General features: G+C 35.3%; 1 protein-coding gene across 3 annotated transcripts; it reads left to right on the forward strand.

Annotated features, from left to right (window-relative positions):
* The first annotated feature begins 279478 nt into the window (after positions 1 to 279478).
* On the forward strand, positions 279479 to 861065 carry CSMD3 (CUB and Sushi multiple domains 3). 3 transcript variants are annotated; one of them, XM_059467476.1, is made up of 72 exons: positions 279479 to 279656; positions 360254 to 360476; positions 385819 to 385931; positions 428821 to 429015; positions 465613 to 465820; positions 490420 to 490532; positions 492211 to 492213; positions 514821 to 515126; positions 526615 to 526692; positions 531285 to 531372; positions 541524 to 541648; positions 543890 to 544011; positions 561196 to 561299; positions 567292 to 567404; positions 602096 to 602278; positions 603453 to 603779; positions 610297 to 610491; positions 614701 to 614839; positions 619566 to 619753; positions 622207 to 622395; positions 632080 to 632196; positions 640016 to 640231; positions 640825 to 641013; positions 650144 to 650313; positions 658014 to 658170; positions 661405 to 661596; positions 662343 to 662469; positions 663161 to 663363; positions 680690 to 680881; positions 687741 to 687879; positions 689961 to 690148; positions 698127 to 698321; positions 720112 to 720228; positions 743775 to 743888; positions 744699 to 744794; positions 745666 to 745869; positions 748899 to 749023; positions 751327 to 751423; positions 752383 to 752487; positions 757385 to 757503; positions 759532 to 759601; positions 761775 to 761891; positions 767916 to 768125; positions 769585 to 769773; positions 772975 to 773152; positions 775185 to 775330; positions 778280 to 778360; positions 779511 to 779624; positions 783772 to 783960; positions 784356 to 784502; positions 787023 to 787211; positions 791145 to 791330; positions 792650 to 792844; positions 794530 to 794703; positions 805975 to 806148; positions 807516 to 807689; positions 811100 to 811285; positions 814268 to 814441; positions 819977 to 820159; positions 821725 to 821901; positions 825137 to 825316; positions 828997 to 829170; positions 834147 to 834320; positions 834581 to 834654; positions 842919 to 843030; positions 844316 to 844495; positions 847454 to 847519; positions 849591 to 849749; positions 852913 to 853025; positions 854944 to 855031; positions 857443 to 857578; positions 858966 to 861065. In XM_059467476.1, exons 1-72 carry the CDS (start codon positions 279479 to 279481, stop codon positions 859123 to 859125), a joined length of 11121 nt encoding a protein of 3706 aa, XP_059323459.1. In that variant the 3' UTR covers positions 859126 to 861065. The 3 variants fall into 3 exon arrangements, with proteins under 3 accessions (XP_059323459.1, XP_059323467.1, XP_059323476.1); XM_059467484.1 differs by lacking the exons at positions 492211 to 492213; positions 514821 to 515126; positions 792650 to 792844; XM_059467493.1 differs by lacking the exons at positions 492211 to 492213; positions 514821 to 515126; positions 526615 to 526692; positions 743775 to 743888; positions 744699 to 744794.
* The last annotated feature ends 292368 nt before the right edge of the window (positions 861066 to 1153433 follow it).

Here is a 1153433-nt window from a genome sequence, read left to right on the forward strand (position 1 = left end):
CAAAGAACTGTGAAAAATGCTTTATGTCTACTGTTCCAAGTAAAGACCAGATTCAATACTTCTTTTTTTCATAACACCTGTTATGGAGATTTTAGAATTATATCCCTCAAAAAATAACTTTTTAAAGGTTTGCAGAAAGATGAAAGTTTGTTTCAGTGATGGTCTAATATGGAAGTGCTACACAAAACAGATGTGCATGCATATGAATGTTCAGTGTCTTAGAAAGGTTGCCTCTACTAAATAATTATGAAGAAAAGGAGGACATTTTGTCCAAGTGTTTAGTCTTAAGGTTAAAAAAATATATCAAACATTGATTTTAGTAAGGCCAGCTTATGGTAATTGTGGTCAATGTTCAGCAACAGATAGCATCAGACACATATTTCAACTTACGTCTATAGGCAAGAGTTATCAACTGCTTTATACATAAGTAAATTATTCATGTTTCCCTATTTATAGGAAGCCATTGTACCAAGGTGGATGAGCTCAGCAAATACCTGTATCTCAGCATCAGCTCTGCACTACACTTCTGCATCAATGTGCCCTTGAAGGACAAAGCCTTCATGTCTCAGCCCTATTTTCCAAGTGAGAAGCTTTCGTCTTACATTGACACAGCCTCAATGTATGTCAGGTGAAAAGTGCAGAAAGGGAAATAATTTTCACAGTATATAAATAATAATTGCAATTTTTTATAAAAACATATTGGAAAAAACTTTCGTAGAAAATTGTGTTGAATGCATTGTTTTCTCTCCCTTTCTTCTTTTAGTAAGTAATAATGAAATTTATTCCAACTGCAGCAACTGGATTATTGGCACAGTTAGTTGGGCAATTTTGCATTTTCCACAGGTTATTCATACATTTGTAACCATTCCCATTTCCATTTGAATTCACTGTGCCAGATCCTTTTTCAGTAATGAATGCTCTATCTAAAGTCTGTTGAGTTCAGTGGAAAGTGCACTTCTGACTTCTGTATTGGAATCAAGGCCCATATACCTTACAAATTGCTCTTGCAGGCACCAGGACAATCTTCTAATTGAGTATAGCCATCAGCTGGTGAACAGACATCCATTGCCAATGGAATATACCAGATGTACTTGACTATAGAAAGCAAGCATGTAAGACAGGACAGAAAGTTAGAATGGCTGTAGACTGTCTCTACACATGGTATCTATCATCCAAATCTGGTACAGCAATTCCTTGTTCAGTGTGAGAATATAGCAGTCTGTAAATGTTTTATAAATTCAGGGATATGTGTTCAGTGGATTTTACTGCATGAGTTATTTTTTGGATTTGAAAGTTTGGGAAGCACTGGCTGTCAGTATGTCTTCCATATTAACTACAGCCGGCTAGATAACAGGGATGCTATGTCATGGAAAAATAATAAAATAAACTCAACCCCAAATTTCAGGTGTCCAGAAAATTGTTTATTTGTTTGTTTCAGTGACGTACACAAAAACAAGCAAGCAGATGACACTGCTTTCTCCATTCCTCTTCTTCTCAGTCAACAGTTCCATGGTTAAGCCATTTTTTTGGCATAGGACAGAACAAGTTGAAAATTCCTTCAAAAGGAATGCTTCCACCAGAGTTGTCCCCATCTGCAGTGTGGAGGGGTGGACAGCTGTGTGCTCTGGAGTAAGTCCCGAGATGTGAGGAGTAAATTGGCCCTGCATCCCCATCTGGACGATGGGAGTGGTGGGAACTCGATGCTGCAGCCAGAGGATTCCCTGCCGCATGGCCAGCGGGATGGGGAATGGCTGGGCTGCTCTGAGCTGCCAGGGCAGCAGTCTGACACCCACACCCACATGAATGCAGTCAGGCTAGCACCGATCATCAGCATGCTTCTCCAGTAAATGAGTCTTGTCTCCTCTTTCTGACTTCACACCTGGGAACTATTCTAGTGAAATTTTCGTCAAAACAGATATATTGCCACTTAAAGTTACAGTTGATATATCATTGCTGCTTAATGGAAAAACATTTTTTTGAAAGATTCATTTCTGTTTTCACATCAGTGTATTTAACTGGTAGAGGAAGTGGTGGGCGTAGAGGGACAGCAAACTCAGCAAATGCTCAGAGGAAAATCAGAGAAATTAGCTGGGAGCCCAAGAAAAATCATGAGAAAATAAGGGAGGTTTTTCAAAAATAAGCAATAGGAAGTCAGTGTTACTTCTGCTCCTAAATCTTTCACTCTGCTTGATACTGCTGTCTTAAATCTTTCTTCTGATCAGCTTTCTGTCATTTGAATGTTTCCACTATTGATGATGATTTCACTTCACTGGGAAATATTATTCTGTTGCTAGGAAGTAAATGTGGTAACCAGGATGCTATAAAACAACAAGAGGTTTTAATAGTTTTCTTAAAGCATGATATTCACATAAGTTAATAGTGTCTGCTCACATGGGAATTCTGTGATCATTAGGTAAAAGAACAGCCTGAGACATTTGTCTCCAGAAATGAGAAATTGTAATACTTTCTTGCAAAGCGATTACAGAAGAAACCTCTGAGACATTGGCAGGCGCCTAAATGTGCTGGCTCATATAGTTGATGATTCTGAGAATTAAGTGGTTGATATACAGCAGAAACCTTTGGAATCAAAGAAGAAAACTATCGAAATAAACCCTGTTATAGGAATAAGGATTCTAGTTAAGATACTTCCTTAAAAGTCTCAAAAACTGTTGCTGATTTAATATCCCTCTACAGTTAGAAAAGTGCATGGCAGACACAAACGATGTATGTTTTCACACTTCTCTTTCTTACCCTTTATCTAGGAATTATATGACTCAAGATTAAAATATCCTTGACTTTGAATTATAACTTTTGCACAACCACTCTGCAGAAGTGTCAATACCTTCACAAGTACAAGGCAAGAAAACCATCACATGCAATTTCTGAATCTAACTTCTGTGGGAAAATTGCAATTGCTTCTGCTTAGTATTTTGCACAGTCCCTAGGGGAATGCCAAGGCTATTTATGTTATAAGCTTTATTAGTATAAGATGCAGGATTATTATTTTCCTGGAAGAATCTCAGTATAGGACTTTGTGGTTGTTTTCTGTTAAGTGGAATGCCTAAATAAAAATATAGTGGTTAGACAGATATAATGGAATATATGATTTGCCATATAAGGATTTCTTCTTTTCTCTCTCCTATTCAATTATATTGTAGCTAAATTTCCACTTCTGTGTTTGCATTTTCAAATCTGCAATTAATTGAGGACTCATTTTATTGCACATTTGAGTCTAATTACTTCTTTGGTGGGCTAAATCTGATACTTAGACATCTAAGTACTTGCAAAAAAACACCAGTTATTTGCAAGTATAATAACTTGCAATCAAAAAGACAAGTGGAAAGGTGGCATTTTCTTTGGAAATTACTCCTTCTACATTATCTATTTATTTATATAATACACACAAGAGACAAATTCATTTTTGGAAAATAAAGTGGAATTCTTGGGAAATCTTAAATCACTTTTTCTCTTTCCTCACTGATGCTGTAAGAAGCAGTCAAAAGCTAATATTCAGATAATCCTTCAAAATGTTTGTGCATTACAAAAACACATCAGTATTGAAGGTATTTAAGTAGCTGGTTCTTTTTCTGAATGTTAGGCAAATAAATTCTCTTAGAGAAAATAATATGAAGGAAAATCCTACCAGGGGGTTTTCCAGAATTAGCTACAAGGAAATAAACTATTTTTTGGATATTTCTTTAACTATGCCATAAACATAATTAAATGTATATATAAACAAAATGGTTTTTCAGAGTTCAGCAATTGCCTCTGAAATGATTTTGTCATATATTTAATTTTATCCATTTCTTATTTTATTATGGAGAAGCTTTCCTATTTTACATGACTTCCATTTAATCCAATTATTGGTAATTTGATCTGCTGTCCAAAGATATGAAACTGGATCATGCGAAAATAAATAACTATTTTTAACTGTGTTTGCTTTGCAAATGTATCTAGAAAATTTAAGAATCCTCACCAAATTTAAATTTTTTTACGGAACGATTCATTTCAAAATTAAAAGAAAAAGGGAAAATAATATGACAGATGCAAAAGAAATTATTATTTAAAAGAAATTATTATGCAAAACCTTGTCCAGAAGATTGTCCTTTAGATAACAAGCCATTTATTTAAATTGAAAGAACAAGAGAAAAAAATGTGAATAAGAAAGAAGACATCCTACAGATACATTATTGTTGTACCACTTCTGTAGAAATTACAATTAATTTCTAAGTTAATCAAACTTAGACAAATATTTCTGTATATTTTTCATTAGTTTAGCAGAGAAATTTTGATATCCTGGGACGTGACTGTGTCACACATACAGGGGACAACAGCAAATGAAATTGTTGCATAAATATTTCTGAGGAATTAATGGGGATTAAAGATAAGTAAATCTATCGGAAAGTTTTCAGAGTGCAGCAATATCTTAGAGGGAATTAGACCCATTGTGTACATCTCGAATACACAGGTGACAAATAAGAATCCTTCATTTCCTCTAGGGAAGCAACTAGAGTTCGCATTGTCATAGGTTCTGAATATCTGGAGAGATGAACATTTGCACCATTTTCACTTTTATCAGTCTCTGGTGTTATGGGCACACAGTTCCCTGTGAAGAAATTGGCTATTACCCAGGAGCATTTCAGAGCATGACCATCCAGTGCTTTCCATGCCAATTACACTTCAAGCTCATCATCATCTGATGTTTCAGTCCCTCTGTCTGGAGACAAGAAAATTTCCTAATTTAGCTGTCAATGCTTTCTTCCAAAGATGGAAAGATAGGATTATCAAACATAAATTTGAATCATTATAAGCTGGATGCTACATTTTTATATAAGATTTAATAGTTATTTCATCACCTAAGCTATGGAAGGAAAGGTCAAAATTTAAATCCCATTCCCTATCCATTCCTTACTGGAAAGCAACTTTGTAAGAAAACCTAATAAGTAAAATGACATCAAAGTTCTCATCAATATTGATCTGACAGCCTCAGTCTTTTGTTGAAAAAAAAAAAAACTCTAAGACTTGCTATTAGATGGGGCAAATTTGAACTATATATACACCGAAAAATATCTTTAAATTATTAAATTATTTATCTAGTATCTTCCTATAAGGTACACTGAGTAATCTCTGGGGAGTGCTGAGGAAACATAATTTTTCTGGCAGAATATATTACTGAGTGGGTCAACATAAGTCCTTGAATGTAATAAGTGGTCACTCCACAGACATGAATAGAATCAAACTGCAGATGGGATCTTAGAGCCCAACATGAAACATGGGGAAATCCTGTACTATAACCTTGTTTTAAGTTCAACAGAAAATGGTTTTAAATCATGACCTTCTACCACTTCTGAAGATGGCTTCAATTTGTAGTTAAATTATTGTTGTCTACTTTGGTTGCATTTAAACTGACCAAAGCAGATCTTAGAAATATTTTGAACCCCTTCTCTATCAGAGAAAAGAAAGAGAAATAGGAACTGGATTAGACCAGGCCAGAGTCTGCTTTTAGGTACTAACATTGTCTGGTTTTGAAACCCTTAACATCCCCCAAAGAATTTTCACATCATCTCAGGTTTTTTGTTCCTGTGTGAACCTAAAGTGACAGCATGATGATGCAGGTTTTACATTATTTCCTCGATAGAGTTACACTTCTCACAGGAGAAGAAATGTGTTCTTACTGCATCTGGTTACCAAGTGAGCATATCACAGAAGATAAGAATTAACATCAAATAATCAAGAATCATCTCTAAGTTTGTTAAAGAAATTTTCTTGACAACAATAGTAACATATCTCTAAGAAATATTTAATGGAAGCTGAAATTAGACTGGCAACATAAAAAATAGTAACATAAATATGTGATTGCCGCAGTTTGCTTGGGTATGAAAATGCTTTTCCCAAACCATTACTGGCCCAAGAGATGTTATCAGCTACAAGGGTTTGCTCCCTAGAGCTGTTGTAACTAGTGCTGTATGATTTTAAAGGAGCAGAGATATCCAAAACAGTCATTAGCATTCCTTTTAAGTAAAGAAATTGGATGCTTTTTTCAAAATAGGTACTCCAGGAATACTTTTAGTTGGCTGAAAAATGGGACCAATTGAACTGACAGATATAAGAATAAATTCACTTTGTGGCTGACTCACATAATATTCAGGTTTCATTTAAAATTCATTTTGAAAACACAAAACATTTAAATTTCATCTTCTCTGCCTCCAGACCACACATTATTGCATGATATGAGACATCATGTTCAGATTTACATATTTTTAAAGTATGGGTGAAAATGCTTTAGCATGTGATAACATAGTTTTAAATTTAATCTGTATAGCAGCAGAAATGCTAAGATTAGGCACAGCTGTTGTATAAGTTTATTTGCTAGATTTCCTAGATTTGAGTGTCCTAGCAGACAATACATACTTTCCAATTGTGTTATTCTAGTACACTGATTTTTTACTTCCTTCCTTCTTTTCTTCATAGCTAGTTTGTTCCCTCTCTGCATCCTTGAACAGCTCATCATTTAAAATTTTCTAAATAAAAAGGAATGTCTACTTGTCTTTTACAGATGCTGAAATTGATTGTCTTTTCCAGTCCAGCCCAGGCTTTCTCCTTCGGTGACCTGACTGCTTTAGTATAAACTTCCTTGAATAATTAGCCAAGGATTGCATTCTTCACTCAAATGCCCTGGCACATTGGATGTAATTTGATCAGGTTCAATCAAAACAGCTATTAGAATGGTATTGCTTCCAAAAATGCTTGTGACATATCTGAGCTCAGTTCTGCAGCCCGGCTCCAAGCTTAATACACTTTGTTGTATCATCTCTCATTGTCACTAACTTCCTACATCTTTCTGGTAATACAGAATGTGGGAAAGAAATCTTAAGGGGCAGCCTTGTAAAACAAAGCCCTATATGACACAGAGAGGAGGAAGAAAGGAATTCCATAAGTTCTTTTACCCCAGGAACTCTGCAGCTGGTTCCTTCTCTTCTCCTAAGTATGTGGAAAACTGTTATCACATCCTGTCACAGTACAGATGGACAAAGATACCTGTTTCTTCTTGCACTATGCTGAATCTTTATTGCACACAGCTCATATTTATATGGTTATCAGAGGGCACCATGTTTAATTCCAATTGGTCAGCAACTTGTTGTAACTCATTCACTGGTTGGCAATGGCTAGTGTACATGTCCATCAAAACTTTTCTCTTTAAGTATGTTTACATATTTGTCTCCTAGGTAAAGAACAATTTCTAACAGGTAAGAGTCTTTCTCCTCACAGGTGCAATTAGTTCCCACAGGAATAGATTGATATGCAAGCTGATTCTCACTGTTACAATTCTTTTATCATGGGAACGTATCAGACTAGCTGTTACCTATACTTAGCTGTAGTAATAAGGCCTGAACCATGATTTTACAAGGCCTTTATTTTGTAAGATTTTACCTATATGTGAAAATGTCCAATTTTTCTTCTGGTGTTGTGTTAAAAAGATATGTCACAATTAGATATCAGAGAGGAAAAGATTGATCTAAATGGAATGAAGTCAGTTTCAAATCTTACACAGTTTGCATAGTGATGCTGGGATGATCTTCTATCTTTACCTAGTGCATCTAATAATTTTGGCATGAAAAATTTTGAACGTGGCAATATCTCTACCATATTTTTTTTGGACTTATGTTGTACCAGTGCACACCATGCCTGGAAGATATTGCTACCTTAGAGCCAAGGAAAACAACAAAACAAGGCAGTTAAGACACATAAGTGGAGGATGTTTTACTATTTTCTCCTAAAAGGGACTGTCCTAAAATTCTCCAACCAGTGTAATCTATTCAGTATGCGCAGGTATGTGTGGTTATTTCTTCTCATGGGCAGAAGTTTGCATTTCCCCTTGCTGAACTTTATGTGATTCATCTCTCTCTTTGTGTGAAACCTAAGGAGCAGCTTGCTGCTCTATGTGGCAGCATACCGACCTGGTCTACCAGCCAGTTCCCTCAGTTCTATATTTTTGAAATTGCTGATAGGGTACCCCATCTCCTTCTGCAGCTCTTAACAAAAAGTTGCAACAGTACTAGTCCCAGTATTGACCCCTGGGACAATAGTGGCACACCAGTGACAGGACTCCAACCGAGCCCTTCACTGCTCAGCATAACTTTCCAGACCTGGCCTTTCAGTGGCTGTTCAATTCACCTCACTGTATCCTTATCTTTGTTAGCCTCTCTACAAGAAGTTTATTAGAAGTCATGATGGAAGTTTTGCTAAATTGAGATTAAGTAGCATGAACTGCTGTTCCCTATCAAACCATCACCTCACTGAGGCTGCTGAAATAAGAGTTTTCTTTCACATAGCCATACTGACTACTCTTGACCACCTTCTTGTCCTTCATATTTTTGGAATTTTCTCCATCACATTCCCAAGGACTAAGCTTAAATTATTTCCTCTTAGGATTCAGAACACCATCTCCTGGCTACTCTAGCCAAGGGTTATCCTGACTTTCACATCCTTGAACAGTTCTTTCTTGTTCACAAATGTCAGATCCAGCTGAGCCCCTTTCTTTACTGGTTCTTCAGTTACCTGGAACAGAAAGTTGTCTTCAACACATCATAAAAGTCTTTCGGATTACCTGGGTCCTGCTGTGTGTCTATCTAGCATAGATTAAGGTGTTTGGAATCCACCATAGGAAGCAGGGCCTGTGAATGTGAGGCCATATCTGCTTTCTGATCAGGAGGTCTATACTGGATTCTGACTTCAAAAGAAACCTGTGTTGGGCTGCCCACTAGTCTTTACCCATAATTCCTGGACAAATCATAGAGACAGACCTCCATGTAATCAAGTGGTATCACATAAAGGACAAATCCCTCTTCTCACCTTCCCAGACCTTTCCTTCTAGAGAGCCTGTATCCCTCTCTTGAAGCACTAAGCCATGTGTGCCCTTCCACACATTCATGTAATCTCAATGTACTGCAGTGACAGAGCTGTGAAGAAGAGGAAGATTGAAGGGAAATGGTTGCTTTTACGACAAGCAAGAAAACCAGCCTGGCTTAAGGCAATCTTTCGCTTTGCTTCTTTATGTGATCAAAATAAGATTTAAAAAATGGAAACAGCTAGTGCCTGTTTTGTATTAGCATGACAGCTTTAAGATGTAGGGAGTGCAAGACTGGCTAAAACTGACTAGCTGATTAAATTTGATAGCCTTGTAATAGAATTTTATAAGACTTTGCAGACGTGTACAGTATAGAAATGTGACTGCATGCTGAATAGGCTTTTAGTCCTCATCTTTTTTTAAGTACCAATACTGTCCAAACCAGGCTCTGAAGCATATTCCTTAACTAAAAGATTTGCTATATTTAACTTAGGCAGAGGGACAAGCCCTTGGGAAATATCAAAGTTTTCAGTTATTTAAACCAAATTAACTAATAAAATGTACACTTTACAGATTGTGCAGGTTCCTGTATCTTATCTTTTCAAAATTACTTAGAAGAGATATAGGTGAACTGCTTCCTGTTTACTTCTTTTTATCAGCAGTACTGGCATATTCCTGTATTACCAAAACTCAAACAAGTTAACTTTCACCAGCTGAAGTTCATTGAAAGGATATTTCAGCTCCAGAGCTAAAAGACCAAACTAAAGCTAATCCAATAACTTCTGAAAGTGATACATGACATTTACAAAATTATTTTCTGCAGGTACAACTCTTTTTAATTTTTTTCTGTTTTAAATCTAGTATTTCTCGTTCATTTAAAACAGATTTTGCCATAGAGGGCCACTGTATGAAAAAGAACTTGCTATTTAATAACACTTTTTTTTTTAGAAACACAGTAGTAGTAGTTATTATAGTAGTTAATTAATTAATATTAGTCTGACAATTAGGGACAATGAAAGAGATACTTTGAGTGACTTGGGAATATATTCAAATGTAAACAAAATACAAAATACTGTAAATCAGAAACTCTATTCCTGATCAATATATGCTGCTGTGTGCTTTCAATACTAGAAAATTTAGGATGCAATTAGAGTAATAGTAATAGCAAGAAAAAATGAAACACTTTCTATTTAGATAGATATTTCAACAAGGAAAATATTTTTGAAAAAACTTGCAAATGAAATTAATCTATCAAAATTACTCATAGGAACACTGTATTCCATAAAGAACAGAACAGTTCATATTGAAAGATTTAATAGGCAGAACCCTGAGTGTTCTGGACATTTTTCTTTACACACATTTGTATAAATGTATTATATGAAGGCACACATGTATCAACATTTTTTCTTAATGAAGTAGTTTATTAATAACAGGATATAATATTTTACATGTATATATAGCAACCAAACACTATTTTTTCACTTGAGCATTTTGTAAATGCCCACTGCACTATAAATTTAGCCTAATTTGAAGAAAATGGGAAAACCCCATTAACAAACATGATAAAATCAAATGGAAAAAACCCAAATTTAGGGAATATTTAGAGAATATAGGATGAATATAGGATATATCATGAAGAACCAAAATTATGTTCCACAGCAAGTGCTGTTCTCATGTATAAAGCAATTTGTTACTGTAGACCTTGTAATAAGGTCTACAGGAACAACTGGTTTCCATTGTCTGTTTTCAGATTCATGGCATAGGAAAAACTGCTGTGGACTGGAAATAGAAGCCATTACTTATAAATAGCATATTGGTAGAAGCTCAGGGATATTACTGTAGCTCTGAACTTCTCTACTTTTTGGTAAGAAAGAGAGAAAGGCATTACGGGAAGCACTGAATAAACTCAAGTGACAGTGAAAGCAATTTCTACTGAGCTTTCACTCCTCATGGTTTAGATACTTGTACTGCTAGTTCTTACTAGTGTAGAGGCATATGAGTTTTGCAATGAAAATCCATTTTTAAAGACATGATATGTTTCATGGTCCTCAGTACTGTGATGTGCTCCTTGCCTACAGAAAAGTTTATCACAAAACTAAGAACAAAAGTCTTCTAGATACACAATCACTAATCCAGAAAGAGTCAAAGTCACAATTAAAGTCACAAAATAATAGAGCTGGGAAAAAAAAATTTGAATTCCCATCAAAATAAAGAATCCTGATGCCTCTTCTTGGCCATCTACAAATAATTAATAACTGAACTTCAACAGAATACAGGTAGTTTCTTGTAAAAATGTGTTTCCACTGCTCCCTGGAGTTTTGCAAATGTGGAACATATAATGTGAAGCCTGAAAATTTTGTGATGATTATTTAGCTTTCAGTGGTATATACATAAGTCATATTTGTCAGAACTTGTTAAAGACTTGCTGACATGGTGCACCAGCTACCAAATGCCCACCCAGCTGATCTCTCACTCATCTTTCTCAAGAAGATAAGGGGAGAAAATAAGAATTAAAAGATCATGGATTTCAAGAATTAGACAGGTAGATTAATAAGAAATTATTTTCCTTGGCAAAACAGACATTACTTAGGGGAGTTAGTAATTAATTTTCAATTAAAATATACATCTATGGTGAAAAATAGAAACAAATTAAAACAATACCTAACCCCTGCCTCCACTTTTTTATTAATCTTCACATCACCTTTTCCACTCACAACCCATCTGTGTCCTTGCTGTAACTCAAGCAGTACAGAAGATATGGGGATACAGTTGGTTCATAACTGTTCCTCTCTGCTGCTCCTTCTTCTTCACGCTTTTGCCTGCTGCAATGTGAGTCCTTCCCATGTCCTTCAGGAAAAAGTTGCTCTGGAGTGGGCTCTTCACCAGATGCAGTTCCTGCTGTATCAGCCTTCTTCCACAGGGCCACCTCTGCTTTGGTGCCTGGACACCTCCTTCCCCTTCTTCCCTGACCTTGGTGTTTTCACTGTTCTCTCTAAAACTTCATTTCCTCTCTTCTCTCTGGTGTTTTGGGCATTTCTTAAACATGTTATTAAATATCATTAGAGGAGCCACCAGCATGGCTCTGGGATAGCCATGTCACTGTGTCTGGCATAGGGCAGCTCCTGCCCTCTCAGAGAGCACTGCATCCTCCACACAGTCAAAACCTGGACACAAACATCCCATACACACAATCTCCTGGTGTTTACTGCCCCCAGCCTGAGATTGCTGAGCTGTTGGGGTAAGGAGTCCCCAAGTGTAAACACTGCTCCTTTTTGTGACCTTCTGTCATGTTTTACCCACATCATCTAATAATCTGTGCAGGCACTGGCTACTACTTATTAGGAACAAAACAATAACTAAGTTTTTCAGAACATCTGAAAACATCTGCCAATAACTTTCAAAAATATTGCTCTTGTGTCCACAGATACATGTACTACAAAGGGTTGTTTGCATGGGAGAAGTTTTTTATCAGTGGCTTTCACTGTCATTTGCTCTTATCTTTTCATATTTCCTCCCATGCCAAACCTGTTTCTCTGAAACCTCCAGCTAAATTTCATGGGCTTCATAAAATAATTCACTACCCTAACCTGTACCCCATAATTGCTCCTCTCTGTGCTTTAGGAGAACTCAGCTTTTCCATGAAGGTCACAGCTAAATTTTAGTTGCTGAAACCTTCAGCCTGTCACAGGTTCATTGCTACTGCTCTCTTGACCTTGCAGATAGAGTGGAGGCAATGTGTAATTCCTTATCAGAGAGGAAACAGAAGGGTAAAGAGAAAAATAGTACATATATAAAAGAAATTAAAGGTAAAACTTGTCATGCATGTTCCATTGCTTTCTGGTATATGCAATTCAATTCTAAGCAATTTATTTTTCTTAGTCTAGGTTTTCACAGAGATCTGATTAGGAGAGATTGGGGAGTTCCTGAATGTGAGTGACTATAAGAGGAGAAAAAGATTAAAAAAAAATTAAAATTTACAATTACTATGCTAATATGTTCAGGGGAGGGCCTGTTTGGTTTTTTTCAAGGAAACAATCAAAGACACAACAAACAGGTCCAGAAGAAATCAAAATCTTTTGTGCTTTGTGCTCCATCTGAAAACTTCAGAACATGACTTGAAACCAGACTTCCAGCTTTCTGACCAATGTCAGATAAGACTAAGTACTTCAGAAATTAAACTTTCAGTAGAACATAGCATTTAACATGGCTTTAAAGCATGTAACATACCCAATAATTGTTTTCACAGTAAATGTTGTAGGTGTTCTTCCAAACAGCAGCACCATTAAATATACTCTCCTTCTTGCTGTCATTCTATTACTTTTCCATAATTTTTCTTTTTTCTGCATTTCTTTCTTTCTTCCTTCTTTTAAAAGTTTTGTATGAAAATCCTAAAATAATATATCCTGAGTTTATCACATCAATCAAGAAAAATTTTTACATAAACCCCAAGTAAACATGACCAAAAATAAAGAAAACATGGAATTAATATCTTATAAAACTAAACTTGGAACCTTCCAGTCAAGCTGGTTTATTTTGATTCATTTCTGATTGCTGGGCTACTTTTTCCTTAGGAACAGTACAATCCATTCCTAGCACGACATGACAACCCTCTATGAAATCTTTCTTAATCTCATTTCCGTCCTGCACTAAGCAGGGAAAACTCAAATGCCAGCACCAATCTTGGCAGCACACACCCAAAGAGAAAGTACACACTGAACCAGGAAGGATATTGCCAGCTGAGATTTCCACCAGCTGGAAAGCAGGGGAGCTGCCACAGCACAATCAGTACTGGACATTTAAACAAGTTTATTGATCATTAGAGCAGTTTTACTGCTATATCTCACATAAACTATGAGCAAAACATTGCATGGAAATCTACAAGCCTGAAAATGTGTTGTGTGTATATACATGAACTTATTATGTAAGTATTATAAATATGCTAAAAAGAATATGGTAATATATGCAATGTATTATATATGGAATGTGTCACATAGTAATATACCTTATAGAAATATTCACTATAAATTTGTCATACATTTATGTTTATTATTTTATGAATATTATGTATCCTTATATTCACTTCTAGAGAAAATAGAAATGTCTTCTGAAAGATATGGACTCTATAACTGTCCACCAGAGGTTGGAATGGGTTGGATTTGCATCAGCTGTAGGTCAGTTCTATTCAACTGGTTCATTTTAGTCTCTTTGATTCATATATTCTTAGTAAAGGATTTACCTTTTTCTGTATGTTGCTCTTGTCTTGTACCATGGACTTCACAGAGAAAGTATTTCCTGCATTTTCTTCTATGTACATTCAGGTCAGTGACTGTTACTTTGTTTATTAGACAGATTCTGCTTGTGAGTAAAAAAAAAACCACACTGTTTTTTGTATTTCCCATTAACTTCCTGTCCTAGGCTCTATTTCATGATAAATTCTGTTTTTAAAATCCCAAGATCTAATAAAAACTAGTTAAGAACTTACTTACTCTTATAGTTACCCTGTATTTCATTTCCTCTCTTTTATTCTGACATAAAGAGATAATGTTGTGGAAATTGGGTCTACTATGCAGCACTTTATACACACTGGGGAAAAAAAAAACCTTCTTTCCCTATATAAGCCCATAATGTAACAACATGCTAAATAGAAAATGTAATTCTGATTATTCCATCTCCCAAGGTCACCCAAGGACAGGGAGAGAATGGAACTGCAAAAGGCAAAAAGGGTAAAGTAGATAACTGGAAGCATAGGATAAGTAAAGATTAAGTTAAGATTAGATAGGGTAGCTCGAAAATACAACATATGAGGAAAAACAAGATGTGATACTGGTTTGCCAAATCAAGGACATTATAAAGAATTTGAATAAGCAACAATCAGTATACACAAAATGAAATTTATATGAGGAGAAATAAAGTAAAAAAGTTTTTTTCACATTTCATGTATTTCGTGTCTTTATAGTGTCTTAAGTCTAAAAAATAAGAGTGAAATTAAAAGGGAACTAATTGAGAAGAGGCATTCAGATTATTAAGCATGGTGATTGCTTCTTGGAAGTGATTGTAGGATACAGTGGGGCAGATATCCCTTTATATTTTTCCTTTAATATCTGCTGATGCTCTTGGAGAAAGAAACAAGGTTAAATCTTTACCCTGACTTGGTGGATCTATCCTTTCACATCCTTATGCAGAGCCATGACAGACAGTTTTCATTAATTATTAAAGTGTTGATCAATGATGATGTAATTAGATGGCCTGAAAACTCTTAAGATTTTTTTTTTTTAATGGGGAAATTTAAGCAAAAGATCAGACTGAACTTGTATAAGCCTGAAATTATTTTTGTTTGTTTGTTTTATGGGCACGTGTTATTCTGTAGTGTTATAAGTATGCAAACGTTTAAAATACTAATGGTATTTAGGAAAATGAAAGGAAATGGAGGAAAAAACCCCAAAAAATCAACAATTTTTAAAGGGATACTGTTGTCAAGCTTGCTTTTCTGGAACACAGAGAGTAGAAATAGCCACTAACTATTGGTGAATCACTGGGAGAGCTGGACTTCCTTGACAGTAGATCTCTAATCAGAGTTTACTTTTTTTCCTGGTCTTTCCTGGATAGTGTACTTGTTCTTCCTTTGATGCTCCTGTGTCCAAGAGGCTTTGAGGCTTTAAAAATGTTTTTATCATTTCCCTGAGGCATGCAAACAAAAGGAGAAAAGTGTTTTTTAAGTAGTTTGTATCTCAGCAAAAGCCATACAGGCGGGTGGCAGTGCAGGCAATGATATTTATTTTCTTTAAAAGCTTTTAGAATTGGCCTGGATTCAGAACTCCAGTGTTTGTGGCAGCTCAATCTGTATTACCTACTATGCATTTTTTCTGATAAATGGCAGAATCAAGATAATTGTTCTGGTAGACATTAGGTCTGATACTACAGCTCCCAAATCTTTATTTATGTTAGGCTAAGCACATGGGAATTCCAGGCAGTAAGAGTCGTGTTATTTGTCACTTTCAGCTAGGAAAGGCAGGATGTCTAAGCTTTACAAGGTTCTTCCTGCATTCTCAGCAGAAATCCTGAGATGGAGAGAGAATGGAGACAGGCCCTGGTCTAAAATAAATTTTTTATGCTTCCCACTAGGCCTATGTGTGCAAGCGCATATCTGTTTCCCTCTAATTAAAATGCAAATAGATTAACTAAAAGTGCCTGTGAGTAAAATTTGATGTTAATCTGTAGGAGTGGAACAATGAAGCTTCAGATGGCCAGTAGCAATTGTGGCTACCCAATCTAGCCTGCCAACACTTCTTTAAGAAAGTGCCCAAGTCCTAATTTAAAGACTGTTCTGGTTGAGGCCTAAGACTCATTCATGAGTGTCTGTGAATCTATACAATTAACTTTCCCTTTGGCATATCTAATCCTACCAGATCTCTCACTCCTTGTTCTGAGTCCTAAATGGGAGATCAGGTTTTGTTCACTTCTATGGATGCCTGTTCCTTGGTTAAGCAATTTTTCCTCCATAGGTCAGTATGTTGAGCAAATAGAGCATCTCTGATCAGGCAGAAGAGATATGCAGATCTGTCTTAGGGGAAATGACAAAGTAACTGGGCAAGTGTTTTGACCTTAAATCAGAGCTGTATGAGGGCTGATGGAGATGTATTTCTAAGGACTTCAAATTATAGAGTCAAATTACTGCATGTGAAATTGCAGTGAACTGTTTGAGGCTGACCTACAGACAGGATGTCTGCTTAAATAAAACTCAGACACCTCATGGAACAAAAGCTCCTATAAGGATTATAACTATGCACATTATATCATCCTGTGTTCAGAAGTTGTCTTGTACCATGACTGAGCACATATTGAACAATTTTAGAAAGATCCCTGCTACATACTTGCAACATTTCAAGTGTCAGTTTATTCTTCTGTACATCTACAAAAGTAAAATATGACAAGTAGGGAGGCATTTATTATCATCCCAACCCCTGTACTGTGTTCCACCTATTTAGAGAAAGATCCTGACCTGAAGGAAGTACATTTAAGTTTTGCCATTGAATAAAATTCGTACAAGGATGTGCTCAGTCTGTTGCAGAAGACAAGGAAGATACTCTTAATTGGGAAGGTGATACTTGAAAACCCAAAAAACATTTTAAAAGGGATGAGAGTGCTCATTCAGGCTAAGCAAAGGGAACAATGGGTGGCTTGGTACACTTGTCATATTTTGAAAGAAGAAATTTCATCTTGAAAAAGGAAGCAACAGTTTAAAGCTAAAGCCAGAGAAGAAAAAAATTTTCCCGAACTGGAATTACTAACACAAGAATATTAATCACTATTATTTGCTTTGTAAGAAATAAAAAAAGTAAGAAGTAGGAAGGAAAAGTGGTTCCAGAAATGGAGTTCTTCAGGGTAAGTAACAGGACAGCTACAAAGCAGATGAGAGGTTGTGAGCCAGAAAGCTGTATTCAGTACTGCATTATTGCCTCTTACAATTATCTCCTTTTACCAGGAAAGACAGTGAAATTCCTAGGTACTGATTTCATAAAACTGAATGCCTATATTTTTATTTTTGTACTTAGAGAAACTTTCTAGTACCTCCACCAAACATTCTCTGTGTTTCTCCTATAATGTTTTTGTTAGTGTACTTTTGCTATGTTCTCTTCTATGAAATAGTTGCCAAATTCTGAGAAGCAGAGAAGTTTGTACTCAAGGTATGACCTTTGCCACCATGACTGTGTACATAAAACTGTCAAAATGCATGTAATTCTAGGTAACTGGCAGAGCAATACAACAGTCTTGTGAGTGAGCTGGAAAACACTGGACTCTTGTGAAATGTGCATCTGTATTCTGATCTGCAAAGCCCTCTTATTTCAACTCTGCCTATGTGTTGATCTTTATCCATTGTAATTACTCCATCAGAGTGAGCATATCAGATTATTAAGTACAAACATTCTAAGACAAAACAAACATGCAATCACAAAAAAGTAATTAAAATGTAGGCATTATTTCCTGATGAGTTGTAGAAAGAGTTCAGATAATCAGTCCTCAAAGTACATTTTAATGAGATTCAATTTTACATGTTAAATTGCGTAAAAATTTGTAGGATAAAAGGTTAAGTATTTTTTGTGAAACAAAAAGCTTAACAGGACTAATTTGCAGACAAAAAAGGTTAAAGTAACTGAGTTTAATGTAAGAGAGAAAGAGAAGAGAAAAGAAGAGAAGAGAAGAGAAGAGAAGAGAAGAGAAGAGAAGAGAAGAGAAGAGAAGAGAAGAGAAGAGAGAAAAGTGGAGTAGGATGAGAGGCCACGTAGGATAAAATAGCAAGGATAAGGTAATTTGGGAAAAAAGAAACTTACAAGGATGCTATCTTTTGATTTATTGCCATACACAATAGAAGAACATGTAGGGTTAACTAAGGTTACGTAGCGTTTGAAACCACAATACATCACACTACACCATTGTAAGCATATTTTTCAAACATTAAAAGGCCACAAATCTAAAACACATTGTATGTGTGAAACTGAAACTGCTTTGCAGTTTGCAATACATTAAAAAAGTGCATCATTTCAAATGACATTTGGACCAGCTGTCAACCAAAAACTCCTTGTATCAGTTGCAGCATATTGGATCATCCTTTATTGTCTGCAGCCAGGATGATAAAGTGTTATAGGCAACAGCATTTAGAATATCTTACATTTCCTGACCAATTTGATGCCAGACAATATCCTGAGGGAGGTGACTAGAAATTACTGGTTTGTATAATGAAATTTTTTTCAGAATTTGGCAGTTGCAGCCAAATCTATGCATATATGTAATGTAGCCATATCAGGTGCTTTAACTTGCTTAAGCTTCTTGGAAGTAAGGAAGCATTTCATGCTCTTTTTATGAAACATAGCATAGCAACAATTACCTATTTAGTGACCATAATTAAAAAATTACACTCAGACAGAAAAGAAATAAACTTATCTACCAATATTGCCATAACCACTGCAATCTAGTCTCTAGTCACAGAACCTTCATTACATAAAACTGACAACTGTAATGAAGTTTCTAGAGCTGTAAATGAACAATGCTGCTATCATAGAACTTTTCCCAGAAATCTCATCATTAGGTCTCTTTTTACAGAACTTTATTTAAGAAAGTTTACAGAACTTAAATTTACTGCTAACTTAACTTTTACAGACCTGAATTGTGGAAGACCAAAAAATCAGCACTTTATCTACAAGGTGTATCAGATATACTTTAGAAGAGACCACTTTAAAATTCTACATGTAGGAATCTGACTTACATAGAAATATTTTAAAAAAGTGCTTTTCTTCTACTAAAATCATTCAATCATCATATTTTAAGAAATATTTTCACTAGCATTCAGAATAAAAAATCTGTTTCCTATCTATTTGTTTTCTGATTTATTTCAGATTTTCTGCTACACCCAGGACCTGAAGTAGGTCTTTATATACTTTTTTTAGTATTTTCTGTTCTCTGAGTTTACCAATGCTTATTTGTTAACTTATTTAATTTTGTATCTAGCTCTTAGATTATAAGCTCTGTGAATAAAACTTCTTTGTGTTCTTACTGTTACTCCTTTGTAACACAGATCGAGCTACTAGTGTACATAACTTTAACAAAAGTTCTGTATCCAACTACTAATCCTCATTCTGTTCCCAATACACTTTTATAAAGATAGCCATATTATTATAGTCATGCTGTAATTGTGTGTCTCATATAATTTATTGATATATGCTTACAACTTATTGGAAACAGTGAAGAGTGCTTTAAAACAGATATAAGGAGAAAAAGTAAAGTATACTCCTATGTGATTAATAGTTCTCTTTCAGTCGCATATAGATTCTCCAAATATGACATCTGGGTTGTCCTAAATTTTTATTGGTATTGCTGCATGTCAGACAGAACAAACGCCTTATCTCTGTGCCTGATGATTTATCATGAATATTTCTATACCAAAAATTTTCTACAGGGTTGAAAGGCTTTTATTACTTTCAATAAAATCAATGAACAAACAAAAAATTTTGATCATTTTTCCTTTATTCATTCTCAGGCAGTATGTGTATATGAATTATAAAGAGACCTAGGGTTTATTGAAGACAATCTTTTTGTTTGATAAATAAACCTAAAATGTTTTTCTCAGTGCATGGATGATTAAACTGAGTATCTTAACTTTTGAGACAATTTAAATTTATGTTAAAGCACATGAAGTTTATTCAAGCTGGCTGTTACTACAACAGGACTGATACTACCATCAAGAGTAAAGAAATGCTCAGAAAATTTGGAAGAAAATTTGGATATGTTTCTGGTCTCTGTCTGAAAGGTTGTCATGAGAAGAAACTGTGCATCCCCTGTTTCTTTCCTTCTGAGCCAGTTCAGTGTTTAAGCAAGATCTTACTGAGAGAGATCTTCAGGATCTGATCTTCAATAATAAGAAGAGAATAATAGTGGCATTTTTTTAATGTTTCTTTGTCTATACCTTAAAATAATCTTCTATCTGACTTTGAACACAATTGAATCTTCAAGGTTTCAGTTTCTTTTCTGATACTGCTAGGTAGATGGAAGTAATTTCTGAGATGTAGAGCTAGTCACTACTGTGGGATACTCCCACTGACCACCTTGGGCCTGGCAGTTGTTCAGACAGGTGTTGAATAGTCCCTAAACTTCCTGAGGGCACCTTTGTCCAGACTGATCCATTTAAAGGTGAAGGTGTCTATCAGACAGTTTAGATTAGTCTAGGTACTATATTGAGACTTTAGAAATTAAGAGTGATTGAGCTGGAAAAGATATATAGAAGTGGCATGAGAATGTGCAAAATTTTAAGTTGTAACATTTGTGAGGGAGAAACCAAGAAGTGCAAAGACCAGTTTTCAAAATCCTTTTATGCACTCCTATAAATCTCCTAAAGACATCATCAGGACCTCTGCCTTGGCCTGCCAGAGCCATAGGATGCTGTGACAACTTCAGTCCTGTCATCCGTGGGTGACTACGTGCTCACTGGGGAGCAGCACAGGTACAGGTAAGGATGGAGCACCCACATGCCCCACAGAAGGGGTGTGTGAGTGGGATATGCACCCACATACTCAGGAAAGGGGACCTTTGTGGCTGTAGCACATGTGGTCTGTGAGAGCATGTGCGTGCAGCTCTATGTGTGCATGTGCATGGGTGTGAGGCTGCAGCATCTTGGATTTGCCTATAATGTGTGTTTCTTAAGCTCCTAACATGGAGATTTTTTAAGCTCCTAACGTGGAGATTTCTATGTTGCACTGTTGATATCAATCCTAAATGAACGACTGATTGATGGCTAATTATGAATAATTATTAAATCAATAAATAATTTTGATCTTGATTTGGTTTAAACACACATGAACCAAGCGGTTTTTCCTTATGAAAATGTTCATTATGCTGGTTAAATCCATACTTCAATATTTTCATTGACTCTTACAATAATCAAGAATATATATATATATATATATATATATATATATATTTACATATAACATATTTCATCAGTTATATGGATGATCCTTTATTGAAAGATCAAAAGTTGTACAACAGTTGCCTCTTTGCTTTACATCTGCTTACAAAAGGAATGAACATCTTAAAAAAAAAAAAGGAAAAAAAAGCAGCATGGTGACAGTTACTTGTGTCCTAGTTTAACTGTTAGGGCCAATGTTACTCTAAGAGCTAGAGGAAATACATTTCCTTATTAAATTTTCAAACTCTAAGACAGGAGTGTGGTCTTTTTGTTGGATTGAATGTCTCATTCATTTAGATTTTTTTCAGTTTGTTTTTAAGACACTGCTTAATAGTCTAAGGGAAATGTTCCACAATTTTAGTCATTCCTACATAACAAATAAACAGCAATAAAAATATTAATTCTAAAATATATATAGTGGGATAAGGTTTAATTCCAGATTTGACAACTTTCAAGTCAAAAGGTTAATTGAAGTCCAAATCTAATCAACATAGGCAGTATTGATTTTCATGACCAAAGTGAAAATTCTGTGTAGATAACAGAATTAATTTCTCAATTTGCTGTAAATGCTGATAAAGTTCACTGAGATCTTAAAATATTCTGGAGGCAGCTCTAAAAATGAAGATAAAGCACTAAGCACTTTCCCTCAGATCACCAAGAATTAGAGTAACCATATACTTGCTCTGTAGGACCTCTCAGAGTGTCTACTTAATATATGTGCCAGGAGGGGTAAAATGTGTCCCATCCTTGTCATGGGAAATCATTGGATCATAAAATATCCTGAATTAGAGGGACTTACAAGGATCAACTAAAGAGAACTCCTGGCCCTGCACAAGATACCTAAAGATTCACTCCATGTGCCTGAGAACCTTCTCCAAGCGCTTCTTGAACCATCAGGCTGGTGATCTCACCATTTTCCAGGGAAGACTGTTCCACTGCCCAACCACCCCTCAGTGTAGAAACTTTATGTAATATCAAATTTAAACCTCACCTGCCCCTCTGCTTCACCTCATGAGGAGGCTCTAGAATGCAGTGAAGCCTCCCCTCAGTCTCCTCTTTCCTAGGCTGAACAGACCAAGTGACCACAGATGCAACTTTCATGGCTTCCCTTCTAGACTCTTCATCATCTTCACGGCCCTCCTTTGGACACTCTCTAACAGCCCCATGTCTTTTTATATTGTGGTGACCAAAACAGGCCCCAGCACTCGAGGTGAGGCTGCCCCAGAGCAGAGCAGGACAATCCCCTCCCTTGCCCGGCTGGTGATGCTGCCCCTGATGCCCCCCAGGACAGGGTTGGCCCTCCTGGCTGCCAGGGCACTGCTGGCTCATGTCCAACTTGCCATCCACCAGGACCCCCAGGTCCCTTTTGGTGGTTCTGTTCTCTAATCCCTAAGGAAATGAAGCTTCAAACAAAAAGTGATAATTTCAAACTACCATAAAATTTAGCTAAAATATTTGATCTTTAAAATGTCATATAGACAAGTAACAAACAGATGAGAAAAATTTGGAGGAAAATACAGAAGTCAAAATCAAACCCTAGCCTATAGATAAGTGATCCTATCCAAACCAGTATAGAAAAAAAAACAAAAAACAAAAAAAAACCAAAAAAAACCCAAAAAAAACCAAAACAAAAACTTGAAAGATTATCTTTGGTTTACACAGAAATTACCCAAAACAAAAATATTCTCCCATCAGATAAATATGATAAAAAAGCATTTTGTTCATACCACCAGGAAGAATTCTTTAGTTTTCTTTTCCAGTCAAATTGGTTAGTCTAATAAAATCTCTCTTCTACTTGAAGCATCCATTTTTACTGGTTCATTCAAATGTTTTAATCTTACCTCTCAACTATTCTGAAAACTTTAGTGAACTAAATAAACTGAAGTCCAGAGATTCTGTGCTTCTAAAATAATTATCTTTTGGTCTTTAGTGTGATGCAGTAATAGAAAACTGAATTTTGCACTTTTGTGCAAAAATGTGGAACTACAAACACAATAGTTAACTTCCTTAATTACAGTGGGTTTTGCTTCATAGCTTGGTCTCTTCTTTACTTGCCTCTGTTCTATTTGTCTAAATCTTTTTATGTATAGCAAATACACAGTATGTTGGGATAAAGGTGAAATATAATCATTAGTCTCTCTCAAACTTCCCAAGGAAAAAGAGTACCACATGTACAATGTAGCTTTATATTTCTGTATGTTTTTAGATAAACTGATAAGGCTTCAAAACTTAGCATCAGATATTTTGCTATTCATGAAATATGAGTATAGCTTTGAAAAAACTTTTTTTGCAGACGCATTGTCATATGACACAACATACTGTAAATTTAATATTACCTTTCTTGATATAGCACTTGCACTGTATAAAGAGGTGTAAGAAGCTGTTGTGATTATAAAACTTGGTAGATAATAGTGGTAGTTTGTGTTTTTCCAGGATAGTCTACTAACACTTTTAAAAAAATAATTTTGAGGACATATCAGGAACGTAAACCAGGCTTCAGACTGACAACAGTGAAAATAGTCACAGAACAGCTTGCCATATTAAGAATTTGATGAATATCAGTGTTAATTGTGATTTACAGAATCTCTGTCTTAGAGACAGGACCAACAAAATTATCAGTTTCATTCAGCTTGTTATTCATGTTTCTTTGTAAATATTCTGGAGTTATTGCATATGCAATATGGAAAACTTCTGGAGAACTTGGCCTTTACTGAAAGCTTTAGCAGCTTCTTGCTTCTTGCTTCCCTTAAGATAACAAGTAACTGATGAATCATTTGCTGATTTATACTAATGACAGTTTGAATGTTTTTTTAATAGTACAATTTAAAAAAGCCTTGTACCTTACATATCACTTCTGTTTTATTTTTATGCAAACCAGATAAATGTTTTTATGTTAATCACTAACTTTTTAGTGGAAAATAAAGGAAGAGAAAGGGAAGGAAAAAGGAAGAAAGGCAACAAATAATTGTGTCAGATATTGACACTGACAATGTTATTGTCATAGATGAATGTTACACACACATATTGGCATAATATACGAATATTCAATGTTTCATTGAGTATATTGGAAAATTTATTCAGTGTGGTGGTAGGAAAGTTGAATAAAAATAGGGGCAGAATTTTAGAAAGTGAAAATATCAGTTGCTTAAAAATGAGAAAACTGCTCACTTGAGAAGAGAGTTTCCAGCATTGGGAAGATCCAGGCTGAATAGGATAAAACACTTGGGCCCTTAGAATAATTGAGTTCCTGGGGAAATTTTGACTGTGTAACTCACTGGCCATATACAAAGAAAGTATCTGGTCTCACTCATAGGAAGAAGCAGCTGTTGAACAGGTACAGTTCTGCCTGCAGTCAAGACAAACACAGAGCGTTAGCAATTCCTTGCACATGTACAAAATATTCCTACCCATGTAGTGAAAAGCCTACAAGGCACAGTGTAGATTAATTGTTATGATTTCTTAAATGTAGCTGTTAATTTCATATAAATCTTATCAATCTCTTTTTCATATATAGTAACAGGCCTTATTCATGTCTTACTCATAAATTTAATATAAATCCCTTATATTTAACACTTTCATTCTTCAGATCAAAGGGTATTTTATTTTATTTTATTTTATTTTATTTTATTTTATTTTATTTTTAAATAAGGAACTTCAGGTCCACTGCAGTACTCTTTCACAACATACTTGTTTTCTGCATTTTGAATGGCATACTGGGTAATTCCTCTGGGTCAGTAAATGAATTCTGAATACATCAGCATTTAATTCTAAATTTCCTGAAAATTACAGTGTAGAAAAAACTTTTTGAGAAAAATGAACCCTAGCAAGAATGTGTGGGAGGCCTGATATACAATAAAGAGACCATAAGATCACAGCTAATAAGGAGAGGCAAGTACTGTATTAGCATTAAGTGATTAACTTCCAGAAAATTAAAATGACTAATATGACATTAGCAAAGAAAACATTGTTCTGTCATTTATATTGAGTCAAAATGTGTTTGATGCCTCATAGGTGGTTATTATAAAGGAGAATTAGTGACCTATGCCAGATATGTGTTTATATATATCATTAGGATAAGTAATTAGCATAAGTTCCTCTCTAATTGTTTTTTATTGAGACACTGTGGAAAATGTGGAAGATGGTATCTTTCTAAAAAGTTAGCTGAATTAAAGTTTTTAACCTTCCATTTCTGGTAGATTTGTAAAAAGATCAGCTATAATATTAAGAGATTTTGTAGAATCGCTTGATATTTAAGAAAGGTTATGGGATAAAGTTTTGATAACATTAATTCATTTGGAACCTGTGGTGTAATTCAGTAAAATAATGAGGATGACAAGAGGGGAAAGCCAAAGAGATTGTTATTTTTTTTCCTAAGTAATGACCTACATTGTCCTTATATTCATTTTGCATCACTGCTCTGAAAATGGGACAAGTCAAATTTCTTAAAGTAAAGCAGAATCCATCTTTTAATCATAAAAATTACTTAATACAGTGTCATTTTTATTTTTTGTAGTGAATTTCATGCTACCTTCTGGTACTATGTTTACAATTGATATTAAATTGTTCTATGAATGAAATGGTGATGTTTCTGAGGGAGAAGACACTACTTAATATTTAGTATTATTTCTTTTTGTACTTCTTTCATTTAAGTGTGACAATGCAGTTTCTCATTCCTCAATTTCTCTCTGACTCATATTTTTAATATAACAGGAAGTGAAAATAAGATGAAAAAGCTTGTGGGTCAAAATCTCTTACCAATTACTGTTGTGGGCAAAAGCGATTTAACTTAGAGAAAATCAGTGTAATTTATTGCAAAGTAGAATAATATGGTAAGAAACAAGAACAAACACTAAAACACCTTTGCCTCACTCCTCTCTTTTCCCAGGCTTAACTTCATTCTTTCATTCTGACTCGCACCCTGACTGGCACTGGGGAGATCTGAGGAATGAGTGTTTCAGTTGGAGGAAATTGGAAGGCCCTGGCATCCTGCCTGTCCCATGATTCTTTTTTGTGCAGAGAATGATGAGAAGCAGTGGTGTAGTTGTGTTCTGTATTCCATCATGTTAGTGAAGCAGGCTTTTGGAGTTGAAAAGCAGGTTCGGGAAATATGTTCAAAGTTCCTATGTATTCATGTATCTGTGGAGATTTTAAAGGCTGTTCTTAAACTTACCTGGATAAGCTGTGGCATCTTGTACGGAGTGTAAAAAGATTCACATGAGCAAGTTACACGGTGTTTTGGAATTATTTTACCTTTTATTCTTCTCTTTTCCAATACATAACTACTAAGTAGTCTAATTAAATTCTTAATATACTAAATGAAGACAATTATTAGAATTGTCTTGATGTTGAAAAACTGATAATGATCTTTCAATAGAAGGGTTTATTCTTTGAAACCTGTGCTGCATCAAACACACCTGTGTTCACTTACAAGTTTACTGCATATCATGCTGTGATCCTCCCCAGCTAAACATTTTTAGAGGCACCACCAGAAGCATTAACAAAAGTGTTTTCTTTATCTGCTGAGGAAACAAATTTGCATGATTCATAAATACTGTGGTTCACACCAAAAGATGACTCTATACTAAAACTAACAAAGAGTTATCAGTACCCTGTATAATCAAAGGAGAAGAAATATAATTTATCATACTTCAGTCTACCATTGTGAAATGCTGCCAAGAGATAAGTAATATTTTGTGAGCAGCTGCAGAAACATTCAATATATGTGATAGCGATTAAGAGAATAACTGTGTGACCTGAATTGTCTCTAATACCGTTCCACACCTAGTGCTGATATGCATTTGAGAAAACCCAGGATCAGTGATTATTAATATGAGAAGGAATTTATTTTAATTTCCTGCTAAGTTCAAGCTCTATAATTTTAAGCAGTGATTCTAACAACAGTTCTGTGACTCTGGTAGAAAAATACACAGACCTTAAATCTGGATTCAGTAAATGCATATTAAAAAACTCCAGTATATTCCTAGCAAAATTGTTTCATTAGTTAACAGCACTGATGTGAAGACCCTAAATCTCATGCTATGAAATCTCATGAGCAGTGTTTTAGTTTTTTCTTTCTTCTATATTTTTTTCCACCCTAACTTCATCTTCCAGCTATTTTTATTTTTATTTTTTTTATCAGAATGTTAAAGACTAATTTTTCCTTGTCATCTGTGCTGTATCGACTCCAGCTGGCAACCAAGCCCTCATCCAGTCTCTTGCTCACTATTCCCCTGTGTTGAGATGAAGTTGAGATAAGGATAGTGTAATAAGTGTAGGAAAAGAAAAAATGAAAAAACCCCAGAAGTTATGCAAAGGCAATCATTCACCACCTTTCATGAACAATTTGAAGCCCAGTTAGTCCCCAAGAAACACTTTCCCAAAGTGGAAAAACCCCATCAACCCAGACTTGACACAGTTTTATTGTTCATCATTGTGTTATGGACTATCTCTCTGGTTAGTTTGGGTCAGCTGCCCTCTCTGTGTCCCCTCCCAGCATCCTGCACATCCCCAGCCTACTCATTGTGTGGGCAGAGCAAGAAGCAGGTCAGAAATCTAAAATACACAGCCCCATATGGGCTGCTATGAAAAAGTAGCTCCATCTGAGCCAGATATAATGCACTCCTCTCCAAATATGTCTTTGCTAAAGAGATTGAACTGACCCTGTACGAGTCTATGAAAAATGGCAAGTTGGGCAGCTGAAGAAGGGAAACTGTAGTTCATTCTCCTGCTCCCATCCAGGTGCAGTTTTACTGAGTAGCCCCACTGGATCAACCCTACAAAGGAATCTTTGACACTTTTTGTGATATCACTATGAAGAACAATACTTCAAGTTTTCTTGCAGGAGGCTGCACTCATTATATTACTGAGTATGAAGATGTCTCTGTATGACTCAATTGATTTGGTTTGTTGCTAGAGAAATCAAAACCACCCCCTACCCAAACTTCTGCTTTTTCTAGGCTGCTCTAACTTCCCACTGAAGTTGCTCTGTACCTTGCTTAAATATAACTTATGAATATAACATTTAATAAATTATGCTCATATTTGTACATGTTCTACCTAAAAAATGGCTCTTTAAATGAGCCTATTGGTTTACATATGCATGAATGTGTAAATTTCTGTATACATAAATATACATACATACATATATATATTTATAGTATCATTACAGGACCCATGTTCACAACTATATTTAGGCTTTCCACATCATGTAGTCGAAAAATGTTTGCAAAATAAAAGCAGAAAAATAAAAAAAATATAATGAAAAATATTTTAAAATCAATTTACTAATCAGATCATAAAAGTTAAAATATTTTCTCAGCATTTGTGAACAGAAAAATAGCCATCTACAAACTTTTCTATTAGCGTTCAATGTTTGCAATGTCTTGCTTAGTCTTTAATATCTTTTCCAACTGTTTTAAGATTTGTTTCAGTTGTTTTCTGCCTAAGCTGTTCCATGGTTGATAGATGGTCCTCTGATGAGCAATTTGAGAGTCTGCCAAATAAAGGCTTCACTTAGCCAATGTTATCTTTCATAAAATTATTTAACATACCATGGCTTTAATAAGATTAAGAAACTCAATATAGCTGATTTACATTGCCATATCCAGGTTTTATTTTTTTGAGAATGTTGTTTGAGAAAGAAGAAACAGATGAGAGAGAAAATGGAGACCATAGAAACTGGAAAGTATTTTTAAAAATTAATATTAATCATACCTGCATGTCACTGTAGAAAATGGTTTATACAAGTAAATTAACATTAGTTATGCTCTAATTATGTGAAAAAAATAAACCCTGGTATGCAGAAAATGTGCTTGAGGCTTTCCAGCATTGAGATTTTTAAAAATACTAAGAAAGAAGAAAACTGAACAAATTATAATTTATGCTTTATAGTTTTTTTAAGAGCAATTAAAAACTAAAAAATGTCAACTTAGTTGACATTGATGAGGAGTTCTGGTAAATTGAAGTGGTTGATATCAACAGTAAATCTCTTAGTGGTTTTGAAGAATTTGGTCATTAATTTCAAGATTTCATCTGGATGTATATTACTGAATTTTTGTTTGCATGAATAGTTTAAAATAGTGCTTTTCCTGAGTGAAAACAAGATCTTACACACAGTTCTGTAACAAAGGTAGACTGTACTTTTTGTGTAGTCATTAAAAAAAGAAAGGCATTCATGTGGTTGTCTAGCATTTAAATATGCCAGCACCTCAGAGAGTTCACAAAAGTCTCATGGCTGAGTGATCACACAGAGGAACAGAAACAGGATCACCTTTAATCTCTGTCACAGCTGCTTTACAATCCTGAATGAGCCGCTCCAGGTACCTGTGCACTAAGCAGCGCCAAGTCATAGCAGAACTGCCTTGAAAAGCAAAACGGACCCAGCTCTTAGGGTCACGCTGGTAATTGGCTGTGCTAAGTGTTGCACTGTAAGGCCATGTGAGCTTCATCTCTGCACAGAAATACTTTTTTCATGGGACTGTATCCAGCAGTGAGTTCACCACGACTGAGGCCGTTCTCCATGTGTATGCTCCTGCGGCACACTGAGAGACTCAGTCACACAACTCCACTGCTTTCTTGTCTTTGTTTCTCCTGTACTACTCATTTCAGTTTAAATAGCACAATTTCTCACCAGCTAATTTACCCCTGCCTTTTGAATAACCCGTCCCTGACAGAGGACTGTGCTGCAAGATGTACACAGAATTAGTCACGCTGTTCCTTAACTGTAAGAGTGGGAACACACAGACTTTCTTATTTTTCTTTCTTTCTCTCCTATCTACCTAATTATAAATTGATTGAACTGTAATTTCTACAAATTATTTTTTATTATGCAGACATCTTTGAATCTAACCTGAAGTGTAGCTGGTATATTGTGTGACAATGAGGACTAGGAAGGATGTGAACAGAAGGGGATATGAAATGCCTAGTGTAGAAAAAAAAAATTGGCAAGAGTTTTCTAGATGGGGAATAGCACTGGCATAATTTTCCTTGAAAGATTTGGTATTGAATATGTACCCAAATAAAGAATTTCATAATTTTTTCCCCAAAAGGATTTTATATTCTTTGCAAATTATTAAATCACCTCAACATTACAGGTATGACATCATAAATCTAGATTTTTTCTTAGAATAGAAAATATTTGTTTTTCAGATTTACTCTCAGAATTATAAGGTATGTCTGAAACCTCTGTGTAGGGGATGGGAACAATCTTAGCAAAGGTTAGCTGAACAAAAGCATCTTAGATTACTCTTTGGCATTTGCTACACCATCATATAGATAGTACTTGCTTAAACTAGATGTCTACATTTCAGGTGGATAAAACTGGATGAGATTAATTTTATCCTGTGGCACTCTATGTCAGACTAAGAATTACTAAAAGCTAAAGGTTAAAGAACAATTAATCCCTAACTAGTTAAACAGGATGATATAAATTTCTTTCATACGCCATCTCTGGAAAACCTATTTATGTATGGGCATTTTCTATTAATCTCTTTATCTCCTACTCATCTGACTCACATGAATTTTCCTTTCAGTCAATTTTTACTGTAATAATTTTTCAAGTTTTCTTTTCTTTTTAAAAGAGGACCCTTCCCCTAAATCATGGTGCACTCACTCCAATTTTGAGTGTACCACTGCCTGATTTCTCTCTTCATTCTCACTCCAGACAGTAAACACTGGAGGGTTTACCCACTGTAACCACTGTTACCCTTCACCTCACCTCCTCTTTCTTTTCTAGCTCCCCTCATAGTTTTATTTGATTCTTTCATTCTTTCTTTTTTTTTTTCCTGACCATATTCTAGCTTTTCTACAGAGAAAATTCATCACTTTACTTCTTAAAGCTCAGGGATGAATTAAACTACTTACTTAAAGCTGTAAGAATAGTTTAAGTTAATAGGTTGTCTAGATAGTTAAAAAAGATAAATAAAAATCTTCAGAAGGCAATTTTTTCCAATATTAATTTTCTCAGTTTATAGTAAATGGGTCAGTTCCATTCAGATGCATTTGTCTGTTAGTAAAAGTCACCTAGGCCCTTAACTTTAAATAGATGCCTTGATTTTGGACAGCTTCTTCTCTCATGGCTCCCTGTCAGGAAATGAGCAACTTAGTGACCCTTAAAGGAGAATCACCCAATACAAGAACTCATCATTTCTTCTGATGATGTCCATGTATTCTCAGCCCTTGTTTGGGTTTTCCTGGCTCTGAGAATCCTATCCACCTGAATCTAGTGCTCGGACACAGAATTTACCACTGTTGTCCCTGCCTACCTTGCTGAGTGCTGATATTGAGTTTTCAAATATTATTTTATATGTGCATGTGTATCCACCTACATTGAAATGCTATGCCAAAAGTATTTAAATTGTATAATTGTATGCAAACATGCCATATTTATATTTCCAAGTACACTTATGGATATATATGTGTGTGTATATATATATATATATATATATATATATATATATATGTCTAGATATATGCATATTTAAGTATATAAATGTTTGAATTAGCTACAATCAAACTAGCTCAAATTTCAGTTCTTTATAATCTGAATGATATTTCAAATTCCTTGAGTATATGGAAATTAATCTTAAAATAACAATTACTGAGAAGAGCATCAACTTAGTAATTCAGAACATCCATGCCAATTATCTTATTACTATATTATTGTATTACTTTATTGTATTATTGCCAATTACTGAAATTATATTACTGAGCAGAGCTGATATTGTTCAGAGGAATTGAAAATAATTTAGTTTAACATAGCACCAGTTATCATTATCACCTTATTAGGAAGTTTTATTTCAGAATTAAAACACACAGTTTTATGTGTAAGTGTCTGAAGAAAAAATTTTAAGCACTCTTTTTGATATTGTGATATTATTTTCGGAAACTGTAGGATATAATGTTGATGAAGGATTTATTGGAGGATTTGTTATTCATTCTAAACAGTGTCTAATGTTTATGACTCCTACTAATTTCTGGTAAAATGTAGAGGTTTTGAGGGCTGGCTTGGGGATACACATGGCACCCACACTCTACTTTTAGTTAACAGTAAAAGCAGGTGCTTTTTGTTAGCTCCTGTGAGTTCCGAGTGGATATTTACCTCTGAATTTAGTATCATCACTTTTGCTATTCTTCAGTGCTTCAGCTTCCCAGTGGTTTTGGTCAACGGAAGTAAAGAAGGTGAGAGAGACTAATGTGTCCTCATTCTTTTGTACCAATCAAAGATTAATTCAGGCTGAAGAACAATAAAAGGATGGTTACTAGAATGGTCAGTTAAATAGATGACGTTTTTTGGAAGGACACTAAAAGAAATAGATTTATCTTGGTTAGCAAAAGAAGATCAAGAGTGAATACAGTTGAATTCCTCATGAGTTCTCTAGGATGAGAAACACAAAGACCAAAAAATCTGAAGAGATAACTATGTACAAAATTATCAGATTATTATTAAGATGGAGGATATCTCACGACCAAGGTGGCAGTCTAGAGCATCATTCTACCAGGAACAGAATTAATGGAATTACTGTAGGATCAAGCCTGGTCAGCAAAAGAGATGATGGGCAAATGTTGGCTGTCACAGCAGAGAAATGAGCTTGGCATGATCTTCCATCTCTTGAATTATTGCTCTTCAGTTATGCCAATGAGATATTTTCAATTTCAGTGAATTTGTTCCTTACTCATGGCAGGTAAAGTAAATTCATCCACGATATTCTCTTGTGATTGGACAAGCACAAGGAAAGATGCTGACGCCAGCACTCCTTCATCTTCCAGCTTGACTACACCAATATCCTCCCTTCCAGGATTCCTTTCACCAGAGTTTTAGAAATAATCTATTTTTATATCTTTACCTGAGAATTCATGTAGAATACCTGGACTAGCAAAATAATGATGTTTGAAATATGGCATCACTGTAATTGCTGAAGAGTGAAGTGTTAACACTTCCCATCTGCTCATTTATGGATTAAACAAAATTCTAGAAGTAATGCAAAAAAATATCACAAACCAAATATTTTCATAATTTTATAAGATATAATTTTATTATTGTGTAAAAGATAACTCTATGACCTAACTTTTTTTCTTCTAGTGATGCTGGAATAATCTTCTTCTGGGCTGAAATTGGTCTTCTGTGTAGGAATGATCTAAAGTTTAGGACAATAATAACTGCTCAAGTTAGTGTGTGGGTAGGTGTTTCTTTTTCTTTAGCCAATGATGTTTGTAACTAAATAAGTTTTTTAAACACTACAATATATATATGAAGTGACAAGAACAGCACATTTTGGAGACAGAAAAGCCACAAGCTTATTTTCCCATATTAAATTGAAATTGCATACGAGCAGACAAGAATAAATACGACAGTAAAACCAACCAACCAACCAACCAACCAACCAACCAACCAACCAACCAACCAACCAAAAAACCAACAAAAAACCCAACAAAAAACCAAAACAAAACAAAAAAAACCAACCAAATAAACCCAAGATTCCCCAAAAAACCTGGAAAAGCCCCAAGAACTGATGAACAAAAGGGAAAGGAGGAGGAGAGGGAAAATTCCAAAATGTTAGGACTTTTAAAGTCTTCCTTACAATCTAAGTTTTTCAGAGCTTGAGGGAAATGAAAATTTGCTCAAAATCTTTTCTTTAATTGCAATCACATTTTTATTTAGCCACAAAGTGTGGATGCATGTGGCCTGTACCCTGCACTGGCCTGCAGTGTGTGATCCTGACGTACAGCCTACAGTGACCATCCTGAGAAAATGGCTGTGTTTGGATAACATGGGAGCCTCTAGCCTGCACAACTGCCTTTGAGTTTGCTTCCTAAAACAGAATGATAAAAAAAGGAAAAGGAGAGAAATTGTTCGGTTGCTGTGTTACACTAATGTGAAATGTCAGGGAGGGATGGATTGTATCATAATAGGAAATTTAAAGCCTAGGGATATGACATGAAGCAGAATCTGTTGGCCTGGTCCAACGCATCATTTAACCAGCTTTATCTGAATTCCTGCTGAACCATAAACGCCAACCTTTCAAACAATGCAAATTAGATCAGAAAAATGTATAGCCATTCTTATTCACAGATCAATAGATTGAATAAATATGCCATTTATTTGATTTAGCTAAATGTAGAATTAGTTCTCAGTCAATGAAAATATATTAGATTCATAATTATTTTCTAAATTTTTATTTCCCTTAAGAACCAAATTGTATTAACAAGCTTCCCTAAACTTCAAAAGAAACCAGTACTACTTCTTTGAAGTCATCTTATTCTCTTCTCCACTGTCAGTATTTGGACTTCTTGCAAAATCACAGAATCATAGAATCATTTAGATTAGTAAAAAACCCTTAAGAACATGATTCACTGCTGGCAGGACTTCTCTGGGAAGGATAATTCGTGACTTGTATTTAAGAACAGTAATTCTCTGACAATAAGCACAGATTGCTCAGTGCTTCTCTACTTCTAGATTCAGGTCTTGAAATCTCTGAGGTTTCCAAGATATAATGTGCCATGTCTGGAGAGTCAAGTAGTGAGGTACTAATATGCTACAATACTGGAAAACAGGCTGTAGCACAAAACAAATTAAACAGCTGCAATTTTCAAGGAGATATTGATTTACCCCTGAACAGTTGATTCATCTCATTTTGTTGTGTGGTTTCCTTTAGCTAGTACATGTGAGTTATAGTCACCAGCAGGTGAAAATTCAGAGCAGATTGTATTTTATCCAAATTGTTAATATATCTTTCTACTAAAAATTTTCAGAAGAAGTGCTGGATATCCCAATAGCCCGCAATAAGAATATTTCTATCTAAATAGAAATATAGGATTTGCAGACTTTAACACATACATTTAAAAACAAAATGATAATATTTTCCTTTAAAAGTAAAATTTTAAAACTAAAATTATTTTAAAATTATTTGATCATGTATTAAGGATAATAAATATAAACCTTTAAATTCAGCAGAATTTAAGCAAAATTTTGAGGCACATTTCAGGCTTAGTAAAGTCTATGTCCTTCCATTAGGTTGATTCTAGCCACTTGGAAATATTTTACTGGAACAATAAATTTTTCAGTTAGGAAAATCAAAATATAAACTGCTTCTCTTTACTATCCTTGCTGAGCAAGGACACGATGGATATGGAATGTAACACAAGAACTGTGCCCCAAAGTATATTCTGCCTTATGAATATGAATTGCATGTTAATGGGCTTGTGTTCTTTATAACTATTACGACACCAACTTAAGGAAGCCTTGATGACCACACAAGGCAAAAAAAAAACCAAAACTGAGCTGGTGTGTGGCTCACAATATCAAAGTTAAGTGGCAATCACTGTGGATGAGGGATTCAAATAAAACCTTAGAAAGAATCTCCAAGGAAGAGGCATGAAGTAAATCAGAGTTGCTGGGAATGCATATGATAAAATTCTTGGTTCCACTGATCATACAACACACCTACAGTAACAATCTCTAATCACCAAATTCAGATTCAATTTAAAAAATATATTAAAAAATATTAATGTTTGACATACAAGCAACACTGCTGCTAAATCAGAAGCAACATTAACTGTCTGACATTTTCCCATAATTATTTACTTCTCGTTTTGAAACAGGTTTTTGCTCCAGTCCCATCAATATTCAAGCAAGTATAACATGTCCTTATTCCCAGTTCTGAGCTAATTTGGGTGTACAACTCCTACAGCAAAATTAAATTGAATTTTCTTTTTGGTGAAGAAACTGTCCATCAAGAAGGGATGTTTTATCTAAAAACTTCCTTTTTTGAGAGAATATGTCAAATTTGGACAACATGATTTACAGAAAAAGGATTGCATGATATATAGCTCAAAGATTATAAGAACAAAATCAAAATATTTTACTCCAATATTATTGACCTTTTACTGCAATTTATTTTCCAATTCTCATGATTTATAATACACTGTAACAAAATAAAGGCATTTAACATTTCAAAACAACATTAAAATATATAATCTCTTCTGAAATAGCTAAAGGTTTTTTTGCTGTGCTGCTAGTGTAAACAAAATACAAAGCACAAAATAATTTTCTGAGATGAAATTAAATTGAAAACTTCTTTCAGAACAAGTATGTTTTCCTCTATTCATCTCCTCTTTCCATGTTTTGAGATAACTTTCAGTTGCCCAGTTATGAACTTTTCTTTTCATGTGAAGGCCCTAAATCAGACAACCATGCAATCATAAATTCAAAGAATGGTTTGTATTGGAGTGGACTCTAAAGCTCATTTAGTTTCAAGCCCCCTGGTGTGGACAGGGACATCTTCACCTGGACAAGGTTTCTCAAAACTCCATCCAATATCCACATCCTGTGTTTTTGCTTTGGGTTGCCCTAGCCAGGCACAGAACCTTACACTTGGGCCTGTTGAACTCCATGAGGTTTGCACAGGCCCATCTCACAAACCTGGCAGATAACATTGTAAGACAAAATCTGATTCCATCTTCTATATCTTGAACATAACTTACTTTTCTTTTGCCTTTTGTATTTTTTGTTTATTCACCACCTTCCCCATAATTTTCACACACATATTGCTTTTTCACTATTTGTTAATCGTCCTCCAGCCCTCTTGTTATACAAATTGTTAGTTTAGACAGGTTAATCTAACCCTGATTATCCCACTTCAACTGGGATTTGTTAGTATTTAGTCTTGATTATTATATGGGCTAAGTGGTCTTCTATACAAGCTATACTACTGGTTTTGCTACAGGAAACATCAAAATTAAGGTAGCTTCCTAAAAGACAGGAGTATGGATCTAAGCTATGTGAGAGTTTATTAGAGCCCATGTGATTATCCAGAAACTAATCATAAACTAATTAATGATCATATTAATTTCCATACTTTTCCTTTTTTGAAGTGATTAAGTTCAGTGGAGAAATACATAGATCATATATACAATATATGGGAACATTTTAGATATTCAAGACTCAAAGAATAATTCTATCTATCTTAGAGCTGGGAATAGGCATGATAGAAAAAAATACCAACTCTCTTACCAAAATTCAACTTATTTGATGACAAAACTCTATGAATTACAGAAGGCTAATAGGCAAGGGCAGTCACTGGTTATGGTGACCTTTGTTCCTTAGACTTTAAGAGCCAAAACTGCTGCCACATTTGGGGATTCATTTCTAATAATGTCTCTTCCAACGAAGTGACTGTGCTCTCCAGGCTCTCTCAGTGTGAAGCACGGATATGACAGTGCTGAGTTGCCTCTTGTAATTTATTCATGAAAGTAATGTTAGGTGGAGATATGCAGAACTTGCAGAGATAGATAATGATCTGTCAGTCAGCTGCAGGCTGTGGAGGAAATGAGGACATTATTGTTCCCTTGAACGTATGCACTGTGCTCTACAAGGATGTGCCCAGAGGAAGGAAGGAATATGGATCTACTGTCAGTCCCTCGGCAGAATGCTGAGAACTGCATACTCCTTGGGAACTCCCTGCTGAAGGTGCATTCTGAAGGACAATGTCTCAGGCAACACTTGGATTTAATAAAATGCTGTCACAGGCCTTGGAGAGTGTAATGCAAGATTTTTTTTTTCTATGCAGCAAGAAGTAACCTGACTACCAAATAAAGTAAGAGCAATGTAGTCAGCTTCCAGACATCTCTGCTTCAACCAGACCTTCCCAACTGTGCTGGTAGTTTATGCAGTCATTCCCCTGTATTGGTACCTTATCTATGCATCATGTGACTTAACTTTGTACCTAAATTTTGAATTTGAATGTAACTTTTTTTCTTCCTTCACTGCATTTCCTGAAAGAATATTTTCATACCTCTTCTTTCTGATAAATGGATTATAGAAACAAATGTTATATACATATAACCATGAGCGCTTGTTTTGCCTTGAAAGAATTTTAATATATTCTGTTTTAGCAGCAGTTAAAATCTAGGTATCCATTATTTTGCATACTGCAATAAGTCTTCAGTAAGCCTAAGTGAAAATCCTTATTTATAATAGATTACTGAAATTATCCTAAATATTTACAATGGTTGCAAATATAATTAAACTGAACACCAATATGCACACTATTGAATCCTTGGTAGTTTGCAAAACATGCTAACAGTTTCTATAAATATGCAAACTTAGGACTGCTTTGTTGCAGACTTGTTACTTTGCTCACAATATCACAGATTCACAGTTTTATATGTTTATATAAAAGGTATGAAATAAAGTCAAGAGATTATCAGTTGTAGTGCTATTTTTAGTCTTATTGTCCTCACACTTTCACAGAGAGCACAATATACCCGGTGATAGCTGCAGAATACACAAATTAATTATTAGACCTCTACCCTGGACTTCTCCTGATGTCTTCACATAAGTAAGATTTGAATATTTTGGAAATTTCAGCCTCATATTTTGATGGCTGTACAATGAATTTGATCAAGACAATGTTAGCTTAGTGTTCCACAAGAAATTGGTATTTATAACATAATAAATATTAAGGCATTTTGCATGGTGCATTAGTTATAATTTTGAGGACCAAAATCTATCTTTAGTTCAGTTAAGATTAGGAAGTGGTATCTCAAGCCTTTCAGCTGCAAGAAAAATTGCAGACTACGATGATAAGCAGATTTAAGGAATAGAAGTAATTTGGACAGGAAAGATTTTTTGTATCTGTGTAGACTAAACGAAGGGGATGTCTGTGGGGCCTTTATATTCACTAATGTGACCCTCCAAAATTCTGCAGTGGGCTTGAAAATGACTGGATACAAGCCAGGTTCAGTCTAGAAGAAATACAGCTTCATTCACACAATCCTGCACCAAAATAATAAATCTTTTCTCTCTAGACTGCAGTGGTTCTGCAGCTATATTGGCTCTCATCTTTGCAAGCCTTGGAAACTACACTGTGCTCCATTGTACAGTCTAAATTCACCCACAGCATTTGGCTGCAGGGCAACTGTAGGCGCCTTCCTTTTCAGCACACTTCAAAGTGTCATAGCACAGAAGCTACGTCTACACTGCTTATTGTGTCAGGGGCATTTACTGGAAATGATAAAATTGGACACCAACATTTTCTGGATTTCATTGTGTTTGTTTTCAGAAACCTGCATTTTAATGAACTGAACTTTTGTGACACAATACAAGACATCATCTATAAACTTGAATTCTGTACTAATGAAGCACTGGTATTTTTCACTTCCAGCTAATTTCTTCAGGGATTTTTGTTTGATTTGGCTTTTATTGAATTGAGACCTTTTTCTTGTAGAAGATGTTCGCTGTTTACATAGTTAATGTTATCAGCCAGGTTGAAGTTGAGATACAGCTATAACTAGATTCTGCATGCAGAATGACTCAATATTTAACCCTAACCTGAACATATGGGTATAAAATGCTATGCTATGCTTATGGTAGAAATGAACCAGCAATGCACTCCTGCTGCAAAGACAAATGGTCACATCAGACTCAGTATTGCCAGCAGGTTGAGGGAAGATCACCTCCCCTTGTACTCAGCCTTGGTGAGGCCACACTAAAAGTACTTTATCCAGGTCTGAGATCTTTGGCGCAAGAGACATAAGTCCATATTGGAGACAGCCCAGAAAAAGGCCAGAAGAATAGTCCAGGCAATCACTATCTGTATAAAGTTTAACAAGGTGATGGATCCTGCATCTGGGAAGGGGATGTATGTTCAAAACTGGGGAATGAGAGGCCAGAAAGCAGAGCTGTGGAAAGGGATCTGAGACTCCTGGTCAATGGCAAGTGGAACATGAGCCAGCAGTGCCCTGGCAGCCAGGAGGGCCAACTGTGCCATGCACAGCATCACCAGCCGGGCAAGGGAGGGGATTGTCCTGCTCTGCTCTGCTTTGCACTGGGGTGGCCTCATCTTGAGGATTGCATGCAGTGTTGGCTATCGCAGTGTGAGTGAGATATTAAGCTATTACAGAGTGTCCAAAGGAGGGCAACAAAGATGGTCTTGAGGGTAAGTGATTGAGGTCACCTGGTCCGTTCAGCCTGGAGAAGATGAGACTGAGAGAAGACCTCATTGTGGTGTACAGGTTCCTAGTGAGGGGAAGAGGAGGGGCAGCCACTGATCTCTTCTCTGGGGTGACCAGCAGCAGGACCTGAGGGAATAGTCTGAAGCTGTGTCTAGGGAGATTTAGGTTTGATATTATAAAAAGTTTCTACACTCAGAGGGTGGTTGGGTACCGGAACAGACTCCTCAGGGAAGTGGTCACAGCACCAAGCCTGACAATTCAAGAAGTATTTAGACAATGCTCTCAGGTACATTGTGTGAATCTTGGTGTGGTCCTTTGAGCCACCACGAGTTGGATTTATATTATCCTTGTGAGTCCCTTCCAACTCAGGGTATTCTACGACTCTATGATCCCGTGATTAAGGATCTGGAGCATCTCTCTGACGAGAAAAGCCTGAAAAAGTGGGCATTGTTGAGCATGGGGGAGAGAAGGCAAAGTGGGAAATCTTATTAATGTGTGCAAATACCTGAGGGATGATGCAAAGAGGACAGAGCTTTTCAGTGGTGCCCAGTGACAGAACAAGAGCCAATAGACACAAACTGCAACACAGGATATTACCTCTGAACATGAAAAAAACTTCACTGTCAGGGTGACTGAACACTAGCACAGGTTGCCAAGGGAGGTTGTGGAGTCTCCCTCTTTGGAGATATCCAACGTTGTCTGGGCTTGGTCCTGGTTACCTGGCTCTATGTAGCTGTTCTTGAGCAGATAACCCTTAGAGGTTCTGTCCTATCTCAAGCCCATCCTGCGATTATATGAATTCACTCTTTCTATTTCTATTACCTAAAGATAGAGTGCAAAGAAGAAATGATGATTATATTTGCTGTGATCCTTTACCTTTCCAAGAATTCATCTCTACCTTGCATGTTTAGATGGAGTGGGTCTTGTACCAGGTGGTGCTTCTGGGCATGCACAACATATGCAGGGAGCCAGTTGCTGGAACTCTTTGGGTCTGCCTTTCCTGGGGGTGCTCCAGAACTGTACAAATGAGTGGCTTTTGAACAGGACATGAAATACCTCACAAGCACTCCTGAGTGTATACCACAAGATACTCAGACAAATTCACATAAAAAATTTGTTAATGTGACACCTAGTCTGTATCCCAAATCAACGGCAAGAATTACAATAAATTATGAGTATGGCTTAAGACAGATCTGCTTATTTTCTTCCATTTTCCTCTTCCTGGAAATCAAACCATATTTGTAAATATTTCCAGTTTATTCTAATTTAATTTATTTTGATCACCCAGAAAGTCAGCATATTTAAAATCATACTAGTGTATGAAGAGTGCTCTTTGCTGTATAGCACCCTTTCTGCACTATAATTTTGTTAGAAAAAGGAGTATGTCACAAGTTAGAACAGCTTTCAGTATACTTCAACACCTTCTTTTCTGAGCTTAACCTGACTGGACTTCCTGCCTTTGCTGCAGCTGGACCTTTCCAGCACAGCCTAAGTCTCTTTCCCTGTGTTGCTCATCTACCCACAACTGGTTCTTCTACTTCTTGTATGAATCACATCTCAGCTTTGTATTAGAACATCTAGACCTTTCAGATTTCAAATTTCTTTGGACCTAGTTGCTGCCTTTTCAGAGACAGAGAGTTTCTCAGGCCCACTCCAAATGATAGCCTCCTACAACCCTTGTGTGGCTTCAAGAGTTTGGGAAAAGGAAAAAAGCCCAAGTCCTCAGGGTCCCTAGAATCCATGAGGATATCCAGCTGTGTGACATGAAGGAAAAGCAGTTCAGCTGCAGCCAGGAAGCCAATTTTCTCTCACAAACCTGATGGTGCTTACTTATACATTCTGAATATTTTCCTCAGTGACATGTTAAAAAATTTGCCAATGGAAAAATCAATAACCAGAACACACTGAGATAACTGTGTTGTGACAAGGATTTGTGGTCCAGCCAGTGACATGGACAGAATGTACAGCACCAGTCACTGCTGACCTTCAGAAGCACTGTGTATCCAGAGTCCTGTGTCAAATTATCTGGTAGGATACTAAGTCTTATCTTACGAAATACATCAAATTTCAATGAAATACAAATAAAAAATTATCTATTACTACGATAGAGAACTCAACAAGATTTTCAGCTCAATAAAACTATTCCAGAGAGATGAAGACACTCTGAAATCACAGATCTGAAAAATGTGACATAATCTATATAAGTTTGTGCATTCCCTCTATATTTAAGCACATGCGTCCACTTATCACACAGAAGTACAGGACTCAGAAGGTAGATAGAGAGGAAAGATGGAATCCCTACCATTGGAAAAAGACAGGGAAAAACCCAGACCCTTGCAGAAGGCATATATACCTTCCAGTCTCCCTCGCCTGCTGCATTCTTCACCCACATCCAAAGGAAGAAGCCTGTTCTGGAAGGAAATTGAATTGCAGAAAAAATACATTCCTTGAATTTCTGAAGAGGGACAGGTTTAATTTACACTGTACACAGAAAAAGCTACTTCATGCCTCCTTAAGGTACCTAATATTTTCAAATGCTAGGAGTTCTGGTAGTTAAAATATACTCCTACAAATCAGTCCCTCTTTGCACAGTGTAATCCATCTGATTTTTAAGACTTGTGCATGCAGCAAGAGGTGTGCCTTGCTTGTTTAAGGCTATAATTTTAAAATTCTACTTTCTCATAAAAACAGTGCAACGCAAAAGCCACTGGGTGTCTGATCTCAGTTGCAGCCTAAGGTTTGAGGAAGAATTGACTGATGTCTAAAAAAACTGCTTGTTTTTCTCTTTCCAAATTCCTGTATTTCTATTACAGCGTCCTGAGTGGGTCGCTGCTGGTGAGAGGGAGATGGTGAATCTTGTCCAGAAGGCTGGATTTATTGATATATGACATATAATACATTATAACTACACTAAATAGAATAAGGAGAGAGAAGTTTGCAGAGCTGCTGCTAGGCTAAGAATAGCAAGAAAGAATCTATAACAAAGTTGTGTCCAAGGACTGTGTCCCTAGCTTGTTCCTTGTGATTGGCCCTTAATTATAAACATGGGAACATGAAGCAATCACCAATCAAAATAGGTGCCCCTGTTGCATTCCACAGCAGCTGATAATAATTGTTTACATTATCTTCTGAGGCCTCTGCCCTCCAGAAGACACAGAAATCTGAAAGAAAGGATTTCTGTGAAAAAATGTCTGCGACATATTTCAGGATCCTTTTACCTAGACTTAGCATATCGAATCTGTGCATTCTTAACTTCCAAAAAATTCCAAACTAACATATGGGATTTTGAGCATAAGACAACCTTCACAATGAAAGTTCTGAGCTTTCACTGTGGGAGATTGATATGTCAGCGAGAGAGACAGAGAGAGAGAGAGGTGGAACTAAAAACTTGGCCCTTACATCGCAGGTGTGGGGAGCTCTGCTCCTGTTTACTACAGGTGTCCTGGAGCTTTTCCTTTGTGAATCCCTTTCAAGGACAGCAAGGCACCTTTTGGCAAATCCAATTCTGTTGCCAGCCTGGGCCTTTTTCAAAGATGTAGGATCTGGTCAGAAAGTTTAATGATTTTTGTTTTGGTTTTTCTTTGTAGAGTAGAAAAACTTACCTCATTTACCTACATAAAAAAGACACAGAATTAACTCTTATGGGAGAATAGAGCATAATTTCTAGAGAAAATTTCCAGGGAAACTTTACCTAAAAATTGATTAATCTGATGGCCTCTTACTTGGTTTCTCATCAGCGTTGTACTCTCCATCACAAATATTGCAAAGGCTGTAGATGTACTTGCTCAGACTGGGAGCTTACTCTACAAACACTATGTAAGTATGGGCAGGAACTGGTCATTGGATAAAATTAATATACTTTGGAAAACTTCTTTTTCTATTTTGAGGTAACAAAGCATCAGAAAATTCTAATAGAGTGATATGTTTAAGGGACACAGGAGGGTTTTAAGTAAGAAATATTTTTGGCATGGGACACATCACATCTGAGAACCCACTGGTATTATTATATCATCTACTGATTCATCCTACTTCAGAAAACAATGCATGATGGCTGGCTAAATTATTTTTGAAATATCATCTTGGAGACAGTTTTCCTCTTTTAAGACCCCAAGTGGCAAAAGCAATTGAAGGGAATATAAAACAATCAAATAGATGTAATATAAAGGCAAATAGGCAGGAGAACTGATAGTTTTCTCTCCAAACCAGCAGGAGATAGTAAAAGATTGCAGGAAAGGATGAAAAAGAAGTGAAACAGAGGTGTAATAAAAAATCCTGTATCCAGCAACCTGACTTTTAATTGCAAATCATGGAGCAATGGGACAAAATCAAGGACCAATTTTCCAGAAACCAAGAGATGAAACTGGTTTTTCTTTCATAAATGTTTTGTAATTTTGCAATATTCTTTTAAATAAGTAAAACATTACAAAACATTTTTAGAGTTATATTTTTGAAGTTTATAATTTGTTTAGGACCATAGTTTCTGCTGAAAATTACAGTAATACATGCTACCAAACTTGTAAAATATATTAAAAATTCAAGTGGGTTTAATACTCAAGCATATGGGACATTTCTTACATTGCTTCTCATCTTATTTTCCTTTCACTCTTTTAAATTCCTTTTTTTTTCCTTCTGTCTTCTTTTGAAGGTTTTCATGTTTTTTCCTTCATAGAATTTTTTTCAATATATTTAGCAAAAGAAGTAAAAATATTTATTTTGGGAGTTCTTTTTAAATATCTGCTATTTTTGCAGGATTAAAATTTTGATGTTCAATGCAGATTTGGACATTGTGTGTTTCAGTTTCTCATGAAAGCATTGACTACTATCACTAGTAGGCAGTGAGTGGAGGCTATACCCTTTGGAAAGAATACAGATTTTATACATAACATGTGGCACATAATTAAAAAAAAAAAAAAAGCTAGCTGAATAAAAACTACTACTCTAAAATAAGAATGAGTAATAAATTAAACAGCCAGAATGGTACAACATTCTATCCAATTCTTATTTGTAAAACATCACCGTAAAATTGTGAATTTGATCATAAAAAGCAGTATTTTCCAAATAAACATTAAGTTTCATCCACACTCATTTTAGCTGTGTCATTAATGAACTAGAGTCCTGCTCTGCTTTCTCTGAAATCAGTGGAAAATTGATTTAAATGGGTAACAGAAAACCTCTCAGAATTCAGATGCTCTTCCAGTACTTAACTGAAAACTTGAACTGGGTAAACATCTGTTACAGGTAATAAAAAATCAGAAGAAAACTCACACATTACTCTAAATGAATACAAAGAATAAAATCTTTTGTATTGTAGGTAACAGCTGCTCTTACTCATTTATCTCAGGGCAAAATAGAAGAATATGCTTGCATTAGAAAGTGTTCTGTATCGTAGAGATGATCTTTTCCATTTGTAGAGGAAGTGATTATTTGGGAGTTAACTCATTCCACTTTCACCTAGACTTCTATATCATAACTGAGATAGCTCATAAGCACTGAGCATTCCTCATTGTTACCTAATTACATTCCAGATTTCTTTTTTTCTGACATTTCAAAGCACATTCTGGGGTTTTTGGGATGGTGCAACCACAGAGCAATAGCATTCTCTGCTTGCAGTGACAAAAGTGCAAAGGGTTTAAGGGTAGAATGTTTAAAAATAGCAACATGAAAATAAGTCATTTTTTAATTACTGACCTGCAATGTCAATTCTTAATGACAGGAAGCATGCACTTATTGTCAATTTTGCTAAAAGAAATCAAGAGAGAAAAGGAAGCAGGCTGTGAAGTTCAGAATACTAGGTTCAGCTCTGGAGAGTAATGTGATAAACACAAGGTCTGTGGAAAAATTACTTTGCCAGACTTTGCCAAATCACAACTCCTGCCCAGAGAAGCTTGAAAGTTACATTGCTAACTAGGCAAGAAATTGTTCTGACCTTTTCACTGTATTACAAGCATACTGTTATAACGTGATTGCTATTGAAATTGATTTTGGTAGCAGCATAGAAGGCATTTTTGTTGTTCATTGTGTGTTTGTTTTTTAACAGTTTAAACTCATCTTGGTGCTGTGTAACAATATGCTTTCCACGGACTGAATAAATTTTCTGTACATGACCTTAAATTCATGTACAGAAAACAAAACCCAAATCCCTCCTGATAATATTACATAGGTATATGCCTCAGTTTAAAATTCATAACATGATTCTTTTAATATGACCGTGGAGCAGTTATTTAAGAACGAAACAAACAAAAAGGATTATTCTCTTAAAGTTATTTCAAACAGCTCTAAGTATAATGCTAAGTGTAAATTATGCAGAGGTAACTTATCAGACAAGTAACTATAGAAAGAAGGCAATCTCCCTGTCCTGATGAGAGTTTGAATTATATTAAATTTGATTGCTGTATGTATCTCTCCTGTAATAAGTAATGTGGTAGCCTGGTAACATATTACTGTACTCCATATTTGTTATTATAAAGATAACTAAGAAGAACTCCTTTATAGTGTGAGTGGTTTCTATTTCTAATACAGCAATAAAGTATAAATAGTGTAGAAATTTAACTTAGCATCTGACTACATCTATGTTTTCATGTTTTGTGTCTAGCAGAATGAATAAAATTTATAGCGATGAGGCAACTCCTCAAAAGTTTCACATTTTAAAGCCTTCTCATGAGAAAATTCATATCTCCCAGTGAAAAAGACTTCCCAGTCTCATTCCTCCAGCCACCCCTACCCTGATGGATCCTCAAAAATAGAAAAACTATTTAGTCTTTTTATCTTAAGAGCACCTACAGAAGTCTGGCGATGAAAACAAAGAAAGCGTTATCCGCTTTTTGCATTATTAAGAGATAAGGTGTAATATGGTGTGGAATGAGTATTTCTGAGACTCTCTTGTTATTCATCTTAAGTTGTGTAGTGTAACTATACCAGATTATGACATATTCACAGTGGAGTCATCTATTATCACATATTTAATTTGTGCTGTTACAGTCAGGAAGAAAAATAATTCAGATTACAAATTTGAATACTGAAGCATAACAGTAGCTCAAGATAAAACCTACATAAGGATTTTTCCATTATCACCAGAGATAAATTCTTATGCTATGAAGCTGGTGGGCTTGGTTCTAGCAGTATACTAAATTAATAGCAGTACATGATGGCTAATGGGTTTTACAAAGCATTAAACTGTCCTAGGTGTGGATAAGACATTCACATATCAGGAGATACCTGGAGTACTTCCACAAACAGAAATATATCTGCTATGCAATCACAGCCATGTGGGAAAACATAAAATGGCATTAGTAGGGAAGAAGAAATTATGTATTTTGTGGCCTTGCAAAATTATACAAAAATACTAATTTTTATAATTGTTTTTCACTCAGATTTTTCTTGTTACTGTCCCTATAATTTTTTGATTTGACAAGGGAAGTCATCATCATCCCAAATTACAATAACAGAAAGGGCATATTAGGCATTAGTGACAGAATAATTTATGAATCAAGTAAGAGCTTATAAGCAAATACTGCCAACACTATTTAATTTGCAATGGTGGAAACCAAGAGCCAGTGACAGCTACTGTCTCAGCTGTAGGGTGAAATTCACTACAACCTTCTTTTAGGAAGCACCAGGGGAAAAACTGCATGAAAATGGAAAATAACAAAGAGTTTGATCCTCCTCTCCACTGGGGAAAAAAAAATCTTCTCAGTAATTGCAAAAGAAATCATAAATGTGATCCTCAGATAGCTGTTTTTGATGTTTCAACATAGGTAAAAACAAAATTCAGAATCTCAGTTTATAAATGCAATTTTATTAAGCAAAAAATAAATGAGAGTAATGCTGACTATATTAAGTCAACTGGCTGCAGAAAACCTAGACTGTATGACATGTAAATTAAATATGTTTTAGGTAAAAAGCACTTGGCTTATGTTAGGAAGTTTAATAATAATAACAGACATGAATCTCTACAGATGAAGGAAGGCTATTTCAAAGTTCTCATGCTGGCAAAACACACCCAGAGAGAGTGCTTTGCTTATTCTGAGCATGCAAAGAATGCAACTCAATTTTGATAGCAACAGCGAAAATAAGAGAAATATCTTTTCTTCAAGCCTTAGCATTTGCAGATAGAAAACTACACCTATATGGATTTGCCAGAATAATAACTTGATTTTGAGGCAACTGTATGTTCCTTGCAATTGTCGGTTGCTCTTTACAAATCATGAGCCCACAATGCATTTGCCATTTGCAATCAGCAAAAACATTCAATGTCTTTCTGCATACACAACTGTATTAATAATAAAAATTAGTCTTTCTGTAGGAAACTTGAATAAACCCTACAACCAAGATTTCTTTTTCTTAACCTAGACAAAGCATGCCAGACCGTGCTGAAAGAAGGAGTCTCAGCCTGTATGGAGAAACAAGTAGATGGTGCATTTCAGAAGGCCATTGTAAAATTCATTGAACTTATTGGCTTCCTCTTGTAGGTCTTATTGGTTTTTTTGTAGTCAATGGAATTTTTACCTGTGCACTAAAAGCACAAAGGGAAATATTACTCTGTAACTGCTTTGAGTTGATAGAAAGTGAAGAAATGTGAAGATGCAATTAAAAAAAAAGACATTTTAAACAATTATTCAGACAATAACTTTACTGCTTAAGATATTATATAGGCTGCAATTTTAATTTTTTTAATTGTTTGGCTTTGGTTATGGTTTTGGTTTTTCCCTCTGCCATAATATCCAAAACAATGCATGATTAGATTTGGAAAAATTCTTCTAAAAATTTAATTATTTAGATTCTTATCCTAATCCAATCATAATCAACCAAAGAATTTATAGTGATTTATTTCGCAGCTGAATAAGATAGTACTGAAATATAAATCAAAACAACAACACATGTGCTGACCTTCACCACAGCAGGTTGACTGGATTTCATTTTGAAATACTCAAAGAGAAATTCTGTCTTCACAAGACACTGGGAAGGGAATTTAATATTGTTCTCCATCTACTTTTCTAGAGAGCAGAATTTTAACCCTCTTTAATCATATAACTTTGGGAAGGGGTTTCAGGTGTTTTTGTTCTCTAACTGATTGCAATCCTGAAAATTTTCTTCTTATATTAAGAGTTTTTAACTTTTTAAAAATTCTTTGACAAAAAGATTTTTTTTCAACGAAATGAGTAAAAATACCCAAATTATTCAGATTCATCTGTAATAGAATAAAAGACTCAAGTTCTGAAAGTTAAGTTGCATGTAGCAGAAGTATATGTGGTTTAGATTATGTAAGAATATTTTGTATTTTTATTACCCTTTCAGTTCTGATGTGATTTATATATATTTCCTGATTACCAGGCTTGCTAGATATTTCTCTATTTCAGTTGTTATAATCTCACTTTTGCTTTATTGAAAGGTATAACTGAGTGTAAAGGTGTAAAAAACTCCACCAACAACAACCAGATCCCAAAATAGTACTGAAAAATGAATTCCATTTATGCATGACTTAATGAGATACTCAGGTCCTAATCCCATACCTAATGTTTGTCAGCCCTCAGTAGATCAGAAATTTATGAGAAATTTTGTTAACTTGTAATTATTAGATTCAATTTAGCAACACTTTTTTTTTTTTAAATGGGTGAATCTAGCTAGAATTTCCTCCCCACCCAAAAACCTCCAAACAAAATCAGCAGAAAAGTAACTTTCTCAGACTCTTGTATTCCCCTATTAATCCAAAAAAAAAAAAAGTCCAAAAATATGATCATAATAAACTGCAATACAATAGAGGAAGTGACAAAAGAAAAATCTATTTGATCATGTTGAGTGCTATCCAAGTGTGGCTATCCAAGGTACACTTTAACCATGACCCTCCAGTACGGATTAATGAAGTGCTCTGGTTTGTTTCCAAATTCATGAAAGTCTTGGGTGTACATAAGTCAACTCTCATCTCCAAAAATTTAGCAGTAGATAACAAAAGATTAAGTTGTTTCAGTCTTTTGCTTTTCAGCTGATCATAATTCTGGCTGTCAAGAAAAAAATTCAAAAAACAGAATTCTCAACTCTAGAGGATTTTTTTTGTTGTTCTAATCTTCTCTCCTTCTTGAGTCAAATCTAAATAAATATTTTTCTTTAATTTTGAAATCACAATGTGAAAATATTAATGGTTTTAAAATTAAAGCATTAATGTTTTTCAAGAAGATATCTGCCAATTTCAAATAAATAGTTACCTTATGTAAGTTCAGATAGAAATTTTTTGTTCTTTCTAGGAAAATGGTGATAGCAGAAAAGTAGTTTCATTAAAAAGCAGAGTAAGAACAGAATGGTTTCCTATTGGTTCATCAGCTCAATGGTTCTATCCATATCTAGGTTGCAGAAAACATTTGCTTTTCTCTCCTGTCTGAAGGGACTAGGAGGAATTCGTGCCACTTCTCTGAAGAGTGCTGAGCATCTGCATATCACTCCTTTGAGAAGTGATTCTCTCAATCCTTTTCAATAAAGAGTTTAATTTAGTCTGTAATATTTAAATATTCATGCAGTGAGCAAAAGTAAATAAACTAAAGACTAAAGTTAGTGTGGGGCAGTTACTTGCTGTCAGAGACTGAAATGTTATGGTCAATGGCTTAAACATTATTAGGAAGGAGTTTTACCCATTATGGCAAAATTGCACAGAGAAGCTGAGACCACCAAAGCAATCCCACCCTTACCTGAAAATGCCTGACTGGAACTTTGGACTGTGAGTTCAGACACCTAAGGGAACTTGAGATAAGATAAAGGTGACACTATTGTCCAATTATCTCAGGTCTAGGGAGGAATAAACAAAGCTGAGGGAGAAAAATGCTTTCACAGGAAAGCCAAACGCAGTTCTGAAAATCATCCATGGCTGGGTTTGGAGTGGGGGAGACCAAAGTCCACAGGTTCATCTGCTGAGGCCAGGTTTGCACACACTCCTCATCATCCAAGGAGAAAGGAGGAAAGTTTTGGGTTATGTGGCAAAACCTCTGGTCAGAGGGAGTGAACACTCATCCCACCCTACACAAATTGCCTCAGCTGTAAAACCTCCCACCCCAGGAAGGCCACATCCATGGGATATTCACGTGAGAGGAATGGCACTTATGGCACTTAGGAAGTGCCATAAACCATCAAAGACCCCCAAGGTACTTCCCTGGACTAACACCTGAGGTTTGGCAGCAGAGCATGATGCAAAATGATGCAACAGATCCAGAGTCTGTTAGACCCAGCCTGCAAGAGACAGTGACAAACTTCCCCCACAAACCCAGGGGAGGTACCTGGGCACTCCCACCTGGCCCAGGAAGACCAGATGGAGATTATCAATGAGACTTCCTTGGCATCCACAACATGAATATTTTCTACTTAATCTCTCTCTATCTCTCTCTCTCATTTCCAGGTACATAACATTCATACTATTGACTTTGGCATATGGTATCATTTGCACCTTAATTCAGGCAGAGGCATCTCTAAACATTTTAATAGCTGGCTCTTAACACTTGCTTCATTGGAAAACTCAAATTGAAACCTTCTAAAACCAATGATGGTGTCATATGATTGAGCTGTAGAGATTTCTACAGCTAGGTTAACAGAGACCTAGTGAAACAGATTTAAAGTTTAGTGATATAGAATACTCAATTTTTTCCTTTTTTTTCTCTTTTTTTTCAAGAAAAAAAGCTATGTTAGATACATTAAGAAAGAAAAGCTGTCTCTGAATATGGACTAGGACTTCTAACATAGGAAGACACAGAAAACAATTAGTTACCAGTTTCCTCTTTTCTTTGCTGTTTTTGAACCAGTAAAAGACATTATATAGCTTTAAGCAGTTGAAAAAAAAACCCACAATAATTTATTGAAAGAACTCTCTGCCTGAAAAATATTTCCAAAATATATTGATTATGACAATTTCATTATCAGAAGATAATTTTATATAAGAATGTTATCTGTGAATCTCAGATCAGTAGAAAATTTACATTATCTACTAGTTCACAACAAGCAAAAAGGAAACAGCAGTTGAAGTACACAAATACTTATCCACAAGAACTTTTCCTTCATCAGTATCAAGGGCAATACTTCCTAAATAAGATGTAGGATCATCTTAGTGGTTAATAAAAGGTGACTGCAAGAAAAATAAGACAAGAGATTTTGGCTGAAGGCACAGATGGATAGAATGCAGGAGTGGTAAAACCTTGGGAAGAATTGTCATTCTGGAAAATGATGTATGCTAATAGCAGTACTTTGTTCTGAAGTTCTGACACAGCATTATGCATTTCTTGTTCCTGCTTTGCAAGAACCTCTGGTGTGCAAGAGAAATCACATTTCGTGATATGGGCCCAAAAGACATTCCTGGTATATATTCCCCAGGACATGCTCCAGTTACTTACTGGCATTTCTTAGCACAGGAGTGTAACAGAAAAGTGGTGCAGTAATGCCACAGGAATTTTATTAAACTCATTCAAATATGCATCTTCATTCATTGATGTAAATGAGATGAATAAGCCCAAGCAGAAATAATCAGGCTCAGTGCAATTTTAAATATGAACATTAAAAATTTGTCTTTGTTGACATACATAATTTTAAAATTGATTTTTTTTTTTAAATCTTTTCCCCATCTGGTTGCAAAATTCATTAAACTAGAATTCATTGTAAATACATATAAATTAATTCAAGGCAAAATTTGAAAGTCAAAAGTATGCAACAAGTGCCTGAAATTTAGGACATTTGAAAAACCCCATCACTTTTTTTTTCTGATACCCTGCTACAGATGATTAGAAGTAGTCTAATATTTGCAAACTCTGGTCCTCATAAAAATAATAAAAATAACACTAAAATGAGATTTATCTATAAGTTGAATCAAGGAGATGAATAAAGGAGATCAATTAAAGCTCTGTCAACATTTGAATAAAGACTTGTGATCTCAGATAAACTTGATAGTACCTGACTGACTTACAAATTCTACAGGTTTTAGATTTTCCAGAATCCACTCACCCGACAAGGGTTTTCATCCTCAAGGAATTACCCTAGGCAAAACCATAGGGAGAGTTCTCAGCTACTGGCCCAGTGCTCAAGGAGGAACTGACTCAATTGATCTTTCCACAAAACTTCATTTATAGCACATTCAAACCTCATCTTTGGTCAAGTATGGGCTGGACTATGAGATCTCCAGAGCTCCCTGCCATACTCAGTGCTCTATGTTAGAAGACTAATCATCTGTTCTCCAACTAAACACGCTCTTCTATGTTATTAATACATAAAAGTGGAAATTGCCATTAACAGAACATTGATGACAATAGAAGAGAGAAAGATATCCTGTCTCTCCTGGGGAAAAGAAAAAAATAAATAGCAGTGGTCACTTTTGTAACCTGAAAATTTCTGGTTCACTGGTGCCAGAGACTGGACAGATTGATGTCTTGAGACATTTTGGGAGGCATGTGTGTACAGGAAGGGGCAGGTCTGGCCTTGCCCTTGCAAAGCCCCACATGCCCCTAACCCAGTCCCTGATAGACCAAATGACCAAAGTCCCACCTGGGAGAAGGGCCCAGGAAGCCCAAGGGGTATTTAATGGCAAACACAAGGCCATCACTGTCTAGACCCTACCTCTTCTTGGATTTGCTGCTGTTCCCAATCCTGTAGGACTTTGCTTTTCATTCATTAGGAAGATATCTATCTTTATTTGTCCAGCTGATTATCCACTATTATTGCCACACCCTTTGAAAATCTTCACATTCTGAAATGTGTCATAGCATTTGTACTTACATAAGTGAATTATAGGTGCCCACAGTAAAATATGCATTATTTTTTGATTTACAAATCTATGTCTGGCACCATGTTGCTGTCATGCTTACTATTTATCAATCCCCAGACACTGGACCATCTGAATATTTTACCAGTGGTTCTAACATTTATGTAAAAGTAAAAACTAGAATCAAAGGAAATTCTGGAATCCATCTAGAAATAACATTCAGTAAGTGATAATTGCCTATTTAGAAATAATTTTTAGAATTTAAAAATATATAATATTTTTGTATCATTTTAGGATGTTTTTATATATGAATGTACATATTTAAATTGGATATAATCCCATTGCTGCATCAGTGTTGAAATATAAAATCATCTACATCCATTTAAATCTGGACCAACTATTGTTTAGCCAAAGCAACATGAAGATCTTCTTGTCTCTTTTATGACATATGATAATTATTGAAATAAATGGAAATAAATCTGTAAATACTTTGTGTATTTTGATGATGAAAAGCGAGAAGAGAATCAGTTCTACCTCTGTCCTTGCACCCTTTCTTGTGTAATCATAATTTGGCTTTCACCCATGTTTATAATATAGGTTGTAGAACCTTGGCATCAGTTCTTTCTTCTCATAAATGCAGCTTGACTGCACCATAGCATTCAGAAAAAAAAAAAAATCCATTTCTTAATTAAACCAACAAACAAACAAGTCTTTCTCTATTCCTTCTGACCTTGTAGTCTCTCCAACTCTCATTCCTCCCTCAATCAGGGAAGTAGAAAGTACTCTCATATAACTATTTAGCAGAGAGAAAGTAACAGAATTAGAGTTTAAGGTCATTCATCAGTGTTGGTTTTGAACTTCACGGTGATTCTCTGTCTCTTTTAAAAGGTTCATGAACTTCTATGCGTTAATCAGTTTATGTGTGGAACCTTATTAGCAGGCATATTTTGGGTTTTTATACAAGATGCAGACAGCAGAGCAGATGCTACAGGCAGCCCTTGAGATCTGAAAAGTACAAAGGTAGATTAAACAAAAGCAGAAGAAAACACAGATGTACATGGATATACACAGAAGTTAAGTTGCAGACATTTAATTATCAGTACGTTTCACCATGAGTCTGCATATGTTCTGAAGTACACACAATGACCTCAGTCCAGCACAGAACTTAGCCATCTGCTTAACTTCTATCATTCTTAGAATTTAAAGGAAACAGAGAAGTGCTTAAGCTTAAACAGAGACCTGAATCTTTTGGATATCTATACGTTCTTATTGGACATATTTAAAAACAGAGGATAGACATACAATTTTTTTTCAGATTTCAGAAAATTATTTGAGTTACAGCATTCAGTAGGAAAAAGATATGCTGCAAAATTGTAATTTAGCTGCAAATTAAGATACCTTAAACTGGTGAGTACCTGTGCAGTGAAGGTGTAAAACTTGGCTGTTGTGAGTAGAGACCTGGACAGTCCAGTCAAAAGAGCCAGGAAAAAAATTTTGCTCAACCTCTTGTCCATCTAGTGAAAAAAACTCCAAGTGCTGTTGACTTTGTTGACTAAAGCAAAGGGTTTTTGGAAATCTGGCTCACTTACAAACTCTGACACATTCACACATAAATTTAAGGTTCTTCACCTCCAACTGAGTATCATTGTAAATTCCTTTTCGATGCATCCCAGTCTAAGTCTCTCATTATAAACATAAAACTCGGTAATTTGCTTTGCCCACAGAAGTTTAAGAATTGACAGAGTCTAAAATAATGAAGCTAAGCAAATTCAGCTCAATAATAGGACTTTAAAATTTGAATTATGAGAGAATTAGCTAACAGACTAGCTTATAGAGAGTTTTAATTGTGCATCAGACAGAATATTATGGGTTGTTTCACTAGTTGACATTATCACTTGAGAATGCTAATCCTAGCTTTTACTGCAGGTCACATTTGATATCCCTTTTGGCATCATAATCTATGATATTTGATTTATCACAGGACTCACAGATTTACCCCGGCAGAATTTGGAGCTCAGCACTGGCTTTTAACACCCAATCAGAACCTAGTTTGCAAAAAATTGCTGGTTTTATTTAAAAAACCTATTAGACTAACACTTTACACTTTAAAATACAAACTTATTGCCTTATAAAGAACAGCCCATGCAAACTACAAATGTCTATTTTAAATAATACACCTGCTGCTCACTCACAGCCTTTGTGACAACAGGATTTTAATTCTGAGCATAGATCAGAGTCATTAGTGCAATTGTGAGAAAAGACTTAAATGAGCAATCAGTTGTGCAAGGTTCTAGCAAGAAGGGAATTATATTAATAAATCTAGGCAACAAAAACCAATTCTTTCCCTACTTTTTTTTTTTTATCTGGGTAGTAGTCTTTTTAAAATTTTTTTCCTTTCATATATATATACATATATATATTTATATATATATATATATATATATATATACTGTTTTTATATTTAATGAACATAGTATTACCTTTCTCAAGATGTCTTGAAAACCAAATGTATGGGAGCTTCTGTAATTTGGATATGTTCAGTCATTTTTTTCTAAAACAAAGGGAAAAGGAATTAAAAAGACAGAAAAGTTTAAGAAATATCAAATTTCAGTAAAAGGTACTCTGTGTTGCCAATGCTTTGCTGATGCATTTCCATTAATCTTTCTGTAGCAAACATTGAAAATTTTATCTGTAATGGAAAAAAAAATTTGGAGGAGGGGAGTGTCAGAAAAGACAAATCCATTTTTTATTAAAAATTCTATTTTAAGATGTAGCATTTCCAATCAAGTTATTAGGAAAAGAAAGCCAAGACTGCAATTAGCATGCATACTACAGGAAGCAGAACAGAATTTCTTGAAGTTATCAAAAGCTTCAAATATATCTAAACATGTGACTACCATCACAGTAATACCTGTGGAATTAAAAACATGAATTCACTTACCACCACAGCACCAGTAAAAGCTACCAAAACGATTGCATTCTACACTTAGAAACTGATTTTCACAAAAATATATGAAATTTCAAGAAAATAAAGTATATGGTTGGCCTAGTTCTCCTAATCTTTGTCCAACTTTAGATGTCATGCGTGTTTACCTACGTTTATTATGGCATTCACTGCACTTTGGTGGATCATGGGACAATTCTGTACAGTTGGTACATTTTTGCTTACATGAAGATATTTCTAAAATGTACTCAAAATGCAGTGGGACACTGGATGAAGGATGATATTATGGAACAGTATTTCTGCAGACAGATTACAATAATGAAAATAAACAAATAAATATTTTTTTAAAAAGCTTCAATATAACTACTAGTTCCTTTTAAAAACATATTTTCTGATACAGGACACCTGCTCTGAAGAAGTACTTTTTGAAAAGGAAGTGGTGATATTTAACCCTTCATGATTCGTATTCCCTGCTTGCTATTTCTTGTATACATCTAATTTTTTCCTTTATTTCTTTCTTTCTTTCCAGCTTTTCTTTTTTTTTCCCTTTGTTTTCTTTTTTACAATTATTGTAATATTTTAAGCCTAGGTGATCTACTTCAGCTAAGTAAATTTTAAAAGTTGGCTGCATGAAAAGAAAACCTAAACCTCTACTACTTTTTTGTTACTTCCACTTATCTGAGGTGAGGAGGAGTAGCTGGAGACAAACTCTTCCATAACATAATCATAAACATGTGATCCAAAACAAACTAAAAGCAACTTGTCCATTCCTTTATGTAATAATTTTCTGTTGGGAAATAAGGTAATAAACCACTCTCGAGTTAAAATGTCAAGCTGTGGTACTATTTGTGTGTGATGACTGAAGCACAAACTACAGTGTGTTTGGGAAAAGTCCCAAACAATGAAATAGTAATGAACTTAAAAATTGATTTCAATATGGGTCCCTGAGGCCAGAAGTGATGACTTTCCTGACATGCTACTTTGCTACTCATCCAGTGTGGAAGGGGTTTTGAGATTTGATTTCACCCTGCTGTGAGGAGGTAACTAGAACACACACTTTGAATTTTTCAGAGCACACAGTAAATTACAGGAGGAAACTGTCTGGTGCAATTTGCTTAACATTTCAATCTGTTAATTTTCTCATACAATTCATTTCATATTCTACTTCTGAGACAGAAGTAGAATGTTCTAACTCAGAGCTGACCAGACAGTTCTGATCGAATAAATTTTGTTTGGCATTTCTAACCAGAAGGACCCCACACATTAGAAAGCACAATATAATGAAAAGGGGTCAGGTTTTCTTGGGTTTTGTTTGCTTGTTTTTCATTTATCACTATCATAAACACTGTGGTCACAAATCTTGCTTTTTCCTCTTCTTACTACAGTCTTTGTCAGTGAAATGAAACATCAGAGAATTTTAATACCCAGTATAATCTTTGAAACACAGTAATATACTGTGTAACTCTGACCTTTTCTATGTTGTGTAATTTGATTGGCAGGAAGCCATTCTATTTCTCTGTTACATTTTTGGCAGTCTAAATCTCAAAAGAGAGGCTGTATGACCAACCAGTCAAAATGCAAAGTATGTCAGATGCAGTGAGTAAGGTTCAGTAATATAATTTACAGATTACATTAGAGACCAGAGAGAAATGAGATTCTTGTCACCAGTCAATTATTGTATGATAATAGTGTTGATAAACAGCCAAAAAGAACAAAAAAAAAAAAAAAATTCTAAAAAATGGGTCAAAAATGCTTTTTTTCCCTTCGGATACTGATCAGAAGGATGGTGTTAATGGGATCAAGGAGAGTGGAGAAATGCCCATATGGACAAAAGAGATATATAACACAATATAATCCTTAATATTTTATAAATACTTTTCCAAAGATCTCTGACTACCATTTTAATCCTTTTTTGTTCTGGGATAAAAGGAAAATAAAGGAAAAAAAAAAAAAAAAGAAAGGAAAGAGAAAAAAGAAAAAAGCTGTGTGAAAATTAAATGCAAAAGAAAGAAGAGTGACTATTCTCTTGCTAATGATTATTACAGGAAACAAAGCATGTAAAGTCTAAAATTGAATGACTTTATATTCTCTGACAGCACATCAAAGCTGGTATCCAGAACTTAAAAGACTGAAGAGCAGATAGAAAATAAGATGTCTAAAATCTTGGCATCTAAGACTGAACTAGTCACTCCTGGGTGTCTTTCTAATCAAGGCAACGTCAAGGTAACATTTGCTTCAGCTCACGCTTAGGTCAGATGCATTTCCTTCTAAAGGTGCCTACGTCCATCCACTGTTTGCAGAGTGAAGCCACTGAGAGGAGCAAGAGCTCCGAAACTTTCAGCAAGGTGAGTTGACCTTGTCTTGATGCCATATGCCCATCCTTTTCATATGCCCATTCTTTTCTCAGCTGCTCAGGGGGAAAAATGAAAGAGTTTGTGGATCTAGATAAAGATAAGTAGATAATTTATCAATTACCATAATAAGAAAACCAGATTTGATTTGGGGAAAATTAATGTCATTCATTGTCAAATAAAACAAATTTGGATATTGAGAAATAAAGATCAAAATACCTTTGACTCCACTTTTTTTCCCAGTCTTGATGCAATTCCTTCATTCCTGACTCATCCATCTCCCCTCAACCTGAGCAGTGCATTGGGGATGGGAAGTAGGAGATTAGGAAGTGAGTCCATTAAGACATCTTGACTTCCTCCTCAAACTTTTCCCCAGCCCCAGTATGATTCTTTTCCGTGGGCTACTTTTAAGAGCTGCTCTGTCCTCAGTCCTCTCCACAGGCTGCAGTCCTCTAGGATAAACCCAGTCCAGAGTGTGCTTTCTACCAGCAGCAGTTCCTGTTGTGAGAAGCTGCTCCAGCAGGGGCTCCTCATGACATGCAGATTTTGTCAGAAGTAGTCACCAACTCTGCTCTGGTACCTGGAACACCACTGCCTCTCCTTGAACTCTCATCTTGGCGTCTGCAGGGCTGTTTCTCATCCTTCTTCCTCTCCCTCTCACACTGCTGCACACTGTTTTGCCCTATATTTATTCAGTGATGTGTTCAGCTTTGTTCTGTCCTGGGACTGCTGCAGGGATGGCTGGAATTGGCTGCATCCAGAGGACACCCTTGGAGTGACCCACTGTCAAAATATTAGCATGGATACCCAGTGCAAAACAGCATATATACACTACCTCAGACTCCAGAAATAAACAACCCACTGAGCTCTGGATACAGAATTTATATCCCCATCTGCGGTTTAAAGCATAAATTTTGGTTCGTCCTTTTATCTGCAGATAAAAGGTAACTTCAGACTGTGAACATACTATGATACATTATCAAATTAAAATATTGCTTTTCAAATAAGATACGTACCTGCACCTTCCAGCATATGTGATTTCAATGCTATTTATCAATACTAATTGTTCTTCTCAGCTGTGGAAGAATCACATTAACCTTTTATGCAAATACTTGTAGCTACAGTAAAGACGAAGATCCTTCCAAGCTTCTTGGATTCAAAAAGCTGGAAGACAGATTTGCTTTGCTCATGAAGAAATGTTAGAGGACAGCAAATATTCCCTTTCTACTTCTTTTCCCATTTCAATTACGTTTGTACCATGTTTCACTGAAGAGGGATAGCTCCTGTGTACAGCTACAAGTCACTTGCTCCAAAGGGCAATGATGAGTGAGGAGCCCAAGGCTCTATCCTTCTGTCTGACAAGCACAGATGCTGTACTTCCCTGAGCAGTATTAACGAGCGTAGCCCCAGTGCCTACATGTCAACATTTTATAGTAGCGCAAACCGACACTGGTAATAGTGGAGAAAGCCGAAAGCTGCAGGTCCTCTTGCCTTTGTTAAATGAGCAATGACTTATCTCACTGGTATCAGCGAATCTGCTTGTCAGCCTGCTTAAATGGAGGAAGCATTTCAAGCAAGATACAGGTGGAGAACAGCTGAAAAAAATTTGAAGTCACTGTCCCAAACCAGAGTTCAATTAAGCACCTGAGAAATTCAGAATAAGTTCCTCGAAGCTGTATAAAATATGTGGAGGCTCCAGCACTCGTATTTTACCTGTGTAATGATGTGTGCTTTTATGTGAAAGGATGCCAAAGGCAACAGGGAGTCAGAAGAAATTAAAGATTGATGGGAGCCAAAACAACTGTGCTAGTGCTTGTATTAACTGAAAAGTCTGTTTAGGAAACAGAAAATGTGCAAATTGATTTGTCTGGCTTGATAAGGCCATTTGAATTGCTCATGAAAATCAACAGAACTGAACATGAAGTAACTAAGTGTCCTTAGCAATTTTTCTTAACAATGGAAACATCTCAAATTATTAACTGCCAGCCCGAGGGAAAAAAAAAATTGAACCCACCCAAAAAAAACCTGACAAACCAAAACCCCAAAAGTTTTTAGGTTATTAAAAGAAGAAGAAATAATATATCATTCCTCAAAATTATTTTGAATATGTGTTATACAGACAAACTGTGTATTTCTCTCTAAGTTTTGGCCACTGATAAGAATTTCTTGCTGCTGCAGTCATGATTACATATTCCCTATTATCTCATCCAACCCCCAAATCTGTCTGCTATAAGTGATGAAAAAAAATCTTTCAAAAATATCTTCAAAAAAAATTTGCCTTGGTGATAGTCTAGTAGGGGAGGAGACTGTTTCTAAACAAAAATAGCTCAAAAATCTAAAATATTATAATTAATCTGACTTCAAAATTAACATTTTAATGAGACTGACATAATCTGATTTGCATTAATTCCTTTTAACATTTCAGTCAGCTAGAAAACACTACTTCTTCTTTCCAATGTACTAAATAAAAAGCATAAATATTTCTGAGGCATTGAGATTTGCTAGAAAGTCTGAAAAAAGGCTCTGTTGAGTCATAACAACAGCATACGAGTCATAGTCCTCATACAAAAGAAATCTTCCTCACCTCTTTTATTTATAAAATATTGTTAAATTGTGCATAATAGGATCTGGATGAAAGACCACAGTTCTGTAAATGTGTTTCCTTTACTACATTCTGTGAGCAATGAATGCTTAATGGCTTAAGCATTTCTAAAATCATCAGAGGACTTTGGCCCACTCTAGCAAACTGCAAAGAAGCAGCTGTTCATCTGTGACCACTGAAGTCCACCCCTCCCCAAACAGGCCAGCTAACTGGAATTTGGACTGTGACAGGAACTTGAGGTAAGATAAAGGGGATACTACTGTCCAATCATCCTAGGTCAGGGGAGAAGAATGTATCCAACAGTGATACTGGAAGAGACTGGAACTGATGGTTCAAACAGGGGAAAAGCTGTTGATGTGCAAAATACCCACCTCAGGCTACAGCTGGTGTTGACTGAGGTACAAGGAAAACCCTGTGGGGCCTGAGGCCAGTACTGACTCTTTGTCCTTACCCCAGAGCCCTTCAGAAGGACCTGGACACGTTGGAGAGATGGGCAGAGAAGAAGTTCTTCTGAAATTCAACAAAGGCAAATGCAGGATCCTGCACCTGGTGAGGAACAGCCCCAAGGACCAGTACAGGCTGGGGGCTGACCTGCTGGGAAGCAGCTCTGTGGAGAAGCACCTGGGGATCCTGGTGGAAAACAAACTGTCCATGAGCCAGCAGCGTGGCCTTGTGGCCATGAAGGTCAAGGTTATCCTGGGGTGCATTAGGAAGAGCATTGGCAGTAGGACAAGGGAGGTGATTCTGCCCCTCTACTGAGCCATAGTGAGAAACATCTGGAGGTGCTTTGTCCAGTTCTGTGCTCCTCAGGAAAAGAGAGACAGCATGGAGCTCTTGGAGCAGGTTCAGTGGAGGGTGACAAAGATGATTAAGGGACTGGAGCATCTCTCTTAAAAGGAGAGGCTGAGGGAGCTGGGCCTGTTCAGCCCTGAATTAGAACAACTGAGAGGGGCCCTCATCAACGTCCGTAAGTATCTGAAGGGTGACTGTCAAGTGGATGGATCCAGGCTCTTCTTGGTGGTGCCAAGCAATAGTACAAGAGGGTACAGGCAGAAACTACTGCACAGGAAATTCCACCTGAACATGAGAAATAACTTCTTCACGGTGGACCCTCACACAGTCACTGCCCAGTGGAACAGATTGCCCAGGGAGACTGTAGAGCCTCCTTCTCTGGGTGTATTTAAAAGCCACCTGGATACAATCATGAGTAGTGTGCTTTAAGATGCCTCTTAGTCAGTGAGGCTGGACTGGACAACCTCAGTGGTCCCTTCCAATCTTACTCATTCTGTCACTGTGTGTTTCTGCAAGTCAGAAAATCAAGGGAGGAAAATCTCCTTTTTTACTTCCTTAATAAAGGACAAGGCTTTTGAGACTGAAGCATGGGAAGCGTCATGTAATATGAGGCCATTAGATAACACCTTGAATTTATTTTTTGCTATTTAATTAAATATATCTGACTATTTAATAGTTTTGTCTCCTATTCCAATTACATAGACTTTTTAAAATAGATTATCAGTTAAATAAACTTCTTAACTTTCACCTACATCTGGTATAATAATATTCATGTAAAAGTTCACTACATTTCTTACGTGCTATCTATGTTTCAATTCTGAGAGCACAAAAACATATTTTATGTCAGTTTCTAGAGGGAAGAACCTAAAAGAACATACTGCTGTAGAATACAATACAATAATCTGAAAACATCTTTACAATGGAGGTGTGGTGGTATGAATTGAGTTATTGTACATCTTCCTGTTAGAACATCTGCACTTTTCACTGACCCAAAGATCTTTCCATTAGCTGAGGGCCCTTTACCCACTTAATCACCTGAATTCATTTTTGGATCCTTAAAAAAACTTTGCTTGAAATATTAATACTATTCAGGCACTAAGAAAGTATCACAAACAAAATCTTTTGGGAAAAGAAAAAAGAACTCATGACACTGAGTCTATGGTGTCATGAGTTCTTAAATATAAAATTACCTATTTGCTTCAATTTTCTACAGATATCATTAAATAGTGAATATATATTTTTAAGAGAAAGAGCCATTAGCAAAATTATAATGGTTTAAGAAGATATTTGTAGTACAGCTATAAGCTTCTTCTAAGGGGTTCAAATGGGAAAGCATTTTGTAGGATGAAAATCCCTTAATATTTTCAAATTCCTAATATATATCATCAGATGTAAATCAGCAGCTGATTTGAAAAAGAAAAAGAAAAAAAATCTTTCTGAAATAGCTTCATAGAGTGGTCTGTTACATTATTTTGGAAAATTTATTTCATGAACCTCTGAGTATTTTAAGTTCATAAATCTCATTGGTTCACTTAGGAATAAGAAAATCCATAAAAGTTAGACTTTTTATCTTATCAAGGGTGTTAGAGCATAAAATATTAGTACTGAAATAATATTAGCATTGAAAAATATTAGTATTGAAATTTATTGTCAATATAAAAGTTGACCAACCAAGCTACATCTAAATGAAGAAACCTGAAAAAAGAGAAAGAAAACAAATTTAAGAACCAGGCCAAGCAGAGCACACTTTAAACAATTTGCACCTATGAGGGAGTGCCTCTTAAGACACTGTGACAAATACAGAAAATATTTAGGAAACCAGGCTTTTACCTGTAATCAAACAGCTCATCATGGCTCAATGGTGTTGGCTTTTGGAGATCTGAGTCATCTTCCGATTTCTCAAGGAACTTTATTCTCTCTTCTTATACTTTGTTTTAGTCCACAACATTTCTGCTTAGGCATTTTGCAATACAAGTTACAACCCAACTATATGGAGAAATCAGTGTAATTAAAAAATAATGAAGGCACCAAATAAGACTAAGCATGAAAATTATGGATGTTCTCTGTGATTGTTATCTTCCACAAAAACTGTCTTGGACTTGGAGGTCCTGTCAAATGAAATGAAAAAGTATGAAAAAGTATTAGTATGTAGTGAAATACTTTAGCATTTTACAATTGTGAGGCTAGCATATCCAGTTTTAAAATATGTGCTTTTTTTTATACAGTTTTCCATGCATTTTGATAAGAATAAAATACTTTTAATTGTATAACTGGATGGGAGACAGAAAAGAATACTTTAAAAAAAGAAATAGAAAGAAAGGGAGTGGGTTAAAAAGGGCCAAAAAGCAGGATATAAAATATTAAGGGTGAGAAAATCAGAAAGAGCAATGATTAGCACTTTTTGGGATTGATTTTCATTTTTCTTAAGTCAGTCATAAACATGAGAATGAATAAAACTGGAATCACGTCAGACCCTTAATCCGTAATTGACTGGTTCTGCATTCACTGGGATTTTTTCCTTCTCTATGGGCACTAACACACTGCCAGTCTTGGGCTGCAGAATTGCTGTAACTCCGTGCGTTTCAAAAAAATCCTCTAAAACTATTTACTACCCTCTGAGGATTTGACCTATTGTTTAGAAATTCCATAGTTACAGAATTAAAGATGATGAAAAACAAACAGAGAAACCCGAAGCGCTCTGAGTTTCCTCTGTGTCAGTGAGCTGCCTCTTTGAAAATCCCCGGCAGACTGAGACAAACAGGCTTAGAGAAAGATCCCAGTGGAGCACTCTCCCTAGCAACAATAGTCATGTAAAATGAGTCTCTGCATCCTCTTCTTCTTCACGTAGCTATCCCTGGCTCAGAAACACTCAGAAGCTACAGTCAGTGTAATTTTTGAGTCAATTGGTATCTGTAAAGATATAAATGAGGAAAAAAAGAATTACGCAGTACTGTGTTTTCTGATAGAGCATACTTTAAGAAAAGAGTTTGTGTTATTCTGCACATAGGAATTTTCTCTCTTTTTGATATTGCCATCATAATTTATATTATGATACCTAATTTATATTTGGTACAATTATAAAGACTAGAAAATTGATGTATTTTGATATGCTTACCTAGGGCTGGTTTTCAGATCAAGTTTCTGACCTGTGCAAGTCTCATTCATTCTTTTTACACAGTTTACTTTTTTCCCATTAAAAGTTCCTATGGCATTTGTTTTTTTAATTTTAGTCAACCCTAAGAGATAAATAAACACAGTTTCTATTGTACCAAATTCAGGTTATTCTGAAATTCTCAAATCATGCAGTCAATGCATGTATGGCAAGGAGAGGCAGTTGCATCCAAAGTGGATGAAAGTGATTAATGACAACAGCTGAAAGGAAAAATATCAAAGATGGAAATGGTATGAAAATGAATCAATCCTGGCCTAAAAGCACCAGAATGCAGTAACTTGGAATTCACTTTCAGTAAAGGCTATTTTTCTTATTCAATGTCTTGATCTATTTTCTACTCAAAACATGCAGGAAAAAATTCTAAAAAATTACATTGCACCACAGAAAAAAAATAAAACTATTAATTTTTTTGAAAAAAAAACCCTATTATTAGGTAATTCAACTCACTCCCTTAATTTTTTATAATAAAAAAGGATAATTCCCTACTTGCCTCTGTATATAATTCATGATTTTGTATGGAGCATATTTTTTCAAGTTTAAATCTTATTTGGTCATCTATGCTTCTGATCTCTTGCAGCCTACCCTAGAATATTTTCTATTTCTACTGGTGCTTCATGTTCTTGAGAAAGTTAAATCAATAATGTTTAGGGACACTATGGATTTATGTATTGGCTTAATTACATTTTCTGGTTTGTTTTCATTTCCATTCCTAATATTTCCTAGCTTACCTTTTTTTTTTCACATATTGACAGACTTTATCCCCTTTTTGACAGAGCATTTCATTTCTGCTACATGCAGGAAAGCATGTATAATGTACAGAATAGCTTCCCAGAGCAGCACCTTGTTCTCACACCCTAACACCAAGTCCCAGGAACATTTGCTGTGCACACACGGATGCACTTGGCTATGGATGCTTTTTAATGACCTGGGATCTGCTTGCACAAATATCCTGCATCCAAAACTGAGGAAAGTAGAATTATTCCATTTTGAACAATGCAACCAGGAGCTACTTTCCTGAATGTTACCTGTACTTGTTCCTATCTAGAAAATGCTATCATATTTATTTTATTAAATGCTGTTCCTCAAAGTTCTTAAAGACCAGCCCAGTCTCATTATTTTGGGCTACTGCACTGAATGATAGTACTCCAGGATCAGTGACCCACATATACATTTCATTACTTCATTAAATATTGGTTCCTGATTTCCAGTTATTTCTGTATTTTCTTTTTTTCTGCTACTTGAATAATCTCAGGCTTTTGATGATTTTTTTGTATAGCAAATTCCTGGCCTCCTCTTTTCTCCCATGGCCTGGATATATTTCTAATGACCCTCAGTACCTTAAGGAAGTTTTTCAGAATCAAATGATTGCTGAAGAAGGCAGCAGTAGGTCTTTCCAGCTTCAGTTTGACCTAAAATGCTTTCAGAAAAGTTGCTTAATGCAGTTATATTCTCACACCACTGTTAAGGCTTGCCTCTTTTTTAACTTTTTTCAGTAAGAATATCATCTGTTGTAATTATCTGTTATAATCCTTCAAAGCCTAGTTTACTTTATGTCACTATTGACTTGCAGGCTCTGTTCATACCCAGAGCCCTTTGTACCCAACAATACTTGTCAAGAGGCATGTGAAACACTGCCAAGCTGTTCCAATGACACTGATACTTTGCATGTAAAAATACACACAGTCAGCAGTTTAATCTGGTAAATCATCTTGAGTGTCCTCAATAGCTGGCAAAGATGGGTCATTCTTTTTCCTTGCTTTGTTGGGAGGTCTTGTAAAAATTAATCTGAACATTTTCCCATGGTACTAAATTTATATTTTTTATTTGTGCCGGTTGGGATTGAGATATTGAAGTTGGCATATTGAAGAGGTTGTGTGGGGTTATATTTGGTTGGTTGGTTTTTTAGAGATTTTTCAGTTCATTCCTTTTACATGACAAAATCTTAATTTTGCATATTACCACTGTGTATTGATACTTTTTTGCTATACTTTTATCTATAATCCCTAATGAATATTTTCCTTCTTTCCTGATTCTGAGGATAGCTTCAAATTATCTTCTGTTCATATCTATATATAGCATTGTTTTGTTGCCCAGCAACTATATCTCAGAGTACAATGTCCTTGTGCGTGTTTCTTAATGGACATTTTACATTTGCAAGATTTGTCCTCACTATTAGAGTCATGATGAGATATCACAAACACTTTATCCACCATTTGGCTCAGACTAATACTGCTGGTTTTCAGCATTGATTGAATTTGAGGTATAACTGAATTAGGCACCAATACAATATCCTAGCTACAGATTTGACATTTGAGTGGTTTTTGCAATATGTGTTCACTAAGAATCTCAGGACATGCTCTTTATAGGCTATAATCTCTTCTCCAACAGAGTTCTGAAGCTATTCAGCCAATACCTGGACTGCAGGTGACTAAGTGACAGTGGACAGAAATGAGATTCAGGCCATGAAATACCTTCTGTGTCTCAGTCTTCACCACTGGGGGCTCCAAGGCCCCTGTGGTCAGTGATAAGTTTCAAGGCTGAGGTCTATCAGCTGTGAACAAGAGCTGAGCCAGGGATTACTGGAGAGGGTTGAACCTCTGCAAGTACATATAAAAGGCTGTGTGCAGTGATGCTGCTCTCACCTTTAACAGGCCATGAAGATAGAGGGAGTATTCCCAAAAACAAGAGAAATGCCCATATTGTACCCATCTTACAAAAAGTCCTAAAGAACAGCCCTGGGAATTACAGATCAGTCATAGTTTTCTCCCCGTGAAAATCACAGAGCAAGGTGTGTTGGAGCTGATTTTCCTCAGACTGTTTTATGTACTTTTACACTGGACAAGAAAGCTCAAGGTCTGTCATTTCTCTATTTTTCTTTTGCCAAAAGCTGCACAAAATGCTGCAGTGGTAATAGTTGTTTGAGATAAAGTAACAATTTCCAACAAATTAAAATAATTTGAATTATTTTTATACAAATATATTTTAATATTATAATAATAAAAATATATACAATTCTTCTGTCTTTACAAGGTGAATGACTTTCTTTGTGACCCTTTCATGTAATCTTTAGAGACTTCATACTACTTCATTTATTGCCCACTGTCACATCTTCAGGTTTAGTTCACAGCTGTATCTCTATGTTCCATTAGCTGGTGTTCCTTTTCTTCCCACTACCTTCTAAAATTATTCTTTTCCTTTCTGTGGATCCTGGTAGTCCCAGGGCTATCACTACTTCACTGCTTCTCATTATTCCCGAGAGATTCCATGATACCTCTGCAAGACATAAGTTAGCTCCAAATATTCAGCTGTGCCTACATGAAGTAACATAGCAGCTGTGGAAGAACTATTTCAGATTATCACTTATCCCCATCCTGGTTTCTCAGCAAGATTATTGATTACTCAGTTGATGTAAAGCGCTGCACTGACTCAGCTGTAGCATACATAGTCATGGGACTAGCTCACATGCAACAAATTTAAATGTATCCAAGTAGTTGCTATGCTACTTGCAGAAAACATCTAAAACTAAATAGGTTTTATATAAAACCAAACAAAATACAAAAAAAAAATTAAGGAGAGTGCAAGCCATGCAAATAACATCCAAACCACCGTAGATAGTATAGATAGTTTTAGGAAAGTAAAACAAGAAATAAAATAACTATACACTTTCACTCATTCTAAAGAAATATCAGAGTTTCGATTGGGGCCAATAAAAGTAAATCTATTTGTCTTTAATTAGAAGTATGGTTGGATTTTTTTTAAAATCATATTCTTGAAATCACATGAATTAAGGTCTATTAAATCACTAATAAGTGAGAGAAAGATTAAACTATATACACCATTCTGTTTACTATTCTATACCTTCATTCCCATGTTGGAAATATTTTACTGTTTTCCAGTGAATTCAAAAATCTTGAATTGAAACAATAATCAGAATAACATATTAAAAAATATAGAAATTTCTGTATAGAGTAGCTCAAAATATCTAGCTCACAGTATGGGGCATCTGTTTTGTGTTTCTTCATGACTATCATCACTTTTCACTCCCTTTTAATGTTTTACTTATATGGCAATATAAGTTTAGCATAACAGAATAGCAAGAGAGTTTCCAAAATTTACAGTAATTAATTAAAAGCAGGCAATTCCTGCAGCGTTTAGGCTAGGAGTCAAGATGATTCCATGTTCTAATTTCAACTATGGCAGTGAATGACTTTGGACAACTTTCCTGACTTTTTCTCCTTGTTCCTTATTCAGCTCAGCTGCACAGCTGAGTAAAAAGCAAGTCACAGTGACAGCCAGCTGCTGTGCCTAACCCATACTCTGGGGAAATTGAAAAGGAATAGGGAGGGAAGAGAACACACAAAACCACCTACCATCTCAAACCAGATAATTGCAAGTACCAAAAAAGTGTCTAAACAATGTGCATGGTCCGAAAGTCCTTACTAAGCATCACAAAGATTCTTCTTGTTTAAAAGGTTTTTAATCTCATGAAAAAATACTCTTGCTGACATTTTATTGTGAGGTGACAAACCACTGTTTAATATCTGGCACTTGCATTCTACCTTCTCTAAATCCTGGTTTCTGCTTATGATAGTATGCAAATTTTATTTAAAACTGTAGCAGGGCAACATTAAATGTTGCTAGTGATTGGCAGCCCACGTGTAGTTGATGAACTATGAGCAGTTAAAGTTTGTAACAATGTAAAACCTTGATAAATTCCCACTGTCTCTAATAAGAATTGATTTAAACACTGCAAGTGAGAGCAGTTTCAGTGCTCCATCACCGAGCAAAGTCAGGATTGAGACATACTGGCACAGCAGTGTGGAAAGCACAGTAGTGCTGATATCCCTTTCATATCAGGCACCATTTCAGTTTTGATGACATACTCATCATCAGATTGGCCTTATGAGCAGTGGCAGCTTGTGCGTTTGCCAATGGGTTAATGCCACCTATTTTGGGTTTTGTGCAGAGTGAGAAGAAAGTGCAGTCTGCTGTTCAAAACTGTTCATTTATATGATTTCTAGTAAATAAATAAGTTAAGAGTTAGATGCCTAAAATTTGGTGTCTGAATTACACTTTTATTTATCTCAGATACTAGTTAATAGATGCCTACAACACATTGTGGTGTATTTCTCCAAGAGAAGGTAAAACTCCTAAATATGCTACACCAAGCAAGAAATTTCATGTATGTGTGTGTGTTTTACTTGGTACAGATTATTTCTCTGTTTATGATGAGTCTATTTAGAGGAGAGCATAGCCATAACGTCCCTGTGAATGAAGGGCAGTAGGCAGTCTCTCTCATAGTGTGTCCTGCAAATGTTCACTGATTTCATGCCCCTCAGTCTTTAGCTTAGTCCCCAGTGACAAGTCACAACCATAAGGACATCTGTGCTTCAGCCTGGTCCCTAGATCAAGCCTCAATTTTTATTTTTTTTTTCACTGCTGTACATGCTAGCAGTGCAATTCTGGGGTTGTGCCCGATCACAAAATGTTTGTTTACAAAGTAGTTTTTGGAGTAACCACAGGTAAGGAACACACTTGCCCTTTATCTCAACTTGCATTGCAGCACTATACATAACTGTGAGCAGTGTACTGCAGAATTATTCGTCCTGCTTAAGACAGCAGAAGACAACATACTGCTGTGAGGCATCTTGCCAGATCATTTAAATGCTGTGATGTCAAACCATTTTAAAGTGCACACTTTAAGTGACATTGTTATCTAACCTTTATTTATATCTTATAACTGGCAATCACTGAGGTACAGAACAGAACTCTGCATGATGCAGATACAGCTGAAAATATAACACAGCCCAAGTATTGTCATTTCTGAATGAGCTATAAACCTGATTTATTAAACGTACTCTATCAATGCTACACCAGGAATGGAGTGGTTACAGAACATTTTACATTGTAAGAATGTATAATTATGTATCCTCCTTAAGAAAAAAGAGGATTTTTTTATGACATACTTAGTATTTTTCAATATGCTGGGCTGTGTAAAACTGATAATGAGTTGAAAATTAAGACTGTCAGCAGTACATTTTACAAAAGAGTACATAAGCCAGTCAAATCCTGAAGCTATAATGAACTTTGTCTTTGGGTTCTTCTGAGAGGGAGAAAGGCTGAGCTGAGTGATTTGGGCTTGGGGTTTTGCTCCCTTGTTTGAGAGGAGGACCAAAAAGAAGAAGCTTTTGGAGAAAGGACATTGACCACCTCTTGAGAGCTTTACAAAAGAACCCTAGAATTTCTATGACAGAAATAAAAAATTGTTTTGTCATTATCTTGCAATTTAAACGACTATAATAAAAATCAATACTCAATAAACAATACTCTAAAGCCCTTCATCAGCTCAAATTCCCAATGAACTCAATGGCAATTTTGCATTTGAGGACAGATTATAGCACACCCCTCTCTGAAGGAAGCCCACACAAACTTCATGCAGAACTAAAATCAATCATATGTGTTGTTTTGAAGGCTTATGCCCAATTTAGATGGTGATTTTTTTTTTTTTATCTTTGTTAGAAACCTGCAGGTTTTTCTCAAAAATTATACTTACTCACTCTAGCACTCATCACCTTTTCATAGGTTTTTAGTTAGTATTGAGGTATGGCATGACATTTGTCTTCTTTACTGTGATAGCAGTCTCCTTAGACATAACTCCCTAATTTAACATTAAATCACTTGGGACTATGTTAATGTAAAACAGGTACAAGAACACTAATTTTGATAGGATAATTATATGAGTGAACAGTGAAAGATTTCACCCATTCATTAATTAGCAATAATAAAATGAAAATCAGTTTTACAGAGATAACTGCTACAAGGTAAATGTTCTTGGTATTAAGCACAGACATCCAACTACATTTTAAGAAAAAAGATCTTAAGTTTTGGTTTTAGATCCATCTGCAAATCCAAATTATGTTAACAATAATTTTCATGATTTTCAGGTTTTAGTTACTCAAATATTTATAGTAAATTTTCTTTAATAATTGGCAGCATGTTCTACTGAGGTTATATTCTGTATCCTTTATTCACAGTTACTGCATATATTCTCTATGTATATTTTATTTGCATTGAGCTGGATATCTGGAGGGGGTAAGATGCTCTTCAATGACATAAATAAGATGTTAGAATATGTCTACAACTGCTCAGGTAAATTGGCATTTGGTCATAGTAGCAGAAAACATTTTCAGAGAGATTATAAATAGTCATGCAACTCACATTTTACACTTTTATTTATCTCAGATAAAGAGCATTATTCTGAGTGAGGTTGAGGGAATAGTAAGCAAAGGGAACTAACTATCTGTGGTAAGGAAAAAGAAATCAGTCCCCTACAAAGGATAAGAGTATAAGACCTGGACTTTTAAACTGTAAATGATTAATAGATACTATCAAGGAGATAAGTAGAAACAATATGATAACATGAACAGGAAATCTGAGCTGCTCTGAACTGGACAGATGAGTAAACCAAATGCTTTTGATAGAAGTTGCATGTGAAGATTTTCTGTTTTCAAAGATATGGAAAGAATCATGCAGATTGCGGTGTAAGGGGGACAATTAAATAAGAATATACAAAGAACACCATAAAAACAATGAAAGATTTGTGAATTCAATCAATATGGCAGTTGCTGTGAAGAGAAATACATGGAAAAATATTGTCAACAAGGAAATATTTGCACCAAAAGTCAGGCAAAGTAGGTGGCAAGATCTTAACTGACATACCACCCTATAATATTTGGACAGGATAAAAAGCAAAATTAAGTGAAAAATTTATCTGTGGGAATATCCGAAAGAAAAAAATGCTCACTGTTATCTACTTAATAATTCTAAATGCCCAAACTAGAAAGACCTGCAACTTACGTAACAGAAGTATGAGTGCACGTGGGATTCAATACATTATGTTCATGGAATGATCATCTTCCCTCTCATAACAACTTTTAAAATCTGGTCTTATTTAGTACTTCAGCTGCTGTCATTTATGTTTTAATCATAGTGGGAGAGAGACTCGTAGTAACCAGCAATAAATAAGTTTGTTTAAATACACAGGCAAATTTCTTTTATATCACTATGCATATTTGTAGAAATGGCAAGTAAAAAGTTACATTGGAAACAATGGTATTAGAACAAAGAAATCATCGACAAAACAGGAAAAACAAACCATGTTTGAAGAGAAGTCTAATACTTTCAAAACTAAATACTGAAATGCATAAAGGTGATTGCTGAATGTTAGATACTCATGAGGTTCATATTATTTTGGTGAAAATACTATCTCCCTGTCCCTTGCAGGTCCAGCACTGTACAGCAGAGAATGATATTCATATTTTGGTTTTAACTCCACTATAACTCTGTTAATCTAGGAACAGCTCTGCAACAAGATGTATCATGAAATAATACTGAACTGATTACTAGGTAAGCACATATGAAAAAGCATATGGTTGGTGTAATATTAGTGTATCACACCAAAATTATTACTCTATGGAAATATTAAACCCATTGCATTCAATAACCAAAATAATTTATGATGTAAATTTCTGTTCCTCATTCAGACAGAAGAGCATATTTAAATTTTTCTTATGTAACACTTTCTTACATTTACACTGTAAAAGTACAGAGAATTCATATAATGGAAATTGACAAAAATTATGTTACCAACTTTCAAGTGGAGCCTGTAGAAGTAAGACCTATGGTGGTGTTTACAAACAACTTCATACATTTATTCTGAGGCAATCACCACAACAGATTTCATGGCTGCGCAGAGATCACAATTTTCACGTTGGACTTTGCCTCCACTGCTCAAAGCTGTGAGCACTTGACATGACTGTCTTTCTGAAGTCAAAAGGAACTTGGGAACCTCGTACATTTCCAGCTTTTAATTCAATGTACTTAACATAAGTTCTTTAGAGACTTTGCTTCTGAGTCCCTTTAGTAGGCATTTACAACATACCAAGCTTTAGAGGGGCTACAAATATGAAATAAATCTGCTTATGGCATCAGTGTAAGTCAGCCTGAGAGTGTAAAAGATATTGAAACTTAGAATCTTTGAATCTTTTTTCAATTCAGTACTTTACTTATTTACTTCTGTGCACACTTATTTTTATAACCTTGGATTAGTAAATAAATGTGCATACTAGTATGTATGAAGCTTATTTGAAGCTTATTATTAATGGGATTTGTAGACAAGCATCTCTGTTGCTTGCTGCTAAAGGACAGATTGCTTAAATTATATATCTTCCAAGGAGAGGATCCTCATATAAATCCTTCCTTTCACTCATGTGCAGATGTTAGTAGTGGAAGAGATTTTCTATAGACGCATTTCATCAATATTAATCTTTTCTGTTACAGTATAAATTATAAATAGTTCTATTTAAGTTATACAGATAGGGGATTTTTTTTGTTTTGTGGGAACCAAGATAGCCATTGACTCAAGTTTCAAACCACTTATGCTGAAGAAGACCCTTGGTTACCTATTTCCTGTAAGATGAACTAGGAGCTCCCCACTTTGTCTGCACAGAAGAGCCAAAAAACTGGCCTGAGACAAAGAACTCATCTGCAAAACCCTGAGATTCAGGCACTCATGGTGCATTCTGGTGCATCTGCACTGACTGACAGGTACTATTTGTGTGGTTGATTAACCTCCTGGATGGAGAATGTGGCCAGAGACAGCTGTGGGCCCTTCCTAATGTGAAACTGATAGAAATTATACATAAACAAGGTTCCTGTAAATAGCCAGTAGAAACTGTGCTTGCAGATGCAAAATGTTCACATAAGACAATCCTCCTCAAATAAGTGAAATAGTTACGAGATGTTTTGCACAAAGATTAATACAAATAATAGAAACAATCATGCATGTGCTGAGGGGTTTGTGTGGGCCCACAGCCCAGCTGGACACAAGAACAGAGCAGCTCAGCGATTTGAGGAACCCCATTCAATCCAGCTGGATGTCATTGCAAGGACTTGTGCAACAAAGACTCCCATCACCCTCTGGACTGTGACCAACCATCCTGTCACAGAAATTCAATTCCCATTACAGTGTTCAAAAGATCCCAATAAATTAGCTTTTGTTTGTTTGCTGGTTGTTTTTTGTTTTTTGGTTTTGGTTTTGTTTTTTTTTTTTTTGTTTTACAGGCATTCTGACCATGAGTGCAACAGCATTCAATTCAAGTCTGTGAAAAGTATAAAAAGAACACTGATGCAATACACATACAAACAGCATAGACATAGAAATTCTTGTACACCCTTTTCTTATGCTAACACATTTTTTTGATTTGCTTCTTACCTGTGCTCAAAGGAATAACTAGTGTTAAAGTAAATAGCAAACAGTGGACAGCAGATTAAAAAAGCCTGTGAAATAAGGATCCACTATTCTTAAAGTAGAAGGTTCACTAGAAAAAAAAACTTCACTTCTCTTTTTATTCCTTTTATGAGGAAAAAGTAAAGATCATCTGTGCATATGAATTAGCAGACTTTTTGCAGTGAACTTTATACAAATAGCTAGTGCTATCACAGGTCTTTGTGATGATTCTTTTTAGAAAGATAATGCAGAAAAAAAATTCAGCAGGTGTGAAGATGAGGTAATTGTCAGTCTTCTCTATGAGCTATTTCAAACTCAAGATCAGTAAAATAACATATAGAAGTTCAGGAAAATAATATATACATTTCTGGAATAAGTTATGATTGATATTCAAGATCTAGTCACATTTCAAGGAAAAGTTGAAAAATCATACCACAGTATTATGCAGAAATAATATCTATCAGACTATAAGAAAGTGTGTGATAAAATCACTACATCACATAATTACCCACTTGTAAATTCATTGCATCTATTTCTTATTCTGTTTTCCTTTGTAAAGCCATAATGGTATATAAAAATGAATGAAAAGTACTATCTGAGGCTCCATATTTTTAATTTAATATTGTACAATAGATTTTATCCAGTAATCCCAGTAAAACTAATGGATTTAAATGGATCAAGTAATTTCATATCATGGAATTATCTATCAAAAGTTGTATTTTTAGATATGCAGTCCAAGAGCTGTAAAATTTCTCTTTTCTTGTAGGAAATTTTTCACCTGAAGAACAATCCAAAATAAAGTTTAGACTATTTTACTCTTATGAAATGCCTGGAATTTTTTGTTCCTCATGCAGCATGTCTTACAGCTGTCAAGACTTTTTTCCTAAAATTTCTGTGTTGAACTTGAAAAGCACTTTCCATTTTGTGAGTGCAAATGTGTGCAAAGAGGACCCAAAGCTCTTATGTTTTTATAAATTTTATTCTTATAACAAGAAGAGAGAGTGAAAGAATGAAATTTATTAAGACTCAGACTGAATAACTGATTTTAAAATGAGGTGTGGGGAGTGAATGTATTCCAGTTCAATATAGTCATCGTAAAATGAATGTGAACATTTAAGGGATGAAGTTTGCTTGAACATACAGAGAGGTGACAAATTTAAACTTACAGTCACATTCAGAATTAAATTGATAATTTTCACCTGAAATTTTCATCATCTATTTTGCTTTCTAAGCATCTGTCAAAGGTCCAATGTGCTAGTCAAAGGAGTTCATGGTTCCACATATACGCAAGGTCATGTCTACATGACATCTTGGTGTGCAACACCTTGGGGTATTTTTCTATTTCTCCATCAACATGGTATCTTTTACATTTTGCTTTTTCTATATGTTTATCTCATCACTAAATTGTTATTGATTGGGTGTAAGCATTTGGTACAATTTGTGGTTTATATAATTTCTTTGCCATATTCTGTTGTTTAGCCCAGTTATTCTCTACTTACATTTTTCTATTTGACATTTCATGTAAATTAGTGTCAATGTGTTCCTTTCTTTCAGAATCTTATTTCCTAGTCTATAGGGTCTTTACTTGGACTTCTATTTTCTAAAGTATACAGGCAAATCTTCCTTTGTAATTCAGACTTGCAGACCTGGATCATTTTGTTTTCCCCCTTTCAATCTCAACAATGTATTTCTTATATTGAAAAGAATAAAATTGGATGTGATATAAAAAAAAAATCAATTCAATTTTTAAACCATTATCTGGGGAGCAACATAAAGTGCATTATTAGCAGTGTATTTTTTCTTTGAAATCAGAATCTGTTGTGAGATGAATTTAGGTCTCCCTGGCTGCAATAAAAGTAAACAGAATATAATGGGCCAAAGTGCTATGCAGTACAAGCCTTTTCAAGCTAAATTTTGTCTCACTGTCAAGTGAGATTGATATGTTATCACAGGCATTAGTACATCCAAATTTATAGTAAATGCAAACTCTAATGGGAGATAAGGTGCCAAAACAAAAGAATCTATGCAAAACTGAAGTAATTAATTTATCTATCTACTGTAGTCACCACCTGGAGCCTTGTGTCATCACTAATAGTAAGTTTTAAAGGTATCACATGTATCTAAGGTATTTCATAGAACAAATTAAGTTAGGAAAGTCTAATTTTTATGATTCTTATGTGGCTTCATTTATATAGATCACTGGAGCTGAAATTTATGTTGTGTATTGGAGTAGTGAAGTAACATCCAGAAATTTAGAGAAAGATACAATGTAAAAGAGAAGAAAAAAGGATAATGAACGAAAAAATAATGACAGTATCCTACTACTGTTCTTATTTAACTTTAATTTCATTTTCCTGTTCAATATTAATATTTAATATTAATTTTCTTATTGTTGCACTAAAATATCAGAATTTAAGTTGATGATTAATTCATCCAATGAGAATACAGCATAAAGACTGGATCACTGCTCTACTTGCTGAACAAATTGGTGGCTGCATTCCAACATTATGATGTAATTCATTTGTATCTTAAATTGAAATCTTCAATATGACCCACAGTTGGGTTTTCTTCATCTGAGACAACAGTACCATTAGATGGCACTCTGAGTAAAGTTGAAAAATTACTTTGTAAGGCTTTGCAACTCAAGCGTTTAATGAAAGCACAATAAAAGAGAAAATAGAAAAATTTTCATCAAATGAAAATATATTCATATTTATTATAGTTTCAACAGTCTTTTATTATATTTATATAGAATTATTTAGATATTATATTTGAAAACAACATTTTCTTCTTTTGTTTTTGCTTTTAAATGAGAGGTAGTGAATGCTTCCTGTAAGATATACTAACTTGCCCTTTTTTAATCTTCTTTTCAGCTTTCTTTGGGATATGTTAAAGCCAATGGAAAGAATGTCAATATCTAATTATGTAAGACAAGTATCTCACAACATGAACATTTCACAGTGTTATCACAGTGATTGAAAAAGTAAGTTACCTCTCAGATATGTGTTACTACATACATATTTTATCCAAAAGTGAAAGCCTGAAATTTTTTATTAATATCAAGTTTGGCTTTCCCTTACTTTGTATGTATAAGTATTAGAGTGTAATAAAAACATGCTTTTGAAGAATGCTCCAAGATGCTTTTTTTTTTCTTGACAGAAGTCTTCATGTGAAAAAGGAGCAAGAAAAACTTCTGAAACTCAAAGCAGTCAATTATTTAAGGGAAAATTTCTCCAAGAACTTCTAGACTAGTCTATCTTTTAATCTGTGTCTACCTGTATAGACATCCTACATCCTGGTAGAAACAAGCTCAATAGAATATTCAAGTGATGATATACTAAAAAAATATTTTAAATGTTGTCATTTAACTCCAAAATTGCCATTATTCATACTCAAGGCACCATGAATCCAGTGAAATCCCATGCAGTTCCAAAAGTACACTGATGCAGAACTGTGTGAAAACCTTAATAATTAAATTATTACCTGGATTGTTTCTTATGAAAAGTTGGATTGCCATTGTTGAAAGCCTTTCACTTCAGAGGTTCAATTTTTCTTTCAAGCTGTTCTTAATAACCTGTTTTCACCCAATATTCAAAAATATTTCAAAAGCTGTAGATTTAATCTTAAAACACTTCAATCCCAATAAACCATCACATGTATTTCAAGCAAGTGCTGTGAATTTCAAATTAGACTTTTTATCATGAATACTAGCTAATATGCTTCAGTCTGCTCCATATTGTGGAGAAGAGCAAATGGTAGCTAAAGGGTGGAAATGTCCTTCAATATGCTTTTGGGGAGCAAAAAATCCTCAGTAGTCTTTAGTGCTTTAGCCATGTGAAGCTAAGTTACTAGAAAATCATATTCTGGAAGCTCTCCAAATTTTTAGGGCCAAGTTGTCAAATAATTTATGCCATGGACACTTCTGGCCGCTGAGAAGTTCATTGGGAAATTTTGAATAATTGATTATGGGAGAGGGACACTGTCTCCTTAACATAGGATGAGGAAAAATTTAGAAATATTAGTATCCACTAATAGCAGGCATTTAGCATTAGTATCCACTCACTCATATATGATATGTAACAACACCATCTGGTAGTACAGGAAGATTGATTGATTTTTCAAAATTGATCCCTGCATTTTATACCTTCTTTCTATACCCAGTTTTTATGAACATTAATTCCCTCTCCTTCCACCCACTAGTTGATTTCCACAAGAAGTCCCATTCTCCAGTAATGATGGTCTCACTTGGTATTCAGACACAGGTGTGAAGCTGCCTTTCTTTCTGTGTGCAGCCTTCAAAAATTAAGTTCCACTCTGGTACCTCTACAGGGAAATTTTCACAATTCTGATACCACTAGGGCACTGTAGGCTAGATCTCAGCCTTCAGTCATTCCCAAATGATCTAGCTGAGCTCTGGTAGTGTTTTTATTCAATTTGCAAGTCTGTATTAAGAAAGTTAGGTATTACAGAATTTAAGCTAAAAAAAGGAAAAAATATTTCAAGAGGAAAGCCTTTAAAATTGGAGATTTTTCATTCACTGCACAGAATAATTTTCTACACTTTGGTGATAATCTAGTAAAATATAACTTCTCAGAAACTTATTCTTCTTCCTTTGCCTTAGTCTCTTTGATGTCTTTTTTGTGGAACTATTCTTTCCTTGCCCTTGACTATTCTCAGCACTGAAATGTTTGCTTAGAGGTAGTATTTCTCCAGCTATATGTTTCTTTTCCATTTTTTATTCAACCAGTCTATTAAGCTAAACAAATTTATTCAATTCAGTAGATAGTTCAGTCACTGGATCCATAAAGACAATTTGATGTCAATTTCTATACGGATTTTCAGAGTTCCCTTTACAATAAAAACTCTAGTCACCAAATACATACAGTTATTTTCTTGATGCTTCAAGATTCCATCAATTCATTAATGAACTAATAGAACTATTACCAGTGTAAATCCCTCTATGCTATTTGGATGCACATGTCAACCTTGTAGAATACCAGTATTTTTGGAAGATAAAATAAAAAACAGCAGCATAACAGATTTTTCTTGTTTGGTTAGTTGGTTTTTTTTAGCCCTCTTTTTGTAGCAGGAGAAATGCGAAAACAAAATGGTATAGAGAAAATGGAGCAGAGAGTTTTTTATCTGTGTTAGGACACAAAATATCATGCTATGCCTAGTTTGAGATAGAAGATATGCAGTTATTTTCCACTGCACTTCACCTAGAGGGATAATCACTCTGTCACTCTGCAGACAGAGGAAAGACCCACCACATCAGGAGAGAGGCTGCAGCTAAGGCAGCCTCACCTGCTCCCGGTATAGCAACCATGGTAACTGAGTAAAGCAAGGGGATAGCAGCAGGTGACTCTTCTGAGAAGGAGGGAGGCATCCAGCTGCTGGCCTGCTGCCCTCATGTCCAGAGCTGAGCTCCTCACCAGGGCCTGCTCCTGGCAGGGCTATTCCAGGACCTGCACAGACCATGGCTGTTTCCTGTCAGTCCAGTGACACAGTGTCTGGTTTGAGAGGAAGTGAGTTTTTTGGGATGCTGTGGTCAAACCAATGGGTGCTCAGATTTGAATATTGGCACCTGGTGTGGGCACTGGGGACATGGATACGCCTCTGAGAACACAGGGGTTAAAAGCAGAGAACTGCCAGGGGGAAGCTCTCTTGGGTTCCTGCAAGGAAAAAGGTCAGGCTTCCCCTGGCCCCAGCTGCCGGCTGGGCCGGGGAGGGGAAGTCGTGTGGCCGGGTGAGGTAGGCCTGGCCCTGAGAATGGAAGGGTGGAGGGGCACTGAGGGGCATTGGGCAGCCACCCCCGCTCCTCAGGGGAGAGAGAGAGAGCAACAGCCTGTGCCTGTGCCTGTGCCACCTTGAAATTTGATAGCAGGCCGGGCTGAGAAGGAGGTGGTGGGGGGGGGAGAGGGTGGCGAGCAGGTGCCCGGCAGGGCAGTGTGGGAGTCCTGGGAAGGCAGGATTTTTAACCCTTTTCTTGCATGATGGAAACCTTACCAATGCTGATCCTCCTGGAGCTGAGTGAGAAGAGAGATAGAGATGAGATCACAGAATCACAGAATCACAGAAATTCTAGGCTGGAAGAGACCTGTAAGATCATCAAGTCCAACCCATGTTCTAACACCTTAACTAGATCATGGCTCCAAGTGCCACATCCAGTCTTTTTTTAAACTCTTCAAGGGATGATGACTCCACCACCTCCCTGGGTAGATGATTCCAGTATTTGACCACTCTTTCTGTAAAATACTTCCTCCTTAATTCTAACTTGCATCTCCCTTGACGCAGCTTGAGACTGTGTCCTCTTGTTCTGTCTGTTGTTGCCCGGAGAAAGAGACCGACCCCCAGCTCACCACAGCCACCCTTCAGGAAGTTGTAGAGAGTGATAAGGTCACCCCTGAGTCTCCTTTTCTCCAGGCTGAACAACCCCAGCTCCCTCAGTCGTTCTTCATATGGCTTGTGCTCCAAGCCCCTCACCAGCCTCGTTGCTCTCCTTTGGACACGCTCAAGCATCTCAACGTCCCTCCTAAAGTGAGGGGCCCAGAACTGGATACAATACTCCAGGTGAGGCCTCACCAGTGCTGAGTACAGGGGAAGAATGACCTCCCTGCTCCTGCTGGCCACACCGTTCCTGATACTGGCCAGGATGCCATTGGCCTTCTTGGCCACCTGGGCACACTGCTGGCTCATATTCAATCGACTGTCAACCAGCACCCCCAGGTCCCTTTCCACCTGAGCACTGTCCAGCCACACCGTCCCCAGCTTATATCGTTGCAGGGGGTTATTGTGGCCAAAGTGCAGGACTCGACACTTGGATTTATTGAAATTCATCCCATTAGATTCTGCCCATCCATCCAACTGTTCCAAGTCCCTCTGCAAAGCCCTACGTCCCTCTAACAGATCAACACACGTTCCCAGCTTAGTGTTGTCTGCAAATTTGCTGATAAAAGACTCTAAACCCTCATCCATGTCACCAATAAAAATATTAAACAGAGATAAGAGGAAATGGTCCATGAGAGAAGTGGAGAAGAATCTTAGGTGGGAGGAGATGATGGAGTGTCCTTTGGCTGGACTTTTCTTGTATAGCCATGGACAGAACCATTTTTTTCCTCTGACACAGAGACTGCATTTAGGGGGAGGCAATGGCTTGGAGCCAAGAGAGTGCAGTGATGTTATGTGAAACAGTGCATGAACAGAGACAAAAGGTGAGGAGGGTGGTTGGTGCCCTCAGTATTCAGAGGAGAAGATCTCTGTTCTTGAGACCCCTCAGCCCCAGGGGGTGAAATCTGGGGGGGACAGTGAGAAAGTGAGAGACTGTGCTCTTTTTTGGAACTGGACAAAGCACCCTTAAAAGGAAAACCCTAGAAGCAGCTCTGGTCCATGTGCAGTGGTGAGAGCACTGGGCATGGAAGGAAGATGCCACGATGGCAATGATCTCCAGGTGGTGCTACTTGTGACAGGAAACACAAGAGGTCTCAACTGTGTTTCCAGGAGAAGCCTATGGCACAAGAAGGACTCCTCACCCCTTGATGAACTGAGAATTGGTTATCTAAAGGGTGGTGATGGACTGAGAGTTGATGATCTGAGGGGTGGATACATTGGAAATTTGGTGAGGGGGAGGAGGAAATGATTTTGGAAGATTTTCATTCTTTCTGTGTGTTTCTTTTTGCATGTAGTTGTAAGTTAATAAAATTTTCTCTTCTTTATTCCTAAGTTGGAGCCTGCTTTCCTCTATTTCTGGTCACATCTCACAGCAGACACCAGGGAGAATGTATTTTCATGGGGGCACTGGTATTGCGCCAGCGTCAAACCATGACACACAGAAGCAGCACGAGAAGGATCAAGGATTACAGAGTCCTGTGAGCAGTGATAAAGGACTCAGAAGCACAGGTAGTTTTTCATCAGTACTCCTGTTCTAAGGGAAGGAGGTTGAAGGGACAGTAGTATTTGGAGAGTAAACAATGGTCACGGGACTGATGGTACAGCCAGGAGTGAAGTACTTATACCATGGGGCTTGCTCTGTGAAACCTGTTCTGCTGAGGGCAGATGCAGCCCAGCTGTCAGCGAAGGGGAAAATCATCTTTGGTCACAGACTTGACAAGCTGGTTAAGAGGGCCTTAAGCAATAATTAGTGGATAAAAGGAACTTCAATCCATCTCACTCCTGTCAGTTTTATGCCAGCATCAGAATGAGATGCCCAGAGCCTAGAGTAGGGTTACAGATCAGCAAGAGAGCACACAAACACAAAGGAATTTCAGCCACTCCAGACAATAAGGCAGCTTCTATGGGGGCCCAACTTAAATGTCTCTATACAAATACACACAGCATGAAGAATAAAGAGGAGGAGCTAGTGACATGCACACACCTCCAGGGCTGTCATCTTATTAGAATCATGGAGGTGTGGTGGTATGACTCCTGTGAATGGAGTGTCAGAATGGAAGGATACTGGCTCTTTATGAAGGGGTGTTGCTCAGCATTATGGAGAGCATGGCAGGAAGGTTGGAACGAGATGATTTTTAATGTCTCTTCCAACCCAAATTATTGCATGATAACAGAAAGCTAGAACTATGAGCTAAATGTCTGCTAAAAATTCTAGAAGAAAGTGATCAGTAGAAAGGCAGATACACCACACATTTACATGCAAATATAACAGAAAGTGACATAGACTTTCACAGAATGTTCTGGCTATGTAGTTATCATTAAGGTGTCAGACAAAAACTTCTATGAAATTAACTATGAAATTCTCCTAAAGTCTTTTATCTGGTGCCTACCTCTTTTATCTGTCTCATACAGCTGCAGTTCCCTCTGTCAACCAAACAATACTGTGGTGTCTTTATGTTCATATCTATCCTTGTCCTTTCACTCACAGTAGACCAACAAGGATATGCAGGAAGGCCTGGAAGACAGGTAACAAAAAGTCTTCCAGTACCCTCAGATGTCTACATCATCTCCAGCAACCCACTGAGCAGAGCAGCAACCTATCAGGAATGCTTTTCTACAAAACCCACAAAGCTCTACACTCATATTCACACAAAGTCCAATGAGAAGCTTTTATTGCTTTGTATAATTACCCTGGATTAAGCAGAGTTTCAAATGGCCAGGGGGAGCCAGATGGCGTCTTGTCTTTGTGTTCAGAATGGAATTTGTCTATAGTTTACAATGTACAGCAATGTAGTTTGTAGTATATACATTTCTAACTCCTGAGTGATGCTTAACAAAACAAAATTCTGGGTTTTTTCCTCTATTTTCAGTTCAAACTTTTTTTTTTTTTTTCCCCAGGCGGATAGAGATGTTAAAGGAAGTAATCAATTTGCTAAATAATACCCTCTGGTATCTTCAAAAAAAGGGACAACATTTCATTGTGTCTAATCATATGGAGTGAATGGCTGAATGGCAGACTGACAAATTCTCTGGGGTTGTCACAAATCTTTACACCTACACTGCACAGGAATTCAAACACTGTATCTTTTTTACAGTGAATTGCTAAAGTAAATATATTTCATTTTCTTTCTCATAATCTTCAATGAAACTATAAGTCAATTGTCAAGTTTTGATGGACGTTTACTGTTTAACAATTATTTCTTAGTTAGGTGGCAAAATCATCATCATCATCATATTATTATTATTACTACTATTACTATTATTACTACTATTACATGGCTATTGGTAATTTATTTTAGTATTTCTCTAGTACCTATGACTAGACTTCCTCAAAAGCAAGAACTTTATTTCATACAAAATGTTAAGTTTTGAAATTAATTTCCATTTTTCATCAAGAAGAAAAAAAAAGCCCATATGAAAACAACAGCAACAAAACCACCATAAATTAAAAACAACCAAACAAAAAATCCTCTACAGAAGAGAAAAACACAAAAAAATCCTGAGAGAAATACCAAAACAGTCTCAAATGACAAAATTACTAAGGAATTATTACATAGCCAAACAAGCAGCTGGACTACTACTAGTGTTACTTACTGTGTGAGACAGCTTCCCATCTAATTCCTGCAATGCATGTTGTCCCTTTCTTTTTTCTACATTGACACAAACAGAGAAAAAGTTGTGGAGATGGCAATACTGACATAAGTTTATAATTGGAAAATATACAGATGCTGCTTTCTACTGCTGCTACCTCTTCTCAAAATAGTTTCAATGTGTTGATTATCCAACCAGCTTGGAGGAATTGAGATGATGTTTGGATAGTCAAAGACTTATCTAAGCCCTGGTTGAATGACCAGCAGGAATACCTGGGTGAATGGACTGGCTTAGAGGTCTGAGCTGCATCCAAGCTGCCAAACAACTGAAAACTCTTTGCCATTAGTGGGCCCAGAAATAACTAATAAGCTGTGTCCATGCATACTTTGTTATGTAACACAAAGACTGTTCCTCTATCTAATATGTGAAATGATGGAAAGAAATGTCAAAGGACTGGGCATAAAGAAGAGAGGGAGAAGAAAACAAAAACCTTAGAATATGCCTATATTAGAATTTAGTTTGGCCCTTGAGTAAGAGATCTATACAACAAAAGAGATAATGTTGAAGAACCAATATTCAACATATGCTTTTCAGAGCTGTTGTCTGGTCCCAAAACATGAATGTTCATTAATGCCAAGAATGCATTAAGTGTTCTCCTGGGATGCATTTTCTTGTTTACTTTCATCTGGAGGAATCTAATTTGTGAGTTCTAAGCCTGCACCGTGGTGCAATCTGAAATCAAATGGCTAAAAACAATAAGTAGATTTATTTTTCACTCTTAATCTAAACAAATTATAGACACACCCCTAGGCACTCAGAATTACTTCGTCATTTCTCTGGGTTTTGTCCAGTGTTTGTAGGCTGTATGTAAACAGTGATTGTCCACAAGTATTTAGGATATTAGTAGTGAATAATATTTTAATTCTAGGTAAATCTATTAGGAATTAACTTAGTAATTGATTTTTCATACTATGACTAACAACACTGTAAGTGATAACACCATTTATTGATTCAAAGATGTGAAAGAGTGACTGAAATGTTGCTTGAGCATCATCACAATTTGTTTCCTCGTGATACATGGAGAAATGTGAAGGATGAGTCAATGTCCTCTAAACTTGCTCCATTTTTTAAGTGTGGCCATTTCCACCTTGATAAAGTAACTTTTGCTGACTAGGTCTGAAATTCACAAAATGTGGTCAGCTTGCTGATGTTGTCTGAAATGATCTGAAGAGTGCTCAACTCCAAATTTCTTGAAATACTACAATGCTTCAGAACTAAGTAAGGGACTGTGGTGAGAATTGGCAACCAAGCTTATTTTATAGTTGGAGAAACATAATTTTATCTTATCAACAGAAAACAAATTTATGTCAACATAACATAAACTTCAAACTTTCACTGAATTGCCCCTGACATGAGTGTTAGAGGCCAGTGCTGTGGGACTGTAACTCCTTGCAATATTTTGCAAGAGTGATAGAAAGGTCCAAGAGAATCTTCAAGTTCTCAAGCACAGGATTCACTGTCAACCTCAGGGATTTAGAAGATGAACAGTGAATGCTTCTCAATTGTTATGAAAAATTTTTTTCACTTAACAACATGAGAGTATGCAGCTTCAGAAATTTTAACCAAACAGTATTGAAAGCTGCTTAAAGCTGGTTAACAAAGAGATTTTAAAATAAGCATTGTGATATTTTTCAATGTTAAAAAAAATATTTTTGATCTAATAAGATGAATATCACCACTAATAGAGAATATACTCCCATGAGCATTTTACTGTACAATAAAAAGGGACCATTATTCACATGTTAATAGAGCAGGAATATGCATGAAGTAGTGACTTCTTTATGAACAAAATGAGAAGATAGAAACAGATAGATCATATTTAACTGTATTCTTGCTCTGTTAGTTACATTATGCCTTTTGGAATTAAAAGGTTGAGTTGTACAAAATTAACAAAGTCACCAAAGCAACACCTAAGATTTAAGCCTTAACAAATGGCAATATATCAAGAGTTTGAATTAGCTTCATGCTGGAAAATGACCTTTTCCCCAACAAAAAAAGTCAATAAAGGAGAACATAAGTTGACCAAATTGCTGTCTGATGTTTTCTAAATTTATTAATTTTTGCTATTAAAATTATCTTGGATGTTTAATTGAGAAATATGTTTCCAAAATACAATGCCAAACCGTTCTGATTAATCTATCCCATCCAATGCTTAGAGAAGTCTTCTCCTTGCAAAGGTAGTGAAATAGCCAAATGAGGAATTTTTCTCAGGAACTTTCTCAGGAAAGTGTGGAATGGGATGGAAAGAATCTAAAAGAATGTGGAAAAAATGAGTCAAGGAGAGTGTTGGATTTCTAGCCTGAAAACATTTATACTCTCTATTCGATATTTCAGTTTAAGAAATACAGTTCTCTACCCAAGACATATATAAGCAAAATGTGTCACCGACAATAGCTTACAGCTATTTGCAGTGCGGAATACTGTATTCAAAAAAGAAAGATAACTCTTTTAATGTAACCACAGTGATTTGCTCTTCTACCACATCAGAATGGAAGCTAGATTTTTGCCAAGAGAAACACATATAGCTAATAACATTTTTAGGAGTGAATTGGGCAGAATAGAGAATACAAAGGATCAGTAGGAAAAAAGGAAAACAGAGGATACTATGCCGAGATTGCAGATGGATTTTACATTAAAATCTTTGATAGCAATGCCTCATATTTGCCCTTCTCCAAATTTTTACAGGCACATATGAGCTCCAAAATTTCCCTTCAAGTTTCAGTCTCCAGCACCAGCTCTACACATTCATTAAGGATGTTAACTTCACAAGATTATTATAAGAAAAATTATGCATTTTAAGTTAAATATACCTGAAATAACTGTAAATAAATTAACTTGGTGTAAGTTAAATATACCTGAAATACCTGTAAATAAATTAACTTGGTGTAAGAATTAGTCTGGATGTATCAGTGCAATAAGTGTAAATTGAGAAAAGTAGCATAACAAAATAGAAATCTTTTCTTAAAATTCTAGGTTGATTGATTTTTCTTTAACCCTAGGATCTCTATATTACTCTGCAGATTCCAAATGAGTATAACACTGAGGTCCTGGATCCAGAGGCACAAACCTTCTTTTCCTGCAAATATGTCCAAGATCACTCACAGACAAGTTCTAACTATTGGTACATATCTGGTAGTATCTGGTAGTTCACACTTTCAGTACTGGTTATACAAAATTAGCAATCTGCACACATATTGTAGACAAGACATATGTCTTCAGTTTCAGTTTTTAAAGGAAGTTAAAATTTCAGTGAAATAATAAGAAGTAATCATTTCTAGGTAGTCACACAGAGATAAGTGGTGCTAAAACTCACTTGAATAGTTTCATTTTCCCTAATAGTTTTCATGAACAATACAATACTTACATACACAGTTATGACAGCTTCCCTCTTCACACATGGTGTTATAAATCAACTTTCATTCAATATTCAGAGTAACTTGAATAAACATTAAAAGATGTTCAAAAATTGTTTTGACTTTTGTGTATTAGACGATAGTTGGGAAATAAAAGACTCAGATGATGGAGATACACCAGATTCTGCACCTGGAGTGAAGCAACCCTGGCTGTGTATGTGGCCTGGGGAATGAAAGGCTGGAAGGCAGTGCCATGGAAAGGGACCTGGGTGTCCTCTTTAATGGCGCATTTAACACGAGTCAGCAGTGCCCAGGCTGCCAGGAGGGTCAACCTTTTCCTGGGGGGCATCAGGGACAGCATCATCAGCTGGGCAAGGCAGGGGATTGTCCTGCTCTCTCTGCACTGGGGCAGCCTCACCTCAAGCGCTGGGGGCGGTTTTGGGTGGCACAATATGGAAGACATTAAGCAATTAGAGAGTGTCCAAAGGAAGGCAACAAGGAGGGTGAAGGAGGGAAGCCCTGTGAGGAACAGCTTATGTCACTTGGTCTGTTCAGCCTGGAGAGGAGGAGACTGAGGGAAGACCGCATTGCAGTCTTTGCCATCCTCACAAGGAGGACAGGTACAGATCTCTTCACACTTGTGACCAGTGACAGGACTCGAGGAAATGGCATGATGCTGAATCTGGGAAGGTTTAGGTTGGATATCAGAAAAATGTTTTTAACCCAGAAGGTGGCTGGGCACTGGAGCAAGCTCCCTGGGGAAGTGGTCACAGCAACAAGAATGTCCAAGTTCAAGACGTGTTGGACAATAGTCTCTGGTACCTGATGTGATTCCTGGGGCATCCTGCGCAAGGCCAGGAGTTGGACTTGATGATTCTGAAGGGTCCCTTCCAACTCAGCATATTCTGTGATTCTATGGTTCTGCATGGATTATTTCCTAAGCTCTTATTTTTAGATTTAACCAACCAGAGGTTGAGTCAGCTATTTCAGATAATTTCAGAACTCCTGATACATTCATCAAGGAAAAGCTTGTATGTACAGTAAAACCTTCATTACCAGAAGCCTGTATTATCTCATTTATATTTGTTAGGTAGCAAAATCTAAGATTGATATAAGATGTCTTCTATCTGATAGATAACTAAATAAATTTTAATTAAAATTACTTTTATCAATAAGTTTATGGTTTATATTGTTAATTATTCCAATAGTAATATTCAACAAAGATTTTCATTTAGGATACAATGCCTATATTATTAATAATATGAGAAATCTCTATATTAAAAATTTATTTACTTTTACCCAGGATATTGTATATTGTATTTTTTTAAAATTTAACTTTTAAATTTCTAATTGTATGCTAATTTTAATTAGCATAAAAATTAATTTGGTAGGAATACATGAGGATTTTTCCATGTCATTTTTGTTCAGCATACATAGATTTAGTGTGAACAAAATTACCTTGAACTTGAGTGGGAGTCGAGAAAGCAGAAATTTTATTTTCGAAGGCTTATTTCTCTGTTGTTTATATTTTGTTATTTAATGGCAGTAGTCACTGCAAAGGTTGCTGTCATGAGCAAAGTGAATTTGATTCAGCTGCTGCTAATCTTGTACAAACACAAACCTGCTAATTGAAAAGCTTATTATGATGATGGAGTGATGAGAAGCACATTGGGCAGGATGACATAAAACCCATGAAACATCTATTATAAACCAGCTGGTCTCTTTTGAAGCTGGAAGTATTATAGATTGCCTTCTTGTGTTAAAGCAGGGATATTAATGTTATTCCTTGCACAGCTAGCCATTTTTAAAATCTAGAACTCTCAATAACCACAGACTTCAAGCAGCCAGAGTAGTCCATAATAATAATATGTACATCAGTTCTATCAGTGTTGACTTTAATGGAAATGTTTAATAAACAGGAAAATGGGAGGCATATGAAGTGCTGATAAATATGAAAAATGAGAAGTCATCAAGCACAAACTCTATTTTTGCTTCAGTCATTGAATTTTTGGCAAGATACTGATTCGTATTTGAACATTATTGAAGACGAAGGTCAGATCAACAAGGATTTGAATCTTTTTCTGTTCAGACATTTGAGAAAGCTTTTTCTAGCTTACAGTGGAAGTTTTTGCCAAAGAAAAACCTAGATGCACATTTTCTTATTTGGTGTGCTAATTATTGGATCATCCTTTTCCCCACAACATGCCACCACTGTCTAATGCCATAGGGCTGTAAATCAGAGAAAGAGTAGAAATGGAGACAGTTCTTTTTCTTTAAATATTTTACAGACAATAAAAGAGGCTTAATAACTGAGATGTTAAAAATAAACCACTGTAAATATATATTTCATTATAGTTCAATTGATAAAAAAATATTTTAACTCAAATAATAGGGTTTTAAAAAATAAAGAGTTTAAAAAAATAAAGCTGCAAGAAGTATCCATGTCAGAGATTAACTTTTAGACAAAATATGAACTGGGGATTAATACTTCTTGTCCAAGCTCTGTTGAATTTTCTCCTGAACTTTCTTTGTACTCTCTCATCAGGGGAAAAAATCTTATTAAATCTTTTAATGACATCAAATAAGTCTTCCTTTTTGAAGGGTCAGTAAGGTTACTTACACATACTCTGCCACAAGAAGAAACATATGACTATTGTGGGTATTCTTATAAAGCCACAAATATTCCTAATTTTCAATATATTCTAAACATTTTTTTTAAATTGCCTTATGATTTTGACATGAAAATATTTGCCAGAAATTATTGTAATGCCATACAAAAAAATTGTGACTAGTCAACATCTGGACAGAAATTATAAAATGCAATTAAAACAACTGGGGAAAGATTTTAGACTGAATACCAAAGCAAATCTCATTTTCCTATGCAGACACAGATCCCACTTAATTCAGCATAACCTGGTTGTGATTAAGTAGCACTTAGTAGGAACAAACTTAATGGAAATAAAAAATATGTAATAGAAAGCCTAAGCAAAACCAGAATCAAACCTGAAATTCAGTGTTTTCTTTAGCTTTATACAATTTTCTAATGCTTTATTTGTAATAATATCTATTGGTTTATCGGACCTGTGAATTATGGATTCAGAGAACATATATTTGAGTTCATTCCTTATCTCTTAAATTCCTTCCTTCACCTCTGATTTTGCATTTAAGTGCAAAATCTGTATCTCCAAATCACTGTGTGAACAATCGTGTACAATACTATCCATTAACTACAATTTATAAAAATTTGTGTGAATATGCTCTCACTTCTGTCCGTAGATTTTTGTGAGAAGGAACTCAAACTCAGATTTATAGCTTGAATTCTTCCAATATTCTTGATGTAGCTTTCACTCATTATCCTGGTTTGGAGGAGTTAGCTCAGATCATGTAGGTCAGAATCACTGAGAATTGTCTCCCTCACCCAGCTTCCATGGGTGGAAGCTTTCCAAGCACGAAGGAAAACTCCCAGGCTGATGGATAATTTCCTATATCTATTTTGTGCACATACAGAAAATATTTTTAAGAGAGTAGAGGTAAAACTGATTAGACCTACAAGCTAACTTCAGGAGCTGAAACCAATTCCCAAGGAAATAAAAAGGTTGATGGATAGATTTTGCTGGGAATAGTTCACTTAGTGCTTTTCAAAGAACCAATCTCCTTAATTTATGTACCAAAAAAATTTAACAAATTTTATTTACATGTATCATATTTTGTTTCTCTAACATCTCTTGTGAATGTTTGACAGAGGTATAGAATTAAGAAAATACATTGTGGATGTACGTTTGTAAATGAAATCAAATATTCACTTACTGATAAGAGACCATGACTATTCAATTTTTTAAGGAATATTCTTTGTAGCATGTCAAATTTCATGAAATCACATGGAGCATACTGATATATTTAAAGTTAGACCTCTTGATCAGACTTTTTCCAAGTATATCTGTTGCTCTGTCCTTGATGCAGGAACAAGAGTGCCAGAATCTAATGAAATTTGATTGAACTTTGATTAGGATAATTGCACAGGGCTTTGAAATGCTAGCCTTGATAGAACTACTGGATCTATTATCTTCAGCAGTGTCTAGACTAGTAAATATTTGTTCAAAGTAACTCCAAATCAAAAAGCAAAAAAGCAAAACTGTACTCTCATCCTCTGGGAAAAAAAAAAAGTTGAATGAAGCAGTCTCTAAAGCAAATTACTTTGAAAACATTCATTAGTAAGAGACAGATCTGCTAAACTCTGTTCAGTGACACCATAAGTCAAGAAGTTTGGTGAGAAAATGGAATTTATACCTCATATTTAAAAATATTCCACTATTTCTACAGAAATCACTGAATTATTAGTGCTATGCTAATAAAGTCAGTTGGGTCACCTGACCAGTCTCCTTGCTATGTAATAAAACTTTTAATAAACAAATGAATTTCATCACAGGTTTGTGGTATCTAAGCAGGTAATAAGGACCACGTTGCACAGGCAAAAATGCATGCCAAACAGCCAAGAGTACCTTTAGGCAGAAAATAAGGAAAAGAGATTTCCAACCAGTGGCAATTTGAAATAACCTTTCAAGATAAAAGGACTGAAAAAAAGCCTGACTACTTTTAATATACAGATTTACCAATCTGCATAAAGAAATACTAGATTATCCAAAGTCCTCTTGTTCTACAGTTTTTATGGTTTTGTTCAATATATTCTTAAAAATCAAAGAAGTCAACATATTCCCAGCAGTTAATGAATAGAACTTGACTGTCCTCTGTTAGAGGCTGTTACAAAATAGAAGAAAATTATTCTTTAATAGTGGCACCTCTACAAACAGACATTTTTCCTGAAATTGCAAAGACATAAACTACAAGATGAAATAAAAGGTGACCCACAATACTATATTACTGTATTCAGAAGAATTGTCACTTTTCCAGTGCCTTTGTAGAAAATATCCAGATTTTTACAATTATCTGAAACCCCCTTCCTTCTGCCTTAAATTAGTATTTAAATTCGATGTTTAGACAAGTGCTAATAACTAACACAAACACAATACAATGCTGTAACTTTCAAGTTAAAGCTGGGTCGTTGATGCCACAAGAAATTTCCTTTGGAGGTTTTCCTTTATAGAATGATTATTTATTTCATTCATTGCAGGGACTGGAGAATTCCTGCAATGTCTTACTTTAGCAAAGAGGTCTTTCTGTCTTCTTCAACTCTAAAGTAAGTCAATAATTGAGTAAGGCAGCACTTACACTGGAGGTTTCAAGTTGCCCTGCCACTTTTGCAGATGCATTTGCTGTAAGCAATTACAGTCATCACAGATTACAATTTTCACTTTGCTTTTCACAGGTAGGTACAATATTGGTGTTTTGAGAAGGTGGTTTCTGAATATTGAATGAGAAATATTCCCAAAACAGTTTTTCTTTCAACAAGCCAGAAGTAAGCTGAAAGAAATGCATATCACATTTACAACTTGACAGGAGTAAACAATCCTTACAACAATTTCTCCAATGAATGAAGAACAGAAAGCAACATATAATACAGTTTATGATATGGGTTTTTCTACCCTGAGTGCATGTTTTTCTGTTTCTGTTTCTGTGGAAATGACAATAGTATTAATGACAAAACAAAGAAAAACTGAAAATTCAATTACAACTAAGATTATGAAATCTATCTTACTTTTTTGTCTCAATTCTATTTTTCAGAACAAGTACTTTGTAGCTGTCATTATCTTTGCACATTCCTTTAGAATCTTCCTATATCATTTTATAATCCTTAAAAAGATATAGTAACATCATTTTATGTTGGTATATTTAGTATGAGTGACTAAATTTGGGAAAAAAACCACAAAACCCAACAAGTTCTTTTACAGATAAAATGGCAATTGCAGTGTATAAGGAATGGGAGATAATCAGTATTCCAGGCAAAGTCTTATTATTCAATTAGTCCAAACTAGAAATGGTCACTGTTTAACAAGAAAAATTTCCTGATGTATTTGTGGTGAGAAATTTGAGCAAGAATCAGGTAAAATTAGGCACATGTTCCACTTCCCTTATGCTGAAGTTCAATTCTTTTATTTTTGTAGCCTTGAAAGCCCCCTGACACTTTTTACCTCCCAGGAAAAACGCCCCACATAACTGCAAATTCTTGTGGAACTTATGGAGTAGCTCACTGCTGATCTCCAGGTGCTATCAGGAGTAAAGTTTAGAGGAAACTGTCTTTTTGGAACATGTATATTATATTTTTGAATCTGCCTTGCACTTCATATGGCACCTGGAAAAGGCTGTGTGAATTAGCCGGGGGTTTTCTGAAGAATTCAACCTGTGTTATAGAATAAAACTAGAATCTGGAGGGCACAAGAGTAAAGGAACCTTTACAGATGGTCCTGTGAGAATTATTTCTTTTTTTAAATTTTGTTTAAAATATTAGAGAATTTTAGAACCTTTTTTTTTTAACCTCCTGGCAATGATTTCTCTGTAGATTTTTCTCTCTGACACTTTCTCTTTTGGTATAATAAAAGACTTGCAGTCCATCAATCTTTGTACACGAGAGCAAATGCATATATGTTATAATTCTCTTGGTTTCCTTAACAACGGCAAGCAGTCTGTGTGAGAAGGGGATTTCTAGTCCATTGCTGCAACATGATGTTTCACTGCAAGAAAGTCTGGAAAAGGTGATTTACCAAGTTTAAAATATTTTGTCTGCATTTTCTTTTCTGTGATGATGTCATCGTTCATGATGATTCAGTTTGCAAATTGCACTTGAGAAAAATTCAGTTCCAGTTAAATTTATATATATCAACTAGACCATACCATCTCAACCCACAAAGACAAATGAGACAATTCTGTTGCTGCTTTCTTTTGTCACTGCCAAAAGCTGCCAAGGTGAGGTCCCACACCCTGTTTGGGATTCATTAGCCATGTCACCTTTGCAACTAATTATCTTTTGTTTTGACCCTGAGTTCACACTTCTAAAATCTTAAACATGCATCTAGGCCAACTTGAACACAACTTTTCACTAAAAATTCAGAGTGAGCAGTTACTGCCTGTTTATGTTAACAGGTTTTTGCCCTCAGACCTGCAACAAGTGGCCATCCTGTCTCCTTTCTTTTCTTTCTTATTCTTCTGAGTGGTTAATATCCAATCTGACAAATGCTCATCAATTGATGGACACAAGAATGTGAGAAGGATGGGAGGATTTTAATTTACCACTGTGTTTGCAGTAGACTTAAAGATAGCTCTTCTTCCAAATTCAAATTCACTATATATATATATATATATATATATAAAAAACAGCTTTCCACTATTAACTTCTACTTGTGTACCATCAAGCATATGTCATTTGTCCTACCAAAATTTCTAATTATTATTGAAAGTCCATGAATCACTCATTACTGACTGTGATTCACATTACTTGCAAGTATTTGTCCAGTTTAAACTATACTTATTTCTTTTTATTAAATCTCTGCAAAAATAATAAGAAGGAATGTCTCAACAGAAATATTTCTGATTAACAAAAGCTAGCTACAGGACAGACAAATACTAGAGGTTAATTGGGTTTTTATTGTTTGAATTGATTGAAAAGGTCTCCTAGGGTTTTTTTCAGATTCAGTCTGGGTGGTAGGAGCATGTTTATTGCACAGGAAGGTTCTGTGTTTTCTTGTGAATTCATTTTATACTCAATAGTAGAACAGGGCTAGACTTGCTAAGATTGACATGTGACATCTTTGTTAAAAGATATTTTAAAATAGATGGTGTAATGAAAGTCTAATATCAAACAAGTCTACAGAGAAGAACAAATTCACAGTACAAATGATGAATGCAAATAAAATGAGCAGAGACAAAAATACGGCCAAGAAAATGCACTTACAAAAAAGTGTATTTATGTTTATCATATGTCTCAATGAACAGAAGAATTTCCTATCTCAGGCTTCATTCCTTTAGCAGAAAATTAGACTTTTCTATTGTTCGTCCTGAAAAAAAAACAAAACCAAAAACTACTAATCACCTATAGAGAAAGTAGTTTAATTTCTAGAATTTCAGTGAGAGAAACATAAGCAGCTTAAATCTGTCTCAGACACAAAGTCAATAAAAGTCCAAATGAAATGTGATGCTATCATGGATAGCTATTGGGTTGATTTATAAAATATACAACATTAACAATTGTCACATTATCCAAATAAATATTTTAGGAGCAATCACCTTGCAGTATAAAAATTTTCAGGCTCTAAATAATCTTTGAAATACCAGTTAGCATCTTTAAAATTTGCATATTAACATAATGCATTATGCAAAATATAAAAGGAAAAAAATTTCCATTGGGCTCAGCCTACAAGTCTACAAGTGAATGTAATACATTAAAGCTAAAATTCAAGGACTGTATAATGACATAAATAAAATCCTAGGAAGGTTGAAAATTTTCAAATGTGCAGCATTTTCAGCTGTTACTGGCATTTTCAAAGGTGACTGATTATATTAGTTGAATTTGCAATGGGAAGTACCATTGGATCAGACATTACTAATTAGGAAGAAGTAAAGATGAATCAGCCTGAAAACAAGCTTTGAGATCAGATGATAATTATTATACAGCTGATTATTATGATAAAAGATGACAGATTCTGCTCTCTCATGCTATGCAAATCTAGAATCATTGCATTTTTGGTAATGCAGACCTTTATTTTCTCATCAGAATGGCAAAAAGGAGGAAACTGTCAGAGAAAATAATAACTGAAAGAAGGAAGTAAAAATGCCTCAAAGTGGGAACAGACAATATTAGAAAATACAATGAAACAGCAACTGAGTAAGAAAATAGAAAAGATAATTCTTGAGATTCAATATCCAGAAAATAAAATAGACTATAGGGACTGAAAAATTGAAAAGGCACAGTTTAATAATCAGGTGTTTTAAAATACTCAGCAGAACAAAATGATATAAGGTGGAAACACTTGAAATCTTTCAAATATTAAATAAAAATAATACAGATAATACATAATGAAAATTATAGAAACTATTATACCGCTGAAATGTTGCTTCTAATGATGATGAAATGCCTCAGAGCATTTCCTAAAAAGTTCTGATCATTTCTTCTCAAAGGGATGTTGCAGAAATAGGGAATCCACACAAAGTAACAGTGTGAAATACACTCGTAACTCAAAATATTCAAAAACACGGGAGAAAACAGGCTTTGTCCTTAACCTTAAGAAGGCAGCTAAGGTGAGATATTACTGCAGAGAGCTATCTGATGCTGGCTGTACATTACGGAGTCTTGGAATGGTTTGGGTGGTGTGGGCAGGTGCAACTTCCCTAGACTTTGCTGCTCAATACCTCATCCAGACGTATTTGAACACTTCCAGTGATTAAGGGGCATCCATGACTTCTCCGGGCAACCTGTTCCAGTGTCTCATCAGTCTTATAATAAAAGAGTTTTTTCCTTATATCCAACTAAAAACCTCTTTTAGTTAAATGCATTGCTCCTTGTCCTGTCACTATAGGCCCTGGTAGATGTCTTGCTCCATATTTCGCTACGAAAATTTCAACTACTGAAAGACCACATTGAAGTTACCCTTGTGCCCCTTCCTCTCCAGTCTGAAAAATCTCAACTTTCTGAGCCTTCTCACATAGAATAGGTGTTCCACTGATAATTTTCATGGCCCTCTTCTGGGCCCACTGTAATCAGTCCCTTTGTGGATGTATACTATGAAAGGACAAAACCCAAAACAAAAGCTACCAAAACCAAACAAACTACCAAAGATATTCAGTTAGGGAAAGATTTTCACTGCTAAGTTTGTCAAAGCCTGTAGGAGGTTGTCCAGTGAGACTGTGGAATCCCCTTCTCTGAAGATACTCAAACTTGACTGCCCAAGGCCATGTGCAACCTCCTCTGCTTTAGCCCTCATGTGGGCAGAGGTGTGGATTAGATGACTCTCAGAGATCTCATGAAACCTGTCTTTTTCTAGAATAGAGAAGAGAACTGAGAAATTGTTTTTCAAAAGAAGTGGTCAGTATCTTCTACAACAGTATTTCCTCATTTAATGACCACCCAAAAGTCAGAAGAAAGTTGGTAGAGTTCAAAATTTTCGGTGCTAAATTCTGAAATCCTTAATTGCTCCTCAAATTAGAAATAATTATTAAAGATCTGACTGCACATGTGGGAAAATTGCCACATCAAATATTTCTCATGATGACTTGAAAATATCTACATTAATCTTCTCAATCTGAGTACTATTTTCTTTAGGATATTGACAAAATTAGCCAAGTTCAAGTTTCTTGATGCAATAATGTAATTTTCTAAAGTAAAAGAAAAGCTTTTCACATCTAAAGTAAAAGAAAAGCTTTTCTTATCAGAGTAACTTAATAATTATTACTCTTTTGCTGAAACTTTACAAAAAGAAATTCCATTGTTAGCATCACTAGATTGAGGATAATAGAAGTTTATAATAACATGCCTAATATCAATAGTACTTGACAAGTAAATAGAAATAGCAAATGAGATGGAGTATGTTCTGGTGGATAGGGCTTTATCCCTGGCTTTCACATTATCCTGATGAGTAAATTGTATTGCTTAGGTTTTTCTCTATGTACTTGACTTTTCACCTTTTATTCATCTTTTCCTAGACAACTATACACTGCTCTGAACAGTAGCACTGCATTCTTGCTTGTTTGTTTTGTTTCTAGTATAACAGAGCTGCTAAGGTTGGAACATCTAATAATACTGTAGTGAAAATTAGCAAATAACGGTAGTGTCAGAGTCTCAAATATTTTACAAGACTTACACAGGCCATGAGGTAGATATAGCACAACAGAATAATGTCTTGTGGTAAGAGCAGCTGATTTATGTCACTGAACCAAACTTCTGAACTTCTGACTTATTTATGTCACTATCACCTGAACTCTTCAGCCACAGTAACTTTTTAAAATTGTCTTTTGCAACAGTTGTTAGACTTCTTAATTGTTTTATATACTATATAGACACAGAACAAGATTATATGCCTTACTAACAAGATCTCTAAACAGTTTGATGTCTAAGTGAATAAGGCAGCTATTTTTTGAAAGAAGGCAAATGCAAAATTAGTAGATGATGAGTGAAAAAACAACCAAAAAAGGGTCAGATCTAGAGGACACTGTATTCAGTGATCCAATATCCCATGCAAAATAGATTTTGGATCAGATTTTTAATCAGCAGAGAAGAAAATCTGTCTCTCCTGCACTCGCTTTATTAACAGGTCTGTCTCCCTTGGAAACTAAAATAAACTGATAGCATACAGCATAGCAGTAGTGAAATAATACAGTTTGATTCATAAATTGAAAATACAAGGAAAAATGCATATATCTTAGAAGATTAAATAATACATGAATTTATGAGCAGCCATTGCTAAGTAAGCACCAAACCAAGTTGCTGGGAGGAAAGTGGAAGAATAGCCAGGAGAATGGTAGATTCACTTGAGTGTCCTTGCAGGTGGGATTACTGAGGTCTGGAAAATAATAGTGTGGGAAGCCTCATTATATTATGCCTGCGGCCATTTATCCTCTCTCTGTTTTGAGATGGGAAATCTCTGTGTAACATAGGTGATTACAGAGATTTGGAGGCACTGTCATGGACATGCTTGAACTCTGTGTCTTGGGAGAGAGTTCAAAGTTCAGAGATCACAAAAAGCACAGAGGAGATCACTTTATGGTAGGAAACACTGCGTTCTTGAGCCTTTGCTAAATTGGTGCAAACAGCAGCCCTGCCTTGCTGTGACTGAGCCTAACTCTGCCACAGTTCCCACTTGTGTGTCTCTGCCCAGGTGCTGCTTCAGGATCCTCCAGCTAGCAAGGTGCTGCTGGGCTTGCAAGGGTTGCAGGTTGAAGAGAGAGGTGAGAATCTTGACCTCATGTTCAGAAGCCTGGATTTATTATTTTATGCTATATATTACATTATTACTATGCTAATAGGAATAGAGAGAAAATGTCTCAGAAGCTTGCTATGCTAAGAATAGAAAAGGAATGAATAAACAAAGGAGTTCTCTCTGATTCTGTCCCAGAGAGAGCTTGGTCTTTGATTGGCCCTTAATTGTAAACATGGAACATGGGCCAATCACAGGTGCACCTGCTGCATTCCACAGCAGCAGATAACCATTGTTTACATTCTTCTTCTGGGGCCTCAGCTTCCCAGAAGGAAAAATCCTAAAGAAAGGATCTTTCACAAAAGATGTCTGTGACAGCAAGGCAATGAAATAAATTTACTCTGTATTTTAGCCATGGTTTCACGTTCTATCCACATGACTGTGTTGATGACTCACACACAAATCCTCTGCAATGCCCCTTTCCACATTCCCAGGTTCCTCTACCCACTACTGAAATAAGCTGTCAGTCAAGGACTTTCAGGTTTCACTGGATTGGTCACCAGTTTGTCTATATATGTTTTTGCACTGATATATATCTGCCAGCCAATACAAGAAACAGCAATTGCAATAGAAGTCTGCATCTAAGTGTTTTGAAAGACTCACACGTCAGCATCAGTCTCTTTCTTTTTAGCAGAACTGAATTTCATAAAAGGATTTCTACAGCTTACAAGTTCTTTTGAAACCTCTCTTTACTGTGCATGGCAGTTTTTCCCCACAGTGTTTAGGGGAATTTATGTCATCACTTTGAAAAGCAGTAAGTATTGGCTTAAGATGTAACCTCATTCTCACTGTTTGTCACCACACCCACAACTCTGTTGTGGTAACCAATTTTAAGGTTAATCCCTTGGTACAAAGCATGTTTTTGCAGCTTTAGGATACAGTTCTTCTATATTTTCTTTGATGGATAAGCTCATGTTTGAATTGCTGGACCTCTCTCCTCCCTACTCTAGCTTTATTCTGTAATTCCTTATTTCTTCAGGTAGCCTGATTAAATTTGTGAAAATTTAATTAAATTTGTGAAAATTTGTGGCTTCTGAAAACCACGTTGGTGATATATTTTGGGAAAAGTTTTCATAGTGACTGTGTGATGTCACATCTAGATTATTGTAATCTTTATGATGTGATTTTTTCATTTATAGCTAAAATTGCTTGGTAACTTTTCTAAGCACTACCTTATATTGCACTTTTGCTCTGAAAGTATATCTGCAAAAAGATGTATTGGGAGTTGAAAAGAGGCAATTTGAACAGATAACTTAAAATGTTCTGTAAAACTATTAAAGAACCAATTTGCGCTAATAATATGGCCAACTAATTTACTTGATCACTCCAAGAGGACATCTGAATGGATATAAGTGGTTTCCTGAAAACTCTTGCCTTACAGGAGCTCTCCTGTTACTCTCAAGGTGCTCTAAGGGATGGTTCTTAGATTATATAGCAAATTAAGGAGGTCACTAATTCATATGTCTTTATAGAAACTCAGTCCCATTCTTTTACCCCAGAGGCTTACCCAGTTAGAAATTTTTATTTCAATGATTGCGATCTGGGTTTAAGATATAGTTTGGTTTTTTTTTTATTTTTTTTTTTTATCCTTATTATATAAGACAATTATGTGGTTAGCAGGCAACACATGTAAGATTAAGGTATGGAAACAGATACAGCAAAGGTGGAAAGCAGAAAGCAGATAGAGGGATGCTAACAGCTGATGGTGTGAAAAGATGGTGTGAAAAGAGCAGAGAAGATTACAAGACCTGCAGTAACTGGTGGAAGGACTGAGATATTAAGGGTCCAAGAGTCTTAAGGACATTGAAGGCCTGAAAGAGTGTGAGGGATATTATAAAGTTGGATTGAAGTGTTTGCAGACCTGGAGTACAAGGGATTCCAGAAATTCTGAGGCATGAAGAAGCAAGGTGTCACCTTGATCCTTTACCCTTCCCCAGACATTTCTAACAGCTCAGTTTGGGACCCATACGTAAGTCACCATTGCCATCATTCTCTGTCACCATGATCCTCATTCAGGTATAAACATGATGATTAAAAAGATACAGCTATTGCAATTTTTTACAAATTTATCTCCTATGATGCCTAGAGGCCTGCTATAAATTTCAAAGGAGAGGCCAAGAACATAGATGCTTAAATATTTACTTTTCAGTGAACTAAACTATATATGAAATTATAGTGGATTGTGTTATGCTACTACAAATTTACAAACACACCACATACAGGGCAGGTCTCTGCATGCTCAAGTGGAGCTTGCTCTTTGTTCCTTCTGCAGGAAGTGTAAGTCAGCCCTGAAAAAAGAGCAACCATAATTTTATGTGCAGATGCAAATGGCACATACATCATCCTACAATTTCTATGTAGGATGACAAACACAGACTCCATGTAAGAGATTACTCATTTGTTTGCCACCTTAGTCAGTTTTGTTGTAGTATTGTACAAAGAACTCTTCTCATTTAGTATGCACCAGAACAATAGTAAAACATGTGTTCACTTATCTACCAGGTAATTGAAATCTTCTGTATACTACGGTGGTCTCACTGACATAACCCCATCTTAATCTTCTAATCTTTTGCACAGACAGGTCTTAAAGATTCCAAATAAATTTCAATACAAATGCTCTAAATGCACGTAAAATGCTTTCATCTGAGTACATGTACTCATGCATCCATGCAAGAGAACATTTAGATTAAACTCATGAATGATGTAAGCACTTTTCCTGAAAAAGAGTTCCACATTTCAATTAAAAAACCAGAAAGTTAAAAACTGAATTAACCTTCCTTCCTATAGGAGTAAACATTTCAGACTTTGATGATTTTTAAAATATTTTTTCCTCTTTTTTATCTGTAGAATGAAAGAAGAGGTCACTCAGGCTGTCAAATTTTGCATAAATCTTGCTGTTCAGATTATGCATATTGTTGTACATACATACAAATCTTGTGTTCAGAATATACATATTATATCCAGAAGTATCCCATTATTTTTAATCTCCATAGTCACACTTTGATACTGATTTCCAGAAACTGTCACAGACTTTAAACCTAAACCAAAAATCCCAAGACACACAAAACACTAGAGGGACAGTCTAGAATACACATTTACAGCTCCAGTGTCCTTGCAGTAGCAGAGCACACCTTAGGTAAGAAGACCAAAAGACCTGGAAGCAATATGCTATGGAAGAAGATAATAAATTCACCCAAAAAATAGGATCTACTAGGAGCCCATGAAAAGATACACAAATTTTATATTCTTATTCCAAATTGGATCATGTGAGCAACATACAATTAGTCATAATAATTATTTCCCGATAGTGTTTATGGTGCATGACAGGTTTGTCTACTTCATTCTTGACTGCAACTATGGAACATAAAATGTATATGGCCTTGAAAAATAATTTATTTTCAACTCAGTTTTCTATTAGGAATTAATTAGGAATCAAAATACTTCAGAAAAATCTCTCATATTCCCCAGACAGATTAAATGAAATCCCCAAGACTTTTTGCCTTTTTCCAATGAAAACATTCTCCTGGGTACTGCACATAATCGGCTCAAGTAGGGAACAATTGGCTCAGAAACTGAACTTTTGTGTTGACATAGAATTCTGAAATCTCATTCATAAACTTTATAGATATAATAGCATCTATGTTTTTCTCTATTTATTCCAATTATCTGTTGTTAAAGGTAAGTTTGATTTTGCAGGAAAAGCAGCAGGAAAATACTGGCTTGTTAAATCTGTTAACTTATTGTGTATTTCACAGCATTTCTGGCATGAGCAAAAAGACGAGTCATCATTCAGTTAAAATAGATATTTGTTCAACAAAGGATATTCAGTAGTCTGGCTATCAAAATCCACTAGCTATGTGGCTGAGTAAATTGAATACACTGAGTATGAATATTAAACTTGATTTCATGTGTAGTTAATTCTAGCAATATACAATTGCACTGAGATCACAAAATCACCAAATACCAAATACCAGAGTGGGTCATCTCATCCAAATTCCCTGCATCCAGGGGATTGCATCCAGAGAGTCCTTGACTATCTCCAGTGAGGGAGACTCCGCACCCTCTCTGGGCAATCTGTTCCAGCACTCAGCCACCTGCGCGGTAAAGAATTTCTTCTTCACATTCAAGTGGAACTTCCTGTGCATCAGCTCTGGCCTCTTGTTCTGTTGCTTGGTGCCACCCAGAAGAGCCTGGCTCCATCCTCTGACACCCTCCCTTGAGGGGAGATAGACATTGATGAGATCCTGTCTCACTCAGCTCTTCTCAAGACTGAACAGCCCCAGCTCCCTCAGCCTGTCCTTGTAAGAGAGATGCTCCAGTCCCTTAATCATCTTCAGCTCTCTCCACTGGATTCACTCCACGAGCCCAGATATTGAGGATAATCAGTATTTATTTGCTTTATTTAATAATATAATCCAATAATTAAATAAAATCAACTAAATCAGTAAAATATTTATTTGCTTTGTAATGCCTAGACGAGTTTCTAATCAATTGAATCTTGATTCAGAACTGAAGGATATATATATGTTAATTTGAGAAAACAATTATTGAAAATGTAAGAAAATAAACCCCCTTCTGATGTAATGGCGAGATATTTAAATAGCAGGATATTTAGATAGCAAGACTGACACATACATGAGTTTCTTTCCTTGTTACAATCCTATATATTGCCTATTAGCATAATACCTAATTCTAATGATTTTAGTAGGAGGTAGTATATTTTTATACTACCTATAAATATGTCAGGAGGTGGTAATCTATTATTATGCACAATTAAAAAACTTAAGTTAAATCTGTAAGCATATTTTAAAAGGTAGTATTAGAAATTTTTTTTTTTAATTTAGTTCTTGGCTTAGGAATGAAATATGATGTGTTTTGGATTCTGACCAAAGAAATTTACAGACCAGCTTTTTTGGTGAACTTTCCATCCTCAGTCACTTTCAACCTACCAAGAGAATGTTGGCAGGAACTAGTTTCTGAAAAGTGACTTTTTTTAGCTTGCTCATCACTCTACACAAACAAGTTTCTGTAACTAACTTATTTTAGTGACAGACAATTACCATTTTAATTAGTAAGTCTCTGTAACACTTCAATTAAAAAAAAAGAAAAAAATCATTTTGCCTTTCACTTGCATATGTATGTATCTCAAAGGGCTAAGACTGATATAAAAATCTATCATAGACACAACATTTGGGAAATAAAAGTAATTTCATTGTTAATCTTTCTACTTCTCTCTTTTCCACTATGTAATAAACACACAGAAAATAACAAGTTTTCTTCTACCTACTTGATACACATGCAACTACCTGCTAATGACAGCAGTAAGAGTTGCACTCTGGAGCATAGGATAGAAGTCTGACAATCAAGACTTTGATTTTATTCATAAAAATAAAATATAGTCAGGTTGCACTTAATTTGCTTTGGTCTTGCACTTGAGAAGATTTAGGCAAAAAAGACTTAGAAATATTTTGGAAAATGGAAAAAAACAAACAAAAAGAATGTGATAATTATTCACATATATTCACATTCTCTTCAATAGAAAATAAATATCAAGCAGGATCTAAACATAGCCATAGTAATTTTTTCCTTCAACTACAAATCAAGAAATCTCCACCCATTTGCAGTCCCTGTTTCAAATACAGAGACACAGCAAGAGTTTCTGCACAGCTCTCTGCAGCCTCTTAGAGCCCATCTGCTGATGCCTGAGCAGCCAGAAGATATGGCTCTAAGGAGGATCAGAAAGGGCCAGTTCCAGCCACACATGCTATATATTTACTTATGGTGTTAGATAAGCTGGAAATTTTTTTTTTTTTTTTGGAGAAACACCCTTCTTATTATTTATTTGCTCATGGCAGAAACAATGAAGGGAGTCTGCTTTTAAAAAAGAGGAAGAGAGGAGAGGAGAGGAGAGGAGAGGAGAGGAGAGGAGAGGAGAGGAGAGGAGAGGAGAGGAGAGGAGAGGAGAGGAGAGGAGAGGAGAGGAGAGGAGAGGAGAGGAGAGGAGAGGAGAGGAGAGGAGAGGAGAGGAGAGGAGAGGAGAGGAGAGGAGAGGAGAGGAGAGGAGAGGAGAGGAGAGGAGAGGAGAGGAGAGGAGAGGAGAGGAGAGGAGAGGAGAGGAGAGGAGAGGAGAGGAGAGGAGAGGAGAGGAGAGGAGAGGAGAGGAGAGGAGAGGAGAGGCTACTGGCTGTTTAATGGTGAATGTCCACTGGTACCACAAACAATTCTCTAGTAATTTGCTTTCCAGATGATTTGACATAATGTGTATGACAGCACGGAATTATCCTTCTCAATTTCATGAGGCTCTTGTTGGCTCACTGCTCCAACCCTTGTAAGTCCCTCTGAATGGCAGCACAAGCCTAAATCCTAAATGCACAAGTTACTCCTCTCAGTTTTTTCTTATCTGTAAACTTTCTGAAGACCTGCTTGGTCATATAATCGGTGTCATTAATAGTGATGTTAAGCAGTGCTACAAGTATTCATCTCTGGTACAACCCACCAGTGTCCAGCTTCTAGATAGACTTTATGCTGCTGATTACAGCCCTGTTCATGTTTGTTTTTCTGTATGCTGGCACTGAAACCCTAAAGTTTACAAAAGATTGGTGGAGCAAATAAGGAAAAAAAAGTGACGTTTTTTATTTTGAAATTTTAGTTCATTTACATATTAAGGGAGAAAAATGTCTTTACATTTAACTACTCAAAACAAACCAAATAATTTTGTGTTTTTGAATAAAGCTCTTTATTAGTATTAGTGTGTTAATTATATGATAGCTTCTATTAGTGCCAAAATGTTGACATTTCCACAGAAGTAAATACTTATATTCCTTTGAAGATAGATAGAATATAGTGGTTTTGAAGCATGCTTACTTCCCTTCTTACTGGTATCTATCTTATTATAAAGATTTATGAAGAGAAATAATTTAGGAACTGAAATAATCTTCCTCTATAAAGGTTATCTTTTAAAATAATAATACTGGCCTTACAGTGACACATGCAATTCTTGTTAAAACTTGGAACTGAAAACAAGCACTCTGCAGAATGAGGTCTTTTTAAAGTAAACAACTGAAACCAGGGAGCTTCATTACATTTAAATCCTGTTTTCTCATTAGGACTACAGCTCCTTGCCAGCTGGAAGTGACAAGTGTTTAAGAAGGGAATTTGCTCTGCTACTACTTTAATTTTTATTTGTCAGTTTGCCAAGGCTTTCCTCTTGGTTAGAGCATGGTGCTAATAATGCCAAGGTTGTGGGTTTGATCCCTGTACAGGCCAGTCACTTAAGAGTTGGACTCGATGATCCTTGTGGTTTCCTTCCAACTCAGAATATTCTGTGATCAGCATCAGCATCAATTTGCAGCCACAGACCTGGGAATAGATAGGACTTGGCACTGGTTACTGTAGTAAAGAATGCCTCTTGTCAAGACTTCTTGAAAAAATTTAGTGCCAGAACAATTTGCCAGAGAGAAATCCGTGCCCTTTTCTTTATTTTCTTTGTTTAAATTTTCTATTATTTTCATCTTAAGAAAATAATGAAGAAAATAAACCTTTCCAAAATATGATGAGAGAGGCAAGACCAAACACAACAATCAACTTGAGAAACCTATCCAGTTGATCTGAGGATAAGAATCCTATTTCATAAACAATTCTGAAGTATGTGTTTTTGCAATGGAATAAAGCAGAGACATTTATCTTTTTTCACCAGGGAAAAAGAGGAAAAAAGTAAGGACCAAAGAGCACACAACAGTAGAGCAGACCTCAAACTGATATAGCAAGAAGTCCTGTTGTTTCTGCAGCTACATTTTGATGTATGAATTAAACTGTGACAGAAATTTGAATTTGAATATCTCACCTCTCAGAGAAGTGCTTTTTGTTGGCCTTTGTGAGAAGGAATATTGAGGAATGGGAGCACTGCCATAAGGTACCTCTGTCTCTCCCTGCAGAAGAGAATTTAAGCTGCAATCTCTGCAAGGTTCAGTTTCATAATATAATTGATTTGTCTTCTTCAGCTATATAAAAAGAAGTACTGGGTCTGCTTTAGTTTTAGCTGCTTTAACAGTTCCTGCTGCCAAGACACAGGATGCATGAAAACAGATAAAAAATTTGGCAAACACACTGTCAAATGAGGTCACACCCCACTGCCAAAATAGCCATTTGGTTTGGGAACACTTAGACACAGGATAGTACACCAGGAACCCAGTACCAATCTCTAAGCCAGGCAGTTCAGAAGCACAAAAAAACTAAACCTATTTTTGTGAACTGTTTGTCTGGCACATAGATTAGCCAGCACTGAGAAACTAGCTTTTCTCTCCATAGGAAATTTATTTTTCCCAGCTTTGCTGGCAGTTTTGCTCTATTCCCTTGGCACGAACCTGCTGTTCACAATTTTATTCAGATCTTAAGGAACATATTATATGGAACACATTACTGTTCTTGTTGGTTAACATGCTATGACAGATAGTATCTGTGGAGTCCTAGCAGCTATAGTGAATAACAACCTGAAGTCTTACAATCTTTTAGGATACTGCTTACAGTTAAGTGATTATCCTCTCACATTCCTTCCCCTTTCCACTTCTAAGGATTTGCTGGTACTATGATGGTGTTCATTGCTGATCCAGAAAAATGTGCACTGCAGAAGTGTGAGCCCACCAAAATGGCGTTGACATGAAATGGGTACATGTTTTTCACCCATTCATATTACCTAATTAATGATTAATGACTAAAAATTATAATATTTTCAATAATAATAATAATAATAATAATAATAATAATAATAATAATAATTTAAACCAATCTCCCTTAACAGGTAATATATATAAAAACTATTCTCCTTTGTTAGTCCTTCTGTCATAGGTAAAACATATAAAATTTAAAGCAGAAAAGACTTTTCATTTCTAAAACATTGGCAAAATTGTCAGTGTCATTACCATTTATGAAAGTGGTTATACTGGAGTAAGACCAAAGATAAGCTATCCCAAAATACAAAACTTTTAAGTTTTCCTGTGTGACTGTCTAGGCATTTCAATCTTTAGTTGGAATGCCCAGTATATTACAGATCCATACATCTCAGAGATGAGTTCTGACAGCTTTGATGGAAATATAACCTACATCTTATTCCAAACATCTAGAATGTCATATATCAAATCTCCCTAAACAGGCAGTCAGCCAAACTGCTGTACAATGTCCAGCTTTGTGAGTTCTAAACTTGAAGGCAGAAGTCCTTGGAGGCAGAAGATGATGAGGAGAGAAAGAAGTTTACCTAAGTATGTACTGAGAAGAGAATGGATTGTCCAGCAAGCTCTGGAAATGCACTTTGTAAAGACTTTCAATCTTCACTGTTAGGACAACTAGGTGTTGTTTTCTACAAAGCAGATGTACCAACTGGGAGGACACACTTGAGAATTTCAGAGTGAAGGGTTACTTGGATGATGGTGACAATAAAATTAGCACTTTCATGGAATTTAATACAGATGGAATTGTATCAAAATAATAATTTTTAAAAGTCGAGTTATATACTTCAATAAACTTAAAGCATTTATTTGAAAATTTTTATAATGGATCCATCTAAGAAAACAAATCTGGAATAAATTTTGAAAGCATAATAAAAGAGCATTCAAACAAAAGATGAGTTCAGTATACAACTCACAAAGATTAAAAACATGATTGCAAGTGTTTACTACAATCTTGAGAGAAAAAAATCAAATGAAGCGCAAAGATGCAACAGTAACCAGAAGCCAATTAGTTGCAGGAGGGAAAGCTAGAAGTGGGCTCATGTGCCACTCAGTGGAGAATGAAAGCTATTGATAGTTAACAGAAAAATATGAACTAATTTTTCCCATTTTTTTTTAACTTAAAAGCTAACTGGATTCAGCTATGACAATTATTTTCAGTTGCAGAAGGAGAAAACAAAAAAAAAAAAAATATAACAGAGCAGATTATGGGTGTTAGATAAATTCATTGAATTCAAGCCATTGCATTGTAGGACATTTAGGCATCTGGCTGATGAAATTTAGAGAAAGGCGTGGCCAGACTAAAGGAGGTCCAAAGGAGGACCACAGAGATGCTTGAGCATCTGGAGAAATGCTCAGTGAGGAATGACTAAAAGTGTTAGGTCTTTCCTTCCTGGAGAAGGGAACACCTAGGACAGACCTACTGACATCATTCCAGTTCTTAAAGAGCAGCTCCAAAGAGGAGGCTCCCTCTTCCCCAGGAGGCACATGGAGATGACAGAGGACAACAAGTGAAATTTTCCATGGGAGCAGTTTCATCCCTACATTAAAAATTTATTTTCTATAATAAAAAACTTATTTGGTGAAAGGGCACAGGGTCCCTGTCTCTGGAGGTTTCCAAGATGTGATTGAACAGAGTGTTGCATAATCTCACTGGGGCTTCCACTCCCATGAAATGTTTGACCAGATAATATTTGGAGGTTTCTTCCAACCCGGTCGGTTCTATGATGCTACAATTCTTTGATTCTACAGTCTTGTGATCTCAGCTATCCAGTGATTTTCTTTACAAACTTTTGAAGGACAGCTGAATTTCCAGAGGACTTGGAAAAAAGCCATAAATTATGTTTTTAAAAAAAGAGTATATGGGATATTTAACAGACTCCTGATAGAATATATGGGATATTTATCAGACTCCTGATATTAATTTAAATTTTGAAAGAAACATTGGGTAGAATTTTAAATTAGAAGCAAGCAAACAATTAAACAACAAAAAAATTCACTCCACCTTTAAATATGTGAAATGTGACAAGGAACTAAGGAAAATAAAATAGAGATTCATTAAGAACAAGGCTGGACAAATCCTAATTCTTTTACATGAGAGAGTAACACCATTAGATGGGAAAAGGCATGCAGAAGGGGAGAAAGAAATAAAACCAAGATCAAGCACAATGATGCATGTTATGTTTGAAAGAAAAATGCAAGAGACCACATGTAGGAAGGAAGACTGAACAAACACAAAATGGTGAAAAATTAGCTTAGTACAATCCAAAGCTTAGAGCAGATCAAATCTGTAAACAAGATGACAAATGAAATAATGTGTTGAAAAGCTGTGCTGGGCTTTGTAAACAACAGTACAGTATGCAGGAACATAAAGTAATCTTTCTGCTGGCTAAGACACAAATAAAGTAATATAGAAAGATGGGGATTTACTAAGAAAATTGCACAAGAGATTGATAAAAATGATCAAAACACACTGTCTGAAAACTGTTATCCTAAAGTACAAGGAAGGATATGATAACTGCTCTGAAGCATGTAAAAGGCTTCTGTGAATAGTTATTTTTTTTTTCATATTTATAGTGAAAAAGACAAAAAATATAGATTTAAACTGCAGAAAAGATATCTATAAATTAAACATTAGGGGAAAAAAGTGTTCTATTGCTGATGCTGGTGAGGCTTAGAAAGGAATTGCCTGAGAAGTTGTAGAGTGCTCATTATGGGAGATCTTTAAGAAATCATTAAACAAACATTAGTCAGAAACAGCAGAGATATATTTGATCCTTTTCTGTGTTGGAGGCGAAGACTTTTTTGATGTCTTGAGTGACACTGAAACTCAAGAAGTTGTCCTAATCTTTTAGTTTAAGTACACCTATAAATGGTGCTGAAAATGGAAAAGAACTGCACATTAATGTAATATTCTGATAGCTTCAAAGCATTATGTTCTTTGCTATACTGCATGTACTTACTTTGTTGCTAGCTTGATAGATCTTTATAGGGAAAAAAAAGGACTAGCATAAAACTGTAGTGTAAGACTGAACTGGTAATTTGTGAGTGAGAAAGTTCCTTCCTTAATTTATTTGAGTATGTTGCATTTATCTTTCACAGAGCTACTGGAAATTGTGGTCACGTGTTATACAATATGTAATAGATGCTATAATATGAATGTCCTGCTGCACTTCCTAAATATGTAAAGATAGAAAGAGTAAGGGAACTTTATTAGGTGACCCGGTGTTCAAGGACTGGATATAATTCCCAGCTCCAGAGAGAATCCAGTTGCTTATGCATGTTCAACAGACCTAAAAGAACTCTTCATATCAGCAAAAGAGCTGGTCATTTTGGAAAGACTGATTCTCTTCTGAGAAAGATGAAAAAAATAAAGACTAGAAAAGACTTAGGTATGACACTGGGTCATTTGGGGAATATTCCCTCATCTGGGTGACTTAGTATTTCTTTTTGTTCTTAGTGGTGATCAATTTATTTCCTACTTTCTTACTTTCTTTTCCTGGCTCTCCAGAATGATAAGACTGAGCTTCATGTATATGAAGGGCAGGAAAGAGTTCAAAATCTCCAGAGGTATGGAAGTATTCCTCACCTTAACTTCTCCACATGTCAAAAGTTTCTTTAGTGTGGTAAATGGGTTTACCTCAATGTGGTTTTCCATTATGTAACAACATATATAGGCTTTTCTCCTTTATTTTTAGATATATCTTCCTCCACTTGCTAGAATTAATGGTTGTTCAGACATGCATAATATGCAAACAAATGACTTTGTGTATGGAATGAAATCTTTTCTGTACAAGAAAATCTTCTGGATTAAGTTTCAGAAAATATTAACTGCCAAGGTTCACCCTTCTGTAATTGAAGACAATGGGAAAAAAAATCTTATTTATTGTACTCAACAGACTAAGGATGGTATCAAACTTGAAAAAGAAAACAAAACCCCAAAAACATCCTTTCCCCAAAGATCACACATGCTAATCGGAGGAATGAAGATAAAGTGACACACATTAACTCTAATATTAATCTCTAGAAGTATATCAGAGCAGTGACTCCAATTTTAATAAAATACTGATTAAAAATTCTCATCACATCAAAACATAGAACAATTCAGGCAGTTTAAAGTTCTATGTTAAACTTCTCTCAAAGCTCTAACTAAATAGCTTCCTCACTGCCAAAGTAATTACGTGGAAGAAAAATACTTCTGAAAATTGTTTTCACTACTGAGTAATTTGAAGTCAGTACTATTCAGAAACACTCTACTTTATTAGATGAGTTGGATGGTTGGGATTTGTGTCTGTGAATGTTTTACTTGTGTGTTTTATCTTTTTGTACTGCTTTCCAATGCCTTCTCCAAGTACTTTTCCTTCCACTACCCAAGGTTCAAATTTTACCTTCACTTTCCTTTTCTATCTGAAACACTGCTATAAAAAGAAAAAACTAATACAGAAACAAACAAAGAAAATAAAACAAAACACACCCAAAAAGCAAATCCCCACACACATTAGTTTTTGAATAAATCTTTTCGAATAATTTTTTTCTGTCTGTTTTCAATAGAATCTGAGGAAAGCTGGAAGATCCTTGAATTTCTCTATGTGATACCTGTTGAATTGTTTTTTTTTGAATGTCATGGTTTAGGAATGGCATTATTTAATTTAGTAGTCCAACTAAAATTACCACATGACATTTCCCTCCCTGCTCCAGTGGGAGCCACAAAAGCTGAAGGTAACTGGCTGGGATACAAGCAATTTACAGAAACAGCATTGAGATAAGAAAATGAACAGTAATGGCAATAATAGTAATAACAAAAGGTATAAGACAAAGAAATTATTTACGCAGAAAAACCTCTGAACATAAACCTGCTGGACTTTCCATCTCCCCACTGGAAGGGAAGGCCCAGTTGCCCTGCCCCTGTCGTATCAGAAACAGTCCTGGCCACTCGTCCTCAGCCACTGCCACTTCCCAAAACCAGGACAATGAGCTATCACTTGTAGCTGCACTGAAGGTGCATTTTATGAAAAATGAACAATAAAATTCTATTCAGTAAAATCTCATCTAATATAAAGTTTTCAATAATTTTTTTTCAGTCCATGTGTGATTAAATTGCTACTGCAGATCTGAAGCTACTGTCACTGCTCTCTCCTTCAGATATTTACAAAGGATAATGTGAAGAATTTAATAATAAAATCATGCCCATAAAAGAAGTCTTCCACCCAGTTAAAAAATTATTATCCAGAGTTGTCTTTATGAAGCTGGATTAAAAGTGATGATCACAAGCATGTATATTATTTCAAACATTTGTGTTTTGTATCTGGGTTTTCTTCTGTGTCAGCTGGATAATACTGCTATAACATGTGAACTTGTACTTGCTTCTTACATTTATAAGTTGTAAATTTAAAAAAAAATTCAAAGCTTTATTGAACAGTATGAAAATTCAGTCCAAAACCAAGTTCCTTGCTGCAACAAAAATATATTTCTCAAGTAAACATTTAAATATGCATATTCCTCTGTTATCATTTTATGAGACTCTTTTCTAGGAGGTTTCAAATGCTTTTCCCTTTAATCCAAGAAAGTGTGTGATGCAAAATTCAATATTGTGCTAATCCTTACATATAGGTAATGCTGACTGAAAGATGCAAAATAAGGTTTATGTTTATGGGATTTGCTGCACTAAACTAAACCTCTGGTGCTTCAAAAGAGAATGTTCTCAGTAAATTATTTCTCCCAGTGTCAAAGGTTGGAAGAGGGTAGTGGAATATACTGATAATGATGGAAGTTTAATCAATAATTCATATTTTGTTGATATTAAGAACATTCCCAGCATAAAGAAATCACAAACTAAATTTGTTTTAAGGAGATAAGTCCTCCAAGGCTTTCTATACTCCTTAGAGAGAGATTCCCTCAGAGAAAAACTCAAAGCCTCCACATCATTTTTGCATTTTGAATCACTCTAAAATAACAGATAATTTCTATCTGTATTGTCTAGCAGCTCAACTCTCTTAGGCTGAAAACAGTTTCTGGGAACCCCATGATCCCAGCTCTAGAAGAAAATTACTAAATTTTACAACTGCTGAAATAATTTTGCATATATTTTTTTCCTGCTGAATCTTTACAAGATTTTAGATCAAAAGTAGTAAAAGAACTTCTTCTCCCTTTTCATCTACAACTTCACAAAGATCTTAGGAGGCAAAAATGGTACTTCTGTAAACTAATCTCTTCTTTCAGGTCTTTATTCTCTCCATGTCACGTGGCTTAAGCTTGGACCCTAAGAATCCAGTCTGCATTATGTGAACAGTTTGCAATACATTAAAATATTGCTGAAGAGATATGGCAGTAGCAAAACTCTCCACCCAGTGTGACTAAATATGTCTTTTGAACATTAATTTACCAACTAGTTTGCATTATATCTTTTCTCTTTTTAATGTACTTTTTATACTGACCTCCTTTTACTTTTTTTCTGTGTTAAATTGTTGATTTCCCCACATAATCTTTAAACCTCTTTTTCTCACTTGTTCTTTTCACACACAAATTAATTGTAACTCTTTTTAACTAGCATCCTGAGAATTTATTAGCAAATTTACAGACTCTAATCTGAAGCTCTGAAGCTCTCTCTTGACCTTCAGAGAAAGATTTCTCAGAAGTTCCTAAAAAATAAGATAGCAAAAATAATTTAGAAAAATAAAACCAGGTTATGTGCGTATTTACCATGGTCCAGCCAAGATAATTAGTCACTTTTAAAAATCTTGATATAAAAATCTTATCTGATTTATCCAGATTGAGTCTACTACATGTGAGAGATGTTAGCAAGATAAACATCTTCCATTCTAAATACCTTGACTATCAGCAGAATCAGCAGTTGTAAATCTGTTCTCAGAATGTATAAACCCACTATTGAATGAATGTTTAGCTGCCAGGCAATGACTATAGATAAAAAAATTTCTGTGTTCATGAAATAATTGATGAACACAGGGAAATTATATATCTTTATATTTGAATTTGCTACACCAGGTAAAAGGCCAGATATATTACAACCAACTTCAACTCCAAATGCCTGTCTTGGCTTGATCTTGAAAAGACAGCAGTTGAAAATTTTGGATCACAGCACTTTTTGGTAATTTTAGTGTGCAAATCCTTTTGTTCCTGTCACTGGCTTTCAGAAGCCATTTAGAATCATGCAGTTTGTGATATGGAAATTTCTCCATTTTCTACCCAACTTAGCAACACAGTCAGAAACAAAACAAATAAATCCTTTGAGAAGTGTTGAGGTCAACTGTCATGAGTAACAGTTCCAGTTCAGTTAATTCAAGCTGTTATCAAAAACACTTAAGATTGATCCCTGAGTAAATAAGGCATAAAAATAACATAGCCTCTTATTTGAAGGATGAGAAACTTCATCTGTAATTTTAGTAGGAGATAATTATTTTTGTGCAACAATATTTTAAAATTAAAAAAGAAACTGTAAATTTTTCCAAAATTCAACAAGAAAAAGGGAAGATCAGAAGGACATCATATAACAAAGCAAAGTATTAGCAACCTCGGTTTTAATAGTTTCATATTACGGTCAGAAATGAATTTTTAAAAATTCACCTATGTAAAATGAAATGCAGAGAAGAAATTGCTATTTCTTATAATTTCTAATACGCTTATAAAGGCATGTGAATGAGCTCACATTTATATAGCACTTTTCTTTCAAAAGATTCCTGAGTATTTTGTCCAATATTTTCAAAGATAGCGAAAAATTGAGATTTTTGACCAACTGCAGGTTGAAAGCTCAAAACATGCAACTCATATTAACAACAATTCTTGGATAAAGAAGAAATCAGCAGCATATAAAATGCCATCATGTGGAGAGTCTGGTTCAAGCATGGCTTAAAGAAAGAGGCCATGAAGGCATACAGTTGAGGGAAAAGTAAAAGGTAATTGTAAAGCATTTCCCAGGCTTGATTCTATAAATAATTAGGCTCTCTCAAGCACCACTTTATAAACAATAAGATTCTCAGACAGTTTTCCCATAACAGGCAAAACACTCTGTCCTTGGGTTCTCTGAGACCACTGATCCTGTTTTCAATAAACAAACCACAGGTATTGTAAAACAAAAGGAGGGGTTGGAGTTTTCTCTGTAACCTATCATGAGCTTAGATTTTGCAATATGCATGAAGTTAATTAACACTGTTATATAAAGTGGCTGATTGATCAATAAATGGAAGTCAATGCTGATCAACGACAAGGTGGGTTGGCTTCCCTTCGCTTTCAACACCATCATACAAGGACTGAATGTCCATTTGCATGGCATATGGACATAATAAGATTTGAAGGTGAGCAGTTCCCTGACAATGTCTTTGCCTGCAATTTCCTGAAAAACCTAGGGTTTTTCTGAGCTATCCTCTCAGCAACCAAGTTTTTCCTGTAATTTTGGTGTCTTTGAGAATTATGGCATCGTGGATATCAGACTGTGTGCACACTGTGCATTTCATTCCCTAAATGAATGGTTTAGTGGTTTTCCCTCATCTTGTCTCTGAATAGAGGGGACACCTAACTGATTTGGGACAAGGGTCTCACCTGGGACAAGGTAATTACCTGAACTCCCATCTGCCCTCTCAGCAAAGCATTTGACTGTCTAGTGGGCATTGTACATACATTCAATGAGTTGTTTACCTTCTGCATGAGGAATTTATCAGTACAAGGAATTATTGCTCCTGCGGACTCTTTCCAATGAAAATTTGCTGTGTTTCTTCTTTTGATATTTCTCTATTTTTCCAAAATTTGAATAAAAGACTTACAAGCCCTATAATATCTCACAAAGTTTAGAGGCTTCTTAAAATACCTGTAAATATCTCTCAGTATCAACACCAGTCTATAGTAGAATTGATATTAATAAACAGAAACACTTGTATTCTAATATTAATAAAATAATATTAATAAAGTTAAAATTCAGCAGCAATAAAATTTATAATTCATAGCAGCATAATATTTATATTAAATAATACTGAAATGTAACAATAATCCACATAAACAGTGGGATCTAGAGAATGCATTTTATTTTGGACCAATGGTGTCTAAATTTATAGTCCAGTCTCTAGTGTGTTATGACTAGAATTAGTCACCATTTTAGGTGATACTTAAATTAGGAATATGAAATAAGAAAAATTATCTCTTGTTATAATTTTAAAAATTACAGACAGGTGAGGATTAAGAATCTTTTATTTCAATGGAATATACAAGATGTTAGTTATATGTTCCTTGCAGGTAACAGCTATGCTTTTTTAATTAATCTGAGGAGGTCTATAAAATATTTTTGGTTAAGTATTTTCCAACTTGTTTTTTTTTTACTCTTTTTTTAATCAGTTCCTTATAATGTGTTGAACTCACATTTTCTAGAGAAGTAAACTTCCCTGTATGAGCTTATTGAGTATAATAGCCATTATAAGGGAATATTAGGAGAGTATTTTGTGGTTATTCAGTGAAAACTACCATAACTAATAACAATGTAATTAGATTTGATGTATGTAATGTACATCAATTTTGCTGCCCTTCTAGCAAATTATATCCCCAGAACTGATCAAGTGTTTTTGATTCTCTGATGAGACAACTGCCTCAATGGAAGAGGAAAGTACTGCAGATATTATTTACCCTGATGTCAGAAAGGCTTTCCATTTAGTATCTTGGTGTATCCTTGCAGTCAAATTGTAGAGCTGTGATTTTGACAGTAAAACAAAGCTGTACATCTTAACCAGTAAGACCATGACCAGCAGCAGGAGGAAGAGCTGATGTCCACTTTCCACTGGCACTGCTCAGGGTGCTGGTGCTGTCAAACACCTTCAAGAGGGATCAGGGTGATGTGACAGAAGGCATCTTTTAAAAGCTCATAGCTGATACCAAACTGGGAAACATTCGATATGCTGGAGGGTAAGGCTGTGATCTTAACAGGTTGGAAATTCTCTGGCAAAATATTAATGAATTCCTGCAAAGACAAATGCTAAGATCTGGGACAAAACAATCTCATGTGACAATACCTGCTGAGAAACAACTGGTTAGGAAGGACTTTTACATAAAACAAGCCCCAGGGTCCTGGTATTGAGCATGAGTAGGCAGTAAGCCCCTGTGGCAATGGAAGACTACAGTAAATATAAGCATTTTTCATAGATGTGCCATACTGGAAAAATATACAATCAGAAAAATTGTTCCTCAAATATTTTTTGTGCTCTGTGTATTTAATTATAGGTAAGGGTACCTGGAAAATAGATTCTACCCACAGATATGGATATCCAGGTATATGTTTTGTCCTGGAACAAATGCTGAGAAAGCTGTTCAATAATTCTATTGCTTTCAAATTATTTAAAAAGTCAAGAGAAGACAAAGTTATTTGGGTTTATTGGTTTTTATGGAGTGGTAGTCATTTAGCATTATCAAGTTGTTTCCTTGATATTTCATTTTAAAAATTGCTAAGTAAAATAGTCTTTCTTAGTTGTGGATAGAATGATCTGAATTGTTTATGCTTCCTATCCAGAAATGGGAGAGAAGTAACCAGAATTATCTCTTATGATTATATATGGCAAAGGAAAATAATTTTTACTAGCCCTTCCTGGAAACAGCTGAACTATTTTATCTGAAACATCTCCAGAAATAGTTAGCCTGAGGGGGGCATACTCCATGTAAAACATCAGCCAAATGCTCAGAGATTGGCAAAGCTACAAGCAAATGTATGAATGGTCCAGGTTTTAAAACAGACTATTAAAAATAATGGAATGGGGAAAAAATCGAACTATTTTTGAGAAGAGCTTGATAAATGTGCTATTATTGAATTATGACACAGTTTCTTGAAAAAACAAAGCCCTGATTTGGAAAAACATTAAGGTTTAGTCAGCTATTGAGTCACATTTCACATCGTAGTTACAGAAAATATTTGAAATCAATAGACACATGTAATAGACACAATTAGCAGCTGCCTTTGTAAACAATGTAGAATATCAATTTTCTTCTTTGCATATATAGAGCTCCCAGGGGGTACTTAGAGGAAATTTGAAGAAAACCCCAGAAAATCAAAACACACACACACAAAAACCAAAACAAAACCAAATTATGTGTTATGATTTAGAAATTAGAAGGTTGTCACAAGTAGGATTCTGGCCTTTCACTTGATTGTGGAAAAGCATTACCAGCAGCTAGAACTTTGTGTGTTTTCTATTGTTTTATAGATTTTGAAAAGTGATCAGTCTATGGGTCATATAAAAAAACACTAAACACTTCAAACATCATAGCAACTGTTATTTTTTTTTTATTCGACTACACTGGAAAGTCAAGATTTTTAAAGTTCTATCTAGAATGGCAGTAAAACAAAGTTTCTTCTAAGTCCTTCTGCACCACATGACAAAGAATCTAGGGGATTCATTGAAAGTACAAGCATTTTGTTCATTTTTTCATCTCTCTACCTTTAGTCTGGTCCTCAGGGAAATAAATGCGAAATGTATAATATAAATTTTGTCATATTTCTACCCATGAAACAAAAGTAGGATTTGAACATAAAAGCAAATTGAGTGTGAAACTACCTTCTAAACCAAAAGTGAAGAAAATCTTATGTTTTCTTTCCCCAGTGGAAAAAAAATTAAACACTTTAGTTAAAAGCTTAGGAATTACAAGTAAATAATTTTAATTATTTCTTTTGGTTTATTAACCTGAGACATAATTAAAGAGAGTAGCTGAAAAGTTGGCACCACTGATCTTGTAAGGAACACATTAGCAATATTATTTCCCTTTTGCAATTAACACAATTGCCATTGTATGTTGTCACAGCATTTTTAATGTATTTATTTTCATTCTCTAAAAATACTTAGGAAGAATTTATTTTTTGTTGTATAATAACTTTTACTTTTTGTCTTTGTCAACAGATGCTGCTCTTTTAAGACAAGGCCTAAGAATCCAATTACAAGTTTTTCAGAGAGCTCCAACTAATTGAGAAAAAGATGGTTTACCTGATAACGCTGCAATTACTGACCTGTAACACTCCTGGCCAGCATATAAACAACATCAAGATACAAGTCACTAAACTAGTCTTAAGAATCCAGTGCTAATTATAATTTGCTACTCTATACATAAATAAATAATAAAATTAAAGTATTTCCTTGTCCTTCTCAGCTAATAATATCACACATATAATCTTATTACAAATTATCTGTTTTCTTCTGAGTATCATTTGCTTAATAAGGTATTTGAAATGTGACACTTTTTTATGTGCACTAGGACAACTTATTTACAGTAATTAACATGCAAATAAATTATTATACTAGCAAAAGCTGGGTGCAGTTTTTCAATGAAGATGATGTTTAAGGCACACTGGTTTTCATCCTTTACCCTTTCCTTCTCCATAAAAAACAATAAGACAGACAAAAGCACTTGTCTAACATCAAGTAGAATCGTTTCTCCTCAGGGACTTGAAAAAGGATCTAATATTTCTGTATTGATATTTTCCATTACAATTCCTCTTGTACTTTTCTACTATTGGTCCTTGTAATATATCATGCTTGCAATTAGCATTCTCCAGTAGTTCTGTCTGAAATTCCTTCCTTCCTATTTAATAGTATTTAGTTTTATATAACCAGCTATTAAACCAAATATTCCCTTGACGTAGGAAAATGCATCTTTGCAGTTTGTGGTTTGAGCAGCATTTTGAAAAGTAAAATTGAATTCAACATTTGGAATTTTTCTTTTTTTTTAGAGAAAACTAATGAATCAAAGATGATATTCTAGAAAAGGATCTTAGGCAATGGTGAAACGCTAGCTACTCCAAGGTTTGGTTCTCAAACTACGGAGAAGAAGCTGATGGTTTCCTACCTGTTATTTTTGTGTATGCAGTGCTATCAATGTAGTAGTCAAGGCCCTGAAGAGCTCTTAGGGCTTAAAAAGCCACAAAAGAAAATTTCAGCTTTGAATCAATGACCCTTTTACCAACAAAGTAAAAATCCTTGACAAATATGTTATGCATTGAAAGACTGATAGATTTCTTAGACTGAGTTTGCATCAAAATTTAGATCTACTTCATTAAAAGAATGTTATATAAAAAAGCCAAACTCAAACTATGACATATTTGATGCTACAGAGTAGGGACAACTTTCTATAGAACTTGAATATTTCAAATGCTAGTGAAAAATCTTCAAAGAGAATTCAGAAAAATGGAATTGCAGATACTTACAAAAAAACCCAAAACATCAGCTACTTTAATGTTTAGTCAGAATCAGGTAGAAGTAGGTTTTATATTCTGATTTACAGCATAAAACAGACAAAATAATAACATTCATTAATTCTTGCACTGTGACTCTAATCTCTGATACAGTTATAGTATGGTACTTAAGAACACAACTAATCTTCAACCAATTTCATTTTTAAAATTTCACTTAATGCAAAGTCCTCGAGCTCTCTAGATACATTTCCAAAGGTTAATTATACTCTGTTAAAGTGTACACTGTGTTTCTCAAAGGAATTAGTTTCTTCTCCATTTCTACTCACTTATCCTATTGTTGTTGTACTGACTCAAAAATACATTATTATTCAGTTTCTTTCAAACAAAACTTTTGTGTTTTGTTTGAATTATATGTATGTACTCATGACTATATTCATGGAATCATCTGAAATACCAGGTGGAGAACATCTGGTTGGTTACAGCAGCCAAGAGAGCACATTTTTAATTAAGAACTAGTCTACCAACTTGGGGTACAAAGAATAATATTTTCTGATCCTAACAACTACAAAGTTAGAATATAAGAAGATGGAATTATTCTCTCATTCATAATTTTTTGTAATTCTGTTAAAATACGATATAGTTATCATAACAAAACATTTCCCCCCTTGTCTCTTCATAAGCATATCAAATTGTACTATATAACCACCAATGAAAAATACTGTGTAACATATCAGTAGATTCCCCTCAAGTCATAAACTAAAATGGTGGGTCTGAATTGTGGAATTATTTTTGTATTTTTTATTTAAAAAAAAATAAAAGCTGGTAATAATCCTTCATCTTAAGACTAATCTTATGACTAAGCTTGAACTCCTCTTAATGGAAAAGTATTTATTTAGAAACCACCTGAAAATTGCCCTTCCATGAAAAAACTAACTTCTCTAACACATACTGAGAAATGTCATCATAAGAGAGGTGTTTCAGCCCTCTGATCATCTTTGTGTCCCCCTGCTGGACTTATCTTTCTCATTGTCTTGACATCTTTCTTGAGCTGAGGACCCCAGGATGCAGAACTGCAGATGAGGGCAGAGGAGAGGGACAGACTCCCCTCTTGACCTGCTGGCCACTCCTCTCTTGATGCAGACCAGAGTGTGGTTGGCTTTCTGAGCTGCAGGCTCACACTGCTGACTCATGTTCAGCACTTTGTCCACAGGAACCTCCAGGTACTTCACAGAACTGCTCTCCATGACTTCTCCCAGTCTGTACTTGTTTCTGGGATTGCCCTGAGCCAGGTGTAGCACCTTTCCCTTGCACCTGTTAATTTTCATGAAGTTCTTATGGGCCCATTTTCACGTTTGTCCTGGTCCCTCTGCACATCATCCCTTTCTTCTGCTGTGTCAGCTGAAGTGCTCAGCTTCGTGTCATCGGCAGACTCGCAGAAGGGGAACTCCACCTCACTCTCTGTGTCATTGATGAAGATATTGAACAGTGCCCATCCAAGACAGAGCCCTGAGGGACACCACTCCTCACCAGCTTCCATCTGGACATGGAACCATTGACCACAGATTGTGGTTGTGTTCACAGGGGTCCCAGGACGGGGGATGAGATGAGAATCTTGACTCCACATTTCAGAAGGCTGATTTCTTATTTTATTATACATATTATATTAAAAGAAAATTATATCTTAAAACTACACTAAAAGAATAGAAGAAAGGATTTCATCAGAAAGCTAGCAAAGAAAGGAATGAAAATAAAATCTTGTGACTGACCAGAGAGTCTGAGACAGCTGTGCTGTGATTGGCCATTATTAAAAACAACCACATGAGACCAATCAAAGATGCACTGTTGCATTCCACAGCAGCAGATAATTATTGTTTATATTTAGTTTCTGAAGCCTCTCAGCTTCTCAGGAGAAAAAGATCCTGGCAAAGGATTTTTCATAAAATATGTCCGTGACAGCAGATATCTGGCTGTGTCCATCTAGACAGTTCCCCATCCACTGAATAGTCAAAATCCATCCTTCAAACCCATGTCTCTACAATTCTGAGCTTGCTATGTAGAAGAGTTATGTATATAATGTTAATAAGGAGGAGGTGACTAAGAAGAATGCATGGCCTATCTGGAGGTGTGGGCTGGATACATCTGTTTGAACTTGCTGCACAGAGAAATAAAGAAATTTTGTGATTACCTCTGCAAATGGATAACACAAGTCATTCATGAACCAAATATGGGCATTGCCAGACAAATAATTCCAGGAAACCATAGAGAGTGGTAATGAGGTATAGCCAGAAAGTTATTTTTCTTTACTTTAAAAGATTTTTTGTCCTTTGTTTTTTATTGAAATGTCTAAAAATAAGCATTTCAAATTAAATTTGACTCCATCTCAATCTGAGATTAAACCAAGTATTATGCAGCCTCTCAAATTCATATCAGAAAAAATAATCAGATATGTGTAGCTTCTTGCTTTATAAACAGAAGTCTCATTTTATAAGTAAGACCTACACTACTATTCCTAGAACTCAGGTGGCAAAAAAAAAAAAAAAAAAAAAAAGACATTTAATTCAGCAGTATTGCTATTAGGTTTGAACTTTTTAAAAGAAAAAAAGGAAAATTCAATTTTTTATAAAATATTTGCATTTATTGGATTTTTTTAAATTTAAATGTTAAATTCTTACCCATTTTTAACATCCATACTTAATTCTTTTAAAATGCTACTGTTTCAATTTACATTTAGCTGAAATACTCTTATGTTTGGAATCTACTCACCAATCACACAGTATTTGTATCAGCGATGCTCTGAAGTATACATATCTGAACAAATAATTGGAAGCTGCAACAACTGAAAACACCACAGAACTTCAAGTTTTATTCAACTAATAAAAGCAATTTAAACCTACAGCTTTCACACATCTTAAATGAATTTCAATTTTCATGGTAATGAGGCTTGACATAAACAATGACTAAAGATATAATTGTTACCTACTACCCAGTAAATTATTTCTATATATTAACTGTGTGTTGGGAGTTTTCAGAGAAGCTCTCAAAAATTCAGTACTCTAATTTAAAGGGTTTTAGGTCCTTTCCCTGGAGTCTGATTCAGTAAGAGCACCTAAAGCCTTTCCCCTGCACACCACTGGCTGGGGCATGACATACCTATTCTGGATCCCACTGCAAAATTGCATCTTCTTTCCACAAATTACTTCCTGCTAATACCTAAACTGTAAACAGTTATGTTTTCCCAGTTTCAAGAGGGAAACCAGATGACTTTCAAAAGGGGTAGGCTGGATACCATTACAATAAAGTTATTTCTAAAATATATAACAAGGATCTGTCCCAGTATATGTGCCTTCCACATATTTCTTTTTTTATTCCCCTTTCAGAAAATTACTTTGTTCTGTTTTTTAAGTTACTGAAACTGAAATTCTAGATTTCCTGCAAAGCTGCATTTGGTTTAATGTTTATGAAAATTAATGAGACCAAAACTATTTTTGGGAAGAAAATAAAGGAAACTTACAATTAAAATTAATGATCTTAATCATAATCAAGATGTTAAAAACATGATTAAAATAATATATTTAAATGACAGTTCATAGAACAAAACTAAATTCTAGACTGCCACATGACAATATTGTTCTGTATAGAAGTCTCACATGTACCTAAACTCAATTTAAGTTAAAATTATTAGAGCTAGAAAACTTATCCTCAAAGAATTATAAGTCTCATATACTCATATGAAAGGAAGAAGACTTTAGTTGATTCTCTCTTCACTATTTTTCAGTCTTAGACCAATATTTTTTCAGTCTTAGACTAATATTTTTTTCAGTCTTAGACCAAAAGAAGCTGTCATCAGTTTTTATACACAGAAGTGAAATATGAAGAACAAGGATTGATTGCATTGAAGTCATAGCTAAGACAAATTTCACTGCCTTTTTCAGAGATATCAAACATGGCATGCTGGTTCAGAGACACATCTGCTTAAGGAATATGGACCTGGACATGTTCCTGTGTAACCTGCTCCAGGTGACCCTGCCTTGGCAGGAGTTGGACTTGATGATTTCCAAAGGTCTCTGTGATGATCCATGTTTGAGGGGAAGGAAGCATTTCCCTTCCAACCCTAAATATTCTGTGATTCTGTGAGCTTGATGACATTATACCTTTGCATGTTGATTTTTAGCTTTGAAATGCAAAGTATTTTTGAGGTTTTGTTACAATAGACAACTTAAAAAAATACGTGAATATTTTTTAATCAGTTCCTCTTGGCCAGTGTCATGCTTTGGATAGTCCTAAGCTTAAAACACTTATCATTGAGTAGATAACACCCAAAATCAATGCTCGGATTGGTGAGATTTTGGCTCTATCTACCCCAACTCATTCATATGTTCAGGTATTTGCTGGAAAACAAAGCGCAGAAAATAATTATGGAAAGCCTTGTCAAAAACTCTGAACTGTATATTTGATTTCTTGCAGCGCTTCACTTTTTAGGAGAAGGAACCAAAGGGGCATTCTAAAAAACTTTAAATGCTTATAACACACTTATAGCAGGAAGCCAGAAACTAAGTATAATCTAGGTAACTACTTGGTAATGTGAGCAGCAAGGTCAGTGACAAGTTTTATAACTACCCAAACTAAAATGAAAGAGCGAAAAAAATAGCCTGTTCTGTTCCCCTCCACCTTAGAGGGACACATTCAAAGCCATGCTAAAAGCTGAGTCCAGTGTAGAAGCACTATTCACAAAACCAGCAGATCTTGTAGCACCTCCCAGTACCTAAAGGAGGGCTAGAAAACAGATGGAGAGAGAGTGTTTGCAAGGGGTTGTGGTTTTATTCTGAAAGAGGGTAGGTTTAGATCCGATGTCAGGAATAACTTTTTCACTGTGAGGGTGGTGAGGCACTGGCACAGGTTGCTCAGAGAAGTTGTGGATGCTCCATCCCTGGAAAATGCAAAATGAGAGTTCCCATTCAAGGCAATGTTGGATGGGACCCTGAGCAATCTGGTCTAGTGGAAGATGTCCCTGCCTGTGGCAAGGAGGTTGGAGCTAGAAGATCGTTAATGTGATCCAATCCAAGCCGTTATTTGATTCTATGCACTCTTAGGTACCTTGCCAGCTACAGTGTGTGTTTTAGTGCCCTGAATTCACAGTAGTGGTCACTGTTGGACCAGAAGCCTCAACTGATGTGAGTTTGCTCTGCACAGTGAGTGTAACTGTGTGACACACATGTGCACTTTTTGTAGACCAGAAATCAAAACCCATTTACTATATCTATTGCATTCAGAAACCCCAAATTTTGAGGATTTTTTTTTTTGCTAATGACTACTGTGTTTCTGGTTTTGAGATTTCCTGACTCTTAAACTCTACTGGAAACGAAAAATATTAGCTATGTGCACCGTTCAGTCAACAAATCAAAACAAAGTTTCTGAAGCAAGTTGAGAAGTGAGATTCTACATGCACACATTTTGGTACCTGTTGATGGTAGAAGAGAATGGACACAGCTTTCTTTAGTGAAACTGTCCCATTCTCTTCCCCATTCAGGTACGTGATAACAGTTATAATCTAATATGCTATTTTAAACATATTACTTTAGGATTGTTATCTACATAATTTTATGAAATGCATGAGTTCAATTATAATTTATTTTCTGTGCCTAAGGTAGGGTAGTAGGAACACAGCAGGATTCTTCTAGAACACACAAAAAAGAATTAAATTTAAATGCTTGAGACACAATCAAATGATAAAATCTCCTCATCCAATAGCAATAAAAGAGAGAGATTACTTCTCATTTTAAAGGTCAGCCTATTTGTTAGGAAAATAAAAACATTACTTTTCACTTGGATGAGATTGTCTAAATTATTAAATACTTGGTTAAATTGGAAAAAATGTGTTTACTCTCAAATTAAAACAGTGTTCCTATAAATAGTTCTTACTTTGACACATAGCAATGTGACTCTTCTAAGAATTCTCTAGCACTTGAATGATTAATGTGCCTTTTGCATATTAAAAGTGTAGTTATGCTTTGTGTAAATTATAAGCTCCATTCAAGTGCAAGTATGCCAAGGAATTTTTTTATAGTTTAATCTTCAGTTTCAAATTATTTATTTTCAGTATACAGCTAACAGGGTTCAAATATCTCTTTAGACTTATACAAATATCTGTTCTGAACTACCAAAGATGTCTGTGTCCTAAACCAAACAAACTTTTTCCAGTGTTATATATTTGCTACCATGATTCTCTTCACACATTATTCATTTGAATTTTAAAGTTCTCATTACTTTCCAAATGATAAATCACATTGTGTTCTTGGCCTTTCAAACAGATCTGCATTGGCATATATTGTTTCCCTTCTTCTCTTTATTTAGATTTGATTAAAGACAGTTTTGCATGAATAAGTTCATAAAGAAAGTGAGTACTCTCATGTGTATTTATGACTTTGGGGTATTGATGCCTCATATTAAAATTGATGAAACAAAGTGCGGAATTATGATTTACTATTTTCACATGTCAGTAGAAATCACACCCAAATCAAGTCAAGATTGAATATTCCTTAGAAATATAAATACCTTAAGAGCATTAGCTCTTAAGGTGAAAGTGAAAAGAAAAACCAAAATCACAATGTTCACAAAAAGCCTCAAACAAAACCCCAAACCAAATATTTATTTATTTAAAGAAATAGGATTTTAGGGGAGTCAATGATTATTACTTTAAAAGTTTACTTAGTCATTAATTTATTTATTTTCCAACATTTTTTTAGCAATGTCTTGGTGACTTTCCTATTTCTTTGCCAAATAAATAAGTACTTGAAGAAAGATTACATTTTATCACCTAATTGGCCAAATACAAAGGGTTAGGCACATTCTGCAAGTAACTTTCTACTTTGGGCATCTCTCATATTGGCATAAATCATCCTAAAGATGATATTACCTTAGCACAGAGTTAATTTAGGCTGAATCTGTTCCTTTTGTGTTCAAGACTTATGTACTCAGATGCTTCTGAGTGCTGTGGAATAATAGGAGTTAAAACAGAAGGAAGATCCAAAAAAAATTCTGCTCTTTTTTGTCCTTTGTGTTACAAAAATGTTATCAAATTGCAGAAAATATTAATATCAAATCAAAACACATGTTCTGTTACATGCATTTTAAGCAAAAATATTCTACTGCAAAATATTTATTGTATAACATTGAAGAAAAGTGAAGAAAAGAAAACCATCAAAAAACATTTTACATCTCTAATATAATGTTTAGAAATTTTACTCACAAGGTATACTAGAGATGTTAATAGAAATGTTTTATTTGAGGTTTCAGAGGGAAAAGACTGCAAAAGACAAATTTAAATTTTCTTTCTTAACAACAGAAAGAATATTAAAAACATTTAATGCATGACTGAGTACTCAATAAAAAATATTTATGTATGTGAAAGTATATGTACATTGGCTTCACTGTATCAGCATTTACCTCTCAGAGTAGGAGGTTTAATAGTGTAGAATATAAAAGTATGAACCAGAAAGATATGCCATAAAAATAATTTGTTCAGCCCATTAGTCATCAAATCTGCTTCAGGGCAAGTGAAATCTCATAGCTAAAATATTAAGAACAGAAAATGGCATAAATTGGCTTAGCTGAATGATTGAATTCAGCAAATATTTACTGATGAACATGAGTCAGTAAAAGAAACTCATGTGACTTTCCAGTCACAATTCCAGTAGAATGTTTCAAAGGTGTCATTTCGGTAACTGAGGTAAATAGAGCCATCTTAAATATTTTGTTATTTCCAAGCACTAGTCAGAAAACACTTGTAGAGATTCTTTTGAATAGGCAAAAGAGTAGGATTTAATAAAATAAAATGCTTTGCTCTATTGTTTTTAAGAAAAATTTTACTACAGAAATGCCTTCTGTTAGCAATTGAGGCACAGAAGAAGGGAAGAAACTTCACAGGATTTTGCAGCAACACAAAGGCAAAAAAGGATAATAATTCACATTTTCCCAATTCCAGACTAACATTTATACTACTAAAAATTATAAACCTGTACTGCAACTAGAGCACATATGATTGAAAAACTTTGTCTATTTGTAAAATATCTTCCTGTAAAAGTATTTCTTTAAACTAGAATGAATTAGCCTATGTGATATTCCATAGACTGAGGCATTTCCTTTGCTTCAGTCTCCACTCTCAAGACTGATTGTCCCCAGGATACCCAGCCCTCAGAGCTGGAATTTAGGGACAGGGATCTTAGTGTAACCCTCGTAATGCTGGAGATAGTTAGTGACCTGCTATGCCAATCAGACAACCATAAGTTATGGGTCCTCATGGAAGCCACCTCAGAGTAATGAGGGAAATGCCAAAAGAACTTGCCAAACCACTCTCAATCAACTACCAGCAGCCCTGGTTAACTGGAGAAGCTCTAGGTGACTGGAAATTAGCAAAACCCTTCTACAAGAAGGATTGGAAGGATGATCCAGGGAAATACAGGCCTGTCAGCCTAACCTCAGCTCTGGGCAATGTCACGGAAAAGATCACGCTGAGTGTGATTATACAGCACATGCAGAACAACCAGGGAATCAAACCCAGCCAACATGGATTTAAAAAAAAAAAAACAGGTCTTGCTTGACCAACCTGGTCTTCTATGACAAAGTGACCTGCTTGGTAGATGAGGCAAGGACTTGTGGATGTAGCCCATATAGACTTCAGTAAAGCATTTGACACCATCTCCACAGCATCGTCCTAGAAAAACTGCTTGCTCACAACCTGGGTAGGCTCTTTGCTGGGTAAAAAACTGGTTGTCTGGCCAGGCACAGAGAGTTGTGGTTAATGGAGACAAATCCAATTGGTGGCAGGTCACTTGAGGTGTTCCCAAGGCTAGTTTTGGGGCCAGTATAACATCTTTATTGATGATCTGGATGTGGGGATTGGGACCACCCTCAGTAAATTTGCAGATGACACCAAATTGTGTGGGAGTGTTGATCTGCTCCAGGTGAGGAAGGATCTACAGAGAGACCTGGAAAGATTTGATCAGTGGGCTGAAGACAGCTGCAGGAGGCAAAGTGCCGAGTGCTGCACTTGGGTTACAGCAAGCCCATGAAGCACTACTGGCTGGGGAGAGTGGCTTGAGAGCTGTTTGCAGAAAGGGACTTGGGGATGCTGTTTGACAGCTGGCTCAGCAAGAGCCAGCAGTGTGCCCAGCTGGCCAAGAAGCCCAATGGCATCTTGGCCTCTGTCAAGCAGCAGCCAGCAGCCAGCAGGACCAGGGAAGTGATCACCCTCTGTACTCGGGACTGGTGAGGACACATCTGGAGTGCTGTGCTCAGTTCTGGGGCCCTCAATTTAAAAGGGACATGAAGGTGCTGAAGCATGTCATGAGAAGGGTGGCTCACAAATGGATTAGAAAACATGTCATATGAGGAAAGGCTGAGGGAGGTGGGTTTGATTAGTCTTAAGAGGAGGTTCATGAGGGATGTCATCGCTCTCCACAAGTACCTGGAAGGAGCTTGTAGTGAGGTGGGGGCCAGTCTTTTCTGCCATGTCTGTGGTGACAGGACCAGAGGAAATGGTCTTAATACAGGGAAGATTCAGATTAGATATTAGGGGAAAAAAAAATACTGTTATGGTGGTCAGGCACTGGAATCTGTTGCCCAGGGAGGTGCTGGGGTCACTACCCCTAGAGGTGTTAATGAGGTGTCTGGATCTGGTGCTTGATGATCTAGTTTAGTAGCTTAGAGTTTAAAGTAGCAGTGCTTGGTTGGCAGCTGAAGTGGATGATTTTAAAGGTCTCTTCAAACCTTGATGATTCGATGATTCTATAGCTACAGACTAGTGTAAGGTCTCAAGTGTAGTTCAGACATGCTCAAGTTTTGTTTGCCAGATGAATAAAAATTATCCTTTTTAAATAATTTTTTTCTTTACTACATTGTGACTTTGCCTCTTCTGCCTCCTTATTCCGGACTACTTTTGGTAAACTTATAAAGAATAACATTAAGGATTGGGTTCTGCAGTTGAATGCTTTTTGCTCTGCTGCTGAGGGAAACCTATAAGCATTCTATATTGAAGGGGACATACAAATTAAGCTAAACAGGAGAGTTTCAAACATAAAGCTTTGAGTTCTGCTATAAGAAAAGTTTCCTTTGCCACACTGGGATGTCGGTAATTGTATTGATAGATTTAATCGCCATCTCTTTATTTTTCTCACTTTCTCCTTCTTTTTCAGGTTGCAGTGATCCTTCTACACTAGTTTGGGGAGTTGGACATTTTTGAAAGTTAATTTAGTTATTAATTTACTTATTTCTCATATTTTTCTTAGTAATTTTGTATTAACTTTTCTACTTCTCTGCCAAATAAATAAGCATCCGAAGAAAGACACTATCAGATGATTGACTTATTATAAACGGTGAACAAAAAGGATAAGCAATGAGTAGAGTTGGGTTTACAGATACGGTTCTTTGATAACTTTGTATTAATAGCCACAAAAAGTAAAAATACTATCTTATAGCCTTCAAACACTGAAAACATTTTTTTGTATTCTCCAGTGAAGAATTTTATCCCCAGAACAATGATTTTCATTTTTCTTTGTCTACCATTTAATTGTTTCATTGGCAGTAACAGCCCAAGAAGGTATTTCTTATATGTAGCTGGAATAAGCAGTGGGCATAAGTTACAGGAAACAAAGCCCGCAATAAAATGCAATTCCTTCCCATTTCTGTAGGAGTTGAAGAATATTCATATTATTTGTATAGTTGCAAGTTATACCATTATTTTACCAACATGTTTGTTGCTGGGTTTGTTATTTATGGTCTAAAACTTACTTTCAGCTGATGCAGTAAATACTTCTAATGTTGTTGTTGGGCCACGATTCACCCCAAGACACAGAGATTTGCCACATGAACATTGGTGAGAAGAGCACCAATTTAATTTGACAGCAGATATATGGGAACCTCACAATCTGTACTTCCATGTAGATACAGCTGTGAAAGTTTCCTCTTTTTTTCCCCTTTTTATAAGTTTAAAACCTTCTATAAAATACAAAAGGCATAAAAATATTTTCTTAGGAAGGGTTTTTAGAGAGCACATAAGAATGCCACTGTGGCAAAGCACTGTGTCAAAGACTTTTGCCCCATTCAGGCTGATCTGGAATGAGAAGGTCTGCCCTAGATAAGTCAGGAAAGATACTGAAACAGGAGTATACGGTTTACAATTCTGGACCAGGAAGAGTGTCCCCAGGCCTGAAGCTAAACACCAGGCCACTTACAATTTTCAAATCCAACAGCTCATGGTTCTGTCAATATTTTTCACAAAATTCCATTTTTCTGAGAACACTGTTTTCAGGAAGGTTTTCTTATTGTTATACTGTGGAAAAAAAAAAAAATCAGTATATTTCCAAGTCTAAAAACTTGCTTCAGGATGACATTGATTTGCCATTTAATTCTGGCACCATTAGACTGTGGCACCAAATAAAAGACTTCAGAAATTATATAAATCAAGTCTCTAGAACCCATTGAATGTTTACATGTCATCATATTTCCAGACTTGTGATTTTTCTGCTTTCTGGCTATTTTGTATATTACTAGAAACTGAAGGAAAGATTTTAATCTTTAAAGGGAGTTTCTTACAGAGATGACAGTATAATTTGGAAACTGTGCCTTACAGATTCACAGATATTTTGGTAAAATCCTAAGTCCCATTAAGCTGCAAAAAGGCATCTCCAGAACAGGGAATGATCAAAAGTAAATTGTTTACTCTTGTAAACTGTGGATCAAAAATTTGCCACAAAAGTTTGCTACATACTGTGTCGTATTTCAATTGACTGAAGTTGAAGTTCATGGCACAGCTATTCACTATGCATGTTTAACTCTGATTATGTAAGGTTGTTTTTGATTTGAGACTCTAAGAGAAGGCATTTATAAGAGGTCTTACAATTCCTCACCCCTTTGGATGCGTCAGTAAACATAACATGGGATAGAAGTTAATTTGCATGTATGTAACCTCATAATTTTTTTTGGAGAATCTTAGTAAAGTAGGCTGTAGAAATATGAATCAAAGCAATGAATGTGAAACTAAGTAACCAAATGTTTAAAACTGCAAATGCTGATGAAAAAAGCTGGTTATGAAAATTTCATCTTTCATTTTTGAATTGACTATATCTTACTATATTTTCCTGGCAAAATGATGTTATGACTGGCATATAAACTAGTTTCAACACAGTGATACATTTTTAAGGATCATCTGTATCGTGTGATTGATTCACAAAGTAATGTAAGGCTTATTTTTCAATGGCTAAGCAGGTAGGACCCCACTTCATGTTTTGAGTTATAATGAAATTTTCATTTCATTTCTAAGAATATAAAGATGCACTCTTTATTTAGATTGAATTGTAAAAAAAAAAAAAAAAATGAAAATAAGAAATGTAGATAATCAGCTTCACAGAGAGTGACAGGCAGTAGAGATAAGATCATTTGCCACAACTGATAATACACAGCTAGAATAATTCTATAAAGTGTTCTTCTTCCCAGCTGACAGCCATGTAAATTAAAATAAACACATGAAACATAATTATAGACATAAAACAACTGAAAGAGAGACTGTGGTTTGATTCATGAGTCTTGTCACGCACGCAATCAAGGCAAGGCCAGATGCAGTTAGAGTAACCACACGGAGGCTATGCAAGGACAGTATCTGTCCCTGATCATGCTGGGGGGGATGAGTGAGAGGCTGTGTGGGGCCTTGGCTGCTGGCTGGAGTTAGGCCACAACACCTTTGGGCACCTCATCTCTTTGCCCACATACCTCTACATACTGTACCACAGCTCCCGTTTGTCTTTGCTCACTAACAACACATCTGTTATCATAACTTGCCTTAGATGTGTTGGTGCACTCTTAGTGGGGCAAGCAACGTGTAGGAGACGTTGAATTAGTGCATCCATGTGGGGAGAGTGGAGGAAAACTAAGCCCAGAGCCTACTCCAAAAAGATCCATCAGAGCCTTTCCTACAGCGAATGTATGCATGTTCTAAATTCTTCACATTCTGGGTTTAAATTTATTGATGCCTCAGAAATTCTCTTAGAATCTCTAATGTGACTGTCATTGCAACTACACAGATATGAGATTCAGTCAGCCAAATTCATAGACTGGTTCACAAAAGCCATTTGAAAAAATGTGGATTCCTGCAGTTGAAGCGCCAGGGAGTATAAGTGAGATTAAACTTGTGGTATGTCCGTATGAGTGTGAGAATGAGGTATGACAGAGTTTGAAAGGTCATTTGCAATTCTCTATCCTCTTGTACAGGGCAGAAAAACATTCTTTCCTTGGCTAATGTTTTGTAATGCAAAATTCAAACTTGTCAAACACAAGTTCCTGTGGAGCCACAAACAATCCCCTTGAAATATTGAGCCCTAAACAAATGTTTTTATTTCCAGAGCAAGAGTTTTTGTTATTTTCTTATCTTTTATTTCCATCCAGTGAACAATGCAGTGCTCCCACTAGAAGAGGTAGTGAGAATGGAGATAAATACAATGAATACAGATATAACTTTTAGAATAGGGAAGATATTGTTGTACGTGTGAGTCCTAGGGTAATCCTCCATTAAAAATGGGGGGGGTCAGAAGAAGTGAAGAAAAGTGATTTCGTGTATTATAAATCATATTTAACAACAACAATATAAACATAACAGCTTTTAGCTCTAAGTTTTAGATAACTGAAAAAATATAAATTATAAAATATTAATAATAGCCATGTTTCTACTGTTAGAGGAGAAACTTACCATATAATTTCACATGGAAACATTCAAAGATACTACCAGTACAAAACAGAAGAGCTCAGAAAGTCAAGACTGATGACCCATGCACATATTCTATGCTACCATCTGTGGAGAAAAGTTCAGCCACTCCATTTCAAGGACAGTGGCAGAAAGATGTTACCTGAATGTGTTGGTTTTTGTCAACATACTTATCTATCCTGTCCTTAAAGTAGGAATTTGATTACCAAGAACAATGTAACTGAGCTATGGGCCAGCAAAGCTTGCACAGAGAGCCGAAAAAACCAGCTGTGACTAGACCTACTGCTGTTCCTGCTATATTCCTCAATTCTCCAGATTAATGCTGATTTCACATATTCCTGAACAGTCTTCGTCACCTCTATGTAATCCAGTGGCTATTCCGCATCTAACTCCAATCCCAGCTCATGAGTTGTGTTTCTTTTCCTTTTATGTATCCTTGGTCCTAAGTTGGTGAATATGCCACTGCAGAATTTTCAGCAAGGCTCTGATGGAATTCCAGTGGCTACATTCTGATCGAGTGACTTCAACTCATCCAAAGAACGAAGGTAAACCAATCAGCAGAATGGGGGGTTGCCACAACCTGCACCACACAAAGCCTGGGAGAATTCCTGACTGAAAGCCTCTTAAAGAACAACCTACCAAGGTGAAACCTGTACATATTTGCCCACCAGTAAAAAATTGTAAGGAGACAGATGGTGAGGAAAAAGGAAACTTAAAGGACAGAGAAAGAAGGGAAGGGAAGGGAAGGGAAGGGAAGGGAAGGGAAGGGAAGGGAAGGGAAGGGAAGGGAAGGGAAGGGAAGGGAAGGGAAGGGAAGGGAAGGGAAGGGAAGGGAAGGGAAGGGAAGGGAAGGGAAGGGAAGGGAAGGGAAGGGAAGGGAAGGGAAGGGAAGGGAAGGGAAGGGAAGGGAAGGGAAGGGAAGGGAAGGGAAGGGAAGGGAAGGGAAGGGAAGGGAAGGGAAGGGAAGGGAAGGGAAGGGAAGGGAAGGGAAGGGAAGGGAAGGGAAGGGAAGGGAAGGGAAAAAAAAAAACAAAAACAAAAGGGAGATATGGAGAGGGATGAAAAATAAAGGTGTGGGGTTTTTACATAAAATTACAGAAGAGAGAAAGGAAATAGGTACAAGCATGATACAGCAATTGTCTAATGTGTGGCTTTGAGGTGTGTGATAAAACACTTAGCAAGTTTGTTTATGTCCAATTTATGCTCAGGTCATTACTTTTACTAACCAGTTAGCCATTCTCAAAGGCATGGTTTAAGCTTTATCTACACAGGACTGACTTATAATCTATGGAAAATATAAAGCAATAAGCATTTTCTAAAAGGAAGAAAAGAAGACAGCAGCAGAGTCAGAATCTGGAGACAGAATCTGAGAGATCTTAGGCCTGGGTACCAAAGCAAGAGCAGATTTAACCCAATAGACATCAGAGAAAGGAAATTTGAACATTTAAGAATTGTGGTTTCTGGCGGAAAGATTGTCTTTTTGATCAGTAGGGTCATATAACAGGATTTCTCACTCTCTCTTTAAAGTCACTAGCAAAGAAACTTTCTTTTTTTTAAGCAAGTGGATATGAATGGTAATCACATTTCTCTTACATAGGCATTTTTTATATTTATTTTACTTGTATTTTAGAAGTTAGTAGAGAGAAAGAAAAGCTTGTATTCAGAGAGTTGCTGTAAATGAAGGAAAAAATCTGCTTAATAATTAACAATAAAGAGAATATTCTTTCTCTTTCTTTTTCACATTTTAGTTTCTTGATATGGTTCATGATCAGGAGCTTCATCAGTGATAAAGGCAAAAATAACCAGGTGTGCTTTTGAAGGAAATGCTGTCAAGGTAAACTCCATAACGATTGCGCCTCATAGCAAATATGAAGATTACTTGTAAAGATTGCACTATAGCACCATAGAATAATGGTTTGGAAGGACCTTAAAGATTACCTAACACCAGCACCCCCTCCCACAGGCAGAGATAATGCCGTGAGGTTGGATCCCAACAAGGACCCTATATGCACAAGTACTGCAGGAATCTTCTAAGTTTTTTTTCTTCTATTTGTGGAAAAAAGTCATAGAATCATTCAATCACTTAGGATGGAAAAGACCTTTAGGATCATTGAGTCCAACTGTTGACTCAGCACTGCCAAGTCCACCACTAAACCATGTCCATAAGTGACACATCTACACCACTTTTAAATACCTCTGGGGATACTGACTCCAGGACTTCCCTGGACAGCCTGGTGCAATGCCTGACAGCCCTTTCAAGGAGAATTTTCTTTTTTTCCTAATATTCAATTTAAGCCTCCCCGAGCACAACCTGAGACCATTTCCTCTCATCCTGACACCAGATACAGGGAGAAGAGGCTGACTTCCACCTGGCTACAGCCTCCTTTCAGGGAGTTGTAGGGAGTGATAAGGTCTTCCCTGGGTTCCTGCCTTTTCTCCAGGCTAAACAGCCCCGGCCCCCTCAGCTGCTCCTCACCAGACTTGTGCTCCAGACCCTTCCCCAGCTCTGTTGCTTTCCTCTAGCCCAGCCCCTCCAGCCCCCTGTACTAGAGGGGGGCCAAAACTGAGCACAAAATTCAAGTTGCAGCCTCAGCTGTGCTGAGTACAGGGGAATGATCACTACCTTAGTCCTGATGGACACTAATAAGTACTGATGAACAATTAATAACTTTCTGTCTGTACTTATCACCCACCTACGAGAAAAGTTTAAACAAAATCTGTGATTCTTTCAATATTTCTCATATAAAAAAAAATTGGATTAGGGGGTATATTAAAGTTTTCAATAAGAGAAGGAAAGAGTGAGTTTTCAGAGTATTCAAAAGAATATATTATATTAGTAAAATAAAGTTGAGTAGTTTCCCTTTGGAGAGAAAATTATATACTACTCTTCTCCCAAATGTGTAATTGATGGGAACAAGAAAGAACTAATGGAATACTTTCCATTCTCTCTTCTTTTTAACCCCTTTCATAAATTACTTTTCTCTCAGTACTTTTCCTAATGCTAGCTAGGCAAACGTAATTTTTGCAAAATTAAGTTTCAAACCTGGTAAAATAATGATTAGATTACATCAATATGCAAACTTCCTGTAAAACTTTTCACTGAAATGTAAAGGAAGATGACGCAATGAAATTTTAAAAGGAAACCTGTTAGGCTAGCTGCAGTGCAGGATTTCTGGGTTTATGACCTCTATTTAATATAATTCCAACTTTTTTGTTACTCTGTGAACATATGCTGTTGTTTATGCTGCTCACAGACAGATGGACTGTGCATTTGGCTACAGAAATGGATATGTAATAAGAGAAGCAGCTCCTGAAACTTGTACAGATACATGATTTTTTTTCCAGAACTTTTTCTTACAACCCCATCCAGAGCTACTAATCAGTTTGCTGGGCTGAATTGTGTACAAAATGTGGACAGAATATATTTAATTAACTGATCTATCTATTAATTTACACTACAATTATATTTTTAATATATATTTTTGCAAGTCTACTCTATAAATTTATGAGCTGAAGAGAGTTCATAATATGTATGATGTAGCTAACTTCCTATATTGTGAATATAATAGCTCACACATTCACAAAATACTGATGAATCACTGGACATGAAATTCAAACTTTTAGAATCTATTCCAAAATTCTCTAATGTTCTGCAATACTTGATTTGTACAGTTTTCAGCACAAAGTAATCAAATAGAATAGTCCATCCGACCGATTAATATTAATCATCTAAAAGTATGAAAATCCGCTTTGAACAAAACAGTACAAACAGGGGGGTATGAAGTTCTGTTTAAGTGTCTTTTATTTCCTGACTAGGGATAACCACATCTCTGGCAATGTGTCCTCCAGATACAAGCGCTGACAAGGCAGGAATCCATCACTGTGTCCAGCCAATTCAGTAAGCCAGAATCTCTAATGGTGGATGAATGCTTATGTTATGCTCTTAAAGCCAAGATTTCTAAAGCTGGCTCCCTGAGGTTTTACTTAGATATTTGTTTTCAGCTTCTGTTTAACTCCATCCACAGTAAGCAATTAGAAACTTAATTTTATGTAGACTGTTTTCAAAATTTGAGTCTGTTTAGTTCCTTTGTGTTGGTGTTAATAAAGGAAAAATGCATGCTTTCCTTATAAAAAATTGAAAATTTGCTTCTTGTGAAAAATAAGAATATTTTGAAAATTAGTAGTTGTGGTTTTTTCTACACATTTCTAACATGAACTTAATCTTCACAGCTATGCAAAAAATATTGTGTTTAACTAAAGATAATAAAGCACATAAAAGAAAACAAAAATGCATACATATGAAATAGCTGTAAAGACAAGATTAGTTAGGAAAAATGGGTGAACTGCAATTCTGTTTGCAGTGTTCTGTATCCAGACTAGACTTGACAAATTCCCTCCTTTTGCCCGGAGGGTCCAGATTTCCATCCCCACCTTCAGGCTTGCCAAGCTCGTTCGTCTGGCGGCTCTGCCATGCATCCGCCTGCCCAGCCGAGGTACCGCGTCCTGCTGACACAACAGCCATTGCAGCCATGTGTGCCAGGGGCCTCGGTGGCACCTGCTCAGCCTGCAGCCATCTGACCTCCTTTCCCTCCATCCCCCAGTCCCTCCCCAGCCCCGCGCAGGCGCAGAGGGGTTGAAAGCGTCTGGTGCCACTGATGCAGCCCTGTTCCCAGGCAGCAGGTTTTGTACCAGCTAGCCAGCCTCGCAGCAGCCCTGTCAACCCCTCTTTTGTCTTGCCAGCCCTGTGATTTGCTCACAGCTTCCAGTTCACCTGACCCAAAGAATGTGCCTGCTGAAATAGCGCTGCATGCACAAGTTGCTCAGCCCTGTTGTCAGGTTCACATCAGTGACAAGTCTCATTCTTTGAAATGAGCCATACAACAGCTTCAGTTCCTAGTGGGTTGTCATCAGCAATTTGTCAGTCTGTAATTTTCCATTTGGATTGTAATGCTGCCAAACGCAGAGCTTTTGCATTTACCTGACTTCTCATTTCTAGATGTCGAACCATGATTTCTCTTTTCTTAGTGTAACTGGGATTTTCAGATAGTATCTAATCCAAGCTACTTCATATTTAATAGCAGGAGAATTTTTTTTCAAAGGGAATTACATTTACACTGTTTTCCATAATTTCTTCATGATGATAGATAATTAAGAAGAGAAGTTTATTCCCAGTGTAAAAAAAAAAGCAAAACAATTACTGCTATCTGGAACTGTAAGTTTTGTTTTCCTGTGAAAGAGGAGATTGATTAGAGACACACAGGCAACCACCACCTGCCTGCAGCTGTGTCATGTGATGCAGAAGGACATGGATTATTCTGGCTGAAGGACGGGGAATCCCTCTTGACAAATCTGAGTTTGACTGATGGTACCTTCAAGCATTCTGTATGCAATCTGATGCTGGGGTACTGATCACTGCTACAAATAGCTTTTGTTATTGACCAGAGGAAGCGCTAAAATTCTTGATTCAGCAACATCTTCATTTACAGGTTTTCATTTGGCTTTATAGTAAATGGAGAATGGGAGAGGGTTAGGGACTAGTTTAAACTGCCTTAATATTTCACATGTAAATAACTGTTAAGTAACCAAAACTCCATTAGGTAGGTAATAGTGGATAATTATTTTTATTGAAAATGTTCTCACTACTTTGCAGTTTTGTCAAGGCATTCAGTACAGGCAACATGTTACATCACCACATTTTTCCAACAAGCTATTTGAAATCTGTGTCAGCCAGATTTGATTGATGCAGTGTACCAGAGAGCATAAGTATTGCAAAAAATGCCATTTCAGAGTTCAAAGCAGTAGAAAAATTGTTGTTTAATAATTCAGCAGTGAAATGAAAATAATGTAAATAAGATTAGCCATGGTCTTTTATTAGGTGGTATTCATAGTAACATTCTCATTTCTAGGCCTGTTTTGTCCAAGTTATATTTTTAATCAAATGCTATTAATAAAACCTTTTTTCTTCCTGTTTTGAGTAAGGCCATAGAAGAGACATCTTCTAAAAGAACAAACTTCCTTTTATTCAGCAATAATACAGAAATAAAATTTGTTCTATTTATTATACATTTCTTTTGTTTCTATCATAATGATACGCAAAAAATTCAGCCAAAGTCTGTGTCCTCCTAGAATCTGTTGTTTTCATTGTGTGAACTCTTCAAAGGCACTTGCAAACATTCAGCTGCATCCTGTTTTAATATAGCTTAGATCAGAAGTGGAGCTCTAGGATAACTGCTCCATTTCAGTGTTTCTCCCATGTCAAGGGTTTCTTTTACACTCAAAAGAGCTGCTTGGCCAGCAAACACAGTGTCTCCTACACATGTCCATTTCCCTTTCTACCCAGCCACAATTCTCCCAGAAATCTTGAAAAACAGGAAACCCTGAATATTTGCCATATACTAAATTCATGTTCTGCAGACCAATTTTTTTTGACACCTAAAGTAATAGGTTCCTGGGTCAATAACCCTTCACACATTTCCAGGAAGATCTAAAAATTATGTAAATGTATATTCTTGAAAAAGTAAAACAAAGCATTATTCTTCACAGTTATTTTCTCTGCAACTGCAATGAACAAAATAAATATTCAAAGTCAACTGAGCTTGCTTATCAGTCAGTTGGACAATCTGGTGAATTCTCAATTCTAAGAATTATATTTCCACAGTTGTTCTGTAAATTGTTCAGTTTCAAATGTTGATTGATCTGTTTGAATATCCTGGCTATTGGAAATCCAGTTTTCAGCAGAATTTATTTGCTAAATCCTCTCTATGTTTGAGAATACAAACACAGAGTAAAATATATTTTGGGGAATTGCCTCATCCTATACATTTTGCAGCATACCTTACCTGAGCCCTTTCCTGTTGAAAATACAAAAGAACAATTTCCATAAGAGCAATAATTCATGTCAGAGCATTTCTAAATTTCAACTGGTGAAAGCATCCAGTAAATTAATTCAGTAATTATTTTACTTGACAACAGGTTTATTAATGGAACTGATATGGACTGGAATTCCAAACACAGCTGTAACAGTGGAGATTTTTTGCTGCAGTGTATATCCCCTACTGTGCAAAACATCCCCTAAGATATTATAAGATTAAGGCAGCCTAGAGATGTTGTTTAAAGAAAACCACCAACAGTCACTGCTCTGTTTCCCAGCCTGGAACAACTTCTATTCTAGTACTTTGGTGCTGCTTGGAGATTGAAAGGCGCCATTCATTACATCAGTCACCCTAGATATATCTTTGGGTCATTGTGATCTCTGATTAGAAGATCAGCCAATTTCTGAAATTCTTGAAATGTATAAATACGTTTTCAGCATGTTTTCAATAAAGTTGGGAAAAGTAGGAAAAAAGACCCATCCCCATACATAAACTAGCAACATCTGTAATCTACAAAGTATTTGGAAGAATGCAGATTTAGAGCTTTTTTCCCCCTGAGTTTCTAGTCCTCTGTCTTTCTATATTCTGCACACTTCATTGTGTAAGAAAAAATTAGGAATACAATTTTATGTATATTTTTACAAATGGAAGGGTATAATTGAGGAACATGATTTTGCTTTCTGTTTTATGAGGAAATAGAAGAATAAATATTATTTCCAGTCAAAATTCAAGCCATTTAACATATAAATTGCAAAGCTGTTTTCTCTGTTCTGCAGGCAGCCATGTATACAGGTAAAGCAGTGCATGTGCAACAGTGAAAACGTCAGGTTAATCTGACATAAAGTGAAATGAAGCAGCACATAGCAAATACTTGTTCATAACACAGATGTTATACCATAGCCTGCAGTTGCCAACAAATAACTTAAATTTTGTTTTAAAGAAATCAGTAGAAAGCATGCTGACCTTTTAAAACAGGAAATATAATCACTTTCTGCTGGGAATATTCACACATTTAAATTTACCAAGGTGTTTAGTTGCTGTCCTGAAACATGCCAGCATGTCCAGCTTCTTTCATTATCAGGTACATTGGAAACACTGCACTGCAATTATTTAAGTTTTGGTACATTGCCACAGCCATTATTTAAGTTTTCGACATACATGGAAAAACAACTCAAGGAATTCTAAATAGTGCTTGTCAAAACATGTTTCTTAGTCATGTATGACAAAACACTGAGAAACAAGAGCAGGGATCAGAAATTACTAATTTAAAAGAATCTCTGATTTAAATTAACAAGAAATACTGTCCATAGTATTATCCACCTGTTAAGATCCAGTTATTAAAATTATTAGAGTGATGCCTCTGCCAGAATTAAGGTGCAGACAAGACCATATGCTGAAGTCAACAGTATAGATTTTATTTAACAGTAAATGGGAGGTAGAGAACAATAAGAAAAAATATAAAAAGAGGTGAGAGGGTAGATGAAAGACAGTGGCAAAGACAGATTAAGTAGAAAATATCACCACTCTGTGGATCCAAAGAGCATCCTGTTATCTTCTTTTTCTGGTGATCTTGGAGGTGAGAGTCCCTCAAAACACGGAGTTTGATGGATTAACAAGTCTGGGCCAGGGTGAAGGCCCAGGTACCTCACCTGGCAGGAGGGAAGTTTGATTCTGTCTCTTGCAATGGACTGGATCTATTGAATCTCTGCATCACTTGCAGTTCTGTAGTGCAAGGCCTGAGGAGTCAGTCTGGAGAGAACTTTGGGGGCGTCTTTGATGGTTTATGACCTCCTCAGCTGCCTCTCACGGGAATGCCTGGTATGGCCAGCTTCCCGGGGTTGGGGGTGGCTTTACAGCTGAGCTGGTCTGTGTAAGGGAGAATGGGAGGTCAGTCTCTGCCCAGAAGTTATACCACACATCCCAGAACTCTTCTCCTTCCCCCCTGGCTGCAGGAAAGTGTGTGCAAACCTGGCCTCAGCAGATGAGTCTGTGGGCTGTGTCCCCACACTGAAGCCAGCTGGGGATGATTTTCAGGACAGCTGTCGGATTTGGCTTCCTTGTGGATACATTTTCTCCCTCAGCCGTGTTTACTTCTCCCTAGACCTGAGATAATTGGACAGTAGTGTCACTTTTCAAATCACTTTACCTCAATTTCCCTTGGGCAGCTTAACTCACAGTCCAAAGTTCCAGTGAGCTGGGATATTCAGGGAGGAGTGGGCTTTGGTGGTCACAGCTTCTTTATACAGTTTTGCCATAACGGGCACACTGTCCTTCGTGACAATATTTAGGTGATTGATCATAGCATTTCAGTCTCTTACACCACCAAACAAAATTTTTCAAGATTTTAATTAGGAGTAAGTCTTATAAGAAACTAATCAGAGAGCATAAAAAAAGTTGTGCACAGATCATAATTTTTTCATTGAATTTGTTAAAGAACCACATATTGGAGTTTTTTAACACCAATTCTTGGAATACCAAAACAGTAATAAAGGTAATTTTTGAAGAATTCCATTAATAATTTTCCCTATGTAAACTTTATAAAACATTCCCATAATGTGAACTGTTTCCTATTTAATGAATATCTGTTTAAATCAAAAGGAATTGCTATTTTGGGGTTTCAGAAGAAGTATCAAAAAATGTTTATCTGGACAAATAAAGGTAACTGTAATATTCAGAAAGCAGATACAAAGATTTTTATTCTGATTTTTATTAAGACAATGCATCAAGATTTTGTAAACTGGTGCTTACTGAATGGACATTCTGTAGCTAAGCCTAGGTAATGCAACTGTACTGTGAATCAGCATTTGGATTTAATCTGTGCTGTGGTGTACATGGGTGCACATTCTTCAGAAAGCTATTTCAAATGTCTCAGCTTTTACATCTGCAGAAAGAAGTGCTGATTTACTAAATTACAGATAGTAGAGAAATATTCAGTTAATGGAAAAGGCAATAGAATTACAAAATAACTTTGAAATTACGGTGTCATTTTTGTTGAAAGTGAAAGCACCTAAACAACCAGACTGCTCAGGGAGGGTCAGCTATAATACATTACCTCAGTCCATGCTTCAAAAGGCTTTGAATATATCCATAATGGAGTTTCCACAAACATTCTGGTCAACCTGTGCCAGTATTTTACCAATCTCACAGTAAAAAAAAAGAAAAAAAGAGTTTTCTAGGACTCAGATTGAATCTGCCTATTTTTTTAATTTTTGGCGATCGTTTCTCCTATCACTGTCTACTGCTGAGAGGAGCCTGCTTATCACATCTTCAGTTCTCCCATCAGGGGGTTATACACATGGATGCTGACCATTCAGAGCCCCCCTCTCTCAGCCTGCTCACTCCAGTGCCCTCATCATTTCTCTGGTACTCCACTGGGTGATCTCCATAAAACTCCATATCTTTCTGGTGCTGGGAGGTCCAGAAATGGCACAGCACTTGAGTTGTGTTTCATCAGAGGAGAGCAGAGAAGAAGGATGACTATCCTTGATTGCTGGCAGGAGCCTGGGAGGTTGTCAGCCTTCTTTTCCTTGTGGGGCATTTCTCACTCAAGGTCACCTTTTTGTCCCCCAGGACCCCAAGTCTCATCTTTACAAATCTGCTTAGGCAATGTAATGTGTCTTGGTGCATAGGGATACTGCTTCACAGATGCAAGATTTTCCTTTTCCTTTGTTAAATTCCATTAAATTCCTGTTGGTCCATTTCAAGTCTGTCTAGGCCTCTCTGAATGGCAGCACAACTCTCTGGTATCACCAGTCAAGCATCTTATCGCACTTTTTAGATCTCTGGAATTTAAGGGAGATATCTCTGAGACATTACTATTTGCCTAACTTGGAAGGTACTCAAGTTTTCCAGACACTGAATGCAAGGCAATAATTCATGTTAAAGTGCCTAAAATTGTATTGTTTTCACCGTATTCAGTGTCCCTGTCTGTATGCAGAAACTCTGAGCTCTCCCTAATTTAAATCAACAGTACTGAGCCTACCATGAATCAGACCTTGAGGTGTGTTCATCAACATTGTGGGGGGCAAGAACAAGCCTGAAAAAGAGCTGACTTTGGTATTAGTCTGGGAATTACAGTCGTCACCCAGAAAATGGGGAGGTCTTGTCTCTTGACCTTTTCAACCCAAAGTGATTTATACCAGCATTTCTCCTTCTTCAGACAATCTCATTTTTTTTTTCCAAAAAAACCCTGACCAAATAAAAAACTACAAATCAGGAAAGAAACTTAGGAATAGAACTTAGGTTTGTCCTTTCTTGTTTTTTTCTTTAAACAGATTTCAGCCTCTGCCAGGATATTTCTCTTCTGTTTCCATGATAAATGAACTCTCAATGGTTGCTTGATAACCTATTATTTAGGGAAACCTCTAGAAAAATGGTTTGGTTCCTTTTAAAAGGAGACAGGCCTATAACTAGTCTTCATTAAATGACATTTGAGTACTAAAGAAGCAATACCTCCTGGAAACCTTAAAATCCTGCTCAATATATGCACTTGCAAAGAATTACTTCAGCAGTATTTTCCAAGGGGATGAGCATATTCATCCTGAAAGTGGCATAAACTTTCAAAGAAGCTAGCCTTTAAGTTCCAAAATTGGATGCAACAGTATTGATATAGATAGCCCTGCACTTGGCCTTTCCTATTGATTAATGCTAGGTCAGCCCTTTCACAGTATATTCATCTTTTTGGATTGCACTTCGGAAGCGACAGATGCTTCTAAATGATTGTGTGGGGAGCACAGAGGTCTAACCCTGCCTTTCTTGGAGCATTACTCAATGAGAATGTTGAATTAGTCTCTGTGGATCTCACCTGAAGGTTGCATTTATCAGATGCTGCTCTTTCCTGCCTTTGGATATAGTTCATTGCCAGTATTTAACATCACTTTTAAAAGTAAGGAGAAAAAAACCATAATCATTATATACATAAGAAGTCAAGAAAATGAGAGATGATCACAATACTAAAGTATTTTTTTTCTGATTCAGAACAACCTTGTAATGTTTACATTCTTATGCTACAATTGTCATTACTATTTTTATAACCAGAACATTCACTTTGCAAATTTCATGGTTTTTTTCCACAATGGATTTATTTTAAGTTCACTATTTGGTCAAAGCAACCAAAATGGAAAGGCATAGCAATAAACAGTGAGGGAGATAATGGGCAGTTTGTATGACAGAAGTAAAATCCATAAATCTGTGACCTGAATATGTCTGAGTAGACAAATTTTCTCTTCATAAACCTGCACACTCAGAATTGAGTCCTGCAGCAGTAACACCACAAGTATATTAAAAATTAAATTCAATCTGAAGTGTTGCAGGAATGTTTTTGTTCTCTGGTTTATCACCATGATAAGGCTGTATTTATGTGTTCATGATGCTTGAAGAGGTACATGAAAACTGAGGGAAGACATGTCCTTGCCTTGGAGAGCTACCAAGGACTGAGGAATCTCTGAAGGATGTGGTTTGGTGAAGGAGCATCCTTGCATAGTCCTGAAGCCAACCTCAGGGGCCTTAACAGGATGTGCTGCTACTCAGAAAGATTATTAAAGCAGAAATTATTTGGTTATGGTATAACCACCTGGAATGACATAGGTAGGCAGGAGACATTGTGTGTTAACCCTTTGTTAACTTACAGGAGGAAGACTTTACAGCAGGAAAATCAGTAATTTATAAGTGCAAGCTTTAGACAGAAATTGTATTTCAGTCAATGTTCTTTGTTGTCACCCCTTTCTGATGGTTTGCATTTTTTCCCCCAAGCAGACCCTTGTTACAACCAGAAGGTGAGGATAGCTTAACTTCTTAATAGATCCCTTGGGGTGGATTAAAGTGAAGTAACACTGAATGATCAATTTTTATAAATATATATAGGGTTTATTTTAGAATTGGTTGCAAAGGAAAACAGATACACAGTCATTTTAGGGGTTATTTTCTATAGTAATAGAGAAATAGAGTAATATAAGAATAATACTTGGGAAAACACGTAAGAAAAAGAGAAAAGACAAACATTGAAAGATATATACAGTCACCACCCCTAGGATCCAGTGGCAAGTCTTGATTGTAGCAATTTCAATTTTCATTGCCAAAGTGACTCCTGATCCATCAGCAGTAGAAAAATTCAACAATTTCATGAATTATATACAGTCAGATTCAGGTAGAAACATGCAGTACTTCCGGGCCTGAGGTGGGAAGTTTTACCCTGGATGATGCAATGCTGTGAGTCCCAGGATACAGTTAGGAGTCTTTGATGGTCTGAGTTCCTAGAGCTGCCTGGTAGGTCAGTGCAGTTGAGTCTACTTTGGCCCATTATGGTCTGTCAGCAGATATGAATACTGTCAAGCCACCTGTGAATGTCCCAGTGTGTCCCAGCAGGAGAGTTATCACAGCTGAGCTCATTTGTGTAGGGACAAGAAGACAGTACCAGCCTCACAGGATTTGCCTCTTTCCTTACCTCAGTCAGCACCAGCTGTAGCCTGAGATGGGGCTGTGCTCACCCTCTGCACCTGGGCAGTTTTTTACACATCAGCAGCTTGTGCCCTGAATGCTTAGGCCATCAGCATTCCAATGTCTCTCCCAGTATCACCTGTGGATACATTCTTCTCCCCAGACCTGGGATGATTGGACAATAGTAGCTGTTTTATGGCAGTCCCAACTCCAGTTAGCTGGCCTGTTAGGGTCGGGGTGGATTTCAGGGGTCACAGATGAACAGCTACTTCTTTGCAGTTTGCTACAGTGGGCAAAAGTCCATGATTTTACCAATGTTTAAGCCGTTAACTATTTCAGTGTCTCACAACAAGATTCATGGAACGATTTGCCAGAACTAGGTTTGCCTACGCCAAGAATCTCACATCTTTACCTGTGCTCCTTCCACTGCAACACTCACATAAAAGCTATAAACTTTTAATAATAAACCAGCTGAGTTTGGCTTGTTATTTTATTTATAAATTATTTTTAAAACATTTTGCACATAACTTATCAGTATAACTAAATACTAGTACTATAGTCACTATCTGTTCTTTTTCTTTCTCAAGTTCAGAGGGCACATTTTTCAAATTAGATGTTAATTCCTAATGGAAATTTACCTTCATTTGCAAAAGACTACTCTCTGAAAAAGGGATTTTATGTTTAATAAATACATTTATTTGAGGTCACAGACTTGCCAGTGAAGTAAATAGCTAAATGACATTAATGTCCTAGTGCTTCATGAGTTCACAGAGTTTCTAGTTCTACATAATTTCCCTCTATTTCCCCAGGACTGGGAAGGCAAAAAAAGAACTGATGTGTGATAAATCAGGAGATAAAGAACCCAACTTTATAAAGAAATTAGCATTAAAAACAGCTTAGAGTTCCAAATTTAAGCAGAGGTAAACAAAGAACAAGAGAAATAGCTCATTATAATGAAAATATTTTGCAGTTTTCACATCATCATAATATTAACTTCCGACTACATGGCTGCAATAGAAGTCTTCATCTTCAAAGGGTGCTGTATAAACATAAACTATATTTTTAAATGCCAAAGCAAGCCTTTCAGAATCAAAGGGTAAAAACGAGATTTATGAATGTATTTTTTGTGTAATGTTCATTCAGTGCTGATTCCAGAAAAATATTCTAGATGCATTTACAGATAGTATCCACTCTTGTTTTGGCTTTAAAATTGTCATAAATACCTTTTGCCCTATATTTATATATGATGTGTCAATGCTAAAACTATTCATATAGTAAAGATCATTTTTATAACAAGGATTGATAACTTACTTTGGTTAAAGTCTCAAAAGTACATCTACAAACCCTCAACTTACAGGAGCCTCACAGGAGCCTCACTTTCTGTTCTTTCTATCCTTCACAGGACGACACCACTTAAAACAATTTCCGGATAACTTTGTGTGTATTCTCCTCAAAGAGCCAACCACTCTTTTGCCAAAATCCTACTCACCTTTATCTATTTTCAAGTAGTCCTTCCCATGAGATGAAAGTATTGCTTACTTCCACAGTAAAACAATGTATATATAATTTACAGCACTTTCTACACTACATTTCCAGTAATTTAATTGACCTATAAACCCTTTTTCTAAATCTTCCTGGATTTTTATGACTGTATAAATATATTCATACCCTAGCATCTATATAAAGAAGCTCTGCAGACAGGGATAAATCTTAAATTCTGATTCTGTCTGCATCTTCGTTTCCACCTCAGCAGCTCTTGAAGGCAGTTGCCTGAGTAAGAGATCCATACGTCAGGCATTTCCCTGAAAGTAGTTGTTCAAGTCTAAGTCATGTAGGATGCATTAGATTCACTGTTGATATGAAAATCAATTGCTGCTTGGACTCACTGCTTATGTGCTGATTTGCATGCACGGAACAGCCATTTACTCATCACTTGCAGAAATCAATAGTTTGTTACCTGAAAATAATAATTTAAAAAGCTCGTCAGACTGCCAGTGCAAGGAGAAAGGTTCACAAATCTGTTTCTGAAAATGGGGCAGCTGCTTTCATCTTAACCCTCCTCTCACTCCTTCTCCAATCTAGCAGGTCCAAATTCAGGGCAGACAATTAGTTTGAACATAGTTGGATCAGCATTTTCTGTGCCTAACAGAAATCAAACTGAATTATTTTCTACAGAAGTGTCTGAACCATATGTTATTCTAACTGACCTACAGAAAGCTTCAATAATAATAAAAGTTTACCATGTGCAGTGATGTAATTATATGATATAAACAGACACATGTGCTAAATAGCAATGAAATGAGATAAAACATGCTTTTCTTCTACTTTAAGGACATAATTGAAAGAAATAAATATCTTATATGCCACATAGGGGCAGCTGTCTCTGACATGACCATATCCCATTAAATCTTTGAATCTTCATATTGAAAGGTGTCAGTCAGACACAGGGTACGGAGACATGCTGCAGAAAGGCTGAATTTTCACAAAGAATCTTGGAAACAATTAGGTCTTGATTCATTGAGGTAGAAATTAGTAAAGTGACAGTAGAATAATATTTTATGTTAAAATGCTTGGGTGGACTTTTCAGTCCAGTTACAGAGAAAAGAAATGTCTTGAAGCATGAATAAAGTCAAGTTTTACATAGTTTGTAATGTTTATGATAGCTGGAAGCCAAATAACTTCTTCTATGTTGCTCCCTTCCTAGCACATGCATTTATTTACACCCACATACATGGAACATACATACATGTTTGTGTTTTTCTAAGGTCTAAACACAAATAACACCTTTTTAGAGAAGATCTTCTTTCCACCCAATAAAGTTACAGAAATGTATCAACAGAGTAGATTTTAGCCTTATGGTCAAATTCTTTGATCCTTACCAAACTAATGCTTAATTAACTATCAGTGGGGAAAAAATGAGTGAGAAGGATGGCTGTCTGGGGGGAGAAAAGAAAAATGTAGAAAAGTTTTAGAAAAGTCAAATGAACAGGAAGGTTGTAGATAAGTGTTTCAAAAGTTCATTGAAGAGAAAACGAACCTTCCAAAAATAATTGTAATAATTCTTGTAATATTATCAACTGAAAATTTCAGAAAGGACAAATTTGAACATTTGAATAGTTTCATTTTCTGAGATGGTATGTATCTATTAACGATTTGTCATTCCCCTCACCCTCACATCCCAAAAAAAGTTTATTGAGATATTTCAAAAATATGCAAAAGTCAAATAATTTTAGATACTTATGAAAGTGTTTGTCATACTTTTGTGTTTGCTAGGTAAGTTACAGTTTTAGACCTCCAAATAACATGTTTTAAATTTATTACTGTTACAGTAAGTTCAATGGAAACAGATAAAAGAAACCTCTCCTATCTGTCCGGCCTAAAGGATGGAATATTTTTACATGGTGTACTTAATATTTAAAATTCATATATCTTCTAATACATGGACTGACCAAATGTTACAGTGAGTGACAAAGTTTTCTTAAGTTTTACCTACTATCACAGTAAAGTCTTAGAAATACATGCAAATAGATAAAGTAAAAGTAACTCATTGCAAACAAAAAAGTAATCTTTCTCTTTAAAGAAAGAGTGCTGAAATCAATATAACTTTTGTTCCTGTACTCTCCATAGGTAGCTCTGAGCATTCAGCTCATTATAATACAAGACTTTGGTTCAGATACAGGGCAGATTGTGGTGTGTGATGGGTAACAATGTGTGACATAAGAGCACAGTGAACAGAGGTCAACAATTTATCTGTGAAACACATTTGCAAATCAAAATATCTCATGGACTACTTCTAGAAGTGGAAAATAGAAGTAAGATAGAAAAGTATTTCAAATCAGGCTTTCTGCCATGAATTCTTATCCAAAAAGCTTATTTTTAAAACTCTTCCTAGTAATTTATGAGAAGGATTGATGGTCTGAGCTTGAGTGCTTGTAAACATCGCCACCAATTCCATAAATTTGGTCCAGAAACTCTCTGGTCACCATTAGTCTGAGAAGAGTGGGATTTTGTGTGCTGGTAATATAATATTAATGCTTTTCATTTCCTTGTGAAAAATTTTCAGTTTATTCACACATTTGCCTACTACTATTGTTTATTTTTTAAATTTAAAAAATCATAAAGTTGCAGAATACATATTTCAACAATTTTTTTTAGAATTGTCTGAAGCCTACATACAGGGCAGAGGTTTCTCTAAAATAAAAACCATAGAGTAAACTTTTTTCACTGTTCTTTTGAAGCAGTTGGGAGAAGTATTATCTCTGATAACAACTGTATTGATCAAAAATATAAAGAGGTTCTTAGATGTCCACTTCTAGTTTTTGGTCCTATTTGCCTTTATCATCTTACAGGGATTCAGTCTTTCTCTCTCAGTTTCAAAGTAGAAAGAAAAACTAAAGTCAAAGACAATATCTGGAAAACCATTCCATTTCCTGCTAATGCAGATAAAAGTACTTCTGAATTATATTGGAGTAAAATATAAAGTCTCCAGTAGAACCTTACCACCAAGGGTCAAGTCATGGCATTTGGAATGCGTGTGTAGATCAAGATAATTAGCATCACTAAAAGAATATAGATACATCTATGTATATGCATATATATTTTTATTTTTATTTTCTATCTTACTAAAATGACATTTAATAAATTTTCATTACAGGATGATTTCTTTTATCTTAAAATGTGTTTATCATAGATTCATATAGAAGCATAACTGTCCTGTCTAATGCATAAAATGAATGACTGACCAGCCAAAAAAATCCCCAGCAAAACAAACAAAAAAAGGAGTATCAAGACAGTAATTGGCAAAGGGGGAAATTATATAAACCCACCAGCCATTAAGAAGAAAGATGGAGAATACAATGCTGCTTAAGTTCTGATTTTTCCTCATCAGAGCCTGACACCCATGACTACCTTGACTGGACACTAAGAGCCACCAAGGACTGCAGTGAAAAATGCTCAAAAATGGCATCAGCTGTGGGATGTTTCATTAATGCATCTAAAGTAGTATATGATTCCTAAAGAGTAATAATTTTTTTTTCCTCCTGGTAGTGATGATGTTCAATAGAAGCATGAACTATGAAAATATGAAAGTGTGTTGCTTAGGAATAAATTCAATTAAGTTTAGGTATAAACTGGTCTGATTTGTTAGTCTTCTAAACATTCCCATCCAAATTACCTCTGATTTCCTACCTGGTGTATTGATAAATATGTACGTATGAAAACATGCATTTGCTTGCAATAATGGGGAGGTAAATATTCGTACAGAGGAGCTTGATTAGTGAAAAACAGACTGACTCAGTGTGTAAGATATTTTTTTCTTTTTATAATTTCTCTGTGGTGGTTTATATTCTTGGAATAGGTTCCTAAACTAATGCATACCTAACTCCCTTCCTAGTTCCTATTAAAAATTATTTAATAATACAAGCCTAAATCACCTGAATTATCTTCTGTAATACTTAATTTCTGGGTATAGGAAAAAAAAAAGTTATACATGAAGAAAAAACAAAGAAACTATCAGAAAACAGATTATTTTGTGTAGATTCCCATACGCTGCAACTGACTAGCTCATAAACTTTCATCTCTCTCTTTCTTGCATTCTACACTGAATGCTTGCAAATCCTCTACAATTGTGTATAAATGATGGTTGATTCTGCCATAGTATCGACTCCACTGGAAGAAAATATAAATCCATTCTGATTCTTTTCTGGCCTTTTTCCCCTGAGTTAGATTTATGTGCTCTATTATAGATAGCTGTGATCCTTTCTTATACCTATGTGCTGGAAAACTAAAAAATTCCTGAATCTAAGAGATTGCCCATCATTTGCTAGATTTATACAGTTATCGGATTAGTATAGAAATACTAATTCTACAAAATGGTGAGGCTGAAAACTAAATGACTATATGCAAAGGGTGTTTTTTTAACAGATCCTTTAGATTAAGTTTATTGTACAGAAATTCAGAAAGTCTTTTTTTACAGTAGATTAAAATGTTCTGTTATCACTTTATCCTGAGTTTCCAATTTCTGTTCTTCTGATAAATTTTTACTTCTTTCTTGATTAAAATGATATTTCCAGTAGAAATATTCTCAGCCAAAGTCTGCAGTTTCATGTGGCCTTTGCAACCTTATTAAACATGCCCTCAGTAAAATTAAATCAAGACCAGTTCAAATCTATTCTTTATCAGTTCATCCCTCTTGGTGAAAAAGCAACAAAAAAAGAGAAAAAGAAAAATCTGAACAATTTCACTATTTCATTGAAGGATGATATCAAAAGCTGATCAAATAATTATAAGAGCTGACTAATTTAGAAAAGATTAATATATATATTGAGTGTTCATGGCAAGGTTTAGGTAGCAGGGGGGCTAAAGAGGTGACTTTTGTGAGAAGCTGCTAGAAGCCTGACCTTCATGCTACAGAGCCAATACCAGCGAGCTCCAAGAAACCTTGGCCACTGGCCTAGGCTCAGTCCATCAGCCACAGGGGAGCAGAACCTCCGGGATGCATTTAAGAAGGGCAAGGAAAGGGGAACAAAAAACAAACACCACAACAAAAACAATCTTGCACAAAAGCACTTGCAGCCCCCTAGAGGAGTGAGAATATGTGAAGGAAACAATTCTGCAGGCACCAACACCCATGAAGAAGGAAGGGGAGGAGGTGCTCCAGGTCTCAGAGCAGACATTCCCCTGCAGCCCATCATGAAGACCATGGTCTTGGAGATTAACAATGGAGCATACACCCATAGAGGAGCACATACCCATAGAGGAGGCCACAACAGAACAGATGGATATTTCCAAAAGAGGCTGTGACCCTCAGAGGCTCCTGGAAAGATCTGTAGACCCATGGAGAGAGGAGCTCACATTGCAGCAAGATCCTGGCAGGACTTGTGACCCTGTGGGAGAACCACATTGGAGCAGCCTGTTCCTGAAGAACTACACTCTGTAGAAGGAACCCATGCTGAAGCAGTTAGTGAAGAACTGCAGCCTGTGGCAAGAACTCAGGCTGGAGAAGTTTGTAGAAGACTGTCTCTCATGGGAGGGACCCTGTGCTGGAGCAGGGGAATAGTGTGAGGAGTCCTCCTGTTGAGGAGGGAGGAGCGCAGACACAAAATACAATGAACTGACTGCAACCCCAGTCCTTGTCCTCATGTGCTGCTGGGCAAGAAGGATGTAGGAAATTTGAAAGTAAAGCCCAGAAAGAAGGTTGAGGTCAGAGGAAGGTCTTTGGCAACAAATGAAATTAATTTCCCCAAGCAAAGTCTGTTTTTCCTGTGACAGTAATTGCTGAGTGATCTCTCCTTGTCCTTATCTGGACCCCCAAGCCTTTCATTATATCTTGTTTCCCATCTAGTTGAGGAGAGGAGTGATAGAGTGGCTTTGGTGGATGCTTGGCATTCAGCCAGTGTCAAGCCTCCGCACCAAAATTTCCAACTGCAAGCACAGTAAACCAGTAAGGAACTGATGTCTCATATTTCAACTTCTCTGTCATTTCCAGCATAGGGTTAAAATTTAAAGCTAACCATGACAAGGTATTTTGGTTACTGGAAAGAGATAAAGATACTCTGCATTTTGCTGCACCACAATTTTAGATATTTGCCTCCTAAATATAAACCACTATGTCTATTATACATGCTAACTCCACATTTAAGGCCCAGAAGCACATAAAAGCATAAAAAAAATTGAATTGCCAGAAAGGCCATATTGAATGGAAGATACCTGAAGTAGCCAGAAAAATTGCTGAGGACCAAGGAGAATGTTAAATTTTGCTGCTCTTCAGAGTTTGTGCTACAGAAATATATCTTTTCTCATTTTATTTACACCTTTTTGGAACCAGGTGCAGAAGACCTTATTTTACAACAGACAGATGGCAAAACTGGCACTATTTCCTTTGCTGTGCCCTTTATTCAGTATCTGAACACTCACACAAGACCTGGTTTCAGGTGCCAACAACACCCTGATGAAATGAAAGTCACATCCACTATTCAAGAGAAGCCTGACCTAGCTTCAGTGGTGAAGATCACCTCAGACTGGTTAAGCTGATCCATCCTCTGTAATATAACTAAATAGCTACAGGAAAGTGTGACACTGGAGATGCTCTTAACCAAATGAGTAACTGGTGGAGTTACCATCCCTGGAGGTGTTTAAGGAAATTTAGTGCCATGAGTTGTGACATAAATGCATTTAGTGCATTTAGAGCATTTAGTTGACACGGAGGTATTTGGTCACAAGTTGGACTTGATGATCTTGGGTTTTTTTTCAACTTAATTGATTCTGTGATTCAGTGGCTTGACCCCCAAATGGGCCAGAATCATTAAGGATCTTTATGTCAATTTTTAATCATGAGAGTGAAAATAAATGGCAAACATGCTTTGAAATAAGACAGAGCTTGTTTGTTAGCTACAAAGTTCAAGTAGACTCTGGGCAGTGATTGACAGGTAAATGGTGCATATATAAAACTATAGATTTGTTAAACTTGCGGAGGTATTGTGTATATGATTTGTTGTATAATTTATAATTAATTAAAATTAAATTTGATACAGATTGAAGAAGATTTACTGGGAGATATTTTTTGATTTATTAAGTCTGACTGAAGGAATTAAAGGACAGGTTAACATGGGTGACACTGTGAGTTTTTACTACAGGTCAGGTGGGCAGGAAGAAGTCAATGAGGCCTTTTACAGGCATTTGGATTTAGCCTCATGACCACAGGCTGTAGATCTCATGGAGCACTTCAGCCACCCTGGTATCTGCTGGAAAGACATCATAGCTGAAGACACACAGTCCAGAAGGTGCCTGTAGAGCACTGATGACAGCTTGACACATGTCGCAAAGGAACCAACTGGAAGAAATGTGTTGTTGGACCTTGTACTAACAAAGAAGGACTGGTTGGGAATGTGAAGGTTGGAAGGCAGCCTTGGCTGCAGTGACCATGATATAGTAGAGTTTAGGATCCTACATGGAGAAAGCAGGGCAATTTGGTAGGACTGCAACCCTGGACTTCAAGACAGGTGACTTTGTCCTCTTCTGAGACCTATTTGGAGGAATCCCATAGGATAGGTCTCTAGAAGGCAGGGGAGTCCACAAAAGCCATTTAATGCTCAAGCGTCACTTCCTCCAAGCTCAAGATCAGTGCATCCCTATCAGTAAGAAATCAAGCAAAAAGTGAAAAGACCTGCATGGATAAGCAAAGAGCTTCTCACAAAACTCAAATAAAAGATGAAGATTTATGGCATGTGGAAAAAGAGACAGGCAACTTGGAAGAAATATAGAAACACTGTCAGAATTTGCAGGGATGCAATGAGAAGGATAGATAAGGTTCATCTCTTTTATGAGGAAGGGCTGAGAGAGCTGGGCTTGTTTACCCTGGAGAAGAAATTATTTTGAAGGGATCTTATCAATGCCTACAAGTATTTAAAGGGTGGATGTCAGGAGGATGGGGCTGTGTATCTTTTTAGTGATGCACAGCAACAGCAGAAGAGTCATCAAGCCCAAACTGAACACAGGCAGGTCTATCTAAATGTGATGGAAAACTTGTTTGTTTTGAGGGTGAGTGAACACCAGAACACACTATCCAGAGAGGTTATAATGTCTCCTTCTCTGGAGGTACTCAAACCTGGACATCATCCTGTGCAACCTGCTCTTGTGGACCATGCTTTTGATGCCTTAGGTTTTATCTTTCACATTTTTCAGATTTTGTACTGCTGTAGTGTGTAGTTCTGAGCATCAAATTAAGGGACAGTAAGGTCTCTTCCCATAGTAGCTAGACAAAACAATTCCTTTTCCTGCTTGGGACCAAGGACAACTGATCCAAATTTCCAGCCCAAAAACATAAACAATGTGGACTGATGAGGAAAAAACAAGGATGTGACTTCATAAGCTAAAGCTGTAACTGGACAATTAACTCCAATATTCTAATGGACCAGAACTGATAGAAGTGAGAGACCTTGTGACCAGTCATCCATTTTTTGTGACCATTTTGGGTTTATCTAGGCTGTAGCCCTGGCTGGGCTCTTGTACTGCCCAAGGTGGACCCATTGAGGCGTTTTAATAAATACCTACTTTGTTCTTTAACTCCATCAAGCCTCTCTTCTAGGTCAGCCTTGACAAGGTATCACTTTAACAGCAGAATTGGACTAGATGATCTCCAGAGATCTGCCAAACCCAACCATTCTGTGACTCTGTAATTCTGTGACTAATGGAAATGAACGAAAATAAAATATTTACTGTCTAGTAACTAATTATTGGGTGAGGGAGGAAAGCAGAGAGTAGATCCATATTTTATGCCACCTAGGTTATTTATGACAAATGAAAACTTCTTTTTTTAAATCTTTAGAGGAGTAAGATGCTTTCCTGTAGTATCAGTAGAAAGCTTCCAGCACTATTTATGTACTTTGCTTTTTTTTTTTTCTAATAGATAAAGTGCATTGTATGCTTAGAAGAATTCCTGATAATTTCATTCTTGATGTTAGAAATTAAATCCAGAGTAACTCCTCAAAGGCTGATGATACTTGGCATTTGTGACTTACTGAACAAGTGCAGCAAGCCACAGTTTTATTTGTATAAATAGCTAGTGGAACTTGGTATCAATATCATTGGGAGAAAGTGCAGTACAAATATTTTCACAAAACTGTATGCAGTCTTAGCAAGAAAATGACTGAATAACTTAAAACACATTTTTGAAAGAGTTATTAAATTGGGGAAAAAGAATAGAAGTCCAGAATTAAAAGACCATGTAGGAACTTATGTACTGAAGAAAAGTTATTATATTTTAGAGATGGACTTGAATAAGCAGAGGAATGAATTCAGACTGTAATACAATACACCTGTAGAAAATGGATGTCACAGTTATAACAACTAGATTTTTTAAAGTGTAAATATCTAAAACTTATTTATGCTCATCAGCTGGGCAAAATACAGAGTTTAATAGCCAAAGTTTTCTATTTTATATTTCTAGCATGATTGGGTTTTTTTACCCTTCAGGTAAAAGTTTGGAAAGGCAAGAAAACTGATATAGTCAAGACCTCTAAGGTGTTCTAAAATATCTCTTTCCTTGTTTCCCCCTCCTGCTCCGTAATCCTGACAAAAATGTAATATAAATTATTCAACTTGATCTCAGAGAACTGATTGGATTTTGTGATTTGGCCATGTTTTAAATTTACTACAATTTAAAAAAATGTGTGTGATTTTGTTTTTGTGTGTGTGAAATTCAAACAGCAGTAAGTGATGCAGGATTTTATATTCCTTGAGTTTTCTAACTTCATAATTGTGATAATTACACATCATCACTATGAGCTGAGTGAGCAATTGCAGCATATGGTCAGCCCTTGATTCAGAACTCCTCCAGCTAATGTTTATGTTTTACAATTTCTGAATCAGTAAAAGTAAATAAAAGAAAATGCAACAACTACAAAACCATAAAGTGTCTTCTATTTCATTATTTTTACATTCATTCTCTGAAACTTTTCTAGAAAGTGAACTTTTTCAGTCATTCACTCCCAAGTGTAATGTAAAACCAATGAGTACATTAGCATCAAGTGAGCATTTAATCTCTCAGAAGCCTGGTAGACTGGTTTGCAATTGTGAGGGCTTAGCAAGCTCACCTGGCAAATGTGTTCTTCTTTGGATAGTTAGAACAGCTTAAGCTGTCCAAAATCACACACCAATGGAGAGATTAGCAATGTTTGTGTCTGTCATTTTCAAATACTCATTAAATATATTAAAATATTTTCAGTCTTATTCATTGTGGAAATGCTGTTTGTTTTCCTCTAGATTGTACAAACAATGTTATGCCATACTAATTGGAACAAAATAAGATATTTGCTCTGAGTCACCTTCTACTGTAAAATTGCAAAGGCTCCTGGTATTACTCAAGCACCAAAATGTTAGAAAATTCCTGATGCACATCTCTCATTCATTCTGAAGTAGTTGGATAACCAGTTTTTAACCAATGTAACATTTTGAGGTGTCAGAGTTCAATAGGATTCAGAAATGAATTAAAACAGTCAAAATCCAAAGGAATTTTGAGGCAAAACCCTGTTTTAATAAGAGTTATATTATTGTAGTGTCTGATTTTTGTTTATCCTTATTTTCCTCTTCCAAAATAATGTAAAGGATATGAGTTATACATTTAGGGACCAATGAAATAGGTGACAGATCAATATTGTGGAGAAAGTATTTATCAGAAAATAAAGTTTTGAAAAAGACATGATAGTTGGTGGTGGCCAGTTAAAATTGATTAAAGATAATGTTTTTCTTCTTCATTATCTTGAGGTAATTACCAAATGACAATGAACTTAGAAGGTTATATAAACAATTAAACATTAGTGTAGAAGTTGACTGCATAAATTGAGTGTCTTGAGAAATAAGACACTTCATGCAAGTCCACCTGAATTATAAATCACTAGATCCTTGAATCTTTCGCTGTAGCTGGAATTCAGCTGGGGCATTTAAGGTAATTTTGAAGCATAGTTATGTTCCTATCACACTGTACAGAATAATGAAATCTCTTTCCAAGGTAATATATTGCCCATCACGTCTATCTGGTGTCCCAGTCAGAAGCTGAGGACTAACAGCTGCTTGCACAGCCAATGCTTCGCTCACCAATTTTCTTGAGTACCAAAGGTCAGAAGATGACCAGAGCCACCAAAGGTGATGATGATATGAGGGTGGTGGAGCACTGATACAGGTTCCCCAGAAAAGATGTGGTAGTCCCATCCTTGGAAGTGTTCAAAAGCCAAGCTGAAGGGAGCTTTGAGAATATTGTTCTAATGAAAGGTGTCTTTGACCATGGCAGGAGGATTGAATTTATAGTCCCATGGCGTGATCTTCAATGTCCTTTCCAACACAAATCATTCTTGGGTTTGTTCAGCCTGGAAAAGAAAATGTTTAAGGATCACTGGTTGTGGCCTTCTAGCACCTGAAGGGAGCATACAAAAAGGATGGAGACCTTTTTAGAAGAGTGTGTAGGGATAGGACAAGGGGGAAATGTCTTCAAACTGAAAAAGAGTACGTTTAGATTAGATAATAGTTAGAAATTCTTTACTGTGAGGGTGGTGAGGCACTGGACAGGTTGCCAAGAGAAGTTGTGGATGCTCCATCCCTGGAAGTATTTAAGACCAGATTGGATGGAGACCTGAGAAACCTGGTCTAGTGAAAAGTGTCTCTGTCCACATCAGAGGGGGTGGAACTAGATGGTCTTTAAGATCCTTTCCAACTCAAACCATACTCTGATTCTCTGATTCACTGATTCTATGCTGTGTAACTATCTAGAATTCTGTGAAAAATTGTAACAAAGGGAAAAATGTAGTTCCCATGTTTTGTTCTTTTAATTCACACTATTTTTAAAAGTTCATTGGTTAATAACATGAAACAAATAATTCAGCAATGAAGATCATCCTGAATTATCTGAATCAAACTGGTTTTCTACAAAAGTATATTAATGCTTTAGTCTATTTTGTCTCTTTCAAACAAGGAGTCTTATGAGTCTTACTGCTACCTATGTTTGTTATGCTGCTCCTCAATCAAAGCATTCACCAGTTTATGTCATGAAGTATTTACTAAACTATACCCTGTTCTGAGCAGATCCATGAACTTACTGCTTCATGGATAAGCATTGGCTTTCCTAGGTTCATAGCCATCTGCTGCTGTCTAAACTAAACTAATTATATAGTATCACATAAACTGGACATTAATTCTTACCATTTAATAACATTTCAAAAGTTCTTATGGAAAAAACAATAGTCCTTAAAAACAGCAGCCCAAGGGAGGTGTTGGTTGCCTCATCTCCACCACCCCTGGCTGGGTAAGAGGCGAGGCTGAAGTTGAGTTTCCAGGAGGCCTGTGCACACAGAGCGCATGCAGGTACCACACACACACCTACACGCATGGCCACACTGGTAACCAGCAGACACACAGAGCATTGCACAAACGCCCTCATGCTTCTTCCCTCTCTGGCTGAGGAGGTGGAGGTCTCCTTGTGAGAATCCATAGAGTTATTATGTACAGCTTGGACTCCTCCCAGCCCAGCTGCTGATACCCAGAACTCCCTTGCTGCAGTTCCTGACACCCTAGCCACACACACCCCTGTGGCACACTGTACCACTACAATTCCTGCTGCTTGCAATCCCTTGCTTCAGCCTCTCCACTGGCTGGCACTGCAAGCACAGAGACCCTCTGGCCCATGGCCTGATTCCAGTTATCACCCTCATGCCTCCATACACATACATGCACACAGAATAGAAAGTCCTTCAGCCAGGAAGGAGTTAGAAAATAATTCAATTGGAAGATAGAAGAGACTGTGCAGTTCAGATATGGCTTATGGTCATCGAAGTGTATTTACTACCAAACAATATATGCCCGGCTACTTTTACCCCCTTATCCTCTCTTTTCTCATGTTATTCCTCCCCAAATCATCCAAATACATTCCTTCACCTGCCTTTGGCCCCTCCCTGAACATTCCCAGCATAACACTTCAAAAGTGCTCTTCCCCTGCATTGCTCTCAGGTAACACGTCTGGCCCTGACTCATCGGGATGGCTTTCACCCCCAGTCACTGGGGCTGAGGCACTCCTGGGGCTGTCCTGGGAGGCTCTCACACAGGGCGTCCCTTTCTCTGAGTCCTCAGAGTCCTGCCTGACAGAGAGGCCTTGTGCTACTATGAATTTAAGATGATAAGCCTTATTATCTTATGGGTTTATGGTTCTTGTTTTGGGCCTGGTAATAGTATACCAGAGTGTTATTTGGGTTTCCCTGCTCCTCTGAGAATTTACAGATGAGCTTTCAGCACACAGCCTACATAAACAAAGTACAAGATGCAAGTAAAATATTTTAAAAGGCAAACCCCTCGAAATAATTAATTTTGAGTCTTCATTTATTGCTGTTGATCATCTTTGCTTTGTTATTCAACAACTGTTTTAATGGAATAATCCCTGCAATAGAACAATCATCCTCTTACAAAGACATAGAGATATATAGAAGCACTTCATATTAAGTCAGAAATACCTTATTGTCTGTATAGAAGCTAGATATAATTTATTGGATAGTCTGTGATATTTGGAGTAATTTCATATCATTTTAGTCAAATATGATGATAATATAACTCAATGGTTATCAGGAATAGACAGACATATCTAAAGACCAAATAATTCTGCAGTTAGGGGAAGTCTTATGGGATGAATGTGCTTATATAATTCTGGCTCTCTGTACGGGCTGCTGCTGAGGGAACCAGAACAGGTAATTTAGCCTTATGTCCTGATTTCATATGGGATACAGTTAAGTTTCTTCCTGGTAGCTGATACAGTCCTGATCTTTGGATTTAGGGTGAAAGTAATGTTGATAACACACTGAAGTTTCAGTTGTTGCCAAGCAGTGTTTACACTGGGAGAAGCACAAGCTTCTTGGAGAGCGCACAGCCAGGACAGCTGACCACAGCTGGACAGAGGGATATTCTCTGCCATATCTTATCATGCTCGGTTTATAAACTCTTGAAAATGTTGAGCGGGAAACACTGCTCAGAGAGTGGCTGCGCATCAATCAGTGAGTGGTGAGCAATTACATTTGGACAGCACTTGTTTATTTTTATATTTTTTACATTCCCCTTTCTTTTCTGTCCAATTCAAAGGTCTTTATCTTGACCCAGGAATCTGAGATTTTTTTCCCCAATTCTCTCCCCCATCCTACTGTAGGAGGGAGGGAGGGAGGGCATGGCTGTGTGGTGTTGCCTGACATGTTACACCACATTCCTGGAAACCTACCTTTTGGAAACAAGCTTGGGGAGTTTGTTTGTATCACAAATGCTGTTCCTGCCTAGGTATTATACGTGGAGTTCTTTAGAGGTAACTCCATGCCTTTCTGAGAATTCCTCTTCCAATGTGAATGCCATCTCTGGCTCAGCTTGGGGTGTGGGGGGAGGTAAATACACAGCACTTTGGGGTAACAATAACAGTAAATTTCATACCTAATGATATTTGAAGGTGGCAAAACAAAACACCATCCCTGCCTGAAGGGAGAGCACAGTATGTGATTCTAGTCTAATGAAATGTATTTCCTTGAACAATGTTGGAGACTTAAAGCTTCCATTTTTCCAGTGATTTACAGAAAAGGTACAATTCACAAAAACAATGTGCTACTTTTCAAAGCAAAACATGCAAATTTGGCCTCCCCATGATTCAGGCTGGCTTCTCTTCTACTGATTTGTTATCAATGACATTTTAATTAATGTCCTGCATTAATATTCATTATGGTGTTACCCCTCTTGTGTAGACTGTGCTTTTAGAGAACACCTCTGAGATGTTATTGCTCTCAGTAAGTAGGGGTAGTGATACACATGATGAACAAAATGCAGCAGATTCCAATTAACTTTCTTTTCTACTTTATTGGCAAAGCTGTGCTAACAGTAAGTAATAACATAAAAACTTATTTTCATGGCTACAGTCAGTAACTATGATTCTGAATACACCACAGGGCCAGTCCTTTGATATAAAAAGTGTCACTTTAGGAGATTTTTTAAAAAAAATAAAAATTAGAACTAGAGGTACACTTTTAATATTTAAACCTTAGAAGTCGTTATTTAATGAATAATTACCCACAATTAAGGGCATAAATTTATGGCATGCAGATTATTTTATTTTTCAACTAAGCTAGTAAGCTGGTGAATTTTAACTATTTGGTGAATGTTCAAATACTTGGTCAATGTTTAAAATTTTACACTTGCTTAAACATTTAATTAATGCCTTTATTGTGAACAAAATATATCACAGCCTTATCTTTTAAGTAGAAATGTGAGCTCAAATTAAGAAACTACAGTTTTGTAAAGCCATCACCCTACAGACTCCAGTCATCAACAACTGATGTTGGCAGATATACTGGTCCCATACCAGATCCATACCAGCTAGGCAGGATTAGGATGAGTTTATACAGTTGTCACAATGAAGACTACAAAAATATTGCAAAATAACAAAGAATGGTTTGGTATTTTTTTTCTCTCACACTAAACCCTGTCACCTCTATCTAAATGAGATAGGATTTTAATCTGACACAAACATTTGAGCTCAGACCAAAAGGCTTTTAATTTCAGTTCTAGTTAGGATCTATTAATAGAGACTGAGTTTAGTCATATATCTTACATAAGATATCTTCATATATATTTTCCTTAAAGGTTAAAAGTAGTTTGTTCTTATTTGGCACCAAAGGTATGTTTCTTCAACATAAATATGTCTGTGTACAATCCATCATATTTTAATTTAAGTCATGGCATTAACTATGTTGCAAAACTCAGTTTTCCATATAACAGGTTCAAATGAATGACAGATTTAGAGAGTATAAAGCTGCTAATTTACCAATGCAATGAAAGGCAGTGTTCAACTCTTAAAAATGGGGAAAAAAGGTATTGAGGATGAATTATAATGTGGCTGAGACATGCAAAGACACAGTGCACTTGAAAGGCATTCCTCTGATCCACTGTGGAAATCTACAGCATCACCTTCTCAACTTAGCAATTATCATAGCACCATTTTATAGTTAAGGGGGAAGAATAGGCAGTCACTGAAAACTAAGTCTTATCCTAAAATGACCGTATAAAACCTTTTGTAAGGATTTCTCCTTTGACTAGAAATGTAAGCTAGTGACTTTCTCATCTCTTGCTATCTACATTGCAAATATCTAAAATCATATGACAAATTTAAAATTTAGAGAGGGATTGATTTTCCTAAATGGAGGTAACAGGTGACATTTGAAATGTTTAAATCTTCTTTGTGAGCTTGGGAAGCATCACAATAACCTACCACCCTGAGGGTCAGGTTGCTTGAGTCAGGCAGTGTACATTATATTCTTAGAGTTAAAACATCTATATGTCTGTTTGCAGATAATAAAATATCATCCTTGCTATCTTTTCATCTTCTATGATTTAATATAGAAAAAGTGGGATTCCTTTCTCATACATTTTACAGGAGTTATATATACTACATATTTGCAATTAACACCAGAGAATCTGGAGATGCTAATATTGTAATAAAAATAAATTATTTGTGAGACCTTGTAAATATTTTAATGCTTTCTCAAGTATTGTTAGCACTAAATGGCAAAATTCAATGAGTAAGACTCAAGATAAAATAGTTTAACTTAATGGGTATTCTCATACCAACAAGTATTGATGTGCTTACTTTAGGTGGTAAAAGTGTTACATTTTGTCTTTTTGCCAGAAGTCGTTTGAATGTATTCATAAAACAAGTCTAGACTATCTTTCAAATCTAAACACTTAGCCAGCTACTGACAAATCATTTCAGATAAAATCATGAGATTACTGATATTGATACACTCATACTCAATTAAAACATTCTTTTTTCCTGTCTATTTTCTGCCTGTTAGAGAAAGCTCTGGAATTCTTCTGAGGACAAACTATCCCAGACTCTGACACCTGACTTCTTATGTCCATATATTACCTAAAAAAATGATGACTATTTAGTTTTGCAGATGAAATTGAGCCTTAAATGATAGGCAAAATTCTTTAAGGCACAAACACACACAGGTGTATGTATGATGAGAGAATAAAATTTTGGTTCATATTAAGGCAAATAAAAAAAATTATTTATCTCACTGCAATGGACACGTACATTCAGATTAAAAACTTCAAATTTAAAACTAAACTTCCATTATTTCCGTGTCCTTTTCTGCCTGTTATTTAGAATCAGGCTTGCATCCAAATACAATTTGGGCTTTAAATATGAGATGTGAATTAGCTCTGGAAGTTGAGGGGGTAGGGCTGGTGATGCTCTGGCTGCCCCCCAGCCCAGCTCTCTCTGCTTGGGGCTGCAGGACAGTCCTGGGTGCCAGCCCCAGCCCTGCTGCCCCAGGGGAGCCATTCCTTCCTTCCTTCCTTCCTTCCTTCCTTCCTTCCTTCCTTCCTTCCTTCCTTCCTTCCTTCCTTCCTTCCTTCCTTCCTTCCTTCCTTCCTTCCTTCCTTCCTTCCTTCCTTCCTTCCTTCCTTCCTTCCTTCCTTCCTTCCTTCCTTCCTTCCTTCCTTCCTTCCTTCCTTCCTTCCTTCCTTCCTTCCTTCCTTCCTTCCGACACTTCCTTCCTTCCTTCCTTCCTTCCTTCCTTCCTTCCTTCCTTCCTTCCTTCCTTCCTTCCTTCCTTCCTTCCTTCCTTCCTTCCTTCCTTCCTTCCTTCCTTCCTTCCTTCCTTCCTTCCTTCCTTCCTTCCTTCCTTCCGACACTTCCTTCCTTCCTTCCTTCCTTCCTTCCTTCCTTCCTTCCTTCCTTCCTTCCTTCCTTCCTTCCTTCCTTCCGACACTTCCTTCCGACACTTCCTTCCGACACTTCCTTCCTTCCTTCCTTCCTTCCTTCCTTCCTTCCTTCCTTCCTTCCTTCCTTCCTTCCTTCCTTCCTTCCTTCCTTCCTTCCTTCCTTCCTTCCTTCCTTCCTTCCTTCCTTCCTTCCTTCCTTCCTTCCTTCCTTCCTTCCTTCCTTCCTTCCTCCCTCCCTCCCTCCCTCCCTCCCCCCCTCCCTCCCTCCCTCCCTCTCTCCCTCCCTCCCTCCCTCTCTCCCTCCCTCCCTCCCTCTCTCCCTCCCTCCTTCTCCAGGTGCTGAAGACACCCAAGCCCGTGTGCCCTGACACACCTGTACCTTGACATCTGCCTTGACTAAAGGCAGTATTTCACAGTTCTAACACCTAAATGCATATCAGTAGAGTATAAAATGTTTATTATTATTATTATTAATTTACATTGATCCCATAAATGTCATGTAAGCTTTATGGAACAGATAAAAAGACATGGTCCATGAAATGAAAACTCACCATCTAATTTTAGAGGAGAGAAAGCCAGAGTAAGCAAATAAGTCATACTGCTGAAGAGAGTCATCAGGAAAGGTTTCCAGCTGAAAAACAATGGTAAGCTGGTGTGGAGCAGCAAATGTAGGCTAAGAAAATGACCATATGAATTTCCTTAAGCTGAAAAGGTATACTGCCTAAGGCTCAATAGGAATAAAAAAAATATATATTTTCATGTGTTGGCACTGAAATCAAGCAAATGATTCTTTGTATGTGAATATCATGTAAAAAATTGGATTAAGGGAATACTGATTGTATCATTCTGACTTCATAAGTGTGCAAATTAAATAATGAAATGCAGCAAATTTATTTTAACAGAAAACACACAGTGAGAATACATGGAGTTCATTTCAGACAAATCCATTGGAGGAAATATGAAAATCTGGTACTACTGGCTCTCACTAGGCACCTACATAATGCCAGATTTTTCATATCACACATTAAATAGTTTTTGGCAGCTCATACTAGGCAGTGTTATAATGAAAAACTGTTTTTAAAAAATTGGCAGCACTGGTGTGAAAGTGAAACTAATCATAATGGTGTGCTGCGGGAATTATTTCAGGACTGACAGAATTATATTTGTGTCATTAACAGAGAGTAATTTTAAATGGTAAAAATACACAAGAAACACTTCTTGAAATAAACGGATCCAGTAACCAATTAGATGTGACAACAACTTCCTGTAAATTTGTAGTTTTATAGATACTCCATATTGAGCAACCTATAAAAAATATGACATGGACTAAAGCAATTGGATGATTTCCAGTTACTATTCTAATTTTCCAAATACTTTTCTTAATGCAGAGAGTCCCTTACCTTTATTCAGGCTGTCTTTGATTTCTTTTGTACATCATATATGCATCAAGCTCAGTTCATACTTCAGGATAGAAATCAAAGTTCTAATTCTTTGGAAAAATCTATGGACTTGCTTATATTCATGTACTGAGGGTAGTATGTCTATGCTTTATAGGGACTACTTAGTGTGTGAGGAGCAGATTTAATGATTACAGCGATGGTGCAAAGCAGAGCAAAAGCACCACCAAGGTGTACTGAAAGCAGAGATCTCAAAGACAGGAGGGGCCATCCAACCAGTCAATTTTTCACTGCATATTGCCCACTCTTGACATTTCTTATAGGTTTTCTCTTTTAACAGATAACTGTGGTTTTCTTTCAGATCAGCTAATTTTCCAGTAAAAGAAATCATGATCTTCTTGAATCTTTGCCACTATTAACTTTTTCATTTGTATCTCAACAAAGTCCTCATTATATCTTAATAAAATACTTACCAGAGTATTCCTGATTATTGTCCAGAGTGCCACCCAACTCGTGGATCCTTTTAGCCACATCTCAGCTGTGAAGTTCAGATTTGCCTTAGGCCCCAGACTAGGCAGTAGTCTTTCTCAAATTCAGGGCTGAAATTAGTGTTTCCAATCTCTTTTTGTTATGGGAATGTGTTGCAGTGGAGTATCTTCAGGCAATCTTCTACCTGGGGGAGAGACCTGAAGTTAATCGTCCATGTGTGCTCCAAATGAAACTTTCTGCACTTGAAGTTGCTCAGTTCCTCAAGTTAACTACCACGTCTCTGTTGCCACATTGCTGCCAGCCTGCCCACAGCTGCAAGGGGGAGCAGAGCAGCTCCTTCTGTTTCTGATGCTGCAGGAAACAACCTTCATTCAGCATCTGCTTGCTGTTCTGCCCAGCAAACTGCAGCCACAGCCCTTCCCGAGTCCTGCAACGCTGAGCTGCATGGAAGGCTTTGCTCTCAGTTTGATGGGTTAAGATGATATATATTTCACACACGTTTTCTTCTGTGTCTGAAGAGACTTTATTACGTCTTTGACTGTGCCTCCTGGTTTTTATGTTCCCTATGATACTTTCTGCTGTCCAGATGACTTGAATCCAGCACAGTTCTCATGTGCAGCACTGAAGACCTACAGTATAAATCATGACTCCTGGTGGTCTCCAGAAAATATTAAGTCCTATAAAGACTGTAAAGGGATATTTTAGGGCATGTCCCTTCGGCCATCTAATTTTTACTGCAATAATGAAAATATAGCACAGATTTTAAGATGGAGACTGTACAAACAGTACATGTTTGTGAGAGCAGTTTTGTCCTTCTCTAATATGATAATATTTCAAGATAAAATGTTATGAACTCCCGAAGCGTAGACAGGTATAAAAAAATGAGTTTTTACATACTGTGAACACGTTAAAGGAAACTGTGTTTTCCTTTAAAAAACATGAATCGAATTCTCAAACATCATTTTACCATTATGTTCTAGGTCTCTGGAAAGACAATGACTTACAGTGGAATTGCTGACTAACGGATTAGTTTTAACTGTATTGGCATAGCAACTAGATGTCTCTTTCTTTAAATATCTTTGAAGCTTATAGTGAATTCTTTGAATTTTCAGGTTTTCACATTTCCAGTAAAAACTGAAGTGGAAACATTAAATACCTAAATATTTTCCATTAGAGAGGCTAATACTGTTTATTCATTAACATTTTTGTTGATTTATGATATGATGATATTTTGTTGATTTATCATATGATACACAGAGCTTATATTCTTCAGATAGTTTCAGCTAAAAATTAGAGACTAAAGAATTTTATAGCATACCTTAAAAACATGCATAAGCTTAATAGCAGAAAGAAAACATTACCTCAATTAAAACCTCAAGAATGAAGGATGAGACACTAATATTATCTACAATATTCAGTAATATATTTGGTAGCCCTTCCTTACTTTTTTAAGAACCAGTATTTTGACAGTGCACTTGCATTTTAACTTCTGTGGAGACAGACTCTCAAATAACATCCCTCTAAACTTATAAATGCTAGGAAATGGAACAACTCTGCCCACTACCCACCAACATGTAGGATCTCAAAGGTTAGGTGATGCCACTGTCATATTCAATCTGAGAGATTTTAATGAGGAGAGCTAAATTCTGATTAGTTTTGGCTTCTCAGTGGTCTCACAGAGATTGCAAAAATGCAATTTCAGGTGAAAAAAAGCCTGGTGAGAGTTATCAAGGTTCATATATGAAACACAATTCTATATTATGTGTATAAAAGAAAGATGGGAAAAATAAATAAAAAGCAATCCCATCTGAAACTATCACTGCCCAAGAGTAGCTGGAGGTTTATTGATACCTCCCTACAGGAGAACATCCTAAAGAAGCTCCCGTGCAGAGGACATTACATACCTCATGCCTTCATTTTTGCCTTCCAGCATACCAATAATATTGCAAATTTATTGAGAGACAACCATGGTCTAGGAATCTAAAAGCATGAGACATGATTGTAAATAAAGGAATTAACCCATTAGCTTAAAAGTTAACTCTGTCAAATCTCATTTCACATAATACAGTCACAGAATTGTTTAAGTTGGAAAAGACCATTGAGTCAAACCTTTGATCACCACTTGTCAATTAGACCATGGCACTAAGTGCCACATCCAGTCATTTTTTTAAGACTTCTGGTGGTGATGACTCCTCCACCTCCCTGGGAAGCCTGTTCCAATGCCTAAAAAAGCTTTCCATGAAGAAATTCTTTCTGATATCCAATTTAAACCTCCCCTGGCACCTGAGGCCATTTTTTCTTGTCTAATCACTTGTGTCAGAGAAGAGACCAACCCCCAACTCGCTGCAGCCTCCAGTCAGAGAACTACAGAAAGCAATAAAATGACGTCTTGAGCCTCCATTTCTCCAGACTAAACAAACTCATCTCACTCAGCTGCTCCTCATAGGACTTACTGTTATGATCTGTGGGCATGATGTTCATTGTAAGTTCTCATCAGGTTGAGCAAAGACACCAGACCACGTGTCAGAGAAGTCTTCCACTTTTATTGTACAGTCACTTTACCTCTGGCAACTAGCCCATTCTATAGCCTCAAAGGTGTTAACAAATTCTCAATATCCTTTGTAAAAAGTGGAGGTTAACAAGCCCTTAGATTTTGTATAGTACATTTATATAAGTTCTCAGTTCCCAAACACCACTGCACAAAGGTGTTGGATGACAAGCTGCAACAAATCACCAAAGGTGCTGGCTAAGAAACCACAACACACCAATACTCAAAGGTGTTGCCTAACAAGCCACAACACACTTTTACAAGCTTTCCACTTCCAAAATAAAATTCAGTACAGACTATGAGGTAGAATACAACAGCTGTGTTTTGGACAGTCAAAGCAACAGAAGAGAGAAATAAAGACAGAAAAATAAGAGAGAGAACAAAGACTATCACTAGTCCTTAGATACCACATTCATCCTTCTGTGAGCATGGTCCAGAGATGGGGTGAAAGAGAAAGCGAGGGAAAAGAGAGTGAAGGGTGGTAATCCTGTTCCTTTTATAGTTAAACTGGTGCATACCTATTATGTAAACTAGATTTTTTCTGCTTTTTGCTCACATATGCACAATCAGCCCTCCTTCAGCAAGCTGGGGTAGGGGGATTTGATTGAGCACAAGTCTCAAGGTAGAACAGGAAGCTGCTTCAAAAGAGCACTGCTCCAATTCCATGGGATCCTCTCCTCTGATCACATTTTTGCTGCTGTAACAGATAGAATGTTTGAAACAAAACATGCTTAGGTCTGGTCCTTTCCACTTACCTTCTAGACTGGTCTCCACCTTTATTGCCCTTCTCTGGATATGCTCCAGCACTTCAAGGTCTTTTTTGAAATGACAGTCCCAAAAGTAGACATAATACACAAGGTGTGGCCTCCCCAGTGACAATTATGGGGGGGAATCACTGCCCTGGTCCTGCTGGGATACAGGCCAGGACAACACTGGCTTTTTTGGCCACCAGGGCCCACTGCAAGCTCACGTTCAGTCACTGTCAGCCAGCAGCACAGACCCTTTTCTGCTGAGAAGCTCTCCATCTGCTCTTCCACCAGCCTGTAGCTCTCCATGGTGTTGCTGTGACCCAAGTGCAGGACCCAGGACTTGGCCTTGTGGAACCCCATAGTGTTGGCTTCAGCCAACTGATCAGAATGCTAAAGGAGGACATGGAGGCACTGTGAATCCAAACAGGTTGGCCCTTCCACACAAACTCATTCACTTTTCTCCACTACCTTTAGCATTCCAGATGTTAACTATTACCAGAGTTAAAAATATATCTGTATATCTATTTTTCATTTTTCTAATTTTAACCTTGGGCTCTTTCACTTGATTAAACTGACAATTTACAGTAAGTTATTTCCTTGCTACATATGTATTACCTGCTCGGGCTACTGAATAAATTTCTGTTCAATAAAATAAATGGATTGATTTCTTATATTTGTGTTAGAAATTATGTTTCCACAGCCACATACTTGATGTTGCAGTTTTCTGCATCTATAACATTATTAAAAATCTTGCCAAATATGGGCATTAGAACAAGACTGTTGCAGAATATTCTCACACAAGTATTGTTCCACTAAATATTTTTTAGCTACTTAAAGAAGAAAATGTGGAGAGGTTCCTTAGACTGTATTTTTCATGAGCTGGATGTCAGTATTAGAAAGGATAAATTATCCAGTTCACTTACAGGGTACCAGGTAGCTTCTGTCTGGTATTTTTTGGAATTATTTTAATGTTGCTTATGTCATGGTTATTTCTGAGAGAAAAATAGGCTTGTCTTTGCACAGTAACCTGACAGAAAGAAAAACTTTCCCTTTGGAATTTCACTTTGAACTGAAACAGGTTCAAGAGAAAGTATGTTTCAGTTCAATTTTTGTCAAGAGGGAGTTTTTTAGAATTCTAAAATCATATTCAAAGCATTTCTTTTGTCATAATATGTAACTAAAGTTGTACATCTACATTCAGTTCTATCTTATTTCTTTTTCTCTTATTCTATATTATAAATGTCATTCATCTAAACAGAAGCTTCAGAAGAAACTTATTAAAAACTTTATCAAAATGTAATACCCATTTCAGAAAAGAGATGGACTACATCTCTCAAGAAGAGCATTCATCAGAAAGCTTTAAAATGAAAGGTAGGTTTCTAGTATCTTTCAAACATATGAAACAAAAGTCCTTGTAAAAGGAAATGTATGCACAGGAACTCTTTTCTTTTAAAAATGCACTCAAATTTTGAATATTTGCAATAAATATAAAACACGATACATAAAATGGTAGAAATTTTCCCTTAATAAAAATCTTTCTCGTTTCACTGCAGTATTTTGTACCAAAGAACAAACTCAAATATTGCCAGAAAAGCATACAATAGCATAGAGTTTATATGAGAAAAGAAATAGCAGTGAGTATGACAAATAATTAATGGAATAAAATCTCTCACTACATTTCAATAATTCTGCCAACAACACACATGCATTTTAAAGTTAACAGGAAGTGGCACAAACAAGTTATGTTCAGTATTAAAATATTGCATAAACCTATAGATTTGTTTCTATTCTTCCACATCTATACCTAAATGTATCATTGCCTGATTGACTGGCTGTTTAATGATGGTTTGTGGTAAGCTTGCTCTAATACAGGTCTAGCACAGCAAATCTGATGTGGTAACTCCCTCCTAAACCTCATCCCCACATTGCCTGTGGGCATCTGATGATGGAAAGTAACTGTACAACAGGGTACAACAGTGTGAAAAATACTTAATTACTTCTAGTTTTCACCTTTATGGACTAGAAATGTAAAGTAGAGGGTGATTTATACAACAGAAATAATCAACGGCAAAGGAACTGCTATGATATTTCTCTTTCTTATGATTTCTTTTAATAAAGATGAGTGTGATTCAGCTACATGTTAGACACATGAGCTAAGAAAGAAAAATGATGCAATAAAAGCCAAGGAGAACAGGAAGAAGAAAGAAGATGTGCAATTTCAGAAAGTTCTCTTCTGATGTGAAGATACTTTGCAAGGGATGGTGATCATGACCTATATTCACTACATTCATAAAGTTGTAAAGTCATTGTCTTTGGTTAAAACACAAATTTTTGAAAGCAATAAAGGGGAAGAATTTAAAAAAAAAATATAGTTCCAAATAGCACTCTGACTGCTCTAATTTGGACCAGTGAAAATATCATTCCCTAATTTCATTTTGAATTTTAAGGAAGAAAGGACAAGACTGAACAAGAAAGAAGAAGGCGTAAGAATGGGCAAAAGAGAAGAATATAAAAACACTGACTTGTGAGTCTGTCTCAGCTTTCAAGACCTGTTTCATTGTTAATAGAATCTATCTCTGAATTTGGTATATTTACAAGATATGAGTTTTGATTCAAGGAAAGGTAAATGGAAAAACTGCATGGAGAAATACTGAAAAACCATCAGTAATTCCAGTGCAAAGCAAGAACTGAAAATATTTTATTTTTCTGTGATATGTTTAAGGTTTCAATAGGAGTATCATATAAATGTATGAGCTACAGGCTGTTTTACCATTTTGAAATATAAGTCTGATTATACATAGCAGAAAATCTCATAGCAGTAACTCGCATAATTCTTTAAAAATGGATGTAAAGGTATCAAATGCCACTGCGCCTTGCTAATAAGTCATTCATACTCTAAGGGTAAGTGCAGGTATAGAATTCAAGCTCTTTGCCTGAATATTAATTAGTTGTTAAACAGACTTTTACAGACAAAGGAAATTCACCATGTGTTTCTGAATTGCCAAGCATTATATTAATATTCAATTGGTGAGGTGCTGTGTAGAAGGAATGACCTGCTACAGGCTTAAAATGCTGAATGCATGTCTCAATTTACTGTAACTGCATACTAAAAGGACTTCTCTGTCATACATTAGAAAAAAAAGTTCAACAGCTGTTGTAATGTAGGAAAAGTCCAAATGCAAGGTACTTGGTTTGAGTTCTCAGAATTAATTGAAGTCACAAGCACACTAAAAAAAGGGGGGAAATCCTTTGCCTACATGGATATACTTCTTAAAATAATATCTCTTCTAGGCTTCTGTATTAATCAGTACTTTAAAGGATATCTGTTAGAGTTGAGTGAACTGTTCAGGTTGAATTAAAGCAGATTAGAACATTTTGCCATGACTTGCACTTTTTGAGCCATACATGGTCGCATTGGAATATGCTTGGCCTCAGACTTCTTTGTGTTCTACCTAGGGAAAACAGAAGAAAACTAGAGTCTTCCTAGTATGCTGAGTCCATCCAGGTGAATTCAAATGAGATCATATGTTGTAGTGTGTTTTTAAGTTTCTCAGTTTGCTCCCTCATTTTATGTATGTTCTCCCTTTGTTCTCCATAAATGGCTCCTCTCTTCCCAGTTTTCCCGCCACTATTGCCCTGACAGTTGAGTTACTATGGTTACCCCTGCCCCCGTTAGTTGTCAATCTCCCAAGTTACATAACTGCTCCTCCCTTATCCCACCATATAAGTAAAGTTTTCCTCCCCCCTGGGCCCAGTCAATCACCCCCCACTCCTCCCTGCTTTCGAGAACATTCTTCTCTCTGGGGGTTGTGGTTGGCTGGCGTCCCGGGGCCCCTCCTTTTTTCTATGCTTATTGGATAAGTTCTTGTGTCAGTTTTCTTATGTACAGCCCCATATGTTCCCCTATTGGTTAGCTGGGCTTCCCCTCCTTTCTCCACCCCTTCCCTGTAAAAACTTTGTTTCCCCCCCCCGTGTTCAGGGCTATTTGCTGTGGGTTTTTCCACCTGTTGGTTGCCCTTTTTGCTGCCTGTGGGCTCCTCAATAAACCGATGTTTTACCCCCAGCAAGTGGTCGCCTCCTCACTCGTCTCGTCCTGCGTGAACCCAAGTCCGCAATCCAGCCCAGCCCGAGGCCAGGACGCCAAGGGGGGCTGGCTTCTGATGCGCAGGGGCATCGGCCGCTTCTCCCCTTTTGCTAGCCCGACTTAGGGCCGCGCACGCCCTCGTGCAATCATACGATCTCAAAAGATGATCAGGGCAACCATAAGCAAAGATATCCCCTGTGATGCCAAAAGAGCACAACTATGAACTGGCATATCCAAATTTCATGCAGGTCATGTGCAAACCATAAGCAAAGTCTGATTAGTCTACTTAATTATCAACATTATCCTTGCAGGTTGTCATCAGTATCATGGTAATGTCAGTGACAATGTTATTACCATCCATGCCAGTCTAATTGATTCAGAAATTTTCAGCACACTCATCACATAATTCTATTCAAATATTAAGGAAGACTTGAAAAAATTTGCAAAAGCCTGAACAAAACTAGTATTTTATTTCTTTGGAGGTAGCTTGTCTTTCTTTGCTGTTCCATTTAAAAAGAAGTATATAGCTGCCTTGCCTCAGGAAGCATCAAGAAAAGACATTATTCTCTCACAAAGGCATGATTTCCTCCCTATTCTCTCATTACTCCCAGAGGTTAGCAATTTGTTACTAGCTCTGAACAATGCCAAATGCTGTCTCAGCAACACTGAACACCAATGGGATTTGGAGGGAAGGAGAGAGGAAAAATCATGGTTCCAGTTTTGCTTTTGTCCGGTTTCCTTACAGATACAGAGATTAAGCAAGTGCTAACTCTGCCCTTGCTTTGCTCAGATTAGTTGTCATGGCAAAGAGACTGGTAAGACAGTTTGAAATTTTATTTCTCAGCATAAATAAGGATAATAGTCTGAGATTGAGAATTATTATGGTTTTAGATGCTGAACTAATAATTCTCAATACATGCGGGATAAAGCCTATAGAATCCTTCTACCTTAATTTGTGTTACTTCTATATTTATTGAAATTTCTCTAATAAAAAAATATTTGTAGTCACTTGTTTGGGGAATGAGTGATTCATCCCCTCCCCTCTTTTTCGTTCATTTTAGGTAGGAGTTGGGGGGTTTTTTTGTGGATTTGGGTTTTTTGTTTGTTTGTTTGTTTGGTTGGTTGGTTTGGTTTTAGTTTGGGGGGTTTGTTTGTTTGCTTGTTTTTTCCTATGGTAGATGTGTGGCTTGGTCACTTTTGGAGGTAACATTTCAAATAAATATTAACTATGGTATATAACTATATTTTAAACTTTATGGTTAAATTTGTTAAATTTTACAATTATTTATTTTTATAATGATAGACCTGAAAGAGAGATCAAAAATTTCAATTAAATTCATTGTAAGTACAGAAAACTTATGAATAGTATATTGAATTTCTTTTGGGGGGGGGGGGGGAAGTGTTAAATGGGTTCATGTTTATAGTCTTGGCTAAATAATAAAAATGGGAGGAGTGCCCAATTCCCCAGAGCACTTTGCTGCCGTGCAGGAGGATCTCGAGATCCTGGAGAGATGGGCTGAGAGGAACATTTTGAAGCTCAGCAAAGGCTATGGGAGGGTCCTGCACAGGTGGCAATAGCTCCATGCACCAGTACAGGCTAGGACTGACCCACTGGTGACCGTCTCTGGGAAAAAGGACACTGTCCGTGAGCCAGCAGTGCCCAGGAAGGCAGTGGTATCCTGAGCTGCATTAGGAGGAGCATTCCAGAAGGTTGATCCTGCATCTCAGCCCTGGTTTGCCATACAAGGATTGGCTGAGGTCACTTGGATTGTTCAGCCTGGAGAAGAGACTGAGTGGAAACCTCACTGCAGTTACAACTTCCTCATGATGGGAAGAAGGGAGGCAGGCACTGATCTCTTTTATGTGGTGACCAGTAACTGGACCTGAAGGAGCACTCTGAAACTGAATGAGGGGAGATTCAGAACAGATATTCTGAAAAGGGTTTTCATCCAGAAGGTGGCTGGGCACTAGGACAGACTCCCCAGGGCAGTGGTCACAGCACCAAGCCTGACAGAATTCAAGAAGCATTTGGACAATGCTCTCGGGTGCATGGTGTGATTCTCAATGTGGTGCTGTGGATGGCCAGAAGATGAACTTCAATGATCTTTGTGGGTCCCTTCCAATTCAGGATATTCTATAATTCTATAATAAAATTGAGTGAAGCACAAATCACATGGAAAGGCTGTGCAAGCAGCAACAGACTTGGCCTGTGCAAAGCAATAGATCTAGCTAATACCTTTCAAAGATCTGAGTGATGAGTGTAAACTGAAGTCTGAAAGTCAAGATTAATTTTGTTCCAATGATTCTACCAACAATAAATACACCAGTAAATATTTAGTTGACTCCTGTTGTTTATATGACCAGAATAGAATACAATTCACTTACCTACACATATGTTGACACCACAATACCGACAAAGCAAGAAGGATGCTGATGTTGGTCACTAAGCCAATAGATATGAACCTGAACACACAAGAGATTCAGACCATAGAGGAAACTTTGCCATTTATGTTTTTCCAATCAGCCTAGTTCATCCACTTTCTTCTTGTTTTGGAACAAATTCAAATAGTTAACCACAGTAAGTTTTGAAAAGTACGACTTCTAAGTACAATCTTCTCTCTTTACAAAAAGTGTGTGAAATCACTGGACTGTTCTAAGAGCATGTAAGAACAGGGCTGTGCTCTAGGCCTTAGAAATGTTCTAGTGGAATAACACTTTAAATTTTCAGTCCAGGTTTTAGTGACAAGTGATTAAACCATGACAAAATAGCCTTCTTCTCAAACAACACTGCCTGGAAATATATTATTTTTTATGATTAATGCAGTGAAGTGTGAGCTGTAAGAGGCCCAATGCAGTTGTGTGCATTCAGAGAACCATCATTACTGTAATATATTAAAAGGTTTAAGCTGCGACTGAAGAATGGCTGTGAGTTACAGAGGAAAGGAGCTCTGAGAAGTCTTTTATACAAACAGGAGAACTGAATGCTTTTTCTGAAAGATGTTCCTTTGAGCCATACTGAACGCAGGTCTGTGCACCAGGGTATATTGCACAGAAGTTCCACAGACCAGCAGTTGTAGCAGCAGACTTCAGAAGAATTGAGTTTCCTTTTTCTTTGCAGCTGTAATGTTGTCAGCTTAAAAAAAAAAAAAAACTTTTCAGGTGCTACAAAATAACATAATACCAGTAATTAAAGAACATTTAGAAGGGCGTTTTTTTGTCCATTTGCTGTTCCTATACTATCATTGATATAGGCAAACCTATCAGGTTTAAAACAGAATTATTTTAAAATAAGGAAATAAAAACATTAATAATATTTTTTAGAATTCTCTGATGTGAATCAGAGTATTTCATTCCCACTTCCATAGTTATAGGGGAAAACACCTAAATCATAATTTATGCTGACAGCCAGACAACAGCCTTTGAACAGGTTAGTTTTATAAAACCCTCAAAACATTGCTGAACTTCATTGTACATAGGTCTCAACACTTTCAGTTCGTAAAGGCTTAATATTCTCCTAAGTCTACTTTTTCTATAACCAATTTTAGAAAGGCCTAAAAATTAAACAAAACTTAATTTTTTAAATTTATTCTGTGCTCTCAATGGCTTTTGTCACTTTTGCTATGTTTAAACAACACTTCTTAAACAATAATATGGTGTCTGGGATGGAGATAATTTTCTTTATGGCAGCCTGTAGGGTGCAGTGTTTTGGATTTATGATGAGAACAGTGTTGCTAACACATCTGTTTTGTGATGCATTTTACTGAGCATTATAATGTCAAGGGTTCTCTGTTTCTCACTCTGCCCCTGTACCAAGTAAAAAGGCCAGGAGTGGGCAAGAGGGAGAGGGAAGGGACACAGGAGGGACATGTCATCCCAAACAGCCAAAGGGATATTCCAGGCTACATGATGTCACGCTCAGCAATAAAAAATAAAAAAATAAATTCATTTTGGCTGCATCTCAGAGACTGATTGTACATAAATCTACTAATGGCAAAGGTTACTTCCTTTGCATCACTTTTGTGTTTTGGTTTTGTTTTGTTGGTGGGTTTTGTTGTTTTTGGTTTTTCTTTGGAGAGAGGGGTCTAGGGGTGATTTGTCTCTCTTTCTTTTGTTTACCAAACTCTCTTTACCTCAACCCATGAGTTTTCTTGGTTTTAGTCTTCCTATTCAGTCCTCAATCAGAAGTGGGGGAAAATGAGTGAGTGGCTGTGTGGGTGCTTAGCTGCTGTGCAGAGTCAGCTTACTGTAACTCTTGAAATGTTTGTCAGGGTTGCAAGCATGAGACCAGACTGCTGACCTGACCTTGGGCTGAAGTTAACTAAGCAGGATGTGATAAAGTACCAGAAAAATCACCAGACATGACAAATAGCAGTCTGAGAAGCAGCCAGGTGTTGAAGACAGTGCCACAAAGTAGAGATGAAGCTCAAGAGTGTTTAAAGACAGAAATAGGAAGGGCCTGAGCCTCACAGATCCTTTCAGGGAGTACCGAGTCCTGCTGGGATTGTGTTTGCCGAAGGCCAGCTCTGCCAGGATAACTGACAGCGATGCTGCCCACCACTGTCACCCATGTGGTAACAGCAAAAACACCAAATTGAATGTGGATATAACAGTGCTGGGATTGAAAGAGAAAAAAATAAATTAGGGCAGGTTCTTTATATGAGGGTGTATGGGTGATAAAAAAAGGGTCAAGAACCAGAAAAAATGATAACAATTTATGTAAGTCATGCCATGGGTGCTGCACAGAGATACCTGATGGGCAGCCCTGTGTTTGATGGTACAGGCTGTGATGGACTATAAACCCTTAGGAACATAATGGGACTCCTATAATGGATGAAGTCCCAGTGGAGATCCACAAGGGTGATATGCCACGAAACTTAGAGAATAACTCAGAGAAGATAACTTTATTGCAAAACAGAAAGAAAGTCTGTTTTAGTAAATAGCTATCAAAGTGAGTGTTTCAGCTGGTGTAAATGTTTCTCTTTGAGTTCATTAAATGAGTGTGAAGTGTGATGCTCCCTCACCAATATTGTGTAGGAAACTGTGTGTCTCCTGCCTGCAAAATCAAGTCAGACACCTGTGCTCTCATCAAAACAGGTTTGTTGTTCTGCTCCAAGCTTTGCTGGTCAGATCAGGGTTGCTCACCAGGGACCTCCAAACAGCCCCACTCACAGGTTTTATTTCACGTTATAGCTGGGGTTTTTTTCCCTCTTTCTTCCTCACGGATAAACAATTTACCTACATTAAACATTTTTACCATTTATTCCAGTTTTACTGATTTTACACACTTGGTTTAATTTTGGCCTTAAACACCAAACCCTTCGTGAGCCAGCAGCATCTGTTCCTCTATTTTATTGGCTTCTTTGGCTTATATTCAGCTCCTGATGCTACCACAACTTCCCTAGTTTCTTCCTTTCCTGTCTTAGTAGCTTGGGCCCTGGTCAGTTGGGGCAGCTACTTTTCCCCTTATGTTTTCTGCTGGATCCAGAAAACTTTCGTCTTGAAACCCTGAGATGGAGCTCTGTGGAATTCCACTCCTGACAGGTCACCAGTCTGATGTCACCCCATTCACTGTAATCCATTGTGCCCAACCTGTGAGCCTGCCCACCCATTGCATGATGCATTTATGCAATTGTGTGCTGGATTTGAATATAAAGAACAGTGAAATTTTAAGTGTACTTTGTGTGCTGCTGTCAGGCACAATCAGATGGCATTTTCCATAGTTCTAGTACATTCCAAGAGTCCTTCATGTCTAGCTCCTTACTCAGTGATTTTTATTTTGGCTAGATGACCTATTAAAGAGGAAATGCCTGCTATCACATTGAAACCGTGTCCCATTGCTGCGAAACAGCAATTCAGAGTATAAGGCAGTGAAGAAAAAGCACTGAAAGCTGTATGTTGTGCAAGTTAAAATAAAAATTCTGTTATTTTGTATTTATAGCAGTTACTAATTAAAATCCATCAAAATTCCTTTGTTAATAAATACCTATAAATAACAATGCTATCTTACTTTTTCTGAAAATGTTCCCCTTCAACAATGACAAAAACATAGTCTGTCATTCACAGACATGCTGGTTGGAAGATGAAAAACTACTTGTTTAGTTTCTTTCTTTGCTATTTGTTTTCTGTTGTGTCGTTTTAGGGCTTTGTTTGTTTGTTTTCTTTACATAAATTTGCAAGGTTGATGAAGCAATTAACCAGATAGGACAGAGGCTAATTTCTCTAAATTACTCCTGAGAGACCACAGAACTCTGTAAAATCAGCTATAAACTGAAAAATCAGCTCTCATGAGTTACGAGTGAGTTTTGACAAATCACTAGAAATTAGTCCTGAAATAATATTAGCATTGTAGGACAATAAAAAAAAAGCTGAGAAGTAAACCGAACCTCCAGGGAGAAGAACATGAGTTTTTCCTTTAGTGGAGGTTACTTATGTGCGATATGATCAACTTTTTGCTGTGAATTGCAGCTGTAAGAAAAAACTGAGCTATTGCTCAGACAGCAATAGCTGTCTTGTAGTGATAGCGATGACATTGGGTAATTTTTTTTCTTAAAGAAACAGCTACAGAGAAGAGTTAGTGTAAAGCATAAATAACAACTTCTCTTCATAGACACTGAAATTAAAAAGGTAGGTAAAAGAGACAGTTAGTTCAACAAATGATAGATGAGTTTTGTGTTAAAAAGCTCATTAGTCCAGATCAAATACATCAAGGAGCTTATTAAAATATTACTCAAGAAGGCATATTGATAAATATAAATATTATGCTAAAATCCTTTTGGAGCTGGATGAAATTTCTCCTGCTCTGTATCACAAATTGGAATAAAAATGTGAAATTTCAATATTTTTTGAAAGAAAGTGCTATTGTATATGACATTTTGTCTTGACAAAACTTATGTTTGGTAACTTTTGTTTTTTGTCTAGACAAAAAATCTTGTCTAGATAAGATGAAAAAGTTTTACTTTAGTAGTATCATTTAGAGTGTACTATACAGTAGTGTAAATACCAATACAAATATTATTGAGTCATAGAGTCAACATTGTGTCAGATTACACACACACAAACAGTGTGTCACATGAAAAACATGGACAGATAAAAGAAATACACCTTAGAAAAATATAAATTGATATAATTGATTGAAAAAGAAAAGTGAAGCCAAAGCAATAACTGTACCATCTCAACAGGCAACCCCTGTAAGAATTTTTTTCCTTCAAAAAGTAAGATTTTTTTCCATCAAAGATGCCTTAAATTGGTATTCCAGAGGAGCATTGAGACTAGCTGTGCTCTTAGTTCTTCTGACTGACACACATAAGTTTGACAAGGCATTGATTCTAGTGATTCCTTTTCACCCCAGAGACAGTCATAGACAGATATCCTTGTGCTTGGGAAGGATGTTCCAGTCTAGGAATTCACCAGAAGATGTTGGTCTGACAGTGAGACCTGAGGCATATACTTTGTGAAGAAAGAAAGGAAGAGACATTTACCAAATAATTTATTCCCACCAAGTTTCTAAAACATGGGCTTTAAAAATTTAGACTTCTTTGTTGTTTTATAAGCCAGTGTTAAGGAAGAGGTGGCAGAAGTTTTGGCTAAAAACACTGGCTGACCTGGAACCCAGTTACAGATGTACTAAAAGACCCTCTCTACTTTTTGTCTATTAGCTCCTTTTCTATCTTGAGCTGGACAGTGCTTCTGATGCAGCCTCACCAGGGCAGAATAGAGGGGGAGTGTAACCTCCCTCAGCCTTGTGGCCACTCTCCTCCTGACACACTCCAGCACCCAGCCACAGAACTCCTTGCTGCTGCTCCCGTCTGCCTCACTGGCTGAGTTTGTTCTACTGAATTGCCTTTCTCTGTAATCATAAATGTCAGCTAGGTTACTCTTCCTAATCATGTTGTCGATATGCTTGAGTTTTGAAAGGCTGATACTTTAAAAACTGTTCTTTGGTTGATTAACTTTAATTTGAAAGGCAATACATGATATACCAGACTTCCAATACCTGAAGGAAGTCAACAAGAAAGATGGAGAGGGACTTTTGGCAATGGCATATAGAGATTGGCCAACAGATTGGCTTCAAATTGAAAAAGAGTAAGCTTAGATTCAATATTAGGAAGAAATACTTTGCTGTGGGAGTAGCAAGGCACTGGAAGATATTTCCCAGAGAGGTTGTGGAGTCTCCTTTACTGGGGACATAAAAAGTCCTCTGGACAAAATCCAGGCCCTGCCTGAGCAGGTTCTGTGGTTCTATGACCATGGTTTTCAAATAGCAAACAATTCCATGAATTTGCAACTAAAAGTATTGTTACTGTCTATTTATATATGTATTTTGAGAAACCAGCTTACCAATGAATCACTTTGCAATCAACATATTGAATCCAATCCATTCATTCTGCGGAAAGATGGGCAATTCACAAATATATGTCAAGTCTTACTCAATACATTTATGACATTGATTGTCAATTTTTGAATTTCATGGGGATTTATTTCTATTTTGATAGGTGAATTTCACTTCTACTTGGAAGAATGACTAGGGTTCAAAAAATCTTGTAGGTAACTTGTGTCCAGCTCAGAATAGTGACACAAGATGGAGATTTCTAGTTCTATTAATCACTTCAAAACAACAAATTCCTCTGCAGGGAGCAAGTGCCATGCCTATAATTAACTTCAAAACAAATTCACATGCTTATTCATTTTCCTTTGATCATGTAAGCTACATCTCTTGTAAACTCAAGCAATTTTCTCAGACTATATGAGCTCCCAATTAAAGCAAAAGACTTCTGTTGATAAAGCATTCCAAACAGCAATTCAAGTCAGCTCCCTTTACAGCAACAATAAGCTCTCTCTCTGTTGCATTTTCAGCTACAACTGCACTTGAAAAATGCTCCTCGCTAACTACTGTGAATGGCATTATATTTTGAGACAAATATTTGTGGATGTCAATGAAAGGGCAGCAGCCTTCTGCTTTTTGTCAGTGTGATTCAGCCTGAAGGCCCAAGTGAAATGTTAGCTTTATTTGTATAGGAGCATAGGCAAATTAAATAAATCTAAAAGAAATAAAAGTGTGTCATGACTATAACAAAACACTTTTTGGCACATTGAATCTCTTTTTCTATTGCTACATATATCCTGTGTATGCGTGGATTTGCCCTACATCACACATTATTTTCAGTTAGTCCTTTGGATTTTATCACTGCTGTCGCACAAAACAGTATTTGTTCCTAAGAAAATCACCTAGAAGTAAACTTCAGATTTATGTATCTTATGTACTTGGCTGCATTCTGTGCTATTGCATGATTAAAAGAGGAGAAAAAAGAGAAAATAAATGTCACAACCCAAGCCTGAGACCAGGCTCTTGAGAGCTTTCTTAGGTTTTCAAGTTTAGACACAGTGAATGTGGTTAGAGAACAAAGCAGCCATGTACATTCAACATCACTGGGCTGTTTTACTGGGCTGTTTTATATCTGGAAGAGTTAGACTTGGGCAAAACATGTTCAGTGTCTGCATTTTCAGGTGTGGTGCAACTGGGTCACAGAAGACTGACATATTACTCCACCAAAATCCTGTACAGAGATGTGAACTCCTCAGGAACTGACCAAACACAAATTTTGGAGTAGAAAAAGCATCAAGTAGATGCTTAATCATCCCATGACCCTGCAAAAAGTACAGAAAGAGAGAGATAAAAAGAGAATAAATGAAGTAAAGAGGGGGAAAAAAGGAAAAGGAAATAAATTAAATAATAAAAAATATCAGACTTGTAGTCCCTAATATTTTTGTTTCTCTACACATGATGTCAATTTGGCTTTTTAAGGCAGAAATATCTATCTAATGGAAATTAACTAACTCTTTTCAAAGTGGATATTTTGTTATCTGACCCGATGCAGATGTTAACTGAGAGTAAAAGACTCAATGAATTTGCAGAGCTCTGCGCAAAAATGAGTTTTGTCTTTGACCCAGTACTTCAAAGCAAACACATATCATCATTTTATTCCTTTAGCACTGAGAATAAACCACTACATTGAGCATTCCTATTATATTCAATGTAGTTAAATTCCACCTTTCAGGAAAACTATTAATTAATGAAAGTGATTATTCTTTAATTTAGAAAAGGTAGTACTAGAATTCTCTCTGTACACTTTATTAAAAAAAAAATATTCTGGAAAAGTCACAATGCAAAGAAATTAAATATATTTAAACTCAAGTAATTAAATTCCTGTGAACTATTTATAAAAGGAGTATCCAGCAAATTTTTGCTCATGATGAATATTTGTACATGCAAATAGAACTAGTAAGAGATGTCTAGAGTATTTGGAAGTATATAAGGCAGAGGGAGATTTTTCTGATTAGCTATTTCTATAAAGTTCAGTGTGAGCCTTATTTTTCTTCGTTAAAATTGTTAAGTACTAGTTAAACAACTTTAATTTCACTTTCTTAAAGCCCTCCCATTCTTTTTTCTGAATTCTGGAAAGCAAATACCATGTTTATGCTAAAATATATCTTGATGGATTATTTAAACTTTTCCCTCCAAAGTGTACCTCCTTACAAAAAAAAATCAGTTATTATACTAGATGTTGTGTTCTACATGGTTTAGAAAATAGTTTCTCTGAAGTACTTTATGATTTCCTGACTCAGAGTTTGAAATTCCTGCAAGTTACAAATCCATATTATGTTTACAAAATAAATAATAACATTCCCCAGAACTATAATGAGAATCTCTTAATACCATATTGTATTATAATTAGCTTTTTGTAATACATTTGAAAGAAAAAAACCGGCATGTTTAAATGAAACTAGTCTGATCCATAAATGAATTAGAAATCATTTTGAAGTTTAAGTAGCCATAACCAGCCATAACCAGTTGTTTATTCATCAATTATGTGAATAGTTTAAAAATTTAAAATGTATCATACATTAAAGAATTAATTCTCCTTGTCCAAAAATTTTAGCTCAGTTTTTACTTTAAATTCTATTTTTAGACTGTTAATTATTTTAGTTTAAAAATCATATTTACAAATGCAAATATATCAACCAGTGTAAAAACCTGTTTTTTACATCATCTTACAACCATCATTTTACAACCATCATCTCTACCTGTTAAACATATTTCTCTTATTCACTGTAACACACATTCCTGTGTCAGTTTTGGATCAAATGAATCCTCATCTTTACAAAATTTTTTTAAAATTCTGAACCTTCTTGATCTCAATAGCACCATACAAATTTACTGATGTCAAACATATTAAATCACAGCAGGCAAAGTCATAAGCATATTATGTCATCAGCTAATGTGTTTAATTTAAATAGCTTGAGTTTGCAATTTGTCACTTGAGGGTTTACATGGGTTCTTTGTGGAGCAGGAGTCTGTCATTGAGTTATGCTTTTACATTGTGCAGTAATGTAAAATGTACAGAGCTTTTTCCTCCATTTCAGGCAACTGCCCATGATGTATCTATTGACACTGATGTTCTAATGCAACTCATTCCTGCCAGACATTTTAATCCTATCTGCCTGAGCTAAAAAAACATTTAAGAAAAAGTATTCATCTTTATGCTGGCTCATACTACAATTATTACAAGGGTGAGAACTTTAACAATGTGCTGCAGCCTGAGCATTATGTGTTAGTCATCAGCTTTGATCAATGTTTTGGAGCTTCACTGCTGATGGAAGGAATAAAAAGCAATTATATAGCATTACCACTGAGGTGCTATTCCAACTTCATCATAGTTTTCATTCTTTTTCTTCTTTTTGCTCTAGAAACTAGTAAGTTTTATGATATTTAATATCCTTCTACATTTTCCTCAATTGCTCTTTTCTCCTTCAGTTGTAAACTATCAATAACAGTGCCTTAGTTACTTAATGCATTATGTGAAATACACGTATAAGTTATAGAAGATAGGTAAATACTTCAAAATGGTGAGGACATTTTTTACTTCTTTGTAAGGACCCCCACATCCTTCTCCTCAGGGCTGTTCTCAATCCATTCTCTGTCCAGTCTGTATTGTTTTTTTTTTATTGTCCCAGCTCAGCTGCAGGATCTTGCGCTTGGCCTTGCTAAGCATCATAAGAATTGCACAAGCCCATCTCTCAAGCCTGTCCAGGTCCCTCTGGATGGCATCCCTTCCCTGCAGTGCTGACCACACCCCACAGCTGGGTGCTGTTGCCAAACTTGCTGAGGGTGCACTGGATCCCACTGTCCATGCCACCAACAAAGATGTTAAACAGCACTGGCCCAATGCCAGCCCATGAGGAACGCCCTCAGATCATGCTGAAGTGTTGTTTGTTCTGCAGTTTTAGGACGTGGTTATCTTGTCCTTACTGTTTTGATTACTATCTTAAATGATATGTATCAATCATGGGGGGGGGGTGGTTCAGTTTTCTTTTCAGTGTATTCTGTAATCTCACATAGTTTCAAACATCCTTTTCCCTTTTAAATTATTTATTTTTCCAGAAATGTTGACAATCACACCATAGAGTGTCCATGGAGCACTGTGGGATTTGGCACTGTGAAATCTCTCTTTACCACCCCACTCCTGCCACAAGAGTGCGTGAAAAGATAGGCATGACTTTTGTGATGAACAACACTTATCCAGAGGTGAAAAAAAATTTATAAATGTAATACAACAGAGACATTATTGTTAGGTATTTAAGGTCAAGGCTGACCATTACTGAAGACTCAGCTTTCAGTATTGCTAAAAAGACATTTCAATTAGGAGTACCCCATTATCCTGACCATATCTAAATCCATAGATTTGGTTCAGACCAACTCTTCAGGCAGTATGACAAATCACTCCAACTGTGTGTCAAAAATGAGTGTATGTTTCTAAGAGACTTGGGACTATTTTCTGCTCAGAACTAGATGTACTAGGTTCCTTGTAACCTAGATCCTCTGGTTGTTCTCTGTCCTGTGTCCCTCAGAGCTGAGAGATGTCTCATGGGAAATCATAAAGAGACTTTAGGAGAAATTACCATTCCCAGTATCCAAGCAGTCTTTTTAACTTGACCACAACATCATATATCTTATGTCTTTCTTTATGTCCCCTAAGATGTAAAGAAGGTGAATCTATTGTGAAAAGAAACATCTCAAACTCAAGCATTAGATTAGAACCTATATTCTGCAGTTGCTTTGAAAAGATTAACATGATTTACACATAGACATCTCTTGGGTTCCATGTTTTCTTTATGAAGGAATATAGGATTCAGAAGCAAGACTGATTTCTTCTTCAAAGCATATGTACATTTATAGTAAATCCAAGAGAAGAAAACAAATCAAAGAGATTTTCTAAAGCATTACTTGATATAAATACTTTGGAAAAAATGTAAAGAATCCCAAAAATGGGATATACTATTTTTAAAATTAATCCACTCAGAATTGAAACCCATTATTTGCATAACTTCATACATATTTCCTGGATTTGAATGTAGTAATAATGAGGAATTTCTGCTCTATTTAAAAGACATTTAGTTACTGACAGGAGTCAAGTACAAAAATGCAAGAATGCACAGATCATGGAAATAACGTAACAGAAAAATCATAATGTTAAGAAAAGTAGTTTGTGTCAAGGACTTAGAACTAATTCTTAAAGAGGTTAAGCAATGAGATAATCAATGAGAAAAAGATAAGGTGAAACATGCTTTAAAACTGTAAAATTTTATTGTTCACATGTTCCATATTAAAAACAAGTGAGAGTGATGAAATCAGATAAGAAAAAAAATCAGTTTGAAATAACAAAATATACACTATTAAGACAATTATATCAGTATATTATTTTTAAAAAAAAGGATGTATTTCAAACAAGAGTATATTTGTTTCTGAAATGGAAACAATATTATTGAAAATATCATGAGAAACCAGCAGGTATACATATCTATTTAAAAAGTAAAACTTCAATTTAAAGATTCACTTTAAGCAGTGAAATTCAGTAGAGGATCATTGGAAGGAGTTAAGAAGATGAATTAAATTTCCAAAGTTCATGTGTGTTAACAGACAATATAAGAAATGTTTAATTAAAATAGTGAAGGTTTTTCTAATATGTACAAAATCTCCTTATGACAGTTACGATTTAAAAAAAATTAGTTGAGATATCAAGCTTAATAAATTTGTGTGAGCATAAGAATAGGTGTTACATTGCTATTTCATTTACATTAAAATGTAGGTTTTATACACCTTTCTTTGTATCCCTAAATGTTGAATAATTTTAAACATTAATTTATATTAAATTTTATTATTGCTACAACAAGCAATGGCTTTCCATCAAAAGTGCCTTGTTAATACATCTCTGTATTTCTAATCTTACTTTCTGATAGGTCTACATTTGTTAACTTTAGTGACTGAAAATGTCATAAACTTAAACAATTTTGTTCAAATGAAGAAAGGTAGCTTTTAAAACTTGGGGTTTATTTTGAGGTATTATAATGGTAAATAACAATATCTACATAAAGTAAATTTGAATAAGCATCACTACCCTTTTAAACCAAATGGTTAGGTTTTTAGGGTTTGCATGTTGTGAAACGCATTTTTAAACTGTAAAGATACAAACCACAACTTTTATTTTATTCCTAAACTTATGTCCTTTTAATACTTATTCCATAATGTCTATCCAAGTGAAGAATGGGAAGGCAAGAACTTGGAAAAAAGGCAAGGAAGGAAAATGCCAAATTATAGCAAACCTCTCCAAGTTCCACCAGCTGCTGCTTCTTCTTGGGAATGCTCTTGTTCTAGGGAAGAGACGTTGCCAGCCATATCTGGAAAAGGCTGAAGGAATAGAGAAACAACATTTTGTAGCAATTCTTTGTTGCTAACTAGTATGCCTTAATTTTATAATTTCTACTCTTTGAAATTCAAATAATAAAAGAATAAATCTGTCATCCATGTATACCAATACCATACATCAATGATAACCTCCATTTTCTTACAACACAGTTGGGAAAGTGTTGTCATACAAGACCAGCTACATAGTCTCCTAAGAGTAATTTCCTGTCAGAGTATAGATGAGATATTGTGGGTGATAAATTGCAGTCAACCCTTTATTCCAAACTGCAATTCTTATTCTATGGATAAATACCCAACCTTTGAGTTTATTATCTGACACTGCACATAGGAAAAACTAAGACAACACTACCAACACATTTTTAATTGAAAGCCTCCAGAGGAATGAAATAAACTTATACAGGGAAACAATATAGTGGAAATCTACTAATTTCTTATTTCAGATCTCTTGACTGTTGAGTCTTAAGGCTTCATATTCCACAGCTGTTGGTAGAATTATAAGTACATTGCTAGTCTAGAAAAATCAGTTAATAAAGAGATATGTCCTATGAAAGAAACAGTTTCCATATATTTGTCTAAAACATATTTTTAGATTCCAAATGCATCTACCAACTTCTACAGTTTATACAGTGAATATTAATAAAACTGAATAATCATATGTTTTTGTACTGGATTTACTGTGCAGAGGAGTTTCATTTGGGTCTACAAGTCCTTAGACAAAAGTGTCACCTTTTAATAACTGTCTTTCCCTTGACTGAATGGTATTTAAAAAGGATGTAAAGGTCCTTGAACACGTCCAGATAAAGGCAACCAAGCTGGGGAAAAGGCTGGTAGGCATATCCTGTCAGGAGCAGCTGAGGACTTTGGGCTTGTCTGGTTTAAAGAAAAGGAAGCTGAAGGATGAGCTCTTCATTTGCTACAGCATCCTGAGGAGGCAAAATGGAGAGGGAGAGGCTGACCTCTTTTCCCTGATATCCAGAGACAGGTGTGTGGGAATGGTTCAAAGCTGCATCAGAGAAGCTTTGATTTGGTTCAGACTTTATATGAGAAAACCTTTCTTTACTGAGATGATCATCACATACTGGGAAGGGCATCACAGAGAGGTGATCAGTGCCTGTTAGTTCTCAAAAGGCATTTGTACAACCTCCATAATAAAATGCCTTAACTTTTGGTCAGTACTGAAATGGTCAGGTAGAAGGACTAAAAGATCATTGTGGTCACTTCCAACTGAAAAGATTCTATTCTATTTTTTAGATAAATTTACAGTTTTCTTAGATTCAGAAAAAGTCTTAAATGAATACTCACATATAAACTCAAAGGTTCAAACCTGGAATCATGCAAAAAATCTGTTAGCAATTCTTTCATTCAGGTATTCATTAAGATTTTTCATAAACTTAGAGTCTTGAGTAAAAATGTTTTAAATTTTAGCCTTGGCTAAACTTCCCTGCTAGAATAGTGGACACATTATTTTCCTGAATTTTAGCTGGAGAATTTGGGCTGGGTAACAAGGTTCTGACACAAGTGTTAGAACAGCCTCAGTTTGTAATTTATGCATCTTCTGACTTTTGGTAGGATCCACAACGAGAGAAATGTGTTCTTGTGGCAGCTACAAGTTGCCATATAATCTCCCCAGACAACCTAAGTTTTCTTTATGCAGTCAAATTGTACAGTCTGTTAATGGTCAAATACCCTGCAAACACTTTTCCCATGTTGTGCTCTGGAATATAATGGATCAAGGTTCATTAGATTACAATGGCCTCCCTCCCTAACATTTGATCACTGGGCTTCATCACAGTCACTGCATTAATGCTTCCTCTCAAAAGAGCTGTCTGCATTTTGTGAGATGTTAGGAAATTCTTCGTAGTGATAATCCTTTGTTCTTGATACAGCTGTTGCAATAGGAATTATCTAAATTTGATTAGCTGGTTGATAAAATTTTATACTATCCTAGAAGCAATTATGACACTTTGATTTTCTTCTTTTTATTAAAGACAAAACCTGCAGATTTAGAAAAATTCTTTAGTGAATGGTCCTGTATAGTCTTGTTTTATTCACCTACTCTGAACTGATTTTAAACAAAGGGTAGTGTTTTGTTTATGATTTGTATAGTGCTTTCATTTGTTTTTCTTTTTCTGCCTCCCTATGTTTCTGCAGTTACAGCCTTGATTTACAGCTGGTTTGCCTTGATTAAGTCTTTTTAATATTCCAGAATGTGTGGTCCCGAAGCTCAGACATTTTTTTACAGTAGTGAAATTTGCCAGCTCAAATTCTCCTTTTTTTATTGCATTCTGCTTTTAAACACTTGCTTCTGGGAAATGCTTGGATGCTTTTAAGAAAACTTCATCACATAAAAGACATTTGTAGTAAAAAGAGTGACTTGTCTCAGCAGGAAATGCAATTTTCAAAGACATCAACCATAGGAGATGTCCACATTCAACTATGTATTATGACAAAGAATTTGGTTTCTAGCAGCAGGAGTATCTCTGAGCTATAAGAAATCACAATGCTTTTTGAAACTGGAGAATATGCAATCTGTCCTATGCTGAAGATATATTTAAGAAGTGATTAGGCTTCTTTGTATAAATGGGTAGCTGAAACAATGGCTGCCATCACATAAAAGGTGAAGAGTATGAAGGTCATAAAAAAACTAAACATATGGAATAAAAACTGGTTTCAGTAGAATATAATAAAAATAATGGATATGAATATGTTTGAATGTGGGAGCAATGCTAACAGCAGTAAGAGAAGAAAAATAAGATGAAAAAATGCACAGTGTTCTGAGGGGAAATACATTTGGGTTGCAACCCAGGAAGATTATTTTGGTTTCCCTTATGTTAATATTCAGAAGAACTGAATTTTGTAACATTTTATGCATATAACAAGAACTCTGCCAAAGATATTTAATCACTAATTTTTTTTCTTTCTTCAAAGGGGCTTTAGAGCTGATATTCATAGTCATTAATTCAGTTGATTAGAGCATGATACTAATAAAGCCAAGGCTGTGTATTCAATCCCTCAATCCCTGTGTAGGCCATTCTCTTAAGAGTTGGACTCAAAATCCTAGTGAGTCCCTTCCTTCTCAGAATATTGCCTAATTTTAATGAATTCAGCTGCGTGAGGTGCTGTACTAGCTCAGAGACTGCTGAAGAACTGCTCCTATGGTTTAATTGTTAGGGCTCCCACTTGCATGATTTATCCCATACCAAACCTCAAACTTCCAGACAGTGTCTGAGAATAATGCTCAGGAGAATAATGGGCCAAAGCATGGGCAGCATGAATGGAGACACCTGTTTTTTACCCTGGAAGAGAATATAATCATAGGGCCTTTTACTTACTGGAAGAGACATAACCTATAAGTCTTCATATGAGTCACCTGAAATCTGACATTAAGTTAGGTGCAAGGTTGGTGTTGCACAAAGCCAACCAGTTATAGCTTTAACACTTTGTCTTTTCCAAAACTGTTAATACTGCGCATTTAATGTATAGAAACATTTTGTAAATTTTCAAATAATAATTGGCTAATTACAGGATCACAGAATCATGGAATAGTCAAGCTGGAAGAGACTCACAAGGATTACCAAGTACAATCCTTAACCCTGCACAGGACCCTCCCCAAGAGTTCTACCATGTGCTTGAGAGTTATGCTATGTCCAAATGTTTCTTGAGCTCTGTCAGGCTTCATGATCACTGTGGCTGAGGCAGCTGCCAATCTGCACTCATTCATGAGATCCACTCTGTTCACCAGCTGCAGATCAAGGAGGGCTTGTTTCCAAGCAGGCTCCTTTAGGACCTGTTCCATAAAGTTGTCGTCCAGATTTTTTAGGAATCTTCTGGTGCAGGTTGTACCAGCTGTGTGATGCTCCCAGTTAATTTCTGGCAAGTTAAAGCCCTCCATAAGGACAAGGGCAGTTGACTTGGAAGTGTCCCTTAGTTCCTCAAAGAATAAATTCATCAGCGTCATTGTCCTGGCTCGGAGGTTACAGCAGACCCCTACAATGACATTTGCATTATTTGTTTGCCCCTTGATTCTGCCACAGAGACTCTCAATTGTGCCATTGCCAACTGTGAGCTCCATGCATTTGAACATTTCTATTACATACAATGACAACCCCCAGCCTCTTCTGCCCTGCCTGTCCCTCCTGAAGAGCCTGAAACCATCCAACAGGGCACTCCAGACACAGGACTCATCCCACCAGGTTTCACTTATACCAGTAATGTCAAATCTCTGGGACTGGGACAAAGCCTGAAGCTCCTCCTTCTTGTTCCTCATGCGACATGCAATAGTGTAGAAACATTTCAGGTGTGGTACATTGGCACTGGCACCTCATGAAGCAGGCTGAGAGATCCCATTAGTGCTCATTTCCTCAAGTTCTTCACACCATCCCATCACTCATCGCTGGTGACCCTGGGTTTTTCCCTTTCCCCCTTTTAAATCAACTTTTAAATAAATACTTCTGAGGATGACTGTGTTATTCATTTACTCTTTTGCAATATCTATTAAATCAGAATTTCATTTCTAGGTTTACAGAAGTTTAAAATAAACCAAAAAAATTTTTAAAAAGAGAAATAGCAAGCAAGGTTTTTTTCTTTTTTTGTGTATGCGAATTCAGTTTTCCTCAAAATAATCTCATATTTACTATAAGGTTGTTTTATGCTGCAGTACTCCTGAAATAAATCAAATCAGTCTTCATTTATAGCAATCAATGTATATGAATTAAAGTTATATGCAGAATGCTGCACCCTTTGTTCCAAAGAGATCCCAAACAAATTATTGTCATTGCTGTGTCTGTGGACATGGCATGCTTAGTCCTACCTTGCAGTGTTAATTCATTAATCTGTCTTGTTTTTGTCCTGATGTGAGAGTCCAATGATTACAGTCACATTTTAGTCTAACCTGTCACTACCAATATTTATGCTGACATTAATAAATGTTAAATGCTTTGGAACCCAAAAAATTTTTAACTGGCCATTTTCTAGTGGGGAGAAAAGTATAGATCCCAACCTGAAGAATGCAGAGAAAAGAATGATATCCCAGAAGAGCAAACTAAAAAATACAATAAGTTCTTGCCCAACTAGATAAATGCCTTTCCTAAATTTAAGTTTTTTGAATGTCCCTTGCTACATTCATCACTCTGCTATATATAGAGCTGCCTTGCAATGAGGCTTTCTTAGCAGGATGACCAGAAGGGTACAACCATGCCCAGTAAAGCTTCATATATCAAAAATTCTGGTCATGACTGCAGTAAAACTTTGAAATCCAGTTGAATATATTTCACACATATATCATATGGTGACAACCAAAGTTCTTATAAGGCGTTGACATAAATGCAGAGAACACAAAAAAATGTTAATCTCCAAAGTAAGCAGTCAGTGCCTGCCATCACAGTAAATCCATTGTTTTCCAGAAATGCTCATTTGTAGCAATGTATCTGAAAAACTTCTATTACAGGGTGCACCAGCCATCCAGCTTGTAACTGCTCTTATCAGGATTTTCTTAGGGGTCCCTGGAATTCATCAAGGTTACTAAGATATAAACTGCGCTAAAATAAGAAAGAAGAAGCTGAGAAACCAAATTCCAAGATGGCAAGATCTCGATAACAGGGACAGCGAAGCACCTGGACTGTAACTAATTGCATATTCTGAGAAGTGCATGAAAAACACGTGGACAAGCAAAGGCCCCAATAATAAATGAGAGATGAGGTGTGCAGTACAGTTAGAATGCATAAATAAGTGCATAATGAAAACAATAAATGGCTTCTGCTTAATCATATCGGTTACTTGCCCAGTAGTCCTGAATTTCCCACACTCATTGACATTTGTCCTGTGGTTTGTGCACAGAATTAAACCTCAGCCAGTTCTACTGATCACATGGAGAACAAGTGTAAATTACAAACATATCCCCACCAGAAGTAGAGGAGGCCTAGTCAAATCAGCCTCCTGTCCAACTTGTGTACAACTCTCTAGGTATTATATCCTTCTAGTCTTCCTGATTATGCAAATTTTTCAGTCAGATCCATAAGTTAGATGTAATTGATGAAAACACTTAGAAATGGATACAAGGCAAATAAGATAGTAGAGGTGCTGATTTTCCTTATTCTTCATTAGATTACACACAGCATCTAATCACAAAGGCATGGAGTTATTATGAAGTTCCATGCAAGGTTTAAAATACATCATGTGTAACAGTGTTTCTTTCTCTCTCTATTTTTCTTAGACAATGAACTACAGAGAAATGACACATTTCTGACCCTGTAGGAGTACAGGAGATCAGGGAGGCAACTGAAGACAACCTGTGACATTGGCAAAATGAACTCTTTAGACAGGAGATCTGTTAAATTGGAAGACAGCACTGTTTTTTTTAAGCATATTCTTAATTTAAATGGACGTCCTTTAAATAATTGACAAACAACCTTTGTATTTGTGTAATAAGGGTATACATACAAGCAGAAGGTATTGTGTTGGAAATTAATAGAAAATGTCATGCAGTCCAGCATCTTACACAGTACAAATTGTGACAAATTGAAAATTCTTGCAGCCTGCCACACAAACCAGGCAATGAGAGATTCAAAATAATTACACTTATTTGATATTAAATATGACATCACATTGTGTCTCTTGCTTGTTAGCTAAGGTTCTGAGCATCTGATTAAGGCCCCTGAAACAATTCCATAGAATGTAGATCCCTGGAAAGAGAATTCCAAATTTCCATTAATGTGTTATCCAGGGGCATCTGCAGTTCAGTCAGCATTATAATTCCAGACCAGCAGGAGTTGCAGGCACCTTGGCTACTTTTATTTTTACATAGACCTTTTTATTTAATTAATAATCACTAAACATTTAGGTGTTTCAGTTCTGCTGTTACCTTCTGACAGAGTCTAAAGAGAATTTGAAATTCCCAAGAGGGCTTTGATATTGTCTGGACCTACTTAAAATATATTAAATTCAACAAAAAAAGCACATTAGGTATTGTTTTGTGCATTAACATTAGAGGCTAGAGAAGTTCTACTGCCTATATACAGCCTTTAAAACACTGCAAAAATTTTGCAGACTGGACTTCAAATGTCATTCATTTTCCCTTCCTTAATACATAGCAAGCACATAGTTTTCACTTCTTACATGAATCTTCTAAACATATAAGCCTTCTAAACATATAAGCCTCCCTTCCTTCCTTCTAGGCAAGGAATATTGGAGAAATAAACAAAAGACCAGCTCCTTAGCTGAATGACTACTGCTCAATTCCTTTTGGAGTGGTTTAGTATATAATTGGTTTAGTTTCTGACACTTCGCTGAATAAAATGGATGTTTAGTTCTGAATTCAGGACCAGAATGTAAATATACATTTCTAGAAAAGTGTCATAAATATTATTATATATTCCTGGGTTGGTACTTCTGTACTTCTTTGCTACTCTTTTACACTTATAACCTCTGACTATCACATCTTTAACTGGCCCAAGCAAAATCCAACAAAGTTTTTTTTTGTCTTTCTTATTCTTTTCTGTGCCAACACCTCTTGGGAAACACATTTTTTGGAGGGGCAAGCATTTCAGGTGAATAGAATATTATAGCATTTCTGATCAGTAACTGGTGCAGTGTCACTAATCAGATTGCTGGAACACTGAATCACCTTTCTCTGCACCTCTCTCCATCCTTCAGCAGCTTTAATTATCTAAACAGCAAACACTGTGAATCACTCAGTCATAGGCAAATAAGCATTTTAGGAATGCCCATATTAGCATTCCTCATGCAGTGATTTTATTGACAGTAATGGATTTATTTTGGTCACAATCAAACATGTAAAAAAGACTGTATGGATATAGCTGAGCATAACATTTCAAGAAAATGAAGACAGTACCAAAGATCAAGACAGCATCAAAATCAGAATTGATATTTGAAGACTAAATTGAATTAGTCAGATAAAGCACTGACAGACATCTTTAAAAGACCTGTGTTTAGATGCTAAGAATTCTGATCAGTTAACATTTGGAAGAAGTTCCTGAATTGTTTCTGATACAACTCCAACAAGAAAAAAACAAGAGTTGGAAGAGGTTACAAAGAAATAATTAAGAGATATAATGTGAAGGAAATACACTAGAAACTAGTTGGAGAAATGTAAACCTGCACACACACACACTAATGTGCTTATTAATCCTTGTGAAGTCTTAGAGCAACATGAAATAGAATGAATGTTGTATATGAAGTATGAAGGAATTTCCAGGTCTAGTTTTCAAATACTGATGTATAAATGTAACATAACTGTATATTTAGGCATCAGCCACATACGTTGGTCATAAATTAGTACTGACTAGCTATAACATATTTTTGGATACCAAAACAAAAACACAAACTCAACACCTCCTCCCTCCTTCCCAAGGAATATTTGAAAAATCAAAAATAGAGAATTGTGGGAATTCAATTTCATATAAAATGTAAACAAAGTACAACCTGGGTTTTATTAAATTATGCTTAAAATAAAATGCAGGTATTAGGAGCTTACATTAGAAGGTGTCAATAAAAGCATTGACTAATAATATCTCACCCATCCTCATTCCTTCTAATTATCTTAAGGTCATTTTAAAAAGAAAACAAAGAAAAAAGTTGAACATAAAGGAACACTATGAATTTTAGACATTAAAAGCATATCTTATGCAAGAAGTATTTGTAAAAATGTGTGAAAAGGTGAATATATCATAATAAGGTTTTACAAAGAAAGAAATCCTAAGGCAAAGCTAAATATGGTTACTGATCTGGCTTAAAATACAGCAGTAAAACTGACCTTACTTGTGAAAAGTGCACATTATATGGCTCTATGCAGATATTTACTGTATGTGTTATGTTGTATTGATTAGTAGTGCTGTATTAACATTTTAATAGTATGGTAAATGTAGTTCTTGTAGTTAAAATAGAAACTATGCATGTGGGATATTTTTTAATGAGGTACTCACACTGAGATAGCAGCCACAGGACACCTAAATCTTTCAGAGAAAAAGGATTTATTGCTCCATTATCAGAAGAAACCAACTTCTTCCTGCCTTGTTCAGCCCTGAGACGCCGTCAGGATTAAGAAGAAGTTGATACTGACCAGATAGAATCCTTTGTTTGAATGGAATTTATGCATCATGTATGAGATGTACGAATATGCAATGGGCTATTGCTTTTAAGAGTTAAACCTCTGTTAACGTGGGCCTTATTTGGGCTCATTTTGCCCATAAAAAGGTACCCAGACTGCCCATAACTCTTTGTTTTTATTGTCTTGCATTGTCCTAAATCCTAATTGCCCAAATTTTTATTACTCTAATTATATTACTATTTTTATAACCATTTTATTACTATTAAACTTTTAAAATTTTAAAAACAAGTGATTGGTGTTTTTCACATCCCTCAAGCTGTACCTCTTCCTCTGCCCCTTTCCAGTAACAAAAGAAATACTAGGACAGATCTCAAGTTGGAATCACAATTTTACTGAAAAACTGACAATGAACACAGAAGTATTATTAAAAGAGGGCACAAAAGAGAGAGTGCTCTACCCACAAGAGGGTATTCACCACCCAACAAACAAAACCACTTCTGAGAGAGAGGGAGAGGAGAGACGAAGAGCCTGGCATTGTTTTCTAGACAAAGGCAAAGTGCCTGTCCCCACTCTGCCCATCGCTCTGCCCGGGAGAACAATGGCAGCATGCTGGACAGGCTCTTCCCTGTGCTCTCCCCAGCCTGCAAACAGGGGCAGCAGGGCAGAGCGGGAGCTGGGCAGCTGGTTCGGATCAGGAGCGTTGCTGCCGAGCTGCAGCTCTGCGCTGCCCCGCGGGGCTCGAGGCTGGGCTGCTCCATCCAGGGAGCACTGAGCATCCAGGGAGTCCCAATCCTGGCCCACCACAGACCTCCCACAAAAAGAGCCCCACAAATAGATGGAGGCCCTTCCAGCCTTGTCCTGCTGAAACCATGGCCCCACTGAGAGTGCGTGGTACGGAATTAGAGCTAGAAATGCCACCCCTCTTTCCTTCTGTGACCAGGACACCTGCAATAGCCTTCAACTTTTGATATTATCAGATGGTTTTCTGTATTGGTTTTATTTTTATTTTCCTCAAAGTCATAGATAACATGAAAAGGCTCTATTTTGTCATCTTTGAGGAACTTCACTTGGCTGAGAAAATTGTTTTTCCAGTGCAAAAGTTTCATCTTAGCATTTCTGCAAAAGTTTTTGAATTTATCTAGGGCATGCCATCAATAAGACAAGAATTAAAAGACACTACCATTTCTAAACTGGATCAATTGTGTACTATAGCATTAAAGATTAGTCTCAATCTCATCTTAAAGTGTTCCAGATATATCAATTTAGAGTATATTTAATTTTATAAATGCTGCTCTAATTATGTATATTAATTCCAGTGAAGCAGAACTGTAAGCACCTAGAAAGCTGTGTCAGCAAGGGCATCCTGTGTTTTAAAAAACAATACGTGACACATCTGGCTGAGTTACAATACCAATACCACTTAAAAGATCTTGAAGCAGTGGAGAATTCACAGCATCTCCTCACAGCCCCAGAGGCATTCAGAGCTTCACCTGGGGCCCTCAGCCACCTTTGCACACAGATCTAGGACATAATTTCATCTCAGCTTTGGGGCTACCACAGCTCCCCAAACAATACTGCAGAAGCCCCAGTCTGCAGCCCAGTCCTGGTCCCCTGGATAAACCCCTCAGCACTGTGATTTGCCTTGCCTTGATTTCTGCTCCTAGGAGCAGGACTTGGAAGGACACTGAACCCGATTCATAGTTTGTCCCACTGATGGACCCTGTCCCCTGTTCTCAGCTCTGCCCCTGGGTTCAGGCCTTGCGGGATTTTCCCCCATCATCAGCAGGGAAACGTCCTGCCACAGCCAGCCTTGGCTTCCAGATTCCGATCCCTTCAAGTGTAGCTGTCCCTCACTGCTCTGTGGCAAACCAGTCTTTAAAAATCTTTACCTTCATGTAGTCTGAATTTCTCTAGTTTTAGATTTTTGATAACAGTTTTCGTTGTGCTGTAGCCAGCTAAGCACAACAAGCATCTTCTCTCTTGTTACAGGCAACTACAGATCCAATGTTTTTTCTACTACTTCCCTGAAGTAATAATGCAGAGGTAGATAAATAAAAATTGCTCTGTTTTGTTCCCCTTATGTGTCTGTTTTTATTGAAAAGGCATGCCATGCTACAGATTTTGTGGTACAACCTGAAACAAAATGTTAGGAATGTTACTAAGAATTGAATTTTGCTTATGGCTATAGATGAGTGAGCAGGACTGTTTGAGGACTTTCCTACAAAAACTTCTGAAAACTATTATTTTCCAATGACACTGTAAGGATGAAAACCACTGTTAGTTCTGCTTCTGCTGTCGACAAAAGGAGTTAGTGACACACAAATGCTGCACTTTGGAGTCTGTACTAAGCTAGAAACTAAAGTGTGGTGCTAGAGGGCACAGACTTGCTAGAAACATCACATTTTTGCATGAGGCATAGCAACATTAAATCAATGGCTGTGAAAGTCTCAGCTTTGTGCAGACACGAACAGCATTAAAAAAAACCTTTGGAAACAATTTACCTTCTTATATTGGAAATATCCATTTCCATCTTTTTGCTAGGTTTCTGGAATATATGGTGACATCTTTATCAAGTGAATTTCTAATGTTAGTGAAGACCATTACTTAAGATTATCTTAGAACTCTCTCTCTGATACTAAGCCCTTTGTTACAACTCAAAATAAGTCATATATGTTCAGTACAGAATTAAGGAACCTCTCATAATTGAGCCATGCAGGTGTAAAAGTTGTGCTGTGCATTCACAAGTATTTTCTATGCAGTGCAACAATACAAGCATGTTCCTCATGCAAGTGAGGCCCCGAGTCCATATGTGGGTCCTTTATTTAATCAAATTATATCTCTTTTCTGTAGAAAAGGTTCTATTTCCCTGAAGGGCCTGTGGCTTCCCAAATGTGGGACGGTGGGGAGACAGTGCAGACCAAAGCATGGAGAGCCTTGGCAGTGCCCAGCAGGCATGATGCCACCCTGGCAAAAACAGAACTGAAGATTTTACAGTAGGGGTGAACACTGAGGTGGAACAATTCATCCCACTACAAATGATCTTAGGTGACAAATTTAAGAGGGGAGGAAGAACATGTTAGGAAAAGCTATGCTGGAGACCTGCTGGCAGATCAGACAGCACAGAAATGGAGACAGAATAAAAAAAGAAAACAAAAGTGATGAGAAATAGTAGTTTCACATTAAACTAAATAAATTGGAAGGAGAAAAATCAGCAAGCTTCACTGTCTTTATCTGTAACTAAGCTTTCTGCTATGTATAATCATCAACATCATGAAGGTCATAATGGAAAAAGGCAGGAGAAAGGGATCAGTGAACTGTTAGCAAAAAGTTATTGTAATAGCATGATCATCAGCCTTCTGATGGTTTATATTGCCTTATTAACATAATTCAAAATAATTTGGGGAAATAATTTTGCAAGACAATTTCTAAAACTTTGCTTAAATATGTCCAGTAAGGAAAGAACTCTTCTTTATTTGAAATCACTCATGGTAGGAAGAGGAAATGTTCTCTTCATTTTAACCAGAGACACTGTTCAGATTAATACCTCTGTAAAGTCAATAGAAACAATTATTATTTGAAATTATTTCTGTTAAATCATATGGCTTCATTGCTTAGAAGCTTTCAGGAGAGCCCTCCTTGGTATATTTTCACAACATAGGTTGTATTTCAACTGACAATTGATGTTAGTTTACATATAGTTCCTATTTTTTGCTCTGAAAAATTGTCTATAGCCTGGTAAAAATAGAGCAAATTTATCCTTTTGTTCCATTCCTAACACTCCCCTTTATGTTGCAATTGCCAGACATCTTTATCCTTACATTATCTAATCCATTCATGTAATTAAGTTAAATTTTCAATATTTTTGGCTTGAAGTTTCTTCTTCTTGACTTTAGAGAAATGGAAAGATTTGCTTGTTCAACCCTTATATTTCTTCTCTCTTCCCCTCTGCAAGACTTTTGATTTATATAGAAGTTATTACCTTCTACAAACTCTCACTTTTATCCATAGAAATTAATGTCTTTTACAAAAGCAGCATCTAAAATTAGAACACTTGAAACACTTGGTTGTGACTATCTTCTGCAGATCAAATGAAAAAACACGACCAACAGTGGCTGGTGACCATTAGTACTGTCCTGCTGATCAAATCATTGTGTATTTTTGCCTGCATTCACAGGGTGTCCTTTTAAAATAATAACATTTAAAGAAATAAAGTTTTAAAATTTTTGGATTTCCAATATGATTTCACTTTGTTAATTATTTCCATGGAGAAAGAAAATATTTTAAGTAATGGAAAGATATGATGAGCCTGTATTAAAAATGCATGTCACAGATCCATTCTCCAATAAGTTCCTTGTATTATTTCTTAAGAAATAATTCAAGAATTCTTGACATACTGTAGATATTGCGAATGTTATACATTTCTTGTAAATGATGTAATGATAAGCAAGAACTAATTAGATCTACTAACATGGCTTTACTTCTTTTATTTTATTATTGACATAGCTTGCCTGTAATTATAAAAAACAACCAAAATTACCAGTGTAAATAAATAGGGACATTTATATAAAGATCCAGAATTATAAAAAAAATACAAATTTTTAAAAATTGTGCAAATTTCAGGCATTTCAAAGGAGAAAATAAATAAATACAAAATTTTATTTAACCAAAAATTTTCAAAGGATTGTCACATTAACAGTGTGGAGTTTTCCATTAAACACATACAAACAATTTGATTTCAATACAAAATACCAAGTCATTTAAATAGGAAGACTGTCCATTTTTAGTGCCCTCAGTAGTGAATAGACTTCAGCAGAAGAAATTAATTGCTTTATTTAAGAGAAACAATAAGTTATCAGTTAATGCCATTTTGTGAAGTTGCATCATAACATACTGATTTTTTTGAGGATGGGGCTTCTCACATAGAGATGTTTAACCATGGAGAACATTTATGTTAGGTGAGATAGTGGTACAGATGCACAATTTGTAGTTCAACATAAGAAATAAATTCTTTATCTGCTTGTACTGCTGTTCTACTTTTGATTACGGGCTTTACTGTAGTCTGTAAAGAAGAATTTCTTTCCCTTTTCTTTTTTATTTTTTTATGAGTTTAAACTGATACAAACAACACCTACTTCAATGAAAATTGAAGCCAAGGTCTATGTTCCAGAAGATCAAATAGACCCCTTGGCAGCCAGTGCTATGAACCTTGATGTCACAGTTTGCATCTTGGGATTTGGCTTTGGTTTTAATAGTCTTGACATTTCTGACATCCAGTGACACTCAACACAACTTCACTGAGTTATGACAGAAACTAAACTATAACTGAAACTAAGAGCACATGCCAATCATTAACTGCCTTTTTTACCAGTCCACTTTTACATGGATTTTGACAGTAAAACAGCACTAGTTGAATATGGCCACTGATGCAAACACCATTGCATGGGGTTTGCAGGGCAAAGTCGTGGTTGTGGGGCTACAGGGCTGGCTTCTGTGAAAGGTTCTGGAAGCTTCTCCTGGGCTAGACAGGATCGATGCCAGCTCTGCTAGCCAAGGCTGAGCCTATCAGTGACAGTGTTAGCACCTCAGGAATAATGTCTTTAAGAAGGGAAAGAAAAAAGTGTGGAACAGGAGTGAGAATATGTAAGACAACTCTATGTAAACAGCTCTATGCACACTGAGATCAGTGACCAAGGAGGGGAAGGAGGTGCTCCAGGTGCCAGAGCAGGGATTCTTTCCCCTGCAGCCCCTGAAGGATCCCACACTGGAACAGGTGGATGTGCCCAAAGGGTGCTGTGACCCTGAGGGAAGCCCACCCTGGGCAGGCTCCTGGCAGGGATCTGCAGAGTCATGGAGAGAGGAGTGCACGCTGGAGCAGGTTTGCTGGCAGGAGTTGTGTCTCCGTGAGGGACCCCTGCTGGAGCAGCCTGCTCCTGAAGAACTGCACTCTGTGGAAGGGGATCATGCTGGACCATTTTGTGAAGAACTGCAAACCATGAGAGTGACACTATACTGGAGGAGGGGAAGAGCATGAGGAGTCCTGCCCTTGAAGAGGAGGAGCAGCAGAGAAAAAGACTGATGACTTCAGTCTCCTGTTAGAGCCCCATCTGTCTTGACCTCAGATGTTTCCAAGGATGGGGAATTCAGTTTCCTTGGGCAACCTGGTCCAGTGTCTCACCAGCCTCATCATAAACAATGCCTCTTTATATCCAGTTTAAATCTATCCTTTCTATTTAAACCTATTGTCCTTTGTCCTGTTATAGAGGTTTTGGTATGAAGTCTCTGACTTGCTTGTACTCTTCCTTTATATACTAAAGTCCTAAGTATTATTCAGACAGAGGAAACATATACATGAATACAAATTTTGCTGTTTAGTCTAATCCTCAGTCCAGTTGATAATGATTCCACATCCCAGTTTTACAGAGATCTGGTTCCAGACATCAGTTTGATTCTCACTGTCTTCCATTATCCTCCACTTCTACATATAGTACAGAAGATTTATGTATCAGAAATTAATAGGTAAATAATTACCATGAGAAAAAAAAAGTCAGATTAACATAGAAAAGTTGATCTTTAAGTTTCAAATTAAAAATGATAGGTTTAGAGTTCTCCATAGTGAACAGAAGGTGGGTAGCTGAAAAACTCAATTAAACAAAAGACAAAAGACAGATTTTTTTTTTTTTTTTATTCCCCAGGAGAAAAGTTGAGTGAGAAAAGACAAAGAGACCCAGAACATAACAGAAAAATATCCCTAAGTTTAGCACAGAATTTTTCATGCTCACACTTTGTTTTAAGCTGATAGAATTTATGGATGATAAGCTTGATTCCCAAGGACAGTGTTTATAGAAGTAGCCTCCAAGTTGAGTTTCAAGAAGTCCATTGGCCTTATTTATTCTGAACATTGAAAACTATAAAGGAAGTACTCAAACATAACTGTTTAGACCTTATACACAGCACTTAGGAATAAATAAGAAGCTTAGAAAAGGTGTACCTTGCCTGTAAAATTACTTGCATTTCAATTTATCTGGAAGAAAAATGAACAGCCTAAATAGCAATACTAAAAGAAATAGTCTACAGTGAAAATTCAGGAAGAATTGCACCAGTAAAAGAGTGAATGAATTAATTGGAAATATCTCTGTTATTTCTCAGAATATAGCATTATTAATATCTGCATTGTCCATATCCCTCCATGATTCATTACAATTTTAAATTTCCTAGCTAAATATTATTGTACGTAAAATTTTTGCAGAGATTGAGTAGGTTGACAAGTGTTACATAGTAGTGATAAGCATTTTAGAGATGCAGGGTAAGCATTGTGTTCAGCATTTGGATATCAAAACTAGAGTCTACAGAAGAGAGCTAATCCATCTTCTTGCACTAGCTAAATCCCACTGTTACTTCATTCCTCTCAGAGCCATGATTAATGCCTCTCCTGTTTATCACATGCATCCAAATAATGATACAGACCTATAAACAAGTTATATGAGGGAACCTAGAGATGTCCTCTGCTCCATATAAATGTCTGTCTGTTTAGCTAATACATAATGGAGGGCAGTTTACTCCTGAATTGAAGCTGCTACTGAGAGCTTACAAATAATAATGCAGAATTCTGATGTATACTTATTATATTTGCATGATTAAGTATGTTGTGTATTTGTATATTTACTGACTCAGCTCATGTCCATAGCACCACATTCTTCTAATTTAACATGGATTTTCTTAAAGATTCTATGCTACTATGTAATACATATATGACTGTACAGAAATAAGAACAAAGTAATTTGGATCTAGAAGAACACAAATTGATATTTGGTAAAAAATACAATCTAATCTGAGTTGTGCAAGTCCCGCAAAAAGGCAGGTGTTATTTTTATTCATTTTATTTACCCATAAAATGCTCTCATTTATGGTTCATTACCTTTATACTTACCATTTAGGTTAAATTAATAGATTTAAATGTCCTTTTTACAGATTTTGTTCTCGTTCTTTATGTTTGTTTGGGTTTTTTGATCTGAAGTGATTCTCTTTTTTGTATTGGACAAGACATAGTGCTATCTCTTTCATCACTCAGAAATGTGTTTGATTAATATCCAATTCAGCAAAGAGGAAGACAGAGTTATATACAATAGATATATTTAAATGAGAACAAATAGTTTACATACTAGAAATAATCTCCATGACTATGGAAAAAAAGTATTCACTAAAAGTATTTTGTAAAATACACATCCATGGCCTCATAGAGTCTATAAAGGCTGTCAAATGATTCTCTGTAATCTGATGAGTAAGGAGAGAATACATCACATATATTTATATAGATATATATGTATATAGGCATAGATATAGATATAGATATAAGTATTGATATAGATATATTGTAGTTGTTAACTGTTGAACAAAGAAATAGTGATATGGGGATGTGAGGCAAGGGGAAAAAATCACTTAGATATTAATTAAGAAAACAGATAAAGAAGAGAGAGGAAAAAGTAATGACATGCATGCAGAAAATCAAAGAGACTTTGGTGGTGTTTCTGCCCTTTTAAATCTAACCAACACTTGTGATTCCAACACCTTCCATTACTTTTTTTTTTAATGTATGAATCAACATGCATATGCTCCTTTTAAACACCCTGTCACAAATTAACAAGACTTTCATGGCAAAATGTCCCTACGAGCATAGTGACACTATTGTAAAAAAAACAAAAGTTGAGTCTGGTCTCTCTTGGACAAAACTGTTAGATGTCATTTATTCTCAAAAGTATATTTACCATTTTACATAAGATATTAAACTTTCATTGCATCTGGTGATAACACTATAACAGAACCAGACTGCATAATTTACATCAGTTAACCACCGAATTTCATAAATGTTTTTCACCTTTATTCTCATTATGCTTCCTTCTCTCATATTTCATCCTGAAATTGTTGACATGAATTTTATGGTACTGGGGAGTGACATTCATCTTTATTTTCTTTCTTCCCTTCCTTTTCTTTCTTGCATTTATTTCTTTACCTTCTAAATTTACCTCTCACTTTTCTGTTCATGTTGTGTGTGTCATTTTTTCAATTGCCAAATAATAACAAATCAATTACTGTGTAAGTATAGAGATTTGTGTCCCAGACTTGCTGTTGCACAGGTTTATGTTTCCAGCTCCATCATAAAATAATATTCCTGAAGATTGATATTTCTTACATATTACAAAAGAAGTCTGAATTGGCTTACTGGTGATGTCAAGCTTAGTTAGTGATGTCCTCTCACATAGTTTCCTCTTTATAGACATTATACATGTCTAATGATGCCTGCACTGTCATGAATAACAAGCTTAATCTCAGTTTGAAGGATACTTGACCTCAACTTTGCCTTAATTATAATTATATTACATTACATTTTATTAATTTATACAGCACTTTTAGTATCAAACACTGACAATGTGTTTCATTTTCAAAGGCTGTCCTTCTAGCATCAAGCTTCATTACTTTTTGCCTTGCCAATGGCTAGTAATTGCTTGATTAGTGATACTTTCTAACTGAGCTGTGAACTTTTGTCTTCAATTATTAAATATGCTATCACAAACCTTCTTCTAGGACCACCAGTACAAATTACTTCAATAAATACATGGAAATGGATGAATACTTATGCATGAATATAAATATTTAAAGTTATATGGTGAAATTCTGTTAACAAGTGATTGCATATATGAATAGATTTGTGTCTTGGTTTTGGCTGAGACAGAGTTGGTTTCTTCTCAGAAGCTAGTAATGTGCTGTGCTTTGGACTCAGTATGAGAATAATGTTGCTAACACATTAATCTTTTGGTTACTGCTAGGTTGTGCTAATCCTAAATCAAGGACTTTTAATGACTCATGCTCTGAGTGAGGAGGTGTAGAAAAAAAGCTGTGAGGGAGCATGGCTAGGATAGGTGCCCAAAACTGACCCAAAGGATATTCTGTACCATAGAACATCATGTCCTGTATATAAATCGGGCAAGTTATCTGGAAGGGGGACTGATCAGGGTTTGGGACAGGATCTGGCATTGGTCAGTGGGTGATGAGCAATTTTATTGTGCATCACTTGTTTTTCCTTGGTTTGTTTCAGTTTTTTTCATTATTATAATTTATTATTATTATTATATTTTACCTAGTTTCAATCATTAAAATGTTCTTATCTCAACCTACATGTTTTACTTTTGATTCCATTTTTCATTCCACTGGGGATGGGGGGAGGGTGTGAGCAAGCAGCTGCATGGTGCTTAGTTGCCAGCTGGCTTTCAACTACAACAATCCTTTTTGGTGCCCAGTGTGAGGCAGTGGGTTGAGATGACAGATCTGACCATACTGTGTAAAATAAAAGTTGTTATAAACATTCAATTGGTTCACTAGTTACTGGTTATAATGGTGATTCATTTGCTCTCACAGTTGTGTTTTAGCCCAGGGCTTTGTGCTGTAATAGCAGTAGTATCTGACTTGCAATGTGTGTTCCCTGGAGCAATCTTTATTGTTCTTGGGGCCTGGGCTAAGATTATCATTGAGGGCCATTTTGTAGTATTGGCTTATGATATGGTAGTTTTGCTGGTTGGTAAGCCAATCTGCTGAATGTATTCAGCATTCCAAACACCTCAGTACTTTGGGACTCATCTACTGAATGATCTACTGGGAAGGATTAATAATCATATTTGTGGCCTTTTCTCCTCAGAAAGAGAGCTGGGTATCCTTTAACACATAGCTTTATACATTTTGTAATACAGTAAGGGAAATAAATACCATACATTTGTTTACTCCATAACAATTGAAACTTATGATTGTCCTGGGTAACCCAAAATGTTATTGCATTCCATAACTATTTATGCCCAAAAAATTGTTAATGCCTCTTAAAAGCCCAGAGGTGTGAGCAGAACCAGAACTGTGTGGCTATCTGGAGGTGCCAGTGCCCTTAGAAGGCTGGGGCACCTGAGCTGACTCCCTCTTTTGCCTGGCAGCCTGTGCTGAAGGCAGAAGCACCGCTTTGGAGAGTGCTGCTTCCCATGGGTTTCTGGGCTTGCAACTGGAGAAACTTAGAAAATCTGCATTTCGCAATTAGAAACTGTTCTCAGAGTGAACTTGGCAAACTCTATCAGCAGTGAAGCATGAGCCAGGCCCAGGCAGCCATTTCAACCCTGTGTGAGCACCAACAAAGGGGTTCTCTCCCCCAGCACACCCACAGAGCAGGGGACAGCAGCACGAACACCGCCAAGTCTGACAGACAGCCGGAGGAAGCAGCGGGCAGGGTATTGACCCCATGCCCTCTGGCAAGCCGCCATCTGCCACTAGAACTTCTCCATAACTTCTTGCATTTGAGGAAGAGTTTGCCACCACCTTGTCCCTTTGTTTCCCAGAGCATGCAGTCCCCCATGTGTGTCCGGGACTTAAGATGGGTCTAAGGCCTGACATATTTTGTCCACGGTTGTGCACATCAAGATAATGTAGAAGAAGAGTTTATTGTTAGCTGGTAGGATTAACCTTCAGAAATGAAACTATGTATCAGTCACCTGGTGTGATTTATCCTGTGAAAGGAAACAATATACAATAAAACCACTCTGATCACGGGCCATTGTGACCTCATCTCATGCATTGCGTCCGTGTGAGATGAGGTTGGAACTGGCCACTCCTGAGGTGGAGATATAAGGGTGTAGTCCCAGGGGAGAGGGTTGAGGATGACATGAAGCACATTGTTTTCATCCAGGGGATGCCCTGAAGGTGCCCTCCCACTCAGGAGCCATGCTCTATCTTTTCCTCCTGCTTAGCAGCCTCTCCGACATCCAGGGGTCAGTATGTATTTATTGCTTTGCTACCCTGACTGCATCTTGATTTTTTTGTGCACAGGCCATCTTCCCTAACCCATAAGACCATGGCAGGCTCCATCTTGGGAACGGTCTGATGTCATTTTCCCTTTGTCTCTGTGCACACTGTCAGCAGTGGGGCCATCTTGGACGGGGGTGGTGCCCTGCCATTTTGTGTGATCCTTCCCAAGGAGTTTATAAGATTTAGCAGTTTTGTACCTAGTGATTACTCACTGCTATTTTATGCCTGTTGCTGTTTCACTTATTACTAAACTGTTATTTTTTCACTTACATTTTCTTGTAGCCATTGCTTATTGGTGGAAAGGGATTGGTTCAAACTAAAGAAAGGTAACTCATTTTAGAATGTCCACCTCTTTGAATTTTCTCTAACAATGGTAAAATAGATTCCTTCATATTTATGTAATTATTCCTTTATTGAATCATACACACACACTAAAATGGTATGTGAAAATAGAACAAAGCTTATACAAAAATGCAACTTATTGTAAGAGGCTAGACAATAATGTAACACATAAAATGGAACTACATAAATAGACTCATAAAGACTACCTAAATAAACTAATAAAAATGAGCTTCTCTTTTGGAATTGTGCAGCCCAATATTAATTATTTTTAAAATTAATTTATGTAGTTTTTCTTTAGTTCCCCGTTGATAGAAAGGATCTTCTCAAATAATTACTTTTAACTAATTTTCATGAGTCCTCAAACAAAATCTCACTCAGCAACTCAACATCCATCACAAAGTATTTATCTTTTCCTTTCCTGAAAGCGATTTTAAAAAATAATAATGGAAGTTTCCTTCCTTAAGCTGTCAGGGAAATGTTCATGGTAAATGAAATCCTATTTTGAATGAAATAATAGTGCTTCTTATCATAATTCCTACATGAAGATTACAGTAGGAATTATATATAGGTCAATGTTTTATCTTTACAAATTTAAAGAGAGGAAACAGAGAAACTAATAAATTAGTCACAGTACAATGAAACCAGTCACTAGCCAAAAAGATATAAAAGTCAAAATTTGAATGGGGATTTAAATGCAGTAAAAAATTGTTTTCAAAAAAAAAAAAAAAAGAGGTGCAGGTTCTTCTATGCAATTCTATCTAATGTGTTTATATGGATAGTTCAATGTGTATGTCATTATTTGCATAAATGGCAAATGTAGTGTTATTTAAATATTCTCAAATACAGTGATAATTTACAAAATAGGTAAGTCCCAGTTCTGTACCAACAGATAAATGCCTTTATATTAGATAAATCTTAAATCCTATGTAAGAATTCCCTATCAAATTTCTTGTAAACACTGTTCATTCATTTCTGAACACAGTCTCCTCTGTACAGTAAGGTGTGAGACTCTCTGATATGTTTATTTGTTCAATCATGTTCCCTGATTGGCTAGTCTTATAGGCAACAAGTGAACTAATTCTGAAAGCAATTTAGATATCTCTGTGTTTGGACTAAATAACATTGTGATCTTTTGTTGGATCCAACTAAAATCCTTGAAGGGTTGAATTCACTGAGTATGACAATCACCATGACAGCTATTAATTTCTAGTCACCTTAAAACTTGTTCTAATTCCCACTGTTCTTGTTATTTTATGACTAAGACTAGTAAAAAAAAAAAAAAAAAAAACCAAAAAAAAACACCAATAATAAGATTAACAAAAACCAGAACACTAGCTTAGAACATCAGTATCTACAGCTTCAATATTTAGATATATAAGAACATAATTAAACATCTCATTCCTCAGAACTTCATAAGCTCACCCATTTCCTCACCATTAGCCATTTCTTATCCTCTTATTTCCTCCATGATACCTTTGTGCTACACCCACGTGTGTGTGAACAAGTTTCACAAAATTACTGGAACAAGAAGTTGACTTGAAAAATAACACAGCAAAACACAATTAGTCTCCACAGAATTTCTCCAGCTTTTTAGTTTGTGCAATTTATAGTTAGTTCCATGCTATAAAGCCTGAGAAATCCCAAAATACCATATAAGAAAGGCATTAGAGAACTTTTATGTGTAACATGAGCCCATGTTTCCTCAGATGAATAAAGTATTTGAGTTTATATCCTCCATGTTTCATCTAAATATTCTTTTCTTCCCTGGAGTAGGTGATTAGTACAAATTCTTCTCAGAAACATTTTACTAAATATTTTTTCCGTCTGTTTGCTTTGGGTTTTTACTAAACCCCTGACTCTTTAAAGGAGTCAACCTCTGGAGAAAAGAGATTAGGCCAACCCAAAATAATCTCTTTTCCTAATAAAACAACTATGAAGACAACAACATTCACAATCTATTTAGTTCTCTTGAAAGCAATGTTTTCTTTTTTGTTTATTTTGTTTTGGTAATTGTTATACATGTGTAATATGTAGTCATATCAGAGAAATTTTTTTTTGTCAAAGTCTGGCCACCAAGAATTGCTCTCTGTGATGAATTTAAAGATGTGCTTTACTTTTTCCAGTAGTTATCTTTACTGTTTAATTATTCTGAGTATTTTAGGGAAAATATTGATTGCCAAAAAATCTATACTGCTATTAAGAGACTGCAATGAAAACTGAAACTTCTTTCACTGAAATGTTTATTCTGCTGAAGTGGTGGCTGTATAAAGTAAACAAGTTTTCATCCCCGCATTATTTTAAATAGTTTTATCGCCATTGTAAGATTAGCCAGTCCAATCAGATATAAATAAACTGTTTTCCCTCTGAGTGAATTAAAATAGCAATTATGTAAAAAAGCAAACAGGAAGAAAAATCAGAAAGCTCAGCCAGACCTCTATTTTGTTCCTCAAGGACACAAATGTGTCAAGGACACAATATGCCCCTGAGGGGTATATCAGGTTCACATGCAGTAGAAAAATACCCTTTTTCTTACCAGTATTACACGTGAGAGTGATTTGAAGATTCATATTCCCATGTTAGAGGTTGCTGGATTGGTAGCCTGATGGAGATAAGGCTATTGTCCTCCTTGTTTCCAGAGTTCAGCCTGCAAAAAGGCTCATCACACAATCCCCAGAGGGAACACACACGCTCACAGTGCACTCACAGCCTGCTCCATGAACAGCCTGTCACCGTACACACATCCAGCATGCACACAGCTGACTGCACAGACAGCACAGAGGGAAAACAGTGCCTTACCAGCACCTATGCAAATGTGCAGCATTCACACAAACATGAACAACACAGATGGCTTGATCCTTTTCCTCCACAGGAGCAGGGTTAGGAAAGTCTGTTGGTAGGATGATAAAAACCCAAAGAAGTCACTGACTGGGAAAAGGCAACATGCCTTTACTAATACCTGACTTACCTGATCACCTTCTACAGCAAAATGGCATATTCTGTCAACATGAGTGGAGCACTTGGACTTGAGCAAATCATTCAACACCATTTCCCACAGCCTTTTCCTGGACAAACTGCCAAGGCACAGCTTGGATAGGTGGTCTGTGTTTTGGGTATGGAATTGGCTGACAGGCTGCACTCAGTGGGTAGTTGGTGATCAAAATTTTCTCTCAGGCTGGCAGCCTGTCTCCAGTGAGGTCCCCCAGGGATCAATGCTGGGCCCCATAATGTTAAGTATCTTCATAAATTATCTGGATGAAGGGATTGAAAGCAGCCTCAGCAAGTCTGCTGATGACACCAGACTGAGGTGAGGCAGACATGTAAGAAGGAAGAGGCATCTTACAGAGAGACTGAACAGGCTGGAGGAACAGGTGAGAAAGAACTCTCTGAGGTTAACAAAAACACCTGTAAGATTCTGCCCTGGGATGACAGAACCAAAGAGCCCAGAACAGGCCATGATCTGTGCGCTGGCTGGGGAGCAGTGTCACTGAAAGGCTCCCAAGGGTCTTGGTGGACAAGAAGCTGACTGTGAGCCAGCAGTGTGGCTGCAACAGTGAAAGCAAAATGGATCCTGGGCTGCATCTGCAGAAACACTATCAGCAGTGGTAGAGATGTGATCATCCCACTTTGCCCTGAATTTTTAAGGCTACACTTGAAGTACTCTGCACATTTTTGGCACCTGAAATATAAAAGAGGGTATGGACAGAGGAGAGTCCAATGGAGTGTCACCATGAAGATCCAAGGGGCTGGAGAACCAACCCTAAGAGGAACCAGCTGAAGAAGCTAGGTCTTTTGTCCCTGGAAAGAGAAGGCTTGTGGGAACCTCATAACACCATCTCTGTACTGAAAGGACAGTTACACAGAGGGATGTCTCTCCTCATGGCAGAAGCCACATGAAGAAATCCATGCCCAATGAGTACAAGTTGCAGACCAGGACCAATTTAATCTCTATACAAGGAAAAAATTTTTGCAGTGAGAACAGGCAATGACTAGAACAACCTCCCCAGAGATATGGTAGAGTCCCCATCATTGACGTTTCACAAGACATGATTAACAGGATGCTAGATAAACTCATCTAGGCTGAGGAGATGTCATATAATTATGTCAAAAATTTCACTCTGAATACCCTGAAAAGCAATACTTTCAAGTGTGAGAAACAGAAAACACTTGCATTGTTAACATTTTTTTGTGTGAAAGATACCTTGAAATAAAAGTTATTTGTATTATGTATTTGTTTTACATTATTTTTCATAATATTTGAAATTTGATCATGTTTATTCATTAGTATATATCACATCATGCTAGATTGCATTTAAATATATTTATAAATTATTCTGATTTTAATTTATTTATAGCAGGAAAAAATGTTATGTATTAAAACTATTGTAGACTTCTGATGAAAAGTGTTGCTTACAAATTAGAATATAGACATGACTCTTCTAAGCTGTTTGTATGGTACCATTTATGTTGACATGCGAAGTAAATACTGTATCAGCTTCTGCTGAAATCACAGGATTAATGAGTCATTGCTTTGAAAAACTACTTTCTGAGAAGTAACAAAAGCTACTTAATATTAGGCTACTGCAAAAAACATCAGAGTCTTCCAGATAATCTTTCCAAGCCATCCAAAGCTTCATTTGTTACTAATAAAACAAATGACAAATAAAATGTTTCCCAGATCTATAAAGAACTTTTAGTGAAATTAAAACTGAAACAGAACTGAGTGCTTGATATCTTGATAAACCTTATTTCCTCAATGCTTTAGCCCAGTGGATTGTTAGGAAATTAAAAGATTGGGAAATATATTTAAGATGTGGAAAAGAAATAAGAAAGCATTCAATAACCAAAAGTATTTTTATATGATTAGCTGTCCAATTTAAGTCTAGGCGCATGAAAGAGATGGCAACATACAAAGACCAGCTTTGTGTAGACCCCCCAAGTATGCCTCAGTTTTATGGAATAGTGTTTCCTTAGAATGTCTCTCTCCCTAGACATGCCAGGGTTGGTCTAGGCTGTCCTCCCCCTGGAAATGTGAAGATGTGAAACGTGAAATGTGTCCAGGGATGTGGGCACTAAAGGAGCCAGTTCTTACCCTGAGGGGAGTGCAAGGGAACCAAGGCAGCCAAGGCTCCCTGGGTCAGTGTTGACTCAGCTTCCCACCCACTGCAGGAAAAGGTTATGTCCCCTGTGGCAGCTCTCCTTCCAATAGTCAAAGCCCAATGGTTTCATTCAATATGAAATTTTCAGATAATCTTTTAGGTGAGCTGAATACCATCTTCATGCCAAGCCACTCCAAAAAACTTGAGACAAGATTTATAAAGAAACTGAGCTTTATGCAGATACATTTTTGAGATGTCAGCTGTCCTCTGCAGTTGGCTGTCCCAAGTTTCTGGATCAATATGGTATCATGCTGGTGGTATTCATCAAAAGATTAAGAGCCTCTGAGGAAAGACATTACCACAGTTTACAGTGTTAACAGCTATTGCATATGTATAATGTAATATATGAGTATTCTGGATTAATATACACTATTGCAGAAAACTAGAATACACAGCAAAAAGTAATAACAACAGATGCAGAGAATGAATTTAGTCATGAACTGCAGAACATGGGAATTTAAATCCAGCTTCAGCTGAAAGATTTCAAAAAACCTTAAGGACCTATTAACTATGGATTTAATACTTATGCCTACATATTTTTCTTTCTAAGTAGGACATTTTTTTCTCTCGGTAAAGCATAACTCGATACTCATGGAACACTGTGGCTTTACACAACATGTGAAATTTTAATGACAAAAACACGATTCACAAATTAGACATCTATGCAGATGTACATGATTTATGCATTGAATTATTTTTGTGTTACACAGAAAGGACAAGCAGGTCCTTTTGACCCAAATTTGACTTTCATTTTGCTGTTTTAGCCATGACCTAATTTAGAGCTGTCTCAAGCATGTTTATAAAATACTCAGCATTTAGACCATATGGTGTAGTTAGAGGCACATTTGAACCTTCCTTAGAATTAGACTTCAAACTCTTTGTAGTGTTAACATTAAAATCAAACTTTTTAATTTAGTAAATACTATTCAACTATATATATTATATCTATATACTATAGATATAATGCTAAAAGCATAGAAATCCACCATTAAATCTTCAAATTCTCTGAAAAACAGTCCATCTCTTTCTGATGTCTATAAATAGCATTGTTCATGAAAACACAGCACTGATGCTTCTTAATTTATGTCTGAGTAATTAACTGTACATATAACTAAATATCTGCTTCTGCCTTTGACCTAGGAATTGCCTGCTAGCACTAAATCACACATTGTCTTTAACCACCAATTAGATGCATTTACAAAACCTCCAGAAATTAATGCATTTAACTGTAAATAATCCCATTGATGCTAAAACTGTTATCAGCATAAGCAAGTAGACAAATAAAACCTGTAGGCTAAAACATTGCCACCTATTCTCATATTGATTTATGTGTTCTAAGGAAAGAAGACACACAGGCAGACATCTAAAGAGACTGTCCAATGTTTCCAGCTGCCTCTGGCAGGACATTCTGTTCTATTATGTATAGAATATATAGATTTAAATTTGTGAGAGGATTTTTACTCCACTGTTGAAGATCCACTGAGAAGAATCCAACTTGTTCCTAAGCAGGATTTTTAGTGCTTTGTTTTACTTACTGATTCCTGCAAACCCCTATCTTTTTGGCAGTGAAATCAAGACTACAACAGACACAATTTCTTTGCCAGACTTGCTGGAATTCCACCCTCAAGCTTTTTCATTCAAACATTATCTTTTTTTTTCTCAGCTTTCTTAGTACTATCATGAGGCACAATGTTACAAGACTTTAAAAGCTACGTTATTTGACTCTATTACTTCTCTTCTGTCTATGAGGGCTATTATCCTGTTGCAGAAATAAATTAGCATGTTTTGAGGTGGTTTGTTAATGATAAACCTTTTTTTTTTGCTATTGCTCTGCTCTTTCTTATTTGCAGGCACTCCAGGTTTGTTAGATTATTTTTTTCTAGTTTCTATTTAGAAATTAATATCAAAAGATGTACAGTTCCACAGTTCCTCCTTCTCTGTATTTTCTTTAAATGTGGCATAGCAATTACCTTTTTGATCTGTAAATTCTCAAAATAACTACTATCTGAGGTCTGATTTCAGCAGTTAAACCTTTAACTACATAGACTAAAAACTACATAGACTAAGTTACGTATATTACATAATTTGTATAAGTAGTCTCTAGCCTATTCTTGATTTATTTAAGGCTGAAACATTTCTTTGCTCATTTAACTACATTTATTTCTAGGCTACAGCTGATATTTATGTCAAGAATTCTAAAAACCATAACTTATCATGTTGAACTTCCTATCGTCATCTACCAACAGTTTCCTACTCTTGTAAACGTGGACCCAGTGTCACTAAACCAACTTTTTCATTCTCTTCATGCCTTCTTGTTATTGCAGTCAGTTAACAGTAAACCCAGTGATCTGTTACTATATTTTTGGGAGGGATTAATTAATTTCATGACAGGTAAATGTCTATTATGACTTCCCTTTGCTGTATAAGTAGTATAATGAATCAGATACTCTTAGAATGCAATTCAGCATATACTAAACTGCAGCAGACAGTGAGTAGCAGTTTTCTTCTGCTGCCAGGAAGAGTGCTTAGAATTACCAGCTCCCATGCAAAAAGTCTTTACTGTGTATATCTGTAGTTATGTGAAATTGCTCACAACAAGCCTAATTTATGTCATCCCTCAGATTTACTGATCTGTGGGGACTCCTATAATGTTAATGTTCCTTTTGTCCTGAATCATTACCCAGAACATTTCCAAGAGCTTCATTTAAAGTTTCAGTATAAGAATTTTTTCTGTATGTTAGAATGCTGAGTTAGTCCCTCTTCTGTTGCCTTTCTTTGCTAGCAAACCATACTCCTCTCTTGGGCACAAGGGCACACTGCTGGCTCATGGACAGCCTGTTGTCCACCAGAATCCCCTGGCCCTTCACAAAACTGCTTTCCATCAAATCTTTCTTCCAGTCTCCTGATCACCACGACCCTTCCAAAATGATCATGAGTGGCATAGCTAAAGTATCTGCCAGTTTTCACAACACTCATGGGTACATCCTGATTTTTTTCATGGGCCTGAGAGGCCCACGAACCCAGAGCCTGAAGAAAGGACTTATATAAGAATATAAAATTATAAAAATAAACTAAAGCAGTAACAACTTTAACTCAACTCTGTATTGATAAGAATAGCTAGCAAATGCTTTACATCATCTTTGCAGGTTTTGTACTTTTAATTCTTCACTGATAAATGTTTTCTATAAATTATCCCTTCCGCATTTTATTTACCCTAGCATTAGCCCTCTGATATTTTCATTCATGATTAATGAATAGTTACTGAAGGCTTAGTGTCATAAAATAATTTTTGGTGTTTAGTTGCCATAGAAATGAGAAATATATTTATATAGGTTTATCCCCAGCCTCTGCAAAAAACTAAACATGGGTGAAAAAACCCAAGCTTTATTTTGTTGCTTCTTAGAAAATCAATATTTTTAATGATTTTTCAGCATCTGCACAAAATCTCACTAGTCTTCTTCCTAAAGCTGCTTAGAAAAACTGATTTTTAAAATTTATTAGACCGTATTTCTGTTACTTATGACTTTGGTGAAAAACTTCTATAATACCCTATTTGAATAATCAGTACAAAATATTAATTTTTTTCCACTGGAAAAAAAACCCCACACAAACAGAATACTAAAGAAAAATTAAGAAAAGTCTTGATAAAAATTAGCCTGAGGTACAGAGATAGTAAGAGTTTTAAATGCCTCTTGGTAGCCCATATAGTTGCTTTCATATTTGTTCAAGCAGCAAAGGATGCATGACTGAAGTTTTGGTTACAATGAATTCATTATCTGTGGTACATTAACTACCACATTTCCTTTTATTCAAATTACACAGATAATTTTACATGTTCCATACCTAAACCCTATGAAATCTAAGTGGCATAGATAATGTTTGCACTGGCACAAATGAATGCTAACTGTAGATCTTGTCCTTTTCCAGTCAACCCAAATTTCCACAGATTTTCTTCCCTTCATGAGTGTGTTAGAATTAAATATAGACTGAAGTTACATGAAATACCTGAGGTGACATATCTGAAAAGTAATTGAATGCAGAGTTCAAAATTCTGTGAAACAATAGAAAACCCTTTTGTTTGTTTGTTTGATCCTCAACCCTCTTTATAGCATAACTTCAAAGAACATTTGCAGGCACAATTTTTCCTTTTGAAATGACCTGTTGCTTACAATTCCCAATGAAAATCTTGATTGCATCCATTACTTCAGTTGCTGTCAGATACAGGAACATATGCCTTTCTTTCTTTGTGTATTTGTATTGTATTTGGTTGACTGTGTTGGATTTCTATAGGGAGATAAATGCTCTTGACTTGTTTCTAAAAATCTTTTAACACATTTTGGGAAATCTGCTACTAATGTAAACCTAACAGGGCTCATGAGACCACTGATGAAAATTTTCTTAAATTTCAAATGAAAATGGTCATTAGGCACATATTTATTATGCTTATATGACAAACCTTTACACCAGGACTTTACAGAAAAATGTTTCAACTTTGGCAGCAGAATATTTTTTTCTGATGAGAGCTGAGATTTCTCACTGTATTTTATAACTTTTTTGTATGATTTCAACATCTCAGTAGAAAGCTACCCTCAGTAGCTAAGGGTATTTATGCATTGCAAATGTCAATGCTTATTAAATTATTTTTTTATAAATTTACTCTTCTCTGATGTGTAGAGCAGGTATATATACATACAGAGACCAAAGAAGATAAAAAATATTTAAATTATATTACAATTCACATTGACATTCAAATTTTACAATACTAAATTTTTTTTATGTAGCATTGTAACTGAGAATGAAGGAAAGAATGATGGGCAGAGATTACCTGTAAAGATTCTCACAGCTTTTGATTTTCCCTTGGAAAATGTGGTATATATAGTAGTAATACATTTCCAGGGGAAAAAACTGAACCAAAATAAAATATAAGATAACATTTCTCTTCTTGAAAGAAAAAAAAAAAGTAAAAAGAAAATCAAGATGCTGAGTAGAATTAATATGGACAAAGTGATAGCAATGGAAAACAATATAAATACTTCTTCCTTGTCTCCCTTATTTGCTTTATCTTTGCTATCTTCTGCAAAGGAGTGTTATAAAGTTGGGGAAGCCTTTGCAGTCATATTGAACAGCCAGTCTGCAAAGGAAGGTAGTTTAGTGTGTGGTTCCAGCCAGGACAGAGTTAATTTTTCAGCAGCCAGGAGAGGGCAAGTCCAGGACCCAGAGGTTATTCTGCCCCACCTCATGTCATTGCCAAGGGCAGGGGGAAGGGAGTCTCTTATGAGGAACAGGCAGAGGTGGGTTGGTGGCTGGAGGGAACAGTTGGGTAATGCTGCTTTCAGGCTGGAGCGAGTGTTGGGGTATTGACTATTGTCAGGGCCTTTTATGGTGGGCACTAACATTTTTTTCATTCTATTCTGAGCCATTAATATTGTTGTTGTTGCTATTCAGTTTTCTCTTATTGCTGTTTCCAGGACAATGTTCTTACCTCAATTTGTGATCTTTCCTTCTTGTGCCTCCAATTCTCCTCTCCAGCCCACCTCAGGAGGGAAGGCAGTGGGGGGACCAAATGAGTAGTGCATTGTTCAGGAAACGTCTGTGGGAGTACTGACCTGGGGATTATCATTCCTAAACCACAACACCTTACCAGACAAACACAATCAACAAAACTGGGGAGCAAATACTGAGCTACAGTTCCTTTTAATGGCAATGGTTACACAGGCAGCAGTGCAATAAGAGGCAGGAATAACCAGTCTGCAGATGAGTTTCTCAAGTATACTGTGAATCATCGATCTATTTTCTGCTGGAGTCTTCTGTAGTCTTCTAGAGAGCTTACAGACAGCTCTGCCTACAATGTCATGTATAGGTTCCACATTAGGGTATGATGCAATTTTATATCAGTAAAAAGGAATTTTCAAAAATAGCCTAAAAGCCTCCTGAACTTTGAAAAACCCTGGTTTGGGGGTGGGAGAAGTCCAAACAAGGTCAGATGTGACTTTTACAGTCTTTATATAATTTGGTCAGATGCATTCTTATTCCAAATGTATTAATAATTTTCTCTAACAGCAACAGAGCCCAGTATATATATAATTTATATAAAAACATATATAGTATAACACTATAATATAATAGTACAACAATGTGTACAAGGATCTTATGATATTGATATCTATTTAGTTTATGACCATGTACTGATATGGACAACAACTTAGTTGCTTTCTGGATGAAACACCGTGCATATATCTTGCCAAAATAAATTCTTGTTCCACTAAGATTTAGTAGTAGTAACACACACTGATTAAAAAAACCAAAATATGTCATATGTAGTTACAGTGTCATACATGCAATTACTGGACGCTGTGAAAAAGGATTTTTCATTACTTGTTTACTGTTAGTCTTGTGCATCCCCAGAGATGAAACAAGATGGTTCTGTTTCCTTGGTACAAAAACATGCCTGTTCTTCTTTCAGGATTAGAGAACAGCTTCGCAGGCAAAATGTCAAACATTCTTGGAATAACATATATTCAGAAATTTGCTACCTCAATCCCAAATGTCTGCTCCAAACAAGCACTGCTAGACTCCTGAAGGGTCTAGCCAGGAGCAAAGAGCACAGAAGTGTTTTTCTTCGCTATTTTTCAAACCTGTTGAAGTCAAAGACTGAAACAAACAAACATTAGCATGCTAATGTAGCTGCTAGTTTGGCAGTTAATTTTCGGCACCATCTTGCTACTCTTATTTCATTATCCCAACTGACATTTTATTCACTTAGTCACAATTACACTGCAGGAAAAGTGTAACTGTGCTAACATAACTTGGAATGGAAAGACATAAAGCATCGTGAATTTCCACCTATTAACAATCAACAGTTGGTGGCTTTTTCCACAATGCTAAATGCAAAATCTTTAATTCCTAAATTGTGTAATATGCTTAGTCTTTGCAACATTTGCATATTGAAATGGATGGAAAATAAGAATAATCAATCATGCTGGGAAATCTGAATATAAAGAATAAGGAAAAAAATGTTTCAACTTTATTCTTTTAATCCTTTCAGGATGTATATTCTGTATAAAATGTTTTACTGGTGACAATATATTTAATTATGTAGGTTTTAGTAGACATTTAGACATGTCCAGATTAGACTCCCCAAAATTTTCCATTAGAATGCAAAACCTCAATTCATCTCATTATTATAATTTTTGTCATTTTTGGAATATATTTCCATTTAGCCCTTTCTCAGCTTTTTCAAGGTTCCTTTCTGCATAGTCTCCAATATGATTTCCAGCTTTTAATTTCTAATATTTTCTGCATATTGACACTCAGCTTTCATTCAAAATGATCTTTAGAAGCCATAGAGTACCGTTTCTGTCCTATTGATCCAAAACTAGAACTAAAGCAAACATAATGCCAGAAAGAAGAATGTGAACGAATAAAAAAAAAAACACAACTAAACCAAAAACAGAATAAACCCCACACAACTTGAAGAAGGTATTTTTCCCAAACAGAATATTCAGTCAGCTCATCCCATTTCATTCAAATTGCTATTACCTAAACCTTCTGGCAATTTGAAACTATGTCAACCATTGCACATTTTCTGTGCAAACCTTTAGATGACCTACTCACAACCCATAAAACCATAATGACTCTAAAGAATATGGACTCTTTTCTCCTCCTTGCACTAGATATGTACTTAGAACCAAAACTGTATTTTTAACACGTCAGTAAATGACCTGTTTGCTGGGCTCCCACAGCTTCTACTGATGTCAAGGTTAGTTACCCTTTACATTGTCCTATTTCTTTCTCCAATTCATTTACATGACAAAGCTACAATTTATGATCATTAATAACAGTTACAACTATGCAAGCTAACATAATTACAATAAAATTGTATGCTTCAGGGCATAAACTGATAATCTATGGGAGTCAGGAAAGAACTTTTCTTCTCTCATTATGACATTAAACAATGGACAAGTGCTTTATGGTGGCTTTTGCTGTTATTTGAAGCATCAAGTACAGGCAGCTGCTTATGGAATCAGAATGCCAGAGTAGATCTATTAAGTCAGTAATTCAACATTACCTCTTTTATAGTCTGATAAAATCTCACCCATTATATCTCTTACTGTAACAAATAACATTGATATAAGAATGAATACAGAGGTCATTTTTATTCTGTCATTCCTATGCCAAAAAAGTATTCCTCGGTGTTTCCACTGGCAAGATTGATATTTTCATGGGGTTTTTTTGCTGTTAGTTTTTGTTTGGTATTTTTGGGGTTTTTTAAATAAGTAAATTCCAAGTGAATAGTTCTGAAAGAAAATCTTAAAATGAAAGGTGAACAGTTGCTGGGAGGCAATGAAACTAAGAATGTTGACTAAGTGTGCATGATAAGTCTGTCAAATTGACTCCCAAAAATGTGCTCCAAAGCAATATTTTCCTTTATTCCATTTCCCTTAGAATGTAGGAAGAGAGGAAGCAAGAAACAAAAGAAGGCAAACCTTAAAAAAAAGTAATTACAGAAACCATGACAAAATAATGTGTAATGTAAAGACAAAAAATGTGTAATACAATAAACATACCCTTGATAAATTTCTCCAGTTTTTTGGAGGATCTGTTTCCAGTGACAATTGATGATTTTGGACAACTGGGAAAATAAAATTAAACTTTTAGCAATTATAAAATTATTTATTTTTATTCCTTCTAAATTATTATCCTACAATATTACTTCACAGCTTTGATGGAATTGTCAGTGAAATAAAAAAACATAATTCCAAATCAGTAGATTTTATTCTTAGAACTAACATTGTTATCTTGATATCCAGACAGAATTTTTCAAATCATTAACTACGTCTTCCTGGTATCCTCAGTAGTGTACTGCCCCTTGGGATAAAAGCCTAGTTGTCTTTATTAATGACAGAGGAATCAGAGGAAGATTAAAATCACTGGGCTACAGTTAGCCTTTGGGGATATTTCCATAGAGTCTTAATTTTATTGTTGAAATCAGGTGAAGTAAATTCTGATTCTGTATATCAAACACAGAAAAATTTATTATTAGAAAATAAAGCACGTTATTATTGTATGTGGATCCGTAATAAAACAGTTGTAGTCTTGGAGGGGGAGATGATCAGGAAACTGTTACCTTGGTTCCCCAGCAGCTTTATCTAGTAGAGAAACTATCCAGTACCAGACCATTTACCTCTCTCCCATCCAGAAAATTGTTCTCTAATCATAGTTTGATGTTTAGTTCCCAAATGAGGAATATATTTAGTCAGCTTCTCTCAGGTCTCTTGAGGGTGCCATCATCATTCTCTGTCTTCAACATGCTATAATTTCAATTTCAGGTAATGCTTGAAAGAAAAGATAAAATGAGAGTTTGCTTCATTTCACTGACCTCTCTAAGCACCCAGATCTCAAATTTCTGTGATACATTAGCCATATTATTGCTATCAAGGTTATCTCTAACAGCCCTTTCCAATCCACATTTTTTTCCACGTCAGTCTACCTGCATGAAAAAATTCAAGTTTGCAAAAGGTATTAGTGCTTTTAAAAATGAGAGGAATTCTTGGTTAAAAACCTGCACAAATGATACCCTCTTGATAGCCCTATTTTAAGCTCCTCTCACATAAAGAGAAGACAGGGCTTTCTTTCTCTCTGAAGCTCTGTGCTGTGGTATTTTCGGGGTCTCCTGTGGCAGGAAGGAATGATGAATCTGACTACAAGTTCTTAGAAGGCTATTATATTATATTACAGTATATTATATTATATTATTATACTAAAACTATAATAAAGAATAGAGAAAGGATACTTACAGAAGGCTTAACAAGATACTAATGAAAAACTCGTGACTCTCCAGAGTCCTGACACAGCTGGACTGTGATTGGTCATTGAGTAAAAACAATTGACATGTTGGATAAACAATCTCCAACCACATTCCAAGGCAGCAAAACAAAGGAGAAGCAAATGAGATAATACTGTTTTTCCTTTTTCTCTGAGGCTTCCCAGCTTCCCAGGAGAAGAAATCCTGGCAAAGGGAATTTTCAGAAAATATGACAGTGACACTGTACATCTATGTTTTTGCTAAATTAATTTGGCAAACAAAACCCTCATGGTAATTTTTCCAGTGGACCCACCAATGGGAATAGTTGTTCTTTAAAACTTAAGAACAGAGATATGGTTAATTCACAATTTTGAGCACTCAAATATCTGTACCTTATATAGTCAAATTAAGAAATTGCTATTTTGTGTCTATAATTGGTCATACCCAATCCACAGAACCCAAATCTGAAAAATTGCTTATTTATAAAATCCTGCTTGCTATTATTCTCTGAAAAGAAAATCTGCTTTTTTTATAGACAGGCTTCAGAAAAAAATCACAATGTGCTCACTAATACTGAACAAAGGAGAAGGATTAAATTACCAAAATATTTAAATATGTTTCCAAATTCTGGCCAGGGTGAAGGCATTTACTTTTGGCAGGGTCTCATACAGATATTTTTAGGCTGCAATCTTCATGAAGAGTGTGCATATCTATGTATAAGGGAATAATATTCAGATTAATTTGGGGGTGTAGAATTTTTACTGCATCTAAATCTGTTCACTTGATCTTAATTTACTCAGCTTGAAGTGGAAGCAGGATCCTGATTCAGTTTTCACAACTAAATTACATACATAAATCTGAACAGACTCTAAATTCAGGACCAGACTTTGTGGCTTAGGTATATTATTGCTTTAAATACCAGCAGAAATCATTATGAGAACACAGAACACAGAAACACATGATCCATCTGAGTCAGTTATTCCTTGAAGGAATATTTTATATTAAAAATTCCCTTCAGAATAATATCTGAGAGATTGGATGGAAGAAAACATAAGGATTCTCTTTTGCATGTTGCTTAATTACCCCTGCTTCATGCCAGAAAAAATTAACTATTCCCTTTAGGATGTGATCTGCAATGCGAGCTATGCTAATCATGAAGGCTACTGGTGCTGATCTTTAAGGCATGACTACAAAATTTTTCCTGAATTCAGAAAACCAGAAATTTAAATCAGATGCATCTTGGATCTCTAAAGGTTTAATGATGAGTTTATTTGGTTAGAAGGCATTGCTACCCACTTTATATTTTCACTTACCCTTTTTTTAAGTCTGTGTACCTTGCAAGTCTACCTTGAGGAGACTGCACAACTGCCTTATCTATAAATTCATAAAGATGCTTATAGATTTGTCATTATATCTATTTTTGCAACATTAATTGGTGCATAGGTTTCCTGACTGTTTTCAGTCCCAGTGAACTCTAATAGCACCTTACATTTGGTACTCTGATAAGTTTAGAGGTCAAATACCTCTCCGGAAAGGCTCCATCATTGCAAAGAAAAATGAGAAAAGCAGCAATGCTGCAGTAGCTGAGCTATAGCTCAGGTAGAAACTACTATCAATCTTCCTTTGCATTTTCTTTGCCAAAGACAAGAGCTGGAAAACAGTGATTGTTAGAGAAATTAAAATCCATATTATGCATTGGTGGTTTGATATGAATACTTCAAGAAGAGTTAAAAACTGACTCTAAGGTACTCAAATCTTTGCAATAAGAAATCGTATTTGCCCAGAGAATTTATGGAGTCTCCCTCACTGGAGATAATCAAGAACCATTCAGACACACTCCTGTGCAGTGTGATCTGGAATGAGCCTGCTTGTGCAGGGAAGTTGGACCAGGAAATTTGGACCACTGTGCTCCCTTCCAACCTGACTCTGTGATTCTGTGATCTTAGCAGGAAGTTTCTAATGCACAAATGCAAAGGCTTTTGAAATTCAGTGAGAAAAACTGTAGAGCAAAGAAAGTTTTAAGACAGTGGTCAAATCATGCATGTATAAATAAGTCTATTCAGAAGAAAAATAATGCCATCCATTTGAAGTAAAAGAGACAAATGTCATTTCCAACATAACATGGATGCGGTAAAATATACAGTAAATATTTTTTTGAAAAATATTTTAAATTCTGTACATTTTTTAATTTGCATATTTCAATCTATTGATAGATGATGTTACTATGCCTGGGAGCTGGCCCACTGAGTTTCCATGCATTACTACAGTATAAGCAGAACAGCCAAGTCATGAAATGGAGTATTCTGGAATTCACACAACAGGCTGGGGAACTATGGAGGGACCCAGCTGCCAGTGGAATATTAATCAACAACATTTTCCCTCCATTCTTACCCTGGTGTATCCTGTAAAGTAAAAACAAAAAAAAAATTGCAATTTTTAAAATATGCTCCTTTCTACTTCATAGAAGTCTTGTGGCCACCTAATAGGCATCAGACAAGTTTTATAGGAAACAGGCTAGACTTATTCAGTTAATCTGATTTTACTGTTGCTATTCTCAATATTTTCTCTGTGTGTCACAGAAAAAAATAATCGAAGGGTAACATTGTTCTTGTTCATTGTAGTGCCCTCTAAAATAGAAATAAATTCCTCAATGTTACGTCATTAAGAATTATTATTATTCTCAAACAGTTGATTTTCTATGGGTGTGCATTGAGGCATTTTTTCTTTATTCAAACACTTGTATATATTCTGCATTAAAGGCTGTTTCTATATTAACTACAAGAAGTACAGACCTTTTACTAATGAAGTCAGTCCTATGGAAAATTATCAAATCTCCACATTATGATTTTTCATTTTGTATTTTAAAGAAATAAAAGATGCGGTATCTTTTATAACAAAAGTTTGGTTTCTTTTTCCTACAAAAATCAACAGAATGAGCAAGAGGAAATTAACACCCCACTCTCTTCTACTATTGAAAGCATATGCTAAAATAAAATATTCTATCTCTTGCACTGTATCATCACGTCCATGTAAATGGATATATTTAATAGATACATTTAATTAATTTGAAGTCAATGAAAGTATTCTTATTTTCTTTAGTCACTTTGTATAAGGCCCAAAAACATTTGTTTCTGCTGTTTCACTTTTATTGTACACTTAATACATCCAGTTTACCCTTAGAACATAATTGATTGCAACTAATATAAGCCTTTTTAAGTGTTAGGAACTTAGGATGCCTCTGTGGTCAGTTAAGACACCTGTCCAGGATAAACATTGCAGAAAGACTAGATGTGCTTGTCTCTTGCTATAAATACCAATGAAGCCTAAATAGGTATTTGTCACTAGATTTGTGGCAAGTAAAAAGTTATTAAATGGATCCCAACCTGTTGATTTTAGGGTCTTCTGCATATTTAGAAATTACATATCCAGATCCCCTAAACATACAGCCCAAATTTCATACCTCCTTAGTAAATTGTACATTGACTATAGAGAGCACTGAACTATTGAATAGATAATCTGCTGTACATTCTAAAAAAAGTATCTTACTATTCCTAAAGATGGTCTTTTGATTAACATGCTAGACAGAGACTCAAGCAATCCTTACATTCACAGACAGCTTCACTGAACAGGAAGAGCCTTTTGTTCATCTTTAAAGCAGTGTTTTAAAAGAATTTCCCTTCCCTCTTTCCATTTCTTTTAACACAGAGCTCCTTGCAAACTCAAATCCTTTGGCTTGTGGAAATTTTTATTAGTGCCTATTAAATTAGAACCAATCACACTTGGCAATATATTTTCATGCATAGTTATATTAACATGTTCTCTGTTTTTTCAGATATAATTTAAAAATTATGTTGAAATATCTACCTTTATTCATTAAAATTAGGAATTAGGATAGAAGTCATCTTCTATACAACATATATTTTGATATTAAAGCACACAACCAATGCTCCTCAGTTCTGTAACAATACATGACTTTTTCTTTTTTTTTCTTTTTTCTTTTTTTTTTTTTTTTTTGTTTCCAGAGTGGTAAAGATTAATACCATTTTTTTTCAGAAAAAAGAATCAGAATATCAAGTGCCAATGATGTATGAAATGAAAAAAAATTCCAGTCCAATGTGCAGACAGAATATGGACAATGTTAGGTATTCTTAAACATTCTTAGACATCCACAAGGAAAAAAAAAAACAGTGTGGAGGGGAAAAAAGAATATAAGCCAGAACACTTAAAGAGACAACCAAAGCCCATTGTAGTCACAGAAAAAGACTCTTATTAACCTCTGCAAACTTTGGATGTAGTGATTCTAGATGGCTTCTTTGAAGGGGCTATCTTTTTTTTATCCCTTCTGTCTGACTTCTTTCTTTGAATCTTTAAAGCTTCTTGCAGTCATACAGCTCTAATACCAATGTTCCTTTAGACCCATTATTTCAAATCACCTTCAACTGGAATATATATACAAGAAATTTCATAGGAAAATGACATAATCATAGAAAAGTCCAGGTTAGAAGGGAGTTCTGGGAACAGATATTCACCTTTCTGTTGAAAGGAGGCATTAAATTAGACTATTCATGGCTCTGTCAAAACTGTCTTGAATATTTCCAGCAAAGAAATTGAACCACTCCTCTGGGCAATTTATTGCAGTATTTTGTTATTTCCACAGACATGATTATGTTTCTTATATCCAATTGGGATTTCCCCTTAAATAAACTCATGCATATAGTCTTGCCACCATGTATTCTTGCAAAGGAGGTATCCCCATCTTCACAGTAGTTATGTTCTAGGTGCTGGAAGGCAGTGATTAGACTCACACATGCCCATCAGCAACCTCCTCTCATAAGGAATGAAGCCACTTTCTTCAACATTTTCATGCATCAAGTTCTTCAGTCCTTTAACCATCAGAGTGCTGGGGGCCTCACTGGGCCCTTTCCAATATTACGATTTTTCCTCTTATTTGAGCCGGGGGTAGACACAGCTATGCACATTTTTCCAGGTGTTGCCAATGATGTTGCAAGTAGAGTGGACTAACCACACACCTTTATCTGCTGGATTTTATTTTACAGATGCAGCACAGGTTTGCCTTCCTTGCTGCCCTTCCACACTGCTAATCAATATTCATTTTACTGTCCACAGAGGCACTTCAGCAGAACTATACCTCAACCTGTATTTCCTTTGGGGACTATTCTCCAGTGTAGTACTTTCCATATGCCATTGTTAAACCTCATAAAATTATTTCTATCCCAATCTTCCAGCCCATTGCAGTGTCTCCATGCAGTGGATTTTCTTTGCAGTGAATCTGCCTTCCCTCGCAATCTGATGAGGCCTGCAGTCTTTTTTAGGAGGCATAGAGTCCTGTTATCCAGATATTTTACAAGGATTTTGAATAGCATTGGACCTAGTATTGATCCTTCTATGGTGGAAAAAGCTTTTCTGAAAATGCTGTTTTTTTTCACATCATGAGGATCAAAGAAAGCAGAAACCGTTTTATTCTGATGGAATAATGGCCAAACACAAAATCCAGAGGCATGAATGGGGACATCTACATGATACATCTGGTGCGTTAGAGAGGGGTGTTTGGTGGCAATTTGCTAGTATCCATGCTCACAGGCCTGCACCATGCACCCCAGGGCACCACTGATATGCTCAGAACACAGCAGAACCAGCGCTGAAGGCACAGGGCAAGGAGTCACTTAAAGCTCCTCACTTGGCCCAGGGATGCAAGGTTCTCCAGCTGCTCTGTCCATGCGTGCATGGCTTGTGCTAGGACCAGGATCTCGTGCAAAATGTGTTGCTAATAACTCCATGATGGTCCTGGAACCATAGCAGACCATGTTAAATCAAGTGTTTGACCTTCCTTCCCTGCACTGCACCTGGCAATATTGTATATGCATCCACAAAGGACTATTGGAGTCACTGTAATTTGATTGGGCTGAAAAGACCTAGGGTAATCCTGGCTAAAAATCAGGAAATCTTTATTTCTTCCAGACTGTCTTAGATTCTTCTGCATAAAATACCTACTATTTGCTCAGGTAGATGAGCTGTAAACTACTCAGGGCTAATGTTGCCCTGAAAATATAATATTGCTGTCCACACTGCCTAACTCTTCAGGACCTCAGGAGTAAAATTGCCCAATTGATCTTGGCCTGCCTAGAGATAAAACTTGCTTGTTTCCTTGCAACAACTAGGTTGAATACTACCTAACTCAATCTAGCTCCAGCTGAATTTTCTGCTATTATTACACCTCTTCTTATAACAAATTTTTTAAAAAATTCTGTAACAAATAGATCTTCACAGCAAGTAGGTGGTTTTTTTATAACTCTAGAATAAAAATGAAATGCAGAAAATGAAAAGTGTAAGATGTTAGCAGAGGCTTTGAAAATAGGGACACTACCTGAGCCTTTAAGCATGTAACACCTAAAAAATTATCAAATCCTTGTCAACAATGTAATACTGTCTTGAATAATTTCCTTCAAGAAACAGCTAAAAGACTTTCACCCTGAGTAAAGGTACCTCACTACACCCATTAAATTAGCTCAGATCTCATATTCTCAATTTCTTAGGTTTGCTCTGTGGGAGAGTACTCTAGAGATCCTGAAAAGCACTTTAAGGCTTTGGATCTTGAGTAGCTTGAATCACAGAGCATTTCAGCTGGAAAAGACCTCTGATGGCCATTTAATCCAGTGACCCTGCAATAACAAGGGACATCTCCCACTAGATCAGATTGCTCAGAGCCCCACCTACCCTGATATTAAATGTTGCCAAGTATGGCCATCTGCCACTTCCCTGGGAAAACTCTTCTGGTGTTTTACTGTACTCATGATAAAAAATTTCTTACTTCTATCTAATCTGAATCTACCCTCTTTCAGTTGAAAACCATTATCCCCTGTCATATGGCAACAGGCCCTACTAAAAACTCTGTCCTCATCTTTCTGAAGTACTGAAAAGAAAAAAATATGGTCCCTTCCCTTCCCTTCCCTTCCCTTCCCTTCCCTTCCCTTCCCTTCCCTTCCCTTCCCTTCCCTTCCCTTCCCTTCCCTTCCCTTCCCTTCCCTTCCCTTCCCTTCCCTTCCCTTCCCTTCCCTTCCCTTCCCTTCCCTTCCCTTCCCTTCATTTTCTCAAGGCTGAACAGCCCCATTTGTCTCACCTTTCCTCACAGGAGAGCTGATGAGAATCCTCCTCATGGGCCTGCTCTGCACCCACCCCAACAGGTCCATTCTTTCCTGCACTGAGTCCAGAGCTGGACCCAGCATTCCAGGTGGGGTCTCAGCCCAGCAGAGTGGAAGGGGCAGAATTCCCTCCCCAGACCTGCTGCCCCCTCTGCCTTGGATGCAGCCCAGGGCATGTTTGGCTTTGTGGCCTGTGAGTGCCCATTGCCAGCTCATGCCCGGCCTCCCAGCCAGCAGCAGCCCCAGGTCCTGCTGGCCAGGGCTGCTCTCCCTCTGTGTGGACACCTGGAGCTGCCCTGACCCAGGTGCAGCACCTTGCACTTGGCCTCGTTGGCCCTCATGGTTCACACGGATCCGCTTCTCCAGCTGGTAAAAACACAAAGATATCATGTGGTTATAAGGAACTCAAAAACTATAAAAGAAAAATTTCTCAGCTTTGACAACATCCTACTCTCACTTTTTATTTTCTTTAATATATTGCAATTAAAATGCTGGTGAACTGTAGATCTGTGGCTAAAAGGTTAAAGATATAGGAGCTGAAAGAGTTTCACAAGGAGACATCAAGGCTACCCTCTCTTTTACTTGGAACAGCATAATTTCATTATGCAGCAAAATTTGGACTATTCATAACATTATTTCATGGCATTCAGTAAAACTGGCAAAAGAAAAAGTGGTTTGATACCTAACATCAAAAATTTTTGCAGACTGGATCACAACTAGTGTATAATATGAAAATTCACTCCAAAATGAAAAGATTAATCTCATCCTTGAGGTTGTAATGATGTAGATAAAAGGACTAAATCAACAAATGATAATGCAAATTTTTAATGCAGAAATCATAATTTTCAAAAAAAGATTGTTAAAGTCAAGTTCCTAAGATTATGTTTTTGACCAATTAAATCACAGGATCTTTCTAAGACTTTTATTTTCAGAAGAATTTGTCACTTCAACAGGTGTAAAAGAAAATATTAATTTGTACAAATCTTACAAAATTAGTAAAAATTTATTACCCCCCCCCCCCAGTACATCTGTTGTGCAAAGTGTTTCATTTTTCAAAGCTAGTGGGTTAATTTAAGTAACTCAGAATATTGTTTTAAAATTTTTCTTTATTTATTATTTATAGCTACTTTTCCTACTTGGGCCATAGAAAAGGCTGTGACTTGACATGGATTTCTCCTGGCTGCATTTTGAGTGGCAAGCAGCCTCCAAATCCTGCACATGGCCTTCCCTTTGTAGCATCATCTGTGTTGGTAGGAATTCTGGGGAGCTCCAGAAATGCCAGGTGAAGGAACTGCTCTGAATAAAAATAATTTAGAGAGAAAGAAAAAAGTGAAACAAAAAGGTTTTTTCCCCTAATCCTTCCCCAGGGATAATTGTATCAGTGGAAACAACTGGGGTAGGGCAACTGAAATGGCAGCAATGGAACGAGGTAAAGAATCCACATCAAACCTTTCCTGACTGTAAAAGGTTCAGCCCTTTGTGGCAGCCAGTTGATTGCTTTTTCCCCTTGATATTTCAAACTTCCAACAGAGGACTCTATACTATAAACAGTACTTGGGCGAAGTAATAGTTCTTAATTCAACCTTTCATACTGAAATGCCATTCAGGTTCCTGCCAGTAAATGCCACATGGGTGTATTAAGGATTATGGCACTGTCCTGTCTTCCATTTGTTCAGAAACTGTTCAGTCAGCTGACATTTCTGACATATAAATTACTCTGAATCTCAGAAGTTTGTTTGGTTTTCATTTACTAAATACAATCAAATAGATATATCCAAAGCAAACAAAATTAAAAGTTAATGTGAAAAAGTCAGTGAGTCATTCACTTTACTGACTCAGCAGCACTTGAGATAGTAAACATTAGTATTAAAAGGGAATAGCACTAGTAGTTCTCAAGTAGGATAAGACATCTATCTACTTATTTCAAATAATGCATTACCCTTTCATGGTCCACCCAAAGAGGGGGAATGCTTCAAAAGGGCTCCTCCAGAATCACAGGAAAGAGGAGACAATGTAGGGTTTATTCTGAAAAAGAGTTTTGAAGAATAAGACTTATTAAGATATGGATGGTGGAGTCTTAACGAATTCAAAAGTTTTTATCATTAAAAAATGAAACATTTCAAATTTTCCTAATACTTTTGATCAGTATGCCTCCATGGACAGAGGACATAGTTCAAGCAGGTAACTTTTATTGGCTAACACTGAGAGGAAGTACTGAATGCTTACTTCTTGCAGTTACTGGTGATTTAATAAGAGCCTGGTGGAAGATTGCAAAACACTTTCCATCACCAATAGCTTAGCATTACTCTGCTGCCTCATAGAATTACCTGTTTTATTTTATTTTATATAATTTTATCCAGTAAAAGACTGCAAGGAGAACATCACTTTTTCAATGATTCATTGTTCCTCTCACAAGCTAAAAAAAATATTATTCCTTGCCCCACCTTTAGGGGCTGGGCCATTCAGATTTACCTCTGCTGGATATTGCTGACAATTTATGGTGAATGAACCATCACTAGAAGCAGATTCCTGTTGGTTTAATCTGAATTGTGTTTCCTAAAGCCCTGATCAGTTATTAATCAGATTCATGTACTCTTGAAAAATGAATTTGTATGCATCAGAGCCACAAGGAGAGGAGGGTGAGAAGGACAAAAAAAACAATTTGGCAAGCAAAAAAGGGCAAAGAAGAAGAAAGATGAAGGACTGACTGTAATCATCTGGGAAATAAACACTAGCAATAAATGGAAAATGCTGGTAGCAGAAAAATATTATTAGAAATTTGCTATCAAGTAAAATGTTAATTTTATTAAGATTATAATTTATTAAAATCTTAATTTATTATTAAGATTATTATTTACCCTAGAAATTAAAAATTAGTGAAAACATTCCAGAATTATCTCAGTGACAATGGTGTAGTGAAAGGATATAAATCAGAAGGAAGCAAGGAAGGATGAATGGGATGCAAAAATTACTTTAATGATAAACTTCAATTTAATAATAAACTTCAATTTGTTGGTGAAATAACTTATATGACTGGGTTATCTGTCACAGCAGATGACTCAAGAAGTAGAAGGGTTTTCATAGTTAAAAGTTCTGATCTGATGAATACAGAAGACAGAGGACATGAAAAAAACCAAAGGTCTTATGACCATCTTTGAAACTTGTTCATGTGTCGTATTAGGCAAGCAATCTCATTGTACCAGTACAAACGTGAAAATTAATAGGTTAGATGACAGAGAGCATTGTATTTTCTTTTCCTAAAATGACAGGGAAAAAAAGCTAAATTACAGTTCAAGTTGTAAATGAAGAGAATTTATGCATTTGAATAGGCTGAAGTAGGGGTACATGGAAATTAACAAAGTTCCAAAATATGAGAAGGATAATTACACTGAATTTTATAAGCTTTCCAATAAAGTGTTGAAAATGTTAGTTTTTCTGGAACATTTGGCATAAGATTTATAATTTTGTTTTTCTACCATCACAGGATGCATAATACTCTTGTGCCATTGTTAAATAGCATGGATTTCTATACCTCTTGCAAAGCCCATATTTGTGGGCCTGGATCAAAAGTACTTGCCATTTAAAGCCTGAACTGATGAGTTTGGGGACAAGGATATAAGACATACATATGATTTATCAAACCCTGTTGCACATTTCTTTATGGAGCTTTTGTTTCATTTCAATTTATATCTGCTTTACTTTGAAAATTAAAAGGATTTTTAAAATTTTTATTATTTGAGGGTAGTAAGAAGAGTCTCCTTATGATGTAAGTTACATCTTTCTCATAGAAGTAGGACCAACAGAACAAATTAAAGTGCTGCGTTCAATTTATTAGTACAATTTATTTGCTTTCTTTTTCTAAGCAACAGTTGCAAGGGACAGTTGAGTTTATAAGGAATCACTTACAGTTTCTCTTTGTCCTGGAACACAACAATGAGGCTGATCTTCTAACTTGAATTAGAACTAACTAACTTCCAACTCCTCTTGAGAAATGCACTGTTACAGAATACAGCAAGAGCTGAGCTAAACCACAGACATGAAAAACAGATTTGAAGGAGGCAGAAAAACCAAATCTTTCTAGTTCACAGAGGTATTAGTTAATTAAAGAAGTTCTAGGATTCCTCTGAAACCTTGCATGCAAGCTAGAGCAAGCTGGATCTCCAGCAAAGGAATGCTCAGGACAGGCAGAGGGGAGGGGAGTTTGATGTGCTCTGCTCTCGTAGCAGGCATTGCCCATGGTGTCTCAGGAAGTTCTCTGAGCAGGGCTCCTACTTAATTCCTCACTCATAGGGTATCTCTATCAGTTCTTCATTAGGGGATGCAAAGCATAGTCATCTACAATTTACTTATTTCCCTCTCATCACCCACAGCCTCCTCATTTCTCAGCGAGTTTGCTACAGTGCCAGAGGCAAATCTCTCCAAATCCAGTGCAGATCCTTTCTAATTACACATTTAGGCCTTATCCTGGTTGAGCACTAGTAAAAGCAGTAAAACGTTTGCAAATGCAAACCCCATTGTATTCAAAGGAAAGTTATGATTCAGTCCATTTTTAGCTCTTCAGAAATTACCTCATAGAAGAAATTAAAAGACACACAAATTCAGAAAACAAAGATCAATACAGGAGACCTTTCTCTCTCAAAAGAACCATAAGAAAAACTGACAGCTGAAGGGAAATATATTTTTATCTGTGGTCACTGGGGAAATAAAACAAGACTTCAGAAAAGGAAACAATATGGTTTTAGCAACCATAAATAAACTTCCTTAGAAAGAGTTTAAAACAGAGAATCCAAGTGACTTCAAGAGATATTTTAGTTGGTTTATGGGTAGCAAAGGATGAAATAGAAAATTGTGATTACCACATCACTGAAAAAGTGATGTGAGACTTGTGTCTCAAGTCTGCTGAGACAGATACCCTTTCTGATCTTTAAAGAGCTCTCTGTTAAATATACTGCAGTAAAGTTATGGAATTGATAAAATTAGCTGCTTTATCCAAATGACTCATCACATTTTTTCTTTGTTTTTAAAGACTTTTTCCTTTGCTTTTTAAGATGGATGATCTATTAAAATTGATTTATATATTTATTCTTATTAAAGTACATAAATTTAATATCAAAGACGGTGTGAATTGGTTAAGAAGCAGTGTCATTTTCAGTATAGATTTTCTCAGTGTTTAACACCAGCAAATCATGCTGTGCTGGGAATGGAGGATAGGAAGCTTCTGGTGAGCTGCAATACAATGATTGATTGTACTTTTCTAAAGTGAGCACAATTTACCTGCCATGCTAAGATTATTTACTTTGTTATTTACTTAGTATTTTTGTTGATCAAAACTGCTGGCAGTAATTGCTGTCAATATACAAACCCATTGCTTAAATCTTGAAACATAAATGCTGTATTTCTGAGCAAAATTTTATCACCAGTGTGAGTTTTTCTATACTGAATTTATGCTTACATCACCACATTAATTTCCTTTTTGAAGAAGGAAGTTCATTTCTTTGTGAAGAGTAGAATTTCAGAGATTCAAAATTAAATAAAATACTTCCTTAGATTTTTTAACTGTAACAACTGAGTTAAATGAATAAGATGGATATTGAATTAGTATTAATCTCCTTGATCATATGCAAAAAAACCTACACAGAACATAGGGCCTGAAGTTTTTATTTTGCTACTTGTGTATGTCAGAAGTAATTCGTTACACAGCCCTGCAGTGGTTTTTGCATCCTAAGACTATTCAATTATTGAGGAACATGCTAGTGTTGTGTTTTAGAAAGTTATTTAAGTCTTAAAAATAAAAATACATTCATTCAAGAACCATAATCTGGTAAATAAAGAGAAAATTCCTTATATTAAAAATTCCAATGATCTTCATTTCTATATTTTCCTATTTTCAAATAGACAATTCTACATACTTTATTTAATAGAATCAAGGACTCATTAAGGTTGGAAAAGACCAGTAAGATCATCGAGTCTGATCTTTGTCTGAACACCTGTCACAGGGCTTGCAAGTGTTGCAGGGTGAAGAGAGACGAGAATGTTGAATCTGTGTTCAGAAGGCTTGGTTTATTATTTTATGATATATATTACATTATTTCTATACTACAAAGAAATAGAAGGAAAGTTCTCAGAAGCTAGCTAAACTAAGAATAGAAAAGGAATGAATAACAAAGATCTGTGTCCCGGGAGAAAGTGAGAACAGCTCTGCTGTGAGTGGTCAATAAATCCAAACATCCACAGGAGACCAATCACGGATCCACCTGTTGCATTTCACAGCAGCAGATAACCATTGTTTACATTTGTTGCTGAGGCCACAGCTTCTCAGAAGGGAGAAAAATCCTAAAGAAAGGATTTTTATGAAAAGATGTCTGTGACAAACACCACCATGCCAAGTATCCCTTTAGATACAGCTAAGCAACAAGGTGTTTAATCTCCCACAATATTCCATGTATCATCACAGCAGTACTGTGCAGTGGACAGCATCACGATATTCTGTTTGCAGAAAAAGGGATTGGTGTGGTTCTACCCCAGGTGGCAGCTCAGCTCCCCTGATGGAATGCAGGAGAGAATCAGAAGAGTAAAAGTGAGAAAATGCATCACTTGAGATGAAGACATTTTAATAGAGAAGGTGCACGTGTGAGCAAAGCAAAACAGGGAATTCATTCACAACTTCCAATGGACAAGGAGGTGCTCAGGAAAGTAGGACTCCAGCATGCATAATGGTGACCTGAAAGACAAACACCATCACTCCAAAAGCCCCTTCTCACTCCTTATTCCCCAGCTCTATGTGCTGAGCACAATGCCATATGGTCTGGAATATCTCTTGGATCCCAAGAGAGCAGCGATCCTGGCTGTGTCCCCTCCCAGCTCCCTGTGTATCCCCAGCACCCTTGCTGCTGGGGTGGCTGAGAAGCAGAAAAGGCCTTAGTTCTGTGTAAGCACTGCTCAGCAACATTGAAAAAAATCCCTGTGTTATCAACACTGTTTTCAACACATCCAAAACACTGCCCCATAGCAGGTACTGTGAGGAAAATTAACTCTATCCCAGAAGAGAGAAAAAAAAAGATAAATGTTTAATTGCATGTCAGAAAAAACAGCTATGATAATTAGGACTCTGAAATTTGCTATTCCAAATGCTATATTTCTATTTAGGATGACTTTATAAATTGAAAGCCTAACTTTCATCTGATTGTCTAAAATGAAAATGTTTTCTTCAATTCAGTATTGTTCCAGAAAAAAAAGGAAATTATAACAAAGCCTTATTTGGTTATCAACCTATGCATAAAGACTGGTATTTTTATTTCAAAGGAAGAACTATGTCTTCTTTTCATTCTTCAATAATCATCATCATCAACATCATCATAGCATTTTGTTCTGTTACTGATTGTATCATTTTTACTGGCTGCTTGAGGAATTCCCCTGTAAATATTCCCCAATATTTCATGCTGTGTGATATACATAAAAAATCTGTTCACTCAAATCTGGAAAATAAGAATTCAACTTGCATTAAGGAAAAAAGAAAAGGAAAAAAATGCTGCTGTACAGAGTAAAACAAAATGACAAAAAGATAAACTATTTAAATTACAAAGTATCTATCAAAAAGAAGAAAACACTTCAGCAAAAATAGATGTGAGAATGTAGACGTTTTAAAAGAATTTCTCTTGGTGGAATTTTGCTATTATGAAAATAAATATAAGATACAAAATGAGCTTTATTTGCTTTCCTTTAGCATTGAATCACCATTGAAAAGCAGATTTGAAAATGCAATCTGAAAACTAAGTCATATGCTAAACATCAAATAACCTTAGTGTCGTCATCAAAAACTATAAAATACCTGCAGATTAAAAGAAAAGAGACAAAGGTGTCAAGAGACAGGAATGAGAGACAAGATAGTCTGGATATTTTGATAACAGAATAAACACTGCAGAACATAGAAGCCAGTACACCATTCCAGGAGCAAGATTCAAAGAACTGAAGGAGTATTTCCAAAAGGAAAGAGGGAAAGTTTGTATGTTTTACACTACAACATGGATTATAAAATACATCAACAATAGCAGTAGATAGTTTTATCAACAAGACTCAGACCAGTTCCTTTTTCTCTTTTTTTTTTTTTTTTTTTTTTTTTTTTTTTTTTTTTTTTTTTTGTAAAAATAATAATTATTGAAAATCCAAGTTTTGAATGCTTGGCTGTTATAGATAAGTCATAGCTAAACTCAGACATGCAGGCAAAACACCTTAATCAGCATTCAGACTGTTGTACATTTTGTAGCCTCTTTGGAGATAAGCAAACATGGTATTTGAGAGCCGTCTATCTGGAACTCAGGATGAAATCTGCACAGAGAAAAAAAATCACTATAAAAGAACCCACAATAAGAAACAACTCCCCCCATCCCCCCCCAAAAAAAAATTAGAAAATAAAATTCTGGGCAGACAAAAATGCCATAATTTATCCTGCTCCTAGTAAAGCTCCCTGGTTACATAAATTTTATAGTTTTGTATTAAAATGGGGTTGAAATTATTTTCTGATTTTGGTATGACTGACCTTTTGGAGTCTTCAAAGCTGTCATATTTTAGTCCTACTCCTTACAATTCTCTGATTTTCTTCATGGAGTAATTGCTTCTTTCTTCATCCATAAAGGAAATAGACTCTTGAAAAGCTTGGATTTACCCCTTACTTAAATGCCTAAACTGGACATGCAATTAATGAATCAATAGTCACTTCAATTGTACTAAATACTGCTCACTGCATTAACCACATTGCTCATATTAGTCCTTACAGGTTAGACAACAGAACTAGGAGTTATAGAAATTTGAGCAGGCTTCAAATCTCTCATAGAGCGAATTTAGATACCAAGGACAGGTTAAATCAGAGCCCCCAAACACACAGGGAAAAAACAAAAAGACATTAAATGAGTCCAGATTTTGAGTTCAGCACTTATTTGCTGCTATGAAATTTTTTCATCTTTGCTCTCCATATTATTCATTCACCAGGTCTCAGCTGAGGAGCTAAGGCAACTTTAGGAAAGATACTTTCAGGAATTTTGTAGTATTAGTAGAGACTTTTCCCAACTAACTTTGTGATTATGTTTCTGCATACAAAGGCAAATATGACAAATTCAGTTGATACGAATGCTTTAAAAAGGTGTCATTTGTGACTTTCACAACTTTCACAATAATGCAACAACAGACCTGCTTTAGAATAAGGCAGAGCAAAGCCGTAAAGTGGAATGTGGAGATTATTTCAGTTCTCTAGATGTTTGAATTCAAAGTATATAAAACTGGACCCCAAAAGCTATTGAATACTAATTTCTTCTTTGGAAATTAGTAAATTAGGACTAAAGCTTTCTCCTTTTTGTAGACTTTAGAAATACACTGATAAATCTTCTTGAGACACACTGATTGAGCACTGATAAAACCCAGAATAATCACTTAAAATTTCTATTCTAATAACTCATCAATACTTTCTTTTCCTAGTTTGAAAACACTGTGTTGCATTAAAAATCTTGTTCTGGGTATGGAAAGCACACATTTTATTTGTGAATCCAAGAGCTTAGTCAATTGAAATAATTTTAATGGTCTAACCTTAATATGGCAGATATAAAAATAAAATGGAGCATCATAGCAAGCCTTCAGAATGCAAGGGTGTCTTCCAGCAGCTTGGCTCTGTCAGCTGGGGTACTCCTGGCTGTCTGTGTGTCCTTTTGTTCAGTGATTCCTGATTATTCAGGCTTTCTATGCCCCTTGTTAACTTTAAAACAGATTTTATCTTGAGCAATAACTGGTGTGATTTGTGATTTATGTTAGTGAAGTACCATTTTTAACTCTGTAGCTCAGTAAATATACGATTGACATTGTTAGTAACAGGCTGTGTAATTACTTAGTTGGGACCTCCAAACTGATGTTACAAAGTTTACTTTGTCTGAATTTGCTTCATCCTACCTGGAAATTTGTTTTTATTTGATTTCTCTGTAACAGCAACTGTTCCAATGACTGGGGCTATACCAAATTTGGTTTCTTTTCACTTGTATTTGTATAATATAGCTGCAGTTTTTATATAGAGGGAAGTGCAAGCACGGGGGTGGCAAAGAGACAGAACACAGACTCCAGACCCCAGGGTTATAAACAATTCAAATAAATGCAGACATAAGAATTGGTTTTGGCGTTTGTTCATAAAAAGAACAAAGGAAACCTAAATTATATCTATACATAAAATGCACCATATGTATCAAATGGTTACAGACCACAGGAGAGAGATCAAACTGCAAAGTGGGTTTAACAAAGGCATAAAAATAGCCCTAAGTAAATTCAGGAGAGAGGAGGAAGAAACCATCATAATTAACACCATACTCCTCCATATGAAAGGACTTAGGATGCTGATGACTTGCAATACCCCAATTATTATTGAAACCATTTACCCCAGGATGCAGAGAAACAGTGAAAAGATAGGCAAAACCCAGAAAAAATGGGTTAGGCACCAGGATGTGCGCATAATAACTTCAACAGTATTCTAAAAGATTTTCTTTCTTTTGATAATGACATTACTCCTTATTTTCTTACTTGGCAATAACTGCATCTGATAACAAATGAAATGAAATGAAGTGAAATAAAATAAAATAAAATAATATAAAATAAAATAAAATAAAATAAAATAAAATAAAATAAAATAAAATAAAATAAAATAAAATAAAATAATCTTGAATAGACTGTTAAGATTTCAACTGTATGAAAAGCAAATTTTTGGCTACATATATTGTTTACCCATAATAAGATACTCATAATAATATTTCAGTACTAGGAAGTAGCCTCTGGTATCATTCTGTGTCCACTCATCCATAATATATTTGATTCAGAGACAATTTAATCTGCACAGAATAACTATGTCTTCTCACTATAGGCTAAAGCAAAAAAATTCAGTTACCTGATAATTAAACATCTGCTCATATGTCTAAAAGGAGACAAGTACAATCATCCTGAGTCCCCAAAACCTGTGGCCCATCTACCTATAATGGAAATAACCTGATTTACAGAAGATGATTGGATAAAGTGAAAAAACATAGGAGACTTGGTTTAGAAAAGTAATAGACAGGGGAAAATAGGACAAAAGGAGCAAAAGATGTGAGGGATAGATGTGCCATGGGGGTGAGATGGAGAAGCAGGGAAGGGCCCTGTCAGTGCTCTGATACTGCAAGGAGCAGTATTAGTGCACTGCACCCCAGCACTGTGGCAAATACCACTGCAAATGTCAGGGAGGGACAAGGCATCATTCTTCATTCTGAATTTGCTGTCGTCCCATGGGGTGTCACCAAGTGCTACATTCATAATTTTCAGCCTTGCCACTTTAGGAAAACTTACCAATAATTTGCCCACTTACCATTGTTTTAGATAAAAGATCTACTTTTTCAAAGTAGAGCTAGTCACAACTAAAATTAGATTGGGACTTTAATTCTTTTTTCCCCAAGTGTGTAAGGTTTCTTAGACCAATGTTTGGGTTAAAGTGTATTCATTGCCTTTCTCCAGAAGAACTGTAATCACGATAAATGAACTGAAATAACTAAATGGCAAGGTGACCAGTTTTTCCTTAGTTATGTGAAGCATGCTTCTCCAAAGGCTCTAGAAAATGTGTAGATTTATTCTAATAAATATATTGAAAGAATAAAATATACTTAAATAAATTCTAGTAATTCCTGCACTTTTTAAGTGTAGCTCAAGGTACAAAGAGCTCTTAGTTAACAGTGGGAGCTGAGCTCTACTGAAATTCTTTTCAATTCCACTGAAGACACACATAGTTCTTGGTAGTGATAAATCATTTAGTATCTACTCGGAAGAACTTCACAACCTTTTCTAAATTAATTTTAAAAATCAATATAAAAAGCCAGCTGTAGATCCAAATACTGGAATAGATGTGTCACCAGAAAAGAAAGTTAATGAAGACAAGACAGCACTAAAAGGATTCAAGGTGTTACCAATGAACATTAGAGGCTCCTGCCTGACATCATCCAGACTTACATCAGCTTTTTATCAGCTCAGGTTCTGACCATGAACTTAAAAGCAACCCAGGGGCAGATGCACCCTACCTACCACAGGAAAATGGTTTCCTGGCTCCAGCAGGACCTTCAAATGAGGCAGCCAGACTCCTTCCACAGCTTTCCCAAAAAGATCTTCTGGAGAAAGTTACTGTTCTTTACCAACATATTTCTCTACCTGCATTTCCAAAGGCTGTATCAGCTAACAGAATCAAGCAACAGAAAACATGAGTCACATCAAAATACTCTTTTAGGAATATTTTGTCAACTACTTTTTTTAATAAAACAAGACCACTGGAACAAACATAACAGTTCTTTCACAGAGCAGTCCTGTAGTAATAGCACCTGAAGTACTGAAAGTAACAGAATTGAGATATTAAGTCTTTCCTGCCCAGAGCAGCCTTAAACCCATAGCTCTGCTTTCTGAGAAAGTGTCTGAATTTACAAACTGCAGAGCCTGGGGCTGAGCAGTTAGCTTTCCTGATGGAAAGGGAGTAATTTTAGTTACCAGGAAAGTCATACAGAGAATAAACAAAAAAAAGCCTGATGGCTTCCATATGACAAGACCTCTTCTGAGATTTAAGATTTTTCTTTTTTCTGACCAACACTCCCAAGGGTAATTGTGCATTTTCTCCATTAACTTTAAACGTGAAGTTCATAAACAATCTTTGACATTGAGTTCAAGCTCTCATTCCCTCCCACCTCCACACCCACCTTGCTGAGTGGCACAGTAAGGAATTCATGCTGGGAAGTATAAAATCAGATAGAATGGCATTATCAAGGGCAAATTAAGAGTTTCCAATGACAGGATTTTCTCCCAGGTGACACTGTTCATTAGATTTGTCTCAAATTCACAAATTTCACTGCTTAACACATTTTTTAAAATATCGACCATAATGGTTAGGCCCTTTTTTTCCTTGACTGTAATAATAAATATCTGATTATAAATTTTAAAAAAATTATATAGATATTATGTCTTTTGTTTGGATTTTAGCTTTTTTTGGGGGTTCAGGGTCTTTTGGTGGTTTTGGTTGTTTATTTGGACTTTTTTGCAGCATTCCCTATATATTTAAGAACCTATTTTGGCATATGTAAATACATTTATAAAATGGATATTTTTTATAGAGAACATTATGTTAAAGGTTAGATAACATCTCTTCATTATAATTATCAGTTAAGGGAGCTGTAGTATGCAGGTGTATTTCAATGGGTAATATGCTTAGATTCCAAGAGTCTTCTCACAATATAAGATTTTAAACAAATTTTCCATACTGTACCATGCACTCTATAAATGATATACAATATCTATTCATCATATATGTTTTTTCTACATAACCAGAATATGCACAAGGCATTATATTATTCTTGTATTCTTTGAACTCCTTTTGGGCTTAAAGCCATGAATTTAATTATCTTCTATCCCAGATATGAAAATCAATTGAACATCCCAAACTTATAGCACAGTTTTGGTGGAGGTTTGAGGCTGATTTTGCATTTTTGAGGTGGTTTCTTGGTTACATCAAGGTAATTTAGTTCTATTCCTATTAGAACTGCCTATACTTCTGAATCAGCACTATCCTACAAAGCTGCAAATAGTCAGTTTGTAACTATGACTTCATTCACAACCCTGGTTTGCCTGGTTTGAATAAAGAAACTCTCAAACCAAAGAAGGAAATAGCTGGCATAATTTCAAATACTTTCTTGCTCCATTCAGTTTAACAGGATATATCTAAACTCCACAACACAGCCACATGTTATATCCTGTGAGCTATGGGTTTCTCTCCATAATCTAGTGATCACATTCCATTGATCAGGAAAAAAGACGGAGAAAAGCAAGAAAAACCAGTCAAAGCAAAATCCAAAGGATCAAAGCAAACAAAAGGTACTTTGTGAATAAGTTTCCTTTAATGTGGGAATACAAAACAATGCAAAGACTTGATCTGAATATTTTCAGTTATGAAAACACATGAAGTTATTCCAAGTTTATTCAGCTTCACTGTTTCATGATCTTGAATTTTTTTGTTCTGAAATGAAATATTTGTCCTGGTTACATTTTACATAAAATCAGTCTGCTTCTCTGGAGAGCCCTTGTCTTGACAAACTTGTATTGTCTAATAGAATACATTTTGTTATTATACCAGTGTCTGCTGATAATACTTGTGCCTACCAACTCTAATGATAAATGCGTGCCTGCAAGCTTCTCAGAATGATAGGCCCTGAAGGAACAGAGCGGAAAAAACCCCATCTTTAGAGTTAGAAACATAAACAAAGAATCCCTACTGCGGCCTTTTCAGACTACAGAAGGAAAATAAAAAATATGCAAACTAATAGTTAATCTAAATTATTGGTTTATATGCAGTGTGACAGTTACTCTTGGAACCCTGGTGTAATAGTCTTCAGCACTTCAAGACACTCTTATTAGACTGTATGATAGAATTCTGTGTGCAAATAGACTAAACTCTAGTAATCTAACACAAATTCCCCATTTCAATGAAGAAGCTTTCAACATGTGTAAGAAAATAAAAGATTTTTTTTTTGTAAAGGCCCTCACAGTAAAAATGATTCTGATTCCAGTTATATTCAACCCTAAATCCAATTCTTAAATTCAGTCCATGGACTGAATATTCTAGGATTATATCCGAAAAGCCAGATTAAATACTCAATGACTTTTACTTATTCCAGCATCTTTCTGCAAACTAATGTCTTTATTAAGCTATATTTAATGCTGAGCAGCTCTTCTCATGGTGGTCTGCTGAAACAGATTGTTTCCTCTTCTAATTAGAGTTTCATTTGCATGAAGAGTATCTTTGATTAGAAGCATTTACATCTTATTTTTTACCATGGCCTTCTGTGAAATTATAATAATTTTCATAGCAATAATTTGAGATATCACAAACAGAAGATTATTAATTCAAGTAGAGACAATAAGCAGATAAGATCCTGTTTTCATTCAAGGTTGTTGGCCATACGGAAAATAAGAAAATGGGTTACATAAAACTGCACAGCATCAGCAGATACTGCAGTGAGAGCTCTGAAGACTGATGTTTATCTGCAGAGCAGGTGTCACTACTTTTAGCCTCTCACACAGACATACTGGTAGGTGTTTCAGCCTTGTTTTGGAAGAAGTGCATCCACAAGAGTGTATGAAAGCTGTTGACTTGCTTTGTTCAACAAGAAAGGGTGACACAGAGCCAGTTATTGTGTGAGAATAACAGCTCCTTCTGAAAAACATTTGATGAATCACTGTGTAGCCTGAGAAAAGTAGAAATAACATGGTTTATTTTTTTACTTTCAAATTCTAATTTGCAGGAACAAATGTACAGACACACTTTTTAGCACTCTTTAGACAATGCTCTGTTGATGAACAATATAAACATTCTTTAATTTCCTTTTTAAAAAACTTGTTACTTCATGCAGCGTTATTAGGCAGTGTAAGTAAGTGTAAATAGGATTTTATTTTCTAACAGGTCATCTGTTCAGCCTGAATTTGTAATCATCTGTCTGTGGCAATATAAATCATTTGTTTAACTTATAGTTTTGAACTCTTAAACATTTTGCGCTGTTGTAAAATATTTTTATTGTAGTGCCTTGTAGTATTCTTGAATTTTAAGGCTTTTCTGATCAAACCTTTTAGTTAATTTTGTTTACCCTTGAGGTCATCTGGTAAGAGAAAGATTGTTTTCTTGAAGTTCACACGGAATAGACAGTGGATTTAAAATATCAGTTATTTTTTCAAAGCTCTTAAAGTATCAAATGGTATCAAATGCATGGCATTATTACCATCTATGAGTCATATGATTTTCACAAAAACTGATCCTGTACCTAATTTAATACAGACCTACATTCATTTGCACTTAGAATTATAAAAAGTGTAGAATTGCTTAGGTTGGAAAAGGCCTCTAAGATCGAGTCCAACCATTTATGTAGACAAGTTCTGCAAGTCCTCCTCTAAACCATGTCCTTAAACACCACATCTATACATCTTTAAACGCCTCCAGGGGTGGTGGCTCAATCACTTCTCTGGGCTGCCTCTTCCAATGTTTTGACAATCCTTCCAGTTGAGAAACTTTTACTAATTCCTGAATCAAACCTCCCCTGGTGCAATTTGAGGCCATTTCTTCTTCTCTTGTTGCTTATTATTTTGGAGAAGAGACTGATCCCGACCTGGCTACAGCCTTCTTTCAGGGAGTTGCAGAGAAGATCTCCCCTGTGTCTTCTTTTCTCCAGACTAAACAATCCCAGCTCCATCAGCAGCTCCTCATCAGACTGCTCCAGACATTTCACCAGCTTTGTTGCCTTTCTTTGGACACACTTCGGACCCTCAATGTTTTTTATGTAGTGAGGGGCTTAAAACTGATTTGTGTTCCTATTTTAAAAAGTCCTTATTCCCTTCAGAATTACAGATCCATCACATCTCTTAAAAATGCTACTGCCCATGGTGGGCCAATGTGTGCAAGCTTTCCAGTATGGAGTATTTCCTGTTCATGGGAGCATAGGGGCACAGAATCAAAAGCTAATGATTTACAGCAGCTTTACAAGCCACTGTACATGAGGTGAGTTACAATAGCCCATATGTGCACACTTAGCTTGCCCTATCTTCTGAGGTAAAATGCATGTGTTTAAAGTAATTTCATGGGGGTATAAATTCTATCTTATCTTTTGGCAAGGTTAAGATGACACATAGCCCATTGCAGTGATATAGCATCTATCGGCTGACTTTTTGGAAGGCTGTAACTCAGTCTGGATTGATCCAGACAAAGCTTTTAGACTATCAGCTTGACTTCTGTAAAAGGTAATTTTTATTGATCTCAGTGATTGCATAACGATAAATCATCTCTTTAAAAAGAAATCCAGTCTTTATTCAAAGAGTCAGAAAGAGGAAGCTTTAATATTTGTGGGAGACTGGATAAAATTATTACTGGCTCTAAATAACTGAAATGTGGATTGGGGGGGGTAGTAGTGCAAGTTCTGTGGAAGTAGGGCATGCCCTGCTCCACACCTGATCTCCCTGGAGCCTCTAGGCCAGCCCAGAATGGCTGTCAGCTGCTGGAACTCCTGGCACATGGGAAACAATGCCCTGACCCCACGCCTGCAGCCCCACTGAGCCCCAGAGTGGCCACAGGTCTGGAAGCCCCACCTGGGTGGGGGTGGCAACAAGAGGCCAGAGCAGATAAAATTTCTTGCCCTGAGACACACAAGGTTGTATCCCTATTGCACTTGAATTTTATGGTATCTGAAACCACATCAGGATCCAAGACACTAGCTGTATCTTGCTTTTCCCTCTTCCTTTTTCTCTCTTTCTCTTCCTTCCTATTTTTAATTCCCTCTTCTTGAAATATGGGTTATTTAAGGTTGGATGAGTAGAGTTTGCTAAGCCTATTCTCAGTGAAATACTTTATTCTGATTGAATGGCCTTTTTTTTTAAGTTTTACCGAATTTCTGATCTTCTGAAGTTTGCTAGTTAAATTTGGTTTTAACCTCCTGAGAATATTGTTGCATTTCTCCCATGCATCCCCCTCAAGACCCTTTAAAATAAACTTGCCGAGTGAGGACTACAGCTCCACACCATTTTTTACTTGACTTAATTGCATTTTCTTATCATCAAAAAATATACCCTTTATTTCTAATTTACTAGATTTTATAATTTCAAGCCATGATTCCTTTTATACCTGTCTCCAGCAGGTTAAAAAAACCAAAAAACAAAAAACCACACAAAACCAAAAACTCACCAGAACTTTCTGTACCTTGAGATATTTATACATTATTTGCAGTTTCTTTGAAGATTGTGATACATGTAATTTCTACAATAGCATCAGCTTCAGTGAAGGAAACAATTTTCAGAAACGCTTTCAAATCCATTCTTCAAACCTGCATTTGTGATAAACATCTTCAGTTCATCATTGTCCAGAGGGGGCCAGGAGGCAAAGCTCAGCCTGTGTGAGGGTGACCAAATTGAGTATTGTACACCCACCTATGTTACCTTAACGGGCTGTCTTTTGGGGCAGCAGGCACAAGCAGAATTCTTCAGCGGCCGGGTTGAGGAGAGGTGGCTGCTGCTGGAACCACACCTGGTGTTGGGAGCGCCCTGCCCACACTGACACCCAGCTGCTGCAGTGATACCTGCACTGCTTCGCTGCAGCGATACCTGCACCACTTCTCTGGCCCCTGCTGCAGCGATACCTGCACTGCTTCGCTGCAGCGATACCTGCACCGCTCCACTGGCTGCTGCTGCAGCAATACCTGCATCACTTCACGGGCTGCTGCTGCAGTGATACCTGCACCGCTTCTCTGGCCACTGCTGCAGTGATACCTGCACTGCTTCTCTGCAGCAATACCTGCACCACTTCAGTGGCAGCTGTTGCAGTGATACCTGCACTGTTTCACTGCAGTGATACCTGCACCACTTCAGTGGCAGCTGTTGCAGTGATACCTGCACTGTTTCACTGCAGTGATACCTGCACCACTTCAGTGGGCGCTGCTGCAGTGATACCTGCACTGCTTCGCTGCAGCAATACCTGCACCGCTGTGCTGGCCGCTGCTGCACAGGACCTTAGACCAGTGCCCGGGCAGAGTAAATCCCTTCAGATGGAATGGCCTTCTTTGGCCTCCCAGCCATGTGGAAATTTTGGTTTTGCCTGACCAGGTGGCATTTTTTCTCTGCTGGTTTTGTAGGTAAAACATTTTTTTCTGTACTGTTTGTGAGTTTAGCTTCAGTAAAACTGTGACTAACATTTTTAACCTCTCACAGTCTTGTTTTCTTTGGTTTCCCTCCACATGAGTGAGGCTTGAGCAGTCTTAACTTTTCTCCAGTGAGTTTTTAAAACAAGTACAATAATTAATACATATTTTTGAGTTGTTACTTATTACCGATGACAAACATCAGTCTAAACACAGCTTCCCAGTTCAATAGCAAAGACAGACACCTATGAATAGTTTTTCCAATATATTTGTAAAATGAGAAATTTTCAACAAGTACAGGAACATGATCACAAAATTTACTTTCTTTCCTGTCTTCAATTTTTCCTGGTTTCCTACTTTTGGAATTAACAGGATCTTGTTATATTCTGCTTAAAAGCAGATTATGAATGCAGTTACTGGTGAAACTATCTGGAAATATATCTTCCATTACTTTTATCAGTTGCATCTGGTAAATTCAATATAAACTTTCAGATTCCATAAAAATAAAAATAATGTAGATATTTATTATCTAAGCACAGCAATTAACTTTTCAATTTGCCGTATTTTTCTTAAAATTTTCTAGCCTACTTTTATTTTTAGTCCAGGATCTTACAATCATCAGAATAATCAGAATTTTATTCTTAAATTCCCTATATAAACAAAGGAGTTAGAATATGGACTTGTAAGCAATATTATATTGTTCCTGAATAAAATACCATTAAATTCCTTCAGCTTGAATATCTTAATTTCTTTGTGAGATTCCATAGACTAAAATAGGAGTTTCTACAGTAAATTGATGGTAAGAATGCACATAGCACATAAAAATATGGTTCTAATGATAATCAAGCCATGTATGAGTTCAGAGAACTGCTTGTCTGAAGACTGTAATCAAAGAAAATCTGTTCTCTCCTACAGCCAGCTTTTCCAGGCAGTTAAAGGTCTTGTTAATCCTCACTTGATATCCTGTCCTTATTATCACTGTGTCTCCTTTCAGGTTGATAGCAATGGGCTGAGAATGCATTAATGCCATGTTACATTTTTCCATTGTGCAATGAATAATTGCATACAGCTCAGTAAATGTTCATCTACTTAATTAAAGTGTACTCTGGCACATACTGAAGAAAGCATGATGTGAGACATGAAACCTATGTTCCTAGGGCAAAAGAACAAGTTTACAATATGTAAGTAACAATGTTTTCTCTCTATGATGAGATGCAATGAAATCTAACATCAATGTCTTCAAGATAAAGAGTTAGCTAAATATAAGTCATGTTTTTCCATTGCTCTGGACAATGACCAGTAAAAAAAATCTGTAGCATCAGAGTGCCACTTTATCCACTTGAGAGCTTTCAGAGCTCTATTGAATATTTAAAATTTATATTATTTTATAATTTAGATACTGGATGTAGCCATGATTTGTTTTATAATAAAGTAAATTATTTAAAAGAAGTCTAGAGTTTTCAAAACCAATTGATGCTTTAGAAAACTGCCTTGCCTTCCAGTGTCAGGAGACTTATGCAAAAATAAGTGTCACTAGAGAAAGACTCTTGTAAACCACTGGGGTTTTACAACTTTTAAGTTTTTGAGGCATCTCACTGAATAAAGCAACCAAAAACTGTTAGCTCTTCCCCTTATAAAATCCTGTAATATTTTCAAGAACTGTGACAAAATACATAATTGTGTGATTATATAAAACACCCACACATCTAAATATTGTCATCTTTGCATTGACATATCTTTGCATTAAATACTAAGATAACAGACCTCTAAAGATTCTACAGAGAGACTGATGACCTACAAGTAAGGCACTGAGTATGTGGTATTAAAGGAATGTATTTTTTCAGAAATTGGAACAGTGGGTTGAAATTATTTCTGAATAATTGGAAAGTAGTGAACAGTCTATCCCTAGTGCCATTCAAATAAATTGTTTTCATAGACATTCATGAAATACACTAGTTTCAGCAGAAAGCTGAGCACATACTTATGTGTCATATTGAGTTGAACAAGATTACTCAGCACAACAAAAACACTACTTAGCAGATGACAGAATTCACCATTTTGTAAAACAGAGAACAACTATACTATTGGAGCATTAGTAGTCCTGTAAAATGAAAACAATTTACAGGTCCTCCAAAGAACAGGTTATGAAATTTGTCTAAGTTGTCTAGGAGATTTTACTTTAGGTTTCTCCAAAACACAAATGCCTCAAAAAAAAAAAAAAAAAAAAAAAATAAAAGCATCATTAGGTGTAAATAGAATCTAAATAGAATCTTTATGCACAATATAAAGTTTTATGCTTGGACGAAATTATTCAGTAATAAATTAAAATTACACACAAAAGATAATATTTTCTAAACAACAAAAAAAAATCTCAAATATTTTATCATTTTCCCTGTATTTAGAGGTCCTGTAATTTTTTAGTATTTCAAAAATTTTTCACTTGAGAGGCTGAAGTAAAGAAAAAAAATCCTAATATTAATGTCTATAGGAATATGGTATTTAGTTCTTTTGCATTTTTATATGCTATATTATTTCTAAAAATTATTAACCTTTCCTAAAATTTTCACTTATTCACATACTCCTTTATACACATATAAAATTGATTAGCCAAACTACCCAAAGATGAAGCAATAACTATGAACAGGGAATAATTTATCAATAGCACGTGGAGTACGAATTTGCTTATTGGAACTGTTCAGCAGAAAGATGAAAGAAAAGACATTCAGTGAAATCACGCTATTTAAGCATATCATCCTCAAACACAGATTACAGGAGTGGTTTTTTGATTTTTTTTCTCTGTGCATAACAATTTATTCTCCTTTACTTAGCAAACTTTTTTTAATAATATAACTATTAACCTTGGTAAAAATAAAATTATAGGCATACTTAAAAGTCTTGATACAAGACTGCATATTGATTCAATTCAAAGAACAGCCTGCTAGCAAACAAACACTCAAAGGTAGCTGGTTCCATGCTTAAATTTTTAATATCCTTAGAGCTTCTGGACCTCTAATTACAGTACTGCTCCCTGGATTTCTGAAAAAGAAGTTACTTATTTAAAGGTTGTCCCTACAATTATATTGTGTTGTATCAGACTTGTTAACTGTATGGATCATATCCTCATGGACTAGAAGACCTTCTTTTAATATAAAAGGTATTGGCTAGTTTTAAAGTCCTTTAAACAAATAATAATTTATGATACTCTTTTTTATGCGGATTGGTCTACTGATTCCATAAACTACTCTGTAAGATCTGGCCAAGTAATGCTTCAAGAAAAGAGAAAAGAGGTATATTTCCACAGGGTCTTTAAGAGTGCTGTTGAATTAAGCATGTTCCAGCAGAAAATAAGTGGATAATATAACAGTTGAAGGCATCCCTATTCAGGGAGTTTCATGGTTCTCCAGAAAGAAAAGTCAATGTTCCTCTTGATTTTTCAGGAAGTAGATGTCTTCTTTTACTAGAATGCATGTATGCATATACTTGTGTACAATTTAGTGTATCTGATATCAAACAACACTTGACCTACACAAATTACAGATGCAAGAAGAAAAGTAAGCAATCAGTTGATTAGTTTCACATGTTGAATGTGTACAAGGAAATGGCATATATCTCAGTTTCATCTAAAGGCTCAAAATATTTCAGTGAAATTTGTATTGAATCCAGTAACTTTTGAAAAAAACCATAAGACATTATGCGGTAAACTTCTTTAGTTAAACAAAACTTAATAAAAAGAAACAGCCATTTGATAAAAATTCATTATTAATTCATTATTAGTGGCTCTATGGTTTCTGTCTGATAATGTTTAAGAATGCAACCTATGTACTCCTTACAAACATTCTGTCATGCTTCAGCTAACAGCACAGTGAGCCCACAGGATAACTTCATTAGGTGTCCACCTAGAATTATTTCCAGATACAATGTATTGATCCATCAAAGATGTACTCCTAGAAAATATGCAGTTGGCTGGGCTGCCCATATTCAATATGCTAGTTAATATTTTCTTTCGTCTAACTTTATCTCTGTGTTTGTGCTCTCCAGAGAAAGAAAAGAAGTCAGTTGGCAGTTTGAGTCAGAAAAATAAATCAAGCAGATGTCAAAAAAATTCAAAAAGCATCTTCAAAATATTTAAAAGGATCATTTAAGACTCCAGATTTTTGATGAGTGATTCATATTTTTAAGTTGAGCAACAAAAATCCATCATGTTTGCAACAGGAAGCCTTTGAGCTCCTAGATGAAATTTCTCATTGAAGGAATACTTTGCACTTAAAGGCCTTGGAAACTTAGATGTTACTTCTTCTTAAACACTTTCTAAAGATGAAAGCATAGGCTTTGTAGCACCTAGTTATGTAAGGAAAAAAAATCACATGAGAAATATATCAAATCAAAACAAGTATGTTGTCTGCCCAACAAAAATATTCTACATCTCCTACATTTGTAAAGTCACAGGGTGCTACTGAAGATACAGATTATGTTTTACAAAAGAAATACAATATTTTAGGGATTAAATAAAATCCTAAAAACTTAAGCATAATTGGGCATAATAATGTTCTTAGCTCAGAACTGGAAGCATACTTACTAGATTTGGACCTGCAGTTAATTTATTTCATGTGTATAACAAAGGAAAATCCACTCTAAAAAGAAAGAGAATTTAATGATTTTTCTGTACTATGAAATAGTTTTATGTTTCCGTTTTCTGCTTTTTTTTGTGGTCTTTTCTGTTTTCATTCTCCAATATCATTTTCCTTTGTCTTTTCTCTTGATCCTGAACAGCTCCATGACATCCTTACTTCTTTGTCGAACTCTAGCAAGTTAAACAAAATCTTTATCAGCCTACAAATTGGTTGTGTTTAGTTTCCTAAAATTTAGCAACCATTTCTTTGATTTATCTTCTCAAATTGCAGTCAGTGTTTTAAAAAAATAAAACTGGGGAGTTTTCCTGCTCTAAGACAAAGAACATTTGTGTGATTGTGATGAGGCCTTTAGGAACAATTGTTAGATGAACAACATAATTCACAATAGTAGAAAGATATTAAGCATATGACCCTAAATAATATTTGTGTATTTTTCTCTGCTTTCAGTTTATGAAATTCATATACCATGTCAAGCAAAATTCACTCTGTATTCTGCAAGACAAAGATAATTTATTTACCTACATGAGAAAGATGATAACAAAGTAAATTACTCAAGTCATAACAATAGGTGATGATAAAGGAGTTGTTGCTCTGCATTTCAGATGACATGCTTTGGTATGGGGTACTGTGTATTTTTTTAAAAAAGAGATGAATATGTCTTCCACTCTTGTTGCTAAAATGAAGCAAGTACAAACAAATAAAATAGATAAAATCCTTGGGCCTAAGTAGTAATTTATGGTGAATGATCAAATGAATCTTGCATAAAAGTCTTCTATCAAGGATATATGTCCCTACAGCTAGGTACTTATGCATGTATGCACAGAAACCTTAATAGGTTGACCTGCACACCTGCTTGTTGAAACAGCCCTTTTGCCATTCCAGAGTATAAAGTTTTGTAGGCATATTTCAATGAATTTCTGTAATTATCTCTTAAATCTCATTAAAAAGCCCACATTGTTATTCTGAAGGTTTCAGAATGGAATTCTGGATTCATTTTAGCAATAGCACTGGTCTGTTTAGTAAGTGATGTTTTAGGAAAGGAGTGAGGATGATTCTTCCCTCAGGGAAGAATCATTGATGATGAAAGAGCTCTAAAATGCATAGTTATTATAATCACTTTGGCATCAGCAGGTAGAATCCATCCCACATAGAAAAAAAAGAAGAACAAAAAGTATTAATTTGATTATGTGGCTCTCTGAGATTCTCTGGGAGAGTTTTTCAACATTGTTCCAGCTCCTTAAAGAAATTCACACATTTCATTAGATCATTGCTGTAAATGCAACCCATTGAAAAAGCTCAGCTACTGCGAAGGCAGACATTTTACCTTTAGCTCAGTAATATATTACCTTTAACCCCTGAATTATTTCTTTATTTTGCAACAGTTAGGTCTCAGAACAAATATGTCTGTGTTCTATTACATCGTTCCTTAGTTTAACCTTATAAAAACAATTATACATATCCAATGACTAGTGAGTAGGAGCCTCTTTAGTATTTTAGATGTTGTTCTTTAAACTCTGCAAAAGCTTACACTCGGCTGGCATTTTTTACCTGTTATAATGCTATGTTTATTTTTAATTAAAAGTCACTGAAACCACAAACTACTTTGCTTTCTGAAAACTAGTAGATTTCTCCGAATTCTCAGTCATTACTTCTGCTAAAGGAACATATCAACCAATTTCTGTTCAAGAAAAGAGCAAAGAGGTATCATTAAATATCTACTTTAAACTCTGTTGAACTCACTTTGCTTTCTATCACAGTTATGCTCTTCTGAAACACACTTGTTTGTGCTCAATTAGCAACATTACCCACAGCTACTTAAGATATCAGATGTAGGTAACAGTGAAATTCTTGCTCAAGTCTTCTGAATTTATATTGAAGAAAACTATAGTTCAATAAATATGTTTCCTTATCTACTTCATAACCTGAATTTCATGGCATCCATGAGACAAAAAAAAAGAAAGCTGTATCTCCACCTCTTGTAGTGGGAGCAAGCTCTGCACCTCCTTCAGCTCCATTTCCCAGGTGTCCTTACTCATGCAGAAGAGCCTGTGCTTGGATGGGCTCCAGGCTGGCGGCACAGTCAGGAGCTGCCCCTTCCCAGCTCTCTCTGCAGGCACGGGGCAGGCATGGCAGCGCTGCTCGTGCATCCCTGCTGGGATGCAGGGCGCAGCAAGCTCTTGAAGGCAAAAGCAGGCTTGTCACCAGCGTGTCATACTTTCAAAAACACCCCAGAGAACCACACATCTCTTCAGTCTCACTGCCGTCAGTCCTGCTCATATTCTTCAACTTTCCACTTTTTGGGAAACAGGACCAATGGGTCTCGTCTTGCCACTGCGCTTTGCTGCTCTGTGACTTGCCTTTGTCACACTGCAAGAGTTATTTTTTTCCCAAGCAAAACGGAAGCATGAATCAGCCCGCTCTTGGCTACATCACCTTTTGTTAATGCTAATAAGCATCAGCTCTGAAACAGATTGAGAAAAATAAGATAAAAGAAATAAAATAAAATGAAGTTTCCACTTGTAATCTTTGTGATATGTGTCCTTGAAAATGTTTTTGGAGCTGAAAAACCCTGGCATTTCAGACAATAATAGTCTCTTCATCATTTGACTCACAGTGAGCTCAGGGAATAGGATAGGACAGAATAACATAGAACAGTAGAATAGGTTATGCTACATAATGCCTATGGTAATACATGGCAGTCTAGACCTAGGCATGAGAGGTCCACCCAGGAGCAAAGGCATTTGCAGTGCAGATCCCAGGAGACAATATCAGAGACAGGCACACAAACAGCAGGGACTGAAACATTCCTGTACTGTCAACACTGGTTTTAGCACAAATCCAAAACACAGCCCCACACAAGCTACCATGAAGAAAATTAACTCTGTCCCAGACAAAACCAGCAAAATAGGGATTGATTGCTAGTTTGTAATATCCCTTTGAAAATACAACTTGATGTTATTTTCACACTGTATTGAAAGTGTTCAGAATACTACTTCTAATTAATTGCATTTCTGCTAGCATTAACAACATTTAAAGTAAGAACAGTATATGAGCACAAATTGTATTGTATTTGTACTTGAATTTTTCCTTCATCAATTTTTCAGTGTTTCATCAAGTCATAATAAATCATGCTGAAATTCTGTTTTCTGTGACAGTTTCTGAGGACAAATCAAGTGAGAAACACACCTATCATCAAGCTAGAGGCAGCAGGTGAAACACACTTTTGACCATTTTATTTGAGTTCTAGTTCTGTCTTTGTGTAGTTGTGGAAAGAAAAATGCACGTTCACTGTCCCCTGTGGAGCTCAATATATAGAAAAAGATTTCAGCAACACTTGCTCTTTTTTTGGGCACATACTGTCTTTGTCCAGGATAGATGTGTTAGACAAGAGATTTAAAAAAAAAAAAATCACACTCGACATCACAGTGAAACAAAACTTTTATATTACAAAAATGTCTAGGGCAATAAGAAGTTACAGTACAACGCGAACTTTTGGGTATCCAGTATTCCAGAGTTTAAGAAGTTGGAATACACACAGGTTCAGAAGTCAACACATCATGATATAAAGTGCCATGATCTGGGGAGCCTGTTCTAGTGCCCAACTACCCTCTGGATGACGAAATTTTTTCTAATATCCAACCTAATCTCCCCAGACACAGCATCATGCCATTTCCTTAGATACTATCACTGCTCACCAGAGAGAAGAGACTGATGCTTGCTCCTTTTCTTCTGCTGGTCAGGAAGCTGCAGAATCCTCTGAGGACTTGGTCTCGTCCAGGCTATCAGACCAAGTGACCTCAGCCACTCCTCATATGGCTTCTCCTCAAGGCTCTTCACCATCTTTTCTGCTCTCCTTTGGATGCTCTCTAACAGCTTAATATCTTTCTTATATACCAAAAACTGCACACAATATTTGAGGTGAGGCTGCCCCAGGGCAGAGCAGAGCAGCACAATCCCCTCCCTTGCCTGGCTGGTGATGCTGCCCCTGATGCCCCCAGGACAGGGCTGGCCCTCCTGGCTGCCGGGGCACTGCTGGCTCAGTTGCCATCCACCAGGACCCCCAGGTCCCTTTCCACGGTGCTGCTCCCCACTCACTCATTCCTCAATCTGTCTGTACATCCAGGGATGCCCCATCACAGGTGCAGAATCCAGCACTTGCCCTTATGCTTCACATGGTTGGTGATTGCCCAGTTCTCTCATTTGTTGAGGTCTCTTTGCTTTTGAGGAAGTCAACAGCTTCTCCTAATTTTGTATCATTGGCAAACTTACTTATGACAGAGTACGATTTATTTTGATTGTCCTTTAAAATGCTTAGTACAAAGTACATTTCTCAATTATTTTTGTTTAAAAATACAATTAAATATATTATGAAAAAAGACCAGCTAGTTAGGATCTATCTTCTTTGACTCTCCTGGGAGCATATTGATTTATGCTAGTTATCTATATGTTAACTAAATTAGAATGATACCATCTTAAATTAAGAATGTACATTTCTTTGTATGCTTTGAAGCCTTGCACTAAGTAGCAACTATGAGTTAAATATGGAGCACTTAGGTTTTTATAATCTCAATATGTGAATGCTACAGAACAAACATGTTCCTATGTCAAAAGAAAGCTTACAAGTATCAACTCATATTGAAAAGTCTGTCAATTATGAGAGAAAATTAAAAACCCCAGAGTACAAGCACTTTCTATTAATTATTGAAGAACAAATTTGCATAGAATAGTAATAAAATCCTTTATATAAAAGATACTAGTTATGCAACACATAGTATAGAAATACTGTGATATCAAAGATGGTTGGAGCACAACTTACTAGTTTATTTTTAATTTTCTGTATATATTTTGGCCTGTTGATTTTTTCCTGACAATCTCTTACAACAACAACAAAAAAAAGAAAGTAATTTTCCTTTCATTTTTAGCTATTCTAAATCGAGCTGGTATGGTATACAAAACTGTGTGAAAACTGAAATTCTGTTTTAAGGTCCTTGAATACCATAACTTTCTTCAGAAAAGTTGGCTGAAATCTGAGTCTGTGCCTATAATACATTTGAGTACTCATGTCATGGAAATAATTGTTTCTGTGGCTTTTATTCCTTAGACATATACTCGGGTAAATTTTTCCATAGTAGGTACGTCCTATTAAAATCTACACTAAGGGATTGGAAAGACTCGATAATTTGATTTTTTTATTACATCTAAATGTTTTTATCACATCTAAATGTTTTTATTGTTTTGCTGTTTTAGGAAACTTTCCCTAATGAGTGAGAGCATCAGTCTCACACTTGAGGAAAAAAGATGTGTAACTCTAAGGTTTACAATGTTGGCTTCAGGCTTTTAAAGCAAAATACTTTTTTTAAGTCCCTTATGAAAGCCCTATTCTTTTTTTTCCCCTCCTTTTCTTTAAACCATTTGAAGATAATTTAGTGTTGATGAAAAGATGCATTGTGATAGTAATGGAAAGTGGGTCTCTTCTCTGCTTAGAGCAAGTATACGAAGACACTAAAATAAAGTAAAATTTAAGGCAATTAATTTACCCAATGAACTAATTTTATATGTCAGCATTTAATGATTTAAATGATGCTCATTTAAAGATCCCCTTTCTTCTTACTTTTTTTTCCCAAGTATGGAAATAAAAAGGTCTGTTGATAATTAGACTCCACAGGTCCTAGATTTATGCATCTAACATCTACTTCAAATCCACTGAGGGGTTTATGATCCCTTCCAATTTGACATCACCTTTCAATTTCTTGCTAAACCAACCATCAGAATTGCTAGATTCACACCAGTAGGACCTTCAGAAACATATTGCTGACAATATTTGCAACCAGTTCAAAACTAATTGAAAAAGTATCTTTGGTTTTTCTTTCCCCTGCTAACCCAGAACAGCAAATTCTGCATTTTTCTTGCTGTGGTCTTCCAACTTTTCACCAAGTGTCACAATCAGAAACAAAAGGATCCATTAAAGGGCTAAAAGCTGCTCCAGGTCCAAACTGGAAGGCAAGAAATCATTGTGGAAAGATACGACATGAAATTATCATTCTTCAATCTACAAAGTGATACAGAGCCATTACATTATTACTGTTTGTTGACCTAAAGTTGAAACAGAGAATAGATGTACCCTACACAGCATCCCTAATATAACCTCTTCAATGCTGTTTCCATAATGATAGAAAAGTTAATTAATTCCTTGCACAAAGGCAAAAAGGGGTCAAATCAAGAGAGGAAATAATTAACAAACCAAAACCCTCCACCAGAATTAAATCTCACCTTCAGTCTTTTATAGCAAAAACGTATATTAGCAGAGGAGAATGCACCCCCTGGTGAGGACTGTAACAACTTTTTCTGCTATTCAGATCCCTTATTTTCCTCACATGAATTTATTAAATTCTTTTCTTACCTTGTTTGTTGGTGTTCTCTCATTCTCTATCCTATGTATCAAGGCTGCATTCCACAGGAGTGGCAGCAAATGGAGAAGGGGATGTAGGTAACAATGTCCACAGATCAGTGTCCCAGCAACTAGAGAGACCTGAGTGAGTTTATGTTTGCATCTTTGCCCTGGGAATTTAATACTGAACATGTGTGTGTGTGTGTGTGTGTGTGTGTGTGTGTGTGTGTGTGTGTGTGATTTCTTAGCAAATGTTTGAGTCCTCTGTGTGTGCCTGTGAGTGTGTGAGAGTCCCTGTGCTGACACGTGGACTCTGGTACACAGGCTCAGCCTCACCAGCTGCCAGACCTGCAGACAGGAACAGCAGCAGCCATGGGAGCAGGACAGAGAGACCCCTGGGTTCCTAGGCTGGATCTGAGATGGCTTCAGCCACTGCAAAGAAGAAACCCTGGCCCTGGAATCCACAGATTTTAACAACTCATAACTGGCAAAATATTTTCACTTTTACTACCTTGGAATTAGACATGCTGGTTTTGATTTGATTTGCTTTGAACAGCTTTCACACAGATCCATTAAAAATACAAAACATTATTTTCATCTGTTTGACTAATATCTTTTTCACAGGAACACAGCATCTGATGTAGAAGATCAGAGGTCCATTTAATCTAATTTTCAAACACTTTGTGCAGTGAGATGCTATGAAAGCTGTCATGTTCAATGGTTCTGCTAACAAACCCCTCATTTTAGAAATTATTAAATTATGGATCTAGGATTCTCTGAAGACTGGTAAGAACAGAAAACTCAGCACTAAGCATGGGACAAGTAGAGTGTCCTTCTGAGTAAGCAAGTATCATCCACAAGCTGAACAGCTGCTGCTTCAATGAATGCTACCAGCAAAAAATCAGTTTCCGGGTCCTCGTGACAGTGTGGAGAAGAGGCAGCAGCAGCAATGAAGAGTCTGGGTGAGAAACCAAGGGAGGGCACAAACTGAGACCTGGGGGATCCTGCAGTGGAAACAATACCTGCAGAAGATGAGTTGGCTGAAAGACAAAACAAAGTGCTTCTTCTCCAATGGCCAGGGCTTCAGTGTTCAACTTTTAGGTCATTGCAATTGAAAAAATATGTGTCTATGCATGCATGTGCACATATACAATATATCTATGTGTATCTATTTTTTTTGCTAATTAAGAGAACGCCATATAGGGTTTGGAAGACTGACAAATCAGGTCAGTTTTAAGCTTTAAACCCAAATGTTACTAAATTTATTTATTAACAACACATTTTGTGCTAATAATTAGTTTTTCCATATTACCAATCACCGCAATGTATACAAAACTGTCAGTCAGTAACATTAATATGCTACTCATTAATATGCATATCATTTATTATGAGTATGCAACACCAGGGATTTCAGGATGACACTGTTGGCTATGGTCGTTATCAGTTCTCACTTGCTGAGATTAAGATGATTAAGACCAAGAGACTTTGATGAGAGAATTTATAACTGAAGGACATTTATTTTATTTTTTCTTTATATTTTCATTATGTCTAATGTTTCTAGGCAATTTGGTTCTCCCAAGGGGAAGCAGGCTCTCAACTGCTTCTAAAACTGTTTATATTGGGGTTTTTTCTCATTTTGTCATACTTCTTGAGTATTCCCCAAATCATCTTGTATGCAATACATGTTTGTCCCTTTGATGATCACAGTCCTCACACACTTTGTGAAGTGGTTATGCACAGTTCTGCCATCAGAGCACTAACCAATACATAATATTAATGCCTTATTTTAACTTAATTTAGCACTCTTAAAACTGAGTTCAAGGCAAATTAAAACAGATTACAGCATTTACAGTTTCTCATTGACATAGGCCTCTGCTTTGGCTACAAGGTATCTGGCACCAAGATAAATTATTTAAAACCTAAGCTCAAAGTCTTTGCTCCAGGCAAAACACACAAAGAGACCTGGGCATTCAATAATCAGATGCAGAACAGCCAGTCCTCTGACTAGAGAGTTTCCAGAATGAGCAATTATAGAATAATGAAAAAATGCATCAAGAGTGTACACCTGATTCTCATCCAAAGGGAAATTATTTTATTATGAGGATTATCAGCCTGGAATTCTCTCATGGTCCTTGGTTCCCAAACAATTTCTTTAAGAAACACAGATGAGTCATTTATTCCAGAGGATGCCTGAAAGGAATTCTGCTTAGCAAAATCTCAGGAGTAGGCAGCTTGCCAGGATTTGGGAGTCAGACTGGATGCTCAGCATAGGAGACAGACTGCCTAGAAAGCATGGACAGTGATCAAAGGAGAAAAACATGCTTTGTCCCCTTGAGAAAGGCTCGTGAATAAGTATTAGATTATTAATTCACTTAAGAGAATAGAAACATGTGTCTAGTCCTAGTAAGTACGACAAAAATATTATTAAATAGTCATTACAGAAAGTAAAATTTAGTAAGTTCCAACTTTTTCACTTTATTCAGAAATATTTTCTCATCTCTTATGTTTTTTCAATTCTATATTCACTTTATTTCCCCTAAATTCTCTATGTAATGTTGTGGGCCTCACATGAGTCTGTGGCATCTCCCAGTTTGGTATCATCAGCAAACTTTCTAAGGGTTTATTCAATTCCTGCACCTGCATCACTGATGAAAATATTGAACAAAACTGGCCCTAGATTTGAAGACTGAGGGACACTTGGTACAGCCAGATGTAGCCCCACTCACTGCAACCTGTTCAGCCAGTTCTTCATTCAGGTCACCACTGAACTTGCTCATACCATGAGTGGACAAGTGGTTGAGAAAGATGTTGTGAGAAACAGTATCAAAAAGCCTCACTGAAATCCAGAGAACCTACTTCCACTGCTTTCCCTTAATCCACTATGTGGGTGACCTTAATTAGAAAGGTACTAAATAAGGTAAGACTTTCTCTTTGTAAACCCAAGTTTACTGTGCCTGATGATTGCATTGTTCTTTAAATGACTTTGAATACCACCAAGTATAATCTTCTCCATGACATTTCCAGGACCTGAGGTTAGACTTATGTGTCTGCAGTTCCCTGGGTCTTCCCTCACACCCTTTTTGTAGACTGGAGTAACTGTGGACAGTTTTCTGTCAGGAAGGACTTCACTGAACTTCCAAGACATTTGGTAGATGATCAAGAGGGGTCCTTCCATAGCATCCACTCCTTCAGTACTCTGGGTCGAATCCCATCAGGCTCCTACACTTACAGACTGATACAACTGCTCCCTTAAAACTTCAGTGGCCTCCCCTGGAAAATCACTGTTTCTGCAGCTGTGGTCCTCCAACCCAGAGGACCACATAGCCCATGGGCTTACCAGTATTATTAAAGACTGAGGCAAAAGCCCCCAACACTGAATGCTGTGGAGACCCTGGGGGGCATTCCCTGGTTTAGGGAGACACAGGAACTTACCTCAAAAAGCTGTGAGACCCATTGGCTCATTCCCCTGTTCCTACCTCTGTTCCTACGTCCCTGAGCCTCTCCCTCCCTATTCCCTCACTGGCCCTTATCTTTGTACTGCCCCAAGACTGGATTTACCCCCAGGCCCCTCAGAGACCATCAAGCTGGGGACCCTCCATGTGTGGGTGCTGGGACCTGATCATCTCACCGTGTGGCTGAATAAAACATCTGTGGATACCACGCAAAGACCCTTTTTGCCTCCTTACCCTGGACTTTACCAGCAGCAATTCAGGCTGCAACAGAATGCCTCCACCTTTTCTTCACCCTTATTTGTCAGGTGACAATCAAGTATCAATCAAACATTTTCCTTAGACCTCTCTTGCTATTAGTATATTTCAAAATGTCTCTCTTGTTTCCAGACATAACACGGGCCAGTTTCAACTGTATCTGAGCTTTGCCCTTTTTTCTCCCTGCTCTGTGAACTACATCTCTGTAATCTCCCTGTGAAGCCTAACCTTGTTTACAGAGATCATACAGTTTCTTTTTCCTCTTGATCTCCAAGAAGAGTTCTCTGTTCAGGTAAGTTGGTCTTCTATATCACCTACTTGCTTTATGATACTATCTATTAATGATACTGAAAAATTATAAAGTTCCTATAGTATATTTTTAGTGTGCTTTTTATTTTCCATCTGATTCTAGGCATACTTCAGCATTTTAATGTGATGAAACCAAATTAATTGTCAAAAAGCCTTTCAAATATTCAGCATTCTTTCCAAGATATTTTCTTGAAATAACCCTGAAATACTTACAGTTAAAATTAACTTTCTCAATTTAATGATTGTAGAGTTACTGAAGATTATTTTACAGTCACCTGAGTTAATTGTCAATTTTTCAATATATTCAATATCTAAGAATCTCATTATTTTCTTTACTTGTAGCCCTTCAATGCTTCTTGTGCAAATCTTTTTTCTCATAGTATAAAATATTTGCATATCATTAATTGTATCTCTAAAATACTTCTGCCAGATGATATTGGCATTTCAGACAAAAAACTACTTACTTATAAATGAAACAATTTTCCTAAAAATATGAATAGACTGAGAAGCATATAGTCATGCATTCAGCAAGACAACACACTACAGTCTTATTTTATTTTGTTTCTATAATAATGGCAAACACATATGTAGATAGACAATAAGCCTGAAATTAAAAATGTAATTGATTGCTCTTTCAGAACTGCAGCTAACACTTTAGTGGGAAACTGGAAATCCTGAAGCACTAAAAATACATTAGTATGGAAAATAAAAAATTAGTGCCTCTATATATTAACACTATACTTTATTGAAGTACTCTTTTTAAATAACTTTTATTTTTAATAACTGAATTTGGAGGACTTAAAACAATAGTTCATTCATGAGCATGGGTAATATAATACATTCTATATTTTTACGTAAAGAAAAAGTAATTACAGAATAGTTATAGAATCAAAACTAGTGCACATATCATGTCAACAAATTTTGCTACTAATGAAACCAATAAATAGGTAAGAAACAGCATATTCAAGTGCATCAAACTACAGAAACCAAAGATGTATAGGACTGAAAAGCATAGCCCACCGCCTGAAACACAGACCAGGGTACCAAACAGCAAACTGTCAGCAGATTCCCTCTATCTTCTTCATTTGTTCCTACCCAAACTGGCTTGATCTCTTCATCTGCCCACATTTGGTTCCCCCCGAAATGTTCCATAGCAAATCTTCCATGCTCTTTCCCTGTATCCCATAATGAGCCCTGTCCCCAGGGCAGGGACCCCTCAGCCTGTGTGTTGTCCCGGGGGGTGATCCCCAGGGGCTTGTGGTGCTTTATCTCACCTGGGGCTGGTGCTCTCCCAGGACAGCCCTGAGGAGCTCAGGGCAAGGGCTCGTGACTTCATGCTCCTCTGTGAGGGGAAAGGCAAGCTTTTCATCACATCCCTTAACACAGGTCAGCTCAGATCTGCATTTCAAGCTGCACAAAAAGTTACAGCATCACCACATCAACACTCATTGCTTTTAGCTCATCATTCTCCAAGTGACGTGATGCTCACATAGAGAACAAAGCAAGAGACAGAGCTGGTTGTGAAACGCTATTTAAAATCAGCACCAATATACTCTTCACTGTAATACTGCACTCAGCCAAAAAAGGGAAGGATTGAAACATTATAAATCATTTCAGAATGGAGTACAGAGAGAAATAGATAGCAAAAGGGTCTAGCTATGTTCATGCATACCAAGTATGTAGCTGAAACAAAATAGCTTGACACTAGTCCAATATTCTTTCCCACACACTTTCTTTGACCCTCCCTCAGCTTCTGATCAATGTCTGACATTAAATAATACGAAGAAAAGCCTGAAATATTTTACTAAGCTGCCTTGAACACTGCGACAAATTAATAGTGCAGTTGCAAATCAAAATTAAATCTTAGCTTGTTTATCAGATATCCTTACGTTCCTGTTTTTCCTGTCTTTTCTACAAGATTAGTAATTACAAACACTTGCTACCAGAATTTCCTAAGCTATATGTAACTTTAAAATCCCAACATATGGCATCTAAAAGCCATCAGTATATGTTAGCTGTGTGTCCAGAAATACATCTCTAAACCAGGTTATCAACTGCCTGTAATGTCAATAGACATTATGTTCTTAAGTGTTTATTAAAGAATATATGGCAGGTAGAATTCCCATCTTCTTTCTAGCTACAAATGACTTAAAAATGTTCTTTATGTAATTTTTAGTCTGAAATTAGAGTCAGGGTTACCAGTATTTTATGGGCTTATGTTATGTACAGCTCCATGCACAAAATTCTGGTTCAAGCCAAGGGAATCTTTCATGAAGAATAACAGGGAAACACAGGCCTACTAGATTTGTTCTAGATTTGTTTCTTTTCTCTGGCATGTGCCAGAAAATTTATATCCATAACTTCTGCAAGTATTATCAAAAATAATTAAAAATTTTATAAATATAGTGCTTATCTTCCCTGAAACTTCAAGAACCATACAAGGACATTGAAAACATTGCAAAAGATAACACAAAAAAAAAAAAGTCACAGAAATAATTAAAGCAAAACCTGGGATGCAATAAATTTTTTTGTATAAACAATTCCTTTCACCCCACCAGCGAATAAATAGAAGTTTACAGAGAAAATCTACACTCACCAGTGGAACGCATTTCAGATTTGATCAATGAAGAATGATGGTACATGCACTGCATTTCATTATTACTCAATTGCAGTAAATAACTGACATGTTTAATATACCTTAAGTATATCTCAATCCAATGCAAACAGAAGAGTGGAATTCTGAAGGACAGTTTAACATCCTCCCACCAGCTCATGAACTTTATTACCTACATAGTCCACTAAATATACAATTTTTTTTCTTCCTGTTACAGCACTTCACTACCCTTTCCTGACTTCTTTTCCTCTACATACTGCAGTAGTACTATTACAACAGAAGGATAATATGTGATGCAATTCTGGATAATTCCCTTTTGCTTATTACATTAGTGACAAAGCATAGCAATTTCCTAGCACACTTATTTCCCTGCAATATTTACCTTCTCTTTTGTTCTACTGACACTGTGTGCAGTAATTTCCTATTATGGAAAACAATGGTATATAGAACCCAAAGTGATATTCTGTCTTCAAGTATATATTAAATAATTTTATTTGGTGCAATGATCATATAAAATGTATTTTTCTATTTTCTAAACCTTCACCATTCAAGTGTCCCTTGGAAAGCTTGCACTGCACAATGCTGTACTGTATCTCATTCATGGAGGAACTATCATGTTGTTATGCTCTCTTTTACTTTGTATCTCCACAAAAGCAGTGCATTGGGCAGAATAAACATTGGCATTTTTGGTCACGGACTAAAAGTCCTAAATTACTGGAGCTAAGGGGTAACACTAATGTTCAAATGGGTATCTGAACAGAAACCAGTCCATTAGCAAACACAGGGGGATCAAGATATAAATTCTGCCAAAGCTAATGGCATTGTACATACTATATGAAAAGTCATTCTGCCTGTGTAAAGAACTCAGACACTTCTGGTTTTTATATACCCTAGAGAATTCCCAAATCATCCAACTCTGCAGACAAGAGATGGCAGAACACTACAGCAGTGACAGCTTTTGCTGAGAATGCCCATTGTCTAAATCTCAAACAAACACAACTACACACCCACTTCATCTTGACTGATCATGACTAATAAAATACAATACAATAAAAGTAGTCACTAAGACAGAAAAATCTTGTAGCAGTAGAACAAAACTAATTCCTTGGATTCCACTTGAGAACTAAGTGTTTTATGGTACAACATCTAAATCAGGAAACATTGCATAAAAGAGAATTGCATTCTCTCTCTTGTCTGCAAATAGATTTCACATGTGGCCTCTAGTAGAATACACGGAACATTTAACAGGAAGTTAACAAAATCACAGCTAATTCTGATACTGAAACATATGAACCCCTTCTCTCTATGCACAGTGCATCTGAAGGAAATACTCTTTATTTTTTTAAGTCAGAACTATAGCGGGTACTCTTGAATGTTGCCACTATTTCGTTTCCTTGAACAAAAAGAAAGTATATTTTCTTGAAATATTTTGTGTTAGAGGCAGCTTAGAATCTTACTTGTAAAAGCTTAAGTAGTCAAGAAGAGGTCAGTAATCCTGCACTTTCCCCTCCAGCTTTCTCCATTACTATATCTGTTTAATACATCTTTTAATTGTTTGGTTGTCTTATCTTTACATTATGACTGTATCCTGTACTGTGAATATGAAGCAGTAACAGTAGCACATCATAGTATCCCAATATTTGCGGAATGATCTCCATGCACTCTTTTCTATTGAAAATTCATTATCTGTTTCATGCAGTAAAATTATTCTAATCTGAGTGAGGTGGGAGTGGCACAATGGTGTCCTCCTCTTTGTGACCTCCCCTGAAGGACTCCAACATGTTCAAAAGCCGAAGTGAAGAAATGGAAGTTTACAGCAGATTTATAATACTCTCCTAGTGTTTTCAAGAATGTTAGGTCTCACTGATACACATGCAGTCTGTGTTCTGGGTCAGAGCTCGGACCAAGAATCGTACCAGCGTTTATAACCACATGGACTAAGTTATAGGGATACAGATTATTCTGCAGTCAGGATTTGCAAAAGAATTATATAAATTAATAAATTTTGTATCCCAAGTGAAATACTCATTTTTAAATATCACTGCCTATATGCTTTGCACATGCCTACATATGCTGTCTGTATTTGCAAGCATTGTGCACCGTATTAATCACAGCATTATTTGGCACAGAAGACCCCACTGCATTTTTTAAAGCAGAGCAATCAGTCTATCCACAATTAGAGTGACGTTACCTGGAAGCAAAATGTAGGAGCTATTTAACAAAATACAGCTACCTCACACAAAAGTATATGACAGTGAATGAAGAATAACAAATGCAACTGAAAACATAGGAGGAATTCGTAATGTAATTATCAAACTTGAATTTGATCTGCCTTGGCAAAGTGAGCAGGGAACTGTGAACGGGGAAGATGTGAATACCAATAGTAACACCTTATTCTGTAGAACTATTTTGGTGTATTTACTTCTTGGAGATTGAGAGGCAAGCGCCTGCTTACAGATAGTGTAACTAAGGCATCACACCCTGTCAGGTCTGGGATACAAGTTTTCCACTAGCAATGCTGATATTCATGTGCCTGACAGGTCAGACAGCTAAGTATCTGCCCATTTCTGATTTCAGCACATTTTAAAATTCTTGGGAGTATTTAATCATAGTGATTGACTTAATGGTCCTTGCCAAGTCACTTTCATCCTTGACTGATACCCAAATGATCAATAAGCTTGACCATGCCAAAAGTGAGAACAGAGAGAAGGAGAAAAAAAGAGGGTGAGAAATAAAAAGAATGAGGAAAAAAGCATAAAACACAAAGGGACGAAGAAAAACAGAGTAAAGAAGGACAAGAAGGAAAAAGAGAAAGAAGGGAAGAAAGGAAGGAAGGAAAGAAAGAAGAAATTGAGGGAAGAAAGGAGAGGAGAGAGGGGAAAGAAAGGAAGGAAAACTAAGATGGAGGAGGTGGAGGACACATTATGAGTATGAAACATACAGCATAATCTACAACTTGAACCCAGAATCACACAGAAGGTTATGGGACACTGGTCTTGAACAACAAATCAATAATGAGAAAAATGCAACATCACCGTGTTGGAGGGTTGGGGTGGGGGGTGAACTATGAAGAAATTCCAGTCCATCTCTAGCACTAATACTACCAAATGTACCTAGCATTTGCCTTAGTAGCTGAAGTGCTATTTTTAAAATGCATCTAAATTACTTGAAAACCTAAGGGTCATTGAAAATTAGTAGGAATTTCACGACAAAAAAAAAAAATTGGTTCCTTTTTCAACTGTAAACAATTCTTTGTTCATGTTGAGCATCTAATTGATGAACCAAAAGTTCATTTCCAGAAGTAAGACAGGTAACTTGCAGCATAAATCTTTTTGGATGCCAAACAGATGTGACTTCTAATGACATTAAAGTAAGACCTCTAAACAAGTTAAGGTATTGAAGTACTGAGCAATGCAATGCATGAATTAGAAATAACAAGTCTATATCTTCAGTATCTATTTCTTATCCTCTACAACTGATAAAGTATTTACCCCAAGGGATTTTGAATTTCAGAACCAGAAAGAGTTCTCGGGGGAATAAAGGCAGACTTTTATTCCAAGGACACCCCAAAATATGAATATTTGAGGTCCGGCCATCTATGCTGTTCTGAAAGCACAGGTTGTCAGTTTTGAATTTCTCTTGAAAAAATGGATTACAGTTACATGCATAAATGTAAATACATCTATCTAGTAAAGAGAGAGATTCCATAATTAATAAATGCAGTTGACAGGTTTAGAACAGAGTGATTTTCACCTATCCCACTTTAGCTAAAATAAGAACCACTTGTTTTAAAAATGTTGAAAATTTAAAATGAAATTTTGTCATAACACTGATCCTACCATGGCACTGCCCTTAACACCAACACAAGGCTCACATCACTTGTGCAATCACATTCTTGTGTCACTGCAGAGGAAGCAAACAAGCCTACCAAGTTTCAGTTACAGTAGTCACACTTCAGGACTTATGTGTCAGCAAGAGAAGGCTGTGGATGGTACACAGGGCTGTGAAATATATATCTTGGCTTCTCCCCAGTCAACAAACATGTATGGATCCAATGGGACTGGTTAGTGTCAGCACTTGTAGCTGAAGTGATTCTGTCCTCACACATGAGAGCTATAGGGGTGGGCACAGCCAGCCATGTGCAGAGCCACACTGAATCACTGCTGGCCTCACTGAAAGAGGGTTTAAGTACAGGTGGAAAAGGCACATCCTGCTCACCCTGACACCCACATGGGAGCAGAATTGGCAGTAAAGGGTGAATCATTACCTTTACAGATTTCTTCAGTACTATTTATCTATGGTGTTGTGGCACTATTACATATATTGTGTATGTATACAAATATGTGCTCATAAAATTTCATACATGCACCTACACGTATACAGAAAGCCTCGGTTCACATTCCAATTTCCTAACCAGGACAGATCTTTCCAAAAATGCACTCTAGGCATGTAAAGACACATCTCCACCCAGTTCAACACAAGAAAATGCAAACCCCTCTGTGGACACACCTTCAAAGACGTGTTTTATTACAGGCTGCCAGAATTTCTCAGCTCATACACCCATGTCCATTTCCATCGGCACTTCAGATTATGCATTTACATAGGTCACACATTTAACATATGTGCATGTGCACACATGCACTGCATCTTCCATGCAACAACTCATACACACAAACCTGCATGAATTAACAGGTGTGTGAACAAACCGGTGTGCACACACGTGCAAGACAAAAGCACGTCAGAGGCACACATGCTGACGTGTTAGAGCACATTCACACGAATACACGTGCACAAAGCACACACATACACAGAGGCACCGGAAAGAATCCACGCACACTCAAACACTGAAGCGTGCACATATGCACAAAACACGTGTGCGCACACAACCGCACCGAACCATACAAGCACTTGCACACACGAGCACACGCACAAACACCACACACGCACTCACACTCGTCACGGCAGCACAAACGAGCACGCACAGACACTCACTCGTGCAGCGCGAACACTCACAGCCACTCGCGCACCCAAACACGCACTCCGCCCCCAGAGAAACCTCCCACGCACGCACTGCGGGGCCGGCACACGCGCGCAGCGCTTACGCGCAGAAATGCGCCGCCACCATCCCCACCGCCCCCGCACACCTGGGACAACACCCCCGCGCCCACCCACGTGCGCGCCCCCGCACCGCGGGCGGTGCCTGCCCGCCCCTCCACGAGCTCCCCGCAGCGGCGGATCCGCGCAGCTTGCGCGGTGTTGGGCGGGCCGGGCAGGGCAGCCCCGGGCGCGGTTCGGGTTCCCCGGGCCGGGGCAGCGCCGCTCCCGCAGCCCCCCCGCTCCCCGCCCCGGCGGCCGGCAGGTGGCGCCCGCGCTCTTCTGGCGGAGCCGCGGCCGCGCCGCCCCCGCTCCGCTCCCGGCCCGGCCCGGCCCGGCCCGCTGGGAGCCCCCGCCCGCCGGCCCCGGCCCCCGCCCGCCGCGCCAAGGGGGTCCCTCAGCTGCGCTCACGGGCACCCGGGCTGTGCCCGCCGCTCCCCCGCGCCCGGCCTGTAATTCATGTCCCCGCGCAGAGCAACCAGGCTGCGCATCCCCGGGGCCGCGCTCGCTGCCGCGGGCTGTGTGCCCGAAGGCGCGGGCGAGCCGCTGTGTGCGAGCCGCTGTGGCGATGGCAGACCCGAGCACCGCACGTGCGTGCTCAATAACGGGGCTGTGATTGCTGCCGCGGGCGGGATGGGCGAGCCCGCCGCGCCGGCCGCCCCAGGCTCCGGCGGGCGGCGGGGGGATCCCGGCACTCCGTTATCTCCCGAGCCGCTCTCCCAGGCAGAACTGATCCTCTTGAGAGAGCAAGGGGGTGGGGGGAGAGTCTCAATTGCAAATACTGTTCGGAGTTTATTGGAGAGAGCGAGTGTGAGCGTTGAGGTGCTCTCCCGTGGCTCCCGGTGGATGCTGCGAGGAGGGAGGATTGTGGTGGGTTTCGGCTGCGCAGGGAGTTGGGGTAGCGGGGGGGGTGGGGGAGGAAAAGACACGATCGAGAGTAGCGGAGACTTTGTGCCCCCGTTGGAGAGATGGTTGAGTCCTCGTCAAGGTTGCTGTGGTATCCCAGAAACACCATTCACTCCGAGCTGTGACCGCGCACCATCAACAGCAACAACTCCGCTGCGCCTGGCCGAGGAATAGGAATTAGGAGCTCTCAAGAATAATATGAAAGGGATCTGCAGAGGGGAAATCCGTGCAAAGGAATCGAAATTAGGAGACTTTTGGGAAAGGGGATGTACTAAATGTGGCCGGCTGGACTTCATCCTGGTGAAGAAAATGGAGATTAAAAGTGGATTTACATTTTGGAACCTCGTCTTTTTATTGATGGTTTCGTGTGTGAAAGGTAGGGTAGTATTTGAGTGGTATATTTTTAGGGGTCCATTTGCTTTTTGTCAGGGCGTTGCAAGCTCTCGCCTTGTATCAAGGTGTATTTCAAAATATGTTTATCTCTTATTTTATATTTTTGCCCTTGGTACTTTGCAATGGAAATATATAAACGATCTCTAAGGCGGGGAGGAAAGAAGGAGTTGATTCAGAGCTCTCTTCGGAGATAGGAAATGTATTTGCTTGCCAGAGCTGGCGTTCAATGCAGTGACTGAGCCGGGGCTCAATAAATATTCTTGCAGTATGCTCAAACGGAGACGTGAGTTGGTTCATATAGCCTCTAACTAGTGTATATTCAAACAAATTCCACTGGTTCACTTTTTTTAAGGTGACGATGATGTTAGTGCCGGGTGTGTGGGGGGATTACCTACAATTCTGGATTTCGGTCGAGCAGCGGGATCTTTGCGGGAATGCCTGTATCGATGCACTTATTAGTTTAACCCGTTGCGTGGGGAAAGTTACGGAGGAGCCCAGCGTACTCGCAGGCGTCTCGCAGCCCGAAATGCGCTTCACGCTCAGCTGTCTGTACGCATGCAGGGCTCCCCGGCTGCCGGAAAGGTGCCTTAGTAATTCAGCCTTGGTCTGTCGCTGGGTGCAAAGATCGACACCTTCTCTATTCCCTCGCTTGGTCCCTTTTCTCTGATGTGTGTGAGGGAGTTTGGGTGGTGGTTTTTATCTCTAATTTTTTTCCCCCGAGGCAGCGGCTATTTTGCTTTCTTCTTGCTTCTGTGTTCATGAAAGGAGGGCAAAAAGGAAATGTCTACTTAGCGGCATAAATGTCTTCACTAAGTCTGTGCTTGCAGGCAGTTAAGGGAAATGCTACACACAGAGAAAAGAAGAAATATGTGGCTTGAATAATGTGCACCTGCAGAATTACACAGGCATCGCTAAACAGCGAAGCGCCGATCCCATCACGCGTGCCTTCAGTAAAAGGATCTATTCTGCTACTCCCCACAGTCGGCTGCCTACCCGAAATAATCTCCCCTTGTTTGTGGCCAGTGATTAATATCCGATTAATCACCCTTTTATCCCCCTCCTCATCCTCATCCCTCCTCCCCGCCACACTCATACACTCTCAGAATATTTAGTAGACATTATCGATCCCCCCGAGTTTTTAGACTTGGTTATCGCCTACAGAGGTTGCCTGCACGGGTGGGAAGGAGGTGTCTTGTGGGGGTGGCATTCAAAGGCGTGCCTTCCTGAGCTGGCGCTGGCTTGGATGAAACAGTTTATTGTAGAGCTTTGCAGCTGCTTTTCCCCCCATTTGCATCGCGTTGAAAAAGACAATTCGCGTTTCACGGGGAGGGTCTGGAGGGCTTTTACCTCATCCCGCGTTATCCTGACGCGGGGTATCCAAGGGGCTTGCCTGCGACGTTTATGCACCCTGTAATTAAAGGCAGCCTTTCTGTGTTTGCATCTATTGAAGGAGCCGCTCCCGGCGCTCTGCCCCGGTCTGGAGACGATTCGCTGTCGGCACCGGCCCGGGCCTTTGGGGGCATTTCCTTTCCCCGGTTCAGCCTTCTGCCATGAGCGCGTTCTGGGTGCCGGGTGCCAGGGTGGGCAGCCCCGGGCTGGCTGCCGGCCGGTGCGGGGCGATGCGGGGCTCCGGCGCGGAGCGGAGCGGGGGCTCCGGCGCGGCGCGGTGCGGGCGCGGTGCGGTGCCGGGGCTCCGGTGCGGAGCGGTGCGGGCGCGGTGCGGAGCGGTGCGGTGCCGGGGCTCCGGCGCGGTGCGGGCGCGGTGCGGTGCCGGGGCTCCGGCGCGGTGCGGAGCGGTGCGGTGCGGAGCGGTGCGGGCGCGGTGCGGTGCCGGGGCTCCGGCGCGGCGGCTGCGAGGTGAGCGCGAGTCGCGGGGCGGCAGCACCCGACCGCGGGACGCGCCGCGCGGAGCGGAGCGGAGCGGCTTCCCCAGCACCTGTTGAGAGCCGCCGCTTGCCCTTGGGGGTGGGGTGAGGAAAAAACGCTGAGCACAGAGGGCAAAAGCTGCGATGGAGCGCCAGAAACAGCCCAAGAAAAAGGGAAAAAAGGGTTTTGGAAAACTGGCTGTTTCTACTTCTTCCCATTATTAGGGCCTAAGCTTCCCCGATCCTGGTAGTTTCCATAGACTTCCTTTGGACTGGGGCAGCTCGCCCAGAAATTGCCGACCCAGGAGGTGATGTTTTACATTCTGGATGTGGGTTCCTTTAGGCAGCCAAGCCTTACAGAGCTGGCTTACACTCACTGACTGCAGCACTGCATCTATTCTGGACGTTTATCTTAATTCTTCTTCCACTCCCGTGAATGAAAGCATTTTACTTAGATTTACATTCCCATTGTGTCAACAGAGCTCCTGCCCCCAGAAAGCAGAGGCAAAGGATGAATGAATACCTGCCCACGTAAAACATTGCAGATGTTGGGAGCAAGATGACTCCACAGATCCTACATCTGCTCTACCATTGCTTTGCAAGGCCTTTTTACCACACCCCATCTCTGCAAGCTCCCACCCATACCCTTCCTTGTTTAAACATTTCTACTGAACAGTCCAGCACCACATCATAACACCCAAACTGTTGCTGTCATTCCTGTTATCCAGACCAGTTCCACAGCTTCGCTTGATATTTGCCTCTCAGGCTTTTCCAATTTTTGTCATTGTCCTGACATCGTTTCCCCAGTCTTGATCCACAGCTCTCCCATCATTACATATGCCAAACTATCCCCGGATGCTTGAGGAACCACGCTCACATCTGGATAATTAGGCTTTACTTGGATATATTAATATGGACAAAACAAATCCTTCACGTTTATCTATAAATTCATGACTCTTTGGAACCTTCAACAACATTGAAAGGGGTTAGAAAAGGGAGAAGAAAGCAGGGGAAGGTGGAAGAAAGGAAATTGTAAGAACTGCTGAGGAAGGAGTGATAGGAAGAGCTAAATAGAAAGGAATTGTTCCTTTTTCAATTAGTCTTGCTTATACAATATCCCACTTATGCCATGGAACCATCTCCAACAAAATCTTCCTTCAATAGGAATGGAGTAAAAAAGCAAAGAAATGACACCACTGAAAACTGAGTGGTGTGAAAGGCATTAAAACGAACACATCCACGATCCGGCCTTGAGAAAAGGCCGAGCAGAGTGATTCCTGATCAGTTACAGGGGGTGGTGAATCCTGTGCTCTTCCCTTCAGATGAACGAGGCATCCAGGAAAGCTCCCTCCCCTCACACCATGGGAGAAATGAGAAGCACCATTGAGGCAAGGGAGATACAAACCAAATATTGAGGATGAGGGAATGGAAAGCTCCACTGTCCAACTCCCTTACAGAAAGTGTGGAAGAGAGCATGAAAGAGTGGGAAAAAATTAGGCAGCATCAGTGAGCATTGCCTCCTGGGATTTAGCAAAAGACTTGCATGCCTTCGATTTGGCACCTCCTTCCACCAAAAGAAAAAAAAGAAAAAGAAAAAAAAAAGCTTGTGATAGATAGTGGAGGCAAATCCTCCATCTCTGCTCCTTGGCTGTCTCTCCAAGAGAGAGCACCAAGGTCGACTTTTGTCTGCCCGCTAAAATGAAGCTTTGCCGCTGCTGTTGTTCCTCTGTTCCCCTCTTTCAGTTGTGACAAGCGGAACAAGGGCAGCTTTTAAAATGAAAGGGAGATGAAGCACTGAGATTTTAAACGGCTCATTGACAAGAGAAATGATGAGAAGATGAAAAGCATTTCCATTTCCAGTGATGGGTACCTGGCATGTGGGAGTATTTAGCAGGGACAAAGCGTGCTCTGCTTCTTTTAACCACCTCTGCCATCTCCCTTTTCCCTCATTCCAACCTCAATCCCTTTCCCTTCATGCTCTGCCAGCCCCTCCCCACCGCTTCCTTCCCAGTCACTTGATTTATGCAGTTACTGACGATGGGTATGAGATTACTGGCGGATGGCTTTCCCCACTGGGGCCCGGCTGGGCGCAGCGAGATGCTGCTGGCTCTGTCCCCGAGGCGGGAATGGTCGGAGAGTAGCAGCAGGTTCAGGTTTCCTCACATCCCGATGGTCGATGCCCGCGCTGCATCTTTGTGTGATGTGTGTGTGTTGAGTAAGTTCGTGTGTTTGTGCATGTACTCACGCAGGGATAGGGACACACTGACCGGAGCGGGGACAGCGTGGTCCTTCCTTTCCAACCCCTCCACACCCTCCTCCGGGGAGCCCCTTTGCCGCGGGTGCCACGGGGCTGGCTGTGCTCAGCGGGCTGCGCAAACGCCGCTCGCCGTGTTTTCTATGCAGCTCTTCAGGGTTGCAGCCAAAGTTACCTCTGTCACCCCCGCCTTTCTCAGGGCTAAAACACAGCATGGCCGTGCCCCCGCTTAGCGCTCGCCTCCTCCTCCTCCTCTCCTGCAGGGCAGCAGTGAAGCAGCACACGGCCCCTCCCGGCAGCGCCAGCAGGGACGGCTTCTCCTTTCCCTGCCGGTGCCACTCGGGGCTCACAAAGGGCACAGGAGAGCCTCAGCTCCGCTTTCCTCCGTGTCACTGTGAGAGGCGGCAGTCCCAAGGCGGAGCCGGCCCCGGGCAGCTCCACCCGCGCCGGTCCCGGCCCCGCAGCCCCCGAGGTGTCCGCGCCGCCGGGCGCTCCTGCTGGCGGAATCCCGTCCTTGGGCTTTGCTGACTTCATCTCGGTCACTCCTGCGCCTCTTCGGCCGACAAGTCTAAGGCAGCTCTAGGAGGGTCGGCTGATTGGTTTGTTCGGCTGACACGCAGAAATAGCCCCCAGTCCCTAAGCACAACCAGCCCGTTCCTCTGCGAGAGGCTGAGCTCTTGAGCAGCCATCCAGGGTGGAGAGGGACAGGCTGTACCTTCAACTCCATAATCAGCATCTCAGTTTGCCAGCAGCAGTGCATGAGACCTAAAGAATTCTGTGGATGTGCTTCAAAATTCCTCCTTTTCCAAAATTCCTGTGCAGAATCATAGCAGAAACTTGTAGTCTACCGGTGGTTTTTTCCTTGTTTGCTTGTGTTTGGGGCGGGGGAGGATGTTTTTGAGCCACAAGTCTAGCAGGATAATTGCCCATCTAGCTTAGTGTCCTCTATCTCCAACCATCACAATTAGCGGCAGGCTAGTGAAAGACTGCAGAAACACAGCAAGTGGAGTGACTAGCACTTCCTGGATTGCAGCAGCCAACAGCTTTGGATCTCCTAAGATAGAGGCTGCTTTTGAAACATCACATTTGGAAAGGCATGGACTGGCCTGTGTTCCGTTCATTTGTCTGTTGTCTTTCATTCTGCTGCTTTTTTCCCTTGCTCTGCTTTGCCTTGCCTTGCCTTCCATCCCCATTCCATACCATGGCATTAATACAAATCCTGCATTCTTTCCACTCTTCATCTGGCTGAAAGCACTGGTTTGTATGAATATTTGTGATGAATTTGGTTGTTGTTGACATGATGTGAAGATCTACCCACAAAATCTGATTCAAACCCATTGAATGCACATGTATCTGGTAACAAGAAAGAAAATCACATACTCTTTCAGAGAAATTTGAAAAAGTTTTAAAATATCCTGTGAGGATGGTTCAATTTGCCTGATTGTAACAACTTTTCAGGGAAAATGTTCTGAAGAATAAGACAGCCTTGTGTTGTAGCTTTAAAAAAAATACTGTCTTAGACATTGTCTGATTTTCAGAGGTATTGAGCATTACATTTTGAGGTGGCTCTAGTAAGAGTCTGGGGGACATGTTAACATCTCTGAAGCAAGGCCAAGTGAGTCCAGCATTATGATACTGAGAGACAGAGAAACAGTATAAGTAAAAAAAAGCATCTGTAAAATAAATTAAAATTATATATAAAATTTTAATTCTACAGAATCTGATAAATTGGAATGGTTGGAATAAGAAAGGCTTTATGATCTGCTGTAAAATTTGTTGTTGTTTTGGTTTTTTCCCCTACTTATAGGAAACTTCAATTCTAATTCCATGGAGTTGTGATATCTCAGCTTCAACTACTTGCTGATGCACATCATTCAGGTTGTGTTTCTGACCATAATGGTTAAGGTAGAAGAATAGAACAAAGCATTTAGGGAAATTAGTTTGCCAATTACCTTACAAAGCAATTTCCAGGAAAGAGCAGTCAGAAGAGAACAGACAACTTGGTCTAAGCTGTTGATTTTTTTCCTTAAACCCTTGTATTTTTAAGACAGCTCTTACTATGTGAGATTTTTGAGGAAGCAATTTTTAAGTCATAAATCAGAGCCACATCTGATAAAATCAATTATTGCAAGGTTATAAACCTTACCTCAAAATTTTAAGTAATTTCCATGCTAGAGTTTATTGCAAAATTCCATAACTTTTACAAGATTTAGACACATGCCTTTTAACCAAATTTACAGAAGAATGTTTCCTTGTCAATGAAATGGTACAATTTCTTTACAAAAAAAAGATAACATTTGTCTTTATTTAAAATTCAAGGGACAATATTTGGCAATTATCTTAGGCCTAAATAGAACAGGGTGTGACATGTAATGCACCAATTTTAAAACTCCTTAAAAAAAAAAAAAAAAACTAGTAGTAGAAAATGTTGAAAAACTCCTTCCCAATATCCAGCTTATTTTCTGGGAAGTAGAATGGAGAAGGATATGGGACTATAAGGAGGATTATTTAAAATACACATATACACACAGAAACACATTTACATTTGTACTTGTTTACAGTCAGTTGTTTACCTTTCCTGGGCAGATTTACAATCATTGCTGCATTGCTTTGTTCTCACAGAACGTGTAAGATTTAGTATGGCTTCATAATTTCAGCATTACAGATGCTGAGTACTGTTGTAAATGTCAAAGATGAAAATAGTGGGAATTCATCATGCCCTTCCCAGGGCCTGAAATCTTAGTTGGGTAAGTTTATAGATTTAGGAACAGTGTTACTCATAAAGGGGGAGCCCCGGTGTATTGATGAATGGCAAACAAGGGATCCCAGCAGGGCTGCTCCTCTCATAGAACTCTTGTTGAAAAACAAGATGGGATGCAGCCAGCACAGACACAGAGAGATGGACTGCCCATTTTCCCTTGGATTCTACAAAATGCTTCATAGCGTCATGTGTCATATTTGCATTGTATCATAGAAATAAGGAAAATAACTGTAAATAACTTAACCACAGAAGCATTCCTGGGGTGATGAATTCTCATCCCCCAAGGCCTGTAAATAGCACAGACTGTCTTTGCAAAAGAACTGAAAGAATTTGGAGGCTTGAGGCAGAAATGACTGAGTTGATTACTTGGATTATACTGCTATTGAATCACTATTTCTGACCTTGAATTCTATTCTGTCTGTTTCCCCTATTTATGTATCTTATTAGCCTTATGCATGTAACTAGTTTGATTCAATTCTCATGGAAATATGTATATGTGTGGAAATTATATCCACATATTTGATTATGTTATGAAGAAATTCAAAAGACTGCATTGTTACCTGTCAAAGGCACAGGTAACAACTCAAAACTTATGTGCTTCCTAAATTATCTATTACCTCTTAATTTATTGTGTATTCCGAATCTCAGAAGGAAGTTCTACTATAATGCATAATTGATTTCACTAACAAAAGAAGAGTGGTAATAGTGATAGCTAGGTATACTTGTTAGGAGAAAAGCTTGATGAAAAGAAAAAACACTAGTTACTAAAACCAGTAATTAAAAAAAAATTAGGAATTGACTGCCATATTTATTCCTAGTGATTTAGGGTTTTTTTACCAGATATAGTTTCTATAAGCTGTTTTTTTTTTAGTAGATTGAAAACGTCTAATCACCTTTCAAGTATACAAAAAAATGAGCATTTCTGCGCTGTCTTCTGGTTTATTTTAATACTGGTGTTATCATTTGAAGAGCCTGACATATCTCAGAGGTGGCTGCATTTCAGTGCAGTTGAAATGAACCCTCTGCCATCATTATCTCCTCATAGAGCCAGTTTCAAACCCAGCAAGCAGATACCTTGGTTAAGGTAGAAGAATAGAACAAAGCCTTTGAGGGAAATTAGTAGTTTGGAGTCCTTAGTGAAAATGAACCTCAGAAATGCAAAGTACACATATTCTCATTGAACATAGTGTTGAGATGGAACTACTTGAATTACAAAACCTTTTCTCCACTATTTAATCTGACCCAGAATGAAAACTTCACAGTCTACTATAGTTAGCTTTCTTGATTGCTGTGCAATTATTTTGGGAAATGAAGCTTAGTCTAATTAAAAGTATTCTAAAAGCCTATACTAAAAGTTGCATTTTTGCTTCTTTGTATGAGCTTTGACCCAAAGGTACCTAGAATTTGTAAAACAGGATATTAAAAGAACCTCTAAGCTGCCTGTTGTATGAGCCCATTGAAGGCAAAAGGAGAGTCCAGAATAAGATCTCTGAGAGTAGATTTTCCTGTTTCTTTTTGTACTGAGTTTTGAATTACAATTTTCTGTACATATATATTATTCTGTACATAAATATTAATTACAACAGAAGTTATGTATTTTGCAATATATGCTTGATATTTTAATTTGAAGTGGTCTTATTGCATTGTAAACCTAAGGATTACACAAGTAAATTGTTTATGATTAAGGGAAAATAAATTATATATTTGGATACAGTAGGAAAATGCCCTTTCCCCATTTCATTGATGGTCACATCAGCAGTTCTAAGGATGAGTTTACTGGATTCAGTGTAATGCTTGTATGCTAATACAATGTCAGGTGTAGTCCCTAGAACACCAGAATGGTCCTGGTTTTGTCAGGACATATGGTGAAGTACAGCAATTTTTTAACCTAGCTTCAAGATTTCATATTAATTTCTTTTGTTTCTCAGTAAAGCATTTTGGAATTTTCACAATGCTGCTAATGGCTGCAGAGGAACTAAGAGGACTTAAGAAAATAGATTTCAGTTCAAAATGCTTCAAATTTAATTATAAATGCAATTTGGTTTTACTTGTATCAGGCTATCATATATTCCAGGATGGAGTTACATTGAAAATGCTGAATTAGCTAATAAAACCAAAGCACAAAAATCAGAAAGTTTCCATGTTAGTTTTATTGCATTTTTTTCTAACAAATTCTTTGTATTTGCCCCTGCCTTATTTTAAAGATGTCTAATATGCGAGTCAAAATCAAAATAACTGAAATATAGTGGAAACCAAAAGTTCAAATCCTGACTTTTGGGAAGCTTACATGGCTAAGCAAAGACTTGGGGAAGAAAAGAATAGGCCTTTGGCCACCTGACATAATCATGGCCATTGGCTTTGTGGTAACAGATGCTTTTTTCTTGCATCTCCAGGGCCATGCAGGGAAGCAGACACACCAGCACTCCTGGTAGCAGGCATCTGTAACTGTGCCCTCTGTCAGGAAGGATTCTGCCTAATTCACGGCTATGCTCTCATCATCTGTGATTTCCCTTGAACGCTTCTGTGCTGACACTTCAGTGATATGGCTCCTGCTGACTTGAGCAATGCTTGTTGCATAGAATGGCAGAATTGGGTGGGTTGGCAAGAACCTCAAAGACCATCAAGTCCAACTGTTAACCCAGCAGTGCTGAGTGATGAGTGCTCTGCAATTTTAGTGACCACAAGAGAAGAAATATGTATACTTAATAACATATAACAAAAGGACAATCTTTGCATCAATATAATGCTCACAAAAGTTCTCAGCTGATTAGAGAGTTTTTATTGGTATAATACACTGAAGTATATTGGCATTTGCACTGTCAGCAGTGGAAAGTTGCACCAATCAACCACGTAAGACACAGTCTTTTTGAAAATGTACTGACAAATGTTTGATTTGCAAAGCTCTTTATCTGATATAGAAATGAGCAACAGAATAATGTTTAATATAGAACAAGTTCAACAGCACTGCTGACTCCTGCATGCCTACCTCCATAACTTTCCTAAGGATGTGCTTCAAAATTCCTAAATCTTTCTAGTACTACAATTGCAGTCCATTGAAACATGTATGAGTTTCTACACTATTTTCAGCTACTTTTAAATTAGACTACCCATAAAAAACCCCACCATTCTCCTAAGCTCTAGCCATATATTTTTACTACACTCAAATCTAGCTCATCAACTAGCTCCTGTAATTTTTCTGAATTTATTCAGCCTCCTCTGCACTTCTGGGCTCCCTTCCCAAATTCTCTTCCCACTCCACAAGTACTGCTGGAAAAGTCCCAATAACATAAAGCCTGCAGAAAAATATAGAAAGTTCTCTTCAATTTCCATGTAATTTGTAAAGTCCTTTTTTGGCCCAAAGTAATAATCATGTAAGGGTAATATGCTAGGAAATGTAATGTCCTCCCAGCCTTAGAGTCATAGATTAGACTTACTAAATTTTCCAGGAAGTTCTTTGGATTTTATATCATCTCCAAAAATGCAAGATTGGAAGAGTGGTCTTTCAGTTACATTTCTTTTCATTCTTTAGTATCTCGTGCCTTTTTCCCTGATTATTTTTTGATAACCAAAATAATACCCATTCACCCCAAAGAAGAAAACTTTAAAACACACTTTAAAAAAAGTCCAGAATTTGATAGTGAGATATTTTTACACTCACTTGTGTATAAATGAACAGTATAGAATCAGATAGTTAAAAGTGGAACACTTGATATATTTTGGAAATCCAAGATATATCTTCTTGGTTTTTCAAGCTCTAATGTATACAGTTCAACTCTCCAAGTGACATGATAAGAGAAATTTTACAGATCTAATATTACTCCTGTTAATCCTTTACTAATATCATTGTTCTGGGATAAGCACTGACTTGTTGGGACTCTGGATTCTACATAATAGTGTAGAATAAGAAAATAATTACATATAAAAGGAAAACAATTGCATATGGTAAAACCAGGCTAGATTTGTCGGGGTGCTGTTACACACTTGCTCCCATTGACTTTGTGTATTCCAATGAAGTCAGGAGGGTTTGCTGTGTATCTGACTTGTGAAAGGTACTGTTCCAAATTGCTCCCTTTGGGGCCTCCTGTATTTGTCCCCTCTTTGAAATCCATTGACAGCTGAGTTAACACAAATCTGAGTCAGAGTGTGCCACAGATACCAACTAAGGAGAGAATCTGCTCATCAGAACCACCGTAATTATTAAGGAGACATGAATTTCCTCCTGGAATTTACAATAGATCTGAAGTAACTATATGGAAAATGGATAGTTTATTTTAGAATATTGTATGCAATGCAATGAGTATTGAATCATCACTTCTGAAAACATAACTGTAAGGTGTTTTCTGAAGAACGTTTTCTTCATTCTTACAAGCTTTATTATTTTGCATTATTAAGCTAGTACAGTGTCCTGTAGGTAAACATCCTCTGGCCAAACTGATATGGGTATATTTTTTTTATCAACCGTTTCTCCTCATCTGCTTCCTCCATACTTCATATGTAAAATTTTATTTCCACTATCTCTTTTGTATCATTCCTTTTTTGTGCTTTTAAGTCAGATTGCTCTGGGCAAGGTTCCTATTTTTTGTCTGGCCCACTTGGATGATTATGCACTTTTTAGAAGGTGTATCTTTGATTTTTCCTCTTTTCCCATCTCTTATCAGTATTAAAAATATGCCCATTATCTACTTGAATGTCCATATTTTACAATATTATTTTCTTTTTTTTCTTACATGACAATACTATTTTTTATTTCTTTTCTATTGATGGCTCAGTTGGTGTTCCTAACAGTGTTTCTATTTCACACTGCTTGGTGGCTCAAAGTCTTCCCATTTAAAGCGTCTTACTTCTCATGATCACTTTTGAAAAGAGTGATCATCCATTCAATTATAACCTTATTGAAATATTTACCAGTAGATTATTTTAGAGCTTGTCCCCACTGAACTGAAGATTTGTCATTGACTTTTAGCAGAACAGAGCAGATTGATACTAAAAAGCAAAATACTCATTTCAATACAGAGGAGTTTATTTAGGATGTGATAACTCTACAAAACTGTTTATATCTTGCATGGGACTGAACTGATGAAACTGAAAAGCTGTAACAGATGAACTCCAGCACATTCTATTTGCCAGTACCCTAAAATGATATTAGAGCTAGATGGGTAAGTTATTGACACTCAAAAACCTTTCAGGCTTTGGTCCCTTTCGGTTCATTGTCTTATGAGCGTAGTTAAGTGAGTCGACAAAAACAATGCTTCAGACTACAAGATTAATAACCAGGTTTTATTATCATTTTCAAATCCTATTCTAATTCATCATTCATTTATAAAGATCGCAGGAGTAAGGATACAGTTGCAAGATGACCAAAAATCTAAAATCCTTTTTAAAGTTTAAAGTAAATAATATCAAAATTTTAGAAGACAATGAGTCAAAAGTTTATTAACCAATCACTTTTTTTTTTTAACTAATTTGGTTTAGAATTTGGCAGAAACACATGAGGAGCCCTGAGAGTTTAAAGTTTCTGGCTGATCTCTAAATCTAAAACAGCTGAGCAAATTTAAATATTTTGCGTAAACAAATTTGCATCCAGGCTGCTAATCTGCATGCCAGCTTTCAGCTTGACATTTTCTGAAATGATGGAAAAATGCTAAGCCCTTAATACTAAATGGAGTTCATAATGGAAATGCTGACAGACCCTTAATTACCTGTATTGTGATTCTGCTGAAAGCTTCTTTATCTGTCTAATCTTTCACAATGCAGTTAAATATATAAATTCTTGAAAGGAAGAAGAAAAGGAAATTTGAGTTGGAAATACTAAACTGTAGCAATGCTATATTTTCTTCCAGACATCCACTTATGGAGGCAGCAGTGACAAAAAAATATTTTAAGAAAGATATAGCATTATCTGTGCAAATGTAAAGGCAGCCAATGATGCTTAAAAGTCTAACTTAAACTCCATTTTTCAATCTTTTTGAGTCGCCTTTCGGGCAAAGTATGATTAAACAGATGCAATCAACCATTTTTAATATGATAATGAGGTATTATCATAGAAAAAATTTCTTATTGACTTGACATGGCAAAAAAATCACAACCAACAAAACATAACGAAATTATCATTCCACTGCCCTAATACTGTATATTTATGCTTAGCTCTTCTTCACTGAGTGGAGGAGGAAGCAGAGGATAATGTGAGAGAAAGGCCATTGTCTGGACTCTAATTTACAAATTCTGTAATGTAGAAACTCCACTATCTGCCAACTTTAGAATAGAGTCTTTATGATTCTCTGGAAGAGATTTCTTTGTTGCTGTTGCTGTTGTTGTTCCCACCATGAAAATCTTCCCCAGTTAGTCCAGGCTATAACCACCTGAAAAACTAGACAGTATTTGCTCTGCAGAGATTGCTTAGGGTGGATGACTCGGACATGCCCTCCTTGCTGCAGCTCCGCACAATCTCTGCCCCAGCCAAGGCACACGGCTGTGCCTGTGGAGCAGCTTTCACACAGGACCTTCAAGGAAACAGAATATCCTCCAGCATTTTTGCCTTTGTGCTTTGCTGGGCGAATGAAATCTATTTCTCCAGGGTTCCCACAGCAATGACTGACAAAGCTCAAAGAAAATATCCTGAATGAAAATGAGAAACATACCACTCTGATACCTTCTTTCCAGACGGACACCTTCTCCAAAAAGACACCTGGAATTTTAATTTTTCCTTGTGAAGAAACTACTTCAGTTCCAAGATCAACTATTTGCCCATCCCTGTATCTTCTTTAATATGACTCTGCCTTTCTTGACATAAGGAAATTAGAACTCTGGGCAGTACTCAAGATAGGGGTGCATTGGTGTTTTTTGTAGGGGATAGATTTCACTCTCTTTGTCTTGCTCTTCTGTTTGTGGAAGTGCCATGGAACATGAAGTCAGTAATTTCAAAGAAATTTCAATGATGTGTCTGAGGTCAACTCTGAGTTCTGCTCTCAGGTCAACTCTGAGTTCCAAGCTCATCATCATGCAGGTATCAGTTAGTTATATTTTCCTATATGCATATGAATCGCTAAAACTTGCCTACTTATGCATTTGCACACCTATTGATTTTGTGAGGACATTTTGGAGTACCTTGACATTGCTGCATCATTTGATTACCCAAAAGATCTTAACATCTCCAGTCTAGCAAATTTCCCTACTTACTCCTTACTCTGTTGAGGATAGAGATGTGAGGAAAACTGATGTCATCACTAATCTGAAAGCGGCAACCCCACTTTTGATTCATCATCTAAGCAAGCAATCACTTATTCTGTGTCTTATATTTTAACATCTTTAAGTTCATTAAAGGATCTTTTCATACATCCTATGTATTTTTAAAGGCTTTTGATGGTGAGCGTTGTCAAGAGATTTTTGCATATTCACAGTGACTAAACCTAAAAAAAATTAGTTTTTCTGATTAATGGACCTATACCCAGAATTCCCTTTTCCAGTGTGACAGCTTTAACCAAGGACCAAAAGCCACAGGAGAAGAGCTGCCTGTATACATTGCCTTCTCTGCTACCCAGAAGAAACATAAATATTTTCTAAATCACGGCACTTTTCATAGTACTTCTGAGGTACAATGAGACTGTTTAGTACTTTAATAGCTGACTAAAAAATATATTACTGGAGTTGTAGGAAATGGTGCTATTTCTGTTGGAAGCATTTTCTAGAATTTGAACAAATTACTATTCCAAGCAAAATTTAGAGACACTGAGCTCTTGCAGTTGTCATGTTTCAGATGAGAGGTTGCTGGCATGTCTGCTCCTGAAAGATTGCATGGTATTTTTCACAGAAGATTGTTATTAGCCTTCATCTGCTGGCAGAATTCCAATTTGGATAATTGCAGTCTGCTATCTAAATTCTCTAAGCAGAGTGTGTTAAATAACCTTCTACACTTCCTTTTCTAATCTTCTGAGGGGCATTTCTGAGAATTATTAAATAATAGATCTATTTAATATAAAAGGCAGCTGCTTCTAAATGCAAAGGGAAAGGAACTGTTTTAGAAGGTGTGTTGACTACTCAGTGCTCAGTGATAAATTACACAGTGGCATTGGTGTAGGAAATGCTCCTTAGCACTGTACAAGAAAATAAGGAAATTACCTCCTTAACAAGATTGCTGTAATTTAATTAAGAGTTCATGGAAACATTTTAGATAAACAATACAATATGCTCTTCCAAGATGAGAAGCACTAGCCTGGAGAAATCCATATAGAAATTTTTGGAAAAGTTACAAGTTATTGAAGGTTGAAATAAAGATTTCTTATTCAAGATGAAGGATTAACACACACAACTTTAGTACACAGGAGAATATAGAAAAGTGCAAAGCTGTGCAAAGCTTTGAACTTCCTCAGATACGAAAAAAATCAAAGGGAGAAAATGGGCCAGTTGGACCAGTCATGAAGTCAAGTCTCAGATTTGAAATAAATGGATGAAAAGGAAATATTGCAGATGTAGTTGAGTACAACATTGTGCTGATTACATACTAATTCAGTTATTTCTTTCAATGTGAGAAAAGAAGGGAAGGGAATTCAATATTAATCACAATTGCTTGACATGCCTTTGAACATGTGTAATTATTGGACAAGTTTAAGGATAATTTGTTAAGCATCAGCTCGTTGGTCCATCAAAAGTGGTGTTTGCTTCATCCTCTTGGCCTGATGGTAAGTAACAGCATTCAGCAAAGTAAGAAAGAGATAGGAAGCAAAGAGATGCCACAGAAATGTCTTGACTCAAAAGGTGTTCTCATATTCACAATCTCCATCTTTCCTTGGGGCCTGTTGACACAGATGTGTTAAACTAGAAGAAATCCTTTCCTGTACCCTTTCTTCCAAACTTATTTGCCTTCCATAGAATGCCCTCTATCAAGCCCAAAGTTTTTTGCTCTCCATGTAGAAAAGACAACAGTGTCAACATTTTTGCTCATGATTGTTCCACCCTGCATTTTGAGAACTCTGTACAGGTTCAGAGTAAAACTTTTTTATGGGGGGTTTTGTAGAGAACAATACAACCACATAATAATTCTATGACTGTTATTGTTTGGCATTATTTTAGTTCAAGAAAAAAACATCATACCCACTTGTGCTCTTAAACTATGTCTAAGCTCAGTCCAATCTGTTTGAAAAAGCACAATAACAAGATCATTTTAGGTAATGTTATGTTCAAATTAGGCATTCACTGGGTTGATGCATGTCTGGATGGAATGGAAGCAGAGGTTGTTTATGGCCCTTTGAGAAAGCATTTAAGTCTGGTTCTAAGAAAACTCCTTTATTACAGTGCAGGTGGTTGAGTTGATTGTGATCTTGAAGATTAAGGATATCTTCATTTCTCTGATGTTACAGAAACACAGGAAACTTCTTGGCTTGATTGTCACTATGACTTACTGTTGCCAAAACCTGCATTAACTGCTATTTTGGAGCCTCCTCAGTACAGAATTTTCATTAGTTTAGTTTCTTGTATGAATAAAAAATTAGTAGATATGAGTGTAACACAATATGCACAGTTCCAAACCAAGTAGCAGCATTCTTAAGATAATGATCAAGACAAAAATGGAATGAGCTTATTCTCTCTTAAACAGCTTCATTATCTGTTGGTTTGTGAAACTTCAGGTACTTTGGTGTGCAATTTAACACTACATTGCCAGAAAGATTCAGTATATATATTGCAGTTCGAAATGCACTTTGAAGTCTTCTGTTCTTTATAGTTGTGTAAGAAATTGGCTTCAAGGGAATTGCTACTATCCTTCGCTGGAGAAAAACCAAAAATAAAATCTTGAAGTTAGTGGGTCAAATATCATCTGCTTTAATTACTTTAAACAGATGGAAACCATGAATAACTATTCATAAAAGGCTTTTTATATGCTTTTTCAGGGGGTATTATTGCAAGATTTTTTCAGTTACATAAATAGCAAAGTAAAAATTAGCAGGTAATATCACCTCATATCTGCATTAAGAAAGAGCAATAAATGGTTGGTTTTGTAAGTGCTCTGAGAAGTTGCATGGGTCCAAATCCAGTGCAGACAGCACAAAAAATTTCTAATGATTGAGATCAAACTTGATTGATGGATTTACTTCCAAGCTTCCAATTATTTCTTAATTTTTATCATTGGGTTTCACTAATACATGCTGCTAAGAGGGCAACTGGGTATTAGTTTCTGGGAATTAGATTTTTCACAAGGAGAAGACAACATACTTCTTTTCAGATAAGCTTTCAGATAACTCTTGATTTCTACCAAAGGAAACTGTGCAACATTTTCAAAATTCACAGAGTAAGAGTTCATTCATACATGAAAGATTTCTTTTCCTGATGATTACCCCAGTTTCATAATTGTATTACATTTCAATTTGCATTTATATATGTATTATTTCTGATTTTGTGCTCACTAACATACCATGTTTTCGCACCTAAAATCAAACATTTTCCTGCTGACTAGTGGAGTAAGTATTCTTATATAAAATGCTGAAACATATAAAAATCAAAACCATGGCCAAACAACTGTGTCACCATGGCTATTTAGACCTATGCATCTGCTCAGTTTCCCACTCTTCTGAGCTTCCTGGCTATTTGTATCAGCTTCTGAAAATTTCTCCCTGTCCATTCTTACAATTCAAGGTATACCACAGTATAAAATAACTTATACAGTTACAAGTGCTGAAATAATTTACTTCCTACAGTCTATCAGCACATTTCAACTAAGATGCAGCAGGCTTTTCAATTGCTGTTACACAACTAAAATAGACATATGAGAATGCCTGTTTCCTCTTGCACTCACTTGTGGTTGTGAACTCAGTCCTCTGTAATAGCACACCTTTCTTTTTTTATTTTTTTAATATATTTTGGCAGTTCCTAAAAAAAGAGTTTGAATTTCAGAAAATGGAAGCAAAAAGGGAGGATTCCTCAAATGCCTCTCATTCTACATTTCAAAGACTAAAACAGAAAGTTGAAAAAAGAAGTTATATATTTGCAAAAATAATAAGCAAAAGTAATTGTTGCTTGTTTCTGCACTTTAATAAGAATGCACTGTACATTGCTAGTTAACTGCAAATAAATTACAAATTATGGTTTTGCCTTTGATATATTATTTTTCCTTCCCAAGACATTTCAACACCTGTTTATCAAAACTGCTTAGGCAACCTCACCAAAATTAGTTTTTTGTTCCTGTTTGCATTATAAACATTGTGGCAGGTTTTTGGTGGTTGGTTGTTCTGCTCTTATTTGAGAAGTGGTCTAGGGGGTCTTTTTTGTCTCATCATTACAAGATTTCACAAACTCTCCCTCTTAGGAGTGAGAACTAATGAAAAAAAGAGCCAAACAAACCTTGTGAGAGCTTTTAGGGCAACATGTTCTGACCTGATTCCACAGATGCTCATCTACGGAGACAGTTACTAAGGACAATTTAAATTTCAGTTTGTTGTACGCTTTGTGGTCCTTTGGGTAAAGAGTTGCTACTTCCATGTAAGCATTACTTCAATAGGAAGCCATACAATTATTTTAGGTATCTTCCTATTGTTTTCTCTGCCCAGCTGGGGGGTTTATCTGCCAGTGAGGCAGCCTGGCTGCTCACCTGTGCAGAGCAAGGGGACCTGCAGGGAGCACTGGATGCTCCTGCACAGAGCACAAAGCAGCCACGCAGAGTGGAACATCCTCTCTGCTAACTAGGCTGCTTCCCAACGTATTATAATAATTTCACACCACATTATTCTGTGAGTCTTAAATGATTGAATGTCTCCTTTGAACATTCAAAGGTTCCCTACTCTGCTAGCTCACTGTTATCGCTTCCTACATTGCCTCGTGGCAAATTATTTGAATATACTGTAAAAAAAGGGAGATCATCAGTATCTTATTTGCATACAAACATCATATTATTTTCAAATTATCTTCTTTAAGGTTCTCATTTTCTTAGGATGTTTTCTTCTGCCTGTATGAAGTTTGCTCATTCTATATGCATTCTTCTATTAGTGTTTTGTTGCATAACATAATAGATTTTCATTTCCACCTTTTTTCTCTCCCTGGATATAAGTGCTAAATTACACAATGTTAAGAACATCAGCAATACTTCACAATTAAGTTTTACCAATTTATACAAAGCTAGTCAGAAAAGTTAAGACAAAAATTATACAAAATTAAAAAAAAATCAACCAACTCTTCACTTTCTCACTGCATAAATGCTTGGATGGCTTGAATATTCCTATCATTGTCACTTTGCCTAAAAACTTACAGAAAATTTCTCAGGCTCATAATGCCTTAGGCAGCAACCCCTATGCTTTCCCCTCCCACATAAAAGAAGAAAAGGCTTGCTTACCCTACAGTCTTCATGGGTGTCTTTGGCTCATTCCAGTAACAGTATTGTTTTTGTTTTGTATGAAAAATTTGTACTTTGAGGGACACATACTTTGAGGGATAAGGGAATGGGAGGTGATTTTTCTAAGAGGAAAATGATGAAAAAAAGTTAATCTATGTACAGTTACCAGTGCTTTCAGTGCTGACAATGTCTGAACTGCAGACATGCTGAGATGTAATGGGGAATCACAGCTTCAGGGAGCCATCTGTGGATCTCAATGCAAAATCATTCAACCCAGCGAAGTTAAAGCAGAAGCAGATCTATTTGAATTTTTTTTCTTCAGATGGGAAAAGACTTTCTAAGGAAGATTACAGGAGAATTACTAGATTTCAACTCTACCTTATTTCTTCTTTGTCTTGACCGAACTCCTTTATCAATGATCTGTATTTTTGCAGTACATAATATTAACATTGTACCTCTCATTGAGAAAATGTTAATGTAATTCCTAAAAGACATTTTCATGGCAGCTTTTGAAACATAGGGAAATATGTAATTATGACATTCCTTAACTTTTATATTCTGGAGTTCACTACCTGAAAAATATCTCAGGTGTTATTAGTATTGCTAAAGGGAAGTGTCAGAACCTTACTGTGTTAGGACTGGGAAAAAGTAAAATGTTCTTTGAAGCAGAATTCTGTCCATTGCTTCCTCCCTCTAAATGACAGATTAATAAGGATCTAAAGTATGTACAGAATAAAATGAAATGCTTATTTAATGAAACTGTTATTTGCCTCATATTCTACATATGGTAAGAACTTTTAAGTGATAAAAATTATAATTAAATAAAAGATTCCATGGCAAGTGTTTAAAAAAAATGTCTCACAAAGATTGCCATACATACCTCACTGTTTCTGGATTTCATGCAGCTCCTTTCACTGTCAAGTACTGAACCAAACAAACATCACTACACTTAGCATTGCAAAGATCATGGGGCCTGTGGCTGGCTTCACAGGCTTTCAGGTCCATAGCAAAACAGACCACCAATATGAACAGTGAAACATATGTAAATCCATCACTAATTGCTTAGAACTATAAAAAGACAGAGATATTTCCTTTCCATTGCTAAAAATGAATTGCAATGTATGATCGTATAATCACAGTTTGACATTCAAAATAAACCACAGACATTCTATGTTTGAAGTCATGGAAAGGGGGAGATGTGTAGGGGAGAAAGTGGCACCCGGGCAGATTTTCTGCCCAGTGATTTGGTTATTTTTATTCCAAAATACAAGTTCTCTCTGCTACTGATTAGGAACAGCATGTTTAAAAGCTGCAGTTCATGTGGTGTCAGCTAAATATTGTCACTGTTTGAGATGTGAATAAAGAAACATTATCTTTCACAGAATACTGGTTTTCTAATAATCTCTGGCAGTTAACTTTTTCCTCAAGGATTTTAATAATGCTGCTTAGATATATAAAAATGTGATAGTCATTTCTAGTAAGTGAATGTTGAAATATGTTTTAAAACTTTCAAGCTGGTTATGAGGGTTTTAATTGCTCTTGTTTTTCCAGTCTCTGTCAATATATTATCTGTCACATAAGCGCATACTATTAGTGGGATGTAAGATGTTTGGTCATAATTAAGACTCAGGTCCAAATTTCTTAGTGATCTTTCCTCACTGTATTTTGTATTTCAAAGTGATTCATTAAAACTGAGATTATTTTTTAGATTTACTCTCTTTCCTAATAAGAGTTGCCTTACCTTACCCATTTTTAATGGAATTGTTTTACTCACATGCCAAAAGCAGATTTCTCCATTTCAGGATAACAGCCTTACTTTAAAATACTGAAAAAGCAACAGCAACACAAAGATGCTGTTGTGAGAAATCCTGGTCCAAAGGACCTCTAAGATAATATGAAGTCTTAGTAAAATAGAAGTGCAGTATATGTGAAACAGCACTAGTAAGAAGAAAAAGAGAATATGAAAAATATTTCTAGAAAACTTTGTAAGGGTAGTTGATCCAGAATAGATTGGTTAGACATAGTCTGTCATGTTGCAAGAGTATTTATGACTTTTTTAACTCTCTCATGCATTACATTTCTTATTATCTTCCATCATGCAATTTATTGACAGTTGTTATTTCATCAGTAAAAAAATTCCATGCAAAATCTTCTTTAGCAGTGCCATGCATTAAATTCACACCTGTTTCAATGGACATTTGAAGTGTTCTTTTGATCAGATTAGTAGTGATAGAGAAAAGAGGATGGCCAACTCTGGACAAACAGACAAACAAAACAGCAGAGACAAAGAGAAGCTTTGAAATTGAACACAAACATATATTGGCTTTTAGTGTAAAATTCCTTTGTTACTACAGATTATCTGATAGCTAAATAGTGCACCAAAATGAAAGGAGAAATGGAAAATACCTAGAGCTGAAGTGTTAGTCTAATGTGTGAGTGCAAGTAAATTGGTACAAAGTACAGGTGATTAGAACAGTGAGCATGCCAGATCATTTGAGATCTTGATTGAAAGTTTGGTTTCCTTTTTGGTTTTAAGTCTCTGAGTTTCTTTCAACTCTTCTCAACTTCTTTTCACACCTTTTTTTCAAGGCACTTAATCCTTTTTGTCGCAGTCTTTAAAGCACCTTTAATTCTGCAGTGTCATCTCTGGTACAGGCTGGGCACTACTGTCTGCAGTTTTCTAGATACTACTGCATCATTAATATTATGTAATGACATTTTTTAATGATCTGTCTTACATATTGATATACTATCCCAAGCTTTAATATATAGCAGTGCTATAATCTTTAATGCATGTTTCCTTCTACCAATGTCATAAGGGAATACTATTGCCTGTTACCTTACTTGCAGATAGAAAATCTTTCTGCAATGGGCCCGATTTGTTCAGGGTATTTAGGTACCTAATGATCCAGGCAAGTTCCTAGCGGAACTGACAGAAGCCTAAATGTGTAAGACCCATTATTTCAATAGGTGTTAGGTACTACATTTTTCAAAGTCATGCTATGCCCTCTCTGGAAAATACCTTTTAAAAATCTTAAAGAATTTTAAAAATGTCCCAAGTGACTTCCCAAAGTTACAGAAGTCTTTCAACAAGCAGAAAGCTGAAGCCATATCTCCTGATTCCAGGACATTTCTGTTAACAGTGATCCATGAAAAATCCTCTCCTTTGCTATGAGTAAACATAAAATATTAACTCTGTTGTCACTAGGTATAAAAGAACAATGTCTGTCGGGAGTTTAGTTCAAGCATGGCTTAAAGAAAAAGGCCATGAAGCCATGCAATTGAGAGAAAAGTAAAAGGTAGTTGCAAAGCAGCTCTGAAAGCAGTTCCCAGCCTGATTTCTATAAACAATTAGACTCTCTCAGGCATCACTCTATAAACAATAAGGTTCTCAGGCAGTCTTCCCATAACAAGTGTAACACCCTCTCTGGGAAAAGATGGCACCCTGGCAACAGATATGGAAGTTTTGGGAACCTTTCATATCACAGTGGGAACACTGGTTTTGTTTCGTGTAAACAATTATCGGTACTGTAAAACAAAAGGAGTGGTTAGAGTTTTCTCTGTTAGCCTGTCATATACCTGGATTTTGGAATATGCATGAAGTTAATTAACACTGTTATTTAAAGTGACTGATCAATCAATAAATCGGAGTTCGATGCATTAAAGGATGGTCGTCTCCCCCTCACTTCAACAAATGTCCAAGGGGCTTTTTATATTATTTTAAATTTCTATTTTCTTCTAATACGATGTTAGGTTCTATGCCACTTTTCAGTACTGATCTGCCTTACATATTAAATAATCAGCTTAGTGCAATAATTCACAAAATAGAAGTGACACAAGTCTTTAATTACTAGGCATTACTTTCTCTCACAAATATTAAAATTTGAGTGGACATATAAACTGATATACAGTCAAAGCCATTGGAAAGGGACACATATACAATGAATGCATATGAGAATTATTAGTGTTGACTAAAATAAACAAATAACTGTACTTCCAAAATATATGTGCAGGATCTGGTAAATGAGACTGGTAAAAAAGAATTAATGTAGAGTTTTCTAATATGCACTAGGAATGATTTCTTTTTTGAGATTTTTTTGGTACAATTTCTCTAAACCTGGTACACATCTGACAGTGGGTGAACTGAAAGCACTGCACTTTATGGTGATTAGCACCATCTCACTGTGCTCCCTAGCCTGCATGCACTTGCACTATCCTGCATTCTGTTTAGTCTGCAATCTTCCCAAACTGAAGTCAGTGTCTTTCCTGTCTCAGTGCAGTGTGTAGCACAACATGTGCCTTGTATATATCAATATTTTAGAAATATTTTCACAAAATAATGGCTGAAACTATGCATGTAGAGGATTCAGTGGGTCTAATTATTGACTGCTTGTTCCTTTGAAAGGAAGAGTTGTTATTAAATACAACCAAATCATAATTTTGCATTTCCAATGACAATAACAATTTATGTCCATTTTTCAAAGACATTAATGGCAAAAGGATATTCACGGAGATGAAAGATCAAACCTCATCTCTGTGGGATTCTTGGCCTGTAAATAAACTGGACTTCAAAAGTTTTTAAATCTCTTAAGCATGTTTCAGTAGACTGATTAATGATTAATCAAAATGCATGTAACAATAACCTAATTATCTTCAAAGTTAGTTTGGTTTTTGTTGGGATTTATTAATTATATTAAAGTCCAAATTAGAAAATATTTCTCTTGAATGTCACAAACAACTTCATACTTTAACTGGAACTTTTTCATATTAAATCAATTGTCAATTTTCAATGAAGAAAAATTTGGTGGCTTCTTGAAGGTTTTTATTTTTAAGCATAAATTTAGAAAAATGAATTGTCATATTATATGCTAGATATGCAGTAAAAATATGCCTACCAGTGTGTAAATATTCTGATTTCTCAAATGCTCATTGTGAAGGTCTGCATTCTTGTAATTCCATTTAAAAAAAGTAGAACATATTTTTGCCAAACATTAATGATAATTTTGACATATACACACTGAACTTCCATCCCTGAATTGCAGAAAAATGCAGCTAGCCACACAATATGCTGAAATGTGCCGAAATCTCAGGGGAAAAAAAAAAAAAGTGTCAAACTTTCTCCACTCCCTTGGTATCCATTCAAATTTGTTTGCAAAGAGGCCAACCAAAGAGGCCAACCAGTATGGAATTCATTCTTGTAATTAAATACATACCAAAGTATTTATTATTATTATGCTTCTCTACTACATTGTTATTGTTTATTATGTCTGTAAGATACTAATTATTTTTTTAGTTTACATTGTTCTTATAAAAAATTTACAGTAAGAAAAGGGGTTGCAAGGTTGTAGAAAATCAGATCAGATGCAGAGTAATGAAGATGTAGGTTCTGGTATTTATCTTGCACTTTTATTTAATGGTGTCTCAGGTGTATGTAAATATTCTATCTTGAGATGTATTTTCTATATCCATTACAAGTTCAAATTATATAAACTTTAAATTTTCTTTTTTTTCCCTGAAGTTTGGAGGGTTTTGTCCATGTTTGCTATAGTTGTATGTTGCTATTATTAATATTCAAGGCAGGGAATTCTACTTATGATTTAATAGCCAACTTTTGGTTTGGTATGTAACTCATGGGACACAGAAAGAAAATTTATTGAAGTGATTATTAGTGCTTGAACCAAGGACATTTTCTGGCTTGTATTCTTGATCTTCCTTTTGTGTCCAAATGTATACTTCTTTTTTTTTTCTTTCCCCCGTGTTTTTTTTTTCCAAATTGCAATAGAGTGACTACAAATGAAGGACTGGAGAATGTCCAAAAATCATAGTCTGGTGTTTAGGAAAATATAGAAGGCGAGTGAATGGCTTCATGAAGAATCAACAGTTTCTGACCCAGGGAGAATACTCTAGTTATAAGCTTCATTGTAGTGTTTCTACTTAATTTTTTTCTCTTTGGGAGGTTTTTGAGATGAGGAGGTTTCAAACTGAAACTGCCACACCTAGAAAGAGGAACAGAGTTTTATATTAAATTGAAGTATTTTGAGTAAAGTTGTGACTCTTAACATTTTCTAAAAATCACAGAATCATCAAGGTTGTAAAAGACCTTCAAGATCATCTAGTCCATCTATCCAAAATCATCATAATAACCCCAAAACCATATTCACAAGTGACATACCCAGACCCCTCTTGAACACTTCCAGAGACAGTGACTCCCACACCACCACCTTGGTCAACTTCTTCCAGTGCCTAATTACTAATTCAGTAATTGTTTTGGTTTTTTTTCCAAAATAACTAATCTGAACCTCCTATGGTACAACTTAAGGCCCTTTCCTCTCCCACTTTCACTTGAGACATGTCAGAAGAGAACAAATCCCTGCTTCAGTACAACCTCCTTTCATGTTCTTGTACCAAGCAATGAGGTGTCCCCGAGCCTCCTATTCTCCAGACAAAACTATTTCAGTTCCCTCAGCCATTCCTGCTAAGATGTTTTTTAGACCTCTCACCATCTTTGTTACCTTTTGTGGACACAAAAGATCAGTACAGACTAGAAACTAGTCTATTAGATGGATTTTGAGAATGCCTGCTAGATGTTCTGAAGACAGGAGAAAAAGGATGGCCTTAGTCCAGACTAAGTATCAGAGAATTTCTCAGTGTCTCAACTCCATCATACTAAACCCCAGGCTTTTAAGCTTATTCTGTCCTTGTTGTTTTGGGTTTGGTTTTTTTTGGGCTTTTTTTTTGGTTTTTTTTATGGTAGCCAAGCAGATTGTGACTATTTCACATTCAAAATGCTCAAATCTTCAGAGATACTTCAACTCCAGTTCCAACTGTATCAGTTGCTTTGAAGTAACTTATTTAATCCTCAACTTAGCACAGAACTTCTCTATGCCTAATACTTTCTAAAAATTCTGTACCCAAAAGGCATATTTGGATAACATCAACACTTATCCAGTAGACAGAACAAATCATGAACAGGATTTGCTACATATCATTATGTATCGATTAATCAATATCTGTTTGGGAGATCTGTAGGTGGAAAAAAAAAAAGGGAAAACGTTTTATTAAGGTTTTTTACTAAGTCAAAATAGCATGTAGTAGTGATAAATCTTAATAATTATGAAAAGTAGTTGAATTTAAATACCTTGGCTTAAATGTCTTGCACTGGATTTTTTTTTAATAACAGGGATTAAACAACTATTGCCAAATAATACATGGTTAGTTGAAGGAACTGCATTTACTTATGGGTTTTGTCTGTTTGCTGTATGGGTATTTAAAGAAGCATGTGTATCTTGTCTTTCTGTTGATGTTTATTTTTTTCCTTTCCTCTGGTTTTGTAAATTCTCAAAATATGAATGCATCAGAAGTAATTCACTGGCCGTGCATGAAACACTTACGTGTGAAAACACAGTGACTGCTCTGTTTCTCATAGCTGAGTTCAAGCCAATGCCACTCTTTGTGCTATTAGGGATTAAACCTTCTCTATTTTGTGCTACAATGTCCACAGAAAACCTTGGCATGCACATGGACCTTGTTTGTCATCTATATTGCTGGGAAAGGGAACTGCATTCATTTACTGTACATGGCTGCTGAAACTAAACCAGCTGGACCTTGGTTCTGGTGTGAGTTTGTTGTTTGGGGTTTTTTGTTGGTTTGTTTGATTGCCTTTAAGAGCAAATGTTCACAGCAACAAAACTAAAATATTTCAGTATTCAAGAAATAGTAGATATGGTTACTCCTCTGTTGTCAATGCATTTTGATAATGGGAAGTCAGTCTCTCATATTATTATTCTGCTACTCTTGGCAGGCTTCTGATATTATTTATCCTGCATTTGATATTATTTATATCAAATAATATATTTATATTATAATTCATCCTCATAAAGCTGACTTCTCTAAAAATCCTTGTTTGTGGGTCTAAAATGTATGAGATGAATTCAGCATGTAAATTCTGAATTGCATCAATTTCATCATATATAAACAATCTTTTACTAGTGACACATAGATTTTCTTGTGTAAAGATTCTAATGCATAGTTTATAATAAAATAAATGCTAAAAACTTCATGTAAATTTTCATAATTCATTCATGTAGCTTCATTTTTATGAAAAATTTGTAAGCAGAGAAAATTTATTTTCATTCCCTAAAAGTATATCATAGGCACCAAATAATATTAGTGAAGGATTCTATGATTATGAGCCAAAATGTTAGGGAAAAGATGAAATATCCATTATGCAGCATAATACCTTGCTGTATGTTCTTACTTCTATGTCTGATCCTGCACACAAAAGTTTAATTTAATTTACAGAGAAATAATCCTACTAACTCTTTCCTGTTCTCCTCCTGTTGATCTAAATGGCAAAATTCCCACAGGACTGGAAGAACCAGACAAATTTCTTAATATGAAAAGTTAATTGTGTGGCTAGATTCAATTACACGGGTATCAGAGAACAAGCAGCATTTACTTGCTCCCTTCTTGCTCCCTCAATATTGCTGCCTTCCCTCCTTCCCTTCCAGAGGCCATCTAAAAAAAACATATTGTAAGCTAGAACAGAGCTGTTCTACTCCTGTCCGTGTGTGACTTGTGTTTAACTGAGGTAAAAGCTTAGATTGCCTCAAGCCTTTCCCCCCCCCCCCAACAATTCAATGGTTCTTTCATCCAGATTTTATAGGTTTCACAGAGATCACCTAGCAGTCTGTGCATCTACTTTTACCAAGCACTTAAAAAGCAGTAAAATGCACACGCAATGTGTAAATATGTACAGGATTGGTTTTGTCTTCAGAAATTAACCAACATAATAAACAAAAGTGCTGACAGGAAAAAAAAAAAGCATTGAGAAAGTATATTTTTCATGTACTGATCTATAATACAATTATAAATCTGAAGTGATGTTTTAATTATTGTACCATAGAACATTTCAGTGTTGCATGCAAGAGCATATTTCCTAGAGACTATTTCCCAGAATATTTAAGAGCAAAAGCAATTCTATCTGAAAAAAAAAATCCAATTTCTTTTCTTCTTATTTCTTAGAAGATGATTTTCAAAGCTTGTTAGATAAAGTGGAGATATAAAAAGCCACTTGAAAGCACAAACAAATGAAAAGGGAGGAGAAAAGCAAAGGAAAGCTAGGAAAATCAGAGTAAACAATTATTAACCCTTTTCAGCAATACCCTGCTCACATATTTAGCAGCAGAAATGTCTTCAATGGCCTTATAGATAAAGCTGATGTTTCATTAAAATACATAATAGTTCAGCACATACTGAAAATTAGGCAACTGAATTTATGTACTTCCTTGAATTACAGGCATTTTTTCTACTTCTTCCAGAAGTTTCTCGGTTATAATCAGATGAAACATCTCTGTGCAACAAACAGCTTTTTCTTCTCATGCGGCATTAAAAAAAGCCTGTGCTGGGTTCACCCCTGGTTGGGGACCAGGTGCCCGTTATAGCTGCTCATCACTCCTCTCTCCAACTGGGCAGGGGGGAGAAAATATGAAAAAGGTTTCATGGGTTGAGATCAAGGCAGGGAGAGATCACTCACCAGTTACCATCATAGGCAAAACTGATTTGACTTAGGGAGGATGAGGAATGGGGCCTGTGGTCAGTTCATCACATCTCTGCCAATCCTTCATCCTCAAGAGGACGATTCCTCACACTCTAGCCCTGCTTCATTGTGGAGTCCATTCCATGGGAGGCAGACCTCACAAACTCCTCTGATACACGTCACTCCCATGAGATTCAATTCTTCACAAACTGCTTCAGTGTGGGTCCCCTCCAGAGTCACAAGTCCAGCCAGGAATCCTTTTCCGGGGTGGGCTCCTCTCTCCATGAGACCACAGGTGCTGCCTGGAGCCTGCTGGAGTACCATCTTCCCAGAGTCACAGCATCATTCAGGAACATCCATCTATTCCAACACTGAGTCTTCCGTGGGCTGCAGGTGATTAATTTCTCCACAATGGCCCTCCATGCACTGCAGGGAACAGCCTGTCTCACAGAATCTAAGTATCACAGAGTAGTTTGAGTTGGAAGGGACCTTAAACATCATATAGTTCCAAACCCCCTCTGCTATGGACAAGGACACTTTCCACCTGACCAGGTTGCTCAGAGCCCCATTCAGGCTGACCTTGAACACCACCAGGTATGAGGTATCCCTAACTTCTCTGGGAAGTGTATTCCAGTGTCTCATCACTCTTACAGTGAAGAAATATCTAATTCAAACCTATGCTCTTTCTGTTTAAAGCCATACCCTATTATCCTATCACCACATGTCCTTTCAAGTAGTCCCTGTTCAGGCTTCTTGTCGGTCCCCTGACAGTACTGGAAGACTGCTTTAAACTGAGCTACAGTGTGTGGAATCCCAACTCTCTCAGCCTCTCTTCATAGGAGAGGCATTCCAGCCCTCTGATCATCTCAGTGGCCATCCTCTGGACTCTATATTTATGCTGGGAACCCCAGAGTTGGATGCAGGACTCCAGGTGAAGCCTCAAAAGAGCAGAGACGAGGAGGAGAATTATCTCTGTGGATCTGCTGGTCATGTTCCTTCTGATGCAGGACGCAGTTGGCTTTCTGGATTGCAGGTGCACATTGCCACCTCACATTGAACTTCTTACCCACTAACACTCCCACATGTGGCTTTTCCTTAGGGCTGCTCTTAATACATTCTCTGCCCAACCTGTATTTGTGCTTGGGATTGTCTTGATCCAGAGGCAAGACCTTGCCTATGGTCTTGCTGAACTTCATGAGGTTCAGAAGAACCCACCTCTCAAACCTGTCCAGGTTCTGCTGGATGACATCCCTTCCCTCCAGTGCTGACCACACCACACACCTTGGTGTTGTCAGCAAACTTGCTGAGAATGTACCAGATCTCATGCTCGTGTCACTGACAAAGATGCTGAAGAGCAGCAGTCCCAATACTGACCCCTGAGGAGTAACACTCATGACAGGTCTCCACCTGACAGTGAACAATTGACAAAAGCTCTTGGAATGTGACCATCTTCCTAATTCCTTATCCACTGAGCGACCCACCCGCCAAATCTCTGCCTCTCCAATTCAGAGACAAAGAAATTGTGCAGGACAGTGTCAAATACTTTGTTCAATTCCAGGTAGATGACGACACTTGTTCCTCTGTTACCCATCAACACTATAGTCCTGTCACACAAGGTCATCAAATTTTGTGGCACAATTTGCCCTAAGTGGAGCCATGTTGGATGTTGGTGCTCACCAACCATCTACTTATTTATCTTAGCATAGCTTCCAGCGTGTTCTGCTATGTGACCGTGCCAAGCATAGGGATGAGATTGACCAGCCTGTAGTTTCCTGGGTGTTCCTTATTGCCCTTTTTGGAAATGGGAGTTTTGTTTCCAGTTTTCCAGTTAGTGGGAACCTCACTTTTCCACTATGCTGGATAGTGGCTTGGCAATTTAATCTGCCCATTCCCACAGGACCTTCAGATTGATCTCATTGTGCCCCAAGGACTTGTGTGCTCTCAGGTTCCTTGGGTGGTTTTGTGCTTGGTGTTCTCATACACTGGACATTTATTTGTTCTCCCAGTCACTTCCTTTACCTTTTGTGACTTGGGTGGTGTGTCTGGAGCACTTGCCACTGAAGACAGATACAGAAATGTTGTTGAGTATTGAGTACTCAACCTTCTCTGTACTCTGGGTAACCAAGTCTGCTGTGTCCTTTCATAGAAGGCCCACATTTTCCCTGATCTTTCTTTCACTGCTAACATACCTGTAGAAGCTTTTCTTGTAGTCCTTGACATTCCTGGCCAGATTTCAGTCAAGGCTGTAGCTTTCCTAACCTGATAATTTACTGCTCAAACAATTTCTCTGTATTCCTTCCAGGCTACCTATCCTTGCTTCCATTCCATATCTTTTTGTATTTCAGTTTGTCCGAGAGCTCCTTGTTCATCCTTGCAAGCCTCTGACTTCATCTTTGTTGGAATGCATCCCACTGAGCTTAGAGGAGGTGATCTTTGAATATTAACCAATCTTCTTGGGTCATCTTGCCTCCAGGGCTTTATCCCATAGTATTCTACCAAGCAGATCCATGAAGAAGTCAAGGCTTTCTTCCTGAAGTCCAGGGGTGAACTTGCTGCATGTCCTCCTCACTGCTCTAAGGATCTGAATCAGTTAATGCTCTGTAAAGCCAAGGCAAACCTCCAGGAACCTCCTGGACTGCTTATGCCCTGCTGTGTTGTCCCTTCAACAGGTATCTGTGATTAAAGTCCTCCATGACAACCAGGACTTGTGAATGTAAGGCTGTTCCCATTTATCTCTAGAGGGCCTCATATACTCAGTCTTCCTGGTTGATGGCCTGTAGCAGACCCCTGTGACTATGACTTTGCCCTTCCTTTAATTAATTCTGATGATCCATAGGCTCTTAGTCTGCTCCTCAACCATTCTCAAGCAGACCTCCATGAACGCCAGCTGGAGTGCAACACCCCACTCTCGACTCCTCTACCTGTCCTTCCTGAAGACCTTGTATCCTTGTTCATTGCAACACTCCATTCATAGGAGACATCCATCCCACCAGGTCTGCATGTCATGCAGGTAAGATCACATCCCTGCAGGCATGTGCACATCTCTCACTCCCTTTGTTTATTCCCCATGCTGCTGGTGCTTGCATAGAGCTATTTGAGTTGGAGCCCCAGTGAAGCTGCCCTATGGTCTGGAAGGGTTGGAATTCCCTTGTGCTGCTCTTCAGGTGTTCTCCTGCTGACCTGCAGCTCCTCTCCAGGCTCTGGGCATCTCTTGCTGACACTGACATCAAACTGGTAGAAGTGGAATGGACTGAGATTCCCTTTTCCCTCGCAACTTCCATTGTTTCAAATTCCATAGTCAACTGACTAATTAGAGCAAAATCTAATAATTCATTTCACCGAAAACAGCCAAAAAGGGTGTCTGAAGAAGGCAGGCTACTTGCTTATGTAAATGCGGTGAGGCGTATGTGGCCAAAGGTCCAGCTAGCAGAAGGTGAAAGGCCAACGCCTCTGCTGCATTGAAGGCCAGCCCCCCTTGGCGTCTTGGCCTTGGGCTGGATTGCGGACCGGATTCACAACGCAGAGGAGACGAGCTAGCCAATAGGAAAAGGCATGGGGAGGTACATAACCCAACTGACATACAAAGGCAACCAATAAATACAAAGTAAAGGAGGGGCCCCGGGACCACAGCCAACCACAACCCCCAGAGAGAAGAAGGTTCTCGAAGACTAGGAGGAGTGGGGGGTGATTGACTGGGCCCAGGGAGGAGGAAAAGTTTACTTATAAGGACAAATAGAGGAGGAGAAGTTACATTACTTAGGTGGCTGACAAACTGGGGGAGCAGCGGTAACCATGGAAACATACCCGACAAAGGGCTTGTGGCGGGAAAACTGGGGAGGACAGAACCATTTTACATAAAACAGGGGGGAACAATACATAAAATGGGGGAGCAAAACAAGAAACTTAAGAACACACTGCAACATGTAAACAAGCCATTTTGTAGCCTACAGAGTTAGGGTTTTTTTTTCTAAAAAACGGAAGAATTATTTTCTTTGTGATCACAATACCAATACATAGATAGTGTGCTGCCTTTTTAAGGTGTATACATTTTAGCATGGCATAATATAGGGGATAAGATTTTGAAAGCCCTTAGCATTGACCTAATCTTGTTATCATTTAAGATACTGGTAGTGACTGTAAAAGAAGGGATTTTGTCAGGCCTGAGTGCTACTGCAAATCATATCCATTATTTTTAGCTGTACTTGTGCGCTTTGTGTTGTTTTATAAATCCAAAATCTCATATAAAAACCTTAATGGAAAGATTCACGACTTAGGAGTTAGACATTTCATTAATGCCAGCAGTGAGTGACAAGAAACTGCATCTTCAGGCAAATATTTCAGTACTGAAAGTGGCACCTATCCATTTCAGTTAAAATTGCCTACACTCAATGAGGATAAATAAGTTTATATGGTTTTGAGAGACTGACAGGAAAGATCCTTGATGCTTGATTGTCATGAAATATAGACTTACTCTAATAATTGTTTTTATAATCAGTAACTTATGCAGATACATTTTTTTAGTTGAATATAATGCAATTTAATTTAATTTTAATAAAATGTTACCATTTTTAAAAAATTAAAAACTTTATAGTGTAATTTAAATGAGTAAGTAATTTTCAAGTAAAGGTATACAACTTTTAAATCTCTTAATCAGACGTAGGCCACCATATTTCTTTTGTGAATTTTTATGCTGTATCCTCTGATCTGCACTTGGAATGAGTTCATTAAAAAGTATATTATGCAATTTGAATTGGAACACTCTTCAACTGCATAAAAATATAACTGCTGTAACTATTAGAGGTGGTCTGGGTTTATCTCTCTAATTTAAATTTCGTTCCATTGTCCACTGGTCTGTCAGTCAGATTTACTTCTCTTCCTTCTCTCAGTGAAAGTACTTGAACAACATGAATGACACATAACTTGGTGTTTCGTATAAAAGAACATTTAGATTATTAAAAGATTTGGCATTTTGGAGCTCTAGATCAAATTTCTTTAGCATTTGCAACATTTTGAAATAGTTCAAAATCATAAACACCAGAGACCCCTGAAAGTCTTGAGAGTTCAAGTGTTCAGGGAATACTGAGAATGACAACCAGTGCAGGGAGGGGGTAAAGATGGTGAGCTGCCTGCACATTCTACATTTCTACATTTTTAATTTTCTTGAAAATTGTAAGCAGGATTCTTAATGAAAAAGGCCCTTTTAAAATTATTTCCATCTTAGGGCTCTTCTTGTGCTTTTTGGTAGTGAATACTTACTTTGTTTCAGCTATTTTTTCCGCATTGTGTCATACTTTGGATAATCTAATAAAACATTGGGAGTATCCATTGTACTAAATTGATTCACACAGCCAATATTGCTATTGCTGACAGGACTCATATAAGTGATGGGCCTGGGGGATTGAGAGGGTTAAATTGCTGCTTTTGTGTAGAGAAACAGAAGCATGTACCTTCCAGGAAAGTCAGTCTTTTTTAAGCTGTAGAACTCACTTTTAAATTATTCCTGGTTTTATTTAATTCTCTGTTTCTGTGCTGCTTTCTGTTTGTGCTTCTCCTGATCCTGTTTTCCCAAGAGGTAGTTAGAGCTCCTCTTACCTTCCTTAGACTTTTTCCATACACAGCAGACTGATTTATTTCAGAGTGTTTATACAAATTTCCAGAGGTGAAGATACTTGGCTTTGGCTTAAATGTGTCCAAGTGACTCTTCCAATGACTGCTGTGGAGCAACTGCAAGCAGGATTCCTTGTTTGTGCGTGTGCCAGGGCAACTGTCAAGGGAAGAAATCGAAAGCTGCAGACACAGGAGGAGGATTAAAATGGAGCTTTCAGATTTGCTCTAGATAAGAAACTCTTACCTAATAATTTTTTTCTGGTTTTTTTATTTTTTTTTTATATTTATATATTTATTCTTATTTGGAAATTGAATAAATAAGAAGAGAATACACTCACAGCTGTCATTTGGGTAGAATAATATATAAATCATTCTGATTATCAGCATCAACTTGGAAGTCTAGATAAAAAGAGTGAAAGCTAGGACTTTTAAAAATAATTGGTAATTTTTTATTAGACAGAAATTAAAAAAAAAAACAAAAAACAAAAAACAACAACAACAACAAAAACCCCTCCATGTGCAAAATCCAGGTCAGTTATGGTGTGGTAACAAGGAAAGCTGAGGTAAGAAAAGGGAAACCAAGAATAGCGGGCCCTGCATTAAATTAATGCTTTCCAGCAGTGGAAATGGTTATTAATCTTTCTGTCTTGGAATTATAAACGTTCTTCACATTTCACCAATCTACCAGCTCTGCTTTATGACCCGGATATTTGTCCTATTAGTTTGTTATGTATGTAATGGAGCTGCAAGCAGTACACGTATCACTTGCTAAGGTCAATGACATTGCTAATTTATTCTTACTTTAGGAATCCATCAGTGACCAGCTTAATTTAGTGCAGGTTGGTTTCTGCTACTGAAATATACTAATTTGCAGTATGGAATTGTAGCATTGTTTCATATTTACAATTAAAAATCTGTTACAATTTAAGTGTCATTGATTAAGCACTTTATTTTAGCTGTCCCATTTAAAAAAATTACCTATGTCTAATTTTAATTGTAAAATTTTCAATGGTTTAACTAAGTAACATTTTAAATGTTAAAATCAATTTATTGAAATGGACAGTAAATCATTACATCTATAAAATTTACTTGCATTTATAATAATCTTTAGTGATATCTACTTGACAATAAGATTCCAAATATAAGCTAAAAATATCCACTCGTGTCTAGTTTTAGCTGTCTCTTTGGTTACCTATTCACTGTGATTTATTTCCATGAAACTTTCTAGTATTTTTAAGTCATAAGAGGAAACAAAGGGTCCTTTCAATGTTGGAATGACTTCATATTCATGCAGGTAGCCTTTATGTTTCTGACTGCCAATGTATACTGCATCAGCACCAAAGTGACTATGTTGTATATTTCAGAAGCTTGTTACTGTTGCCACAACTTATTTCACCTCTATTATGGAAATTTATTAATGCCATTAAGAGACCATTGTTCTGGATTCAGTTAATCTTCAGCCTGGAAAAAATGCTGCAACTTTACACATAGTGGTATCCTTGACACAGCTACTGAGCTGATCTAGGTTAATGTAATTGTTTGTGTGCAAGACCCTTGGTATTGACCTGAGAGACATCAAATTCTGCCTTTACTAACACTCGTATAAATCAGGAGTAGGTCCATTGATTTCAATTACTCAGTATTTACAGTGAAATGAAACAGAACATAATTTACCCTATACATCTAAATTTAACCTTGACACAAACTCTCACAGTCCCTATTTACTTGGATGAAGCAGTCAGAGAATTCCAGAACTGTATTGTAAGTGGAAAACAATGATATCTCAAATAGGCAAAAGTTAGAAAAGTAGCTGAACAGCCATTAAAATTTAGGGAAATTACAATTTTATCTTTCCTTCTGCCCACAAGAATAAAATTTACTTTTAATTTCATAATTTCTTACCAGATGTAGCTTACTTGTAGTACAGTCTGGATTACTCTTAATTTTATCTTCATGAAGAACTATTCTCAATTGTATTGAGAATGAAGAACATTCTCAATGTACTTTTGCATCCAGTTTCTGCTACTTAGCTCCATGAGAACAGAAGAGGTAATCCTTTAGTCTCTTAGGATAGATTGAAAATTCATCTAAACCAGAAAGCAATTATTCTTAACATGGAGTTTTAGTATTTATAGTGAGCAGTGATTAATCTAAACCTTAAAAAATATATAGAAAAACTGAGATTAGGAAGATTTGTTAAAAGGTAACTTCGGGTTTATGCATGATGTGTAGGAAACAGAACTAATGCTGTCTTTTACCCTGTTTTGGAGACTAAAAATAGGTATTTATCAGGTTTTTATATCTATTAAGGCTATAATTACTAGTCCGATATAATTTAAAGGTTTTTCCAAGAAAAGAATACATACTCTTGCTTATCCCTGCAAAGAACTGTGCAGATAACAGTGATTTATAAATTATGATATTTTATATTCTTTGTGCCTCAACTTTGACTGGTTCAGCTGACTAAAACTGAAAGTTTATTTTAAAGTCTACAGTATTCTCCATAGAAATTATTTTCATATGTTTTATTTTCAAAATGTGTTTTATTCTGTGTTCCATAAATAAAAATTCCTCTTAATATGGATATAATGATGTTTGCTAACATTACATATATGTGGTTTCATATCCCCATTTTCTGTAGCTGTATTTAAACTGTATTCCCTGTCCAGAATGTAACAAAAGATGACAGCATGAAGTACCTATCTGGGTCATCACAATTAAATTGTATAGAAATAGATAAAATAAAACTTTAAAGAAAATTGGTTCCTTTCCTCTGCAGAGACTTGTTCCTCCAGGGTTTCCTAAGGATGAGCATCTTTAATCTTTAAAACCAGGCACTCTGCTGAAACTCTGTTTCTGAATAAAAATATTTTTGTACAGTAAATACATTTTGCAAAACTGAGTACTGTAGCTGTCATATTCATCAGGAAAATCTCAGCATAGAAAACTATTTCTCTGACTTTGAACCTACACTTACATTCACACACATCCTTCTGATGGGCAGATACAAAGTTGTGCTGCTCAAGTTGGGTCAGGTTTTGGGGTTTTTTAGCCTCTCCCTCATGCACATAGAAATAAACATCAACTAATTTTTTTTTTTTTAATAAAAACTAGTGTATTTTTTCCTATAATAATCCTCTTTAAAGTAAAAAACTGTAACTGTAAGATTTTAAAGATAGAGAGGTGACAGAAAATACAGACGTGCATCTAGTAATAATATCATTTGTGCTTAAATAATTAATTTACAGGTCCCTCTGCATCAGCAGACGCCTAAACCTCGATTCAGAGGCCAATAAATTTAATACAGACATAACAAGCTAGTGGTAGAAAGTTCATATCTTTTAGTTTAAGGCTGAATGACCTGTTCTTTTATTCAGACATCATGATATCAAAAATCACTGAGCTCTTTCTCTGATTTTTATCTGGTACTGATAAGCATTTGCACAAGTATTAACATTGCAATCCCTTTTACATGGCTACAGAAGTGCTTCCTCTTTAAGAGCCAGGTGTTTAATCTTGAAGAAATATATTCTGTATATCCTGATGTTGTGAATTTGACCTTATAAAACCATATCAAATTAAGATTAATTAAATTTGCACATTTATATCTACTCAGTCCCTTAGAAGTTTAAAATAATCCCCTCTGCCTGCCTCAGATTTTACCATCTCTTCCTCTGGTGAGCAAGTTGAACAGAATTTCTAACATTTCACAAGGCTTCTTGAATAAAGAGAGGCTGAAAAATCAGAACAAAAATTTGGTACAGGACTTCATAGGATGTTAGATTGCTTTCTCATATGAACAATTCTGCCAGTAGGATGCTGTTTTCGGGACTGTATGAGGATAACAGAGATTATTGCCCTTCTAGTTTATAGGTGATATGTAGATAACAGCTAATCTGTACCACATACATTGCTAACCTCATAATAATTTACTTTGTAAATTTTACTAGTTAAACTTGAGGCTGAAATATGACAGTTTTATAATGCATTGTTTTCGCCCTCTGTGAAGTAATGCAATATCAGAAATCTAATGCCATCCACCCCTCCCAATGCAAATTACCAAGAAAATTAATTCCAGATGTTTTCACTCCTCAAAACTAGCTGAATTTTGATGGGAAATGAAAATGAGCATATTAGAACTGAGTAGATTTTTGGCCTGCTCCCAAACTTGGAAAGTAACAAAACCCTGAGAGGAAAATTGAGAAACACTACTGGGGGAATGGATGGTTACAGTGGAAAAGTTTTCAGAGTTTCCCAGCAAGGTTATAAGCTAAGGAGCATTTTTCATTATTCATCCACAAGGCCAATGATTAGGGATAAGTAGCCTTCACACTATTGCTCAGCCTGAAGATAATGTTGCAAAGAATTTTCTCTGAGTATCTACTATATATATGATGGAAAGGTCCATTGCACACAAAATCTTGAAGCAATCTACAAAGTATGCATTTAATTACTAGAGAGTTAAAATAGATGGATGTGAATGCAGATGGAATACATGATCCAAAAAGCTGCACTGCAAGATAATTTTGCTTCTCTTTCATAACCACAGGATTTGTTTTTCATCTACAGCAGCGTGATAAATACTCAGAACAACAACCCACTGCTTAGGTATTTCCCTCACTGATTGCAATGGCCACCCTCATCAAGCACTTACTATAAACACATGGAAGAATGAACTGGTTTATAAACTATGGAAAATAGTGTGTCTCTAATGTATGTAGTCAGGGCCTGTGCAATACAGATGTTCTGCTGCTTAAACTACAGTGCCCTAACAGCATATGTTGGGTATAGGCACGGACAATTAATCTTAATTAGAGAAAGAGTTTAAAAATTGCTATATACTTACTGCCACCAACTTTGATTTAAATTCATTTGAGTCTTTAAAAAGCAAAATTAGGAAACAGAAATACAATTTTATGCCATCATTTATTAAGGAAGTAGAGGGGAAAATATCTATGTAGTTAATGTATCCATAAGCCTTCTTGATGTTTTTAGCATACCTTTCTTGACCTGGTTGCCTTTACATCTTTTTTGTATTTCTTCTTGATTAGTTTCAATGAAACAGATGTTTTCAATGCAAAGCGATACTCTCATCCAAAATAATTTGTACTATTAGAGAAAATAAAGCAGTAAAAAGAGAACAAAACAGCAGCAAATTAGCGCTTTAAAATAGTTTAAGTTTATCGTGGGTATAATTTCAAAGAAATCTTATCAATTCAGCAGTAGCAAGCAACAGAATTGTTTATTGTGGTGGTTTGAATCTGGCTGGGTGCCAGATACCTACCAAAACTCTCTATCACTCCTCTTGCAACTGGGCAGGGGTAAAAAAATACAATGAGACTGGTGGGTTGAGATAAGAGCAGGAAAGGTCACTCACTGATTACCATCACAGGCAAAACAGACTTGAATTAGGGAAATTAGTTGAATTTATTACCAAAGAAAATCAGAGCCGGATAATGAGAAGTAAAGCAAATCTTAAAAACACCTTCCTGCCAACCCTCCCTGTTTCCCAGCTCTACCTCCTCCCCCTCAGCAGCACAGACAGACAGACAGACAGGGATGGGGGCTGCAGTCAGCTCATCACAGGTTGTTCCTCCTCTGGGAGAGTCCTCGCCCTACTCCAGCCTGAAGTCCCTCCCATGGGAGGAGGGACAGTTCAAGAACTTGTCAAACATGAGTCGTTCCCATGGGATGCAGCTCTTCATGAACTGCTGGGGTGCAATCTTTCAGGCACAGGCTGCTTCAACACCAGGCCCCCGCAGGGTCATCATTCCTACCAGCAGTCCTGCTCCAGTGTGGGCTTTTCTCTTCACGATTCTCCAGATCCCTGCCAGGAGCCTGCTCCAGCATGGGCTGCCCACGGGGTCACAGCCTTTTTTGGGTGCATCCGCCCTCTCCAGTGTAGGTTCCTCCAGGGGCTGCAGGCGGATCTCTGCTGCCCTGTGCCCTCCAAGGGCTGCAGGGACACAGCAGTCTCACCACAGGCCGCAGGGGAATCTCAGCTCTGGCGCCTAAATCACCTCCTCCCCCTCCTTCCTCACTCACCCTGTTTCTCTCATATACATCACTCTTTATCTGCAATTATTTCTGTGTAATAATTTTTTTCCCCCTTCTTAAATACATTGCTACAGAGACATTATTGCCATCTGTGACGGGCTCAGCCTTGGCCAGCGATGGGCTGTTCTTGGAGCCAGCTGGTGTTGGCTCTGTCAGACACAGGGGGAGCTTCCAGCAGCTTCCCACTGAAATCAGCCCTGCAGGCCCCCTAAACCTTCCAAAACACTTATTAGGGAAAGAGATTATGGTGATCCATGAAAACATGCATATACAGTAAGTTATGACAGTGATACATAATATGTTCTGTTCCTCTACTTTCCTTAAGAACTGTGTTTTTACTCATTTGCTTTTATTCTCCCAACCTACACAGGTGCTTCCTGTTGAGATATTTTTAAAACTTGCTTTTCATAGTATAAAAATTAGTGAGTTCAGATACATCACATGTTTACTGAATGCCTGTCTTATGTTTAAATTGTGTGTCCTCCCCTCTAAAACTATTGGGAAGTAAAATCCTTGAGAAATATTAAGCATAAAGGAACATGTCCTAAGTTCATAAATTTCCAAGGAGTTTGGAGGTTTGCAGAAAATGCCAAGGAAGTTTTATTGCAAACTTCCTTGTTTCATACTCTTCTCCAAGAATTTAATTTACTGACTAATATATCATGCATATAAGCCAGTCTAAGTTTTACTGTGCTTCTTCTTTTAGGGATGCAATAGCAATGTGAGGAAAATACCAGTTTTTAACAAATGTATGATTTTCAAATGTAAAAAAATATGTGTATTATTACTCATGCCCCAGGCTGTATTCATGGTAGTAAGAAATCTTGTATTATTTTCCCATGATAAAAAAAGCTGAGATAAGAACATGATTACCATTTCCTAAGAAAGTACCTACTGTAAAAACATAAATTGTTTTAAAAGAATCCATACAAGGCTCATTAAACGAATTGACTTTGTTGCCTGATGTACCCCTGAGAGGATGAATACATTTATGGGAACTTTTTATGCAAAATATTTGCTTTTGAACCATGTGTTGTTATTAAATCACTAGTAGCAGAGGATTCATAAACTTAGGAAGGGTAGTTAGTAGCCATTTTTTCTTCTGTACTGAAGCTGGTGAGAGTCTAATATTACTGCTTTCAGTTTTTCTTAGGTTATTTCTTTCAGTTTTTCAGGAAAGATTGAGATGTACAAGCACCCTCATAAAAAAAACCCTAAAACTCTGTGTTTTCTTATGTTTATTTGTGAGAAGTTGATGATGTAAATGAACTGATGTGCTGATTTTTCTCTTGTGTTCTCTGGTACCTGCTAGAGCAATGGATGCATGATTTCATCCCACAGCTCTGCATGTGTTGGAGATTGTCTACCTCTTCCTGGTCTAGTTTTGATTTTGATGCTTTTGGAAATACTACATACCTAGTGTTATGTTCTTTATTCAATTCACAGTGTTCCAGCTTCTTCCTACACTCTCCTCTTCACAATTTTGGTATGTCATATAGGAAGAAAGATAACAAGTACCACTCTCCTAGCATTTAATCTGATTTAGTAAAATTTGCTGAGGATATAACCTATACAATCATCCAGATAATTAATGAAGGTGTTAAAGAGAATTGGGCTCAGAATTGACCCCTGGGGTGCATCACCACTTACTGTACTCTAAATACAGTTCATGCCACTGATCACCACCCCCTGGGTCCAGCCATTCCATTCCCCTCACTCTCTGCTCCTCCTACCCATCCTTCATCCACAGCTCTGTGAGGACTGGGAGAGATCCCTGTGGGGAAAAGAAGGATTTCAGGAGAACCTTATGATGGAAAGATTGTCTTGCATAAAATGCAGTCACTATATCTTAATTCTTTTCATAATGCATGAAGTAGAAAATAAAGAGTAATGAGTGTTATCACCCATCAACGAAAAAAATAGAAAAAATAGAAAAAACATTAGAAACCTTTTATTTCTACTGGAGATCTGCTTAAGAACTATAATGAGAACTTTCTACATTCCAGTAATTTCCGGATACACAGGGTTTTTTACTAGTTTCTTTTTGAAAACTGTTTCTGACTGTAGTCAAATTATCCAAATTCCACAGTCTTTCAGGAAAACATTAAAAGAATACTATTCAATGTATCAAAATAATAAAAAACCCCTCTAAATTAAATTTATTTTTTAGAATCTAAATTTATACATTACTTAACAAAAAATAAAATAGAAATCTATTATCTAAATAATAATATATTTTTTTAAGAACCATAACAGTCTGTGATTGGCATAATATTTTTTGAGGGAAAGGTCTTTGACATTTCTTGTTCTTTCTTTGAACATTTATATTTCTTTCTAATGTTTCTGGAATTTGTCAACGAGTAGATAATAGATGATAAAAGAATTTTAAGGTTTAATAGAAAGATAGTAAACACCTTGTAGTAAATATTAGCATCTTAAGCCAAGTTGTGTGTGAGTATCTTTTGCAATCCAGAAGTAGGAGCATGTTCTGCATTTTTTGGACTCCCTCTGCTAGTTTTATACCAAGAAGCTAAACATGACAGATGCAAAACAGAGAAAAGATACCCAAGTCTGTATGAATGCAGTTAAAAATACCCAGACTTCTTTAATTTATGGAATCCCAAGCAGATGGTAAAATATATTTACTGAACTCTTCTCTCTTTTTCTCTAAAGAACCAGAAGCTTTAAATATCACATCATGTTTCAGAATTTGGCAGTGAGGACATAAGTTTTCTCTGGTTTTTTTCTTCTTCTATTTTTTTTTTTTTGAAGTCCTAATAAGATGTTCTGAAATTTGGAGCACTGTTAAGATTTTGATAGCTACAAATCTGACTCAAATTATTTCTTTGATGTCTCTATGGGAAAAATTTACTTTTAAAAATGATATAAAAGAAAAAATGTTTTCTTACTATTTTCAGTGTCTGTACTACAATTTGATTTAGGAATTAGAGTTTAACACTGTCAGAATTAGGCTGCTTTGAAGGCCAAAGTTACAATTAAATTGTGTAGTTTTTTTCTTGCATAACAGGATTAGAATAAAATAATTTCATTATTTTTGCACATAAGGGCAATGTGGTGTTTGTCTGAAACACATCTTCCAGATAGACATTCATTCCTGCACTGAGACAATGAAAGATGAGTCCTGAAGTCACTTATTGAGGATCACCTTAGAACATTTCTTTTTATTTCCTTCAGTTGTCCAGATGGTTTACTTTTAATTCATTTTTATTGTTTTTATTTCTTTTCTTGTGTTGATTCTTAATCATAATTCAGTTTCAGAAATTGAATAGCATTCATTTAAGTGATTAAAGGAAGAGTAAGAGATGATCTGAACTATTGTTACCTCATATCAGTAGGTGATATCAGAAGACACATATATGTGGCTCCATGTTCAGGTTGTTGTTCCAGAAATTTTTGCTAATATTCCTGTCTGAAGACTCTACAATAGTAGTGTTCTACTTACCTAGATAATTATTAATAATTACATTGAGCTTTTGTGTCCTCACAGGTAATTGTGTACTTGTCTTGAATTTGTCTGAAAACTTATTTGATACTCAGGAGTTCCAAATTATTTAAAATTTTTTATTTCCACAATCTTCAAGATAATAGTGAACACCCTGTTGGACTTCCATATGAGGTTGTTGGTATTTGCAAGGTGATTAGATGCAATATGTGTGAAAATTGTGTGTTCAACCTGTGTGAATCTATCTGAAAAAAATTAAGTTACAGTCAAGATCTTCTGAATACTTCTTCACAAAAGTGACTATGAGAGCTTCCTTAGAAGCCTGTCTAAACCAGAACAGGAGAGACCGAGCTGTGTGGCTGGGCAATGTGCAGGCAGCAAACACCAGGCACTTTCTCAGGAGACCACTCTTCAGGATTATTTCTCTGCATAAATTGCTGAAGCTCAGTTTCCAGATGAAAGAAGGAAAAATGGATTTTTACATGCTACATTTTTATGAGATTTTTAATGGCTCCTGAAGGAGCAGGCATGTGAAGCAGAAGCAGAGTACTGCTGTCATTTCCTATGTTTCCAGGACTCAAAGTGAAACTCCTGTAGCTCACATTTCAAAAATTTTGTGGGTATTGCTGAATTTAGATTTTTTCTTCCATCTCTGAAGATAGATAGTATAATGAGAACCAACAACAAGAGAAAGTATTCTCATGCAAATAACTCTGTATTCTGAGTGTTCTGAATGAGTGCTATAGTAGCAATTCAGGGATGACTAAAAGATGGAGTAAGGAATGTGTGTGCATGTTCATACATGTGTACATATCCCATTTTACATATTGAAAAGTATAAGGAACTGTATGAAAGCTGAATTTAATTTACCTCAATCTGCGGGTTTTCCATTCAGCAAGTATCATCTCAATAAAGAGATTATATACATGTTTAAATATGTAGCACTGTAGAGTTAAATTTGACAGCAGAGAAGAAAACTGTTGTTTGGGAATCAGGTTACAATAATATGTAGAAGTGGGAATATGCACTTTTTTGATGGAGACACATACATTTCAATATATGCTTTAATGTAGATATTATTGTGATCTGTTTAAAGGCCTCCTTTTTTTTTCTTATACCTTCCTAAAATTTGCATTTTTTTGATTCCACATTTTTAATAATAATTTATTTACTGTTATATTGATTATTTAGAAAGCTTTGTGACCTTCTAATTGCCTACAGTAGCATCAGATATGTATAAACATAGGGTTATAAATAATATTTGGCATTATTGACAAATGTAATTTAATTTATCCCTTTGAACAATGCCCTCTGAAATGCTGACATTCTAAGCTTTTGAGACATGAATGCTGCTCTGTGAAAACTTCTACATAATGGTTTTGGAGAAAGTGAAGGTGTGAAGAATAAACATTTAAAAGAAAATTTGGAAACAGTTTTCCTGAAAAATTAGGTTGTGAGTATGGTATTGTCCTCTTGAACGTTCCATGAAGCATAAGGGTGAAAATTCAAAACTTTTATTTGCTTTAAGAACTTTTACTACCCTTTTGTGATTGCTAGTTATAACATTTGAGCTGCACACACAATTAAATATTTTTAAAATTAGCTATCCTGGAGCTCCAGTCTTTATTCTCAAAAATGTCTAGAACTTTATGTCAAGAACTTGACTAAAAAAGAAAGGTAGGGATATGAGAACTGGAGTTATGAAAAGTTTGTCTTTAGCTGTGTCCACTTGTAACAAAGACATCAAAACTGAACTTCCTCCATTTCATACAGTGAATTAATAAGAGAAGTGAGCCTTTTATTAAGGCAGTGACCTTAATGGTAATGGTAGACAAATACTTTACAGCCTAGCAGGTCATTGGCTTGGTGATTTTAGGATATGGAATGTTTTGGTTAAGCAACCTGCATCTTATTCTTTCTGGATGAACCAAAACTCTTACATGTGGTTATGAATTACTTCATAGCAAGGACCTGTTTTGGTATAATCAGGGTGGAGAAGTAAGCTGGTCAGATGCCTTGTCCCTGCTTGCCTGCATCTTGCACACAGGTTTTGACCAGAACTGCTGGAATTCCTTTTAAATAAGTTAAAATTATAATAATTTTCTTTATGAACAGTTTCCCTGTACACTCAGATAAGTTATGGATTCTCCTATTTGTTTTTGAATGCATCAGTTTGTAAATCTGACATACCTATTCTAAGCACGTCGTCTTTCTGCTCCTGAGAGTATAGAAGGTAGACTTGTAATAGCTATCAGAATACATTTTCTAAAGCTTTTTTTTCCATTCTTTAACCTTGTTTCTTAACCCACAAGTCTTCAACAAGCCAAGAAAAGGGATCTAGTACACTACTTATCTTCCTTACTTAAAGGTACCTGGTTGTCGCTGAAAATAGTCACATAAAGGGAAAGGAAGGAAGCATCCTCTGCAACCTGATGATCCGAGAGATAACAACATTTTACTTGAACATTTTCTGATTTTCCCATGAAAGAAGCACTATCAAAATGGGAAAAATATCAAAGCAGTGGAAGAAAAACAATGAAATGATAAAAACAGAACTTAAGTATGTTGTGAATAGAATGTCTAAATATATATGTGGACACTGATTAAAACTTGTACAATTGTAAACCTGTACAGTGCACTTCAAGATCAAGATGGTAGATATTCTAAATCTTATCTGTGCAGAACAAAGTTCCTCCCAACTGCTGACTTTGTCTTCAAAACACTATTTCTGTATTACTTCCTAAAAAATAACACAAATTTAATGTGTTCCTTTTGCTTCTCTGACGATTTTTAAGGAAAAAACTAATTTCAAATCTGCCTTGCAATTAAGTGCAATAAGCATTGTTATACAGTGTTTACACTATATTAGGGGAATTGCAATTTGTTGGCTCCTAATTTATTTCTTTAAACTGTGATTATATCAAAGCCTGCAACAAGGAGTCTTTTCTTGATGTGGAAAATTCTCTCTATGTAAACATTTGTTTATGTTTATGTGAGTGTATAGCCATAGCCTTCAGTGCAGATGTAGTTTGGATAGCAAGGGGTGCAACATCAAATCATTGTTTTCTGTTACATTAATGTAAATTCAGCAATTATATACCAATTTCTGGGTTTAAATTCTCTGAGAGACTTTAGAGGGGAAGATGGAAAAAGATGATGAGGTGATCAGGAATTCTAGAAGTCCTAAGTAATTTCAAAGATGAAAAACATGATGTGCAGCTCAGCAGAGAATCTGGGCCATAACTACCAGGGGTAAATCCCACCTGACTGATCTGATTTTTTTCTGTGATAAAATGACTGGGTATGCAGGTGGGGAGAGGGCAGTGGATGTCATTTACACTGACTATAGCAAAATCTGTAATACTCTCAGCCACATTAAACATTGTGGTCTGGATCGGTGGAAAATCAGATGGGTAAAAAGTGTTTGGATGGCCGGACTCTAAGAACAGTGGTTAGCAGGTTGGGCAGTTCAGAGGCTGATAACAAGGGCAGGGTCTTGGGCTTGTCTTATTTCCCACCTTTATCTATGACTGGAAGAAAGTTGTGGAGGTTCTAGGTGACAGCAAAGTGGGAGGAAAATAAATGTAAAAATCAATACTTAGTAAAACCTTCTTTAAAATTCTGTAATTCACATCAAAAACTAAATATCTTAGGATATATTAGAGAGAATAAAGTGAATTTATCTGGATGTGAGGTTACTTCATTAATCTATCATAAAATACAGCAAATTCAGAATCTACAGAAAGATAAGCATAGTACAGCTACAAGTCATAGGTCATTCTCTGTGTTACTTCATTTAATTAGAATGTATGAGATATCTTTTTCTAGAACTCAATTTCAAATGATCAAGTTTTGGAAATGTAAATAGGACCTAAATAAAACTGTTCCAAATATGTAGGTAATGATCTGAATATATGATTTAAATTTCCATTTTGGGAACACTCAGAATTTCACACTGAATTTTTAGATAAACTTCTAAAAATGGCTCCTTTTTCTCTACTTTTTTTTTTTAAATAATTCTCTTGGTATTTACCATGTGAAATCCATGTCTGTCTCTCACACCTTTAACAGCACAGCTGCTGTTAATGCGGACATTGTTTTAAAAACCTTATAAACTTTTATGAACCAAACCTGCTCTTGATTAGTCTCACTCAGTGCATAGCATTTCAGTGGAACACTTCAGTATGAAAGATTTTTTAATGGAGGAGAAAACTAAAGCAAGGTGTGATATCACAGCAGATATGACACAATTAGTGATTATAGAGACTGCTAGATTTGAGGCTTTAGCTATTATGCTCTTATAATTAAGTTAACACAAAGTTAAAAAGCTTTTTTTTTTTTTGAATGCCAATATTATGGAACTTAAGTTAATTTTGGATTTTTTGCTAAGTTTTATGCATAATATGGGCATAAAACTATATTTCTCCACTATGATCTGGGTTCTATTGCCAGAAAACATTCAGGTTTAACTTCATATGGAGTTAGTAACTTTGATGCTTGATAAAAATAGATGGTACCATATAATTTCCCATAAAGTATTTTGTTTCCAAGTAGGTTATATTATCATTAGAAATGCAGGTGAACTGAAGGATTACTACATTACTACGAAGTTAAGCTGCTTGTAAAATTGTCTGTAAAAACACTGAGAGAGGAAGCAATAAAGATCTGCAAGTAGACTTCCCCAGGCTTAATAGAAAGAAAAAGACCTTTCAGTTAATAATTCAGCACTTTTTTTTTTTTTTAGAAAAAGTGTGCTTTATTTCTATTTTAATTAGAAATGTAACAGTCAATGAAATGGAGATCAAGGTGCCAGAGAAACAAATGCAAGCTCCTATTCTCCTTTTCCTTCTTTTCCTATCTTATTCTTGCTCTTATGTTCTTATTTTCAGCTCAGCTTCTTTTTCTCCAAATAGGAATATTATTGGAAATGTAGATTTTACAGGATGTTCAGAAAAAAAAAATCCTGTTCAGGTTTTGTTATAAGTCATCAAAAAGCCAGTAAGGATTCAAGTGAACAAAGTGCTGTTTGGCTATTTGTATAAATTACTGATAGAGATTGTTTTTAAGACCATGTTGCCCATGGTTAAAGTTTCTTTCTGTCTTTCAGTTTTCTAGACCTTCTTACACAAATTCTCTTGACTGAATAATAAGCTGAAAACACTGATAAAACCCCCAAAGCTGACAGCTCCTCTCCCCATTTTGTGCATGAAGCACAGGACACAGACATTTGAGCTCGTGGGATGCCACAGAGGTTGCGTAGCAACGGATGCGAGAGGCAGCTCATCTCTGCTGACTGTCAGACTCCCAGGACAGCACAGAACGGATTTCAGGGATTGCAACCTCAGATCTTTTAGGCTCTTTAACCTTTTGTGTTTAAAAGAAAGAACTATTTTTAAACAGTACTGGATAGGCATACATAGATTTTTAGGTTCCACCAACACAAGGAAAGTTAAACAGGAATATTATTACAACTTTTCAAAAAAGCTTTTTATTTTGCCTTGTACTTTCAGAGAATAAAGCTACAGATGGGACAAAAATGTTAAAGGGAAATCACATACTCGACTGTTCATTGGGAAGATGGCACTACAATTAATTTTTAGTGAATGGTAGAAAACCAATAATTTTTTTGTATTTTTCTGCATCAATGGATCTTTTTTTTTTGTGTAGCGAGAGCAGTAAGAGATGCATGATATGCAGAGAATAATGAAGGGGTTGGAAAGGATTGACACTTAAACATGACAATGAAAAGGTTGCGTTTGGGACAAATAACACTGGTCACTAGGTAGGCAGCACTTAGAATTCTTTATATTTCTAATATTTTAGTTTCAGGATTTTCATGTTTTACAAAGTAGAAGCGGGACTTTGCAAGCTACTTTCATTTCTTTAGAAAGAAAATGTGAATCCAAGTAACACTTCACACATCTATAACAGTTCCTTTAGAAGATTATAAAGGCCTTTAACAACATGACGCAACAAAGCTTTGTGACAAATTACTCCCAGATATGAGCAGAAAACAAGTATGGCTCCACAGAGAAATAATTAGGACAAACTGGCACACTATTTAGATTGGAAATCATCATAGGACAAGATTGCCTTTTTAAGCCTCTAAAGAATTTGAAGTGCTAAATTAATTTCTCAATGAAGTATAGACAGCTCCTGTGTTAAGCTGAGTGAGGATTTTCGGGATCAGAAGTCTGGACTTAAGTGCCTAAAATGCCCATACATTTCCTGTGATCCAGAGTCCTTAGTGATAAGTTACTTAAAAGAAAAACTTTAAAGGGATTCAATTGTTTTTGTCAGTAACTGATCCAAGATCCCAGAGGCTGGGTTTTCAGGAGCACTAAGACTTACAGTTCCAATGGAAGCTGGCACTACAGTGCTTTTGAACTTGTATGAACTCATGGAATGTTACAGACTGCTATGTAGTGTGAAAAATTAGATGACTTTAAATACAAACCTTGTAATTATTTTTGGATTTGAAGGCTATGTGATTCAGTCCCTCTCCTATAAACAGTACTAGTTAATCTAGCATGGATATTTTTTGGTGAAGCCATGTTTACAGTTTTGGTATCTGATGCTTGTAGAAGGGTTGCTATATCTGAGGCACAGGCACTGTATTTCAGTAGTGAAATTGTCTCTGCCATTCCACATGCAGGCTTTTACTAATCTTTTCATATTTTAGTATCAGATTAAAAAAAAAAAATCTGGATGCTCATGCCAGATCTTTGCTTAAGAAGAATGGCATGCAATTCAAGACGTGGCCAATTTGTTATAATCCCTGTCAACCAAAGGCTGGCCCCAGTGGGAGTGGTATCTCCATGGCTGAAAATGACAGCTTTGGAACTGAGCAGACAAAATTAGGCTCCTCATATCCCAAGATGAGAAAATTAATTTCCATGCCTGTAAGCAAAAGTAGTGCCTGGTATTGCAAGTTCCCCAAGGTGCAAGGACTCCAAGGCATCCTTACACAGATAAACAAAGCCTGGGATGCATCACATTAACTGCTAAATTGATGGAGTACAACATAATAGTAACAATGTTGCACACATTATGATATTATATATTTTTAAAGGACTGTATTAGAAAACATACATAAAAAGCTAATTGAGAGAAGTGACATTCACAAATTATTTTGATGTAAATATTGCTATCATGCATCCATTTTAGAAAGGAAGACAAAATTGGAACCTTCATTTTTTAATAACATTTACTGAATAAACTAAACGAACATTACTAAATAACTTCTCTTGTTTAAAAAATGTGAAGTACAGTTCATATTGCTCTATGACATTGAATATAAAAATAGATTTATAATTTTAAATATAAAACTTTTTGGTAAAGCTGACCATTTGATCGTTGTTGTTTATTGCCAATATGACTTACCATATAAAAACCCCAAAAACAAAACCAACAACAACAAACAAAACAAACCACCAAAAAACAAAAAAAACCACCAAGCAAATAAAAGAAAAAAAAAACCCAATGCCCCCAAGAAAATAAACAAAAAACCCCAAAAAAGCCCAAAACAAAACAAAAACCACCAAAACCCACCCACCTTGGTTCACATTAAAAAGAAGTTAAGATTTCTTTATATTTTAATGTGAGTCTTGAAGATGATTGAATTTTTAGTATTAAAACTGTTCTCACAAAAATTAATCCGTAAAAATTAGGTTACTTACATGCTTATGGACATGGATTTTTTGAGGTTTACCATAGTATCTTTCCTAGCATCAGATAATTTAGCAGCAGTGACCTTTAGTATTTGGCAGTAGTAGTTTTTCCCGAACAGTATTGGAGGAAATGAAACACATGAAAAAATACTTAACTTGTGCTTTGTGGAACTAACAATTTCAATATCTAAGCCTGAGGGACAGATTTATTTTTATTAATCTATTTCTGTAAATGGGATGCAGAGTCACAAAAATTTATTTAAGACCACAACATTGTATAAAAAGTGGTGGAATAGGAACTGAGAGTAAACCTTAAAGAAATCACAGCTATTTACTTGTTACTGAGTTTTTTTCAGTCATAGAAATTTTCTCCTATACTCAGTGCACTCCTTTTCTAATCCTTTTTTCTACTCATAGCACTTACCTTATCCTTGCCTTTCTTAACTCGTTTTCATACTTATGCTTTCTGTCCACTTCTGCAATTGCTAAGAATTTTATAAAAGCACATTCATACAAACACAAGTATATAGTTAGAATGTAGTTGTGTGCATGTAGTTAAGTGTACATGTAGTATGAATTGTAAAACTAAATACTTACATTTTCTAGCATTTGATGACTAGAATAATTGTGAAAATAATATATATTTTTCTGCCATCTGTCTCTAATATTTCAAGTAGAAAGGACTAAAATTCTGCTTTTCTTTTTCCTTTTGATTTTTCTCTTAAATTTATCTTTCATATGTATGTAAGAAATATGACTTGTTCTTGAAAATACTTGAAGAATTTACATTCTGCCCATGTAAAGTCAAACCTTCAATGATTTCAGTGGAAGTACTCAATACGATTTGGAAAAGGAGAAATATGGATCCATACTGAACACTCTTTTTATTCAATTTCTGTTTATTATTTTCTAACATTTGCTGTATATAAGTAAATAAGTACGACAGCTTATTTTGTATTATTTCAACATATCTAAGCCTGCAAATTAAAGTACCTATAGTATCAGAGCAGTTTTAAAACTTCTATGAGCATTTCCAGATAAAGTTTGGTTTTCAGTTGAAAAATGTAATAGAAAAAGTAATATGTAGCACAGGATAGCTGCACACAATTTCCATAAATGGGTTTTCAATAATTATTTGAATGAATTTCATGGTACTCTGCCTTCAAAGAAAAATCAGAAGAAAACACTTATGTGTTCACTATTATGAAGTACTAAAATTAAAACTTATTATGGGCTTCCAGATGAAATCACTGAGGCATTTTTCTCAGAATCATTTTGTAAAATAAGGCAAGTATCCAGATAGATAGTGATGCTTGCTTGCAAGTGCACAGTAACAACATCCTTTCGTATTTAGCTGCTTCCCAACTCTGAAGTGCTCTTTTCCTCTTGTCCCTTGCTACATGACATGAAAGTTTGTCATCTGCACTTGCCTAGACCTCAAAAGAGAAATCTACATATGGAAACTTCTCTCTGGAGATATTTTGACCTTTGATGTAATAATGCAGATTTTTGCTTGTCTGACTAATGCAGCTCTTTATTGTTACCAAATCTATTTATTCCCAGAGCTGGGTTTGAGGTCTTTCAATAACATTATTTTTCTCAGTAGATATAAAAGAGAAAGAATGCCATGAAGGCTCTTATTGGTAGGAGGCTGCAAGGAACACATCTGTTCCAAAACAATTTGTATTACACAGTGTGGATTTCTGATGTTTTACAGCCATGATAATTTATTAAATTAAATTCTGATCAGGAAAGTTACTGTGATAGCAATTGGACAGAAGGGGAGCTAAAAATAATTCTGGTATTTTAGACCTTGTTAACTTTTCCACATGACTGATTCAGATTTTTTGGAACTTCCATAATTCTGTGACAGAAAGCCATAGTATTCTAACTTCTGGAACACTAAAGGATTTGCTCATTATGAGTGGCAAAATGTGCATCATTTGGCTAATATATGATCCTGTGGATGCTAGAAGGTTCAGATGTCCGCTGGTGTGCTTGTGACAAACATTGCTGGTGCTGCTGCGCAGCGTCGGTGTGCGGAGGAAAGGGAGAGCATCCTTTGCTGGGATGTGCCACGCCCCCGAGAGCCGCCAGATGGAGCGTGTCACTTACCCGGGACCGTGTCACTAACCGGGGACAGTGTCACTAACCGAGGACAGTGTCACTAACCGGGGACAGTGTCACTTACCCGGGAACGTGTCACTTACCGGGGAACTGTGTCACTTACCGGGGTCAGTGTCACTTACCGGGACCGTGTCACTAACCGGGGGGACAGTGTCACTAACCGGGGACAGTGTCACTTACCCGGGACCGTGTCACTTACCGGGGACAGTGTCACTAACCGGGGACAGTGTCACTTACCCGGGACCGTGTCACTTACCGGGGACAGTGTCACTAACCGGGGACAGTGTCACTAACCGGGGACAGTGTCACTTACCAGGGAACCATGTCACTTACCGGGGAACTGTGTCACTTACCGGGGTCAGTGTCACTTACCCGGGACCGTGTCACTAACCGGGGGACAGTGTCACTAACCGGGGACCGTGTCACTTACCTGGGACCATGTAACTTCCCGGGGCACAGTGACACTAACCAGGGGACAGTGCCACTTACCAGGGAGTGTGTCACTTACCAGGGCACCGTGTCACTTACCGGGGGACAGTGTCACTGACTGGGGGACAGTGTCACTTGCTGGGGACAGTGGCACTTACCGGGGACAGTGTCACTTACCGGGGACCATGTCACTAACTGGGAGACAGTGTCATTTACCGGGGGACACTGTCACTGACCGGGGCACAGTGTCCCTTACCAGGGAACTGTGTCACTGACCGGGTTACCACGTCATTTACCGGGGGACAGTGTCACTTACCGAGGGACAGTGTCACTTACCCGGAAACTGTGTCACTGACCAGGGTACTGTGTCACTAACCAGGGGACAGTGTCACTAACCGGGGGACAGTGTCACTAACCAGGGGACAGTGTCACTTACCAGGGACAGTGTCACTTACCGGGGACCGTGTCACTTAACAGGGACAGTGTCACTAACCGGAGGACAATGTCACTAACCAGGGGACAGTGTCACTTACTGGGGACCATGTCACTTACCAGGGGACCGTGTCACTTACCTGGGACTGTGTCACTTACCCGGGACAGTGTCACTTACCTGGGACTGTGTCACTTACCAGGGACAGTGTCACTTACCAGGGAAGCATGTCACTTACTGGGGACCGTGTCACTTACCCGGGACAGTGTCACTTACCTGGGACTGTGTCACTTACCAGGGACAGTGTCACTTACCGGGGTGCGTGGCTGCTCACAGCTCCACCAGCTCACCTGGTCCCAGAGCCTCCAGCACAGCAGTCACACCTCTCCTTTTAAACAGACAGTTCTTAAAAGAATTCAAATGAGAAGCGACTGTGATACGAAACTTCTTACTTTTCCAAATATTATTTCTATAATAGTATTACTAAATATGAATGCATCAAGTATACTTTCTGTACATTCCCAAAATTTAATCTCGTTTATGTAAATGTTATGCAAGCAATCTAGTACCTTGCAAAAATCTCTTTCTGTCTTTCAATTATACTGCATCTTTTCTGGAAAGGACCTTCCTCCCCCCACCTCCCCAATTCAGTTTACATCATATTCATTGTGCTGTAGTCATAGCCTTTTGTACCCTTGATTATTTTAGGATAGATCTTCCATGTGCCATTTAGCAGAAATTATGGTTTACCTAATTTCTAGAGACTAAAACAGGCTTTACCTTTAGTATAGAGCTAGGGTAAAACTGTTTGATGAGTAAAATTTAATCTTCATTTCTCTATTGGTGCCATGTATAATTTTAAAAATAATTTATACATTAAAATATGAATCATACTGTGAATCCCACAGTAGCTATTCTAAGAAACTCAGACATCAAGGATCCAGGAGCCCCTTGCCATCCTTACCTCCCCTCCCCACAGCAAAGCAATCTCTGAATGCAGAGGAGCTGACTGGGACCTCTAACTTGCTGGTCATAAGCTCATATAAAAACAAAATTGTGATGCTACTCTATCTTGACATGTGTTTGAATTCTTATGAAGAAACACCATTTGTAATCATTGTATTAAAAAAAATCCTTCGGAAATGCAAATACCTTCTACTTTTAAATTGAAAGTAAGCTTAAGAGGTTTTCATACAGATGTGGGGTATTATGAGTTTTTAAAAATTGGAAATCTAGACTTCCCCCCCACCTGCCATTTGGATTAATTGCTTCTGGGCCTGTTTACTGTTTAAACACAAGTGCTTAATGGCATTAACCCCATAACACTCCTCAAAGAAAACAAACCCCTTCCAAACATAGAAAGTCTGGATCTTTTTAGAGTAGTCAGTTTACAAAGACGAAGGTACCTTCATTCTTAAAGTGTATAATGATAGAAGGAATCGTTAATATAGAACTTTCATTATCTGACTAAAATTAGTTTATCTGGAGGAATGCTTCTGTGAATAAATCTTGTATGCAAGGCTGAACAGAAATATTTTTGCAATATGATTTTTATCATGTCAGATATTTTTTTGTCTCTAATAAATAATTTTCTCCTGACATTTTTTATATAACTTACTGCATTCCCCATTCTCACGATCTGAATTCATAAAACCAAAACTCGGATGTTTTATCTCAAAAAGATTTTTTTAAATTAACAGTGATAACAAACCAATGTTAACAAAATGTAAAGCTTAACATCATTCAGCTCTCTGAAAAGATTTGCACAATCAGTTTTGAATAAAAATGCTGTATCTTCTCTTCAGTAAAAATTAATCAAAAGAGTAATAGCATAAGAAAAATATATGTATGGTGAATAAAAATGATGATATCTATTGTTTTTCTCTAGGAAGATGTATGGTTCATTGGTGGAATTACTACTTGGAACAAAACTATAGGAACAAAACAAATGTTGCTATTCTGCAGGAGTTATTGTACAATTGTTTTTCTCTCTCTTTTAAACCAGAAAAGTAAAAAGGCAATGCTGACAACAGATTCTCAAATCAGTTCAAAGTTATTCATACAGAAAAGGTCAAAACTTACCCACATTTCAAGAGAAGTATTTTTGATAAAATGCATATTAGAACTCTTCAAGATTTTATTGAAAGGGATAAGGCTGTTAAACCATTTTCTTTTCTCCAATATGTATTTGAGAATCTGGATGAAGTCAGAGATACAACTTTTCCTGTTATTTCAACCAACACAAGAAGTTTTTCCCCAATTCTTTATTTCTTTTGATGTCTTAGAGGCCATCAGTGAGAACCTCTACTGTTAGGTTGGGAGGATTGTATGCAATAGTAAGGAAAAGAGAAGGCAGCTCTTGTGTATAGAATAAAGTAATCTAAAAAAATATAGCAGAATATTTGCTAAGGAAATCTGAATGAAGTAGGCATGCAGACCTTAAAATGACAATGGCAGCCATCAAAATGAGTCCGTAATCTGGTACAATGGTGTGGTATCACACACATATAGAGAAGAAATATAGGATTAACATATATAAATTGGTATTTTATTCTATTATCTTTCATTGAATTGATTAACAATACACAGTGATTCAGAGACTTTGACCTAGTCACAATAGTTGTGTTTCATTTATTATTTGGACTGTATAATTTCATACTCATTATCATTGTGTAGTTACAAAAGGAAAGAATAATTCATAGAAAGGTTTGTTCTAGAGTGCTTTGTGATGGAGCTACATCTGCCAGTCTGACTGCAGCTTCAGTTAGGTTTGTAGGATGCTCTAGGTTTAGGAAAGGAAGGGATTTCTGAAGAAAGGGCTTTGGTATCTTTTTTAATCCAAGAAAAACTAGAGAAATCTTATAAAACTGGAGAAAATATACCAGAAAATTCAGTGAACGTAATTTTGCAATCACATAATGTAGTGATAGGCAATAGCATCTGGACCATGACTGCCTCTATGCCTATGTAATGTAATTGTGGGAAGTATTTTCTTTCCATTGAGATAGCTTATCTTGCATTTTTACTAAATTCATGTGCTAAGTCTTTTCTTGCATGAACAACCTCTACAGAACACTGGTTAAACAGAACTTTACAATGTATAATTATCTTCTTTTAATATTCAAGAATTAGGCAAAATAATAATTTCAGAACATCTTATCTGAACTGCTTGACCTATCATTTAAGCATTCCATCATTTTATATACCCTGTTCTTATTTATCTCTTAAATTCCTTCCTTTCCTTCATTCTCACAGTATCTCTGCACATATTATTTTTCTTATCATTTCTGTAATATTTCTAAAGAGTAATGAATGTAGTTGATCAGTTACCAGCTGTTTTATATCAGTGTAAATTTTGGGACTTCACTGGATTTATTCCAACATGTATCAGAAGAGGATGCGATTTAATACTTCAGAGGAAGAATTTTCAGGTGCATTAATTCAAAAATATAAACATTAAGTTAATTTTGTGTGTTCACACACAAATTTTTATTTAAAAATTATTTTAGATCACTGTTTCAGTGTAATTAAGATTTCATTCAGATAATCAAAATTATGTCCAGTTAATCAGTTAATTTTCATTCAAAAGTGTGTTAAATCATATCAAGCTATGTTCCTTTTTATCCTCTTTCATTTTCTTAAGTACATCTTTGTTTGTTTTTTACAAACGTGCTCCTGACTTTTTCCATCCTCCATCTCTCAAATGATTTCATCTCTGTAAAATTCTGATCTCTTCCTTAGCCCTTTTCAAAAATCAGTATCCATTTAAAGAAAAAAAGAACTGTAGGACAGTATTTTTTCTCTCTTCTATTGCACTCCACATGACTTACAGCCTGATACAAGTAGGTATTAGATACACCAATTTTTGAAGGTATCTGTATTCATACGAGTTTAGAACAATGAAATTCGATTTTTGCTTTGTTCATAGATGGTATAAACTCCTAAGAAGGGATAGGCAATGAAAGAAAGGCAGAGGTGCAGCCCTGTATGTTTAGAAGAGTTTCAGTTTTCTAGAGTTTGATGCTGCTGATAATAGGGTTGGGTGTTTCTAGGTAAGAATCCGGAGAAGGCCAAGAAAGCAGATAACATGGTGGGAGGCTGTTACAGACCACACATCAGGATGAAGGGATGGATGAAATATTCTATAAGCAGATGGGAGAACTATCATGATTAGTAGCTCTTGTGGGGGGCTTCCACTTTCCAGGAGTCTGCTGGAAATAAAGGACAGCAGAAAGAAAGCAGCCTAGGAGATTTCTTGTATCTGTGGAAGAGAACTTCCTGACACAGCTGGTAAGGGAGACAGCTAGGGAAGGAACCTGTTTGATAATGAAGACTTTGTGGGAGGTGTGATGGTTGCAGACCAACTTGGACAAAGTGATGATGAAATGATAGTTTATAGCTCCCGGAGAAGTAAGGACCAGGCCTTATAGACCTGCTACCTTAGACCTCAGACAGGCAGACTCTGGCCTGTTTGGGAGACCAGTTGACAGAGTCCTTTGGGATGTGGTCCTGAAGAGCAAAGGAGTCCAGGAACACTTGACATTCTTCAATAGGGAAATCCTGATTATGGGAGCAGGCTGTCCCCATTCACTGAAAGACAGGCTGGAGGGCAAGACCATTCTAGATGAACAAAGAACCTTTGTTTAGAACTCGGGAATCACAGGAGAGTTTATGACCTCTGCTAGAAGGGACAGACAACTCAGGAAGACCACAAGGATATTGCGAGTATATGCAGGGAGAAAATTAGAATGGCCAAAGCCCAACTAAAACTTAACCCGGCTAATGCTGTAAAAGACAATAAATATGTTTCTAAAAAAACACAGAAGGGCTAAGGAGAATCTTCATCTTTTTGGATCTGGAGAAAAGCCTAGTGACAAAAGATGAGGAAAAGACTGAGGAAGTTAATGACTTCTTTGCCTCGGTCTTTAACAGTAGGACCAGCTCTTCTCTGGTTCTCAGACGCTGGAGCTGGAAGACAGGGATGGGGAGCAGAATGAAGCCCCTGTAATCCAAGAGGAAATGATCAGTGACATGCTATACCACAGCAAAATATGAAATCTATCTACAAGAAGGGTCAAAAGGAGGATTAAGAAAAATGTAGGCCTATCAGCCTGAGCTCTGAGACAGGGAAGGCCCTGGAGCAGATAATGTTCAGTATCATGACACAGCATGTCAGGGGATGAGGCCCAGTCAGAGGGAGCTTGTGAAAGGCAGCTCCTGCTTGGCAAACCTGGTCTCCTTCTGTGGCAGGATCACCTGCATTGTGAATGAGAGAAAGGTTTTGCGTGTCTACATGTAAGTAAAAAGCATTTGACAATAGTTTCCCACATGATTCTCCTGGAGAAACTGTTTGTTCATGGCTTGGAAGGGTGGACTCTAAACAACTGTCTATGTCTGGGCCCAGAGGGTGGTGGTGAATGGAGGCAAATCTAGCTGACATCCCCCAGGGCTCAGTATTGGGGCCAGTTCTGTTCAGTATCTTAATGATTTGGTCAAGTGGATTGAGTGATCTTTCAGTCAGTTTGAAGATGACACCAGGTTGGGGGGGAGTGTTGATGTTACGGGGAGTTGTAAGGCTCTGCAAGGGATCTGTACCAGCTGGATTAAGGTCAACCTCACTTGTATCACATTCATCATGGCCAAGTGTCATATCCTGCACTTGGGTCACAACAAACCAGTGCAGTGTTCCAGGTTTGGGACAGACTGCCTTCCAAGCTGCCCAGCAGTAAAGAATCTGGGACTGAAAATGATCCACCATGTACCCAGGTGGCCAAGAAGGCCAACAGCATCCATACTTCTACCAGCAATAGTGTAGCCATTGGTACTAAGACAGTGATGATGCTCCTGTGTTCAGCACTGGTGAGGCTGCACCTCCAATCCTGTGTCCAATTTTTTTCCCCTCTCTACAAGAATGATATTGAGGCACTGAAGTGTGTCCAAGGAAGGGGAATAGAGCTGCTGGGGAACTGAGAGTGTTCAGTCTGGAGAGAAGGAGGGTCAGGGGTGACCTCATGACTCTACAACTACCTGAAAGGAGGCTGTCGTGAGGTGGGAGTCAGTTTCTTCTTCAAAGTAGCAATTGATAGGACAATACAAGATGGCCTCAACTTGTGTCAGGGGAGGTTTAGATGGAATATAAGGGAAATTTTTTTTCCCAAAAAGGGTTGTCAAGCATTGGAACAGGCTACTCAGAGAATTTGTGCAGTCGACATTCTGGGAGATGTATAAAAAATGTGTAGATGTGGTGGTAGATGTGATGTTTAAGGACATGGTTTAGTGGTGGACTTAGCAGTGCTGGCTTGAACTCAGTGATCTGACAGGTCTTTTCCAGCCTAAATTATTCTCTGATTCTAGATGCCGCCATATTAAACATGATCAAACATGTATATCTATTCACCTCCTTACTAGCATCCGTATCAATGTATTATCTTTCACTGCCAATTAATCTATGGTCTTGCAAGGCTTTTGTAAAGGACTTTATCCTAAGCTTTTTGGGCATTCAGATAAGTCATACCTGCTCTTTCTCCTCTGTGACAGTACTTTGAAGACTGCCATCTTCAAACACAATTTTTTTTTTTCCTGTCTGGATTGTACTCTTCTGACTGTCATGTCTTTCATTATTGTTTTTATCAGTTTTCCAAAATCCAGTGTATGAATGGCCCTTCAACTACCAGTTTTCTTTAGTAGTCTTGTGGAAATTCTAGTACTATCTAATTCATTGTATCTTAAATGTCTTTTGAATGTCATTTGAAAAAAATAATTAGCAGAGAATTTTATACCAATCTTACTGCAAAAGAAATAAACTGAATAACATATGTTTTTTCTTTTCTTCTCCTGAAGGCAGAGGAATGGAGTGAGGGGCATGAAAGTTACCCATTGTGCATTTTTTGAGCAGGTGTCTTCCAAATCTAATGTAAATTTTCTACTTGCTAATCAAGGCTCTATAGCCAGACTGTGTAAGACTGCAACACCTGCACTTCTGCTGTCTTGTTCTAACTGTATTTTAGTTTCAGTAACAAAACAAATATAATGAATTTTGTAGTGTAATAAAAGGAGAAAAATAACAATGGCAGAAAATAAAAGCACATCTCATTTGGAAGGGCTTTGTAATTTTGTAGGTAGGAATTCTTTCCTTTTTCTTGGAGATTTTTTTTTTCTAATGAGTAACTTACAGCTGTTTGAAGGGCAATGAACTTCATAGATATCATTGTGCATAGCTGTAGCATCTTTTCCTCTCTGTTTTATTTTTTTTCCTAAGGCAAGGCAGCAATGATTATCTTAGTTCAAAGTCAATGTTGCTATGTCATACTGTTATCTGTTAGGTCTGATCCTTATGAATTAATGATAATGATCTATGAACTCCTTTGCCTTAACTTTTTATATAAATGTTTTGCCGTATAGAATCCCAAGGAACATTAAGTTAGAGGAAAATTAAAGAGAAAAGTGACCGAGAATGTCATAATTTGTGAACCCAGTAACAGCTCAGTGTAAATCTTTAAGAGTTCTTTCATCTCTCTTGAGCTCATTAGCTGCAATAATCTTCCTGATTCTGGGTCAGCCATTGAAGTGTAAAACTCTCAGGGATATGATTATATTTACCTGTTGTTAAGACAATTTTTTTTGACATCCCAGGACTGATGAGAAGGGTAACTGTAGCTAATGCTTCTGCATTATTCCTGAGGCATTTTGGAAATCTTGTAACTCAGCCAGATGGAATTTTCCAGTATGTTTCTCAACATTATCTCAATGACATCTTCCCCTGTAGCAGGTAATGCAAGCCACAAAAAGGTTACTAGCTTAAGTAGGCAATAAATTCCCATCAAATGGAATTTAAAAGGCAGATTAAGAGATGTTTTCTCTTGTATGTTTTAAAAAAATTGCCATTGACAATCATTAATATTTTATAGCTCATCCCTAAAACTACTTGTCTCTACTTTTTTTCTTCATTTCCACAGTAATATGAAAATTAGAAAAGTAGTATTTAAACAAATTTTCCAAATATACAGCATACAATTTATTACAATGCAGACTTTTTTGAGAAAAAAAAATCATGTAGAAGCTAGAAGAAAATACTGAATAAAAAAAAACCAAACAGCTGATTGAAACAAATATATGATGAAACAAAATAAAGTAGTAAATATAAAAACACAGTGTTACCAAGATGTTAAAATATTGTCTATCATACACTGATAAAAATATAGCAATCTTTACAATTTTTCCTTATATGGGAATTTGAGTATTTGGTGTCCTAAATTAAATTAATTATAAAACATGAGGATATATATAAGCTGTCAATAAGTAATACAATTTTTTTTCTTGTATCATTCATAGTATAGTAAGGTAACTGGAAGAGAATATTTTTACTTAAGTGGTCATTAAAGAAATGCATTTCATGACTGGCACAAACTGGTTGCTCTGTTATTTAAAAAATTGAGATGAATTTAATACAGGGCTTAACAGCAAATCAGTTAGGCTGGCATTACCAGCCAAAAAAACCCAAAAAATTGGTATTTTTTCCAAATCATGAGTTTTGTATAATATTAGAGCTATCAATATTTGTGGATTTTAAATTAAAATAAAATCTATATCTTGTCTTTTTATAAAATCAGAATCTTTAATTGATTGTGAATTGTAAGAAACAAGTTGTTTTGATTTATTCCTGCTCATATGAAAAAAATCAATTTAGAATTTTATAGAGGCATGAAAAATTTTGAATAGATTATATAAATTATTCTTGCTGTTTATTAGTCTGGTGGGATCATTAACCCTACAAACATTTAGGATTACAGATTAACAGAAGGTAAGTATTAAACAAGTCTAGAGGCAAAGCAGACCAGAATGTCTCACGTTGAGAGTCTGGATAATTGTTTTGCTGAACAGGACCATCTAGGAAGGTGTTATCCATAATTATTGATAAATTGTTTTTGACAATGCATTGTTAATAAGAATAAACACAGATTTTTCTGTGGTGTTGATAAAGTACAAAGAAAGTAAGTTAAATCTTCAGATTTTCTCCATGCTAAATATAATTTTGAAATATACCAAAGTGTTGTTAAACTGTAAGTTTTAATATATGTATAAAATGTTTTATAAGATGGATTAATTGGAATTAATTCTTTTAAAATTCCCACTGGAATGTAGGGAGCTTTATGTGCAAGGGGAGAATTTTTGTGAGGTTGTTTTGTGAACAGAATTGCAAAGTAGCAAAAGGATCTAGACAACAGATGCCACACTTTCTAAATGAAATCTAAAAATAAATTGACATTTTCATGTAAATAAATAGTCTTATTTTTATCAGGAACAGCCTTATTCTCAGCATTTCTGAATATTTTGTATACATATTTTTGGTATCTAATCTTCTATTTCAAACTACAGCTAATGGGTTAGTTTCATTTGGTGCTTAATATGTTAAGACCAGTGGCACTTAAAAAAATTAAATCAAAATTAAAATTTATTCTGTTCCCTCCTTTTGTTCTTATAACATTTATCAAACAAAGATAGATGCAATGCGATCTAGCCTTATTCTTTTAAAAACTAACAACTTGGAGTGGTGATTTGTTTTGTTTCTGAAGTACTGAGAATTCCTCTCTGAAGTTTCTTATTGCACATTTGATGAACTTTCAGAGAGCTTTAATGAACTTCTAAGCTTTGAAAAAAGTTGCAGAATCTGTGCATAAGAGGTATTTGTTCTTTAAATGGAGACCCTCTCAGCTTTCTGGTGAGTTCTAAGAGTTAGTCCATTAATCAACTCAAATCAGTGTTTAACCTTGATATAGCAGCTCATATTACATATTCAAAAAGCCTTTCCACTATATTAATGATGGCAGTGTCTTAGTAGGACACAATTTTTTTATAGCCTAGCAATCAGGATTTTTGAATGGACTGAGCAGCAGTTGTATTCCCATCCCTGCAGCATCAATCATACACCGTTTGCCACCATAATTGAACAAATTTAGTACATCCCTTACACCCAAGAAGTAGGTAGTTTTTTTTAGAAGTAGTTGGGTTCACTGTGCATTGACTTCAGCATATTGCAGTGTGTTAATATCCTAGTCACATTCTCAAATTACAACAAAGTAATTAAGAGAAGCATAAAAATATGTTTTGTTTGAAAATTCTGTAATTTCCATGAAGACTGGGTAAATTATTCATACTGGATGTGGATTTCATTTTTGCTTTATTGCACTGATAGCATAATCACATAGTTCTAATTATAGAGATAGTAAATAAGAGAGAAAAGAATATACCAGCCCTTACTCCTAAAGAAATTTCTGCTGGCACACTAAGGACTAATTAAAATTCATTATTGCATCACATTTTGCACCAATACAGAAGTTTTGTAACAAAAGCCTGTGTGGGAAGGAAGGAAGGAAGGAGTCAGAGGGTTACTGTTGGGATATTTTTCAGTGAGTATTACTCTTTCTCTCTAGCGCTTGTTCAAATGCTTCACATTGTGCCCACAAAGCTGTTGCTGTTGGTCACTGGTGTCACAGGGCTGGGGCACTCCAGTGTGGAGCATTCATTTGCAGCACCAGCAGAGCTAATACAATTTTCAATTTCCCTTGAAGAGCTGGTTAAGCTGTACTGCTATTACACACTGTTTTCTTCACTGCCATGTCTCCATCAACTCCACCTTGCCCACAGAAATATCTGATTTAGGATTTGAGACTGAGGCAGAGGGCAATTGAGCAGCCTAATTACCTTTTGCACTTCTTGGACCTGGGGGAGAAGCTGTTACAGGGAGTTGAAACAAGCCAGCTGGATGGTCCTGCCTAATGGCAGGATGGTAAGATGTGATGTACTGTTGGAACAAGCTGACAGGTTTTGCCTTGCTGTGCTGGCCGTGCTGCATTCTTCTGCACATTCCACAGTGATGGCACCAACCATGGCAACTCCATGTTGTAATGTGCAAGTAGGAAATGGAGACCAGACATGGAGCATGCAATGCTCAGGTACCTGGCCCTCATTTCTTTCAGAAAAGGCAGAGAAAAAGAAAACACTGTGAACCTTACAGTAAAAATTACAAGTAAATACTGAGCTTTATAAGCAACTGTACAGTTTTCCATTAATTTTCTCCAGTCCTTGTCTTGCTAGAGAAGAAAAAAGGCAATGATATAATAATTGAAAAGCACTAAAGTATCGATGTATCTTTGGCAGGATTCTCTCACTTGATCTTAGGCACCTGTGGAACAAGTGTCTAAGTTGACCTAGATATTTAAATTTCTGTTATAGCCAACAGAATGGAGTCAGTTTATTTGATTGCAGTCTGATATACAGGACTAATCATCACTGAATCTATTGTCCAGGACTTGACTGATAATAACAGGAGCCTTCCTGTTAGGACATTGTAAACACCCACATTTAATCAAATTGTGCTCTTTATATCTCATTTGTAAGCAGATGAGAGAAGAATAAATGTCAGTACTGGAACATAAAGATGACTTAAGCCCCTGGACTGCATTCAGTGGCTAGAGGACTCTGGATACCCTGGCAGAAAAGTTACTGACATGCAGTTAAGGCTGAAAAATAAATCTGCTTTTACAGAAACACAATTTGCAAATTTGGATTCAATCCTAAGCAACAAATTTAATGAAAACTAAGACACTCTAGAAGATACAAGCATGAAGCTGACTTGCAATTAACTTGTGTCAAATACTCTGTGGGACACATAAATTGGGAGAACACAGAGACTGAGGACTTGAAATTGAGTTTAGTATACCCCAGTAATTACTGTGAACAGCCAGCTATTACATGGCATGTCACTCTTAGTTAGACCAGAAGTTCATGTTGGCATTAAGAAACCTTAATAAAAATGTCTTTGGATATACATTTAAAGAGGTTTTGATTGAACAAATTTTTATTATATGGAAGGAAAAAAAAAAAAGAAATAAATAGTTATACCCAAAGATTCCAATCAATTCTGTTTCCAACTGCACCATCTCTGAAGAGAGTGCCACACAAGGTGATCAAATCTCCTGTGAGACAGGTACTTTGATGCTATCAAAGCTTTTTCACAGTGGTGTAGTCTTTTACCATGTCCCACATCTCTGGTACTTTTTTGTCAAACATCAATCCAAATTCCACTCCTACACCATACATAGGGTGAAACTGAGCATTTCCTCATCACAAGGATTATTTTGAGCTGTTAAAAAGAATATTTAAAGTATTATAGGTATGTGTGTTTTCTTCTTTCCTTTCCTTTCCTTTCCTTTCCTTTCCTTTCCTTTCCTTTCCTTTCCTTTCCTTTCCTTTCCTTTCCTTTCCTTTCCTTTCCTTTCCTTTCCTTTCCTTTCCTTTCCTTTCCTTTCCTTTCCTTTCCTTTCCTTTCCTTTCCTTTCCTTTCCTTTCCTTTCCTTTCTTCACATACATGCTTATATACAGAAATCAAGTATTTTAAAACTATTTCCCATGAAAAAGGCTGTCTCTGTACTCATATTTACTGTCTTATAAGCAGACATTTGGCTTTGCTGCGAAGAAGTAGAGAATCAGTAACTAATGACAACATATCTTTGATTCAGGGAAAGAAAGCAGCATAAAAAAGAGGTGAGATTCCTAATGTTTATACTAAGAGGATCCAATGCTTACTCTTTAATGCCAAAATATAAATCAAAGTAGAAAAAAATAGTGCCTCCCTCCTGAAAATTTTGTTAGGCAAGACACTGCTATTATCTGATATTTAATAAAAAGAATATGACCTGAGAAAGACACAAAGGTTTCTCTCATCATTGGTTTCAATTGAACAAGCTTTAGTACTCTGTTGAGATTCTTTACTACTGGGGATATTTCAGTGCAGTACAATTTGTTTCAAAGTAATAGCTTTCCTGTTAGAGCTAGTTTGTCATGTCAGAGGAGGTGATTATTCATGATAAGCCACTGGCAATATTACCAGCAATTTTTTAAAAATGTAGGGTACTGATTAATTTCAGAAATATTATACTACTGAAAGCAGACATCAGTACTGCAGGATGGATGAGACACTTGGAGTAACAATTGCCAAAAGGTGAAATAAGCTAAAACTTGGGAACACATCAATTACAGATATAAAGTCACACAATTTAATAGAAAAATTATGTGTTTTTGCTTACCTTATCAGAAAAAAAAACCACTGGACCCTGCTGAGTATTAATTATAGGGAGGGAGAAACTGAATGTCTGAGACTTGGGCTGTTGTACAACAAATTTTCATTAAGTGTCAAGAAATAATTAGCACTTTCTCTTTTTTTTTTTTTTTTTTTGTGCTGATACAAGCTGAAATCCAAGAAGAAAGACTCAGTCTAGACATCTGCATTTTTCCTATGCATAAATTGTTGGCATAAGAGTAGTTATGATGTAATAGTATGTAAGAGGCATTAGTGAATACATAAAACCTGGCACATTAGTAAAGTATGTCCAAATTCCAATCTGCAGATATGGCAGAAATTCAGTAATATGCCAGACTCCTTTGTCCCACACAAATTAAAAGAAAGACATTTTGCTAATAATATCTCAGTATTTGCAATAATCATTTTTGCAAAAATAAAATGGTGTAACTGTCCTCTAAAACAACTTTACATTCCAAATATACTATCCAAGTCAGAACTACTTACCTAAACATTTTTTCTTCCTGTTTCTGTTACATCTGTGCTGCAATGTTTGACTTTATTTCTCTGAAGATCAAATGGATTTTTCTTTGATGCTGAGCTGGTGTGCTTGAGTTTTTGTTGGTTTCTCTGTTTGCTGTTTTCAGTGGAGCATGGGAAGAGAGAACATCAATCGATGGTGCTGTAGAACATTTACTCCTCTTCCCCATTTTTTAAATTGTCACAGTGTAGCTTCAAGTTTTATCAAAGCAGGTAGAGAGATAATTATTCTTTTCTTCATGGTGATGACTCTACATGGGGATGTTTATCTCACATGGTAGGCTGGAAACTTCAGCTGGGGTGGATGAATCAGTTCATGCTGTCTCTCTGTACCTCAAAGTCATAGTAAGGGCAGCTGGCCAGGGTAATTCTCATCAGCTGATGCTTAAAACTTGTCTGCTCCTTGCACCAACTCCTAACATTTTGCCATAATATGCTGATTTCCTACTCAGCAACCCAAGATATGAAGTTCACCTGTCTGCCTCTAGAGTGAAGCAGGTTTTCTCTGGAAAGGAACAGAATAAATATATAGAGTATTAGCAACAGCTTCAATAGTCCTGTGGTTATTGGGACCAAAATAAAATCTGAAACAATACTCAATTGTATTGCTCAGCTCTATAACATTTTATCATTCTTATCTCTACTAAATAGTGTAAAAAAATCAAGAAGTTATCAGTGCCAGAGAGTTGGACACATCTGTACATCTTTTGTTGTAGAACAGTTTTAATACCTTGTCTAGAAATTTTTTCGTGACTTTGAAGTGCTTCCCATGGTAAGGAGAAATAAATCTCTGATTTATTTTTTAGAAAATTATTTTATTTGTTAAATACTACATATTTAAAAGTCAAATCCTCTGATGATGATGCTTGCTTTCTAAATGGAAATAATGAGAATATATCTATCTAATATATATATTAGATAATATAGACATTAGATAATATAATTATATAAACAATACTGATAATACTAAAGTTACTGTTTTCATTATATCAATCAAATAAGTACCATTAAAAAAATCTTAAAGGCTCAGAAATTACAGTAACCAACAGCAGTCTTTATCCTTTATCTTTTGGTCTTTTCTTAGTCTAAACTGTCTCAACAGACTACTGAAATTTAGATTCTGGCTTATGATAAAATATATATATATACATATATATATACTTATATATTTATGACACATAAAAGTAAATGGTAAAGAAGTTTATTCTTTGACCTCCTGCAAATTCAGAAATGTACAATTTGAATAAATTCAAAGTTAAAAATTGAGCAGAAGTGACAATATCTGAAAATTTACTTTTGGATTCAGACACCTGAAATTAGTGGAAAAAATCATAGCAGTCTGTAGATTTTTAGATGAGAAGAATTAATTTTTTTGTATATTTAAAGTCTCCTTCAATCAAAAATTACCTTTCTTGAAATTTTAAGTGTTAAAGACAGAATTAATTTCTGTTCATAATAGGTGTTTAAATTTTTCCAAGATGTTTAAATTGTGCTCTCTTCATTTTTAAGAACTGACAGAAACTGTCCTATGATGTCAAATTCTTCCTGAGAAGTTCTCCTGATCTCCCTGCATTCAGTTGACCCTTATATAGTCTGTGTCTCTTTGAAGTCGTTTTGGGATTTTCTCCACTATTATGTGATCTAGAAAATGAAAAGCAGAAAACCCCTGGAGTATATCAAAGACTCTAGCTGGATTTCCTGCTGCTGCTTCCTTTAATTCTCAACACAACTTTAATTTTGCTACCCTCAGATAGTTTAGGTTATTGTAGAGTACATGGAGTGCATTTGGTACAACAGTCCAAACCCTACAGTAATGGCAGAGTAGCTGCTGACATCAAGTTTTGTATATGCCTCACTGTGAAAGCTGACATTTCAGAAGCATGAAATATTAGTTAGGTAATTACTTAAATTTATAGCAGAGTCTCAAACGTCTGAAATTCCATATGATCTAAATTAGGAATACTTTTATTTTATTTTGTAAAAATTGTATTTTATTAAGGTCATCCTTGTGAGTGAATGAGGAGAACTAGGTTGTTTATGTGTAAAGCAATCTGAGCTGCCACAGAAGTATGTCTTTCTATTTTAGGAAGAAGGAAACAGAATATAGGAAGACTGTCTGTGGTAGTGTTCAGTAAACACTGTTCAATGTCTATTGGCAGAAACACAGACTTAATTTTTTCCTGATTTTCCAAGCACTGAGTATTTAAATCTTTTTCTAGTCTTGCTGAAGTCACTTCAAACCAGCATTGTATTTATTTCATAGTGCTTACTTCCTATCTGAATGCTTACTAAAAATTTTATCCTTATTCTGACTTTTTTGCCCCTTCTCCCCACTCCCTCTTTGAGTTTGACTAAATCTATGATGGTTTTGAAGATTTATAGGAACTGTTCCTTTCTTTCTCTAAATCTATATATGAATTTCAGCAGATTACTTAGATTTACAAGAATCTTTTCTGAAACTGCTGCAAGATTTCCAACACCAGAGGAAACATACTGTGGCTCCCTTCCCTTCCCTTCCCTTCCCTTCCCTTCCCTTCCCTTCCCTTCCCTTCCCTTCCCTTCCCTTCCCTTCCCTTCCCTTCCCTTCCCTTCCCTTCCCTTCCCTTCCCTTCCCTTCCCTTCCCTTCCCTTCCCTTCCCTTCCCTTCCCTTCCCTTCCCTTCCCTTCCCTTCCCTTCCCTTCCCTTCCCTTCCCTTCCCTTCCCTTCCCTTCCCTTCCCTTCCCTTCCCTTCCCTTCCCTTCCCTTCCCTTCCCTTCCCTTCCCTTCGATTATGTCTCTGTGTAAATCTCTTTCCAGTGGTCCATATTATCCCACATCTGAGATTCTAATGAACTAGGTATATAATGACAGAAGTTTATTGTGTATGCCAGTGGTCTTTAAATTCAGGGAATTCAACTCAGCATTTTACTGTCTGTTTTCCTGTCACATTAGAATTTGAAAACTAATTAATGCTATGGGACATTTGAACTGTAAAAGTGTAGTACTAAATCTATCTTAATTTCTTCAGAAGTTAATTTTGTTTCAAACATTATTTTTTAGAGGGTATTTCTTTAAATTCCACTATTGCCAAGAGCAAAGACTCTTCAAACACCTTATTGACTTTTTCCCTTAATTAAGAATTGTCTTATTTACCAATTTTGCATTTGTTAAATTGTACATATTGTTAATTAATTATTCTGATATGGAAAACTCAATTTATTCTTTATATTTTTGAAAATAAAATTTCTCCAAGCCCTGTTATCTATTTATATCCTAGAGACCCAAAGACCTGTACTCTAAAGCAAATTATAAACTGCTTTAGAAGCAGTTTGACCTGATACTGCAGTGGTTGTATCTTACAATTTTCTTCATGAGGTTCACATGAAAAGAACTGGCTACTTATCAGCATGTTTTAATAAAATGAAAATTTTACTCTAAGGTATTTTATTTACAAATCAGTTAGGAAATCTGTGCAAACTAAAATTTTATTTCTAAATGAACATGACTCTTTAAATTACGTTACCAATACATAGTATTCTGTAAATGGTCTTCCCTATCAGTTTGATTTGCTGGGAGACAGTTCTAAGGTAACTTTACAAATATCACAATTTAATTATCAAATTAACAGTTTCACAGATCACACATACGATTTAAATAAAAAAACAGCAAATAAAGAGCGTTAAAATCTTTGGACACGTTGTTAGCTTTGCAGAGAAAGAAACAGTGAAAAGGAAATGTAGAATAAATATAATTCTTTCAACAACTTATCTTTGTAATGGAATGTCTGCTCCTGTCTTTTCCAGAGAGTAAATTTTCTATGTTATGTATTTATGTAACCACAAAATTTGCATGAATTCATTTTCAGATGTGCCTTTGATATGCTGTTTTCTTTAGGGTTGCTGGGAAGATTCCTGATACAATTTCTCTTCTACGGTGGTTACTTTCCACTTTTCAAGTGCAAGAATTGCAGGAAGAGCAGGTAGATGCATAAAGAGTGTAAGCTCAGAATACTAATGAGGAAACTTCACAATTATCCTAAAATAAGGAAGTCATAGCTCAAAACGTTTAATCCCAGGAGTGAGAAGCAGGATGGCAAAATGCCACCAAGATGAGAAATTCTATTATTTGAAATCAAAATTATCTTTTAGAAAACCCCTCAAAACACTTTAATATCTATCTACACTCTCCCCAAGCATAAAAAATATTATTTTGCCCTGCAATTCTGTAGTGCTCGCATGTATGAAGGGTATTAAATATGGCAGGATTTCAATCCCAGAGAGTATTTTTAATTTGTTCTGTGATGAGATTCCAAATGTCTTCTCTTGTTTTTATGTCTAGTTCTATTGCCCAGATGCTTGTCACATCTGAGAGATTACCCTTATCTGGCTGCATGAGCAAGGAGGCAGTTGTTTTGGAACAGATGATCCCTTGTCTACCAGGCATTGAGGTATTATATGAGGAATAGGAGAGAAGTATTGAAATATACTTAGAAGGAAAGTTAATTACATACTGGGGATAAAATCCTGGGTGTATTTCAGCTGACTTTGTTGAAAACAGACTTTCATCTGTGGTGGTGCTACCAGTGCTTTTAAAATAGAAGTAGAAGACTATTCCATGTCAGAGAGTTATGTATAATCAAATGCCTAAAGGTGAGTTAAAACCCCCTCTATTTTCCTGTGAAGGTGATAATCTTCTATTGAATCACTTAGAGATTTCTAGATTTATGTTTCATCTTTTTTTTTTAAATTCCTCAAAGACTGACCACACTACTGAACCTAAACCCTCTTTGTTTTCAATTATAGGAAATGACAGTTTTCTGTCGTAGAAAAAGAAATATAAACAATAGCAATAAATCTTTATTTCAATACATGTAATAAAATGGTATGGGTACTTCTGTTACATGAAATCCAGTTTTATTTTGCTGCCCTTCCAATTTAAGCGTCCTGCTGGTCAGAATGTATTCCATGTGAACATGAGCAGCCTTAATGTTCCTTAGACCTTATGTTTCTCCAAAGAAGTAACACACTCAATGTTGACAGGAGAGAACAGAAACTTTTGTCTTTCTGGTATTTTCACAACTAAGACAAGTGGGAGACCAGACTAAAACTTATTTCTAAACTTCTTTCAGAAAATGTGTCTGTAACAGAGATAAGAAATTACCCTCTGGAGGAAAAACAATACCTCCAGAAAGTGTTTCAAATGTGGTGATAATATCCAGTGATTGCTTCTTTTTGACTGGTGTTCTGTACCAGTTCCACTGATTAAGTTATAGAGTTTCCAGTCAACCCTACCAAAAGATCGAAAAAGTCATTTTGGTACTTTATTATAGCTTATGCAAGGGCAAGACAATCTATCTTACTCAGTTATTTATCAAAAAATATAACAATCTTTTCTCATAGACTTAAAATGATAAAAATCACAGATAAACTTCTTTTGAACACTTCATGGTGTCTAAACTTCATAATGTCCCAATTTCCAATAAGTTGTGCAGAGAATAAGCATCAGTATATGTTGTTTGAGAAAGCAAACAACAATGCTTTTAAGAACAAATTGAAGTAAAATGGCAATTTAGTTATGAAATACTCAATTACTTGAGCTGATTTTCAAAGACGGTCTTCAATGTTCTTTGTGCACTTCACAAACACAATATTTTGGTGGTTTTTTTGTCTTTATAATAAGGCTTTATTAAGCAGGTCTGAGATTTCCTTGGGCTAAAAAAAAAAGTCTTAAATCAAGGAAACTTGCATTATATGTCAAAACCACCAAGAATTATTTACAAAAAAAAAAATAAAAGACAACTCAAAAAGACAGACATTACCAAGACACAGGAAGTTGTAACTGTGAGAGCTGGAGTGTTTAGGTTCCAGGGACACCTTACAGAAACCTTCCAGGACCTAGAAGTCTACGAGAAAGCTTGAGCAGAATTTTTTAGAAGGATGTGTAGTAATAGGACAAAGAGAAATAGTTTTAAACTGATAGAGAATTAGCTATTAGGAAGAAATTTTTCACTATGAGGCCGGTGAGATATTGGAACAGGGTTCCCCAACTTGTAGATTTTCCATCATTGTAGTGTCCAAGGCCAGGTTGGGCAATCTGGTCTAAAGGAAGGTGTCCCTGCCCACAGCAAGGGTTTAGTAATATATGATCTTTAAGGTCCCTACCAAACCAGACTATTTTATGGTTCCAAGTTTTTTATTACTTTGGGAAATTAAAACATGTGACAGTAACAATTATAAGTGGTCAGGCAAAATATTAAGTGTAGACTTTTCTCAGCTGGTAGAGAGCTCATTATAAAAGCTGTTTTTGGAGCTGACAAAGAGAATTATTTGAAGTACAGAACATCAAGTTAAACACAGAGATCTATAGGAATACAAAATAGTCTTTTCTGAAATAGCAGAAGCTCTAAGGCCTTGGGGCTGGCATGGTGTCCTGGTTTAGAGCAAATTTGGGAGAGAATCTCTGAAGGGATTTTTCTAGAAAGCAGATTCCAGCAGCCCCTCCCCCAACTGGTTCGGGAAAATATTTCTTTGGAGAAAGGTAGAAAAAAATGTTTATTTAATATGCAAAGCATTCACCAGCACAAAAAAATGAACAATATTAAACAATAAAACCTCTTGCTACTGACTAAAAGTCAGAAAGTCTCCTTGGTAGGCTGGAGCTCAGCTCCCCCAGCCTGTTATGAGTCCCTCCAGCGCTGGAAATGCTGCAGCCCAGGCCTGGCCCAGTGGGCCACAGGTGGGAGCTCCCGGCGCTCTTCTGGGTGTTCAGTCCAGAGCAGGTTTAAACAAGTTCAAGAAAAAGAAAAAGCAGAGTCCAGGGAACTTTGCTTCAGCTAGCTAAATATAACTAAAAGCAAAGGAGAGTTCTATCCCACTGTCTGTCCATCCACAGACAACACAGTCCAGGAGCAGAAATGTGGAGGAGTGAGTGCAGTTTCTGAAAACCAACTCCACGCTTCTCTCTCCCCCTTTGCTCTCAGAACAAATCTTAATGGTGCAAAACTTATTTCTGGGCTAAACAGACAAATGGGGATACTAGCATCATAAAGTCACCCCAGCACACGTGGATTCCCCTGTGAGCTGCTACCCAGGTGCAGGGTGCTTCTGTCCTGGTGTGCTGTGCTGCAGGGCTGCTGCCTGCGTGTGCACCTCCCTGCCAGCACAGGGGAAACAGGAGAGCTGGGAAAGAACAGGGGCTGTAATGTTCTGTAGGAAGGGACACCAGGCAGTGTCCTTAACAGTGTCCTAGGGTGCCTCAAACCAGGACAAACAGTCAACAGTCTTTTCATATGAAAACACACTAGAATAAGGAAGAAGTTTGCAAGCTGCTGGACACATGGTGTAAGAAGACAAAAAGGTGGAGGGCAGGAGGGAACTAAGTCCAGTACATTAAAGGAGATGATTACCTTTCATATTTGTACTCATGTGACAAAGTCAATAAAACTTTGTCTTATTGGAAATTCAAGTTAGTGAAAGGAGGCTTGTTTTATGCAGAAAAGAAGCATAATGGGAATGGAAAATAATAAATTAAAGAGAATTAAGACATGATGAAAATTAAGAAAAAGGTTAATTTCAAACACACTTAAAAATAAAATAGAGTCATCACATCTGATGTGAGCATCCAATTCTCAGTTTTATAAATGGACTTAAAGATCTGGGAGTGAGGCATGTCAGGACAATTAAAGTTGAGATACAAATAAATAATAGAATATTAGAAATAAATATTGAGTTTATATTTTACAAAACTGGATAAGATTGATAGCAGAAGAAAAGGATTCACAGCAGAGGGATGGGATCACATCACTATGAAATCTATCTCTGTTGAACTCCAGTAGGTTCTTTGAAGTGCTAACTAAAAGGATGAACCTACAGGAACCATAAAAAACTAAGGTGATGATAATACAAGTGAACAGAAAGAGAATCCAGAAAAACAGAACGGAATTAGCAGGACAGTTTGTACTTATTTATGGTCAGGATGAAAAATAGCTACTTTTTGCTGCCAAATCCAGTCAAGTGATCAAAGACCACAAACAGAAAACAGTGTTGCAGAAACTTGTGATGAGCATGAGGAGAGATAAGTGAATAAAGTATTCTGAATAGAACTACCATTTAGGGAGACAAGAATAATTTTGCAAATAGGTATATTGCAGACAAAAAAGGCACATGAACATGGGTGACATGGCTAAGGAATACTTTAAGATGGGATTGACTATGTTTTAAGATAGGTGCAAGTGAAAGAAATGAAAGGAGATCTCATTATCAGAAAATATATAGAAGAAAAATGCAGCATATGAACAAATAGTCTTCCATTTCCTTGGTTTTCTCGTAAAATAAAACAAAGAGAGTATTAAAAACTTAATTAAAAGGAAATACACGAGCAACTTAGAAATGTACAAGTGTGTTAATCACAGCAGACAGTATCATTATCTTATATTAATGACTATTTTTAAAGAACACACTAAACAGGGAAATTAAATGAAAGGTGTGGAGTATTTGAAAGGTGAAAGGTGTAGAAATATGTTATTAAACGGTATAATTGAATGGTCAGGAGAGAGAGAAAAAGCCAAAGACAATATTGTTGAGTATTGAATGAGTGTAATTATGGGACATTCAAGGGCAAGGGGTATGGACATGATGTAAGAACTACTTGCTTTGTTAGAAGGCAATGAATGTTGAATAAATGGATTAAGAACTGCTGTTACTGATGCTCACAATAATCCAACAATGAATCAAAGGATGACTGAAATCAGGAAGAGGAGCTGTGTTTTCTGATTTCAAGAAGTATTTATCCATGTAAAATTGATGAGAATTAAACATCTGAATTTTAAAATCTGGTAGAAAACAATGCAACAGAAACTTTGAATCATACTAGCTATTAAGAGAACCTCATGAGTAGTGTTGTTTATCTTCATACTTATTTCAACAAGAATTTTTCTTTTCTATTCTAACTTCAAGCTTTTCAAAATTCTTTGCTATATGCTTTGAATAAAACCATCATGTAATGAAAAGCAGTTTGCAAGTAAATTCTGCTTGGAATGCTGGTTCTGAAATCTAAATGTAAAAGATCACAGTATATGCTACTAGTTATTTCAGCATGAATTTTACCCCTTGAAAATAAATGTCATGTTTTCCACATTTGATCAGACCAGTCAGTTAATGCACGCTGTCTATTTTGATCATACCCAGGTTGGACTGCCAAGGTGAAGAGCATCACAGAATGAATTAACATATGAAAGCAGAGATTAAAGTGCACGTTGTGCACATGGTTTCTGTAGGCATGACTTTTTTTTTATTTTACAGACTAAAAGACTAGATCTATCAAAATCAAACTTCACTGTTGGTTCGTTTGGTTTTTTTTCCATTCTTGGAATTAAAAGTGTATCTTCTGATACATGCATAGCTGTGCTACATTCTGCTAGTCATCTCTGAGAAACATCCCAGTTGTATCATCTTGCAGCATATGAATAATTCTCTTTTGTTACAGTTTGAATATGGAATAAAAGGAGTAATTGGAACTTGTATATATCATGGATGTTTACATTTCATATCTGTGTATGAATAGGACTAATTATTGGATTGAGTATGAAGCATTATAATTCCTTATAAGTAGCATTTTATCTCACAAGACTGCGCCCTCATAGTTGTGGCTCTGGGGTTTTTTGGTTGGTGTTTTCTTGTGTTTTTTTTTTTTTTTTTTCCGGTGGTTTTGTTTTGTGAGTTTTTTAAAATATAATTTTATTCTGGTAACAGTAGACCTATTATAGATGAGTTTGTCTTTGTAGTTTCTATTGAATTAACAGAACGGTCCATACGTAATTAGAAGCTTTCATGAAATAGGTACAGCAACAAAAATCTGAATTATACAGCAGTATTATGATCTTGAGTCAAAGTTTATACTGTACTTTCTACACTTGGTCTGGAGAGACGGATGAAAAATTAACAGTGTATGCTATTTAATTTTCAAGTCTCCAAGTTTTTTTCTCTAACTCTATTGAAGTAGGCCTCAGCAAGAGATTTCTAGGAAAAGCTAGAATAATAAATATGTGCAGACAGCTATTTAAAAAGACTTATTACTGTGATTGTCTTTGGTAAGAAGTGTTAAAGTTCTAGGATGTAGATCTTATGAGTAAATAGTTTGATTTTCCAAAGGGTCTTGTGCAAAACTGTATTCCAAAAGTGCTAAATAAAACAGCTGAGTTAAATAATAAATAAAAACACATAAAGAGGATTTAAAAATAGTTCAAGTATATGAGGGAGATGCAGAAAGAGATAAATAAAACAGACTTCTAACAATGAAGTTTGTGCAGGTTCTGATATGAGAATGAATTCTCTAAGGCAACTTGCAGTCAAAGGTAAAATTTGCTGTACATGTCAGATGAGATAAACAAAACCCTAATTACATTCTAATAATATTTTCCTTTCCCTTTTTGTCCTATATATCTATGATACACTCCTAATTGTACTAGAAAAGCAGTCAAGCAGTCATACTTCACAAGAGGCATCTTTTCTCACCATTGTAAATATATACAAAAAAAGCCGAGAGTAAAAAAATTGTACATGCCACTCTTCTTTCTGTCAAGAAAACACAAATAGCAATACAAAGTGTAAAATCTCAAGAGATTTCTGCTTAGTACTTCAGGGAAAGAGGCCTCTGTACATTTAAATGCTCAGTGTGAAGACAAGCTTGTGAATGAGCCATGAAGGAGATGATTTAACGAGCTCATATATACATGTGTGTATAATTTAAGAGTTGGCGTGTGGTTTGTTTGTTTGTAGTTTGTTATGAAGTGTACATCATGTTGCTGTGAAAGAGCAACTCACTGCTTTGTGCTTTCTCTCAGATGAAATCCCTCCACTAGAAGAGGAGGCTTGCTCTGAGCATTCTTGGGGAAGAGAAGTTTCAGGGCTGTGAAAAGCAAAGCAGGAAAGCTGATCTAATATTTAAGGGATAAGACAGCAGAAAGCCTGGAGAGGGGATGTAGACCTACATTCAGACTACAAAGCTGGTGGAAAACAAAAAATATTCTAAAGTCCCAAAAGTTTTAAGAACTGCCATAACTGAGTATTAGAACTTGAAACAAAATTATAGAAAAGGACTTGCCCTACCAGTGCACAGTAGTGACTTGGGAAAGGCCTTTTTATAATTATTTGTGTTCTCTTATTTTTCTAAGGAAACGGATTTTCTATATTCAAAGGAAATTTTTTATAGTCCAAGAAAAGTTAGGGTTTGAATGTAGGGTAATTTCTGACACTTAGAAGGTTCATTTTAAAAAGGATCTATCAGCAGAACAACTTTTCAGCTTTGACCCACTGTACTGAGTTTGGCTGGGATAGTCTTAATTTTTTTCATGGTAGATCCTATGGTCTTATGTTTTTGGTTTGTGACCAAAACAATGCTGAACATTTGATCGGTGCCTACACACCATCCAGGCTTCCTCTGCTTCTCATACTTCTGGGAATGGGCAAGAAGGAGGGAGGGGACACAGATGGGACATAGATAACCCCAACCAATAAAAGGGATATTCTAGAACGTATGGCAGCATGCTCGGTGGTAAAAGCTGGTGGAAAGAAGGAGGAAGGGACCACACTAATGGAATGAAGGAGGAAGGGACCATGTTCAGGGTTATGGTGTTTGTCTTCCCATGTAACCATTAGGCCTGATGCAGGCCTTGCTTTCCCAGAGGTGGCTGAACACCCTCCTGCCAAAGCAGCCAATTAATTCCTTCATCTGCTTTGCTTGCATGCACAGCTTTTGCTGTACCTATTAAACTGTCTTTGTCTCAACCCACAAGTTTTTTCACTGTTACTCTTCTTGCCTCCATCCCACTATGGGGAGTGTGAATGTGCTGTTTGAGGGAGCAGCTCTGGGGCCCCACCTGATCACTCCAGTTAAATAACATCCACATAGGGTCAGTCAAAACATGTAAACTGTTAATATTTATATGAGATGATATAGTGGGGCAACAAATGGCTATTGGAGGTTGAGCCCTTAAGTACAGAGTTCTCATAACCCAGATTTATTGATTGGGAAAAGCTTGTTCATAATAAATAGACTTTCAGTGTTTTCCAGAGCCAAAATGCATGGAGGAAAAGCACAAGGTTAATAGGTTTCACCTGTATCAGACCTGTATCCAAAGAGACTTACTTACTCTTCCATTTGACAAAAAAAAAAAGGGAATTGATGTGAATACTTTGCTTCATAAGCAAACAAATTTAGTCATAGATGTTGTTATGTTTATTTTCAGAAATGCTACCATATGTCCTTAGATAAACAGTATGGAAAACACATTTGTTAGGTAGGTGGGATTGTTTTGCATTAAGTGGCCAGCATTTGTATAAAACCATGGGCTTTACCTTTCTAAATGCAGTAATTACTAAAAAAATATTTTGATACTTTTCTAGTGATGTATTCTATTGAAGGTTGATATAAAAATAGATTAGTAACTTTTTTCCCTTGATTTTTTTTTAGGATTTATTTATACCTGTGGTGGAACTTTAAAAGGACTCAATGGCACTATAGAAAGCCCTGGCTTCCCATATGGATATCCAAATGGTGCAAACTGTACCTGGGTTATAATAGCAGAAGAAAGAAACAGAATACAGATCGTCTTTCAGTCTTTTGCTCTAGAAGAAGAATATGATTATTTGTCATTATATGATGGGCATCCTCACCCTGCGAACTTTAGGACAAGGTAAAGAATAAATATTAATAAAATATCACTTGTAGTATTAAATAAAAAATATCTGATAAAGTAGTTAAAGCTAATGTTTTTTAATTATGGATTCTTTCTTAGTCTTTAAGGTGTGCTTCCTCTAATTTATCAGATGTCAAAATGTATATTGTGCTTTAATTCTAGTTAAAGTAATGGCTGAAGTTAATCTACCCCTCACAAAATTGGTCTCAATGAAACATAATTAATTAAGAAGCATGTGAGCATGGATGAAATTATTGTGAAGTAAATATGAGTTTGTGGAGGTCTCAGTTTACATGATCTAGTAATAGTGGAACTTTTGTAGTCTTTGAAACAGGGGGCTATTTATAGAGATCAGGAAACATTTAATTAAGGTAGACTAGGTAATCTGTGTGTGTGTGTGTTTGTATATGAACATCTAAAAAAAGGGTTTACAAAAAAAATCTGTTTGAGATATCAAGGGTGTGATGTGCCACAGAACATTTTCTATCAGAGCCAACTTCAGAGTCTTAGCCCAGATGTTCAGTTCTGGAAGGCTGCAGTTTAAGGAATACATAATTATTCTGCAATACCAACAGATACATTACTATCATCTAACTTCTGTAAGTCATTTTGTCATCTGCCTAGACTTCTGTAAGGCCTTTGGCATGGCCACACAACATCCTTGTTATTAAAGGGGAGAAATTTGTATTTGATTGGGTGGACTGTCTGATGAATAACACAGTGGCCATGTGGCCATACCCAAAACATTGTATTCAACAGCTTAAACTGCAATTAGAAATCAGCTACAAATGGTGTCCCTCAGGGGGTCTGTATTCAGAAAAGTACTACTCAATATCTCTGTTAATGATGTGGACAGTGGAAGTGAGTGCAGCCTCAGCAAGTTTGCAGATATGAGCAGTGCAGTTGACTTGCTTGAGGGGAGGGATGCTGTCCAGAGGGACATCAGCAGGCTGGAGGAGTGGGGCAATGGGATGAGGCCAAGTGCAGCATCCTGGTCAGTTCCCAGTATCCATACCTACTACTGGATCAAGGAATTTAGAGCAGTCCTGCAGAGAAAAACTTGGGGATATTTATAGATGAAAAATTGGATGTGAGCCTGTAACACAGATGAGGACTGGCACACCTCCCCTACAAAGACAGGCTGAGAAAACTGAAGCTGTTCACCCTGGAGAAGGGAAGTTTTTGTGGAGACTTGCAACCTCCCAGTATCTGAATGGGCCTACAGGGAAGTTGGAGAGAGACTCCTCATCAGGAACTGTAGTGATAGGTCAAGGGGGAATGGGTGCAAATTGAAAGAGGGGAAATTCAGGTCAGATATTAGGAAGAAACTTTTTACTGTGAGAATGGTTAGGCACTGGAACAGCTCCTGCCCTGGATGCTCCAGCCCTGGCAGTGTTCAAAGACAGTTGGATAAGGCCTTGAGCAACCTGGTCTACTGGGAGGTGTCCCTGCAGGGGGTGGAACTAAATGATCTTATAGGTCCATTCTAACCTCTTAAAAGTCTTTGGATCTATCACAAGGTTGGATATGAGGAATAAATCCTGTATATAGAATGCAGTAAAATACTGGAACAAGTTGCCCAGAAAAGTCTTAGCTTTGTGTAACCTGAAAGATGTCCTTTCCCATGACAGTGGGGTGGGAACTAGGTTATCTTCCAAACCAAAACCATTCCATGATTTTATCCTGTGATAAAGAATGTAATACATCTTCCAAATCAGGGAACATCCAGTTTCATTTTACTTTGCATAATGTTGCTCAAAGAAAGGGATGTGTTTTCATAATATTTAATGATAAGTGTTGATACACTGGTAATGTATGTTTTAAACTATTGCATAACAATCTGGCATCTGATCACTAAAAGGAATGTGTAACTTGGTACTACAAGGAAATTAGAAGAGTAAAATTCTACATCTCAAATTTTTGCAGGATATAAATTCTCTTAAATGTTTAACAGTCAGCAGATGCAGAGAGATCATCTCTAATGAAATTGTTTTCCTTTGTACTTCTGTGTTTTCATTTATGTTTCATGAATGCTTGCATGCAATTCTGATATCAGCTGCAGGAAAGAGGGAACTCACCGATAAAAGATTTGAGAGCTGTCTTCCAGAAGCATTTGTCCTTTTTATTCACTCCTCAAAATATAAAACTGAGATTTTCTGAAATGTTGGAGCCTGAATAGGCCCTCTCTGTCAGTTGAAACTTTGGTTGGTGAATCTACTTTAAACTGCAATCTCAAGGATTATGTGAACAATGTTCTGCTCAAATGCAAAGAATAAAACTATGATACCATTTAGGAACCAATGGTCCTTACTGAGTTTCAGTTTAAATAAACATCAGGGAAAGCAGATGATGGTAGTTAGCAGGCTAAAAGGAAGATGAAAATAATGTCTTGGAAAGGCAGAACTATTTTTCTTTATGTCCTGTTCAAGAAGCTGAAAAGTTTATATCTATTTATGTGAACACATACATTCATATATATGTATCAATACATAGATATATAGACAGATATATATGCACTTATAGATATATATGTGCAAGATTCTTTTGAAATTAAACTAATTCTTCAATGCTGGATCTTTAGAATATGTTTTTTTTAATATCTTAGAAGAAAGTCAAGGAAGCCTGTCATGCTTAAATGTTTCAGTACTGTATATTTAGGATGCCATTAGATTTTGGTGAAGAACAGTGTAAGAAGTTATGTAGAAGAGAAAAGAATCAGTCAGCACTTAAAAAGGAAAAGATGATTAAGCCTCGATATAGGTCTTGAAATAGACTACTTTTGCAAGACTTACAAGATCTTTTCAGAATGTGGGTGTGGAAGAATAGTACACATTTGTGTGAGTGGAGAATTGGCTTTAAAATTTGGAAAGCATGACAGTGAAATTACACAAGCTTTACTAAAATTTTCATAGTGACTTTTATTTTCTCAGGTTGCTGTAGTAATTAGCAAGGGGATGTTTCCTTAAGTTTTCTTTTTTACAAATAAGTGAAGTTTTACTGAGGAACAGTTGCTTGTGGAAACTATTGTTCTAGCATGACAATGTATTTTGACATTTTACTTTGTGACATGAATGAAAGTGTGATCAGATTACACTTTTCTCCCTCCCTTTAATTTTGTATCAGGCAAAAATATTTTCAGGGGACTACACATGTATTTGAAAAAATATATAACTAGACAGCTAAAAAAAACTGTCTTGGATAGACAAGGCCAATACTTCTGTTTTTTACTTTAATATTGTGGAATAACTGTCTGTATGAATGAAATGATTTCGCAGTTCAACTGTTTGTGAATCTAATCACCTTTGACTCCCTCCTCATCCAGTTTTGTACTTTGTCTAATTGGTCTCCTCAGAATTAAATCTTATTGAAATTACATTGCATGTCTTCAGCAAATGCTCAACAGCTTTTAACTGATTTACCTGGCACTCAAATGGCATATAAACAATAATAAATGGAAAAGAAGCATGTCAGATATGACCACTATGGAAAATGTAGTCAGTATCTCACTTGCATCTTTTGCTGCATGCTTGATTTAGTTTATTTCACATTATAATCTTTGTTTAAAACTATAAATACAGAATAACTTAAAACCCTGATCTTTATGCAATTTTTTTTTATAAATCATATTTTTAATCACTTAAAAAAAAGTTTACTTGAAGAAAGAAAGTGTTGCTTCCTGTATCTGAACCAAGCTTTTGGCAAAATTTCATAGTTGGGATATTTGTGATTTTTGAGTACCCTCTCTTTCACATTTATACAATTAGTTCCCCTCAAAATAAAAATTAAAAAAATAAAAATCAAGGCTTTATGTTCTGATTGCTTTTAAAAACATTGGTTATCCTTATTTTGGTAAGTAGCTAATATTTCCAAATCCCGTTCTAGATAGAAGTGTTGCATTTCCAGATTAAAACTCCTGTTCCGTTTTTTCCAACTTTCCATCTTTCTCATTTTTTTGTGTGTGGCACAAGAAGAATAATTTCAGCTAATCTTATAACATGTTTTCAATTTTCTGAGTGCCCAGCTTGAGAAAAAAGGGTTTTGTTTGCACTAGTGATAAGAAATCCCATGCTTTAATGAAGTTAGCAGAAGGTATGCTTGAACCAATAAAACATCACATAAATCAACTGCTTTGCAAAGCCAGTAGGAGTCATCTGATGAAACCTTTTGCATGTTATGAAAATAGCCTTTAGTGCAACTTACAAATAATTCATTGTACTAGCGTTATCCTAGGGAGTGGTGGGAAAAGATCTGCACGGAGGCACAAGGCAGGAGCCAAGGAGATGCAGCTCAGGCCGGGCTGGGAGAGCAGAGCTGGGACTCTGAGAGGCTCCAGCAGAGCCCCAGCACAGCCTGAGCCTGGCCCAGGGCCCCTCCGGGCACAGCAGCTGGGAGCAGCAGAAGGACTCGGGGATCACCACAGAGGCTCGGGCAGGAGCAGGCACGGGGACTGGGCTGCAGCAGCATGCCTCAGGGTGGGCTGAAACAGGCCCAGGGACCATGGACAGCGGTGGGCGGCCGTGCCACCATCTGAGGCTTGATAGGGCCAGGAAGGGTTATTGGTTTTCTCAGAGTCCTGACTCTGCAGAAAAGAATCCGTGAGAAAATTATTTCATATTTGCCTATACAACAAAAGATATGGGCCTAGCTATATGAATTCTTCATTGTGTACTTCTCTTGTCAGTCCTTGAAGAGGCACATGGAAACCATTATTAGTTTTAAAGCACACCCTCAGTGGCAGTGGTATGGTGCATATGTAGGTGGATGACTTAATGGCAATATAAACCCTGATTATTCCTTGCAATTATTTTACTTTGCAACTCGGATAATATCTTGTTTTCTTCATTCTTTAAAAGAATTTGCTGAGTGTAAGACAACATATTGCCAGTAAATATCAAAAAGCATATTGGTATTTTTCTCCTTTTTCTTTAATCAAGGAGTTAGGTGCTTAGAATTAAATACCAATTTGAAAAGAGGTGTTGTACTCAGCAGTTGTCTAAAACTCTTTTTTTTTCTATAATTAGTTTGCAGTGTAGTATTCAAAATAGCTTTAAATATTTGAATAATAATGTGACTATATACCCAAATTCAGTTTGCAGTTCCAAGGAAATATATTTCCAAATTTACTAGTACTTAACCAGTTAATTAATTTAACCAGTAATTTTTTTTGCCTGTTAAATGTTCATGACAAAGTTAACATTGCATTGAAATCAATGAAATAAGTTCAGATCTATTTCAGACAGAGAAATAAAATGCATCCCTTCTGCAATTGTACTTGGCTAAATTGAAGCATTTAATCCAATATATTCCTGTCTCTGTATGTTGACTAAAATAACCTTTCATATGTTTATGCTCAGAAAGCTATTTTTTAGTAGCTGAAATGATATATTTTACAAAGTAAAAAAAAAATTTTTTTAGAAAATTATTAACCTACCATAATGTTGTAGTAAAAATCATCATAAAATTTCATAATGTGTGTCCTCATAAGTACAGACGTGGTACAGGAGTTTAGAAAGCTCTGCTGTTAGAAAAATGGTATAATCATTTGTGATTCATTTGCAAAAGTGAAAAAAACTATTAATTTTTTTTTTAATATAAGTGGAGTTTTGAGAAACTACAAAAAAATGAAATTTTTGATCCCTGAATAAAAAAAAAAAAATATATATATATATATTTCTTTTTTTCCTTGTATTGAGAGCCTGCAAGATGAACATGTATCTGCAGAGATATTTTTAAATGTTGATAACATCACTGTGTCCAAAGATTTAATTATATTAAAATCTTTTCTCTTGTGACTCGTGGTTAATTTTCTCTTAGGAACTTTAATGGAAGGAAGCTTTAAACATAGTGTTTAAAAGGGGAGTTTGTACTCATAGTTTTTAATCTCTTGTATTTAAGCAAGATAAATCCTCCTTTCATCTACACTCCCTGCTGAGGCCACCAAGAATTAAATGTACACGTTACCTGATCAATCCTGCTGAGCTGAATAGGAGAAATTAACTGAAATTACTGGAGACATCTGCTACCTTTCCTCTGTTGGTGAATTGCTCTCCTAAAACATCTGACTCCCTGATTATGCCTACATTTTAAACATTTACTCCCCTTTCAGAGAAAACAGCATTTTCAGTAGATTAATAAGTAGATCTTTAAAATTTCGGCATGCTCCTAGTGTTAAATATAATTTGATATTGGCTCCTCACTCAATTACTTCCAAAGGTTTGAATTTGGTACTTAATCAACAGAATCATACTGACTGTAAAGTTAAAATTAAGTTCTTTGGTCCAACTTTGGTAAAAGTAGAGAAAAAAAAAGAGTGTAAAATATGTAAAATTACAATTTATCCTTAATATTCCTTCATATTAAATACTGCTACAATTGTAGGCAGCATGAATTGTCTGTTTAGTCGACTCTGGGGCAAGGCTATGGTAACCAAGAAGGGGCTGGAAAACCATCGAAGATGCCAGAAGAAGCAGCCAAACTGTCTTGTCTAACCATGCAGGAGTTAGACCTGTCTCAGTGCTCTCAGGGACCACACAAAGAGCAGAAGGAGTGATTTCCCCACCTGCTGAGGGGACATCCATATGGGTGATCTGAGCACCCCATCAGTGCCTGCTCCTGGCCTGAAAACCTTCTCAGATATCTGTTTCTCCATGATAAATGTGCCAGGCATTACTGACAACATGAGCTAACACTGTGTTTTAGCTGAAAACCAATCACAAATCTATGGTAAATTTTCTCTAAATAATTTACTTTTTTATTATTATTATTTTTATTTTTATTTTAGAGCTTTTAAATCATAGAATTATCTATCCTTTTCTCTATATCTAAATTTTAATTGAAAACCATTCAGGGCATTGGATAAATAAAACCAAGTCAAAACAAAATCACCAACAAAATCCAAAACGAAATCAAGAATACTTTCCTAATTTCGTCTTCTCACTTAAAAAATAAACAGCGCAAAGTTAAATGCTAACAATGCCCAATTTTAAAAGGCAAAAAATATTTTTTGGAAGACTAGATTTTGCCTTTGAAAATTTCTGTTTTTAAAGTGAAAGAATTACAATTTACATCTTTCATTTGCTAAATTGTCAAATTTATTTTACAAGACTTTGATGAAGAAAGACTAGCAAAAGAATAAGTGTTGTCACTAGCAGAAGCTTCCAGTGTCCTCATTTAATAATTCTGCTTGCTTTTGCATTTCTTATTCCTTCACATATATGTTTCTCCTTTCGGTAGATATCAGTTTGTGTCAAACAGGCATCTCAGATTATTCTGCTAACATTGTTCTGTTAACAGAAAAATGTTAACAGAATACCAGCCAGGTATCTCCAGTAAGTGCTTTTTTCTGACCCTGACCCTTTCCTTCTGGTCATTAGAAATTCCTCCATATTTCTTTATGATCATTCATAAGTATCTTGGATCCTTTACTATCTCCCAGCCAAACTCTTTACCTTATTTTTTTTTTAAATGATTAGGCTATTATGTATTTTTATATATTCACTCTATGTTATTATTAGAGCAAGTGTTCCACTCTTTCTCATACTGATTCTCATAAAAACCAGAAGTCAAAAAAAGGTCCACATTTTTGCCTTGCTTTTGCCTTGCTTTTGCCTCCTTCTTCCTCCATTTCTGCTATATCAGGGTTTCCACTTTTAAAATTTCCTGACTTGAAGATTTGTTTTATTTGCTCTGTCTTTTCCCATTTCCTCTCCCTTTAGGTGATCTACAGTACTAAAGATGTAGTGCAGGGTGCCCAGAGCTAGAGCCAATGTCTTGTCTGCGCAAGATATCGTGAGGGTGTGTTGATTCTCCTTCCTGAATCCAAATTTTGTCATATGTAAATCCATTTTACTTCTTGCATGTGTATCCTTTTTTGTCTTAAGTTGTTTCTCATATGAACAATTCCTTCTTTAACCATATAAAGACTCTTTCAGAATATTTTATCAATTCACTTAAATTATTGCTATTTTAAATAGCAGATGGAGTATCTAACTCCAAGTTAATTCTGTGCATTACATCTACTAATTTAACAGCTGCTCAAGCTGGCAGACTACTGATAAAATAGAGAAAAACTGTCAGCTCTGTGAGGTTCTAGATGAAGTCTGTCAGAGACCAGCTCTTTCTGACTGTTTTGTTTTAAGGGCTTTAAGACATGTCAGGGTGGAATATTTGCAGTCTTCATTCACCACTAACATTGACAACAGAAACTTACAGAGCTTTCTTTTTCACTCTCCTGTTTACATCTTTTCAGATATTGATGAAGACCAGGACTTGTTGATAGGGAGACAATGAATTCTCTGTACCTCAAAAAGCTTCCAGTATTGTACTGTACCTCAAAAAGTTTCCATTACCAACCATAGCTCTGATTTTTTTCAGCTTAGGCTGTTTATTATGCCCCAAAAATATACATTTTTCTTCTTTCCTCGTGGTTCACTTCCTGTCCAAATTTTCAACCAGAGCAGATACTGTCAGCTGATTAGGATCAAGTTAGGGATTCTCCACTTTATAAACAACTTCAAGTCTCTTATCACAGTGATTTTTACTTCAGCTGCTCCGTGGTTTTTTAGGTTTCTCTATTATTTGCCTAGAAAGAGAAGAAAGAAAGGAATTTCATTTGAGAATTTAGAGACTAGTGAACAAAACCAACAGGATTATACTCTCACAAAGAAAGAGAAAATAAAAAAGGTATAAATCCTAGACAAAGACCAATGAGTAGATAAGGATACAGAAAACAACAAGAACAAATACCAAAGGAGTTGAAGGAGACAAGGAAGGCCATTAAAAAAGGAAAGAAAGAACCAGCAACCAAAGTGGAAAACTATGAGATATTAAACTAAAAGATTCTTACTAGGACAATTTTCACAGCACAAACAACCAAAATAAATCCTGCAAAAGAAATAAATACTGTGTGAACAGAAGATGTGTGCAATCTTGAACTGAAAATTGGTAGGGACACAACAAGAAATACAGAAAAAAATTGTAGATAAGAGAAACAGATAATTGAAAGAAATGTAACAGAATTAAATATATTGGTAAACAGATATTTAGCTCTGAGATGGATTCTGAGTAGACAAGTAATTTAAAAAGAGGAGGCTTTCCAAATCTGAAAAGTTTGTTTTGTGAAAAAATACATTGAATTAATAAAATGCTTGGCACTATGCTTATAAATGCGAAGCTGAAAGAACATATCAATTGTTCTATACTCTTAGGAATATTTTTATATGATGTTAAAAGTCTAGACACTGATAGAGAAAGGTAGATAATTAAAACTGATAAAAGAATTTGCTTGTCTAGACAAGGTGCGACTTGTCACCTGAATTTGTACTTACATTGCTAAAAAGAAGCCAAGGTTTTTACAGGTTTGGAAACAATAGTTAGCTAGAAATGAAATCTAAAGTAAAGTTGTAAGGATTTAAAAAACAAACCAAAAACCAAACTAAGCCAAACTAAATGACACCTAAGCAACCAACTAAAATTTTGGCTATATTTGAAGGTGGAGGTAACTTTCTAGTAATTGATCTTAGGAGAGACTTTCCCATTATCAGCTTTCCATAGGTTATCTTTCTCTGAACTGGATGGCCAGTGTGGCTGCTTTGAATTGGCTGATGGAAATTGGACTAGCTTGTTTACTTCTCATAGAATGGAAGAAAAAACTCTTTTACAGCCTCTGAGATCTGTTCTCTGTCTTCTTTGGATAAACTGATAACTAATTTAAACTGGTAACCACCTAGATATGAAGAGTGCACTTGCCAATTAATAGTGAGATGAGTATGATCATTTCTGAGAAACAAAAATTTTACTTATTCACTTTTCTTTGTGTTGCTGAATTGCTTCATGGCATTTGAAACAACCTGGGAAGAAAAGCTGATTTTTGTTGTGGAGGCCATTTATACACTAACACAGCCTGCCAGCACTCTCTGTGGCCATTAGTTTTTCATCTATGTTTCAGTTGTAGAAAGGAAAAGAATCATCACAATAATAGACTTGTCCCAGAAAGTTCTATTCTTTGGGAAAGTATCATTCTATTACAGGACTGTCCAACTGTTAGACCTGTTTACATGACAGAAAGGTAACTACTAAACCAGCTGTTAAATTCACCTTGTGTTGTTGCAGTTAGCAGTATCAATAAAAATACCTTATAAAGTTGAGAATTGAATCAGAATATATCTGGAACAGCCAAATATTGTTACTAAACTAAACCCTGAACAGTTGGTTCCTGTATGAATACACTATTTCTATTATCTTTGAAGAAAAGCATAATTCATTTTAACCTGTATGTTTGAAGAAAGCCAAAAGAATCCTTTGAGTTTTTGTGCAAATGCATGTTTGTTTGTATGTATTTACATGTACACTAATTAGAAAGAACATCAGGCATATGGCTTTACCTGGAAAACTTTTCTCTCTGTCTCTCTAATACCGGCACCTGTAATAAGCAATATGCTGGTAGGCTTTCAGCTTTGGGTATATTGAAAGTTGGAATTGCATTCAACGTGATTCAACAATTTTATGTAGAGGTTTAAAACATTTTCTCTTCCCGTGTGTTTTGGGTGAAGTAGATTTAATGTTCCTGTATCTCAGGTTCTCTTGATGGTTATCTAGGGAAATTAAGTCTTGATAGTTTGGATTTTTTCCCAGTCTATTTTTGGACATAGAATTTTGTCTAAACATTTGGTTGTATATAACTGTGCTAAGTAATTGATCAATATGCTGTAACACCAGGTTTCATTATTATGCTAATGTGTTCCAGACATACATGGAGGTGGCTTTTAACACTGTTTCATGAGATGCAGCTGTAAGAAATTTTTTAGCTGATAGTAGGCTATGAAGAAGTCAAATCAAAAACATGAGTTGCTTTTTAAAAAAATAATTGTAAACTTCATCACACAAATTTATTTATTGCACTTTTTGTTTGGTTGGGTTTTTTAGTAAAAAATGTGTTTTCTTAAACAAAGTGTCTTTTTAGATTGGTATTTAGAGTAGCCCCCAATCATTCTTGACATTGAATTAAAAGGTAAAATTTGAAGAAATGTTCAAAGCAGGACCAACTTTGAATGTTCTGAAAAACCCTATTCACTTTATGCCTTGTTAAATGGGTTGTTTAAAGAATAATTTTAAACTGATTTCTCACTTTGCATTATGTGAAGCAGTGGTTTGAAGAAGCTAAATTTAGCATTTTTATAAAGCATATATCCATAAAATGCAAGGAAAATGGAAAAGTTTTAAACTTTCTATGTAGGCTTTTCATTGTCTTTATCAGCCACAGTTCTCAAAAGTAACAACCCTAACTCTTTATTTTGGAATGAAATGTGGGTAGCCAACTCATTTTCTTCTTTGTGAGATATCCTGTTTGCGGTAACAATTGCTTCCTTTTTAAAGTCTTGTTTACTCTGCTATCTGATTCTGTTAATGTCAGTCAATGGTGATTCGGTTAATGTCAGAGTTATGGCTCTGATATGGAACCAAGATAACACAGATAACCTATCCTTTGGTGATTGCAAAATAGATCAGCTAAGTGGACTCATATTTCTATTATAACTTTCTTTTTATTTAAACACGTTTATTAAAAGGCAAATGTTAGTTGCAGACCTGTCAGGCCAATAACTATTTACAGATGTGCATTTTATGTGCCCGTAGCTATCATTCAATCCTAAATACAAAGACAAACACTAGATTTTCTTATCTGATTTCAGCAAAAGTAACAGAATATTTTAAAATCTCTTTTCTGAAATGATTTTGCTATTTCTTTGTTCATTTTGGAAGTATTTCTTCTATGTTCAATCAGTTATTAAAAGATTATGAAGAGTGAAGGTTAGAATAAGGTACCTGACACACTTCTGTTATATTTCCTATGTTCTCCAAGTCCAAATTTTAATTTAGATTTTTCTCCCTTGGAAAAGGGAGCTTATCTTCTATTTTAAAAGCAAGTATCCTTTTCTTACAAAATGCTTTTCATTTTCCTGCTAGAAGTTTTCTAGGGTATTTCATATGTAGCAACCAATATAGAATTAATAATTTACCTTCTATGAGACTGAAAATTGTATTTTTTATATATGTTTATATAGAATGTAAATTGTACTTATGTAATAGGTACATTGCTTTAAACCCTTTATTTCACTGCACTTGTAAAAATCATTACAGGGTCACATTTCTGGTTTGATGGGATAAAAAGTGTCTCAAGTGCCATAACCATTTTTATTAGATCTGTCTTTTCCAGAATTTTAGATGTGTAAATGTAAAATATTTTCCATTATAATCTGGTTTTCTTCTAATTTGTACTTAAATTGATTGTCTGTTTTGTTGGTTTTTTTAACTACCCAAGCCCCAAGAGCATTTCAGAGAAATTCAGAGCTTAATTTCTCACTGCAGTGGTCAAAAAGAAAGACTTTATTCATACTTATTTCCTCACAGCAGTGGATTCAGGCTCTGCCTTGAAACACCATATGCTCCAGACCTCTGAGTGTAAAGATAGACGTACCCAGTGCTGGAGGAGAGACACCTCTACTCTAGCACCTCTCTTCCCTCCCTTGCTCTTTCTGGCATACTCTCCTTATATGTTCTCTTTTAAAGTGAACAGGGGCCTGTGAGAAAAGTAAGTTGTTTCTGACTCAGTGAAAGTTTTCTGGAAGAAAATGAATGACATAAAATCCATTGAGTTTTTTGTTTGCTTGTTTTGTTTAGGTATTGCAGCTAATTTAACTGATGAATCAGTTGGTTTTATTCTGTTTGTTGTTATTATTTTGTTTTAAAAAGCTGAATTTTTCATATTAAAAAGGATATGGATTCTGAAATATATGCATATAGTTGGTCATCTTTTATGTGACCTACTACTACAAATTTATCTCTATACCAGAACAGAAATAAAGAATGTGGTGATAATGTCACAAGCCTTTTGCTCATGGATGAATTCCAATGTGATACAGAATATTTAGTATAAGCTGAAGCTGTTCTGGAAGTTCCTGGCACCTACAATGGTGAGAAGCAAAATATGGCATCTCTCCTTTCCATATTGTGCTATTTTCACACATTAAGGCAAAGTTACAAAAGATAGTCCAACTCATCTAAGAGCTTGTTGTCACTCACAGAAGGGAACCCATCTCCTGTGTTCCTCTGGCTTTGGCTCTGTGATCCTTCTCTTTCTTCCACTGGCTCTGGCACTCGGCAGGCATACCACTTTGAGGATATGCTTCCCTTTGCTAACTGAATTGACTCAGGTTTATTTTTAAAGCAATAATTCTTCATCAGGGTGGTTAAATAAATTCAGAGAGAAGGGTGCAAATGACTAGAACCATGTGAACTCAGTGTTAAAACTCTGGGAAAATTGGATGGGGCAAGTTCCTCTCCTTTTGTGCTTTGAAGACTCCAAGATCTGCTAAAACCTATCATAGATCTTCACCCAGCTTTAAGATGAGGACAGTAAATTATATTGTCACAATGTTCCAGACACTCAAGGTTAAAAATATGTACTGCTTGTTTAATGCTTTTCTTTTTTAATTCTAGTTATTTTAAGGACTTAGGATGCTTTCAAATTCTCCAAAGGTTATTGTCTTGGTATGTTTTGTTCTTAACAGTTTTTCTCTCCAAGAAGCCAGCAAGTCCACATCCTACAGATTTTTAAAGACTATTTGTATGGTACTGCAATATCTGGTTCTTCTTACTTATAATTTGAAGTTATTCTTGATAGTTTTATATCTTAAAACAAATTGAGTGCTTTAGAAAAGATAATTATTTATAAAATCTGTTTCATTTCTTATGGTATAAAAAAAGTGGGGAGTTGTTTAATAAAAGTTTTACATTGATAATGGATGATGGCAGGTTTTAGAAACATGTTTTGTACAGAATATAATGATCATACCAGAACTTGATGAGTACTTTATTATTTAGTTCAAAGCAGCTGTTCAATTAACAGTTTTCAGCCTTGACCTATGATCATTATTTTAAAATAATAGATTGCATGAGCGGTTTTGCATTTTGACAGGGAAAAAATTATAATTTGACAAAAATTAAATTAGTTCATAAATCATATGTCAATTTGTTAATGACTTGTTGAACAAAGCATATTTTTATTACTATTTTCAATGAGAGTAAAACTCAAATCTAGTCAATCACTTCTGCTCAATCAATTTTGCTTTATTTTATAAACTATTAAATTCTGTTTATGTATTTTAAACCAATTGAAAAGACACATAAAAATTGTAGGAGTTACTCCTATTAATATTTTAATTAGAATACTCTTAAGGAAGTATTTACATTTCTTACTTTCTTCCTGATTCAATGGCTAAGTAACTGTTTCTTTAGAAAGAAATTTGAAAGACCAAAGATAAGCTGAATTTTACCAGGATGTTGCAGTCCAGTCTTGCAATACTCTCAAATGTAATTCAACACCTTTATTAACTTCACAGCATGTACAGATGAATGCACACAAGCACATCCAAAAACATAAACACTAAAGGGAATTGCACTTAATTGTCTATTACTCAGTAGATAAATGTTATCCTTTTCTAACACACTCCTGAGATTTAAAAGATGTTTGTTCTGAATTGGTGTGTAAGAAAGAACATTAGAAGTTGCGCTGGGTTGATTTTGGCTGGCTGCCAGATGCCCATCAGCCACTCCATCACTCCCCCTCAACAGCAGGACAGCAAGAGAAAAGAAGATGAAAAAATTCCTGGGTCAAGACAATGACAAGGAGGTCTTATCTTTATGCCAGAACCCAATGTACATATGAAATTTATACATTACAGAGCTTCAGTCACTGCCTAAAAATTGATTGATTTCTTGAATTATGGGATTTTCATATCCCGTGTATTGTTTTAGCAATTCTATCAGTGATATATTGCTGAACTCTGAATTCACTTATTAGTTACATGTCCAATCCCTTTCTGAATGCTTTTAAACCCTTGGATTAATTGAACAACTAGTTCAACAAGGTAATTGAATTTCATCTTATCAGTTTTAGTTTGACACTTTTCAGTTTAATTAATAAGTGTGTGTATATAGCAAGTGAGTGATTGATCACTATTATGGATGATTGTGTGATCCAAATAATCAGAATTCTTTTGGAGTTTATTTGATCCTCACTCGGATTAGCTACTAATATTTGCAGACTTTTTGACCCTTGAGATTCTTTGAAGTTGCTATTAGGATATGGTCTTTTCTGCTCAAAGCTCAAAAAGGCATGGTTGCATAGGTGGATCCATAAAACACGGATGTGAGAATAGGCCAATGCATGGGAGTGTTAATGAGAGATTAGTTTTACTCTGGCGGTTAAAAGAGTCATCAGAAACATATAATCATGGAAATATTGTTGGTGCTATCCATCAGATTAAGTACACAATTCTCAAATCTTCAGAAACTTAAATTCATATGTAAGATGTAAAAAATGTTATTTTGCTTTAAGAAATATTGAGGTGTACTAATATTAAAATATTGTCTTTTTAAAGAATGTAAAACTTCTTTTAATTCTTGAAAAGCATTTATTTTCTATTTGGAAAAGAAAAAAAAATAAAAGTAACTCAGAAAATCCACCCCAAATATATGCTATAAACTGAGGAAAGTAGGATGCTTTTGTGTGCAAGTAGAATCATAGAATCATTGTGTTTCCTTGGGTCCTGTCACCGGTCACCACAGAGAGAGACCAGGGTCTGCCCCTCCTCTTTCTCTCATGAAGAAATTGTAGAATGTGGTGAGGTCTCGCCTCAGTCTCCTCCAGACTGAACAGGCCAGGTGACCTCAGTCTCTCCCCTCATGGCTTCTCTTCAAGCCCTTCAACATCTTTGCTTCCCTTAGGCTGAGGCCACACCAGTGCAGAATAATGGGGGACCATCTACTCCCTCAACTGGCAATTAATGCAGTACATGATGAACTTTGTACATCTACTTGATGTAGAAATATTCTTGTAAAATTTATATCATAAATAAATAGTGGTAGTACTAACAAAGATTTGGTTTTTTTCCCCTCCCCTCAGTTAGAGGTTCCAGGGACATCTTATTGTGATCTTTCAGTACTTAAGAGAGGCTTTTAAGAAAGACAGGAACACATTCCCAGTAGGGCCTGTGGTGGTAGGACAAAGGTTAATGGTTTCAAACTAAAAGAGGCTAGATTCAGACTAGATATAATGAAGAAATTTTTTACAGTGAGGGTGGTGAAACAGTGGGCCAGATTGCCCAGAGAAGTGGTAGATGTCCCATCCCCGGAAATATTCAGGGTAAGGTTGGATGGGGCTCTGAGCAGCATCCTCTAGTTGAATATGTCCCTGCTTATCACAAAGGACTTGGACTAGATGACCCTTGAAAGTGCTTTACAACCCAAAGGTTTCTATGCTCCTATGACTTTATTTATCATAAGGACTGTGAAAAAGAACTTTCTACAGAGATTAGGGCTTTTAAAACAAGCCTGAATCCTGGTATTCAAGCCTTTGTATCTGTTCAATCACTGGAAGAACAACACTTTCTGACTTTGGTATGTGCCGTCAGACTAAGCACATTAGAATTTCAAGGCTCTCTCTCCTGTGGTATTTGTGATCACTTTGGTCTGTTACTTAGATCAGGTGACAGGGCTATTACCACACAGAATAATTTGAATCTGATTTAGTGTGTCTCTTGGACAGTTAAGGACTGGATCTGACTGCCCAGAAGGCTGAGACACCTCCTTTCTTGCAGATTTTCAGAACCTAACTGTATAAAGCCCGAACAAACTGTTTTGACCTCAGACCTGCCCCTGCTTTGTTTGATATCCTCTTATTTAGTGCTGTGAAATGAATATTTTTTATATACAAGCAATCTTTTTACAGTAATTTTCACATATATTTTTCATATTTTCCGTATTAAAACTTTTCTATTTATTTATTTGGGATGATTAATGTAATTTTCATTGTAACGTGTAACCTTGTAACATGCAAGGGAAAAACATAACAGGAGTGAAAAAAAATCTTTCTTTTGTGATATTCATGATACTTTCAGTGGATATGGAGTCAGTAAAAAAAATGCTGAAATCGTTAGAGCTGCATCTCGAGCACTAGGCTGTGGAATTTGATATAGAAATCCAATAGCATGAGATGTACTTCAAACTTATAATCTGTATGCATTTGTGTATGGAGTTCAGATTTCTGAGAAGGAGGAGAAGCATAGGTAAATATGTTCTGGACCACTTTAAAGGTTTTGTTCAAAAGCAAAAATATTTGAAGTTAACAGTTGTAGATGACTTTACTTTTAAAAATACTTTATTTGATTACTCTTTCATATACTTAAAAACATTGTTGATACTTAAATAATGTATTTAATGATATAGAATATATTTTGTTTCATCATTTTTGGTAGTGAAATACATAAGTAGTTTTTAAAATCATATTGCCTTGCTTTTCTTAGTTTTCTCCTGACTGCCATTTATGGATGACTGCTATTGCTCCTCAAATAGTTTTCAGAGCTTTTGAAACTTTCTACTGGTAGATGCTCGGTTTGCTGTTTAGAGACCAGAGATGCTGTTGTGGCTTAACCCCAGCTGGCAACTAAGGACCACACAGCCACTCCCGAACTCCCCCACCAGGGGGAAGAGAAATTGAAGAGTAAAAGTGATAAAACTCATAGACTGAGACAAAGACAGGTTATTAGGGAAATCCAAAGCCACACACACAAGGAAATCAAACCAAGGAATTAATTCACCCTCAGGCAGGCAGGCAGGCATTCAGTCACCTCCAAGTGAGCGGGCTCCCATGAGGAGTGATGGTGACTTGGGAAGACAAATGCCATCATTCCCAACAGCTCTCCTTCCTTCTTCTTCCCCAGCTTCATATGATGAGCGAGACACCCTGTGCTGTGGGATATCCCTCAGGGCTGGGGCTCAGCTATCCTGGCTGCACCTCCTCCCAGCTTCCCATTCATCCCCAGCCCACTAACTAGAGTGGAAGTGCAGGGAGCAGCAAAGGCACTGCCCAGCAGGAACAGAACCATCCCTGCGTTATCTCACCGTTTTCAGCACAAATACAAAACATAGCCCATATTAATCAGTGTGAAGAGCATTAACTCTACCCCAGTCAAAATCAGCACAGATGCTTACGTGTCTGATGAATTATTATGGAAATGACATAGAAAAAAAGAAGATAACAGACTGAAAGAGAAAGAGACGCTAGATTTTGCATTCCCATAAAAGAGGGCAACCAAAAAAAATTAACAACCAAAATATGGGATGTCAAATTTCATACATTCAACATTGAAAATCTATGTTTATTAAGTAATCATAGATTTTCTTTAATATCTTGGTATAAAAAGTAAGAAAATTCCATGACATGTAGAAATAAGGGGATATGGTCCTCCGAATCAAATATTTGATGAGTATTAGATAAAAACAAATTTGCAGCTAGGAAAAAATAATGAAGAATGTTGTTATTTTAGTTGAGTAGATGCTGGCCACAGCAAATGCAGCAGCAAATTGGGTGAGAATATCATGCTTTTATCTTAGAGAATGTAAATAAGCAAACCCTTCTGTTGAGGGCTTTCTTTTTTCTTTTTTTAATAATAATTAGAGTTAGTGGGAAAATGTTAAACAAGTATCTGGCAGGCAAAAGATCTCACTAAATTTCAAATTGAATCAGTGTAGCATCAGGCTAGTCAGATGTTAAATCTAATCATCTGCTGCTTAGAAAATTAATAGAAGTTTATATGAATACAAAATCACACAGACAGGACTCCAGCAGCTAATAATGGATTCATCAGTATGTGGTCCAACAAAACCAAGCCCCAACAGTACCCAACGAAATTCAAGATGTATTTATTTGCAAAGTATTGACTGGCAGTGTCTGCATAAATAACAGATAGCAAGTTACTGGATATACCAGCAAATATAAAATGGCTGGTAGAAGGATTATAGCTAACTTAATGGGAAAAATCCACTGGTGATGAAGCTTCATTTTGTATATGTGTTATGGATTTTCAAATAATATTTTTTGAAGATTATCAACTTAAATATGTACCATTAAGACCAAAATTTCTTAGTGGAAAATTACATTCATGTAAAAGAAGGAAAAGGAAAAGTTACATCCATGTAAAAGAAAAAAAATTAGAAACATTTTATCTGTTATTTGAAAATATTAGATATTTCAGTTTTCTGTAAACTGCTAAATACAGAATAAAATTTCTGTTGTCTTCAGAAAGTTTTCCTTTACTTGTGGGGAAGATCCTCCATGAAGTTATACACCAGTTTGTTTTACCTGCCTCCCTTTTATACTTAAACTTTGCTTATTATGCATATTCTTTTTCAGAATCTATCTTCTCCTTTTTACAGGAATAAACAGTTATTTGGAGATCAAACTAACAGTGAGAATGTGTAAACTTTGACATTCTTTTTAATTTTGCAGTCAAAGTTACAATAACTCGGCATGTTAACACGTTTTATGTTTCTGCATAATTTTACATAAATTAGGGACAAACAATTCTTTCACCTTTCAGATTAGACTAATACCTTCCTGCTGTAAAATTTCTGTGACCTAGTCAAAAATTTATTGAGATTAAGTGAGACTGCTATTCACTTAAAACTTTTTTGGTGAATTTCTTTGGATACTCTCCTATCTAAGCAGAAGTATTCCTGAGGAACTGTATTTTCTTTGGAAATAACTAATAAACTCTAGAAAAGCTAGAATCTTGTGAACCCAAAAAGAAAGCAAAACAATACAAAGAGCTGTTAAAATACATGCAAAAAACTACCTATTTAAAAGCATAATCAATGTCAAACAACAAATATCTAAGACACACAAGCAAAGAGGAAATACAGTCATCTTATTCGTCACATCGCAGTCTCAAGTAAACAATTTATCTAGGAGCACTTTTCTATGACTAATCAAGATTTCTTTCCATAATTTCAACTTTGCAATTACGAAATGATTGCTCTATTTAGATTCTGAAATTGGGAGCTGGTCTTCCTTGAGGGCTGATGAGTTTCAAGTTCAGCATGCAGCTTAAAGTGATATATGATTTAAGTTTTATCACAAGGACCACAGTAAAAGCAGAAAGCAAATGATTGATCAAACTGCAGAAAATTCCAGTCAGAATTCTAAAGTCTTGGAAACCCCAAATCTGAGATGATTTGTTGTTTTAAAATTATGTCATATGTGATTGAGAAAAGATGGTGGGAGAGATTAAAATAATTACTCTTGGAGTACTAGTGTAAATATACTTAGAAAATGAAAACAGACATTCAACTGTTTAATATACGTGCCTTCTTTTTTTGAATCTATAGCATGTGACAGAATATAGTACAGGAGGAAGAGACACAGGGACACACTCTGTAATGACCTGTTTGAAAGAAAATAATTGTGTCATTTTTAATCATTTACAATACCAAAAAATATTACTACAAATTTACATATAGGTTCAACCATTATCCCTACTTTCCAGAATTTATTTATTGTATTTTAATTGGTATTGAAAGAATATTTAGAAATTCCTGCATACATAAGACAATATTTTTTTTGACACTCCATTTGACTTTTCCATTACTGAAAAATAAATGAGGATGGTGTCAGAAGACATATAAGACACAGATTCCTTCAAAACTAGTCTCTCACCTGTAAAAAGACATCCTTAACCACTTTATTTGTACATTATGAAATTGTATGCACTTGGACCCTGAGTATTTAGAGACATCTGAGGACCCAAAAAAAATCTTATTTCATCAAGAAGTCTTAAGAAATGAAGATATAGCAGTGAATAAAACAGCTATTTTTACTAATCTGTCTACAATATTACTAGCACTCATACTCAAAGAAACTAATTATTCAAAAATATGCAGTTAAAATTGTACAGAATTCTACTAGAATCTACCTCTTTTTTTTTTTTTTTTTTTTTTTTTTTTTCTGGTGGTGGTCTGTGGTGCTTTTAATGTCCTCTTGGATCCTAAGCCACTTTGGTTTTCCTTGAGAGGATAAAGATGACACCATGGGGTAGTCATGGAAAAAAACCAACAAGATGAATTCTTTGTCACAGTGTATGATGGTGATGATTCTCTTCTCCTCAGTCGTGGGTCTACATGGGTAATTTAATCTCATATGTCCTTTTCTCTGGTTCCAAGGAAATGGGTGTTTCACTTCTCCATTCTTATACTCTGAGATGATTGCAAATACATTGACAGATTCATGTTACTGAAACTATATAGCATTGTAGTTTTGCATGCAAGTAATACATAAATTTTGAATACGTATTGTGTCTCCAAATGATGCCTATAATTTTACCATATTTACTACTGAAGCTTTAGAATTTCTATATACAATAAATATTTCAGGATGAGCATCTGGTCTTTCTGACATAAAAAAGTTGAATCAATAGAAATACTTCTTAACCCTTTCCTGTGCTCCCAGAAACATCTGTAGCCTTGCACTACATACATAATGTGTCCATTTCCTGTGGGTGTTAGGTGCCTGGCAAGCTTGTTAGACACATCAAGAAGAAAAAAAACAAATATATTCACTCATGCAGTGTATTCATTTACAAATTTGTATCACTGTTCTGTGTTTGATAACATTCTGTAGCTAAACTGCATCATCAAAATCAAATACTCAAATAGACTGTCACAATATAAAATTTGGGTTTTTAAGAGTTGAGACAGAAAAAAATAGGTTTTTCTTAAACCTCTGTAGACATTGCCTTTTAGTTCCCATGGTTTCCCATGGTTTCCCATGGTTTCCCATGGCTACCTAGTACCAGGTACTAATGGGATCTCTTAATGAGGTCTGAGAACACTGCCAAAATCAAAAAGGGAAAGAAGAAAAGGAACAGATAATCCCACCAAAAAGAAAAAAAAGAAAAAAAAAAAAAGAAGAGAAAGTGCATCTGCCATATTTTTTTTTTTTTTTCTGCCAAAGTGGTAGACTATAAAGGAATAATTTAAGAGCCTACCAAAAGATGTAGGCATGTCCTGCTTGGCCTCCATCTCTCCAGAAGCACATGCATCTCACAGTGGTACAATGTCATACCTACCAACTCTGTGGTTCTGTTTCAAATATCTCACAGTATCTAACACAGCAATAGAGAGTCACCTGAACAACTCCATTAGGTATTTTGAATTTGAAAAAAGTTGGTACACATGGAATAAGATATGCAAATGCAATGTAAGATGGAAAATTGTTGCAGATAAAAAAAACTTCAGCTGCTAGTGGAAATTTAAATTTTAAATGTGTTTAATATGCATATGATATCTGCTTAACAAGATGACTACTTATTTTGCATAATTTTTCCACCTAAAATTTCATTTTTACCAGAGTACTGAGTTAGACATTTAGTTGTCTAACATTTAGTTGGACATTGAGACTGATCTGAATAAGTGGCAATCAGATCCATGCAGATACATTGTCTTACAGGTATTTTGGTGCTTACCTGCCATCTCTCTCCTGCAGTTATGATGTGCTTGCTATGTTTCATTTTAAAAGGCAATGAAAACTATTCTAGCTAACACTTATGACAGAGTTGTAGAGTTTAACATACAAATAAGACTTAAGCTCTGAGGTCAATATCCTTTTGTACCTAATGAATAATACTCAAGTATTAGGTTATTTCAATATGAATTACATTACAGTTATTTCTAAAAATCTGTAGTATTTTACTGAGTGATATTTGCATGTTGAATTTTTACTTACTAAAATTTTTGATTAATTTTGCATCCACTAAACCAAAAATACCACCTTTGAATTTCTTCATATCATTTCAAGTGTAGCAACCAAATTAAAGAAAGAAGCTTATCCTTTTTGACTCAATGCAACATAATGATGGTTATAAAAGGCCCACTGATGAAAGCTAAATGGTATCCAACAGCTCCTATAATGATCTGTTTTGCATCAGGAGTTGTAATGTTTACTATGTTAGTAACATATGTGTTCATTTTAAAAATCCACTATCCATCTAAGCTGCGTCTACATACCACTCATAAAATTCCATGCTTTGGGATCACTGTATTTCTCTTCTGCTGGGTATATGTTTATACTCAGAATTCTTTTAAATCATTGAGTACATAAATGGATACCAGCTAGACCTACTGTGAGTTTTATTCTAATTATTGGTTTGGTTTTACATTAGGCCAAATTATTTTAAAGTATTGATGCTAACCAATAAATTAAGTGATTTATTTGTTGATGACCAATCTATTAGAAAAAATGCACTGATATTGATTTATTAAAAAATTATGCATATGCCTGTTTGAGAGATGTAAGCATTTTATTTCCTTTTCCTATTAATAGAACAAAAGTATACTTTCCTAACGAAATGAAAATGCATTTCCTCAATCATAAATATTCTGTACATAATTATCCATCTTTTCATATTAACATAAGTTCTTTAGTCTTGTTTTAATGACATTATTCATAAAGATACCAATGACAAAACAAAGAACAGCTTTCTAAATGCACCCTCTAAGGACATGCTATATATAATTATGTGAATATATATGTCGTTAGGGACCTTTCCTTCTTTTGTTCATGTTTTTCATTTTCATGGTTATATGATGGGAGTATTATTATCATTTGGCTTTCATATCTGTCATGACTGTAATATGGCAATAATTGGCTACTGTATTGAGGAGGTTTTGTTTTGTTTTGTTTTGTTTTAATTTTGTTTTTTTTTTCCAAAGATTGTTTAAGAAAAAAACATCAATATAATACCTATAAATTTGCAGTATCTGTTAAGGATACCAAGTACATAGAGATCAAAGAAAAATCTAAAACTTTTTATAATCCCCACACAAATAAGCTTCAGAGTGGATTACTGCTACACTATATTGAACTCACCTAAAGGTATCTTAAAGCTAAAAATAGGCAAAACATTAAATAAATGCTAATATTGCAATTGCACAATTTTTTAGCAAATTATTTCCTGACCTTTTGGATTCTGGGCTTCTCATCACTCTACATCCTTCCTTCGATGAGATTAGAAATGCTGATAATGGCAGGACATAACTTATCAGCTAATTTGTGATTTCAGAAGACTGAGACTGAATTTCAGAGTAAGCAGCAGTAAATGTATTGAAACATCAGTAAACGCCATTGGTGTTTGTTCCTACATCAAGCAAAATAAAAAATACGTCATCTCTTCCAGCAAAATTATCAGAGTTTGCAAATTTCTTAAAGCATGCTAAAGACCAGCCTACCTAGCTGCACATATATAGCTGTATTAAAAAAAAAAAAAAAAACAAAACAAAAAACTAAACCAAACAGAAAAAAACCCTAGCAAACAAAAAATCACCATTAATTTGTTATAGCAATGAAAAAGGAAAGCGTAAATCTTGAGCCACCCAGATTAACTCTGCCTTTTAACCCGCATTGAACAGTAGGTTGGACTACGTGGCCTCTACAGGTCCCTTTTGACCAGTATTTTTCTGTTGTTCTTAATTCAAAGTAAAATGTAAAATAAGGGCTTATCTCAAACACATGGAAATAATTTTAATCACAGTCATTAATAAAATATATCAGCCCATCTACTACAAAATTCACCACACATGGCTGAGTGGGTTCCAAACGTATGTGTTGATTTCACTGGTCTAGGTGTTCACAGCTAAATTTTTCAACTTGTTCTTTACACATTTTTGACAGTTAAATGCTATGGGCTATATTGGTCTGATATGAACCCAGATAAGGTTATTCTCCTAAAACTGAGGAAGATAAGAGTTGTCATATGTACATCAAATAAATATGTAGAAGTGAGTATCAGCAGAGCTGAGTACACAAAAAAAAAATTCTTTCATTTGTGTCTCAAACACAGTGGTTTTAATGCAACAAAACAAAACCAAAATTAAAAGTGAGAAAATCACAAACCTTAATGACCCTGTAATTCCTTTAAAGAGAGATTTTTGTAGGGATTTATTATTTCACAATAGCGCTGCTCTTCGAGCTGAAATTAAAAATGTCTTCTCTGATGCCAAAGTGCACTGTTTAAATACTAAATTCCCTCATTAAAGTGAATCATGGTCCCTTTCTTTCATCATATTACTGTGGAAAAATTCAGCTACTACAAATTTTAGTAGAAACCTGTATAGGATATTTAATGCAATACATTTTTGAACATAAACCTTAAATTGTCTTATGTATTGTGATTTCTTTGGTTGTTCTATTTTTCCAGCTACCGATAATCTGAACTGGTTTTAAATCCAGTTTCTGCATCTTACTATCATCTATTCTAAGTATAGTGTCCACCAAATATAGTCAAATTTTCTAATAATTTCTCATTTGCTATATAAAATAATTTTTGCAAGTAATGCAAACCACATCCTTTTAAGACAGTTGTCCTTTCCATGATTGAGAACAGCCATCTGTCACACACACTTTTATTTTCCAAACAATTAACCATGAATTGTGCTTTTTTTTTTTCCTTAGGTTAACAGGATTTCATCTTCCTCCACCTGTGACAAGTACCAAATCTGTATTTTCACTGCGCTTGACAAGTGACTTTGCAGTTAGTGCTCATGGGTTTAAAGTTTACTATGAAGGTAAGACATTCTTAACAAAATAATCTGGTTTTTTCTTCCTCTGATCTTTATACATGAAAAAAACCCTAAACTTTCCACAGAAATATACAGAAATACACATAGATAACCTTATCCAAGTTACTATATTTGCTTTTCATGTAATCATTCACAGATGCATAGTCATGTCTCAAACCAAATATTTTAAACTCTATAATCTATAGTACCATCCAGACACAAATATTTTTTATCTGTAATAGTGACAAGTTCTTTTAATTCTGAGAAACTTAATTGTTATTGAACAATTGTTATTCTGGTTCTTTTGACACATGCATATTCAAATTAATGTCAAGACATTGCTAGTTAGTCTTGAATATCACTGGATAGTGGCATCTGCAAATTTTATGGATGGAAGCCTTCTCATATGTTTGCACAGGAGAACTGCTGACTCAGTTCTCTGAATTGACATAAATATATTTCTCTACTGCTGTTTACACAATTGTCTGCAGTTTTCACACAGACACTGAAGTTAATGAGCTGGAACATGTATTCCTGAAGTCCAGAAGTTCACAGTATTTCATATATATGTCCCAGGAAGGATCTTGTTTATGATCAATTCACTATGGTAGTATTTTAAGAGTTGGTTTATATCATGCATTTATTTTTTAAACCCTTTTCTTGGTACCAGGGACTATGAACTCTAACAAGTTTTTATAGGATATAAGCAGAAGCTGTTGTTTTTTTTTTTTTTTTTGTTTGTTTTTTTTTTTTTTTTTTTTGTTTTTTTTTATTTTTGAATTCCCCACCCTTTCTTTAAGGACACTTGGTGTTAACATACTTGATTTTTCTATTTCCATGAAGTGTCTCTGTCAGCAAAGCTGGAGCTCTAGTAAACTGCCTGGAGAAGTTCTGAGGCCATTGCTGTACCCTACGTGGTCCCATCTGGAACAGACACTAATCCCTGAGAAAGTAACTAGCTGAGTAACACTTTGATAGCCAGGAAACTTTCCAAAAATTGGTAATTCAGTGAAGAGCTGCTGTAGAAATACAGCCCAGAATCACTCTGTAGGAAAATGTCTTCAGCCATTGAAATAATTTACCTTTAGGCATGATGCATTAGAATTCTACTTCATATAGAAATTCTCTCCTATATACGAAGATATAAAATGAAAAACATAAAATAATTTTTGGGTCCTTCTTGTTCCTTGATTTATTACAGAAAATAGATGAAATTATTATACACTATCTTTTGTGGGTTGCATATAAAAGAGACATTCAGGCTATATGTAAATGGTTCTGTCTAGATTGCAGCTACTCTGCAGTCTGTTATTTTTCAAGCATTTGGTAACTGCTCAGAAGCAGATAATTAAAACTTTTATTAAAATGCACTATGAAATTCCTATGGATTTTTAATTATGCAAAATACATGCTTCTCATGCATGAATTGAATTCATTATATATGATATCATCTGTCCCTATAAACAACTTACTGAAAGATTTTGCACTGCTAAAGCTAACATATAGCATACCATGCATCTCAGTTATGATAGAGAATAATTAAGATTAAAATGGAAGATCAGTCAAAGGCTTCAGCTTGCACATATGACTGACCCCTCACATAGCTCCTTTCTAGGTGAAAATAACATGCTGATTAATAGAACTCAAGCTCCTGGGTCAATATAAAATCTGGGGAAATCTTACCTTCAACCACAGAAATCAGCATTTTAGAACAAAGCATAAACTTGTTACTTGAACTTGATACTAATTTCTTTTTGAAACTGATGTTTTATTTTGTGAAATTAGGAATTTTAAAAAAAGTTAGGCTGGATACTAGAGTTTTAGTTCAACGGAATCTCCCTTTCCACAGCCAGATCTACAGTTTTAAGACCTGAATCGAGCTGACTTCATTCAGTCAGAGAATTTTTCTTTCGCTATGCTTTTTTCTGACTTCATGTGAAGCTATCCTCTTTATATCCAGATAGCAAAGAAGTGAAAACTCATTCATGTAATGCCTCTTTCCTTGATGTGAGAGAATAGATGTATTTAAATGATAATCACATCAGGGAAATTTCCATTTCTGTTCTTGTACTCTTTGTGAACATGTATAACCCTGCAATCAACATTTTAAGATCTGGTTCTGCCTAGTATCCAGTTTTCAAAAATTTTGATTGCCCAGTAGCTCCTTTTTAGCTTCTTGATGAAACATCTACATACTTAGTACCCTTAAATATCAGGCCTCATAATTTAAACCTTCATTATGGATATGTAATTTGAAATTTAAGACAGACGTGATTAACAACCTGTCATTGCAATAAAACAAAATTATAGAGGTGGTTTGAGAGGATAGGATGAGAAGTAAAGAGACATATATCTGAAGGGATTAGATCCAGTTGTAATTTGAAAAAGAAGGAACATACCTTTCATAATCAGAGATAATTTAAAACACTTTCTTTTGAGATGGTTTGAAATAGATTTCATAGGTTTATGGTTATATGGAATCCATTACTGTTCACTATTTAGAAAAAGTAAAATAAAATAAACAAAGGCTCCAAATATCTATTTTAGTGACTTCTCATCCTCTTGACAAATTTGCAGTTGAGCTGAAAGTTGACAAGAAACTCCAGAGTACCTGCTAGAATCTGTGGGAAATATAAATCTAGGGTGGACTTTCTTGATCATGGCATATAGGAACATATTCATTTTCTAATCTCTTGAGAATAAAAATGTTTATGAAAAGATATAAAATTGTATCATTAATAGAAAGACTATTCTGATACACCATATGTAATCCACTGCAATTGCATTCAGTCAAACCAAGTGCACTGCAGACCACAAAATATCAGCCCTGGCCTGCTAAACATCAATATCATAAGCCTCAGTCTGCAATCTTCACCCCTCCATTCTTCTCTCCTTCTTTCTCTTCTTCTTATCCCCTTTTTCTTTCCTCTATATCAAGTAGCATATTTGAGTTATCTTTGGTACCATTACACACAAACTTCTTCATGTTCAACTTCTTTATTATTCAGAAAAGACCATATTTGATAAACATACCTCTCTACATAGCACAATACCCCTGAAGAAAATTTACTGCATGAGGGAAAACTGGAACAGATTACTCCAAAGTAATAGACTTCACTTACAGTGACAACAGAAAATGGTGAGGTGCACAAAAAACTAAGGAGGGATTTTAAAAATACCCTGGAGCTAATTTTATCACTGTCTAGTAACACAGCATTGCTGGTTGGAGTGAGAAATGGGGAAGTTCTAAGCCTGCTGAATCTGTGCCTTTTTGTTTGTTTGTTTGTTTTTGTTTGGGTTTTTTTTTGTTTTTTTTTTTGGAGAGGTTTATGAAGAGGTTTTTAGTAGCTTTCAGGCTCTCTACAACATGTATTAATATATGGAGAAAGAATGCTATCCTTAATTTCCTATTTGATAATTTAGCTAAGTACAGTGTAGATGTGCCTATTTTATTTTATAGATGTGCTTTTATTTTATTTCTTGTGGGATAATTTGATTTTGGAACAGAAGAGGCCGAAGGACTTTTCCATTTCCTGTTGTCCTAAGATACATAAGCAGCTTTATTCACGGAGAGTAAGGGAGGGGAAATACAGCTGCTAAGAAAGAAAGCAGCAGAGCAGCTTGGCCACACAGCAAAGGGGATTCAGTGGACCTAGTCCTGCTTTGAACAGTGCTTCCTTCTGTTCTCACTGTGGTATTTTACAGCTTTTAAACAGGTAGCTGACATTGCTAAAATCATTGAATTCATTAAGAAATGGACTGCTAGCATTTATGGCAATCTTTATTCAAGTTAAATATGATAGACATTCTTGTGTTATCCTATTGGCCATCGCAAAGAATAGAAAAATTTAATATATAGATTACCCTTACAGTGGAAACTCTGAACACCCAGCAGGTGAATTGCAAATATTTATAGTAGTGGTATGAAATATAACTTTACCTGGTTTGTACTGCTGCACATAATTTTAAATCTATATAATAAAACTGAATTATTAGACATGGTATAAGTAATGAAATGGTCTTAATATTTATACTGGAGTGCTGCTATGGAGTTCAGAAATTCTGCTGAAATATTTTTAAGAGGGATCTGAGTGCAATGTTAAACATTTCAAGCATGATCACAGCTTTATCAATAATGGGAGGTGGGGAAGCAAAGAAAGAAACAGATGGTGTTTATTAACAGAAGAGGATTTTCATCTAGTGACTTCTGTGGACTTATATGCATTTCTTTCAGAAATATTAAGAAAAACTGGTAGCTGATGTACAGCATTATTAAAGCATGTAGATAAGAAATACTAGTAGGACTTAAATATGTCAGGATGTGGGCACTAAAAATAATTTTGGCAACTGGTATAAAGCTGGAGAATAAATAGGATAAACAATTTTTAGCTCTACTGCATATCAGAATTCAGAAATGTGGCTACACATAATCTAAATCTGGGATTCAGGTAAGGTTCATGAAGTCCTACACGTATAAAGCTAATAATATCACTGCTAGCTTAATATAACATTTAAAGGATTACTAATGAATTATTGTTTGATTTTGGAGTGCTCTCTATAAGAAATCCACTGAAAAATTGTTTGCCAGTTTGGAGTGTTAAAAGACACCAAATTTAAGCTGTGAGTTTGTCACCAAGCTGGTACCTGATGGATACTACAGGCTCTTTGTTGTTCTGTTCACATTTTGCTATAACTGCTGTAAGTGTGACTGCTCTCTGTCATTACATTGTTTCAAGAGACCCTTAATAAAAAATGAATTAAATTGAATTGAGGAGAGGAGAGGAGAGGAGAGGAGATGCCATATGAAATCATTACCAGGTTGCCCTGGTGTTTCTACTGATTTTACCTATATGCTGTACTGGTACCATCATTCTTGTATAAATCCAGAGGAAGTAGGGAGAAAAATAGCTCTGTGGACTTAATCTGGTTAATTTTTATAGCGTTTCCCACTATTTTCTTGATACTACAACCACTGATTTGGCTAAAGAATAACTTCTGGAAAAAAAGTTAGCTCTCAAAGACATCAAGCTTTAACTTTCTTTGATCCCACTGATCACTCTGCCTCACTTAGAAGTAAGACTTTTTAATTCTGATTTTTGAACTTCCAGCTACTGGCTTTTGTTCTGCTTTTATCTGCTAAATTATAGAGCCCTTATTATTAGAATCTGTGAGTTCTTATGGAAGTTCTTAAGTACTGCAATTAAATCACAGGCTTCAGAGTATTCTTTCTCTTTAATATGGGCTTTTGAAGCATTAACATTAATTTTCCAAATAATGAATTATTTTCTGTCATTCTTCTGTATTTTCATCATTTTGTTACACCTCTGTGAAAAAGGGCTCTGATCAATGCACTTGTCTGGCTGGGGCCTGCCACCAGATCACCATAACCTGTCCTATCTTCTTATTAAATCTTTTTTTAACTTTCAGAGCAATCTCTCTCTGTGGTGCATTTGTGAGGGTTAAAAGGGCTGAGTGCCAGCTACAGGAGAGGGCTGGGTTTGTAGGAAACCCTGGCCTGGCACCAGCTACTGGAGAGCCTGGGGTCTCTGTGCCAGCTACTGGAGAGGGTGGGGATCTCAGCTGCCCCTCACTGGGGTGGGGATGGAGTGTGTCCCAAAAAACAGCCATAGCTATCAGGAGGAACCGGCACGAGCAAAGCAAGGGAGGGGCTCCGTGCCAGTGCTTGGAGGAAGCTGTGTGACAGGTGCTGAGGCACTGTGGTGACAGCTGTCCTCAGCTCTCCACACTGGGTGTGCATGGGGCACTCACCTGCACACTTCCATCTGGACTAAGCAGCAGGAAGGAGATCTGGATCTAGGGTGAGGGATCAGCATGGGGAATCCATGCTGGGCAAGTGTGCCAGTACTCCATGTTGGCTAGTGAGCATCAAGCTGGACCAGCCAGTGATGAGGGGACTCCTGGGGCCAGTAAGGGAGCCTGGAATCTGGGTGGGGTTTCCAGGCAGGCAGAGGGTTCATGCTGGTACCTGTGGGACCCGTGAATGTACATGTGCCCATGCAATCAGGTAATTCTGTGTGTGCCTGCATGGATGGCCTCCTGTGTCTGCCAAGCAAAGAGAGGATTTTGCCACTGGTGCTCATGCTCAGGGGGTGCTGGCAAAGCAGAGTTTTGCCTGTGGCAGTCTGTAGCCCAATCTGTCGGTATCTTGTGTCTGTGTGTTTCTCTGGGGTACTTATTCAGCAGTAAAACTGGTTAAATCCACAAATGGGAAAGCAGCAAAAAAATCCATTGGCTTGAGTTACATCCCCAGGACACAAGCTGTCCCAGGTGCGGGCTCCTGTGGCCAGGCAAGGAAATGACCAGATTTCAGAGCTGCTGGAAGCAGTGGCCAGGGGCTGCTGAAAGCAGTGGCCACTGATTACATCCCTTCAGGTGCCTAAATGTAATTTGGGTTCACGAAGCATCGTTCACCCTTGGTAAGACTGCGCTAACTACTCCCAAATAGAGTCATTCTTTAGGTGATGGAAAAGGGAATACAAAAATATGTTCTTAAGGCTACTTCCAGGAATTGAGGGAAGGATTGTTTGTTTATAGCGTCTGTAGTGATATCTCTTGCTTTCATTAGGACAAGTGTATCACTAATCTGTCTAATCATGAAGGACTACTGCTGATTGCTATAATTTTCCATGGATTATAGACAGCAGCTTTTCAGGTACAGCAGGGTGGGAGAGCTCTTCTGGTATCCTTGGGTGAATCTGTGAATTGAATATATCCAACTTTTCAACGCAAACCCAGAACGAATTCCCACTCTCCTTCCCAACTGGACTGATACCATAACAGGTTACTCCTTATGAAGAACAATGCACACAAGGCATGGAGTTCCTTGGCTTTTTTCATATTGAACATTATTTTCTTTTCCACCTGGTGAATCTGCAATTTTTCCATCCTTTTTTCCCACTAGGATACTTGTGGAGGCCCTTTGTATAATCCATGAAGCTCCTCCCTAGTGTTAGTGCCCCCTTGGACTTTGATCTTCTTGATTTTGTTCCTAAGTTCCATTCCTAACACCTTTCTTTCTGTCCACCCTATTTTCCTTTTTTTTTTTTTTGTCTGTACTTCTTTGCATTATAGTTCATTAAGAAGCTCCCTTGTTAGCCTCATGAGTCATTTGCCAAAGTTCACTTCCCCTTAAAATAGTTGGGTTGTCATTTAAAAAAATCATCCATCTCTCTGACTACACTTCCTCCCCATAATTGCTTCCCAGGAGATTCTGCCTAACAATTCCCCAAGTAAATCCAAATATGATATCTTAAAGTCTAGTGTCCCAATTTTAGTACTTACTTCTCAGCCTTCCTTCTGAGGCTCAGTTTTCTTTTACTCTGTAGTTAGGTCCCTGTCCCCTAAAAGAGTGAAAACAGTGTTTTTAAAGGCCCTCCTTCTGAGTTAAAAATGCCTATGTACAATTATATTCTTATTTGTGCTGATCAGGCAGTTTCATTTCATCCCAGCAGTCCTACTTTGTCTTCAGCTGAGCTACTATGATTATGAAGACCTGTGAAGACAACTGTGCAACTAGGCATTGTTCTGCTGGATGCACTTGCAGCCACAGCTTTTCTCCTAATCAGAAGGATTGAAAGGGATACCAGCCCCTAAAGGGATCACAGGCATCCATTCTCCTGCTCAGAATCCCATATCAACCTTAGATCAGCTTAAGGTTTCCCTTGGCCATCTTATTACCACTCAGATGAGTGAATAGCATGAAGCAGCAGTTGTGAGGCTGAAAAAAGAGCAATTTCTCAGTAAAATTGTAAAAAAAAATATTCCTGAGCTCCAGGCAAGGAGTACACAGTCCAAGATTAGAGGTCTGTCTTGCAGGCAGGGGACTGTACCGTGTAGGAGGGAGTATCTGACCACTAGAACCTCTCAAAAGCTCTTTATAGATGGCTGTGTCACTTTATTATCAGTACTCAAAAAGTACAGTTAAAGATTGTTTCTGCTGCCAAATATTTGTCATCCTATTTTTGGGAGAATGTGTCATAAATTCATCTAAATAGACTTGTCACTCTCTTCCCTGTTCTTTTGTTTGAAAAATAACATATCATTTTAAGGGAAAAAGCTCATGCACACGTGCTTGATTATAGATCTAGTGTTTTATTCTACCATAATTAGCAGTTAGCCTCTAGTGGTTTTTGAGTGCTAAATTTTCTTTGATAAATCTTAAAAAAAAATGTTGATTGATTAGATTAGCCACAGAACATGCATAATATTGTTCCAGACAAAATGAATGGAAATATATTTATTTGTTTTATTTTTTGCAAAAAATGTCATTCTTTGAAAGTTAAAAACCAATGAATAACATATAATTACTTCTGCCTTGAGAAAAACTTAATCATTGGGAAAAAAAAGATGTCTCTCCCTTAGTCTGGTAAAAATCCACTTACTATTTCAATGTTCTGTTTAATTTATTTCTTTCAGAATAATGTTGTTAAATAAGCCATATTTGTCAACTTATGGTACTGCAATTTATCATTTTGATGCATGCCTCATATTGAAGCTTAACTAAGACAGAGATTAATTTGAAATCTTAATTATATGTCAGCCTTACTTTAGCAGGTTTTTTCTTATATTTTCAATGTCATTTTTCATTAAAAGAATAATTGAATATATAATGAAAGTCTTGAAAGAAATTTCCCAAGAGATTCTAAGGTTTTCTTGGTGAACTTATATTCTTCATCTACTGGACTGTTAAGTACAGTACCCTGACAATAGCAGATCTTAAGGCAATCTTATTTAAGATTCACATTTTGATCCCATGTCTAGACAAGCAGTGATAACTATAATCCAATGTAGCTGAAACAGTATTCTGCAGGAACCAGTATGTGGTGCTCATTAAAGTACTTAATTAAATGCAGCTCCATGTTTATAAGCAGGTGCTTCCTTCATGTTTTAAGTTACAGCTCAATGAAATCTTTAAATAGTAATTCACAATAGCAGACTTTGAAATATCCATGCAATTCATAAAAATGAAACTGCTGCTAAATACCACTTGCAAATCTAGAATTACATGGCTTAATCCTTCAATCTGCATTTGGTTTTTGATAGCATTTTGGCTTTGATTTGTGATAGCTTTGACAGAACTTCTGTAGCAATAATATCAAAATACAGAAATCTGCAAGAACAGGTTCAGTATGCCAGCATGCAATCTTAAAAACTCTTCAAAACATAGGAGCTCTGCAGATGGAGAAATTTATTTATGGAGAGAACATAATACAGAATAATACAGAACTGTAACCTAAAAGACTCATTTTGCCATCTTAGCAGATTTTCAAATTTGCAAGTTTTTCACATGAGTTAAATTTGTATTTCATATTTGGACACTTAAATCTATAAAAGATAGTCATACTGTTGAGCACAAATTATGTGACATGGAAATAGGTGAAATTTAAGTATCCAGTTTTGTCAGTCACTAACATTATCCTGAACAATTCCAGTAAAATCATTTAGTGGTGATTATGACAACAGTTTTATTTTAACATGAAGAGAAAAGCAATTGCTTACTCAGCATTGGAATTCTCTGCCTATTAAAATGAAACGAAATTTGTTAGAAGTGTATTTTGAAAGATATTTACTTTTTTGAGCAGCTCTTAGCAGAGAATTTCTCAATAGCCTATGAGGCCATCCAAGGAAAACAGTGCAAATGTAGAGAGCTTTGAGATGGATAATAATACTGTGAACTAGATGGTCACTCAACTGCCTTACAATTTGGAAAAAAAAGTTTCAATTATTGAAAGTAATTTATAATTAAAATGCATTTTTATATATATGAAATAATTAAACACAAGCAAATAGTAAAATTCTTTCTGGTAGAGTCTTTCTCCTTTGAACCCCTGAACACCATGAAGAAAATGTCATTTCTTTGCCAGGTGACAATAGGCCACTAACGTTTCCTGGACCACCAGTGGTATGTTACAGCTAAAAATTATTTAGCTAAAATAAATACTATAGATGTATTTGGAAAGAACACAAAGCATTCACAAAATTTTAAAACTTCTTTTTGAAATTTAAAAGCTAGCCTATTTTTCTGAAACAGATATTTATTCTAGACAAAGTAATAATAAATTCTTGATTTTGGATAAATTCATGAATTCATGGTTGATTCTTGATAGATATTTATTTAAAATCCTAGAAGATTACATACTAAAAGAAACCATTAGTTCATTACATGTAGAATGTAACATAACAAAAGGATTTTCTGAAAATAGTACCAATGAAATAATTAAAAGAAAACCTATCAAAGTATCAGCTCAAGTTTTGGTGCAGAATTCTTATGCCTTCTTTTCTTTTGTTTTTAATTTTACATTCTACATTTTACCTACTATAAAATAGCATGTGAAGTGTGTATTGAGAAAATGAAGAAACCTGACATCAGAAAATAATCCTAGTGCTTTCATATGAAATTAAATTAAAAGACTTGGAGACATCCTTATACATTTATTGCATGATTAAAGAAGAAATAAAAATATTAGGATCACAAAAGATTTTTTTAAATGGAATTTAGCATTAATGTTGTTCTACCTTACTCTTCTGTCAGTGTGCTTCTAAGCATTCAATTCCCAGTCTCTCTAAAAGATATAATCAACACTGATGCACTTAGTGCCAGTTGTAGAGCTGATTTTGTGATGAAATATGCATCCTATGGGAAATGATTTGAAATCACAGGGTAAGAAAATGCTCCTAAACGATGGCTTCTCAACATGAAGTCCAGGTCTGAACTGATGATGTAGAAATAAAAGTCTGTGCTAAATGCTTATTCTTCTCAGCACCCTGTCACTCCAGATTACTAGTTAATAGTAAGTAGACAGATGACAAGAATAAGATGTTTATAGGCAAATATTGTTGTTAAATAAAAATGTGCTGTGTCATCTTTAATTACAGTGTAGCATTGCTCAGTTCTGTACTTGTCACAGGAGCTCATACTGCAAGAAAAGGAATGTGTTATTCTGGGCATGAGGCATCTTAATTTGGAAAACTTTCTTCCACCCACAATTCTGCTTCTGTCACACCTAAAATACATTCCAGCTTCACATATTATTGAGAAGCCATGAAATACAGATCCTTCATCTAGTTCCAATCCACAGGCATGGTCAGGGACACCTTCCACTAGACTGCATTTGTCACAGCTCCATCCAGCCTGACCTTAAACACTTCTGGGGATGTGGCATTCACAGCTTCTCTGGTCAGCCTGTTCCAGTGACTCACAGCTAAGAATTTTTCACAGAATCACAGACTACTCTGGGTTGGAAAGGACTCACAAGGACTATTGAGTCCAACTCTTAAGTGAATGGCCCATACCAGGATCAAGCCTGTGACCTTGGCATTATTAGTGCCATGCTCTTTTTCATAAAATCTAATCTAAACCCACAGTTTGAGACACTTTTTCTTTATCATTTAAATATATTTATTTATTTACTATTCATAGGATACCTCTTAAGTGCAGCATAAAATAACATTTAATAAAACCAGGGAAAATAGATCAAAACCAAGGAGTCAATTGGAAAAGAAATCAAAAGAAGAAATTCTTCAAAGATTAAAATGAAAAACGAGACAGAACCTAAGCATTGACAAAACAGATTTAGTTATAATGTAAAGTGAAAGGAAGACTCTTATAACATGCATTCCTCACATTATTGTTGGTGGGCAGCACATTTCAGTTTTGACCAGCAGACCAAGACAAATAAGCACAGTACTAGAGGAGTTTTCAGGGAGTTACTTGGTGAGATCAAATCAGAACTAGAGAGAAGGAAAAGGAATTGAAAAAGCAGTGAAGAGAAAATTGTTTTAATTTGATTATTTAATGTCACTATTGCTTTTGAGGTCCCACAGACTCCATCTGATTCCTATTGTCATGTACCTTTCTCCCTCTCTGCTCAGCACTCACTGGGCTATATAGGGAGCAATCTCAGGGAAACAATATGGATGAAAACAAATTTTGTTGCAGCTGTATTATTTCTTTATCCTTTCTCTAGTCCAGCCTGCTGCATGGCTCAAAACCACCAGCAGGAACCCAAGCAACCAAAGTCATAAATGAGATACAAATAACTGATGCTGTGAGAAAACACGTCTCCATTGGAAACAGCACATTTACTTTAATTTAAAACATTTATCAAATTGCATCTTGATGCATCATGTCTAATGCAGAGTGACAATAGGAGGTTGTAACAGTCTTAGAGCTGTAAATTGACCCTCTAATTATCTGCATTTCAATGCTTAAAACCTGCTGACAGATTCACTCACACAAAACTGATGTTTGGTGCTTAGGAGAAAATGCATCACAGAATTTTGGATTCTCAAGATTGTTTGGAGTTGAAAAGGTTCCAAGAAGCAAGTTTGTCATGTTTGGTTTTGGGTCTTTCATGACAGAGTTATGCAGCAGGTCTGTTATATTCACTTGAATCCAGTTTAATCACTATGCCGAGTTGAAATGACAGATTAAAAATGAAAAAAAGTAAAGTCCCAAAGATTAAATTTGTATTACAGATTGAAAATAGTTACAAAAGAGAAACTTAAAAAATTTAAATCATAACACTTATTTTCTTTCTGAACTGTTTCAATTTCCCTTGAGATTGAGATCTCATTTTTCCAAAGTCTCATCTGGAACCTCTTTGGTTTTAAGTTTGGCTTTTCCATGTGAGATATTTCAGAATATGCTTTCACTATTCACATCTATGGCATGGAGTTCTTATGTCTTCTTCTGTCTCTATATTTTAGAACTTAAGTTTATTTATTTGATAGATAGAATGTTCTGAACTGCCCATGAAAATCATGACATGCATCAGTCTTCACTGCCAGTACTACTTATAACTAAAATGCAAAAGAGGGAAAAAGGATACTGCCCTGATTTTTGCCATTAATTTCCTTTCTTAGGAATGTTTTTAAAACTTTCATTTTAATGGCATTTTTTCTATAGCTCTCTCCTTTAATCCCAGCACACTGTCTTGCAGGTGGCATTTTTAAAGATTGCTACATCAGTTTATAACTCCTATCACTTTTGAGGCTTTAGGTGGTCAGGATTCACTACACAGGTCTTCCAACACACATTTCAGTGCTTATATCAATATCCTGTATCGTCATTGCAGACATCCTGTATCTTAGAGGGTAGAGGTAAACAATTCCAGAGTACTATGCTATTTTTTTTCCTTACTACTGGGTGTAAAGTAAGCATAAATGAATAGGACTTGTAGGTGTATAGGTAAGTCATACCTGGCCACACTGCAACAAACAGTTTTTTCTCTTCATTGCCATGATCACACATATTTGAGTATAAATGTTTTTCACTCCATTCCCCAGAAATCTTAATCAGTTTTACACTATTTTCACATAGGAGCGTGTGACATGGTGAAAACCATAAGTTCTTGTGGCATTATTGCTGCTCCTGCCTTTGTGTCCCAGATGAGCATTGCAGTGGCTCCCAGGGCAGCTGGGATTTTCAACACGTGGGAGGGCTGAAAGGCCACAGCAGTATTTCAGTTAAATTCATCCTGTCCTCATCCGAGCACTAAAAACTCCTCCATATTGCTACCCTCAACCAACCTGTCTGATCATTTCACCTGTTGTTTGCAGGTGGATTTTTCCTATGATTTTTGCCTGTATGCAACAAAGGCAAGAGTAGCTTTCAGTCTTTTTCTGAATTTGCTGCTTCTTTGAAAGACTGAAGCTAGGAAACTTATTCAAAGAATTTACTTGGATTTGCTCTATATTTAATGTTATGGTCTACAGATCTGGCCTAAATATGTGCATCTCCATTCCTGATCAAAATTATAAATTCATTACAGTTCATCTGATCTGTTGACTCTTTTTTATTTCTTTGAGAATAACTAAATTAATTTCATTTCATTTACCATAGAAATTGCACAGAATTCTAAGGATAGTTATCAACTGATGCTATTTTAGGAACAAGATGAAGGAACTAATTAGTTGTAAGAGACAGGGCATCTATTGAAAGTCACCTGTTTTTTATTCTGCTGCAATGATTCATTCTGTTTGGTATACAAAACAAACATACCTATTCTTATATATCCACATGTTAAAGCAGCAGATTGTTATAAGCAATACCATTATGGTTTGGAAACAAATGAAAAGCTTTATTTCAAGGCTTGCACTACAGACCTTTGTCTTTCCAGCAACTATTGTGAGATAAATCTAGCGTTGATTTTCATATTACAGAGAAGGTCAGCTTCAGGTTAAAAAAACTCGTGATTCCAGTCAGACTCCTTTGAATATTTTTCTTTCTTTAGACCCTCATAGATATGCTCTCCTCTTTTTTAAAAGAAAATTAATATATCAGGAACACCTGTTCATGTCATTCATTTGGGCCTAAAATCATCTTTTCTGTTACTGGGCTGTTTTGGGAAAATGCTAATAGAAAATTCTTTTCTTGTAACAGGATAAACATAAGCTTCAAATATTCAGTACATGATTTAACAGTGCACCCAGGAAACCATGGAAGTTAATAGCATAGTGGGCTGCCTCAATGCAAGTGACCAGGGAAAGCAAATTTTTCCCCGGCTTTTAAATCTGGAATATGGCATTCATTGTTGGACCCTCAGTGCAAGAAAGATGCTGATACATTGCAGCAAGTTCAGGGAAGGGTCACCATGGAGCACTCACCCCTCAAGGAGAGTGAAGGGAGATGTGCTTCTTCAGCCTAGAGAAGAGTTCCTGGGGACAAGGAGGTGTCACAGCATTCTTCAAATACTTGTATGGAGCTTAGAGAGAGGGGTCTTAATCGAAGTGAATGGAAAGACAGACATACTTACCAAAATTGTCTGCAGTGGTTGTGGAATCTCCCCTTTCAGATCTATTCTTCTAGTTGCTTCTGCTTTGAACAGGAGGTTGGACTAAAGCTCTCCTGAAGTTTCTCTGACCTGAATTATTTTATGAGTCTATACTAAGCAACCCATAGGAAGTAACCAAGAGTAATAATTTTAACTTCGTTGTTTAATATGAACATCAAATGTGCATTCTTGAAGGATTTATTTCCCTGCAAATACAGACAGATTTTGAAGTTAGCTTGACTTTGATCCAATTAGTCCAATTAAATGTAATTTTATTGCCAGAAAAAAACAAAGGCTGGACAAAGAACCTGAAACTGAGGGTCACTGGGTCAGTTTCACAAAGAATGTGCTCTCTTCAGTGGGACACCGTCCCACAGCTGGGACATGGGTAGCAGAGCCAGGGGCTGGTAACAGGGTGAGGGCCAGGCTGGAGATAAAGCACCAACACAGAGCTGAAAGTCCTTACAGAGCTCAGCCCACTGCATCACAGGGCCAAGGCATCTGTGCAGCAAATATCTGAAGGTTGGCTGGAGGGCACTGATGGATCCAGACTGGGATGAAGTGAGACTCCTGAGCCCATGGAAATGCACATCCCACTGGAGGCTGATCAAGTTCCATTGCTGCCTTCACTGCCTTGGCATTTAATCTGCCCTAGGTTATTGAAGATATTTTTACTTTGTGTATGCATATTTTCCTTTTTTTTTTTTTTTGAACTGTGATAGCTGCAAGTATGCAAATCCTACAGTTTTACTACATATCTTGAAATCTATAAATAAGCAGACATGCTCTGTTAATCTTTACTACATTATTCATTCTTTATATTTCCGAATTGACAAGTCAGAAATACCATCATGTCAAATTCCACAGGAAAATAATTTTAACATTTGTAACCAGGTGACTATTACCTTCAAAATAGCTCAGAAGGCACGATGAAAGTGTTTACAACACTAGAGTTAGTTTATCTCAGAGAATGTTTTTTGGACTTCAAATCATCCTCTGAAAAGAAAATATTTTTTTCCATTGATTTTCTGGAAAGCATTATCTCTTAATTTTGAGAACACCATGAGGATCTTGATAGTAAGAAGGATCCCCAGAGGAATCTGGGCAGGCTGGATTGATGGGCTGACACCAGTTATATGAGGCTCCATACTGGGGTCCTGCCCTTGGCTTAAAACAGTCCCCTGCCCCAACAGAGGTTTGGGGCACAATGTCCAGAAAGCTACTGGGTGGAAAAGGATTCTGGGGTGTTGGTCAACAGGCAGCTGAACATGAGGCAGCAGGTGCCCAGGTGGCCCAAAAGTGCAGTGACACATCCTGGCTTGTGTCAGGAGTAGCGTGGACAGCAGGACCAGGGCGGTGAATGTCTGATACTGAGCACAAACAGAACTAATCACTGATATTGACAGTGAATTTCCTTTCTTTTAAAAATATAATTGTACCACTGTGTTATCTGGTGAAATGAACTTAACTGAATTATATTTTGGATATTTTAAAAGTTTCATCAATTTACATGTTATATTTGAAAGCCGTGCAAAACACATTTTCTAACCTTGAAAAGTTTGCAAATTGAGGATGTCACAGACCATACAATGGCAAGAGAAAAGGCTGAGAGACTATATTTCTACTATATGTTTACAAATGTAGATTAAATGTCTAAATTGCATTTCCAATACAGAATACCTTTTGAATGTTCATTACGCCTGGACCAGCATTAGAAAGTAAATTAATTAAATTCCATTAATTAAAGCTGAATAAACTCAATACAGCAAATTATTTACACTTTTTGGCTAATTTTTCTGGCCAACAACCAGTTCTGAAAAAAATTAAATGTGGTTAAGTAGTTATCACTATCAATAAGGACTTGTGCCTTTTTCTGTTTTAACACTATTATTGCTACCCTGTGGTACATTAGTATTTTAAATAGATGGCACATTCTTTTAACTTTTCTAGAAGTGTTCATCTACTTCAACAAACCATTGAGAGCTTATTAGCAGAACTTACTTCTTTGCGACTTGTTTTGTAAACTGTGGTAATTTAAAAATTAAAAATAATCCAAAAAAACAGCAATAGTAATATGTATTAACAATAGTCCTAAAATTAAAGATTTTTTAATATTAACTTTTTTCTTTTCTCTTCTTTGTTGTTTGTTTGTTTGTTTGTTTCCTTTAGTAATGGTCAACCATTCTGTCATTTACTAGGAGTTATGTCATCATTGACTTTTTTCAAGTGAAAAAATCTCTGTAACTCATAGTACTATCATTAGAAATTCCACTGTAATGTTAGACAGACCTAATTTGCAAGAGCATGGCTTCACAACCTGGATCAGAAAAGTAAAGAGGTTATCAGAAAGACTGAAATATGACAAAAGGAAACAATCAATAGCTGGCCTTATCAAAGAGCCTCAGCTAGGGAGACAATGAATTGTCATTGATCTGAGACTTCATGGAAAAACTCAGCAGTTCAAGAAAGATAATTGGATTATCATGAACCTGAAAATGTGTTGAAAAGATAAGAGGAACAGAAGATGGTTTCAGATTGTAGGAAAAAAAATCTTGAGTTGATTTGTTGAAATTTTAAAACAGAAAAGAGGAATTTAAAACTTAGATGAGTAACTCATTTTCCTAATAAGGCTCAATCTTAAAGTAACAAATGAAAAAGTCAAAATAATTTCTCATACAGAAGAACCAGATGCAGTAGATGAATAGCTTTGCAATCTGCAAAAGATAACTGTCAGCAGGTTGGGAATTTCTTGTATTGATTAGAAAACTCCTTCTTAAAGAAAATATCTAAATTTAAATTGCCACCCTGCTTGCAAATTCAGCTAAATTTGAAATGGGCACTTATTCAAGGTCTAGACTCTGTGAACCTGTTAATTAACAAATAATCTGTAGTGGTTGTCTCAGTCTAGATGGTTGCAGCTGTACCTAATTGTATGGACAATTAGGTATTTCTTTCATCAGGGAGTTCAGTCTCTTTTATTCCAGGTGATTATTTGAAGAACCTCACTTTCTTTCTCAGCAAGCTAATATAACCCGGTTAGATACTAGTTTTCATATCTTCCTTTTCAGCTTTATTGAAAATGAGGAAAGTTTTTTTCTCATTCAAAAATTTGGTATTAATAATATTTTTTGCACAATATTTTTTGTGTTTGTTCTTCTGTATTTGTTGCAAAGAACTACAATAATTTTAAGACTATGTAGTTAAATGTCTAACAGGAAAGCATTATTTTATAGGATCTGAGTAGTATTAAAACAGAAGAATTAAACTCTTCATATATTTCAAACATTTAGATAATCTTAGTAAGAAAATACTCTGTTACATGAAAATATTTTTGTAGTGCAGTAAAAAGTACAATTACATTGTAAAAAAATCTTCTTGCCCAACTTAAATATAATTCCTTAAAACAGAAAAATTTAAAAATATGGTCCTATTGGGGATTATATTAACAAAGGAAAATTAGCATGATAAATCACAGTAAGATCACAGTAAGAGAGAGATGAAGTAATAAAATGAAATATTTTCATTTATATATTAATTCTGTTGCACAGTATTATGATTGACTGATTTGATAAAGAACCATAATTTACTTATTATGGTTCTTTCCTGTATGAAGGAACCATGATCAATAGGTATTGGTATGGTATGGTGCACATCACTGATATACAAGTTTTATACTATTATATATTTATATTAATGTATTTTTCCATCATTTAAAAAGCCACGTAACACTTTAAATACCCTGGTTTCTCATAGCAAGGGCAAGGCAAGATCCAGAAGTTCTGTGTAGTGCCAGAATTTATAATGAAAAGAAAAAAGATCTGGATTAGTAGACTGTTCTTATTTCCTATGCAGCCTCGCTGTATGATTTGTGAATAGGGAGAGGCCTGGTGGTGATTTCCAGTAAAGTTCCTGGCCTATAAAGGAGCAGCAACACAATAATGAGCTTGAAGGCTTTTCTCATCCCCAGAACTCTACCAGCACCTTACTAAAGAACTCTTTGTCAGTGCAAATGTCTCCTGATATTTTTTTTATTCTTTGCATAAAGGAGCTCTATATAATTTTATTGAAAAGTAAAAGGAAAAAAATAGATAGGGCACAGTCTAATTAGCCATCATAAGATATTGCCTGCAATTTGGAAGTAACATTAAACCAAACCAACCTTAGTTCCTCTCCCTGCAGAGCAGTCCAGGGGCTCATAGACTGTTAGTGGGGACTGTGATGGGGATTGAATCAGTGCTCATCACTGTCCAGGACTTTATCCTGAGAGTGCTAAAGTGCTACAGGCAAGGTGACTGCTGCCAGTGCTTCTACCCAGTGCACTGCAACTTTCGCCCCTACTTCTGTTATGAACAAAACACTGTTGGGATGCCTTTAGCCTGCAAACTGGGGAAAAATCTCTTAAATGTTAATATATCATATGAAGTTATTTCAAGAGCATAAGCAATATTGCATTTTAATTATGCTATAAATGCAGTATTTAGATATTTTTAATCAAGAACATAGTATTCTATTCAAATAATTAATAGATCCATATTTCTATATGTTTTAGTTTAAATAAAATAATCATTTGTTCACAGAATTTCACTGGGGTGATAGAAATTGCTCTTTCATTGTCTTTGTAGGTGCTCCATTAAGCTTTCAATGTCAAAGCAGTTTTAAGTCAGCTAATGAAAATAAACTTTTTATTAAAGCACCTTTTTTTTAAATGAAATGCTTATTGCATTCTATGTTCTACTATATTCAATTCTTGCAAAATTCAATTAACCCTTCATATGTTCTCTTTAATGTATTTATTTTAATTGAATTCTCCTCTCCTGCAATTTAGTGAATAAATAGGAAAAGCAAAAGTGAACAAATAGCATTTGGCTGTACTGGGAAATGAAATGTTAGAAATGAGAAAATTAAATAATCACTAAAGCATGTGTGGAAAAATCACTATTGAGGCTAAAATTTGGTAAGATTATGGAAAAAAAAGGACTTGCTATCTATACAGTCACCTTCAACCCTAGCCCAAGTCTTTAAAAGATCAGGAGAGATCCAGGACACCACAGGATTTCATTTTAGAAACAATGATATTTTAAAAATAATCTCTACAAGGTCCATAACTGCAGCATGTCTGTCATAGAAAATCTAGAGGATTCTAGGTCATTTCTCTGCTGTGAACTGTTGAACAAAAGCTTTGAATTAAATATGCTATTCGTCAGCATTTCTACTGCCTGCAACATAAGAAGAGCAGCAAAATGTATAAAATACTTTTTAAATTGTGAAGGAGAAACCATTCAAGCCCTTTCAAGTTTCAAGTGTCAAGAGTTCCAGGCCTTCAGCTCCAGGGAAGAAACTTGTATTTTTAATTCTATAATCTGCTTGTGTGGATAGCAAATGATCTGTGATTTCTGGGAGCATTTGCTCAAGATGACAAACACCAAAAGAAGTGGTCTTGTAAAAGAGACAGGAGACTGAGCTAGGGGTAGTCTTTAAAATCTTAATTTCACCAACTTATTTTTGAACTTCCATTTTTTCTCCAGCTTGCACTTGACATATGTATAAAAATGGAAAAACAAATACTAACATGTAAAGTTAATGACAACAGTCACATCTCTTACCAGTTTGTTCTTGCCCAACTTCTATTTCTGTGAAAAGCAGGCTTTGAGCTCTGTCTGCCCTTCCTATCATTAACACTGGCAGAGTCTGCTTTACTTCGTGTGGAGCACTTGGAGCACTAAATGAGATGCATCAACTAAAGCTTCCTAATACCATGGCAAGGTAGAAATGTAAATATAGTCTGTGTACAAACCAGTCTCCTTTTCTGGATAAGGGGTTTATTTTGGATATGCATAGCTGGGAGAGTCTCTTTTTGAAATGACTAGGAATTCTTATGATAGTCAATGACAAAGATGGACACTTTGATAGGACAGTATTAGTACAACCTTAGGCAAGATGGGGAAGTGGTAATTGATAGTTCAGTAGAAAAATATGTCAGACAGAGCTGAAACATGACATGCTGCTAATATTCTGTTTGCCCCACTTCTGGTATGCAGGATGTTTTTTTATGTCTAGACACCATTAAAATTTGGACTGTGGGTTCCAGCATAGTTTCCCACAAATTCTACCTGAAGGCAAAGATAAAATCTAGCATTTCATTTGGAATAAATGACCGCAGTTAAGATCATCAAATTATACCTATTTTTTGCAGAGAAAATTATGTCAGAACATTCAGCAGTCAGTATCATGGAAAAAAAAAAACCTTTGCTTCTATAATTCAGAACTTCAGTGCTTTCACAGGATGCCAAAAGCAAGAAAATACTTCCTAATAAAAACTTACAGTTTTACAGTGCTCCAAAGGGCCACAGGACTTCTTGCCCTTGGTTTGTTTGTATAGCTCCCTATTACATTAATGTGAATTGTATGGGTGAATTAAAGGCTTGGCTGTAGCCTAATTATCCTGACATTTCCACGGTGTATAACTTTTGATGCACAGAAACCACACCAATAGAGTTATTTAAATGTATGCTAAAAATAATAAGTAGAAACAGGTATTTTGCATGTAATTTAGCTCTTTGCAGAAGAGGGGAGGAAAAACAAGGTAGATCACATTTCTTGCATCTTCCTGGATTCAGCTTCAACTTTTTGTTCTTTAAATATAACAGAAACAGAGAATATGTAAGGCAAATATTGCATTTTTTATGTTTCCACAAAAGTTTTCATTATTAGTTTTATTATTTTATTCATAATTTTGTTGGGGTTTTATTCATAGTGAATAAATAATTTTTTTAATTTTGAATATGTTAAAAATTCATTGCTTGTGCACTGAAATTAAAAGGGTTTTTCCAGCTTTATTAAAAGGCAGTTATGTCAAAGACCTGTATTTATTTTGGCCTCTGAAGTCCCTATTCATGGCATGATTCTGCATGTGTCTTGTTGTGTTTATAAATCCATTAAATATATTCTTCTTTCTAGACATCCAGCCCTGACGTCTCTGTCAAAAATTATGAAGTTCAAAATGAATTTTTATACATGGCAAATAAAGTCAGCTTCCAATAGATGTATCTGGTGAATACAGACTGTTTATCCATTTCTACAGGACAAAGTACAGCTGCTTTTAATTTATTGTAGATTAAACAGAAAATCCTATCTGCACTATCTGGTAGTTAAAAGTATTAGTAGTTATAGTATATCTTTATTAGTTAGGGCAAAATAATATGGACAAGACTTACTTTATATATTCTAATTTAAGTTAATTATGTTAAGGACTACTATTTCAGAATTGCTTTCAGGCTGGATTAGCCTTAATTATTCACAGTTGTGAACAATATTGATGTCTGGAGGTGAGATAATCGCTGTTCTTTTTCTATAAATGACAGGAAATAAAGCATGAGCCACCCAACTTGGTATAACACTAATGCCATTCATTAAGCTAATTAACTGTTCTTTAATGATGCTGTTTACAACTAATTATAAATGGAACACAGATGAACAGTTCATAAGTAACTACACTATATATATCTGAATTTATTATAATCATCTATTGTCCTGGAAAGTCTATTTTTTGCATCCTGTTGCTGTATTTTTTAAGCTTTTTTTTTTTATTTTGCTTTGACACAAAAGCAGCATTTATGCACTTCCTATCACAAAACAATTATGACTGATGCACAGTACTATTGAGCAGGAGAAGCTTTTTCACCCGTTGTGCAGTGTCTGTCTGTTGAGCAGAACTACTGTCAGCTTTATTAATCATGACTTGGAAACCAACATGAATTAAAGAGAACTCTTGCTGCATGGTCACCTTTGGCTATGCTGAAAGAATTGTATTTGCCAGCCTTTCTAAAGGGCTCTTCAGGGTTAACCCTGCTCCTCAAGTGACTAGCTTGTCATCTCTGTAGCTCAGGTCATGCTGGCACAGCCAAGGTCCAGAAGTGTAACTGAAAAAAAATAATTCACAGTGAAAGAAATAAAAATTCTGAGCAGGGATTTCACCTAGAAATTTTTTAACATTTTAACTAGGGAAGATCTATTTGGGTTACCAGAACCATAAACAATAATTATAAACGTTTTAAGTTTCTTCTGCAAATAATATGCATGTGTTAGTGTTCACTGCACTCTGGGTTTTTTCCAAACCTGATGCATTTTAATGTGTTTCTCCTCTCTCTGATACTTTGTGATACTTGAAAGAATGTGTAGTGTGGTACTTGGAGAAAAAAAAACCAACAATTTGTTTATTTTATACAAGTTGGTCTTTGGTCATGGAAAAATTTATTGTGTAACAGCCATGGGTTTCTTTTTATTTCTTGGTCTGATAAAACTGGTTCTGGAAGCATTCTGGATAGTAAAGTTCTGAATTTATATGTCAGTGGGTATAAGATTAAAATAAGTTTTAGTTTTATAGTTTTGATTGGTACATATCTTTCTTGGTAATGTCTTTTTGTAATTTTTTTTAATAGAAGATCTTGATATAAATGTTGATGTAATTTAGAAAATTAAAATTCAGCAAAGCATCTGGATGTTATATGTTGAATAAATATTTGGAAAAGTTATGTTTTAATTTAAATAAAAACAAGCACCCAAACAAACAAGCACCTAAACAAAACACAAAACAAAAAACCAACAAACCAAACAAAAACACAAAAAAAGGACCAAGTCAGAAAATGCTATATTTACTTAATCTGAGGAAGAAAATTCCCAACTCCATACTTTTTTCTATTTCAGTTGTCTGTAAAGTTATGTAGAATCCTAAATGGTCTGATTAGATTCTAATGAAACAGATAAATACCGTGTCACCTAATTTAAGGCATCTATAGTGTACATATGACCTAAACACTGTTTTCTTCTTTTTAAACTGGAGGAAAAAGAGGTGTGCTTCAAGAATCCAATTTATCCAGACTCTGTACTCATCTACATTAGGAAGGCAAAGTCCTTCCCCAGCATCTTTCATCAGCCCTAGCAGCAATCTTGCTGCCACACAGATTTTATTTCCCATCCAAATGGTGTCAACACAAATAAATACAAGTATGTCTTCCCTCCATATGGAGTGCTTGCCCCTCAAAATTTCCAATATTCTGGAAATTTAATTTCAAATTTTTGCTATAGGGGCCTTCCTTCTGCTTAACACTGCTATTAAGAGTGATTCCCAGAGCCTCCTACATAGAGCTCTTGCTCAGGGAATGCATTTCCTTCATCCACATCGCATCTGCCACTTGCAACTGCATCAAAGTTAAAGATAAAACAATGATCCCAGCTTGAGCTTTGTAAGAATAGTTCCATGGTTTTAATTAACAAGGAACCTGATTAGAGCAGATGGAAAGACATTTATGCCGCACCGACTGAAATACTTCAGTTGTATGAACAGTGGTAAACCAAATTTCTATAGGATTGGTCTAGATCAACCCTAGTGGGTGATCATCTCTGCTATTTAATTGTAATATTTACTCCCTAGCATTTTTCCATTTCTATAAATTAGCACCCTGATACAATTCAAAGGCATGATGTATGGGACTTCATGTGTGGATGAGGCTGTCATAGTTTGGGAAAATACTAGAACATAAGGATTTTCACCATGGATTTCCACTGGTTCTCAGGGGTAGTGAATGGTTGCTGACCTATTTCTTTATTAACATTTATGCAGCCTCAACCTCCCCATTGACAAGTGTATAAAAATCACTTGCTTTGCATGGTTTTACCAGCTACAAAATTCTGTATATTCCCATGGAAAATACCCATATATGGGAACTATCTTTCCTTGGTATTCACTTTTTCAGTGTGTAAAACATGGAAATAAGACATGGAATTCAACTTTTTAGATTTTTGCCTTGGAAGATGGGTGTAAAAATCTAGATAAAGCAACAGAGAATATGGCAACTTTTTTACAATTAGATCATCATTGGATTTATTCTCCTCAAAATAATTTCAAAAATAATCAGTTAAGGATTTCAAAATAATGGCAAGAAAAAGAGATAGTTACTTTTATCATGGTTTGGTAGCGTTGGAAAAAAAATAATTCCAAGGCACTTATTCTTGGAGACAAAATAAATTATAATTTATCTTGATGAAGGGCTTTTATGAATTACTTTCATGATTTAGGAACAGTCCTTAAGCAGCTAGAAAAGTTGCATCTTTATGATGGAAAATGGGAGCAGGTACATGTCCAGCTAAGAAACAGCCATGTTAAAAAAAAAAAAAAAAAGAAAAAAAAGAGGATTTTTTAGGTGTTTGGTAGTTTGGCTTCCTGATTGATGGTTTAAGTTATTTAATATGCTTCTAGGTCATTAGGAAGCTTTGCTTTGTCTGTAAAGTTTCACATGTTATACATCAAATATGAGAGAAGAAATTGCTGGTATAGTATCACAAATCAATTGAATGCTGCTTAACAATTTTTATTTCACGCAAATCACCACTACTAGTAAATGAATTATGTTAAGATAACCATCATTGTTTAATAAATAAGGGCTCTTATTTCAAAATTTTTGTTGTTATGTATAAAGCTACCAGATGGCATCTTAAAATATATCTAAATCTGTTGATCTGAGGTTTAGAAACCCCAAGTTTTAGGATGTTCGTGACATGTCACTTCTAACCTTAGACTCAGATTTCTCAAGTCATTCAAGAGATGACTGTTCTGGCAGACATATAAAAAGAAATGAACTAAAACCATAAAGAGGTAAATGAATGGGATGAGGGCAAATTATATGCTAACTGCAGAGAAATAACTGAATATTATATTAAGCTACTAGTTTCTTTTAGTCTATAAAATGTATCAGGCTAAATCTGATTTAATTTGAAATTTATATAAATGCAAAATACTTGACAAGTTAGTGATGCTGTTGATATTAATTTAACTTATGCCTTGGGGCAATTGCCCCACTTTGAAATCAATACATCTGCATAATTTCAAATTTATAGCAGCATTGATGAGATCTTTGCTTTGCTGTTCAACATTATGAATAATTTGAATATTAAGAAGCATATAGCAATCAAAATCCTGAAATATATAAGGATCTGCATGATCACTAATATGGCAAATCTCTGGCATTGCAAAAACTGAAAAAAAAAAAAAGAAAAAGGAAGTTGGCACATTAGGACACCATGGCTCCATGACCAAGGATATATTTCATCATGAAAGCATCACAAAATATCAACAAATATAAGCAACTTCTAATAAAAATAAGCAAAGATAAGCAACTTCCTCTGCTTCCTGTGGTAGAGAATATATTGTCACTCCTTTCACTCCTACATTCACAGAAACTACACCCTGACTGCCACTTCCCTGCCCATGAGAGTACTTTACCAACTTTCTGTGTAGTAGAATTAACTGATAGTTTAAAACAAGACCCAATGCTAATTAAAATCATAATAAAGATACAAGAAGACAGACATAGAGGTTATAGTGATAAAGTGTTGATTTCTCAATCTCTGGCCCTCAGGCTGGGCCCGCCTGGGGGGCTCCCCTGTCAGGGGAGATACCTGGAGCGGTTTTGCATCAGGAAAGAGAGGTGCACTGGATTTTTTTGGTCTTCAGGTTCTTGTTCATCATTATCTTATCTAAAGTTTTGCACACTGTCCACACCAGGCATAGCACACTGGAAAAGCACCACAAAAATGGCCAACAATCTCTTGTTACAAGGTCTCTTAGGACTAAACTATCCAATTAAGAACTGACACCTAGATTATTTCCCCTTTTAACCCAATTACTGATCCCAAAGAGCCCGTAATGCGGACTTTTCTGCCCAATTACAAAATGCCACCCAAACCCAGGAAGAAGAAGCATGAAGAAGGAAGAAGAAGCATGAAGAAGAAACCCAGGACAACACCCTGTGCTCTCCATCTTGCTCCCATCCACAACATACTAAAAATTCCAAAATCTAAATTTCTCACCTAAGTGATACACCTACACTACTCTCTATAATCTATTTCACACTTTTGTGGATTCTAGTCTATCTTGAAGTCTAGGAAACTTTCTCCATGGATGAAGGTCAAAGTCAGTGCTCCCCTGGGGGTCGGGACACCCTAGAGCAGACAGAGAAATATTCCCAGCGCCCTGGGTTTCCACAATGAAGAAATTTTCCTTTCTGCTGCTCCTGTAACAAACCCTCTTCTGTTCTGATTCTATTTTACATCCTATTTACCATGCTTGGAACATGGAAGTATATGCATTTTTAAATTTAAATAGTCCCTAAATTAAAAAAAAAAAAAAAAAAAAACCCAAAACATTTTGTGCCCTCAAAATCTCTTGCTGTCACCTGTAGAAGCTCTGTGTTTGTGGCAGCAGGACAGGCAGCAAGTTGCAATGAACAGGATGGCCTGATGGTAATGAAAGAGCTACAGCAACCCTTTGTATGTCTCAATTTATATGCAAAATTTCTATATTCTCTGGATTGCTGCTCAAAGACCCATTTGCAATTGTTCTCCTCAGCTGTAATTTTTCCTTAGAGATAGCACTAAATTATGGGATGGCTAAATTAGTGTTGTAATCAGAAAAATAGAAGTATAATACAGATTCCAAGGAAACCCTTAAAAATGTCATGATACCTTCATGCCAATACCAATATTAAATCCTTTATCCCAGCCAATTGCAATATGAATAATTAATTCTGCTGAACTATTTTGAAATGCAAGCTATTTTCTAATCCAAGACACAATGCCCTGATTATGTTCTTCATTTTAAATACTATGTTTTATCTGGGATCTCAAGATATTATCCTGAGTAAAAACATTTTCTGGAAACAAACAAGTGAGGAAAAAAATGGGATTTATCAGCTTCATAAAACATCATTTAGGTAATTACTTAGGTCAAAACAGTACCAACAGCATAACCATATGCTATAATGTGTTTTCAAAAGAGAAATTGAATTAAATTTCTAGAATGACAAGGCAGTAGATTTTTACCAGGAAAGATTGCTGAAAGCAAGACTGTTGGAAGTGAAAACCCAAATAGACTAAACCTCAAGCAAACTCTGAACTGAGGAAAAAATAATTCTGAATTCTAGGAAAATGTACTATTAATACAAATACCAAAGCACTTTTAGCAAACTGAAAGCTAATTAATTTCACCAGGTAAATATTATTCAAATTAAAATCATCTCAAAATAGTGTGAATTCAATCAAAGTAGTAATGTCTTTAAGAAATGGTCAAGGACAGATAAGAAGTACTTAATGCATGAAAAAGTTTGAGGTAATAATATATCAACACCTGAAACATATAATGATAAAATTCTTTAACAATACAGCTCTTATCTGAATATGTTTCATGGAAATGATATATTTAAATGATTAAGTGAATCTACTTGCTATGGTGTGCCATATTTACAACACAACTTCATGGAATGCTCCTTCAGAACTGACTTTAAAAGTGAATCTTCATTAAATTCTCTCCAGGTTATTTATAGTTTCTGTATGTAACATTTAGCTTGAGAAACAGCTTTCCTTTGAAATATTGCAGATTGGGTTACTTATCATTATATAAATGTATTTAATAAAGGGATGTCATATTTTCTGTTGTTTATATTTTTAAAAGTTATGTTTAAAGTGAATTTTTCCCATTTTCCAAGTCTTAATTTCTGGGAGGAAGTTTTTTCTTCCTGTCTGAAAAACTTGAAAAGCTTTGTAAGTTTTCTACATTCAAGAAGATCTTGAAACTTTAACAAGGTAAACTTTTTGTGTCTCATTACCTTGCCTAATTATGGCTATCACACAGAACTGTAGAGGCCAAGTTCAGTGGGACTGTGGTTATGCAAAGCCGCCAGAAAGGACTCTGTATTTTCAAACCTTTGGAATGAAATTTCTGCACTTTAATGACAAAGGCTTCTCACTGCTCCCTCAAGCTCAGTTAGACCAAACAGGGAGAGTGGGATGCGGGGCCTTCCTCTCCTCTGGTCCCAAGGATTCTGCTGCTGACACCAAGGACACATGAGACACTGCCAGGCCTTTGCCTGTTCTTCATGTTAGGAGGATTGAATACTTTTGGATTGAAGGAGGATGCAGTTCAAGAAACTCTGTCTCACAAAAACTGGAAGATGATCAGCATAATGAGAAGGAATGAAATAATAAGCTTCTTTTGACAGATTTTTTTTAAGTACTTTTTTTTTTTTTCCAGGCAATCACAGCCTCTTTGTGCTCCGCATTATCTTAAAAATAATTTCTCCTTTTATATATTTTTTCTTTGAAAATTATGAAATTCATGCCTAATGTCTAACATTTATAACTGAATAAAAATTTCAGTTTTCTTCCAGTAATTTTGGTTTTCAGCTATAAAATCACTGGATTTTAAGCAGAATCATTCTTGAGCAACTAAAATATGAAAGGTCTTTTAGGAAAAAAACCACTATGTGAGCCTTCTAGACACTGGTAATTTTGCCACCATTTTCTCCTGTATATATTGAAAACTGTTGACTCAGATTATTTAAAATCCTCTGAAATTACCTGAGGCCAGTGTAGTTTTGACACAGAAAACAGATAACCAAAAATAATAATATCAGAAAGGGCTGATATGAGCATACAGGTTTATGGATTTACTTCAGAAATTAGTGGGGTTTTTATTGTTCTTCTTACAGAGTTTAAAGAAGAAAATTCTAGATGGTTCATGATCAAAAGGAGGGCTTGTGTTGTAAAACATATCTTCCTATATGCTCCACATATCAGGTGGAATTATTACTTGTTAAGGGTAGGGAGATATTTAAATGAAAACACTATTTCTTAAAATGGAAGCAATCATGATCCCCTGAATTAAAGAATTTTACTGTGTATAAATTCTTAAAAGATTGAATGATTTCATTTTCAAGTGAAGATTATGTAATTATCAATAGGTCATTCAAATGGATCTGGTATTAGTTAGGACTAAAATATATAGGATGGATTCATTATTGATCAGAAATGAATGGCATTTAGGAAAGCATTTCACCAGGAACTGAGGTGATGTATTTTGATTTCTTGAATTCAATATGTGAATTGATTTGCATTTGAGGTTGCCTTGACATTTGTTTCTAAACCCTTGTAAAAAAATTACCCTTTATTCCAATGCTGTGGTGAAAAAGGACACTTCAGTGTTGTGTGATGCTCTGACATGTACAAATTGAAAATAGTGGTAGTTTTAAACAATAACTGGCATTTCTAGACACTGCTGATGCTTGGAACTTTAGTTTTGGCTGTGAGCCAAAGGACTACAATGCTGAAAACAGCACTGATTTTGGAAGAGCAAGCAAGAAAATTTGATGTTGCAGTCAAACTCGAGGTGTTCTGGGGATTGTTTTCCTTTTGTACCACCAGGAGCAGACTGATCTCAGTAAAGATTGAAGGAGAAAGCAGTGCAGAGAAATTAATGTACTTTTCCAAGGAAAGGTATTAAACTAGTTTGGCTTTGCATAACCAAAAGTACACTTCACCCATGTATTTTCAAGAAAAAACTATATCTGAGACATTTTCTATTATCTCTACAATTTAAATAAGTTTCTAAATACAATCCCAGTATACATACACATAGAAATACAGACAACAATAAAAAAGCTTTATTTCTTTATTCAGCCACAATAATTTTCATCACCAAGTACAGCAAGTCCTTATTCATCTGGAGCTTGATATCTAATCACATATTTAAGCTTTTTTCAAACACAGCTAAACAACTTAACAGTTTTAATAGCTAAATAGTCCCATAAATTGTAATTTTGTTGAAAAATTACTTATATCAGCAATGTAGCAATGCAAGGAAACATCTGCTAAGGAAAGTTTGTAATTGCTGATTTCATTAAATCACTTTGTTTCCAAATATCTTTTATTTCACAAAAGCAAATGAAATATTTTAAACAAATAAGGATTTTTATTCTTTACTCTCAATCCAATTTTTGATGTCACAGAACTAATGCACCAGAGTTACCAGTGAAGCTTTCTAAACATAATTAAAAAATGCTCATTAAAACTGTGAATGAGGGGAGATCACAGTATAAATTTGAAATGCTATCTAAAATTTATCTCCAATTTGTAGATTTGATTAATTTAGGTATTGTTACTTTTTAAAAACAGCACTGATGACTACAACAGTAGTCAACTGTACCATAACTGTAGACTTTATATTTAAATCCTCTTGTAAATCTAATTTAGGAAAGCAGAAACACACAGACTCATTGCAGTTGAGATTACATAGTTTTGCTTATGTCTCAGCATATTCCCAGTATCTTTGTGCAAAAGTTGCTAATGTAAGAGAAGGCAGAACATTACATTAAAGAAGTGAGAGATTTTAAATGGAATAAAGTACTGGGGAAAAAAAAAGAGACTCAAATTATAATAAAAAATTTCAGCTTATATATATTCAGATCTATTATAATAAGAGTTAATAACTCAATTTTCTTTATTTAAACTATATGTAGAGGGAAGAAAATATGTTATAAAGAAGCTATGTTTGATTTGCCTTGAAATAAGGTAGATACTCCAGAAATCCCATTAACACTATAGTGTTGTCTATGTAGTGTCCTATGTCTTTTAGTAAATATTTGATTAATTGATAAATAATAAATGTTTTTCAGGATTTCCAGATGTTATCCCCAAATAGCAAACTTATTACAGAAAAACTTATTGCAGAAGAATGTTGGACTGAGCATTCAGAGTGCTAAGACACAAAAAAGAAGTCTGGACATCGGTAAACTTCCTTGCACCTGACTCAATCTTTTTTTTTTTTTAATTATATTTAGAATTTTCCTTATAGACTTTTGTTTACATTTGGCCAATACATCAATTCAGATAAGATCTGATAATCAAGTCCATGTTAATTGCAAAAGTACTTCAATTGTTACAAATGTGTCTGATACAAGGGTTTTTTTTTTCCTGAATGAAAACACATCTTTCTAAACTTGTTGAGAAAAAATTTAAAAATGGATTTTTCTCCTCATTTTTCCCATTCATCTTTATTTTACAGGGGAAAAAGGAGGAAAAACCTCAAATGTTCATCAGTTTGTAAGTGTGTGTCCAACAAAAATGGAAAATTAATCTGAAAATAGGGGATATTTGTCTGTCAATTGACACTGGCAATCTCTTGCTCCTTACACATAAATGTAGAACTCTGTATCACGTGATTGAGCATGTCAGATATAGAGCAGAGGACAGATTTCTGCGTATTCCCCACCATTTCACACTGTGTTAACAACCTACTTGTATAACATATATTTCTTTGACGCTGTTTAGCTCTTCTAACACACCAATCTGTCACTCTTTAAAGAAGTTTTGCAAAGATCTCAGTAAGATATATGATCTTTCAGTGAGTTAGCACCACAACGAACACTTCATAAGCTCTGTCAAACAGTGATTTGTGCAGCACTGCAGCAGGCTTTTCCTAGAACATTTTTCTTTTTTTTCAATAAAATCAGAGAGTATTGAAAGTATTTAAAAGTAGAAGCTGACAGGGCGTTGTTCAAGCCATTTTTCAATACAGAAATATCAGTAATTTCAGAGACATGACTGTCACAGCTGTTTCCGTATTAACCTGTCATGTAGAGATAGCCAGAGAAATGGTGACCTACACAGATGTTCAATGTGAAGGTAATGCAAATCTTGAGTTAAAGAAATGATAATCCTTTCTTTCCTCTCAAGTTATGATCACTTCTATTCAATCCAATTACAAATTAGTCAAGAGAGGAATGACCCACAGAGACTAACATGAAGGGATAGGAATAAAAGCAGTTCTTATTGTGGCTGCCAATATGAGGGCTCTCTATGTCAATTCTAGCTTATATTATTTACAAAAGGAGACTTTGAAGAGAGAAATTTTACATGCTTACGTCTCATTAATTACTTGGCTGTTGCTCTCCATTATTACATCTATAAAATAAGATTAAATGCCTTTTATTACTTGTGTCTCAAACCAGTTATTTTAAAGAAGGAAAAGCAAAGCAAGTTGTTTGATCTCTGATCCTGCAAGACTCAGATTAGAAACTGCAGATAGCACTTTTGATATTAAAATGTCTGGGGAAAAAAATGATACCCACAATAGTCCATAGCTCAGAATCAATACTGTTGTGAATTGTTCACATTGATATGTTATTTAACTTTTGACTGTTAATAAAAGAGTCTTGATTAACCACTTAAGAAAAAAGTCTTGATTAACCACTTTTCCTCGAGATCCCCAAAGAATAGCTTATATAAATCAGTGCCCACTCTGCCAGGTGTTACTTGCTTACGGAAGAATGTTGGTACATCAATCAATTTGAAAGTTCTTTCTTTCTTCAGAATTTAAAACCACTCCTGCATAACAAAATCATGTTTCATCAAACAATGCACTATTTTCACTTTCCCATGCTTCAGAATTCTGAAAATGTTTTTCCAAATGTTCCAGGGAACTTGGGAACTTGCCTCCAGCATAAGGCAAAGCACACAAATTTTGAGACTTGAGAGATGTTCTCTTAGAACTGTTCTCTAAGCCCATGCAACGAAGGTGATAATAGGATGCTGAACAGCAACATGATGAAGAAATTCTTTACTGAGAGGGTGGTGAGACACTGGAACAGGTTACCCAGAGGAGTTATGGATGACCCAGTCTTGGCAGAGCTCATGGCCAGGTTGGATGGGGTTTTGAGCAACCTGGTCAACTGGAAGGTGTCCCTCCCCCTGTTAGGGGCATTGGAACTCGATAATCTTTAAGGTCCAGCCAAACCAGTCTCTGATTCTAATGATACTAGTGATACTAATGTTAACTCTTGCAACAGGAAAATGATAGCATAATGTTGAAATAAAATAACAATTAGAGTTGAATGCTTCTCGAGTGAAGGACATCTGGATATTCTTACTAAAAGTGAAAAGTAAATTTGGAATAGGTAGGAAAAGCAGTTTTAAATTTTTCATGTTTGCTGTATAATGTACCTTTTCTCTCATAGGGAAATATGACTTTTGAAAGGTACAACACTGTGGATGCACATCTCAGCACTGATTCATAAAACAAAATTTTTATGGAATATAAGTTATTCAAAGGTTTTGTAGTTGGTCTTGATGAGTGGCCTATGGCAGATGTTTATGTACATTGCTATCCATTAATTTGATCACACCATCTTTCTTGGTTAAGTAATCATCATGTAAGTAATTTGGACAAGATCGGTAATGTTCTATTATTTCACCTTATGAAATGGAGTCAATAAGCCATAATGCATTTTAGTTCTGTAAAATTATCAGGGCAAGAACCATTAAAAGCATAATAATGCAAATACCCTTGATCTAGCACTTTTTAATGGTCTCTCATCTGGACATTTTTAATGAAAAATTCATATTACACCCAAGATAAGCATTAACCAGAAAGACGAGTCTAGTAAACAGGACTGCATTTAGTAGCCTTCTGCTTTAGACTTTGAATGTATGATTGTGTTAGAAAAATGACTCTGAGAATAGCACTTTATTATGCAAGGTTTTGGATGTACTTCTGAGTTGTATCATAAACACTTAAAAAAATGATCAAAATAAAGGAGCTTTACTACTACTAGTTGTACACTTTTAGCCATAAATTTTCTCTGCCTAATGCATCAAGACTGTTTTCAGCCATATTCTGAATACATGATCTTTGATACAGTCTGATGTAAGCAAATGAGATTACACTTCCATCCTAATCTAGAGTGGAGATTTTATTTCTGTATTTTGATAAAAAAATAATTCAATAAATAGTAACATGATGTATTTTAGAATGAAAAAAAAATTAGCTCACAATTTTTCTACATTATTACAATTTGCATTCTTCAGAGTATGACTAAATAATAATGACAGATATATAATGCAATAAAACATGTTCAAGTGAATAAACTGTATGACAGCCATATAAAGCCTGAAAGATATTCTGGTGCACCATGAAGCATTCACAAAAATACTTTAAATGGAAGCTTGGAGTGAGGGCTTTAAATTTCAGTTGATGTTCTGAGACCTTGAGACATAAAAGGATAAACTTCTAAAAAAAAGACTTGTAAAAAAAGAACATTCAAGAAATTTGTCGAGTATTGGCTCAACAAAGGCATTGCCCAGCCACCATGTATCCTACCAACTGAGCAAAATTCTCTACCCACCAGCTGAGATGCACAATGGAATTTAAAAAAGACCTCTGAAGAGTTGGGTAATGTCCTCAGGACATCTCATAAAGCTGATTTTGACCCTTTGCCATCAAATACAATAAGGGCATTAATTCCATCAAGAAATGGTGTACTGCAAAAACAACTCTGATACAGATTTGGGAGAGAACAATGATTTAATCTTCTAAAGGAAAATTCTAAACCATAAGACTTTCCAAATGAAAATTAAATCACAAAACTAAGGCCATCTTTCCTTTCTCAAATTTTATTCTTTTTTTTCTTCTTCTTAACCAGAAGCATTTAGAACATACAGAAATGTAAGTCTAAATTCGTTAACATGCCTCCTGTAACCAGTGTTGTCACAGGTTTTCATACCAAAAGTAATGGTGGAAGCCAGACTGAAATTTCACTGTAAGAGACAACATGGCCTTTGAGTAAAAGAAGCAGGTGGTACAATTGCCCCAAACGTTTGGATTTCTAATGGGGCACTACAGTGTCTCCCTGTAGTAGTTCCACACATAAACAACAACAGATACATACAAAGCGTATGGAATCAATATGAGAAATTGAAATATTCTTATCTCTAAGATATATAAAAAAGGAAATGCTTGTTACTCTGCCAGATCATACAATAGCTCTGAATGTTTCAGATGCCACCTAGTGCCCAGTTCTCATGTGTCAAAATTCCCTTCAGAAGAAAACTGGTTTTCTTTGTGCCCTTTTATGCCACTGTACAACAACATGTCTATGACATCCCATATCTACATCTTATGCTTTAAATTGCACTTTTAAACTCTGAGTAATTCACAGTAGCAAAAATAACTTTCTAATTTTTTCCTTTTTCTTTCTTTTTTTAAAACAAGTTGAAAAGTTCAACATACCATGAGTTCTGCCTTCATGTTGAGACACAATTTGTGAAGAAGGCCTGTAGCAGGGAAACCTTGGCTAGTAAGTCAGACATGAAGCATGATTGATTAGCCATGTGGTTGTATCCTCAGACTACACACTGGTCGGTTCAGATGAGCTTTGCCAACAGGAAAGTCGAAGAGAAGCTGCATTCTTTTTAAGGTTAACCAGTCTCTAGTTCACAATAATTTAAAACATAAAATTTTCAGACTATCCTTTTTACCAGCTGAAGAGCCAATGTGTTAAATAGAAATGTCTATCAGTGCTCACTGAATTTCTATTTCTTCTTTTTTCTCTAGAAGTCCCGGTACTTTTACATTAAATGTGCTAAATTATCTTGTTCTCTAATTTCAGAAATTCTATCATCTTGAATATAAAATCTATGCATCTTGCTAGTATTTTGTTGTACTTTGGAACAAAATATGGAACCCTAATTTCAGTAGGAAACTAGATATGCTAGTACATCAAATATATGAAAATCATAACTTTTATTTGACATATGTATCTATTATTGTTTGTAAAATTTGAGTGGAGATGCTGCCTATATAATACCACACAACTGGTTTGTGCTGTGACATTCTCCTTCAGTGACTAAACTGATTTTTTCTAATTAGTTATCTTTTTACATATTTGGTTACTGTAAATTTGTAGATTCTCCAGGTAAGAACAGCCAGTGGGTAACAATGCAACATTTCTATTACCTAACACAAAGTAAAATCAGATGAGGCATTGAGGCTAAGATGGAATGAAGAAAGGTAATACAATAAGATAGTTGCTGTCATAATATTTCAGAAATTGAAAATTAAATTGTTTTATATAACTGTAAAAGTCCTAGTAAGAAATATATATTGCAGAAAGATTATCAATAATGTATAAATTTTAGGAATGTTTTTACTTTAAGTTGTCCTGGGCTCTGAAATAATTTTTTCTTTGTAATTTCAACAGCCTCTTTCCAGCTGCCTCCAGAATACAGCCATATTAAAAAAAGTACTCAGAAAACACTGCAGTCTAAATAGAACAATCCCATTTTGACACATACATAGGCATTTCTACACTGCCTTTGCACGATAGGCAGGGTGCATCTGTCTGGACTTCATCCACCTGAGAAGCAGAACAACCCTCACATGTGGCAGATGCACATCTCAGGACTCAAGTGATGCTGATTTGGTTGAATAGTTTCATAACAGGGTGGATGCAGCAATCTCTGTGCTGCTTGCATTGATACTTGACATCCAGGCCAAAACTCCCCGTTGTTTCCAATGGTCTCCCTCAGTCCATGCGCTGTGTGCCTCCACCTTCCAGCCATCCCCAGGATTAAACTGGTGCCCTCAGCAGCTGTGCAGGAATTGACTGCAGCTAGAGCTCCGCTCAAGTGGAACTTGGTGAAGGCAAGGAAGCGTGGCTGGTGCTTTTAACTGCATAGCTTTGCTAACAATCTGGTATTTGCCTGCGTGTCATTCCCTTCAGGTAGCGCTTCAGAAGTGTGTCTGATGGGGAAGATTCAGATTTAACCATATCTACTGAAGCATGTAGTCATCTTTCTGTTGGTTTCACTTGGTCCCTGCTTATGATGCCCTGCGGTTAAATTAGTAACTGCAATTTTATTTTTTTTTTATAATCCTTCACCTCTAGTGGTGCATCTGCAGCTGATTGAAGCAGATATCCTGAACACTGTATTGCATGTGAAGGGAATATATTGCAAACCCTGGACATTTTTCATGCTCACTGTATTAATGTGATTACAGTATTGTAATTATCCCTTGTTTCCCTTACATATCCTGGAGGTTTTTTTCTGCACTTCTTCTCTCTGTTCCCTTGCTTGCAGAAGAATTATGTTAATGCAGTTCTAACTTAATGCTGAAACAAGTTTGTCCCTATTAAAATAGCATATGACTTTATGCTATAAATAGAAACATTCTTGTCTTACTGGCAAGGAAGAAAAAACCAGTGCTTGTTTCAATGTACTTAGAAACAAAATCAAATTCAGTATAAAAAAATCTACATTAAAAGTTTCCTCATAACAGGGTCCTCTGTAATTTTTTGACATGAAAATAATCTCAAAGGGAAGAAAAAAGCAAAATTATGAAATTCATTGAAAAATAGGTAGGAAACTGCAATGTAATTAGCTGTATTATCTTTAGTGAACAGTAGAGACCCTCAGTGAGGTTACTATTGCAGATATATTAATCAAGAAAGAACAATTAGAACAAGAAAAGAAAAAAGTGTTGTTTTTCTTTGGGGAAAAAAAAAAAAACCAACCAAAACTTCTTATAGTTTTTGTTGCTTGGCTATTTATAGTTAGACACCAGAATATGACAGTTTCTTTTGACTGATCCACAAAAAATGCAGAGATTAAAATAAGAACTTCAGAGAAGTTTAGATTTTTAGAAAAACAGTTCCTGTCGCTGTTGTAAACAAAGCTGAATTTCAGTATAGTGACTCTTCATTCTGCACTTGCATCTTAAGGTGACAGATTTGTTGGAATCAAGGGATAATGATTTTTGTTGTTGAATTTCTACAAAGGAAAAACCTGGATTTTGGGGGAGGGAATTTTTAAAATTCAATAACTGTTTTAATATATCTGTGCTGATCTGAAAGCATTCATTTATAATGTGTCTTTATTCTCTGAATGTTACATTTTTGTGCAGTTGATCTTTCAATGTTAAGTTTTTCATTTTTTTCCTTCACTGCTCTTATATTGCCTATTCAAATTTTTTCTTGTGGTTTCCTTCACTATGTAATCTCAAGTGAAACATGCATGTTCAATAATTCAATATGTGTGTAGACAAACAACAGTATTCCTATATTCATCTGTTAGTTCTTCTAGTCCCTATTATATTTGAATCTAGACCATGCTTACTCATATATTCAGAGCAATGTGAATGAGGACAGAATAGAAAATAAGCAAATTAAGCAAAATATTATAAGTTAAAAGCTATGTATCTGAGTTACTTTTTTAGTTTGCAAAACCTGTGGAAAATAATGGACAATTAAAATAAACTATTATAGGATCCAATATAAATGAAATTTTAGACCAGGTAATTTCAGGCTACTTCTTATTTTTACAAAGGCCACACCTGGGAGTAGCAGTAATTGGGATCTTTAGAACACTTACTACATGCAGCACTTCTGAAATCAGCTTTGAGTCTTCAAAAGCATTCTTGCCTGTCAGTAAGCCAAAGTACATATTTCCAAGGGATATCCATGTTCAGACATATTCTAGTGTTTCCAGTACTCCAGCATGTCCTGTCCCAAATAACAGCTGGAGTGGTCCCTAGAATAACATGTTCATACTCGTGTTTGCATGGCAGAGGAATTACTGTTTGGGGTACTAGACACAGTGAGCAGTTTAGGACTGGTACCACTCCCATAGGGGGAGATCTCAAACTGGGAGTGTAGGGATACCAGGAGTATTTAATATCAAATTACTACAGAAACAAGTGTTAGCCTGTATTGGGATATTACATACATCTTTCAGTGAGTGAGTACTCGTGAAGATATACATGTTGGCAGTATTTCTCACTTTATTTTGGGAAAAATGGGATCATAATAAATTGCAACAACTGCAACAAAAATGATGAAAATATATGGATCAACCCTTTAAAAAAGTAAAATTATTTATATTCCAAATTTTATAATAAAATAGTGTGTGAAGGTCATTAGTACTCATAACTAAGCTTAATAGAATGCAGTGCTATGACAAATGCCTTTATTACTGGAATATGTGAAAATACTTGTTTTGTATATTTAGACATTGATTATAAATTTAATGTTAAACATTTTAGGGACGATAATGCTGCTCTTGATTTCATAAATATCATGATAGAAAATACCCTAAACATTCCTGACTGAAAATCTGAATAAAAAGCAAATAATTTTGAAGTTTCTGTATCTGGTCCTGGTTTTGTTTCCCTTTGAGTGAAGGCTGACAAAGAGAGTCTAAATTTCTGCTAGCCTTGTTTTTTGAAAAAAAAATCAGAAATAAATTATATTTAATGCTATTTAATTTGAATATCTTATTAATTGGTATCTAAAAGGGGTTGAATTTCTGCTAATTAAAGTCTTTAAGTGAGTGGGTCCCCTCCTGCTAAGCATAAATCTCCCAGATACATTTTACCCACAGCTTTTTAACAGAATTTACAGTGGCATTAATAAGAATTAATTCAATAGAAACTTACTGAACAGCATTGAAGGATATTTTAAGCTTCATGTTTCAACATGAAAAAAAAAAGACAAATATGTTCATACCTACCTTGTTTACAAAATTAAATCTAGGACAAAGAAAATTCCTGCTTGGAGAGAGATTGAAACAACTGGGGCAGCTTGACTTGAAAAGGAGATGAGAAATAATGCACAAAAATGAAAAAAAGCGGGAAGGTGCAAAAAATTCAATTATGCTTATTTTCAGACTACATAAACAAGAAGTTCAACCAAACTGTAAGATGGCAAATTTAAAAGCAAATACTTTTCCACCCTTTATATCATCAATTATTATCAAAATGTCACTAAAGTCAAGAATCTGTGCAGAGCTGAATACAAATTACAGTCTCATTTGGCAATTCCTGTGTTCCCTGGCAGATGACAATCTTAGGATAACAATCCGTAGCTTTAAATGCCAGGGAGTTGGTAGTACAGTGTCACATTCAGTTTGAAAATAGATACTACCTATCAAAGAAAACAAATGCAGCAACTTTGATAAATTATCTCCCTCTCACCCCCAAATAAGGCACTTGTAGATGTTCAAAATGAAAATACTCACAGAAGAAATTAATATACTTAAAAGTGTAAGATTTATTTTTTTCTACTTTCTTATCTAGAATCAGGAACAAAATGGCTTGAAGGGTTAGAAGTAGTAACATACTCCCAGGCCTCTTTATCATAAAGTTAAAAAGTTAATGAAAAATTCCAAGAATTCCTTTTAGATGAGTCATATAGTATTGCAACTGGAAAATTAGTTTTATTTTAGAAGGAGGGTGATTTTTAATTAGTGCTTTAAAATATAATGTAATTTCACAAGAATAAATTGCCTTCTGTGGGTAACTCTTGGTGAGACAGCAGTAAAAGTAAAGGAAGTAATTTTAGGTAGTGACAGTGCTAATCTTTATATTTTTTATTTCAAAGGACAGGGAATCTTTCTGTGACCTTTTTACAAAGCCCTAAGAGATACAGGCTTCTGAAAGACTTCATCTTCTGGGAGAAGTTGAAAATGAAAACACTGCGTACAGGCCGAGTTTTCAAGTTAATATAATATGATTCATATGATAACTAAAATCCACAGGATGATATTCTTACCTTCATTTTGACATGCTGTGATGATAAATAACAAATTGAATAGCCTTGAAAACTGTTAGAGATTTAAAAGAAATTATTTTGCTCAAATATGCAGGAGACACCATAGTATTGCCTTCTCTGTAAAGCTTGCAAGCAAATTTGAGGGAAAGGGAGTGTTGCTTCAGCACAGAACACTTCAGTAAAAGAGTGATAAGAATATCACTCTTTAGGTGAGCTTTGAAGTGCCCAAGGTGAGATAGGCTAGTTTGTTACTTCTGTGTTGTGTCACTGTGCAAGGTAAAGAAAGTCAAATCCAAAGCCACAGTTTATTATGTAAGAGAAAGCAGGGAATAGCAGCAATGACATCAGCAGCTAATATGCATATTTAACTTATTCACATCAGGACATGATTGGTAAATAAAATCTTGCAAAGTAACTCGTTATTAGCATATATTTTATATATTTATATTTTATATATATATAAATAAATACATATATATATAATATATATAATATATATAGTGCTTATATATGTATGGACATGTAGAGAAAGTTTTGATGGTTATAGTGAATTCTGCCTTTTAATAACTGTTCCATAGTTTTGTTTCATGACTGGTATCACAAATCTAGTAGGATTTCCTAGTTCTTGGTAGTTTTGGGCATTGAAGTTTGAGAATGTAATGAATGTTGGGAGTCATACTGATTGTTTTAATGTGCTTATATATCTTTTTTTAATTGAAACCTATAACACCTTAGATATTTAAATATGTTGTGCACACACTCATGAGCAATTCAGGGCTACTGAAGAATGTTTTAGTCACATGGAATTCATGGAAAAGAAATTAAAACAATACATACATAGCCCTCTCTTCTTCCATCCTTTTGCTTTAGATTAGGGGAATTTGGTATGAATCCAAATACAGGTTTATCTGATTTGCCTCTTCTCCATTAGCATTAGGCTGGCCAGTATACTTGGCACAAGCCTTGAAGAGGTCAGGATGGGATTATAAAACATGTTTTGTTCACACTTGCAAAATATCTATGTTTTAATGTCCATTAACTAACTGAAGGACATTGGTAGTAAATGACTGAAAATGTTGTAATCAAGCTATTTATGATGCTGAAACACCAGTCAAAAGGGTACGCAGTCAAAAGAGTACCAGCTACTGAAACTGATCTCTAATTAATGGCCTCAGAGATCAGACTAAGAGCAGCCATGAGTGATTTTGGACTCTCAGTAGTGTAAAGCTCTGTATTATAAAAGTTACCAGACCTGAGGTATTTCACATGATTAAATTAACTAATTCTTTGCTCAGAAGTTAGTTACCCGTAGTATTTCATCCATTTTCCTCATTATCTAAAATCTATTAAATCATTAAGCAGATTCCTGATCATGCTCAGGCTTATGCTTGTTAAAAATTTCTTTTGTCATGATTAATTTTATTTTTCTTCCAGATTTTGTTCAATTTGAACCTGATGTTCTTTCATGTTTGTATTACAATTTTGTTTATTGTTTTGAATTTGTGTAACTTGAAACTCAGAAATATATCAAACTGCTTTGTTTCCTGTTTGTATGTAATGACAGGTATTCGTATGATTTCCAAATGTAATTGGTACAAAATAAATCATTCTTTTGTATCAATTTAATTTTAAAATTGCATGATAGCTGGAGCTTAAGTAAAATCTCATGCTTATTTTTTTCTGCCTTTGGATATTTGGGTACTTAAGGAAATGTTAAATACACTAAGTCAGCAATGGATTTTCAGTGTTGAGAGTTGTATAATATCCAAGAAAACACTATCTGTCCTAACATGCCTTGTGTTCTATACTCTTAAGCAAAATGAAACATTTATTTATCACAACATTGTAAGTATAAAAACATTTTAATTCATAAATACGTATCTTTTCCAGAATTACAGAGTAGTTCCTGTGGCAACCCAGGAGTTCCACCAAAAGGTATTTTGTATGGTCAAAGATTTGATGTTGGTGACAAAATCCGATACAGCTGTGTAACTGGATATATTTTGGATGGACACCCACAGCTTACTTGCATAGCCAGCTCTGTCAATACAGCATCGTGGGACTTTCCTGTTCCTATCTGTAGAGGTAAGAGAAATCCTACAGTAATGTTCTTGAATATATATGTTAGTATTAACAAATTTTAATCTCTCTATTAATAGTTAACGTTTAAACTATGATTAAATAACTCCTCTTTTGAATATTTTGATCTCTTGCTGACATATATGATGTATCTCAGCATATATACCTACCAATTTTCAGGTGAATATTCTACTAAAATTATAGTTATCATTTATTTTTAAAATATATATTATGTAATAAAACTAGAAATCTAGTAATAAGTAGAACATAAATGTCTGCCTACGATGTATTTGCAAGTATGGGAATATAGATTTGGGATCTCTTAGTGCTTTCTAAGAACTGACTTATTGTCTTAGTAGTAACTTGGTTATTGAGCAAACAGAAATATGAAACTGCCAAAACAATTGAGTTACAGGATTTTACCTCATTGTCAGTCAGGTTTAATTATCTTAAGATTTATATATAGAAAATCCCTTGTATTGTAACAGGTATTGTAGGTCAAATCCTTTTTCTTGGCTCTTATTAGAAATATAGCCATAGTAAGGAAGCCTGTATTACGGGTAAATCTTATTTTCTGAGAGAAATATTGTTAAAGATGAATAATGTTTGCAAAACAGCAAAAGGAGGTTATGCCGAAAAAATGAAGGCATTATCACTACTATACACAAGCAAAGACAATATGCCAGGTAACCTTGGGATCAGTTTCTAGATTCACAGGTTAATTTTACAAAATGCAACCTTTATATTTGTCTAAAATGTTGATGAAGTATTGCAGAGTCTACAAAAAAATTCCAGCTGAAATTACCATCCTAATAAATACAGATTAGATAAAACATGGTTAAACAGCACTGTGAAAATTAATTATGTATGAGAAAAGTGTCATTGGAAATACCATACTTTCATTTCCTGTTCTTGGATTACAGCTATTGAATATGTTTATCCATGGTCTTGAAAAAATTATAACCTTATTTTTAATAATACTATTATCCAGTAAAAATATCTATAACTTCTGAATCTTCCACTCCTACTTCCCTGAAAATTGCTAGGTAATAATGAAGTGGATATAAAATCAAGTAATATATCCAAATTTAGTTTCTGGAGATGAGAATGCAAAAGATATGATGAGCATATGTTGACTTGAAAAAGACTTATATTTGTAACAACATCAAAGTCTAATGGACTCCATTGCTCAAATTCTCAATCTGCCAGTTTTGAAATGAATGGCATAAAAAACTGTATTCTTGAATGAGTTACACATTCTTCTTTCTGATATTTCATTTTCAGGAGATCTTTGGATATATTTTGGTTTTGCTCCAAGGGGAGATGAAAATCTATTGTGTAAATTTGTACTCACAAGATAAACTCCCAAAGTAGCCCTGTGGTTAGATATCACTAGTTTGTTAGAGGATGACAACTACATGAGAATATGAAAATCATTTTTTTAAACTCATAATTAGAGAGGTCATTATCTGCACAGTGTCATTTCTAAAAGCAAAATAGAGTTAACAAATTGGAAAGGGTTCAGAAAAAGAGGAAACAAGTTCTGTTAGGTTTCAAAACTGTCATTTTGTCTAGAGCCTGAAGGACTCAAGCTTTTCCATGTACGTAAAGAAGATTAAGACAATGGCTCGATTCACTGCAGAAACAAAACTTTTTTTTTTTCATGAAGACAATTCTTTAATCAATAGCAGTGAGGAATTTAAGGGATAAAAGTTTGATGAACAAAAACAAAACAGAAAAACAATCCAAGGTACATTTTTTAATAGTGGTGGTTACAAATTACTGAAATGTGACCTAAGAATGTGGCAGATTCTTGATTTAAGTCTTAACATTATGGCTTAAAGTCTTAATGCATAAAGTGCTGTTAAGGTATTTTTTTGCTATGTCAAATAAAAGAAAAAATAACCAATTATTTTCAAGAGTTCCTTTTGTGACTCAATGTTTTATATCAGAAACATCTAACTTTACACATAAAATGCACCCCTGTGATTCCCTTCAAATGAATCTCTCCTAATTTAGCCTAATACAATTATCCAACACAGAATTCTGCAAAAGGTTGCTAAAGATGATTATAGACTAATGAGCTTCTTATCTCTTTCTCACTGTTTGCCATGGAGACTCTGATTAAACACTCATCCTTAAAGATTTCCTGTGATATATGACTTATTATTCCCTACCAATGGTCATTACATCTAACGCAGTGGATTCTGACACAAGCAAGAAAAAAACTAAGAACAGAACAAAAGTATATTTTGTTCAATATTAATTTGAGGGTTGTTTGTTAGCTTGTTTTTGCATTTCAGAAAGAAACTGAATTTAACGCACACTTAGAAGTCAGCAGGCATAAGATCACAGACGTCTGTTAATCACCTATGTGTAAATATCACTCTCATCTGCCTCTTCTACTTCAGGACAAATAAATTTGAGGATTTTTTTTTAATTTTTATTTTTGATCTTTCCTCTTACATTGCCTTCACTTTAAATGAAGAGATAAGGAAGATGTCATGCTTGTGCTGTAGCATTGTGATGATTATGGATTGATGTCTCAAAATGGGGAATTTCATTGAAAACAACAGTGTTTTGTAATGTCACAAGCAGAACACTCTACTAATGTTTTAATTTTTGTTTTGTTAAATTATATCAATATTTGCATTTTTAAAAGTAATACATCTTTGGGCCAAATTTTATTAATGAAAAAAAGTTAGTCCTCAAATAGGTTCATATTCCTTTACTTGTCTCTATAGGATTTTATTGAAAAATCAGCAGACTTATTTAATGATTGCTTTATTTCAAAGCCTCTTTCTAACTGAATATTGTTTGAATGCACAAAGATTTTCACCTGCATGTTTTGGTATTCATTAAAATATTGTTACTTTATTAGATTTATTAGAAGTGAAAAAATACCCTAATTATAAAAAAGCAAAATTGTATTTATTTTTCTGGTCAACTACATGGTGGAGTTGCTCTCTATATGAGACAACACTTGAAATGTACCAACCTCTGTCTTGGTGTGGACGACGAGTGAGTTGAGATTTTATGGGCTCAGATCAAAGAGTGGATTAATAAAGGTGACACTGCTGTGGGTGCTTACTACTGGCTGCCTGCTCAGGTGAAGGAGGAGGATGAGGCTTTCTCCAGGCACTTGGAGCAGCCTCCAAGTCAAAGGCACCAGCTCTTGTGAGGGACTCTGTCTACCAGGCCAGCTGCTGGAGAAGCAACACAGCAAAGCAAAAATAGTCTACGGGGTTCCTTTGAAAACATTGATGAAAATTTCCTGTCACTGGTATTAGAGGATCCCACAGGGAACGGTGAGCTGCTCAACCTCAGATTAACAGCATCTCCTTTTTGGAGATGTGAAGGCTGGGGGCAGCCTTGGCTGCAGTGACCATGAAAATTTGGAGCTGCATATCAGGAAAGGAGGAGCAAGTAAGAGTTCAGCCATGGACTTCAGGAAAGCTGATGTGAGCACTTCAGGGATTTTCTTGGAATAATCAGGCACGGCAGGGAAATGGGGTCCAAGAGAGTTGGTTGATGTCCAAAGTTGACTTCCTGCAAAACCAATAATGCTTAATGTCAATGAGCAAGAAATCAGGCAAAGGCAAAGCGGGAGAGAGACCTGCATGGATGAACAAAGAACTCCTGTCGTTACTCAAGCATAAGCAGGAAATGCACAGGAGTTAGAAGAAGAATCAAGCCACATGGAATGAATATAGAGATTGTCAAAGTTGAAATGGGATTGGGAAGGCCAAAGCCCATCTGTAATTAAATCTGACCAGGATGTCAAGGACAAGAAGGGTTTCTTAAAAGACATCAATAACAGAAGAAAAACAAAAGTATAATGTGGGCCCATTAGTAAATGGAAAGAAATCCTGGTAACAGGGGACACAGAGAAGGCAGAGTTATCAAATGCCTTCTTTGCATCAATCTTTAGTAACATAATTTTCCTTGGTGAAGGAGGCTTGAGTTAGATAACACCTAAACAAACTTGACATCCACAAGCCCATGAGCTCTGGCAGGATGTGTCCACAAGAGCTTCTTGACACCATAGCGAGGTCACTCAGTCATCTTTGCAAGGTCATGGCAACAGAAGAGGTGCCTGGAGACTGGAAAAAAGCAAATCTCACCCTGGTCTTCAAAAAGGTCTTCAAAGTCAGCGCCACTTCAATCCCTGGAAAGGTGATGGAGCATCTCATTCTGAAGGCCATCTGTATCCATATGGATGAGAAGAAGGCAACCAGAGATATTTAGCATGGATACACTAAAGATAAATCAAGCTTGACCAAACATTGCCTTCTACAGTGAAACAACTACCTGGATCAATGGGGAAAGAGCAGTGGATATTCTCTACCTTGGCTTCAGCAAGGCTTTTGATGCTGTCTCTCACAAAATCCTGATAGACAAAATCAGGAACCATTGACTGGATGAGTGGACATAGGTCGATTAAAATATGTCTGAGTAGCAGGGCTGTAATTAGTGACATGGGTCTACTTTGAGGTTTGTCACGAGCAGTGTCCTCCAAAGTTCCATACTGGGCCCAGGATAGTTTAACTTATTCATCAATGACTTGAACAAAATGGCAGATGTCTCCTCAGCAGGTTCACTGATGACACAAAGTTGGGAGGAGTGGCCAATACCTGAGTTCTGTGAGACCTTCAGAAAGACTTTGACAGGCTGGAAAGATGGACAGAGAAGGACTGTGTGAAATTCAACAAAGGACAGAGCAGTCCTGCACCTGGGGAAGAATAACCCCACTGACCAGCACAGTCTGGGGGCTGATCTGGAAAGCAGCTCTGTGGAGAAAGACTTGGGGGTCCTGGTGGATACAATTCTGTGCCATGTGCTCTAGCTGGCCCTGCCTGAGTAGCAAGTTTGGATCAGACCACCCAATGCGTTGCCTCCCAAACTTAGCGGTTCTGTGATTCTTTGACTTACCCCATGCACAATCCATGACAAGTTTCTAAATAAACCTTCTCGCCTGAAAAATTAGTTTTGATAAGGTTGTTTTCAATAATGAAATCTGACAGAAGCTTAATTATATCACCTATTCCTGAGCTAATGTTGCAGCATGCAGTTTCTCCATAATGCAGCAAACTAGAAACAATTTACTAATAGTAATAAATAATGCTACACTTGTATATAATATTTTCATTCTATAAAGGTTATAAGAATTACACACTTTCATAATCAAGGAAGTATTCTGACATTTATGTCTTCTAAAAAATTCTTATTCCATGCTAAAATGGGTGTTGTAAGATTCTCCATTCTAAAATTTATTTTTTTTTAGAATTCAGAAATTTCAAGTGCAGAATACAGTTGTATTTGTATTCCTAGATGCTCTAATAAAATTTAAATTAAAGTGTCTTGTGGACCTTCCAATTGTCTGTACATATAGCTACAAATTATCTGCCAAAATAAAAACTCCATTTGTATTTTCAACGAGGAATTTTGGTTTTCTACTTGTCTAAATGAACATGTATTTTGATCAGAGAAGCATACAACCCACGGTCTAGCTTCATTTTTTCTATTGAAAAAATGTGTTTCTCCTTTTTTTACTATTTATCTGGGAGGACATTGAGTTATTTCTTGCATATATTGTCATGACAGGTAAAAGGCTGAAGAGGTTCATACTAAATTCCAAGTCTAGAAATTCTGTAACTCCCCTCTAATATATATATATGTATGTAATTATAAAGATATGTCTCTTTATACCTATCTTCTTCAGTGGATTTATTCCAAATGAACTTAACTGAGATATTTATAAACTCTTATTTTTAAAAGTGATCTAACACATGTCAGAATTGAATTAAAATATTCAGCTCACTATTTAAATATTTTGCCATGTCCTTTATGCAGAACCCACTGGACTGAAAAAATTTGTTAATTGCAAGTCACTGTTATAATTGTGTAAGTACACAGATACATGACTATACATATTTCAACTCCATGAGGTGAGTTTTAGGTCAGATACAACAGAGAGTAGCTTCAAATTAAATTAAAGTGTTTTGTGGACCTTCCAATGCACTTATATTTAATGGTTGTATTTGTTTATGTATGGTATGGAATAGTATGGAATTTTGAAAAAAAAACCACTAAAATTAAACTTCACATAATTACCAAGAAATAATTATATAGCATTGTAAGCTTTTCACAGACAGATATATTTGGTTGCAGATGGATTTATGATTTTATGAAATCATGTCAAATAGAACCTAGTAATATAAACAGTAAAATAAGACTACTGCCTTGGCATCTTTGTTATAAGCTGGTCTATGTAGGCTTTGTAAAGAACAAAGCAGGATATAAAGTCAAAGTACTGCACTTGATGCCATGTAATGCATTAACTATTGGAACTGACAATCTGCACAGAAGAAAATAGAGTGCACTAACTTGAAAGCAGGAATAAATTACATCTCACAGGGAACGAGCAGTTTTCTGCCTGAAGCGAGTTCTTATACACAAATAGTTATTCTTGCTTATTCTTGGGAAAAGCCCAAGTATAGCTGTGTGAGTCTGGATAAGAAACATGTTAGATTATCTGAGAAAATTGAAAAGAAAACAAAAAAATATTTTCTAGAATTATGTATATGTACATAAGCAACACATTTCTGCAGATCCTTTTTGGCAAATAAGTAATCAGTGGCTTAGAACACTCTTATGGGTGGTATTTAAAAAAATATAAATGCCAATGCTTCTACCTAGAATTAGAGATAATAAGTAAGATTCTTTGGGGGGTGGAAATGATGAAAAAGATCTACTATTTTATTGAAATAGTAGAATAATGGTTGCGTGTTTTCAAGTACCATGCTGTGTGCTTTCAAGCAGGGCAGAGAAGATCTTCAAAATAACACCCAGAATGACATTTTGAATAAAAAAATATACAATATCTTTTGTTGCTTTGAATTTTTGCAATAAAAGAGCTTTGTGAGTTCTTTACTTTAGACATCTTTAAATGTATAATTTTTTTGTACCAATAGAATCAAACTTTTCCATTTATGAAAAGCCTTGAAATTGCTCACCACTGTACCTTACCACACTTATATTTTTTCATTATATTAGTGTTATTCTCAGGATACTCACTATTCTTTCTGATACTCACTATCAGGGAAATAATGCAGAGTCTGCTGGTGTGAAAAAACAAAAACCTGAGCCTGAAGAATAGCAAATCCCCATGTGATTTTTATTATGTGACCAGAACCATGGATTTCTTATCATTGTAAATAGAGGTAAAACTTTGCTGAGTTATGTAAAGCTATTTTAAGTCATTAGCACAGAAATAGAAATGCTTACCACATATTCCTAACACGAATGGTAAAATATTCTAGTTTTACTGTATTGATAATAAAAACAATATTAGCATTACTGATATATGTAGTGTCTGTTAAATATATTCCTAACTCACTGAAAATATACCAGCAATAATAATGATCTAACACTGTACATTCTCCTTAAGCAGGCAACACTATTCATGAGAATTCCAATTAGGTTTAATACAATCAATTAATGTCTAGACTCAGTGCTTCTTCATTTATGATATTGGTGGTCAAATAACAAAATCCTTAGGATGCATGGAGAACTGCTCCCATGTGAAAATTTATGGCATGCAATGATGTGCTACTGTAATAGCAATGATACTTGAAAAAAAAATTACAAATTTTCAGAAAGTAATCAAACTATGGAAATATTTCTAACAAAAAATAATTCATTTTTATTAGCTTCATTTTTTAAAATCAGGATTTATATTTTCAAAGCTTTGAATATCTTAAAATGTTTTTCTTACTTGTCCTTTCTTTAAAAATGTATACCTCCACATCAGAATATTAATCAGAACATCAGAATCATACTTCCATTTGGTTAACATAATTTGGCTTTGCACATCTTTATGTAATTTCGGTAATTCCTATCGTAGTGAAGGAAGTTCTCCTAAGATCCATTAGAAAGTTGTATGAGCAGTGGACTAACCCTCAGGAGGTGTGATATAGTCCAGAATGAAAAGGTATATGCATCAAAGTAATTTAAACTCATCAGTGCAGAAACCATGCTAATTTGGAAAACAAGCCTCTTACATTACATCTCCAAACAGTATGCAGAGGACTGGAGAAAGAAGCAGAAATTAACTCTTTCTAAATAAATTAAATTCTGCTTAAAGAAGAAAGAAAGTAAATGTAATTATTCAAGGAAGAGAATGTTTGGGAAAAGTTGTAGTGAACACCAAAGTAAGGAAAAAACAAATATAACAATGCCTTTTGTTGCTACTTTTTCCAGAAAAAGCACCAATAACATCAAATTTAATTACAAAAGGTTGTTGTAACAATTGATATAGGCAATGAAGAGGAAAAAAGAAAGATCAGCTTTTAAAATCAAGAAATCTAGCCCAATACTGAACACAATAAAACTTCTTGAATAACAGAATTTTCATTTCCACCACTGTAAAGGTGGGAATTAGGACTTCTTACACAAGTGGATGGAAGTTAGTTGGGTGGTTTATGACAAGCTTGAAACACTGCTTTCATGTCCTGTTTTATTAAAAATTTTTTTAATGAAGGACAAAGGACATAGAAGTTGTGCTAATTGTTAATGTTAACATATGCTATTGAAATTAAGTTGTGAAGTTTTCACTGAGGACAACATAACAGTGAGAATTATACCTGCAATTGAAAGGGATAAAGATTACTTGAGTAATCAAGATGAATGAATGGGAAGAAGGAACCCAAAAGAGTAAAATGTCGCTTTAGCATTATGTTTAGCATCAAAGCACCGTACTAGAATTGTCAGTTACAAAAAAGACTCGGTCTTTCCCATCTGATTTAAAACGAATATCTTTATTTGTTAGAAACACCTAAAGACTATTCCAAGAGGATGGGTGTTAAATGTTTAACTAGCTTAATCCCAGTTTGGGCTAGTAAATTCTGCTTTTGCAAGGCAATTGTTACCCTTTAACGCCCTCTTGTTCTTCTATGGCTCCTTTTTTATATGGCATTCTTGGATAAAACCTTTGTAGTGATCAATTAGCAGAAATAATATTTGGAAAATAATTTGAGATACTTTGAAAGTAATTACTGGTTCATTAACCCAATTTACTGAACTGCTTAATCTAAAATTTTTGTCTGCCATAGGCTTTGAAACAGACTATTATATTTTCCCTAACATTGCTGAAATTATGGCTTGATAAACCTTTCAATATCTCTCAGTTTCTGCCTAAAATGAGAATTTACCTGGATATGAAATGAAATTGTGGGAATATTGTTCAGAATTTTGGTATCACTTTGCAAATCCTGATTTATAATTCATTTGTAATTACATCTGGAAGGCAGAAGTTATAGCAAATTAGTTTCCTGGGGAGTATTTAAAGTCCTTCAAATATTTCTTCAAGAGAATAACTAATGGCCAGTAGTGTTTTTCGCAGGTGAAAGATTTAATTGCTAAAATTCTAGTATGACATTTTAGCATTCTTCAAGACTACATCTGTCTAAGGCTGCATCTTTCTGAGCCTAAAGATTGATTCACCTATGGAACACAAATCTTCATCTTAAGCATTAATTAATCTTGTTCTTATAATTAGCAGAAGTGTTGCTGGTTTATTTAAATATTAAGACATCACTTTTGGCATCTTGTGGGATGGTTTCCAAAACTGTAGCTTGTTTTTAAATTGTAATATTTACAATTGTACACTGATGAAGGAGTTTGAAGATGATACTGTTGTGTTACTAAAATAAATTTGGAATTCCACAAAATTTATTCATCTTTTCATTCAGCTCTTCAAATTCAGAGGCTAAAACCAATTTGCCTTAAATTATCTTGACTCTGGAAACGTATTTAAATTTAATGAAGTTGTAGCGTTTTTGCTATATGTGTATGAAAGATTCCACCAGAAAAGATTTAATTTCTCACAGAGCTAATGAAATGAACATATAGGCAAACAGTCTGTTTTGTTAATTCCTTCATCTTGTATATTGGCCTTTTGAGTTTTGTTTAGGATTAAACTATTGGTGGTAGATCTGTACAAGCGGAGCACATTACATTTATTTTGCATTTCTGTTAACTGGTGGAGGTAACCTTATCTCAGCTGCACAAAACAGTTCATGGGTAAAAGTTTTCTTTGCACTACACCATCAAGTTAATTCTGGGTTGTTTTAAGGCAAACCGAGAGGAGGTAAAAAATTTCAATTGTGAGAATTTAGGATCACTATCTGCCTCATCGGTTTAACCTTCCTAGACCAAATACTCTTAACATTGGCTGGTATTTTGCAGTTCAGAGAAAGAAACTTCCTTGTGTGCAGTTATGCATCAATTCTCTCCATGTCACAGTTCCCTCATCTTTCATTTTGAGGATTTAATATCATATCACAATATTATATGATTCACATAATCACAGCATTGTCAAGGTTGGAAGAGACCTTTAAGGTTATCTAGTTCAACCATCAACCAAGCATCACCATAATCAATATCCCCAGATGCCACATCCAGATGCCCCTTGGACACTTCCTGAGATGGTGCCTCCATCACCTCCCCAGGAAATTTGTTTGAATGCCTAACCACTCTTTCAGTGAAGTTTTTTTTTTCCTAATATCTAATCTGAGCCTCCTCTGGCACAACTTGAGGCCATTTCCTCTTGAGACATGACAGAAGAGACAGACCCCCATATTTTGCACTTTTCTTCTGATATAATTGTAAGTATGTATATTTAAAATTTTTGTATACATCTTGGAACCTGTAAAAACTGTGTAACTAATAGTGAAAAAAAATAGTCTTTGTTTTTGACGCCTGTTAGTTCCTAGTTTTGTCTTCTTTAGAGAACCATGAGGAAAGCAATCTTTTTCAGTATCAATACTTATATGACCCACATTTAAGTCAGGTAGCAGTGGATAGGGTTCATAAACAAAGGATGCAGAATGATGGGCACATGGGTGACATCAGAAATGGTAAGGCAAGGTGAAAGCATACCTGCCTCACGTCAGCCTGGGAGGAAAGCAGGAGTCACAGGAGAGCAACATTGTTGGAATAACTGAGATAGTAGGGCAGCTCACATGGCTGGAGTGTAACAAAGGATGTGTGCAAACTTTTCAGAAGACAAAGATGCAGAATGGGCTGGTCCAGGGTTTGTGGTTCAGGATCAGAGAACACTAGAACAATCAAGGAACTCAGATTATCAGGATAAGGACAAGGCAAGGTGTGAAGTGTTCTTTAAAGAGCTCAAGGAAGTCTCTAATTCACACACTTTAGTTCTCATGCATTTTCACCTTGCTGTTTCTTGTTGAAAAGGCAATAGGGCAGGATGAAAACTGTAAAGATTTCAGATCTTAAAGAATCCTGCATTCCACTGCAAGATCTATTCCCACTAGATAATGTCCTGATAGTTTTTGAAAACCTTACCATTTTCCAAAGGCAGTGGTCTTCTATATATATTTTTTAACATTATTAGAAAGAACTTATATAATTTACTCCACATTTTTTCCCATTGAAATTTAAACATACTATCTTCCACCTCCCTCTTCCCTCCTCATCGTATATACTTTTGCACCAATGCACATTAGAAAAAGTTATTTTCCTCCTCTTTGCAATTTCCTTTTACATATTTAGTTTAGCTCTTTTTTAACTACTATAATATTAATGCTATCTTACTTCACAACTCATGAGACCACTAGTAATGTTTGCTAATTTCCTCTTGATTTTTTTTTTAATTTATCTATGCTTTCTTTTGAAGTATTGGGCCCTGATTAGCAAAGACTAGCTAAGAAGTTTTGTGCTTCGTGGATCACAGGTCGTACTTACAGCATAGTCTTTTTGGTCTCTGGATGTGTCCAGTTAAACTGTGAGGGCAATTTCAATTCTTGTTCCACTTTTTAAATAATGTCCTGGTTTTTAAATAACATTTTTTAATGAAAAATATTTGGCTTTTACTTTTATTGTTGATTGGTTGGTTGGTTGGTTGGATTTGTTTGGTTTCTGAGGTTTTTTTATTCAGAACATTAATTTTTGAATTCCAGGTAGATAGGCAAGGCTTTTATCCTTCTGTTTTGTCCGTGGAACAAAGCACTTTTGATAAGACTCAAATTAAAGGGCTTCAGTAGACAAATTTGGCCAAAGTCCCAGAATAATATGGTGTTTATTTACTGCAATCTATAAATCTCTAAGCTAGCCAAAAATGTGGTGTCAGATTCCAATTTTCTAACTATCTGAAGTAAAAAGCAAAGTGCATGCATCTGTAGGAAAAATGCTGTGGTTTAACTCTTCATTTACTCTTATTTAATTTAATACAAATAACGAAAAATAAATATTTGGAGATTCATTCTTCCTGCATGTTTGAACACCAAGTGAAAATGCTGAGGTAGTGGTTGCTTCATGTCAAACTTAAAGAATGATAAACATTTTTTTCTACATTTGTTTATCTAAACATGACTTAAAAAGCAGAGATTTATTAATAACAATAATGACTGTAACTTCATGAGCAAACATTCTGGAATTTTATTTTAATTGGAGATGAAAGTTTAAAGAGTTTCTGTCATTTATCCAAGTCTTGTGTATATTATCCATACACCAAGGATTTATAGTGTTCAGTTTCCACTAGGAACACCAAAGACAGAAGTAAAATTTTATAATCATTAACAAACACTAGGCTTCCATCACCTAAGTAAATCAAAATAGAGTGACTGATACTCACTGAGCTAGGGTTTATCACCTATAAATAGTACAGCAAATGGATTGAGAGCACTCCTTCACTGGAGGGAGAAAGCAGAGGAATGGACAGCACAATAGCTGGCTCTCTGGATTCTCAAGTACAATAATGACAGGTTTTTCCCTTTCCTAATTCGTTGATAGAGAATCAGTTCTTTCCAAATAACATGCAGTTATGCATTAGTCATAGTATAAGAATAATAACTGCAGAAGAATAATAGCTGCATTTTAAATACAGCTAAGTCAGCAAAGTACTTGCCAACCGTTTGCTCTTTCTAAATGTTCCAGGCAGCCCCAGTAGAACCAGTTATTCTTTATGTCTAGGTGCATGGTGACTCCATTATCCTCTTTTGCAGGTTACTGTAGCTGCTCAAGTAAGCTTGAATTGTGCAAGAAAAAGAAGTCTATATAACAGCTATAAGTATGTCTGTGGAAAAATTCCTACTATTTAAAGAGACCTCTTAAAAGAGTTTTCCAACTCCCATTTTGCAAATTTATGACTTGCTTTCTGAGTCTGTGAATTCTTGCCTTAAATTAAACACAGCCTCATATGTCTCACACAGTTTGATGGCACTTTTGGGAACTGTTTTTCATGTTATTACAGGTTTAACATTTGATCACAATCTTGAGCAGTTTGTTTTGGTTTTGTATTTTTTTTTATTTTAAATAGAGATGCACTCAAATATAATCAGAAAATGAAATATAGATTCAACATACAGTAAATATGCTCATAGTTCCTTTCACTTATTTTTCCTTCTGACAATCCTATATCATAGAACAAGGTCCTCCCCTTTTGATCTTGTTTCATCTGGATCTGTCTGGAAGAGTGGCTGGATATTCCAGTCATGTATAGTTGACACAGTAAGGCATGTTTCATTACACTTTCTAATGGCCTTATAATTATCAGATGAAAGATACAATAAATTAGATATTTTCATTTAATATGTGAGACACAACCTGATTACTATAATATTGCTCTTTTTACTTCTGTAGGTACCAATTAAAAGGCATTTCCTTCTCTGTGCTAAGGATAACTCTCTTAAATTTATACCAAGAAGTCCCTCTGAAATTCCTTTACTGATGCAGCTGTTTGCACACGATATACTCAGTTCATTAGCAGCATAGAGAAAAAACACCAACCATCTTAATGATTTTTACATCATTTTTCTCTACTTCATTCCCAATAGTGACACATTTTTATGTTTGTCCAAAAAACCTTAGTAAACCAGGTGTTTATTTTCACATACGTAGTAATTTCTGACTGTTATTTTAAGCACTGCAATTATCAAAGAGAGCAGAGTATACTGCATACCATGTTCTTGGACATAGTATACCATACTCCTTGGACTGAATTTCAAACATTTCTGGAAGACAATTTAACCATTCATTTTGTGTAAGAATAAACAAACTTCATCTAATACTCAGATCTTCTACACTAAAAATTTTCTCGTAGCATTCAATGGCTTTTCTGTGGTGAACCTATCCATTCATAATTTCCTAAAAGTACAGGGGCTGAACACATTTGTAAGGAAGTTATTTCTATTCATCAGTAAGAATTTTTCACTACACTGCTAGCTTTTTGTATTTGGATATCAAACTACCATATTATATTTAAAGTATGTAGTGGGTAAGGGTCTGAATTTAGATTTCCACAATGTTTAACTGTGCAAGTAGACTCATTGGACAGACACTGATTTTAGTATCAATTCTAACAGCATTAAAAAGCTAAAAAGAAACTAAGGAAATGTGTTTCATATATCTTAGAGTCTAAGAACCATAGGAATTTATTTTTAACCAAATATTTTCTACATTTTTATGGATTTTAAAATTTTTTTTAAAGGAAGGTGATATTAAAAATCTTGAATGCTCAATGAAATGTTTTTCTCTCATTTCTAAAACAAGAAAAAATGTATTTAGTTTACTGATGTTGAATGAATTTACATTATAAAAATATATTAATGGAGTTCTAGATTATAACTGCCTCATGTTGGAGCACTTTTTTAAGCACAGGAATTTTTTCAGGGAATTTGGAGGTTTCCACATTAGTCAGGCTATCCACTGAATATGCTGTTTATTAAGTAATGTTTAGCTAGTCTTTCAGAGTCTTGTTACTGTTAAAAATAGCATTAGCATGTTCCAAACATGATATTTGACTTTTCCTCTGAATAGTGACTCTCCTTAGAGCAATCATATACCTATGTAAGGGAATATCCATGTTCTTGCCATGCCAAGCTTCCTGCTGATTGCCTTTAGTTTTGACTATTAATTCTTTCTGCCTAATTATTTACCAAGCATATTTTAAATAGTACATAAGCTACCAGGATATTTTGTAAAAACCTGCAGTTACACATCAGATAAAAACAGCATAAGGTGAAATTTCCATGTAACATAGATGTGTTGAGAGGGTAAGGAGAGATTATTCAAAATATCATTTTTCCTTGCCTCAATGCATTGACACAGTACTTGGAACAGAGATTCATCCTTCTGACCTATCCTGAAAGAAATTTCTCTCAGTATATCGGTATCATCAGGCCTTGCTGTCTATCACCTCCCTGGGAAGCTTGTTCCAAAGCTTGACAACTGCTCACATGAAGAAATTTTTCCTAATAGCCAATCTAAACCTTTTCTGCTGTAACTTGAGACAATTTCCTCTTGCCTTATCTCTTGTTACCTGGGAGAAGAGACCAACAGCCACCACTCTACATCTTCCTTTCAGGCAACTGTAGAGAGTGATGTCTGCCTTGTGCCTCCTTTTGTCCACGCTAAACGGCCCCAGCTCTCTCAGCTGCTCCTCATCAGACTTGTGCCCCAGTCCCTTCACCAGCCCTGCTCCAGACACACTCCAACCTCTCCGTGTCTTTATGATAGTGGGAGGCTCAGATTCTACTTAACACAGGGCTCAAGGAGTGGCCTCAGCAGAGCTGGGTGCAGAGGAACAATCACTGCCCTGGTCCTGCTGAGCACACAGTCACTGACACAGGTCAGACTGTCATTGACCTTCTTGGCCACCTGGACTCACAGCTAGATCATGTTCAGCCACTGTCCAACCAACGCCCCCAGGTTCTTTTCCGCCAGGAACCTTTACAGCCACTTCCCCAAGTTCCAGTGAACTGAATGGTGATGGCAAGAGGCAAAAAAACAACAACAGAGGAAGCGGGAAAGATTAAGGGATTCAAAGGATTGTGCTACCACAGAGATATTGTACTACTGGGAAGGGTAATATATATGCTATTTTGGTAAACAAAGACTTTACCTAGGAAGCCCACTACTTGACTTTCCATTTAATACAAATCTATATTAATTTTGTATGTTGGATCCATGGTCCCCTTTTTCATCCTACTTTTTACAGAACTCCTAAGATGATTTTGGAAAAGAGTATGTAAATCCAGGATGATATCCATCTGCACACCTGCCTTTCAGAAGTGTAGTTTTCAAGCATTCATTCTATCAAATTTCTGCCTCTCAACTCTGGAGGTATCTACAAGAAATGCAAGAAATTGGTTTAATTATCATAAGCTAATGTTGATTTATAAACAATATTTCTTCAATAGCAGTAATCTAATTCTTAAAGTTCCAGATATAATTTCGAAGTTTTGTCAGTGAGGGAAATGATTTTACAGTTTTTTCAGGCTCTGCTTACTGGAAAAGCTACAGGGTAATCTGGTTTTTCAGTATTTTCTTCAGTCTGTTATAGCACATTGCTGTTTACATGCCCTGTTTCTCCATCATGAATACTACTGCTCACCACCTAGAACCTTAGATAAATTGCTTGACCAAAGGTTCATTTGGGCATAGAAGAGACAGAAATATGTTCCATATATCAGGAATTGCTAAGTCTGACACTGCATGTTTATTCTGTTTGTTTTGTGCTGTTGCATACAGCCTTACAACCATTCTAATTTCAAGTATTTTTCGATTGTATTTGCTTGTGTTTCATGTCTACCCTGCCATTTGTAAGACTACCTGCCATTTTGAACAAGGGTGTTATAATGATCTTGCTATTAGCCAAATAATTTCCTCTCAGACATAAATTCCAATGCTGCATATTATCCGCTTTGTGCCAGCACTCTGGAAATGGTTTACAGACAATAGTGATTTTGTAGCCCTCTAGTCCAAGAATAAATTAATGTATAATCTGCACAATGTCAGCACAGGAGTTGGCAGGCTTAGTAGATTCTGCTGCATTTCAGCCATTCTCTGGCTAGGCTAGTACATAGAAGGTCCAATTAAGAGATTTTCTAAATGCGTACAGATAATTACACTAACATCTCCCTTTTCCATAATCTCCAGTATTTCACTCTTCCAATCTTTCCAAAGATCCAACTTTTTTTCTTAGTTTTTGTACAATCATTTGTGTAACAGTCTGAAAGATCTATGGTCCAAATAAAGAAGCTGCTAGCAAGGAGCTTTGCCATCAATATTTAGATACACTTGAAGAATAGCTTGACATTTATAAGCAACTCTAGCATGCTAAGAGAACACATTTATTTCTGGATACTGATCAGATATCTCTGTTTGGTAAAAGCTTTCAGTTTGTGGATAAATATTAGACATGTTTATAAAAAATATGTAAAAAGCAAAGATAAAAATATGAGCATTAAAATCCTACAAATGAACAAACTTCATGAAGTTAATGATGTCTGTCATATAACTTGTACATTTAGGAAAGAATATGGAATTCTGGGACAAAAATGCATTTGTTTCTCTCCCTGTCATCTATTTAGGGAGTTCTGAAGATAAACTGTTCATGTCTAATTATAACATTTGTCATAGCTACCTCCAAAGATCTCATGTTGTTAAACTACCATTTCATCTTTGTATCAAAATCTAAAGCAAACCCAAAAAGCAAATAGCAAATGAAGAAAAATGAACTGATTAAGTCACAGTCACGTCTAGTAGGTATGTAAACAACCAACACACAATTTTCAAGGTCTCATAACAGCCCCTGCCCAGAGGCTGCAAACCTCAGTGAAATTAATTTTGTAACTACAGATTACAAACTCCTGAAAAAAAATTACAGTATTTAATGTGAACAAATATTTGACAAGCAAAATAGGCCTATGCAAACTGAAGCTTTTTGGAGAATTTGAAAATTGGGAGACTCTAAAGACTGTTTTGCAGATCTGTCTGATGAGGACAAGAATGAAAGTTCACCTAAGAATAAGACTGATGCACAGGCTACCCCAAAGGAAGAAAGAAAGGAACTCAGGACAGCTCTGTTTTAAGGCACAGGCCTCAGACATCTATTTGCAAGTGCCTGCAGAGGTGATATGGGCTGGGTTTCAGACTCAAATCCACTGACAGTGATTTTAGGTTCAGAATGTATGATGCAGTGTATTCCTACAGGAAACAAATCTAAAATTTTGTACATGCATATGTGTATATGCAGATTATTTCTTCTACTAAATATTCAGATGAAAGAGAGTATTCTCACTGAGGTTCTATTAAAAAAAAAAAGCTGCAGTTTTTGCATAGATTGGATACCACATGTGTCAGATGGCTGGGTGTAATTCAGCTTGAATAGATTTAGGAGGTTTTAACAGGGTCAATTGGAACCTTTTTATATTCTATTGCTTCTTAAAAATTGGATTGCTTTCTATCTATACTTAATTTTTTTATTTTTAAACATTCTTACATAAATTTTAATGTATTTAATATGTGAGAGTAGAGTTTGTGTAAGTCAACCAAAAGCATTACCTTGTTCTTCTGTGTAGTGAGTGTACTTTCATGTTGTATTGTTCTTCTTTTCATAAAATTTATCCTGTATCCTTTGGCAGTATACGTGTGGTATTAAGTGAAGATCTATACTTGAAAAATAAAACAAGTTGTTGCTAAACAATTAGGAAGCATTATGTGATCACCAGTTCCCTAGAGAAGTCTATCCATCACACTGGCAGGGTTTCCATGGAAACAAGAACATTATTAAAGACACAAAAGAGTCCTGTCTTTCTCTGATTTGTCCCCTTTTCTTTTTTTTAGGTAGTTTGTGTTGTGCATAAGCATTTCATTTCAAATTGTGCAATAAATGAAAGCATTTAATCCCCTCATTAAATGGAATATATTCCTTTCTATAATAAGCTCTGAAATTCTGTGAATCTTAAGCTGCTGTTCTAATTTTAGGCAGTTTTACATTAAGAGGATATGACTATTCATTTACTGAGAGTGAATGAGAAATGTGACCTAGACTGCTATTTTTCTGTCATGCTCATTTTTTCTAGTAGCTTTAAAAAAAAGAAAAAAAAAAAAAAAGCAAGAGGAATATGGTATGGGCATGTGACTTACATCAGCCTAGTAACTTGCTTCCTCCATATCTGAATTTCCATAACTCTTAAAGAATACCAGCACTTAGAGGGTGGGTTTTCTTTCTTGGACTGAAATGTTTGCATTTAAACATTTCCTCTGGGCTCTGAACTGTGTATGCAATTGAGATGTTCGTTGACAACTGCAGAGAAATCATACTTGCAAAAATAGAATGTTTAGATGAGAAAACATTTTAATGAAATATTCATTTAGCAGGACAGCAGTAAATATGTTGTTAAATCTATCTTTGTAATGGAAATGAAACTGTGTTATCTTACTAATAGAAGTATCATGTTCTCTTCTGGTATCTTTGAAACATAGAACTTAAGTAAGACTGGGGTTTTTTTTTCCATTTCTCAAATATCCCTTTCTTCTCATGATAATTTGTTTTCATATTATATGACTACTTCACATTAAAAAACCACGTAACATTTTAAATTCATTTTACGGCAGTTCTCAAAATTTTTAGTATTTATGAATATTGTTAGGTGACCAAAGAGTTAATCAGCCTCCTCTACTATCAACTCAAGTGAAGTTACAAAGCAGAATGGTGTTTAGCTAGATTTGGGATAGCCAGGATGAGAGGGATTCCTCCAAGCATCTTCAATATAAAAGTCTACATGTTCACTACATTGCTATGTTTTTAGGGCCACAACAGAGAATATATGAATGTTATGAAACAAAGAATCTTATGTTCTTCACTGAAAGAAATCATAGATTTGTGATATCATGTAGGTTGGAAGGGGCCTCAGGAGGCCTTGTGTCCACAACAAGGTCTCAACTACAGTAATTTTCTTGGGCCTACTCTCAGTCTCTTCAAAGATGGAGATAATGTCTACAGAGACTGTCTCTGGGCCCTAGTTCCAGTGTCTGACCTCAATCATGGAAAATTTCTTAAACCTTACATTGAATCTGAATTTCATGTTTCAGTTTATGTTCATTCTCTCTTTTCCTTTCCACTATTTATCTTTTAGAAGAAACTGGCTCCATGTTCTCAGTACCTTACCATTAGGAAGTTGAAGACAACAGTAAGGAGCCCCATATATTTTCTCCAACCTGAACATATCCATTTTTTTCAGCTACTCCTCTAGTCATATGCTCCAGCTCCCAAATCACTGTGGCAACCTTCAACTTGACTCAGTCCAGTATACCTCTGTCTTTCCTGTTGTGTTGGGCTGACCTTGGCTCTATCACTTCTCCTCTCAGCTGGGCAGGTGAGAGGAAATCTAACAAAAAGCTTATAGTTTCAGATAAGAACAGGGAGAGATCACTCAGGATTACTGTCATGGGCAAAACAGCCTCAGCTTAGGGAAATTAGTTTATTACCAATGAAATCTGAGCAGAATAATGGGAAATAAAATCAAATGTTAAAACACCTTCCCCCAACCCATCCCTTCTTCCTGGACCTGACTTTACTCAAGATTTTTTCTACCTCCTCCACCAAAATAGTGCAGGGATGGCACAGAATGGGGGTCGATGTCAGTTCATCACACATTGTCCCTGCCATTCCTTCCTCCTCATGGGCAGGACTCCTCAGACTCTTCCTCTGCTCCAGGGTGAAATCCTTCCCATGGGAGAGAGCCCTCAAAAAACTCCAGACTGAGTCATTCACACAGGCTGAAGTTCTTCATGAACTGCTCCACCACAGATCTCTCCCATGGGGTGCAGTTCTTCAGGAACAGACTGTTCTAGAGTGGGATATCCCATGGGGTCACAAGTCCTCACAGGAAATCTTTTCTGTGTGGGGTTCTCCATGGGTTCTGCCACGAGCCTACTTCAGTATGGTTCCCATGGGGCCAGGTGTCCTTGAGGTGCATCTACCTGCTGCAGCATGAGGTTCTCCAGAGGCTGCAGGTGACTATCTGCTCCACTGGGGACCTCCATGAGGTCCAGCCTGCCTGACCATGGTCTTCACCACAGACTGCAAAAGAGCTCTGCTGTGGTGTCTGAAGCATTTTCTCCGCCTTCTTTTTAACTGACCTTGGTGTGTGCAGTGACGTTTCCCTCATGATCTCATACCTTTCTCCAGCTAAAATTGCAGGTTTTATGCCTATCTTGAATACATTATCCCAAAGATGCTATCAGTGTCAGTAATGGGCTCATCCTTGAAGAACCATTGGAGCCAGCAGGCATTAGCTCTGTCAGGTACAGGGGAAGCTTCCAGGAGCTTCTCACAGAAGCCATCCTTGTAGCCCACCTTGTTCTAAAACCTTGTCATTCAGACCCTTTACACTCATACTGGTCTTTTAATATGATGCACTGTAAAAGTGACTATTTCTCATAAATGATTATGAAAGACCCTAAGGTGACTTGCTCAAATACAGAAGTCTAGTGTATACGTATATGAAAATTAGATGAGATTTCCAGTTCCATATATTAAGTGAATACTGCAAATGCAAAGTGAAAGAAATTGCAGGAAAAACCTATCCTGAAGTACCAGACTTTGAATAAGAAATATGAGAGAACACAAGATACAGCAGGCAAGAATATTCTGAGAAATGAAACAGGCAATTTTGAAACTGTTAATGGAAAAAAAAGTCACCGCAATCCAAATATGGCACGGAAGATAAAATAGTCAGCAAGAACAATACAGTGATTATAGGGTATTTTTAAAGGACCAAATGCGAAGGTCAAATCTGGGGGAATGGAGAGGGTGCACAAAGGGATATAAATATATACAACTGGAAACAAATTTCTCCATGGCAAAAACAAGTTGTATGTTTCCTTGAATGCATATGCCTCTGTTTTGAGAAATAAACAACCCAATTTTTGAATATGAATTAGACTGTATTTTATTTTCTCTTTTTTGTTTCCTTGTTAAACAGTGTATGATCATATTTAGAGGCCGCTGGTCTTCATTTATCAATAACCACTGTACTGTGTTCTGCCAAAAATGGTACATTTCCTTTTGTTGAACTGAAATAAAGATTTTTACTGTGTCAGGAGAACAAACATGAACTTTATCTTGACCACAAATTAACAGATTGAATGGCAAGTAATCTAATTGCATCAAAGAGGCAAGGGAAAAATTCATTATAGTTTAGCATTTTCTTAAAAAGAAACTTAAAAAAAGATAAACTTTTTAAATTTGCTGCATTTTCAATGAATGTTATAGATTTACTAAAAAATTCTAACTATAGTCTTGTAAGTTTTTACATGTGTATTTCAAATAATAAAGATATTGTCCTGAGTACATTATTTATACATATAAAAACACATTAACCAATAAAATACGTAAATATATATTTATATAAACACTATAGTGACCTGCTATATGTGTTTATATTCTTGTGACATTATTTTTCAGGTAATTTACTATAATCATATTTTATTATTTTATAATTATATTTCCTATTTTATAATTTTTGAAATTGTATGCCGCAGGCTGAAAACTGTAATTTTTATTTTCTACAAGTTTTAATATTTCAAAAGTGTAACTTTCTGATCTTAATTTTTAGTAATTTCTGCATAAGTATAGAGAATTTCTGCATTAGAGAGTAGAGTAGGAAGTAAATAGAACATGGATTCAGAAATAGTAATAATTTTGGTAGTCCCTCAGTACCTAGAAGGTGACTACGAAAAGAAAGCTAGAGAGAGGCTTTCCACAAAGGAATGTAGAGATAGGACAATAGGGGATGGCATTAAGCTGAAGGAGGGTAGGCTTAGATGAGATCTTAGAAAGAAATTCTTTACTGTGAGGGTGGTGAGGCTCTGCAACAGGTTGCCCAAAGAATTTGTGGATGTCCCATCCCTGGAGGTGTATAAGCCCAGGCTGGAAGGTGCCCCTGCTCATGGAAGGGGGGTTGGAATTCAAACCCGACCGCTCTATGCTTCTCGGACTGATCCTCATTTAGCAGAGGTTATTGTAGATACAGAGAAATACAATCACTTGTAGAAACCACATCAGTTTAAAAAATATTTAAAAAGTAAATAATAGAGTTGCAAGTATCAATGGTTTTTTTAACATTTAAAATCTAAAGTAATGAAATTACTCAGCTATCTTCAGACTCCTATCTAACCCTTCAAAAACAAGCAAAGAAAAAAAACAAGATAAAAATCTTTATTTTCTGAGGAGGTCAGCTGTAAAAAAAAAAAAAAAAAAAAAAAAAAAAAAAAAAAAAAAGAGGCTTTCTAGTCCTTTCCCTTCTGTGAATTTTCATTGTTTAATAATATGATTGTATTTGCTCTCCATTGTGTGAATTCTGCAAAGGGACTAGTAATAGTAATTTACATCTATCTAGCTGCCTGTTTTCATGAAAATTTTAGCAGAGTTTTTCAGAATGTGTCACTACTGCTAAATTTGCTTAAAGCCAAGCTATAGATTCAAGAGGTGCTGGAGAAGGAAGCAAACTGAAATTCTTTGTGATTGTATAGTCAATTCAGCATCAAGTTTCAACAGTGCAGTTCAGGGCTTCTTTTGCATTTTGCTATACAAGTAATCATATGCACTGTGTTCTCCTAAGCATAATGTTTAATTTATATGACAATAATTTATGCTGTTGTTGAATTATTTAACTTTCAGGTAGTCTATGCTATAATGTAAGGAATGTGTTTTTCTTTGATTCTAACTGTTTCTCTGTCATCACGATGAAAATAGCACATTATGAATTTTATTACTGTATTTTTACATTGTGTGCTTTGAGAATTGTCAAATTCTTGATGCAAATACTTTTGCAGCCAATTAATTGCACGAGGTTCCTCAGCCAATTTGTATTTTCTTGTTTATTTTCTGTGCTGTTACTTCACTGAAGGTACCCAGACACATAAACAGTATTTGCCTTATGTCAGCATTACATTAAAAGCCAACTCATTTTAGAATTAATATTTTAAAATTCTTTTGATAGAAATTTGGTCTGCTGAACTCAGATTTTTTCCTCATGGTATCTCTAAATACCTTCCTTTACTGTGTAAAAACATTGCTTTAGTAAATCCTGTGTAATGCCATTGGTCTAGATGGAATTGCAAATCAATCCAGCAACGCACATAACATCGCACCATCTTCATAAACAGTGTGATCTACCAAGTATTGGATGAGAAGTGTTACAAGTGAATGTATATAAATATGTCCACATGCATTTATCAGGGTGTAGGATCTTGAAAACATGTCCTTGACAGCCATTCTCATATAATGGACTGGACAGGACAGCCCATTGCAGGTTTTTTATAAGGATGTCTCCTATGAGTATCTACAAACAACCTTGTCCCTTGGGTGAACCACTCACATACTTCTCAAAGCCTCTTGGGTATTGTGTCTCTCTGTGGTGATGCAACATCCCAAAAATGCTTAGGTACTACTGCTTATGCTGCTAGATTGGCTACACAGTTATAGTGCTTTTAGTTGGACGTCAAGCAAATAATTATATCTTGATTAGTGCACTTTAATTTATGCTCGTAATAGACCTCAGCTCAAACTACAGGAGTCAGAGTATGAAGTTGCTTATATTGAGACAAGATGTTCATACTGATTCCCTTTTGATATTTATTTTGTCTAGGCATTTCAATAGCACGATGCCATTGTAATATGATACTTCATTTTCAACATGCTACCAATAAATATTTATCACAAATAATATCAGGATACCGATTTTAATTGCCTTTATCAGGAGAGCAGCTTGACAGCAACCATATATATTCAACTTTTTTTTCAAACTTTGGCAAAGTTTTAAACTTAGTTAAATAGAATTTATAAAACAAAATAATTCCATGTCTTGTATTTTGGAGGTGTCCCTGCCAGTAGGAGAGGGGTAGCAGCAAGATGATGATTAAGGCCCCTTCCAAATAAATCAAATACTTGAGTCTATATCCTGCTAGAGAGTTAATAGGGGAAGAAAAGATGAATATGAAAATAAAGAGAACCTTTTTCAGAATTCTGATTTTAGCAAGGTGGTCTACTACAAGGTCTGTCATCAGGAACCTCAGAGTTTTAATTGTGAGATTGCTGCATCTCTAAATACCTGCTCTTCAACTCAGCTCTATTTCATTTTGGGAAGTGTCTGTAACAGCTGTAGTCATTCACAGTGCTGTGACTCTTAATATCAACAAATGTATTGCAACATCCTTATTTGAAAACGGTACTAAAAAGATGTATGGGGTTTTTTAAATTTATGATTAGCCCAGTTCTGTTACATTGCTTTTTTCACAAGGTCAATATTACAAGATGTTGCATATGTTTTAAGTCCTGGCAATTGAATTTTTGAAGTTTTCAAAAGCTGAGACCAAGCTAATGAAAATAAAGATGAACATTTGGACCATGATTTGAATCATGTTTTAAATCTGAAGCAGTAAAATGGACATCAACCTGAGATTTTAAATTGACTATTAGACATGCATTATGATTTTCCAGGAAAAAGATCTAGAATGACTTCTAGCACACATCTTTAATGCTTTGGATTTCTATCATAAACCAGAATGGCTCCAAAGATGCCATGACTACCTGTTGACTCAATGATGTGTAAAGTAAGAAGGACATACATTGTAGGCCTCAATGGCTCTAAATTCAAGGCTTTTTAAAAGAACTGTTATGTATAACTTTTTTGATTAATGTTGAAGGGACGAAAAGTACAGATACTAAAAAATATGTATGTGTATGTGTATGTGTATGTGTATGTGTATGTGTGTGTGTGTGTGTGTGTGTGTGTGTATGTGTATGTGTATGTGTGTGTGTATGTGCGTGTATGTGTATGTGTGTGTGTATGTGTGTGTATGTGTATGTGTGTATGTGTATGTGTGTGTGTATGTGTGTGTGTATGTGCATGTGTATGTGTGTGTGTGTGTGTATGTGCATGTGTATGTGTGTGCGTATGTGTATGTGCGTGTGTGTGTGTATGTGCGCGTGTGTGTGTATGTGTGTGTGTGTGTACATGTGTGTGTATGTATGTGTGTGTGTGTGTGTGTGTGTGTATGTGTATGTGTGTGTGTGTGTGTGTGTGTGTGTGTGTGTATGTGTATGTGTATGTGTGTGTGTGTGTGTATGTGTATGTGTGTGTGTATGTGCATATATTCACTGTGAAATTTCTCGTGTCAGGAAAGGAATACTGAAAAAGGTACTTGCCAGAGCTCAGTCTTTTAGGTAGATCAGAGGAAACAGATGTGTCAGGGTAAAGCTTTTACCTTACTCACATATGATCACCATCCAGAGTGGATGTTGGCTACATCCACGGAAGTCAATAGTCCTTCCAGCCACTCTGTGCTGGTGTTATGCAGTGGCTGGGCTTCAACACACAGCAGCTCCACTGTGGGCACTTTGCTTCTATGCAATTTTGTATGGGTGAATTAAAACACTTCCAGCACATCTCTACAGGCAAGAGTCTTTGCAGGAAATCAGATCTGTCCACAGCCACCCACATTATGAACCTTTCCTCTATTTTCTGGTATCGGTCTGAAAGTTGTCGATCTGTGGCTAATGTCAAGACTTGTGACAATCAATTTGTTTTTACAATATCCTGGTTTCCATGGCTTTCTGCAGTCTGCACTGTACTCAGTTCTTGACCTAGAAGACAGCACAGTATTCCCAAAATCACAAAGACAGTATCTGAGGCTGGGAGGCACCTCTGAATATAATCTAGTTCAAGTCGCCCCACTGAGAGCAAGGCCACCTGGAGTGGGGTGATCAGAGCCATGTCCAGTTGAATTTTGAGTATCTTGGGATAGAGATCCCACAGCCTCCCTGAACAAACTGTTTGAGTATTCAATCAACCTTACAGTTTGAACTGTAAGTTTGAACTGTATTACTTTTATTTCAATTTATGCCAAATTTTCTTGTTATTTCTCTTTGTACTATTGAAAAGAGTCTGTCTCCATCTTCTTCACTTCCCTGTCAAGTATTTATAAGCATTGATGATTCCCCTTGAACCTTCTCTACCCCAGGCTGAACATGCACTCTCAGATTCCCTGGTATGTCTGGAACTCCAGTCCCTGAATAATTTTCCTCTTTGTGGGACTCTCTCTGTCCATGTCTCTCATACTGGGGAGCTATCACTGGAGTCAGTACTCCAGGTGCAAGGGAACTGGTCTCTGTCTGGACATTATGCTGCTTTTTGCATTTCACCACCCTTCATGCACTTCACCTCCCAGCTCTTCAGTCACTTTTCAACACATATCACAGACTCGTCACTACCCTGTACTTTATCAGTTTGTCTAGGAGAGTGTTACTGGCCAAAGTGAAGAAGATATATTCAACTTCTACTTCAAAAACTTTGTTCGTCACTCAAGCAGAACACTGAAACTCCTATTTCTAAATGCTTCTGTGGTGTAAAAATCTTTTCCTTCCAGTTCTGATTTTAGTTTTCCAAATTTGAATGTCTCTGTGAACTTTTCAAATGCAGGCAGACTTAATTTAAGTTTGATAAATTTTGGCAAATAAGGTAACAGAGCTGCCAAAGCAGTCATAAATTGGCTGAGAAAATGTCTTCAGAAGAGGTTAAGTCCTGCTTCTCTCTTCTGGTGAAGCATCAGTCATAGCTCACATTCAGGAGTGCTGAATTCTAAAGTTTCTGCATAATTAAGCAACCACAGAAATCTTGACTCTGAAACCTTATTGACTCTGAAACATTTTGCCATCATTTAGGTATTTTATGATGCAATACAACACAAATTCTTGTAGAAATGTAAGTTTACAGAAGTAAAGAGATCGCAAATATGCCACAGAAATTGTGCTTCTTATTTTGTACCGTGCTGGGTACGAATACAGCCTGTTGTTTAGAGGTTTTACAAAAATGAGCATATGGAATTGCACATTTTAGGAAGAAATTTTGATGAACATTTGCATTTTTCTTCAGTTAAAAGTAAGTTATTTTAAGATCCATGCTCCCTGTAATCCAGCTGTCATTAGGCCAGAAGGTTCAAAGGACTAGACAATGAAAGTTATGATAGCCTCTTATGCCTCTAAAGCCCTATACTGAATGTAATACAGAAAAATTAGTATGAAATCTTGCTTGATGGTTTAGACACTGAAGTGGTCTCATTTCAACATTTTTGAAGCTAAGATAAAAATAACTGAAGATGTACACATTGAAATCCATTCTCCATTGAATGGTGCAAAACTTAAAATAATGCACTGGTTCTGAGGAAAAAAAATACAACTTTTAATCAGGTCAAGAGAGTTGAAACTAAAACAAAGGAAGTATTCTCTTTCTCCTGTTCTTCCTCTAGGTGTTCTACTAGATTATGTGCAGGAAAATTTAAAAAATATTAAGTGAATTCAAACAATACAAGTTCTTCACTGTTTTAGTTTTTCAATTTGCTTGGATGTTATGTTTCTATCTTGAACCTTTATAGGAGAACTATATTGAATGATAGGAGAGCATATTTCAGGACCACAAGAGGTTATCAAATTTAACAGACCTCTCAAGTCTGACTTTAAAGGCAGTTATTTCCAAGGCTGTAAGTTTCACACCCTCTCCAGGTGAACATAAGCTCCATATAGCCTGTATCACCATGGTCTTCTTCACCAGGTACAGGGGAACTTTTGCACTTGTAGCCTATGATACCTTCTTCTTCTTCACTAGACTTGGTGTCTTCAAGTTTGAATCTTCAAGTTTGAATCTCTCATTTTTCTTACACCTCCCCCTCTCTCTCTGTCTCCCTCTGCCTGCTGCTGTACAGCATTTTCCCCTCTTCTTAAATATGTTACCACAGAGGCACTACCAATACTGCTAATTGCCTCAGCTTTACAGCGGTGCAGCTCCATCTTGGAGCATCCTGGAACTGGCTCCATGGAGACAGCCCCTGACAACTGCAGAGACCACTTCTGCAGCCTCCTGATACCAAATCTTGCCACACTAACTCGCTACAATGTTCATTTGTGCCATTTTTCCTTGATGGCTTTCACATCCTGCCTGCTACACTCTTCTCCAGAGAAGTTCCTCCAAACCAAGAGGTGCAAATAGATGCCAAAGGAATCGCTAACTCTTCCTCTCTGCACGCGCTGTCTGTCAGATGACACTGGGTGCTCTGGTTAGGATTCAGCCCTCTTCCTGACTCTACCACCACGTGATTTTCACAGAATAGAAAGAAACTTCTTTTATACAGTATAATATCAACAGATAAATAAAAGAAATTCCACTTCAAATACTTAGTTACTCATTTGGAGTGAGTGGATGTGCCGTGCTTTGCTGCCAGGTGGGTTAAAACACAACATTGCCATTATTTTATATATTTCCATAAATATTTGGTTTTAAATTACAATAATTTAATTCTATTTTTTCTGTGGTTCAGAGGCAAAACTGCAAAACCAGGTGTAAAAATCAGCCACTGCCAAGTACATACTTTGATGTAGTTTTTCTCAAGAAAAAAAGAAAACCCAACAAAATCCATGAGATCATCAGTAATTTCTAAAATCTCAAGTATTATGTTCTTTATCATCTTTCACATTTTTCAGGCTTGGTTTAAAGACAAGACAAGTTTTAAAGACAAAATTACATTTATAAATCATAGTAAAAGATGTTTTTCCCTGTAGAAATTAAAAATAATGAGAAATAAAAAATAGTTGAATTTCATGTTGATGAATTGATGTATTTACTTATAGGGTTTTTTTTCCTTTTCTTTGTTGAAGCAATCAACTAAAGTATTTTCTACTTTTCTCTTTATTCCATTTTTAATGAATTTACTCTTATACCTTCTGCCCCTCAGCAACTCAAAGAGTAAATATCAGGGTTGAGAACCATGAAATCTAAATGAGTATCTTAATGCTGCAGAGTTTCTAAGCTTTATTGTTTCACAAAGCAATAGGAAACAGTTTGATCATCAAGAAATCTTTATATATTTTTGTGTTGAGCTTATATTCATACAAGGCCTGCCCAAATATTTTAATTTAAATTATCTTGGTTCGCAAGCAATGAAAACACTAATCTTTTCCCAAAGCTCATTTTATGTGAGAAAAAACTGTAATTAATTTTTTTGTTGGAAGACAGCAGTAAAGGCACGGTTGACTGATATACTGGTTATTTTTGTTAAAAAAATCTTATTAATTAATCCACTAATTCACGTCCTGGTCTACTAAAACAGAAAATTTAAAAAAACAATTCTATGTACATTTTTAACGAAATATATAGATAAGAGTTCAGGAGGCTGCACCCTTTGGGGCTTTTTTTTTTGTGTGTTGTTGTTGTTTGTTTATTTGTTTGTTTGTTTTGTTTAGTTTTCTTTGTGTTTTGTTTTGTTTTTGTAAAAAAGACAAAGTATGGGCTTTGTGTCAAAACTTTTCTTGCGTTTAAATGTTTCCTTCCTTCTTTATAGAATAAACAACAATAAATGAGACCTCTGTGCACCATTGACTAGAAAACAGTTACTTTTCTTAGCAATACAGAAGAGCCCAACTTGCCTAAATAGCATCCATAACATGACGTTCCCTTGGAGATAAAATGGGTAACTCTGAGGATATCATTGAACTTTTATTTATTGCCAAGTAACAAAAGCGTTTAGTCAAGATGTTAGAGCGCTTAAGCACCGAGAGAACAGTGATTTCCTCTGCTTTCACCTTGGCTCTGTATCTTCCCCCCTTCCCCTCACTCCTGCCGCACCTCACCTTCCTTAGGCCATTGACCTGTGGCGAGGGGACAGTGCCCACAGCTCCCCTTTGTCTGTCATCCTTTGCTGTGTCCTCACAGAATGGTGTCTTCCCCTGCTGCCCTTGGTGCCCTTGGTGCCCCACTGAGCCTCCCCTGCCACCCTCAGTGTCCTTGGTGCCCCACTGAGCCTCCCCTGCCACCCTTGTTGCCCGTGGGGCCCTGCTGAGCCTTCTCCATCACTCTCAGTGCCTTTGGTGCCCTGCTGTGCCTCCCCTGCTGCCCTTGTTGCCCTTGGTGCCCGGCTGTGCCTCCCCTGCCACTCCTGTTGCCCTTGGTGTCCTGTTGTGCCTCCCCTGCTGCCCTTGTTGCCCTTGGTGCCCTTCTGTGCCTCCCCTGCCGCCCTCAGTGCTCTTGGTGCCCGCTGCCCTCAGCATGGCCAGGCCGCGGTGCTGGTGCAGCTGCGCCGGGCCTGGGCCATGCATGGCCGTCTTCCTCATGGGTCACCCCACATTGCCCAATCCCGGCCTCCAGGCAGGCACAGGCTGTGTGGCTATTGCAGTGTTTTCCCCTGGCAGAGGCAGTTTTTGTAGTTCTATCTCAGTGGTGGTAGGTGGGAAGGCAATTTATTCCATTGAACCTATGTTCAAGCACCATTTAAACTCCTCACCTCTTTAGCTACAGATGAATTATTTGATTTTTTTATTTTTTGCTGGCTGTCAAATCTGTGCAATTTTACTGGTATACAGCACAAAAGTGCAAAGTGAGAGATCTGAGGATGTGAATCATGTCAATTTATAGTCATCGCTGTGTTTATTTGGAAATTAAAATCTGTGAGTTTTACAAATCAACACAGAAAATAAGACTTCCATATGTCCTCAAGAACTGTTTTATGCCCCTCTACTCAAAAGCTGGATGAATTTTATGTAAGCTGAAAAGATGAAAAATTTTCTGCAAAGCTATCCCGAAAGATTTTCAGTTGATGGTTGTTTTTCAATCTTTATATTTCAATTTCTGGAATCTGTAGGGTTATTCTTTGTGCATAAATTATGAGGAAAGGCTGAAATATTTTCATTGTTAAAGATTTGTAGAAAAAGTCAACATATAAATGTTGCTCAGATATTATATATTTATATATCTATCTTGCATTCTATTTCGGAGTTTCTAGAATGTATCAAAATATTTTATAAAATAAATATACATTATACTATAGACACTGATCTCTATACTGTACAGATCCATTCTTTTAATCTCTGACTCTAAACATTACATTATTGAGACTAAATTGAAGAGCTAGTTTTTATTTAGCACAGCTAGATCTTGATAACCTAATGAGAAGATCTTTCACCGAGGTCCACTGGGTTTTTGTGGTTGTTTACCAAAGCTTGAAGTCTTATTGAGGAGCAGAGGATCAGAGTACACACAGAACAGACTGATGAGAGATTTTCTTGCACTCTTTTTGTGAAGTTGAGTGACCAGAAACAGCTCTCAAGTGTCTGTACGCAAGCAAACGTGGCACAAGAAGCCCAAGAATTGCAAATTTACATGTGATCAGAGATGAAGGACATAATTAAAATCACAGAGCCACAGCAAAACAGTTGGCACTGCTGGAGTTCTGCAATAGACATATAGAGACTCTCCAAGAGAAGTGGGCAGGAAACAAAAGCAGTAAGTGTTTGTGCAAAGGAGGAAGCAGAGGGAACTGGCATTGGCTATAGAGATTCCTAAAGACATTTTTGTGCCTATGTAATCTATTACTGTGCTCATTAGCAAGTTTCATAATCAGACTATAATACTACAGATTTTAAAACTGAGTTTAACTTTTTAGGGTGCTTTTCACTTTAGCCTGTATAGTTTCTATTCTGCCAAATGTAGCACAGCCAATGAAGAAACAGAATAAGAAACTAAATTGAAGCTGTTTTTTTTTTTGTGAAGGCAGTATAGGAGATGTGGAAAATGTAACTGTTTAATTTGCTACAAATATCTAGATAGGTAAGATGATGTGATACATTATGTACCAGATTAAAGCTTGATCTACCATACAATCTCATTGAATTCTCAATGAAATCCACAAATTTGCATGTTGTATAAATCACTGATGACATTGCCTGTCTTTGATCATCCATTTTACTGTTCAATATTTATGTAGCATTATTGTATCACTGAAAGCTACAAGAATAAGCAGGAAATTAAATAAGATATAACTAGAGAAATATATTTTCAAAATTGATTATGAAAAGTGAACAGTGAACAGCAAAACAGGAATTAAAAAAAGATAAAATTTTATGAAATTGGATTTCACTGGAGATTATTTGAAGTTGTAGATATTTCACTTTTTTTCCTTCTTTTTAATGGGCATTTAATCATAAGATTGTAAAAGCAAAAAAAAAAGGAAGAAAGATAAGAAACTGCAGGTATCTATGAACATAAATAGAAACAATCTATGCCCACAAAAAGTAAAACAAAAACCAAACCCCCAAAACATTACTTTCATAATCATCACTCATCATGGTATCAGTGATACTCCCTCTGCACAAGAGCCCTTATGCATATTCAAACAGAGATCTTAATTTAAATTCATAATACCTTGAAAAGCTTTTTAATGCCAAGTCCCCTCTTGCATATCACTTTGAACAAACTTCCCCTCTCAGCATATGGTTAAGATCAGAGAAATATGTTGGGAAAAATGACATATTGGCAAGTAAGTGCATGTTTTGCATTTATGCCTTCATATCACATTTGCAAGATTGCTATTGGATAAAATTTCCCAGTACATGACCAATTCAATTTAATTTGAAAGCATGGAGTATGAATTATAAAAGTAGATTTTGATATAAATCAGTATTAGCTATGTAATTGTAATTGAACAATGTCAGACTCTATCAAGTCTTAACTGAAGTGTTGTCTTCTTACAATTTCTGTGAGTTTTTTTCTTCATTTTTGCTAATTGGAAATTAAAAGGAGAGGGATGCAGACAATTCTTTCAAGGTATTTAGGTGCTTTACTGCTGTTTAGCTACTACATTTTGACAGTAGTGATCATAGTGTGCATTGGGCGTGGAAGCATGCAGCACATACACACACAACATAACTACATCCTTAAATTGTCTTGACAACCAACAGATAAATACATTCTCATTAACTACTGTCTTCCATCCTTTCACAGAGAGGTATCATTTTCCCATTTCCTGGACTTCATCCTCTCCAGATGTTCAAAAATAGTCCATGATTTGGGATCCATTCATCAGGATGGGTGCCTATGCCAGGAGAAGCAGCACACTTGATGATTGGGCACCAGCACCAACCAGATCTGGGTCACTGCCACACTGTCCTTGCTCCTCACAAAATTCATTCTTCATAGGTTCATGTTATTCCTGCTGTTTTACTCCCTGCAACAAAAAATCTTGCACCGCAGATTATTTTTTCCCCAAGATTAGATGTCCTTGAGGCACACACTGGGTTTCCCCATCCTGCTGCTTTAGCCACCAAGCATACTGTGAGCAAAGACGATCCCATGAAAGGGCTTGTCTTTTCCCATGGAAAAAGAGGGTTAGGCACTTAAGTATCTTTGAGGACTCCTACCTTGGTAGTCTGTTAGAGGTAATTCAGAAAGTTACAGAAAGTCAGGGAAGGAGATTGTTGTGAATCTGCACCAAAATTACAGCAAAGATTATCTTTCCTCTCTTCCTTGTTCACATCTCCTGACTGGGCTTGTTGCACATTGATGAAGATCAGCCACTGTTACTCTTTATAAATGTTCCCGCACCAGTTATTCTTTTATTTGCAACATTTCATAGCTGACATCTAAGAAATTACGCTGCTTCAATTGTGATAGAAATAGGGGTGCTAAAAGCAGGTTGCACAAAATAACAATTACTACATCTTCTTTTATTTGTCAGGGTCTTGTACACTATGAAGTTAGTGGTAGAACTCCTGTCAACAGTGATTGTCAATTTACTTGAAAATGAAATCTTTTTTTACACTGTCTTCACAACTTAAGGCACCAAACATTTGCATGGCATAATGCTTTTCAGTCTTCTCACAGATGGGAGCTTTTACCTATGGGGATGTGATTGCAAGATTTGAACCAAGCAAATTATATTGTAGGCAGAGGAAAATAAAATCACAGTACAGTAATTCTGTTATTTATTGTTTTAATGCTTGCAATACACCAAGATGAGTGTGCTTTTAGTTATATATGCAACGCTTAAATGTAGATTATATTAATTGTATTTGTAGCAAATTTGCTACATGAATCAGAATAAAAACCATGATTATTTGTTTGGGCCATTTTGCTGATGGCAGCAAAATCACACTTTGGAAAAATTCCTAAACAGCTGTGGCTCAAAATAAACTGCACGCTCATTGGCATTGTTTATATTTTTAAACAATGCCACACTAATTTTTTAAGTTTTAGTATACTATAGCAGCATTGTTAGTAAACAGTTTGTTGTATTTCTCAGAACTAAGATAGGTTTCTCTATAATTAATTTGTGAAAAGCAGACAATGGATTCTGAAATACAGTAGGAAAGTTTGCTATTGTAAATTAGCAATTTAAAATTATTTTTCTGAATGTCTGTAATGCAGGAAAACATTATTTTTTTTTTTTTCCTTTCACAGTATGGGGACAGAACCTGTGATGTGATGAGGTTTCTCAGTTTTATTATATTTGGTGGATTTAAAGTGCTTTGCCTAATTATTAGGAATAAATTTAAAATATGTTTTTACTTTGTGTTTGGTTGTTTTGTTTTGTTTTGTTTTTTTAATCTGGCCATGGCATAATTTATCAGAATTTTTAAAAGAGAAAACCTGGTATTTTAAACTTGTAAACTGCTGTAAGAAAGAGTAATGAATTTTTTTCTTTCTGTTTGAAGTGAGCCATTATGTGTGTCAGAATTATTTAAACTTTTATTCCGTGATCCTATACTCTTTAAAGGTGTTTGGTTTGTTTTTTCCTATCTTTATCATTCATTTTCAATCAATATTGACTGGATTTTCAGACTCTGAGGCAAATTTTATTCATACTAGCACTCTAATTGAGCAGAAACGACCTTCAAATATGCTCCAAACATTTGGGTAATAAACTGAATAAGTAATGCAAAATGGTATTTCCATTCAAGTTATTTGAAAGATATTTCCATTTTTGAAAGACAAAGCACTAAATTTACAAATAATTTTATTAGCTCACAGAAATAATTTTAACATAAGATCCTTAAAAATAATTTTTGAGTTATTAGGCATATATATGCTATTAATAAAGAAGATACAGAACACCAATAATTTGAGAATTGTTTCATCATAGAACAAGTTCTTTTAGAACCGATTTTGTGAATATCCAATGTTTTCCTGGTATATCCAGTCTAAGATCATGTGCTAAAAAACAGAGAAATTTTGGTTTCAGAGTACTGTTAAAAAAAATCATTGTGATAATTGATCAAATAGTTCATAGTTTCATATGACATGAAAAATGTATTTCTATGGTAAAATTGTAAATATTTGATCTATTAAAACTTATTACACTGATGTAAACATCTTAATTTTGAAAGCATCTTGCATCTGACATTAAGAAATTACTCATGAATGGCTTTGGTTTGAAAACTGATCAGCTGTGGGAAAATGTGAAAATGATTTCTCAAGAATAAGTCTTATTACTAGATACTCACTAAAATAAAATATGGCAATAAAATTGGTATATAATGTGTAAGATTTTCATGCTTCTTTTCTCAGTATAATGCGGCTGCTGCACTTCATGTGTCAGACTGTTTATGATAGGGATTAAGCTTGAGTTGATTAATTAAAGCATTTTTGGTTAAAGCAAAATAAGAAATAGTGACATTTTTGCATGCTATTGTAAATTTAAACAATGCTAATCAAAATTTACACTTATTAATAAATAGTAGATTATAAAAATATGTGCTGGCACAAGTATAATAATCCTTAGGTAATTGGTAACTTGAAGCAATTACATTTTAGCACCTTAATTTTGGAGCAGAATTCCAAGTCAAGCATGTAAAAAATTTTTAAGCAATTGTTCACCTAAACAGCAATGAATTTCTATTCTCAGCAATAAAGTATACATTTTTAAGGGGTGATTTTAATTTTTGTGTTTTGCTTTGTTTTTTTACAGCTGAGGATGCTTGTGGAGGAACTATGAGAGGATCAAGTGGAATCATCACAAGTCCCAACTTTCCTAATGAATATCATAATAATGCAGATTGCACATGGACAATTGTGGCAGAGCCTGGTGATACTATCTCACTCATATTTACAGATTTCCAAATGGAAGAAAAATATGATTATTTGGAAATAGAAGGTTCTGAACCACCTACAATAGGGTAAGTCAAATATTGCAACTTTAATGTGATAAAAAAGATGACAAAATGTGAAAATACATCTTTTTGTGAATATGTAGTCTTGCTAAAAAAAACCCCTTCACATTAATAAATGTGACCATGGCATAAATGTTGATATTCCAATTGCAGCTGTAAAATGTTTTTTAAATATATTGTGAAGATGTAGCATCAAGATGAAGGGCACTGTAGACTCATTTACCTAATTGTGTCTAACCATTTAACCATTATTATAGAGAAAATGTATATATTTAGAAACAGACTGGAATGGACTGTTGCACTCGGTAGGATTGGTGAAGCCTTCACAGAGTTTCATAATGTCAGAAAGTGAAAGGTGTGGAGGCTTTCAGCACAGAGCTAGGGGGAATTAGCATTGGCCACACCTCTTGGTCATGGGCTGTCTCTGGAGGAGTTTCTGTGCAGAGAACTGCATGCATGGTCTCTAAATAATGTGAGTATGGTTGGTGATACACTTTACCAAGAAATATCTATCCTGATCTGTGAGACCAAACACCCTTAGCTGAATAGTTGCAGTACTTTTTGGAGCTGGTTTTACCACAAATATAGCACCTTCAATCAGAGTTTATGACTGTTTTTTTGTATGTTGACTTAGCAGTAGGAACAATATTTTTGCCAGTCTGACTTCTTCAATTCTTAATCTCAGTGTAGATGTGTTATGTAGGTGTTGTAACACAAGCACAAGAAATAAAATAGTAAATAACTTCTTTCAAGACCAGATTCCATTAAATAGGAAAAATAAATTTTATACATTAAATATAAATTCTGTGGCTTTCTGGTCTGGTAGTTATATGGTAACAGCATCACGCTACTCAAGAAACATGTCAATATGACAAATCCTTTTCTTTATTTTATTAGTTTAAATAAGCTGTAGATTCACAGAAAAGGAGTTGTATACAAGCCCATAAATCACAGTTATGGTCTCCAGTAAAATTTTGATCTCTTAACTGGCTCATGAAGGTTTCTGGAGGTTCTGTATGACAGAAGCATGCGAACAATAGGTGATACAAGTGGCTGGCTAGATACATTAAGGTCAGTAGAGAGCGGTTTTCTTCATATCAGTGTAAAGCCCCTCCAAATGTAACAGAGACCAAACAAAATGGGTTTGATTTTATAATAAGGAAAGATCTAAAATTAGATAATTATATTGTTTTAAAAGCATCAGATTAGGTTTCTGTAAGTGTTGCTTATAAGTAATATATTTTCACTGCTTCAGAATGTAATAAAAGTCTAAGATTTAGCAAATAGTGTTTTCTAATTTGAGTTAATTTATACTGCCACCTACATAGTTAATTACCTGTATTAGGTATAATTGCCATTGAGTTTTTCAAGCTCTTAAACTGAAATCTTTTAACTGGCTGTCAGCTAAAATAAATTTTAAACAATAATTTATAATAATTAGTGAGGTAACACCAATGACATACAGATATTATGAATCACTTGAATAGCTAAATATGCATTAGATTTTTCTTAAATGTGTTTTATTTATTCATTTATGAGTTACAAACAATTATTTCATTTCTTGTTCTATAAATACAAGGCTGTATTCAAATTATATAATAAGATTATATATGGAAATTCCCATTATATGTTTGCAAAACATGAAAATTTACAATGCTAATTTAATAATTGCTCATGTACAGAAACAGACTGAGAACATATTCTTTTTTTAGCTTGTCATTTATATTCCCTAAATAGGACTGATGTATTCAATTACAGAAAAGTATCCCCCCATATGTTGGGAAAAACAGCTTTGGAAAGCTTAATTAACAGCAATTTGTTAATTAGATTTACAGTGGTAATACTATATACGCCCTTAGACTATAGTTAATCTAAAACTAAACACAGGTTCTTTATCTTTCATTCTGTAAAAAAGTATTTGCCTAATTTTCAAAATTATTAAAAACTTACTGGTTGATCTGGATAATGAGTATTATGAAAATTTCTTAGAAAATTTGGTGCTTTATATGACTGTTACACCTATTGATTTAAAAGAATCCCTCAAACTTTTCTTCTGAACATCTGCTGTGTTAAAAAAATATTTTTTCTTTTTATTTCTAACTGAAATAAAGAACCAGATTGTGCATCAAGTGGATAGGCTGGTGCTATCCATAAGACAAGACTTGGAATTCTTTATGAAGCACTAACTTTCTATAGTTTTGTAGTCAGTTGTTACAATATTTCAGTTTTGGCAGCCTTCTCTCTCAAGGAAATCTTGATAAGCCATTTTCATTTAAATAGTAGTAAAAAATTATGTAGGTGCCCTTCAGAGTTCTTGTTGTCATGTTGCTTATTCTAACATTTGCCAGCTTGAGTAGAATAATAGCGTTTCTTAAATTTTGGAAGTGAAACTGAAGGAAAATTACTTATTTGAGGAAAATTTTTTACCTATTTTTTTTCAATAAACAAAAAACTGAAAGTTAGTAAGATCTAGTGAAATGTTCCTTTTTGTCTACCAAAAACTAGGCTGTGCCAAACCAATACACAAGCTGACAGCTGTTCTTCCTCCATATTTGGAGGGCTTGGTTGTTAATTAGTATTTCCTGACTTGAAATTCCATTTTACTAGTGCTGTGAAAGAACAAAATGATAAACAGAACCTGTAAGAAATATTAGTGAAGAATATACTAACTAGTGATAATTAAAGTGAGGGTGAGCAAGCAGATAATATCTGTTATGGAAAAGGGTATTTTCTGGGGTTGTTTTTTTTTTTTTTTTGTGTGAAAAATGCAGCTATCCATGTTAGATAAATATATGGTCACTTTTATTGCCAGTTTGGTTGCAATAAAAATTAGCCTTTAGGAGGCATTTAAAAATTAAGTGTACTGTCACAACAATTAATCTTCAAGAGACACATGAATTAATAAGACAGATTCTCAATCAGAACTTTTTACCAAAGTGTTTATTTTATTTATCCAGTGCTCAATAAGGTTAGAGTTATTTTCATTTAATGTACTTTATTAAATAATGCTCATATAAAAGGCTACAGAGGAAAACCTCTACCTGACATAAATGTGGCAGCACAGGGATGAAAATCACACCTCAATAGTACAAGTACCAATGAAAGTAACAACATGTTGAAAGAAACAAACCAAAACAGACAAGACAAGAAGCAGAGGTTCTCATAAGAAGAGATTAAAATAGGAGGGAAAAAAATCCGACCTAAGGCCCAGCATTTTTTTTCTTGAAAAATCACTTCAAATTAGAAAGCGACAAGTATGACAATCTCTGTTTTAATAATGAAGACTGTTGACACTGTTTTAGATAATTATAACTACTTTCTCACTAATGCAAAGTTTTAAAATCTGTGTTTAATGCTAAGAGGAAGGACTCAGGAAGGTAAGGTTTATGAGTAATATGATTTTAATAAGTATGATAAAAGTGCCAGATGAAAAAGTTTGTAATCTGATAACAGTTGGATTTATATTTAAATAATAGCACCAAAATTGATACTGCTTATCACAGGAAAAATTATTTCAGAGGAATGTCATGGCTGTAGCCAAATAGGTAGAAAATTTTATTCAATTAATAGTGCAAGCAAAGTGCAGTCAGAAAAACCTCCTATAATTATCAGAGTGTTTGTTTACTGATAGTGAATAGAATTAATTTTACTGGATTTAATTGCAAAAACAAAATAAAACAAACAAACAAAAAACACATATTAAAAAAAACAAACAAAAGAAAACCCAAACAAAAGATAAAAAATGTCACTGCAAAAATCAGCCAAGTTTTGGAGTGCCTAAATCCTTTTCTTCTAAAACAGGGAACAGAAGGTAACAGAGATAATGCTTAACTGTGGAGCAGGGAGAGCAGAAAATCATGAATAGGAGGAATACCAATGCTAAAAATATTATCTGGTTTGAGCCTTTGATAATCCGTCCATTGTTTGTTATCATTTTTATCTTTTTCTGAAGGACTGAGAACAAAAATGAAGTTCTTTATTTCTTGGAAACAAAAGCTTTCCACAGAAGTGAGGTATTTCTGTCCTTTGCTGTTTACTTCTGTAATTTAATTTTTATCTTGGTGATTCAGCATTTCACCTGTGACATTTCCATGAGGTTATTTGGAACCCTCCTAAAAGCATTCTGTAATGTGTAGGGTTCAGGCACAATAAGTGTTTAAGAGGAGAATTTGTTAAGTGACTGTGGAGGTTAATGACATGTTCTTCATTGTTCTATTGTGTGATTCTATCTGGCAATCATCATCTGAAAAGGGCTTTGAAACTGGCTTTACATCTGGTACTCTCAAATTCTTACTGAAACATGAGAAAGATTTGAATGTAAGAGAGAATAAGATATCAAATCATATGTTTAATGGTAGGGGGCGAGGCTCTTGTGTTATTTTCTACTACTTGTTCTTGTGTGTTTCTGAAGAAATAGAAGGCCCTTCCATACTGAGTACCCTGTTTCATTGGGGTTTTCTGCATTAATTTCTCAGGTTTCAGTTCAAAGTGCAGCGACAAACGTGCCTCAAACTTTGCAGCCAGAATAGACACATATAAAGATGAGTTACATGATGAAAAGCTGGTGAAAATCTGTAACTCCAGGGTAGACACCTTGCAGTCTATGCTTTTTATAAAAGTTACTTTGTGGCATTTCAATTTAGTGCTTAGTAAAAGGAGAATGTGATTCCTAGAAATTGTCATATCCATGGAAATAGAAATCAACCTAGCTGTAAATCTAGAGTTTAACTCCGGAATTCAATATGTTATGTATGTGTCCATATAACCAGCTTGTAAGGAAACACAAGACAGAATGACCAAATTTTATAAGCAGGATAGTTCTGCATGGAAGGGAACTCAGAAGCTGACTTGTCCAATCTACTGCTGAAAGCCAAATCAGCTTTTAGGTAAGGCAAGGTTACCCAGGCCTTCATCACAGCATGGAGTCTAAACAATCTATGTGGACAAGCTTCCTAATTTCCTGACTGTCCTCATGAGAGGAAAAGCTTTTCCATTTTTCCTAATTTAGAAACCAGTTTTCAGTCAGAAACAAAACACAATAATTTATTATGACCAATTATCCATTTGAGGTCCAAACATCTCCTGAGTTCTCTTTCTCCCTTATGGGTAGGCAGTGGTATGGCCTTTCTCCTGAGCAGGTTGGCTGATATGGTCAATCCTAGCTCATGGTTTGAAGATCTTCCTTCGTCAGGCTCAAGTTGTGCCGTTCATCTCACAAGGATATGTACAGGAGCAGAGATATGATTTGTCCTGTCTTCCTCTAGAATACTAAATGCTAAAGCTTATCTGGCACGTGCGATTTATAACTACATAGTGGAGTCAAGCCTCAGTGAGAAAACTATCTGTTAAATTCCAGCATGTATTTGCATCATACAAGTCAGGTGCAGGCACAGAATCCCCTTGGCTCACTGTGGTACAAATGAACAATTTACATGGCCACTGTGATGCCGCTTTTGAAAAAATCGTGTCCCCACTTCTATTTCTGACTCATCCCCTACCTGGTATTGGCTCAGACATTCACCCAGTCACAAAGGAACTGCATCAGGAAGTGACACAAGTTAAAATCAAGCTTTTGTCACCCCTGTGTTAGTGAGCAGGAAACACAAGAGTTGAAGACAATGACAAGGCACATAGGGAGGGAATTATTGTTTCTTCAAGCAATAGAACAATTTATTGTCAAAATAAAGCCTGATCTGTTGTCTTCTCAGGTACTTGTATGTTGAATAATGGTACCTATGCAAAGATCTAGGTTTTTTTTTTCCCCTTTTGCAGTGGGTGCAGAAACTTCAGAGTTATTTTATTTCCTTTATTTTTTTATACTGTATCCTTAATTTAATTAATTCTTGTGATGATATGAAATATTTTATTTTTATTAATGTACACAGTGTCACGAAGACAGTATTTGGTTGCTGTTTTTGCAAAAGGTGGTTAAAAGCACTTCTTTTGAGGAATCTTTTCTGAAGCTGCTCCTAATTTCTTACACTTCCTATGTTCAGGAGCACTGAAAAAAGGAAACATTTGTAAACCTTCTCTGAAGCCACAGGTTTTCATTATCCTGATAGTACTTTTTAATATGCATGAAGTTATTCTCATCTGGAGTCAGATATTCAGCAGTTATCAAATGAGCAGTTATACACTGGATGGGATTTTTATGTATATTCTTCTCAACAGAGATAGGATTATATTATTTCACAAAGTCTTATCAACATTCAGAGGCAATTTGTAAAACAGTTCTCTTGAATCTTTATATGCAAGAACAGTACTCTGGTTTTCCCATGTAGGTCTTAGACAAAGACTACTGCTTTTTGTGCTTCCATGGGTCACTTTAATCCTCCTTTGATGAAACAGACAAGAGTGCTTCCAATGTGGCTTATTTGTAACTCTGCATTGTAGAAACCAGGTAAATAATGGTCTAGACCTGGGGGACTTTGTTAATGAATACTTAAAAAGTGTAACAAAAAGAAAGAAAAGTTGGAATAGAAAATTAGAAGCCTCTTACAGCAGATTTGGGGAATAAAATAGGGGTAGGAAAATGGCGTGATGATTTAACAGGGAGCACTTTCAGCGTGCTTGCTGCAGTGGAATACTGCGCTTGTTTTGATGTGGTCATTCACTACAGTCTCAGGATGGCAATTGTTGGAGGAGTACGGGAGACATTGCTCTTGTCTTGGCTGAGACATCAGTGACTGAACTCGTAAGTAAATTTTATGCTGCGTGAGCTGTATGGTGGGGGAAGGTAAGGGAAAAGGCAGGGAAAAAACATCACAACCAACCCAAACCCCAAAGAAAAACTAAACTGAAAAATATATAATTGTTTCATTCCAGAGTAATTAAAACTTAACATTTTCTTCTCATATGTTCTGAGTCTTTGTCACCTTTACTTTATTCAGCAAACGTAAGTAGCATGTTGTGGGAGAACAGTGATCCCTAAAGAGATAATCCCAAATCACTCGCATTCCTAGATTCTGAATTTAAAATTTTAGTACGTTTTTTATGCTGAGTAAACTACATGCATTCATAATTTCAACTTTTATGTCTCAGGCTACAATAGCTAAAAGTATAATATTTTGAATACATGAATGAAATCCTTTAAATTAATAAATTCTGACAAGATAAAACATTATTTATATGGGCCCTACAGGCTAATCATAACTTCACAAACTAATGCTTCTTTTTGTGATTGTCCATCTGTTTTGCCTATGAATATCACATTAAGACATGTAGGGTGTAAATTCATTTGTAAAATGAACCAGTGACTAAACCAACCAATTAAGCATCTTTTGAATCTGCTAATCTACAATTCCATTATATTAACGTCAAACTAGTGTCAGAACAATTTTTTTATAATTACTTGCCAGTGATGCAGGTGTCTAGTGACAACCCACAACTTTCTGGCTATGACCTAACAGTCAGTAAAAAATCAAAATAAACCAGTCATGTACATTTACTGTATGTTTATTTCTTCTGCATACAGTAGGTCATACAAAATTTGACTCTTAAGGTAGTCATGCATTGGAATAGGTTGTCCAGGGAGGATCTTAAACACCAAGCTGGTGTTTAAGAGATATTTAATCTGGCACTGGGTGATATAATTTGGTGGTTTAGGGACTAGAGTGGTAGTGCCGGGTTGATGGTTGGTCTTGATGATCTTAAAGGTCTCCCAACCTTAATAATTCTCTGATTAAGTGATTTCACCTGACATTATCTAATTTTTATTCATAATAAAAATTGTAAGATGCAAACTATACTTTCAATGGCAGCTTTATTTGGTTGTTTTGTGAGGCTTTTTCATCATCAGCTACATTCTATCCTCTACTAAAAAAGTTTATTAATGAAGATCTATCCAGATTGAGTGAACTCCATTCCTCTTTCTTTGCTAAGTAGACTTTTTGGATATTTCTGTAAGCAAGGATATTTGGATATTTCATAAGTAAGTTGTTGGTAGCTTCACATCTCTCCATCAACCTTTTTGGTATCCAGACTAGTGTCTTTGAACCTGCAGAAAAATTACCTACTGCATAGTGCATACTCTTTCTTCCTGAAGCATATAACACAGGTGTTGACATCTTTCATGTGGCTATATTGCACTGCTACAGAAATTCTTTTCCCCATTATTTTTATGTCAGAGGAAAAACTCAAACCATCATCTCTATTTTCTGAGCAAGAATGTGCTGTCCTGAATGTCCTAAGGGAAGTTAAAGGTAAGGTGAAGGCTTATTTTCTGTTTAGTAACTGACACTATGCCTTTCAAGAAAAAGAATCAAAACAATTCTGAACTGAAGCTTCCAAATTTTTACCTAACTTTCCAATCCTAATTAACTTATAGAATATGAGATTAAATCCCAAAATGCATGCATGTTTGCTTGTTTGTATTTAGGTTATTTTTGAGGTACATGTTTTCTAGAGAGTTAATTATAAAAGGGTAATTCTATAATAAGGTGGAGTTAAAGAATTGCTACAGTATTGAATGCAATTTAAAGCAGAGTTCAGCTCCTAAGGGAGAGAAATGAGAGATGATTATGAGAGAGGCAAAGGCTAACAGTCATTAGAGTATTATTTTTTCATTTAGCTTTGAATTACAATTAATCTAACAGCATGACCTTCCACCAGCTTTTAATGGATTTAAACTAGGTAGCTGAAAGTTACATTTTTACTGAAAATTTCACTAACTATGAAGCCACAGCTTTGCTGGATAGGCTGGAAATTATTTTTATTACTGTACTCTTGAGCATCTAAAGGCATATAAAGGCATAAATTGGAGTGTTACAAAAATGTTGCCATTCCATCTGGTTTTGGTGATTTTGAACAGAGGTTCCCCAAAACCGTGAAGCAGAGCAGTACATTTTATTATTCTGCTCTATAAAGATTCCACAGAAATCATAAATTGTTAAACTTTAATTTCAAGTATGTGCTGCTGTTTAAAAGTGATGCAACTTGGTTTAAATAAAAGTCTAATCTATTTAATATTACTTTTCCTCTTAGTTTGTCCAAAGGTTGCTACGCATGCACAAAAAGGGTAAACATGAACCTGGTGGTTTCAATAGCTTACCTCAGTTTACACAGTGGAATCCAGATACTTTGCAAAATATCTTGTATTTCTGGTCTCTGATTTTCCTTTGTGTTTACCTGGAAATATGGGGCATAGATTTCAACTTTAGTGGCTCAGAATTCATGATAGGAGTATCTGTTGTGGTGCTCAGATTGAAAACTATTTTTTACAAGCAACAGGTTCATTCCAGAGACTATGTATACATGTTTTCCCATTAAAAAATATCTAGGGACAAACACTGTGAACTGAAGTTTGCAACTCGACCTGAGAAAAATCAGAGTTTGGAGTAAGATGCCATTGGTGACAACAGTACTAAGACAGATAAATAATTGGTATTTTTTTTGTGCTAAATAAGATGGTCAAAAAAGAAGGTACTGTATACTTATTTGTCCTGAATACCTATTTGTCTGCATTGATCTAAGCAAAATAAAAATATTTCCCTTTGTATATATTTTAATATACATCTGAATTTAAAAGAAAAAAAAAAAAGGAAAATACTAGTGCTGCCAACACTGAATGCTGAAGTAGAAGAGCAAGGCATTCTTTGTATTCTGAAAAACTGCAAAAAAAGCTACATGTAAAAGACTATTTGATGAAAAGAAGGATTTAATTTATCAAGAAATTGGTTGAAAGAGAAGAGTGGCATTATATAGATTATATAGGCATATGAAGATATTTGTTTTTATGGGAAAAAATATTTATCTAAAAATATGAAGGATTAAGGCAGTTTGAATGGAATTTTGTTACTGTTTATGGGTAAATAGACATCAGTATTGGGGAGAAGGACATCAGGCATTAAAAAACCTACCAAAACCACTTCAGAAAAGAAGGGGCTAATATAATCCACAGGAGATCTGGCAGTAAGTGGAAGTGAATATATCAAGTACATAATAGCAGGCTACCCTATTTCAAAAGAAAGATATCTATCACAGTAAGAGACCTTTAAAGCTCCTGGTGCAGTCATAAAGATATACAGAGCAGAAAGAAATTTTGCAAAAGGTGAGAAAAGAACCACATGACTAATGAATAAAAGCATAAAATACTAAGAAGCTTTGAGAATAAGTAAGAAAGGCTATCACAGTTGCTGAATTACAATTACCAAAGGATATAAAAGACAATGATGGAGAGAGCTTGTAACTACATTACAAGGAAAGAGAAAACAAGAAAAATTGGTTCCTCAGTGAAACAAAAGCAGCAGAGGGCAAAGGAAAGGGACACCTGGAGAGTTGTAATAGAGACAGTTGGTGCTGAACCATGTAAAAATAATGGAGTAGGTGATGAAAAACTACTGAATGAAAAAAATTAATTCTTTTTACCTAGCACTTTTTTATTACAAACTAGTAGAAAAAAGAGTCAATGTTGTCTGTATATATGCGGTGTACTTAATTGGGAAAAGGCACACAAAGAATATGTACTGTTTAGTCTCTGTAAGTCATGTTGTGCTGCATCTTAAATGAATTAGATCTAGGCCCGGTAATGTTAAATATTTTTGCAATATCTCAGTGGAAGAAGGATTATACATAAATATCAATAATTTCAATCCAGAGGGTTATAGGCTTTTTAAAGGACAGCAATATACTTCAAAATAATGCTGATAAATCAAAGTGAACTTGAACATGTGAAATTTACTTCAGAGAGTACAAAACGCTGTAGACTAAATAAAGAAGTCATAGGAGTAAATATCAAGTAAAGTAAGGACTAAATACCCAGTCAGAGTACTAATAGTGATTAAATAGATCAAGAAAATACAAAACAATTAAATATTCATAAGAAAAATATTGAACAGTGTCTCCTTGTGTGCACATGCTTTTATGTGTGCAAAAGGAAATTGTTTTTATAGTATATGCCATGCATCTATACAAGCATACAATTTTTGTAAGTTGCAGGTACGGTGAATAAAGATTCTGAAAAGGGTTGAATTCTTATTTAGCTGGAAAAAAATTGTGCATTGATGTTCATTTATAAATGTAAATGACACTTGATATTTATGCAGCCTTTAAAACTGCATTAGCAGTTAACACAAATCTTTTCATGTTTTCTTATGGGGTATTTCCAAGTATATATTGATAAAATAAATTAAAAAAAAAAAACAACATTTGAAACAATGTTAAATCATCAGGTGGTGGTGTAGCTCAGTAAGCCCAACATTTGTTTGGTGAGTCATGCCAGAATGGGTATTAAGGGTTGAGACTAAAGAATACGGGCACAGTTGTGTGGCCTAAGCTTGCTTTCACCTGCCCATCTCTGGTTAACTTTCTAATAATTACATTCTTATAAGTCAATACTTTAAAGGTCAGTCTTAATGTATAGCATGTAAATTAGTGACCAACTATCTTTTATCAGTTATTAGATCTGAGTACTTCCGAACTTTTCAACTCATATTTTTCAGAAGAGTTGCTCAAGATGTTCAGATAACATTATCTCATTACCACTAATATCAGCAAAGGTATCATATTTATAGATAATAGACTCTGATACAAGATATTTTAAAACTGATATTGTCTTTTTTACTGCATAATTTAGAATATATCTCTTTCCAGTCAAATTTCATGAACAAAGGTTTCTTTTGACAACTTCGATTTTTGCTGTTATACTTTATGTATGTGGTAAAGTAAATAAAAATCATTCTTGTAAGGGACACTTGCTTAAAATCTGGTTCAGTCTGGAAAATCTGCATAATCAGCTGGATGTTCAACTCGGATACCAGAATTTCCTAGAGTAGTAAGATAATTCATTCTAAAACCAAAGAATATTGATAGATTTTATAAAATTCTTATTTTTTCTCTAGCAAAACTTTACTTTTATGCTTATTAATCAATATACTGAGTAATTCCATAAATTTTATTAAAAAGAAATATTATTGTAAATATTTTGTGTTCCTTGTAAAAGCCAACATTATTAAGCAGGTCTACTTGGTTCATTTTTTGTGGCAGAGGGAGAGGCAAAGACGTGAGGGTTAGCAACAAATTATATTTGCTTATAGGACAATGAAAACTTTAGTTTAACTTTCTAAGGAACAAAGCTTTATTTACATTTTGTTATGTCTCTTTCAGCTGTAAATTGAAGACTTGTGAATCCAAGGAGTTTTTTTGAGTAACATAGATTTATATAGCAAAATCAATTTGAAGTACTTTCAACTATCAGTCACCTTTTTTTTTTTTTTTTTAACAATAATAATTGCCCCTAGTTAAAACGTAGACTATGGGATTTTATAGTATTGTGGAGAATCTTATACATTCTTCTTATTTCATAGTTTCTTGTTGTATATTTTTAGACATTTATTGCTCTTTAATCCTCAGTACAGCCTCTGTTTATGGAAAGTGTGATGTCTTTTTTTGAAAAGTTAAATAACAAATGTTCATTTTGGATACATGTTATCAAATCATGGAGAGATGAAAATGCTGTGTCATGGCTTGTTCACTGGCTGATTTACTGGAAACAACACGTTGCTAGCAGTCAGGCCCCATGCGGTTTCCCAAAGCATATTCTCATCTCTGAGAGTAGCATTTAGTTTTTAAAAAAAAATAAAATTATATAAATTGTAATTTTACACACACTTTTCTATTAAGAATTGACATAAATAATTTTTACACTTATACTTGCTTATGCTTCAACTTAAGAAACCAAAATTACTGGTCTCATTTTCCATAAGGTTTGACACAAATGTTGCTTTTTAAAATTCTTTGTATAATTGCGCGAGGGCGCGCGCGGCCCTAAGTCGGGCTAGCAAAAGGGGAGAAGCGGCCGACGCCCCTGCGCATCAGAAGCCAGCCCCCCTTGGCGTCCTGGCCTCGGGCTGGGCTGGATTGCGGACTTGGGTTCACGCAGGACGAGACGAGTGAGGAGGCGACCACTTGCTGGGGGTAAAACGTCGGTTTATTGAGGAGCCCACAGGCAGCAAAAAGGGCAACCAACAGGTGGAAAAACCCACAGCAAATGGCCCCAAACACGGGGGGAGACAAAGTTTTTACAGGGAAGGGGTGGAGAAAGGAGGGGAAGCCCAGCTAAGCAATAGGGGAACATGTGGGGCTGTACACAAGAAAACTGACACAAGAACTTATCCAATAAGCATAGAACAAAGGAGGGGCCCCGGGACGCCAGCCAACCACAACCCCCAGAGAGAAGAATGTTCTCGAAAGCAGGGAGGAGTGGGGGGTGATTGACTGGGCCCAGGGGGGAGGAAAACTTTACTTATATGGTGGGATAAGGGAGGAGCAGTTATGTAACTTGGGAGATTGACAACTAACGGGGGCAGGGGTAACCACAGTAACTCAACTGTCAGGGCAATAGTGGCGCGAAAACTGGGAAGAGAGGAGCCATTTATGGAAAACAAAGGGAGAACATACTTAAAATGAGGGAGCAAACTGAGAAACTTAAAAACACACTACAACATATAATTTATTTTCTAAAAGATACTAAACACACTGAAAAACTATGTCCTTGTTTTTTCTGGATGTCTTAGCATATGGAAGCTCAATAATAAACTCAATAAACTCAAGAGTACATCAATACTAAAGTTTGGTCAATCCTTTTCAACATGATCTCTTGTAAATCGGTAGAATTTGGCCCAGACTTTCTTTACACACTCATACAGGGTTCAGTTCAGTGTCATACCAGCATAGGTCTAGAACTGGAAGCAGTACAGTTCTAACAATAGGAATCCTTGCTCACTGCAAATATTGGTGCTTTTGAGTGCATGAATACCTCTGAATGTTTTTTCAGTTTGAAGCACGGGAGTGTTTTAACTCCAGCATGTTAGTTATGCGGCACAAAGGGGAAGGGCTCTGGTGCTCATTCATTTGTTATCTGATATCTACACCGTGTGCTCTCCAGTGGTTCAAACTGTAAAGCAGATGTGTGATGTCCAGAATTCAGAGTTAATGAGGTGCTTGGTGCTGACTTGAATATCTCAGAGGTGTTGCTCTTCATTGTCTAGATATGCCAGTAATCTCCAGAATACACACAGAATAGAAAAGGTCATGTGTTCCTAGCAAGGAACAGAAGAGAGAATTTCAGTTACTAGTGTCAGGGGTCAGTAAGAAAGGCATTGTTTTTGAATGAGAGAAGCAACTCTTCTAATTTTTTAGATTCAATACGTGTTTCACAGATGCAGGGTTTAGTGCCAGAAAGAATTAGTGGATAACCTAGTGCCCCTTCCCATAAATGAGAGCCTTGTACATTTCATTTGCTTTTCTATGCTAATTTAAAAAAAGTCAGAACAAACCAGTCTTCTCTTAAAAGTCCTAAATGATTAAAATATTTAACTCTTTTTTTTTTTTTTTTCAATATGTTCTGATAGTTACTCACCATTGTCGTAAAAATAGGGGAACAATACACTTTCCATGTGTTTATCATTGGCTTCAGCTGCTGGTATTTTTTTTCATGTCTTTGTCAGGTTAGAGATTTTTGTGGTGGAGAAAAAATATTATCTATGTGTTGGAAATTTAAAAATTATTGTTATTGTTATTACTATCATCATCATCCTCATTATGTAAAGAATGATAGTTTCTTGGTATTTATCAAACACTGAAGTATACGTTGTACAAATTTATTAAGAAATTTCTTATAGATATATTGAAGAAGGGGGACAAGTCACAACAGATAAATGAAATCAATTTGAAAAATTGAATGTCTAATGTGATTAATCCAGTAGAATTAAAAGGAGACACAAAATTTGATATATAAAAGGAAGTTCTTGCACAATATATAGCTGAGCAAAATATTAATCCACCTTCCATAGAAGGTGGATTACACAATTATATTTAAATTATGCAGTAAAATGAGCCTTTACTGGCAGATTTTGATATCTACCTTTATACATTTTCAAAGGGAAGAAACAGGAGGAAGAAAGGATAAAGTAAAGTCTCAGAAAAAGATAATCTGTAATTTGAATTGAAATGTTTAATGTTTATCCCCTTACTTTGTATTGATGAGTTGTTCTTTAAAGGCATTTCAGGACTGTCTTATTATCACCCTTAAAAGATGAAATAACATAACTGACTCAGACTTTAAATGACAGCATTTCAAATTTTTATTCTAATGTTAAGGTACAACTCTTTTAAGATATTTGCATTTTGCATATCTAAATGTGAGCAATGAGAGTGGCAGATACTCAGGAAAACTCAAAGTCTTGAAGTACTTTTTCTTATAAGACCCATGGGGTTCTCAATTTTGCTGCAGAGTGGGAGTAATTTGACTTATATTTTAAACTTTATCACCATCCAGAGCTGCATGCCAATTTCTTTTCATGCACTACAGAAAATACAATTAGAGTATTTTACCAGTTTGATATACCTATATGAGGTGTTCATTTTACCTACTTTATTTACATGAAATACTAAGTTACAGGAAACACTAAGGATTATGGGAAGAAGTTAAATGAGAATTAGCTTCATAGATAAGTGCTCTTTGCTTCCTATTTCTAGTGTCTCCATGTTTCTTTAGTGTCCATCTGGCCATACTGATAACAACTGATAAGTCAGCAAATATGACTTTTGCCGTATTATTGGGAAGTGGTCACAGGCCTTGTATGGCTGTGTATTGATCTGACAGCTGGATTCTCTTAGGACTCTTCTGAAGTGTCTTAACCTGAGCTGTTTCTATCTTTTCTTTGTCTACTGTTCAAGTCACTATATAACTATCTATATATAGTTATAGTTATAGATGATAGCTATAGTTATAGACTATAGTTATAACTATGTAACTATCATCTTCACCAAAGGTTTAACAACCCTAAGCAGTTGCTGTGCAACACATGCTGGGCCTCTATGATAATCGGGTCTTGAGAAGGCTGGGAACCAATGAGAAAATACAAAGATTCTGTTTAGGAAGCATCAGCCCAAGGATGACTCAAGACTGAGGAAGGAGAGTGGTATCATGATGATCTCAGGATACTGGTTATAGAATCATAGAGTGGTGTGGGTTGAAAGGACCCTAAAGATGATTTAGTTCCAATGTCTCTGCTGTGGGCAGGTACACTGTCTGCTAGACCAGGTTACTTGCAGCCCCATCCAGCCTGGCCATGAGCACTCCCAGGGATTGGTATCCCCAGCTTCGGGTAACACGATCTGGTGCCTCACCATCCTCACAGTAAAAAATTTCTTCCTAGCATCTTATCCAAACCCACTCTCTTTTAGTTTAATGCCACGTTCCTTGTCCTATCACCACATGACCTTGTCAAAATACCTTTCAAGCTTTTTTATAGGCTCCCCTCATGAACTGAAAGGCCACAGTTAAGTCACCCAGGAGCCATTCCTTCTCTGGGCTGAGAAATACCAATTCTCTCAGCCATTCCTCATACCTCTAATCATTTTCATGGACCCCCTCTCTACTCCAACAGATTTATGTCCTTCTTGTGGTGGGAACTCCAGAGCTGGATGCAGTATTCTGGGTGGGGCCTCACCAGAGTGCACTAGAGGGGCAGAATGACTCACAATAAAAATTTTCCCCATCTATTTAGGGAAGAATGAAGTGCTGATCTCAGGGTACAGAAGGACACTTAAAATTTGGACATATAAAGAAAATAGATGTTAGAAAATTTTCTTTAAATAAATAAGTTACCGATAGCATTAATGAGACTTTTCAATATTTAGACTGTTAGTCTGTTAAAGCATTTGTTGGACTAATAATAATTTTGACATGAGTCTCTTCTTTTCTATCCCAAAAAGATTTTGTGTGTAAATAAATACTATTGCAGAACATCAAATTGTAGGGCAAGTGTAATATTTTTTAGTTTCATTCATTTATTTACACTTACCAGAAAGACTCAAGAACAAGCTTCCTTCTCCTGCTCAGGCAATACTTATAAGTATAACAATTTCTTATATAGAATTGAAAAGAAAACAGTCGCTTCAGAAATTGAGTGTGGCAACATTTTAAGAGAGGTAAATGATATAAGCCTCTCACAGGCTTATATCCAGTTATTCAGTTTGACTGTTACCCAAAAAAGAATTGGTCACATACAAGTTGTATTCAATTTAGTTTTATTTAGATTTGCTGTGAAAGTAGGGGGAAGAAACGTGCATGATTCCATGGAAAAAGGTCAGATAATCACATTCATCTTCATACCTGTCCAGGGTCCTCCCCTCTCCAGCCAAGGCCCTCAGATTTGAGATTCTTGAAAGAGACAGTTTGATTTAGCACGTGCAGGAAAAAACATCCTGGGACAGTTCTTGGTGTCCACCTTAGCAAAGGTTCTGGGCCAGCAGGATCGGTGCCTTGGTGGGAGCCCTAAACTGCCCAGCCTGCACCAGGTGGGCCTGTACCTTCCCAGCAGTGCATCCAGACTTGCCTGCCTCTGCTCTTTACTGACTGCCCTCAGCTTGGTCTCACCAACTACACCAAAGAGCTGCATGTGCAACTCCTCACAGATTGTGTGGTAGAAAGGTCCATGTATTAACCACCATGTGCAGCCCAGCCCAGGAAAGGTGAATATGTATTTATATTGTTTCTATGATATGCTCAAGGAAATTGAGTCTTGAGTGCAAGGTCACTTCGTACATAAGATATTTACATCACATTTATGAAAAATGATTCCTTCTAAGACCCTGACATCTGTATGAAAATCAGCAGCTTGTACTACGCCTGCAGGCAATCAGGACACACCACTGTCCATCAGTGTTATTTTCTTATGTCACAAAGACAAGATTATATGTATCATGAGCTAACAATTCTGTGTTTAGAAGGCTCCTTTCCTCATACTTTATTATTCTGTCAAGTTAAGAGATTAGTTGCAAAACTTTGACATAGGAACATCTGGCTTTGTGGGGAGCAATCAACTTTTGAATTCAAAAAGTATTTCTCAATCTTGATGCTTTTCAACATTTCATATCCATAGTACTATAAACTTTCATTAATCATCCCTTGGACCTTTATTCAGTCCTTGATGATTTTACACAGGCTTCTCATGGAGCTGCTTTATATGACAGTGACTCTACTCTAAAACTGAACTTTTTCTAGCATTGCAAAGGCAAGACAAAGCTTTCATATATTTCAACACTGACATTTTTAAAACAAAGACCTTTTTTTTCGGTCTTTCAGACATCATAATGTACTTGACAAGAGTCAAAGGGTGAATTATTTTTATTCATCTAGATGAATAACTAAAATTAATTAATAGATTATTAAAGTACTTTACAGAAAAAATATTTTTTTCGCGGTTAAATAATATAGAACTTTTTTCCTCTTCCTCTCAAGCACTCACTTATCTAAGTTTCCATGTTTTTGTTTTATAAATCAGAAATAAATGATTGTAGTGAAGTGTCAACCTAAACCCTTAGTTTAGTTCTAAATAGCTCATGAGTCTAAATTTGAAGAGTGGCAATTTACTGTTCTAAAAATAAAACCTGGTTTTTGTCATTCATTTGGCTGCAGTTCTGAGATATGGAAACAACAATTAATAATATCAGACCTGTGAGTGTCCTCATTCCCTGATATATGAATGATCAGACCAGCTGTAAATATTACAGGGACTGACGATAAAAATTGGGTATTTTAATATCTTCATAACCACTTAAAACTTGGGTTATATATTGCCCTCAAAATTCTATTACAGTGGTAGATTTTAAGGTATCTTTGTTTGGGCATTTTACCTTTACTTTTCTCATGAATATTTACCATTGAGAATGGGCTCATTTTAGGAAGAGACTTTTTTTTCTTTCCTCTTTAAATACTAAATTATGACCGTTTAATTTCTCGTGGAATGATGTGTTCTGTCATTTATTATGACTGGGCATTAGACTATGGCTATGCAGAAGAATAACTTAATCCTCTTCTTTTGTTTCTTTTATATATATGTTTGCTTTATTTCCAAGTTCATCTTTCTCTTCCTGTGTTATTTTTGTTTTCATCATTTGAAGTCTCATCTGGGAAACTGCTTATTTTAATATTGTAATTACCTTTCAAATTAGTCTCCTTTCTGAAGCCAATCTATCTCACAAGGTGGACAATTTCTTAATCATGCAGGGAATTAATGACTTGAGTGTACTGACTGCACATACAAAAGCAGCCCTGATGCAACCCACCAGCAGTTTGAGTTTCATATATACAATTAAATGAAAAATTCAACTTACATTAAAGTTCTGTAGCTTCTGTCACAGAGATGTCTCATTTAGTCTTTTACTGAATACAGTATTAATATTATAAATGTAAGCTACAATTAAAATTCTAGGGAAACCACAGCTCTTAAAATATTAACTTTATGTTGTAAATTCTTCACAGAAGCAAAATTTACAGGCAATTATCCATTTTGTTGACCTTTGTTGTTATCCAAAGACAAGAGAAAATGCCTATTAGCATTTAATATCTATATGATATCTTCAAAAAGATTTAAATCCTGAGTTATCAGCTTCGACAGCAATAGATTTTGTAAGAAACATAGGAAGTTAGTGGAGCTTTCTTTGCTTTTTGACAATAGAGGTCAGAGCCATGTCCTTCTCTGAAATGATTTAATATAATTTGTATAGAACATTTCCAGGAAAAAAAAGAACAGTAACCAAAGCTGTCATGCAACGGACACTCACATCTATAATGAATGCCATTAAGACCCATTAAACTCATCAGTGAAATTGAAAACATAAAAAAAAAATATTGATATGCCTAGTCCTACAAAATACTTAGTCTTTTAGTGCTTGACCAAAGAGATAGGTTAGAGTCTGAACTTCAGTGTAAACATCATACAAACTGAGTTGGTGCAACGGGAGGGATATGTTAACTTTATCATTAAATCATTCAGAATCTTTCAGACTGAGTAATATATTAAATATTGAGTTGAAATCAGCTTTGCTTCTCTAGTGTGCAACTGCTTGTTTTAAACAGATATGGATTTATTGAATGAGAGACATGAATTTTAATCTTGTGCCCTTAAATCTGCATTGTGTGGTGGATCCTTTGCAAAAGATGCTTATTATGAACCTTGCTATGTGAGGTTTTGCTTTATGGGGTCAAGGCAGTCATGAAGAACAAAAGAAAGGGTCCCAGAAGTCATTGGTAATGTGTATATGTTGCATACAAATACAGGAGACACAATAAGCTGTATGATGTTGCTACTTCAAATTTATATTTAATACAAGCACTGCTTAATTTAAGCATAATTTAGCCAAACCAGAGAGGTCATCAATCAGGTCATTGAGTAAGTCTCTCCTCTCCTTTCAAGGGACACGTGGCTACTCTCTCTTTCACTGCATTATGCTGTGTAAGCATTAAACCCCAGTAGCACATGTATGAACCTGCATAGGCCCTATCAAAACATGTGATAATTTGCCCTTTTTTAATCAAAGCTTTATATAAAGTGGTTTTATTTAAACATGCAAATAATACCAATGAGAAAGAATGCACACAGCTGCAGTTTGCATCAAAACAAGCACTTAGGATTTTGTAGTGCATATAAAATGAGCAATGAGATCTATGTATGCACTTAGCCATGCTTAGATCTAAGTCTTTGTTAGCCTAAGGCTTTAGTAGAATTAGAAAGGGTTTCAGCACTGTTTATAAGAGTGGTATCAACCTCTTTTTTTTTTTTTTTTTTAATTATTTCAATTTCTGTGAAGCTGGGATATGAGGAAATGTAGAAACTCTATGCTTAATTAAGAAGTTTTGGGGAAAGTATGCTGTATATTTTTTTAAAGAAAAGCAAAAATTTTTTCCCTTTGGAATACTTTTGGATGTATTGAATCACTAAATTAAGGCCTGTATTACATCATAATAATCAGTGTATTGACAATTGTGACAATCAGTGACAATATGTTTGTAAGAGCTGTCATTTTAGATGACTTTTAGAAATTAAAGCTAAAGTCTGGTACATGAGCAAGAAGAGAATGTTCAAATTACTTGTCAAGATTATAGCTATCTGACAGTATACATTTCAAATGTGAAAGTAAATGTATACTGTTCCTTTTCTGGAAGAAATAGAGGATGTGTACTACGCTATTAAAACACATCAACCCTGAAATCCATTCTTCAGCTTAAGGTGGGAATGATGTGTTGGAATTCTGAGGGCAAATAAAATACTAATTGACTTCACTGGATCAGAATTAGCACAAAACAGGCAAATTTCTTTTTTTAATTACTACCTAAATAGAGTACAAAAGAAGGGAGTAGAGGCATATTGTTGTAATGAAGTGCAAGAAGAATGAAATTTTGGTTCTCAAAAATGTTAGTCCGTTATTTCTCCTGTAAACTGTGGTTTACACACAAACTAAGTGCATAGATGGGAACTTCACTGACATATCTACATGCAGTTTTACATTTCTATTAGTCCTTTTTTTAACAACAAAGGTGCACTGTTTCAGGAAGCACTTCCTTTTTCAAATACATTTTGCAGTAGATAACAGTCGGTGCTGTTGACTGCACATAGTGGTAAGAGACTTTAAGTCTCTGGTTCACAGCCAAGATTCTCCATGAACATTTCTAAGAGTTTATGAAAGACATCTGCAGAAGGGCAGCCTACTCTCTGTTGACTGAAATTTACTATGCAGGATTCTGTGCAGCTTGAGAGGGAGCTACATCTTTTGAATTATAAAAGAACATGAGACAGCTGTGTTTCCTTTATGGAAGATATGGTGTTTTACTTTGAACTTTAGGGAAATATTGTAGATGATGCAGCATAACTACGCTTGGAAAGTAAGTGACAGAGAAGTAGGTTGAGCTGCCAATATATTATTATGATGAACAGCTTTATAATTTGCTGAGAAGATAAATTGACACAAGAAAAGGGACAGTTATATCAACAGAATAAATTCTGTCAGTTTGCAAATCTACTTTCTGGGAAGAATCCCATAGAACCCATGAACTGTAAAAATTGGATTGTAGGAACTGTGAATTTAATTAGATGTCAGCATAGATGTAAGGATGCATATATTAGAAAATATCTGATTTGATAGGTAAACTAGATTTTTAGTTATTTTAGAAACAAAATTAATATTTTACTGTGGACATATTTAAATGTCTAGGGTAGTATTTTCTCATGTCTTGGACAATAAACATGCAATGTATTTTTCACATAGTTTTGTGATTATTGAAAAGAAACCTTCTTATAGGCAGAATATATGAGTCAAAATACAGATTAGAAAATGTGTTCTACAGACTTATTTTACTTCAATTGTTCAGTAAGACCTCTTCCAGTAATAGGTTTATTCTAAAATATGCAAGCAGTGAAAGGTTGTTGCCTCTGTCTCTACATTCCCTAACAATTATTTATAGAGTGAGAATTTAAATAAAAGGGCAATTTCCTCTTGCATCATTAGGTAATATTATTATAGAGAGAAATAGCTGTACCATATAGGATACCCTAACCTCTACCTTCCAAAAAAGAAGACACAAATTAAAGCACACTTTTATCTATAATACGAAATGTGTAGCAACTAAAGCCCCTTTGTATCTGTTAAAAAGTGTGCTTTATTCTAAAATTCACGAGGAAAATGCAGAAATATTTGATGTTTTCTAATCAAAAGGTGTAGGCTTCTGTCTCTTACACTTTATATATGTGCTAGTGCATATGACTTTGGTACAGAGCAATGTGCATTCTGTTGCAATCTCATACCACATCCGGTTGCAATCTAATAGCACTATTTTTTTGTTTGGTTGATTGCGTTTGTTTTTTTTTTTTTTAACTTCATCAACAGGGTTTCTTGGATCTAAAACTGAAAGTCAATTTCATAAGCTTAAAAATCTTAGATTCTTATGTGTCGTTCAACTAAAATGAATTATGTGAGGTAATATGTTTCCACAGTATGAAAACATCCTCTTGCAAGCATGTGAAGGAGTTTTAATAGCCTATGGTGTCAGTCAATAGATGTCATTTATATCAGTGCCTGAGGGAAAAAGGTACTACTACAGTTTCAGAAATTTGGGAAGTTGTCTTAAACATGTTTTGTTTTGAGGTAAAGTGAGTAGGAAAAGATGAAAAGAACATTACCTCTAAACTATTATTATTTCAAAAGTCTTCCCCACATTATGGTACCTATCCAAACTTATTAGTTATTTATTTAAGCAAGGTTTGGGGTTTTATTTCACTCAAAAAAATAACTTCAGAATTGATTTATTATGAATACAGTTTTTCTTAAAATAAAATAGGAATCCATTATTTCTGAACATAAAATGGCATACTTGTTGGCTAGTATTTTATTTTAACTACAGGAAGCATTCTGTTTATAACTAAATGGAAGAGCATAGGTAAGTATGTTGACATTCTGAAGATGTGACTTATCTTTCTGGTTTTGGTGAGAAATGTATATTGAATTACTGCTTTGGTGGAATAATTTTTTATCTAAACTTTATTCTCCTTTTTTAAAACATGATATATCATTTAAAAATAAAATAACAACAACAAGGAAAAAAAAAACACTACACAAAAAAGAACTTAAATTCAGACCTTCTTAATGAGCCAATCAAGATGAACGCTACTATAGTTGGAGCAATATCCTTATGCTAAAAAACAAACAGAACAATACAAAAGCAAACAAAACATTAAAAAAAATCCAGGTAATTTTTTGTACTGGGTCTAATGGCTCATAATTAATTTTTTTCATAGAAGACTACAAGGTGCTATAGTTTGGATTTGTGGCTAAACCAGAGTTGATAGCACAACAGTGTAGTGGCTGCTTCTGAGCCATGCTTGCACAGCACCAAGGCGTCCTCTGCCCCCTCCTCCTTCCCCTTAGTGAGTAGACCTGGCATAGATAGGGTACTGGGAAGGGAAAAAAATTAAACAGAGCCAAATTGACCAAAAGGATATTTCATATAATATAACTTCATGGTCAGCAATAAAAAATTAGCGGTGCTGAGAGACAGCTGCTAGTCATTGGAGACCATTTTGATTGATCTATTTGTGGAATATCGTCAATTACCGCTTTTGTATCACTTCCTTTTTTTCTCTTCACTTACAAAAGTGTCTTTTGAAGTGTCTTTCTTGCTTTTGCTCTTCCTGTTCTCTCCCCTTACAATTGTTTGGGGCAGGGAAGGAAGGGAGTGAGCAGCTGTGTGGTGCCTGACTGCTAGCTGGGGTGAATCCACTAGAATGCTCTACTCTTCTTGTACATCTGACAATTAATTTTCAAATCCACACAAGTGATGGAATATTTCTTTTATCTTTATACCCTAAAAATAAAAAATTAATTACTCTTGAAAAGTAGATGTCTGTTTTATCATTTTAGATAGTAGTTTGCATAACCTAAGATCTCTTCTTCCATGTCTTGAAGGTGAAAGTCACAAGGTACAAACTTTCCCTGGTGCCCAGAGCAGTGTTCTGTCTAGCCCACTATCTCACCTGTATTGACACAAATTCTTTCTAGCCTGAGTGCGATGTACTTCCATCTTTACAGTGCTGTGCCTGACCAATAACGTGGCTGTATAGTTTCTGGCTTAGCACTGATTTGTACCCCATCACTTGGTCGGGCATAATGTACAATTTTGTCTGCTCTTGCTTGTTGAAATGCTACTACCCAATAAATAAAAAGTCCCACATAGGGCATGTCAATGAATGCTAGTTTGGATATAAAAAATTTCCAGATAATATTGAGATCCTTTATTAAATTTTTTTTATTTATTTGTTTTATTTCAGGCTTTCTGGAATGAATATACCTCCTCCAGTTATAAGCAACAAAAACTGGCTCAGACTACATTTTGTAACAGACAGCAATCACCGGTACCGTGGATTTAGTGCCCACTACCAAGGTACATTTAAAGAAATAAATTTTAATTGTGGCTGTATTTGTTAGAAAAAATAATGCATGAAGTTTTAGGAAATGGGAAGGGTTACGTTAACAAAAACACCTCAAAAAAGTATAGCTTGTTTTTCAACCTGCTATATTAAGTTACAGTCTGTTAGAATATGGGTGGTGTGTTATCTAGTGTATCTAAATTCAGTTACCAAAAAAATATTATGGGAGATCCCTGCTTTACTTTAACCTGTGCAAGTACTTAGCTTTTAAAATGGTCCTAATATTCTGAAAAATACTGTGGAACAGTAACAGAAAGAATGTCTTTATCATTAAATTATAGGAATTACTCTAGAGTTATATAAGTCATATTTGTAAAGCAGTAAGTTTCTGTTTACTAAAGTAGCATTTAATCACTATTACTTTTTACTATGTTTTAGAATACTTTGCATTAATAAAGTTTTAATTAACCAGAAAGGTTCTTACTCACAATTTTTATGAACAAACATTTATTTTGAGTACGAGGGAAAGCATCTTAAGCATAATTTTGAGAATGTCACTGTTTGAAACAAGGTCATTCTAATTATGAAGTGCTAATGAAAACTAAATGTCAGTAGTGCAAGGTAATACTGCAAATAATATTTTTCAATATCCGCAGTGTATCAATGGATCTTCAGGGAACAGTAGCCCCTTTTTGTGTTTTTGTGCTTTTTTCATTTATCTGATGAAAAACATCATGGCATTCCTACCAAGATCTAGTTCAGGAATGTTTTTTACAGTTTCTAATGGAAAATCTAGCATAGAAAGAAATTAGTTATAGTAAGTTTTTTGGAATCTGATAAAATTAGTTAAGTAACGCAAAAAAATGCAATTATCTAAAGCCTATGACTAATGTTTTTAATTTGATTTTTGATAATAGCAAGTTTTACAACTCTGTGTGATTGCCTCAGATAGCACATTCTAAACAAGAACAGAAAAAAATTATTACTATTTCCAGCAGGTATTGTATATCTTTATTTGGACTTCCTGAGTTCATAGATGTTCTGAATGTGTATTCTGAATGAATTTAAATGAAAGAAGCTTTCTTAATGTAGCTTCAGGGCTGCTATAATGATTTATGAAAACATTGACTCATTTTTTGCATATCTTACATACCACGTATGATAAACCACTCTCTGCTAAGAAGTTGCTAGCTTATGGGACTGTAAAAAGATAGGAAATAGGAATTCTCTGTAATAAATCTACCCCACAATTGAGAAACCATGTGATAACTATTTTTGGAGTGTTTTGAATTGTTGAGCTACTTCTTTTGAGCTAATGAGAAAAGAAGAACAAACAATGTCTCATGGTAAACATACGTGCATTCCTGTCAAAAATGTGAGGTAATAGCTAATGAAAGATAACAGGATTATGTTTATTTTTAAATATGTGTTCTACCCAAGACCCATAAAACATGCGAATTTGTAGGTGTGGAAGATTTGAATATGCTGTGTGTCTTCTATTTCTCCTTACTGCCTAAGAATGTAGTGATTAAATAATAGTGGTTTTACTATTTTGGTTTGCTCATTTAATATTTAATTGTGTATTGCTGAATGTGTGTTAAAGTGGACTAAATAGCAAGTTGTCAAATGCTGCAAGAGCCCACCATACTTCAAATGAAGAAAATGTCTTTTGCTACATTAAAATAAATGTAGGCAGTAAAAAAAATCAGCATGTAAAGGAATTAAATCTGCATACTCAAGCCTATATGATCAGTAAAAAATAACCTTGATAGTAGAAAATAGGAAAAACTCATGTTCAGATAATAGAGAAGTGTATTTTCTGGTAGGTTAATGGTAGACTATAGGAAAGAGTTTATGGAAATTTAATAAGTATCATAGAATCATAGAATGGTTTAGGTTGGAAGGGACTTTTAAGACCATCTAGTTCCAATCCCTGTGCCATGAGCAGGGAAACTTCCACTAGACTAGGTTGCTCAAACTCTGCCATGAACATTTCTAGGGATGGGATATATTAAAAAACCTTCCTACATTTATAAAATAAATATTAAATATATAGCACAAAATATTTCAGTTTTTTTGAGAACTATAACCTTAAATTTTTCAGTTAGAGATAACTTTAAGCCTTTTTGTAAGGACAATTTTCAAACTTTAATTTCACTTATTTTGTGACGCGAGTTTTCTGAAAGTCAGATAATTGATAAAAATATTAAAAGTATTGCAAAATGTCATGTAGTACAAGGGCTTGACTCATGCTCAAGAGTTTATTTCTGTATTACTTTTGAGAGGGAATATGTTAATTCTTTCAATAGCCTTTTTTTATCAGAGTGCTACACTGTAATAACTGTGTTGAAACCGAGGTCCTTCTCCTGTTTAATTGATGGGGATTGACTGTAACTTCTTTCTGAGTTCCTGAAACATAGTGTTTGCTACATATTACCACTATAAACAGACTTACTAATTTCTTAGTACTTCCTCTAGTTTAATTTTCTTTAGCCTATTGTTACATGTTTTTAAGGACTTGGAATTCAAATTCTGAACTTCAGAACACTGCATAATTTTAGTCTGTCACTGCGTGGCACTGCAGTACCCTTTTCAACTAATCACTCCCTTGGTTTACTGATTTTGTTTGCAGTAGTGCACATTTTGTTGGTGTATTTGGGTCATGGTTTGACCCTAAGCAGCAACGAGGCCCTCTCACCATCACTCACTCACTCACTCACTCACTCACTCACTCACTCACTCACTCACTCACACCATCCTCAGAGTGCAATGGGACAAAATAGGAAGAACAAGAGTGAGAAGTTTCATGGCTGGAATGAAGATGTGGCAAATCACTCACCAACAACTGTCCTGGAAAAAAATGGCCTTATTATAAAACCTTTTAATGACTGTTTTGGCTGTTGGAAAACAAAGACAAATAGTAAAGAAATTATGAAAAACACATTTACTCGCCTCTTCTGAAAGCTTAACTTCATTCCAAACACTTCCCCTTCCTGTATTTTACCACAGATTACTCTTTGTCTCTTTGGTGACGTGAGCCACTGCAGGAGGTTCAGGTGAAAGTGTAGGAATTCATTTCTGCTGCTCCTCATTTCTCACTCTTTTCTTCTGCCATTTCTTCCCTCTTACTAATTTCTTCTGCCTTGATGTGCATTGACCATGGATCATTGCCTCTTAGGGGAAGAACCTGGTTCTGTGTGGCTTATCCATGGACTGCAAGCCCTTTGATGGTATTACTAGCTCTGGAATGGAGCTTGCATGCTCTGATCTTCTTGTTCATTTCCCTCAGTGTTTATTGCCTTATCTTAAATACGTCTTCATAGAAATGCCACAAATTCTGCTGATGGACTCACTTGTGTACTGTGGTGGGTCCATTGTGGAGCCAGATGTGGCCAGTTGTGACCAGCATGGGACAGCTTAGTGTCTGCTGAAGGGAGAGGTGATACGTTCAGCCCTATACTCCTCTGCTACCAAACCCCTGGCATTTATACTGATTACAGTCTTATTCCCTTCTGATCTCTTAAGTTTATGAAAACTGTTTTTTAAGATTCTTTTTCATAAGGCAGCCTCACCTAGCTGAGCTTCAGTGTAATACCTAAAGCTGTTGTGGCCTAGACATTTGAAAAGAAGACTAAAAGTCTTCTTTTAGATGCACTGCAAAGTCAAAATATAGTTGCCTATTGAAAAAAACCCCACAGCAACAAAAAAATAGAAAACCTAGGGTATTGCACATTTTTTTCTAAACACATTTTTAATGTAATTAAATATATTTCACTAATTTTCTGTTTAAGATCTTGCAAATAGGCAGGAACCTTTAAAGCCCTTAAAGTTTTGGTTTTTTTTTTTTTTTAATTGACTTATACAGAAAAAATGAAATCTGATGAGGTACATGAAACTGTGGGAAGCTCTCAGCTTCATTGAAGTAAACAGTCATGTGAGTTCTGTGTATTACTTTCTTTTAATAGGCAATTTTATTCATTAAAGGTATTCATTTATACAATATTTAAAATACATTGGTAAACAATAACCAATGTGATTAGAAGAGAAATTTCAGCAAGAAATTTCAATTACAGGAGAATGAAAATATTTCCCTACCTAGGTTGTGTTGTCTGGTCATCTGTGTTTCAGCACTTTTTTCTATTCACTGAGAGTTCCTTGCCTTGATGGTTTCTCTTCTTGTTGCCTTGTTAAAACTCCCTTTGAGTCAGAAACTGTTGGCTGAAGTAGAACAAAAGCTTCTTTGGATCTTCTAGAAGCAGCTGCTTCACTGTTTCTTGGCACCAGTAATCCTCTTTTGCTGTTTCTAAAATTAGTTGTGCTCTTTTACTCCTTCCATTTCCAGTTCCTTTTGGTTGTTGCTTTCTTTTGGTTACTTTTTGCACTCCATCTTTTATGTATGAATCCATAATATTATCTAAGTGGGCACAAGGGATTAAGTTAGCTTCACAGCATCTGGTCTTACTGACTGGCATACACAAACTTCAATCTTGATATCAAGCATACCAAAATTCAGAAAGGGCTTTCAGAAAAAAAAAACAACTTCATTTTCTGATAGTTAGACGTTACTTTTAGACGTTACTTTAAGCATCTTTGCTATCTTTTTAGATCCAGAAACCTTTTCCTCTCACTCTCTACCTTAATTCTTCCTTAAGCTCTGGAAAGTCTCAACAGTAGCCCTACAATTGCCAATCATTTAACTTGTGAAATCCATTTCTCAACTGATTTTGTTTCCTTCCCTTGTTTTTTTACCTCTGTTTAAGCATGTGCAAACTCATGCTTCCACTTTGAGCAAAATAGTATCAAATACACAAATTGAGTGCACATTTGCAATCCATTAAGAATATTTGCTTATAAGAAAATACAAATGAAGCCATGAAATATATCCATGAGCATTTCAGAACAAAATAAAATTTAGTTGTATTGCTCATATTTAAAAGTATGCAAATGTTACTCTCCTTCAGACTTTACAGACAACTATGTGGAGCTGAGGTTGGATAAATGTGAGCACCTTAAATGAGGGATGAAATATGAAGAAAAAGATGTTGAAAAGTTTCTTCTTGTTCTGCTTGATTTTCTATTGTTACTTTCTTTTTCTTTCTGTCATTTTGTTTATTAATAGAAATGTATCTTCATCCATAAATTATTTATGGAGTTAGCTCTTCTTAATCTTTTTTTCTTGGTTTTGCTTTCAGAAAGAATGTAAAGCAATTGCCAATCAGGTAAAGAACAATAGTACTAAGCTGCCTTACAACATCATGGCTAGAGTTGCCAGAAGGGGAAAACTGTCTTTATCACTTTTTTACTCAGCATTAGGCAAGTTAATCAGGATTTTGTCATTCATTTCTTATCTCAAAAGCTATTGCAACAACCACTACACTGTACTACTATTGAAAGACTAGCAGCTGTAACAGAGATATAGGTAAGATTTTTGTTTAGACGCCTATAGGTGTCTGCATACCCATTAAAGCTGGAGAGCTGTGAAGCACTCTGCCTGTATATAGGTGCTCTGATGCACCACAGAAATCGCCCAAGATACCCAATGCATTTCTTTGGCAGTGGCAGAAGTGCAGAAGTTCTTTGGGCAGACGAACCAAGGTGTTACCAAGACATGTGTTTTGAGATTAAAAAATTTCTCCAATTCAAATTATGTACGGGTAACTGAGCCTTCCCCATACCTTGCTAATCCTGCCAGTGTGGGCTGCAGAGTGATTCAGCTGGCCACATGGTAGATGTTGGGTAGAGGTGTTCTGGAGTAGAAGAGTCATCTGCATGGTGCTGGCAAGTTAGAACTTACAGGAGATGGAGTGTTTAGTGTGTCAGACACCAAAACACCAAGCAGATGTTTCCTCCCAGCGAGACAGTGGAGAGAGTCATGTATTGAGATAAAGCCGATTTAACACGACAGAAAATGATGGGAAAGTAGTAGTTTCGTTAGGAAATAATGATAAAACAATAAACAAAACTAGTGATACAAAGCAACTCACCACCTGCCAACCAATTTAATTCCAGTCCCTGAGCAGTGATTGCCACCTCCCAGACAAGTTGCCTCATCCTCTGTTCAGCGTGATGTCGTGTGGTATGGAATATTCCTTTGGCCAGTTGGGGTCAGCTCTCCCAGCTGTGTTCCTTTTCAGCTTCTTGTGCACCCTCATCCTCCTTGCTGGCAGAGCAGCGTGAGAAGCTGAAAAGTCCTTGACTCACAATGAGCACTGCTCAGCAAGAGCTAAAACATCAGTGTGCTATTCTCATCCTAAAACCAAAACATGGCACTACAACAGCAACTAGGAAGAAAATTCACTCTATTGTAGCAAGAACCAGGACCCCATGCCATTCTGGCATAGAAACTGGAAGATGGGAAGGAAGAAAGAACATATAGGCATCTGTTATAACGTGTCTTAGGTGTGTGCTTTAAAATTAATTAAAGCACTACATTCCACAGAACACAAAGACTAGATATGCATTTCTTCTAAGAGTTTGTATGCCTAGTGCAACTACAGACACACTGATGTGGGTTTTTAATCTCAGATTGCATTTACTAATCACTAACTGAAATGTTTTATCTAACCAAAACATTCAAGGGCCTGAGGTTCCCTAGAAGAAAGAAAGGTACTGCATCGCTTGAGTCGCATTTGTAGAAATCTACTACTTTGACAAGGGCTGTATCTTCTGCATAGGCCAGTGCAAATAAGTTGCTGCTTTCATTGATAATATATTGACAGATGACAGAAATTTACTTTTAAAGACAGATACCTAGCTATCAGAATTTTGAGTCTGTGACTTTTAAGATCTTGAAATTCTTTTGTCAGTGCAGCACAGATGGCTACCTGATTTTGCAATGGACTCAGGAGTCTCTTCATAGACTGAAATTACCAGAGTCTCTCAGAAGTACTTTTTTTTTTTTTCCCCCTCCAGGCATAACAAGAGATTAAATTGTATACATCGTCATATAAGAAAATGTTTTTAGTGGATTTTTATACTCCCAGGTCCTTCAGCTCCACTTCATCTCATACTGAGATATATTTTCTAAACAGATTATTTTTCACCCTTGCACCCTTGAGATGTCTTTTATTAGCAATTATATACCCACACAATTACAGTGCACAGAATGACATTGACTTTGTTCTAATCAAGTTGTAGAAGAGAAAAAACGTTACATTTTGTTGACCATTTCCAAATTTAAAGAACTTACTAGCAGAGTTCCCCCAATGTTAGATTTTAGTAACACCACTGTTGAGTTAGTTCTGATACTGTGTACGAACCCAGAGAGATCTAATTTTAAAGTTTTTTTTACTTCAAGTAACATCATATTTCCTTTAAAAAAGTCAATGGAACTAACATTAAGTATTAAGACATGGTAGTAATTTACTTCTGGAATGAGCATTAAATGATGCAGTAAAGAGTTGTCCTTTCCATTTTTAATGATTTAATGGATGCATCTTCTTAATTTCATATTTACCATAAAGAAAAAACTCCGATATTTTAGAGGCATTCAAAATATAATATCTTTCTGTTTCATTTGCTGCTCTGCATGCATACTCTTCTTTATTGTTTAAAAAAGAGTAAATGATAATACTTTATGTACTACTGACTGTAATTCAACTGCTCTGCAAAAGAAAAGAAGAAAGTAATGAATTACTCTTTATTTCCATTTAGGTAATGCTTAGAAAGCATTTTTTTTATTTGGGTAACATTGGTGGAAAGCTCAGGAATTTAGAAATTGAAATAAAATACAAGATTTCAAACAAATAGAAAAAACTAGGAAAATGAAATATTGAAAATATGAAATCCATTGGTAATATGAAGAATTCTGGTTTCTGGAACGGAAAAGAATTATTTAAACCTCAGTGTGGTTTTAATGATCCTATTTATATAGATAGACAAATATAGATATACACATATATATACACACCTATGTAAATATATAAAAAATATTTTAAGTATATGAAAGCATATATATTTACATTTTAACCTATATTAATGTGTATCTGTATATATTTTTGCATATATATGCATAATACACCCATTAAAATATGTGTATTCATAAGGAAGTCCACTAAAATTCAAAGAAAATTAATTGGGAAAATAAATTTTCTATGGCACTTGAAAATTTCTATTAATTGTAGATAAACTTTATAGGACCTTCAAAATTCTTCATATTGATTAGGTCAAGACATTAATACAATAACCTAGATATTTTTATGTTTCTTAGCCATCAAACAGCGTAATGCATTGCACTGACAATCTGTTCATGTCAGGATGATAAAAAAGTGAAAGAAAAACCTGGAATAAAACACTTGTTTACATTCAGAATACTTAGTGGTGAGATTGAATGTTGGAACATTTTGTTTCCTCTTGGAAAATTTTTTACATGCAAATGTTTACATAATATGCTTGGGCTTTTTATTAAATTATTTATATTTTTCAGCTGTGAAAATTATTATTATGATTAATAATTGAATGCAAGAAGCCATTCAGCTTAGTTTATTAATAGTTTTCACCATTATAAGTTTATTGTACATTAAAGAAAATAAAGCTGATATGGTCTAACTCTAGAAAGTAGATTTTAAATGCTAAAATTAATAGTGCCACTGGTATCAGATGCATTGGATTTATTTCTGCTGGAAGATTTACTCCCATTTCCTTCTCTTCCTCACAGCATTTAAATTTTTATTTATTTATTTATTTATTATTTAGTTCTAGAAGATAATTTTACATTTTGGAGGGATGATTTTCTACCCTTAGGGGACACAAACACCAGGAAAGAAATAATTTTGATAAGAAAACAACAGGAAGATGAAGAGAACTAGATAATGAAGTAACTGAATATGAGTTTTTATGTGTACCATCACACTCAAATTTTCCCTTTTACCTTCAAATTAAATGACATATTATTCAGAAATATATTTTCTTTCTGTCTCTCTTTCTTCTCTTAACCTAATCTAGGTATTGTATGTTATTTAGTTACTGAGAGCACCTGTATTTGTGACAGAAGGCATATCCTCATGTCCTTGAGGTTATAAAGGTGGAGTAATTATGTAGTTTTAATTTTAATTTTAAATTAATAACTTGGCTAGGTTAATATATATGTGAAATATAGCTGTTGCATTTTTAAATGTTTCTCCCTGGTCTATTATTTGTAAAAATTTTATTATGGAAGTGACCTGTACAAGATATTATGCCAGAAGTTATTTCTTAGTGCTAAATGAGATGCTATGGTTTTTACTCATTCCCAGTATAGATCAAGTGAGGACATTTGATTTGACAATTCAGAATTAAGTCTAAGATTATCTAATTTGAGAAGTAAAAGTACTTTTTGCAAAGTACTCCCAGTAAATAAGGAGTCAAGTCTATTTAATGAAAAGTTAATCTTTTAATGAATGTTATTTCAAGTAAGAAATGAAATTTTTTGAACTACCTTTCTACTTCCCAGTTACACTTTCTCCACTTTAGTTCCAGTCAATGGATCTCTTTATACTCTAAAACACTGGCAGCTTTATTTGTGTACTGCATCAGTAGCAGTATGAGAAAGCTGAAGGAATTATTTTTTTTTCCCATTCACAAGCACCAGGAAATTTTTCAACATACATCTCTGTTCAACAAAGTGTTTTCACTTAAATGCAGCTGAGGCAATAAAACTTGTGTATTAATGAATATTATTCTATGGAATTTGTTAATGTACAAAATCACTAACTAGTACCAAAGAGATTCTCAGTTATATAATTTCTTAGATTTTTATTATGTGAAATTTCAGTACTGTTTATATTTAAAAGAAAAGTCCTCTGTCTGAAAAATGTCAGAGCAAACATAGAATAGCAGTCTGAATAATAAAGTGTTTCTAGCACTGATGTTTGTTGAATTGTATGTTTCTTTCTAATGTACTTGTTTAGTTTTATAGACGCCAAAATGTATATTGTTTTTGGTCTGGATCCTGGGTCAATATGAACATTGTTAATACCTTTTCAGAAAATTAAACTTTCTGAGTATGTAGAAGAAAGATAGAGAGCCAAGTAAAGTGGTTAGAGTGGAGAGTGAGGGATTGTGAAAGAAAGATTTAGGTGACATGATGGGTAGTAATAAGGAGATTGAACCTGAAGGGATTATGTTGAATAATTATGACTTCTTATATGATACATACTCTGGTTGAAATCTAGTCTGTGCTAGCTGGATTGAACAGTCAGTCAGGATAAATCTCTTTTCCTGAGGCTGAATTCTCTCAGCTTTTCTTCATAGGAGAGGTTCCTCATCTATCAAATTATGTTCATGGCTCTCCTTTGGACCTTCTGTAACAGGTCTATGTTCTTCCTGTGCTGAGGGCCCACATCTGGATGCAGCACTCCAGATGGGATCTCACAAGGGCAGAGTAGAGTGGCAGAATCCCTTCCCTAGCCCTGCTGTCCATGCTGCTTTTGATGCAGCCCTGGGTCCCATTGGCCTTCAGGGCTGTGAGTGCACATTGCTGGGTCATGTCCAGCTTCTCATCCTCCAGCACCGCTGGCTCCTTAACGGGGCTGCTCTTGATCCAGCCATCTCCCAGGCTGTATTGATCCCTGGGGTTGCCCTGAGCCAGGTACAGCACCTTGTGCTTGGCATTGTTCAATTTAGTGAGGTTCTTATAGGCCATTTCTCAGACTTGTCCAGGTCTCTATGAATGGCATCCCATCCCTGTGACATGTCAACCACAGCACTTGGCTTCTTGTCGTTTTCAAACTGGCTGACGGTGCACTCAATGCCTCAGTATATATCATTGATGAAGACACTAAATAGTACTGATTCCCATATGGGCCCCCAAGGGAAACCACTTTTCTATCATGCCTGTCAGAACATTAAACTGTCCAGAACATTACCCTCTGGACACAACTGTCCAAGCAATTTGTCATCCATTGAACAGTTCACCCATAGAATCCATTTCTCCTCACTTTAGACAGAAGGATGTTGTGGGGGACCATGTCCAAGGCTTTGCAGAAGTCCAAATGGATGACATATATGGCCCTTTGCTGGATGATGTAGTTGGTCCATCATAGAAGGCCAGTGGTTGATTAGAGAGGACTTGCTCTTGGTGAAGCTGTGCTACTGTTCTGAATCACCTCCCTGTCCTCCATGTGCCTCAGCACAGCTTCTAGGAGGATTCTGGTTCATAGTTTTCCCAGGCACAGAGGTGATGCTGACAAGTTGATCATTGCAAAGATCTTCCTTTCTACCCTTTTAAACATAGGTAAAATCTTTCGTCATATGGTACTTTGCCTGGCTGCCATGAATTTTCAAGTATCATGGACAGTGGCTTGGCAACTATATTGGCAAATTCCCTCAGGACTCTGGAGTTCAGTTCATCAGGTCCCGTGGATTTAGGTCTGTTCAGGTGGTCATGAACCTGAATTTCTCTGGCAGTGACTTTGGTCTGCCAGTCCCTGTCTTGAAGCCCATCCACTCGAGAGGTGTGGGAAGAGGATTTGCCAATGAAGATTGAGGCAAAAAAAAAAGTTATACTGAGAGCATGCCGTAGTCCTCAGAATGCTTAAAAAAGCACACCCTAGTACTTTTTGACCTAAACACTAGGAAAAGAGTAGAGGACAGAACAGAAAACATGCTGCTGTATAAATCAAACTTCACCTTGACTCCAGTTGTTGCTCTGGCCTCTTTGCATTTCCAAAGAATATAGCAAAGCTGAAGAAAGTTCAGAGAAAGCAAAGATATCAAACATAAGGGTAAGTTTTTGATTGAAAATTCATCTATGTAGGACCCTGCAGCTTGGAAAAGGAATATATCTATGAAAGGAGGGGAGATAAACAGACCATAAAGTTATGAATCACAGGGATATTGGAAATATTTATTAGATCTCTTTTGGATGTCAGAATTGAGGCACATGCTTCATAGTGACTTACACAAATAATTAAGTTGCCAATGGAATAGGGCACCAGGTCTTTTGAGCCCTAATCCAGGGTAGATAGAAGCTAGGTAACACTTATCATTCCATTTTTGACAAAGCTGGCAGAATTGCTTGGATAATGCTGGTTTAGTTTTTAGTACTGCCTTGGTACACTATGATATATGAAAATGTTTGTGAAGAGAATTCTTAACCTGAAAGGCATATATTCAAATTAAATCAGGCTGACTCAATTTCAAAAGGGAAGAAGTCTATTGACTTTATGAAAATAAAACAAACTGCTGCTTCTTCTATTTTTCTTCACCTGAGTACTTTTCCTTTTCTTCTCAGTTAATATTAAACCTGGAATTAAAAGTCATACCTTTTAATTCCTAACAAATATGTCTAGTGCATTAATGTAATGGGCAGATAGCATTCACAGCTGTTTAATTTGAGATATAAGAAGAAAGTATTCTTCATTTGTATACAGCATTGTGTTGGGTAGTTTGGCTTTTCGTGAAAGATATATAAGGTTTACATGTTTTAATAACATTTTTCCCTAGAAAGTTCTTAAACCCAAAAATTAAACAAATTGGTGATAAAAATATTAGAGTTTTGAAAGAAATTTCAATTATAGTAATCAGACCTTCTGTTTGTTGAGAACATTTGAGCACACTCTTTTGACATTCAGAGCAAACCAGCCAGTAATACTTCAAACAAGAATCATTCAAATTCCCAATGACCCTAGTGGGAAATTATGAATATTAACCAATCTTAAAGAGATTGACAGAATCATAGAATGAATATAATAGAATAATGGAATCATAGGATGGTTTGAGTTTGAAGGGATCGTTTTGTTCCAAACCCCTGACACGGGCAGAGACACCTTTCAGTTGACCAGGTTACTCAGTCCCATCCAGTTTGGCCTTGTAATGTTGGAAGGGACCACAGTGGAGTCATCTGGCCCAACTCCCTGCACAAACAGGATCCTTCTAGAGCACATTGCAGAGGGTTGTGTTCAGAGGGTTCTTAAATATAATATATTTATCCTTATACTGCTTGTGCAGGCTATCACAGTCATTTTTGAGTGTGTAGTTAACATTTAAGTATCCCATGGTCCTTATACAGAAGCAAAATGTCTCTTTTTGTACTCAGATTTTTACTCACTTTTTCTAGAATGAATGTGATAAGGTGGGGTTTTTTTTTGTTTTGGTTTTGGTTTTGGTTGGGTTTTTCTTTTGTTTCATTGTTGTTGGGGTTAGTTACTTATTATTTCCTGGGGAACAAAGTTATTGCTGAAAACTCTCATTGACTTCTATCCAGCAACTTTTTCTTACATGTGAAGAAGTTGGTTTGGAACTGTGTGGAACCTCTCAGAAATTCTTGCCTCTGTAGAGATGGTCACATCATTTAATTTAGGTAAAATAAATATCAAGCAATGATTGTAAAACTGCTGGCAGTTCTGAAAGTGGCCAAATTCTAAGATGCCTTTCAACTTCAACCATTCTGATGAAGTCTGAAATGTTCAGATATGGTGAGCAATCAGCCATCTCAAAATTTGACATTTTTATGTTCTATCAGTTAAGTGTAAGACGTATCCAAAAACTGCTGCAACTTCTGAAAAATCACAGAATCACAGCATTGTTAGGGTTGGAAGGGACCTCTGGAGATTATCCAGTCCAACCCTTCTGCCAAAGCTGGGTCACTTACAGCAGGTTACACAGGTGCACGTCCAGGTGGCTTTTGAGTGTCTCCAGAGAGGGAGACTCACAACCTCCTTGGGCAGCCTGTCCCAGTGCTCTACCACCCTCGACGTAAAATTCTTCCTCATGTTGATGTGAAACTTCTTGTGGTCAAGTTTATGGCCATCGGTCCTTGTGACATCACTGGGCACCACCAAGCAGAATCTGGCAACATCTTCTTGACACCTGCCTTTGAGATATTTACATGTATTGATGAGATTCCCTCTCATCTTCCTGCTTCTGCACTCTCTCCTTATAAGAGGAATGCTCCAGGCCCCTCATCGTCTATTTTGCCCTCCACTGCACCCTCTCCAGTTGGTCCTTGTCTTTCTTGTGCTGAGGAGCCCAAATGTGGACACAGCACTCCACATGTAGCTGCACTAGGGATGGGGGGAGGATCACCTCTCTCGATCTGATCACACTCTTTCTGTTGAATGGCAGCACAGCCTGCAGGTGTATCAGTCACCTCCCCCAGTTTCATATCATCAGCAAAACTGCACATTCAATCCCTTCATCCAGGCCTTTGAAAAACAAGTTGAAGAAGACTGGACCCAGTATTGATCCCTTGGATTCATCACTGAGTACAGGCTTCCAAGTAGATTCTGCTCTGCTGATCATGACTCTTTGAGCTCTGGCATTCAGCCTGTTCTTGATCCATCTGACTGCCCATTCATCTAACACACATTTCCTGAATTTACCCTCTAGGATGTTATGTAAGATAGTGTCAAATTACCATGTTTTTAGATTTGCCAATATATTTTTTCCTGTAGAAGTTATCTTTGTGAGCATTTCTCTGTGCAACATAAAAGTGAGGATAGATACTCGCAGTATCCAAGCTTTTATGGATATTAGGAACAATTTTGGCTATTGAACAAGAACACTATAATTTTTATCATTGTATTGTGGTGCAAAATTGCCAGAAATGCTCACTAAGGCAATGCATATGTAATTCTTCTTAAAATTATTTTGAAATTTTAGTGTGTAAGCATTTACCTTAAGACATCTTGAAATTGCTGTCTAATGGATCGCTGGGGTTCTCTCACAGGGAAGATTTTCCTCAGGCAAAGCTCTTGTTTTGCACTGGATGCCACTTCTTGAATTAAAAGTTCACTTACTGCCCACTTGATGCTGACAGCACAATGTTCTGCAGGAATAGCTTTATCTCTGTAAACTCTTAGTGGATTTTGAAACAGTTTTTATACTCAAAAAACCTTTTGCCTTGCCAGAGAATTGTTTTCATCTCACTTAGGACCTGAACCTTTCTTTAAAAGTATTATTTTTTTAGTCTATCCTGACCTTTTAGATAAAACCAAAACATAAAAGTACAGTTTCATTTATAAATCATTCAACTTTGCTTTGCTTTATAATTAACATTTATTCTGCTTAGAGATTAACTTTATTTATTCAGAGTGAGAAATAAGGGAAAAATAACACTTCTTGTAACATGTAATGTATTGCTTTGTTCTTAGGCATTGTATTTTTCACAGTGAATAAGAGGCCCACAGGCCCACAGTTCCCTGAAGGCTGGCGAGCTCAGGGATCAGGGTTCAGGCCAGCAGTGCAGGGCTTTTCAGCCAGTGCTGTCCTTCAGCCAGGGAGTAGAGCAGGCTTTGTGCACATCTGCAGGCAGAACAAACCCTGGGCATTGGACATCTCCATGGAAAAGAGGACAGGCCAAAGGCGGGCAGGGACATTAGCCCCATGGCTAGGTAGAGCAGGAATAGGGGAAAAGGGGGACAAGCACTTCTGTGGCATCACTGGGGCAGAGACCCATGGCTTCAGCCTGCAGTTCATTTTGGGGCTGGGGAGAGGCCCTGGGGAGGCTGGCCAGTCCTGTTTGGGCTGATCAGAGCCCTCAGAGTCCTGACAATCATTGGAGAGTACTTCAGTGGGGTAGGACACATAGAAAAATGTTCACTATACAGAACTTAGATCAGAAGTTAGGTGGGTTGTAATGTACTTGTGTAGCATTATGTTAGCCAGAGAATCTTGTTGTAGCCAAAGGGAATATAATTTATTATTATTATAATTAATGTTATTGTGATCTGATAGTCTGAATTATCAAATATAGTAAAGCATCAAGGATAATAATGCACTTACAAAAGTTAAGAACTGCCTTTCTACTTCCCCCTCTATTTCTTTTGTCTTATTTTTACCCTTTTCTCTGTGCTCCTGGCTGGAGATTATGACCAATTTAGAGCATCCAAGGACCTGTTAGGAGAAGTTTTACACTTCTGGACATGAAGAAGTGGAACTTCTTCTTCAGTCTTGGAGTTGAATGATTCATTTTTTGTATATTTTCTTAACATAGTCTGCTTGTTTCTCATTGTTCTTTACTAAAATCTGAAAGTTGCACATTAGCCTCCCTCAGCCTAAGTATGTTACTTGCCATGCAAGACCTATGTAATTTATCAGATCATTACTGTGTGCAGTAGTATCAAAGCACAACACTTCTGAAATGCCACCAGCTCAAGAAATATTCACTTGATACCTATGAATTATCAAAACTAGTGAAAATAAGTTCAGGCCAAGGCAAGCCTACATGATGTCAACATAAATTCTATGGCCTTGTATTACTAATGGCAAAATTGTTCTTACTAGGCTGTAGTCTCTAAGTATTTTGTGTGACATAGGTAAGGTAAACAATGAAAAAAATATGCTGAAGTATTAAGATTTGTATTCAAGATACCTTTTCTGCAACCTTGTCTTTACCATTTGCCAAGTAAATGAACAAACTTTCTAAGAACTTTATATCATTTCTAACAAGTACTAATCAGTTTAGAAACATACAATAATTAAAATATATTAAATATATTATCTATTAAAATAATCTTCTCTGTAATGAAAGTTACTATATTGGATAATTTATTATTTTAAATTAGTTTAGCAATCTCTAGCAATAAGTTTAAGTCAAATAAATTCTTGATGCCTCATATGGGATTTAGAATAGAAAATCTTGGCATTAGCCTGCTTAGGGCAAATATTAGACACTGAAGAGCCATGGTACAAAGATTTTTGCTATTGAGAATAACTGAAAGAGATTATTACTGGGTTTAAGATTCATTATTTTCCCATGTATCTGAACTCCATTGAAAATATTAAAACTATGACTGAGTGTCAATCATATCAATATATAATTTGAGCTTTAGCAAGTATTGTTCGATCTGAAACTGTATATTTGATTTATAACTACCACTCTACTTGCTTATGACAATGAACACCTATATCTTGGCAAGAAAAGACAGGTGTCTGCTAAGGAAGGGAGAAGCCTCCCTTGAAATGGAGACTGTAAACCCCCTCCCTCTGAATTACTATAATTTTATAATTTTATAATAAAAATAAGAGTTCTTCATTAGGGAAAAATAAAATAACAATGCAGTAATACAAAATTGACAGAGTCAAATATGACCTGACACCCTGTCGGTCAGGGTGTTGGTAGCAGTTCCATTAAATGGTGGCTGCAGTCCTCCTGGAGTGACAGGTGGGGTTCTGTTGGAGCAGTGATCCTGTGGAAGGATGTAGCTTTCCTCTGAAGGTCCAGTGGTGATGTAGATGGGCCTGGTCTTCCTCTGGGAATCCAGTGGAAAAGAAAGCTGCTTTTCTGGCAATCCAGAGGAGGAAAAGGCTGCCTGTGGTGCTCCCAGTGTCAGATTTTATCCAGGTAGGAATCCTTGACTCCTCCCCCTGGGCAGAACATCTCACAATGGGATGACAATTTTATCAGTCAAGCAGTGAGACTCAGTGGCCCACTCACAGAAGATATTTGCCAGAGGGAAGATTGGTTGTGGAAGAGATAAAGAAAACTGCCCAATTAACAGAAGATAACTGCCCGCATCTAACAGATGGCAATAGAATATGCACTCCCATTTGCAATCTAAGGCAACGTATTGGCAACTAACATTAATATTAAAAGAATGTGAGAATTAAATTTGTTGAAAAGAAATGAAAGCACAATATCATGGCATATCCATGGTGACACAAGAAACAGAATAAGAAGTTAGAACCTTTAAATTTTAAATTTATCTTTTTGTTAAGTGGTTGCTATATGCATTTTAATGTATATAGTCTCTACAGTAATTATTCTTTCAGATTTGCTTATTTGATGTTATACTATCTTTGAAAAAGGGAAATAACATTCTTGCACTATGATTCATAGAGTCAAATTAGAAAGAAAATAAATATGTAACACAATATTCGTAAGGCTTTTTACTAGACAAATACAATAAAGCTACCCTTTTTAAGGCAAATAGATGTGAGTGCTTTCTGTTCGCAGTATTATATTGCTCATTTCATAGAGTCCTACAATATTATGGAGAGTCTTGAAGATTTTTTAAGTTGTATTGTTTGGGGGTTTTATTGTATGATTATGTTTGATTTTACAGATCTATGTTACATTGATATATATTTCTTTTGAAAAGAAAACTAAGTATGAAAATATGACAATTACTTTGTATTTGGAATAACTGCTTTCTCATTTATTAACATGCTTTTGTTTCAAGTTTTGGTTTTGTTTTTTTCTTTTTCTTAAAAGTAACAGGCTTTTTAAAAAGTACTTTCTCACTTTAAGTAAACCAACTGAAATAACATTATCCATATGTGGTCATTTTCAATTTTTTTTCTATTCAACAAACATATATTGCTGTAATAAATTCTATTATTTGGACAAATATATATGTTAAAAAAATAGTAGCTTGGTCTATGTCCTGATTTTTGTAGAAAGGAAATGAATAATGTTAGAGATATCTGGAATTTTGCCTCAATTTTCAGATTTCCAAATGTAATAATTTTGACAAAATTAAGATGCAAAAAATTTTCCATATTTTCAATATCTGCTTAAAAAATGTAAAGTGCTCTTAAATTCACTGAGGCATATGGAAGATCATCAAGACATGCATTTGTTTATACTGAAGTATGACATACCACCTGCATCTCTGAAAATTTCTGGGTGATACTTAATTGTCACGTTCAGAATGTTTGATATATGTCTTACTATGGCAATTGATTAAATTTACATAAACAATCCAGAACAATAGAAAAAAGATATAACAATAAGGAGGATGAGAAAAGGAAGCAGAAAAAAAGCAAGCTTAAAATACAATCATAAGAGAACGCAATAATGGAAAAAGGTAAATACTGGTACCAAAAGGAAATAAAAATGAAATTTTGATTCTAGTCCCACAAATGTGGACAACCTCAAAACAACAGGAAGCAAAAGGATTTTTTTAAACTTCTGGTTAGATAGCTTTGGAGTTTTTGCTATTTGTATAAGTCATTTTCTGTTTGAACTAAAGTCTAGAAATTTGTTTTGAACCCTATCTTTTTCAGTCATGTATTTCTTTGCAACCATGATTTTATTGTATTTCTGTAAAACCACAGTTTCATTTATTTTCTGAACAGCTGTGAGGTGAAAACAGATTTTGTCAGAAGAATATTTTATGGCAGCCATTAATACTGACTTTATGTTTAAAATTCATGTTTATGTATATGTTTCCTTTATTTTCTATTAAAATTTAATACTAAGAACAGGTAAAGATACTAGAAATTTACAAAGAATAAAATAAGTGATTGTTAAAAATAATATGTCTGGAATGATATATGTTAAAAGAGTCGAATAAGCTGCTATATCTACATAAATCTGAAAATTCCTTTAACAGATCCAGAATATATTCTTCTAATTAGGTTTCTAACTCTACTGGAAATTTTTTGTAAGCATCAGATATTTAATGACAGAGAAGATCAAAGAGAACCGTTAATTAAGTTAGGAAAAAACCCCCATCTTCTTAATAGGATGCCAGGGTCACTCCAAAATTAGTTAAGTATAGGAAGGTTTTAAGTGAAGAAGCTAAATAAGCCTTGACTAAAAGTCCTTGAACATCGGAAAGAATGAAGGTGGAATATAGTTATTACTCTTTTAAAAAATTCTGTTTGTAATTGTAATGCTTTTTCTTCCTTCAATGAGGTATGAATTTATTTTTTGGTTTAAGACTGTTTACACTTTTTTCTCAAGTACCCATTGCAGAATAATAGACTGGCCTCTTGCTAATAAGATATACAGGAAACCTCCCAGGCTGACCTCATGTCAGTTACCTCATTAACATCTTTCTGTAGTCTGAGTCCCATTTGGGGTCATCTACATTAAGGATCTTTAGCCTTATTTGGGAAGTCTGTGGCTGGATCATATGTGTCACAAGAACTAATAAAGTCCTGTAACTTTATACATCCTGAATAAATAAGATAGTGAATATTCTGATTTGCTTTCGCATTTTGAACTCAACATGGTTTTAGGAATTAATCATAAAATTGAATTCTTATGAATTAAGATAGCTGTTGGATGGTATCCTTAGGTCTCTTTTGGTCTTATGAAAAATTTGCATGTTTTTATCTGTTCTTCAACCACTGAAGTTAAAAAAAATTAAATTTAGAAAGCAGTCATAAATGGGCCAGACTTTCTACCTGGAGTCCAGTAACAAGTGGAACACTACAAGTGTCTGTTCTGATACAAGTTCTCTTCAATATGTTTATCAATGAGCTTCAATCAATGACAGAGAGCAGTCTCATTGGCTTTGCAGACGACACCACAATGTCAGTCATTATAATCAAGGACCAACAACCAATATAGCTGAGGACAGGGTTGCCACAGGGACACAGAGAAGCTGGAGGAATGAGCTAACAGGAATCCTGTGAAACTCAACAGTGGTCAGTGTGAAGTCCTGCAGCTGGGTAGGAAGAGCCCCTGGCAGCAGGAGTGTCTGACAGCAAAGCACTCTGCTGAATAGACCTGTGCGTTGTGGCAGACAGCAAACTGAGCATGACAGCAGCGTGCCCTGGGAAGAAAGAATGCCAACAGCATCCTGAGTTATGTGAATAAGAATGTGGTCAGTAGATTCAAAGGGAAAGATTTTTGGTTTTGTCTTAACTCTTCTGTGACCATAGCTCGAATAGTGCCTCAAGATTTGGGCTTCATGACAGGGAAGACGAGTTTTTCACTGAAGCAAGTTCAGCGGAGGGTCACCAAGATGGCTCAGGGCTGGAGTGCTTACCCTGTGAGGGAAGACTGAGAAACCTGAGCTTTTTCAACCTGGAGAAGAGGAAAACTTTCCAAAGTCAGAGTCCTCTAAAAGGAAAAATAAAAATATCATTTTCAACAAGCATTTTCACTCTGTTAGATGCCATTTTTTTGCCTTATTATTGTTTCTGCTGAATGCTTCTCAGAGTGGGCAAAGGTATTTATTACCTCCCTGGATTATTCCCTTAGGCATTACTCATTAAAAGTTAGTCCACTAGATTAATTGGTAATTGAACTTCCACTCTAAGTTTATTTGGGGTAAATTTCCTTTGGTATCATGTTTACAACAGGAACCCTGTGTATACTTGTAGCATATTGCATATGCAAAGTGTGTGCATCTAGCACAGATTCATAATCTATTTTTGGAGCTTTGTTTCAGGCAAATGTCAAAGGCTCTTGCCTCTTCTCTTTACTAAAAATGATCCTGGAATCAAGAACAACTTCCACTCCTATATAAATAGAAAGGCTTATGGGTCTCCCATATGTTTGCATTATCCTAAGTTTTAATGGTTGCAACACTTTTGAGTGGTGTCTTGTTAAGACTAGTTTTCTGAACTGAATTTCTCTGTAGATCATCAGTTTGATCCTTTTTCACTTTTGCAGAGCTACAAGTTTTTAAGTGTAAACACTGCTTTGAATCTTTTCTTGTGCAAGCAGACTAATTTGACACATTAAAGGTCCTCTGTTTTACTGGCTTTGATCTGTTCTCCTTCCACAGAGACTTGCTTAGAGAAATGCTGGTCCAGTCTAGTAGGTCTCAGAGTGTTTTGGTGTGGGTTGCTCAGGTTCTCTTTCTTTGTGAACCCATATCCTAAGCAGCCATTATACTTTCTTGACCCCATGTCCTTGCTGCTTCCTCATACGATTCATCCTGGCAGTTCCTCAAATTTCACATTTTCTCAGTGGCTGATTGTGAGTTCAAAGTGATGCTCTGCCTCTGAGTTGACTTCAGTTGACTGTTGAAGCTTTTCTCAAAAAGCAGAGCTCAGTCTTCTTTTCTTCCTTTTTGTGCCAGTTATCATTAAAAGTTTTTCTTCCCTTTTTTCTTTTTAATTTATTTTAACTAGAATATTAAAGTAAAATAATAAAGGAGTATTTCTTTATCCCATAGAAAAATGTAGTTTTTAAAATAATCTCCTTGACAAACTGAAATGTCAGATGTGATTGCAGAAGAGTGGAGAGTATATTAAAATGTCCTTGCAACAAATGTGATTCAGTTGGTCTAAGACTGTTTTTATAAAATAAATGCACCAAAATTCATATTTTGCAGATTACTGTTTGTGGAAAACATTGATTGATCTACCCTGTGCAGTAGCTGATACTTACAAGATTGTTTATACATAACATTAATTTTCTCTCAAAATCTTCCATGTAAATCAAGCCATATTGTTTAACTTTACTGATCATCTGCATGAGTTCTTCAGTGTAAATGGAAGTGGAAGCCTAAAAACTTTCTGTTTGAAAATTGTCTCTGTATCAAAGCAGTACTTTCTAGTGTGTAAGCTTTGTAGCTTTAAGTAAGTTTAATTTTTCTTGCGGTTTTCTTTTGAGATAAACTTTCTTTTAAGTTGTTCTTATTTAAAATGCTGTGCCTATTTAAATAAATAGGATAGATCATGCCATTTGATGGAGATTTTGAATATAGTTTTGCTTTGACCATGATATTGGAAGCAGGTGAATGCCTGTTCTTGTACATTTGCATGCATGATAAAGATATATTCACATAGATTTTGTTTTAATAGCAGTGGTTATGTAACATACATTAAGTTTTCTTTGTTTTAAACAACATTTTTCTGTTCCACAATACCTCTTGGCCATGCATTTGTATTTTCTGTGTTTTAAACTTGATACCAATCTGTCAAAATTTATTGTACACTGAATCGAAAGTAGTCCAGACTTTTGATATTGTGCATATTGTGACAATTTTCTTCTTTAATTATGAAATAAAGAATAAAACATGTCTAGATTTATTTTAGTTACTTAAGCCACTGTAATTGTAGGACAGTGAATGGTTTTTGGTTTGGTCTCTGACAACCTGGAGTCTTACATGGTGCTTCTAAGGTTTTTTAGTTTTGCAGGGGAAACCACCGCTATGATTTAGAAGTGCTATACTACAGAACAGTTGTTAAGACATTAAATATCAGATAGCAAAAATAATATGCACCCACATCAGCTTCATTTGTTGTCTTGATAAAGCTAACATATCCTCTTATTTTAGTATGTTAATAGTTTGATAAAATAAACCATTTTAGCCTAAAATTTCTGCAGTAAACAAAAGAGACTTTATTAGCAAGACTGTTTCTGATATGAGTATCTCTTCCATTATTTTAGACAGAAAACTTGAGAATTCTATCAAGAGATCTGATATACCTTGTGCCTTAAATATACTATATAATGCTTAATTTCTCTGGGAATCATATTTCCATTTTCTAGTGGACAGATTTTCCTAATAGTGTGAAAACTCTTGTTGCTTTCCATCTTGACATCACCCACTACATTTAAAAGATAAGTCTCAAAGTACGAGAGGAGAGCACAGAACAAAAAAGAGAAATGTGGAATATTATTGTTTGAATGACTGTTCAAGCACCCCTAATTATTATCATGGAATAAAAAAGCCATGTTTTAAAGATATTAGTGAAACATAGTACAGTTCATGCTACATCAGCTTTGTTTATGCAATTTTTTATGGTGAATTTTGTTATTCATTGTTCAGTCATTTATTTGTTCCAGTCAAAATGGAGTTTCTACTGTGTTAAGATGTTCTAAATGCTCACAGGTGAGAGACTTGGCTTCCAAACATTTGCAACCAAATGTGGGGGATGGGGAAGGATGAAAATGTTAACAAAATATTGAAAAAATTGCTATGTATTTTAAATACTAGAGAACTTAAAAGTACTAACAATGTTTTCACAAGTAGGACATTTTTCTTAGTTTATCGAACATTTTGTGTGTGAAGATTTTTAGTAAAATAATTTAGTTTATTACAGAAATCAGAGAGCAAAAAGAAAATTACATATGAAACCTTTTTACAATCTTAAGTACAAATAACAATGCTGAAAAGTTTTTTTTAAATGGGTACCTCTTATTATTCCTCTACACTTGGCTTCATGTCAAGTCTAAATTGGCTTTTAGAGACCTGTCAAGCTTTGATGAAGAGAATCAGCATATCTGGCAGCCTTATTAGTAGCTGGATTAGTAGCTTATGGCAGCTTTTTCTGCTGCTTAGGTTACTACATAATGCTGCATTTCACTGCTCAATGGGATGGTTACCACTTTTCAAAGTGTGGGGCCCCTGTCAATAGTTTAGCTGTATATTTTGATCTAGCCATACTGGTTCAGGATTGAACATGCAGGGGTGGAAATTATGTGTTGTCATTATGACTGGTAAAAAAATTTAAGTTTTGAGGACATTTAAAACTTGACATGTATTATCACCATTATTACAAAATGTTCACTAGCATTGAACAATGCTCTGATTGCTTCAAATTTTTTAAATAAAGCCTATTGACTTTCCTCTTTTCATGTCAGTTGTCTTTACTATGTTAAACAGAGGGAAATTTAATCTTTTAGATTTATCAAGGAAACACAATTCAAAAGAAAAAGTTAGCATCCAGTACTACTGTGTGTCCCACAGGTTCTACTTTCATCAAAGCTGCCTCCACTGGTGAGTTAGAGGAGCATATTGCAGCCACTACTGGTGCCATTACTGTTGCTAGCACATCTGCTGATGTTGCTGTATCCAGTGCAGTGACCACCTGTAGACAATCTGCTGAAGAACAACGAGTACAAGCTATGAAAATAAGAAAATCAGTTCTGGAGTTGGCCACTTACACGGAAACACTCTCTCTTCATCAAGCAAATTTACAAAGCACAAGACGACGACCAAGAAATGCTGAGCAGATAGAAAGAACTAAAGAACTTGCAGTTGTTACTCATAGAGGTATTGGATATTATTTTACTTGTGCCCATGTAGTTATGAAAGAATATTTTGTTTTAATTAAAAATTAAAGTTCAGGTATCCATTCAGGAAATGTAATTGAACCAAATGGGAAAGGGATTAAATCTGTCTAACTTTGAGTTCTAGCAGGGCAGTCAGATAGAAAAATGAAATTAGTAATAATATTGTCTTGGTTGATTAAATTTATTTGATTATAAAAAGACAAAATGTACGTATAAGGAATTGTCTTTTGATGTGACCATAGCTTGCATCATTATATTTCACAATGAAGCCTAGTGTAAGAGATATCTTATGAAAGTTTAGAGAATTCAGATTAGAATATTAATCTATTCTGCATATGGGATTAGATATAATTAACCATAGAATTAAGAATGTACTTTATAAACATCTGCTGTTCTAAACTAATAGGTGATGCAGTTGTATTCATCTCCCATCTGTTTAAATCTTCAGCAAAATTTTGTTTCTTAAAACATCTGTACATATTCATTCTATCAAACATGAAATCAATGATCAAAGCAACATTTAGAACACCAGGATATTCAGCAAATATCAAAGTGTTAAAACTAAAGATCTCATATATTCTTATATTGAGATCATCTAATCTGCATGCTAAAGTATTCATAATGAACAACATTTGGAGGATAAAACTAGCATTGTTTGCTGTGTTAAAAGTAAATGTCTATATCTGAAACATAAAACTCATAAAAAGAAACGGTGGAATGTCTTAATTTAACCAGCAGATATTCAGAAAAAAATTGCATGTGGTGTGTTTGTAAACATGCACAACTTCAGGAAAGGATCAGCTTAATTTTGCAGGCTAATGTTGTTGAATACAATTTATTTTACATTTTGAATTTTTGCTATGTGCTTCATGTTAATCAATTGTACATGAAAAATTTATAAATTTATAGAAACAAACATATTGATAAGAAGCACGTTTTGTAGTCCAAGCAATTTGTAGAAGTCTTATTGTATGATTGATATTTTGTAAGGACAGTTTCATTTGGAATCTGTTGTCTTACTGGATAGTCACCTAGTGTAACACCTAACTATTACTGACACCTTTTGAAACAGGAGAGCTCAAGTTCTTCAGAATTTTAAAATATATAATTAAATAGAATAAATGAAAAACAAACATTGTCTTTGCTTTGCATATAAAATAGAAATCATTAAGTAGGTGTTTATGTTTCATCTGTATTAATTTCAGTGGAGATCTGAAGTATTTTCTGGTTATTGACTGATATAAATTAATCAAAATTTTGGTTTGTACTAGTTGTGTGGCTGTGCACTCACTTCACATCTCTGGACAAATTGAAAAAAAGCAGGCTTATTTTCAGTTATGAGGGAGTATAAGAGGATCTGTAATAATATCTTCTAATCTAAAGATTTAAGAATGTACTACTCTGGCAGTTAAATATGGCAGTAATTGTGATACATATATAGTTTTTTCCCATTTCCTCTTTGGAGTCGTTACAGTGCAGTGTGCACTCCACCGTTTTCTCAGCGTTCCTTTCTTCTGTGACTTATTCCTTAGTACAAAATACAGGTACAGCATGTACTTCTAAATTATTTTATTAAAATAAAATGCTAAACATTAGATTATAAAAAAAGGAGAATAATTTAGACATCAAGATGCTACTAAGATAATGTTAGGATGCTAATTTTTCACATATTAAAACAGTACTACAAGTACCAAAAGGCATGACCATCCACATACAACTGAAATCAGACTTGTGTAGACCTTAGTGGAGAAGAAGGGCCACATCCAGTTCCATGCGCATTTTATTCCCTCATGCAACACTGAAAGTCTTGGTTTTGCTAGCACTCATTATACAAAACTTTAAAACTTTTTACTGTGTCTGTTACTCATGGAACAGTATATGTATGCATGCTATTAAAGGATATTCCTATACTGAGTGAAAATTTACCATTTTTACTCAGTAAACACCAATATTTGATAACAGCCATTAAAGCATACCAAATGACCTTGAATAAATAACCTATAATTTTCTTTCATGAAATATTCCCTACTAAAAAGACACAGACATATTCTGAAGGAATTTTTGTGAATGTAAGAAGCTGTTAATTGACTTGAAGGATTTTTATCACAGAAGGGTGTTCCAGAGGTATTTCTGTAGAATTTCCTATAGGTTATTATTGAAGTATTTTAACCTCTCTTTGACAATACATTATGCACAGAAGTTTAAAAACTCTGCACATTAAAGAACTGGGGAATTAAGAATTACTACTTAAAAATTTTATATTGATAACTTTAAAATTATTTGATTATCTATTAAAAATTACATTTTCCTTTGGAAATCTTTTTGCTGTTTTTAATTTAGGAATTTCACTCCCAAGTTATGCAAATTAATTAATAATTGAGAAGACAAAATTTAATATCCTAAATATTGTTACTAAAGCTTACTATATGTAAGTGTGAATATTTGAAATTGTAAAAATTTATTGTATGTATAGACCTAACTGCAGGTTTTTTGAGAATATTACTAGGAAGACCCAAATAGTGCAGGTTTATGATACATTTTCATAGGTGCAAAATCATAACTGCAGAAAAAAGGTAGTACTATTGACCTTCCATGGGACTGTTCTGTGAATAAAGTGTTTCAGAATAAATAGACAATAAGAATACTGTCTTGTTTTGTAAAAATTTTTTGGAAGTTTATGCATGAACAAGATATATATAGAGAGCTAGAGGTTTATATATTCCAAAATTTCAACTGCTAGGTGCAAATTGCTGCACTATATATATATCCTGGATCTCAATTTAAATTATGTCAAAAACTGACTGATTTTTATCTTCTCTAAGCTTATTAGCTGGAAAAAGGAACTTTAGGTGCATTTGGTGAAATACTTTCCTTAAAGTTAGGGAAGTACAAGCATTACTTTTTAAGGCAGTACTGAGATCTCTTGAGGAATATTGTACATTATTATAGTTTCCTCATCAACAAGAACTCATACTGAATCAGATAAAGAAAGGTTATATAATTTTGTTACATTTTCCTGATCATCCCTCCTTACAAAACAAAATGTAAGATAGGATGAAAGCATAAATTTTGAAGTGAATGTCAGTATGTAGAGAACTTAAGTAAGGACAAGATAACATGTAATATATTAATATTTTTATTAAGGAGATGACTCAGAAGAGTTCATTTTATTGGAACACTGAAACCTTGTAGAAGGAGGAAGTAGATGAAGGATGAGAAGCTTACTTTGAAGATGCACCTTGACAGGCCAATGAAAAATATATTTAGATACAATAGCTGGTAGTGAAAAACAGCACCTTTTGGATCTTCAGTTGTAATGAAACCAAGTAGTTAAACTCAGGAAAGTTTGTGTCCTGAAATCAGAATAAGGGTGTAGAAAAAGGAGATCCCTAACCCCTTTCATTCAGTTAAACCTAGGAACTTCAAATGCTGAGATTTAGTAGAAATTCTTTTGATGCTACAATCACAGTTTCTAATATGATCTGTATTTCTCAGATGTGAAAATAAGAAGACAATGAGACATGATAGAAATATGGTATTTCCAAGTGATTTTTTGTTTGTTTGGGGTTTTGTTTCATTTAATTTTGGTTTTGGTTTTTGGGTTTTGTTCCCTCTTTAAGTATTTAAGAATTGTTGGCTTCATCATGAGTAAAGCAATAGAGGATAATCTGACATATTTTTGTTTTCTATGATTTTTGTTTCATATTGTGAATCCAATTTTAGTAATGCTTTTAGTCCTATTGTTCTATAGTTTGCATCAACTACATTCTTTACTTATTAAGGTTTTAGAATTTTTATTTGTGTATATGCATACATAATGATAGATATTTTAGAACATTTTCTTGTGAGAGCTTATATAGCATACTTTTACTGTCTAAAGAAAGGTTAAGAGGCATATGGCCAAATGTTACAAGGCTTTTGTACAGTGTTCTTAACAATATGACTTAAATTTTGGTCAGTCCTGAAGAGGTCAGGCAGTTGAGTATCGATTGTTGTTGGTCCCTTCCAACTATCCTATCATTTCTATTCTATTCTATTCTATTCTATTCTATTCTATTCTATTCTATTCTATTCTATTCTATTCTATTCTATTCTATTCATTATATTCTCAACATTCATTTTATTGCAGAAATAAACATACATCATAATTAAATGCCCCTGAGAAACAAATGAGTACCATGTGCAAACAATGAAAAACACCTCTAGTACTGTTTGTAAGTCATAAATTAAATTTAGGAAAAATAAACAGTTGCAAAAAGAGACACAGTAGTTGGAGGAAAAAAATTGCTTAGCAGACTCAGGTTCAAATAGTGCCAGGAAGTCTTAATGGATGACTGTAGTCATTATCTAGCAGTTCACAAGTGTTTCTTTGCTTTCCTTATGAAAACAGTTTCAAGTGAACTCTGGATTCCAAAAAAATTTATGACTCTAAATTTCTCTTTTTAAAGAGAAGAAATGTCTCTATGCATTTGTAAATTTTTAACCATATATTTTCAGTTTGAGGAAATGTATATGTTTTGATGATTCAACTTAACTATTTTTTTACAAAATTTTATAATTCTCTGGATATCTCCATTCTCTACTTTCTCTCTGTTTCTTATTACTTTCTTGTAAACCTTTATAATTTTTCTGTCCTTTCCCCATTCTTCTACAAGAGTACTTGCCTTATGCTTTTTGATGTCTGGCTTTATTTAGTATCTTAGAAATGGCCAGAAAAAAAGAATCAGGGAGAAAAAATCTTGCAACTGGGTGTTCCCTATTAAAACAACGTTTCTTTTTCCTCCTGCCTTACAGGACAATTTATGATGGTAGAAGGCAAGAAGATTTTAAAATTTGTTACAGGAAATTAAATCATATGCCAATGAAACTTTTGAGGAAAAAAAAAAGGATGTTATGAGAGAATTATTTATTTTTTTTAAAGATTCTGATAAAAGTGTATGCTAGATCATTACTTTGGGATTCTTCAATATAAAATTTCTAAGGATTTGTTAGAAAATATGTATTCACATATCGTATTTTTTTTGAGGTCTGCTTAAAAGCAGGAAGAAGAAAGGAGGAGTAAAGATGGAGAGGTTTTTTTGAAGAGTTCGTTAATATTTTTAAGTCTAGTAGATAATCAATCTGCATATGTCCTCAGGGATTTTTGGTTTCTTTGTTTTTGTTAGTGAAACCCAGAACTACAAAGATGGGAATCTGAAGAAAGTAAATGTATTAGGCAGTAAGATTTCTAAGATTATTTGTATATAAAATGATTTGTGTATAAGAAGTTTTCTTCTGAGAATATTTTTAAAGTTTCAAGAAATGAGCATAACACATATGTAATCTAGCCCTCAAACATTTAATCAGTGAATTACACTTGTTTAATATTTCATTATTCTTTTGGAAATACCTATTTGATATGTGCAACAAATCCACAGATATATTCTGTTTTGTGGATGAGCTCTATAATGGATGGTTTGTTAATGTCAAGGTTTTTATTAGACAAAAAGTGATAATAACCTAAAGTTCTTGATATGCTCCCACTTGGAAAGAGGAAAGGAGATAATTTTGTTCATCCAACAGTCAGGTCTGGAGTGCTTAGAAGGAAGAAAGGGAAAAAAGGAAAATCAGTCATACATATTTTAATAAATGAGCTGTGGTAATGTTTTAATTGAATTATTGTCTTTTATACTTCTTGTCAATTATCTTCTCAGAACTAGTTTTTCCTATTCATGTTTTTTGCTCGTCCTGCAGTTCTTAATTGTTTTTTCATTGCACTATCAAAGTTTGTTTCTATAATTGATATTTGTCTGATGTGTTGTGTCATTACTTTCTCTTGATATTTCAGGTTTTCTTTTTTTGACTGCAAACTGTTGATATAAATCAGACTTATTTTAGTTAGAATATTAAAAAAGTAGTGAAATTAGAATTTAATATTAAAAACCACATATTAAATGTATTTCCTTCCTTTTAAATATTTTTTTCAAATTAGAGAAATTTTATATACTTATAGAACATAGTAGAAAAACTGCAATTTTGATAATTTTAAATTAGTAATGGAGTGCAATAATTCAGTGTAATAATGCAATAGTTGCAGTAATTTGAAATAAAAATCTTCTATACAATTTGATTTTACCAGGTTACTTTAGAGTTTAAAGCATAGAGGGATGTGGGAAAATGGGTGGAAGGGGTGGATAGTAAATAAAAAATGAAGATCAGCTCATGTAAAAAGTCAAAAAATTATTGGTATGAGAAGTGAGTGTTTCACCACTTGATTTTCTTTTCATCTTCTGTATGGCTCTTCAAATTAAGAAATTGTTAGCCGATGCAGTTCATGCTGTACTACAAAAACTGATGAAAATTCATGTTCTCTCATGCTGACTTTCAAGGTGCAGAAAGTTTCTAGAAGTTAGTGCTACATTAGTTGCTGTGTTGGGTTACAGTGATGTTTATTTGGGTAATCAATAGGTTTAGAGATTTTTTTAGTGGTGATCTCTAAGATACCTGGATATTTAACTCTTGCATTGCTAGAATTTGGAAATTATGGATAGTAATGGGTAGTATGAGTAGAGAATATGATGCAAATGCAAAACAAAAAAGGTAACTGACTTTTTTATGAGTAGTGAGTAGTAAGTTCAGTGCATTTAGGCAGCAGATGTACTTCTAGAGGAAGTACAATGAATTAGACACGTGCCAAAGGTGAACTGGAAGTATCATGCATGATGCATTTGGTATATGTGCATATGCACAGCCAATGCTGGAAGTCCAAAGTATACAATACTCATTTCTGTCACTAGAAATTGTGGTTGTGAGTAACATCTGCCATCACCACATATTGAAGATTTTGAATAATTAATGAATTCTGCACAATAATTAATGGTTCTGCACAAGTCAAAATCACTTCTACACTGTATTCCAAACAATTTTTTTTCTGCTTCTTCAGAAGTTGAAAATTTAATTCCTCTTTATTTCTCAGATAACCTAACCTCAGGTTTTCCTGTAGTATTATGCTTTTGCATACGCATATTTAAGTAGGGCTGTATATACAATCTTGGAATAATGGCTTTGATGTTTTTATATGGTTTTCCATGCCCGTTAGCTGAGTGATAGTGAATATAAAATAAGAGTAGTTCTGGAGAGAGAAAGAGCTGTTTCCATTGCTCTGTATAGTTGAAATAATGCAACCTGAGTGCCTGCTTTGCATAGAACAGTGGTGTTTTAGTACTCAGGATTTGAAATATTGTTTATATTTGATTTGAAAATTTACAAAATATAGAAAGGACAAGCTGGATACTTCTGCTACATAAATGCTATTGCACAACCAAAACAAAGATGTGAATTTGTCAGTTGACAGTGTTTTAAACAAATGTCCTTGACATGGCTGTATTACCCTGATGCTTCCATATTGTACAAGCAAATTTTCCTTCTTGAATTTTTTTCTTATTTGGCCCTAAAGACACACTTTTTCAATGAAGCTGGAACTGGGTCAACTGAACAATCTTAATTCAAAATGAATTTTGTTTCTAGTGTTTGAGAGCTTGATGTACTTTAGGTTGTTATTAAAATTTTACTTCTAAGTGGCTTTTTTTATGATATATGTGCTTAAAACTTCTTTACTTGAGGCCCTTTTTTAATGTAGTGCCTATCCTGAAGTATTAAATGCTGGAATTGTCACTCAGGCCTTTCTTACAAGTGTTTGTATGTAGCATGCCTGCTTATATTGCATACATGCACAAAAGAATTTGGAAAAATATACATAATTACACAGCCTTTATATTAAAGAAAAGGAAAAAGACAATATTTTAGTCTTTATGTATGCCTAAAATTTTGCCGTTAAGTATTAGATTCTTCATTATCTTACATGAGAGACCATTTTGGTCCAAAGCTTCAAGAAAATATTTCTGAACACCTTTCACTTTATACTGGCTGCTTGAAAAGTGTGCATGTCTCTGGTGTGCCTATTGACTGAATATTAGCTTACACATCTGTAATGAAAAAATTCTTACTTTTATTACTGGCACTTCTCTCCTTAATAAAGCATGCAGATCCATCTTCCTTTACAGAAAATATTGCACCTTCTAACTTTAGAAAAAGTTACAGAGAAAGAGTGAGAAGGAGAGAAAGGTGGAGCTGTTCAGTCTGAAGAAGTAAGGGCTTTGTGGGGATTTAGGAGCACCTTTATTTTTCATAAAGAGGACCTTCAAGAGAGCTCTAGAGGGAGTTTTTACATAGGCAGGTAGTGATAGGATGAGGGGAGTTGGCTTTAAGGTCAAGGAGGGTAGGTTTAGATTAGATATTAAGTTCTTTACTTTGAGGGTGGTGAGGTACTAGGACAGGCACTTGGTACTAGATGATCCTTAGTTCCTTTCCAATCCAAACCATTCTATAATACTATAATAATAATTATGTATTTGTATTAAAGTGACTTGAACTAGGAAAAAAGTATGAGCTTGAGCAGAAATCCCAAGGTGGATGCCTTAATTATTTTCAGGGTTTTGACATAATCTCTGATTTGATTTCACAGAGTTCTGATGCTACTCTTTATGCTTCATCCAGTCATGTGATCAAAAATAGATTTAGGATTGTGAGAGATTTAGTCACATAGGAGATGTGCACCAGTGTTCCTTCTTCTTCAAAAATAAAAAATATTAATAAACAAACCTGCTGTTTTCATAAATTTAAAACCAACCAACCAGCCTAGAAGCCCTATGTATTTAAAGTATCATTAAAAGAAAAATTAAGCCTCTTCTTGTATTTTAACACTGGAAAGATGGTATGTCATATAGGTTTTTATAAATTTAGATTATTTTTAGGATATACTTTTGTCTTATCACTACCTTCCTATTATATTTGCATGTCTCCACAGGAGTATCCTACTTTGTTGGTGTAATTTATTTTCTTGGCTCTTGGCTGTGCAAATATATGAGAACATACTAATCTGACTGTATTTAAATATTTGTACTGTTGTTACTTCTGAACACTTTTTCTTGAGCTAAATGGGCATATAAACTCATTTTATGCAAAAATAGGTATTTAAAGACCAGATTAACTGATCCCTTAAAGTGCCTGTTTTTCTTTGTGGATGGGCTTAGATGTGTACAACTACACAGTTTGTAGTCATTAATCCATCCTCCGAGAATTTTGAAAAGTGAAATCCACTTTCAATACTTACTGTCATGTGTTTGACATGCAAAAGAATCCTTATTTTGCCAAGTATGAAATAATCTATTTATTGGGTAGGAGATTTTTTTGTGATGGTGGGGTTATTTTTATGTATGTTCATGCATTTGCAGCCGACACATAGTTTAGAATCAGCATGTTTGCCATATAAATTTCTATAACTACTCCTTCACAGGGTATTCAGACACTACTGTTCAGTAAATCAACATAAAAACCCCAATTAAGAGTAAAATTCTTCCCTTGTAAACATGCTTTAAAGAACTGGAATTTCTTGCTTTCCTAGTGGTATTTAATAGTCTTGGCAAAGTGATTTTTTGAATCAATCAAAAAAACTTTGATTGATTTCACCATGGTCATCAAGACACTCTTAACTATTTGCAGTTCACCTTAGATCTTGTGAACTCTTTTGTGTACATAAACTAGGGATATGCCATCTACATGCTTCAGAACGAGTAGAAAAAATGAAAAAAAGAAATGCAGGACAGTCTTCCTTTGTTAGTGTGTTGTTTTGATGACTTCTGAAAATAAAAGAGAAACATATATTTAATAAAAACATTTAAACTCATTCCAGCATCTGAGATCATATATTCAGGACCACTCCCATCTTGCTTAGGTGCTGGAAGAATAACTAAGCCTATCTTCTGATTTATGAGGAGTTATTTTAAACCGATCCTTGCAGAAAGCCAAAAGAGAGTTAGAGCTATGATCCAACATTCCTATTTACATAGAAATAACATTTTAGAAAGCTCAGACCATGATGAGAGAACATTGCTGTTATTCCAGTATTTCTCTGTAGTATGAAAGTAGAGTTCTTCAGTCTATGATTTCCCCTGAGGATAGAATTGCTTAAGGACTTCAAGTAATTTGGAGAGCAGGAGGGTCTTCTCCTATTAAGAGTAAAAAAGTCCAAAATCGAGTACTTTGTGTTAACATATGTTTTTCTTCTGCAAGTAATGTACTTCCCAGAGCCATTATCAATGTTTATATGTGACATTATAACACACAAGTAAATTTGCATTTTGCCTTTTGAGATATTATTGCTTCTGTATTTATAAGAAAATTTGATCTCTTCAATCAAAGGTATTAAAATATTTATTAACGCATCCTCTACCTATCCTATAAATTGTCTTTCCTAGTAGAATGCTCTTTCCTCTGAATCCTGTTCTTCTGTGCTTAGTAATGATACTTTTATTCATAAAAAGATATCAATAATATTTTGCTACTGTGGTATTTATACCTAATGTAAAGGTTCTTTGACTATCCATTGATTTCCTCTAGGAAGTAATGGGTATAAAAAATTATTTGATGAAGTACAGTGTATCTACTTAGGCTAAGTTCTCCTAGATGCAGCTCCTTTAATTTCTGCTGTCTCCATCAGCAGAATTGCTTGTAGCAAAGATAAAACATCTTCTATATAGTTTTAAAAAAATATATAGTGGCTATAAAGCCACTTAAGTATATTGTACATAAAGTAAACTTAGAATTTAAAATTTTTAAGCAGGTCCATTTTTATTTCTAAGTCACTGCTTACAGGCCAAGACTATTAGAGATGAGGCACTTAGTTTAATGACTGAAAAGGAAAGTTTCTTGTAGAGTATTTGCTTATTCTTGCTTAATTTTTTTAATATATGTTAAGCTTTGGGTTTATTCTCTTTTTATTAGTTGTTTTCTTTCAAAGATATTTTGAGGCCACAAGGTTTGCCTGGACTAATTGTTTATATTATAAAGCCAGCCCACAAGAAGGACTTTGACAAAAACAGATGAGCTCTGGGCTTAATGGAGAGGTGGGAGACAGCTATCTACCATATCACATTTTGCAAAAAACAATTTTCAAGCTAGAAAGAAGACCAGCTGCAGAACCAACAGCAGAATACTATATTGTATTTTATTTTCTACATTCAAATACCTTTTTTCTTCCTTTGTCTTTTTTTTTTTCTCACCACAGAAGAAACAGCTATTTTTAGAGCAAACATAATTTTAATTCTTTTATTTTTCCAAGTTCCATAAATGTGTGACAATGTTTTATACAATTATGTGGTGCATAATAAGCACTTCTAGCCCTATTTTTTTTTTTTTATTATTTATGCAGGAGAAAAAATGTGTTGCAAATGCCATTTCTTTCCTTTGTCAGGTATACAAACTGGTCTAAATTTTTTTTTTGGTAAATTATTTCACACCAAAGGTGCAAAATCTGAACTTGTGAGGTAGCCAGTACTCAAATTTGTATATACTTCCATGATAAAATTTGTCAAATGAAATATTTTAGATTGTATTGCCTGATACATGTTTTTGTTTTTGTTTTTAACTAGTGAAAAAGGCCATAGATTTTAAATCTAGAGGATTTAAATTGTTTCCAGGGAAAGACAACAGCAACAAGTTTTCTATCTGTGAGTGTACTCCTTTTTGTTACTTTTTCCTAGTGCAAGAGTGAAGTTTGTGGTGTGCTGTTTGTGTGTAATTATTTATATATTCTGATAATAGAACTGGTTTCTCCAGTCTGCATGGTGGATTTTTAAGTTTGGTTCTACACCAAAGACAGCCTTTCTATAAATCTGGCATTGTATAGACATGTTATCTTGTCAATAATTTTGCAGTAAATTTACAGTATTTGAAAGGAAACAAATATTCAGCCTTCTAGGTGTCAGCTCTAAATTTAGCTCTGAGTAAGAGATCAGTTTTTTTAATTGAACATTAGAAGTAACATCAAATGCTGTGCAAACTATAGCATATCCTCATTTACAAGTGCACAACCACATATAAGGTCCCTAAGTTTGCACATATAAGGTCATTAAGTTTGACATTTTAACTGATTAACTAGGTGTAGCTTTAAAAATTCTGGAGATGCTTGGTGCCTTCAATTTTAGTTACAGAAATTAGAAACTCAAAGTGCTTGACATCTCAGTGGACCAAGTCCTGATTAAATCACAAGGAGTCAGGCAACTTTCTAGCACAAATTAAACAGGTGTGTCTCTAAATGTATTGAAAGGATGCTTTTGAAAAAGAATGTGCCATTTTTATAGAGGCCTTTTTGGAATAGAACCACATTTTAAATATTTAAAAGTAAATAAAAAGGACTAAATGTTTAGCATATGTTGGATTATACTACATTTCGTTACTCTTCACAGGACTGAAAGGATTTGCTTTTGAAGCTCCCTAGGTTGGACAAGTTTGAATTAAAATTTGTTTAAAGTATCTGAGATGAATTCAGTTTGTAGAACTTAGCAGTGTTAGCATATGTTTTTATTTTCAGGGCTAGATTTTAAACTGTCAAGGTATTATTTTTTTAGACAAAGATATCTCCAAGTACCATGACCCTTTAGCATTCACCAAGTCAGAAAAATAAAGCAAAACACACTTCTGTTAAATATTTGTAATGTCATGCATTGCCATATTCAACTTCTCTGTAAACTGCATCACCTAAATAGTTCTGTAAGACATTTCTGGTTTACTTGAAAACTTTGTATCAAGATATTTAAAAACAAATATTCTTTTTATACCTTTTGGGTGAATGGAAAACAAACTGATTATGCAGAAGTAACAGTAAGATAATTGCAGTAGTGTTTATAAAGTACATCACTGAGGCCTCTGCCTAATGGCCCATATGTGATTCTGTAGTTATAAATAATATTACAACAATAATACAATGGATGATAAAATATATTATTTTGCACTAATCATTACATTTTCTACTATATAAACTTTAACAGGAATTCCATATTTATAATGAAATACCAGATACTCATGATATCCAAAGTTGATTGCTATGAAATTAGTGATGAAATTTATCAACGTATTATTGAAGGTCTTTAGATAATTTGTTTTCATATTCTATATGAAGCTGGAAATTTCTTTATATTTTTTGTTATTGATTATGCAGAATAGATTACATATATGAGTCAATAATAAGTGAAGGTGAAAACCTGGGTGATTTGTACCTTTAGTGACCATAATCTTGTCATAAATAGATAGCTAAGGTTTTATATTATAGTTTAGCATTTGATTCTCTAGTCACTTTGGTAGCTTAGAATATTGAAGAAATAGTATTTTGTAGGAAGTTTATTTATTTGGCTGTTGACAAGATAATTTTCTCAGTGTGCCCTCAGCTGGGCCTAGTGTGACAGTAGTACAATGACAGATAGGGTCCTTTGAGAAAAACAATAACCAACATTTTACTGTTAGTGAAAATAAGGATAAGTGAATATCTCTTTTACATTATATCTCTTATTAGTAATGTCTTTAAAAATTTTTTTGTCTAGCATTCTCATCTGTATGTCCTTTCATCATTTTACACATTTTTTGGGTTTTATTTAATGTATCAGTTGTATAACATTCAATTGTAATGCACAGGTGATTTTCACAGAGTAAAGCCAGAAGATATTTCATATAATGATGCACTTTGAAACAAATAGGCACCAGCTTCAGTTTAGAAGTGTTGACACTGACAAATGAATTAATTGGTGGATATAATTCAATCTGGATTTGAACTGTGGATTTCTTGATACCAGTTTCATGACCAGATCATGAATGAATACTTTTCCTAGATGCATTTAATTTACTACAGGAAACCCGTCAATTGCTTATTGTGCACAAGCATCTGAGGTGTAAAACAAAAGTATATAGACAGATATCTGTGGAATTACATAGGGCTGTAGACTGAAAAGTCAAGCATTATGTCTATCAATACAAAAATCCTAAACTGTGAAATTACTTTTCATTAGGCACTTTACAGAAACCAGAATGGCTTCAAGATTGTGTAAATGTATTTTGGAATTGGGATCAAATTAGAAATTAATATCTACCTATAAAATTTTTCTCTGTATTATTAGTGGAGTATATGTCTTTATTTTTTTAATTTAATTATTTCATAGATTTTCTTTAACATAATCCCTTATATTTTTGTTTATGAGTATTGATAATTCCATATATTATAATTTCAAATTATATCCTGTAGAATGTTTCTAGGAATAAAACTTTATCCAGAAAGTGTTGAAAACCAATAGGATTTTCAAGCTTCCATTTCTGGGAGAAATCAAAGTGTATAATAGTTCTTGTGTCTTGCAATCCAGCAGAATATTCTTTTTATACGAATATTTGCTCTATTACCTGTGTATGGGGAAAAATTATGTACAAAAATAAAAGAATTATTTGAAATATTAAAATATGAACTATAATAAATAGAGATAATATTGTTCAAACACTATTTTTTACAGTAAAAATTTCTTCTGTATGCATTGATTTACAATGCGTGGCCAAATGGCACTGTTATAATTTCTAGAAAATTATCAGATATCATGAATAATTTTTAAATTATAGTTTGAATATATATTTAATGTCAGAAAAGTTTGAATGTCTTCTATTTATATGCAGGCTACTTTTGATGATTCTGAGTTTCTCATATCTCATAATGAAGCCTCCAAGATTTCAAAGAGAGCGTTAAATTCTAAATGCTTATCCAACAAGATGGCCTTGACTGCTTTCCATGCAGTCTATGGAATGGTAGCTGTCAGATATATATATAGATATATTTCAACACTAGCATGAATTTGGGTTTCTCTATCTAATATGCTTTCATCACATGTACATCTATTGGAGGAGGAAAAGGCTGAAATCTGAAACCAGGATGCAAGACTCCTCCTGCCCCAAAAGTCCCCTGAACACAGAAAGGCAGAGATTGCCTTGCAGTGTTTTTAAGGCAACCTTTGACACGTTACAGGTGTCTTGGGACAGAGGAGAGGAAATGCTGTGGTTCCAGCTGACGAGCACTGAGCTTGACAGGCTTTTTGAGCAGTGTGCTGTGCTGAGATGTTCTCTGCTTAAGCCTGTACAACATTTGCCTTTGGCCTTTGTCTTCCTCAGGGGTACCAAACCAATTCTTCCCTTCCTGTGTGTGTAAGAAGACAAATTTCAAGGAAGAGAAACACCCAAGGATTCTGAATTATATTTCTCTTCATTAAAAGCTGAAAGTTAATGAACAGCCTTTAAAAGTATAGTTAGAATCTACTTTTTTTTTTTTTTTTTTTTTAATCCAACAGTCTGGTTACCCTAATTACATGCAAACCTTTTCTTTAAAGGGAAGTAAAATTCTGATACTGCAAATCCATTGGGCTGGTTCACCAGTAATAAAGATTAATAAAGGTTAAAATATTTCCCTGCTTAATACAAATTACTTGGCCTCATGTCAACTTTTTTTTTTTAATATTTTTGTGTCAAGCCATGAATTTATCAAGTAATATCAGACCAGCATTCTTTGCTAATTTTCCGCTTTTGTGAATAGGTGGTTGAATATGCTGAGATATGATTGGATTGTTATATACAAATTTCTGGAAAAATACAGAGAATGGTTCACAGGAAGTTTCTGTCTGGAGATCCATTTTAGTTTATAGTAAGATAAATAGATAAATGTATGCAAATCAAACTGGCACTTTGAGTTTACCTTCAGATCACCATATTTTGGGTATATATCCATTTTCAATACTGATTAAGGACAATTCTCTCAGCAGGAGTTTACGCACTCAAGTTTTATTGCAATTCAAGGAGAAAAGGTCAGCTCTTAGTGGAGATGACATTTATTAGCGTATGTTCAGAATAAAATCTCACAGCCCTAAACCTGATGAACATTCCTTTAAATGTTAATGTTTCTAAAAAAATAATAAATACATTTCCATATGGATTCAATAATATTGCAAACAAAAAATAGCTGATTAATACATCTGATAAAAAAAACTTGTGGATTTTTCTTTGGAAAATAACCCAGAAAATACATACTTTGTTAATTATAGGGAGGACAAACTTATGTATAGAGTTGATATGGGTGATCATATTCTGTAGATAATTTGTTTTAAAAGACCTAAAAGGAAAAGGATATACTTTCATATTTGTTAATTGCTTGCCTCTGTATTTTCTAAAAACTTTGTTTCTTTATGTATTTTTTGTTTATTTTATTTTGTTGTTGTTTTTTTTTTTGTTTCTTTTTTTCCAGTAAATGAGGGAGGTATTAAGCAGGCGTCCAATTTGTGTCCAGATCCTGGAGAACCAGAAAATGGAAAACGGATAGGCTCAGATTTTAGGTAAAATATAAGTTCTATTGTATCATTTCTCTAACACTGAACTTGGAAAATGAATATGTTGAAAATGTATTTGTGTTGCTGAGTACTTTTTCAAAACTGGCCTTCTTAGTAAAAAGTGCACTATAATTCTGTATAAAATTATGTAATGCAATATAGCATATACCTAGTATGCTAATAGATAAAATACCTGCCTAGGAGAGATCATATATCTCTGAAAATCTGAAAAAATTAGGATTGAAGGTAAGTTTAGGTTATTTTCTTATGTAAATACTGTGTAAGATTTATAAATATTGAGCATACGTGTTTTACTAAAGGGTTTTGCAAAGGACAAAGTAAAACTGAATACAACACAAGAAAAACAATAAAATCTCAGAGAGAAATTTCAGATCTTACAGAAATATTCATTCAGTCTAATAGAGAAATTACAGTCCCTACTGTATGTTTTCAGGAACCCAGAAATTCTAAATATGCAGATGTATTTCCTTAGTAGTCCTCTCATTGGCCTAGAACTCTTAATACAGACCATTTTTTTATTATTTTTTCTTCAATTCACAGCTATCTTTGAAATTCCTTATCTTGTAAGATAAAAAAGGCTTTCAGTATTCTTTCAAAATATTCTCTTGTTTTATCAGTTACCTTGGCTCCTAATTCCAGTATCACCAGTGGTTAATGAGTAGAGACATAAAAAATGAATTTTTAAGAACGTTTTGGATTAATTTTAATCTGTTTTCTGAATTTCTGATTTTTTCCTTTTCAATTGTTGAACATTTATTTAAAAGGGTTAACATGCATATTATTTTATATTTGACATAAAAAGACACTTCAGACTGTATAAAAAAAACTATGTTCTTGTTTCACGGCATATGCTAATTTCACATTATGTTTATAAAACATGAAACACCTTAATGATGAAAGAAAAAAGAAAGAAGTAGAAGGCTGATAATTTTAAAATTAATTGGTTTTGATACATTCAAGTTTGATTTCTATGTATTTTGTATTGTGCATATCACACAGCACACTTCTAAGCATTTGAAGGGAACTCAGAATAATCTGAATGTACAAAGATTTTACAAAATTATGATTTTTCATTCTTTTACATAACTTCTTGTTCCTTTTTGTGTGTGTGTTTTGTCTTTTCTCCTTGTAATCAAGGAGACACAGGACTGAAACACAGGACTGAAAACTGCATCCTAAGTAAATATGCTAGCTAGCAAACAGTTATTAAAATTTCTTAATTTTTCATGTCTCCCTATTTCTATAGTTTTGAGAAAAGCAAAAGCTCAATGTGCATCTGAGAAAGCTTTATAACTAATTTTATAAAAATGCAGTTTCTTGTGTTGGCTTTCAAAATAAAAAACCATATATTTTCAGAGAAAAAAAAAAGGCTGTATTTAACTATAACACTTTCTAGAATCATTACTTTGGATGATATTTTGTGTTTTAACCTCAAAAATATGGCTTGAGAGCAGCAGCATTTGACAGACAACCTGCCAGCTCTTTTCTAGTGTTAGCTCTGCAATTGATCATGAAAAGACCTACTTACAGAAATTATTCTAGTTAAACTTATGTGAGGGCAGTATCTTGAAAAAGATATGATGATGATCATGCCCTCATCTTTCTTTTTAAAACAAAATGTTAGGATTTCAGTTAGCATTATTTTTAACTGTATACTGGGATGATGTATCAGGCTTTCCTATTTCAAATGTATTGATGGGAAAATGAAAGGAAAAGGCATTCAAATTACTGAACAATAGTATAAAAGATCTAAACTACCAGCATCAATGTCTTTTACAGTGTTTCTTTTCCCTAATTTCTCATTAATCTTGGTGATATTTTTTTATCTTAGAAGTCCCCCAATAATCTTTCTTAATTTATACTTGTAAAAAACAGCACTGGTGCATATTAGTAAAACATGTGCATTTAACTTGGATTGTAAACTTCATACATTGATAAAGGTATTACAGGACACAAAATCAGACTGAAAATTTTCAGCAGATTTAATAAAATGCCTGTTAAAATTAACCTGGTTTCAATTCCTGACATTATGATAATGGTTGTTCAATTGCTTCATAAGCATCCAAAGTAAGAATGTTACAAATTATTGTTGTGTTACATTTACTTAAAAGCATCTAGTACCATGGAGAATAGTTTTCATTCTGGCCTATACCTGGCTGAAAGATAAATAGCACACTTTCACCTTTTCCTTCATGAAGTCACTGTCTCTGTAATGAAGGAAATAGCTTGAATTTAAGCTTGACTCTTTATTCCTTTCTGAAAAGAAAGTACAATTCCAATTGCAATGCCTTCATTTGAAAACATAATATTTTGAAGAAGGGTTTAGATCTATCTCTACTAACATCAATCAAAATTTGATTTCTGTACAATTTAATATATTATAGAGAAGAACATGCTCTTGTCACATCTCCTTAGCTTTCTTTAAATGTGAAGGTGTAGGTTTGGAAGCATTGTATTGCAGTTTTACTTCTGTTCTGATTAAAAACACTACCTGCTCTCAGCACATTAATTTCCTCTTACATGGTTCTTGCACAGATTTACAAAATCTCTAATGCAAGCTCTTAGACAAACTAGAGCATTCCATGACATTATTTGGGGCCTGTAATTCCATGTTTGTCCTTTTGGATATTTTTTCTAACATTAAAATTCCCCATAGCTGTATTTTGGGGTATTAAAGGCATTGTTTCTGATGCTAGATGCATATTTGAGCATACAAGGTTTTTGCATGTTGAAATAAAGTCAAGAAGACTTATAGCTGCCAGCTTTTCGTGTATTGAAAAAAAAAATTCTACTTCAGAAAGAAAACTTCCCATCCATCCCTAGGAGTTTCTTAAAATTTCAGATACAATAGTGATTATTCAGCTAGAATTTACAATTTTACTTTACTTGTCAACCACTGCAATAAAATCTTTTTAAATCTAATAATAAGTCTTTCTCACGTGTCCAGTTTTATAATGAATGCCGCTATGTAAAGATATAAGATGTAATAGATCAAAGAGATAAAAGTTTTCACATGGTTTTGTTTCTACTTTTCGTTATTTCTAGTGGAATAAACATATCCATATTCATATCCTGAATTATCCTGTAACAGGCGTTTTTTTATAAGGCATACATGTTCCTTCATCACCATCTCAAAGTTCTATCTTCATGGGATGAATCAACCAGGCCATCTCTATCCCTCTACCTCTGTAGTGTGGTCCCACTAGGATTTAAAGATTTAAAGAATTCTGATCAAACCTGTATCACAACAAAGCAGTAAAAACTGTTGTAAAAAAATGCTGGTATAGTCTTAAAAATATACATTCTACTGACAGAAGGAAGAATATGAAGTTTATGATAAGGACATAACAAGTCCACGTAAGTCACCAAAAGGTTGAATTACAATATAGTTAATGATTATATCATCTTTCATTTTATATAATAAATTAATTTGTAGTTCTTTTCTTTGGAAGAATGAAATTCAGAATTAATTGACTAGATTGACTAGAAGTTTCACATTTGATTTTTCTTAAATCTTCTCTGAATCACCTATCCTTCTCTGCAGATATGCAAGGTGAGCTTCTAGACTTGGAAACTTGAAGCCAAACATCCTAAAAATGAATCAAACTTGGTTTGCAGCTTGAGATATGAGTCTAGTTTATGGGGGATTTGTGCACCTATCACATTTTAACTGTTAAGTGGATCCTTTGTCAAGAACAAGTGTCTGACAGTACAAGCTTTGCAAGAAAAGATTGCACTTTTTTTTTAAAAATGACTTACTAATGACTTCCATTGTGTCAGGAAATTTAGTCATCAGTTTAGTTGTTTTCGGCACACAGTAAGGATTTTTCTTGGTCAGAAATTTGGAAGATTTAGATATTCTAACATTATATCATGGAATCCTAGCATTTTGCAGTAATATTTCCATGTACAAACTTATCTGTGAAAATGTTCCTATGGATGTTCTTGAGAGAGAGGCTGTGACAGCTTAGGTCTCATACAGTGACTCAAAGACAACAGTAGAACTTATCTGTAGCTTGCACATAAAAAATATATGGATCAGCAGTGTGTAAAAAGTTGCCAGGTTAAAAAAAATCACTGTTCTTAATATTGAAAACTTACATGTCTTTACTTTCTTTTGCTGCAGACAGAAGAAAAAATATATGTGTTGATCATGTCTTTATGCTAGGATTAAAATATATCCTATTGCTAAATTAAAAATTTGATAGAGAGGGACTTTAAGAACTGATTAATTATTTCTGGCTGTACATTTTCTTCTATGACTAAAAAGAGTGTCCTCTCTCAAATTTGTTCAGTTGCAGGCATAAAATCATGAAGATGGTTTTGATTCCTTGCATAATTGATTACTTTTCAATAATAATTTTAAAAACTTATCAAATAATGGAGAAGAAGAACCCAAAATGAGGTAGTTTGCCACAGAAATGCCAACTGTTACAATAATACTATTTAGTATAAACTTCACATGAAGTTCAAAATTTTAAACTTTCTCATCCTTTAGAGGTCCTATAGTTCATTTTGGACTCTTACTGCTTTTATTTTCTGCTGTTTAAAGAGAAATCACAAATTTGAGGCAAATGATGAAAATTTTAAAAACAGATACGAACTTAAAATTTTGTTCAGATTTGTATACTAACTCCCTTATTTGATACTTGTTTATACATTTTCCTAATAAAAATATATCCAAAATTTGGGGTTTTTATGAAAATGCAAACCTAATGGCAATCATCTTTTGTCTTATTAGAAACAGGAATTTGCAGATAAAGTTACTGAAAGACACTCAGGTCAAGCATTCATTTTTTGAGTTATGAACTGCTGTAGTGCATTATGTTATATAATGCAAAAGTTTTGCATTAATTCAGGACAAATTAAGCAGTTTATGTGAGTCATAGAAATATTGATTGGAAGGTCCTTCAGAAGGCATCCAGTCCATCCTCCTGCCCAATGCAGGACTAGTCAGATCAGCTCTGGCTTTGTTTAGATAATCCTGAAAACTCCAAGGATTAAAGATTTAACAAGAGTTTGTGTATGCTGTTCCAGTTCTGCTCTCCTTTATTGAAGGAAATTTCTTGTAAAGTAAAATCTGAATCTTCCAAATTGTCCCTTGTATAATATCTGGCACATTTAGAAAAGTTTGGCTTCATTATCTTTGTAATGGATCCTGAAATTGTTATGGTCTGCTATTAGATAGTACCTTAGCTTTTTCTTTGTCAGACTAATTTGTCAGTATCAGACCTTATGTTGATTTCCTGTCGCTCAGATTATTACTGTCCACTAGCTGAATATGAAGAGATTGAATTCTTACTCTTTAAGAACAGCTGCCAAGCAGATTTTTCTTATATATTGATTCCGTGTGTGTTTTGTCAGCTCTCAAAGCCCACTGCTGTAAAAAGTCCTCTCAGAAATGTTGTTGATGTTGAGCACTGAGATACTGAGCACTGCTACATCTACCACTGGGCTGTGCAGCCAGTCATTTTGTCATAGAAGACAATGAAGTTGATCAAGCATGACTCAACTTTGGTAAATTTGTGTATGTGCTCTTGATTTCCTGTTCATGCTTTACCAGAGCACATGTTCTTTCCAGAGATCAATGTAAGATTCCTAGCATCTCCTTGCCCTTTGTAAAAGTTCATGTAATGTTAGCCTTTCTATGATCAGTCAGAACATCTCATTATGGTTTTTCGTAGATGATACCCACCTTGCACAGACTCAGGGAGATTTTTCAGCAGCCTTTGGTGAAAGATATCTGGCCACCTGGCCTTGAATACAGCTGTTTGCTTTTTCCTGTTGTTTCCAAGTATTGGCTGTCCCTCTACTTCACAAATTATGTCATGATACCTAGGAGCACATCTGCTGTAGAAATTGATGAAGAAAAGGCATTTTGTGCTTCTGCCTTTTCCATATTGGATTTCAGCACCACAAGATTGCTTCATCCATTTACAAATGAACCCAGATTGTATATAAACTTGCTTTTGTGACTAATATACCCAAAGAAGCATTTTTGCTTTACCAGTGTGCCTTACTAGTCTTAGCTTTAGCTAGGGTTTCATTCAAAAGTCTAATTTAGTTACCCAGAGACTACTAAATTAGTAGATCCAGTTCAGTAATGACCAGAAGATGTGCTACAAATGATTCCTGTATTCTAAAGGTTTTCTCTGAGCATTAACTTTTCATCACTTTGTGTTAGCATACTGAATTCAATTGCCATTGACTGCATCCACAAACAATTTTTTTAAATGAATATATTCTGATTCTGAAATTTTATGAGATTTTCATTCTATCCTTGATATTTTTTTCTTTTTCTATTTATACAATATGTATATCTATATTGTATACCATAATGAACAGCTTCATAATTATATCATGCTTCAGTTTTCTTGAGATTTTCAAAGCAGAAATAGTCTACTTTTAGGGGACTTCATCTAGTAAGCAGTTTGGACCAAATGTAAGTCAGGACATCAAACTATCCTTATTTTTTCACACTATTTTTGGTCATTTGTTCCCACAATCTGTTTTCGGACTACTCTACCAGTTTTATCTAAAATAATACCTTCCCACAGTTCAGAGGTTCCCCTAAAACCAGCTTCCACAATCTGATTTTCTCACTCCACAATATTTAGTTCTCTAACATACCAGAAGGCTGAGATCAGATCTCTCACATGTCCTCCTACAGTACCTCTGTATATGTAATAGATGTCATCAATTTTATCCTATCAAGGTTCTGTCTTTGTCCTATACCACAATCCTTCCATCATCTGAGATCCTGTCAAAGAGAAAGAAAATAAAAACTTAAAACCCTACTGAAATTGTTGCTATGTCACACATCACACAAACCCTCATCAAACTCTTGGCCTATCTTTTATTTCATTTTGTTTTAGAGCTAATATTTTTTCCTGGTAATTTGCATGTCCTGTTTGAATCTTCATCATATTCACTTCATGGGCCTCATGCACCTGCCAATGGAGGGAAGTGACATTTTACCCTTTTTGTAGTCAAGCAATCAAACTGATTTTAGAGAAAGATGAATTTCTAACTGAATAACTCTAGCTCACATATTAAAGGTATTGGAAAATATTGTCATCAGAAACAAGAAGAATCTCTCCTTTGATCGCTGTGTCGGTCATTCACTTAAGAGTTGGACTCCATGATCCCTGTGGGTACCTTCCAACTCAGAATATTCTACGATTTTGTGATTCTCTGACACTAGAAAATTTGGAAAGAATTGGAAGAATTTCCATTTTTAAGAGTGTATAGACAGATAATGGCAGCAAAATATTAAAAAATGGTAATCTTGACTATGCTTTTCAGTTCCTCAGGGACACATTTTCTTAATATTTTCTTGACAAGCTCTCTATTATTGTCTTTTTTTAGTTGATCTTCCATAGGAACTAATCTCCTGCTCTTCTATTTTCTTTCTTAGACTGGTACTTTATGATCTGCTTATCTAATTGCCCTTAGTAGGTCTCACTCACACAGCATATATGTCAAAGATTTTGTAAATTATCCAGTCCCACTCTGAGTCCAGTCATATGCTTATGGTCATATGCTATTAAATATCAGTTTAATATCAAAACTAATTCGGACAAGTAAAGTGGACTTCATAAATTTATACTTTTGTAGATGATAGAAATAATTATCATGCTTGTACAGTCTTCATAATTATTCAGACCTCTGGGATGTTTGCCTGTTACAGTTGCTTTTTTTTAACCAAGAGTTTAATTTTATTTGTAAATGGTGTACTTCCTGCTCAGCATTTCCTCTTTAAATCACTCCATGGCTAGTTAAAGGAAATATATTACCGTGTTATTTTTCTTCATGTGTTCCTTTTTCTTTTCCTGATAATAAAGATCCTCATGTTTTCTCAGCATGACTTTCTGAAGGAGATGATTATGAAAATCTAATCTTGAGAAAGATATTCGTGTCTTCCCAATTGCTATCCCTTGAACTTTCCTAACCATATAGTCCCTGTAGCAGCTGTGCATAACTTTTTAAATTAGTTATAGACAATCTTTGTGTTTCATAGTTTTGAACTATCCTCCAACTCTGTGATCTGCCTGCTGGGTCTTTTTCCTCAGTCACCTATAAAAGCCTTTTATCCTTACATTGCAAGGGCCTTTACATTATATTTACTTTCTTTATTTCAGTTTTTCACTTTTATATCTCCTTTTTTGGTGGATTCTGCAGCTTTTCTTTATCCCATTCTTTCACAAAAATTCTTAGTCAAACAGGAACTGTTTTGGAACAGTTTATAGAGCTGTTACCCACTGTCAAATCCTCCTTTTCTGAGATATCTGTTCAGGTGACTGTATCATCTTTCATGTCCTCATTTTCTTAGTATCTATGTCCCTGTAAGGCCCAGGTACTTCCCAGATTTCATCAACTATTTTGTGCTAACACTGTTCTTTTTTAAATATCTAACATTTCTAACTCCCTTAAGTTAATTCTTTTTCTGATAAGTATCAATTTTCTTTAGCAGCTTTTTTCATCATAGATTAATAGATTACCTGAAAAAAGTTATTCTCTGGATTGTGCACTCAGCCTTTTTCTTTTTCTCTCTGCCTTTGTGAATTGAAGAATTGCAACACTAAAATGGCCTTCCATCCATCCATGGTCAGATAACTACATGGCTTACAGTGTTATACAGGAAGGCTGCTATATCAAACTCTTGGGGAGTTACTGCACATTAAATCTTAAAATACCTAGAGAATTGCATTCAGAGTGTAGCCAAGATCTTGTAAGTCATATGTGTGTATAAAGCATTTTACACTTTGCAGCTGTGGCAGACAAGCCTTTAAAAACAGCAGGCTGAAATTATGAAGTGTGAGGTACTGATATCAGAGAAAGGCCTGATGTATTGGCTATTTTCAGCTATAATCAGGATTTGAAACCATAATGATATTTAAAGGAAAAAACTTAAGAATATACATTTATATATTGATTTATTCAACTTTTCTGGACTGAACAGCTCTTTTCCCTCTTCCCACCTACCCCCAATCCTCCTCTCAGAAAAACTTAACAAACAACAATAAAAAACAAACAAAACCAACCAACAAAAACAAACAAAAAATGAACCCAACAAACAAACAACAAAACAAAACAAACAACCAAAAACATTTTTCTGGACTTCTTGTTTTGTCCTGAGCTGTTTCCAGCACCAGATGTCAGCTTCATATGAGAAAGTATAAAACCTTTTCAAGCCAGCATTATAACTTCATAAATTATCACACCTAAACACCTCCAAATATGTTTCTAGAACTCTTTTATTTTCTTCCATTAATTTGAGAAACATATGCCAGCTAAATGAGCAAATCCTCACATTCTAGTAACTTTCATTTCTTGTAACTTATCTAGTAGATGTTACATTTAAAATCTTTTTACTTGCAAGAGTACAGCGACCACTTCTATGAAGTTGATTTCACTGCAAGTTTAATTAAAATCTTGACCTTCTAAACAAAATATAAAACAGTGCTATAATTAGTATTCTTAAAATAATACAAATTAATATATTATACTTTTAATAATAATATATTATTTTTTAAATACAAGAAACATTATTAATATCTAGCCCTTTTTCTCTGGTATTATGCTCCACCTTCCAATGCCCTCCAGCTCAAAAGCACTAGATTTTCTCAAGAACAATCAGGGCTGGAAGACATTGACGGCATATTATTTATGTACTGAGGTTTTCACTGGGAGAAATAAAATGTTTATAATAGGAACTTCTCTTTCAGTCTTGCAGTTGACCTTTTGCCTTTTCTTCTAGGTGATTCCCTTATCACTTTCCCATTCTTTCCTAGCTTCAATGAACATAAATAACTATTTTTAGTTACACAATGTCTATATTTGTCAAATTTTTACTGTATGGAGGTCTGAAGTTAGGTCAGAAAATAGTCACCTGACCTCCAAAGGACTGTTAAAAGAGACAAACCAGCTCCAGCCAAAGTAGGCCCAGGGAGGGCTGAACAGTGTGCACTATCAGACTAGTACATGGCCTTCAGCATTTTACTATTGAGAGCAGAAATTTCTGGATTACACATTAGTATTGTTTGTCAGGACTATCATATCTAAAGGAATAGGAACAATGGACTGCTATCTATTTGCTAAAAATTGCTTATTTTTATGTCATTGTTTGATTTTAGCTTGGGAGCAACGGTACAGTTCTCCTGTGATGAAGATTATGTGCTACAAGGTTCCAAAAGTATCACCTGTCAGAGGATAGCTGAAGTTTTTGCTGCATGGAGTGATCATAGGCCTGTGTGTAAAGGTAAACAGAAATTCTTACCTTCACAGTGATTATTCCATTTGGCATCTATCCATTGTTTGATAGCCAATCCTATTCAATTTTTTGTAAGTATCTGAAATTTTAATCCTAGTGTCCTCACTTTCTTAATAAAAAAAGATTCTCCTACGCTGTTTTGTTTAACATGAACTTTGTATTTCAGCATGCTTGCTTCAGTAGGCGACTTACATTATAAATTTTGCTTCATAAGGAGCTGACACAAACCTATCACACCCTAATTATTAGAACTTATCAAGATGGATATCAAAATCGCAGTGATTAAATATAAAACCAGTAATTCATCAAGCTTCCTCATTACACATTTTATAAGCAGATAAGAAATTCTTGAGTTTATAACAGGTAAGTAGTGGAGTAACAAGTTTACACCTGGTTTTGACCCCAAGCAAATGGATAAAGGGCAAAAAATTCAGTGAAAGAAGAAAAGCACAAAATAATTTTGCTGAAAATATTTGATGACCTAATACAGCAGCAAGTGGTATGATGAATACCTGAATCATGGAATGAAAGTATTAGTGTGTAGGTACAGATCAGATATTAATATATAATGAAATTATTAATGCACACAAGTACACAGAATTTGTCCTAATCACAACAGGGTTTTCTTTTCTGGATTTCAAACTTAAAGTACTGGAATCAAGTGTCTGTTAGGAATATTTAAAATCAGTATAAATAATAGACATTGTGTGTCAAAGACAGATTTCATTCCACTGTAGAACAACATGGTTCCTTTGAGACCTTCACTATGAGGCTACACCAAGAAAAGGCAGCAAACAGAGCTCATAACTCTTCTGTAGCACACAGGCAAAGGAGCTGTGCTTTACATCCCAACTCTGCCCCAAAGGATGGACTCACATGTTCAGATGGAGCAGCAAATTTTCTAGAACACTCACTGTTTTTCCTCTCCTGACTTACTTCCCACATACAAGCTGCAAGAAGTCATGCAATTTCTTATTAAATATATAGACAAAAATGCTTGGCATTAGTGTTACTGGTGACCCTAATGTGTTCAGCAGCTGATCCTAAATGAGGAGCCTTCCTCTCACCTCTCTACCCTCTACTTCCTTTCAAGGAGCTGGTGTGACTTTGAACACACTCATCACCAGAGAACTGCTTCTCTGAGGGTGGTACATTCTTTCTAGAGAGTAATGTCAGTGAAGGAACAAGCCTTCATCCAGCAGCAGCTGCATCCTGTGTCCAGTATTGATCAAATACATATGCTATGTGAAAGTGCAGTGCAACTCTCGGATTATTTCACATATCTAAGTGTCAATTTGTTTTATTCAATTATGCAAGGCAGTCTGTCAGAATACAGTGGAAGAAATAGTTCTTTAGCTTTTGCAGTTTATGTGGTGTCATAATAATCACTGGAGAAATAGGATGGGCTCATGTTTAGTTGAGGTTTCTTGTCAGTTTTACATCTTAATACATGAAAAGTTAACCAGTAGGGCATTCAGCAAAGATCTGAATATCAAGGAAAGAACTATAAAAGTGTTATTGACTTCAACAGACTAGGAATTTAGTGCCTTGAAAGTGTCACTTGAAAGCACAAAGGACACAGTTTATATCCTTTGTATTATTCATGACAGAGATGCAAGCTATGTAAATAAGAATATTTTTTTTACTGACATGCTATTGTAAATAACCATACAGACTTTGAATTGAAAATAAATACCCTTTGTAATCTTTAGAAATAGATAACACTGTTTTGTGTTAGTCTAACTTTTACAAGATTCATTTAAATTTTTCAGTGCTTTGGTCGTTGATTCAATGGTTGTACAGGGGTTATAGAAGAAAAAAATGCTGACATGCCATACATCAACACATATGCACAAAAAACCCACCTATGCACAGTGATAAAGGTTTCTACTATTTAAATTTGTCTTTCAAGACACTAGTGAAGGTGGAATAAGTTAGTCTTTGAACAATTTTAAAAATAAATAGGGCAGATTCTGATACTGTATTTACTGTTTTTCCTCAAAATACTTTCAACATTTTTTAAGATTATAAGTTTAGACACAAGAAATCTATTTTATTTTGCCAGAATAATTAAACGTGAATGTTCTATTCTCTTGTAAAAGGTGGTTCTGTTTCTGTCCAGTGGTATTTTAATTCCTCATACCTTGATTAGTGTAAGTTAGAGATCAGTTTATGAACCTGCTACATGTGTTTTCCATGTGAATTAAAAGATGAACTTTCTTTTTGCAGTCAAAACTTGTGGATCCAATCTTCAGGGGCCTGGAGGCACTTTCACATCACCCAATTTTCCATTTCAATATGACAGCAATGCTCAATGTGTGTGGGTCATCACAGCTATCAATACCAATAAGGTAAGTTTAACATTCTGGCTTTTCTTGAAAAAAAACCCCAAAACAAACAAATCCCTCCCTCCACCTCCACCCCCCCAACCCTAAACCAACCAAACAAAGCACACATTGACCATAACACTTTTCACTAATACGATTTATCTCTACAGTCCAGATTTTGTACTAGGTGCATTTCAGATATTTTTAAGAAATGTCTGACACCAGATGACTATGGACAGATGTTAAAACCTCTTGTTTCCCCTAAGATAGTTTTAGTTTTTGTATGCCACGTAGATACTCTCATGTTTTTTATGTCATTCTCCAACTTAATTCCCAGAAGCAACTCTCCAATGGTATGAGGCAATTTCATGGGCCCACTAGTATTGTGTTATAAGTGGAAGAGCTATTTTGTGTGTGTTTATATCATGTTTGGCCTTTGACTGTGTGAGAAATCACTGAAGTTCCTGAATTCACTTTCCCTTTGTGAGGAACTGCTTTGAAGATGTTTATCCTATTGTCTGAACCATTGTAATAAAATCCCATGTACTTTATACCTACACTTTAAAGCAAAAGTACTGAGAGTTCTGATAATGTCAAATGAGTCAAAGTGGAGCAATTAAGCTAAGTTATGACACCAGTTGTCTTTAATCTCAAGAACTAAACACCTGGAAGCAATGGCTATATTCTATTTGCAGGTGTATCATTTTGCGTGAACTGAGTGTAATGGACTTGTTTAGACGTAATAAAACATAAATTAGCTGTGCAGCTCAGGAATGTCTTATGAAAGACTATCATCATCTGTGTTTTCTGGTACAAGGATATGTTTTACCTCTAAATTTTGTTTTATATTGCCATCTGCATCACACTCCATTAACTGCTCAGATAGGCCTATAAGGCCCGCTCCTTTACACCTGAATTCATTAGAGGACTCAGTGAAAACCTGACTATTTTCAAAATTTCAAAACCCTTTTAGCTACACTGGTGTATTTTTCACTCTAATTCTGCAAAGTCCTGTGTGGAAGCCATCTTTATGTTCCACTTCAGTAAAGGAAAAAAGGATATTTATACAACTGATTAGAATTTTATAATCAAAATTATAAATGTGTTTAGGGAGGAGGTAATTTTTTTGTTTGATCCTTGTTCCCAGGACTACTAATCAAATTAATCCAATTTATAGGTCATAAAAAAAGTGTGAACAGTTCTTGAAAAATTATTCAGTCTCTGTTCCACAGATGGGCAAAAAGTTGAAAAGTAATATTAAAGATTTCTCATCCCAAAGAATTTTCCTATTTTTATTTCTTTAATTAAAAACTGCTTGTGAGCAAGATGAAATCTGTATACATGTCTAGAATTTCTGAAAGTTTTGTCAAATGTGCCAGCTGAATTTAGTATCATACCATTTGAGGAAATGAAACACAGCTACCACACATTGTACAAGTTCTCTAAATGGACTGAAAATCTTCAATGAGCAGTTGAATGAATTTAAGACCCATTAGGCCATACTTTGCACCAAAGGCATGTCTACATAAAAAAAAGAAAGGCCAAATAAGATTTAGACATTCCACCATTGGTAGAAGGAAACCCTTGAGCTCACAAACTGGTACATATTTACTGGCAAGTCACAGGTGACTGCAGCTTTAAGATTTTAATGACCTGGAGCTTGTTAAGGATTACATTTTGCTGGTGATATTCATGTCTTAATGCTGCCTTCCTTCTCCCTCCCTGCCAATTCACAAGATGGTGACACAATGTTAGCTCAAAACCTCAGAACTTTGCTTTTACCAAAATTATTTTTATGGGAATATTTAAAAACATTATTACTCAAATTTCAGTCTTATTTTCCTTTGAAATTTCCACTTTCTGAATTTATAGAACTGCAGAAAATTAATTGAATAAATGTTTTGTCTCTGGTTGTCAGTGTGGTTGACAGAGTTACAGAATGATTGAGGTTGGAACGAACCTCTGGAAATCTTGTAGTTGAACTCCACTGCTCAAGCAGAACCGCCTAGAAGCAGCTGCCCAGACTTTGACATCTCAGAAGATGGTGTCCCCATAACCTCTCTGGGCAACCTGAGCTAGTGCTTGCTCACCCCACAGGGGAAACTATTTCCTGATGTTCAGAAGGAACCTCCTGTGTTTTAGTCTCTGCCCTCCAGTCCTGCCACTGGTCCCCACTGGAAAGAGTTTTGTTTCATCTTCTTTACATCCTCCCATCAGGAGTTTATAGACATTGAGATTCAGTGATCCTCTTCTTCTTTAGTGTAAGCAGGCTGAGCTGTCTCAACCTTACATGAAAGAAGTTCCAATCCCTTAATCTTTTTAGTGCCCCTTCACTGCACTTACTCTAGTACCTTCCTGTCTTGCTTGTACTGGGCAGGTGCAATTGTTTTCCTTTCTCTCAAAACACTTGAAAAAAACCCAAGTTATTCCACATATAAAAATTCCAATTCTAATGAAAATAAAATTGGCCCTCTCTTTAGTCAGAGATCATTCCTGCTATAGTTCAAATAAAATGTGCTTAAGCTTTATTCTACACTGATTTTTTTTTTCATGAAACTGTAAATACTGCAAAATAGCATATGATCATATGAAAACTTTCCTAGTACCCGAACAGTTCCATATTCTTATATGGAACACCATATAAGAATACACACAGTTTTAATACTTGGAGATGAATCAGAACTCCTATATTTAACTTCTGGTGGCTTAGCAAAATACTTCAGTATATGTATGCTTCAGTTTGATTTTATTTACAAAGCAGAGTTTCAGTGGCATGAATGGCTACTGTAGGAGTGACTTCTCTAGGAAGAGATCCGAAGTGGCCCCCATATCAGACTGAGACAGTTCCAGCTGACTCCAAGACAGACCCACTATAGGACACCATCAGGCAAGCTGGTGGCATCTCTGTGATAATTTATTTGAGTAAGGGCAAAAAAGGGCTGTACAAGAGCAGCTGAAGGAGGTGAATGAGAATACTCAAGAGAAATAACCACACAGACACTACAGGCAGAGCAGAAGGAGTGGAAGAAGGCACTCCCTGTGCTGGATCAAGGATTCCCCTGGAGCCTCTGTAGGGCACCATTGATGCAGGCTGTCCCCCACAGCTCACAGAGTCCATGTGGGGCAGAGATCCACCTGTGGTATGTGCAGGACATGTGCCTGAAGAGGTGGGTGTGCCTGAAGGAAGCTGTGCCCCCACGGAGAGCCCAAGGTGGATCAGGTTTCTGACAGGACCTGTGACCCCGTGGGAGGAGCACGCTGGAACAGATTTTGAAGAACTGCAGCCTTGTGGGAGAGACCCGTGTTGGAGAAGGGTGTGAAGAACTATTCCCTGTGGGAGGCCTCTAACTCTGGAGCAGGGAAAGAGCATGAGGAGGAAGGAGCAGCACAGATGAAGTGTTACAAACTGACTGCAGCCCCCATTTCACATTCCCCTTTGCCACTTTGGGAGAGAGGAGGGGGCAGAAGAGTCAGGAACAAAAATCTGAATTTGAGCCCATGAAGAAAGGGGTTGGGATGATGGTGGGTTTATATTTGTTCTTATTTGTCATTTTCCTACTCTAATTTTAATTGTCAGTAACTAAAACAAGTTTTCCCTAGATTGAGTTTGTTTTGTCTATGACACTAATTACTGAGCAATCTCCCTGTCCTTATCTTGACCCATGGGCTTTTTCATCCAGCTTTCTCATTCTGTGCTGCTGAGGGGTAGTGATGGAGTTACTTGGTGAGCATCTAACAGGCAGCTAAAGTTAAATTAGCACACCTTGCATATTTATCTGTCCTCTTAAATATTTAAATACTCTGAAGATATAATGTGAAAACAATAATTAAGAACAGGTCACTTATTTAAAATGAGATATGAACATTTAGATACAGCCATAACAAGGAATACCTGTTTGTTGGTGGTACATTAGTATTATACCAGTAATAAGAATACAAAGAAGTAATGTCAGGTTAAGCAAGAAATTTTATTTCAAAGTGTAAGTTGGACACTGTTTCTGAACTTCTGTAATCTACTACTGAAATTGCTGCACTCTGAGTTAGATTCATCATGGGCACATTGTAGTGCTAGGAACTATATTATAATAGTTTCAATATTACCCAGAAAATACTGTTCTTTGCATGGTGTTGGTTGGAATAATAGCTCTTTGATATTGCAATGAAATGCAGATACACAGGAATTATGGAGTTTTTTAACTAAGGAACAGATAAAAGGTTTACAATGTTATCTGGAACAATATTCAGGTATGTTTATAGTTTTCAGAAAAGGTGTCTTGCACTGATTAGAAGAACATTACGTTGTTGAGATTAAAAGAAAAAGAGATCTTTTCACAAGTTAGATCAATTTGTTTTTATGATATATTGAGGAACTTGCATGTATAAAGTCTTTGCTTATATAATCAGTGGTTTAACGTGTTTGGTTTTGATTCATGCTAAAATTGCCTTACTGTTCTGAACACAATATTGCTGGCCTTGTATGACTGCTAGAAGGCATACAAATTGGGAGAAATAATGGGTAAAACAAGTATTCATCGTGTCCTGAAGTAGAATTATAGTGGAGAATTTGTATCATAATTGTAGTGAAGGATCCAGGGGTGGATTTTTGCAATTTTTCGTAATTTTTGCTTTTGTTCTGTGTTGTGAAAATGTATTTTTGGATTTGATGTAGGAAACTTTGTTTTCTGTTTAATTTATTTAGGGATTTTTGGTTGTTCTGAGTGAAGATTTTATTTTGAATATGGATTTTAATGATGTTTTGTGCCTTGAAGTCAAAAACCTCATTGATGTATAAATGAAGATTTGTCATTAAGAGGTTTTTATAATGACTACAACAAATAATGTGATGATATTCATTATAAAATGACAATATTTACAATATTCTACATCACAGCTGTGAGAACCAGGATGACTTCATCATCCTGGTACTTCAGGGATGCTACTGGTTACATACTTTGCAGCAAAATAGCTATGAAACGAAGAATCTTTTAAGGGAGAATGCAATAGATGAAAGACCCTGAAAAGCTCTTTAACTCTAGTATAAATGGCTTTATGCAAGACTGAATCTAGATAATTTTCTCCCAAACTGATTTCAGAAATATGTTTGATAACAGCACCATATAGTTGAATGAAATGTTTCCCACTCAATTATCTGCTTCCTTATCTTTGTACTGCATTATAACAGGTATCTTGCCTCATACATTTAATTAGATATACTGTTCATGCCCAAGCCTTGTTGACAGTGGAGTACGGCCAACTGAAACCCTCAAGCATGGCCAGAGATGAGTTTACTATTGGAAAGTAGAATAAAAATTATTTGTGAAAGGAAAGTCATGTGGATGGACTCCAAATTAAAACTCATTGATGAAGGTGCACTGACACATCTGATGTTATCAGTGAGATCCCCATATTTTCATTGTTCTTGTGCATGTTTTCTGTATTCTTATTCTTATATTAGGATCCTGTTCTCTGGAGCTGATCTGTTTAAGAGAAAACAACTAATTTTTCAATAATTAATATTGTGATTAGAATATTTATAACTATGATGTACAAAGTTCTTAATAATCATTCAGTGGAGAAAGAAATATGAGCAATTGATACATAACTTTACAACAGTGAAATATCGATAGCTGCCTGTATGGTATCACACAAACATATTCTTCAAACCTTCTCGATGCCTTGTACCTTGCTTTGTTGCCCTCTCAGGAGGGAAATTTCAAATTCTCTGTGAAGTTCAGTACCTGCAAATGTCTTTTCCAACAGTATATGATAAAGGAAATTATGGACAGTTTTCCCATTTCTGGGTTGTCCTAATATGTTTTCCATATAGTGTTTTATATACACCAATGAAGTGATTGTTGCCACTTTGATCCATGGCTACCCTGGAATCAACAAAAGCTTTGTTGATGAAAAATAGCAAAGCTTTAATTACAGGGATCTACTTGAAAGAACATTAAGGAAAATCATATCTTTCTGTGGAACTCTGAAGAAGCAACAAAATTTAAACTTTACTCGTCTTCAGCTGTGCTGCACATATTATTAATCCTTGGGTCCCTTGAAAAATTTCTTGTGAATATCTGAACAGAAATGAGAACAGTATTTTCTCAGTTTGGACTCCATTTCATTACATCTTTCACATCTAGTAAGGGAAATACCTGGATATCTTTTGGGATACTGTATAAACTCATCAGTTATGTTCTGGGCCATGCTACGTATTGCCAGTAATTTATTCTGACATTAGGTAATGGGATAATTTTATGTTTACATAAAATTTTGAGTAGTAAACTGTATTTTCAAGATTTAATTCCCATCTCCTCCCCAATTCATTTTCTTGTACGTCTTTTCTCCTAAAAAATTAAAAACTATTTTTCTTTCATTGTTTTGTACGGAAAAAAAAAAAAAAAGGAAGGAAGGACTACAAAATGATGAATTTTAAATTTAATGCCAGGCTAAAGTACCAGTGAAATGTGAATTAGGGATAAAATTAACCATATAAAAATACCAGTGAAATCTGAATTAGGGCTAAAGTTAACCAGAGTTCAAGTCTTGTGGATTATACTTGCTGATTTTTTTCTAATCCAGAGTGGCAGAAACACTGTGGAAAATGTCAGTGCTAGAATGGCAGACTTTCTGACAGATCTCAACCACATTCACACCACCATTCACATATCATTCATCACCAAACATCAAGAAGGAGAAAAATAAGCAAAAGGGTTCCTTTAAAAAAAAAAAATCAAGCTTTTTTTTTTAGAATTGTAAGAAGAAATTATATATGGTAAGCCAACTGCTAAGTTTAGACGGATCAGAAAACTAGGTCCTGGTTAGTTTTGTATGACAGGAATTTTTTTTTTTTAAATTTACCTGTATGTTATCTTTTGTCATCACCATATTCTATCTTGAATGTATTTCAATCATAAAAATCTCCTTACTGCTTGCATAAATACATTCTTTAAAATGTATTCTTTAGAATATAGGTTTTTGAAAGTTTGACAGTGTTCACATTGTTATCCTTTTATCTATTGAATTTTGAAATAATTTTGAAATTAAGAATGGCATGCTTGAGAGCTGGGAGATAGCTGACTTTTGTTTTTGGCCTTAGGGTTCTTTTAATCATTGTACTTGCTAAGGATTTTTAGATTTTGGAAGTTGCGTTTTTTATTTGGTTTGTTGGGTTTTTATGTGGATGTCAGTTGTCTGTTAGGAAATCTATAATCTGAGTTTTGTTGAAATGGCAGAGCTTACTGAAAATTTATAACATCTGTTTCAAATTGCTGTAGTCCTTTACTTTCTAAGAAACTGTCTGAATAATTCAAAGTATCTGGGAAATTCCTCACATGACATTTTCTGCAAGTCTGGAGAATTATACTGAGGGAATATATTGCAACCATTCCTGAAATAATATTAAATATGGTTGTCATTTAATCACTTTGTATTAAAATAGTCTTTTTTTAAAGTATGTTTTTACATTCAATTCTTCCCTTCCTCCTTCCTTATGTCCTTAAGTTGCTGTTTTCTTCCTTCAAGAAAAATGAATCTTTCAATTTCTGAGCTTTCTTGCTTTTAGACCAAGCCAAAAATAAGCAAAAAAATATTCAGAAAAGCATTGAGTATTTACATTTAATTTTCCACAGCTGTGTTTTTTTGTTAACCATGTCAAAACTGTCAGTGGAACATTTCCTAAGCTTGCTGTTAAGCCTAAACCCAGTTGCCATCCATATTTAATCAGGTTAACAGCATAAATCTCAAGCAGGCAGGGTGCTTCAGCATTAATTCAAAGGTCCATTTCATGAAGTTTCTTTTGGTCAGGTCTGTTGGAACAAAGCACACTGCAACTCTTTTTTTCAAGCAAATCCCTCAAACTTGGCATTTCCTAAGCCTAGTGTGAAGTTGTACTGTGGGTGTTACAGTCAGTGAAATGATTAAAAAAGTATGAACATACTCAACATAACTCAAAACTTATATTTTCCACATAATTGTGTTCTTCATCCATTCAGATCAAAAAGGCTGCTCTTGTATTTATCTATATTAGATAATGCATTTTTATCTTATATGAAACTAGAAAGTACAAATGTATATTTTCGTTCCGTTCGGAACACAATAAATTTCTTTGTGGTGTTGGCTACGCTATTCTTCCATATTGTTCGTGTACATTTTGATCCAGTTAAAATATCTGAGTCACATATATACTACAGTTAAAAACTCTTGGAAATATATGTGGACAGAGGGGAGATTATCTCAGCAGAATAAGAGCACAGTAGGAAATCCAGCTATTCCTATGCTAGGAAGCTAACAGGTTTGGCTATGAGGGAACATGCTAAGCTGTTAAAAAAGAGAATTTGGAGTCAGGAAGTCTGTGCAGTAGTAGAGGGATAAATGACTTGTCGCTTCATCCTGAAATTTGGCTATAGGTCTTCATTATGAAAGGAGGACGGGTTCATTATCTTAATTATTGTAAACTTTTTTTCCTGCTATGTCTGTGACTGTAGGAGTGATGTTTCACACTCTGAAAACATGAGCATAGGGAATGGGTGAGATTGTGCTTATTGCAATAGCTACAACAAAAGTAATTATTTCTCTTTGAGCCATTAGCAATAATAGATTTTAGCTGTTGCCTGTATCTACTATACCTGGAGCTATTAACTCCACCCTTCGATAAAACTTTATGTAAAATTAAATGTCAAATTTGAATTTTAGTTCTTTTTGATTTTTTATAAATTCCCAAATTTGGTCTCAGTTATGTCTCACACCAATTCTAAATGCAAACATTTTTCTTACTTTTACTTATCATGAGTATCCACACCCAAGCTAGAACTTTTAAAAAGATTTATGTATATGACTAAGAGACTTTGATAGCAAATTTCCAGTGCTTGTACTGTGAGCACTTGAGATATTTTGGTCTTTTTGGTTTGATGAATTTTTGGCACAGAACTTGTCACTTTTCTCCATGGTTGAGTTCACTTGGTTGGTCTTGTGAGTGATCTTCACAGGAAATTTTTCTGCTCAATATATACCTTTTTGTGATATTAGACTGGGAAATAGAGCTGATAGTAGTTTGTTTGATTGTTTTTCTGTTTTCTATGATGGGACTCCTTCAAAGGCTCATGGCTACCATTCTGTGGTGTGATAATCTTGGCCGTCAGATGCTCACCAGACTGATCTGTAATGCTCCTTCCTCAACAGGACAGGGGCAGAAAATATGAAGAAAAAGCTCACAGATAAAAATAAGGACAGGAAGATCGATCCCTCGATACTCTCATATGCAAAGCAGACTCAGCTTGGAGAAATTAATAAAATTAACTGACAAATCAGAATAAAATGGTTAAAATAAGAAGAAATCTTAATCAGCACCTTCATCTCACCCTGCAGTACCTCTGCTCCCAAAATCTTTCCTTGTAAATACAATACACATTTGAAGTGGAACTTGAAGACTTGTTCTGAGACTTAGGTCACAGTATGATTCCCATTTTCCCATCCCTTTCAGGATGTGTGGCTGCCCATCAGGTTAGGCTGACATCAGTTAGTGACTTCTCTGCTTTCTTTTGGAACAGATGGTTTACACTCTGTGGGATTAAAAAGTGCAGATTTCTATGCTGGGTGCAAGGATATCCTTCTGAGTAACTACATAGAGGAAGAACCAAAGCAGGGACAAGTAAATTTGAAGTCCTCAGGCCCTTCCTATGATTCCAATTATTTTACTATTTGAGAATAATAACTTTTTTTCTTTTTGTAAACTCTGACACTGAGCTTAGTTTTTTGAGAGAAAGATGAGTGTGATTTTTTCATTGTGGTTTTATAAATTAATTCATTTTCCTTCTTATACCTATTACTGTCTCCTTATAATGGTCCAGGCTAGTCATACATCCTTTCAGGCTGTCTAGAGCATCTTTATCTCCCTTTATCTCCATAGCTATGAAAGTAAAAAAAAAAAAAAAATTTCTGCAAAGCAGCTTTCTGGCTGGATGGGCCCCACTATGTATTGGTATGTGGGATAGTTCCTACCCAGAGACTTGACTTTGCACTTCCCTTTGTTGAACTTTGTTTTAATGGTCCATTTTTCCAGCCTGTTGATGTCCCTCTTCATGGCAGCATGACCCTCTGGCCTATTAACTGCTCATCCCTTCTCAGTTGCTGTGGCAGTCTGCCCCATCATCTAGATAACCTATGAAGGTGTTAAAGAAGACTTGTCCCAATGTTGACTCCTGAGACACAGCATGAGTTATTGGCCCCTAGCAGGACTTTGTGTCACTGATAACCATCCTCTTGGCCCAGACCTTCATCCAGTTTTCAATCCACCTTGCTAGCCTATACATCAAAGGCTTGTCTGTTAATATCTTGACAATGCCAAAGGCCTACCTGAAGCCCAGGTGGAAAATATCCACTGCTTTTCTTTTGGCCACCAGGTGAGTCATGTAATTATAGAAGTCTATGAAAGTTTGCCAAGCATGACTTCCCCTTGGTAAAGCCATGCTGACTACTCCTGATGATTTTCTTGTCCTTAATTTTCCAGGATTAGCTACTCCATGGTAGCAGTAATATTAAATAAAATTATACCTATGGAAACAATTTAGATAAAATTATAGCTAAGTCTTATAATAAATGGTTGATTCAATATTTTTTCCTTCTGAAACTGTTCTTCTATGATCAAATGTATGATAACACAATTATTTTGATGGAAGAACCTGTGATTCTGTGGAAAATTATGGTGATAAAGCCAATAAATCAGACAGTGATATTTCCTTAGCTTGTACCATCAGATATAAATGCCCATTATTTACTTACTGGGAAATATTCAGACATCCTCAGCACAAAAGCAATTAACCATCCTGAGGGCATATGAGGACACTCAGATACAAACAGGATATGTTTTCTTCTCCTTGCCTAATTTCACTTCTACAAGTGACAAAGGCAACCAGACATCATTAAGAGTCTTTAGGTAGCTTTTTTTCTTGCTAGAGTAATAATGAAAAATGGAGAAAATAGGTATCTTGTGAATATTTTTCAGTGAGATGGATTTCTTATGTTTTGTTCTCATAACATGTAACTGCAAAAGAACCGATTAAACTATTGTTATGTTACAGAACAGTCTTGGATATGTTACATTCTTAGAAGGATGTTTTAATTAATATTTATTCCTTAATATTATCTAATATATAGCTCATTTAAGCTGTGTCTTAGCTTAATACTTAATTACACTCTTAAGGAGAAAACATTCCTTACATCTACAGAAATATCATCATTATTTTACTGGTAGAATGTCCCATTTTATGGAGGGAAAATGTTACTATACATCTGAAAATATTTTTAGAGTTACATTTGCATTGGAAGACTCAGGATAAGAGATGCACAAGTACGTGCAACTTTGTGTCTTTGCTGTTCCCCTTCAGAAGCAGTTCTGAGGAACGTATTCTTGCCTCTGTTACACACCATTCTGCTTTGGATGGTTTGAAATTTTTAAAAGTTGAGTACTTCACCTGGAACACTACCTTCCTTGGCAAATCTTCTGGGAGGTAATTTCATCAGGAACTAGGTACTCTTATTGAACAACTGTCTGGAAAATCTGTTGTCTGGAACACATCCTTCTGAGCATGCTCTCTCTGAAAAACTCTAGGAAGTTCTCAAAGTAGTCATTAAATATTCAATAAAACCTTTTGCCATTTTGCTGCTGAGCTGGTGTTTTGCCCAAGGAGTGGGTTCTAAAGGATATATTCCAAGGCACAAAGAAAGTACACCTACAGAAATTTGTTAGAAATTAGATCTCTGCTCCCAATGATTCCTTTAAAAAATTTCTTACAAAATAATTGGAGATCAAAGTACATAGTTACAATTTTCAGAAAATCATTTTTCAAATAGGGCTTTACTTTTTCTCTGTAGAGACTGGATAATACTTATTAGTTTTACAGTCTCTTATTACTATTTCTGTCTAGGTTTATAACTTCAATTTAAATCAGGCATTAAAACTTGTTTGTTGTTTTTGGGTTTATAAATAGCAAGGGCAGCCCAGAATGTAGAGAGACTTTTGCCTTCTATTTAGCTACTTTTTAATTTTTTTTTTTTTTGGTAATAATGCACAGGTCAGCATATTTTATTTTGAATAAAAATCCAAAACAAAACAAAAGCAGGTACATGTTTTTTATATAGTGGGTACATGAAGGAAGAGGAAATGCAAACTTCCTTTTTCCTCATAGTAGTATATAGGGATGTATTTAATAATATCCTCTGGAACAAAATTCAAGATATTATTAGCCTATGTCAGAACAAATGTAGCAGTCTTATAGCTGCTGAATTAATCACAAATGCTATTATAAAGGCACAAAACTTTTAGGCACTACTGAGTATCTCTTTCTAAAACAAGAAAATATTGTAATTAATATATTGCTTAATTTTAAGATATTATTCTTAGTTCTGAAGCCACACAGATACATATCTGATATCATTAGTTGATGCATTATGTGTGAAATGTTGGCTCAAGACTGGTGGAAAACTGTCTGAGATGGGATCTTTGAAATTTTTTTCTTCTACCTTCCAGAACCAACTTTTGGTAGTATAATCCTATTATTGAGAATCTTATAGTTCAGACATTTCAATAACGAATATTTTTGTTCATAACATTGTTCCCTGATGCTATACCTTGTTATTTGAAAATATTTTGTGGTCCCTCATTTTTTTTCTATTCAGCTTTGAAAGAGACTGTGGGGCAGTGGATAAATGCAATAAATGCATAAATATATTATAGCATGATCGATGTTTGTATACATAAATAAAACCCATGGATCTTATTTCATTTGTATTAATGCTTTAATCTTGCTCTGGGAAACTGGAAAAATAGATTTTACTAGAATGCATAGATCAAGAAAAATACCTGTCCCTGTGCTTCTGATTGCTATGCATCTGCTAACCAGATCAATAGCACACTTTAGTAATGCTAGTCTGATTTAAAAATACATAGAATAAAGCAATAAATCATCACAGTTTTCCCTGAAGTGTTTATTCTTATGAACAACAGACTAAAAAGTAAAATAACTCTTAAGATTTTACTCTAATAATAAAGTGATTCAAGGATCCTACCCAACTTTGGTTTGCCATTTATAGATTTTCAGAAAAATTAACAAAGACACTGTTAGATAACTGGTAAAACAAGACTTTTTGGAAAGTTTATTAAAATGTTTTAAGTTGTTTACTCATCTTACCCAAGTTTCAATTTTTATTTTGAAAGGTTCCATCACAATCAAATTTAAATGCTGATATCGTCAAAAAACCTGTTCAGTTGACTATTGTAGTCAGTTGACTTTGCTAAAGGGAATAGTCAACATTATGAGCAGCACAAGTCCGACTGACTTTGAGTGTGATCTAACTAAAGCTGACATTGTAAAACAAGGTCTCTGAAAACAAAGCCTTAAGACCACTTATTTTCTTGCTCATTGGCATATTTGGAAGGATTTGAAGTACATTTTCTATTGTACGTTTTGTGTGTACTCTGCATGTCAAAGGATGAATTTCCAAGAAGTATCTAGGGTTTATTTTTACAGTAGGAATATGTAAAGGCTTGTACAGTACATGTGTAGTAAATTAGTTTCCTGATGGATATTGACAGCTCTGCTGTTTCTATACGTTGCTTTTGCTCAATTTGTGCAAATTCCCTTAAAACTAAATATCTTCAATATCAGCTGACAAGCACATTTGTTAAATAAATGGCAAGTATACTTTACCAATTCCAAAATTTGTGCTGTAAATCATGTGAGGTTATGTTAAACCTAAGTTTGAAATCGGTTGCGTATTAACTGTTTCATACAGCTCATTTACTTTTAATGACCTGGAGTTACGAAATACTTCATTGGTACTACAGAATGTTTAGAGTAGGCTTAGCAACCAGTTTTAACCCTCTTCCAGTAGAGGTATGCATGGTGAACAAAATGATTTACCGTCTCAAGGAATAATATTTTACCTTCTACTGCACCTAAAATATGCTTCTATTTGGTGACTTCTGTTTCTGATTTTAATTTACTAGTGTCAATTTTGCACAACGATGAAGCATTTTCTAATTTTCGGTTGAAATGGAAACTTTTAAAAAGAAATATGGGTAATGGACTCACAAGAATAAGATTATCAAATGTTAATGTTTCAAATTACTTATAGTCAGTTCCTACAATGTTTTTTTAATATATTCAAACATTTTTGAAGTCATTAATGACATCATTGCTTCTTATAGTCTTAAAAATGTGACTGTTTCACAGAATATTGTACAAGACAAATGTAGACTAAGCTATGCACATGTGGGTTTATCGAACTACAGTTTTCGATATCCTGCCTATCCCATTGTCATAGTTTTAGGTGAGTTAGAAAGACAATGAGAAAAAATTCTTGTAATTAAACATCCCTCTCTGAAAAATTTTAATGGAGAAAAAAATTATAAACTTTAAAAATATACACTTATTTAGATTAAAAATTAAAATTCAAAAAGCTCTCTTTATCATAGAAAATAATTTCAGATTGTAGAAAAGTGTGAGATTATATCAGAGCAGCCAGATTAGAACTGAGTCATCAATAATTTGGATATTCACTACAGAAAAGTGGAAAGATTGAAGCTGAAGTCTAGTGCAAAGGTTGACGCTGAAGCCTATGCTTTGGACAAAAAATCAGTTTTGGTTATTTATTCATCCTCCACAATATTCCTCAATGAGACAGATATTTTTCAGAATTTTCTCAGCTTTTTTATTTGTGGGCATTGTTAAAAAAGAATGACAAAGATCTTACTTTTCTGCAGTAAAATAAAGAAAAGATTTTTTTCATTCCTATTTAAAAAACCACATACCTTGAAACTTATATTTTCCTTAACCTCTATCTTCTCCTCTGATGAAATACACACACAAGGGATAATGTCGATTGTGCTAAAGAAAATCTGGTTTAGATTTCTGACATAACTTATGTAGACAAGTACTTCCATTACAAAGGAAGAGATGCCTTGTATCAATTTGGTGATACTCAACTAATATAAAATATCTAGAAGGATATTAATTTTAAAAAATATTAAAAACCATTGCATTTGCCAAAAAACAATCTGATAATGAAGTTATATTTCTTGATGTGTTTAATGGAAAACAGGATTAGGATTTATGAACATGAATTAATTATACAATTTTTATACTATCTTCCTTTTCTTCTTATTATGTATATACTATTGATGGTTTTGCTGCAATATTATTTCAAGATGTATTTTACTATTTGTGAGTGAAATATGCTTTCAAGTTGAATTCAATACTAACCTTATTTGCCCTTGTTTTATTGTGGAGCCTTCTGTTCTGATGCAACTGCACATCTAGTTGCACAGAATTTAAAAGTGGACCAAAAAATAACGGCTTAGTTTGGTTGGTTTAGAGGTTTTTGGTTTTGTTGTTGGTTGGTTGTTTTTTCAAGTACTGAGTGAAATATGTGTCAGTCTTAAATGTAGTCATGGATTTCAGTTTAAATTCTTATGCCTAGTGTTACAAATTTTGTGGCTAGAACAGCACAGAATATCCAGAATATTTTTTTATACTAAGAAGATTAAGAAGATTTATGTGTGGTTTTCTCCTCTTTACTCAATTAGAGCAAATCAGCTGCTTGCCTGTGCAATTTTCCACGTCCTTTCCATCTGCACCCTCTTAACTCTCTGTACTTGCCCGCAGTTCCTGGGGTGTGGCACACATGTATGTACACGTGTACATGCACACACAGACATTTATTTATGTGAATGTGCCAAACTGGCTGTTCTTCAGTGTACTTATGTCACCACTTAGACCTGTAAAGGAAAGTGGTTCTCCTCCCTTTGGGACAAATTGCAGTCCTTGGAACATACACCAGTTTTCCAGCTTGCCTGTACTGGCTTTTGCTCATAGAAACACGTCCTCCTTCAATTACCAGAACCCCAGTGTAAGAAAGGAACAGGAGCTTTCAAGGACATGATAATAATCCATCAGAATGGCATCCACATCTTTAAGCACAAATGCTCTCAGTTCTCAATTATAACTGTAATAAAAGATGATTTATTACAGTATTAAAATTCCTACATATAAGTATTCTGTCATTTTAACTAAAGACAGTTACCATGATTAATACATGGGTGGAAACAATGTGCTTAGTGTATTTTTCTTTTCTTTTCTTTTCTTTTCTTTTCTTTTCTTTTCTTTTCTTTTCTTTTCTTTTCTTTTCTTTTCTTTTCTTTTCTTTTCTTTTCTTTTCTTTTCTTTTCTTTTCTTTTCTTTTCTTTTTTTTCTTTTCCTTTTCTTTTCTTTTCTTTTCTTTTCTTTTCTTTTCTTTTCTTTTCTTTTCTTTTCTTTTCTTTTCTTTTCTTTTCTTTTCTTTTCTTTTCTTTTCTTTTCTTTTCTTTTCTTCTTTTCTTTTCTTTTCTTTTCTTTTCTTTTCTTTTCTTTTCTTTTCTTTTCTTTTCTTTTCTTTTCTTTTCTTTTCTTTTCTTTTCTTTTCCTTTTCTTTTCCTTTTCTTTTCTTTTCTTTTCTTTTCTTTTCTTTTCTTTTCTTTTCTTTTCTTTTCTTTTCTTTTCTTTTCTTTTCTTTTCTTTTCTTTTCTTTTCTTTTCTTTTCTTTTCTTTTCTTTTCTTTTCTTTTCTTTTCTTTGAAATTGTGCTGAAATTTTTATCCTTCAGCAGAAGTATGCATAGAGCTATTTAATTTACAGGATATTAAAAATGGCCATGATTCTGATAGTTGTATTTTGCTCAACTTTATGAATTAAGAGAATTGCTTTTACCTTTCATACCTCTTTATCCTACTTGGGCCAGATTATACACGTCAAGAGTAAATTATATTCTTCATCTTCACTGCATTTACTTAATGATGTACAATTATTTAGTTGGTATTTGAAGACAGTGGTACTGCACATAAGGCAATTAGTTTTTTTGCCCTTTGAGTATATACTAATCAAAATGTAATGTGACTACCCACAACTGTAATAAACATGTAACAGCTACATAAATAAGTGAAATCATGGTGTTTTGAGGAGGTCAGCAGAGTGATGATACCTAAAGGGTTATTATAATTCACATATCATTAATCAAAACCTAGGGGTTAATTACACTAATTTATTGTGAAATATGCTAAACTTACATGCAATTATTAATTGGAAGATCACTTTTAGTTACACTGCTGAAAAGCTTAATTTGCAGACTCATCTCCCAAGTACTTTTATTTCTAAAATATACTTACTTTTTTATTTTGTAGGTTATTCAGATAAATTTTGAAGAATTTGATCTGGAGATTGGCTATGACACACTGACAATTGGTGATGGAGGAGAAGTGGGTGATCCTAAAACTGTACTTCAAGTGTAAGTCTTTTGCATTTACAGTTTGTGTACATTGAAGAATGCCATGAGTGTGTTTTGACGAGACTAAATAATTATTCGAATCACATAAATCTGAACAAAAACTAAGTGAGCTTCTAAAATTATAAAACTGACAGTGTAAATATATTGCCATATGTTTACTGATCTGAAGTCAGAAAGAGATGACCTAGACATCACAAAAGAAAAAGATGAACTCAAATCAGAAGTTTGAAAGGCATGGTGTGGACACTTACATTTAGATACGTAAATTTTAGGAAGTATTGTTCTCCCTTTTGTGTGTTCTCAGATTAAAAGTGTATAAGAACAATAAGAATAATTGAAAATAGATATATGGACAATTTGTGCACAAATTTTACAGTCCTCTAGCAAGGTTAGCATGACAAAAGATGTACTGCAGTGTCCTGACCTTAATTTGCTTAGTGACTATTACAGATAACTCAGAAGAGCAAGTTAACATAGTGAAGAAAACTACTACAGAGAAAGGCTGAATAGGGAGGTACCTAAACCACATTTTGCAAATCAGCATTGAGTATTGAATAGATTTTTATCTTTTACAAACATTTTTTCTAGAATGTGTGAGCCCAGATATATAGATCTATAATATTCTTAACAATCATTGATTAACTTAAAATCCATATTTCTCAAATACTTAGCTTGTGGCAATAATACTAACAATTGTCTCAAGACAAATCCAGAATTGTATTATTTTGTAAAATTTTCAAGACAGATTTATAAGTCAGTGATTCTGTTTGTTCCACAGTGCCTTGAAAATATGCAGAACACTAATTAGGCCTTATAATGAATAATTTTATATAACTCTATTTCTAGTCTGAATAAATCAGTCATGTAGGAGAAATTAATGTCTTTTAAAGTACATTGCATTTACTTTTTCAAATCGGAGTCAATTTTATTAAAAAAAAAATTATCTACTGCTTAAAAACCATAAATTGCCTGTAAGGGATTATCTGGTATCTAGAGAATATTTTTTAAAGGCCAAATAACATTTAGCTGTTAATTTTAAATAAATGGACCTTTCAGCAAATACCTGATGTAATAATTAGTTCAAATGAGTTAATAATTGAAACACAGATAAGAATGTGATACAAGTTTAGTACAAAATATATTTAATCATAAAACAAAATAATAAAAATTAGGATTCTTTAGAATGATATTCCCTGCAGTATATGTATTGGAAATGTGTTAAAATAATTATATATTATATTTTTCCATTATTCACCATAAGAATGATATGAAGAATTAGTTTCATTTGACTACACTAAACCCAAGCTTTGACTCTTTTTCTGTCCTAATTTTACCTTATTCATATTAGTAATTGCAAAACTTCAGACAGAATATACAATTTTGCTAAGATTTACAGATTTTTCTAATAAATTCCCCTTTAGATTTATCCTCCAGAAGACAGATTACCTGGTCTTCTATTTTTAATTGGTTTTGTAATAATTTTATCCTTTCTGTTTTGTTCTTTTTTGTTTATATCTTCATTAATGGTTTGGACAAGAGGTTTGAGTGTACCCTCAGTCAGTTTGCAGATGACACCAAGCTGGTCAGGTGTGTCCCTCTGCTGGAGGGTAAACACAGTGCTGAAGTTCACAGATCTGTCGTTCCCTGGATCTTCCTTTCTCTCAGGAGTGATGTTTTCCTCCTTCCTGTAACCACGTGGCTGCCGTGACTTTTCCAATGATGGAGAGTGACCTGGCCACAACGTTAGCTAGCTCCTTATGATCCTGGGATGCATGTCATCAGGCCCCACAGACTTGTGACTTCTCAGTTTCATCAAGTGGTCTTGAACCTGCTCTGTGCTTACAGTGCGAGCGACCTCTCTCCCCCAGATCCCACGTAGAGGATCAAGGACTTGAGGGAAATGGGAAACCTGACAGCCACTAAAGACTGGGGCAAAGAACTCTCTGAAGTTGTCAGCCTTCTCCGTATTTGCTGTCACCAGTTGTCCCCTCTCGTTTATTGGGGGAAACACTCTCTTCACCTTTTTTTCTTTCCTGACTAATGTCAGAAAGATTGGACATTGTTCCAATGTCAAGCACTGGACGAGACTGCCCAAGGAGGTACTGGAGTCAGCATCCCTAGAGGTGTTCCCGTGTGTAGGTGTGATGTTTAAGGACATGGTTTAGTCGTGGACTTGGCAGTGTTGATTTAACCATTGTACTTGGTGATCTTACAGGTCTTTTCCAACCTAAGTATCTGATTCCAGGATTATTATTCATGAAAAGACCACCATTTGGCCAGGTATTTATGGTGCAATTTCTTTAGGATCAGGCAGTCTCTTAATGGATTGGAGATGAGGTAATTGCTACCACTGATAAATTTGAGATTTGTGGAAGTACTGTAATCTCTATTTTTAAGCAGTACTAATCATTTAAAAAATACTGCTGACAATGCTAGAATTTAGTTTCAGCTATTCTTAAATTCCTAAACTATATAGAATAGTCTCTCTTGTGGAAGGAACCTTTATTAAGTGCCAATGCATAAATTCTTACTAAAGTTTAACTAAAATATTGTTACTAAATTACAATAATGCATTAAGGCAAAGTGAAATATTTTAAATTTTGAGTTATATGGTAGAGCAGTCTGCCCAGATTGTATTTCATTGAAGATGTTAGCATTTCATAAAAGTATTTCTGATGATGTACTTTTGGTTGGGGAGAAATGATGGAATTATTAAAAACTATTAAAATTGCCACAAACATAAAGAATCCTGAGTTTTCTTTTTAATTAAAAAGTTAATTAGAATTATGGAGTCTTAACATACAATAACTGTAACTAACTAGGTAAATAATTTTAAAGAATTCTTACTATGAAGATCCTGGAAAAGCAAAAAAAAATACTCCATTAATTTATGGGAGTTTAATATTAAGTAACATTATACAATAAGCCAAAAGTATTTTTTTTTTTAATTTACTCATAGAATTATTATTTGGTGATCAGAAGTATCAATGGTGGAGTTATTAGGGTTAAATGCAAAAAAATTACACGGAAGATGGAAGAAAATTAAGTACTATAAAAACCATGTAAATATTTTCTCTTGTGAGCCATGCAGACTTTGTCTGAGATATGATGCATAGCAAATAAATCAGCTGTTGTATCATTTAATTTTTGGGTTATAAATCTTAAAATAATTATCTTTCCCCTGGAAAATTGCTAAAGAAAATTGGTTTAAATATGTCTTGTTTATGTGTTAATAATGTGAAAACATTTATCTACGAATTTATCAGGGTTAATCAAGAAACTTATCCAAGTGTTTAATCTGCTAGTTTTACTGGGCACTGCTTGATAGTAAGGTTGAGAAGCAAAAATGGAAGTTAAGTGGCATTTAGGAATTAGGTTCCTAAATTGATAATTGCAGCCTTGATTATTCCTATTCTGCTGATGTAAATCAGAGAAGGAGCTAAACTCCAAAGCCTTTTCAGTACTTGCCATTAAATTTCTCTGGTGCCTGTGATTCTGAGCCTGCACCCAGCAATGTGGCAGTCTGCTCTGGCCTGGTGAGCCTGGCACCCAAGTGAACTTAAACCTGATTGCCATAATATTTTTAGTCAGCTTGAAAAGATAACTGATATGAAGCCATTCTTAATGATTTCTTATGAAACTAAAATGCAAGGGGCAGCAGTGTTAAGTGTCATTACCAAGGGATAGAGGGGAAGAAGGAGAGTAAATGGTGGCTCCATACATCAGTCGCAGCACTTTTTCAGGACGTTTGGAAGTTTCCTTTCAGCAGCTTGGTCTGACAATTACTGCAGGTGACTTTTAATGCAATATCCATCTAGGCACTGGCTCCTGTAACAAGCCTTTTGAAAATCCAGCATACAAATTGTGAAATTAAATCTTTTAGTATGCTTGCTGTGTTGGGTGTGCATGTGTCTAATCTCATATTACAGGTTGTCTTCAGCAAATGGAGAGTGTCACAATCTTCTGAATGTCCTCAAACCCAGTCTTCAGCATACTCTCTCAGGGGGAGAATATATGTCACTGGGATGTGGGAGGAGTAGTTCTGGAGTTGTAGAGGAAGAGCTGGAAAACACCCTGCTGGGTGTTGTAACTGTTAAGCTGTTTAATAAAAAGGGAGACATCATAATCACATACTTCCATTTCTACTGCTCTCAGTGTTCACTCTTTAGCTTTTAAAAGGGAACATGTACTTCCAGGACAGGAATCTAGGTACTGAATACAGGGTAGTGGAAACTACATAAATCCCCAGAAGGACAGAAAGAATAATTCTCCAGTGCAGAATTTCATTATTTTTTTAAATAGCTTCCTTCATATAATAATGATTTTCTGGATCTTATTGCTCTGTGGCCCATTCCTAAATGTCTTACAGGGACTTATAAAAGGACTTAAAAGATAGATCAACAAGTGATTTTTCTGTTCTCTTGATTTATTCTTGTTTTTTTTTTTCATTAATGTATTTTCAAATGTTTTTTTTTTCTTCCTGTACTATTTAATTGGAAAGTATTTCTTGTACAAATATGGATGAAATAAAAAGTATTTATAATTAATTTCATAAAATGGGAATGCTGAACATTTTGATGGAGAATTTTTAAGGAAATTATTCTGTCTGACACAACAGAAAGATTAATATACTCAATGCCCTTAATATTCAAAATACATACTGTCAGTCACCGGTGACAATTACAAAACTCTGTTAGCCATTACATCAGTGTGGTTTCTCAGAAACATCCTGTTAATCTACTAATTTGGCAAAGACTGAATTCACTGAAAACACTTTCCCTTAGTGCAGGAATGAGCAGTTAATATGTTATTTTGGCCAGGCATTTACTTGTTCAGTTCTGGCAAGAGTCTTTCTAGTAGCTCCATCTGTGAACACAGATGTGGGAAACAGACGTGGGTTTTTTTCCCACAGCAGACTATTCAATAGAGAAGGAAGCTAAAAAGGACCAGAGAGAAGAACTAAAATTAACTGTAAAATGCATTTAAAGTAGTCCATTTTAAGTTTCAGCTAGCTTTAAAGAATGGTTAGAACTTCAAAAAATGAGCAATTTTCATTGCTATACAGTATTGTGCTTGTGATCCACTTTACAAGAATAAAAAATATGTGGAAGCTGTTCAGCATTTCATTTCAGATAATAAACTATAACAGAATCTGAGACAAAATTTTGGGGAAAAAAATGCAATAATAACATAAAACTACAGATTTCACAACATTTCCTTATTGCTATCACACTGTTCATTCAGCAAATAGAACCAACATTTAGGACTGCGCTGATTTGCAAGTTTTTGCAAATAATATTAAAATTAAAAGAAAAAAAAGAAAATCAAGTTTACTTCTTTCTATTAATCAGCATCCTGTAAGAGTAGAAGGTTTAAAGTTGTGACATTTGTTAGTTTTCTTAATGAAGGAATAGACAACAGCTTATTCTTTTTAGGCTGTTTTTCCTTTTTTGTAGAAGATGTGATGAGAGGAGGTGAGAGAGTGGAGGGAAGACAAGAGCCTTCATAATAATGTTGCTACTTAAAAATGACAGCTTTCTTTTAAATATGGAAGACATGTATTTTAAAGTGGGTAGCTGCATACTAGAAAAATCAGAGAATCACTCTAATGCCTCATTATGGGCTTCTAATGCAATTGACACGCCTTCATGTACCTGAGTAGTGGACACTGGATTGTCAGATGAGGTTAAGGATTAGGGAGGTTGCATTTCTTTCTGAAGCAGCAACTGAAAGTGAGATGAATATTTCAATACAACATAAGTAGTAGTTGCATGTGTTTATAGACTACTATCAATTTTCCAGTCATTGGAAATGTGAGATTTGTCCTGGTGGGTCAGCTAGTAAATAACTAATTTAGTGTGAGCTGAATGCAATGAATTTAAAAGTAAATATTAAAAAAAAATGCTTGGCAGTTATTTAGATTTCTTACAAAAAGAAAAAAAAAATCTCCTTAATGCTTAATGGCTTTACAGAAATTTTCTTCTATCTATAGGTTAACCGGGAGCTTTGTACCAGACTTAATTGTGAGCATGAGCAATCAGATGTGGTTGCACCTTCAAACGGATGAAAGTGTGGGCTCAATTGGTTTCAAGGTTAACTACAAAGGTAATGACATCATTGGAAGCAAATGTAATGGTGTACCAAAAACTAGGCCAATATTATGGAATGTTTTTCTTTCATACTAGTGAGTGGATGCATTCTATTTCCAGTTCAGTCAGTTTTAAAAAGAAGAAAAATATAAGCTGAATTGTAAAATAAAAAACAAAAAACAAGCAACAAAAACTCTTAAAGGTGTTGTGTTACATGAAACACAAGCATTTGTTTGATATGTTGTAACAGCAATTGAGTTTTGACATTTAACTTTACACTTTACTCTTATTTTCTCTTATTTAATATTGGCAACTATTAAAATGAAATTATTCTGTGGTTATTTAAAGATGAATGAGTAAAACAAAATGAATACTTCCTACATTTTTTTGAAAATTAATGTCTGTCATAACATAAAAATACCCCTGCGAGTGAGCAACTTGAATTACTACTAAGTTTTGAGCCAGGACCAAAAAAAACCTAATAATGGTATTCTTTATGGTCTTAAAGTACATAATGCACTATATAAACAATCTGTTGCTATTTGATACCTCTGGAAGGGCATACACTTTTTATAGAGCATGAGCAGCGAAAGTACAACATATATATGCATATTCGTGCATTTCTGTATTATTAAAGAATGGGTGTTTTTTTATATTACCTTTGACATAGATGTATGTCTTTCTTACAAAAACTTTAATTTCATGGTTGCTGTCTAGCTCCAAAACCAGATAATAGAAAGTATGATTATTCATCAGAAAATGAGAGAGGGGAGGAAAAAGTTAAACCAGTGATTGTGCATATTAGAAATGGAGCTGATGTTGCTGAGAATCGGCAGAGGGAGTGAATGAGCATATTGTGAATAAACCAGCACAGTGTGACTTGCTGGGGTGTTTTAGTTTTTTTTTTTGGTTTTTTTTTTTTTTTTTTTTTTTTTTTGTCCATAGCTTTCCTGTAGTGTAAAGTAAAACTCCACAGAGGTGTGGTACAAGTGCACTTGTGCACTCTAGATATTCATATCTAGTGGTCTAAGATAAGAAGACCTTAGTACTTTGCTGCATGGTACTAATTAAGACCAAAGATTTCCAAATTCAGGCTATTGAAAGGGGCAAGAGAAGGATTAGTATAAACAAGTTCAATAATTTCCTAAGACAGCAAATTTCCACTTATTTGCGTGGAAAAGGATGGGGTTTTGATCTGAACTCTAACTTGCAGAGCTCAAGTTGTTGATTCTTTTGTTTACATGATTCTTTCCTGATAAAATTAGTTTTACTTGCAGCAGTTTTAGTTTGCAGAAGGCAGAGGATTATTGTCTATTCTTATATGCTATGTCTTTTATTCATGAGTTACATTTATTCTTAGAAGCTATAGTTCTGCAAGAATAAAATTAATTGAATATGAGTAGGTAGAAGGGTACAGAAAGGGTGAACATTCACAACAGCATCTCCATTTAATCAACTTTGTGATTGTATGCCTAGATATTGAATCTATTTCTCTCTTGCCCTCTCTTGTAAAAAATTACAATGGTAATTTTTTTTAGTTCACTAAATAGCACTTGAATGAAGCCAACAATGAATATTTGCTCTGTGGTGGTGGTTGTGTGGGGGGATTGCCTTTTTTTTCTCCTTTTATTTCTGTTTGGGTTTATTTTGTGGGATTCCCCACCACCACCTCACTGCCAATCCAGAGTCTGGGATAATATTTTTATCTAAGTTGCCTTCATTTTGATGCCTGAGAGGATGTGTTTATTAGACATATCAGAAATTAGGCAATGGTCATAAAATGGAAAGGGTATCAAGGGCAATCATATCTTAAGGGATTGCTATTTCTGTTGTTTTTAAAACTGTGTTAAGTCCTTTATAGTAACGAGGGTAGGCACTGAAATCAGATGCATAAATGTGTAGTATTTTGGATTAGCAACGGTTCTGCAATTTACGTTTTTAAATTTATGAATTGGAAATTGAGAGAAAATCCAGTGAGGTAAAACTGAGTATTTGCATTAGAACAGTGCATTCAGGGCTGTGACATAACACTGAATTATTTACTAGAATAAAAAAAAATGCAAAGAATTTTCCCTTTTAAGAGAATTTTTAGAGATACTTATTAGAATGATGATTTCTAGAAGTCAGGGTCAAAGAGAATTTCAGTTTAAGTTATTTCATTATTTCTTTAGAATGTATGCTTAGCTTGCTTGTTCATCTCTTTACTAGATACTAGATCAAATGTATTACTTTAACTTCACCTCTTCCACCTCAAAAATTCCACTATCCACTTAGACAGCTAGCTATGGCTGATACTGTATTTATTTTACATGTATTTATTATGTGTTTAAGTCTTGTAAATTTCTGCTTATGTGACAGGTACAATTACGTTAGCATTTTACCTTAGATCCAGCAGTTTAATTTTTGAACTGAATCTTCTCCTGATCATTCCCACTGCCCTTGTTTTAGTTTTCATTATGGAGCTATCTTGAAAGGCACAAATTACATTCGTTTGAGGTAATTCATAAGATGCAATTGAATGGCATCAGGAATAGCATTGCTTTGGTGCTTCAGCTGCTAATGGGCATTTCTCAGGAACTTGTAAAGCTTTTTTCAAAGTAAAACCACTAAAACACAATGAAATGCACGTAGATAATATGGGTATTTATTGTTTCACTTTATTGATCTACTTATGCTGGAGTTAATTTCTTGATATTGTACTTATAACAGTATTTACTAACACTAAAATAATTTACTACTAAAAGGTTTTGATGATCTGCTTCTGTGCTTCTCAGACTCAACTATAACTAGATGTAGTGGAGATATCCATGCCTCATCCCATCAAAATTTATGAAGCCATTCTTAAATCTTAGTGACATTTGCATCTGATTCTGGGCATTTTGAAGATCATTCCAATTCCTACCTGGAATATGAGGAGCAAAAGGTTATGGGATGTCATCACCATCAGTGTCATCACCCAGTGCCCTTTCCCCACTGTTCCCCAAACTAATATACTTGCTTACAGGGCAAGATAGAAGGACACCTCCTTTCTGACTGCAATAGAACTGAACATGCCACATCATTTTTAGTTTTAGAAATAGACAAAATAATTTTTATATACATCTGTATATATCCGTTTTTAGCTGATTTTTTTCTTTTAAGTTTGTTATTACAAGAACTAACAGATGATCCTCTTTTATGTATCTGCCATTTGATAAAATCTAGGAAGATTTTGCGAAATTTTGTTTACTTACACATTGAGGTGTTGCACATGGAGCTATTTTATGGTTTTTAATAGCTGGATAACATTTAAAATATTAAAAATTAAATATTTGTGAGGCTATTTTTAAGTAAATAAATATTAATTGTTGTTATATAATCTCTTTTCCCGTATCACATAAAATAACACTACTTAAAATGGTAGAATAATTAATATAGGGATTAGACAGGACAGAAATACAAGCACTGCCTCATTATAGATAATATTTTATCTCTTAGCCACTGTGGTATAAATTGTTTTGGGTCTGTTTCATACCTCAAATGTATGTGTAGCTTTATTAAGTAAAAACATGGAATGTTTAGAAATTTAACTGAATTATTTTCACATCATAATTTTAGGAATTATTTGAAAACCTTTCTTTAGAAGTGAGATCAGGCTTTGGTGATTGTGTAGTTAACAAGTAAAATAAATAAATAATGGATTTTCAGACTTGCCATATCATTACTATGAAAAGAAACCACAAATTAATAGTTTTAAATGTTGGAGTGTTTCATGAATGCTTAGGATCATTCAATCTTTCAGAAAATGGTACCATATTGTCACAGTAACACTTTTATTCTCAAAGCCATGGTGAAGAGAAAAGAAGTATGTAGCTAAACAGTAGTAGTAGAGAAACTATCTCCAAAATACTCAAACACTGGAACTGAATGGTCTTAATCTATAATTGAGTATAAAACAGCTGCACAAAATATGAGACAAATATATGGCAGAACCTTCAAAGAAACCCATTTTTCTGAATTTTGCAGATTTTGATTTCACAAAATCTTTTACAATCTAGCAATAGAATATTATAGTTCATGGAAAATTATATATGAGAATATAAAGTGTAATAGCTTTCATACACACTTCTCTCCTTTTGTAACTTGGGACATGTGTGAAAGATTAAATACAAGATATTCTTTATACCATCTTTCAACATAAACTGTATGACAAAAAATTTTGGATTAACAAATAATGTAAATAGTCATGGTGTAAAATAGTAGGAAAAGATGCTGTAGGGAATGAAATCAGTAATGTAAACATAGTAAAAATTGGCTTTATCAGCATCATGTGGGAAAGCTGAAATTGTGTTTAGGTCAGATGTGAGTCTTCTGGAACAGACAAAACTAACCATTTTCCACAATGATGACTGAACTTTAGGATGTGGGATTTACACTCTGACACCCTGTATTTCAGATTTCTTTTTGCTTGAAGCATGGCGCCCATCTTGCTTCAAGCACTATGGCTTGTTCCTGAGTTCTTGGGATACTAGTGGAGCCTGGGGCAGCTGTCTGGAGTTTGTGATCCACATTTTATCCTATTTTCCTAGCATTAAGCACTGAGTTTCAGATACATCTGAGGGTTTTTGTCACAGATGGCACAGAGATATTTTTCCATGACTAACTGCCCAACAGTGATTGCTTTTCTATTGGTGACAGAGTACTGAATTATCTGAATCCATTGTTAGTCCCCCGTGTCTACAGTCATGAATTTCAACTGTGTGAAATAAGAACCATTTACCATAATACAGACTTCAAGAAGGTCTCACTTTGACAAACTGTGAAATTTGCCTATCTATGGAATATGTGCCTTCACGTTCATTCTACCAAGAGAAAAATATAGCTCTAATTTTACTGTTCCTATTATTGGCTAATTAAAAAAAAAAAAACCAAAGCCAACAACTAAACATCAGTGAGACTTTGGACAGTTTCATTGTGTAGTTTTGAGTTTCACAAGACAATTGATGTGTTTCTTTAGTTAAATACTATGTAATCCCCCTTTTGTGAGGATGGGGGAAGTAAAGCTTTTCTGCTTTCTACATATCAAAATCAATAATTAAATATATGACACATTTCTACTTCCTGAATTGTTCAATTTTATAAATTTCAGTGTATATGCTTTTGTGGTATTTTAACTGTTCTGATGATTTCTGTTGCCTTTCTATCCACTCTTTTCTGTGTTTCTCATCATGTACTTGTTCTTTTTGTGTGTTTTGTGATGCAATAACTAGATAGGATCATATAAATTGCTTATTTGATTGGATTCTAGCCTCAGTTCTATGCCTTGTGCATCCTAACTTTGTTTTGCAGAATGACATGCAGAGATTTGCACTAACGTTGAAAATCCATGCAAATTATTTTAATCCATATAAGTTTCATGATTAGTTCAAATTCTTAAATGCAGATACTGCTTTGTATTTTTCAAAAATTTAAACACTTACTTTTGGGCAACTCTACTTACCAACAGTTTACTAATACAGTAAAAATTTCTCTATACCGATTCCACATCTGCTGAAAGTTGTTGAAAGTTTTATAATTCAAGATCATTTCTATTTCAGATATTTCTTGAACAGATTGAGTAAAAGTACATCCATTTCAGAAACTTGTGGCAGTTCCCCTTGTTAACTTAATGCCAAGATAGTAGTTGATTGTGTATTTTACTCTTGTGTTCTTCCTGCTTTGTTGGCCACAATTTACCACTGACTTTTTCTGACCCCACTCAGTCAGCCTTATCAAATATGTTAACAATATTTGTATCTAATTTTCAAACCATGCATTCAACATAGAATTTTCTGTTTGTAATCCCTAGATTAAAAGAGTATGAGAACAGTTTTAGAGAAGCATAAGAAAGATTCATGTAACTGGATACAACATAAGCAAAAAATAGCAAGAAATTATATAGTGACACTTCTACAAAATATTTTCTTACTCCCTAAGTTTATGGCATAGACACTTTCTAAATCCAGTGTATTTAGAGTAAGTAAAACTTGATGGACTTTTTCATCCATGATTTCATCTGTTTTTCCTCTCAAGCTTACATATAATTTTAGTATTATAAATATTTTATGGCAAGGACATTTCAGTGAAGAAGTATTTCCTTCTGTTCACTGTAATTCTACTAGCTTTATCTGATGCCTTTTTATTTTTTCTAGAAAATACAATGTATTTAATCTTCCATTTTACTGCTTACTTGATTTTGCAGGACTTTTATTTCCTCACAGGTAATTGTCCTCATTACTGTTTTGTGTAAGCTATCATCAGCAAGTTTTGTCATTTCACTGCTTGCCTTGTTTTCCATCTTCTAATATATTGCCAGACAATAACTTTAACTACCCTGACATCTGCTGGACAAGCCACACAGCAGAGCAGAGACAATCCAGGAGGATCCTGGAAAGCTTGGTGGCCGCTTTCTGACACGGGTACTGGAGGACCCCACAAGGATTGGTGTGCTCCTCAGCCTCATTCTACTGAACTGGGAAAGCCTTTTTGGTGATATGAAGGTTGGAAGCAGCCTTGGCTGTAGTGGACATGAGATTGTGAAGTTCAATATTGGGTGAGGAGGAAGCAGGGCAGCAAGTAAAATTACAGCCATTGATTTCAAGAGAGATGACTTCAGTCTGTTTGGAGATGTTCCTTGAAGAATCTCATACAAAAAAGCACCACAGGGAAATGGGGTCCAAGAGAGTTGGTTGATATCCAAGCATCACATCCAACCCTACACAAGAATGATGCATCCTAACAAGTAAAAAATCAGACAGAGGAGACAAGAGATGTGTGTGAATAAATAAAAAATTGCTGTCACTACTCAAACATCAACAGGAAATACACAGGAGATGAAAGCAGGGATGGAAGTGGCCTCTTGGAATGAATATGGAGAGATTGTCAGAATAAGTAGAAATCAGAGACCAGGAAGGCCAAGGCCCATCTGGAATTAAATCTGACCAATGATGTCCACAACAAGAAGAGCTTCTTAAAATGGATCAATAAAAAAAGAAAAACAAAAGAAGAATGTGGGCCCATTAGTGAATTGAGAGGAGCCCTGGTAATAGAGGATGCAGAGAAGGCAGAGTTATCAAATGCCTTCTTTGTATCAATCTTCACTAACATGATCAGCCCTCAGGGTTCTCTGACACAGACCAGGGTAAAGGAGTCTTGGAAAGAAGACTTTTCCTTGGTGAAGGAGGATTGGGTTAGATAACACCTAAGCAAACTTGACATCCACAAGCCCATGAGCTCTGGCAGGATGTGTCCACAAGAGCTTCTTGACACCATAGCGAGGTCACTCACAGTCATCTTTGCAAGGTCATGGCAATCAGGAGACGTGCCTGGAGACTGGAAAAAAGCAAATCTCACCCTGGTCTTCAAAAAGGGCAAGAAGAAGGACACAGGGAACTATTGGGCAGTCAACCTCACTTCAATCCCTGGAAAGGTGATGGAGCACTTCATTCTGAAGGCATCTGTATCTATATGGATGACAAGAAGTGTTAGATTAGAAGTATTCAGCATGGATTCACTAAAGGTAAATCAAGCTTGACCAAACATTGCTTTCTACAATGAAACAACTACCTGGATCAATGAGGGGAGAGCAGTGGATACTGTCTACCTTGGCTTCAGCAAAGCTTTTGATGCTGTCTCTCACAAAATCCTGATAGACAAAATCAGGAACTGTTGACTGGATGAGTGAGCAGTGAGGTGGATTGAGAACTGGTTGAATGGCAGATCCCAGAGGGTCATAATCAGTGACAACCTAGTTGAAGTTTTTCACTATTGGTGAAAAAGATTCCATATTGGGCCCAGTATCATTTAACTTATTCATCAATGACTTGGATGAAGGGGCAGATGCCTCCTTGGCAAGTTGACTGATGACACAAGGCTGGGAGGAGTGGCCAACACCCCAAAGGGCTGTCCAGGCCTTCAGAAGGGCCTTAAGAGGTTGGAGAGATGGGCAGAGAAAAGTTTGAAATTCAACAAAGGGAAGTGCAGGGTCCTGCACATGGGGGAAAATAACCCCATGGACCATTAGAGGCTGGGGGCTGACCTGCTGGGAAGCAGCTCTGTGGAGAAGGACCTGGGGGTCCTGCTGGAAAACAAACTGACCATGAGCCCAGCAGTGTGTCTGTGTGGTCAAGAAGGCCAGTGGTGTTCTGGAGTGCATTAGGAAGAGCATTGGCACCAGGTCAGCAGAGGTGATCCTGCCCCTTTACTCAGCCCTAGTGAGGCACATTTGCAGTACTTTGTCCAGTTCTGGAATCCTCAGAAAAAAAAAAACCAAAAAAAAAAAACAAAAAAAAAAAAACCCAAAAGAAAAAACATGAAGTTCCTGGAGCAAGTCCAGTGGAGGGCAAAATAGATAAGGAAGGGCCTGTAGCATCTCTCTCATGAGGAAAGACTGAGGGAGCTGGGCTTGTTCGATCTTGAGAAAAGATCTTGGAGAGAGGATCCCATCAATGTCTATAAGTATTTGAAGGGAGGGCATCAGAGGATGGATCCAGGCTCTACTTGATGGTGCCAAGCAATGGGACAAGAGGCAATGAGCAAGAACTGGTGTGCAGGAAGTTCCACCTGAACATGAGGAAGAGCTTTACTGTGCAGTGACCATGCACTGGAATCTCCCTCATTGGAAAAATTCAAGAGCTGGAAGTATTCAATATCTGGACATTCTCCTGGGCATTGTGCTCTGGGATGACCCTGCTTGAGCAGGGAGGTTGGACCAGGTGACTCACTGTGCTCCCTTCCAGCCTTAGCTATTCTGTGATTCTGTGAAACAGTTCAGATACAGAAGAAGTCCATTAGTAACTTCTCTCCTCTGGTGGAACTGACCATTTACTTTTACCATCAACTAACTTTATTTTAAGCTAACATGCAGAAAAAAAGCCTGTCATTTTATGAAAGAGTTCCTAATCTCTGTAAGAACCTTCCATTTGGGCTTCCTCAAATGCTCTTTTAGAACTACAAATAGTATACTTAAACTGAATTTCTCTCATCTCTATGCCAGCTAATCTTTCTGGAAAGCATTAGTGGATTTATAATGCAGGACTTTGCTTTAAAAAAACCGTGGTGGTTTGTTGATGTAATTTTTATCCATGTGTCAGCTGAATTTAAGCTTAATTATAATTTCTACAGTCTTGTTACATCTCAGGTTTACATCTGTACTTTTCAGGTGTCTTTTGGAACTCTTCCCAAAAATAGAAATTGTATTTGCATCCCTGTCCTACATTACTAAAATCACCTTAAGAAATTGGACATTTCTTAAGCTTTTCAACCTGCACTTTGAATCACAACCCAAGTTCTCATAGAATCATGGGTACAGAAAAATTACTTAGGTTTTATACTATTGCTTTATGGCAGCTAGGCAAATTGGAAGCTTTTGATATTTTCTGATGGAGTACCTATGTTATTTGGATACTAGTTGATAGTTTTGGGGGGTTATGAGAGGGATGTTTACAAATGATCATGTGTTTTTCCCTAGAAAATAAGTTCTTCCAAAACTTTGATACATACCTTGAAGTTTTGTGATGTGTTTTAGGTTGTTTTGTTTTGTTTTGTTTGGGTTTTTTTGTTTGTTTGGGTTTTGTGGATTTTTTTTGCTTTTAATTGTTGTTATTTTTGCTTGTTTTGTTGTTGTTATTGGGATATTAGCTTTTAATTACTAATTTCTTCCAACCAGTTTTTTAACATTGCAATCTTCAATAGTTCATCTTGATTATTAGAAAAGTTCATGTTTGTTGAACGGCTGAAACAAGGAGTTTCCTATCTTTATCAGGATATGTGTTTTGCATTTGGGTTTGAATAAAAAGACTACTGCTGCTCTACTAGCCATTTTCTACCCTTAATCAAGAGATTGTGTGCAATGTTTTTGTATATGTGTGCATTTAAACACACACAAATGCATTTTCAATCCAACAAATAGTCAAATGTTACTATGTAATTGGCTCTTTTTAAATATTCAAAATCATAATTTCATAAAATTTATAGGGAAAAATATAAATCAATGTTGCATCAGATGCGATCTTTCATAAAACCTTATTTGGTATTTCTGATATCTTAAAAGGCTATGCAGGTTATGTTATAAAGAAGGTCTTAAAAATATAAAGTACTCAAGGGTTAAGAAATTACATTTTAATGCAGCCACTGGAATTTAGCTTCTCAATAAATTTTTACCAGTATTTCTTGTAACTCTGTAATCACTCAAAGCAAATATATTGGTCTCAGGTCATTTAAAACTAACAATAAGATGTGTCTCTAAAAGTAGTTGCATCAGAATGTATCTTCATGTAGGGCTTTTGGATGTCTTTTAAAACAATTTCTGGAAGGTGTATCTTTTTGGTACTGAGAAACTTTCATTTTTCTGTTAACTTTCCCAGATTGGTGAAAATTGGTCTTCAGTCTTAAAGCAAGTTCTTAGAAAATTAAATTGTATATGCTTTTTCTCCATTTCACCTTTCTATGTCCCAAAATATTTATTTACTGGTGCTTTTTGCATATAAGCTTCTTTTTGAATGTTGAGTTTTAAATCTGATTTGGCTATGGGGCTAGATCATCTCTGGTTGGACTAGGCCATCTTCAGAGGTCTCTTCCTACCCTAACTATTCTGATTCTCCGTGTTAGTGCTGTTTAATATTATATTCTCCAAGTTGATTTAAAAATGAGGCTATTTGGCTTCAACAAGTCAACTTAATATTCATAATTGTACTTAATTTTTTTGTTTGGTTAAAAGGAAGGTGGCATATGACTACGATCCTTTTCTACAATTCCCCTCTTGTCAGTGGAGAACCGGTCAGACAAGTTCTTATTTGAAGGTGACTCCCACAACTTTTTAATTTTGTTCAATAAAATTGTAGGTCATTCTTTCTGCTTTACAATATTTAATTAAAAGCATTTAGCAATTCAACCTTTTGTGATAGTGTTATCCATAAAGAATTGGAAGGATTTTCACTGCTCTGACCTTAGTCTGTTGGGCAATATGAATACATTACATGTAGAAAGGTCATCTATTGCTATGTCCCTAAATATTAGCTACTGCTTAAACCAGGACGCTGGGCTAAGTGGCTGTTACTCTTTGTTGTCTGCAGTATTTCAGTGTGTATTTAACTGCCATCAGTTTTGTTGTATTCTGCATTAAGCATATATAAGAGAGTAACTGTTTATCTTTGATTTGGGAGTAAAAAGTATATTCAAAACAGCTTAAGTTAGAATTTTGTTACAAGCATTTATGAACCTTATCTCTATAACTGAAAGCAAAAACAAATAACACAAGTAATAAAACAATTCATGCTTTTCAAAGATTCTCCTGGCCAAAGGGTAGAATTGAAAAGCCCAACATGATAGATTAGCGGTAAGGAAATCTTGACCTGAAGAGCTCTAAAAAGTGGCAGGAATATAGAGTTCTTTGTCCGTACTTAACACCTTTCTTATCTCTGAGTGAATCTACCTCCTTATTTGCAGTGCATGGTTTTTTGTGTTCTCTACCAACTGGTCGTGATTCCTGACTTCAGACCTTATTTTCTCCACACATTTTACAACACTGAGAATGTGCCATGCCTGATTAGTCCATGCCTTTTACTACACTTGCCTTGAGTTGAAGGAGGCTCCTCCTGGTTGTACTGCATCAATTTCTTTGCAGTGGTGAAGGTCTGTGTGTGGCAGTCTCTGGAGATGTCAGCTTTCAAAACATTAAAGATGCATTTCCTGCTACATCAGCCTGTGAAAGGGTGACAGAAGTAAGATTTCCATCTGTTTATCTACTGAAATAACATCATGGCATAGTAGTTGCTTAATTTATTCATCTGTTTGCATTGCATAGAAGAGAGGGCTGAAAATGCATCTTGCTTGGGTAAAGTAGTTATTTTGTTTTGTATATTTCAGTATGTCAGGTAGATGCAAGCAAGTCATATTTAGAATCCAGTCAGGACTTAAAGTGCATGTATGTATAGATTTTTTTTCAATTTTTTTCCAGATAAAATATTCAAAAGAATAAGCATAACTGATTGAGATGTTACACTTTACTAACTTGGTCTTCTGGGTTTTCCATATTGCCAGGCATATGCCCTGAGAATTATATTTATTTTTCCTTTCTTTTTCCTCCAAGTCAATAATTAATTTCTGTGAGTGCTATTATGCTAGAAAACAACTACATCAGCAGGCCTTTTCATCATATATTTTGATAGTCTGAGAAATTTCTATTAATTACTTATATTGTATTAGTGTAGAGTGTATCTTGCATTTATTGCTGGCATTTATTTCAGTTTGCTGTTGGTTGGCATTTTCTGTAACATATTTCCAGAGAAAATGCCTAAAAGCTATAATGCTTTAATGCTATAACGATTTGCCTGTTTATATTTGACTATTGCAGTTAACCCCAGCAGGCACCTCAATGCCACATGGCCACATCCTCACAATAGGATGGGGTACAGATTCCAAAAGGAAAAAGTGAGAAAACTCATGGACTGAGACAGAGTTTAATAAGTAAATCAAAAGCTGCACATGCAAGCAAAACTAAGCAAGGCACTCATTTTCCTTTTCCTGCTGTCAGGCAGATGTTTAAAAATGTTATTCATAAATGGGAATGCAGGCTCTGTATGTCTGAAGGTCCCTGTCTCCCTCCTTCTCCAGCTCCTATCGCTGAGTGTGACATCAGATGCTCTGGGCTATCCCTGGGGCCAGCCGGGATCAGCTGTCCTGCCTGTGCCCCCTGGTTTGTGCTGCCACAGCCTCCTCACTGTTGGGCTGCTGAGGAGCGCCCAAGGCCTGGCTTCTGTGCAAGCCCTGATCTGCAGTAGGTTAAACGTCAGTGTCTCATCAATGCTGCTTTCATTGCAATTCCAAAACTGCACCATGAGCCTCTGGGAAGAAAACTGCCCCTTACCCCAGGCAAAACTATTACACCAGCTCACTACATGGTGATGCTTACTTCCAAAGATGGTGCACAGATAGTGCACTAACCATTAAATTACCGTGCATTACATTAACTTATTATTTTTCTCAACTGATGAGACTGTACTTTCACAGTAATTGGTGTTATTGACAAACTTTTACTAAGTTTTCATCTTTTTTTTTTGGTGATGAAGCAAGAGTTTACTAAAATCTAGTTTCTTTGCCACAGGCGACATTACGTGAATTTCTGCTTGATTTTTTTTTTTTTTTGCTTTTATAGTTTTTTTTAAATTTTAGGGTTTTTAAATTGAGAATTTGATGAAAGATTGTACAAAGAGAGTTTTAACTTAAAAGATGCCTTATTTATGCTGATAATTCATGTTGGTTATCTAAAATATATGGATAAAATATATCCATAATAATGTTTTTTTTTTCTTTCCCCTTTCTTTTAGCCCTGTGTGGTGAATTTCTATGTGTAAAGTATTTCATGACTGGAATAACATATTGTTGATCCCCATGGTGCAAATCTGTTATTAAAGTGAGGTGTATAGTGTGAATTTGCATTCCTAAAAACTAAGGCAAAAATCCAATCTCTAATCTTGAGAGGATTTTTTTTTTTTGTGTTGTCACATCAAAAAATAGACAATCATCTTTATCCTTGAATTCTAAATCCAGGCTTTTAAATTTTTTTCTTTAATAAAAGGAGGAGGGTGGCATCTCTCTTTGCCTTTAGCTTTAGCTTTATGTAGTTTTTAGCAGCATGTACAAAATGCTGATAGATTCAATTTTATCAGAAAACAAAATACTGCACTGACTGACCAGTGCTCCAAGGTGGTGCTAAGGTGTCTAAACGCTGAGCCTTTACCTTCTCTGTCAACAGCTCAAAATACATTTCTTTGTTTTTGTTGTCATTACTATTACAATAATAATGTTGCCATTATTAGTTTCCTGTGTTTTAGTATCTGTCCATATCTTTTATAATTCACAATTAATGGCTTCTCCAGATACTGAAGAAAAGTTCTTCTGTTTACACAAAAAGATCTACTTGCCATGGCTGCTCTGTTCTCTCCTTTAATCTCTCCTTCTCTCCCACTCCTCCTCACAATTACTTTCCATCTCATTCTTCTCCCCTTTTCTTTTCCCTTTTTCCTCTCCCCTTCCTCTAGGGTGAAATATTTTGCCCATTGAAAATGTTGCAAATCATGTAAAAAGTGATCTGCTAGGCTGAAGTACCACAAGGTGAGAGTAGCTGATCTGAAATTCCTTGTAACTTGTAATATTCATAAAGTCTGATGGAACACCTGAGAAAGTGAGTGGCAGAGAAACCCTAGGAAGATCCAAGGTGATATGCCTAGGCAAATGTTATGGTTTTCCAGACAACATGCTGTGGAGTTTAATGCTTCTGATGCAGTCTTTGGTCCCATTCACTCTAAAAATACAGTGAATATTCAGAATTAGTTTTATTTTCTAGAATCTCTAAGTTAAAATGAAAGAAAAAGTAATGGGAGTGTAAAAAACGTTTTCCCCATGGTCTCCATGATAGCTTCTTTCTATTGCTCTATTTTTAACTTTAGATATCACAAACCTCAGGTTCCATAGATCTGTCAGCATTTATACACTATACAATTCTGAAAATAATCTGAGAAACAAATATTTTTTTGGTTTTTCAAGCAGGAAAAAATGAAGATTTTGAAATATAAACTTGCGCTGTTTTATGTCATTCCTCCAAAAATTATTTTTGGCTTTTTCTTGTTCTGAATTACTTATCATAATACTGACAATAAAGACATTTTTTATCAATCCAGTGTCCCTTGGAGACAATTTTCTGTTGTTTAGTTTTGTCATGTTGAGAACCACCAGAAAAATACCTGTTCTTTTATGGTTTGTAACAATCAGACTTCTATATTTGTTCTTTACCATGGGAAAAAAGGAAAAAATTTGACTCCCTCAAGTGGGAACAGATTTCAATATAAAAAAAATAAAAATGCACACAGAGTTTTTGCAGTTAAATAATCTAACATGTATGTGGAATTTCAATTATTTTACCTAGGTGAAAGTACAACTGCATTGTGAAAGTAAAACTGAACAAAGTTGCAATTCTATGGTGAAAACTTTAATAATGCTGATTTAATGGTGATAGGGACAGCTAATGAAAGAAGACCACAGCTGGCTTCTCAGCTAAACTGAGTTTTGGGATCCTGTTTTGGACTACTTGTAACTGGGGCTTAGGAGAGCAGCAATTGAAAATACAATGTCTGGGAAATTTGAAATAGCTTCAAGAAACTTCAGTGATACAGAAATGCATTTAAGGTCTTTGTTTCAATTTCTGCAGATAATAGGTTTTTTTCTTTTTAAATGGAACTGGAGATGGTAGTGGACTTGGGTTGGTTTTTTCAATGATTAACTAATATGGAAAAACATATAAAACTGTACAGTATAATATCAATTAAATCTGCATTTTAAACTCATTGGGAAAATATGGAGATATGAGGATGTGCCTCTAAACTAACAAATCTTTATTACTGCTTTTGTTAGTCACTTAAGACTATTAAGTTGAACTGTTTGGATTGTTACAGAGACCCATTTGTGAAGAAAATGAACTTTACTAAATAGGTGTCATGACCAGTATTTTAATTAAATGGTAATTAAAGAGATATTATGACAACTTTCTCTGAGTATTAATGTAAATTATTGAACAAATACAGAAGTTAACCTGATGAAATTAATTAGATGACATGAAACAAATGAGTTCACAAGTCAGCCCTAGAAGGTGCTTTTAGTAGGCATTTAATAATAATGAAAATTAGAAGGCTGTTAATGATGTTATTTGAAACTCAACTGAATTCCTGGAAATAGGGAAGCAAGCTGATATTATTCCAAATTTAAAGAAGGAATTTAAAATATTTTTGTTTCGTGTAATTTTGAGCACCTTGTCCCTGAAATCATGGGGTTTGCAATTCTTCCTCTTTGAGGAGGCATTTCAGGGAGGTGATCTGAAGATCAGCTCATCTAAGATGATGAGAGCTGTGTCATCCAAACAAAGGAAGGGATAAAGAGCAACTTGCACTTCAGTGGAGTGATATATTCAGTCTAAGCATAAGCAAATTGGAACACAGTATAAAAACAACTAAGAATTTCTTCTTTGTCTGATTCACGTTTTAAGTCTAGCATTTAGATTATCTAATTTACACAGAGGAAATTTATTAGCAATACATATAAGATGGTGTAAAACTTTGCTATTATCTGCTCCTTTTCCCTGGATTTCAATTTACCTTCACAAAGTTTTTTTGTGCCCTAACATTAACATTTGCCTTCCACTTGCAGAAGGCAGTGGGGAGGAATGTACTACAATTTATCAGCATCCTGACTTCAGTACTTGGAGTAGGATGATCCTAGTGGGACTCCCTTCTCCTTTGGGTCTCCTTAGGCAGCTGTCCTTACCTACTGCTTGAAACACCCAGCTTGTTTATGGTTGTTTTCTTTTTTATTTCTTTCTTGTTGTTTTCTTTTTTATTTCTTCTTTGACTCCCAGTTACTCTTTTGAATTTGCATGATCCACTCGCCCACCTTGCACCCCTATTTCCACAACCACCAAGGGCTGTGAAATATTATGCAGTGATTACCCCCATTAGTCAGAGCTTCCCTGCACATGACTGGCACAAAAGCTCAGAAAGGACAAGTAATAGGTCACATCACTGCCAAACAACTTCTGTTTTGGCTCAAACCAGTTTAAAAGCAGCTCTGGCCATGGCAAACCCAGTCAAACACTGAACCCTGCCATGGCAGGTCATTGCAATGCTTATGGCCATTTAATGTTAATGGGATAGCAACCACACTATATACAACCTTCCTAAAAAGAAAGTTTAAATGCTTTTAAGACTTTTCCTCCAGAACCCAGAGTTCTCTCCAGTCAATTGTCTATGCGTTGCTAACAAGTAGACCACATATAATTTATATATGTAAGAGATATATATTAAAAATTGTGAAACATATAGGTGTCTGAATTAGTTCTATGGAGAAAAATGATGTTTAATGCATTGTTTCTTCAGTCTGAGATGATAAAAAAAGTAATCAACATCCACATATTATGAGTTAGGGATAAGGGAAAAGGCAGACAAGTGGTAAAGTTCACTATAATTACAGAAATGACTGCTTTTATAGACCAGATTTATAATAAATACATATAGGTGCATGGAGAAAATGGTTGCCTTTACAACTAGGAATTTCAAAAGGGGGAAGGAATTGTGCTTGACTTTCGAAAAGTAGTGAATTGTATGAAAATTTAAACTTTTTGGTAGTAACATTGTCAGTAGTAATGAAGGAAAAAAAAGACCTTTCAGTTTAAAATTTTGGCCAAATTGAGGAGAAAACAAAATTACCTTAATTGTTAGTGACAAAGATTAAGTGTGCTGTTGAATACAGTCACTTTCTTGTTGGCAAGACCTAGGGACTGACACCGATTTATTATTTATTATATACAACCATGAATTTTTTAGAATTCTGTCTTGCAATTACTTAAAACAGATATGGATGTAATGCCTGTAGGATATGGACATAGCTGCAATAATAAATCTTATCATAAGTCTAACTGTAAGAAGTATGAAAAAAACCCCTTAGACCATAAGTGTTATGGTTGCTTTCTACATGACATTTGTAGATCATATTTAGGTTAAAAAATACCTTCATATCTGATGATAGAAGCCATTGAGTACTATGACTATCTGAAGATACTGCATTGTAATTTGTTTATTTGAGTGTACTGTGCTAATATTATTTTCTCCTCAAATTTGTTATTTTTCTCCCTAAGCTTAGCCACTTAAATGTACAGTAAGAAATAGATAAATTAAATCAAAAAGAATCCTGAAAATGTACATTGTGTTAGTGTACTTATAATCTGTGAAAATGCCTTATACTTGGGCAGTAGTGAATACACTATGTATTTAGTTAACATGGCAATTACTACTGTTAACTTTTTATTTCAACCTAAAGGACACCTGTAATCTGACAGTCCAGCCCCAGGCTTCATAAAATGAAAGCGCAGACACAGTGTAATAAATAACATTTGGCATAGCGGTATGGTGCATTATTTCCTACTTTAGCATTGCATTTAAAAAGACTAAAAGCTGCACATGACAGAATTTAAGCCCTGGGCATAGTTTTTTCTCAAAATAAAAAAAAGTCTCTAAAATATTACAACCAAGAAATAGGCATAATCTAAAAGCTTCAAGGCACCTTTTCTACAGCTTTGTAGAAACCAAATCACTTCATCTAGTGTGACATATGTACTGTAATATATGGTGTGCCAAGTCAATTAAATCGTTAATTGTCTGTTTTTAAGAAAAACAGATGGTGGGTCAAATTTTATTAACTTTCAACAATTTTAGGTCCCACACCTATTGGTGATATGCTCATATTACCCAGCAGGGAGTTGGAAAAAGATTGTCAATGCCTTTTTCAAACTGTCTGCTTTTCCTCACCACTTCCACCCTTGTTTTAAGGAGTATTTAGAACTGGTTTTGTTTTGTGGGTTTTTTTACAAGTATCATGGGGGTTTTTTTCTGTTTATCTATCCAAAATGCAGCTGTAGCTTAGAAATAATCATATAAAGGTATAGACTAGTGATTGGAAGTTTTCTGGTTTTGATCTCTTCAACTATTTATTAAGGATTATAAAATTAATTTGCTTTAACATGGCCTTATTACCCAGCTGACTGGTCCTGGAAATCTTTTCTCCATTAATTCTATAGTTTATTTTAAAGCGTCTTTTGCAATAATTTTACAATGGCTGTATTTAGGATATTTGGCTAGATATGTGAATCATAATTAAAATCATTACATTTGAGGCATGTTCTCAATTGTTAAGAGTTTTTTACTCTCTGTTCTCTAAGTAGTAACTAGTTATTACCTTCCATGCCAGGGCAATATTTTCTTAGAATAGAATCATCAAGGCTGGAAGAGCCATTCAAGATCACCCATCCAGCTCTTCACTCAGCACTATCATTGCAAACACTAAACTGCCAAACCAGATCATGCAGTGCCAGATCCAGACACCTCCTAAACATCCCAGGGATGGTGACTCCAACACCTCCCTGGGCAACCTATCCCGATACCCGACGACCCTAACAGTGGAATTTTTATTCTAACAGCCACTCTGAATCTCCCTATCTGAGCTTAAGACCATTTCCTCTGCTCCTGTCACTGCAGACACAGCAGTGGAGATCAGCCCCCCCCTCACTACTCCCTCCTTACAGAGAGTGGTGAGCTCCCCCCTGAGCCTCCTCAGAGATTCAACAAAAACAGCTCCCTCAGCCATTCCTGCTAAGACCTATTTCCTAGGCCTTACAAGAGCCCTGTTGCCTTTTTCTGGGCACACTGCAGCACCTCATTGTTCTTTTTAAAGTGAGTGGCCCAGAATTGAGTGCAGTACATGCGGTGAGGCCTCACCAATGCTGAGTACAGTTCTTCCTGCAGATGCCCTCTTTTTTCATAGGCATGTCTGCTAAAGCAGAACCATCTGTTAGCTAAATTCTGGAGTAAATTCTTTCATTTAAATATTAGTCTAATAAGACTTGAAAGTGGAAAAGTATTATATTCTGTCACTGTGAAGCTTTGTGCAGGTAATATATGGACAGCCAGAACAAAACTAGCTTATTCCTTTTGTCTCTTTGTTTAGCAAGATAGAACCAACCTGATCAAAAGAATCAACATTCCAGTCTTCCTCAGGGACTGTCAGCCTTCTTTTTCCAGTGAGACCAATACTACTGAAAAAACTTAACACCTCATCTTTAATTTAAAACATGATATTTAGCTATACCTTTCATTTACCAAGTGAGGAGGGGTGGGGTGGGGGTGGGGGGGAAGCCCAGACTTAATTCAAAAGAAAGAGAAACCTAAAGATTTAGGTTTTGCCCAAATTGGGCTATTCCTAAGACATTTGGAGACACACAACAATAAGATAATTACCTAAGATAATTTTGTTTCCATTGAATTCTGGTTGGCTTTATGCCCATGATCATAAAGTCAGCACTGCTATGTCTAGTTTTCAATTGTTAACACAGTCAAAATGAATGTATTTAAATCTACTATTTCTGTGCCAAAGGAGGTACTTATTGTCATCTATGATGTGCATCTCTTTACAAAAACTGTGATTTTTCCCACTTTTTCTACTAGTTATGATATTTTTGAAAAGCTACATTTATTGTAAATAGGGAAGATTTCTTGTTGTTTGCTGACACATTAGTTACAGTATTTTATTTTTCTGGAGCATTTCAAGTAGCGTTCTTGCCAGACTTAAATGCTCCTTTTATAAAATTGTCAAAATTCTACGATATGGTTGAACCTTAGACTGATTTATTGAGGGCCGGTAAAGAAGATCAAGATTTTGGCACTGTGTTGTGACCCGAGTTGGTGGTGAAGATAAATCATAACAACATGGTGTGATCTGGGCCCAGTGAAGCTGCAATTTCACATTACTCCTGTGCTTCTTCCACCATTACTGAACTACCAGTAATATACTTGAAGTACTTAAGAAATGAATGTAGTTCAATAATGTTAGGTTTTGTTGCTACAGAAACCTCTTTAATGAGCAGTTCGCTTTAGTGTATTTCAAGTATAAATTTACTTTGTATCCCAGTTTCTTTTGTTCAGTGAAATGCATGTAAACATACAGTTTCCATATGAGATAAGTGCTTCAATCACTTGACTAAAGGATAAAATGAGGTAGCTGTTTTGTTGGGTTTTTCTTAGCTCCTTTTCAGCTTTTTATGGCAACTTGTCTTCAGAACTTTTCTGTGAAAGGAAATATTTAGTGGCAGACTTTAAGTTTTAGAGAAATAATGAACATTTGACTTAAGACCTAATTTCAAATTCCTGTAATTTCATTAAAACTATTGGTAGAAAGTGAGGGTCCGAGTGAAGGAGAGTTAACTCCTCCTAAAGTAATGGAGTTGGTGTGAACAGTCAAATTTAGACCCTGAGCAGTTTCATAGAACTGTCTGTTGAGGAGCAGGGGTGGCACCCCAGCGTAAAACACAACCTCTCAAAATCATAATGTGGCTGTGGAATAGCCACAAGGCTATTTGGTGACAAGGTGAACAAGGTGAATTCTCAGTAACAGGCAGATCAAAAGCATTTTGTGCAGAGAAGTGTTCCATGTCCAGCTATCTTGCAGAACTGAAATTTACTGGGTGTTTTAGTGAAATAATTAAGTGTGGGTAACATCCCATTAGATCTCTTCTGAAAGGATCCAAGAATAAATGTCACTCTTTAGACTTCTAATTTTTCATGATTTCTAGTTTAATTTCATTTTTACTACTTTTCTATGTTTAAGCACCACTTACACCACTACTTTCAGTAGTAGAAGTGAGCTGATTATTGATGAAGTGAACATTTTTTTTCTGGCTAAGGGGTTCCTAATCTTGTTGGAGGTTCCATCGTCATTTACATTATTCAGACCTTTCAAGTGAAAGTTTGGTCTGTTCAATACTGCCATCATGAGTTTGCATTTATGAAATCAAATAAATGTGTAGGAATATGGTTTTTTTCAGGTAGACTTGCTGAACCTGCTTTTGAGAAACTGGCATCTGATAAAATGTATCTGACTTGTGAATTTTCTCTAATACTTGTCAGCCTTCAAATAGGCAAAACAGTTTCCAGCTGTTTTTTGTCACTCTTTGTGTAGAACACAAAGAGTCACAAATTTGATTCCTTTCTCTCCATAGAGGTTCCCTTTAACAAAGGACATTTCTTATTTCTTTTACCAGCTTCATTAAAACACTTGTCTTCACAAAGGGAATGGAATTATGTCTTGCAGAATTTGTAAGTGACACTGAGGCCAACTTATGATAATATTATGTATTTCCTTCTCTCATTCTTTCATTTTCTATTTCTTTAATTCATTTTAAGGCTTCCATTGGATGACAGTGAACGTATACATGGTATATTCTTAGTCCCTAAACCCATGACAAACTCAGTTTGCACTCTGCCTCCTGGGCCAGTGAATGTAATTCAGTGAGATTTAGGAATCCCCATTTAACTTCTATATCTAGAAATTATAGGGAGCTGTCACAAATAAAACTCATTTTAATCAAATGTCGTAAAGTGTAACTTTAATGCAATTCTCAGCACTTGATGTTTTCTGGCTGGTTTTAAATCTGTTATTTTGTGTGCATGAGTTTCAAATAACTAGAAACAGTAAAGGCACTTAAAGGAATTCCAAGGGATGCAAGGAAGTCTAAATTATCTGAATTTAAATATCTTTCTTAGTGGTCATGAGGGGAGTAGTTTTGTTTGTAAGTTGAAGAGGAGCACATGCTATTTGTTGTAATTCATTGTTTTATATGCTTTTCCCTACTTTGTCGTTGGGGTCATTGCTTTTAATTTCCTTGTCATGACTCCATGACTGTCACAAATGTTAATTATCTTGAAATTGCAGGAATGATGTAGAGATAATTATGTCACCCTTTTTTTCTCCCCCGATTCTTACTGGAGGTCCAAATGATTTTATGTTCTGTGGTAGCTCAAAAAATAATCACACAATTTTCATTTAGTTTTTGTTTTGAAAAATGCATGATCCATTATTTTGCAGTTCTAGCAAATGAAGAAAGTTTTAGGCTGCATAATTTCCAAAGTATCTCACATGTCCTTCTTATAAAGTGATCTACTTAATCTACTTAACTTCCATGGAAACATGGAAAAGTTAAAAACTGTGGTGGCTCTCTGACAGCTCTTAGTCGTGGTAACAGTCTTGCCTGCCAACTTTTATTGCAAAATTGGGATTCTCTGAAAAAAATTAATAACTGGATTCTGCCTATCATTGAAAAGCAACAGCAATACTTGTCTTTATTTTTAGTTAGTCTGTGTTCAAATGGTGAACCATGAGGGAGAATTTTTCCTATTGTACCTTTTATACATGACTGCAGAGACTTTCTATACTACATTATGCACATCAATAAATATCGCATTCACTTAAAAAATCCTGACAGCACAAGTTAAAGTTAAAATAAATATTCTGGCACTAGTTTTGGTATCTACTTTCTCCTCATAAACTATTGTTATGATGCAATTAGTACGTGATGCCTCTGCCCAAACTGAGGTGCAAATGAGACCAAATGCCGAAGTCAAAAATACAAAAAGTAGTTACCAGCCATGGATCCAGCTGCATCCTTTCTTCACCCTGGGCTTCTCAGCGGTGGGTTTCCCAGAGTTGTTCTTCTGGGGGAAACACCTTTGTACAGTCCAAGTTCCAGGTATACTTGGTGCTAATAATGCCAAGGTTGTGGATGCAATCCCTGTATGCGCCATTCACTGGAGAGTTGGAGTCAATGATCCTTGTGGCCCCTTTCGTCTCAAGATATTCTGTGATTTTTTGTATGAGCTGTTATTTCACCGTTTGCCACAGTGGGAACTTTTACCTGGATACATTAACCAGGATGGATTAACCAGACTGTACCTTTGTCTGGCCTGGAATCAGCATCTTCACGTTGCAAATTTCTCCCTTCTGGGCTCATTGAAGTTCCTGCTGTGGTGGCTTATTTTATGGCAGGTTCCTTCTGTGGCCTCCACAGTGTTTTGAGAGAGGCAACTGCGCTCTTTAAGTCCTTAGAACTATTAAAAATAGCAATATGTTAATTGGTAATATCCTGCCACATAACAGGAGACATGACTACAAAATCGAAGTAGGCCTTATCTGATAATTGCTCATCTTTTTCTGATCTTTATAATCTTTAAGACTTATTTTTGATAGAAATATTTGAATATGTTTGACCATAAAAAAGCATAGGGAAACCCCAGAAAATTATTTTATCTAAATGTTTTTCTTTTGTAGGCCTTAACTAGATGAGTGACTAATCCCTAACATAAGCATAACAAACCTAATTGAATAACAGTATTTTGAAAGCAAGACCATTTCTTCATTAGATAACTGTCACAAAGAAATTCTATTTTTAAACATAAGAAAAATTGGCTGTGCGCTCCTTTTCTTAAAATTCACGCATTTTAGATTTGTTTCTGATATATAATTATTTCTTTAATGATTTAAAAAAATCCTATTTCTGTATAGAAAATTAGGCTCAAATGTAATTAATATTTTAAATTCTGACAGAGCCCATAATTACAGGTTTGAGGTATTTAAAGTGACTTCTTAATTTTAGTAAAGAGATAACTCATATACCCAGTACTATTTTATAAATCAGAACTGATTCTGTGGAAAGAAAAGCATGAATCCAAAACCCGTTTATTCTCTCGAGACTTCTATGTTATTTTGGCACCTGAATGGGTGATGTTTGAGTGATGCCCCAGCACAGGTCACAGTGATCCTTTTCCACTCTGCTGGAATTAGGATTTCTTCACAACTTGTTTATCAGTAGACCTCTGACTCAGTCTGTGCTGCAGTAGTTTGCTTTCAAAAACTACTGGTGAAACATAGTGTGATCGAGGTGAAAAGTTTATTCAAACAGCATTTGACATTTCTGTCTTTACTTAACCTACCTATGGAGTGGACTGAATTAAAAAAACAGTGGATGGGTTTTATAGGGGGCAGTCTTTTTGCGAAGTTGATTTTTCAAAAATTAAGAAGTGTCAGTATGTAAGTTACTCATGAAAGCTTAATTCAGTCTCTGTGCACAAATTCATTAGCATAGCCTTTAATTACACAGTCACACAGTGTTTCCCTTAGGCTCCCTGCCTCCTTCATTGCATTGGATGAATGGTGTCTTGAGTATGTGGCAGCTGTTTAATATTTTTAAGTTCATCATTCAAGTGTTGGCCTTTGCCTTATTTACTGCACAGTCTTTTAAAGCCTGAAATAAGTACACAATTATTCTCTATCAGTTTTAACATATAGATAATTTTTTTTAATGATAACAACAATTATAATAATTGTAATTGTAAAAATTGTAATACTTGCTTCTCCACTTCAAGAGAAAAAAAATATCCTAGCATCATATGTGGAGAAAATGGGATAAGAATAAATCAAAATTAGTGGCAAAACTACTCTAATAACTTCTTATTGCATGATGCACAACTCAGGTTTTATTTCTCCTAACCAAACTGCAATATTAGATGATGCCTTTTATCTCTCATGTGCTTTTCTGTTATTTTTTATTGCTCAGGTACCAGGATCTCAACCTAGACACTCCAAAAATTAAATACCCATGAGAGATGACCACATGTTAAAATTGTGGTTTTTCATTCTTTCCAGGCTTATACATTAATTGCTATTATGCATTTAATGGTGTTAACATTTATATCACATCACAGCCTCCAACTTCTTAGATTCTCCTCATCACATATTTAACTGCAACAGTCTGCTCTTGTCTCCAGGTGTCTAGAAGGACATTTTACTAGTTAGTTTCTATTCCCTGTAGAAATTGTCTCAAAAATTTTCATCTCAAGCTATAGTCTAACTCTTTGAACAGGAGTAACTTACATAAATAAAACAGTGTTCATCCATAAAACTAGTGTTTAAGAAACTGCTATAAATAAATTTATTCCATCCACATTTTCCCAACAATAATCCTTTATGTCTTTTTTTTTTTGGTTATACAGACTTAACACCTAACTATCAGTATACTGATCTTCTTGCTGGGCAGTAACCTTTAGGCCAAAGGAATTCTGCTTTCTTTGTATTGTGGTATCTGTTAGTTTGCCTGAATGTTTATTTCTCAGACCAAGCTTACAGTTACATTATCAAGGAGTAACACATTGTCCTAATAGGTCCTGATAGCTCCTCCCAAATTAGTTGTTCTTCAGGTGTTTTTCAATAACTCCCAGAACAGTCTTCTCCATAGTTTTCCCAGGCACTGAAGTGAGACTGACAGTAGCTTCCAGGGTCTTCCTTCTTGACTTTCCTAAAAGCTGGGATGCATTAGCCAGCTCGCAGTCAACTGGTGCCTCTCCAGGCTCCTAAGATTGAAAAATCGCTTACAGAGGTTTCCCCATGACATCTGTCATTTCTTTGAGTGTTCTCAGATGAATCCAACTGGGATCAAGATGGAGCAGCAGGTCCCCCACAAGTCTGGAGTTTGCTGGGAGTTTATCATACTCGCAGTCAAGTTCCCCTACCTCAGGGCAATGGAAAATCCATAACCCATAACTGTGACTGTGGTCACAGGGGTTTTCAAGGTGAGAGGAGGAGACAAGAATGTTGCCTCCATGATCAGAAGGCTTGATTTATTATTTTATTATATATATATATATATATATATATATATATATATATATATTACATTATAATTATACTAAAAAGAAAAGGAAGGAAAAGGTTTCTTCAGAAGGCTGCTAAGCTAAGAATAGAAAAGAATTAACAAAGGCAGCTCTCTTGGACTCTGTCCGAGATAGCTCTGTCTTGATTGGCTATTAATTATAAACATTTAAGGCCAATCACAGGTGGACCTGTTGCATTCCACAGCAGCAGATAATCATTGTTTTCATTTGTTGCTGAAAGTTTTCAGCTTCAGCAGGAAAATCTTAAAGAAAAGATTTTCACAAAAAGATGTCTGTGACACATAACCAGTGTTTAAGGCTGAAGCAAAGAAAACATTGACCATCCCTGTCTTGTCTATGCCCCTGTTTTTCAGGTGATTGTCTTGATAGAACTGGATGATATTATTTTTCACTACCTTTTGCTATCAGTGAATTTTAAAAAACTCTTTTAAATGTCCCACATATTTCTGGCCAGATTCAGCTCTAATTGAGCTCTGGCAACATGAATTTTCTCCCTGCAGTGGAGGGTAGCCTTTCTGTATTCCTCCTATGTCACTTGGCCTTGCTTTCACAGGCAATACACTTTATTTTTTCACCTGAACCCCAGAAGATCCGCGTTCAACCAAGTGAACCCTCTGCCTTGCCTGCTTGACATTTTGGAATTGCCTGCTCCTGTGCACTAAGGAGGTGGCTTTTAAAAAGTGACCAGCACTGATGAATTTCAGCAACTTCAAAAGCATCTGCTCTTCTTATGTTCAGAGGTGAAGTTTTTCCTGATAGATTTCCTCTAGCCACTGGAGATTATAAACCCAACTGCTTTATTTTTCATATAGCAAATATGGTCATCAATCACAGCTTGACCCAGGAACCTGTTATGATCCCACTTCTGACCCCAAAATAATGTTAGAGTAAGATTATTAAGAGATGCCTCTGCCCTAATCAAGGTGCAAACAAGACCACATGCCAAAGTCAATAGTACAGATTTTACTTAACAATAAATGTGGGGTAGCAAGATAGATAGGAAGAGAAGAAAGGAAGGGGGGAGAAGAGAAAGGAAAGAGTAGGGGGAAGAGAAGGGGAGTGAAGGACAGAGTTGTGGGGATGGAGGGAAGGAGGAGAGAAGGGGAGAAGAGAGGTAGAGAGATAAAGATACCACCACCTGGGTTCTAGCAGCATCTCAGCAGCCCTTCTTCTGGTCTTCTCAGTGGGGAGGGGAGGAGGGAGGGAGAGGCTCTTTTATACACTCTGAGTCCCAGGTATCCACAGAGTGTAAATGCTGCTCCCACAGCTTTGGCTGATGTGTATAAGGGTTTGCTTACTTTCTCACATTTTGGTATGATGGGAATTTTTGTCCAGATAGGGTACCCAGATTTGCCTCACCAGGTCTGGCATCTTCTTGTCGTTGCCATCTGTGCTTTTCCCCCAGTTTACACAGCAGAATTTTGTCCTGTGTGCTGGTTCCAAACCTTCTCCTCTGTTAAGTCTGGTATTAATGCCTTCCTGTTTTCCATCTGTGCCTAAATTCCTGTATGGTGGCTTATCTTATGGTGGCTTATCTTTGACACTACTTGAGACAGTTCATTGTGCTCTTCAAATCTTGACAGAGACCTTCTCTATTAACAAGCAACAAATCAAAGAGAACATTTTTCCTGGTCATCTCCTTTAGTACCTGTATCAAGAAATTGTCAACCAGATGCTCTAGGAATCTTCTGGAACTGTTTCTATCAGCTGTGTAACATTCCCAGTTAACGTCTGGCAAGTTGAACTCCCCAACTTCAGTTTGGTTGGAGAGACAGCCTTGATGCTGTATCAGGACCTCGTAGCAGTAGCCAAAACACTTGAGTGTCACCAGCATGTTCTAGCTACCAATACAAAGCACAGCCCTATGAGATCTGCTGTGGGGAAAGGCGACTCCATTCCAGCCATACCCAATACATTTTACACTGCTTACTCTTGGTGTAGAAAGTCTGTCTTGCACTTTTTTCTCCTGAGATTTTTTTCATGTCAAAACTGAGATTAGTTTATTCTGCTGCACCAAAAAACAGCTTGTCCTCAAGTTACATTCTTAGACAATTCTCTTTGGAGTATGTTCACCAAAGTGATAGCAAAGAGAGGATTTAATTCCTTCCTGGAAGAGAAATATACAGGAAAAATTTTCATTGTTCTGAAAAGCATGAGCTCATAGAGGAAGCAAATAACTTTCTGATTCTTGTCTTACATAATAAAAACCAAAATATACTGCTGCTGATTATTTCACTGCAGGTGAAATCATGCCATACATTTTTTTTCCTTCTGTAAAAAAGGAGTTTTAAAATGCTCTATTGTAGCACTTAGTGAATATTACAGAAGGCTAGCCTAAAACTTGCTGCAGAATATTTGTTACATTAGGATATAGTACAACTATGTTTATTTTACTTTGTATTTTCGGCATCTCCATAAATATTTTATCATGACATGCACATCTTTAGTTTTAGTTTAGTGTTAGCATTCTTTTACTGCTTTACCTAATGTCACTGTGCTGACCTTCAGCAGCCTAACTCCACTGTAACTTAAGTTTAAGGTTGGAAATAAATATTATTCACCTTTATGAGGTGAATTAAAAAACAATTTCTAATGTAAGAATATTTATTGACTTCCTAGTTTTTTTCTAGCAGAGGAAGAAATTCCTATGTGTAATTTAACAAGAAGCCTATTACACTGTAGAACATCAACTTGTAGTAAATGTCTTTCAAGATATTTTCTCTGAGTTTTTGTTTTGTAAGCTTTCTTTCAAATGTCTTGTCATGTTTTCAGTCTCTGCATTAGTTTAAAAGTAGCATAGTGACATTTTTGCAGGAACAACTCTTATTTTCAGGAAACTGTCCAATACTAAGGAGGTGATCTTTGAATCATTGAAACTGCGGGCTCTCTTTAATATAATACATGGAAGAGTGGAACTATAGAATAGCAGATGCTGAAGTGGAAGAAGTACTATTTTCTGACCATTTATGGCAGGGCAATAATCAATTGTTGCATGATAAAATTTTCCTATAGTGCTAGTTAAAAACTTTCACTAAATATGATAATGTAAAGGAGCAGATTGTAAAGGCAGTGCAAGCTATAGGTCTTGCATGAGATTGGAAAGTAAACAACAATTTTTATCAGCTTCACGTTGAACATCGAGTTCTGACAATGAGAGTAATTGCTGCATAATTGCTGTTTTGTTCTAAGAGTTTGATGATTTGCTGAGGCCCAGGTGTATTTTATTTGCTGGCATATCACTTGGAATAATAAATCTATAATTATCTCCATCTACTTTGTGGGGAAAACTCATGCTGTACTCATAGTGTTACAGCAGAGTGGCCCAAGATTGTTAGCCTACCTTGCCAGGAAATCATGCTCTTTGAGTCAGAAAGAGTAAACAAGAAACTGTAGTTGCTCTCTTGACTCATAATATTTATCACTGCTTTAAATTCAATGAAGCTTCTGAGAAAGATAACAGATTTCTAACTGCTGTTTAACTTCATTTTTTTGACTTCATCATCTGTATTTTTGTTTTGTATGTAAATGAAAATGATAATAGGCAGCCTAAATAAACTTTATGGCTATCAGGCTATTCCCATTGTCGTTTGCTTGAATCCTTTCAACTCAGCTATCAAGTGATGTATGCACAATTTAAATAAAAATTATTGCATCTTCAAGTTCTCTGACATAAGTCCTTAAAATACATTTTTTTTCAATAACATAGAATGGCTTAGCTTGATATTTCCTGAATTACATGAACTGTATTTTCTCTTTCTTATCAGATTGAATGGAAATTCCATTAATAGAGACTATGAAAAATGAGGTCATTAGACCTAAAACAAAGACATTTTATTGTGTATCAAGGAAAATTAAAATGTTAATGAACTATTATAATTGAACTATTATAATTGAATATGTTTTGAATCAGTCTGAATCAGTCCTTTTGTTTTCTGTGATCTTAATTTCTCTTATATTTCTGTTTCAATAAGTAACATCACTATTTATATTCCAAGTTGTATAAGCTGTCATTAAGGTTCAGTACAGGTTAGAGCAAGGGGATGGACATGAGAAAGAAAAAACAACAAGAGGAAGAAATGAGGTCCTTCAATATTTTTTTACATGGTTATGTTCAGTGTCCTGTAGTTGATCTAAAGCTTATAGGTTAGAAAAGCATTAAACAATCCATTAAGTGTCTTTATAATTTAGAAGCCATACTTTTAGGTTCAGTCATTACTGATTTTTATCTTTAAAAATTTAATATTAAATTGGATGTACATGCAATTTGGAATACTATATTTTCCTCTTATGCTTTTTAGGTGATTCTTAGTCTTTTATTTTGTGTGCAAATATGCACTTAAAGCAAATCACATGCAACTTATAGATAAATTTATTTTAATACATGGACTGCAAAATTTACTCTCATCCTCACATTGACCTTTTTCCAATATTTTACTATTACAGATTGGACACAGTCACAGTAGTAATCTTTCTGGTGTAGAGGGGAAATTCCTGTCTAAATAACACTTTTCTCTGATTTGTATATTTTAACTATAATAGAGAGTGAAACAATAAAACATATTATTGGAAAAAACAATTCATTGCTTTGAGGTTGAATCATAATTTTGCAAGTAAGATAAATACCAGTTTAATTATTCTTTACAGTTTAGAAACTCTGAACTTAAACTGGTTTTTTGGGCTGAAGTTACCTGTGCTCAATGGCTATCTCACTTGAAGTGCTTATGAGTAAATTCGAAGAAAACACTTAGTATCTTTAAATACCATGATTTCAGGAAAATGCATTCCATTGTGACCAGTAAAAAAACAAACAAACAAACAAAAAAGAGCCTGATAACCTTTCTGATAAGTTCTGACTTTCTTGTTGAATCGGTGACCTGAAATTTGGCAAGGGGACATCTAACCAGATTTAGTTTGTAAAATTATGATTTGCATAGGCTTACTCACTTGTTTAAGAGGATTTAGCTTACAGAAACTGAAATCCCCAAGAGCTTAGTCCGAGCTGCAGTCTTATCAGAGCTCCTAGCAAGGTTTCTGTCTCTTATTATGACTTTCTTTTTTGAGGTGTAGGGGGTGTGAGAGCATTCCATTTGCAACTTGGATAAAGTCTACATTCGACAGCCAGGTTTAGATGAAATTTATATGCATCTCTGTGCTGGATAACCTTGGCTGACTGCAATATGTCCACGAAGCTGCTCCCACTCCCCCTCCTGAGCAGAACAAGGGAAGAAAATAGGATAAAAAACTCATGGGTTGAAATTAAAATGGAAAATAACTTACCAGTTACTGTCATAGACAAACAGACTTAACTGAAAAATGTTTAATTTGATTTATTGCCAAATAAAAACAAAGTAGGATAGTAAAAAGTGAAAACAAAACTAAAAATTTCCTCTGCCTCTTTGTCTTCCCAGATTCCACTCCTTTATTCCAACCTCTTCTAACTTTTCCTTCACCTGGGCAGTAAGGGTGGATAGGGAATGGGGAATGGGATTTGTGGCCAGCTCATAACACTTGGTCTCTGCCACTCCTTCCTCCTCATGCTCTTTCCCTCATTCAGTGTGGAGTGCTTTGTGTCATCTGTAGTTCTCTTAGAGCTGCTCTAGCATGTGTCTTTTCCATGGGGTGTGGTCCTTCAGGAATGGACTGCTCCTCTAGTTGCAGATCCTTTCAGGGCTTATCCCCTTGCTGCTATGTGGGGTCATCCACAGGCTCCAGCAGAGACCTCTGTGTGCTGCAGACAGACAGACAGACAGACAGACTGCTTCCCAGTGACCTTCACCACAGGCTGCAGGGGAATGTCTGCTCTGACACCTGGAGCACCTCTTCTGCTTCCTTCTCTGACCCTCATGTTTGCAGGGCTGTTTCTCACATATTTTTATTGATCTTCTGTCACAGTTGCTTTGCAGCCTCACACTGACATTTCCAATTTTTTAGTTGTGGGGATTTTTATGTTTTAATTATGGCATTAATAATTAAGCTGTCTGAAAATTTACTGTTTTACTTTTAATCGTAAAACAACAGTAAATTACGTCTGTTTATCATGAATGAATTATTTACAATGAGGGACTAGTATGAGTGTTTCAAGAAGAGAGGCTCTGTCAGGCTCTGGATCTAACTGCTTAGGAAGTTTTGAAACAAAATATGTAGTGCAGGGAAGCTGAAACACAAGTGGTAGAACTAGCAGTAAAAATCTGATTTTAATTTACTCCTTAGTGAATTGAAATAAATATTAATACGCTTTCCTAAAATCATGCTATTTAAAATGTGATTATATGACAAAAGCCCAGGAATCGGTTTGTTTTTTTTCTCTCTGTTTTAAGGAAAGTTTATTGACATTCTCAAAAGAAATCTAAGAAGTATTTGCCCTTCAATTAACAAAAAAAAAAAAAAAACCAAAACACCAACAACTAAACAGCAGCAAAACCCCAAACAAAACAGAAACTCGAACAAAATTATTTCTGCTCCTGTGGAAAATTAAGTAATGACAGAAATAGTCTGTTTCAAATTCAGAGATGAACTGATGCTAATACAAAATTTAGAAAGTGTATAAAGTGTTGCAAGTAATGCATCCAGAAAAATTTTAAAAGTAAAGAAAGAAATATTTGCTATAAATTTAAATTAATACAAATGGGGTTTAGGACTGGTTTAATTAATTTAAATCTATTATTCATACAGCATTTTGTTCAACTTGATTTTGTTTATGAAAGGAGATTCAGCATAAGGCTATGGATATAATCTCTTAAGTACAGGATGTAATCTCTCAAATACAGCAATCACATAGAAATTTTTCCCAACTAGCTCCTGTAAATGACTTTACTCGGCTTAAAAATTTCTTGAATGAAGAGCAGTTCCTTTGAGTCCTAAAAAGGATAGTTTTGATCAGCTACATATCTTTTCAAATTTGAGAAAAAAACATGGAATCTCTTGCCCAGCTACATCAGAATAGAAGACCCAAAAAAGAGTAAATTGCAGTAGATATAAATCCATTTACTGCCTGCATTTTCTATACATTGTTTGAGAAAACTACAGTAAGTTACATGATGTAGTCACTTGCTAGAGAACTAGTTTGTAGAATTCATTTGTATATAGAATATATTTGTTTTCCCAAATGAAATATGAAATGACTTCAACACTTAGGATTATATTCATCCACCAGGACAGCCTAGGAAAACTTTATATTTCTTTAGCAGTTAAAAACTGAGCAGTTCTGTAGATCTGACATTAACAGTCACATGAAAATTGATGACAGGAGAGTGAATTTGTGTGTTCTTTGGGATAGCTTATGTTGTTTCTTCAGGAAAGCTGTAACTTTTTTTTTTTTTTTTTTTTGAGGTTTGTAATCTCAGGATAAATTGAACATGGGTTTTTTTGTTTTTATAATAGTAAATTGTATAAATCCTTTCATAGAACTGTTTGGAAAAAAATACAAATAAACCAAAAAGAAGTGTTCATGGTTTTTTGTGCTTTTTATTAGATTGTTTTCTTTTGTGGTTTTTGAGTTTTATTTATCTAAACAGAATAATAAAGCCTTCCAAAACTCTGTGGAGTATATTTTTAGATAATCTTCAAGTCTTTTTCAGTTTCTTGTTAAAATTGAATGGTCTTCATTTGCTTTGTGTGGCATTTTAATTGTATTTAGAAGTTTAATATCCGAAAGCTTTGAGAAATCAAGTGTATGCTGCTGAAAACATTACCCTGGAAAAATTGTTGGTGTTAAAATCAAAACACTTGCTATTCTGTTTTTACATTGTAGTCAAACTATCATATATGGAAATGTGAGAAAAAAAGGCTTCAAGTCCTTTAAAGAGAAAACCTCAAACTATGGTACAGGGTGTTTGATGCTGTCATTACATGTAAATTTTTAGAACATTCTTCCATGCTTGTAACCACTGAAAGTTCCACACAGGATGCAGCCTGTGAGAATATCACAGCTCTAAGATTTGTTGAGTTAGTAATCATTCAGATTCCTTGCTGTTAAGACTACTGTGGTAAAATGTTATTTGACTATAGAGAAATTATTTTTTGGATATGTTTACATAATGCATGTGTATATAAATTTGTATATTTATTTATGTCTAGCCTCCTTTTATGCTGTGGGCAATTCTTTTAGTGCCACCACTCCCTTACCATGTCATTGGTACCTCAATTTGAACTGTGTTGGAACCTGCACAGTGTTTACACATTGGGGAACTGATCTCTCTTTCTATTTTTAAGAGTTCATGTTCTAGTAGCACTATTTTACTTAATGATATTAAGGTTTAAAATTTTATGAAATAAAATAGGGCAGAAACACTTTTCCTCATATCTTTTAATTTTCAAGTATTTTATAAACACAAAGAGTTTTGATTTTTCTAATCCCTTGTAGTGGTTGAATTGTAGCCAACAACTAAGCCCAACACGACCACTCACTCATTCCCCCTTATGCAGAATTTCCTCCCTAAGAAGCTGGGGTATAAAATCAGATTCAGTGGTGCATTTTGACAGCTGTTCTTACGTAGATCATTTTAATTTGCTTAGAATTTTCTACATGTCAGCATATACATGCAGCAAGTTTGTTTTATTCTTCTATGAATAAATCCCTTATTTATTTCAACAGAAATTGAAAAAGAAAGCTGTGGGGATCCTGGAACACCATTGTATGGTATTAGAGAAGGGGACGGATTTTCTAATCGTGATGTTTTAAGGTTTGAGTGTCAGTTTGGATTTGAATTAATTGGAGAGAAATCTATCATTTGCCAAGAAAACAACCAGTGGTCTGCAAACATACCAATCTGTATTTGTATGTACCACATATTTTCTTCTTATTATTTTTAAGGCATTGTGATTAGCTTTACTTATGGGTAATAATTATGGGTAATTATTTGTGTGATTGATTTCAGAGTTAAAAAGCTATTAACTCTCCTGATAGGATGAATTTACTTTTTCTTAGCAGGTTTGCCTAATGTACATCCCCAAGGGATGTACATTATATACTTATACCAAGTCTTAAAGCAATTCTCTTTATGTGCTTTGATATAGTGGTTTATTATTGGCTTTTTTTTTTTTTGGTAGGATTCTGTTGATTTTATGATGTAAATTATGTATGATACAATTTTGATAGCCAGTCTTAAATTTTAATATATTTCCTCAGATTAGAAGTCGCAGAATTGAAATCAAGAGTTTAAATTATTTAAATTTCCCCCATGTATTTTATATAAATACCTATTATCACTTAGATTATCATAAATATTCATAGCTCTCTTCCAGCAGCATTCTATAGGATAAGTAAAACATTTGCACTACATAGCATAAGTAAAACATTTGCACTACGTGGCATAAGTTATATTATATAGCACAGGTATATACAATGCTTTGATACTTATTTGTGGCAGCACCTACCTTAACTTTTCCACTAAATAGTATGGATCAAATATATTCAGAGTGCAATCAGTTGTTTTCATCTCTGCAACTCAATTTAATATGGCTCAGCTGAATTTATTGAATATAATATGTTATCCTGATAACAACAAAACATCTCATCTCTTTGAGGCTTCTTAATTTCTTGTGCCTCTGTGTGAACAACAAATGATAAGGGCACTATTGACTTTCTGCGCCTTTAATGCACTCAGTAGGAGGTCTGCTCATCTAAGCAGCTCCCTGCAAGAGAAAATAAGTGGTGCCAAGGGATTGTTATCAAGAGTAAATTGTAAGGACTGCCATGGATTTCCAATGCAACACATATGTTCTGTATTTTTTGTGAGCTCTGCTTGAGAGGTAGTTTTATTGAGAAAAAGGAAATATGAATATTGAAAAAACAACCTTCTTTCCAGATTCACATATCACCACAAATAATGGATTATTCAGTTGAGGTACTCAGCGAATTTTAAGATTTCTTTCAAAAAACTTAGCACTAGAAAAGTCCTTATTGAAGTATTTTAGTCCATTATCTAATTTATCTCTCCTTTTTTTGGCAGTTCCTTGTCTTTCCAATTTCACTGCACCGATGGGAACAGTTCTTTCACCAGATTATCCAGAGGGATACGGGAATAATTTAAACTGTATCTGGACAATAATTTCAGACCCTGGGAGTCGAATTCATCTCTCCTTTAATGACTTTGACTTGGAATCTCAGTTTGACTTCCTTGCAGTTAAAGATGGCGATTCTGTAGATTCCCCCATAATTGGAACATTTACTGGTGCTGAAGTTCCTTCCCATCTTACCAGTAATGGTCATATTTTGCGTCTGGAATTTCAAGCTGACCATTCTATGTCAGGACGTGGATTTAACATCACTTACAACAGTGAGTAATCTTATTTTTTTTTGTGTGCGCGGTTTTGTTTTCAACATACAGTCTAGGAGAAAGGCTTAAGTTTTTAAAAATGATGCTATGGTAATGCAGCTTCAAGTAAATCCTATATACCTAAAAATTCCTAATATATTTGTTTGGATTATTGCTCAAAGTATTGCTCTCATTTATGGCTTTAGAGATCATTGTGATAGGAGTGTTTGGCAGACTGACAAATCAGGCCAGTTCCAAATTGTATAATAGGGCTTAACTAAATTTGCTGACAATGCAATGCCACATAATATTAATTACCACCACTGCCTGAATGAAACTGTTCTTGAAAACTCATACGTTCAGCTGTGAACTTATGTTATGTCCTGGAGCTGATGGCTGCAATCTTTTCTAGCTCGTAGTCATGGCAGTTCAGTGAGCAGCCGTAGGAGCTCTTTGATCAGTCAAACCACAATAGACTTGTCTTTTTTTTTTTTTTTTTTTTTTTGCTGTTTTCCTTCCTTCCTTACTAACCACATAATAAAATTGAAAGTGATATCAAATATCCTCTCCAGTATTAAATACCATTAGCATTTATTCACCTTTTTGCTGCCAAAACTGTTACATTTCTTGTGAAACACATATGAAGAGCTGCCTATCTTGCATTGGTACCAAGTAATTTGGTATTTATTACACACTAAAATCCAGACAGGATATGTTCCCAGCTAGTGCAGACATGGTGATGCAAGGCCATAGCATGAATAATTGCAAGATACCCTGTGAAACTTTCTTGGGAGCGTATGCAAAATTAAATTTTGTCACTCCAGCAGTATCCTGAAGTGTTAGGCTTGCTGCTATGGGTAGAGTGTGATAGGAACAAGAGAACATCTAGTAGGGAGTTCAGCAGTACCCTTCAACCAGAGCTTCACCACTTCATCAATCCCCCACATCTGGAAATTTGGATTTCTTTCTTTTCTTTCTTTCTGATGGTAGGGGTAGCAGAGTTTTCAATGCCAACAGACAGAGAAAAAAAAGAAAAATACAATAAGTATTTTGATATTTCCAAAATGTGATGTGATGTGTAATTAGTCCCATTCCTGTCTTTCTCCCTAACATCTGAGAGTATATCTAATTCCAGAGGCTTGCTTGAGATTTAAGAGAATATACAACAACATGATTTGAAGGAGAGCACATCTCTCTCTTCCTGTATTGCCTGCTGGACTATATGAAATAAAACCAACTTTGTTGTTTAGGTTTCTTTACTCTTAAAAAACCTAAACAAAAACTTAAATCAAAAAGGAAATGAGACACTAAGAGAAGTTGATAAGTGACAGACCTAGACTTCACATTTTTCTCAAACAAATGTTAACCGTTAATATTGTTTTCATAAAATTTCAAGGACTGAAGTCCCATGTGGCTGCTTACTTTTCTTGCATTATCTTTCACCTCTCCATGTTTATTTTCCCTCTTTTTATTTTTGTTTTGGTTTAGGTTGTCAGTCTTTCAGGGAATGATTTATTAAGATCTACATTAAACGTTTCTGTCTGAATAGGAAAGAGATAAACTGGCACTAGATTATTCTGTAAACATTATTTTTCTAATTTTGTCTTATATTATCTTATATTTTTGCTCTCAGCCCTCTGATTCATCCTCAGATCATTTGTCACAAATGTAGAATGTAAGCATGAAGAATATGTGATATCTTCTTGGTACCTATAAAAACCAGTATTTTCTTACTGGATTTTATAGGTACCAATCATCATTCCAAACTAACCTTGAACTTGTAGCTACATATCTCAGTACTGTAACTAAATATTGGAAAGTCAGGGGTTATTCAGAGCTACCAAAATATGAAATCAGATATAAGGAAAATGAGATATTGAATCCATGTTTCTTTCCAGATGTTTTAACATTTGCTCTTTATTTTCTTTTGTCTCGTGTCCTTTTAACACTTATACCAGTTCTCTTTACTTTAAAGTTTCATTGTCGTGTGCTCAATGCTGTCAAGCCTAAATCTAAATGAGAAAACCAAAATCAGCTATTGGAGAATATAAGGTAGTCTTCCAGGATAAAAATTAGGACTGGGTATAAGTGGATTTTCTCAAGTTATCCGATTTTGTACAACTAGAACTAAATGTAGATCAGTTAATGTAGAATTTATAGTGAAAATGAAAGATGGAGAAGATTAGTATGGAATGCTCCTCATATTTAGTTCATTTTTTGAACTTCATAGAAATATACTTATCAGATAAATTCCGCTTCTTTAAAAAAATTTGCAGACTTCTTTGGGCATATATTAGTTTTATCATTTAAATTATGCACCAATAGTATCAAATGATACAATTTTAATTTTGAAAAGAAGCAACAATCCAATATCAACTTTTACCTGTTGTATAATGAAACCACTTAACTCTGAAAATAATTTAAAACGTTTTACACATTTGAACAGTTTAATGCATTTATATTTTTATTTCTTTTCATGAGTGTGTTTGTTAAACTCTGTAGCTAAAATCTACTTACAAAAGCAGCAATATCTCCAAGTAATGTCTATTATTTCTTCAGTAAAGACAGCTTCAATCTGATAAATTACAGAAGTAATCTTTCCATATTAAATAAAGGCAAAAACAGATAATAAAAAAGGCGTGAATTGAATTTCACTCTGTCTTAGCATTTGTAAACCCAAAGTTAATTAAAAATATCTGTTTTCTGCTAACACTCCAGTTGATATATTCCAAAGCTATCCATCTCTTTTTTGTCCCTTTCAAGAGTAGAAACAGTATATCTCAGAAAGAGTATGTCTTGATCAATCTTTTCTAATAAGAATGTAGGCTAGTAATGTAAATAATTTCATTGATGTTTTTGAGGTGTAGAATGGAGAATTATAAAACTGAGTTACTATTACATAATCTGATTATTTCATGGTATTTCTCAGAAAATATTTCAATGCCATATTTATTTTTATTACAGGAACATGTCATCTCAGATTACTCTCTTTCCAGTAAAATTGAACATAAATCTAACTTTTGTTGGAATTAAGAAAAATATTAGATTTCAAGTGTGTCATCTTTGAGTTATTACACTAAGTCTAACAAAGATTTCCTACTTAGTTCAATTTAGGGACTATATCATAGAAATATATGACATGAAAATGGATGATACAGAAAATGTTCCAATAAGCAAAGGTATAGGAACTGAAAGGCTGTGATTTTCTGCTTGGAAAAGGAGGCAGAAGAATGTTTCACTAGGTGCAGCAGAACACAGGGACACAGCAACCCAAAACTGCATCGGTTTAAGTTGCTATGGAAATGCATACTTACACCTGATTCCTTGTTTCTCCTTTATATCCCAAACCCAAGAGCTGCTAATGATATTTCTGGTGCCTGTGAAGATATTTATAAAGTCAGTCATCCCCTAATCCTGCCTGTAGTAAGCTATATGCATTGTACTACTCAGTTCAAGGAAAGTATGAGCCTTTCATCGTACTTGTGACTCCTTTATGAATGCTTCCCACTTTATATATATATATATATATATATCTTTGTTTAATTATAGAGAACAGAGCTAGACCTAGTAGTGAATGTAGTCACATAAATTACAAGAAATAAATTTATATGGCCTCTTTGCTTCAGTGTAGATTTCCTAGCTTAGGTTAGAACAGATGAAATGCACACCTAAAGTGCAGTGTGACAACTGAAGCCATGTGACAGACAATGCATATTTACTGCCCGTGACAAAGGAGTTGATGCAGAGAAAACTCAAAAATTCCTAGGTCCTCCATGAGCAGAAATTCCACAAACCAGACTCATGCTAACCTTCCTGTGGGCTGAAGTGGATGAGTATTTTGAGGTGTAAAGCATCGTCCAGATTGCTTGATTTATGCTTGTTGTGGACTTCTTTGAGCTTTTCCTCATTGATTGGGGTATAGTGCTGGGCAATTATCTTTGAATAAGCTTGAATGAGCTGCTGCTTCTTATGTAGATATTTTTGTTACTTTTTTTTAATTACAGCTGTTTAATTGTACTAGCAAAAAACCTTATGAATTACATAGCAGCCTGACAAAGGTCAAATTATGGGCCTCTGACATCAGCCTCATTACTCCAGTCATTTCAGCTCAGTGGAGCAAAACATGGAAAATGCCAGATGATGTGTTTATGTACAAAAACTGATTTAGTGTGGTTTATTGCTGTGTTAGAATATGTTCATCACAACACAATTTTCCTGCCAGTTTCTCCTGTTAAGACTTTGAGAAAGTCTCAGTACTTGTCAAGCTAGAACTCTTCAGAGGGTAGTGTACTAGAAAGAAGTAGGAGTTTACATGTGATGGTACTGAATAAGCTGCCACTTGTGTACATAGCTTTAAATAGTCTTTCACAATGAAATATATTGTTATAATTTTATATTCCCTTAACTTTTTTTTTTTCTCTGATATTTTCTTCTGAAAGTACTCTCTTTACTTCAAAGTTATTGCTATACTTACAAGCTAAAACTCTTGGTAGGGCAATCCACCAAAACAATTAATTGCGCCAGTGGACCACTCCTTTGTAGTCCTATTTGAAAGGACCTTTCAAAGCTGGCTTTAGATGAGATGAGCTGTGATTAGCTAGATACCTGCCTTCCTATCTCATGAGATCTCTGCAGTTCCTTCCCTCTGTTTTTTTGTTTTGGTTTGGTTTTTGTTTGTTTTATAATGCAAAATGCATATTTTAATATACTTCTGAGTTAAAAGCAGAATATCACCATTGCCCTGATCTGTGATTATATTTCCTGACATTTTTCCAGATATTGCCTTATCTACTTGTGCAGTCATGATAGTTGATGAAGATAAATACCAGGAAAACTGTATTTCCTCTTTATGTGTAATAGTTCATAAGGAACTTTTTTGTGGTTTCTTGATTTTTTGATGAGAAGTAAAATATTAATTAATCATATACCCATGTATTCTTTTTCTTTTCAGCCTAAGGCTAGTATTTAATATTACAGCTCCACCATGAAGCTTTCTAGAAGTATCAGCAGATGGAATATGGCTCATTGAATAATATAATTGTAGGCAGGCTGAGCTACGAGTGACTGCTGTTGGTGGGACAGATTGTCTTTCACCATCTTGCCTCCCAAAGTCATTCTATGCAGTAAAATTGATCACATAGGAGCAGCAGTGGCAGCATTTCCTGAGCTGAAATATAGAGCAATGAATTGATTTTTCAACCATAATAAGCTGGTGTCACACACAAGCAAGCTAAACCTGGAGTCAACATTTATCTACATTTATAGATAACAATATTGAAAATCTATCTCTGGGTTGTCTGAAAGTAGTAAGAAAAACAGACAATCAATGCCTTCTCTAAAAGTGATGACTGTGAGCAAAGAATTGGAAAAGTTTTTGTAACTCCTCTGAAAAAGTATGAGATTGCATCACTTTTAATGCAATCTTTAAATGGTAGACAATTATTCAATGAAAACACTCTTTTCTTTCCCAGTATATATGGCAATGTCTGAGTCAAAATGTCGATAAATAAATGCTTTCTCTTGTCTGTTATTATGATTTAAAATACCTCTGCAATGGAACATCTGAGAAATCTTTCTAGTAACTTATTGAAATATTACTTTAAAAAAATCATTAGGGGATTTGTATATGTTTTTTCTAGCAGAAACTGCAGGGGGAAAAGTGAAAATCATCTTTTTAAGGACTTAGTAGTTACTGATGTCTCCACATGTAAACATGTTTAGGAAGATACTATTTGCAGTCATCATACATAAGGAAGGTGGATATTTGTTCTCACTGAAAAAATCAACATTTTAAAAAATATAAGATGTGTCTTTATCAATAAAACAACAAAATACAATAACTAACTACAACATATAATTTAAGAACAATGCTACAAGTATGACTGTGCTGATTTCTGTTGGAAGATGGTCTTTCTTCTCCAAAAGTAAGGTATACTCTGCAGTAAAAGACATGTATAGTCTTTGTCATAGTATCTACATGTATACAGGGAAATTAATTTTTTTTCAATTTATCTAGACCTAAACTTGAAATGTTCAAAGTTTCAAGTTTTCTTCTATGGCCAACATGACCCTTTTTTTCACTGTTCACCACCTCTAAATACAAGAAACAAAGTTAATTATGGTAGGATAAAGCCCTTGAAGGTCAATATGGCTCAAATGGTGTGATTTACAAAAGATGAGTAAAGTTTTTGTATCATACATAAATGCTTGCCCTGCCCTTCTGAAGGAACATTCTGTCCCATTTTAACATTAAATAGGATGAGTGTTGTTGAAAAAGGAGAATTTAGCCATCACTGAAATCTGCCAGCAACAAGCTGTCCAAGCTGAGATCCATGATGTTATAACTTCATATTTTAAGCAATTATTTATGCTGTTTTGCATAAATAATTGTTCTTGAGAAAATTCTTGACTCTTATTTATCCCCTCAGTTTCCTAATATAAATTGTTTGTTTTTACTAGCGATGAAAATCTTCAAAATGTCATCTCCCTTGTAATAGTTCTATGTCCTCTACCACTTTTCTTTTTTCCTCTTAAAAAGCATTTGGACATAATGAGTGCCCAGATCCTGGAGTGCCAATCAATGCTCGGCGTTTTGGGGATAACTTTCAGCTGGGGAGCTCAATTTCAGTTATATGTGAAGAAGGATTTATTAAAACACAAGGAACTGAAACAATTACTTGTATGCTAGTGGATGGAAAAGTAATGTGGAGTGGACCTATTCCTAAGTGTGGAGGTATGTATGATATTTCTTTCTAAATCAGGAGAACTTGATGTAATGCATTGCAAACTGCCACCAAATGCAGTTGAGATTTTTGCAAATGAATAGCACAAAGCTTCTGTTATAGCTGATATAGTATTAGATTGGAATGAAGATGTTGATCTCTGCTGGCTATGGTATTTAAAACTGTTTAAGATGTTTTACCTATCTGTTGCAGTGACTCTAGGCTGTGGAAGACTCTCTTAGCAATTGATTTCTCTTTTTTATAGAAATTACATACTTCCATACATAGCAACCTAAAATCACACTGTTATACATATTTCCTTTGACTTGTTTATACTAACTGACACTAAAATACAATCTTTGCTTCATTACTTGTCTATATTCTAGGAACTTTGTACCTAAAGGGGAAAAATTAATTCAGCTGTTTGTAATAATTAAACAAAACAAAACAAAACAAAACAAAACAACAAAAGACAGTTATAATATAATCTTTGGTTTCTTAGCTTTTACTTTAAACAACAGTTTAGTTCTTATTTTCACTGTGTAACTGCCTTCCTGACAAAATTTAAACAATTTTAATACATTAGTGCAACTGCTTGCAATATGCTTTGCATCCATGTTTACTTTCTGTGATGAATGATTATTGCTTCACAGATATAATATAAGGTGTGTCAGTTTCACTGGACGGGATAACTCATAATACCTTTTCTTTATTATAAGGTGCATGGATCTGTACAACGTTGCTAATAAAGGATAAGGTTGCATTTTCAATGTTACATTTAAATCTTAAATTACTGGGAATATTTTTAAATGTCAGTCCATGCACAATGATAATATGATTCCCAGGTGGTCTGAGACTGAGTGGAAAATATTTTGGAATCCTAAAGTTTGAGACACAGGTATATTTGAATTAGATGTTTTTTATGAGCTGTAGAATTAGATATATTTTAAAATTTATAATAAAATTGAAAGGCAAATTAAAATATTTTTAAATTGACAATTTAATTTGGTCTGTTGGGGTGTTCAGAAGTTTTATTTACTGTGTACACATCTGTCTGTAAAACAGAGAAATGTTTGATATAAGCTGTTTGATATAAACTCTACATATACCTGATAATTTCATTGTCATATATATCAATTCAAAGGCATAAGCTCCATATACTGGCTAGGAGGTGACTGCTGTGCAGTTTTCCTTACAGTTGAGAATTGTCAGAAATTACAGTATACAAGAAGGAGCTATTTATTAATCTGCTGCAGATTAACAGGCTCAACATTCTAATTTTTCAGGGCAATCCTGGCTAGCCTCTGCTGGGACTTCCTCCCAGCCCTGCCCACAGCCCAGGATTCTGTTTCAGCTCAGACAACCACTTTGCTGTCACCAAACCCCTTTCCTGTAACAAAACCAGTCCTGTTCACCTTTCTCAGGTGGAATTGGATATGTCTGTGAAGACACTAACTCCGTGTGTGAGTGTGTACGTGTGTGTGTGTGCATGTGCCCAAGTGAGCATCCCTGGTTCTTGGCTTCTTTTTTTAGTGAAGAGATCCTGATTTTGCTGCTCCCTGTTGAATTTGAGTTTGGGATTCCTGTCTTCATGCCTTTCATCTTTCCTATGTGAGGGTTATGTGGAGGAATTTCCCATAATCTGTTCTAATATTGTGCTGTTGTACCCATGCTGAAGCTCTAACCTTGGTCTTTCTGTGTAACTCTTTTAGGGCTTAATATCCATTCTATAGCAGTAGTGATAAGCTCTTCAAAAAAACATTTCTAAAACTATGAGTCTACAAGATGTTTAGTGTTTCTGTGAATAGCCTGTTACCCTACAGGCTTTTTTCTTGCTCATGTAGGAAAATTTCCTGTTTCAACCCATGCACCTTGCTATACAAAGAAATAAATACAAATGACTTTGTGAGAATTCTTAGATCAGATTGAAATTGTTCTTTACTATTTGACATAGGCCTGTTTGATAAAGAGATTCTGCTTGATGACCATCTCTAGTTGTGTTATATTTCTAGAGTTTCATTTTGAACACATGAACACTGTGTATGAACCTGTCAGACAACCATCAAACAAGACTGTAGGAATGAAGAGGGGATTAAAATCAGTGTGAAAAAGGTTAGGGAAAAAATCCTTTGGCACGATGACTCGAGAGTTTTATTTTCTAAAAAACAAGGCTTTTTAAGATAAGCTCAGTAGCTCAGCTATTCTGAAGGAAAGTTCTCCTGGGTTTAGGAAATCAGCATGTAATGGTGAAAGTCAAACAAAAAAACCCATTTGATATTTATTTGCAAGAGCCACAATCAGAGGACAGATAAGAAACATTTTCTTTAAGGAAAACTGGCAGCAAAACACTGCTAAATAAAATCGAGAAATCATTCCAAATTTAGGCAGTCTTACAGTGTGCCTTACTTTTATTGCACTATTCATAGGAATATTTTTGTAATAGAGGTTTGGAGCTTTTTCCATATTCTAAATGCAATTTGTGTAATGAAAATTTGGTGAGAATATGGAACTTTGTACAAGTTTAGTAACACTATTGTAAATATGGAGTGTACTGGAGTGTAAGGCCATCTGATTCCTATTTTGTCAATATATTTTGTTGTTTGTAGGCTCTATATGTACAATGAATATTTCAAAGTGCTTATATACAATAAAATATAGAGATTATGAATGTTCTAGAGTTAACCTTCTGATTGTTGAGGTAAATATGGGTTTAAATAACTTATGTTTGACTGATACTGTTTACTGAGGGTAGTATGAAAAAACAACTCTAAGATAAAAGGTGAGAAACGCCCACGTTAAATCCATCACTGAGTAAAAAAAGAGGCATGCATCTGCATATTTATTGTTTGCAACATACTGAATTCTGAACTCTGTAACTTTAGAAACCTTTTCTTTTCCCTACACAGGATGGAAAGATGGAGCATTATGTCCTTAAAAAATATGAAATAAAAGAAACCAAAACAAACCTGTTTAAAACAAATTGACATTTAAATATAGGGCCTTGGTATTCTCCTGACAAAAATGAAGATCAGACAAATGTGTAATAATTCATGGTCTTCAACTTGAAGCTTTGTCAAAGAGAACAAAATTAATATATTTTTCTGTAATGAAGAAGTTCAGAATAATATAGGCAATGATATGTACTGTTCTACTTTGTCAAAATGAGCAACCAAAACTTTTTGCAGGCTCTGCTAGGTGAAAAACCACAAACAGAAATGGAATAAATAGCCATGATTTTGTCAGAAAATGTTGTGTATTTTACACTATTTTTAGTAGAGACTCTAGCTTGTCAACGGTACCTGTAATAGCTTTCCAGCTTCTTTGTGATATACAGTGATATGCATCGTTAGCTGTGACACTGTGACATAGACTTTTGGGGTTTTTTGGGATTTTTTTTTTTTTTTCTGAGTAGCCATGCATTCATAAAGGCCACTGAAACCATGGTGTTATGAAACTCTATGGTGCAGCCTTCTCTTCCTACAAAGTAACGTGCTTCTGCTCTCTGTCTAAATGGCAAAGGCCCCGGGTGTCCTCATGGACACCAAGTTAGACTTGTGTCCTTGATGCAGAGAAGGTCAGTGGTGTCCTGGGATGGATAAGGCAAACCCTTGAGAAGGCTGAAGCCAGTGATCTTTCCCCTCTACATGAGTACTGCTTGCAGAAGTATATATTGCAATATTTATATATATTTTTCAATTAAAAAATATCAACTAATGGTAAGTATGGTAAGAAGAATGGTAGGTATGTCTTTTTCATGAATGAGGAATTTGAACTGCTAACATGCCAAGCAAAACATGTGGTATAACAACAGATTCCATGATGTCAAATTTAAAGTAACAGTTCACTGATTTCTAGCTTTAAATTCAGCTGAAACTTCAGCAAGTTTTTCAAGACTCTCTGCTCACAATTAAAAGCAAAAATAATGATATTTTGTAGAGACTGTGTTTTCTTTACGTTCTTTAATGCAGAAAATGTATTATACGAAAGGAAAAAAACCTTTTTCAGAATTATTGAGCAATTTATTTCATCTATTTAAGGCCTTAATTCGGTTATCTCCATCTAATTCTGAACACCCCAGAGCCTGTCAGTTTTGAAGAAATTGCATCTTCCTGCAACTAGATTTTAAATATTTGTTCATTCTAATTGTCCTATATTGAAATTGGTAAATATTGCACTTAATAAATCTGTACTATTTACCTTTCTCTTTGTTTCATTTTTAGCTCCATGTGGTGGGCATTTTTCATCTCCAAGTGGAGTAATCCTCTCTCCAGGCTGGCCAGGGTATTATAAAGATTCCTTGAATTGTGAGTGGGTGATAGAAGCTGAACCTGGACACTCTATCAAAATTACATTCGAAAGGTCTTGGCTAAAGTTTTTCTTACTTCTTGTTTTCCAGTTTTTACCAGGAAACAGGAGTTATTAGCTTTATCATAACATTAATTTGCATTATCTAAAAACAAGCAATTTTATTGTCACATAGGACTTTTGGAAACTTCTTCAGAGCACAGATATTATCTTGAGTGTAATTTCTACTTTGATGTGCTGAAAAGCTTTTGAAATTTCTACCCTCTTACCCATATTTAAACCTGTCTAGCCCAATAAAAAATGCCTGTTTTAAATATTAGCATGTTTCATTTGCTTTTGACTATATTGCTATGATGAATTATAATTGCTATGTTATTTTTTTTTCTTTCAAAATCACATAATTGTCAACTCTGAAAATTTGAATCAGCTGTGAAAATTAAATTAAATACAGTCATAATTTCCCCTACTCTGAATATTTAATTATCACAATAGCTGAACTATTGTGAAAGGATTGTGTGCTCTCAGGATGGAGTTCCAGTGTCCTCTAATTACTGCAGCATTCCACCTTCCTAGACTAATGTCTGTTACTAAAGTCCCTTCCTTATTCAAAAGACTGAAATGTGCTGAAGCACCTCACATTTCTCATGGTAGAAAGATGTTGACATTTAATTTGAACTCTTTATCAGAAAACAAGACAAAAAATGCAATAAAGAATGATATTCTTCTTATGTTTTGGATATTTTTTAATTGTAGATATTAAAAAATTTAGATGAAAACCCAGTAAAAAAGTGCCATTGATGATCAAAATTATAGTGTACAAATATCATACAAGTACTTTTCAGTTTATATTTATACAGCATGTTTTGACTAGGCCTGCTCACACTTGACTTAAAAGAAGGTATTTCTTCATGTTAATATAATATAAAAGGAAAGGCTTTTTTAGCAAGGGATGAATTTCGTATTCTCTTAAAATTTGTCACTGTGATAAGATTTTTCAAACCTTTTTTTTTCTTACTATAGCTTACTCTATAATAAAATATACATGGGAAAATATAAACAATCAAAGGACATGTAATAAGTACACTTTACTTATTTTCTATCCTTACTATAACATGAAAACTAATCTTCCAAAATCACTTAAAATTATGATTTACCAAATTTTTGCCAATTAGACTACAATAAAAAATTGAATAACTCCCTCCTGCTGAAACTTCTGTTAAGTTTTTGAAAAGAAAATTATAATTTCAAATAGGTGATTTTTAATTCAGTAATTCATTTAAACTACATATTTCATGTGGAATGTCATTTCAAAGTAAAAAGCATTTGCCTTTATATTTGCCCGTTGCATTTTCTTTCTTCACACCTGAATTTCACTAAATCTGACCCTCTCTTGCATACAGTTTTTGTTTGTAATACATTAACGCCTTGTCAAAAAATTGCGCAACCTCTATTACTCTTGTAAGAAAGATCAAAAAAGAACAAGATGTGGTTTCTTTGGATCACAGAGAAAGCTTCTATCCTCTTTATGGTACTTTTTTTCCCATTGCTGCTCATTTTTGATGCTCTTGTCACTTGTCAGAATTGGTCTGGTACGCATATTGCTCAGATGCAGCAATCCAGAGAGGCCCCACTTGCAGACAAACGTGCACTCCTATGCATCTCTGTGCAGAGGTACACTTAAAAATACATCTATGTATGTTCACACAGATGCACTTAGATATATATAGCTATGTGTCTGGATGCAAAGCAAAAGTTTTTCATAAATTAAATGGTGGAATAAAACTTTATAGTGTAATGAAAGAAAACATTTTGTTAACTGCTGTTATGTTATTTACTTAGACATTAGTATTTTCCACATAGTTTAAATTTGCCTTCTGAGTAATTTATGCATAGGCTTTTAAAAGGCTCATTCTTGTCTTGGCTACCCTTGTTCTGCTGCTTCTGCTTGCAAATTTTCAGCTGCACTTTCTTAAGAGAAAAGGATATTTTGTTGAAATCACAGTTTTAAAACTATAGCCAAACTACTTTCCTATATGATTAAAAAAAAAAAACAACTCATATTTTTCCTATTTCTTTACCTTTTAACTTTGTCCTGACAACCACACATACTCTTTATTGGTAGCCTTTATTGGTGCAAATACCAAAATTTCCACAATATATGTGGATGTTTGAAAGAATTTGAATTTCTTGGTCAGTGATAAATATTTATTGTACATATCTATACCTTTTAAATAATTTTTGGATTTTCTAAGTTTCTTACTCGCAGAGTAGTTTCCTTTTAATCTTCCTACCTTCCTATGTCTTCTCTTTTACCACATTGGGTAGGAGTGAGGTACTGCATTCCATAACTGTATGCTAAACCATTCCTGTGCCAAGGAGATAGACATGAGAAAAGAAGATCTAAAGACAAATCAAATAAAAATCACTATTAATTTTGTGCTTTTGGCATGCAAAAAATAAAACTTTTTCACATATTTTTATATGATTGTGCATGTATTTTTTAAAATGTTTATTCCTGTTCTACAAGGAATTATCTAAGATAGATGATCTGTTGATATTTTGGTTTAAATCAGAATCTTTTTAGGCTCAATTGAAATGGCAGAAGCGAGGAATGGCAATGCCATTCTTGATTGTAATGAAGTGTTTATCATGAAGCCTAATTATGAGTATTTAAATGTGAGAGATGCTGATAGCAAAGTACTGATTGGGGTACTAGTCACGTTTGTGTATTGAGTATTTACTGTGGAGCAGGAAATCCTGACACTGCAATGAGTTGATAAGGATGTCTCTTAGAAACAAAGATGTGTGTTATAAATATTCAGGCACCTTTGTCTATTCAAATAAGGCCTCCTAAAAAAGTGTATATGGGATCTCCTGTTTTAAAACTTTTTTCACTCCTGTCTTCTTGTGAGCCCTTCACAAGATTAGACGTGACATAGCAATTAAGACATTCAGGGTAATTTAACAGTAATGATCAACTAAGTAGGAAAGAACATTGGAAGGGTCTCGCATGAGCCTAGGGTATTTCTTATCCAGTTTCCTAAAAGCCCCTACTCTTTTGTTACATTGAGGGGAAAAAAAAGTATGTAAATATAGCAGATATGTTGAGCATCAAGGGAAAAGATATTGAAGGAAAAACTGATATAAGCATGAGATTTATAAATGAATGTTTTTCAGTCTTTGAGCTAAATGACCAAGCAAAAGCATTGAACATAATGCCTTCTTCAAATTTGTTCCAGTTTATCTCACTTAAAAATAGTTCTTACATTTTTTTATGGGTCATTTTTTATTTTTTTCATTTTCATATTTTGTCTGATATTTGTGGGGATATAGTCTAAGTAGTTTTGAGAGAATTTCCTTTATGTCTTTGGAGATTCAACTTAATTTCAACTTGACTTTAGTTGCGTTACATTTATCAGATCCATGGCTTTTAACACCTTCTGTCTCAAGTATGCTTTTGATATAGGTGCTAAGAAAGTTGAGCAAGACTAAATTATCTGTTTCCAAGATTTCTCCTGTGTTATATGGATTGCTGGAAAAAAGACAAAAAAAAAAAAGAAAATATTGGAAAGAACAAGTTATTGCCTAGTAGCTTTTCAGCAGGATGTCATTGCAAGTTACTGGGGGACCTAACCAAACCCAAAATTTTCAGTTTTCCTGCTTCTAGGATTATCCCACTTCATTTCTGTAACTCCTTATCACTTTAGTTCCAGGCTCTTTTATACATTATTTAGTGGGAGCAGAACATCAATAAAAGAAAATACATGTTTTGTGGGTTTAATTTGTCTTCTTGTCTTTTGCCAGACTCCTTTAGATCTTTAGGCTCTCACTCATGGGACATAAATACTGAAATATTGAGTTCCTCAGTACACTGACTTTACTCACACAGTTCTTTGAACGGATTTCACCTAGCTAAATTAGGTGTCTGAGTAAATCAAAGCAAGAATTAAGACTATCTAAAGATCATTGTAAGATCCTGCTGTTAATTGTTGCTTTTTAATTCTGGAAAGGTTTTTCAGTAATCCATCAGAGTCCTTTATAAAGCATTATGATTGATTTAAAGTCTGTCATAGCAAGAAAGAGATAAGCCACTGTCAAAACACCAAACAGGTGTTTAGAATTGCTGATACCATCTAAAAGAAGACAAGCAAGGAGATATCTAGCAGCACTATCACACTCAGCTTTCCTTGACAGGGAGAGCACACATACTGTATTTAGTGCTTTCTAAAAAGGATTTTATTTGTGGGTTTTTCTTCAAATAACTTCTGTCACTACTTTGGACTGAGTCTCAGCTGGCAGAAAGCCACTGGAGTCAAGAGTCAAATAATTCTATTCCTGCTTAGAGATGATTGTAAAGTAGGAACTCAAGAGTATGGGCCCTTGATGATACAAAGTACTTTGATATTTTTGCCAAATGCATCAATATGCCCTCTATATAATTTAATCAATTATTCAAAAGGAAAAATAATGTTATAAAATAGCATATGGATTTTTAATTGTTAATATTTATTAACAAACTGGTTTTAGCTTTTGTTTCCTGCCATACAAACCAGCTCAAGGAGTTTAAATTTATTTCTCATCTTTCGAAGGAACTAACTTGAAATTTTATTATTGCATAAATTATATAAGATAATTAATATTATTGCAATGGTATTGAAAAAATAGATATGTGGAGAAAAAATATTTCATGAAAGGTGCATAGTTTAAAAAATATGTGTTTATTGAATTTGCTTTAACTGTCTCTTAAATTTTGTGCCTCTGTGTTTTTCCACAATTCCAGATTCCAGACTGAACTGAATTACGATGTTTTGGAAGTTCATGATGGACCAAACCTATTATCTCCACTTCTGGGTTCTTACAATGGTACACAGGTCCCACAGTTTCTGTTTAGCAGTAGCAATTTCATGTATCTTCTCTTTACAACTGATAACAGTCGTTCTAACAATGGATTCAAAATTCACTATGAAAGTAAGTACCTCTATGATGTATTATTTGATCTCCCCTCCCCCTCGATGCTTACCCTAGTCATGTACAGGCTTCATATTGGCTAATTTCCTGTTATTTCCCAATCTGAGAAAGATTTAGTAATGTTTAAGTGCAAAAGAGATGACCACTACTTTTATTTATGTTTAATGTCACTGATGTACTGCTCTGTGCGTTAAGAATCAAAAGATGAGAATAAGAAGTAAATGCCTTTCTTCTGGAGGCTGCTTTTATGTCCTAATATTCTTAAATTTTATGCGATGAATTTTTGTGAGTGTAAAATGGCATGAGATCAGGAAGATTATGAAAAACTAAGAAAAAAACTGAATTAGTGTTCTGGTTAATGTATCTGCAGCTTTAACTGAACATAGGGGAAAATGCAGTTTTCATAATGACAAATCAAGAAATGAAATTGGTTGATTATGGATTTTTTGGATTCTAAAAACTTGCTTATATGATTTTTTTTTCTGACATAAAAATACTCTTTGTCCTTATTTTAGTCATATAAACTATGTCACAGAAAGTGTCTGTAAGATTTCATACTTCAATAATTATTAAAATGCCTATGTTGAAATATTATAATTCAATTTACATTTTGTCTTTCTAAATATAACTTCTGTTGTAATAATTCCTACTTATATGAGAAATAATATTTTACTGTAATTGCTATCTTAATTGCTTTGTAAATGTTATTGGCACATTGCTTGTACTTCTACTTGGAGTTATTACCAAAAATTTCCAGATGTTCTTAATTTTTAACATTATTTTTTGCAATTTTCACTATTCCTGGCCGCTATAAGGGTACTAAAACTAACATGCATAGGGAAGATTTTGCCAGATAAAATTTAGATTGATTTGAAGTCCAGTGAATGCTAAATTCAGGCTCTTTATTGGAAAAAAAAAATTCATATTATACCAAAATTATTACCTAGCATTCACCCACAAATGTTTACCTGTAAATTCTTCTGCATTATGAAAAAGTGATGATTTTGTTAGTTTTCATCCATTCAGAAGTTTGAAAGAAGGCTATCCTAACACATTAGGAGCGCTAGATTAAGATTGCCCACCAAGACACTAAATTCCTAGAAAGACTGAATAATGTTAAATGGTAGAAATTATACTTTGGGAATGTGAACAGCAAAAAAAGAAAATCTGCACTTATTACAAATAATAAACAGTTTCAATTAAATAAACTTGGAAAAGAAATCTGAAATTTCTTTATAAATAAATTCTTGGATTTCATTATAAAATCCTCTTTTTTGTAAAAGTGATCCACACCCCACAGTTCTCTACACCAGTGGAGTAAAAGGCTAAATTTATACTATCAGAGAGCATGGAAAATGTATATTCTTACCCCTGGTACACAAAATAAACAATTTTCAGTACTTTCTTTTCTGTTTAATAGCCTCTGTTTATAGACAGAAGTCTAGTATTCATTTCATTTTTGCTTAATTCTTACTGGTTTCTTATCTTGCATTATCCAGTACAATCCAATTCTGCTTTCCTTTTTGGAAACACGAATAATAATGATCAGTGGTCTCCTATTCATCAGTTCTTCTCCCTTCAAATAATGTATTGAAAGCTTTTTATATCTTTTATATGTTCATAACTTTTATGCTAATTATATCTTTCCACAATGAATTTCTTTGTAATGAAAGACTTTTTATGACTTCTATGTAGGAATAAAAGGAATAACATGCATTAAAAATTTTTGCACTGAATACTTCTAGTAATTTACTAATTTCAGTACTATCTGAAGAGGGTTGAGGTTTTTTCATTACTGTTTTATACTGGACTTCTTTATATAAGCTTTGTATATTAACTTCTCACTGGGAAATAACCTAAAAGGCTTAATTTTTTAGCACACATTGAAATCCCTTAACAAGTCAACTTCTCTTTAATCTTTTCTGCTATTCTTTATCTTCTCAATGTCTCATATATCAAATAACATTAGGTATGAGTATGATTTATGTAAATAATTGATCTATGTAAATATTTAAAATATAAATATCAGAAGAAATGTAACCAATTTCACCTATGCTAGCAAATTTTCTCCAGGAAAAAATAAAGGCTGAAAATCTAAATTTTGAGTGATCATCAAAGCTTTTTAATATCAGCATCAGGTACAAAATCATTTAATGTTACTAAGACAGGAACAAAATAATATCCTGTAAATTATGGGATATTTTTCTTATTTTTCTCTGCAACAATGGCAGGATTCAAACTGTGATCTATAGTATCTTTTAGTGGTAACACTGAGAAGAATAGTGGAAAGATAATTCACTGTAATTGTGAGATAATGAAGCCTTCACCACACAACCATCACAACCAATTACTTAAATTAATTTAAAAAAATCTATAGGTCCTTTGTTTAATTATTTTCTTTTCCTTTTTTTTTCTTTTTTTTTTTTTTTTTTTTTTTTTTTTTTTTAATCTAGGTGTAACTGTTAATACTTACTCTTGCTTGGATCCTGGCATACCAGTGCATGGACGGCGTTATGGACATGACTTCTCTATAGGTTCCACTGTCTCATTTAGTTGTGATCCAGGTTATAGGCTCAGTCATGAGGAGCCTTTACTATGTGAAAAAAATCACTGGTGGAGTCACCCACTCCCAACTTGTGATGGTAAGGATGAACAGATTTAATACAGAGTACTTTGAGTTTTACAAGTTTTGCCAGACTGTTATTAGTCAAAATTATTTAAATGCCAGAGCCCGTAAAACCTGTATTTTTAGGAAAGTGAAAGAGTAATTAGAGGAAATAAATGCCATATATCTCTGTGATAAGACATATGAAACAGAGAATGATATATAGTTATTTAATCCTGCAGATTACTGAAGGTTTATCTATCTGAATTTATGTAACTGTGAGCTAACTGATTGCAAACTTAGTGTATATCTGGTTGTAAAGCACTTATTACAGCTTAAAAACATTTGTGTTTGGGTATCCATCTATGGACAGAGATTGCTGACGTAAAACCCATGAAATTAAGTTCATTTGCACCTGACTCAGAAACTTCATTTTCTCCTGTTTCATGATGATCCCTCTGTTTATGGCTTATTAACAGAACTTCACACCCTTCCGTCACTGTGGAAATTTATCAGGACCACATTATATCTGATGATTATTAAACCAGACATAAGTGGTCTCCGCTATATCATTAAATCTGAAAAATTATCCAACATTTTCAGTCATCTCTTGTAATTGGAATTGTTCATTTAATGCTTTCCCAGTTGGGGTCATATCGTTTAGATGTACTATTAAGAAAGTGGATTGTAATGTTCATTCAGTCACATTATTTGAGATATTTACTTCTTAAAACAGTTTCCCTCTTTGCAGCATGGTGCATGTTTTTGATGTTAAAAATATTTTCAGGAGTAATATAACCATTTAATTTCTAGTATTTTACCGGAGAAAGTCCCCTGAGCTTTTATGAGCTACAGAATGTACATGATACTGTATTTTTTCTAATACAGTTCTTAGTGTCCCAGGACAATAATTTTGAAAGAAAGATTTGAATGAAGACTGACACAGAAGCTCATTGAATCATGTGTGATTTGCCATATGGAAGACTACTCATTCCTGCTGCATTACTTTATTTAGAAAATGGCTGGGACTTCTTTGGCCTGCAGATTGTTTGATTAGGAAATGCTTTGGGATTTTAGGATGTTCAGGAAGGTGAAGGTGTCAGATTATGATAATACTCAAAATCTGTGGTAATAGGAAGGGATGTGAATAATCACTTTGCTGAAAATGGTCCTCTGTAGTTCTCCAAGTCCGTTTTCTGAAAGATTCCACATCTCAGTCAGGTTCTTGCAATGAAGAATTGCAGAGTTCCCACAATTTGCAGTCAAGGGGATGATATTTTTCTGAATAGAGCACAAAACTAGGATGTGTTTTTTAATGGTGATAAGCACTAGATGCTGACCATGTAAAACAAACAAATAAACACACTCCCTATGAATACTGTTCTCTGTTGTGGAATAAACTTACATATTATGATCAATTTCTTCCTAAAGATGCCAAACTAGTATGCAATTCATTAGGTAAATGAGGTTTCTTTTTCTCCAGAGCACATTGCTAAATGGTGATTTTACATTCAATAAATATCTTGTAAAGGTAGGATTGAGTACATTTATTCTACTAAATATAGTCAGTTTATGGTTGATGTAATTTTCATTTCATTGCTGAATTTATTCTCTGGTGGAATGTTTTTTAAAACAATCCAGAGTCCTTGCACCCCAGGCAAAAAAGAGCATTTGCTAAATGGGCTGTTCTTTCCATAAATTATGAGTTTGGGTTTGTGTTAATCATACCACTAACAAACACATCAGTCACTATCACTGTGCATTCAGAATGTTACTCTGATGGTTTCTGAAGAGACAAGTTCTTTTTTGTTTGCTCTTTTGATAACTTCATCTCCTTTTGTATAATTATATCGTGTAGTGATGTGGAGACAGACCGTGGTAATTGTGCAGATAGGTCATGGCAACTCATGAGTGGGTGTGGTTTGGAGAAATGACTACAAGACAAAAAATTTTAAAATTCTTAAAGCAAGTTCCTCCTCAAAGTAGAACATGGTGTTGACTGAAATTCCATTTGAAGGAGTGTAAACTAAATTTTTCATTATGTGTTTGATGTTGCCCAGATAAACAAAGAGGTAAAACAGTTTAAAAAAATGGTTACGAGTTTTTTCTGAGAAAACACTGTTTATATTGCATCTCTACCATTCCCATATACCAACTACATATGATCCATTTTTTACCTATGTATCTGGAATGCCTTGAATTTCTTAACTGTAATCACCACCCAGTGCTTAACTAAAAAGATGAAATTATATCTTATAATGTCCTTTCTTTATGAACACTATGATAGAATTTTGCTTTTAAGCTTTGAATACATGTGAGGAACCATTTGTGAGAATTCATACTCTACCCAGTATATGAATTACTGTAGTCATCCCATCAAAAAATATAGGAAAATGAATGTAAAAGTTAGGAGTGTAAAGTGCTGTTTATTCCTTTCATCATTAAATTGAATGCTAATAGATAATTCTTATTCATAATTTGAATTAAAAATATTGTCATTCCCTGATCTTAATTTATATAAGAAAATTAATAAATAGAATGAAAATATTCAATTAAGATAAAAAAGAAAACCTTTAATATTTATATTAGAAACCCCTAGATGACCAAATGAATTAGCAAATATGACTCATGCAGTACATGAGGAACATATTCAAGGAATAATGCAGAGGTATTATGTCCCTTCTGTTGACATCTCTAAAATAAAAATAATACTTCCACTAAAACACAGCTATTAAAGAACCTGCTTCAAATAGTGGAATAGAAGCAAGAATTGAAAATGGAAAGCATGTATGGTCTATTTTAGATTTAAATGAGAAGGTAAAAATGCAAGTTTATATTGTGAATAATCTAGGCTACATTAGTTTATATTAAATTAATCTCTTGCATAATATAACTCAAGTCCAAGGTTTATTTCTTGTAGCTGAGTATGTTAATTTGATGTCCATATCTTTATTTATTTACCCCTACTTAACTACATCCCATTTTAAGATACATTACATTTTCTATGATTAGGGAAGACAAATGCTGAATTACTTGGTCTGTGAAGCACAGTATATTAGATTCAAGCTCTAATTCGCTGTTTCAATAATTTTAGTCTATTCTATATACCACTTTTCTTATCCAATTGCACAATAAATTAAAATCATCTCAGAATTACATGTGTAGATGGAAGTTAGAGTCAATTAAATAAATTAATGTAATGAGGCCTCTGTGTGTTTGTGCACACATATATTTGTATTTAGACTTATATATACACAAAGATATTTCCATATAGATAGATTTTTCTTTTTTTTTCTCTGCAGTCCTTTCTAAACTAGCATATGTTATTAGTCTTCTTTGACGATGGTTCAAATCTAAAGCTAATTGTTATTACTAATCAATTATAATTGTGTGTTTTCTCATTCCATCACTTCTGAAAACCAAATAGTTTCCACTTATGTGTACTTACAACAAATATAACTTCTGCAAAAAAGTTTGTGGTTGTTGATTTTTTTTTTTTTCTGGAAGCTTTTCTTCTTCTTAAGAGAATTTTATCTTTCCTGAGAAAATTGAGATACATCATTTTATGTTAGTGTTTGACTTGCGGGTGGTGACCTATGGCCAGTCTCTTGAAAAATCTTTAAATAAGGAAATAATAGATGATACCATTTGAAAATGTGAAAAATGCTAATTTCACAGATATCACCATCATCAATCATGCTAAAAAAGTAAAACACTTTTTATTTTATTTTTTTAAATTAAAATTACTAATGAACACTCAGTTGAAATGCATCAGAAATACATTTATATGAATCTGTATCTATCTATCTATCTATTTATCTATCTCATACATTTTCTTCATATTTTCTGTTCTTTTTGGATATGGGGACTGTTATGATCCAATTTAAACCCAGAGGATCAAAGAAAGTGGAGTTTCTGTGTATAAACCAGAAATAAGTTTGAAGGTTCAAAATATACCCAAAAATTAGATTAAAATCAAATGAGGTTAGAGGCTGGTGCCAAAGAATGGATATGTTTAATTTAATAGTAAAAGAGGCAAAGAGAAAGGAGAGAGAGGGAGGGAGGGAGGGAGGGAGGGAGGGAGGGAGGGAGGGAGGGAGGGAGGGAGGGAGGAAGGAAGGAAGGAAGGAAGGAAGGAAGGAAGGAAGGAAGGAAGGAAGGAAGGAAGGAAGGAAGGAAGGAAGGAAGGAAGGAAGGAAGGAAGGAAGGAAGGAAGGAAGGAAGGAAGGAAGGAAGGAAGGAAGGAAGGAAGGAAGGAAGGAAGGAAGGAAGGAAGGAAGGAAGGAAGGAAGGAAGGAAGGAAGGAAGGAAGGAAGGAAGGAAGGAAGGAAGGAAGGAAGGAAGGAAGGAAGGAAGGAAGGAAGGAAGGAAGGAAGGAAGGAAGGAAGGAAGGAAGGAAGGAAGGAAGGAAGGAAGGAAGGAAGGAAGGAAGGAAGGAAGGAAGGAAGGAAGGAAGGAAGGAAGGAAGGAAGGAAGGAAGGAAGGAAGGAAGGAAGGAAGGAAGGAAGGAAGGAAGGAAGGAAGGAAGGAAGGAAGGAAGGAAGGAAGGAAGGAAGGAAGGAAGGAAGGAAGGAAGGAAGGAAGGAAGGAAGGAAGGAAGGAAGGAAGGAAGGAAGGAAGGAAGGAAGGAAGGAAGGAAGGAAGGAAGGAAGGAAGGAAGGAAGGAAGGAAGGAAGGAAGGAAGGAAGGAAGGAAGGAAGGAAGGAAGGAAGGAAGGAAGGAAGGAAGGAAGGAAGGAAGGAAGGAAGGAAGGAAGGAAGGAAGGAAGGAAGGAAGGAAGGACAGGGGTTATGTGAAAGCATATCACCCACCCAAGGGTCCCAGCCATGTGTCATTGCTCCCCTCCATGTGGTCTTCGTGTTGATCAGGGTCCCCTGTGGCTGCCACACACTGCACCACACTGAAGAGTGCAGAATTCCATGGGTTAATCCACACATTAGGCAGGTGGGAATGCCCTGTGCCTCCCTTGCAGGAGGCCAGTTTGACACTGTCCCTTCCAATACTGAGGGTCTGTTGGACCATCTCTGGTACTCTGGTGCAGGGTCTGGGGAACCCTTTAGGGTGCCCTTTGATGGGCCATGCCATGTTTTAGTAGAGGTGTTAGGGCATGGGTTGGACTCGATGATCTTTAAGGTCTCTTCTATGAATTCTGTGAAATCTGTGAACTCCCTCTGCTGTGGATGAGTTTTCCCCGGGTGAAGGGCCCCTCAGCCGGGCTCCTCAGCACAGCAGAGGGTGGAGCCACTGCCTCTGACCCGAGGCCTTTCCAGCACACACCCAAGGCCTCTCTGCCCCACTCTCTGCTGTGAGGGTCTGTGAGCCTGGCAGCTGATAGCCCTGGGGCTGTGGCCTCCACCCTGAAGGGACCAGGCCTGTGCTTTGTCAATGTCCCCAGCCGGCCCTGAGTTGTTACTACAACTTGTTTTCATCAGTGAATGCTGTAGGGCCTCTCAGAGCCCCATCCAGGGTATGGTGATCTTCTCTGCAGCTTTTGTAATACAGTTTTAGAAGTCCTTCATGAAAATGCTTAAATCATAAACTATAATATTTCAGTCATAAACTATAATATTTCATTCTCTGACGGAGACCCCCTTCCTCTCATATCCAGATTTCTAGACATTTCATATCACTATGCTCTTCATAACTCTGAGAATGACTTGTATCACATGAAAACAAACTTGTTTTAAATAGATTGTAAATTGTATTTGTAGATCTCGGGTGACAGCAAACATAATTAGTGGTTATTGAGTTTTCCTGATGGTTATAAAAAGCAAAATTTACGAGAGTTTTCTGTGAATAAGTGTTAAGCTAGCTATGCAGGATGACCCTATGCAGGAAGAGAATATAAAAACTGACTTCTACAGTAAAATATAAACATGCTAAAACCAGAACAGAGGGCATGTGAGAATAAAATGGAAAACACAAAGAAACAAATATGAGAAAACATGTCATAATCTAATGTGAAGTGTCCTAGAAATATGTTTCTGTGGCATAGATGCTGTGGCAAGACAGCTAAGTACTTGCAATTGTTAATGCAGGGTCGTAGAGATGGAAAACATATCCTACTGAAGTAGATTTAAAAAATCCTGTCTCATTACTGATCAGAAATCATAGATTCTTACGTGGTTTGCTAGCCTTCCCAAGTGAGACCCCAAGAGGGAATTCAATATAATGACAGTTTAGCAGAAGATCAAATGGGTAAAAATAGACTATGAATAAATTTAGGCTGAAAATTATAAGGCTATTTCTAGTATTGCAAGATTGATTTCCTATAACAGTTTTATAGTAGCATGAAATATGGTCTGAAGTGGAACTTTGCTATGAATGACAAAAGTCAAGTGTTTTTATTACAAATATTAATGTATTTTTGGGATGAAACATGGCCTGCATGTCTCCCACTGAGACATGAGTAGCCTGACTAAAGGTTCTGAAATTATTTGGGCCAAAAATTATTTTCCAAGTATATTTGGAGCCATTTTCTAAACTAAGCTTACTTGTTGTCACTTTTTTTTTTGTGTGATTGATCATGTTACTGAGCAAAATGAATGCAGTTGCAACAAAAGAGAGTGCAAGTATTCAGCCCAATATTGTAAGAATTTATTTCAGCAGAACATCGGAACCAAACTCCACTATTAAATTGGAATCCTCATTCATAGTTATCCAAAACTTGCTTCTTAGATTGTTACATCACTTCTGATCACCACAGAGTATACTTCTACATACCACTCTGTATTTCATAAAACCACTTTTATATTTTGTTCTCTTTACTTTTTTGTTCTTTTATTCTCATTGTTGTTGTTTTATTACATTTTTTAAAATTTTATTTTGCTTCTCACTATTTGGAAAACAGTAATGCAAGCATGTCTTGATTCAACTTCTCTGATTGTGTAAAAAAAATTAATTGGTGTGTTAACATAATGTTCCATTTTCCACATTATAAATCAAAAGTAGTACCTCAATTGTTTCCTTAATTGTTCATTCTACTTTTACTCCTTCCTAGATTCCATCTTGGTATAATCAGATAAAGTAGAAAGGTAGAATTTGGAAATAATGTGTATTTTTCCTTTGCTGTTCTTATTTTTACGTGCTCTTGTTTTCCTTTGAACTCTGAAAAACAGTCAGATACTAGTAGTGATATTACATGCTTGGGCTGTTAGCCATCTTCTCAGGGCCAGTTGCACATGTAGGGTTTCAGATTTGTCAGCTTGGCTTTATTTTCTAAAAGGCTGCTCCCTTGATGCCTTTTTCTGCCATCTGCTAGCCTTCACAGAGTTACACTGAAGGCCTGATGGCATGCCATAGATGTTTTGTCGCTATTTGCATTCCTGAAATGTTTTCCAAACACCTTCTGTAAAATATATTATTTGGTCTGTAGCCCATGATTATAAAAACTGGCTGTATTTATTATTTAATGGATGAAGTAGATAGTTACCATCAGGAGCTCCAATAATATGCTGTCACAGCCTTGGCTGTATTTTGCTAATGTCTAAATATAGCAAGATCAGATTATAAAGTGGCAGTATTTGCCTTCACTGTCTCTTCATCAGAGAAGTGAGGAGGAAAATTAATATGGAAGGAGGTTATTTGCCTGTGGCAACATTGGAGAGATTGGGCAAATGTGGTCCTAGAATGTCTTATTTCAGCCTGTGGTACTGGATTTGCAAATTTGCATCTTACAATTAGGCCAACAAAGGCTAGAAAGTTGGCAGGAGAAATAGCACATACAAAGCTATGAGGCATTGCCGACAAGTAAGCATGTTTAAAACAGAAATATATTTAGTTAGAATGACCAAACAAATTTTAGCTAGGCAAGATAGGGCAGCCTTCAACCTAGTATATAGGATGAAATTCCATTTCTGATTTATAAAATAAGGCTTATTAAATGTATACTTCTTTTAGTGCCCTGAACACAATGATGATATACAGTGCCATAGCCTCATTATGAAAAATTTGAAAAATAATTGATCTTTATGAAAACATTTCACAGTGCTACTGAAAATGCATGTATTTCATTGACACAAATGTCTGCTTAGGTACAAGGTGAGATTGAAGGTACATTCTGGATATTCTCTTGATTCCCTTTCTTCTGTGTCCTCAAATCAGTTATGAATTTACATCTGCAAGCAGAAGATTATGACATGTCCATATATTCATTCTCAAATATATAACATTAACAGCAAAAGCATAATGAGTGTAACTTCAATCATTTACTCCATCAAAGTGTGGCAGAAATTGCCATAAGCAGCATAACTATCAAGACATAGGAGAAGAAACAGCATGATGCAGCAAATTACTCGCAGCATCTTGCTCCTGAAGTATGTAATGCTTGAGCACATACTGAAAGGCCAGACTTGTCCCTCCTTTAGGAGTCACACTGCTGAGTGCTGCCTTAGGAGGTGCTCAGATGTTTTGGGAGGGGTAGGAGCAGGTTAAACCAGCTAGGGCAGGTGGGGCAGCATCTCAGGAAGAGGCATTGCTCCTCCAACCTTCGACAGGCTCCTTCCCTCACCCTCATCGCTCTGGCAGCAGGGTGGGAAGCACAGACATGAGCAAGAAATAGTTGAGTGACCGCTTATAGAGCAAGAGGAGGGTTTGATATTTGTATCAACTGGAGTTACAGACAAATAGCTGCCATTTGCATCTCTCCAAAAGTGCCTTTGAAGACCTTTAACATCTTATAAAGATAAGAGAAGAATTTGTGTTAATTACTTTGGAAAGACTGCAATCAACTGCTGGAATGGTCTAGATTATTTGACCTGAAACTGGTGACAATAGTTCATTGCTTTTATTCTAAAATATTTCTGCGAAATAATTTTGGTAATGCATATAATTAGGGTAAGGAAAATAAAAGGAATAGATGCTTTTAACCTTGAGGAAAAAAAATAGAACTAGTAATTTGTTTTATAATGTATGGCCTTCTGAGATAATCTATATTCAGAGAACTCTGACGCAATGACTTGGTACTGAATTTTAATAGCTGTTATTGATATATGATAATTCTAAAATGCAAGACTCGTCCTTACTAAAATTACCTGATTAATGTTGTATTTCAAAAACCCTGGAACAGAAGATCATTGAGCTGTACATTTTTGCCAGTGTTGTAATGACTAAATTTTTGTATTTTGCATTAATTAAAGCTGTAATTTAATTTTTGTATTGCTCAATTACTGATTACTTTTACAAAGTTGCTAATGAAACTATAGAAATGCTTATTCGTATACTGGAATTTCTCATTAGCACGAACATCATAGCTACAAACACATAACCAATAATTATAATTGTATTCACGAAATGAGGTCAACCATCCCTGCGCAAATATTTTAAGTAAATAATTTTTCAATAGCCATGATCCACCATTTTGACTCTCCAGCCTTGGCTTCTGTTTAAGTGATATTGTTTGGCTCTCTATCATCTGCCTGCATCTCTCTGCTGAACTTAACAATTTTCACAGAGGCTTCAGAAACCTGAAAAAAACAACTAATTACTTGATTTTGATTTTCTTATGCATCTTAAACAAAAATTAATTAATAATTTATTTCATTTCTTTTTCTACTGCATAAAAATGGTCTTTAGTCATATCTTAAATTGCTAAATCATTTGAGTAATTACTTTTAAATAATTTTAAAAGCAGGAAGTTTTAGGTTTGTTCTCTCACATTTTCTATGTTTTCTGTTATTTATATTATTATTATTGTAATTGTTATTTTTTTTTTTATTTCTAGCTTTATGTGGTGGAGATGTTAGAGGACCTAGTGGAACAATTTTATCCCCAGGTTATCCTGATCTATATCCAAATTCACTGAATTGCACATGGACTGTGGATGTTACCCATGGAAAAGGTAAAAAAAATCCTTTTCTCTTTTTCCACTTTTTTTGGGTGTTTTTTTTTTTTTTTCTGTTTTTGGTTTTTTTTTTTTTTAATGTGTAAGTTCAGTATTTTCTGCTCTAGAAGGAGACCTAGGTTAGCACCAAAGCTAACCTAGGTTTTGCATAGCTGATTTTTGGGTTTGTTTAATTTTCTTGTAGTAATTCCTAGAATTCCAGAACTGGACTAGGCCCTTACACTTCCCACAGAATGAAAAATCAGTGAGAAAGAATTATATAATGGCTGATTACAGAAGCTGAAGGAAAAATGGCTTTTAAGGAAGAAGTTGTTATTACTTGAAGTCAGATTTCAGGAAAAAGATATAACAGGAATTTTAGCTCTTCTCTGAGAGGTTAAATAATGCTTAGGACACAAATGGAAGCTAGTATTTCCAGGTAACAAAGTTTCCTAAATAAATGTGTCCTAGTTGCTTTCAAATGAAAGGTTTTGGTACTTGATGAGATGGATCATACTTTTAGGTTTTTGTTGGTATTTTATATTAAATGTGGGAGTGACTCTTGGAAAAGCTAGAGCAGTATAAGATTTAATGTTAGGGGAAGGAGACAGAGATAGATGTCACAAGAGAAATTTAGTACAAATAGAGTAAGCTGGTAAGAACAAAAAAAGGAGAATTATATTGTAACACTGGAAACACTGTAACAGTGGAAAGAGTACAGAAAAAGAAATGAAAGGAAGAAGAAGGAAGGCAAGTTCGATTCTGAATTTCATCAGTGTTCTCTGTGAGGGCATGAAAAATGTGACAAAGTACGGTGATGATCTATTCCTCTAAGAAAGAGTTATTGATAACATAAAAATAAGACTTCAGATAAAGAGAACTGTGCTCATCTGTGATCCCCTTATTCTATTTTGTACAAGTAGTGTGATAGTTTCTCTTCTAGATATTAAATCACTCTGACTGGTTGTCCCATTTAAAACTCCTTAAAGCATTAAAGTGGTAAAGTGTGTCTCTCAAAATTATTGCTCCAGCTCTTCCAGTAATAAGAGTAGTCTCTCTTATTACCAAGTGATGCCTTTGTGTCAGTGTAATTTGATTCTAAATATCCACAATGAAAGAGCCTCCTGAACTTAGTGATGCTACATCACATATTACATTTGCCTTTGTTACCTCTATGTATCATACATGGCTTCTGGAGTTGTGGGAATATAAGGGACTGTGTATCTTTTGTTCTTCTGGATAAGAAAAAAGACTAAAAGAAGGTGTAAAGAAACTGTTAGACCTGTAGTCATTTATCTTGCACTCTGTCTGAGAAGTCATTGGATACCAGCACAAGCTTTATAATCTGAGAACTGAAGGCAAGTAGCAGAGATGGATAAGAGTTTAGCTTCATGTAGTAATACATGACAGAAAATGATGTGAATCCTACAGTAAAAATGAGGTCAGATTAAGCCACATTTTTCAGGATTCTTGACAGACATTTTATTAACTCTTTAATTGCTCTTAAAATGAAAAGAGGATTATGAAGAAAAGTGCGTGGCAAGTTTTGGGAAGTTTTGGGGGTTTCTTTAATTTTATTTTCCTTTTTAGAAAATGAAGCAGCTCTTTTGTGATTCATCCTTTTTTCTTAAAACCTCAGCTAGAGAAATAGTTAATAGTTGGGAAAAATAAAAGCTGAAATTCTCAATGTTATAATATTTTACATGAGCCTGTTAAGAAAATCCACCATATATAATGAGACTCCTGGGAAAACAAATTTGCAGAAATAAAGTATAGAGGGGAAGACATAATAGTATAAATATGGATATTTATAAGCACATATACACTGAAACATGTATCCACACATATTTATAGACTCGTAGTCTTGTTTGATTCAATGTCATGTAATGTTACAGTCTCGGGGCAGAGTAGCTGGAAAGCAGCTCAGTGGAGAAAGATCTGAGGGTGCTGGTTGATAGCAGCTGAACATGATCCAGCAATGAGCTCAGGTGGCCAAGAAACCCAATGACACCCTGGCCTGGATCAGAAGTGGTGTGGCCAGCAGGACCAGGGCGGTGATTGTATCTCTGTACTCAGCACTGGTGGTCCTGTGTCCAGTTCTGGGCCCTTTTCATGATCCATCCTTACGAACGGGTTTCGTGATGGTTCATAGGGTGATCTCAGGGTGCAAAAACCAACACAGCACAGGGGATTTGCAGTAATAAACAAACAAGTGCAACTTTATTGAAATAACCACAGCAGAAATGTGTTGGGGAAGGAACTGGGGAAAAAGGAGGAAATAAGGGAAAAGAGGGAAGGAAAAGAGTGGGTTTATAGCTACCAAACATGGTCTTCGTAGTCCTTCGGAGCCCAGCTCACCAGGTCATGTCTGGGGAGATCTCAGAGGCACAGTTCATCTGGACCCCAATTACATTCTTTTTCTTTGGGGGAAGGGGGAATAAATTTCACAACCGAAACAAAGGTCTTCAAGGGGGAAGAATAGCGTTTGAAAGGGGTGTACACAAAGTCCAAGCTAGACAGCAGGTGAGAGCCATTGTTTTTTGTTTTTGACGGCCTGCACCTGGGACATCCATCTTGCTTTGGGCAGCTTTCCTTCCCCCCAGCCCCTGCACACCTCCCCCGAGTTGGGAGTTTCAGTCCCAGTCTCTGGAAGAAGGTGAGAGGGGGCCTTCTCACATAGGGATTTCATGTCTCGGTCCCTTGATGAAGAGGCTTCTTACATCTCTACTTGTCTGTCACAATGGCTAAGGATGGGTGAGAGGGGTCTTCTCTTGGAGGAGGGACCACCCCAAAGCTCAAACCAGCCAGGCCAAGAGCTATTGTGCAAAAAGGGCAGGGTGCCCTGTGAGCTCAGTGTAGCATACAGCAAACAACACCCGTGGAAACAGTGAGCTAACAATACTTTCAGACCTCAGGCACGTGACTTTCCCCCTCACCGGTTCAGCAAACAGGGGTTTTAATTATTCTTTGGTCTCTCTCCATGACGATTGTGAGGCAGATCAGGGCCATTTAGGATGCACTCTCACAGCCCTTCAGTACAAGAAAGGCATCGAGGTGCTGGAGCATGTCCATGGACATTAGGAGAAAATTTCTTTATGGAAGGTGTTGTCAGTTATTGAAAGAGGCTGCCCAGGGAATTGTCATCCCTGGAGCCATTTAAAAAACATGTTGATGTGGCACTTAAGGACATTGTTTAGTGGTGGACTTGGCAGTGCTGGATTAGTGGCTAGACTCAATGATCTTAGAGGTCTTATCTAAACTAAATGACCTATCATTCTGTAATTTTTATATTGTTGTATGGAAATGTTATTATTTATGGAAAAACATTAAGCATGTATGCAATGTCAAAATTTGACTTGGACATTTTGATTCATGCTGCTCAAAGAGCTGCTGGAAAAAACTGTGGAGTGGATATTTGCTCTGAGTAGGAAATAGTGTATGAAATCTTCATATTTTGTACTTGTTGGCAAAAGGCTATTAATTCTTTAAGCTCTTCCTGTTGTACTGCATGAGGAAGACAGCTGTCCTTTTATGATAATGTCACAGGCTTACCTAATTTAAATTTCTAACAGTTAAGTTCTATGTCACAGTGAACTAGTCAAATAGGACACTTCTGTATTTAATGGAAAAATGCATATATCTTTAGGATGTGAGTCATTGCACCCTGAAAAAGCAGGTGGAATGAACTATCCTCTGAAGGTACCTGTTCATCTCCATCCATCATGCAATGTCCAGTGGGATAATATAGTCCTCAGAAGAAGTGTCTATGGGGAGACTGAGTGACTAAGGCTTACATGGTTACAATTTAGAAAAATTGATCCCATACATATAAATGGGTTATTTTAATGAGAGGGAGAAATAAACTTTGTTCTGGATATCTCATTTTCTGCTCTATTTCATGGCTAGTGTAATTTCAACTTCAGAAACCCAAGGAGTATCTTCTACTAGCTACTAACTAGTGAGATGATTTTTACTTTAAACTATTTTGAAGTTTTTTTCTATAAAGTTTTGTAGTTTCATGTCAGACTGCCAAGAGAAAAGTATATAACTTGTAACTCCAGAATGCTGTGAGGTACTTTCTTATACACACATCTTTATGTTACAACTTCATACTGCTATTACATAAAAACTGGTAATTAAATGTATAGTTTTAGTTATTATGTGTATTTTATGTCTGTATATGTTGAATTGCTAGGAAATACAGTTTCTGTGTTTGTATATACTGTTTTAAATGACAATATTGCAATATAAATATATGTGGTTTTAATATTACTCTTCAAGTGTATCTTAAGTTTTAGAATTAATTCTTCATTTGTGTTCTTGTGGACCAGCATTTTGATTCTTGAGTGTCTATTAAAACTTGATATAATTTTCTTTCATTTAAAAAAAAAATGTATTAGCTAGAGAATTGAACATTTATCTTAAATATAGTTAATATGTCTATTAATCACTATAATGAAGAGAAAAGGGAACACCTATTGGCAATAATTATTGCATTTTGTCTCTGATTAGAATGCAATTTAAATATATGGTGAAATGAAATGTGTGGAGTGTCAGTGGTATGTTTTAAAAGATCTATTATGAGATCAGTTAATTCACTCGTCCCCCAAAAGTCTGGATTGTAACACAGAGAAGTGACATTTCACATTATGTCTTCCTATCTTCATTTCAGATTTTAAATATTCCCCTTATAAAAAAGGCGAATGTGAGGCAGAATGAGATGGAATCTACCTGAACATATCTTTTAAAATTCTTCCCTGGAGAAGACACAATCTGTCACACAGCACTTATGAATGTGATTAGAATATTTTCTGAAGAAAACCAAATTGTACAGCTACTGCTGTAATATACCTTGGGGTTTTGCTAAGAAATGTCATGGCAATCTGCAAAATTGATTGAAACATTCCCTTGAGTTAAACCTTGTGTGATGTTTGAACAATACTCAGTGAAGCTCAGCTGTGATTCACAGGAATTTCATTATTTTGGATTAGTACCATAAAATTTTCTTTCGGCATTTCTGATTTTGTTGTTTCAGTATACATGCATGCATTAAAGGGACCAAAATTAATTTGGAGTGCAGCAAATGCAAAAATTATGAGCTGATATTCAGTCTTATTCTGTATCTATATCGCATGGGATTTTTTAAGAGCTCTTTGCATGTGAAATCAACACTACATCCTATATGAACTAAGTTAATAAAAAACTGCAGACATTTAAGAATTTATTAATTCCAAAGCTATAATTATATACATTACTTCAAAAGATATACAACCCCATCTCAGTTCCAGAATTCTGTGTGTCATTTTTGCCAATTTATTTTCACACAAGCTGGGAGAATAAATAGAATTATCAAAATAGATGAATGGCTTTGCTCATGCAATTAGTAAATTAAGAACTTTTAAAAGCCAGAATAAATCTTTTGGACTATTTATTTTTATCATAAGTATAAAATAAAATCTCATCCAGTAATTTCAATATCAGTGCTACTTAGTAAGAATGTATTTTTCTGGATTCAGAGGGAGTATGTGACGTGTGTGGAGTTTTAAGAAGAAAAGGAGTTATCTACTTGAAAAACCTGAATGGTTCTCCAGTCTCTGTGAAGGGAAGTAAAAGATAAAAGTCTCCAAGATCCAAGGATTTTCTCTGATTGCTCCTATCTGTATGTCCAGCTGGTGGCAAGACTAAGCATGTATTAGATGCCAGTATGTATGGCAGGTCGCACAGCTTAACAAGGGTGGAGGCAAATGTCTTATTGGTCTGAATAGAAACCAGCAGCACTGAAACAGACATGAGCACCACAGGCAACCAAATCCTATTTCTCCATCCAGGCTGAGGGGAAAGGGCTCTGTTAGAAGTGACACTCACAAATGCGCATGCATGTGCTCCCCCAACCTTCCATATTCTGACCCAGGAGCTGGAGTTCAGATTCCACTCCTGCTAGGTTCTGCCTGGTCTGTGATCAATGGCTCTTTTTCCAGTTGTCCCCTGATCTCATCCTGCTCCCCAGACAGTCCACACTAATGTTCACTAGTGATCACCCATGTGCTCACTCTCTGGACAGAAGAGACATTTGCACGCTAATAAGGAGTAGAGTTTTGAAAGGATAGAGGACATGTTGCACTGGTTAGGTGCAGATATTAGAGAGCCTAAACTCTCTCCTTTTGCTGACGCATTTTTCACTCTTATCTAGCATGATCCTTTCCCTTATCTTCCTTTGGCCCAAAACATCTCATTAAAAGTTTTAAGGTCTCCAAGTACCATTTAAAAAAAAGTCTTCAGTTTTATTTAATCTCACAAATTCCCTCAAATACTCCATGGTAAATTTCTAATTTTCATGACACCTAAGATAAAATTCTTTTATCATCAATTACTAAGATGTAACTACTTTAAGATTACAATAATACTCTTAATTTACCATCAGACAGAAACATAAGACATCTGGTCTTTGTTGGTACTTCCACTTAATCCTGCTCATTAAAGCTTATGTCTGTGTGTAAACCATTCATTACTTCTCTCATTTCCTGTCTTTGCTTCCTGTCCTGAAAGTCCATTACCAGATTTATAAACCAAGTGTCCTTGCACTCTAGATACCCATACAAGCTGTATTCCTTAGGTGTGATTGAGTTGCTTTAACATAAATGTTTAACGCTATTCAAGCAACCTCAGAAATATTATAAAAACAAACAAACAAAACCAGTAATAGACAATTGCACTGAGAGCTTCTAAAGCTGCCTGTGAGGTCTAGAAAAGGTAACCTACAACATCTGAAGGGGCATTCTATTTCTTTACTTAGACAGCTTAGTCAAGCAGAATATATCTAGCTTGGATTTTATTACTCTGTTTGGGAAATTTGGGGCTGGTGGTGGCAGGGGTAGGGCGAGGGGTGCAGTGTTGGGTCTGTAGGAAGGGGAACTGTTTCTTTGCTTTTTGATTAAATTCTCTTTACTATTAAAAATATATTGGCCATGGGTCATTACTATTATCTGCTATGTTAATCTGCAATCACATGAAAGGATCATCCTAAGTATTGCATCATCAGATATATTTGAAGAGACTGAATCATTGGTTTATAACTTACATGATAAAACTGAAAATAGCATTACATTAGAGGTATCCCTAATCACTTAAGCTAGCTAATGGATTCTATGGATTCTTCTGTTTATTTTTCTTGGCTTTTCTGTGCATTCTACCAAAAGATCATGCTCTAAATCTTAGTTAAAAATGCAGAAATGATATAATTGTTTGTCTTGATCTTTAAGTCTTTTTATTGCTACTGGATTTCCAGGTGATATCTTCCTTTCTACATGTGTGATGTATATATGATGATTGGCAAAAAAATTGTACTTTTGATGTATTTAACATCTTATTTAGAGACCTCCCCTTTTTTTGGGAGGAATTGGTGATGCTATTGAGGTGTCATTAGAATTTAAGATTATACAGTTTATAATCTTTTCTTTCACTGGTGCTACTCAAGGATACTGGTGATTGTAAGAAATAAGGCTTACCTTTTTTGTTCTGCCATTAACTGTTTCTATTTTTGAATACACATAGCGCGTCACTGGATTTTACACAAAAATGGAAGCATCTATGTTTAAATTCTATAAATCAGATGTCCATATTTTGCAGCTAAAGACAAAAGTTAAATATGACGTCAAAACAAAACCTACTGCAAAGATATTTTCATTCCAAAATCAAGACAGATACTAATTTTTAGAAAAAAATTGATTTTAATTTTCCAAATGATTATTCATAATGTGATGCCTGAATTTTAACTTTGGCTTAGTGCCATGGATGTTAATAGGGTGACATGTATATCTAATTCTACTTTTTCTAACAGGTGTGCAATTCACCTTCTACACATTTCATTTGGAGGATCATCATGACTACTTACTAATAACAGAGAATGGCAGTTTCACACAGCCATTGGCACGTCTGACTGGCTCAGAGCTTCCTTCACCAATCAATGCTGGTCTCTATGGAAATTTCAGAGCTCAGTTGCGGTTTATTTCAGATTTTTCAATATCATATGAAGGATTTAATATTTCTTTCTCTGGTAAGGAAATACCTGTAATATCTGGCTATTGAAAAACTTGCTCATTTGGGGTTTTTTTTTGCATACTATATAAAGAAAAAAATAATTTAAATTATTTTGATGAATATATATACTGAAAAATTATATTATATATTTTTTTCCTAAGCGCAATAATTTAAAAGCAAATGAACCTCTGTGCCACATGTGGAATAAGATGTCAGTAAACTGTAAGACACATTATCAAGTGAGGAGAGGAAACAGAATTAGTCTAATTTCAGTTACTCAAATTCCAGATGACTTGAAGTGTCAACTATTTAGTTTTTGTTATGGATTTTTAAAAATTTGTTTTATTTACTGGAGTTATTTATGGCTCTTATAAGCATGATAAATCATGTTGTGTCATGCATGCTTAAAACATTGTGAATGTAGTAATATGCCTTACTTTCAACATAATCTAATTATCAATTTAACATTCACATTATAATTTTGTTTTAAAATCTGATGCCTGTATTGATATTCAGGTGAAAATATACAGAAATTACTCGACTGCAGGACTACATATATGACTGGTGAAGAATGTGTTGTCATAAAAGCTGACTTGCTCTTGTTTACAGAGTATAATCTTGAACCTTGTGAAGATCCCGGGATCCCACAATTTGGTAGCAGAATAGGATTTAATTTTGGCGTTGGAGATATTCTGACATTCTCCTGTTCGTCTGGATATCGTTTAGAAGGAGCTTCAGAGGTTATTTGTCTCGGTGGTGGCCGACGAGTGTGGAGTGCACCTCTGCCAAGGTGTGTGGGTACGTGGTCAGCTGCTTTCATTTGCTTGTATGTGTAGTCATTGTCCATGGACTCGCAGATTTAGAGCATGGAAAACCATGGTAATACACCTCTTTTAATGTACTCTCATACTCTCCATATCTCCTTAGTCAATTTTTTACCTTTTTTAAAATAAATTTGGTATTATAAGTGAACTTCAAAGTCTTTACATGACAGCAATTCAATTTAAGGGTGCAATGCTTACTCCTCTTATTTGTATTAATAGGTTAGGAAAACTGGGTATAAATTTAAATCAGCATTTACCAGTTCAGATGTCAGGTAGTTGATTTTTTTTTTTTTTTTTGTCAATGCAAGCTTCAAAGTGATAGCTGTATTATAAAATTGTGGTTTGATCACTTACACCAGATTTGTTTCATAAAACTGGGTCCATTTATAGGAGTACAGTCAACCTGGACATTCTATGTCAGAACCATATCCTCAGAATATTCTTAGAACAGTTTTTCTGGTTTTTAAATGACAGCTAAGACAATTGAGAAGAAACACTTTCTGATAATTCCTACCTAACACTCTCCAGTCACTGTAGAGGCAGCCTATATATGTAGATTTGACTAGAAATTTAGGTTTAAATGGCTAAAGAATGTTGATTGAGCTGAATGCTTCCTAAATTATTTGGTTTTCAGTTCCATTAGGAATTGTTAAAACAATAAGGTCTCTAAAAAGTAGGAAAGTTGCTTAAATATCTGCATTATTTTTATTTAAGGGTACATATTGCTGAAATGTAGGTACTATATGGAAAGGTTTATACATGAAAACATCTATATCAGTGTGCATTTAAAATATTTTTTTCATACTAAATTTTATGTTAGTTAAACATAAATGCTTAAAATTTATGTTTAACTAACATAAAATTTAGTATGAAAAAATATTTAACATCTTTCAGATGTTGATTGCATAGTAACTATGGATTGATTATTTGTTTCCTCTTCTTTGTTGTTAGTTACTGTATCAAGATTTTTTGGTTCAAACCACTCCTATTCCATTTCCTTTACATCAGTATGAGGAAAATTATGAATTTAGCTTATGCATTAGCAACATTTATATATGTACCTATAGAAGAGATAGTTTAGAAGCTGAGTGAGAGCAATGGATGAATACAAGTTATTTTTGTGTTGGGGTTGATAAATTTTTTACAATAAGAAGAATAATGAATGTGCGCACAGTCAAGAAGATAGGTTAAATTTCAGTAACAAATTTCAGGAAGGGTTAATAAAAATGAATTAGTAAATTATCAGCAAAAATATTCACAGCGACATAAAAATAAAAAAAATTCCTATACAGCTTTCATGACAGAAAAATAATGCTTATGTTTGCTTGTTGGAGGAAAAGAGAAAACCTGTAATAGAAGGAATAAATTACTTTCTAGTCAACATGTTTTCTCCTTACTTTTGGAAATAAAAGATAGTCTCACTAGAATGGCTTAATTAGACATTTTCACTCCTTAAATAGCCAGTGCTTAATTTCTGTGTCATAATAGTGAAATTCAAACAAGACAAGAGTAGAAATTCCTGTTGATCACTTATATTGGACTCAAAATTTATGTATTGGTACTGTTGCTCACATTTGGCGTTTTTTGTCAAAATGATTAATGAGAGAATGCTTCTGATACAACATGCACTTTCACACACACAAAATCAGTTGGGAAGTAACCACTGCTCACAATATTTGTGTTATGATTGTCAACACAAGAATAAAATGCAAGGAAGACAGATAAAGTAGAAGTTTGGTGGAAGGCCAAGCATCCCTGTCTGGATACAACAAAAGCTAATATGTTGGGTTTTGGAACAGAGTAATCAGTCATAATCAGTTCTAAACCAAATAATTTGCCAGAAAATTAGCAGCTGTCTTTTCTTATTTAGAAGACAGATAAATACTTGTAATTTATTAATTAATGTTATTATTCAATCCATAAAAATAATTTTTTTAAATTTACTTAAGACTTAAGAAATGAAATTTTGAAATTAGGAATTATTAAATTAAGAATTCTTATTTACTAATACATTATTGCATTTTGAAAAAATATTCAATTAATTATTAACTATTATTAAATTATTAGGAATTATTAATTAAACATTAATCATTATCAATGTTCAAATAGCAAACAAATATATTCTTACTCAATTTTTAAGGCTGAATTTCTCAAATGATGGTATTATCTCAATTCAGGAGGGCTTGATGTTGCACTGAAATAATTTTCATAATAAGATTTTTCTAAAAAAAGCATAAAGGTTCTCCATGTTTCTGTTCACCCTATGATGCAGCACTTCTTGGGGTAGATGTCTGTAGTCACTCAGGGCAAGCACAGTTCAATGGTAGCTGAAACTTTGGTGTCTTATCTACTCTGTGTTGGCTGACAAAACTAAAACATGCTCTGTATGAGATACTACAAAGCAACTGCCACACAGCCAACTGAACAAGCTGGTGATAAATGGATGTATCTAATGATAACAGAAAAAAGTCCATAATCTTTAAATTGCTTTCTTTGAACTTTTCCATGGACAGTGAAAAAGAAGTCTCCTTCTGAATCTAAGTAATATATTTGTAAAAAACAAAATTTACAATAAGTATGAATGCATGTTCACTTTTGACTTTATAAAAAGCAAAATCTAAGCTCTGGGTGGTCCTAAGGAATCCCATTTTCCTCAATACGCTAGGCGCTTGTCTCCAGCTTGTAATACAGAGCAGAGAAATCATCTTAAGTTTGTGAATATGGAGCTGCTTTCTTAGGGTTGTAGTGCCTCTGAAATGTTCTGATGCATTTGAAACTCAGACTAGTTTCTTTGCCTAGTTCCCTTTATAATTTTCAATGCCACAGATAGCTTACAAGAATTTTCCTGTAACTGTGTTACAGATAGGAACAAACAAGAGCAATTATTATTGCTTTAAAGGGAAAAATAGTGACAGTGATAAAATTAAGCTTCTCTTATCATCAATAATGAAATGAAGATGATTAAAGATCTTTTAGAACACTGTTATTCCTTAGTTTCATGATTTATCTTTATGCTGTACTCAAGTGATAACCAAATGCAGAGTTCATATTCAGCACACATATTTCTTAGAATTGCTTTTCTTTTCAGTAAAATATGGAAAGTTGTTTCTATTATAGCAGGATTTCTTATATCTTTTTTTCCTTTCACTTGCCCTTTTCCAGTTTTTTTTTTTTTTCATTCCTTATAAGGCTGTTAAAACCCAGATTGTATTACCTTTCATTATAACTGTCAAGTTTGAATTTATAAACCCTAATTGTTTCTATGTCTGTGTAAAATAATCTGTCTTCATAGCTTCCCAGCCATGTCAAGTGTTTTCCTTTGGCTTTCTTAGGGCCATATGATTTCTTTCCAGACTCCTAAACCTTCACTGGAAGACATTGAAGCTAAAACTTTTTTCTTCTATGCTACTTTCACTTTTTATTTTCATTCTTCTCAGTAGGTCCTAAACAATCTCTAATTCTGGACTTACAGATTTCCAAGGAATTATGCCCCTGAAATGATAAAAAGCATAAAAAAAGACATAAAATATCTACGGGCAAACTCAATAATTTCTGTCATGTTGCATACTTTTCAGATAATATGGTACATCATCTTTTTCCATCAGAGATTTTTTGCCAAGGTGTTCAGTGATGCAGCTTCTTTGCCAAGCTTTAGTTAAAGTGCTTTTCAAAGAACACTGAGAACAGACATTTCAGAAATATCTGAAAGATTATATTGTTTGAAAGAAAAAAATAACTTCAGCATTGACTGGATATGCATTAATATGGAGCCAAGGAAGGGAAGGTGCTACCACAGAATACATCTGTAGTAAGTTCCCTTATTAGCAGGAGAATGATTGGTTACCCTGTGTGCATCTTATTCTATATTCCATTGATCTTACTCCATCTACATAGCTCTATCCATTTCTGTGCATACAAAACATTCAAGATAAAAAGTGCTTTTAATATATTTTGCTTCAAAAAAAATGTCCTTATGCTAGTTTTGAGATTTTTTTTAATATGTGGAATGTTTGGGCAGCATGAATTCTGAGTTTAAGGATTGTGATATCCACTTACAAATTTCATTGATTCATCTCAGAACAAATGAATCCTAAACTTTCTTCTGTTCATCAGAAGTAATTTTATTCCCTTAAATATTTCTTCTGTTGGGTGTGAAAATGTTACATATCTATTATTTTCTTCAGGGATAGGATTCCTGTAAAAAGCAAAACACAGTCATTGAGGTCTCACCATATGTTAGTATAATAGCATTATGATGTGATAAGACTTTTTTTTTGTATTTCTTATGTATTTTTAGATTTTGCATCAAGTTTTAACTGTTCCTCTTCCCCATATGGAAATTTTTGCTAAGTTCCAACAGTTTCAGCACTTCCTGAGTTATTTTGTGGAGGGGTTTTTTTGATTGTTCATGTTTTTGGGATATTTTTTGTTAGTGTTGGGTTTTATTATCTGAATATTAAATTAGTTTAAAGGAAAATCATGCACATTGGTAGTTTAAATTCTTCTAATATAGAATGTGGGTTTTTAAATACAATTTGCCTTGTTAACATTAATTCAAAAGCTCATTTGTCATGCTATTTCTTCATCCTCCTTTGACTGATTGCAATGCAGGAGCATATTATTTAATGTATATGGGACTCCTACCCACTCTTGTCAGCTGGAGGGATCAATTATGAAAAATAACATTAATAATGTAAGTAAGTCTTTCTAAAAAAGCTTTCTTCTGTGTTTGGCCATTGGCCATTTAGCCATTGATGTAAAAATATCTTTTTGTAAAATTATTTCTAGGTCATAAATACAGGATCTTCCCAGATCTGGAAATACTATCTTTCATTATAAGATAAATAATGTAATCATAAACCAGCCAAAGTATATTAAAAGAAAAGTTTAGTACACAAACAGCTGCATGAATCTTTTGATGGTCAGATCAAGTAGGAAGGAGATAACCTCTATTGCAGATACACAATAAGGAATTTCTGTTAATAATTTTTGTCTATATGAAAGGAAGTCTTGTATTTTGGAACAATGTAAAATAAAAGGAAACCCCATAATTCTTACTGATTGAAGAAGATAATGTTTTTACTTTTTTCATCAGCATAGGGCTCCCTGTCAGAATATAAAAAATGCCTGGAAAACTTGTGATAACCTTATGATTCATGCTATTCACGGAAAGAAAGCTTTAGCAACAACTTAATCCTTTCAGAATTTTTGTGTTACTGTCTCTTTTACTGCTATGTTTTGACAAGAAAGTATTTTCTGGTTTCTGCCAGCCTTCAGTTGAAGAGGTAGAACATCTGAAGACAAACAGCTTTATAAGAAACCCTTTGTTGAGCACTGAATTTAGATACAGTTTCTGAAGTAACTGTTTATTTACAATCTAGTACAAAGTTGTATAAAGATAAAATCCTTTTTGGAATGCTTCTGCGCACTTGCCTTGCCAAGCTGTTGCAATACACAGCCTCCTAACCAAGAGATACCATCTTTTCAAAACACAGGACTCCTAGACATAGCTCTTATCTTTTGATTCTAAAGGATTGCATTGAAGAAAACAATTTCCCTCTCTCTGAATTTTGATCTGTAGGAGCACAGAGTGTGTTTTTGATTCATAATTACTTATGGCAAGAATTTTAATCTTCAATTCATTGAAGAATTGAGTTCAAATGGTTAAGTTACCCAAATAGATGCATTTCATTCCTTGGTTACAATCACAATGACATTTCACCTGCTTACAAAATTTAAATGCACTAATAAAATTCATCTGTCTTATAATGGAAAGGTGAAATAAACACACATTCATAACCAAAAGCATCACAGTCTGTTACTGCAATTATCTTGTTATAGAATTTTTTATTTTTCATTATTTTTATTTTGATTTTTTTTGTTTATTTTCCTTTCTAACACTGAAATAAATCTATTTTTTTGTCACAGTCTGAAAACAGTAATTGACTTCAGTAATTTACTTGCTGTTACATCCTTCTACTTTATATTAGGCTGAATTTAAGTATTTGTGAAAATATATCTGGATGTGGAATATTTTTCCTATTTTTCTTTGTACAAGAGCAGTGTGTAAGGCAGGTTCCAAGTTTCAGCAGAAACAAGAAGAATTTTTTTAAAAACACAAAACTTTATTAATAAAGCAGCCTGATTTTTATCTCCGTTGAACAGGGAATATTACTAAAATGAAACATAAATACAGTAACAAAATATTTTTAAATTCTGATAACAGCTCCACGTATGATTTAAAGAATAGTTACAGACTCTCTGATCCACTGTAATTTTTCCTTTACTTTTGAAGTACTGTTTTGTCACCTCTTTTATATGCTTTCCTGTTTACACATATTCCTTTAATTTCATCCTGGTTTGCCTATTAAGTTTCTTTTTAACTTTCATTCACTGTAATGCCTGTTAAAATTATTTTCCAAACACTTTGAAAAAATTGCATGTGTTTAATATTTGGATTTATTTTAAACTTAAGGACTCCATTGACATTACTTTTTCTGGACACTTTTTTACTCAGCACTTAAATGCAAATATAATTATTATGGTCTTTTTTTATCTTTCCTTCAGTATTAATATCAGAGAATAGAAAGAAACTGTAAGTCCCATGAAGCTCTATGTGATTTTAAACAATATATGTTTATAGATAGGAGTGGAGATTCTCACATAGAACTCTCTGTGCTGCAGTTTGGAATGTCTTGCAATATTAATTGTGGACCTTCCCAGTTTGATTTAGCACTTGTTCCAAAATATAGCCCTAACTCCTGTCTTTGTCTGAGCATGTGTTTGATGCTTTGTGGTTAGTTGTTCTGTTGTAGTTTTTTAAGCCATAATTTGCACTGACAGGAGGCAAGGAGAGAAGCCAGGAACTAACTGTTGATTTTGTCAGAATTCTGCTGAGAAGTGTACAAAAGAAGCAACTGGAGGACTGTGTGCCTCCATGGAACTGTGATGTTGCTATGGGAGAAATTCTATTGTACTGTGGTTTTTGGCACTGTGTTTACTAAACTAGCTTTCTTGTCCGCTAACATAAGATACAAAGAATCTCAGAATGGTTTGGGTTGGAAGGAACCTTTGAAGATCATGTGGTACATCCATTTACCGTAGGCAGAAACATTTTTCAGTCAATCATGTTGCTCAAGCCCTATTCAACCTGAATTTGGACACTTCCAGGGATAGGACATCCACAACTTGGAATACAATATTCTCTCTAAATTCAGAAAATCATATTGATAAATACGATGACATGAAACACAACAACATGTTCACATCCTTCTTCTTAACAGGAAACTTAGCATACTTGTAAAACATTAGCTGAAATTGTCTTAACAGTTAGCTTACTGCTGTGTTCAGATTTAAAAAAATTGCTTTGAATTACAGCTCTGAAATAGCCCAGAGTTGTTGGATCAACTTAATACCATAATTACCTTGTGCCTTTTGGCTTTTATATCCCTCTGGATTGTGAAAAGAGATCTCTCAATCCTGAAATTACAATCATCTTACTCCTTTCTGTTGTAATTCAAAGTGACCTATGCATCTTTGAAATAGGAAATACCCATTTATTTGAGAGTGCAATAAAAGGATAACTGTGATCGTGTGGAATAGGAGGTTTTCCACTTCTGCCTAGATTGGGTGTATCCCGCTGTTCCAGGACAAAATAATGTCACCTGAATTATTTGGGTACTTGTTCTATATTGTTGAATGAGATGTAGTCATCAAGCATTTGTTCTTCAATCTGTGCCTGATTTGGATTTCTGTGCAATGTCTGCTTCAGCTGCATACAGAAAGGGTAGTTTATCAAGCTGGGGTTTTTTTTGTCATTGCTGTCATTTAATTTCATGTACAAAGGATATATTTTATTATCCTGAATATTACTCAAACAAGTCTAGGGTGGAAATTATAAAAATGCTAATAACAAATAAAAGCTTTTAGAATAGACACCATAGTTTGCCTAAACATCTTCTAAAACATTAAGATTACCGTGGAGTTTTACACAACAATATTACTTATTCTGTGAAATTATAAATCAACTAAATTTCCAGGTTTAAATAAATGAGATGCATTCTCATGAGGATAAGTGGCTACTGAAATAATCCTGAAAACAAACATAAACCCAGAAAATTTAATGTTACAGTTAAATTCAAAGATAATCTAAATCTGTTAAAAAGACAGGAAATACTCCCGTACTTCCACTATAATGGCCACATACAAAGCTTAAATAAAAAGGGAAGCAAAGAATTGTAATAGTATTTCAGTGTCTACTTAAAATACGTGGTAACTAAATGCTAAAAATTACTTAATTAAAATTATATATAGTCCAATATATGATAGGAGATGAAAGTTAGTTTATAATACCTAATGAAGCATTGCCACAAGTGTTTATGTTTCTAGGTTTTTTTTTGTTGATTAAATGAATTGCCAAAGTCTTGGACTACAAGGTATACTTCTTGAAATAAAAACTTGAATTACTTGTATTACTTGAAAATTATTAAATTAATTATTTTTCCCCTGAGACTTATGTTTCTCTTATTTATTTGTTATTGATTTTTTTCTATATTTATCTGGTAGCTATAACATAATATTTTACTACTGTAATTTACACCATTGACTATGTTGGTTATCTTGGTTAAAAAATACCAGAGGAAAAAAATTATTTTTTTCATTAATCTATGTGAAAATTTAGGTACCTACACATATATATATTGATTAATATGTGTGCATAAATAAATAAATACTCTATAAATTTATAGAATTCTTCTACTTCCATTTAATTTGCACATCTTTATGAATTTCAGTGTTGGAGAAATTGAAACAAATACAACAAAATTCAAGGAAGATCCTATAAAACAATATGATTATCAAATATGTAATTTATATGGTTTTAACTCTCAGTGGTTTTTACCTACTTTTACTAAAGTATTGCAATTTAAAAATATTCTTGTAGTCTCCAATCACCATCATGATCATGTACTTAAAACTGGATTTTAGATATTAATAAACATTATTAATGTTGAGCTAGGTTACATTAACATTACCATTATCACCATTACTAAAATATTTATGTGTTTTATTAAAGCATGCCTTAACTTTTTTTTTTTCAATTGCAGCTGAATGTGGAGCCTCCACAACAAATAATGAAGGAATCTTACTGTCCCCCAATTATCCTCTTAACTATGAAAACAACCATGAATGTATTTATAGCATTCAGGTACAAGCAGGGAAAGGAATCAATATTTCTGCAAGAACATTTCACTTAGCCCAAGGAGATGTTCTTAAGGTATGTAATCCTGTAATTTATTTGTTATTTCTCAACTTCTAGTACCTCCCATCACTGAGGTTTATCTGCAATAGTACAGTACCAGGTAAGTGGATATAAAGCATCTCTTACAAAATATCTTTCTAAACTGGTTCCATTTTTAAGAAGTTAAAAATTAGGCACCCTCAGGTGCCCCCATAGTCTGTTTCTTAATACATGTTTTTCTAACCAGAGATAATTAAAAAAGAAGTTGAAAAAATGAAACAAATGTTGCCTTAATGGTTATGAGTATTGTATCTTCAGTGTTAAATATTCATCAATTACTTCTTTGGATTTGTTTTCTTCCACAGTATCTCCATAATTTGAGCTGCGATGTAAACATAATAAGACATAATGCAACACCCATAACTTTAATTTAACACTGTCTAAATACTGCCTATTGTACATAAGTTTTACATTTTAAATTACTCTAATCTGATGTGCATGGAAAAAAGAAATAACAAGAGGGAAAGAGGGATACTATAACTTACCAGAGTTTTAGACCGTGTTTTCCCCCTGTCTTTGATTTGTTCATAGATTTTATTATTGTACTCCAAAAAATATACTTCCAGATACATGTATTACTTAACCATCTACACATTTAAAACCGATGTTGGTCAGGGTGTCTTTTCACATATGCCATCTGCAATAGCACACCAATGCAATAAGATATCTGTGATTAAATAATTGTCCAATTCTTCAGAATATGTAATTTAATTAAATTTGCCTCTGTGAAATCAAAGGAACAAGAGGTACCATGCCACTCATGTTTGATGTAAAAAAGTTTTTCTGCCATATTCTTATTACTTATGTAATAAGTACCCTGTACTTATTAGATAAGAAGGATTATGAAAATATGTATTCCTAAGAAACAACCCGGATTCATACTGGGGTTTATCTCATCTAACTGTAACCATCTGTGCATTAGGGTGGGGTTTCTGTCTTTAGTTGTCAGACACAGGCATTTCCAAAATGGGCTAATTATATAAAGTATGAGCAGACCTAAACCACTAATGTAAAATTAAATTGGGCATCAAAAAGAAAAAGCAAATCAAATGGTTTTTAAAAAATACTATGCTCTTCTTAAAGCAAAAGAGAAGCAAAGAAAAATTAACCAAAAGGTATTAGATACCCAGAATGCACAGGTGTGTTTATTTTATATTAAATTTGTTGTTTATTTGAGAACCAAGTGGGATACCCTTTAAGTGTTACATTAATTAATTTTGAAAGATTTAATTTGAAAGCTGTTTAGCATTTATTGAAATGTAAGCAGTAGGGAAAAAATACCTCAAACCAACCAATGAACCAATCAGAGCAATTGTTCAATTAACTGTTGGCCAATAAAAGCATCTGAATGGATTTTTCTCAGGATTTTTAGGCTGCAACCCTTCAACTCTATTATCTTAATTTAAAATATATACTACTGTGAGAATGGAGATACAGTTGTGTGCAGTTAGATAAATAGAAATTAATATAAAAATAAAAAAATTCAACTTTTTTTTCTTTTTCTGATCTAATAATTTATGACTTTTCAAGGGCCATTTGAACCATATGCACCTCAGATGTTTAACTTGACAATCTTTACTCAGAGACTTAGAGAAGAAAATTTTGCTATAATGCTGCTACTCATTTAATGTGAAATTAAGAGCAATGCAAAATTAATTCTAAATAGATGGAGGCCAGCACTCAGCTGTAAATATCAGTGGCAGAAATATTTGCTGTATATTGTAGGTGTATTTTTTAAATGAAATTAGTGTTGTGTAATTAGAGTGTTTGTTTTTCAAGTCAGTAACCTTGAATTATAATGAGCTGAAATTCGTCCCTATTAAAAAAATCCAAAACAAACTCTAAGAGGTATTCTTGATTATGACTATCACTTTTTTCAGTCTATCTGACATCATAGCAAGTCAGAGGCACTCAGCCTTTGCAATTGTGGGAAGAAATAACTCTAGAATCCATTGTGTTTTTTCCGGCCTCCTTTCTTAGATTAAATTCTCACAAACTGTCTTAATTATATCACTCTCTTCTTTCATGTGTTCATTTGATAAAGAAAAATTCTTCAGGGAGCACATTACCAGTCACACATTCCTAACCTTTTCTCCCAGAATCAATTCTGCAGTTATCTGTTGATCCCTTTTTATGATCCTACTCTACTCTGAAAAAGGAAATATTTGACTGTTTTGCTGATTTTGGAGAATCACCTTTTGTCTACAGGAATAGAACATGGGGGTTATATTTTAGTTTTAAATGAATCATTAATAGCCAACAAATGCTTTTAACCTTAAATATATATCACTACTTTAAACATAACCTTTAATATGTATCACTACTTTGTAACTGGGAGGAACTGAAGTTAAAAAAAGAAAATATTCATCCTGTCTTCAAAACAACCAAATAACATATAGTGAATACAGGGTTTCATGTCAGCTGTGAAAGAGGGAGGCTGTAGTAGTCACCATTTTAAAACCAAGATACTTAAAACATCAGCTCCTAGAGTAGTATTCCTTCCCTTAAACACAAATGAAACAACTCCATATTTCATGGTTAAAACTCAGTTTTTTAGTGACAAGCTTGGATAATCCATCTCTTTTCACCAGAAGCTAGAGATGAAAATGTTGGCAAGGAAGTTAGTAATGTGCTTTGTGTTACTTTTTCTTGCAGCTAGGACTTTTAGATCACTAGAGGTATGCTGCTAAAATTCCATTCAAAGTCTAAATAGACTGAGTATTCTAATAAAATTTTGACAAATTCTTTAATGAAGCCATGAGGTCTGCTGCTTGCCACATGGGTTAACTGACCATGGATGATGTTTATATCTGACAGGCACTGTGACTGAAACAATGAAACAGCTGTACTGGGAATGCAGCCTTAGAGTGAAACAGCATATTTAACACAAGTAAATCACCACCCTTACTATTACCTCAGGGACAGAGAAGGAGGAGTTCCCATTTGTCAGTTCTGAACTGGTATAAAACAGAGGTTTCAGAGCATATAATTTGTTTTTCATTTGCTTCATTTAGTATTCAATTCTCTTGTTCTCCTTTCAATGTAACTGCTCTGGCTACTTACATTAATAGTGTAGTTCTTTTTGGGTTTTATTAGAAACTGCAATAAATATATAAATATCTCTACCTTTTGTGTGTGTGTGTAGGGATATAACCTGCTCTTGAAAGTGCCATATATTGCTCTAATATTTATGAAAGTTATATGAAGACATATGAGGAATTTAGGATCTGTGCAATCACTGCAAGCCAGTTTATTTAATATTAATCTCAGAAACTCTGTAACTTGCTTCCTTCTTTGAAATTGTACAGATAATTGAGTCTGTGTGCTATCTTTCCATAATTCAATACTTTTAGAGTAAACTACCTATGTGGGAGGCAAGGATAAATTATGCATTTTTTCCAAAGTATGAAAATATTTCTACCTGGCTTTTTTCCCCCTGCTTTTATCTCCATCCACCAATTTTACTCATAAACTCTCTAGTCTCTGCTAGCTGTAAGCAAGTCCTTGAGATATACATAGAAAGAACAGAGTTACCATTGTTCTACTTCCCTGAATAGTCCATTGATAGTAGTGAACGTGTTATTTGTGTTGTAAATCTGTTGAGTGTAGAAAATATTCTTTTATATCAAGGGTATTTTAACATACTTTTCAATTTACAGGGAAAAAGGACCTTTATTAAAATTGAAACTTGGACATGGCTAATATAATTATTTTCTTTATTTTCAGTAGATTTCTGCATAAATAAAAATGTCCCTGTGCATGGTACTAATTAATAGGTAGTTTTCTGGTAATGTTTAAATAAAAGAAAATGCCATAAAACAAACCACCTCCAAAAATTCTGCAGACAGATTTCATTGAGTAACCCTAAAACAAAGGAGACAGGAACACTGATTATAAAAATGACCCTTTTTCTCTTTTGAAGCAGACTTTGTGCTTGGCTTTATGTAGCATGAGACATTGTGATAGCTGATATTGCATCTCTGTGGAAAAATGGATTTAAGAATTATTTTTAATAACATTCTAAAGCAATCTCTCTTTTTCCTTTCACTAAAGCACTCACTGCAGCAACAGGCAGGTAACAGCGTGTCAGCAAACAGAACTGGCACTCGCTTCTCTTCGGCTGTGCTTGGCACAGCACTGTCTGTGCTCCTGCCAAATACAGAGGAGTCACTTTTACTGCATTTGTTCATTGTCTCCTCTGTGGGCCAGATTTTAAATGTGTGCACATGATCCAGTTTTTGAGGGGTTTGGGCAAATACTTTGAAGGGATGTGATGTTCAGATCTTTTTGTTAATTTGTTTCTTAAGAATCTTCATGTTTATAATAATAATACTTTTAGCAATATCATCCTGAATATGACTGAGAAAAAGGTAATAAATGCTGGGGACAAACCCCCCACCCCCTCACCCCCCCAAACATATGGACCCTTTTCTTTCTTTATATTAGTGCTTCTATTCACGTGTGATATACATTTGACAGGGCGTTGACAGCCTCAGTTCTGAGCTGCTGATTTTATGTTATTTCTTCTCTTTATAAAGGAACAGATCTTCGTATCCATATGCCTTTTATGTTTCAATGGAAAATTTCAAAAATAGCTTGATTAAAATGCACAAATTTTATACATTCACTTATGATACTCCCTTGGTAAAATTTTATATAGTTAAATAAATTAGCAGAAAAAAGGGCATTGATTTCCATTTAAAATTTGTTGGTAATGGAGCCACTTAAGAAATTAGCAAGTTTTATTTTCCCCCTAATTGCAAATGCAAATAACACTTCCTTCAAAAATTGAATATAACATCTATTAGTTCAAAAATTTAGGTATAGTGTTTCCTATTAGCATCCTGCCCTGTAACATTTGAACATATTATTGTGGTACGAAGAACATTAAGACAATTTTCTGTGCCTTTTTTCCTTTATGAGTTAATAATTTAAAAGATTGGGTCATTAAATACTTAATAAAGATGAACCTCTGTTTTCTGAATAGTTTGTTACTTGCATAACAAGCATTATCTAGTCATGAATAAATTATCTTTGAATTAATGTTACAGGTTGACTTTAAGAAAAATTTATCCAAGTGAATAATATTTTTATGATTATTCTTGGACTTATCTTTAGCACCCAACTGACTTAAATCTAGATGTACTGGCAAGGCCTATAAGAAAGTATATCCATATTTTTAAAAAAAGCTAATTGTACTTCCTTAATTCACATGTAATATTGCCTTCCAAAAGAATTATGAAGCTGAATTGCTAACTCTTTCAAAATAATTAGTTGCCACCTAGTTTAACAAGGTTAGAAAGAAAACATTGGTTCTGCAATTCTCAGAAGGGTCTGCTACCATTTTATGGCAAGCTAAATGGTATAATTTAAATGATTCTGTAAATTTCCATATTTTTTTTCCTGTTACATCAAATGTAGTAGGGAAATGAAAATGTGACCTAAATTGAGAGTTACACTACAAAACATGCATTCATTTATTGTCCTAAGGGAGACCCCAGTGTCTTAGGAAGAGGGATACTTTTAATGTCTGAAAAACAGCAAACACAAGAAAAAAATAATTCAATTTAGTGTTCAGATGAATCACAATCCTGCCTCAGCCAAATGCATTTCTCCTACTCAAATGAATCAGTTTCAGAAGTGTTAAATACTTTAAATTCTGTTCCTTCATAGAAATTATATAGGTTTAAAAACATACAGTGTGACAGCTGCTTAGCCCATGAAATAGAATGAATATTAACTAATGAGAGATGTCAGTGGACTAATGTGCAAGATTTAATGTGGTAGGACACCTAACAAAATTGGCAATAAATTGTGTCTAGGGAAATTGTAACATGAAGAAAATTGGTATCATGACATGGCTTGTTCAAAGTTTGTGTGAGACATTGAAAATAGTTGGTATCACTTCTTACCAGCTTCCTTTGGTTAAGTATTAGTGATACACAGATAGCAGGAAATGGTTTGCTCTTACATAGCTTTTAAAACTAAATAAATCCTGAATCCTGGGTTATTATTAATTATAAGTAGGTTCAAGCTGGGTTTTGTTTAAGTCTGTCATGATGTAAATATCTCTGCTGGATAGCAGCACTTCTCCTGAAAAGGATATTTTCCTTTCACTTGCTAAAACAAAACTAAGTGCATTTCAGATTTATTTTCCTGGATTGGTTGGGATTTTTTTGTTTGGTTTTGGTTTGGGTTGGTTTTAGTTTTGTTTTCTTTCCTTGGGGTTAGTTTTGGGGCTTTTTTTCTTTTTCTGAAAGGCAAGACATCTATTTTAATACTGCTTTATATATTGAAATTATTTCTTGGTTGATATGCATTAATTAAAATTGTTCCTTCTTTCCTGGTTTCTTACTTTTAGTCCATATGAGGAAATTGGCTTTTAAATTTAAGTTTGCCTGGAATTATTTGCTTGTGTCACTAAAAACCCGAGGAATCATGTCAAGTGACGTCGTGCATCTTAAACTCCTGTACAATTATTTTACTCATTACACAAAGCTAGAAGTCATTTACTTGTTTTATTTCAGCATTTAATTAAATATAAAGTCTTTTTTATTACTAGAGACATGAGGATTTCTGGAAAATAGGAATTAGGTGTGTAACTCATTCTTACAGATAGGGAACAGGCATCATAATACTTCACATTTTCTTTTTGTCTTACTTCTATTGCTGGTGTATTTGTTATGATTTCATTCTGATGAAGACTCCTGTCTAAAAATGCAAACTTTGTTTGTAAATAATAGAATTAAATAGAATTTAGAACTGCAGACAAATTAGTGTCTTTTAATAAGGCTTTACAATTTCCCCTTATTGCAATTTGAAAATTATTCAAAGGTCAATTTACTCATTTGCAAATGAAATTTTTCATAAAACACATCAATCAATGTTTTAGTTATTGTAGAAGTCCCTAAATAAATCCTACTGGAAATAATATGTGGGAGAGCAATTATAGTAAATTATAGGAATTTTTTTAGGAATTACAGGAATACAACAACCTGTGGTGTTTTAAAGCAACCAGATTTGTAGGGAAATTTCTTGAGAATTGTTAGAAGATTTTTCTATATATTTATTATTCTGATAGATGGAAAACAGCAACACTTGAAGAAAAATCAATAATAAAAATGCAGTACTGTGATTTACATATATATTACATACTCTTTCAGTTTACAGAAGCAGGGGTTAAATTTATTTCCTAGTCTCCTTTTACTTCCTAGTTATATTTTAACCTGTCTTCACAGGATAAAAAGCCACCTCAAATTTCTTTAAAAGACCAAATATGTGAGATTTTCTGTTCCGCCACCTCAGACTAGAGGCAGACACACGTTATAGGTGTTTGCTGATCGGTAGTGATCAGCATGACAATACTGACCGTGAAAGAGAAAACACAGAGACCTCAACAACAGAGCTGATGTGGCACCTCTGCCCCCTTCTATTGTCATGTAAAAAATGAATTGACATATTTTAAACTACATTTGAAAATTCACCACACCTAAATCAACCTAAGTCAAGAGAGGCAAATAGTATATCTAAACAGTACTTCAGGTTGGCTGGAAATAGATCTCCCTTGACAAAACTGTTCTTCCTCTTAATGCAGATGTACAGAATTGTTTTGTGAGTAAAAGATATCTTCTTTTCTTTTTCTTTCTTCATAACTGTAAAACTCACATTTTTTACAGATCTATGATGGCAAAGACAACACTGCTCACCTGCTGGGAGCATATACTGGGGCATCATTAAGAGGCCTGACACTAAGTAGCACTTCAAATCATTTATGGCTGGAATTTAACTCGGACATGGAGGGCACTGATGAAGGTTTTCAGCTTGTGTATACCAGTAAGTATTTAAGTAGGAATAGATTTATACTTTTAATGGAATGAAAATTCTGCACTCATAAGATGAAAATGCAGTTAATTACAATTATGGAAGAAATTAACAAAAAATTACTTATCAAAATAATATACTTTCATTGCTGTACCTCACAAAAACCCAAAACACACAGCGTACTGAAAGCTGGCTTTGACATTTTATCTGGTACATAAATTGCTGTTGTTTTTCTAGAGGGGTATTTTTCAATTTTGGAGAGCATAAGAAAAAACAGGGTAAGTTTAAGTTAATTGTTTTAGCACATAAAAATATTGAAGTATGTGAGTAGTTTAAAAGATGCGACCAAAAGGCATTGCTTCACAAAGATTAGTCACAAGTAAGGAAATTCTCCTTCTTAAGACTAATCTCTGATATTTACCTTGCTTTTTTTTCTAAGCTTGGATTATTGTTTAGAACCAAAATGATAAAGAAAAGTTCCTAACAAAAACCGATATATGGACATGAGCTATGAAGATGAGGAGAGGAAAACAAAATTTCTGATATCCAGCTTAGAGGTTATATGGAAGAAGCCATATACATGAACTTTACCAAGTGTCTGTTTCTGAAAATTGTTGCACATGACTATTGACTATTGACACTATGTAGTGTGTATGACTTTTTAAATGTATAATTTTTTGTGCTGTCACTGAATTATTATGTAGAACTAATATTTTCCAAGCAGGACAGTGTTATAAGGTAATTATGCAATGCAGCTATCAACATATTTTCTTTGTCCTTGTGCTCAAATCATTAATTTTTCACCTGTTCAAAAATTGTTCATTTAAAGGCTCAACATTCAACATAATGTTTTTAAAAGTAATTCTGATAAACAATAGCATAATTCTTGCAGTATGAAAGGAAAATACTTCAAGATAATAAAAGAGTATGTAATTACTTTTCAGATGAAAGTTGCATAATTATATTCTGTATTAGCATGTGATAGGATAGGACTGTACCCAGTGATTAAAGATAGGATGTTCAGTGCTGTGTTGCTATATAAGTGTCAAGGAATTTAATTTTTCATATTTTTATAGGTAGAACCAAACCCAGCACTTGAACCTTATCAATAACATTTCCTGTCTTTTGAGATATTCATATTAGAGTACACTTCTTAGCCTGAAGAATTCTTAAACTGAAGAGTGATGAATCTTCTTTTGCTGATAGTGGTAGAATTTAAATAAAAAAAAGTAGTCCAGAAGAAGGTAGCAGAGATGATCAAAGGCCTGGAACACCTCTCCTATGAAAAAAGGCTAAGTGATTTAGGGGTCTTCAGCCTGGAGGCTCTGGGGAGACCTTTTAGGATGTTCCAGTGCCTAAAGAGAGCCTACAAGAAAGATTGGGAAAGACACTTTGCAAGGACATGTGATAACAGGACGAGGGGTACTGGCCTTAAATGGAAAGAGGGCACATTTAGATTGGATACAAGGAAGTGCTCAGTCTGAGCGCTGGGAGGATCCATAAGCCAGAAGAAACGGTGCAGACCTCCCAGTCAGAGCTGCCACCTGTGCTCTGAGAAGTGTCCACCATTCTGCCTTTAGTCAGGTTGGAATAGCACCAACAAACCAGGGCCCCTTTGCTGAGTTACAAGGAGTTCAAGTCTCTCTACCAAGGCCATGGAAGCTCCACCCTTCAGAGCGGCATTCTCCCTGTGTGCTGTCCCCCACACACTGCCCCACCAGGCCCTGGCTGGGGCACCACACCCTCTGCCTGCTCTGGTCACACGCAGTCAAGGCAGAAAAATACTGCTAGCTCCTGTGGTTGGGCAGTGGAGGTACATGGTCACCCTCACAGGGTGATCAGTTAAAAAGTTGACTTTGGTTCTGTCTCTGTAAGAAGGCTGTCCAGAAATGAGGATATATTAGGGATCAAGGCAGATTTGAACTTCTTTTCACAGTGTGGTCAGAAGTTTTCTTAGAAGGGAGGTAATTTTAACTGGTCAATATGTGTCCAGATCAGCATTGTCAAAAATGGTTCTTCATCTGGGACTCACGTTAATGTCTTTCAGAGCTTCTGCAGCATACACTGTACTAAGAAACAACAGTTTAGGAATGAGAAAAATTCAGCTCAGAGGTTGTGGAGGCTGAGACATGTTCAGTCATACATGAAATGAACTGAAGGAAGAACCACAAAGATACAACATTTGATATATATTTTTTGCTTTGTTTCCTTTTTTTCTTAGCAGCCTTACTGAACATTTACAATGCATTTACACGTATTTTGCCTGTAAAATAAAATAAAGAAGATTTTTTTTTTCAATAAAGAATAGTAATGCACCATCTGAGGAGAGATTGTGAAAGGCTACCAACAGTTGACCTGATGGACAGATACTGTGTGAATGATTTGTTGAACAAAGTAGACATGAAAATCCCTTCATTTCCTCCCATATTACCTATGTATAGGAATAGCAATCTGATACAAAGGCTCTATTTTTTTGCCTATATACATTCTAAGACACATGATAGTGGTAAAATTATTTGATTAGGAAAAAAAGTGAAATTTCAAGTTGCTTCTCAGTTAATAACAGAAAACTTGATTTGGAATAGAAAATTTTTCTCCGAAATTGCAGTTTATTTTTCCCTATAAGTTAGCATACCTCCCTGTTTCCATGTAATGCATTGTTATTATGTTTTCTTCTTGTTTCCAGTCTCTTAAGTCTCAAAAATGTCCAATTTGTTAGACTTGAGTTCTCTCTATTATGATTTTCATTGATTCCTGCACGTAGTTCTTAAATTTACGAACTACTGAACAAAAGATTAGCATAGGGATTGATGAAAAATAGCATTTTTTCTTTGCTGCCACAGGTGCTATTGTGCTGCTATTGTTACAATGCAAAATAATGAGAAATCTGCTGTTGTTTGGTTTATGAACCTTTAAATATCTATTAAGAAGTGGACAGTACCTTTAGCTTCTAGTTTATAATTCATCATAAAATTTAAAAAATGATTGATCTTGATATTGGATTTTTTATGTCTTAAATTGAACTCTTAGGAAAATTGAATTTATGACACAGCTTGGTCATGCTCTGGGAAAGGTGTATAGGCACTTATCCTACTTAGAATTCTTAATAACAGAGAAGAAATCCTAAAGATGTTATTATATGTAGTTTGAAAATGATTGATTTCCACTGAAAACCAGAAAATCTGGATTTCTTTAATGTATTTATCTGTTTGATTCTGTAAATGCAACATTTTATTCCTCACACAGGTTTTGAGCTGTCACATTGTGAGGACCCTGGTGTGCCACAGTTTGGATATAAAATTAGTGACCAAGGTCATTTTGCTGGGAGTACCATAATTTATGGATGCAATCCAGGTTACACACTCCATGGAAGTAGCCTTCTAAAGTGTATGACTGGGGAAAGAAGGGCGTGGGACTATCCTCTACCATCATGCATTGGTATTACACTCTTCTATTTTTTTTTTTTTGTTTCTTTACTGTTTTGGTTTTTTTTGAATGCAAGAACGAAAAAATATTCTAAGGATTGTTATATCTATGTAAAATCTGATGTGTATGACCTGATCTGATATGTGTAGAGATCTATTTACACAGGCACTTATAGTTCTCTCTGCATGTACCTCACCTAAGTCTTTCTAGGTTAAAAATAAATAACAATTCTTAAACATTTGTGCCCATGGAAAGTCCTAATACATGCCAATCTAGTTAATGTCAGAAAATGATCAACATAAAAAGTTTTATTATAAAGACATTGTAAAATTAGTATTTTTTTACTTATATATAAATATAAATAAGCTAGAAAAATCTCTTATATTTATGTGAAATAGATTAAATAACATAATTAAGACATGAAGAGATATAAAGTTTTTTTGTATTTTTGTCGTTCCTGTTTCTTTACAATATTACTATAACTTCATAAGTTTTGCAGCTATCTACAGGCTCAGTTATTCCCATAGGAGAGTGATAAGACAAGAGTTAAATATTATTGTATCTTTCTTTTTCATCTTCATTTAGAGGAAATTGGGATTGGTAAGTAGGTGAAGCAAGGGGTGAAATGCTTATTTGTTTTTTTAATATTATGGCATATGATCAGTTTAATTGTGTAACCTGTTCAACAAAATAGTAAATGTATAAAGTGGTTGCTCAGATGATTAGCTTTAAGATCATTCCATAATGTTTTTTATTAGCTGAATGTGGAGGACGGTTTAAAGGAGAGTCATCAGGAAGAATTTTGTCTCCTGGCTATCCTTTTCCCTATGACAACAATCTGCGCTGCATGTGGGTGATTGAAGTAGACCCAGGAAATATTGTCAGGTACTGAAAATGAATCCTAAAATTTAGACTTTTTATTTTTTGGGTTTTTTTTCACTGTAATCAAATCTTACGGGCATAATAACCAAATCACTCTCTTGAGTGAAGGGAAAAAAGGGGATTATGGGTGAAAAACTTAAGATGCAAATCACAGGTTTTGGCATTTTAGGTTTGGGTTGAAACTGTTGATTTTTAAGAAGCATTATCCAAAGAAGACTGAGCTTTAAAATTGGTTATAATTTTGTGAAATGCAGGAGGCAGAAGAAATCTTTAGTGAAAGACTATATTAAAAAATACCACAAAACAACGAAACAACACAACCTGCATTTTCAAAGCTCTTTTTAGTTAATTAGTTTTGATGGGAATGTGATATATAATATTGTTTTAGAAAAACTGAAACTAAAGCTCTCTTCTGAAAAGATTGTGTATATACTTATAGTTTATTTGAATGGCTAAAGTAATATATTATTTTATGGTGGAAAAATTCAAATATTCTAAGGTTTTTTTTTCTTTCAAATTCATTTTTGTATTGGGCTGTCATGCATTCAAAGATAAATGTGTGAAACATTATAAAAATTGCCCTTTGGAGTTAAATTTTATTTGGTTGTTTTTCTGTTGCTTGTTTGGTTTTGTTGTTAAAGTTATATTTTTGAGTAATATTAAAGCTGACAATAAAATCATTATGTTCTTTCAGCCTCCAGTTTCTTGCTTTTGATACTGAGGCGTCCCATGACATTCTTCGAGTTTGGGATGGTCCACCTGAGAATGAGATGTTGCTCAAAGAAATTAGTGGCTCCCTTATTCCTGAAGGCATTCACAGTACACTCAACATAGTAACTATCCAGTTTGACACAGACTTTTACATCAGTAAATCTGGATTTGCCATACAGTTTTCAAGTAAGTTGATTCATTTAATTTTTAATTTATTATAAGATGAATTCACTCACAGAAAATTATCATGCTAGAAACACTTGAAATCAGTGACTACATTTCTGATGTTTTAAGGGAAAAAAGTGGCACAGACTTAAAGATTTGTTGTAAAAATATTTTTTTATCCTAAAGAAAGAAATAAACAAAAATAAAATATCATGTTCTTTGCTAGTGTTGGTTTTCAAGGGCAGCTGGGACAGTGCGAGAATGCTTATAACTATGATTAGTGTTTTTCACAAAGGAGGCGAAGTAAGCATGCTAAAATCTCCATCCTTTTCTAATCAGTAAGAGTTTCTGCTTTCAGAGATATATGTGGTGAGTTTTCATTTCTTTTGTGATTGTGTGGGATGAAAACAGGAAAGAGCTCCACAGGAACAGCAATGTCCTTCTCCCTTTTGCCTTCTAGTGCTATATCATCTTATTACAGGCAGCAGGATGACAAATCTAAACAGTTGCCTAACTGTTATTAAATCCCTTTAGACATTTTATTGCTGAAACAGAAGAAATCATTGAGCCAGGTCCATTTTGACCTTCTTTTTCATCGGGTCAGTGAAATTTATATATATTTTTTCAAGATTAGCAAAGACTAGTCTAATATAATTTTGTGTAGTGGTAGCAAGGTTTCTAACATGGGTTGACACAGAGACTCAATGTTAACACTGTTTACCTCATTGTGCTTCCTGTGCTTGGTAGCTGTATTAGCCCTTGTATTAGCCCTACTCTTATTCTTTCCATGTGTATGACAAATACATGTATGTGCATACAGTAATTTAAAGGAAGGATGAATTATGGAAATGCAAGTACAAAGTGAAAGATATTTTATTTGTAGTGACAGAGTGCTTCAGCTCCATCAGCTTATTTTTGAAGCTCTGAATAGATGTTTTAATCCTTTGGCTCCAAGGTATTTTTGCCATTTTACTACCTTCCCCTCTTTCAGACCCTGTATGAGAGATTCTCACATGTTTCCGTTATCAGACATGCTTTTATATTTAATGTTGAAGCCAGAGAGGGAGACCATTATGCACTGGACTTATTTAGGCAGTCATTAAAGCTGAGTGGAAAAATAGATGGATGCAGAATAATAATGGAGTTACAAGGAAAAATGGATAGTACATGGGAGTAAAGTTACAAAACAGCTACTGATGCATTTGCATTGATTTATGTGAAAAAAGGGTTTAGAAATTTATCTGATAGGCTTTTTATTTGTTTCTCCATGCTGTTGCAGTCTGTTGAGTTCTAATGACACTAAAGAAACTGAGAAGTTTTACTGCCTCAGCATTGCTCTTTGTCTTTAGTCCAGATTCTCAAAATCAGAGTGTCCTTCTCAAACTGTTGATGTGGCATGGTTTGGGTGTATATTCTCGGTAGAAAAACAGAGGATTTTTGTTTTGTTTTGTTTTTTTCCCTAAGTAAATATTTTAAAGTAATGTGCAAATATCTACAGAACCTGAATAACACTATTGCTCTATGGACATATTATTTCACTAACAAATAGAGAAAAATATTTGAGGAGATGGGGAAATGAGAAGGACAATTCTTTGCAACTTTGTTCCAAGTATTCATATACTTTCTTTGAGTACATAATATTGTCTGAGTAAAACAGATGGTGTCTTTATACTCTAGCTACATTGTAATTAACCAACAGAAAGCTCACACAAGGGAGGTATCTGCTTTTACTTCCCTCTTGCTATTTCATGAAGACAATTTAACTGGATTATTGGCCCTTTTACCTCAAGAGGAATGTTATTCAATGACAGCAGATATTTTATGTTCAAACTCATTTAAGAGTTTGAATGCTTTATTTTCTTCTCTATTATGTTCTTACCCTTTAAAGAAAAATGTGTTTCCAAAAATGGGTTAAGCCTTTCTATTAGTTCCTTACAGTTTTTTATTTCTTTTTATCAATTGTTCTTACACAATTTTGCATCTGTCATTTAATGAGCAAAAATTATCACCACTGATAATGTGGTATAATTTATATTTGACTCCTCTATAAGCCATCCAATGTTATCAGAAAAACAATTTTTGTCTGGAGATACAAAAGGCAGGTGAGATAGCATTCTTCACCAAATTAAAGGGTGGATGCAAAAACCTAAAGATAAAATGTTATATAAAAAGTAGAAAGAAAATTATATTTAATTAGTATTATGTATTACAGCAGGCAATATTAGAATTGTTTCTTTCTAGGGCTGCCCAAAGCAATCCTTTAAAAGTCCTGGAAGTTGTTATTATTTTTTAAAATTTAGAGGATCCAAAGGGAAAAAAAATCACAATGAGATTTTTCTTGCCCATTATGTTAATTAGTCTATTTTTTTTTTTCTTTTTGTCAACTTGCCTTTTTGTGGAGGAAATAAACCCCAAAAGTTTATTTTTATCTGCAAAAGTAGAACTATTTTGACGGTTTAAACATTCACAATCTCTTTCTGTAATAAAATAATCACAGAATCATTGAATGGCCTGGGTTGGAAGGGACCTTAAAGACCACCCAGTTCCAACCCTCCAACCCTCTTGCCATGGGCAGGGACACCTTTCCCCAGAGCAGGTTTCCCTGAGCTCCATCCAGCCTGGCCCGTTGAACACTGCCAGTTGTGGGTCACCCCCAGCTTCTCTGGGCAGCCTGTTCCAGTGCCTCACCATGCTCATAGTAAAGAATTTCTTCCTCATATGTAATGTAAACCTACTCTGTTCAGTTTGACCCTTGTCCTGCCACTCCATGCCCTGGTCAAAAATCTCTCTCTGTGTTTCATGTAGGCTTCCTTCATGTACTGGAAGTCCACAACTAGGACTCCTTGTAGCCTTCTCTTTTCCAAACAGAGCAATCCCAGTTCTCTCAGCCTTTCCTCGCAGGGGAGGTGTCTTATCTCTCTAATCATCTTGGTGGACTCACTCCAATAGGCTCATGCCCTGTCTGTGCTGGGGACTAGGAAGCTGGATGCAATACTCCAGCTGGGGTCTCACAAGGTCAGAGTAGAGGGGTAAGAAGTTATTTCTTTTATGCTGAACTAAGGAATGCTGGAGATTTTTTTTATGGTTGACAAGTATAAATTTCTAATTTAACAAAATTGTGCATTACTCTCAGAGGAAGAAATAAAAATGGTGAATTTCAGATGAAATAAGGGAACTCAGCCTGATTGTTCTTCTCTACTTTCCACCAGTTATCCAGGGCTAGTGAAAGTATACAGCTTCTTTTATACATCTAATGTAAACAAAGAAATTAATGACTTCACATCATCACTAGGCATAGCAGAATTTTGGTCTAATATTTCTTTTATGTGTCTTTATGTCTTTCAATTTTGTATTGGACCTCTGCAAATTACCATAACAGTATCTCTTAATTAAACATTACAGCTTTTCAGTTTCTGCAGTTTTCTTTGAGACTTCAATGAAGTAACATGATAGAAAGCAGAGCCCACAAATCCTGAAAATCAAAGTAGCAAAAGACGTATAACAAAGCAGAATATTTCAAAAACTTTGTATATATGTGTAAAAGGAAAATAAGAAACTCTGGTGATTCAACAGTAAGACAAAAATATGAGTATTTTGGAACATGTATAAATGGCATGTGAATGCCTATGTAGCTATAGAACAAATGCCAGTGGTCTAACCTTAAAAAATTGTGAAAAGTTGACAACAGGCCAAAAGCAATATGCAAACAGGAAATGCCTGTTACAGTATATTTTCTCTCAGCTGAAAGAGACAGAACATGGGGAGCCCAGTACATACTGGAAAAACACCAATTAAATCAGCAGTAATTTTTTTTTTTGAACGGTGAGTTCTGCACAAAATAGAAAATTAAACCTTCAAGACAAGTGAAGAGAAAGTGAAGGGAACAATCATGTCCTTGCCAGAGACATGAGCTGTATTTCTCAGGGTCAGAGCAAAATATGAGGCACAGTGAAACATTTTCATCTGTTGATATCACTTCATGTCACCAAGATTAAAGTAGTAGCTGTGAAAAAAGACAGAGAACTGAAAGGAGAGTAAGAACACTAAAATGTAAAACATTTGCTGATAACAATTGTGTGCATATTTAAAATAATATTTTTAATCACTTTAATATTTCTGAAGTGTGTAATATTAGATCAGATCCCAATGAAATTAATCAAATCCTTTCCACAGATTTCAATGGCCTTTGATTCTGGTATTACAGGAAAGTTTTCTCTCTGCTAACTTTAACATTTCGGGTGCCATTTAGCTTTCATGCAGAAAGGAAGGATCTATATTCATCTTTAGTAGGCCATTATTTCACCACTGATAGCTGCACTACTGAATCACTTAGCATTACAGAATACATTCTGCTCAGATCTCAGAGTGCAGTCACATTTCTGACTAATTAAGCAGCACACAGGATAGAGCATTTTTGAGTATTATAATGCAGTCAGTGCAGAACTAAACTGTAAATATTTTTTGAGTTTTAGAAGGGTTTTGTAAATAGATGCTCTAGCAGTATCTCTTATATAACAGGATATGCCTTAAAATGCTTGGATTTACTGTCAAACTGCAGCTAGCTGCTCCTTCTTATTTTAACACTGGATGTGCCCTTTGGAGTACTTACCTCTATATACTACAGAAAAAGCCTAGAACCCTTGAGGCAGGTACCTGCTTGCATGACTGTCTGACAATATTAATTTCCAGTCTAGAATTATAATGCATCATATTGGTTGCATTGATTACTGTGATGATTAAATGCTTGCAAGTCAACTTTCTATATTTATGATTTATAACCACAGTGTCTTCTGAATGTTTTGTGTTCAATTTTTTTCTTTTATTTCTTTTTTCTGTTATTGTTTTTGGTTGTTTTCATTGTTGTCTTGTTTTCTGGTGTGATTTCTTTTGTTCAAAGACAGACCTATTAGCCACATTCATATGTAGGAAGATTCTTTTGATGATGAACACCTTCCTGTAGTTCTATTTTTTTTTCTTTTCTTCAGTTTTCGAGTAACAAAGATCTCTACTTCTGATATATTTACCCTGAAGGGGATTTGCAAATGCATATGGGGAATTTTACAGGTTTCTTTCTCAGAATGCTGTTTCCTACCACTGCTGGTATAGGGATCACTTCCTGATATAACTTTTTCATTTTTTCTGAAGTCACTAACATAGGGTTTATTTTTCCTTGTGTCTATTCCATAGCAGAAAGAAATTTTAATCTAAAATATTTTCACACTCTGGTTTGCTGATTTCTTTCAACTTTGAGCAGAATCCTTTGGATTTATAGATTCCAGGAGCACTACTTTCCTATCAGAAATATCTGTGGATGTCCACACTTGTAAATTTAGCTCAGTAGATTTCTTTTAGGTTTGTAGGAGGTGGTATTGGTGTGCATTTTCTTGTTTAGTTTCGGGATTTTTTTTGTTTGATTTTGGGGGTGGGTTTGCTTTGTTTTTAGCATCAAGAGGCTTAAAAAGAAAGAAACCATTTATTAGATTTGTTTCCTTCTATTGGCTGTTACCTTCCTTTTAAGAAGTAGATATTAGTAAAAGGAGTGATCATTTATGTCTTTCAATGACACAAATTTCATTCCTGTCACAAGTTTGTAAATGGCAATAACTTAGTAGCTGTCATCTCTCACTTCAGTAGCATAGATGGTACGTGCATTTATGCAGGCAAATACTATGAGTCAATGCTTACCTGTAAAATGCCTTGGTAATGACTTGTAGCTAGAGAGACCTGGATTTATAGTATTAATAAGTGAAAGCTGAAAGGAAATATAAAAAGAATTTGGTGACTTATAATTACATTATAAATATTTTTAACATTATAAATAAACAAGTCCTCCTCTCCACCATGTCACCAGAAAAGTAACTTCTTTTAATTATATTTGAGATTAAAATTCCTGATTTTTAAACCCTATGCATTATAGTTTGTCCAAACCTTTTTGACTTGTATGAATAGAAAGTCTACTCACCTGTCCTAAATTTACATATGTAAAGTTGACTTTGTCTGACTTGTGACATAGCATTTCAGAGAGATCAAGCTGATAGGGTTCCAAATTTCAAATGTTGTGTGTCTCAGACTTATATTTTAATTTCATATTTCAATTTTATATGTGGGAGAGGTATTCTTTGAATCTGAAAAATCTGATGTTATCTTTTCTGTTAAATAATAATAAAATTGAACACTCTGCTTTAAGCTTCTTGGATAAATGTTCAGTTCCAATAGGTTACTTTAATTGCAGAAGAAGTCCATTATAAATATTTATAAAATAATATATTTATATATATTTTAAATAATATAAATATTATTTAAAATAATAGTTTTATTGCAAAACTATACTTCCAAATTTACTTTGCTGTATACACAATTATTGGTTCTTAATATTATATTATTGATTCTTAATATTAATATTATTATAGTATTGGTTCTTAATATTATTATTATAATATTGGTTCTTAATATTATTATTATAAATAAAATTACTTTTCTGTTTCAGAAAAGGTTCTCTAACTTCCATATATTTTTCTCCTTTGGTCAATCCAATCTCTCATTGAAATCTAAGTCAGCTATTGAGCACCAGACAGCAAAATATTTATGTAATAATACAACTCCTTGAAATTATTTCAACTAAGACACTTTGAAGATTTAATTAATAGCATGTATTTTATTTTCTGTTCTGTATTAGTCACTAAAAATTTGTCAAATTGTCAACAGAAAAGCATTACAATTTGGTCTATATCCACATACACAAGTGTATGATTTTATTCAAAGTATCAAATCATAGAATGAGGATATGAGGAAGACTGGTGATCAAATAACCTGTGCTTTTAATATAGTTTGCCTCTTTGGGGCCAAAATTATGTGACTCCATCGATTGGATAAGGAGTATAATCCCAATTAAGCTTTCCTTCCTTTCTATTTCCTTTGCTACCAATAAGTGGACAAAACTGCATGAGACCAAGACTTAATCATGTTTTGTCTTCTGCATACAAAGAAATATAATCCAGACCCCTTGTCTTGTGAAAAATTCACCATGACAATTAGTCTCTGCATTCATATGCTACATTGATTACTCATCAGTCCATATTTGCAATCTTATATAGAATATCAAGCAAAATACTGTGGGACTGATGAATCCATCATTTGAGGCTTATGTGATTTATTTGTACAAAACCATGCACAGGTGACAGGTTGCACGTCTTTAAAGGTACATGGAGTTCATTTTCTTGCAATAACTTCTGTACCTAGGAGAACAATATATTGAGCTGTTTTTACAGAATTCTCCAAAATGGTGTCTTGCTAAACATTTGATATAAAAGACAGAAGAAAACTGTGGAATTGACATTCAATAGCATGACTGGGGAAGCCATTTTCCAGTGGGAGATAAATTGGATGCTATAGTTAATTTGTTCTCTGTTGTCACTGAGCAATTTTGTTTTTCATTCATTCTAGTTAATGTTACTTTGGAGATAGATATTCTGTTCATAATTTTCAGTATCATTAGTTTCCTTTGTTTATCATTCATGTGCCATCCTTTATAGATACATGCACATGCATGCATGTGATGGGATCTTTCCTGCAAGTACAGGTACATCTTCAGGACTCTTACCTTTTTTCTACATTCAGATTGCAGTAGAGTTCACAAATGTACAGGAGGGACAACTATTTTGAGACTTATCTTCTGTTTCTCCAAGGTCTTAGTCTCTTCTCATTTGAACATCTCTCCTTTTTAAGTCAATGAGTGTAAGTGAAGTGCATATTCTATTGTATACAATCCATATCAAAGGAAAGGAAAGTGTCTTGGAGGTTTTATTCCAAGCTTGTAATTGACTGAACATCACAGAAATGCATCTAGAGAGAAGTAATATTTTGAGAGAATATTTTGAGAGCCTATATATATATATGCATAATCATTAATGTTGGAAAAGACTTCTGAGATCATCAAGTCCAACCATCACGGTAGCACAAACACCTGCCATAGTGGAGTTGACTTCAAGTGTGTCAGTTTATTGTCTGTTCCTACTTTCCCTCTTACCCCATTTCTGCCCAAGGATACCCATTTTGTAACATAGTAATATAAAAGAGAGAGATTTTTGCTTCTATTGTTTTTGTCAAGGAAATGATATTTTTTCTTCACAGCATTCCAGTAAACTGCCTGATCTCATAACTGACAGATAGAGAAAAGACTCTTGACTGATGATTGCTTGTCTTTCTGTCTTATGTGTATGAATGTGGAAAAAATTGAAAAATTATTTGTGGACTGGTGTCTTCATTTAGAGGCTGGAAATACTCTGACATGCAGTCTGAGATACAATTCATTTGCAGAGATGAATTTTAAAATCTTGCTAAATATATAAACATAGAATCTTTATTCTTATTAATATTCCATTGTTGTTTTGATAAAATGTAATATGTACAATACTAAAGAAAACAGAAGCTATTCTTTGACAGTGTTCTTTAAATTTTTCAAGTGATTATAGTATAATACTTCCTTCAACAGAAAAAAATTATTGCCTTTGCAAAGAACAGGGTAATTACATTCAAGTGTATGGACAGAATATTACCAAATGATGAGGCAAATTCTGCATCAATGTCAAACTTATCAATTATAGTACACCCTCCCCACCACCCCCCCAACCCAACCCAAGCAAACAAATAAAAAGAATGTTTGGAAAAATTTTACAAAAATAAAACATTCAGACAGATTAAAGATTTGACCTTATCTTTAGGAACTATCAAAATATTCTCGGTGTTTTGAAACTATAAATCTAAAATGCAAATATAAAATTTATGAAACTAAAAGGCAAAATAAAAAATTTAACTTTTAACATAGGAACAATCTCCCCCTCTCTTCAGAAGATTTCAGTTAAAGGACAAGGCAAACCAGAAGTGCTGTTCTCTCCTATACAACCATATCCTGAACAGTTGCAACAAAGCAGGTTGCACACTATTCTGCAGACCACCAAATGAAACTCTCACATTTTACCTCAAATCATCTGAAAAATCTTTTTAATAGAAATGTTGTTAAGAACTGAATTACTATTAATAAGATTTTTCACTGCCTGAGCAGCCCTTGTGTGTGGCCCGAGGTTCTCATAATTTCTTCTTTTTGAGCAGCTTTTTCTATTTCACTGTATTCACATGTATACATAAAGGAATATGCACTCTGATATAATATAAAAATCTTAAAAGAACCAAAATGTTCCAAAAAACCCCAAGCCGTAAACACACAATCTAAATGAAATTAGGATTTTCAAAACCGTTTCCAGCTGGAATGCATTGCCAGCATGATTAGATATTGACACAGTATCCATTTTTTATTGAGTTTCAGAAATTATCTGAAGCCATATGTCAATTTATTTATTTGGGCCTGAGTTTCATACTCATTACCAAAGCTCTGAGCAAATACTTAAAAAATAATACCTGTTCCAAGCTGGAGAGTTCATATTATTGGAAAAAAAAGATTATTACTTATGTACTGGAGATAAAATAACTCTTAAGGTTTCCAATAAGACACACTAAGAGAAGTGTAGTGCTTTGGATGGTTTTACCACTAGTATAAATTGAAAAAACAAAAACAATAAGAAAAAGTAAAATTATCTCATTAAACCAATGTCATTTATCTGCCTAAGAACTACAATGTAGTTCCTAGGGAGATAAATCTAGTAATACAATCCATAACCTATCCTTTCTGATAACCTATCTCTAATCCTATCTGATAGTAAAATCAGATAAAGAGCCTTAAGAAAAATCTTCATGTCCATTGTTGCCCTCCTCCCCCATTTACCATCCCCACCCACACCCCCCAAAAAGAGGCTATACCAGGTTAGAGTGTAAACAAGAGTTTTAAAACAAGTTTAGTTGATGTCTGAGTTGGGGTCAAGCTGGTGAGGAATCTTGTTCTGACTGTTGGTTGTGGAGTGTGTGGCCATGAAGGAGCCTTAGCCCAAGCTTTGGTTGTGCAAGTGTGACTGCCAGAGTTGGTCCAAGAGTGGTTGGATGGGGAAGTTTCCTCAGCACAGAGACCTGCCTATACAACCTAGAAAACCTGGTTATGCAGGATGTTAAACTTCTTCATTGAAGGGATGTGTTGTCCAAAATGAAATTCTGGTTCTTTGATTTATTCCTAATATTTTCCCATTTTAATCTTCAAACAATAACTGACAAACTTGGATAGAGTCGATGAAGTCATGCAAAATCAACAAATGGAGTCTGTGGTTAGAATTTACTTAAGAATTACAATGACCGTGCTTCTAAATATCTGTTAGATCTACAGCAGAAAGGAGAGTTAAAAATAGATTAAAGAAATGCTATCAGCAATGCTTCTGTTAGTAGAAGACCATGAAAATGCTGTAGGTAATTTGTTCTTTCTTTTTCAGGAAAATTTATATAGAAGGTTGGATTTAAAATAGCAAATACCAGGCTTACCTGGTTCTCAAACAGCATTAGAGATTCAGGGAGACTGCAGTGTCCATATGGGCAAAGGTTTTATGTGGGTCCTGAGACAGCTTGAATTTTGAAGGTGCTTTCAGGTTTGGTTCAGGCTGATGTGTGTTTGAAAGACCAGCAATACTAGAAAGACTTTATTTAAAGTGATAGGAGTTTAGAAGAATATGTTGGTTTAAATAAGTTTATAATAATATTTTAAACATGATTTGTGTTATAAGGGCCCTGAAATTTGGAAGGCTTGAAGCTACTGACATGACTGTGGGCTCTGGGGAAAGAAAAAAAAATTAAAGGGGAAAAATGAAATTTTTTTTTTCCTTAATTTCTTCAGCTTTGCAATTCAGACTCTTTAATTATATTTGACTTGGCATGCATTAGGACATCAAATTTACAAATCACTGTTAACACCAAGAAATCTCAAGACATTTATTATATTGTTTCCAGCATCAGTGGAGTCTCTTACAGCCTTGTCCAACTTTTAATGCGATGTTTCAAGGTATCTTTCCTCCATGAAATTAGAGCTGTCCTTTTAGAACATTTCAGCCACCTGTTAAATTGCCTGGACTTATGAACTATCAGAAACTTTTTGAACCTGGTAGTAACTTACGGCTTTTGAAGCAGGAATAATCAATTAAGAATATTTAATTATCTGATTTATGGATTAAATATATTTTTCCTTATTATTGAAAAGATGTATCAAAACCTTTTTATACCCCACATAAAGGACACTTTTAGAAAGATCTGTGTTTACATCTTTTCTGGGTATGATTGAATGCTGGTTTAGTGGTTTCTGTGGCTCTGTAGGAGCATTTGCACAGTATTGTACAGCTCATAAAGAGATTATTTAGGATCATCTCCCTCATCTCTACTGCTCAAAACACATGAATCTGTATATATGAATGCTCTTAGGAAAAATTCAAACAAGTTTTGGGTGGAAGGGAAATTAATTTTTTGCATAGCTTGGCTGCCAAGATTCTAAACAAGATTCTGCCCCACTTTTTTCAAGTCACCTAGCAGGAGCTGTGTAAGATAAACAACTTTCCAGAGTAAATACTTCTGCCTCTGCAATGGCATTTGTTTTCTGGAGGATTGTTGATCTCATATTCAAAGTCTAAATTAGAAAATATGGTTATATGACTATCTGAGATATTAAGTCTCACTTGTGGGTCCTTCAGTAATTTCTGTGTTAGCACATCACACAGGAGAACTAAGAGGAGCTGATGCACGGATTGAAACAGCTGGTAATGAACCACTGCTGGCAACACTGTTTAGAGATATTCTTAGTTCAGAGTCGATCTAGCGTAGTTCAGTAGTGTATCTTCAAATTTAGCTTCATCCAAATGAAAACAATTCATCTGCTCCAAAACCATGACCCACTGCAAACCAAAACACAATCTGGAGTTTTATTTTACAAACATGCTCAGCTCAGAAGTGTGTAATAATGTTGTTGAAACACTTTCTGTCACTCTGACCGTGTAGAGAGACACACAAGCTCTGTGTATCTCATATGTTCACTAATCTCTCACTCACTGAGCAGTCTGAGCATGAGCTGTGTTCATCCCCATCCTGAGACTAAGAATTGTCTCTTAGTTCTTTATCTAGCCCAAATTGTTTGACTGATTGCATGTGATTACTCTGAACTAGCAGTGCCAAGATAAAAAATAAAATAGGTTTCTGCATTTTTCTCTCTTCATTAAAGAAAAAAGGCTCTCAGATGATCGCTCACAGGTTTGTGCAACACACAGAGTCACTCTTGCACCTGTTATGCTGCATATATTAGGTAATAGACACATCTGAGGTTTGTCCATTTCCCATAAAAATGTTTTTATAGGAATTTAATGGATAACATTCACAAATCACAGCTTGCTAGTTATTCAAGACAATATTTCCTACTCTGAGTTTCCAATTATTGCAATAGAATAAAACATGAAGTATTCTTTTCTTACTTTATCAACTCTAATACATCACAAAGAACTTTAATGCTTATACATGAACTTATGGGTAACTGTGATAGCCCAATCTTTATTTTGCAGAAAGGTGTCAAGATTGCATTGCAGGTAATCAGGCATATGTAAAGGCATTATTCCCAGAATTTTTGCTTACTCCACAAATTTTCATGGGGAATTATGTGATCACTTCAGTGATTGAGGTGCCTGAATATATAAAAGGAAAAAAATCCCCCTTCTTGTACTGGAATATACAGTTCATAAACAGTATTGACACATTCAAGAGAGAGAAAAAAAAAAGGTTGAAGATAGGTAATGAAAAGAAATATTAAAAAAAAAAAACAGATTAAAGAGGCAAAAAGAGTTGAGAATGGAGGACAGAACACACAGATAACCTCTCTGAAATAAAAACCTGTAAACATACACAACTTTTAACTGTAGTAATGATGAGCTAGAGTCAGGCACATGAAAAAACCCTTATGGCTACAGCAGACATGACAGAAAGCTGTGATTAAGAAATTCAGTTTGAATATATGGGGAATACACGTTATCTCTCAAATGCATTAATTCTATAATTGCAAACAGTATCGAGATATTCTTTCTCCAGTCTCCTTCTTGCATGGCTATTTTTTAATTTTTCCCTCAAAAAAAAAGATATTTATGTTTGAGGATTCTTATTCTGACAAATTTATTTATAAAAAAAAATCCACCTCCTCTTTGAGGTAAATAGATGACAATAAGCAAGTAAAAATGGAATTTACCAACAGATTTAATATTAAAATAGAGACAACACATTTAATATAGATTATTAATACATCATTTCTGTCTAAATTGAAAAAAATAATGTATTTCCTTCTGTTCCAGTGGATGAGAACATTAAATATCAATCTTAAGTAAAAGTTTCTCCCTTATGATACTGATTGTAGAGGGAATCTGGGGAACAAGCTTATTAATATGACACCAAACTTTTGCATGACCAAAATTAAATTAAATTAATCCCAGTCCCAGTTAAGCAAGTTGATTTAGACATGTGCTTACAAAGCAAGATATGTGGTGTTCAGAAATAATATGAAGGAATAATTTATTTATGTTCCAATCTCCATGTAGTTGTGGAACTCTGGATACCTTCTCTTCGTTTATTCTCCTTAAAATGAATTAGAGAGGGAAAAAAAAAAAGAAAAGTAAGGAAAAGTAATTTCCTAAAAGTAATTTTTAGGAAATCTGTAATGCCCACTTATTTCCACACAAAGTATGATGACATGCAAGAAAATCAAATAAACAAGCCAACATGATTATGCATATGTATGTATATATATATACATACAAATATATGTATATGTATGTATGTATTTATGTATGTATGTATGTATGTATGTATGAATGTAGATAAATACCATAAATTATGGTCAAAATTTATATATATAATTATATATATATAATTATGGTCAAAATTATATATATATATAATTCTACCATAATTTATATACATAAACCTTTACCACAATTTAAAATTACCATCAAAGTAAAATAACAGCTGAAATTTTTGTATCTAAATCTCTCAGTTCCAGTTGTTGAAATGCTCCATGGAGGTAGGTGTATAGGTTGAAATAGCGGTGAAAGACACAAAGTTTTTGCTTTCAAATAAAAAATAAGTAGATTTTTATATAGATAGAAATTAAACATTTAGAGAAAAATGTGTTTCAAAAACTTGTATATATATTTGAATTGTCCAGTGTGCATGAGGCTGAGGCTATTTCCTATTTTTACCCTACCACATCTCCAAAGTCTGTTTGAAAAAATGTACTAAGTGCTCCAAGTTAGTAGCTTTATAGCTTTACAGTGTGCTTTCACTAAGAACTCATCACTGTTTTATTATCCTGATGATGATATTTAGGATAATGTCGTGCAACTACATGAATAAATAAATCACATATCATGTAACAGCTGTATTATGAAGGTTTTTTCCTCTCTTCCTTTAGGTAGCACTTTAGGGAGAAGAGAGAAGCAAAATTTCCCATAGATTTTAGGCAAATCTAGCCTAATAAATGATTATTTATTTATGATAAATCAAAGTATATTCAGTACTTTTAATGGCATGATGCATTCTTTCCCTTTCTTACATTCTGTTCATTCAGAATAAATTTTTTATCAGCCTGTTGAGAGGTTTACCTGATCTGTCAAACCAGTTCATAAACCCTTCAGTTAGATTTTCTGCTTTTAATAGAGCCTTTCAAACTGCTGAACAAACTCAGAAAAAAATGAGAATTAGACTTCCAGAAATCATCTACTTAAAATTCTAAAACCCAGATGATGACATAGTGGGAGCGGAGAAGCTCTCTTTTGCATTCTAGTGTTCCAGTGCAGAAAACAGTCTTAAAGCAATGGTTTTATTTTTAAATTAGATCTGTGTGTATTAAGTGTGAATTAGAAAAGTTTCAAAATATTCATGGAATAGTTAAAGTTGGAAACTACCTCTGAAGACCTCTAGTCCAATTCCTTGGTCACAAAACAGTCAAACAGATAACAACCACTCTGTAAAAAAAAAAAAAAAAAACATAAAGAATTGATCACACTTGAAGTGAAACAGTGTTTTCCTTTATACATCTGGAGTTTTGCTCATTGCATCTTCTGATTGCTATCTTTGTGCTTTTGCTGCACACATGCTTCCTAGAAGGGCTTTTGTCTTCTCTATTCCTTTTCCATAAAGCTGCTTTCTAGTGAATTCTTCCTTGGGATTCATTTGTCCCAGATGAATTTCCTTTTTAGAACCTCCTGAAGTTTTTCTCAGGCTTTTTCTCCAGCCTACTGAGACCTCCCTAAATATCATCCCTGCACTAGAGCATATCTACTGATCAGCCAGTGTCTGTACACTTGCCAAAAGCCACCTTTGTCTCATTGTCCCCATCTTTAATGAATATTGAAGTCAACAACCACCCCTGAGGGACACTGCTGCTAAACAGCTCCTGCCTGGGTTTTGGATCATGGACCCTCTTTGAACCTGGCACACCAACCTGTTTTCCATCCATTTCATACTCCACTTATCCAATCCATGCTTCATGAATTTGGCTGCAAAGCCAAAAGTCCAGGAGGTGTGTTGAGCAAGTGTGCAAGCGTGCCAGATGACTGCTATACAAGGCAAATAAGGGTAAGGTGATAGGTTTGGGGCACAGATCTCATCTTATAAAAGTAATTTGCATAAATATTAGTAAGTGATTAAAATACCCAAAGAGATTGTATCAGAAATTCCTATGTGGCCACTTTGTGTCTTTTTCAGCCATATCCAATTTTTTTTCAGAATGATGCAATCTAGTAAGAGCAATATGATGAACAGACAGTAACAAGTTTCATGCCAACATTGTCTCTTTGGTCCCTCAAGACTGATTGCAAATTCTGAGTGAGAGTCAGCCCCCATTCTTCTGGAATTGCATGTTTTAGATAAAGCAGAGAACTGTTTTTCTTTTTAATGGCAAAATTCAAGGCAGATGATATTAAAGTGGGCAGAACACAGTAAATTTAGTAATCTCATATCTTAGTAATATTTTTTCTAAGTTTAAACCCAGGAACATATTTAAAGATACAAACAAGTAGTCATGATAGTATCTAAAGCAGAATTTTTTTTTAATTGCATGACAATATTAAAAAATAAAACTGTATTTAATTTATTATGAAACATTTAAAAGAAATATATATTTAATAGTTGAGGACTAAGAAGGAAAATTTTCCCCTTCTATTCATGCTTGATTTTTTGAGAGAATTTATTTGTGGGGATTTTTTCCCTATAGTCAGTACTTCCTAGGTTTAAAAACAACTCCATAAAAATCCCAATTTTTATACAGCTATAACTCTATTGCACCAATTACATTTTTATTAAGTATGTCTCAGAAAGGAACGTCCTTGGAGAGGTTTTTTTGGATTTGGTTTTTTTTTTGTTTTGTTTTTTTAAGATAAATACAGTTAAGACCAAAATTTGCTCTTCAAGAACATTGAAAATACAAAACCCAGACACATTTTGGATGAATAGATTGCTGTCTGCTGGTATTACCTTACCAGAAAGAGGGCATCATCTGAATTAAATCTCAGTACTGCCACTTTGTGTTTATGTTACACAGATTGCTGAGCTCAGTGGGACTAGTTCCACAGGCAAGTCTGACATTTGCTATTTATTTGTAATACATATAACATGTTTCTGTTCCTTAATGTTAGTAAGAAATAATATTTACTTGAATAAATATTGATGTACTTACTTTTTGCTAAAGCTTGCATTTTAGTTTTAGTGCATATTTTATTATGTTGATGAAGAAGAAAATTTCTTTAAATTTTTTTATACTTTTTTGTAATTGTTGTGATTGTACTTTATCTTAATAATAATCCATACTGATGTATAATATATAGCTTTACATTGTCTCAGAGTAAATCCATGTGTATTTTTTGTAATGATTTCTTTATTATTACTACAGAAGTCTTGTGTTGTAGATAGGTCCTATGCAAGGGCATAGATATGAGTGATCAATAAAATTATCTTCCAAGGTCACAGCTGAATGTTACATCATAGATACATTTATGAACTACAGAATTATGGAGAACTGAAGATGTATGCAAGCATACCTTAATTGGAAAACCTGAAGTCCTTAATCTGCTTTTAATTCTATTCATATTAAAAATTGCTCTAAGTTAAAAGTACTAAATGTCCAGGGTAATTGGAAATCTCCTCCTTTCCTTTCTGCATGCTGCAGTGCTTCACAGAATTAAAAAATAACTACAAGAAAAATTAGGCACTTTTAATAACTAAAGGAGATAGAAAAAATTAATAATATAAAAGCAGCAGATTTTTTTATGATTTCTCAGCAATTTTAAGTGATTAAGAAAATTTTGAATTTGCAGAGCTTCCTGATTAGAAAAATGTTACAAAATGGAATTTTATTTTTCTTTCAAAAATGTATTTATATTTTTCACTATGTTGCTAGGTTCTGTAGCAACTGCCTGTCGTGATCCTGGTGTCCCCATGAATGGAACTAGAAATGGTGATGGAAGAGAACCTGGAGACACTGTAATTTTTCAGTGTGACCCTGGCTATGAACTTCAAGGAGATGAGAAAATAACCTGCATCCAGGTAGAAAACCGGTACTTCTGGCAGCCAAACCCACCAGTCTGTATAGGTATGCAGAAAAAAAATTAAATAATGTTTTCTTAAAAATAGAAATCGTTATGTAATGAATTACACTGTTCTAGGAACTTGTTTAAAGAAAATGCACGTACTGCACATCTTAAAAATTATTTTACATCAACCTCTGATAGTCATAACCAAAACCTTTCCTCTGTACTTGTTAGTATAATAGTTCTCATGCTCTCCCTCTCAGGGCCATCTCATTTATAATTTGATGATCTGGGACAGAGAAAACCAGTCAGTGTCAGTGACTATTATCCTTGGTAGTGTATTCTTGGACAAACATTGCGGGGAGGAATTCACCAGAGATTACAACTGCAAGGAGCTCTGCAAAGCTTTCAAACACTCTCCTTCATTTAACAAACTTATCTTGACCTTAGCTGTAACAAATGAAATCTGCATTCTATTTGCATATCCTCTGTATGCACACTGTCTACCCTGTTCATGCATACCTGCAGACAGGTGTTTGCAAACACTACAGTACTGACTTGGTGTTTTGGTTATTCTACTTAAGGTGTTAAAGTATTATTTTCTCTGTTCTTACTCTCCTTACTATGCCTTCCTGAGTCATGTGAGCTTATGGGCTTGAAGACAAGAACTGTCTAGACTATTTTCTGTAAGACTGCAGTAAAGAAACATTTTATTGCTCATCTCTTATACTTCTTAGATGTGAAAATATGCATTTTATAGTAATGGTGACTGAACATCCGTAAATATCTAAGTGAACAAGTAAAAGGAATTCTAGGGCTCTGGGCCCTAAAGTTAAAATATTTTTCTCTCATGTTGGCCTTACTTGATATTGCTGTTTTTAAAATATATATCTCAACTGAAAAATAATTACCCTATTATAAAGCAATACTAACAGTTTTAATCACTATCAATAGTGAGTTGATGATATTACAAAATAGATTAAATGTAGGTGTAGGTGCTCAACTGACATTCTGTCTGTAGCACATATTAAATATGCATACACTTGATTTTAGCTGCAAGAATCCATTTAATTAATACTGGTAAGTTCCACACTTCATGCAAAACACCTACTGTACACAGAGCAGCAAGAACGCTTATTATGATGATTTATTTGTCCAAATGTCAAGCATGAAGTTATTCTCCATTGATTTCCTATAATGATACATTCTCAGAGAATATGAACTGCTAATAGACTAGAGTGTGCAAACCTTGTCTTGGAGCTAAGTGATTTCAAAACTGTGTTGTAGCTCAGTACTCCCTGAAGTTCATTGATTTATTTTTTTTTTCCTCATAACTTGTACTATATTCATTAATGTTGCTTCCATCCCTGTAAATCCAAACTGTGCAACACTTACCCCACACATAACTTAACATCATCATCATTTATCAAAGTTAAAAAAAAACCCATAATTTTGATGAAAGAATAGGAGGCAGGAATAATTCTGAAGGTGTATAGTTGTACCATGTTCTAGATCTATTTTACTGGTTCTTTACACACCTAAGTGTCTTTTCAGACCTCTTAATTATTAATGCTCAAAACGAGGGAAATGTTGGTTTTAATTGTTCTTACCTGTGGGAGGGCCTTGTTTTTTTTTAATTCCCTTAGTCTTGCCTCACAAAATTTTAAGAACATCTTCCTTTCTAAGGTACTAGCAATGGGACAATAACAAAGAGTTAAATAATGATTCATGTATTTGAATGAAAGATAGTAATTAAAAATTCTTCCACACTGAAGGTATTCTGAGAAACTATAAATTTGAGAGCAGGTTTCTGCCAAAAGACAGTCCTTTGGTTTGTGTCTGTGCTGCAAAAAATAGCTCCATGTTTTCCATTTCAAAGTTTTCTGGATCCAATCCTGCATATATACCAGAATCTTAAGTGACTGTATTTGCTTATTTTTCTCAGAGATTACATTAAAAATTCTGTTATGCAAAAACAGATTTTAGGATTCAGGTTAACTGTGCATTTAGGGGTACTATAAACTGTCTCCCAAGGTTTCAGACTTTCTTCAGAAATTCATAGGTCAATATTTTTTCCTTGTGGCTCGATTTTGTTTATTTCTATTGTTATGTTTCAGGCAAGGTCTTTTTTTTTCATATTTATATCTATAAAAACATTTTATTGTAAAAACTTAATTCCAATGGTACTTTCCATTCAAAATCAAATAATGCAATGATTCTGTATTTCATATGTTGGGATTTTTTTTTTAAAAAGGAAAGAAAAAGTAAATGAAGCCATGCATTCTGTTTCATTTCTTAAGAAGTAACTAAATTAAGAAATAAAAGCCAGAAAGCTGTGGAATAAGATTTTATTGCCTACTAGAGAAAATAAATGGTAAATAAAAACCACCCCAACCTATATTTCCTTGTATAGAAATAATGAATGCTGAGATCATCACAGAGACAGTAAGGCTCAGTGCTTGCTTACCACTGTGTCTATGCAGGGGTTTATAAAGACAGGCTCACATAATCTGCATCTAGTTTTTACTGCATAACACATATAAAATTGTATATTTTTCATAGTGTTTTGACATTTGCCTTTCTTTCTAGATGAGCTGTTATATTTGCTCATACTCACCTCTTATGTCCAATGCTGTAAAAGGTTTTCTTTAAACTTTGTTTTCAGAGCTGGTCTGTCCTCAGTTAAAAATAAGGTTATGGCAATAATAATTTTCTACACATTAAATTCAGAAAATTATGGATTCTGAAACACATAAGAATTTAATTAAAATGCACAGAAACAAAAGTCTGTGACTAAGTTTAGAGAAGATAGTAAACTGGAAAGGGAAACATAATCTAATAACATTTTTCACTAGATTATGTTAACATTCTCAACTTACTATCTTATGAACTGACAATTAAAATAATCTGAAACCATTCTATTGGAAGAAAATTTTATCTGGGAGATATTTTGCAAAGTTGAAGATTATGGTTTTTATTATTATCTTTTACTGTGGTTAATGGCATGACTTGAAATAAAATATATTGTGTCTGTCTAACTTAGTGTACTTTCCATTTATTCTCTTTTTGATTATCAACAGACCTTAAGAATAATTAAATGGAAACACTGTAAACAGCAGAGGTAACTGCTGATGTGTGTAAAGAAAGAATAGGTATATAAGAAAGAAGTTACTCATATGGAAATATTCTATCAATGAACTAACAGGGGACTAAACTAAATCAAGAGCTCAGGAAAGTAGCATGAATGCAGACATCGGCAGAATTTAGTCTGGAACAGGGACATAACATTTAACTTCCTTGTATCGGTATATGCCAATTCAGAATACTTCAAAAATGTCATCAGACTCATACAGTTTAGTGATCAGTTCAGTGAAGCCTGGTTACAGTGAATAACCTGAATATCCTCTTTGGTATTCTTCACATTTTCATTCCTAGGAAATGCAGAGAGTGCAACCTAAACCATTAAAGTACACGAAAATGAGGAATGTACAGGATTATACTGGAGAACATTAGTTCCAGCTCATGAGCAGCCTTTACATTCCATACAACCTCACAGTTCCTTTTTTACAGGAACTTTTACTTCAACAAGGTTACAGAAAGTTAAAGGTTTTTTAACTGAACTATTTTACAATTAATGAATATGTGTTGTTTTATAACAATTTAATTTTACTCAGTTTGAAATTGTGACAAAGGAACATTCAATGACATATGCTTTTAATTAGAAACAATACAAATTTTAATTTTTTGAAGACAGAAAATTTGCCCTTATTATCCTTATTGTAAAAATAAGTAAATGTTTCACACTAAATGAAATTTCTCCCATCTCTTCCCTTGTAGCTAATGGAACTTTACCTATCAACTGAAACATCTGGGAAAATGTTATTGTGATAAAAATTGTATTCAGCAGTTGTCAAAAAAATTTAAAAAATGATGCTAGGTCTGGAATATATATTTTATGCATTTGCCACTACTATTAATTTGTGATATTATTGTGTTCTTAAAGCCATCCTAGTGTCTGTTGTTTCCACTTCTGTTTTTACACAAAATGATGATTTTAGAATTCATCACCAATTTTAATACAAAAATGTCAACAAAGATTCTAAATTTTTGGTGTTTTGTTTTGTTTTGAGTTAATTTTACTATTCATTACTCCCTTTTAATGTAAACAGATGGATAATATGTAGAAAGAATATACTCATATGTACTGTGACTGTGGATATGTTAATCTCCCTAAGTATTCTACTTGCTTTACTTGAATTCATAAATGACCTGTGATTTAATTATTAGAATCATAGATTCACAGAGTGGTTTGGGTTAAACCGCCTAATTCCCACTCTCCTGCTGTGTCAGGGACACTTTCTCTTAGACCAAATTACTCAAAGCCCCATCCAGCCTTATCTTGAAGAGTTCCAGGGATTGGCATCCAAAAATTCCATGGACAACCTGCTACAAGTCTCACCACACTTCCAGTAAAGAATTTCCTCCTAAAACCTGATCCAAAACTACTTTTAAGTTTAAAACACTTCCCCCTTGTCCTGCTACTGAACGGCCTTGTGAAAAATCCCACTCCAGCTCTCTTGTAGGCCGTCTTTAGGCACTGAAAGGCACCATAAATTCTCCTGGAGCCTTGTCTTCTCCAGGCAGAGCAATCCCAACTCTCACAGGTTGTTTTTGTAGGAGAGGTGTTCCATCTCCCTGATCATCCCTCCTCTGGACTCTCTCCAAAGGGTTGATGTCTTTCTTTGTTGAATGCTCCAGAGATGGAAGCAGTATTTCTCATGGTATTGGGAAATACTCTGTATATTTCCCAGAAGGTTTAATTATACCTTTACATATCATCTCTATCTGTACAAATCCTCTTGAGTGCAATCACACAGCATATACAGAACAGCCAGAGGATCAGGCCCAGACAACATTGGTTTATGAAAGGTAGGTTCTGAATGAGCATCCTGATCTCCTTATATGACAAGGACACCTGCTCAGGGTGTGTTAACTATCCAGCATTTGGTTAAGTGTTTGACACTATTTCCAGCATCATTCTCATGGAGAAACTGACTGTTCATTGGACAGGTTCATTGGACTCTTCACTGGGTAACTACAGACTGGATGGCTGGGCCCAGAGAGTCAGGGTGGGTGGAGTGACATCCAGCTGGTGGCCAGTCACCTGTGGTGTTCCCCAGGTCTCAGTACTGGGGCCAGTCCTGTTTAATCTCTTTATTGATGATCTGGATGAGGCGACTGAGGACACTCTCAGTTTTCTGGCATCACTAAGTTGTGCTGGAGTGTTGATCTGCTGGAGGGTAGGAAGGCTCTGCAGCAGGATTTGGTGAGGCTAGATCAGTGGGCCAAGACCACTGCTACAAGGTTCAATAAGGTGAAGTGATGAGTCGTGCACTACACCATGGAGCACTCCAGGCTTGGGGGATGAATGGCTGGGAAGGTGCCCATTGGAAAAGGACCGGGGAGCATTGGTTGACAGGTGGCCAAACACGAGCCAGTGTGTGTCCAGAGGCCCACAAGAAATCCAGTGGTATCCTGGCTCGTATCAGCAAGGAATGGCCAGCATGATCAGGGCAGCAATCATCCTCCTGTACTCGGTGCTGGTGATACTGAGGTAGAGTGAGTCCAGAGAAGGGCAACAAAGCTGGTGGAGGGTCCAGATAACAGCATTATGAAGATCCCCTGAGGAAGCTGACAATGTATAGCTTAGAGGAAAGGAGGCTCAGGGAAAACATTCTTGCTTCCTACAAGCACCTGAAATGAAGTTGTGCTGAGGGTGTTGTTCATTTCTTTACCCAAGTAATAAATGACAGGATGAGAGGAAATGGCCTCAATTTGCACAATGGGAGGTTTAGATTGGCTGTAAGGACAGATTTCTTCATCACCAGTAGGGTTACCAAGCATTGGTACAGGCTGACCAGGGAAGTGGCTTAGTGCCCGACCCTGGAGGTGTTTAAAACACAAGTAGATGTGGCACTTAGGGACATGGTTTTGTGATGAACTTGGCAGTGTTAAGTTTGTGGTTGCACTCAATGATCTATATGATTATACGAGATTTAAATAGCCTTCGAGCTCACAGAATCTCTGTTACAAAAGACCTGAGTAATCCATTACCTTCCTAGGCCAAGATGATCATTTAGCAGAATTAAAACTCAAAAATATAAATCTTATCTGGAATCTTTTGAATAATATTATAAGAAGTTCTTTCAAAGAAGATCTTTAGAAAACCTAATTATTCTCTGGTGCTACATGAAGTCTCAGATAAGGAATAGTGAAGAGCAAAATTTCATTAAATGTTCCTTCTTTTCTTACTATTTATTTTGCTGGACTGAAATCCCACAACATTTGGAAACCTCAAAATCACAGAAAAATGTGGTTGTTTTACTCTGATTGTACTTAATACTATTTTATTTATCTCAGAGTTTGAAAAGTGCAATTACTTGAATATTTTTAACATTTAATTTATATTATATCCATCTTGATCTGAACTAATCACTGTTATCTGGTGAAAAGGCAGATAATTGCATTATCAATGTAAGTATCATGTTTCATAGCCTAAGAAGGTTCTTTTAGAATGTCTTTAACAAGAAGTAGAAAGAGGAAAACTTATCCAGTCAAGTCTTTTTATGTGTGTTGCCAGAGCATTTTTCATTTTCAAGTTCACAATATATTCAGAAAAACCTTGAAATGATGCTATGCAAGCAAAAGGACAGATTTCAAAAGCAAGAGTTTCACATAGTAGTATTAGTATTTGTCTAAGGCAAAATGTGAATATGTTTTTTGTTTGTTTCTATTAAAGCTTTGTAAATACCTCACTTGTTTAACTTTTGGAGGACACTAAATGTCAGTGAACAGATTGCTGCTACTTGCTTCTTTGTCTCTTACCTTCTTTCCTCAAGTTCAGTCTATTTTTATTCACAGCTCCCTGTGGAGGAAACCTGACGGGCTCATCAGGTTTTATACTTTCACCAAACTTCCCTCATCCGTATCCCCACAGCAGAGATTGTGACTGGACTATCAATGTTAATAGTGATTATGTTATATCATTAGCATTTATCAGGTAAGCTGCTACTTAAAAATTTTAAAGTCATGTTTATAATTTATTATTGGCATCATTATTATAACTTTATTATTGTTCAGATTTCTGTAGGGTAGTGTATGTGTACTTAATATAATTATCAAAGGGATTAGTAATTATCTTTGTTAAAAGTTACAATAACTATGTCAGAGTCATCAATACACATACAGGTGGAGCTTGGAAACTCATTGCTGTTTCCTTAAAAGCATCCTGTTTACACTGGCTAATGTTGAAGAAGATGGTGCTTAATTTAACTGAGATTCAGTTCCTGAGAAGGTGGCATGGAGTAACTCACTGAAACATCTTCAAACCAGGATGGTCTTTAATGATGAAAACTATTGATTCATCTGCTTGTATGTGACAGCTGCTATTTAGGCAAAATTTCAAAAGTAGTCTTTAAATTTAGTTTTATTAGTCCATATAATTTCAGGACACTCAAGATACTTCCTGATGTTCTGGCTATTAAATAGAATTGTTCTAGCCTTTTATCACAATAGAAGACTAAATTGAGTTTAATAGAATTCACAAAGGAACTTCTGCTCTCTGCATTGTTTGTAACACATGATGTAAATTAATATATCTATTATGTGTGAAAATTATGCATCCTAACTAGGAAATATGTCACAGAAAAGGTAAAAATGATACTTATGATGTCCCATCAAATTTAAGTTCTTCTTATGCTGGGTGTTCTATATTAGTGTCTATATTGTTCTGACCAGAATTAATGTGATGACTTCTTTAGACAGGTAGCTCATATAGTCTGTTCTTGGTGGTCAATAACATAGTTTGTGTTTTTGTAAATCCATCCTAAAATCCATACTCAATTAACAGTATAATTATTTTGTCGGTGATTTCAGAAAGTTGTAAGTTGGTAGGAAACTTTCTATTGTGTACTAGCACTTTGTTGGTTTGGCCTAATATCATGAGCTCAATATATTTAAGAGTATTCTGCTTTTTATATTCTACATTTAGATATGAGATCCTCCATCTTAGAGTAAAAAAATGTTTTGCAGTGTGAATCCAGATACTATGAACAGTTTGTAGATCCCAAATACCAAGTTAAAAAAAAATCTCAATATATAGTCTGTTGCTATGAATCTTTGATAGAAATTCAGAAGCTTAATCTTGGTCAAAGAAGATTGCATCTTTTATTGCCTCATTTGTGACGCACAGACTGACCTAGAGTGTGAAACACTGCATACTCCACTAAGTCTGTTAAATGGTCTTTTGAGTGGAACTTACTCCAGCTAATCCTTTTAAACTCAAGATGAACTATGGCACTTAAATAATCGAAGCTGTTGACTTTTTACTTTCACATTTCTTTTATAAGGAAATATATTTTAAATAATCCTAAAGTTAGTAGGGGAGCTCTATCAGGTCTTCAATGCCTACATTTATTTCAGTGAGGGCCTACTGTCAAGTTGAGACCTAGTCTGGATTTTCATTCTCTTACTAATTACCTTTATAGAAAACTTTCTTTTTCTACAGGGACAATCTTATAAGTAAAATTAGTTAACTCTCTGCCCTTAACTAAAATTAAGTTTGAATTTAACTAACTAAGTTATCAAATGTAGTTAATAATGTAGTCCAGAAGAAAATGGGAAGCTTCAATATTTGATCTTTTTTATTTAAACTGATCATAGGCAAAATGCTTCTTGCTCTAAGAGATATGGGAAGATCATCCTCTGGCTGTTTGAAAGTCTTTAACCTGGCTGAAAGCTGAGTGCATTGTATCATAAAGCATTTCTGCCATAGGTTCCAATAGATCTAGGTTGTTTATTTTTCTAAACCTTTAGGAATATGTTATTATTTTTATCTATTTAAAAAGCTTTTCTTTTTTCTGGCTAGCAGGAAGTTATTGTTTCTAAGGTGTGAACCAAAAGATTGAATATTTCTGTGTTTGCTAATAAAACACTTCTACCAACCATTTTTTTTTTCTGACAGTGGATAGATTTTTTTCCTTTTATTAAAACAATGGCAGTAAATTTCAAATTTAAGCTAATAAGAGTGAAAATGTTAGGCAAAGCATATTCCATCTGATATTTCTCTTTTTTGTTTTCTAGCTTCAGTATAGAACCAAATTATGATTTTCTTTATATCTATGATGGGCCAGACAGTAACAGCCCACTGATTGGGAGCTTTCAAGACAGCAAACTGCCAGAGAGGATAGAGAGCAGTTCAAATACCATGCATCTGGCTTTTCGGAGTGATGGATCTGTTAGTTTTACTGGATTCCATCTGGAATACAAAGGTAAATAAAATTATTTTTCTCTATATTTACACCATTCAATGCATGAGTGCAAATTTTGGTTTAAATTCTCATAATTTTATGCCTGGTAATGTTTTTGTTTTGCCTGAGAATATGATAATGTGAATACTCAATTCATACAAGTACAATGTTATAAGATTGCTAAATTAAAATAAAGTTTCTGGTGTGACTTCATTTACCTGTAATGTTGAATGCATGATTCCTTTCAGTGTTTGAAGCAGGCTTACAAGAAGGCTGGGCAGGCACTTTTCATGAGGGCATGTAGTGATAGGACAAGGAGGAATAGCCTTAAGCTGAAGAAGGGCAGATTTAGATTAGATATTAAGAAGAAATTCCTTATTGTGAGGGTGGTGAGGCACTGGAAGAAGTTGCCCAGAGAGATTGTACACACCCAGTCCCTGGAGGTTTTAAAAACCAGGATGGACGCAGCTCTGAGCAACCTGGTCTAGTGGAAGCTCTGAACAACCTGGTCTTCCTGGCTAATGGCAGGAGCGTTTGGACCTAGATGATCTTTAAGGACCCTTGCAACATAAATTATTCTATGAGTCTGTGATTCTGTGAAAAAATAGGAAACAGCAGTATACAGGTTTCAAAAAAGAATGTTGCAGTGGCATAACTTAACGACATATACATATATATATATAATGTAGAATTTAATTCTTTTTTTTTTATTTTACATAAAAGGTCATGTTGATTTAGGTGCATTTAAGGTCCTGTCAGATGAAATTACATGCAAGAATCTAAGAGTCCAATATTGAAAATAAAACACTATTTTGGCTAGACCTTTATATGATAGACCACAGCAGAGCTGTCCACCTGTCTCAGAGCTGCCTGAGGTCATAGCGCAGTAAACAAGAAAATGTAGACTTTCAAAATATATAATCAACATGAACTTCCATAACTGCCTCTGCATGGCTTGAGAAACAGAAATATTTGCTATTAAATGAATATGAAAATATTCTGTAAAGACAATCAGAAAGAAAATAAGGGTGGTATAGACCTCCTTGGTCTTATTTTCTTCTCCATTTATTCTGAGAGCCGTTAGTAATTTCAAAGGTATAGAAGGGAAAGAATAATGTATTTAGTGCTTCATAAAGCCCATGAAGCCTCCTTATGCTTTCCTACAGTCATTGGATCCTAGAGATGTCAAGAAAGTTGTCTCCACAGTATGAGCTAGTCCTGAAAAGTTAAAAGTAGGTCTCAACCATATTGATGGTAGGCCCAGATGTATGATGTTTCAGTTCACTTACATATATTTCTTCTACTAAATTGAAAAATAATAAATGCAGATAGAAGTGCTAGAGCGAGATCACAGAACTTCTGAAGAACAAGAAAATAAATTATTTTTAAAGAGTCCAATATTTTTCTTCTGTACTGTTGAATGAAGTCTTGTGTCGTGGAATCAAAGTGCTTCTCCTTTCCACCAATCTAAGTGTGAAAGATATTTATTAGGGAGACAGTATCTTCTCATGCTTCTTTTCTGGTGAGGGGTCTGGGGAAGCAGAAGAAGCTGGGAGGGAACACAGCCACAGCACCTGGCCCCACCTTTCCAACATGATATTCTGGCCTGAGAGAGCCTACTTAGGTGCTGGCTGGGCATCAGTCAGTTGGTCATAGGCAATTGTTTTGCATTTACACTACTTGTTTTTCTGAGGTTTTATGTCTGTCTCTTTGTTTAAATTTTCCTTCCATTATAATTTATTATTTTTTTCTATTATTGTTATTATTATTACATTTTATTTAAACTATTAAACCATTCTTATTTCAATCTACAAATCATCTCAATTTAATCTTTCCAGTTCTCTCTCCATACCACTGTGGATCCCACGAAATGAGTAGCTGCATGGTCCTTAGTTGCTGAATGGGCTAAAACTCAACAGTCCTTTTGGCAGGCTGACTGCAGGTCTGACCAGAGTGTGTTTAAGAAAATTTGTTTTAGTCATCCATTATAATAATTCAATAGTCACTGGTCTATCAAAATCACAATGTTGATTTATTTGGAGTCAGAGTTGTTGTGCTTGTTCTGAGAATTGGGTTATGTATTACTTTCTCTCTGTGTTCTTCTTTTGTTACCTCTGGGGCGTGGATTAAGGATATAATTTTGATGGACTGTGTAACACTGGTTCAAGATAAAATATTTCCTGTTTGTGAGACTAATCTTGTATTTTTGCTCAGTATGGTTGTCACATATGTAGTTTTAGGGAACCACCTCTTGAAAACTACTAACAATCACACCTTTTACCTTTTCTCATCAGAGACCCAATCTATGGGGCAGATGAGGAGGAGCACATTCCTTCACCTTTTCTTTCACTTTCACCTTTTCATTCTCCTCCAGGCCAATTTCAACAGCTCTTGAGAATTTTGAATATCCTTGAGATGTTCAAACCAGTGTATTCATATTGCTATGTCTCCTGCATGTGTTTCAGGTTTTGCTTGAGGTTAAACAATTATTTAGGGATACTGCCCAGGGTTCTGCCCTGAAGCTGGATTGTTACAAGCTACAGAGTGTCGCAGACATCCTTTCATTAAAAATCCTTTCTTAGGGGTTTTCTTCCTGAGAAGCTGAGAGGCTTCAGGAACAAATGTAAACAATGGTTATCTGCTGCTGTGGAATGCAACAGGTGCATCTGTGATTGGCCCATCTTGGATGTTTACAATTAATGGCCAACCACAGCCCAGTTTGCTTGGACTCTCTGTCCGAGACACAAAACTTTATTATTCATTCCTTTCTATTCTTAGCTTAGCTGGCCTTCTGAGATGAAACTTTTCCTTCTATTATTTTTAGTATATTTTCAATGTAATATAGATCATAATATAATAAATCAAGCTTTCTGAACACGGAGTCAACATTCTTGTCTCTTCCCTCACCTGAAAACCCCTGTGAACACCGTCACAACAGAGTGCCTGGGAAAGGGTGGGCAAGTACCAAGGACATTGTCCACCTCCAATGTTTTGGTAGTTCAGCCCCAAACAAGTGTAGAATGCCCAAAAACTACTAAAATATTTGAGGAAAGTATCTTGTCACACTAGCAATTCCAGAGAGACATAAATCATTGCAATGTGCTGGGACCTGGCCCAGGCCTACCAAGCCCTACTAAACATAATTGACTGTCCTCAAGCAGAAGAGGCCTCTGGATCTGACCACAAAACAATGGGAGCTCTGGCTCCTCCATGGTAGGCCTTGCAACTGAACCAGAGGAACAGCCTGTGCTGGTATCAGTCACCCCTACACACAAACAGAAATATTGCAAACATTAGCTTGTTTGGTAAGGAAAGAAACTCTTCCTAAGAAGGAAAAGGAGGAGGAACTGGATGAAGAGGGCTACTCCAAAGGGCCATAACAAGAGGAGGAGTAAGAGGAAGAAGTCATAAACAAGTCAGTCACCATACAGTGAACAGACACCTTGGCTGTGCCAATGCTGGGTTAACAGGGTCAGTAAGCTGGAATTAGAAGGAAAAGTCCAGCACGTGGGATCCCTTTCTAGGGAAGGGGACATTGTCAAAATGATTGCAAATGGGGTACAAGCCCTCGGCCTCTGAGGATGATTTCTTCCAGGCATGAGAAAAAGCTATCCTTTTTAAGATGATGTTATAATCCATTCAGGCAAATGGGCCCCCATGAGGAGATGTATCCAGTACCTGAAGGAATTAGCTATGCTGCAGGTGATTTATGATGACCTTTATACTGAACAGTTATCCAAAGATCCAGAAGTCCTGTGTAAATGATCCTCATGCTGTAGGTTTTTACAGAGCACATCAAATGTCACTGCCTCATTGGCAGTAAAGACTTGGGAAGACAGAGAGAGACAATCAGTGGATAAACTGGACATGGAGAGAACATGAGAAAGTGAGATAGAATATCAGCCTCAGTCCCAGAGACATGGGAATGTGAGTTGCCAGGAAAAAAATCACAAAAGGGCTTTTTCCAGGAAAATGGCCACTCCAGTTTCCAGCAGGATGGGGGAAATAATAAAAGTGAGAAAACTCATGGGTTGAGATAAAGGCAGTTTAATATAGAAAACAAGAGCCATGCATATATACAGAGGAATTCATTCCCATGGGCAGGGAGATGTTCAGCCATCTCCAGTAAAGCAAGGCTCCATCACATGTAATGATGACTAGGGAAGACAAATGCACAACTTCAAATGTCCCTCCCTTCCTTCTTCTTCCCCAAAATTTATATCCAGGGCATGGCATCATATGATATAGATGCCATACCATATGGTAGGATCCAGCTTTGGTCATTTGGCATCAGCTTCCCAACTGGGTTTGCTCCAACTACCTCAGGAGGGAGTGTTGCAAGGGCATGTTGAAAAGGCAAAGCCAAAGTCTTCTCAGGTTCTCATAGTGATAAGCTGAGAGCTAATAGACTGAAAAATTGACATAACAGAAATTCCAATTGCATATTAATAAAAAAATTAATCACTCTGATAGTCAAACGTTGAAAGTGCTTGCCCTTAGATTATGGCATTGGAATCCTTCAAAATCATAACTGGACTGTATAAAGGCCTAAGTAACATGATCAAATTGGCCCTGATTTGCATGGGAGTTGTACTACATCACTTTCAACCTAATATTTTCTGATTTGATGAACATAAATTTTTCATGCAAATTGTAACTGATGCAGTTGTGTCCTATATGTACATTAATCATATTTTAAGTGTAAGGGTACTCAAATTATACTTCATTGGTGGACCCTATTTTTCAGATCCAAATCTCAGACTGACCCATGTCCCAGGTCTAATCTGTAACCACGTGGTTGAGTTTTATTGCCATTCTCTCTCCCTCACTTCATTCCTATATTATAATGGAGGAAAAGCTCTTTAGTTCTATCAGGTACTCTGGAGAATGATTACTGAATGCTTGCTATAGTTTGGTATGTCTGTAATATTATCTCCAAGAAGTTTATTATGGCTTTATTCCCTTTGAGACTTAGGGATGTAGTGGTAAGTCATCATGTTCCGGACAAAACACTTGCTTCTCTTGCCTTCCAATACCATTTTCCAAACACTGAGATACTGGTTTTCAGGAGGATTTTGGCATCATTACACTATGATATTCAACAGAGACTTCCTTGTTGCACTTGAGATTGAAACAGCATTTGTCACTGTTTTCAGCCTGTATTTCTGAGCCTTACTTGATCCAGTGGTGTGACAATGTTATCAGAGAAGTAAATGCTGGTTTCTTTGAAGCACCTTGCAAAATTTTATTATGTACAGAAGGAATTGGCACCTGGTATGAACAGACAAGAATTTAATGCTACTGTAACCCAAATCTGAACTACCCACTGGAAAAAATTATTTCCTGGCTACTTATTACAGAAAATAATTTTTAAAACACTCTACTGAAAAAACATTCTTTGTAATATTACAGCATTTTCTCTGATGTTCTGCTATATCTGTCACTGCCTTTACATGTTTTTAACTTAATGATACTAATATTGTTAGGAAAAAAGGGAAAGGGCTACAGGGATAATCAATGCCTTGTGATCCTCAGTTGGAGCAACATGATGTCGGTGGTGAACAACTTTCCCTCCGGTCTCCTGGGAGCACTTATAAATTAGCTGAAACAGCCTTCTTACTTGGTCTTTTTTTCACTGCATGTGAAGAATTCTTTTGCCTCATTTGATTTGTGCTTCATACATTGTAACATATTTACTAACTTCTTCTACAAGTTCACTTAGCAGTTCCTTCAGATTTGCAGAAGTAGTTTTAAGGTACTTAGTATTTCAGGCTTTATTTTTCAGAATTGGTGTTAAGAAACTGTATTAATGTAGTGACATTGTTACTGTTTAGTCAGCAATTTCAGAAGCCTGTCACAACTATAATTTTGGGGAAAAGAAAATTACAGGGCTGTATTTTTTTCCCTAGAGGTAATTTGTGCAATGACAGATCATTCTTTTCTCAATTTTTGATTTATGCACCAGACATAATAGATTATTTTTTCTCTCTTTATTTTTTTCGTCTAGGACTAATATCCACTTTATCTGTGTACCTTCTAGAGTACCTTTGAAACATTTTGAATTATTTTTGTCATAAATTCAAGAATGATGATTTCACAATAGCAATTATGAATCAATGCAGTTATATCAATATTGGTTCAATAACAGGAAAAATGTTATTGTATTGATTTTCTAAAGTATTAGTTATAATCCTAAATTAATTTATCCTTTTTTTTTCCTTTTTTCCCCCTAAGTATGATAATTTAGACTTGAAAGAGTTTGAAATTTGCCCTATGACCGGCCAGACTTCTCAAATGAGTGTGTGAATGGCTTACTCAATAATTAATAATATCTGTGTGATATCTTATAGACTTTCTAGTAAATTGCATCTTTTGACTTTTCATTGTCCATCCAAATTTTTTTAATATGTGTTAAATAATTTTAAGACTACACAGTACTTCTACCTATATAAATCAATGTGAGGACCTAATGCTGTTCTTAATGATAAAAGATGTATTGTAATTATTATTTGTTACTCTGTTTTTCATATCAGAACCATGCTCTGTAGATTATATGTGCAAATCATAATAAATTTTTAAACACACTAGGAGACCTTGACATGCTTTTGAAAGATTGAAATTGAAAATTCAAAAGAATTATTCTGTGTTTCCTTTTTCAAATGTTACCACAATGTATTTATTTATCTCCTCTCAGAACCATTAAAACATAAAAGTGGCCTTAAGGGATGTACTTAGTTCATTAACTTGGCTCTAGTAGTGACCAATAGTTTATGTGTGGCCAAACTGTATAAAAGTCAAATAAATAATAATTGTTCCTTCTTATCTGTAATTTCTCAGAAACTTCATTTTAGGTACTGACAGAATCAGATAAAGTGTCTTTTTATATAAAACTCTTAAAAAGCTTTCCAGGAAGTTCAAAACTGATATAATCTTTTGGCAACCATACTTACCTGTAGCAGAAAGTTCCACAGTGCAAATATGCCTGCTAAATAAACATTTTTTGATGTATTTGAAAGCTGGCACTGGTCTTGTAGAAAATGAAGAAGTGTTCTGTATTGATTTTCTCCAAAACACTCTTAAATGTTAAAGTCTGAAATTTCCATCTTCTACTTGATAAAATATATTATTCCATATTCCATCCTGCACACATAAAATAATCTGTTTTACTCCAGCTTCTACATAATACTCTTGTTTCCTTAAAGGAAATTGCATTTTTTCCTAAATATTTTACTATTCTCACTTTCTGCATAATAATGCTGTTAATTAGAAGTGTTGTGTATTTATTTTTGTTCAATATGTTACTGGACATTGGTATTCACGTTCTAGAAGTAAAAGGGAAGCAAAGATAAAAGCCTATGCATATGTTTGAATTTATTTCAATAATTTGAAACAAATAGTTATAAATGATAAAAGAATGAGATACATTTAGGGAACATTTTTATATTTTTTCATCCACTGAGGGATAAATATGTATGTGAAAATGTATACCATCACATCATATACATATAGAAACTCACCTGAGGTTTATTAATTTTGAAGACATTCTGGTTTGCATACTTCTTATTGTGCAACAAATTGTTCATGTTGTTTCCTCCATTTACCAGTTTTCACACCATAGATTTTAAAACTAGGATGTGCCTTATCTACTGGAAGAATTTCTGTGTATCTAACTTAATCTAACTACATAACTTTATCATTGATCAGAATGAATTCTGAAAAAAAATGGAGCACTATAAGAATTATGTTAAAAAAAGGACAGAAGACATAGTTTCTGACATGATATAGTAATTTGTACAGTTGTTAGAATGAAGTAGAGAAGACATTTGATGGAAAACCTAAAAAAAAAAAAAACAGATTCTACAGGGTACTCAAAGAAGGCCTCAAGAGAACTCCAGGAAATATTTAGATTATAATTATTTTTATTTGTTTTAATTTATATTTATTATTTATTCATTTTGGATTATATTTAGAATTATATTCACGCTTGTTTCCTCTACAGCAAAACTTCGTGAGTCGTGTTTTGATCCTGGAAATATAATGAATGGAACCAGACTTGGAATGGATTACAAACTGGGTTCCACTGTCACATATTACTGTGATGCAGGATATGTTCTTCAGGGGTACTCGACCCTAACGTGTATCATGGGAGATGATGGAAGACCTGGGTGGAACAGAGCCCTGCCCAGCTGTCATGGTAAGAGCAGTTTTTCATTTATTTTAGTTGCTGTTGTCATTACTCTTGCTTTGAAATAGAGAAGAAACAAGTGGAAATTTTGAGGTGATTTTAATAATATTCTCTTTCAGAAAAAAACTCTTTCCAAATATATATGTAATAAAATACATATGTGACAACTCAGGAAACTATTGTTTCCAGTTTTTATTAACATTGAATAAATAGTGTTTTTATTTTGAATTTTGTCTTTTTTAGCAATGTCATTCTTCACATCAACATGTGTTCTTGAATTAACTTACAGCAGAATATAGAGATATATACTATATATATGTATTTAAGTACAACAGTAAGTACACATTGGCTGTCATAATATATGTTTGTTTCTTTTTGCTATTACTGGCTTTAAAAACATGCCGATGAAATATTTTGTATATATTACATTACAAGATTTAAATTCTTGGACATGTGGGAATGCCTTGAAATGCAGGAAATATCTAGTTACTCAAACTTTTAAAGATAGGAAGTCTGCTCATTTCAAGATTCTTCTGACTTTAGCTGTATGACCATTGACAATCTCAAGCATCAGTGTTTTCAGATTTAAACTCTAAGAAAAGATTAAAGTTTTATTTTACTGATGTCTTAACAGGAAGTGATAGCCACTTGCTATTTTAACAGGAAGTGATAGCCACTTGCTATTTTAACTTTGTGAAAAGTCACATATTCTGTAAAATTCAGCACAAAACCCCTCCCATGTATGCAGATATCATATGAGAAAACTAGCATTTGCTTCTTAAGTTAAAAGAAAATCCAATTATTATGTTACTTGCCATTTCCTTTTCACATTTTGAGGAGAAAATACCTGTTAAATCCATTTCCAATTTGAACAAACATAGATTTAAAATAGAATATGGATTTTCTTTGTTGTGTGCTCAAATTTCTATTACAAAGTGGATGGTAGAGTACCTGCAAAACCAACAAAAAAAATTCAAATCTAAACAATATCCAATATTATAATCATTTGAAGAAGTTCAGTATTTTCATTATCTACCAAAACCATCATAGCACTGCATTCCAAAACCCAGTGGCATCAAACTGAGACATCAGCCCTTGAAAAAGTTTGGGAGTGTGTTCAAACTTCTAAAATCTCTGCATTAGAAGTCAAATATTTTTCCTCATTTTAAAATGAGGGATGAATGCTGTTTTTTAGGGAGGACATGTTGAGGAAGGTTGTTGCGTACAATAGGGGAAAGATAATCTTTTTTTAAATAATGTCTTGATGGGTAATGGAAGTTAAAAAATATTTTATTGATGCAATAATTGTGTCTATTAGTGTCACTTATAATCTACTTAGCAATCTTTCAGTGCTGTCTGTTGTAACTTCCAGTGAAGGGAGAGTATTTTGCTTGGAAGTACTGCCATTGTAATAAATGGAGAAAAATAATGGCCTTTTTTCAAACATGAAAAAGCCCATACTTCTTTAGGATATGATGACATAGAATAGATTTTTTTTTTTTTATTTTGCTTTTTCCACTAGTTAAGAAGTAGTGGAATTTTTTAGTTATGTTGCTGTGATATATTATGTTATATTTTGGCCACGATATCAATGCTTTCCACTTTTGGGTGATTTATCTCAAGAAAAACAGAACTTTTATACAGATATAAGAAAGATCATATCAGTTAATTAGCTTTCAGGTACAGAGTCAGCAAGAAACAATTTGAGAGCTGAATTTAGCTCCTGAAAACCAGTCTCACCTACACAATAAAATTTGCATAGTAGAAATCAGATTCCTCCATTCTTCAGTTTGTATTTTTGCAGCTGCTTTGAAACTGATAGAGTTACAATTAAGTATGATATAAAATACCACCTCGGTGTATACTGGGGGTTTATTTAGTTAGTTAATTAGTTTTAAGAAAAAAATTGAACAGATGCTAAGATTATCTAGGCTAATGTGCTAAGGAGTTTGGTATTTCACTATGGATGTTAAGAACAGGATGTAATGAACATATGCAGATGCATTACTGGTATGACAGAGACAATGATTAATGTTTTCTTTCAGCTTCAGCAACTATAGGTAATTTTAAATTTTTGGTAGCAAACAATAATTGTTTGCAGAATAGCAAAAAGACAACTAATGGAAAATCATATTCATAACTGAATGTGAAAACCTTGTTCCTAGCAGAAGAAATAATTTATTGATCACTAACACATTTTACTACATTTCATTACAGTTGCATCCTTGGAAATATTTTAATCCAGGCTTCAAAAAAATTCCATCTGTAAGATATATCTAACAATATCTAATATTTTTTAACTGCCTATGAGAATATGCCTATGCTTATGATTTATTCACTTTCTAATTTGGTAGCTAAACCAATTCAAGGTGTTATATCAGTTTCTTTTGATCTGATGGCTATTTGAGGCAGCTCAAATCAGGTTTATATCTGAAAACTTTTAGGGTAGAAAAGAGATATGCAAAAAATAGCATAATGTTACTGCTTATTGTTTTGTAATATAGGAAATGCTGACAACTTTTTAATAAATCACTCAACATTGTTTACTTAATCAGAGGCTTTATAGATCATATTTTTATGCACTTTTTACAAACTGACCATACAAAGAGTTGTAATTTAAATATATTTCAAATTTTGAATGAGGAATGAGTTGGGCAACTGCACAAGCCAGAATATTCCTGCAGTTAATGAAGCTGAATGTTACTGTTAATGACATGCTTTGTGTCTCTGTGTTTTATAGTTCCAAAGTAATGGTCAGTTTCACCACTTAAGCAGCATATTTTACTTAAAATTGTCATATGTTGACTTTTTATTAAGCATTTCTCACTTTCTTTTTGCCCAAAACATCATGTTTGTTTTGTAGAATCACATAAACAATGACCTGAGTACTTTGAAGTAGAATGGAAATCAGTTAGGATTTTGCTTTGAATACAAAAATGCTATTTAAATTCTGAATACTTGGAAAGGTTAACTCTAAACTAGAAAAGTCAAATGAAGGTATTTTGAAAAAAAATATGAAGGATTTTATTTTATTGTTATTGAGCTATCTTCTGAAGCTTCCACTTCCAAATTTTTACAAATTTATGTACATTGCTTCACCATTCCAAGCTTTCCTTCCATATAGTCAGTGGAGAGAGACAGGCTTCTTAAAAGGTCATCAAGGGGCATTCAAAGAGCTGGTTAAGAAGGCATATTTTTCCATTTGCATTTGGACTGCATTAACAGGATTTAATCTGCTTGCATGCTCAGCAGAATATGACTTAGAACAGCAACACGGGAAATACTAGATCTAGTGAAATATCTGAATATACTGTGTGGAAGCAGTACTGTTTGCACTAAAAGCACACAACAAACACTATTTTGGAGGGATATATGTGTTAAAATTTAGCAGCTAGATTTTTGAGTAAAGTAAAGAAGTAGGCATCTAAGTGTGAGTGTACCTTAACCTATAAACCTCACACTACAGACCCTTTTCTGTGTGAGCAAACTCATTATTCCTCAGCCATGCAAAGGAGACCATTGTAACCTAGGAACCAGCAAGTCAAAAAGCCAAACTGAGAAAATCTAGCTTCCACCTAGTGGAATTTGCAGTAACTGACTAGGGATTTAGTTGTCAGTATATACTTCTCAGAGACAGTGGTCTCGTTCTTCTGAAGATGTGTGATTGATTCTTTACTGTAAAATACACAAATAGTTTTGCAAACAGAAAATTAATCTAATCTCTTTCTATGTGACCATGCAGACAGCTGGTATTTTTCTGAAAACCCCACAGTGTTGGTTTTTTTTTAATGTGTTTAAGTTAAAAACTCAGCTTTTCTTACAGATTTTCTGTTCATATCAGAAAAAAAATCAAAATTTTACTGGAATTAAATATAAATATTAACAATTCTGGAAAGATGGAAGACAAAAATAATACAGACAGATGCTTATATTCACAGCAAGAACTACTCTGACCTTTTGCATACACATTTGGAATTCATATTATGGCTTTACAAAGTCCATTGAATAATAAATATTGTGTGTAATTATTCTAGGCTTTCATTTAAGAAGTAATAATATCATATAATGGTAAGTAAAGTATTGGAAATGAAGAAAGTTGTTAATTACAATGATCTTATTAAAATCAACTGCCAGAGAACCCTGATTCCCAATGAATTTAAAGGATTAGTTAAGTGGAGTGCATCATAAAACCAGTCACTTCCTCTTCTGCTGAAATAAATCTGCAGCCAAATTTTGGGACCAGAGTTTAATGAAGGAAATTTTATAAGAACAAAAAATATTTTAAACTATAAAATATTGGGGTTTTTCAGCTTTCATTTTTTACTTTCTTTGCTATAAAAGAAATTATTTGAAATCAAGCATATCTATTCAAGCCATAATTTTAAAAGATTTTGTACACAATTGTTAGTTTGAAACAACATCATGAATTAGCAAGGAAAATGTCACAGCAACTTTAATATTTTTGAAAATAGTGTGTTAATTATAAAATATGTAAATTAATTGACAGAGTTTCTCATTTGTTTGGCAATAAAAGTGTACAGAAAGTACCAATGAAAATACATAATAAATTATGTGATATTTTTTCTGCTTTAGAATATTAAAAACCGACATTTCTCTGTGCTTTGAATATGTAAATTTTCTAGTTAAAGATTGAAAAAACATTACCTTAAAAAAATTTTTTTCATAAGGTATTTTGAGGTGCAGAGAAAAACTGGTTTTAGCATTAGTTTACATAAATATATGCCTTTTCCTGTATTTAGTATTAGAACCATAGGTGCATATTTTTCTTTGAAGATTTTTTCAAGCAGACAAGGTGACTTCAGGGTATTCTGTTCTTAGAAGGAAAAATATATCTTTACCATTTAGTCACACAGAGAAGCAAATATTTACTTTCCAAAGTCTGCAAGACATTGAATAAGGATAGGATTATGTAATATCAGTTAATAATCATGGTAAATTAATTAATAAATAACTGGAATTAAAGTAACTGATCCAGTCATCTGCACTGGCTGTAGCTGACATGCATATTTCTAACCTAACCTCAGGCAGCAGTCAGAATGTCCTCACTCTTGTTTAACAAGACCTCAGTAATGCACTGGAAGAAGATTTATTATGTGGAATATGCAGGTGGTTGCATCCATAAGACTCATATTTCATTGTTTGCACAAGTTTTGTCATCTCCACTTTGTCTGTCACTGTGGAGACTGGGGGATGGATGGTTCTGGGCAACAGAATAAACCTGTAATTAAGGGACTGCATTGTTTTAAAATTTAATTCTATTTTGTTTTCCTTCTTGACTGGGTTACATAAAGCATTTTGCCAACATACTATAGGAATGTAGGCAAGGACAGTGTCCAGCATAAAAATAAAGAGCATAGCTCTCTCTTACAGATCCCATGTCCACTGACATTTAGCTCAGGAGCTGCTTGTGTTACAGCTTTGTTTTGCTGATGATGCACTCTTATGAAGGAAAAGTGTCTTTTACAACAAGTGTGTTTTATGCTTAGTTTTGAGGTTTTTGCAGGAATATTTTCATGATATATTTCTGTTTTGCACCATAAACAGTAGCTGAGTTTTAAGAAGTTAATATAAGCATCACAACACCATGCAATATGCAGTTGTGTATTCCATCTATTGCAGAAATTATTTTGTTGCTATAAATTTAAAAGATTACAATTTCTTCACTGTTGTACTGCACATTTTATATGTTTCTATTATTTTGTTATTCCATTACTGACTTAGATAGTAATTTAAACCTTTAGTTAGGTGACATGCTAGGAAATCACTGCTTTAGTTTGGGGTTTTTAAAAATGTGTTTAAAAACAATATTTTTAGACATTAATCTATATTTATATTTACCATTGAGAATAAATACAAGTAATAGAAGACCAGAGTACATTATTTTCAGTGATATTTTAATTATTTTCAGTTCAAATGCTGGTGATTCAATTAACATCCTCTATTTCAGTATAAGATAAAAGTATGGAATGAATAGAGAAACAGCTGGTCTAAAGCAGAGCAGACTTTCTCAATGGGAGTAAATGTGACAATAATATGCTCTAAATGTATCTAAAGTGTCTATAATACATTCAAATTGGGCGCTCTAGGAGGAAAGAAAGAGGAAAATTATTTTTTTTTACTTTGTATGGGGAACAATATTAAACTAGGGAAGGTTGTTGAAATAGATTTGAAGACAACAGCAAAAAGGTAAGTATTTACTGTTGATCTGAAGTAATGTAAAAACACCATGTTAGCATATTGCCAATCAGAATCAAAATTTGAATGTATCTCCGAAAGAGGTGATGAAACAACACAGTCAAGGGATCTAGTAGATATTAGGATATGCATTTCAGGAAAATTAAATGTTTTAAGAAGAAGGTAGTGGAGTAGAAAGTGTTTAAAAGAAGGTTGTAGAAAATGTGGCCAACAAGGTTTTGAGGAAAAAATCCCAAAAACCTAATTTAAGCAGTAATACAGTTTTGCAAAGATTAAAAAAGTAAAACCTTACTAAAGAGTTAACAACAGATCAAGGCCAAAAATGAATTCAAAGACAATGTTATTGAGGGGAAAGAAAAAAAATTCATTATCTATTATGTTGTATTTCTTATGTTACCCTACTGAGGTAACAGGATAAGTAGTGCATTGGAGCAATTCCTTTGGCTTGAAGGAACAGAGTTAAAATGAGGAAAATCAATAAACAGAAGCATAGCAAGTTGCTAGGATAAGACAGTCTTTTCTGTGTAGTTGTGAAAGAGATAGATATGAAGTGTTTGAAGTACAAATGTTGACCTTGAGGTTAAGTTAGCCTTTCTGTCGAAGCAGTGGGAGGTGATGAACCTGTCAGAAATCTTCCTTGATGAGCAGCTGGCCAATTTCCACAGTTAGAAAATTGGTAGAGATTAGTTAAAAAAAAAAAAAAAAAAAGTAAAAAAGTAGAACTAGGAGACACATTGTTCAACAAGCTGAAGAAAAATCAATATAACTTTTGAAGAGGAATGTGGATCTTTTTAGGGTGTCTTAGAACTCAACAAGCATATGGATGAAATTAAAATATAGTTGTTACCATGTAATTGAATTTATAAAGATGTTTGGCAGTGTTCCATGAAAAAATATTATCTTTTAAGGGAAAGTAATAGAATGCATTAGGATAATATTTGATTACAAGGTAAGAATTGAAAGTTGTTGATGTGATGTCCAGTTTTGAGTTATCTAGAAAAAAATCAATAAAGGAAGGCTATCACAAAGATCTCATATCAGTGATATTTTGCCCAGTTCCAGGAAGAATGATGAGGAGAACTCCATGGATATCAGAAGGCAAATTAATTCTTATACTATATTATTCCATATTATATTACCCTATATTACATTACATGTAAACTGAATCTGCCAAGAACTCAACTCTGCACACACCTGCACTCAACTGCCCAGAATCTCGTGACTGTCTGCTTACTGACAGTCTGGACATGCACTTGGCCTGATAGGCCAAGGAAACAAAGCACCATCACTTTGGGTAAATACTTTCCATATTGCATTCTACTTTAGCACAACACAGGAGCAGCGAATGAGATAAGAATTGTTTTTATCATTCTTTGCTTCTCTCACTGCTTCTCTCAGGTTCAGCGAATATGAATCCCACAATACCATGCATATTTTGCCTATGAATTGTGCAATAGTTGTTTTGTTCCAATAAAAATTCACATAAAATTGAGATGACAAACTTCACATTATCACAAAATTATATGGTATAATCATATCTAAAGTCAAATGCACAGAGTAAAAGGTACAACAATTTCACTTCTGTTAAGTGCAGATAAAATGCTTATATAAGAAATAACCCTAAGTATAGGCATGTTATGACAATTAGATTTTGGTTGTGAAGTATCACAATAGCACAGAGTGGGTAAGGTTGGAGGGGACCACAGTGGGTCACCTAGTCCAACCTCTCTAGCCCATTATATATACTGTGATGAGGTAGTGTTAACAAAAAGTAAACAAACATAATATGAAATTCATATTTACTTCTTGCCTGCAGATACGGGAGAGTCTATTTCTCAGCACGTATAGTTCAAGGAAAAATAGAATTGGAGTTTTTATATGTAGTCCTTATTACAACAAAATAAAAAATCTTAAATTTTTGAGAAGTGTAATTAAAAATTTTCCAATACTGAGAAATAGATCTGGACTCTTCAACTTGGCAATCTAAAATGTAGTAGATAAGATTGTCTGAGTTGCTGATCCCTAGAGATCCCAGTGACATGTGTGAAAGTTTACCAGACACAAAAGTTTCACGTGTATTTTTCTTTCTTTGTCTTCTGCATGTTTTAAATGTCAATTATGTATTATTTAGTTTTGTATTTTCAATTGGTATTTGTGCTCATAGCTGTTCATTGACTGCTTATTTTGACTATTGTTCCATTTTATAGTTCTTTCTGAGCCTACTTTTCCTCCCTGTGTTTCAGGAGTCCCAGTTCCTAACTTTCTTGATTAGTTTTATTGACTTCTAATCTGAATGTGTCCTTAATTATGGATATTATATTGTTTCTGTCTTTTTTTCTTCCTTCTTTTTAATTTTCTTTAGTTCATTTTGCTTTAGTGAGTTAGAAAAGTGGGAATTTCTGTCTCTTTAAAATTAATTTAAAAGTCTGTATGACAAACCTAAACAACAGTGATGGAAAAGAAAGCTGAGATTGAGAGGATTACAATGACCTCAGTGAATTTACCGTTAACTGTCAGATCTCAAATTTAAAATTACAATCATTAACTGTTCCTGCAGTTTCCTTTTAAACTGCTGATGCACACACACTCAAAATATTTAAAATCACTTGGAGACAAAGTGATCATAATTTGAAAACCTCAAGTGTCATTCTAGTATTATAATATCATTTGCAGATGATTCAAGAAAAAGCTGATTCTTTGTTCCAGCTGTGGTTCACTGCTAGTGCTTAAAAACTCATTTGGATAAAGGCAGTATACAACAACATAAAGGGGGTTTGAATGGGCAATATACTCTTTACAGAATCACACAATCACTAGGTTGGAAGAGACCTTCAAGATCATTGAGCCCAACCCAGCCCTAAAACCTCAACTAAACCATGGCACTGAGTGCCACATCCAGTCTTTTTTTAAACACATCCAGGGATGGTGACTTCAAGACCTCCCTGGGCAATGCATTCCAAAACTTTTTCACCCTTTCTGTAAAAAACTTTTTTCTAATATCCAACCTATATTTCCCTTGGCACAGCTTGAGACTGTGTCCTCTCATTCTGTCAGTTGTGGCCTGGAGAAAGAGACCAACTCCACCTGACCATGACCACCTTTCAAGAAGTTTGAGAGAGTGATAAGTTCACCTCTGAGTCTCCTTTTCTCCAGGCTAAACACCCCCAGCTCCCTCAGTTGTTCCTCACAGGGTTTGTGTTCCAAGCCCCTCACCAGCCTCGTTGCCGCCTCTGGACACGCTCAAGTCTCTCAACGTCCTTCCAAACTGAGGGGCCAGAGCTGGACACAGCACTCAAGGTGCAGCCCCACCAGTGCCAGTACAGGGGAAGGATGACCTCCCTGCTCCTGCTGACTACACTGTTCCTGACCCAGGCCAGGAGCCATTGGCCTTCTTTGCTACCAGGGCACACTGCTGGCTCATGCCCAGTTGGCTGCTGACCAGCACCCCCAGGTCCCTTTCTGCCTGGGCACTGTCCAGCCACACCGTCCCCAGCTTATATCGTTGCAGGGGGTTATTGTCGCCAAGATGCAGGACTCAACATTTGGATTTATTAAACTTCATCCTATTGGACTCTGCCCATTCATCCACCCATTCCAGGTCTCTCTGCAGAGCCCTCCTACCATCCAACAGAATGACACACACTCCCAGCTTAGTGTCATCTGCAAATTACTAATGAAAGACTCAATCCCCTCATCCATGTGGTCAATAAAAATATTGAACAGCACTGGCCCCAGCACAGACCCCTGAGGGACAGCCCTGCTGACCGGCCCCAGCTGGATGCAGCTCTGCTCACCACCACCCTCTGGGCCCAGCCAGTTCCTAACCCAGCACAGAGTGCTCCTGTCCAAGCCGTGGGCTGCAGCTTTCCCAGGAGTGTGCTGTGGGAGACAGTGGCAAAGGCCTTGCTAAAGTCCAAACAGACAACATCCACAGCCTTTCCTGCATCCACCAGGCAGGTCACTTGGTCATTAAAGGAGATCAGGTTGGTCAAACATGACCTACCCCTCCTAAACCCTGCTGGCTGGGTCTGATACCCTGGCCATCCTGTAAGTGCTGCACGATGACACTCCGTACAAACTGTTCCATTGCCTTACCAGGTACTGAGGTCAGGCTGACTGGCCTGTAATTACCAGGATCCTCCTTCCCACCCTTTTTGTGAATGGTAATCTCACTGGCCATCTTCCAGTCCTCTGGAACCTCACCTGTGATCCATGACTGTTGGTAAATGATGGAGAGTGGCTTCACAAGCTCATATGCCGGCTCCCTCATCACCCTGGGATGGATCCCGTCTGGGTCTATAGCTATAAGTATCCAAGCAGCTCAGCAGTTCTCTGGCTGCCTCCTCCTGGATAACAGGGGGATCATTCTGCTCCCTGACACCATCTACCAACCCAGGAGGACAGTTGTCCTGAGGACAAGCTGTCTTCTCACTAAAGACTGAGGCAAAGAAGGTGTTAAGCATTTCCAGCTTCTCCTCATCTGCAGTTACTAAGCTCTCTACCACATCCAGTAGAGAACAAAGGTTTTTCTTACCCTTCCTTTCACCATTAAAATATTTGTTAAAACATTTTTTATTATCCTTTACAGAAGTTGCCAAATTAAGTTCAAACTGAGTTTTGGCCTCCCTCGTATTTTTCCTACATATCCTAGCACCCCCTTAAATACTTCTTGAAAAACCTGACTCTCTTTCCAAAGATGATACATCCTCTTTTCACTCCTAAGTTCCTTTGAATTTACAGCCTCCCTAGCCCTAAAATGGTCAAAGTCCTATCACCAAAACAAGATTCAGGGGCTGATATCACTTATGAGCTCTATAGTAATAAGTAGATTCTTTGTTCTGCGAAGTTTGAAATGAACTTATAAAGTTAGTGAGTTCTGAGAAAGCTCATAATTTACCTTTCATCCTCACATTTTTTATGTTTCTTCTGCTTAGAAACCATCATCATGCTCTTCATCATATAATAGAATTTATTCTTAAACCAAAGAAGTAATGAAATCTTATTTAGATATGAAGAGTGCACAGATGAACAAATAAATAATAAGTACGCTATATGACCTTCAAAAAGAAAAAAAAAAGGAAGTTTCTCCTTGGAAGGGATGATTATTTCTTGTGAAGAGATCTATAAATCCTTGCACATTTTTGATTCATATTTTCTGATGCACCAATTTCTCAATTCTGCTATTGTAGCTAAAATATGTTAAGCTTTGTTAATCTCTGATTTATTTTTACTTCTACACATCTGTCATATAATGCTCTTTTCCTCTTGCTATCTTAATATACTTGAAAGACTCTGAAATGGTCTTCCCCAGAAGACTGCCAATTTTCTTTTCTCTTCTTTTTTATTCATTTAGTATGTTGGCAGTTAAATTGTTTTAAAATCATTGTTCGTTTTCCCTCAGCAGTTCCTTAAATATCCTGTCAAGTCTCCTGCAGGCAGTTGACTTGAAAAGCTTGTTCAAACTCTTATTTAGTTACTTTTTTTCAGCTGTGGAAACTATAACACTGGTGTGCTCTTTCAAAGGAATGAAGCAGTGCTGAAGCATAGGCTGACTGCAGAGACCTATTCCGTCTCCATTTATTATAGGCAGAGAGTGTTTCACTGCAAAGATCTTTATTCTAGCACAAAAGTTGTTAGAAAATGTTTTCTCCTATTTGATGGCTTTATTCTCAGACCCTGCTACTTTAATACCATCTTACTGGCAAAAGAAAACAAAACATTAAATGAAAGAACACAACATTATTAAGTGAGTGCTTGGGCAGTGAGAGACTCCTGGAAAAATATCACACAGCATTCTACTGGTTTTATCAAGTGGAGCAGTGAGAAACATGAACAGGAGGAGCTCCAGCTCCCGTGCAAACAGCAAGACAGGGAGAAGTCAGGTCCCACCCCTTGTTCTAGGGGCAAGCAACGTAAAAAATTTTCATCATCTGCACACAATTCCTTCAGAACAAAAATATTAATGCATTAAACATCACTTGAAATTCTAGAAGACTATACTGCACTGGAAAATAGTTTCATCCACTGCTCCTTGTTGAAGAAAGCTTTCATTCAGGAAGCTATTTCTTGCAGTATTAGCAGAAAAATGAAGAATTAAGAATAATAATTTTCTGCAATTCAGCTATTTTAAATTCATAAATTACTAATACATCTGTTAAACAGGGATTTAAAATTTCCTATAAATTAATTTTAATCTAGTTATTTTTAGTTTTAGTTATTAACCATTAATATATTAACCATATTTATTTGGTTACCTATTTGGTATCTGATTATGCTATGGAATATTTTGACATTTACATTCCACAGGCCTTGACAATAAATAATTCATGATGTATAGCTATACCCTGACATTTAAAAATGGAATCATTATATAGAATTACATTTTGGATTATAAAATTGGAAATCTGACTCTTCAAATCTCCTTTAATGTTCTCTCTAAGGCTTTGACAATTGAAGTAGGAGCACACAATTTTTCATTTATGCTTGTTCACTTTACTGCTCATCTAAAATGAACTTAAATTTAGTCAGATAGGGCAGAAACAGAAATATGTCTGATTTCCAGCTAATTGCATTTGTTCAGAAAAAATATAGAAAAAAAAATAAAGAAGAAATAATTTTGCAAACTGATAATATTTTGGATTTATGAATAACAACCAATATTATGAAAGACCTATCAGATGTGAACCCATTCTACAACAAAAAACAATGTAGGATTTTGACCTTCTGCTACATCTCAGTTTCTATTTTAAAAAAAAAATAATTTCATACTTTCTTACACTTGGCTAAAATGAGTAAATTTAGTAAATGAATTTTAAGCAACACATGATTTCAGCAATTGAGAAAACTATATGGAATTTTTGAAAACTCTGTGCACCATAGTTCCTTACAGAAAAACTGAATAGAACTGATATTTATATTTAATCATTAAATTGAGAGCAAACATTGTTTCTAAAGTTAGATTTCCCCTGAATATAGAAGTGCATCTCATAATCAGCTGTATAAAATCTGCTTTTTGTATCTTCAGAAAAACATCTAGTTTTGTTTAAAAGATTTCAAGAAACAGAAACTGAAGATAAAAAGTTATTTGGCTTATTTGGCTTTGGTGGTAAAAGTTGATGAACTGTTAAATAAATTTTCATAGAAATAATTTGATATTGTGTTTAGTTGCATTTTATGTATTTATATAAACTTTATGTATTAACATCAAAGGCACTGCTAAATTTTCTGCTGCTTCTCTTTATTTAAAAGAAAGAGGCACTTTCCTCTTGAAATGTACTTCTCAAACTGTATCTAATTGTGTTTCTCTGCTAATTATCCACTACACAGATTCTAATCTCTTTGATTTTATCCTTACAAGACAAATTTTACTGATTATACATACTTTAGAAAACTTTGAAAATAGCTGTAGGTTCTCAGGGATTTTTTTTAGGAATTGCTGTTAGGTGTTCTCCCATTTTGTACTTTTTTACTCATAATCTTTTTTCTTAATGAATTTCTCTTCTTGAAAATATTAAATAACCCATCATGCTATAGCAGTTGATTTGTGGGTTTAGCACTGCCAGCACCAAAAATATCAGACAAACTTCCTTGTCATCTTAGAATCAATTACTATGCATAGATCCATAACCAATTATAATAAGTACTATCTCTTTTCTATTTTTATATCCTTAATCCATTGTGACAGATATTTATATCTCTCTCTCTTCCAGGAATCACACAATAATTTAATAACATCCCAAAAATATTTATGAGAATATATAAAATTATTTTATTATACTAGAATTGCTGGCAATCATTACTCTAATCTTTATGTCAATTTACCACATATTCAAAAAGTGACCAGACTGCCCACGTTCTCATTCTCATTTTAAAGACTAAACCCCCCCTAGTATTTCAAAGCTTTGCGCTAATATGAAAATGTTGGTTTTTAATGTTAATGGCAAAAAATTGATGTGATGTTCTTATTGAAACTTCAGTGCTCTTAAATGGAACAGAAATGTTACCTTCTATGTCTACATTAAAGCCTAGCTTACATATATCTTTCTCTATAACAATGTTTTATTGAAACTCAAAATCTGGATTTGATCTTTTAGGTTTTTCTGCAACAGTTGCTAGCTGCTTCTGATCTTGTGTTTCTACAATTGCTGATACTTTTCAAGTTGCTACTTAGAATTTCTCTGTTTGGGGTTTTTTAGTTTGGGTTTGGTTTTTCTTTTTCATTATTGTTTTGTTTTGGGGGTTTTGTTTGTTTTCTTTTAAATAATGCCATGATTTCCTCATTTACTGTTAATGATTCAGGGCCTGCTTTAGTAAATTTCTAAATTGCCAGCTTCTGCTGGCCTGTTTTAACTAATTACAATCAAATACTTTTACATATACTAGCCTCAGTTTCTTTCTCATTTTTTACATCAGTTTTGATTGCATAGTTGAATTCTGTTGTGAAGACTGAAAAGACTACAGTATGGAAATCTATATTCTTTGTTTTCTTCTTTCATACTGCTTTTAAGCATTATGATGTTGCACTGTCTCTCTCTCTCTGTATTTTTTAGTGTCTTTTTATTTCTAATGTATTTCTGCTTTTCCAAGTCGCAATTAAAACATACATTTTTTTATCAGATTGTCATTTACATATTCATTGTTTTTTAAAAGCAGCTTTAGGTCCTTCATCAGCTTCAAATTTACAGACTGATATCCACAATAAATATATCTGTAATTTAGAACTTTAGGATAAATATCTACCATTTTTATATGTTACAATATCTTTTGCATTAAAACTATTTTGTATCTATAAGGTGATATCTCAGTCTCTGTATTTGTTTTCTTTTTACCTACGACCACTACAAGAAATCATTGCAACTGAAAATCTTGTAATTGGGCTACAAAGGATAAATAGAATGATATTTTATTACATAAGACTAGGAAAAAGAGCATCCAATGATTTAATATATGTGGAAGTCTGGGCTAGTATATCACAGAATCACAGAATCACAGAAATTCAAGGCTGGAAGAGACCTATAAGATCATCAAGTCCAACCCATGTTCTAACAATTCAACTAGATCATGGCAGCAAGTGCCACATCCAGTCTTTTTTTGAACTCTTCGAGGGATGATGACTCCGCCACCTCACTTGGTAGATGATTCCAGTATCTGACCACTCTTTCTGTAAAATACTTCCTTCTTAATTCTAACTTGCATCTCCCTTGACGCAGCTTGAGACTGTGTCCTCTTGTTCTATCTGTTGTCGCCCGGAGAAAGAGACCGACCCCCAGCTCACCACAGCCACCCTTCAGGAAGTTGTAGAGAGTGATGAGGTCACCTCTGAGTCTCCTTTTCTCCAGGCTGAACAACCCCAGCTCCCTCAGTCGTTCTTCATATGGCTTGTGCTCCAAGCCCCTCACCAGCCTCGTTGCTCTCCTCTGGACACACTCAAGCATCTCAACGTCCCTCCTAAAGTGAGGGGCCCAGAACTGGATACAATACTCCAAGTGAGGCCTCACCAGTGCCGAGTACAGGGGAAGAATGACCTCCCTGCTCCTGCTGGCCACACCGTTCCTGATACTGGCCAGGATGCCATTGGCCCTCTTGGCCACCTGGGCACACTGCTGGCTCATATTCAATCGACTGTCAACCAGCACCCCCAGGTCCCTTTCCACCTGAGCACTGTCCAGCCACTCCGTCCCCAGCTTTATATAATTCATTTTCCTCACAGTAGCTAGTAGGACCTGGATTTTTGCTGGTTTGATAATACCAGGGGGTTTTCATTACTGCTGAGCAGTGTTTACATAGAGTCAAAGCCTTTGGTGCTCCTCTTACCATCCCACCAGTGAACAGCCTGGAGGGGCACGCGGAGCTGGGAGGCAGCGCAGCTGGGACAGCTGATCCCAAATCACCAAAGGGACATTCCGTGCCTTACGGCATCATGTTCAGCAATAATACAGGGGGAAGGTTGGCCTGGGGTCACTGATGAGCAACTAGCAAGGTATTGGTTGCTTGATGGTGAACAAGTGTTTTCATCACTGTTACTTGGCTTTCGTAGGTTACATTCCTATTTTATTTTCCTTCTCTTTACAATTTCCAGTTTTACCCTTTCAATTCTCTCACTCCCCCTGCAAGGGGAGATGAGCAAGATGAGCAAGCAGGACTGTGTGGTATTTATTTTCCAGCTGGGGTTAAACCACAATAATATATTAAATTTTATAAACATAAATCATGTCACTAAGTAATTTTTTTTCTGAGTATACTCATTTAGATGAATTGAATACTAGGTATTCAATTCATCTGAGAACTTTTTAGACTGGATTTTGATGCAGTGACCCATTAGATAAAAAGACAGTATCCCATCACCAGTACTTCAAGGCATTTTTCCTTCCTTTTCCAGACTGCATGCACAGTTGCTCTTATTTTTTGATTTTATTTGTAGCTATGTAATCAAATTTATCTGCATGATATAAAGCCATATTGTGCCATTCATTTTTAAGCAGTGTTCCCCATTGATTCCATTGAGAAATGCTGCTTAAAAATGGATAGTGCAACATGGCACTTAAATCTGCAAATACAATTAAATTATATTAGATCTTAGCTGTAGGAGCTAGAAAGTAGTGATCTGAAAGCAAGAGTAGGAATTTAAAACTTCAAGCTGCATTAAAAAAAAACCCTTGATAGCAAAATATTCATTTTTAAAAGAAAATTACGAGATTTGAAGTTGATCCTCATGCTTAGGTAGTCCATTCTTCACTTTTTTATTACTCAACTTTCACCTTGTGCATTCTTTCTTTTGGTTAAACTGCAAAGGCCTGATGAAAAACATATGAGCAATAAGCACATGACTGGGGCTCTTAACATTGTACTGTTTAGCTGGAGGCGCAGAAAATTTGACTTTATAGCAGTAGTTAGGCATCGATAACGAGAACCTATTGTTCTGCTGGGTGATTTTCCCTCTGTGGTTTTCAACTACATTTCTTTTACAACTACTGAAATTTGAGAAAAGATATCGTTGTGATGGTAATGCATTTTATATTGCATTCTCTATTTACTAACACACTGCCATAATGAGGTAGGATGTAGTTCTTTGACAAAGGTAAATAAATACCAATGATCAAGGTGGGTAATCTTCCAGATTAAATGCTTGCCAATTTACATACAGAATGGGTGATACTCTATTGCTTTTGTGATAAGATTTGTCAAGGGCTACAGGGGATGTTGTTTTACAAGACAAGATAACATTAGGTTCAGTACACACAGCAACTTTTTACCATTAATGCTAAAAATGTTTTAAGGAAATAGGGAGAAATGCATCAACACACTGATCTTTATCACATTTTTAACAGAGTCAAGTCCCTTGCTCTCCCCCTAGTGCTCCATTGCTGACCCTGGAAAGCAGGACAAGGACAGCATACTGCATAAAATTTTGGTGAATAAACTAGAATAAGCTAGATCATAAATAAATACATAAAGGAGTACATTATTTCAGAGTCTAAGCAAACATTATTAAAAAATAATGAAATACTATTGGAGAATTGCATTAGAAAATATCAGTTGCCTCCTGAAGGGTTTTTTTTGCTGTTGGTTGATTGGTTGCATTATTTTGTTCTGCAGGATGTTTTACATTCAGGGGAATGGTTCTCAGTATTTGTTGCATTTTTTGTTTGTTTTAACAATTTATATTTGTGGGTGAGATGGGTTTGCTAGATTATTATTATAGCTAGACTTTTCAATGCAGACCATAATAATTAGACAAGTTGATTTTCACAATTTATAAGTCTTTGACTTTCTATTCATAAGGATACTAAACAAATCCTTGCACTATAAAACTGAAACCAACACAGTAAGACCTACTTAGCTGAATTAGGCATTAGTGAAAGTCAATGGATAGCATTGTAGCAATGGAACTTTTACATCTATCCAAACAACTTGATGCTAGCTGTTTGTTGGAGGCAAAAATATATGTTTGCATCAACTTAATGTTTTCAATTCACCTTAGCTATGGTTTCATGTCCATCTTTGATTTCTGAGCATTAATGTTTAGTGTAGGTCAGGGTAAAATATCTTCTTCTTGAAACTTTTTGAAATTTTAGATAAAGCATTTCCCAAAATGCAAGGAAGGAAATACAGTCAGTGAGCTCTCTCAGCTTACTAAAATACCAAGCAAGTCTCTTCCCCCTCCCTGACACATTCAGAAAAGTCTTGAAGGACCGTCTGGCTGCTATAAGAGTTTAATTGTTCACTACCTAATGATTTACAAAATTTAACATTTTCTCAGCTTGTAAAGGTCAACTGGATGCTTACATCTTGAACAAACTTCCCTTTAGACTAGTTGTTTTTGAGACGCAGGAATGTGAATTATTGTGAAGATAAGAGTCATTACAGAAGCAGCTGGAAAAGAAGGGATATAATAAGGGGAAAAATAAACTCAGAAAGGGCTGAGTGAAAAAAAAAAATCCAGAATGAGAAGACCAAGGAAAGAAATTCAAGGAAAGAAATGCTTAACACAAGTATTAAATTCTTACTGCTGACTGTATATTGCATATGCCAGAGTGACAAATGGTTCATGTCTAACTCTGGTTTGTACTGAGTCCATTGTAACAAAGGCTGAAGTCAAGTGTTGTTGAAAGACCTTGTACCTAAAAGATTCTCACTGGAAATCCTGCTTAGACTAGTAGTGTGTGTCCACTCCCCTTGTGTGAATATGCCAGCTCCTCTTGTGTGAACATATATATGATCATTTAAGTCCAGTACAGATGTATGTTATTTTCATGGAATTCAGCGTGTGGGAAGAATGTTTAGATGTTTCATACAAAGTGTCATATAAACATTTTAATTATCAACTGTAAAAGAAATTGGATATATATTCACCTTTTAGAGACTTGGAAGTCATTTTAACCATAATTCAGTACTAATGAGAACTCTCCGATTTTTGAAGATGCTGGATAGTTTTTTTCTTAATTTGCAAAAAATTGTTGGGTTTAATGACATCTAGATATCTGTAAGCACTTTTCAATAAATATATTGACTTTCTCAAAAAAATTAGTGAATTTTTTGTATCAGCTGTCATAATATTATCTTGACACTTATCATGACATATTTTGTCTAGATCTGTATATTGGTAAACATATTTTGCTCTGATTTAAGCATACTAGTGTAAGAACCCTTTTTTACAATTAAGATAATGCCTTTATTAATTGCAGAACCTGTAAGAATAGGAAAGAAACAGAGTACATAAAAATTATTTTTCTTTAAGAGTAAAGGTCCACAATATGCTGAGGACTGTATTTAGCTCTTAATTTCTTATTTTATTTTTAAAGTACTGCCTTTATGTACAAAGACTTGAAGTTTCATTAAGGGTGAAATTATGTTCCTTTTTGTGTCAACGCCATTGACTTTAGTGGAATTGTAGTTTTACCCTAAATTTGCATATTATTTCTGCTGATTAAGAAGGTGTAATAATTATGTGAATGCAAGAGTGGGACCGTGGTACTGGTGATTGTAGCTTAATCATTCAATTGACAAACAGTAAAGAGGGACATGGAGTTAGGGATAAATTATTTTTTTTAGTCTTATTTTTCTTATTGTAATGCTTTTGTGGCTTATATTCTTCCATATTCACTTCTGTTTAATCCAAAATCTGGAATAGAAAATCTTGAGTACTTCCAAGCTGGTAAACAGATCTGATTTTGTCACAAATATTTGCCACATTTAAATAGTGAATGTTTCTTACTTTGTGTTTTTCCAGTAACTCATTGTAAATAAGTGTCTGCAAATGAGCCTTGGCCAAGACAATTACTGCTTCTTGGAAAAAGTCCCAGTAATTCTATTATCTAAATGTGTTTTCACAAGAGATTATGAATTCTAACATTTCACATGGTGGTGGATTGATGGAAGGCGCTGAGAATTACTCTTTTAGCCACAGAGGGCAATATTCCATGTACATGTGGAAGTCAGTGCTTACTCTGTGTGTCAGGGTGTGTGCCCATCCCTGTCCTGAGCCTCACCAAGAGCTCATCTTGGTCTGGTTCCTGATGGATTTACTGAGCTCCAGTATATCTGGACATGTGCGTGCACGTGCCTCATCTGCCTCATGCATACACATATGCTCAAGCAGAAGCCACAACCCTTCTGTTGACAAATTTCAAATACCGTGACTTTCACAGCAATCCATTAAATAATTTCCAAATCTGTATTCAAACTGGAGCAATAGGTGCCATCTGCTCCTGTTTCAGGTACACAGCCCACAAAACTCTGAAGTTACACCATAGGAAAGGAATCCATGCTAATGCAAATTGCATAAACCTGTTCTCAAATTGCTGGGGCCTTAACTTGCTACATTTTAAAGATGTTGTTGTTTTCATGGTATACTCCACCAAACATTTTGAGTGAACTAACTAAAAGTAGTGTTAAAATATGTTATTTGTAACGACTCTAATAATTGTCTTGATTTTAGTATGACAAGTATTGAAATAAAGTCTTCTGGAATAGTAGTAAGAAAACCATCTTTTCCTTATTTAATATAATTCATGAAGTATTAATATTTTGAGAAAATGCCACAAAAAAAACCCCAGATATGTTTAGTAAATTAAACATTGAGTACTACTTCATTTATAAATTCATGTCTTAACAGGAAATAATTTTTTTTAAATAGATAAGTTAACACTAAACTCATTAAAAAGAGTTTTAACAAAGAGAAAAAATATTCTGAAGAGCTGCCATAGTCTAGAAAATAGATTAGGGTTAAATCTAAATTAAAACCCTAAATTACAAAGTCTCTGTGACAAGCAGGTAATAGACATAGGAAACCACTAACATTGAATAATATATATGCACCTATATATCTTATGAAAAAAAACAAAAAACTAAATAGCTGTTTCTTACTTGACATTTTTGAATAATGCCAAATACCAAGTTTTGTAATAAACCTTAGAAAAATACATTGTTGTGATAAAAAGCATTTGTATCTATCTTCTATTTGATCAAGTATTATGGCTGTGGCAGCATAAACATGATGTTTCTGTGATAAAGAAAAGTATGTGCTCATAACTTTTTATATATAAAGTTATAAATAATTGAGATATAAGTAAGTGGTACATCATGTTCAGTGAAGAAAACCTGACTTTCTTATATCATTAGTTGTAGTTGTACATTATTTTGGATGGTGAGTGTATTGGCATGATAAGAATTTACTAGTGTGTAGAAGGGCTGTGTAATCTATGCTCTTAACATCGTATAAAGCATCATAGGAATGAATAATAGTTTTGTATGCTGTAAATAATACCATACTGCATATAAATGACATCATTACTTTTATTAAGAAGGTTTATAAATTTTAAAGAAAAAACAATCGATCTGGAAATCTTTAGAGTGCCATCAATTCTCATTTGATATATGAGAAAATTGCACATACTCCGTATGTCACAGGATGTACAAATTTAATCCAGTTTAGAAGGGTAATAAAATTTCCTGTAATATCATATACCAACATACAACAAATGCGCCTGCCTGGGGACTCTGCGTCACTCTGCTTTGTAACACAATTTAAACTGATTTTTTAATGATATTACATTTTTAAAAACCAATTATCTTCACTTTCTAGCACCCTGTGGAAGCCGATCAACAGGTTCTGAAGGGACTGTATTATCACCAAACTACCCCAAGAATTATAGCATTGGTCACAACTGTATTTACTCTATCACTGTTCCTAAGGAATTTGGTAAGTAAGTCTGGTCTCATTAATATCTTTTTATTGCTTGGATACTTTCAACAATCCTGGATGATTTGTATGCTTGCGTTTACATAAAATTATTAATGCGTATAAGCTGTTTTAAGCTGATACTTCTATTACCACTTTTATCATTTTATAGTGCATTATTTTCTCAAAACACTTTTGTTGGCATTTATCTCTTGAAATTAGTGTTCAGTATTTTTGTCTCACTGTGATAACTACCCTGTAACTTAGAATACTACTGTGATGCTAACCAAATATATTTGTGCTACCACTTCATGTTTCTTTTCACCCAGGGTCATGTGCCTATGCTCTAGAAAGTGAAGCATAGCTCCAGTAAGTCCATGTAAGCAGGGGAAGAAATTTTTATCTTAAATATTTGGTAGCATTGCTCTTATAACCCTTGGTTTCTCTGCATCATGAGGCAATGGCATAGTCTTTGTTGACAAAGGAAATTAGAGCAGCAGGTTTCTGCTCGGGTTTTGTAGATTCTCTGATCCTCCATCAAAACTCCATCTCCATACTAACACTTTTCTGTTGACTAGACAAATATTTTAATGGTGTCTTCTGTCCCATACAAAGACAGTTTGCCTCCCTGGATTTATGAATTATTCTATCTCATTTTGTTGTCTGTGGTACCTGCTGATGGGTTTTTTGTTCACTTTGACTTCTTGGTAATCAGTATGCCACATATTGAGAATCATTTAAGCTTTAAATATCCATGCTGTGGTTTCATGCTTGGAAAATCAGGACTTCATTATGACCCCCAGCTCACATTTCAGTTTATCAAATAACAGGTACCTGGGGATGGGGATGGGGATTTCTTAACCTTCCTTCATGTTGATTCTGCAAACATCTTAGCCAAATTAAAGACAATGCGTCAGCTGCTGTGTGTCCATCTGCCATACTCACGATATCTGAACTCCCTTAATATCCAATTAGCTTATTCTTGGGTATAGTGTAGAGGTGCATAGACTACTACAAAATAAATAGATTTTTAAAAGTATTGCTTCCAAAGTCATGCCAATTTCTCCTTATTCCAAAAATATTAAGAAAAAATTAACCAGATGTGCACAATTTTTGGTTTATTTCTAGCTATTAGAAGCATGGATTTTGACACATCTAATCATTTCTAGATAAACTGAAAAGTTTATATCCTCCCATTTCCATCAAATCTGAAGTTACTCATTGAATATCATTATAGTGGTGCTCAGTTTTTGAAACAGATGTCAACATGTAAAGCCTTAAAATAACTACAATAATGGATTCAAAATGTGTAGTTTTGTGATTTCCAGAAACAAACCAGATTTCCAAAAACAGCACATGGAAATGCAAAAAAATCCCACTGCTCTGCATAGTTATTTATTTGGAATAGTTTGAGAAATACTTGTTCTCTTACACACTAAGCAAGATAGTAACAGTATTAAGGAATTCTGTTTAACTGTTTCACAGTGATTAGACAAAACAATGCTGATGCAAATAAAAATTCTTAAATATGCATAACCTTAGCATATAAGGATTCATTGTCATATTGTGGAATATAAATGTCATAGAATGCCTAAGCCTTTTGTCTGTTCTACTTTGGGATAAACCTTTATTTTTTTTTTTTTTTTGTATTTAAATAGTGTATTTTGACAATTAGTTCAGGTACATGTAGAATATATCATAGATGATATTTGATCCACTTTTGTGAATGCAGAACACAAAAGTCTATTGAAAGAGAAAGGTAAAAAAGGTATCTGGCAGTAACCACTCAAAATGGGGATGACATGACACATTGAAGCAAGTGCCAAAACATATATTTCTGTTTTAGCTGTTTTTTTCCAATGATGCTCATATAGAATAAGCAGTATTCCTCACACCCAGAAGCTTACATTTTAAAATCTGAATGTTTCTTTGAATTGGACAGTGATGTGCAATTTTTTTTGTAAGTTATTAATACAGATTTTTTCCTTACCTGGGCTCTTTCTGCAAACTGTCTTTAATAAAATTATTCCAGCAAAAACCATTAGGAAGAGCAAATTTTGACAATTGATTTAACTGAATTTTTTTACATTCAGTGTAATTATTTGTCTCAGTCTGAAATTTTACAGTATGAGTAATGAATGTGTTTTATCTAATAGCTTTTACCTCTCACTCATCAAAATATATTTAAGTTCAGAGAAGAATAGCCATAAAATTGCAATGCTGAGGTCTTTCAGATCAATTTTAGTAAGTAGAATCTTTTTTTCTGTTAACTCTGTTGTTTTGGGTCCTGATAGAAGATATTGCATTAAGAGTCTTCACTTGCAATTGTTGGTATGTAGGGATCACTCACTGACAAATGGTCACAAAAAAATCTGACCTTTGTGGAAAAAGACGTAAGATTTCATATTTAATTCACTTGGTAATATGCATCACATCGTGTAGATTTGACAGAGATTACTTGAGACAAAAAAGAGTCAAAATAATCTTCATGAGAATGAAGGGGTGTGGGAAACCAGGACTCCTGTGTGGCTAACCAGTATGATTGAGCAGAAGCCATTTCCTGTTTACATTATGCACTTATTTATAGATTCTACAACTACTGCACACGCTGATCACACCTTTCTTGACTGATGCCTCTATCCTGTCCACGCATTCTGCAGAAACTCTTCAGAGTATGGGATTGGTTACAGTCCAGGTGCCTCACAACTCCCTGTTATCAAGTTCTTGTGGTCTTGATATTCTGTTTCTCAGCCTCTTCTTTCTTATTTTAGAACAGTTTATGTCTTTGTAAACTTGATGCATTCCAGAGGGCTCTGCTAAGAAGAACTACTAGCAGTATGGCTGGCGCACAAGGCAGTCTAAGTTGTTCAGATGCATTGCTACAAAGGGGTACTCCAGCAAAGCTGCTGACATATGATAATTTAATTTTCCTAAAGAAAACAGCGACAAATCTGTCAGCTTCTCTGTGGCTCCAATCTTCAAAGTGAAATACAGCAATCAAATATTTGCTGAATGGAAACTCTTCAAGAACTGGTTTTGGCATCCAATACAGTATATGAGAACTTAAAACAAAGAACAGTTAGAGAAAAAAACAAAAGTGAAAACCTGGTCAATAGAGACAAAACCCACAAACAATGTAATAATATATTCAGTGTGTAGAAGGGAACTCATAGGCCTGGATTAGTTTTTGATGGACTGAAAAGAAAACCTATTTCATCTGCAGCTTCTTGGGTTCTCAAGTCAAAAATTCTGTGGAAAAGTCATTTCAATGTGGACTTTTTCCCAGTGTTTCATTATTCTGTCATGCAGAATCACAGCTGCAATATTTCATACCATGACAGGTTTAAGCTACAAGATAAATGATTCACAAAAGCACACAGTGTGCCACAGGCAAAATCTTCTGTAAACATGGAAAATTCAGCTTCTTATTTGACACTCTCCTACTGATATTTAAAGTGGTGTAATGACTGTTAATTGTTCAGTCCTGAAATACAGCTTTGGTCACAATTAAAATGCAGATGTTTGAGATTTTAGTTATTTTTCCCTGATGGACATGATCTAAATTTTATGCTCTGCTCTGTATAATGGTGTCATCTATGCTTCTTTTTAAATTAATATTTTTAACAGTAAAATCGATTTTATATCAGCTGGCCTCAGCAAATGGCTTTCCTTTTTGTTAGAGTAAAAAGACAGATTGAACATTCATGGTAAGGTATGTAAGTGTGGCTTTGAGCTACGCTACCACAAAATAAATATGTTTTCTCAGTTGCCATCAAAAATTATGAAATGTAAGCAGAGCTATCTTTTCTCACCTAAAAGCTGAAACATTAATAGGGAAAATGTATAGTTTCCATGGAAACATTTGATTTACATCTACATGAAAATATAATAGAAAATACCAAGAATTTTATTGATAAGAATGATATTTTGGAATAAGACTTCTTAGAATTATGGCAATGAACGTAGATCCAGTTTGCTTGCTGTAAACAGGGAAATTTAATTCCACTATTCTCTTATTTTCCTGAATAACTGGCTTATATTCGCAGACACATTTATGTCATTTTCAGCTTTTGCTTATGTCTTGTCTTGAATTTCTAAGAGACAGACATGAGTTATTCCATATTAGCAACAAAGGAAAGAAAGAAGTAGAACCAAACAGCTGAACTTTGGGATTATTGTTATTATTAATAATGTCCTTGAAGGAATAATTTTTTACCAGTTACTGGAAGGTAAATGTACAGATTTTAGTCTGCCCGTGAAGATACACACTGATCAAACAGTGGTGTCAACATAGGCTTTCTGTTAGACAGCTCACTGCATCTACAACTGTTAGACCCCTTAACAGTCGTGTCACAGTAAAGTTATTTCAGTAGTTTGATTTGATTACAAACTCACATTACATTTGGAAAGAAAAAGGTAGGCAAGGACAGATCATAAGTGGCAGAATGTGCCAAATGACAACCTCACATCAAGATGGAATGAGAACCAAAATTCTATTTATGATAATACTTATCTGAATTAGAGTCAAACATCTGTACATCTACAGATGTACATCTACAGTAAAAGCATTTTAGTAACTTGAATCCATCATCACTGCTGTGTACATCTTAATATAATTTAAGAAATGTGGCAGATGCATATGGACTGCCATTTTTTAAATGTGGAGGGTTTAAATCTCCATCTTAGGTAAAAATGGATGGAAATGTCTGGCTAAATAACTTGCATCAATATTTTTAAGCATAAACTAAACAATTATTGAATTAAGCAATAGTTTACTGAAAGGGAGATAGAAATGAATGAATATTTTCTAAAATATCAAAATGTCGCCATAGGCAGGAATCTGATTCTGCTCCTACCCTCTTTTTATACAAGCAAACACTTCAAAGCTGCGGGACTGCACTGTTCAAACAATGATTACTTGTCAACAAGATGGAGTGAAGCCACAAAGACTGCTCCAAAAGCTTGAGTGTCCAACTGTGTAAAGGTTCAAGACACTAATTTCAGAAGAAAGAGACAGCGATCCAGCTTGCACCCTATATTTTATAAGAACAAGTCAGCTCACCTCACCTTTCCTTCCCAAAAAGAAAATTACTTCAAATCAAAATGACTTCCAAGAAAAGAGACCATTTATTTATTTTCTCTTTTTTCATGTAACCATAAAACTATTTTTAAAGAAAAAAATAATCTATATTTTTGTATTTGTTTGCAAAATTTTTGCATTAAAACATAAAAACTGACTATCACAGGGCACTTCATATAAAAACTAAAAATATTTTAAAAACATTTATCAGTTAATCCAGAAATTTAATGAAATCAAATTTAGTTGAGTAATTCAGTTTTCTGGTTGTTTTCTCAGCTTTCTAAAGTATAGAGTGATCATCATGGAATACTGAGGGTGTACATACAAATATTTATTGTGAACAATAGGAAGAAGTACCTTCTGTATAAGTAATACCAATACTTGATAGAAAATTCACACCTCATCCTTTTTTCTTGGTATTCTATTATCTCTGTTGCCATGTTGTAATTTCTCTTACCACCATTCTGATACTGCAGTTTCAAGGATCTTGTACTAGTTAGACTAGGATGATTCTTAGTAAATTCTTGAAGCTAAACTTCAAGAGCTCAGCTTTAAAAAATTTGTAGTAGTCCTTTTCTTCAGTTTTCTCCAGTCAGCTAATTAAGTTTCATTCAAAAGTACATTAGCAGGAGTTTCATCCATGATAGACTTTAGAAAACCTGGCCAGCACTGAGAGATCATTGCGCAAAGGATATCAGCCAAGCACAGAAGTACTTTTCATCCCAGAGATAATAAGCTTAATAAAGATAATATTTATATGTAATATTTAATTACAATTGCTGAAGTAATTATTTTTAATGAATGAATGAAAGTGAGTGTTTCAGTATGGAAGCGTTCACATTGGTGTAAATGCTGCTTTATGTTAATTTAACTCATTGCCAGAATATTGTTTGAATTTGAAAATTCTCTGAGTGGATGTAACATGATAGGTATATGTCTTTTCATTTGACTCTTTTTCAAATTTAATTTTGAGAGTTAATGAAGAGAACTGAAGAGGGTTAAGCATGGAGTCAGGCTGATTAGGGCCAGAAAAATGTGTAGATTGTGTTCATTGTGCTTGAAATAAATTAATGCACCCTCCTACCATAATAGAAATTGAATATTCTCCATGTTCATTCAATGTGCATTGAATGACTGAGTATGAATTTATTTTCCACTATTACTTTGATTAAATATGATAAACGGACAATTTTTCTGAAATTTACAATGCATAAAATTAACCATACAAAGTAATGGTTCATTTCTTCCTTAAAGTAAGAAAACTGTATAGCTATATAATGAATACAGTAAATTGGTAGAATCTGACTCATTGTATTCTGCACAATTTAGCAAGAAAAGAATGTAGTGGTGTTGAGCCAGAAATAAAAAGCTTTGAAGTCTATCTTCTACATACTAAATGGACATGAAAATCTTAATGAAAAAAAAGAGTCTTCATCCATAAATGTAAATTCTGGACTTTTGGAGTTGGATGCAGCAACGGGATTTGTGTTTTAATCTGTATAATCCAAATGGGTATGATTTAAATCTGTGAATGTCTAGAAGTGCAGTTTTAGGCTTGCAGGCAAAGCAAATAGGTGTGTATACATGCAATTGAATCCTATGCTGGAATACATTTCCTCTTGTTTTAGTTATACACCTAATTAGATAACTTATCGAAGCCATTCAGATCCTTGCTCTAATCAACAAATAGAGATACAAATTCCCATGGTGTGATTCAACCCATCTAAAACATCTATCTGCAATTTTTGAAAGAACATCATTTATTTGTAATTTAAAAGAAACAACAAAGCCTTATTTTATCATATTTCCTCTGGCATTAACGAAGGATTAAATGAATCAGAGAACATTGCATATGTGATCTCCATCCATCCTGCAGTCCCATTGCACACACAGAACTTCATGATTTTATCGTATGCATATGTTGTAAAGCTGGCAATTTCTGATACATTTCAGGGAGCAATCATTTAGTGCCTGGGGATTGGTTGATTCAAATTCAAGCTATTAGTGATTCCTCACCCTCAAATGGTGAGGTGGAGGTGAACAAAATGTCAACCTAATGGTGGAGGTGAACAAAATGTCTAATAATGTCCTATTATTAAGTGTTGTTGGACACAAGAAGAATTTGAGGTGATGGACTGCATTATGTTGGTTTTCTACAGGTACAGGAAGCCATGCCCTCTAGTTTGTCTTCAGAATGAATACCTAATGGATTTATGAAAAGGGAAAATGAAAGGCAGGATTAATTATATGCTGGAAATAATTTTATGTGAGTTTTTGGGAGGAACTTTAGTGAGTATTAGGTATTCTCTTCTCTAGAATAGACAATATATGTACCTAAAACTGCTATTTAAAACATTAATATTTTCATTATTTGGTATAAAAATAGTTGTAGCACAGGTATTTAAGTTAAATATAAGAACTGTGAAATTATTTATCCTTTAATGAAAGAATTTATTCTTTTGAAGAATATTTTGCTAGTTTTAACAAGGTTGTGCCAAATATTTTTATTTTTCATTGTATTTAAAAACAGAACAATAATACTGACTAATTTTTTTTTTAATAGGAATGGTCCAATGGTAAAATATTATCTATCAGACATACCTGATAGATAGTGAATATGTATTTTTGTTATAATTTCAAGTATACATGGATTACTGTGCTACAGGCTTTCCATAGAATAGCTGGAGCTTGCAGCCTAAGATTTTTTTTTAAGAAGAGAGGTGAGCATTAGGTGTATAACTATTAACTTCTGGTTTGATTTTCTAATTCAAGGACAAAGTTGTGTCATTGAGATGCTAACAATATAAATTACAGATATACCAGAAGGTCATTTTGCATCACTTTCCACTGAACTATGAATCTCCTAGGTTCTGAGAGGAAGAATTAGATGATTTTACGCACTCAAACTCACAGCTGGGGAGTACTTCATTCATTGGTTCAGTGCTTAACATGCTTGCCAAGTGAGCAGATGCCAATAAAAAAGTCACCATAGGGTGACATTTAAAGGACCTCAAACTATTCAATGTATTTTTGAAGTGAAATTTAAAGAATATAGTTGATTCATATGATCTGAAGTCACTTTTTTCAGTGCTGTTTTTAGATTTTTTCAATAAAAATTATTAGTTTTGGCTCAAATATTAATGATGTGTTTGAACATAATAATGACCAATTAAATACAGACGACAAAATAGCTTAAGCTATTGGGTTTGACTATAAACATATGGCACCAGTAGAGCTGCCTTTTTAATGCCCTAAACCCAAAGTCCAATAAGACCACATCTGTGGTCTTCAAAGAAATTCACAATTCCCAAATAAGTAAAATAATTTCGCTGTAATGTGATTGAATTGATGCAAGATTTCTTAAGACTTTTTCTCGTTTGGTTTTTTTTTTTTCCTAATATTCTAAGCACTATGACTCCAGCTGCTCAAAATATGTAATCATCAAATCTTGTTCACAGAAAAGGCTGTTATTAAAATAGCTGAAATTAGTCTGGATTTCTGGTTATTCCAAATATTGGATGAAAGACTACATTACAATCATTGCTTAAAGCTTTTAAACACATGTTACTGTCCCAAGGAGGAGACTGAATGGTGACATATATTCTGAAACAATTCTGTTTTCTATTTGGTTTACTTCTTGGGACAAGATTGCAGTACTTTGGAAGGACAATAGCAAAATCTTGAATCTCCATTTTTTAGGACATCTTATAATAAAGTTATATTAATAATGAAGGCATAATTTTTACTGTTAATCTTTTCATGAGTAAAAAAGCTGCTTTCTCAGTCTTCCAGCCTGGGCAGTTGTAGGGACCAGGCATTTCTTTCTCTTGGGTTTTGTGGTTCTTTGGTTTTAGCAGTTTGGGGTTTTTTGCTATGTTTCTCCCCCTCCACTGCATTTTCCTATTTTGTAGCTCCAAAAATCAGTAGGAAAATCATCCTAAGAGAACAACTGCAGAAATGCCTCCTCCCTGATACATTTTTCACTTGTTGGCAGTAAAAGACAGAGAGACTTGGAAAGAGATACATGAAAAGTTAGTGTGACCATGGCCAAGTTTCCACCCTGAAATATTCTGGTATATTTCAGGGAAGGAGCTCATTAGGATCAGACTAGGATCAAGGAACTGCAAAAATTTCTTTTACAAAACACCTTCTGCTTATTAAATGGTTCACTGTTAGGCCCTGTTTACATACTTTTAATCCATATTTCTTACTTTTCCTCTTCATTATATTCCTTTGGATATAAGCCAATTCTCTCTCAAGTAAGATTACCTTTATTGACTCAAATATTTGTACTCACCACTGGGTACACAGATGCAAATTTCAAAGATACTGGATTTCTCTCAGTGATTTCTATTTAATTTCCTTTGTTTAGAAAACAAATAAAAAGGTCTTTGCAGTCCCCACTATATTTTGCTTTGCATTTCTTCAGTATGTATTTCTGACTGCAGAACTGGCTGATTATTCCACTTACTTAGAAAGCGAATCTCTGAACAATCTGTTTTACTGAAAAAAGGGGAGGGGGGTGTTAGCCACTTGCTGTTTGTATCCAGTTATTTATTTATAGTAATTTTATAGGAAATTTTCTAGTTGAATTTTAGATAGAGATGAATTGCATCTGCTCTGATAATGAGTAAATTTCAAGAAAATGCGAATAAATTCTCAAAGAGGGAAATAAACAAATTTGGAAGTTGGCAGTTGCACATATTTTGAGGCAAAAAGTGATCCCATCTCTTTATAGAAGTTTATAACATTAATTGCATTTTGGGAAGTCATTGAAAGACTGTCAAAACACGGCTATTTGGTGAGGCAAAATTACTTTGAGTTGTTACTTAATGAAAGTGTTGAATTTCTGGTTTTGGAGGCCATCATGGAATCAACTGAAGGATGGCAGCCCTATTGTTTCTGAAAGGTAGAACCTGGGGCATGTCAATAAGGCAGGAAACTGGAGGAGAACCATATAGTTTGATGATTACAAGGGATGAATAGCAAAAGAAGGAATGAGAAGAGTAGGAAAAGTGGTATGTACATATATATATAAATATATATATTTGGATGCAAATACATGTACATATACCTATATTTTGTGAAAGGGTAAAGCCTCCCTGAAACCAACACTTGGGTAATAAGACTTGCCCTCCTCAAACTGATTATATAAGAGTTGCATGAGAAGAAAAAGGCAAACATCAACTTTGTTACTTGCATGGGGTGAGACCATGCAAGAGCACTGGTCTGATAAAGCACCTGTACCACATCTGCCCAGGTCTTGTAAATGTTTGGGATGATGTCAGAGCAATGTGGTTCTCTTGTTGTGACTATCACACTTCAAGTTCCACTCTAACAGTGTGTGTATTAAGTGTAACTTTGGTTGGAATACTTTGCTTTTGCTTCAGTACTTGAGGCCTGGAGAGTCCTATCGTTTTAAAATACATCTCATAGTAAACACCCGCTTGCACAGTTTAGAAGTAATAATAGACAATAAGAAAAAGGCTTCTAAAAAGCCTGTGTTTTGTAATGTTTCTTATTATTGAATCACCAAATCAAACTTTTGTTTCTTCAAGCCATCTGTTCCTCCTGTTCTCAGCATCCTTTCTCCCATTCCCATTTTCTATAAAGGACTGTAGATCTTGAAATGACAAACTGATTGTTATGCAAGATTTGCTTTCTCCAAAAACAAAAAAGTTTCTCATTTAGGTCTTGAAACCCTCCCTAGATTTTGACTTCACATTTCAGTTATAGACTCAGGCAGACTGGCAACACATCTGTTGCCAGACTGGCGACTGATGAGTGCTTCTATTTACTATAAGGATCATTCTGATGAAGTCCTGCTTCTCGTATTTACTGCCATCAAATGGATGGAACATTTTAACTTTTTCCTTTCACAGGTTTCCTTTATATAATTTTTGATGATTTTGACTATGAAGGATTATCTCAATGTATTCTCGCTTTGTTCTGGTTTGGTTTGGTTTGGTTTTTTAGGTTTTTTGTTTGTTTGCTTTTTGGTGTTTTTTTGTTTTTTTTTTTTTTTTTTTTTTTTGTATTCCACTGGGAGTTCTTTCGGGTTTGCCTACAAATGAAAAGAAAAATAATTACTCAAATATTAATTTCATCCATATGACTCAGTAAACTGAAATGATAATTTGTTTCAGATGAATGAAGAGATTAATCATCTGATCTAAAATTTAACATTTACTAGTAGGATGATAAAAGATAATTATTTTATGTAGAAAGCTGTTGTACTTTTAATTAGTAGCTCTAAATTAGCTGAGAGGTGACTGAAGAAACAGAGCTTTTTCAAAGTGACTTTGCCATTAAATTTAGAACCCTTATTACATAATTAATAGTATGGTTTGAATTAAATCTCCTATCTTAATAAAGTTCTTTTTTATTTTGGAATAATAGTGTTCTATTATTGTATTCTTCTTATTATTACTATTGTTACTCCAGAGTTTAAATTGTTTATTCTTTCTATTATTTATATTACTTAAGAGGTTAGTCTCCCAAAGTATTAGAGAGAGACTTAAAAATAAATTTATCAAAGGAAAACCAGTCTACAAATTTGGGCACCTTACTTAAATACCTCATTAGCCCATTTCATGGTCCCTTGCTACATTTATTTTTTATCATTTTCTTATATTAAAAAGTCACTTCTGCCAAAACTATAATGAGGGTTTTTGAAAGATACAATTAGTTTGAACTTCATGTAATGTGTGTTTATATAGATAATAGTTTCATGAATGATTTTGTTATTGCCATCACAAAAGTCATCAACAAAACCAATTTTTCTACATCTTTTGTCTCTTTGGGTATCTCTTCTGTTATATACAGGCTACTGTTAAGATCTACAGAAAAGCAACAAAAAATTGCAGGTGTTTCCTTTCTCCTTCAGTTCAGAGACTGTAATAGAAAAAATAGCAATAAACAAAATTCAGATGTTTCACCTCTACCAGGTTTTTCTTTTCAGAACATCTTATTTAGACAGTCAGATGCTATGAAAGTGCTATTGTGGTTTGTTTTCTCAAAGCATGGAAGCAATTGTGTAAGAACACAATGAAGCAAGATTGGAAGATGCTGTCCATGTTCAAGATTACCAAGATCTTCACATTTCTGTGGTTCAGAACACTTTTGTAGCAGCAGGGCGATGGCCTCCAACTTACTGTCTGCAGTCTAAACTCTTCCACTCATTTTTCTCAATTAAATTGGCCAATGAAGTGATGGATCATGCAACGTGCTCAACTGGTCTCAGAATGTTGTTATCTGAGTAGTGCCTTCTTCACAATAAACTACATGTCACTAGTTGTTAGCTCTACAGTCTTGGATTCTTGTCCTGTTCACACACTATTTTGTAAGAGACTCAAGTAAAAAACTCTTTGGGTTACAATTACTGGGCCTAAGTGAAAAGCATTCCATCTAATTGCCTTGTTCCTTTCAGAGAATCCTGAGTACTTGCACATCATAACAGTGTTTTATTTAGAAGAAGAAAAATAATATCATTAATTATACTTTCTTTTTTTTTTTTTTCTCACTACTGTATTGCTCACAGATGTACTTTCAGAGAAGTGAACACATAATTTTGTCTCCCTTGCTCTTCCACTCAGAGTAGATTTGAAGCCACAAGTTTAAACTGTACAAAACAGTTTATTTCAAATCAGCAGCTAGGTCTGCAGCTTTGACTACTGCCTTGGTAAAATAATCTCAGAAAACACAGCCTGTGCAAAGTAGATGTGAAACATACTTCTCTCATTCTTCTTTTAGCTTTTATTTAAGTTTATAGCATTAATCACTGATGCATCTGTTAGGCATTATCATAGATTTAAAATGTGTTGTGTTATATACCACAAAAATACCTAATTAATAAACATTACTAGTGACCAAAGACCTAGTTTAGTTTTTAAGAAAGACTATATATAGGACTGACAAAATGTAGGAAAATGTCTGGACATGTTCATTGAAGAGTTTCACTAGGATGCTTTGAAACTAGTGTATTTTTATATCAAACAATATATTGCCTTATTTATTAGTAGGCTTTCTCTAGGCAGCTTTTATTCAAATTAAATTTCTAATTCTCACTCTAATCTGTGCTCCAGGTCTGTTAACTCACTCTCAGTCTATTAAACAAAATATAATTACCGCCTAGGGCCAGCTGTATTTTTTTTGTCAAACTTTTTCACTTCAATTGCATTATCACTTCGATCTTCTTTCCCTAGTTTAGAAATGACATTGGCAACATATGAGAGGTATATTTTTCATGCAAGACATTGAGAATGACATTCTTTCAAAAAAAAAAAAAAGAAAATAGTAGGTCAAGCAAGTTTCGCAGTGTCTGTGATTTGGGAAATTTACTCCAATTTAGTGCTCTCACTAAAACCATAAGGCCACTTGCTACCCCATCCCCCTTCCCTCTTGTGAGTGGCTGGAGATAAGAACTGGAGGCTCAAAAGATCATGGTTTGAGATAAGAACAATTTACTGTAAACAGCAATGAGATAAGAATAAGATCAGTAACAGAAACAGTATTAATGACAGAGGGCATAAGAAAAGAAGCAATTCACATGGAAAAGAAGCCAGATGAAAACAGACAGTACCAGATGGCTCTCCCTGCCAGGCTTGCAGGATCTGAAGGAACCCTTCTTCTAAAGGAGCCTTCCTTCCCCCATCCCCTGACAGTCACATGAGGTGGTAAAGAAAATCCTCCTGTCCTGGCCATGCCCCTCCTGGCTACTGCAAAATGTAACCCTGTCCTGGCTGAAACCAGAACACACAGGAACAGAGGCCTTTTTAAATGTGGTGTTACATTTCCTTCCACTCAGCAAAAATACTGAATAATAAGGCGTAAAAAACCATCTGCTTTTTAAGTAGGTAAGAAAATGAGATAAATTCAGCATCTCAGATATAAAATAATAAATCTGAAGAGTATTAAAGGAGTTAAAATTATAAGATAAAACATTTTTTTTTTGTCCACAGGGATAAATAAATCTATGCTACCTTTTAAAACAAATTATAACAATAGGTGTTTGAATTTCAGTTGAATAAAATCAAAACAAATCAATATAGAGAAAAGAAAGTTTGTGCGGTTTGATGCTTCCTTCAGGTTTCTGTGATAGCAGATGTACATAATAGGAATTTTAAAATTATTGCAAGTAGTATACTCTAATAATATAAAATAACATTATATAACTGTTTTCCCTCTACTGTTGTGTTGTTGCAGATCCTGAAAGAGCTTTACATGTATGCATGATTCAGGCCAGGATAGAGGGATGAGAGTTGCAGAATGGAAGAAGAGAGGGAGGCAGAAGTTTGAAGCCAGAGGAGAATGATAGTTTATTTAGTGTAATAGGCTCTGCTGATTTCAGAAGAAAGCGGGAAATGTGTTGATTAGGAGAGTTCAGTCCTCTTCCAGCTCCAGGAAAAGTCTTAAATCTCATATTTTATGTGGAATTGTGCTCATTTGTGGGGAAATATGCATGTAAGGTTTTTTCTGTGCAGTTTAACATCACTCCTCAAGCTGAGCTTCTAGTGTTAATAACTGCCCCATCTTCTGTCTCCAAATTTATTCTTATTATCTTTTTATACATTCAGATACATATTTCCTTTTCTCAAACATGAGAAATCAGCAGATCCCGTCTCCTTCTTCCTCTCTGAGTCTGAGAATGTAGGAATACTATAAGAGGAGAGAGGACAAATCATATTTCTGTTCAACATTTCCTTTGTAGAATTGAGACAAAGGAAGAACCGCAGAGGATGGCTTGCAGCTCAGTCTAGACCTGTGGGCTCTGGTTTTTTGAGATAACAGAATGGAACAGCTATTTTCTTCACCTTCATCTGTGGAGGAAAAGGGCACAATGTGAGCTTTAAGAACCAGAACCTTTCCTGTCCTTCCTTACCTCTTCCTTGTTTGCAGAGAGACTCATTTATTCTGCCTTTTCCTCCCTAATGATCTGGATATCATGCCAGGAAATGTAGGATTACATTTGCCATCTCCAGCTGAGACTACCAAAGAAACACCAATAATTCTTGATGAAAAGCAGATAATTCAGTAAAGGCTTAATCTCTGTAGAGACTTTAGGGAGAGTCTCCACAGAGATTAAGGATGAGACAGTAGTGTAAGTCACAAACATTGAGAAGAACTAGTATATATTTCAATTAATTCACCCTTATCAAGTACAGTTAACTGGCACATCTTTGTGTGGTTTGGAAAACCTCCATGACTTTTATGTTAATCACTCATAATAATTTGCTAATAACAGTAAATTTGTGCTATACATATGATGTTGAAATAGAATTTTGTTATTTTTGAGGACTTTTGTAGGTTTGTCTTGTATGGTCATGCTTCTTTACACTGGGAGACTTCTGTAAAGTTTCTATTGTAGCTTATCTACAGTTCATTTGCTATAGAAAATGTGTATATATATATATATGTGTGTGTGTGTGTGTGTGTATGTGAGGGAGGGAGGGTTCCTTTTGGCAGCTTTAGCAATTTTTCAGTTATATAATTATTCTCTTTATTTTATATCTGACTATGTTTAGTAACATTAATATATCAAGTCCATTTAGTTTCATTGCTCAGTTACTCAGCACCTCTCTGTCCTTAACTCATGCCACTAAGAATATCCCTTTCAATGGTTTACACATAAACCCCTCTCTAGCCTTATTTTGGCATCTAGTCTGTAGTGCACCCAAGAGGCTCATACAGGTGGAATTAATTTTTACTTCTTCCAAGGTCAGGAGCACTAGACAACTGCTTTATTCTGTTGTTTTGAAATTAATCAGGATTTACACAACATGATACTATTAGCAGAAACTCTACTTTGTATTCACAAACAATTAATAATTTTCCTGTTGCAGCATATGATAAGAAGTGTCAACCATAACAGAGAAATGGAACTGATATCACTAAAGATCACTGTTACAGACACAGACTAGACTGAATGTATGAGCAGTAACTGGCAGACAATAAAATGTTTGGAAATGTCAGGGGAGAAACATTCTTTAAAATTGAGACCTCTGCTACTATTTTCATTTAGAAATTACAGTAACGGTGCTAACTCAGACATAGTCAGTGTTATGTCAAACTGAAGTATTACACTGAACAGCAAAAGATCAAATCTTCTAATTCTTTCATGTGAGCTGGTCAAAATCAGTTTACGTTTCCTTACTGAGAGCAGTACTCCTATCCATGAGTTCTGTAAGATCCTCTCTTTGGGGTGTCATCTTTCAATCTTTTCCTCCAAAAACCTTCTCAGAGATTACTGAACTGCTTCTCCACAAAAAGCCCAACAAACACTCAAATTATCTTGCAGCTTTACTGGACATTTTTCTCAGCAGAAGGGGGCAAATATCTGTTTAGTTGGTGTCTACATGAATATGTTACTTTTAAAATGCTGAGTCAGTTTGTCATTTGTGTTTCTAATTCAACGAATCACAGTGTATTGCTGATTCATCCTAAATACAAAGGAAAAATTCATAATTTTTTTCCTTATCTCCTGTTTGTTACAAAACTAAACACTTACATTGAAAGGAGCCATTTAAAGAGAAAGGCTATGTTCCTGTAGGAGGGGCAGATATACATTGCAACAGAAGGTATACTGACTTTTTAAACATTATAGTAAAAGTAATTTTTCTGCTTTTGTCATGTATTAAAACAGCAAAGGGATGATTTGTACCAGATCATCTCTGAGTTTATTATATATAATTTCCATGATTAAGCTATGTTATACAAAAGTCTTGGCTTGCAGAGCTACTTCATATAAAATAATGTATGCACCTTAACTTTAAAATATTTCTAGATTGTGATATTAATTTATGCATTTGTTTTTTTTCAAGGCTACTCCATAGCTGGTTTGAGATGTCTTGAAAGTGACATGCAAAGAAAATTGTAGAAGTGAAAAATTCAAATAATGTCCAAATTCTTACAAAAAAAAAGCCCAAAACAAAACAAGAAAAACCTCACTCTTTCCTCCCCTCCTCCTCCTAAAAAAATTTAAAAATCTGTAACTTCTGCAATGAAAATGGGTTGAAAGTGTTTGTCATCATACTAGGGTAGTCAAATCTTAATGCAGGTGTCTATTTTGTGAGGAATTCTGAGAATGGCACAAGGTTTTTGCTATCAGTTGATCATTTGACATGGTCAACCCTAAGGACTTGCTGAGTCTCTTTCATTGAGAGAAAACATCACACAATAGTTTCCTGATTCCTGGAGTTATGCCTGAATCCTGTTTATTTAAAGCATAGATTTTCTCCATTGTCATTTATCATTTGGCTGACTGACCATGAACCACCACTTAACACAGTGAATGGGATTTCCAGACTAGGGAGTTAAGATGCATGAGAAATTTGCATTTCTTCTTTCTTAGTGCACACTTTTTATCCTTAATCAACATAGATACTATTTCTCTAGTGAGAGATTCCTCTGTTTTTTAAAGAAGTTTCTCAAAAATGTGGACTTCTTCCTCTTTTTTATTTTCTTTCCCAAAAAAGAATTAAATATGGTATTGTAATTTCTTCAAAGGAGCTCACAGGAAAAAAAAAAATTAAGCTAAATCATAAGCAAAGAGAGCATATCATCAGTGGACAAGACATAGAAACAGATTTTTATGGGGTTTTTTCCACTGTGAAATAAATTTTTTATATTTTATTTGTTCAGGTTGTGAACAAAACTCTCCTTTGGAAATATTATTTAGACAGACTACAGAAATTTTTTTGAAACTATGAAAAGTTAATTATTACAGAGTAACTTCAAATTCTGAGAAAGACCTCTAGCTCTGAAATTAGATCTTTTTTTATACCACAAGCAGTAAACATCTGAATACCTTAATTTTTCATTCACAGTTTGAAGAAACCTCTTTTAAATATATTAGAGGAAATTATCTAAAATACCATTTTAAAGCACAATTTTAAATTCTCATTCTGAACAAATAAGTTGACTTCTCTGGGTCTTTTGTTTGTTGGGATTTTGCTCAGTTCTTTCAACTGATTTGGTGCTAGAGAAACAGTGAAGTTACGGGAGAAAATAAGGACCATGATATAGCCCATATATGGCTTTTCCAGACTGAAACAGATTCTGATTGGAGACAAAAGAACTATAAAGGTAATTTGGGTTCTGTTACAGTTAATAGGGCTGATTTTCATATTTCCTTGCTCAGTTATTAAGACCTATCATTATAAATGCTGATTCAGCCTTTAAAGTCTCGCCAGCAGGGCACATATGAATAGCACGTTTCAATTTCTGTAATAGCAATGCTTAAACCATGTTAGTCCTTCTGGTGTTTTTTTAAAGGCAAGTGAATTACAACAGTAGTGGACTTGATTTTACACTAAAGCTTACTGATTTCAGTAAATCATTAGGCACACAAAATATCCCTAAGAAGGGAAAATTCAGGGTGAAGAATTATCATCATATTCTATTGTTATTGAAGTAAGTTTTAAAGAGTATTTCTTTATATCCAATAGCTGGCATAATATATAAAATAAATATATTTTTTCCAAGTAAATACTACTTGATCAGTAGTAGCATTAATGGCAATTACATGCTACATGTTTGAATTTTGAGTTAGGATTAATAACTCTTTCCTGGGTCAGTGTTGTGGGTTGACCTTGGCTGGATGTCAGGTCTCACCAAGCCACTCTGTAAATCCCCTTCTCAGCAGACCAAGGGAGAGAGAGTAAGATGGAAAACAACTAGAAGGTTTAAACAAAAAAAAAAGTCAAGCGAAACCTTGTCTGTGCATAGGGAACAGTTAATCTGTAGTTCCCATCAAAGAGCAATGTTCAGACACTTCCCAGGGCCTCAGCACCCATAGCATTTGCTGCAGTAGGCAAACATTGTAGGATAAAAAAGACCCCTCATTCCTTCACTCTCCCTTAGCTTTTATATCTGTGCTGCCATCCCACAGTATGTAATATCTCTTTGGCTAATTTGAGTCAGGTGTCCTGGTTCTGTGCCCTCCCCCAGGACCTTGCCCACTCCCAGCCCTCGTTAACGCTGGTGTGTTATCAACACCTTTCCAGCTACCCATGCAAAGCGCAACACTGTGAGGGCTGCTGAAGAAAAATGAACTCTATCTCAGTCAGACCCAATACAGTCAGAAATGTGAATAATTCAGGGGTCTCTTTTGGAACACTCTGATTGTACATGGCCCTGGACAGATGAGAACCCCAGGAAGTAAATTTAATTTTCAGGGATCACTACTTCAAGAAAGTAATGGTCCATGCCGATGATAAAACAAAGGTAGCAAAGACCCTGCACAGATGAGCAAGGAGCTGCTGATAAAACTTGAACATTAAAAAAAAGAAAAATTCAAGGGGTTGAAGCAAGGTCAGATGTTCGAGGAGGAATACAAACAGTTGAACTACACTGAAAAGATGAGGTTAGAAAAGTCAAAATCCATGTAGAATTGAATCCGGGCTGAAGTCTCTGAAGAAAAATTAATTCAGAGAAACACGAATTAATAAATTTCTTCTTAACTACAGTCTTTACAGTAAACCAATCTTGAACAATCCTGGAACCCTGAGACCGGCAGAAAAGTCTAGAGTAAGGATGACTTAGAGGATGACTAGGAGCACTTAGACAAACTGGGCAAACCCATGGGACATGATGGGTGCATGGGAGTCAGTTACCCTTGGCAGGTTGTGATGCTGAGGGAGGTTCCCAAGGGCTGGAAAAAGACAAAAACATTCCTATCTTCAGGAACAGCAATGAGAAGGATTGAGGGAACTGAAATCCAGTTGATCTCACCTCTCTACTTGCAAAGGTGATAGAGCAAATAGTCCTGGTCACCTTCTGCAAATATCAGAGATGATCAAGATGATTTAAAGTAGAGTTTTAAATGTTCACCCAAGGGGAAGAAAGGCAAGGCAAGGCAAGGCAAGGAAAGGGATAAAAACTGTAAGGGAGGCAGGATACTGGGTCAGGTTGCTCAAAGAGGTTGTGGGTTCTCCACCCCCAGATAAGTTCAAAACCTGATTATACATGGACCAGAGCGATCTGGCCATCCTGTCTGCAAAAGGACTGTACTAGACCATTGGCAAAGGCTTCTAGTCTCAGTTATTTTCTAATTTTATGCTAGGAATTATACTGAGTATACTGTTCATAATCTAATACCATTTAAATTATACCATTTATACGTATTTTTTTAAGCAGGCAGATGTAAATTCTATACATATTTATTTCTTACTCTAAAGATGAAACTAAAATTTCTTTGATGAATTTTTTAACTAGTAAACTATTTTTGGCCAATTCCATCTGTTTTTAGATGCTTTCCAAACTCTTTGAAAGTGTCCAGATGTTACAGTGATGAAGGCCATAGAAACTTCTAAATATTTAGAGGCATGGAAAGTCTGCTTATCTAGCTATTGCCTTTTTAAAAGGGAGCTTTCTTGTGCTGACATAATTTGAATTGATGGATTTCCTCTGTCCTAAATTACTAGCTGTATTAACATTAGAATTTACCTGGAATTTTTAAATTTAAAAAAATCACACAAATGGAAATGTATAAAAAACCCCTTAAAATGTATTTTGTTTATTTTTTTTAAGAAATGCATAAATCATTAACTATCAAAATTTCAAGAGAAAGTAGTTTTTGAACAATCTTGCATTGTTTATCTTGTAAAATAAAAGACAACTAAATGTGTAAGTAAAATATTAAACCACAAAACACAGGGAAAATTGTATTTTATTTTTAAATAGCATTGCTACAAAACATTGAATGCCAAGATGAGCATAAATTCAGAAATAATTTGCTCAACTTTAGATGTCAAAAGTCTAAAGAACATCTTTGGACAGGTGATTTTCAGTGGACAGGGGATAGCAGATGATGAAGTCATTATTCAGAGAATGCTTATCCATCCATCATTAGGGAAAAAAAATCATACCCAAATTCTTCAGTTGAAGTGATTTGATCTTTATTTGAACTGGATAATAGTTCTCAATTATTTGTTTCCCACAGGCAGACTATACTGAATACTTACATAATATTTTATCAGCATTTGCTAATTTAAAAGGTGGTTTGCACTGGCTACAAATATGCTAGTTATTATTTAATTTTAAGAAAATTCTTTTCAAACACTAGAAAATAAAAGAATGAACACCAAGTGAAACTACTACCAAATGAAGTAGACAATAATGAGCACCAGAAAACACAGGAATAATGAACTGGTGTTTTTCTAATAATCTGAATTTCCTTTCTCACGACGTTATGTCAACTAGTCAGGTATCAGTCACTATACCTTTCAATATTTTGCAGTTTAATAAATAAAAAGTATCCTGGCACACAGAAAGGAAGGAGAAGGATCTAGATTATTTCTTCCCTAGTGGCTGCAGCATATTCCTGCTTAATTTGAGAAAGCAGCTTGACTCATATAAATCGCTCATAAAGGGCTCAAAACCCCTTACTTGAGCTCTCTGCTCTTCTATGTTAACCTCTTTCTGGCAGTAATTCCTCTTTGCCACTTTTGATGTCTCAGCCACTTAAAATCCCTTTAAAATATATTTTTTATCTCAAGTCAATGGAAAACTTTTGGTTATGTTCTTATATTTATGTTTGTATTTTATTAGGAAATGCACAAATGATAATAAAAAAAAAAAGTTCCAAAAATTATACGTGGGCCTTTCTCATTCCAAAGTGGCTGATTTTAGGTCATGTATTAGTTCACTTTCTTCAATGTTATACTTTTAGATCAAAGGGTTCCCTGGACAAAACTAGAGGCAAAACCAATATTGAAATACTTACAAAAAATATAAAAAATACCTGGAATTTTACTCATATAAGGTAAAATTATGGATAAATAGTTTATTTATGTATTTTGTAACCCATTAAAATACAAATATAGCTTAACAAGTCAATTTTTGCAGTTTTCCCAGGATACAGCTCTTGATAACAGCTATGTGTACTTGTTACAGGAGCCTCAGCACTTGCCTGAATTTTCTATACATAGTTTGAAACTTAATTCAAAATGGGAAATAGCAGTGGAAGTCACAAGGAACTTTTCTTGTCTCAATGGCAAAATGAAATTCACTGAGTATGAAAAAAAGATTTGATAAAAGTCAAAATATGACAGAAAAATTAACTGGATTAAAAGCTTGTTTGTTGTCTTTACCAACACCAAGAGAAGACTTGAATCCAGACAAATATTATTTTGAAAATAAGCAGAACTATTAAAAACATCAATGATTAATTTTCTGGAAATTGAAGGAGAAATTATGAAGATAATTCAGCATCTCTCTTATAGTTCCTCTTAAAATATGGACAAGAATCTTTGGAAGTGTCTCAGCAAAACTTTTGTTTCAAATTTTTATAAATATAACATTCAGTCTTTTCCTTCAAAAAGAGGCTTTTAAAACTGAAACAATTAAATGTTAAGATCATGAGTAAGGTACATGAAACTGCCTTTAAAAAAAAATCAGTCAAAGAAAGGTCAACAACTTGAAGACAGTTCAGTTTTAATATAAAATTTTTAAAGCTTTAAGGGTGTATAATTAATTGAAAGAAATGGAGGTGAGAGCTTCATCTTCTATAACTAAAACTACCAAATGAAGGTACTGCAGAACTTTTGACAGACAACCAGAACCAAGTAGTAGCACATTGGAATAATGAACAAGAAATGTTTCAATTTATTTTTAGTTGTTCCAATACATAAAAATATCTGGCTGCTTCCACCTTAATACATGCATAGTTCCTAAGTCATTTTCCCCTCTACAGCTTATAGTATTGGATATAAATACTTTCTAGGTACTAGGGTCAGAACTAACCCAAAAATTTCTTTGGTTTTTTTTTTTTTTTTTTTTTTTTTTTTTTTTTTTTTTTCCCACTGATTAATTGTACTGAAAGAGAAAAAATCTTTAATTCAAATGGGCTGTGCAACCTTGCATTCTTGCATTGAGTTGCTCTACTAGAATGACATTAAAAATAAAGATTTTTGTGATTCAATAGATGTATTCTTAAAATTGTTTATTGCTTTTCAATCAGTTGCTCATTTATTTCACAAAAACAAAGATATATGGAATGTTACTATTCTTAAAAAAGGGAAACATTCCAAGGTAAGTAAAAGTTACAGAGGTTTATCACCAAAATGAATTCATAAAGCACAGTCTATAATAATATGCCTGGAATTATAAAGGAGGAAATTGCACTGAGAACTTAGATGTGTGGTGGAGGGCACAAAATTTGAAGGTAGAAAATAATTCAATAGCAGTAAAATTGTTTTGTTCCATAGTTATTAGAATCCTTTAATGATTATATGTATTTGTAGGGCTTCTGTACCTTCACTGTCTCTTTTAGATGTACTTTCATCCTTTTACTGTACTTTTAATGGTGTGAAAAATAACCTACATTCAGCACCAGGACAGGTGATGTAGTTATTTTTAAAACCATACATTAATATATATTTTGTTCTCTCTCTCTTCTTTTTTCCCTTTCTTATTCTCTTCCATGTGTTTGTGTTTTTTTGTCTTGGCTACTGGTGCCTCTTCCTTCTATTCCTTTCTATTTGGACAGTTGTTTTTGGCCAGTTTGTGTTTTTCCAGACATCACTCCATGATGTTGTTGAGGTATATGATGGCCCAGCTCTTCAGTCATCTTTGTTATCCTCTCTCTCAGGATCTCATTCAGGTATCATTTAAAAGAACTGTCAGTATATTGTTATTTATTTTTTAAAAGGAAAATATAGTCAAAAAAAAAGAGACAAAAAGTACTGTCATATTTGCTTAAATTCATCTCAAGCAAATATATGAAATCCACATTTTGAACTAAACACTTCAAAATTTTTGCATTGATGAATGAAATGAAGTAAAAATGCTTTTTTTTTTTTTGCCTTTTTAAAAATTTTGATATTTAGCTAATATTTTGGATATTTAGAACTTCTTACTCTGTGCCTTTATGGCTTTATCTGAAATAGGTAGTACATATTCTAAAGGGAAAGCAAGGCACATTTGTACCAAAGTAAAATTAAATAGATTAGTTACATGTTGAGTCTATTTAAAGAGGTTGGGGGTTTTTTTGTTTGTTTTTTTTTCCATTTTGGTTTAGGTTTTCTGTGGGGGTTTTTTTTTTTTGTTTTTTTTTTTTTGTAGGGGAGTATGTTGTGGTATGCGTATTTGTTTTCGGTTTTTTTGTTATTGGTTCATTGGTTTGGGTTTTTTTTTTTTTTTTTTTTTTTTTTTTTTTGAAGGGGGGGTTGTTTGGTTTTGGTAAAGGAAAAAGGCAACAAACATTCTTCATAACTAAGATGAGTTTTAACTCCCCTTTCCTAGAATGACATAATGCTGTCAACAAAAAATATCAAAACTGCATATATCTTGCAGAGTTTACTGAAGCAGAACAGGGTTTGGAGAGTATTATTTCTGTCTGCAAAGATGTTGACAAGTGTTTTCTTTGGTTTAAAGTGGCTACGATAACTTTGTATTTTCATTGTTTGAGTAGGCGAATCCCTTCCATTGAGCTCGGGGAACCAGATCACAGTCAGATTTACCTCAGTGGGACCAGTAACAGCTAAAGGATTTCATTTTGTTTATCAAGGTGAGACAACCTAGGGAAATGTGTACATTTATTCTGTTCATCATAGTTTGTAAATCATCAAAGAGGAACAGACTGAGAATGAAGAGGAAACTAATAGCCTTTTAACAATAGAAAATTATCACTATTTCTACATGTTTTGAAAATTTTTTGAAACTATTCTTTTATTTGTATTTTAAAAGCTGAGATCAAATACTTAAGAAACATAAGAGGGGTTACAAATTTAAGAAGAGAGTTACACAAAACTGCTGGTTTTGTTTGCTAATCTGATTGACAAATGTTAGATCCATCTGGATGCTCTAACTGGTTTATCTCCCAATTTAAATATGAATAGCTGTAAATGTTATTACCTGTGGATTAAAAATGATCTTACTGTTATTAAGATGTTTTTCTTGGTTTACATTATTTGCCTTTTTATGGGTCAAGTGGGAAATTTTATATACCAACACTTGCAACTGCAATTCACTCTTTCATTACATATAAATACTCATCTGACAGTCAGAACACACATTTAGAAAACCACATGAATAAATGTAAATATCTGACACAAAATGTTATTTTGAAACCCAGTATTACTTAAGTATCTCATGGCAGTATTTCTTAAAAGTGTCATTTTAGATAGGTTTCCATGTGGATTTTATGCATTACTTCCAATCTTGGCAAGGCTATCAATGCTATGCTCTCCTAAATAGTAACTCAGACATCAAAAGTGAACAATCTCTATTGTGAAGATTCACTTGGGGGTTATGGAAATGTTCTCAGCTGGAAAATAGCTGAAAGTTTCTTCTAGACATGTTAAATATTTCTGATTCAATATGTGTATTCCCTCACCAAATCAAAAATTAAGAGTTCACAATTGTTTGTATGTTCACAGCTGTTCCAAGAACAAGTGCAACACAGTGTAGCTCTGTGCCTGAACCAAGATTTGGAAAAAGGATTGGAAATGAATTTGCAGTTGGTTCACTGGTTCTTTTTGAGTGCAATCCAGGCTATATCCTCCATGGTTCAACAGCAATTAGATGTGATACAGTACCAAATGCATTGGCACAATGGAATGATTCACTCCCTACATGTATTGGTGAGTTCCGAAGGCCTCTTAATATAAATAATTACTGCTTAAAGTGTGGACTATTCTCCTGTTGAATATGTTTATTGTTTGTCATTGATATAGTATTTTATTCTTGCTTACTTTAATTTACTTCCTTTTTTATTCAAGGCTAAGTTTTATTCTCCTTTCTATTCTAACCTTTCTATTCTATTTCCATTGTGACCTTGCTGTCAACTTTCACAAGTTTCATGAATATGCTCTGCTGCCATAATTAATGTGATAGCTTCTCTTACATTAACATCCCTGGAAGTTCCTGAGTATCCCTCTTTAATCAAGAATCAGAAGTATTAGTTTGGCCCCTGACTTCTTGCAAGACTAAGATGCTTTTACACTGCAGATGTCTAACAAGATACTGCAAGCTATTAGGAAGAACATTACTATATTAAAGATTTAGAAATACTTAAATTAATATTTTGTTACTTTTCAGGAAAAGACCAGTAGCTTTTCAGATCAGAAAACATACTTTTTCTGGTTCTAGACACTTTGAGATTAATTTCTCAAAATTAAATTCATAAATTAACGTGCATCCATTGATATTTATAAACTGACTTGGACCAACTGGAAATCTAGTAATTGTAATGAATTTCCCCACTTTACTTTCCTGATAGGGAACAGAAGTTTTTATAAAAAATATCATAACCCATTGCAAAAATGTCATTATTGTACTGACTCCAGCAGAATACATAAACAGAGGTTTAGGTGAGTAGATGGAAAGAAAACAAAGAACATGTTTTCGTTAGGCTGATGTTTCATCTGCCATGCTAACCAGCTGATGGTGCCCAGTAGAGTATGAGTGGTTTTTAGTTAATTATAAGATTATCTCCAAAATATCAAAATCCTGATAGAGATCAAGGCTAAGTATCACTGGAGTACTATTGATAAAATATGATTAATCATGTTTTAAACAAATAATGTTGCTTTAGACTGTTTCAGGCATAGCAATAGAACTACAATTTCTATATCGATAAGAAGGTGACATATATAGCTCTATCTCATTTAGTCTCATAGACTACAGTTTAATCAGTAGAATTGTACTACTTTTCCCCTTGAATTATATTCCCTTTGTTTTTTTTTTTCAGTTATAACAACTTGACAAAGTGTTGAAATCATTCTTTTGGACATTGATTACAATGTATTATTGCTATTTTAATACATGATTTAGTCTACAAAGAGAAAGCTATGTGTCTAGACAAGCTCAATTGAGGAAGGGTTACAGGCCACCTTCTGTGTGAAAATCCTGTGTCAATAAATGTGATAAAACACCTATGAGATGAAAATTGCATTAAACTAAACCAGTTTAATAATTGAAAGGGTAGATGTGACCATATTAAATTGCCTGAATTCTAGTGAATGTTTTAATATTACATATTCAGATAATAGACAAATAATCATTGAATCATAGAATCATTAAGGTCAGAAAAGATATTCAAGATCATCGAGTTCAACCTTTGATCAAACCTCACCATGTCATCTACAGCACAGCACAAAGTTCCACATCCACTCATTTCTTGGACACTCACAGGGGTGATGAGTCCACCACTTCCCTGGGAAGCACATTGTAATGCTTAACCATCCCTCCTGCAAAGAACTTCACCTGATGTCCAATCTGAACCTGCCCTGGCACAGCCTGAGGCAATGTTCTCTTGCCTTACTTGCATGGGAGGAGAGCCCAACTCCAACCTGGCTGCAACCTCCTTTCCGACTGTAGAGTGATGAGATCTCCCTGAGCCTTCTTTACCTCAGGCTGAGCAGCCCCAGCTCCCTCAGCCACTCTGATGTTGTACTCTCTGGAGCCTCTGCCAGCTTTGCTGCCTCTCTCTGGACTTACTGCAGCACTTCAAGGTCTTTTTTGTAGTGCAGGGCTCAAAAATTAACACAACACTCAAGGTGCAGCCTGGCATCAACCATTCCATTTGGTCATCCTTTTATGAGTAATTGCGTAAACACTTTAAGTGGCACTAGCTTTTAATTTATCCATGTAGTTCCAAACAGATTCTATTAATTTTATGCCACGCAATATGTAGCTACAATATTTATTATTAAGATAAGTTGCATTCTATCTATTTTCTAAATCCTCATATTTGCAGCTCCTGTAGTCCCTTCAGAACTTGGTGATGTTGCATAGAAGTGATGCATTAGCTTTTAATGGACTTGATAAACCATCTCATCAATCTTCTCCTTCAATTTAAAAAATACCAACAAAATATCTATGTGCAGATTAAGATGTAATATTATTTGTCTCCGTTAGAGCCTCTGATATAGACAAGATGTTTTCAAGTTGAACATTCAAAAGAGATACTTGATGGTACCTAATGTGTCTGTCCTGTTTCATGCATAACACTTTTATTAATCCATGAACAGATGTGATGAATGTAGTCTTGCAAAGATCTTGTAAATCCTTTGCTGATGCAGTAGATGCACAGACTGTGATGAAATAACTCACACAAGCACACAACAGTCAAGGAGTTGAGACTGGTGTTATTAATTATTTAGAGGAGCAATATTAGAAAGAATGAATGAAAAATATTAGAAAGAAAGAAGAAACAATGTTACCTTTTTTCTGCCACTTTTTATCTTTTATAGTTATACAATACTTATACAATACAATATATAAAATACAGTACTTTATATTATACAATACAATACAAAGTATGGGTTTTTCATACTTCAACCTAAGCCTTAAAAAATGCTTTATTTTTGTAAGATTACCAGGAGACAATGGAATGGATTTCACTCTGTAAAGGTGAAATAAACAAGGGGAATATTAGCATGATTCTGTCAGGTAGGAAACTGACATAATTCTAATTTTCTTCTCCTCCTTTTTTGGTCAGATAAAGGAAGAGTTTTGAGATATAAAATTTTATTTTCCTGAGGCATATAGGTATTTTCTAATGTAGCATCAATTGAAAATGTTTCCAGCCACAGTATAAGCTTTTATAAAAAGTCTTGTCATTCTGAAGCTTTATACTTCTTTTCTTCCCTTATGCATTTCCTTTCAGTGCCCTGTGGTGGTATTTTAACAAAGCGCAAAGGGACCATTTTATCTCCTGGTTATCCTGAGCCTTATGACAACAATCTGAATTGTGTGTGGAAGATCACAGTACCAGAGGGAGCTGGGATTCAAGTAAGTTTACTTGCTATTTGCTTGCTACCATCATATTTAGAACTGTTTTTCCTTATGCAAAAGATCATCTATCTGTACAATATTTCTATCTCATTAGTGATTCTGAAATTTTTTAATGCACATCTTTTCAATTATGCAGTGATTGAATGTTATAGGATTCTTAAATATCTTAAAATATGCACTTGTAGCCTTTTACTTAGAAGAATATCACCACAACTTCTAAATCTATTTCAATAAATCAGTGACTCCTTATAAGCCAAGGGAAATAGAGAGCCTTCCTAGGAATTCTTTTTTGCTCTCCCCAGATTTATTTGTCTCCTTTCACACAGTGAAATTAAGTGAGTTGCTTTCAAGGACAAGTTATATGTGTTATCCTAGAAACTCTGCTATTTACTCTGTGTTTATGGAAGTTTACTGTGATGTAAAGATGCTTCATTATGTTTTGATGTGAGATGGGAATTTATTCTTTTAAATAGTTTCAGAGTTGTTGCTAATTTACATAGATTAATAATCTCATAGAACAAACAGTAGGAAAGTATCCATTAAGCTTAGTCATGCATATCTCTAGAGTTCACTAAAGAAACTGACAGAAATCTGGTTATTGCACAGGCAGTTGAATTTAATAAATTAGAACTTCTAAGCATCATCTAAACAAATTCCTAGCAAAATGCACATCAAGAAATCATGATATAAAGTTTTCTATATCTATCCTATTTCAAAATATAACAGCTGCAGAAAATGAATAAAGAGCTCAGTTTATGCAGTTAAAGACATAATAATTAAGAAAATCTGAAAAAATCTTAACAGTGCTTTAAAGCCTTTTTACAAGTTTCATTACAAAGTTTTCAATAATATTTAATAGTCTAAATCAGCTTTGAGATTGATTTTGAGAAATACTACTTGATTTAAAGAGTTGACTAGGACAGCTGACAGGATACTTTGTTCTATGCATTTCTTATACTAGGAAGATAGTTCAGAGGATTTAAATTAGGCAGTAACTTTCCTCCTGACTTAGGCCATAACTGTTGCTTTTTGAAAATGTTTATCTCTTATCACAGGCTGCATTTATCAGAATCATTAATGAGGTGATTAAATTAGTAACTTTGATTTCAATTTAGGTGTTTACTCTTCATGATATTCTTTGCCCAAGAGTTGTAATAAATAAAAATATATATTTACTGTCTACAAGTATCTGAAGCGTGCTAACAGTGAGGGACTCTCTGCTGCTTCACTTAAGAAAAAGAAATCTGTTCTCTATTGTATCTGACCAATTCCTACAAAAATAGGTGCAGTATTTGAGGCCCCCATCCAAGAAACAGATAGCCAAACTGAACATTTATTTCATGTAAGACAAGGTCCACGCAATCTATTTCACATAGAAAAATGGCTTCATGACTTTGTTTTACTGGAACTAGTGTTTATTTCTTGTGTTGCAATTATTCCATTCTGAGAGAAAAAAAAATGGAGGCAAAAGCAGCAAAGGCATTATTCTCTAACTTTAATGACTAAGGCACCCCTTTTTGAGGGTGGTTGGGATTTCATCATGCTTCTGTCTCTTTTAAAGCATTTCAGTAAACAGTTAAAACAAACAGGAAGCTAACACCAGAAACTCTCCCCTACTAATCAGGAACAAGAATCTGATATTTCTCTACTTTGTAAGGTGTGATTTCACTTTATGAGAACAGGTATGGCCTCCTGCTTGCAGTTTATCTCCTTACCACTTTGCATCTCCATATGAGTGGAAGAATATTTTCCCCTCTGGAAGAAAGGAAGTGACTATTCTGCCTTTTGTTTGTAGCATGCTAGTGACTGCCCCTCCTCAGGAGAGGAGCTGGTGATGAAGGTAATCAAACACAGCGGTTTTCTCTTACCTGGAGGCAGAATTTAAAATGGCAAAATAGATGAAGCATTGTGCATCCCTGTGGGACTAGTTTAGTCCTGGAGAAAATAGAGAGGAAAAACCTGCATGTATTGAAAATACCATGTTTCATCTTCTCCTCAATGTCCTCCAAACAAGAGAATCATATTCTATACCCATCTGATTTTCATGGCTGTGTGACTCTTGACAGAGGTAATATGTGGTTGTCACTAAAGGTTACAGGATTCATAGTTTGAATAGGCAATCAAATAAAAAATAGTTGCCGTTTTATTCACTTAATGATGATTTTCCATTCTCTTTGACAAGGGGAGCAAGACAACTTTTCATGACTGAGAGAAACAGAGGCTACAATTTCGAGTCATCTTTGAGCTTGAATAAAGAGGGGAAGAAGTTTATGTTCTTTGCCTCACATTTTTCTTCATAGGTGCAGGTGGTGAGTTTTGCCACAGAACACAACTGGGATTCCTTAGACTTTTATGATGGTGCTGACAACAATGCTCCAAGGCTTGGAAGTTATTCAGGTGACTGAGAAGATTTTACAATAAATGGTTCACAGATTCAACTCTTTACTGTAAACACACAGCTCTTTCTGTGTGTGTAAGCATGCTTGAGCATGGTATGTGTGCTTGTTTCTCCTGTAATTAGCAACAGGTAGTACTAGTTCTGTTTTAATCAGTCATCACTTAGCAGACTTTCATAAACATGTATATTTTAAAATGTTAGAAATGAAATAACACTCAGAGGCTTCCAAACTAGACCTCTCTTAATCCAATTATTTTCTCAGACTTGTAGGTCCAAAAATACAGACCTCAAAAATAGGTATCTCTTGATATTGCTGATGAAAAAGGATGCATTCTTTATCCTTATTTTAGACAAAGAAGACAGTTCTTTTTGCTTTACTTTTTCTTGTTTTCTTTTGTTTTCTTTGATTATAATAAATATGTGTGTATGCTAAGAAATCAGAGTTATTCATATTATCTTGACTTGTGCTGAAACACAAATAAATTGTCCATCACATTTCTAAGAACAGTCCAGCAACATATTTTCAGAGCTGCTTGATATATTATCTTGACATAATAAATAAACATAACATGACTGTTATGTTTAGAATCATCCTGGGGACAGGATTTGCTCTTGTTTTTAAAAAGACACTAGTGAATATTTCTCCTTTTGTGGGTAAAAAACAAGTAATATAAATTTATATTAGCCTTTCCTTGTCTATTGTTCATGTCTCTGATATTGTGGTGTACTGAGAATGTAATAAAACTTTTATAGGGACAGGTATTTGATAGCATCCATGATGACAGAATATTATGGAATTGGTTATGTGACCTATCTCTTGCTCCCACCTTCTCCCCCTCCCTCTTTCTCTTTTTCTCTCCTTAATTCTGTTTATATACACACACAGACATCACGGCCTTACGTCTACATTTATGTCACTTTCTGTGCTTTTCAATAATATTTTGAATTCTCTTTTCAGGAACAACCATACCTCCACTTCTAAACAGCACATCAAATAATTTGTACCTCAATTTTCAGTCTGATATCAGTGTTTCAGCTGCTGGATTTCACCTTGAGTATACAGGTAATTCAGAAATATTCAATTAATAAAGAGCACTCTCTAGTTCCAGACATCAGTTCTACCTAAACTATACAATAAAGGAATATTTAGTGCTATTACACATAATGAGCTACATACTGTAACTTCAAAGTCATTTGCAAAATTCTCATTTAAATCCAAGTGAGCAAATTCAGGCCTGAAAACCGTACTATAAGGACTGTGAAATTTAGTTTGTCTTGCTTTCATCCTTAAATTGCTTCCATCCTTAAATTGCTTTGCTCTCTGAAAAACTTTCTGAACCTACAGCAGACAGAAATAAATGCGGATATGCTCATGTGGCAATCCTAATCCATTGTGTCCAGTGCAGCCCTGGTCTCTTCCCACAGATGCCCCCCCTGCAGCTCCACACCCCAGCACTCTCAGCCAAAATCTACAAATTATGCTCAATACAATCACATATGTACTATACAGTATGTATGTGGAGGATACAACTAGTCACCCTTGGCAAAGAGGAGAGATGGAATAATCTGAAAATAGCAGTTGTGCATCTTAAGTGAGAAATGCCTGCAGGTTAATGAGAACACTGGATTATTTTAAATGGTTTTTATTATTGCTGAGTACACCTCCAGTGGAAAAGGCTGTAGTTAAAAACATACTTTCTGTCTGAATGACTTTGTCTCAGATGACTGACAGGAATTCTGGCAATCACCAGCTGTGTGGTTCCCTCTGCTTATATTGGTTCTGGTGTCTGATCTGCATAATTGTGTCACAGTTATTTCTTGTCAGTTTTACCATATGCAAATCCCATGCTCTGGTTGTCTGATTAGCCAGTTGGAGAACACAGCCTTGCAAAATTACAGCCTGATTGCTTGTCTGTAACTAAACATTAATTATAGGTAGAATTATCCTGCCATTTCCTTGAAATGCAGATAGTCTCTCAGCCGCTTACAACTTCAGATGAGAAAAAACATCAGGAAGTTATGAAAATGAAATAAAATTAGACTGAATCCAGTGAAATTGAAAAGGCACCTTTGTATTCCCACATGTCCAAATAATATGTGTAATATATTCTGCCCATGGAAAACTTCCACCTTTAAAAAGGGAAAAGATTAACAGTACACTGTTTAAAGTATTGGTCCATGTCAAGAACAATTACCAAATACGTGTGTATGGGTTTGTACAGGGATGTATGTGTGAATCTGAACAAAAGCAATATTTTCTGTGTGAATGAATAAACCCAAAGTATATGTTGAAAATTTGTGATTCAGGAAATAATACTGATGTCTCTCAATAGATAGCCAATTAACCAGTAGCTCAGTGAAATATACTGCTTTGCAAGATAAATTATTAATTTACTTTTCTTGGGTAAGTGATAGAGATATGTGATTAAAACATCATTCAGTCTCTTGTGGTTTAATCCTAAGCACATAAAGCTGCTTGCTCACTTCCCTCCCCCTGCTTCCAAGTAGGATGGGGAACAGATTTGGAAAAAAAGTCAAATTTGTGGGTTGAGATAAAAACGGCTTAATAGAACATAAAAGGAAGGGGAAATAATAATAATATGCAAATCAAAAAATAATAATAATGATTAAATAAAATATACAAAAACAGATGATGCACAATGCAGTTGTTCACCATCCACTGACTGATACCCAGACAGTTCACAGGCAGCAGTCCTCAGCCAGTTTTCCCCTTAGTTTATATGCTGAGCATGGGGTCATATGATATGGAATTTGTTCAGTTGGGGTCAGCTGTCCTGAAACCTTATAGTTAGTTGCTTAGTGTGAATTTCAATTCCTAGGCACCAGCTGTTTCACTACTTGAATCCATGACTCTTACTCCTCCATTATTCTCTAAGAAAGACATAGTCTCTATTACCTGTGGAAGTTTTATGATTTTTTTTTTTCCATCTGTTGTTCAATTGTTTTTCAATAAGAGACTATGGAAAATTCTGCATTGAGCTGAATCACGAATTTGGTATGGGAGATTAAGCCAAGGGACAGCACTTTGTCATCATTGCTAGGAAGAAAGACAACAGAAACTGTGCCTTGTATATCTTTTGGATTTTTGTCTCTTGCATTTTTCTACAACAAACAGGTTATTTGCTTGCAATTCCAGAACTCACAAAACTGCTGTATTTATGAAGAGATTTTGCCAGAAAGAAGGAGATACAGGGTTGCTCTCTTCAATTGTCCTGGTCATATCTGACTCTCAGACAGCAGTTCCTGCTCAAAAACTGTGATTATGTTTATAAATATAGTTAGTAAGTGGAAAGTAATGGCCAAATTTTAATTGTTTCATAAATTTATTTCATTTAATTGGAACCCATGCTGGCCAAGGACATCATGAGGAGTCGGCTGAATTAAAGTCTCGGTCTCTGAAATACTAAGGCATGGTTCTCATGCAGAATCACATCAGAGTTGAAGACTTATATTAAGTGTTTTTCAAGTGAGCTTGCCATAAAGATTGATTTTGTCCAATTTTTAGTGTGTCTTCCAAGTCTATTTCACCTATTCTAGGAGGCACAAGTCTGAGAGGAAGTATGCCCCATTTGTGAAAATGATTACTTTTCATTTCAACAACAGATTTCTCTAAGAAGGTTTCATTCTGTTTCATTTCCAATATCTCTTTTCATTCCTCATGAATAGTTTGTTGTCCTGTCTGCTAGGGATTATCTTCTGAACTTCTAAAGAACCCAAATGTGGTTCTTTAGAAGTAAAGGAAAACAAAATAAACTTTATTTGTTGAAGAAATATTTTAACACAAGTAAATGATACTTTGACATAAAGAATTAAGTTTTCATGTTCTGAAACTGAATAGTGTTCCTATCTATAATTCTTTTTCTATAATATTTTTACTTCTCTTTTGAATTCTTACATTGTTATTTTATCCACAAAATTCATTTTCTGTATTTCATTGGACATCTTAAATACAAAAATATATATTGCATTGAAAATACATTATATCACCTGAACTTTTCCAACAAAGAATGCCACAGAATGGTTTGTTAAACACTTCCATAATGTTTATGTATTTTTCACCACTATAAAAATTTTGATTTATTGCTCATTTTCTCTAACTAAAGTTTTGTATTATCAAAAATTTCATTGGTAGGTTTTTGTATTGAGCATTACAGGAGCTGCTGGAGAAGGGCAAGACAGCATCAAATAGCTTCTTTTTCTTTATACACAATTGTTCTTATCTGAAAAGTAGAAGATACTGAAAGTATGTTTTCAATGAATGCCTATGTTAAAATCTCTTTTTATTACCATTGGCTATGCGAGTTCAATAATTTAACACATTTTACTGTGAGAGTATTATAAGGTAGTTCAAGAAAGTATTCATGCACCACAAATAAATCAATAATGAACAGACTGCAGTTTATTATATTTATGAGTACATTTTTATGACCTGAATAAATATTACAACACTCCAAAGACACGAGCTCTGAACTAGCCCTCAGCTGGGAAGATGTCAAAATTTGTTTCAGTTTTTGAAAGGTATTGTAGGCTTTCAGACTATATTTTTTTCCCAAATATGATTTTGTTAATTGAAGTGAGAGACATAAGGATGAACACCTGTGAATGTGGTTTGGGCTGCTAAGGCAGCCTGAGAAAGGCATTTAGATGAAGTCATTTGCCTTTGCATGGCCTGACTATTCACATAGTTAGGTTACACGCTTCAGCTGAAGGTTCAGTTATTGGAAACTAAAACCTGTTCTTAGTTTAACTGTTCAAAACAGCTAATAAGTAATCTTCTGTGTAAGCCAAGCACAGTTGTTATTTTGCATTTGTACTTTGTACATTACCTGGATCACATTCTGGATGTCTGAAATGTAAAAAGTGGATCTAGGTCCATCATTCATTTTCAAAACTGGTTCTTTGCTCTTCTCTAGTTTGAGAACAGAAAATAGAATTTGCAGACTAAAAATTTCTGTTAGCTTTCATCTTTCATATTGTATAAAAATGCGCTCTTTTAAGGTGGTAGATTTTACTTCATGAGAATCTTATGTGATCAGTTACTTTAGTAAGTTTTAAAACAGGCAGATTTTGATAGTGCTCTGAGGAAGTAGGTGGCCATAACTGAATTCCACAATGTTTCTCTACTACATTGTGTACTGATGACCAGTTGTGTAATAGTCCTTACTTCACAACTAGGCTTTAATTCCCACAATAGGCAAAGAAAACAACTCAGTTGATTATACTTTCTTACATTCCTGGACCTTCCTGGGTAGATGCAAGGAAAAAAAAATTCTCTTTTTGATGACTATAAAAAAAAGCATGTGGCATCTTGGCAAAAAGCTTCCATTGCAATCAGAAATTCAAAATATCAGTGTTATAGCTCTATAGGTACTTCTTTAAACATAGCAGATTAAATGAAGTCTGATGCAAATATTTCTTCTGTGTGTGTGTGTATCTGTCGGTGTGTGTAAATGAATGAAGGAGTTGAGTCACACTTGTGGAGGATGGAATGCTGGAGAGCACTTTTACTTTGCATTGTTCTTCCAGTGTTTTGCAGTTGATGTATTGTTGGCCAGCCTCCCCTAGAACACATGCTGGTAAAGCACAGTGGAGGTGTTCTCAGTCTGAATGATGAAGGCTGTAATTACTAGTGAGACTGGAGGTAGAAATGAATAAGTCTGTGCCAGGAGACAGTGGAATTTTAGAACTGAGACTGCAGATTGGGAAGTGTTTTTTGCCACACCAATCCTTTTTCTTTACTCAAGAAAGAATATTTTTTCCTCCTTATATACAGTAGTTCCAAAATAATATTCTACTTTTCCACAGACAACTGCTGATTCCCAAGAGCACCCAAAAGGTTATCAACACAATGTGCCTATGTACACTGTACACAGTCCTATGCAAATCTAAAAAACAATTTCATGTTCTTTAGAATGACTAAACTTCTCTATTTTTCTCAGCTATAGGTTTGGACTCTTGTCCTGAACCACAGACTCCAAGTAACGGGATCAAAATTGGAGACAGATACATGGTTGGAGATGTGGTGTCTTTCCAATGTGACCAGGGTTATTCTCTGCAGGTAAGCCAAGTTTCCTATTTCAGATGGTGCCTTTCAGCTCTTTAATGTGGTTATGATTGGGCCTGTCAGTGCAAAATGGACACTGAGCTCTTCAGGAATTGTGTACACATGATAAGTTTACAGGACTGTGTGCTTTTCTACCAGACAGTGAATTAGAAACTATCCAAGAATTCCATCACAAGTGTATAGCTTTGTGCTTCTTCTGCATTAGAGGTTATAGCTTATTATCTATTGTTGATGGCTTTTTTGATAATTATAGCTGAACCACTGTGGCAAAATTAAGTTAAAATAACTTGATGAACAATTAATAGTATTTCTCTATACACAGGAGGAAAAAGAAGTAAAGAGGAGAACTAAGAATAAAAAAAGGGAAATAAATAATTGCTTTTCTTAGTAAATCAGATAGTGTCAGTTGTTTTCTTGCAGCAATTTCTTGGGTTTTTTTTCTCCAAAATGTTTATCAAATAGGGTTGTATTTTTTCCAAGTAAATTTCCAATGTCCTTGCACTAACAAAAGGTATATCCAGGGGAGATGTAGTGATTGCAAATCACCAGTAGGAACTTGTCTCCTTATAGGAAAGAAGATCAAAAACTTGTACAGTTATGCCAAAGAATCAGATCCAAAACCAAGTATTGCTTTTACTTGAGACTCCCCAAAAAGAGTTTGTATATTCTACAGTCTTCCTTTATCTAGGTCTTTGAGAGCCAAAAGCACAGAAAATGATTACATTACCCAAGTACTGAAAAAAAGAAAAGTCTTGTAAGAAGAAAATAATTTCTATATAACAGCACATTATGAACACATTATAAGGGAGTTCGGGAAACTTTTGGAGCAAAATAGCAAAATATGCAAGAATGAGCAAAGTATCATTAATATCAGTCTCACCCATAAAGTGTTGATGTCAGACTAACTAAATGAAGTCTAAAAATGCTAATAATTTCAATTATTTATTTTACATAATTCTGTGAAAACTTAGATACAGGGTTTATATGTGTTGCCTAAAAAATAGAAACTGAATTATATTCTTTGACAAAAAAAAAAAAAAAAACAACCAAAAAAACCCTAGTTTATAGTGATCGAACAAAGTAGTCTTGTCTGCCTCCAGATTTCAATTGCTGTTTCAATTTGGGACCTCTATCCCAATCAATTCTCCTTCAAGATAGAATTCCTAGTCATGCCTGCAGATTTCTAGCATTTCAAGAACAGATAAAACAGATGTCCTGTGATTGCAGCTCTGAGAATGAATATTGAAGTTTTCTTCTTATGTTGCCTGCTTTTAACTGGCCACTCTTGGAAACAGCCTGAGAAATAATTTTTGCTTCTTTGCTTTAATTCCCACCTTAAATACAAGTGAGTGTGAACAGATAAGCCACAGTAAAGGCTGAAATAAAGAAAATGAAACATAGAGAAAATAAAGAATTTAAGAGCATAGACTGTGCAAACACCCATGTAAAGTTTCTTCCCACCATACAGTTTTTCTAACTTATGCAGTCTGACTAGATGGTTTTGGAAGATATCCCAAGTACAGTTTTCTCTTCAGACTTTCCATTTTTGTTTGCTTTCTCTGGTAGGCAGTTAGAATTACGTGAGGGTGATGAACAGCACAGAGAGTGTGTCTATGATGAGTTTAGAACGTAAAGTCAGCACTTACATAATTTATATAGTATGTAAAGTTTCATCATGTTCAACACCTGATGGGCATCCATACTAGGCAAACATTGCTTCAGTTAGACCTGTAGTTGCCAGACCTTTGGTTTATACTGAAACAAGCACAAGATTCAGCTGGATTCTGTAATACTGTAAGAAATAATATTAATAGACACCATCATGTAGTGAGCTAACAGTCACAGTCTTCTCTGCTGTTTTCAAGGCATGAAACAATTCACAGTGTACAATGTAAATACTCTACCTTTTTGGTTTTGTGCATTTTGATGATGTTTTAAATTATACATTCTTTTCGTTGAAATACTAACTTGCTGTATATCATATATTTTTAATATGAATTAGCAAATATTGTGTCATTTTAGGGACATTCACATATCACTTGTATGCCGGGACCAGTAAGAAGATGGAATTATCCCATTCCAATATGTTTAGGTATGTTCAGCTTCCATCATTTTTCCTAAATATACCAGAATAAGGAAACCAGAAAACTCAAAAATAATAGACACGTAGTGGAAAGAATTGGGAGAATGGGAGGAAATTAATTAAATGTGAAAATGGTCAAATTAAATCAGAGATTTTCAAAGGTTGCTGCCCACTAATGTTGGCAAATCTTTCCTGAAATGTCCAAGCAATAAAAGGACAACACATTGTCCCTTTCAACCCAAACTATTCTATATGATTCTGTGTGTTCTAGTCAGAAATATCATCAATTCATTATCAGGAATGACACCTCCAGAGACCTTGGCAACATAGCTAATTTATTTAGGACTCATTTCCCCAGAAGAGTGATGGCAATTGCGGACGATAGGAATAACATTACATTTTCATCTCTAATGAATTCAACATAATCATGTCTACCAAATTTGAGAAGATACATTATTTTTCAAGTTAAATTATACATATGTCCGTAATATTATTGGGAAAAGCACAGAAAACCTGTCAGAAAGCAAAATGAAACCTGTGAAGTGTGTTTAAATATACTCTTTTTATGTGATAAATAATGTGAGGAATGTAAAACTCCTTCTAGTTGTAATCTTTTTCACTGCATGTAAATGCCTTTTTGTTTGGGTTCCCTAACAATAAAAGTTATCTGGATTTGTAATCTTGAATATATGGAAAACAGGATGCTGTAGATCTCATTAAAGATTTTTTTGCTTTGCTTTTCTTCAAGACAGTTAATGTATATCCTCTTGAGCTGCTTCACATAATCCTGTTCTTAATCCTGTGGAGTGTTAAAAGCCTCCTGTGAGGTATTGAGCTCTCTCAGCTTAGAATTTATAAATATTCAACAAGGTTGAGGTATTTGTAAGAATTTTTTCAGGAGTTAGTCTTCAATTTTTGTCATTATGCATTAGCATATGGTTAGGAAGTCTGATATTATAATTGCACTGCTCTTGGTAAATTCTGAAGATATAGATGCTGTGCTAAAAAATTGGTGACCTTTTTTTCATATATTTTTCCTTTTTTTTGCAAGTACTGATTTTTACTTGTGTTTCAAATAGTGTAGCAAATTTTACTTGGACAAAACTTCTGAACAAAGTTCTGTTTGTCATAATTACCACCTTTAAATGCAATATAGATGTCTAAGTAATTTGATTTACTGTTGCCATGCCTGAAAACTAAAATAAAATTAAGATATTAATTTAGCCTCATTTCTGGAAGTATGTGTATGTTTACTTTTCTAAGTTTGTTTATCTCACTTTTAGAACAAAAGGATATAAATGCAGTTTTCAAAAGGCCTCCTGAATAGCTTATAGTACAAAGTCTTTTTATAATACATTATCTTATATTATTCAGATGCTCCTTTACAAACAAACACAATTGTCTCAGCCCTGCTATAAGCTGGTGTGTGCTGCTTGCCTGTCACAAGGACAGTTCTGGTAGACAAACTGCAGAGTAAGCATTAGGGAAATGAGGCTGGTGGAAGCACAAGTCTTATGTGGAGTGGCTGAGGGAGCTGGGGTTGTTCAGCCTGGACAAAAAGGAGGTTCAGGGAGATGTTATCACTCTCTACAGCTCCCTGAAAGGAGCCAGGCGGGGTTGATCTCTTTTCCCAGGCAGCCACTGACAGGATGAGAGGACAGAGCCTCCAGATGCACCTGGGAAGGTTCAGGTTCAACATCAGGAAGAATTTCTTTATGGGAAAGGTGGTCAGGAATTTCATACTATTTCTTGACTGAATGGGCTGCCTAGGGATATGGTGGAGTCACCATCCCTGTGGGTGCTTAGCAAGTGGCTGGATGTGCAATTTAGTGCCCTAGTCTAATGGGAAAGGTGATGATCAGTTAAAGGTTGGAGTTGATAATATTGGAGGTCTTTTCCAACCTAAATGATTCTACAGTTCTGTAATCTGTTCTATTTTGGGTGTATGTATCCCCCAAGTTAAAATCTACGCAACTCAGAGCTGATACAAAGTTGCAATGTACCTACCTGTAAATGAATTTCTAACAGACATTTAGTGGTAAAGAAATGTCTGTGTATTTGTCTAAATATAACCCTAGGTATTATTATATTATTAATGCTCTAAGGATCTTCACTGTTACGGATTATTTTTTGTTCATTTGACTCCTCTGAAAAATATTTTTGGTTTGTTTTTTATTTTTAGCACAATGTGGTGGTGGCATGTCAGACTTCAGTGGAGTGATTCTCAGTCCAGGGTTTCCTGGCAACTATCCTAGCAGTTTGGATTGCACATGGACAATAAAACTGCCTATTGGGTTCGGTATGTGCTGTTTTATGGATTTAAAATTGCTTTTTTAAGAGTGCAAAACATTGAACATAGATTTTAAAATGTTGTTAATCTTTATGCCAGCAAAAACCCACAAGTAACTATAATCCATTTGAAGAAGTTAACAAAATCTTAAAAGAAATATTTAAAATAGAAAAGTTGCAAGGGTCTTGGGTTTTCATTTAATATATGCCAACATTTTCTCATATAGACAAAATTGTTTAATTAGAATTCAGCACAATTTTCTAACTTTACAGAACTGATTTATATTTTTGTGAAATCATAAACCCAACAAAAAAATAGCTATCATGAATATTTCACACCAGATCAATTTAGAAGTTAAAGCTACATTTTAATTAATTATTTTATCATTAAGCTTCTTTGCATATCCTAAATGAAACACAAAGCATCATAGAAATGTAGAAGCCCCCCACTTAAAGCTGTCAAACTTCCCACTCAAAGTAGAATTGTGGATCAAGCCCAGGACTGGTGGAACTGTCTCACTAGGGCTGCTACTCACCTAATACATCCCCAGGCTGTAACAGATAAGGATGTTGTACTCCAGATGTAGAATTTTGCACCTCCAGAATTTTTCCGCCAGAATTATTTTGCCATGGTTTGACACTGGCACAATGCCAGTGCCCCCATGAGAATACTCTCTCCCTGGTGTCTGCTGTGAGATGTGACCAGGAATAAGCAAAGCAGGCTCCTACTTAGGAATTAAGAAAACATTATTAACTAAACCACAAGGGAAAGAAAAAGAAAAGAAACACACAAGGAAAATGAAAACTTCACAAAAGCATTTTCCTCTTCCCCCCACCAAATTTCCAATACAATACATCTCCCAAATCACCAACTCTTGGTTCAGCACCACCCTTTAGAATACTCAATCCTCAGTTCATCAAGAGGAGAAGGAGTCCTTCTTTGTGCCATGGACTTCTTGTCACATGTGGCACTGTCCAGAGATCATTTGCCATCGTTCCTTCCATGCCCAGTGCTCTCACCACTGTGCATGGACCAAGGCTGCTTCCACGGTTCCTTTTAAAGATGCCTTGTCTCCTTCCAAAAAGGCACAGTCTCAACTTTGGGACATCTCTCCCCCCCATGTTTTTTTCACCCCTTGGGAGCAAAAAACCCTCTGGGTCCGAGGGGTACCCACACTGAACCCTCCTGGTTCTGAGGCATTGCCCCCCCTGGAAGCAGTCTCTGTATCACAAGGAAAGAGTCTATGGCTATACAATAAAAGGAGTCCAGCAAAAAAATGCCACTCCATCTTCTCCATTCTTCCAACATCTCTCTCTCTGCCCAGACCTTCATCACTCTTCTAGGAAAGGTTAATGTTCTGTAAAGTTTTCATTGTCCACAAAGGGGTTAAAAGCTCCCACAAGCGGCTGGACACATCGCTGCCTCCTCTGCCTCCTTCTGCCCCCTTTCCTCCTTCTCAGCCATGCTGCCTGCTGCTGCACATGTTTATCAAGTTTCAAGGTAACTCTCAGGCACAGCTCTGTTTCTCTCTCTGTCTCTGTCTCCCAGAAGGGGTGTGGGGGGTGAAATATCTCTCAGTAGTTCGATGCTTCCACCCTTGGGCCCCTCAGGGTCAGGCCTACTTCTCCCAGGCCACGTGGCTTTCCCCTCCCTGCGCCCAGCCTCTCTCCCGCCTGAAATCCAAAGAGAAACTTCTAGGGGGGAGCGCTGCTTTTAACCCTGTGTTCTCAGAGGCAGATCCAAATGTCCCAATGGCCACAGCTGGTGCCAATATTAAAATCTGAGCACCCGTTGGTTTGACTGCAGCATCCCAGAAATCCCATTTCCGGTCAAACCACCACACCTTGTGCAAACCTTTAAGAAACATTTATTTACTCAGTCCTTAAGTGTTTTTAATGTTCTTCAGAGAAATATTGTGTCATTTAATATATCATCCATAACCCTTAGTTTAGTATCCTGCACACATTTGTTGAGGATGCCTTCTCTTTTTCCAAGTCTGTTCTGATGACATAAACCAGTGTAAGCTTCCATAGCAACCCACAGAATATTGTGCTTGTTACTGGCTGCCAACCATTGAATGGCTGATTATCACCCTTGGAGCCTCAAAGTTATGTTAATTTTTAACTGACTTCCTTTGCATTCATCAAGCTCATGTATGTTGAGCTTTCAGATGAGAATGTTATAGACCGAGTCAAAAGCCATAGCAGGGTGAAAGTATGTTATATACACTTTTCTCCCTTTGTCAATTTAATAATAGAAGGATATGATGGTTGATTAACTGTTATTTTCTATTAGAAAATCCATGATGAATGCTCCTAAGTGTCTTTTTGTCTCTTATATGTTTGGAAATTGTGTTCAAACAACAAGTTCCATAATTTTTCCAAGGACTGCAACGAACCTGTAGTTGTCATTTCCAAGGTCCTTTTTGTTGTCTTAAAGCTGAATGTAAATTCAGACTTTTTCAAGTCACTAGAACTTCTCTTATTTCACTATGGTTTTGTATAGATACTATCAGCATTTTAATTATATTTGCTAGCACCTTGAGCAACTTTGGGTGGATCCTATGCATATTTTATTGTGAAATCATTATTTGAAGCCAGCCAGAAGAGTTGTCTCATCTAATTTTTTATAAAATGTGGCACTTTTTAAGGCCCATGTGCACTTGGATTTTTTTCTTTATATGCTAGTTGAATGGTTTTCTTTGACAGGCCTTATCGTTTTCTAATTTATACTTACCATCTTCTGCCCTATTCTTTACTTGACAATACAGAATTTCTGGGTCTTACGGAATGAGTGCGACGTCCCAAATAGCATTCTTCTTTGCATAGGTTCAGATTCTTTCCCTCCTCTTTTTAAAATAATTTCTGTGGATTTTTTTTATTAGAAAAATTAGTTCACTTATGATTTATATGAAAGCCAATTGTTCTGCATGGGTTGTTCTATCTGGGGGAAATACATTATATTAAAATAGGGATTTCTATATAGAACCCAATTTGTTTGTTTGCATTTTGTTCAAACACACAAGATTACAGTCAATAATTGATTTTTTTTTGTCTTAGCACTTTATAGAAATAACATTGACACTTTAACTCTGCCAATACCTGAATTTTTAGATAGCCTGATGGGACAATTTGTAGTGCTTCATTATGAGTCATAGTGCTGTCTAGAATCACAAATCAATTTCTGCTTGTTAAGCTATCAAAAAAAAAATTTAGCAGTAGTAGGTACATTATTTCTGGATCAAATCCACAGGAGAAAAGAATATTCAGAGCTATAAAGGAATATGCTATTTTGACAGATGACTCCAAAGACATTTGCTAATAAAGAAGAGATAATAAAAATCTGAAATATTGCTTAAATTTCAAATTTAACAAAATGGTATCTTCAACTGCATCCAGAACCTGCTGTCTTTTTATCCCAAATACATTGCCATCTGCCTCTTCCTTCACTTTACTGCTATCCTGTCTCTCTTCCCATACTGACTCCTTACTACATTTTCTTTGCTTGCAGTCTGCCAGGCTTTTGTGTCCAATAATTCTAACTTAACTCTTCAGACTGCTATTTACACTCTGCATTGTTAACATACTATTTAGTTTGACTTCCATTAGGCAGGAGATTCAGCTACTGAAGTTTTGGAAACAGTTTCTTGGATAACTAAGTTTAACCACCAAAATCAATAGCTCTGAACTGCTTTGTACCAACTGAAGTTTATTCACTGGATTTATGAACTATTTTCCAGTTCATGTATAGGCAAATGAAATCATTCATTTCCTAGAAGAAAACTAAAGCTGCATTGATTGAAACATGCCTGATGGTTTTTTACTGGGATTCATAAAGTCAGAGGGTTTTGAGAAAATGGTTAAAAAGGACAAGCCTTTGAGAGAAGTTTTGTGAACATTGCTAATACAGCAAAAAGTTTTCTAAGCAGTAGAGCAGACGTGACACATAGCACAATAGACTTCTGTAAAACTGGCCTTATAAATTGCAACAAATTTATTTAATGTATATCTTTAGAACGTTAGTATGACTAGATCTCTGTGCTTTGTCTCTCATGAACGAGCCATTGTATTAACTACCATTACGTGTGTTTCATATGATTGGATAAATTTCTTGTCAATATGTTTTGCTCTATGTGTGATTAGCTAAAATCTAAGTTGAGATAGTTTTATACTATGCTGTAATGTAACACCCCCTTAACATTTCCTTTAAATCAGAGAGCTGTTAACATCCTGTCTCCATTGTCCTAACAATGTACTGACTGATGTGCTAAATAAATAACTCATGACACTAATTCAAATTTGCCCCGTCTCCGTTCGTTTGTAAATACCAACCAACAGCACTTCTTTACCTTTTTTAAGTGAGATATGTTTGAAACTAAATTGAATATTAAAATAAAATTTCAGTGTAAAAAATAAAAATATTACTTTTGAAGCAATGATGGCTAAAACTGGTTTTAGTGATGCTGTGACTCTGATCTACTGGAGGCATGTCCAACTCTTCTGTGTAGTAAATAGAAAAACTCAAAAACACCATCGTGGGGACCTTCTACAGACTTTCACTTGTTTAACTCTTTTTAGAAAGGTTTTCTCCCAATTATAAGTTACAGATCATAAGCTTCTTCACTGTAAATTAGCTAATGGTATAATGTTTTTACTAAGGACACTGTGTTTATTTGCATAGATAAATATATTAACTACTCTTTCAAGCAGGATGTCTAAACTGCAAAAAGACATGGCAAAAAAAATAAATCAGTCTAACAAGCTGAAGTTTCAGACAAATAGAGGTAGGTGCTACTGGCAGAGCAAGGGATGAATACTTCTGAAGATTGATATGGTTCAGAAACTTGAAGAGAAAGACAGTGTAATACAGAGAGCAGGATGATTTGCGAAAATATATTTATACTTTTGTATCAAAGAAAGTTCATGAAAGAGGAAAAATCTGATAGCAAGGTCACAGGAGCTGGCAGCTGTTAATGACAGTTTAACTTTGGATAAGTGTATGGTTCACAGGATCAAATTAAAGGCCAAAGTATGGTAGAGAAAGGGCAAAGACTGAATATAGCTTGATTCTCTGTATAGGAAATATTTGGAAAGCTGACAAAGTCAAAGAATGACACTTAAAAATGCTTTCTTATCACTTATAGACTGTCTTCAGATAAAGCAAGACAAATTATCAGGGTAACAGTAATGGAATTATGCACATAACCTGCATATAAAACGTTACGTGCTTCAGAAAATCTTTTATAAACTTTACATAATATCTGAGGGAAAAGTTCTAAAGGACAGTGAGAAACACTATTTAAGTATTACAGTTCAGGAGTTACAAAACTATTCATGACTTTCAATAATTTACCTGACATTATATCTTTTACTTTCAGTTTTATATAAAATTGTGTTGCTTGTCTTTGCCAGAAATACCAGTAGGACTCAATCATCTTTCTAGTGAAACTACTGCATTATCATGCCATAGTTGCAATAGATCCAAACAAACTGCAAATTTTCTTGGTTGTAACTTATACAGAAAAATCTTATAAAAACAGGAAATGCTTAAGAGCCCTATAATTATTCAGTGCATAGAATTTTCTTCTCAGGCTGCATAATTTTTGTAATACATCACCAGATTAGGAGAGATAACTTGCTAATAGATATAAGCTGCCCTCTTATTCCTTACTGAACCAAATAATCAGAAAGTTTTTTCACCAAAACCATCATATTCCACAGTGTATGTGTGAGTAACACATATGTTCCCCATGCACTCTGCTTTCACGAATCCTTGGGTACCAGCAGAGGCTCTGCCTGCCTGATACTCTGAGCTGGACCTGAGGCCTTCCTGCTCACCATCTAGTCCAATTTAAAGACTGCTGGCAGATGTGCACCCCACACACATCAAAACTGTGAAATACACAGATAGTAGCCAGGTAGCACATAGATTTCCACCTGGTTATTTTCTGCAATTATCAGTATACAATGAACACTTTATTTTCCCTCCTGGTTTTGGTACTGATGGTGTTTATTTACTGACAATGTTTTTCAGGTGTCCATTTGCAATTTTTGAATTTCTCAACGGAGACCATACACGATTACTTAGAGGTTAGGAGTGGATCTACAGAAACTAGCACTGTTATTGGAAGACTAAGTGGCCCTCAGCTACCAGCCTCTCTGTTCAGCACAACTCATGAAACCAGCCTATACTTTCACAGTGATTATTCACAGAACAAACAAGGATTTCATATTGTATATCAAGGTGAGATTTGGACATTCTAATGAGAGAGAGCGAGGTGGCTATTATGGATTTTATGAAGTTTTGGGGATTCCTAAAAATAAATATGAAAGATTCTATGTGTTTTGGTGCCAAGCTTTAAACATTGAGATAAAACAGAAGAATGAAGAAAGTTAAGATGAAAAAAACCCAATTAATTGCATTTTTTTTTCATTATAATCTGGTCAAAGGTCAGCAAACACATAATTGCCAATATCTGAAGCTGATTGACATATTAATTTACATTGCATGCCTTTACAAAGGAAACATCTCTATTCCATGTTTGGAAGCATACTGGAATTTTAATTTAGTGTAATGGGTTCTGGAAAGTGTACATATAAATACTGTTTTGTATTACTGGATGAATGTAGGCTTGTGCAAATTAATGACAACCCAAAAATCAACAAATCCATTTTATTTCCTAGTTCACAATTTCCTGAAGGTTCTTTTCTTTTGTACCCGAGTATGTCATGCTGAGCTGGTGAAGATCACGAGATCATAGTTCTATTTATAGAATTGCATTTTCATTTAAAAAGGATTAGATCACCACTGTTCATGAAAAAAGGTCAAATGTGTATTTTAAAGTAGACCTGTTTTCATTATACAAATAACACCTAAGAGTGATTTAAAGAGATTTTACTTTAGAGCAGTCTCCTACTACTCTTTTAATAGTAACAAGTCCAAATTGATTTGAACTCCGTGTAACATTCTGGAAGTGAGCCACTGTAAAAAGAGTTAGCTTTTAAAGAAAAAGTCAATTCGAGGTGTAAAGTGCTAAGGACAGTAAAAACCTAAGCCCATATATTATTATTAGTAACAGTGATAATTTAGGAGATGTTGTAATTTGTCGAAAAACTGGTAAGTTCTTTTCTCTGTTTTAACCACATAAGACAAAATGGATTCTTTCAAATATAAATGACAGGATATTCTTATATTTCAGACTGCACACAGCTTATTTGCTCTCACATTGGTAATAAGAAGACAATGTTTCAAATCTTCTTGGAAAAACATTACCAAGATGTGTGAGAAAAGCTTGTTTTCAAATTGGACTTATTCACTATAAAGTCTTTGATATTCCAGTTCATTATAGAGCCTTTAATTCTTCTTGGAAAAACAAATAAAAGTATAGACATGTTTATTTCTCTTTTTCCTTAAACAGAAGAATGTAAAACCTGACAACTCCTATTGGATCAGAGAAGCACTTCATCTATCTCAGAACAGTATCTTCAAACAGCAAAAATAAATGTTACCTAACAGCACAGAAGTGTAGCCGGTTTCACTGTACTTCTCCAGCTGTAAAATCAATGATTTGATCACGAGCATCATGAAAATTTCGTTCCCATCACATAGGCTTTTATTTTTATTCTAATTAAAATTCTTATTTTTGAGACAATCAGAATTTTTATTTTACTGATTTTTTCACCCTTATTATTATTTATTTCAGCATATCAGCTACAAAGCTGTCCTGATCCTCGACCATTTCGTAATGGTTTTGTTATTGGAAATGACTTTACTGTGGGACAAACTATTTCATTTGAGTGTTTTCCTGGCTACACGTTGATTGGAAATTCAGCTCTAACTTGTCTTCATGGCATCAGCCGCAACTGGAATCATCCTCTCCCCAGATGTGAAGGTACGTTCCAGGTGACCTAGAAACCCTTCATCATTTGAAAGTCTTCCTAAGACTGTTTACTGAAGTCATTTCAGCTTTTGATTTACAGAGGTCTGTATATTTACAGTGTAGTCTTTGCAAGGGAAGTATTCAATTTTGCACTTTAAAATTTTAGCAGAGAAGCTGAAATGTTTTGTAATGCGCAGTCTCTTAAAACTTATATGAGATACAATGTTTGCTTTTGGAAGGTTAAGCTTAAAGTCTGGAATATGGAGACCCATGCAGCTTTTAATCTAGGTGAAGCAATGAAGTATAAATTATGGACTAAATTAAGAAAAAATCTTCAAAAATTGAATTTACCAATTCTGGCCACTTATGTTCTTACTTATCGGTTAGTATGAAATGATAAAGCTGGTCTAGAGTGAAATTGTACTCCAGCCAGTGCTCTGTAAAATCATTTGTACATATGTTTTTTTTCTGAATTTTTTTAAATTACATTTTTTAACCTTTTACATTTGTTTTTTTCACTTGTGCTTGAAACAAAAAAGAAGGTTGCAGGGACTGTGAATTGCACACAGCTGTAATTTTAAGGAGACAGAATGACTGTGGTGGTTCTGTAGAAGTGTTTATCTCTTCCCTAGCTATGCTGAAAGGAACCTGTTTCTAAGCAGCAGGCCAAAGAAGCTCAGTCCTCCACTTAAAGGCCTAGCTCCCCTTCATATTGAATGGTGAAACAGCATTGAGAATGGCATCCTCAGAATCACATAGGAGAGAAATGCCCAAATAAAACCCCCCAACAACAGCACAACAGCATCCCACCACCAAAAAATCTCCAAAACCAAATGCAACCACCCAAATAGAAATTAAAAAGCTCCTCTGTTTTCTGGATTTTTTCATTATATTTTGCACCATATACCCAAATTTAGGTACTTGAATGAAAAGCTTCATTATTCAAAATTCCTGCTGGACTCAAGTGAACCTTAGCAATTTTGGGGGGATTTGGTAGGGAAATTAGGACTGGTACTGAATTCAGAGGGGGAAGCTTTGTAATATAAAAGACAGATGGCACCTACACTGTCATTTTTTTGAAAGGAGAAGAAGTTAATTCATTATAATTAGGTTTCACCACTCATTTTCTGGATCTTGTGGAGTAGTAATGCCTTCATAGTTCATGTCTTAAGTGCTAAACACTTAGCTTTTCCTGTTAGTTTGTTCTTGTTTTATTTTCTGTGCCTCACAATCAAAACAATTTATTGAATGCAGAGATTCTGTTTCTTTGAAATACCTTACTGGAACCAATAATTTAATTAGAAAATTGTAAGATGTCCAAAGCATGTTGTTTCTGAGTATCAATTTCGATGAAGTTCCTGAACAATAGCTGAATGTTCTTTGTTTCTACTTAATTTGATATGAAAAATGAAGATTAAAAAATCCACCAACTTGATAAAAGAGATTTAAGATGCATATTTTCTGCATAATTACAGACTGTCAACACTACTCAACCCCTAGACAAATTTCTTAAATTACATGGGGGTTTGTGCTGATACTTACTGTGGTATTTTTAGTAAAGGGTTTGTGATATTTTTATATGTTACAGATATTTTTGAGTTGGTTTTTGGGTTTTTGTTTAGTTTTGTTTTGTTTTATTGTTGCAGGAAAAGGATAATGAGTTATCTTCTAGTTTCACTTGGTTTGATTTAAGATAAAGGTTTTGTGTTCAAAAGCATTAAAATGAAGTTGGCTTTTTTGTGTACACCTAGTACCAGAAATACATGGCATGTCTTGAATTTGTATTTACTTTCATTGTATTTGCTTTATTCTAAGACAAGATATACAAAGCCTTTTTTAATTCCTCAGATATCTTGAAGCAGACAATCTGAATTAAATAAGACTAAACTAGCTTCTGTTTAAACAGTTTTATTCTCTTCTTGCATCCCCATGCACCTAACATTCCTTTAACCTGTGCTCAGCATCATCTAACACTCTCTGACCCTTCTAAACTCATCTTCCTTGCTTTAACCTGTTTGGATTCTGTTTCCTCTCCTTTTCCAAGAATTCTTGTTCCCTGACAGTCATCAGACCATGTTTTCACTCCCCTAAGAACTGGCTGCAAAACCATTTCCATCTGTACTGCTCAAACCCCCTTGAGCCTTTAAGGTTAAAGCTGAAGAAAAGCAGTGCCCAAGCTGTTGAGTCTGAATGGTTAAAGTGTCACTGTGCATCACTTCTTACCATACAGTTCAGCACCAAAGTTTATAAACATAAACCATAACATATGTTTTTGCTAAATACAAATGATGCATAATTCCTATATGTCAAACCTATGTGTCAAAACTGCTCTGGTTGAAGATTTGTAAACATATTTTAGAAAATGTGTTGCCATACCATGCACCTTGTGGGGTGGAGTGAGCAAAATAAATGTATGCAAAATAAAGCAAATTATACAATTTTAAGCTTTGCTTACTTTTCCAGAGCTAAACTTGTATAACATTTCTCTTCTGTAATAGCTGAATCTGAAATCTGTATGGAGAAAATATAGTTTGGACTAAAATTTTTCCAGAAATATAGAGTTATGAAAGTCCAGAATCTGTATGGTCCCTCTTGCACTGTATGATGTCTAAAATTAGCACTCTTTCACACATATTACAGAGAGGACTCTTACTTTATGTACCAGAATTTATATCCATAAATGCAAAATTACTATTCATACTGTTGGTCACAATGTTTGAATTTTGAAATTCTTCTCTAACCTTTACTGACTCCTCAACCTTGTATGTGCATTCTTTCATGTGTTAATTTTGGTTGGCTATCTTCTTGTGACCATACATGAAACTATGGTCCCAAAAAGATAGCCAACCAAAATTAATTAATGTGATTTGTTGCTGATTTGTAGCTAAAATTTACACAAAGTCCTGACAACGTAATTTTCAGTTGTGTAGGGAATTTCCACCTGTATGTATACATATTTATTCAATTCCATTTCTGATAGTATTTGTTGCATCAGAATGACTATTTTTTTTTACTTTTATATTTGACAAATACTGTCAAAATAGACTTCTAAATCTGCAAAAAGCTGAATAAAATCTGTTTTCTTTGCACAGGAATGGTCATATGCAATGAATTTAAGTGCACCAAACGTGTTCAAAACTAGAGCTTTGATATAGTCTAAGTAAAATACAAAAAGCATTTACTGGCTATTTTTAAAAAGTGTCTTTTTCATAGCTCTGTGTGGAGGAAACATAACTGCAATGAATGGCACCATATACTCTCCAGGATACCCTGATGAGTATCCAAACTTTCAAGACTGCTTCTGGCTTGTAAGAGTACCACCTGGGAATGGAATCTACATCAATTTCACAGTTCTCCAAACAGAGCCAATATATGATTTCATAACTGTCTGGTAAGAAAACACTTTTGGCATTTATTTAATCTTCATGTGACACTATATAACCAAATATGAATTTAAAATAATATATTTTTGATTTTCCCCTTGAAACTGGTGTTTTCTCTAGCAGAAATGAATGAGTTGCACCAATCCATGTTTTTCATTCTCTCTAGATAGCAGTGGACAAGAAATCAAAAACAATAATAGTGTTTCTCAGTTTGCCAACAAAGAAAAGCATAGAGAGGTACGCTATAATAGTTCATCAACAATCAAGAGAAATACTACTTAAGAAGGGAGTGATAAGGAGTTTTAGATGTAGATATTAGTGTTTTAGGAAAAGCTACTAGAAACTAAAGTAGGGCAATACTTCATTAATTTCTTCCAAGTTGGCTTCTTTTATTCTTAAGAGTACATAAAATGAGAGGCTCTTTTTGATTTGGCTGTGACAAAGCAAATTGAGCTTACAATAACTGTAAACAAATCCTATTCTCTGTGTACTTGAATCCACGCCTGTCGTGGCTCTGCATGATGACCCTCAGCAGCAGCCTATCACATTAATGCCTGCAGCACGTGTTTGAAGACATTTAATGGCTTTAGTCCTCATTTGTACACGTGTAAAAGTTGTATTGTATACATGATGGCTATTTAATTATGTAGCCTATACCATTTCTGGGATACTTTTTATTAAAAATTTTATAGCACTTTCCAATGCAAAAAAAACCCCTTTTTATTCATAATTCAAATGCTTCAAAGCATACAACTTCATTGCTAAAACAGAAGGGAAAGTGTCAATGTGCCATAATTTGGAAAACATATTACTACAAAATTTTCAAAATAAAATATATCTGTATTATTTTTGGGGTTTTTTAATATATTATGCTAATAACTATTGAAAAAAAAAAAAAAAAACCTTTAAATTTAAACATCTATTGCTTACTATTTGACAATTCTAATCTGGAAGGAAATAAGGATGAACATTTAATATTCTTCTATCATGATGCTGTCCTCTGTACAGTTCCACTGTTGTTTAGTACTAACTTTGATTTAATTTTTCTATTGAAATGAGTGTTTCATTTCTCCATAAGGTAGCAATCATCTTTTGAGCAGTACATGTATTGTCGAAACCATAATAAATAGTACAAAATAATATCAGTACATTCATATGAAGAAGGTTCAAGAAATTATTCAGCTGCTTATCCTACTCAGTTTTGGTTTAAGCTACCAAAAATTATATTAATACCTACCTGTAGTGGTAAACCATGACACTACCTGAATCAAAAATACATGACCATTTATATAAAATTCATAACAGAGTAACACATTGGTTGAGAAAACTCTGAATCATTCATAAAAATAAACTTTAAATCAATTCTTATCTATCCATATATACTATAAACTATAAATAATAACATTAAAACTATGAATTAGGGGAGAAAAGCTAGGTTAAAATATGCTGACTATAGCATATCTAAAAGTAACTTAGAACAAGCATTGGAAATAAAATGTGCATTTATTGATGTCAACATGCAGTTTTCAAGGGGAATCTTGTATTCAGCAGTCTGTAAGCATTTTGGGTCCATTTTTACCAAAGACTATATTCATTCTTGTATTTTTAATTTATTATTTTAATTAATTATAACAACACTATTTATCTCTTAATTTTCCTATAAATTATAAGATTCAAAAGACTGGTGGACATGAACAGTTATTAATTTCATTTATTTTCTGATAGCCACATTTGAACGTAGAGATACAATAATGTGATCAGAGGTTATGGCAAGTAGATGAAGTACAATCACAAATTCAATAATTTTGAATTGTCTGAAATTTTTATTAGAAAATAAGAATTTGACTTTCAAAAGGTGGTTGAAGTACAGGATATGAGAAGGTCTTCAGCCCTTGTTGTCTGGTTTATCTTATTTTAGTTGTCTCATGCCTTTTAGTGTAATCTAGGGAAAATTTACTACATTCACTTAAAATTTGGAGAAATCATATTAAATTTTTGGACCAGAGAAAGAAAAAAAATTATTCTGTTTGTTTTTCTTAGGGATGGACCAGATCAAACTTCCCCTCAAATTGGACAATTTAGTGGCAACACTGCACTAGAATCAGTCTATAGTACTTCCAATCAGATTCTGATAAAGTTTCACAGTGACTTTACTACCAGTGGCTTCTTTGTACTTAGTTATCATGGTAAGTGTGATAAATTAAACTTTTTCACTGTTTTTACGGGTCACTGGAGGACGGCAAGGCATAAAAAAAGTCTGTAGCTTTTTCTAAGAAGAGTTGCTATTATTAATATGATTGACCACTACTAGGGTAATACAAACATATGAAAGACTAACATGAATTATGAAAAATCATTTATTTTCTTGACCAGATATTTAATTTACTATTAGTCAAACAAAATAAAAAGATTGCAGTATGATGAGACACGAGCAAAGAAGGCAGCATCAAAACCCTGAAGTTCAAGGTGCACATTCTTTTACTGTTTTACAATGCTTCTAAAATTCCTTTGAAACCTAAATGTTTTGGGAGGACATTAAATTTCTTTTTGAAATTTTGAGGTGTTGCTTTTGTAGAGATACCAATGATAGTGAACTATACCTATGATATATTTTTTCTACACTATATAGTTCAATGATAGTGAACCACAAAGTGGAGTTAGCATTAATCTGCCCTTGAATTAAATACTGACTGAATGAAAATGTGTATGAATTAATTCACTGAATTCTACCTCTTTTTGTAGTCATCCAGACCCTCTGTGGCCAAGTGTCTTGTACATTGTTATAACTACAAGGAAACAGATTGAGAAGTTAGGGTGGGTTGAGGTGCTATTTGAATGCCCATTGGATTGGACATCCTAGGAAATTTGAGCACACTACATCCCGTTTTCTGGATGCTGATCAAATTTTGTGACTAGAAGATTTTCTTTTTGACTTATTAAAGACAGTGGTGAGTACAGATAGACAGAATTGACAGGCTTAAAGGAACTTTAAGCTAAGCAAAACAAAACAGAAAAAATACATAAAGCCTACAATGAAAAAAAACCACCAGCAATTGATTATGGAATAAAGACTCTAGCAGGGATAGGCAGAGAGGGATCAGAATTTCCATTCCAAATCTTGGCATCCATATTGCATGTATCAAATTGCAAAGGACAAAAGGACATTTTGTATTCATTAATGAGTCCATATGTATTGATATCTACTAAAATATCAATATATGACCAAACATATGCTAAACCGCTCATGGAATCTTAGAATTATTCAGATTGGAAAAGACCTTTTAGATCATCAAGTCCAACTATAAACCCAACACTGCCAATTTTGCCACTAAACCATGCTGATAAAAGGCACATTACATGTCTTGTAAGTACCTCCAGAGATGGTGACTCCTCCTCTTCCCTGGGCAGCCTGTCCCAGTGCTTGGCAGCCCTTTTGGTTAGCTCATTTTTACTAATATCCAGTCTCATGTGGAGTAACTTAAGACTATTTCTTCTGGTCCAGTAATTTGCTAGTATTAAATTGTCTCGAAAGATTTCCTTTTGCTTGTTTCTTCTGTTGTGAAAATTTTCATGCCACAGGTGTGGGCTCTAATGCACAATAAAGATGCAAACCAAGCAGCACAAAGATTACTTATAAAGAAACTTAAAACCATTTTTGAACTAATGTTGTCAAGACAAATAAATATCTTTGTGTCTTGGAGTCTGTGATCCTTCATATCAGCTGAACAAAACTTACAGTAATGAGGGAAAGGCAGTCAGGGAGTCAAATAAATGCAAGGAGTCAAATTTATTTAAAATAAATTATTTTGGGATTTAAAATAAATTATTTGGGATTATTATTAATTAATGATACTCCTGTTACCCTAAAATTAGTGACATTTGAGATAATTTGTAGGACTTCTTTATTGAATCAATTTTTAATTATGTTCATGATTTTTATTATTATTTTTCTTAAGATGCAAACAGCACAGCTCTTTCATGTTTAATTGGTGTGTTTTATTGGTTTGGCTTTCTGACTCACTGATTTAAGTAAATCTTCATTACCTGAGTGAGGAAAAAGTGTAATAGAAAGATATCAAATTACGGTGACTCATTAGTAACAAAAGGTCTTACTTATGGTATAAATTTCATGATTTTCAAAAGTTGGACCAATTAGAGTACTAAAGGATCTAATCACACAAAGCAACCAATAATGGGTATGACTGAAGCTGAACTGTCATCTGCCATAAATAGATGGTATTTTGTGCTGAAGAGAAATGCTATAAACCAATGCTGTATGAAAATGCAATATTAATGAGAACCAAGCATACTTCATCCTGAACATACACTTTACCACAGAAAAGACTCCACTGTATGTAAAAATATATCAAAGTGAGTTCTGTTACCAGATTTCTGTCCTAATTGTATTAAAGTCAGATTGTATTTTGTCTGTCTCCAAACATGGGCCCATTTTCATTGGATCTCTGGGGGAAAAATCAGTTTGCACTACTTCTGCATACACTTCCTACTTATTTTTAATTTATTTGACGTGATTATTTTGCTTGGCTGTTGCATCATGTGCTAAATCTGGGAACATTATTTCATGTGAAACTTCAAATGAGAATTTTGAAAGCAGGATTATTCTCTGACACTATCTGCAGGTTATGTATACTCTAAAACTGTTTATTTATTAGGAAATTTCACTTTCAAAATGCTTCTGCCCAGTAGTTATGCTGTCTCCGTGTAGAATCTTTGGGATTCCAAAACTTGTATTTATTGCAAGGTTTCAAAAATGGAAAAGTTCAAAATTAAAATTGTTTCATGAAAAAAAAACCCAAAAAACCAACAAGCAAAACAATGATTGAAAAGTGCAAAAATATTTGCTTTTTGACTAGAATTGCTCAAATGAGAAAATTGGCAACCACTTCTAAACTTTTTATGTTATTTATGAAGAGGATTTCACCACTGAAACTAAATAACTGAGAATACAGACACAACTTCCAATGTTTTCATTTCCTTTATTTTGATTCTTTTGAAAGTTTCAATATAAATTGAGTTTTTATGTTTATCCTGCTAATGTGGGTATTAAATCTGTTATTGCATGGCTATGATAACTCTACTTGAGAATGTCAACTGTGCTTTGTTCCTGTTCGTAGCCTATCAGCTCCGTGTCTGCCAGCCTCCAGCAAATATACCAAATGCTGAAATTCTAGCTGAGGATGACGAATTTGAAATAGGTAATATTAAAATAAAAGCACAACATTTGTTTATGAAAGAAACTTGCTGTGCACAGGGTGCTTCTCAGAATGCAAATCATACTTGTAATATTTTAGATTTTTTTTTGAAAATACACTTTTTTAAGAAATCATTCCTCTTTCTTACGCATCCTGAATCCCATCCATGTTTCAGAGATAACATATAAGTAATACAATAACTCTTTGTAATTGACCTAATTTTAAAATACATTTTTCATAGTATTTAATATAAAACATATTTCACTGAAACAAACAAACAACCAACCCATAAAAAACCTTGTAGACAATCGTATATTCAATGCCAGAATTAAGGTTCTGTGATTCTAAAAGTAAAATCAAATTTGTAAAAGTTATGAGGATCAGAGAAGGGGATGATATTCTGACTTTCTGAGACATGTCAATAATATTACTTAGCCACTTACAGTTCAAAGAAATATGATTTATGATCTGATTTCAGATTTCTGGTGAGATAGTTTTGCTCACGTTACAGCAAAGAAAATATTATTTTTAGTATATTCACCAATACATGATTAGTTATATAGGTCACAAAGGGAAATTACCTTTTTTATTCCTTTTCTCTCTGTAATACAGGCCAAAGAGAACTTCTGGAATATGCAGGTTTTTACTTTTATTGGTGCATAAAACTACATAAATTTTTGGTTTCTTAATTAAAAAATGAAAATTCTTATTCTCAGAGTGCCAGACCTAGATAACATCAACAAAACCATTTGGTATTTAATTTTTTCCCTCAGGATTGTATGAATTACTGACTTGATCTTAGACCTTTATTTAGGTCCATAATGTTTATCCTATAAATTATATTGCTTAAAGCTCTATGGACATTTGCTTCACACAGCATCAGTCAAAGCCAGACAACTTAGCAAACTATCTAATAAATAATGTGGTGGAAAGGAATGATAGATTCAGCACAGTGTGCAACACAAAGCTCATTTACCACATTTCTTAGACTAATCAAAGTTGTTTATGCCAGAGGTCATTTAGCCCATTGTATAATATGGTGGTAAGAAACTTCATTAATCAATAATGTTTTCAAAGCTAAAAAGTCCCAGTTAATTGCTGTTTAATGCTTATTTTGTTTGTGTGTTTTTCCCTGTGTCGTTTTTCTGAACAGGAGACATCATAAGGTACCAGTGTCAGCCAGGCTTTACGCTGGTTGGGAATGAGATTCTGACATGCCGGCTAGGGGAAAGGCTTCAGATGGATGGAGCACCACCCACCTGTCAAGGTTTTTTTCCTTTTTATTTTCCTGCTGCCATACCAGTTCAGTGGTGATTCCTTAAATAACTTCTGCATCTCTTTATATGAGACAGCATACTGAAACTATTTCAGACTTTTGATGATTTATCCCACTATATCTCTCTTTGGTTTGTTTCATGTATTTCAGATATTAATGCAAAATAATTAGTAATCTTTTAATGAACTTCACAAGTTGAAAGGGCTGCTTCTCTACTTTGTGAAAATAATTTTACAATTCCTTTTTATTTTTTTTAGGAAGTCTGGTAAATAACGAGACTCATTTCTCTACAACCTAATAATGTGAAAATTTATATGGGAATTCTAAAAGACGCTAAATTAACATAGCATGGATTTGGGTGAACAAGCTCACAAAATTATTTTTTCATGCAATTTTAACTACTTGCATTTTTTATTCAATGTATTCCAAAAAACAGGTTTTCTGCATGTGTGTGTGTGTTTGTTCACTTTTTCTCTTATTGAGAATTGTGAACACAGAGATAATGCCATCTCCTTGTTAAGGTCAAAATTATTACAGTTCTACCAGGCACTAACATCACACTTTAAACTAGCATTTATTAAGGCAAAAATTGATGTCTTATGGTAGAATATAGATTTTCCATAATTAAAAAAAAAATAAATCTTTCTTTCATCCCAAACTGATTAGGGAACAAATGAAGATTGGCCTTGCACATGCTTCATTAAAAAATGAAATCTCCTTGCAGTTCCAGCAATGGGCATGAGTTTATGTTTTGCTACTAATTATTCCAATTATATCTGGAAAGATAAATAAGGACCTAGAGTTATAAACATGTATGATAAAGCTTTTTCAAGAAAAAATTACCAAAGCGAAACACCACAGCCTCATAAAAGTATAAGTTATATAAACAAAAACCATTTTGAATTCGGCTAGTTTTGTGTTATACTTTTGTGATCCCTCTGTTCCTGAGCTTAGTATTCTAACATCTACATTAGGATTAAAATACTTTTTCAAATCAGTCCAATAAGTGTGTTTGATTTATATTTGCATTATATGAAAAATACTGCCATCTGTTTTTTTCTACCAATCTGATGTTTTGGTGTGTCCTTCTACAGTAATTTTCATTCATTAACATATCCATAAAACACCCATGATGAAAGATTCATTGGGCAATAACAAATTAATTATGAATAAATCTAGTAAATTTACAAGCAAAAATTTGTTATTTTACTGTTTCTAAGCATTTTCTAAAATTATAAAATGGTGCACAATGTTAAGAAATTAAACATCAGTATATTAATTTTTAGGACGTTATTATTACTATATCATTCGCCTGAGCTTTCAGCTGAGAATTTAAAAAATCTTGTATAAATATACTCTTTTCCTCCATTCCTAGAAAGCTGGAAGTTACTCTTATAACTGAATAAGCTGTTTTCCCCTGATTTTATGAACAAAACTATGCATAAGTCAGTCATTCACAGCACTGAGTGTAGTTCTTAAAATGCAAAGTGAAATTGAAATGTGAGCTTCATAAGAACTTTTACACTGATAATTTCTGAAAATCTAGACATTTCGTTAGATACTAATGTGTCTAGAAATAGCTTCCAACACTCCAATTTAAATTTAAATCCTAACTTGCCAGACGTATAGCATTTAATAGGTGAAAAACCATAGTAACGTCCAGGCATTGCTTTAAATGTTAAAATGATGCAATATTAGATAGGGCAAATAGGGACGTATGTGTTGATCCTGAAGCATTCTCTCAGTGTGTGTTGCTGAAGGCATTTTTGTATTCAATGCAAGGCCCAAGACAAAAACTCAGGAATGATGACTTCATTTACCGTAGTTAATCTTTTATCTGTCAGATATGAATGCTAAACATTGGTTCCAAAGCTAAACTTTAAATCTATACTCTTATAATTTCTGTTTAAAGCAAAATGAAATTAACATGGTCTTCAGAATTAGATTTGGAAAATTAAAAAGAAAATTGCAAAAGAATTTGTCAAATTGTGCTAAAAATGACCATTCCTACTGGCAACCTAGAAAAGAAAGCAGCATATTTTCTTTTATCTTTGTTTATCTGATGTCTAAGTTTGAAGATCACAGCTATAAGTTCCATTTCTGTAGTAAAAGATGAATAGACAGCTTTGTGGAACCTAAAGGCAGCAAAAATACACGCCAAAAAATTTCTGTGTTTCATGATTTTACTGTATTGCATTGGTCTATGGATAAGCTACCACACTTCACTGTGCAGAGTGTAACATGCTACGTAAGAGTCACTTTCAAGGAAAAGTCTCAGTTCTTCTGATGGTTCATATTAGTATGAGTGTACTAATTCTTTTCACTGGGTAGACCATATGGGTTTTTTTAACTTAATACTGTTAATTCCTGATGCTTTAACCTTGTGCATATCTTATATGCTTTAGCCAGTATAGTATATAGTCAGGCATTTGATTGAACTTTTCTTTAAATTTTGACTTAAAATAAATCAATACCTACATTCAAAATTAATCCATAAGTAAATCTGAAGAATGCTGCTGAGCAAAAGTAACATAAAACTAACATTAGTCTTGAATCTTATATATTGCAGTATAGATATAATAGACAAATGACAAATTCCTAAAAAAATATTGATGCAAACTATATTTAATATTTATGTGGTAATTTTAATTATTGCATGTTAGTTTACATCACATTTAGTACTATTTAAAAGTATGTCAATTTTTTTTCTCCACTTTTTCTCTTGTGTGTGTCAGTTGGATGAGCATTTCTCAAAATTCTTGCAGATTTCCTTTAGGTGTGAAAATAGTCACTAAATTCCACAAGTTTAGCCAATTTTTATCAACTTATTTAGTTAAAATAAGCTATCGTGCAAACAAAGCATGTAATTTTGCCCTCAATTTTCTTTTAAATTAGCTTCTACTTTCAGGATAAAATGAAAATTTCAGACTAAGAAGATTCAAAGTATATTTTGCATCATAATAAGGGGACCCTGAGAAAATTCTTTAGTGATATCTCTTAACTATATCTCAGATAACATTTTCGCTGATTCATGAAACTTACCTACTCAATTCCCAAAGGGAAACTCTTTAACAGAAACAAGTCTTTAAATTCCCCATAAAATTCCTGAGGGATGTTTAGCCAAAAATCTTGAAATTAAGGACAGTTTGTAAGACAAAACCAGCTGCAAATAAATGACTGTAGCCAGATTCCTGTTATGCTCTCCCTGCCACACATTTTTATATAAATATATGTCTATATGTATGTATAAAGTTGAGAGGATTGCTTTGTTCATTTTCTTGAGATATGTGACACAAGTGGCACAGCACTGTAGTTTGACAGCCAGATTCCAGCCATGAGAGTTTTGTTCAATGGGTTGGAGGCGCTGTATTCAATTTCTTCTTGAGTAATTGAAACAAAGAGGTCATGAGAAACAACTCTTGAAGTTTAGCAACTAGATGATAATTTGCAACCAAGATACAAATATTTTTAAAATATGTGGGCAGTACAGTTATTCAAGGTCAGTTTGGATGCATTTGAAGAGGGTTGGACTAGATGATCATCAAAGGGTACTTCCAACCCAAATATTCTATGATTTTTGCAAAGTTTTTTTTAAGAAGATACTCCTTTTCTCTCCCTTTCTCTGCTTTCCTGTATTCTTTATCTCTCTTTATAATTCAATAATTTTTTCATCATAAAACCTGATTTTCATAATTAATGAGACAATTTTATTTCCAATGGTCTTGAGAAAACTAAGATCCTATTCTTTTTCTTGTGTAACTCAGGACTAACTCATCTTCATGTAGGAGTTAGTTGTCAGTATAAAAAGAGTTCAAAGCTTCTGTTTATCAGTGTTAGATTCTGAATATAATGAAGGCATTTGTTCATATAGCATGAGGCAAATATATTTTTTGAAAAAACTTCCAATAACATGGCAATATCAACTATTTCTATTTAATGAGATGTGTATTCTTGTAGACCTAGTGAATCTAGATAAATTCAAAATTAAATAATTTTATCATATTTTAAATCACCATGTTTCTCAATTTAAGGAAATAGAATGAGTAATGCAGTTCTTTAAAACTCGGGAAAATCTCATCAATGACATGAAATAGAAATAATGGGCTTTAGACTTTTTGCCAATTTTTCTGTTCCACAGTGCTCTGTCCAGCAAATGAAATGCGTCTGGATTCAACAGGCGTAATACTGAGCCCTGGATATCCTGACAGCTACCCAAACCTCCAGATGTGTGCATGGACCATTACTGTGGAAAAGGGTTACAATATCAGCATGTTCTTTGAATTCTTCCAGACAGAAAAGGAATTTGATATACTTGAGGTTTTTGATGGTAACTATAGAATACATAACTTTGGATGATACCTTGTCTATATAATTCGGTTTTTTAATATTGCTTCTGTCTAATTACTATCATTTATGCATATCATATTTTTTCAGTATAAAAAAATCTTAGGCAATTATTTTGATTTTTTATGATAAAAAGAACTGTTGGATTACTTTATTTTAAAATTGTATGGCATGCTACACTTAGAAATAATATTTTTTTTGAGCAAATATATAACTTCCAGTTATAACATATTTCAATATTTTAGTTCAAATTAATTTACCATTTGCTTGAAGGAAGTTTTGCATATATGTTAATTGCGTGCATATGTTTTATTGTATGTTATTTTAAACTTTGTAATTCCTTTTGTCCTTCTTCTTTTTTCCTTCCTTTGTACCAAGGACCAAATAGTCATAGCCCATTGCTCATATCTCTCAGTGGGGACTATTCATCTTCTCTAAATATAACCAGCAATAGCCATGAAGTATTTCTCCGGTGGTCAGCAGATCATGGCACCAATAAAAAAGGTTTCAGGATAAGATATATAGGTATGCAAATATGGCTTTTTATAACGTGCATAAAATTTCAATGTGGAACATTTGTTTATGTGAAAAGGGTAATATAAGCTATGTTCGGTATCCTTAATTAACCAAACTGAAAGGAAATCCAATCTGTTCTATATATATGAATCTAATGACCCTCATCTTGTGAGGAAAAAAAACCCCACACATGTGCTCTGTAGAGAATTAATAAAAGACAGGGGTTCAAAATGGCATAAGGCAGTACTAAAGATAAAAGAAGCAGCTTCCCCATCTCCCTCCCATTTATTTGCACTTGTGTACCTCTTCATACTAGGGTGTTTTTCTAACAAGATCTTTATGCAATTTGTCATTAAGAATTTTGGTGGGATAGGGGAAAGCATTGCAATAAGGCAGGAGTGAACAGCTATAAAGTGGAAAAATGTAATACCCTGAAGAGTTGAACTTTTTAATTTAAGGTTCAACAGAAACAGCAATCAACATTAAAAGAGATAAATTAGTATGTAAAAAAGCCAGTATTTTATGTGTTATTAATTCAAATTAACATATTTAGGAATAGTGTATGGAAATGGTACCTGACAAAGTTAGATTTTAGTAAAATTGCTTTTACAGAATTATTATATAATATTTATTTTTCTGGAAAATCTTTTAATTAGTCAAGCTAAAATAGATTTGTTGCAATTTACAGTAATTGCACAAAATAGATATTTGAATTTTTTTATGATGACCAAAGATATGAAATACACACAAGGAAGACTACTGGGGATAGTATCTGTAGATATTAGAGAAGTTATTGGCATAAAAGCGGTTCAATTTCACAAGGTGGATAAACACATAAAGAATAAGTATATAATTCTTTCTGCTGATTTTTTTTTTCCTCAATTTTTTGGCTACTTCACAATTGGAGAAAAATAATTATGATCATATATACTGCAAATACATCAGTTCCATCTTTCCCTTTAGGAGAGGATCGTTTTCTCAGATTTAAAATATTTGTCATTCATTAGGTAAAATTTACTGTTTACTAGGCATAAAATAATATATATGCTATTGATTTTCATTTCCTGTAGTCCATTTTGGATCTGTTAAAAGAGAAGAAAGAGAAAATTCTTCGAAGTCTTTCAGGCAGTGAGAGAACGGTTGAGAGGCAGACAGGAAGTATTTTCTAGTGGTCTGTTTCACACAGAAAATACTGGTATGTCTCTGTATCTTTGGTTCTTTCAAAAAGTGCAAGTCGGGAGACATTTACTGTAAGGAAGAAAATACTTTCATAGTATTTGGTCTGAAAGATATAGTAGTAGTTCTGATTCTGCTCTTTTCTTTAGTGTGTTTAATAAATATCTTTTGTAAACAAACAGCCATATGACTCCATTCTGGCCAGAGGAAGCTTTCACATGAGAAAAACATTGACCTGAAGGAAGTCGTGAGACATGGAAAAATTTAAAGAGCGAGTAAAGCAGCAGATCTCCCATTTGCCTGAGAAAATAAATATCAAGTTATCAGCATTCCTTCAAAGCATAAACAAAGCACTTGGAAACAAACTTCCAGCACAGTTTTCTTCCCAACAAAAAGGGAAAAAAGCCTTTATGGTTTGTAGCTATTAATCAAATTAATCAGAGACCAAGTTAAACTTTTGCACACACAAAATTCATCTTAAAGTGGTTACCAGGTTATAAGAGACTTCTAGTCCACTCCTATGACAAGATAGCCAAACCTAAATTGCTTGGTACTCAATAAACAAATGAGATAAAGGAGACATAGTAAGTAACCAGTGTTTAATGTCAGAGTTGTTAAGTACATAAATAATTTCAGATTATAAGAACTGTAACTCTTAGAGATGTTTTTTCTCTCGTATTGAGTTATGATTTTTTTTCATAGTCTCTAGATAAGACTCCTGTAAAACTTAATGTGTTCTAAATAAATCAACAGCTAAAAGCAGTATTTTTGCCATGGATTTATCACAGTAGTTATAAATATCATTAAAATCTATTTTTAATGTTTTACTTCAGTTCAGTGTATTACAGAACTTGAATGAATGAACTTATTTAGGGCCAGAAAAAAGGACTATTTAAAAAGAGTTGTACTAGTATTCAGGATGTACTAGTTATTTCCCTCTTTCTCAAAAACTTGTATACTACTGAAATGTACACAATTGCAGTAAATTTCATCATAAACTAAAGTTCAGTAGTATATTTGATTTAAAAAGAAGATGGTAAAAAAAGCCCAAACCTCAAAGCTATAGCCAATTATAAAAGTGAGCTATAGCCAATTATAAAAGTGAGCTATCACTTCATTTTTTTGGAGTCTACTGAAACCTGAATCTTGTAAATATCTTTTAAAGCTCTATTTTTATTACCTTTTTATTTTGTGAAACTGGTCAATGCATGCATTATCATACATAACATACAACTTTTAGCAATGGTTTCTCAGTGTCCGATCAGATGTCCACTGAGTTCAACTAGAATTTCTCAAGAATTGCTACACAAATTCTGAACACACATTTTATTCCTTTAATATTTATGTTTCCAGCTCTGTACTGCAGCACCCCAGAGTCGCCCCCGCACGGTTTCATTGTCAGTCAGACGGGCGGACAGCTCAACAGCGTGGTCCGCTGGGCGTGCGACCGCGGCTTTCGGCTCATCGGGAAAAGTACTGCCGTGTGCAGGAAGTCTCCATATGGGTATTACTCCTGGGATGTTCCCGTCCCAGCTTGTCAAGGTAAATTCTTTTGTTAAAAAAAAAGATACACTCTAAGAAACTTTCTTTTTCTTTTCTGACATAAAATGAATAGAAGGGAAATGTTTCAGGGTCATACTTCTGCGCCAAAATTTTTCAAACTCGCAAGAAAAAAAATGCACTTTTAAGAAAATGCACTTTCAAGTGGAGCTAATAAGAGTGGCATGCAAAAAAACACTGCTTTAATATTCAGTGAAGAATATTGAAGAACTTCCTTTTGATCCAATAACAATTTCTGAAATTTCACATAAGTCTTCAAAATGCTGGTCTTCTTTGAGAACGAATATGACTAAGGTTTTCCAAGGACTGTGTATATTTTTAATGTACATCTTTGGAACTGGAACTATGTTCCAAAGTTTGTGAAAAGGGAATAGATTTTAATGTTTCAGTTCGATTAACTGAATTAATGTTGCCTAAGCTGACATATAGTGACAAAACATTTCTGTGATAGTTCTATTTTTAGGGAATTTTGGATATTTCCTATTTGTAATTTTTTCCTCTCCAAGTATCTGATGTGGCAATAAATTTTCCTGATTTTTTTTTACATTTTCCCCTAACTAAAAGGTAATTTTCATAAAATCATACAAGGGTTTACTGGGAAGGGACCTTAGAGCTGTAGTTCCAGGCCCTCTGGGATGGTCAGGAACACTGTTCGCTCGACTAGGTTGCTTAAGCCAGTCCGACCTAGCCTTGAGCACTTCCAGGGATACAGCATCCACAACTTCTCTGGACAACTTTTCTATGCAAGTTTCCACAAATGTGAAATTCAGCTCATAACTGCCGCAAATTAAAATGTCATTGGGTGATTTTTGGGAGATCTGTTAATTATATAAAAGTCTGTTGTCATGCCTTGGTGGTTTACATCTTGTTTCTTAAAAATTTACGGTTAAGGGACCGATGTATTTTTCGTGTGCCACAAGATTGACTGTTAACATGGATAATATGACTCAAAAATTTATCAAGTCACAAATGGAGATTTTTGAATACTGAAGGAGTAATTAATCTCAATGGTAGATATAGAACACCTCAGGTTGCAGCTAGGATGTATCTGATATATATTTTACTGACTGGTAAAAGACACAGCATGGGAATTATGTCCATTACGTGAATAAGCAATATTGTGGAATTTGTTGGTGCTTAGGATTGTAATCAATGCTGTTTACATGTCACAATTATTTTGCAAGTGGATATTAATTTTATGCACTGCTGAATGCTAGCCCCGATGTGACACAATGAACATTGTTTGGACAACTCTTGTAGTTGTCTCAAAGCTTTTATTATCATTAGCGTGCTTCTGAAGGAAGAGGTTAAACAAGGCCAGGTATGCAGTAAAGAGTGTTACTTGGTTACACAAGCATATAGCTGTCATCTTGGAATGGTTAGATTTACCTAATCTGCAATCCAAGCTATTGAGGAATTTAAGAAATAATAAACATAGTCATGTTTTCATTTTAGTGCCATAGAAGTTGTTTCTTTCTTTGGTGATGGCAAGTGAAATAGTAGTTTTATCAGATGTTCAGTAAAAAATGGAAGGGGAAGATTCTTGTTTAATTAGCTTGTCACTCTTTATCTCTCTGGGGTCATTTTCTCATACCCTCTAAACCTTTGAATTCAGTAATAGTTTCTTGGGGGTCTTCAATTTCTTAATCACAGTTCTCTTATTTTTTTTCTAAATGTGAGTTTGTCTCTCCTTGCCAATAGATGCTGTGACAGTATTTGGTATATGTTCTTATGGTTGCCAAGACAGGGCAATAGCAAATTAGAAATATTTTACTGTGATCTTTTTAGCAGAATGTGTCTGTACTGTGGTTTTTGATTTTTCTTTTTCTTAAATTTCCATGTAATATGCAAGAGTTTTTTTTTAAGGCTATGCAAGCATATTTTAACATTGATTCTTATGCCTCTGTTCTGCAAGTTGTTATAGGATTGGTGCTTTATCTGTGTCTTAGCTGTGATTATTAGCTCTGGTACTGTGCCACACAGTTGTTATATTGCTTATGAAGCAAATCAGTTTTATGTCAGATCAGCTCCCAGAAGGGGCAAAAATAGATTGCACTCTTTTTTTTCCCAAGTATTTATACATAGTCTGAGAGGATTTACCTTCCTGTGTGGGCATGATAGGTGCTTTCTTAAGGCTCAAGATTTGACTTCAAAGTAAGGTAGTTCAGACTTAAATGTCTAAGCCCTTTTTTTCCACTTTTTTTTTTTTTTTTTTTTTTTTTTTTTTTTTTTTTTTATCTGACCTACATTAGATATATGGTTTCAGAATCTGGAAAGGGGTTAGTTTTTATTTTTGGTCCCAAAACAGACAGAGAATTATTTAGAACCAGATCTTCTCTTGGTACATTATTTTTGTTAAAGAAAAGAAATAAAATAGTAGCTTATACTTTTATTTGCAGTTTTCAACTTTCTCCTCTAAGAGATAAAGGAGCCAGCAAGGAGAGGAGCTATGCTGGATCTTTTTGTCAGCAACAAGCAGGGGCTGATGAGCAATATAAAGCTGAAGGGTGCAATGACTGTGAAATTCTAGGGTACAAAATCTATAGAGCAGAGAACAGGGTGAATGCTAGCTAGCATTGACTTCAGAAGAGCAGAATTTGACCACTTCAGAGATTTGCTTGGTAGAGTACCATGGAATAAAGCCTTAGATTTAAGGCTTTATAGACAAAGATAACTGGTTAATAGTCAAAGGATGACTTCTTCCAAGTTCAGAGTAGTTTGCATCCTTAGAAATGTTGTCAAAGTCAGGTAGAAAATTCAGGACACCTGCCTGGATGAGCAAGGAGCTCCTGGACCAAACAAAATACAAAGGCGAAGCCTAGAGAGGGTGGAAATAAGGACAGGCATCCTGGGAGGAATGCAGGCAAGTTGTCCAAGCAGCTGTGGATCAGGTTAGAGCCTTGATAAAATAAATCTGTCCATGGTTGTCAAGGGCAACCAAAACAGCTTCTAAAGATATATTGGTGATAAAATGAAGACCAGGCAAATTGTAATCCCTGTCCAGAAGGATACAGGACACTCAGTTACCTGGGACAAGGAGACAGCTGAGCTACTCTGCAGTGGTTTTGAAAGACTTCACTGACAAGTGCTTCAGTCTGGCTTCATAAGTCACAGATTACAAAGATGAGGGCTAAAAGAAGCCTACAGGAAACCTGGAGAGGGGCTTTTTTCAAGGGTATGCAGTGACAGAATAGGGAGAATGGCTTTAAAATAAAAGGGGATCAATTCAAATCACACATTCAGGAGGGAATTCCTTAGTGGTTGCCCAGAGGAGCTGTAGATGTCCCACGCCGGGAAGGCTGGACTGGACTTTAAGCCATCTGATGTAGTAAATGATGTTTCTGCCCATTGCAGAGGGATTGGAGCTAGATCTTAGAGTTTCACCCTAGGCCTTTCACCCTAGGCCATTTTATGATTCTATGATTCAATATTTTCAAAAGGGTATATTCTTTCTGCTTTCCAGGTGGAAAAAATAGAATGTTGAAAGGTAATTTTAGTGATTTCCTGAGGTCACAAAGTACAGCCGATGAAAGAAATCTGAACATAAATCATATGACACAGAAACACAGAAAGTGTCTTTCTCAGACTGGTGCCTTGCTGATTCAACCATGCTGGTCATATATTTTTCCAGATATTTTCTATTCCCTTTTCTATATTGTCACCTGCATTTTGAATTCTTAGCTGCAGACTTATGAACCATTATTCTTATTTTTTACTTTCTCCATCAAAAGCTTCATTGTATTCAATTCCCTAAAATTTTAAGAAAATTTATTTTCATGCTTAAAACTCACATTAATGAGGTAAAAATTAATTTTCATGAATTTAAGACTAGTGATTTTACAATGTATAAGCTCTCTGAGGTCAGTGGAAACTTATAGTGAAGACATAAAAAACTTTGTCTTTGTCTCTACTCAGCAATATCTTGTGGAATTCCTAAAGCTCCACTAAATGGTGGGATATTAACTACAGATTACTTGGTTGGCACCCGTGTTACTTATTTTTGCAATGATGGATACAGGCTATCAGCCAAAGAGCTTACCACTGCAGTCTGCCAGCCCGATGGCACCTGGAGCAATCACAATAAAACACCTCGCTGTGTAGGTGAGTAACACGTAAGAAGTCTCTGGTGAGTAAAAAAACCCGTCTGTGCATTTTTTTATATATCCATGACACAAATCTTCACATGACTTAAATGCTCATCTTCAGGTTACTTTAATCTATGAATTATGTGCTGGTATTCAATTATTATGAAATGCACATATGAAGTATATGTAACTAAGACATGCTGAAATTTCACAGCATAAGCAGAATAAACATGCTAGACCTTATAGATTACAATCAAGCTAATAATCAATTTACAGTTAAATCAAAGTTAATGGTTGCAGAGGTTTTCTACAAAAGTCATCTCTTCAGTGATAGCTGCATAATACATGTACTGTTAGCAAACCCTTTTTACTATCCAGAATTGCAAAACCTGTGATAGTTGTTTGAGACTGATGCTTATTATTTATATTCATCCCATCATTATAGTCCTACACAATCTAAACTTGGGACAACATCACTGCAGGGAAAATGCATTTAACTCCCAAAATCAAGTGGATATCAGCAATTACAAATAGGAAATGGGATATGAAAACCCAGGTGGTTGCAAGAGTGATACAGGGATTTCAGTGTCTCATGCACATTAGGATTTGGATTATTTCACCAAATGAATTTTGGAAATGAAAGCAAATTAAGACTGGAGTATTTTTCAAGGTTTTCCCGTTTCTTCTTTTTTTCCTTCTGGTTCTTGAAAATTTCATTCTGTCAAGAATTTTTCTCTTTCTAAAGAACCACTGAAAATAGAGAAAAACAAAGTGGGGAAAATCATTATGCTTCTTACACTATTTTTTATTCTATTAGTGTTGTAGAATGTTATTGTTTCATTTCTGGAGGAAGAACACTTAGAATTAAGAAATGAGACAAAAATATATATCTGTCAAAAAAAACAACTTGTATATGGTTATTATTTTTTCTGTCACCAATGTACAGCCTCTCAAAGAAGTCTTTCATATGTCATAGAGTTTACCTGGGTAGAAAAATAATTTCTTCATTTAAATGTACTTAAAATTTTAGTCAGGATTCTGGTGCCTGATGTAAAATGTCACGGAAGGTCCACCTATAGTGAATTCAACCATGCTATGGCTCCTATCTACACCAACTGCATCACTCTGCATACACAATCCCTTCTCTTTCTGGATAATTATTAATTAAATGAGACAACTCATGCCCTCTAACCACAGCCAATTTCAAGTACAGCTTTAGTTTTCAAAGATTATGTCATTGTGTTTAAAATACGTTTTTTATTAATAATGGTACAGATTTTCCCAACCTGCCTGTGCTAAGCCACCAATAACTGTGTCTTTTTGTTATTTTGGAAGTTGTTACATGTCCGAGCATCAATTCTTTTACCCTGGAACATGGAAGATGGAGAATAGTGAATGGTTCACACTATGAGTATAAAACAAAAGTAGTTTTCAGCTGTGATCCTGGGTATTATGGTTTGGGACCAGCATCTATCGAGTGTCTTGCTAATGGCACCTGGAGTTGGAGAAATGAGCGGCCTTACTGCCAAAGTGAGTACATCTTTTATCTGCATCTGCTGTACAGATTTCAGGAAAAAATATTTTATTGGGTGAACTAGAAATGAACTAATTTAGTATTCAAAACTGTAAATTAGAAAAAGTGTTTCTTGGCTGGAATTCCTGGGTATCCTAAAGGTTGTTATTTACAAATATAATACATTAGATTTAGTGACAAGAACATATCTGTAGGCACACTTCTGGAGTTTAAAGATCACTTAATTTGTAATGGTACAAAGAAAATATTTTCCTATATGTTTATTTTAGATCAGGAATGCTGTACAGTCTTAAAAATGCAAAACCTTTGTGTCCTGTCTGCACTCTTGATAAATAAAATAATCTCTCCTTTCTGGTAGTTACCATGTAGTGTGCATTTGCATACATCCACATCATCCCTACCATTAGCTGGTATGCTGGTAACCCGCAATAGATAATGTTAAAAAAATAAGTAATTAATATTCAGATATTTAAACCAACTAAAGATGTAGCTATCATTGTGTTTCTCTCCCCTACTGCTGTGAAAAGCACTTTTCTTTATAAATTTACATTTAGACATCTCTTTTTCAAAACTGTGGGGTTTTGCTTACACTTTGAAGCTGCAAAACTCTTTCTCTTTATGGAACATGGTGTGACATACCCTCTGACAGAGTGCGATACAACTGTGTTTTTGGTTCCTGCATCAAAAATGTGTGTATCTGCATGTTTATGTATAAATACAAAAATATCTAAAAAAGCCTGTAAATAAGCCAGACAACTGTGGCTCAAAATACATTTGTAATTTATTGACAATATATATGAAAACAAAGAACTTTAAAAATGCATTTTCAAACACAGATGAATTATACTGGAAATTAACCTAGATTTTGAGTTCTTTATAACTGGAAATTGAATATAGAATTTAGAGAATTTTAAAAATTTAATTGCAATATTTCGTCTCTACTGTGTATTTGTCTGCATGTATATCTCTGTGTATATATACTGTACATACTAAATCTGTATTCGTATCTCTTTTTACTTTGAAAGGCAAACTACTTCTATCTATGTTTTGAGAAGCTTTGTTTGAAATATTATTACTTACTTTCTTCTAGGCATAAAGTGTGCTACTTAATTTCAGCCTCCTATTTACTACTAATATATTAGTTTTGTTAATTAATAAAAGAAAATTGACAGAGAAAAATATTATTTTTATTGAAAAGATGTTTCAATTGTAAATAAATAGCAATAAATTCCATCAATATCATACACTCTTTATAAAACTGTAATGTGTGAATGCTAGGGAAGGCATTTCATTATGATCTAGAAGACCAAAATGGCCCCTTCCCAAAGAAGCATAACTAAATCTGATAGCAATTGTGATGTTCCAGTATGCAAAATGTACTTGATAAAGCCAAGGTAATTAAACAACATTCAAGAGTGTTCTGAGTACCTTTTTTAACTTTACAGAAATTATTTCAATCGTTATTCATCCTCTCTTAAGTATAATTTCTGGGGAAGGAATAGTTTTTGTTCGCAGGTTTTTAATCTATGATTTCTACAGATTTCTCCAAAATCCTTCAAGGTGTGAAATTTATTTATTTGATTGACTGGTTGATAAGTATTTTTTCTTAATAGGAATTATTGTTTGGGTGTTTGTGATTCTCAGCTGTACACTTATGTTTTGTTTTTGTTTTGCCATGAAGTTATTTCCTGCGGAGAACTCCCTACACCTCCAAATGGGAATAAGATTGGAACTCAAATCACATATGGATCTACAGCTATATTTACTTGTGACTCAGGATACATGCTAGTTGGCTCTGCAGTGAGGGAATGCCTGTCATCTGGACTCTGGAGAGGAATTGAGACCAGGTGTTTAGGTATGGATACTCCTGTCATGACTTGTCCATTTTCTTTCTCTCTAGGAGACAAAAGTAAGCAAAGTGATCTGCTTCTCCTTTTCTATACAGCAGACACATTGAAGAGAGCTCTGCATGTGTGTGGCTGGGCAGCATTGTTTTTCTCATCAAATTAGAACTATGTTTATATTTTCAAAAATTACATTATCTCTACAACTTGCAAAATCTGTTAGTGTATTTTTGTATATGCCTTTAAAGTAGGACTATACATAAGCAGCAAGACAGATTGATTCCATGTGTATCAACTCTAATACATATCCTCACTAAAATATCTGCACAGTAGATCTGAACTAAGTGGTTATGTCATAGAATTAAACTGTATTCTTGAAAAGATACAGAAAGAAGAAAAAAATTGTGGAAACTTTGACAGGATCAGTGCAGCCTTATTTCTGAGAGAAAGCCACTATCCTGATGCTTTTTACAGAATTTGAGACCCTTTACTTGTACAAGGTTAGGCATCTTCTCTTATTTAATAAACTCAGACATTGTTGCCTGAATTATTTATGAATAAAATGAACACATGAAGCAATTTCAGGACTTCTTTCTGATTCATTGTCATGTGTACTTTGAGCTGGGTTATTATATTATGTAGACACATAGGTTTTAACTCTATATTTAACCAAAATTTTAATTTCAGTTGAAATCAAAAGTATGTTAGCATTCTGAATTAGAATGAAATCTGCAAATCATATTGTATCTTGTTTGTAGAGGCATGAATATATAACAGAATATCCATAAACTGATACTCAGAAAATTGAACTAGTATATACATTAAATATTGGGGTTTGTTGCAATATATCTTTGTACAGATTTCCATTCACCTTTTTAAATGACTTTTAATCCCAAATAAACAGCATTATTTTCTAATGTGCACATAAGTGAATGACTCATGAATGAGCAGAAGTGTTCCTTATCAGGCTACAAGTCTGCAGCTGGAATGTTCCCTGACATGAAGCAGGGAGGGATAGAGGCTTTGTTAGTATTTCACTTTAATAGTAGAAACTCTTGATATCTTCATCTTCTAAATTGTCAGCAATTGCATGGTCTAAATCTAAATTTTTGAAGCACCATACTATGTGTTTAATCAAAATGTTCTGCTTTTTTGTCTTGTTTGCCTATTTGTTTGTTTTTATTTTTACTGATTTTTCTGCAGAAGTTATAGCTGTTGAAGTTAGGAGAAATGTAAAAAATTTTCTTCAGAAAAATAATATATAATATAAAACCAGATAAATTAGATGCTATTTGTGAATAATACCTTGGAAAAATGCTTGCATTTAAGAATTTTGCCAAAATAACTTCATTATTAAAAATCATCACAGAATGAATTGAATTTCTCCTACATTTGCCCATGGAAATAAAATCGTAATATAACTTAATAATAGTAACAGATTACATAATCTTTACTTGTAACTTAAAAGAGAACCCTTACTTCTTGGAACTGATTCATTATTATTCAGTTCCTAAACTATAATGTCCAGTAACAATAAAAATTTAAGAAAACAACTATAAAACTAGAGGACAAAAACAGTAATCTAAGCCAAGCCTATTGTATCAGAGTAATAGCACTACAGTAAATCGTATAATGCATATCTTTAAAGGTTTATTATGGCAAATTGTGGAAGACAGCATGAAAACAATTTTTTTGTATTCAGAAAATTAGAATATACATCATATACAGCATGGAAAAAAATATATACCTTGCTTAAAAAAAAAAAAAGAAACAAACAGAAAAGCTAGTGACAGAGCAAATTTATAAAAGGGAGAGTCATGGCTGCCATAATTTCTCTTGCAACAACACTGCCTACTGTGTTACATCACTGTGCAGGAACGAGTGCCCTTCAGACTCAGAATAACTCAGTTCAATTCTTGTTTATTCCATAAGAAATTTGAGACTTGAGAGGGATGAGATCAGCTAATGACAAATTAGAAATAAGAAATATTTTAAAGAAGGTTGTTGTGAGAAAGCATAGGAAATGGAGGAAATTAAAGAACTATTAGAATGTGGGAGAAAGGAGATCAAATACAGCAGGGAGACTTACAAGGTGGGTATTTTAAGAAATTAATTTTGTGCAACTTATCAGTAATGTTCACTATCTACTTCTGATGTTTTTGTGCTCTCAGTTGTAAACATGCTTTACAACTGATCTTTTCCACTTTTACTTTCTGAAAAATGTAGTTCTTGGACTGAAGTGATTACCAATGTATTTCTGTTTTAAGTTTTTAGGATGCCCTTAGGAATACCCTTAAATGACATACATGAAATCCTACAGGATAAAGTAATACCCTTTTCAAGTATTTTGTTTTAAAATGCACTTATTTTTTTTCAAAAGTGCTACTGAAATAATTACATTTAATTGTTGTATTAGATAGCCTGATTTTAATTTCAGGTATGTGTAATTTTAAAAGTATATGACAGGTAGAACAAACAAGAATCTAAGTATCTGCAGTAGAACTTTAAAGTAGTTTGTGGTGAACCTAACCAGATATAGGTGAGAATTAGAACTGAGGTAAGCTTTAAATCACCAAAAATATGGACTAAAATCCAAGTTATGTTATTCCATGACATTGGGAACAGTAGTGCATGGTTTTGATAACAGCCATAATAGTGTGAGAATATGATGATAAGTTTCACAGCTCTTTTTTGTCTTTCTTTTCTCATTCTGACTTTTACTAAAAGATGGGTAATTTATGGATAATGAATCTATGGAAAAGCCAGAGCCCTTAACACAACTGCCTTCCTTTCTCAATCCCACTTTTTTTTCTTTAAATAATACCTAAATGACAAAGTAGTACTTCATGAGTAATCACCTTATTATAACAGTAGGAAATTGACTTCTTGGTCCTTATTCTCCGTAGCTGATGAGAAGAAACAATGTTCAAATTGAAAAAAACAAATGAAACAAAACAGAATAGAGCTTCTCAAGCACTTCTGTTGTCAAAGTTAAAAAATTAAATGTTTCAGGACATTTTATTGTGAAAAAATCACATTAGTCTTTTCAAATAAAAAACAAGCAAAGGTTAAAATCATGACAGTTGTGTCTCCTAGGTTACAAACAGTCTCACTATTTATTATGTTTGATCTTTTTCTGTACTGGTTACACTGAAACTGTCTATGTAATAAATCCTGAGAAACATTCAAAAACATGGAATAGATTTTTACTGAATATCCTAGTTATAAAAAGAGACTGACAAATCTGTGATTTTGTTATACATTTTCCTCTTGGAAAAATACTTAAATATTCAACAAGAAATTGATTATTCTTTTGTCTGTTTGTGTGAAAACTTTGTATATTTACAGTATTTACTGATTATATATTTACAATTTTATATTTTGCATTATTTCCTTTATTCATTGCATTAATTTTGTTTGCTTTAATTTAATGCCAGGAAAAACATTGATCATAAAAATATATATCATCATACTCTAGGTGTTTTTTTAATGTATTTATTTTAATATGTAATCAGATATTTAGTAAACTGGGCATTTCCTAGAGTGGACGTAAATTGGGTCTACTTTAATAACTCTATAGTACTTTCAGATAAACTTTGGAGTTAAATAGAATATGAATGGTGAAAAGCATTTCCTAAGATTTCTCTAGCACAAATTTTTCCCCTTTTTTTCAGAACATTACTTTTACACATCGTGATCAGGACTACTTTTTCCTTTTTTTTAAATGTATCTTTTGCCTATTAAAATGTTTTATGTCTTATTTTGGTTAGCATTTTAGACAGCTTAGTCAAAAACACTTAACAAAGTAAAACTAACACAGAAAAGTATAGCATGGTTTGAAAAGTCTTTCTGTTAGATAGAGTTCTTCTTACTGCCCTTCTAATGGAGCAGTTTTCTTAGATTCTTACAAAGAATTCTGATTTCTTTCTAGGACCTTGCTCATTGTAAATGTAATGTACAAAATTCTATACTTCTCTTTGGGGGTTATTTAACAGCTTCTCTCACTTGTGCTAGTTACATGACTGATAGTAATGTTAAATCTTGTTTAGACATCTCATCAATGAAAACTACATGTAAAGGCAGCAAAAAATAGGATTTTCAACCAATACTTAAACTCAGAGGAAAGATATGCACATTTGTCTTTTTTGTTGATTGTTGAGCTAACTCCAAGTTTTCATATTTCTTGAACTCGTGACTCTATCCTCTTCATCTCAGCTGTACAACACCTAACATTTATTTCTTAATACCTTCTTCTTTCTCAATACCTCATGGCATCTAAACATCCTGATAAAACAGATATGTTGATGTTCTCTCCCTTATTTACCAAAAGTCAGTGCCATTATTTCATATGGGATAGACTCAGCAACTTCTGGAACAATAGTTTTGTTCAGTTCTGCATATTAGTATTAAATCTCAAATAAAGATAAATTATGAAATATGATTACATTTTTAAAGGTCTGTAAGACTTCACATTTTGCTGTTAATTGTGATATGATCAAATGATGTTAATTCAGTTCATTTGGAAAACACCTTTATAAAGTGCCCCTATGAATTAAATGCAAAAATGAAGAATGAAGTTTATTTGATTAATAAGGCATAAGGTAGTGTGGTTCCCAAACATGGCTAATATTAGAGGAGCTTTCAGTAAAGGCAGATGGGTAGAAGAAATACCTTTTTAGGTTAGTGTGTACATTAAATGTCAACATTTTCACTTCCCACACAATAATATTAAGATTACCATTCTTCTCTTCTCTTAAGAGAAAGGCCACACTTCACATACTGTGTATTTGTCTGAATTAAAAAATAATCCATCAGATTGAGCAGATCATGAAACAAATAGCTGATTTAGGATTATCTACATTTGCATTACATATGGTTCAGAGAGTTTTCCTTGGACTATATCTGCTCTAGTCCTCTGGGCCAAATGCCATCATTTCTTATATGGTTTTAAGTTGTCAAAAAATTTGTTATTAATTTTGACTACTTTTTATCCAAAAGGAGATGAAACACGTTTTGTGCACCTAGTCGAGCTTCTCAGTGTGCTTCCTCTGAAAGGAAGCTAATTTGTTCATGGTAAAATCACTCAGCACATTTAAGAGAAGGAAGATCTGAACCAAAATTCTAATGTGAACACAACCTTTGATGTGTTAGCTGGGGAATATTTATCCCAGTTTTACTCAACTCTTTTTTCATACAAAAATACTGCTTTAAAATGCTAATGAGTCATTGTTGGCTGCCTGTTACTCGTCAAAGGAAAACCAGTTATCCATCAACTCTAAGAACAATGATGTCCATGGAATCAAAGAAATAGCATACATACGATCTGGGGCAAAGCAACTATGGAGGCTAACAGCAAAGAATGTTCAGTGCATTCATTTCTCAGTAGTATTTCATATATTTTCTCAATTAGCTTTCAGCTACTGAAAGGTTTCCATGTCTATGTAACCTCTGAAGTGTAACCTCTCTGCCAATACTTTCATACTTGAAACTTCTAGAAACTATATAAGCCACTACCTTCTTCATCTTCACTATTTTTTAAATCTCTTTTTTATACTCTTGGTATTTCAGTTAAGGGGGATTCTGCATCTCCAGTGTTACTGAATTAATATATCTGAGTTAGCCATATGCTTCTCTTTGTTCTTCAGTACCACTGTATAATAATAACTAGACTTTCAGATTAGGTACATGATGTTTCATCTTTAAAGAATTATTCAGCTGTTTCAAGGAATTCAGCAGAGAACTTCCCTCTGTGGGCCATGGATTAAAAAAAGATTTCAAATAACTTTACCATTCATCCTGAACAGTTTTAGTACAGCTTGAACAGCTGTAAAAATGAGACTCTTCTGAAAATAGCAAGAGAAATGCCCCAAGCCCTGTTTTGTCCAGAGCTGTGCCTTCTTATATCTTTTTATTAAATGGAAGCCCTGTAAAGAAGTAGAAAAAAAAATAAAAAGCAAGGAAATAATTCCTCCCTTTTCAGCTGAGGTCATCTTGACAGGTTAATTAACTTTGTTGAATAATAAATAACATAAATATCTTTTCAATAATACATTGGTATGTAGATTTGTTTCACCACTATGCTCATTTTTGAAACTACTGACAAATAAAGTAAGTACAGGCATGTTTTTTGCCTTTTAATGTAAAGATTCTGTATATATTTATTCCTGTTCTCATAGAACAACCTGCAGAAAAGAAATCTCATTTACAGCCATGGTTTCAAAGGCTCTGACACTAAGTTATTATGCTCATTCTTCATTGCTAGAACAGGGTTTCATGTCAAATTAGGTAATTTATTTGGTGGTCACAGGTTATTAATATCCTTCATTCCCAATCTTTGACTAATTTTGTTTTTTAATAATATTTCATGCAATTATTCTTCTCAAGTTTTACTAGACTGGAAATTGAGAATGTTATATTTCTTATTTCTTCTCTCAAATCTGCTACTCAGTAAAACCTTCACATTTAGTCTCTTTTAATACTTTTTTTGTAATTTTCACTTGTCTTTGCAAAAGTGGTATATTTTGATTCAGTATTACAAGTTACAGGTTATATTAAGACCCATGGGTCTCATCTGGATTCATAGAAATGCTACAAAAATCTTTTACATCTATGTCTTAGAAAAAATGGAACTACAACTACTCTTATGGTACAGCAGAAAAATAGAGATCTTGACAATGGACAAAGATGTCAAAAAAACAGTCTAGATGAGCTTAGTCTAATGTAGTCTAGAATCTTAACTTAGTGGGAAGTCAGCTATTTACTACCAGGGCACTAGAATTTACTTATTTGCCACAAAGCCCTTATAATAGGAGTTTAAATGAAAATCCTGAGAAACAATTACCATCAGAATTGATATTAAAAAATGCTAGAATATATAGCAATAAATATGAGCATATCTTTAATCTATAATGAATGTCTTGGAATTATTTTCATAGATAGCTTAATAAAAAATGTTAAAGGTAAGAATTCTACTAAAATTCATGAGGAAACACCTTACTTTTAGAAGAAATGAAAAAAAAAGCCCAGAATAGAATTTAAGTAATAATTGCTCTTCCAAAACAGGTGTTGATAATGATAGAGGTTCTTTGATGGTTTGAGAGTTGTTTTGTTTTTTCTTCCTCTAATCTTTTATTTTCCCCTCTTGATATTGGAGAAGTAATGATAGCTGCTACTATAAGTTGAGGTCTTAATTTCCTCTGGCAGAGAGCATCTCTATGGTTGTGTAAAATAGAGTGGGAAAATGCAGCAAATAATAAAAGTTCTGGAAAATATTAATGATTCTCTAACTTTTTTCAATCTTATGGAATTTAGTTATTTGCATGAATCAGTGGAAATTCTAGTAAAGTTCTCCAACAATTTCTTGACAGGAACTATGTACACCAATATTTAGACTTGTCATAGCAAACATAGTGAACTGCTTACCACATGCACCCCTTGGTTTTGGAGTTTTTTTGAAAATACAAAAAATAATGCTGAACCCATAATTTTGGGGTATTGGATTGTTTTTGTTTTGGGATTTTTTAACCTCCTTTTTTATTTTGTTTGGTTTGGTTTTAATGTTTTTTTATATATCCCTCAGTCACACTAAACTTCCACTGGAAAGTAGAGTAAAAACTGGCAAAAAATCCTGCAAATTCCCACATTTTGTTTGTTTGTTTGTTTGTTTTAATCTCTTTTAGATTTGAGATAAAAAATGTTTCACAAGTCTGGTATATCCTGTTTTTAAATTATACTTACTTACTTAACATTTTCATTGATTTAGAATTCTGTTTTGACAGAAGTACAGTTTTATAACACAGCATTAAAATATTCTTAATTAATTCAGATTTATTTCTCAGTTTGGAAATCTTAAATAGGGATAGAAGTAGTCTCTACTGATTTAAAATCATGTTTCATTACTAGTAGTGGGAAGTTCACAATTGTTCATGCAATATCGCTAGCACTCCAAAGGTATAACTGTTACACAGAGTGGGAGAAATAATCAAGACAGAGGGATTTGAAGTAACAGACTCATAGAACAGCCCAGGTTGGAAGGGAATTTGAAAAATCATCTGATCCAACATTTCATGACAAAGGGAGCTGGGATGGATTACCTAGCAACCTGTTTAGTCCCATTTTGAAAACGTCTGGTGATGTAGACTCCCATCACATCTCTGAATGGATTGTTCTGGGGAATGCTTGTTCTTACTGTCAAAAGAATTCTTTCTTATGTAATGATGAAACCTTTCCCAGTGCAGCTTGCGCCCATTGCTCTTCCTCCTCTCCATGTGACTCCATGTGAAGAGAGAGCCTCCAATATTTTCCTAGCCACTCTCTAAGTACTGGGATGCTGTGATGAGCCCCACCCTGCCTGAGCCTTCTCTTCTCCAGGAGCTAATGCCTCCAGCCTTTCCTCACAGGAGACGTTTTTCAGCCTTTGATTATTTTCATGACCTGCCTTTGCAGTCTGTCTGAATCCTTCTGCATCTTTCATGTGTAGCCTGGCAAGCACTGGATAGAGTGGGATGATCACATCTCTACCACTGCTGATAGTGTTTCTGCAGATGCAGCCCAGGATCCATTTTGCTTTCACTGTTGCAGCCACACTGCTGGCTCACAGTCAGCTTCTTGTCCACCAAGACCCTTGGGAGCCTTTCAGTGACACTGCTCCCCAGCCAGCGCACAGATCATGGCCTGTTCTGGGCTCTTTGGTTCTGTCATCCCAGGGCAGAATCTTACAGGTGTTTTTGTTAACCTCAGAGAGTTCTTTCTCACTTGCTCTTCCAGCCTGCCCAGAACTTTCTGTAAGATATCTCTTCCTTCTCACATGTCTGCCTCACCTCACCTCAGTCTGGTGTCATCAGCAAACTTGGTGAGGCAGCTTTCAATCCCATCATCCAGATAATTTATGAAGATATTCAATGTCATAGGCCCCATTACTGATCCTTAGGGAACCCTGCTGTGATAGATTTCCAACCTGAGTGCAAACCATTGATCACCACCCTTTTAGTGCAGCCTCTTAACCCATTCCCTACCCATCTTGAAGACCACCCACCCAATCTGTATCTTGCACTTTTGTGCAGGAAAAGGCTGTGAGAAATGGTGTTGAATTTTTTGCTGAATTTCAGGTAAGCAACATCCACCACCCCTCTCCTTGTATATAGATGTTGAAGAAAGTCAAATGAAAAGAAGTAAATAAAGAAAAAAGAAACTCAAAAGTCAAAGAAGTCAAAACTAAGGACTGAGAGGTTTATGACAATGAAAGGAATTAGACTAAGAGGATGGGAATTTTAAATTACTTTAAATTTTCTGAAGTGAGGCTGGGATATTGCTGCAAGACATATAGATGATTTGTAATGAATTTTCACCTGTTGAAGTTGTATGGTTTTGTAAAGTTTTGAAAAGTTGCAGAAACTGCACTGTGATCTCAGTTGCCTCACATGTTGAATTACTTCAGTTTTATTCTCTCTGCACAGGAAACAGAGATTGACCTTTCTGGTGAAGTATTCTGCTTTCACTCTGCCATAAAGCAACACTAAATTCTTAATTAGGAACCAAGCCATATATTTTAATTAAATGCAACTTGAAAAATATTTCCTTGAGCATGATCTGAAGCACTGCTGACTGCCTGGTTGGATTTTGATAGAAACTAATCTTTTACAACTCAGTTTTTATTCCTCATCTGGTTAGTCCTGTTTACAGTCAGAAATATGAGAGGATAGGGAAATCAGTTCCTTTGGAGCATTTTCAAAAAAATCTACTAAATGCTGAATGGATTATGAATTTCTTGGAAAATCAAGAAATACTCTGACAAAAATTTTTTAAGCATGTTATTCTATCTTATCCTAGAAAACATAATTTAATGTTTTTAATATAAGACTGAGGGTAACAGGGAGGGAACAAAGAAGGGTTAATATAGCTTTGAATGCTACCAGGCTTGGACTCCTGATAAGTACACAGAAGTCAAATTGGAGTCATCAATCTAATATATGTGGAGGTTCATATACTACTAATACTGAATTGGTAAATTCTGATCGTTTTATCATGTTTCATACAATGAAATACAATACAAAATTCAAGTTGTAAGAAAATGTAACATTTTCTCTTCTTTTCTTTTTTTTTTTAAATTTCTAGGCTCAAATGAATGAGGTAAAATGCAGAAAAATACATCAGGATATTAGAAGCATTTAAAATTTCAAAGGAAAAAACAGTCCAAACCATATTGGTTCTATATGCCTTTTCTTATCAGCAATTCCATGCTTTGTAGATTTGTTTGTGGGGGCTATTTGAGGAAAATTAGAAGACAAAAGGAGAGCAGAGGAGTTTGAGTGGCTGGAGGTTTGGGTTTTTTTCCCTAAAAAATATTAGCTGAAACACTGCTCTATTTTTTTTTTTTCTTGTCTTACTCTTCTTTTGGCAGTGAATTCTCTACCAAATGTCACAATCTTCTTGAAGTCAACCATTCTTAGAAGACTTTCCCATTACCAGATTTTTTGCTGAATCACAGTGCCCATTTTCCAGAATTCATTATGAAAAATAGCAACTACACAGTTTTTTGGTTTTTTCCTCAGTCTCTCTGTAGGCTAAATGTCTCTTTATGACTTTCATAATGAAAATACAATAATTCTCAGATTTTGACAATGCAGAGTAAAAGATTAGGCCCAGGCATAGACAGATTTTTGGTTGCCATTTGGCTGCTGTAAGATTTGGCAGCTGTTGTGCTGACTGCCTTCAACCAAAGAATGTTAATCTCTTTGGAATCCACTGGGAAGGAGAGAAAGAATGAAAAACATAACAGAGATCCAAATTCCAGCAATAAATTGTTCAAGTTAATTCTTTTATTTTTATTGTAAAAAGGCTATATTTATAATGCCCACATGGATTGATATCTGTAATATTTGTATTATTTTTATTTATGTAGAATTTTTCTCTTCAGTTAAATGAATGATGTTTTAATGCTGCCTTATTCATTAATCATAATCAAAATAAAACTAAGGTAAATAATACATGTTTTGACATATTGCAATAAAAAGGAATTATATTTTTAAAGAAAATTTTATTATATATATGACATTTAATCTCTTTGCTACATCATCAGTAGCTATACATTGCTATACATATTCATGATTACAGTTTTCACCAAGCTAATACAAATAAAGCTTTGAATTAGGTCAATAAAAAACCTTAAAAATATTCAGCATTTCTTTGTTTTAGATGAGAAAGTTTATTTAATGTTTATATGACATATTTACTGATATTTTTTTCTTTTTTTTCTCTTTTTTCTTTACCATACATAAATCTAGCTGGTCACTGTGGTATCCCAGATCTTATAGTCAATGGACAAGTAATAGGAGAAAATTATGGCTATAGAGACACAGTTGTTTACCAGTGCAGTCCTGGTTTTCGGTTGATTGGCTCTTCTGTAAGAATCTGCCAACAGGATCACAACTGGTCTGGCCAACTTCCATCCTGTGTGCGTAAGTAAGCATGGCAGCACATTCTGATTGATGTTACAGGAGTATCTGCGTCACACTAGATGAGGGTCGAATGCTCCTCAAAAGTATGGGGACACTTGTGATGTCTGTGATTCATCTATCGGGTGAAGTTGTCACGTAAAATGTCCACTGCCTGTTTTTGGTGACTGAATACCTGCGGTTTTGGATATGAAAATTCTTCAGAATGTGATAGGATTAATGAATGCCACTACTCTAATTTGAAATTGGCTTTATGACCTGTAGCAGCTTTTGGAAATGTTTAATGTGTATTTACTTTCACTGTTTCAGTTGGATAAGTAAATACTGTTGGAGTAAACTGTCAACACTGCAGATTGAAATGTTTACCAAATTTTTTTTCCTTCTTCTACCTCTCAGAGGTGCTGTTACTTTGATTTGTGGTTTTGGTGTTCTTTTGAGTGAATATTGTGCTTTGTTAATGAGATTTCTTTCTCATGATAAGTGTGTCAAGACATTACATGAAAGACTTTAAGTAATAACATCAAATTATGTATTTAATTTAGGAAAATTTGAGATTTCTCTAAGCACTTTAAAGTAAATTACCAGTATTTTGCAGGTAATATTAGTGTATTGAAACTGTATAAATCTGCCTCTAAATATCCTATCCTTGAAGCAGAAATTCTCTTAATGCCAAGTCATAACACACAATGTTAATTCATTTGTTCTGTCATTTTTAAATATGTATTTTTAATTACTGATTAACCTTTTTTTTCCAACAGTTGTTACAAAATAGAAGAAAATATTTGCTAAGTGTTTTTGGATCATTTTGAGAATATTAATTTGTGTCCAATTTCCTTACTTTTCTTTCGTCTGGTTTTTGTAGGCACAGAATATAAACTTTACCTTCTTTAGATGGAATTTTTATAAACATTAGAAAAATTTCACTGTGCCAATAGTTCTGGGGCATTTTCAAAAAAAAAAAAGTCATAAATTTATAGCTTCACTAAGTATTTAGGCCACAAAGATAAAATATTGAGTTGATAATAAGACAAATTTGTAAGAAATAATTCCTGAGGAACTAAGGTAGTGAAATATTTCCTTTCAATTTCAGACTATACATAATGAAAATCTAGTGCTTTCTTTTCTCCTGCTTCTTCAGAACAGTTTTCTTCATTTGCTTTCATTACTGCATGTCAAATTCTTTTCAGTTTATTTAAAAATTTAATTAAGTTCTTGAACATTAATACATCATGGAAAATACGCAGTATCTTATAATATCAAAACTTGAAAATACTAATATATCATTATTATCATATAATAAATAATGAAAAGTGATAACATCATGTTATGGTTTTGGTTTTTTTTTTTTTTTTTGACTGCTGCTATGCTAGCTGTCAGCTGTGGTCACCCTGGTAGTCCTATTTATGGAAGAACAAGTGGAAATGGTTTCAACTTCAATGATGTTGTGACATTTTCCTGTAATACTGGGTATGTTATGCAAGGACCGACCAAAGCTCAGTGCCAAGCTAATAGGCAGTGGAGCCACTCACCTCCTATATGCAAAGGTAAGAAAGCACCATTTCCAGGTTTCTAACTAAATGTTGTAAAATTAAGGCTGAAAAATAAGCAGAGGGTAAAGGAACACAAGACAAAATGATTCCTTTCTCATCAACAGAGAGACTGATTAACTAACATAATAATGTTCTTATTTATGACTTTTTGTGATGCTATGAGTTTTTACAGTCAGGTTGCCAGGATAACAGTTGCAGAGAAACTTTCTTATGTGTCTGTAGACTGTATTGCTTTTTAAAAAGTTGTCTCTACAAGTTACTGAAGCAAAATTATGGAGAGATAATTAAGAGCTTAAAGCCTGAAATAATTTTCTCTGCATTTTTAGACAATATAGTTCTAGCAGACACATAAGAAAAGCTACTTTTCTTCCTTTTACATTTCCATTGGTGCTTCACAGAGCATCTTGACTTTGAAAATTGCTATTCTAATTTATTAATGTTGTCCATTTCTGTTCGTTCTCAATGCTTCTAGATATTCTTTCACTTAGAAAAATAATTCTTTCACTTAGAAAAATTATAGTATGGTATTAGTCCTATTTAATTGTTCAAAAACAGTTTTAGCAAGGTTTTGTCATCCCTATATTTTTAAAATTTTGATGTGTTTTTAAATAATTTGTTTTATTTAGAAAAACGTACTTTTTGCTGTAGCTTGCATGTACATATGCAGAAATTCTAATGATTGTTCTTCAGCATTTTCTCTGCAGCTTCTCTGTATTTTTATCTGTGCATAAACTAAATAATGTATTTTTATAGAAGTTTTATTGACTATATATATTCTTTTCAATAGGTGTTCTCCACTTTCATTTCATTACTTTCCCCTAAGAGATACTGCCAAATAGTTTACAGAACTTAAATTTCCAAGGAACCCTTTGTTGATGAGAAGACATTATTTTCTAAATTTACAGTACTAAACATGTACTGTGTGTTTAGGGTACCTGCTTAATCTCATCTTCAATCCAGTTGCTATCAGTCACTTTGGTTTTCTTGTATTACAGAGTGCCAAAGTGCTGACAGCTTATTGGCATGTAGGGATTCGTGAATAAGTTGTTCAGGTTGCTCTTTGAAAGTTTACACAGTCCTGAAATTGTATATTGGTTTTAGGAGAGATTTTAAAAACAATAAGTACTAATCTTGTGTTGGACATCATTAATCATGTCAGCAATGTGCAGTGAAATCCATTCTAATGTGATTTTGTTTTATTTGCTTTGAAGTTAAATAATAATACAATGTTACCTTACATATTTGTAAACTACCAAAAGTGCAATATTATAGAAAGGCGGCACACTGTTGTGAAGTCCTTCCTTTTGTCCCATAAATTCTTCATGTAAATTCAGTGCACTTGCTGTTATACTATAAACAACTTTATTAAATGTCTAGCTTCTTAGCCAACCATAATAATTGTGTAAAACTACTGAAATGGTCAAAGTTCCTTGTATTTTGTTTCAAGTGCTCACTACTCCTGAATAATGAATAAACTCTTTTCGTTACTTTAAATATATGCTTAGTAACAGGAACATGGACAACATTGTCAGGCCCATGGTGTGATTCTTAGGGCTGTCCTGTGCAGGGTCAGGAGCTGGACTTCAATGATCCTTGCAGGGGGGTAAACAGAAAAAAAAGACAGAAATGTAGCTCAGGCCTTCCTCCAGGAAAAGAAAAATATTCAATATTGACCATCAATGTAGCTAACAAATTGTACTGTCCTTTACTGTTAAAGAAGTCAAATACAAGCAGAAAGGCATTTCTGTCCTTGGAAAAGGTATGTTTTCTAGGCTTATAGTATCAATATTTGAGACCTGCTAGAAGAAGCACACAAGCAGGCAAAAAAATTTAGAATAGTGGCTAGAGAGGACATGAGCCATAAAATGACTACATTAAATGATTTAGGTGGGAAAAAGGATCTTGAATTGCATCTGGCAATACCAGTTTTCCTTTGCAATTTACAGAGCTTTTCAGCATATTTTAATAATTTCATATACACACATCCATGAATATTTATCTCTGAAATCCATCAAATGTGAATGCACGGTCCTGCACCTGGGGAAGGAAGGGTAACCCCAGTAACCCCATGCACCAATACAGGCTGGGGGTGGAAAGCAGCTCTGCAGAGAAGGACCTGGGGTTCCTGGTGGACAGCAAACTGCCCACAAGCCCAGCAGTGCCCGTGTGGCCATGAAGGCCAGCGTTGTCCTGATGTGCATTGGCAAGAGCATTGCCAGCAGTCGAGGGAGGTGATCCCACCCCACTACTGAGCCCTCGTCAGGAACATCTGGAGAACCTGGAGTGTGCTCAGCTGAGTGCTACAAAGATTATTAGGGACTGGAGCATCTCTCTTACACAGACAGGCTGAGGGAGCTGGGCCTGTTCACTCTTGGGAAGAGGTGACTGAGAGGGGACTTCATCACCGTCAGGAACTGAAGGGAGGATGTCAAGAGGATGGAGCCAGGCTCCTCTTAGTGGTGCCAAGCAAAAAGATGAGATGCAAAAAGATGGATAGGAATTGATGCAAAGGAAATTCCACCTGAATACACATGCAGATATATAGACTTGCACATAGGTGTGTGCAAGTGCATGTATATAAACATGAAATTGATTATAAGGGTATGGGGATAGTAATTTTTACGGGAACTTTGGTTTTCTAGAAAAACAAAATTATTCACTTTGAATAAATGATGATGTGTTTCCTTGACCAGAGGAAACCATATGAAAACTGTTAAAATAATCTTCATGACCCCCAAAAAAGGTATTATACTGAACTCACCAGTAGCTGCAAGACACAAGGAGGAAAAAATCCATATTCAGAAATTTTCAAAAATATAACTTTTTAAGTGCTAAGAACTCAAAAAATTCATCCGTATTCTTAACCATTAAAGTTGACCTCTATTTTTAAAAGCTCTTACCCACTTGTTGGGATATGTTCTTATTCTGTCAGGTTCACCACAGTCTTACCTAACTGACCTTGTGCCCTTTAGCTCAAAACATCTGTCTTACAGGTGATCCATTATCAAAATGTTGGTATAGGAACATAAGTATGTTTGCATTTCTGTGTGTGTTAGACCAAAATCACATCTAGCCCCAAAATATGTTTCTATTTGTGGACAATAGTGTGTGTCAAGACAGGAATGTAAATTCGTTTTATTGGTATGTTCAGTAATTTTTAGTGGCCAATAATTTTACAGTATTACCACACTATAAAGAAGCATTTCCTTTTATTTGCTCTGAGTTTAACACCTTCTGGCTTTAGCATTTTGTTGTTTCAGTTCTTCTTCCTATTTCACTACCATTATATAAAATGTTAGGATGTATAAAACCAGCAACACATTGGATGTTTCTTATACAAAGAATAGGAGACCATTTTAGGAGACTGTGTTATTATGGCTCTCAAGTTCTCTTTTTCTTTTTAGTGGTCAATTGTTCTGATCCTGGAATTCCTGCAAATTCTATAAGAGAAAGTAAAATTGAACATGGAAATTTCACGTATGGCACAGTGGTATTTTATGACTGCAATCCTGGATATTTTTTGTTTGGCTCTTCAGTTTTAATTTGTCAACCAAATGGCCACTGGGACAAACCTCTACCTGAATGCATTAGTAAGTAGATAATGAGTTTGCTTCTACAAGGAACGTGGACTAGACGAGGCATTATTTTACACAACATTTTCATCAGTCTCATGACAGCAATTATGAAATTCACATTTATATACATTTGTGTGTGTGTGGTTTGGATGGAGGGTCTCAGTAGCTGCTGAAATAGCAGTTATATTACTCTTGTATGTAGCAAATAGCATAGAATACTTATGAAATGCAATAGCCAAACAAACATCTGTGAATGCTCCAGCATAATAATCCCTGATAGCAGATATGCAAGGTCAAAACCTGTCCATTGACTTCACCAGTGATAGCACTGTAGAACACCTAAGATGTCCTCTGGACAGTGTGCTCAGTTTGCCACACTAACAGAGGTACCCGAGCATCATACTCATACACAACCTATTCACTAAGGCAACTGCATCAACACAAGTAGGTTATTTTTATTCTGATTTGTCATGAGCAACTTTCTAACTGTGATGCAGATATAGCCAGAGATGTTTCTTAGACTTTTAATTGGCTGAGACATTGATTTACCTGGTTCTCTATTAGTCTGTGAAAAGGGTTTTGTTTAGGATCAACATTTTTCACTGAGAAAAGGCTTCTTTTCTAGACATGGAAAGGAAAACAGTCTAAAGGTTACTTATTCAGGAATCATGGACTGATATTTGCAATACTGAAGGTATTTGTTCTCGGGAGGCTTCACTAGTTCTACTATCACCTCTATATAAGAGGTGATAAAATAAGAATAAAATAACCTTTTTTTCTTGTTCGTGATAAAAATTTCAGTTATGGAACTTGTCTCTTTCTTTGATGGGATAAGTAGCTTGATTGCAAGTCACAGTTAAACCTAAAACAAAGTGTCTGTTGGTCACAAGTTAAATTTCAAAGGCAACATTACCTTTTCAAAAGGAGAAATATTCCTTAATAGTAAAGTATTTAGAAAGAGAAACTAATTTAAAGGTAAAGTTGCAAAGACTTTTTTCCTTCTACATTTGCATTTTAATCTCTTAGTGATTTTTTATCTGAATTGTCACAAGTAATTTAATAATGCAGCCTTTTTTCTTCTTTTAAAAGAGCTTTGGGAATAAAAGGGATGTATATAATTTTGAAAGGGCATTTTCTGCTTTATTTGTGTCATTTTCATAGAGGGGTCAATGAATTCTACCTAAGTGGTATCCATGATATTTTGTAATCATAAGCTTACCAGAAGTTTTTAAGAGCCTTTTTTAAGAGCTTCTGGAGTGTTTTTCAAATTATTGCTGGAATGAAACTCTTTACAATGGTGTGGATTGATAGCACAAGGAATAATGCTTTAAACTAAAAAGAGTTTGTTTAGATTAGATATAGAGATGTTTCTTTGTTTTTGGTTTTGTTTTAATGAGTGTGGTAAATAGAAGAAAATTAGTTAGAATTTGAAAAAAAAAGAAATTCAATCAACTTCTCATATGAAATCCCAGCCTGAAAACATTAGTATCAAATTAAATTTTATAGAATTCATAATCATATAAAGGGTATTGTTAAGGGTGCTATAATTTTAAAGTCAATTATTAGGGATCCAAGACTTCTAGATATAAATGTAAACAGAAATTTGTGTACAGGAAAGCCCAAAGGTGAAAACTTTAAGGTACCAGTATGATATTAACTGTTTCCTGAATGACAGCTGACTAGGGCAAAAGAATCAATCAAGAATACTACAGATAACAAAATCTTCTGAAAAACTGTGAATGTTCTTCAGAGGATAAAGGTCTGATCTTGTTGAAGCCTGCATGACCAACATGCCTTGTTCTTGATAATGTTCTGAGTTTTCATTCTTAGCAATTATCCATAGCTGATAGTAGATTTTAGTTAGAAGCAATTGATTAAAAAAATAACACTCTGACAACAAGTGCTTGTTATATGAAGTTGACTATTCTGGCTGTTTTACTCAAAGTCCTCAAAGCAGAACAGTCACAGGGGTCAGCAACACTATGTAAGAATCAAAGTTGATCAATAGTTTGCCATATTCCTAAATCCTTTGTGATCCTGTCAGGAAGGTTCCGCACCGTGAAGGTTGGACCTTTGGGAGAACATGTCATTCAATGCAAATCAGTATATACATAAATTAAAGCTCTAAGACCATAGTAATATTTTAAGAAAGAAAAATTGCCATATATGATTTTGGTCTTATGCTGTATTGTACAATCATGGTACTATTGCATGCATCTGAAATGCCATGGAATTGAACACATCCTTGACCCCGATCAGGCTTCACATCTGGATTTCTCTTTAATAAAGAAGTCCTGCTGAAAATAGTATTTAATGTGATGAAATTTTCATAAATCATAAAATCTACAAGTACAGTTGTATGATTTAGCAGCTGATTCTACTACACTAATATTTGCAGACCTAATTTGTGGGCTTCATGGTACATAAGTGCAACTATCTCTGGCAAAGACAGTCTACATACCATGGACAGATGTAAGATAAATCAAACATCAGGCCTAAATTCAGTTTGTGTACACAGTGGATTGATTTATGAAATTTTGGTTTATGAATTTTTTTTTTGCATTTCCTAAACTTGATTTATTTAGCTTGCTTTTAAATTAACTCCTTGTCTTGAATTATTAAAAGAGGGATGAATTTCTGCATATTCTCTACCACAGCAGTGACTTTGGCAGATACTGTGTTCCTGTAATTTTTCTCTGAAGAGTATAAGGTGTCTGTATGTGTTCATGACATAAACATCAACTTAGTGAATGAGTGGTTTTGAACATCTATATATGTATCTAAAATATTTTTTTTGACACCTCAAAAAATTTCTTTCATAGCTTTTGGTCTGAAGCATATTTTGCATTCTAATCCCATGATCTTCCCCCTTCCTGCAAACCCTAAAAATGTTAACCCCTTCACAAAGTTTATGTGTGCAGTTGTAAAAATGAAAACTAAAAATTGCACGATCAGTGATAATAACCTTCTTTTATCTCCAATAATTATGCATTGTAGTGATTGACTGTGGACATCCTGGAGTTCCTCCGAACGCAGTCCTGTCAGGAGATAAATATACCTTTGGTTCCACTGTTCATTACACCTGCACGGGGAGGCGGTCGCTCTTGGGGCAGGCGTCTCGCACGTGTCAGTTGAATGGACACTGGAGTGGATCTCTTCCTCACTGCTCAGGTAATATTTGTGAATTAATGACTGTATCCTGAAATGGTTTTAAATATATTTTGATTTTTTCAGAAGGCCATTTAAAAATCTGAAAAATCATGTATAAAGCTGAATTACCTACTCAGTAGAAGTAAAAAGTAAAACCAAAGTAAGCATAAAGTATTAGCGAGAAAATAATCTGGAAGAAGTAGACTTTCCTGGTGGCACTTAACATGAACAAGAAATTTCACATTCGGTTGACTGTTAACCAGTTTGCTTTGAAGATATTTTTTATGTGATTTCTGGCAATAGTGTTTATTTCCACAGTGAAATCTTGCAGCATTGTCTCTTCAAGATGATGGGTTAATTTTCTTATATTTTTTCTTTCAACTTGCAAATGTCTACTGGCTTGATGTCACCTCAAATATAACTTGATTGTGTAATACATTCATCTGTATAATAAGGCCAGGTAGGATCCACATAATTTCAAGACAGGGTACTCAGTTTTTGAGGGAGAACTATCTAATCCTTGTTTAGCCCTCAATAAAGTCAAGATATGTTTTCTGAAGAACTTTTTGCTTAGGAATATTGTATTTCAAAACTTCATTTTGATTCACTTTAAGAGCAGTGATCAAGTGAAAAACCGAAATCCAAGTCACACACTAATTTAGGATTTGATTAGATCCCTTTTGTTATTAAAGACTATGTAAACAAATACTGTTATGAAGGTTAACCATGTTAGCAGTTTTAATTCTCAGTAAATACTGGTGGAAGTTCTTTCTTGTCCTGCATAGGTTTAATAATTTAATTGAAGAAATCAGAGGAGTTTTGAATCTTATTTAAACCCATGCAATTCAGAGAACTTAGACATGTTAAATGGCAGAAAATAATAAGAAAATAATTGTCATGGTTTTTCTTAGATTAGATCTATGCCAAAACTAGAAGTGAAAAATAACTGATGTACAAGACTGACTATGCTCTACTAGTTTCACATTCAAAATCCAAGCTTCTTTAAAGTATTAGTAAATAATAGCATCATAGAATGGTGGAAGTCAGAAGGATCTTTACATCATCTAGTCCAGCCTCTTTCCAGTGACTCACTGCACACATCGTAAGAAATGTCTGCTTTATGCCCAAACTAAACTTAGCCGCTTTCAGTTTAAAATTGTCCCCTCTTCTCCTGTCACCACAGACCTTGATAAAAAGCCACTGTACATCTTTCTTCTATATTTCATGTATTGAAAGGCCACAATGGAGTCTTCTGGAAGCCTTCCTTTCTTAGGTTGAACAGCCCAAATTCTCTCAGCCTTGTTGCACAGCAGAGGTGTCCCAGCCCTCAGATCATATTTATTGAATTCCACTGGAACTACTCTAAGAGGTCTTGGTTTCTGTTGTATTGGAAACCTCAGAAATGGGTACAGTAGTCCAAGTGGCAGTCTCACATATTCCAAACCTTTTTGGTTTTGGTTTTTTTCCTCTCCTGCCCTTATCTCTTCAGTGTAATCAGTTATAAACTGATTATCAGCTGCAGTTTCAGGATACAAAATTTTACATCCCAAGGCACAGACATAGTTGAAAATAATATGAAATATTAAAATAGAGCTTCTTGTTTAAAATATTGCATTAAATTCTAAAGTGTTGGAAAAATTTTTCTCTATCTGAACCTTCTCTAGCAAACTCTCAAGAACCTAAAATGTGGCATAACATAGAAAAATATAAACCTAATTTAATCCTTAAACTTTCCATTAATAAAGCAGAAGGAAATTTGTCACAGTGAAGAAAATTATAATCTTATAATCTATACTTTTAAAGATATGCACTAGAAATCATACTTTAATGCAAAATAATCTTATTTAATAAATAATTATATATTTAGGTATTTGCAAATTGGAACTATTTTAATACAAAGTGGTTTTACAGCTAGAAAGAACTCATATTTGTTTGGGGGGAAATATACTCTTTAGATCAAATCTAAGGCTACTTGTAGTTTTTCATAGTATTAATAATAAAATATTAAAAATCTAAATTGTGAATTTCAAAATTAATTTAATAAATAGACAAAAATATCAATGAATATAACCTAAAAATACACATGAAAATATGAAAGCAGCCCAACTGGAAATAGGGCTATTCTATACTATTTCTATTCTATAGTATTTCTCTTATTAAATTAAAGAAGTGTTGAAATATCTCAGGATAATATGAGTGAGGTTCATGAAATTATTTAAATTGTTTTTCTACCTACACATAGGAAACTATAATCAGATCTAATTAATGTTTCTAAATTCATTTAAAAAATTCCTTGACATAGGAACATTTGAATGTTAACCATAATGAATCAAATTGTACAGAATATAACTACTTTTTTCTTTAATGTTACCGTACCCAACTATAATTCTTAGAAAAATTTTGAGATTTTGTCTTCAAAGTTTAATACTGAAATATTTCTCATTATAAAATAATTTGCAGTTCATGATAGAGAATTTCTATATTTTGCATCTAAAACATGGTAAATCATCAGCTTTTATTATTAGCCTTAAATTGGTTTCTTCATATTAATGCATATTAAAACATTGAATTTTGCATGTTTGTTTAAATTATTCATAATTTATAATATAGAATATTTAACTGAGTAAAGATGCAGCACACTTGTCTTTTTAGTATGTGAAAAAGAATTTAAAAAGAAAATGCTAGATCAGTGAACATAAGGTTACTAAATTTTGTATCATCCTTATGACAGTTTCTTGTCACATGACATTGAGCTAGAAGGAATTTTCCTGTCCCATTGATATATACTGTCATTCATAAACACTTTTCAATCATCATATGCATAGCAGATGCAGTCGGAAATTTTTTGCAATGTAGAATTCCTCATAAGTGCAGCAAGGGTTGTAAATAGTCTAAATATCCTCCATTTCATCAAGATTAAATGTCAACTGAGAATTTTTTACACATGTGAGTGAAGGATGGCTCATAACTAACTGTAAAAACAATTTAGTTGAGTCTGCATGAGGTAATAAAAATATGTTCTCTTAGACATCATCACAGTCTACAATTTCCACCTGAGGGGAAGAGGAGGGGCAGGCGCTGATCTCTGTGGGGAGCAGTGGCGGGACCCAAGGGCATGGCCTGAAGCTGTGTCAGGGGAGGTTTAGGTTGGATTTTAGATAAAGGTTCTTCACCCAGAGGGTGGCTGGGCACTGGAACAGCTCCCCAGGGACGAGGTCACAGCTCCAGCCTGGCAGAGCTCAAGAAGGGTTTGGGCAATGCTCTGAGGCATGTGGTGTGTGTGACTCTTGGGGGTGGAGCTGTGCAGGGCTGGGACCCGGACTCGGTGATCCTTGTTGTGGGTCATTTCCAACTCAGCTTATTCTGTGGTTCTTTGATTCCATCACATCTGATGTGATTAGTCATTTAGAAAAATTATTTCTGTAATCTTCAATTAAAGGAGCTGGTGGTTAACCTTCCTAAAATAAAAAAGTCTGTTAATCCATAGTGATAATTAGGCATTAGAAAAGAACACATGATTTCCCTTAGAAGAAGAATATGTGATTTCTGTTTGGCATAGCAAATAACCTATTTTCCTTTTTTCAACATAAAATTCTTTTAGGCATAATGCTAAATAACTTGCCAAAAACGAGCTGTTATTATGAAGACTTTGCAAATGTAGAATGATGAGTAGGCCCCATTCCAATTTTATCATAGTCTAACTAAATACTACTAGAAAATGTAGGCCACAGATTCCCAAAACAACAAAAAACACCCTTGATCTATGAATCAATTTTTTTTAATGATTTCAAAAAACATGAAGCAGACTTTTTTTCAAACTAGAGGGTTGTTAAGTCACCTAAGTACCTTGGACATAAATTATTTTTAAAGCTTATAAAAATTTTTTGCTGTAATTTGGGACTGTTTGCAATTTGTTTTTAAATAGGGCTGGCAATCTGCTTTACAGATCTGTGTCATATAATGAAATGGGTAAACGTAGAACAGCCTAACTTCTCAGCCTGTGATTTTGAAGCAGACAAATAACCCTTTTACTAACTTGTAATTATGAAATAAATTAAATACATTGTACCATTTACTTCTTAGACATAATGGACTAAACCAAATATTTGCTGATGCACCATAGTTTTCAAAGCAGAGGAAGCTACTTCTACTCTTCTGCCGTCACTGTTCAGTTCTGAACATACTTTTGTCAGTAGAGAGTTGTGTCCAACTGCTCCCTCCGAACAGCATTTTTAAAACATATACAGTGCCAAGTAAGGCAGCAGAACACTTGTTTTTCTCTGCATGTAACACTCCAGGGTGATAACTTCCCATAGAACCCGTCTCCAGTGAATTTGTCACTTTTGGTCTTCTGCCTATTTAGAGTTTGCAAATCTATTTACCATTTCTTTGTAAAAATTGCTCTTATTACTTCTATTTAAGTTTAGACATACCCCAGAAAATCTGCATGACAGATTATATACATAGTAGGATTAATTTTTTCTACCTGATTTTTGAAATATTTCATTTTTATTTAAAATAGTTTAACTAACTACAAAGTAATGAAGATTTTCTCTCAAAAATATTGATATGTTTGACATATTTTTTGTCTAGGAGGCCTTCATTTTATTTGCAAGCTATTAGAAAAACAGATGAGCTATGAGGAAGAAACCAGAACAATGGAGCTCCAAGAATTCTAGAATTCAACTCTTGAGTATTGAAACTCAGGAATATAATATACCTTAATCTCTTTTTACATAAAAACTATCTTAAAGTTCTCCAAAAAATAAAGTAGATGGTTCTAAGTAAACATTAAAAGATTCAAATGAATGAGCTGATGTTCATGTGTTATCTAGAAGTTCCTAAAAGTTCTTATAAAGACTTAGATGTATAATCTTTGGTATTATTATTACTTTTTATTGTTATCATTATTACTGCATTGATTATTCTAACATTTATATACAGCAGATAGCATTTAACATTATTAATTTATTTTTTATATAAATACAAACTTGTTTACCATTAACCTTCTATCTTAGAATTTTCTGAAACATTTATATCTGAGGGAGATTTTAGCTATTGGTCAGTTTTCACATGATGTTCCAACATTTCTAGAATGCAGGAAAATTCTTCATGTCTGTTCCAAGTCTGGTGATACCATAAAACTAAGAAATATTTTATGAACACTAGTTATATACAAGAAAATTGTCTTTGCAATCAGGACTTTATTTTTCCTCAGAATTCCTTATTTTAAAATTAAAAATTCCCAAGGTTTTGTGCTTGTCTTTCCCCCCATAATTTATTTGATATTTCTGTTATCAAAATTTTAGCATGGTATTAGGGGAATTTGAGAAAATTATAATTCTTCTTCTGCAATACTATAAAATAAGTAGAAAAAATTAGTGGAAGATCAAGTAATTTTGCATTTATAGGGACTCACACTGATATATATGGGGATTTTAAAAAAATATATTTATGAACTTATTTATAAATACATATGGAATAAAGGCTTTATAAATGCAGAATAATAATAATAATATTTTATAAGTATTCTAATCTTTGTACTCTAAAATCTAGGTGATACAGCTGGTTCTTGTGGTGATCCAGGTATCCCAGGCCATGGGTCTAGGGAAGAAAACAATTTTAAAATTAAAAGCACGATACATTTCAGCTGTGATGTTGGATATATCTTGCATGGCTCAGAAGAAAGAACATGTTTGGCAAATGGAAGCTGGACAGGAAGACAACCTGAGTGCAAAGGTAAATCAAAGATGTACTTAAGTTTTTAGCTGTGTTTTTAATACTGTTCAGCAGAAAACCAATTTTGCATTGCCAGCCTTCTGTTGTGAAGAGGGTGCAGTTATTTTGGACTGAAAAATTTTTTCAAATAAGTTTTGCACTATAGCAGTGGCTTGATATCAGGTGAAAAAATTTGAAACCAGTTCCTGGCACCCATTGAAAAGCATGTTTACAGGTTTTGAGGGAAAAAATAAATAAGCCTTTAGAACTCAATTTTTTTATGAATATTTTTTCACTTAAAAATCTCAGCATAACCTGACCTTTAGTAACAACCATATACCACATGAATTTCAGACAAAAACCCCAGTTTTAGGAAAATGTCAGTGTCAGGATTTCTTTAGGTTTATTCATCTGTGTATAAATGGTTGACTTAAAATTTCATTTATTAATACTGTTGACTTTGCTTTTTTCAATAGAAAACAAAATGATGAATCAAGTTTATTTGTAAAATACAATTCTGAAAATTTCAAGGTAGACAAATTATTATAAAAGAAAGCTATGAAAGGATATTTCTGAAGACTCATTTATTGCCTAGTTCACCTTGCTTCAGAATAGGAAAATAATTCCCAACAGATTCTTTTGCAAAACAAAGTGTCGTGAAAAGAAGGAAATAATTTGAGAACATGTACTCTTAATTTCTACTTTCTCACTGTTGACTGTGTTAACTGTATGAACAAGTAATTTAGTTTTAAAAACTTGTTTCATAAACTGGTCTTGTAATATCCTTTCTGCTGAATGATTATCAAATTTACACTACATTGAAAATATAATATATATATTTGTGTGTATGTGTATATATATATACATATATTTTGCTAGTATTGAAAGGGATATGCTTTGCCCAACTCTACCATCTGCTATTTTGACCTTATCTATTACAGAAATAAATCAGCTCTTATACATTTTAAGATAGTTTTGACGATATTTCTTTCTTGAAATGATAAATATAGTTCACAGATAAATGTAGGTGTTGGTAGTGCATGCAGAGGTATATTGTTCTAGTTTAGGTCATATAGACTAAATGTACATATATGTAATCACATAAGAAGGACACATTCAAATTCCCAAGTTGAACATTAACAAACTGGGTTACCGCAGGATTCCACCTCCCTGTGATGTTGACTCCATTCAATGCTTTGAATTAGAAAGATTATATTTTGTTTATGCTAGAAACACATGATTCAAATTAAATCTACAAATATAATTGTCAATCAGATTTTTTTTTTATAATTGGAAGGGGTTTTCTTTGCAGCTGAACTATCTTTTCACTAATGCAGATTATAAAGCTAAATTTGTACGTTTTGTTTCTCTACAAACCCAAGGGAAAAAATAGTAATTCATGCACACAGTTTTTTACTGTACAATGTGCCTTATCAGTAGATGGTGAAACTTACATTTTTAAGGACAACAGAATGGATTTCTACCAAGCAGCACTGCTGGAAGAAGGATTGTTCCTGCTCCATTTTTTCCCATTTCAGAAATCATCTTTACTACATTTTGAAAATATTCCACATTTTCCTTTATAGCTGTGCAGTGTGGTAATCCAGGAACAACTGCTAATGGAAAAGTACTTCGTATTGATGGGACTACATTCTCTAATTCAGTAATTTATTCATGCTTGGAAGGATACATACTTTCTGGATCATCTGTAAGACAATGCACAGCCAATGGAACATGGTCTGGATCCTTGCCAAACTGCACAAGTAAGACACATTTTTAAAGACTAATTTTGTTTTTCCTCTCCTCTGAAAGTAATAAATAAAGTAAAATATGGAAGTCTCATGCCAATAAATTTTCAGCTTTTTCTTGCATTACTTCCTACATAATTTTGTATGCTAAATAAAAATATAATGCTATGCAAATATGAAGAATATGGTTTTTTAAAGGCAGAGTATAGTAAAATGTGTAGACTGCTGTTTCAGTTTAAGAGAGTTGTATGGTTACATAATCTAGCTTCTTTAATTCTTTGCCAGTATATATGTTCAATCTTATTTATATTTTGTGATATGATGTATCCAGACATTTTTTATTTTAATTGCTTTACTTCATCTTGAAAAATTAGCAGTAAAATATTCTGTTCTTCCAGAGAGTAGAAAATAAAAACCTTGCAATGAACACTTGAGGATTCTTTTCATAGTGACTCCAAGGTTTAAAGTGTTGTCCCATTTTGACATACCATCTTCTGTTTGGCCTCTTCATTAACCTTAAAACTCCTTTGGCTACCCAACTAACAGAAGCTATTACAGCATCTCTAACATTTATAATGAGCACTTTGCAACACTTTATTTTCAAGCCCATCTGTTCCTTCTTTATTACATGTCCTAGTTCATCTTTTAGTAGCAATTATGAAAATTTTACATTTATGTGATGCATGAGACTGCCTATCATTTTCAAAAAACATATCCTCATCAGAGGTATAGCAAACTGTTTTTTAAATTTTGAACACACTTAGAACAACTCAAATAGAAGCCAAAAGCTAGATCATAAAACTGCTTGTTAATTCCATCTTAAATGAATTTTTGCAGTCATAAAGCCTGAGAGAGAGAGCCCAGTATTTTTGTTTATTTATTATTTTAAAAATTAAAATGAGAGCCAGATTAATTGTACCAATGATAATGGTGGCTTGTGATGTCAACGTCATCTATATTTTTTCTTGTATTTTAGAACAGCATTTTACTGAAATACGTGCCAAACAATCTTCTCAGGACACATTACTCAGGTAGAAACGTGAGATTTTAACTTGAAATATGTTGACAGAGGAAGTATCATAGTAAAACCAAGACAGTGAGATTAAGGGTATACTACTTTTTTTTAGTCAAGGTGTTATCACAATTTAGGGGGTTTAGAGCTGGCACTGTAGGAAGAGAATAGCCTAAATAATTTTATGCTCCTTTACAGGCTGGGAGCCCTGGGCAGCATACCATCAAACAGGACTGACCCTAGTGCAACTTCATGCAGACCTAGACCACAGCAAACTATTGTAGGATTTTCTTAGAAAGAAACAACACTACCATATCTGCAGCCAAACAGGAACAAAATTCTCATGAGAGCTTCTTGTTGCAGTGCTCAATAAAAAGCAAGGCCGTGTAGTCAGCAAGGCGCAGTCACTGAGTTGGGCGCCTGCAGCAGCTCAGCTGCTGGGAGCTGGCTGGGGCTGCGCCCGGGCAGGAGAGCTGTGGGCACGGCACAGCTCTGAATGCCACCCTGGCTGGGCAGCACAAGCCTGGGGCTCCCCACCTCCACCCACTGGCATTCACTGGCTCTCAACAGCAAATGCTCTTCTGGCCAGCATCACTGCAACAATTTAAGATGTTTTTCCTTAAAACAGTGGCTTGAGTGAAGGTGGTCCAACTGAAATGAACCAAAGATTAGAGGAAAAAGGATAACGCCATTCGCTTTATATTTTAATTCAGTCAAAACAATAGTATATCTTTAAAAATTTTGTGGATTATTTTAGTAAAATTTGAACATTAAGAATAATAAATGGAATGTTTCAAATAAAGAAAGTTTCAGAGTATTTGAAAGTACATGTGTTAATAACAGAAACAGTTCTCTTTCCCAGTTCTATGTTATTTGAAAAATGACCAAGAAAAATCTATGGCTTTTTGAAAAATTGAAATTACTGTGTTACTAGGTAAGCTAGAATAGATTGATCTCCAGTTTTCTTTATCAGTATCTTAGCTACCTGTTTTCTTTATCAGTACATTAGCTACCTTTGCAGTAATTCAGATAACCCTGTGGTATGTTTTCTGGTCTCTTCTATGTACATACAGTGATTACATGGGACATTTTATGATTTGCTATATGCTGTGTAATTAGTATCTGCTCTGTCAGATCATGGTAAACTGTAGATAAGGTGTATTATATATATCTTTGATTCTCAGGTCCCGAGTTATTAGGTCAAGGGAGCTACACCACAAATATGTAATCATGATTTTTTGTGATTTTGGAGATCCAGATCCAGGAAGAGTGATATTCACATCAGCCATGCTTTGGCATTGAGCTAGAAGTGGCCAGGATGTGTACTCTGCTCAGAAAACTCCTTCTCACACTTTCCCAGAAGAAATAGCAATGATGTAGGGTGATTTTTATGTTTACTATAAAATAAACGATAAAACACATGGAATACTATATTTCGTGCGAACACTAGAGACTGTCTCCACTCTCCAAAGACTATCCCAAAAACTGATAGATCCAGTTGACCAAATCTGAGGGAAACTTACCTGTTTTAACACTATTCTCAGATTACAATGATCTAAAACTTTTTATTAACTCCTTATGAGTATTTTACTTCATTAGGAAATTTAATTACCTCCTGACACAACAAGTCATAAAAGGTTTTACAACCACTCCCACACATTACAGTGCTATAGACCTAATTTTTATGTAAGTCATAGACCATGTTTGGGGGTCACCTGAATATTCTCACCTGTTTATGTACATAGCAAATATGTGAGCATTTATAAAGTGGGAAGTTTTTGCAGGCATATATTTTAAATTTTCCAGATTTTGTTTCCTTTCAGGATATCATAGAAAAGTAAAGTAAGTAATAGGCATCTCCTTTTTTAATAATGAAACTGAATTGATAGGAAAATTTTAGCATATCCAAGGGTGATAGTGGCATAAGTATTATTTCTTTCTTTTTTTTATTTCGTAATCTTGAAATTTTGTCAATACAAATTTTACAGTCCTTTACTACTACTGTTAAAGTAAAGTATTTATTTCTCCAAATATAGCTGTTATATAGCTCCATATATGTTTGACAGCTAATTAGGATGGCATATGTTTATCTTCTCTTGGTGGAGATAAGATTAATGTTACTTTTTTCTCCTTTTTTTTCCCCAGTCAATGCCTAGTTTTGTAGTGGGTTTTTTTCCCTCACATATAGGTGAATCTCACTTAGATTTTAAAATATGTTCCTCAACTATTTACTTGCAGTTATCAGTTGTGGAGATCCAGGAGTCCCAGCCAATGGCATGAGATATGGTGATGATTATGTTGTTGGACAAAATGTTACTTACATGTGCCAACCTGGTTATACAATGGAAGCAAATAGTTCCTTAATTCGCACTTGTACTAGCAATGGCACGTGGAGTGGAGCAATCCCAACATGCAAAGGTACAACATTTATTTTGCTTGTCAGCTATTTCTTCTATTATATTTACCAACACTGCTTATTTCAAATTATTAATTTATTGTGTATTTCCACAGAAATCAAAACTTACTTTTAGTATGAATATATTGAATTGATTTATTTAGCTGCAGAAACAATGACTTCATCTTTTACTTCTTATCCCTTTTATATTCCTACAAGCACAATATATTGAACAGTTTTTTATAGTTCTGCAGAATACTTTAGTACTTTGCTCGATGGTTTAGATTTATTAATTGCAGTTAGCCTGTCATAAGAAAGTGATCATATATATGTCTTTGCTTTTACAAACAGAACACTCAAACATGTAAAAGACACCTCTGGAAAAGATCTAAATATATACAAACTGAACTTTGTCAAAGGCAAATTCACCTGAATTGCTCTATCTATATATAATACTAAAATTTTCCCCCTGATCTTTCCTTTATTAGACGGGTACCTTTAAGCATCACCTTGCTGCAAAAAGACTAAATCATTCTTAAAAATTTCCCAATAAAGATTTTTCTGTTTCATGTTATTTTCTCTACTGTGGAAGTTGAAGGGGTTAATGTCAAAATATTCCTTCATCTTTTTCAAATTGCATGCCTGATTTAATGTGTTTTTTTTTTTTGTTTGATTTTGTTGGGGGTTTTTTTGTTGTAGTTGGTTTTGGGGTTTTTCATGTTCAAATTTAACCCTGTTAAAATTTTAACAGCAAAAAATCTGAACATAACTGACAGACAAACTTGTCTGTGTCATCAAAAATGTTTTCTCTGAGAAACTCACTTTCTCAATGCTAAAACAAGTTCTCTCTAGAGTAATTTTTCTGTCTCTCTGATACTACATTTGTAGAAAAGCAGTATTACAATTTGGCGTATTCTTTCCGGGTTCACACTAGCTACATCTGATCTCTATTCTTTCAAAGCTTAGTTAGCTACCTTTGTACTTAATTTTTGTTATCCATCTTCCTTCTGTTTCGTTTTAAGGAAGCAAAGTAACACACCTGCTAAGCAGTGCTCATTTTCCTCCCATAAATGCATTTGTCAAACTAGATTAAATTAATTTCAAAGCTCTACCATATTTGCAATTACTATTCTTGCTGAACACAGTTTTCCCAGTATCTTACCAAGTCCAGTTTAACTCTAATTCACTTTTGACAATATCAATTTTTAAGTTATTTTCCTGACACATTCTTAAAGATGTCAAACACTGAAATCCTCTAGACATTTCACTCTTATTTTCCTATTGGCATTGTGCTTATGGATAGCCTCAGTTTCAATTAAAAAATTATTTTAAGAACTGAAGATTGGACATAGTGGTCATATTGACCAAGAGTCTGTCTGTCTCCAAGAGTGGCTGCCAGCCAACAGCTAGAAGATCATAAGATAGAGCAAATATTTTTTATAAAGTCTCTCACCTCTAATTCTTATGGTCTACAGGACACCTACCTGGGACCAGGAGATCTAATTCTGATTTGACTCAAGCAGATTGATACCAAGAAAGAATTTTACTATCAATTTTAACTTTGAGTTTTTGATTCTTTCTGGTTTTGGATCATACATATTTAAAGCTGGTATAAATACTAATTAATAACCGTATGAAGAATCTCTAGTCTTCGCAGAATTTCATTCTACTTTACATTAGTTTGTGTAAGTACACTAGGCAAGTTAATAGTGTAATTAAAATAATATATAATATGCAGTAGTGTTAAATGTATAACAATTAGTTTTTACTGTCAGAATGAAGTGCCAGGGTCCTTTGGTACTATTTAGTTAAAATAATTGAAAAATGAACTGGGCAGAAAATACATGCATAATTGTCACTGTGCCATTGAAAGGGAAGATGTAAATACTGCTCTGCTATGCCAAGTTGGAAAAGGATTCGTGTTCATCTGCAGCTAGATATTCAAATATTCTAACATTGTCTTTTTTGCAGACTTGCATTTGTAATACACTTGTAGTTCTTAAACTGAGAATGTCGTGGTACATATTTATGTCTAAGTCTCTGACCAAAATAGAGAAACATTCTGGCTTGCTGCTAGGTATTGTTTTGTTTTCCTTTTCTCATCCTAAAATTCTGATGTTACATCTATTTTCTTCTACTTCTTCTCTCCTTTCCCAAGTAATCACCAATATTTCCTCCCTTATTAGGAATTTAAAATACACAGTCCCTTTTAAAAGGACTATTCATGAAGCTCTTGGAGAATGAAGACAGAATTCTGCTGCTTAGAGCACTTATTTTGAATTAGTTTTTTTTAAAGCATCATAGAAGTGTGGCAAAAGCTATCATGTCCTTTTCTGGGACAAAACTAAGGTCCCAAAATCTAGATTTGATTTACTGGCTGGTAAAGAGTATTTGATACCAGTATTCTCAAACAGCCATGAATGCTGCTGTAAAGTGTTTTTATGGTCTACATAACTGAGATTCTCTCACTGAAGAGAATAATAAAAATGTAGAAATGGTACCTAGTGAACCCTCTGCAGGTTGCATTCAAATACATATTATTCATCACCTAGTAACTCTGAATTCTTTTAAGCCTGCAAGATGACAGCTCTTCTAAACATTAGTTTAAAGATTATGGGTGCAGCATTTAACTTCCTCCATTGTTGTGACCTGTGTGTTCTCTGCTTGATTTTTAATCACCACATCTTCTCATTTATCCCAACTGGCTTTACCAGACTAAATTGTATTATATTTTTTTGCTTTCTTTCTCTTTTTCCTAGCACAGTTTGCCCTTTCATCTACCTCATTCATTCTATCAACTTGGTCTAAATTTCATCCTTTCCCTTTTTTAGTTCAGGTTTTCTTTCATTTAATGTCCTTAATATTTTTTCCCTTAAGCTTTCAATTAGCAATTGTCTGTTACTATACGACTATCCGGTGAATAACACATTTATCTTCATCACAACTGTTGTATCTCTTTATTTCTACTGCCTTCCTGTACTGTTTTTCAGTCCTCTGGCCTACAACCAAGTACAAGATGTTTCTATTTTTTCCTAGGAGGCCTGGCAATTACAAAATATACTGAAATACTTCTTGTTGGCCTTCTTAGAGGTAGCACTACTAAGAGGTTCAAGGAATTGCAAATCTTTACATTTTCTCTCTATTGCTAGCAACTAGATGCTTTTCGGTGATGAACTACTCACAAAGCAAATAGTAACCAAACTGTGCTACTTAGAAACAGGCTTTCAAGTAATATTTTGGAACAGTTATCCTGGAATTTCATCCCTACACATAAAATATAGCAAATGCCTAAGATGGCCAACAGGAAGAACATATTTTATTATTGCCACACTAACAAAATATGGTTGTACTCTATGTAGTTTTAACAGAGAAAAAAAAATTTGTAGTAGATTACCAGACATATCTTAAATGTTGTACATGTTATAGTTTCCATACCGATTTTTAGGTAGTCTTCCTATTTGGTTTGATGCAATATCCTGGTATATTTAAGACACTTCATCAATCATCTGCTGCCTCCTAAATGAAGGAAACCAGACGTACTAACTTCAGGAAATGTGGCAAGAATACAGTGAGAAAGATAGTATGCCCTGACTGTATTGTCCTCTAAAAAAAGGTGAAATTAGCCCATATGGTTCTTCTGGTAATTGTGTACACTGGGGATATTTACAGCAGCTGGCCCTAATTATTTTGAATATTATTGCAGCTGTTACCTGCCCGACTCCTCCGCAGATCTCTAATGGAAGGTTGGAAGGAACAAACCTGGACTGGGGATTTAGCATTAGCTATATCTGCTCTCCAGGATATGAACTCTCTTTTCCTGCTGTTTTGACTTGTGTTGGGAATGGAACATGGAGTGGTGAAGTACCTCAGTGCTTACGTATGTATTCACATCATTGTCTGTATTTTGCTGCGTTATGATTTTCTCCTCTTTTAAGTTTTCACTTTTTTTTCCTCCTTCCCTCCCTTCTTCCCTCTCCCAATGGCTCAATAATTTCAGACCTGGGATAGTTACAATCCTTCTAAAAATTTCTAAAATTTTCCAAAATTTTAATGTTACTAGTAGATTGAGAAGGTCATGGGAATATCTGTAAACCCTATGTGAGCATATATGAGTCTTTAGACATAGATGCAAAAAAAAAGATAATGCAGGCAATGTGTACAACATAATCCAAGGTAATTCAAAATTCAAAGGTTCTGTCTTGTTTTCAGATCCAGCTACATATGTGATAAGGTAACTTTCATTATAATCCCTTTTATTTCCTCATACTCATCCTAAACTTCCTGTGATGTCACAGAGAAATTTTTCTGGCTGTCATGTTGACTAGGTCCTGGGTAATTCTGTGACAATTATCTATTTTTCATATTTTATGCAGTTAATTTTATTAATCTGGAAGTTATAAATAACAGTGATGGATTCTTGTATTTCTAAAAATTTCATTACAGTATCCAATCCTATTCATTAAAAGTGATTGTGATTTTTCTGAGAGATATCCAATTGATTGCACTGAAGAAGGAGGTTTTGTAGTTATTTGTAGAATAATTATACCACTCTGTAATAGTCTTCAAAAAGGAGTCTAACTGGAAGAGGATCGTATCTTATTCATGGCTTTACAGTCTCTGAAATTTAATTTGAACTTGCCAAGTAGCTGTGCTTGCCAGGTAGCTTGCTAAATGTTGCAAAATGCACTTCTGTTTTCTTTTACTATTTTTTTTATTTTGTCATCTCTCCCTGTCAAAAATTTCCTCTATTTTGGCTATATCCCAGTACCATGAAAGTATATATAGACCATCTTTTCTTTTCCTTTTTTTCCAATTAAATTCTCATATCATCAGTTTCTGACTGCTGCTGAAACTCTGTGTGCCAGAGGTGGAGCACAATGAAAGCCATATTTTTCTGGAAGAAAAAGAGCAAGACCACTATTTGTTGCTTAAATTTTCTATGTAGAGCTCTTATAGAGTCCACTATACTGTGAATATGAGAGACTATGAAAATTTATTTTCATTATTTGTTCTTGATTGAAAAATGGTGTCCTTCTTTCATTTTTGAATACCACAAGCTATTTTTGATTTTTAAAGTTGGAATACTCAATATTGCAGTATACTCTGAAAATTGGGCTCTGCCTTTAAACTTTTTAAAGGTATATTTAGCACAGAATGCAGCTGCCTGGGAATTAAAGGCTATTTCATGCAGATTACGTTAACTGAATGTTGTTGATGTGCAATGGTTGTCCATTGGCCTGCAAGAGAAAACAACTGGCAGCCAGTGCTTGTCGAAGAGCTTAAGCTAGTTGCCATCTGGCAGAAATGAAGGGGAGCTGGTGAAAGTCATTCTCAATAAGCAGTTCCTGACATCAGAAATTTATTTCCTAGCTTAGTTCCATAGAGCCTGTAGCTGAAGATGTGCAAGGTACAGTTATGACATAGAATAATTATTCAGAATGTGTCCTTGGTTGAGTGTTTGTCATCTATGACCCAGTAAATTTGTTTGCTTAATTACTCATGCAGTAATTTCAGTATTGCTGGTTTTATAAGTTTGGCAATGGATGGGAAAAATGTAGACGTCTGCCAAAAAATTCCTAACTGCGGATATAACTTCAAATCATAGAATTATCACAGAATATAATGAATTGGAAGAGATCCATGAAGTCCAGCTGCTGGCCCAGCATAGAACAACCCAAAATGTTGTACCCATGTACCTGAGAGCATTGACCAAAGATTTCTCAACACCTATGAGGCCTGGTTGCTGTGACCACTTCCCTGAGCCTGTTCCAGTGTCCAACCATGCTCTGGGGGAAAACCTTTTCTTGATATGGAACCCAAACCTCCCTGACCTTCATATCATTCCCATGGATCTTGTCACTGGTTGCCTCACAGAAGAGATCAGTGCCTGTCATTTTGCTATGTCTCATGAAGAAGCTGAAGATCTCAATGAGGTGTTGCCACAGTCTCCTCCTCTAGCCTGAACAAATCAAGTGACCTCAGACTCTCCTCATGTGGCTTCCTCTCAAGGCCCTTTACTGCCTTTGCTGCCCTCATTTGCCTACTCTCTAATAGCTTTACTTCTTTACATTGTGTCATCCAAAACTTCACACAACATTCAAGGCAAGGCTGCCCCAGTGCAGAGCAGAGTGGGACTATTCCCTCGCTTTCCCAGCTGGTGATACTGCCCCTGATAGCCCTGGGACATGGTTGGTCCTCCTGGCTGCCAGGACACTGCTGGCTCATATTCATCTAGTCGCCAAGCAGGACCTCCAGGTCTCTTTCTCAGTGCTGCTGTCCAGCAGTGTTTTCTTATTCTGTATATACATCCAGGGTTGTCCCATCCCAGGTGCAGTGTTCTTGTTAAACTTCATATCGCTGGTGATTGCCCAGTTCTCTGGTCTGTCTGGGTTTTTTCATAGGACACAGATGCCTTCAAGTGAGTCAACAGGTCCTCCCAATTTAGTGTCAGCAGCAAACACACTACCTTTTGAGTCCAGGTGTTTAGGATTCTTCTGGACCTGTTTGTACCTGCTGTGTGGTATTCACAGTAGCATCTGGCAGGTTGAAGTCCCCCAAAAGGACAACATAAGTTGATTTAGAGGTCTCCCTTAGTTAATTGAAGAGTAGTTTTCCAGTGTCAACATCCTGACTGTGTCCTATAGTAGACTCCCATAACAACATCTGCTTTGTTTGTGTGTCCCTTAATCTTTACCAAAGGCTCTTAGTGTGCCATAATATCCTGGGTTTGGCCAGGACAGGGTTAATTTTTGGCAGTAGCTGGGAGGGGGCAAGGCTAAGTCCCAGGTGTTATTCTATAACATCTCTCATCATTGCCAGGTGTGGGAGAAGGGATTTCTGATTCTGAGGAGAAAGGTGGTCTTTCCACTCAGAAAAAAACACTGTGATCAGATCAGATTGGGTTCTGTAGTCAATATTTTGCAAGAAAATCAGCCTCACTTTTGTATACTTTTGTAATTAATATTGTTGCTGTTACTGTTTGTTTACTTATCTCATAGCGGTTGCCAGTAAATTGTTCTTATCTGAACCCATGATCTCTGCCTTTTTCCCTGTAATTCTCCATGCCAGCCTGACACAGACCAAGAGGAGTGAAAGTGAAAAGCAGGGTGCTTTTGGAGAATCACAGTGGGGAGGCCCTGAATTTCGAAGTGCCATTCCTAAACCGGGACACATAACAAACAGCAAGCTCTGACACCCCTCACCCCTGCCTCATCCCCCAGCTCACTTACCCTGCCTAGCACTCCTGAGGAGTGTGCAACCCTCCATACTGGCACACAGACACAGGCCTGATCCCACCAGCTTTTGCTTGTGCCAAGGATGTCATACTTCATGGGCTGAGTCAAGGCTTCTAGGTCCTCAAGGAGAAGACTGAAGGATCTCACTTATGCTAAAACTCTGGCATGCCTTCCCATTGCTTTTCACAGATCAACCTGATTTTGTCCCTTTCCCTCTTCCTGTGTAGTTTGAAATTTGAAATTGTACTGGTCAGCCTTTCTAACTCCTGCACATAAAACATTTTCCTCCTCTGAGAAGAGAGTCTTCTGACTGCCATTGAATAGCAGTTGATCTGATGTTGTATAGACCATAATATGATCAAAACCCCTAAAGCTCCTCTGATGACACTATCCTCAGAGCCATCTGTTGATCAGTTGGGTCTGCCTGCCTGAAAGGATTGATGAAAGCACTAGATGTCCTTCTGATCCTTCAAACAATTGTGCTAAAGCCTGAAATCTCTTTTGGTTAGCCTTGGACTTCTCTTTGCTACCTCACTGCTGTGGGCATAAAGAGCAGCAGATAATAATCAGACTAGAGAGTTTACTTGTAACGTCCAAGCTCCAGAGAGGCAGCAGGCTTCTCTATGAGTAAGGTCTGGTTGGCATATGGGGTCCTCTGATTCCCTCAGAGGGGTTCATCTATGAAAACCACCATTCTTTTTATTAGACAGAGGTGGTCATGATGCAGGGAGTAGGTCATTTTGCCCTCCAATTCCAGAAGGACCTTAATCTGCATCTTAAATTTTCAGTCCATTTAGTTCCTGGACCAGAAGAATGACAGTAAATTTGCTAACAGTGCGTTTACTCAATTATGACATGCTATAGACATAAGGAATCCTTAGGTGATAGGAATAAGGTAAAAAATATCAATTTAAGAAGAGATTTTTATGAGTGAAATTTATCCTGTCTAAATACAGTTTATTAGTATCTGACTTTTAAATTGCTACAGAAGTTTCTTTATTATGGGGTATTTTTGGTGTTTCATTATTGTTAACTGTTCTAACTTTAAGTATTGTATTTCCATACATACCAAATCTTGCCTTTCAGTGAAGGATGAGGAAGTAGGACTTTATGACTCCTATAATCTATCTGCTGAATCCTTTAATCATACAAAATTGTTGAGCACTGGGTAGGTGTCAAGAAAGCAGGAGAGGAGGGAAGATTGACATGGAAGTTTGATACACTCTGATTGCTCTCTAAAGATTTCCAGACACATGTGGTTTGGGGCATGGAGGAATTGTGACTATTTGTACTTTAATGAAATAAGTTGTCAAATTGATATGTTAAGTGTGAGGTACTGATCAAGCACACTATATAGTAATTTTGAACAACTATCAGAACTAATACAATCTAACAGACTAAATATTATATATCTAGCCTCTCTGAATTCCTGTTAAAACTTTCCATATTTCACCTGTGTTTAATAAAAAATTACAAAATTTTGACCTGTGTTTAATAAAAAAATACAAAATTTTGACCTGTGTTTAATAAAAAAATACATAATTTCTTCACTTAGTTCAGCTGTTATTTTTTTTTAAATAAATGCCACATTCCATTTCTATCATGTCTTTTTTCACAGCAAAGTTTTGTGGTGACCCTGGAGTACCTGCGCAAGGGAAAAGAGAAGGCAAAAGCTTCATCTATCAGTCAGAAGTCTCTTTCAGCTGCAACTCTCCTTTTATTTTGGTTGGCTCTAACACCAGGATTTGCCAAGCAGATGGAACATGGAGTGGTTCTTCTCCTCGATGCATAGGTATGATTATGTCCATGAATTGAAATTTCTTTTCATGCTTATTATTCTTCTTCTTGCTAAGTCAATCTAGAATTTTCCCATTATTTTGCATTATCTTGGTGTTATTCTATGCTCTCTAAGAATCAAATAATTTTATTTTTGTCTTTTTGATTGGCTTTATGATTGCATGTGGCTGAGCAAGCTTAATTTTGTCATAGAATTGTGAATTTAATTAAAATACTGTAATTTGTTTTGTCTTTAATATATTGCAACTTTTTTAGAACCTACTCGCACAGCATGTGAAAATCCAGGAGTCCCAAGGCATGGGTCACAAAATAACACATTTGGCTATCAGGTAGAGTATACTTTTTTAAATTTACTTGCATAAATATTTCAATATTTTATACTACCTCAAAGTCTAGACACATCTGATTAGGGGTTTAGAGACTGCTTCTGTAAGAGTTGTTTGCTGCTGTGTTGCTCTGTTTCCTTATTTCTAGCTGTAGGATTACACTAACCCTGTGTCCCTATCAGCAATGCACTACATGAAAAACTTGTGATCAAGTTCTGCTTGATTTCACTTTGAAGACTTTCAGTATCTCCTACCAATATAGAAGTGCTTCCTACAATTTATTAAGTAGGCTTTTTTCTCCTCAAAAGTGTGTATACTGTGTGTTAAACTGCTAGTATAGACATACTATAAGAACCAGGCCTTTTTTCCTGAGAGAAAATCTGTTTGGAACCACAAATGAATTACAGAGTCCCAGACTTATTAGGAGAACTTCTAGTCCACTTCCCCTTCTCAAAATAGATCAGCTAGAACAGGTTTATGAGGGCTATCTCCAGGTGGTTTTGAATATTTGCAGAGATGGAGACTCAACAGTGCCTCTGGGTATCCCTTGCCAAACTGATCACCCATACAGTGAAAATTAACACTTTTTTCTTAGTTTTAAAGAGAATTTAATATATTTCAATTTATAGCTATTTCTTCTTGTTGTGTCTCTGGGAACCACTGAAGAAAATCTGCTTCTGTTGCTTGTCCTGCCCCCAGGGGTTTTTTGTTTTGTGGGTTTGGTTTGGTTTTTTTTTTGTTGTTGTTTGTTTTTTCTTATTTTTGTGGGTTTTGGTGGTTTTTTTTTGTTTGTTTGTTTGTTTTGGGTTTTGTTTCGATTATTTTTTGTTTTTGGTTTTTTTTGTTTTGTTTGGGTTTTTTTTGTTTGTTTTTTGTTTTTTGGTTTTTTTTTTTTTTCAGGCTGGATAATCCCAGGCCTTTTAGCTACTCCTTGTATTTCAGATGCTGTAGTCCCTTAATGAATTTTGTGGCCTATCACTGAACCCAGTATAGTATTGTCCTTGTCTCTCTTGCACTGGTGAGCCAGCCCTGGCCCCAGCTCTCACTTGTGACTCACTGGGGCTAGAGGAGAAGGAACACCTTCCTTGACCTGTTTTCTCTGCCCTGCCTGATGCCTTCCTGGAGACTGTTTGCCACATTTTATACAAGGCTGTGTTGTGGCAAATGGTGCTTGCATATGTTTCTGTTGGAAAAAGAATTGAGAAACTGAAAATTATTTTGAACTGCTCATTTTCTGATTCACACAAAACACTTATGCCTGTGAGATGTTTTCATGAGTAAATGGTTTAGAGATGCAAAAATGTACCTTATAATTTGCTAGGAATCTTGTGAACAAAGAGAGAGCCCAAGCTATCCTGTGACATCTGTGTTTGATGTCAGGGCTAAAAGCTCCAGGCACATGAAGAGGGATGAGCAGAAGAGTACCTAGCAGCTCCACAGCTGTATGAAGTCTCTGTCTAGTACAAGGAGAATAAAAAACTGCAGTTTGCTGGAAATGCAAGAAAGGGCTGGGTGAAATTTGAACAAATTTACAAAATTCAATTAGTTTTTAAAAGCAAATTGTTGCTAAAGACTTTTGAAAGTTTCATGGTCAAAAATTTCTTTGGTTTATCCTTTTCTTTGGTTTATCCTTGGTGGCCTTTATGCATACTCCTCTGGCTTGGTTTTTAGCAATATTTGGGTTTTCAGATTGTGCTACATCACAATCATATGAGAGTGATAATAAAATTGTCTAACTTTTCTCTAGGAACTGAAAGTGCTGCTTTGTGCCAAGATAGGGTACGTAGGGGCAGACCTTAGACTAACTTAGTTTGGTTACAATACAATGTTAACCTAGGGGACAACTCTTTATTCAACTATGTATCAAAGACATAATTCATTAATCATTTTGTATGATTTTATTATCACATTTTCATATATTAGTGAGCTTTCATTGAAGATGGTAAGGCAGTCTCTCATTTGCGCTGTAGTTGTGAGTAAAATATCACTCCTAGCTAGCATGGAACTGTAAAAATATCAAGCAAATGTCAATTAACAAATCATTCGTATAATAAGTGTAAATTCTGGCAGAGTTTACATCTCTGTAAATTCTAAGAAAAAAAATTAAAAATTGTAAACAATTATAAGGTTAGTTCCCAGTATTTAAGGTGTATGTGCTATAGTCTCCTTACCCAGCTAGCAACTTATTCTCATATTCACACAGTGAATTTGATTTTATGTAGTAACTAAATGTGCAACTTCTGGTTACTCTAAGTATGATTGCTTAGTTGATACATAACTGGGTAGAAGTATCAGTCACACAGATGAAGCTGAACTTAGCTCTTGATTGGGTTGAAACAATTGTGAAAATGATTGGTTCTAGACAAGTTATTGTCTGTAGATCTCAGAAAGAAATTTTGCATTATCATATATTGTATAATGTTATGACTCCTTAAAAACCACAAAAATATTGTTAATTAATGTATATTATGCTATAATTATCTTCCTGTGTGCATGGGATTATAGGGATTTTTTCTTCTATCCATAGCAGGAAGGTAAAGAATAATTATAAATTGTTCCAAAATACAGATGTGGGTTTTTTGTTTTGTTTTATTTGGGATTTCTTTGTTTTGTTTTAACTCTCTTAAATACTTTATATTTAAACTAATATTAGTAGGGTAACTTAATTGAGTTAACTGTCAAAGTTTAAATTTATTTCTCTGTCTCATAAAAAATACCAATCTGTAGCCTTACCCTTAGAATCCAAGTTCTCTTATGTGGAATACTGTTTTAAGTACTTTTCATCAAATGGCACTACTTCTTTTATCTGACAAAAATCACTCACTGACACTTGCTTTTCACAACGGTGATGTCAAGTTATGAGCTTCCACAGCACCATTGCTTTGTTCCTGTTTTTTCCCCTACTCTTGATTATCTTTTTTCCTATCTCATTGATTGGACTGCAAGTTCAGGCAAACACAAGATAATTCTAGGCTTGACTAAAAGGCGTGTCTAAACCTGACCTCCTGGAACCTACAACCTACACAAACAAAAGCACCAGTTAGATTTGAATGATGTTTCAACTATTAAAAAAGAGCTTTGTAGAAAATGAGGCAACAGAATACTGCAGGGACTTTATTGTTCAGGATTGAATTCTTCAGGCATAAGCAGTTTCTTATGTGTTCAAATAACATCAAAATACCAGATTCGTTCTACTTGGATATCTGGCATGGCATGGAAATGAGTAGCATCATCTGCTTTAATTGTTATGAATACCTATGTCTAGGATGCTTACCTTTCAGCTGAGCCATTTTTATTTGACAGATCTACCTCAGCAGTGTGTTACAATGGAGACAAAATAACTTTAGAATTTAGTGAATACTGACTTCATCTGTAATCTGGAAAATAAATCACTCCTTGGAAAGAAACTGTGGAGTTTGAAATACTTCTTCAGCTATATTGCTAGAAACAGAAAAGTGCTTATAGCACTTTCACCATAAGCTATTGTAACACAAGGCACTACTCAATTGAAGAAACAGTTTAGAACTGCTTAGATCAGTCAGTCATATATATAAGATTTACTACTTCTCATACTTTTCCAACATGATTTTTAGAAACTCAGCTATCTTCCCTTATACTGAGGCCTAAACTGAGCCAAAGAGCAGTCTTAATTTTAAAAGGAAAATGGACACAATGATAGCCCTCTGCTAGCTCTTGGGTTCTATTTTATGAAATTCTATATGAAACTTGATCTGCAGATGTTGAGCAGTCTTACAAATAATCTCCTTCTGTGAATGTAACGCTTATAAAAACTTCAGTGTTGATTAAATTCTAAGATGAAGTTCCTAGTGAAGTGCTCTACTACCACAATATAGCTCTCTCCATTAGCACAGCTGGCACTACCACTGCATCAATGAAAATATAATTTAAGCCATATCAGACACCATGTATTTTCCTGCTTCTCATTGTCCTGAGGTCTCTGTTGTCATTGTGTTAGTGTCACAATCTGGAGTGCTTCACTGGCACGAATATGATTTTTCTTTTTTTTTTTTTTTTTTTCTTTTTTCTTTTTTTTTCTTTTTTTTTTTTTTTTGTTTCTAACACACTTTTACACCACTCACACTACAGCTCATTATTATATACGTATATTTCAATCTATACTATAAGGTACATTTCACCTATGTAAAATAGTTGTTCTTTTTTCCTCTGAAACCTGAAGCTGTCCAGGCCTCTATGTTTTTAAGGGTGAGTTGTTCACAGCAACAGGATCTCCAGTGCTAAGACTGTGTTGCATCTTTTATCATGGTCACACTGTAGCCATCCTCAGAGTATCCTGCTGTCTGCATTTCTCAAGGGCTTTGCTGTTGTTCCAGTACCAGGCCTATATTTCTCTGTACTGCATCACATTAGTGGGAAATAGCTCATTCTGCACATATTGGATTCTTTTTTTTTCTCCTATGGATATAATCTGTGGTAGTGCCATACAAAGACACATAAAACCTGATCAAAGCTACCTGATCATAGGAAATAAAATTTTACAGCTAAAGCAAGTTTTGAAACAAAACAAAACAAAACTGAAACAAACACAAAGCTCCAGGCAGCTCAAAACTCTTTCAGACAAAGGAAGCCTGTCAAGGTTCTGCCCAGCAGTCTTGCAAACCGAAAACCCTGTTGTAAGGGCAATAATGTATTAGTGGGTTACCAAACTACAGATTTAGTGAAGAACTAATGAGGCATGTTTTCATTCACTTAAAATGTGATGCTAAAAGTTACTGAAAATAAATAACTGGCATTCCCTTGGCTTCTCAATTCTTCAGCAAAAATTACTGGGGATGAAGAAATTCATTAGAGTATTTTCATGTTCTTTGGTGGACTGAAATCTAAGAAAAAACTTGACTGTAGAGTAACTCATGAGAGTTAGAAGTATCTTAAAATCTTACAAAAAATATAAGAAATATGAAGGATAATAACTTATTATTTTGATAATTGTTATACGTTATTTTCATCTTATTTGGTGAAAAAATTATCCAGAGTACTTTATAAATGGGATGAGGTTGATGTTTATTCATTTTCTTCTCAGATTTATGAATTTTCTTCTCAGATTTTCTTGTTAGAGAATAACAAATATTCAAAAAAAGAAAAGTTAATTATGATGTTAATTTTGGGACTATCCAAGCTATAACTGACACTATAGAAAAGGCAGCTGTAGAACAGACATCAAGCACTATTTTTTTTATTTGATGAAAACAGCGTTGTCCAGAGTACTAATGCTTCTACTTGAGCTACAGAATCAAACTTAAAACAAACATGAACATCTGAGGAGGAATTTTTTCAGCATACAGTACTGTATTGTAGCGCCATCTGGTGCCTGTGACGCAAGCATATTGCAAAGTAAACCTTGAAACTCCTAAAAATTACTTTTATTTGTTTAATAATTACTATACATATCCTATATATTTTATAGGATATTTATTACACATTAATTTATTATTTTCATTTATTTGTAATCTTGAACAGCATGGCAGCACTTAAACATCTTCATCCCTTGGGCAGCGGCTGCATTTTTGATGCTGCTTTGGTGCTTACATATATAAAGGTTGTGTTTCTTGTGAAACCATAAAATCATGGTATGGTTTGGGTGAAAGGGACCTTCAAGATAATTTAGTTTGACCCCCCCTTGCCATGGACAGGGACACCTTCCAGTAGACCAGGTTGCTTAGAGCTCCATCCAGCCTGGCTTTGAACACAGCCTGGTATGAGGCATCAACAATTTCTCCGAGCAACTTGTCCTAGTCTCTCACCACCCTCGCAACAAAGAACTTCCTTCTAGTATCTAGTCTAAACCTTTCCTGAATCTGCTCTCTCTTGTCCTATCACTACACGTGGCTGTAAACAGTCCCTCTCCAGGTTTCTTGTAGGCTCCCTTCAGATACTGGAAGGCCACAATTAGATCAGAATGAAGCCTTCTTTTTTCCAGGCTAAAAACCCACATCTCTCTCAGCCTTTACTCAGAGGAGAATCACTCAGAACCTTCTGGTGGCCCTCCTGTGGATTTCCTCCAACAAGTGTGTGGTTTTGTGCTGAGACACTCAAAGTGGGACGCAGGACTCTGGGTGAGGTCTCATCAGAACAGAGTAGAGGACAAAATCACTTCCCTCAACCTGCTGCCCTACGCTGCTTTTGGTACCTCCCTAGATTGAACTGGTTTTTGGGATGCAAGGGCACATTGCTGTCTCATGCCCAGCCTCTCAGCCACCAGTTCCTCCAAGTCCTTCTCAGCAGGGCTGCTCTCGATCTCTTCATATCCTAGTGCACCCCTACTATAAGGTGTAGTGCAGCACTTAGAACTTGGTCTTACTAAACCTCAGGATGTTCTCATGGACCACTTCTCAAGCTTTTTCAAGTCCCTCTGGATGCATCTCATCCTTCAGATGTGTCACACACACCACTCAGCTTGGTGTCATTTGTGAATTTGCTGCGGGTGCACTCAATCTCTTCACCTGTGTTGTTAAGGAAGATATTAAATATCTGGTAAATAACACAGGTTCCAATACAGAGCCCTGAGTGACACCATGTGTCACTGATGTCCACTGGGATTCTGAGACATTGACCACTATCCTCTGGATGTGACGGTCCCATCACTTTCTTATCCATCTAACAGTCCACTGATCTAATCAATCTTTGTCCAATTTAGAGAGAAGGATGTTTGGGGGGATTCTTGAGAAAGACTTTACAGAAGTCCAGAAAAATGATATCTGCAGTGCTTCCCTTGTCCACTGATGTGGACATATGAACACATCTTTCTTAAGGCTGGTACTTTTTAAAAGTAATATATTGATGGTGATTGTTTTAACTAAGATCTTTACCATGAAATAAAAAAAAAGTCTTCTATAGCTACTTGTTGCAATTTCTAAAACTTGTAGTACTTTACTACTTTGTGCTTAATCATGCAAGTGATTTAGTGTATTTCCTTCAAAATCTTTTACAAGTAATTACATAGTCCAGTGAACACAGAAAAGAGCAAAATAAAGGGAGATGAATTTTAAATAACATCCTGTGTTGATGAGCTACTATCTCGAGTTCATGGGTTATTATTAAATTTCATTCTGATGAGAAACTTGAGCTGAAATGGAATAGTACTATCAAGTTTCAAATGAATACTTGTAGCAGTGAAATGCTGTTTCCCAGTAATGAACTATCAAGAAATAATCCACATCTTACCTTTGAGCATCAGTCTGAATCAAGTATTATGCATTTAGGCAAAATAATTAAAAAATCATACCCAAACCAGAACTATAAATGTGCTGTCACAGATAATTTAACGTTTGCAACTTCTTGTTTAAACATGAGTTGATAAATATATTAATACAGGTCACTGCAGAACAGTGGATATGATCTATGCACCTTAATATTTTAGTTAAGCACTCACACTATGTAATACAATACTCTCTGAATGATGTACTTCTAATCTAATTTCCTCGCTTTTGATGGAAACTAAGAATTATTTGCATTTTCATCAATTTCACCATGACTGGACATGCTGAACAAGTTATTCCATTTTATGTTTGTGAAGAAACTGTAAGAATTCTATTTTCTTTTTTATGCAACACATACCCATAATAAGGGTAATAATTAAAAGCTAATCTCAGATGAATTGCTACTGTAAATTTTAATGCACTTGTGTTCCGGTTTCTATTATCAAAGTGGTATGAAGAGCTGTTATTCTTTACCTCCTCTCATCAAAAACCAAAATTAAAATATCATAGGAACATTCTGAAGCATGAGACAGTGTTGTTGACCAGCCCCTATATATTTCTCATTATAATCTGTGAATATATGCAGCATTCCCCAAAGGGGGATCTAGTTCAGAAAAAGTCCAGCAGAATCTAATGCTCATTTCAGTTCTGTGACTTCCCTTGTTTGTGGCAATTTTGCCCAACTGGCTCTCCTTTGGCCCAGAGTGGGGAAGGCACCATAATCTTTGTTTCCAAACTCACAGTTCATCAACTGTTCCAGGCCCAAAGCAACACACTAGAGAGGCCGCAGATGATGAGGATTCGATTTTCTTCCATGGTGGATCTAATTTTGGGGGGAGAGTAATTCTACTGAGAATGAAGCAGTTTTTTATTTCATATCAAATTGTTCTGTGAAATTAATTTACTTTCCAGAGAAAGGGAATCACAACTTATCAAGTCTGCATTATGTGAAGGAGTGATCAAATTTAGGAAAAAAATCCCAGCTTGATAGTTGCTCATAACAATATTATTGTGTTTTCTGCTTTTCAACAGGTGGGAAATGTTGTTCAATTTCAGTGTAAAAAAGGGCACCTTCTCCATGGTTCAACAACAAGAACTTGCCTTCCTGATCTTACATGGAGTGGCATCCAGCCAGAATGTATACGTAAGAAATTATTAATTTTCTTCTTTCCTCAGTTTTTTAATCTAGATTGTTTAGCTGCAGTAACATTGTCATAAAGTTAATCTATATGCATTTATTAACTGAAAGTCACAGAAATCTGCATTACTAGCTTACAGCGGCTAGAAATATGATTCTGAGTGATTTTTTGTATGATAACAATGTAATTAAAAAAAAAAAAAAAAAGAGATAAAATAGGCAGATCTTCATCCAAAGTCAATTTCTGTCTAAGAGGGTGCAACCCTTCCAACTCAGAGAGGAGGTGGTGACAAAAGGACATATCAGATGGCCCTATTCTAAAATACACAGGAAAGCAGATAATTAAAATCAATTCTAGTAAAGAGTTTGAACTGTTTCCCAGCCAAGGATTCACAGTATTTTAAGATGGGTAAACAAGTGTTTGCAATTGGAAATTTTTGAATCTGAAATAGAGACAATCTTCTTTGAATATAGACAGCAGCACTTAATTTCATAGATATTTTACTCTTTGGTAAATAATGATAATTTGCTGAAGATGTGAGATCATGGTTAATCTTTCCAGTTCAGCTAGTCAGCTGTATTTTCTGGAAATAGTCTTACTTTGTAAGGTCTGACCCTATAGAATGACCCAGTGAATGGAGAACATATCCACAGAAGGAAGCAGCATTACTATTATTTCAGCTGGTGCTAGCATTAATCTTAAGCAAGCAGCAAATCAGCAGCTCAGTGTGGAGGGTGAACTCCTCTCTTGGAGGTATGCTGTCTTTGAGATAACACAAAAATCCCATATATTCTGGTGATTGTTAAATATATAAGACTCTTCATATGACATTAGAAATGGTAACTTAATTTTTCTGATATTTACAACTCACTTTAAATTTCTCCTTGACCTTTCTTAGTGTTTTCCAACTGACCATTTACTTAACTGTTATGCAATGCTACATAGATATCATAAGCGGTGTAAACCAGAAGCTATGATTGCTTTTAAGTCTGCTGTGGTGTGTGCTGTTTCTCTTCTCATATGCAGACAATTAATTTTGTTCATACAAGTCAGTCTGTTCTTCCTTTAATTCCTTTGGAATTAAAAGGTCCATGTTTAAGGGTGTATTTACTGATTTGTAGTGATGTTTTATAGACTATATAGTAATTTAGACTGTGAATTAAAATATAGTAATATATAATTTCTATTGATTTTTTACTTTGCTAATTAACTGTCAGAATGGGCATATATCATCTTTTCAGAAATATTTCCACCATTTTGACAGAAGGATATTTTACATTTTCTTTGTAGCTCACAGCTGTAAACAACCAGAAACACCAAGTCATGCTAATGTTGCAGGAATGGATCTTCCCTCACTTGGTTATACCTTGATTTACACTTGTCAGCCAGGCTTCTTCTTGGCAGGAGGATCAGAGCACAGAGCCTGTAGGTCTGATGGCACATGGACTGGGAAGGTTCCAGTTTGTGAAGGTAAGCTCTTCTGTTTCCCACTGCATCTGCCATCTGTCATGTTTCAGAGCTTTTCTTTACTTGCAGTTGTCACATGCATACCAGCAATTTGACTGGGCCCAGTCAGCAAGTTTTAATGAAAGGCAGGTCCAGCTTGATGAACCAAATCTTCTTCTGTAACAAACTGACCTGCTTAGTGGTCGCTCAGTACCTGGCACTGCTGAGACCACACCTTGAAAGGAGTATGCAGTTTTGGACCCCTCTCTCAGAGAAAGACATTGAGGTACTGGGCTGTTCCCAAAGAAGAGGAATGAAGCTGCTGAAAGGTTTGCAGCAGAAGGCTTATGAGGAGAGGCTGGGGAAGCTGAGGGTCTTTATCCTGGAGAAAAGGATGCTGAGGGGAGACCTTATTGCTCTTAATAAGTACCTGAAACTTATTGTTTGTTGCAAGGTGAATGTTGGTCTCTTCTTCAAATTAACAAGTGATGAGAGGAACAGGCCTAAAGCTGTGCCAGTGGCTTAGGTTGGACATTATGAGAAATTTTAGGAAAATTTAGGAAGAGTTGACAAGCATTGGAGCAGGCTGCCCAGGAAAATGGTGGAGGTGGATGTGTAGATGTGGCATTTAGAGCCATAATGTTGTGGAGGCCTTGGTAGTGTTAGATTAGCTATTGGACTCTAAGATCATAGAGGTCTCTTCCAACCTAAATGACTGAATGATTTTGTATTAATTTTTGAGAAAGATGCCCAAAGTCCAAGATTTCCGAATTACTGTGTAAAATTAATACAAAGAGTACCTATTTTTTTATATTTTTATGTATGAAACTATATACTACTAGATAAGGAAATGTATCGACTTTGTCCTTGCAGTTCCCACCTTTGTTTCTAATTTTTACTACCCACTTTTTCAAGGTAGGACATGGAAAACATCATAGCCAAGTCATGGTGAGCAAGGGGGTTTTCATGTGAGATAAGGAATATACTCAAGTGTAAGAACTGTTTTGAATTTTATTTCCTGAATAATTAAAGGCCTTTTCAGATTACTGTTACCTAATGTTTCAGATGTGGTTATCCCCAGGGCTCTTGCAGAGGCATTCAAAGGCTTTTTAGCCAAACACTGCTACTTGGATGGGAAATAGGAAATGAATAGTTTGTATTACTAAAAAACAGGTGTCCTGGAATTGCATGCCAGGCAAGTGCTGGGGGAAAATAAAGCAGAGCTTTGGGAAAGTGCTAGAAAGCTAGCAGCCAGGAAGCTTATGATTTGCTCAGTAGTTGGAAAGTATTATGGCAGGCCAAATGATTCATAGATTGTATTGTGATTCAAGAATTTTCTGCTGCTGCTGCTGGAAGAAGTTGTTCACTTCTTATTGTGAATTTCACAAAAATTACTTAGAAATAGATGAAATGGAATAAAATGAGCTAAGATCTCTAAAGGGATATGTAGAGGAATTAAACTAGAATTTGATGCTTTAAATACAAAATTGAAATCTTGAGATTGCAAGGATATGGACTTAGAAACTTAAACTTCATAGTTAGCTACTTTTAGCTTTGAATTTTTATCTATTGTTTGTATTTAGGTTTTATTTTGTGTTTCAAATTTCAGTTGTGGACTTGACTAGAAAATTTTCAACTTGACAAAGCAAATTGACTCGTCATCTTTTTATGCTAAAACCCAGCTGGAAAGTGTGATCCAGATATTTCTAATGTGAATTTAATGTAGTCAGAAAGCATACGCTGTTGAACCATGCCCTCCAGGTCAACAATGTACAGTGAAGCTCAGTAAATTTCTTTCAAAACAGTGAGGAAATAAAAGTTAATCAATCAGTAGTAACAGTCCATGAGAACCTTAGATTGCATTTCAACCCTGCCCTTGCTTCTTCACAGTCTTAACATGCTTGACAAGACAACACCTTTTAAAAAAGATAAAAGTTATTATCATTAAAAACATTCTCAGTCTTTCTTGCAAAATTTTCCTTTTTATGTGGAAAAATACTCAGCTTAGGAGCAAGGTAGTTTTTTTTTGTTGTGGATTTTTTTAGAACATGGATTGGAGAGAAAAGGCCTGAGTTCAAGGCCAAGACCCAAAATACAAAACATTGAAATCATAGTTGGAGCAAGGAATTGACTCTACTGCTACATGAGAATATTTTACATTAGGAGACGGAGTTATTTGTCTTCTTTATTTTCCAATGAATCCAAATGAGTTTTAAAAAAAAAAAGAAAAGGTTAATCTCCAGGAAATTATAAAGTCCTAGTGCATTTAGTTCATCATCCTCAGTGTTGGGAGAGTTTTTTTCTCTAAGCAGAGAAGAAATTATATTCTCCAACTTCCAGTTCTCATATCACCTGAGCAGTTGGAGATACTCTGGGCAGCCTCTTTTGCTTGTTTATTTCTGCTGTTATCCTTTAAAGAATCAGGGACCTTCTCCTTCAATATTAAGAGATTAAAGCAATACCTATGGGTTTTCAGTCTTGAACACAAGATGTCTCACTCAGTGCTGTTGAAGATAGTTAAGCCCTGGAGAGAAATGATTTCAAGCTCCCTTTGTTAGGTGTGTCTTCCCTTTTTGGTCTTACATTGCAGTCAATGCACTGTTCACTGTTCCTAGTACAAGTGACATAGCCAAGATTAGATGCTATATTAGAAGGCATCTCACATATTAGGTGCATGATCCAGGACTGTAAGTTCTAAAACATGGATTCTGAAGTGAAACCCTGCACTGTTTGACAGCTGAAAGTGACTTAATAGTATATAGGTGCCTGATTTAGGAGGATATGGGGGAACAGAATAAATTTGTGTGCCAGTGCTCCTGTGATACTAAGGTTTGATACTAATTGAAATACCACTCATAATTGAGTTTTAAACATCATCCTATATACTTTCAAACAAATAAATTCCATGATGGATTTTTTTTATTGTTTCTGAGTAACATCTTGCTACTGATATCTCTTTATATCTTTTATTCTTTCTAACAGCTGGTTCTAAAATATTAGTGAAGGATCCCAGACCAGCGTTGGGAACACCAAGTCCCAAACTAAGTGGTAAGTACTCCAAGGCTTCTATTGTTATAAACCATTTCTGTAGAAAAACCAGTGAGGATGATTTTAGTGAAATTGCACTGAGTGGTTTAGAATATGTAAAGGATATTAGATGAGGCACTGGATTAACAAGGGGGAAAATGTAATTGAATTATTCCCTAATTTTGAAGTTCATCTATCATATGGTGTAATTTATATCTGTATGCAATTTCTGTTATGTAATAACAGAAGAGTTTTATTGGTTTCACTGAAATCACTGTGTTCTGTGTAAGATTCTATGCAATTTACCTATTTAGAAGCTGTACTACTCACCTTGAAATAATTTAAAGATGTTTTGCAGTTTTCTTCAGTCATGCACTTTTTACATATCTCTAATTTAAATTGCTCTCCCTAAATACCTCATATTAGCCTTGAACTTAGCCTTTAGAAAAAAAAGCTAAATTTATCTGAGACAAGGTAATCTCTCCAATTCTGGCTCAAGTCTCCAGTTTTAACAGATTTGCTGAAGACCATATTTGGATATTCTGACCAGAGAAGCTCTCTGTCCACTGAAAAGATTTTTTGAAAAGAGCAGTGTCCTTAACTAAAATTAACCTTTGGCTACAATAAACTAATTGAATTTCTACTGATAATGAATAAGATTCAAAAGTAGTACTTTAACATATTGGGATTTGGGGGATTTTTTTTATTTTTATATTTTGTGTATTAATTCAAAAAAGTGTTTTTCAATGATGTTCTGCAGAATGGAAGGCATCAAGTTTTTAATTCAGAAAATTTTCATTCATTTTGTTCAATCCCAGTTAACTTCCAATTTAGCACAAAAAGATCAGTTTTCCTAAAAGTAGGAAAATATATTTCAGGCAGACTACAAATCAGCAACATCAGAGCATTTCCACCATGCAATTTCCTTGCTTACAGGTCCGGTACCTACATGTTTTTTCAAGCAAATATACATACACGTACACAGACAAAAATAAACTAGGAAAGCTCCTTTACCCTTCATGTAAAAGAACTGTCTTTGTATTGCATGAAATAAATGATGAAGGAATGCTGTGGGTATCCCAGTGTGCCCCAGTCTTGGATTTAGGGGTAGTCTGAGAGAGAAAAGGGCAAATATTCCTCTCTGCTCATCTGACATGAGATGCAAATGCACACATGAACACAGAGCTTTAAGTTCGGTGTGAAGTACTTCAAATAATGTGAAAGTGCCGATTTTAAATAGTTATTCTTAAAGGGTAACTCTGATATATTACTTTGGAAAGTGTAGTAAGCCCATCCTAAATCACTTTCAATTTAATTGTTTGAAAGGTATGTCATGTTAAGATTTTAAAGATTTGCATGTATCAGTTTTTACATCACAGGTAGCTTTTTGTTGTTTTGGTGGCATTATTTCCTTGCTGAAATAGCATTACTTAAATTAATAATTTTTCAGTTCACTAATGGTAAGTATTAAATATGAGGGTATAAATCTAGTGTATTTTTTCCCTAGGAGACTATGTCTGTTTTAAATTTAAATTAGAGAATTATTTTTTTTCTCCTGGTGAAGATCATAATGTTTTTAAGCATTTGAAGACAAGACAAAACTTATATGCTTTTTATTAGAAAAGTTGAATACTTAATAAAGAAAATTTTTATAATATTTCATGTCATTTAAAGAAATTGCTTATTAAAATTTTTTATATCCAAATAGATACTAATTTCTGCAAAATTTCATGCAGCCATATGTCCCTAGCTGTCTGTGCTGGCATAGGAAAGATTCCACAGTGAGCAGAATATGCTCTTCTGGCTAAAGTTTTCAGAATTTGTGAAACTGGTTATTCCTGGGGCAGGTCCATATTTTAGGAAAAAGGCGAATGAAGATGTAGTTGTGGTTGTGTTCTTCAGTGCAAATACATTTCTTTCATAAAAGTTTATGCCAGGTTTCTATGTTTTATATCTGAAAATTACAACCTAGTAGATTTATAAAGAGTAAAGGAAAGAAAATGCTAATATTTATCATATATTTTGTTGGTTATTTGACTTTTTAAGTACTAAATATCACAAAATGTGTTGACACATGCTTTCGTCTGCCTAGTTCCTGATGATGTATTTGCCCAAAATTATATATGGAAAGGATCTTACAATTACAAAAGCAAGAAGCAACCCATGACTTTGACAGTTACCAGTTTCAATGCAACTTCAGGAAGAGTAAATGCAACACTTACAAACAGCAATATGGAATTGCTGCTATCAGGTATGAGCTAAGGAAAACTAATTTCCTTTTTTTTTATTTTTTTTTCTCTTACAGACATTGGTTTCCTGTAACTTTCTGCATAACTTAAATTTTATTATCTTATCAAAGAAATTTTCACTGCATTTCAGTTCCTTTCCAAAGGCAGGGATTTTTCCATTTCTCTCCTTCCTCTTGTTTCTGTGTTTTGTTTTGTTTTCATTTTTTTTTACTTTTCTGAGATTTTACTATATCTGGAGTTAATAGTCAACAAGGAGTGAAGGAATCACATTAATTATCATGATTCTCTTTTAAACATTTAAAATAAGATTCAAGTACCGTTTGTGCGATTTTCTTATTTCTTAATTATAAAATTTCCCCACAGTGGCCTAATGGCTAATAATAAATATGATGAGATTGATATCTGTTGACCTAGAAAGTCGGAGGATACCTAATGAACATGGAAAGAAACTAGAGTTGGCACTTATTAGATTTTCTAAGAAAGGAAAAAAAAAGTTAGAATCCTAGAATTGCTTAGGTCTAAAAAGATTTGTAAGACAACCAAGTTAATCTAATACTGTCAAATCCATCACTGAATCATGTCTCTGGAAGTGCCACGTGCGCATCTTTTAAATACCTCCAGGGACGGTGACTCCACATTTCCCTAGACAGCCTATTCCAATGCAGACAACCCTTTCAGTGATTAATTTTTTCATAAGATCTAATCTAAACTTCTCCTGGCAAAACTTGAAGCTGTTTCCTTTCAAGCACCAGAAAATACCTTGCTTCGCCTTCTTTTCAGGTAGTTAAAGAGAGGATGTAGTCTCCCTTCAATCTCCTTTTTTCCAGACTAAATAACCCAAATTTCCTCAGACTCTCCCCATAAGACTTGTGCTACAGACCCTTCTCCAGCTCCACTGCCCTTCTCTGGACATGCTCCAGCACTTCCACATCTCTCTTGTAATGAGGGTCCAAAACTGATTGCAGGATTTAAGGTGCGGCCTCACCAGTGCCAAATACAGGGGGTGATCACTGCCCTGGTGCTGCTGACCACCCCATTTATTATACAAGCCAGGATGCCATTGGCCTTCTTGGCCACCTGAGCACACTGAAGCATCATTCAGTTGTGACTAGCACCCCCAGAGCCTCCCAGGCCTGTAGAGTTGCCTGGGGTTGTTGTGAGCCAGGTGCAGGCCCATTGATCCAAGCTGTCCAGATCCTTCTGCAGAGCCTTCCTACTCTCCAGCACATCAGCATTCCTGCCCAACTTGGTGTCATCTGCAAACTGACTGAGGGTGCCTTATCCAGATTGTAGATAAAGGTATCAGACAGGACTGGCCACAGCACTGAGCTCTGGGGAGCAGCAGTTGTGACTGGCCACTGAATGTAACATTAATCAACACAAATCTCTGAGCTCATCCCACCTATCAGCTTGTTAATGTCCAACCCATGAACAGTAAGTTTCTCCAGAAGGATTCTGTTGGAAATGCTGTCAAAGGCTTTACTAAAGTTCAAAGAGATGACATCCACAGCTTTTTTTTTCATCCACTGAGTCACCTTATCATAGAAGTAGCCCAGAGCAGCCAAGCAAGATCTGCCTTTCATAAACCTGTTTGGCTGGGCTTGATCTCCTGGTTGCTGAGAGGGGTGGTCTGCAGAAAGGATCTAATAAGCCACAGAATCTGTGTTTGCTTTGAGTTGAGTAGAATGGTGAATTTTTATTACTAGGTTTGTCTTTTAAATTATTTTTAGGTGTCCTTTGAAGAATCATGCTTGAGAGTGGACAGAATGTTTTCTGACTGATAACTATGTTTGTCTTGGCTGTGTGTAAATTTTTTCTGGTGTGTTAATTTCATTTATGTCGTTTCTATGATGATATTAGGAGTAACAGATGTAGTATTTTGTACTTTTAGAATTAGGAAAGTAAACCACTGTGTTTTCTCACTCAAAACACTCGTCCTCCAAATAAAAGGTTCCTTCAACTAGACACAAATGTGATTCCAAATGCCCTTTTCCACTCTATGTACAGACATTACGCATCAGGTGTCATCAGGTAATTAATATTTTTTTATTTCCCTGCTCTAAACATAGAACACTGAGATCTTGTATACTGTAAGGGCACCTTAGGGCCAGGAAGTAGGGATGGATAAAAAATACATTTACATGCTAGGAAGCTGAATTCACCAATATTCAGTTTGTATTTTTCTCAAATGAAAAGTAGTTCCCTCTTCCTGCATAATTTACTGTTTTGCATTCCATCATTTGATGCATCTCTCTTTACTTCTTTTTATTTTGACACCTGTGCTTGCTGTAATGGTTCATAGAATAAACACATCTTGCCAAGGCTCATTCATCTGAGCTCAGTGTAGTGTTTACATGGCAGTAAGCCTTCTCATTAGCTCAGAGATTATTGGTATGTAATGATACCTCCTACAGGGCAGTCACCAATCCTTAATGTGGAAAAGGCTTTTTTTTTCAATTTGGGCATGTACACAAGAGACACGAATTAGGAATGGAAGAGGAAGTCACTAAACATTTTGTGGTATTTTATTTTCATTTCCAAATTAACAAGTAATGATATTTGGGTTCTAAATAATTATTCTGCAAGAACAAGAATGAGTCAATAATTATGTCTACAAAGTAAATAAACTGGCATACAAGTCTTCTCATTATATGGAAGAAACTGGTTTGTAACTGACACTACTATGAAGAACAATCCAATTGTAAAAAAATATTTTAATTTTTTTTTTAATTTAGCAGCAGCTTTTGGAATCAAATTTGTGTGTGGATGTTCCTATTATGATATTTTCTATGTAATGACTAAATTATATATATTGAAAGTAGGGATGTGAGGTTTAAATACATTCTTCCTGAATCAGAACAATATTTTCAATTTCAAATCAGATTGCTGTCAATGTTTTGCCTAAAGCTTGAAGTAACAGCTGTGTGTATGGAGTTTCCCTTCTCTCCTCTCTACAGGCTAAGCTAAATCTGTTTCTATTGAAATCTTAGGATTATTGAAATAATTTCAAAATAGAGTGCATCTTTTTAAACAAACAATGTTGAAAATTGGTACCTATTTTTCTTGGTTTTCTTCTTAAGGAAAAGAGATTATGTGTTTATTCTCAAGGATAACATTATTTTTCTATTCAACACAAATATAAATTTTTACAACTATATTCTACAGGAGTGTATAAAAGCCAGGAAGCTCGGCTAATGCTCCACATATATCTCATTAAAGCACCCTCCCATACATCTGCAAGCAAGTTGAAAGAAGAAAAATGGGCTATGGATGGTTTTGTGAGTATATTTCTGCTACAAAAGAGAGGGATTTTTTTTTTGTATGATTGAAATCATGCTGGTTTTTACATCCAAAAAATCCTCAGACATATCAAACTGAATCTTTTTAGTAAGGCTGATTCATTAAGCTACATGAAAATTTTCTTGTAAAATGCAGGAGACCAGTCCAAGGGAAAATGTGGGAACAGCCATAGAGTGTAGGCAAAATTATAATGTGTGTTAGTACAGAAGCCTTTCTTGTAGGCTTCTTCTATGTCTCTGTATTCCAATATATTTATAAATTTTATAATAATTAAACATAAAACCATTGATGATAATATTATATTCTATTAATACAACAACAATTATAATCATTATATTAGGATACGTTTTACTTTTTGATGATTTTTAAAAAATACCTTGAAAAAGATGAACTGTCACATGTATATGTAAAACAAAATAGATTACTCCAGTTTAGCATTAGGCCCCTTGGGGTTTGGGCTACAAGTTTATTCTTTAAAACAGGGAGGAAGAGAACACGTAACTGAGGAGAGGTAAAGGGGAGGGTTAAATAGTCCAGATTTCTGGGATGTGATTAAACCATGAAAAGGAAATGCCTTCCAAGAATAAATAGAGGCAAAAGTAGAATTTTTAGAAAAGAAAGAGCCTAAAATTATTTGGATTAGTATAAACACTCATATAGCCTTATTACTACATCTGATTTTTTAAGGTGTTTGTGTGTCTTCTTATGTTTCAGCTATTAGTTAAGCACTAGAGGGACACCACTATGTTTGCACATGCCATGTGTACATTGAACTGTACACACAAATTTTTATTTTTATAACAAGTGGCACTGGTTGAACAATTTTTTTTTTCAAAGGTTCAGAATGAAAACCTTAAACTAAACTCATTAAGCAAGAAATGAACTAGTAAAATGACTTAACTCTCTTGGCTTGTAATAACTTAAGGCTTCAAGAACACGCTCCTGAGGTAGCAAAAGCAATGAATTTACTTTCAGACTTCTAAATATACAAAATTAGACAGTATACTTCCTATATTCCATATGCTATTTACATACTGCTCCTACTTGACCTTTTTTTCCCTTGAGTCTTGGATTAGCACAAAGAGGCTACTCTAGCCCAAAGTAAAAAGTCACCTAAAAAAGTACATGGTCTTCAGTGAAAACACAGCTTCAGGTCACTGCTGAAAAACATGCTGTGTCTTGAGAACGGGAAGGTTAAGGGGAAAGGTTGAAGGAACCTATCTAGAAAACACTGAATTTAAACATAATTATTCTTAGAAGCAAGTATATGTCGAGTTGTATGCAGTACACTAGACTGTACTTACTGTAATAAGAGAGATAATCATGGGATCACAACCATCCCCTTGCTCCCACAAGACTTTTAGTTTATACTAAAGTTTTATACTTCTACCAAAGCTTTATTCAATGTTCTTCTGGTCCATGGCCATATAATAAAGTGCTCTTTTGGACAGGTACTGAGAAAAATTGAAATAACTTTCAATTAATTTGAGGTTTTTTATTAAGTTTAAAACAACTATTAAAACCTCAATATTCTCATCCTTAGGATTATATGCAATATAACTTCTTCAATTAACTTCCCAAACAAATCAGAAAACTATAAAGTATAATACTGACATTTGAACTACCAGAAATTTTAGGTCTTACTAGTTTTTAAAAAGTACAATTAAATGTAGTATAAGGTGTCATATGTGACCATAAACCACCATGACGAGTGCCTATAACAGTCCTGCCTTTTCTTTTGAACTCTCTATATAAAATTCCTATAAAAATAGGGTGTTTATAATGGGGAATAACAGCTACCAGTCAAGCATATTGGTATATAGAATACAATAGCTCCCTATCATATAGATACATCCAACAGTTTTCCCCACTTAATTCAAAGATTTTTATTTACAGGTCTCTGCTGAACCTGATGGAGCAACATATGTTTTTCAAGGATTCATCCAGGGTAAAGATTATGGACAATTTGGGCTTCAAAGAATAGGTATTAAAATAATTCTAATTCTTTGCTCGTTCATTGTTCCATATTCAGTTTTCTTATATCCAGTAGTTTGAGGGTATCTGCAGGATGTTACAGAATTGACATTTCATAGAATATTGAGATATTAATATCTTCAAACTGTCATTTAAGTGATATAAATTACAAATGAATTGTAAGATGACTTGCAATCTACTTCTCAGTATTCACATTCATTTGTAATATTTTGAGCAATTATTATAACCAATTATGTGTAAAATGCATTTAATTTCATATCTTAACAGCTATCTAGAAAACCCATGTTGTAGAATGCTTTGATAAACTGGTTTCTTGCTTATGGTGCTGAAACACCATTTCACCTAAACATTTGTTAGAAGAGGGAAACTGTTAAATATTTGCAAATAAATACTTATATTACTTTTACAAAGAAAAAATTCTTACTTGATAAGTGTTTATTTCATAAAAATTAATTTCTTGTTTCTATACTAAGAGAGCTTTAGTAACAAAGCTCAGGAATCAACATTCTGTTGTGCTATTTAAGAAAATAATTTAATTTTCTTTTCTAATGTTGTCTTAAGAACTGTGATATTTCTCCTTACATGAGAATTTGAATTTAGTTTATTCTGAATTTTAAATCATAAATACTGTTGAGAATACCTTAGAAGAGGACTTGCTTTTTACTAATATAATGTTTGTTGAGATAAAGTTCTTACCTTCCCATAAAAGTGCTATCTGTGGATGAAAAATTATGTTCTTTCAGACACAAAATATTGTTCCTTCTTATTTTTTTTTAGTAAAATCAGGAAATTCTTTAATTCTTGAATGTTCTGGAAAGAAGGAATCTAAAGTCAAATTTATCTTTTACAGTTCTCACAGTAAAACATACTGATCTTGTTTTTCACTGTAATTTCTTATGCAAATTACTTTGCCAGAATTTTTAGAAATATCTTTATCAAGAAATATTTTATTTAGATTAATATAATAAGTTATTTCCTTTTATTAACTTTAAAATATTTTAAAGTCATCTAAGAAAAATTAAATGCAAGACTTCCTTGGTAAATTGTTTAGATAGATTATTACAAAAATTATATTTCTTCATTTGAATTTGGATGATATGTTTGAGATTCATTTCTGTAATATATTGAAGGTTATTTTCATTGGTGTATAACTTCGAGGAAAAGGATGATTAAGAGTCAAATTCTATACAATATTTAATTGTAGCTGATATAATAAATTATATCACTATAAAGAAATTCACAGTCTTTGAAGAGATTTTTTTTAGCATGCTTACCATTTAATTATTCCATGCACACAAACTCAAAATTAGCTTCTCTGAAATAAAATTTTTTGACTGTTATTCTCACACAGTTTTCCTCACATTGTTGTTGGTTGATTGTGGTCTCAGCCGTGGATGGTTGTTTGGGGCTTTTTTGGTGCTTTGTTGGTTTTTTAAAATTTCTGTATATTGTCTTATATGGCCGAGAAATTCATAAAACATTATGATCTAAACAGTTCATAAACGATCCAGTTAAAATCTTGAAAATTAACTTTGAAGATGCATTAGAGGATCACAGAATCAACTAGTTTGGAAAAGACCTTGGAGACCATCAACTCCAACCTATGACCCAAGATGACCTTATCGACTAAGGCATGACACTGTGTGCCTCAACCTATTTGTCTTTAAATGCCTCCAGGGTCTGTGACTCCCCCACTTCTTGGCCAGCCCATTCCAGTGCCCACTTCTTCTGAAAAGAATTTTTTTTTTATGTCTGGGTCATTGTTACAGCCTTTCTTCACATTTAAAAGAGGTATAACTTGTCTATGTAGATACTGTATTCTTCAGCCATGCAGGAGGTCATGTTTCTATTTTTCTAATCAATATCTGGCTTTAACTATTCAAAATTGTTCCTATCTCTTTCCCTCTGTGTATCAATAGCAGTGCCTAAGGAAGTAATGAGTTTTCAATTTTCAAAATTTCTTTTCAGGTGATTGACCTTTTCCTTGATAGTGTGTTTGGGTTTTGTATATGTAGTATTTATTAATTAATGAAATATACAAATGAAACCTGCCACATAGTCAATCTAATATATGCATTATTATAAATTTGACTTTTCATATCACAGTAATGTGTTTTCCTTGCATACAGAAGTTGAATCCCATGCAGAATTATGCTGTAAGATATTTACTGTACCAGAGTACGTGTACTGTTCTCCCAACATATGGCATCCACATATCCATCAGAATATGGGATATATTCCAATTCCAGGTGGCCTCAGCATACAGCTGTATGTATGTAGCAAAACATATGATGATGACCTAGTAACAAGTTGTTCTTGAATTCCAAAGATTATGGAGTCGTATGTGCTACTGATAACAGACATGTATACGATATTACTTGTTTTTCTTCTTTTCTTTAGGTCTTAACATGTCTGAGGGTTCAAATTCTTCTAATCAACCACATGGTACAAATAGTAGTTCAGTGGCCATTGCTATCCTTGTGCCTTTCTTTGCCCTTATATTTGCTGGTTTTGGCTTTTATCTTTATAAACAAAGGTAAGTACAAATTATATATACGGAATTCCCCTATTCCTCTAAGTGTTGGTGGTTTTTTTTGTCTTCAGTTTTTGCTAGTGTAAATTAAGTTTTCTGTAAAAAAAAAAAAAAGACTGTGCAAAATATGCATGTAGACAGGTCTTCCTACGTTTATTAATATCTGGTATAATAAGTAAGAGATGAGTTTATGATACGGTGCTGTACTTTCATTCTTATTTATTTAAAATCTTATAAATTTATCTCTTAATGATAAAATGGATGCTGTAAATTATTAGCATATGCTGAATAATATAATTGGTAGATTTTTTGACTAAGATTCTGTCACATGATGAAAAGAATAAATTGCCTTTATTATTTTCTTCATGTGACAGAGTCGAATCATATCCTGAGTAATTTATCTTAATGCCTGACCAGTTCATTTGCATACAACTATATATGCAAACATTATGTCATTAAGAGATTTCATTGTGAATCTTTCTGCATCTGAAATCATTAGTTCATATGCAATTATGTTAAATAGCCACCAGCCTTTCATTTTCATCAGTCTAAATTCATCCATTTTTTCATGTTACCTAGACCAATACTAATTATTTGGATGCAGTAAACTTTTCCTGTAGCTTTAAAGCATTTGATGGCTAAAGAAACCCTAATTCCTTTAATGCCGAGACAATTCATTGCATAATAACTGCTAAAATGGTGATTTACATCTGGTAGTCTGACAATACTACTAGTAATATACGTTACAGGATAACATTAGTTTAAACCATTTTTAATTAGCACTATTTGTTTTCAGCTGCTCCGGTATATGATAAATTGCCCATGTAATTTTTTATGTATTTGCTATTAGCTGTATTCTTTAAGCACTTGTCTTGGCTTTTTGTATTGATGACTTAGAATATAGTATGCATTTTGTATAGCAATATAGAACACTTTTAAGGGTTTGAACTCTGGTACTTTGAGCTATTTAGTGAAAAAGAGGGCGTTTCAGCTATAAACTTATTCTTGGTAAAATTGCTGAGTCTCCAAAGGGAAAAAGGAAAGCTCATCTTACTGGGGAATTATTGTGTCTTTACAAGACTTTGTTGTACTCTTTATAATCTGATTATCCAAGTGGAATGGATAACAGCTTGGATAATGGATACAATAACAACCAATAGCCTCTTCTAAGGTTGTTAACTAAGTTCTAACTGAAGGCTATTTCCATGGAATCATAAAGCCCTTAAACTACAATAAAGACAGTACTAATTCTTAACATAAATAATGTAAAAGAAAATCAAGATGTCATATTTAGCTCCTGTAATTGTAATTGAGAATTAAGCTCTGTTCTGATTCTTAAACCATATTAAGGAAAACTGCAGTTTTCAAATGTTCTGTCTTTCTTCTACAGGACTGCACCTAAAACGCAGTACACAGGATGCTCTGTACATGAAAATAATAATGGACAAGCTGCTTTTGAAAACCCCATGTATGACACAAATGCAAAGTCAGTGGAAGGGAAAGCAGTACGATTTGACCCCAACTTGAACACTGTTTGCACAATGGTATAATGTGGTAATGATTTGTCTTCAAAGTCTGGGAATTGACACACAACACAGTGCACACACAGTTCACTGCTTAAAAAAAAAAAAAGAAAAAAAGAAAAAAAGAATGAAAAAAAAAATTAAAGCACACTTTTCAGGATCTAGTGGGTCACCTTTTCCTGAGGATGATAGGCAAGTCTGGGTTGTAGTTATTTTGTTTTGATTTTGTTTTTCATAGACTGGATCAGAATTCTTCTTTGTGTATGCCACGGAGAGTTTTAAAAAATTTTGCTGCACTCCATGAGTGCTACTCACAGTTTATTTGCTTTTTTAAAAAAGGAGGTTATTCTAAAACATAAAACATATTTGCATATATTGGAGGAGCATCCACTATCAGTATTCTGTGCTTTATAAAAAATATAATAGAGGGACTGGGTTAAAAAAAACCGATATAGGTAGAAAATAAGAGCTATACTTACAGGAGACAATAGGTCACTGATTTCTCTTTAACAGTCATATGCTACATCTTTCTTGTGAGTTTGTATCTATTTTCCTTTTTCAGCCCTTTAAGCATTTTATTTTTTCTCAGAACACTCGAATTTCTGAGTAATTTTATTTTTTTTCAGAACAGTTGCATTTCTAAGTCCAGGATGTAGTATTTAGAAATCAGCAAGTATAACTTACTCTTTTTGTATCACCGAAAAAAATTAAAATTTCATGTCCTTATAAAATGAATTTTCTTCCCTGCTTTACATCTTGTTTCATTTTCATATTCCAAGTCAAGCTTATTTTCTGTTTCTATTAACAATATCCACAAATTGTAATGTTTTTCTATTTCTTTTGTCAATCATATATCTAGACAAATTTTACAATGAATAATCTAATATGAATTGAGTTTTGTATGTGACTATGTTCCTTTAATGTTGAAGAGCGTTCAGGAGTGACCATCTTACTTTTCTTTCAAAAGTTAAAACATAATTTAATATTTCCTATTAAAAAGTGCAGTTTACAGTAATATTAATAACAAAATCCCTATATCCAAAATAGGAGGCCATTTTTCACTCCATGTTACTTAAAACTAGGCCATATCTCACCTGTTTGTTCCTTCAGCATTTTGACAAAATGTATGCACAAAGCGTGATGCGATCCCTTTGAAATTGATGGATTCTAAGAGACTCCAATGAACTTTGGATCCTATCTACAAGACAACAGGAAGTTAAAATTTGGAAATACTGTGTTTTCCCATCTGTTTTATCTATATATTCCATATACTCTATGGAAGAAAATCCTTACAGCTCATTTAAAATTGAATATATTACCATAGTGCAATGAAAAAAAATTATATACATATATATATATATATATATAAAGCCATGATTTTATTAGGGACAATCCATTCATTTTAGGGACAATTCAGATTCCACAGCCCTCAAATACGAGTTTTAGACATTCCAGAATCACTTTTAAGGAAATGCAGTTTTTAGTTTTGCAGTTATTTCATATCAGAATTATTCAACAGGAACTCAGTAATTTATTTGGTGTATGTCATTGTCTTCCATTCATAGCATGACTCTCAAATGCTGTGTGTTAGCCAGTGTGAATTATCTGTTATTGTCCCTTTCAGACATTAATAATTCTGTGAAAATAACCTTTTTATTACCGTAATAGAGAGTGCCTACCAAAAATCATTGTACCCAGGATTGCTGCTTGGATTTCTATAATGTTTGATGAATTTCTTATAAATCATTTTACAACACTTTGTTTTGAATATTCATACAACTCTGTCAACTGTATTCTACTAAAAGGATGCTGTTTTATATTTTATACCATTGGTTGTTATTTATTCTTGTTTATTCAAATGACTGCAATAACTATTATTCATTCATTAATGTTAAGGTTAATACATTTGAGATCGTTTAAAATGTTTCTTCTGCAACTGGCTACTCCTCTTATATTAATGCATACACTTTTGTAAAGAAGTATATTTTTATGAAAAAGGATTTGTAAAAGTATGATGTAAATTTTCAGTGCAATGTAAACAAAATAAAACCGGACAATTGCTTTTTTAAATCATGTCTCTTCTTTAGAATATGAGCTTTAAACTTATTTAAGTTGTGAAGATCAGAAAATAACCAAATTAAGAATTCAAATTCGGTCTTCTTGTGGGTCTTAAAATCATGTTAATTTTTCTGAATATTTCTGCAAATTTTAGGTAAAGTTGTAAGATTCAGATTGCTTTCAAAAATAGTTGTTTAGCACAATGTTTGAAGCTCTTTATTTTCTAAAATTAATTTTCAGTTTTACTTGAAGAAGCAGTTTTACAGAAAAATAGGCCTACCCTTGTCAACCCATTGGAAAGCACAGGAAAAAGGTTAAAAGGAAAAAGTAATGTAGAAAACTTTAGCATTTCTCAAGATTGTAGACAGCCTTTCCATATTATTTTGCTGCCTCTTCTCAGAAATGTGAAGGACAGTACCAGTGCATACCATATTTTCTGGCATTAAAAACCCCCGGTGATTCTTTTAGTGACTTTGAACTGGAGGGAGGGATGTTAATTATATTAATATAATATTGGAACTTTCTTTTAATGACCCCTTTTACTTAAAAGCTTGGAAAGTGGATGGAGAATCCTGATCTGAAATGCTAGTTGTAGAATGGGGGCATGGGGAAATAGTCTAAAATTCATTTGAGAATTTGATGCTCTATATAAACTACAAATGCTAGTTAAGGTCCATATTGAAATTGCTGAAAATTGTGTTGTTAAATACATTAGAGAATCATGGATTCTGTTTAAAAAGCATGAGGATTAGGTTTTTGAGGGGAAGGAGGTGGTGTTCTACAGCAAATTGGTTCACTCTGCAAAACAAAAAAATCCTGTTTCACAGTAGCCAAATGAGAATATGAAGTTAAGCTCTTCGATTTTTGTTTATGCATTATATGTTTCAACATATAAAAGTAAATAAACTTATAAAATAAACTTATATCAAATTAGTTCCACAATTATGTTAATTAGCTTAGCTAATAGACCCAGTTTGTACTTTTCAAGAGTTATACTGACTTCATTGTTACAGAAAATGCATAATGGAGTGAATTTCGGGCTTGATAGGTTTGTTTGCTTTTGTTTTGGATCTGTTTGTTTGTTTGCTTGTGGATTTTTCCTTTTTTTTTTTTTTTGTTTTCTTGGGGGGGGGGGGGGTTGGTGGGGAGGGAGATTGTTTTTTGGGGTGGGTTTTTGTTCCTGTAGTTCCTGACATGTTTGACTTATAAATTATGTGTGAAGTGTTTGATTTTCTAGTAGCAGAGTGGTCAATTTTCACTCTGACAGATGGAATTCCAAGTTTTGGATGCTTCATTGGAAGTTGTTAGCACAGTCTACTCACTGTCTTGTTTTCTTGGGAAGGTAGGTGAATAGAAGTTACCACTTTGGCTGCCTTATTCAAGCAAAGTGAGTACACAGAGAAAATGTGCCTGAATAGAAATTGTCATGCAACTCTGTGAGTCTTTTCAAGATTAAGACATCTTGTGCAATAAATATTATGGACTGAAGTTTAAAATTTTCTGTAAGGTTCTAGAACATGGAGCCCTTTTATTTCTACATTATCTGTGTGTCAGGGCCCATCTTGTCCAGTACATGCCATTAAATCTCAACATGATCTGGTTTGTTACAGGAATCCAGAAACTACACAATTTTAACTACATTCACCAAAATAGCAGTTCTAGTAGAATTTCTCAGAAGCATCATAAAATTGAGCTTAAATTCCCATATTTTACTTTTGCTTGTAAAACAGAACTGCCATTGATATGAAGATATCTTAATGTGAAGGAATTCTTTGACAAAAGTAGAATGAGCTGTTCTTGTCAAGGAAATGGTTTAATGGCTACAAATCTTATAGCTTCCTATGGAAAGCTAATGGAAAATAAAGTGAGCCTGTAGCCAAGTCATTAAGTCCATATGTGTTGCAGCATCTTTATTTATAGGATGATCAGAGTTGGAGAAAAATATGTCTTATATCATTTGCTGTAATATATTAAAGCTCCACAGTCTTAGATTAGTTTATGAAAATATTTTATAATTTCAGATTTTCAGTGGGGATTGATATAGGCACATGAAGAGTCTGGATGGCTACTTAAGCAATGTTAAATTCAGCCACCAAGTTCCAGAGCTCGTGTTACACTTGTTGCTTGTAGTCTTACTAGCCTTTCATGGTACATCAGAAAATCTACATAGCATCCCTCAAAATCCCTAACTTTCCTTTCATTTCTATGTGTTTCTGCAATTTAATTTTGATTTGGTTGCCAGAAGTTTAGTTCAACATGATGAATAAAGATGCACTAGGTTGGTTTTCTGGTAAACTGTATTACTGGTTAGCAAATAAACATATTCATCTCTTTTTCTATCTTGCTTTATAAAATAATCTATTCTTACAGAGGAGATTGTTCACATGAGGCAAGCATGATACATGGGTTAGGAATGAAATTAGGATTTAAGATTCCTGTTCTGTATATTTATTTTCCATAATCTTTTTGTGATCCCAGATGTTAAACATATGAAGGCCTGTCATTTCTGCACTTAGTTTCAGACTGTCTCCCATTGCCTGATCATTTTGTTCATCACCTATGTACTGATGTCTTAAGTGGCAGTCAGGAAAATCAATAAAAAGGGCGATGTTAGGACAATGAAAAATGATTCATCTTTAATTTCCTTATGTAGTAAATAAGTGAAATAATTAATAGTTCAATAAAATAATTTTGAATAATTTAAATTCATATATTATGCAGAACCTATATTAAATTAGCTTTTGATTACCCAAAATAATATTTCATTTAAGTAGCTGTGTTCCCATTCATTATCTTCTTGTTTCTGAAACAAAGACAACATAATATCCTGATTTGCTGAACTAGGAGTAAGTGTAGTAATAGTTCTGAAATGTAAGTTCCATCATTTTATGAAAAACTGTTGTTGAAGACACATATCACAGTAATTATGCAGTGGTTATTTTTCAGTGCTCCATACTTTGCTGCATATCAATTCATGCTAAAGCAGCCAGCTTAAGCTGATCAGGTCAAAACACATTTTGTCTAAAGTATATTGAGAACATACTTTAGGGCTTGTAGAAAATGCCCTAGTGGCAAAACAGGCTGAAGAGAAGGTAACTTCCAAAAAAGGAGCTAAACATGCATTTTAAGGAAAAAACACATTAACTAGTGCCCAGAATTTTATGCTTTAGTTTCATGTTCACATTTCCAAGTATAGAATTATATATCTTCTCTGTACAGCTTATCTCTAATTGTATCTACAAAAGGCTAGTTGTGCCGCATCAGTCATGCCCGTAATTTAACATTAAATAATGGTGGATTTTGTCATTAGTAAAAAGAAAAATTAGTATAATTGGCCTAGTGTACAGAGCTTTCCAGAGCTTTCTTCAGTAAAGAAATTGTCACCACGTTTGAATGAGCTAAAATAAATTGTCAATTTCTCTCTGAGAAAGAGATTAAATTGCACAAGTAAAATTCATGAGAACAGGCAACTGTCTTCACCACAGCCATGGGATCCAGAGAATCATGTAAAGTGACAAAAAAAATTAAAGAAAATAAAGAGCTGATAGTTGAGGAGTCAGTTAGGGTGAATGTCTCATATAAGGATCCAGAAGACACTGATGAGTATATATTTATATATGCTGGATGTATATTATGTGTACACTGAGTATATAGTGTATATGGAGAGCAGAATGAAGCCCCCATAATCCAAGGGGAAATGGTCACTGATCTGCTGCACCACTTAGACACACACAAGGCTGTGGGGCTGAATGAAATTCACCCAGAGGTGCTGGTACTGAGCTGAAGTGCTCAGTGAGCCACTTTCAACAATTTGCCAGCAGTCCTGTCTAACTGGGGAGGTCCCAGCTGACTGAAGGTTAACGAATGTGGCAGCCATTTGTTAAAAACCACTTTAAACACAGAACAGCAAAGAAAATGAAGTCTCTGTGAATAAAATGGAAAACTTTGAAGATACAAAATATTCCTAAAAATCAAGATAAAAACCGAATGAGATTAAATATTGATGCCAAAATTTGATATATTTTTATTTAATAGTAAAAGAGGAAAAGAGAAAGAAAAAGTAGAGAAAAGTTAGGAAGAGCTAGGGTTACTTTAAAAAGCACTGGAGAGGTCATCACCACAGTGTTCTATCTTTGTTGCTGCTGAGACCAGGGTGCACCATCACGAGGCACATACAAGAAAATCACATGTGCTGGGTTGACCTTGGATGATGTCAGGCTCCCACCACAGCTCCACTCCTCACATGTGCAGGGGAGAGAAAATGTAAGAAAAAGCTTGTGGGTTTAGACAAGGACAGGGAGAGATCATCACCCAAATACAAAGAACAACTAACAAAGAAAACAGACTTGACTCAGAGAAAATTAATTTAGTGTATTAAGAATTATTAAGAGTTGAATAACGAGAAATAAAAGCTAAATCATAAAGCTTTAACATTTGATTCCTTCTACTTTCCCACCTTGTTATTCCAACCTGTCACTAGTAAATATACTTGGAAATGATAAAAATATTCATGTTTTGTTTTTTCAGCCAGGCAAAATAATAGCCTTCAGTGTTATACCATCTAGGCAAACATACTTGCTTGTTTATTTGAGGCATGCAGCATTAAGCTTTAGGGGAATCTGCAGAAGTAAGAGAAAAAAGCTGAAGGAAAAAAACCAAACCAAAACAATAAAACAAAAAAAAACCACAAGGAAAAAAGAAAAAACAAACAAAAAAGGAGGCAAAACCAAACCATGGCAGACTGACATTGTTTTTCCTAATTTTACTGTTGTGACTATAGTGTACCTCTGTCTATATCCATCAGCCATGTTCTTATTTTGCTCTTGAGTTGGTAGCATGTGAAAACTAGATAACATTATATAAAATCAAGTGCAAAAGCTAGACAGAGAAGATGGAACTAGATGGTCTTCAAAGTTTCTTCTAATCATAACTATTCTATAAGTCTCTGTCTCTATAATTCTCTTAAGACAGGAAGTATAAGGGTTCAACTGATACAGTAAAAGAAGTCTGAAGAAGATGTTCTTGTCTTATTTAACTTCGGCACTATATGTAGGCAATGTCTTATTATAACACTTATTTAACTGGGGGATTACATTTAGAGACACACAGAATTGTATGTTTGATGTGAGTGTAGAGAAAATAAATTTCCTTGCTGCTGTCATCAAGAAGATAAACCAGCCACAACCACTTTAACACATTTTACACCCTATAAACCAGCAAAGAGTGTTGATAAAATATATTCAAATGATAAGATTTTTACCAGAAGTAATTACATCACATCAAATTAGGAATAAAATAAACCCAGTTAAACTATCTCATGAAGAGTTTATAGGTCTAAGAGTCAAAATCCTCCACATATTATTGAGTGGAGATGTTCCTTTTTCCTGTTTTCCATTTGGATTATTTTGCAGCTGAGTTCCTTGTCTCCCTGAAAAGAAAAATAAAGACATTACACCAATTGCTCTTAAACTATCAGCCTACATACACACCACTTTAGAAAACACACAGGCTGGTTTGCATGGCAGTTTCAGTGCTTGATTTTCCCCAAGACAAATGCAGCTCCTGGCAGATCTCATGGCTGAAGAGCAGCTGAAGAGTGATCAGGTGGAAACCATGAGTCACTGGCATTCCTCCGTGGGGAAATCCCACGCGTGCCTCACTCACATTGTGTAGGGAACACATCTATCAGCCCTGGCAGTTCAATCCCATGGCCCACTCAGCAGATGGCACGATGACAAAGCCTTTCCTGGAAAGACTCCGTAAATGTACAGCAAAGGCTGATGTGGTGCACAGAATTACGGAAGTGTCTGCACTGCTCTTTGCTAATGGTCTCTAAGTAGTGAACTGACCAAAGGACACACAGAGCAAGAATATACTGACTTTTGTCCAATATTCTACTTTAAGATTTTTATTTAACACCAGGAGTATTGCAACATTTTAAAAGCAACAAACTCTGCTTCCAGAAAAGCAAAACTGTAGTGAAAGTCTACTTTTTTTTCCTTTTATTTTTCCTTTTTTTGCTTAGAAAAGATCAAAAGATTCATGTAAACCATTTACAGCTTTAACATCACAGCTTTAGCTTATGAGACAGCATGCTGTGGAGTTCTTGTGAGTTTTGTTTTGTTTTTTGTTTTTTTTTTATCTTCTTACACTGAGTAACCTTTTCTGAGAAGACAGATCTTTTGTTTTGCTTAATGTAGATGTGACCCTGAGAGCTCTGAAGTTTCATGACAATATCTCCATTCCTCTTGACTTCTTCCATAGTGGCAACTGAAGAATGATGCTCATCACCCACGCTGTTTTATAAGATTAGAGGAAATATTAAAAAGTACAGAGACCATAGGCAGATGCTTTTTTTGGCCTGTGCTAAGAAAGAAAATAAACAAATTAAATATCTGCTGAGGAAAATCAAGAATAAAAAATCTCTAGTTTCATGAACAAATGTCACACCCTAGTTAACAGAACTTTACTTCTTCATTGATTTTGCACATGCTGCATTCATTTCTGGATCACATCTAGAAAACTTTCCCACTTCAGACAACAGAGGGAAAAAGCAATGAAGGGAATTCATTGAACAGGGAAGGTACTTCAGGCAAAAAGTTGGGCATTATGGGATAACAAAAGATGTCCACTAAATTCTGTCCAAGAGCAAGATTAATTTACTTATTATAGTAAAAAGTACCATAGAAAAATATCTGTCTTGACAGGGCTACAGATATGATTTTTTTTTAAACTATGAAATATGAAACTTTATAATTTAATTCATGTCTTCATTGAGAAACAGTTGCTATACAAAATGTTGAATAAAATTGCACATAGAGAATTCATTTGTACTGAATATATCAAGAAATATATTTTATTTCAATAAATATGGACATTTAAAACAAATGGTTTAGCATTGATCCGGAGGAAAAAAAAATCAGAGAAAAAATATCAGAGAAAAATTAATTACTCACAAGCAGCTGGTGGCTTTGCTGATCAAATCCCTTACAGAGAGATATCTACGCAGTTTCATAACTTAAGATATCAGGAAAATCTTTGCTTTCTGTGACTGTGAAAAAGTAATGCATAATTTCAGATTAACTTCATCTTTTTGACTGAGAACACTGAAAGAAAATAAAGTGATTAGAAGGTTTACTGCAAAATTTTTGAACATTTGTGAAATCCAGGAAAGTATTAAGCAGGAGTCCTTTAAATACAGTAAAGATTTGCATTGAGATATCTAGGCAATATTTCTCCATTAATTATCACTTATGTTGATTAGCAAGTAGCATGGTTCTAGGAATACTGTTATCCTGGATACTGTTAGATAAATAAAATGATACAGGTCTTTCTGAAGAGTAAGATTCTCATCAGCTTTTGAAAATGATTAATGAAGAGGACTAATGTAAAGACTGCATAGATTATTTTATGCTCTATCACAAGACCTGTTGTATATTCTCCTGTAATGGAGCTAAATTCAAAACTAGCACTCAAAATACTGAGGACTCTTTATTCAGACTTCTCATATTCATTTCCATAACCCAAATAACCTTTGATGAAACTTTTCCATAGAGTATTTGTAGAATCAAGATTTTTCACCCTGCGCTACATTTTGTTATTCAAAGCTCAAAAGCCCTGATAAATTTTTGATAAAGGTCCGATAAATTTCTCATCATGGCACTATTCTGCCATGATGAGAAATTTACCAGACTGCCTAACAGTCTTTATATTTGTTAATCTTTATTTTGTATGCAGGAGAACTTGATTTTGATTATAAATACCTTTTGATTTAAAAAGGTGTAATTGTCTTGACTTCAGTTAAGTTTTTTCCATGGGGATCTATACTGCTGTGTGGAAGAGGTGACCTTGTCCCTAAATATAATTCAATAGCTTGAGTCATTGTTGCTATACACGGAAAAGAGCAGGATGTTACAAGTTTCCATTATTACAATCTTCGATTTACAGCTGTGTTTCGTTTTAGAGAATTCCTGTAAGATTCTAATTCCAGAAGAAAAAAGTAAAACATGCTGTCCATGAAGATAAGCAAGAAGAGCTTTACACTTAGGGTCATACTCTATGCTGATATTCTCCAACATTGTCCTTTTTTCAAAGGTCTGAATATAAATGCAATAAAACCTTTTAAGGTGTGAATACATTATTGAGAAACTTCAGAAATATATCATGTTAGCATTCATCAAGGTCTTTAAGTAAGTCTACTCTAATTTCAACTTTATAACAGAGAAAGAAATTAGAAAATAGAACTTGTCATCACTATTGGAAATCAGCATTTCTGTAAATATGGAAAAAAAATTCTGAGAGGTGACATTTTAACAACAATTTCCTGTTGTTTAGCTAGAAGCTATGCTAAGGCAATGAAAGACAGGGAGGTGATTTGAGTCAGACAGCAGGGGTTCACCAAGGGCAAGTCCTGACTGACCAACATAATGGCTTTCTATGATGGAATGACTGCAACAGTGGACAAGGGAAGCCCTGCAGATGTCAGTTTTCTGGACTTCTGTAAAGCCTTTACCATGATTCCCCACAACATTCCTCTCTCTAAACTGAAGAAAGATGGATTCAATGAGGGGACTGTTAAATGGATAAGAAATTGATTGAACAGCTGCTGCCAGCGGGGAGTGGTCAATAGCTCTGAGTCCCAAAGAACATTAGTGACAGCTGGTGTCCCTCAGGGCTCTGCACTGGGACCACTGTAATTTAATATATTCATTACTTACATGGACAAAGGGGTCAAGTGCATCCTCAGCAAATTTGCAGAAGACACCAAACTGAGTGGTGCTGTTAACACACCTGGAGAATGGAATCCATCTAGAGGGACCTGGACAAGCTTAAGAAGTGGGTCCATGAATCTCATGAAGTTTAAGAAAACCAAGTACAAGGTGCTCTGTGTGAGTTGGGGAAATCCTGAGTATCCATGCACACTGAGGAATGAACAGATCAACAACAGCCCTGTTGAGAAGGACTTGGGAGTGCTGCTGCATGAGAGCCTGGACACGAGACAGCAATGTGCTCTGGCAGCCTAGAAAGCCAAACATGTCCTGGTCTGCATCAAAAGCAGCGTGGGCAGGAGGTGGAGGAAGGTGAATCTGCCCCTCTAGTCCATTCTGGTGTAGTCTCCACCTCAAGTGCCATGTCCATCGCTGGGGTCCTCAGCACAAGAAAGACATGGACCTGTTAGAAAAAGTCCAGAGGAGGCCACGTGGAGAAGCTCTCATGCCAGGAAAGGCTGAGAGAATTGGACTTGTTCAGTCTCTGGAAAAGATAATGTTTCAGGGTTGATCTAATCGGAGTCTTCCAGTACCTTAAAGGGAGCCTGCAGCAAAGATGGAGACTATTTACAAGGACATGTAGGACAAAAGGGAATGGCTTCAAACTAAAAGAGGGTAAGTTTACAGTAGATATTAGGGAAAAAAATCTTTACTGTTGAGAGTATTGAGGCACTGGAAATGGTTTTCCAGAGAAGCTGTGGATGCCCCATTCCTGGAAGTGTTCAAGATCAGTCTGGATGGAGCATAGATAGTGACAGGTGTCCCTACTCATGGGAAAGATGATCTTAAAGATCCCATTCTATGATTCTGTGATTCTGTATTAATAGTTTACAAAGAAAATTATATATGCACTCATAAAACCAACACTTCAAATATATTTCAAATAACTTTTAATAGATATTTGATTAGGCCATTGTAGTTCAGAAAGAAAAAGATTTTAGGAGACACTGTAATACTATTTCTTTCCCAGCAACAGACACTGAGTTTTAAATGCAGTTATCTAAAGAGCATGAAAAATTACACAAATTCTGAAAAAAGCATTAAGCCCTTTAGTTGGCTGAAAGTAGGGGGAAAAAATGCATGAAAGTCTATATAAATGAGAAATAATACTAGAACCTTTAGGAAAGCTTTCAAAGCTTTCCTTTAATAACACAATTTCACCTCCACTCCCACTCACTCTATTCTTTTTGTCGAACCTAACACTAACTTTTCTGCTAACCTTTAGAAAACACCTAACTATTGCCCAGAGGAAAATGCAGTTGAAGAAAATTTCTCTTCTGCTACACAAAGGTGACTGCAGGAGTCCCATGTGCAGAAGTCTGTTAATGGACACTACAGCAACAGCATACATCAACTCCAACGCCAAAAAAACCCCAAGGCCCACAAAATTAACAGAGAGAAGGGGAGAGAGACAGGGCGACAGAGCAAACAGAAAAGGGATAACTCTTCCCAGATGCCTTTCTTAAGGATATGAGAAACATGGTCCCACATGAGCATTCCCCACTACAAGTCCTCACCAGTGCAGCAAGTGACAATGAAAAAGATTATGAAGATTATGATATTTTGTAGATGTTGTGCTTTACCTCAGGTTCAATAGACTTTCCATACAGAGCAGCATAAATGTACTGTTGGTTGCGACTGTGGTTTTGTTAGCACTGATTAACATAATCAGAATTAACACTGATCCTTTCTTAAGCTTCTGTTCACAATATTATTAGATAACATTTGTCAAGTATTGAAATTACTATTATTTTTTTACTTGAGAATTGTGTTTTAATTTCTTTAAAATAAACCAAAGAACTCAAACAAGACATGTCAAGGAAACAGGGACAAGGTGACTCAAAGACAACAGTTCTGTACTTCCCATGCATCACATTAAACAACAAAATATAAAAGTGTGGATGCATGAGAATAAACAAAAGCATATGAGACTAACAGCCCAGGTGCTCTAAAGCAAAAGTTTTGCAGTGCTGCAAAATGCTATCCAAATAAATATAAAAAGTCACAGAATATCACAGGATAAAGAGAAGGTTTCTCTTTCTTTATGCCCTAACTTTAACCCTGATCTGTCCCTGGTGCTTTAGCCAAAGCCCCAGCCTTGGTTCCAGGGAAAAACATCACATGGTCAGGGCACTTTGAGACCCTGCTGCTCCCATTCATTGTGTCATGCCAGCTCTGTTTTGCCAAAGTAGCTCTGTTTTTCCCTGAACCCAGACCCTAACCCTATGTTCCAGTGGAGCCCAAGGCACTGCTTCTGTTGTAGTAGGGCTAGATGTAACAGAATTTTTTCCAGTAGTTGTACTATATGTCTTCTAGAAATAATATTTAAAGATTAAAAAAAAAAGAATTAGGAAAAATAAAACCAGACATCCTATATGTAGTGCATATTTTTTCCTCAGGATATTTAACTTTGTAAATGTTTGTATTATGTTTCCATTTTTTAAATTCATGGACCCAAAGAGGCAGATGGCTAAGTAGTTTGCAGATGGTTGAAAATGATAAATGGTGATGACAAGGTTAGTAATAGTACTTTTGTTCACTGTATTAGTACAATCTGTTTCTGCCAAGGAAGAAACCTGAACTATTAAGTGGACTTAAATTAACAAAGTATTTTTCTCTGCTTTTTGCTCTGATATTTTATGGCTTTATTTTCAATATAATTCATATTTATCTATACTGAGTGCCATTTTAATACACTTGCAGTTTTACAGCTATTAGCTGCATCTTGGGTGACACCTGCTATTTTATCTGTGTATATTATCTAAACTTTTTTCAGACATATTTAGAGGTTTTTGAGTTCATGGCATGTTACTAATGAAGAAAGAAAATCCATATGGTCTCACAGATGCATTCCATAACTATCCTGTAAAACTGGTAGAGGGAAGTGCCTTGTATTTGGTTTTGTTCCCTTGAATTATTATGTCAGCTGTGATAATTTGGAATGGCAAGGTTAGTAGTAAAAAGAAAAAGTATTATGTATTCTTACTCTTTTTGTGTATTTATTCATTGTTTTCCCTTTTCCAATTTACTGGACTGACAGTGAAGAAAGTAGCAGGAGATAATAAAGGATAAGTGGGTAGCCAAAACATTGGTAAAACATAGGGAAAAGATGATTATATGAATATGAGAATGGAAGCTTACTTTGATTCAAACCAATGGCTTGTCAGGTTAGGCCTCTGAAACATGACAGTATAGGGCACCATTGATTTTCAGATTAAGGTAGAGGAAAAACAGTGACATTCCCCCAATGTGGTCTTAATTTCATCTCCATTCTATCGATGGGTAATGGAATTTTTTACTGGAATAATTTCTCAATAATCCCCATATTAAAACAAAACAAAAAAATTATGAGTTTACAATAAACAGATTTTTTCTAGACACTTTGTTGATTGTAAGTTTGTAATTTTGTTTTGCAATTTTGTAATTTTGTAAGTTTTTTCCTAGAAAAAATTACAACTGGCCTTGCCATTTTTAGCTGGGAATTTTATCTATCACTGTCCATATGTGGCAGGATGTCTACCTCCCCTTGCCCCACTCCTTTCTACCACAAATAGCTGGTGTATAAGAGAAAACCGAGGCTGAAAGGCCCAGCAAAGGGTCATCTCTGGTGCCAAAAGAGCTCAGGCCTCAGCTGGGAATCAACACCTTAGTCTGGGGAGCAGATGTGGAAAGAGATAAAAGAATTATTCTTGACTGAGATACTGTTTTACAAACTATAAAAGACACAAGGGTTATCTCAGAAGCAGAAGCCTGTTACACCCTGAAACGTTCAAGACTTTCTCCCTGGAGTTTGGGCGCAGATTCCATGGTCACCTTCCTGGGGACTGAGGGAAAGGATCTTGATGTGTGCCCCACCAACTATTGGATGGTAAGATACATTGAATCCTAAGTCATATTATTTCTTCTCTACCTGTAAAATTAATACGTGCCTTTAACCTCATGGTGTAAATACCTACTAGTAGTTTTATATTTGTCTTTATTCCTGTGTAGTATTAGTTTAAGTCTTAGGTCTTTTAGTTTTATGCGTATTAAATAAATCATTCATTCTACAACAGACTGAATCAGCCATTATTAAAGAACTTGTGAATGAGAGTGGGTTTTGGGGTGCTGGCCACCTCAATTAAGCTACTGCCTGCTGCCAGATGCCTGAGCAAAAGGCAAGAACTCATTTAACCCCCATGCCCTTTCATAACACCATACCAGAAATTTTACTAAATTCTTCAAAGCTCTTGACTATCCTTTCAGATTTTGCTAAGAATTTTTGCATAAATATTTCTGACATCAATTCTACTCTGGACCCACCATTATGAACATATCATAGTGATGCAGTTAAAGCAATCACTTTGATGAATATTCTTCCTCCTATCTTCTAGTTCCAATCAAATACCCTAACTTTCATGTCCTTTAGAATAAAAAGGTGTTAGTCAGAGTTTACGGGTAATGTTTTAGGTATCTTAAATGTCTGGTTCTTATATATTTATGTGACTTCTTTTGACAAATTTATGGCTTTCTCATCTGCTAGTCTATGATCACTGATGACATACCATACAGTTACCAGGTTCATTCCCTCAACTCTTATTGAATATAATCTTCTTAATTTTTCCGTCATCTGGTACTTTCGTCCATTCTTAAAGATAATTTCCTGTGAATAAAAAATATTGCCAGAAAGTTCTTAAAATACTGAATGCAGCTCTTCCAACCCTTCAGACCTTAAATATTTCTCCTGTATTCATGAAACATACTCTTTACTTACTGAAACTAGAAAAGTCTCTCAAAGGCACGTAGACATAGACCTGCTTCCATCTTAATACAGAATAGAAGTAGTTAGCAGATAGTTCCATCTTTCAGCAATACATCTGAACAACCTTTTAACATTTGGTCAGATTTAGATATACTGTAATTTGGTAGTTTATTCCTAATCTCAGTTTTATCTATCATAATAGTCTTATATGGTACTGGGATATGGCCACATTTATAAAATAGTCTAAAATAGATTATCCCACAGCAATGACACAGCTTAGTGCATCCCTTTAAAGCCAGGTATTTTCAGAACACAGCTACGTGGAGGAAGTCCAGGAAGGATTGACTGAAGTCATATAGACCAGGAACTGTTTTTCTGAAGAGAAAATTAGATAGGGCTGCCCTATGGAAGAATTGAGACTTCCAAGGGCCAACAGGATTTAAAAAGAACAAACAGACTACCAATGGATTATTTAAACACAAATAACATAGAGTTGCAATTCTGCTTCTGAAAATGAGGAGAATTAATTCAAACTACAATGTCAGAGTCAAAATCGGAGAGCCTGTAATTCTAAGAGATTCAGCATGTCAAAATTGACAGTAATAGATTTCTGATAAATATCAGAAGCCTTAAAGCTTTAGTGTTGAATGACAGACAGGGAAGAATATAAGCAATATTTAGTTCCTAAATGCAATAGTTTAATTTACATTGACCGCTTTCAATAATTTAAATGTAAGAGAAGTGTTTCTAGCAATCATATAATCTAGAGATGTCTAATACAAAAAAACAGTTGTCCTTCAGGGGCAACTTTTCTCTTGTAGAGTTACACTCCCCTTATTCACACATACACAAACACATTCAGGGCCTCATAATAATACATAAATTTGAATTTGTTTATGCATCATCCACCCTATTCTTCAAAAAAAAGTGACAAGAAATAAAAATCCAAATTAAATCTGCGAAATTTATTGAAATGCAGACTTGGCAATGTAAAATCCAATCTGCTCAATTTTGAGCGGATCCCACCACTCAAACTTCCAGCCTTTGGGAATATTTCCATTAACATAGCCAAGAGCAGACTGCTGCCCTGATACTCTGAAAATAATGACTTTTAAAAGCCTTTGACCCCAGGATAGTAGTCATGTACAGGTGCATTTGCTTGTCCATCCTTTTTCCACACATTTTCTCCACAGAGAGCAGTTTATCTACATAGATATTGCAAAAATAACTTTTTATGAATTTAGCATAATTTAGCAAAGCTCTGTGCTTTATTTGTACCATTCCCCCTCTCAAGCCTAGTGAAGGATGAATATTACAATAATGCATACATATTCATAGGCAATATGGTAGGCTAATTCTCACTGGGCTGCTATTATTCACAGTTTATAAATGAGTCCTTAATATCCATTCACATCTATAAATAACCATCATATAGTTGGTCAAATTGCCATTTTACTGCAGAACAATGATGAAAAAATATTAGGAATTTAGTATGAAGTACTTTCTTTTGACATGCAATAGGAAAAATATGAAAACAGGCAGAAATACATATTTGATGTGGAGCCATCAAACTGCATATTATGCATTAACTTTTTCTGTTGTGTTGCATCTTACTACCACATTACAATGGATGTACATTGCTGCAGACCAATCAAGAATGCAGCTGACCAAATCCAGAGATCAGGCTTAAAATTATTGCAACGTGCCAGTGTCAGTGTTATTCGTGACCTCAGTAAGAAAAGCATTCAGACTGTTTTCATTTAAACACCATTTATTAAACCAAATGCTATAAAGAAGAAGAGGATAGATAATCCTAGGCAGCATCATAGAATGTTTGAGGTTCGAAGGGACATTCATTCCACCCCCTGTGCCCTTGGCCTTCCACTAGAACAAATTGCTCAGAGGCCCATCCAAACTGGCCTTGACACCTTCAGGGGTGGGACATCCACAACTTCTCTGGGCAACCTGTTCCAGTGCCCCAACCTCACAGTAAAGATTTTTTTCTAACATTTAACCTAAACCTACCCTCTGATTAAAGCCACTACGCCTTGTCCTGTCATTGTCCTTTTAAAAGACCTTTTCCAGCTCCCTTTTACGTACTGGAAAGCTGTTATAAAGTCTTCCTTTACCTCAGATTAAACAATCCCAACTCTTTCAGCATATTTTTATAGAAGAGATATTCCAGCTCTTTGATCATCTTCACATTCCTCCTCAGGACTTGCACCAATATGTCCAAATCCTTCATATGTTAGGGGGTTCCAGAGCTGGACACAGAATTCCAAAGAGAGCCTCACAAGAGCATAGTAGAGGAGAAGAGTCACCTCTGCTGACCTGCTGGCCACACTGTTTTGTTTGGGGGTGCAGTCATTTCCACTGTCCATATCACCACCAAAGTTTTAAACAGCACCAGGTCCTAAGGAATGCCTCCGGTCTTCTCTTGGACATTGAGCCACTGAGTGATGCCATCCAGATAATTCCTTTTCCCACCAAGTGATCTGTTTGTCAAACAGATGTGTCTCCAGCTTAGAGACAAGAATGTCACGTGGAAAAGTGTCAAACGCTCTTTACAAGACTGGGTAGAGTACATCTGTTGCTCTTATATACCATCACTGAAAGTATCTACCCATCATATATGGAGACCCTGCCCATCATATGTGGAGACCCTGCATTCCCTGGTCTAGAGAGACACAAGAAGCTTCCCTCAAAAAGCTCTGTTAGACTTCATTGGCTCCTTCCTCTGTTCCTATGTGTGTTCCTATGTTCCTGAGTCACACCTATTCCCTATTCCCTGACTGGCCCCTCATCTTTGTACTGCCCCAGGACCAGGGCCAGCCCCCAGGCCTCTGTAGAGAGTGTTTGATTCTCTGTGTGGGTGCTGGGACCTGAACATCTCACCACACAGCTGAATAAAACATCTGTGGATATTATGCAAAGGTCATTTCTGCTTCCTTACCCTGGACTATGCTAGCAGCAACTCAGGCTGCTACAATCATAGGAGATTGCTAAATTTGTCAGGCATGATTTTCTTTTATTGAAGCCAAGATGGTGATCACTAATCACCTACTATTTTTCTATGTACCTTTACATGGAGGATTCAGGAGCATCTGCTTCATGATCTTGCTGGGCATAGAAGCAAGGCAGACTGACCTGTAGTTCCCTGTATCATCCTTTTCCCCTTTTTAAAAATGAATGTTATATTTCTCCTTCTCCAGAGAGCTGAAACTTCACCAAACTGCCATGACTGCTCCAATAAAAGGGATAATAGATCAATGATCCATTTATTTAAAACTAAATCAATTATTAATGGTATTTTTAGCTTGTTTATTTACATGTTATGGGTGTGAATTTCAATAAGAGAGCACACTCTCTAGAATCTCACAAATAAAACTTCACACCTGTGGAAACATTTCTAGTGAACAAAATTACAGCCTACACAGTATTTATCATCAAAGTTCTGTAAATAATTTGCAAACACAGAAATAGAAGTGTCTAGAAACACTGAAAAATTCCAACCTGCTGCCTCACTTGTACATACTAATCATAATCATATGCATTCTTCCTTGAATTCACAGTCAAGTTTTTATCAGCAGTTTTAATTACCCTTGAAAATTTTAAGCTGTATGTAATATATCAAGTTGAGATTTCATAGACTTTTCTGAGAGTCAGAGGCAAACTAAGATTTCTATTCATTTGGATGTCTTTGTGCGTATGTCCTTTCCATGGGTTAAAAAGAGAAGGAAGCAAAAATCCTAAGCATTTCATCATCCTAAGATGATGAAAGGACTAGAGGATGTCTCACATGTTGAAAGGTTGAGAGAACTGGGACTGTTCAGCCTTGAGAAGTCTCTGGAGATCTTATCAATGTATATAAGCTCCTTCAGGGATTCTGTGAAGACACAGAGCAAGGCTCTTCTCTGTGCTGTCCAATGAGAGGCAAGAGTCACAAATTGAAACAGAAGAGGTTCCCTCTGATCATGATAATTGAAAGATTTTGAGAGTGACTGAGCAGATTGCTCAGAGAGCCTGTGGTATCTCCTTGAAGATACTCCAAAGCCATTTTGATGGGCCACCTCCTCCAGATGTGTCTGCTTGAGCAGAGAGACTGAACAGGATGCCTTCTTGAAGTGTCTTCCAAACTCGACCATTCTTTACGTCTATGAAAAACAGGTATTATAGCTCCACTGCACACCTCCTGGCAAAAAAGGGTGGGATCCTGCCGTACTCTCATGCTAAAGGCAAACCTTGCCTTAATGAGGAACAAACTATATTTTCTAAGACACATAGGTGTATTTTTGTAAATTGGCTTGAGGTACCAATTTATTTTTGTTTAAAAACTTGATAGAATTGGCTGTACATTTGGCATTTTCTTGAGATCACTTTAAATACTTAGACAGTCTTCAAATAATAATAAGCTGCATTCTGACAAAACAGAGGATTATATTCTCCCTTATAGAATCAGGAACACAAACACTTCTGTTCCTTCCACCTTGTCTACTTCCCAATGAAGAAAACATCACAAAAGATTCACGAATTTCTTATTTTGTGTTTGGTTAGAATTTCTCAAAACAGGTGGCTGTGGGGTGAGGCTGTATAAGCAAAGAGGCAGGATGGGTTTCACCAGCAGAATGACCTTCAGACTGGGAAGAAGGAAATGGAGAACATTAAATATCTGAGGGGATTATGGCATGAAGCCAAGACAGTGAAAGAAACATAATGAAAGTACCTCTCTACTTAAGTAACTGGAGTCACAATAACTTACTTTCTGTTTTCATTACTATAGACTTTGTTGCTTTTTTTTCCCCTATGTATGTTTTGAGGATTTTATTGATTTTTTAATGAAATTGAGAGGAACAAAATGATACTGCTTTGATTATATCACTCTGGTTTACAAAATTTTGCTCTTTTATCTGAACAGCTGAATGTGCAAATATAAAAAAGAACAGCCTGGTGCCAGCAAAGGTGGGCTGACCTGTCACTCTCTATATATGTATTTGATATCCAAACAAGGGGGAATTATAAGCTAGAAGTTGGCCACCCTTTCAAATATACAGCTCTGTCAGAACATCTCCTGCATTAAACCAATCATGGTTTTTAACTTTACATTTAAAATAATTCTGTGCCTTTTTATATTTTTACTAGGTGGTATTTTATGGTCTATCAAATCACAATATACTTACCTATTTCAAAATAATTAAATTCAATTAAATGATCTTAAATTATTTTAAATAAATTAACTTCCTCCTGAAAATCTGAAAGCATTTATTAGCAATAAATCTTTTTTTGGTAATAATATACCTACTCTGGGAATTCAGGTAAATGGTCTTTTTTAAGACACTGCCTAAGGTCTTGTCCATCTTGGAAAGCTGCTATGCAGCCCAAATATTGCATAGCACTTCTACCTCAAGTTAACAACAATTTATTTCCTATGTGACATATTTTAGTCCTTGGCTCTTATGGTTCCACTTGGAGAGATCAAAAATAAAACTTCTTTAGCTGCTTGGCTACTGCTCTGTACTGGAAGCTCCCCAGTTCTTGATTCTGCCATATAAAAAGTACAAGAACTTAACCTAATTTAAACAAAATGGTTTATCTTTTCTAAAAATATGCTTTAAAGCTTCATCACTTTGAAAGAGCAGAAGGAGGTTATCATTGCAATATCTCTTAGACAAGAATTTCTTTTCTTTCTCTGCTGAGTAGTTTACTCTCAAGCCTTGACTAGTTAGTCTCGTAGAGTGAGGGATAGTAAGTAGTAGATTTTTGGATATTTAAACAGAGCAAACTGCAAAAATGAAAACAGATAAGATTTTTTTTTATAGCAACTTTACATATTATTTTATTGAGAAAAAAAAAGGTTTAAGCAGACAAAAAATCAGTAAAAAACTTACAAAAGTGCCAGGATGATTCCTTTTTCTTTAAGATACCATGTGATCTACATGTAAAGAAGGTTTGCATGCAAAGAAAATAAAGGAAAGGGGGAAAACCCAAAAACTAATCACTGATTTTAACAAAAAGCATCTGTGATTCTAACTTGGAAACAGGTACAACAGGATTTAGATTATTAAAATGTCCCATGTTGACCAGACTGAAATAATTCCTGCATTTGTGACCAAGGAGTGAAGATGTTGCTCACGCTTGAACAGGATGCCAGTCCTCCCTGAGCAAAAACACTACAAAACCAGCTAAAAAAGAGTGCCTTGCTGGCTTTAAGCACAGTAGGAAATGTACCTAACTTTTTTCAGCTAGAACTCAATGTTTTGTACTTCATTTGCATTGCATTTGGCAGTCTTGGTATCTGGTGAGAACTACCATACCAATAACTTCAAACAGCTGGATTTAAATGCCCATAATACAATTGTAAAGTATTTTCTATGCAACTTTATAATTTCCTCCTGCCAAATGATGTGCCGTTAACAGAGAGTAACGTTTTTCTGAGTCTTTGTCTACTATCATACTTGTAATAGAAGTACTGAAGGAGAGTCCTGTGTGACTTTATATAAATTTTCAGAAAATTCTTTTCCTCCAGTCAAAGTACTGTTTATTCTGCCTCCAAAAAAGTCAACAGCCTATCCCTACATCTTTCTTTAGACTTTGAGGATGCTCCTATTTGAGGCATTTCTGGGTAGTACACATCACTTGTCAAAAGAAAGAAACATTTCTCCAAAGTTCTGAAGAAACTTGATGATTTTTCTTTTCCATGTGCAGAGACAATCTCTGGATGCTGAGGACATTGTTAGTCAGATTTAAAAGAATTTAAAATTATTTTACATTATGGATCCTGGACTATAGGCATAAAAGTTGCTGGGTTTTTCTCCTTTGCTTTAAGCATTTTTCCTTGAATAGAGCAAATTTCAGTGAATAGAGATTAAGATAATAAATTCAAATGCCATCCTTGGTTTCTCTTCGCATACATACCAGGCTAAATATCAGAGCATTCAGTGGCTCCTTTCTTACGCTAGGAAAAGAAAAACCCATTTTCCTGAAAATGTTTGGTCCTCTTCAGTGTCATTCCAAACCTCATGGAGAGAAAAAAAAACCCCTTCATTTTTAAAAAAAACCTATATAAATCGGTGAATAAATTCTAAATTTACTATCCTTATTTATACTATTGAGCCCTATTTTAAAACTTCAAATATATTTGACTGAGAGCTTAATTATATAATATGGTGTACTCAAAGCCAGTCTCAAATTACTGTCTTTGACACATCCAAGTGTAGCAGGTGTAGAGCAGAACCATGCTGTCACAGGCACAGCACAAGTAAGACTATGCTTAATGTGTTTTTTTCTTACATTCTATCCACTATTTGGACCCCCATGTGAGTATTGTATACTGGTTTCCTTACTGCAATAGAATTTTGACTTACTTATTTCAATTATTGTCTTTTGGTTGTCTTCTGATTGAAATATAAGCCATTCTATATTCAAAGCAAAATATGCTTCAAATTCATCAAGAGTCTTTCAATCAAAGCATTAGCAGCTAGGTAGGATAAATAAAGATAGTAGAGCTTAAACACGGGATTTCTTGCTCGGTCATTAGAAAATTATAGTGCATATTTGATGAAAGATTTTTAAATATGTAAAAGAGCAATGTCATTAATTCTGCCTTTTTCCTTGTATATCTGATTGCAAGGTAACAGAGGTAATTATGAGAAAAGAAGTGAAGGTAGTTATTCATATAACATAGGCTATTTGAATTAGCTAAACTTTATTTCTGTTCTGCACTACTTATGAAGCTTCTCTGAGTTTGAAGAGAGAGTTCGTCACACCCATTGAAGAAGGTAGAAATCACTGGTAATGTATTTGGAATTATACTTTGCTACTGCTTTTCTTTAGCCCATGGAAATCATGTTAAAAGGCAATAAACAAGGAAACTATATTTTACCTATAAAATAACTTGGGCTGGGATTGAAGGCCCTGGTCTGGGTTTGCACAAGGCAGTTCTGTGTGAGGCTGTTTCAGGGCAGTTAAGGTTTCATACTTAACTGCTTTGAGAGTACTTTTATGTAGTAAATAAGACTACATAAAGCTTCCATAGAAATAAATACATTTCTATATCTATGGAAATGTAGTGAATCTTCCAATAATTTGGAGTGACATAGACCATGAGAGGATATTAATTCCACCTCTAGCTCAGAGCAGGGTCAGCCATAAAGTCAAACAAGGATGCTCAGGGCTGAAGACTGCACAGACTCTCTAGACAAGGTGTATTAATTCATGACTGTGCTCATTACTGACCTGTGATCAGTACTTAGAAGTTTTTATATAGTCTGAACCTTTGCTCTTTTAACTTATGCCTATTATGTCTGTCCCATTAAGAACCTCTGCAGAGATACTTTCCTATCTTATTGACCTCACTATAGATGTTTAATGGCTTCTATGAGGTTTCCCCATAGTCATCCCTTCTCCACACTGAATCAGCCTCTGCTCACAAGGAAAGTGCCTTGGCCAGCATAGTGGCTTTCCACTATGCACTCCCTAGATTATTGATTTCTTTCTGTTTGTAATGAAAAATTAGACATGGGATTCTAGATGCAGTCTAATGAGAGCTGACTAAAGAAAAACAATAATTTCCCCTGATGCACTGGCTGCACTTCTGTTAACACAGCACAGGAGGCTTTTGGCTCTCTTTGCTGCCAGTGCACACTGCTGGGTGATGATCAGCTTGCTGTCTGGCAGGACGCCCAGGGCCTTTGGAGTGGAGCTGCTTTCCATGACATCAGACCCTACCCTGTAATGCTGCCAGGGATTCTTTCTTGCCAGGCATGGGACGTCCCACTGTGGACAACCAATGACTTCTGTCCCCTCAATCCAGCCTGCCTGGACCTCCTTGATGGTTCTCCTGTCCTCAAGTGCAGTCATGAGTCCTCCTACCAGTTTGGTGCCATCTGCAAACTTGATAAGGGAACACTGACACTCCTCTCAGCCTTTTATAAAGACATTAAATGGGATCAGCCAGGACAGACCTCTTGGCACTGCTCTTGTTATCAGCCTCTAGGAAGAGAATTACCCATTAGCCTGAGTCAAATAGCTCAAACATTTTTTTCCTTTCTCCTTTCCCTAACTGGTTGTCCATGCATCCAAGCAACATCCTTACCTTGACACAAAGAGTACTGTTAGAACAGAGTGACAGCAGGCATCCTAAAGACTAAAATAATTGCATCTAATGCCCTCCTCTTATCTAGAAATCCAGGCATACCATAGAAAGCAATTGAGATGGTCAGGAGTGATTTGTTCTTGATAAATTCATTATGGCTATTCCTAACCAGATTTTTCTTTTCCAAGTATCCAGAAATTTTAAAACGATCCATTCCTTGATTTTCTCAGGGACTGTGGTGAGGCTGACCAGCCTGTAGTTTTCTAAATTGCTAAATTCTCTCCAAGGTTTTTGGATGAAATGGCTGAAACATTTGCCTTCTCCCACTAATTGGAGAATGCCCTGATAAGAGTAACTTTTGAAAATGATAGCTGCCTTGCAATGACAAATGCCAGCTCTCATCACCCTTGGATACAAGGTGTCCATCTCATACACTTACATCGTTCCAGTTCTCTGAAGTGATCCTTGGCTCATACCTCATTCACTGCAAACAGATCTCTTCCTTGAATCCTGCCTTTTGACATAAGGGCCAAGGACACCTTGGAGGAGGAAGTTTTTCCTTTGGCCGCCCTTGCTGAGCCAAAGGAACACATTCAGTACCTCAGTCTCATCTGTCCCCAGTTTTCATCTATTCCTCCAATACACTCCAGAAAATGCTTCCTTTGACACTTTGGGTTTTTAGCAAAGTATCAAACTCTTAACAAAACTTAAAAAATTAATTTTAGTAATTTTAAAGTGAAAAGGGTTTACTCTAAGTTTTCTGTAATGCCCTATTGGCATACTAACTTTAAAAATTGGGGGCATTACGCAGATGTTGTAAAAATGTGCAAACTAATAAAACTTAGGAAACTTTCCAAAAGTGTTGGTGCTCATAAATCATACTTGAAGTAAAATGTCATTGTAGTTTTGGAAAGCCTATACTTAATAAATCATTGCTCAGCAAAAGATTTTCTTCATGCATGAAGGAGAGGATAGTGGGGACATATCATATAATTGCAGCTTTCCTTTCAGAGGGAGGAGGGGGACAGAAGGGCTGTAAACCACACCCTTTTTTAAAGGATATGCATTTAAAAGATTATTGAAAGTAATGGACCTATTTCATGATGATAAGACAAAGTTACTCCACTGTAAAAATTTTCAGTTGTTATTTCTCCTGCTAAAAATATATAATGCATATCTTGATTTAATGATCACTTCAGTGATCGCTTTTCACTTTACCAGTTCTGGTAATTTTAAAAGCATGTTCACTCAAATGGGAAGTACATGACTGGACGCACTCAAAATTTTCTCTCAGCAAATTTCTGTCCTGTAATGTTGTAAATATAATAAACTATGAATCTTTTGGTATAGATTTACTAAATATTTAGTTGCATAAAAGTTTCTATATCTGTCTTATGAATATTAATATTCAAGAATTATTTCTTGTGCCATTTACAACTTATTAACTGTTTGGTCAAGTGACAAAACGTGATTTCTTTGCACAGTCTAGTACTGCTGCTCACTGACTCAATGTAAGGGGGTTTTTTTGATAAAGAAAATTACTTCAGAACCCAAGTGGTGTAATTGAGGCAAGCAGCTATTAGGGCTTAGCTGATGCACGATAATTCATTAAACCATAGTAATTCAATAGCTTCCGCTCATATGATAATAAAGTATATGTAAAACTCCATTTTGTCAATGCAAATTAAAAATCAGTGGGTAATTCTTTACATTTCTACCACAATCTTGTTCAGTTTTGTTTTTTTTTTGTGATTGTAAAAAGCCTATTTTCTTTTTTTTTTTTTAATAAGTAATCTAAGTTTTAGACTAGAAATATATTCTAATTTAGTGAAAATCAACCTCATTCACAGCTTTATAGTAATTCTGTGTGTGTAAATGGAAATTTTTCAGTAACCATTGTAGGGTAATGCTTCTGCTACAATTATAGTGCCATACACTTTAGGATAACTGTGTCCCACCAGCATTTATTTTTAGTATTAGTAGAGTGAAATTAATGGCATGCAATACTGTGTCTCTCCATTATTTCTTTCCTTAGGGAAAAAAAAAAAAAGATCTAGTTAATGAAATGCACATAGATAGCAGTAATAAATTGAATTCAATGGTGTTTGAGGTACATTTGATGCTCTATTAAGGTGGTGTCTCCAGAGGAAAGAAATTAAAAGTTTTTTAACACTTTCTTAAAAACATGCTTAGATGAAAAGCTTATGATTTCAATGTTCTTTCCAAGATGGATAAATGTGTCATATAATATAAATTCTTGAATAAAAGATATAGAAAGATAGAATATTCTTGCTTGTAAGATTTTTATAACTTCAAGAGCAAGGCACCAAAGCTATAAACCTGTTATCATCATGTTCTTAAATATTTTTTCCTCTATATAGCTTTTCTACAAGGGAAAAGAAAACCTGCTATATTAAATTGTCTATTTTCTTCATTATCAACAGCTCCCCAGCCATTTATAGTAAAAGTGTATGATCTAAAGGGTTGTGCAAAAAAGCCCCAGATAATTTTATTTCCCCTTTTCAATATCCTTTCCCTTCATGTTTTTGCTTAATCTCTCTGTTGTTATAATTTCTTAATTGAGAATCACAGAATTATAGATTGGAAAAGATCCTTGAGATTATGGAGACCAAGAAATTACCTCCTGCAATTGCTATTAAGGAGAGTTTAAATTCTATTCTCCTTCTATAACATTAGCACAAACAAATTACAGGAGATCACTTTGTAAGACAGGGTTCACAGTAGGTAGATTGTTAAAGGTTTGCATTTTTCCCAGCTAGACTTGAGAGACCAACTAGCTTCCTCATTAATTTGGTTTCAGATGTTGTTTTATTAAAACAATTTTGAACAACAACTTATTTGTTGTTGTAACTGCTGCTGCTGCTGTTGCTGTTGTTGACACTGACACAAGCTGCCCAGAGATCTTGTGGCTGCTCCATCACAGGAATTGGTTAAGTCCAGGTTGGATGGTGCCCTGAGTAAACTCATCTAGTAGTGGAATCCCTGCCCATGGTGCAGGCCTTGGGATTATGTGATCTTTAATGTTCCTTCCAACCCAAACTGCTCTATGATTCTAGTGTAAGAACTAGTAGCAATGGCAGGTGTTGGAAAAAATGCATCATAAAAATAAAGTTTGGACAAGTGAAGAATTTTGTGTTTGATTCTTTGGAGCTGGTATAAAGTAGTTCAGCAGAAAATAAGTAAAGAGATGTTAAAAAAGTTTCCCTGTAAATGGAAATTTTCCATTTTGTTTTCTTTTAACATTAGGTATGATTAGTCTCCTTTTATAAAATTGCTGTTTTCTTCCAAAAATTCAGCTGCAGACTATCTGTGTGTCTATTGTACCATTTTCTGAACAAGCTGCTGTTACTAACATTCCTGTAATTGCTTCTAAAATATATCAATTCAGAAGTGCTACTACCATTCAAATATCAGCCTAAGTGTAATGTTCTCCATATTAGCCACAGGACAGGGAACAGAGGGCAAATAAAGGAAGAGTTTGATATATCATCTCTAATAGGTAATCAGTGGCAGATAATTTTCAAAAATAATGAGGAAAAGTGATAGTAAATTACATTAAATTGTTCTTATATAAACATTTTAAACTAACTTAAAAATGTTAGTTATTCATAACATTAATTATTTTTATGGGAATTTTGCATCCCTAGGAATTACAAGTTCATGTATGGCTTTCTAGATTTATGTAAATGAAGATGGCTACGCTCAGAAATAGTAGAAAAAACATATTTAAGGGAATTATCAGTGAATAAAGTTTGATGTTTATAAAATATGGACATAATAACTTACAGCTTAAAACATTTACTTCAGGTTTAGTTGAGGATTGGAATAAATTTTTAAGAAACATTAATAATTGAAATTATGAGAAAGACAGCAGAAGTTACAAGGGAATGGTTGGTGGGTAAGAAAAACTTGTGGAAAAAAAATAATTGAACAGTGGCAACAGTAGAGAAGAAGAAAAAAATTGTTTTACTGTTAAAAAACTTTACTAAATTCACTTATTTATCTTGTCCAATTACTAAAATTCAAAGTAATATAATCACCATATTTCAGAAATGCTAAATGATCCATTTTTTGCACATATGAACCAATATCTACTGTTGAAAATTCATTTATTATACTAATATATAATACTACTTATTACATCGTGTCATGTCACAAATCCTTGATGTCTGCCTCCAAAATATGTGTTTACAAGCAAAAGACATGTGTCTCTCAAAGCAGAATTATCCATTTTAAAACAAATATACAGAGCAGGCAGAAAGTAATAATCAAAAATATTTTAATTTTTTTTTATTATTTATTAAATAAAAAAAATGTGGAACCTGTTTCTCTTCAAAAGTTGATTAGGCAACAGTGTCACATCAAATACACTAAGGTGTTTTAACAAAAAAGAAAAAGAAACAACAAAAAACCTAAGAAAGATAGGTAGCTTCAAGTTTAGGCTGCTTTTCATTATTTCTTAAACTGAAATATTTCCATATTTCATATTTCCCCCTCCACTCTGCATTGGTGCAGCCTCACCTTCAGTCCTGAGAGCAGTTTTGGGCACCACTGTGTAAGATGGATATAAAGCTACTAAAGAGCATCCCAAGGTGGGGTCCTGTGAAGATGGTGAAGGGCCTTGAGAGGAAGCTGCAAAAGAACGACTGAGTTTTATGAGATTTTCAAAGAATCACTTGGGTTTTTCATCTGGAAGAAGAGGAGACAGAGGGAAGACCTCCTTGGGGTCTGCAGCTTCCTTGTAAGGCGAAGTGGAGGGGCAGGCACTGACCCCTTCTGTCTGGTGACCTCTGGCGGGACCCAAGGGCATGGCTGGAAGCTGTGTCAGGGAGGTTTAGGTTGGATTTTAGATAAAGGTTCTTCACCCAGAGGGTGGTTGGGCACTGGAACAGCTCCCCAGGGACGTGGTCACAGCTCCAGCCTGGCAGAGCTCAAGAAGGGTTTGGACAATGCCCTTGGGTACATGGTGTGTGTGACTCTTGGGGGTGCAGCTGAGCAGGGCCAGAAGATGGATTTTGGTGATTCTTGTGGTACCTTCCAGCTCAAGAATAGTCCATGATTCTATAGTTCTATGATTAATCATGAATTCCAAAGTATGTTTTTGCTCAACTTTAACTCTTTCTTAAACAGATAGGAATAAATTTCAAGTGTGCAAATATTTGTAGCATCAGTGGCTTTTAGACTAAGATTATGATGATCTTTGCAGTGGATTACTTTATTAACAGATTACTACAGTTAGATTACATGTTATTTTCATTTCATCTCATACTTCCCAAATGCCCGCACATTTGAGAAGCTATTATTTTATTGCCTTTTTTTCCCCTTTTTGTGTACCTTAATTATAGAATCACATCAGAAAATGTATTACAGAGTCTTTGCTGTAGCTGCTATAAATGTTATGAATCAGATCATATTTGCAAATCATTGATGTTCAAGTACAAAAGAGTTCAAATTATCTCTGAAGGAAAAATTTGGTGAGAACTGTTGACAACTTAGAAATATCATTAAATTTCAAATTTATTGAGTGACTTAGGATGTGCCCAGGGTGCCTAGAGGAGATACACAGAGTGCTTGCATTGTTCTTATACTCCAGGCATATACTTATGCTCCAGACATATATTTATACTTTTTTGCTACTTTTAGAGGCAGGATGCAAAATATGGTGGTATTTGATTTGAATCCATAAGTTTTCTTTAGGATAGTCTTACTTATTTCTGATTCCTTCTAGTATTTGGGGGGGGGGGGAGGTTTGTTTGTTTCTCTTGTGTGTTTTCATTTGTTTTTGTTTTTGTTTTTTGTTTGTTTTCATTTCTTGGATGCTGTCAGTACTAGAGGCATTCCATGCTATAACCACAAACACCCAAATAGTGATCACACAAATCACACAAATAGCGATAACTATATTTTGTTGTAATCTTATCTTTCAAGTATAATCCATTTAAGGAGATGATTTTCCTATATGTACTTACATTTGAGTTATATATTAAAGATGAAAAAGCATGCATCTCTGTTAGTAATGGAATTATTAAGACTATCATTAAAAAAAGCATACACATACCAGAAAAAGTGGTGTTTTAACTTCTCTTAAAATCCATCCCTCTTAAAGAGTTTATGGAGACTTCCATTTTTATGCTGATTCACACAAGAATTAAACTTTACACCTTGCAGAAATGCGTAATCACTTATTTTTTACCATGAGTGATTATAAAGATGTCATCCTGTGTAAAACAATTAGCTAACTAATAAATTAATATATTGAACAAATGAAAGTTTTAACAGAAGGACACAGTAACCCAGACAAATTATAAACATAATGATATGAGAGATGTACAGGCAGTGCAGACAACATCAGTGCAGCTGTCTGAAGAGTCTGCCAATGGGCCAGATGCTGCTGTGGAGAAATTATATTTCTCAGATGGCATCAGGCTAGTGTTTGTCATCTGAAAGTGAAAATGACTTATGTTTGTAATGTGATGGGGCAAATAGCATCTATTCCATCACCATGCAGTCATCTTTATTAAGTGTCTTTGGAAATCCATTCTGTATGTGTATTTTACATTTCATATTTCACTAGTGGCAGGAGAACCTCATGTAAGTAATCATGGGAAAAAGTATTTGAATGAATTAATCAAATTATAAATGGTAAATGATAGCACAGACAAATGCATTTTCTATTTTGTTCTTAGGAATAACTTTACTCTTTGCATTTCAATGAATACTTTTTCAGATTCTGAGTAATAATTAATATTCTTACTCTTAAGACCAGACAAAGATGAAGTTAAAGTGGTGTCAATGACATTGAGATTCGGGGCCATTTTTCCTAGTTGAAAAATTCAGAAGCAGAAATTTCACAAGTGTTTGGATTGGGCTTTTTTTTCCTCTCTGTATATATCTATCTAGATCTAGACAAATACAAATACAGATACATGGATTTATATTAAAATACAGAGAATCCTAATTGCCTTCTTACTCTGTGGGAAAGAAAAATCAGACTTCATCTTTCAACATTTCTACCACTAAAAAGCTTTCAAAACAGAATTATCAATGACCAAGTAGCACTCTACTTCTGAAATTATGACAGATCTGGAATTCTTTGGACTATAGCAGAGTCTTCACAGCTTGGCAAGGAATTATGAACATAAAAAGGCCAAAAGCGTGACTTAATGATAAAGAAAATTTCTATAAGAATTATATGTTTTAATATCATCACAGGCAAATTTAAGGTGTCACTCAGTGCTCCTTCACTGTAAAGAGATTCTGTGATAAATACAAGCCAAAAGAAACATGAAATGGACAAAGTGAAATAGCTCTTTTTCCTGCTGGATTAAGTGTGACAAGTGAATGTTCAGCATAGACTTAATTTTAAAAAATACTAGTGCTTTTACACAGCTGAGAAGTTTTATGAAATTCATCGCATAGTGCAGAATTCACCATGGGCTTGTTTGTTTGCAACATCTCACATCCTTAGCCAAGTTGCATCACCTCTATGTGAGTATTTTTGTATGTTTTAGCTGTATTTTAAGTGAACATACATTTGTATTTCCCTAACACTGAGTTTCTGTGGAGTTCTGAGAAAACTAGAGTATTCTGTTTAGCAACAGAGTCTGGAATTTGACTGTGCCAATAACTTGACCAAATGACACTGGTCAGAGCAAGACCATTTATGTTAGATATAGAAACAGAGAAAAAAGTGGGAGACATGTCAGACTGAACTGCACTGGGATTGCCCATTATTTGGACAATATTCCAGTGGTTTTAGGGATTTTCTGATCTTGAAAAATACTACAGGATAGAACCAAACCAACAAACATAGAAGGCCAAATCTAAATTCCTTAAGATAACTGTCATACAATATTTTCTTCCCATTTCAAAACATATCGACACTAATTTTACCATCTGAGAGATTCATCGAAGTAGATCTATGTTTTACCATGCTAATAAAAAATTTACCTTCCAGAATTGCATGCAATAAGTATGAAGCACAATTACTTTTGTACTAGGTCATAGAATCATAAAATAGCCCTTGAATGTTCAACTGGTCCAACATGTCAAGGGAAAGGAGTCCAGATGAGAGTACCCAACACCTCTTCAGCCACCTCATGAACAGCGGTGACTTCTACTCGTGGTGGCTTCACCCCATCCCTGGGGAAGTTCTTCAAGTGATCAATTGTTCTCGCTGTAAAAAATCCTTGTTTTATCACTATGAAACCGTGCAGTACAACTTGCAGTCATCGCCACATTTCCTATCCAAATAACAATCAGCTGTAGCAGATTAGCCCAAGTTTGTTGAAGCAATTGGAACTGCGCCATTTGAAGGTTTCCAGCAGCCCTGTTAACCTTTATACTCACTCTAGTCTCCATTTTATAATAACATCAGGATCCAGATCTGTTCTTTAAAGTCTTAGAAAAATTTATTTTGGCTTACTGAAAAAATCCAAATAGTATAATCGTTTTTATATCAGAAGTTGACTCCAGTGAGGATTTCTACTTGAAAGCTGGTACTGTGATGTATTCTGAAATTATTTGGTAGAGTTCAGTCTGTTGACAAGAAACCATCCATGGAATAGCAGTTTTATGGCTCTAAATAATGGGCTGTAAATAATGTCCTGATAGACTCCATTCTTATAAGGATCTCAAAAGCATTTGCAAACATAGGATTTTATGTTAAAATTTAAAGAAAACCAAAATACAAGCCAATGAATGTTTCAAGAAAAATAGTATTGTCATTTACTTGTTATGAGTTTTGCTGTTTGTCTTGTCCCTCATACAGCAAACTTATAATAGATGGGAAATAAAAAGATAAAATCAATAATTCTGATTTAAAGAGTAAATTTTTATATTCATCAGGGATAAAACATTTCCAAGGCTATATATTTCACCCATTTCACCCATTATTCCATTTTTATATGAAAAAGATGAATTCTTTCATTGTTCTACTGTGTTAATCCATTCTTGGAAACCATCAGCTTTTCATAAGCAAGAATTTTGTTTGTCTGCATATTAGAAAACTTCTTCCCACTTATACTGTAATATGAAAATCATAAATTATATTTTCACAACAGTTACAAATGTTGGCAATGTTTGTGTTACAACATTTTCTGATAAATTAAATGTCTATGTAGCATAACTGTTTCCACAGGTACCAGGAGATTTCAAGGATAAAATAGGATAATCTCAGTTTAAGCATCTGGAGTAATTTAATAAAGTTAAAACAATTTCAGTGGACTTGTGTTTTTCAAGTTTGATGAGGGCACAGCTCCACTTAAAACACTGCTTTGTGAAGTTAATAACTTGAAAAGGAATTTTTCAGCTGTGTTCAGGGCCTGATAAAATCTGGGTTCATTGAGAACTTTCCAACTGACAAGGATTCTACTTTAAAAAAAATACTCTGTGTGGATCAGTTCCATTAGAACATTTGATTGCTCTAGTGTGTTATCAAAAAATTTACCAGAAATTTCCAGATGAGACTGCTCAGAATAATGGAAGCCCATAAATAGTTTATATTGTAAATAATTTAAGAATAATAACTAATTGTTCTTGCAGTATCATACAGTCATGAAGTATAATACAGTCTTCCAACTGGTTTGCATCAGGAATCCACTAATTTGCCACCAAAATCTGCTTTTAAAATTCTCTCTAGAGACTTAAAAAAAATCTAAATGAAATATAAATCCCATTAATTGAAATTAATGATGATAAATTACCTTGTTTTCATAAAATGAAAATGCATAGTCAGAGAAAAATAAAGTCAAACAAATTAATTTATTTAAATAATTGGGAGATGGTGGGTATGTCAAAGAGATGCAGGTAAAAAAGTTTTTGAATGAATAGTGAATTATCAATTTGTGTGGAGGTTCTTCTGCAACAGGCACAGCCATCTCTTTCAGGTCCATAAGGAATCATTAAAAATTAGAAACAAGCATTAAATTAATTGGCGTTTTTTTAAGGAAAAATGAATATACAAATGAAACTGACAGAATATCTGGTATGTAAAATCCAATTCAGCCTTACCTTTTCAATTTTATTTATTAAACTCTTGAGAAAACAAATGAAAATGAGAAAAATATTAATTAAATGTCTCCCTTTTTTCCAGTTTTCCTTTAAAAGATGGTGGCAAAATCTCAAAAGTTTGTGGTGCTTATTTCTGAAAAACCATACATGATTATTTCACAAAGTAGTTGTAATGCAGACTCTGAAATGCCTGCCTGTGTGTTTCTTCTGTTTTCTGAGAAGCTGACTTTGTAACTAATGAACTCAATGGGAAATTTGATTATCATAATCAAAATACAACATTCCAAATTGCTTTCTGCAAATACAGGGCACAAGAATTTAAAATGTCCATGAACACTCTTTCCAGTAATGGCTGCTATATCTAGTAAGTCAAAATTTGTCACCAATAACAATATTTTCTCACTGCATAACCTCATTATCCTTTAACTTTACACATTTTTCTTCCACTTATTCTGAATCCTCCAAAAACTTTATAAATTCCAGGAATGCATGATATTTTCAGAATGCTCGACACCTCATATTGCATGAGGGATGCTCTTTGCCATAACACAAACAGGAAGTAATGATTTTAAAATTCTATTCTGTTGCTAGGAGTACTTGACACAGTGATGAATATGAGAGAATATGACTTTATTGATTTATTTACATGTGATTTAGAATGATGCTTTACTACTGCCCTGGGCACTGTAGAAATAAGTGAAATCTGGATGAAGCAGAGGTGTGGATGGAGGTGTGTGGCCACCTTCTGTCACAAGCAGGAGGAGATGATGTGTCAGGAATGACAGTGAGCAGAAGCAGGGCTGCTGGCTGCTCTCTGGCCAAGAATGCAATGCAACAACAGAGGCAAAACTTTATCAGTCTTGTGACTTGAGCCATTGGTAGAAATTGCCTTCTGTGACTTCCTGTGCAGTTGGCTACACCAGGTTGGGATTTGTCTGCCTCATCATCTGTGCTTCATGTTCCCAAAGACACGAGAATGTTTAAAGCAAATTTGCAAATACTGACTATGTTTATGGGATGGAGAACTGAAAGATCATTTTTAGGTCTGTTTTCAGGTATTTCTTGGTCCTTGATTCTTTAATTTCCTGTCAGGAAATAATCCAGATACATTTTTAAACTGAGCCAGTGGAAAGAAAAATCTACATGACTAGGTTCTTGCAGAAGAAAATCAGCTCAGATTATCCAGCAGCATTTTGCAACAGCTATGCCTGGACATTTTCCATTATGTATTTATACCCATGGGTGATTTTAAAGAAACTGTTCACATGTCTTTAAGTAAAACATGATTTTCTGCAAGAAACAGAATTAAAACTATGGATCTCTTTTCAAAAGTTATTGCCTTGTAAATTATATTTGTTCTGAATAGAAGTTCATTGCAATAATGTATAAACCCGTGAAATCTTAGAGTTATGAAAAATTAAAAACCAAACCAAAAACTGGTGTGATTTAAGCTAAGCAGGTAATTCATTATCATGCAGACACTTGCTTGCTCCCCCCAGTGGTATGTGGGACAGAATTAGAAGGTAAAAGTGCAATCAGAAAGCCTTTTGTAGCTTATTTCTCAAAGGATGATATTTAGTAGAATGAAATTTATTAATGATTTTTTTTTACTGATGATTTTATTAATTTTTTTTTTTTTTCAAACCAAAACATGGTTGGTTTGATTTAGTAGGAAGTCAAGGAGTTTCAAAGAAAAGTTAATGAGTCACATTGTTCATATATAAATTGAATTTCATTTATTTAAAGCATGTGTTTGTCACCGGATATAAATCATGAAGAAAATATTTAAATTATAACCAAAAAACCTTGATATGATGCTTTGAATCCTACTTCCTCCTATCTGCTGTTTACAAAAATAGGGAAAAATTACTTAAGCAAGAAATTCTTTGTGGGGAAAGTACGTTTAACTGGGATCAATAGTGGCCCAATAGAATCAATACAGTCTGACTGAGCAGCTGTCTGAGCCAGGGCTGTTTGCTACAACACAGGAAAAAAAAAGGGGATATGTTTATAGTTGTGGCAAGCAAGTCGAATAACCCCAGAGCATGAATAAAAATTACAATATTGTAATCATTTATATGAGAAAAAGTCATAGAAAATATATAATATTTACTTAATCCTGTCGCCCTAGGCTTGCAAATGCAAAGAAAGTGACTTAGTGCTAAGTGATTTTTGTTATTCAGCACTGTACTGTAGTCAAATGGCTGATATTTGACAGACATTGAAAGACAACAGCATTAAACTTGTCCCTTCATCCCAGATTATGCAAAACAATTACTCTCTCTGCTTCATTAGGTGCCTAGATCTATTACTTCGGCACCCGTGACATCTTTCAAGTTAAATGTTAGTTTTCACTAATTCAATAAGTACTCACCTGTTGGGTGGATATGAACCAAATTATACAAGGTAACAAGATGATAGAAATTTCAGCTGAGACCTCTGTGGAAAGAAAATCTTAAATTAAGTGCTCCCCAGGCATTAGCCTCAGAAAAGATCCATCTACAACTATATAGCACATGTTTGGCTGTTTGAGGAGACATTAAAAATCTACATTTCTCTGTGAGCTGAAGCCTAACACAGATTTCCAGGATGATTATTAGGCTGTCAGATATCTGTTCTGAGATATCTTAGCATATGCCTCTGGCAGATATGTTCTACTCTGTATTCAAAGGACTAAAGGAATTTTAAGCATAAAGGAATTGTTTGTATTTTTTGTAAAAATGGTCTTTCATATCCCTTTGGGAGGATGCTATCTCAAGATAAAGAGTATTAAAGGATAAGGTGTTGACTGTTCTTTCAAAGATATGACAGATAGAAACCTAGGAGCTGTGTAATACCAGCTTAGGAGTAGAGGACCGTCATCATACTTTGCCCTTCCAAGCAGTTTTCAATTTTCCAGACACATTTTGGCCAGGATCCATTATCAAAAAGCAGTTTTCTTTTGCTAAAAAATTTTATGTAAAAAAAGAAGCACCTTATACATAAACATAGCAATTTATTATGACTATCATTAAAATTATAACAGCTTGATCATTTCTAGTCTTGCACTTGCCCTTACACACATACATTTCTCAGTAGACCTTCTCATATGAGTGGCCTGGAAAAGCTCATTCATCGTGGAATTACAACTTGCTAATGAGATAGGCATTTCTTGCATTACTTCAGTAAATTCTTTTAAGAACAGAGCCTATGTGACTTTCCTGTCTGTTAGCTTCCTTTGAAGCTTGGGATGAAAATTTTTGTCATCCCAGGCTTTGTTTCACCTCTTCAGCCTGGTGCCAGCTTTGTCACCAGTTGTGTTATGTTCTCGATACGTGGGCAGAGTTGGAGCGCTGCGGAGGTGAGGCTGGCAGGCGGGAGGTGCCAGGAGAATCTGAAGCTGTGACAGGCGCTCCTAGTCTGGCTCTGCCTTCTGTAGTACTTGTAGGTTGCACTCGGTGGAAATGGTGTGATAATCACATAGCATGATCATGAACTCAGTCCAAAAGCTGCATATTATGGAAGGCAGAGGGGTCTCATACAATGCAAGGCAATAACACCAGTCACAGCAGTGGCAGGGACAGGAGCCAAGCTCTCAGTGAGCTCTGCTTGTTCTCAGACTTTCTATGAAGGTGATTTTTTGTTTTTTGTTTGCTTTTAATGTTTCTACATTTCTGTAGAAAGCTATTGATGCACACTACATGTATCCATAATTTTAAATTATCTGAGACCTCATCATTGATTATCCAGACCCTGAAATAAAATATCTCCAGTATCTAAACTGCTATCTGTGTGAACAGATTTAAATATGGCAACATAGCAAATAGTTGCATGTATTTTGACACCATAAGAGTGCAATTTTAAGCTTTAGGGAAGCTTCAATTGTAAAGATTCCACAGGGAAAAAACATTAAGTCTTAGTTTGATTTCTGGTACACTCTGGGTTGCAATCCTTTCTGAACTTGAACAATCTTAATTTCTGTGCATGAGTTCTGCTCAGATCCTATTTCCTGTGCCCTGCAGATGCCTGCATTTGCAGGGCTTTTTTATTCTGCCTCAGTAATTGGGGTGTAGGATTATATGCTACACCTACTGAGCCTACTGCTGGGATTACATTTATTCATGGAATTTTGCTTTCTGACAGGCCCTGTTATTACCTGGCCTGCACTTTTTATGTTGATATGTTGGCCACGGGGTGTCCTTCTACAAAAATCACATGATCACGCACAGTGCTTCTTCAGGAGAGAGATACGTCCTTGTGAATCCCTTAGGTGCATTTACCTAAATGGTTTACTAGATTGGATTTCCTTCACCAAAGATAGAGAGAGTAAGCAAAAAACATCCTTTGCACTTTCTAGCATGCAGGAAAAGATGCTGGATACTCCTTAAAACTCAGCCAAAAGAAAGCACAACTGTTCATATGCTTCTGTCTAGCCTTGGCTTTTCTACATGACAGAAAATGCAGCCTGATGAGAATGATAGTTTTTACAAAGGAGTTTTTCATATTAGTGTACATTTAGGATGTAATCTTTCAAGATACTGCAGGCCTTTTGGTAGCAGTAGTGAAATTCCAATAACATTTAACAATCTAAAGATCAAGTTCTCATGAAAAATGTGATAGCTATGAATACTAATATATTTCAACTATATTCATATTTCAAAACAATACTGAAGCATGGAGGAATGAGGAATTAAGACACATTGAAGAAGTTTCAATAAATCAATACCTAAAGAAGAAATTTTTCAAGTCCAATTATATTGGAAGTTTGAAACAGAAGGCAGCTAGGAAAATACTGCCACTTCCTACAGTTTACAAGTCTACCTTCCATCTTTCACACCAGGTACTAAAATAAAATATGAAGATAAGAGGAAAAAAGTAAGTACCCTTGGTTCTTTCCTATTAAAATCAGATTATGAAATGTATCAGGAGAACTGTTCAAATATTCTAACTTGTCAGTCATTAAATCTGCAAACCATGATTAAATAGCTACATGTAGAAATGTGCTGCCATTTGTATTTGAGTATAATTATAGTTTTTTTAAAACATACTTTGTATAATTCTTGTTTGATACACCACATAGCAGAGCCTTCAAGAATCAGCTCCTCCTTAAATGAGAAAGAGAGAAAATTTTTTCATGTGTGCTTCTGTAGCACTTCAGACATGAACTGAATGGGTTTTCTAATCTGTGAATAGTGATAAACTTATACAGAACATCTGAGACTCCAGACATTTGGAGGATGATAAAATGTCAGTTAGGTCTTTATTTACTATCATTAGCTTATGATCCACTGAGCCTTCATCAGAGACACTGTTCTGGGTTTGTTTTTCCCCCAACAGCTACAACACCTGGTCTCGCTTGGCAGTAAGTTCTATGTGTTATACAGCTATTACCTCTGATATATAAAAAGCTTCCCTGAGATCTGGAGTGGAAAGCTAACTCATGGAGTCTTTTCACAGTCACCAGAATTATACATATATTTCATTGACTATTTTACATAATTCCCATTAAAAGTTTCGATGAATTCATCACCTTTAAATTGTAACTTCCAATCTATTTGGAATTCTTGACAGGTTATTGAGATGCTCAACCACACCTAGACGGGAGAAGAATAAAAACTCAAGTCTGGGACTTTATACTTCGCACTGACTATTGTTCCTGTAGTATATTTTTGGCGTGTTTTATTTTCTTGGTCAGTTGTTTTTTATTTTAGACTTTTCCTCAAAAGAATGAAATAGAAAGTTCTTGAAAATTCAAAAATATATGTTTGACACCAGAACAAAAATTACTAATTTTTCAGAAGCAACTTTCTTTTACTAGAAATATATATTAAAATATTTTTTGGAGTCTTTGTCCATACCTTTTATGTATTGTATTATTAGGTACTGATGGTAGGATGATGATGTTGTGCTTAACGTAGCAGTTCCTCCACTACTTTTACAAAAAATTCCTTTTACTTGTGAAGACCTGCAGTTTCAATGATCGGTCAGGGAATGAGATGCAGGGCTAGAGGGCAGCAACAGTGTCACAGAGGATCTCAGTGATCCCAGGGAGGAGGATAGCAGAGTCAGAAATGACATAGTGTGCATCAGCCTGAATAGAGAATAGGCAGAAAAATAGAGAATAAGTGCAAAAAGCCAAGGGGATATAAAATCAAATTCAAGTCTAAAGATACCTCTGTGTCAGGATTTAACCTCAGGGTAGCTTGCACTGCTTTTAAGGAAAAAAATTCAAACCATTTTGCTTTCATACTAGAATCTCATAATTTGCTTCATTTATGTCATAATGTTATTAATTAACCACAGAAATGAAATCTGGACACTATCTTAAAATGATTAGAACATATCAACAACTATGTCAGAGCTGGAATTTTAGGACTCTCAGGATTTCTTCCTTTTTTGCAATGGTGTCCTAGCATTAGGCAGTTTGTTATTTCTCCCTTTCTGGTCAATGCCTAAACTATGGAATCAGAAAACCTCTCCTCAACCCTTTACAGATGTAAAGAGCATATGGCACATGCACTGCATAGGTGCTACTAATTTTCTGGCCTCCTGTCATCATATAAAACAGTGTGGTGATGTAATAGAGCTATCTTCTATGAATTTAGATGTTGGAAACAGCGTTTTAATGTTTTAAATTTGGCAAGGTTTATTCTTTAAATTGATTGACAGTTTTGTCTCTAGGCATAGACAAAATTGGCAATATGACATCCTGTGACAACAGATAGACTGATTTATAATTTATTTAAGCTAAACTGGTTGTTCACTGCTTGATGGAGAAATTCAAATTGTAAGTTCTCAGCAGTGGTAATTTGTGACACTAAAATAATCTGGAATGGAGGGTGAGAAGGCCCACCTACAGAAGGGTTTAAATTGGCTGGAAGCAGGAATTTCATAGCCAGAGGGACAGACTTTGTTGAAGAGACAAGAAACAGACAGCATTTACCTGTCCTCAGCCATCCTACAATGTGAGCACACAGGAGCTACATTTGGGCAGCAGGACTAAAGGCTGGACTAGGTGCCCCACATCAGCATTCACAGGACTGGTGCTAATACAAGCAGATATAAGGAATCAGCTTAGCATAAGACTCAGCTGGGTTAGAAATAGTGTTTCCTGTTGCTTTCCTAAGAATGCATCAATAATAAAATATTTATTAGCAATAAAAAATTACCTTATAACTGTGTGGCAGAAAATATATAATTATGTCATAACTTCAGGTAAAAATATGAGATCTTCAAAAACAATGAACATTAAATATTTTTGGAAGTTACATATTGGAATGTGTGACAAGAATAGCTTCAGAGTAGGAGAAGTCCAAACATAATGTACCATAAAAGCTTGAATCTTGTCCTCATTTTTCACATATTGATGGCAAAGTTCATAATTTAAAATGGGTCTCAAGAGAGGTACAGGTTCTGGAGTGCAACTTACTCTATCTTACATCAAAGAAATTGAAATACCATTAGCACACAGAAACCATCTCTCCAAGGTATACTAATGTATTCTATATGTCAGCCTGCTGCCCACAATGAATGCATATTGTCCCATTTAACACTTGTTGTATTATTTAGGGTCTTGAAATCAAATTGAAATGGATATACTATTCCTTCCCTGGTTTCTCAGTAAAGTTATTGTAGAACTACTTTTTAATTAAAACAAACAGATAAAAGCAACACAGATAGCCAGTTGCTGGGAGGGCTTATATTAACATCTTGAAATAAATCACTAAACCATAAATTAAATGTGTATATATTTTATTTTAAAATAATAATTTATTTTTATCACAATTGCAATTGGTCATTTTCACCAGCACAGCCAAATTGTTCTTGGCTTAGGGCTATGAAAGGCAAGGACAAAGTATTGATTCTTTTACCCCTATGAGCCACTGACAATAAACTTGTCTGATTTTCTAAAAGCTTTATCAATTTGCATCATGGGCATATTGTATCAATGAAACATATTGTATCAAATGGGAGGCCTGAAAGCAGAAGCCACCTGGCTATATCTCCCTCACAAGGAAAAGAATCTCACTATTATGTTCAACAGCACTCTGTCTGCTTTGAGCTGTTGAACGTCCCAGAGATAGCAAGCTCTAAGCTATCAGTCTCCAAATCACAATACATGGCTTTTATTTTGTGGGAGTGTTGTCATGAGGTCATACCACAGAAGCACAGAATTACAGAATGGGTAAGGTGGGAAGTATCCCCAGTGGATGATCTGGTCCAACATCCCTTCCCAGAGCACATGGCACAGAATTGCACCCAGATAGTTCTTAAACATCTCCAGTGAGGGAGACTCCACACCTTCTCTGGATAATCTTTTCCAGTGCATGGTCACTGCACATGAAAGAATTTCTTCCTCATGCTCAGGTGGAATTTCCTGCGTATCAGTTCCTGCCCATTGCCTTTTTTCCTATTGCTTGGCACCACCCAGAGGAGCCTGACTCCGTTCTCTTGTCACCTTCCCTTCAGACACTCATAGACGTTGATGAGTTCCCCTCTCAATCTCCTCTAGGCTGAACAGGCCCAGCTCCCTCAGCCTGTCCTTGTGAGGGAGCTGCTCCAGTCCCTTAACCATCTTTGTCACCCTCCTCTGGACCCTCTCCAGGATCTCCAGGTTTCTTTTGTACTGAGAATTCCAGAACTGGACAAAGTACTGCAAATGTGCCTCACTAGGGCTGAGTAAAGGGGCAGGATCACCTCTGCTGACCTGGTGCCAATGCTCTTCCTAATGCACTCCAGAACACCACTGGCCTTCTTGACCACACAGACACACTGCTGGGCTCATGGTCAGTTTGTTTTCCAGCAGGACCCCCAGGTTCCTCTCCACAGAGCTGCTTCCCAGCAGGTCAGCCCCCAGCCTCTACTGGTGCATATGTAATGCGACTCCAAAATACTTACATTACTTCCAACTCTTAGAATGACTATAGACTATTTTTGGGTGGGAAAAAGAAGAAATTAAATTATAATGATATCAAAAATTGAAAAGTAATGCATATGTATAAAAGCTGGTGAGAATTGAGATAATAAATTTAGATTTGGATGAAAATTGGTAATTACATTTATTCATATGCAAAGTAGATTTTCATATGCCAATCTTCCAGCTGAATAACTAGCTTTAGTATGTCCACTAATCTGAAATTCAAATGAATCAGTATTTGAATAAGAAAATGTAAGCAAACAGATAATTTTAAAATGTAGTACAAATTTACAAGAAACATCAATCTGATGTCTTGGATCCCTTATTTTTTTTTTTTTTTAAATAAACTGAGTTTCTGAAAACCTCAGTATGAGGTTGTTCCAGATTCCTAACATTGTTTTATCAAAAATGACAGTGTAATCCCATATATTGCAAAATAAATGCAAAAGTAATTTGCACAAATGGAATTACAAATATTATGAATGTGGTATGCAAATCATTCTATGTTTCTGTAATAAATAGAAAAAATCTGAACATTTCAGAATTCATCAGGAGCATGTATTACAGATGTATTACATTTTTTAAAATTACCCATCTAATGTTAAGTAGTGTCAGTTTTCTGGGATGCATGAAACAATGAATGTGCCAGCCATTTGAGAAACTCTGCACTGTTAAATTGAAGATTGATTCAATCGTTGGAGATATAAATGTGCCTTTTTTAATCAAGTGGGGTGGGTATCTACTAAATTTGTGATCAAATATTCCAAAAACTAAGATTTTACATCCGTGTCTAAACATTCAAACTAAAATTTTTCATCCAGGATCTATGCCTGAAAAATTATTAAATTTTCATGTCAAGTAATTCAGTTGCTTCTAGTTCTAGAAAATTTTACCTTTTTTATGTTTGAATTGCAGCAGCATAGCTGCACAGTTTGGATAGAAATTTGAAATGCCTTTATCTGAAATAGACCTTTTCAGGTCTTCTTGGAACCTGCTATTGTCTTATGGAACTCACCAGCAGTTTAGAAATGTAATTTTTTCCTCAGAATAATGTCTCAGGGTTTTGCTGCTGTTTTTAAGCATTCTTAGAATTGTTCTGCTCGCCAAAGTTCTATAAATACCATTCCTTGTTCCAGCATCACACAGCTCCTTCAAAAGTGTCAGTCCCCCAAGAATGTGATAAGACATAGGGACAGGGATCAGACAGGGAAGCTGGAAACTCAGCTAAAGGCAACTGTAGGAGTTCCTGTAACCACACAAGAGTAAAAAATGAGAAACGTGACCTAATTGTGGATGTTTGTCTCATCTCTCACTAGATACTAAAAAATTTGCACCTCAGTCCTACACAGTGCTAAAAAAATAAGGTCCCTATGTCCTGACCTTGAGGGAGACAAGTTTTTCTTCTCAGAGAGAAGCAGAGACTTCTCAGGATATGCACTTTGGATGGATGATGGAGATGAGAAAAGGTGAACTTAAGGTACCTGAACATAAAATAGAATAAATAAAAAAAAAAAAAAAAAAATAAAAAAAGGCAAAAAGTTAGGTTTTTCTCTGTTGGTAAACCTTGACTGTTTTAATTTGTGGTGGATACCTCAGAGCCATTTGTCCATAAGGGATTCCTGAAACACATGCCCAGACAATCTGTATATACTATATACCCAGTAGCTTAAAAAAGCCATTAAATAATTCTTATAATCTTTACAGTTGAAATCTTAAGAGTTTTAGCTTACTAGTTCATATCAAATTGTTACAGAAAAAGAAACAATAATAACATGGTTCAAATTATTACATAGAACTTTCTGCTCCTTTTCTTTTACTGTGTTCACCCTTGCCCTTCTCTGGATTCCAAGACTGATGGTTTCATTGTGATCATAGTGGCATTGGGTATTACAGTGGGTGGTCAACTCCTGGACACCTTCACCACTAAGTGGAATATAATGTGCAAGTTGATGGTGTATTCTTCCTCACTGTAGGATCCACTTGAAATAATATTCTTTTGTCTATTTGCTAACACAGTTTTACACTTAGACTCTTTTTTTGTTTGTCTGCATTTCTACATTCTGTTCAAATTTACTAATTATAGTGGCTTTTACCTATGCTGGATTAATTTTTCTCCTTGTTCCTCTTAAGATGATAACATTTTTTTTCTCATATTTTCCATTTGGCTTCATAGGAATACAATTTGATACTAACAAACAAATGTGCATCCATTTTAGCATTATCCACCTGTGCAATGAGATGGTGCAACTCTGTTTCATTTCTGCTATTTATATTCCAAGTTACTAATAGGCATTTTAGGAGGACCATCCACATTTCTTAACACAGCTTTTACTACGTATTAGTATCACATTATCTGTTAGCTTGCTTTTGGCTCACTGGCTGAGGAAATCTGTTTCTCTTTTATTGTCAATATTTGAGCCCCTGATACTGCAGGGATAATGACATTTTAAGTCTAATAACACTAATGTTGAGAGTTATGTCCAGCTGAATGAGGATATAAGGATGATATAAAATGCCCGTGTCAGGCACTTACTTGCATCATTTATTGAATGCAAATAGAGCACTGTTACACCAACAAAAAAAGCATCTACATTTTTCTCCTCTTTCTTGTGTTCTCCCATGCCTGCAGCATTTTTTTTATATTTCAATCTTATTCAAAGGTTTATTATTTTGCAAATTAATTTCACCTTCTTTGTTTAAAATAAACATTTCCCACACAAAAATAAACCACTTTAAAAAGATCTGTGGAAATTCCAAAATCTACTAACTAAAATTTGTGTTAGAACCTGACTATTAGTCATGATCCTTTTCTTTTATGTACATTTTTGCAATATGCTTTTTTTCTTGCAGGAAAGAGTGACTCTTTCTTCAAATGATTTATTGCAAATAACAAAAATATTGTAAATATAGGCAAAAAGTCTTTCTCTCTTCTGTAAACACTTATTTTCAGAAGCTGGCCTCTTTGAAGAGAAAAAAAAAGGCAAAAACCAAACAGAAGATTCAAAATACCTGAAAAAAAAAAAGACAATTGCATGTTGAGAGCTGACAACATTTCAAACAAGCACGCTCTAGGCAAGCAATTAAGATGGGTCAGGATTAAAAACGATGTAACATATTTGAAGAGAACTTATCCTCAGAGATCCATCTGCTCCCAGGTGCTGGGAAAGTCAGATTTAGAAGAGGCTCCACCCGTGCAGCGGCTGCAGAAGAGCTCCCCCTGGCAGCCCTGGATACAAAACTCATCTAACAGAGGTTGGCATCTGAAAGTCTGCAAGAGTTCACTCTAAGCTAAACAAAATTTCTATTTATTTTCTAGCTGAATTTTTTTGCTTACTTGTTATTTTAATTAATGTGTATTTCTGTATCTCTGTGCACTTCCACAGAAAAGAAATTAATAGTGATAAAAAATACATTAAATATTCATTTCAGTGTTTATCCTGGGGTTTTTTTTCCAAATATTCAGGGATGAAATACTATAATATGCAAATAATAATATGCTAAAAATATAATGCTGATGATATTTTTAATATTAAAAAAAGTAAAGACGTGGTGTAGAAAAAGAAACAGTAAATTCCCAGAAGGAAAAAAAAAAAGTAGAAAGAAAGAAAATAGCTGAAGGTACAGAGCAATTTAAAGTATTAAAGTAAATCAGTAGTGTTATGGAAAACCTCATGCATTGTTATAGGAATAAATTAAATAATAACCATGAACTCTACATATTTTCAGTGTGAAAATTCAAGCTTCCTTTTTGTTTTTTCAATATTGCATTTTATTTTACTACTCTTTGACATTGCCTATTAAAATCCTGAAATCAAGAAGACTGATATCAGGACATAGCCAGGTTTCACAGAATTACAGATTGAAGCACAGCCCATAGACTGAGAAAAGTGATTATCCTCCATTATTCAGCACTCATTAGACCACATCTGGAATACATCCAGGTTTGGTCTTCCAGTATAGACGAGACATGTGTAAACTGCAGTGAACTCTTGGTGAGGCCACCAGGCTGGCTGAGACTGGAGCCCTTGTCCTGAGAGCAGAATCCCTCTCAGTGCACCCGATCAGCCTGCAGGAGGATCGGTTCGAGTGGGTGGAGGGCTGGTTGAAGATGGGCCTCGATGAGAACAGTGCTTGGTGGGTGGATGAGCAATGATCATAAGCTGAATATTTTCCCCGCTACAGGAAGAGGCTGCTGGGACAGTCTGTGTAGTCCCCACCCCGGGAGGCTTTTTCAGATCTGATTAGGCCAGCTGGATAAACCCCTGGGCAACCTAAGCTGATCTCACACCTGACCTTGATGAACTGGAGACCTCCTGGTTTCTCTTTCAGCCTAAATTATTCTACCTATGCTACCTTTAATTGCTGTACAAGTTAAAAGCAAAATTCTGAAACACCAGACAGATTTTTTCTGCTTATTCCAATGTCACCTTCCACCTGTTAATTTTGTACTCAGCACTTTTCCTTTTAATGTGTATTAACCGGCATGAAGTCAGTTTAATCTTTTCCATGACCCAGAAATTCTCTTCTGTCCAGCAAGAAATCTCTGGCTTCCAGCAGTCCACTGCAATGAATGGCCAAGCAAAAAGCAAAAGGATGCAGTAATAAACCATGACTTCTAGCCTTTTTCACACCATTTTCATTAAAAATACATGAATGATATGGCTTACAGCCACACCACTGGAGTGACATATAATGTTTCACCCTCGGCCTCTACTATGCATGTTAATTTAGATTATCATTCTTATATATTTAACCTATTTTGTTTATTTTTATAGTATACTTATATTTACTATTTTAATTTTTTTATTATTTTGTTTAAAGTGTATGAGAATAAATAATTTCTGAAAAAATTCTTCCTAATTTCTTAATTTATTCCAGAGTTCTAAAGATGTAGTCATCAATTTGAAATTAAATTGATTGAAACACTGAAAAAAAAGTATTAATGGTTAACTATGAGTAAGCTGTTGTAAATAAAACAGTGTACTGAATGATGTGGTGTCCCACTCTTAAGGGGAAAGGATTATTTTCTTGGGGGGAAACCAAGATTCATAAAATTTAGGACACGACTGTATATGTAAATTAAGCATTTCTGTGGGATGTTTTCTCGTACTCTTTCATTTAGTAGTGTAGAAATAGCCTTAATACATTGAAAAACAGGGGCTGCCCTTTTCAAAGATTTTCCTCTGATGTAACTCTGTGCTCCTGACATGCAACTATATTTAGGTTTAGTGAATTCAGGTGGAATATGTGGGGTAAATGAAGATACTGAAGATGAAAATACACTGTCATTACACAGATAGTAGGAGAAAGTGCCTATAGGGTGCTCATCAGATGAAGAAAAATAAAAGCATATGCTCTTCCTTTTGTGTGTGAAACTCAACATCTCTGATGTCATGTCATCTGAAGGGTAAAATGAGACATTTTTGAAAAATAGTATGGGTTTCTTACTAGATAACTCCAACTTTCTTCTTCTTGTACTTAGTTTTTATATACTTTGAGAGATTAAGTTCAGCTTTTCTGTCTTCAAGCAGCTTCCTACTCAGCTCTTCAAAAGACTTTTTTTTTTTATTTTTATGAGATGGGCTGTCCTGGAGAACAATTATGTGAGTTATGCACAATTTCTGAAGCTAGTTAATAGGTCCCATTGAACTGCCAAAGCTTTGGAAATACATCTGTAAAAATGTCAATTTTAAAATAATATAAGTAGGCTGATATGAATTGCTACATTATTAAACTTTTTTTAATTAAAAAGAGAATAATGAAATAAGTGCAGAGGGCATATTTGTTTCTCTCTATGAGAATCACATAGAAATGAAATATTATGGTGTCCTACCTTTACTAACTATATTTCATCTACCTCAAAGCAAAATAAAGCAGTAAACTCTGTAATAGTCTTTTAAACAGATCATATCAGAGAAAAGTTTCTTATTGTCAGCATGGGCCGCTTTTATTTGCCCCAAGTTTTTGACATATTATGGTATACAATTTTGGGTTTAACTCTTAGGCACTATTTATCCTAACTACTTCACAAAAGTTTTCCAAAAATATTGTTCAATTTCTATTTTAATGCAGAGTATTTTTAAATTTTGAAAGCATTTTCTACCATTTTTGTATCTATAAAATGTTAATAATGGCAATTTTTAAGGATAACAATGTTTCAGAAATGAAGCTCTGTACTGCGAGTGATCAGATATATCCTCAATCATTTTTCATCTTCAGTTTCAACCTGATGAGAGAAGATTAATATGTAAGTGAAGTATTTGGAAGTGGATATTATAGCAGGGCATGAGTGAAGCTGTGGTACATGCCCTATGATTATCCAAAGATTCCAGATGTCTATCACAATCTTCAAGTAGTCATAGCTCTATTCTTACACACCAGTGGTGTATAATTTCATTGTCATGATACGCTCTTCTACTTCTGAAATGGGAAAGCACACATATATTAACATTTACCAACACTTTTTTTCTTTTCTTTTTTTTTTTTTTGGTGGTGGTATTTGTTTTGTTTTGCTTTTTTCCTTTCCCCCAGCTTGATACAAGCAGAAAAAAACTGTTAATCTTCACTCTGATTGATAAAATAATGCATCTAGGCAAACCTACTATTAAAATGAATACAAGCAAACCAACAAAGATTAACTTAGCGTGCCACAATGCACACACAAATACTCCAAATTTAGTTGTTTAGGTTTTTGTATGAAATGAATGAAAGTTTTAGGTTTTTAATAAAACTTTAGGACCAAACTCCCCTCCTGGAGTCACCAGAATAATTCATGAGTCATTGAACATATTACAACAGAAACAGTATCATTATTTGGCCCTAAGGAAAGGCTTATGATCCTATATGTTAGCAAGATTCTGAAAGAAATTATAATTTATTTCTAATCCTGCTTCTTCAAGTATTATTGAAAGGGTAGAACCAACTACTAGATTATGCAGTTAAAATACAGACAATGTGCAATTTCCATTTTTATTTAGTGGGTTTTTTCCCCTCAGTCATAGCAAAAAAATTTCTAAATTTCTTATATTATTTTTGATGTCTCAAACTAATTTTAAAGTGATAACAGGAATTTTAAGACAAACATTGAAATTGTTATTCTAAAGGGTTAAAATTAATTAATCAGCTCCGCCTGTTAAAATCTTGAGTTTTGAAGATAACAAAATATAATATAATTTTTCATTATTTTTAAAGTGTAGAGTTTCGGTTAATTGCTTTTTTTGTTAGTGTTTGTCTTTTACCTTTTGATTTCTAAGCTGTCCGAGTCTCAGGATTTCTGCTGGTCCGAGTGACCCCGAGATACACACAAGTGTCTTTTCCCAGCCCGGCAGTCAAAGAAGGAGTCAGGATTCTTCTGTTCTCATTCTCAAGGTTGTTTATTATTTCTTATCTATAACATTCTTTCTCCACCCTCTGCGGTCTGTCTGGCAGGTCAGGTTGAGGCACGCTGTCCATCCTTAGGGTGGTGTTGTCTTTTGTACAAAAACTACGTGCACATTATTTTCAATAACTTCCCAATACCTATCACTCATCAGTCATAGACAGTGAGTTTCTACCTTAAACCAATCCAAAAGTGCCAATATCACCCAGAAGATGGAGGCTAGGAAGAGGAAAGAAGAAGGACAGGGTATGCCCAAATTCCTCCATCTTGCGACCCCGAGCCCCAATTCTAAAACCCCAAAAATTTACTTTTCACCCCGTGACAAAATAACTATTATTCTACTTAAACTCTCTTGACTTGTAATTCTTCATATAAAGGTGGTAATTTGCTCCAGGGTCAAAATCAATGTCACAGATATCTTGGGCTCTGTGCCGAGGTCTCTGAGCCCCCTGGCAGGGGCTGAATCCATCCAGGACAGCCAGAGAGATGTCCTGACTTCTGACATCTGAGTAAACAAACAAGGTCATATTTTCAAAACTATACAAATTATGTATTTAGCAAATATTTTTGAAATATTTGTAATGAATGTTGAAAAAGAAAAAACAAGCTATTGAAAAGAGTGAAATCAAGAAAATACAGAGGAGGAAAAGAATTTACATTGTACTTCATTAAAAAAATTGCATTAATATCATTAAGAATTTGCTAGTGAGCTAATTTTAGAAATATTAAATATATATACATACAAACATACACTATTGTTGAAAATCCAGTTTAGTTATCAGCTACACTAAAAAAGCTAGGCTACTCTTTTGCTTTGTCTCACAAGGATATATATTATTGGTTTATTTTTCTGGAACAAAATATGCAACACTTTTAATAAATACACACAGTGTTTGTTGTCTTTTGGGTATTTCATAGATCAGATGCATCTGTTTAATGTCGCCCTTAATGATAATGCTTGAACTCACAGAGTCTGAATCCATCTATAGATGCATGTTTATAAATCTAATTTTAATATATGCATAAGTCCAATTGATTCTGATGAAACTGGAATATGCACATATTATTACTGTTTTCTTGAATTGTCTAATAAAGAGGAACATCTGTTTCTTTAGCTGAAATTTTGCTTATTTCAACATTCACCTCTTTACTTCAATTTTCTCTGTTTGGGCTATCCATCCCTGATTATAGACATGACTTGGAGGACTGTATTATCAGGTGAATTTGATGACTATAAAATTTCAAGTGTTTATATAAATTCAGAGGATATCAGAGTAAGCTTGGGGTTTTTTGTTTTTTTTCTCTACTGTTCCTGGAGTCTAGCCCAGAATTCTTCAAAGGGCATGTATTTGGCCTGGAAAATATTCACAACGTCTTGAAGTCACTGAGGTACAACACTGAAAAAAAGGCAAAGTACATGGTGCTCAGAAATGTAACGTTGAAATCCAAAATCCCTAGATAGATATGATGGTGTTTGCTATGAAATAAAGTGGGCTTTGAATCATTCACTGAAGTGAGGGTGGGAGCCTTTTAGTCATTTAGCTAAACTCTCACCCTGTTTCTGCCAGGGATCTGTCACTCATCCTGCCTCAGAGGAACAAGCCCTGCAGTCAAAAGTCCCCAAACATCATCTGGAAAAGCACTTGTTGAGAAAGGCCAAAAACATTTCTGGAAGCATTTTGAAGTGGTGTTTAAAACATGCATGCCTGTCTATTAATTTAGAAATAGACCCTTTATATACAGCATACACAGAGGATGGACCCATAAAAGCCAGACATTAAATTGAGCACTGCTTAATTGAACATTCCTAGTCAAGAGGAAACGCCAAGGAAAAGGGTTCTGTGGCTAACTGTGGTTAATTAGACTCTTCTACCACAGCATGCCTCACTCTGAAGCTAAAAGAAGCATCTTCCTGGAATGAGAAGCAAGAGATTCACAATGCTATGAGTCCATGGACCTTGTTACGGCAAAGACAAAGTTTCATGGCACTTACTCAGAAGATCAAGCAAGCATCTACTGACACTGTTCTTCTTGTATGAAAGAAATTAACCCACAATTTGGTACAACAAGTTAAGAAATATGCACTAGTGTATATTTCTTTATTTTAGTCATACTAATAATATTTAAATAGTTGCAAATTAGTTATTTCTGTAAAGGACATTAATAAACATTTGTAGGGCCACCACAGTGGCCAAGAATGATACCTTTTTTTTTTTTTTAATTCAAAAATGTATGGTTAAGGAGTAACTTTTTACATAGTATTTAGAACCCGAGTAGAAGAGACACAATGAAAAAGAAGTAATGAACATCAGTAACATATTGTACAATCACTTCAAACATCATTTAATGTATATTTCCTCATTGAGAATTTCCAACTACAAAGTAAGGTTCAGTTCTTGTGAGGTAGAGGATGAATCAAAAAAAAAGAAGAAAAAATTTAAAAGTTCTGATAAAGCTTTGATCTCTTCTCTTTGAAGAAATTATTTAATTGGGAATTTTCTTTGTGTGAACACAAAATTTACATTGAACTCTTAAGTATCAAACAACAGTCTGTTGAAACATTTCAGTGGGCCACCTGTATCTCAAATTTAACAAAGCCAAAGATCATGGTCTTTCTTTGTAAACCCTTGTTTTAACTTCAAGATACCAAGTTTTGCAGTCTTACACAGCTCTCTACTGTTCTGAAACTTAAAGGCATTTTGTCCTTGAATATCATCTTTTGAGGGTGGATAGCTATCCCCATCCCTACTGGTTTTTAGCCATGCTTCATCTGGGCTATTAGGTGACTCCGTCCACACTCAGTGGGAATCCACTGTGTTACTCTTCTACTCTTCTAACAGTGCTTTTCTCCTGAATATACTGTAGAAGATATTTTGCCATCCAGTACTGTCTATTCTGTCCTCTGATAACAACTCTCCTCCCTCACTATTCACAACAAAGACTCAGTGTGCCTCCATTCTGGTTTTAATCGCTATCCTGTTTTATTCCTCTGCTCCAAATTATTTCATTTCTTTCCCCTTTTATCCTTGTCATCTCTTCTTTTCATCTTTAACTGCTTCACTCAGCTCTCACGTTCACCTTTGACCCGGTGTGGAACAAAGTTCCACCCATTGTCCGGTAGTGAGCTGGGATTGCACCATGAGGCTAAAATATCTCTGCTAGTCTGACATTGAAGTATATGTCCAGATATTTTTATAGGGGATCATAAAATGGATAGTCATAAAACCACTAGCATCTTCCATCAGGTCTCTTCTTTTGGTTTTGTTTTTGGTTTGTTGGTTGGGGGGTTTTTGTAGGGTTTTTTTTGTATTTTTTGTTGTGGTTTTTTGATTTGTTTGGTTTGGGTATTGTTGGTTTTTTGTTTTGTTTTGTTTTTTTTTTTTTTTTTTTTACTTCCTGTGGAAGTAGTTCTTTGAAGATTTTCTTACTGAGAAATAGTCATCAGGACAACAGTTTTGTAAGACACTGTGTATGTCTTCATAAAGACTAATCTGAGTTACATGACATAAGTTTTAATACTGTTTTTAAAATACCACAGAAATATCTCCCTCATTTTAATGGGCTCTCATTCATATTTTGTTTAGGTAGCTCCTTTTCTATTTATAAGAGTTGAAGATGCACACATGATATCTTTCAAGACCCAATTCCAAAAGAATGAAGTTCCAAGCATTTTTTTCACTTGAATGACAGTTACACATAATAGTCTGTTTTGAAACCTCAACAATTAAGGAACTGCTTTGAGGAATGCTTTGGTTTAGAGAAGGTAGTATCATCAATATGGCCACTGTAAACCTCACATAGATAAAAATGTAACATTTTATCTTGGACATTTGTAAGGATAGGGCTTTGAGAAAAGAGCAGAAGAAGATGAACAGAGAGATACCAAGAAAATAATTAGAAAGTACCAGAGACATTACAGATGCGGGTTTAGGAGCATATCTCAGTTGTCATGTCAATTTTTTATCACAGTTTATAGACGCCTAAAATGGAATTCTCAAAAGGGAATGTTAACCTAGATGCAACACCATGCTCAGAAGGCTGTTGGGCATTTGGATCAGAGCTAGTTCTGTTTTGTCAGCTTAGAGCTCAGTCAGGCTAAGCTCAGCTGAGGTGCATGAACAAGTAGTTATGACTTTCAGTGATTTAGATGAATCAGCTTTATCAGCCAGGCAGTTCATGGGTTGTTAATTGTATGTTTTGATTGAAATTGCATTTTATATTAGTAGTTAAGCTATTAAAACATTCTAAAATGGCTGCCTTAATACACAGTAATTTAGAAAGTTAATAAATATCACTGTCTTTGGAAACTTGCAGTCAATGGTAATACCTTATCTGAATCTCTTCATCCTAGAATTACCCGTCCCCATTCTTGGCTTTGATATGAAAAGAACTTGGGTTATGTGCACTGCATCTTCCCTAGGCCTTAAATATGAACATTGTATTCAGATAAGAGGAAGGGAGAAATGAAGTTTAAATGGATATTTTCCTAACATGTGTGAAATGGATTTGAATGTTTTCATTTTCTCTAAAAGTAATTATTATCACAGTTTTTCATCTCCAAAGATGTTGCATGTTCTCTGTTCTTTAAGTTCTCATTATTTCATAGTTTATTTTTCATTAAGAAAATGCTGTTTACATAAATACCCAAGAAAGGTATGTAGTGCAAAACCAAAAATTTTACCTAATTTAATCTGTTGAATTATCACATCATCTGGTAGACCTGTTAAAGATAGAATTACAGATTGATTTACATTTGTAAATCAGCATATGAAAGGGGTTGGAAGTTTAGTGGTAAATTCAGAGAGAACAGATTATCCACTAGTGATTAGAAGTGATTAGGTCACTGTGCAGTGGGGTTGTTGTAACCTCAGGCATTTTAAGGTCAAAAGAATCACACTGGTCTTACTGAGCTGTTATATTAACTCTGTTGTATAGTTGTTTTGGTAGTTTGAACAATAAAATGAAATGTGGATTACACTAAGGTTTTTGGCTTGTTTGGGAGGTGGGAATTTAATTTTTGATGTAGATATTCATGATTAACACAATGTTAAGGATCTGAAGCTTATATCAAGTCATAATTTTCTAATTCCTAGTAATTGGATTTTGTTTTGCTTTTGTCTACTAAATGGAGTGACTCAATTATTCACTAGATGTCATAGGATTGGGATGAAGTTGCTTCTGTCTTAATTGCAACAAATTATATAGTGATTTCCTTACATTTCTTATTAAGAAGCACACTAATCAGACCATAAAATACTCTAGAGACAGTTTTCAGATACTTATTAAACATTTTCTTATCCCTGTTGTAATGTTGCTTTTCATCTCTCCTGCTCCCTCTCTCCAGTACTTTCCAGTGTCACAAGTAGAAAATGTCTTAGCATTGCGATAAAGGACTTGAGAGCATTTTATATTTCATACTGTGTGAATGTAGTTTAACTGTGATATTCTGTCTTCTCTAAATTTTAGTTACAGCAAATTGAATTACAAAAACCTTGCCTCAGTGATCCTGATTTTTCACTGTATTTTTTAATGCCTAACTCCCCACTTTTCAAGTGCTTGTCAATATCAAGCAGTAGATATTACCCTTCTTCATCACTGAATACTGTCCTATTTTTTGACTTTTTAAAAGTCTCGCCTTCATACAGAAAGATGTAGTTCTACAGTCAAGTATACAATGATATCTCTTCCCACAAAAATGTTGAGCTTATAACTTTTGCTCCAGTTCCATGGAAACTTTTCGTTTCTTTCCCAGCTACGTGTAGAATGGTAGCTGGAAAGTCAGCAGAAATAAGAGCAAAGGATTTTGGAAAGTGCCCTTTGATTTCTGATCCTCTGAAATTTCTTTCTAAGCATTATTTTCATGTGTTTTGGGCAACTAACAGAGAAATAGTAACAAGACTTGTCTCAGCTGGATTCAAAGACAACTCTGAATTCAAAGGATTTCAGTAAATGAAATAAAATACTGTAGCATAACTTGGATGATCTATCCAAAAATGCCTCTGATAAAAATAAGCCTTTTCCCAGGCTTTAATGTCTTGCAATCAAGATGTAGTCTGAGAATATCCTCAAATGGGAAGAAATTAAAAGAATATTTAATGCTTCCTTCTCAGATATGCTAAACTTTCTTATTTCCTTGCTGGATTCACCCAACTAGACAACTTTGTTTTTCCTTTCTTCCCTTCCCCACAGCTAGAAAGTTCATCAGGTGTATGTGTACATCTTATCTTATTCTGTTTTTATCTCTCTGAATCCAGAAGAAAAAAAATGCCGCCTTTCTTTCCACACACACAGAGTACAAAACAAAACAAAACAAAACAAAACAAAACAAAACAAAACAGATATGGAGTTTAGGTTGAATGATTTGTCTTCCTCTAAAATATAGAACAAATTTTATTATGCCTTGTAACTCTTCTATGTATTTGATTTTCACTTAATGTGAGTAATGTAATAATATTTTGACAGTGAAATACATTAAAACGTACTGTTATGCTCAAATTCTGATCTTTTTTTTAATTAAAATTTTTCTCATCTGGAAAATATCATTACACAAAATCTAGGATTGATTTATTTATATGTGGAGTTATCTGAATTATTTATTGTGAATGAAAAGAATTTTCTTTATCTAGAACGCATGTTTGGTTAAAAACTCAATCTGTTAATGACTCTGGTGACAGCTTCAATAAGAGATTACTCTTCAGTGTAAACCAGTGATGAGGAAAACATCAAATTCTGGTAGGTCACTCCAGAATTTACTCCCTCACGCACCAATGAAGAATTGCTGGATGTTTTGTACTGTCAAGCATTTTGAACGGTCCAATTTAAAATTGGCTGATTGATTGGTACCCAATATTGACACATAGTTAAGCAGTCTATTCTAGGCAAGGCTTTATTTTTTTCTTTGTATTTCTGTCATTTCTCCTTGTTTTACCTCTCTGAAACAATAATTAGATTCTTGTGCTCTATTTCAACCTACTTTATATTTGCCTGGTTTTTTGCATGAGTCACTCATCCTTCTGCCTTGCATTCTTCAGTCATATCAGTTCAGCAAGAATAGAGAGAAATCTGAATTTCATACCTTCAGTGTGATGAAAACTATCAATTATTCTGTGTATATGGCCGCGGTGAGTTTTCATGGTTAATTTTTGGTAATTGGACAGATACAGGAGTGTCAGGGGAGAAGCTGCTGGAAGCTTCCCTTATGTCCAATGCCAGCTGACTCTGAGATGGACTCACTGCAGGCCAAGGATGAGTCCATCAGAGAGGATGGATAAAGCTCTGTCATGATGTTTTTTAGGAAGCAAAAAAGAACCTGTGCAATAGCAAACACAGCTGAAGAGAGGAGTTAGATTATATGATAGAAGCAATTCTGCAGATTCCAAGGTCAGTGAGAATGATGGGACAGAAGATGCCATAGGTACCAGAGAAGAGCTTCCTTTGCAGCCGGTGGTGAAGACCGTGGTAAAGCAGCTGTGCCCCTTCAGCCCATGAAGGTTCAGGGGTGTTCAGAGATCCACATGTTTTTAAATTTAATAAAATTTACAAACAAACATACATATGAATAAAAATTTATCTGTAAGTGCTATAAAGAGCTAGAATAAAAGTTGTTAAACAGAGGTCACAAGTAGTTTACATGAATAAAATGTTTAGCAACAAGATAATCAATAGGTTATATTTATAAGAAAGCCCTGAACTCTTGAGAAAACAATTGGCATATGATAAGAAAATATGGTACTTAATTTTACTAAAATAGGAAAACAAATTTAAAGCGTCAGGAACCCATGAAAACTTGATGACCTGCACATCATTCTGTGTGTTCTAGCTGTAGTAAAACAAAATATTGAAAGGGGAAAGAAGGCCTGATTTTTAAAAAAAAAAAGCTTAAACATGATGCTTAAATTTACAGAATTATTTTTTAATTCAGTTCTTTTTTGTCTCCAAGTTTTAAAAAAACAGTTATAGCTAATATGTTTAAATTTTAATAATATTTGTTATAACACTGGAAGATATCAGAGAAAAAAAACCCCTCTGAATACTGCAAATGATTGTTTATTTGGTCTGGTGAGGAAACAGACACTAAGGAAGAGAAATAACAATAAGAATTTTATGGTTAACGATGGCCATATTGCACCACTATTGTTCTTCACAGAATAACGATCTGGAAGGAGGGAGTAGACAGCCTGTAATTGAAAATCACAGATTATCTCAGAAGAAAAAAAAGAGCCAATAGAGAGAACATCAAGAACGTTAGAAATTGGATAGGAAAAAAAGCAATATGTCCCTTTGTGTGTGGATGTATAAGGGTATACAGAAACACTTGCAATGTTTCTCATAATTTTTTTTGACTTTTGTTTTCCATGATTTAAAACGGAATATTGAAATTTCAGTCTCAACTTAGAGAGACAAAACAAACTATGTTTCAAAATATATGTCCTCCTGACCTTGAACTTGCTGACAGTTCCACTTGATCTCACCAGTTCTGTTTTTTCAATCCATTAGTAAGTATTCCAATGAACTCAAGTCTCTCAGGACAACAAAGTTCTTCTAGAACTTCAAGACTTGAGAGGAAATAGAAAATAGAGTATCAGAGAGGGGACAATGGAGGGATCCAAAACTTGTAGGCATAGTGGGGCACTTTCCTGCCTGGTAAGTTCTTTCGAAACCATATCACAAGGTAGCTTTGACTCTTGGGTTCGGGAATACACAATACTTAGAGAATAAGACGTGGAAGTGAGTGTCACAGGGTGAGCTGGCAATACCAAATAAAATAAAATTGTTAAACTGTTGTTTGGCTAAAACAGGTCCAAGTGACTTTGTAGCAGTAGCACAGACATTAGCCTGAAGCTGTATCATGGTAATGTGTTGAACAATGGAGTAAGACTGAAAATTAGATTACTTTGACAGAAGTTTGTCTTTCTCTCAGAGCCATGTACTTTCGCTTTCTGTAAAAAGGATCCAATAAATGCCCTTTGTCATCAAGAACAGAATATTCTTTATCATCATATGGGAAAGACTGTTCCCTGAGTCCTTTACTTCCTCTAACATATTGGAAAGGTGACATACTGCATATTCCGTGGTGGGCTCTGCTTGCCTTCCTTTCCATTTCTTCTATTTATTTTTTGTCTCACTGATAGAACTCATTGGCTAATTGAGATAGTTTACCAAAGTGTTTTTCCTGAAACACCATAAGATAACACTCAATTACCACATAATGAGTCTCAGTTTGAAAATATTGGAAGAAGAAATCTGAATTAACTATGGGCATGAACTGTCCTTCACCATGGCTGTCTAGGATATAACTATGATTTACAATGTTTGGCTGTAGGATTTATATGCTAAGCTGCCATTAAAATCTTATGATGTGAGGTTCCCAGGAGTCAGCACATGTCTTACTAATGTCATAACTTTGATAAGCATCAAATGAAAGCAAGGTTTTGAAGTTCAAGTAAAAGTTTTTTCCAAGGTATTTAAAACTGAAACATAAAAATAAAAATTATTATTAATAATAATAATAATAATAATAATAATAATAATAGTAGTAGTAGTAGTAGTAGTAGTAGTAGTAATAGAGACTAATATTTCCTGAAAGTTTTCTTAATAATTGGAAAAAGTCTGATTATCTTAACAGATATAACCTTTTGGCCTTAACCAGTTTTTATGGACTACAGATGAACTAGAAAGTAATCTAGAAATACTTTTGACTTTATATTCTTGGATAATTCAGTATTAAAATGTATACTTTAGACATCTTTGAGGATTTTTCTGCGTTTCTAGAATGGTTATAATTTGGTTCTTGCTGTAGTCCTTGGAAGACAAGCAAAACTACTCAGTTAGCAGAAAAGCAGACATTAAAAAGCAGGAGAAGAATTAGCAATGCATTCTCAATATATTTTGTATATGCAGGAGGTACAGGTAAGGGGAAGAGGAAACAAGACAGAAAAAGAAAAAGAACCAGAATGAAAATAAACCCCCTGCATTGACAGTATGGATGGAGTCCACAAATAAAATACTTGCCTACCTTCCTTATCACCGAAAAAAAAAAAAAAGAAGACATTTATTGCTGCTAGAGACAAAGCAAATTGACAAAATGAAGACAATTTTGAAACAGTAAAGTTCATAATCCAGACACTTCAGTGTGACTCAGGGAGTATATCAGGAGCACAGAAACAAAAGCTAATTGTGGCATGGCTCCTTCACTTAGCCTGAAGGATATTTTTGCCTGGATTAATTTTGCACTTGTTTAAAAAACTCCCCGTAGTTTTTAAAAGTCTAGGCACAATTCTGAAAGAAGTCTCATGTATACATTTTGAATGGAAATATTCACCCAGCTAGTGAATTATAGCTTATAACTAGTTTCAAGTATTTGCTCATATCTGGTTGTATTTTGTTCACATGAAGTAATAGAAAGGCAGGCAGAAAGAAAGAAATATATTTGAAAAGGTCATGAGACCTCAAGCAAAAGCGATGCTAAGCTCTGTCTTGAAAAATATTAAGTTATAAAAGATCAAGTGGGTCTGTAAAGCTTTCAAGAAAATTCCAAGTTTTGAATGCATGTATGACCAATACAGAATATTGAAAATGAAGCTTTACCGTGCAAAGGAGACTAAAAGTATCAAAAGCTGTAGTCAAAATATAGTTCAAACACCAACTGTACTGAATTATTGAATGAAAAACATACTCTCATAGATATATTTAACATAAATTCAGTGTGAGTACTGTATCTTCATTTAAAGAGTGCAATGTCATCATTAGCCATTAACACCATAAACCATCTTACAGTGCCTTAAAAATTCAATCCCAAATTTGGAATGCCCTTTATGTCATAATCAATAATCAGCATCAGGCTATTTAACCATAACATGGCCAAAACAATAAAATTTCAGGAGCCAGAACAGATTTGAGCACAGACTGGTTTATGTGTCTTCAAAAAGCTCAGTAAATCATCTTTGATAAGGTTGAGACACCCTTCTTCAAGCGAGTAAACAACTTTTCTCCTGATGATACTTATAACGAATTTCCCTGCTGCCTGGCAATTGTATGTCATAATGACAACAACAGAAAGCCTATAGGCTGCATTTTCAAATCAAAAGGGTTCCTGCCAACACTCTTGCTGTTATTTTTTACTATTAATGCATTATCTACCCTGACATGCTTTTGTGTATAGTACATTTAATCTGGGAATTATGAATAATTTTAACATTTCTGTTTAAATAGTAGTTAAAATTATTTTCTCAAGTGTTATTTTGCCATATTTATGCCAAATAATTTTAATTCTCATTTACTGCTTTTTAAAGGAATCTAATATTTGGTAGAACCTGTATTTGGCTCCAAAACAAGAGATGTAGTCATGCACCCCAGAAATTTCAGTTAACATTTCTCTGCTGTAAAGTACGAGGAAGAATCCTTTTCTCTCTCAGGTTTGGTGCATTATTTTCACTGTGACTAAGAATCTGCATATATTTACAACAGAATTAAATGCAGCATACAAACATATCCAAAAGAAGTCTTGATTTCTTTCTACACAGGAAATAATCAGGCCTTTAAGGCACCTCCAAAGATGTGCACGTGCTTCCATGAGAAATGAGAGGACGGGCATCTTTGGCAAAGTGCAAAGATGTCACATGTTACTTAAATTATGTGATGAGCAAAGACACATTATCACCCAGGAGGTGCTCAGATATAATATAGGATTCATAGGTCTTAGCCATGTAACTTTATTGTCACATTGCATTATTTAGAATTGCATGTTCTGCTTTGAGTTGGTTTCTTGGTTTGTGGGCTGTGTGGTTTATATGTTAAAGAATCAGAAAAGAAATTAATCTTGTTTGAGGAAAAGAAGAACTTTGGAAAAGCATTTCTGTGAAATAAAGAATTGTATAAAAATATTTTCATGTGTATGATACTTCTGCACTTCCATGCATTAGTGTATGTCCTATGTTTCAGCACTGTATGATGTGTTGTTTTCTTCTATCTCATGCTTCTCATAAAAGCCAGATGTAACACACAGTTGTAACATAGCACTGTCTCTGGGCAGAAGAAATAATCAGTTTGCTCTGAGTTTCAGTTATGTGTTTCTCACTGCCTCTTGGGAATACTATGTTAGATTTTTAAATTTAAAATTATTTCTATTTCAGGACAACCTATACAACAGTGGAGAAAACCCCAGCAAAACAAGCCAAACTTTTTCTAGGTAATCAGCAAAATGTAAAACATATTCCTCCCGGCTGTTATTTTTCTGAAACACGCAGAACAATAAAAAAAAAAATTGAGAGAAAGAAAGCATTGTAGAATCTCTGCTTTCTGGAAACTGGCTTCTTACACAGCTGAAACCTAGCACCTATTAACCTGCTGCTCATAGAGAGCTGCTGTCTTTTGCTGTGCATTAATAAATATTCTTCTATTTCTATTATTTTGTTTAACTCTGAATATCTGTCTTCAAACAGTGATATGTTTTTTCTCTTGTTGGTGCTTAAATTAAAAAGGACAACAATAACAACTGACTTTTTATTTTATTTTTAGGTTTTCTCAGGCATAAGTAATAAAATCAGAATATTCAGAACTTTTTATCTGGAATTTGCTTGTACTTTATGTTAATATAATTTCACATAATCCTTCTCATCATAGTTATTCATGCAAAACCAAGACACTATAATAAATTAGATTTTCAAAAGTAGATCAGGTGAATTTTTACATCCTTATTCTGAGAAACATGTTCTCCATTTCTGACACAACAGATACACATAAATTGATTTTTTGGAAACAGGACTAATAGGGTCAGAACAATTGCGGGGAGCAGGGCGGGCTTCCTAAGGCAGCCCCAGACAAGGCATAAGGCGCCTGCCTGGGGACAAGGCAGCTTGAGGCCAATGCTGGGGTACAGATCAGGTCCAGTGAGAATGGAATTGGGGTCAGACACAAACTTGGGACAACTGGGCAGCTGAGGGGATGGGCTGAAACCAGGCCAGGATGACAGCATGTGGGTGAGGATCAGGATCAGACACTCTGGGCTGTCCACCATGGCTGGGTGGGGTCAGACTGCAGCATGGCAGGAGCTGTGTTTGTTCCATGCACCTGGAATCCTGCCCAGGACCCTGGCAGGACATAAACTGTGGAAGGCAAAGCTCTCCACCTACTGCACCAGGCTAGTGACAAGTGCCTTCCACTTTCTAAAGCTTTGCTAAACAAGTACTAAATGTTTCTTCTAATGCCTGAGGCATTGCCCACATCCAGTCATGCTGTGATCTGGATTGGAGTGACCTGACAGAAAAAGATCGGGAAAACAGATGCCAAAATCAGGACACATAATTGTCTTCTTATCAAGTTAGCTATAGCAGCATGGGGGGATTCTGCATGAACCCTTTGAATGAATGCATTTGCCATCTGCTGTTCTCTTGCAGGACATCGTTCTTCTGCTTAGCACCGCTCAATGCACGCAAGCAGCACCCAGCTACCTTCAGCCATGCACAGAAATGGTGTGGGCTATTCCTCTACAAAAGTAGTGCTCTTTGGAAATATTACATGAGATAGTCATGAGCAGTTTTTGTTAAAACTGGTAAAATACATCTATTCTGACTATAGTTTTCGGTGTACAAAAATCACTGGTTTTTTGTGAACAAGATTTCCTTGTTTGTACATTCAAACTGGTGAGGGAAATGACGTTTGTCAATAATCATAATTCTAACTCTTCTTTGGAATATTATTTGTTGGACCTTTCAAATAGGTGTTAGTCTGCTTAAGGTTTCTGATCTGTCAGCCTTTATAAATGAAGAAACCTAAAGTTTGAAGACTCTGTGTTGATTTGAAGACTGAAAAAAGAAAAAGAAGCCGCTGTGCTCCCTTGACAAGACATGTACTTGGATGGGATTGGTTTATTGAAGCACAGATCAACATTCTGACTTTTCAGAATGTGTTAAAAAGGAATCAAACCTCAGGGCAATTATAAGCATGCAACAATAGTTCCCTGCTGCCTTTCAAACTATAATTTTTTCCTGTCAAGAAGAAAAACAGAAATAACCTACATAGAAAATGTTTTTGGTACTTCTAAAGATGTTTTGTATTAGGGAGAATTATTTTTAAAAGAAAAATTATTCAATAACTTGCTAAAGTTCTTCTTATACACTACCCAGGCTTCATGTAATATATATCATAATGCATGACTTCAAAATTAAGTTTGCATTTGAAAACATGTAAGACATGTTTTTATGTATTTTTTTCCCATAGGGCTGATTTCTTAATCTGTTTTTTCTCCTCCCAGAAACATTGCTTGCATATTCAGATCTTAAAAATAACTTCATAGCAACTGACTTGTCTTCACATCCTGTGCAGAACCACTCTGGAAAACCTTACTGTCAGCATTGCAGCAGACTTGTCAACAGCTACCTGCCCTCAGTTGCTGATGAAGCCATCTAGAGCAGTTCAGTTATTAGAGTATTCATGTAATAATATTAAATTTGTGGATTTTTATAAATTAAAATATAAATCTACAAGGTAGAAGCCAAATAATATTTTCAAGATATGGTTATTTTAATGTAGAACAGAAACTAGCAAGCTCTAAAATACTATTTTGAAAAATAATTATTTTCCAGAGTAGAAAGATACCACAAGTTATTATTTAACTGTGAAACACAATAAATAAATTTTTAGAGTAGATTAGGCAAAATTTTCTTGACAGTTTTTCCTGAGTCAAACAACAAAAATATATAAGCTTCCAAATGTTTTGTAATGGAGCTATTCTGTGAACATAAACATATTGGCACTACTTTTCTTTACTGTTAATAATAATGACAACAATAACAAGAAAAATAAACATGTCTTGGGACATAATTCTGCAATAAGTTCTTTGCCTTTTTAATGGAAGATGACATTTGAGATATGACTTTAGTGGGTTTCTATTAAGTTCAAGATCCCTACTTTACAAAATTTAAATATACAGTATTCTTTTTAAGACAAGTTGCCTTCATCCTTTTATCCTGTTCAATACTCTTCATCTGATTTGCCGCTAGATTTTAATAAAAGAGTCTAGATGTCAATGAAGAATTTAATAGCATTAAATTATTATTAAATAAATGGAGCAAATATACTCAATTAAATTAAAAGAATCAAATTAACAATGTTTTTCTCAACTGTTGATGACATGTCATTTTGATATAATTTTTTGAGGGGGTTGCATATTCATGTTGTTAAACCAAAAATTTATCTTCTTTCATGCAGGCTGTAAATCACCTTGAGCTGAGTTCTTGTTTTTCTTGTTTTTCTGAGGTCTGCATTGGGAATACTAGGAGAAATAAGGTTTGTGCATATAGTGTATTATATAGTGTATTTGCTACAAACTAAATTTGCCTTCAAAACCAGATGTGCAGTTTTATAAGAAATGTGGATTCATAAAAATGAATGAGGATCTTTAAAATTCTGGTAGTTCGGCCAGGTCAAAATTCACTAATTACTTTTTTCTATTCTAGAAGTTGTAAACTCACTCTGTCCCTCCCATTGCAAAATACTTGCACTACTTCCACATTTTTTCTCATTTTAAAAAGAAACCACGCAACTTTTTACCTTGCAACTTATATTTTAAGGTGATTCAGATGTGCATAACTTTTTGTTTCTTTCTTTCCACCCTTCCTACGGTAGAATTCCCTAGAAATTATGGAAAACTTAAGCTCTGAGTCTGCTGAATAACTGAGCACACAGTCAGCAAAAAAGTGAGTTTCTTGACTATGGTTATGCAGACTTTGCAGCTTTCAATGGAAGATGAAATGTGATTCAAGATAATCTTTCCACCTTGCACCTTCTCACTTTAAAAAGTGACTGCTGTAAATTTCTACTTGCATAATGGAATGGGATATTAAATTTTCCTACTAATTCTTGAAACTGAAGTTAGCACTTAACAGAGGTTTTCCTGAAAGACCAATTCAATGGCTAGAGGAGAGGCTTTATTATTAAAAATATATCTTTACAATTAAAGTCATGATTCTGAATATTTTCATATCACCTTGGTTCCTTAGAGTTATTATTTGAATCTGGCATAGATTCAAGTAATTTTTAATATACCTGCAGGTAATATACAGAGGAAAATGAAACTAATATCTGATCTAATGACATCTGTGGTTAATTTGTCATGGATAAACTGGCAGAGTTGCACAGCTATTATATAACTAAGGAAAACAAAAAAACCAACTTAGAATAGAATGTGGCCTGTCCACGGCAATACTGAATTACCAAAATGGGATATGAAAATGATTCTGCATTGAGCTATGTGACTCTATTGTTTCCAGTGGGAGACAACAAACCAAAACATAACTATAGTGATGCATTAGGATTGAGCACAGTATCAGCCTGATTTAAAATGAATGTATGTTTGAAATTCAGGTGTGTATTAATAATTCCATGTGGTACTAATAAACCTAGTTCCTCAGTCGGGGAGGATTTTGTGCAAGAAGATAAATCTAGCAATTTATTTACTGGCCTCAACCAGTTGTGGCACCTGGCTGAGTTTTGAGAAGAAGATACAAAGACTGTATAAATAGACTCAGTTGATTCAATATTTTGCTTTGCAGTTATACTGAGTTTTCAACATACTATGGGGTCTATTTCTGATATAATTTTGGAGCATTTTCCTACACATTAATACTGTATGGCATTACAGTCCTTTTGCTATTAAAATACAGGTTATTGTGTCTGTCTAGAGTCCATAACAAAAATGGGAAACCTTGTATGTGTTATTTTGGACAAATTATCATAAACAATGTCCAAAGTGTCAATTTATTTCTAGGTAAAAGGAGTGACAACTTAGCTGTGGAGATAATAATATATATTATTGGTCTACTTAAAGTCTAGAGAGTTTAATCAAAAGAAAAAAAGCTAATAGTAAGAAAAATAGAGGTGATTTCCAGTTACAACATTCAGTTTGAATGAACTCAGGAAAAACCTTTTCAATAACAGAGTTAAAACTTTCCAAAAAAATAGAAAAACCCTAAAAAACAAACCCAAACAAAGGGAAAAAATCTATTTAGTTTAATCCCCTTCTTCTTTGTATTACTTTCTCTTATCCAGTGTCCTTCTGAATCCCCATGTCAACATGTTTCAAAAAAACAAAGATGAGCAGTTAAAACCAGGTTAAAATATCTCAAAACAAGACAAACCCAGAGAGTTCCTGCAACCCAGTATGGGTGGGTTAGTGCAATGTCTGCGGCCTCTTCTTAGGGGTGGGACAAAAAATCACATTTAGTGGCTATATTGTGAAATATCTGTGGAGTCTTTTCTTCTCTACATAATAAACTAAACTAATGATAAAGTGAGATTTCAGACGAGACTCAAAGAGAGATCAAGGAAGTGCAGTAGTGCCACAATGATAAGCAGATGGGGCTCAGTTTCTTCATGCAGAAAAGCCCGATCTTTGTTGCATAGTTCATATTTTTATAGGATTATCAGAAAGGCATCGTGTTAGATTTAATTGGCTAACAATACACTGACACTCAGTTCGTTGGTCAGTAAATGGCATTTTGCACATCCATTAAACCTCTCTATTTTTGGTTAGGTTACATATTTTCTTCACTGATTCTCATGGGACAGATTTCTTGTTTTTTGCAGGTGTGAATGGTTCTCTTACCAGAATAGATTCTTTTGCTAACTGGCTTTCATTCTTATGATTTTTTCACATGGAAAGTTATAAGCTAATTGCTAGCTGCATTCAGCCAAAGTAACAGGCTTAACTCTATTTTATAAGGCTTTTCTTTTTTCAGGTATTACCTATATGCAACATATTAGTCTTTGAGCAGGATTGTGGCATACCAGTAGTTATTTCACAATTCAGTTAAAATGTAAGTATAAATTTAGTCTTGGTTTCATTTTACTCTTCTAAACAATTTTGGTCAAGGCTGGCCAAATGTGCATCTTTACCCAAGCTCTAAATCATTCATTTGTATGTTATCCTGGTAACTTGAGTCTCAAGATCTACATCTTTCACAAAAATGTAAAATTGCTTCTGGAAGCTATAATATATTTTTATGAGTTTGAACTGATATCACATTTGCCAGGTGAATGAGTGTGTGTGAATGTGTATGTTCTTGTCATTGATGTAGCAACTGGTATTGATATCACTGTTTGCCAGTTGCAAACCTAAGATGACCGCAGTCTTGAGCTGAATGAATTTTGATGTCACAACTTCTCAATGGGTTTTCGATGTGCCCAGTAGAATATATGCCTCGATGACAGCTGCATGTATATGAAAAAATCTATTTTTTTGCATTTTATCTATTCAGGTAAAATTTTTTGCTCATGCAAATCAACTATTGTCCAGAAGTGATGCACCTGAAATAATGAAGAAATGAAGTCTCAAAGGAGGGAGCTTCTTCAGGAAAGGGGGAAGGTTTTCAAATAATTTTCATACTAACTGTCTACAGGCACATTGTCTTGCGAGATATCTTGCGCTCAAATCAAAAAAAAAATCTGTTACAGGCATTGTGCCTCTGGAAAGGTGGACAAAAGTGTGAATTGACAAAAGATGAACTACAAGGTTTGCTAAAGGTAAGACAATCTTGCCAGATCTTCACTGTCCACCCTGACGTTTTTGCTTTTATGAAGGACAATAAGCTATGTCCAATAAAGCTTCTGAATACACTGTATTTATTTTTAAATAAAAATAAAAAAATCATGACCAGTGTTATACACCGTACTTATGACTCTGTCAGGACGTGCTTGTTTCTGAGTCAGGTTATATGCTGTGGTGCAAAGCTGTCATGTAGGAGATTTTACCTTAATGTGATATAAATAGCCATGGAATTGCTTGAGATTAATACCTCCTTCTCATATATATTACAGTGCAGATTATGAAATAATATTATAAAATTATAAAAAATTAGAAACTTTTTCTATCTGTGATTTCCTTATCCACCTTGAGAAGTTAAAGCTGAGCAAATGAAAAAGTCACCTAATGACAATCTCTGTCATAAAACAGCTTATTGTCAAAGTGTAATTAACCAAGGATAGTTGCACAATTTGCAGGAACAACATATCAGTGTGAGCAGAGAAAGATCATGAGGTAAAAGGCATACTCACAGTTCAGCTTTGGAAGAACAAAGACATTTCCCCAGGATGTGATTGGAAAAGGCGCTGAAAGCTGATGAAGAAAGAATGAAAGAAAAAGCATTTTTTGACTAAGAAGAAAAATGGTTTTATTGAATTCATCTTAGCCATTTGTTTCAGTGTGTTTAGAGGTCTCTGTTTAATAAGCTGCTGTGCTCCATTTCAATTCTTAATTTTTTTGCATTATATTAAGCATGGTGCTAAACAGACGACCAGAAACTTTATTAAGCCTCTTTTTTCATTAGATGTGTTTGTTTAGATGTGTGTGTGTTTGATATGTTAGTGGTGGGAGGGGGGAAATTTTCATGTCAAGATCTAAAAGTCATGTCACAAAGCCTTCATCACCTAGGATCGTAGAGAAACATAAGATATTAATTTTATGTAAAATTTCATTTTTTACAATATGCTTTTGATCAAAATTAGATAAAATTAATTATAAAACATTTCTGTGGGCAAGACATTTCCTGTAGATGCTTAGTAAAACTGACCTTATTGTCAATGTTTTTGCTGCTAGAAGCATTTGGGGATCCAAAAAGAATGCTGATGTTATTTAGCTTTTTAGAAAGTTCTAACATGGATGGCTAATTCTATAAATTTAAAGGAAGCCACAGAGTTCGATCTGAAATGAGAAGCTTAGTTGATTTGGCAGTGGTAGATCCAGAAGAGTTTTCCTCAGAGATTTAGAGATGAGATAAACTCCAAACAGAACATGAATTTCCAGGGCTTTCAGATGCCAAACATCAAAGGAAACAGCTTAGGTTACAGATATCCAGGCTTACAAGCAGTCAGTGGTGAAGAAGTTTAAGAAATTTGTTGCAACATTTCAAAATATGAAGAAAAGAATACATTGCCCTAAATACCAGAGGAATATACCCTTTAAATATGAAAAAAACCTGCTTTTGATGAGATAATAGAACATTCTGACTACAGACAGTCCTTTTCTTGTTTATATATCCAAAGTTGCTAAAACTCTATTAGATATGGTTTTTATTACAGACCTAGCATTAGGAATCATCATTTTAGCACACTTCAGAATGTGAAAAAGATTCTGGGTTTTTCTTTAGGACAGATCCAAAATGTGCACAAAGAAACTAATTGATGTAACATGTTAGGTGTCAAAGTAATTATTTTCTTATCAAAATGTTTGAGATTTAGCTCTAATGTGTTCTCTTAGAAGTTGAGCTAGAAAGAACAGTAAGTTAAGTTTTTACTGGCCTCAGAAGCAGAATGCCCTCTGATGTCTTATTTAATCTGAGGGTTCTCTAAGAATCTGAAAGTCTGCAGAAAAACAGACACATTGCACTTGGTATGCTGTATAATGACCTGAACTCAGTTCTAGATATCTCTAATTACCTTTTTTCTTATTTCTGAAATGTGGCTAATCCACAAAGCATATCCAAAGCATACCTGAAGACAGTTAGACTTCTTTCAATTTGTCTCCAAATACTTATTCTGAGCAATTAGCTGATAAAGCCATTGAAACAATGCTGGAACCATGACCACCAAGCACTCCCCTCTGCTGCCCAGTGTCACACATCCTGCTGGTAAGGCACCGACTCACTGAAGATGTGTAGGGGCAGCCCAAGGACTCCCTGCAGCAGCACTGCAGGAAGCCTGGAGGGTCTCAGTGGTAATGTTTTGTGGAGAAAAGAAAAAGTACCTCACAACTTTGTAAAAGTTGTAAAGCCTGTATGTTTATTACAGTGCTGGACGCATGTGGAGATTGCTCTCCTCAAAAAAGGCATGTGTACCTCTGAGAACTTCAGGTTTTTTTTTATCTCTCTCTCAAATACATATGCATACAGTTTCACAATAGGTTCATACATATTCATTTTCATGGGTTTCGCATGACATTTACCGCTAGTTCCTTTTTATCAGAAAGAATTCCGAGGTTGGCTTGCCCTTACAGCAGTCCCTGTCACTCTCTATCATTTTCTGTCTCCCCTCCTTTATCTCTGTCCTTCACTGCAGTAACTTCACCAAGCTTAGGCCTTGCAGTCTGGCTAAATAACTACGATTTCTTACCACAGACTCAACTCAAAAATGTACATTTCACCTAAATTAAAATGGATTTCTATCCTGGAAAATTTTCACTTTGCTTCAGTACAGAGCAGTGGAGTTTGTACGTGCCCCTCCTGTGCACAGCCCTTGGCCTGTGCTTGGTGGCTGATCAAGGCTCAGGACAGCAGAAGGCCTTGACACATCAGGGCATATTTGATATGCAGGGTTATAGCAGGTGGGGATTTCTGAGAAGGAATGGATTACATGGAGAATGATAGTAATAACCCAAATATATTCTCAGGGTTGGTTTAGAGATTGTCTGGGGGTTTGTCGCAGACATTTCTCCACAGAAATCCTTTTCTTTCATATTTCTGTGTCTTCGGGAGCCAGAGGCCCCCGAAGAGAAGGTAAACAATTATTATCAGCTGCTGTGGAATGCAATAGGATTCACCTTGATTGGCTCATTTTCTATGTTTATAATTAAGGGCCAATCATCAGTGCAAGCCAGGGGACTGAGTCCCTGGACACAACTTTGTTGTGGATTCTTTTCTATCTATTCTTAGCTTAGCTAGCAGCTCTGCAAACCTCTCTCTATATTCTATTAGTATAGTAATAATGTATTATATATCATATATTAATAAATTCAGCCTTCTGATCAAGATACAAGATTCACCGTCTCTCTCTCACCAGCAACGACCCACTCAGGCCGCTGTAATATCTGGTGACCCCTCGTGTCAGAGCAAAAATTAATCTGATAAGACCAGAGGAGCAAAATTGCTGCACTGGGTAAAAATCCTGTATGTGTGGCATTTGAGGGTTGCTTTGAGGTGACTTCAGAAAGTGGATTCAAGCCAGGAGCTGAAGAACCGAAGATCCTGATTTGGACAGAGTTCACAGCCAAGGCTGACCACAAAGAGAATCTTTCTTCTGGAAAACCATCAGGAAAGATGATGGAAAAGAGCAGCAGACCTGTGGAGCTGGCCAGAGCAAGCTGGACTCTTTCAAAAGGTACTGTTCACTTTTCTATCCCTGATGAACCAGCCCTTCGTAGCTTGTGGCTGTTTGTATGGCAGACCCATGCCTTGCCAGAAGAGATTCAATTCTCCCCTTCAGAGGAGAAAATAATAGCCCTCTGGAAACATTGGTGCAGGGAAGACGGTTTCTTTTTGTCAAAAACAGATATCTATGAATTCTTTCGATGGGCAAAGCTTTTTGGGTTTTTTACTGATATTCTGTATGCTTTGGATGTTTTTGTCTGGGAGTGCATGGACTCGATTATCCAGTGCGTCTACCTGGAGGGACGCGTGTTGCCTTCCATCTACCCAGCATTTATAAAGCTTTTCCCAGTCCTGAAGCGCAGAGCAGCTTGTTTTCAGTGGATCTCTAATTGTTATGGCCAAGCTCCATTTCCACCACCTTTGGCAGAAGACGCGGTGGGGGAGGACATTTTTCTTCCCAGCCCCCCCTGCTTCACGGCGGGGGGGGCCGAAACTTCGCGGCGCGAAGAAGTTTTTTTTACTCTTGCTCCGGAGCATGCTCAGATGGAGCCTCCTCCTTCCCCCCCTTCTCTCTCTCCGGGGGGATGGGAGCGGCCGCTCAAGCCAGCGCCGGCCTCTCAGACTCCGCCTTCAGAAACGGGGGCGGCACCGGTCTCCGAGGTTTCCTCCACGGCCCTGCTAGAGCCGTCATTCCAGGAGATCCCGTCTCCGCCTCTCCAGGAGGTCCCGCCCGCGGTTTCACCGGCCTCCCTGCCCCCGCCAGAGCCTGTGTTGGAGAAGGCCGAAGAGACAGCACTTTCGTCGATTGACCTGTTGCTAAGCAACGGTGACGCTCCGCTGTCTCTTCCAGCTCCGCTGCTGCCGGTTTGCACTGCGACGGTGACTGCGACTGCGCCTCCACAGCAGACCCCAGAGTCAGCAGCAGAAAACGGAGTTGAGCCCGCGGGACCCTCGGAGCAGCCCGCGGCGGATCCCACGCTCAGCGCGATTCCCTCCCCAGTTTCGGCTCCCTCCCCGATGCTTCCACCGGACGTCCCAGCAGTCGCTCCGGCAGGGGGTCTCTCCTTCCGTGGAGCGGGGGCTGCCCGCCAGCTCACTGTTGTGGCAGTCCAGCTGCCTGTTTTTAAGATCAGCATTCTCGGCGGTTTGGGGGGTGGTTTTTCGGGGATTGTCCCATGGAGGCCGCCGCCTCTCTTGTGTCCTAGTGGCATGGGGGGGCAGGTGCATCCAGAGAGTTCTGCCTCTGATCCCCAGCCCGGAGGGGATGGGGATGAAGCCAGGGGGCGGATGAGAGACAAACCCGATGTATTGCAGAGGGAGAGGGCACAGTTGGAGGAGACCATAGCTGGTTTGCTGTGGGAAACAAACATTCCCAGACCCGAGATGAAGATTCTCGGGGCAGCTTCTATTTCCCTGCTGCTGGCATGCCTCAGTGGTTTAGGGGAAAGGAAGCGTCTCACTGCCCGTGCTGCCATTGTGCTGGCAGCAAGGCTCAGGCCCGTAGGAATGCAGAGCCTTCCTTATGGGTTTGGCCGGGGATGCTGGGCTCAGGAAATTCCTGGGCTGGGCTTGCTGCGAGGCCTCTTGATGTTTCTAGGGGTTCTGGTTTGTCCTACCGGTCCGGGTCCCCCTGTGTGAGCCAGTTTTGGGGTTCCTGGTCCAGTATGGGCCAGGGCCCCCAGGGCCTTTTCTTTCTCTGGCATTGCTTTGCTTGGCTGCTGCTCTTTTGCTTTTCGATCAAAAAAAAAAAAAAAAAAAAAAAAAAAAAAAAAAAAAAAAAAAATTTAAAAAAGATTGAAAATAGGCGGGCAGCAGCTCTGAAGTGCTGAAGCGCTGAAGGGCCAGAAAAGGACATTCTAAAAATTGTTCAAATTGTTTCAAATTGTTTAAAATTGTGTTATGCTGTTTCAGGACCAAAAAGGACTCTCAGATGTCCAAAAGAAACAACTTCAGCTGATGGACTGTTCCTGAAACTCAGCTGCATGGACTTGAATTCTCTTTGCATTGTTTCTTGCAATTTTCTTATACTGTAGGATTGTTTTAGTGAATTATTAGTATTCTATATTTTATAGGTGAAGGAATTTCCTGTTCATTCCACATCAGCATTTTTCTTTTATTTTTATACAATTTAGAAATGTGAGATGTCGCAGACATTTCTCCACAGAAATCCTTTTCTTTCATATTTCTGTGTCTTCGGGAGCCAGAGGCCCCCGAAGAGAAGGTAAACAATTATTATCAGCTGCTGTGGAATGCAATAGGATTCACCTTGATTGGCTCATTTTCTATGTTTATAATTAAGGGCCAATCATCAGTGCAAGCCAGGGGACTGAGTCCCTGGACACAACTTTGTTGTGGATTCTTTTCTATCTATTCTTAGCTTAGCTAGCAGCTCTGCAAACCTCTCTCTATATTCTATTAGTATAGTAATAATGTATTATATATCATATATTAATAAATTCAGCCTTCTGATCAAGATACAAGATTCACCGTCTCTCTCTCACCAGCAGCGACCCACTCAGGCCGCTGTAATAGGGGTTTTGTGTTGTGTTTTGTTATTGGTTTGGGGGCTTTTCAGTGGGTTGGTTCTTGTTGTGCTTTTTTATGGTTTTGGTTGTTTTTGGGGTTTTTTTTGCATTGTCCCTCACTTTAAATAACTATGTGGATGCTCTTCTATCAGAATTCTATTTTAAATACTGCAGAAAATTATTCCTTTTCCTGTCATGTGAAAATTCACTACGTTAAATACTTATAACCTTTACATATAGAATAATAATTTACTTTAAAAAAAACCCAAACCTAGAACTGAGAAAATATCATTACCTTTTTTTCCTATAGGTGAAATACGCTAAATGACATAGAAAAAAGAAATCCAGACAAAATTTAGCAGTTCCCAGTTGAACCTGAATTTAATTTACAGGGACACACAAACAGTGTCCTTTGAAGGGAGAAGAAGAAGAAAATTTATTTTCACCTAATTAGCCCACCTAAAAGTAAATTGTCAAAATTAATCCTTTTCAAATTAGTTTCAAGCTTTTATGAATGCATTTCACATTAAAGTGCATCAACAAACAAAATGAATTAAATACCCAGGACCACAGACAAAGTAAATCCTGCTGTCTATCAGCTTGCTCATAAACAATAGAATCCTGGTAAATCAGGCAAGTTCTTGTGGGTTCCATCGTGTATCATTTCATTTAAATTTACCTTCAGTAGTCCCTGTACAGTCTAGAGTTCGCCCTTCATTTATCAAACATGGCAGATATACAGCACCCTAAATTAAAAATTAAAGTAAATTATCTGTATCCTAGAAACTTTTCTTTGTCATGACTAATTGTCAAGACTGATTGTCAAGACTAAATTATTTGTTGGAATAAAAGATGTTTAACAAATAATAAACTATTTGGAGATTCTAAAAAGGTTCTTAATGACATTATTGTAGATAAAATTTCAAATACCATTATATAGAATCCTGTAATTTTTATTGTCTTTCTGAGTGATTCAGAAAAGTGAGACATAATTTTAAGCTACAATTTTTGACTTCTTTTTCTGGGATCATGCATCAAATTACTTGACATATAAAGAATTTTCAAACAATTTCTCAACTGTTTCAATAATTGTATTTCAGGAAAGAGTTCATTAAGGGGATTCCTTAAGCTGTATTCTGAAGATCTTGTTCCATCTTTGAATATAGACCAGGATGTGTTTTTGTCTTGAATCCTCTTTTTGCCTGAAAATTCACTATCGCTCTCAACAGATTTTCATTTTGTTTTGTTTTGTTTCTTTTAAGATACTTTTCATTTTCAAAAATTGTGAAAGATTTTTATTGAAAATAGAAATACAGATTTTTTTTCATGTCAAAGACAGATAATAATATATTTGGAATTGATTTAAACATTTTCATAGTGGCAAAATACCAAATGTGAAAATTGTATGGAGTGCAGAGACAGTGATACAATTCCTACTGTAGAAAACTTCATATCAAAGTATGGATGGAAATGTTCTTTGACATATCTGCCAATGGCATTTCAGTTGTTTGTCTTTAGCGGAAGTCCCATACACTCCATATTTAAAAAAGCTTTTGTAGGTCATTGACATTTAAGCACAACAGTGCAGGGCACTTCTACATCTGAAATAAAGATAAATTTCATTCATTGAAGGTTATTTCACCTTCAGAAAAGGTCTATCTTTATTTCTTCTGTAAGATATTTCAGTGAGAAATTAGTGGGGAAAAAAGTGCTAATCCTAATTTTACTTCACTTTTATGATTGAAAGCAAAGCATCTAAAACCTCAAAAATAAATAATTTTTTTGAAGAGTGTCCTCCCAAAAATGAAGTGGAATTGGAGATAGGTTTTGCTAATACCCATGCTGATCATTATAAAAGAAAAACTGAATAATCAATGCTATGTTTGTGGTTGCATGGGTCATTGGATTTCTCATGCATGATTGATGATAATGATGGATGAAAAAGAGGTGGTGCAATAAATTATCAGGTAACTGAAAAGCATAGACAGCTTAATAGTCTGAAAACTTTAAAAGAAAATTTCTTCTTGCCTTGTTTTCCTTGCAAAAATTGCAAGGAAATAGGAGAAATGTTCTTTTTATCAACGAGTTTTGCCAATTTTTTGCCATTAATTATGATATCTCATTTTGCAAGAATACATAACTTCCTGTTATAGAGTATGTGAAAAATGAATAGGAAAAACTCTTGTGACTACTGTTCAGTGATTCCAGCTGAGACACAAATGTGATAGTTGCTTATGTTAGCAAAACTTTTTAAGAATTTAAAGTAACCAGAAATGCAAAATGCCTCCAGACACATTTCATCAGTTTCGGTATTTCTAAGTTATTTAAATGTTCTACTTTAAAGACATGAACAATTTACTTATGGGGTCTTACATGTCCATATGTAAAGATGATATGCAGGATGTTGAAATTTTTACAGTATGCTTTATATAACAGTATTTTACCCATTTGTTACAGTAAATCCCTGTAAGTTTAGTTTCATAATATGACTAATGGGTGGGGTCTTGTTTGTCCCTTCTTTTTTGTCAGTGAAACAGAATATGAATAAATAAAAAGAAAGTTATTGTATTAGAATTTCCTTTGGTGATACAGGAGCCTACTGGGATTTTCTGCGACATTTTCAGTGCTTGTCTGTCTCTCACAAGTCATGAGTTATTTTCTGTTCCTGAGTGAAAGTGCCTGAGTAGATCACTTAAAACCTGATTATTTTATTTATTTATTTAAATATGTGAACCAAAATAGCAAAGAGAGAATACCGTGGAAGATTATTATTGCAAATACATTTCAAACCCAGACTGCAGCTATCTACTACTGCTAGGATAAAAGAGTTTTCCTAACTGCCTGATACTGAGTCCCTTAATGCTTTGTTTATGTTGACAGTAAAGGGGGACAAGCGGGATTAAGTTCATGGGTTTCTTTTCAAATCTGGTAAACAACTCTATTCCAGGAACTTTTCTATGATGAATCAACTAATTCTGTGTGGGTCCAGAGATAGCTACCAGTCATAATTTTAGAGGTTTAGTTAAAAGGAAAATGCTGTCAGTTTTTAGAAGTCCAACCCCGCTTACAACACAAGTGTGTCCAGCTTGAGACAGAGAGCATCTATGCATGTCTAGTCTCCTGTGGAATTTCTGGTCTTTTGCAGTGGATATAAATTCTGGCAAGAGGTGCGGCAAATTCCCTGTCTTGCTGCACTAGTTATATTTGATGCTGTTTTTCAAAATTCTGTGCTTCATTTCTTACTTTTAATCTTTTAGAAATAACCTTGAGTTTATCCACTGTCAGTTTGTATTATTTTGTTGTCTTTATTTTCCTTCAGCTCTTTCTATTTGCATGCCTATTTAATTATAGAAAGAAAAGTACATTTCATTTCAACTTTACATAAGGAATAGTTTTAAGACCTATTTTTCTTTTTCTAAAACCTTTTCTTTAGCCTTCACTTTTAACAAGCTTTTTCTGCATTTTTTCTAGCTCAAATATATGTTTCTTAAATATTGATTAAACAGCAGTCCATACTATATAGATGAGTCGCAATTAATGCTTTGTACATTGACAGTAAGATTACTTCATATTTAAATTGTGTTTACTATATCCAGACATTACATTTGTTTACTGCCATAGCTTCATCATGTTGGTAATTTGCAACCACCTTATTATCAGTTCATAAATCCTTTTCCTATTTCTTCTCTGCTTCAATCCAAAAAATTTTCTGTTCTTGTTAACATCAATAAAGAACCAGGCATTGTTGCACTGAATTTTTCTTTTTCCATCCCTAAAGATTATCCATCCCTTCATGGATATTATTCTAATTCTCTCAAATCTTGTTAATTCTTTTATGCTATAAATTAAGTACATTATCATTCTTCTTCCATCTATGATGCTAACAAAAATTTTTATATTAATATGAGTAGTACCAAGACAGATTCTTTAGGAGTTCACCACATTGGCAATTCCCCAGGGTTATAACACCATGACTAAAGAAATAGATTTATTGTGATCTCCTTCTAAAAGTCTCATTAGCTTTGTAATACATTTATTTTACTGCTATGGGAGAGAGGTTATGCTATTCTTTCTAAAACACAGTCCAACATAGCACAATTCCATAAGTATGCTTCCATTTCCATTACCTTTTCTATTTTTGCTCTGTGTTTGAAATTTTCTTCTTTTATGATACCCGAATGAAGAACTTACATAATTTTTAGGCAATACCTAGAATATCTGCAATCTCAGTGCTGTCTCTGTGAAAAAATGGCATATTATCTCATTGCATTTAAGGTTTGATAAATTATATTCCTCTTGCTTTAATTAAACTTTGTAATACATATGTTGAAAGACTTTATGAAACTCTTTAATGACAGTCTGAGTTTCTATATTGTTTGATAAAATGTGAAGTCAATAATTTTTTTAAGTAAAGAAACTCATCCAGATTTAAACCTCACAGTAAAATGCTATATCCAGCTCAAGTTGACTCTGCTATGTCTGCTTCCTTAATTCTTGTTTGTAACATACATGTTGGAAGATCCCTGTATGCCTTCTATGGATGTGAATATGGAAAAGAATTAATTGAGCTGTAGAACACAGAAGTGTTATGTCCTCTGTGTGGTACTTTGACATTTGAGGTGGGATGTGTTAAATTCTATTACAAACACATTAATTTCCTCAATTCAAGGCATTAAAAATAATGTTCCAAAATTTTAACAGATCATAAACAGCTTTTCTATTCATTCTAATATAGGAACAACCAAAATACAGCGTCAAACATCCAATTTAAGAACAACTCTGAATCTCCATTAATTAGCTCATATGTGACTATATTTTGAAAAATTAGTCTAAACCCATAAGAAAAGAGTAAACTGAAATGAACCTTTTGAGGAAAACAAACAGACAAAACTTAAACCTCCAGCATTTCACTAGTTATACAAAGAATAAAAAATTGCTTAATGATATTATTATACATTACCCAGTAAATTAATTGTCATGGTAATATAAAAAATTACCAGATCTTACTAATTTTTTTCCACTCTGTATTCTAATATTTCATCTTGAGGTTATCTGGGTCAGAAAACTGTCAGCGAAGTGCTTGTTATTGCCTCCATGTGTGATTGATGGCTCATTTTAAATAAGACAGCAACATGATTCTACTAGCAGTGACACAAGATATACCAGAATATTTTAATAATATATGCTCTGGTATTTTTGCTGCTTTGAAAAAAAAAAAAAAAAAAAGTTAATTCCATTTTTAGCATGGAGTTGAACAGAATAAGGATTTCTTAATTAGGCCATGCGATTAATATCTTTGATTTACCTAAAGTGTTTGTAAAGCAATGTGTACAAACTGAACCCTACACATAGAGTATGTGATTTAAACTTGAAATGAGAAAATCTTTTCCTGTAGGTTAAATAAATACAGATGATTGACCACAGTTAAATTCCTCAGCAAAAAAAGAGAAGACTCTGGACTATTTATTTAATCTTGCTATATTCCTACAGATTATACATTGATGAATATTTTAGGAAAATACTATATTATGGATTTTTTTAAAAGTCTCACACATTTAAAACCCATGAAACACATAGATATTATATATATAAAAAAATCTAACTTTTTAGTCCATCTTAATGAAATTTCTATATCATATATATTGTTAATTATCCAGCAGTACTGCTTTGTAATCTAGATACTGCTATCTGAAACCCTCTCAAATTATTGAAGCAAAAGGGCTTTCTTATGTCTGTATGCGGTTTCTTTTATGATTGACTGTAGTGTCATTTTAAAATATTAGTTATGGAGCACTATGTAGCATTCAGCTAGAAATTCCAAGGAAGGGATTTCACCCATGTCTTTCAGTTCTCCAGAAAGGTAGTCAAAGATACAGAGAACCTGAAGACTTGTTGGTTGTCTACTGAAGGGTTTTGAAGTAGTTTTCATGTTCCAAATTGTCCTAAACACCCCTTCATAAAGATTTAAACTTCCTTGTCCTCTTTAGCTAGCTTAAGTACAAGACTACTCTTTCTCATTTGCTTGTAATTACCTCCTTCCTACATATTTCACTGCATATTTCACTAAGCTAGAGAAGTCCTGGAGACAATTCTTTTTTTAGAAACTCAGCTGTAAATTGTTCAAAGTCATGAGTCCTGAACCATGAAGATTATGACATTTAAGTTGTGTCTTTTTTCCTCATCAGACTTGGGTCCATTTTTATCCTTGCTGAATGCAGTCTGAGTCTTCTCTGTTTTCATTGTTTCCTAAATATTGAATTTTTCTGTTATGTTGGTTATCAACAAAACTGTTTTTATCTGATTCACAAAATTGCACTGCTGCAGTGACCAGAAACTGAGCATAGTACGTGGAACCATCCAAGACCTGTGGTATCATCTCCTTTCTCTGCTTTTTTTGTTACAGGGTCATAGCTAGTTCATTCTACAGAGAGTAACTACTCTTCCTATAAACTCCACCAAACTAAACACAATTAAGGCAGAAATTTCCTATTTGCAACACAGTTTTTAACACAGATAAAACAAATCCAGATTGGCTTCAAATTCACACAAATCTCATGTCCTGTGTTGTCAATATAAAATCTGTGGCCCTGAACTAGCAAAAAACTCTGGGCTACAGCTGACGAGTTTTTGAGCCAATTAGAAAAGTAGAGAGTCCTACTGGCAATGTTATATTCATATCTCAATGACCTTCTCAGGAGAAATTTTGAAATATTTTGGTACACTAGCCATCTGCTACTTCATTTAATGCAGTGAATGAGATCAAATTTTCCTCTTTAAGTTGAAATATATCAAAAAAGGTTATTTTGTCTATCTGTTTCACAACTGCCCTCTGAAAATGGAATAATACTGAGATGTAAGGTTTTTGGTTGTCACTTAAAATTTTAGTCTTTGGATATTGTAGGTTGATCATTCTTTTCATCACAAACTTAAGAATTTATCTCCTTGCCCTCCTCATGACTGCGGTTCAACATCCTTTATCAATAACAGTTCATCTTGTCTTTCTTTTTTTTTGATTTAATCCTGTGAGCTAGTAATGCAAAATGTCAACCCTGCTAAGACAGAGGGAAAGCACGTAAATAATTCTACAGCAACTGCCAATGTCTCTCTTCTCTCCCAGGGTTTTTAGTCTGTGGCCACAGGTAAGTCTTCACAGTTTTCATCTGTACATCTGGAGATTCATACTTTCACTTTTGATGGCCAAGGTACCCATATGCTTATTTTATACTTTTTTATAACCCAAAAATTCACTGTCTAGTGTTTAATTTACCAGAATACTTCTTTAATGCATGAGTTGCATTGTGAGTTGAATCCTGTAGTATGTCCAAATTTGGCAACAATGTGTAAGGTATTCCATTAAGAAAGGCATTGACAGGATGAAATATTAAAGTATGAACTTGAAAATATTGGAATCCTAATCTGTATTGTTCTGGGTCAATAATTTCTTATAAAAGTTGCAGAAAATCTTCAAAACTCCTTGTTCTTTGGCTGGAAATTTCAACTAATGACAATCTTACTGTGGGATTGGTGGCAGGAGATGACTTGGAATTGGAGATTCACCGAGCTATGTACTGCCTTTTTATATGAATTTTGGATAAAAACTCATAAACTGAGTAACAAATACCCCTCAACAGAACACCAAATATCACAATCTGCAGCTAGATGAAAGCAAGAAAAAATACACTGGATCTTTCTGGGAAGTTTTTTTTGCTTTTATAGAAGCATTAATTTAGGAAATTCCTACGCTTCCACTGCCTGACAGATTGGCGCTGTCCTGCTTTGCTAATACTGTTTTTGCATAGGGAAAAAAAGAGAGAAACCCTAACCTCCCAAAAAATAGTAACTATTTTTTTCCCCAGATTTTGGTGTGTATGTACAAATACATGTATGTTCATTCACTAATATAGCTCATGCCCTTATGATGTATTAATGTCAGAGTCCTCATACCAAAAAATGTCCCTCCTTCAAACATACTTTGTATTGCTGTTTTCATCATGGTTATTTATGTTATAATAATTCACAACAGTTGTACACATCATAAGTGTATATAAAAATTAGAATTCAGACTACTCAGAGATAAAACCATGTACAGAATTATGCTAGCAAGAATACCAGTAATATAAAGCATTAAGAATTGTCGTTATGTTTTTTGGTTTGAATTTATGATTGCTTCTTGAACAATGTAATCAGACTGTACTCTTTATCTGGAATTTTAGAAGATATAAGCCTTTCTTTCTTTAAATGATTGAAGTAAAGGAAAACTCTTTATACTGACTTCAGATGAACAGACACCAGGATCTTAATAAACGCATTTTTGATATTAAGAGCGAATAGTCACACCCATAGTCATTGGCTCTTAATGAGATACCTTAATGTTACTCTTTACTTACAGAAAATATAATTTTCTCAATGTTCAAAGGGACCTAAGATTTTTCAGGCATTTGCAAGAAATATTCTAACCTAGTAATTTGGTCGGGATATTGAGAAATACCTGAAAGGTAAATTAACTGCAGTAGAATTAACCATGTAAGAAAGCAAGCTGGATTTGGGCCACTGTGTTTTCTTTTTCATTACCAAGACCAGATATATTTGCCTGAACACTGTTCCTTCAGTACTCATTTTGTTGTATTCTTTCTGCTGTGCTAGTGTTTAGGAATTCATCTTTGGTTCTGTCAGGCAGTGCTTATGATTTGTGCTTTTCATCAAATTTGCCCTTGCTACTTTCACTCAATTCTAGATTTTGATATACTGCCACTTCTCTGGTCTTGAAGTAATTAAATAGATAAGAGTATTTTCCCATGATAGATATCTGCAATATAAAATTAGTAGAATATTAGAATTAAATATGTACAACAATCAATAATTTTCCTTTGATTCATCATATCCTAGACACCATTTCTGCCTCTTAAATATTCTTGAAGAATATCATCACCTTGGTAGTAACTTCTATTTGTACTAGATTACAATATGTATCAAAAATTCTACTTTTCCTCAGAATTTCACTGGAATGTTGTCTAATGTTTTATTAGCCAAAAAACAAGTTACAAAATTTTTGCTAATACTCAATGGAAAACACAGAATTAATAATTTATCCATAGGATCCAGACATTTCATATTGATTAAGCGTAAGCAAAGGCTTTGGCATTTGTCTGTTTAATCACCTTTATGAGTTTTTCAGTAACTCTTCAACCTATAAGAGTTTTAACAAATGGACTTCTGAACAAGTGTTTATTATGGTTCTAACATGAGAACTTAAATTTCCCATCACTTTATTGGGACTGTAAAATGAGTAACTTTACCTACAGGATATTATTTCTTTTGCTGTGCATAATCCTGATGGAAATGACTGTGAAAACACCCCTTGTTATCACAGTCAAAATTTTGAACTCAAGACTCCTATAATGTGAGATGAGACAGCTGGAGTATTCAAGATGGGCATTTTGCAATGAGAATGTACTATCTTGCTTTAATTTTGCTTTATTCAGTCATGACAGAAAATTTTAATTTCTGGATGCCATCCAGAGAATTACAGATATTAGCAGAAAAGAAAACTATCAGTGGAGATTGAAGGACTTTTTCAGACTTTATTCTTGTTAATGCACATTCTTCAAATTTTAATATCCTAGCATAAATAATATTTCTTTAATTTGTTCTGTTTTTTTAAGTACTCCTGATTAATGCTACTGAAATCTGCATTTCTGGTATTTATTTGTTTAGCAGGGTAATCCTGCCTATGAAGTGTTGATTTAAATGCGTAAGACAGAAAAACAAAATTAAAAAAACATTGAAAGAAATGTCAAAGAGGTTGAAAGATGAAATTTTCATCTTTCTGGACTGGACTAGATGATACGGTGTCTTCTTTTATGATAAACAAAGAAACTAACATGAAATTAACAACGATGTTTAACAGGCTATGGGCAAATTCACCAAGAAGAATATAGACAATTTAGTCTATTTTGTGTAGCACTATATATTTTACTGTGATTCCTCATGCCCAGCTGGGAAACATGGAAAATAAGACTGGTTTCTCTTTCCTTCCACCCATCTGCTGCTGACAGCAAGTGCCACTGGCCAAGCAGCTTCTGCAGTTAGCCTGCAAGACTCTTGAGGCAGCCTTTCCTACGGAAACAATTAAATGAGGCTGTTTGGAGACCAGCTAATATCATCCACAGCCTTCAGCGGGAGCTTTCCAACGTTTCTAAATTTCCAACACGCCATGTAGTAAACAAACACATAAGTAAAGGAAACTCCCAGAAGATAGAAAAGGTGACTAAAGAAATAACCTGATGAAAATATATCAGCATCTTAAAAGATTGAAATGAAGGACTTAAACAACCAAAATTTCTAGGTATTGCAAAGAAACAGCAGAAACTTAGGAGAAAAGTATATAACAGGCACAAATCTACCCAAGATTGTCCCAGGAGCATCACATCCTATTCTATAACATACTAAAAAGACCAAAAGGTCCACATATTTCTGCAGTGTTAATTTTGCCTGAGGTTACAGCTTCATGCAGAAATTGGTTAGGGCTTTCTTTCTCCAAAAAATATCCCAAACTCTTCAAATGATACCATAAGCAATAGAATCACTAAAATATGAGACATAAATTATAATTGAATGTATTAAATGAGTGAAAAATTGTTCAATATATTTGCTATATATTGAGAGGAAAATACTGAAGATTATTAGTTATTATGGTACAGGAAAGATATTTTTGCAATGATTATACATGAAATATGACATCAATTAACAAATCCTAAGAAGATATTATTTCATTCTTATAAATGAGAGCAGGACTGAATCCGCCTCTTGTGACTATTCATCACAAATACTTCAGGGTATTCCTTTTCCCATTCTTGTTTAATAGTTCAGTACTTTGGCTTCATCTCATTAACATTGTCCCTTATTCATGCATTTAGTCATTTGCTGCTTCAAAACAATTCAAATAGAGCAATTTAAAGTATTAAAATGTAGTGTTGTGTATCCTCAGTAAAACATAAACTCTCCTTCACAATTTGTCGAGATGATAGAAATAATCTCAACATGATGATAAAAATAAGCTCAGCATTTCAGAGACAGTAACATTGCTACAGATCTATACTAACTCCATTTTTCTACCAGCAGGGCAAAGAGTACAGTCTGCTTTGGGGGTTTTACAATGCTGCTATGGTTCTTAACATGCAATTAAGAAACTATCTGTCCATAAATATTCCATAGACTGAGGAGCAAGGATTTTGACTGCAAGGACTCATAACTTTTTATTAAAATGCATATTTTTTTTAGAAAATACCAAAACATACTGCCTGACAGGAAAATATTAAATCTGAATCTCTTGTAAATAAATATAAGCATTGTCATGGTGAGAATTTCTTCTTTCTCTTTATCTAGATGGGCCATGATGTCAATGATTATAATTTTTTCTTCTTTTCCCACTTAAATCCATTGTTAACCTCTCTTCATAAATTTTGGTTTTTCTCCAGTAGTTTGCAGCTCTCTGTTGTTTTCAACTTTACTGTATACGTGGCTTTTAATATATGTTAGATACTTATCTTTTTATTACCCCTTAAAATGAGGTTTTCTCACCTTCTGTTTTCTTTTCACACCTTCTTTACATTGTTACTGGTAACTTACCATACATGAGCTCTTGATAATCCCAGAGCTTTTTTTCATCTCTGGTATCATCTGCCCCATAGCTTTAGAGTTTCTGTTGCCAAGCCAGTCTTGTATTGCTTCACAAACACCATAACCTGTGCAGAGGATAGCAGAAAGGCTGTAGATGTTGTTTGCCTGAGCTTTAGTCAAGTTTTTGACATTGCTTCCCACAATATTATCCTGGAAAAACTGGCTGCTCATGGTTTACTCAGGTGTATTCTTTGCTGGGCAAACAACTGGCTGAATGGTCAAACACAGACAGTGGCAGAGAATGGGCTTAAATTCCATTGCCCGGTCAACGAGGATGAGTTCTCAAGGTCTCTTTGCTGTGGCCAGTCCTCTTTAATACTTTATCAATGACCCGCATGAGGGAATTGAGCACACTCTCAGTATATTCAAAGAACAAAGGAAGTTGTGTAGGAGTGCTGATGTGCTGGAGGGTAGGAGGGCTTTACAGAAGAATATGAAGAAGCAGGACTGATGGCCAGAGGCCAGCTGCAAAACTCTCAACATGAACAAGTTGAGCAAGATCCTGCACTCTCATCACAGCAAACCCATGCAGTGCTAGAGGCCGGGGGCAGAGGAGATGGAAAGTGGCCCAACAGGAAAAGACCTGTGAGTATTGGAAAGCTGGCTGAACATGAGCTAGCCTGTGCCCAGTGGCCAAGAAGGTCAGTGACATCCTGGCCTGTGTCACAAAATGTGTGGCCAGCAGGACCAGAGCAGCGATTGTTCCACTGTACTCACCACTGGTGAGGCAGCATCTCAAATACTGTGCTTGATTTTGGGACCTTCTCTTCAAAAACCATATGGAGGTGCTGGAGCAGGTCCAGAGAATAGCAAAGAAGCTGAGAGAATGGTCTGAAGCACAAGTCTTAAGCAGCAGAGGGAACTGGGGTTGTTTAGCCTGGAGAATAGGAGGCTCAGGAGAGATCTTACTCTATAACGGCCTGAAAGAAGGTTGCAGTGAAGTGAGTGTTTGTCTCTTCCCCAAATTAACAGGTGATAGGACAGGAGGAAATGGCCTAAAGTTGCACCAGGAGAGGTTTAGGTTGGATATTAGGAAAAAATTCTTTACAGAAAGAGTTGTCAAGCTCATTAGAATGAGCTGCTCAGGAAAGTGGTGAGTCTCCATCCTTAGACATATTTAAAGGAAATGTAGATGTGGCACATGGGATGAGGTTTAGTGGTGGACTTGGCAGTGTTAGGTTAACAGTTGTACTTCGATGTTGAGTCTTTTCATATGTCAATGATTCTATGACTATATAATTCTGTTATTCTAGGACCTTAGACAGTTCTTTCAACTTACATAGTGTAGCCAATTGTTATGTATATCACATATTAAAAAGGACATGTAATAAACAATTACAGAAAGGTATAAAAACCACTTCTGTCTTCAAAAAATGCAGACTTGAGCCCCTGTTGAAATTCTTGACCTTTTGTAATTATCTTCTATTTTTCTCTTTTCCCATCAATCACAATACTAAGGCATTTTTCACCAAATGCATTGCAAAATTAACTTGTCAGTACAGCCATCTGAAAGAAATGAAGGCTCATTAATACCCTGTTTGACCTCAAAGATTTGCAGCAGAATACATTGCAGGACAATTTGACTCTCTCTGATTAATTTTAGCTGACCTTGTGTAAATAACAAGAAATTAAAATACTAAAAAACCCACACAAAAGAAATCACCCTACAGTGCAATTCTTTCACTACTTTGCACATCATGTGTGCCCGGTTAAGTCAAAATTTTTTTGTCTGAAATGCAAGTTAACAGCAAGATATTTTAAAACTGACCTAAGAAACTTCTAATATGGCAGTTGAATCCAACAGAGACAAGCACTCAAAAATATCTGAACATGGTTTAGATTCAAAGAGAAAAAATTATATCATTTTACTGGAAATGGGAAAGTAGAAGACAGATATAAATCAGTACGAGAAACTGTCTTGAAATATACCATACAGGAAGTCTGAAGAAAGAAATCAGGCAAGATGTCTTGTGAATAATAGTCCTATAGGCATAATTCCTTTATTTCTTTCTATTCTGTGTATATTTATTTTCTCTGCATTGACACCAAACCTGTCCATCATAGTTTAGAATCACGGACTTTTATTCCCAATTTTCTGTATGAAGGAAGAATCTTCTAATATTACTTTCATAATAACATAGTTCTTCCACCTACAGACTTTACTTAGATCAATGTCACTTGTAATTTTCATTCTGCTTCAAAGATAAATGTTTCCATTTTTTTAAGTCCTCTGTCACAGTAATTGAATAGTGCTAAACTATTTTCCTGTCTAAATATCCAATCTTTCCTCAAATAAAAAAAAATAAGAGAAAGAAAGAAAGAAAGAAAGAAAGAAAGAAAGAAAGAAAGAAAGAAAGAAAGAAAGAAAGAAAGAAAGAGAAAGAAAGCAAAGACATACTTTCCTCACTCTTTTCTGAACACTTAAGGTGATAATCAGCTTTGTGCGAGGTTGAGTTGCAGAGGAACTCTTACTTCTATATGTTCATAAAATATTCCAGGACTGAAGCAGTTATCCCTGAAACTTTTAATGAAATTAAGCTATTAATTTTCTTTAATGTTTTCAGCTATTTTGTGGTAAGGACATTTATTGTAAAAGCTGGTGATGACAAAGAAGATATGTGTATTGGGTTTGCATGGCCTGTTTTTTGGTGGCATGGGGGGCTACAGGGGTTACTGGTGACACCAGAGATGGACGTGCTGCTGGCCAAGGCTGGGCCAGTTTGAAATGATGACAGTACCTCCGTGATAACAGATTTAAGAAGAAATCAAAACAAAAAGTGGTGGCACAGTTTTAATTTCGGCCATAGAGCAGAGTAAGATGATGTGAGAGGAACAGTTCTGCAGACACCCAGGCCAGTGCAGTAGGAGGGGCAGGAGGTGCTCCAAGTGCTGCAGCTGAGATTTCCCTGCAGCCCGTGGTGCAGACCCTGGCGAGGCAACTGTGCCCTTGCAGCCCTGGAGGACCATGGAAATCCACCTGCACCCCGTGGAGGAGCCCCACACCAGAGCAGGTGGAGAAAATGTGCAGGATAATGTAACTCTGATGATGGAAAAAGAATTGGAAAAGAAAAAAAAGAAAGTAACGCTGATAAAATAATGGATGGGACAATAATCAATGTACAATATGATGGACAGAACAATTAAAAAATCATGGTTATAGTATTAATAAGAAGGAAATTGACAGGATTGTATAAAGAGAATGAGCTGCTGGTCAAAACAAATAGCCTTACTAGAAAAATCTGAGGAATTGAGGGTTGAAGAGTGGAATAGAAGAGTATGATTAAAAATCACACAAGAAAATAAGGACAATGAAAAATGGACTACACGGACATTTGTGACATGAATATGAATGTCAAAATCACTATCAATGAGGATGAAAGATTAGATTCTATACTCTCGTGCTTCCTCTCAAAGTCCTACCATATCCCAGTTTGGTTGGATGAACCGAGTTCTTGCAAAGCATTGACAACCTAAGCAAACAGCTTTGTAAGTGTAGGATTTTGCTGGTGACTAAGAGGTAAATGTATACTCAGAGTCAAAAAATGAAGTTTATTTAGAACAATTAGTTTAAAATGTGCCTGCATTTAAGATCTCTAAGTTCAAGTGTAGTAAACAAGAAATTTAAGGTGCAATAGAACACACATATGCAGATAACTGTATTCATGAACTCAGAGACATGTTTGACAAACACCAATTTAAAGAAATTTATAGGAAAAATGATAGAATGTAAGTCTCTGAAATTATTAGGAAAAGAGTTGGAAAGAGCACTTCACTTTCTGATGTGATGAGAATTGTATCTGTCCTTTAGTGTTGAATGGGATAAACTCTCCTCTTTCTCTCTCTCTCTCTTTCTCCTCCTTGACTTATCTCTCTCCCTCCTCACTCTTCAAGTGTCAATCCCATACTGATAGGAAAATGAAATTCCCATACTTATGTTTACACATTAAATAAAATGTACTCTTAATGTAAACGCAGAAAATTAACAGAAAATTAAAAATCAATGTTAATCCTGGCCTTAGTAAAGGGAGTGGCAAACAGTTTCTTTTCCTGGGAACAAAGAAGGATTTCCAGAGAATGACTAATTTGAAAATCTCATCCGTACCAGGATTAACAGAAGCTAGCATCTCCTTCTGAGCTAACAGCTGTTCCTAGCTCTGTCTAGGCACAGGGAGCTGTCCACATAAGGAAACTGTCTTATCATGCCTGAACAGAAAACTGCTTAATCATGCATTCCCATGCTATGTCCATCAAAACTATTGTGAACACTGAATTAGCTGAGGAGACTGCCCAATTGATTCAGAAGCATTTGAGATTTACTGCTGATTAAACCCGTTTCTTTTTTGTTTCTAATATCTCCCATGCAACTCATCCTTGAGCATGGATGGAATAACATTTCTTTCTAACACTTACAGCTTTAGATCTGAACCTATTTCAGATAGTTTCTGTGAGTCAGTGGATTTCCTGGGCACAAGCAGGGAGCCCACCTTAACAACTCAGTCATGATTCCATTGCTGAAAGTAAAAATTGTTTCCATTCAGAAACGTGTTGAAGCAATGTAAGAAAGGACATACCAGTGGCCTTTGAAAGCAAGATCCATAATTTACATAGCCTTCCTAAAACAGATTTTCTAGAGCTAATAGAAACTGTTGATCTCTCCAGTATCTGACATATTGCCCATACCTGGTTTGAACCTTGAGATGTAGTCATTAAGCTTAGGACAGTGTTCAAACAAAAATTAAAATTATGTAGAATGGAGAAATAGGAAGTGTTCTTAGACACTGCCATCTTAAGATACAGAAAAGAAGAAAAGCCAAGATTTTGATATTCTACATACACAAAAAAAAAAAAAGGTAATGTTTTAAAAGCTTCTTCCTAATGTATGCTTTTTGATTCTTGTTAAGTTTCTGAACACTGCTCCCAGCAAAATTAACGTAATTTTCTTTCAAAGTAATTTACTATCATGCTTAATGGCTGAAATATATTTTGGCATTTCTTGAGAAAAAGAGGAACCCAGAAACTTTTAGGTTACTCATTTTTCTTTAAGATTACAATTATTGAAGTTGTATTTGGTTTTGACACAATTTGAATTTGTTCCTTAAGAAAATATTTTTTTTCTTTTTACTTTTCTTCTAATCATTTGGAGAGAAAGGTAGGCAGAAATTTTTATAGTTTTACTTGTTGCTTTTTTCACCAATAAAACCAAAAGAAAATCATTCCTTACCATGAAATGCAGCATGTCTTACAGTAAATCGCAAAATGAAGTATCTCATCTTCAAGATATTTAGACCATTTGAGTTGTTAGACTGCACCAGCACTTGGAAATGCAAAATATGGTCTGTCACCCTACTCAAAATAGTGAAAATGCCAGTAATTTGCACCACAATTGAAATACTCTTTCACTCTGTTTCAATAATTCCAATAATTGAAAAAATAGTCAATTTCCTACTAATAATGCTACCATTCAGCTAAGCTAAATGTAGTTTGCAGTTTAAGCTTCTTACCAGTTTTCTACTAAACATGCTTTGATGACTTATTTACTACCTTGTTCAAATCATAATGTACAGATATACAAGGATTATTCTTTTCACCTGCTGAGATATAACCACTTTGGCTTAGAATTTACTGTCCATTTTAAGCATCCTGTCATGAAATTAGATTACTTCAGGGACATGAAGACATTTATTATAAGGAAGTACAGGAAAAAAAATAATGTCACATCATCTATAAAGTTTAAATAAAAGGTATATTGGGATATTTCTTTTGTCAGGGTCTGATCAGAAGAAGCAACTAGAATGTAATATGAAACCTTCATCAGTAAACTTGAAACAGATGTCCCAAGAGGAAATGACAATTATGACAAATCTTCCCTTGTGTGGCATATTTTAGGTGTCAGTGTGAGATGAAAATATGTACAGATTTAATCTTACAGACAAGACCTCACTGTCATTAGCAGCACACGGAAAAGTGCAGAAGCTCACTTTAATCTCTCACTGTCAAATAGGTTTTGCTACTTCCGTGTTCTTTTGCAGCCTTTCAAGTTTATAATCTTGATTACTTCGACTCTACCAATTCCAAAAGGTCTGCACTGACTCTTTCTATTACACAAAATAATTACAAACCTGAATATTATCCTAGAGGAGTCTTTTAGAAGTCTGAAGCAGTTATATATATCCAAACAACACCTTTCCTTTTAAAAAGATGAATAACTATAAAAAGGATTGTAGAGCAAATAGCCAGCTGTTGGCACTGTGTTAACTTTCTTTCCCACACTAATAAAATGTACTTCAATATACTTCAAAAACATTCATTAAGAGATTCTTTTTTCCCCCCAGGCAGTTGACAATTCTTACCTGCACCTTCTTTTCTAGAAAATTTGCTTCATGTTGAAGGGAAAACTGCGGTTGTAGCATAGCAGTCTGAGTAAACATGAAGACAAAATTATCTTTTCAACTTCTTTGTCAGTTGTACCTCTAAACAGATAGGATGTACACATAACTCTTATACATTTAATCCCTTGGATGCTCACGTTTATATAAAAATTAACTGGACAAAAAGGGAAAAAAGGCCTTTAATTTTCACATAACTGAACTGCAAAAGAAGTTTAATATAAGAGTATAAGACCTACAGCTTTTCACTGGAGAAATCAATGTGTAAGCATTTTTTCACTGACTTCAGTATCTCACGTGGGTGTCAATCTAGCCAGAAAATCTTTCATTTCTGTATTACTGTAGTTCCAAAAAGCCTCTAATCTGGAGAAAAACCATCTGAATCAGCACAAATCTTAAACCCCTGTGGAATTTCACTCCCTAAAGTAGATAAATAAAAATTTAATGCATTTCAGAATCAATATTGTGGGAAACCATAAGCCACTTAGATGGGTTTAGGAAAAGTTTTTTTCTTTTCAGTCCTTTGTGATAGAAACTCCCAAGATACTGCTAGAAGTTCAATTCCCATGTGAAACAAATGCTGCATTCCAGCTCAAAATCAGATTTTCCACAAGACTGCTGCCCTTTTCATTTATCACAGAAGAAGTCAAAACTTCAAAGATGGCAGAAGCAGCATGTAGTTAAGAGCACTTTCATGACTTAGCTAGCTGAAGTAAGCTGCATCCAAATATTCCTTAACAAATGTAATTTTGCCTGGTTTTTGAAGAAAAAAGTCTTTGTTTCAGTTTGTGACAGAGGTCTATTAACTAAACCATAATAAGGATAAGTTTAAATATTTTCTTTTTTAAAATTATTAGTGAGATTGAGTATTCTTCTTTGTACCAACAGACAGTAATGGCTTACTTGAGAGCTTTTAGCAGTTATAGCAAAGCTGAAGCTTTTTATGACTCTTACTTTCACCCCAAAGATTTAACTTTGCCTTTTTCTTCTTTTAGGATAACAAGGGAATTTCAATACATTCCTTTTTATGATGTCACCCTGACAGGCCTGTGTTTATGCATTAGACACAGGACATATACGTAGATCAGCCTCTGACCTGGTATTTCTTTTCTTTGTTTTAAGTCAATATCAAGCACCTTAAGTGCCATAGTACCTTTGAAAATCAGTACATTTCCAATACAAGCAATTCAAGGCATAAATCCAAAACCTGACACCTCTTTCATATTGCTTCATTTTTAACATATTATAGCTGCAATGCCAGTGAATCACATACATATAACAATATGTAATATACCATGTCCTAGCTTTTAGGAAGTTTTGAAGGAAATTTTGATAAATTCAACAGGTACCAGAAATACCTTAGGTATTGTTTGTACAGCTATGGTTACAGTTGCATGTATAGATGATCCACTTGTATAATTTAAATTCCTCTGTAATTAAAGGTTATACAGGTGTGGGAAACTGATAAATAATGATGTGTCTGGTGGTGCTCATTGAAATTCTGACTGGAGGAAATTATAAGGTAAAATAAGGACATCTGGTGCTATCTAATGAACCTTGCAGAGAAGTATTTGTGAAAGCAAATTAATTTCCATTATACTCTTTATTGATTTTTCTTTATAAAAGAATGATTTTTTCCCCAAAAACACTTAGAAAGTGAAAATCTTAAGAAACTCCATAAGAATGTGAGTAAATGGAGAGAAACTTGATTACTGAATATTTGGTGGGTCACATGTGAGTGTAGGAAGGTAATTGTTTTCCTTTGAGACTTAGGAAAGTTTCAATATCCATCCAACTATAAAAATAGTGGAACTATTTGAAACTAAGACCATGAACACCAGAGGAGTCAAAGGCAATGTCAAGATGATGGACAACTCATAAAATAAGGGCATTTTTATTCAGAAAATGAACTCCCAATGTGATTCTGAAGGAGGGCTTCCAGTAATTCTATCTCTAAGATTTAAAAGCAACAATTCTAAAAAAATAAATAATATATTATTTTCTTAGAAGCTTTTAAATACCTGTTTTAGAAGATTTTAATTTCTTATAAATTACTTTAAATGGGTAATGTTTCAATTGTAAATATATATATATATGATTGATATTAAAAATATAGGCCAGTATACTAGCATTTTTCACTGTTGAACAGAAATTCTGTAGCTGGAAATATTTGTTTGACTTTATTTTTGCAAAATATTATTAAATACTATCATATTTGTAGCTTTTTCATGCTTAAAACTTTTTTCTTTTAAATTAATTTGGAAATATAAGTTCAATTATATCTTTAATTTGAAAGAACTCAATTTATGAACTTCAAAGAAAAGTAGAGAACCAAACTGTAACTATGCTGAGTATATGAGAAAACTGAAAATTTTGAAAAGCACTGAATGTGCAATCAGTATCACCCTCAAAATGCCTGGCTGACTTGGGATCAAATGAACAAAAAATGGAAAGGAAAATAAAAGCTCCTTGTGTTCAACGTGATAAACATAAGGCTAAAATTAAATAAACACATGTCACAGGACTATACATTCTAGTAATGAACTTGAACTAGATTTCAGAATTTAAAAAGGAGGATGCTAGATTCATCTGCTAGGAGAGACTTGACGGATGAAGGACAGTCAAAAGCAAAACAAAGAGGAAAGAATACGTAGGGGAGTCAGGAAATGCATAAGACATGTCAGCAGGGAAAATTCACAAGAACTGTAAATAGACTTTAGATGGCACTTGAGGGCTATGAGACTACAGCTGGCTGCAAGAGGACAGCTACTCTTATTAATAAAATAGCATCAAAATACTGTTTCATTGTCAAAAAGTCTGAAAAAAAATGTCATGAGTGTAAAATAACTTGTGTTTTGTGTTTACTGTCTTTAAAATCTGAGCAGTAGTATAAAAAAAGAAATAAAATAACATCCCTCATCCTCCAGATCATAAATGAACCCCTCCCTCCTGTGTTTTTATAGAAGATAAATATTATAAGTAGGGACATAAATTCTTATAAAACCTTTCATGCTCTAATGCTGGACTTGCATCAAAACAGATTGTTGAAAAAACAGTTCTTTTTCATGTGCTGCAGATTAATGAACCCTGGCAAAATATAAAGCAGAGATGTGATAAAATAAGCAACTTTAATTGGCCAAAAAGGAAATGGAGAAGACTAAAATAGAAATTAATTTATTAAATAAATAAAAATTAAAAGATCCAACTTGTCTGCTGTCACAGATCAGGTATCATTTAAAGAACTTAAAAAGATGGGACCAGCTTTGAAAGATACAATAACAAGAAAAGAGAAAGTCAGACAGAGGCTAATGAACTCATCAGCGCTAGAGCCAGAAACATTGAGGTCATACGTGCTACTGTTAAAAACAGTTGAAGCCATATGTGATGACAACAGTAAAAATTAATGAACCTTCTACCTCTAAGCAACACATTCTTTTTCCAACCATTCCTCTGAGGTTTCAGTGCTATAGGGTCCACTTCTATCCTTAGAACTTTGAATTCAGTCAGTCATACTAACATAACTATCATTTTCACACAGAGGTAGAGCTCTCATCAAAGGCCTAATTACTTTAAACATCTGATCAAAACCAACACATCATCTAACACCCGTCCTAAAGTCCAGAAATTAATGGGGTTTAGTCCCAAGGTCATCTTGGGAGATGTTGGAATTTTAGATATTTGGGATACTGCTTCCTACCCAAAGAGATGCTGCATATCCTCACCTTTTCTCTTCTGTTTGTTCAGATGCTGCAGTGACCGACCTCAGTGACAATCCCTTAAAGGCCAAAATGAGATGTCTCAATTCACCTTCTGGTGTGTGACAGCCAATAAGAATCTTGGGACAGAACTAAGGCCAGCTATTTCAGTGAACAGGTCTTGACACCAAAAAAATATAAAATGATTCTGCAAAAGATTTCAACAAAATTTTCCCAAAGATAGAAAAGGAAGCACGCGTACAGAAAAGGAGGAAGGAAAAAATATGCCCAGCAAGGACATAAATCATTGTTCTGAAGTGAAATTACACATACTCAAATTTCAGATTATGAGGCAAGAGAAAATTGACCTGTAAAGGTATTAATTGTGAAATTAATCCTGCAGTCCTAAAAGAAAAGTCAAAATGACTGAATCAGTAAGTCAAAATCTTGACCAAAGTTATAAAATGTTCCTTGTAGTGCTGGGCAAAATTATTTCTAAATATTTAGAACACCTGCATAAAGTAAAGAGACAATATTATGGCTTCAAAAATTAAATACTAATTACCCCAGGAAAAAAAAGAGTTTCTGGGAAGCCCAAAATAATGTGGAAAAACTATGCTTTTTTTGCCTACTCCTTCACAACAGATAAAAAACTTTTGGCATACAAAAGCAAAAAAAGAGAAAACAGTTTAGAAAAATTGCTATGTCTGAGCCCCATTTTGTGGTTTTGGTAAAGTAATTCCATCGTGTATTAATTGGTGTCCTGATTAGAATTGGTGTCCTGATTAGCATTGCTGCAATTTTAATTCATCTTCTTACAATCTTGAAATAAATCATACATATATAAAATTCCACTTCTTACAAATAGGATGTCATTTTACACTTTACATCTAACACAAATAAAACACAAAGTGGTTGTAATTGCATGTAACATTTTACTCTTTGGTCGAAAGTAATTTTGCATTGACATGTCTTTCATAGGCATCTACAAATAGTCATGTTCTTAATTTATATGATTGATACTAATAAAAAATAACTTGGCATTTAAAATGTCAATAATTTTTTTCAAGGGGTAATCATAATTCAAGCAGTTATGTTGTTAGTGAAGCCTAATAGATCAATGGAGGTGGCTAAGACAAAGTTTTCTCTGAGTGCAAGTTCCATTCCATTCTTCCATTATACATTATTTTTACAAAAAAGAAACGTAACTTGAGAAAACAAATTGTGTGTATTTTTATTTTTCCCCCACTTAGGTATAATAATCTGCTTAAAAATATAAGCAAACTGTCAGTGCAACTCTTAAACATTATATATGAGATAAGATTGTCTCCCAAACTGTTCCAAATCATATAAATATATTCAAACATACACACAGAATTCAGTGGGGTTGAAGTGTTACAGTATTTTTTTTAACAGATTAGTCCACAGAACCGCAGAAGGGTTAAGGGACCTTAAAGGTCATGTAGTTCTCACCCTCCTGCCGTGGGCAGGCATCCTTGTACTGCGTGCGTCCCAACAGGGACCGTGGACTAAATGCATAACCACCCAGTGCATATCCTCTTTGCTCCAGCCTTTTCCCTTTGTCTCTGGGATCTTGGTTTCTTGAAGGACACTCTTGCAAGCAAAGGCTGAGGCAAAGAAAACGTTTTATACCAGAGCCTTTTCCAGGTCCCCATCTTGTTGGAATGGGCTCACATTTCCCCTAGTCTATCGTTAGTCACCTATGTGCTCGTACAAATTCTTGTTTACTTTGACATCTCTGGCCAGATGCAATTCCATTTGGCATTTAGATTTCCTAATTTCATCTCTGGGTGTTCTAACAATGTTTCTGGATTCCTCCCTTGTTATCACACCCTGCTTGCTTCCTACCCCTGTATGACTCCCTTTACCTGGCTGAGTCTGATCATCCACACATGCCACCTGCTATTCTTGTCTAACTTCATATTTATTAGAATTGTTGGGCATCAGTTAGTATCAGTATGAGCATGCATGCTGCACTTGTGTTTTTTTCTTTTATTCCTTCTGGACAACATTTTGTTCATCTGAAACATTTAGAAAACTCTTTTCAAAAATTCAAATTTTTGAAGGTGAGTGGCTATTTTTTTTTAATAAGATTTTTCTGGCACAAGGAGAAGACTGTTCTCCATAGTTTATTCATACTTCTTTCAGGTGTGATTCATCTGTTATAGAATCAAATGCAGTTTGTGCTAGCTGTACAATGACTCAGAACCCTGAATAAATTAGAGTCTATTGTGCTGTGTGTTGTCACAGCGAGGAAAAGCAGCAGTGAGCTTTCAGGTGCTTTTAAACATTGCTTGTTCAGCATGAAAGAACTGATCTAAAATACAGCGGTTTCAGTGTTGCTTGTATATTTTTGTATTTTGGAAAAGATAGCTCTATCCAATTATAACCTTGCCATAATGTTCATCTTCATGCAAGGCATGAAAACAGGTAACCACAGCAGCATCAGCGACAGGGCGAGTAGTTTAACCTTGGTGTGTGTTCTCCTACACCCACACTTCAGAGCAACCTGCTGGACACAAGACACCCTAATCACCTGCAGTCACACTATAGATATAATACAGAAGATCTTGAGCAACAGCATCTTCAGTGAAAAAAACTCTGAGGACTTTTGGCATCTCTCCATTTAAGGCATAGTGTTACAGGGAGATTTGGAAGAGACAGCCACCTTTTTTGCCCCTCATGTATTAATATGTCTTGTGAAAAAAAGTAATTCCATTTCAGGACATGCTTTTTTCCCTTTTTCCTTTCTGCTATCGACATTGTGCTTATGTGTCTTGTAGAGAGAATAGAAATGTTAAACTATTAAAAGTATTTCTATTTTTTGACATATTGTTCTACATATTGCTAGAATCCTCCATGTAATTTGCTTGGAAATCTTGAACAGAAAAAATGAAACAGATTTTAAAATTACTAGACAAAATAATTTTTAAATTTTAGTTTTAACTATGTATGCATGGCAATAGTCTTGGTCAGAATCCAGATCTGAAGTAAAAGTTCCACTTTCTCTTTTGAAAATGTATGTCCTAATGACATCAGCTATGAGATATTCTATAAAATTATTATTCTTCAGAACAGGTGCTTGTGTCTGGTCTGCAACACAAAGTCAGCATGGACAATAAAAGATGACATCACCTTGACAAAATTTTTAAATAAAGATCTTGACTAATAAGATCCTCTCCTGGGACTTGGAAGACATTCATTAGCACCAGGTGGATAAGATCAGCTCCTTTTGTCTCCTTGGAATTTTTTAACAGAGACATAACTCCTGTTGTCCTAAAGTTTGTGTTAGAGAGTTCCTAAATATATGATTCAAGGCAAGAAATTATGGTTTCTGTGTTGTCACTGTACATCTTAAGCAAATGAAAGAACCCATGTTGTGTTTTCTAACAAACCTATTTATTGCAAACCTTTTCCTACATGAACAGATGCATCAGTAGTATTTGTGTTTTCTAAAAGAGATAGAAAGATAAATGTTACTAACTCATTACAGATTTATAGTAATTTAAAAACAAGGACTGTCTGAGATAGCGTGTAATATATCTGAAATTTTCAGTCTTTGAGGGTTGTTTAAAAGCAAAATCAGTTAAAAAGTGATGCTATAGGCTAAATTTTCACCAACTTATAGTCCAAGAAAAGAAAAATGCTTCAGTCTTTTGTTCAGTGTAATTACAAGTAAAATTGTTTGTTGCTGTCTTTCATAGGATCAAATTACTGACTTTTCCCCAGGCTTGAGTAGTCAAGTATTGATAAAGAATAAAATGTTGGTTCCTTTCTTGCTACTGATCATGAAGTGAGGGTTCACAGCATATGTACAAATACAAAACCAAAAAACAAGCACAAGAGACCAACCAAAAAAAAAATGCAAACACACAACCAAAATATAAATCCCTCTTATTTGAACAATTTACCTGCAACCATATAAAATTTAATTTTCCATTATTCGGAAAATGACCAAACAAGGGAACAAAACCAAGAGCACAAAATGTTGACATTTCAAAAGTCATTGTAGATCATCTGCAAGCCTCCTAAATGCAGGCCAATATCTCTCTGAACTTACCTGAATTTTGGAAGAAGTTTGTAGAGCTGTCAGTAAGCAATTTGACATAAAGATATACTTTATATAAAATTCATCAATTTAGGAATAATTAGGTTAAAGGTTAAAGTCCCATCTTAGAAGTAATTTGTTAATTAGAAATAGATTAATCAATTTAGTTATAAGACTAACAGAACAGACATCTTCAGAACAGATTCTTTTCTTTATAAAGAACAACAGGTAGTGCTGCTATTGCATACTTCAAGGTTTAGATTGTTTAGTCCTATATTCCTTTACAAATATATGTGTTTGTCACTAAGTACTCTTAATAATGTCTTTTTTTAATGTATTTTCTTGAAATCATATTCTCAAATATAAACTTTTTATGTGAAAAAGTTTAATATTTTAAATTTCATTTACCACTGGCAAATACTTTAATTCCTTTGAAACTTGCAATAAGTACTATGAGTTGACATGGAATGCACTCACTCCTTTCTTTTGTTGTTGTTTATTTACATTGTGTGGATTTTCTAATGTCTATGGAAAATTATAAATGAGCAAAAATGCATAAACTACAGTAAAACAAATAGTATCAGGAAAGGGATAAGAAGACTATAGTTCAAGTCTAGAGAACAAAAAAAATAATGGTTTATTATAATAACAGGTTTGTCATAACCTTTTCTCTCTACACAGAGTGCATGGTGGCTACATCTGGCATCCCTCAGTGTGTGAGGGTCCAAAAAAGTGGCACTAAATGCAAAATACTGTTAAACAACTGCTGTTATAGTTAAAACCATCTACGGGATTTAAAATAAACTAGCCAAAATTTAGTTCCTTCCTCCTTCTTGCTTTTATTTTGTCTGTGATTATGTCAGAAGACAGGATGACCAACAGTTGCATTATACTGCCACCATTTTATTGTACTTCTTTAATATTATTTTCTTTTTGTTTTCCTTCTCAAAATTAAAGAATAGTTTGATTGGAAGGTACCTTTGAGCATCATCTAGCTCAAACCTCTGCAATGAGCAGTGGTATCTCCAGTTAAATCAGGAGACTCTTGAAGAAAGAGCAAAAATTCTCTCATTGCAGAAAGGACAGCTTAGACTTCATGATGGTGGTTCCATATAACCTCAATTAGTTGTCTTAGCTAGCACACTGATCCAGCAGCTGTGCAAAAAGAATACTTATAAGAATACTTGGTTTTTTAGACTTTTCCTAATTTTCATAATGGACATTTTTCATTGCCTTTCCGCCCCCATTTCAACAGATTGTTCATTTCATTTACTTCTTTGTTGAGTACTTTCTGGAACATTTCCATTCCTTGGGATATTGGCCTACAGGTCCAATATTTTAATGGTCATGATTTGGTAGAATAGTATGAGAGCTCCTTTTACTTTCCTAAATTATCTCTGGCATCCTGTAGAACTTGCATCTTGCAGTCCATTGCTTGTTCCTACTAATGTTGAGCACAAATTGCAAAAAAAATCTTTAGGTACTGCTGCAGTTCTAAATCCACCATTATATTTCAGTCTCACAGTTGTTATTGCTACTGGTAATAATAGTATATCAGCATATTCTCTGTGATTTACATTCATACCATGAAGTCCAGATGTTAGACTCTTTTTAACATCCTCCATTCTCTGTCATAAGATGTGGGACAAAGGTAAAGATAATTAAAATAATTAGAAAAGTTCAAGTATGAGATTTGTGTTAAATATCAGAGAAAATCCCAGTCTGCAGTAGGATATTGATATGTTAATTAGCTTGTACTTTCTCTAAAAGGAAATGTTAAATAAGGTCTCCACACACTTTATAAGCAGAATAGCTTGAACAATGCTTATCCTTAATCTAAGAAATACTTTCATGAAAAAATTCTTTGGGTTTATTACCTCATTTCTATAGCAATATAGTCTTATATTTGACAAAGGTAAGTAAAATTATTATTAAATTTAATATTGGAACAGAAATATTTCTTTTTAGTTTAATAGGGTGTTTATCATAGTGCTTTGGCTGAAAAAGGGAGATAGAAATTTGAAAATAATTTAGATATGAGTCTGGGAATGTCACACCCTTGCTTATTGCACTGAAGATGCAAACCAAGTTTCAAGGGCTACCTTTTGACTTCCACTTGGTGCCGATCTGCCATATTAGACATTTGATATAAGAGATAAATTTATAATGCAATCAGTTTTGTTATTGAAAAGTCCATTCTCATTCATTTAAAGGGGAATTTAGAATATCTGTTTTCTGGGACTTCAGAAGGAGATAGTGCTAATGTCTATGTACATTGCTCCTATTCCATTTTGGAAACAAAGTTCCAAAATTATCCCATGTTGTTTTAGTTACATTTCTCTTGTTTATTTTGTGTCTTTAATGTCTTTGCTTCTGCTTGCTCCCTTTCAGCTTAGTCTTTTGGCTCTTTCATATATAAGAAAATTTTGTCAAACAATATTCAATAAAATATCAAAACTAAATATGGTTCATGGATTTTTTTTGTTTATTGATTTAATACATGCTTGAAGATTCCCTTTATTACCAATTGCCTCTGTAGCAGATTATGTGGCATGTAAAAACAATCAGATCTGTTTTTACAATTAATTAAATAAAAGGGTGCTTAATTATCTCATATCCACACCAGCTCTTATTTATTAGAAAATGGGATCTGCATCTCAGATTGCACAGGACCATGTGAATGGAGCCTAACAGCCTTGGGAAGCAGCAGGCATTTGTGTGGGAGCAGAGATTCCTTTCACCACTGCAGCAGCTGCAATTGTACAGCAACCAGCACGCTCATGTCCTTGAGCATGCACTTGTATGCCTTTACTCTGTGACTGTGCCATTTTCCTCTAAGAAAACACATAATCTGTATCCGAATATCTCTTCTGTGTGCATTCAGTTTGGGAGAGGGGTGACAAAGCTAAACAAATTCCAACCGCTTTGATTTAGTTTTTGTTTTTTATTTATAAATAATCCATTGAGAACTGCAGTATCTGTGGACTCATCCAGCTCTGGAACAAAGAGGCAGCTGCTCTTCATTCTAGGAAGAACTGTGTTTTGAAATATTTCAATATTATAATATCCCAATATCCAAATAATTTTGCCCAAAGCTAGGCTGGGCCTAATTGATAAAGGTTTTTTCTTTTAACATAGCTGTTACCCTATCTCTTTCAAAAGATAGCACCAGGTTTTCTGTGTCTGTGAAGTTCTTCAGGCCAAAGTGTTACATGGTATATACAAAAAGATGCTTGAACAATTCAGTAAATGACAGAAGAGAGCCAAAATTTCTTTTTTGCTGTTAGTTCTCTTACATCAAATTCACACTTCTTTCTTTTAAAATAGATATGCATTCATAAAGGTATAATGGAGATTTAATTTTCAAATTTGAAAAATTTCAGTAAATTTCAAAAATCTGAAACTCAAGGAATATCATTGGCTGATTTGGATCAAATAACACTTGAATATAATTTGGTCGTGTCACACACTACATCCACTTTCCACTGCCTCCAGCTTTTTCACCAACTCTGGGACAGGTTTTGCCTTATTTGATGAATTTGTAAGAACCCTGAGGGTTTGGTTTTTTACTCTTTCTGTCTCAAGTCACTCACAATAGTAACTAAAATGTGTGATTCCCTTCAAGATCTATTGACAGTTTTTCTGACATGTTCCAGAGTGCTAAATTGTAAAACAGAAACACCTAAAAGTTAAAGAACAATACAGTAGCAACTTTTTTGGAAGTACTATAGGACAATAACAGAGGGTCCAAAAATACTTATGGTCAGTTGTAATCATTAAAAGAATACAACCCTGGGACATACCTGTTCTCAGGGATAGCAGCAAGGAGCAAGCCTTTAATGTATACAAAACATTCTCTGGGTAATTAAGGTCAGATACAGGCTGGAATTTGTTGAGCGGTGTTGACAGGGAAGGTAATTAGACAGTGAAAAAAACACATAAAAGACCCTGAAAAATTTCATGGATTATCTGTGGCTGAAATGAAGAAAAGCTTAGGCTACTTAAAAATTATTTTTGCTTAAATAAGGACCCTACTGGCTGCACACCAATATTCTTTGGCAAATAAAATGCTTCAGAAGTGTTCAGACTCATGATCTCTCAGCTTGGTATTTTTAAAAGAAATTCAGTATTTTCCTAGCCAATTTTCTGTGAGATTCAGAGGTGAGGGACATTTTGTACGGTTTGGCAGTTCATCAGCGTGGCTGGACTTGCTTTTATAAATCTATGTGAGATACCAAACTAAATCCCACTGGTTTGGAGGAATCATATGTGATGTCCCACCCTTACAGGGATGGAAGCACTCAAGACTTGTAAATGCTCATAGTTGAAATGAATGACAAAATTCAAAAGGCCCACAAAACAATCAGAAAATTTTATTAGTAAATTATACACTTGCCATGTAAATTGGTGTGATTTGTGTGTTAGTCCCTGACCTATTATATAAATACATGGCAGAAATTTTTGGATAAAGCACTAGGGTGAAAGGGAAGAGAGAAAGGAAGAAATTAATTCAAAGTGGAGGAAGGAAAAAGGGGAGGTAGACACACACACACCCCCACACACAGTGACAGAGAAGGAAAAAAAGAAAAGAGAAAGAAAAAGAAAAAGATGAGAAAAGACCCCATGAATAAAGTCAGCCTATTTTGTTGCATTTTATAGAACAAGACAGGAATTTGTTCTTATATGTAAGAGATCCTGTTGGCTTCCAGATGCTCACAGGTTAGAACAGAAATTCATGTTTATCTAAGCAGAGCATTATGAATGAGTTATAGCAGCACTTCATGACACTAAACCATTTTCTACAATTTTCATGCAGTCAAAAAGCTGCAAAATAAGTTTCATACAGATAAAAAGTCTGAAAAGAAAGAAGTTCACAGGCAGAAGAGAAGAGTATCCTTTGTTAGATCCTAAAGGTCTGCTGTAGTTTCTGGGTGCACAACTAATTACCAGGTAAATTTGGCCTCTATGGCCTCTGTTGACTGATTTTCTTTTACAGCAGGGGTTCAGATTAGCTATCCATCAGTGCCCTGCAGTTCAGTCTGATCACATAATGCATCCCAACCGGAAGCTGACTTCTTAGTCTTAGCATGTCATCGTTTTAGCAGGTTCTGCCAGATGTGATGAAATAAAATGGAAATAAATCCAGTTTAAAACACCTTTACAAATGCCTGAGAATTTGAAAGAGCTAGGTTTTTATAATTCTCTCTTCTCAACTCCCTCCAACAACCGTAGTTATGGATCTGACTGCATTGTTTCCTTTAGATTTTATACTTATATTAATCTACCCATGATTTTATTAGGATTTGGAGGTAAGAACCTAAAAATAATATTTATCTATACCATAATTTTGCACTATCATGATTACTAATCCTTCTTTTACAAGGAAGTTTGTGTTCAAACTGCAAGCCAGAGAAACAATAATACATGCAATCTCTATTGTAGGAAAGAGCTGCAATATAAATTATGTCTCTGAAACATTCCCTATAGCACATATGCTCAGTGTCAGAAACATGAACACTTCATAACATTACTTTTGTGAAGTGATGACTTTAAAGGCTTTGCCTGCTTTGGCCAGGGTGAGATAAATACCTAAATCTCTGTTTCTAATCAGACCTCATCTATTTGGAAGAGCTTGTCTGGATTTTTGTCATCCTTTTCTCCAGTGATAACACTTAGCATTGCAAAATATGACAAATATTAGTAAATTAAAAGCATGACTTCATTCCACAAAAGTCTGAACATTTTCTAAGCTCAGTAAAAATGTCTGTCACCATAAATTCTCATTGCTAAAAGCATGGAATTATGAACAATTGATGTCTTGGTTCTCTGACTTAAACAAACAATCAGGGAATACCAGTCTTGGGTATTTATGCTGTTTTATTTCTGAAGTCCAGTTGAAATGGAAACATTAATAGGACATCTTAAGGTCTGCATGGATTGCAGATAATAAGATCTGCATAAGATTTTATCTCTTTCTGCCATGAAATCCTACATGCCACCTTTCTCCTTTAGCCTGGCAACATGTACTAATATTATAGAATCATCGAATCCTCAGGGCTGGAAGAGACCTTTAAAATCACCAATTCCAACCATCAACTCAGCACTAGCACAGTAATCCCTAAACCACTAAACCGCAACACCCAGCACCAGATCCAAGCATTTCTTAAACACCTCCAGGCTGGATGACTCCAGAGAGGTGACAGCCTCCCAGAGCAGCCTATTCCAATGCCTGACCACCTTTATTGTGAAAAAAACTTTTTCATAATATCTAAACTGAATTTACTCTTTCTCACCTTAAGGTCATTTTTCCTGGTCCTCTCACTGCAGGCACAGCAGAAGAAACCAGCTACAAACCTTGCTACAATCTCCTTTCAGGTACTTGGGGAGAGCAGTGAGATCTCCTTAGCCTCCCCTTCTCAAGACCAAAGAAATCCAACTCCCTCAGCCATTCCTCATGCAATGCATTTCTTAAGCCCTTCATGAGGTGCCTTTGTTGTCCTTTTCTGGACACACTCCAGCACCTCAATGTCTTTTTCAAAGTGAGAAGCCCAGAACTGAATGCAGGACTCCAGGTGTGGCCTCACCACTGCTGAGTACAGGGCGATGATCCCTTACCAGTCCTGCTGGTTGTACCATTCTTGATAAGCTGTGCACAGCACACACTGTTGGCTCATATATCTTTAGGGAATTGCTTAAATTGCACATCAGGAATCCACCATATCATTACCTTGCAGTCCTACAAGCATTAGGTTTATTGTCACACTTCATTTCCTACTTGGAAGGATGAGTTGTGAGCATCTATCTTAAGGAATGAGACTGCAGGCTAGTTTTCACAGAAGTGTCTTTCTTTAGTAGTATGAAGTACTAGACTCAAGAGTACAAAATTTACAAAGCAGCCTTAGATTTCCATTTTTTGCTGCTGAGATACAAGACTTTTACAAGCTGAACTTGTGTATATTAGTTCATATACCTGTCCACATTAAGTTTTTGCAAAAGGTAGATGCTGAGACTTTAACCAAAACAATATGAATAGTTCCTTCAATTATTACTCAATTTGGTTTAAGTTTTGGAAAATTTTCTGGAATGTGTACTTGAAGATTAAAAAAAACCCCCACATTTACTTTGATAGTTTCTGTCTGCAAGGTTTCTATATTTAAAATATATAAATTAAAAACAAATTCAGGAATATGAAGAATTCCTTTACTGTCCCTAATTATTTTGTTTGTTTGGTTGTTTCATTTTTCTCTGAAATACATTTAGGTGTCCAAGTCTTGTGCTGGATCTGGTCTTCTGTTTATTATAAGGTTAAGTGAAATACAAGACTTTGAAGAACACAATAAATAGCTAAATAGTTGATGGGGTTTTTTTCTCTCTATTTATCTATCACTGAGAGAGACACATCTGAATGTGTATGCTTCTGCCAATCTCTTGTGGTTTTGGGTTCTTTCAAAATAGTTCTTATTTTGTAAACTCTTCTATAAATCAGATTACAATAATCTGCATTGTGATGAATGAAAAATAAATGCTTTAACAGTAGGAGTACTATAGAATTTAAAGCAAAATAAATAACTACTTTTCCAATTAAAAAAAAGTTAACTTTCAAAGCTCAGTTTTAAAATCAAAATCTTGCTTATTTGCACTACATCCAGATATTCTGCTTCTTAGAAAAAAAATTTAACTGGTTATCACCATTCCAATATCAGTAAACTGGTTTGCAGAAGACAAAAAAAAGAAGAAAACCACACTGTACTATAAACTGCACTTCTAAGAGACTATTTTCTTCAGACTTTATTTCTTAACACCACAACAATTCTTCATACCCGTCTTTAAAAAAGTCTTAATTTCTTGCATTCCCTTTAAATATAGCACACAATTCAGAGGTTTAAGTATGCATACTCTCACACAAACACATGGAAATAAGATACTGTTATCTTTTTTTAAAATTTGCTATTAATATCTGATAGTTTACTATTATCAGGAGGGCAGCTGCTGGTTATTAACTGATTCTGAATATAAACAAAGATGGGAAATACTTCTATAATGCATTAAGAGGATCTTTAGGTCTCATTCTAATTCTTGTGATCTGTAAAATCTGCCAAACAAGAACACCACAGACATTTGTCAACCATGAAGAACTAGCAGTCACACTAATAACTGCTGTAATATTGCAGATTATTTGCATTCTCAGTGTACAAAAATTCTTTCAATTGTATGCAATTTGACACTTAGCAATAGTGTTTGAACAGTATTGCACCAGTGAACATCTCAGTTCAGTCTCAGAAGCATTGGGCAAGACATTATATTGGAACAATTCTGACTATATTTTCTTTATTATTCTAATGAAAGTCAAGAAAATATCCACGCTCAATCCAATATGATTCAAAATAGACCATGAAAACTTCATAAAACACCCACTGTGTATGTGGCATTGTAACTTACATTTCTTTCATGTCACAGTTTTTGATCTTAAACAGTTAATTTTGCAATTGCAGTTGCTTTTGCTCATTATAAACCAAGTCCTGCAAAGAGGTGTCTTCAACTTACATTGACCTCAAGGGAATAATTCCTTACAGTTTGTTATGGTTTCTTAGAAACACAAAGATGATCACTATTTTTTTGCTCTGTTTTCCAAATGCTGCTGGCTTTAGGACCTGAAATCTTCTGGGAGAATTTTGTGTCCAAGACTTAATGACTCTGGTCCTATTTCTATTTTTTTTTTTTTTTTTAACATTTACAATTCCAAAAGTGAGGCTGAAAGATACTTGAGGGAGGAGACACTGCTATTATTGATGCATACAAGTGGATGTCTTGAGGAATTATGTTCAGAATTAAACAAGACAATGGTTTCTGTGTTGCCATGGTTAAATAAATTCTGTGGGCATGCAAGGCAGGCATTACATTAGAAGAAGGACAACAGTAAACAGGGATAAATTTAGATTAAATGGAGAAGATAACTATTGAAAAGACTTCTATAGAGACACAAGTGAAGACAGATTGTTCAGTGCCTTAGAAAAAGTTGCAAAGTTTTCTATGAAAGAATAGAATGGAAAAACATCAATTTTAGTCTAAACATTAAGCTTTTCATAGCAGTCTTTAAAGAATAGAGGTTGTATATTGTCCTGGTTTAGGGCAAATCTGGGAGAGAATCTCCAAAGGGGGCCCCTCCAGAGAGCAAACCCACACAGGCCCTTCCCCCCCGCCCCCCCCAGCTGGTTTGGGAAGAATTCCTCGGAGAGAAGCGGAAAAAACCTGTTTATTTGACAGGCACAGCATCCCCCAGCACACAAAATGAACAATACCAGGTGACACCACTCTTTCACCGCTCTGAAAAAGATGACAAATTCAGAAAGCCTCTCCTGGGGGCGGTCGCTCTGTTATCAGTCCCTCCAGCGCTGGGGCAGCTGCTGCAGCCACAGGGTGCCAACTCTCGGTGTGCCCAGGTCCCAGTGTGGAGCAAGCTCGAGTAGGTCCAAAAAGGAAAGAAGAAACAGTTCAGGAAGGAATTTGGACTGTTTAGCTAAACTAGCTAATGAGCAGAAGCAAGAGCAAGCAGAAGCAAAGCAGAAGCAAGAGTGAGAGGAAAGCGAAAAGCCAGTCAAAAAGCAAAAGCAGCACCATGTACTGTCCCGTCTGTGTGTTCCACCCCGTGGGGGAGCTGCTGATAAGAAACCAAAACAAAACATTCACTTTTCAGAGCCAGTCTTGAAGGCACAGAACATGATATCCAGCATAAACAGCACACATGAATGGGGATACAAGCATCCTAACATCACCCTAGGATACCTAGGACATGTCACTCTAAGTTGCTTTAGTGGAATTCATTAAAAATAGCTCAGAAACTGGTGTAAAAATGCCCTCTGTCTAGTAAATCTATCAGTTGATTCGATTCTATATTGAGAGTTTTATTACTATTTTGTAATTATATGTTTAGAAAAAACATACATTTTAAGTACTTTTTCATGTAGTTCTGGAACAAAAATTAAAATTAATAGGTTAATTTTGTCCAACATTATGGGTGAAAAGGAAAATTTAGAGGAAATTTATGTAAATATAATTGTACTGAAATCTAAACATGTAGAACAGGTGACATAATTTTAGAGTTATATTTTAATAACAAGGACAGAAAATAACCTTTCCTGAAATGCAGAAATCTGTCTTTTCTTCTTGATCACATCATAATTAATTAATTTCATTTTTTTTTGCTTTCCCTTAACTTTTTTTTCTGTGACAACCTATAACTTCCCATGGGTGAGTCTACTATCTGCAAACCTTTGCCTTAAATCTTTAGATGCCAAGGAGATGTTTAATTTCCTTTAAGGCAGATATTTTTAAGTCCAAAAGCTCTCAGAGGTGTTAGGGCTTCTAATCACAGGATGTAAATAAATTAAAATTTTCCCCTTTATCATGCTAGCTATCTGCAATATTCAGGTTTGATGCAGTATTGCTTATTTCTAGACAAGGAGTGATCTGGATTACAGTCTGGAACGGGAGAGCTGAGAGTGTCCTGGGGATCTGTTTGTGGACCCCATAGAGGGAGAACAGATAGGACTCTATAGGTCTATCAGAGGTGTGAAATAAACCAGACTTCTCTGCAGACTGTGTGACACCACTTTATCAGCATGGTATATTGATCTGTAAAAGATAGACTCGGTTCAAATAAAAGGGAATACTGCGCTGTGACCAAAGGTATGTGAGAAGGACTAAATAATTTGCATGTTTCAAATTCCATCAATTCATTGACACTGATAAATTCTGTGTCAATGAGAATTAAAAAAATCTTGTGGCATGCATAATGACTTGAATCTTACAAGTCTGGAATTAATTTCAGGATACTTTCTGTTGCAATAGCTCTGATAAAGCCATTCCTGTTAGTCATAGTAATATTTTAGCAAATGGCAGGGGCACCTCCTGGGGGATTCATGTCATATTATCCCCTCTGTGTGTGTGTTATCCCTGAAATTAAAACAATGCAAAACAAAACAAAATTGGGAAAAAATGACTTAAAGTGAAAAGAATAAAAAACATATAAAATTGAAAGTAAAATTGAAAGTAAAATTGAAAGTAAAATTTCTTGGACATGTTGTGTAAAGAGTTTTTGATTATTGTCTTTTTCTGTCATAGTCTCTAAATAAAGCATTTATGTACAGTGCATTGTTAAGTTTAGAGACAGTTCTTTTTTAGAGAAGGAAAAAAACTAAAACATATAAAAACATCTTGAGTTTTTCCATACAATTTTTATATCTAGCCTTGCATCCTGTTACTGGTAATGGCCACATAAGTCATTTTCCCAGGAAAATGTATCACTTTAGAATAGTAGAACAGTTGGAAGGGACAGATTCCACAGGACCAGATTGGTCAGAGCCCCATCCAACCTGACCTTGAATACTTCCAGGGATGCACTTCTGGACATGTTTCAGTGTCTCACCACCCCTAAAGGGTTTTCTCCCTAATATCTAATCTAAACCTACTCCCTTTCAGTTTAAAGCCATTCCTTCTCATTCTATAAGTGTACTCCATGAAAAAGGGTCCATTTACTCTAATCCTTTTTAGGTATTGGAAAGCTGCTCTAAGGTTTCTGCACTCTTCTCCAGGCTGAACAGCTCCATCACTCCCAGCCTCTTTTCAGAGAAGATCTGCTTGCTCCAGCCTCTGATGATATCATGGCCCTCCTCTGGACATACTTCAACAGGTCCACATATTTCTAGAGCTGGGTAAAGAACTCCAGGTGTGGGTCTTATGAGAGGAGCAAAGGGGAAAATTAAATCCCTCCAGCGTGTTGGCCAAGCGGCTTTTGATGCAACCCAGGATGTGGTTGGCTTTCTGGGCTGGGAGTGCACATTTCAGGTTCATATTCAGTTTTTCATTCACCAATACCCCAAGAAGTTCTGCTCAAGGTTGCTCTCAATCTACTTTTTGCCCAGTGTGAATCCACATTTGGGATTGTCAAGAGTCAGATACAGGACTTGGCCTGCTTGCCTTCAGAAACTATCTGAGATTCACCCAGGCCCACCTCTCAAGCCTGTCAAAGTCACTCAGGATGGCATCCCTTCCCTCTAGAGTACAACCACAGCACAAAACTTGGTGTCATCCCTTTTTCCAGCCAGTGGAAACTTCACCAGTCTGTCATAACTGGCCAAACATGACAGACAGTGGCTTAGTATTTGAGTGATTCCTCTGGAGCCCTGGATACATCTTACCACATCCCATGGACTTGTGCTGTTTCTGGTACTTTATACTCCCAGTCCCTGCCTTTTGAATTTGTGAGTTGGGTGGTGTGGCTGGAGCACTTGCTGGTCCAGACTGAGGCAAAAGACTTATGGAATATTAAAACTCAATAGGCACTTGAACTAAAATATGCAATCCTACTACTAAATATTGAATTTATTTTTTTGCCATGTTGAGTGATTTTTTAAATTACTAAAAGCTTTTAGAAAATACAATGTCAATAATGTCATCATCAAAACTCAGAAAAATACCAGTGCTAATTTTTTCTGGTATCCTAAAGACAAATTGTTTCTTTATAATAAATTTGTGCCTATTATGTAACAGCTACCCAAGTCAAAGTATTTGAAACAAGTTAAATAAATACCTTTTACATTATGTTATGTTCTCCAAATGCAACCATTAGAGATACATTAAATACCATAGCTATTTTACATGTCATGACTGTGAACTGCAGTTACCAGACAAGTACAACACTCTGGAAGAGATGAACTGTTTAATGATTTATTTGACTCTTTTTGCTGGTTATCTTGTTTGAACTTAGTAAGCTAAAATGGCAGCTCTGACCCTAGTGTGATACAGACCCTGCATGGCCTCAAATCTCACCATAAGATGAAAAAAAGTCAAATTTGTAACAAAAGACTTGATGCTAAGGAGCATATCTTGGGCATTCAGAATCTAAAGAAATACAAACACTCACATGTGTAGAGTCCGCCAAAAAATGTGATGGTATGAAACACTGACCAGCAAATATTTTTTATGAGTACTGACTATATGCAATTCTCAGAAACATATCAGAAAGACTAAAATAGAAAAATGATGATCCAAAAGAAACCTCTTCAAAAATAATTATTTAATTTTAATGAACTGACCAATTCTTTCAAATTCTTAAAAACCATTTGGTGGTAATAGAATTTCGAACACAGATAAAAACACAGCATGTACTTGCAAAAGAAAGATATAAAAGTGAAAGATGCATCAAAAAATAGCAGCAACACCAGACTAATTCATTAAATTAGTGGTGTTGCCAAGTTTATAGCTGAAGATAATTACACTTAGACTTGTGCATTCAGCTATGAAGTCATTAAAATTGACTCAGTTCCCATCCTGCTGCAGCAGTTATCACCTTAGCCACACTGCCATAAGATGACATTAATCCCTTTGAGGAGCTCTGAACTCGCAGCAGATATAGCACGCTTCCCCCGAAAATAGGACACTTGGATGCAAACCATGTTTCTTCTCTCCCATGAGAGGTACTTTAACCTCAGGTCATAGCACAGACTGAGCTGGAAACTCTAAAACCCTCTTGTTTACCTTCTGACATTGTTAGGAAAGAAATACCTATTCATGGATTCAAGATGTGACAGAAAATGGCTTTATTGAGTTTGTAAAGAAACTTTTTTGAGAAGGTGAATGGCTTGACCCTGACCAGAAAGACATTTCCAAATCTGATCCATTAACTCTTACAGCAAAAGGGTCACCACAATGTTTGTAAATTCAAAATGTAGATGGCAAGACTCACAGTGGAAAGAGCGGATCCTGTAGATAATTATGGTAGATAGTTTAGTGATAGACTACTGAATTTGGGTTCTGAGGGTTCTTAAGTAACATTGTGTCAATCTTCTGAAGCTTAAGTGAATTAGATAGAAGTCAGACATCAAGCTCCTGAGAATGTGGAAGTGGTTGAAAATGTAGAGAAAAAACTATTGAGGATTTCTAAGCCAAACTGGAAGGCGTCTTTTAGGCTTTGGAATATTATGAATAGGTGTCAGCTGTCCTTTTAGTTTTTGCTTTATTTATGCACTAATACAACTTTTGAAATCATGATTCTTCTATGAAAAATACAGAATGTAAAGAGATTGAGTTGGATGCAACATAAAGTAGAAATAATGACCAAATGCACAAATGTATATATATTCTATAGAATCCAATTAAATATGCACATTCTTAACACAAATCTATTACAGGGAAACAAAAATAACTGAACAATACATTAATGATAAATGCTATGTGTGATATTGTAAAAATTGAGAAAATTCAATTAATGCAGTTAATCTCATAAAGTATGTTACATATGTGCATGTATATATGTGCATGAAGTAGACATACCCATAATGGATGGATCCACACAGCCTAGTTGTTGCTCTGGTAAACCATTGCATGTAAACTACAAGCCAGAAAATGAAGGGTATAAATAATTGTTCTGCAAAGAAATCAAGATGTGAAAAAAAGAAGACATGGATGGGGATGTCTAGAAATTAATATGAATATAATCACTGTTTCATTTTAGGGCAGTACAAAGATTTACTTAATTCTTTTTTCTTTGAGTATGTTCATTAGTAATTATGGAACACAAGTGCTTGAAAAAAGACACTATAAAATGTATAAATATTGATTTTAAAAGAAATATTAAATTAGACTTGCTTTATATTTTGATAGTTTTGGTTGATCTGTTTTGGGCACAGAAATGAAAAGAGGATATAATTGTTTCACAATGTAGTTTGATTTCAAAGCATTTAGGAACAATTTTTTTCTACCTAATTTATCACTAACTTCAATTAATTGTTTTTGTTTGTTTTGTTTTGCTTTATTTCCCCTTCTATCTTTTTATCTCAATGGTCTTTAATTATACAGAAAGTTGTGATCAGGGTTTACAGAATGGTAACAGACAATCACAGTGCAATCAACATCAACTCCTGCTTCATGATGGAAGCTTCTCTACCTTTGATGAGGATTCTTTACTGCTTTCAGAATATAATTTTGAAAAGAGATTTCTTAACTCCCTATTTGACTTTCATTATGTGAACACTGCATAATAGCAGTGGGATACCAATATCAAAATGATTAAAATTAGCCATTATTTCACACTTTTAGTGTTAGCCAAGAGAGACACGCAGTGGTGTGATAAAGATACAGACTCTATGGTTTCAACGATTATACTATTTTGACTTCTGGAAAAAAATTTAACAACTTAAAATTACATCCTATTAGAAGAATTTGGTGTTGCAGTAACTTGATTATACAATTAATCACTTTCATATAAGTATTGGGGGAAAAAAATCTACTGGAGTGGAATTCATATGGTAAGTTAGTGCATGACCATGTCCTCAGGTGTTAGATTTGTTTTCTTTTTAGCAGTTTTTCATTTCACTTGCAGTGAAGCTATTTGAAAGAACATATGATATATCACAGTGGTCAACTTTTCATAAATGTAGGATCTATCATGCCCATTATCTTGCTATCTAAGCATATACAAAATTAAGGAAATATTTTTGCAAATATTTTACGGCTTACTTTAAAAACATATCCTTAGCTAAAGAAAGTGGCACTTCTCAAATTTACTTCAGTTGTTACGTAATAGTCATGGGTAGATGGTTTTGCTGTGTAGAATGTGTACTAAAGAAGGCATGTCTTAAGAAACAAAAAGTTTGGAATTCTGACCGGACATTGGAAGGGGAAGTGTCACAGTAAGCTAGAAAGGTTAGGATTAGAACTGCTTCAAAGTATTAAAAATGGGAGTGTAAATTGTCAGTAGGAATTTGTCTTGGAGAAGATGATTAAACCACCCACAATATTGTCTAGAAAGTCAGAAATTACCCTTACAGATCTTTAGCTTATAAATATGGTATAAATTCTGACAAACTTTTCTTTACAACGTCTACCTACCCAGACAAAAATTACTTGATTTTTCTCTAAATATTAGTAGTTGTTTGTTTTGGGTTATTTTTTTGCTGCAAAAATTCCAGACGGTGTACAACTTGATATAGGGCTAGTTTCTAATCACACTGTGCAGAACACTGGAAAAATTTCACCCATTACCTGTGTTTTTTCTGTTTAACTGATTGCATAGCCAGATGGGTCTTCAGAAAAAAAAAAATTCTCATAATTTTTACTGACAATCTTACAAAAAATTTTATATATTTTTTGTGTTTGCAAGTTACCCAGGCCAAGAAGTTGGAGTGAAACCTCTTGGAAGAAGTGCAAGCAGGTTACACCAGCACTGGTTTCTGTTGTACCAGATAATAACCATCAGACCATATGGTTTTTTAGGGCACTTGAATTCCTTTACATTTTACAAGCAGTAATTGAGGTGAACTGCTGAATGGAGTTTACCTGCACACTGTAAATAAACAAGAAATGCTTCCTTTCCAGGGGATAGTGTTTTAGTGTGGTTTTAATGCCTCGTGTACATGGTCATGGGCACATTTTAGAACATGTGTTTCATCAGCTGATCAAACCAGGACCAAGAAAGTGAAAATTATAATTCTGAAATAGCTGACTTGCGCTGGTTTATTTTTTCGTTTGTTTTGGGGTTTTTTGGTTGGTATTATGGTCACTTTTAGTAATAAATACAACTTTTCACTTCTGATGATAAACTGTTCTTCCTACCAGGATGTTTACAACTTTAACAAGAATCAGAATAATAAAACAGTCAATCCTATCTGAATGAAGTCTACTGACAGATGAAGTTGGCAACCCTCAGTGCTTAAATGAGTGTTTCACCAGTATTCTAAATGGAAGCAGATGGCAACTTCCAGGAGAATGTGCACATTCCCCGGGGGAGAGGAGAAATGTTACAGCACTCCACCACTGCACTGAAGCAGATAATTAGGCAATTAGATCTATTAAAAGCTGACAAAAGGAAAAGTATAGATGAACCTTCTCCTTAGGCTTCAATATGGCAGCACTTGTAATAGCCTGGACAAATTCACAGTGAACACATGATTTATGAATTTTAAGACTGATTTATTGCAAATTACATATGTATAATACCATGCACACTAAATATATACTAGGTATATTTTTCATATATCCATATATGTTTACACATATAATACAGGTGTGATTACAAATAATTGTCTCTTTTCAGACTTTCATGAATTTTTTAAAAGCCTGAGACAAATGTAGATTATGCTCTAATTTCCCTCAGTGGACTTGATTCCACACAGATCTGTTTCAGGAGGCCAAAATGGAAGACTGGGAAGTGTTTTGCTTCTCATGGAAGCTAGTTGCCTTTTCCAATGCATCTGGGAGACACAAAAGTTTGCAGTATAATGAGTGGAGAGAGAGCTTCTCCATTTCTCAAACAATAAATTTTCTAGGAAATGAACACCTCTTCAGCACAGACTCTGTGTGTGTCTGCATACATCCTTCAGCAATAGTCAGATAAACCCAGCTTAAACATGTCACAGAAAGAAAGATTGTGGAAGTAAAGATTTAGTAAGAATTAAAAGTTTTGGGATGTGGCATAAGCTACTTAAAAGCCTGTGAAAATAAGTAGATTTTAGGAAAGGGGATCCTCGTCAGTGTAATGTCAGAAAAGTTCAACAAATAAGATATGATCTATGAGACATATATGTCAGCAATTTCCTATTCATGTGATTTTGAAAGATAAAAAGATTTTTTTTTTTAATGAAAAGATTGGTGGAACTGAAACTAATTTACTCTCTAAACTCTCATATTTGGTTAAATGATAACAACATAAAAGGTGCAAAATAATGGTGTCAGTTAGACCTGCTTATATCTGGTTTATGAGTACAAGTAACAGATTTCACAATTTATTTCTTGCATGTTCCTTCTGGTACAAAGAAAAAGGCAGATTTAAAGGCCCTTCCCAGTCAGCTCTTTTTTTAGGTGAAAAATGAAGATGCAACTACACATTTCTCTGTCTTTTTCCATATATTTGGATATACATAGGCATTTTAATAAAATATATTGTTAATTAAATAATAATATACTCTCTATGTTTAAAATGTATTATTTACTAATAATGTATTATTAATATTATAATTTTTATGTTATGCTATGACTCAGGAGTCAGTCATTGGGACAGGAAATATACAAACACAAGAGAAAACAAATGTAGATTAATGCACACTTCAGAAAATCTATACTACACAGTATTTTAAGACATACATAGGAACATGAATAATTAATTATAGACAATACAATAAAGTAAATTTGCATCAAATAAATTAGAAAGAGTTTGATCATAAGGAAATTGAAGGAACCCAAAGTTAAAGACATCAGGCAGAATATACCTTTTGATATTGGATACAATGTGGCACAGAATGAAGAAATGAAAATACAAGGAAAAAAACAAAGCCTTAAAACAATAAAAAGACCAAGCAATGCTAGAGGAAGATATAGCAAACAGTTGCTATGAGATAGAGCTATAGATAGAGCTATAGAAAGAGCTATATCATCAGCTTCTTAAGGCATTTCAAAACTAAGTTGATTTAAAAAATCCTTTCTTCCTAGAGGCCTATAGCTTTTATGTTGCTTGAGTATTCTACATCGATGTTCTCCTTCTTGAGCTGTTCCTTTGCAAGAAAAGTGAAAAGTTCCTTATTTCTCAGCAAACAAGGAGATCTTTTTTTTTTTCTAAATTACCTCACAGTTTTATTTACTTTTTAAAATATGGCATACTTGAACTATTCCTACTTTGTTCTATACATCAGTGGTAGTTTTGCATTCTCCTCTGGTAATTTCTGGATGGTTTCCAATTTCTATGACTTCTTTGTGAGGCCAAGAATATAAATGTTCTCTCAGCACTGCATTATAATTCTAATGCCCAACATTTTGCAGGTTTCAGAGAGATAGTTCACATGCATGAGCATACAACTGGGTTTTATATATATCTGGTTGTCATTGCGGAAGGAAACTAGGAAGGTGTCATTGTCCTCCTTGTCCCTCTCGCTTCTTCAATGAAAACTGTTCATTGCATTGGCAAATGCCATTTTGATGCAGGAAATCGAATGGCTCTGTATTCCCTCAGAATGCCTTTTGAGAGTTTGATTTCCTTTCAAGCAAGTAGACTAAATTGACCTTCATCAGATCAAGCTAGCATCTTTGAAGTTTCCTTATATGACTTCTTATTGGAAAAAAACAAAAGTGATAAATCTCTGAGACTTTACAACTAATGGGTCTTTATACAGGTTAACAAGGAAAAAAAATAAAAAGGTGGTTCAGGCCACACAACCCAATGTTTCCTTCTGGTATTTAATTCAATGCATTGATGACTTATTATTTTACTATTTCTCCTTTCTGCTTAAGCATTATGAATATATTATGGAACAACTGAAAAGGCACAAAGGAAGTGAAAAGTCTGTGTAAAAAGCAACTAGCTTAGATGTTGCTCTAGTATAATTAACACATAGTTCTCTGAATATGTACCAAGATATAAAAGTTGTTCATCTATTTTATAGAGGGCAATCTGAAATTTTGGATAAAAGGATGCTATATTTGAGTTCCTGTAAGAGACATAAAATATAAAATAATAAAAAATATAAAATAATCAAATTTCTTGGTTTTTAAAGCTAAGAAATCAAGATAAAGAGATTTTCAAGCAGGTTGAAATAATGTGGTACCTGTTATAAGGTCTAAAGTTGAAATTGTGATTATTTATAGAATTTCATGCAGTTTTAAGTTAGAGAGTAACAGAAGTAGCTTAAAATACTGTAAACAATTAAAGAAAGACTTTTCTATCCCATTTGAATTTAATGTTTTTGAATGAGAACATTTCATGTTATTTTTGTCAGCTGCAACTCAGATAAAAAAGTTACATAAAATAAAAAAATAAATTTCTTTAATTCATTTTTTAAATAGACACTACTGCTATGATCATAAAGAAGTTTGGTTCTGAACAGCTCTTTAATGCTACTAGGAATATTTCTGTGTCTATTTTTTTTTTCAGTTCATTATATGTTGTGATTGGAACGGAGATCACGAAGGTATTTAATGAAGGTATCTCATGAAGGTATCTAACTCAGTTTCTGCTTAAGTATAAGTTCAACTTGTAAAATGATATAACATTAAAGTAAAAAATATTTCTATTTCCATAGTTCTTATAAAATAATGCAGTGGAAACAAAAATATTTAAGTCCTTCATACACTACATTTTTTTTTATTTAGTTTTGCTTCTTAACACAAGAATTATGAACATATTCTCAATATTTTAAGTTTTTGAACGATAGGTAGGACAACCTGCCCTGCAGGTGTTGTGTATAACTATATATTCAAAGAATTTTGCTGAGATTCAGTTTACGAAGCACTGCCTCTGTCAATAGCTGCTACAGCTTCACCAGTCTTCTAGGTTATATTCATGGTCTGTAAAGAAATGAAAAAGGTACTTTTAATATTGTGAATTATGTGATTAAATCTGCGTTTTTTCCCCCAGAGCCAGTTCAGCTGATAAGCAATAACCACTCCTGCACTTAGAATTGGAAAGGCAAAATCCTACCCTACATGTCAAGCTGTCCTACCTCTCACAGTACGATACCATACTAATAAGAATCCCAACACCTAAAATACCAATCCTTCACATGATTCTGGCAGTTTATCAAATGAAGCTGCATCTCCCCACCCTTCTAAAATTGCCAGTGAAATGTTGCTAGACAGTAATTTATTAATTTTCTTCTCAAATATCTTCTGTTCCATATTTTACATTCCAGATGACCTGTATTTGCCCTCAACACACAAGGCAAACAATGGTTGTTTATGAAGTCATCAAGGTCCATGTATGGCCCAGTAAGGTGAAATTTTTTTTTTTTGCATTTCCTTAGGCTATTGCTAATGTTATCTGGGTACTTACATATAAGAAAAAGCACAATTCTGCTCTGTGCTTCCATCATTCTTTCGAAGGAATGTGGATTTTCTGCCTCCTTCTCCTCTCATATGAGTGATTATATCTGTCATCTCCACCATAATTTCATTTCTTCTGTATTGCATTTCCTCATTCTAAAGTCCTTTTCATCTCACTTTCATGAAGACAGCTTTCTTCTTCTAGTTTTCTTGGCTTTCGTAAAGCCAAATGGTTTAAAAATGTAATGGCTGAATACATTAGTACGTGGCTGTACCACACTTACTTTGTGTTTAATATATATGCATAAACATATAAAGCTTAAAGTATTTTATAATTGCATATATATAATATTATTTCTTATTTTTATATGTGTGTAAATATATATATATATATATATATATATATATATATATATATATGTATAATTCAAACATGCATACATACACACATGCTTTTGGCCTTCCCTGGCTTTTTTTTTCTTGTTTTTCAGAAATTTAATGTCTTATTCATTCTTTCTTTCACTTCAAATTTGGATTTCATGAACAAGCTACTCTATGCCTCTTTTAGACAGTGAAAAGACTAAGAATGAATTTGAAATTCACATTGTTTTCCCCATAAGCCTGTTTACTGTCAAATGCTCCAAATGAAAAGGAAATTTATGAATCCAATATTTTCATTCGCCTTTGAAATAAAACGAAGGGTGGTTTCAGGAAACTAATGCACAATAATTGAGAAATAAGCCTCCATACTGAGGCAGTGATTCACTTCATGGTAAAAGCTGAAGTTTTGTTTGATCCCACTTATGACATTAATATATGTTCTTGTTCAGAAGTTTTCAGAGGTGTTACTTTAAATGGAAAAGTTCAGACATGAGATTTTTTCTTATTTTAAGTATAATTCTTTTATTTCCAAGTTAAAACTGAAGCTGTTATAGCTATCTTAAATTGTGATTTAAGCGGTGCCCTCAAGGATCTTTTGACAAAAGTTTACTAGGTATTCTTTGAAGATCTCATTCTCTAATCTAAAATTCAACATTTTGAAGACATTTTCACAAATTACTCACAAAAAACCTCAAGACAAAGGTCTGCCTTTTACCAATAACTATTTTCCTATAGCAATATTTTTAAACAAATATAGGTTACTATCCTGAAAAATGGGAACTATCTCAGTTTTTAGGGCTTTCATTATTTTTATTATTTTTTCTGCTAATTTTATAACTATTCTTTTCCTAGAGAAAAAAAATATTCTCTCAGTTAAGTGTGTGTCCTAAACCCTCATCACAGATACCTTAACAAACCGCTATAGAAAAAGACATTAAACAGAATGCAAAGCAGGTCTCGTGCACTGGCTTCAAAACATGAATGAGGCACAGGATAAAAGCTTTATATTGGCATGTTCTACAAATGTCTAATGTTTCAGCTTTACTAGAGGTAGCACTTTCATTGATACAGCATGAAAATGCTTCATGTTCCCTAACTTGTCACAGTACATTAATCGACTCAATTATCGTTTGCTGGCCTCATTTGTCAATTCCTGGCATTTAAACTGAGAATTTTTAGCAGCAGATAATGTATTAAACTAGAACTTGTTTACTGTATACCTTGGTATTTGGATTAAATGATTTAAATGAATAGTTTATCAAAGTATATACATAATTTCCTTTAATGAAAATATATTATTCACTTAAACATGGAAATATAACATCAGTCAATGCACACATAACTGTGATGACTTAAACATCAAAATTCCATTCTTTACTTTCCTAACTTTACATATTAAATCCTCCAAACTTAGAACGTGAAAAAAGTGTTTTTATTGTTTTCATTTTTTTTCATTTATTTCTTTAATTTACTTACATATATTCTTTGCAATGCTATTTTAATGAGACTATAAATGTCATGTTTTCTACAAGATCTCTGTCTTTTTGTCTGTAAAAATAGAATTGTTCAGTATGTGAATCTTGATAGTACTTTTTCTTTGGAAGAACACAGCATTCCTTTGTTACTGAATCTTAAATTGAGTGGTTAGAGCCAGGAAATTATGGTACTATAACCTAACTTTTATAGTCAGCAGAATATTATTTTGAAACTCAATATTATTAAACTTGAGTTTGAGACATATTTAGCACATAATACTGGACATAGCAGCCATAAAAGACTTTGTGTTTGGAATTTTGTGAATAAGTTTTTGAACACCAGTAAGAGAAGACAGCCAAGATGTTGAAGTGCTATATTCACAACTTTCTCTGAAGGCTAGAGAACTACCTACATTTCTGGAAATATGCTAAATTAAACATAGAAGCATAAAATTGTTACAGCTTGAAAAGATCCCCAAGATCACAGACCATCAAGTCCTACCAGTGAAGTACCACTGCCACCTTCACCAATAAACAATGTCCCCAAGTGACACATCTAGATATATTTTGAACACTTCCAGTGATGGTGATTCTACCATATACCCCAACAGCTTTCTCCAATGCCTCACCACCCTTTTGGTGAAGAAATTTTCCCTAATATCCAATCTGAATAACTCGTGAAAGAACTTGGGGTGATTTCTTCTCATCCTATTGCTTGTTACTTGGGAGAAAAGACTGAAACCCACCAAGATTTGTAGAGACAGTGAAGGTTGTCCCAAACCTGCTTTACTCCAGGCTAAACAACCCCAGCTCTCTCAAGCGCTCATTATGAGATTTGTGCTCCAGTCCCTTCACCAGCTTCATTGACATTCTCTGGACACTCTCCAGCCCCTCAATGTCTTGTTTATATTGAGGAGCTCAAAACCAAAGACTGCATTTGGGTACAGGGGTTGATCTCTGCCTTGTTACTGCTGACCACGCTGAAGGCCAGGATAGCATCGGCCTTCTTGACCACCTGGGCCCACATTGGATCACTTTGAGCCACTGTTGACCAGCACACCAAGGTCCTTCTCTGCTGGCAGCTTTCCAGACATTCTTCCCTCAGCCTATCCAAATGCAGGACCCAGCATTTTGCTTTGTTGAACTTCAGAAAATTGCCTGTAGCCATTAGGCTTTGGCCTATAAATTCAGCTTCTCCAGGTTAGAGCCTTTCTACTCTCCAGCAGGTCAAGACTCACATTCGGTGTAATTCCCAAATTTACTGGAGATGCACTTAATCCTCTCATCCAGGAATAGAGATATTAAACAGGACTTGCCCCAGTATTGAGCCCTGGGGATCTTGTGACCAGCCACTAACTGGATTTAACTCCATTCACCACCACTTTCTGGGCTCCATCATCCAGATAGATTTTTACACAATGGACATTGTGCCTGTCCTAGGCATGAGCAGCCACACTCTCCAGAAGAATGCTGTGGGAGACAGTGTGAAAGACTAATGAAATCTAGGCAGCCAACACCCACAGCCTTTGTGTCATCGACCTAGTGGATCACTTTTTCATAGAAATAGATGAGGCAGGTGGAGCAGGACCTGTCATCCATAAACCTACACTCTCTGGGCCTGATCCCTGGTTGTCTTGTACATGTTATGTGATGGCACTCAAGATGATATGTTCCATGATCTTCCTTGGCACCAAGGTCAGGCTGACAGGCCTGTAGTTCCCCTGATCCTCCTGCCTGACTGTCTTACAGATGGGTATCATATTACTAATGTACAGTCAGCTGGGACCTCCTCAGGAAGCCAGGACTGCTGGTAAATGATTGAAAGTGGCCCAGTGAGCACTTCCATCAGCTCTCTCAGTACACTTGAGTGAATCTCAGATGGCCCTATAGGCTTCTGTGTATCTAAGAGGTGTGGCAGATCTCGGATTGTTTCTTTCTTGTTCTATGGAGGTTTCATTCTGTTCCCGGTATTTCAGCTCATGGGGCTGGGCAACCTGAAGACAACTTGTTGTGCTCTTAAAGACTGAGGCAAAGAAGGTGCTAAGTATCTCAGACTTTTCCTCATCCTGCATTATTATGATTCCACCCCCTAACCTGCAAAGCATGGAGATTCTCCTTAGCACTCATTTTTTTGCTGATATATTTATAAAAACTTTTTATTTTTCCACAGCTTTAGCCATATAAAGTTCTAGTTGGGATTTTGCCCTTCTAAATTTTTCCCTGCATAATCTCACGACACCCTTCTGAGTTCTAACTCAAGATAGTCCTCCTGAGTTGCCTGTCTGTTCTTCCAAAGCTAATAAAATATTAAACATAAGAAATATTTCCAGACACACGAGTTTGGTGTCTAAGCTGGAAGAATTTTCCCACTTTTAATACAGACCAGAAACTTGCACTTTAACTTTGATATGGATTAACAAAACCTTTCTTAGATAAATCCCAAGCGAGGCTTATAGGTTACTACTGCTTAGAGATAATTTCCAAAAAGCAGTTTTGACATGATAAAATGCTATTCAGAGAAATAAGATGAGGTAATTTAGACAACGGATGTTCTCAGTGAGAGAGAAGAGTCTAAGGTGAATACAATTTTCTGTTGTAGATATAGCATTTAAGGCCTTTATATTTATCATTTCTTGTTATATAAGAAGCAGTCCAAAGAACACTCCCAGTTGAGATATATTTGGCCATGAAAGAAAATGAATACTCGTAGTCACAGAATACTTTTTTTTTTTTAATCTAGCCTGGAATTACTTTTTTTCTTTCTTCTGGGTATGATAAGAGTAAAATAAAATTCTCTACTGAAAGACCTCTTAAAAAAGATTCAGTTTTCATGGTCTGGTCCAGCTGCTTGACAGAATGCTCATTATCAGTATCAATATTGTTCTGCTGTTTTTATCTTCCTTATGTGCAAGAGTAAAAAGATGAGAGGCTCATAGCAAAGTTAAGAATATGACCGTACAATGGAAAAGAAAACCATTCCAGAATAGCCAGCCTCACACCCAGAAATTATTGCCAGGTACATTGAATTTACAAATATGGATATAGGTATGTGATGCCTACTAATGCAAAATACTTTCCCTCAACTCTGGGTCTTCAAGCCTTCAGACAATGAAATAAAATAAAACATATTTTTATTTAAAAAAATAAAATAAAAGATAATTTTAGTGTTAATCCCTAAGTGCACAGATACAGAAAAGGACTTGTTCACACCTCAAATAAAATAAAAGCTGAGCATTCCCTCTGCTCAGTAGGTCCATGTCCTGAAATTACCTAAACATGCTATTGTTCCCCACTTCTAGCAATCTGGTCTTCTTCAGAGAATATATATCTCAACAGATGCAGGCTATCAGCATGCAGTCTAAGTTTCAAAAAAAGTAATAAACAGCTAAGCAGAGGGAAATGGCATACTCTCAGGTGCCCAATTTTTAAAGATGTGATTAGAAGAAATATACAGCATGCCAGAAGATTCAAAACATTTCAGAGATGAATACCATACTGTATATTTGCTTGTAAATGCAGCTCATTGTAGAGGAGGAAAAAGAGACTCTTTTTATGATGTCCCAGTGACCCAGTGTCTTGACCTTCTGCTCAAGAATTAGAAGAAACAGAAAATTCAGTGCTCTTCCTGTTTTCAGACATGTCCAGCATCTTAAAACATTTTTAAGCACTTTTACAGGGGCAAGTGCTGGATTCTGCACCTGGGATAGCACAGTTCTGTGTACAGACTGGGGAGGCTGGAGAGCAGTGCTGCAGAAGGGAACCTGGGGGTCCTTGCCAATGGCACATTTAACATGAGTTAGCAGTGCCCTGCAGCCAGGAGGGCCAGCTGGGGAATCAGGAACAACATCACCAGCTGGGCAAGGGAGGGGGCTCTCCTGGGGTGCTCTGCTCTGGGGCAGCCTCACCTCGAGTGCTGGGAGCAGTTTGGGTGCCACAATATAAGAAATGAAGCTATTAGAGAGTACCCAGAGGAGAACAAGGGGGATGGTGAAGGGTCTGGAGAGGAAGGTGTGTGAGGAGCAGCTGAGGTCACTTGGTACATTCAGCCTGGAGGAAACGGAGGGAAGAATTCATTGAAATCCTCAACACACTCATGAAAGGAAGCAGAAGGTACTGACCTCTTCACTCTTGAGACCAGTGATTGGACTTGAGTAAATGCCATGAAGCTGAATCGGGGGAGTTTTATGTTAGATATCAGCAAGATGTTTTTCTCCCAAAGAGTTGTTGAGTACTGAATCAGGCTCCCCAAGGAAGTAGTCATAGCACCAAGCCTGTCTGAGTTCAAGAAGCATTTGGACAATGCTCTTGGGCACATGATGTGATTTTTGGGTTTTCCTGCACCAGGCAAGGAATTTGACTTGATGATCCTGATAGATCCCTTTCAACTCAGCATATACTATGATTCTATGGTTCCATGCTTGTTGTATTTCTAACTTTAAAGCCTTTTAATTAAAATCAAGAGCAACCAGGGCATTGGAAGCTGTTAATATTTCTCTTCTCTGAACATTTGAATACTCTGACTCCTCCTACATTAAAGAGTCATGTTTTCGCTTGTTAATATTTCAGTCCATGAACATTTTCTGGTTTAGATTTTAGGGGTTTTTTTGGCTTTTTTGTTTTGTTTTGCATTGTTTTATTTTTTGTTTTTCCTGTGTAGTTGCATAGCTTTTTAAAGGTATGGAAGAAGAATCAGATGGTGCCTAACAAAAACGGGCAAATATTTAAAGTATGTCTCCTGGGAACTGCCTGATTAATTTTACCTCAACTAGCAGATATTTTAAAACCATTTTGTCATGGATGAATCTTCATCTTCTAAGTTGCTAGATATGAGACAGAAGCCATCCATAGCACCTTCATCTGTTTTATTTTGAAAACACCTGCAACAACTAAGTATATGTGCAATAAATGAACTGTTTGAAAATCTACCAAACTGAACCGCAAGATTATCTAGATTTCCTTAGAGTTTTGAGAACACTTAGAATTATCTGAAAGGTAGTCCCTGTCTCAATAGAGGCTTAAAGTTAGTCTACTCATCTCTCTTCTTCTAGCTTTTAATGGAATACCCTAGAAAATTTTGAAAGTCTGTCTCCTAAACTACAAAATCTCTATCCCTATGGTTTGTTATTGTCACATGTAATATAGCATCTCAGTTTGAAAATATAATTTCTTAAAAAAGGAACAACCAATTGAAAAGGAGATCTTTCAATGGAAAATTTCAGTTTCCCTCAGCATTATGCAATGCTGGTAAAACCTCTGTCAACATGTTGGATTCTACAAATAATTTGATATTAAAAAGTACACTCATAAATATAGATAAAATGAATATTGTACATACACCTGGAAGTAAATAACTGAATAAAAATAAGTAAAGTCCAATCCTCTGATGGGGAGAACAGTAGCCTAGCAGTTTTTAATTTGTTTTTAAGATATCTAAACAAATGAAACATAAAATAATTTAAAAATAAATTACATAAAATAATTTTTTAAATAAAAAACCTAAAATAATTTAAAAATTAACAATAACTTTTGTACGTCACAACATTTTTTCTGAACTGGCAATCAAAAATGAAAATTAGATTTGTTCATTAAAGAACAGAAAAAAAGAATACAAGTTTTTAATAGTTTTGCACTAGAATTTTTCCAGATAAACTGCTGGAGAAACTTAGAGAGCTTGCTTCAGACTATATTGATCCAATAAATTATCATTTCATGTCTGCATTTTTGGTACCTTGGAGCCATCCCCACAAGCACACGGTAATTACTGTGCTGTATACACATGAAATCAGAACATGAGTACATCTTTTAATGACCTTATAATTCTGATATGAATAAAGAGACAGTAGATGATGCAAAAAGCTAGGCAAGGGGAAGAGAAGTTTGCATCCTGATCTTAGGACACCAGCACTGTCAGAGTTGTCAAATACTCTCTAGGCAATGCAGTATAGGCGGAGTATTTTGCAGACAGCAAATAGAGAGGAGAAGCTCCAGATTAGTCAATGGCTCATTAGTAGAAATTTCTAATGATTCAGGTTTCAGGTCCTGTAAAGGCCTTCCTCATGCACATAAAATATTTCTTGTCCTTTCTTTTCAGGAACACCGGATTTCTTACAATAGCTACTTTTATATTCCTAAATCTCAGTACTTAGTTCATCTTCTCCCTGTATTAATGTAATGTATTAAATACATTTTTATTTAATATGGTCACAACAGGTTTAGTTGTTGGGTTTTTTTTTTCTCATAAACAAAAATTGCAATTCCTGTTTTGGTGTTCTTAATTTAAAAATCTTTGAAGTATCAAAATCAGAATTCTGTGAATTTTATCTTTCTTATTTTAAACATAGAGCCATGTGTATTACATGAGAAACTTAGGCAGTTGCTGAAGTTTGAGGTGATATTTACAGTAATTTTCAATGAAGATAAAAAAATAATGGAGTGTGTGAGACTAGAAGGCAAGTGCTCAGATATATGATCCATTGACTCAAATTTAAACTATCATATATTGCCTGATTTGCAAAACTGTCTGAAGAAGAAAAAAGAAAAAGAAAAAGAAAAAAATAAAAAGAAAAAGAAAAAGAAAAAGATCTCATTTCTTGGGTCACACTCTAAAGATTTTAAGTAAGAGATATTTTGTGGTGAACTCAGCTGATTCATAAAGCTGAAATGACACAAACTGACTTAAAAATTATAGACTTGAAAAATTAAATTTGTGAAAATCTAATTAATTTGTCCTTCAAGATATTTTCTGAGGATCTTCAATTCTCTTTGGTAGTGAAAAAATAAATATACATGCCTATTATCCAATTTCTAAAGGTATTTATACTCTTAGATCCTGTTTAAATCAAGAGAATTTATGTTATTCAATTACTTTGAAGTTGTGATTGCATAACTCTCATTGAATATCTAATTTTTATGCAGCTTAGTCTCAAGTTCTTATGAAATTTCCTCCCATTCCTGAGATTTAATGCTATTGTTTCAGTCCTACCTTACTTCATACAGCTGTTTTTCTATGACTAGCCATTAATATTGATTGAGGAATATTTACTACTTTTCTCTACTAGGGATATTTACTTTTATTTTATTAGAATTTGGTCCAAAAACGGCTAATGAGAGTACATCCTATAGCTTTATTTTTTAATAATGTGGCAATTTCAGTCCATGATAAAGTTAAGTTTTTCATATCTGCATTTAAACTTGGACCTGCTTCCCTATTCATATTATGGTGGTTCATGCTTTAGTGTTTGCCCAGCATCAGAAGGTTAATTCTATATATCCAACAGCTCCAAAAATGGAAATAACCATTACCATAGGATTTTTATTCAGATCTCTGTTTTAAATCCATCAGAATAGTTAGTGACAGAGCTAATAAACATTGGCTTGACTATTCATTTCTATTTTCTTTCCTTGCTAATTACCTTTGTGCCTGAGCAGGCCTACCAGGATTAGCCTCATTGTTGAAGCCACTGAGACAGTGTCTCATTTTTAAATGCTGCTTTAGATCTCCCAGGACATTGACTTGAACATGGGCTTTTTAGCAGACTGCAAGGTATTCCTAAATTCTCTATAAGTACTTTATCAGGACTTGGATAAAACACAATGGTGAAATTCCTAAAAAGGTAGTGAACAGTAGGTAAAATTTCACAAGTTTCCATCTTAGGCATCGGAAAATATTTAAAAATATGAATTGAGGAAATAAGGGATTTTTGAAAGCAGAGCTTTATGTTTCTAATTTAATTATTTTAAATTTTTTTGGCCATATATTAAACTGAAAAATTAATCCCTGCAAAATTTACTAATGCTAATTTTGGCCCAGAATTCACTGACGTCTCAGGATATGGGAGAAGATTGTTCAGGGCCATTTCCACTTGAAAGATTGGAATCTTTATTCATACCTCATTGGCCAATTTTTATTACATCAGAACTGTGACCAGCATGTTGAAGTAGGTGATTTCTCCCCTCTGCACTGCTCTTGTAAAACCTCACCTGGAGTAATGCATCCTGTTCTGGGGCCACCAACATAAGAAGGACATGGACTTGTTCAAGCAGGTCCTGATAAAAACAACGGGGATGATCAGTGGGCTGCAGCACCTTTTCTATGAAGGTGAATTGAGAAAATTTGGATTGTTCAGCCTGGAGAAGAGAAGGTTTGAGGGAGAACTTGTCATTGCATAAAGGCCTACAAGAGAGCTGGAGAAGGACTTTTTATGTAGGCATGTAGTGACAAGACAAAGGTTAGTGGTTGTGAACTGCAAGAGGATAGGTTTAAATCAGATATTAGGAAGAAAATCTTTACTGTGAGAGTAGTGAGACACCAGAACAAGTTGCCCAGGAAAGTTGTGGATATCCCAACACTAGCAGTGTTCAAGGCCAGGCTAAACAAGGCTCTGAGCAACCTGATCCAGTGGGTGGCATGCCCACCCATGGCAGAGGGGTTGGGACTAGATGATCTTTTAATTTCCCTTCCAACACTTAAAATTCTATAATTATATGATTCATAAGCTTCACACAGGTCCACTTCTCAGGCCTATCCAGGTCCCTCTGGAAGGAATCCCTTCACTTAAACATATTGACTGCACCACAGTGTCTCCATGCCACCATGAGATTTGGGTACATTCAAGTCCACTGTCCATCTTGCTGACAAAGGTGGGAAGCAGATCCAGTCCTAATGCCAATCCCTGAGAAACATCGACCATCCCTGGTTTCCACTTGGACACTGAGTTGTCGATCACAGCTATAAGCCAAAGTAGCATGTAGAAAGCAATAGAATGTAAAACGTTATTTATCTAACTTAGTTGGAACATAAAATTCTCTTTATTGGTAATTCTAAGCAACATCATGCTTTGATATTAAGTAGGGTGCATTGGCATCAGCAACTGGGATGGTCCCGTGCCCAACCCACCAGAGAACAGTGGTGGCACTGGATGCTGCAAAAAAAATGTGAATGTGGCTGCTCTAAGATTTTGCAGCGTACTTACAGAGGATGCAATTTCTTCAGTTTCAAATCTAGGCAAGAAAAATTCCATCTTCTGTAGCACTGCTTGAAGCACATCACAGACCCTTTCCCTTGTTTAAATTCTATTTCTATGCATGAAAGTCATCTTGTATATTCTAACACTAAATTGTAGTTGTAAAGTGGTGTAAGACTAAACTACCTGAAGCAAGATGAAGTCTTTGCCTCCTACTCCTGTGGCTCTCTGGACAACCTAATGGAACACCAGATATTCTCTGCCTCTCTGTCTTTAATTATGACATGGAAACGCAACTGCTTCCATGTTAACGAGATGATAGAAGAGTTCTTTATAACATTACAATGAGTAAAGAATCTATGAGGAGATATTAAAACTGGTTCAGAGTTCCTGCAGGGGAACTGCTCTGTAAAATGCATTTTGCAGTCTCTTGAAGAAAAAGAGAGTTATTATTTCAAAAATTTGGTGCAGGTGTATGCAATTAGAAGGACTGAAATATGAACATGGGAGTGTATGGCTAGGATGCTGATGTGTTTAACTCTTCCTTCTACATTTTTTAGGTAGCTACTTCATATTTTTAAAGTCAAATAAGGACACTGGCTTCTAGCAAAATCACGTTTTTACAATTTCAGCTTAGTTTTCTTTTACTTTTAAAAATCATCTTCATAAGACTTTGTTTATAGAAGCTCTTGTAAAAAATTTCATCATGATTGCATTGCATATCCAAAAGATACAAGAGAACTTTTCCACTCTCAAACTATTGAAAATATCAGGTTAATAATTCATTCCTTTCTCCATGAGGCAGAAAGATTTAGTTGCAATTACTTAATATCATACTTTAAAAGTTGTTTAATATATCAGCACACGTATGTAATTATATGATCAAGAGTATTAATAGTGCTTATTGATAATTTTTATTAATATTCATATTTCATAGCATGAATTGGTGAATCTTTTTTCAGGATTAAAAGAGTGAACTTGAAATTTATACTATGAAAAATCTAAGAAGCCAAAGAGTTAGTTGATTTCCATTGTGTTTTTATCCTTACCTTGTGTCACCTGATAATTCTTCTTAATGTAGTAGGCAGTCAGCAAAGACCACAGTAGGAGAAATAGCATCAATTAGAAGAACAGATAAAGCAGAATAGCAGATGTCATATCTGAGCCCTTTATAAAGAATTTTCATTACCTACAGATATTTTAGAAGCTGCATTTCTTTCAATTTGTTATTTACAGTTCCTCTCCTGTGTTTTGGGCTAAGGCAAATAATCTTTCTTCTGTGTAATGTTTTTGTATTCTTTACATGAGAGTGAATGTGGACAATAACATATGGATTCTCTATTTCTCTTTCTGAAAAGTAGTGAAACTATACTCTTCCAACTTCAAAATAAATGTAAAAATGGTAAGCTTTAACAAGAAGCAAATAATGGAATAAAAAGATGAGTAGCTTGTTTTGTAAGGTGATACAAACACATCAAATTACATAATATATCAGCTGCTGATGTCATTCCAGAAAAACAAAACATGAGCCACTGGAATAACCGCAAGTTCTGTGTTAGTCTATAGCCTAATCATACAGTACCGTATTGCTAGAAGCAGTCTATGAACTGTATACCAAGATTGCAAGAATAAGGGCTGTGGTTGGCTAGGCTTGCTCTAAGTGAAGCCACCAGTATCTCCAAAGGCCTCCTTCACAGGGCTACTCTCTACACACTCACTGTCCAGTCTATATTGATTGTGGGGATTGGTTTCCCTGACCCAGGTGTGGGATCTTGCACTTGGCCTTGTTGAACTTCACGACATCCATATTTCCCACTCCTCAAGCTTGTTCAGGTCCATCTGGATGCTATCCATTTGCTCAAGAATGTGGACTGAACCACTCAGCTTGCTGTCATCTGCAAAATTGTTGAGCACACACTCATCTGTGTAATGAACTAAGACATTAAATAGTATTGGACCCAGTGTGGACGCTCTAAGGAATATCACTAGTTTTCTATTTGGACATTGAGCCATTGACTGCAACTTCAGATGCATCCATACAGCCAACTCCTTCATCAAATAATTCATTCTTCAAATATATATATCTCCACTGTGTAAGGCGTAAGAATGTTGTGGACCACCACTATCAAGACAGAAGACACCAGCTGCTCTTCCCTTATGTTCTGATGCTATTCATTCCATTGTAGAAGTGGTGTAGGGCAGAGTAATGCAGGCCTGATGGGAAATCAGATACCTTGAAAAGTGTGGAAATGGGATGGAGCATAGAGGAGTATAGGCATAGGACATAGGCTTTTCACTAGACACTCTTTGACTATAAACAACTTCTCCATGAGCAGTACAACATTCTGAGTGCAACAAAGGAAACAGGCAACATGTACTAGCACACCAGCACATACAGTCAATTTGGAGGTGCAAAGCCACTGAAGAAAGATCATGTCACTAAACATGAAAATGACTCCTTGGGAAATGTAGAGAAAAAACTGTGTAGAAGAAACTATCAGCATGAATATCATATCTTTCTGTCTGGGCAATGTAGCTCAGATATTAAATACTCCCAATAACACTCCATCACATACCGATACTAGAAAGAAACTTAGGACATAGGAGCAGGGGGAGGGTAAACATAACACCAGGGGAAGTAGGAATAGTTGAGAAATGTGTATTTAACAGTTTTAGGTGGATTGGTATTTTTCTTATTCTGCAATAATTATCTGGCCAACAATTACTAGATTTAAGTTATAAAAACAATATTTGTTAAATGAACAAAAAGTGATCTTTTTCTTCGACCATAAAAAGATTTTAATAACCCCTGCATTTCTCATCCTAGTGTTAAAATTCTTGGGGATATTTTTAGAGAACTTTTTTGTCATGCCTATTCCTTAAAAGGCACACAGACATAGCAGAAACTCTGGAGGTGGGAGAATGACTGGATGAGTCAGAAAGACAGGAAAGAATAGATTTGTTGTTTACAGAAGAAAAAAACAACATACATGTGGCAGAGATCTTGGATGGCTGTATAAGGGAGAATTTGACACACACCTCTGTGCCAGAAAAGACTCTTTAGCGGGTTCACAGCATTTATTCAGTGAGTTTCTTTCTGAACTGAGTTTAGCCTCATAATATGACATGCCAATGCCTGGAATGGAGTTACTCTTGATTTACACTATGGTAACTGTGATTACAATTTGCTCCATTGCTTGAAACAAACATTCGCGAGGAGCTGATCATGCAGGAAAAGATTCAAGTGACATCCAAAATATCCATGTCATGCAACTGGAAAAAGCAACAGTTAACAGGTCCAGTGAAGCAATAATAAACTGGGACTTGACATTCCTCCCTTGTCTCCAGGCTGTTGGCTTGTGCAGTAAAAAGCACTAACTGTCCATTCACTGAATTTTGTCAGTCTGATTATCTTTTTTTACCTGCAGGGACTATCTAGTGTAACAAGGACTTAGAAAAAGATCATCGTTCTTTTAGCCTTTTAAAGTAATTGAAGAGACAGCTTCTAGATGGTTTAACCCCAGTGCCCTTTTATAAGATGAATTAGTGGATGCCAGTGGGTCTCTGGAGTTTGTTGCTCTTTTATTTTCTAGCTGTATCATAACTCAAAGACTAAGCTCTCTGTAAAATCATTAGTCCATTTTTTTTTCTGACAGTAATTTTAGTGTTCCTATTATTCTCTTCAGTATCTGTCTCTACACAATATGGAAAATATAAACACATAACAACACTTCCTAGTCATCATCTAGTATGGAACATTTATATCTGTTAAACTACACAGGTATTGTCTGTACCCTGCAATCATACTCTGAAATCTAGACTGTAGACCTGCTTGATCATAAATATCTTGACAGATAAAGCATTTGCCTAAAGGCCATATTAGAATGGCCTTATCAGTTTCCAGCTAACAATGATTCAGCCAGAATTCCCCAAAAGACATAGCTTTAGTCTAACTTCATCTCAGTGAATATCTAGTTAACAAGCAGTATCTCCCCTGAAGCTCATGAAGTAATTTATTTTCTTTTATTTTTATGCTGCTGCTTTCCAGGACCTTGGCCTCTTGAGCTCCTGGAAGACATTTCCCCCATCTAATTTTTCTGTTGATAAATTGCTTGTTATTAAGCTGAAGATGCTCAACAAAAAGAAATGGAGCAGTTAAAAGGCAATAGATTCCCGGGATTTTGTTATATTTTTGTATGTCTGCTAAACACTGTCACCTGTCCTGTAGGTGGTTTCTAAAGATCTATCACATTTCATAGCACAATAAGGTAGTTAAAATGAACATCAGAAAACCATGGTGTCAGTTCTTTGTTAGCCTTTCCATTCCTTTCAACAGTGCTGCAGTATGTATTCACTGGAAAGGAAATTGTAGGTTTATAATAATTTTATATTTTGGTCTTTTCAAATAACTTATGGGCTTTATTAATTGTCTGAAAACTGAACTGATGTTTACATGAATAATGCAATAATAGATAGCTATCATATCCCCGAGGTTTCCCTTCTCATTATTAATGATCGCATGATTTAAATACATATATTGATTATTTGACTCATGAACACAGAATCATAGAATCATGGCATCATACAGCAGTTTGGATTGGAAGGGACCTTTCTAATAAGCTCCCTTTCTGGACCCAGTGTCCCTTCAGGGATATTATGTGAGAGTGAGTAGTAGCATCACCTCATGGCCACACTGCTTTTGATACAGCCTAGGATGCATTTGTCTTTCTGGATTGCCAGTTCTTACCCAGTTTTTCATCCACAGTATCCACCTATCTGAGTAGTGAACAGAGATATCAATGTCTCCTCTGAGTGATAAATCTAATTTATCTTCTCCTGGACTCATGAGTAGCAAACTTAGAAATTTTCAAACCTGCTAAACATATGAATCAGCTGTGCCACCTTTGTCTTGTTACCTTCTGCATCAGAAAAAATCCTTCATAATCCTTAGCAATCAAAGTTATGTCACTTGAGCGTCCTTTGCAGATCATTCTGAATAGCATTCAAATAATATAATTTCAGGAAAATAATGCTGAATGTCTTTTGGCATTTTAAAAACATTAAAAAGTGACTTATCATATAACAATCACTTTCACAGAAAACTTGTCTAGGAAAACTGAAATTTTACAGGTAATTTCACTAGGTGAAGATGTGAGCATGTGTCTTCAAGGTGTCACAAGAGCAATGTATAACACATATTTCACAAAGGCTGACAGACCAGGTAAGCTCTGGTCAGGACTTTGCATGAGAGGTGTGCCTTAGCAATATTTCCAATTTGTGATTTTCTCTGTGTTCACCTCTTCCCCTTAAACACAAACACTGAAAAGTGCTCTGCTCTATTAGAAAATCTCTTGCAGTATTGTATCCATATAAAATGTATAATCCATCAAACCTGAGATTGCCAGGCATTTTTTTCACTATTTAGTAACTGCAGTATTTTATAGTCCTGCTATGTGGTTAAGAATCTGAATAAATATTTATTTCATAACCACTCTCACACTATACACATTTATTTCTCCTTGCCTGGAGTCAGTAGTCTGGACTCAGCATGAATTATGAACATAAAATTAATTGCTGGGAAAATGTGTATAAGTTTTAACATAATTTTATCTCTTCCAAACAAGCGAGACTGAACTGAATATGAAGGAATTAAAATTAAAAAACACTTAAATTATATATTTTTAGCCTATTGAATTGTGAAATTTACTTTCTAAGGTAAATTTGTTTAAAAATGTTCAGAGTGTTACCCACATGTAAATATATTCACTCAAATGAGCAAATATCTGAAAAATCTTAAATAGCTTTTAAATTTTAAATACAATAACCATAGAGAAGTTGATTGATTACTGATATTCTTCTTAGGAGATTATAATTCAGACCTTTGGGATTTCCACCAATTTCATATCTCTGACTGTATTTTAATAAATTATCTAATCGTCCAAGATGTTAATCCATTTCCTGTGACTCACAATCATCCTCTCCCTCCTTTCTCAATGGTAACTAGTTGTTTTTTTTTACAGAAAAACATGATATTTGGAAATTTTTTACAGTTGTAAGTACTTAAAAAATATTGTTGCCTCTTCCAGAACACTGTCAAGGCCACAGAAGGAAATTGCATAAGATAAACCACCACAGCAGGAACCTGAGATAAACACAGGCAGGAGAAATTTACAACAGGAAGGTACTAATTTCAAGCCTGGTGAGGCAGATCTGGTTAGCCCATCTTGGTCAATGAATCCAGACAAAAATTCCCACTGTGGGAAACTGTGAGAAAGGAGGTGACTGCTTATACATAATCACCAGTCACACAGAGCTCACCCCAAGTTATGGGCACAGCCTCTATGGATGCCTGGACTTGGGCTGTGTGAAAGTGGTACCCTCGGAAGAAGAACTCTGGGATCTCACCGCCTAGAAGCCCAACATGAAGGAAGACCAAAGGGATGTTATTGGATCCATGGGTGCTGATTATCATCTGCTTCTCTCTGTCTCTCTCTCTCACACATTTTCTTGATCTCTATCTTTTCCATTTCTTTTATCTTTCTACCTCACATTTACTTTTAAATAGAATCCACACTATTGACTTCAGCATATGAAACGGTCTTTTATAATCCTTGGCAATCTAAGTTGTGCCACTCAAGTGTTCTTTTGCAGCTTGGAAAAATTCAAATCATATAGTTTGAGGAAAATGCTGATTGCCTTTTAATATTTTAAGTGTGAAAAAGGCCTGCAAAAGTGACTGAACATATAACAATATTATTCACAGACAACTTCACTAAGGAACTCTTAAATTTTAGCTTAATTCAGGCAGAGGCACCTCTCATTAATTGGATCATAGCAAATGGATTTTTTTTCCTACCTGCAAGTGACATTTTAGACAAGAATGCAGACACAAATATTTTGAAAAAGACTTGTATTTATTTCTGATGTCTTTTAACTTAAGGAACACAATGTAATGCCTCATAAAAATTCTGAATAAATACAGTGATAGATTTAGTTTAATAACCTTAGCCATATACCGCTATTGGAGGACAGTGCTGTGGATTAACTCCCATCAGTATCTAAGCACAAAACAGCTACTCATTCACGTCCCCCTGGAAAGGATAGGAAAAAGATTGGAAGAATAGATGTGAAAAAAATTGTGGGTTGATGTCCTGGTTTTCTCTGCAATAACTGTGTGTTTTTCTAGTAGCAGCCACAGTGCTGTACTTTGGGTTTAATAAAAGAATGATGCTGATAATGCACTGATGTTTTATTCATTGCTGGGCAGTGCTTGCACTGAGTCCAAGAATTTTCAGTCTCCCCTTCTTCACCAGTGGGGAGTTGCACCAGAAGCTGGGGTGGAGTATGCCCAGAACAGCTGACCCGAACTGGACAAAATGACATTCCATACCATGCCACCATGCTCAATCTATAAATTAGCAGGACATGGCCAGGAGGGCCTTATCAGTGCTTGGGGAAAGGCTGGGATTGGCCAGCAGCTGGTGAGCAATTGTATTGTGTATGTGTATCACTTGTTTTTGCTGTGTTTTGTGTTTTGCTTCTCTCTCTCTCTCTTTTTTTTCTTTCTTTTTATTTTTTTCCCATTACAATTTTATCCTGCTTGTCCTTCCTCTTCTTCTTAAACTGTTCTTAATGTTCACAGTTTTTTACCTCTATCTGATTCTCCTCTCTGTCTCACCAGGGATGTGAGGGGAGGAAGTGGGCAAGTGTCTGCAGTGGTTTCTTCACTGGAGGGGTTCAAACCATGGTGGTTAAGATAAAGACAAATAATAAGCAAAGGAAAATACAAGCATACAAGCCAAGTAAACCAAGAATTAATTCACCACTTCCCATGGGCAAGCAGTGTTCATCCACCCCCAGGAAAGCAAGGCTCCATCATCACCCTGAATGCCTCCCCTGTCCTTCTTCTTCCAGCTTTACATGCTAAGCACAACACCATATGGACTGGACTGCCCCTTAGGTCAGCTGGGGTCAGCTGTCCTGGCTGTGCCTCCTCCCAACTCATTGTGTACCCCCTGCCTCCTCCCTGAGTGGGACACAGTTGTTGAATATGTACATTACATATCATTCCCTGGAATTATTGACTTTGCAAAATCTTTGTACAAATTATTATTATTTATTCTGTTTCTTTTGGTAATTAATTCTTAGAACAAAAACAACAAGAAAAACAAAAGCAAAAGAAGACAAAAAAAAAAGAAAAAATATGAGTACTATCACATATTATTTTCCTGCATTTTTTTTAACTTGTTGATACATTTTTTTGTGATTTCAAGTAGGTACTCAAATAACTTTGGATTTAGATAGTTCAACAAATTTTGAAATACGTTTTGCTAATATATCTAGAAACCACAATCACAGTCTATTCAACGGTAATTGAATTAAAATCTATATTGCTAAAAAGTCAGATATAACTTTCCTTTGTTATAATACTCTGTGATATGCTTTACATTCATGCAAACATAATAAGTGTTTTGCAGTGATGTTAGATAAGAATCTAACCTCAGTCAGTTTGCAGGCACATTATATAATTTTTCTTTCCAGTACCACTGGATGTATGGGACAATGAATAGTATCTATGAAGTAAGATGTTGTACATACTCTTTTCACTGACACTTGTTTATAATTTGAAGCAAGAAGCTACGATGTAGAACTGGTATTGTCTACTATAGAGCAAGAAACTGGCATTTACATTTTTATGTAGTCTGTGAAAGACAGTCTCTTTAAACACTGATGCATTTAAACACAGATGCATTGCCTGCATCTATGTTCTCTGTAAGACAAGCAATTATTTTCTAGGAGTCAGTATATTGCACATGATTGCATTCACTTAACATCCTTCATTGTCTTTAATTTTGAAGTTTCAATGAAGTTGGATTGGCTTCTTAAAGAAGACTAGACTGATATGCTAAATACAATTACATAAGTTCTGGAAACTAAAGGCTTCTTTTTTCATGTTGCTTTCTTTGTGAGTACTGTACACACTTTTTAAGCAGAGAGTTTTTTCTAGTTTAGATTATACTGTAGATTCTTATTCATGTTTTGTCACACCTTTCTTACATCTATTTTGAAATCTTATAAAAGGTTTCCTTTTTGTTTTTACTAATGAGACTTTTTTCCATCCTCCTTGAGTTTTCCAGATTTCTTTCTTTGCATCCAGAAAATAAAATAACGAGAAATAGTCCAGAAGCCATTAGAATATAACACATCAGTGATGAAGATATTTATGGGGAAAGCAACATTTAAAAAAATCTTTATTTTCTGCTTCATGCTACTGATTTGCATATGGATAGTAATTATCTTACAGAAGCATACTAAGCATTGATGCAGAATGATGTAGAACAGGAATGGCCATTTCCTTTGTGACAGAGGAAACACCAATTATCTTGTTACTTACTTAATCACTTTCCCACAGCAATGTAGTGTTTAGGCTTTCTCAAAGAAATAGAGGAGATTCAGAGTCCTTTTAAAACCTGTGTAGCAGCTTCTGTGTAAACTTTCACGCTGTTTCTTTTGATAATGCCATCAAAAATAAAAACTAGTAATTTCTCTCAATACCTATATAAATGTTGAAGCCACATAGGAACTCAGAATAAATCTGTAGAAAGATATAGATATATTCTTTCATAATTTTTGGTATATTGTGTTATTGAAGTGATTTATATAAGGAGGTTTTAATTTATTTAAAATTAATATATTTTACTTAGAAATGCATTTAAATGTGTTGAGATTTCTCATGAGATTAAAGTAATGGATTAGCTTTACAAAAGGATTTAATTTGTTAAAATATGGTTCACAAGTTCTGAAGAATTTTCCTTTGGAAAACTAATAATTTTCTGGGTCTGTGTTTCTCCTCAGGAGGGACGCTGGTGGTCTGGGCTGATGGCCACGTCAGTACTGCAAGAAGCAGTCTTGTGATGCTCAGCAGAGTTCAGAGCCTCTTCTGCTTGGGACTCACTTTAAAATTCAAGATCTCTAACCAACTTAGCAGCTTTGCTTTGAAAGTGGTCTGATATTTCTCACCTGCCCACCAGACATTCCTTTCTGTCTTGAGGCTGGCCCTGCCATGCACAGAGGGTGTGTAGGCGAATCTGGACCCTTGTCTGCCCCAGCTGCTGCCCCCAGGGCTGCCCTGCTCAGCTTGTTCAGCCACACGGGACAGTGCCTGGCTGGCCTCGAGCCTGCCCTCCGTCCTGCAGCGAATCCCTCAGCCCAGCTCAGCTCAGTGCCCTGGGTTTGCAGAGCCACTTTGCTCTGCTGCTCCTTGGTGGAGCTGTGCAGAAGTAGAAACAAGCAGGTGAGTTTGAAAAGAGCCTGTTTCTAGATTTTTCTCTGCCCATTTATAAAAACTTTGTGTAGGTCGAGCATGCCCTTAGCATCTAACTCTGTGAGAAGGGAAGAAGGTACAGATTCTATTTGTATTTTGTAAAATACTACTTCAATACATGCACATTGTTTGTCAGCAATGGATGTTAAGACAATTTATAATCATTAATAATCTGGACACTGGCAAGATAACTCTTCATCAATGACATAGTTTAGAATTAGAACTCTATACAGCTTATTCCTATTACTTTTTCCTTCCTAATATGCATTTCTCCTAAGAGTTGTGTGCATTGCAATTAGTTGTAAAAAGTACAGTTATATTTTTTGAAACAGTAATGAAGATTATGAAAATGAAATAAGCATTCCGTTCTAATCAGTCATATAACTAGTGTACAATAAAAAAATTACAGTCTTGATGAATTAGATTTTTGTATTGCCATTTCTGTTAGCAGGTCTGTTCTCTGTTGAACACGTTCAAGACTTTGTTATTTTTTACATAATTCCAGCTTGCTTAACTAAATTTTAAGCAGCTTTATTCTAAAAATTGAAATATGCTTTTAATATTTTCTGGTTTAGGATAATCTTCAGCATAAATTTTTAACTAAAAAAAAAACCCTGACATCTTCTGTGAAAGATAAATCAGATAGGATCTGATTAGCTTCCACTACCATGTAAAGGAGCTATCTGTAGTCTCTGTCTTCCCAGGGAATTATCCTGAAGATTTATTAATTTTCAGGTTTGTTGTAAGCTTTTTTAAGCATAAAGTCAAGAAAGGAGGTCAATCTCATATTTATATTTTAATTTTGAGTAATCTATTTAGTTAAAAATCCAGGTGTATTTACATGAAATTTATATTTGTTTAACTAAAAATATTAATTCAACAAAACCATCTAGCATATAGTTACTATCAGTCCTATAGGAATAATCAACATTTAACACCATTCGACCTGTTGCTGTTTTATTCTGAATTTTTTAATTGAAATATAAACAGCCATTTGTATTTTTAGATAAAAGTGTTACTAAGGTTGTTTTTATTATTAATCCAATTAGTCACCATGGCACAAAAGCTGGTAGTGAGTGATGAAGTCTGCTGGCAGCACTAAGTTGAGATATTGTCAATACAGAGAAACAGGATATCACAGAAGAGGAAAAACTGGAAAATGAGAGGATAGAACCAGGAAAAAATGTATTAGAAAAGAAAATTTACAGTCCTAGGTTCTATTTTAAATGCTACAAGCTATTATGTTCATTATTTTGAAATAATTGAATTGTGGGTAAGCTTTGTGATGAAAGGGGGTTACACAGCCAGAATACTCCAAGACAGATACATCAGGAACTGACAAGTGCTCCCTTTCTTGTAAATGGCACCAGTGAGAATTCATTTGAAATTCTGTATAAGGCTCTGGTTCTTTATTGTAATGAAGATGAGCTGAACTGGAACAAATGAGGAGAAAGACAGGCAGGATGACTTGGAAAAAGAAAAACCCCTCTTATGAGATAACACTGCCAAAAATAGTCTAAGAAGGCACAGAATATAAAATATATAATCAGTCATTACCTTATTAAGGTAGGAACAAAATTTACGGCTTAAAATCCATATTATAATTCTTAGGGAGTGATTTAAAAAATCCTCTTTTTCAAACATTGTCTGCCTGTGATTATAGCTTAGATATGCTACACTTTCTTTTCTATTCTACATAGCTGACTATAATGTCATATGTGATAGTAATGTTGCTAAAATGTATTGTATCTATATATTTTCTCAGTCTCATAAGCCATTTTTATAATCTTGTTTGTCAAATAAAAAGAGGTAAACATATCTGAATCCAAGCTTGAGGATATTATTTATGATTTGCTGTAACTGATGGTCGAAGATGAGTATTATGAGAAAATAAACTTGGTTAAAATCTTATCTGCTTCGACACATCAAAATTAGTTAGTCAGGGGCTCATCTTCTACATTTGAACCTTTAAAGTTTCATTGTTGTTTGTTTAAAAGACATGGGATGAAATAAAGCTTTTCTAAAGGTAGCCAGATCAAAATCAAAAGCAAGGGCGGTCAGTGGTTACAAGTCAATTTTTTCACTAGATATTACTGTCTAATAAGTGGTATAGCACTGACTTAAAATTTTCAATAACTGCTAAAAATTAGATTAAATTTCTTTATGTTTTTAGGAATGGAAAGTCTCATTCCATTAATATTTTACTTATTTTTTGCCAATTTTTAAATTGCAGTTTACATTTCAGTTAAAGAATTGTTTTTTAAATAAGTAATGTGCTTATTAATGTTGTTAACCTCAGGCCAAATCTGGGACTTAGGGGAGCTCTCATGCCCAGTCTGTTTGCTGATGTTCCTCTTTAAGTGACCCCATAGCAACAAGACTAAGCATGTTCAAAACTACAGATACACATGCACACAGTGTATGGTACATCTGTATGGATGGACATACGTCACAGGGCTTGCAAGGGTTGCAGGATGAAGAGAGAGGCGAGAATGTTGACCTCATGTTCAGAAGGCTTGATTTATTATTTTATGATATATATTACATTATGACTATGCTAAAAATAATAGAGAGAAAGTTCTCAGAAGGCTAGCTCAGCTAAGAATAGAAAAGAATGAATAACAAAGATCTGTGTCCCGGGAGAGAGTGAGAACAGCTCTGCCGTGAGTGGTCAATAAATTCAAACATCCACAGGAGACCAATCACGGATCCACCTGTTGCATTTCACAGCAGCAGATAACCATTGTTTACATTTGTTGCTGAGGCCACAACTTCTCAGAAGGGAGAAAAATCCTAAAGAAAGGATTTTTCACACAAGATGTCTGTGACAGACGTAGAGCAATGATCCTCCTAGCACCCACTTAAACCCCATCAACACTCCCAGCTGTGAACAACTCAGGCAGATCTTTCTTTTCTTCACTTTATCAAGACAAGAGTTCCTCCTTTATCACTTCCCCCATCCCCAGCTATCCCTTGAGCAAGTGCCACATGCACATCTGCTGATGTTTCTCCAAGCCTGAAAAGCCTTTGCCAATCGTATCTTCCCAGAGTCCCAGCCCATGTCTTCGGCGCTGTTTGTCCAGCCTTCACTTCTGTCACCAGCTTTTTTAGATTCTGAATAGCATTGACTTGCTGTGCAGTTCAGTTTGAGGAAAAAAGAGAATTCCATACACAAACAGAATCCACATATGCAAATACATATATGTGAGTACACAGAACAGAGCTGGTTGAACTTTTCATGTCAGTGCTGCACCATTTCTTTAAAGTCCCAGCTGTTAGTGACCTAATCTCTAGGGTTTGCTGTTTTCTTTAAAATGCACTTTACATCATGGTTTATATATCAGGGCTTTATAAATTTATTGAGTTTGCCTTTACTGTGAATAAGATATCTTTATAAACCGTACTCTTGCAAATATATTGATAGGTTCATATTTTGTCTTGAAAGTGCTCATAATGAAATAAGTTTCAAGATGATTTTAGAGAGCAATGCTACGTAAAACACTCAGGATGCAGTGACAAGGTTTTATCTACCGAATAAAAAAAGCTAGAAACAGAAACTTGAAATCTAAATGGCTACTAGAGAGGATAATTTTCTGTATCTCTGAGGTTTGGCTAAAGTCATGACTTGTTTTAAAAAAAGTAAACCTCATCAGCATCTGATTGCAAGAGATCCAATTGAAAAGCATCACAAAATAATTAAAATATAAGCTTCACCAGGAGATTTTGGACATCTTGTCCTTGTTGGTAATTGTACAAGAAAGAAAGGACTGCAGACAGTGAAAATCATACAGAAAAATTTCATAGGCTAATAGTCTTTTAAGAGATTTATCTTATTTGTTTCCAAGAAAGAGAAACATTTGCACAAAGAGAAACATTTGCTTCAATCTAAAAAAATAATGTCCTAACTTACAAAATCACTAAGTACTTATATATCTTATGCTAGAGCACATGCTTACACCGGAGTAAAATTTTCATATTAGTCACCTGAGAAGGGGAAAACTTTCTGGAAAAATAGGAAAGCAGTTAATTTTCTTCAGTGTATCAACTACTGAGTTTGTAAATTCTTGTTTTGGTTGAAGACTACAGGGCATTTAGACAATCCAATGTTTTCTAATGCATGTACAGCTACTCTGGATATTTACACCCATCTTATCCCTGAATTTTATAGTCACAAGTAAATTTTTTCAAGTCAATCTGAATGACTTTTTCTCTAATCCTAGAAGTGGCAGAATTTCACTCAGGAATCATTACTTGTTTTAAAATGATCTTCAGTTCTGAGATTTGATTTTTCCCCCCTTTAGTCATATAAACTAATATCCATGTCATTTAACTTTGATATTTTTAATCTGGACAGTTATTGTGCACAGTGCACAATAAATGACAAGATCTTTGTGATTCATTAAGCACAAAGTATCTTTCAAAATTGAAGCATCCATTCAAGTGACAAATACCAATGAGTAGATATGGGAGAGAAATATCAACTGAGAACTATACTCTAGGGTTTTATGAGACATAACACTGATTGAAGTTTCCTTGTGTTTAGAGAATGATAAAACTCTCCAGTGAGCTTAATGAGATCTAGTAAAAATGGACTTTATACAGAAAAAAAAAATCTGTAAGAATACCAACAGAGTTTCTGGACGAGAAGGCAAATCAAAATTTCATGCATTCTACAGAGTGGTTAGTTAAAGTCTACTTGCAATTTTTCAAAGTTTGCATGAATATGAGAACCAGAATTTGAACAGTATCAAACTTGAATGACATCAAAAGAAGCAAAGCAAAGAAAGCATAAGAGGTAGAAGAATCTGAAGGAAAAAAAAAAAAAAAAAAGATGGAATAAGCTGAAAGGGACGAAGGGATGTACATGTTTCTGTAACGGGTGGGGAACTAAAGTTACCAAATAGGATACCTATCACTGCCAGAAAATATGATTCTATGGCTGAAAAAAGTTGCAGTTTTCAAAAATTTTCAACACTATCTTTTATCTATGAGTAAGAGGGTTGATCAGAAAATTATTTCCCTCTGGTTCTAGTGAGAGCTGCTAACCATGCAATATTTGCAATATTTGTATCACTACATCTCTGTATGATCTTTTTATTTTCCATTTTTTTTTCAGTAAACATAGGTAAGACATTTGAAGTTTCAGGATCATCTATAAATCTTTAATAAGGAACTTTAATTGCTCCTTACTAAAATGAATCTCTTAGTGCAGATTTTAGATATAAGTTTTAGACTAAAATTGTGTGGGTCAGAGTTTTCCAGTAAAGTCTTTAGTAACTCAGTTCATAGCCTAATCTTTATAATAGTATTTTAAGTTATAGATGGGGAGAAAAATGCACAATTCCAAGACATTTTGTCAAGCCCTAATTTTCAGTAAAATTCTTACTTAAAATTCTTGTTCTCTGATCAGTGAACAAATGCCTGAATCTGGTTGGAGGCCTGATTAGCCCAATTCTTTTCCTGCATAATGTAACAGAAAGAGTCCCTCAGCTTTCCCTCCCATTTGGAAATGTTCTGATTCTTAATTAAGTTACTAGCATGTCTAAAAAAGTGCTATACATGTTAATAGCACCAAAACCAATTACAATGATAACAACAGCCAAAGAAAAATAACATATATACTAACCAGCATTATAGTGTGACTGTAATTTGAGAGTAATACTTTAAACACCTTTGGCCTAAAAATTTATGTTCAGGACTATGGTTATTGCCTCGTAAACAAGAAAAACCCCTCAAGTTACCATAATCAACTCTGCTACTTACCATTAGTAGAATGCTAAAATCTCTACACTGGTTTAAAGTAAAATGAAGCATAAATTCATTCCTTTTATGGTTTGGATTGTGCATTTTTGTAGATCTAAAGAGAGAAATCTGTGTACTAACCACCAATTTATTGGAGCATTGCTAATTTGCATATCTAATTTCAAACTGTACTAATTGCCTTTGAAAATGCCAAGCTTGTTTATTAGCTATTTCTTATTTTCCTGAAGGAAGAGTCTATTTACACAGAAGCATTCTCCATAACTGGAAAATCATTATCCTGGGACCTAAGGAAAAAAATAAACTAACATTTCAAATATATCATGGCTAGGTACAGTTCTTTTGTCTTATATCATGAAATTTTGCAATTAAGTTAGCAGATGCCTTCAGGCATTTCGGTGGGGGCATTATTTCTATTAAGTGTTTAATCTGCTTTAAGTATCATAAATTGGAATATTTCGATTGCTTTGCGAGCAGCACATAAATATTTTGCTTTTTTTTGTATATGTCTCATTTAATCGTATAGGTCCAGACAAAAAGCATTATGGAGCTTAATTCATGTGTGCTTATTCCATTAAAAATAAATTGCATAATTCCTAAAATATCTAGTCATAAAATAAATTTCCATAGCTGCCGTCTCTGATTTAACAGAATTCTTTTAGTTGTTTACCTACTAAAAAGCCCAACCATAATAAAGTCAGTTTTACTATGGCTAAAATAGGAATAATTACATGTTTAACATTCAAAGTTTTATTTTTTTCTGTGACAAGAAGATATAAACTGCTAAATTTAGTTATGCTGTTGCTATATTAGGGACTAATATGTAAATAGAAGCAACTGTGGTAATAGGGAAGTAAAACATTTAATAGACAAGAAAATCAAATTTAGGTGTAATACCAATATTTTAGAAGAATCTAGAAAGCGTTATCGTACACTATGCCTCTGGAAGGAAAAAATTAAAATTCACTTTCTAATTGTTATAAGATATAAACCAAGACATTTTGTCTATGTTTTTAAAACTGTGAAATATAAGAAGCAAAATGGGAACAGTTTTTGTAGAGAATGTTGATATTTATCTTAATGTAAAATTCAGAGCAGATACAGAAGCTCATCCTTACTCACCAGTTCTCACTATTAACACCAGATAAATTAGCAAGGTGGTTTTAGTTGGGTTTTTACTCCTTATCTTAAAGCAGGATATTTGCCCTTTCTCATTTTCCCACTCATGTGCTTAGAAGAGGGAAGGAAGTGTCGGAAGGAAGGAAGTGTCGGAAGGAAGTGTCGGAAGGAAGGAAGGAAGTGTCGGAAGGAAGGAAGTGTCGGAAGGAAGTGTCGGAAGGAAGTGTCGGAAGGAAGTGTCGGAAGGAAGTGTCGGAAGGAAGGAAGGAAGGAAGGAAGGAAGGAAGGAAGGAAGGAAGGAAGGAAGGAAGGAAGGAAGGAAGTGTCGGAAGGAAGGAAGGAAGTGTCAGAAGGAAGTGTCGGAAGGAAGTGTCGGAAGGAAGTGTCGGAAGGAAGTGTCGGAAGGAAGTGTCGGAAGGAAGTGTCGGAAGGAAGTGTCGGAAGGAAGGAAGGAAGGAAGGAAGGAAGGAAGGAAGGAAGGAAGGAAGGAAGGAAGTGTCGGAAGGAAGTGTCGGAAGGAAGTGTCGGAAGGAAGTGTCGGAAGGAAGTGTCGGAAGGAAGGAAGGAAGGAAGGAAGGAAGGAAGGAAGGAAGGAAGGAAGGAAGGAAGGAAGGAAGGAAGGAAGTGTCGGAAGGAAGTGTCGGAAGGAAGTGTCGGAAGGAAGTGTCGGAAGGAAGTGTCGGAAGGAAGTGGCGGAAGGAAGTGGCGGAAGGAAGTGGCGGAAGGAAGGAAGGAAGGAAGGAAGGAAGGAAGGAAGGAAGGAAGGAAGGAAGGAAGGAAGGAAGGAAGGAAGTGGCGGAAGGAAGTGGCGGAAGGAAGTGGCGGAAGGAAGTGGCGGAAGGAAGGAAGGAAGGAAGTGTCGGAAGGAAGGAAGTGTCGGAAGGAAGTGTCGGAAGGAAGTGTCGGAAGGAAGGAAGTGTCGGAAGGAAGTGTCGGAAGGAAGTGTCGGAAGGAAGTGTCGGAAGGAAGTGTCGGAAGGAAGGAAGGAAGGAAGGAAGGAAGGAAGGAAGGAAGGAAGGAAGGAAGGAAGGAAGTGGCGGAAGGAAGTGGCGGAAGGAAGTGGCGGAAGGAAGTGTCGGAAGGAAGGAAGGAAGGAAGGAAGGAAGGAAGGAAGGAAGGAAGGAAGTGGCGGAAGGAAGGAAGGAAGGAAGTGGCGGAAGGAAGGAAGGAAGGAAGAAGGAAGGAAGGAAGGAAGGAAGGAAGGAAGGAAGGAAGGAAGGAAGGAAGGAAGGAAGGAAGGAAGGAAGGAAGGAAGGAAGGAAGGAAGGAAGGAAAGAAGGAAGGAAGGAAGGAAGGAAGGAAGGAAGGAAGGAAGGAAGGAAGGAAGGAAGGAAGGAAGGAAGGAAGGAAGGAAGGAAGGAAGGAAGGAAGGAAGGAAGGAAGGAAGGAAGGAAGGAAGGAAGGAAGGAAGGAAGGAAGGAAGGAAGGAAGGAAGGAAGGAAGGAAGGAAGGAAGGAAGTGTCGGAAGGAAGTGGCGGAAGGAAGTGGCGGAAGGAAGTGGCGGAAGGAAGTGGCAGAAGGAAGGAAGTGGCGGAAGGAAGGAAGTGGCGGAAGGAAGGAAGTGGCGAAAGGAAGGAAGTGGCGGAAGGAAGGAAGTGGCGGAAGGAAGTGGCGGAAGGAAGGAAGTGGCGGAAGGAAGGAAGGAAGGAAGGAAGTGGCGGAAGGAAGGAAGTGGCGGAAGGAAGGAAGTGGCGGAAGGAAGGAAGTGGCGGAAGGAAGGAAGTGGCGGAAGGAAGGAAGGAAGGAAGAAGGAAGGAAGGAAGGAAGGAAGGAAGTGGCGGAAGGAAGTGGCGGAAGGAAGTGGCGGAAGGAAGTGGCGGAAGGAAGGAAGGAAGGAAGGAAGTGGCGGAAGGAAGGAAGTGGCGGAAGGAAGGAAGTGGCGGAAGGAAGGAAGTGTCGGAAGGAAGTGTCGGAAGGAAGGAAGGAAGGAAGGAAGGAAGGAAGGAAGGAAGGAAGGAAGGAAGGAAGGAAGGAAGGAGGAAGGAAGGAAGGAAGGAAGGAAAGAGAATTTTTTCATTCATAACATGACAGTGATCAAGTTAAGAACTCAAATATAAAAAAGTGAAAAGGAATCTTGAATAGAATATGTATCTATCTGTAGAAGTATAGAATCATTAATGTTGGAAAACACTTCTAAAATCACCAAGTCAAACCATCAACTTAGCACTATGTCCTGCAGTATCCACATGGCAGTATACATTCAGACATTCAACTTATCAAAAGACAAATATATAATTTTCCTTATATGGGAATACCAGCAACTCTAAAATTTGATTGAAACATATTCCTTTTTTATATATTATATATATACGGGCTAGCATAAAATTGCATTATTCATAATCGATTGTGATCTCAATCCTTTGCTCTGCAATATCAGCATCACAAGAATTCATGGAGAGATGTGAGTTTGTGAAATGTAACCTTTTAATAGGATCCAGTTAATTTTTTCTTTAAACCATACAAATTAATGACCCAAGAGGTGCAAAAAATACCCTTAGGATGACTGAAACGTATTGTAATTTGCCACCTAAAGTTTTTTATTTGAAATTTCATAAATTTCATCTGTATATGTACTGAACTAAGAATTTGCAGTTTGGAGTCATAGTTAATCTGTGATCACGGAGGCGACACATAAAAATATCAGCAGCACTTGTCAGGTTTATTCAATTTTAATAACTTACAGTAATAATGAACTGTTAGAAGGAAAATAAATAAATTGGGGCAGGGAAAGCAAACCAAATATAAAATGAAAATATAACTGAATACTTGCCTCTGAGTCAGCGCTACGGTATAGTAAACATTTGTAGTGAATATGGCTAAAGAAATACCTGACCCAACTGAAAGTAGCTCTGTTATCAGAAGCTCACTTATGGTTTTTTCTTTTCCCAAACCTGAGCTACAAATCTCAGGACAGTGGAGCTTTACCTAACCTTTTGCATCACAGCCATGGTAGGCATTATACATGAGTCATATCTACTTTTGACAGATTTTGTTCACATCAGTCTAGTTAAATTAAATGCTTGTGGAATGACTATATTGTTTAAATGCATTTAATAATGCCATGATAATCACGATAACATATAGTGACATATCACAATTGTTATAAGGATCTTCTGAACTTTCCTGATAAAAATTTAACATTTTGCCATAAAATCCACCCTTGATTCATTTCATGAAAAATACTTTGTCTTTTTCTTTTTTTTTTTAAATTTTATTTTATTAGATATCTTAGGAATAGCTTTGGTTTAGTAATAACTAGTAAGTTGTGTTGTTTTCCATTTCTATGAGAAAAAATGCTTACAACTATTACACGCATTTTTGAATTAGTGATTTGAACCAGTTAAGAGATGTTCAAGATTTTTCAAATCTTTGAAATTGATTCAAGAGAAATATTATTGGAAATGTGGAATTTCTTGTCAAGAATTGAAAAGATAACTTTTAAAAGAAATATTTATCATTATCCTTAAGATCTGAAGATATTTTGCTTAAAAACTGATTTGACCCTGCACTCATTAGTCTACAATATTCTGTTTAGAATACTTTTTTTTTTCTTTTTTTTTTTCACAATTAAAGAACCATTTAGATGGGAAAAGATCTAAAAATCGGTGAGTCTAACATAAATCTAACACTGTGAAGTCACTACTAAAACATGTGCCTAAGTGCCACATTTACATATATTTTCAATACCTCCAGGAATGGTGACTTAACCACCTCCCTGGGTGTCTTGTTCCAATACCTCAAATGATTTTTGGTGTAAGAATTTTTCCTAGTGTGTAGTCTAAGCCATCTCTGGGGTAGCTTGAGGCCATTTCTTCTTGTCCTGTCACTCGCAACATGGGAGAAGAGGCCGACCCCCACCTGGCTGCAAGTTCCATTCAGGTACTTACAGGTCATGATGTGGCTCCCCTGAGCCTCCTTTTCTACAGGCTAAACAACCCACCGTCCTTCAGCTGTTCCCCATAAATCTTGTGCTCCAGACCTTTAATCATTGTTGTTGCCCTTCTTTGGTTGTGTTCCAGTCATTGTCTCTCTTGTATCGAGAGGCCCAAAATCATACACAGGATTTGACATCTTTCATACATTCTAAATTATCTTCACATGCTGTTTACTCATCTGGGTTTTTTTAAGATTGTGTTAATTAACCACTGCTGAAGACATTGCTTAATATACTACCCAGGAAATTTGTTGTTTTAATGAGTTCATGATTTGATATTTTAATCTTTATTGTGTGACTGAATGTAAGAGATTCTAGAAAAGGGCAGTACTATTGCTATGAGTAAAATTTCATATTTCATGTTACACAACAAACACTTATAGCTTGTTTGCAGTTTAAAAAAGAAAAGGAAAAGGAAAAGGAAAAGGAAAAGGAAAAGGAAAAGGAAAAGGAAAAGGAAAAGGAAAAGGAAAAGGAAAAGGAAAAGGAAAAGGAAAAGGAAAAGGAAAAGGAAAAAAAAGAAAAAGAAAGAAAAAGAAGAAGAAGAAGAAGAAGAAAAAGAAAAAGAAAAAGAAAAAGAAAAAGAAAAAGAAAAAGAAAAAGAAAAAAAAGAAAAAGAAAAAGAAAAAGAAAAAGAAAAAGAACAATGTCATCTTCTTGCCAAAAAGAGTATAAGTAAATTCTAGTTAATTCTGAGTCTCTTCAGGAATGAGGCACCTTTCCAATAGTTATTTTACGAGCTTTACATCTTTAAAGGGAGTTGTTTTGAAGAAAGAAAATAACACATAGTAACAAAACTCAAGGTAGATAGACGTACAGTGTTAAATGCATTCATATTTTATCTTGTTTACATTCATCAATTTTATTTTATATTGTCTTTATTCACTGTAATTTACAATATTCAGAATGGACTATATTTCAGAAATATGAAGTGGTGAATTTCAGTGTATAACAACTATCTTTGTAGGATAAAATATCTTGAGAGTTCACATCTTTATGTGACTCAATTTAATCTGGAATCTGTCAGTGGAGCAGAAATGGGTGGACCTCGTCTGTCACTTCAAGAAATATGATCACATTCTTATTATTTGCTGTCATACCAACATAGTGCTGGTGAGAACCATGTTCCTGTAATGTGAGGTTATGTACAATGAAAGAAACCTCCATTATTTCTGTTACCTTCTGAAATTGTTTCAGTTACAAAATAATTAATAATGTTCATTATTTGATTACATGTGCTGGTTTTGGCTCGGGTAGAGTTATTTTTCTTCACAGTGGCTGGTATGGGGCTGTGTTATGGGTTTGTGATGAAGACAGGGTTGATAATATAGAGATGTTTTTGTTATCACTGAGCAGTGCCTGTACAGAGTAAAGAACTTTTCTGCTTTTTGTACCACCACACTTGTCAGAATACTGGGGGATACATGAGAAATTGAGACGAGGCACAATTGTGACAGTGACCCAAACTGAACAAAGGGATATTCCAGACCATATGAGATCATGCTCAGTATATAAAGTGGGGGCAAGAAGGAGGAAGAGGGGGATATTTGGAGTGATGGTGTTTGCCTTCCCAAGTCACCATAATGCATGATGGAGCCCTGCTCTCCTGCAGACAGTTGAGCACCCTCCTGCCAATGGAAAGAGGTGAATTAATTTATTGCTTTGCCTTTCTTGTGTGCACAGCTTTTCCTTTTCCTAATAGTTGTCTTTAGCTCAAATCATGATTTTCTGGCTTTTATCCTTCTAATTTTGTCTCCAGTACTGCTGGTGAAGGAGTGAGCCAGTAGGTGTGTGATGCTTGGATGCTGGAAGGGGTTAAACCATGACAGTATGTCAAGGATGGTTCAAAGTTTCATAAATAAGAGGTTATTATACTTTTTTGCCTTCGCAAACTGGTCTGGTACCACATTTTTTTCTTACTTGTAATAAGGTTTGCATATGTGTGCACCTTGAAAATAGCAACTGTTCTGAAGAGTTGACAGAAATACAGAGAGTTGATTGTGTCCTCTGGCCAATAGAGGCACCAATATGCACCAATATTCAACAGTATTAGCTGATTTAGAGGAATTTTTAATCTCACTAGGTAAGGAATTCCTGTTTTCAAGAAGTGAAGCTTGTAAGCACTGTTCCAGATGCTACCTAGAGGTGATTGCTTATGTTGCTTCTTTGTCTGAAACTGTGAAATCTTTAAAATATATGTCATCTTTGAAATTGTTGCAGTATCCTGAGAGTGTAAGTGCAGTATATTTAGAGTGTAAATGTTGAGGAAATTTGTGATATTTCAAAAATTCTTCTACTGGAATCAAATACACAAATGCCTATTATGATTATTCTATTGCCTATTGTAATAATTAAATGTGTCTTAAAAAGGGAATAAATTGCTTATTCAGAGAGTTTGATAAAATATAACCTTAGCATGTGGCAATGGTAGACATGTGCACTAGGAATACTGTAGATGGACAGTAAAATAAAACTGATTCATTAGTAAAAAACAACAGTCATTTAAATATAAATGTAGTAATTTATGTGATTTTAGGGTTTTTTGCTTCCTGCTAAGCATAAATATTTTCATGCTTAGTTTAACTTATATTATAGTGACACCTGAAGAGATATATTTTTCATGGCAATGTTGTCTATTTGAAAAATTACCTTTAGTTAAAAATGTGATAACTAGCCCAAATGAGACAGTCTGCTTTCATAATTGCAAACAAAAATTAAAAATGTGCAAAATTCACTTTGGTTAAGCTCCTGGCTTGAATCTGTATTCTGTAGGTAGATATTGAAAATTTTAAGGAATTTATATTATGTTGATTTTTTACTAAAAATGTAACATATCCTTCAAAAAAAAGGCCCTAAAGCCTATCACATTAAATTGCCACTAATATATTAGCTTTGAGACCATATAATGCACATTAAGTGAATCGTATGTATCAGTTTTTCCCATGTGTCTGCTGTGCTTCTTAGAGGAGCATCTTAGAAGCACAAGTTAGAATAATTAAAAACATTTCAAAGTAACTAGGATTCTAGAGTGTCCTCAATCTGTATGCATCATTCAAGAGACATAGGGGGCTAATATTCATAGAAGGATTGTGCCATACTTCCTTTATTCATCACTTGAGTATCTTGACCTTCATTTATTTGTCCCTGACTATTTTTTTTTACTGTATAACCAGCTTCAAAATTTCCCTTTCTCAAAATTTTCTTACAAAATAATTATCTCTGCAATCTGTCTTCTAAAGCATGGTGCAAGATACATTATTACATGGGTAATGCAGGGAGAAGGGGTTGAAAATGGAAAATTGACTGAGAAGTAAAGGAATAAGAGTTGTTTTCACTCAAAGACGACCTTACAGCTGGAAGAAACTAAGAATATTTGGTGTGGGAGTTTTACACATTGTGGTTACCTTGTGTTTTTCCGTCTACCTCAAGAGTGGGTGTTATGATTTGGGCCTGGCAAAGCCAGAGCCCCCATGAGTATACCCTCTACCTGATATCTGCTGTGAGATGTGTGATATCTGCTGTGAGATGTGAGCAGGAATAAGCAAAGCAGGCTCCAGCTTAAACATAAAGAAAAGTTTATTAACTAAACTACACACAATTACTAAACTACACACACACACAAAAAAAAAAAAAAAAAGAAATCACAAGGAAAATGAAAACTACACAGAAACACTTCCCCCTCCTCCTCCAGATCCCAGTACAATTCATCTCCCAAAATTATCCACACTCAGTCTGGCACCACCCTTTAGAAAATCAAATCTTCAGCTTATGAAGAGTAGACGGAGTCCTTCCTTGTACCACGGACTTCTTGTCACAATTAGCACCGCCCGGAGTCCTGCTATCTCGTGACATCTCCTTTCCATGCCAAGGTGCTCTCACCACCAGGCATGGGATGGGGCAGAGGCCTGCTTTCATCCTTTTTAAGGATGCCTGGTCTCGTTCCAAGCAGAGCAGAGTCTCCTCTCTGGGACCTTTGTCCCCCCCATTTCTTCTATACCCCCTGGGGCCGAGGGGTCTCAACACCGAACTCTCCTGGCTCCGAGCCTCCGCTTCCCCCTGCAATGCAGCCTCTGTATCACCGAGGAAACAGTCCATGGATTTACAACAAAAGAGTCCAGCAAAGTTGCCACTCCATCTTCCCCCATTCCTTCAACATCTCTCTCTCTCTTTGCCAGACCCCCTTACTGGCCTGTTTCTTCCTTCATCTTCCACTCTTACCCCTTTCCTAGGAAAGGTAATGTTCCGTGAAGTTCTCACTATCCACAAGGGGTTAAAAGCTCTCCCAGACTGCTGGGCTGCTCACTGCCCCCCCCCCCCCCCCCCCCCCCTCCCCCTTCTCCTCTCAGCCGTGCTGCCGGCACATGATATCAAGTTTCAAGATAACAGCACAGGCTGCATTCTCTCCGTCTCCAAAAAGGGGGGGAATAAACAGGTCGCTGGATGCTCCCCCACTCTTCCACCGGGTCCGGGCCTACCTTAGATGGGCCACGTGGCTTTCCCCTCCCCCAGCCCAGCCAGCAACTGGGCCGGGGAGGGAGGCCCAACCCTTCCCGCCGGAAATCCCAAGAGGGCTCTGAAGGACAAGAGCCCTGCTTTTAACTCCTTGGGTTTGTGGTCTCAAGAGGTGGATCCAATGCCCCACTGGTCAAACCAGGTGCCCATCTTAAAATCCCAACACCCATTGGTAACCACAGCAAAACAACATATCCCAGATGTCCCATTTCCGGTCAAACCACGACAGTGGGATTCCTGCAGAAGATACCCGGATGTTGTAAAAAGACCTAAAAAACATTTTTCACAGGCCTAGGCCTCCCAGTGGAAGAGAGATACAAAGCTTAGAGATTGTAAAAGCACAGTCTTGTGAAGGAATACATGTGTGGGAACTCCTATGATGTGTTAAAGTAGGGGATAAACATGCACTTTTTGTCCTTGCCAAGAGAGAATGAGCTTAGCAGTGTATGTGTCCCCATTTTGCCAGTGTGATGACGGAATAATTCTACTCTTTAAGCACTTCATCTCTGGATTTTGGCCATGTTAGTTACATGCAAATATTTGATTCTAACTCTTCATGTAGTTGTTACCAGAATGAAACCTACCTGAAGAAAAAACATGCTTTTTCCTGAAAAATATTCATTTATTATGAACACCATCTACTGTAAAGTGTATTTCTTTATTCCAAGTTTATCTTTCAAATGTTGTTGCACTATATGTTTGAAACTTTTATTGCAATAATTGCAAGCAACCATTTTCCCAATATTTATGCAACAAAAATTAAAAGAGAAAAAGCTTTTAAGTTGGATTTCTCACTCCAAATGTATACATGCAATGGAGTATCATGTGAAACTTTATTAAATCTGACCTCTACATTTGTTACATTTTCCAGTCTAGCAAGTACTTTCCAATGATTAGTTCCAAAATGGTAGCCTGTATTTTCAAAGATTTCTTTTGGTGAATACATTATAAAGTCCTCACACAATTTTTTTTTTCTGACATCTGTTTCACCAGATTTGGATTACAAATAAAGGAAGCATTGTACATTCTGTATTTTATGTTAGTTTAAATCCATCTGTCCAAGAAAGAAACCACATATTCAATCACAAGTTGGACTGAAATAAAATACTTTTTATAACAAAGATAATCTCTAGTTATGAAATTTCCCTGACAGAAGTTAGCATTGAACTTGGTATTCTAGTAATGACATTTTCTTTAAATTCCATACAGGTAATAAAATATTGTCTGTATTGACATCTCTTAATCTGTTACTAAAAGGCAATTTCAAATGTCAAACAATCTATACTACATCTAACCCTCTGTAGTTTAAAGAATTGCAAAAAGATCACTTGAGATAACCTCAGTGATTGGATTCTGTACTGTATAAGCATTTTTGAAACATATTATAAGGAAAGTAAATCCATGGCAGATGGATAAAGCAAAATTTTAATTACTTCTTTACAGGAACGTACATTCTCCCTCTCCATTCAAAATCAGATGGAAACTTATATAATGCTGACAATAAATAGCACACATAACAGACTGTATTATTATTGGTCACTAGCTCTTTAAAGGTTCTGTTTGTTTTGGAGGTTTTTTTTCTTTTTTCCTCCTGTCTATACCAGAAAAGTGACTCAGCTTGAGGTCATCTTGAGGTGATGCCTCTGGCTCAAAAGTTGAAGGTACATATGCTCTTCAACAGCTGTCAAGGTGCTGTCTGAAAAATACGGAAACAGTTTTCTTCATTTAATGTTTTAAATAAAAAATGCATATTTCTCCCTATTTCTATCAAAGATTGAATGTTATTTTCTTATGCCCTTAGCAATTCCTTTTTGTATTAAACTAAAATATTATTACTTTTTTGCTAAAGAAAGTAATATGCATTTTATTTGTCTATGTACAAATGGCCATATATTTTATATATATATATATTCATATATTACCGGTTATATATATATGTGTGTGTGTGTGTGTGCATATATATACACACACACACATATACATATATAACATATATATTATGTTACACATATATATACATATATTACTGGTTATATATGTATGTGTGTGTATATATATATACACACATGCACACATATATATACATATGCATACCTATATATATATGTGTGTTTATATGTATGTAATATATGTTATATGTGTGTGTGTGTGTGTGTGTGTGTGCATATATACTCACACACACATATACATATATAACATATATATTATGTTAGACATATATATACATATATTACTGGTTTCATTCTAGACTATTATCTGTCTACACTCTTGCTTATTTCTACTTGTGCTATTTAAATTTTAGTCTCCCTTCAGAATTTTTTCATGCTTATATTGTCTAATAATCATCTGGAATGGCTCACTTAGGTGAAATAGTACTGTAAAATCAGATTCTAAACTGCTAGAATTAATTTGACATCTCAATTGAATGACTTTCAATACAAGTTGCTGCAAAACTTTTAAAATATCCTGTACAATCCAGGATGTTAGGACAAGGAACTTTCTTCTTTACTTTTTATATATTGGTAAATATAAGCTGAAATTCCTCTCCCTCATAGACTAAAGTTATTTCTTAATGGGTAAGATAGGTGCACTCCTAATCAGAAATATTAGTAGTACTTTGAATTATTTTCTATCTGCACACCTTATAAAACAAATGGAAGAAAGCCAACACAATTACACCCATTCCTCCAATTTCCCAAGAGACTTCAGCTCAACTATCAGAATTCTAATCTCTTTCATTTTGTTTAGAACTAAACAAAAACATCTACAGTTCTTTCAGCATTAATTACTCAGATAACATAGCTTATTTTATAAATAATGTTTAAATATGCTAAAATATTTTCTAAAACTGCTTTAATATTTCTGAAAAAGTATATCTTTTATTTTTTTTAAATTACTTTATCAGAGAAATCTTAATTTTGGGCAGGCTAGATTAAATTCTTAATTTTCTACTACTTACCAAGTTCTTGTTTCCATTTATTTGCATAAGTAAAAACACCTTTCTGATTGTAGAGACACTAATCCATTCCCTATTCCAGCAGCCACAAAGCTAACATTTGACAGGTCCAAGTTCTAACTTACCAAAACAGAAGCAACACATTACCTGTCCAAGCTGATTCCTTTTTCACTTGTGCCATTTCTTATTGCCATACATATTTCTGACTCCCTGTTCCTTGAGGATTTTTCATCATGAAAGAAACAATCTGGTTTCTCTTTCTTCACGGATATGAGGATTCTTCTTGTGTGAGCATTTCAGGCAAAATATCCAGTAGAAGAGTAAATAATGAAGTGTACTCGGAAGTGAAATAAATTACGTTTCAGAGGTTTTCAGTACAGAAATTAATCTGTGCTAATTCAAGCACAGCCATGGGACTTCAAAGAAAGTTTCAGATGACTCCATGTCATCTGAAGAAAGAATGGGACTACTGGTGGGAACCACAGCACCAGACTGATATGAAAAAAATATAGGTGATAGAATCTCTCATTGCTAATATATTTTATTATTTTATTTTATTTTATTTTATTTTATTTTATTTTATTTTATTTTATTTTATTTTACTTTATTTTATTTTATTACAAGCTAATATAAGCTTGTAACTAGAAGGAAATGTTACATTGCCCATTGTAATATCATGGAAACAGGTTTTCCTCCAAGGTGATGAACATTCAGTGTATAGTATCAACTTTTAACATTTTGTTTAAGGAGGTAACGTCCCACTGGTGACCTGCCACTAGTGGGGTTCCACAGGGCTCTATATTAGGTCCTGTGCTCTTCAAAATTCCCATCAATTACTTGAACACAGCACTGAAAGGGATACTGAGCAAGTTCACAGATGATACATAACTGGGAGATGCTGATACCTGTATAAAATCTGTTACTCCAGATTATATGATCACAGATGATACAAAAGTGGGAGGCCCTGCAGAGAAACCTCAACAAATCAGAGGAACTGGATAACCCCAAAAAATATGGAATTCAAGAGAGAAAGTGCTGGATTCTACACCTGGGATGGGTCAACCTTGGATGTAAGTCCAGACTGGGGAATGAGATGCTGAAAAGTAGTGCTGTGCAAAGGGACCCGGAGGTCTTGGTCAATGGCAAGCTGAACATGAGCCAGCAGTGCCCCGGCAGCCAGGAGGGCCAACCCTGTCCCGGGGGGCATCAGGCACAGCATCACCAGCTGGGCAAGGGAGGGGATTGTGCTGCTCTGCTCTGGGGCAGCCTCACCTCAAATATTGTGTGCAATTTTGGATGCCACAATTTAAGAAAGACATCAAACTATTGGAGATGGACCAAAGGAGGGCAATGAAGATGGTGAAGGGCCTTGAGGGGAAGCTGTATGAGTACTGGCTGAGGTCAGACAGTCTGTTGAGCCTGGAGAAGAGGAGACTGAGGAAAGATGTCTTTGTAGTCTACAACTTCCTCTTGAGGGGAAGAGGAGAGGCAGATACTGGTCTCTCTTTATGGTGACCAGTGACAGAAGCCAAGGGAATGGCCTGAAGCTGTGTTAGGGGAGATTTAGGTTGGATTTTAGAAAAAGGTTCTTCACTCAGAGGGTGGTTGGGCACTGGAACAGACTCCCCAGGCAAGTGGTCACAGCACCAGCCTGACAGAGCTCAAGAAGTGTTTGGAAAATGCTCTGAGGCATGTGCTGTAACTCTTGAGGATGGCCCTGCGAAGGACTGGGAATTGGACTCAGTGATCCTTGTGGATTCCTTCCATCGCAGCATATTCTGTGATTCTGTGATTTTGTGCTTTTCTAAGTACAGTGCAGTAGCTGAGATTGTATTTGAATATTTAAACATTAGTATTTTAGCTTATGTTAGAGAGCAAGAAAATTCCTTCCAAAGGGTAATTGTCCTGCTTATGTTGACAGCCTAATACATGAATAGTAGTCTGTATGAACCAGCATTTCATTATTTACTAAATCCCATTAAAAGAGAAATCTGAATAATTTTTATATGCCAGCCAATTTATCTTGGCACCACAACTACCTGTTTTCTTCCGATGTTCTCTATTCTGACATGGTCAGTCAAACCATGCTTATTCTGACAATATAATCCAGGACCACCTTCCTAACTCAAACAGTGTGTACTATTAAACTGTTCTTTTAATTCAAGTATACCTTTTCACAAGAAACACTTAGGGTTTTTTGGTTTTTTTTCCCCCTAGCTTTTTGCTAGAACAACTACAAAAGAACCTTAACCTCCCACCAAGAAATCCAACCAACCATACAAAACCTAAACACAAAGTACTGGCACTTAGAAATGGAAGCCTTCTGTCATCTTGCAGTGTCTTGTGCACATTGTGCTCATAAAGCATTCTAGGTTTTTATTCTTTAAGCAAAAAAATAAAACCAAACTTAAGGGAAAGAAGAAAGGGAAGGTGGAAGGGCAATAAAAAGGGGAAGAAGAAGGCAAGAAGAAAAGGGAAACAAGAAAAGAAAGCAAAAGAAAAAAAGAAAAACACAAGGAATGAGGAAGAGAAGAGAAGAGAAGAGAAGAGAAGAGAAGAGAAGAGAAGAGAAGAGAAGAGAAGAGAAGAGAAGAGAAGAGAAGAGAGAAGAGAAGAGAAGAGAAGAGAAGAGAAGAGAAGAGAAGAGAAGAGAAGAGAAGAGAAGAGAAGAGAAGAGAAGAGAAGAGAAGAGAAGAGAAGAGAAGAGAAGAGAAGAGAAAAGAGAAGAGAAGATCCTTTGAAGCTGTGTCCTAAACTATTTAACTATGCAGTCCAGGACAGTTCACAGTAGTCTATAGATCAACAGTTTGAGGGTTTATTTAGCTACCAATAACCAATGGGAAGAAATTTCAGATCATAAAATATAAAATTATTTTCTATGTAAATCATAGCTGATGAAAAATTGAGGATGTATTCAGTCTGTGTTTGGAAGTAATTAATTTACTCCAACTGTGTTCATGATCATCCAGATCTTGATTACAGGGTTCCTAAAAACTGTGCAAAAAAAAAAAGGTTTTATTCATAACAGCTCTATTCTATGTCTTAAGTCCATTCAGTCACCAGCTGATAATGGTATTATCAATTCTGCATCATAATTTTAGCACAGAACAGGAATTAACTTTAAGTGTTAAATGCAAAAGATTGTTCAAAGATTTTACGTGGGTGTTAGTGAAATAGCAAACTTGAAAAAACAATGAACTTTACATATTAAGCAAATGACATTTGAAAAGATGATTTTTTAATTTTAGATTTTTTAATTTCCTTAATAATGTTTGGGTTTTAAAATCCAGAAATAAAAGTGTTTTCATTCCATGTGGTGTTGTGTCGGTTTGAACATATGGGTTCTTACTGTTTCACAATGTATGGCTGGACTTATGCAAAATAATTAAATGGAAGGTATTTTAAATAAGTAGTTATAATTTCTGTTGAAATTAGCAGAGTATCATGAATATATGTATAAATATCTCTAATTATTAATTTATTTGGAGAATCTTAATTATTGAATAATCTTGATACAATTTGGTGAAGATGATGAGGAAAAAAATCATAATTCTATATTTAAAATTAATCTGCTGTTAACTGTTCTATATTAAAATTTTTCTTTATTTCTGTGCTAAAATCTTACTCCAAACTATATGATCATTTTATATTCAATATAACTTTAAAAATCAATTATATTAAAATATTTTAATGTCTATTTCAAGATCTATTACCTTTATATAGTATTTGAACATAATATTTGAATAGCTAGTAGTGGTATAATTCACTGAAATCTGTCTGATTAGGTCTGATCCAAATCAGTTTCCATATAAATCTATTATGAACTGCCTTTGTGGAAAAATAAATGCAATAAAAAGAGGAAACATTTCTCTAGTTATCTGTGTTGTACTGCATTAACAATAATTGTTCTAATTTATTAAAATTTTTAATTAACGGTATTAAAGTAGTGATTTTTTAAATTTAACTAGTTAGAAACATCTTATGTTCACTTACTCAAATCATCCCTTTGATATTCCTGAAAAACAGATAAAAAGACTACTGAAGCCTTAGAACAGTAATTTGCTGATTAGGACAGAATTAACACTTTTCAAAGCATTATATTCAAGGAAATTATTAATTTTCTAAATGAAGGGACAGTTTTTATATGCAAAAATATAAAAGCTCTTTTCACCAGAGATCTCTAATTGCTCTCATTCCATGTTGATTTTAATGAAAGATGTAACCATTTCTCAATGCAGAATGTAATGATACCTTCAGAACTCCAAACTCCATCCTCTTTCCACGTGGTTTGGGTGAGGACAGACAAGGTTGGTTCGGGTGAGATTGTGGTGGGTGTCTCCTGTGGGTCACCTCCCAGGAAGATCAGGCACTCCGCAGAGTCAGCAGCAGCCTCACGCTCACAGGACCCTGCCCTCGTGGGGGACTCCAGCCAACCTGATACCTGCTGGAGTGTTGTGGTGTGAAGCAATATCCTCTTTTAGCTATCCCAGTTTCCCAGGTGTGTCAACCTCTCTCTTCTTATCTGCAGCGTTTGAAATCTTCTCTAGAATGAATTTTGACAACAGCCGAGCTTGGTCTTCAGGCTTAGCCCACTCCCCCTCACCGCACAGATGTTCTTAAGTAATGTTATTATTTTCTAAATCTTTGGCACCTTGAGGGGTTTGGTTAAGTTCCTCCACGAGCTCACTGAGAGATCTCTTCCAGGAGCTTTCCCATAGATTGAACTCTGACTAGGTTAGCAGGCACCGGAAAAGATCTACGATGGCAGCAAGAAACAAATTCAAGGGATGTTAATGTAGCTTTCATCATGCTTCTAAAAATTTCACTATTTCTCCCAAATTCTAATTGACTTATAAGAAAATTTCCAGGAGGTTCCTGGAGGACTTTATTGACAGCTTTTTGACTCAAGTGAGAAAGGAGCCGAAAGAGAAGCATTTTGCTGGACCTTGTACTCTCAAACAAGATGCTTATTGGCACATAAAGGGGGAAGGTAGTCTTGGCTGCAGCAGCCATGAGATGATGAAATTAAGGTTCCTGAGAGGAGGAAGCACAGCAGAAAGCAGGATCACAGTGTTTGACTTCAGGAAGGCAGACTGATCACTTCAAGCATCTTTTGAGCATAGTCACAGGGAATAAGGTCCTGGAGGGACAAAGCACTTGAGAAAGCTGATTAATATTCAGGAATAACCAGCTCCAAGTTCAAGAGCAGTCCATCACAGCAAGGAAGAAATCAATCAAAAAAGGCCAGACCTATGTGGCTGAAAAAGTATTATCTATTTAAAGATAAAAAGGAGGCATTCAGAGGGTGGATGCAAAGATGGATAATCTGGGACTAAATGGAAAATTAAAAAGAAACTAACACTATGCAAATATTCATAAAGGATAGATAAGATTATTTGAGCAATTCTAAAACTAATTAGCCTAATACTTTATTTTGAGTATATTAATAGACATCCTGATATAGAATCAAACAAGTTATTAAAGGAAAAGAATTAATAATAATTAGAATGGCTTCCTAGATATTTTTTCTTTTAAAATTTGGCTCCTTTTTTGACAAAGACAGAATTGATTGGAATATTGGTTAGCTCACAATTCAGTGTCCCATTTTTACATTTGAATTTTAAAGACCTATCATGTTTTAAGAAAAGTATGGTTGTGAAGATGATCAAGGCATTGGACAAGGGAAGTTGTGGGAATCAAACCTTGGAGACATTGACAAGATGTTTTACAAGTTATGAAGACTCCTTTCACTTTTAAGCAGGAGAGTTTGGACTATACAATCTTTGGAAGTTTTTAAAATATCATCCACTCTGTGATTCTGTGAATACTAAAAGATATTACTTGAAATAAGCCTTATTGGACTGACATATTTAAAAGCAGAATTTTCAGAGGGGAATCATGTTTGAATAACATTTTTCCTAGGGAAAGTTCAAACTGATTGATATTAAAACCAAACCTGTGAAGACTTTATTATACCCTCTTGAAGTAGGTGTCAGTTCAATGTTGATTACATTTCCAGATGGTGCAAAGATAGACAGAATGATAATAAATCATGAGGACAGAGTAATCATATAGCAAATTTTGTACGGAAACATGCACTCACCTCATTTGAAGAATAAAAAATAAAGTGTTCTAATAACATAGGGAAATTATGACTAGATTAGGAAACAGTATCATGAAAAGCTGTGACTATAACAGGGTATAGGGGTCATGTCATATCCTGGGCAGAACTGCAGAAAAGGATGCTGATCTTTAAAAGAATTAATAAAATAATAAGGAAAATAAAAGTTAAGAGGAGATTTGTGACTAGAGTGTAGTGAGCACATTTTTTAATACCAGAAATAAAAGATTTTAAGAAGCAAACAAAAATTTCTCAAAAGAAATAGCATAGATTCAAACATCTTGTGAGAAATAGGACAGATTTCTGTAGAATTCAACAGAAAAAGTCATGTTGAAAAAACCAGTCTCTGACTTAACTGAAAAACTGAAAAACAAATGAAGTCTAAAGTTGATTTCTTTATTTGTTTTGTAGGGATTTTATTTTTTTGGGGGGTTTTTTCTGTTTTGTTTGTTTTTGTTTTTAAAGAATGTTGAACTTCTCTAAAGAAAAAAAAAAAGGGTGAAATACCCGTGTTTTGGTAAAGAGATGATTTCCTGAATGTAGCCTCACACAAATATATCATCATGTGTTCCATACTATACTACTGAGCAAAATATAAAGCAGAAGATACACAGGAAATGGGATAAACAGACCTAGACGCATCTGCTTGCCTTATACCCTGTGCATTGACTTAGGATAATTTTAAAATCAAGAAACTTTATATTTTTTTATATTAATTTATTTTGTATGCAAATACTGTGATCCTTCTGAAACCACAGAAATATTTTCAAGTATAAGACAAAATATTTCTAATCAGACCAGAAAAATCTTCAAGTACTTTCCAACAGAAAGAAGAAATAAAGTAAGTCCAATGTCTTAAAAGCCAGTGTGACTATGAACCACTATTCTAGGAAAGATATAATACAAAATATCTAGTGAGTTGAAAGTCACTTCACTTTATTCATAAATTAGTTTCCAGAGTTTAAAGACCTTTATGTAATGCATTTGACTTTTGAAAAACACAACTTACAGTAATATACGTTATCAATCTACTATTACTGCTACAAACTGTGTTAGAATAAAGCTTAAGCTTCAGAAAACCAGTTTCATCATATACTGACATTATTAAGAAACTAAGACCTCAGTGCAACACTTCCAATGTCATTTTTTCCAGTATCTCAGTATTGTATACTGCCTGTTTTCAGCTGGGATAGAGTTCATTTTCTTCTCAGTAGCTGGTACTGTGCTAGGTTTTGGTTTAGAATGAGAATAATATTGATAAGCACACTGAAGTTTTGATTATTATTAAGCAGTGCTTACCCTGAGGACTTCTCAGTGTTGTACACTCTGCCAGTGAAGAGCTGCACAAGAAAAATTGGGACCAAGCATAGCAAGGACAGTTGATCCAAACTGAACAAAGTGATATTCCATACCAGAGACCATCATGCCTGTTCTATACTGTAACATAATCTCTTTAATGAATTAAATATAGTAAGGTTATATGAAGGACATTTTCACAGTTCTTGTCCTGATCTGTTATTTATTAGTTATAACATATTTACATATACAAGTAGAACCATATTTATTAGTTATTGTGCCATCACTTTTATTGTCCTCAAATCTTCAGTGTTTTTGCTGGAGATATTGAAACTAAAAGCTTAATATTGGTCTTCACATTTATCAACCTGCTCACTATCCTTGTATTGATTCAACAAACCAAGATATGAATTACCAGTCTATTATAGCATTAAACAGAGTCCTTAAGGTTTCTTTATTGCCCAGCATGTCACCTAAATCACTTTCAGAGCCTCTGCTCTTCAATGTAATGTTCAGTGTGCTGTTCAACAGATTTCCATCATCTGATATATTATACTAAATCTTATTTTACATGTTATTCTAGAGTTTACCTGGCAGGCAGTTGATGTTGCTGCAGAGATCTCCCTGACCAAAAAGCACAAAGAGGTCAAAGTGATGGCTTCTACAGTACTGGCTTCAATAGAATGATCTTAAAATAATGGGACCTTCCACTATCCACTACTTCTGAGTTACTGGGCTTGCTGAAAAACTATGTGAGCATAGAAGAGCTCATGAGTTCAACTGTTCCCCAATAATTCTGGTAAACCTTGCAGTACCAAGCTGTATATTTGAAGTTTACAGTGTTCACTGTTAAAGAAATTATGATAAATTATTTCAATTCATAAATGTAATAAGTATAATTATACATCATTATTATTATCACTTATTATCCTAATTCCACAGATGGTGAACAGAGGCAGAGGGATTAATATAGAAAAAGAATTCACTGAGGAAAGAGTGAAAAAAACTTGTTCACAATTTATTTTCATTCAGTTAAGAGAGTACTATGGATTTTCAGCAGGGTCTCTGTCAGTATCAGCAATCCCTTCAGATCATCATTTTTGTTCCAACCTTGGGTAATTCAGCGTGTGCTTCTCCAGTCTGCCTTAACTCAGGACTTCTGACAGTCTTCCACCTTTATCCACAGCCTGCACCCAACTAAGCCCATCTCAGAAATCTGATTACCATTCTAGCAGATCATCAGTGCAGTGGAGACAAAACTCCTTCCACCTCTTCTTGTGCAAAACTTTCATTCTCTGAATGAAAAAAAAAAAAATACTGCTCATTTCCAGGGCAGAGGCTGCCTAATCTGCATGGCATCGTGGCCCATTTATTTGTTCTGTCAAGAACTACCTTAAAACAAGTAAAGTATAGCTTTTCCCATTCCAGTTAATATTTTTATAGGGAGAGATATCAAAGAAAAAACCCTTCTTTCAAATGTCAAATTGCAACTTTGAAATTCAGCACTGTTACAATTTATTAAAAAACACAAAGAAATTTAAAAAATCACAACTGTCCAACACAAAACTATCAACCACAACATCCCTATAAATCTCCTAAAAATTCTCTATGCTTGTGGATTAGTTCTGAATTTTTAGAAATAAATGTAACTTACTCTGACATAGAAATGCAGTGAAGAATTAAATCCAAACAAGTGCTTAAAGAAAAGTTTATATGGAATGAAAAATTGCAAGAGCTTTATGTTGTCATTATAAAAAAAATGTATCAGAAAAACTCAGTAATGAGCAATAGAAGAGATTTCAAATGGTAATAAGTCAAGAACATTGAGAACATAATTTATGATGCTATGCTGGTATTACAGTATTATTAAGTAAATAATGAAATGCCACACAAGCTGTTTTCATGCTGAGACTATTTTATAGTTACTGATGAGTTAATGTTTCTATTCAATTATATAGGTGAAAATCTTTAATAATTGCTGTCAATGACAGGAGTGAACTTCAAATAGCTCTAAATAAAATACTAATGCTGCAATTATGAAGAAGCATAACAAAAGCACCTTTTACAAATTCTCATGGGATTTATCCTCATTATCATAAAATTTATGATTAACTAAAAATGCCACCACTATTAATTCATTATATAAAATACCTTATTTAAACGTCTGACAAAAAATTTGAATTCGTATTTCATCCATCACCATTGGCTTTAACTTTCCAGCATTTGTGCAGTTCTAAAATTGCATTTTAATATTGAGACTAGTAAAAGGAAACTATAATTTCAGAAATGAACATTCACTTCATGCAGGTATGAAATAACTAGATGTATTCCCATCCATAGAATTTAAAATGTTCATTGTTTCTGCCATAAATATTATATGGGGAAAAAAGCAAGTTTTCTATGAATCTTTTCCTATTTCATTTTAACTATAACTTTTGCAGAGAACTTGACACTCTAATACTACTTCTTAAAACATGTATCTTAACAGCATATTCTATACATCTATTTATGAGCATTTAGTTTAACATTCTATCATTTTATAAAGCCCAGAGTTATTGAAATGGCAGTAAAATGCACAACAAAAGAGCATCAGTTACATGAATATAAATTAAAACCCTTTCTCATGAAAATATAAAGCAGTATTGCTTGAAGTTACATAGAATGAAAGAACCTCAGACTGCATATTTAATTTGTAAGGATGTTTGCTGCAGTTGCTCCACAACTGTCTGTTTGAGTGAGGAATAGTCCTACTGTCTGAGATTTTTGGATTTCTCTGCCTAAATTCCCATGATCATCTGGTTTCTTTTCCAGGAGCCAAGGGTAATATAATTACTGTAGAGGTTTAAGGGTAGGATAAGGATATAGTTTAAGGATATAGTTATAACATCATGAAGTTCAAATTAATGATCCAACTACCTAGTGATACATGTCTGCCTCTCTTTTTTCCCAACTGCTTCCATGCAGAACAATTTTGTATGTGGTATCAGGTAAATTATTTAGCAAAGGGTAGTTTATTATAGGCTGAGTAATTCAATGAAAAAAAAAAACAAAAACAAAAAAAAACCAAAAAACCAAACCAAAACAAGACAAAGAAAACCCACAAAAAAGAAAAAAAATCCAGAACCAAATAAATGCCCAGAAACAGTAAGGAAAAGCGGTTGCTAGAAATGAGAATTAACATAACTGAGCAGTTCCTCATTGAGGATTTCAGACAGTTTCCTACCCCAGAAACCATTAATTGTGACCAGCCCTGGGCTGTCTTCTCTTCAGCTCATACCAGTACGTTCCTGTGCTTTGACTTGAACTTGAAGACATTTCCAAAGAACAAACAACTTAATCTAAAGCACAGAAAAAGGATTCACTATAGTTAAAGATTTTGAGCTCTTCTCCCTTTGGTAACAGTCTGGAAGATGAGTTTTCATCATTTCTGATGATTTTGTTAATCAATAAAATCTGTGCTGTCAAAAGTATGTTTCATTTTGAAATAGCTGTAGTTTTTCCAATGGAAGTTGGGTTTTATCAAGCTTAAATTTATTAAAAATGTTACCAAGCACACTTCATAAAAACCTTGCCTGTCAGCTAAGGCATAATGTATCATTTTCTCAGTGTGAGATGCATATATTGAATTGATTAGCGACAAAATAAGAGCTCAATCTAGAAATTTGAAATTAATTAAAAACCCTGCTCCTTTCACTTCCATCATGGGTTTTTTTTGTTTACTATTAAGAATACTACTGTTATTGCTATTATTAATGAGGATTGTTGTAGTGCGTTCAGCTATTTTATTTAATTGCTCCCCCATTTGATATATTGCTCCCCCTATTTTGTGTAAAATGGTTCTGCCCTCCCCAGTTTTCCCGCCACAGCCCTGCCAGTTATGTTGTTAGCAACCCTTGCTATGTGTATTGTCAATCTTTTAGGTTATATAATTCCTCCTCCCCTTTTTCCCTTATATGTATGCTTTTTCTCCTCCCTGGGTCCAGTCAATCACCCCCCCCACTCCACCTGGTATTCCAGAAGCTTCTCCTCTTTGGGGGTTGTGGTTGTGGTTGGCTGTGGTCCCGGGGGCCCTCCCATACCTGGTACCTATTGGGCTCTCCCCTATGTCATTTGTGTTAAGCTCATCCTCTCTTCTCCCCCTATTGGTCTTTTTTAAACCCCTCCCTTACCCGCCCCCCTTCCCTTTATAACCCTCTCCCGACTCCATTTTAGTGTCGCTCCCTGGTTGGCATCGTGGGCTTTCCAGTAAACGTGTTTCACCCCAGCGAGTGTCCAGCTCCTTCCTTCTCGTCGTTTAGCAGCGATCCAGTCCGCAGCCAGCACAGGCCGAGGCCTTACGACGCCGAGGGGCGCTGGCAGGATGCAGCTGGGTGTCGGCTTAACCTCAGCTAGCCGGACTCTGACCTTGAAGGCCAGATACACCTCGCTGCAGAGGATAATTGTTATTATTAATTTTTCATCTGATTATAAACCACAATCTCTGGCTTTTAATGGCTGCTTGAAGAGGTAAAGAAATTTCCCTCATCTTGCCAGAACTCTGCGATTATGCAAACTCATATCTTGCATTTCTTATTGATCTCTCATGAACTTTCAGCCTGAGAGAGAATCCATTTTCTTTAGGGAGAATAAAACTAAAAGATAAATAAAATACAAATTAAAAATATAAATAAACTTAAAACTAGCACACAAGAGCAGCAGTAGGAAGCAATGTCCCCTACTGACCTCCATCACACCTCTTTCCCACTATTATAACTTCCTGTTGCAGTTGAAGCAGCTGAAGAAAAATGTACTTTAAAAAAGGTGATTTGTTCCAACTCCAACATTTGCAGATGCAACAGTCTGAGTCTGCTGGAGACACAAATGGAGCCATTATTTCAAAAGATTGTTTTGCATGTCAGAAAAGATTTCTGTATGTCAGGAAAAGAATTTTTAAAAATGTTGAACTACAGTGTAAAACAGCAAAGAATAACAAGCAAAGATGAGTGAAAAGAAAAATTATGAAGACAAATTTATTAGCAGTTGAAATGTTTCAAGAGGGCTTCATTTTCAAAATGAAAATTTAGTTCACTTTATAGGTATTTTACTGGTTTGTTAGCATTTCATAGTTTTAAGTAGAAGGTAATTTCTGCATGCTATTAAATTCTAAATCAGCAGCACAGAATATAGGAGGAGATAGTAATTCAGTATGAGGAAAAATTGATTCCTTGAATTTCAAGTTTCAAGAATAAAAATGTGATAAGTAAAGAGCTTGTTAAGCTGATACTGTACAGCATATCTTCAGAAAAAGTGCTCCACAGCCCCAGGCTATTTGAGTGAAGATTAAAAAATTACTGTAGGCACTTGTGTTGCTGTGAAAATGTATTAACTCAGTATAGGATAGTATATTGTTTCTGTAATCAAAGTGTCAGATGATCTTATTTGTACCAAGTCTTTCATCAGGTAGACCGAAATGAGCTTTTGCCACTCTGGATAAGAAAGTTGACAATTCCAACTCTTAGTAAGAAAGTTGACAATTCCAAATCCACTGTTATTTTGTACTATATAGCTCAATTTTTTTGTACTACGTTTTTCCTTAGTGCATAATTTTGTAAAAAGAATCTTAAAATGTGCAGCATTAGTGTTGCAGATGGATATTTGCAAGATGTCAAGGAAACAATACCATGCATCTAAGGCTGGGTAATAATAACAAAATAATAATTGAAATAATCTCTTGTTCATTTGACACTTCCATCTCATAAAAGAAAACACATGGAGGTAGTGCCACTGCAGAGAATTGTCCTTCCACTCTTTCCAAGATGGAACAATATTTCATTTAGCAATGATTTTTATTGGCAATGACAGGTAGACACAGATCTTCTGCTACCTATGCACAAACTGTGTAGGCAAAAGAGGTGTGGAGATATAATCTGATTTCCTAGCATCTATTAATTCACCCCAGAACCCGTCACTTTTTAAGGCATGAGCATCTCCATCCCACATTGTCCTGACTGGCCTGACAGAGAACTGTGGATGAAAAAATGTGATTAACTTTGGGACACGACCAGCCTGCAGAAGTAGCATAATCTACATTCTCTAAAACCTTTGGGTTTGGGGATATTTAGTTTGGATTTTAATATGCCATTAGTGTGCATTGTTCAGATACATTAGTAAGTATAGTATACCTGGTTTAGATCAGTTATATATTTTTCAGATCTATAAAATGTTTATCTCAAGCTAGAAAGCCTATTTGTATTGGTTATTATCTGTTCATGAAAGAAAATACTAAGTGTACATAACTAGATGAAAGGCTGAGACTAGCAGGTTTATCTGAAAACTGATTCTTTTTAAGGGCTTGAATAGTGTTTAAAGTGATTTTTACAGATGATTAGTAGACTTTGAAAAATCTGAAAGGTATTGGCCAATATTAGATCACATGAAAGCTCATTTTCCAGGACTAACCTTTTAAAATAAGTTGTAAACCTTCCTTCAGAGTTAAAACTGCATGAGTATTAGTATCAGAAATAAAAGGAAGTGAAACAAATCTTATCTTGAGGGTTCCCTCAGGATTTTGCTATGTACTGGATATCAGTCAGATCAGAAGATGGATTTGACAGATATAAATTAATAAACAGCTGTTGGATTTTTAATCTCTTGGATTTCTTTAGTAGATTCCTGAGTAACAGCAGTGTGGTACATGGAACTCTGAAAGTGAAGGAAAAATCACCTTGGGAAGTGACCTGTAGCTCCTGAACGTATTTGAAAATCAGCTAGATAACAAAAATATCCTGCAGATGATATATCTATTGATTTTTTGGTGTATGTTTGTCCACATTAAGATATATGTGCGAAATCAGGATCCTAAAATCTATGTGCCTTTTAGGATACACAGATTCCAGACATCCAGAACTGCTGATTTAAAAATGTTTATTCCTAACAGACATCATCTGATAAGCTTCTGTATTGCCAGAGGATTCAAGAAATGTTTTGTAAGCAAGAGAAGCATTCATGCCATAATGCTGCTTTTCAAAAACAATAATTTTTTTAACATAATCCTTAACATACTTTCTATTCCTTTCTAATAATCGACTAAAAACATTGCTACAACTGGTTTCCTGACATAGTATTATCCTTTCTTTTATCTAGTTAGAGTATCATGCATGAGGAAACCAGTGATACACAAATTTTTCAAACCCAGGGAAAATGATACTGAGCTTCACCAATAAAATTTCCTTTTCTACAGTAATTACTTCCTGATCATTGTATTTTTTGAAGATAAATATGTATATATGTATGTGTTGCAATGAGGTATAAAAATCATAAAGAAAAGCGTTGTAAAATCAAGGCTGCTCTCTAAAATTAGGGTTGGCCTTGTCAAGTTCCCATGTGAAAGCAATCCTGGTATGAGCAGTTTGTTAACAAAACAATCTATTCCTGGGTGAAAATACAACTAGCACCTGTATAAACTGGTTTTACACCATTACATAGAAAATTGAAAACTATCTCTCACAAACAGCTTTCCTGCATGTGCACACAGGGGGTTTGAGTGACCAATAGTTGCAGGATAACAACTTGTTTCTAACCAATAAAGTAAACAAAGCTTTATAAAGCAAAATAAAGCAAAAAAGTAAATAAGCTGCTGACCAATAAAGCAAAAAAGCTGCTGACCAATTGAAGTTACACAGGAGATCTGTAAAACTGTATAAAACGAGTTACATGAATAAGGAATGGGCTTTTTCCGCCATGAAGAAAATGGAGTCTGCATGAGTTACTCCCATATGTATGCATTTATATATTCTTATATTAGAGTGTCTACCAGGTATCTACAACATCTGAGGAACCAGGTACATAAGTACTCAAAAAGAGTTTTCATAAGGCTATACATTTGTATTTTTCTCTCTAGCATAATAAATCACAAATCGACTGCTAAAAGGTCAAAGAAATAGTCTAAGAAATAAAATATTATTTCAATCCTTTAAGCAGAGAACAATTTCAAATCTTCCACACCCTAGAAATTACTATAACATGTTTTACTTTCCTCTGTTTTAGAAGTGATAGTCATTTCTCTTTTTAAAATTACTTTTACAAGAAATAGCTGAAATAGCTGCCCCATTCTAAATCAGCGGTATGTATCTAAGGAAGGAGGATGTACATGTTTCCTCTGTTTCTGGTTGCTTGGCTATTTCTATAGGTGTATTTCTATACAGCTGTATGGCTATTGCAAACACCACCACTTTTTTGGCTGGATAATTTTGCTTGTTTGGTGTTTGTTTGTTTTGGCTTTGTTGTTTTGGGGTTTTTGATTGGTTAGTTGGCTTTAGTTTGGGGGGCTTTTTAGTGATTATTGACCTTAAAGACCAGTCCAGTCCAGGGTTTAAATGGACCCTTAGATTAAATAAACTGCAAGTTAGTTAAGTGTGACTTCTTTTGCTTAGGTCTGAAGCTTTGATAGGCGCCCGTGGTCAAAGCTATGCTGAGAATGCATCTAATTCTTACCAAGCCATACAGAATCCCCCCAGAAAAGATAATCCAGGATTAAAAACCTGGTTTTTTGGAAAGTCTAGTCAGACTTATGCAATAATATGAGGTGAGAGGGACAGCTGGAAGTCCTCTAGTCTGTTTTCTTAGACTAAGGCTGTCTTTGAAGTTATTTAAGGTTGCTTAGGGTCTTATCTAACTGAATTATAAATATTTACCAGGGTAGAGATACCATATACATAGGCCATCCTGTTGCACTGCTATTTGTACAATTTACTTTTCCTTATATCTAGCAAAAATTTTCAGTGTTGCAATTTGTTCATTATATATTTTACATTAAACCCTTTCTTTGGTAAGCAGTGCTATTTTCTAGTCACCTTTGGTCTCTATGAAATTCACCACCTGTTTTTGTAATGACCCAGCATCAGTGGGAAAGATTTAGACTCTTTTTCATTCTGATTACAAGGTCAGCTTCAAAGCACACATATGGTAGTCAGTTTCATAAAACAACAAAGTGCCAGGGGCCTGACAAGCAGCGATAACAACCCATTTAGGCTATTGTGCAAGCCACTCTTTTCAGATTAAAATAGCAAGCAATGTGCCTAAGTCAATAACAGTGTTTGAGATTCATTCAGTTTTTCACAAAGGCACACAGCAAAATTGAGGAAGTCCTTTCTCTGTTGTTTCTTCCAGGCTTTTTAGCAGATGACAAATGCTGGAAATCACAACAAAAACATTATTTTAATTTGCTGGGGTTTTTTCATGCATAGTCTTATGCCAGCTAACTTTTAATCGGGTTACTTAAGTATATTTGCAAAAATCTAGTAATTTTTTATTTAGCTTTGAGAAGGAAGATGTAGACACATTTCTAAAGTACAGCTGAATATCACAAATATGACAGACAAATGAAACTAAGTGAATGATTGTCTGACTTTTCCAGCTGATCATTTAATCTACATTATTGAGTTGGTTTATTTTGCTTTCTATTTGCTGATGTGCATTGCACAGTGCATTTCTCAGACCAATTTTTTGCCATTTACTTAACAGAATTCCCTTTTGTACATCATCAAGTGAAATATTTTAAGTAAAATACACGTGTTCCCAAAAAGCAGTGTAGAGAAGAGGCAGGAAGAATAGCTTAATGGTGACAAATAATTTCTTCTTTATCTTGTCCTCACTCAATGAATTTTAATGGCTCGCATTTAAAACCTTACTGAAACACAGCTCTTGCACTTAGACCTACTTTGTATTCTACCTCCATTGGAAATATTACAATTGAGACAGGCAAAACCATGAAATAATTTTTTTAAAAATCATTTATCTTTTCTGCAAAAAGAATTGAGAAGGCTGACAGTAGAGGGTCTGTACATATCTGGTGATATCTGGTCATAAAAGAAGAATACCTACCAAATCTCTGTACAAACATCTGGGAAATGCTGAGTGTTAATGAAGAACAAGACTCCTCAAGTGCACAGATATATGACTTGTTATTTTGACTTGTGGTGCAAGATATTGCTGTGGCTTAGATTTGCTCTTTATTTTGTGGTGGAGGTTTGTTTTGTTAATTTTTTTCCATAAGAAGTGTTTACAGGCATGATGATAATTTCCATGTTAGGTAGTCAGGCACTGGAATAGGTTGCCCAGGGGGGTGGCGGAGTCACCATCCCTGGAGGTGTTTAAGAGGTGTTTGAATCTGTCACTGCTTGATCTGTTTTAGTCATTTAGGTTACAGAGGTAATGCTGGGTTGATGACTGGTCAGGAATGATCTCTTGTAGCATTTTTTTTAAAGGTTTTAAAGAACATGAAACAGAGAAATCAATTCATTCACGTGCAGGATTGCTCATGAGCACAATAATATCAATAACAGTTTTTCTTAATCTAAAGAAGCAGTATATCATACTTCTGTCACATATGTTTTTATGTTTTTCTTGTATTTCTAGGTACCTTTTTCCCAAAGTATATGATGGCAATCTTTGATTCATGTAGAATATTTTTCATTTCAGAAATTCTCAGACATTTTTTAAAGGAGATTAATTTAGTTATTCTGAATTTAAAACACACGTTTATATTTTTGGGCTGGACATAAAACTTTTGAAAAGGCTTGTTACATCATTTATATGTCAGACCTTCTAGTTTGCAGTTAAAATTCCAAAGAAATCTTAAGACAAATGGTGTGACAGGCATTAAGACATCCCAGAATATGCAGATGTCATGCTGATCTTATAAACACTTTTAAGAGTATGTTAATTATTGGAGCCTGAGAACAGCTTACTTTCTTCTGTGGAATTAAAAATCAATTAGAGACAAACAAATTAAAACATACAGTAATTCAAAAATGTTGTGTTCCCTTCCTTTTCCCAAGAGAAGGAACAAAAACTAACTTTATCTGCCTCAAGGATCCTGAATTTACAGTTCAGCCAGGACTGACAACACCACCTAATTCTGGACTAAAACAAAATCCCTTATAACTAAAGATTTCACAAAAAAATAAGACGACAATTAGATGAGCACTGGTACACAAGTGTAGAAACAGTTCATAATTGTGAAGTCATATTGAACAAGTATCACATTAATTAATGGCATTTTCCATAAGGAGAGCAGGCCAGACACTGGGTAATTTTACATCTACTGAGAAAAGCACAATTTAATTTGGAAATATACAGAATTAAAATTAGAACTCAATTACTCAATTGACTCAACTGAAATTCCTAAGAAATAAAACAGACTCTGAAGGTACTTGATATAGTTGTCAGTACACAGACAGGTATTGAAGAACTGAGACCAAGTTGGTAATTAATGTAAAGAAAAAAAAAGAAAGAAAGATAAAAAAAGAAAAAAATAAAAATAGGAAAAAGGGAAGGAAAGGGAAAAAGAAAAAAAAAAGAAGAATGAAAAAGAATTTTCAGTTGTGAGGGGTGTGCAGCAATCATCTTATCCAACTACTTGAGTACTTCAGGGCTATGCGAAAGTTAAAGCACGTTTTCCAAATGCCTTTTGAACACTGACAGCTTTGGGGCATCAAACTCCTCTCTCAGGAAGTCTGTTTCACTGTTTGGTGATCCTTTCACTAAATAAATTATTCCAAATGTCCAGTCTAAATCCCGTCTGGTGTAGCTTTGAACCATGATCTCTCCCAAGAAGAAAAGTTCAGCACCTCTGTCTCTCTGACCCCTCTTCAGGAAGCTGTAGAAAGCAATAAGATCCATCTTCAGCCTCCTTTCCTCCAAACCAGACAAACACAGAGTCCTCAGCTGGTTGTCACAGGACGTGCCCTGCAGCCCCATCACCAGTCATGTTGCTCTTCTCTGCCCTCCTGCTTTTGTCCCAATTAATCACACTAGCATAGAAAAAATGTGAAACTAGATAAAAGACAAAAACTTCATTATTGAAGGAAACATTTGGAATTGTTCAGCCTATAGAAGAGAAGGCTTGCAGGGGGTTCTTATTCGTATATATAATTACCTAGAGGGAAAGTGTAGAGGGAATGGGCCCAGATTCTTCTCAGCTGGGCAGTGACAGGACCAGCAGCAATGAGCACAAACTGAAAAGAATAAAGTCCCCTCTGAACATCAAAAAATTGTTGTCCTTTGTGTGTCAGTAACAGAATTTGATCCATATCTCCAGCTGACACCACCAGTGGCAAGGATGAGCTCAGCATGGCAACCTTCACTATGATTACATAATTTTAAGAAGCTATATTTGCCATAGGGCTTTATAAATTTGGTTAACATAGATGCTATTTTTGTCTATTATAGTAGCTACCTAGATGATAAATACATGTTTCTAACAAACATTTTAAAACCCAAAAAACCTAGAAATCCTCAAATTTAATAATGCTTTCATTTTCATTTTATTTTTCATTTACTTTGCTTTGAGGAAAATATTGGTGAAAATGTGTAAGCATAAAAGGACTAACATTTATGTGGAGTTTCCACTTTCTGGTAGCTGATACAAAAATATTTTTGTTTACTTTTAGTTAAAAGGTAGTTTATTACTTGTGATGCATCTTCTTTTTATACCTCACATCGACATGGGCTTCAGGCAAAATGTGGGATGAAAAATGGAAAGGTCACAGACTTTTGTATTTTAGAATGTTCTGTGATTCCTTTGGTTCTTTCAGCAGGTTACAGAAGTCGTGCTAAATATTAAGATGCAGATCACATTACCATGTCTGCTTTTGTTTTTTTCCTATTATGTCTGCCTAAGTGGATTATATTTCACTCCTCTCTATATTCCTAGCATTGAAGCCACGAGAGATTGGTGGATAAATACCAGTTTTATTTATTTGAAAGTCTTGTTTTCCTTAGAAGGCCTTGTCAGCCAATATTTTATAAATCAAGATAGACATCACAGAACAATGGAGTGATATTGTCATCAACAATCTAAAAAAATTGCTAAGTTAAATAATTTAATAATTTTTCTCTTTGTGTGTTTACTGTACAATGCTTATAATGAACTGATTTTATGATAAACTTCAGATAGAAATTTTCTGATATATACTTAAACTATATGTAATATAGCTAATAACCATTCTTGGAATAGGAATGGCACTGTGTGACTTCATTGATAAATACACTCCTCAAGATGCTGAACAGGAATCTGGTTCGTTTTCGTCTCTATACAGATATGGGATTAAACAGCTCATCTTAAGTTATAATATACACTAGGCTATACACTAGATAATTTCGAGCTTCAGGAAAAGTCAAAAACATGGTGACCAAGTAAACATGGAGAAATATAGGACTTTATTTTTCAGTTTGCATGATGTAACAAGAAATAGCTACTGCAAAACAGATGTTTCTAGATATGCCTCATACAGCTATATTTTTGACAGAAAGATTTTTCTTGACATGATTATTCTGGTTATTGTCACCTATCAAATTTGCTTTAATAGCTCATTAAATCTGATTAAAATTACAAATTTGCAGAAAATAAAATTTAAAAGATAAACAAAAATAAAAATATCAAACCAACAAAACCCAAATCAAACTCTAACACAAACCAAATCTAGTAATCACAAGAGTTGTATAAACTGAATTGAATAAAGAAAGACACAGAAAAGGTAAATATTAGTTTTATTATTTCACTCATTGATTTGAAAGTATACAGTTAAAATATACAGGCTGTGAAAATTAAGGAAAATTTGACTACAAACCTAAACCCACTTGTACAATTTCTTTTTTTAGAGTTTATCTACAAGTGTTATGCTACTATGACTAGCAAGAACTGTTCACAAAAGTGCTAGATTTTACTGAAAATTTTAAGTACAGTGTTGCAACCCAGCCATTGAACATCATTTGTATTTTTAGAAAAACTGCTGCAAAATATGATAGAGGAAGCTTTATGATTATTAGAAGGAATACATAACAAATAAACAGCTGTGATAACTTTGTTCTTCTTATAATAAATCTGAAAGAGAATTCTAATTATTCTAAGTATATTTGGTGAGTGGAAAAAAAAAATTCTGTAATAAATATAGCACATAAATACTTATTAGGATTGTCAGGATGCTATCATAATATATATGTAGGTATTTTAATAGGTATTTTGTTATGAGAAGTTGCATGCAGACATTTTATCTTTCTTATTTACAAAGAATATTTGACAATGAGAAAGAAAAGAGATAAATTTGTTGGTCACTTATGATTTCCCCTCAGCAAAATTTAATACAAGAGAAAGACCACTTATGATATTTAAATGTATGTGACACAAATATACATTCCTAAGGCAGTCTGTTTGCAAGCAATCTGTGACAGACAAATGTGCTATGAAATAAACTGGAGTTGACAGAGTCCATAAAACAAGCTGTGCACTTGCCTGAAGATGTAAAGCGTCAGACAAAGGACTGTAATTTTGAAAGTCTAAATGGAGGGTACCATGTCCCATGCTTTTCAGGAGCCATAGATATATATGGGCAATTTTTTATATTTTCTGATGGAGCAAAAACAGGCTGTGTCTTCTTGATCAGAATCTAAGGTTAAGAGAAGAAAAAAACAACAGAAAACTCTAAATCAAACAAAAGTTCCAAAGACTACGAGGGCTTGGGGAAACAGGGACTTCTCTAGTCAATTCAGGCATCTTGATTCTCACGTAGAGAGAGTTTCAGTCACACAGAAGTGATTACCCTCAGAAATCTGAGGCTTCTTAAAAGGTTTACTTTCCACAAGGCTTCTTTAAACACTTTCTGAAAATCAGAATTTCAGTATTTTGAAGATATGTATATTGAGTTATAGAACACACTGCTCACTCCTTTTTTTCCCCTCTCCTCTTAATTTTTGTGCAGCTGGAAGATACTCCCAATTTAAATTTTTACTAGCTTGTACCCAGCTCAAAGAGAGGTTTTTTTGAAGATAAATAGATGATAATATCCTATCAGTAGAATTGATTATGGTCAGTTTTTAACAGCTATCTTCCTTTAGGCTTCTTTTGGCTACTGGTCCTGCAGCTGTACAAAATCCTGAAAGAAATAATTATTTTTGAATTTGTTCCTTTCCATTAGTGGTAGGAAAGAACACCATTTGGAGTTTTGCCATAAAAACACAGAGGGAAATTTGGACTTTAAATCAGGATAAGGCTCTGAGTTAGCATGATGCTGGAAGCTAATAACAGGCTTGATGAACAAATCTATTCAGATCTGTTTGGTTTAACAAGTGTTTCTACTTTTGGTGGCTGTCATAATGTTTGAAGCAGATTTCATGTTTTAACAGATGGTGAAATTGTAAACTGGACACAGAGCAGGAGTTCTGGCACAGTGTTGCCATATGAGAACACTGTAAGATTTGAAACTAACTTGACATTTCCAGGATAAAGCATTCCAGGATAAGCTGAGAAGAATGTATATCATAATTTCTTGGTATACATAGGAAGCCCTACTTGTTCCCACAATACTTCATTCAATGTTACTGCTTTTATTGGCTTCCAAGTCTCATGTAATTTAAACATAATTACTTTATTGCAACTACATTCTCTTGTAACAAGGGACAGTGACAAATACACTATTGAAACTTTTTATATAATCTGTCAAAGGGAGTTTTGATGAGTGAATGATGACCAAGACATCCTTTCTCAGAGGGAGACTATATAAAAGTACTTCTGATTAAAAATACTACCATCACTGTAATTTGAATAGCGATAAATTTTGAATAGACTATTAGCAGTCTAATGAAAGTATTAGTAAATTTCTGAATTGATGAGTGAGATATTTTCCTTTATCTTATGTAAGTGTCAGGTGGTTTTTGGTCTGACAGACTTAGTTCTAATTTTGATGCAATGGTTGAACTACTATGGAAAGTTTATTGTGGTTTAGTTTGCTTATTTCTCTGTTTCCCTTCCCTATTTTTTTTTATGTAGTGACTTATTCAGTTATTCAGTGTCACATCTTCTGGAATAGAGCTAACAATGAAGAAATATGTTTAAGAAAGAAGTATGGAAAAGAGAGATCATGGCTGGCACTGATTGATGGATCAGTATTCAAAGATATGTGGTAGTGGATCTTTTGGTTAGGCAGGGAGAAAGATGCATATTTTAAATTACTTTTCTTAAGAAAAATGATGGATGGGCTCAACTAAAAGAACAGTTCTTTTGCTGGGGAAAAGGTTGAACTTCTGTTATAACTAGGGAAGAGATGGTTTTTATGCCAAAGGAGGGTTGTATTTTTTGGAAGACTCTCCAAGCACAATTATCCCTCATCCCTTCAATCCCTCTTCTATGACAGTATTCATATCATGCTGTTCAATTACTGCCTTCAACCTCAAAAGAGAAAAAAACCCAAAAAACAAAACCCACACCAAAGCAAGCACACAAGAAATAAAACAAAGTTTACTACAAGAAATGAAATTTGTAGGCAACTTTCTGTTACAAAAAATATAGAAACACTTTATAAAAATGTCGGTAGCATTTTATAGCTATAGACATTCTTATGTTTTGATTTCACTATAAAGCTAAAAATGTGTTCAGAGTTCATTATTTCACAGTCCATTTTTTTATAGGGGCCATTTTGTGCACTTCACTGATAGAGATTTTTCTGTTTCCAGTCCATTTATTACCTGACATAATCTAGATATTTTACCTCCATTTTTTGTCAGGAGTTTTTTCCTCTCCATTACCTACTATCTAGCTTGTTAGCACATAAACTTGCTTCTTCTCTCATGAAATAGATGTTCATCATATCATTATAGGCATGGCTTCCTACTCTAAATGCCCATTGTTTTCACTGCTGTGAGATTAGTCATCCAACTATTTCTCCAATGTCACATCATTTTTTACCCAGTGTGCATGTTGGACCAAGAAACGATTACAAGACTTCCCATGTAGAGCATGAAGGAAAGACGTTGGGCAGCATTTTGGTGACTGCAAAGAAACACATTTTTTATACCACAACTCTGAAAACAACGTTTTGATGTGTATAATTTAACAAAGCAAATGACAGACTTGATGAAAGTAAGTGGTAAAGTAAAAAAAGTAGGTTACCTACAAACAAGACTGAATGCTGAATTCATAATGCAGTTCTAAAATACCCCAAACCCACCGAAAATCCAGAAACCAAACAAAAACCCAAATCCCCAAAATCACAAAGCTCTCAACAAAACAAAACAAAACAAAACTAAGAAAATCCTCAATAGAAATGCTGTCTATTTCTTCTCACATAGATATTTCAGGAAATGAACCTTCTCCCTTGGTAAAAATGCTTTGGAGAGGAGTGCTTTTGTTTTCTTAAAGAAGGGTATGGATGGGTTTAGTGCAGATGGCAAACATGACAGATATTTATTTGCTGGCTGTGTTTACATATCAGGAACATGGTTTTTTGGAACAACAAGCTTGAAGACAGATTTACAAACCACATGATGCTCATATATTTTTTTAGCTTTTTGTGACATTAGTGGAAGTTGGATATGAGAGGCAGTTTCTTCCCTGATTATAATCTTTGTTTGCAGAACTACCCTATAAACTGAGAGAATCGTTAACCAGCATTTCAAAATACTACAAGAACAGTGACACACAGTTCTTCACTGAAAAGAAAAACAATCAGAAGTAATAGAAAGTAATTTAATATGTTGTTAAAGATATGTAACCTGACAAAGGAAGGTCAAAGAACTGATTGCATAATCTGTTGATAGGTATCCATTAAATTCCTCTCTGGATGTCTGACCACAAAACTTGGAACAACTAGCAAGATGTTTTCCCTCAAATACCATCTCTGGGGACTGATTTAGTGTAATATTTCCATGACTGATATGACACAAAAGAATAATAATCAATACTTTTAAAAAATCAACAAAAATACTGTATTTAAAAATGGGCTTGATTTTAAGAGATAAAGGAAATAGAATCAATATATTAGGTGCAGCTCTCTCAATTTTGAGGACTAGCAAGAATTTATCAAATAAAATGAAATGTCACATTCTTAAATATAAGGAGGGCAAGAATGGATTAATTGATGAGAAAAGGACTATAGATCAATGGAATTAGGCAATTATGAAAAGGATAAATATAAACCTGACATGAATTCTAGTACATATATTAATGTATTTTGATTGCGGTATATGATATTTCCTGAGGCTTGTATTTTTAATAATTTGTTTCTAGGAGCAATAACTACCATTCAGAAGTTTAGGAACTCATATGTGAACTGTGACAACCCCTGCTCAAAATTCCCCTGCTCATTCTGCTCAAAACTAACTGAAGAACATATTGACTATGTGCCATTAAGATTGTTCAATCTTCATAGCAAGTTAATTTCTTTACTGGCTTTTTTTTTTTTTTTGCTTGTGATTTATGTGGTGGAGTTTTTTTTTTTTTTTTTTTTTTTTTGCTATTGTTTACTTATTGTTATATTAGAGGTTCAGCTTGAACTCTTAATTTATATGCTTTAATTTTTATGATGTTCTCTATATCATGGACTGAAGTGTATGTAATACAGTAGGATAAGTCAGCATATTTTCCCTGAATAATTTACAATAAACTTATCCCCAGAGTCAGATGTCCCCTCATCTTCTGTAATTGCTTTGTAATAATATTTCAAAAGGCCATCCCTTTTGGAGTAAGACTTCTGTTATCAAGAGCCATCTTTTCTGTGTCTGTCTTTCTATGGTAGCACTGTGGTTCAGGCAAGAACAAAACTGGATTCTCATAGAAATATTTAAAAGACAGAAGGAGCTTTCTTGTGACAGTGGTCACAGGAGCCTCAGGATGAGGGAAGAGACATAGATCTGACTCCATGTTACAGAAAGTTGATTTATTATTTTATGATATATATTACATTAAAACTATACTAAAGATAGAAGGAAAGGTTTCATCTCAGAAGGCTAGCTAAGCTAAGAATAGAAAAGAAAGAATGATAACAAAGGCAGCTACCTCAGACTCTCTATCCGAGTCAGCTCTGCTGTGATTGCCCATTAATTACAAACAAGCACATGAGACCAATCACGGATGCACCTGTTGCATTCCACAGCAGCAGATAACCATTGTTTACATTTTGTTCCTGAAGCCTCTCAGCTTCTCAGGGAGGAAAAATCTTAAGAAAAGGATTTTCACAAAAAGATGTCTGCGACACTTTCTTTCATGAAAGCCCTTTTAGCCCTGTAATTATACGATAAAGTATTTGTATTCACTGTAACAGACTATTCCTTGAATTCAGCTAACATCACATTCATCAAGCCTGGGAATATCACCAGAATTTTCTCTGGACTTGCCTTTGTTATCGCTTTCTTTTTGCGTATTTATCTATAAAGTCATTTGTGCAATGACCATATTGCTGTTGCCTAGCTTGCTTTAGTTTTGTTTAACTTGGAGTATAAAATTTTAATATTTGAGGAGCAATGTTTAATTTTTTGTAAAATATTTTGAATTTTAACAAGCACTGCTACAATTTTTTCTGTGGACAGTAACAGCAAGTAGCTGTCCTTTGTGCTGGGCCCTGGGACAAAGACACAGCTAAAGGAATGCTGGCATCCAGTGACAATGGAAACTCTCAGCAGGGGACGGCACTGGAGAACCACTCTATCAAAGTCATCAGTAACCATATATTGACAGTAATACAAAGATAAAAGCTGGACAAAAGTAGTTTTAGGTGCAGTAAAAATGAAACTCAACCTCTACCTAGTACATGTAAAACACTCCAAAGGCAACAAAGTGAAATATAACTGTGTGTTTCAATGAAGAAGACTGCAAAAACAATCAGAGGACTGAAACATCTCTCCCATGAGGACACGCTGAGAGAGCTGAAGGTTTTCAGTGTGGAGAAGAAAAACCTATAAAATTTTGCTGACCTTGCTGCAGTCTTTCAATACTTAAAAGGGGCTAGTAAGAAAGATGGTGACAGGCTGGTTTTAAACTAAGAGAGTGGCTTTGGACTAGGTATAAGGAAGAAAGATGATGAATAAATTAAAATGGTGAAAAGATTACCCAGAAAGGTGATAGATGCCCCATGCAGGGAAACATTCAAGGTTGGGTCTGGGCTCTGAGCAACCTGATCTGGTAGAAGATGTCCCTGCTCCTTGCAGGAAATTGGCACTTGACTATAATAAAAGGTCCCTTCCAAGTCAAACTCTTCTATCATTCTTATTCTAAGAAAGTAGGTGTGAAACATGGAAATTGAACAATATAAATAATCCTAAGCTCACCCAAAGATGAGGTGAAAAGAGAAAAAACTTGAATATTAATGTCTTCTTCCTACTACGAAAAGGGAAGGAATTTACCTCTGAATACATCATGCTTGGGATACTGACAACTTGTTATGGTTGTCTTCTCCCTGCAGAACTCTTGACGCTAAGATCCTGAAGAACAATGAAAAGCTCAAAGCACAATGCTAAGAAAAGGTGTGAAGAAAAGGTGTGAAGATATTAGATATATTTTTTGTATGAGAATTTTCAATTTCAGCACTGAAAATGAAAATTTTTTAGAATTAATAATCTAAATAACAAGTGTTTGCATCATTGTAACTGGGTTAATAGTAGCAACTATTGTATTTTGGTTGCATTGGTAAATAGTTCCTAAAAACATGTAATAAGTTCCTGGCTTCACTTACAAGTGAAGTGTTTACCTTTTTGCACATCACTGTTTAAATGAAGGGAATACAAGGAACTATAGAACCAAAGTAAATCAAATTCAGATATCAAATACATCCAAGAAGTAGAAATTATCTCCTTTAAAATCCTCTGAGAGGCAGTATATTAGAGATGAGGATGGATTATCTGAATTAGAAAACTGGAAGAGTAAAAATAATAAGGGAAATAATTAATCAGTCCTTGAGATAGAATGCTGCCACTAAAACATCTTATGACTTTCTGATGACACCTATGATTAAAGTGTCTTACACAAACAGCTTTTTTCATTCCTCCTGGGGTCTACTTGGTCATTTGCAGAATTTAATTCTATGGCAAGCAGTATCCCTGTATTTGTGAGTTTTGCTTTCATAACAGTATTGGTATGCATTGCCACGGTCACCCATTTAGAAGTATCAGAAATATAAAATTTAGGTGCATATTGGGGTACAAAGCTGGAACTAATGGGAAAAAAAAATTAATTGAAAGAATTTATTTGGTAGGAGATGAGAGTGGTAAAGGAGGAAAAACCAGAGAAAAAAAACACAGGAAATAGGGAATATAACGAGTAGAAAATCCTGTGATCTGTACTGTTTGATGGTCCTTTTAAAGAAGCTCTGTATCTGAATACAGCAGTTTGGAACAGGACAGTAAATCCACTGTTCCACTCTGCACATGTCTGACCTAGTTCCAGTGTATGATTAGAACAAGGACCATGAAGTAGTACAGGAGATCAGAAAACCTGCCAACACTAAAAACAAAATAAAACCTCAAAACTGGTAATATACACTTCATAAAAAGTACACATCAGGACATGAGGAGGATTAAGGATTTTAAAGCTACACTCACGGTTTCTTGGACTAGTTACTTGGAAAACTCATACAGGAAAAACTATCTAATGTAATCCTGAAAAGTTCTAGTTCAAGATGTTAGACTATAAAAGCCACCTCAATTAGAAAAAAAGAGAAGTACACAAACCCAGCTTTCTTGTAGCTGGAAGGCCAAAATTTCTACTTTGGAACTTTGAAGATGAAGAGGTGCATTAGAAAGAAATTAAACTTTTCACCTGAAAGAGTAAAATTCCTATTCATTGCAGCTTTGCAGAAGGATACAATATTAAAAGCTCAGAGTAAATGCAGACTGCCATTCAGAATGGCCTTTAAAAAAAACACATAAAGAAGGAACTAATTCGTCAGTATGATTAGAGAGAAGCTGACAAGAGACTATTAGTGGATAAAAAGTAGCTTCAAAAGTAGAAACATATCAAAATGAGTAGAACAGAAAAGAACCTTTTAGAGATTTTGAGAAGAAAATTTAAAGGTATTAAAACTAATAATAAAATGTTTCAATCAATAACAAGCAAAAAGCTTTCTACAAGCTAGCACTAACCCAGTGTATAGTTGAGCTGAAAAAGTAGCATAAATAACAAAAAACATACTCAGAAACATAATTTCAGTGTTTACTTCAGGGAATTGCAAGGAGTTCCTGCAGCAGAGAAAGCAGTAGAAACCTGAAGTATTTCATCAGATAGATGTGTCAATAGAAGGTATTAAAAACTACTAATTCAAGTTAATAGTCATGCCAACTCTTGAGTATATTCACTCAAACATTTCCTTTATGTGACTTCCTTATCAGTTCTTCAAGTTCCTCATTTATGTATCACCAAGCTGTAAGTGTTGCAACTTCATCCATAAGAACAGGTCCAGAGTAGTCTATAATATGTATTTGATACATAATTCATCAAGCATTAGTGTTTATCGTCACAGAAAGCAGTACTTGAAGAAGTGGTTGTCATAGCAATTAATTGTCAGCATTTATATTTAGAGGTGAAGTAGGCTTGTCATCTGTAAAACATTTTCCCATCAGAACTCTGCAACAGATTCCTGAGGTATTAATTCTAAGGTTTCACTTTAATTAAAGTCAGTGGAATGGGTCTTTGTGTTTGTGTCTGCTGTGTTCAATCAATGACATGAACCAGTCTCTGCACAAGATAGATTTTTGATTAGTAATGGATGGAGAGTATTTGTTCAATACACTTTTGTTGTCAAAAAATAGAATTAGATATTTACTTTGTCATTTGTTATTCATAAAGTATTGCAAAAATTAGATTTTATAGATAGTCCTGTTTTATCTCATTGTCAGGTGATCCCAGTGTCGCAAAATTTGGCTTTCTTAATTAAATCATATGCTCGGCTAGTACTGAGAATATTATTGAGCATTTAAATAAATCCATTTTTTGGGCTTGACTTCCTTTTTAGACAATCATGATTTGCCAGCATTCTACTTACACAAGTAAAATTTCAGATATTGCACAGTGATAGGTCCAATTACCCAGAAAAAGAGTTATATTTTGAGATTATGATTTTACTCCATGAGAAAAAAAAAAAAAAAGATGCCTGGGTATCTGACAGGAAGATCTCACAGACAGTTTAGATATGTGTCTTTCATCAGATTTAATTAGATTGAACAGAAAAATTGAAGTGTACTTTTGCATATTTTCTTCTCAAATCAAGTGCCAAATTTGAAGACTGAATTATTGTCTTCTCTAAAAATTGTCTTTCTAAAAACTATATATGATTATACTAATTTTAAAATTGAGAGATACAAGATTTAGTGTTGTCTTCATTGCTTCATGCAGACTTGAATGTCAATCACATGAGATCTGTGAAATGCAATTTTTTTACTTTAGTCTAGTGCACAGCATTATTTCAGCTTTTCAGAACAGATACACTGCCATAACATACTGCATCATCTATCAAAATATGCAGTTCACCCCAATGTGTCCCACATTTAAAATACAGGGGAGAGATCTTACAGAACATCTTTGACATATCTTGGCAAAATGCTGGAAATAATCTTTCTGGTTTTGCTGGCACTGCCATTCATTAGAAAGACACACTGCTCTGTGAAACACTGTAAAGGGAGGAAGTGAAGCTGAAGCCAACCAGCAGCTATAGGGAGAGTGGCTTTGTGCATTCTGTCTGTCTCTGCTGTGTAGCTGCGTGAGAAACAATGCTTCATTGTGGAGACTGAAAACCTCAGAAACTACAAACGATGTATGCAGACCACAAATCATTCTCTGGGAAAGAGAAAGATCATAGCATTTTAGTCTTTAGGGTTTTAGTTTTTTGGTTTGACTAATTTAATTTTTTAGGTGTTTCCTTACTGTACTGCTATACAAAGAAGGATCAGAAAGCTCATGGTTGCTGCAGCTCTTAAGAATGCATTTGGTACATATTTCTTGTCTATATATCTCGACTGAAAAATGTGACATTCATTGGGGCGAAATGAGCAAGTGAAGTTAGTGTGGACATGAAGCAAATTATTATGTTTATTCTAATTATAATCATAATAAAAAAATTTATTTCAAAGTCGGATATTCAGAATTAGATGGTTTTTGTACCATCCCCTTATATCTAATGGATAGACGTAAAACTGTAAATAGTACCAAAGTGTAGCTTTTAAATTCCGATTTCAGCTGAAATAATTGTTCCTGAAAGGATTTTGTTAATGGATTGTATTTTTTTTTCCTGTATGTTTCTTTGTTTATGGGCAAGTTTTGAGGTGTTTTTAGGATTCTCAGAATGGAAGCTTTCCATTTTTATTTACAATGAAGAGACAAAAAAAAAATTATGCAGGGGACATGAGGGGTTTTCTTCTAACTAAAAGCAGTTAATAGCCTATTTTTAAAACAAATACATATATATAGCAGTTTATTGTCCATTGCTTTGTAAAATTTGTAAAACTATAGGGAAGAAAAACTGGGAAACTCTAAGAGTTTGGAGGTTCAATGCTGTGAAATAAGGTCACAGTAGTGAACAGTTCCTCATACACTTGGAGTATTTTAGAATAATCAGTATTGTATGAAAAAATATTTTCATTGATATTTTTTCCTTTAACAAATTTCTAATTTTAAACAAGTAAATAATAGCAATGCTGTCTCAGACATCTTTTCACTAAAAATCCTTTCTTGGGATTTTTTTCCTTGAGAAGCTGAGGCCTCAGAAACAAAATGTAAACAATGGTTATCTGCTGCTGTGGAATGCAACAGGTGGATTTTTGATTGGCCCATCTTGGATGTTTATAATTAATGGCCAATCAAAGCCGAGCTATCTCGGACAGAGTCTGAGAGAGCTGCCTTTTGTTATCATTCTTTTCTATTCTATTCTTACCTAGCCTTCTGAGAGGAAACCTTTCCTTCTATTCTTTTTAGTTAGTTATAATGTAATATATATATCATAAAATAATAAATCAAGCCTTCTGCACATGGAGTTAACATTCTCGTCTCTTCCCTCACCTGAAGACCCCTGTGACCACTGTCACACAATGCTATTTCAAATTTCTGGTGCAGAGTGGGTACCTATTACCTCAATAATTCTTAAGTCATTACTGAAGACTGGAAAATAGGAAGTGAGGTAAAAACACCTTCTGGAGAAAGAGTAAGAAATTAATATTTATTAATGAAATTTTGCAGCACCATTTCTGTGATTACTTGAAACAAACAAGGCTCTTCAAGAATTATTCTAAAGAAACCACACTATTGTCCATTCAGAAGCATTGGTTCTGCTCATCAGTATTTTGTATCTAATTTCCTGAGATCTTTATCTGTAATGGACAGACAATATTAATGCTGAGCAATTTACCACACTATTTATGAGAGTTTCAGGAGGAAATGTGTATGAAATAGCCTTACAGATGACTCAGTGAAATCTTACGGTTTGTATGTATCCAATAGGTCTGTGAAATCTGGAAATATCACTGAAGAGTGGAAACCAGACCTACAGCTAAACTGCAAGTGTTTTAGCAGGTAGAAAATCCACTCTTAGAGAACTGACAAAGCCTAAAGGCAAATCATAGTCTAACTGGTTAAATATGACTTGATGATATCAGTTAGGCACAGCCCAGTGCTGGAACACTGAGTACATAACATTCTCTCATCTAAGAAGTAACTTCGTAAAGAGCTGCATGATAACTAGCAGGGAAATCTCACTGCTAAGCACACTGCTTCACCAAGTCCATCTCTCCTGGTGATCAAAGTTGAGGAAGTGATTTTTTTTCTTTCCCTAATTTGAGGCAGCAGGAATATTTTGTGTATAAATAAACATGACAGGGAGTGGAGAACGGGAATTGTGTCCTCCTGGAAATTTTTTTGTGCATTAACATGATTTCCCTCCCTGCTTTGCTGAAAGTTTCTTCTTGGGAATGATTAGAATGCTTCTTCATGTATGAGTATTTGAGTAGTTCTGTAACTGTTGGGGAAAAAAGTAATTACTGGGAAAAAAAATACTGGGCCAAGTAATTTGCTGTTTTGTAGTACTGACCCAGCTTATCCTTTCTAAGGAAAAAAAGTTGCTTTCGTATCTCCCATGTCATTATTCTTCCATTCTCACAGAAGACATGGTAATAAGGAGATGAATTTCAGCAGTTTTTAAACTTTGTTTAAGGAGGTCTAATTATGGGATTTGTTTGAGCCTGTTTAAGGAGGACTAATTATATGATTTTCCTTCCCTTTGTGGTGCAGTAGTTGAAGAACTGATACCAACATTCTGAACTGATGAGGCAATACTAGTTCTTTCCAGATAAGCACATTTTCCTAAGAATTAGTTTATGTCTGCCTCAAATATTCAGAGCTCTTTTCAACACTCTAAACCCAGTAATTGGATCAATTATGAGGAGAGAGAAGGAAAAGGTAATTTCATTTTAATCAGAATGATTTCCCAGTACTCTATTATCTAAAGGCACAGTGCTCTCCCATGGTAAAAGCATCTTGCAGGGCAGGACTCAGGAATGTCTTGGCTTTGCTTGAACTCTGGAGGACACATCTCCTTTTCACTGGTTGCCAAGCTTAGCTCATGGAACATGTCCCCCAGGGATCATGTTCCTGGGCTCATACTCTTGATTATTTGCTCTTCCGCTGTGCTGGAAGAATAAAAAAAAAAATAAAAATAGAAGAAAGGGTTGAAAGAATTCCTGGAACAAAAAAGCAATATATTCTACAATTGAAGTCAAGCTTTCTTAGATCATGTGCCAAAACAGGCATAGTAACATGAAAGACCAATTATGATGAGATTAGCCTCTTCAATAAGACTGATCAAATAACTCATTAAGTCTGGTGTATAGTGTAATAGCAATGCACTATGATAGAACAAAAGGAATTAAGTATTACTGTTCATATCTAATCAAGATAATTTCAAAACTTTCCTACATTTAGACTGAAAATATTTTCTGTAAAAAAATTACTGATACTATTACAAGCTATTCCCCCTTTTACTTGGCACAATCCTCATTTAATTTAGAATCATTTTCATAAAGGTTGGAAAAGACCCCTAAGACCATTGAGTCCAACTGTGTAGCTAACAAGTCCACCACTGAACCATGTCCCTAAGTGCCCCATCTGCATGTCTTTTCAGTACCTCCAGGAATGGTAGTTCAACCACTTCCCTGTTTCAATGCTTGACAACAATTTTGGTGGAGAAATCTCCCCTAATATTGACCTAAACCTCCCCTGGTGCAACTTGAGGCTGTTTCCTTTAGTCTTGTCACTTGTTACTTGGGATAAGAGACCAACTCTCCACTCATTATAATCTCCTTTCAGGTTGTCAAGAGCAATAAGGTCTCCCATGAGCATCCTTTTCTCCAGGCTAAACAACCCCAGTTCCCTCAGCTGTATTTTAAATATTTAGTAAAAATATTTTATTGATTTATTGGTTAATCAAAATCATCAATTGCCCACTCAAGCTAATAATAATATCTAAGTGGCTTTATTATACTTGCACAATAAGAGTATCTAAAAATATACCTTATATTAAAATTGGTTTTGCTCTTAAAAAACACATTACATGATTTTGTGGGTAAGTGGTCTTCTATTCCTGCTCTAGTCTTATTTCTTGACATTGTGTAAGTCACTTAGCTTCTTCTTTCTTCATGCCCAGTCTGTAAAGTGACCAGCATGCATATTTCCATTCTACATTCCTTTTAGTGCAAGGATATTTGTTCATAGTATTTTTCTACGTCCGAGGGCATGGAGGTTCCTGGTCTGAGCTACATAGTCTGAATGCAGATTTACGGCACCAATGACACATGAAAGCTTTCCTTCTGACTTGAAAGAGATCTGAGAATGACCTCATCAAATCAGACCTTTATTTAACTATTTCCTCAAACCCCTAAATCTTTATCAATGTGTTATATATGATCATGGAAACAGGAATGACATTTGAATTCCTTATGTTGGCTGCATGGAATAAATCTCAGATTTGTACGAAAATGCTTGTGAGTCATTGGAAGGAGTTGGAGACTTCAAGCAAGTAACTTACTTTTTCTTGAAATCTGCCAAGTATGCACCTATTGCATTTAGTCTTCTAACGGGAATTCTCTTTAATAAACGCTGGATTACTAGAATGTAATTTGTGATCATATTAACATGATTACATCTCTCAGAATCCCAGTGGAGACTCTAGAAATATTATTAGGATTGTCAGTAGAAAGGAGTGTATGGTTTAAAAAGTTCTAAACTAATCATGCACTTATTAGTTATGGTCAAATTCCTGCTAACTCCCAGATGAGAGAGAAAAACCAGAACTAATTACTACAGTTGTGCACACAGGGGAAGGTGTCTGTGTTAGAAAAAAGTAGAATAAAGCAGCTCTCATGCCTATAATTACTTTTTCCATTATGTCATTTTGAATTATTACAGAAAAAAAAATAATAGTAGCATGGTAATATAAGGTGCTGATGGGCTACAGCAATATAAAAATGGGTAACAAGACAGCAGCTGCAGAATGTTACTCTGTGAAATAATTTTTGCAGTTAGCAGAAATAGATTTATGAATCCATTTAGCAGGACAAATAGGTGTAGCTCTGACTTGAAAATAAGCAGATTTAGGAGCACTAAGACTGATGATTTCAATCTTCAGTTCAGTCTTCTTACTTTAAAAATGTCAGAATAACAATTTTTTTTTTGTTTCAGAATATGAAACAAATGTGTACTATAGAAACAAACGTTAAAGGGAAAACATTCTTTCAAGAGATCATGCTGATAACTTTCTATATTAATGCAACTTTTAAAAACCAGCATCTAATCTTATTTTTAATAAAACTATGATACTTTACTAGTGATTATCTAATAATAATCTAGTAATTTAGATTTTCCAGGAAGACCATTCTTAAAACCTAATGTCCTGGTTCCAGCCATGACAGTATTAATTTTGCAGTAGTCATAAGGGGTCATGGTTAGGACCTAGAAGTTATTTTACACCATCTCGCATCATTGCCAAGGGATGGGGAAAAGGACTCTCTTCTGGGGACAAGGGAATCTGTCCACTTGAGAAAACGTGGTGTAGGGAGCCATCCAGTATTGTCTGTTGTTTGGTTTATTTTTCCACATGAATTGTGTCTTACAATTTTTGTTATTAATATTGTTCCTGTTACTGTTAGTTTTCTTCTCTTATTACTGTTTAGAGTAAATTTTTTTCAACCTGTGATCTTTGCCTTTTGTGTCTCTAGTTGGAGAGGGAAGGGTGAGTGGCACATGGTTTTAGTAAGAGAATACCATTCCTAAACCATGATAATCTATAAAAAAGAAATTCCTCCTTATCTTATTCCCCCATACTCAGCACTGTTGGGGCTGTGTCCAGTTCTGGCCCCTCAGTTTAGGAAGGACATGGAGACTTGAGCACATCCAGAGGAGGCAACGAGGCTGCTGAGGGGCTTGGAACACAAACCCTGTGAGGAACGACTGAGGGGGCTGGGGGTGTTTAGCCTGGAGAAAAGGAGACTCAGAGGTGACCTTATCACTCTCTTCAACTCCCTGAAAGGTGGTCGTGGTCAGCTGGGGGTTGGTCTCTTTCTCCAGCAGCAACTGACAGAACGAGAGGACACAGTCTCAGGCTGCATCAAAGGAAATATAGATTGGATATTAGGAAAAAGTTTTTTACAGAAAGGGTGATAAAGTAGTGGAATGGCCTGCCCAGAGAGGTGGTGCAGTCACCAAGCCTGGATGTGGCACTCAATGCCAGGGTTTAGTTGAGGTGTTAGGGCTGGGTTGGACTCTATGATCTTGAAGGTCTCTTCCGACCTAGTGATTCTGTGTAAAAAAATAAGAGAGTAAGTATCAGAAGAATAAACGCAGGGTATGATTATATTCTAAAAATTGATGGTATAAACCAGGATCTGAATAACTAAAATCACAGCCCTTTAGAAAAACAAAATTGCAAACACAGGGTAAGTTAAAAGCCCTTAGAGCACATCTTAGGAAATATACTGGATATGGTATTCAAATGGGAATACAAGTCTCCAATTTACTTTGAAAAAACCCATTCCTGACAGGAGAATCCCACTATGGAATAAAAGTTGCAGTTTGTGATATAATGTCTAATGATTGATACATGTTTTGTTTTATAAAAGGTTCCATGTAGATTTGTATGGAAGCTAATAAAAGGCTTCCTTGTATTCTATCCATGTCCCATTTTGGTCCTTGACTGTCCTTCTTTCTGGTCTAGGAAAGGTGACTCAACCGTAACACTTCCTTTTGTTTTGTTAGGACTATTATGTTTACTCATTAATATCTCTGAAAAATTTAGCCAAATCCATATAAATCTAAAGACTTCTGAGGCAAAACAAGGAAGGTTAATACATGTTTTGACAAATTCCTCCCTTCTGTGCTTAAGTTCCTGCTGCAGTGGCTTATTTTATCACAAGTTTTTTCTGTGGTCTTGAAAATATTTGAGACAGGCAACTGTGATCCTTAAGTTCCTACAACCCACTGAACAGAAAGAACTTATTAGGATTTAAATATGTGTATAGGCACTAGATCTAATATGACCTATGACTGAAAGAGGATGATCTTAGCATTTACAGGGTGCTCTTGCAAAATCACTGAATCAAAAACTGCAGGAACAAAGTCAGAGGTGTCTATAGCAAACACACAACATCTATTACAAGACACAGGCCTGTTTTCTGTAAAGGTTACTGATTTGAAAACTTTCAGGAAACTTAAAATAACTGAGTAAAAGCTCCAGCCAAGCTGATAATAGAACTTCCCTTTCTTTCAAATTCCAAGACCATTTTACTCAAAAATCTGTAATTCAGCATATGAGGCAAAGGAAAGGGGACACTCAAGAATTCAGAATTTTTCTTTGAAGGAATAACAAATTCAAAAGTGTATGGCTCTGTACAGTATTATAATAATGCAGTTCATGACTCAATAAATCAACACAGCTCAAATGAAACATCTCCTTTACAGATGTTTTCTGAAAAGTGTTGTTTTAACAGCTATGTGGATCACTGGGAAAACTGCATCACATCAATTTTAATATATCAGATTTAAAAACTCTACATATAATTGTAAGAAAGTGTTTTAAATACTTTAAAAGTGGATTTTTTCTAAATTTCAGTGAAGAAAGGTCAAGCATGGAATGCATAACTTGGAAACAGTAGAAATGTCTTAAAAGTAAGTAAACAAATAAAAAAAAATATTCCCTACATAAAACTGAAAAGAAATATTATATCTGAAGATAATTTTAATGTTCTGGTTCCCAGTTTTTCTTCTGATAATAAAATACACAATTTAGGTTTTAATGCAGGAAATACTCTTTCTTCTTACTTTTTGTTAGATGCATAAAACAAATCTTTCTTTTCAGTTAACTTGCAGAAAACCAGCATTAATTTGGCATTTATAAACAGGAGAATAAAGACTGATACATTAATTCATATCATACTGAAAAGCATGACATTGTGTAAATCCATTTCCTGAGCACCTGGATCTTTCTTGGCAATTTTGATTTCTGCCTTTGTGTTTATCTCCATCCCTGAACACATTCTTCCCTACCCTTTTCAAACCCTTACATTTAAAAAAAGGGTATGATAGTATTAAAACTAAAGCAATTAAATTAAAATAAAAATTAGAATCCTTGGGGTTTTTTTTCAGATAAGTTACTATTTTCAGGACTATTATGGAAGAATTTAGCTGAATATTTACTTTTTGTTTATCATCTCTGTAGAGGAGCAACACTTACTTTTTGTCTACGTGACAACATGAGGCAAACAGTCTTCTGCAGTATTCTTCAACAACACTTTATTTTTTAAATTGATCTGCTTTAAAATACCTAGACATCTACCTTAAATAAGGGATTGCTTGCATGAAAATAATCTCAAATTTATTTTTTCTTAATACATATTGAACAGCTTTATGCAATGTATTTTGTATGCTAAAAGACATATTGATTTCAATTACCCTAAAAAAACATGGAAGGATAGCTGCAATAAGAAATTCTTGAGAAGGAGCCTCAAAATAAACCTAAAGAAATGGCTGAAGCAATCACTCAAAGTGGTATTAAATGAAAATGTTCTAATCCCTGATGTACTATTATTATGAACTGATTGCCAAAAGCTTTTCCAGTTGGGAGCAACACGCTGAACATGCATCTGACAGAGACCTGCACTGGTACAATATTCCTTCACAGTTAGGCGATCACAAGATGCCAAGTAATTTGTAGATATAGCCAGGGAACAGGACACAGACATGTTCTGCCCTGAGGCTTATCAGAAGAGCAGGGGAATGATACCAACTAAGCAATGCACAACCACCAGAAAATATTTTCAGTATTTTACTTGCTCAGTACTTAGGAAATCTCCCCTTGCCTGGTGACTGGAAACCAAATATACCTCAATACTGAAAAGGAGTACGGAATAAAGTGGTGCCTAGATATTCCTCAGAGTTTGCTTGCTTTTACTTCTGACCTTTTTGGTGAAGGAAAATGACAGTTTGTCTAGTTTTTAAGATAAGTCAGCAGACTGATACATGCATGAAACTTTCACACACAGCCAAATGCATAGAGGTTAGATAAGATAGAGGACTTCTCTTTGTCCACTGGTTAGAAAAAGAAGAAAAAAAAGCAAGAAAAGGTATGCAGGTTAGATGTAATTAGTGAACCCAACATGTAAAAAAGGTACATTAGAAAGTGACATTATTTCCTATACTAAAGAAGAAATACATTTATGAAAAACTGAAACTGTATATGAAGAAATATATATATATCTATTTATGGAGAACTTATGTGTCGAGAGAAGGGGACCAGGACACCAGCTGGTTCATCACTGGTCCAGTTTATTGAAGAAAGCATCAAACACTTATACAGCAAATAATAAGCTTATGAATATTCTGTAAGCCAAGCAATCTATTGGTTAAACTATACCATGAACTCACCCTCATTCCTTAGGGGTTACATCTCTCTTTTCTCAAGTCTCTTTCACTATTTGTTATCGTACTACAGCTAGGCCCAAGGACACGCTATCTAGCAGGTGAAAAACTTGGAATTAGCCACGCCTTTGTACTTTTCCAGTCTATAGTCAGCTAAATTTCCCAACACTTATGGAACTCCTAAACTGTCAAAAATAGTAAATATCACAATTTTCTTTTCTTCCCAAAGAATTACGAACAATAAAATTTCCCCCCACAGTTTATTTTTCATTGTTTACTTTTTAAGTTCTTTTTGGAATTTATGAAGAATATTTGTTAATTATTTGTATTATTTTCACCTAAGCTACTACACTCACTACTAATATCCTATGATGAAAAAGGTAGAACTCCTCTCTTACATTCTACTATCTCTATTTTTCTTTACAGACAAAAGTTCTAAATAAATGTGATGTTAAACCAAAGTAAAATCTGGTTTATTTGCAGCAGAAAAATCATGCCACAACTCTCTTTCAAAGTAGAAGCAATTGTTAGAGCAAGTATTAAGGTCTAAAGTGACATTATCCTGGTCCATTCTCTGATGTGTTTCCCTAAAATGCTTTGCAGCCACAAAGAAACAGTGTTTTTTAATGATAATACTATTTCAACTAAAATAAATAAATATTCCAAAACACACCAAATTTGCATCCTAACAGAATTTTTAAGTTAGACTTAGAAAAAAATGAATAACATGGCCTCTAAAAAACCCTTCAAAACAAATAAACAAAAAATAACCTAAGATTATTTTAAAAAGAAGTATGTAATATTTTGGTGGGGAAAACCAAAAGCAAATACACATGAAAAATGCTAATTAGACCAAAGGCCGCAAGTCACAGCCTCAAACAAGAGGGCTTTTTTTCTCTTTTGGGTTTTTTTTTTTTTTTTTTGGTTGTTGTTGTTTCTAAGGTGTTTATGATATTTACTGCTTCAAGTCTGCCTACAGCTGTAGATGTACAAAAGCATAAAAAGTGATCCTGTTACATTCCCACTTACTTGAATCCTTGTCTAACTTGCGCAATCTCTTCACAGTGTTGGTGATCCTCTCGTTCTTATGGTTATCCCAAAGGGACAGGACTCTGTCAGTGCTCTGCACAATGACTAACTATATAACTCTCTTGAGGCAAATATATATCAAAAATTATTTTAAATCCTTTAGAAGAGATGTTTAACTACAATATGAACTAGAAGTGAGTTTTAAACAGAGACACAGAAACAAACATGTGTCCAGTATTCAGATAAATTCAGATAAAACAATTAAAAATAATAAAGAACCCTTGGAACCAAATATTGCATTTTCTCTTTCCTGCTACATCTTACAAGACTTTACTCAAATCAGTAACTTTCAGTGACTTTAAAAATAGCAATAGAAATAGAAAAGATAGCAATACATTGTGTAAATGTACTGGTTTTTACTGTGATAAATTTCTTTCTATATATCTAGGATGGGGTTATGTTCTGGAGATGTGATGAAAACAATGTTGATAACACACAAATGTTTTCATTTTGCCTAACAGTGCTTACAGAGCATTATAGCCTTTTCTGTTTCTCACATCACACCACCAGTGAGTAGGCTAGGAGTGCACTAGAATTTTGGAGGAGACACAGTTCTGGGGAAAAAGAGGAAATGGAGGAGATGTTCAGAATTAAAGAGTTTGCCTCCCCAAGGCACTGTCATGCAAGTTGGAGCTTTACTTTTCTGCTGTTGTCAGTGAATGCCTTGTATTTTTTTTTTTTTTTGCTTTTGTGTGCAGCTTTTGTTTTGCATATTACATTGTCTTCATATCAGTCCTTGAGTTTTCTCACTTTTACCTTTCTGATTTTCTCCCCCATCCCATCTAGGGTGAGTGACCAAGTGGCAGTGTGGCACAGAGTTGCTCACCATGGTCACACCACAAGCACAGAATAACTTCTAAAGTCTTTAATTTAGATTTCTGATGCCACAGTAATGCTCCCCAACCCTGAGACACTTTGTTTCCATGGTCACACTCTAGCACCAGGACATGCTGGTCCATATCAAGGCCAGGGGTTTCTCCCAGGTAAGCTTTAATACTTACATCTCTCAGGAGAGAATTAATGTCATTCACACCCACAAGAGAATGGCCTTCGATAGCCCTCTTCTCTACTGTTCAGCTTATTATTATATTGAACAAAGTTTAATATTAAACTATATAGAGCAGATAGATGAAGAGCAATTAGGTCTTATCTGTCACAGGTGACTAGACTGTGCCTTGCCTGACAGGGAAGATCCTGACTGACACAAAATTAAGACTTTCTTCCCTGGCACACTCTACCCCATGGCACACCTACCACACCTGACAGAACCTAGCTACTCACACATCACGCTACTCACACAATTGGATAATCAAACAAAGGGCACACAAGTATATATATTTACATCTCCTACATGCCGGTAGTGTTCAAAAATGCTATCATAAGTGTTTCCTATTCTTGTCTCCAGATTTTTGTGTAGAGAATCTCAGAATGATGGGAAGATACCCCTGAAGGTCATCTCTTCCAGCCCCCTCAACAAACAGCATCATCTAAAGCAGGATCTCCAGGACAGTGTCCAGACAGCTTTTAAACATCTCCAGGAACTGAGAAGCCACAAATTCTCTGGGGCTTCCTGCTCCAACCATATTATTCTTCTTTTATTCTCTTCTTGATGTACAAATAATGCAAAATTTAGATTCTATGCTGATTAATGTCAGGACTCATCCCCATACAGGATACCAATTGATGGCATCAGTGCTTGGCACCAATCAACAGTGGATGGAAACTGTCATTGCCAGCTTGTTATCTTACTGTAAAACTTTCATATCTTCCCTCTGTCAGTTCCCAAAGGCAGCTTCTTGCCACTGACTTATTTTCTCTTTCTTCTACATGGCCAGCTGACTCCTTCCTGTCCCTTGCATGACCACCTAGCCCTTTCTCCTCACAGCACAGCCAACCACCCCAGCTAACCCACTCTTTTATAGCACCCATTCTTAGTGGACATAGCTGTGCTCTATTAAGGGCAGGGCTGTTCCTACTCTTTGGTAATGGGTACAGCTGCAGCCCATCAGGGGTGACATTGCCTTGAGCACTATTTCTATTCTCCCACAATCCATCCTCCCACAGAGTAACACCTTTTAAAATCCATGCATGGCAATGCATGCAATTTAGCAGCCAATTAAAAGCTTTGTTTCTTAAGGATTTCACTTCAAATTATGATAATATACTTTAGAGATCCTGAATTAAGAGCCTCCAAATATATAAGTACTTCAATATTATTTTTGGGCTATATCACTTAAGTGCCATAATTTCATACTTAGAGGCTTAATGTTACAAGAATGAGCCACATAGAATCACAGAACCATAGCATCATTTAGCTTGGAAAAGACCTTTAAGACCACTGAGTCCAAACATTAGCCTAACACTGTACGGTTCACCACTAGATCCTGTCCTTAATTGGCTCATATCTTAATTACCTCCAAGGATGGTGGCTCAACCACTGACCTGAGCAGCCTGTTCCAATGCTTGACATATCCAATTTGAACCTCTTCTAGTGGAACTTGATGTCATTTCTTTGTGAGAAAGAGGGCCAGGGTCATCTTTGAAAACTGGACATATGAACCTTTTTTAAGTACCTCGAAAAGTACTTCAGAATTGTCTCATTTGTGTCTAGGCTGTTTTCCATTTGTCACGTGGTCCTGAAATGTAAGCAAACAGCCTCAATAATGCAATATTTTCTACAACCCTGTTATTTACAAAGTGCATTTATTTTGTTAAGTATTTGATTTTTAATAATGGGTAGAACTTGTTTTAATTTTCTCTGCACTCTGGAGTCACATAACTTGCCCTTCTCATTCAACTGGGGACCGGGACAAAAGTCATTCCTGCTTCAGGTGACACTAGCAGCTACTGAATCATTTCATATGCAGATTAAATACTGCATTACAGCCTTCTTCATGCCTAGAATACCAAATAATTAAATGCCTAATCCATAACTACTGCATCCTCCAAACTGTCATGGAAAATACTAAGTTGCCCTGCCTGCTACTTCTGGTAGTGTCTATTCATTATTATAGACTACTATATAATTACATTTGTATTATTGTTTATAATGATGTTGAAAAAAAAAGTGTTGGTAATTACTTCTGACCTTTTTAGTGTCGACTGTCTTATTCTTGGAGTATTTTTGAGAGATTTTTAGGGATGTTTTTTCTTCAGAGAGAAAAGCAACGCACAACTTCCCAAGGATATTTCTGGGATTCACATTATCTGAACCTCAGAGAAAGAAAAAACAACTCTTATCTCATTTGCTGCTCCTCTTGTTGTTCACAAGTGGAATACATTGTGGAAGATTGTTTACCTGAAGGGAATTGGTAACTGGATTCTGGTGTGAGTGTTCTGATTCATTGACCAATTGAATCCAGGTTTGTGTGTCAGGACTGCCAGCTGACAGTCATGAGATTCTGTGCAGTTGAATTGAGTTGGGTGCTTGTGCAGATTCAGTTTAGATGTAGTGGAATATAATATAGAATAATATAGTATAATAAAGTAATTCTGATATTCATGGAGTCCTCCTCATCATTTCTCCTGGATGTTGGGCAAAAATATCACCAATAATGTCTGATTTTCCTTCAAATGTAATGCAAAACTAAATACAATTATTTGTTAGGTTTTTGAAATTTATCTCTAAGTCTCCAAACTACTTCCTAGGTGAATGTCAGTTCAACCAATATCAGAAAACATTGAAATGATGAATTTTACACTTGCCTTTGTTCAGTCAAAGATATACAAGACAAATGGCAATCATTTCCTATGAAGTAGAAATTTATCAGCTGTTGCTACTACTATCTCTAAATCTTACAGTCTTACAGTAAACTTATTTTTGATGTGTTTTATTAATAAAAGCGTTCATTCACAATATTACAAAGAATAATATTTAAATATATATATATTATACCAATTCCTGAAGACTACTGGAAGAAAAAAATCTCCATGGAAATCTATGACTGTACCAGAAATCTCACAGAAGTCATATATTCTCTGACATCAAAGTACTTTTCACTTACAAGTATCCAGATGTCAGTACATATATCTGAGTTTGCTCTTTTGGAAGTTAGATTATTACTCTTAAGTAAATCAAACATAGATTTCTTTATCCTGAAAACCTTTCAAAAATATTTTTCCCTGGAATGATTAAATGCACATGTATGAAAGAACGTGATGATTTAGAATATAATTAACTCAGCATAGCATAAGACAAAAGATAATTTCTTTGTGAAATCAGGACTTGGGATTTCATTTAATAATTAAGATATTCAGGTAAGTTCTTTCACATAATACTGCAAAACATTAAATATGGAACTTTTGTTTAAAAATAAAAAAGAAAAAAAGCTTTTTGTTGCAGTTTGAGGGACAGTTCTAAAGTTGCAGTAATATCCAGTCCTGTAGAAAGCAAGCTGTAAGAAATTATGAACAACTTGTTTCTTCTGAAGAGAAAACTGCAAGACTCAGCCTTACAATTTCATTTCCTAATTCAACCACTTGTTTCTTCAGTTTCTTTTTACTAGGCAATTAGGGAATCTCCTTAATTACAAAGTGAAAAACACTTTGGGAAAATTGTTTGGGACCTTGATGATCTTCTAGTGATATTTTTAGCCTATCACTCAATTATGGAAGAAAAGAAAATCTGTTACCTTACTCTCATTGACTACTGGAATTTTGGAATATTCATAATACTAGATGCTGCGGTTAGAAGGCAATAATTGGGAAGAAAATATTAATATCTCTGTAGGTAGTAACTTGGGGAGCACTGATTAAGTTTCTTTCCCTTTCCCATTTTTTTTAGCAATCCAAAAATCTGCTTGTTTTGGAGACCTTAGGTGCTTATCTGGACTTATTCTATCCCTTTGTCACTGTTGCTCAAGGAACAAATAGGTACAAGATACTTTCTTTTTTCAGCGAGAGTGACCTGCTAAAGCAGAGGTGAAGAAAGTCCAGAATTCATTGGGAGAACACAGTCCCAATGAGTGACAGACACAGACACGCTTGCACTGACCCTGGGCTGGCGCGAGGGTCCTCGGGAGGGCTGGGCTCCCTCATCCAGGCAGTCACATCTCACAGCTGTGCCTGACCTCAGACTGCTGGATCTTCCAGGCTGCCTTGCCAGGGACCTTCTGGAAGTTGGGTGCTGCCAGGTCAAGAGCTTTTAGGGGTGATTGCCTTAAAATATCCCCACCAGACACCATCCATTTTGCCAGGGCTGGACAGCTTCCTCCAAGCAGCGTAGCCAAAATTCCCAGCCCGTGCTTTCTGCTGATTGCCCCAGTGGTAGTCAGGTCATCCTCTACTCACACTTTGTCAAACTACCCATCAGCTCCAGCACTATTGTCATATGACATTAGAATATGCTAGAATTTTCAAGGGCAGAAACACCAATGATTCTTAATGAAAAGTGGACACAGAGAATAAAACTTGTTCATGAGCTTGATCCAGCTGCTGCTGAAGTGAAAGAGAATTTCCCCATTGATTAAGAAGGATACTAGTTACTTATCCTTGTCTGGTAAAGTTTGAACATTACATTTACTTTAAATAGAGAGAAAATTTGTTATATATAAGATTAAAATGCCAAGAAAAGAACGTTATTTAAAGGAAGGGACATTTTAAATCTGACTAATTAAATGGAGAAAGATAGAGGAAATTATTTACTCATTCCTAGATACAGGTAGAGAGAAACACAGTTTTATACCAGAGAGAAAAAAATGTTTTCAATTTCTTCCAGACTTAGTGATCATGTATGCCATCTCCCAAGACGGATATTAGTCCACCTCTTATTGACTCCTGAAACACGTTTCATGTCTATAATGAAAAAAAAAAAATTAGCTAGGGTGCAATCATTTTTTCTGAGTCCCTTTATATTTTCTTAGAATTGGCCTGGTAAAATAACTGTGGCTGAAATTACCATGTTCAATATCTAAACAACTCTCCCTATATGTCAATATCACTTCACAAATTTTTATTTCAGAAATTGTACTTCAGCTGCAGAAAAATAAAGCTGACTTAACTGATTTTTGGTCTTGACCCTGTATCATTTCTTTGAGTGTTGAAAGGAGGTGATATCCTGACTTCCATTGTAAGTCTGAATCCCATGATGCTGTACCCAAAGTGGTGTACTCTCTTTTAATTATACATCAATATACTATTTCACTTTTTTTTTATCTGACACTTTAAGTTTGTAAACAGAATTTTATACATTTTATACATTCATATATTCCTCAAGCATTTAAATCCAGAAATGGTTCAGATTTAATGCAACTAGTGCAAGCTTCTGACAAACAGTATATTCTTAATGCACAGAATGATAGGTAAATTATATTATTAAATTCATGGCTGTTGTAGTTACATAATTTTTCAGGTGTTTTTTCTCACATGTATCTGTATGTGAATTTAGAAGTACAGAAAAAACTTGAAGTATGGTTAAGAAAATACAGCAATTCCTATTTCCAAACAAAGTTCATTAAGTTATTATTGCATCTTATTTTGAGCATTCTCCAGTACTTTATGTATTTTCAATATTAGCTTTCATTTTTAGCATAAGTGAATATTTGTATTGTTTTATATTTTGTATTATTTGATCTACTTCCATAATTCTACAGATAAAAAAGGAATATGAAGTAAAGCAGGAGGGGTTTTGGACAAAATCCTTATGCTTAAATAGAGTTAGTACACAAATTCATGTGCTTTTTGCAGGCCCAACTGTGAACTTAATTTATATATCCTTTATCTGTAATTATCTATGTAGATGGGATAAATTGCTCTTGCCTATAAATAGGTACTTAAGACTTAAACAAACAGGTACCTGACTGACACGTGCAATCAGGGTAACTGATCTTGCAATTACATGTATCTACCATGCAGGTCAATAAAATTCAGTTAATTATCAATAATGTTTTGATATGAGAATCGCATACATATACTTCACTCAAGTAGCAAGCTGCCAAAAATAGAGTACTTGAGCTGCTTTTTCTACACTGCCTTGTAAGGATAGGCTAAAATTTCTGCCCTTCAGCTGCACAAGGCAAATCAAATCTTTTCTAAGAGTGATGACAAAACACCAGTAAAGACAGGAATTTTCTTGTTACCAAACTACTTTACCTCATAAATAATTTGCTTAGCCATTATTTCAGCCTTTCCCGCTGAACTTGATGATGGTAAAATCCACAAAAAAAGGTACTGTATTTCTATTTCCCCCTTCAAATTTTAATTGAGAGTAAAGGAAGTCTTAAATAAATGTGTTATAAACCGGCAGACTATTCTTATTACTGTTAGCATTGATTAAAAATCAAAAATGAGAAAAAAATCACTTTTAGTATATTGCCAGTAGCTAAGAGATTAGCTACAGAAGATTTTCTCCAAGACATTTCAGGTTAATAAGCATTTCATTAAAAAAAATAGGTTCTTCAAAAAGGAAAAGTAGCTGCAGGCTGAGGATTCTTCACCACAAAAGCACATTTTCTATAGATGATGTTCTCTTTGAATAGTATGGCCAGTCAGATCACTTGGGGCAGGTCAGAAGGAATGCAAAATATGACATTTAACTCACCTTTACATAACCTTCTCCTTTGAAAAGTCCATTTTCATGCTGTCTTTAAATAACCTAAGGCTCTCCCTTCTAATGCTAGGTTGTAGAGGCCACTAAGAATCATAAACATTGTTCACCAAGCAGCACAGGATAAATGCAAACAAAATATGCTCCTTTTTTGCAGTCTTAGATGCTGAGAGAGTTAGGCAAGAGCCATGTGTCATGTCAATCTACTGGATGAAATATGATGCATTTTGGAGAGTTAAGCACAAATAAATGTTATGAAAGTACAGAATAGCAGTATTTTTTTAATATTGTGTGTATATATATATATCTATATCTATGCATGCATATATAGCTATATATATGTATATATGTCTTCCCATGCATTTTCTCCTTCCACAAAAATGTATGTGTGCATATTCACCTGGTAAAATTGTCTATACCCCAAGATCCATTTCAGAGCTTTGACTCATCTTTCATACACCTGGAAAAAGGCAATTCCTAAATCATGTTCATTCTGGCGACATCTAGACCTTCCCTACATGGTCAGAGCTATTGTGCATTTCACTGTTATCACACAAGTGAGAATGGAAGGCTAAAACCTCTGGGAAATGAATTCGTGCACGTGGGAAGAACGACATAGTGCACATACTTCCATTAAGGGAATTCTAGACAGAAATATGCTACCTCTAGTCAGTGAATTAACAGCAAAAAATTACCAGAAGCATGATGTGGCTGAACCACTTAATGTTTTCTTATACATTTTAGGCCTTGGTGGGAGCCACAGCATAATGGTTTGTTGGGCCAGAGACCAAACTTTTTTTTCCTGAAACATATGACGCAGTCTGTAAAATGCAATTTATTTTTTTTCTACAGGGTGGACTAACTTTGTGAAGAGTCATTCAGAACAACCACTTTCAAAGCAATCTATAACTCAAAAACCAATTAAAATATTGTTACAACATGTGAAAACTGTTTGCTACAATTGAGTTGAACTCAGTATTGCACTGTTGCATACAGCAAGAAATTCTTCCTGTTGTTCCTTGATACCACCCCATGAGAAGTCTAATTCTTGATGTCTTCTGGACAAAATGTAAAAGTAAAACAATGTTTGTCCTTTCCTACAATGGATATAATTTTTCCCAATCATAGCCATTTTTTCCTCAGAGTGCTGTTTTCAAGGGAATATCACTTTTCCCAATGCTCCAAGAGTCTAAAGAATCCAACATGAGTGTATACTCAACTAGATAGTAAAATGCCAAAAAATTGATATTTCATTATTTTAATTGTCTTTCTTAAGTCACTATTCCAGCCGTGGGAGAATATCTGATCCACTTTTCTTTCATGCTGAGACAAGACTTGCATTCATCAAGGATTAGTTTATCAATAACCACCTGACCCATCTTACAGTAAAAATCAACAGAAAAAGCCTGTATGTCACACAAAGCACCAAACATAAAGAAACAAAAATTATTTTGGTGACAAAAGAAGCTGCATATCACTAATTGCAAAGCAAGCATCCTGGCAATAGACAGAGGTATCAGAGGTGATACCTCTACCTCTCATTTTGGAGTCATTATATGCTGATCTTTCACTTGTCTCTTACATGTTATATAAAGACCTGAAAAGGAAATATATTTGTACATGAATAACAATGAATTTATTTTATAGCCTATTTCACTTTGTTGTCAGCTAATTAAATTCTGTCACTGAACCAAATATGATTGATTGTTACCTGCAGCTGTTCCCTCTAAATCTGTCTACAAATAGTTGCTTCAAGATGGTAAGCATTCTGACACTCTCTAAAATACAGTCAGCAACAGAAACAGACAACCGTTGAAAATTTAATCTTAACAAGACTTACACTAAACTCAGGGGGATACCATTTTTAATTAGAAAGAGAATGCCAGACTCTGAGTAGCTAGCTTAGCAAAGTTCACTAAGTAACATCTGATTAAAAGACATGAGGTGGACAGCTTTATTTTCCCTCTAAGAAACCCAACAGCTACAAAAATGATTTCCTTCATAAGATACATTTAGTCATCAAAATGACAGGCTTGTCAGACATGTGGTAGATTACTGGTTTTTTTTTTTTGAGTTTTTTCCTACTCATGTGTCAATAAAGAGAACACACTGCCAGGGAATTTTGCTATGAACAACATATTTTATGATGGTGTGATGGGACAAAATACACTTTCAGAAATGCTGCAATAACACAAATCTGGAAAAAGTGATTCACCAGTGGTGGTACTGCCATTCAGACAGACCTTGAGAGGTTGTAGGAAAGGATATTGTAAAATCCCATACAGTTCAACAAGAACTACAAATTGAATAATCATAGAATTATACAATAGAAGAATTATAGAATCGGGATAGAAGGTACCTTAAATGTTATCTTGTTCCAACCCCTTTGACATGGGTAGGAATGCCACCCACTAAATCAGATTGCTTGGGGGTTCATCCCAACTGGCTTTGAGCACTTCCTTGGATGAGCCAGTCACAACTTCTTTAGGAAGCCTGTTTCAGTGCTTCACTACTTTCACAGTAAAAAGTATCTTCCTAACATCTAATCTAAATATCTCCTTTTTTATTTTAAAAACATTCCTCCTTGTTCTTTCACTACATATCATTGGAAATAACTCCTCTCCAGCTCACTTATACGGTCCCTTCAGGTACTGAAAGGCTGCTGTAAGATATCCTCATATCCTTCTCCAAGTTGAACAAGTCCAACTCTCTCTGACTGTCTTCATAGGAGAGATGCTCCAGCCTTCAGATTGTCTTTGTGACCCTCTTCTGGACCCAGTCTAGAAGTTCCATGTCTTTCTTGTGCTGAGGACTCCAGGGCTGGACACATTACTCCAATGGGAGCTCTGTGGGCCATAGCAGGAGAGAATCTCCTCCTTTGCCTGGCTGACTACCCCTCTTTTGATGCAGCTCAGGATGTGACTGGCCTTCCTGGCTGTGAGTGCATGCTGTTGGCTAATATCCAAATTTTCATCCACCAGTACCCCCAAGTCCTCTGGAGAAATGATCTCAGTGAGCTCTTCTCCAAGTCTGCACTCACTTCTGGGATTCCCTTGACCCAGGTGCAGCACATTACACTTGAACTTGTTGAGCTTTGTGACACGTTTGTGGGCCCACTTCTCCCACTGGATGGCATCCCATCCTTCTGTTGTGTCAACTGAATTGCTCAGCTTCGTGTCATTGGCAGACCCGCAGAGGGTGCACTCAATCTCACTCTCAGTGTCATTGATGAAGGTATTGAACAGTGCCCATCCAAGACAGAGCCCTGAGGGACATAATTCATCACCAGCCTCTACCTGGACACAGAGCCAGTGATCATAACTTTTCTCATTTGATTTTTCCCAATCCTCTCTATACCCCTCCTAGTAATGGCAGGAGTTGTCTTTGTGGTTCCTATTGACCTGTTTAAATTCTGAAAGAGAAGTTGATCACACTATCCACATTACACTATAGCACAGTTTAGCCTTCTCTGCAAACTGTGGACAAACACATACTGTTGTGATGGCCTCTGTGAAATTAGTGACATTTGGGGTAGGGAAACAACAGAAAGGTGATAAAATATATTGAAACTGAATTTTAACTTCTTTGAAAATAACCATCAGATGAGGCCTCCAACCCTTGATACCAATGATCACCCAGTTTGGACACCATTAATTGTTCACAATACCTAATAGGAACTGACTGCTAATAACTTTAATATGGAAAGGTGAAAGTTTCTGAAGTTGCCCTCTTAGTGCAGATACAAAGCAGTATGATCCCTGTTCCATTTATTCTGGTAAATGTAATTTCTGTTTTCATACATTACAAATGATGTATGGAGACTGACTCTACATACCAGGAAATAACAATATTAGTAATGAAATGTTAATACAGCCATCTGTCTTCTTTAATGTCTAGCTAAACTGGAAATGCAAATCAAACATACACATTTTTTCTCAAAATGCAGAGTTTTCACAAGGTAGATTGTAGCCACATTTTTCTTCATAGACAAAAGCAAGGCACAACTTCCCAAGGATATTTCTGGGATTCACATTCTCTGAACCTCAAAGAAAGAAAAAACAATTCTTATCTCATTTACTGCTCCTGTGTTGTTCACAAGTGGAATACATTGTGGAAGATTGTTTACCTGAAGGGAATTGGTAATTGGATTCTGGTGTGAGTGTTTTGATTCACTGACCAATTGAATCCATGTGTGTATGTGTTGGCATTGTCAGCTGACAGTCACAAGATGCTGTGCAGTGGAGTGTAGTTGAGTGCTTGGCAGATTCAGTTTAGATGTAATGTAACATAGTGTAATATAATATAAAATAATCTAGTATAACAAAGTAATTAATTAGCCTTCTGATAAGATGGAGTCCTCCTCATGATTCCTCCTGGATGTTGGGCAAAAATATCACCAATAGTAGCTATCTTAATTCTTGGCTATTTTTCTTCTGTATTTAGTTGAAGAACACTTTGGCTGTATGTGATAGCTTTTACGAGAAAAAAATTAACTCTCATATTGACATAGAAGCTTGCTAGGTCCTATATACCCAGAAGATATTCAGACCTGCAGCTTACTCAAATTGTATACTGTATTTCTCAAAAACTTTCCAGTGTTTAGCAGGGATATTTCCAGAAGAAATTATCACCACATAACTGAAGGAAAGCATAGTCATGCCATTTTATGAATGCTTGTTTTACTTAAAATTATTCTTCTTCTGTCAGAGTAATTGCCATTTATAATTTAAATAATTGTCTTCTCTCACTGAAGAAATCATACTCTCTGATGCAGAGGTGCATGTGTACTCTGTTTGTATTCTTGTGCAAACAGAGTACCCATGCAATCTCTGCATTTGCAGTCTTTATTCAATGTGGAGAAAAGGTAGATTTCAGGTCTGTGGAAGTAAACACTGGGTGTCTTTACATATCTGTGAGCATGTTCATACTAATAAGGAGAATAAATCTATCTTAGGTGCAGTTACGTGAACTTGTGAGGTTGAGAGTAGTTTCAAGGTTGCTCTTTCTGGCAGTGAGAAATCTAATAAGGTAAAAGGCACAGATAGGAGAAACACTGATAAATTATTTCCAGACTACCTGCTTCCTAGAAATGTATGACCCTACTTACTCCATACTCTACTCTGTTCAGTTCATGATTGTGTATAAATAGCAATTTTTAAACAAGGAGTGAACAAGTGACAAGCAGCATATGGACAGTTAAATAGATCATGCCACCAGGAATTTCAAAGCTGCTTAACTGCACTGGAGTACTTCTTCCCAAAATGCATACATGGCATCACTTTCAGTTCACTTATTTGCTCTTATATTTTTAACCTGACTTCTGCTTTTCTGTTTCATGTACCTTGAAGTTGAGCTCAGATGCTCTAACACAGAAACCTATGATCTTTTGCATGTAGCTACATTTCTGTAGACATCTACACAATCAAAAACTGAAACAGGGACTCCATCATCCCTGAAATTATAGTAAAAATGCAGTTTACTCCACACTAGAGAGCTTTGGTCTAGAAAAAAAACCACTGATTTTTGCTGGGGAAAATGAAGAGAGGCATGCCTACGTAACAACTGAAACAGAAAGATATTTTGAAGCTCACAGTATTTAAAACCAGAAAGATGTTTGCCCATCTGTGCTGGGTTGGCTGGGGTAGAGTTAATAGAGCAGTCTTAAGCTGCATCAAGGGAAATATAGGTTGGATATTAGGAAAAAGTTTTTTACAGGAAGAGTGATAAAGTACTGGAATGGTCTGCCCGGGGAAGTGGCGGAGTCACCGTCTCTGGATGTGTTTAAATAAAGACTGGATGCGGCACTGGGTGCCCTGGTCTAGTTGAGGTGTTAGGGCTGGATTGGACTTGATGATCTTGTAGGTCTCTTCCAACACAGGGATTCTGTGTGATTCTGTGTAATATTCTTTGCAGTAGCTAGTATGAAGCTATGATTTGGATTTGTGCTGAAGTCGCGTTGATAAGACACTGGTGTTTTGTTACTACTGAGAAATGCCTACATACCATCAAGGCCTCTTCTACCGCTCATATTGCCACAACAGTGCACAGCAGAGAGGGGACACAGCCAGGAGAGCTGGCTCCAACTGACCCAAGGGATATTTCATACCATATGTCATGGTGCTCAGCATGTAAAAGTGGAGAAAAAGAAGAAAGGAGGGGACATTTTAGTGATGATGTTTGTCTTTCCAAGTAACTGCTCTTTCCTGGAGGTAGAACACCTGTCTGCCTTTGTAAAATGATGAATGAGTTCCTTATTTTGCTTAAATTCCTTGTTTTTCTTTGCTTGTGTGCATGGCTTTTGCTTTACTTATTAGATTGTCTTTATCTCAACTGCTGAATTTTCTTACTTTTATTCTACCAATTCTCTCCCCATCTCACCATCTCAGCAGGTGAGTGAGCAAGAGGTTGTGTGAGGTTTAGTTGCAGGCTGGGATTAGACCCCAACAATCTGGATTTAACCCTCTCAGCAAAGGTCAAAGATTTATATAGTGATTTTTGCAATCAGCCCATCACCTTTTCAAATAAAAAACTACTTATTTTTCTGCTCTTTGAAATGCTGTTTCCTTCCCTGAAAGAACTGACAGTAGATCTTTTGGTCTGTTTTATTCTCTGTATCCCCCAACACTTCTACAAAACAACAGGCTATGAATCTGAACCTATGGAAATGTCCTTCCACTGACTAGAAAATAACAGTCACAAAATTATTTCCTGCGCACTTTTGCTTTATTTCAAAGTGTCTGCATTTTGCTTTTTTCAGAGAAATTACTACCTTTTTCTTCCTTCATTAATTAAAATAATTCAGAGCCATAGAAAATATGTTAATCTATATTGCATTTATTTTCAGCAATTCTCTAAGTCTGTATTACCTCAATAAATATATATTTTATGTTAAAGTTCAGTTTTACAACGTCTGAGAGTTTTGAAGCTAGAGTTTCTACAACAAAGCAACAATTCAGTGATTTTGTAATTGTTTTAATTTTTGGGAATGTCAAAGCTGAAGATGACTCATTTGTCTTTTTTTTTAATATTATCTGGGTCCAAAGTCTAACTTATTTATTTGAGATCCTACAGTTAGTCATTGGTGAAATGAAATCCTTATGACCTCAAATTTTAATAAATTGCAATAATCTGTTCACTACATAACACTGCATTCCCTTTTAAACTCTAGATGTGTTTTAGAAAGATGGTCTTTGCTGTGAATGTTTATAGAAAATAAAAAAGTTCTTTACACTGTCCTGATTGCACTTAAAGATGCATCTATGGTCCTAAATGAAAATGGGGAGAATATCTAAACGGTCTCAATCTCTTCTGTTCAATATTTTTATTGACGACATGGATGAGGGCTTAGAGTCTTTTATTAGTAAATTTGCAGATGGCACTAAATTGGGAACGTGTGTAGATCTGCCAGAGGGACGTAGGGCTCTGCAGAGAGATTTGGAACAGTTGGATGCATGGGCAGAATCAAACGGGATGAACTTCAATAAGTCCAAGTGCCGAGTCCTGCACTTCAGCCACAATAACCCCCTGCACCGATATAAGCTGGGGACGGTGTGGCTGGACAGTGCTCAGGTGGAAAGGGACCTGGGGGTGCTGGTTGACAGTCGATTGAATATGAGCCAGCAGTGTGCCCAGGTGGCCAAGAGGGCCAATGGCATCCTGGCCAGTATCAGGAACAGTGTGGCCAGCAGGAGCAGGGAGGTCATTCTTCCCCTGTACTCGGCACTGGTGAGGCCTCACCTGGAGTATTGCATCCAGTTCTGGGCCCCTCACTTTAGGAGGGACGTTGAGATGCTTGAGCGTGTCCAGAGGAGAGCAACGAGGCTGGTGAGGGGCTTGGAGCACAAGCCATATGAAGAACGACTGAGGGAGCTGGGGTTGTTTAGCCTGGAGAAAAGGAGACTCAGGGGTGACCTCATCGCTCTCTGCAACTTCCTGAAGGGTGGCTGTGGTGAGCTGGGGGTCGGTCTCTTTCTCCGAGCGACAACGGATAGAACAAGAGGACACAGTCTCAAGCTGCGTCAAGGGAGATGCAAGTTAGAATTAAGGAGGAAGTATTTTACAGAAAGAGTGGTCAGATACTGGAATCATCTACCCAGTGAGGTGGTGGAGTCATCATCCCTCGAAGAGTTCAAAAAAAGACTGGATGTGGCACTTGCTGCCATGATCTAGTTGAATTGTTAGAACATGGGTTGGACTTGATGATCTTACAGGTCTCTTCCAGCCTTGAATTTCTGTGATTCTGTGATTCTGTCTCTGAAGACACTTGCTTGGAGAAGAATAAGGACAGGGAGATGTTTGTCCAAATAGAGATGTATTTTTTTACATCAGATATCATATAAGAGCAAAATCAGAAAAAACCAAACCAAACAAAACAACGCCCTTAAAATTTAGATAAGAGACATGTGAAGCAATTATATCTCTCAGATAAGTTCTTATCAGGTCATTGAAAACCACGACCATCTGATTCAGCACTGTCTGAAATGGGCTTATAATGCTAGTCCTAGAGAAATAAATAAAAAATTATGAATTAAAAGAAAAAAAAAAAAAAACAAAAACATATTGGTGACATTTGGGAAATGAGTAGGGAGCTTATTTCAGGACTGATCACCATTTGCACATCAGGGCAGGTTTGCCTTGTAGTTATACCAAGCTTTACGTGGTCATTGCGATAGTGAAGTCAAGAAATACAGAAGGCAAAGATCTTCTGTTCTTTGTCTTAGCTGTGATATTGCCTAACTGGATATTTTCTACATGTTCACTTTGCCTTCTATTTTTTTTCTTGATTTATCAACCTTTCATTTATCTGTATATTGCAAGCTCTCTTTGTTTTTTTTGGGTTTTTTTGTTATTTTTAGGAGATAGAAACAAATTTTTCTTGTTTTCTAATTTACCTTTATTATTATGTTTCATTGTCTGTTTCCTCTGTGACCCTATTTTTATTTTCAGTAAGAATGAATTTATGCTGAACTGATAAACTCTGCATATGAATGTGCAGACTTTCAGTTAACACTGCAGTTTTGACATTTAGGCTTTTCAAGCATAACCATATTGCTTATTGTTTGGGGCTCTTGCTTTTTCTTGTATCCTGTAATCAGTTATTCCACACAATTTCTTGATCTTTTTTTTTTTTTCAATTTAAATGAAAAGTTGTGATCTTGCCTTCGTTTTATGCATCAACTGCATGAAGTTTACATCCATCCCAAAGGCTGGAAATCATAAACAGAAGAACCAAGTATTAGGTTCTAGAAATTTATAGTTAATATAGTTATATATAGTTAATATACAGATTTATAGTTAATATAGTATATATAGTTAATATACAGATTACTAATTTAACCTTTTATTTTAATTCCCTGTAAGCTAGGTGTAATGCTTAACAGTTAATAGGTAGTTGATAACTGTGAATCATGTTTACAATGTGGAACTATATAGTACTATTACATTTTGTTCAGTGGATGAGGAAAAGTAGCAGCTACAGTAAGAATTAAATAATGAGGGAACTGTAATAAATCAAAATTCCATGATACCTGATGTCTAGGTGTAACTAGAATAATTATTTTACTAGAATTACTTTTAAAAGTCAAGTTGAGAAATTTTACATAAAATATTCAGAAGATGAAATTAAAATATTCTTTACTTACCCACAACTTATTACTGAAAGGTTTTAGTCTAAGGTAAAAACATAGGGTTAACATTTTATTCCTCTCATAATTTAATTGATTGAATATTGTCTTTCAGGCCCTGAAATATGTGGAATTGATAATATTTTATAATTTTAATATTTAATATAAGATTTTAAACATAGAAATGAAAGAGTTCAATATTTTTGCAATATATAGTATATATGGTCTCACTTTTGTTTCTCCAGATCTTCTATTTTTTGAAAGAGTGTCTTTTTAATCTTGTTTGGTAGCACTCAACACAAAAATAAAACTAGAAATCTCCCTTGGAGAAAAATTAATTCTGTTTTTATATAGTGGCCTCATTATATTATTAAAATGTTCTAAAACTGTTTTGTTCTTCTGTTACTAATTTAGGTCTATGGTCTATGCTCTATGTTCTAGGTGTATAACTGAAATTCTTAAAACGTTCTGACTAACTTCTTCAAAATTTTCCATCTTGCATGTCTACAGGTGTACAGAGATTTTTCACCATTTGCATCACATGCATCCCAGTTTTGCCATTAATCTGGATAAAACATAGAAAGAGTTTTAGTGAAGAAGCTTGAACCTTGGTTTCCTTGACCTCTCTGTAACAGTGTCCTACTTTCTAGCCAGCATGCAACATTTCCTTCATCCTTTCTCTAAATCTGACTTCAGTTTCTTTATTGAACTTGATTTATTTTCTTCATAGTGGCAAAACTTTCTTTAAAGAGATGGATAGTGTTTTTTTATGTGAATCAGACTAGCATCTATCTAAAGGTGATGGTATCTTATAGAGGGAGAAAAGAACTGGTGCAATCTCCTTCTCCAACCTCTGTTTTCCTGAGGTTGAACTTTAAAATAATGCTTTATGCAAAAAACAGTGCTATTCTGATTGAATTTTTAAAATATAAGTTCTTACAAAGAGTTATCACCCTTCTTTGAAAAGTTTTGTGGCTAAAGGGCTGGGCACACTCAGGCTGGTTGGGATGAGTTATCTTTAAAAATATTCCAATTACTCATAAGGGAGATATTGATAACCTTATTATATCAGAATTCAAAAACCCTAAATCACAGCATTACATGCTGTGCTTAAGGTTAGGCATCTGCAATGAGCTATTTAGAGTTCAAGGTATCCCAGAATGCAGCTCATAATTGGGATAATTTAATACACATCTCAAATAAAATTTCTACATATTGATTCTGATATTAAAAAAAAGGAAAAAGAAAAGGTAATATCATATAATATTATGCATCCGTTTTCTTCTTTTTGTTTTATAAGAAGCCACATTTGACAGTTAAGTTATTTCAAGACTAAATCTTTGTCTAAAAAAGCTTCAGGTCCTGACAAATATTTCCATAATGCATACAAACATATTTTTGTAGAAAAAGATGAGATAATAAAATGCTCATGGATTACTGAAAATAAATATCAGGAAATCTCAGCAAAGGTTAGTCATGGTCCTGAGTGCCAAGCTTACTCTGAGAAATTAGTTGTTAATGACATAAAACTGAAAAAAAAATTCAGCCTTATTGATGTCTAACACTAGTAAGAAAAAAAAATCTCAGAATTCAATATTTCTGTAGCCTGCTCATTTGAAAGACTGTGCAGACATCATAGTTACATTGCCCAACTATAAAAAAAAAAACCCATAATTATGATCATGCTTGTCTAGCACCTCTTTTCCAAGCATCTTAAGTTCTTTGTAAACAATTACTAATTAAATATCCTTATAACTTCCTTTCTGGTGCAGACAACAAAAACAGTTCCCTTTCTTTATAGGTCTCTTTTATTTAATGGTGTAGGGTGACAAGTAAGAAGTAGAAAATTTTTTCTGATTAATGGTTCATCGGCAAGATCATCTCATGCTTTGCTTTTTAAGAGGCTACACAAGCACTGTTTTTATACCTTTAGCACATCACACACAAAAACATGCCTGAGACTTCCACTGCCCTTTGTGAAAAGCTGTTTTGCCTCCTAGACATGTAACAAGTTTCTGTAATAAATTCATGTTTTTGTCTGTTACCTCATTTTACAACAGTGGAATGTCATAGAAAATCTTCATTAGATCATCTGTGATGGCATCCCTGTAAAAATCTAAGAAAATGAAACTCGGATTTAATGCAATATAAATCTTCTGAGTATTCTGGATTATTTTTTAAGCTCATTACAGAACAAAGAACAAAGACTCTCTACAGCAAAAAGCACAAAAGATCCACAGATGATCCAGACAAAATAACAAATGTGTACCCCATGCCCTCACTTTAGTTTTGTGACCATTCTACAGCTGGGCAGGATTGAACACGTCCAGGATATTTTCACCAGGCAACATTCAGTTCAGTCACATCAAAGAATAAAAAAAGGGGTAATGACTTGCACACATGTGCAGTCCAATGACATTTTTCTCTCTCTGGTTGTACATCTAGGGAAGGTTACACGGGAAGAGAGATTTGAATTGATATAAAGGCCTGGGAAACAAAGTAATGAAGTAAGTGTATGCAAACTTATAGCAAATATACCTCAATACACATGTTTATAGAACATTAATCTGCATTTATGAATGTATATAAACACACACACACACATATACATGCAGATACAAATGTACTAATTTATTAATTTATCCAAATTTGCAATTAAAAATAGTTTAAAAAAGGAAATTTAAAGAGCAAGAGAAGGAAAGATTCAAATGTCAGAACTTCATTGGGTTTCCTTAAAGTCTTATTGAACATTGAGGGCGCACTTTATCTACTCACCGGAGTAGGTGGTTAACATTTAGCTCTTGTGGGTTATGTCTTTTTAAAATTTCATTTTGATTCTTCTGAGATAAGTTGTTTGTCCCTTTAGTGGCTTGGAACACCTTCATAAGCGCTGTAGCTATATTCTGTGAGTATTTCATACAATTGCTGTTTTCTTGTAGGAAAGATCAATCATCTAGGTTTTGCCTTAGGAGCTAGGAGCTAGTCTAAATATGCAACTATTTTCTTCAAGTCATTCCTGTAGGCAAGAGGGAGCACATCTGCTCCCTCGTAAACAGGAAAAAATTCAATAAACAAAGCTTCATGAAACTATTTTTTTTTTCAGGATTTGCATGAGAATACAAAAGAATATTAACAATTGCTGGAAGTTATTTTTCAAAAATAAAAAAAAATTCCAACATGAAAGAATGCATGCTTGAAATATATCAATATATATGGGGGGTTTTTTCCCATTATTATTTGTAATGGGATTTTTTTTTTAATAATCAAAAGAAAAATATTTCTATTTACTCTTGATGTTCGGGTCAACAAAACTAGAAGCCATAAGACTTGATCAAATTTAAAGACTAAGGTAAAGAACAGTTTAAAAGAAATGCAATGATTACAGACCAGCATTGTCCAAAGTAAAAAAATTTATATTGGCAGTTTGGTGGCTCACCCAGTCAGTGAAAAGCCTATCCAGCTTCCAGTGAACACTTGGGTGACTTGTAGACAGTGTTTTTGCTTCAATATTCCACATACCAATCATTGCTGCAATATGCCACATACCAATCATTATCATTATCATTATCAATTATTAATTTTTCCTCTTTGCTTTTAATATTCAGCATGGACTAAATTACAAATCAATTGGCTGCCAGTGATTTAAAACAGTTCTGACATCTTCCTTGATACAGGAGATAGAAAAATAATTAATATATACAATGTTTTATTCTAAGAAAATGGACATACAGAAAGGGATAAATGTTGGTAGTTTGTTTCTGTGCTTTTTATTCTAATGAAAAGTTGTTTAAGTTTGCAAGTTGTTAATTTATCATACATGCTCAATTTGTCAATGGCTAGACTTCCAAACATGCTGATTGAACTCTACATCAAAATACCCAAAAAAGGTTATTCTAAGTACTTTAGAATGATAAAGAAATTGTGCTCTGCTTTATTTTGAGAAAAGTTAAGAAAAATCTTGTTTTCATAAGTTGAAAAGGCATTGAATTAATATTTGGAAATCTAATGCAAAAAAAATATATGTATGTTCAGGAATTTCCCACTCTTCACGAAAAATAATCAGTAATGAATAACTATGCTTACTGGATTTTAGTATTTATCATTTTATATGTAAGCAAAAATGTAATGTTTCTTCCTGAAATAAAGCTTTTTCTACATTCTAGCTGTGGGTATGCATATCCATTATATACATATAATGACTATAGCTGTTATAAACATTAAAGGTGATATGGAAATACATAATTATTATCATGTATTATAGCTCTATATTAACATGCGTTCAAACTATGAGATATCTTTATGAAGAATTTTACAGATGTTGTTCTATTTACACAGAAGAATACCAATTTATTTACCCATTTTTGCAGTATTGGAAAGACATTAAATTCTTTCCACAGTATTTCTTTTCTCAAGGGTACTGTGCAAAATTTTAAATATGTATTAAGAATTTCCAAATTTTATTCCAGTATATACTTCATATTCAGTCCTGGCACTATGATTTTACTCTTGTGCCTTACTGACATCTTTCTTGAAACAGGAGATAGCAAAATAATTAATATATACAATGTTTTATTCTAAGAAAATGGAGAAAAAGAAAAGAAAAAATGTTAGTTGTTTGTTTTCGTGTTTTTTAATCTAATGAAAAACTGTTTAAGTTTGCAAGTTGCTAATTTGTTAATAATAATCCTGTTACTACCACATTGGAGTTGACCAATGCAGTAATATTTCAGAAGCTATTTTAACTTACTTTAAATTTGTATGTATTTTTACCTAAACTATTCTTCTTGTAAGTAAACTTAGGAAAATGTCAAAATTACTCTTTTCTGTAAAACGTGTCATAGCTGAGTTCTTCTCAGGATAAGAAATTGATGCAGTTATTGAAAATTACATCTGAATCCTACTATATAGGATCCTTTTTAGGGATCATATCTTTAGCATGTTCTTTTATGCTAACAGGCAGTGGAATAACATTAGTAGGAGTCATATCAAAAATAATATGTTCAAAGGTCCTTAAACTTAATTATAAATTATTTTAATTTAAACTGTGATAGTATTCAGTGAATGATTTATTGCAGTGCTATTAAATGTTCTTCTACATAGTATAGCAATTTTCCACTTCATTGCTGCCATTTGAAAATGACGTCAGAAGTTGCTTCACTTATTTCTTCTTCTTAATGATTTATTGTCATGGTTGCAAAGCATTTCAGCTGGCTACTATAGTTTCCTCTTTCGTCGGTGCAGTTAAAAAACACCTTGGTGTTTTCTCTGATTATGTTAAAAAAACATTTACCTTTACGGTTTGTCTAGACAGCAATGGAAAATTCAATATCAAACTCTGATGAAATTTTAATATGTAACACTAATTATCCCTTAATCCTTAGGTATGTTTGCTGACTATGTCAAAACCTAAACAGTGTAAGAGAAAACATAACAGGAAAAAAATTGCAAGGGATTGTTCACACTCTTACCTTTGATCACAGTGGAGCTTCAGCTCCTAAATACTGAATCTATTGTTAACAAAATCTGATTTTTGCAGATTTGAATGCAGCATTAGCTCATTCATTGCAAACCTGATTTTCACTTTTTTCATAATTTAGTTATCTTACATATATATACATATACATAAATACATATACATGTAATGCCACTACAACACCAAAAACCTACATATGTTCAGGAATTTCCCACTCTTCAAGAAAAATAATCAGTAATGAAAAGCTATGCTTACTGGATTTTAGCATTTATTATCTTTATATGTAAGCAAAAATGTAAAGTTTCTTCCTGAAATAAAACTTTTTCTACATTCTAGAACCTCATCTAGAATGTAGAAAAAGCTTTATTCATAATATAATAATAATAGTAATAACATAATATATCTATTATATATATATAATGGTATTAACAATAAACTCTCCTGAAGCAGGTTGCAAAGTCAGTCTAATATAGTACTCAACTATCCTTGCTTTTAAAATATTATTCCTAGTTTCTAACAATAAAGTCCTTTGCTATATATTAGCTCTTCAGCAAGTCCAAATAAAAGAGAATGCGAACAAATAATCTTATAAAACATGAATTTATTCTGTAGAAAAATGTGGAGGTTTTTGCTGATTTTCTTTTTTCTTTTACTCAAGAAACAAGAAGAGTGGCTTTGTAAAATGATGTAATGGTACAGACTCATCTGTCAAAATTAACCATAGTCGAATGTTTTTGAGCACCTAAATCACAAGAAAATATACTTATAATAGACTTGCTAGTATTTTAAGAAAAGTTTTACCTTTTATATACTTCAATAAAAATGAACATAGCACATACTCAGCATGATGCTTATGTCATACAAAATTATTTGTTCTTGCAGGTATAAGCACATCAGAAAATAGAATCATGATGCTGAGTCTGAAAAATCTTCCAATTGTGAAGGCTAATCTGAGATAATTTTTCATATCATAGAATGTGCAGAATAAATTGTTAAATATTTTGAGATAAAAAAGCTTTTTCAGAAGGAGGGTACAAGAAAGAAGGTGGTAGAACCTGATCATGAGGAGGGAGGAGAGGGGACATGGAACTGGGTTTCTGCTCTGAGCTCCTCCATTAGTGAGCTGCTGTACAATTAATGTTAGCGTTGAAATGTACAGACTGCCACTGCCTTCAAGAACACTGATTTCTTATCTTAAGAAGCAAGATTAGCCTCACCTGAATGATGGTGTAATTTTTCTTGCAGATTAAAGACTAACTATTGTTTCTGAATTACACCTGGATCTCTTCCAGGAAAAAGCAACATATCAGAGCTGGGACTGATGCCATAAATGCCTGCTTGACACGGAGTAATTTACTTGCAAGTGAGAGAACAAGAACTAATCCATGTGATTATACATGGTTGATTAATCTTCATGCTGGAAGTACTCAGAAATTTTGCTTCCTTGGCCATATCTAATTTTTGGGTATTTAGATAGAAAGCAAAGCTCTACTTCTGTGTTTCAGAACATCTCCTGTTTTAAGATGTGAGACTTTCAAACTGAGAAGCCTGGAAGAGATTCCTCACGTCAGAGTGGTACAGTAAAAAAATCAACCTGGAAGTATGCAGTTTATGAAATTATCCTTAAAATCCTTTTGAACTAGAAATTGAATGCATTTCAATATGTCACTTACAATTAATTAAAGAATTGCCAAGGAATAATTAATCTGAAGATACAGGTATTTCTCCCTTATACTTTAACTATATTTAAAGTGAATATAAGAAAGATACAATTAAAACTATTATACCTAGCCTATTGTCTAAAATCAGTACACTGAATTACTAAATGTAAATCAACAAGCACTAATGCTAAGTATGTATTAATTGGTAAAAAATTTCCTGTAACTATAGAAGATCAAATCACCTGTGGAAGAGCTCTTGCACTGAACAGGAGGAACAGGCGTTAAAGAAAGAGGTTTTATTTTTTCCAGCATGCATTAATATACATGTCACTGGGAGACTTTGAGCAGCAAATACAAATCTTAATCTTATTAAAGGCTAAGAGTAGGTTCACTGCTCTTGAGTGGTGTGGAATGCTGTATGGAAGCAGACACCTCTTTTCCTTGTCACATCCTTCATAAACTCTAGACTTGAAGCAACTGCCATGATCTTGCGGTTTGATCTCTGGTTTAATGGGGGCCCAATTAAATTCCTGATATAATTTGTCAGTCCTGCAGCTGGTGCTAAACTAAACCATGCTTTAGTTAAATGCTCTTGATATAAATGTTCCCAGCAAGAGAGAAAGCAGTAGAATTTTTTGAGATGTTATTGCAATGGCTTGGAAAATGCAGTTGAATTTGTCTGCCAAGTCTGAATTTATCTTGCTTAGGTTGAAGTGATAGGATCATGTTATATGCTTGTGAACTGGCACGAAGAGCTTGCTATTGCTATTTTCATTCCTTCTGTAGGCTTTTACAGGCTGTGATTATGGCCTCGCCTCTTAGTTTTCTCTTAGATTTACTCAATTGATTGAATAGGTTGAACTTTTCTAAATTATTTACTCAGAGTCTAACTGACCCATCTTTAAAATGTGATAAAAATTCTCGTATTGCCAAGTAATGCCCATATTTGCCAACTAATTTATAACCTGCTTGTCAGTAAATAACATACCAAAACATTCACAGTATAAAGAGTAACATTCAGTAATACACATGACAATAATTAAACCACATCCCTAGGTATTTAAAAGTGCAAAGCTGGAAAAACAATTGAAGCTGTAAATTATGTTTAGGCATAAACACAGCCCCCCCCCCCCATCTTCTCATGTATTTCTTCATTCACCTTTCGTGTACAAATATATATTCTTATTTTTCAGCATACAACATATTATGTCATGACACAGACAACATTGTGGTGATTTTCAGTGATTTGTGGATGGTTTGAGAGGCAGCAGCAGTTCTGCAATTTTGTGGCTACATTTAATGGTATCATGCAAGTAGGTCTCTAATCACTGTCCAGTCTCCTATTTGCCTGAAGTCTACTGCAGCAAAATAAAGGATGTTAATCCCTTACCTTAACTTAGCATTAGTATTTAGGTGTGCTGAAGCCTTAGTCTTCAGGCTGTGATGTGTTGAACTTTTAACTAGCTGACTTAAAAGGAGGCTTGGAGCTGATCGGGGCTAGAAGATAAGGAAGCAAGAAAGGTTGCTACACTCATCAGCAGAAACTGCAGCATCCAATGTAAGAAAAGAAATGGCCCACCTAGAGGCAATGCAGGATCCAAGGAGGAATGGACCCCAGACATTCATGCTAGTTAGAACTGTAATGAGAGAGGTGGGGAATTTAGATTGTATGGTAGAATTGCTTTATTCAGGATCCATTTCTGGAGAGACCCACCTTGAGGCGTTTCTACTGCTGTATTACTCAAATAAATTACCTTATTGGACCCAAAGCTTGAGACTGCTGCTCTCCATAGAGTGGAGAAAATTCTTTAACACCTACCTATTTTTGTCCCTCACAATTTCACATAATCCTTACAATTTTTCCACTTACTTTTTCATGTGAAAGCATCATGTTTCCCTCTACTGTATTCTAATTAATTCCAAAGATATCACTGAAATTATTTAGCTACCTATTTACCCCATTACACCAACGACTGTGTCATAGCTACTGGGTTCTGGGGCATGCTCAAGCACCTCTGCTCCATGTGTGATTGAGGTCACTCCTATTTCCATTACTTGCCTTCCATGAAAAAGATCTCATCTCCTCTTGGCTCCTTACACCTTAGACTTTCCACTCTGTTGATTTTTTTTTTTTTTTTTTTTTTTTTTTTTTTGGTTGTTGCTGTTGTTATTGTAATGGGAGATATAAATAGAGTCTTGGAAAATTTAGCAATATGGAAGTTGGTATTAGTAATATGAAACTATGGGAAGGGAATAGGCAGACAGAAGGGCTCTCATGTTGTGCCAGAGAGATCCATGGGGAAAAACCACATGCTGCAGCCTACTAGTACTTCTGGAAAAAGGACTTGAGGTAGCACTTTGTTTGTACACTTAACAGGGGAACTCAAGAGGAGTTACAACACTGAAGGAAGCCATTACAATTTGGTAGAAATGTCTTTATCTGTATTGTCTAAATCACCTATATCTAGATTTCATGCTTTTGCTATGCTTCAAATGAAACCCTTTCTTTTTTCCTTTTTTCTTTGTTTGATTAGAAAATGGATATTCCTGATTATGTTCTGAACAGCTAAAATTCCTGATGTGAGAATAAATGGATTCCTTTTATCTGAATATAAGAGGGAGGGCAACAATCTTCTTAATATTAGAAAGCACACAATATAAGGGTATGCAATTTAAAACACATTAGCAGCTGGATATTTCCCAAGCCTTCACTGAGCTGTCTGTAATGGAAGAGCATTGTGTAATAACCCCTTTCACTTGCTTATGCTCTGTATGACAGCAAATCTGAGGAGTGTTTTAAAGTGAGTCTCTGGTAAGTACAGAATCTAGATTATAATAAAATCTTTTGATAGAAAGTTCAATAATACAGTGAAATGACAAGACAATTATGAAGGGTAGTTCACTGCAGGAAAAAGAAAGAATAAATTTTCTTTACATTTTGAATAACCTATGCTAAATCTTGGGAATGTAGTATGTAAATTAGACAAGGATTCAGCAAAAATCATACAAACCAGATCCTTTGAAATAAAACTTCAGGCCTTTGGTTTTTAGAGTTTTTCTGTTGCTTCTAATTATTTTCTCAACTTCCAGAAAAGAAGTGTCCTATCAAGGCCCATCACTAATTATCTGAGTTTTAGAATGCATTTTGAATATTACCCAATATAACACTGATGACTGCAAAGGCTGAAGCTTGTAACCAACAAGCCCATCTTAGCAATCCAAGATCAATATCTGTTTTCAGAAAAAGTCACAGAATTTTCTGTAGTGTCTTCAGTCCCTGAGTCAAAAAGCAGAAAAAAAACCCTAACAGAGGGAACCAATATGTCTTTTACTACTTCTGGGATATCATAGGATCACAGAAACACAGAATTTCTAGGTTGGAAGAGACCTTTAAGATCATCGAGTCCAACCCATGTTCTAACACCTCAACTAGATCATGGCACCAAGTGCCACAGATATAGGCTGAGAAAGAAAATCAAGTGAGATTTGGATTTCTGTTTCTGCATGCACAGGCACTAGATTTGCAGTTATGGAACTGGGCCAACAATTCCATGATGATTTTAAACAATTAAAAAAAAAAACCAAAAAAACCCAACAACAACAAAACCGATTAGGCATGCCATCCTCACAGTCTTGGGCCTGTCTCTGAAAGTAAAGTGCCTTCTGATCATCTTGTGGCATCTAGCTTCCATCATATAAAATTCTCATGACTTATAGATGCCCTAGAAGTCTTACACCATTTTTTGTTTTTCTTGGACCTACTGAAGGCAATAACAAAACTGATATTTTTGAGAAAATTTTCCTGTTCTTTGCACTTATATGTAATTTGAAGCAAATAGACTCTTGCTGTCTTATCTTCCCTTCCATTTCATTTACGTGCAACTTTAAATCACTTGTCTCACTAACAACCACAAACTTTTTTTCACATTAAATAGAATGTCTATGTACTTTAAAATTTAATTGAAGTTCAACATGTCTGAACTTTATTTTCTTTTTTAAAAACTCTAGCCTTTAACTTTGTCCCAACACATATTTTTGCATCTAAAATATACATAAGTATTGCTAAGCAACGCTTAGCAGATGCTGTTTTTAGAAACTTCTGCTTCTACAACAGCGACTCTTTAGTATTAATCATGCAAATTGTAATGATGTTCTTCAATAGAAATCAAATTTTAGCCTGTTAATGACCTTTATAGACATTTTTGTGTCAGCAGCAATCATCTGTGCATCAAGTTCAACCACATCTGCATAAGGCAACTTTATAAGATCTTACATTTAAATCAAAATGAAATCACCAATAGTGACTCCACTAGTATCAGTCTAACATTATAATGCAGTGGCAATATGTTCTTGCTTGCCACCACTGGCAGAACTAAGCAGCACAAAAATTACTGAGACAGATGCACAAGTAATCAGTTATGTCACCTTATTGATGCATTCATGATTATCCCTTAATGAGGCAGAATTTCTTAAGAGGGAGTACTTGTCCCTAATGAATGTTTCTTCAGATGCCAGACTTGTTTATCTTATACACCTGCTTTCCTTATATGACCTGCTATCCTTAATTCCTATTTATAGGTACCGTGGGAAAGCAAAATTCTTGAAACAGCAGAAGATAAAAGATCCTGCATTTCATTAGAGGAAAACAGATTTAATGATAAAATAAAATGAGATTCTGAGATGTGACTGAGATCTTAATTCAAACAAACAAACAAACAAACAAGTTTAAAAAAAGGAGGAAAATACAATACAAGATTTTAATGCAAAATAAAGAATTGGCAGCCCTCTAATGGACTACTGATGGCATTTGAAATATCTATTTTTTTGTTTTCTTACTCTTCACAAGCTGGAGCATAATTACCCTGTACTTAATCTGCTCCGTTCCTGTTAATACTGACTGGTTAGAAGTCCGATAAAATAGGCACACAAGTCTGGTGGGGTGGAGAGAGGGCAATGCTCAATAGCCCACTAGTAAAATGGAATCAGGAAGTGATTTTATTAGAGTGGAATCCAGAGTCCTATTCTGTCATAGAAGAGTATATAGTATTTAGTATATATACTATATAGTATATTGTATTTCCTATATAGTATTTCCTCCTATGAGAATGGGTATATCTTAGCACCTGAAATGAGATTCAAAGTCACTGTTTATCTAAGAAAATAAAAAGTAAATTTGTTTTGGTTTGGTTTGGTTTTTCTTGGTGCATGTGTGGGGATTTTTCTTTTTTTTCTCTCCAAGATTTATAATATATCTATGGATATGACTGTAGAGAAAAACAAGTTTTCATCTCCATGGCCCTGGAGAGAACTCTGCGTTTCTTTTAGAAATGAATTTATTAAGACTGTGTTCCTCAAATGCAGGAAACCAGCTCTTACTATTTTATGAAGATGTCATGATAATTTAGTTGTAATTACTTTATTTACTGTCTTCTCTTTATGCTCTGCTATAGAATGTGTATTTTTGAAATACCTTTTGATGTTTTTGTTTGGGTTTTTTTAACAAAAACTTTTAAAACTCTTTTGACCTTAATTATTTACTTGCTATGAAGGCTTACTGGTTTATTCAATTTCTTATAAAATGTCACCTCAACAATTTTATTTTATACAGATTTTCACTTGTTATACTATAGTATTTATATGACTATAATACTAATGAAGGCAGTGACGATTCATATTTCACTTCAAGGCAAAAGAAGTATTGTATCTGATTCTCTACTTATCTCTAATGAGCAAATTGGTAATTAATAATTTTACTAATATTCTCATAGAATATTCATAGTAAAGGCTAAGTGGTTAGAGCAGAAGGAAATTCTGTCATTATTGGAGATAATGCATGGGATAAGGGCCTTGAAAAGTATTTATTCATTCAGAATAATAGAAAAGCTGGGAATTGGACTCAGTGATCCTTGCTGGGTGCCCTCTAACTCAGCTCATTCTGTGATTCTATGAACAGTTGGTTGGACATTGGAGGAGCTGATCTGAGTGCTAGGTCATTCAGCCTTGGTTTTTTCCTAGGCAACTTGTGAAAAACCTCTAGTGACATAAACTGCATAATCCCTGTTTCTGCATTCCTCTCCAGGTTTTCTTTCCATTTGTTTTCATTTTTTAAATGCGCAGTCTGAACTTCCCAAGCCACAGTTTATGGCTGCTTGCCCTTGTTATATCATCTACCACAAATTTGTATGAAAATCTGCACTGAGAATGAGTTTCAGTTTTAAATACAGACCTAACATTTGAATGGGCAAACACGAAAGAAAAATTCATGGTTTTTTGCTGCATACAAATTTTTTTATAACTGTAAGGCAGAGTTGCTTGTGGCGCTCTGTGTAAACAATAGGATTTTGAAAGTACAAATGCAGTAACAGTAGGGTTATAGATCACATTTTGACCTCTCAGGAACTCCCCTTCTACCAGAAGTACAGTTTGATCACCCTCAGCAAGTTCTTTGCTTTTAAAAACAGCAATGAAATTCAGACTACAGCGATATGATCAGTAATTAGTATGCACCTGCTGGCTTTGCCTTGGCAATTCATTATCGTGAAGTTATCATCAAAGTCGTGGTGTGTTGATTACACATTAACTTTCATACATTACCAGTGGACCAGTGAATTGCTGATATATTACTACAGAATGTCAGGTAAGCACCAACAATAAATATAAGACATAAACTTTGTTATTTATTTGTTTTTGTCAAAACAAGATAACTTTATAACAAAGAAAGATACCAGCACAAGTATTATGCTGTAAACATCCTTCATCACTGAACAATGGACACTGGATATAAAATTGGATATGGACCAGCAATGTGTGCGTTGAAAATAGTATGGCCAGCAAGCTGAGGGAGATGATTGTGCCCATCTACTCTGCTTTTATGGGACCCTACATGGAGTACTGCATTCAGGTTTGGGGTACCCAACCCAAGAAAGACCTGTTGGTGTATCCAGGGAAAGGCTACAGAAATTGTAACAGGACTTGAACACCTTTCGTATGATAAAAGGATGAGAGGGTTGTGGTTGTTCACCTAGAGAATGCTCTAAAAAGACCTTATAGCAGCTTTTTAATATATAGAATGGGCTTGCAAGGAAAACTGATAGAGACTTTCATCAAGGCCTGCAGTGACAGAACAAGGGCTAGCAGTTTTAAACTAAACGAGTTTAGAGCTCTGGTGCGGGGTTGCCAGGCGTAGGGCTTTGAGAAATTGCATTTCACAACCCTAAACTGCTTCAGAGCAAATTTCATAACACCTTTCTGCAGCCACAGCACCAAGCCAGGGCCAACAGGGCCAAGGTGGCAGGTTTTGGTGTCCAGTGAATCTGTTTTCTTCCCCCTGCAATGCAGCAACACCTCAGAGCTGCCGCACTGATGCCAGCTGGGAAAAAGCAGGGAAACCTACACTGCAGGTTTGGAGCTGCCCCAGACAATGCCAGCATCCCCCATTCACCACCAGAACTGCTTTGGAAGCTCTTCCCTTCTCATTTTTGTTCTAGAAGGAAGGTCGGCCTGAGCGGAGGTTCTCTATTGTCTTTGTCTTCTGATCCACATGGTATTCCCAAGCAGCCACCATTTTGGAGAAGGAGCTCCTCTGGGATACGGTCTTTGTCTCCTTTTCCCTATGGTTGGCTATGGTAGCTGCCATCTTAGGGGAGGGGCTAACCCACCATCTCGGTATTTTTGTTACTGGAGAGCCCATGGGATTCAGCGCCATTGTATCTTGTCATTTTTTCTGCTATCTTGTTGCTGTTTGAGCTTCAGAAAGCTGTTTTCACATACATCTTCTTGCATTTTAAATCTTCTTGCCTAATTGATGAAAGGAGAGTGATTAAAACTATACAGGGGAGGTAACTAATGGGTCCACCCCATACAATTGTCTTCAACTAAGACAAAGAGTCAGGAATGAGCCCCATCTATCCTGGCCTTGAACAACTCCAGGGGTTGGGAGTCTACACCTCTCTGGGCAACCTTTTCCAGTGCTTCACCACCTTCATAGTAAATTTCTTCCTAATACTGAATCTAAACCTTTCGTCCTTCAGATTAATGCTGCTGCCTGTTGTCCAATCATTACACTTCCATCTTAAAAGGCCTTATTCAGCTTTTTTTAAAGCTCCCTTTATGTACTGGAAGCTGCTCTAGGGCAGCTGCCCAGAGTCTCCTGTTCTCCAGGCTGAACAGCCCCAACTCTGTTAGGCTGTCTTCATAGGAGAGGTGTTCCAACCCTGTAATCTACTTCATGATTCTCCTCTGAATTTGTTCCAATAGGTCAATGTTTTTCTTGTAAAGAGGTCTAAGATTAACCCAAAATAGATAGAGAGAGAGAGAGAGAGAGAGACATGGAAAGTGAATAATTTATAAACAAAAATTAAATATTAACAGTCCAATTCAAGAATCATTACTAGTCTAGATCTACCTACAGAAAGTCAAGAGTAAAAATCTAAATAGAAAATAATTTATAAAGTAAAATTTTCAGTAATACTAATAATAGCACAATTAAAATTGTAACACACACTCAAAGTTTTTGTCCCTTTTTCTCAGTCTCCTGTTCACCCTTCAATTGTTTGCCTAGGTAATGGAATCAAAGAACTATTTAGAATGGAAAGGATCTCTAAGATCATCAAGTCTAATCATTAACCTAACACTACCAAATTCACCACTAAACCATGTCCCTAAGTTCCATACTATTAAATAACTCTAGGTACAGTGACTTGCCTACTTGGCAACTCAGCTACTTCCTTTTTATGAGTGTTTCAATGTTTAAAAACTCTTTCCAAGAATTCTTTCCAAGAATTCTTTTCCTAGTATCCAATCAAAACATCCCCTGGCACTACTGGATGCCATTATTCTTGTCCTATTTCCTGTAATCTGGGGGAAAAAAATCAACATTCTCCTTACTACAATTTCTTCTCAGGTAGTTATGGAGGGTCATAATATATATATATGAGAGTCTCCTCTCAGCCTCATTTTCTCCAGGCCAAACATTGACAAATCTCTCAGCCAATCCTCATTAGACTTGTGCTTCACTATCCTTGCTGACCTTCTTTGGACATGTTTTAGCATCTGCACTTAAATGCGGTCAAAGTGCAGCACCTGGCACTTCACCTTGTTGAACATTATATAGCTGTACACAGCCCATAAATGCAGCCTCTCCAGATCCCTCTGCAGAGCCTTCCTAACATCCTGCAGATCAATAATCCTGCCCCGTTGGCTGTTGTCTGCAAACTGGCTGGGGGTGCAGTCAATCCCCTCTTACAGGTCATTGATAAAGGTATTAAACAGGACTGGCCCAAACACACTTGTGAACAATCACCAGCTAAATCCTAAATCACCAGGTAAATCCTTTCACCACCACTCTTTGGGGTCAGCCATCAGGCAGTATTTTCCCAGTGAACAGTAGATCTGTACAAGCCAGTGACATCATTGTGGTGGTAATGAAGGAATCACAGTGAGCATCCAGAATTTATCCCTGGAAGGAACACGATGTTCATATTGATGGTTCTTTTTTCTTGGCATGGGATATAATTGTGGTTATGTTTGCTAATATATTTTTATACCTTTCTTTATCATTCTTTCTTTATATCTTTCTTTATCATTCTGTAGATCCACTTTGTAATCAAGTTCACAAAATATTGTGTCTCTTACATATGTTATTTTTGTTACCCCTAAACCCCATTTTGTCTAGCTCCATGTTTGCATAGTGTTAATGACCATGGGTGAGTTGTAAAAGCTGTATCTTGTGTCTTGACTTCTGGAGGACTCTGATATTGTACCTATGTTTTTCTACACGGCCTCACTATGTTAGAATTGAAACTATTCCATTCTGTGTAAAGTGCTTGCTCCTGCTTTTTGCCTAAAATGATGGTTGTGCCACCCAAAGACAAAAGTAAAACAAATTAGCCATAGGCAGTCATTTGGACAAATTGTTGTCACAGCTAAACCAAGTAAAACATGACTGCAGGTAGGTGAAAGCATAACAGAGCATGACTTTTAAGCACTGGCCCTGAGGCCTGGCAAACTCAGTACAAAGGTTGTGGCCCATTATGGTAATACCTATAGGAATATATTGTTACACTCTGTGAACCTGAGTTTGTTACATTTTCATTTCAAATTAAACTTAATGCAAGATTGCTTCATCAGCATATTTGTTTCTACAGTGGAGTAGGGAAGTCCAATACTAAACAGGCAACCAGGAACAACTTAATGAAGATCATTATGTTTTCAGCTGTTGATGTGGTTTTGAAGCAATGCAGCTCATGCAACACTTCCAATACGAGAAGATATCATAATTCTTTCAAGTTATACTTATTTCTAAAGTAACAATGGTTGTAATCCTTTTTCATCTATAAGAAAAAAACCCAGTAGATTTGTGGTGGTAATAACAGTTATCTTTATGTGTCCAGTCAACTAGCAAATATAACAAGAAGAAATAAAGGATTCCTTATTTAAATACATAACTATAATTATTTTTCAAGAAATAATTATTCTGAACTACATCAGTGCAAGTCTAAAACATAACGGGGAAAGTCAGTAGAAAAGGGAACAATTATAATTCATTAAAATTCAGTTTGGAGAATTGAAGTGAGGTTAAGAAGATATTGCAGAAGACACATTTTCTGTGTAGAGGGTCAATTAATATGTATTTTCTATCAAAATATCTCAATTTATAGGATTGAGTACTGTTCAGAATAAAAGCAAGGAGTAATAAAGAGGGCAAGAAAAAAAATAGCCTTGTATCTTCTGACAAAAGAGTCATAAATTCTATCAGGTTTTAAAGAATACATGGAGTTTGAATGTAATTCCTGACACTGTCTTGAAACTTCATAAATATTAATTTTTTTTACAAAATTTTGGAAATAATTGGAAATATTTATCTTTTTAATAGCAAATGTACTCTCTTCCGTAGTACCTACTGCTCTTCTGGCCAAAACATTTTGTGATACCCTCCTTACCCAAAGATGCACATTTATGTCAAAGAAGCAAAAATTTAGGTCCTACAAAACTGAGGAAATAACTTGCTTAAATCTTTCTGCAGTTTCTGTTTCCTGCATCTCTGTGAAGGAGATGCAGGAAGGATGAAAAACTCAGACCAAGTTCTACAGGATGCTGAGGACTTGTCCCAGCAGGCATCAATTTTCCTTCCCCACCCATCATTACAGCATATTGCACATTGATATGTTCAACACTTTAAATCACTCTCTCCATCAACAGGAAAATAAACTGAAAATTCATTCCTGTCTCCCTCTTCAGCTTTATTGTACAAAAATCTTTGCTTCTAATCATCTTGTTTTTGGAGACACAAGTATTACATGAAGATCCCTCCATGCCAATTACATTCCCATCCTTCAGTGCCACTACAGCTTTTCAGATGAATTCAGATGAATGGTTTATGAACAATATTCCTGAATAAAAATTCAGAGAAGAGGGAAATTATATCATATTTTAACTTCAAGCAACCCTAGTCAGTTGAAAGGACAGGTATTTAGTAAATATTAATTATGGTTAATGAAGCAGGTTGCTTTTTGTCTAACAACTAAACCAATTGTTAAAATAAACTTTATATTGTATAAGAATTCAGTAACACATAAGGCTTCCTAAATAATTTAGAAATAGAATTGAAAGAATTTTACATGCATAGATGTTTTTACTGAAATCTACCCAAGGTAATTATCTTTTTCTAATGAAAGTCTTTGAAAACTGGAGATTAAGTCTTGGAAAATGTAGAATTTGAGTTTCATCATTCCTATTAGATGTCTTTGACATTTACTATGGAAAAGAATCATCTGATAACCCATTATGAAGCAAAGTTTGATTAATCAAAAAGTTTGTATAAAAAGCTGAAGGAATTCTCTAGGAAATGGTTGAATCTGTCTAAATTCTAATTAAAGCTTTTGTATATTCTTGAGGGTTACATGCAAGAACAAATTAACTGAAACTAAAATGAACCCAGCCTGGCATAAAATGCATAAATAAAAAGGCCATTTTTCAAAATCACAACTGAAACCAGCCAATGTTAGAGTACTTACATTAAAATTGTAAAGTTTAAGCTCTTTTTTTCAATATTTCACATAAACAACGTTTGCTATAGGATGCATAATTCTCCTCAATTTATTACTACCTAAGGTGTGAGTAGTGTCCTTGCTTGCTGTGCCACTTTGCTCTTCAATTAACTTGTACTCACCTTCCCTCTGTTGGAAGCAGCTACATGTCACAGCAGGCCCATAACCCTCTTGGGTGACAGTGTTTGACTTCTGTTTAGAAAAAGTGTATTCAAGAGGTCTCAGTGGCAGCTTGGAGTTTTCAGAAGTCTGATGTCTTTAAACCAAGTATGTAATAAGCATGAAGTCTGTGAATTAGAAATGCAGAATTACACTTGTGATGTGGTAAAGTTTAAATTGGACTGTGGTCCGAGGTTAAGGCCACATTGCTTTAAGCCTCTAACAGGAAAACTGCAATAAGATTTTTAAACAAAGGTCAAACATTACATTTTTTTTACCTGTTATATATTGTCCACTGATGTAGTCATCCAGTCATAGAAGGCTACTAGGTTGGTCAGGCTGCATAATGCAATTTTAATTTATTTATCAGGTAAATTTATTATTCTTACAACTGTTTAGATGTTTAAATATAAAGCACCATGTTGCACCTGAGCTTACACATATTGACTGGACACTTTGTTAAAATAAGTTAAAATACCTGTGGAGTTTTTATGCTTTTCTTCTGCCTTAATGTTTTTAGGCATTGATCTACATTTTAGATGGTCAACAATAATTGCATAAACAATGACAATTTTTAGCAGTTTTCTGTCTGAAACCACAATGTTTCAATTGTTTCTCAATCTGCTTGAGCACTTCAATGGTAAGAAAAGCTTTTCTGGCTTTTCTAATTTATGGATTTCGTTATCCCACCAGGTAAGAACTACCCCTCTGACCAAAGTAGGCAGAAAGTTACGAAGGACAGATCAGTCATAATCTTGGTTTTGGCTTTTTCGTGCTCTTTGGCTTAGAGTTTTTTGTAAGTATGAAAACAAATATATATTATACATCATTGTTATAGCACTGTTGATTTAATCTTAGGGGCTAATGATGGAAAAACATACCATAGAACTTCCTATGGCATTTTTATGAATATTTCTTTTAAATGAACTTTTATTGCTATTTGGTTATTTTCTTTCATGCAGTCTCAACTGATTCCCATTTTATTTTTGGTATATTTTCTCACCTTACTGTCTTACACATGAGAAGACTTCATGTCCTTTCCCCCAAAAACTCAGTAAATATTAGATGATTGTCAATACATTCAGAATAATTTAGACTTCCATCCTGTGAGACAATTAAAGCCCATTCCATATATGCTTTTTTCAGAACTAGATTCAGATTAGAGTCAAATGTGGCTTTGCAAAGTTTTTCTTCTCAATTATCTAGCATTAGAATAACTGCCAGTGTTTATTATTTGCCTCCTTTAAAAAAAGTGTTTTCTAAAAATATTGTTAAAGAGCTGTGAACAGATGGACAGTAACTAAGTTTGATAAAGACTGGTTAATAAGGATGCATTATTTTCTTTTGTTTACAACACAGAAAAGAAAAAAAGGGAGGTGTAAGACAAACAAAATATTGCTTGGTTTGTTTGGTATTTTTTGCTTTTTCTCCTCTCAGTTTTAAGTTTTGCTTTTCAGTTTCAATTCCAAAACATTACTCCTCTTCCAAAACTCATGTGAAATAGCTGGGATCTATTAGTATATATATATTTACTTGAGTTCCAAGATACAATAATTTATTGGTAGACTTTGGAAAGTGATCCCAATCTTCACACTTTTTCCTTCTAAGGACTATGATAGCCTTCATGCCTTTTCATTTTGTGAGAACAGCTAAAGTGAGTTCATTATTCATCTGTTATCACATTTTCTTCAAATTTGAGTGTGTTGGATTGCCTTAGTAGTGTGTTTTAGGAAATGGTGCTGTATGTAAGTAGCTTTTAGAGGAACAACTGGGATTTCTCATACACAATAATATACTCTCATTAAAAGGCTATTTCTTATTAAGCAGTGTACATGTATTTTAATAACAAGGAAGAAGCTCTGACTTTGAAATAGCCTAAGGCACTGAAGTGCTTTGTGACTATTTGGGATGCCAGTAGCATTACAGACTGCAAAGTGGAACAATTTCTGGTTTCCCCAAGGCATCACTGTCTGAAAAGTTGACTTTCCTCCAAACTTTAAGTCCTGCTGTCATTGTGTGAAACACTACAAAGTACAACAGTTGTTGCCAAGGTGAAAAGCATTTTAAGTCATATTACTCCTTTGAAAAGAGGTTCAACCCATATAATTATACGAAAATTACTGCCATTGCCTAATATTGATTCTGAACTAAAAGTCAGAAACAATTTATAGATGTTCTTACAGTCTCTCATATCTTTTGCTGTAAAACCCAAAAAGCACAAAAAGTACCCCTATTCTACCCAATGTCAGATACCATTCTGGAAGGCATTTGCACAGTTCTAATGCTTTTTGCTGTCTGAAACATGTGAATGGTTGAAAATAATTATTTCTAAAGCTGTTATTGTTGCTGAAAAGCATCCATGCTCTCACAATTTTTTTATTCTCATATGTTCTCAAGGAAAAAAATAATTGCAATGAAACCTGTGTGTGAGTCCTTGCATGCGCATATATAATATAGGCATATGCTTGCTGATATATATCTATACATTATTATCTACCTAAAAAATTATTTACTAATACATTTCTTATACCACAATAAAGAATATTGAAATTGAACTATTTAGTCTTCTTTCTGTAGTTGTTAACTCTTATGGTACTGATTAAAAGAATTACAAAATAAACTACATAATTACAATAGTTAACTGTTATATTGGGTATCCAGAAGTGTGCAAATTATATAATTAAAGAAAACTGTGTGAACATTTGTGTGTATATATAAGCATATATCTCTATTTTCCCCTTCATATTTGTAAGAATCCCTCACTTAATCAAAATTTTTTTAGTAATATCAAAAACATTTTTTTCAATGTGAGCTCACTTCCACTAATAGTACATCTCTCACAGAAAAGTGTTGAACAATATCCTTTTGTAGTCTCTTAGAAGAGAAGAGTAAAACCCTAAAGGCTTTTTGGAAGAGTCTTGGTGGAGAAAAGGAGAACATGACAGGCATCATCCTTTTTTCCTCAGTGTCAGTGTTTTTATGCCCAAGGAAATGAGGCTATGCCTGGGCCTTGTCCAGAAAGCTAATCACATGGTGACATGTGTGTCATTTCTGATAGACTAATATTGAGCAGCATTCTTTTTTGAAATTTCTAAGTGAGACAGGTCATGTCAAATCTCATTAATCAAAAATGTCTCTTATTGTTGCTAGTGTGTAATAGAGAAGGCCTAAATAAATAATTTTTATGGAATGCACAAATCTTCACTTTTGAAACTCCTAAGCAAAGAGGGATAGCTCTAAGTGCCTGTGTACTCCTATGGCCTTTGTAAAACAAAATGAGTGCAATCATCATACTTTTTAGAAAGAAGGCAAAGATCACTATTCCATATATAGGCAACAAAGCATGAAGACTCACAGTAAAAATGCCACACATTTGAAAGTAAAATCTGGTTTTCGAGCTTCTAACTCTAAGAAAATTGATTAAATATAAAGGAGGGTGAAATCCATGCACATTTAATTAATTTTCATTTAATCTTAAAATATTATGACTGGAATTATAACATAGGGTAAAAATCCTATTCTTGTTAATATGATGGATGATTTAAATACTACATTACATTTATGTCATGTTACAGAAAATAAGCAAGAATGTAATAAAAGTAGATTTGGATGATGGTTGATTCCATAGAAGCTGCTAGAAAGATAAAATCACAGAACTTTGGGGGGTTGGAATGGACCTTAAAGACCACCCAATGCCCCCTGCTATGGGCAGGGACACATCCTGCTAGACCAGGTTGCTCAAGGTCTCATCTGACCTGATTGTGAACACTTCCAAATGTGGGATTGGGGTGTTCACAACACATCTGGGCAACCTGTTCCAAGGTCTAACCACCCTAAAAGTGAAAAATTTCTTCCTAATATTTAACCTAAATTTCCCCTCTTTCAACTTGTACCCATTACTCCTTTTTCTATTGATGTGTTTTTTGCCTTAAAATCATAAGTCAAACAAGATTAAAATTATAAAAGCAGTTGCCATTTCTTGAAAGTCCTCCAGGTATATTTATGCATATGTCTGCACATGTGCATTCAGCCCTTATAGAAGGGCTTCAGCGCTTTTATAACTTTGGCAAATTAGCATAATTGACAAGAATCACCAATTATACATACAGTTAATGAAGTAATTCCCTCTCTTGCCCCTACTGTAGCCTCCCCTCTGGCTTCTAGCCCCACACTGTTTATGTCTAAATACATGGGAAAGTGACATAACCTTGGTCCACTGAAGAAGATTAGAAAAAGATTCCAGGAATGTGTTTTCTAACAGAGTTCTGAATTTAGCCAAGATACTATATAGCTATGCAATAATAGTCTATAGAGCTAAGAATTTATGAAAAATACATAAAAAGCCAAAATCTTTTGTCATCACTATCACTAGAGTTCTCGATGAAAGTCCCACTCCAGTTCCCCTATAGGCCCGATTCAGGTACTGGAAGGCTGCCATGAGGAAGATTCTTTTATCCAGGCCAAGCAGCCCTGACTTTCTCAGCCTGTCTGCTGGAATGTTCTGCTCCTTCAGATCAGGGGGCTGCCTAGCACAGACAGGGTACATCAGGGAGCGTGTCAGCCAAGCCAGTGTCTGGTTTGCTTTCCTAAACTGTATAGTCACTGGATTAGAGATATAGAGAAGAAAATGCCTGTCTATTCTTTAAGTTTTTTGTCTATGGGCCCTCTCTGACTTTTTTTTTTCTGATCAGATAACCACAGTTCTAGCAATGGGCAGAAAATAACTGAATTTTCACCTTCTTTGAATCTAATCTAATATAATATGTGAGCACTTTCTTATATGAATATTTGATAGAATAGGTTCTTGAAAGAAAATATGCCTGGTTTTCCTTCATTAAATACATTTTTATATTTCAATATAAATAGGAAAGCTATGTCATAGCCTCCTTGAATTAAATAAAGACATCTTGAAGATTGTACAATGAGAAGTTTAACATGTGTTAGATTCACTCTTCCAACACTGACGATAAGAGGAGTTGCCAAATATCACTATCTCAGATTATTATTAATTTTGTGATGGACTAAATTTTTCTTCTATGGCACTACACGCATTTCCACAAAATTCTACAGAGATACCTTAAAAAAATCAAAAGGAAATTTTGAAAAAGTCTGGAAAATAATTGAGGTAAGAAAAACATATGTCCCTCATGTTCAGGTACTCAATTACGCTTTACTCTGGTTGATAGAGCAGACCCTGTGACATTCAGGTCCTAAAGTACTTGTGTCAATACTGTCAATGTCCACCAGGTGAACTCACAAAGTCTGTGATGAGTGATCAGGTAGTGTACAACACCGTAATGTTAAACATCTCTGTAACACATCACTTGATAAGTGACTATGAGAGTAACTTTAGGTTCTGAGGTTTCTTTTGTAAACATTTTTCAGCATATATAAATAATGCTTCATCCCACCGGCCAAACTCTTTTACTGAATGGTGAGAACCTAAGCCTACTGAAAATGACAAAGCTCATGTCTATCCTCCTTTTTGTTAGCATATATGCTGATCAATAGTATTTTGCAGATATTTAAGAAAGGGGAGGACCATTCCTATCTATTTTTACAATAACTTTATAAACTTCAGGTTTTGACTAAGCTGGTAGAAGGAAGTAAGGGAGCTGTTCTCTTTGCATCATGATGAAGTATAAATTATTTTCTGAAAGACAAGCAAGTTTTAGTATGCTTCCATGGTTTAATTCCAATGTACAGTTATGTCAATATTTTTCTCCCCTGCTTTATGAACAGAAAGAAAATGGAGAATGTTAAGCGAATGACTACTAATTTTTTTCTCTGCTGAAATGCTGCAGTACTAGGTTCCTTTTTTATATAATATTTTAATATACGGTAACAGTTATTGTTTAACATCTCAAAAATATGTAAGGGAGCAAGGAGTGTGACTGTCATATGTAACTACACAAGTGGAGAAAAAAAAGATAACAGAAAAACAAAGGACAAGGTAAAGAATGAAGAATAAAATGTGTTCATTGAAATCAATACAACCACTTATACCTTAAGAGATGAGAACCTGTTTCAATGTCTTCCTTTAAGAAAGTTAACTTGATCAAAGCATTGGAGAGGTGAGGGTTAAATGCTATACAAATACTACACAAATACTACCTACTCCACCTGAGATTGTTCTCTGCAATTAGTTTGAGTACAACTTGCACAATGTAAAGACATTTTCCTGCTGGCACAGCCTCATACCTAAGGACTGAAAACTAACAAGAGCAATCCATAGTAATATATGTACATCTCTTTATCTTGGTAGAAACAGATGAAATTCTCAATTTACCAGCCAGTTTCAAGTGGTACAGAAAATTATGCATTTCAAAGAAAATGTCTATTAGCCAAGGGAAAAAAATTATAAATGAGAGGGGAAAAAAAAGATAAGAGTGCCTATTTTAGATAAAATAAGGAGTTACTATTATCTGGAAGCACTGTTGTCACTGATATTAATCTTTTCATTAACTTATTTAGCATGAATTCATAATCTGGCTGACATTTTAAGTAAGGTCTCTACTGTGTCTGAAATAATCAGTTTGTTCTGCATGGCAAAACTATTTATTCTTGTTATGTTAAAATGAATCACATTAAGAGAATCTGACTTCAGCTGGCAGTTAATTGAGATCAGGGATACGACACTGGTAATCGTTTTACAAATGAGTTCCCTGTTTGCATTCAGTTCTGACTCTCAGCTCCTAGCAACTGTCAGGTCTTTGTTAATAGATCCTTATCAATGGAATTCTTTAGAATACATCCCTGATTAAATGAACATATCTGTTACTATGCTTACTAGTGGCCTTATTGAATTGTTTTTGAAAATCTTAACAAACTGTTAAGATTGCATTTGACCTGAGATAAAGCAATAAGATTTTAATAGTATTTTAACAATAAATCAAAGCATAGCTTGCATTTGATTATGTAGTAAGTTATATTTTATTGCCAGACTGATTCACAAGAAAGCCACTTGTCTTTTAGAAACAGTGCAAGTTAAACATTTGAGCACAAATTGCAGCTCATGGAGATCCATGCAGTTATTCCTGTTAACAGAAACTCTTATGTAGCATTTTCTGATTACAACAATCTTAGTTACCTTGACCTGTCTAGAAGGAAAAGACACACACAACCCATCTGACAGTTGGACTAGAAGACTGTTGTAGGTACCTTTCAACTATTCTATTCTATTCTATTCTATTCTATTCTATTCTATTCTATTCTATTCTATTCTATTCTATTCTATTCTATTCTATTCTATTCTACTCTATTCTATTCTAATGTTTCATTATATGCACATTATTGTATATCCCTTCTTAGTAGACCATATGGATCTGCAAGAGAAGATTTAAAAAAAAATAAATGCCAACAGTACTACAGACCAAGCAATCATGGAAGATCACATTGCTAACTCAAAATCTTTCTTTATATAATGCAGACATAAATTCAAAGACACTGTTATTTGCATTTATAACCTTATCCTTTATGCAGTGCGATATGCAGGAATAAAAAAAATGACAGATTATGATGTATCTTTAATAACCAATGTTAAAAAAATCTTGAATTATCCATTTTAGCTCAAAAAGTAGCATTTAAACTGTGTTTTCTCATAAAATAGCCTAATTCTTTCTAAAATCAGGTGCTTGTGTTGAATTAATTTAAAGGGTTAAGACCCACCCTGAATATTCTGTCATTAGTTATAGATGGTTCAGCTCAATTGCTTTCTGCCTCTTATTCAAGTATCTTAGAGTACTAAAAACTTGCATTCACTTGCAGAGCACACATGTGAAACCCTCCTTTCTGTATTCACCTCCACTATTAACTGCTATGTAGGACAGCTATATTTTACCTGTTGTAGTTACCAAAAATGGATGTTTTCTTGAAACTTTCTTCATGGTTTTGTAATATATTGTTTCATGGAAGTGCAAGTTGGTGGCATATTTAGATACACTTCTGTCACCCTGAACAACTTTACATTCAATCTGCATTGCACTCATCCTGATGTAGTCCTTGGGTAATATTACACATAAAAATATATATTTTGGATAAATCCTTGAAATATTGACACTTACCTGACTCAAGCATTCTTCAGAATTTTTTAGTGTCCCTGTTTTATAAAATCTATCATTTTATGTCATGAAACTTCAGGCATATCTCAACAGGAACCATGCAAAATGTTTTTATGGCTCATAGTGAAAGATCTACTGCAAGACTACTAATAAAACCAAATTGTAGTTTAGTCAACTCCTACTTATTTTGTCAGTCATATATGTTTTCCTGTCAAAGTTGTATCACTTGGAATTAGGTTTTTTGGAAACAAAATTCCGCAGCATTGTAATTAAGTATCATGAAGATATATTGTATGACATAATTCCAAGCAAAATTATGTTGCACATTTTCACAGTAATACCCAGAAGACTACTATGCTATAACACAGTTATGTACCAGCATTTCAGGACAAAACTTCCTCTCTGCCCCCTCTTTATTTCAGATGTCTGATGTCTTCATTTCAGTTTGAAATGTTCCAATAAAGTTTATTGTAATGATGAAAACCAGAAGTAATGCTAACCATGGATTGTTTTTGAAATGACAAACAGCTGGTTATAAATCAGACATATATTCCATGAGCCTTTTTTTTTCTGCACCCTAAAATAACAAAAGAAAAAGAAAAAAGGATGTACTACTGCAAGCATCTATTACTTTTTTAATACATCATTTTTTCTTGGTTTTTAGATTAAAGTACAAGAATAAGAGAGGTTTTCCTTCATTTTCAGAGCACTAAGCATACCCAGTGCTGCCATTTTCCTCTAAGTAAGAATTTATATCCCCATACAAGTCGACTGATTTGGAAATAGAAGCTGAAGCAAATAGATTTAGTAATTTCTGATTAATCCTCAGATGAAAGTAGTGCCTAAAATTAGGGAGAATTTTCCCAGGGTTATTCAGAAAGGTAATTTTTATACAGACATATTTTTGATCCTGATATTTCATATTACATATGCATACAAATAGTTTACAACTAAATAAATGTTAGTTTTGTCTTGGCTGAGTTGGATCTGATCCTGGAAAAGGCTAAGTCCCTACACTTGCCTTTGACCAGAACGGAAATAGCAAATGTTCAGCAATAGCTCCTCAGTATAAAGGAAGCTTTAAGATGCTAAAACACCTACTAAAATTTCTCCTTCCCCTGCACATCTTTTTCAGATTGTTAGCATATAGTTTTAATATAAATAAAATATTATTTAATGCAAAGCATTGTATTTTTGTGAAGAAATGAAAAAACGTAAAACGTTTTTTGTTTCCCTGTCTGTTTAGAAAGTTATAATGTGAAAAACATTTAAACAGTATTTAATTAGAAAATTATTATTTTTATCAACTTCAGAACATGACTGTTTCATTAAGTTCAGTTTAAAGGAAAAAAAATTAATGTACAAATTGTGCTTATTCTTCCATAAAAAAGAAACACAGTTATCAGATTACTACAGAAATCATCAGTTTGTATAACACAAAAAAAATACTAAGCCTAAGGCTTTTGTTACAGTATTGTGGTTTGACACTGGCCAAAGCCAGGCACTCACAAAAACCATTCACTCATTCTCCTCTGCTATATTTGAGCAAAGGAGGGGGAAAAAATGAAGAGCTCGTGAGCTTAGATGAGGATTAGGAAAACAGCATAAAATGCTTAAAGATACACAGCATTAAGAACATTTATTGTTAACAGAATCAGAGGATAATGAGGAATAAAATAAGACTTTAAAACACCTTTTTCTCTCCCAGCCCCTCTCTCCTTCTCACAGACAGCACAGGGAGATAGGAAACGAGGGTTTTGGTCAGTTTCCCACCTGAATAATCTTTCATCAGTTCACTTAGGGAGAGGAGTCTCTTCTGCTCTGCCGTGGGGTCCTTCCCTCAGGAGACAGTTCTCTGTGAACTTTCCTACTGTGGTTCTAATTTCCACACGTAGCAGTCCCACCCAACCTGCTGCACGTGAGACCCTCCCATGGGTGAACACTCTTCCCAAAACTGTTTTGCATGAGTTTTTATTTCATGGGGTCTTCTAAGGATGAGGTGTTCTTGTTTGGAAGCAAGGGTCCTCTATCTCTGGAAGCAAGGATTTTGTTTGTCTGTTTGGGTCTCCCAGTAGATTACAGCTTTTTTAGTATCTATTCACTCCAGCATGAGCACCTTTTCTCATGGGCTGTGAGGGAATTTTTGCATCTCCCAATGCACCTCATAAACTACAGGGATGCAATTTGTTGTATTACAGTTTTTGCCACGGCTTGCAGATGAATCTCAGCTCTAACACCTGAAGCACCTTTTCCCCCTCCTTCTTTTCACTGGCTTTAGTGTCACCATGTTGTCCCTTTTCACATGTCTTCACTTCCTCCTTTCTCTCCAAATAAAAGGGAAAAAACCCTGCTGTTCCTAGGTACCATCGCCAACAAATTCAACCAGTTCAAAGATTTCTGCAGGACTTTGCAGCACTGAAAAGTTGATTTTATTGGGCCTCTCTGTTGGGGAATCACTTGCCATGCCCCTTGCCACCAGTCTCATGGTCCCTGCCATGGCACTGGCTCCATTCAGCGCCTTTTTTCATGCGGGGCACCAAAAAGGAGATGCCGCTGCCGCAGCCTCCGCCCTTCTGCTCGCAGCATGGCTGGTCAAAAACGGCTGAGCAGGGAAAGTTCACAGCCAGCCATGCAGAGATATTGGCAGCCCTTCTGCTTGCAGCAGGGCTGGTTACAAACGGCCAAGCAGGGAAAGTTTACTGACAGCCATGCAGAGATATTGGAGGCCCTTCTGCTTGCAGCATGGCTGGTAAAAAATGGCTGAGCAGGGAAAGTTCACAGCCAGCCATGCAGAGATGTTTGTGGCCCTTCTGCTTGCAGCAGGGCTGGTTACAAACAGCCAAGCAGGGAAAGTTCACTGACAGCCATACAGAGATATTGGCGGCCTTTCTGCTCGCAGCAGAGCAGGGAAAGTTGACTGACAGCCATGTGGAGATATTGGCGGCCACATGGCCCCGGCCCTGGCCGCATGGCCCCAGCAGCATGGCTGCTCCCAGCACTGCTCATGCTGGTATGGCCCTGAGTAACCACCTCCTCACCCCAGGAAGAAGAACTGTGCATGGCTTTTTTCTTCTTAAATATGTCATCACAGAGATGTTACCAACTTCTCTAACTGGGCCAGCGACATGCCCGTCATTGGACCCTTCAGGGATTGCCTCTGCAGGACACAGTAGAAGCTTTGAACAGCTTCTCTCTGAGAAGCCACCTCTGTGGCTTCTCCTTCCATGAAAAAAAAAAACAAAAAAAAGAAAAAACTGGGCTTTGTTAAACCAACACAAGTAGTCATATTTTTTCTGTTACATCTGCAGTACAACTCAAAATCACCTGCAAGTATCTTGAAATTAGTTTTTATCCTCTATTGCGATAGAAGAACAAAGTATCATTCACTGAAAATCGACCAAATGTAGAAATTTTGCAGTTGAAATTAATAGAATCATGATCAATTATTCGTGGTTTGCCTACACTTCTGTTGCATAGCAATCCCATTGTCAGAATATTTACCCAGAGAGTTGTGTTTAGCTTTCAATTTGACAGGAATTATCCACTGAGCAGGACTGGGATCTACTCAACAAAATGAATGCATGTTTTATAATAACCAATTGGATGAAGACAAAAAATAAAAACAATATCTAATTCCTAAACATGAGAATATTCCCAGGCTAGCCTGAAATTGTGCAAAACATAGCAACTGGGTAGAGTATAGTGACAACATCAAAATAAAAGGCAAATACTCATTCCCCTTACTCAAAGAAAGCCAGAATAATCTAATTTACAATGTAAAGGGGAAAAAAAATTACTATTTTTAACAGAAATTATGTACACTGTCAATCATAATTAAAGTTAAAAAATCCTCTAACCCGAACCCAAAACCAAATGAACAAGCAAACAAAACACCAAAAACCCCAACAAAATTCTAAACACCAATTTCTTCCTGTGATTAGGACTTACCATAAGCCCTTAATATCTGGGTTGGTAATTCTGCTTTTCAAGAGTTTGCTCAGGAGATAAATTTCTGCCATACTATTAAAATATGAATGTATATTTTATATTTAATCCTGACATATAAAACACAATATCAGAATTAACAGAAAACAGGTAAGCTAAATCAACATGGCAGATATCTATCAAATTTGTAAATAGGACAATCAAGTTACATGCATTTGTTATCCAAATAAGAAAAATATTTTCAAAGACTATGTGCAAGGATAGAACATTATCTGTGTAATAGTGGCCTTTGTTATTTACAATTTGATTCTTGGATATGCATAAAAAGGACAACTTTAATTGAAAAAAAAATTCTTAAAGTCCCCTTGACAACTGTCCTACCAAAAATCACCATAATTTATAAACTCTGGATTTATATATTAAAAATAATGAAAGCAACAACTTTTCATCTTCTGATTTGGCTCAAAAATAGATTGACTTTTTGGAATGGTGAAAAAAAGCAGACTTCATTTGAACAGCCTCTAGCACCTGGTATTTGCTCCTTATGCTAATTGTAATTGTACCAGTATACAAGAATAACTGAAAGAACTTTAGTGCTGTGGTCTTATCAATGTTGGTTATATTTTTCTATTGTAGCAAGTAGAAAAGGATCTGTTCTGCTTAATACATACACACAGATATTCTTATAGCCATAAATATCTTTAGTGAGGTAATTAGGTAGATTCAGGAGCTTCCAAAAAAGTATGGCAATTTATACCAGTCAACAAGCTCTCAGGTAGTCTACCAAATTATATATGTCTTTAAAAGAAAAAATTATTACTTTAATTCATGACTAAGTTTAACTATATAATCTTCTTTTAGCTTATGCTTACCAAGTGTTAGCCTCAGAAATACTTTAGCTGATCCTACAGTTAGGTGATTATTTTCTTCTCTTAAAAATTCTGTTAAAATGGTAGGAATTAAGTCAAAACAGCTCTATGCTGTCTTGCCATTTTTAAGCAGCAAACATATGCCCATACTACTTGAAGAGATGGCCAGCAAGAATCCCACAGCTTCCCACATCTCATTTTATAATTAATTTTCTATTACCCTTAAGTTGAGACGGTCCTTGATAATCCTGTTATCTTTCTGTGTTTAGATATCTGCACATAGATATTCTCATGTACCCTTGGTGTCTGTGCTCCCACAATGCCAATGAGTACTAGGGTTCATTAAAGTTATTTTTTCACGTGTGTGTAGTACAATCTAAGATATGCCATGAAATCCACTGCACCTCTGGATGCTGCTGTAGAAGAACATTTTCATCTTCTATGTCCTTGTACCTTTTGCCTGACGTATCAAAGTCATGGATACACTAAGACATTGGAAGGGATGCTGGACATCTATCTTCAGGGAGCAGAATTGTTCTGCTCATCAGTGCAGTGAATGAAGCTGGGAGACACTGCCTCTTTGTAGCAGAAATTATAAGAGAAGTAAAAAAGTGGATTTGTTAGAATGAAAATTCTAACAAAAACCACAGAAATTGTTTCTTTTGGGAAGGAGTTTCTCCTTCAAACATAAGAAAACTCAGACTTCTAATAAATTCTGCTTTAAAAAGATAACTCTAAGCTTCAGTAATTATGAAAAGGAATTGAACTCTGGTTTAGTGTGAGTTTTTTTTCTGTCCTGTAGATCCAGTTCTCAAATCATTAGAGTGTTTATACTGTTGTCAAACCAAGAGGAACTGTTTCTTAGTCTCACTAGGAATTTTTATTTTATTTTATAAATAAAATACTAAATGCAATGACTGAACACTTTACAAAATTTTCATAAATTAATAAGATTCCAGACAATAAATCTTATTTACAGCCTGATTTATCTGATTGAGCGTAAGTAGGTGATGTTCATGTTTATTTTTATCTGTGGTGGGTTGATCCCAATCAGCAGCCAAATACCCAGCCTGCCATTCACTCACACCCTTCTACCAGGTGATGGAGTGAAAAATAATGATCACAAAGATATTTGGTTTGAGATAAGGAAAGTTTAATAAGGAAATCAAAAGCCACTTTTGGAAGAAAAACAAAATAAATAATCTTTCACTACTTTCTACAGGCAGGAAGACATCTAGCCACTTAACTCAGCACATAGACATGTTACCTGGGAAGACAAACACCATGACCACAAATATTCACCTCCTTCTTACCCTGGCCTGAGCATAACATCACAGAGAATGGACCTCCCCATTGGTCAGTTTGGGTCAGCTCTCTTGGCTATGTCCACTCCCATCCCCAGCCATCTGAGAGGATGTAAAAAAGGGACCAGAGGTGAGAGTGATCCTGAAATAATTCACTGTATAATAAAATACAATAACTTAATATTTAATATTTAATATTTAAGTATAGTATAATACTATATAATATAACAATATATACTAATTTATTATATAATAATAAATATTTTATAATTAAAGAGTCAATATTTATTTCAATTTATTATAGCAGTTTCATCTTTTCATATAGAAAAGCTTTTGGGCTATAAATTGTTACCTCTCTTTCAGTCTTATAACTTAAAGTGGAAGAAGGATTGCTGTTGCTTCTCCTTTTAATAAATTGTTCAAGTCTTGAAATTGTAGAAGACTAAATGGGAAAAATAAGAAAATAAGAAAGGTAAAGAGAATCTCAGGTAGCTACTTTAATGCTCAACACAAAGGCAAACTTGAACTGTGTTTGCTTGAATCTCTATCCCCAGAAGAGAGAAACTGAAGATAATAACGGATTATGTTTTCTTTCCTACACAACTTAGAAAAGTAGGAAAACATTAGCATAAAACCTTCCTAAGCCTTTACTTGCCAATCTTTCTCTTCATCTTTGTATTATCTATTGAATCATTAAACTGTTTACAACAGATATTTTCCCTTATTATAGATCTGCTGTCAGAGAAAGCTTTCCTGGATTCTGCTAGATCTATTACAAGCCTATGCTGCTGCTAGTATCCATTCCTGAATGTAAGTTATGACTTGCTCACTTGTGTTTGAGCTATTTTCATCCAAATTCTGTGTCTTCGTTCACTTGTGGCTTACCACTGTCACATTCACATCACATTTTGGCAGAATGAATGTACTTTTCCAGTCATCTCTTGAGCCTTTGCTCCCACTTATAAGATCCTCTTCTGACATTGCTGCACCTGGTTTTTCTGCTAAAAAGGACATGGGAATGTAGAAGTAAAGCATTTTTGTGGATATGAACTTCAGGCAAGTCTGTGGTAAGGTAAGCCTGGTTTTGGGGCTATATTCTGGGAACATAACCAAAGTTCGTTCTAGTCTTGCTTCATCACTAAGTTTCAGGGGATAGCATCTCGAGTTAGTAAATTAGTTGAGGCACTGAAGTCTTTGAGTTAGCATAGTTATTTTGTGGCTTGGAGCACAAAATGAGGCCTTGAGTTAACATGCCACTGTAGACATAACCATCTGAACTACAAATCAAATAGAATCAAGCTATTTCGCCTTACTCTAACAGGCTTTTAAACATAATCAGTTATTCCTGTGGCTCTTCAAGTAGTGATGCTACTTTTCTGTTTATTATGAAAGACAAAACATCTCATGCAGAACCTCTACTCAAGGTAATTACATTCCTTCCATAAAACAGCTGGTCTTCTTAGTATTTTATGAACAGTTTAGGAAAACTACACAATAATGAACAATTGTCCAGACATAAGAGTACTAGCTTTATACATGCATGACACTGAGATCGTCTTCTCTATGAAAAGTAGAGTTGATTGCTCTTCTCCACATGAGTCTCTTCTGCCTTTCCTGATTGTGTTAGAATGAATAATGTAAAGATTCTGTCAGAATGATTTACACGCTCACCAGAAAAATCTGACTGTAGCCAACTATGTCATGCCTCATTTCTTCTATTCAAAGAAAGGATGAGAGATAGGTATAGGGAGAAACTACAGTGATTTCTCTGCAGCAGAACTGAAAACTGTAGCTGTTAACATTTTCCCTTTATGTTTAATGGCCTACAAAAACAATACAGTTCCTAAGTAGCAAGCAGTGTGTAGATTTGCTATAAAATATTAGATTAACTTTGTTTAACTTTCTAGAACCTTGAATAGCTTTAACCAGTCTCCCTTTCCAGCTCCTTGCTAGGTTTTCTATATAATATTTTTCCTTTGCCCATTTGCTACACCTACGAGCAGGAATGTGTTATCACTGAACAATCATTAAAATAATCATTCTTCTATTTGTAGTGTCATTCTGCTACAAAAACAGAGCAAATAGAAGAACAGCTATATAGCAATATTAACAGCAAGTAAATAATTTCGACCTGCTGTGACCAATAAATTTATTCCTACTAGAAGGCAGCTCTGAGGTGGAAAGATGAACTTAACACAGATTTGACTAGCATATGGCCTTTTTTTTAGATAAATGGTTTCATCAGATGAGCAATCAACTAGCTGCATGAGATGACCAAATCAAGCAGTTATATCAGCCAAATAAATCAATCAGTTCTGTAATTGTTTGTCCCTGAGTTTATCAGAAGATTGCAGATAGATTCCTGAGTTAGTGAAGTCAGCATGGAAATGTAGATTTATCTCTTAGAAACTCAAAATGTAAGAAGCGGACAATTATCAAAAGGAATTTCAAAGAAAGCTGTTGTGGTTTAGCCCCACCCACAGCCACTCACTCACTCACTCCCATCTGTGTCAAGATGGAGGGAGAACCGGAAAAGTGAGAAAACTCATGTGTTGAGATAAAGACAGTTTCCTAGTAAAGTGGAAGCCACACAAGCAAAGCAAAAAAAGGAATTCATTCACTGCTTCCCATGGCAGGCAGGTGCTCAGCCATCCACAGGAAAGCAGACTCCATCACATGTAACAAGGACTTGGGAAGACAATTGCCATCACTCTGAATATCCTCCTCTTCTACTTCTTCCCCCAGCTTTAAATGCTGAGCATGATGCCATGTAGAATGGAATATCCCTTGCATTCAGGGTTGGGGGTGGTGTCACAGATGGAAAAGACCTTGACTCTGTGTAAGAGTCAGTCACTTCTCAGCAACAACAAAAATACCCCATATTATCAACACCATCTCTAGCACAAATCCAAACAGTACCCCCCAACAAGTTACTATTAAGGAAATCATCTAGGCCAAAATCAGCACAAGAGCAATAGGACTAAGCTTATTTCAACTCACATATTCCTTCCTGACAATCAAGCTGCTCAACTTCATCACAGTGAGCATGCAACAGATAGCATATGGTGGGTAGCACATTTGTATTCCAAATTAGCTGTATATTTCCATTCCTGTACTACATTAGTTGTAATTTTTACTTGCATTGTGGTACAAGTACTTTATCACCCATATGTATCCAAGCCCTGTATAGCATCAGTTAACCTCAGGAAAGTAAACTTGGTACTAAACACTGTCTTTGTAATCTTGCTCTCATCAGATCATGGGATCATAAGTTTTTGGAATGGATCTTAAAGATCTAGATCATCACTCTCCTACTATGGACAGCTACACTACCAACTAGGCTTTATCCAACCTGGCTTTAAACACTGCCATGGTTGGGGCATCCACAGCTTCTCTGGGAATGTGTTCCAGTGTCTCACCACACTCACTAAAATAATTCTACCTAACAGCTAACTTGAATTTCCTCTCTTTTAATTTGTTACTAATACTCACTGCTCAATCATTGCATGTCCTGACAAATACTTATAAGAACAGTTCCCAACAAATATCTTGAAGAACCTTCTAACATAACATTAGACTCTGACACCTACTTGTTTTAAATAGTACCTACTACTGTCAGCACTAAATTAACAAAAGAGATCCTGAACAGCAAAGAACATATCACACCTGGTTAATATGAAATTAACTGCAGTCATGGAGACTACATCAGTTGTAAAGGCAAAAAACCACTGGGTCCTATCTTTGCCATATTTCTATCAATATCTAATTCTGGAATTGAAAAATCTGATCTGATTTCAATTCTTAATATATGCAATTCAAATTATAAAATGCAGTGATATATTATGCAATGCAGTAGGATTAATAATAATATTTAAATCATCATATTGATTATATAAATATTAATGAAGCTTTAGGTTTACAGATTTTGTATCATAGATGTCTTTAGAATTCAGCTACCTACAAAAATTTAGCACTTACCTTCTTATGTCTCACAAACTATTTGTAATTTTTTAATTAATCAGGTAAAAATTGGTGCTAAATGCAACATGACTACACCTGAAAAAACAAAGTTTAACCCTTTTCCTTAGGACAAAAGATTTACAGCAGAATATTTCTTTGTGGTATGACCTAGCAGTATGAGCATGGACTGCCCTCAGTAAAATTTTCTCAATTTTGTCATAATACTTATTTTCCTATATGTGTTTTTGTTCTCCAGTACTCCTATGTTTTGTTCCACAGTAATCTTATATTTAACTGATTAAAAAGGATGCTAAAAGAAATAATTGGGGATAACATGAGTAATCTTTTCGTGTTGATGAACACCCTCACTACTGAAGCTCACTTCTTCACTACTGTGTTTATTGAATCTGATTTTGCATATTTCATAGATGGGAGAGAAAGCATAGTTTTTCTTCATGTTATCTGCCTAGCATTGTGGCCTGCATTAATATATTGCCTGGGATCTTTACTGCAGTTAATTAGCTATTTGGAAACAATGAGATCAATTCAAATTGCACTAGCAGAGGGAGCAAGGATTGAGAACTGGGGTGTCTAACTCAGTAGATGGTTCAGATCACCTACTGCTCACATTCGCCAAATCCTTGAGGAGCAGAAGCCTCAAACTGAGGTTTCAGCATCTAAAACTTCTTTGCAATTCTTAAATGAGTTGACAATTCACTCCCTTCCACAGAAGGCCCCAAGAGACAAAGTTCATTTGGTGTGTACAGACAGTACAGTGACAGGTAAACATTGAATTCAGACCAATATTCCGTTTGAACTATCTCTGCATTGGAAAGAAATGTGTAGAAATGTCCCAGGGATTTCTCACTACTTGCATCTGACTCTTCTGCCCTAGTACTGTTCACCCTGACTCAGAGATGGATGGTACTAAGGCCTTGTATACATATCTGAAAATAAAATGTTCTCTCTCTCTGTGTCTTCTTCCCTGATGCTGTTTAAAACTCTGCCAAGTGATTCTAATTCACCATTATTTGTGATATAAAGATCAGACAAATTCTTAGATATTTCTGTGCTGTGGTCGGTCATTCTGCAAACCATCATTATACATATGTATGCACACATGCTAAGTTATATAATAGAAAATCTCTAAATATTAGATCTGCCCCACCATTTAACATTTTTATTATTCCTCTACTTGAATATGTCTTGTAAATCCCAGTTACAGTTTCTGTGCTTGCTTCTGCTTCACTGTATTTCACTTATCTGACAGATACTATGTTTATTTAGAATAGATTACAATTTTAACATCTCTTAATTCTGTACTTTCATGATATTTGGTTGAAGGTTGGACTTTAAGATCGTTTTGGTCTTTTCCAATCTGATTCTGATTCTTGAAAAGTTCAAGTCTGGAATTTAAACACATGCTTTTCTCCTTTTTAAAAATGAGCCTTTTCAAGGTTTTGACTCATTGCTTTTGTCCGTCCTTGTCTTTTAATGTAAATGAATTTATCCCATTTTGCTTTAACTGCAGCCTTGTATTTGGATTTCCAATTACTCAGCTGCATGTATATATGCATATATGCTGCATGAATATATGTGTTGCCTTGTTAATGTCACTTCCATGTCTCATTAAGTGTTTACATTTTGTTACTGTGTTCTGAAATATCTACTGTTTAATTAGATATTTTACCAGACCACATTAACAAGACTGACTTTGACAAGCTCCTCTATTTTTTCCCTACAATATCCTGTCAACATGTTTTATCTATTCAAATTTCTATTACTCAATATTTCTATCACCTGCATGAGATATAGATAATCCCTGCCTCTCTAAATACCAGAGAAACTTTACTTCATCCTTCAGTTCATTTTTTCCTCTGTTTCTTATAATCAAATTGTCATCTGAGCCTACAGAAGACTTATACAATATTTCCTATAATTCCAAGTGCTGGTGAACTGCAGCAACCAATTGACTATAGGTTAATCACAGTTTACTACAAAGCTTTCTCTTCTATTGCATCTGCTTGCAATATGTCCCGGTTACTTCTCATTTATTACAAAAGCAGAAATAATTCCATATTAAAAAAAATTGTAATAAACCTCTAAAAATTATCAAAACAAACCATGAAAATTTATCTTCTTTTTTTTTTTTCTGCTCTCAGTGCACAGAATTTCCAGTAACACTAGAGTCAGAGCATACAAAAAGCACAGACTGAAGCACTCCACAGCAGCTTGCTTAAGGGGATAACTCTGATAACACCTAACCTGACCACTGGAAACTTGTTCTCAGTGCCTGTTTATCTCTAATGGCTTTGAGTCCACAGCTACATGGGAAAAATGTCTTGGACACCATTGAGGAGGGATTCGGAAGGGAAAAGCATGGACTATCCTCAAATCCTGCTTCTGAAAATCATGTCTTTGTGTTGTAAGCAAAGCAAGAATATATCAAGCTAGAAGGTAAATAGGCAGGAGTGTTCCAACAGTTAAAAGAAGATGCCTTTAGAAGGGTTCCAGGTTTTGTTCTACCATTGAGCTGACACCTAAACAACATCATCTCACCTATACATACTTTATGCTTATATGCAGGCTGGGATATGTTGTAATAGGATGAGATTGTCAATGAACTTGAATAACTTGCTAGCGTGATTCAGGATCTGGTAAAGGGACATAAATTCAGTTGCCTAAACGAATCTGTTTGGATAAATACAAACTTTATTTATGCTATCTGATGGTATCCAAAATATCCTCACAGAGCTGGTAGATAAAAAATAAAGAAAGTAATGAAATCTCTGGATCACAGGCTGGAGTCCAAGCAGTATTATGAGTATCTCAAATGATGTGCAGATTTTGGCAGCTGCATACACCCTAGATTTTAACCCATATACATATATTTTTAGATAAGTAGCTTTTAACACCAGAAGACCATTTTTTGTCTCTGATTTCAGTGTTCTTCATAATGCAAATGAAAGAACCTCAAATAAGAAATATTAATTTTGCTTTTGCAACAGAATGACCTTTAGAATGATGTCTAACCTTGACTTAAAAGGCTGAAACTATGAGAATACATCACATCCTTACATCAGTTAAAGAATTATTTATTACCTCCATGTTAAAAGCCTACTCTTGTCCAGATTCAGCCTCTAACTATCAAATCTCATTAGGCCTATTTCTGTCAATTTAAAGGAGTACATGCCAAGAAGACCCAAACTAACAAACCTGCAACATATTTATTTCTAGGCAACCATCTTAAAAGTTCAAATGTCAGTGCATAAAAGAGTGTGATTTGTTTTTACCACCAGAAAATTGCAGGACTGTCCATATCTTGAAGGAAAACACTTTCCATAGTTCTTAGCCATATTTCCTTAGTGGTCCTCCTTCACTATCTTATAGACAGAAAGATTGGACATTAGGATCATCATTGGACATATATTTAAGACACATACAATTTGTGTACTTCATTAAATAATCCAAATAAAAAGCAATGCATAAAATGAAACAAAACATCTGTTCACTAAAAAATAGTCTTCATAGACACTCTTCATATTACTCCCTTGGGAGAAAAAAAATAAAATGAAATTTTAAAAAAAGTACCAAAAACCAATCAATCAAAAAACCCAAAACAACCAAACCAAACTGAACAATACCAAATAAAAAAAAAAAAGAGATTTCAACAAGTTTCCATTAATTTTTAGTATTTGTTGTGCAAAGGAATGAGGGCTAAAATAAAAAGGACAAAACTAATGCAGCAATTTAAACACTAATACAAGAAGTTTGCCTTGGAGGCTTTGGGATCTAATTAATGCTTAATTACTTTACATAAGAAATCAACAGAACTTTCCAAGGTGATAAAGACCTGAGCTATCCAGTATTATCTTTTTATTTGTTTTATCAGAACCATATTCAGATGCATTATCATGCTAGGTTTTTTTTCCTTGTTCAAACAAAAGCAATCTGTAACAAATGGCAGACAGTTTAGGAATACAGAAGGAAAAATGCAGAAAGACTGATAAATGCATATTGTGACTGAGGAAATAAAAAAAAACCACATTAATTACAGTTAGGTTGGCCTGAACAGCCTCAGAATGGACACATGTGCTTTATTTAATATCACAGAATCACACAGAATAGTTGGGATTGAAGGGACCTGAGGACATCATCAAGAGCAACCCCTGGCTAAAGCACGTACACCTATTGCAGACTGCACAGGTTTGTGTCCAGGTGGGTTTTCCTTATCTCCAGAGAAAGAGACTCCACAACATCTTGGGCAGCCTGTTCCCATGCTCAGTCACCCTCAAATTAAAGAAGTTTTTCTCCATCTTCAGATGTGGGATCTTCCTGTGTTTCATTTTTGCCAGTTGCCCTGTATGCTGCCACTGGACACCTTTGAAAAGAGACTGGTCCCATCCTCTGGCTACCCATCTTTAAGGTATTTGTATGCATTGAGAAGAGCCCTGCACACTCATCTCTTCTCCAGCATAAACAAGCTGAGCTCTCTCATTTGCTTTTCACATGCCAAGCCAATGTTTGCTGGCAGTGCAGTAAGAGGTTGGCGAAGAAGTATTTTGTTAGAAATTTTAAAGGAGCATTCTTCTAATTTTTGTTATTCTTTGGTTGAAGATAACCATACAGTAAAGCAGAAAATAAATACAGATGTAAGAAAAATCCAAGATGTATCCTTACTTCTAAAAAGAAAAAAATTCTGCTTTTACATGCAGACATTTTGAAAATATTGTGGAGGCACCAGTGGGCTCTCAAGATGGTTAATATTTCCATTCTCCTATGCTTATTTACTTACTGGATGTAAATGCATAATTTTATCTAAATGTCTAAAATTGCAAGATAATTACAAGGTAATTACAAGGTGCTTAACAGGATACAATTCACTATGAAACAAATATAAAGCTAAAATATTTGCCAATATCTGCATATATAAATATTTCAGTGGAATATAAATTATGAGTATCAATCAGAGTTTGTTCCTTAATGCTTTAACTTGAGAAACACCTACTTCACATTTCCTTGAAAACAGCATTAGAATTGTGTAAAATATAAATTATGACTTAGATTACCATTTCTATCAAAGGCACTGAATAACAGAATTTGTAGGTATGTACTGAAATTAATTAGTTTGGACTGAGCAAAACATAGCAAGCCTTCTTCTGTATTATTTTAGTAGTTTCTTGATAAAACAAGACAAAATATCCAGCATATTCAAATAAGTTTTATTATGACAGGATCTGTGAAATATCTCTGATTCTCACATTATTTTCAGTTCTTTGGGATTTTCATAGAAGAATTGAGAAACTTGCTTTTCTTGTCATCATTAAGTTACAAGCCTCTAATAGAAAAAAGAAAAACAGAACCAAATCGTTACTGGTTTTCTATAAGGCAAAGATCAACTGGAGTTCCATTTTTAACAAGGAGCAGGACAGACTATTGATCTGCTCTACAGGAAACAGAGTAGATAAGTGACTGATGCCATGGTGGAGCAGTGAGGATCACTCCATGGATGAGCCCAAATAATTTCAATGCATTTTTCTCATCTAGTTCTAAATCTTACAGTCCTGTTCTCCATGTCACAAGGTTAAAACAGTTTTACTTTTACAAAGGCAAGTATTAGACCCTTAGCTGCCTCAATTTTAACCATTTTAACTCATTATAGTTGGATCTCACAGATCCAATTCTAGATTTTATCAATAAAAATACAAAAGCTTGCCACAAGTCAGCCTAACCAGGAACCAAGATAATATGGGATAATATCACAACAAAGGATTTGTGGATTTTGTGTTCTAGCATATGTTATTGAATTCTTGAGGACAACAAAGTAATAAATGGTTTTGATGAACTCATGGGTATCTCAGGAAGTATACTGGCACTGCACACCAATCCTTTTGAAGTGTATTGAGCATTTCAGAAGTTTTAAGATTTTGTTAACTTCATATGACTTCTGAGCAAGATGCAATAGGATTTTTCAATAGTCACTCACTAAGACTTAAAAAAAACTGTTTACTTCTTACTTGAAACTTAACTACTGAAATACCATTAGTATTTTGTAAGCCAGTGTAATTTTCATTGACTGTCAGCAAGCTTCGCAGAACAGCACAGAAATAATAACAACCTCAAATGCTTGTGCGATGTTGGATGAGTTTTCAATTGCCCTGAAAGTTTCTGTCTATAATGCCTATAATTAGACGATATTTGAGGTTGTAAGGGCTCCCTTGAGATCACCTAGTCCAATACAAAAAGGTGAAGCAGAGTACTTTCAAGAAGGCTCCCTAGTATCATGTCCAGGTGGATTCTCAATATTTCTACTGATGCAGACTCCATAACCTCCCTGGGCATCCTGTTCCAATGTTTAGTCACCCTCTCCATGACAAGTATATTCTTGTGTTCAGATTGAAACTCATGTTTTCCTAGTTTTTGTTCATTACTTCCTTTCCTGTCATTGGGCACCATTGAAAAAGTCTGGCCCTATCTTTGCACACTCCTATTGGTTATTTAAATAGAAGAATGAGAGCCAGTGTGTTTTTCTTTCTTCAGACTGAAGAACCGCAATATTCTCATCCTTTCCTCAAATGAAGGGTGCTCCAATCTTTTAATCATATTCTTGTACTGAGGAGTCTAGCACTGGACATAGTACCCAGGATATAAGATAATCACATTGCTTTAAAAATTATTAATTAATTAATTAATTAATTAATCCCCACAGTCCATCTTTCTTTACTAGATAGAATTATTCACCCTCAAATTAAAATGTTTCACAGGAACATCATATATGCCTACTTCTATTTCCTATAATTTGTTCCTTTTAAATAGTGCTGGAATTCCCTTTTCAGAACAGAACTGAATGTCCCGAAATATCTTAAATGTTAAGATATAAATTCTTATTTTAAAGCATTCATAAAATGGAAACTTCACACCCAGAAGAAATTCTTTGTCAGTCTTTGTTTTGGTTTCTTATTTGGTAGGTCATGTTTAAACCATATGTTTACCTAAACATAGCTCTATTACAAAGCAGCACCTCTTTTCACCAAATCCTGTCTCACTGACACCGAAGTAGACAAGCAAATTTCTTTGTTGTTCTCAAAGTACAAGATCTCCAAGGTGACAGTGAAAACAAGAAAGAGTGAAGGTGGGAGAGTGCAGTAAAAATTTAGAAAATAAATTAAATTGGCATGTGTGAAGTGATGAAAGCACAAAAGTAGTCTTGGGTTTTTTTTGAGATGTATTTAGAATTCTGATTTACAGTGCCATGTGCAAGCAGAGTAAATATATTAATGACTATATCTAAAGAATTGCATTAGGGGTGGGAAAGAATCATGTCGTAATAAATGCAAGGATGTAAATTTTGAGGAAACCTGTGAAAAAGCATGCTTCCTCTTGCATGAATTTAAATTCTAATACTGTACAATTCCAGTGTCAGACATACTACAAAGATTTTCAAATATTTTGCCCCAGATCATATGAGCAGCATTAAAAATTCAAATAATCTTGACTTCAGATATTATCAAATGAATCAACTGGAACATTTAGCATCTTCATTTGTAGTTCCTGATTTTAGGTAGTACTTCTAGTCTTTTTTTTTATTGCAGGCATATGCAGATGTAGATATTTCCTGTGGATATAGGAAAATAAAAATGAGATAATGTAACAAGTTTTGGTCGTCTGCAAAAGCAAAGTTATAAACACCTTTTAACCAGCTTTTGCAGAGGAAAGGCATAACAGCTAGTCAACTACAGAAGCCTTAGGAGGTATCATTGAGGATTTCCAATCACTATAAAAGGCTGCCATCTACTGGAAAATATTTATTTAAATCTTAAAGCCATCTTTATGACTGTCCATCAAATATGGGAATCCTCCTATTGAAGATAAGATATAAAGGATATAAAGGATATCCTTTTGCAAGGATATTAAAAAAAAGGAATCCTTTGATATTTCAAGATGCATTTTTTTTGGTCCTTGAGATTAATGATTAAACAATTTTCATCGGACAAGTTTCAGGTTGTGGAATAGCAAAAATGAAGAACTAAAATTTTACATTAGTTTTTATCCAAGAGCATAACTTAAAATTAAATACATGACTACTTCATTAGGAAATTCTTTAATGTCAGATAAATTCAAACTTCCTTCAACCTGAAGGACAAATATCCATTGTTTATGAAAGAAATTAATGACTGCATTTAATCATAAAATGTTAATCAGATTCAGTATTCTGCAGTCAGACAGTGAGAGTTAGTATCTTCCAAAAGTCTTTGAAAATGACATTTATAAAAATTTGGAGGTCATTAAGTAAGCAATATACATGGACTTCATAAAGATTACTTAATTGGCAAAGAGATAGCACTGCATTTCTCCACCTTTGTTTTCTTCTGGTGAAGGAAAAGGTGGTAGTGTTGTGGAGATACCCCAGGCCAGCTCATTAGATGTACAGAGACAGTAGAGCCATGAAGTAACTTGGTCCCTTCCCAGACAGAATTGTTTCTGTGGGTTTTTGGATCTATTTATCAATAAGAATGATACTTGACTCTGCAGCGTTGTGTATGTGGCCACTAAGGCGAAGTCCGGCTAGCTGAGGTGGCCGACACCCCAACCGCATAAAGTGCCAACCCCCTTTGGCGTCCTGGCCTCAGGCTGGGCTGGATTGCGGACTGGACTCACTGCTTAAGGACGAGAAGAAGGAGCCGCACACCTTGCTGGGGGCGAAGGTCGGTTTATTCGATGACACAGGGGCACCAACCGAGGAACAGCCAACCAGCAAAATGGCCCCGAGAAGCGGGAGAAGTAGGGTTTTAAAGATAGGGGGTGGATAAGGGAGGGATTCACAGCAGACCAATAGGGAAAGGTATAGGGAGGAACTTAACATAATGGGCATACAGAAATATCCAATAAATACAAAGTAAAGGAGGGGCCCTGGGACCACAGCCAACCACAACCCCCAGAGAGAAGAAGGTTCTCGAAGACTAGGAGGAGTGGGGGGTGATTGACTGGGCCCAGGGAGGAGAAAAAGTTTACTTATAAGGAGAAATAAGGGAGGAGAAATCACATAACTTAACTGACTGACAAACCCAGGGGCAGGGGTAACCATAGCAATAAAACTGTCAGGAGGGCTATGGCGGGAAAACTGGGGAGGACAGAACCATCTTACTTTGGAAAGGGGGGAAACAATACATAAAATGGGGGAGCAATACAAAAAACAACACATTACAACATGACTCTTTCTTATCATAGCAAGATGCAACAGGGCAAAGCAATAATGTTGCATTCCATGCCACATACAGTCCTTGACTTAATCCAATCTAGACCTGAACCTAGACATGTATATTCACAAAGTTAAATGGAAAAGAGAATTCTGTGGGCTAGAACTCACTTGTTTATAGCCTCCTGTTTTAAAACTGCAGTTATCAGGACTATCTAATGATTTATTTTCCTAAAGCAGCTGGACACTTAATCCTGCACACATTTAAAATGAAATGTAGAAATTTAACTCAAATACCTTTATTAACATCTAGTGTGTATTATCAATGTAGTTAAGGCAGTGCCAATTAGTTACCTATTAAATGACAGCCATTTAGCAATTAAGTTAAACATACCCAAGCTTTACAGAGTACAATCCTAAGAAAAGTAAAACTGAATTTCAGAATGAAACTAGCTATGTATCAAGGAAAGCAGATCTGGGGATAACTAATGACCATTTTAGAAAAAGGGGAAACACCCTGGGAAAGACCTCGGTTTTGGTGTTCTAGATTTCTATTTTAGAGGATAGTGTAAACCTCTGTACTGTAATTGCTTTATGTCTGAGTCCTTGCATATTGTTTTGGTTGAGATGTGACTATTTGCTTGATTAAGCAATCCTTTTGTCTATATTAAGTTTAACTGATGAAAGAAGCAGTCAAATTGATTTTAATAATTTTTCTGAGAACAGAGAAGAGTTTTTTCATGCTTAAGACATACCAAAAATGGAAGTCTTGCCTTTAAAAGAATACATCCATAGAAGCTTAAATATTTGCTTTGAAATGCTCAGAAAATATAATTAGAAAATCACATGTACAAAGGCTTTGTTAGAGAAATCTTTAATGAGAAGCTATTTTATCAATTTTATTTTGTCATCAATATTAACAGTATTTTCAAAATTTATTTGTCTTAACAAAAATCTAGAAAGAGAATATTTACATGCATGTAGTGCATATAGTCTTTTGTTTAAAAATAAAATTAAACCAGAACAACTAAACTCTTATCCACAAATTATTGACTTACATGAAAATTAGAACTGGTTGAAAATATTGCATTATTTATTCCATTTAAAAAAAACGAATACAAAATATTTAACAACAAAGAATAAAACCAAGAGACTTGAAACTCTTTTAATAAGTGGTAGATTTCACACACAAGGACAGAAAGAGCCTCAAGTAGAGATGCCTATGTGATTTATGCCTAAAAGCTACTAATCTTGCATTTGGAAATAAAAAAGAAAATAAGAGAATGAGACAACATTAATTATTCTCAAGCTGCAGCCTTGAATTTTCTTCATGTTTTCTTTCCAGTTTTCTCATTACCCACAACTTCCCTGAGCAAGCTGTTCCAGTGCCTCATCATCCTCACAGTAAAGAATTTCTTCCAATACCTCAACTAAACCTACTCTCTTTCAGTTTGAAGCCATTTGCATTCCCACACTACATTCTCATATCAAATGTCCCTCTCCAGTTTTCTTTTGGGCCCCCTTCACATTCTGGAAGGCCACAATTAGTTCTCTCTGATAACTGAAAAAAATCCAGACAGAACTAATCCAATCCACTGCAGGACAGGTGCTCCAGCCCCATAATTTTGGCTCTCCTTTAATTTTTTAAGGCCAGGTTGGATGCATCTCTGAGCAACCTGGTCTGTGGCAGGGGTTTGGAAGGTCTACCTGTCAATGGCAGGGGTTTGGAACTGGACAATCTTTAAGGTCCCACCCAACCCATACTATTCTATGATTCCATGATTATCTGCTGCTAGAAATTTCTCAGAGGAAATATTGGACCATTACATGCAAAAATTACTAGGAAGAAGGCAGCAGAAAACAGAGACTATACAGAAAGCTCTTGTGAAAGAAGAAAGTTTGCAAAAACTCTGAAACAAAACAAAACAAAAACCAAAAAGCCTGCCACTTTAAAATTTGTACATACGAGAGAAAGTAACTGGAGACCACAGAGAACCAAACCTGTCAGGCTCTCGGCTTTCCTGCTGAGATGGAGTGTGCTGACAGAACTGCCTTAATATTTCAAGCTCTCATCTCTTCTGGCTATTGATTTAGAGAATAACTCATGCAACACAGATATATGCTGTAGAAGTCTGCTGAAGAGGTCTGCATACCATGTGGAAAATGTGACTCTCTTGCTGTTAACACTAACTGACACTGGTGACTGGGAGAGACTGATAAGATTCGCTAGAGGGAAAGAAGAGTTATTATACCAAAATAATAGGATTCAATTGTTGCCTCACTTGAATCTTACCCAGTCTTGACAGAAGTAGCTCAACACAGTTTAAAAACAGTTTAGAGGAAAAAACAGGGAAACAGATGTGATCTTTCTTACAAATGGCAAATACACTTCATATACTGGGAGATTCTGAACTAGTTGTAGCAAATGCATCTGGATTCAGATGCTGCTACTTCTGCATTATGTTAGAGTTATTGAACTTTTTCATCCTAATCAAGTGTCTCAGCCTAAGGCAATAAAGTCTAGAATTGCTTCAGTACTTTGATGCCTGATCCTTACACAAGTAAATCAACATTTTTTTTCACATAGGAGGGAAAAAAAAAAGAGAAAACATCTTGAAACACTACATTGATCATCAGAAGGCAGCTCAGTGGTAGATACATGAAGCAAACAGCTCTATGTAACAAAGAGATCAAAATTAATTTGGGTGTAGAAGGATTCTATTCTAGGATAATTTACAGACATACCCTTTCTGCATCTGTCTTTGAAGAAGGAACAATGAAGTCTGCTGTTCTTGTTTTAGTTCCTTTAGTCATCAGTATGGCAAGAGCCACAGGCATGACTGCCGTTTTAGAGCAGATGTGACAGTAACCAGGTGAAACCACCGTCTTTTAGAAAGATGAGTTTTAAAAAAACCCACATGAAATTTCCCAGTTTACTGACACATTTTGCCCTGACAAAGTGTTAGTCAGTGACATACTCACCTGTTTGATTATTTGGGAAGAACTTAATATAATTTATTTTTTCTAAGCGTTGCCTCCTTCTCTCTGCCTTCAGCAAGTCCTGCTGATACTTTTCTTAAACCAGTGAATATAGACACTTTCACAATCTGGATTCAAACCAGTCCAAATCATTATATTCCTGATGGCAATGGTGTAGCAGATGCATTTAGTGTACATGAAAATTGAGTTCCTCTGTAAAATCCCTATGTATCTGGCAAGCAAAGTAATAATTACTTAAAATTCTAGTTAAAATTAATATTAGTTTTAGCATTTTCACATTTAAATCTTCCTTCCAAACTAAAACTTCACAAAAAATAAACTGTGAGGTATAACCACTGTGGCCTAAAGAGAACAGGATGTGGCAGGTGAACATTCTAAATGCAATTACAATTACAAAACTACCAGCTGAATCAAAGAAATGTGGCCAGACCATTTAAGAAATATTGCTGATATATATTACTAAGATGTTTACAATAATAATAAGAATATGTTAACTTGCTTTACAAATTGAAAGATATCACAAATTGGCATTTACAGTCCTCCAACAACTAGATTGGTTTGAATGGATTTGCCCTGTGAGTGGACAGGTGTTAGATATGCTTACATTTTCATTAGTGATATGGAGAAGAACAATACACTAAATATTGCCTAAATTGAAATATTCCCTTAAAGAAAGGCATTTTGTACATATCTCCAAGATATAAAAAGATGATAAATACTCACAAACATGAACAGCAAATAATCTAAAAAATAAGTGCACTGGAAGATTTTGGGGTAAAAATAAATGGAAAAAAAAAGTAATTTTATGTGTTTCTGTTTAACATGTTAGTTATGTAGAACTGCCTACAAAAAGCAATGTTAATTATAAGAGTCTTCTTGTTTAAGTATTAAAATTAAATTATGCTAATGGAATTAGTATAGATACTCCTGCAAAAAGCATCTGAAGTTCAACATAAAGCCCTTGGAAGCACTTATTTGAAAAGGGAATGTCTAACTGTCTTTTTTTTTGCTTGAGGTCAGAGTGAAAATACTGGAAGAGATGTTCACAGTTTATCGTCAAAGTTAATTTTCAAAGTTCATATTGAAGATCATTTGGGTGCCTGCACTCAACAGCAAATTACTTTTGAACAATATTCCTCATTTTTGTTATGCCAATTAATTGATGAAGCAAGTTTCAGTACTGTGGGATTTGCTGGCAACCTTGACATGGGAAGTGATGAGAAACATGACTCCATGTTTCAGAAGGCTGATTTATTATTTTATGATATAGATTATATTAAAGAAAATTATATACTAAAACTGTACTAAAAGAACAGAAGGAAGGATTTCATCAGAAGGCTAGCAAGGAAATGAATGGAATGGAATGATACTAAAATCTTGTGACTGCTTACAGCCTTGACACAGGTGGCTGTCATTGGTCATCAAGTAAAAACAATTTCACATGCTGGGTAAAAAATTCTCCAAATCACATTCCAAAGCAGCAAAACGTGGAGAAGCTGAAGCTTCTCAGCTTCTCAGGAGAAGGGATCCTAAGAAAAAGATTTTTCATAAAATATGTCTGTGACACATTACCACTAACTCTTCTTGACAAGGAGTGGTTTTCATTCAAACCAAGACATTACTGTTTCATTTGAAAGGGCTGTGAAATGCTTTTAACTCTCATGGAAGACCTAGCTGATCATTTTGGAATTCAGCTCTGGATGAGGTGAAACCTAGTGGTCAAGCAAGAGAGACCGAAAGAGTAATTTCTTAAATGGAGATATATTTGTGTGCAATTGTTAACTCATCATTTTTAGTTCCCGTTTTCCTTGAAGAACAAAAAGAAACAGAACTATGCAAAGGTCGATATACACTAATGGCTGTAACAAACCAGATAGGAGGGCATATTTTAAACTAAAAGTTAAGATGTAGGAGGACATTGTGACATCTTCTTAAGAAAGAAGAAAGGGCCTAGAATTTGTAAGTGCTCATGGTCAAAAGGAACGACAGAAGTCTGAGGATCCAGAATCAGAAAGTTCTATTGGTAAATTACACACTGGATGTGGAAATTGATACGTTAGTCCCTGGTCCACTATATATGGGAGTGAGGGGAGGGAGAAACGGGAAGAAGGGAAGGGAGGAAGGGAATCACCTGTCCTGGTTCCGGTATTGCTCCTGCTGATGAAATGTCCAGCACCCCAGTATCACTTGGCTTGGGTATGGATACTTTCTTAGGAATAGGTCTCTCCACCCTGAAAATATGTTCCTCACTTTCTATGCAGATTAGTTATTGTGCTCAGTCCATTCTGGAAAGAGATCAGAAGTGTTCAGGGGTCTTTTGTAGTTTAGATCCCCCTCTGCAGTCCATGCCCATTTCTTGGCCTCATTACTGCTCTTGTGTTGTCTTATTTTTTTGCTGTGTCCCTGTGGACTTGAACAAACATGTTTGTCCCAGAAAAGTGTTGCTGTACATCCACCGGGTACCCACCTCCAATCAAAACTCTGGTTTTTCTCATGGCATATTAATACCAACCGATCTCAGCTCTATCACCAACAATTCTTAACTGCTATAACTGTCCTGGATCTGGCTCTTGAGACAAAGAAATTAGTCCCTAATTTTCTGGGATTCTACAGACATGAGTCCAAAAAAACTGGTAAAACCAAATATAACAAGGAATTTATTTTATGTAAAACATAAATGTTCCACTTGATTATAAGTTAAAAAATAAATTAGACTGTTGCCTGGAAATAAGGAATTGAGTTCAGTTGTTGAAGTTGCCGTAAAATCAAGTGCAAGCAATTTTTTTCTCATGGTTTTTTTTCAAACTACTACCAAGCATTCATGGACCTTCAAGAAATAATAATTTTTTAGCTATTCAGTTTACTCAGTTGTTTCAGATCATCTCTTCACTCCCAGAGACAAGATTGAAATAACTTCAGCACAGCAGGCACAGTGGGCAGGAGGAACAATGGCAAACAAGTTCAACATGTGAGAATCATACCTATAAAGTTGCTGGTGAGTGTTCATAGCTACATCGTTTCTAGAAGATTGATTAACTGTGGGAAATGGTAAACTACCTGGAAAAGCACATGCTGTGGAGGCAGAATTTTCAAAGACATATTTCTGACACCAAAGAGACTACTGTACCAAAGCACTGCATTGCAGGTCCAAAGAAAGCAGACAGTTCTGTTTGGAGATCATAAGCACTTAAGTTTGGTCTTGACAAAATATAAAGAAAACATTCCATGGCCAGACAATACATTTTTGGGTTTTTTCCCCTTCTACTTTTTTATTGTAACCTCATTATTATTTCCAAAAGGTATCAGTCAGTTATGTCATTTAGGCAAAGAGTCTACACTTTTCTAAATTCATATAGATTTTCAAAGTAATGCTGGTATAGAGAGGAAAGTTATTTTAGCTTTCAGTTGTATAACCTTCATGTGTCTTTTTAATAAAGGAGTAATAATAGTGTTTCAGTTTCTGTTTAAAATAGCTGATCTCATTTAAGAATATATATACTTGTATTCCATTTCTTTCTATTGAAACACTTCTTAGTTATTTGAACTCACTGAAAAGTTTGTTTTAAAATAAAATATATCATGGGTTATTAGAGCTCTTTTAATACCTTCTTTAAACTCATATCCCAACCTACCATAATAAAGTTTTCGGTCTATCAAATACATCAATGATAATACTGATCTTTTCTACAATTATAGTTTTATTATTTCTAAATTTTATGTTCCAGTTGTGGTTTAATCCTAGTCAGCAACTCAGTGTCATGCAACTGCCCACTCACTACCATCCACAACCCCATGTGGGATGAGGAGAAGAATTGGAAAAGAAAGTAAAACTCAGGGATTGAGATGAGGACAGTTTAGTAATTCAAAGAAAATAAACTACAAAGATGCTACAACTAAGATTAATAAATAATGAAAAATAATGAAAAAGAGCAAGGGATAAAACCCAAGAAAAACTAATGATGCCCGAAGCAATTGCTCACCACCCATGGATAGATGCCCATCTGTCATGCCCCAAGCAGTGATTACCCCTCCCAGCCAACTACCCCCAGTTTATATACTGGGCATGAATTCCGTGGTGTGGAACATCCCTTTGGCCTGCTGGCTTCAGCTGTCCCATCTGTGCTATCTACTATCTTCCTGTGCATCTTCAGCAAAACATGAGGCACTGAAACATCCTTGATTCAGGGTAAACACTGTTAGGAACAACTGAATCATCAACATTATTCTCATACTAAATCCAAAACACAGCACTGTACCAAAACACAGCTACTAAGAAGAAAACCAACTCTATCCCAGACGAAACGAGGACAGTTGCTCATAAATAAGAAAAAAAGAGTTGGACAGTCAAACTAGGTCAATACAACTTAGATCACCTACAGAATATTTTGGGATGTTTAGATTTTTACAAACTTGATTTATCACTCTATTTATCCTTTTTTCTTTGTATCCAATACCATTCATTTCTGACCAACTTTTGGCATACATTACAGTTATAACTACTTTGTTGATGTCTGTTCTCCCTTAAAAAAGAAAATTATAATTCAGACATCTATTAAATTAGGTGCCTTGAACTAATCATCTAGCCAATCTTCAGCCAAGTTTTAATCTATTCTGTCTAGCAGAATATGGATAGATTGAGGATGCTACGTGATTTTATGTCTCATATTTAATTCTTCTTTCTATTTTTGCCTTTGTTTGTTTTTTGGTTTTGTTTTTTTTTTAATTAATTTCTGGATGACAAAATATGTGATACCTACCATGTTGTAGTGTTCTGTTGTACCTGGTAAGAGAAACTCACTTCAAAATTAATAACATAGGCAGACAATGAGAATTAAGAGAGTGAAGTAATTTACCTGTCAGAGGCCACAAATTAACTTTTTCTTAACACTTAGTTAAAAACACCATGGTTTTTAACTTTGTTGCTTTTTAACTTTTTTTTTTTCAATTCTAAGATAATTTAAAGCCTCTCAAATTAAATCAAGTTTGTTCAAATAAACAGAAAATTGAATAATGTAGAAGTGAAAAAGAACAACAGGTTGCAAACTGTTAATTTTTATCATTTCTTGAATAAATCATCATTGTAGGTCTAGACAGCTGCTGGGTAGCTACCCTATTGTGTTATAGTTTCTATCACTTATAACGTGACCAGCCTCCAGAAGTGTGTTGCATCACATTATTTTCAAAATGAAGTCATAGTTTGAAAATTGTGAAATTCTATTATCTAGTAACAATAGAATGAAAAAAAAATCTGAATGACTACACTATTCACAGTTTTTATTGCAGAATTTATTACAAGTCATTCAGAGAAGGAATTAAACTCCGTATTTGTGTGCAGAAAATTTTCTCTGCTAATCTGTGCAGGAAGCACTCTTTCAAACACACACCTTCTATTTCTTGTAACAATTTACTTTAATGTTTTAGGTAAATTGTTTCATAAACATGAGACTAAACTTATTTTGGAAAATTATGTTTTCCCAAAACTATTCAATTTATCTTTTTCTTTTTTCTTTCATGTTTTTTTCTATTAAGAATATCATCATTCAAGCATGAAAAAAAAACAAAAAAGAACCCCTCAGTGCCCACTTTTCTGGCTTTCATGAACTAAGAATAACGATATTGTTAACATTTTTGACTAGAAACTGATTAAGGGTCAAAAAATTCAGAACCATTTATGTAATTATTTAGCCATAAATTATGAAATACTTCTAGTTTCTAAAAAAAAAAACCCAAAACTTTTGATTTTTTTTAAAAAATAAATATCCTACATGACTAACTCATTAGAAACCAAACTGAAGCAAACCAAGGATAACCAACAAATTCCTAATAATACTCCAAACTGATAGTAGTGTTTATGGTGTTTATGCCTTTTCTGAGAAACACGGTACAATGGTGCATATGTCTACTTACATCATCACCATATAGTTTCTTCCTTACAAAACCATTTTAAAGGGAAGAGAACATTAGGTTTGAGTTCATCTTGGGCACCACAGAGTGACACTAGCTTGCTATTCCTTTATCCCCACTGTTATTTACCATCTGTTGATTTGCAAGACAGCTTGTAACTAAGGAACGATGTTGTACTTTATAGGTACTGTGCTTGATTTTTACCCAGTCTCTCAACCCATTCATGGCTGTTACTCAGAGGCAGCCCTTCACAGTCTATCCTTTCCTTAACATAGAGAGCAACATCTCCACTTCTCCTTCCCCAGATATCTCTTCTGAAAATCTTGTGGCTCTTAGTTGCAGTGCTCCCATTATATTACTCATTCCACCATGTTCCTGCAATAGTTTCCTAATTTCACCATGGTTAATAACCTATCTGTGTGCACTGGTGCAGTGGCACTTCAGCTGGGCTGTTGGCCTCTTCAATTTTTGGGACACATGCTCTCTAATTCCTTTGAGAATTAGATTAACAGGCATTTCCACGATGTTCCTTAAAGTGCTGTTGTTTGCTTATTCCTTACTGATGCCCAGTAGACCATATCCTCTGGGGAATGAATTAGATTCTTAAGAGAATAAATCATCTGCTTTCTGATTACCAAATACATAACAGTTTTGTTTACATGACTGGGTCTTTATTTTAATAAGTAACCTTGACTCCTTCTCCACCTTTTGGATACATAATTTTCTGTTAACTGTAGAACGTTTTATCATCAAGACAGATTCACACAGAAGAAACTCCGTGAATACCAGGTACTTAATATCCAGATACTCCTTCAGCCATGAGACATCTTGAAACCTACTCTTTTCACACAGGTAATAGAAAATAAAAGAAAATGTCACATTCATAGCACGGTCTATGAAAACTTAGAATTTTTATCAGGGATTTTGCATCTTGAATGTCCTATGAAATTTTCAAGGTATTTCAATTTTTTTTTTAAATCCTAGTTTTAATCATAAAAGAGTAGTAGTAGATCATTGACAATTCAAGAAATAGATTTTAGGCAAAAAAAAACCTGTCTAATTATTTACCAGATTCATACGCATTACTCTGTTTTCCTCTTGTCCTGCTTATTCTTTTCATAACAGTGACATTCTTTTTAGGTAAAAATTTTAGAAGCTGTATATTTACATTAAATATTTAAATCAATCTGTACCAATCAAAGTTGACCTTCTATTTTACTGAACACCTACAATTTAAATGGAGTTGTTGGTGCTCAATATCTTTGAAAACAGCGTCCTGGTTTGAGAGGAAGTGAGTTTTTTGGGATGCTGTGGTCAAACCAATGGGAGCTCAGATTTGAATATTGGCACCTGGTGTGGCCACTGACCACATGGATATGCCTCTGAGAACACAGGGGGTAAAAGCAGAGAACTCTCAGGAAAACTTTCTCTTGGTTCCGGTGGGTGAAAGAGTTCAGAGCTCCCCTGCTTGGCTGAGGGATGGCGGGGGAGCAGAAGCCATGAGCCCGGGTGAGGTAGGCCTGGGCCCTGGACAGAGAAGGGAGGTGAAGGCCTCTGCAGGATGGAAGGGTGAAGGAACATTGGAGAGGCATTGGGCAGCCACCCCTCTTCTGGGGGGAGAGAGAGAGAGAGAGAGAGAGAGAGAGAGAGAGAGAGAGAGCCAGTGTCTGTGCCACCTTGAAATTTGATAGAACAGCAGGCCAAGATGGAGAAGGGGGCCTGCGGCAAGAAGGTGACTGGCAGGGCAGCATGGGAGTTCTGGACGGGCAGCATGGGAGTTCTGGACAGGCAGAGCCTGAGATTTTTAACCCTCTTCTTGGATGACGGAGACCTTACAAATGCTGATCCTCCTGGAGCTGAACAAGAAGAGAGGTAGAGATGAGATAAGAGGAAATGGGCCACGAGAGAAGTTGAGAAGAATCTTAGGTAGGAGGAGATGATGGACTGGCCTTTTGGCTGGACTTTTCTTGTATAGCCATGGACAGAATCATTTTTTTCCTGTGACACAGAGACTGCATTTAGGAGGAGGCAATGGCTTGGAGCCAAGAGAGTGCAGTGATGTTACGTGAAGGAGTGTGTGAACAGAGACATCGAGTGAGGAGGGTGGTTGGTGCCCTCTGTCTTTGGGAAAGAAGAAGATCTCTGTTCTTGAGACCCCTCGGCCCCAGGGTGAATTGGGGGGGGATAGGTGTCCCAAAAGTGAGAGACTGTGCTTTTTTTGGAACAGGGCAAAGCACCCTTAAAAGGGGAACCCTAGAAGTAGCTCTGGTCCATGCGCAGTGGTATGGAAGCATGGAAGGAAGATGTCATGATGGCAATGATCTCTGGGCGGTGCTACGTGTGTCACCAACATCTTTTCATAAAAATCTTCTCTTTTGGGATTTTTCCTCTTCTGGGAAGCTGAGGCCCCAGAAGAAGAATGTAAACAATTATTATCGGCTGCTGTGGAATGTAGCAGGTGCACCTATGATTGACCCATGTTCCATGTTTACAATGAAGAGCCAATCAGGGCCAAGCTCTCTGGGACAGATTCACAGAGTGCTCTCTTGTTTATTCTATTCCTATTCTATTCTTAGCTTAGCAGCTTCTAAACTTTTCTCTCTATTCCTTTTAGTATAGTTATAATGTATTATATATGATAAATTAATAAATCCAGCCTTCTGATCATGAAGCCAAGAGTCTCATCTATCTCTCAGCCTGAGGAACCCTTGCAAAGCTATGTAACACTATGTGTGACAGGAAACACAAGAAGTTTCAACTGTGTTTCCAGGGGAAGCCTATGGCACAAGAAGGACTCCTCACTCCTTGATGAGCTGAGAATTGGTTATCTAAAGGGTGGTGATGGACTGAGAGTTGATGATCTGAGGGATGGATGTATTGGAAATTTGGTGGGGGGAGGAGGAAATTATTTTGGAAGGTTTTCATTCTTTCTGTGTGTTTCTTTTTACATATAGTTGTAGGTTAGTAAGGATTTTTTTTGTTTTCTTTTCTTTATTCCTAAGCTGGAGCCTGCTTTGCTCTATTCCTGGTCATATCTCACAGCAGTCACCAGGGAGAGTATATTTTCATGGGGGCACAGGCATTGTGCCAGCATTAAACCATGACACTGTATTATGTATCAGATTAGGCATTATTTTGAATGATTTGAACTAAGAATTTACTGTTATTGAATTTTCCTCCTTCTCTAGTACTTCTTGTTTGCATTTTCATTATAAATTTCTTATCGCAAAAGGTATTGCAAATTCTATTGCATTGCAACAGAACTAGCTTTTCTTTTATTACCAAAATTATTGTCTGTCAGTACCTGCATTTATGAACTTTTTTGAATATTTTTATCTTATTAAGATAGCTATAATAGTATTTCTCTTTTTTTACAGTTAGTATATTTAGTTTGCCTGAGAAGCTAAAAAGAAGAGGTTGCAAGATAGATCAGAAAAATGTTTTTTCAAGACCTTTGTTTCAGAAACTGCAACAGAATGATTACCAAAGCATTTTAATGCATAGAACTATGGTTCTTTAATTTTTAGTCCAAAGTTGAACATTAGGTGCATTTTCTAGAAAAATTGATCTTCAGCAAGAGACAAATTACAAAAATGGTTTGTAACCCTTATGCAATGATTAAGGCATACTTAAATCCAGTATGAAACAATCATGTTAAAATGATAATAGTGAAGAGAAATTTAAACACAAAAACAGTTTCTGAAAAAAAGCAGCTAAAAACTCTGAGACATAAATACGTAGAGAATAAATGCTTTCACATTCCTTTTATTCCAGTGGCAAAAAGGTAACAGAAAATTACTTGGCCTACACAAACAAAACAGAAAAGTTTGAAATATTGCAGTTCTTACCAATAGCATTTTTCCAGTGCATACCTAACCACTATCACAGTGAACAAGCTTTTGAGGATCCAACAGTGTATGGCCAAGTACAGACATGGTTTTATGGGCAAAGATTTACATAAGATTATAGCATAAACAATCTAACTCATATTTAAATATTATAGAATAAACATGAAAATAAGTATTTGGTATTTGAATTATTCATAAAACACTGGATGGAGGATTTTTACAAGGGTGAACTGAAACATGAGAATATTTAGTTTTGAACTAAGTTACATATCAAATACAATGGATTGATTTTGAGTAATGATTCATAACACAGATTTAATTTCCACATATAAACAGTATATAAAAAGTTTGTTTCAGCTACATAAAATCTAAAGATTTAGAAATGCTCTGACTTGTTGCTTTCTCTGTCTTTAGAGAAAATGTTTCAATTTGAGATGTAACAAGGGCACATCACAAAGCAATCAATCACAAGAAAGTAGATTTCCAGATTTGACTCTATTGACATCTCTTGGAGTGTTTATTCTGTGCTTACTATTATAGCAAGTAATTGACTGGTGCTAACTGCAGGTACTTAATTAACAGCAAAGTACATTTCTAACTAAATAAAAGGAAAATTGTTTGAGATACAGGAAAAAAAGAAACCCCAGCAAACTAACCAATAAAAAAACCTCTCAGAATTTCCCGAAAGAAAAAACTGAGAAACAATATTGAAAAGAAAATGAAAGAATAAATCAAATTGAGATATAAGTGACATAAGAATTTAAGAAAGTTTCCTGAAATATTGCAAAAAGTGAAGTGCAACAAGGCCAAATAGGCAATGCTTTCATCCTCATGCAGGCATAAGGGTATTCATTGCAAAAAAATTTACAGTGCCCATGTTAGCACTGTACCCCTGGCAAAGAGAAAGATATATTTTAAATTTACAGTCATTAAACCATCTTTCATTGTGTCTTTAGGTTATCATAAATATAATTTTAATAGATATTTTACAGGTAATTGAAGAAACAGTGGTTCAAAAGGGGTAAATTTCTACATGCAGCTCTCTTTTTATTTTATTTCCCAAGTTGACTATGCTGCCAGAAAAAGTTCATGCAAGTTATATTCCTGTAAATGAGAGCCAGTCTTAAGAAAAGAATGGTTTTGTGCTAAATTTAACCTTTATTATCTGTTCCATCATCATGAGTGTTTCCAGTTCTGTAATCATCTGTACTGAAGGTCAAACATAAATCCAAAAAATTCACTAAGAAAATTTCACCCCATTCCCTATGGGCTGATCAATATTCTTATCACAAGCAATGGTATTTCTATACTCTTCCCAGGCATTAAAATTGCCCATACTGATAACAATTGTGCTCTACAGACAGAATCTGCAGTATTATCCTGATTCTGGAATGGGTAGATGGATATTCTCCTATTTAGTACTCCCACTAAAACCACACCACTTCTCGCTCTCCCTCCTCCTCCAAGTGGAAGCGCAAAAGACAAAGATCACAGGTTGAGATAAGAACAAGATTGACATCAAAATGAGGGAAGACAAAAACAACGACAGCAACAATATTAATACAAAAGTTTCAAGACAAAGAAATTATTTACATGGAAAACCTACAACAATAAACAAACACCAACCTGCTCTTCTCCACCTCTTTTTCTCCTGACCAGTTAGAACACCCTTCTCCTCAGAAGGGAGAGTCCCTTCCCCCTGCTCCCATTATTGGCATGAGGTGGTAATTGGATAATATCAGGGTCCTGGCAACTCCCAGCTATTGAAAATACCCGTGTCCTGGCCAAAACCAGGGCAAATATTCACTAATCATTTTATTTACTAATAAGTAAAATAAGAATAAAGAAAGGATCTACATAAGATGCAGGGTTTTAGTGTGACAGATGGAAAAATGTTTGAAATAGTCAATTTTTTTGTAGCAGTCCTTTGAAATTCCCTGAGTCTAGTTGTTTAATTAATAAAAACCATTGCTTCTAATTGCATTAAAATTACACCATTCCTTTTTCTATTATTGGTACCATAGATATTGCTGTCATTTATGTAGGGTTTTTAAAAATATTCTTAATATATTTTATTTCTCTTCTATTATTGCAAAAAAACACTGCATTTTTTCTTCCCAGTCAGTCTGATAATTATGGAGAAAATATAACCAAACTTTTCTTTACCTAGTGATCTGGAAATTAAGGTCTCATTCATAGAATACATTCTGGCAACAGTGACATTTCAAAATAGTGATGTCAGAAACAAGATATTTTTATTTTAACCTGATTAATCTAGCATATTGCATTTTACCTAAAATTAATTATTTATCAATAGAAAAAATATTATCTCATATTTTACAAGGAAAAGGGTGATGTCAAATGTGTATGTGGAGCAAAAATCACTTCACACTAAGTGGTCCAAAGCTAGTTGATATATACAGGAGGTATTTTATTTTGTAATATAAAGCTGATAGCCATGTGAAAAAGTTTCTACATAATAAAAAGTGTTATCAAATACAGGGAAATAATCAGAAGGTATGGATACCTAATGCTTGCCTATTTCATCCACTTCCCACCTGATAATGAATGCAATCATTAGAATTTAACAGTTTATTTAATTAAATACTGATTATGAACCCATGTTCATAATGTAAGGTGACAATTATACACAGTATTTGGGAAAAATGCTACGGTTTATAGGTAAAGTGCACTTTCCAATGATTTCTTAAGCATCCATTTTCCACTACACAGCCAGACAAATAAAATAAGAGTCCAGTGAAATAATTCTTCATTGCCAGTGGTATAAATGATTTTCCAGCTGACAAACGGTGACCTTCACTGTGAAAGGTCAAATTTCCTGAGAAGAAATGTCATTCCTGCACTGGAAGGACATCCTTAAACGGGAAGAAAAAGGTTTCTTTCCATCCACTTGTCATACTGTAACAAGTCATATTGCATGTCATGGATAAATCCAGCTCATGTACCAAAGAGGCCTTAGGACATAATGTCAGTAAGGTTAAAAAGAGAAAACTTGTTTTTAACAGATGTTTTTTCTTTGAGTCCTACCATTCTCTACACAGACCCTTTCTGCCACCTAATTGATTTTCTTTGTTTCTAACATCCAAGCAAAAGATCTAAAACATGTAGCTGTACGTTGTGCTGATGGTCTTGAATAACTTTTGCTCAAGATACTGCAAGGCATATGTAACTTCACCATGGAGAATACCAGGAATCAGTTCTGCATGTTTAACCAAAACCCAGTGGTGTTTCTCAGAGCCTGATAAGCATCATCAAAATGGTTTTGCTCCACTTACGCTGCTAGCTGTGGTCAACTGCAGTCACCACCCACGTGATTTAATTGCATGCTCCTTCAACATGAATATTACTATTTTCCTATGGGAGAGTTTGATTTTCTTAAATATGGCAACATTAAAGTACTTTGGAGCATATATTTTCAGAAAGAAAATGGCTTTTAAATTTTGACTTCAGATGCAGAATAATCTTCTTTTTAAAACTTATCACTGTTTTTCTCCAGGCATTGTTCAAGTAATCCCTAGTAAATTTTTTGCCACACATAATTTTTACTGTCTGATTTTCTGATTCCTCAAGGAACAAAAGCAACATGGAAATAGTAAAAGAACACACAAAGATACACACATTTATATTTATACTATTTTATTTTATTTTTATTTTATTTTTAGTTTTATGTTTTAGTTTTAGTTTTTTCTAAATATATAAATGCATTGATATATTTTTCATATACATCTTTTAATGAAAATGTAAAAATTAGCTACTTATTATTAAAATAATTTTAATAGTGACAGTGTGAAATGTACATGTTTTTCACACTTTGTATTCAGCTAATGAAGAATGCTTAAAGCAATGGCATTACTGGTAAACTTGGAGTTTGCAGAACTGGAAGTTGGAGAGATAGAAGTACTCTTCCCACCTCCCAAAGTAGTGGTTTTCTAAATTACTCAAGTAATTTACAGCCTCAGATTTATGATCTTTTTACTGGTTGTGTTTGGTTTCATTTATTTTTTGGGGGTTTTTTTGGGTTGGGTTTTTCATAGAGTTACTGTAACATGTAAGAACAGACTTATTAATTCCCTCTATTGCACATATTTGTAAGTCTTTGTTATTATTTGAACAGCATTTTTCCTCATTTCTATTTTTATTATTTCTGTTTAACCTCTTTAATTTTCATTTTTATTACTACGTATTCCATTACTTCCAGCAGCAGTAATTTTTCACATGCATTTTGACAAGCTACTAACTATAATCTAGAAGTTACAGCAAAGAAATGTCAATAAGTAAATGAGAATAAACTAGTTTATTTAAAAACAAGGGAAAAAAAGTATATTAAAAAAGCTTTGTTTTCCAGTTTCTACAGAAAATGAAATGCATTGTTTTCTTTAAGAATCCCAGATAATTAGAAAAAAATTTCATTGCACTCACTCCTTAATATTTTCATGGCAACAATGCCCCAAAAGCTCTAACAGAAGAATGAAGATTTTGCTGGGCTAGATGGAAATATATATGAAAACAGATTTATCCTTTAAAATATCAAATTCAGGCCAAATATTGCAAATTTTCATGAAATCCTGTAATGTTATATTTGCATTCAGTCTTATTCAGTTAGCAAGAACATTAGTCCTTCTAATAAAAATGATGTTTAGAAAATAGTGTAAATATTTTTACTCTTCAAACTGCAGATAAAAAGTCACATTATGTTATTGCAAATACTGTACACACTTGTCAAAAACTGCAAAAAATGGAAACTAGTATTTACCCTGTTTCCTTTGAAAACAAGACCATAACAAGAAATAATGTGCAGTTTTAAGTGAACTTATTGATTCTGAAGTAATGTTTGACTTAACACTAGAAACACTAGAAGCAATATTGTGCTTTTTGCTTCTTTGAATAATCTTTTGGTTTTAAACATAGATTAAATTCCAAATATAGTTTCTGCTGTTATAGCTTGACAGTTTTTTGGAGATAAACTTAGAAGAGGAAATCTTAAATGTCTGATTAATCACAGTTTCTCATAATTTTCTAAGGGAAGGTTATGAAAGTATTCAAATAGGCCATAATATAGTAACTGATGAAAAATCTTTATTAAAAAAATGCAACTCCCCACAAAGTCTCCAGAATGACTGGTTAAAGTTGATTCAGTAGAGATTGTTTTAGATTCCAAATTCAAGTTAGAGGGTTGTAGAAGAAGAGAGATTTTTAGACATAATGATTCTTCATCTCCTTGTTTGTCATGGTTTGACACTGGCCAGATGCCAAACATCCACAAGAGCTGCTCATTTACCCTCCCCTGCAACTGGACAGTGGAGAGGAAATATAACGAAGGGTTTGTGAATTGAGATAAGGACTGGGCGAAAATACTCATCAATTACCATCAAGGGCAAAACTGGCTCAACATAGAGATATAAAGTGATAGTATAACCAACAAGATCAGAGTAGGAAAATGAAAAGTAAAAGAAGTCCTTAAAACACCTTTTTACTGCCTCCCACCAACCCCTCTCAGCTTCCCACTGATAGTGGAGCGAGACAGGGAATGGGAGTTTTGGTGGCTTTTCTCACTGCTCAGGGAAAGGAGTCAATCTTATGCTGCACTGTGGGGTCCCTCCCACAGGAGACAGTTCTCAATTAATTTCTTTAACATGGCTCCATCTCACAAGCAACAATCCTCCCAAAACTGCTGCAAAGTGAGTCCATCCCACAGAGAGCAGTACCTCTCAATCTGCTCTAGTATGGGTCAGTCTTCCGCAGGGTGTAGTCCTCTAAGGACAGACTGCTCCAGCCTGGCAGCAAGGGCCCCCTCTCTCTTCCAGGTCTCCCCCGGGATCACAGCCTCCTCCAGGCACCCACCTGCTCCACCATGGGCACCTCCCCCATGGGCTCTGGGTGGATCTCTTCATCCCCCATAGATCCCCAGGGGCTGCAGGTGGATCTCTGTAACTCCTGTAGAACCCATGGCCTGCAGGGGCACAGCTGCTTCACCATGGTCTGCACCACAGCCTGCAGAGGACTCTCGGCTCTGGCACCTGGAGCACCTCCTGCCCCTCCTTCTCCACGGACCTTGGTGTCTCCATCATGTTTTCCTTCACATGTTCTCACTCCACTCTTCTCTAGCTTGAAAATTACAACCATGCCACAAACTTTGTTTTGATCTCTTCTTAAATATGTTGTGACAGAGGGATTACCACTATCTCTAATTGGCCCAGCCTTGGCCAGCAGCACATCCATCTTCAGAACCATCAGGGATTGGCTCTGCCAGACATGGTGGAAGCTTCTAGTAGCTTCTCACAGAAGCCACCTCTGTGACTCCCCCACTACCAAAAATTGGGCTGGAAAAAACCAACACAAAGGACCTTAGCTTAACTTCCAGGCGGATCTTTTCTTTGATCTTCCCAGGCACAAAGGTGAGACTCACAGGTCAGTAGTTCTCAGAGTCCTTCTCTCTATGCTTTTGAAAGACAGACAGTTTCCTTTTATCCAGTCTCCTGGGCCTGCACCTGATTGCCATGACTTTTCAAATATCACAGACAGTGACTTGGCAATAACATCAGCCAATTCTCTCAGGACTCTGAGATGCATTTCATCTAGTCCCATAGACTAAAGTACCTTTGGGTTCCTCAGGTGGTCATGAGCCTGATATTAGAGTGTGAAGGATTTTTTTTCCCTCAGGCCCCATTGTGCTGCCCACCCCCTTGACAGTTATACAAAAGGATAGGGAATGACATCTGGATAATGGAAGATAGAAAAAGAACCCAGTATTTTATAAACATTATAAAATGTTAAAACATTATTATTTCATAAAAATTTTATAAACATACCACTTTGAGACTTAAAACATAATTGTTTGAGATCCATTTATCCTTTTCATAGTTCTGCCAAGACTAGGGAAACATAGGCCAAAGCCTCATGCTTTTGACAAGAGGGTATGGGTTTCTATCTGTTGGAATCTGCCTAGTTTTATTTCAATAAAAGAATAAGGGTTTTGAGTACAAACACTGAAAAATCACTATAAAGAGTCAGAAACTGCCTAAGTTAGATGGTGAGAAATGCTGACAAAAAGGTGATAAAAAGGTGTCTTTAGTCACTTTGCTGTCATCTTCAGAAGAAATGGATCACTGACATAATTCATAGTCTTTGCATTCATCCAGTGATAGGATCCATTCCCATCTCTAAACTATCTTTTCAGTGGTTGGCACAACTGTTCAGACTACAGGGCAGTTTGGATTATTTTTCATCTTTTTCATTACTTGATAAGATCTCATCTTCTATCTCTCAAGTATAGTAAATGCTTTCAGTAACCCAAGAATATCTTCAGGCATCAACACAGTACACAGTTGTACAGGATGTCATGTGGAAAAATTATGTTTGTGTGACTTTACCCATGTGGTCTGGAAATCAGTCTTTCTGCTGCGAAGGGAGGTGTGATAATTTGTGTTATGGCTTCTGTGGATGACATTTCCAGGCAGCAGGAGTTGCTCACCTCACTTCTCTTCCTGCAAAAGCTCCTGCTACAGAAGGTCTGCGCCTCCTAAGAAAACAAAGCTTCCCCTCCCAACAAATTGAAGGGGATTGAATTGAATTGAATATGTTTCTCCAAAAAGCTTGGAATTGTCTTTACATGAGCTCAGTGCTTCCCTTGAACTGTCCTTCTCCCCTTCTCTTTGCATACCAGTGAAGACACACACAATGACTTCATAACACAATGTTAAGAAACTCACCTGCAAGTGAATATTTTTGCTCTATTCCTTCCTGAATTGAATACTTAAACATCTGATGATGTATATGCACTGGGTTAAAACCCACATGTCCTTATTTCAGAGTGAAGTGTCTAATTATAATGTAATATAGTGTCTTCTTTTTGCTTTTTAAATGAATATTGCATGTGCTTTTCTTCTGAAAGAATAAAAGTAAGCACTCTTGCCACTCTCCCTCTGCTTTGGGATATTAGTTTATAATTTAGAATATATATCTGGCAAAAGAGGATTTCTCTAGGCAGAAGATCATCTGTTTCTCCAGATGCTTTCTAATCACTGAACTATTGGATTAAGGAAGAAGTGCAGAGAAGTAGAAATAGAGCATTTTACATTCCTGCATTTATATTCTGAGTTCCATCTGATAGTGGATCCTGAGAAACCCTATGAGATCAATTTTTGGATGCAAAAATGTCAAAACAATGCTCAAATCTGATCAGACTTAGCAGACTTTGATCTCTCAAGTCTCTTCTTACAGTCAATATGGTGAGATAAATGTTGGGTGGGATAGAAAATGGACTGAAAATTGATAGGACTCATGATTTTTTCAATATTCAGTTATCACACAGTTGGCAGACAGCACAGTGCTGGGGCTAGCATAGTTTTAGTTTATTAATTATCCTGGAAGGTGGTACAGAATGCCATCTCATCAGTTTAATGGATGCCACCAAAATGGGGGAGGGAGCATCTCTCAGTGTCCAGGTAACTGAAAAAAAAAAGAATTATTCTATTTTCTGATTCTATGAGTCCAGAAAACAATGAATAATGACATAATGAAGAGTCTTAAGGTAAGGTCTGACACAATTGATTTATCATTTGGCAATGGCTGCATGTAGAAATCCTGGTACCAATTATAAAGGAATAAAATAATTAAAATAATTTCCACTAATTTATAAGAAAATAGTACATTTTCTATTATTAACATAAATATAGCACTCCCATAGTAACAAAAAAAAAAAAAACAAAAAACTGAATTACAGTTTATCTCTAATATTTGGTGGTATGTCCTACAAATGTAAGCGTGACACTTCTCAAAAAAAGACTTGGAAAGTATTCTACTCCCTTTTAGCATGGTTTAACAGTTTGCATGCTGTCCAAAAAAAATAAAAGCTAGCTATTTTAATTTAAATGTTTGCATGAATTACTTCCAATTGCAGTAGGTGAAAAATCACAATGTATTCTGCTCCAGAAATGTGAATTTTCAGTTTGCTATATGGAGAAATTGCAAGGTGTCTAGAAAGCTCCTTACTGAAGAGTTCAAAAGTAAGAAGTGTTCCATTTTATTATTCTAATATTAAAATTTTAAATAATCATAAAGTATATCAACTCTCCAAATTGAAGTTTAACTTCTTTGTTTGTCTGTATAAAGGAACATCACCAATTGTGAAATAGATTCATTTATAGGTAAAACTTGATATTAATCTAGTTTTAATCTATGAAACTAGATGCTGAAGTTCCAAACTTTAAAGAATTTCTCTTCTTAGAAGCTCTAACACAGTATTTTAGAAATCTTTTTGTAAAAAAAAACTGTCTCTATGACATATGAAATGTAGCTTATGTGGTTATTTTGCTTATTTTAATATTTAGTTTAGGCCTGTGGATTTACTACAGTATCCTTAAACAGAGAGAAATAACTAAACAGATGCTCTTTGCCAAATATTTTGGAAAAATGTTAGCAATTCAGAAACACCTAAAGGCAGCTAATAGTCCAAGCATTTTTAATGGCAATGAATAATTCCACATCTGATTAAATGCAGCAGGGACACCTCTATCATATTTTCAGCGTGTGTAATTTCAAGCAAAAATTAGCTAAAACAAAAACATTCTGATGAGCAGAAATAATTTATACATTAGAGGCTTTCTCCACTGTATCTTCGCAATTCATATAAATTGCTGTGTCGAGCTGTGCCGCTGGGGTGTTATGCATCCATCTGACAATACATGGGTTAGGAAAAGGCAAACCTTATGAAGAAAATCACAGAAATTAAACCTTTGGTATGTCAACAGAAAACGAAAATCAAATTAAAACATAAGCATTTTTTTATTTCAGAGACCTAATCAGTACTATTGTTGCTTTCATAAGACACAGAAGCAGCTACTGCACTTCTATCTTATTACATTAACAAAGCTAGTTATTAAATCAAGTATATTCTTTGGCTTTTTTTTCTGGAGTGCTAGAGCAAAAAGCTGTGGGGCCACCTGTGATGTGTTCATGAATTTGCTCTAGGATCCATGAAAATGGAAATCTTTTCATAAAATCAACTGAAAACCCCCAAACATAGCTATTGTTTGCTTTCTATAGCTATTATAATACAGCAGTCAATGAACACTTACAGCTAAAATAAAAAGTAATCTTCTTCATACTTAAAATAAAGTCAACCAAGACCCACTACTTCACAAGTGTCTAAATTATTTTTAATTTTCTCTCCGTAGGTAGGAGACAAACTACAAAATATCTCACACCCTTTGCTGTCTATACTTGTAGCAATCTAGTGGCCCAGAATCTTTGGAAGAAATCTGTTTCTTATCACTTAGATCATCCAGATAAGATTTGAAATTTTCTATCAATTTAATTTAAAATTATGAGCCTTTTGGAATTCGTCTATACATGACAGGAATGGTTTTGTTGGATTTTTTTTTTTTTTAAAGAAATTCTGCAACATGTTATTGGAGATACTTCTGTACTAGTAAGCATGACTAGTACTGGTTGATTTCATTGCTACACATATCTCCATTGCAACTGGAAGTGAATCAACATTTTGTTTATCTAAAAATTACATTAACAGGCTTCCCTAATATTTCTGAGAACATATTCTCAAGAAAAAGTTTCATCATAAAAGAATGTAGTTATAACCAACATCATAAATTTAGTTCAGTACCATCAGCGATGCTGAAGAAAGGCAAGGATGAAAGTGAAAACAAAAGAAGTTTCTTCCTAGTGTTTAAGAAAAAGAAGACAGACCACTGTGGGAGTCTTAACTTCTCTTTGCCAGGGTTGGGATTAAATGAACAAGACAGTATTTCTTGTTTGGACTCAGATGTTTATTAGTTCTTATCTATATTACAGCCTCATAAATCATGATTTCTATAGAACTTCACTCTACAAACTAAAAATGGAGCTGTATCTCTCTCTCTTTGTCAGGCTTTTCAAAGATTAGCAGTCCAATTAAGAAATGACAACTAAATTATTTTTACTTTTGACCCAATAACCAACCACCTGTGGCTCACAAGGCAGACTTTTTTTATCCAATTACACAATACCACCCAAACCCATGAAGAAGAAGATGAAGAAAGTCTAGCCTCCACCCTAAAACCTCCATCTTACTTTAGATGTATTAATATATTCTAAAACCTTAAACTCTAAGTTTTCCACCATGTGATATTACACACTTCTATTCAAACTACACACTCATAATCTCAGTTCTGTCATTCAGTTTTGGAAGTCTTCTCCATGGCCTCAGGTCAAATGCAGTGTTGTCTTGGGGGTCAGTGCCTGCCAGCACAGAAAGTCCAAAATTCTCAGCCAGGTTCTCAGCCAGGATTCCAACAGACCACAACCACAAAAAGTGAGTCAGACCTGGAATTGCTCAGACATCAAAAGTATTTGGGAGGTCTTTCAAAAGAAAAAGAAACGACAATCCAATTTTGTGAAAAACATTTAGATGTCTGAAAAGTTAAACTTTTAAAAAATACTTTAACCTGAGATACATGGGAATCTTTCACCTTTTGAAAAGTGTGACTACAGGCTACATGTGGTTACAAATATGTGGCAAAAAAATAGATAATAATTGCTTCTCCTACATTTCTCCTGTGTGCATGTGTATATACACCTGTAAAACCTTAAAGCTATTCTGCTGATTTCAGTTTCTCAGTATAGGTATCACTGTGTCTTCTGCATTTGACTATAACAGATGTCAGCACCTAGATGCACTCAAAACATAAAGCATATTTTCTGCAGTTCTTGGGTTTGCATGGTCAGAAGACACCTTAGTGTATGAAAGGTATTAGTTACACCTACTTTGCTGGTAATACTTGGAATTATATTTTCACTTACTGATTTCTCTTTTTATGCTACCAGGATAGCAGCTAAAAATGTATGTATTGTGTTCCGCATGAGCAAGGAGACATGTCACACACTAGACACTACAAGTTGTTTGATTTATATATGTATCCTAAGTTACAATATAAAGATGTATTCTATTCTCATCCTCAAGAGCTGCTGAAACCAGGAGGGACACTGTTTCTTCCTTATCTCCTGTTAATGGGCCCACCAATGCCTTTTTGCATGACTCACAGGTAACTCCCTCCAGGAGCCATTTCTATTTAATGGACCCACCCATGACTCACAGAAAGATAACAGCCCATTGTGAGATGCTTCACCCAGGGGGGAGGAGCTAAGCATCCCCACCTGGATATAATCTGGAATTTGGGACAGAACAGTCAGTCTTTCCACTGGATTCCCAGAGCAACGGCTGTCTTTTCCACTGGATCTTCAGAGGAAGACTACAGCCTTTCTACGGGATTACTGCTCCGAGAGAACCATGTTTGCCACCCCAGGAGGACTGCAGCCACCAATCCAACTGGACTGCTACCAACACCCTGACCAATAGGGTGTTAAGTTGTATTCCGACTTTGTCAGTGGTTTTTCTTTTGTGTTATTGCATGTATTTTGGTTTTCCTTTTCCCTTTTCCTAATTTCTGGCTTGGAATCTCTCACTGTTTTTGTTCCCAAACCAGAAAAATATGCAAATCCCAATTGCATAATGGTAAAAACCAGTCTGTTTTTGTTTTGATAATCTTAGTGATTTACACCAATAAAACATAAGACACAAGTGCTAAGACAATTTTAAAACTTTATCCATAAAGTTGTATTTTCTTCTAAAATAAAAAACCCTCTGATACGATCATCCTATTGAACACTATAACATTTATTTTACCTAGTGTACAAATAATTTAAACATCCCCAGTTCTTAAGCTTAATTGAATTTAAACTTTGCTTGGGGTTCACAGTGTCTTCAAGACAGAATGTATAATGATCAGACAAAAGACTCTCAAAAACAAAACTGAAAAGCCAGAAAGACTGAAGAGCAGAGCCTAGAAAATAAACTAGCAAGCAAACAGAAACAGAATGAAAGGAAAATACAAGGACAATGACAATTCAAAACCGATCATCTCATTCCTCTGAAAGATTGAAACAAGTACCAACAAACATGGGGAGATAGAATAATCTCAAGAGTGTAGTAATGGTTCTGGACCTTAGGTAGCTTTGAGCCACAGAAAAATAATCATGGCAGAAGAATATCAGCCTTGATATCACTACAGATACAATTTTAAGTTAATTTTTTGTAAGTTTTATCAGGCAGAGTGTAAGGGAATTTACTTGCTTATTAACCTTTATGTGATATATTTCCTGACCTCATAAATTAAGCAGTTTGATTTTTTTTTTAATTACCCATCTCTCTTGAATTTAAGAAGAGTGTTAGTAGTCCATAATACCCACATTCAAAGATGCAAAGAGCTGGTCTCACCTTTATCATCAACTAAGTTTTCAAGTAAATATGATCTTACCTGATGTGCTTTGGGATTAACAAAATTTAATGTTCTGACATGTTCTACAGTACTATTCTCAACAGAAGTTACTAGATGGGGAAATGCCTTGCTTTACAGACCTTGAACAAATTTAGGGGTAAGGTGATCATCAGCCTATTTAGTCTCCACCTGAGGTTTTTCACTTCAGACACACCCATGACATAGCTTAAGGGCCCCAGGAGCCTTGGAGATGTAACCTTAACTGCAGAGAATATTTTGAAGACAGAAAGTGGATAATCACAAGATAAGGAAGTGTAGGAATATTGAGGTGGGACGCATTGTTATGCCCAAAGGATGGTATCAACTAAATTTCCTATTATAGGCTTTGCTTCCATTTCCTTTTAGGCTAATTTCAGATATATTTTTCCTTAGTAACAAGATACACCTCAAAATTATGTATGATTCTAAACTTTAGAAGAATTAGTGTTTATCAGTCAAGACTTTGAGGCCCATATATTTCCCAGGTGTTGCATTATTTAATTCCCCATGAACATGTTGACGTTAACAAAAAAAAAAAAAGGCAGGATATTTCTATATCAATTTTAAAACTGCTGGAAAGAGTAGACTATTCTTTCCCAGCTCCAACTACTTACCAGTGATCAGCATCTGCTCATTCAAATGGTACTAGAGGTTGGCACAACTCCATCATAGAAAAGTTGTATTAGCAGTGCCTATAACACACTAGCCTTGACAATAGAAAGGTTAGCAAGATTAGAATGTTAGAGTTATTGACAAATTTTCATCAAGTAATACCTCTCTTAATAATATTGCTCAAGTAATACTGCTATTAACAAAGGGCAAAGTAAGTCCAGGAGTTTCTGCTAACTGTGTTTGAATTGACATTTCAGTTGTAGAAGGAGGACTTTCAGGAGGACTTAATTGTTTCAGACACTTAGCAGTCCAGACAGATATGCTCAAGAAAAAAAATATGTATACCTTGTTCTCAGAATGCTTTCTCCAACTTCTTCCTTATGAACCAAGCAGAGTAATGATTACACACATGCCTCATAATTCCAGCTTGTCATAAGCCTGAGCAACTGCAGATTCTTATAGATATTTTTCCTCATATTATCATAGACAATCTGATTACAGGCAAGTCAACAACTATCAATATTTTAACACATGCAATCTAGCAGTAATGACTGTGCTATGCATAACTTAATAAATCATTGTATTTCTCTTGAAATACCAAATGGTTCTTCCAATAAAATTGTTGAGACTGAAATAATACAAATTTATATCAAGTTTAGTCTTTGTTGATAGATCCAAAGAGAACAGATTTTTCCACATTAGCTCTAGCATAAGTATCTGAAAATCTTCATTTCAGATATTCCCTCCAGTAATATCCAAGCTCGCCTATTTGTCTAATGATAATAGACATCATAGTTATTTTCTTTTATTTTCCTCCTACCTCAGAATAGTCTCCCCTTTTGTGTTTACTACAATCCACTTGTCCCTGTCTTTAGATTTCAGTGATATCCAGTTATATTTTAAGTTTTGTCCAACAATTTTAAGTTTTGTTTCAGTGATATCCAGCCATATTTTATGTTGTCCTGTTCAAGACCAGATT

The sequence above is a fragment of the Ammospiza nelsoni genome, chromosome 1, assembly GCF_027579445.1.
Source record: "Ammospiza nelsoni isolate bAmmNel1 chromosome 1, bAmmNel1.pri, whole genome shotgun sequence".
NCBI classification, from domain to species: Eukaryota; Metazoa; Chordata; class Aves; order Passeriformes; family Passerellidae; genus Ammospiza; species Ammospiza nelsoni.

Bases quoted from the DNA above. Each gene is read 5' to 3' on its own strand.
- CSMD3 (XM_059467476.1), top strand. From the start codon at position 279,479: ATGAAAGGGATCTGCAGAGGGGAAATCCGTGCAAAGGAATCGAAATTA. The intron at 632,197-640,015 runs GTAAAAAAAATC...TTTTTCTAACAG, and splicing joins GGATGTTACCCATGGAAAAG to GTGTGCAATTCACCTTCTAC. The intron at 640,232-640,824 runs GTAAGGAAATAC...TCTTGTTTACAG, and splicing joins ATTTAATATTTCTTTCTCTG to AGTATAATCTTGAACCTTGT.